Genomic DNA, 1,153,433 nt, shown 5'->3' on the forward strand with positions numbered 1-1,153,433 from the left:
ATAAAATACCTAAAAATGACATTAATTATTCTTGCTATGCTATATTTTCAAACATCCAAATTCGATTTCCTCGAAATGTTATCTGACTGACATTTCGCCTTTCTTCCTTGTACTCTTCATATCATTCTAAAAAGATGTAATTAAAATTATTAACTAGATAATTCAGGATCGATAGGAAAAAAATTTCGTTCCTAATTGATTGTATTCACACATATATATATATATATATATATATATATATATATATATATATATATATATATATATATATATATATATATATATATATATATATATATATATACATTCTATTCATGTAGTCTGAATAGTCGCACTATGATCCAACATCCGCCAAGCTCTTTTATTAAGCGTATTTTCAAATCTACCGCCTATTTGAAAGTACCGTTTGTCAACGGAATTTGCCGAACGCCTCCGAGCTTTTCCCGGAATTTAGTGTCGCCTGACGTTACGTATTAAACATGATGGCCGCCGCCATATATAAACAATCGATAAAACCATCGATTTTGACGAAAAAAAGGCATTTTTATTTCAGGGAAAGCTTGAAATGTGATTAATTAATCATTTCTAACGAGAATCAGTTAATAAAATAAAAGAAAACTAGCTATTAATGTGGATAACCTCACCTTCATTAGGCCAATTTCACAATTAAAAAAAAAACTAGCTGGATTAAGGAATTTATGATAGCGGATTCGTGATCTAAGACCCAAAATAAGTAAGTCTGCAAAATTTCATCACTTTTGAATCATTATTTAAATTAATTCTATATAGTAAACATTGTTTTTCTTTTCAGAAGACGGATTATTTTCGTTTGGATGGATAATTATACAGGATATTTATTTGTCGAATATCAATTAGAAGTATCTAGAGATGTTGGACCAATTCAAGTCTGAAAATTGAGATTAAAGCTTCAAATTATTAACTAATTTGTAAAGAAATACACAATATTTGATCAACAATTATATAGGGTGTATATATATTTGAAGTAGTAATTAGACATTTTGAAATCTGAAATTCTCATTTCTCTAGAAATGGCAATTTCTTTCTTCTTTAAAAAATTTGGGAAAAATGCATAATCAAAATGTGAGAGTTATTATCAGTCAAAAGAAACACTACCTGAAAAAGAAACTGCATTCAATGTTTATTTTCAGTTTTGACAAATATTGAATTTACATAATCATTCGATAAGATCTATGAAAAGACCTACAGTGAAATTTTGTTTTAGGAATATTCAGTATAGCTATAATAAACTGAAAAGGGGCAGAATGAATAGATCTACCTTTCAAAAACCCATGGCTAATGTTGCCTTACAAGCAATCGTTATAATATCAATAACATCTTTGAGAAATCAGGTTATAAGAAGTCCCTCATTTCCGAGGTTCATCAATACTTTTTTCAGTTGAGCAGCAAATTATTCTTCTATTTCATAATTTATTGAGAAATACAATGTTCGATCAACAATTATATAGGGTGTATATATTTAGAATACAAGGAAGGACACCTTTTGAAATCTAAAAATTTGGTTAATAGTAGGTTATTTTCCATAATTTATAATATTGAAAGACCAATTGGACATTCCTGAAGAACTAAGGCGTTTTTAGAATCTGAAAATTGTATCGATGAATTTTGCATACTTTTCTGTTGCATATTTCTTGAAGGTATATGGACAAAAATGATTTTTGTGGGTTCTGGTGAATGATCAAAGGGATACAGGTAACAATTTCATTAATACCAGTCAAGATATAGTTATCATAGATAAGGGATGATATAGAAATTTCACTAGATAATTCTGATTCAGTGGAGGACAGCTGAATTAAAGCTTAATCGTGATGGTTCGTTACGTTATAGAGGAAGCTTGTAGCTCTGGGTTTTACTCAGAAGTAAATTGAACAGGGCAATATATATAGTAAATGAAATTTTGACAGATATTAGTTAAAAAATATCAATAATTGAGCATTGTATTTACATAAAATCAAAAAATAACTTGCTAACTGTTGTTGCATTATACGTAGATGACTTTTTTGTTTTAACAAATGTTAATTCTGAATGAATATATCTGATGGAAAATTTAAGTGATAATTTTATCATAAAGAATTTAGGGAAAGCTAAAATTGTTTAGGGATGAATATCACTAGAAATTATGAAAAAGGTAGTATAGTGATCGTTTATATATTCTTCAAATATGTATTGCAATAATTCAACATGTCTAATTGTAAACATATGAAAACTCCTTTGAAAACTTAATTGAAATTTGATTCAACAAAAGAGAGTTGTAATGATGAACCATATAAGAAATTAATAGGTTTATTAACGTCTTCAGCAGTATTAACTAATCCTGATAAAGCATACTGTTAATCTCTTGAGTCAATTTAATAATTATCTCATTATTGAACACTGAAAAAGTTCAAAATTCATTTCAAGATGCAAGTAAAAAAAGATCATTGTTCAAGTTTTACTTCAGTCAGAAGATGTGTTCAGTATTTGAAATGACTGCCTCGGTACTAAAATTGTATCAGCCAATACTATTGACCCATGTTAGTGGGTTCGATAATTACATTGACTTGATTTTTTTCAAATGTTAACTTTGGATCTGAATCAATTAATAATTTAATTTTTACCAAAATCAAAAGCAATGAATATATCAGTTGGATAGCATTTTCGAAGTGGCCATAGAGCAACTATTCCTATAACGATTGAAAACTTTAGTGAAATAGGTATCTACATGTTTATACAAGTTGAATCATTCATTCATGAAATGGAAAGTTTTGATGAATAGTTACTTTTTAAAGTATTTTATACCTACATTGAATTGCTGGAAAATTGATACCAATTTCAAAAGTAACTGCCATGTTGAAATTCTTCATATACTGAATGATCCTTTAAATTTTATTTCTGTCGTAACATTTTGACTAGTATTTCAACTGATTTTCTATATGTATATCCTAGTATAGCTTTAATAAACAAACTAAAAAGAGACAGAATGAATAGACTTGCCTTTCAAATACCCATGGCTTATGTTACCTAATAAGAAATTTTAATATCTTGGTGGAACCTTTTTGAGAAATCAGGTAAAAAGTTTGAGTCTCTAATTTCCAAGGTTTATTAATACATGTTTCAGTTGAGCGGCAAATAATATAATAGATAATATATAGTTGAAATTATTCGTATGGAAGATTTCACAACGATTTGACTTATTCATTATGAATTCAACAGCACTGCACACAAATTCTTCAAAAACGGATTGATCATTTATATTTTCGCACTCTTCTGTCGTAAAAGTGTATATTTTAGATATTCCAAAAACACATGGAAATTTTTGAATGTCATCTGACTAACTTGGCTCTTTTTCCAGTAATAAAGCCAATTGTGAATTATCTATGAGGAGTTTTTCTATCTGTTTAATACATGATCAGATGAAGCTTCTGTTCTGTTTTGTAGTTCCATCTTCTGTCGCAATAGATTCAAATTCTCACGAAAGAGAATGTAGCTTTATAGTTTGTGGAAAATAAACGAAAAATTCCTGAAATGAAGTAACATTCATATCCAATTGAATGATACAAACACTTAAAACAAACCTGAATTGAGGAAAATGCATTCGATGATATAAATGTTCATTTCCAAATTTTGACAAATATCTATCGAATTTTCGATTCGCCGAAGACTTTGCATTTTATCTGTCGGCATTTATTTAAATATTGAATAACAATTTTGGAAACTGCAAACTTTTTCAAGAACTTTCATATATCGAAATGGAATATTTATTATTAACATGACACTGACAGCCAAATTGTCCACAGATACCACAGAAATATGGGACTTGAAATGTCAAAATGATCCGAAACACCCCGTATACTCGAAAACCGCGGGGAGAATCGAAGGTTTGGGATTTTTCCCGGGATCTCCAGACGATTTTGAGGGGGGTCTTATTCTTGTCATTTTTGCTCTAGATGGTCCCGTTTGGGCTGTGATTTTACGTTTATAGTTTGACGTATATGTGCAAGCGGTTTTATATATACTTAGATTATATACATCTTTATTGTAAATGATAGTGAATAATACAAATGATAGCACTGTTACAGGAAATAAATATGTGATAGCTACATTCGAATAGCATAATACATGCCTCGCAGAAGATTCTAGCTAAGAGATGTATTTTATAGTAAGAATGGAACGTATGAAGAAGTAATCCATAATACTTTAAACATTTACTAATGCGTCAATACACAAAATTAAGTTGTAGCACATTGAACCCTTTGACCTGATCCACCCATCTCATCATCATCATCATAAGCATTCTTTTGTGACCTGCGGCGTGCTTCCTGTTCTGGATCGAAGGGTAACAACGTCACTTCTTCAGCTTGATCGGAGATCATTATTTCCGGTCTAGGAGGAAGGGCTTGCTCAAGAGAGGGGATTACCTCTGGAGGCAAGGAATCAGGGAAAGTTACCAAGAATTGAACTATGAGACGACCAGCTTCAAATGGATTTTTATATTGAGGCATACCCTCATTCATGATACATTTAACTTCACCATGTTTTATTACCTCCCCAGGTAGTGAAGTAATAACTAGCTGTCGGTCGTCCAAAGTCTTGATAACCTAAAAATAAAACAATAACATTGATAATCAATTGACAACCCATCCCAGTATATTCAAAATTGACCTTAGCTGGAGGTGAACAACTTACTTTTTGGAATCCACACAATGCTTCGACAAGTAGAATTTCCGGTCTTAATATCAAATCATTACCAGATCTTTTGAACACTGGGTGTTGCCTCTCGTCTAGGACAATGATAATATCTCCTGCTTCCAACTCAGGTTCTTGATCACCCTCACCATTGAAAATTATCTTCTGGCCATCAACCATACCTTTGTCAATGTTGACCTCTAGAATTTTTCTATCTCTTACGACTTTTTTGCCTTGGCACTGTTTGCATCGATCCTTGGGGTTGATCCTTTCACCCTGTCCACGACATTCTGAGCACACAGTTTGGATCTGTTGAATCATGCCTAAAGAAAAAAAAAACAAATTGATAAGACATTTTCATTTTAAATAATAAAAACATGAAGAACAATTAAATCAACTCTCACCTGGACGAAGTTGCTGTATTTGAACCTGCATTCCCTGACCTTGACAGGTTGGACATGGTTCAACAGAACCTCTCTTTCCACCTCTGCCCTCACATTTATCACAAATTACATTCTTCTGTAGAGCTAATTTTCTAACAGCACCTTTATAAAGTTCCTCAAGTGTGACACTTAGCTGATGTACAACATCTTTTCCTCTTCTTTCTCTCCTTCGGCCTCTAGCACCGCCACCACCGAAGAACATATCGAATAGATCCATAGGGCTAGAGAAACCTCCACCACCACCTCCTTCTTTGAGAGCTTGTTCACCACCTTGATCATAAATGCGTTTTTTCTCAGGATCTGACAGAACTTCGTATGCTTGTGATATTTGTTTGAAACGTTCTCCTTCATTTGGATTTTTGTCTGGGTGATATTTCAAGGCAAGTTTCCGATAGGCCTTTTTTAAGTCGTCTTGACTACAGCCGGGTTTTACTCCCAGAATATCATAAAATTTTGTCTCTTTTACCATTTTGAACACTGCCTGAAAATATAAAAAGAAATTCAGTCACGGGTCGAATTAAAATTAATCAAAACTCACCCTTTAATTTCAATCAATATAAATTTCCCTGTCAAAATCAGACACAACTTCGATCGTTCAGATAATGCACTTAAACGTTTAGCAAGGTACAAACCTCCTAACAAAAGTGATGCTCGATTGTACAAGAAATTCGAACGATTAAACAAATTCTAGAAATTTGATGAATACATACAATAGAATATCGTGCTGTGGAAATTTCTGGAAGGTTCCTCACCGCTAATCCCCACTTCTAACAGAAATTGTTAGAGTGAAATAAAATACAAGAACTATGAGAAAAACCAAGATAGAAAGAGATGGATCAAATGCTGCGTGCGTAATCCAAAAAGTATAGAAATTGGTGACAGATTGGGGGCAAAGGAAACAACAGGCAACTTCATGTTATACCCATAGAACTACAAGTTACTAATTATCAAAAAAAGAAAATACAGAAAATTTTGTACGCATTTCCTCAACATCAATTAATATAATGAGAAAAAACTCAGTAATGTACCGTACATGATTCTATTTTAATTCTGGTTAAGACATTCGATAATAATAAATGTATAATACATTATATAATTTGATGGATAAACAAAACATTTATTCCTGTTCACTGTGTATTGCGAAATAATAGCTAAGCCATTCATACTATTTATAGGGGAAACATTATACATAATTCCATATGCTGTACAGTGAGAATATTTTATATTAATATTTGGCTGTGTTAAATCAAAAAGCATTTCGGATTTTCATAAAAATTTGACAAAGGTAAAACATCTGTTGATTACTAATGGAGCTGGCAGAAGATAGGATAGCTGAAATAAAAGCACTTGGATTGTAATTGTATATTTTTTTTATGCAATAATAAAAAAGTTTAGAAACTGTACACATTATCTACTCTTATTTAGAAAAACAAAAATATCATAAAATTAGCACCACGGCTTTTATATGAGAAAATAGAGAGGTAACATCAAATATTATTTAAATCAGCTTCGCATATGAGTACCCACAAGATCTATAAATATATCATATACATCACGGACACAGTGGCCATCTATATTAAACATATATTTATTAAAACTTCCATCCATTCCAATAGCTACAACTGAATTGTCAGTGCCAAATGCACATACACAAGCACATTCTGGTGGAAGTTGGAACGTGGCAAAAGATTTTAAAGGACCTCCCATCTTACCAAGGAACCTACCTAATACCATAGATTTATTCAATTTTGTATCACTAATGGCAAATATATGTACTGTTCCCTTATCACTTGAACAGCAAAGATATTCAGAATCCGAACTGAATGCTAAAGAATAAATCAGGGCACTGTCACAACCTCTTCTCAATTCCAACAATTGCTCTGTGGTGGCAGTATCCCATATTCTTATTATGGTGCCTACTTCAGATGTTGTTGCCACCTTTGATCCATCTTGATTTAAAGCTATACAGGAAAGTTCATTGGTATGACATTTCATTGATATTGGAGTTGAAGATTGTGTTACTTCAGTACTTTTGATATAGACCATTTGCAAAGCTCCAACTTCACATCCAGGAAAAACCACAATATCTCTTTCGCTATTTAGCATTGGAGTCATTTCTAAGATTCCTTGGCTGTTATGCCTCAAATCCATACACATCAATATTTGCATTTTAGGAAAAGAATAAATATATATTTTTTTCACTAAGGATATAGCCAACTTATCCTTTTTCATGCGAACAGCTTTGATGGAATGGGAAAAATTCAGCCTTAAAATGAATTTATTTAGTATATGATCAAAAACCAAAAAAGTAGTATCAGGATATTTGGGACGACATCCACCAGATACCATGCCAATTAAGTTTGTCCTATAAACCATTTCGCATATAGAAATAGTTCCTATTGTTCGCACATCAATACTTGCTTGCTCACAAAGTGGGTCTACATTATATACGCGAACTCCGCCAGTTTCCATACAACTAGTAAAGCAGCCGTAATCTTGATTGAACCGCAAATTCGAAATTTTTCTATCTCTATCCATTGTTGTAGGGTTAATTGTTGATACTTAGATCTGAAATATATCTCATAAGAATGTTAGGAAATGAGAATAATTCTCAATCACTCACTTATATTATGGTTATCACAAAAATTCTCTATTGTAGGTGAATCAGTTCAGTCGATTGATTACAAAGAAATTTTAAAATACATACATATACACATGTCTTAGACGAAACAGTAATGGAGAGCGTGCGTGCTTGTTTATGTTGTGTTTGTGTATTTGGTGACGCATGACAAACACATGTTTTTCTTCTACTTCTTATTAGATTCATATCAAAAATGTTTTTTCATTCGTCACATTATCGATTATTCCTTATTGTCTTTCCGTTTGATATTTTTAAGAGCTCTGTCTATCAATTTCACATCACATTACCACACATAAAAAATAAATTGAATGAAATTTTAAAGAATATACCAGTAACCTCACAAATTTCGCACTTTCATTTCAGCCAATTTTCAAATTTATTATATCAGTTTGAATTTTGTCATTAAGTATAAAATGGATCAAGAATTGGCACAAAATTTATTGAATGAAGGTGGTGTTCTCCTTTTTTTGGACGTACCTACTGAAACTGAATTTGGAATAGATTTTAAGTCATGGAATACAGCTGAAAACTTTAAAGGTATAAAGATGATTCCCCCAGGCATGCATTATATATTTTATAGTGCTGTTAGTTCTACCGGAGATAAAGCTCCAAGATCTGGTTTCTTTCATAATTTTCGTGCTGGAGAAATGATAGTCAGAAAATGGGATGGAAAGGAAGAAAACATGAGTAGTTGTAATTTTTCAGAGTATGAAATAGCAAGTTTTAGACGGAATATGCCAGCTTTGGATCCATTTCTTGGCCCCTATCCATTAGATATTTATAAGAAATGGGTCACCCTCACTGAAAATATGACAGGTACCTACTGCTGTAAATAATCAATTAAGAGCTTTACTGACTCTAAAATATAAGTTCTTTATTTACAGATCAGTTGATTGATCGGCTTATTCCTTCATCTGGAATTGTGAAGTCAGTTCTTGAATTGCAGCACTGTACAAATGCTGAAAGGCTTAGGCAAGGATGTGTAACTATTGAAAATAGAAAGAGAAAAAGAATACCAAGTACTTTGGATGACATGGATCAAATGGAGTGTAGGCTATTGCCTCATATGGTAGCCACAAAAGGCTTTGAATGGAGATTCACACAATTACCTGAGCGGCATTACCCTGAAGGATCCACACCATCGGAAATCACACAACATTCTTTAGATGCCACTTATGTTTTTGACACTATGATGTCCAACTATAAAGAGTTAGTGGATTTTGAATTGGTTCATAATCATTGCTTTTTTAAATTTACCTCATTTATTCAATATTGAGGCACAATATTGTTCCTTCTTCAAGATTTTCCATAAGTACTCTAAAACCATAATGCTTATCCATATCTTTCTTTAAATTTTTCTATGTGTTATATCAATATAATTTTATTTATTCAATTTCAGGGCTAGTGAAATAATCGGTGAGATAGAATTCTGTTTTATCTGTTTCTTGATTGGGCATAGCTTAGAAGCCTTTGAACAGTGGAAAAAATTATTAAATTTGTTTTGTTCTTGTGGACGTGCCATAACAAAGTATAGAAAAATTTATAATTCCCTATTGACAGTTCTGGAATTACAAGTATGTGAAATACCCCAAGAGTTTCTTGCTGATATCGTTACAAATAACAATTTTTTTTATGCAAAAATGAGAGACTTGTTTAGGAATATTGTGTTTGCTGGTGTAGACAGCGAACTTCAATGTAAGGCAAATAGGTTTAAAGAGTTTTTGACCTCAAAATTTGGTTGGAAATTTCTACATTTGGATCTGGAGGATGAAGATGAAGCTCCAGTTGTAGTGGAGATGGAATGATGCTTTTTGGATTCATGTCGAATGGTTGCATTCCAGGTCAGAGAATTGGCTATGATTACTGCCCAGTGTAGAAATGAACAAATTGATCTCAAATTCAAGAATGCTTGAGCCTATATTTAGAATTTCAAGGAACAAAAAATTTTATTCACTAATTTTTGTATATAACTGGCATCTTATTTGAAAATTTCTATAAAATATCCTTTCTATAATTTATTGATTGTAATTCGTTATAAATAATATATTGTGGTTGATGTTTCACATGCTATTTTATTGTGATCATGATTGGATGATTGTGACCCAAATTGCAGCTCTCCACTGTTCAAAAATGAATAATTCAAAATGATATCCTATACTTCATATAAATGGACTGATTGAATTTGATTCACACAAATTATGTAGTAATGTGATAGCCGATTATATGAGTTGTGTAGAAGATACAAATTTGATACTTGGAATCAAACATCTTAATGAATGGTTTATATCAAACTTGATAAGCAAAATTATTTTTTGAGTAAAATTCACTTTTTGGTATACATTCAGTGAATAAATTGATTAATTTGAAATAAATCAGTACAAAACTAGGCAAAATTCAGCAAGAAGTGGTTTGCGAAAATACTTCAATCTGAACAACTTGAAGATAAGTATTTGCTTTGTTCAAGAAAGGTTAGGAGATTTGATCAGAATATGTAATGCAAAGGATGATAATTGAAATAATTTCCAATAATTTTCTAGGAAAAATGACCAAAGGGGAAGCTTATATATTTTAGCGCTTCAGTTGAAATTCCGCAGAACCAGAATGAAAGAAAATAAGGTGGTTAAGCAAAGACTATCTTTTTCTTATGTGCCAATATAGCTGCTATACGAGTATCAAAATTTGAATATAAAAAATTGGAATTATATCCTAGATATATTCATTTTATAAATCAGATATACTGACGGTATAAGCATTCCAAGTATGATGAATGGTGCAAGTATGTGTTCCAATGATTTGTTCATTTATAACCATTTTTCTATTATTGAAGTTCACAAAAAGTACAATATTTTTGAAGAAATTAATTTCATTTTTTTCACTATTTAATATTACAGATTCAAATGAAATATTATAATAAATTACTACCTACATAGTTGAGATACCAGTTTCTTTTAATTCAATAAATTTTTGATGAATATCTCTTAGAATACACTGCTCAACAATTGATAGGGATCACTTACTTGTTCTAAATTTATTTCTGAAATATTCGCTCCAAGATTATAAATTTAGTCAGATATCAGAGTATTTTCAGTTGATAATATGGTTCACTTGAGAAAAGAATGAAAAAATGGAAAGTTGGAGAGAAAAAAAGACTTTATTAGGAACACTCAAAATTCTGTGTTTGAATAACATAAAAATTTTATGATGAAACCACAAGAAGGCTGAAGTTTCGTTTAAGCTATTACCTAGTTGGACCCCACGAGCTCGTCTCAAGCATTCTACCCTACGAGGCATACTTTCGATCAAACGATTTATAAAATTTTGGGGCAAATTCGTCCAAATATCCCGTAAAGCGTTAGAAAGGTTCTCCAGGTTATTGATCGGTTGTTCTAAGGTTGACAATTGTCTAGACATCTCAGACCAGACATGTTCGATGCAATTCATGTCTGGAGAGCGAGCTGGCCAGTCCATCCTATCAATAGTATGAGTTTCTAGCGCTTCATTAACCAGACGACTACGGTGTGGACGGGCATTATCGTCAATTAAAATGAAATTCTCGCCCACGGCAGCCGCAAACGCAACAATTATGGGTTCAATAATCATATTATGATATCTCTGGCTGGTCATGGTGGTGTTCTGCAGAACAACCAACTCTGTGCGTTGGTTCAAACAAATGCCTCCCCATACACATATAGAACCTCCGCCAAAAGCTGTTGTGGGTACCATAAACTGTTCTGCATACCTTCGACCTCTTTCCCTCCAAGCAAGAATACGTCCATCGGAGTTGACCAAACGAAATCTAGACTCATCCGTAAATAAACATCGGCTCCAATCTTCAAGTGTCCAATTGCGGTGCTCCTCAATTGCCGTCGATGAACCCGGTGTTCCCTATTCAAATGGGGATGTTGTACCGTCCTACGTGCTCTCAAACCACGAACATGTAGTCGTCACTCGTCGTCTTACAGTCTGGTTCGAAATTAGAACTCCTGTTGCAACTCTCAGTGATCTATTGAGCCGCGACGACGGGTAAGTGGGATTTCTCCTAGCATTGAGGATCAAAAGACGATCTTGGGCAGCTGTTGTACTGCGCTGCCGACCTCCCCCATGAACATAAGCTACTGAGTCGTTTTGGATGAACCTATTCCAAGCCCGACTCACGACACTTTGCGAAACATTCAACCGCCGGGACACTTCTCGCTGGGACAAACCTTCCTGTATCCACCGTATGATTTGGTCCAGTTGCACAGGAGCCAAACGTCTTCTCAGCATGACTGATAAGCTGATATTGTTCTCATTTCTTCAATTATTGTCACCTTATGTGTTTGAACGAGAGAAAAAACAGATTTAATAACAAATACCACATTGCTTTTCACTCCACCTGTAACAGCCTACAGATAAAAATCGATTTTGTGAACAAGAGCCGATGAAGTGAGAAAGACTTTGATATAATCAACTCAAAACATCTTACTTTTTCCTTAGAGAACATATAATGTACAGATATTCACGAGATAACTTGAAAAAAATACAAATGAAGAGAAGTTCATAAGTGATCCCTAGCAATTGTTGATCAGTGTATTATGGATCATCCAGTCTTTCTTATTATCGATATATTTATATAAAGCTAATAGAGATCTTAGTCATATTAATGAGAACACCTATTACCTATTGCATTCTCAATATTTCTGTTTCTCCATGTATTTGTCTGAAAAATCTTTTTTTTCGGAAACTGTCCGGGAAGTGCTTACTTCCCGGACGCTTTTTCCCTGAGAAAGTAGCATTTTCTCGCTTACGTTCGTCCTGGAATTTTGTCTATTCGTCCAAAAAAACCCTATTTTCCGGACTTGTTACGTAAATTACTATTTTTTGTATAATGTATAAATCATAGAAAACGTATCATGTCATAGAGTTTTGTACTACTAGACTTGACTATGAAGAGGTTATAATACACCGAAGAGTCCTACAGTGTTCCACCCATTTTTCAGTTCCTGCGGATAGGGAGCGCCACATCTGATTTTCTGACAGTTTTGCGTAATCTGTAATGCATCATGGATCCTACTGCAATGATTTCTGGGAGTGTTAGTTTGATGGTTTCCATATTCCATATTTTAGTGTATGTTTTGCGCGCTGTTGATCATAACGTATGAGAGGTGTATAATTATTTATTAAGTGTTTTAGTGATTTAGACTGTTTACATTGTGATTTTATTAGAAAAATAGTGAAATATGCCGGAAAAATATGAGTTTACAATGACTACAACTTAAATTCTCATTGGATTGAGCAGGTGTTAGAGTTTGGTTAACTGGACAACTACTTCAGTATCAAAACAATTACTTACCAAACTTTTAATTTCGAAGATATTGTGATGATAATTTCCAATTATCGCCTGTTCCTCAAAAATAACGAAACGACATGCAGGTAATAGTTTTAAAAATAATAATGTTGAATATTATTTACAGCTGTCATAGAAACGTCTGGTCTAAATTTTATGACTGTTGTAAAGTATCCTTTTACTTTCACCTTTTATATTTGCTTTCATTTTGTGTTTCACCACAGCAATGATTATAATATTGCTTTTCATGATTTATTGATGAGGTTTGAGTGAGGTTTTGTTTGTTTTAGAATTTTTGGGAGCTAAAAGCGGGCTCAAAGGGACAGCCGGTGATATGCTGTCACGATGGCAGGGAAGCCTGATCTATCAGCATCAGCTGGTGTACAAAATGTTGTAGTATATGTATCGAATGATAATTTTGCTCAGGCTTATGCTGTGGGTCAACAGAATGTGCCACCGAACAACCATTCCTCCATCCCGAATGGAGCCTATCCAAACCCACCACATTCCATGGCCTCCCTGGTTGGACCAACAAAGTGCTGTACTCAAACGGGTAAACCAAACATATTGAAACCAGCTGATTATTCGACCAGTCAAGTTTTGAATGGATCAGTACACCAACAGCAGGGTTATTACACAGAAGTTTTATCACAAAATGGTTTCACACAACCCATTATCAACAATGTGAATTATCAAAGTAATGCTGTTATCAATCAAGTGAAAAACTATAATTCAGGAAATAGTGATGTGTTGTCAGGTGAACGACAATCAGGTCCGGGACGGCCTGAGTGTGAAAGAGAAGCACCTTATGTGGATTCTAGTTATATTACTGTAATGGGGGGCGAATGCCCCTCGCAGAGTGTTCGTTGTGATTCAGTACGGTCAGATGCTGCGGAATCTAGTTGTAGTAGTTTGAGTTCAACAGATGAAGGAATTGCTGTGCAAAATCCTTCTCCAGAGATGGTCCTTTATGATTCTAGTGTCAGTGTTAGACCTGGTGGTGTAGTGCTTGCAGTGGGACCATCATCTGTTCAGCAACAACAAACTGCTAATTCCTTAGTTGGTACTTCTGTTCATAGTCATCAGGTTTCTTTTGTATCGGTACCTTTTGGATGGAAAAGACTTTTGAACAATGGAAATATCATCTATATAAGGTAGGATTTCGTTTTTATTTGTTTCAGTTGTCTGAAGTTGAGTTGTAAAATGCTAAAATTAGAATTTTTGAGAATAAAAAAACGATGCATGATTGGTTTAAGAGAATGATAGCCTATTGTAGGAGATGGAAAGAATATTATAACTGTTTTATGATTATGGGTTGTTGAATGTAGGAATTTGAATTGATTGCTCAATGAACTTGATATTATGTCGATTGAATACTGCATCAACCTACATAAATCCAAGACGCCGTTGGTTTGTAGTTTAGGAGATTTCATCAAGAAAAAATAATTCAGAATTATTTTATTCCATTTCCTGTACATATTGAAAGTTTCACATCTTCAATTGTTGTTTATATTTATACATGGATTCATTAAAAAAATACAAAAAAGAACACTATTTTCTCTGGCTTGAATAAGTGTAATTCGATTTTGTTTTGGACAATAAGGAACAATTTCTTTTTCACATCTGTAATTGGCCTTTGGTCCTAAGTACACTTAAGCCCAGATCTGTAATTCATACTTCAGAATTTATTGCCTTCAAACCTTTCTCAAATTACAAGTCACACTTCAAGTGAGGTAAATGCGTTCCTATCTTCAGTCTACCTACAATACAAACCTTTTGTACAGCGGTCGTCTAATAATTACCGTTACCGATGAGGAAACTATACAATTGGGGAACTAAGAACCTATCTGACCTGCTTTTGCTTTGACGCCTCTGTACGTTTATTTGACGGATTTATGGCTTTCTTGTTGAATTGCTACTTCGTTCCAGTTTTTGTCGGGTTTTGGGGTCAGAACAGGAAAAAGGACTCCACAGACAGCTGATACGATTTCTTTGAATTCTAGAGTGTTTTTGGAAAATTGACTACGTGACGATGTGCTGGGTCGTTTTTTAAAGGAATTGTGTGATTTGTTCCGCTATAATATTGATAGGATCAGGGCGATGTTTGCATTAAAACTAGTGACTTCAGTTTTCAGTTATTTCTTCGAATTTCCTGCACTACAACGTTTCTTGAACGCATGCTAATATATGATTCACATTCCTATGAACGGAATTTCTTTTTTTTTCATGAATAATATTGGGTGCCGAACAGAACCCTGAGGCACTCTGCAGAATCTGATATTTTGCTTCGGTCGAATTGAAATTTTTGAAGTTGAATGAAAATTTCATATACTCCATTCCACCATTGACGCGACTCTATCACGGCTAAGCCTGAAACATTCGAATTTTGTTTTGACACAGTATCATACGAGATCGTTAGAGATATGTTCTCAAATTGTTTGAAAATATACATGGTGTACCAAAAAAGTGTAGATGACCAAATATATTTTTTTCTTGTTGAACACCCTGTTCTTTATTGAATTTTCTGATTGCATGGAATAAATGAACCAAGTTTGTTTCATATGCTTAAATTTTGCCGTTTTTGAGATATTTCCATTTTCCATAAATTGGAGGATCTTTGGAATGACTTCGATATGAATGAACTTTTGTTGAATAAAATTTCGAAAGTGAATACTAGATGGACGGAGGTATGTCTGACTTTTTGATAATTATTGAGAACTTCACTGGGTGATTACTCATTCAAACGTTAATATCGGGTTTATTCCAAATCGCATACCTTGTATTTAATTTTTTTATTAGGAAGCAAATTTTATTATCTTCGAAAAATTATCTACCAGATGAGAAAATAAAATCTAGGGTGACCCATTTGGAATAAAAGTCCTATTTTAACGTTTGAATAAGTCATAAATGAATAAATGAATCGTCTCATTTCGTGCATACAGTAGTTCTCAATCACCAAAAAGGCAGTACTCTGTTCTTTTAGTAATTCAATTCAAATTCCGTTTTTAGGTTTTTGCAAAGTCTATGAAAAATCGAAATATCTGAAAAATGGTGAGTTTCAAAAATATGAGACTTCGACCAAAGTACATACAATGAAAAACACGGTATTCCATGAGAAAAAACATATTTTTGGTCATTTAAACCCGATTTACACCTTTGTTGTACACTATGTGTAAAATTTCCAAACAATTTGAGAATGTAGACCTAACTCGGAGCCTAATGCATGTTACTATGTCGAAAAAATTTTAAAATTTCACCCTGTATGCATTTCATTCCTCCAGGTTATTATAGTTAGTTTTATTTTTTTAGCAATAAGAAATTAGCTATATGATGTCATGATGATTTTGGCCAGAATAATTACTTTACAGAATTATTTAGATGAATTTGCCGATAAATCTTATCGAACATCCACTGTATATCCGTGATATTGCTCTGGCCGCCTTTTTTCTTCCAATACAATTTAAAATTTCCAGTAGTAGGTACCTACTTGACGTAGGAAAGACGATGCGTGGATTATTCGTATCAAATCAGAATTTAATACGACAGAAAACTTTGGATATATAATACATATTTGGTATCATTAATCATTTGTTTAACTTAGTAGTACCCATATGTAGTTTGTGAAACCTTTCACAGTTGATAAAAAGTTTTTGGTATCATGGAAATAATCAACTGAGCTCGAGATAGGATCCAATTTTTCCAAGACAACCCGTTAGCCTGTCGAATTATCCGTTTTTTCCATCACGGAAGGAAGTTTTTACACCTTCGTAGTATAATACGGGACGTCGAACCGCGCCTTGTGGTACGCCCACCCTCTGACCGCCGTGCGTGACCGTTAAAACGCGTTTTGCGGACAGGTCACGAATACTACCTACCACCCCCGTTTTACAACCCCGCCGATGCATGCTTCCCGACGAAAAATACACGCGGACGACGGCGTCGCCATAGTTCTTATCGCCCAGAGACGCCTAATAAAATAACTTACGGCGTCATCCGCTCTATACCTGTTATCGGGGCAGGAAAAAAAAAGGGAGGCAGAGCGCGGCGTCGGGTTCCGTTCCTCGGCGTCGTGACGCGGTGATTCACCGGCGTCGCTCGGACATGCGATATTTGTAAAAGTGGAAATTAACGTCTCGTAAAGGGGGGGGTCGCGAGAGGTGAGCGTTTGGGCCGAGTGAGCCGTGACTACGGGTGGCGTTCATTTACATACACGGATCGAGGCGATAAGGGTCGCCGCGGACGGCGGGAATTGATGGCGTATGGCGTGTTACCCGATAGGGATAATTAATAACGTACCGTCTGAGAGGAAATGGGGTGGTTGTTTGACGGGGGTGTAAGCTGGGGGTTGAAACGTTCCGGGTTTCCGTTTTGAATACGCGAGGATTGTTTGGGTTTTTTTTTTAATGCGATTTGTGTAGTTTTTAATGGGAGGTGTATTTGTAAGGTGTGAACGGGCCATAATGTGAAACGGGAAGATTATTACTATTTTCTTCGATGAAGTTATCGCGCAGTTGCGTCTCGATTTTTTTTGACCCTTTAGATATTTTTTAGTTTCATTAATGCTTTCGAATGAAAATAGGACAGGCCCTAAACTTATATTAATATTTTCTATGCAACATTCACACTTAGTTTAATTTTTTATTTTGTTCCGAAATCTGATTAAGAATTTCAAAAATTCATAACTCAAAAACTATGAGGGTACCTACTCGAACGATAAAAGGTATATTTATTGCAATACTAAAAATTTATGATATATTCTTGATTTCATGAATATTTTTTGAGTTTCTTAGAATAAAATATTCTAAAACAAGTTGCAGAATGGACTCCTGTTCCAACACGAAGCGAAATTCGAAAACGAGCGACAAAGGAGCGAGTTTCCGAACGCATGAGTGTTGAAATCGCCTTCTGCAACGAGTATTAGACGATATTTCCTCTATTTCAGTCAAGTTTTGTGAAATATTGTCGAAATTCAATGAAAAATTCAGATTATACATCCTATTGAATTTTGTATTGTATCTTGGCAGTTGGTGTAACTGTTACGAAAATTGACAGATTACGGAATTCGAATTTGAATCGTATGTTTCGAATTTTGAAATTATTTATAATTACGCATTGAATTCGTGAATTATGCCGGACGAAATCGATTTAACACCACCAGAAGCAAGAGAAATTGCGAAGTATGTTACAAATCATTTCACTAGATCCAAATTAAATTATTTTGACAATTGTCGTGTGTTAAAATTTGATAAGATCGGAAGTCAGTGTGAACAACCACAAAACCAAAAATATCACTGAAAACAATGCTTTAACGACTTCATTACAGCACTGTTTTTAGTACTGTAATTAACTCATTACGATACTGAAATAAACCTATTTTTTTTAATGATCTGGTTAAACCTTGAACACTTTGTTATGTGTTTTCTCTTAAAAGTTCGATCATTTTGGGCGGAATTATTACAAACTCTGTTACATCCATCACGAACAAAAAGGTCATAACGATTTCATTTGAATCTATAATGTTTTTAGGAGTGTTCCAGGTGTCCTTGAACTGTTATGTTTGCGATTGTCATCGAATTATCGACGAAAACTTGTTTATTATTCAATCATAATGGACAATATCCCAATTTTCCTTGAATTTTTGATAACACTGGCGATTTTTTGTTCCGTCTGAAACACATAAATTTCGAATTGAATAATTATATTTCCAAATTACGATAATTAAAATAATAATATAAAATTAAGTTGGGTCCGTTAATGGACTGAATTCCGGAATAACAACAAGAAGTTTCCACATAATATGTGACCGAGTATGTGACCATATGTTGAAACGTGGAACAGTTGCTAATTCGGATAACAATGATTGTGGTTCCCACTGTTTTGGCATGTTCGAATCTAGGAAGACCCCCTACTTCAGTTATAGTTGAATTAATTTCCCTGATGGTCAAGTTGAAGGTTGGATACTTTATGTTTCAATTGTTCATGTTTTTCATTTTTATTTCTATAAGATGTAAAACTGACATGATTTGAATATGTTCTATGAATATCTTTGTTCACCAATTTTGATGTTTGTTAAATATATGTTATTCATTAATTGAAGAGAGAAAGACATTTAATTATTGCTTGGATCTCAGAATACCTTACATTGTAGAAGAAATCTGTAAAATCCCCACAAAGATCGTCTAAGTGGAAACCCAAATGAGTAAATAGACAATTTGTATAGAGAAGGACCAAATCACCGTCGACTGAAGAAATCCTGGCCTGAAGATCTTCGGCAATAAAACTTATGTTTATAAAATTAGAACTAATAAGTAGAGATGTCGATGGTCATCTCACTTCCAATGTTTTAGTGTACACCACATTTACTCAATACTCATTATTATGTAGATTGTAAATTAGCAAAAATAAACAAATAAAAAAAAATCATTACTTGAGACAAGACTAAAGAAATTTCCAGAAAAATTTTATTTTTCTTTAGATGGTGTCGTTTACATTCGACAAACCTTGGCTTTCGTGGATACTTTATGTTTCAATTGTTCATGTTTTTCATTTTTATTTCTATAACATGTAAAACTGACATGATTTGAATATGTTCTATGAATATCTTTGTTCACCAATTTTGATGTTTGTTAAATATATGTTATTCATTAATTGAAGTGAGAATCATTACTTGGGACTTCATTATCGAACGAAATTTCCAGAAAAATCTTGATTTTCTTTGGATGGTGATAAGTGTCAATTACACTCGACAAACCTTGGTTTTCGTCAACACTACAGGCTACAGCAGCAATAGGTATCCAGCTGTTCTTTAGCGACGCACGCAGTTTCTATTCTTTACATCACTAACTTATTCCAACAGCTCAAATTTTTCCATCAGTTTCACTAATGCCGACCAAGAAGGTGCTCCACGACTATCCAAAAAGATGAAAGCTTCAAAAGTGACAGCTACCCAGATAGATTAAATTTCTTATTGGAAAACCCTGTAGAAGCCAATAAATTTGTCGTTCAAACGGTAATTTACACAAAGCAAGTTTATTGGCCACTAGTACCTACCTACTCTTCGTTAATGCACTAGCCAAAAGTAAACGATGCTTTTCTGAAGTGTTGTTGTGTAAGCTACAAGATTTGCTACTAACCTGCCAGCACTTTCTTGTGGTTTACAGAAAGGAGAGTTTAGAGTGACCGGTAGTACTTTACTTTTGTCAAAGACGCTTTATTGAACAATTGTTGTGTAAACCGCAATAAAGTACATTCAATACTTGCCGACAATAACATTATTGCTGTTTACAGAGCCGATAATTTAGTGACTTTACACTCGTAAAAGATCCTTTATTGAAGGGGCTGTTTTGCTTTATTATCTGTGCCCCTCATTTGAACAGCCGGCTCGTCGGAGAGGGCTTAGGGTATAGTAAACCTAAAATTCCGAGAAGTCATTTGCATGTCTGTACCTAGCGATCTTCGCACTCCCATCTCCAAACGTCAACAAGGCCGGAACATCTGGTCGGTAGTTTTCCCTTGCTCACTTCCTCTACGCTACAGGTCTTAACGATCGTCGGACCGTCCAAGTCAGTGGAATGTCCCTGAATAGGCAATCTAATTACGCCAAACAAGAGCAAAGTATGGACGACTCATTTCACCAGCATCCGAACAAGATTTACGGTCGTACGATCGCATCGTACACGTGAGTGTCCCTAACGAGACCGTCGACGTAAAAAAAAGGGCCACGACTAACGGTAGGAATTTCATTGGACCTGTGGTAGCGCAGGCCGAAGTGTTGCCTACAAAGTGCTTCTTGTACGTTATGAATAAAAGATAGGGTAATATGACCAGAGTGGATTGCTCTGCTAGCTGCTCTATGGAGCTGAACGCGATTATTACTATAATGCCTCGTGATGAAATTAGTTAATCATCTTTGGTTACGCAGTAGTGATTTCGAATAGCTGACTTTTCCGTCCACCTCTTCGACGAGAGAAAAAACTTTTCGGAATTGGCGCTTGAAGTGACAATTTATGAAAAAGTTCTTTTCTACAAGCGTGCGCTTTTCATTCTTTCCACACGCATTTTGAGTCACTTTCCCACACAGTGCGGGAAATACCCCTGCTATTCCTTTTCCGCACGCATATGCGTGTGGGAAAACAATAGCACGCAATTATTAAAGAATAACATTCTGTCATGTCTCTATGCACCGAACGTCCAGTTAACGTCAAGGATGAGAACTATGTTAACAACATGCAGAATTACAAGTGTCATAAAAAACTCCGCTCCATGTTGTTCGGTCAACGCCAGTTTCGTGCGGGAAAGTACCAATTTTCGGAAAATAACTATTTTCCAACAGTTGATAGAATACAACTTTACGCACTTACAAAATTTTGTGAAGTTCCACTTTCTGAAAACAGTGCGAAAACGTATAATGACGTTAAGATGTCTGGTGTGCTCACTTACTCTTGTAAAACCTTAAGATTGAAGTGGCGATTTGAAGAGACCAGCCTTCTTGGATTCGAATGGTATTGGCCCCTTTTCACTTGATTTCCGCATCGTTTCCTATGGCGCTCACATCGTCTTTCTGTCAATGTCATGTTTTAAGGTTGAATCAACAATAATAACAAGATCAACGACTTTTGACAGAACAAATGGAAATTTCAAAATGATGCCGTTGATTGATCAATCCTTTGTATAGCGCCATTTTAAGGAAGAAAAGGGAGCCAAGCCGGACGGAGTCTCCAGAATTATCTCAAACAAAATCAGTTAATACACTAGCATTTAAGACATCGTGTCACAAATAATGTGACGAAATATTGTATGCATTGTATTCCCTATTAATCATTGAAAGGGGGATAAAATCATTATGTATTTCACAAAGACGAAAAACAACACTACCTCCGCTTTCGAATTATTTGGGAGCCGATGTTTACCCATTCAACATATGGAAAATTCCTAAGATTTAGCATTCGAAACCAGTTGGTGTTAGATGTTAAATGTTTTCAGCAGAACGCATGTTTGTAATCCCATTTAGATTTCGAATCAATACTGAAACTTTGCAAGCTCTACCGTCCTTTGTATCTTGTGTTGTGATAGGTAATCATTCAGTCTCATGTGGAAGTTGGATTTTGTATGTTTACGATAACTCGACGATATACTATGTGTAATTCGATATTTTTGACTTATGCTTATGTATTTGTTCTGTTCTGCTGTTTTATTTTATTCAAAACCCTTGGAAACACTTTGTGAAATATTAGATATTGAAACATTTCAATATTCTTCATTCGTTTTTGAATTTTGGATTAACAGAAGAATATCAATGCCTTCTGCTCTTGTGATATAACTACTTCCGAGTAGTCTTTGATATGCGTCCATCATAATTTATTTTCATTGGCAATTTTTTCAGTTTAATCGTCAACACTCTCAAGTTTTTTCATCAAACGCTTTTTATTTTTCTGATTGACAAGAATTGAGGATTTAAAAAGACAAACAACATTTATAATTCGTCAAATAGCATACGTATATTTTGTGCATAATTCCGGTCTTCGTCGATCGTGCCGAAATGGCCGTGCTACAGCGGGACGCGGTATACACGCCGGCCCGAAAGTCGGCCGTATATTTCAACGCTTTCGTTTCGATTAAGCGGCAGTAAATCTGATCCTCCTTATACGCTGACTTAACAGTCCTTATGCGTTCCTTTTGTGCGGCATAATTACGTTATAGCGGCTGTTAAATTTTATTATTTCTTCTATTCGCGCATACGAATTAACTCCCCATATGTCGTAACTATACGGTTCGTTTATCGTCGTCGTCGTTGTAAAAATACGATCGTTGTTTCACGAAACGCGAAACGAGTTTCAGGAGGAGGCCATGAAGCGTTTTATGCGGAGTTTTCGACTTTTGCTCTGAATGGAATTTATTGTTATTGTAGTGGTCGGTTTGATTCATCACGTAAGAGAATATTCTCTTTTAAGGAGAAACATTTTAGTTGATTTAATTTTTTTGTAGTAGATATTTTCGTTCAATTGCAGCCCAATTTTCGTATCATTTTGAAATGGAAGAAATTTCTTTTTTTGAAATTTCGATAATTCGGGATCTTAACTGAAATTTTGGGTGTTTACAAAGTTAGTCAAGTGAGTTAGATGTCTTAAAATGATATGTGCTGTACATACCTATAGGAAAAAAATGAAGGTTTTCTGATTTGATAACATTTACCTACAGAGAGGATCAAGGAAATACCAAGATTCAAGAAAATACAAGAAGATCGGAATTTTTATGGGTTCATTGCTCGAAGATTCAGCAATAATTCTGAAAAAAATGAAAATTCCTTTGAATATCGATTTCATTCCAATTAGACAATTTAAAATGCTGAATGTTCTTCAGAAGGGTAGAAGAAAAAATTTGGTGAACGGTCTCGACGAAAATGTTTTGTTTTTTTTCTATGGTATGCTGCTTCACTTCTTGTTATTTTTGACGTATGACTAAATTCATTCTATGCGTCGTCGCAGAAATATTCACCAAACACTCTGTGTTATCGATGCTAAGGTAAATGCTACAATTGAAAGAAAAAACTGATGTTTAAATGTTTTGTGAATTAGAAGCATTTATGATGAAAATAAAGAATAAGTCCAGTGTTGTCCCGAGAACAGCTTGAAAAATTCTTGCGAGAAGCTCATCATGACACTTTTTGTTTTAATATTTTGTGTCCTTACAGGGTTTATAGTTGCGAAAAAATTAGAGGGTGATTCCTTGCCAAAAAATAGAGCGAGTTTTTTATATAATTTTTTTTTGAGTCTCCCCTGCTTTGTTACAGTTACACCATTGTACAAATATAAAATGAATGTAACAAAAAAAAAACAATTAAAAACTTTTCAAAAATTAAAAACTAAATTTCGGGCGCCATATTTAGGGTCTGTAACTAAGCAGGCGGAGCGGAGGCTCAAAAAAAAATTACGCTTTCTGAGAAAACAAAAATTATCACCAGATAATACGCCTGACTTGTGGAAGCTAGAATTTCGACCTTAAATTTATCAAATAGACGGAAGTCAAAACGATATTCCTAACAAAAAAAAACAATTATCAACTTTTCTCAAATTAAAAACTACATTTCGGGCGTCGTCTTCAGAGTGCTGTAACTAAGCAGGTGGAGGCTCAAAAAATTTAAATGAAAGACCCACCCTATTTTTTGACAAGGAATCGCCCCCTTAATTTTTCCGCATCTTTCCATATACACCCTGTATAAGGTAAAAATTTCGTAGTGATTTCCTCTGTTGAATAGGTTGTTACATCCATAATTTGGGTGGTCGCTTGAATTATGGAAATCTTTGGCGCCTTTAGAACGAATGGAAGTATGTATGGAATATGCTCTTTTTCTATATCGAAAATCGTGATGTAAAGAGGAAATGTATAATTATTGATGAAGAAGATCTAGGTTCTGCTCGTTTGGTGAAATATGATATTCATATTTCCCTTGGGAACTATTAGTGTGTTCTGATATATCGGGTGTCCCAAGGTGAGTGGCCTATTAGACTATTATGGAAACTATTGATAGTAAAAATTTCAAATTTTGTGGATAGATATTTGGCCATATAAGGTACATTTTTAAAATAATTTCACATTTCCAGTGTTGCCGGATGTACGACAATTTGGCAACAACTTTGTTATTTTGAATAGGACATCCGGTATTTCTATTTTTTTTTATGATACTCCATAAAATATTAAATCTATTCACTCTTACTTTTCCATCCCTATCTTCAACGGTTTTTGAGTTATTAATTATTTTTCGAAATTTTAGATTAAATTGGCGTATTACGAAAATGACTCTAGTTCGCTCAATATTTGAGATTTAAGTCAGAAATTTTGCAAGTCGTTAGATATTGATCTGATATGTGTCACTGCTTTTGAATTATGGTTGTCAATAATACAGGACGGACCAAAAAAATTCATCATTTGCCAAGTTACAAAATTATGAAAAAGTCTATTTTTTCAAATTAGACACCTAGTATATTTTTCAATTTTTGGAATCAGTACAACACACTCTACAATTTTTCTTTTCACGTCCCTATACCTATCTCAACTGGATTCCGAGTTATATGCGTTTATTAGATTTCACATTGATTCAATAAGTGTTAATTTCTTTTGTATTGTTATTCTCTCTTTGTCGTTCATAGATCGATATATCAATGAATCAGTTCAATCCATAAATGTCAAAATGAACAATTATTGCCTAACAGGTGTTTTGTTCCGAGGTTTTTCTATAAATAATGGCTCAAGAAAGATATACACATATAACGCATATAACTCGGAATCCAGTTGAGATAGGTATAGGGCGTGAATAGAAAAGTTGTAGAGTGTGTTGTACTGATTCCAGGAATTGAAAAATATACTAGGTGTCTAATTTGAAAAAATAGACTTTTTCACAATTTTGTAACTTGGCAAATGATGAATTTTTTTGGTCCGTCCTGTATTATTGACAACCATAATTCAAAAGCAGTGATACAGATCAGATCAATATCTAACGACTTGCAAAATTTCTGACTTAAATCTCAAATATTGAGCGAACTAGAGTCATTTTCGTAATACGCCAATTTGATCTAAAATTTCGAAAAATAATTAATAACTCAAAAACCGTTGAAGATAGGGATGGAAAAGTAAGAGTGAATAGATTCAATATTTTATGGAGTATCATAAAAAAATAGAAATACCGGATGTCCTATTCAAAATAACAAAGTTGTTGCCAAATTGTCGTACATCCGGCAACACTGGAAATGTGAAATTATTTTAAAAATGTACCTTACATGGCCAAATATCTATCCACAAAATGTGAAATCTTTACCATCAATAGTTTCCATAATAATCTAATAGGCCACGCACCTTGGGACACCCGATATATGGTAATTAAGGCGATATTGCTCATTATTACTTCAATCAAAAAAAAACTCTTGATTCTCGTTTTAGTAGCCGCTGGCTGTGAGCTCTCATAACACCGGCATTCACCTGCATTTAAACAGCACCTAAGAAATATCCAGAATAAAATGCGTCTTCCAAGTATTCATCACACCATCTCGGTCGTTAATCTACGCCGCCTATATAGAAAAACGTAAACCGCAGCAACCGTAATAGACCGCGTTATGCGTTCATATAAACGGATATCGAAATGAAGTCGGCAATACGCGGCCGCACTCAATAATCCTCCTCTTGTTTCCTGCCGGCCCGATCTACACGGCTTCAAGTATATAATAGGAACGTTGGCGAAGGTAAAATAATAGTAGGCTAATGACCGTTAATTATGCACGACTCGGCCGATCGGCAATGAGGAGAGTTGTGGACGTTTCCTGGCCGATTCGGCCGGACAAATGCGGTTATTAGAAATGATTTGCGCTCGGATTTGCGCCGCTCGCAAGAGAACTAGATTGAGAGAAACGTATGAGACGTCTTGACCTCATCTGCTCTGCCTAGACAGGAAAAGTAATTATTTGATGATTGATATGTGTCTGCCAAATTAATATTTGCTATCAATCGGAAAAAATAGTTAGCAAAGTAAATTGACTGCCGCGGATGATAGTTTAGCAATTCAGCCATGCCAGTCAATCTACTTTGCTGCCGAGTTGAACATATCTTTTTTTCTTCGATTGTGCATAATGATATAAGTAGAATATTGTATTTGCAAATTATTACAACTCTCACAATCTTCTTATTTTTCCTTTAGTGAAAAATTGAAACAAAATTTGACAGAAATCTCAATTGTTGGAATGGTTGGTTGCTATGAAAATGTATATGTCCAAAATGATTATAGTTTGATAACTTATGAAATTTCTGACAATTTTGTGGAAACATATCGGTTGTCAAAAAATGTCAAATGTTAAATTCCCATTGAGAATAATAATTTTGCTGCCTAGGCAGGATAAATAATACTTTGCTGATTGATATGTGTCTGCAAAATTAATATTTGCTATGAATCGGAGAAAAAATATGTTGTACTTCACCAATATCGACGACCAGGCCGGAAAGAATTGATTCCACCCTCAAGAGTTGGCTGGGCTTGCTCTGTTGAATATTTATAATGACTGTGAACTGAACTCATTTTACAATTTCAGAAGCTTAGCTAATAAGATTCATATAAAAAATCTAGGAAAAACACATGCCTAAATCAATTTCTGGGTTTTTGAAATGTTACTTAAAGTTCCTCGATTTTTGTGTAGCTTGAACTCGCGGTTTTAAATTTCGAAAGCTTGAAAATGAGTTTCCTATCCAGAATCTAGGGTCAAAACATGCCTAAAATCAATTGTTCAAATCCGTAATAATCAGTTAAAATCCATATATAGAACTGGTAAAAAAACATCAGAGGTATTTTGTAGAAGAATATCATTCAATTTTATTTAGAATTGAATCGTACGCTAGGTACAATAAAAAAATGAACTGAAATTCGTGCAAACAACGCACTGCAGAGGACGAAATACACACTGTTTTGAAAGATCATATCGTATCATAAGAGATGAGCTCTCAGATGAGTTTGTTTGAGTTCTTCACTGTTTTCCCTCTCTTGAAAACAATTCTTTATTGACGTTCAACTTTGGTGGCATTTTGAGGCGGAGCTGTCGTCTACTGAACAAGGAAAAGGATCAGGTAAATCGAAAACGTTAAGTGGACTCGGGCCATTAGATCGGCTCGGATTTCTGCTATTGTCACGCGAGACATGACTTAGACGGCGGATCCCTTTCGCTTGGTTGTTTTCTCGTCAGAAGAACGGCGCGTAATTCTAATCTTGCGCCCTTAGCAAAACACTTCTTAGAAATAGGACCGACAGGTGTAAAGCTATCTACGTACCCGCTGTCGGCTCAAAAACGCCGTTCTTCGGGCGAGATAACAGCCACGAGAAAGGGATCCGCGCCACGATTCACGTCTATACGAGGCCTAAATCATGTCTCGCGTGACAATCGCAGAAATCCGAGCCGATCTAATGGCCCGAGTCCACTTAACGGAAACGTTTTCGATCTAAACCTGATTCCAGACGCGTGTTTCCTTCTCCTTGTTCAGTATAGACGATAACTAAAATGCCACCAAAACAGTTATCGTCAATAACGAACGGTTTTGGAGCAAATTATACAATCATTTGCTAAATTAAAGAAAACAGTGAATAACTCAAACACTGTTTGGTGAGTTTTTCTCGAGCCAAGTTACGAGGTGCGCCCTCTCTCAGGGATTTTGTGTTTCGTCCCGAGATCGCTGGCGAACTCTTCAGTTACGCTATCCAGCGATATCTGCCTAAGACACACCCTCTCACAGCATTGTGAGAGGTGACCCTGTTGCAACGCAACGACCCCTTTAAATACGCCGGGGCCGAAGAAGTGTGGCGCGAAAACACATAGCGCCATCTGTGAGCAGACAGAGTCACTACACATTCCCCCACCAGTGCCGACGACCTAAGGGAGGAGGTACGCAGGTGTATTTAGGGGAGGAGAGAGCGCAAGCACCTGTGAAGGCGGAAGCGCAAGACTCAGCGTGTCATCGGCGCTTGTGTCCAATGAACACGCAAGTAGCCATGATGATGAGCGGGGCTGTGAGTCGCCCCAGCGCTCCAACTCTGCAGGTTTCGGCCATCACGTCGAGGTTACCACTTTGGTGAGTATTTCTCCAGCCAAGTTACGAGGTGCGCCCTCTCCCAGGGGTTTTGTGTTTCGTCCCGAGATCGCTGACGAACTCTTCAGTTAGGCTATCCAGCGATCTCTGCCCAAGACACCGGCCGAAGTAGGGTGGCGCGAAAACCCATAGCGCCATCTGTGAGCAGACATAATCACCATAACTGTTTTGATAAGATATGATCCTTCAAAACAGTGTGTATCTTGCCCTCTGCAGTACGTTTGTTACAATTTGATCACGACAAAAAGATAGGTGACTATTGAGAGTTAGTAAAAATTTTTGCCGCAATGGAAATCTCCGTCCTTTAAACTGGAATGGGCACATGTAGATATTGAATCAATTAGACTCAAACCTCCTGGCAAAACTCTCGGATGTGATGCCAACCATCTTCGATTTTGAAGTCCCCTTTGAAACGGTCATTGACGACCCTCAATGAATTTCGGAAATTGTTTGATTAAAAAGTCCTCCATATGGTATACCGATGGATCAAAATTTGAAAAAGGCACAGGTATTGGCAATATGTATGATATGGTTAGGCAGATATGGGCCTGCAACGAGGATCTCTAGATGCCTGAGAAGGGAGCTCTCTATCTTGCAAACCGATACACTAGCTGTCTATACTTGCTCCCAAGAGTGTCTTGAAAGAAACCTTAAAGGGGCGCATATTCACATCACTATGGACAGCCAGGCAACGCTGAGGTCCCTGGAATCATACAGCCAGGGGTCTCTATTGACATGGGAGTGCCGTAATACCATAAAGCAACTGACCAGAGGCAATAAAGTAACCCTACTATGGGTAACGAGGCATTGTGGTATTAACAAGCCGATGAACTTGCAAAAAGGACATCGAGGTTCACACCTGTTGGTCCTGAGCCCTTCTGTGAGCTTGGAAAGTACCAAAACAGGGCATCGGTGCTACAATGGGAGTTGGACAATAGGAAAACCCTCTGGAGGAATACACCAAGTCTGACAAAGAAATTTGTGGTGCTTTCACCAACCTATACCAGGAAGCTTCTGAAGCTACCACGAGCTGAGCTTCCGGTAATGGTGGGACTGCTGAAAGGACACTGTCGGTGCAGATATCTATTGTGTCGCACGTGTAAGTCAGCAAATGAGATTTTCAGGCTCTGTGGAAAGGCGGTAAAAAAGCCAAACACATAGTGTGCAAAAGCCTAGGGCTGACGCGCATGGAAGATTGCGTATGCGTAAATTCTGTTGATTGGCCATACGTGATACAATAGTTTTTCAGAATGGTCTAGAATGCAGAAATTCCAAACTTGCGAAGACCAATTTTTTTTCCAAAACCACAAAACCTCTCTCTACGTTCGGCAGACTCGGAAGCAATTTCACCAAATTCATCTCTCATTCACTTTACTGGATTCATAAGCTGGAGGAGTCCGTATTAAGAATTCGAGCAGATCGTAGGTTGTGGATGCAAATAATCCGCTCAGATCGCCGAGGAATGCTGGGACGAAAAGATCGAACCAATAAAACAAAACCAGATCCTTGGCGGACGTTCGAAAGGCGAATTAGGAATGTTTTGTTATTCGATAAATTGTTTCGCACACACAGAATCGGATTTATGAGGTGTTTGTGGGCGCGTGCCGGGGATGCCCGACGTTAGTTCGGCCAACGAAGAGAATTCGGACTACGGGCGACTGTCCGCGAATAAGACGGCAAGGTTTGAATATTAGATGTCCTCTTAGATCGCCCTGGGTTATTTCAACATAAGGGAAAGGTCGTGTCTAAACTAGGCGACCTATAATTTAATTTAAGAGCGTAAGATTTTAGGGATCTATATAACATTGTATATGGTTATTTCGGCAGAGAAGCATTTCAATGTTAATCGGGTTATGAAGCAGATCTTTAGGAATTGTTAATGGAACAATGGAAAATCTGGTGGTTGTCCTCCACAACATTGCTGATTCATGTGGAATCAATTAATAATTCATTTAAAGGAACTGGTCGCGAACTGACGTGCATTCAAAAAACTTTTTCCTGAAATAATGACCTATATGAAGGAACTAGTTCTCAAACTGATGATAAAAAGGAAATAATGCAGTAACGACAAAGGAACTAGTTCGTTAACTAAGAACTCATATAAAGCAACTAGTTCGAAAACTGACGATACATATAGAGCTAGTAGTACGTGAACTGAGATTCCTAAAAAGGAACTAGTTCGCGAACTGGCGATCCATTCAAAGAAACTAGTTCTTCAACTAATGACCCCTATAGAGGAACTAGTTCGCGAACTGAATACATATAGAGAAACAAGAGTTCTTCAACTAATGATCCATAAAGAGGACCTCTTTCGCAAACTGACGATTCATGACATGGAACTAGTTCTCGAACAGGTACATATAATGGAAATAGTTCGTGAACTCACGACCTATATATAAAGGACCTAGTTCGCAAATTGATAAGTGAACTAATGATTCATATAAAGGAGCTAATCTGCGAACTGACGATACTTATTAAGAAACTAGTTCTTCAACTAATGACGCATACAGAGGAACTAGTTCGCGAACTGACGATACATATAAATGAAGTAGTGTGCGAACTTAAGATTCATGGAATGGAACTAGCTTTGTCGAACAGTACTGAAGCAACATATAATGCAAATAGTTCGTGAACTCTTGACCTTTATAAATAGGAACTAGTTCGCAAATTCAAACGTGAACTAGAGATTCACACAAACTAACAAATTTTCGAACTGACGATACTTTTAAAGAAACTAGTTCTTTAACTAATGACCCATATAAAGGAACTAGTTCCGGACGAGCGGACACGGCGACCGCTGAAAAAGTAGCATGTGTACGTACATTCATTTCGTTGAATTAATTGCACATCTCGCATAGCCGGACGTATGGGCCTCGTGATATCTGGTCAGCGGAGGGGTTCGGGGGCCCGGGGGAGCTTTGGGGTAGTGGTGTGTGGAGAGGAACAAAAAGCGAACGGAAAAAAACGGCAGAACCGGCCGCAGCGAGCAGTTCTTATTTATAGGCGGTCTAGGCCGAACAAGGGAATATACTGCGGTACAGCTCCGTATTTTTAGACGGTTTGTTGTGATTTGGTGGTGTTTTCGAGAGGAATAGGGTTTTGGATTTTATATGGATATTATTTAAACGTTGGTCATTCATGGTTTTGACGAGTTGAGATTGAGGTTCGATTTATCAAAGTTAGTGGTGTGATGTTAAATTGATCATTTTTAGGCCTAACGATCAAATTTATTTGATTTATGTTGTTTTATTTGGTTGTAACTACTAGAGTTTTAAATTATTTCCAAATTTTCTCCGACGCTCTTTAGGAAATATTTGGAGCTACTCAGAATTTAGCTCAACATTCCTTTGTTTTTGAAACATTGCAAATTTTATACTATGGTTAACTATTGCTTCCTATCTCAACAAATCCATATCATCGAATAAGTTTTCTAGATATTATTACTGGCATAACGCCACCACATGACATTCTCGTGATTTGTCAATATTTGCCCAGCGGTGTGCGGTGTTGCCAGAACGATTGATTGATCAGTACATGTTAGGAATATTTCAATACTTCCTACTTCCATCGAAAGGAAGTAATTTACGAGTATTCTTGCACTCGTTACAAACACAAAATCGGAGTTTTACCCCTTCTGCAATGATTTGCGCTTTGTAGGGACATCATCAATTCAATTTCCTGAAAAATTTAAGAAGAATAGACATAGAAAAAAAAGCACTGACGTAAATTCAGGTGCTTTTGATTGCTCGTTCATTCATGCGCTAATTTTTATCCTTGGAGACCAATTAAGTGAATGTTCTCTAATTTTTTTTTCTTTTGTTGAAATATCTTTCTTGAATTTTCTATGGTACTGACGAGATTATTGACAAGAATTTTGAATTTTGCTCGAGGCATGAATTGATTATTAAATGATCATGAAAATATTCATTATTAAGTATTTTTTTCAAATATCTTCTTGAATTTTCTATGGTTCTGAAAATGTGATCAGCTTCAAATTTTGCACGAAGTTTAAAATAGTTGTGTCATTTCAACACTGAGAATCCATTGGCTATGTGGCTATGTAGTCACGGAAACATAGAATTTTTTCTTCTTGATATTCTATGGTTCTAGTTGAGCCGATCTATGCTTTTCGTAAAGCAGAACATCTGCCCGAGGCTTCAAATTGTCATTTTATATTCAAATGCAAATTTTCATCTCGATCGGAGCTGCAGTAATAAAATAAATAGAAGTTTTCAAACGGCCATATTACAGAACCCCTAGTTGGATTATGTCCATCAAGGGACTTGCCTGCGTTATTTGAGTTCAGAACCAACCCTGGAAATTATTTCGAAAAATACAGGCTTTATAATACGAAATAGTAGAGTGATCGATTCGAAGAACGTTCTCTCAGAACGAAGATTAAAAAACATGAATCGAATCGAAATCGGACTTCTTGGTCCTTCGATACGGATCTGGACCGAACGGACGGCTCGACCGGAGGATACCACCTCGGTCCGTATCGAGAAAACTGGTCGCCCTACGACGGCGACCAGATCTCCGCGGACACCGTTGTTGGTTCGTGCTTGGGTGCAAGTATGTATGTGGATTTTCTCTTTCTTGCCGAACGGCGTACACTTTTACCCGCCACTTTTTTACGGAGCGCGGATTCCATTACTCTCCGGCTCTCAAGGTTACACCGATTTGAATGGTTACCACGTCGGTTGAACGCGTTATAGCGACCGTCATATTGCTCCATATCGGTTCGTTCCTCGGCAACTAGATCTTGGTGGCGTCAGATGGTCTTTGGTGTGGAATGTTCTTCCGAGTCTACAGGAGGTAGGGGAAACTTTGTGATCACATTCGGGATGAAATTATTTTTGATTTCAAAGCATTGGTTTTCTGTCGGTCTATGTGTCCGCTGCAGAGCATTGCAACAGCCTTATCGTCCACAATTCTCATCTGAATTTAATGGAATTTAGACAACGTATGATCCAATATCAAATTCAGCTTTTCCGGATAAAGGGTACGTGTTGAGCATGCGCACACTTTAAATTGCCGATATTTTGACATCTCGCGTTTTACTTGTCTGATTTTAATGAAATTTTTTATACTGGCTGATGATTGGTTGGCCATAGCTTAGTGATGAATGCAGTGCACCAAAGCCTTTCAGAAAGGTGGCTTGTTAGTTTCGGTGATTCATGAAAGTTGGCCTAAATTTCTGATATCCATAACTTGGGAATAAGCAGTCCGATTTTGTTCAAATTTTCTGGGTTTGTTCACTTCATTCAACATTTTAAAAGGTTTCATGCTAATTTTTACACATTTTAGAGGAATGTTGTTATTGCCATGAAAAAAATACATATTTCAGTCTAATGAACTCAATTTTTTACATTTGAATTTTTTGAAAGAGTAGCAAACGAAAGGCTTCATGTTTTATGCAAGTTTCTCAAAATACGGTCCTGTTGTTGTTTCGTGATAATATTCGATGGAAACAGCTGTGATTTTGTATTTCATAGCTTTCTGTTGGACTTCATCCCAAAACCTACAGCGCCTACTGAGTGTTATAACACTGATAAACGGTAAGTGCGGCAACGTGAAATTTCCAAGATTTCTTTACTAGTCCGATTTCGATGGTATTCAGGATCGTTCGAATTGGGACATATTTTGGCTCCTTCGAATTTGTGGTGCACGTTGCTCATGAGTATTTTGGAAGATAACGAATTTGAAAGATCAAAGATAATGTCCTGTAAATGGTTGATTTCAGGAGCGGAGGATGAGTAAACTTATAGCGCAGAGCTCGGCGCAGAGATTTATCAAATTATTGAGGTGGGTTTGGATTCGCCTACTATACACTTCGTAAAAGCGAGTTCTTCAGTTTGGAGATCGAAAGTTTAGTTTTTTCTTGGGATTAAAGTGTTGCTGGAATATGCAGACCGATATACCCGATCTGAACATCCATGGCAATTTTTTCTTCGAAAGTGCATGCTCAACGCCCACTCTTTACCTTGTAAAGCTGTATTTTGTATGGGACTATTTATGTCCCAAACTGAATGACCATAACAAATTCATCAGAATAGGATAAAAATTGTTACAAGGATGTGCAGACACACTAAATTTTGAAGTAGTGTTCGTGATCACATTGGCTGTGTTCATTTTTCTGAATAACTTTGAATGACTTGGGCTCACTAAGCCCAACACGTTGTGAAGATTGCGAAAGCAGAGGTTTTAGTGGTTTGGTATTTTCTAACCGCTCAGAAAATCGCTCTTTGATCACTTTAAGATCTGTGTGCGCTCAGAGATCAGATTTGTAATTGCTCATTCCGCTGAACGCTGTCAATGCTTCTTCCAATACCTTCAGTAGACTCGGAAGCAGACACCACTCAATGCTCTTTACCTATCACTTTCAACGTTTTTTCACACCGTAAGGAACGCCGAACAGAATTCTGAGTAGAATTGCCGAATATTCAAATTTATGCGTCACTTGATTTCTATTGCCGTTGAGGGGGTTGCCACGTCAACCCACGAATTTACATTGATAAGCTCTGCTCTCAATAAAAATTGACCTGTCTTGCCTCCGGAAAATTCGGCCGGACTGTTTTATACGGGGAACTTCATGTGAAAAATGAATCTTAAAGTTTTGATTCTCCCAAAGGACCTAGGTTCGTAATAACCACTTCAGATTACCCTAAAAACTCCCCCAAATAGAACGATGAAAATATCCGAATCCCTCCAGGGGAGACCTCGGAAAAAATTACGCCGAAGCGACACTTCTCCCTCCACTCCATCGCGAGCCTCTCGTTGCCATTGTTTTCGCATAAACGGCACGTTAATGGGCCCATAACGATCATCCACTCGCGAACTACGGACTAGCGAAGCTGAAAAGAGAAAGCGAACAACAGATCGGGCACAATATACCGACGTGCCCGTTCATCATCAGCCCCAAAACAACGATCTCGACAGCGCTCTCCGAAATAAAAGCCTGTACAGTTACACGTACGGTCGCCGTACTCACCCTATCTAAGTACGTTGGAGCGGTTCGCCTTAACGATGTCAATTACGCGAAGGAACGCTTGGAGTTTTTTTTTTACCAGATTGCGATCGAACGGGTTGTCTGGTACCGATCTGGCAACGGAGCGTCGACTGTGTAACAGAAGGAACATAAGAGATCCTAGACATTGACATTGGAGGTTTGTTAGATCATCTAGAAACAAGTCCATTGACGTTGGATGCTGGTTTGTTGCGATATGAAGCGCATGGGAATCATGCATTGGATTGGTTGCAAATCTTTGGACTAAACGCTCTCACGACAATGACAGCTTGATACTCAATGATATAAAAGTGTTGACGAACCCCGGTACCCTAGCAGGGTAGAAGTTGCGCACCCTTGGTTGCGTAACTACCAACTAGAATTCATACTGCCTATTTAAATGTGAAAATTTCAACTTGAAACTCTTATATCAAGTCAGAAAATTATTATTCATTATAATGGAAAGAATAGTCTTCTACAGTTTGAGGCTTCGTAACTCCTTTTTTTCAAAACTTAATAAAACTAATTGTATGAATTAGAAAATTTTTATTTGTTTTTATTGGGACACACACCTGAAGTTTTGTTTCACTTAGTTTTCTAGATAAAATCTGGTAGGTGACATCCCTCCATTCTGTCAATTTCTTTGTGGATATTTTTAAATGCACGCTCTTCACTGTTCAAACGCATATGATGGCGACTAAACTGTGTCGGGACAAAACTTAATAGTTCTTCAGTCATCTTAATGAGTTCCTCAGTGATCAATTTTGAGTTTTCATTTTTACACTAAGCTCGGCCGCATATTTTGGAACGATCTCACTGCCTGATGTTGTACAGAATTTTGTGACGAACTATTCCGAAAGAACATCGCAAATTATAACACTGGTTCAATAATTAGATTATGAATCGTGTCGAAAGCAGCCGATGATTCAGGGAAGCGTATACAGTAGATACTCACTATTCGGCTTTATCGAGATATTCCAATACAAGAATCCAAGTGAGCAAATTGTATCAAATTAACTTCGTTTTTTGTTCAGCAGCATACAAAATTCCCTCCCAGATGCGAGACCCGATTCTGGTCATAAACCTGAACTTGATTCACAACCCCTGGGCCTCAATAAAAAGAATACCGAAACTGATCCGCCAATATGCGAACACTCTGTGCGAGTTGATAACTGCTCAAGTGCAGCATCTGGAATTGGGCTGCGTGGTAATAGGCTTTCGGGCTAAGTGTTCTGTTTGTTACGGTGTAAGTGGACGTGCGATGTAATTTTATTACTTGTGTAAAAATAAATAATAACGAAAAAAAAATTATAAATTCTTAGTTGTGCTTAGAGAAATGACCTAAAAGTTAACGTTTGCGTTTTTGCAACAACGCCCATGTCTGTCTTCTCCGCACCACTAATGTCGACTTCTGACGAACGCTAATCGAAGACGATTCCGCAAACTGCCTCCGCTCCGAAGCCATAACCCGGCGATTATACGCATTATAAAGACGTAAGCTATGAAAATTGCCGATCCTCCGCGTTGTACGTATCAAAAAGTCGTAGAAACTCCGTCCGCCCGGCGATTACGTTTTTACAGTCGCAATTTGCGATCGTCGACAGTTAACGTCCGAACTGACGTTTAATGAGCTCAAGAGCAACGTAGCGTTTTTTACGCGCGGCCGAAGTACGTGTCAACCAGATGGTCCCGACGCTGAAATAAAACGGCGAGAGGTGTGTGTGTGGGGGGCTTTAGGTGGAAAGAGAGTCCCGTGGGTTTTACCATTGTTTGTCAGTTTTCAAAGTGTTAATGCCCGGGCGTAATGACAGGACAACAGGTGCCCCGTTTGGTCCGTAGATTTACTGCGCTGCGCGACGATACATAATGGGATGTCGTTGGCAGACGCGTACCTACCTGTGACTCGTATATGTGCGTATAATGTATATATACGGAATGGTACGACGATGCTTGCCGATTGTCGGAAAGATGGAAGTAGATTTTTGTACGCTTCTTTTCAAGGATTTCGTGTAATAACTAACAACTCTTCAACTATCTGATTACTTATCAACTAACGCATAACGTGCGGGATGCATCAAAAGTATTTTGAATTGACTTTTTACCAGACATTAATATGTTGAACGTCTTACATAAGGTACCATCAGGATGATGAGCGCGTCATATTCAAATGATGCCATGGATATGCAGTGCATCTGAAATGCCTAATTACTTGGTGAGCATGTCGATATAAACTGTAGGAATCATCAGTAACGACGATAATGTCATTTTCATTATTAGAAGTGAGTTCGACATTTTGTTAAAAATGTCGAGCCGCAAAAAGTGCTTTCCTCCGAATGAAATATGCCATTTTGCTGCTGATAGACTTTGGAGAATATTTTGCATCCAAATTGCAATTATGTACAAATTGTAAAAAGTCTATCAGAAGTATTGTGCGCTATTGATGCAATGAGAAAACATTAAATACTACATATTCTACAGAATATACTTTTAGTTTTTTTTGTGAAGTGGCAACCAAACCATAAATTGGTTGGTAGATGATCTTAATAAATCAATGAGAAAATCTTTACCGAAATCATTATGAAGTGACGTTAATAAAGTCGACTTCATTTGTAAAAATAAGTTTGTGCCAAGGGGCACAAACAATCTTTTACAAGTGTAAGAGATCTCTTACAAGTCTAAGAGATTGTTCTTGACATTGACTGGCCATACTGCCCGTGAAACGTTTACGGTTTTGCAAAAGTTCTTTCTTGGTCAATGAAAATGATACATTCAAACAATGCAAATATACATGCGTGAGCATGTTTCTAGATCACATTATCTAATAAAGTTGTAATCAAGGAACTATGTTATATGGATTCGAGTTCACTTAGGTTTGAGCGCAAATTCGATCCATTTTGGAAAAAAAAACCTTTTTGGGGCATGTGGAAAGACCAAATCGCACAAATTGTTGAAAAGTAGAGTCCCAAAAACGGACCCCTGAGAAGCACCATCATCTTATAAAGTATTATTTAAGCAACAATGTTTTTATTGAGATTGATCGATCAAAAATGTAATATCTAATTAAGTTTTAAGGTCACTCAATATTCAGCGCAAATTTCACTCATTGTTGAACGTAACATCTATTCAGATGTGCGGAAAGGTCGAATCACACCAATTGTTGAAAAATAGAATCCCAAAAACAGAACCCTGAAGAACTCCATCATCTAATGAAGTATTAATCAAGCAACAATGCCATATTTGATTGGGGTTGAAGTTCACTTAGGATTCAGCGTGAATTCCATCTATACGTTAAAGTTTTCGGGTATACGCAAAAGTTCTAATCACACTCATAATTGAAAAGAAGAGTGCCAGAAATAGAACCCTGAGGAACACCAAAATTTCTTTACGAGCTAGGATCCAAAACCAACAGACATTTTGGTTACAATTCAGCCATAAAAGTACCAGAAACGGTGTCAGCGAAAACTCGGAGTTCATTAGACAACCGAATCTACCGCCAAACGCCCTCCCTGTATCTTCACTCCCGGGTACCGTATCGCCTCGATGGTCCGAGGCGAAGCGGTATCGGGAGTATTTTTCGTTTCTTCTTTTTTGCCCGGTCGCGATGTGGAAATGAATAATGGGGCGTTTTACGAGAGTATCGAATGGACGAGATAACAGCTGCTGAATTTCGCCGACGGTCACGGAGCCGCGTTGCAGCGTGGTCGGATCTTGATCTTTGGGCTCGGGGAGCCTTGGCATTCTTCTCTACGCGTTCGGTGATTTCGTGCGAAGGTTGCGATTCCGTCGAGTCCTATGGGAGGATCTCCGAGAGGGTCGGCGGAAGCTGGAAAAGTGCAAATTTGATTTGGTTCTACTGAATAGAGATCGGAAGTGAATAGGAAAGGTTTGAAGGAAAGGATTTTCGATTCTTTGGGCGTCTCTGGTATAGGCGTTCATCATTGTCTTCACTATTTTACTCGCTGCTGATCTAATAAGCTACAGTTTAATGACAACCTTAGATTTAATAAAATCTAAGGTAGTCATCAAACTGTAGCTTAGACCATGTCTTAGAGTACGTTTATGCAGCATGCCAAAGTTCCTTAGTTTGAACCAGTTCACTAAAGGTTTTGAATTGACTAGAGTATTCCTCTCTTAGAGGCCTTGGCTGTCTCTTCTTGAGGATTAAGATTTGTCTTGACTTGAAGAATGTTCATTGGGCTCTCTATTTCGGGATATTTGCATAGTATGTGCTCAGCTGTTATCCTATCTCATCAAATTTCAACTGCTGACATAACCTTACGATGCAGAATGTACATATAGTAATCTCAAAATAATTTTAATCTTAGCTAGAGGCAGCTAAATGAGTTTATTTGTGTAGGACGGATCAACTTAGACGGATGTATTCGCTTCTTCAAATTCTGGTGCATTCTTCCAGGGGTATTTTTATTGTAGATATCCTATTGACGCCTTGTAGTGTTCCAAAGCTCACAAAATGTTGATGGTACCCTTGATGTCCTTCTCGCAAGTTCATCGAGTCTTTCATTGCCTTCATTACCACTATACCCTAACATCCATAAGATTTAAGATTGAGATTTAATTGGGGAGGTTCCGTTTCACTGCGACCTAATGATCTGTTGTGTCCCACATCAGAGCTATTCTCTCCATAACGTGATCTACAGCTCGCCTTCCAGTTTCAAAGTGCTGTAATGAATTCCAGTATCTAGGATGGCTTCAAGGAGGCTAATTCCTAACTTGTAAAAGTTTTTTGTCTAAAGCAGATTTTGCGTTGGCTAGTGATGGCGAGGTATTCCGTCACCAGATGATCCGGAATTTCTTCCTCCTCCCAGAATCGTCATTTTCTGCTAGACCCATTCTCATGAGGTGTTTCCTAAGGCATAGCAGGACCACTTTGTAGCCTATATCCTGATGTTTTATGATGTCTTCGGATATATGATTTTAAGTTTCTCAGGGAACATTTTCTGTTCGTTGTAAGGTATACGCGTGCCTCTTCAAGCATCAAGCAAGCTAGGACTTCTGCCTCCACGATAAAGGGTTCTTCACCAGGGGCATAAATGGCCTCATTTTGGGACGACTATGGCAATACCCCCTTCTGATTTCGATATATCTAGATGATTTGTTGTCCAGTTCATTAACTCGACGGTCAGTTTGAACGTTGTTTGAAGGGTGATTCGAAATCAAGTATTTTCGGTATTGCAACAAATGGATTTTTCATGGGATTTGAATCCCATTGATTCAATTTTCTCATGTTATCACCAGCTCACTTAGCCATTTCAAAAGCTTTCAAACACTTCAAACCAAATAAGCAGAACAAGTGCTCATCTTCATCAGTATATGTGCTCACCTTAATTTGCGCCAATTTCAAGACAACCCCCTCACCTCGATCTTCGCCACATATCGTATCTAATCAGACCATTGTCCCCAATCAAACGATAGTTACCAAGTGGGCGTACCACGCAGCAAATTGTCCCGACAGGCCGGTGTTTACGCCCACAGTGTATCGAAAATCCCGTGTTGGCGGCAATATTACAATTTGCCGTTTCATGAAGTTATCGCGTGTTCCCTTTTTGACAGTTTCAACGTCCGCAGCAGCCGAAGCCCTTCCCACGTATTGTGCTCGATGGCCTGCAGAAGGATTAGGCCGGTCAGGTAGCAGCAGGAATACGACGGGCGTTAACTTGTTTGTGCACGTAGGAAGACGTACGAGAGAGGACAAGTTGGCGTTGTCCCTACTAGGGGCTCTGGCTGATGTTTCTCAGATGGAATTGGATAGATAATCGGTGTAGATGTCGTGTTTTCCTAGAGATCTCGTCGCTCGTGGTTTCTTCTCGTTTACTTTGTCGATCGGTTCAACTTGGATGGGGGCCTTTGGTGAAGATCGACGTTGAGAATGTCTACATTCGGATGACATAGCCGTTTACCTACCTTGAATTGAATTGCAGAGTGCTCGACATATGTGAAACAAAAAAGATACTTGTGTTTACTACCGTCTAAATTACCATAGTTGAAATTTTTATTTTCACTTTTTTCCTTTCGAAATTCGGAAATTCTAGACTGCTCTTCATGACTAGTATATCTCCACTTTGCCTGTCTCTTATTTTTTACCTTTTCATCAGTCTTTTAGAATATGTTCGATGTTCGTGTTTCTGCAGTTTGTTTCATTTCGTTCATTGTTCTTAACATTTTCATCGTGAACTTTCTGAAAAGATATTTGTTCCATATAATTTCTCTCAAATATCCGTTGCCTTTTTTTTTGCTTTCAATGTCTGTATTGTAACCTCTCGTTGTTTTCTATGGCTTCTTAGTTGGATTGATACAAATTTAAAAAGTCCATAACAAATAAATACACTTTAAGCACAATTTGAGAACATCATCTTTTCTACGACTATATACCCAAATTGATAATCATTACAACAGTTCAAAATGTTTTTCAATAAAAATCCACGTAGTGAATATCAATGCTGGAAACACAATTTGTTTGCCTGCAAATTAAGAGGGAATAACACCACGTGACTCTTTAGTTCAATACGAAATTATAGACTTTCTTCTTACAACATTCGATTTTTATGGGGCTTTTTCATAATTTCTTCAAATAATAATCGACATTGTAGAATGACAATACTTTCAATTTGAGAATGAAAATACTTTTCGTTTTTCAATGAACACAGAGCACTGAAATATTTTTGAAGTATTCGTGGAAAACCCAAAACAAAAAATCATTACAAAACAGGTAGAACTATAATTTCTTCTATTTAAAGCTTCAGAGGATTGATAAAAATATCTATAACGAGAAAAAATAGTGAAAAATAAATGAATAAGAACAAATTAGAAAATTGTCTGAAATAACGCACAAACTGATATTTCATTAATTTTGGCAGAGAAATTCATTTTATGGAATAAAGTAAAGAGACTAAATATCTTATCGATTTAAAAAGATTAATACTCTGCAAAGAAAAATGTATTTTCCATATTCCAATAAATTTTACTTGACCTTGAAATCAAACTTCATGGTCACATTGAATGTTTGCGTTCCATGTCCCCCTCAAGACTGATAAACGTACATTTGAAACATTTTTGTAACCAGGCTCTTCCAAATGAGTTGTTTTAGTGGATATTTTAAAATGGGTCACACTATTATCGTTTTGTTGTATGTGAAATATTGATAGCAGAAAAAAATTTTTTGTTGAAAGCGCATTTTTGATTTTCGCCATATTTTGCTTGTTTTTATGAAGTCTTTCTCCAAAGGGCATGGAAATTCTCCATTATTGGGGAAAAATCCCCAGACCTGGCAACACTGGCGGGAGGGTAAATAGCTACTGTCGTTGAAAAGAGGCATTTTTCTTTCAAAATCGAAGCGACGCCTCGAACACGTACGCGCGGTCTGGGTCTATGCAGACCTCGCCTTCGTTAAGCCGACAAGATACTAATGGAACACGATATCGAACAACCATCTCGAAATAATTCATCATGCGATCAACCGTTTTGAATTATGCGAGAACACAACACCTACATCTGCACCTACATGATTATGCAAATAAAGCGCATAATTGAAATTGAACGGATTGACTGCCGCGTTACTTACCGGCGTTGCATAAACATCGCGCTGTGTGCGCGTCGCTTTATGGGATCGGTAATGAAAATTGATTCTCACAATTGTTGTTGTTCGACGGGGGCGCTGGTTTTGGGATGTTGAAATTCGGGGAATATTTGGGCAGCGCAGTCGGGCGATTAGGTTATAGGGGCTTAATTTGGTGTGTTCTGAACGACAGTCAATTCGTATATGTTTATGGAATCTGTATCTTCTTAGTAATTCAAGGGCGTTCCTAGCCTTAAATTTGGGGGGCCACTCTTATGGGCTTCGAGTTTTTTTATGGGACCAATTATGTAAATCGGTATCAAGTCCTAACCTCTCAAAAATATTTATATTTATACATTTATATAGTGTGTACAACTTTGCTTCCGCCGTTTTGCTAACGATGGATTTAGTGGTAAGTGGTTGTCGGAATAAACAGATCGTAAATGTCACACAATAAGCTTAGGTATCGAAAATATTAGTCGATTTGTGTCTGCATCATAAAGCTATTCTCGATTGAAAATGTCAGCTTACGAGCCAAATTCTTGTCATTTGCGGAAGGTTTTAATTTTCTGCTTCAATATGAAGAAATCTGCGACTGAGGCCCACAGAATGCTCTCAAATACCTATGGTGAGGCTGCTATTAATGAAACAACTTGCCGAGAGTGGTTTCAACGCTTCAAGAACGGTGATTTTGAAGTCGAAGACCAGCATGGTGGTGGAAGAGAGAAGGTTTTTTAAGATGCAGAATTGGAGGCATTACTTGATCAAGACTCTCGTCAAACGCAACAAGAATTGGCAGGATCATTGGAAGTGACGAAACGAGCCATTTCAAAACGCCTGAAAGTTATAGGAATGATTCAGAAACAACGAAAATAGGTGCCATACGAGTTGAAGCCGAGAGATGTTGAACGGAGTTTGTTTGCTTGTGAACAGCTGCTTGCAAGGCAAAAAAGGAAGGGATTTCTGCAGCGTATTGTGACTGGAGACGAAAAATGGGTTCATTACGATAATCCCAAGCGCAGAAAATCATGGAAATATCCCGGCCATGCTTCCACGTCGACGGCCAAACCGAATATTCACGGCTCCAAGGTCATGCTCAGTATTTGGCGGGACCAGCTCGGAGTAGTGTATTATGAATTATTAAAACCGACTGGGACAATAACAGTCGATCGTTATCAACGCAATTAATGCGTCTGAGCCGAGCATTGAAAGACAAACGGCGCAATAAAACGAGAGACATGATAAAATGATTTTATAGCATGATAATGCTCAACCCCATGTTGCGAAAGTGGTCAAGACATACTTGGAAACGCTGAAATGGAAGTCCTACCGCACCCGCCTTATTCTCCAGACGTTGCTCCTTCGGACTATCACTTGTTTCAATCAATGCACACGGCCTGGCTGACCATCCCTTCCGGTCTTATGAAGAAGTAAAAAATTGAATCGATTCATGGATCGCATCAGAAGATGACCAGTTTTTTCAACGCGGGATTCGTACACTGCCCGAAAGATGGGAGAAAGTAGTGGCCAGCGATGGACATTACTTTGAGTCATAAATTTATAACCAGTTTTTTAAAATTAAGCCACGAATTTCGGAAAAAAAAACGCCGGAAGCAAAGTTGTACGCCTATGTACATCAGTGCTCTGTAGGGATATCAAATCATAAATTCTTGGAGGAAATCTATAAAATACTAAAATTATTATTCATTATTGTTATTATTCGCATAATCTTTTCTCACCAATATCGAAATGAAATGTCTTATTAGAAAGCCCTTCATTTCATCCAGAAACTCCGTTTTTTCACGTTTGTAATGAGAGATTACCCCCGATACTTCTACCGACCTTCAGTACCCTCAAGCCTCTAGGATAACGTCTTCGAAAGTTGACAACAAAGCAATAAATTCCTTAACTGATCGCCTCTCACAAACTAACCAAATCGCCGAATGGAAAAAGAGAACCGATTCGCCACTAATTGAATGCGATCGTGGAAAACGCAACCTCCTCGATATTCAATTTGTAATTTCGGCAATTTATCGGTAATAACCCCGGCCTCGGACCAGTCGTTGCGGCCGATAAGTACGGACCGGACGCAGTGGCGTGCCGTCGTAAAATCGCCCGAATTGCAGTCCGTTAATTCGGGCCACCGAAACGGACCCAGCATCGGCAGCCTGCCGTACTAACTTTGCGTAATTGATTAACGTAATAAATTTCGCCATATCCAAAACTGAGCGGGAGGTAATTAACGACTTAATTTCGCTAACTGGCCCGTATTTCATGAGGCCGCGTTAGTATATTGGGTCGAATTGAAGGAGATTCGTCTGCACGAGGCGATTCGAATTTTAATAGACGAAGTTCGCAAATGGGTTATTTATATATGATGGTTGGGAGGATTTGAGAGGTTTCCTCAACAATTAGGTGGACCGAGATGATGGTCTATCGAACTTCAATGAGTGGAGTTTAGTTTGAGCGATGGGGATATATCGTACAGATGCTGGTTTGATGGTGAAATGAGAGCAATAATCGTTCATAGAGTTTTGATATCAATATATCTTCAGTAATATCTCGTTCTCTGTCAGCTATACTAACTGTCAGTTATTCATTTTATAGTTACATCAAATTAATCTATAGAATTGTAAATATTTCTACACGTTTTCTGCGAACTCTCTAGTCTCCATCAAACTGTATCTTTCTTATGGAACGTTATGAAAAGGATGTTACATAGTTCATATATTTTAGCAAATGTCTTTGCCAGACTCTCAAAACAATCATTTTACTGCCCGCAAAACAAATTTTGAGATTGCATTCCGGACGTTTCATTGTATACTGGATGGTTGATTATGATACATACAAATTCTAATGAAATAAATGATTTATAAAAATGCAGACAAGCATGAGTGTATTAAAAGAAACTTAAATCGAAAAAAAAATCTTATTACGAATGAAAGAAATACCCACAAGCAGAATAAGAACATCGGGAACATACCAGAAGGTTGATGTCTCCCTCGTTTCAAGATGCATACATCTCGCATATACGTCATCCATGACGTCATGCCATTGCTAAGATGAATATATTGTATTGATGTATCAACGTTTTATTATATGTGCGAAATTTATAGTTATATCTCACAGGTGCTAGCATCTTGAGTAGAACCAAAATCAACAAGTAACATTTTTAATATAGGAATAATTGTTTATAAAATTCGCAAAACTCTGTTTAATACACGTAGCTCTTCAGTAATTCAGTATTGTTTCTGAACCCCGAGTAAACGATGTACAAAAATTAAATAATACAGAAATCAATCGAAACGCAAACATAATAATAACAAAATCTCAAAGTATCACGAAGTAGGGTTATTCCATTAACCGAGAATAGGTGTTATATTCCGCATTTCTATTGGTTATACTTCAAAGTGACATCATTCGTTCGGATTGGTGTTTCAGATGATTGCTGTATTCATACTTTTATTTTTTGGAAATATTAGTGAGCCAATATTTGAATTAAATCAGATTCATTTCTTAGGATTGTTGATAGTTGATCATCTTGGCTATTGTATGTCAAAATTTTATTAATACATTGAGTCCTGTACATATTCTTTTTAGAGTTAATTGATTTGTTAGCCTCGGTTGTCGTTCATTTTGCATCCTTGAATTTTGTTATTGAGTAGTTTGGGAGGCACCGAAGCGGAAATAGAACTCTTGTTTTTTTCGTGTTTCATGAAGGTGAGCTGGAATTTTACGCATTATTTGACTTTTTGACGGTTATTACCGCGATTTTGCATTTCAAGTATATTGTGAAAGCTTGAATTGCTTCAATTCGCCTCGGAAATTCTCTTGTTGATCAGATTGATCGAGTTGGAATCCAGTTTTGAAGGATCTTGTCAATTTCATTAAGACGTATCCGCTTACACCCGAATAATTTCTATAAGAATGTTTTCGAAGCGGTTCAATGAGAATTTATTATCAGATAATATAAAAATCGTGGGATATTTGATATTGATATCATTATTCTAAATGTCGTTTTGTAACGTCAAAATGAGATAATAGTATATTCTAAAGCAAGTTGCAGAATGGGCTCCTATTCCAACACGAATGCGAAATTCAAAAAAGACCGACGAAAGAGCGAGTTTTCGAACGCAAGAGTGTTGGAATTGACTTCTGCAATGAGTATTAGACGATATTTTCTCTATTTCAATCAAGTTCTGTGAAATAATGAAGAAATTCAATGAAAAATTCAGATTTTATATCCTAGCGACTTTTGTATTGTATATTGGTAGTTGGTGTGACTGTTACTGAAATTGACAGATTACGGAATTTGAATATGAATCGTACATTTCGAATTTTGAAATAATTCAAAATAACGCATTAAATTATGTCTGACGAAATCGATTCAACACCACCAGAATTAAGAGAAATTGCGAATAATGATGCAAATCATTTCACTATATCCAAATTATATTATATTGACAATTAATTATTGACGTTTGTTAAAACATGATGTAATTGGAAGTCAGTATAGACAACCACAAAAAGAACAATATATCTGAAAATGATGCTGTAATGAGTTCGTTACAGCACTGTTTTTAGAACTGTAATGAACTCATTACGATACTGAAATAGAGATAATATTATTACTTCCTTGTAAGAACTGTAAGAATTCTTATTGATTATTTCGATTTTTCAAACGGAAGTCCTTGCCTTAATAATTGCGCAGTTAAAAATTCTAGACGAACTTTACCCATTTTTTACGAATTTTGATATTTCCAATTTAAAAACTGATCCGAACTTGGTTCAAGTCAGCAGCTCCTTAAAATCAAAAGAAATCTGATCGATGAAAAAATTGGATCGTATGGAAAAAAATTACTGCTCTCAATCTTCCGAAAACAGGACGCAATAATTCACTCGAAATCGCTGCCGCACCTCAACGTTTCGTTTCGATCGGAGAAGGCTGTTACATCAATCATACAGTCGACTACGCAACTTGAGCGAGAGACGCATGAATAGACCCTTGAATTTCCCCAATCGTATTGAAATCTTATTGGGGCCTTTTACGGAGACGTGCGTGCAGATTTATACGAGAGACTTGGCGCGCTATTTTGTACTTGGAAGGCGACGGTAAATTGGTAGATAGGCATAGGCCTCATATTCTGATACCGGGACCGAGATTTATGGCGGTGTCTACACGAGAAGTCTTTACTGTCGAGGCGAATCTGTTGGATCTAGCGTCTCGTAGAGGACGATAGAACCATCTGCGAATTTTACATGGTGGTTTATTGTTTCTTCTCTATTTTCCGTAGGTTGTGGTGATCCTCAGGGATCAGTTTTGCGTCACTTATAATTCTGAAGTCAAATAAAATTAAATATATTACTCCCTCGATTACAGTTCTCTCTACAAGTATCCTTCGTGGGAAGATGGACGGACCTGAGTACCTTACTTGAGTTGTGCCTTCCTTCCCCCTATTCAGGGTATTTCAAGATAAAATTGTTGATCCATAGTGACTTCAAGATACTTGATCATTTTCTTCTTCTCTATAATGGCACAATTGTAATTTGTCATGTCCCATGTTCATGAGATATACTGTTGACGGATGGTGCTTCGACTTGGCTACTAGTTGGTCTGCAATAGCGTAAAAGTGATGTATTTAGATCCAGACCTAGAAGCTAATAATTAAGACAGATCTGTATATCTCTCCACGTATCATTACTTGTATCATCTGCATATGAGACAGGATGACTCCCAAACTTAGGAAACAAACGCTGTTTAGATAAAAGAGGAATAATAAGCGCCCCAAAACTGATCCCTGCGGTTTTCCTCTTGTTACATCTATTGCCTCACCGATATAACTGCCAATCCTGACCCTCTGCGTCCCATGTGTAAAATATTTGTTGAAAAGCCAATTGTTTCGATAGCATGCTGTGATCAACGGTGATGAACGCCTTCGCCAGATCCATAATTATAGCTAAACACTCTTTCCATTCGTCCAAGGCACCAATAATAAGAAATCTAATACGTACGGTGTTGGAATTACGTATAAAGTCGAATTGTCTGTCAGTCATATTTGTTTGACAATGATATAATTTTGGAGTATCATATTTAGGCAATGTTCAAAGATTTTTGGAAAATAGTTGATAATATATAGATATTAGTCTAAAGCTACTAATGTCGTCTCGACCCTGCATATGGAAGTGATCATTGTCTATTCCCATTGGTAAGGTATTTTATCATTTCTAAAGATCAAGTTTATGATGTGAATTAATGGAGATATAATAAGTTTCGAGGAAATGCCATCAGGACCAGATGATCAGATAGAACACTATCTAGCTAGGAGATCGATCGATGTTTATATGTTTATGTTTTCTATCAATTCCCAGAGAGCGTTCGTTCAAATTATCTCTAATGAATATACATAATTTTCGAGTGTTTCTACAAGCGAACGATATCGTTACTTATTATCAAGAATTAACTCTTCCGTTGAAACTAATCTTCATCGTCGGTATAATCATAATGCTAATTAATTAATCTCGTATAGAGGTCTGGAAGCTCCTCCTAATTGGTCTAATTCAATTAATTACTCAATGAGAACCACCTCTCCCCCCCCCCTGCTGCTGCTAGAGTTAGACATTGCGAGAGGAAGTTTTGACGAAAGCACTAATTATGAAGTTTACGTTCCACTCGACTTCTGTAGAGTCGAAGTCTTGACGGACCTCGGAGGACTTTTTTCATGGGAAAACAGATTTGTCTGCAGCTCTCGAGATTTGAGTTTTACTCGGAAAGATATTCCCTCTGTATCAGATCACACTCTCCTCCAACGAATTGTTTTGTTTAATTCCTATATTGTGATGATTGGACAATGTTTCAAGAAAAGTATTTGTTTTGGGACTTCTCACAATTGAAGGTATCAAGGGTATCTTATCTGAGTCTATACAAAGTAAAAACTGAGAGGATAACGGAGAATGAGAACTGACCAGACTATTGGTTCCATTTCAGTTCTTAGAATTCCTAGAATCCTAGGTGTATCTGAACAAGTCACTCACGGAACTAGGCAGAGGACTATACAGGGTGGCCATTTGAAAACGAAACAGACGAGATTACAGACGAAATAAAGTTTTTCGATAGGAATGCTCGGACAGGTCGATTTCTGTTTCGAGGGGGACAACTTAAGATGTAGGTTACGGACGCATAGCGCTTCGACCCTTGCTGCTACAACCCCCACCCCCAATTTTTGAATAGGGAAGATGGGGTGAGTGATACCTCAATTTAAAGGTATTTTTATACTGATTTCAGCACAGTAATTGTTTTTTCATTTTATGCATTAGTTCTCGAAATATTCATGCGTTACTTAGTTAGGAAGGAAGCCACAGTCATGGTTGTTTTGAAGCTCAAAATGTCGATTTCTCACAAAACACTACAAGTGCCATGAAAACACCACTTCATTTTCAAATACTTAATTAAGAATATTTCGAGAACTAATGCATAAAATGAAAAAACAATTACTGTGCTGAAATCAGTATAAAAATACCTTTCAAATGAGGTATCACTCACCCCAATTTCCCTATTCAAAATTTGGGGGTGAGGGTTGTAGTAGCAAGGGTTGAAGCGCTATGCGTCCGTAACCTACATCTTAAGTTGTCCCCCTCGAAACAGAAATCGACCTGTCCGAGCATTTCTATCGAAAAACTTTATTTCGTCTTGAAATGTAACTGAAAGGTGAACTAAAAATGAAACGTGAACTGATACGCCAACTGAAATGTGAACGGAAACTGAAAATGAACTGAGACCTGAAATGAAGGTCGTCTTTGCATCGGCCTCTTGAGAAAGTTTCATTGGGCCAATTTTTACGCGTGATCGAACCTAGTGTTTTTACCGTCGTATATTTGACATTTTAAATGATTTGCGGGAATTTCAAGGCCGCGCGTAAAAAACCAGACTTCGCCCAGGATAGCCCTCCGGTGACGGCGTAGTAGACGCATCGGATTGACACGACCGGATCCTTGTCAACTTCATTAATGGACTGCGCATTTATAATCGCATCGCGATCCGATCTGATTTTCGTTAAATCGGCAGGTCAGGGGCGCGCGTCAGCGCCAGAAGCGTTTTATGATTAAGTTATGATTTTGGGTTGAGTTGTGTGTAACTGCGTTGGTCAGTGGCGTACGTCTACAGTCAGTGATAGTTTCATGGTTCGGTTATGATTTTGAGTTTGGAAATTGAATTGAGAATATGAACAGCTCGGACAGTGGCGTCGAAATAATTTTGTTTCTCTATTTGGATTTCCATAATTAGGCGTTGAATTATAACCAGTATAATACTGATATACAAACAAACAAAAATTTGTGATATATTTAGAAATAGTTAACTATAGTATTTGCAGTATTTTGTTTTAATTTTCGAGGATAGATTCTTTTAATGATTCCATACGTTCATTATTAGCGTTTCTGGGGAGTACCTACATTTTTTTTCACGACTCAACTCTGCCGATTTTCATTGAAAAAATCTAAAACGAAAACACAGAGTTATGTTGAAAATTCATTGACAAATTTGAATGAGTGTTAGGAAAATTCTTTTCGGGAATTATTCGGAAATCTAAACCTCAACTACCAACGAGTATAAAGGAGTGAATAATATGAATATCATTACCTTCTTTTTCAGTTTTAGTTACAATATAAACGTGAATATTAATATTGAATGAATATGATAATATATATTCTGAATTGAGTTGGCTTTACTTTTTTACCCAAGGTTGTAAAAATATCAGCTCACTTCCTCTTTTGAGGTAATAAAATAATAGAATAACTCATTCAACAAATTATGAATTCATAATTGAATGAAAAAAGGAATGAAGATATCTTAATCTAAATATAATTGTGGCATTTTTCAGTAACTAATATTGTTTTATTTTTGTTGCAGGTATAATAGAATTTGCAGTACTACAAATTTTTCATTGGGTTGGGTGAGATCTATTTAATACAGATTATTTTTCGTAAGTCGAAATAGGAACGATGTGAAGAGATCCAAATTTCCACTCATTTGCTATTTGATTTTTTCATATGAATTTTTAGTACAGTTTCAAAAAAGATAACTGTCTTGTTTTGACCTATATTGATGGAATATCGTGATGAAGTCTCCTGCAAGAAATTATTTCCTTCTACCACCAGAAAATGGCAAAATTCGAGAAAGAACTTCAAAGCAGAATATCCGAAAAAGGTTTCACTTGAAAATAAAGACGATGATTACTTATTTGAACCCTTTCTATTTCGGTTCTATCGACTTTGAGACTCACTATACTTAGACTCAACGATAGAATATTCTTATTTGCAGAGTGAATAGCCGATCATCTAAATCAGAACATATGTATTTCACCATATAAGTTGAACACAAGAGTTAAGCAACTCTTACTACCAACTTTATAGAAAGTAGGAGTTTCTACTAATCACTTAATTACTGAACAGAACAATGTTTTGTTCGAACAGCGATGGCAGTTAACATTATAAATATATTCCTATAAATTATGCAACTGACATAAATTCGAATAATTTCACAGAAGAAAGAATAGTTATGAGGAGAAAGTCATACGATGAATAAAAATATCGGAAAAAGAATCTGTCTGATATCTAATTATATCTTGTTGATATAAAATAAAATTTTGCAGGTGAATTTAAAATAACTATACAAAATTTGTGTTGAATCGCGTTTGTCTCTATCGTCAGAAACCAGAAATCTTTTGGCGTTCATTTATTCATGCGCTAGTTTCATTCTTGAATATACTTATATTCTTATATGGTCTTCAAACGCACAATTCATCAACAAGCAATCAAAAGCTCTTGATTTCACGTCAGTGCTTTTTCTCATTTTGATGTATTTATCCCAATGATAAACCTTTTGAATCGTTAGAGGATTATATTTTTCAACTCCCCCTGAAGTTTTCACAGTCTATCTTTTGGAATGTGCAGAATCTAAAAATATACTAATAAATTTGTCTAGAGCTTTTATCGGAAATTATAACAGCTATTTGCATGAAAGCTGATGCAAAAATCGGTTGCTATACTGCATTGAGCCTGAGATTGAGCCTCTCAGCTCGAAAACACGAATCATTAATCTTGGAGGGAAAAAATAAAGAGATCAAAATCAGAAATTTCACAATAGACATTGAAAACAAATGTTGCTACAATGATTTTGAATATAACGTGTTTTTCCGTATTCCATTTTTATTTCGGGTTTTTGTATTAATTTTTTTTGTCGATAATTTCATATTTTTTCTCCACGAATTGAGATATTGTGTGTTGAAAAGGAAATAATAAATCACAGTGTAAAATTTGCAGTATTTTTCAAACTTGCAGAATTCAAATGTACACTTTTAGGCATTATGATAGAAATTATAAAAGACAATGTTAATGAAGTCGATTTTTGAAATGTGTTGATGATTGAACTAAATTAATTTGGGTAATTGTATTTCTTCGAAAAGCTTTCCTGAGCGCTACAAATCTTCCATCCACCTTCAATTTGCTGCCGTAGTAGTAGCATGATATAATTTGAAATAATTACTCAAAAAAAAAGAGAAAGAGTAATAATTGAGGAAGTAATTGTTTTTACGTGAAAATGATGCCTAACCAGAAATGACACAAATAACGCGAATCTACGTTTCGATCATAGTTAGGTATAAAACGCAAACGGTCAACTGCGTGCACTTTGATACGTTCTACTAATTAAATCTCCGAAACGACATCGTAGTTTATAATAAAAAACTTGAGGAAATATCGACAACCGCCGTTTTACGGTACGCAGTTAAACTTCGAACGTTCGCAATTTGAATAAGTTTTATTATTCCGCGCGCAGCCATTTCTGGTATAAAACGTCATTTTTGAATGCGGAATAACAGCCAAACAGCTGCATAAACATTTAATGACCTCAGTTACTGGCGCAATTAACCTTATAAATAGAAGACGAAATACAATATTCATATTATAATTTGCCGATTGTTCGTTCTCATTATGCAAACACAATGAAAAGCCCATTCGATGGAATTGTGGGTGGAATTTTATTACTATAAATCGCATTCTGAACGGGAACACGCAGAATGGTAATAATGCATGAATCGGTCGTATAACCTATGTATTTCCGAGCGTTTAATGCCGTTTCTACGTCGTATTTGAAAGTAGGAAGTGATATAAAATCGTTTATGATGTAAGCGTTAAAGATAGGTTTGACCCGGTGTACCAAGATTAGTAATTGATTTTTTTTTTAAATGGCGTATGAGGCTATTGGCTCTGAAGAAAACGCCAAGAACGGCTTATTGTCACGTCCAGAGCCATTGTGATATATGTTACTATGAACACGTCATATTGAGGTACTTATTCTCAAAATTTAATGAGATTTTACCTCATTTCTCCTCATTTAAGTTTCTTTTTCGTAACTCTTCAAGTATTCATTTTTGTACCGGGGTTTTCACCATAATTTGACCCCCCCTTTAACTTTGTTACTAAAAGAGGTACAAAAAAATGTTTTCTACAAAAGTTTCACGAAATAGACTAGTGTTTTTTAAAATGATTTCACAAAACGAAATATATACAGAGTGGGCCACATATTGATAGCAACTTCATTTTTTCAAATGGAACACCCTGTATATTTTCTATATTTGAATAGCTCTTTTTCCCCTGATTTCAAATATATCATATGTTTGGCCTATCTCTCTTATTCTGAGTACCACAGAGTTTCAAATTTTGAGAACCACCTGGCATGCAAGCTGGCAGTTTTCAAGTGGTAGGCTGCGATAACTCAAAATGATCTTTTTGAGTTATCTCGTCGGCAATTTGACTATATGTCATATCGTTGCCAACGAGATAACTCAAAAAAGAGCATTTTGAGTTATCGCAGCCTACCACTTGAAAACTGATTACTGAGCATGCTAGGTGGTTCTTAAAATTTGAAACTCTGTGGTACTCAGAATAAGAGAGATAGGCCAAACATATGATATATTTGAAATCAGGGGAAAAAGAGCTATTCAAATATTGAAAAATATGCAGGATGTTCCATTTGAAAAAATGAAGTTGCTATCAATATGTGGCCCACTCTGTATATATTTCGTTTTGTGAAATCATTTTAAAAAACACTAGTCTATTTCGTAAAACTTTTGTGGAAAACATTTTTTTGTACCTCTTTTAGTAACAAAGTTAAAGGGGGGTCAAATTATGGTGAAAAACCCGGTACGTAGAATCGACTGAAATAAACAAAAATATAGGTTTTAATTTGAAAATCTTAAGTTTTGACGAATTTGAGTTGTCCAAGTTCATGATCTTATAAAGACTGTACATTTTTGGTCCAATATCCGGTTTTTCCGGAAACAGACTACTACTTCCTTATTTCGAATAGCACACTCAGTATATTATTGCATCTTCCGATAGCTTTTTTGATGACTATTTCAGCAATATGCCACACCTTGGGTATAAACTCAACTGTTCATGAGTTAATAGGATTCTCATGAAAAAAATTGTGGTGACGAGGTCTCACATTTTTTCAAATATTTTTGCAGAGGTTTTTTTCGAAAATACCTTTTTCATTTCAGATTCTATAAATACGTAGTATTCTAAGACTGTTCGCGGTTTGAACCAAAAATGTACAGGGTGTTTATCAGAAGATCATTAACTGGGACAATTTAAATTCATCAAAAACTCTCACCTATATTTTTTATTATTTCAGTCAATTCTACGTATAAAAAGAGGTACCTAAAATGAATACATTTTGAGTTAACAAGGAAGAACTCAAAATGAGGTAAAACCGCAATTTCTAACTGTGTGGAGTAGTCTGCGACATCCGGAAAACACAGAAAGAAACTAAAATTCGATGTTTCGATAAATAAATTCGACATTTCATGAATTGTAATAAATTATCTGAATTCGAAAAGTTTATTGGTTTTTGGATTTCTCAACAATCCCAACGAACAATTAATTACAATTCGCGTGAACTCCGAATTCCGCATCAGTATAAAGAACAGTTGTGCCAATTCACCGATCTAAAGAATTTCGATAATAGAATCTGGTACATTTTTTTATGATGTTCATGAAGGTCAATAAATACGAAAGTAAACAAACCAAATATAACCTAATTTTATTCCTTGTCACAGTTTCGAATCATGCGCGTTATTTGAATCTACCTGTTAACAAAAGTTAAACTCTTTGTTGACATGCAACTAGCCAGGAGATTCAAATATGCACCTCCTGTACTTGTTTCTTCATATACTAAGAAATTTTATTTTGTGTCTGCTTCAGCTCAAAGAACGACTATACGTCGTAAGGTCATAAAAACCTGAATTCAATTTGTGTTATTCGATTCGATTTCATCAGATCGATCCAACGTTAACTATTCGATTAGTCAATAATTGATTCTGGAGCTTGTCGATATCAATTTAAACATTATAAATTCCACATTAACGTCTCCGTGGCCGAGGCGTAGGTTGTATTGATGATTTAATACACGGGTTTATCATCCCGAAGAACCGTCCCATGTTACATAATTATCCTTGACTCGGTGAGAGGGACCAGAGAGGTTCCAAGGCCACCCGAATTTCGAGTGTCAATATACTGTGGCTTGAATAATGGAAATCGTTTAACCCGTTACGCCAGTTTTTGATTGATGTTAATAATATTTAATGTGATTAATTTATTATTCAAACATCATTAAAACGATTGGTTTTTTTTTGTGATCGGAATTATCCCCGAGACTTAAAGTGCTTGACGACTGTGGTTTTCGAATGAACAGAGGCATCAATCATGTCGGTTGACGTCGCTTTTTTTGGATTGCGTAATTGTTTTTGTCGAAATCTACCCGACGTGTTTTTGAGTGCGCCTTAATCCTTATTCGTGATTTGATCGGCCGATAGTTGCTCTCATTGATTTTTCGTTGAAAACTTTCACTCGATCGATATGTATATGTATCAATAAATGCTTCGTTTTATTTTTTTTATGATTTCAATAATCGGGGAATTATATTCTATAGAATCTGTGGTGGGAATTCTTTTCGCTTAGTCGGCACAACTGAAGATTCATCGTTATATGTCATTTAGTTTGTCTATAGTGCTTCACTTTGTCGGTTCCTCTCAAGTATGATTAGCATTTCTAACAATTGATTAGAATATCGAATTAGAGTTTGGTGTGTCGAAGCGCTAATAATGTATATAATTTGTCGTGGAAAGCAAACTGCCATAGATTTTGTACCACGATATCGTATCGCGACTTCCATATTTGTTTTCTCATTAATTGAAAACACCTATCCAATCGAACTGTAATTCAGTTTGTTTTATATGTATATAAAGTTTTTCTGATCTGATAACGATCACAAAATTTTCTCGCGGAGAGGATAATGGAATAATTTGTTCGGTTTTTTCGGTCATTTGCAGGGAAAAAAAAATTCCAAGACTCAAAAAGATACAAGCATTTTTTATTTTTTTCAAACAGTTACCGTAATCGACGTAACCGACCTGGGTTTTTTCCTTTCCATTGTGTTGGATTCAGAGGTCAAAACCACTGTGCTCGGGCATATTGAGTTGTAACAAAGGTTACACATAATTTTGGCGCCCAACGTGGGGCGCCACCTATTTATTCATAAATAAAAACAGGAAAACAATTCTCTAAATTTCGCTGCGATTATCAATAACATTCATTCGAGAAAACCAGGAAAAGAAAATAATATGGCAGTTTCACTATGCTCAAGCATTTTGAGTTGTAACAAAAAGGTTACGCATAATTTTGGCGCCCAACGTGGGGCTCATTTATGAATATAATAGAGGAAAACAGTATTTATCATTTTAGTATGTCTCGTTGAAGCCTGTGATTTTTAACAACCCTGTATGAGTACCGAAGTGATGGAAGATATGTTTTTCACAAAAAAAAAAAAGGAAATTGATCAATTACTCGAAAACTGCTAGAGATAGGGGCAAGGAAGTTGATACAAAAATAATCAAGATGCTAGGGCTGACCGAAAAAGAAGAAAAGGATGGCAGATTCGTACGATCGCATTTATTGCAATGGCAAATGGTCTAACATAGCACCCCAGAACGAACGGAATTCGCTGGCTCAGATCGCTTGTCGCGTATACTTATTCTGTGTCGCGTAGCGATCTCAAAACCTCGGATATTTTGCAAAACAGTAACTCTCTCGATAATTCGTAGGCGTTGCGATTGTGTAACCTCTCTCCGCGAAGACGAAACGATTTTTCCAATTATTTCGTTGCCGCCACGAAATATCCGTAATGAGGCGGTCGAACCGGTCCCGTTCAAATAAAAATTCAGACACCGAGCTCGACGGGGCGAAGCGATAATCGCAGCGATATTAACGACAATTCCCGCAGTTTGTTTTTGCCTCACGAAATCGCGAAGAATTACCTAATGACCGTTTAGTGCTTTTCTCGTTTCTTTTTGCATTCCGCCGAGGCGTAGCGCACAATTACTGGACGTACGGGGCGCGTCCGATAAGAAGAAACGTTCGCGTGGTGTACCGCCTTTACGTTTAATAAGGAATAACTTTGCAATCTGGAGGAAAAGAGTTTGATTGGATCTAGATGATCATTTTGAAGATTACGTCTTAATGACGTTATAGACCATATGAAAATAATGTATTTTCGAAATACTTTGATTCGCTCATAGAATTAGATATTGCTCTTAAGTCCAGGATATATGCCGACTTTACTCTATATATTTTTCATAGAATATAAGTCTGAAGTTATATCAAGAGCGTCAGACGCATTGATTGCGTTCGATAACGATCGCCTGTGATTGTTTCAGTCGGTTTTCACAGCTCATAATGCAATACGCCAAGCTGTTTCCACCGAATACTGATAATGACATTGGACCGTGAATATTAGGTTTGGCTATCGACTTGGAGGCATGATCGGGATTTCCACATGATTTTCTGCGCTTGGAGTTATCGTAATAAACCCATTTTTCATCACCAGTCACAATGCGGCACAAACGCCGTTCAACATCTCTCGGCTTCAACTCGTACGGCACCCAATTTCCTTGTTTCTGAATCATTCCCATGACTGAAAGGCGTTTTGAAATAGCTTGTTGCGTCACTCCCATGATCCTGCCAATTCTCATTGCGTTTGACACGAGTGTTGATCAAGTAATGCCTCCTCCAATTCTGCATCTTCGAAAACCTTCTCAATTCCACCGCCATGCTGGTCTTCGATCAAAAATCACCGTTGAAACTACCCTCGGCCTGTTTTTCCCCTAATAGCGGTCTCGCCCTAGGTATTTTAGAGCATTCGATGAGCCTCAGCCGCAGATTTCTCTATACTGAAGCAGAAAATTGAAACCTCCCGCAAATGACGAGAACTTGGCTCGTAAGCTGACATTAATTAATTTGATCGAGAATAACTTTATGATGCAAAAACAAATCTACTGATATTTTGATGGTGTTATGTTCACAAATATCTAAGCCTATTGTATGATATCTTCTATCTATTTATTTCGACTACCACTCACAGCTACAGACATCAATTGCAAAAAGGCGGAAGCAAAGTTGTACACCTAGTATAAAGTTTATTTGTTCAAAATAAGTTCAATATTGTTATCATTGATACATTATTTATGTATCAATTTCCTTGCAAATAAAGGCATTATTATTATTATATATGTAAATTATCTAAAGTCTCTGATGTAAGGGATAATACTACCAGCCAGGATGCACATTTTATTATAACAAACACAGTAGAACTAACTTACTATACAGGATCTAAGTCGAAGTGATATCAGTGAAGGGCCTTTCGAAAAAGTGTGTGTTAGAGCGGCAGTACCTTGGTAGCTTCCTTGTGGTTGGGTTCGATCATAGAGACGCATGCGCGTGATTAATTCTGACAATTATGGCCTATGAATTGCTAACATATATATCTTGTATTTCTTAGGCCTTTTTGATGAGTTGAGATGGATACACCATTCAACGTCAGTCCTATTCGTGATGTACGCACCACGTATCCGAGATACGCGTTGAAACGCCTCGATTCAGCTTTATTTCGTTTTTCGGATCGCTGAAATTCACTTCTTGTCCGTTGTGTTGCGAGTACCCGGAGTAATCGCGCTCGGCTGCGTGCGTGTTCCCCGAGTCTCGGGCCGCTTTCTGACCTTGTCAGAGTCGTGTCCGTGGCCATCCCCGCGTAATTAAATTCAAAAGGTGTAATTTTCGGCTATAACTTACGTCTGCGACGCTCCCCTGCATAGGTCGGGTTTCGCTCAGACGGATGTTGCGTGGATTTTAAGTACTGCGTAATTGGCGTAAAAGCGGCCTCATTATTCTGGCAAAAGGTGCGTCGAAGGGAGTTGCGTATGACGGCGAGAGGGGTATTATACAACTGTTTTCAGGGTTCGAGAAATAATAAATTAGGTGTACAACTTTGCTTCCGCCGTTTTGAAATAGATGGCTGTAGCGGTAAGTGGTAGTCGATATAAATTGATCATAGTTATCATACAATAAACTTTGGTATTTGTAAACATAACGCCATCGAAATATTTGTCGATTTGTGCCTGCATCATAAAGTTATTCTCGATTAAATATGTCAGCTTACGAGCCAAATTCACATCATTTGCGAGTGGTTTTGAATTTTCTGCTTTAGTATGAAGAAATATGCGACTGAGGCTCATCGAATGCTCTCAAATACCTATGGTGAGGCCGCTATTAGTGAAAGAACGTGCCGATAATGAATCCAACGCTTCAAGAACGGTTATTTTGACTTCAAATACCTGCATGGCGGTGGAAGAGAGAAGGTTTTCGGAAATGCAGATCTGGAGGCATTACTTGATCAATTCGTGTCAAACGCTACAAGAATTGGTAGGAAAAGCCATTTCAAAACGCCTAAAAGTCATGGGAATGATTCAGAAACAAGGAAGTTGGGTGCCGTACGAGTTGAAGCCGAGAGATGTTGAAAGGCGTTTATTTGCTTGTGAACAGATCCTTGCAAGGCAAAGACGGAAGGGACTTCGCTTTGTGACTGGGACGGAAAATGGGTTCATTGCGATAATCCCAAGCGCAGATAATCATGGGGATATCCCGGACATGCTTCCACGTAGACAGCCATACCGTTTATTCACGGTTCCAAGGTCATGCTCAGTATTTGTTGGGACCAGCTCGGCGTAGTGTATTGGAAGTTGTTAAAACCGACTGAAATAATCACATGCGATCGTTATCAAACGCAAATAATGCGTTTCAGTCGAGCATTGAAAAGCAAAAGGCCGCAATACAACGAGAGACATGATAAAGTGATTGAAGGATGAAAGGAATATTTGTGTCACAAATAAATACACCATTCATTACCAGAATTCTCGAACTGGATACCATATCGACAATGGTTACGATTAATCCTAAACAACAATTTGAAACCATCTGGATTCCACCAGAAAAAAAGCCTGACCGAATTTCGTATTCAGAATTCTGGTGATGTCGGCTCTCCTGACCTTGTCGCAGTCGAGCTCGTTATCAAGACAATAACTTGCACATCCAATGTCATTCCCATCATTTCAGCTGGTTTGTGGCGCAGTTATCGAAAACATGTACCACGAGATTTATTCAGGATGACTCATTAACGTTTTTAATACGTAATTTATAACTTTATTGATTTGTATTATTCGTGGATCGGCAACCCTGATAACTAAACGCCAGAAAAGACGTAACCATCCTTGTGGTATGTTATTTTTCCAGCCTAAACGCAAATTTTGTTTGTCTTCGATTGACATCAACTATCGTTTTCGCAGACCCATATCAATTAGCAAAGTATTACTTTTCCTGTCTAGGCAGCAAAATGATTATTCCCAAAAGACGGTTGGTCAGAGATGCTGGTGGTATTTGGCACCCAAAATGTTCGCTTTTCTTCCTATGGAATGTAGAACACTAAAAAATCGTAGATCATTCAATAGGAAGGTAAAATTGTGGCTACTGAATGGAGATGCGAAGATATTCAATGATTTGGGAATTCAGTGAGTGTTGGTGTGGATTTACTTACCTTATTATTCATATCCATCATATCTAAACAAAGAGTTATTAAGTGCCCTCAAGAATAGTGACAAATATTTACTCATGATTAAGACATTTTTACCCTGAATTGGACAAAACTAAGAACCAGATTTTGACAGTTTCAACCCGATAATAGACTTTTAGATTTTATATGATTCCATTTGTATTATTGTTCATACCAAACGAAATTTTTTTTGTATAATGTTGTCATGACGTTCAAGGAAGAGAATTTTTGTATTTTTTTTCAGAACTAACAGGCGAACCTCTAGTGAGCCTCTGTTCATCGTGTTTATTTGCAATATTTATTAGAATATTATATTAGGTTGTGTTGAAAGCAAATAAACTATATTATTATTATTATTATTAATGGGAATGAAACATTCGACATTTTCTGACGATCATTATTTTTCATCATCTTCCTTATTTCTGGAGGAGTTACTACTTCTAAGTCGTTAAATTTAAATAATATATTACTCAGTCATTTATTGATGCATTTTCAAATTTTTTTCACTGATTTATCAGTTTTGCTCTATATTTTAATTCTATCGTGTCAAATATAGTATTATCAACATCACTAAACTAGTCCATTCCTAGCCTCGCTACGCTTGGCTATCAACCGCGGCAGTCAATCTGCTACTTTGCTGCCTAGTGACACAAATAACTATTGTTCGCAAAGCCTTTAAATATTAACCCACGCCACGAAATTTGGCGGAAAAAACGAGCGTTTGAAAGCTCACGTCTTCATTTCACTCGATGCGGTTGAGACCTCACGTTTGGTGGCTGGCGTTCGGCACAAACTGCTGTTAATTGTGCGGATCATTAATGATGCTGTTGGATCTTCGCTTTCGGCAGATCAAAGACAATTAGACCGGATTGAACTGAAGCCACAAAACTGATTTTTAGAGTAGGGAATCGGATCGTTTGTTTCATCAGCGCTGATCCGTGCATAGAATCTTGACGCATTGTGTTCTGTTGATTCGCCGGCGCAGTCACCATATTGGTTGATTTGATATTGTCTGTTATTGATCGGTTATTTGATTAGAAGATAGGGAGATTATTTTACAAGAGCATCATTAGCGTGAGTAACGGCAAGTTTATGTCGGAGCTGCAGTTGGTGATCGTATCTGGAGATGATCTGGAAGATACGGGTGATCGATGGTCAACCACTTATCTATCGGAAATAATTTTGATTATGAAGATATTCTTCTGCTTTCCTCGCTGGATTATAGTTAATTAACCGAATGTTAGTGCGTTTTATTTATGGTCGTGCTTATGGTACGCGACTTTATGGTAAAACATGTTTGGAAGAATTAACCACAGATTGAGTGATACAGGTTCATCAACCAAATAGAAATTTGAATATCTACAGCGTGATGAGCGAGAGCATATAATAGAGTGTTTAATTAAAAGTGTATTATTCAAGTGCTTTTTTGTAGCCAATAGCTACTTGGCTCAAGCTCAAGTTGCTTGAGCTTGACTCGAAATCAACTCAAGTTCAAGTTAAGTAGAAGGTTTTCAATGTTACGTTAAGTATTTATGTATTAAGTACATACTTGACTTGAACCTGAGTTGATTTCAAGTCAAGCTCAAGAAATACTTAACTTGACATTGAAAAACTACTACTTGACTTGAACTTGAGTTGATTTCAAGCTCAAGCTACTTGAGCCAAGTAGCTTGAATATCCAGCAAAGCCGTGAATTCCTAGTAGCCAAGCATTGCAATGCTTACTGGTTTATATTGAAGACAATTGAGAATAAAAAGTCAGAGAACCAGATCTCTCTCATCAAATACATACGATCATCAAATGAAATTTCACTACGATTTTCAGCAGAAAAAAGGACTGGGAAAGGGAAGACATTATCTATACTTTTAGAATAAATGGTACATACGAATAGAGATTCGAAAATCACAACAGGAGAAAGCGCTGGAGTATCTAAGGCAGATACCAAATGCTCACGATCGTTAGGCTTGTGTTCAAGTGTTTTTCAGGCAGAATAGCTTGCAATCGCAAGATACGTGGAAACAAACGTAGAAAATAAATGTGACAACAATCCATTTTGATATGCAAGCTGTTACTAAAGCTCTTTGTTTCTATCCCTAAAAAAAAATGAAATTCTAAAACGATGAAAGTTTATGCTGTAAAGCAATTTATCATACTTTAAAACAGAAAAAGAGATGTAATCGCAGAAAATTAGGCTTCTATAATCTAGTAACCTCTAATAACATTCTTTGTGTAAATAGCACTACAGATAGAGAATCGATTTGCCGATTTAATATTTCAGCTAAAATTGATTCAGCAAACACGTGACTTCAAAACCAAATTAGAAATATTTCTTCTTACAGACCGTAGATTTTTTTTTGAGAGTTCACATAATTTCTTTACACAATAATCTACATCGTACTATTTCAATATTTTGAATTTACGAATGAAAAAACAATTGGTTACTCTTCTTTTTTCGCAAGAAAAAAATGATGATGTGGTACCTCTTCAAAGCACCCATATATTTTTAAAATATTCATAAGAAGAACCTCATAAGAACTGCCCCAATTTTGTGGAACTTTTTGAAAATACTCTTAAAGTATTTCTTTCCGACGAAAACTGCAACTATTATAATATTCCTAATATCTACTGATCATTCAATCGTTCTGGCAACACCGCACATTATTTTTGACAGCTCTAGAGAATGTCACTCTTGAAAGAAAATATGAATAAAGAGCAATAATGTGCTTGACATAACTTTCTTACAAGGTGAAAGTTCATTCATCGAACAAAATTGCAAGTCGAAAGGAAAAAAGGACGCATAATGAACCAAATATCGATTGACAAACCGGCGGACATGGAGCTGTCGACCGAGGCCTTGTCGGCATAACGGCCGAAACTTCAGAGGGACATATTGCGATTTAATTCCGTAACGTAACGCGGTCCATTGGCAACAATGAGCATAACTAGTCCGTGTCCATTGGCGATCGAACTCCGTGAATTATGGATTCAGCGCGGATTTGCGAGCTTTCGATGCGTCGAACATGTATCGTTCCGCAAAATTGATAGGCCCCGGTGCTGGCTTATCTGCGGTTTATCTGGATGCGGCTTTACAGGCCTCCGTCCGACGTTGCCGGATTTTCGGTGGAATGGGGGAAAATGTTCGAAGCTAATTGGCTTTCTGTTTCCATATGCTGGCAGATTTGCATGGTTTTTGAGGGATCAAGTCGTACTGTGGCGTTTTGAAATGAATATTATGGGTGTACACTGTGTACAGAGTGATTTGTTGGGTCTTCTTTTTCTGTTTTTGGATTGTATGAAGGATTTTGAAGGTTAGACTGAAATTTTCCGACGAATTCCATCGATTTTAAAGGTGGGATGAGTGAAAACATTTTTGTTGTTGAAAATTGAACTAAGTGAAAACTATTTTCATTCTCTTTGATGCCAGTTCATTTTCTTCTCAGTTTTTATCTTATGTTTCTCAGTTGAAATTTTGGTATTTTTGTTATTCGAATATTATTTTCAATTTCTATAACTTTAATCAAAGCGCTGCATTTTGAAAAACTCAATGACATTTCACTGAGCTTGACTTTTATTTTTTTTGGTGAACGTCCAAGAATGTTACTATGGAAATGATTACAATATGGCAGGAGGCGAAACACCAAAACTATTATACCACGTCGTGAAAGGTATATTCACTCATCATTACGCCGTAACTATGGAAAATTCACGGATTCTATTGGTTCACCAAAACATGAGCTATATAAGATGGAAATATGTTTATCTATTTCAGTATCGTAATGAGTTCATTACAGTCCTGAAAATAGTGCTGTAATGAACTCATTACAGCATCGTTTTCAGTTATATTTTTCGTTTTGCGGTTGTATATACCGATTTATCGAATCCTATCAAACTTCAACAAAAGTCAATAATTGTGAATATAATATAATTTGGATATAGTGAAATTATTTGCATTATTTTTCGCAATTTCCCTTAATTCTGGTAGTGTTAAATCGATTTCGTCGGACATACTTCACGAATTTAATGCGTAATTATAAATTATTTCAAAATTCGAAACGTACGATTCATATTCAAATTCCGTAATCTGTTTTTCGTAACAGTCACACCAACTGCCAAGATACAATACAAATGTCACTAGGATGTGTAAACTGAATTTTTCATTGAATTTCGACAATATTTTACAAAACTTGACTGAAATAGAGGAAATATCGTCTAATACTCGTTGCAGAAGGCAATTCCAACACTCATGTGTTCGTGTTGGAATGGGAGCCCATTTTACAACTTGTTTCATTGAAGATATCAGTTTGAAATCTAACAAATGAATGGAGTGAAAAATGTCACAATTGAAACATCAAATAATCATGTTTTCTAGAAATCTTATAATTCGGATGATATATTATCGTATTTTCCCTTTTATTGGAATAGTTCTTCAAAGCTTCTTTCTGATAGGGAATCTTTCAATATGTAGTTTCGTTCGTTTTGAATATATCGACATAACTTAATCAAATTTTGTTGAGATTATCAAAAGATACTCTTCATCAAGCAAACTTCCATTGGTACAGAATAGATTCTTCGAATCATAGGTGTACTCGAGGGTGTACTATTATTATGAATATTTACATAAATGTTCAACATTCTCGCTGAAACGCATATGTCGATTTAATCTGCTCCATTATCTTGTACAATTCCAGCAGCATTTTCAGATAACAAAGATCCATAAATATCTCTCTTCCTCCGTCAAACATTCCAGCGCTTTGTTTATAGACAAACACAGGGGGCATTGTTCCTTTCTTCTGCTAACAGGCGAATTCGTTCCAAGTATAAATCGTATAATTAGAAAACATGTAGGTACACATATTTACAGGAGCAGAAGTCAAGGTCGTCAGTCAACCGTGGTCTTTTGGAACCCACGCCATTTAACTCCATAGCCGTCTAATGAGTTCAATGTAAATCATGTTTATGCTATCTGGTCATTTCACTGACAAAGCTTTCCTACCACCCGATAAAAATGTTTCTGAACGCCTAAATGGATTTGTACGCATAAGACAATTAAGTGCAATAGGTGAGGCGATTTGAATATTCTTCTTATCCTTTTAAATGTTGATTATTATCACATACTGAGAAGGAAAGGTTCATTTCGCTTCACAAGAGTTCAGGAAAGTCAATTGAAAGGAATACCACAAAAATTGCAGATGCATTGCTGGCAGTTTTTGCCATAATGTGATAGACCTTGTGGTTTCATATACTTGTTGAGGTCAGATATGTGGTTCCATTTACGGTCTTTAATGATAATGAGAGTAATTTCGAAATGTGCAATTAGTGTTCAGAAAATAATGTATTTTTTCGCTCTAACCGCATAGGGGTATATGAGAGCATGATCAGAGCTGGTTGTTTTGACTTTTAAAGTCTTTTTCATTTAGCCTTTTGTTCAAAACATACTTACAACAACTAACTTCTTGTTATGCCTTAGGATATTTTTTTTTGTTGCTAATTACTATTTACATTTTTTTTTCTGATTATACAAAACTCGAACGAAATAGTTCGATAATGCCCTTCGCCCATCACATAATGACTTTTCTCTATTTCAGTATCGTAATGAGTTTATTACAGTACTAAAAACAGTGCTGTTATAAACTCATTACAGCATTGTTATATTGTTGGTTTGTGGTTGCCTACACAGACTTCCAATCTTATCAAAATTCAACACACATCAAATTGTCAATATAATATAATTTAGATTTAGTGAAATGATTTGCGACATTATATTCGCAATTTCTCAATTCTGTTGATGTTGAATTGATTTCAACATACATAATTGACGAGTTTAATGCGTAATTATAAATTATCTCAAAATTCGAAACGTACGATTCAAATTGAAGATCCGTAATCTGTCAATTTTCGTAACAGTCACACCAACTGCCAAGATACAATACAAAAGTCACTGGATGTATAATCTGAATTTTTCATTGAATTTCGACAATATTTCACAAAACTTGACTGAAATAGAGAAAATATCGTCTAATACTCGTTGCAGAAGGCAATTCCAACACTCGTGCGTTCCAAAACTCGCTCCTTTGTCGCTCGTTTTCGAATTTCGCATTCGTGTGGAAAAGGAGCACATTCTGCATTTTTTTTTTAATATACTATTTCACACCGAATCGAACTTGAATTTTTGGACATAGTCATTTGAAAAACCTTCAAAATTATGGTTAGACCCTTATTGTCATTCTAGTATCTTGTAGAGATGTCTATCCACCTTAAGAGGATGATTGTACATATTTGCAATTAAAATCTTTTAAAATGTATGGCCAACCTCTATACAGCGTTGGTAAAGATGCGTCTTGATAGAGTCTCTGAGGGAGCAACAGAGATAAAATCCCATTGGTTTAATAAAGATAGTGCGTTCCTTTGAACAATTCTCTTTCCAACATCACTTCGAGGAAAGGGCGGTATACGTTGAAGTCATGATCGTAATTCGATCATGTTGATCACTGCTGTATTCAAAGATACAATCCAACAGCGATTGGAAATTTTTGAATATAAATTAGCCTCAACCCTAAAAACAAAATGAAGAGTTCCGACTTGTTACCACTGGTATATACGTCCGGCTTTGTGTTCCAAACGATTACAACCGCCTCCACTTAAAACTTCAAGCGATCCCAAACAAGTAGAATTATACGGTCTCAAAGATTCATGAAAATGGACTATCCAATCTAAACACCATCGGGGTTGTTAGGCATTGTATTCACCGCATTCTCCACCCTTGTTTCTCTGTGTCCATCCCGAAATCAATTAACTCTGTAGTCATCGGATCCTGCTCTATTCATAGCGCTGAAAACCACATTTATCCAATTAGATCCTGCAGGATCCCAAGCTCCATCATTTTCCCCCGTTCCATATATATATCCTGTTTGCGCTCATCAGTAGTTATGCTAAATACGGCAGTGGTTAATGACGTACTAATACACCTCCTGTTCATCTGCAGTGTGTACGTGGCTTTGAATCGTATTTGGAATTGTGAGGCTTATTACGATCAATAAATGGTCGTACGTTATGCCATTTCTGCGTTTTGAAGATATAGAGAAACGTAATTATTGGAAAAATTGATTCCTTTGTGCTGATGGTTTATTTTATCTAGTTGGGGAGTCACCAAACTATCCAGACTGGCAGAATTAATTAAATTTTTTCAACACTCCTTTACTTTTCAAAGAATCCAAAATTTGAAATGGCTTTATCGGAAACTCACTCTATGAGCAATATGCATTGAATTTAATACAAAAATCGGTTTCTATAGTGTATTGATCCTTCTCATCTCTAATTGATTATGAACTAAATCAGTGAAAGCTAAACCTATGGCATCTTCGTATTTTTCGATTGTAAAAGAAAATAATATATTTTTGTCCGATTGACAGCAAATATTAATTTTGGAGATACATATCAATCAGCAGAGTGTTACTTCTTCCGCCTAGACAGCAAAATGACTACTTTCCTGCCTAGGCAGCAGTGATTATTCTCATTGCGAATAAAACATTCGACATTTTCTGACAATCAATATTTTTTGCCACCTTCCTTATTTCTGGAAGAGTGAGTACTTCTATCAATATCACTGTCCATAATATCAGAAATTTTTCCGAAAAACTGCCAGATATTTCATTAGTTGTCAAACTATAATTATCATGGACATATTTCCATAGCAACCAACTGGAATGGAAACTGCGATTTCTAACAAATTCCGTTTTAGTCTCTACAGGAAAAATAAAAAAATTGTGGGAATTGCTATAATTTGCCAATACAATATCCTACATGTATCATTATAAACAATCGAAGTAAAAATTATATGTTTAACTCGGCAGCAAAGTAGATTGACTGCCTTGACTGAATTCCTAGCCTCGCTGCGCTCGTCTATGAACTATAAGCCGCGGCAGCGAATCTACTACTTTGCTGCCTAGTAAAACAAATAACTATTTGTGAAGTATACAAGATTGAACCTCAAGAAACTCACTGTTGAATCATTAAGTGAAAGATGTCAAAAAAATGAAAATTTGGTTTCATCAACAGTTCAATAGGCTGATATACTATAGTTGATTGTAGTTTTAAGTAATGATTTGATTCCAACAATCGCTCAAAATAGAAGTTTCTGAAACCCACTGTAAGGTTATCTACTGATAATAATAAATATTTCGATAATCATGGCAAATGACGAAAATGTTATCATTCATGGAGAATACATTAACACTTAGTATTAGAAATCAAGACATATTTTCATAATAAACATTAAATATCTTCTATGAAATTGATTATATTCAGGCGATGTTCATATTGTTATTACCGGTAAATAATATTTGTTGTTTTGAAATGTTTATTAAAGCTCAAGAACAAAACGTGAACTTACTATTGTTTGTTTTGACAAAGTTAAGTTATGTATCATTACCGCACTGGAAAATAGAGTTCAATTAACGTGAAAAAGTTGATCAACTTTCATTATTATTCGTTCCCATAAACATTGTCAATATAAAAACAGCATTCAGCTTCTACTTCCTACTTCTTTGGAGTCTTTTTATGAGTTTTCACAAAGTAAACGTTTTACCGCTTTTGTATAGATTTTTTGTATGATAGAATATTTTTAGCATACCTTAGTGCTTTGTGAATATACCATATCATAAATTAATTTGCGAAAAAATTCTTTTTTTCACCAACATTTTTGATGCGCAAATTGAAAACATTGAAATACTACAGTGCAGATTATTCTAAGAAATTATGTTGAAATCCCATAAAAATAGGTGATTTTTAAGAAGAAATATCTCTGATATTTTTTTGAACTAAGCAGTCATGTGGTGGTGTTCCCTCTTCAATGCAAATAAAAATTCCATGGGTACAAGTTCAATCTTTTTGATTTTTGAAGATGTGATTTATGCTAACTATGAGAAAATGTGCATTTCGAATGAACTCTATTGTGGCTGTCATATTGTCAGATAGATTACGCCCTGAGAAAATTAAAGAAAAAACGAGCTGAATTCATAGAAATAGTTTTATTGTCGCCTTTAGCTGATGAGAACACATGTGGCGTTTTCTTCCAACACCATCGAAAAAAAATCACCATAATGTAGTGTATAAATGTTTATGTTTTATCTTTACTGTTGACTCAAGGAACATAAAGCCAAGGGCCTCATTTCACATTCAGAGGCGAGTCGAGCAAACAAGTTGCTGCACACCAAAAAAAAAAAGCAACAAACGAGGGAAAGACCTGTCTGGAGACGAGTTCATCAAGTAGACATTCACAATGAAAAACAAACATCGAATATACGTCTCAACACTTCCAGAGAGCCACCTAGACGAGGCAATAAAGACAAAAAACGAAACACTCGACTGGAAGTTATTTGCAATTGCAATAATTAACATTTGCTTGTTTCTCCCATCGAGCAGCGTAAGAGCAAATAAAAATATCAAATTACCTCGGCCTTGGCTGGCTGTCGACGGCCGTCTTCGGTGTGAGCTCCGCAAATCGATAAAAATTAATAAAATGTCCAGGTGGCAAAACTGGACGAGATTGAATTCCAGTTTTTTCACCGACGCGACCCAATATGTCGGGTTTGTAGTAACTGCCTGTCTTGACGGACGCGTCCTGTATATATGCGCGGCAATTATCGCCGGTATGAATTGCGGCATTTAGACGACGTGTTATTCTAATGGCGACTCTTGCAAAGAGTTTCGATACGTGCGTTAAATATGGAACATGACGATCGATCAGACTGCTGGATTAGTAAACGATATCGGCTAATTTATTGCGTTGGAGTAGGTATATATTGGGAATATTTATTGCGGGAATTATTCAAACCGGTATGACGACCATAATTATCTGTTAGATCTAGCAAGGGCGTAAAACTGAGAGGGTGGGCAAATTTCGATGTTTTAGTACTACAACTTTTAAACCAGAGGAGATATACAAAATCTTATACCCCATTCTCGGTCTCCTTTTCTGAGAAACTAACAAGGCTAGTATTCATTTTTGGCCACCTTCTTTTGTTTTCGAGTTATAAGCGAAAATTGGAAAAATGGCGATGTTGAAAAACATTTATATCTCCGCTAATAGTGATGATGGAGCTCTGAAATTAAAACATTATACAGGCACTTTTTAACATAGAATCCAGTGGCGTGCTTGTCTTTTCGAAAGGGTCTTTTATTACAAAGCTATGACCCAAAGTTATTTTTTTTTAAATGGGAACACTAGATTTCTGTGCCATTTTTGGAAAGCTTATTTTTTCCTGATTTCAAAAATATATAATATCAGTATAAATAATAGAAAATGGTCAAAAATCTTTTTTTTTCTAAGATTCTCAATATTTCTATGGATTCAATTGTAGACGAGCACACAAAAATTGAGCTTCCTATAACAAGAGAAATGTCCTTCTGTCAATATGATTATTTCTATGATCAGATTTTGTCTATCTCCTCTGGTTTAAAAGTTGTAGTGCTAAAACATCGAAATTTGCCCACCCTGTTCTGGGGTAATTACCCCTCTAAGGTTCCCAAAATATAAAATTGCAGAATTCTCGCAAGGACGAAGAACGAAAATTACATCAACTATAGTATATCAGCCTATTGAACTTTTGATGAAATTATTGGGTTCTACATAGTCCATGAAAACTAAAGGAGTATGGAAAAAAATATTTCAGAGCTCGTTCCCCGAACTGACCACTATATCATGTCGTCACTAAGTCTGTAATCTTCTAATTTTCAGCAACGAATGGACTCGAAGTATAATGTTCGACCTCAGAGAAATAAACATAGATAGAGGGCCCATATATGTTATTTTCAGTAGGCAAATTTTGTCCCCAACATGAACTATCAAATTTGACATGAAGCTCGCGGAAATGAAAACATATCAGTGATACGATATTTCACTCAATTCGCGAGTTTCTCCACGAAGAACGCACTTCTTCTGTCCCATAGTGAATCAACGTTTTATATTAACTCAAAATATATTGAAATAAATACCTTAATATATCAGAAATTCAGAAAACAATTCTCAAGCGCGCCAAACGACGTGAAAAAACCGATGACACTAGGAGAGCGAAAGTTGTCAAACCTTTGATTTCAGCAGGTAGATATAGAAAATCATAAATATTCTGCTTATTATAAATTCGACAATTAGGAAAAATATCGATTTCCACATATTCAATTTTGCATATTTAATCGGGAATCACTCGAATAAATATATCTCATTCAATATAATACACATTTATAACGATATAGTAAAATTGTGGATTTGAAAATATATCACAATCCGACAACGTATCTAACCATGTTGGGGACATGTAAAAATTGCGTATACTTCCTCTATCTATGTTTATTACTTTATGGATAAATGTTATATTTATTTGGTTATTATAGACTCGTTGATGGCGACATTTAACACGAATCTTCAACACTCATCTAAACCGATTATATGACCTATTAGAATTCAATAAAGAAGACTCTTTTTTTATGATGATCCAGTCTTCTGACTATAATTTTTTACGATGATCTAGTCTTCTCGATCGTATAATTATACGATCTTTCAGAATTCAATAAGTTAAGTATCCCCCACAACGAGACTTTATAACCTACCTAACATATATAGGGTGAGTCAATAGTGTCCGATCGTGCGATAAATATTCATGAGACTTTTTCCGCTGAAAATATGCGGTCATTTCGAATTCTTCAAGAGAATTCAGTCCTGTTTTTTTCACGTGGTCTCAATTTAATTTTGCTAAAATGTGTCTTTCCAAATATTTCGATGATTATCTTTAATTAATATTAGGTAGGTATGGGTGAAAAATTCATTGCCTGCCTCAGTTCAAAACATGAAATGCAAAGCATTTTGAACTTATTGATATTTTTTAAAAGTTTATTTTTGAAAATTGCAGTGTCTTTCGGGCCACCTGTCGAGGAATCAATGAATTTGTAGAAGACTTTTCGGGACAATAAATCTTACAATTATCGCGAACTGTTTTCATGAGATAACACAGAATTCAATAAATGTGAAAGTAAAAGTTCTATGGATTATATTACTTATTTGGCTGAACTTTTCCAGATTCACCAAAATTATTATTATTATTATTATAATAGGGTTGAATTTCCATTTTCCATAGTATTATAATTTCAAAGGAGGTGAAATGAATCAAATGGTGTTATTTTCAATTATGAAGTTTAAAAAAAACTATTCGAAAATGAAAATGACGTTTCTAATAAATGTATAACATGGCAATCGAGTCGGAGTGTGGGTAGTATTTCAAAGAAATATTTCATGTAAATTTATGCACTAAAATACATACAATCAAAATGAATACTAAACAATGTTTAATTTTTCTACATATATCAAGTGATAGAAAGCTAACATTTTATGAAAAAATTTCAAATGGGAATCATTAATTCTGTAGTAGTCGTCGAAATATTCTCATAAGGAAGTAAGGCAACATTGTTTAGCAGATTTTGAGGTAATTTGTAGAATTTTTCACTGTTTTTATCATTCAACCTTGAATATTCAAAATGGTGCGTTTTTCGAGGAACGATATGAAATAATTTCGTTTTCTGAAATATTTGAGTATTTTTATAGTGACTGGATTATCTCTAATTGCTTCCAATATGCCAACTTCGTACAGCTTAATGGATCGACGAGGCTGAAACTTGGGAACCATTAAAATAGCCATAAATTATAATTGGAGAATATGTTTCTTAGTTACACAAAAATTCTTGCTGAAATATAATAATATTATAATATAATATAATTTTTGTCAGAAAATTCATGTGAGAGATACCAAGGAAAAATTTTTTTTTCTTTGGATTCTTAACACTATATTTTTCACCGAGTCGAATATAAAAGAATGTGTTTTATTTTATGACATGAATTCACTATACAACTTTAAAACTCACTCTGTATATTGCACCTAACATTGGTAAGCTCAAATGGTTCTTTAATAACATTTACCCACCATCTCAAGTATTTGATTTTGTTGAATTGTTTTATGCACTGGTTCTCTAGAATCAAGAACACTTTTATATTTACTTACTCCAATATAGGTCTCCTCTATGATATCAAAAATGGCGCGAAGTTCAAATTTTGCACTGACTGATCTAATTCTGTAAATCATGAAAAATTAATTGCATTTTCGTTAGCCATAATGACTGGGCCCATGTCATCAATTAACAATTGATAATATACCGCACAGGATTGACTCGTCCATATTTTATGTTAATCCATTGTCTCCAACTGGACAGCATTGCCCCTTGTTTGTGTTAACTCTGGCGTCTGTTAGAAGGATCGATATCAATCAGGAGGCCAAATTTGATTTGATGGCGTGGCTTCAATCAGACGACTGACGGGACACAATTTCAAACATGTCGTAATCAAGGTATCACAATGTAGCTTCCAGACAAATTATTGTGGTAGGTTGTTTGACCCCCATGAGACAATTTGGACTAATAGACCGGATAATTATGTCCTTGTAGTTGATTAGACCCGGCTGTTAATGATACAATGACCATTTCAAATCAAAATCGGGATTACAATATGGGGGAATAAAAAAATGTGGTTGGAAATTTTGAACCTCATGATGAGTGTGCGAAATGTTTCGAAAGTTTGCAAATATTCAGAATATGGAAAATAAGATTATACTGGATGTTTGGTGACCAGTGGGACAAAGCTCAACCCATGAAGAGATTTACCTTTTTTGCGAATTGGGAAATTATATTTAAAGTTACCTCAGAATTCTCGTTTTCGATGTACTGGATGTTTATAAAACAAAATTTTTCCGAAATTTCAGGTCCGCAATCAGGAATTTTTAAGCCATAAAAAACAATACTGTGGTTGTCTGAAAATATTCGAATGGGCACATTAAAAGAACAGAAACTTCTTCCAGATTCATCCATCGAATGGGATGGCACAAATCATCATTTTCTGCCCACAGTGAATCAGTTTTTGTGCGCATGCTCTAATGAGTAGCTTGCTCTCATTCAGTCAAAATGCCTGTAATTTTTGAATGTTGAGCTGAAAATGTTCTCACATTAGGTGAGTTTAAGTTAAGAATTATTTAAATTCAATTCTGTTCGTACCGTGAGATGCCATTGAGAATGTGGTTGATCGAATTTTAAATTCAAGTTGTGGTAGAGTTTTCTTTCTGAAATTATTTGTATTCAGAGTTTAAATTTTTGATTGTTCGAAATGTCTTAATCAATCTTCATAATACAGAATAACTGAAGAAAATCCTCAATGAAATTATGATGTAAGAAGGCTTAATTGTACAGGGTGGGCAAATAAGCGAGGTAAGCGGTTATATCTCAGGATCCACTCATCGTAGAGACTTGCGTTAAAATTTTTTATCACTAAAGTGCACAAGAAAACACACTGGAAATTGTTTTGAAGTTCATACCCCTACCGCTAGGGGGCGTAATAGCTATCGTCGAGTAGCTGTCACTTTCGATTTTACGACATCAAATAAGGGTAGGTGAAAGGGAGAAATCTGACTGATTGAAATGCCTGTAATTTCATTTTGGCTCAACATTTTCGAGCAAATTAGATCTCGTCTGAAAGATAATATCTTGTTGATTGAGGACAAAATATACTCATGAAAATTTGTTTTTGCTGCTTTCGATAGGGGGCGCTAAGTCATAAGTTCATTGGTTTGTTCATTTTACTTCGAAATTTCAAATGTCATGATAGGATTTTCTTAACAGAAACCGAAATTCCATCATATTTCCATTCATATTTCATGAAAAAACCTGCAGGTCGCAAAGCGATAGTTTCAGGCGTTCTGAAGTTATGACCGAAAAAAGATATTCTTCAAATGATGCACGGCGAAAAACCAAATTGTGTCTTCTTTCGGCCATAACCCCAGAACGCCTGAAGCTATCGCTTTGCGACCTTCTGGTTTTTTCATACAAATTTGATGGAACTTCTGTTTCTCTTAAGAAACTCATATCATTATATTTGAAATTTCGGAGTAAAATGAAAGATCGGTTGATTTGTTCTAGATTTCCAAATTGTTGAAAACACCCGGTATCTCGAAAACTGAGATCCTGAGACTTCCACTCATACAGATGTCCTCAATCTGAGTTTTCCTTAACCCTTATAGACAGATCAGGTACAGGATATATTATTTATTTTGTTCTACTCCTGAATCAAATCTTAATTTAAAATATGTTTAGATGGTTCAATTAATGAATGTATGGAAGAATAAGGGTTTTTTTTTACAATTTTACGATTGCAAGGGGTCTCTTCAGTATCTGGTGAGAGTCCTCACACGATCGATATCAATAGTGCTTTAATATGACATTGTGAGGACTTTAAATATGAAAAATAGGGAAACATTGTTTTTTTTATCGCACGCAATAAAAACTTGTATGATAGGGTAAAAACAGCAATCCAGTAGATGTTCAAGGACGCAAGTCACGAATAGATTTCCATCTCAAAAGTTGAACATATATGAATAATTTCATCCCCATTCTCCAGGAATGGCTCAGCGATTCGTCGGGGTATATTTTTAAAAGATTCGGAAAGTCCATTACCATAATATTCATCAAGTCCTTCCCTTCAATGGCGGGTCGGAAAGTCAACATAATATCAATAAATCTCCCGGTACTCCTTCGGCTCCCTTGTCATCCCTATTCAAACGTGGAGACCGGGCTGTAGCAGTCGCGAAAGCCGAATGTAAAACATGCAAATCAATCCTTGGAGGATAAATATTGGTTTATATGGGCCCCTTTAGGGCAAACGCCGTTTTGAATATATTTCAGATGTCGGGGACCTTCCCGAAGAATTGTCAGATAGGGAATGGACGTGTCGAGAATGCCTGCGTTAGAACGGTTTGGTGCAAACTTTTATTAATATAGAATTCATGGTACGGTCCTTGGCCTATATTTTTGTTGATGAAACTTTGAATTCAAAATTTGCGATTTCTTGCCCGACTTATAAGGACGACCACACATGATGCGATTTCTGAAGGACTACGAATCGCTAACTAGTAGGTAGAAATCTGTACGAGTAAGAGCTGATCGCAGATCAATCGTTTATCGAAATATTGGAAAAGATTTTTTGAATCATAGGAGATAAATGAAAGGTAGATTTAGAAGGCTACACAGAAACTGGTCCCATTGAAACTAAGGAGAAGAATAAGACAAAGACCATAACTATAAACGGTTGCCTATCCTCTGAGCAATTATGACCCTGATGTATTCTTCATAAATAGGAATATGTATCACGGCATATACATAGGCGCAGAACTTTGCTTCCGCCGTTTTTTCCAAAATTCGAGGCTTTTTTGTAAAAAAACTGGTCATACATATATGATTCAAAGTATTGTCCATCGCAGGTCACTACTTTCTCCCATCTTACGGGTAGAGTACGAATCCAGCGTTCAAAGAACTGATCCTTTTTTGAAGTGATCCACGAATCGATCCAATTTTTTTACATCTTCATACGACCGGAAGTGCTGGTCGGTCAGGCCGTGTGCCATTGATCGAAACAAGTGATAGTCCGAGGGAGCAACGTCTGTAGAATACGGCAGTGGGGTATTATGTCTTGACAGATTTTGAAACATGGGGTTGAGCATAATCATGCTATAAAATCACTTTATCATATCTCTCACTGGATTGCGGCCGTTTGTCTTTCAATGCTTGGCTCAAACGCATTAATTGCGTTCGATAACGATGGCCTGTGATCGGTTTTAACAAATCATACACTACGCCGAGCTGGTCCCACCAAATATTGAGCAGGACCTTGGAACCGTGAATATTCGGTTTGGCCCTCGACGTGGATGCATGGCCGGGATATCCCCATGATTTTCTGCGGTTGGTTTTATCATAATGAACCCATTTTTCATCTCCAGTCACAATGCGATGCAGAAATCCCTTCCGTCTTTGCCTTGCAAGCAGCTGTTCACAAGCAAACAAACGCTGTTCAACATCTCTCTGCTTCAACTCGCACGGCACTCAATTTCCTTGTTTCTGAATCATTCCTTTGACATTTTAGGCGTTTTGAAATTGCTTGTTGCGTCACTCCCAATAATCTTGCCAATTATTGTTGCGTTTGACACGAGTCTTGATCAAGTAATGCCTTCAATTCTGCATCTTCGAAAACCTTCTCTCTTCCACCGCCATGCTGGTCTTCGACGTCAAAATGACCATTCTTGAAGCGTTGAAACCACTCTCGGTACGTTCTTTCACTAAAAGCGGCCTCACCACAGGTAAGTGAGAGCATTCAATGAGCCTCAACTGCAAGTTGAGCAGATGCAGATGATGAGAATTTGGCTAGTTAGTTGACATGTTTAATCCAGAATAACTTTATGATGCAGACACAAATCGGCTGATATTTCGATGGTGATATATTAACAAATACCTAAGCTTATTGTATATGATTTATTTATTTCGACTACCACTTACCGCTACAGCCATATATTACAAAATGGCGGAAGCTAAGTTGTACATCTAATATTTTTGTTGGTTTTTGTCTTTTTCTCATTTCATCCAGATATTTCACCAATAATTCATTCTATACCTTATATTCTTCATTGACTTTGAAGATTTAGTAAATTTGTGGCTATTCAACCTACCATTGAACATTGACCTGTCCACACATCTCCTCAAAAATGAATTTCCTATTCCTGAAAATTTCATTCTTCATGTTGTTCTATTCCGGTTACCTGCAAACTTGGCGTATAACACCTTCAGCAGAATCCTTCGACATCGTCGAATACAAACCCAGCGATATTAGCGAGACCCCAATTGAATCAGAGTTGTAAGGACAAAATCTAACTTGATTCCAGGAAATGCCGAAAGTCCCTGAACCAAACCGAAAGGTGCAATCCCGAACAATCAGTCTCCATTGTTCCGCCTACAGCTGTTTCCTGAATACCGCCAATAATAATATTGGCACGAGTCCAACAACCTTTAATACTCTCTATTCGCAGTTATGCCACATACAAATTGTAGTCGCAGTTTTGCCTAGCTCTAGCTCCAATTATAATTTCATTGTACAAGTCTATCGAAATCGTCTGGTAATGAGCGACAATGACATTCTTCGAAAACATATTTTACTGCAATTTGATTGTTGAATATTGAGGTAATAGTAGATTGACTCCGTCTTTTCTTGAGGGAATATTCATTTTAGGTCTGAATTAGAATGACATTTATTCTATTTCCACTTTTTTATTCTATAAATTACTATTGTTTCGGTAAAGAGTAGCTTTAGATTTTACACATTTAATTACTAAATAGGTACAAGTTGTAAACAATGCATCCTGGATATTTTAGCAATAAATGGTTTATTTATACTGTTTACAGCAAGATATTTGAGAGCAGTTAGTTGTTAACTTCCACTTGGTCATTCAATAATATTCCATTTTTAATGTTCATTTATTTATAGAGCTTCTTGGAATGTTAAGCCATAACTAACATTACATTTTCAATATGTAGAATTTCAACATTATTGTTGAACGTGAGTCCTCATTGTAATAAGTCATTGAAATATGTAAAATTATTCTTGCAGTTAAGGAAACTCTCCAAAAGTTCATTAATTCTAGGTTGAAAAGATCTTTCTGTTAAATATATTCAGCGATTAGGGAATAGTTATTTATAATACAAGTGCAGAAGGCGTTGATATTCTTCCACGAGTTCAAAATTCAAAAACGAGCCACGAAGTGGCGAGTTTTGGAATGAACGAGTGGTAGAATGAGCCTTCTGTACGAGTATTATACATTATTTTCTCTAATTCATTGCATTTTCATTGAAATTAATGAAATATTTCCATAAATATAATTTAGTGATTTTTGCATTGAAAAATGTTGGTTGGCAGAACTGATTTCTTTAAGGCAATTTGATGAATTGACAGATAAAGCCGTAGCGGAAAGTTCAGAGTGCCAACATAGAATAATAAAATATAACCATGAAAACTGTGCGTTTCTGATATATTCTCGCACGATTTTGTTCTACAAGATGTGGAAGAATGAACGGAATAACCACAGAATTAGAGAAAAATAATGTATAACACTCGTACAAAAGGTTCATTTTAAGACTCGTTCATTGAAAAATTCATAGGAGAATGTCAAAGCTTTCTGCACTAGTGTTTTGAATATTTACTTGGCAATCTTTACAGCTATAACTTATATGCTTTTTTGATGTAGTATCTTTGTTTACAAAGGTTTGAATTTGTTCTGAAAGAATTTCTTAAATTATATTTATTTTTAAAATACGTGGCAACTTTTTCAGAAATATCTTTGGTATAATTTATGGTATTATATTTGAAATTTTCCGTCGTGTGTGTTTTGAGTTTGGATGTTGATCAACTTATACGCCGAAAAATCTTTTGATATCGATTTATTTTTTATAAAAGTAGTATATCTAGTAATGAAAAGTATTTAATAGTTCTTATTACTGTATATGTAACTACTTCTACATATACAGGGTCATGCAATAGTGCGTTAGGCTTCCATAGCTGCCAAACCAGACGTTTTAGGAATTTAGTTGAAAAGCATTCCGTTTGTACTTTCAATTCTGCATCTCTGAAAATTATTTTCCGATATACAGTGTGTTCCCAAATGAAATTATTCAACAAATGAGTGATTTTTTAAATAGAACACCCCTTATATTTTTGCAAATTTCAATGCTCTTCAATACCTCTATCATGATGCAAAATATTAGGGATATTTTTCCAACGGTACGGATCTTATTTAGAAAAAACTGCAAAATTTCGACGAAACAGTAGTTCGGTAAAAGCCCTTTACCGATTTCCAGAAGCGATAGAAACATGAATTTGATCAGGATTTCTTTTAACTCCAGAATTAGCTTAGTCATCATTTCTAAATGATCAACCTCTCTTATACAGGGTGTTCGTTATCAATAACCAAATATGAAGAATTTAAAATAGTTTTTTCTCGAGTTTTTCACACAGAATTGAAAATAGCCCTTTGGATTCTTCTGAAAAAATGTAAGGTTTTGAACTGTGTACATTATCATGAGAAAAAATACAGGGTGTTACATTCGAAAAACTTGAGAAAAAACATTTCGAAATTCTTCGTACTTGGACATTGATAACGGACACCCTGCATAAAAGAGGTTGATCATTTACGAACGATGACCAGGCAAATTCTTGAGTTAAAAGAAATTCTGATAAAATTCATATTTCTATCGCTTCTGGAAATCGGTAAAGGGCTTTTACCGAACTACTGTTTCGTCGCAATTTTGCAGTTTTTTCTGAATAAGATCCGTACCGTTGGAAGAATATCCCTTATATTATGCATCATGATAGAAGGTACTGAAGAGCATTGAAAATATGCGAAAATATAAGGGGTGTTTCATTTGAAAAAAGCACTCATTTGTTGAATAATTTTATTTGGGAACACCCTGTATATCAGGAAATAATTTCCAGAGATCCAGAATTGAAAGTACAAAGGGAATGCTTCTCAAATAAATTCCTAAAATGTCTGGTTTGGCTATGGAGGCCTAACGCACTATTGCAGGACTCTGTATACAATAACTCAATAACGAAAGATTTTTCGGCGTATAAGTTTATCAACCAATCCAAAATTGAAATAAACATAAAAGGAAATTTCAAATACATTTCGATAAATTATACCAAACATATTCCTCAAAAATTATCCAACATTAAAACCTACAAGTTTGACAGAAGCAACGTCATAAATATGTCGAGCATATCCAGAAATCTAAATCGGAGTTTTTAGAATAATCCGAGAATAAAATAAGGGAGAAAAGAGTCATTGGATACGTCTACATTGTACCTCTAATTCAAATCCACCTGAAAATTGCTCCGCAAACTGTCTTGTAACTGCGCAGTGTTCGAAAGACTCAACCTGGATTCGTATCTGGCGATGATGAAAAGATGGATCTTCAAGCCCTAATTAAAAATTCAACTTCTTTGAGTGCTCGTCCGTTTTGTTCGATTTTCACGCAGAATATAATTAGTGTTTTAACAAGTCCCGGGGAGAAAAATACTACCTTCTGTTAAATTATGGGCTGCTCCTTTCGCTACTTTTTTTGTGACTCTTCCTAAGCACTGAAAAGCGGAGGTTAATGTAGCGAAACCATATTATAGGTAGGAGCATCTGATATGCATCGGAACATGTAATTATAATTATTTATACGCGAGGATGGACGTTGAAAAACCCGAGCAAGAAATCCATATCCGTTCGATGATGGACGCTATATTCAGGCTTACATCGTTTTTTACTCTCACAAACACAGAATCATTCTCATGCGCTCGAGAGCAATTACTTACTGGTGATTAAGAATCATTCACTCTCAGACATAATCAGTATTAAACGTTCTACTCGTACTTGAAAGTGCCTGAATTAAAAATAACGAAATATATGATTGAAAAGTAAAAATTGAGAAATATGAAAATACAAATCTGAAAATTGAATGCTGGTTTCATAGAACTTCTTTTATATTATTTTAGGGCTATTGCAATGATATTAGGTCATTTTTGTTCTTCCAAACTCCTCAAACTGATTTCTATCTACATACAAGATATAAATTTCTCAGAAACTGGCAGGTCACAAAATTACAATTTGCGTATGAAAAAATTTCTTTTATTATACAGGCTGTTTCGCCATTGACAAGAGGCTCAATTAGGGTTAAGCACTGAAATTTTCGAATTTTTTTTCGACACATTATCATCAGAATCGATTGGAACTACATTCTCTAATTGTTTGGAAATATATAGGGTGTAACAAAAAATGTAAATGACCAAACCTTTATTATTCTTATGGAACGCCTTTTTTTTTCATTGAATTTTCAAATTGTATGGAATGAATTAACCCAAGTTCCATATTCTTGAAATTCAACGTTTTTGAGATATTTCGACTTTTGATGAATTGGAAAACCCAATAACTTCAAAACAAATGAATTTATTTCAATGAGATTTTGAAAGTGAATACTAGGATATCGGAGGTAAGTACTGACTTTTTGATAATCATTGAAAACTCTACTGGGTGTTCAAAATGAGACGATTCATTGATGACTTATTCGAACGTTAATATCGGGCTCATTCCAAATGGCATACTCTGTATTCGATTTTTTATTTGGTAGCAAATTTTATTACCTTCATAAAATTCTCTAACAAATGTGGAAATGAAATATAGGTGTATCATTTGGTACCTGCCCAATATAAACGTTTGAATATGTCATCAATAATCGTCTCATTTTGTACATTCATTATAGCTTTCAATGATTATCAAAAAGTCAGTACATACCTCCGTTCTACTAATATTCACCTTCAAAATCTTATTCAAATGAATCTATTCATTTCGAAGTTATAATGTTTTTCCAAAGACCCTTCAATATAAGAAAAATCGAAATAAATGGTGAGTGGAACTTCGAACAAACTAGGGTTAATTTATTCCATGCAGTCTGTGAATTCAATAAGAAAGAAGGGGGTTTTTTCATAAAAAAAAAACATATGTTTGGTCATTATCACTTTTTTGGTCATCTTGTGTATTTCCAAACAATTTTAGAATTTAGCTCTAATGACCGTATATAAAAATATGGTGTCAACGGTCTGACCCTGTACATAAAATAATTACTAAAGTTTAATAATTTATTATATAAAGGGTGAACATTCAATATTTAATGTTTAACGGTGATATAAACTGATCTGAAGTAAAAAATAGTATTTGAAAACATTGTGAAGAAAAAATATAAAAATTTAAATAGAAAAATACTTGAAAGCATTACTGATTTTTTATAAGAGAATTACGACGTTGAATCTAAACAAAAACAATAAACTGTTCCAAAATCCACTAACGTTTTTAATAAGTGTAATTTCTATCTGCATTGAAGTGATAACAAATAATTTAATTTATGATTTAAATTTCATAAAAACTACTGGGTGACAAAGGACGTAAAAATTATTCGTCTGAAAATATGATGCGAAACAAAAACGAAAGAATTCTTGGCGCCCATTTTCGCTCGAAGAGACGACTGGAAAACTAATATCGCTCGGCCATTTTCCGCAATCTCCTCAGGTAATAAAACCGACAAAGCCTTCCGGGCTACATCCACAAAGAATTTTTTCAATCTATCCCCCCTCTCCCATACGGGAAAAATAATCCGAAAGCAACAAAGACAGGAATTTGAACGAGGATATATTTCTCGTATTCCACAAAGGAAAAACTTCCATTATTTTCGCGTCTTGGACAGCGACGGAAAGAGAACAAACGGAACGTATAGTTCCACGTTCATTTATATCTGATGAAGTTTTATTAAAAGAAAAGGAACAAAGAACAACAGGGCCAAAACGGAATGAAACTTTATTGGTTTACGAGAGAGAAAACCACCGGGATTCTGTTGCGATTCGAACTTGAGTGAGTACGGTGAGCGTATGACGAAAACTGGGTAGAAGATATATTCATCAATTTTCGTTGAGTGATACTTTCTGATTCCGAGATGTCCGTCTGTCCGCTGGTGTTCACAAATCACGGTACAATTTTTATCCGATTTCAATAGAATTTGGAATATGTATCTGGGCAGCTGTCACTTTAGGAAATGTCACTTTTTGACATTTGACAAGCAGAAACTACGCCATTTCTTTAAGTGTACATCGAGATCTTGTGAATTGATGTCCTTTAGACCTTTTTTGGGCCACATGAAAGATAAGGTCTATGCCAATGCTCCACTATGGATTCAAGATCTTAAAGATGGAATTTGTGGAGTTATCAAGGACATACAGCCGAAAATGATTTCGTTAATGGCACATGTTCCTCTTCAGATGAACATCCATTGTTATTCTCTTGAAATATAATCTTTTTTGTTTTAATATAAAAATGAAATCTTTTGGAAAACCCTTCACTAGTATTATAACTATCACATTGAAATAATTTAGAGATACAAATTTACAATGTGTAATTTGAAGATTCAAGGCAAATACATATTTTAGGTCAACAATTTTAGGGCCAGTTAGAAAGTCGCCTTCAAATGGAGCTTGAAAGTGGCTCCAGTTTCATGAACATATTCCGACCATCTTTTAGAGAAAGCTTTCTTTTATTCGTAAGTGTTAAATTTTCTAGGGTGGACCACTCTGAGGAATAGTTATTTATTATCTACATTTGGTAAAATTTCATAGGAAATTTAAATTGAAATTGAATTGAAGTTTTGTGTATAAAGTGAAAGTAAATGAAGGTCCTTAATTTCAAATATGATAATTTTAACAAAATAAGTTTGTTTGGTAGAGAAACACGTGTGATGAAAATGACACAACAGAATGAGGTTATGTTTTGTAGTCATGGAACATCCGTGAAGAAAATAACCCCTTTCTTGTCATAAAGGGATAATATCGGGACTTTATGAGGAAAAACACTTCCAACTTTTTTCTAACCTCAAAATTGGTTTATGAAAAACTTTCATTTGTAAAGAAAATTTCTCACGGACAACGAGACTTTACTTTCGTTGATGAAACTGATCCTTAGGAGTCTAGTTAATCGTATACAATGTTGCCAAATTGTAACATTTATCTTCTTCAACTACCTACATTATTTGAATATATGTATGTGTTTTTAAGGCTTGGAGTCATGAAAATGCTTTCATAAATTATTCAATATTGCTCTTAGAAAAATTTCCATAGGGCTAATAAATATATCACCAGAAGTTATTTATTCACTCTGAACCGGGAAAATAAAATGACAGTTATTGTATTTGCACTTTTCAATTCTATTTGAAGTACTGTTTCTCCTTACTTTCCATTTTTTTTTCATCAATTTTTGTATTTTAATAAATATAAAAACAATTGTTATTTAAAAATAAAATAAAAAACTAATTTGCACAAATATGTTTCGTTTTTATTTTATTAATGATGAATTTCCGCCGAGTAAGGACTAAATTCATCGAATAATGGTAATTTATAGAATTGAAACTGTCAATTTATTCTCAATTTGAAATGAATTTCCATCAAGTAGAGACTCAGTCAATCCAATATTATTCAATTCAGTTTAATTTATGTTCCTACCTTAATAATGAAAATTAGAAGCAATTAGCTCTGAATATTCAATTATATCGGAACGGACGATTAGAATAATTAATAAACAGAATATTTTTCAAATCATCAATTGAAATTGATGTGATCTGAGAGATCTGGTCGACTCCAAAAGCGTTGAAATATATCATTATACCATATCAAGATCACATCACACCTTCTAATATAAATGAACCTATATATTGTAACTACTTCTTTCAGAATAGGCATCCTTGAAAAGTTTAAAGACTCGAATCGAATAACATTCACGAGCGCATGTTAAAATTCTTCGGATCTCTCCTTGTATTCAATTGTTCTTGCTAAGAAAGACTCTTCCGAAGACCATCTGCTCCAGATTTGAATACTTCAATGGATCGCCACGGTAGAAAGTTGGACGCCTAGTCTCTTTTGTGGGTCTCATTTGTTTGTTTTGGGGACCGGGTGATGCCCTTGCCTCCTTTTTATTCCGTTTTAAATGCTCGTCGTGACCCTTGAAGATCAGTGGTGTACGTGCGAAAGATCATCTGCGAGCGAAAAACTGGTTCCCGCCAGGGGTCCAATCATTGCGATATATTGCGTCTTTTAAGGGATGGTAGAAAGGTGAAGAGGGGTTGGGACGGAACTTGTTCTCACAAAGATCGTCTTTGAATCCTTCCGAATGTTTCATTCAGTTCATGTTCGGAGAGCTTGCGTTGAAAATCGAGTTGTAATTTTCTGCGTTGCTTATTTACTATGTTCAGGTATTCAAATTTGTTTGACACGTTTTTTGTTTTGTATTATGTATTTAAATTTGTTTTCTTTGTTCGTTTTATGGTTTATAATATTCGGGGTTGTGTATGTATGATAATTATTTTAAATCGATTGATCTCACACTAGAAAATTTTATGGAAGCATTCTCAATTCAATGTCATATGATTTTGCCTTTGAAATTCATTGATGAATCGACCAATATCGAATTAGATGAACTTGGCTCTCACAATATTTTTAATACCTAATAGTTATAAATGATGAACAGCTGAATATTGTGTTTGAATTTCGCTTTCCACTTTACTGAATTTAAATCGAGATTTGTGATCAATTTTGGGATTAAAAGAACAAATTTGCATGTAAATAAAATTACATGCACAATTCACACCAATCTCAGAAACCTTGGTTTGCACAAATGTCTCCAAAATTGATGAAATTTGGTGTCTTGTTTGGGACGTAGATGGTCTAATGTGAATTTCAGATTTTTTCTTAAATTTGTTGGATAGGAGATATTAGAATTATAAGACCGAAAATAAAGGTTTTAAGATTTGGTTTGATGAAATCCTTTGAACTCTTCCGCGTGAGGTTACATCATTTATATGACCTGAAATTGACTTATACACACATGCGTTACTTCCATTTGCTATTCGGTCAATTTGATTGCACAAGTACACTTGACAATTCTTATGTTCCATTGACATTTTTATCCATACACATTTTGTTTTACACGAGGAAACTACGAAGAGTTACTGTTAAAAATATATTCAAACATTCTTGTAAGAAAATAAATTTATGAAACACTATAAAAAGTATTGAAACGAATCGAATTAAATACAAGATCTTGTCGAACACATCAAAATTAATAACATGAATTTGACATTTGTCTATGGACGTAAATTGCTACAGTGGTTCTATTTAATTGGGCACTTGGAATGCATACAGGGAAATTTACGAATATGGTCCACAAGGAAAGTATTATCAAATTCCATTTAAGGAAAATAATAATGCTTTATTAATAAAAAAGAAAACCTACAAAAGTATATTGTACGTCAGAGCCACACCAATTTTTACTCGTTAGTACCAAGACTCAAAAGATGCGTGTCGAAATTTCGGATGATGAGTAAGTTTGGATCGAGATATCAAAGGTTAAGTGAGGCTACATTTGGATAATGGATAAAAAGGAGTTTCCCATATTAATGAAACACACAACACACTGTATTTCGATGGGAAAAAATACTGTGCAAGCGAAGTAATGCTTGATGAGTGTTATTCAACTCTGCTCAATCGATCGAACAACAATTGAAAGGTTTTTCAGACAAAAAATTAAGCTCTAATAATGAAGGTTGAAGCCTATTTCGAAAGCAAAGACGAATCATTCTACAGAAGAGGTATTAAATAGTGAGAGGAGCATTGGGGAAACTACATGTATCACTACTGAAATTGACTATATCAAATTTTTGAAAAAAAAAATTGCTTGATTGTTTGGGCCCATAACTTATTGACTGAAGCTTTACGTCCTCAAACTCTCTGTCATTGTTAATTTATTTGATGATTGTTAGATGCAATTTGTAATCAAACTGAAGCCGTTCGGGCTCAAAATGAGGAGCGACTAATGATAAACAGGGAAACCTGAAATGCCGATCTAAATCCCCAATCGAAACGACCATTCGCATGCCTGATCGCTGTCGCTCTCGAAGTGAAAAACGGCGCCCATTCGGCCGTTTTCAGAATATTCATGGCTGCTAACACCGGTGTCAGTTTATAATATTTGATTACGGCAACACACTCCGCGTATTTATCTTTAATTAATCGAAAACCGCCCAACAATGGCGTCCGTTCTACCGGCAACGGCTAATTTCGGAATGGAAGATGGATTGGAAACCGTTGGAGCGTGTGATATTTTGCGTGTTTCCAATTAATTTCGATGGGTTAGTTGAAGGCGAACAGGAGATTTTATCTATGCTGAAAGCGTTCTACAGAGTGAATTGGAATGGGCGCTCGTATTCAAAGTGGATGTGTTTTTCGAATTGAAAATATAATTTCCTGCTGTGTTATCCTACGCTTAAAAACGATTAGTTTGTGTCGAAGCGCCTCTTATTATTTAGTATCATTGGTTGATGTTAGATCGTGCGGTCTTTGTGGCTAAGTTATTTTGATTTCGAGATTATCTCGATTTCTATAGATGAAGAAGTGGCGTCGAGATGGACGATAAAATGTTCTAATCAACTTATTAGTTTAGTCTGAAAGTCGTAGACTGAAATGAGGTGCTCCACCATCTACCGCTCCAAATCTTCGATTGTGAAAAACTTTGCCAATAAGTGAAACACAGCGCTTTCTCTTGTTCTAGCTTGCCAAAAATTAGTATGGGACGACTAGTGCTCCCCTCCAAATTCTATTTCAATCGGATGAGACTTGTAGAAATAAAGGGGGTTAAAAAGATTAACGAACACAAAGAAACTGGACTAAAGTTGTTCATAGCCGTGTAAAATGCATTTTGTGATAGAAGATTTTGAATCGAACACCAGTGGATGATAACATGTCTTACAATATGATCTGGGCCTGACGCACAGATGGCTTCGCCAATGGCATACCACTTTATCGTTTCATTATTGCCAAGCTTCAAAAGATGCTTGCCGAAATTTCCGAACAGTTAAGTCAATGAGAGCGTTAGCTGAGTGGAAAGTAGTAGATGAAAGCTAGGGATTCAATGCTTGACTTGATATTCAAGTTATTTAACTTGAGCTTGACTTGAAATCAACTTAAGTGCAAATCAAGTTTTTCAATGTCAACTCAAGAATTTATTTATTAAGTACTTGACTTAACATTGAAAAACTACTATAGGTACTAGACTTGAACTAGAGTTGATTTCAAGTCAAGCTTAAGTCAAGTAGCTTGAATATCATGTCGAGTTGTGAAAGCCTTCCGAAGCAACCAAAATCTCAAACATCAACTGGCAATATTATGGTATCTGAATTCGGGGACGTGCATTGTATATTGACTATCTTGACAAAGGTGAAACCACCAACCGTGTATATTACATAACGTTATTGGATGGATTCAATCCACAAGTGAAGAAAAAACGTTTTCAAATGCAAAAAAAAAATCTCTTCTACCAAAACTATACTTCTTGTCACAAATGATGAAAACATTAATCGAATGGACCCAGTGGTGCTTTCTACTGCTTGACCACCCACCTCATTCTACAGATCTGACCCCCAGTGATTACTGACTTTTTGCAGACCCAAAAAAATATCCCAGGAGAGAAATTAGGCTTTAATGAAGAAGTGGTTGCAAAGGTTGAAGCCTATTTCGAAAGCAAATATGATAATTTTTCAGAAAAGGTATTGAAAAGTTACAGGAGCGTTGATGTATAAGTATCACTCTTGAGGTTGACGAATAAAGTCGAATTTTGAAGAAAAAATGTGTTTTTTTTCTTAATGTATTATAGCAGAAGCCAAGATAAAACAACTGATGAATTTAGGGTGCAGAATTTCCGAAGAAAGACTTTGCCATTGCTTGGCAGGTATATGGTCATCTGTCTGTCAGCATTTACTATGAGTATGAAACTTGATGGAAACCCTTTAAAACTGATGGAATCTTGGTAAAATACAGCACAACTATTTTAAAACTCAAAATAAATATGCAGATTAGACTTCTTCTGACCACAATTACCATTTGAATTTCTGAAATGAACCCAGCAGTGACGTTAAAGGTGATCTTGAAATAAAGAAAGTAAACCATAAACAAATCGCATTGAGGAAAATTGCTATCTAACAGATTGGATTCGCAATAGGAAGAGGACGAACGGTAGTTAGGAAGATTCAGAAGCAAAATGGTGAGACCTTACTAACCTAAAGATACCTTATGCACAGACCGGAGTACCAGTCATTTCAAAAACGTTCAATCTTCCTGCCGCCCCTGTACCTTGGCTCAATTAATCAACACGAAATATTCTAGTGATTTAACAGTTAAACCGTTCAAGACTCTTCTGCCAACTACTCTATCTACTAATGTATATAGCGGAAGAAAGCTCAAATACGCACATTAATAACGCCAAAGCCGAGAAAACCACGAAATTGTTGGGACAAAACGAAATGCGACAACCGAAGATGATACACCATTATCTCGTAATGGCAACGACGTTCATCTCGTCTCGACGACGTCGACGTCGACAAATTAAACGGCGTCGTGTCTAGCTTCTCGATGACAATCCAGTCTGATTCGCTGCAAGGAGCAATTCCGTTTTATACTGCGTCTTTGGTTTCGGAGTTTAACTTGTCGTAAATGTTGATCTCCGGTCGCCTGGATCTGCTTTATATCCTTAATGAATTGGCGGTCCGTGGTCTGTTACGATTCAGACGTTCGGACAATATGGCGGGGATTGGGAGAAAAGGCAATGAAGGCGAAAGATGAGTTCGCCAGGGATGGTTGAAGGTGTCTATCACTAAGAGAAGATCGTGCAATTGGTCTCTATGTTGGACGAATGAACTTTCAGTGTACGGTATGAAGTTAAGGTCTTTATTCTGTTAGAGCTGTCAATTCACTGTACAGGGTGGGCAAATAAGCGAGGTAAGCGGCTATATCTCAGGATCCACTCATCGTAGAAACTTGCGGTAAAAAATTTTACTACTAAAGTAAACAAAAGAAAACACTGGAAATTGTTTTGAAGTTCAAACCTCCACCGCTAGGGGGCGTAATAGCTATCGTCGAGTAGAAAAATGCATTTTACTCGAAAAATTTTCATATTAAGTTGGACAAAAAATATCATCACTGTCAACCTTGGAAAATTCTCTATCTGTTTGAATTGTCACTTTCGATTTTGCGACATCAAATGAGGGTGGGGGAAAAATAGAAATCTGACTGATTGAAATGTCTGTAACTTCAGTTTGGCTCAACATTTTTGAGCAAATTAGATCTTATTTGAGAGACAACATCTTGTTGATTAAGGAAAAAATATACTCATGATGAATTTGATTCAGCTGATTCCGATAGGGAGCGCTAAGTCAGAAGTTCATTGTTTTGTTCATTTTTCTCTGAAATTTCAAATGTAATGATAGGATTTTCTCAACAGAAACAAAAATTTCATTGAATTTGCATGAAAAACCTGAAGATCGCAAAACGATAATTTCAGGCGTTCTGAAGTTATGGCCGAAAGAAGATATTCTTCAACTGATGTACTGCGAAAAACCAAATTGAGTCTTCAAGTTCTAACAGAAACAGAAATCCCATCAAATTTGTATGAAAAAACCAAAAGGTCGCAAAGCGATAGATTCAGGTGTTCTGTAGTTATGGACGAAAAAAGATATTCTTCAACTGATGCACTGAAAAACTAAATTGTACCTTCTTTCGGCCATAACTCCAGAACGCCTAAAGCTATCGCTTTGCGACCTTTTTGTTTTTTCATACAAATTTGATGGGATTTCTGTTTCTGTTAGAACTTGAAGACTCAATTTGGTTTTTCGCAGTGAATCAGTTGAAGAATATCTTCCTTCGGCCATAACTTCAGAACGCCTGAAATTATCGCTTTGCGACCTTCAGGTTTTTTCATGCAAATTCAATGAAATTTTTGTTTCTGTTAAGAAAATCCTATCATTACATTTGAAATTTCGGAGAAAAATGAACAAAACAATGAACTTCTGACTTAGCGCTCCCTATCGGAAGCAGCTGAATCAAATTCATCATGAGTTTATTTTTTCCTTGATCAACAAGATGTTGTCTCTCAAATAAGATCTAATTTGCTCAAAAATGTTGAGCCAAACTGAAGTTACAGACATTTCAATCAGTCAGATTTCTATCTTTCTCCCACCCTTATTCGATGTCGCAAAATCGAAAGTGACAATTCGAAAAGATAGAGAATTCTCCAAGGTTTACAGTGATGATATTTTTTCTTCAACTAAATATGAAAATTTTTCGAGTAAAATGCATTTTTCTACTCGACGATAGCTATTACGCCCCCTAGCGGTAGAGGTATGAACTTCAAAACAACCTGTACAGGGTGGGCAAATAAGCGAGGTAAGCGGCTATATCTCAGGATCCATTCATCGTAGAGACTTGCGGTGAAAAATTTTACCACTAAAGTGAACAAGAGAACACACTGGAAATTGTTTTGAAGTTCATACCTCTACCGCTAGGGCGCGTAATAACTACCGTTATTACGGTACTTCACGGTAGCTATTACGCCCCCTAGCGGTAGACGTATGAACTTCAAAACAATTTCCAGTTTGTTCTCTTGTTCACTTTAGTGGTAACATTTTTCACCGCAAGTCTCTACGATGAGTGGATCTTGAGATCCGCTTACCTCGCTTATTTGCCCACCCTGTACGAAGTCCATATGATAATTTTTTTTTGCGAAAAGCGAAAAATTGCCAAATTTGTTTTCATTTTTTATTCGCAAATTGAAGATATCCATTTTCTACCATGTAGATTATTGTCTAAGGAAATTATGTGGAAACACCATAAAAACCGGTGATTTGTAAGAAGAAATCACTCTAATTTATTTTTGAACCGAGCAACCTCGTGGTGGTGTTCCCTCTTAATACCTCGAGAAGTCGAGAAGAGATCGAAGCTCAGGGCGCGTCAATCTCGCGCCATCGGCGAAATAAAGAAGCCCCGAGAAAATTCAATCAATTTATCGGCGAACAAATACCAGGCTTTGGAGCCCAGTCACCCTCCGGATAAAAGGCCTCCACGTGGATTATGCAAAGCATTTTTATTCCTCCTATTCTGTATGATAAAAGTCAAATATTATTTTCCGAGAGCGTCGGCAAATGCGATGGAAAATCCCTGCCGTGGAAAATGAGGTAGGGGGATAACTTTACGGCGGAATTATTGATTCACTTAATACGAGGAAAACTCCACGTAATTTTCCCGAGAATTTTCCTTCGCTCAGTCCTTTTAAAAGGGTTCGCCTGAAATTCGATTCTTCCATTATGCCTATTCTCCCCCGGTGTTTGCCCAGTTATCTGAGTGATGAATTGGATGGCTGTCTTTTCGAGTTGTTAATCGAAGGTTGAATTATTAATTTTCGATCAAGAGCTGCGGATCATTGTTGGACAAAGAGGGCATTACCTATCAAAGGAAGAAATTCATGGTTTTGGTTGCATGTTCTGACACTAACAGAAAAATGACAGGTGATCGGTAATGTGCGGCAATTTTTGAAGACTGACATGTTTGCTTTTGATTCTCGAACTCTGGATTCTCGGTAGTTCCCCTTTTTCCGTAGGTGAGCCTGTTATATAAAATGGCCAAATCGCGAAATATCGACGATGCGAGAAGAAAAGGTTAGATGCATCGTAATGATCACTGACGTTGTTATTATTGTAATTATGTTGTTTCCGTCCATTTGCAACTTTCCTTAACCCTTGCGAATTATGTATTTAGTTCGTGAGGTGTACTAACACTCAATTCTGGGATTAGTGTTTCCTCGTCGCGGAGAATCTTCAATCGCCTCGATAGCTCAGTGGCTAGAGCAACGAACTAGTGATTCGGAGGTTGCGGGTTCGAGTCCGGCTCGGGCAGGTACCTCTTCCAGATTTGAAAAATTGTCTGAATGCCTTTAGATGCATTCAATAAATCCTCGAATTATTTATAATTCACATTCCTCGAGGATGAGAGCTCGACTCCCAACAGAGATTCATTGAAAGTACAGTGAAAAATTTTTTGTGTGATTTTTATCATCTTTCGGAATGTGTTGAGAGCCCAACCTCAAAATTTTCGCTGTAGACATGTAAAAAAATTGTTGGATTTATGTAATTTTTTTTTTCAACAGAAATTCTCAAATAATTGAGTTCATTGATGAAATGAAATTCAATTTGGCAACCGAGAAAAACTCACGTATATGCAGGTTTTCAGTCATTTCGAAATTTTATCTTGGCCCTTTCCGAATTGCGCACCCAAAAATACTTTGATATGACCAGAAATCGTAATTGCAAAGGTATTAGACTGACCACAAGAATATTGCTCAGAACACCCTGTATCTTTCTTATGCTTCGAAAACGAGGTATCTGTAAAATGATTCCTTCGTTGTCATCTACACGACCGTATATCTTTGTCCAGTTCATGGTGAAACACCCTGTAAGTTTAAGATCTACTAAGGCGCTCGTAGCTGGAACGATTAACCTCTATTTCAAATGTCTCAGGATGTTATTTATTGCCGATGTTACGAATTGAATGATGAACTATGGCTGTTTTTCAGAACTTTTCAGACTGGAAGTTTTATTGGATTATTATTTCAAGGGGGAACGATGCTCCCTTGCTCCATGCAGATAACGATTGAATAAAAGCGATATCTTCTTGTTCTATAAAAATATTTCCGTATGGTATCCGCAGCTCTTTATGCTTTCAGTTTCCAACTTTCCTGCTAACCATGAATTGCCCCGTCATCCAGTTGACTTCACGGTATCTGCACAATAAGTGGCTTTTTGCGACGTCTCGTTTCATCTCACTATACCATCTCGAACGTTCCACATAACAATGATCCTGAAGGATTCTTAGATCCAATTACCTCTTCATTCTAATAGAGATCGTTTCGACCAACTTAATGAGACCTCCAGTCTATTGATCTTAATTCTCCTGGAAATTCCCAGTTCAGAAACAACCACAAGGAATTAGTATTACCTCTAATATTGCTTTCGCTGTCTGAAGACACGTTCCGCTAGATGGAGCTTCGGTAATTACGAGGGGAATTATTTAGAACATTAGTCGACGGAATCTCCTCGAGTTGTTCTTCAATATTGAGCTATCAATTAGACGGAGAGGCTTTGTGTTCATTTCATTAAATCTCGAATTCGTCTGTGATGTTTGGAGCGAAGAAATTCCCTGTCGGAGTTGGAGATATTTCATCCAAATTCGAACAATCGGAAGTATAATTCACTTAATTGAACTTTGGATGTGTATTTCCCTACAGGCGGGGGATAATGATGGAAGTTCACACTTGATGAAGGATTTGTGACAAAAAGGAAGCAATCAAGTGTTAATGTTGAAGAATTTTGTTTTCGAATTCACAGGATTTATTGGAAAAAATCTTTGAATTGAGTGGAAAGTAAGAGTTAATACGAATTCATCGTAAGAAATCAGTTCAGAATGAAATTATCTGAGCTGATGGGCATGATATTTTATTTGTTCACTTTTCTTCTGAAAAATCAGTCCTCTATCATCTCTCGAGAAGTTTTGATTTACACATACACACCTTTTACAGGGTATCCTAATAGCGCTATGACAAATTGTGACACATGATGGTTGTGCTTATTCTGAACATTTTTTCCTATGAATAAAGGTCCGATTCGTTTTCGTTTTATAAGTTGAAAAAATTTGAAACAATTCATTTTCTTATTTGACTTAAAAGAAGGCCGATTTACGAAAATACCATTTGAAATAAGGAAAGCTCTATTCTCTAACAGTCCTGGAGAATCATACTTTGATGTTTCTTCAGTCGAAGGATGTTTCAATGAAGTTGCACAGTAACCAAACCAGATTAAATCAACAAAAAAATAAAACAATGATGCCTTTACCGAAAAAAAGATATAATGATTTACCAAAAAAAAAGGATAAAATAATTCATAAAGTAAATAAATGAAATTATAGATAATAATATCGAAAATTGATGAAATTATTGAAATATGTTATATCCATAGAGTAATAAACATAGATAGAGGGAGCATAGGCAATTTTTACATTTCCCCAACATGGTTAGATTAAAATTCGAGGATATCGGCGGTGGTAGTCAAACTCTATGAGATCTATCTCATTTATTGTATCATCCTCGAATTGTCAATTTATTGTAGTCGATATCAATAAGTTGATGGTTAGATTACGTTGTCGGATTGTGATATATGTTCAAATCCACAATGTTACTATATCGTTATGAATGTATATTATATTGAATAAAATATATTTATCTCAGTGATTCCCGATTAAATATGCAAATTTGACTATTTGGAATCCGATATTTCTCCAAATTGTCGAATTTATAACAAGCAAAATATTTATTATTTTCTGTATCTACCTGCTGAAATCCAAGGTTTGGCAAACTTTTGCTCTCCTAGTGTCTTAGGTTGTTTCACGTCAGTTGGCACGCTTGAAGCTTGTTTTCTGAATTTCTGATATATTTAGGTATTTATTTCAATATATTTTGAGTTAATATGAAACTTTTATTCACTATAGGATATAAGAAGTGCGTTCTTTGTGGAGAAACTCGCGAATTGAGTGAAACATCGTATCACTGATATGTTTTTATCTCCGCGCGCTTCATGTCAAATTTGATAGTTCATGTTGGGGACAAAATTTGCTTACTCTATCCATGTTTATAACTCTGAGTTTATATTCAACTGTTGCTATCTATGTTTTTCCTGCCACCTTCAGCGATCTTTCAAAAAAGTTTTCGGAACGTATCCGATACTTACCAACCTAACGGCGCAAATATCACCAGAAAACCCCACACCGCGTCGAAACGACGTCGCTAAATCAGCGTTATCTCGGCGTCCATAAAACTTCCGGAAATCTCGATTCGGGATCAGGGATGTGCAATTCTGACTACCCCCAGGCCGGATCACACCCCCGCCTATTCTCCTTAACCCGGGGTTAATTCAATAAACCTCCGGCTGTCATAAGCGATGTCAGCGAAAACGGGACGGTCGATTCGAAAGGAGGGGGGGAACAGAAATTATGCAAAATGGCACGCCGACAGGAATACAGGGAAACTACCCGAATTGTCATTTATTCATGGCTGTACGTAAGCATCTTGAGGGGGCGCTATGATTGATACATCACCCCGGGGTTGTTCCGTTTTAAGGGACGCTGAGGGTAAATTCGATTTCGTACACATCCGCCTTGATGTCGAGCCGTTATGTTGTTGTCTATGCTAAATCGGGACGATGCGAGGCTTCAGACAATAATATTGTTGGGGTGGATTTGTTGGTGGTAGTTTGAGGGATGAGGTTTTGATATAGGTTATATGTTAAGGCTTATGCAGGAAAAAGAAGAATTTCTCTTCAGTTCAACTCTGTGATTATTCGCACCATGCTATCTCCTGTATAGATTGCTTTCCTAATAATATTTTAAATATTCGATTCTATTCAATGATAGTATTCTCTCGCTTAACAAGGCAAATTGAACAAGTTACAATCTTCTATTTTCCTTCATCTACAATCAACATTTATTATAGTCCGTCGAAGAAGAAACAACTTTTGGTCCTTCGAGCCGGATATAATCATTAAGTTTTGAGGATAGGTTCTGGTTCTTATCTTGGCATAAATTTCATTTCTACCCGATTCATTCCAATTATATCTTACCTCTCAGATACTAGGACTGTCAGATTAAAGTCACGTTAACTTTTATGTATTAATACTTTCCTTCAACCTTATGAAAGTGACGAGGAAATCTGGCTTTCGGAATGGAGTTCTTGTAGGAAAAGTTCCAGGTTTAATCGACGTGAGACTGGTCATGTTCGTTCCAATATTATGCAATATTAAGCTCTCATTAGCGTGAGGGTGGATTAAATAAAAAATTTTAATGGAGATTTGTATTTTTTTTTCTTGACTGATTCCAAAGGTTTACTATGGACAAAAATAAACCAAAATTCAATCTGAACTGTTTAATCTTTTTGTTAATTATATTTCGCATTCACTAAGATCATTTTCTTTTTTTTTCAGTCCTAGTAATACAGCACTTGCTAGCCCAGAGCAAATTAAGGAATACTTATTGAGCTCTGGAACCTGTAAGTGTGGATTAGAGTGCCACTTCAAGTACGACAACGTCTTCAATTTTGATCCTAAGGTAAGTTTTTTGATATATAAAATCATATGTCAGATGTAAGGGCGAAATGGAAATATATATCAACAATTCTTTCAAGAAAACTATAATTAACATTAACTAAAATAGTTCATTGTCCACATTCCTTATACTTCCATTTTCAAGAGAAAAAGATTATAGCTACAAGTATTTCTTCATAAAGATAAAAGATTCACTTATTGGCAAACTTCATTGAAAACTATAATTGTCTCAGTGTTGTACAAAGTAATAATAGCGCGCATTCGCCATTTTGTAACATTGGAATAGATACTATACGGAGCCTGTAGAAATGAAGAACTCTTTATATATTTCATGACTATTGATGATGAACTTTTTACATACTCAGAGACAAATTCTGGTTTGGAATCATCATCTGATATTATTCATAAAACTTGGAATTCTTGTTGGTACGATAGCTCAATGTCAAGTTCATCTTGCTTGATTGATAATTTCAACTTCAATACTAGCGTAGTGGACATCGTCCAACCTTTGAGGTTGTTTGAAAGGGGGAACCGAAATAACCCGGAAACAAAAGACCTTTGTGTTCAATTCCCAGATATTTTCACTCCGTTCTATCATGGATGACATAAAACTCCCAGACACATTTTTCTCCGTGAAAAGACACCAAAGGTATACACAAACACATATTCATACATCTCTAGGACGATTTATTCCGTTTTATGATCTAGATTTCTATTTCAGATATGAAGCATAAAACATTTTTACGACCGAATAATAACGTATGGGTCATAAATTTCTTCTTAGAATTGCTACTTCGTCCGAAATATGTTACGGACCTTTACATTGGACGTCCTGAAATTGAAATATGCGGTCTGGCGAATTAAAATCCCTGCGCAATAATATACTTACTCCTCTTGTACATGCTTCAAAAAGTGTTTCTTCAATTTCTAATTTTTCCTCATTTAAAGTTCTTCCTCAATAATTCTTGAAGTATTCTTTTTGGGTATAGGGTTTGCTTAAGTAATTCTCACTCTTTTTTATTCGTTGAATCGATTGAAATATTGGTTCTAATTTGAAAATATCCCCGTGGAGATATCTCATAAGCCCACTTTCAGATCATTCAAAATGAGCCGCAAAAGATACTTGAAACAGACCATCGGTTGAGGTGTTTTTCTTCGTCGATATCTTACCTCATTTTCCTTTCCAATTCATCCCTCCTTTATCCCTAACAGGTAACACAAACATTATATGTATTTTCTCTTTTCAAATTATGTTTAGTGAACCCCTACATGTAGTGGAAATGCTGAGTAGTAAAGGGTTGGCAGGAAGACATAGCTCAGCGATATGCCCACCCATTGCACATTGTTATACACACTTCTGTTATATATGAATTTGCAATAAAGAGTTCTAATAATAATAATAAAATTTTGAGTTTTGATATATTTGAGTTGCACAAGTTCATGATCTTCTTGTAAACACCCTGATGTACTTCATCCAAACCGCGAACAGGTTTATGATAGTACGTATTTGCAGAATCGAAAATGGTAAAGGTTTTTTCGCAAAAAACTTTTTTCGCAGAGATATTAAAAAAAAGGTGAGTCCCCATCGCCACCATTTCTTTTAAAAGTTCCATTACCTCATGAACAGTTGAGTTTTTACCCAAGGCATGGCATATAGCTGAAATTTTCATCAAAAAGACTTTCAAATGATGCAATAATATACTGGGTGTGCCATTTGAAATAAGGAAGTAGTGGTCTGTTTCCAGTATAACCGGAAGTTGTAGACAAATGAAAATATTTCAGGGAGAAAAATAATTGTCTCAAACCCCAACATGCAAATTTTCAGCACAAAATTGTGATCAGTTTTCCATAAACTCCTAATTGGCCATCGCGGTGAATCACCCTGTATTATACACTTTTTTGCATTCCGACCTGTGAAGGATTGCCATTAATATTTCAAAAGAGTTTCAACGCGTATGTTAGACTATTACATGAGAATTGAGCTGGGAGCTTGGAACAGTCGATGTTTGGTTTGTTCACAACATCCTCTGTTAAACTTCCTCAATGATCCTTTTCCGGGCTACTCACTTCGATAGAAGCTTTTCCGCAGCCCGAATTACTTCTGGGCCAAGGGAATCGAGTCACATACCCCATCTTTCATCCCTTCGATTTATATTCAACCGGAAGCGCGGGGCTGATACCGGGAAACACAAACAAATGGTAGCAATCAATTTGCCCCCATGAATATCTTATAAATCCGAGATGGAGCGTCTGAAAGGCATTCCCATCTCTTGGACCCCTCTTATCTGCGAATTCTTCGATAAATCATGCCATTTTCCCTTCGACGAGCCGGCAAAATTGCAAATGTCGAGGGATCTTTTTTTTCATTATTGATAGATGAATCAGAAGAGTTCCCTTAGGGGTCAGGGTTTTTGATCTTGAAGAACAATAAAATTCTAAAACATAATGGAGGGCCTAGTTGATATAAGAAGGTGAAAAAGTTTAACAAAGTTTTCACTCTAAGATTTACCCTCTGTCTTCGGCTTATGATATAGAAGTAACTATGTTAATTCACTCTTCTCGTTTATTTTTCTTCCTGTTTATTTTACTGTCGAGCCAACTTGGATAGCTTGGCCCTTAATTGTATCTGTGCTTATTGATAGATGAATCAGATGAGTGTCTCTTAGGGGTCAGGGATATTTGATCTTGAGGAACAATAAAACTCTTAAACATAATGGAGGGCCTAATTGATATAACAAAGTGAAAAAGTTTAACGAAATTTAACTATGAGATCTTTGTTTGGGGTTGAGTTAGTTCAATTTCAACTTACTTACTGTTTTTATCTCTGTCTTCTTTGGCCTATGATTATACATGAGTGGCTACGTTAACTCACTCTTCTCGTTTATTCTTCCTCTTCAGGTCCAACTTTGGCAGCTTTCCCTTCAATGATATCTGTGAGTCTTAATTCATGACGTTTGCTACGATTGGGTTTTGCTCTCTTCAGGGCTATGCTGATTATTTTCCAAATTTGTCTCATGATCTTATCGACCTTCAGCTCTCTTTTAATATTATTTTTTCTTATGGACCATGCAAGTGCAAGACTTTCAGTGTGTTCATGTGGCAGTTTGCGGTTTGTCCCCTTACGGGGGAGCAATACAACATTACTGGCAGTATTATGAACTTGTTTATTCTCGTCTTGTTCAACTTGCTGATTTTGGTCAGTAGAGGATATAAATGAACATTTCCACGTCTAAGTTTCTTTTTTCTCCTCTAATTCTCTTTCACCTTCTATCTGCTCACTTAGACTTGCTACTGAACAAAATAGATTGGCTCTTTGCAGATTGACTCTGGACTTACATTTTTCCATCCACTCTAAGATGGTGGCTGCCATCTATTTCAAGTTTAATGTTCTTCAATTCAGCCAAGAAAAAGTGGTATCGTCTGCATAATTAAATTCTATCAATGAAGAAGTTCCCAAATATCTGTTTTTCTTCTTGAGTAGAAGAAAAATATACATATCCACGGAATAATTAACTTAGCTTTCACCGAAAAGTAACAGGTTGTTAGAATATTCAGTGTAATAGCCATAGTGATTGAATTCAGTGCACTGAGAGAGTACGACTCTATTGACAAATGAAAATTTTATCCCAAAATGTTAGAGTGTTTTACTGAAGGAAACTTCATTTCATTGAATCGATTTTCAGATCTTCAGTTGTCCCTATTTACAGTGTGACGTTCTTTATGTTGAGATGTTATGACTTTGTCCTTATGAACATTTAAGGACAAGTAGTACAGGAAAAAAATTCCTAGTAAATCTGCCCCAATCATCCTGAAACTTTTGGGCATCATCAGAATTTATACATTTTACAGATAACATTGGTATATAAAATGACAAGAAGTGGCTCCAAATGAGAACCCTGCGGCACTCCCCATTCAATCCTGTAAAAGACAAATAAGCATATTTTGCCATGACAAAATGAAATCTGTTGCACAGGTATGAAAACAAATTCGAGAGAACTTGCAAAAGTGTCGCATGAAGGACTTGGCCAAAAGCAATCGTTTCTATTCTCAAGGATATCAACTACAAAAAATATCAATCGGAATAATTTTAAAGGACAAATTTTTCGAAATGACTTGATACAATACAATTATCAGGAACTTTTGTATACCAGATAAGATTCCTACCGAACCAATGACATTGTTACACGATATTAAGCCGCCACAATCGATCCATTACCACCCCTTCATCAGTAGCCCTCATATTTAACGACTCCCCCACCCCTCGATCGTGTAAAAACCGATAAAGCCCATCGGAATCCCAGCCTAATTTCTGAGTGGCGCCCCCATGAAGCCACACCAGATACCGTTGTTCCTCACTCTGAGCCAATTCCTCGGACAGACGACACAATAACGAACGTAAACAAGGGACGCCCCGGCTATCAATCTCTAGCAGGGACGATGATAAGCCGATTAGTCGGTAATTCGAAACCCCTGCCTGAGGCACCGGCCCGAAATCGACGCGGGACAATCGGACGGTACGCCAGGTAGAGACGGATCACAAGTACGGGCAGCGTTGGAGAGATAGAGGGGGACCCAGATATGGGCGAAATCGATACCGCATCACGCGATGGGGGCGTCAGGCCGCTGCGTTTCTGTAGCGCTCAATAGGTTATGGTGACAGCAGTATTTAAGAACTAATGGTGTCGAAGAATAATGAATGTTGAAAGGATTATCAAAAATGACCGCATTTCAATTCTAATATTGAGATGAATATTTTTAGTAGCGTTAGGCCGATTGAAAAGTCCCCGGTCTGATACACAGATGGCGATGCTAGTATTGAATCCATATGATTTTTGGTTAGTACCAACCTTCAAACGATACATGTCAAAATTTGATAGCAATCCGACCGTTAGTTTGTGAGATATTGCGTTGTGAGTGGAGCTACTTTTGTTATTTGAAAAAGGATGAAAAAAAAAAGACTTTCGTGTGCTGATAAAATATTGCCTTTTGAAGGGAAAAAATACAGTTGAAAAAAAATCTTGGCTTGATGAAGAGTTTCCGGGGTCTGCACCAGGAAAATCAACCATCATTGATTGGTATCCTGAGTTTAAACATGGTGAAATGAGCTCCGAAGACGGTGAACAGAGTGGACGCCCAAAATAAGCATTTACCGACGAAAAACTCAAAAAAATTGACAAAATAATTTCGAATGACCGTAAAGTGAAGTTGATCGAGATAGCAGATTTGTGAAGGCATCATCTGAACGTGTACATGATATCATTCACGAATATTTGTACATGAGAAAGCTCACAATCGATCAAAAGCTACAACGTGTTAATGATTCTGAACAGTGTTTGAAGCTGTTTAAGTGCAATAAACCTGAATTTTTGCGTCGGTATGTGACAATGGATGAAGCATGGCTCCGCCATTTCACTCCAGAGTCCAATCGACAGTTAGCTGAGTGGACTGCACATGATGAACCGAATCCAAAGCGAGTAAAAACACAACAGACAGCTGACAAGGTTATGGCATGAGGATTCTGGTATGCGCAAGGTATAATATTCATTGAATACCCCCAAAAGGGCCAGACTAGCAACAAAGTTCATTTTGTAGTGTTATTGGATCGTTTAAAGAATGAAATCGTTAAAAAATGGACCCATTTGTAGAAAAAAAGTAGCTGTTTCATCAAGACAATGCGCCGTGTCACAAATCAATGAAAATAATGGCAAAATTGGGATTCGAATTGCTTCTGCAATCACCGTATTCGCCAGATCTAGCTCCTAGCGACTTTTTCCTGTTCTAAGACTTCAGAAAAATGATCGCTGGAAAGAAATTTAGCGCCAATGAAGAAGTTATCGCCGAAACTGAGGCCTATTTTGAAGCGAAAGGCAAATCGTACTACAAAAATGGCATCGAAAAGTTGGAAGATCACTATAATCGCTGTTATGCCCTCGAAGGCAACTATGTTGAATAATAAAATCGAATTTTGCCAAAAAGATGTGTTTTACCGGAGACTTTTCAATTGGTCTGTTATTCTCGTTCGCATTAAAATTCCATAAATATTCCCCAAATATATTTTTGATTGTAGTTTGTATTTCTGGGCATTTTTTCTTTGCTTAGCACTTTTATACTGTGACTGTGACAAAACGTGACAATTTGGAATTAAATTGACAACACAAAATTGACACGAGTGAAATTATTATAACGTCAGAAATTCCAAAAATGCGAATTGCGATTGTGAGATTTATGTTTAATAAAGTATATTTATTCTGTTGAGAAAATTGATTTATATATCAAATATGGATACTAACACTTGAAGATGTCTCAAGTACGGTTACATAATGGAAATTTAATACTTTAAAACGTCTTAAGGATGGACTCGACTACGAGACTGGCGACTGCTGGCACTTAACAGTAAGTTCTATCAATGACGGACATTTTTATATTCTTTCACTGAATATTCAAATTCGATCGGCGAGTTGGCAAGATGATGAAGCGAATTAAAAAGTCCTCGCGCTATCTAGACAGCCAATTCGAAAAACTTGGAAATAGACGAGGACGACGCGATTGCGGCTGACCTCAAGGCGAAAAGGTTTTTTGTTTTCGATGCGAAACACTTGTCGGTCTTCGTTTTGTCCAGGATTTCCTTTTTATTCAATTACGACGGTGGAATGGCCTCCCTTGTTATCTGCCGATTCAGATGTTGCTTTTTCGCTGCGCCAACTTGTCTATTTTGTCGCTGGAACAGAGGGGGAAATGGAAGTCTTGTTTATGTTCGTGCGGATTAATTGCGGTTGTTGTTCCGTAAACATTCGATGTTTTTTTGAACCTTGTAGGTTTTCTGAGTTTTCGTCAGAGGTTTATTAGGTCTTTCTTTTCGTTAGAAATTAGTTTTTTGTTTGTTTATTTTTTTATGATGGACTTTTGCATGGTTCAACAATATAATTCAGTAACTTTGCCTTAATGTTTCAGATTTTTCAAATTTATTCGGCCTTTCTTTCCATTAGAAATTAGTTGATTTTATTTTTTCTGATCATCGCTAAGATAGGTAAACGTTCGTGACGCTTATATCGTTTTCTGCATGATCTTATCATTTTTTTCCTTCGATTTAAATTAATTAATTTCCATCTAATTATTGACATTCAAAAGTAACGTTTAAAGAGGTATTATGCTCAATGAATTGCAGTGAATAGTCATCAATAATAAACTAGGCACAACATAATAATATGTACCTACAGAGTGTCCCAAATTCGATGCTCACTGAAAGTATCTCTAAAACTATAAGATTAAGAGAAAACATTTTTAAGGACCCCCGAGCTCTTTTCTCGAAATAATAAGATATCAGAAAGCAGATCATAGATATTTCGATTCGTTCTCGAGTGTCTGAAAAGTGACTGTACCTTGATTTCTCTTTGTGATATGAAAAATTGTTAAACGTTTTTTCTTTTCAGTAGTTCTTATAGTTTATTGATACTCATAACAGATCATAGAAATTAATTGCCGTTTAAGAGATATAGAGCAAGACTTGTGTTACTTAAATAGGACACCTTGTATTTTTCAACACAGTTTTTTTTTAGATGCAGATTTATGGAAAAGTATCCCGTTAGAGGTTTTTCCAAAAATGTCAACTGTTTAGAAGATATTGAGTTTTCGTCTCAATATATTGATGAGACACCCTATATATAAATATTTGCCATTTATTTGGAGAAGTTATTCGCATATTTTGTGTGCTTTGTATAATTGTAATCCAGTCATATAGGGTGTCCCATTTGAAAAAAAACAACATTCCTCCATATCTCTGAATCCATAATTAATTTCTAATTGAATTGGAGCACCCGATATTCAACTAAGTTACAAAAATATTTAAATGCATTCAATGTCGAAATAACTAAAAAAAAATATGTGGACAAAAAAACTGCGTTGAAAAATATGCGGTGTCCCATTTAAGAAACACCATTTCTGCTCTTCATCTCTGAAACAGTGATGAATCTCTATGATCTGTTATAAATACCATACAACCCATAAAAATTACTGAAAAAAACGTTTTAGAATTTTCTGAGTGTAGTTCCAACAATTCACATTGTCGCCCTGGAAAGTATCGCTTTTATATGCAGATGCACAATGTACTCTAATCAAAAAGAGAAAAGTTTCTATCGTTCAACCCAAACAGACGAAACGTCTCGACTCGCCAGATCGTTGACCTTCGGCATATCGATAGGTGGTCAAGATGAATGTCTACCAGATGAAAGACGAGATAGGAAGCGTAGATAGCATAAAGCCGGGCAGTCAGAATCCCAGCCAAGAGACGAAAAACCGACGGCGACAATGAAAGGGGTTGTTTGATGGCCAACGCCATCTACTGGCCGGCTGCTGCGGGACGAGATAAAACGGATGGGGCTAATCGCCGTTGGCTGACAGGCTGGCTTACAAGAGGACATCAACCCGAGAGGCGGTGGTGTGAAATGCTCCTACGGAATTACAATAGAGGTTGAGAAGACGGGGGTGAACGGATGAAAGGGATATATACAGAGTGGGTGAATGAAGGTGTTTTACTTTTGGGAGAGATTGAAAAGGACTATTCAAGCGTGAATAATAGATGGGTAGTTGATTTTTGTATCTAATCCGACAATCGGCATGCATTTCCGCTTGTGGAAGGAAAAAAGGTTTGCTGGAAATTTAAAGTCCTTATATTTCTCGAAAACATTTTGTGAAAATTATGGCAGTTAGATAAAGATAACATCACATGAAAAATATTCAGTATTTCATAAGGATTTCAAGAGCCAAAAAATGTACAGAGTGATCTATTTGAAACTACCTCAGAGTAATAAACATAGTTAGAGGGACCATATGTCGTTTCCAGTAAGCGCATTTTGTCCCCAACATGAACTATCAAATTTCACATGAAGCGCGCGTAAATGAATGAACATATCAGTGTTACGATATTTCACTCAATTCGCGAGTTACTCCACAAAGAACGCACTTCTTATGTCCCTTAGTGAATCAACGTTTCATATTAACTCAAAATATATTGAAATAAATACCTAAATATATCAGAAATCCAGAAAACAAACTTCAAGCGCGCCAAACGACGTGAAACAACCGATGACACTAGGAGACAAATGTTGCCAAACCTTGGATTTCAACAGGTATATACAGAAAATAATGAATATTCTGCTCATTGTAAATTCGACAATTAGGAAAAATATCTTATTCCAAATATTCAAATTTGCATATTTAATCAGGAATCACTCAAATTAATATATTTCATTCAATATAATATACATTCTTAATAATATGGTAAAATTGTGGATTTGAAAATAATTCGTAATCCGACAACGTATTCTATAGATATAGTCCCTATATCTATGTTCATTACTGTATGGAAATAACAAAAAATATTATGATTCCAGAAAAAATAAGAATGTAAATATCACCCTATTATCGACCATATCTCAAGTTGAATAAGGCGTTCCATACTGAGACCTCAGTATAAATACCACAGATTTCTTAACACAGCGTTAGTTTAGTAGTTTACTATTTAACATCTTTGTAAATTTGATGTAGAACATTGGAATAAAAATTTTGATTATTTTTTTCATATGTCAAAATCTGACAAAAACTAATTTCCACCAATAACCAACGCTCAAATCTGAATTGAAAATGGGTTCTAGATGCGAAAACCTATGACAGCACCTGTTAGCAGTTTTTTCGAGTTCACTTGCGGCAAAACTTGACAGTTATTGTCATGAAAAATTACCATGTCTTTGAAAACAAAAAAATTATGGTCTTATATAATAGTTTTATCAATCGGTTGGTTTTCATATTTTATCCAAATAAATGAATTGATAATAAATAAGTGGAAAAGAAGAAATTATCTATTAAACTTTAAGCACCCCTAGACTTTTGATAATTGAAAAAAAAAACATATTTTTCAACCATTTGTTTACGTAAGTTTTGTTTGGATGGAGGCCCCCTTGAACCGGAGGCTTTCGGCGATAGCCGACCTGACTAGATCGTACCATCCTGCATATTTCCAGCAACGTATTGATAAAAACGTCAACGCAGCCCTCATCCATCCGATCGAACCGAAAAATTTAAACCCTTTTCCGCGAAATCTCGCTCGCCTAACTAAAAATCATAGTTCCCGGATAAATCCCCGCCGCACACGGCCTTCCCATGCGTAAATCCGCGTTTCCACGGCCTCCCTAACGAAGGGCCGATATTCCGCAAACATTTCCCCGTTGCGAGAGGGGTCGGGGACGGTTGAAACGGGGGGCCGAAATCGGTAATCAAACACGGAACGAGAAACAACGCTCCGAAATTTAAAATACCGCCCCCTCGTCGTCGAATCTGCATTGTAAAGCGGGCAATAACGTACCGCGAACCGATGAAACGAGTGCATACGGGGCTTTAGGATCGGATATTTGCCGCGGCCAAGTTTTCGGTTTAATTAATTCGTAGTTCTCGATTGTACGGTCGGGCCTTTGTTCGATTCACGCTGAACCGATCCGCTGTATGGGCAGAAACGTGGGGTCGTTTTTGCATGGAAAAATTGAAAAAAAAATGAAAGGGGGAAGAGGGATGGAATCAGTGTTTACATGGATGCTTGGGATTTATCCTCGATGTTTGCGTTGGTTCCAAGAGTGGTTTTTGAGGTTTTGTACTCTCAGGAGTGAGAGGGAATATTGGTTTTTTGATAATATGAACCTTTAGATTCGTTGGAGAGAAAAACATTTAGTCCTATTGAAATTTTCAGTTGACGTGTTGGAATGAATAGAATCCACATATTTGCATTTGCTCATCGTGCATCCTGAATTTTATATGGTACTATCTACGGCCTAAACTAAATTGTAGAGATATACGGCTTCACTTGATTTACACGGTACTTGACTTTCTTCTTCTTCTTCCACTTTTTCTTAAGACTATTGTCTTGTTATTTTCTGTTTATCACAGCCTCCTGTGACGTAGATGTCCAGCTCTCATGCCATATTTTTGGAGGTCGGCCTGGAGGGCGTCGAGTGTTGGGTCTTTTGTTCTTTGCCAATCGATCAATTCCCATTCTGTCTACGTGGTCCCTCCTAACTTTACTACTTTAAATCAAGTCATGTAATATTTTTTTAATGTCAAGTCAAGTATTTATTCATCAAGTACTTGAAAAGTCAATAACATCCTATCAAATTACTTAATTTTCAGCAGTTTTATCGTGTAGTGTGCACATCAATAAAAAAATGTTCAAATGCAAAACTTTCATTTACATATGCATACAACTTTGATTCCGGCTTTTCTCCCGGAATTCGAGGCTTTATTGTGAAAAACTGGTTTTTCATTTATGATTCGAAGTATTGTCCATTGCTGACCACAACTTTCTCCCATCTTTTGGCCAACGTACGAATCCCGCGTTGACAAAAACTGGTCATCTTTTGAAGCGATCTGCGAATCGATCCAATTTTTTACTTCTTCGTGAGACCGGAAGTGCTGGTGCCATTGATCCAAACGAGTGATAGCCCGAGGAAGCAACTTCTGGCTAGAGAATACGACGGGTGGGGTAGGAGATTCTATTTCAACGTTTCCAAGTATGTCTTGACCACTTTCGCAACATGGGGTCATACTGTCAAATCACTCTATTATGCTTTATCATCATCGTTATATTGCTCGGCTTGAACCCATTACTACTACTCTCGGCACGTTATTCCATTAATAGGGGTCTCACCATAGGTATTTGAGAGCATTCGATGAGCTTCGGCCGCAGTTTTTTCATACAGGATTTAAGCGTTCCTCTTCCGCCATTCTAAAATATTTTTAGAACTGTCAGCACATGGTTGTCAGGAATTTGTCTCTTTATTTTCAAAGTACGCTTCAACCACGACAATCTCTTCTTCATTAGAGGAAAACAGTGGTATAGAACTGGTGCTATCATGTGTGCGGCAAGTCCGGGACTTATTGAGATTCATTTTCATTGTAAGCAGATTTTTTCAATGAGTTTGGATATATTCTACTAGTAACGAACCGTTAGCATCAAGTATATATGCAGTTGTTTCTCTCTATTCATCCTCAAATAACTGAAACTCCTACATATTACCAGTCATCACCCTATTCATATCAACTCGAAATTCTCCTTAATACATATAATTTTTCCGTTCAATAAATCGTTCTTCATTGGTGCAATTACTACGAAATTTACACAGGCATTGTAACGATTGAACAAATGTAGGCAGGCACAATTCGCTCGAAGTATCATTACGGGCAATTGAAAGAGGTTAATTTGAATAATGAGCGATAATCTTGACCACGCAATTCGGTATTTTTTTTCACGTACATCAGGACCTTAAATCGGCCATTATCATCGTCATGTTAGGACATGCACACTCGCTGACATGATGGTTTAATATTATCTCTATTAAATAACCATTTTCCGCTTCCTTTATTGCCTTTTAGCATCTGATGTTTAATTCAAATTGTCGTCGAACGTGTACTCACTACCGAATTGTTGAATATTTTACGGTGGGACAGATGACATGGTTTTTAATGTATTAATTAAGCCGTGGCATAAATAAAAGGCGAATCTGCCTGCAATTAATGAAGGCAGCTGGTACGGACTGAATTAAAGGTAGATCGTCACGGGGACATAACAGATAAATAAAAATTAATCAACGTTGGCGTGCTCTGCGGGAAAAGCCAGAACTGTTGATTCATACAAAAGATGTTTTCGAGTGAAAGAATTCCTACAATCGAATGCAAAATTCCACGATTTCAACACCCTGATTTATTATTTCCCCCATTTGAGTATCTTCACCAATAAAAAACATGAGGTTTTCGAATTTTAAAAAAATCAATAATACTAAGAGATAGGTGCAACGAAATCGGACGATTTTTACATATATGTAGCTGGGAATAAAACAACAACAATAACTGACGAATCAACCTTCTAATGAAGGAGGATTTAACGACTGATTATTCAAGGAGAATCAGAAAAAAAAATAAAAACAAATGTCTACAGCAAGAGCATGACGAATGCCATCAATACATATGCATTCGATCTGAACATACAAATGACACAAAATGAGGACTTTGATGACAAAAGCAATCGAAAGACAACTCTGCTGAATAAGGAAGGCATGGCTAGGGATTCGCGGCTTGGCTTGATTATCAAGCAACTTGGCTTGAGTTTGACTTGATTTCAAGTCAAGCTCGAGTCAAATCAAGTATTTAATTATCAAGTACTTGAATCATATTAAGCTACTTGATTTTTAGCAGTTTTATTGTGTAGAGTCACATCAATAAAAAAATGATGAAATGAGAACGAACCTTGTGAAAAACACTTTCATTTATTGAACTTATTGTATAAAAATATCGACTTTTTTTAAATAGGAATTGAAATTTAAATTGAATCACTATAAATCATAACAAAATGAAAAATAAAGTTTCTTAATATTGAGAAACCTCCAGGCTTCGTTTGATTTCATAATTTTCCATCCAAAATCTAAGACACATGAGGCATATCATAGATTTGTCGCCTAACCTATTGCGTTCGAGGAATCACCTTATTCAGTCTACGCGCGCACAATATTGCAGAAATAAATGCTGTACGACGAGTGCATATCAATCTCAAGTAACAAGCAGCTTCATATCAAGTCTACCAATAAATTTCTAAAATCAAGTCAAGCTCAAGTATGTAATATTTCACGAGCTTGATTTTCAAGTCGAGTAATTCGTTAAAATGTCAAGCTACTTGTCTTGATGAATCCCTAAGCATGGCTTGCTAGGCATCATGCAACTAACTCATGGACATTTAGCCTACGAACTTACTAACTTCTAAGACCAAGCAAATTATCCAGAGGTCGACCAAACATTTTGTGAAACAAACGAATCAACACCTTGACAACTGCTAAAGGAGCATGTTTCATAGAACTACCAGACCATCCCAGAAAAACTGCAACGAAAGATGTCCCTGCATAGAAGAGGCTGCAACGACATAAGCCAGGAGAATGTGGACAAGGCTGTGTCTAACTATTGGCTTACATCGGATGGAATGTATCCAGAAACAGAAGGTGTTCTTCTTTCCGTCCAAGATCAAGTAATCTCAACAAGAAACTACTGCAAACATATCATGAAGGATTGAACAACATATCACTGAGGATCGATACCAATATAGGTGTTTAACGAAAAGAACAATCCATCATATCACGGGTGGATGTCAAATGTTTGCATCTAACGAATATAAAGAAAGACATGATGTAGGAACGAAGATTTCTTTCTCACCAAGAATTGGCCACCATATTAGGAGTAATACAGTGTGAAAAGAACTACTAAAAGAATAAACCGGATTGCAGCCTGTATAAACGCTTCAAAATGTACCGATCAGTCAACTATATAAACTGCAGTTGAGGAAGGTTTGTTTTTGGCGTCACGAATATTTTTTTTCAATATTTGGCCTCCTTCTAAGTAAGATCTCGATTGAAATTGTTCAAACGACCGCATCATTCTGTCTTTATTCAACTAATGTAATATCTCCTCTGATTATCGCAAGGATATTCACCATACCAAGAGGCATTCTTGCCAACACTGTATATACAACTATACAGTTTTCCAAGAGACGAAACTGCTTGTATTTCCACTGAACGCCTTCGTAGCGTTTCACTTCCACCAGAAATTCCTTTGCCATTATCGGAGTTCATTCTCGAGCGTTTCAATCCCAATTCCACTGCCAACTTTTCCATTTAATGAAATTATACGTCTTGGAGAACATTTTCCGACATCGAGTAGCCTGAGCGCTATCCTTCTGGCTGAACCCAAATTGAATTGCTGTTGGAACGCGATATCGGTCGATAAAATATCGGAACAATCCTTGGGGGGTTTGGTTGGTGGAGCATGAGGGGAGGAGGGGGTGGAGAACGCAGAACCGATTGAAACTCCATATCTGGATAATAACCCGAAGTAACGACGAAAACAGTCGGCCTTAGATTATTCAATTTCGTTGTTGGGGGGCTCTACGCTGTTTTATCGTTGTTTGGGATGTTGATGCCCATTATAGAGGGAGGTGGATTTTGTCTGGAGAATCGTTCCCTACTAGCTTCTGCCCTCGCTTCTGCCCGAGTGAGATCTATCTTTAGATTACGATAAGTTTCTTCATTTTCATCCGAATTTGATGAAAGAAAGCCGTAATTTCAGTTCGAGCTGTGATTGATCGAAAAAGAGGAAAAAGTAGGAAAATACACTGCGCAAAAGAATTAACGCACATTATGGACATCTCAAATTTATTCTACAACTGAAGGTGTTCTCAATGATAAATACTTTTATCAGAATTATGCATGCATATGTTATCCACTTTCAACGTTTTTCTTCAATACAGATGTTTTTTCCCAGCAGGAATAAAAAAAGATGAGATTATCAGATTTTGAATGTATTGGCTGCATTCTGAAAACAGTTGTTCTCGATCAATTCTAGTGATCAATAGTTTTTCTTTCATTTGATTTTCTACACTCGATCGCTATGCAACGCGAAACACGCAATTTGACCCAAGAGGAATGTGCCCAAGCGGTAGTTTTGCGAGAAGAAGGGTGTACATACGCAATAATTGCAGAAAGGTTTGGAGTTTCCCATACAAGTGTGTCCAGAATGTTGCAGCGATTCAGGGAGACAGGTATGAATGTCCGAAGACCAGGACAGGGTAGACCACGGGTAACAACTCCATTGGGAAGAGGCTGCTGGGAAAAAACATCTGTATTGAAGAAAAACGTTGAAAGTGGATAAGATATGCATGCATAATTCTGATAAAAATAATTATCACTGAGAACACCTTCAGTTGTAGAATAAATTTGAGATTTCCATAATGTGCGTTAATTCTTTTGCGCAGTGTACATTCAGCAGTTTCACAACTGAGCGTGTACAAACACACAGAAACAGAGAACTATTGGAATTTTGTTTTGGTGTTATGTTGCTTCACTTTAATCAGCCAAATTAATTTTGTAGAATTCATTAGTTGAAGAAGCATTGAAAACAATCGTGATTTGAGACTATTTTTTGAGGCTTAAATTTTTCAAAATTTCTTTGATTTTTGCCTTCAAAATTGTGTTTCCTATCTTGAATCCAAAAGGTAGGAATGTTCTATATTCATAACACTTTACTGAATAAATTTTGAGCTCATCTAAAACGTAGATTTTTTTTCAAAAGTTCGACTACTTTTGAAGTCACCTTCAAAAGTAATACATGTAAGTACTTCAACACTTCCCTAATCTTCCAATACCCCATTTGTATGAAGATTTATCGTTTCTATCAAAATAGGCATCAACTTCAGCAATCACTCCTTCATTAGAGCCAAAGTTTTTTCTCTGGAGCATGTTTTGAGGTTAGCAAATACGTGATCCTCTGGAGAATGAGATGATGAAGCGTGAAAAGTCGTTGTTTCATTATCCATTTTTTCAAACAACCGTCAACATTTTGATCTTGAATTTTATATTCCCCAAAGAAGGAAAATTGCCGAACTCTATGTTCATAATTCAAAATTGATCGCTTGAATATTTCATTGGAATAAATGAAAAGAATAAGATCATTAAAAGCTCATCGTTAGTGACTTTGTGAACGATAATTTTGGTAATTCATAGATTGTTCGAGGAGGCCTTCACAACTGGCCCTCCAGATCATCTGATACAAACATAGATAGAGGGAGCTTATGTCATTTTCAGTAAGCAAATTTTGTCCCCAACATGAATTATCAAATTTGACAAGAAGCGCCCGGAAATGAAAACATATCAGTGATACGATATTTCACTCAATTCGCGAGTTTCTCCACAAAGAACGCACTTCTTATGTCCCATAGTGATTCAACGATTCATATTTACTCAAAATATATTGAAATAAATACCTAAATTCAGAAAACAAGCGCGCTAAAAGACGTGAAAGAACCGATGACACTAGGAGAGCAAAAGTTGCCAAACCTTGGATTTCAGCAGGTTGAAATAATAGAAATAATAAACATTCTGCTTATTATAAATTCGACAGTTAGGTTAAATATCGGATTCCAAATTCCAAATTAACAGGTGAAAGTAGTGGTATGGCGCCATTTGTTCGTCAGGCTTGGGAATTCTTAAGTGACGTACTCTTTTGGCTGGAATTTGGATAAAGCTATTGCATGTATGAGGCGATATTGAGTTGAAGGAGCTTCTTATCGGACCTGCTACTGTAAAATAGTCCAAAGATTTTATATCCCAAGTACGAGGCGGCCAATTATTATCACCAAACCTAAAGATATACTATTTAAAGAGAGCCCATGCAAGATCATCAAGCTTTTTCGTGTCTGGCAATTGACGTTGTACTTTCGACAACTGCTGTCGAGGATATTCCAATGATTCAAATCGTGCCGTCTGATTCATTCAACCTTCACCTCAATCAACTCCAAAAACGAGGTAACACTCGAACCAGAAGCCACAATCCCAGATGGAAGAAACCTTATAACAACCTAATTCAATTCCGATACCAGAGAGGCAACGTTTATCATCATTTGCAGAGAACCTGACGAAAGCAATTCCTCAGTGCCATAACCCAGACAGCTGCGAAAGCTCATTCACAACGGGCGATTCCGTCTAGCGTTACCAACCCAACCGCTCGAAAACATCTCATTCCGAAGCGTTTTCCCCTTGAACCTATTCGGTCGCTCCACTGACCCAATATTCGACGTTTCGTCGAATTGCGACCGCGATCATTCTGGGCAAACGAATTACCTCTCCCCGAACGTCACGGACCGCTGCACGCCAATGGATCCGGCGAAATTACATCTTTAATATTGTATCTCTCGGGGTCACTCGAGTGGCGTTATTGATTCTGCGGGATCCGTTCCGAGGCGCAGAATTTCTCCGAAATTAATGGGATTGTTTGTCTCGACTCGGTGGTCTATTGTTGGGGATAGCGACAGACTGGGAAGATTGAATCATTGCGCTGACTCATAGGAAATTCGTCTTAAACTTTTAGCCCCCGTGTTCTGGGGATTACACAGTGATTCACTTCGATATTTGCGGTTTTTTTCGGCGTTTGTTCGATTGACGCGGAAATAGCTGGTCCAAAAATAGACCTCTGCGGAAACCCATATGGTGTTAGCATTTCCTCCGGAAATATTGCAGTTTTAGCATTGTTGGATGCTTGCGGTATGAAGTGGTCCAGATGAAAAAAGCTTGTCGGAAGAGGTATTCATTCGACGGAATTATTCTCGTTCACATGTTCTTTTTATTTCATTAACCGACCAAATAGAAGTTTTCCTGTTCGAAACTGTTCAGTGGGGAAATTAATTTTGGAAATATGAAAAGCATGTACTCGTAATTGTCACGAATTCAATATCAATGGAGTTCCATTACATTTGCATTTTTGAAGAAATTTTCATAACCTTCATTTTCAGTTTAAATTTTAAACTTATATTGAATTCTAATGCATGTGACTTTTGATGTCAAAATCTCAGAATTGTATATAAACTCTATGATTTTTACCTTCGTGGATCAATTTATAATTTCAACCTCAGAGTAATAACCATAGAAAGAGGGAGCATATGTCATTTTCAGTAAGCAAATTTTGTCCCCAACATGAACTTTCAAATTTTAACATGAAGCGAGCGGAAATGAAAACATATCAGTGATATAATATTCCACCAAATTCGCGAGTTTCTCTGAAAAAAACGCACTTCTTCTGTCTTATAGTGAATCAACGTTTCATATTAACTCAAAATATATTGAAATAAATACCTAAATATATCAGAAATCCAGAAAACAAACATCAAGCGCGCCAAACGACGTGAAACAACCGATGACACTAGGAGAGCAAAAGTTGCCAAACCTTGGGTTTCAGAATGTAGATACAGACAATAATAAATATTCTGCTTACTATAAATTCGACAATTAGGAAAAATATCGGATTCCAAATATTCAAATTAGCATATTTGATCGGGAATCACTCAAATTAATATATTTCATTCAATATAATATACATTCATAACGATATAGTAAAATTGTGGATTCAAAAATATATCACAATCCGACAACGTAACTCAACCATTTTGGGGGACATGTAAAAATTGCGTCTACCTCTATCTATGTTTATTACTCTATGGTTAACACCATAAGTATTCTATGGTCATGTCATGATATAATTGATGTGTCATTATGACATCTGCATTGCTAAAATGTTGAATCACAGAATCGATGAACTAACCAAACTAATAACTTGCTCATCAAAAAGTTCTAATACGATATTACGAATTCAAAAACTCTTTGGTTCCCCAATAGAGTGGAGTCCTCTTCCGAATGACATAGCAAAAACGAAAACTCCGCATTCTTCTTCTCTGCTCGTTCGCAATTCCCCCGCATAAATGATAATTAAATGTAAATATTCAGGGGTATAAAACCGGAGGAAACTGATGCAAAAACTATAAAGCCAGATTAAATCTGGGGATGCGCCGCTATAAGGCATCATTGCTGCAAATAAGACGACCTCGCCACGAGGAGAAAGGTGGAATGGTAGCGACGTAGAATGGTTTTTCGATACGACAAAATGGGGTTAGACGTCGTGTTTGGATGCGGGGAGATGGGACGGGTAGAGCAGTGACCCCTAGATTGTTCCGGCAGATTACTGTAACAGCATTGCTCAGTTTGTTTTCCTTCTGTCTGAAGGATCTCCAGAATTTTCGTCACTATCACGTCGCTTGTAGATTCAATTGAAAGAAAGCTTTTGGCTTTTAAAACAAACTGTGCAGAAGGACTTAACACTTTACTCAATCAAGTTTCGGCCCTAACCAGTAAAAATACATTTTTTTTAGAAACTTCGACTTTATTCGTCAGACATATTCACCAATGTTCATCGAATTTTTCAAGAACTTTTCTGTAGAAATATTGGTCTTTGCTTTCGAAATATGCTTCAATCTGTGTAATCAATTCTTCATTAGAACCAAAATCTTTTCCTGGAGTATTGTTTTGAGGTCCGCAAAAAGACAGTAATAACTGAAAGTCAGATCTGGAGAATGAGCTTGGAATCGAATAGAATAGCGTTTGGAAGTGGAATTTGACTATGGCTTTCATCGACTTGGGACAAGGAGCATTGTCTTGGTGAAATATGATGTTCTCTTTTGCATTTGATAACGTTGTTCCTAAATTTCTGCACTCAATCAATCTAATATTACTATAGCTTCACCGAATCGGGGTCGTTACAATTCTAGCTTACCGGGACCTGCGTCCAAGTTGATCTTTTGTTCTTAACCCTACCTATTCATAAAAACCCAGGAAGGCCATCGTTGCTGTTAACGAAATCCTTAGGAGCCTTGGCTATTACTTCGTGATTATCCTGAACTGAATTCCATTTGAATGATTTTTAGAACATTCAGCCTCGGAAATTTGTACACTATGTGTACGGATGTTTATACTTTCTTTCCACAGAGCCTGCAGATCTCATCTGCATGACTTACTCATACGGTACAACAGGTATTTGCACCGACAGTGTCCTGTCAGCAGTCCCGCCATTACCCAAAGCTCAGCTCGTGGTATCTTCAGGAGCTCTCTGGTATGAGTCGGTGAAAACACCATAAATTTCTTTGCCTGAGCAAGACTCCAGAGGGCTCTCCTATTGCCCCATTCTCATGGTTGGGCCTTTGCTTTGGTATTTGTATTTTCCAAGCCTACAGATGGGCCCTTCAATCTAATAACGTTATGTATAATTCACTGTTAATAGTTTTGACTTTGATCAAGATAGTCAAAGAACAATATACCATCCACGTTTCAAGATACGAATTCCATAACCAACTTAAGTTTAAGTTCAGTAGTAGTTTTTCAATGTTGAGTCAAGTACTTAATTTATTTATTTATTTCAACGGTACAACCATTTTACATGATAACGAAAACAAATAAACAGTAATAAAACAAAGGAATTAATACAGCTCAGCTGAAGGCCCAGAAAATATATAAAAAAAAGATGAACATGAAACAGTTTTTTTCAAGAATTATTGAAATATCTTTTGATCGGACTCATTCAACAAATCCAAACCCGATTCATTAGATGCTCTCATCGCCCTATCCACTTGGTTGTTATAGGAATAGTTCCTGGTATGAAACTCAGGTACAAGAAAATCTGTGACACAAATTAACATGTACTGCATTGAAATTCAATCTTGACAGTAGATAGGGACAATCAATGAGGTCATTAAGGAGCTTATAAACAAACATTATCCCGAAATTTTTCCTTCGTTCATGGAGAGTTTTCAATTATAAGCCGGAGATCAATAAACTATAGTTAAAATGTTAATGAATAAATACTTGACATGACATTGAGAAAACTACAACTTGAATTAAACTTGAGTTGGTTTCAAGCCAGGCCCAAGTCAAGTAGCTTGAATATCAAGTCAAGCCGTGAATCCCTAATCAGCAACATCAAGGTCATGTGGAGGTGTGTTCTTTCCTATATAACTGATTTTCAGGTATATCCCTTCTTGGCTGGTTCGGCATGATTTATGTTTTTTCTTTGGGTTGTTAGATTTTTGGCTCGCTTTCTTTCATCACTCTGTTGTTTTGATTAACCCTTCTGTCAGATCTTTGTTTCTCGCGTATTTATTGGCAGTCTTGTCATCATTACAATTTAATACCCTAGACTTTACCAGGCTTTAGCGTCACTTGCATGGAGTATTTTCCTAGTCTATATTAAGGGTGTTCAATACCTTGTTCATACCACTGCTATTTCAGTGCTAATTTCAGTGCATTCCAATTCCAAAGTACAGGTCGGATTCATTTCATTTTTTGAGTGAACAATGACGTGATATAGTGAACTTGAAGATCCCGTTTCGATTTCCAAAAAAAAATCGATAGTATTCCGCAAATCGAACTTTGAAATTGAACACTTTCTTTAAATGACTATTCAGCTTCAGAGAGACTTCTCATTTCAAGTAACTCATCCACAAATGTTCAGTGATATTATGTGTTTTGAATTGGTGCAAAAATTTTTTTAAAATTGCTTGATTTGCTCTAATTGTAGATGTTTTTCATATGGAATAATGCTTTTTGGAACGCCTCCCAAAGGTTTACGCCTTTTTGCAACATGAACGCCAATAGAATCTTGGACTGTATTTTATGGCTCGAGATGAATGACACTTTTATGATTTACGAGGGTAGGGTTTCTCTGATTGGCTAAAATTGTGTACATTACTAGTTTATGACAATATTGCACTGAAGAATAGGGAAAGGTAGAAAACTTGTTATGAAATCATTGTTAGAATTAGAAACGATACTGTTCCTAAAATATATATGCTAGCTGATTTTATTCGTAATGATGTCTGGAGAAGTACATTTTGAGCGCTTAGTATCATAAAGAAAATTTCAAAAGTCATAAAGAAATTAAGATGAAAAAAAGGTATCTGGATTTTTGCCGAAATATGGAAAATTATTAATATTTCAGAAATCTGACAAAAAATTCTCAAAAAAAAAAATTTCTTTTGAAAAACTCCCTATTCCCGAAACTCTATCTACAATATTTACCATTTAAATTTAACCCTGAAAATAGGCAATTCTTGATTAAGAAAATTTTATCGTACTTCCTTCATTAATATTAACTTGAAAAAATTTATAGTAAAAATTTTTCGCTTCGTGAAGCCATTCTTGTATACATACCTCCTTGAAAATTTCATGTCATAAAAGTTTAAGAAATTGCAATATTTTTTTTAAATAATTTTTTTCGTTAACTCAACTCTCTTGATTTATTGCCCTAGAGAAAGAGAACAATATACATCTCTTTCAACTCGAAGAGTTGAACGTTAAATCGTTATTCCAAATTTGAATTTGAAGCAAAGAATTGTGAAAAATATTGAGAATTTTTCTACCTGAAGTAAAAGAAATATTACCAATTCAAAAGATGATTGAATCGAATATTACTTATCTTCACCTATAGCCAATAAGAGTATTGCTGATTCCTATAAGCAATTATTTATATGTATATTATATTTCCTTGAGATATTAACGAGTCCAACTCATTTTTACATTAAATCCTGTTCTGTCCCCACAATGTCAGAAAGAAGTATGGTCTAAAATTTCTCAATTTTCCTGATTCACATGGTAGAAGTTCATCCAAATATATGCCATATTTTATTCCATCATTGAATTAGGCAAATCGAAATGATAAATATAAAAAAGTATGTAAATTTCATTCTATTCAGTTCATAAAACGTATAAAAAAATATCATGTCGTTCGAGAAGGTAAAATATCCGAACGATTTTGGGGTTTTTTCGAATGATATTTTCAATACCTTGTTGGACAATTTTAAAGATTTTAATTTAGCGACTAAATTAGTAGGTCAAACATATGACGGGGCAGCTGTGATGGCGGGGGAAATTAATGGGTTACAAGCGCGAATAAAAACAATTGCTCCTCAAGCACTATTCACGCACTGTTATGCACATATATTGAATTTAGTGTTACAAGATTCGACCAAGAAAATCAATGAGTGTCGCGTGTTTTTTTCGAATCTTTCAGGATTTTCGTCGTTTTTCACTAAATCAAGTAAACGCACTAATATTCTAGAGGAAATTTGCAAAAAAAGATTACCCTCTAGCTCGGAAACTCGTTGGAATTTCAAATCTCGCGCTGTAAAAACAATATTCGATAAGAGAGAAGAATTAATTGAAGTTTTTGATCATATCAGCGACAATTTAGATGAATGGGATGATATTACAATACGTGAAGCTACCGGTCTGAAGAAAATGTTGAATGATTTCGAATTTTTGTCCATTCTCCACTCTTTTAATTTGATTTTTACATACACAGATCCCGTTTTTTCTATAATCCAGCATAAGTTATCAGATATAACTTATTGCAACGCCAGAATCACTTCTTTATTATCGACTCTGAAAAAATTTCGCACAGAAGATGAGTATTTCATTCGCTTATATTCAGAAGTAGAAAAACTCCCAGAAGTAATGCCACCGAGTGCTAGACGTCGAAAACGTAAAATAGATTCCGAAATTCAGCTCACGGATAATTCCTCAATGAAACGGCTTTTTTGTGAAATTCTGGATTTAATTATAACTCAAATTGAAATAAGGTTTAAAAACATTTCATCACTTCATTTTTTGGAACTAATGAATTTTAATAAATTTGATATATATGTTCGTAATTTTCCGGAGTGTGGCCGACCCACATTTCGAGGGCACGAGCCGTCACTGGTCAAATGTCAAATAATCATTTTGAATTTCAGTAAAATATCAGAAATTCTCATCCAAATAAACAAACCGACAACAATAACCTAATAAATCACATGTCTTATATTCCTATACCCACTTTTGTGGTCTCCAAAGGCGCATAAAATGAGAACTCAAAAGCTTCTCGAATTTTTCATTCTAGAAATCTCAATATGCACTATTTATGATTTTCTCTGTGAAATCATACACTCAGAGATAATCATATATTTTTTTCTATTATCCATATTCGATATACGTCCATGACAGTGGTTCATTGTCATTTCTGTATTCACAATATTTACAGTAATTATCTTATTTAGTAATATATAACTAAACAAATATAACAAATTTTCCTTCTTTTGAAGAAGTTTTCCAAAGAATTTTGCTTACTCATAATAAGATTGTGATATATAAGGTTGTTACATATAATGGATATTCCTTCTGGGGGGTATATATCCCCCTTATCCCCCCCCTAGGATACGCCACTGTATCTTAACTGAACTGAATTTCTAAAGTTTACAGAAACACAAATTTACTCTTTGCTGGGCTTCATCGAGAGTTGAGATTTTATTAGGGGCAATAAATACCAAACAGGCGGTTCTTCAACTTGAATGGGTGTGCCAGGTACAAATCTACCAAAAATTTTCGGGTAGCTCCATCTAGCGGAATTGCAGTTTCAGCGCAAAGTAGTCTACAACCTTAATGAACATTTGTAACTAAACTCTTGCAGTATCTGAAATTGGAATGGTCGTCATATAATCTCAACTAATTTTTTTTTCTCCTCTTGCATACCACCTCACTTTTCTCGCTCGACATCTGAAATACGAGCTCCCAGTATCCGACTACCTTTAATACATTGTATTCCGCTGCATTCTTAAATAGCACCGCCTCTTTTCGATCGAGCTTATCCTACGAAAATTGCAGGGTTTTGTCGATCGGCCCCCTTGAACATGTTGAGCGGTGCTTCCTGTACCCTCTCAAGAAATGACGGATTAATTGAATACTCCGACCGAAATATATTAATTTCGGACGTCCACCGGTCTTGTTGGTATGTGCCGGAGGGGCCGAATTCAACAGGTGCATCACGGTACCTGTCAGGCCCCACTGCGAAGGGTCAGTAGTGTGATGAACTCTGGATCGGTGATGGACATCTGCGTTGTCCAGGGTATTCAAATTTGGATAATGATGCGGCTAGTGCAGCAGCGCTAAGATTGCTAGGTTTAGAGTGATTATAATAAATAAAACGGCTGATATTTAGAAATGAATGAAGAAAAGAAAAAGAAGTACAATTTCCAAGTGTGTTATAATATCATTCGATATTAATTAACTATCTGGTTAATGCTCAGCAAAAATGGCATTAACATAATCATTCTCAAACAGAAGATTTCCACGCTATTACGTAGGAATCATAACCGAAAGTAACCCAAATGCATGTCATCGAGGGAGAATAGCGATATACCGGTTTCACCCTTGTTAGGGATCATCAGTTCTTTTTCTTTTTAGAGTGATTATTTCAGTAGGATAAATGTTGAAATAGAGTGGTTCAGATGATGAGACGTTTTGGTCCATTGCAATTTCTAGTGTAAGGAATTGCAGATTATGATCGAGCAGAAGATCGGTTTCATAATTCAAGTATATTGAATTACATAACTAAATGACTTGTTTGTCTAAATGTACAAACCTCGTCTTATATAAGAATGGTTATCCAAGGATGTGGAGACTACAGGACATGTACAGAAATACCTGAGTGTCGAATTTAACTATAAATAAAAAGAAAGAGACAATTTGGTCTTGGTTTTACAATCCCCAAAATTGTTTTCTAAGATCGATCTAAAGAAATAAACTAAAAGTAAATGGCACAGAACAGGTAAACAGAGTTCGAAGTATTCAGAGTGGCACTAGACTAGAGGGATATCGAAAACCGTTTTAAATACAGGGTGGCTTGAATTACAAAAAAGTTGCGTTTTTTAGGGATGAGTGTGTTGGTATGAACAGATCTCAAATATCTCCAATGGTTCCCGAGATATCTCAATAAACTGAAATTCTTTTTTCTGCATAACTCATTTTTTTTGGGAGAAAACACGAAATTCGGTTTGTAGGTATAATCCAATGTAGGGATTCTAATGGTGTCGTCAGATTTTTTTGCCACCGTTTCAGAGACGCGATAGTAAATTTTTTTCTTATGAACGCCATATTGGTTCTCCTTATGAGGCGATAAAAAAATTACGAATTCAACAATGTATCACACTCTACAAAAATATGAAGTATTTGAATTTACTTTTGATTTTTTCATTTAAGTAGTAGGCTGGTGCCAGAATTGTCAAATAACTTGTTACTTCGTTCAGTTGTTATGAGAAATGATCACCATACGCCACTGAGATATTTCAAGCTGAGATCATTTTTGAATTCCTCGTTCAGTTTGTGACAAAACATTTCTCATGGCTATTTTTGTATGTGAGGCCGTCTTCATGAAAAAAAAAAATCTTAACACCTCCTTAATAAATTAATTATTTATTGTTATATAGTTCTTGATAGTGTTTTGAAGTTAAGAAATTTTATAACTTTTTTTTTTGAGATATTTTTTGTCACAAATTGACCGACCAACTCAAAAATGACTTTAAGTTCGAAATATCTTAGAGGCAAACCATTTATTTTCTTCCTGAAACTTTTCAGAGCAATTAATAGTCATTATTTAAAAACAACTTCAACACCTCGTATCTCAGAATATGCAATATTTGCGAACAAAACTTATACAGGGTGTTTCATTGGGAAACGGAAATACTTCAAAGGTGCATAGGTGGCACCAAGGCGGTTCTGGAGATACCCCATTTATTGGGTCTTACTGTCTTCGAAGCCGAGATACAGGGTGTTTTATGAATTTTGCCCGTTTCTTTCTGAGGCCATATCGAACGAACCACCCGGTATATTTTCGTCATATTTGGCAAATATATTTCTAATTGAGAGCCCAAACGTATCATGCCATAACCGCCTTGAAAATCCAGGTCCGGGTTAACAAAAAATTATGATTCGTTTGAATACTCGAAACAAAACCTGTTCATCAGAATTTTGAAAATCTGTTTTAATATTCGGAAACACCACTAAAAACTGAACTGAAATTTTCAACGTAAAAGTGAAGTTTTTAAGAACTTGGATAGCTGAAAGTGGTTTGAAGTGACTTTTAATTATAAATTAAAAATATTGAATCCATACAAGTTACAGAATGGGCTCCTATTCCAACACTTTTTCAATGCGAAACGCATGTGTTTTGGAATTGCCTTCTGCAACTATTTTTAGACGATACTTTCTCTATTTCAGCCAAGTTTTGTGAAATATTGTGGAAATTCAATGAAAAATTCAGATTATACATCCTAGTGACTTTTGTATTGTATCTTGGCAGTTGGTGTGACTGTTACGAAAATTGACAGATTATAGAATTTGAATTGTACGTTTCAAATTTTCAAATAATTTCATAATAAACGCATTAAATTCGTGAATTATGTCAGATGAAGTCGATTTAACACCACCTGAATTAAGAGAAATTGCGAATAATGTTGCAAATCATTTCATTATATCCAAATTATATTATTTTGACAATTGATGTGTGTTGAAATTTGATAGGAAGTCAGTGTAGACAACTACAAAACGAAAATTATAACTGAAAACAATGCTGTAATGAGTTCATTACAGCAATGTATTTAGTACTGTAATGAACTCATTACGATACTGAAATAGATAAATTGTTTGTCACTCGAACGAGTCCAAAGGTTCATCAATAACCTAATCAAAATCGGAAAACGACCATAGAACCGATATTAATCGAATTGTCATTTCATACGTCAATCCCTGACGGATCAGCAGAACCCGTCGCCGTTGCGACGGCCGTCATTGGACATCCCCGGTGTCGATTTTGCGTCAGGGCCCGTCGAACCCGCCGACGGGCGTCGCTTTTGATTGATCCCAGCGATACCGGAATACTAATAACCATTAATTAGCCCGAAACGAACGGCTCATCTATTCCACCCCCCCCCCCTTCCCCCCACTCCGGACGAAACAGGTGATTTCGCACCATGCAACGGTAGCCAACTGTCGATAATTGAATTATGTCCCGTCACTCTATTTTCGGACATTGCTCGTTAACTTTATTTCGTATGATTTATATGCACGTTTCGGATTTTTAGTTCGATCGGATTCAATCGGTAAACGATGTTTATGTCAGGGCGCGGAATGGTTGCCAACTACTGGAAAGGAATTAGCTCGTCGAGCGGATATCTCTCTTTTTTGTGTACCGTGAATTCACGAATACTCATTGCTATTCTGTGGTTCCACTAAGAATTGCAGTAGAGTGGGAATATTTTATCAAATTTATCAATTATTAAGAGTGATTACCACCACGTGGCTTTCCGTGTGCCTGTCAAACATTCATTTACCCTCTGGGGCTCCTGCGATGAACAAACTTTGTAAGGTGTATGAAGTGGTATTTTAACACTATATTCTTTCTCTTCACGAAGCATATAAGTAGAGGGCAGCACTGTACGACGGTCGATTATTTTTCTCACAAAATTATAGTTTTGCCTTTTCTGTAATTTTTTGTAGGTTTTTTCTTTACGAATATTCTAAAAATATATCAGAGCTTTCTATATTGAACATATCAATTCTTTTGCGAAAAAGAGAAGTTACCAACATTTTTTTTTCATTCTCAAATTAAAAATATTGTCATTTTACAATGTAGATTATTGTCCTGTAAAAGAAAAAACCTATAATTGCGTTTTGAACTGAGCAGTTACGTGGTGATATTCCCTCCTGATGATATGCTAATATTCCTTCTTCATCAGTGTCAACGATGAACATATTAAATTCCAAAGCCCTTCGAAAGCAATAATGAATCTTGGTACATAAAAGGTATTGAAAGTACGATGGAGATTTTCAATAGAAGGACGAAACAACGGAATATGAAGATCTCCAAGCAGAAGTACCCTGAACATCGCAATGGAGCCTCTAGGGTGACAACTAGAACTGGAAAATAACATTATTGAGGCATGTTATTATCTTGGATGTAAAATTACGAGCTCAGGTTTCCTTCAAGATAAAGTGGAGAAAGAGACCAACAAAAGCCGCCGTAATATCAAGGCATCTGGAAAATCAAACATTTTAGTACAGATTGAAAGGCGAGCATATAAAAAAGGACTGTACGACCAGTAATGGCATATCGTGGTAATAAGAGCTGAAGCATCTGTGCCAAAAAGAATCTTGAGAATAACCGAAATGAAGACCTTGAGGACAATAACAGAAAATACACTGAACTATAGGCAGATGGACACAGCCATTAAAGAAGAGTGCCAAGCAGACGATATTGTAAGATGGATAAGAGGGAGAAGAAGGGACCAGAACTAGCACATTAATAGAATGAGTCCAGACAGAATGGTGTAACGCATTTTGCACGCTTCAATTCATGTTACGCTACTGGAATTTTCGAAGACGCGGTAATTTATCAATTCATCGTATGCGGTTGGTCGGGATGCGGATGCGCGTATCTTAAGAAAGAAATAGAGATAATTCTCTGAAATATTTTCAATAATAATCGAGACTTCAGTGAAAATACATACCTTGTTTTAGATTCAGCTATTACTAGTTTAATTTGAGATTTAGAATTTAATTTATCGGCGAGAATTTTGTCGGGATTCTCACACCTCCCGTGGGATTGAAACAACAGAAACCTACTATAGCTTCCTGCTAAGATCTGGTGTTTGGGGGGCTGAAAATAATCTACAGAAGAGGTTCCATCCTAATAGCACCCTAATTCATTAAAAGCTGATTTAAGTTGAGTTTGGAATAAGTTAAGTTAGGGAATCGAACCCGAACAGGCAATGTGCCTCTTGAAAGAGGAAGTAGAAGAAGGAGTGTCAGCCTTGTAGGTAATATATTCTCTGTTTTCTAAAATTGTATTTTCGAAGTTATTTTGTATTGAGTATTGAGATAATATAAAGATATTCCGTTATTTGAATGCAAATCAAAAATCATTAAATCCAGTCCAACAGTTTTTAAGTAATAAATGGTATTACTAACACGACTTTTTATATGTTCGAGAATTATTTCTACCACTGTGATTTCACCACTGCTGACAAAAATACACCCGTGAGCAACAGAACTGTCGGCTCAAACAGAGCTTATAACAGAGCTAAAACAGAACAGAAGATCATCTCCAACCACTGTCCAAGACAGTCAACCTCGCGCAAACTTCTCTATTACCCCTAACGATGCGAAACAATCGTCGAGCATGCTTCTCCGACCTTCTAACCCTTCCCATCAACCCTTGCAATACCCCAACCCTCAACGACATTCTAATTAGCAATGGAAGACTTTCAACGATCCCATCCTCTTCTCCCCATAGCCTGCTATGTAGTTGTCTCATCAAAGCGAAGGATGAAAACTAATTCGTTCCGAACCGTGCAAAGTTGCCAAGATGTTCGAAACCCATTTACTGCCGTGTTATGGACACCCAACTGGAGGTGATTAGCTGCATGTTATGTTGTATTTCCTGTCAGGGCATGACATCTTCTTCTGGAATTAGTTTGCGAAGAGTTGGATGATTTGAGGAAGTTTCTGGATGAGGATTAATGAGTTTCTGTACTCGTTTGGAGGAAGTGATAATGTACGATGTTGAAATAGATTTCATACACTCGCATTTATGCCACTTGCTATACACTTGGCAACGGAACTAATGAGGTAATTACCAACTCGTATAATTAGAATTCTGCTGTGAATGGAATTTGCACGGTCAGCGAGAAAATTGCAACAATGTCTTAAAAAGCACCGGTAATTGATCAATAAATTACATATTAAATATTATTCACCAAATCTTGAAACAAATCAACATATCCGACAGAAAATACTGTTCGAGAGATTCAAAAGTTGGAATGCAAGTTTCCACTAATGCAGAAAAAATTGCACTGCGGTTTACGTTAAATTCGCATTCAGGAAACCTGGAACCTCAGGAAGTGGGTGATTTTGTATATAAGAAGTTGATTTCCTAGATTTGCTAACTATAAATTGTTCACTCTCAAATTCAATTTCGACTTATTTTTCCATGATTGCACGCATACAACCAAACGAAATACACATTCCTAATTGCATTATTGCGCGTTTCACATCGATCATCGTCAACACAAACGCCATCCACGATTGTGCTACGTTGGAACGTCGCCGTATAATCAATTACTAACAGAACTTAATAATGGTAAATCAGTTATACAAGCGTAATAATTCAGGGGCTCTGGCGAATATGTTTCCAGGATCGGTCGCGATAAATATCCATCAACGTCCTAGCTTTACCGCGAGAACGTCGTTGTCTGCATAAAACCATTGACAGTATCGTGAATTCCTGACCACGCCTTGTATCTGCGATCGCTTCGCGTTCCTGCAGTTACTCTATGCCTTGGGAGTTCGGGAGAAGCCGACTATTTGTCAGCTCTAGACTAAACCCTTCATTACCGGTGAAATTTGCACGAAAAAGCATCGCAAATTGCACTTTGTGATTAAGTTATGGATTTTTGCACTAAATTTATGGATTGGCTATAAAACGGCATCACTCTGCTCGAAAAATTGCACTAACTAGTGCAAAAAAATTGCATTCAACATTTGAGAATTTTTCTTCAAATGGAAACAAAGTGTTCCACTAGATGAATAGCCAATACGCCCTTCCAAAAAATTTGCATCCCTGACTGAAAATTTCTCTAGAACAATTTTCGAGAATGTCTTCTTTGAAAAGGAATCATTTTTTAACTAGATGAATAAGCGCGATCGGATCCAATTTAAAATATAAATAGGCAACGACCTCAAAATTTGCACTCAGCACTGAAAATTGCACTGGTTCTATTTTCGAGATTGTTTTAAATGGAGACAAATTGTTTCACTAGATAAATAGGTAATACGCCCCTTTATAACATTGGCATTCTTGACTGAAAATTGCACTCGAGAAATTCTGGAGAATATTTTCTTTGAATGGAACCAATTTTTTAACTAAATAAATAAGCAATGCGATCAGATCGAATCAAATTATAGTAGACAATATGTCTCACGAGGAAAGATTTTAGCACTTAAATATAAATAGGCAATAAAACTTCCTCAGAATTTGCACTCTGCACTGGAAGTTGCACTAGTGCAAGTTTCAAGAATGTTTGCTTAAATGAAAACAAATTGTTTCACTAGATAAATGACAATTCGCCTTTCCATAAAATTTGCATTTTCGACTGAAAATTGCACTAAAGAATATAGGAAATAGTTTGTCCAATGAGGGAAATTATTATATATAAGGTTAGCCATGGATCATTTCACCGCTATTAATAAAATCATACTGATTAAGACACTTATTATATTGCGACGACGGTATGGGGGATCTAGAATATTGCACTGATTGCCAAAAAATTTTGCACTATTGTGAAAATATTCTTTTGCTTTACTAAAAATATCACCTTGCATTGCAGCTGAAATGGGAATTTGCTCTGGGTGTAAAACGAGGTTTTGCACGGAGGAAAATCCTCACTTTTGTAGGTATTTCAAAATAACACTCTATACAAAAAATCCAGAAACGTCTAATTCCCAAATGGAAAAACACGTGAGTTGACATCCATTCAGAATCGTGTGCAGTGACTGATGGTGTTGATGAGCAGGTCTGTCAACGGTTGTCGTCAGCTCCCGGACCTCTGCGAATACTGCTCGAGCACGTTTCTTGGGTTCTTCGACTCCTCAGGTTCTTTGACGGATTGCTTCCCACATAGAAAGACAGTCGGTGCAACCGGGTTATAAATGCTCGATCTTTTTGTTTCGCCATTGATATTTTTATGGAACTGTAGAAACCGAAGTTACAACGATATGTCGTGAGAATTTCAGTTTCTCGTTCAATGTGTGAGACAAATATGGTAGGTCGATATGTCGTGTGCGACATTTATGTTGATACAATGATGTTTGTTGGCACGAACGTGAGTAGAGAAAGTTCATTATGGAATATTCGGTTTATTGTTAAGTAGATTTCACAATGGTTGGGTTAATTCTATAGTTGCCATCCTTGTTTCCGTGTCTTCTGTGCTCTATTTGACAAAAACTTTCTTTTATTGTCACGGTTTTGAAATGATAATAATTTTTTTCAATGTAAATTGTATTCACATTTCAGTGTTATCTCCGATTGTTTCACACTTTCAATTATTGTTGATAAAAAACTGAAATTGCTTGTTTAAAATTTAACGACCTACGGAATTCTTGATTCGAATGAGTACTTGTCATTACTTATAACTCATAAGATTGAATAATTGATTCGTAATGAAACGAATCTAGTATAATGATTTTGTTGTAGCATTGCCATGCTCTTAGTTCAAATTTATATTAAAATAGTATCTTTGAAATAATGGATAGCATATGAGAGACTAATTTGTAACGTTACAATTGCACATGAGACTAATTTCTAACCGGCGTGAACTTGGCAGCCACTTTTCAGCAGCCGAATTCATTCCAGCAGCCAAACGACCAGTGGCGTCGGTAGAATTTAAAACTAACGAATCGATCTGTTTTTGGGGTGCAACGCATGAATTTGCTTTTTGAGTTTACTTGAACGACTTCAGTCAAGTTTTTATGACATTTCAATGCACAAAATATTATTATAGATGAACTTGAATTATGCTGAACAATGAAACGACGGGGTATATACAAGTATTTTCACGAATGAAATCTTGAAAAACGTTTAGCCAAGTTGATATTTGGAATACTTACTCTTCAATAGAAACAGAATAACATATCCGAAGCCCATTGATTTGCAGGCCGTCTAAGGGGTAGTTTACACTTGTGAATTTTTCGAAATTTTCAAGAATGACCCTGTTAAAAATGTTTAGCCAAGTTCATATTTGGTATTCCTACTCTTGAATAGCTAAAGAATAACATATCCGAAGGATTTTGATTTGCAGGCCGTCTAAGGGGTAGTTTACACTTGTGAATTTTTGGAAATTTTCAAAAATGACCCTGTTAAAAATGTTTAGCCAAGTTCATATTTGGTATTCCTACTTTTGAATAGCTAAAGAATAACATATCCGAAGGATTTTGATTTGCAGGCCGTCAAAGGGGTAGTTCACACTTGTGAATTTTTGGAAATTTTCAAAAATGACCCTGTTAAAAATGTTTAGCCAAGTTCATATTCAGTATTATTACTCTTAAATAGCTACAGAATAACATATCCAAAGGATTTTGATTTGCAGGCCGTCTAAGGGGTAGTTTACACTTGTGAATTTTTCGAAATTTTCAAAAATGAATCTGTCAAAAATGTTTAGCCAAGTTCATATTCAGTATTATTACTCTTAAATAGCTACAGAATAACATATCCAAAGGATTTTGATTTGCAGGCCGTCTAAGGGGTAGTTTACACTTGTGAATTTTTCGAAATTTTCAAAAATGAATCTGTCAAAAATGTTTAGCCAAGTTCATATTCAGTATTATTACTCTTAAATAGCTACAGAATAACATATCCAAAGGATTTTGATTTGCAGGCCGTCTAAGGGGTAGTTTACACTTGTGAATTTTTGGAAATTTTCAAAAATGACCCTGTTAAAAATGTTTAGCCAAGTTCATATTTGGTATTCCTACTTTTGAATAGCTAAAGAATAACATATCCGACGGATTTTGACTTGCAGGCCGTCTAAGGGTTAGTTCACACTTTTGAATTTTTCGAAATTTTCAAAAATGAATTTGTCAAAAATGTTCAGCCAAGTTCATATTCAGTATTATTACTCTTAAATAGCTACAGAATAACATATCCAAAGGATTTTGATTTGCAGGCCGTCTAAGGGGTAGTTTACACTTGTGAATTTTTCGAAATTTTCAAAAATGAATCTGTCAAAAATGTTTAGCCAAGTTCATATTCAGTATTATTACTCTTAAATAGCTACAGAATAACATATCCAAAGGATTTTGATTTGCAGGCCGTCTAAGGGGTAGTTTACACTTGTGAATTTTTCAAAATTTTCAAGAATGACCCTGTCAAAAATGTTTAGCCAAGTTCATATTCAGTATTATTACTCTTAAATAGCTACAGAATAACATATCCAAAGGATTTTGATTTGCAGGCCGTCTAAGGGGTAGTTTACACTTGTGAATTTTTCGAAATTTTCAAAAATGAATCTGTCAAAAATGTTTAGCCAAGTTCATATTCAGTATTATTACTCTTAAATAGCTACAGAATAACATATCCAAAGGATTTTGATTTGCAGGCCGTCTAAGGGGTAGTTTACACTTGTGAATTTTTCGAAATTTTCAAAAATGAATCTGTCAAAAATGTTTAGCCAAGTTCATATTCAGTATTATTACTCTTAAATAGCTACAGAATAACATATCCAAAGGATTTTGATTTGCAGGCCGTCTAAGGGGTAGTTTACACTTGTGAATTTTTCGAAATTTTCAAAAATGAATCTGTCAAAAATGTTTAGCCAAGTTCATATTCAGTATTATTACTCTTAAATAGCTACAGAATAACATATCCAAAGGATTTTGATTTGCAGGCCGTCTAAGGGGTAGTTTACACTTGTGAATTTTTCAAAATTTTCAAGAATGACCCTGTCAAAAATGTTTAGCCAAGTTCATATTCAGTATTATTACTCTTAAATAGCTACAGAATAACATATCCAAAGGATTTTGATTTGCAGGCCGTCTAAGGGGTAGTTTACACTTGTGAATTTTTCGAAATTTTCAAAAATGAATCTGTCAAAAATGTTTAGCCAAGTTCATATTCAGTATTATTACTCTTAAATAGCTACAGAATAACATATCCAAAGGATTTTGATTTGCAGGCCGTCTAAGGGGTAGTTTACACTTGTGAATTTTTCGAAATTTTCAAAAATGAATCTGTCAAAAATGTTTAGCCAAGTTCATATTCAGTATTATTACTCTTAAATAGCTACAGAATAACATATCCAAAGGATTTTGATTTGCAGGCCGTCTAAGGGGTAGTTTACACTTGTGAATTTTTCGAAATTTTCAAAAATGAATCTGTCAAAAATGTTTAGCCAAGTTCATATTCAGTATTATTACTCTTAAATAGCTACAGAATAACATATCCAAAGGATTTTGATTTGCAGGCCGTCTAAGGGGTAGTTTACACTTGTGAATTTTTCGAAATTTTCAAAAATGAATCTGTCAAAAATGTTTAGCCAAGTTCATATTCAGTATTATTACTCTTAAATAGCTACAGAATAACATATCCAAAGGATTTTGATTTGCAGGCCGTCTAAGGGGTAGTTTACACTTGTGAATTTTTGGAAATTTTCAAAAATGACCCTGTTAAAAATGTTTAGCCAAGTTCATATTTGGTATTCCTACTTTTGAATAGCTAAAGAATAACATATCCGACGGATTTTGACTTGCAGGCCGTCTAAGGGTTAGTTCACACTTTTGAATTTTTCGAAATTTTCAAAAATGAATTTGTCAAAAATGTTCAGCCAAGTTCATATTCAGTATTATTACTTTTAAATAGCTACAGAATAACATATCCAAAGCACATTGATTTGCAGGCCGTCTAAGGGGTAGTTTACACTTGTGAATTTTTGGAAATTTTCAAAAATGACCCTGTTAAAAATGTTTAGCCAAGTTCATATTTGGTATTCCTACTTTTGAATAGCTAAAGAATAACATATCCAAAGGATTTTGATTTGCAGGCCGTCTAAGGGTTAGTTCACATTTGTGAATTTTTGGAAATTTTCAAAAATGAATTTGTCAAAAATGTTTAGCCAAGTTCATATTTGATATTCTTACTCGTAAATAGCTACAGAATAACATATCTGAAGCACATTGATTTGCAGGCGGTCTAAGGGGTAGTTCACACTTGTGAATTTTTCAAAATTTTCAAAAAATTAGTCAGAAATGAACATCTTCTTGGACCGGTTAGTATAGATGTATGTAGGAAATCTCTGAATTGGTTAATACTGAGAAGGAGTGAACCAGTCAATTTCATTTGCATTTTTTGTGCACACCCAAGACGCGAAGATGATTTCATTTGCAGGTTGTGTATACGATCGTGTCATCAAAAATGCATTTTGACAACGAATGAAATAGCACGTGGATGTACCGTGAATGAAAAAATGAAGAACGGGATTTGTGATCTCTGCAGACTATATTAAATATGGAGATTTGAACCAATGATAAGGAAGTTGAATTAATAGTCGAACCGAATATTTGATTGATGTTGGTCGTTTCTATATTTCAAGTTATCTTTGTCTCGTTGAGCTGAAGTTTCATAACAGCGGATTGCGGATTATTTATTGAATAAATATATTTTTCATATGCCTTCTTGAGCTCAGTCCTCTCGACTAAAAACGATCTAGTTTTTCCGTAAATCAATGTGCTTTGGATATGTTATTCTGTAGCTTTTTAAGAGTACTAATACTAAATATGAACTTGGCTAAACATTTTTGACAGGGTCATTCTTGAAAATTTTGAAAAATTCACAAGTGTAAACTACCCCTTAGACGGCCTGCAAATCAAAATCCTTCGGATATGTTATTCTTTAGCTATTCAAAAGTAGGAATACCAAATATGTACTTGGCTAAACATTTTTAACAGGGTCATTTTTGAAAATTTCCAAAAATTCACAAATGTGAACTACCCCTTAGACGGCCTGCAAATCAAAATCCTTTGGATATGTTATTCTTTAGCTATTCAAAAGTAGGAATACCAAATATGAACTTGGCTAAACATTTTTAACAGGGTCATTTTTGAAAATTTCGAAAAATTCACAAGTGTAAACTACCCCTTAGACGGCCTGCAAATCAATGTGCTTTGGATATGTTATTCTGTAGCTATTTAAGAGTACTTATACTAAATATTAACTTGGCTAAACATTTTTGACAGGGTCAATTTTGAAAATTTCGAAAAATTCACAAGTGTAAACTACCCCTTAGACGGCCTGCAAATCAAAATCCTTTGGATATGTTATTCTGTAGCTATTTAAGAGTAATAATACTGAATATGAACTTGGCTAAACATTTTTGACAGATTCATTTTTGAAAATTTCGAAAAATTCACAAGTGTGAACTACCCCTTAGACGGCCTGCAAATCAAAATCCTTCGGATATGTTATTCTTTAGCTATTCAAAAGTAGGAATACCAAATATGAACTTGGCTAAACATTTTTAACAGGGTCATTTTTGAAAATTTCCAAAAATTCACAAGTGTAAACTACCCCTTAGACGGCCTGCAAATCAAAATCCTTTGGATATGTTATTCTTTAGCTATTCAAAAGTAGGAATACCAAATATGAACTTGGCTAAACATTTTTAACAGGGTCATTTTTGAAAATTTCGAAAAATTCACAAGTGTAAACTACCCCTTAGACGGCCTGCAAATCAATGTGCTTTGGATATGTTATTCTGTAGCTATTTAAGAGTAATAATACTGAATATGAACTTGGCTAAACATTTTTGACAGATTCATTTTTGAAAATTTCGAAAAATTCACAAGTGTAAACTACACCTTAGACGGCCTGCAAATCAAAATCCTTTGGATAAATTATTCTGCAGCTATTTAAGAGTAATAATACTGAATATGAACTTGGCTAAACATTTTTAACAGGGTCATTTTTGAAAATTTCCAAAAATTCACAAGTGTAAACTACCCCTTAGACGGCCTGCAAATCAATGTGCTTTGGATATGTTATTCTGTAGCTATTTAAGAGTACTTATACCAAATATGAACTTGGCTAAACATTTTTAACAGGGTCAATTTTGAAAATTTCGAAAAATTCACAAGTGTAAACTACCCCTTAGACGGCCTGCAAATCAATGTGCTTTGGATATGTTATTCTGTAGCTATTTAAGAGTACTAATACTAAATATTAACTTGGCTAAACATTTTTGACAGGGTCATTCTTGAAAATTTTGAAAAATTCACAAGTGTAAACTACCCCTTAGACGGCCTGCAAATCAAAATCCTTTGGATATGTTATTCTGTAGCTATTTAAGAGTAATAATACTGAATATGAACTTGGCTAAACATTTTTGACAGATTCATTTTTGAAAATTTCGAAAAATTCACAAGTGTGAACTACTCCTTAGACGGCCTGCATATCAAAATCCTTCGGATATGTTATTCTTTAGCTATTCAAAAGTAGGAATACCAAATATGAACTTGGCTAAACATTTTTAACAGGGTCATTTTTGAAAATTTCGAAAAATTCACAAGTGTAAACTACCCCTTAGACGGCCTGCAAATCAATGTGCTTTGGATATGTTATTCTGTAGCTATTTAAGAGTACTTATACTAAATATTAACTTGGCTAAACATTTTTGACAGGGTCATTCTCAAAAATTTCGAAAAATTCACAAGTGTAAACTACCCCTTAGACGGCCTGCAAATCAAAATCCTTTGGATATGTTATTCTGTAGCTATTTAAGAGTAATAATACTGAATATGAACTTGGCTAAACATTTTTGACAGATTCATTTTTGAAAATTTCGAAAAATTCACATGTGTGAACTACCCCTTAGACGGCCTGCAAATCAAAATCCTTCGGATATGTTATTCTTTAGCTATTCAAAAGTAGGAATACCAAATATGAACTTGGCTAAACATTTTTAACAGGGTCATTTTTGAAAATTTCCAAAAATTCACAAGTGTAAACTACCCCTTAGACGGCCTGTAAATCAAAATCCTTTGGATATGTTATTCTTTAGCTATTCAAAAGTAGGAATACCAAATATGAACTTGGCTAAACATTTTTAACAGGGTCATTTTTGAAAATTTCGAAAAATTCACAAGTGTAAACTACCCCTTAGACGGCCTGCAAATCAATGTGCTTTGGATATGTTATTCTGTAGCTATTTAAGAGTAATAATACTGAATATGAACTTGGCTAAACATTTTTGACAGATTCATTTTTGAAAATTTCGAAAAATTCACAAGTGTAAACTACACCTTAGACGGCCTGCAAATCAAAATCCTTTGGATAAATTATTCTGCAGCTATTTAAGAGTAATAATACTGAATATGAACTTGGCTAAACATTTTTAACAGGGTCATTTTTGAAAATTTCGAAAAATTCACAAGTGTGAACTACCCCTTAGACGGCCTGCAAATCAAAATCCTTCGGATATGTTATTCTTTAGCTATTCAAAAGTAGGAATACCAAATATGAACTTGGCTAAACATTTTTAACAGGGTCAATTTTGAAAATTTCGAAAAATTCACAAGTGTAAACTACCCCTTAGACGGCCTGCAAATCAATGTGCTTTGGATATGTTATTCTGTAGCTATTTAAGAGTACTAATACTAAATATTAACTTGGCTAAACATTTTTGACAGGGTCATTCTTGAAAATTTTGAAAAATTCACAAGTGTAAACTACCCCTTAGACGGCCTGCAAATCAAAATCCTTTGGATATGTTATTCTGTAGCTATTTAAGAGTAATAATACTGAATATGAACTTGGCTAAACATTTTTGACAGATTCATTTTTGAAAATTTCGAAAAATTCACAAGTGTGAACTACTCCTTAGACGGCCTGCATATCAAAATCCTTCGGATATGTTATTCTTTAGCTATTCAAAAGTAGGAATACCAAATATGAACTTGGCTAAACATTTTTAACAGGGTCATTTTTGAAAATTTCGAAAAATTCACAAGTGTAAACTACCCCTTAGACGGCCTGCAAATCAATGTGCTTTGGATATGTTATTCTGTAGCTATTTAAGAGTACTTTTACTAAATATTAACTTGGCTAAACATTTTTGACAGGGTCATTCTCAAAAATTTCGAAAAATTCACAAGTGTAAACTACCCCTTAGACGGCCTGCAAATCAAAATCCTTTGGATATGTTATTCTGTAGCTATTTAAGAGTAATAATACTGAATATGAACTTGGCTAAACATTTTTGACAGATTCATTTTTGAAAATTTCGAAAAATTCACATGTGTGAACTACCCCTTAGACGGCCTGCAAATCAAAATCCTTCGGATATGTTATTCTTTAGCTATTCAAAAGTAGGAATACCAAATATGAACTTGGCTAAACATTTTTAACAGGGTCATTTTTGAAAATTTCCAAAAATTCACAAATGTGAACTACCCCTTAGACGGCCTGCAAATCAAAATCCTTCGGATATGTTATTCTTTAGCTATTCAAAAGTAGGAATACCAAATATGAACTTGGCTAAACATTTTTAACAGGGTCATTTTTGAAAATTTCCAAAAATTCACAAGTGTAAACTACCCCTTAGACGGCCTGCAAATCAATGTGCTTTGGATATGTTATTCTGTAGCTATTTAAGAGTACTTATACCAAATATGAACTTGGCTAAACATTTTTAACAGGGTCATTTTTGAAAATTTCGAAAAATTCACAAGTGTAAACTACCCCTTAGACGGCCTGCAAATCAATGTGCTTTGGATATGTTATTCTGTAGCTATTTAAGAGTACTAATACCAAATATTAACTTGGCGTAACATTTTTGACAGGGTCATTCTTGAAAATTTTGAAAAATTCACAAGTGTAAACTACCCCTTAGACGGCCTGCAAATCAAAATCCTTTGGATATGTTATTCTGTAGCTATTTAAGAGTAATAATACTGAATATGAACTTGGCTAAACATTTTTGACAGATTCATTTTTGAAAATTTCGAAAAATTCACATGTGTGAACTACCCCTTAGACGGCCTGCAAATCAAAATCCTTCGGATATGTTATTCTTTAGCTATTCAAAAGTAGGAATACCAAATATGAACTTGGCTAAACATTTTTAACAGGGTCATTTTTGAAAATTTCCAAAAATTCACAAATGTGAACTACCCCTTAGACGGCCTGCAAATCAATGGGCTTCGGATATGTTATTCTGTTTCTATTGAAGAGTAAGTATTCCAAATATCAACTTGGCTAAACGTTTTTCAAGATTTCATTCGTGAAAATACTTGTATATACCCCGTCGTTTCATTGATCAGCATAATTCAAGTTCATCTATAATATTATTTTGTGCATTGAAATGTCATAAAAACTTGACTGAAGTCGTTCAAGTAAACTCAAAAAGCAAATTCTTGCGTTGCACCCCAAAAACAGATCGATTCGTTAGTTTTAAATTCTACCGACGCCACTGGTCGTTTGGCTGCTGGAATGAATTCGGCTGCTGAAAAGTGGCTGCCAAGTTCACGCCGGTTAATTTCTAGGGGTGGTTTGGCTTATTTGGCAACAAAACTCCTACCCAGGGTTTTAAAAATTTAATAAAATTCAAATATTTTTTTCTCTCTAAACTATTAATATTGAAATAAAAATTTAACTTGAATTACTGTGCTACTAAGATGGAACCTCTTCTGTAGATTACTTTCAGCCTTCCAAACACCAGATCTCAGCAGGAAGCTATAGTACTTCAATTCTCACTCAGTTGATGTAATAACGATATGTATTAGGCAGGTATTCTCTCAGTTTTAGGAACTGTAGTGGTTCAACGTTTATACCATTCCAAATTCTGTATCTCGAGGAAGTACTTCTTGATATTCTTCAATCCCAAGAGAGGTTTCTGTTGTTCCAATTCCACGGGAGGTGCGAGAATCCCGACACAAATAAAATCCCGATAAATAAAATTCTAAAACTCAAATTGAACTAGTAATGGCTGAAATCTAAAACAAAGTACATATCTTTCCTGAAGTCTCGAACATTATTAAAATTTTTCAGAAAATTCTCTATGTTTCTTTATCTAGAAACGCGCATCCGTTGGCGTTTCACCGGCGGCCAATAGCATACGATTAATTGACAAATTACCGTGTCTAGTAGCGTAACATGAATTGAAGCTTGCAAAATCGTTGCAAATTATCATTTCGATAATAGGAACTGGCCACATTTTCATCTCAATGTCTTCTCTGGGCTGTCAAACTTACAGGATGAGCATTAATCTTTAGTTATTATTATTTCAAATTATTGTGATTTCAATTATTGAGTAAATTGTATCATAGATATTTATTTTGTATGATGGACATGAAGGCAGCTAGTGACATCTCAGTGCTACGCTGACGTTTCGAAAACACTTTTTCACTTCCGTTCCACAGTATTCCACTTGAACAATTCGTACAAGATTTTCTCAACAATCCTACATGCAACCGCTTCAAAGAATTGACCTCTACCTGACCCCTGTTCATGTTCATCACACCGAAAACATGTTCTCTGGAACACCCCGTCTAACAGCAGGTGGTTTTCCTTCTAGCCTTCATCATGTTCCAGGATCTCCAACCAACTTGGTAATAAATGACTAACGACTTGGAGGCAATAACATCAAATCTGATAAATGAAATATTGCATAAGAGCCCTATCAGGTGAATAATATCCTATTGTTCCTAAGAAACAATCAATTCAAGTGATGGGGATTGTTGAAGTACATCTCATAACCGCATATAATCTTTGTCACGCCTGTACAAAGCTACAGGATCGTACTTGATATCTAACTGTGGATTTTGTAGATAATTGGGAGGAATTTTCATATATTTGTCTTCCTGTGATTCATCACAATGCCTGTATCATATGTCATTCTGTCATGCAGATTTTTATGCGATCCTTCTGGAAATGGACATACACAATGTAACATAGCGGATGAAAAACAGCCAGAAACACCATAACATGATGTTCCATTGATTTACACGTCAGCTTTCAACTCCGTTTGAAACATGACGCGTTTGTCGTTGACGGGTTCAATTCCATTATTGTAAAAGCTGAGGTATCAGCTATGACGAATGGTTCCTCCTACCACTACATCTTTTGTCGATGACACATCCATCAATCTTTTTGGGGCGTACTGCCATCAAATGATGTTGTTTTGATTGAGCCCGTTTGAGTTCTGGGTACAATACAATAGTTTATGATCATTTTTATTGCAAGTATTTTTTTTTTAGTCATTTTTTTTTTACGAAATATTGGATCTGTAATGCTGGATAATATATCCGTCTGGGGGAAACTGAAGTTACAATATTCACGGGCATACAGTCGAATTTTAAAGGAAAATTGGGATTTTACTGGATGGGCCCGTAACTTATTGAGTGAAGTATTATTAAATAATTGAACTTTGTAAAAATTCTTTCTTTATTTCTGGCCAAACGTATATATTGAAACATACATCAAATGTCAAGGCATTAGACATTTCACCAGTAAGGCTTTTCCATCTTTTTCGAATTTCGATAGATAAATACATTTTCGAGATTATATTCATTCCGTAGGGGTTGAACAATATTTGTGTATATTCATGGGACGAAATTAAAGTTGTTCGTCCAGAAACGTTCATACGTAATTAAAAAAAATCCAAACCCCAGAAAAAGTCAAACACTATATCATCCCTCCTAGAACCAAAGGCTTAAATTTCTCTCGAATATGTTGTCATGGCTTCTGCTCCGTCCGTATTAATTACCAGCCGTTCCAAACAACCAAACAGCGACTATGTGACCCTCAAACTTTTAACGAATGGTTTCGTGATTATGCCGCAGCTCCCATACGTTTTTCCCGTCCTAAAAAACGTTTCATTTTCGCAGCTACGTTCTTCCCCCTCCACCTCGTGTTTGTACAAGCACAGCGCTACGTTTTTTGTCGTACTGTCGTAAATCCTTCGTTCTGTGAAGCAATTAAATCGCTTTGTCGGGAATAACCTGGGACTTTAATTAGCGAGTGGAAATATGTCCCCCCTCTAATGATGGAGTGGGGGGAGGGGATATCCGGATGGCTCTCCAGTTTTTTCCCCAAGGGTAGGGGGTTGGTAGGAGTTCTGAATGTTTTTCAGGGGTTTATGTGGAGAGGAAGTGGATTTTTATTAGTTTCGATTGGAATTTTTAAGGTCATGAATGTTGGATTCTGTATTTAATGAAATGTTTTGGCAACGATGTTGTCATCTTCAGAAACTAAAAGTGACTTTTAGTTATAAAGATTATTTGGATTAGGGTGTGGCTACTATAACTCGACTATCAAATGTTATCCGACAGACAGTAGATACCTTACTTACAAAATATTCTTTTAAGCGACCCATAGACCTACAATAATATTTTACAATATTGGGAGTGGTGCGATAATATTGTACAATATTGGCAGTAGAGCAATATTAGTTGTACAATATTGGAAGGAGTGCAATAATTGGATCTGGTAATGAAAGATGGCCCAATATATTGTACGAAATCGAAACAATCAGATGTTTATTGTGCAAAGCGGAAAACTTTGGCATCAACTATGGGTGATATTGTGCAATATGGCACACACACCTTCAATATTATTGCACCACTTACTACCCAATATTGGGAGTGCAATAATACTGCCATATTGAATGTGTGGTTCTTGTATTGAGAGATGGGGCAATGTATTGTGCGAAATTGAAGGAATTAGATATTTATTGTGGAATGCGTCATCTTTGGCTGCTATTCTGCAATCCATTTGCACAATATTATTGTGCATCTACGAGCCGCTTTAAGCAGAAGTGTAATATCTAATTATGCAATACGATATTTCACCTCGTCCGTATAATATACTCATTATTCTTTAATTGTTATTGTCTTATTCGTTTACGTGATAAGATTTGAAATGAAAAATGTGAAGTTCACTTCCTTATGTTTAATATCAACGTAGTACATAGATGATTTTATGTTTTTTTTTTATTTCAGGTAAGCATGAATTCCAACTCGATAAAGAAACAAGTGAGTAGAACCATGTGTAATTATTTCGCTGGTTAAGTTGTGAGCAATAAGTTGGCTAACCCCAACTGAACTATGTTTTCACTGATGTTCGAAAAAAATAGAGATGAGTTATACTTTAAACACAATGTCATTTATGCCCTGTTTGGATCAATTCTCCTGACTAAATGAAAAGACATATTAAAATGGTAATTCTCGAAAGATTTTAAATATGCCTTTATTTTTTGCATTAAATCATCGATGGACATTCTGTATTGAAATCTGTCTATTTCGGATGAAAATATTTTCATTAAAACAGTGAATGCTTCGTATTTTAACTTGAACTCAAAAACTCACGGAAATGACGTTCTTGTATCATCTTGCTTTATTTTGGCATTTCTACGACGCTTCTTGTACAGTGCATCCCATTTTGGGTGAGACAGCCAGGTTTCTCGCTTGTTATTTAAGATAGAGCCTTGCGGTTTTCACGTTCCTGTCCTACTTTTTCGTGAAACTCAAGTTGGTCTAATCAGATTGTGCATAACTGTTTCCATTCAAAAGATACATGGTGATTTTGGAAATTTATACTTTTCGGACCCCTCCTTTATCTCCAAAATTATTAGAAATAATGCTGAGCTGAAAACTACGTCTGAATCAGAATTCTGCGTAGAATCCAGTGGCGTACTCAATATTTTTTTTCGGGGTATGGTTTTGAAGATTCAACACAAACTTATGTTTTTTTTAATGAAACACCCTATATATCATTACTTCGTTGAATTCTTTATTTTTTTCCCTTCAAAATGATATATGATACTATGTAGGTATGATGTTCAGAAATGTTAAAAAAACACTAAAACGTCAAATAATGATTTTTTGTGAATGGGGCCATGAATTTTCTATGTTTCAATAAGAGGATTATTACTTTCGATTTTTAAAAGTAGTAGGTCATTGATGACACAAACATCCTTGTTGTTATTATGGCTACTATGCATTTGGGAGCATTGTTTTATCAAGTAGGCATTGGAGGGAAAAAACCAATCTGATCTAGCTGTCATCGCTATAAATTATTATTTGATGTTTTAGTGTTTTTTTTAACATTTCTGAACATTCTACCTACATAGTGTCATGTATCATTTTGAAGGGAAAAAAATAACGAATTCAACGAAGTAATGATACACATGGTGTTCCATTAAAAAAAACATAAGTTTGTGTTGAATCTTCAAAACCATACCCCGAAAAAAATATTGAGTACGCCACTGGATTCTACGCAGAATTCTGATTCAGACGTAGTTTTTACCTCAGCATTATTTCTAATAACTTCGGAGATAACGGAGGGGCCCGAAAAGTATCAATTTCCAAAATCGCCCTGTATCTCTTGAACAGAAACAGTTGTCCAAAATCTGATTAGACCAACTTGAGTTTCACGAAAAAGTAGGACGGGAACGTGAAAACCGCAAGGCTCTATCTTAAATAACAAGCGAGAAACCTGGCAGTCTCACCCAAAATGGGATGCAATGTACATACATAACCAAAATACATAATTCGAAACAAATTATCAGAATGATATTCTACGGTTCAGAAGGTTATCAGAGGCCTATTTCACCTAACTACTCTGCAATTTTCGCTATGAATTTCGTTGAATTATCAAAGTGAGAAATAAAGCTGTAGCACAATATTCATTGAGCAATCCTATGACTTTAGTACCAAACGACTTTGCTACTTCTCCCTGACTTTTCACATTACATTTTTAAATTCTGAATGTTTTTCCTACAAGCTTAATTATTCACAACACCTACTTGTGCCTTGGTCGTCCAGATGTGATGAATTGAACTGTCATCATTATCTACTATTTCAAACCATAGGAAAGTATAAGATTGAAAAGGAAAGTTGATTTGATGACAATCTGACGATTCTTATCAGAATTCGATAGTTGGGTAAAATAAAAGCTCTCAAAAAAAAATAGTCAGGACTAACACACGACCAGTGAAAGCAAATGCGAAAGCAGAAACCAAAGAGCTAATGTACTCTCGAAGCGTCGTAGCCGATCCGGAAAATCATTAAACACGAGAGATCATGCACACTAGATAATAACACGCCGCACCATCCGCATTACCGTCTAAATCGATCAGGCATGATCTTTGATGCGAGGCTGATTAGCAAAACTGACCCCAACTCTATTTTGCATAACTAGATGGCGCGAATCTTATCAAGCCGTCATAAGCGATCGTAGAACGTGTTAATAAACATATTAAATCATCAGCGTTTCAGTATTTATCGTTATTGAACTCGCGTTCGATGCATTATTTACGATATGAGCGGAGTTCGTGAAGTATTTTAATGGCCGACATAAAATGTAGTCCTTATCGGGTTTGTTCATACTCGCGTATGGTGACCATGCGGGGGAAATAGTCGGTAGCCAAGTAGCTGATTGTGGGGAAATGCTGCCTAGGTCAGCCTTACTGGATTACAGGGCCCTACTCACTTCAGTTGTCATTTTTTAATAGTAAATAATTAATTCAGAGGAAAACCGTGATACGTAAGCGTACAACTTTGCTTCCGCTGTTTTTTTCGAAATTCGAGACTGCAAAAACTGCTTATACATTTATAATTCAAAGTATTGTCCATCGCTGGCCACTTCTTTCTCTCCCATCTTGCGCAGAGCGTACGAATCCCGCGTTGAAAAAACTTGTCATCTTTTGAAGCAATCCACGAATCGATTCAAATTTTTACTTCTTCATAAGACCCGAAATGCTGGTCAGCTAGGCCATGTGCCATTGATCGAAACAAGTGATAGTCCGAGGTAACAACGTTTGGAGAATACGTGGAGTAGGACTTCTCATTTCAACATTTCCAAGTAAGTCCCGACCACTTTCGCAACTTGAGGTCGAGCATTGTCATGCTGTAAAACCACTTTCTGTATTTCTGTATCGTAATGAGATCATTACAGTTCTAAAAACAGTGCTGTAATGAACCCATACAGCATCGTTATCAAGTTATATTCTTCGTTTTGTGGTTTTCCCTACTGCCTTCCAATCCTATCAAATTTCAACAAACGTCATTAATTGTCAATATAATATAGTTTGGATAGAGTGAAATGAATTGCAACATTATTCGCAATTTCTCTTAATTCTAGTGGTGTTCAATCGATTTCGTCAGACATAATTCACGAATTCAATGCGTAATTGTAAATTATTTCAAAATTCGAAACGTACGATTCATATTCAAATGCCGTAATCTGTCAATTTTCGTAACAGTCACACCAACAGCTAAGATACAATACAAAAGTCACTAGAATAAATAATCTTAAATTTTCATGGAATTTCGACAATATATCACAAAACTTGACTGAAATAGAGAAAATTTCGTCTAATACACGTTGCAGAAGGCAATTCCAACACTCTTGCTTTCGTGTTGGAATAGAAACCCATTCTGCAACTTGTTTAAGAATATACTATTATCATGTCTCTCGTATTGCGGCCATTTGTCTTTCAATGCTCGGCTGAAAAGCATTAATTGCGTTCGATAACGATCCCCTTTGATTGCTTCAGTCGGTTTCAACAACTCGAACACTACGAGATAGTCCCACCAAATACTGAGCATACCTTGGAACTGTGAATATTCGGTTTGGCCGTCGACGTGAAAGCATGGCTAGGATATACCCATGACTTTCTGCGCTTGGGTTTATCGTAATGAACCCATTTTCTTCTGCAATCACAATGCGATGCAGAAATCCCTTTCGTCTTTGCATTGGAAGTAGCTGTTCATAAGCAAACAAACTCCGTTCAACATCTCTTGGCTTCAATTCGTACTGCACCCAATTTCCTTCTTTCTGAATCATTCCCTTGACTTTCAGGCGTTTCGAAATGGCTTGTTGCGGCACTCCCAATGATCCTGTCAATTCTTGTTTGACACGAGTCTTGATCAAGTAATGCTTCCAATTCTGCATCTTTGAAAAACTTCGCTTTTCCACCGCCATGCTAGTCTTCGACATTAAAATCACCGTTCTTGAAGCGTTGAACCCACTCTCGGTACGTTCTTTCACTGATAGCATCCCCACCATATGTATCTGAGAGCATTCGATAAGCCCCAGCCGCAGATTTCCTCATATTAAAGCAGAAAATTAAAACCTCACGACGAGAATGTGACTCGTAAGCTGACATAGAATAATTTCATAATGCATTTTTATATAAATTTCATCGCCTCTTCAGGACCATATTTTCGTATACTCTCTACTTTTGACCTTAAATAGACGAGTTAAATTTCTATATATTTCAAAGAATTCCGTAATATGTGTATAATTTGGAGTTGATGAAGATTTGACTAATTATTTCCACAATTTCATTGAGATACTCTACGTTCCCCTACCTTGTGTGCCAGCAACGATCGTACCAGGTGGATAAAAAAACACCCCGTTACGGTGCTGGCTAATCTCGATAACATCTCGATAACTAAAAATTCGACGGAAAGAAAACGTGTGGCGTGCTCTATAAAGAAACACAAGCTGCGAATGGGAGTAATTTGCTAACGTGGCCGCTGTTACAAATTGTATAAATTATTGGTTTTTCCATAACATTCATTACGGTTGACAAATGACGATCGATAAGAATTCCACAAGGAACTAAATTCCAACAAATCGAGACGTAAAAAAAATGTATGATGGATGGTGGCGATGTGAACGGAGTCGCATATTGGACTTTGAAGAAGTTGTGTGACTCGATTTTAGACAACTGGCGGATAATGTATTCCGTTCAGGATGTAGTCAATCCTATAATAACGTTGAATGTTTTATTATTTATATTCTCCTTTCCAATCGGTAATCATTATCACACATTATGTTTATTTATTGGCTTCGAATCGAATGGGGCATATTGAATTGAAATATATTTTTCTCTAATTCTGTGGTTATTCCGTTCATTCTTCCACATCTTGTAGAACAAAATCGTGCGAGAATATATCAGAAACGCACAGTTTTCATGGTTATATTTTATTATTCTATGTTGGCACTCCGAACTTTCCGCCACGGCTTTATCTGTCAATTCATCAATTTGCCTTGAAGAAATCAGTTCTGCCAACCAACATTTTTCAATGCAAAAATCACTAAATGATATTTATGGAAATGTTTCATTAATTTCAATAAAAATGCAATGAATTAGAGAAAATAATGTATAATACTCGTACAGAAGGCTCATTCTACCACTCGTTCATTCCAAAACTCGCCACTTCGTGGCTCGTTTTTGAATTTTGAACTCGTGGAAGAATATCAATGCCTTCTGCACTTGTATTATAAATAACTATTCTCTATTTCAGTATCGTAATGAGTTCATTACAGTACTAAAAACGGTGCTGTAATGAGTTCATTACAGCACCGTTTTTAGTAACAGCATTGTTTTCGTAAGTAATTGCACAAGTTAATCAAAATTACCGATAATTTTGCATGACAGCGTGTTGTCATAAAAACTGCATGAGTTCATTTTCATCTTTCTCCAAAAATGAAAATGACCGAATGCAGTTTTTCAAAGAAAACACGCTGGAATGCGAAATTATCCGGTCATTTTGATGCACGAGTGTAATTCGGGGGAATATTTCCCGAATAAACTGTTACATCACTTGTCAAACTGATGTAGAATGAAATTGCCATAGATTCGAACTGTGTAAGATGCATAAAAACTATGCATCTATGAACGAGACAATTATCGCAGTGCAGTTTCGCTTCCTACAATGCAATTATCGCTGTAATTTTCGATAATAGTTCTCCATATACATAGAATTTTTGACAGGAGGGAAATATTCAGTTATATTTTTCGTTTTGAGGTTGTCTAAACCGACTTCCGATCCTATCAAATTTCAACACACGTCAATTGACAATATAATATAATTTGGATATAGTAAAATGATTTGCAACATTATTTGCAATTGCTCTTAATTCTGGTGGTGTTAAATCGATTTCGTCAGACTTAATTCAGGAATTTAATGCGTAATTTTAATTATTTGAAACGTACGATTCAAATTTCGTAATCTGTCAATTTTCGTAACAGTCACACCAACTGTCAAGATACAATAAAAAGTCACTAGGATGTATAATCTGAATTTTTCGTTGAATTTCGACATTCACAAAACTCGACTGAAATAGAGAAAATATGGTCTAATACTCGTTGCAGAAGGCAACACTCGCTCCTTCGTCGCTCGTTTTCGAATTTTGCGTTCGTGTTGGAATAGGAGCCCATTCTGCTACTTGTTCGAAAGGAAGGAAACCTTAAAATTCAACGACAATGTTTTGCGTGTATAAAATGCAATTTTAAGCTTCTTGTCAATAGCGGCGTCAGAACCATAGGAAATTCTACCAGAATACTGAAAAAACTAGGAAAGAATACTTGACTACAAGAGTTATTGTCGCATTTGAACCCATCAAACTTTTTCTTTCATCTCAAGAGGAAACACACCATGTGACATTCCCGTGATCTGTCAATATTTTCTTTGAGGTGAACGGAAACATTAAAATGTGCGGTGTTGACAGAACGATTGAGTGATCCGTAAAAGTTAGGAATATTACATTAATTTCAACATTCAATGAATTACCAAAAAAATGTCATAAACTAGATGAAAATGTTATTCCAGAATTTTCACCTGTTTTCTCCGACTTGGAAAGTAATTATCTCCAATGCAACGCTGATCCAGCGGGGCACAATTAAATTCCCATTCCCCCGGGACTTTTATCTCCCTGAAAATAATTCGATTTCCCCATCGAGAGCCACTACTCACCGCTGTTTTCATCGTCTGGACGGGCCTTAGTCCACTTCCGCCAAACGAGCCTCGTCCGATCCTCTATTAAGATAATGAGATACTAATAGTTACTTCCTTTGGCGTAAATACGCCGTTTTGTTCTTCTATATTTATACCGGTTTTTTTTTTCGTCGCAGCCTTATCTCGCTGAAACTACTAGACCGCAGACAATCACACGCCTTTAGAGGGACCTTTGGACTTTTTTATGCGCCGCCGGCTGCTTTTTACGTTCAATTAATCATTAGCTATTCTGTTAATTGCCGCTTTTTGTCGTGAATTCCGACGCAGCGGTACGAGCGACGGAGATTTCGAGGAGAGGGGGGGGGATTGAAATGATGTCGTCGAAGTGTTTTGTGTTCGGGTGACTCAGGCGGTTTCTATGGTTGTGAAATTCGATCTTTATTATGTACGTTGAAAAAAAGTGTGAATGTTAGTCTTTCAACATGTGCGGCTTATGCGGTCTAGAACAATGTGTTCGAAGCTGTTGATGATTGGGTTTTGTGTCAGCTAGACAAGCCTACTTCGAGGCCTAATTACATGTTGAATGATAATTGTTCCTTGTTTTCTTCGTGATGATCTTGTAGATGTAGAGAATTCAGGGAATTTTTTGTATGTTTTTGATGTTTATTTGGCAGATCATCTTCTGAATATAAGATGTGAAGTTTCAGCTAATTATTGATGATCAGTATGATACTGTTATCCTGGTTATTGAATAGTTTTCTGTTGTTGAATTGCGGTGTTTCATCTCAGGACCAATGAAGGAATCTTCAGTAGAGCTTCTCTTCAGTGATGCAGTTCCACGACTCGGAAGCGAAGCTTTTTAATGGAAAACAGGATAGAGGACAGTATTAACGAATCCAAGGAATAATGGTTCAGAAGAATAATATCCTTCAAAAATAACATAATAAATGACTTTTATATACCAATAAGATTTCAAAAACAATAGAAAATACAACAAACAAAATTTCCATTTTGTTTGTAGCTCTTTCAGGATTTCTCTTGATTGGTCTTGGTATCTACCTATTATGTCTTTCATAACACTGTCTTTTTCTTTCGATATTTGACAACAAGTTTTTCTAAATTTCTGATGATACACAGTTGATCTCTGGACCTCAATCACATCTTCGACAGGGTTGTAGTAAACTAGTATTTTTACCTCGTAATTTGCATGTCGAGTTGATTTTTCAAAAATCTTCTCTGCCTTTTTTCAAGGGAATCTTTGACAGTTTCACATGTCTTTATATATTTCAGGTCTTGTTACTGACTTAATCTTTCTCAGTTTCGTATTTTGGTTTATTCGGCTCTTTCTTCCTTTAAGTGGTTCAAGATGCATATTGGAGTAAGTCTATTATCCAGTGTTACAGCTTGACCTCATTTTCCCACTTCTTCATCTTTCTTTGGATCTGTGTTGATATCTAGTTGCTTTTTCTGTAAGATAATAGCTTTGTAAGTAATGTAATTCCATCAAATTCTATGTAATGCTAGGTAATTCCCTTTTTTCAAGGGAATCTTTGACAGTTTCACATGTCTTTATGTATTTCAGGTCTTGTTACTGACTTAATCTTTCTCAGTTTCGTAGTTTGGTTTATTCGGCTCTTTCTTCCTGTAAGTGGTTCAAGACTGCATATTGGAGTAAGTCTATTATCCAGTGTTACAGCTTGACCCCATTTTCCCACTTCTTCATCTTTCCTTGGATCTGTGTTGATATTATATCTAGTTGCTTTTTCTGTAAGATAATAGCTTTGGCTTTTCTGCCCTTTGTTTGAATTTTCCATTTAATGAACCATTCGTCTATATATTCTAGTGCCTCTTAGAACATTCTGTATATGACTGTGTTCTTCGATCTCTGACTGCTATTCTCGTACCATCTAAATATAGAATTTACACATTTCTTTGGGTTTTTGGAATGTCGTTTGTAGAGTTATCGTAGAGAAGAGGGTCAATATTGGAGCCTCAGGGCTCTTCTGCTTTTGCTTGTACATTGGTAGATACTGTGTTATTGTGCTATTTTGACGTAGAAATTCCTGTCTCTCAAGTTTAAAATCCGAGAGAGTCGCCACATCCCAATATAAACAAGAGTAAAATTAAAAGGTTCAATAGAAGATGGTTTTTTGAAGCGACATTTGAACACTATATTGAACTATGACATTTGGGAATTGTATATGTTATCTGCAAAATTGCATCGAAATAACTTAGCTGGCACCTGTGCCTCTTTTGGCGGAAGTCGAATTCATGTGTAATTATTCGGGATTAAGGAAGCTTGACTTTCAATACTCATGTGGTCACATGCTCATTGGTATAAATTAGTAACTTGCTTAAAAAGCAGTGGCAATTGAGATTTCATAATTCTTTTCCCTATAAAATTTTTTGTTAAAATTTTGTCTCGGAAAAAAAAAAAGATTTCTGCAAATTGAATATTACCCACACAATGTTTTCGGTTGTGCTAATCTCTCATTTCCCTTCGGTATCGTTCGCCTCATATATCCAACTCCTGCGCAGAACTAATACCCATTCACCTGGAATTCCCCTTGACTTCCATATAAAGCCGCTGGATTGACGTCAGCCAATTGATTCGGTATTAAGGCCGCAAATACTGCCCCTAATCTATCCCGTCTCTCGGGGGGTCAATAAATCACGGTAATCCACCCCTCAAAGAAAGACTCCTGCGGAGAATTAATCAAACAAGGTGGCATTGTGCAGTATTTTCCGTAATGGAAAACTGGTCACGAACTATTTATCACTTATTATCCCCTATTTGGCGGTTGGAAATGAACATAGATAAATAAAGCAGAAGCCTTGGGTGATTTTATTAGTTTTGTTCAACATTACGAAACTTTTAATTGGTTGATATCTGGTTATAATTTTCGCCAGTCAAAAACTCATTTCGAAAATAATTAATCCCTTCCGAATGATTAATAATAACTAAAAAGATGAACAACTTCTCTTCTTTCACTCTTCCAAATTCATCTTCTTGTTCACTCTCTGACTTGTGTCGCCAATGACCAGCTAGGTTCCCATCTCTTTGGATGGCGTCCCGGAGGTTGTTTGGTAGTTGGTTTTCCATTTCCGCATCTGAAACTTAATACTTCTCACTTCTGGTGTGGTATCTCATCAACCTCTTCGTTTCTGGTGTATCGGCTTTGGTTTCAATCAATATGTCACAATGGGTGTTGCACAAGTTTTGTAAACTTTACAAAACAAAATTTTGATCCAGCTTCACAGAATAATGAGTTGCTTTTGCCTTATTGGCGGATTTAAGACGCTCGCTATCATGACTGACTTCCACATCAGGCTTCCCTGTGACAACGCTCTGATCCCCAAAAAGAGTACTTGCTCAATTGAGTTGTTATTGATAATCAGCTCGAATTGAATTAACTCCCTAGAAACCACCAAGCTCTTCCTTTTTGTTATATAACAACATTACAATTTTCAAAATCGAAAAAAATTAAATAAAGTTCTAAGAGAACCTGTGTAAGGCTAATTTCTAACTAAATGTTTTTTATCATACCTTACTTCCTCATTTGCAATACAATTACCAGGAATGTCCCGACTGGGCATCTTGAGGTATGTTAAATCTGCCTTTTTTTTGAGATGATCTCATAACTACATAAAAGTCTCATCATGAAGAAGCCGACATTTGAAAGGCGGTAGCTGGTAGTTCAATAGAGCCGACAGATCAACTTAGCTGGTCGGTTCACAATGCCGAAAGGTCATCATTATTATTGATTCGTTCTCTGTGTCCACTGCTAGACATAAGCCTCCCCCATTTCACCCCATTCCTTTGTGTCTTGAACTCTTTGTATCCAGTTGCCTGCTCACCTCTTCCATAGTGTAGGGAGTCTTCCCGTACTTCTTTCGTCCAAGCGCGGACTTCACTCGAACAGCCTTTTCGTCCATCTCCCATCGGTCATTTGTGCCACATGTCCAGCCCACTTTACTTCAGTTTGCTAATTCGCACAACTACATATGTGAAGCCCGTTTTTCTTCGTAAATACTCATTTCCTATACGACACCCCATAATGACATCCCAAGCATGGACCTTTTCATCTTGCGTAGTGTTACCATAAGTTTTTTAGCGTTTGCTGCGGTTATTGTCAAGGTTTCAGCTCCGTAGATCATGATCGGCAACACGCATTGATCAAACATCCTCCCCTCCAAACATTGGGGCATGTCGCTTTTAAAGACTTCCGCGAACTTTCCAAGGCTGCCCAAGATAGTTTAACTCTTCTTTTCATTTCGCACGTTTTGTTGTCTCTGGTGATTTGGATTTCATGACCAAGATTATACTTGATCACCAGAGCCACTACCCCATCACCAACGAAAATCTGTTCGTTTGGGAACTAAATTTGTCATATACTTTGTTTTTGAGATATTAATTTTTAGCCCTACGTCAGCACATGCATGGAGGCGTTCAAAATGTGGATGTACAGTAGAATCCTTAAGATAATCATAGACAAAGTACCAAATACAGAAGTGTTCAAAAGAATGGGTGAAGAGAAGGAAATACTGAACAAGGTAAAGTTTGGAAAGTTGCAGTACCTGGGTCATATGCTGAAAGGGGAGAAATATACCTTATTGCAGATAGTGATACAGGGAAGGAGGAACATCGGAAGAAGAAGAATCTTCTGTTTAAACAACTTGAGACAATGATACAAGTGCAGTTCTGATGAGTTGTTAAGAGCTGCAGAGTCGAAGAGTAGCCAACCTTCTGAGAGGGGATGGCACCTGAAAGAGAAGAAAAATGTTTTCAAGGTTATCTGATAGCCGAAGACTAATAAATTTACAAAAAAAAACATTGGCAGGACACTCTTCAAACGTTTCGTGGTCTTCACTAATACCAAAGTAGGTTACTGATTCACCTCTTTCAAATTTTACAAAGAGTAGCCAACCTTCTGAGCGGAGATGGCACCTGAAAGAGAAGAAGAATGTCTTCTAGGTTATCTGATAGCCGAAGACTAATATATTCACAAAACAAATCATTGGCAGGACACTCTTCAAACGTTTCGTGGTCTTCACTAATACCAAAGTAGGTTACTGATTCACCTCTTTCAAATTTTACAAAGAGTAGCCAACCTTCTGAGCGGAGATGGCACCTGAAAGAGAAGAAGAATGTCTTCTAGGTTATCTGATAGCCGAAGACTAATATATTCACAAAACAAATCATTGGCAGGACACTCTTCAAACGTTTCGTGGTCTTCACTTATACCAAAGTAGGTTACTGATTCACCTCTTCCAAATTTTCCAAATCGTCAGCCGTGAAATCGACCCGTGGTAATAAACCCTCCACTCCACTGAAAAGGAAACACTCCCCGACGATTTCAACCACCTTGGAATTTTTCAGCAGATCCCGCAAAGGTATTTCTTTCTGGATCCCTCATCCGTGAACCGGAATTTTCCTTCCGAATGGGTCCGAGCCCCGGGGCTTTTTCCGGAAGGACATCTGGAAATTGGTGGCGGTTTATGACGAGTTAATCCTGCACCAAATGCGATCCATTCCCCTCCCAGGAAGGGCGAAATCCCGTTGAAACGTCTTGCGAAATCGGATTTCCGGTCTTTTACTCCGGGCATCGAGCCCGCCGGGGGAGATTCCGGGTTTTCGCCCGACTTGCCGTGATTAATCCTGCGAGTGGTCGGCTCTGACTTGAATTTCGGTCGGACTGGAATTTTTCCGGTTGGAATCGTAGGCGGCGTGGCCGATGTTTACTGCTTTTCTTTCGGGAGATCGCGGTCGATGCCAAACTCTTCGAATTCTTGGCGTCCAATTCTAAGAATTCGATGTGGATTCAATTCCTTGCAAAATGGATAAATGAGACTGAACGGGAATAGAAAATCTATGTTTCATTGAAGCGTCTGATTGACATTATGGGTTAGGTTATGTAACATGAGCTAGAAGACAGAATTTCATCTCCTCAGCAGTAAAGGGTCTTCGAGTTGTTCATCACTGGCCGTTTTCTCTAATCTTAAATTCCAATTTAATAATCAATTACTCTAAATTCACCAAAAATTCCCTTCAATTCATTACAATTCCGTTCAATTCTTTGCAGTTCCGTTCAATTCTTTACAATCCCGTTCAATTAATTGCAGTAATGTTCAATACCCAATAGTCTATACAAAAGATTTTAATTAGGGATTCACGGCTTGGCCTGATATTCAAGCTACTTGGCTCAAACTCAAACTAAGTAGCTTAATTTTGACTTGAAATCAACTCAAGTTCAAATCAAGTAGAAGTTTTTTAGCCCCGGTGCACACATACGACTTTTGCAGTCACGACACCGTTGCTGTGTCGTACTTGCGACCTGTGGTACAAAGAATCAAATGGGAGCATGCACACTACCCGCCGTGCAGTTGCGACGTCGTAACTGCCAGCCTACGGTCGTTTTTTGGTAGCATGTCCCTCTAGGCCGCAACTGTGCCGCAGTCGTACATGCGATCTATCAGTACTCTTTTCTATATTGGCCCGTGCACACATACGACTTTTGTCGTGAGTTCGCACAATGGCAGAGAGGGAATTGGATATCGATTTCTTCATTGAAGAAACTAAAATGAGATGATGTCATCAGAAAAATTTATTGGGTAGTAGTATGTTGTTCTCATCAATTCTTCGAACAACAGGATTTTCAACAATTCATCTCTATTTCTCATGATCGGTGAGTCCGCTGGTAGCCTATATATTTTCTTCCGAACGATTTTATCATTGTCTATAGTTATTGCGAAAGTAATAAAGTGTCTTATTCAAACTCTTATAAAAATTTAAATTTAATTTTTGAAACAGCTAGAGATTTCAAGATCATATGAGTGACAGTTTCGTAGAAATCATGAAAAACTGAAAAAGTTTTAAATTTTTATGATCCAACAAATACAATGCGCACTAGTTTCCCATTCAGCATCGTGAATGTAATACTTTCTGGACTTATTTGATTATAATCAAATAAGTCCAGAAAGTATTACATTCACGATGCTGAATGGGAAACTAGTGCGCATTGAATTAATCCGGCTCCGCAACCACGCCGGTGTAGGTAGTATGTAGTGTGCATTGAATAGGTACGACACCGCAACGGGTGTCGTAACTGCAAAAGTCGGATGTGTGCACCGGGCCTTAATGTTGAGTACTCAATGAATAAATACTTGGATTGACATTGAAAAACTACTATTTGACTTGAACTTGAGTTGATTTCAAGTCAAGCTCAAGCCAAGTAGCTTGAATATCAAGCCAACCCGTGAATCCCTAATTGATAAACACCAGTACCACTGTAGCACATTACGAAATCATTTCATTAAAGTGTTTCAAAATGTTCATGGAAAACTTCGTCAAAAATAGCATTCTGCGTATGTTCAAGTTCATTCTATTATTTCAATAACGTTAAATTCCATTGAGATCTTATAAAGTTCCGTTCAACTTGAATTATTTTTTTATTTTCTCATAATGCCGTTAAATTCCATGTAATTCCATCAAATTCTATGTAATGCTACGTAATTCTGTGCAATTCACCGTCAATTCTAATACTTTGTACATTAAAATCTCGTAGTGATAGACCCCTATCTACTCTCCATTATCCGTGAAAATCGAAATGAAAGCACATCAGACAAAATTCAGGCATTTACCACAAAGTTAATTGTTTTCTGTAGGATCTTAAATATATGCGTTACACCTGTAAAAAAACGTTGATGTCTAATTTTGCCACTTCCAATCGAATCCCCTCAAATCGCAATTTACCATTCCCTCAAAAGCATTCCATTTAGAAAATCCATCTTTCGGCACAATCGAAGATGCGAAAAAGCGGAAACCGTTACGCCACTGCCTTTCGCCGACGTTATATCACCGCTCCCGACTATTATTTATCATTTCTGGCGTAAAAGAAGCAACTCGTTAAGGAAGATCTTCTGAAAAGGGGGTTTCGTATTCATGAAAAGACTCAGTCTGGCAAACGTCACCTACCCGACCCCGGTTTCTTTTGTTCTTGTTTCGCGCAGTGTAATTTGCCTCCTTTGTGTAATTCGTTTTCATCTCGAGAAACGCTGGAATGGAGGTAGTGTCGCGATATGGTCTTATTCATTACACAAGCCCCAAGACAGTTGTTTTCTGTTTTGTCATCCTTTTTTTTTCTCTCGGCGCAAAGAACACAACATCTTCTCGGCGGTTTTCGTTTTATTGTTCGCGTATAGCCCTAACAAATAGATTCGCCTTGCTAGGTTTCTGCAAACCTGGTCTGCGATTTATCATCTGGATCAAAATTGTGTTTTTATTTCCATTATGCTTTTGGCCAAATAATTTCGTGTTTGAATTATAATACTAGGCCGTTTAATGTTGAACTTAAAGGTGTTGAATTCTGCCGTTGTCAAGAAGAATAAAAATAAAATTGAATATCATTTCATAAGATACTTTCATATCATATCAATCACAATGGTTGTAATTTTAGAATTTCGAGTCGGGACTGAAGATTGGATTATTTTAATTTGGCTCGAAGTACCAAACTGTTGCTTCTCGTTCGAAGGACTGTATAATTTTGATTGTGGATGAAGGAAAATACGATAATGATTTTAACTTGTTCCATTTGACTTGTTATAAGCGAGAGAACACATACACTGAATAGAATTGTAATTGTAAAGGGTGTTTTTTTTCAGAGCTATAGAACTTTAAATTGCAATAAAACAACGATGGATTATTCGATTGACATGAATTTCATCTATCCGCAAGATAATCTTGTGGCATTACATTTTAAATATGATTTCTGGCATATGACCGCCACGGCTGGTCCGGATGTAGTCCAATCTGGACGTCCAATTTTCGATGACTTTTTCCAACATTTGTGGCCGTATATCGGCAATAACACGGCGAATGTTGTCTTCCAAATGGTCAAGGGTTTGTGGCTTATCCGCATAGACCAATGCCTTTACATAGCCTCACAAAAAGCAGTCTAGCGGTGTTAAATCATAAGATCTTGGAGGCCAATTCACAGGTCCAAAACGTGAAATTAGGCGGTCACCAAACGTGTCTTTCAATAAATCGATTGTGGCACGAGCTGTGTGACATGTTGCGCCGTCTTGTTGGAACCACAGCTCCTGGACATCATGGTTGTTCAATTCAGGAATGAAAAAGTTAGTAATCATGGCTCTATACCGATCACCATTGACTGTAACATTCTGGCCATCATCGTTTTTGAAGAAGTAAGGACCAATGATTCCACCAGCCCATAAAGAGCACCAAACAGTCAGTTTTTCTGGATGTAACGGTGTTTCGACATACACTTGAGGATGAGCTTCACTCCAAATGCGGCAGTTTAATTTGTTAACGTAGTCATTCAACCAGAAGTGCGCTTCATCGCTAATGGACGTAGTGCGCGATACATATTCCGCTCAGAACCATTATTTTCGAAATAAAATTGCACTATTTGCAAGCGTTGTTCAGGCCCAAGTCTATTCAAGATGAATTGCCAAACCAAACTGAAAATAAGTCACTTGACAGCTGTTAAATCGGTCGCCATCTTGAACAGTAATGCCAACTTAAAGTTATGTTGTCTCCAAGAGCGGAATTGGAACTCATTACTCCACGTCAGTGCTTTCCCCATATTTTGTTGCAAGACATTGAAAATATGGAAACGAAAGACGAATTCAATATGAAGGAATTCTATTTTTCAAGTGGTGAGGGCTAAATGAAACAACTTGGTCATTATACTCCAAATTCACATCGAACTATTCAAGTATAACTTCAATTCTTGTTCCTCAAAGCCCACTTTCTCATTACACCAAGACCCAACCGGAACATCTACTCGTAATATGGAAATAAATTGCCATTTTTTCCTTCCTCTTTTTCGCCAAATACACCCCACTCAGTCATCGACGTCGTTTTAATAAAGAGACGATGATACTTTAATGAAAAGAAAATGGAAATGGGGGACTTATGCCGGAATTAAAACGCCGGAAAAATAATTCAAAGGAAATATTTTTCAATTATGTCCCCGGGTTATTGGAGTTGGAGTGAACGTTATGACGCCGAAAGCCGGCTAAGTAAGGAGATCCAGATATAATGAACGCGGTAATTTGGGGAATTTGGTCGAGAAGAAGCGAAAGTTACAACGTCTGGAGCGTCGTGCATACTTTCGGTTTAATTTATTTCTATGAATTATACGAAATTGGTTATAATGGCAACACTGTTTTTTAATTTTTGACAATTTTATGTCATTTGTGTTCAGTATTTTATGCCATTTAATCACGTATTCTTCTTCTTTATGTGCCGTCTCCTTCAAGAAGGTTGGCTATCATCATGGCGATTTTTATCCTTGAAGTTGCGGATCTGAACAACTCAACAGAGCTACTGTTGTACCACTGCCTTAGGTTGTTCAACCAGGAGATGCGTCTTCTTCCTATACTTCTTTTACCCTGTATTTTTCCTTGTATAATAGTTTGCAACAGCGTATACCTCTCCCCTCTCATCACGTGGCCCAGATACTGCAATTTTCTGATTTTGACTGTGTCGACTATTTCCTTCTCCTTTCCCATTCTTCTCAATACCTCCTTGTTCGTTATTCTGCTCACCCAGCATATTCTGAGGATTCTTCGATATGTCCACATCTCGAATCCTTCCAGCTTGTCGGTGTCGCATTTCTTAAGCGTCCAGGCTTCCATTCCATATAGTAGTACTGGAAATACGTAGAATTTAAGCATTCTGATTTTAAGATATAGAATAAGATCTGTTCTGGTTAATGCATTCCTCATTTTATTAAACACTGTTTTAGCCACGTATGGGGTGTCTCAAATTCGTAGTCCTGTGAGGGGATCTCAGAACCTTTTTGAGCTAGAAATAATTGAATGGCACATTTTCAGCCTAGATTTTTGAGATAATTAATTTGGCAAAAACAGCAAACTCGTAAATCAAACTGTTTTCAAGCTAAAAGAGCAAATTGGAAAATAGCCTGAAATGAAAAGTTCTCATATCTTCTACATAGGCGTACAACTTCGCTTCCGTCGTTTCTTTTCCCGAAATTCGAGGCTTGTAAAACACTGGTTAAACATTTATGACTCAAAGTATTGTCCATCGCTGGCCACTACTTTCTCCCATCTTTCGGTTAGCATACGAATCCCGCGTTGAAAAAACTAGTCATCTTTGAAATGATTCCCGAATCGATCCAATTGGAAAATGGCTCGAATTGAAAAGTTCTCTTAACTTCTACATAGGCGTGCAACTTTGCTTCCGCCGTTTTTTTTCCGAAATTCGAGGCTTTATTGTAAAAAAACTGGTTATACATTTATGATTCGAAGTATTGTCCATCGCTGGCCAATACTTTCTCCTATCTTCCGAGCAGCGTACGAATCCCGCGTTGAAAAAGGTCACCTTTTGAAGCGATCCACGAAACGATCCAATTTTTACTTCTTCATAAGACCGGAAGTGCTGATCAGCCAGGCCGTGTGCCATTGATCGAAATAAGTGATAGTCCGAGGAAGCAACGTCTGGAGAATACGGCGGGTAGGGTAGGACATCCCATTTAAACCTTCCCAAGTATGTCTTGACCACTTTCGCAACATTGGGTCGAGCATTGTCATGGTGTATAATCACTTTATCATTTCTCTCGTTGTATTGCGGCTGTTTGTCTTTCAATGCTCAGCTCGAACGTATTAATTACGTTCAATAACTATCGTCTGTGATTGTTTCAGTCGGTTTCAATAACTAATAATACACTACGCCGAGCTGGTCACACCAAACACTGAGCATGACATTGGAATCGTGAATTTACGGTTTGGCCGTCGACGTGGAAGCATGGCCGGGATATCCCCATGATTTTCTGCGCTTGGGTTTATCGTAATGAACCCATTTTCATCTGCAATCACAATGCGATGCAGAAATCCTTTTCGTCTTTGCATTGGCAGCAGCTGTTCACAAGCAAACAAACGCCGTTCAACATCTCTTGGCTTCAATTCGTACCGCACCCAATTTCCTTGTTTCTGAATAATTGCCATGTTTTTCAGGCGTTTTGAAATGGCATTTTGTTTCGCTCCCAATGATCCTGTCAATTCTTGTTGCGTTTGACACGAGTCTTGATCAAGTGATGCCTCCAATTCTGCATCTTCGAGAACCTTCTTCCTTTCATCGCCATGCTGGTCTTAGACGTCAAAATTATCGTTCTTGAAGCGTTGAAACTACTTTTTTTTTACTAATAGTGTCCTCACCATAGGTATTTGAGAGCATTCGATGAGCCTCCGCGGCAGATTTTTTCATATCAAAGCAGAAAATTAAAACCTCCCGCAAATGACGAAAATTTGGCTCGTGAGCTGACATCTTTATTCGAGAATAACTTTATGATGCAGACACAAATCGACTAATATTTCGATGGCGTTATGTTTACAAATACTTAAGCTTATTGTATGATAGAGATACATGCTTCAACAACCTTCAGAATTTGAATACTGAGACTGAGAGAAATTTAAGAAGAATTCATGGACTATATCATTCAGTTAATCGACTCATGTATTGTAGACAAATTTCAAAGTGATACCATTACCAAGTATAGTGCAGTACTTGGGTCTGATACTCTTGCAAATAGTGTAAAGAAATCTTCACCTGAGTTTTGGCTGTCCCTATAATTTTTGTTGCTTTTTCTTATGTTGGTTGTTCACCTGTATTTGTGAATTTGTGTTCAATTTATTGTTATTGGTAGTTGCCCATGGATTCTATTTATTTGATTTCTCTGAAATTTCTTATTGTGAGTTAATATTGAGGATAATATCTCTTCCTATAAATTTATACTCTATTCAAAAACTTAAATGAAGTGAAGTATATACTCGTATTCTGTAATTTAATAATAAAGCATTCAATCAAGTCCCTATACTCTAGACTCATCGGCACACAAGAAATCTCCTCATCATATTTTATTCGATACGGTATTGAAAGCTGTTAAATCCTAATCAAACATTCTACGGATATCCTCCATCCACGGGCTCCATAGCTCTATAGTCTATATAATCAATAATTTCGTGTGAATCCTTCGGATAATCCTCCACCAACTAATCTCCCAATCCGTGGAACGAAAGGGAACTTCGTCGATAAAGTCAAGAGTCAAATTAAATTAGTTCTGTTCATCTTCATTAGTCACGCTACGGATCGAGGTTTGAACTTCCGGCCGTTGAAGGCATCACATTTCGCTTTCAGGTCTCTTCTCGATCTGATCGAGGTTTTTTAAGCCACCGAACAATCCGGATCGACGCCATCTAGATTGTGACAAGCGTAGACGTACCACTTGGGTGGTATCGAATGCAGAATATTCCCGAGGGTTCGTCATGCGGTTAACTTTTCACTGATTAACTTCAAGTGGAGATTATTAATAATAATTGGGAATAACTAAGCAGAGAAGTTGAATTTATTGAATTATTGAAATAACTTAAATCATTTTTGGTAATACCCAGAAGGTTCGCCTTAAAAGTAGATTGGTTCGTTAAGAAAATTAATGCGGTAGACGACTGATCTTGTCAGCTGTCACTGTTGAAGATGTAACCTTTTGACATTTGGTAATAAAAAACTGCGCCATTACTTGAAATGTATTGAGGTTTTCAAAACTCACTACAGAAATGGTAGAAGTTTTGCAGTGTTGTTGGAAAAACTAAAGCACTTTTGGGTCGTCTTGAAGCACCTTCTCGTCCGACAGTAATGGAACTGGTGGAAAAATTTGAGGTATTTGTACACGTGAGAGATGTGAAGAATTGAAACCGTGTGCGTCGCTCAACAACTGAGAATATTGTTACTGTGGCCCGTAGAGCTGACGAAAACCCAGTCTTGTCGATTCTTCGCCTGTCTTGGAAATAAGGCTATGATTAATGATTTGTTTCATGGCCAGAATGAATAAATTTTTGTGGACTGCGTTTATTTGCAATTTTGTAAAACAAATGTTTCCTGGCCGTGTTGTTTCTTGAATGGGGAACCACAATTGGTTATCGTGATTTAACACCTTTAGACTTCTCCTTTAGAGTCAAATGAAAGATACAGTCTATGTCAATGCTTCACAATTGATTAAAGACCTTTAAGATAGAATTCTTGAAGTTATCGAGGACTTACATTCGCAAATATGCGAATTGGTCATCGTTATCGTTTTCCATAGTTAATGGTATACCTTCCTTTTGACAATGAAATAAACATCCATTCATTCCCCTCAAAATATACTCGTTTCTTTTCAATATCAAAATGAAACCTTTTATTGGAACACCATTAAGAATATGAAGTAATATTTCTTGAACAAGTTAATTGGTAAAATGTTGCTCCTTTATAACCTTAAGAACACTGATGTTGCAGCCACGATTTATTCATTCGAAACCATATAAGCTATTGAACTTTAAATTGCAATAAAACAACGATGGATTATTCGATTGGTATGAATTTTATTTATCCGCAAGATAATCTTGTGGCATTACATTTTAAATATGATTTCTGGCATATGACCGACACGGCCGGCTGGGATTAGGCCAATCTGGACGTCCAATTTTCGATGACTTTTTCCAACATTTGTGGCCGTATATCGGCAATAATGTTGACTTCCAAATGGTCAAGGGTTTGTGGCTTATCCGCATGGACCAATTACTTTACATAGCCCAACAGAAAGTAGTCTAGCGGTGTTAAATCACAAGATCTTGGAGGCCAATTTACAGGTCCAAAACGTGAAATTAGGTCACCAAACGTGTCTTTCAATAAATCGATTGTGGCACGAGCTGTGTGACATGTTGCGCTGTATTGTTGGAACCACAGCTCCGCTCCTGGACATCATAGTTGTTCAATTCAGGAATGAAAAAGTTAGTAATCATGGCTCTATACCGATCACCATTGACTAACGTTCTGGCCATCATCGTTTTTGAAGAAGTACGGTCCAATGATTCCACCAGCCCATAAAGCGCACCAAACAGTCAGTTTTTCTGGATGTAACGGTGTTTCGACATACACTTGAGGATTAGCTCCACTTCAAATGCGGCAGTTTAGTTTGTTGACGTAGCCATTCATTTCATTTTGTCGACGATAAAATGGACGTAGTGCGCGAAACGTATTCCGCAGCTGTTAAATCGGTCGCCATCTTGAACAGTAATGCCAACTTAAAGTTATATACCTCAAAAAAAAACACCCTTTATTTGTTCAAATTATAATTAGTCGAATTGATCGATTTAAATAATTATCAGATAATCTATACAATGGGTTTTCCAATAGAAATGGTACTACATATTTGAAATAGTTATAAAGGCAATACTTTTCATTATTTTTCAACATTTCTTAAGTCATTTATATTCGCTAGGTGAATCTAATTGATCATGATTTTCATGGGTACAAGCTCCAACAACTTTTAGAAATTATTTCATCGCAATCATTGGTCGATTCAAAGATAATTCATCGACAAAATTATTCAGTTAATCGACTAACTATTCGTCGTATTGTAGGAAACAATTTAATTCTTATGTACTTAACCACTAACCATAACTCATGCATAAATAAAATAATTGGTTTAAATTTATGACTAGAATTTTTTGCACCGAGCGTTGTTAATGGAAGTAATTAATCAAACATCCGTCATAATCAAATTTTCACATCGAACGTTCATCAAGGTCGCCGAGATCTGAAACACTACCGACCTTGTTGCCACCTACAAACAGCCCAAATAATAATGGAAGAACAATGGAAAGCAAGATCGTATCGCGTCGACGAAAAAAAAAAACCAGCCGTGAAGAATTGCCTGTGCAACCATAAAATTTACATTAGGCAAATAATAAATAACAATGAGTGGAGGCATTAGAGACGATAGGATCGTCGGGAACAAGGTAGAAAAAAACCTCGTTCATTAATTGAAATTCAAGTTGGACGGACCGGCTGAATTGAATTGAATATGAAGCGGGTGTTTGGGTCTTAATTTCCACTGTTATGTTCGGGAATTATGCGAAATGACACGATAAATTCGTTTTGGGAATTTTCGCTTTGAATTATTCGTTGAGAATTAATTAATTTCGTGAATTGCGGCGTTTGGTGGAGGTAGCGTGAAAAATGACGTTATTTGCTATCGAATTCGCTATACGATGAGCGAATTATATTTAAAATAATTCAGTTTTGTTGTGGTTTATTAGGTTGGGTGTACTATTTCGAATTGTTGTAATTTGATCAGAGAAAACTTATTCATTGATTATTTGTAAGTATTTGTAAGTAATTTGGAGTTAGGGTTTTAAACCATTATCCATATATTCCTGTATGTATTTCACTCTTTCTTGCTATCTCTCGCTAATCCTATTCACTCTTTGCCTACTACCGTTCTCATGTTTTTTTTTAAAGCTATAGAACTTCAAATTGCAATAAAACAACGATGGATTATTCGATTGACATGAATTTTATTTATCCGCAAGATAATCCTGAGGCATTACATTTTGAATATGATTTCTGGCATATGACCGCCACGGCTGGCTCGGATGTAGTCCAATCTGGACGTCCAATTTTCGATGACTTTTTCCAACATTTGTGGCCGTATATCGGCAATAACACGGCGAATGTTGTCTTCCAAATGGTCAAGGGTTTGTGGCTTATCCGCATAGACCAATGACTTTACATAGCCCCACAGAAAGTAGTCTAGCGGTGTAAAATCACAAGATCTTGGAGGCCAATTCACAGGTCCAAAACGTGAAATTAGGCGGTCATCAAACGTGTCTTTCAATAAACCGATTGTGGCACGAGCTGTGTGACATGTTGCGCCGTCTTGTTGGAACCACAGCTCCTGGACATCATGGTTGTTCAATTCAGGAAGGAAAAAGTTAGTAATCATATACCGATCACCATTGACTGTAACGTTCTGGTCATCATCGTTTTTGAAGAAGTACGGACCAATGATTCCACCAGCCCATAAAGCGCACCAAACAGTCAGTTTTTCTGGATGTAACGATGTTTCGACATACACTCGAGGATTAGCTTCACTCCAAATGCGGCAGTTTTGTTTGCTGACGTAGCCATTCAACCAGAAATGTGCTTCATCGCTAAACAAAATGAAATGGACGTAGTGCGCGATACGTATTCCGCACAGAACCATTATTTTCGAAATAAAATTTCACTAGTATTTCACTAGTTGCAAGTGTTGTTCAGGTGTGAGTCTATTCATGATGAATTGCCAAACCAAACTGCGAATAAATCACCTGAGAGCTGTTAAATCGGTCGCCATCTTGAACAGTGATGCCAACTTAAAGTTATATACCTCGAAAAAAAAAACACCCGTTAGTAATCCCATGTTGTCTATCTTGGTCTTCACTCATTCTTCATCTTTTGTCGTATCTGACTACATGGCCAGCCCATCTTTACATTTTCATCTTTCCAACCTCACCTCTTCCACGATGTCTCTGACTTTCGTATATCTTCCTTATTCTGTCTGTCTATTAGGGATGCTAATAGTTTGGTCAGTGTTGCATATTGTCAACTCATCTATGTTTCACAGCTTTCACATTGAATCATTCTGTAATTTCACCCCTACCTGTGATCTGTGAGCAAACATGAATGTTTGGCATAGTGACATCAGTTGGATGGTAGTTGGATACTTTATAATATGTTTGCAGTAGTTTCTTCTTGACATCACTCGATGTCAGATGATGATAGAAGAAAATCTTCCGTTCCTGACTATATTTCACCTGATGTGAATCAAAAGTTCTACACTGCAATGTCAACATGATCCTAGTTCTTCCCGTTGAAATATCTTCTATGTAAGTGCATTTCCCCGCAGTTTTTCTGAGATTTTCTTATGGTTGTGTCAAACATGCTCCTTTTGTTGAGGTGTTGCTTCACACAATGTTTGGTCTCAGGGATATGTTCGTAGGCTTTCGATTTGCCCATGGACAAGTTCCATGATGTCTAGCAAATCCCTGCCTCCTTTATTCCTCGGCAGTGTTTTGACCTCCCTATGCCACTTCTCGAATAGTGCTCATTTGCTATTGTCATCAAAGTCTCATTTTGCGTTGTAGGTTGTATTTTTATTTTTGAATTCTTCATATTCCAAAAGGTGAATTGCGAAATTTTCAAGTTGGATTAAACTTTATTTTCCTCGAACGATTCCAAATAGCTTCATTGAAGATGATGAACCAAAAAGGGCTCAATAAGATAATCCAGTTCGAAAGAACGGTAGTCTATATTCCAACTCAGTTCAAATTTTATTCGATTTCGCCTACAGTAACGAAATAACACCGAAATGACATTCGTCAGATAAGCCTGAATATCGCATATTCGCAATTCGCTAAAAACGACATGAAACGGGCGTTGTCTGTGAGAGCCTCCCATAACGGTGCCTTATCATGAAACACTCGAGTACCTATCTACGATTCAATTTCCCTTCAACATTTCCACTTCGAATGGGGCTATTCGTGTCTGATCAATAAGAGCTTTTTTACTCCTGTGCTGTGTATATTCAGTTATCGTCATGCAAAGTCCCAGAAATTAATACGAATGGCGTTTTTAGGTACGCGTCAACAGGTCATTAGCGTTAACGAAATCGAGGTAAACTGTCGCGATAAGCGATGAACATCCACTGGTATAGGGTGTGGAAATGTGATTAAATTTTTTTTGATATCTGATGATGGAATAGTTTTTGAGTGGTCAGTCGATTCGTGTTCATTCGATACTGCTACTTTTCTAGAAAAAAAAATGGTTCGCCTTGTTGCAATTCTGCGATGTCCAAAACAGACAACAAGAAGGTGCTTTAAAAATGTACCACCACTACACATCTTCTTCTTCTTCAAGTACCTATCCGATTCGAATGTTTGCAATCATAATTTTGTTGGTAGCAGCTCGAAACAGTTCTGCTGAGCTTTTTCCAAACCATGTTCTCAGGTTCCGCAACCATGATATTCTTCTTCTTGCGGGTCCTCTCTTACCTACTACTTTCCCTTGAATTGAAGTCTGCAGTAGGGAGTATCTCTATTTATTTCTCATAATATTCCCCAGGTATTCGAGCTTTCTTCTCTTAACTGTATAAATGATTTCCAGGTGTTTTTCTATTCTCTCTAGCACTTGTTGTATGCTAAGGGAGGTAAGATTAGGATGTAATTAAGGAGGTTTCGTTTCACTGCGACATAATGGCCTATTGTGCCCCCCATCAGAGCTATTCTCTCCACAACGTGATCTACAGCTCGCCTTCCAGTTACAGAGTTCTGATGAACTCCAATATCTGGGATGGCTTCAAGGAGGCTCATTCCTCACTTCTATAAGTTTCGTGTTCAAGGCAGGGTGTGCGTTAGCTAGCAATGGCGAGGCATTCCGTCACCAGGTGATCCGGAGTTTCTTCCTCCTCCCCACATAATCTGCACCCGTCGTTTTCTGTTAGACCCATTATCATGAGGTGTTTCTTAAGGCGGCAATGCCCTGTGAGGAATCAAGTGAGGAGGTGTAGCATATTCTTACTAAGATCAAGATACTTCTTGGATCTTGTAGAGTCAAAGTTTCGAAGGAACTTTTTGGAGTGATCCTGTGATTCCTGTGAGGAATCCAGTGAGGAGGTGTAGCATATTCTTACTTAGATCCAGATACTTCTTGAATCTTGTAGAGTCAAAGTTTCGAAGAAACTTTTTGAAGTGATCCAAACCAGAAAGTTTCCGCCGGAGTTTTTCTCTTCCGGTTATCTCCTTTTCCTGAAACTCTTTCTCATTTCCTGTGAGGAGTGAGGAATCCAGTGAGGAGGTGTAGCATATTCTTACTAAGATCCAGATACTTCTTGGAAAAATAAAAGTTTCGAAAAAAGTTTCGAAGAAACTTTTTGGAGTGATCCAAACCAGAAAGATTCCGCCAGAGTTTTTCTCTTCCGGTTATCTCCTTTTCCTGAAACTCTTTCGTGTAGGTACATTTGGGAGGTATAACAGAGTGATTATCTCCCTATAAACGCTATTTAACCTCGAGACATTTCTACGACCAAAAAGTTCGATTATTTTCATTCCACATATTTCATCTCCAACTTAAACCTCTAGAATTTCCGCATTACCCACCATCTGTAATGAAAATAACGAAATGATGTCTTCGCATAAACGCGCTCAGAGCTACATAAATTGATCCGGCTCGCCTAAGGTGAAACCACGAGATATTTTAATCGAGTGTTAACACGAATTGAACCTAGATGAATTACTAGCATCAAGGTTATTGAAACGAATCTAAACCGCTAATGATGCCGTCTATTTCCATCACGCCTTCCGCCATTGGTCCACTTACGACTTAATCGAATCAAGCGATCGGTTGTTCTCCAGTGTGAGACGCAATTTCGAAATAATCTGAATCAATTCGCGACATCCGTCGTCGCTTTATAAGCTTATTAATAACTCGGACGTTCGCGGCCTACCTGGATATAATTCCTAAATGGCATGTCTTAATTCTTTGGAGAAATGAGGTAACAGGAATATAATAATTGGATTTCTTTTTGCGTCATTTCTTCTCACGTGGCGTTCGTCGATGTTGATGGGTTAATATAATTAACGAGATAGTCGGGCGCTTCAGGTGCTGGGGAGGAAGCAGTTGTTTGGTTAATTTTTATATCGGTCAGGATGCTTTATGAAAAAATTATTGTTTTGTGTTTAGGTATAATTGCTGTTCGGTATTGGTTTTATAATTGGCGCAGGTGTGTGAGGACTTTTTTTTGCTGTCTCATTAACGTTGAATGTTTACATTCTGTCGAGAAAGTACCGTGCACTAATTATTTAAATTGTCGATTTTTTATCACGTAATCATCATCAGTTTTTTAGTTTATTCAGTTGGATATTGCCAATTCATCTCACATAAACCTACATAGACGTATAACTTTGCTTACATCGTTTTTTTCTGATATTCGGGGCTCTATTCTAAAAACTGGTTATATATTTATGATTCAAAGTATTGTTCATCGCTGGCCAGTACTTCCTTCCATCTTTCGAGCAGCGTACGAATCTTGGGTTGAAAAAACTGGTCATGTTTCGAAGAGATCCACGAATCGATCCAATTTTTTCCTTCTTCATAAAACTGGAAGTGCTGTGCCATTAATCGAAAGAAGTGATAGTCTGCAGGAGTAACGTCTGGAGAATGAGGCGGGTGGGATAGGATTTCCCACTTCAACGTTTCCAAGTATGTCTTAACCACTTTCGCAACATGGAGTCGATCATTTTCATGCTGTAAAATCAATTTATCATGTCTCTCGTTGTATTGAGGCCGTTGTTCTTTCAATGCTCGGCTCAAACGCATTAATTGCGTTCGATAACGATCGCCTGTGATTGTTGCAGTCGGTTTTAACAACACATAATACACTTCGCCGAGCTGATCCCACCAAATACTGAGCATGGGCTTGAAAACTTGAATTTTTGGTTTGCCCGTCGACCTGGAAGCATGGCCGGAATATCTCCATGATTTTCTTCGCTTGGGATTATCGTAATGAACCCATTTTTCGTCGCCAGTCACAATGCGATGCAGAAATCCCTTCCGTCTTTGCCTTGCAAAGTTAACAAGCAAACAAACGTCGTTCAACATCTCTCGGCTTCAACTCGTACGGCACCCAATTTCCTTGTTTCTGATTCATTTTTATGACTTTCAGGCGTTTTGAAATGGCTTGTTGCGTCACTGCCAATGATCTCACTGATGGATTTGGACATACAGAAGAAGAAGAAGAAGGGTTCACAATGTTGATGATTAATCCTATGCTTCCTGGTATCGTCAGAATTTTGGGAAAACGTTAACAAATCAAAGATCATAAAAATCGGTCCAGTTGTTCGTGGTGCTACTAAATATTGGGAACCCATGTGCGTAAGCTGCGTAGTATGACCACTACTATAAGCAATTAAGACATCTACAATATCCAATACAAAAAACTCATGATATACTGAGACATCACACAAAGGGAATTAAAATATCCAATTAGAAAGAAATTCATCACGGAATGCAAAAGTCCTATCATTCCACGAGACAACAAAAATGAAGAAAACGTCTGCGCTCAGTTTGTCGCATAACACAGCCGCTCCATCATCTCTAAATTATATTCCAGTTATCGAAGAGTCTGACTCATTCATGAGCCCCACATTCCCGGTCGTGAATTTCAAATACCCTAGCCCGGTCACCGTTCTCAAGTATCCGTGAAATCCCACAAGGTCCCCACTGTGTACTGTTGATATTTACATCGCGTTACATCGAAGGGCGAATGCCAGTTGAATTCGTTATAAGTTGAACTGAGGGAAGTTGACACTTCGAAATTTTAATCTTATGAATGCTGACAGGTGTTCGCTTGACAACAGAGTTGCGTACGTTAATAGCGTTACTTTAACTAGATTAATGGCGTTAGCGGAACTATCACGTTTAATGGTGTTCCATTGAAGTTTCGAATCTAAATTACATTGTTGATCGAAAAGCATCACTGGCTTTTAACAGGGAACGACATGTGTATGTGAATGTTCGACGACATCAATCAGGGATGAGTTGAACAAGAGAGCTTTTTTCAAATTTTGCTGTGGATGTAACTGCAAGTGAAAAAAATATATTTACTGATGAAGAAACTGCAATACCCAGGAGCTGTTTGAATTAAAATTTTTTTTTCTTGAAAACATAGATAGTATAGCAAGGAGTAAATGATTGAATTTGGAGACAACAATCGTGAAGTTTTTTTTATGTGAACAATTTTTGTTACTTGAATATTGTTGTCGTTTTTTGCTAGTTTTTACAAGAACCACCTGTTCGAGTAGATCCAAAGTCGATATTTAGTTGTTGTTAAAATGCCTAGAGCACGTGTACATGGAATTTATCGCCAGCTAAGTGAATTTGAAAGAGGTCGAATTATTGGTCTACGGGAGGCGGGGTTCTCATTTCGACAAATCGCTAACTGTACGAACAGAAATTCAACTACTGTTACTGTTCTACAAAATCGTAGAAGAGTAGGCACCGAACGTCGAAGGGGCACGAATGAAGTTAAAGATGGACATCTAAAACTTATGGCCATTAGAGACCCATTTGCGACAACTCGATCTTTGGCTGATGAGTGGTTAGGAGAACAAGGCCATCCTGTAACAGTCCGAACGGTTTACCGCCGAATAAGATGTTTTGGACTGCAGCATTATCGACTCCATCTTATGTTATCTCTGACGGTTGAGCATCGCTGGCAACGACTACAGTGGAGCAGAGAACGTCAACATTGGAATGTGGAATGGCATCAGGTCGTCTTTTCTGATCAATCTTGATTCTTCTTGGGTTCACATAATGGCCGAAGAAGGGTTACACGACGTTGGGGAAAAAGACGTGAACCTCAGTTCGATGTTGAGCGTCATGTACACCCGCCAGTAGGCGTTATGGTATGGGGTGCTATTGCACATGCAAGTAGGGCACATTTAGTCCTTATTCGAGGTAACATGACAGCGCTGGGTTACCTTCAAGAAATAGTGTTCTTCCTTACCTTAACCGGCTCGAGAATACAATATTTCAGCAAGATAATGCCCGACCTCATGTTGCCAGAGATAGTTTATACTTTATCGAAGCGACCCATGTGCATCTTTTGCCATGGCCACCCAGATCCCCCGATCTTTCGCCCAAAGAGCATGTTTGGGAAATAATGGGTAAAAGGCTTGAAAATTTACCCCAGCCCCACTTCCTTTTGCGGCTCTGAGACTTGAAGTATAGGTAGCTTGGGATAGTGTCCCTCAAAAAGAAATAGACCATCTTATTGCATTGATGCCGACACGTGTTGGGGAGTGTATAGATAATCGCGGTGGGCAAACACAGAGAGATAGAAAGATTTATTGATTTTTCAATCAAATGGCTATCGACCGCAGTCTTCCAGACAAACACATTATTAACAAATTTTTAAAAAAAAATTGTAAACTCTTCGTTTTTTTCTCCAAATTTCAATCATTTTCTCCTTGCTATACTAGGTATAAATGTTTTATCAATCAAAAGAATTAAATTCAAACAGCTCCTTTTAGCCCTTTGTGCTAAACACTATAATAAACAAGTAATCATTTATGAATATAAATATTAAATATTATTTTTTATTATTTAAATATTAAAATGTGTTTCATTTTCCGAAGCCAATCATACATATTGGATAAATGCAGTCCACCTTATCGAAGGTTGATAGATCATTTAATCAATCTACCTAGGTGATGAGGAACTATCAGCGTTGATTGATAAAGTCTGTAGTTTTATTATAATCAAATTCCTCAAGATTTTGTTCAAGTGTGTCAAAATATCTCCACGGCCGAAACAAAAACCGCCGGTATCGAACTACTCCATCCATCGACCATAACTCAAACGATACCCACTACTACCAACCAATTCGACCTATGGGCGTATTACGTAACAGTACGTTTGTGAAGAGGAGAATTATTGATGGCGACCTTGGCTTCCTGGAACCGTAGCCGGGTTAAGGTTAACGTTTCCAATGGCACATCGTACAGCCAGCTGGATCGTGTTCAAACAACAGACTAACCCGCATAAACGAAGCGCTATAAACATGAATAATAATCAGAGGATGAAAATCTCTGAACAACGCGTTTCTCTACGTCTAATTAAAAAGGGATTCGCTCGACGCGTCAACAAAAGTGTGCGCTTTGAAGAGTGTGGAATTGCAAGCGTATCTTTTGAGCTAATCTTTGTTGTTCCGAGTTTGAAACGAAAGTGTTTCGGAATTCGTATGGAGATGACAATGAGGTTGAAGAAAAAATCGTTCGATCTCAAGTAATGTCGGGATAATATTTGAAAGCTTATGGAACTTTAATAAATCGATGTCAAGTTTGAAGAACATAAGTTATCATCAGTTTGACATATCTTATTTTGGCTGTCTTTCATGAAATTGTATGACATTACAGTTGGATTTAAAAGGTTTTTCTGCTTTTATATTCATTATCAAGGACTTAAACAAGCGTTTACATTAGCGAAACTCCCTCGCGAAATTCACTCGGGTCAAACTTACTCGTCTCGAGTGAAACAAAAACACCTAGTTCATATGAAATGAATATAAGAAACCCTCAGAGTAATGAACATATATAGAGGGAGCATACGTCATTTTCAGTAAGCAAATTTTGTCCCCAACATGAACTATCAATTTTTACAGGAATCACGCGGAAATGGAAAAATATCAGTGGTACGGAATTTCACTCAATTCGCGAGTTTCTCCACAAAGAACGCACTTCTTATGTTCCATAGTGAATCAACGTTTCATATCAACTCAAAATATATTGAAATAAATACTTCAATATATCAGAAATTCAGAAAACAAACTTCGAGCCGAAAGACGTGAAACAACCGATGACACTAGGAGAGCAAAAGTTTCCAAACCTTGGATTTCAGCAGGTAGATACAGAAAATAATAAATATTCTGCTTATTATAAATTGGACAATTATAAGAATATCGGATTCCAAATATTCAAATTTGCATATTTAATCGGAAATCACTCTAATAAATATATTTCATTCAATATAATAAACATTCATAACAATAGAGTAAAATTGTGGATTTGAAAATATATCACAATCCGACAACGTTATCTACCCATGTTGGGGATATGTAAAAATTGCGTATACTCTCTTTATCTATGTTTATTACCTACGTATTCATCTATTTTATCTGTCAAGTTTGTGACAGAAAAAGCTGTTCTACCAATCCACATGTTTCAATGCAGAAATCACTAAACGATAATTACGGAAAAACTTCATTAATTTCAATAAAAATTCAGTGAATTTGAAAAGATTATGTATAATACTCTTACAGAAGGCCCATTCTACCACTCGTTCATTCAAATACCAGCGTTTTTAACACGTGGAAGGATATCAATGCCCCCTGCTCTTGTATTAAGTACATATAACTAATATACATTATCAAAGATTTAAAGGTGCGTTTACATCAGCGAAACTTCCTCGCGAAAGTCACTCGAGCGAAACTTACTTGCCTCGAGTGAAACAAAAACACCTAGTTTATATGAAATCAATATAACAAACCAAACGCTGATACAATATCCAGGAAAACTATGGAAAGTTTGTGTGTGAACTTGTCCATTGACAAGGTGCTCAGTTGTTATCCATCCAGATATAGACCTCGTCAAATTCCACTCAACAACATCAATATTTTCTAATATGTACAACTATTCTTCCTCATGTTTTTATTCATTAGTTCGAAATAATTCCCGAATACGACCCTGTTCATCGAAGTGCTTGTGACGCGGAAGAAGAATCATAAGATGCTGATCGAGATAAATAATATTCATACCTTTACATCTCGCCACAGACGAAGAAGACGTGACGTTGGAAGTTACAGAAAACACCATCTGGTTCGTTTAATTTCAGACCGTGGAAAATTTTAGACTGTTGTTTTTATGATGGATCTTCATTCAGTTTTGATGGAATAAGAAATAATTTGAAGTTTTGGTAAATCAATAAATATTTATGTTACTTTATTGTTATTCAAATTCTTTCTTCTTGTATTCTATACATAAAACAGCTTTCCAAATTCCAATGAATCTCTCATGAGAAAATTCATACCTCAGGCAGTAAAAACACATGATGGCACAGATCCAACCAGAAGGTCTAGGTTATTAATTGAAAGTTTTCTTTCGAAGATTCAAACAATCAAGTTAATCTGTACTGAGAAAAAGATGGCAGTGACAAATTACATTCTGAAAACGATCAGAAGGGAAGTTCCTTTATGTTATGACAACACAATTGAACCGACTGAGGCCCCCCTTCGCTTGTTATGACACCCGCTTCTGGTTTAGGGAAAAGATTACTTCGAATCAATCATTTTCATGCCACCATTATGAGTAATGAATGCTTTGATATGTGCAGGGATAGCTTTATGAAGATATTATCATCATGTTTCAGTAACTATTTACTGTATTGTTGTTACTGTTTATTTCTTTTCGTTATCATGTAAAATGGTTGTACTGTTGAAATAAATAAATAAATAATTTCAATTTCGTTACAATGTTTGTTATTTTCGAATTTTGAACCGTGAATGGTCGCCAACTAAAAATGTACGAATACTGGTGACAAATCCATCCTAAAATAAGATTCTGTCTGTCCGGCCATATACACGACAACTTTCAAACAGAAGTATCTAAAAAACAAATAAATAAAATATTCGAGAAGGCTTTTCGAAAAAAAATAACTGGATATGTTAGTAATAACACATCTGAAAAAGTTGAAATGTAAATTTTGCGTGTTGTATATGTGGTCACTAAGGGCGCAATTGTCGCATAAATGAGAAAACTTTCAAAAGCCCCTGGCTTCATGACAGTAGGAACTCTGTAGGTACTCTCCTAATTTTTGTTCATTATTTCTTAAAACTCGTATACGATCAAATTTTGATAGTCCTTCAGATCTGATATTTATAGAACGAGAAGGATCTCGTTCGAAATTTTGCTATATGTAATTTCGACCGTTTCGAATCAAACTCTCGCTGGATTAATATCAAAACTGCGCTCATAATCGAATAAAATGGAATCGAACGTTCATGAAGACTGCCAATCATCGAATATTCCACTAACAAACTAATCATTATCCATTAGAGAGCTTTAATGTTACCGGATTAATCTGTCGGCCATTTTATAGAGAATCACTCGGAACAAAATGACACTTTGATAGAGTGAAAACGAATGGAATATTGATACTCGTCAAAGCGACTAGAAACTGCGGTCATTTCAATGTGGAAATCCGTACTGTTTCTATCAATGCCAACGCGATATTCTGATTGATTGAATGTTGAATTCATGAAAAGGGTTGGTGGATTAATCAAAAAAATATTCGGCAAAATTTAATCAACTGTCGGTCAATATTCAAAAGTGAATGGAACTTTGATGTTTAATCATTCCTATGTTGTACTTTGAATTTGAATGCATAACTTTGAAAGTATTGGGAGTATAGGTCCACACGAATTTTTTCCAGTATTGAGGTTTATTACGTCTACATTTGAGGTCATCATAGATCTGGTACATTTCTAAGGAAATCCACTGTAATTCATTTCATTCAAGACAATTTAAATTTCGGCTGAGATCTCTGCAATTTCTATTGAAATCTCAAGTTTTTAATTACACAACTCAGGACCCTTCCTGATTTGACACCTCTAGACTTCTAGAGTGTTGTGTTTAAAACTGCACCGACTTCTCTAGAAAATCCTCACCCTATAATAGTGCTAGCCCGAAATATTACAAAATGACCGATAGAATATTGAAAAAAGTCACTATTAGTGTTTAAATCTAAACGGTGAGCAATTTGAGCATCTTATTAATTTAATATCGTTTAGGTAGGAACCATTTCCAGTATTCAACGCTGATATAAACTTCACAAGATTTTTTTGGAATTTGCATTTAAATTCATAATTAAACTCTTTAAATTATCACTCTTTCTCATTGCTATAAGGCCAATTGAAAAGTCCCTGGTCTGATACACAGATGGCGGGGCTAGTATTAAATCCATATGATTTTTAGTTAGTACCAACCTTCAAACGATACATGTCAAAATTTGACAGCAGTCCGACCATTAGTTTGTGAGATATTCATGAGTGTAGCTACTTTTGGTATTTGATAAAAGATGAAAAAAAAAGAATTTCATGTGCTGATAAAATATTTCTTTTTGAAGGGAAAACCTGGCGAGGTTATGGAATCAGTATTCTGGGATGCGCAAGGTAGAATATTCATTGATTACCTCCAAAAAGGCCAGACCATCAACAGCGATTATTTTATGGCGTTATTAGATCGTTTGAAGGATGAAATCGCTCCATTTGAAGAAAAACAAAGATGCTGTTTCATCAAGACAATGCGCCGTGTCATAAATGGCAAAATTGCATGAATTGGGCTTCGAATTGCTTCTGCATCCACCGTATTCGCCAGATCTTGCCCCCAGCGACTTTTTCCTGATCTCAGACCTCAAAAGAATGCTCGCTGGAACGAAATTTAGCGCCAATGAAGAAGTAATAGCCGAAACTGAGGCCTATTTTGAAACGAAAAACAAATCGTACTACAAAAATGGTATCGAAAAGTTGGAAGATCGCTATAATAAAATCGAATTTTGCCAAAAAAAATGTGTTTTACTATTGTAGACCAGGAAATTTTCAATTGGCTTGTTAGGTAGGATTCTTGACGAGGTTTCCACCTCTATAACCTATGTAAACCCAACTGTCTAGAAATCTATGGGAAAACTCAAATCCTTAAAAATTTCCCATACGACTGTTCCTTGTGGACTGTCCTGTTCAGCCAGAAAATCAATTCAATATATTCTTTCCATTTGTTAATAACTTCAAGGTAGAAAACATTATCTCGACTGTCATTATAAAATTCAGTTTTTTCCAATTCCACGTTACGATTTTGTGTAGTTATCCTCCTCGAAGGACCAATATTTGCAACGATGTCATATAAATAGATGAAATATTCGAGAAAAGTTCTCGCCGACATACATTCTTCAATTTTCGGAGTCTACCTATGCATCCCAAACTCGTAAATACTTCAGAAAAGTTGAAGTGCTCATCGGCGAATTATTAAAGGTTTATTTTAGGATCAAAGTTGATTCGATACGAAGAGAAATTCTGTTCACATCATGATTCGAATTGTTTTCGTCGAATAAAGCTCTTAGCCTACTGTCTCACTTTTTTTCTCTTTCCTTCTCCTCTATTCCAACATTATCGTGACTCAGATCGCGTTTGCCGCGAAAGGCCTGGTGAAACAGACATGCATTTCCTTCACATGCATGTGCATCTAGATTAACCCATATTTCCTGCCCCATATTTATGAATCATAAGAAAACCGTATGGGATAATTATGGAATAAGCATATCTTGATCGGAATTTTAATGCATAGGCGAATGAAGCCGTTTGCTTTTTCGTGTAGAAGCCGGGAATTGGGAATTTGTGAATACTGAATATTCTCATGCTTCGTGGATTCCCTTCGGGCTTGGTCGTTTTGGAAATTCGGTTTGAGAATACGTTGTCATGGGAGATTTATATCATCTTGATTGAGTTAGTGTTTTTGAGCATTCGTCATCAAGGTATTTGGAATGGGAATAATCCAATAATATTATTGAATAAATACAATTCATCCATTTGCCGTCTAGTGTAAAAAATATATATAAGAGTGTTTTGAGTGGAAGATTGCATAAAAAAATACCAGATTGAAACCACTCAGTTGAGAACGCGATCCATTAATTTAGAAGCAGAAATTTAATTGAAAAATAAATAAACATGCAGTTATGGGATTGCAGCTTGCAAGATACAAATGCCTGATTCAAACTCTATTATGTATAAATGGCACCGCCTCTGTCGTATCACTTTTTTTTTCGTTGGTACCTCAGAGTAATAAACATAAATAGAGGAAGTATAATATATCATTTTCAATAAGCATATTTTGTCCCAACATGAACTATCAAATTTGACAAGAAACGCTCGGAAATGAAAACATATCAGTGATACCATATTTCACTCAATTCGCGAGTTTCTCCACAAAGAACGCACCTCTTATGTCCCATAGTGTATCAACGTTTTACATTAACTCAAAATATATTGAAACAAATATCTTGATATATCAGCAATTCAGAAAACAAACTCCGAGCGCGCCAAACGACGTGAAACAACCCATGGCACTAGGAGAGCAAAAATTGCCGAAATTTTGGATTTCAGCAGGTAGATACAGAAAATAATAAATATTCTGCTCATTACAAATTCGACAATTAGGAAAAATATCGGATTCCAAATATTCAAATTTGCATATTTAATCGGGAATCACTCAAATTAATATATTTCATTCAATCAAATATACATTCATAACGATATAGTAAAATTGTGGATTTGAAAATATATTACAATGCGACAACGTTATCTAACCATGTTGGGGACATGTAAAAATTGCTCTCTGTCTATGTTTATAACTCTATGGTTGGTACCAAGTTTTATCAGATATTTATATGGTTTTTTTCAATATATTTCTCCCCTTCTCAAATGATAATGCACTATTTGCCCAATATTCATGTACATTGTAAATCCTATATTGCGAGAAAGATTTACCGAATATGTAGGTGGAATTGAAATAAATAAATCACATTTTAAACAAAACGATGAAAAATACCCTTAATAGGGAACGTGAAATAAGTTGGAAAATTCTAAAATCCTTTATACGACAGAAATCATCCCCTCCCTAATGACCCCAAATGTTATCCAGATAAATCCGCACTCAGATGAGTTTCCTCCAAGAGCGGATCAATAGAAGAATCTCGTAACGAGATAGATCTCGGAGCGGTGTTTGAACTACACTCGGATTGTTTGCACTCCGTCTCCATAACGTTGAAAATTTCCATCAACTTGAGAAGCGTCGATTCATACCCCCATTCCCTTCCTCAAGTTTGAACCAAACCAAACCGTCATTCATCGCTCACACTGCGTCGATTTCGAACAAAGGAATCCCGAATAGGTTAATTAGCTGCATAACAAAATATTATCTTATTTATTGAAATTCTCATATTATATTGAGAGGGATTACCACCACGTGGTATCAGTCATACTTTAGTACCCATTGATTTTCCCTTTGGCGCTCCTGCGATGACCCAACTATGCAAGGTGGACGAAGTTGTACATTCACCTTACCTTCTTTTTTTTCAAAGCAAATAAGTAGAGTGCAGTACTAAACGACGACTCTCACGAAATTATAATTTCAATTCTTTTGTAATGATTTTTGGTAGGATTTTTCGTCACTATAAATCATCAATATATTTTGCGAAAAACGGAAAATTATCAAAATTTTCTTTTCTTTCCTTTCGCGATTTAAAAATACTTACTTTCTTCCATGTAGATTATTGTTTGAGGGAATTATGTCAAAACCACATAAACACACAAACCACAACTGATTTGTAAGAAGAAATATCTATAATTTCGTTTTGAACTGAGAAACCACATAGTGGTGTTCCCTCTTAAGGCTGCAGACTATACCTTCCTCTCTAGGTTCTTCAGTGCAGATTCATTTTGATTCTGTGCGGAAATGGTCTGATCGATTCTTTCAATTTTTGGATAGCAGATTAGAATGAACTCTCTGGTTTTTCTACAAAAAAAAAATGTATAGTTTCAGTTTTATTATATCTTTGAAAATTGAAATGTTTTTCAATCAAAACTCAATTATTCCATTGTTGAATTTCAAAATTAATCTGGTGCGGAGTCCGTTCTTTTGGACGCCTCCTTGTGGAGTTCCCACTGACGTGGCTTAACAAATGATCCCGCCAGTGAGGTGTTGATGACGAAGGGAACGGAATAGGTTTTTTCCGCATTCCGGGGGCTGATTGATGGTGGTGTCTTGAGTGGGCTGTTCCAGTTTGTTATTAAAGCCAAGGGCTATTTTTCGAAGGAACATCTCAATCGGGAAGTTCGTGGAGGAAGATGAATCGATAAGGAAGTTCGGGTTGTTCAAAATTGTTTCTTTCGGGATACGATTCGTTATTGGCTTGCGAATGTTTTCTCTAGAGAGAGATTTTTTTGGGAAGAAGACGAACTTGAATAATGAAGAGATTCGAAGTGATATCGATGGAATGACTAGAAGGATGCTAGTTCTAGTCATCGGAAATAACAGCAAAGTAATCAATTTCCATTTTTTATATAATAATAATGAAGGATACAATTCACGGCCTTCCGTTCATATTTGAAGTCAAGATGAGATTCATGCGAAAAGGCCAAAAAGAAGGACTATCAAACTGTGTTTCGGTTCATTTAAAATGTAGTATGTATCAGTATGAAGAACCTGTATATTTTCATACTTGAGACGACAAGGTCCGTATAACCAAACACCATCTTAAAATATAAATATATTTACTATGTTTACCCTTGTTGATCGTGTTGTATTTATCAACTCGCAAGGTTGATGTGAATATACAATATAAATAGTAAATATATATCATCTCGTTAGATACATAAAGTAGTAAGAAAGATCTTATTGAATAGTAGTCTGTAATTCATTTTTTTGATGCTCACATTCTTGAATTACATCATGTGAGTTTTCATCTGTGATCAGTATAGTGTGCAGTGAGAAATAAATACCCTTTGATCAGTCTGGAGAGTATTAATTAACCATTCCTTCAACTGTATAACGATTGACCGAACCTACCCTAGCTGGTAACATCACAAAAACCTTCCTCAGAGCTCTAGAAGAACGATACAAATTGAATGAGGAGCTAATATGAGTTTGTCTTAAGTCAAATAATAAAAACATAATAAAATATAAAACAACAAAAGTCATATAAGAAGCATCACATTTCAGTTGACAACAAAAAGAGAGCATATGTGTATGATATCCGAGGGTGAGAGAACAATAAAAAAAAATTATATATACACAAAAAAAAATGAAAAACAATCAGTATAAATCATATAACAATTCTGAAAAATTACTTACAATATCAACCTGGTCCTTTGTCAACTTTGAGCAAAATAATAAAAACACAAGTAATTCAAAAAGTGAGCGATACATTTATTTATTTCTGAGATTGATGGGAAAAGGCCAAAAAGAAGGACTTTCAAATCAGAAATGGATAAATGTATCGCTCAATCTTTGAATTGATAAAAAGTGCACAAAAATAACCCCCATAAAAATCGACAATCGATTAGGAAACACCGTGTATATGAATTATATCTGATATTCCGGAATGCATAATCCCATTCACAATTTAGAATTCAAGAAATATACAATTTGCTCCATATTTTTATCCATTGTAAAAATACACAGATGAAGTGACATAATTGAGCAATGCAAGCAAACTCAATCACAAATAACGCTCAAATCCGCGTAGGTATAGATGACAGTTGTATCAAAAGAAACAATTTCGACATGCTATTCATACACAATTTCTGATTTTTTACAGAATATTTCGTTTGTCCAAAATCCCTATTTCATTTCAAACTGAAAATATTTTGTGTACACAAGCCGTTATAATAAAACAAGCGATTGGATAACTCCTATTCACGGAAGAATGAAATAATTGAATGGAAACAGTTTCGCTTTCAAATCTGAAACGAATGCCAACAATAGAGGCATAACGTGTAATTACCTAACAAATTAAATATTTATTCAATACAGTTTAATTTCGAGAAATATCTGCGCTTTGTTTTCCTACATATTGAATACCCGATGGAATAACAATAAAATGAACTGTATATATAATCATCGATTCAATTATTCTGTGTAGTGCAGTCATCGCTATTTTGAAACCTGCGGATATTGGTTTTCGAAATCCATTAAAATCGAATAAATAATGGCTGAACATTTCATGCTTTGTGCAGACAGTTAACTATTTTCGTACATATGAAGGCGTCTAACAATTTCGTTTTAACGATTTTGTATGTAGTTATCGATTTCAATAACTTGATGCCATGTTATTTATGTATAGTCGAATTTATTTTAGAAGTTTTAACCAATGATCCCTATAAATGCCTGGAAGTATATCATCTATTCAATTGATTCATAAAGAAATTGCAAAAAATTTTTCATCTCAACATTATTAATTGTAATTGCTTATCCAAATACCAACTGTATTTTTGAGCTGTAGGAATATTTTACTTCAGCAGGTATAATTTCCTATCTGGGTTGATTTCAAAGGTTGTTCATGAGTTGGTACAACTGCCCTATATTCTTGAGTTTGAATACCATCTGTTTGTTTTTTTTTATTTCTGCTTGTACTATGTCCCATTTTGTCAGTTGACCCTAAATGTACAATTTTGCGAATTTCACAATCGATAAAAATATCAAACAGGAATTTGCTCAAAGTTTCACTTCGCAAAATTCAAATCTGATTCGTCGGAAAGACCATCAATACCATCAATTTTCCCTAGATGGATTTTTTCTCCTTCCAAAGCGTTCCAAGTGTTTGTATTTTGGCGACATGTTCTCGAACCAATATTATGTAGGTACTCCCTCTCTCAAGGGGTTACAGTGTTTCGTACCGAGATAGCTGGTGGACTCTTAAGTGTGGTAATCCAGCGATCTCTGCCTAAGACACCCTCTCGCACCATCATGGAGAGGTGACTCTGTTGCAACGCCACAGATCTCCGAAAACCCGACAGGGCCGAAGAAGAGTGTGGCGCGACACCCATAACGCCACCTCTCGGGCAGACGGAGTCACAACAGTACCATTTGTCTGCTTACATGTTTTGAAGACACTTCGCAAATGAAGTTGTAGTACCCTTACCTCTAATCCGAAGAATCTTTATAAGCGTTTAACAAAATCAATGTTTCCATTTTTATACCAGCCAAGAGCTTAATAAATATTATTATTCGCGACTTCAACTTATACGTGTGGGAAAGAAAACTACCCCCGCCGTCGGCTTTCTTTTTCTTGAAAATTTTGGGTACCTACTATTCCAGTTGTTGAGATGATAATTGAAATAGTTCTCGTTCATATCATTCTCCACTGACGCTTTATCTGAAATTCGCGGTCCCTCTATTATGAAATTTTTCGACGTTATGTTGTTGTTATTTGGCATTGCTACGTTGATGAGAATTGCTGTCTTTTGATGTTTATCGACTAGTAGTATTTCTGGTTTGTTGTGAGGGACTGTTGTATCAGTCAAAACTGTATGATCCCAGTACAGTTTATAGCGTTCATTTCCCAGGATGGTCTCCGGTTAGTACTTGTAGTATGGCACTTTTTCAGAATGAATAAGTTCTGATATGGTGTCCAATTCTTGGTGTAGTATCTTTCCTACTGCATCGTGTCTTTCTTTATATTAATTTCCTGCAAACATTTGACATCCTTCTGTGATATGTTGGATCATTCGTTGGACACCCATATCGGCATCGATCATCACTAATAGTTCGATCCTTTAAGATATGCTTGCAGTGATTTCTCGTCGAGATCACCTGATCTTGGATGGCTGAAACAAAACCTTTCGTTTCTGGATGCATCGCTCCTGATGTGAGCCAATAGTTAGACTCTTCAATGTTGACATGATCCTGGTTCACCTCTTTGAAATGTCCACGTAGGGGCTTCTCTCTCCATCTTTGCTGTTTTTCTTGGATTATCTGGTGTGAATTATAATTATAATTATTTATAAACTAAAACATCATCATCAGTTTTGATGATTAGGAACTGTGTGGCGTGAATAAACTCCTACAACATGATTTAGCTTCTTTCGACATACCCGGAAGGTCTAATTTCCTCAATTCCTCAAACTCATTCCGCTTTAATCTCTTCTTTGTCCAATCTTAGTTGAATAAAAGAAGAGTTAAACACTAGAATTTCGGTGAATTCTCCGCTTGAGAAGATTCAAACTTCGGAAGAAAAAAAAAACGATGTTAGAACGACGTCTTCTCCTGGACCATCAGCGAGTCGCAGTCCTCCGGTCTAGCCCTGTTGAAACAATGGCAATCCGCCAGAAAAGCCAACAATGGCGTACAATCCGAGCGTGAGATTGGGAACAGAGCGACCGCAGAAGCTGTAGGGCATTTACATCTTGTTCCCGGCGGATTATTATTTTCGTCTTGGTCTTGGCAATCTCTCAAATTTATGAAATGTTATTTTTGCGGCGAAACCGAACGAGATATGGCCGATTCCTCCGCCTCCGTGATGGATTATCGCCATTACGAGATGCGAGCGAAATGAATTTTTGATTTATGCCCGTAGAATCGGAGATAATAACGCTATTTTTACGATTCCCCTCGATCGTTGTGTAGCTGGTTGGAACTACAGCTTATTAATTGTCGTCGGTCTTTTCCCCTTTTCCTTTCATCCGTTATGTTCGACGTGAAGACAATGTAGATAAGATGGGTTGAAATTAGTATTATGCTTCCATAAAGACTTTCATCGTTTTATTCATTTTGTGCCTTGTATGGATTTTTGACGAGGCAAACTCCACCAACCACTGGTGGAACCATCAGTATGGCTATGTCACTCTGTTTTGTACACCTCTCCGTAGCTAGAGGTGACCTGACCTGAGTATATGAATTCAACTATTAGATCTTTCATACGAATTCGAATATTTTGTGAAACAGTAGAAAATAACGTTTTTTTCCATGACCTGATCTTAGGGAGATTATACTATATTTCCCCACTGGATTCCTCACAGGGCATTCTCGTCTCAGAGATTAGAGATTTAATTAAGGAGGTTACGTTTCACTGCGACCTAATGGTCTATTGTGCTCCCCATCAGAGCTATTCTCTCCATAACGAGATCTACAGCTAGCCTTCCAGTTCCAGAGTTCTGATAAACCCCAATATCGGGGATGGCTCCAAGAAAGCTAATTCCTCAATTTTATGAGTTTCGTGTCCAAGGCAGATTTTTCGTTGGCTAGCGATGGCGAGGCATTCCGTCACCAGGTGATCCGGAGTTTCTTTCTTCTTCCCACAGAATCTGCACTCGTCATTTTCTGTTAGACCCATTCTCATGAGGTGTTTCCTAAGGCGGCAATGCCCTATGAGGAATCCAGTGAGGAGGTGTAGCATATTCTTACTAAGATCCAGATACTTCTTGGATCTTGTAGAATCAAAGTTGAGAATAAACTTTTTGGAGTGATCCAGACCAGGACGATTCCGCCAGAGTTGTTCTCTTTCGGTTACCTCCTTTTCCTGAAACTCTTTCTTGTAAGTGCATTTGACTACAACACAGAGAGGTTCGCATTCTCGTCTTAGGGAGCACCTTATGAGCATGAGTTCAGCAGAAAATTACGAGTGCAGGTTAGGAACTTAGGAATTACCATCCTTGAAGCCATCCCAGATACTGGAGTTTTTTAGAACTTTGGAACTGGAAGGCGAGCTGTAGATCACGTTATGGTGAAAATAGCTCTGATGAGGGCACAATAGATCATAAGGGCGCAGTGAAACGGAACCTCCTCAATTAAACCTCAAATCTTCCCCGACCATATTCTAGTAAGCAGTTGAGTTTTGAAAGTGCCACTTTCTCACTCTGGCGCTGGCGCAGAAAAGTAAAATGGTCGTTTTCTGTTTAAGCCTACCAAACCCACACAGCTCTCCCACTGTGTAGATGTCAATAAAAAAAGGATAGATCACCTTGGCTCGTGGTTCTTCAAACCACAGAACAAGTGATGGATGTGGCACCTAGGAAGGTAGTGGAGTTTAGTGCAATTTCACTGCCTGAGCAGTAAACACTAGTGGCACAATAGATTGGAAGGTTTTTTCTAAAATAACATTACCTCATCGTCTCTCCTGAAATTTAATTCACAGTTTCTGACTTCCTTCGGCATCGATTCCAGAAGAGTCGGGAGAAAAGATGACGATTATGGAACGTTTAGAAGTAGGACATTAACTGCTGTTGTTTAATGTTACTTGGAGGGCTTTGAGAACAATAGAAAAAATCTTCGGATGAAACTCTTACAAGCGATCCATCTTCATTCGTTTTAAACTGTCAACACCAATTCATTCTGCTGGATTGGCTGTTATTCTCATAAGCAGAATACAACATAATGTGTTACCAACATCACTATTAATTGATTGGCTTCTTGAATTTAGTATCACTACCTGAACTGATTTGGCAATTAACTAGTAGATGTTCGAAATGTATATCTAAGAAATATACTGGCAACGGTAAAAGGCTCTTACCCTGCACCTCAAGAACCTATTCAATAACCTGTATAACTTCTGGACGAACCCCTGAATACCTAACTTTACATCGGTCTGGACAATTTACCGAAATTTTCCGCTCGACCTACATTCATCCACCTCGATCGATATGGCAACGTCGTCGACTCAGACTTCCCGCGAATTCCCCAGAAGTTCATAATTCAGAAAACGCAGAAAGTAATATACCGAATTTACGGCGACGTCCTAAGGAAATTATCCTCCTCAGAATTTGAATAGGGGAATTATGTTTACATTTGTTGAGAAATATTATCTTCCCCGAGTTCCGGCTATCTCGGAAAATTTCCATTGTTTTACGCGCATTAAGGGGCGGCGCGAAAGAGAAAAACCTTTAAGCAATTTTCCAGCGTAACCGTGAAATGAATATATTATAAACTCCGCTTTGGGTGTGACTCTTTGATAAATGAGGTTACCCGAAATTCTGGGAGAGGATGAGGAGAGCAAGAAAGAAGCCATTAAGGTTTTGCTCTACCCCTTAGACGTAATTAATTCTAGCGCAGAGTTCTTAATGGATTTGCGGAGCTTTTGATCGAATAAAACGGGATGGAATGCCGGAATTCTGCAAAAGCTGCTCGAGATGGCAGATGTAGTTTTTGCCGTCTAATCTGAAATTTCAGTGTTGGGTAGTGTAGAATCAGATCATAAAATGAAAAAAAAAAACAGTTTGGATTAATTTTGAGCTTTTCCCGGAACTTCATATCTACAGGGTGTTCTCCTTAAGGTCGTTGGGTTGACTCAATATCAGATAGAATCGCTAGGTGCACCCTTGAAGATCGTATACAAAGCTGGCAAGTTGGTATATTGGAATGTAATATCAATGTGTTAGAATGAAATGCATGAATTATGCCGAAAGTTAAGCGAATAGCGACCACGTTTTTCTTTTCCAAATAGTAAAAGTCCAATTAGAAATGAGTGGAGAGTACATCCACTATGCAAAACTCTCTGGTCTTAGCAATCTTAGCATCATACTCGTAGTTCGTTTCTTAGTAGGAGACTCTACTAACGAATCATTTCGAACACACCTACTCGTACCCCTCAAGCGATGTTGAAAAGGGAAGAATAACTGCATTATGCTATCTTTATTCAATTTATGGGGTTTCATCTCTGTTCCTCGCATTAGATATATACAATATCAAGACGTATCTTGCCAATACTGTATACACCTAAATATAGTTATGTCTTCTCCAAGATCGATAAGTTGGGAATTGTAGCATAACAATTGATATAGGCAAAATGCTGATACCTCTTTTTTATCTTTCAGGTTGCAAGTAAACCTTGGAGCTTTCCACCAGATACAAACATAGGGGACCTGAAATTGTGCAACCACAAAAGAAAAATAATGAATATGGCTGCTTTAGAGTGCAAACAAATGGATCCAAACATTAAGTTAAGAAAAGGTAAGTGCTAGATAAACTTCTGAACTTTACTCATCATCAATATACAGGTTTGTTATAGAACATAAATTTAGCAGACTGCATAATATTTAAGATGTTGAACAAAGCTTTCAAATTATAATTGTATTTCACGTGTTCCATGTTTCTTCTTTCTTGTGTCTTTGACTTCCAGTTCCAAGCGAGAAGTTTGAGCTTCAGTGAAACTCTTGTAGCACTTTTCGTGAGAAGTTGAAAGAATATTATGAAAATGTAATTGACAAATAAAATAATACTAAAAAATGAAAAAATTAAACCTCAGAGTAATAAACATGGATAGAGGGAGGATATGTCATTTTCAGTAAGCAAATTTTGCCCCCAACATGAACCATCAAATTTGACATAAAGCGCGGAAATGAAAACATATTAATGATACGATGAATCACTCAATTCTCGAGTTTCTCAAAGACTTTAGTTACTTCTTACACTTGTTATGACCCATAGCGAATCATCGTTTCATATCAACTCAAAATATATTGAAGTAAATACCTTAATAAAGCAGAAACTCAGAAAACAAACTTCAAACGTGTCAAACGACGTGGAACAACCGATGACACTAGGAGAGCAAAAGTTGCCAAACCTTGGATTTCAGCAGGTAGATACAGAAAACAATAAATATTCTTCTCATTATAAATTCGACAAGAAGGAATAATATCGGATTCCAAATATTCAAATTTGTATATTTAATCGGGAATCATTCAAATAAATATATTTCATTCTATATAATCTAGGTACATTCATAATGATATAGCAAAATTGTGGATTTGAAAATATATCACAATCCGACATCGTAATCTAACCATGTTGGAGACATGTATACTCCCTCTGTCTATGAAAATAATTGCACTACGAGGTTTTTTGTGTTTGAAGTACTAATGTTTCAATATTAATGGTGTTCAACAGATAAATTTCATAAAACCATAGAATGATGTCCAACATAATCTTCTTCATTGGAAACGCTTCTGGGGTCATAATTATCCGTTCCGACGTTGCCATATATCACAATTTATCCGGCTCCATGTCCCCGTCGAAAAGACCGGTCATCCAGAGATCTCGGCCTCCCGCCATCAATAAAGTCCTGTTAATTCAGCGCGTTTTCGCCAAATTGTTTTCCTGCACGGCGGAATTTATCTGCGGGTGTTACGCTTTTCCGAAGCGCCGGACCGATGACGTACGGACGGCCGGGAAATCGATGCAGTTTCCGCCCGCCGATTTTCCGTCCATCTGTCATTGTCGTCGTCGTTCGCGCAAATTGGATAGATGGCGCTGGCGGCGCGAAGAACGGAAGTGCGGGCGGGTCAATTAACTTCTAACATGTGAATTACGGTAATTAATTTCGCGGAATCGCGCGCAAGCACTTTACGGATGTTCGGTTTAGTCGAATTTAATTTTGGTAGACGGGTTTGTACATGATGAGGAGTGGGAGTTATGATTATGGTTTGATTTAGGGAGTATGGGATTTGTACAGGGTATCCCAAATTCGATGTTTACTGAAAGAATCTCGAGACCTATAAGTCATAGAAAAAAAATCTTGAAGGGTCCCTGGTACCTTTGTTCGAAGATATCAGAAAGCAGATCATAGAAATGTTTATTCGTTCTCGAGTTACAGCGCTTTTCTGATAAAGTAATTCTTTCAAATATTCCGCTATATTGTACTTGATTTTCACAGGATTTTAGGAAAGTTGGTTATCCAAAACTAAATCCAACTAATGCCAACGTTTCGCGGATATATTTCCACTTCTTCAGGGCTACAAGAGAGAAATTCATGAAGATTAAATAATGTACAATCATTTCTTCAGTTAACATTAAATTATCAATTTCTTAAACTGCTTCGAAACACGACAAAATTCTCCTAATTGATCTTTATTTCTGTTTCAATTTGCTCAACAAGCTCATATTAGGATCTTTTATGTGGAAAACATAAGTTTCAACTTTGGTAAGGTTTTACGAGTTGATTGGTAGTGTTTTGGTCAATTCCATAATAAGATGAATAAAAAAAAAATCGAATCTATGAATTTTAATATGTATTCAGATCAATATATTTTTATCATCTTTTATTGTATATGTGTGTTTAGAATTTGTTTCGAAGCAGTTTGAGAAATTGATAATTAAATGTTATCTGAAGAAATGATTGTACAGGGTGGGCAAATTTCGATGTTTTAGCACTACAACTTTTGAACCAGAGTAGATAGACAAAATCTGATACCCACTTGTCGATCTCTTTTTCTGAGAAACTAACAAGGGTAGTATTCATTTTTGGCCACCTTCTTTTGTTTTCGAGTTATAAGCGAAAATTGGAAAAATGGCGATATAAAAAAACATTTATATCTCCGCTAATACTGATGATAGAGCTCTGAAATTAAAACATTATACAGGCACTTTTTTACGTAGAATCCAGTGGCGTGCTCGTATTTTCAAAAGGGTTTTTAATTACGAAGCTATGACCCAAAGTTATGTTTTTTCAAATGGGAACACTAGATTTTTGTGACATTTCCTGAAAGCTTGATTTTTCCTGATTTCAAAAATATATAACATCGTATGATTCGGATCAATATAAATAATAGAAAATGGTCAAAAACCTCTTTTCACCTAAGAGTCTCAATATTTCTATGGTTTCAACTGTTGATGAACACAGAAAAATTGAGCTTTCTATAACAAGACCAGTGTCCTTCCGTCAATCTGATTATTTCTATGCTTTTCACTTATTTCTACAAAATTCGAATCTAGATATGTTTTATAAATTTTTTATCTAAAAATTGATTTGGAAATAACGGAGAAACCACAAGATCGAATTTTTCAATCGAAAGAGTTGTATTGAGATGCATGTATCAGGAGATTATTTACATAGGTCTCCAGAATCAATACGCACAAGTACCAATCCATTTCAAACAGCATATGAAACAATGCATATATGATTGAACTCAACATTTTAATTACGAAGGGACAAACAAGAAATAATATTCAACCTAATAATCACAACAATTGCACAATGCACAGTCGACACCTCTTCTCGATATTTCAACAGATGAATATTTGAAACTGTGTTCAAGCTACCTAGGAAACTTTTTCCAAGTTCGTTTATGTTTTCGAAACTATTTGTATAAAATAAATATAGATTCGAATTTTGTAGAAATAAGTGAAAAGCATAGAAATACTCAGATTGACTGAAAGACACTGCTCTTGTTATAGAAAGGCTCATCAACAGTTGAAACCATAGAAATATTGAGACTCTTAAGTAAAAAAAGGTTTTTGACCATTTTCTGTTAAATTTTGATACGAATCATACGATGTCATATATTTTTGAGATCAGGAAAAATTGATCTTTCAGAAAATGGCACAAAAATCTAGTGTTCCCATTCAAAAAAACATAACTTTGGGTCATAGCTTCGTAATCAAAAACCCTTTTGAAAATACGAGCACGCCACTGGATTCTACGTGAAAAAGTGCCTGTATAAAGTTTTAATTTCAGAGCTCTAGCATCAGTATTAGTGGAGATATAAAAGTTTTTCGATATCGCCATTTTTCCAATTTTCGCTTATAACTCGAAAACAAAAGAAGGTGGCCAAAAATGAATCCTACCCTTGTTAGTTTCTCAGAAAAAGAGATCGAGAAGTGGGTATCAGATTTTGTCTATCTCCTCTGGTTCAAAAGTTGTAGTGCTAAAACATCGAAATTTGCCCACCCTGTACATTATTTAATCTTCGTAAATTTCTCTCCTGTAGCCCTGAAGAAGTGTAAATATATCCGCGAAACGTTGGCATTAGTTGGATTTAGTATTAGATAACCCACTTTCCTAAAATCCTCTGGAAATCAAGTGCAATATGACCTCACAAAGAAATGAATCTTCAGACCAAATTCCGCTATATCTTGATTTCTGTTTGAGATATTCGAAACATTCTTAAACGCTGTTTTCAGTGATTTCATGATTTATATGACCATAATGGATGATGGAAATAAATTACAATAATGGGATACCCTATATTTTGCAACGCAGTCTTCCCGTATAAAACTGACTGGTTTGTGTATAAGTTTACAGAACAAGCTGACATATTTATACCTATTGAAGGGCTTCCTCTTCATCCAAAACAAAATCTTCTCCATCCTTTCTCTTCACCAATGGTTGACGACTTTATAATTGAATCCTAACATAACAAATTAATTTCACGGCGTTCAGTCAATTTTTCAATTCTGGAAAAAGTACCTCCCTAAGCGGGGTTCGAACCCACAACCTCCGAATTACATGTCCGACGCTCTGGCCGTTGAGCTATCGGGGAAGTTGAAGATTTTCCGCAATGAGGAACCACTAATCCCAGAGTTGAGTGTTAATATACCTTACGACGTATATATAAATAAACTCATTTTTCTTCAATTTCAAAATGAAACCTCTTATCGGAAAACCCTTTACTTCTACTTCAGATAAGGCACATTCAGAATATTTCCAATACGCCGATACACCAGAATCTGGCGATAATTAAAATTGCCCCTTATTTCCACTCCATTTTCCCAATACAATACAGAGAGACCTATCGCAAAACAAAGGGTCGACTCCAAAACCTCTCGATCCATTATATCCTCGCAAACGTGGAACACGGCCCTTCAGGTGACGCAGAACTGGCTCAGATCTCCGTGTATTTTGCGATTCATTGAACCTCCAACATAATACGCCCTTGTTCGCTTCAAGTATCATCAAGAATCGAGGGAGGCGATGATCGCGGCACATCAGCTGCATGCTGAAGGAACTTCCGAGATGAAATAGACATCGTGCTGCGATAAACGTCGGGAGCAGGGGTGTCCAAAACGGGCCGATGTCGACGAGCGGCGGAGTCTCTTATATTTATCAAATATATGATTTTTTTGTCAATACCAATATTGGATATGAAATTTTTGGAATTCGCCACTAAAGTTATCAGTAATCACACTCTGAGGCACAGAATCTTCACTAGCGTTTAAACAACTTTTCGTCAACAATGTTGTCATCTCCAGAGTCTAAAAGTTACCAACTGGTTACTACTTGTTTATTTTAACGCATGTAAAGATTTTGTTGATTTTGTGTTATGGTAACTTCAACTCCAGTAGAACCAATCGTGTTCTGTGTAAACTCGGACGTAGGGATTCATCAAGCCAAGTAGCTTGACATTTTAAGCAACTACTTGACTTGAAAATCAATCTCGTAAAAATTACATATGTACCTACTTTAGCTAGGCTTGACTTGATTTTAGCTATATTGAAAGACAATTTTCCAGAGCTGCTCTTATAGTTACAAAAACCCGGAATAGTTTGGGCGACAAATCTATATGATGCCTCATGTGTCTTAGGTCCTGGATGGAAAATTATGAAATCAAACAAAGCCATGTGATGCAACGTTATCATAATCATAATTAAATGACCTTATAAGTTCGCAATTTTCAAATTGTATGTTTGAGAATAAGTCGAAATATGAAACCTGCATATATGCTATTTGACAAAAGACAGTTGACAGCTACAATGACGTCTACAATGATACATAAATGGGCCCTGAGAATAGTCTTCAATAATAACACAAAGGGAAGCAAAACATACGATCAATTGAAATGAATTTTATTCGATAAATATTTCAATGAGACTTTCGAAGAGAATAAATATCGTAAGGAATCTCCGTCGTGATCTTGGCCACCCCTATCCCAATTCCAACCCTTATCAACCTCGTATTATGTGACGAGTATAGCGATGTCGTTCTCCCCGAGAGACGAATTATTGATCCCCTTTCCTGGAGCAGGGAACGCTTCAGCTCCTGCAGGATGCTCGGGATAATAGCGGGGAATCGTCTGAATCCGGACTCCGGCAGGCAATAGATGTATTAGGTGAATAACACACGTCGAACACCGATCGAAGTTGCCGGAACGGCAAATGCGATTACACCCTCTATGGGCTGCTTGGGGAATTAGTTTTATTTGCGGCGTCTGCTTGCTACATGTAGGGGATGTGTAGTTATTTAGATTATTGGAAAGGCACAGAAATTCAGAAAAAATGGTCTCTTAGGGCGCAATTGGCGCATGAATGACGAGCGATCAAATGCTCCTGACTTTACCCTATTTTTATTCTGATTCAATTTTTATGTTTCTGATAACGCTATCAACTGGAAATTCTGGATCCATATAGATTGATAATGTTATTTTATATCTCTTTACGCCGAAAATCTCAACTCGATCAGATCTGCTGTCACAGAAATATTAGGTATTTATTCTTCAATTTTCTTCTTGAATTTTCATGGATAACCTAGAAAGGATTACGCGCCGTATCATAAAGAAATTGACTTTCGGTGAATTTGCTCTAATTTTTATACATATAATGTCTTTATTACATCGCTTTCCTTGATTCAATTAATATTATATAGGGTTCTAGAAAAAACTTCTCCAAAATTTCAATTGAAAAAAAAATTGTGAAGAAACTTTTTCGAATATATAAACCAAATCAAGTAAGCATCAATTGTTAATACCTTTTATCGGTGACGACTTTAGATCCTAGATGTCATACAATAAGTTCAGATATTTGTAAACATAACGCCATCGAAATACTAGTCGATTTGTTTCTGCATCATAAAGTTGTTCTCGATTAAACATGTCAGCTTACGAGCCAAATTCTTGTAATTTGCGGGAAGTGCTAATTTTCTGCTCAAATATGGAGAAATTTGCGTCTGAGGCTCATCGAATGCTCTCAAATACCTATCGTAAGGCCGCAATTCGTGGAAAAACGTGCCGAGAGTGGTTTCAACGCTTCAAGAACGGTGATTTTGACGTTGAAGACCTGCATGACGGTGGAAAAGAGAAGAAATTGGGGGCATTACTTGATTATGACTCGTGTCCAACGCAACAAAATTGGCAGGATCATTGAGACTGACGCAACAAGCCATTTAAAAATGCCTGAAAGTCATGGGAATGATTAAGAAACAAGTAAATTGGGTGCCGTACGAGTTGAAGCCGATAGATGTTGAACGGCGTTTGTTTGCTTGTGAACAGAGCTGCTTGCAAGGCAAAGACCGAAAGGATTTCTGCTTCGCATTGTGACTGGAGATGAAAAATGGGTTCATTACGATAATCCCAAGCGCAGAAAATCATGGGGATATCCCTGCAACGTCGACGCCCAAACCGAATATTCACGGTTCCAAGGTCATTCTCAGTATTTGGTGGGATCAGCTCGACGTAGTGTATTATGAGTTGTTGAAACTAACTGAAACTTTCACAGGCGATCGTTATCGAACGCAATTAATGCGTTTGTGCCGAGCAATGAAATACTTACGGCCGCAATATAACGAGAGACTTGATGAAGTGGTTTAACAGCATAACAATGCTCGATCCCTTGCTTCGGCCTGGCTGACCAGCACTTCCGATCTTATGAAGAAGTGAAAAATTGGATCGATTCGTGGATCGCTTCAAAAGATAACCAGTTTTTTCGACGCGAGATTCGTACGCTACCCGACAGATGGGAGAAAGTATTGGCCAATAGCGATGGACAATACTATGAATAATAAATGTATAACCAGTTTTTCACAATAATGCCTCGAATTTTTGAAAAAAACGGCGGAAGCAAAGTGGTACGCCTATGTATTCACGTAGGTCAACCAGGTGACAAGTTCCCATTTCTATGCTCCAGTTGAATGGCGAACCATACAAAGTAGCTTTCAAAACCAATACAAACAAAGAAGCCGCGTGTTATAGCGATTCGAACCTGAATATTCTGTTTGTATCCTGACTATCCGAGACGTCGTCGGTCGTTTTCGATCGGCAACCATACAATGACCTTGCCCGCAGGTAGGGCCCTCTCGCACACCGACATAACGCGCTAATTCATTCATTTTCGCCGTCTCACCATCTGGCCGAAGACCCGAGCCTAACAAGGGGCGCAATGTACAAATTGAAAGCGGAGCATAATGGAAATGATGCCTGAAACAATGGCTCGCATGTCACGGTTTGGTGCCCTTTCCCCCCTTTCGAGTCGCAGAAGGTCGGCCCACCTCGTCTAACAGCCCGTTTTCCGGCCAAATATTTGCCGTCCCGATGGTCGTCTGTCGGTCACGCCAGGAAACAAATGTTTTGATGTTGGGTTTAATTTATTACGATCCGGAGAAGGCGACTCGCGTAGAGGACGCGATGATAAAGTCGGAATTGGTCCTTCGAGCCGGATAGCTCGGGAAGTCGGAGGTGCCAACATTGAATGTTGTCAATAGGTGTTGGTATTTGGGTACTGCTTATATCGATTAGTTGTTTGCGTCTCTTGAAGACTTGATTAAAGTCGCATATAGTTATTGGGTTCTTCAATAGTTTTGTCCTTAAGACCGATTTTATTTATTTCTTCCGTAATTCACGCAGTAATAATCATGATATTTGGTTTGATTCTTGTTACTCAGGAGCTCTAACTTGACCAAATGCATCTCAAAGTGGATTATTCAAGGGTTAATTAATTGCACATCGTTCTAGTAGGTTTCTCAATATTTTCTAATTTTCAGGCAATATTTCTATGTTTTTTAACCTTTTTTTTTCTCGAAACAATTCATCTGACCGAATGAAGAGAATAGTATGTTTTTCCACTGGTTTATCAGATGTGTATAAATATCAAGGTACGAAAAGTTTGTTGTAGAATTCATTTTTATGCTTTAGTTTGAAGCGCACCTGATTGACATTTTCCGAGAAATGTTCATAGTATGTTTGCAGAAGTAAAGGGTGTTTTTTTTAGAGCTATAGTACTTCAAATTGCAATAAAACAACGATGGATTATTCGATTGACATTAATTTTATTTATCCGCAAGATCATCTTGTGGCATTACATTTTAAATATGATTTCTGGCATATGACCGCCACGGCTGGCTCGGATGTAGTCCAATCTGGACGTCCAATTTTCGATGACTTTTTCCAACATTTGTGGCCGTATGTCGGCAATAACACGGCGAATGTTGTCTTCCAAATGGTCAAGGGTTTGTGGCTTATCCGTATAGGCCAATGACTTTACATAGCCCCACAGAAAGTAGTCTAGCGGTGTTAAATCACAAGATCTTGAAGGCCAATTCACAGGTCCTAAACGTGAAATTAGGCGGTCACCAAACGTCTTTCAATAAATCGATTGTGGCACGAGCTGTGTGACATGTTGCGCCGTCTTGTTGGAACCACAGCTCCTGGACATTATGGTTGTTCAATTCAGGAATGAAAAAGTTAGTAATCATGAATCTATACCGATCACCATTGACTGTAACGTTCTGGCCATCATCGTTTTTGAAGAAGTACGGACCAATGATTCCACCAGCCCATAAAGCGCACCAAATAGTCAGTTTTTCTGGATATAACGGTGTTTCGTCATACACTCGAGGATTAGCTTCACTCCAAATGTGGCAGTTTTGTTTGTTGACGTAGCCATTCAACCAGAAGTGCGCTTCATCGCTAAACAAAATGAAATGGACGTAGTGAGCGATACGTATTCCGCACAGAACCATTATTTTCGAAATAAAATTGCACTATTTGCAAGCGTTGTTTAGGCGTGAGTCTTTTCATGATGAATTGCCAAACCAAACTGAGAATAAATTTCTTGACAGCTGTTAAATCGGTCTCCATCTTGAGCAGTAATGCCAACTAAAGTTATATACCTTCAAAAAAAAAAACACCTGTTAGTTATAGTTCCCGAGTAACAACAGCCATTTAAAATTTCATGATTTTTGCTACGCGATTTATCCACCAATATCATTCACGGAATTGCCAAAAGTACAAACTTCAATTCCAATCTTATTACATGTTTGAACTAACAAAATATTTTCAGCTCGATAAATAGTTTATTAATTAGTATAATGAATGTGGACCTCTGTAATACTGAATGAATAGGTTTAGTTCGATCATGTATTTTCAATAAGAATTGAATAAACGATAAATGAAAACTTATATGGTGACAAACAAACCAAACTGAAATCTTCAAGACCCTTATCGACAGGTTTTCAAAATGAATATGGTTAGTCAATATTAAAAAGAATTGAATTTTAAAATTGGTCCTTCGGGCCGGATAGTTATAGCTTTTCCTCGCTAAAGGTTCACTTTCAATTCATTCAGCAATGAACTATCTGCGAGAAATCCTGATGGGGAAATTTCTTTCAAAGTGTGATCGTAAAATCCCGTTGTGAAAGTCGAGGTGAATTCCCTGTGGATGAAGCGGTATCCTTGATACCTGGACAGTCGGTATTCGGGAGAAAATCCTATTATCCGGGCGTGCTATGAATCGAAACGGAACCGGGAGAAATGCAATCACATCGTGTCAGATAGTATTTAGACTCCGGTGGAAAGACTCCTGAGAGGCGTAAAAAACAAGAAAACATTGGCGTGCGCTCGCTAAATTGGAGTAAATGGGAATTTGGAAAGAGAGGTTGTTCATAATTTTTTATAGCTCATTCCCCTAATCGATCACCCTAATATACACGTCGATTTTTGATTTTAGTTCATCGTATTTTGAAATAATAATGTAATATACAGGGTGAATTACTTTCGAGTAATGACGTCACCGTCATTTTTTTTTTGGAACACCCCCATTTTGTCTCAATTTTCCGATTACCCTAGCTGAGCTGATTCCAAAAATGTATGACATGTTGATTCCAATTGATACAGGTGGACAAAAATACAATAGTTTTGTGTGTGCTCACAAAGTAACGCGTAACATTCTTTATTAGTTAAATTGACAATATAGTCAAAGATACTTATTGTCTAGCAGCAATTGGTTTGAATGTAACACCCTGTAGTTTGTTACATTTTTAGATTAATAAAAATGAGCTGTTTCCAAACATGTTTGGTACTTGTGGTCTAGCAGACAGAATATGAAAGCAATTATTTCTTATTTTTATACATTTTCATTAATCTAAAAATGTAACAAACTACAGGGTGTTACATTCAAACCAATTGCCGCTAGACAATAAGTATTTTTGATAATATTGTTAATTTAACTGATAAAGAATGTTACGCTTTACTTTATGAGCACACACAAAACTATTTTATTTTTGTCCACCCTGTACCAATTGAAATCAATATGTGATACATTTTTGGAATCAGCTAGTAACTAGAGGAAAATTGAGACAAAATGGAGGTGTTTCATTTGAAAAAAATGACGGTGACGTCATTACTCGAAAGTAATTCACCCTGTATATTAGATTATTATTTTAAAATACGGTAAATTAAAATAAAAAATCGACGTGTTTCAGGATTATTGATTAATGAATTTGCTCCATACTTTACGGACACAGTGAATAGTTCGTAAATTTTGGATTTTGATTCGGGAATCGCCTCGATAACGCACTCAAATTCGATTTTGTCTGTCTGTATAAGCACGATAATTTTGGAACGTCTGTCTGTATAAGCACGATAATTTTGAAACGGAGAGACCTAGAGATGCAGGATATGGTTTCAATATCGCATTCTGCAGCTAAACAACGACTGTAAAAAACGACTAAGGGTTGCGTGAATTGGATTCGAATATTCTTCTGGGTAGAAGGAATCAATAAAATTTTAAGTTTTTTTCGAAAATATAATGCCAGTTGACTTTAATCATAGTTATTGACATGACTGTTTCAAACTAACAAAAATCTGAAACCCTCTCAGTTTTAATCTCCTATTCAAAAGGGGGAAAGGTCCCCTACGCCACTGGTAGGATGCGGGAAATATTCGCTCCTAAATTCACGATATCAGGAAGAAATTCAACGCGTCATCCTCCGAATAGAAATGGTCTCCTTTCTGTCAAGTTTTTATTTGTTCCCTTTCGCTCGTAATTCGAACGCCAAATTGACGACGTCCCCTCTCTACCCTCCCATCCCCCCGCCACGAACACCGTGCGATATCAGGCGACGCGATCGACTGAAATAAAGAGCCTCAAACGAGTTCGAAATTTATATCCATTTTCACTGGCGTCTTCGGCAGATTCCACTTTGGATGAAAACTGGGGAGTTATCACCAACTTGGTGGTAATTGATGGGTGGTGGGGTGAGTAAGGATCTGTTTCGGTTCGATTTTTTTTGTTTTTTTTTTTGAGCTTTTTCTTTCTTGCGATACTTGGCTGGTTTGGATATTGACGTAAGTGGGATTCGTATTGAAATCGATGAGAGAGTTTCTATAGAATAAATAATATAAAATTGGCTAACACCTGCACTTGGTAATGAAAGAAGAAAATACAAAAAAAAAAGAAAAAGAAGTACGATTTTCAAGTATGTAATATCATACGATATTAATTATCTATCTGGTTAATGTATCAACAAAATTGCCATCAACATAACCATTGTCAAACAGAAGATCTCCACGCTATTCCATAGGAATCATAATCGAAAGTAAACCAAGGGGAATGCATGTCATCAAGGGAGAGTAGCGATAGACCGGTTTCACCCTTATTAGGGATCATCCGTACCGCATAACTCAACCCAAGATGACAAACAAACGAAATAGCAGGCACCTTTTTGAACGCTAGCAGATCAAAAGTTTCTATAGGTTATGAATGATGAGCTATCGGAAAGGATCAGTAACATCGTGGTGATAATTTTTGAGAATTTCGAATATTTCTGTCTATTGTGCCCCCATCAGAGCTCTTCTCTCCATAACGTGATCTACAGCTCGCCTTTCAGTTCCAGATTTTAATGATTTCCAGTATATGGGATGCTTCAAGGAGGCTAATTCCTCATTTCTACAAGTTTCTTGTCCAAAGCAGATTTTGCGTTAGCTAGTGATGGCGATGCATTTCGTCACCAGGTGATCCGGAGTTTCTTCCTCCTCCTCACAGAATCTGCACTCGTAATTTTCTGCTAGACCCATTCTCATGAGGCGACGATGCCCTGTGAGGAGGTGTATTATATTCTTGTCAAGATCCACATACTTCTTGGATCTTGAAGAGCCAGTTCCGAAGAAACTTTTTGAAATGATACAAACAAGGAAGATTCCACCAGAGTGTTTCTCTCTCAGTTTTTTCCTTCTGCTGAAACTTTGATGTTGGTAACACTATACAATATGAAAGCCTACTCCCAACTCGTATAAGCTCCAAGCTTCTGAGATATCTCTAAGAGGCGTAAGACAGTTGAGATGAACAACATTGAGATGTAAAAAATGTTCACCATAAAAAAGCTGAAAGCTTCAGAGCTTCTAGTCTTCAATGTGCTCATCTTCTACTCGAGAATAGTAGTGGATAACTTTTATGTTATTATAGAGCAAATTGAATTTGAATGTTCTTTCCCTATAAATAAATGAGATCATTTTGTAGCTTATACTTCTCTTAATTTTTTTAAAGTAAGTCTTCAGAATTCTAAAGAATTGGTTCTTTAGATCAAAATATTATTTATTCTGTTGAGAGGGAACACCACCACGTGTATGCTCAGTTCGAATCGAAATCAGAGATATTTCTTTTCACAAATGACTGATTCTTATGAGATTTTAGTATAATTTTGTCAAACAATAATTCACATTGTAGTATTTCAATATTTTTGATTTGCGATTGAAAAGAATTATTTTGGAAACTTTTCGATTTTCGCAAAAAAATTGATGATATGGTTTCCCAACAAAGCACTGATGTACTTTAAGAATATTCGTGAGAAAATCCTCCAAAAAAATCATAACAAAAGTGGCGAAATTCTAATTGTGTGAAAATTTAAAAAAGACCCGTAAATTTATTCCTTTTGACGAAAGTTGGAACTATTGTAATATTCCTAACTTCCACTGACCATTCAATTGTTCTGGGAACAATGCACATTATTTTTATACCCTCCTCCTCTGGACAAAAATTGAAAGATCACAAGAATGTCACGTGGTGGTGTCTCCTTTCAATAACTTAGAATTAGGTTTACCCCCATTAATATATTCTCCCCATTTAAAATCATATACAACTACCGCACATGACAACTACCTCGATGAATGAAAAACGTAAAGCCTCGACAATCTGCAAGAGTTCACCGAGCCTTCGAAGTGCATGAATAACTACAGCTAAAAGTTGGCAATTTGCGAAACTTCCCTTAATCTCCCCGCTTCCCCCATTAGGTGGAACGCAGAGTTTCAATTGTTCGTTGTTATCCACTTCTAATTTGAGTGTTTCCCCAAATGCTTTTGAATCCTACGAATGCCATCAAGGAAAAACTGCTCTCGGGCGAGAAAATGGGCTTTCCGATTCGTAGCTGGCGTTTAGTTAACGTTTGGGGTGTGATCCGAGGGGTGGATTTAATTGTTTTTCGATGCAATTAAAGTCCCCGAAGGGGCTGTAAATATTTTTTCGAGAATAACAATCTTGCGATAGCGATCAGTCGCTTTCCACAGTTTTGGACCTGTAATTTTATACTTGTTTGCTCAAAGATGTTCTTTCTTTCAATAACTCGTAATACCTAGCAATATTCATTTGTGGATTTCCTCAAGACAATATTCTTGGGTCTGTTTTTTCACTTCAGTACCTCTTAAATTATTGAAAATAGTTTGCTCGTAGGGACCATTAAAATTCTCCATCTAGGATATGTGAGTTTATCGTGAGATAGATCCGTATTGAAATCCATTTATAAGATGAAAAATTCAAACAAATTTTCTCTTTTATTTTAACTGCATCCTCTTTCTCTATCCATTTTACGCGGATAAGACCTAAAGCCAGATAAATGAGTAATGTGGAACAGCTATATATCGGGGTCTCATCTTCCACATCCTCATTCTTAAGACCCATTAACTAAATCACTTCCGGGTTTGAGGAGTTGCACTCCTGGCATAGCCCAGGGATAAACCCCTACCTTGAGAGTTTGTTCTTTACTGAATAACAAGATAATCCTTTCTGCGTCGTCTGGAAAATTGAAAAGCATAAGAACGGTTTGCATAACCAATTTCTAGTCGTTTGTTGAAAGAGAAAATCAGAAAACTTGCTCGGCTATACCGATTTGATTTTCATATTGATTTTTCTGAGCTCTTCTGAGCATTTTAGCTGGTTGAATAATTCATTTGAATGGATTTGCATGATGAAGCGAATTCATTCATCGTTAAACACTTCTTACGATCGTTTTGTATTATGATTTAAAATGATCCTAAGATGTGTTTTACGATTCCTAAATTGTGCTACATGTTCAGATTCAAACACACTGTGTTTTGGAGTTTGCTTGCTTGTGAGGTAAAAGGAACTTCAATCGATGACTTCTATTGAATCTGTTCTTTTCATTTACAGCAGCTTCAACTTCTTCTTGGCTATAAAAAATGCGAACCATAGTTTTCCTTAATTCGGAAGTATTTTGAAAAGGTCAATTATCTGAAATTTCAAGCTTGTTAATAACGATTGAGAGAATTATTACCCTGATCTAAATTATTTTATTTATACAAGTTCAACTCAAATATGAAGAGATTTCTCTCGTTCGTTTGTTAGAAGATGGCATAGATATTGTTTTGAGAATAACAATCTTGAAATATCTGGAAATATTCCTAAGTGGATTCCCACAAGGTAATAGTCTTGGGCCATAAATATTCTTTGAATTTAGCAATGACCATATTTTACAGTATTTTTTTTCTCTTCCTCTGGAAATAGTGTAATTCAATAAAAATAACCATCACACATCACCATCACAATATCCACTCTTTTCCAGTAGATAAATTTAGGCAATGTGAATTGAAAATTGAATTAGTCGACGTGCTTTCGAGATGACCCTCTGCCAGAAAACGGGTTCCATTATATAACTCTCGTGTTCGGATTACGAGAGCAATGTTTATGGTGGCCATTCAGATCGCCATCTCTCAAGAACGGTCGGTGGTCCCTTATGCACTCCTTGTGGGCGGGTGAATGACCCAAGAACACTTTGAATCTGCAGAGAACATATTCAACATCTTAACGTGAAAGTGAAAGACTAGAGAGCTCGACAGGTCGCAAATCGATGTCTATTTCCTTATATTTAGACTAGATGTCTGTTTCACAGAGCTCGACAGAATATCGACGAGTGCGTGTTTTTCTTCTTTTTTTATTAGAGGATATGTTCGAAACGTTCCACGAGGGTCGAACTCCATTCGTCGAGAATTCGTTCATCAATCATTCATGAAATTTGTTGTTTTGAGAGCTTTTTGTCCATTGATCCAATCCCACCCTAGTAATTTCGAACAAAACAAGGGTTGTGCAGAGGAAAATGTGTTGTCGCCTGTGGGGACCGGCTGAATGATCCGAAAACAGCAGAATTGCTCGGTCACAAGTCGTATTGAAAAAGGGGAGAAGAAGAATTGATAGGGTTTGATCGAAGGTTCAAAAAACGGACCTGGAGCTTATATGGAAATTATATAGTGAAACACCTCAATATTTGTCGATCATTCTTCACTTAGTCCGAGAAAATAGCTTGTTGCTTTCATTCTTATTTTTTCATCTTGTACATTACAGTGAACTTCAGCTATTAAGTAACCAATTAAATCCGAAAGAATCAGAATCGTTTTATTGAATTAAAATCATGCTCTCTTAAAAATTTGAATAATGGCCTGCTAATTGGTATTGTGCTATTCTATAAGGTGTCTTGTGCCTCGAGTCTATAAAGTAATATATTCTTGAAGTGAAGGACAAAAACATTTGTGTTGTTGGTGTGATTGGATCGAAATAAACATGAGCCATCCTTCGCAAACATCACATCTTCCAATTATTGTGTCAACAAGCCAATTGCTGGAGATTGACAATAACCTCTGGCTGTTAGATAAAGTTTCGCGTGGTTTGATGGCAAACATTATTCTATGCAAATAAACAATTTCAATTCGTAGATATCCTTGAACTCGAAATATTTTAACGTTTTACGATGTCATTCGAATTGGAAGCTCAGTTTTTCATTTTCATCATTCGTGATGACACTGAATGATAAGAGAATAATTTCTTCTTTCGAAATAGATATACAGGGTAAATCACAGTTTCACATCGAATTTTCATAGTTCCTTCTCATGGAATAAACCATAAAGTTTTACATGAAATTTAACCATAGATTCTTTTCATAAAATATAACACTTTTTCATATGCCATTTCTCCAGATTCTGCTCAGGTTTTTCGCAGAACGCACCATTTTCAAAACATTCAAAGTTGAATGATATAAAATCATTGACGAATTCGGCAAATTGCATCTTTATTATGCATCCACCCTTATGCAAGAAAATGCCTTGAACAGAGTAAAGTCAATGTGCCATGATTTTTTCTTTATACAAGCAAAGTCATAGATAAGATACTTTTTTACGAGGGACGTTAGAATAGTAGAATTGAATAATACAGAATTGTTGCTTGCGAACAGAATCCAATCATAATGGAATATAATACCTAGACCTTCCTTCAGTATCGTTTCCTTAGAAACATATTCAACTATTTTTTTCCTTCCAATTTTGACTTCATACTTCCTCAATCCATTTCAGGCGAGTAAAACCTAAAGCCCGATATAGATATATAAGAGACGTGAAACAGCCATAACTCGGAATCTCATCTAGAGCTCTATTCTTAAGACCCATTAACGAAATCATATCCGGGTTTGAGGAGTTGCACTCCTGGCATAGCCTAGGGATAAATCTCTGCCTTAAGAGTTTGTTCTTTACTTAATAACAAGATAATCCTTTCTGAGTCTTCTGGAAAATTGAAAAGCACAACGACAGTTTGCATAAGAATGACGTTGTTTGTTTGTTCAAGGAGAAAACCAGAGACCAGCTGGACTTTGTGGATTGGTTTTTTCGTATTAATTTTTCTTAGCTCTCCAGAACATTTTTACTGGTTGAAAGGGTCATCTGAAAAAACAATTGCATCATCATTTGAAATGATCCTAACTTAGTATTCTGTGATAACAAAATTGTGCTACATCTCAAGAAGATTGAAACTCACCATTTTTTAGAGGTTGCTTGCAAGGTAACAGAATTTTTAGTCCACTTCTTCCTGATTCTCGAAAAAAACAATTCGCAACCATTCTGAAGAGATGAAGTTTTAAAATTGTTAACAAAAATTGAAAGAAAGATTATACCTACTTATCTGGATAGTTATAAAATCAAGATGAACATAGGCGATTCTTTGCTCGAGCAAGAGTAAAGAAGAATCTTTACTTTCGAGTTGTGTTCGTACTTGATGTTTTCAATACTCTCGGTTTTTCAATGGAATGAACCAATGAAAATTCTCTTTATTATTATTGTTTTGAAACAGAAGTCCAGTTGTCATTCCAATAAAAAGAACAAATATTAAGCTCCCAGAGTACATTAACATCAATTACAATGCTACTATCCGGAAATGTCGAAATCAATACCAATAATATAAGTAACATTGTACAAAATTATATGTTTCATGCAACTAGTGTGTAAAATGAGTCTTTTCGACAAATGGAATGTTAGTCGCGAATGCGACAAAAGGAATAATTATACAGTAAAAGAAACATATAATAAGCTGTCATCGTATACAATATGTGGAAAGAAATTCTTTTTATGATAAATCATTTATGGAAATTAATCTCATTATAATTCTTTGCAGTGTGTGAAAAAAACTTCAACGTTAACATAGTCACCTTCAGAAGTGATACATGTATTCCAACGTTCCTCTAACTCTGCAATACCTTTTTTGGAAAACAAATCGTTTTTTCCTTCATCAGTGCTGAATTTCTTCGAGTAGAGCATTATTTTGAGGTCTGAAAATATCCTGGTATAATCGCTGGTGGACCAAATCTGTGAATGAGCTGATTGGTAGAGCAGTTAAAAGTGGAATTAATTCAATTTGACCATGGTTCTCATCGATTTGCGACAAGGAGCATTGTCTTATTGAAATAATTTTTTTTCTTCAGAATTTGATGACTTCCTTTCTCAATTTCTGCATTCAATTGATTCAATGGCGTTATGTTATATCGAGTGTTATATTAACTGTTGATCGTTTTCTCCTAGTCAAGATAGTCAATGAACAATATACCTACTATACACATCCTAAAATACGGATGGCACAATCTTGCCAGCTGATGTTTGAAATTTTGATCGGTTTGATCGGCTTTCGCCAACTGCTTTCCACTCAACTGACATTCTCTTTGGCTCGGGAGGCGAGTGATGAATCCATGTTTCATCTACTGTCACATATTGATGCAAATGTTTACGTAAAATAGTGGATGCACTGCCTTCTGGTATCTTCAAGTCCACCTCTATCTCACGAACTTCAATTTACGATTGGACAAAACTGTGTTGTGGCCTTTTTTGATGTTTTCTGAGAAACACCGAATTCGAATGATCAGGACATTAATCATTCTTCGAATACTTTCGAAGTCAGCATAGCACCTGTTAACTGTTGTTGTCGATGGAACAGTCTGAATAACACTCTACAAGCTACTGCATTGCTTGCACAGTATTATTCCTATAAAAAAAAGTTTTTTATCAATATAAGAAAATCCATTTACCAGTTTTCAAATAACAAGAAAGTAAGCGTCACTTAACCTTTAATATCTCAATCCAGATTCAACTCTATGTTGTATTCTAACGTGAAAAAAAAAATGGTATGCACTCTCAATGCCATCTGGACCAAGACTTTTTGAGTTGGATGTTAAAATGACAACTTAAATTCCTTTTATCGATTTATCCGTAAGAAATTAATTTTCCTCGAACTAATCATTGGAAATTATAAACCAAGACGCCTGCTCCGTCAACACAACAAGGTGTGTAAGGATATACAATTACGACTCATTGTTTTTTACCTATCAAATGTCCATGCGAGGTATCTCCACACAGCATTGTTGACATTTTAATAGGCTAACGTAACGTGTGTACAACGTAATCGTCTGAACCTTCGCTAGAAAATGTTTGTTCCCCAGTCGGTTCGTTCCAGAAGTGTTGGTGTTAATATCAGCAATTAATGATGGCATGCCATTCATTTCAATGTCATCTGATTCGTTGAGAAGTGGGTTATTTCTCAACAGTCAGTTGGAATTAGACACGACAGTTCGGTTGAAATTATGATGATTACCAACAATCGACAATTGCGTTGCGAAATTCTCTGTGTTATTTCTATTTCTGCGGAAAATTGTGACGCCTTCGTAATTGCTATTCGGTTGGCTATGCTGCTACGTCGAAAACTGATCGGCAATTGGTCAGTGAAACACATTACATATGTACTTAATATTACCTCATAAATAAATATTTTTCTAAATAAACTTATGTTAACCGACAAAAAAATTTTTTTCTACAACAGGTCCTAAATAAATCCATGGCTTGTCCGGTCATTGGCACAGATGAGAGTAATAAACATAGATAGAGGGAGTATACGCAATTTTTACATGTACCCAACATGGTTAGATTACGTTGTCGGATTGTGATATATTTATTTTCAATTCCACAATTTTACTATATCGTTATGAATGTCTATTATATTGAATGAAATATATTTATTTGAGTGATTCTCCATTAAATATGTAAATTTGAATATTTGGAATCCGACATTTTTCCTAATCATGGAATTTGTAGTATATTTATTATTTTCTATATGTACCTGCTGAAATCCAAGGTTTGGCAACTATTGCTCTCCTAGTGTCATCCGTTGTTTCACGTCGTTGGGTGCGCTTGAGGTTAGTTTTCTGAATTTCTGATATATTTAGATATTCATCTCGATATATCTTGAGTTGATATGAAACGTTGTTTCACTATGGGACATAATGAGTGCGTTCTTTGTAGAGAAACTCGCGAATTGAGAGAAATATAGTATCAATGACATGTTTTCATTTCCGCGCGCTTCATGTCAAATTTGATAGTTCATGTTGGGGACAAAATTTGCTTACTAGAAATGACATATGCACCCTCTATCTATGTTTATTACTCTGAGGAATACATGGATATGTGTATTTATTTCTAAGTTATGGTCTATAATTTTCCATAGAAACCTGATAATCAATGTATCAAAACGAATACTCGCCAAAGATGATTGAATGTTAAAACATTGATATAGAGTTCTTCCTCAATTTTACAATACGGTTGAAAAAATATTGTTCCTATCTTGAGTGGAGAGTATCTTTTTCTGAACTCGATTGCAGTTTAATGCAGGAAAGTATTACATTTCCGCACTTGTGTGGAAAACAACCATTTCACAAGTTGAAAAACACTTGTTTTGCAAAGAACTATTGTTTATTTCTAGTTTCAAACTGAATTATGGAAGAGCCATGGAATAGTTATACTTTAAATAAAAGCATAATTTTTTTAATTCGCAAAGTGTAAAATTTTAAAGTTGTTTGGTACTTTGAACTCCTGATCTTAACACTATTCTTCAATGCCGTTCGCAGAAAATATAGAATATTTTAGCCGGAAGAAATCGAATTGCATTTCTCGTGTTTTTCCTGGAAAAAAGATAATTTTTTTCGGCCAATTGCTGATAGTTATTACTGTTATTTCGGAGCTAAAATATTCAACTTGTTGAGCGAAAACACCGGAGCACTCTGCAAAATCCTCAGATTTCAGATTATCAATTGAAATTCAGCGAATTGTTGATTTTGGACTAGCATTGCATCACCGATCAGTCTGTACCACGTAATCAATTTTTTCATGGAATAAACAAACTCATGAATGCTTCCCATTCGGACGTATTCACGTGTAATGTTCTCTATGGGGATATCAATGGAAACACACGTTATTTGTTTTATTCAAATATAGGAAACGATAACATAAAAATGTTATTTTCCTGTCGGTTTCAGTTTTTTAATGCCTCGGAAACAGTTTCATGATTGAAAATAGCCGTAACTCCGAATAGGCCACACAAAAGCGTTCGCTGGGCCGGAAGTAATTTGTTGCATTTCCCCGTTTTCATTGTTTCGTTATGATTGTACTTCCGAATTTGTTGCCTATATATCATTTCGTCGATGTGGATTTGCCGAAATGAAAACATTGAAATGTGCGGATTTTAACGATAGGTATTCAAAATTCAGTGGAAGTTTATCGCATTGTTTCTGCATATCGGTATTTACAATACTTTTTCATACGATAACGGGATTATCGCGCTTCAGAGAAAATCTGCATCTCGTTTTTATTTCTGTGGGATCAGCACAGGTGGCAATTTCTATGCATGTGCCTGATTTAGGATTGAAATGGAAGGATAACGACGAGTTCAGTGTAATATAAATTACAAACATCGTCAGAAGTCTTGGCCCGCCCTAGGATTCTCAAGAAATAAACAATCCTCGAAACAATCTAGGTTCTGGAAATGGGTTGAATATTTTCCTCTATTTCAACTGCAATATATTTGATAGAAAATCTTCGTTTTTCATGATGAATTTATCGATTATTCATTTTTGAAATTATAATTATTCCACAACTGAATCCAAATTTAATAATCCGTATTATCTTCTTTCTATCTACCTCATCTTCTTTCGATCAACTGCCCAATACGCCTAGCCATCCCACGAATCAAGTCATTGATGAAATTTTTAGGCATATCGTTCCATTCTTCCTAAAGGGCTAAACTCAATTCCTGAAATGTTGAAGGTGGGTTTTGGCGATTGGATATTGCTCTTTCTAAGTTATCCCATAAGTGCTCTACTGGATTCATATCTGGTGAGTTTGCACGCCAGTTCATTCTCAGGATATTGTTCTCTTGAAGAATTTTTTGAACCCTTCTTGTGCGATGTGGTGGGGCGATTTATTCCTGTTGAATGAAATTATTCCCAAGTTCGTTGCGCAGAGGAATAATAATTGGTTCAATGATGTTTTGTACATACAGTCATCGATAATAAGAGGGATACAGCGAACGAACATAATACCCCCAGCACATTATTGATCCGCCTTGAAAGGGCACAACCTCCTGGGCGAAATTAAGTAGCTGTAGTCTGCCTTGACCTCTCCAAATCTTTTCTCGTCGACTATCACTTTGTAAACCGAATCGTGACTCGTCCGAAAGAAGTGCGTTGCGCCATTCTTGTAAAAGCCAATCTTGGTGGTGTTCTGCCCATTGCAGACGGGTAGCTCTATGTCCATATGATAGCAGAGGTACTCTTAAAGGTCTTCTTGCCCTTAAATTTGAGGAATGCAACCGTCTCCTCATGGTACTAGTTGAGACTATCCGTCTATAGGTCCTCAAAAAATAACTTCGAAGATAGTCTTCCCTTGCAGATGTTACTCCGGGTAGACCAGGCACCGGTTTCCGGGCAACACTGCCGGTTTCCAGGAAAAGGGCCACTATGCGCCTTACTGAAGTCCATTGGAATATTCAAAAGTTGCGCAATCTGGTGGTTGGACAAAGCTTCTTGATGTAGGGGGAAAAATTTGATGTGCCGGTATTTTCCACGGAATATTCTCAATATTACAACTCTAGTTATTCGCTGAGAACTGATCAACTTCGAATACACCTGTATTCTCCCGAACAAGAAAAATTTTTTGCTGGTTTATTGTTTTCCTTTGAGTGAAAATTCCACACACAAAAAATTGTCATGTTTCTCTTCATAACCAATCATACGATATCAAAAATATATTGATGAGCATAATATCAGATCCTATAGAAAATAATAGGTAGAATAGGCCGACTCCAAATCCAAACATCAACATCGATGTGTAATTGCCATCTATGCACACTCAATCACTCCAGTTGTATCTCTCGCAAAACCAACATTTCCTATTTCAATCGCCCATAAATCCCTGGCTGGAATCGTTGTTTGTACAACGGCCAATATAATAAACCGTCTGTGAAAGGTTGAAATGAATCGTGAGCAATAAGTCCAACTGGATGGAGTGTTTTCAGTCGTGTAGTTGGAAGGTCATGTGCATCCAGTCGTGTGGTGTATCCTATGGGATCTTTCTTTAGATTTCGGCTCTCACTTGTGGTGAAGATTTGTGTTCAGTTCGATCTTTTCAAGGTCAGCAGACTGTTCAAGAGATAAGATAATAAACAGATGTAAACAATCACGAGTAGTTATTTCGCTAGTTTTTATATTTATGATGCTTATATACAGTATGGAAAGCGGCTACAGGAGGCCTACGTGTAATACGTACTAAAAACAACTGCAGTTTTGAGGCAAATAATGAATGGCACTCTTTTCTATCTAAGTTGAATCTAGCTCGAAAAGGCTCATAGCTCATTAATCTTAATGTTTAAAAATTAAAGCAGAGTAATTTTTTAGTTCAAAACTAAATGACTATTTCCAATTTTCAATTCAAACCTCAGTAAATTAATCAAAAACTACAGTATACTACATCAAAAATATATAAATCAGAATTATACAAGTTAACATGTAATGATCGCCAAAAAGTATATATTGAATAAACAGAAAATTTTTTCCATCTAGGATTTGATGAACATTTGAAGTGTTTCCTCAACAGCAAGAACTATTTTATCTATTCTGAACACTTAAACACTAAACACATTAGAATTAGGACATAAATTTAGTCACAATTTTGAAATTCTATTTACCAAAGAAGGAAGGCTCAACATTCCTTCCTAGGATCTCCAGAAATAAATAGACATAATAAAACTGGAATATTATTGAATGACCAAGTACAAGTTAACAACGTTTCGCTCTTAAATATCTCGCTGTAAACAATTTATTTCTAGAATTTCTAGGATTTCATTCATTTCGAAAATTTTTTGAAATTTGAAAGATGAAGAAGCTACTATGTAGCCGCACCGTTGTTGTTTATCGAATTAAAATGAAATACTGTTATGTAATTTAGATTTTAAATGAATTTCCATCAAGTAACGATAGAGTGAATCCAATAATTTTATAGAATTTTTGTTGGCATATTTTTTCTCTAAGACCATTAGTTCTTGGATTAGGTTGGTATCATCTGGGTCTACTAGTCGAGATATAAATAATAGTGATTGTATTGTTTCGGTTTTGCTGTTTAATAGGCTAATCATAAATTCACATCTCTTCAGACCTTATGAAAGCCAAAAACTTAGTTTAGACTTATAAATTAATTTCTATCGATTCCGTAAGTCCCAACAAAATCGAGTTCACATTCCTCAAATTGAATCCAAATATCAAAAGCGATAAATACGGAAGGAACGACTTGATTTCCATATATCCTTTCTAAATAGAGATGAACGTAGGCTCATCAACTTGATTATTGAATGAGAATGTCGATTTCGAGAATGTTAGATATAAATTTCAAGGTCGACAGATCGACCGTGCACCCAGTCACGTTGCAAAAACTAAAATAACTATTGAAAATAAACTCGCACCGTTTTGGTCAGCTTCATAGTTATCTGATCAATTCGGTGTTGATTCATGTGGTGGACTATACGTCATAAGAATTCCTGTCATGTTTGTCAATATATTTCACGTATGGAATCGGCGCCAGCTTCAAGTATTCTGCATATCGTCGGCTAAGAGTGTAAATCTGCTAAGTCCATTTTGAACAATTTCACAGGAGACCAAAAAAACCGTACAGTACAGTGTTATAATAATAATAATAAGAGAGTTTATTCATGAAAATGCATTCAATAAACTCTATTGAATGTATTTTCATGAATAAACTCTCTTATTATTATTATTATAACACTGTACTGTACGGTTTTTTTGGTCTCCTGTGAAATTGTTCAAAATGGACTTAGCAGATTTACACTCTTAGCCGACGATATTATGATTAAATTGGACATCAGAAGGATACATGTTGTCTTCCTTAGCAACATAACACTGAGACTGTAGTGGGAAAATATTTTTTTATTTAGTTCGTTCAGAATTCATGGGAAGTCCGAAAGGAAATCAACGCAGGCTTGGAAAAAACAACACTGGACAGCAGTTCATCCACAGCAATGGCTTGATCACGTGAATCACGTGATCATGCCCATGCAGTTGCTATGAGCTGTGCTTCGAATTATTCTTTGATTGTTGACGGGGCATTGTTGTTAAAATAAGCTGCCGTACTTTAACCACTTGGACATGACGGCATAAAAAATTGCAACCACTTCACTCAATACGTCCAGGGCCTAAACAGTAAATCCACATTTTTACTCAAGAAATCAACTTTCATCATCAACATAGCCACTTTCAAGAGTGATAGATACATCTTCCTCGATGATCTTCTGACTTTTCAATACCTTTTCTGTCTTTACTTCCGAAATCGTCTACATCCTCGGTAATCACTTCTTCATTAGAGCAAAATGTCTTTCTCTGGAGCATTCTTTCAAGGTTTTCCAAAAGCCAGTGATCACTTAAGGCCAGATCTGGAGAGTGAACACGGTGGTCAACCAGTTGTAAACTATCTATAACAAATATCTGAATCCAGATATAACTCATTGTTCCGAAATTTTGAAAAAAAAAACAAAAACTATTGCACTGATGATGAATTCTGTACGTCAAGCCTAGGACTTATTGAGTGAAGTGGTAGAATGTGAAAAGCTGAACACATGCCATACAAATATCCTCGAGTAATCAGCCTAAGAAGCATATGTCAGTTCTTAATTCTCACAAATCTCATGAACATTGTCAAATTTGCCTATGTTGTTGACGATCTCCTTAGGAATTGTTGAGCAGGGCATAGATCAAAGGTTGCTTTCTATTCAATCAACACCTACATCTATCTATATTTCATTAAAAAGTATTAATTCCAAATTTGGTCATTATATATCATTTAAATAGTCATTATAGATTCTTAGAGTTTTTAAGGTTGATTAAAAAAAAATTTTGAAAGAACAAGTGTTCGTCAAGTCTCACAGTTTGATAACTATAAAAATAGGTATAATGGGTTAAAAAATGCAGATGATTTTTCGATCAAATCAAAACCAAAAGATGTACCACTAAAAATTGATTTAAATTGGGGAAGTTCAGAACCTCAAAGGTGAAGAAAGCAACATTATAGAAGCTCTCTATAAAAAAACCACAATAATGAGTTCAAAGCAACGTTGTGAAGTCGTGAAGAAAACCAACAGCGATACCTCCATTCCCACCATTAGTCGAACTGAATCAGCAGAAACACCCTCATAACTCTCTCTCGGTATATCACAGAATCTGACCAGTTCGGTAGATAAGCTCCAATGGTTGCTTCTCTCGCGAAGGAGTGAAGAAACCACCGTAAAGGCATCTTATAAAAGTGCCACTTTCATCTTCCAATTCCACCATGTGCATAGCCATTGTCTTCCCACGATATCGAGCCGTTGGAGACTCGGGCCTCGTTGTCGATAATATGCGGTAAAACTGGTATTGCTCCCATATAAATTCCGAGCAGTTTACGCGGGTACTTCGACGCTGGGCGGTTTACGCGCGCGCCAGCGTAAACAACGCAAAAGGCCAAGTTCAAAATACGTAAGGACATATGAAAAACGCGCGGAGCTGTAATAATTGTCTGGAGGCCAAACACGACATCGATGAGGCCGAGGAGGCTTCCCCTTATAAGGAGGGACCACGGAGAAATTGAATTAACCAATTGCCAGTGGGTGTTGAGACGGTCACGAGTCATTTCTCGGATCCGCTCGGCAAGAGATGGTACCTGGTGATTCAGATTGTTGTCTGGTCGATCATGCTCGTCGGAGTGGGCATAATGGGTATGGTTTTGCTCTTGTTTTGGTTCGAGCGTAACGGGAAGAAGAACAAGTGACATATTCGGAAGTTGTAATGAAAGGCTTTGTTGTTGCGAGGTTGAGAACAATGGGAATCTGTTGGGTCTGCTTCTTGCTCTTGTTTTGGCGTCGAAACTAACTCGACACTAATAAATGCCATCCAAAATACTTCAATTTTAAATTAACCAGAGATTGCTGGGAACATCCATGTGAAAGTGGAGTAACATGATTCTGGAATCTTTAATAACAGTATTCATTTAGATCTATGAGTATGGGCTCTATAATGGTTTATATTGTCAGGTAAACAAACGAACGATGTTACCATTTCTACCATTGCTGTGACATCGATGAATTCTAGGACTTCTAGCTAATCCAAACACAGACACATCCATTCCTAGCAAGAATGGGTGTCTTAATACCATAAAGCAACTGGCCAGAGGCAATAAAGTAAGTCTATTATGGCTTTCGAGGCATTGTGGTATTGAAGGAAACGAAAGAGCCGAACTTGCGAAAGGAGTATCAAGGTTAATGCCTGTTGGTCCTGAGCCTTTTTGTGCTTGAAAAACACCAATATAAGAAGGTGTGAGAAATAAAGAGAGATACTCCCTACAGCAGAATATAGTTTAAAGAAAGTAGTAGGTAAGAGGGGACCCGGAAGAAGAAGAAGAATATCATGGTTGCAAAACCTGAGAATCTATTTTGGGAGAAGTTCAACAGAACTGTATTGAGCTCCTACCAACAAAATTATGATTGCATTCGAATTTAATAGGAGCTTGAAGAAGAAGAAGGCGGTATTCCAACAATGGGAGTTGGACAATAGAATAACCCTTTAGAAGAACACTCCCGGTCTTGCTCAGGCAAATAAATTTGTGGTGCTTCCACCGAATTATACCAAAAAGCTCTTGAAACTACCTCGAGCCGAGCTTTGGGTAATGGTGGTACTGACAGGTCATTGTTGGTGCAAATATTTTATACCGCATGGAAAAATCAGTAGATGAGATTTGCAGGCTCGGGGGTAGAAACAGCTGAACACATGGTATGCAAATGTCCAGGGTTGACTGGCTTAACAACCACATATATGGGAAAGTCAGTCCTGGATACTCACGATTTAACAGTCAAGGCTCCTAAGGACGTTGTTGGTTTCGTTAATAGTATCGAATAGTAGGGTTGAGAACATAAGAACCATGTGGTCGCCGTTCCTGGAAGGCTTGAATGATCCCGATTCAAAATAATAATAATAAGAAGATTGAAAAGGCAATAATTTTGGGAATCCGAGAGTTATCAGATCCCACGGTAAAATCAATATAAAAAGATTCAGACAAAGTAATCACACATCCCTTCTTGTCATCAAAATTCATGCCACCAAAAATACTTCAATATTAAATGAACCAGATATTGCTGGGAACTTCAATGTGCAAGTGGTATAATATTATTCTGGAAACTGGTAAAGAGTATTCACTTAGTTCTATGGGTATTGGCTTTCGAATGGTTCATATTGACAGGTAAACAAACGACAATAAGAAAAAACATCTTATGTTACCATTGCTACCATTGTTTAGACACCGATAGATAGATTCTTGGTCTTCTATCTGATTCAAACACAGACACATCCTTTCCTAGCAAAAATGAGTACCTTAACACAATGAAACAACTTGCCAGAGACAATGAAGTAACTCTATTATGACTCTCGAGGCATTATGGTATTGAAGGAAACGAAAGAGCCGAACTTGCGAAAAGAGTAGTTATTGTCCTGAGCCTTTTTTTTGCTTGAAAAACACCAATATTAGGCGGTTTGAGAAATAGGGAGAGATACTCTCTACTGCAGAATATAATTCAAAGAAAAGTAGTAGGTAAGAGGGGTCTGTAAGAAGAAGAATATCATGATTGCCAAAACTGAGAACCTGGTTTGGGAAAAGCTCAGCAGAACTGTTTCGAGCTGCTACCAACATCAGACAAAAAAATCACACATTCCGTTTTGACATCAAAACTCACCTCTGGTTGAACTTTTATATGGAATCAGTGTAACGAAGTTAGTCTTCGATTTCTCCAAGTGTGGCCATGACATACACAAGAAATTATTATTGACATGGTACAAGTTTTATTTGGATGTATCTATTGTTTATTTGATAACCAACAAAGGATGACGCTAATGTTCACGGTCTGATGGCCATGTTAAAAATTACTTAGAATTCACCTGGCCACAACGCATGACAATGTTAACCATCATTCCATAAGCGAATATCTCTAGGATAGGTCTGGGCGTTCACACAAACCGAACTGTCTCACCCGAAACATTAACCTTCGTCAACCTTTCAATTACCATGCAACTGCGACTTTTGCGGACGATATCTCCGCCATTAACAATGCTCAAATATCCCATAAAACCAGATTTGTGCTTCCTGCAGTCGGTTAATCACCCACCTCGAAAAGTCGTGACATCCAACCCAATCTGAATATCGCAATCGGACAAGATAAGCGGGAGATAAAGCGAAATGTCACCCGGTACCAAGCTTTACGATGCTCGCTCTTTCCCCGGGCAGACAACGAGGAACGAAATTTGACGTGAAAGCCGGACGGTTATTACGCTGCCTTTGCGCGACGCATAAACAAGTCTAATTGACAGCGATCGGTGACCATATACAGGCTGGTTAATTTCATTTATCCGGCTGATTTATTAGCGCGCTGGATGGAGATGTGAGACGGTGCGCGCCCGGAGCGATTTGTTCTGTTAGGCCAATTGAAAAGTATCCGATCTGATGCACAGATGGCGATGCTAGTATTAAATCCATATGATTTTTAGTTAGTATAGGGTGTTTTTTTTCCGAGGTATATAACTTTAAGTTGGCATTATTGTTCAAGAAGGCGACCGATTCAACAGCTGTCAAGTGATTTATTCTCAGTTTGGTTTGGCAATTCATCATGAATAGACTCTCGCCTGAACAACGCTTGCAAATAGTGCAATTTTATTTCGAAAATAATGGTTCTGTGCGAAATACGTATCGCGCACTACGTCCATTCGCGATGAAGCGCACTTCTGGTTGAATGGCTTTGTCAACAAACAAAACTGCCGCATTTGGAGTGAAGCTAATCCTCAAGTGTATGTCGAAACACCGTTACATCCAGAAAAACTGACTGTTTGGTGCGCTTTATGGGCTGATGGAATAATTGGTCCGTACTTCTTCAAAAACTATGATGGCCAGAACAGTCAATGGTGATCGGTATAGAGCCATGATTACTAACTTTATCATTCCTGAATTGATCAACCATGATGTCTAGGAGCTGTGGTTCCAACAAGACGGCGCAACATGTCACACAGCTCGTGCCACAATCGATTTATTGAAAGACACGTTTGGTGACCGCCTAATTTCACGTTTTGAACCTGTGAATTGGCCTCCAAGATCTTGTGACACCGCTAGACTACTTTCTGTGAGGCTATGTAAAGTCATTGGTCTATGCGGATAAGCCACAAACCCTTGACCATTTGGAAGACAACATTCGCCGTGTAATTGCCGATATACGGCCACAAATGTTGGAAAAAGTCATCGAAAATTGGACGTCCAGATTGGACTACATCCGAGCCAGCCGTAGCGGTTATATGCCAGAAATCATATTTAAAATGTAATGCCACAAGATTATCTAGCGGATTAATAAAATTCATGTCAATCGAATAATTCATCGTTGTTTTATTGCAATTTTAAGTTCCATAACTCTAAAAAAAAACACCCTTTACAAATCTTCAAACGATACGTGTCAAAATTTGACAGCGGTTTGTCAGATATTGCGTGTTTTGTTATTTGAAAATAGATGGAAAAAAAATAATTCCGTGTGCTGATAAAATATTGCTTTTTGAGGGGAAACAATACAGTTGAAGCAAAATCTTGGCTTGATGAAGAGTTTCCGGGGTCTGCACCAGGAAAATCAACCATCACTGTTTGGTATGCTAAGTTTAAACTTGGTGAAATGAGCACCGAAGACGCCGAACGCAGTGGACGCCCAAAAGACGAAAAAACTAAAAAAGTTAACAAAATAATTTTGAATGACCGTTGATCGAGATAACAGACATTGTGAAGATATCATCTGAACGTGTACATCATATCATTCACGTATATTTATACATGAGAAAGCTGTGTGCAAAATGGGTACCGCGCGAGCTCACAATCGATCAAAAGTAACAACGTTTTAAGGATTCTGAGCAGTGTTTGAAGCTGTTTAAGTGCAATAGACCTGAATTTTTACATCGATATGTGACAATGGATGAAACATGGCTCCATCATTTCACTCCGGAGTCCAATCGACAGTCAGCTGAGTGGACTGCACACGATGAACCGAATCCAAAGCGAGGAAAAACAAAACAGTCAGCTGGCAAGGTTATGGCATCAGTATTCTGGGATGCACAAGGTATAATATTCATTGATTACCTCCAAAAGGGCCAGACCATTAACAGCGATTATTATATAGCGTTATTGAATAGTTTAAAGGATGAAATCGATATAACACGCCCCAATTTGAAGAAAAAAGATGCTGTTTCATCAAGACAATGCGCCGTGTCACAATCAATGCGAACTATGCCAAAATTGCATGAATTTGACTTCGAATTTCTTCTGCATCCACCGTATTCGCCAGATCTGGCCTCCAGCGACTTTTTCCTGTTCTCAGACCTCGAAAGAATGCTCGCTGGAAAGAAATTTAACGCCAATGAAGAAGTAATCGCCGAAATTGAGGCCTATTTCAAGCGAAAGACAAATCGTATTACAAAAATGGTATCGAAAAGTTGTAAGATCGCTATAATCGCTGTATCGCCCTCGAAGGCAACTATGTTGAATAATAAAATCGAATTTTGCCGAAAAATATGTGTTTTACTATGGTAGACCGGGGACTTTTCTATTGGCCTGTTACAGGCTGGTTAATTTCATTTATCCGGCTGATTTAGCGCGCTGGATGGAGATGTGAGACGGTGCGCGCCTGGAGCGATTTGTTCTATGTGTATCGTTATTCATACGGGACCGAACGGCTCGAGGTGTACAGATTGCGTGCGGGAAAGGATTTCTTTCGAACATATGACGTTCCAATCTTTACGGTCTTTCGGATGAATGCGAGAAACGGCCGGTGTGTCGGTAATTATAACGCAATATGGATGGCAGGACGCTGTACTAAATATAAAAGTCACCTCGGTACACGGCGGGTAATGAAGATATAATGCTTATTAATTGTGGACCGTGGTGGGAAGGAATTTGATTGTGATTTTGATTGAGTAGCGAGGAATTCTTGGTAGGCTCACAATTAAAGGCTTGTGAGATGGTGCGTAAACTTGGCGCAGAATCCATCCGTTTTCTTAGATTTGACCTCGTCTTTTACTACCAATTCAATCACTTGAACGCCGATGTTTTCTCATTTTATTGTCTCAAATCCCAATTCCAAGCACACAACAGTAAGATAATCGTGTTATGAACGTGAATGGACCGTTAAAATTAATTATTAAATTGAGTTTCGCAGAAAATTCAGGTCTTTCATTTCATACCTGAGTGCGAGAAAGACACTTTCCACAAAAGCTAGAGACAATACTTTTTCTACGAGCGTATGAGATATTCAGAATACACATGAATGACAGACGTAATTCTGCATGTCATTACTATAGTTATCTCATCATTGACGTTAATTGGGCATTCGGTGCATAGAGGGATGACAGAATTTAATTTCTCTAATTCTGTGGTTATTCCGTTCATTCTTCCACATCTTGTAGAACAAAATCGTGCGAGAATATATCAGAAACGCACAGTTTTCATGGTTATATTTCATTATTCTATGTTGGAACTCCGAACTTTCCGCCACGGCTTTATCTGTCAATTCATCAATTTGCCTTAAAGAAATCAATTCTGCCAACCAACATTTTTCAATGCAAAAATCACTAAATTATATTTATGGAAATATTTCATTGATTTCAATGAAAATGCAATGAATTAGAGAAAATAATGTATAATACTCGTACAGAAGGCTCATTCTACCACTCGTTCATTCCAAAACTCGCCACTTCGTGGCTAGTTTTTGAATTTTGAACTCGTGGAAGAATATCAATGCCTTCTGCACTTGTATTATAAATAACTATTCTCTAATTCTGTGGTTATTCCGTTCATTCTTCCACATCTTGTAGAACAAAATCGTGCGAGAATATATCAGAAACGCACAGTTTTCATGGTTATATTTTATTATTCTATGTTGGTACTCCGAACTTTCCGCCACGGCTTTATCTGTCAATTCATCAATTTGCCTTAAAGAAATCAGTTCTGCCAACCAACATTTTTCAATGCAAAAATCACTAAAATATATTTATGGAAATATTTCATGAATTTTAATGAAAATGCAATGAATTATAGAAAATAATGTATAACACTCGTGCAGAAGGCTTATTCTACCACTCGTTCATTCCAAAACTCGCCACTTCGTGGCTCGTTTTTGAATTTTGAACTCGTGGAAGAATATCAATTCCTTCTGCACTTGTATTATAAATAACTATTATTCTTCAATACTTGGGTGCGGGATTTTTTCGCACTGTGGGGGACCTTTTGCGACTCAAGAAAAGTGCGACAAAAGGGTTGAAAGCGGATGCTTGTAGAAAAACAACTTTACAAAATGAAATAGACTTAAGCCACAAACATTTCAGCAGATATCCCTTTCAGACCAAGAAGACAATGGTTAATCACCATTCTCTTTTCTTTGGGCTATCCTGAATACTTCTAAGGACGTGGATGTGCAAATAGACAAAACTTCCCTCTAGCTGCAAGCAACATTTTCACTGTTTCACCTATTCCTTGTTCAATTGTAAAATTTGAGACATATTTGTTATTTGATATAGGAGGGCTCCGAAAGTGCTGGAACGATATAGTCTACCCGCATAGAAAGAACTACTATGAGGAATAGGCACTGAGTGTATTTGGAAGATAACAAGTCTCAACCCAAATAAAACTTACAGGTCTCGGGAATTCCATGTTTAGGCACACTCTACCTATATATGTTTGAGACCATATCCAGCCCAAACTGAAAACTTATTAAAAGTTCATTTAAGATTGCTACGAAGATTTTCAGAGACTTAGAGCTAACACTTCACTCAATAAGTACATGACCGCAGTTAATACATATTTTTCCTCAAAAATTTGAATTTATTCATCACCTTCGAGAGTGATACATGTTCTCCAACGCTCCTCTAGCTTTACAATACCTTTTCCTTAGAAAGATTCGTCTTTGTCTTCATTGGAGCCAAATTTTTTCCCAAGAGCCAGATTTGGAGAGTGAGCTGGGTGATCAACCAGTTCGAATTCTTTCAATTGACCATGGTTTTCATCGATATGTAACATTGACCTTCTATATCTCGATATAGACTTAACTCTTTGTTATTTTGACACGCTTCTTTTGAAGCTTGGTACTGATGAAAATATGTCCATGACGGTGCCATCTGTGATCTTGACTTGGCACATATTGAGTAAGATTATACACATCTACGAAGCCAAAAGTTGTTGAGAATGCTTTGAAATGAACAACCAAACCTAAAGTGATCACACAAGAGTCGGCTGCAAAACGATAAAGCCGCTTATTCTATCAGCTGATATACTCTGTCCCACCCGATACTCAGGAAGTGAATAGCGCGAATCTTCTCCAAACAACAAACACTAATTAACAACAATATTTATCCTTCTCAATCATCCTCCCGAATCTCAATATAACTTCGACGTAGTCGGAGGGTAAACCCACGCCAAAATAAACCATTGAATTAATTATATCAGACTAACTAATCTAAACGGAGGCTCTGGATCACATTATGGCCTACCTACCGATCCTAATAACCAGACTGCAAAATGGGCGAGCTTTAGGCGGATTTGACAACCTACTATAATACATCCAATGAATAATTTACGCCGTCATATATTCAGTTCGTGCTCGCTGATATCCGAGATGGCTCTGACGTACCTGCCATTAGTATTCCCCAGTGATTAACATGTAATAATTGGAAGTTTAATCTGTGGAATTAATTTGAATGTGGATATTTTGAGTCTCGATAGATCGAGGAGATGATGAATGGATGGCTCTTTGGTTCATTCAGGGCGTTGCAACGCTAACTTGACTGCCACTGTAGGAATGGACTTGTGGTAAAAAATTGCAACAAATACGTTAATTTATGCCTGAAGCTGCATCCCATTGGTGTTCAATTGGAGGTCAAGTGATTCATCATTGTCCCTCTCCTCTATTATCCTCAAAGGTCTATGATAGATGCGCCCATGAACGGGCGTCTAGTGCAGAGCATTGACTTCAACATTCGAGAGAGAAAGATTGAGTACACGAAGGAGGGGATACCTAGATACCTTAAAGAACAGCTTTTTGCATAACATACTCACTAAGTCCTAGGCTTCATATTTCTCTTGAGATTTTTGGGTACTATTCCTGTTGTTGAGATGATAATTGGAATAGTTCTCGTTGATATCATTCTCCACTGCCGCTTTATCTGAAATTCGAGGTCCCTATTTTTGAAATTTTTGATCTTCTTTTGCCACATGTTGTTGTTATTTGGTACTGCTACGTCGATGAGTATTGCTGTCTTTTGATGTTAATCGACCAGTAGTATATATGGTCTGTTGTAAGGAGCTGTTTTATCAGTTAAAACTGTACGATCCCAGTACAGTTTATAGCGTTCGTTTTCCAAAATGGTCTCCGGTTGGTACTTGTAGTATGGCACTTTTTCTGAATGAATTAGTTTTAATGTGGTTGCCAATCTTGCAGTAGTATTTTTCTTACTGCAACGTATCTCTCTTCATATTCATTTCCTGCAAACATTTGATTTTGTCTCAGTCGTTGGACACCCATATCGGCATCGATCGTCAGTTATAGTTCGATCCTTTATGATATGCTTGCAATAATTTCTAGTTGAGATCAGTCGATCTTGGATGGCTTAAAGAAAACCTTCCATTTCTGGATACATTGCACCTGATGTGAGCCAAAAGTTCGACGCTTCAATGTCGACATGATCCTGGTTCACCTCGTTGAAATGTTGTCCATTTAGGGGCTTTTTTCTCCATCTTTACAGTTTTTCTTGGATTGTCTGGTGGTTGTATGACAATTGCTCCTTGTGCAGTTGTAAAGTTGTTGATTTGTCCGCTTCACATAGTAATTTGTAGACCTATGACGTGCCTGATTTGTCTTTGAAGTATGTTCGTAGGCATTCTATTTGCCCATGGGCATGTTCCATGATGTCTAGCAGACCTCTGCCTCCTGTATTCCTCAGCAATGTCGTCCTCTCAATGCTACTTTTCGGATGGTGCATGTGTGCTTTGGTCATCAAGGTTCTCATTTTGCGTTGCAGCTACCTTTGAGATCTGCAGTTAAAGAACACCTTGGGTCAAACACACGAAATGTGTGTTTTGCCCAATTGGACACAATAGGAACAAGACACAACGTGGTCTTAATGTTTTTCTGAGAATAAACCGATATTGTTAACATACAACAATCAGCAAACATGAAGCAGAAAACCTGGGATATTCTAAAAATTATAAATTGAATTTTGCTCCTGCTGCGACAGGATAAATATCTTCGATGAAACGTTCGCGATAACAAATACATAGTTGTTTTCTTATTTGCATATGATCCGCACATCGAGCGTGCCGACCCTGCATGCATTATTCTAATAATCTCCACGCCCACTTTGTAAATAGATAACATTTCCCCTTTCTCGAGATTTCTCAATGTCAATGTCGGGCAGAGCTATTTGTACTGGCTCAGTCTCACAATAGATCCTCTAATAGACGTGCTTTTGCTCTTACACCGAGTCCTGATTAATGGCTCAGATAGGAGCAATCAATTCTGAATAAAGGAATTGGTAATGAAATAATAATTCATTGTTATGGAAAAAATGGAACGTCAACGTTTGACGTGGAATTCTCATTGTTTTTCGTTGTCAGGAAGAGATTCGATTTTATTATGATTGGATTTGTGCGGTGGGATGATGTTTATCGTTGATGAAGCCATCCGTTCCGTTTAAAAAAGCCTTTGTAGCTGGGTAAATTCAGTCGATTAATTAAATGATTTTCTCTTCAGAATTCAAACAAATCGTTTCGTTAGGAAGGTCGTCATAAATGAAAAAATCTGACCATAATTTCTGACAATAAAGAAGTTTATGTTGGGTAAAGAAGTTTTCATTTTGACGGAAAAAAGTGTTAAAAGGGATCAGTGTCTGAATAGGCGCAGATTTCGAATGGTTTTTCTCGAATTTCGGTCTATTTTTACCAATAGTGAACCTTAGCAATGGGTATAATACAAAATTTAAATATTGTAATTAGATTTCATATAGAATAATCTCGGGTTCGAATCCCACTACAATAATTATGAAGGGGTTGAATTATACCTGAAACGTCTTCCTCTTTCTCGCTAGCTGGTCTAAATTCATGCCGTATGCATGCAACATATGTTCTAAGTAGCTTATAATTTTCATTCATCACAAATAATCTTGGCGTAAGGTTATATTTGGATCTAGAGCGTAGATCTAAAATCATTAAAACTCCGTTTACATTATTGAAATTCTTCAAATGAGTTGGGATGTTTTGAAATAAAAGAGTAGATGATGAACCCATAATATTTCTTCAAATTCTCGACATACTCTTTTATTGCCAAACATCCGAATTTATTTGGAGAAATTCAATTACGTAGACCGAGTTTGAATGATTTTAGATCTACGCTTTAGAGTCTTTAGACCCAACTATAACCTAAGCCTGATTTGGTTCATATTATGAACCAAATCATATTTCGATTGGTCCAAAGATCCTATTGAGTAGATTGTAGATAGAGCATTTGTTCAGAATATCATTTGTTCAGATGAATTGATGAATATCTTTTTTATAACTCCTTCTGATGTCTTATGAGATATTCTATATTCTAACTGTACTGAATAATTCAATTTACTCGATGACTATTTTCTCTTCCAGGTAAGCAAAGATCATCAATTTCAAAATTAGTTAGTGGTAGGTCCTTTCTCTTCATTTCACTGTTAATTCGAAGATCTACATGCTTTAAACCATTCAAAGAGCAACATTCAAATCATTTTCAATTATCAGCAAACTAAATATTCATTTCGATCTATTCTATAATTCGTTCTGTAACTAAATTTATAGCCTTAACCGATAGATAACAATCAGTGAATATTGATTGATCTTCAATAGTTCAATTAAGATTTCCTGATTGAAAAAGTAAGTTGCTTCCATGGGATATAATGAATAAATAAACTTCGTTAGTTTTGCCTTCCTGTTTATTTCCAACTACGTGCAAAACTAATTTGTTTTATTGCGAATTATTACCACGTCGACTTCATTAGTCAGTATCTCATTATAATTCAATTTAACAACAATTTTACGATGTATTCGTTAGTCATTTAGAGTCGTTTCGTGAACGAACCTTATTCATTACCTAGAAGATGTTTTCTTAAGGAAAATGTTTACAAAACGCGAATTGAGAATATCTCATCCCATATGAATGTTTATTGTTGGTTATCATTTACTATTCCTATTGACACATGAATCGGTTGATAAAGTTATCGGAATACTAATGAATCACAAATTTGCGTGAAATAATAATTAAAAACATAACATATGTAAAATCAATCAAGTGTAGGTTTTTTATGGCCGAGCAGGGAAATGGTTAAGATTGTATTCTCTGAATTCAAAAGATTTATACAACATTTTACAGATTGTAATACTTATAATTTATCCTTTTATCCGAAGTAAGGCGAAAGTTCCAATGAATTTTTATTTCAATTCGATAATGAGGAACTTGATCTTTGCCAATGGTTTCGGAGTTATAGCCATCCGAAATTTGGTTTTCCTAGTTACTCGAAAGGTGAAAAAACTTCTTCTCCAAAAAATTTGATATCTCAGAAATTATTAACTGCTGTTTTTTTTTCAATATTGAAGACATCATACAAATTCAGCTTTATGGTTCCTTCTTGGACAGACATATTGGGTTTATTTGAAAATTTCCTTCAAGTTCTATGCCAAAAGTGAACAAAGCTACTCATTGATAGAAGCAGACAATAAAAGTTATTCCAATAAGAGGTTTCAGTTTGAATAGCCCGCTATCTGGACTTTACATTTGACAAGTGAACACTACGGTTTTACTAAAAATGGAACAATACACGCTTTTACAACGCATTGGCATTGTTAAAACACTACAATATTGGTTAGTTATTTGAAGAATCGAGAACAACTTCGAATATTGCTGCTACACAAGCAATGAAACTATCGCAATTTTGCAAGAGAAGTTTCTCGAAGAGGTAATCTCAATTGGTCCTCTATATCTTGTCATTTTTAATCTTAAGAGGGGTTTTTACCGTTCAGCGATCAATTCAAAAATTATTACGCTTTATTTTACGCTAGAGACCATCGATATTTATGAGGTTTTCACTATTATTCATTTGAAAGAATTCGTCATTGCCTTATTTATTGTTTTTTTTTTGGAATGGATAAAAAGACATTAGATGAATTGGTTCCTCTCAAGATACACTGTTTTTTTTCTCAATATCAAATTGGAACCTCTTATCGGAAAACCCTTTATAAGCTTATAAATGGAATAAAAACATACCCCTTGAAACATAGACTCATTACGTCACTCATTTTCTGATTTTTTATACTTATTCGAAGATTCTGATTTGAACTCCCATAAGTAGATTCTTAAAACTCGGTTTTTAATCTAAATTAAATGAGAGTTTTTCTATTAATTATATAGTTATTCGGACTTTTGTTATGCGATTTTTGGATTTTACATATGCCATAATATAAACTGGAAATTTCAGGGGGTAAATTTTTTTCCTTGGCCGATTGCAAAAGTTTATTATTGGAAATAATAAACCCAACACTGTTTTGAAAGAAGTGCATAAGTTGAGTTACTGTAATTCGATAAGAAAATTAATGATTTCCGAAGGAGACATATTGAATTATATTATATTTCCATCAATGTGATTATATTGAATCAGAATTAAATTAATTACGTTATTTGTATCTCATTTCGTTTGGCTCACTCGTTCATAGCATTAGAAACCCGCATCCAACATAAGGAATAAAACGTATCTCATTAAGCTGAAAGAAAGGAAAGCAAAACCGCTAGTAGAGGTATCTATTTAACCTGATGATTGCTTGGTTATCTCGTGCTCGAAACCTCTCACCGCGTATTGGATTCGAGTTTAAATGCCATAAAAACCGTCGACCATTGATCTTTAAGTAATAGGAAATAAAACAAGTGGCATTCTCCCAGTTATATCAACCGTGAAAAATCGTCCAACCATCGGATCTCCAACGCGAATTATATTCCTTTGTCTCCCAGTAATGATTATAAATGAACACTGTATTTCATTCTCTGGTAGTAAAAGTACGTATTGAATTCGATTTAGAAAGGCACAAGCTCGGTTTCATCGTGAAATATCAATGAGAGTGAAAGATTTGAATTACACTCTATTTCGTTGACATGACAGATCGATAGGTGATATATGAGAGTTAATAGACATGTAGTATTACACCATAGAACAACGCAAACTGTTGGCTAGTTAACAGTTTCGAAATTCTCCCCTTTAATGTAGAAATACGTGAACTAGTTCATGAAAAATCTGGCTATAAAATAAAGTTTTGAAACAAATTATAGCACTGATTTGAATATAGAGTGAAAACGCTTTAGTGTTATGGCATCCGCTCTTCAGTCAAACGTTCAAGTCCTCTTTTAAACAAAGAAAAACGAAGAAATTTCAACAAAAGACACTTAACTTAACAATTCTATCCTAAACGAAAAAAGTCCGCAAAATATAACGTTCATTTCGACTCAAGTAGAAACGTGGGTCGACGTAATCAAAAATAACGACGTCATTGATGACGTACTTTACTTCCAACTACTGTGATCGCCAAGAGGAACGTCTCAATGGAGTCAATTTATCGATTTGAGCTCTGTGAGTGTCTCACAGTGTGATGTGATATGACGTTATTTGGTTTTTTGGATTTTTCAGATAAAATGATGTACTTTTCAATCTTATTCAGGTTAAACTAAATGAAAATTCAAGCATAATATCGAAAAAGTCAGAAGCTTTTGTTCATTCATTCAAGCGCCAATGGCAATTACAATAATCTGGTTATATGGGTTTATATAGTTCCTACTGAACAACCTTTGAGATTTGTTTCTTCCATAGAATGCTGATAGCATCGACTTTTTTTCTAACCAACTGGAATGGGACATTCGCTCTCCGCGTGATCATGCTCTATCAAAAAACCAGATACGATCCTGGTCCGTCGTAAAAAGGAAACAGTTAGTTAATTTCTCTTCGGATGTTGGAAAGCAATAAAAATTTTACACCTGCCATGTTTTACGTGGAACAGAAGCCGTAAAGGTTTTTGTCATTTTACACGCATGCAACTAATTAGAACACTGCCGTCAGTTGTTTAGGATAACATCTCACCTAGAAGATAATTTCTTTTAACGACTTACTAATATGTTTTTTAAGTTGGAATTGAGAAATGGCGGAAATAACGTCATTATTTATTTGTATTGATGGCAAATTGAGGTTTCTCTCATGATTAAAAGCTATTTTGTCAAGAGTTATTACTCTACCCAAACAGCTTTTCGAACAATGAACTTTTGTATAAATTTGTCTCGATACGATGAATACCTGAATAATGTACTCCATGAATTCTTCTTGAATTTCTATATCTTATTTGAGCGTATATCGTTCCATGGTTGAATGACATAACCTACTGAATGCAAATGACATATAAATTGTCAAGAAACAAGACACAGGGTTGTCATTATATATATTATATAATTCCTACTGGAAAACAAATACTTTTCAATTCATTCAAAATTATTATCTTACTTGGTAGATGTCTTTTTATAATTTCAAGTGCTAGTCCCCTGAAAATAATTTTTTTTGAGCATTCAAAAGAATCATTTTTGCAAGGAATTATTATAGGTATTGGACCATATCAATTTTCTCGAGAGTATGACTTCACTGAAAAAACTTTAGAGTTCCTAATAGTGGTCGAATCATAGAAGTGGAATATGGTCGTGACCGATGTAGAAAATGAAATCTTCAAAATTTGTAAAATATGTTCACCAATAAAATATGAAGGGTTCTCTCGTTCTCCAAATAACTCAACTAAAACTAGTCTAAAATCAGCTTAAGATCCATATACTCTCTGTTTACAATTGACAGGTCTTCTTCATGTGGCTCACAATTCACGTTGTGTAAATAAAAGTTTCGTGTTTATTTTAGTTTCATATTTACTCATTTAACACTGAGACGTTTCTCGCTTACTGAAGATTCGAGTAGCATGTTAATGGACGAAGAGGCTTCGCATCCGTGTCGAAATTTGTTTGTTTGGATGTTAGGTGCCTTCTTAGCACTTGTTTTGTCGTTATGCTTTTTTTTTTCGTCTTTGCGATCAGTCCCAGACTTCTTCGAGTGGGTGAATCGAGTGTTGTGTTTATCTTATTCTCGTTATTTTATTTTGGAAATCAGTCTTTATTCTTATTGCTGCTGATGATAGTTTCAATTTATTTATTTCGAATAAAGAAACATATACACGTTCATATCAGACGTGAACCTTGAAGGAGGTATTAGTAGCCATTTACTGTCGATTGAGCCATATTTATTAATAAACGAAAATCAACTGTTTCTGAGATATTTGAGTTCTTGTGTTTTTAAAAAATTTTTCACCTTACTTCATTTTTCGTCAATTTTTTCTACGTTGGTCAAGTTTGATTTAAATTTTGGATTATTTTCTTCAGAAAAGGATATGATATGATATGTCCGAAAAAAGCAAAACTATGCTGCATTAGATGTTCAATAAGAATTGGTATGATTTGAAAGTTGGTATATATGAAGAAAAGAATAGAAACTTCCTAATATAAATTTTGGCTGCAACTTTCGAATTCCAAAATTTATGTATGACAAAATTATTGCAAACACTCACCAAATTCCTTCTTTATTTCCTTAAAAAGTTCTCGTTGGAGTGCAGGCACTAGTTTTGTTTCAGCAAATTTTGATTTGAGAAGGGAAAGAAGCAAAGAAAGGAAAATAATGAATTGAATATTTTTTAACTGCATAAACTCAATATTTCAGAAGAAAATGTATTCATGAATTATGTTTAAAATAACCTCCACCATTCCTTGTTACGTGCACGTGTCCTTTTTATTTCTTTAAATGGTACTCCGTCTTCACGCTGCTTCGTATATTCTAACGTTGTTAGATCCGGACTTCTTGCTGGCCACGATATCTAGCCAATAAAAGAGCAACACTACAATAATTCACATAATTAGAGTTCGACGAGTCAGCACGATATCTCTTCACTTTTGCAATATATCTTCACAAAAATGAAATCGTGCAGGACCATCAGAAAAATTTCCGATCGTATAAAAGGATTCAACTAACCTTATGAGCCCGAAATGAAAACACATCTAAAATCCCAATTCACGTATAGAAGCCGTGCGGAACAATGTTGAATCATATTTTCCGCTAAAGTATTATCCGCATAGAATGCATCAAACTCGAAACGAATGAACTAAATCTCTTCTCTAGCCCTTTTGCGAGCGTTGCACAATGCAACTTTACCGGTAACCGCTGAATAGTGGTGTTATAATTGGAAGGTTATTCACATTTTCGACACATTGAAATTTGGCGCTCCAAAACGATTTCATCGCAGATTAGTCATTCAAACTGAATCAGTTTCCAGTTACATCAGATGAATATTCGAAAAGCTGCATTAATTCTTTAAACTCAAGAAGTCGCACGGTAATCTATATCTGTGACAGAGCATGTCGATTGAGATTATTTCTGAATAAAAAACACAGGTAAACAAAATGAGAAAAACATTGGGTGTCAGAATCCAACTGATTTTTAATTATAAAAGTTTGTTAAGTCTACTTGAAGAAGGTTATTCAATATGAATACCAAAAAATTGTATCCATGTGTCATGTGCCGATTAAAGTAGAATCGAAATACCAAACTAGCTCAGAAATTAATGAGAATCCTGAAGATAATTATATCGAGGCATTGAAGATGTCTAAAAAATTCCATAAAGATATTTACAATAATGGCAATGTTGTTATGAAAAAAAAATCTGAAAATTTTATCTCAAAAGTTAGTACATCCAAAATATTTGTTCATTTGAAATATATTATTCAAATAAATATAAACCAGTGAAGATCCTGCACACATGCCTAACCGATGAAATCATATCGAAAAAAATCCCGCTGGATACGGTCCTGCCAACAGGCACAGGCCTGAGAAATAGAGATTGGTATCCCCAAATGAATCGGTCGTTCATAAGTGGGTCAAACCCAACAAAACTTTCGGCTTGGGGAACCAACCCGAGCAGACACAAGTACAACAGCCCAAAGGCCCCGGTTGAGACATCATAAATAATTATTATAAAACCTGTTTAAATTACACAAGGACCAAAGTTTAATAAGTTCAAAATTGGATTTAGTCGAGCGGTCTCTTGTCTCCATCCAACGTGAATCCTAAATTGAAACGGGGAAAAGTAATTATTTTGGTATGGTCTACGGCAAAGGACTTTCTCGCTCTTCCAAATCTCATTTTGTACCCGTTTTTATCCAGACTTGCCGCTTCGAAAACTTGCAATTACCGGGATGCCTTTCGGGTTCATTATCTATTGTCTCCCATGTCTTCTTTCCTAGTACGATATTCGACATTCCTCCACCTCTTATTTTATTTCTTTCTCGAGATTTGTATTTGTGTAAACCGAAATTATGGATGAAATTTCCTCTATGGTGAGCAAACGAACGCATAATGTTCCTGCATTTCTATTCAGAATGATAAAGAAATGTCTTTTATTCGTAAACTTCTCTGAATTATACGAATAACAGCATCTACCTCTATACCAGAAACATCGCAATTAAATCCATTCATAATAAAACATCTTTACGTTCCTTCAAATAACTTCTATAATTCAAAATGCTAATTGTCCAAAGAATTAATTAATTGTACATTTACTATTAATCTTATATTATTGACAAATAAAATTATTTCTCTAATTCTGTGGTTATTCCGTTCATTCTTCCACATCTTGTAGAACAAAATCGTGCGAGAATATATCAGAAACGCACAGTTTTCATGGTTATATTTTATTATTCTATGTTGGTCTCCGAACTTTCCGCCACGGCTTTATCTGTCAATTCATCAATTTGCCTTAAAGAAATCAGTTCTGCCAACCAACATTTTTCAATGCAAAAATCGCTAAAATATATTTATGGAAATATTTCATTAATTTCAATGAAAATGCAATGAATTAGAGAAAATAATGTATAATATTCGTACAGAAGGCTCATTCTACCACTCGTTCATTCCAAAACTCGCCACTTCGTGGCTTGTTTTTGAATTTTGAACTCGTGGAAGAATATCAATGCCTTCTACACTTGTATTATAAATAACTATTATTGCGCCTTTGACGACTGCAGGAGAGTATATTATTTGTGATTTATTGTGATGTCAGTGTTGTTGGTAATTTTACCTAGATGGGGGCTTCTGGTGTTTATCCCCTTGAAATTCGCCATAAGCATTCGAGTGAAAAGGTCATTTTAAAATGGTAATGGCAACAGTCCGTATCATTTCTTGACAATTCTTATAATCTTCGTGTTCAGTAGATTATGCCATTTAATCTTGGAAAGATATACGCTTCAACAATGTTAAGAAAATGTTGTATTGTTTCATCAGGATTGGGAGGAATTTAAGAAGAATTCATGGAAGACATTATTCAGTTAATATTCGTCATATTGCCGACAAATTTGGAAGTGAATTTTCTTTACACGTTACAAGGGTAGTAGTGCGAGGAGGAAATGCAAGCACACAAGAGAATATTAATTTCCCGCCTCAAAATTGGAAAACTGCCGACATTGTGGCGATATTTCGCGGAACGAGCGCTCAAAAAGCATAAACTTTATGTGGGCTCCGAGTCCCTCTTCCTCATTACCATTCAGTACAATGAACCCAAAAAAGGATGACATTCCCGAATGTGTCACCAAACTACTGGCGTTACCGCGCCAACTACAGCCCAACAAAGACACCAAGTTTGCACTCCAATAACTCAAGCCGTTACATTCCTCTTCCCCGGCACAATACAAGCAATTTAAAGTCCCTCAACATCTCTACAAGATCAGACCGTCTACTGCGCGATACAAAGTACACACTATATCTGGAGCAATTTCCGCAACACCGCTATCTTCTTCCGGGTATGTCTCAACGTTACGTTCGAAAATAGGACGGGACTCCATTTCAGTCGAATTTAATTTCGCTTTGTTGGCGAGAATGGGAAAAGCGTTTTCCCCGATTTAAGTGTGTACGTATTGTGCTGCTGTAATTGGGCGAGGCGGGAATTAAACTTTTGGCAGGCAGAGGAAACGGAATGTTGTTCAGTTTCGTTTGGGATATATCTTGAAGTTCAGTTAGTTTTCGCTAATAAAACACTACATCAATAAGGCTCGGGATGAACCAGTGGAAACACATTTTTTCTTGAAGATTCTACCTTAGTCGCCTTTAAAGTGATAAATATACTCTAACGCTTCTCTAACTTTTCAATACCTTTTCTGTACAAAGATTGGTCTCAAGCTTCAACCTCGTCAGCCACTTCTTCGTTAGAGCCACATTTGTTCCCCTGGAATGTAGGGGTGAATCTACGTTTCGTCCACTGTCACATATCGACGCAAAAAATCCTGTTTATTTCGCAGTTCCAAATCGACGTTGACTTGGTCACCTCAGCGGTGACCAAGTGTGGCTCCATCAGTTAACGTTCAATATCTCTATCCAAACTTATCTCTTTGTCCCCAAATTTTGACAAGAATCTTTCGAAGCTTAGGTTCTAACGAGGAAAAAGTGGTATGGCACTGGATGCGCCTAGGGATTCAAGGCTTGGCTTGATATTCAAGCTACTAGACTCAAGCTTGAGCTTGACAAGTCAAGTATTTATGAATACTTGACTTAACATTGGATAACCACTACTTAACTTGAACTTGAGTTTATTTCAATTCAAGCTCAAGCTACTTGAGCTTGAGCCAAGTAGCTTGAATAACAAGCCAAGCCGTGAACCCCTAGATGTATAGTATATCCAAAGTCACTTGGAGGAAGCCAGAATATTTCGATTGTTCAAGTGACTTTGAATATACTATACCATATGTGCGCCTGACAAGGTTCTTATTGAGTAACGAGTTACAGAGTTTTGACTAAGGAAATGTCGTCCTTACAAGTTGTGACTCTAAATCAAAACCTAAAAGGTGTGGTCTAAACTTGCCCTTTACCTCGAAAACCTCGAGTGAAATTGAGGATTCAATTCAGATTTTTTTCTCGGAAATTGAAACATTTATTCAAGTTGGTTGGTACAGTGATTAGGATATTGTACCCTAAAGCCAAAGGTACAAAGTTCGACTACTAGACTACGAAAGAAGTTTTCAGTTTACGGGGGATCGTTAGAGAATGGCGCTGTTGTGTGAAAAATTAACAGTGATGTCCTTGAAGTGGTACTGATACAGAGTAACAAAGCCCTTGTTGAACACAAATGGTTCTCTGAACTCGTATACAAAATCTAAGCTTCTGAGAAAGCTGAAAATGGCCTAGGAAGGATGCGATAGAAAACAAACTGGTAGCGATGCACGAAAAAGTGTAAGGAATTTGTATGTAGAAAAGGACTGTCTGAATTCCTTTTGTTGCTGAGATGGATCAAATGTAGTGGCATCGCTAGGATCAGCCTCTAACTAAATTTAAAATCCCTTATGTAAATGAAATCCCGAACAGTTAATCATCTTTGGAAGAAACTCAACATAAAGCTTGAAGCATTGTACACAATCTCTCCAAGAATGTCAATAGGATTCTAGTCACCAAAAAATATATCATCTTGGTTTTGGGAGGTAGTAGGAGATGAAGCTGCATAAAAGCTTTTGAATCTTTAATCACTGACGTGATTTGGTGTCAATTTTATCATACGCTATCTGTTGACAATTAGGAACGTTGTGTACACAAACTTTCATCTATTATGGCGTAAGTCTGAAGTAGGTTTCACTCGTAAAATTCCTTTATTATTTGTTCTTGCGGCAACTGAACGTTTGATGAGAAAAACACCCTTTTTTTACCACAACAAAGCAACTCAAATCACTTCCTCCTTCTGGACCGCTTATTTACTTCACTTCCTCCGAGGTCTCGGCAGTAATGACACCATATTGAAAGTAATAAATCGAGAGAGTGGAGAAAGACCAGATAACAAGTTCCCAGAAGAAAACGCTCTTACCAGCCGGACCGAAAAAAATCGCTCGGAGGCGAAGCGCAATAAATATCATCCTCCATCACCTTCCCCAATTGCGTCGAGGCACTAGAATTTTATCATCGTCCTCGAAGAACGGGACCTCTTATAAAAATAACAAGCTCCATATAAGCGTAAGAACCCATTGTCCTTGCACCCGTACCCGATGCGTATCTTTATCGATTTAGGTTGATTTTTTCCGGCCGCTTATTCGACGAGATAACGCCTTTAATAAAATGCTTTATATTCCATCGCCGGGCATAAAGCTGTCATAATAAAGATCTGCGACTCTCCTAATGGTTTTTACGCCTCGGATCCTGCTTTTCGATTCCTCATCTCCAAGACGTTTTTGCCGCGTAAACATATCACATTTTAATGGCCTCGCGGGGTCGTGAGGAAAATGTCGAATGGATTTTCAACAGTGGCGTGTTTACCGTAGGGGCGCGCAGGTTCCCGAACATATACAGGGTGGCCATTTGAAAACGAAACAGACGAGATTACAGACGAAATAAAGTTTTTCGATAGAAATGCTCGGACAGGTCGATTTCTGTTTCGAGGGGGACAACTTAAGATGTAGGTTACGGACGCATAGCGCTTCAACCCTTACTACTACAACCCTCACCCCCAAATTTTGAATAGGGAAGATGAGGTGAGTGATACCTCATTTGAAAGGTATTTTTATACTGATTTCAGCACAGTAATTGTTTTTTCATTTTATGCATTAGTTCTCGAAATATTTCTAACTAAGTATTTGAAAATGAAGTAGTGTTTTCATGGCACTTGTAGTGTTTTGTGAAAAATCGACATTTTGAGCTTCAAAACAACCATGACTGTGGCTTCCTTCCTAACTAACTAACGAATGAATATTTCGAGAACTAATGCATAAAATGAAAAAAACAATTACTGTGCTGAAATCAGTATAAAAATACCTTCAAATTGAGGTATCACTCACCCCATCTTCCCTATTCAAAAATTGGGGGTGGGGGTTGTAGCAGCAAGGGTTGAAGCGCTATGCGTCCGTAACCTACATCTTAAGTTGTCCCCCTCGAAACAGAAATCGACCTGTCCGAGCATTTCTATCGAAAAACTTTATTTCGTCTGTGATCTCGTCTGTTTCGTTTTCAAATGGCCACCCTGTATATCCTTTCCAATGGAAAAGGGACAGCAGATCTTCATCAGCCTTCTTTCCTTATCCATTCTTGGACGTAGGACTCTTTCATGTTCTTCTATGCTCTTCTGTCCAGCGATATCTGAAAGAACCTAAATCCTGCATCAATATCATCATGTCATCTTCTTTGAGGTCTTCCTACATCACGCTTCGTTAGTCTTAGTTGCCAGTGTGTTTCTTCATGTTCATTTTATGTCTTATCGAGAAACGGTTCCTACCATTGCTACTTCAATTCTGCAATAAGTGTATGGTTCTTGGTCGGATTCCTTCATTTCCTTTTCTGTCCTAAGACTGATTTCATTGAGTATTGGGATGCTTCAATACTCTTCTATTCTTCCTCATTGCCATGGCTTCCAGACCATATGTCGCTACTCTGCAGGTATTAAAATGTTTACTTTTAAGGTTTATAGATATGTTTTCAAATATTACCAATTATCTTATAACCAAAAGCCTAACATTGTTTTTCATCTCCGCTGTTTTATTTTTTGTGTCAATTTTTATTGAGCATCCTAAATATATATATACTCTTCTTCATTTCTAAGTTCTTTGCTGCCATAGTGTGTTCTGTGGTGTGATTTTGATCTTTGAGATATTCATTTTTCATGAGCCTTTTCACTTAGATGATTCAACGTGACGCTCAGTTCCTACATATTGCCACTATGTTCGCCGGTAAAGCGGAGATTGTTTCAATAGGGGCCGTTCACATTGATACCCTTAGTTTTCCACTGCAATGAACGCAGATGAACAAGAATATCGAACTGATTCAAATCTAGTTCAGGAGTTAACCACAGGGGATCATGCTGTCCTTGAAAGTGAATAGTAATAGACCGATTTCGCTCTGTTTAGAGATCATTTATACTGCGTAACTCAACATCGATGTCATCCAAATGAAAACAGAAGCTATTTGATTGAAAGTCAGCAGAAATATCGTTTTTGAGTAGCCATTGAGGTGAAAACTTGGAGGGTTGGGCACCAGGAGTAGCATCAGCGCATATTAAATTAATGATACTGCTGACATTCCATGAAACCTGTCTATCGCTACTCACCTTTCACTGTCTATCTTCTTTTTCTACAAGTGCTTCTTCCGTTAGTGGAGGTGAGCGATTACTCTGACAATCTCTATCCTCAGCCGTTCTTATCAATTCTTCGAAACCTAGACCACTCCATGCTCTTTCTGTCTATCGCTACTCAACTTCGATGACAGCACGTTTCCTTTAGTAAACTATTAACCTATATTATGATCAAATGCAACAACTTACTGGCAACAAATAACAAAGAATTATCAGAAGATAATACAAAGTGTTGCCATTATAACCAGTTTGAATTGTGAAATTCCAACTGGAAAACCCTATACCGATTAGAGAGTCAACGAAAAATTAACTGTATAAAAAATATTGAGGAAGTGAAAAAATTGGTAAGCTATTTAAAATAATGATAATTCTATCTTGGCAAAAAATAAGCTACTTTTTCGGGGTTATTTTGTTCATCAAATGAAAGCAATTACATACCTAGATATGACTAATTTTGTTACAAAATAATAAAATATGACGATACCATCATTATATTTGTAAAAAAAAAGAAAAAAAAAGGTGGAGCAGCTTCCCTACTTCTCAAGCTCTAGACACGCCACTGACTTTCAGGTCGCGAAATTTGAAAGGCGATACGCGTCCCCGCACTACGTCGTAAAATCGTCCGCGGTAGTCGCTATCAATTGAAGACTTATTATTACATGTTCATCTCGCTGAAAAAAAGTCGAATTGGTTGTCCGGACCTGGCGAAAATGTCCATAATAAGAGTTCCTGTCGATCTCGGAATGATAATCGGACCGGGGTAAAAAAAGTAATGGAACCGAACCGATGCTAGTTCGGTTATCGCAGATCACTTTGTATGTATTCGTCGCACTGATTTAGGAGACTTCGTCATCCATAATTCAGAAATTGGATTTGGGTGAAGTCGATCGGAGGTTGAAGATTCATAAGTCGATTTCGTCTGGTTTTTGCGATTCCGTTCAGAATCTTTCATTGAGGATTGTTCCCCCTTTCTTTTTTGAGCAGACGTTCCGAACAGATCCACTTCCAGTTGAATAAGGTGTACCACAGGGAAGCGTTTTGGGTCCATTCGTTTTCATAATTTTTAGGAATTATGTATTCACTAAAACAGCTCCAATCACTGATTGTTTACTAATGAATCAGACAAACATCTTATTAAAAGCCACAACCATTAGTGCTCTAGAAAGCCTCATTAGATCTACGATCAAGAAAGTAATATGCTCACGCCCAACGCTAGTTAATTTGACATCAAAAATTAAAAATATCATAATATAATGGAATGTGCTATGACATAATAGAACTTCTTATATTTCTCAAAAAGGATAAGTTGGAAATGATGAAATGTAATCTTTTTTCCTATATTTTGCATTCCATTCTGAGCAATCAACATTCTTATCGGGGAATTGAAAAGAAAAATAATCCCAAGCCCAAGCGGCAATAAAATTCGGCAACGTTTATCAAAGCGAACGCCGACAAGACTGATGAATGCATGTGTTTTTTTAACGTCAATAACTCGTAAACAGCACTATGAGATTACTCTATATCTGGATATTTATAAGTATAAAACATAATGCGGCACCTTTGATAGTTTCCGATGTCAATTAAATTTGTCGATATTCCTTCCTATTGTTGCTGGCCGAATTAAATCTCATTCGGTATTTTGAATTTCTACACATGTGGTTTTTGTTGATCATGTTTGAAACGTCACCCTTGAATTTGCCGCCCTATGCGACTGTCTCCCCTCTAGCAACTGCTTTGGACTCACTTTGTATAATAAAAACGAAGATTTTTGTCAATGACTCTTGTTCATACCTACCAGTGACGCCAATAAAAATTTGAATCATTCTCCTAGCCTAGCCCAAAATTTCCAACAGTTTTCGACCGATTGAGTACCATTGACTCACCCTGTATAATGAACACCAAGACTTTTATCTATGACTTTTGTTCTTACCTACAAGTGACGCCACTAAACCACCAAAATTGCATATTGGCGTCTTCGAATTCTATTTTTTCGATTATTTGATCATCAATTCACAATATGAGAAGATCGGAAAATTCACTCATAGAATAGTGCAGAAGGCATTGATATTCTTCCACGAGTTCAAAATTCAAAAACGAGCCACGAAGTGGCGAGTTTTGGAATGAACGAGTGGTAGAATGAGCCTTCTGTACGAGTATTATACATTATTTTCTCTAATTCATTGCATTTTCATTGAAATTAATGAAATATTTCCATAAATATAATTTAGTGATTTTTGTATTGAAAAATGTTGGTTGGCAGAACTGATTTCTTTAAGGCAAATTGATGAATTGACAGATAAAGCCGTGGCGGAAAGTTCAGAGAACCAACATAGAATAATAAAATATAACCATGAAAACTGTGCGTTTCTGATATATTCTCGCACGATTTTGTTCTACAAGATGTGGAAGAATGAACGGAATAACCACAGAATTAGAGAAATAAAGTACTTCAACAAGAAAAACTCAATTCATTGATAAAGTTTAATTTACATTCATGCAATACTTTTCAGAAAAGCTATTTTTCATTTTCTCTGTAAACACTACTCTTCCAACCGAAAAGACCACATTTCTCTGTGACGATAAAATATACATTGTTTCATTTCATGGGAAAGTATGATATACGATACATCGAAAAAAAAAAGTCGTGAAGCTCATCTAGTGCACTGAATGTCAACACGAATCCACTAAATCATCTCGGGAAACGTCTCTATTTCTCCTGCTACCAATGAAAAAAAAACGCGACGCGTAGGTTCCAATTACAAAGAACCGACGAAAATAATTCCCCAATAAAAAAAAAAAGCACCAGTCGAACTGCTGCGTGTTCCACTTCTCTATCATAAATTAAAGTTTCGCAACAAACAACCGACGAAGTTTACCATAAATCAAACAAGAAAACGATGAGAATAGACAGAGACGACTTGGATATACAACTCAAATTTGACGTGGATGGATGTTTATTTTTAGAATTGCCTCATTCGCTCCGGGCTGTGTTATTATGGTTTCTTTTTACAGGTCGAATTATGTAATGGTATAGCTGAGAACTATCTTGGGTTTCATGGGGGGTTCCGTACCATTCCTGGGAAATGGGTGATGTTTCTGAGAAATGCCTTGTTTACACTTGTACCTCACGTGTGGAGTCAGATTCCACACCATAGTTCCATTTACTCTTTCCTTTAGTCTTTAATCCTTTACGTCTATTCTGTGGTGGCAATTCGATGTCTATGATTATCGTTCTTTTTCTTATCTGGTTGAACTTGCTGCTCAAAGTTTGTATTTGATGTTTTAAAAGCTCTTGTGAGTTGGCAAAACGGCATAGCTACAGTAAAACGGTAGGCTACAATAATGCTTGATGTGTTTTGCTGCCTAATGGGTTAGTTTGTGTAAATTAAGATGGTTAAATTTGTGATTATCCTAGGAAAGAGGCACTTTGGCTTTTCTTTAGTCTTTAGTTCTTTAAATTTATTCTGTGGTGGCCATTCTAGGTTTATGGTTATCGTTCTTTTTCTTATCTGGTTGTACTTGTTCCTCAACGTTTGTAGTTGATGTTTTAAAAGCTCTTGTGAGTTGAAAAAACGGTATAGCATAGGCTACAATAATGCTAGATGTGTTTTGCTGCCTATTGGGTTAGTTCTTGTAAATTGAGATGGTTAAATTTGTGATTATCCTAGGAAAGAGGCACTTTGATTCAATTTTATTATACGGGGTTCTCAAATGAGAGAAAATAGCTCCTATCTGGACAGCTGCTGCAGCTGACATCATTGGACATTAGACAAGTAGAAGTATACACTACGCCATTACTACAAATTGGACGATACCTGCTTACAAACGCATTGAAATTATTAAAATTCACTACAAAAATGGTGAAAATTTTAGAGTTCGCAAAACTAATGATCTTTTGGCTCGTGGTGAAACACCTTCTCAGCAGAATATGGGGACACTGGAGAACAAATTTGTGCTCTGTTAGCCTTCTGGGAACTGCGACCAATTTGATCTTTTGTTCTAATCCCTACCTATTCATACAAACCCTGGGAGGCCGTCGATGCGGTTAACGAAACCTTCGACATCCTTTGGAGCCTTGGCTATCATTTCGTGAGTATCCAGAACTGACTTTCCCATGTGAGTGGTTCTTAGCCCTGAACATTTGCACACTATGTGTTCGGCTGTTTCTACTTCCTTTCCACAAAGCCTACAGATCTCATCTGCTGACTTACCCATGCGGTACAAAAGGTATTTGCACTGACAGTGTCCCACCATTACCCGATGCTCAGCTCGTGGTAGCTTCAGAAGCTTTCTGGTATAGGTCGATGAATGCACCACAAATTTCTTTGCCTGAGTGTTGCCCGGAGTGTTTCTCCAGAGGGTTTTTCTATTGTCCCACTCCCATTGTTGGACTGCTGCTTTATATTGGTCTTTTCCAAGCCTACAGAAGAGCTCAGAACCAACAGGTGTTGACCTTGATTCTTCTTCGCAAGTTCATCGACATTTTCTTTTCCTATAACTTTAATACCACAGTGCTTCGATACCCCGGTTCCATATTCTGAGTATTTGGTCTATCTTTGCATAAAACCAAACTACAATTACATATTGATGTCGCTATCTATTTTGGGGATATAGCTCATGAAAATGAATTTATTCAAGTTCTTATAAAATAAGAAGAAATATCTGGAAAAACATTGACTTTGCGTCAGGAGTCAATATTAAATGTTTTTGTCCTTGATTTTGTTATGGTTCAGGTGATGTGATTAACAAAATTTTACATCAAGCCCCAAAGTGTGTTATATTCTACATCTACACGAAGAATTTCGACTGAGTCGGGTCTGTTGAGGCCGAAATTCGGTTTTTTTTTCATTCTGCTTGAATTTTTTGTGGTTCTTATCAAGCGATCAACACGAAATTTGAATCATATTTGAAACTCTTATTTCATATCTTAACGCAACTCGATCGCTTTGTACAGTGATATATTGCGCTCTGTTGAAGGAACGATCGCTAACGATTTTGCTAACAATGTTACTGAATACTGAGTGTGAAAAGAAGATTTTATTATTTTATTCAATCTAATATCCCTTTTATAAGACTTCAATAAATAGAGATTATTTTTTCCATTGGAACTCTAGACATACCTAACTTCATGGAAAATCTATTAGAATCTATATTTAGCAATCTATCGTTATTATTTATTGAGCTAGTAGAGCATCACATTCCTTAGGTTACTGTCATGTTCAACGCCTCCCACGTGCTCACACAAAAGGTCATTTGATTCGAGACGTTAGAACGTTTTCGATTTTTCCAATCTACAGCTCGGTTATACCGCTGGTTACTTCACATGTTCGCCGAGACCGAACGAAACGTATTTTCAACAATAAATGCCCAATAAAATCGATATATCGATGCGATGGTTGGATTTCCTTAGATGGTCGTAATATAATAACTTCGTGCGACTACATTTCATTTCTGGTATTGTTTATGGGCCTTAAAGTGACTGCGTTTATGAGCACTCAAGATAAATAGGCGGAGAGTGAAACATCACTTTCTCGTATCGAAATCGTTCACGTATTCTTCATACACAACAAAATGCTCTGACAGAGGGTGTGGCACTGTGCTTTCTCGTCTTTTTCCCCGAAAAATCGGCTCTTTACACATATGCAGTACGTTATTTTCAGTCTTGCAATACTATTATCTTATTATTTAGAGGGGCACTACAGGGATATCGAAAACCGTTAGAGATACTGGGTGGCTTGAATTACAAAAAAGTTGCGTTATTTAGGGATTAGTGTGTTGGTGTTAACAGATCCAAAATATCTCCAATGGTTCCCGAGATATCTCGAAAAAACTTCGTCGTCAGATTTTTTCTGTTTTCTCTTGTTTCAGAGACGCGATAGTAAATTTCTTTTCTTATGACGCCATATTGGTTTTACTTATGAGGTGATAAAGAAAAAATTACGATTTTAACAATGTATCACACTCTACAAAAATTAAGTGATGATTTCACTTAACAACTGAACGAAGAAACAAGTAACTTGACAATTCTGGCACCAGCCTACTAGTCAAATAAAATAATAAAAAGGAAGTTCAAATTTGCGTAGATAGACTCGATATTTTTGTAGAGTGTGAATTGTTGAATTCATATTTTTTTCTTTATCACCTCATAAGAAGAACCAATATGGCTTTCATAAGAAGAAAATATTGACTATCGCGTCTCTGAAACTATGGAAAACAGAAAAAATCTGACGACACCAAGATACCCACACCAAATTCCATTGGAATCGGATAAAAATTGTAGAAATTCAAGTTTTTACAAGGACAAGCAATCACACAGACCGACACAGAAATCTTCATCTACAGTCTTCAGTAGACTTGAAAGCTTAATTATAAATAATAAACCTGCTGTCCAGAAAATTATTGTTTATATTGAAGAACGCAACCCTTTTTTCGATTGTTCCTTACCAATTCAGAGATAAATAAATAGGATTGGGATCGAATATTCATATGGAGTCTTCATAAACAAAGTCCATTAGAGAACTTTACGATGCACAAATAATAAGCATGACTAGAAACGTTTTTTCACCATAAGAATCCCGGAACTCCATCATATCGAGGAAATATTTATATTTCTCTTGAAATTGGCCGTACCATACTGTATTACCCATTTTATTGCCCTCGTAAGGGAACTGACCACCTATGAGCAATATTGGTAACGATATATTTCACTTCCTATATATGTTGAAAACATAGACTAATAATTAATCTGTGGTGTAAAATCGCTTCATGAGATATGAACGAAATTAACCTTCCTGTTCAAGTGCATCATGGTTTTCTTCATCCTGATTTTACCTCTCATTATTCCTTCAGCTTCAAGTTTCAACCATTTGTCTGCCAACAAAATCTCACCGATGCGATAGAGCAATTTGCATCGTTATCGTTTTTATTTTTCGAATTGCAGTGCCTGTCTCTGGACATCCCATTTGGTTGATGGTGCAAATTGAACGTTATTACCTTAGTAGCAGATGCTTTATAATACTAATATTGCCTACTCCGAGCGTCGATCGAAATGGCTTTTTATTGCTGCGATCAGGTTTTGATTACTCTGTTCGGTGATAGCGAACATCTTGTACACGTGAAGGCGGCCCACATGGTTGGTAATTCACAGTTTTCGTTAGTGTAAAATCTTGAAATAGATCGATAGCCATACACCATCTGATATTTCATCAAGTCATATCTGGTGTTTCGTTTTTATTTAATGTTTCTATATTTTCAAAGCTAGAGAAAGGATTTCACGGGAGAGTAAAATATATTTCAGTTTTGGCTGAAGGACTCAGGTCGATGGCCACAAACACATTTATTATTATTTTATTTCAGATCAAATGAAGATATATCTTTTTGGTAATCAGGATGATCAGTACCTACTTGAAGATGAAAAAAGAATACATCGAATTTTGAGCATTCAATGGAACACAAAATAAAAATCTTGCCTTCACTTGTTAGTCGAAATACTGAAACCTTCCAATAGACGTTCACTTCATGAAAATTTGATTAGAAAATATCTCAATTAGTTCCACGTTGAATATCTATTTTTAGATGAAAATCTCACCTTATCGGTATTTTTCAATTGAAACTTAAAAATCACAGACATATTTCGATCAAAATGCAAGTACGCTGTATCCTAGAACGAGCTCCCAGAAAGAACGAGAAGATTTTATGAAATGTTTTCTGCTGACAGAAATTGCTCCATCGCATTACATTTCTGTGAAAATGTATTCCGACTGTCATGTACATATAAATTTGCAACGGAATCTCCTCCTATGCAATACTAAACTTGCAGCACGGCAAAATTGCATCTCTAACATAGCCCGAAGAAGCCAGTCGTAATAACGAGTCGAATAAAATATAAAATCTCTCCAACGTCACAGATGAAAGAGCACTTACGTGTAACAATGTAGAATGGAATGAAATTTATTAATCCATATATGCAGCCGGAGTATTTTCAGCGCACCGGCAATGTGAAGTCTCGAATAGGGTAATTCAATTTGCTTTAAAATTGGATTGTCTGCATTTCACGTTTGGGAATGTTATACAGATTCTCCCCGTCCTATGTAATTCCTTCGTTCGTTCCCGTTTTATTTTTATTCCTGCAAAGGTTAACGATTTCAGTGAACTCTGTTTCATTTTTATCCAAAAAGAATCTTATGAGAGGTTACCTTGATCGCAATACCCATTTTCCTTGTATTCTAGACTGATAACCCTTTAACGTTATAGTTGTATTATTACAGATCTTGTATTGATTATGTTGTTTTATTCTAGATTACAATGTCAAGAGAAAAAAGAGAAGAATCGATATGCCTTACTGCGGAGGTATCTCAGTTTCACAAATATTGGCTCAACGAGACAAAATGACGATGGGACAACAGAACTTCGCCAAAGACAGCACAACAAACCAACAAGTGAACCAACAGGTGAGTACCCTATATAAAAAAATAAATATCGAAACCTTCAACTTCATTCAAACTTGAAATCTGATACCTATTTCCTCCGTAGGTCTGGTCAGCACATCAGCAACAACAACAACAGATGCAGCAAACAAACAGACTTCAAGCATATCCGAGCAACATGCCGATGCCTAGGTATCCACTTGGTCAGGATTCAAACGAGCCTACACATAATGGGGAAAACATCGCCATGACCCACCAGCACCAATCCATGCCTCCAAACATATCACATCAAACTGATCACGTCCCTAACCAACATCGGCAACTTTCTAACGATAGTCCGAATGTTCATGTCCACCATCAGCATGTGATTGGTCCAAATGGTCAGATTATCAATGTGCAGAAGCCAATGCCTCCCATTCAGCATGCGCAGAATGTTATAAATAGTCAAAATAATATGACTTTGTTCCAAGGTCAGAAATCCGCCCAACCGATGTTGCATAATCACCCTCAATCACAACAAAGACTATACGTGAATAGTCAGCCGAATGAGCCTAGTGGACCTGGTCGGCCTCTGCAAATAATGCCGGTTGGTATGGATAATCAACAAAGGCCATTAGATATCCAGCAAAGAATGGCGCAAAATCCTCCACAATTCTACAATAACCAACCTCCAATGTACCCTCAAATGCCTCAATATGATCCATCGAAATCTGTGAGACCTTTGATGCCTCCAGGTAATATGCCGATCAATGGATTTAGGCAGCAGGTACTCAATCAGGGTCAAATGATACAACAGCAGCACATGATGATGAATCCGAACCATCAAAAAATGCACTGGCCGCCCAACAGAGCCCCAGCTCCAGTCAACCAGCCTAATCAGCAGAATCAAATGCCAAATGTTTATGAGAGAGTGCCACCCTTGCACCAACACCCTATGATGTGGCAGGAGGAAGTGAAAAAGAAAAAGATCAAACTGGGAAAAATGGCGAAGAATCGAGGTGGTTTCGTCATGGAATGTCAAACAACACAATCTCCTTGTCCAAATGTAGATATTAGGCAGATTTCTAATGAGCCTGATAGAGGTGTCATTCTCAACCAGGTACCTCCAGCGAGCCAGAGTAATCCTGGCCCCTCATTTATGGAAGACCCTAGTGGGTATTTGGCTCAACAGACAGCTTTATTGAACAATACTATAAACAGACAAACAGGTAAGTCTTGGGTTGTTTCGTTCGTTTTTGGTTCATTATCTTGATTAAATTTTGTTTTCAGGTGCTAATCCTTGTGGGGGATATATTTGTAACAGTCCAACTTCTTCGGTACATCCTACGCAAAACTCTAATATAATATCAATTAGCAGTAGTCAAAACAACGAGGTGCCTTTACCAAGTAATGTGATGATGCAAATGAAGCAAAATCAAAGTGTGCCTCAAAAAATAGCCAATCAGCAGAATGCAGATGTTATCAAAAACCAACAGCAATCCCAACAAATGCAAAACATGATGCAACAGCAATTTGTACAAACTATAACTCAAGGAGTAGCGGATAGTAGCGCTGTTGTGAATGCAAACGAACAAAAACAACAACAATATGTACAGTGTCAAGGATGCATAGCAGATAGTATGAATGCCAGTCAACAATATATAATAAGAGAACAAATGAACAACCAAGGTCAAAAAATACTGCAATATTCCAGACCGAATAGTCAGCCAGGCACGCCGAGTTCTTCAGGTGGAATAGAAGATGTGACATCTTCAACGTTCTCTGATAAGCAAAGCATACAAAACTCGCCAGATAATAGGCCGATTCAAGGTGGAACCGTCAGTACTAGCAACGTTTCTCCCATTGATGGTTTTCATTCCGGCCCACCCACTCCAAACTCTCACACTCCGTCCTCTATGACGCCCAATCCAAATACACCCATTCCACATACACCCAGTCCTTACAACCCGAATCAACATTCTTCACATTCGGTTACTCCCACACCTCCAACTCCAACTCAACAAATCCAAAATCAGTTTCAAATGCCAAATATGCATCCTCAACAAATGCAAAACCAACATCAACAGCAGAGTCAACCTCAGAATCATCATCAGCAAAATCAGAATTCTCAACCATATATGGTCCAAAGAATATCAGATTCGCAAACTGGTCAAAATTATATTGTGTATTCTTCAAGTGGCAATACAAATATGCAGCAAATTCAAATGAATCAGATCAAGGATGGTCAGGGATACAACACAGGTCCTCCACCAAGACCAGAATATTATGTGAATACAAGTGTGCCACAGCAAGATATACAGAATTCTAGAGGACCATTTATATCTGGAATTGTTACTACAATGGCAAGTGGAAGGACTGTAGGGAGTAACACGATCACGTCTGTGTTAGCAGGACGAGCTAATACTGCTACAGTATCCATTAATAGCCCACAAAATGTCAACAATCCATCTCCACCGTCTTCCATTCAAGGGCCAAACGTAATGTCGAACCAATCAGTAACTGTAAACGTATCCAAATCACCTTTAGAAATGGTACAGAGTGTAGTTAGTAGCATTCAGGTTCCACATTCTCCACATCCATCATCTGTAGCGCATACTAATGCGCAAGTATCTCCTACCATAGTTAAGTCTACTCTTCCTCCTGGGCATATTCTAGTTTCTTCAGGAGGACAACTGATAATGGCCAATACTGGAAATTGCCAGACCAATGTTATGCCCCCACCACCACCTAAGTTAATGGCGAATCAGTCGATGCCTCCGATATCAGCATCTCCAATGATCACAAATGTTACAGCTGCAATGACGCAAATGATACCAGCTGTTGCGCAACAGATGTTGGGACAGCAGACTGTACTTGTAAATGCATTACCTGCACCATTTGTCCTTCAGCCTGGTGTTGCCATGACGATGGATGGAGTAACAGTGGGTCAAAATATGCAAATACCTCAGATTGTTACCGGTAACGTCATACAACAACAAGTACAGATAGAGACAAATGAGGCTAGACGAGGACAAGGAATGCTATCTCCTGAGAGTAAAAAGAAAGGTAAAAAGAGAAAACTTTCATCTCAAACTGTGGCTGGCATGCTGCAAATAGCGGCACAACAGAATCCTGGTATGGTCATGCAACAACAGAGTTTCCCACAGCAAATCCAAATGGCTCACAGTCCCCAAAGCATAACAGGTCCGGTTATGCAAGCCTTAACTATCGTTCCTAGCAAAAACGGAGGTCCTGCGCAAATCGTTATGAATGGTCAGGCTAATATTGGAACTCAACAGCTAATCACTAATTCACAACCGGCGCAACAAATAAATCTTTTGCAGCCTGTCAACTTGATAAATGGCGGAACAGGAGTGGTTCAGAATTTCCCAACAATTCAGCAATTCATAGTACCGAATTTGGGTGGCATGGTGATGAATCCAGATGGTACAGCCACAATACTACAAGATACATCTAATATCGGCATGCAGTTGCAATTGCAAAATGTTAATGGACAGAATATATTGACTCCTGTTCAGAATGGTGGTGTATTCAACGGTTCCCAAAATATAATAGCTGCAGGTCCTGCAGGAATGGTTATCAGGACACCAGCTCCAACTCAAGGAAAGATCATTCAGCAGCAGCATAGTCCCGGTGCTCAATTTCTTTCACCTAATGGTGGGCAATTCGTGGTAAACGGCGGTCAGTTTGGTGGCCAGTTGAGTCCTCTTGTTGCAAATGTTAGCCCTTCACAGCAGGTTACATTCAGCAGTCCGGCGCAACAGATGCGTCCCCAACAGGCTCCTCAGCAGGAGTATATCCAGTGCAGTCAGATGGGTCAAACGCTTATGGTACCCTGCGCCCCTGGCAATAACATATCGGCTTCAAATTCGAACCAGAATACCACATATGTTCAACAAAATACCACCATAGTACAGCAACAGACAACAATGGTTTCCAATAACCAACAGCAACAGAACCAACCGAATATGCAGAGAACCACTACTCTGAATGTTGATCATAACTTTCTGATAAGTTCAAACGAGAACAAGCAACAAATGCATCCTGTTTTGATTAAAGAGTGTCCTCAGAATCCTTCTTATAGGCATTCAGTATCCACACAAACTGCAACCAATCAGTCTCAAGCCGTTACCACCAACACATTTTGCCAAACGTCTACGGTTTCTGCAGGAAGTCCTCCAGATACTACTACACATAGTCCTTTGGCCTTAGGAGGACAAAGTCCACCCACTGTAGATACAACTACACATTCAGGCAGCACTGATGATGGCCTTTCACCTGCCCCTTCCAATTGTTCTGCAGGTTTTGGTGATGTTACCATACAGGGAAGGCATCAGTCTATGGTGAGTCACTTTTCGATATAAATCTTTTGGTATGAAATTAAAAGAGCCACGAAAATTTAAAAATTTTCATAGGTCCATTGATTTTGGTGGTCTCCTACTCTTTTTCTTAATGGTTAAAGCCAGAACTGAATTTTGTTATAGGCATTTTAACATTTTGAATTCATTTTCAGGCAATGGTCCATTGCATATCGAGCAGTGAACCAGACTCTGCCGATTTCAACAATCAGAGCTCGGACAATGAATGCTTCAGAGCTCAAGTGATAGCAAGTCAAAAGCATGATTACACAGAGGTCACCAGTGACCAGATGCATTACCTTGCCAAGAAAAACAATCCTACTCATTTTGCTTATGCTGAATCGTCGACTATGGTATCTGGTGTTCACTTTGTGGCAGATCAGATCAAGGCAGATGAATCAGTTGTCAGTTCTAGGCACTCTGAGAAACGGAAAAGCAGTGACACTCTGTTAGTCATGGAGACCAGACAGATACATTTCCAGGATGAAGAAGGTTAGTGCCGTTTGATTCATATTTGTAGCTTTGGAGATTGATCTGTTTTAATTTTCATGCATGTTATGTATGAAGTGAGAGTTAGTGAAAGTTTTAATATTGCATGTGTCATCTGTGCATATCTTACTAATATTTGTCTTATTGTTGATTCATTCATCAGTAATGTTGGTGAAATATCTGATATCACGAATGATTGAATGAGTTAACTTCTGAATAGATTATGGAAATCAAGCCATTTTCTATTCATCATAGTTGTAACAGTTTATGTAGCCTTCTCTTATGATATTAATGGTGTTTGACATTAGTTCTTTGTGGTAGCATTAAACATTGTAGGTGGAGTGTTCATTTAAGGGCATAACATTCGGCTGAATTGTATGAAAATATCGGTTTTCGAAGAAAACAATGGTGTGGCTTACTAAAATAACGAACTGTAAATACCAACAACACAAACACAGAACTGTACATTACAAAAATGGTGAATCTTGATCAAGGCCTTTTCTCGCATCTCATCATCTCATTTCCTTCGCGCTAATGTAGTCTTAACAATCGTCATAATTGTAAAGCGAAATTGTTTTAATTCTCAGAGTGTGATCAGAAAGTTGAAAAAGAAAGGGAAACCAATTTTATGATAGGAGATTTAGTGTGGGGTCCATCTAAGTGTAATCCTTCGTGGCCTGGCAAAATTATCAGCTTAGAAGATGACAGAGCCACAGTTAAATGGTTTGGTAATGAAAAATCGACTTCCATAGTAGAAAAATCGTCACTCCAGTCGCTTTCTGAAGGATTGGATGCGCACCATCGAGCTCGAAAAAATTTAAGAACGTGAGTGTACAAATTTGAAAAATTTCAGCCACATCATAACACTGCCCAAATTATACTAATTGTTTTCATCTCATTGTTTTCTGTTAGTTAGATTAGATGTGCAATTGTTCGAATTAATGTAGAAGGTATTGTAGGTGCTTGAATATCAGAAGTACCTGTATTTTGAGTCTGTAGATGTAAGATGAGTTTGTTTTAATTGTTTTTGTTTTGTACACGTATTTTATGTAACTCTCTGGTACATCATTATAATTTGGCAAAATCAGTTCTTCTTATATTTGATTGAAATATAAGAAAGCAGTGTTTTTGCCTCTCCAGTATTCAATATCCTCATGCAGTGTATAACATCTTTATAAATCTTTAATGTGAAAGATGTACTTGTATGACCCATATATTTTTTTCACAGAAGTCGCAAATTGAACTCTCAACTTGAAAATGCAATCCAAGAAGCTATGGCAGAACTAGATAAAGATGTAGTGAATGAAAAAAATTCCTGTACTGCTACACCAAAAAGTGCTTCTCCAAAAAAAGATACTTCCAAGAAGAATTTCATTGGTAGACTGAGGAGTAGCCAGAAGTGAATCTTCAATGGTTTTCAAAAATATCAAAATCATGGACCAACATCGAATATGGTAAAGGGTATGATTGACAGTTAACTATTGATTAAGATTTTTAATATGCTTCTTACATAAATTGATATGTAATGGGTAGACTTGTATCTAAAAGGTAATGATTCCTAGAAAAATGTAATCGTCACATTTATATATTGGAGATATTTTTCAAATGCCTTTTTTAAATGTAGATTTTAAGGCTCCATCTAAAATATAAGCCGATATTTGTCTATCCAATCTATTTATGTACAAAAATATTGTACATAATGACGATCAGTGTACTGAATAAACTTGACTGAAAGAGGGGTATGAATTAAAGCATGAAGAAATTACACATCTCTTTCTGAATTTGCACAAAAAGAAAATTTATTGAATATTTATTTATTGCTGGAAACACTTTAAACAGTGAGTAAGGGTATGCATTGCTCTTGACTCTATTTATTCATTACTTTTCCAATCCCGAATAGGAAATATTCTCATTATAACGTAAAGTCGAGTTTGTTTAAATACTGAATAATATTTCTGATCTAAACATGTCTTCATAAATAGATTGTGATTTTAATTTTTATATTTCTAGTCAATGATTTTGAAGGATGACAGATTGAACGACAATAAACATAATATTTTTCTTCACCACAATTTGTTATTTAGGTACTGTGATAACATGTTATGAGAAATTAATTTCCTTCAGTACCCAAAGCATTTCAGATTAAGTTGCCCTGATATCAATAGTTTTATTAAGGGGGGGACTTTTTTATTGTCATCGTGTTGTACAAAGTATAAATGTTCATTTTATATGTTTGATAGTTTAGGTTTGAATTTTGTAATGAAATTATTGTTTCAGGACTGTATTCAAACTTTGGCTTAATGTATTTGTACAAAGAACAATCCTTAGTTCAAGATTATTTAGGCTGAAATCAACAATTTTTATATTTATTATTATTGTTTTTATACCTTGTACAGCAATTTCAATTCATTTTATTTTTTAATTACTTGCCATTTATTTCATGGTAGCTCGAATGATTATCCATGCAGTTTTGTAATATAAGTATGTATTAAAGAATCTGAGAAAATATGACATAATGATTATTGAGTTGTATAGTTTTATTTGTACTAGATTTTTAAGTATTATGAATAATCAAATTATGCCTACTCTAGTTAGAACTTTCAAGTAAAGAATGTATATTATATTTTTGTATATGTATTTATTGTTTATATTCTTCAGTTCAGATAGGTATATGGCTTATTTATTATCCGATATTTTGAAGAACCTAACAAAATGTTTTATTTTCAATTTTATTTTTATTCAAATTTACATACATATAACTATATTTTAGCAACTATTAGTTGGCAGGATAAAATGAAGCATCACAAGACTACAAGAATGACTTGTAGGAAATATTCATTCTGTTCATTTATAAAATTATATGCCCAATCATATGTGAATTAATTTATTTTGAGTATTTTAATCAAGAGGTAAGCAATACCCCTAAAATCTTATGTCTTCTATAAAAATAATTTTAACATATTTAGGTGTTTTAAACATGCCTTTTATCTTTTAATCCTAAATCCATCAGTGTTTTTATTTTCATCCACTGAATTAAATTCACAACCTCACTCAACTAGTTTTGCGGATATTTTAATTGTTATTTTAATTTTTTGAAGTTGTAAATGCTGAAAAAAGATTTCAATTTGTTAATTTTTTTAACTCATTGTCCCCTTATTCAAAATTGTTGTTTTTAAATGAACTGTTGATGACTAATTGTTCTTCAATTGAGATATGAATATTACCTACATAATTTCTGAAAAGTCGTATGTAATATTGAATATAGTCTTTCATTTTCTAAAGTATATAAAAAGATCTACCAATTGATTACTCTTTTACTGTATATATTTTGATAGGTACCTGTTCTGTGTTACAGATATGGATAGTAAGATTAGTATCACTCTGTATATTGTATTATTAGAGCATGTTTGTGGAAATTTATCGCTCTTCCAATACAATATTTCATTATAATCCAGTGTTAGAGCTGTTGGTCACTTGATAGAAGCAAGTGCGTCAGCTGAAAAATGTCTATTTCTGTAAATATTATCTATTAATTATTTACTGTTTGGCCTGCTATGTTGTGGTTGAACATTTCCAGCCTAATAAATACTGGATTAGCAAATTTTCTGTATTTCATTTACTACACATTTCATAAATAAGTATTCCTCAAGAAGAGGGAAATTTGATTCAAAATAGCCTACAATGATTAATTAAATCAAATTAAATTAGCCTAAATGATAAATTAAATTGAATAGCCTACAATCAAATAAACAAATGCTAATTAATCTTCCTTCTATAACCTTTATGCTATGAAAATTCATTTGATTGATCTAATTTTTCGTTTACACTCAATATCTTTCCATTCAATTTTTGTATTTCGATCAACTTGGAAAGCATATAGGAAAATTTGAAATATTCTTACAGAACATAATTTTAAAAATGAATTAATGAAAATTATTCATGTTATTTTTTTTCACCTTTTTGAAAATGTAATACTGCGCAAGAAGCTGTTACTATTCAAAAAAGAATCGCTGGAATTATCTTCAATTCATCCAATCCACCTGGAATTTTGAAATCAGTTGAAGAATAATGAAATGAATGTCCATATGAAATTTTGTGAGGTTCGTATCATAAAGATATGGTAAAAAATTTTTTTTTGTTAATTTGTGAGTAATTGGAGTCTTCTATCAGATTTCACTGAAATTCTGTGCTTATATAAAGTTCATCCAACAATTCAGCTATGTAGTTTCTAAATGGGAAAAACTAATTAAATTTTTCTGGTTTTATAACTATCCTACCATAGAATATCTTTTGGTGTATGGAGCTGAGAAATTTTTCTGTTATTTGTGGGGGTGTTGAGTTCGTGGCGAAAATATGTAGCAATAATTTTTGTTAATAGAAAGTTCGATTTTATCCAAAATAGACTAACCTGAATGCAGAATATCTTTCGTCGATAGTTTGATAACAATATTTATGCCATTATAATATATTATATTTATGCTATTAAATTATATTGAAGAGGGAAAATCAAACCTTTGAAACATGCAATTGTTGTTCTTGTTCCCTCAAGAAAACTGTTCAAAAAACGATAGAAAAATAAAGGTATAACCGCTCAATAAGTGATATCTGGAATTGAATATGTGGCTTCATCACTTGATATACGAAGATTGTATAAATGATTGTAACATTGTAGAAGCCTGTAAATGCTTTAAATTTGCAAAATTTTCATATGAATTGGTAATCCACAATTTATGATTATTAATTTTTAAATTTTATCATACAGAATAGTTATCGTAATTAGTGATGAATGGAAACAAACATGTCAAAGTCCACTACAATATCATAATCTTTTCAAAATCTTTCTGTAGTTCTCTTCAATTACCTTTGTGGTATGTTATTTCCAAGAGGTTCCAGAAAACCATTAATTTATTCAAGGGAATAATGTTCAAGTTTATTTCAATATTTTTATTCGAAACAACATGAAGAAAATAACTGATAATAACAAAAAACATGCAACTCATGGAAACTCATTGCAACACCAATTTGAATAATAGTTTTCTTCTACTCCGAAAAAATAGGTCTTCTATATTCTGATTTCAATTAGAATAACAAGTAACTTTTGATTTCTTCAACTATACAATTGACCAATTTATTCAAATGAAACATCTATATATTATGATTTATAGTAAGTAATGAAATTTTGATAATTAATGACTTCACATTCAATATACATTAAATAGATATATACAAAACGATTATAAAAATACATTAACTTTTACTTACAGTGTAAAATAGAAATATGATTGACTACAGAAGAGCGGATTGAAGCAGAACATTTTGTGTATCTTTCACCAATCTAAAATCAATAAAATTGTCAAGGGATAATATTCATTTGGATTGAATTATACAGAGAATTAAATTAGTAGGCTGGTATTATCATTAATTTCAGATAGTTTTCCTTAAATGAATAACAAAGAAAATATTGAAATATTGCTACAAATATCTTGCCAGTTAGGGTTTCAGAAAATATTTATTGTGGAATTCAGAATTAAGTTCTTCTTCATGAGAAATTTCTATTAAATTCAGTATCTTCTGAAGTGATAAATATTAACTAAAAAACAAATTTCAGGTTTGAAATCAGGATAGTCTAACACAAGGAAATAAAATTACTATATTATGTGTAGCCAATGATTAAACTGTTGAGGTTCTCTTCATGTAGTTCATTGATATTTAAATGATTCATTTCTTAAATTAACTAAATCATAATATCACAGTCGAATAAAAAAGCAAAAAGAATTTTGTTTTATGCAGGCAGAACTCAAGAGATTTTATCGAAAGTATTTAACAATCAGAAAATATTTATGAAAAAATCAATGCTTCTTATGGTTTGCCGAAAGGGAACGTTCTACTCAACTGCATTTTCCCTCGAAACAGATAAATGAAATATGAATTTTTTTACAGTTCATTTCCAAAACTTGTTTGTTTGCTGGTAGTTCTAAAATGGGTGTCTCAAAGTTATAAAATCTTAGGTCAATGATGGGTGAAAGATTTTTTCACAAATATCTAGTAATGACTAATCACAATCCAACAAAAGTGCAATAAACTATAAAGATAATATATTCCATGAATCTATAGTTTATTTGAAAATGCGAATAATACTCGCATATTATAGTGACTTCATTGGAATTATGGAATGATTCGTATACGAATAAAGATGTTATGAGTAACAACAATAAATAAGGTGAACCATCATTAGGGTACTAGCACAATATTAGTGATTTTTTTGTTTCTACAAATGATTTCAGTGTGATATTCCATTTCAACTCGGTGAGAAGAAATCAGTCTTGTACTTGTTTAAAACATGTATGTAGTATTGACATTTTTGAATTCGAAAGTTTCAGTAAGCAAAATACAACTCACTAGCATGTAAAGTAAGAAGCTGCATAATAACAATGAACTATGAATAAAAATGATATGAATCATAATGTCAACAATTTCGAAAGGAATGATGATAAAATCTTTTATTTATCAAGGCAATATATTAATGCTAAAATGTATGGATTTACAAGATAGTAAACATATTTTAATTCTTAATTAACTATGATCACATTAAATGAAGAGAATAACAATAACAAACTATAATTTAAATGGTATAAGATCACACAAATTTCTACATGAGTCATTACACAATCGAATGAAGAACAAATAGATACCTATATAATTACAATGTACATAGTAAAAAGATCAACACTAATCCAACTGGAAAAGTTAGAATCCGATTGCATAATAAAACATTCAACCTCTGCTATGTATATAAATCTATTATCGATATAATTTACAATAATTTACAAAGTATTAAGAAATCCTAAGCGAACTAGGAGAAGGTGAACAAGAGTGTATAATGCGATGGCTAGGAGAACCAGGAAGAACAATTGCCTGCGTTGAGACAGGGGAAGGAAGTCTGTTCCTGGCGTGACGTCACAACAGGTGTAGTTCATGTTGACCAACGGAAGAATAGGTTACACCTGGAGTGCTCTCACTTAGCACGTTGTGAGAGTTGTGGTAGTACTGGAAAAGTAAAGTATAGATGATAACACTGATGACTGAAGAAATTCAGAATTAGGTAATATTAAAGAGTAGAAGATAACATCCTTATGTATTGCGCTTTGAAAAACGATATGTCGATATATTTTGAAAAGTTTCGATAGATATACTAGAATTATAGAAATGTTACTTGCAGTCATTTGTGTTCAGTTTACACTGGAACATGATATGATTCAATTAAATAAAAAGGAAATAATCTGCGATAATGGGATAGTGAGACTGGTTGTCTTCCCCAGATACTGAAGTGCCGCCTCCTGTTGTGGTATTTGAAACCAATTGTGTATTATTTAATGGTATTTCTTTTAAAAGCGGCAGTGCCTTCGTCCTAGTCTTTTATACTATTAAGCATTGTAGTAATATTTATTTTCGGTATTTATTTTCTAGAAAAATTGAGAATATAAGGGTTTTCCAATTAGACATTACATTTTAACTAACCCGCTATCTGGGCAGCTATCATATTTTGACATTTGACAAGTAAAAACTACGCCATCACTAAAAATGGATGGATACACGTTTAACCAACGCATTGAAAAAGTTCAAATTCAGTACAAATATGGTGAAAATTTGCAGTCACAGTTGGAGGAATGAAGTACTTTCTTCGCCGACAATAGTGAAACTAGTGGACAAATTTCAGACGTTAATTTTATTTATTTTATTCAATAATTACACTATTCTGCAGCCGAAGCCAATTACAGAATGGGAAAATAAATATACAAGTTATTAAACCTAAAAATTAAAGAATATATTGAAACAATTAATAAATTGAATGGAGCCAGGTTTGAGCGAAAAAGGCTCACACCTAACTTTCCACAGTGAAGCCGTGATCCCATAATAGCCCTCCTTATATCAGATTGATAATCATGAAAAATATCTACAGAGGCGAAAAAAGAAAAACGCTAGAGCTTGGAAAAAGAAGGTAACATAAAGTAGTTGGGCTGTATACAGGCAGTCTAGGAACATGCAGATCAATTAATTAGTTCTAGCAAATAGGTACAGTTGATTAACGAGTGAAATATATTTCTTAGAAATAGTATCTACTTTACAATTGTTAATGTGGTATACCATTGTTTGGATAAGATAGATCGAGTCTAAAACTAACGTACTTCAAGAATCAAACTCAAACTCAAACTTTGTGCTGTTGACTGAAGTGATATGAAGAATCAAAACTGCAGTTCAAAATTGACTCAAAAACAAGTGAGAATATTGTTGATGTAGCGCCTAGTGTTGATGAAAACTTAGGTTTGTCCATTACTGAATGGATTCCGCTACCGCGAGCTTAATGGATTTTTATGGCCTGAATTAGAAGATATTGATGAGGACGACATTTATTTTGCAAGAAAAGTTTCCTGGTATTGTTATTTCTCGAAGAGATTATCCCAATTGGCCACTGAGATCTTGTGGTTTATCACTGTGTAACCTTACAATTGCCCATGAGACTCTAATGACTGATTTCTAGGGGTGGTTTGGCTTATTTGGAAACAAAACTCCTACCCAGGTTTTTACAATTTTAATGAAATTAAAATATACATAATTGATCCTTTTTACTCTAAACAAATAATATTGAAATACAAACTTGACTTAAATCGGTTTTTAATGAATTACTCTGCTATCAGGATGGAACCTCTCCTGTAAATTATTTTCAGCCTTCAGAACACCAGATCTTATCAGGAAGCTATAGTACTCCAATTCTCATTCAGCGAAGTTGATGTAATAACGCCAGGTATTACGCAGGTATTCTTTCAGTTTCAGGAACTAAAGTGGTTTATCGTACGTACTATTCCAAATTCTGTATCTCAAGGAAGTACTTCTTTCTTGATATTTTTCAATCCCAAGAGAGGTTTCTGTTGTTCCAATCCCACGGGAGGTGCGAGAATCCCGACACAATTCTCGCCGATAAATCAAATTCTAAAATTCAAATTGAACTAGTAATGGCTGAAATCTAAAACAAGGTACGTATCTTTCCTGAAGTCTCGATCATTCTTAAAATCTGTCAGAAAATTCTCTCTGTTTCTTTATTTAGATACGCGCATCCGTTGGCGCTTCACCGGCGACCAATAGCATACGATTAATTGACAAATTACAGCGTCTTTGAAAATTCCAGTAGCGTAATGTTGCAACCGTTGAACTTTTCCCTTAGGGGATACGTGAAAGATAAGGCTTATGGTAATGCTCCACAAAGATCTTTAAAGCTGTAAGTCGTGGAGTTATAGAGGACATTCCCAAATGTGCGAACATAATTGATTTCTTTTAAAATATATTCGTTTTTTTAATATCAAAATGAAACCTTTTATTGGAAAACCCTTTGCTTGGTAATAAAAGATCAGGCTCTCTACTTTTAATTCTCTCATTACCTGTTTCTTTTGATGAGAAAAAAAGTAACGGAAGATATTATTGTAGCGACCTCTTAGAATCCAACCTTCTCCATGTCCGTTAAACCATGTTCCAATTTCCGTTTTAATTTTTTTCAATTCGTATTATGCAACATCCTCTTTCCCCGTCTACGTCGGAGTTAATGATTTGGGCATAAGCCGGTTGTGAAAAAGCGACGAACTCCTACACGGTTTCCTCCTCCGACTCCTCGAGAAGTCAATTCCTTTCGCTCGATTTGTAGTGAGAAAAGTTCCTCGGCGACATGTTACGCGAAAAAAGCGAATATTACCTACCATTTTGCCGGGATGCGTTTGACAGTTCGCCAATTTTCCAATCATATTCCCGGTTCACGGCGTCCGACTTCGGTTTCGATTAGAAATATAATGGCAATGTTATCCGGCCGAGGTGAATACACCCATTCGGATATACCACCCCCTCAATTTCTAACCACAATGTCACCGGCATGATTTCAGGTTCAGGATGGTAGGCAAAGGAGTGGTGAACTTTAAACCACCGGAATAGTTCAGTCAATATGTGTTTTTTACAGGAAAACTTTGAGGTAGTTTTGATTTCTTTGATATATGTTTTTTTTGGGGTGCAACATTTTTTGACCAAATTTCATTTTTTTATACTCGAAACATTTTTCGTGAATGACCTTCTTATACAAAAACGAAGTGAATAAAAGTCCCTCCAAATTTCTCTAATTGAGTTTTTTTGTCTGATAAAACGTTGTTAACAAGGCAGGCCCTAGCCTTAAATTTGTGGGGAGGGGGGTATCGCCGTAATGGGCTTCAAGTCTTTTGATGGGACCATTTCGTACCCTGTCTGCTTGAAACGCATATTGAGTGTGGTGGTTCCATTTTGGGGGGGGTCATGACCCCCTTGACCCCCCTCCCTGGGACCGCGCTTGGTTGTTAGGACAGGATATGAAATAAACAGTGGGACGCGTACGCGAATTAAATATATTCCATGAGCAGTGTTTGTGGAGTACCATTTTAGCAGTGAGGTTTCCAAGCGTACAACCTCGATTTGACAGATGTATGAAAAAAATTTATAATAGGTATCCTTCCACCCGTATTGAGCTTTTTTTGAATGTTATACATAAAATGACTTATTCAAAGTAACTTCGAAGGCAATCCATTTACAGTCAAATTGTGCTCAAAAGAGTCCCTCACGGCAATGTTTTGGAGTAGTTTTATTTCTTCGACATTTTTCTGTTATTTAGGGGGCTAACCATAATTTTATGATGGTACATAGAAACATATTCAAAAAACTAGAAGAACTTTTTTTTTGGATATAACTCGGAAAATCTCCATTTTTGAATGACATTGCCATACGAAAACAAAGTAAATAAAATTTCCTACAAGTTTCTATCATCAAGTTTTTTTGTTCCCTTGTCCGATAAACCGTTCTGGCTCCAACGATAGTTGAAAGCATACTTTTTCTGTCTGGCAAAATTTCAATTTATTATGTCATGTCATATACTCAATAAGTTCTTCTTCCAATACAATTCAGACGGGTTTAAACCACAAAGACACCATCAGTTTAGAAAAAATCCGTTTCACTCTTTGAAATTTTTTTTATTTCTTTATATTGATTTCAATGAAGATGAGGAAATAAGACAAACTATCATTGTATTTAATCAATAAAGTACTTAAACAACTCGCCTACTTGGTTTCAGCACTAACAATGAAAATTGTATTCTTCACGAGTGGGTTCTCCCCCCTCTCCTCACCGAAAAATTTTCAAGGTGCATCCACTGATGGAATCATCAGTGTGGCATTTAGTGTTCCCTGTCTCTTACATCTTCCATCTTCATAGCGGAGCAACCGTAGAAGGGAATGTGGCGTTCTTCCAAAATATGCGCACCCTATGAAGCAATCTCTCGGACAAGCAAAGAGTCACTACAGATTTGTATCTGATGACGTGATCCACATGAAACTCTGCATAGGCTTTAATTCGCTATATGCATCTAAATTTTTTTCGATATGGTGCTTTAATTTTTTGGAGTTCTGATGAAATTAACACAAAATTTTGCAAAAAGCTTGAATATTATATCTCCACGCAAAATCATCACATGGGCGAATTCGATATCATTGAGATTTGAGTATTTTTTACAATATTCTTGATTTTGTTTTTGATTCTGATAAAGAGTGAAGTTTTGCACGAAGCATGAAATTATCATTCCATATCTAAAGCTCAAGTCAAAACATACAGACATCGTGACGAAATGACACAGTGGTTTATTCGGGGAAAGATTTCTCTCCTCTCTCTCATCATAAACGTTCCAGGCCTCTATGAGGTCTTGGGTAACTTTAGTTACTGTGTCCTTCTCGCATAAAATTGAGGATTATTTATCACAGCTCCTATTCTTTGATATAAGCTCATGAACAGAGAGTCGATTTTTTTTTCAATGCCCTCCTCCGTTTTATTTCACTTTATATATTTAAAGACACTTTCTGTTTGCACTAATTTATTTTATTTATTTACAAATATGAAGCTGGTGTTGTCCGTACACGTGCAAGTTGGAGAAGGCCCTAACCTCCCTCATCTCGAGGTTGTTCGATATTCTGTGGTCGTAGAATATTGCTGCAGAATATTTTATCTTTTTACAATATACACTTTTTTTTTATCTTAAATATGAATCTATCTTAACACTTAACCTTAATTTATTTCTGAAACTCAATTCAACTTAAATAAAACCCTAATACATAACACGCTTTTACTTTTTTTGTTTTAGTTAGTTAGGTAAAAAATAAAATATAATATAGTCTCAACTGAGCAACTCATCGTGAACAAAATCATTTCCTGATCAGAAGCAAATGGGCTGGATTTTCCACTACAAGTGGCTGAAAGTGGACTGGCACGAATGGAATTTCAAGTCATTGGCCGAAACTTCTTTAGAGCTTCGTTTTTCTCATTATCTTAGCCTTTATTTGCGCCAGAGTAATTTTCAATTTCTACACTTTCTTGTCCATTTCCTAGTTCATTATCTACTGTTTGTCCTTACTTAGAAAGTTCTATACTCCCTTCTGTTTATTTTTCTTCCCTCTTCTATATGAGGCATTATCATCAACAACACAATTTCCTCTTGAACTACCTCATTCACTTCTAGCATTTAGAACAATTTTTTTTAATTCCTTCTTCCACAAAGACTATCTTCCAATTTTTTTTCCACCTTTTTTATGTAACAGGTCCTTTTTAGTCCTATCGTCTTCTTTGTCTTGTTAATTGGGAAGGCGGCCTGCTTTCTCTTCTGTCTATTTTTGAACCTCGGCCGTCCTAACTTTTCTTTGGAGCACACACCTGACACCATGTTTTATTTCACTTTATATATTTAAAGACACTTTCTGTTTGAACTTATTGATTTTATTAATTTACAAGTATGTAGCTCTTGTTGTCTGTGCACGTGCAAATTGGAGTAGGACCTAACCTCCCTCATCTCGAGGTTGTTCGATATTCTGTGGTCATAGAATATTGGCACAGAATATCTTTATCTTTTTACAATATACAACATCTTCTGTGCTGAATTTGATATCTTGTTTATTACCTGTTTACCCAGGGACCCACGCTGTCACCAGACTAGACTGACTACCATATCATAGGCTATCATTGACCCTCCTGCGACTTTTTAAACGTCATCCCATGGCCAGTGAAACGGATGAGCCCATTTGTCCCCATCATCTACGTCCCACCACAACGTCACCAGTCTCCGTTGGAGATACGGGGGAGTTGAAGATGGATTTCCAAATTGCAAACCGCCAAGTTGGATAGCATAATCGATATAGTTGAGGAAACCGTTACCGCCACATTAGGGAGACATTATCCCCGAAATTGGGATCGTATAACTTGATAACGGCAACGGGATGATCTTCAAATCTGATTTGTGGGAAGCTCTTGCCTCTTAATTAAGAAATCCTACACGGTGACCTTTCCCAAATGGATTGAGCCCATCTAATCTCTCTTTGATTCGGTTACGGCACATTTAGAATATTTTCCTGCCGCCTGCTGAAGAACCTGTTTTTTTTTTCATTTCATCCGACTTGGGGCTGAAGCTTGGTGGAAGATTATGAGTCTTATTGAGGGTTAGCGTATTAATCAAAATGGAGGACGATATGAATATGCTACTTCTTGAAGGTGTTTAATATTCTTCAGCTTCACCTGAATCTTACTGAATAGATGATATTTTCTCCTGAACCCAAATAGATTTTCTTCTAAATTTTGTTTTCCCTGAACAGAGAGCTATATCATTTCGTCACGATTTCTCAACCAATGAGATTCGGCTAATTGGGAAAGAGCAATACGAATTGTTAATTCCAAATAATGAAGCGTGTGTCGATGAATCTCAGTATTAGAGAAGGAAATTTGAATGAGGCATCAACGAATGATAAAAGACAACAGATAAAAACCTCAGCAACAATTCTGTCTCTCTGTATGGGTGCAGTGATTGATTTATGAATTTGTTAACAAAATAAGCTGACATATTAATAGTGAAGGGCTTCTTCTTCATTCGAACAATATCCTTTCAGCAGTGGCGACAAAAAGCAATTAGATATAATGTCTGTGTCTAGTCGAAAATGTCGTCACAATGCTTAATATAAATGTACCTACATTAGTGTAACAATGATATTTCGTGATACTTGTGCATACATTTTTCTCATTCATAAGGTTTTCAGAAAGATTATTATTGCGCAGGCCACTTAGAGAATAAAAAAAGGAAGAAGAAATTCACAGTGTACAAAATGTTTTTATGTTTGTAACCCAGTCCCAGATATAAAACTGGGATAAGGAGAGTATAAAGTTCTCGTCTGTCGTCCATCAGTTTTTCGATAATCTCCACGATGATGACAATTGAAATCACCACAATGAATTGAAGGATAAAAAAGAATTAATCATATCGAAATTTATCGACCAAAAATTATTAGGGGTTTTGTACATATAAATGAAGATAATATTACAAAATTTCAAAGTAATAAAAAATACTCCGTCAACTCCACCTTTCCGGACCAACTCAACACCACTAACTAATGATTTTTCAGCATAACAAGCCAGATAACAAACAGAACTCAATAAATAATCCATCAATATTCAACCTGCTGAAACTCCTCTTTCATGGAGTTATTCTTCATGCGGGTTAATCATGCGGGTTAATCATGCGGGTTAATCATGCGGGTTAATCATGTGAGTTAGTTAGTTAGTTAGTTATTCATGTTAGTAAGTTAGTTATTCATGTTAGTTAGTTAGTTATTCATGTTAGTTAGTTAGTTATTCATGTTAGTTAGTTAGTTATTCATGTTAGTTAGTTAGTTAGTTAGTCAGTTAGTTATTCATGTTAGTAAGTTAGTTATTCTTGTTAGTTAGTTAGTTATTCATGTTAGTTAGTTAGTTATTCATGTTAGTTAGTTAGTTATTCATGTTAGTTAGTTAGTTATTCATGTTAGTTAGTTAGTTATTCATGTTAGTTATTCATGATAGTTAGTTAGTTAGTCAGTTAGTTAGTCAGTTAGTTAGTTAGTTAGTTAGTTAGTTAGTTTTTTTTTCTTTCATTGAAGGCATCGACTGCTATGGTCATTAGTCTCTAACCTAACCATCACCGGACATGTACAACATCCATGACCTAGCCAGGATTCGAACCCGGTACCTTCGGCACCACAGTCGACATCTCTGTCCACTGCACTACCGAGGTAGTCAGTTAGTTAGTTAGTTAGTTAGTTAGTCAGTTAGGTTATTCATGTGAGTTATTCTTCATGCGGGTTTCTTGAAGAAGGATCACCACCGCATCACTATATATGGCCAATGTCGACAAAATAAATCGCTCCTGCCCTTAGAAATCCCTTCAATATTCAAGTAAATAATACCAAATCTGCTCCGAAATCGGAAGAGTTTCTTCAACCAGGACTGATTCTCCAAGCGATTATTTTTCGAATCCTCAGGTGTACCAGGATCGCTACAGGCCCCTTATATTGAGGACTCATCAGAATCATTAGATTTATACTGATTGTATTCTAGCTTAGATAAACATAAATAGAAGGAGCATATGACATCATTTTCAGTAAGAAAATTCAGTCACCAATATGAACTATCAAATTTGACATGAAGCGCGCGGAAATGAAAACATATCAGTGATACGATATTTCACTCAATTCGCGAGTTTATCCACAAAGAATGCACTTTTTATGTCTTATTGTGAATCAATGTTTCATATTTACTCAAATAATATTGGAATAAATAACTAAATATATCAGAAATTCAGAAAACAAACTTCAAGCGCGTCAAACGACGTGTAACAACTGATGACACTAGGAGAGCAAAAGTTGCCAATCCTTGGATTTCATTAGGTAGATACAGAAAAAAATATATATACTGCTTGTTATAAATTCGACAATTAGGAAAAATATCGAATTCCAGATATTCAAATTTGCATATTTAATCGGGAATCACTTAAATAAATATATTTCATTCAATATAATATACATTCATAACGATATAGCAAAATTTTGGATTTGAAAATATATCACAATCCAACAACGTGATCTAACCATGTCGGGGACAAGTAAAAATTGCGTATACTCACTCTATCCATTTTATTACAATTTCAAGCTTCGTACAAAATTTCAGGTTGATCGCGTCACCAGAACCGAAAAACTTCAAATAACGTAAGTCTGACGTCCACGGGTTTTTAAATATGTACTATGATTCAATATTTCAATTAAGAATATAAAGGGTAAAAGTTTAATTAAACATTTTTTAAAACTGAAAAATCAGAGAAAGAAGCATATCATTTCAAAATTAACAATATATCACATAACACAAAACATACATTAGAAGTAACACTTAAGGGTACAGGTTAGACTCCCACAAATGATGGTGCAGAGTTTTCACAAAGAATGTTAAGTGTAAAAATTGAGTTGTGATGGAAGTAAGATGTAGGTAGGACACAAACCGTGCAAATTTGATAAATGGATAGGTACACAGAAGACGAAAATTTGAGGCAGTATATTGGACCTGAATATTTGCAATACAATTTTGTTGCTGAAATATTTTGTTATATAATTTCAAACCCAAGGCTATAATCTTCATAGATTGACCTTAATTCATTAACTCGAAATGTATAATTAATCTGATTCTAGGGAATCATTCCCTATTAGGACGAGGCAAAGGTAGTCCCTCTCATTTGTTATTTACACCCCTTACCTTCCTTTGTTATGTTCTTGACCCTCCCTAGTCTATTTCTGTTGAAGGGTATTATGTTCTTTTAGTTCCATTTTAGCTCATTCCCCGTATCTTTGATTGAGAACAATGCCTAGGTTTATTCTCATCAAATACCCAACAAAGTAGAAAACTCGGTTCATACGAATGGATTTAATATTTTATTTTCAATCATTGTCAATAATCAATTGCTTACACATTCAAGATTACAATTTTTGGATTGATTATAAATTTGTCACACAAAAGAAGCAGAAATCGTTCTCCACTTCTTCTTCTTCTGAGCGATGTGATTATTAATTTGACACAAAAAAAAATAATTTTTGTGTTTGAATGGAAGACAGCAGCTACTATAATTTCTTGGGAGGAAAAGTTGAACATTAAACCATCACTGCAGAGGGAATTTTGATCAGTTTCATCGAGTATAAGTGGCACTTATGCTTCTATAAGCCTTCTCTAACTTCTAAAATAACAATTGTGCTTGATTAATTTTTTTAGAGCTCAATATACATTTTTTTTATTGCAATTAAAAACCGTATCAACATTTATAGAACTGTGTGGTTGTTAAACACTTCTCATGCTCTGTTTGAACAGACGTAAGTTGAGCTGCACAATAAAATAACGATATAACTGGAAATAACGGTTCCCTAGAGATCTATCTCATTCACACAATGGAGGAGAATGATTTGTGTTTTTTTTCCTTATCGGCAATCCTCCAAGGGAGTTGAATAAATGGACCTGGATCAGCTTTCCAAGACAATGAATTATGTTCTTTTATCCCTGTCTGATTCTTAATTGACATGGTTGAAAGATAAATGTGATATACTTTATCTCGTATCTCTCGTTGTCAAAGAATCTTCTTTATGGGACCTTATATCCATTTCAAATGGTAATGATACAATTAATATAGTATTGAATTCCGTTTATTTCCAGCAAGATGAAATATTTTATTCAAGTTGATGATATATTGAAATTTTAAGTTTCAATGTTCAACGATGTATTCACATCTTGTTTCTGGGCATTATAGCCGCATTTAATAGAAATCATCAAGTTTCAATTATAATATTTACCTCATTTATTGCGTTATATGAACATAATAAATAAACAAATAAATAATTATACCTTAAAATTGAATATTCAGTGTCCAATATACATCGCATTGAAGTGAAAGAATACAAAAGGAAAACACGAGTTGAAAAATAGGTTTCAATTCAACATACCTCAAGCACGTCAGCCCTTTCAGAGGAGGTAATGGAAATGGAATGTGAAAAAATAGATTCGGGATCGATTTCAATATGATTGCCAAAAAGAAGTTGAAACCTTACCGTTCAAATGGAAATCAATCGAAAATTGAGTTATTTTTCTGAATAATTTGATTGTTGCCTGCCTGCTTTAACTATTGATAGTTGGTTAAATAGATGAAATAATTGACGAACTTGCTTTTTGATAATTCATTCACTATTATAACTTTTTGTATGAATAACCAGACCAATCTGTTTGATGCTCTGTATTGAAAATAACTTGGCTTCACAATAGACCATTCGGTGAGTTAAATTCTCTAACAGTTTTACGGTTGTATGCAACTGTATATTGCTAAGGTTTCTTCAATAATAGCACGGAAACCCCACAAAATCTTTTGCATTTGTGATGCATCCTGAATTTCTTTTTGGTGAGTCCAAAGTTGGGGTATATTTTTGATTGAATATTAGGATGATGACTGTGTTATGAAGACCAATTGAATCATATCAACATCTTCTTCTAGTAGCTTGTAAATACAGACTTTATTTGCTTGACTTTATTTAGAACAAGATAGAGTGACATGCATCAATAATTGAAGTTGAAACATTTCCAATGACTCAATTATGAGTCCAAATATTGCTTTTGATTGGCTGAACACTATACATGATCGTCGCTGAAGACTGAATAGGAATATGTAGCAGTATATAGCAGTTATAGTGATTTTGATTTACAAAATTAATATTGATTAGTTTTTACACAGTAGGTTGAAAAGAACTGAATTGTGTGTTTGACAATTCAGAAGATTGAATTATTTTAAAAGTTCTAGGGTCTTGGGAGTTTTTCGCGGTTGTTTAGCTTTTCCATATTTTATTTACGGAAATACGTGCTCTGAATTCCAACAATGGCTAGCAAATATTGAATCCTTTTCCTTCTGTAGGAATGATCTCGAGTGTTCTTTATACTCGAAGGCGAATGAAGGTCCAGTTTGTCCACCATAAAAGGACTCAATTCAAATAAATATGAAGTTAACAATGGCCGTGCATATCATATTGAATAAATTGGACGGTTGCTTTACCCTGATGCTCTTCAAGAGAACATGAGGTTATTCGAATTGAAGATAACATTCAACCATAGTTCCCATTCCAGATATGCATTCAAAACAAAGAGAAAATATTCAAAGGTACACAATAATGCAAAAGTAGGTAAATCAAACCAATAAAAAAACTTTATCGTTCATCCTCTTTGAATATCTGTGTGACAATCATAATAACAACTTACAACCTAGAATACCTGCAATTAGTGGTTATTCCTGTTTAGTCTATATAAGTAATGATCTGGTTATTTCTCATTGATGTTTTAGTTTCAGTTCTATTTGTTACTTTTAATCGAACAAAATTTTTTTTCTTGTACAGGGTATTTACTGATTACGGTATGAAACTTCAGAGGATCATATGTTAGTTCTTTAAAAAAAAATTGAAATGACAATATAAAGCAATATTCATAAAATATCATAAATACTCTTGAACTGATTTGGTACTGTTATAGGAAGTATTAAAATGCTTATCAGCTCTAACTAGAGTGAAATTAATCGATCCAGTGACACAGCCAATAATATTGAGAAAAAAGAATTTTTTTAATTTCTTCAGATTAAACAACTGAAACTTTTAGTATCTTGTGTTTTCTTCGTATCAAGGGAAGAAAAAAATAAAATTCACTTGTAACTCATTTCAAAAATTATCCATGGACAATAAAAATTTCTACGTTTTGATTTCAAATAACTATACCAAATTACAACTAAATCGGTTCAAGAACATTGATGATATATTATAAATACCAATGTTTTAAACTTAAACGCCCTGTTTCTCAGAAACGAAGCTTTTGAAACTGTCACTCAGTAGAAAACAAAAAGCAGCTGCAATAATTCTTTAATTGCATAATAATGAATAAACAAAAAGGATGTTTGGTTTGAAGTATGGTTTACTCCATTGGCCTGGATATTTGTTAAAATTTTTTCAAAAGTCGAGATATTTTGCGCTGAAAATGGAAATAATGAACAATAGTGTAAAATTTGCAGTAATCATCATTTATATAATATCATCTGTAAATTTTTAATCTTTTGTTGTTGTTTTTCGTTACAGGCTACGATAAACTCAATTTTTGATGCCGCATATTTGGGAGAAATATGCTATTATCTTTTCATGAATAAAAGTGTAAGTATCTTCAAATTTTTTTTGAATTGTGAATTTCTGAAAAAACTAAAAATAGAAAAGGGATGTGGATTTGGTGAAGGGTAGACTGGATGCGATCTCGATTGGTCGAGGCGGGGCTGAGTGCTAAATGTATGTCTGCTCGCAGGAATTGTGTCTCAGGCTGTAAGAGCTGTAGTAGCGTTGCGATGATAGTCTCTGTAAAATTTAAGAAATATGAGTCACACCTTTCTGTTACCATACAGTGGAGAAGGAGTAATCTTATGTAGGAAAATCATTTCAATATGAGCTAAAATTTTTTGGCAAATGTGAGAAATATCAGTATTGGTCTTATTGCATCAATGTTCAAAGTAATGTTCAAGTCCATAATTGTAACATCTTTCAGTGCAGCAATAATAATGATAAAATTCACGAGAATCAGACGGGCTACGAGGACCGGACACGACCGAGCTCTATCCTTCTGATATTTTAATTACCCCCGAATGTTTTCCATAGTGGGAAGCGAGAAAGCCGACTATCCGAGAGGATTTTTTTCTCATACGCTAAAGTCGATGATAATTATAATAATATTTATTGATCCCTTCAAACAATGATGTGTAGATCAAGTCAAAATAAAAAAAAATAGAGAGAAAAAAAAAAAGAAAAACACAACAAGTCATTCTATTTAAACTGAACACAAATGAAATTGTTATAAATAACATCGCGATAACTCATAATTATTTTAGAATTCACTTAGAAAAAAGTAACATTCATCTAATAGGATATTCTTGATTATTTTTTCAAATTGTTCTATATTCATACTTTCGATAAAGACCGTTGAATGGTTGTATAATATTATTCCCTGGTCAGTTGGTTAATGTTTTGTGAATAAGTATTCAAAGTGTTTCGTAAGCTGCAAGTTTATATGTTAAAAAACGATTAAAAGAAATCAGCAGAAAAATGTTTTATTTACATAATATATGTGAAAGTACACTATTTGGGAATTTATTTCTTTGAAATAATGTGGTCCAAATGTCTACCCTCGGTTTGGCTAGTATATATAAGCACCCAACAAATCAGAGATGAATTGAAAATTGAAACCATTGAGGAAATAGTTAACAAACAAAGAAAAGAAGACAATGGAGACGCTGAAAGAGTACGAGAATAAGGAATTAAGAAAGATACTACAAATCGAAATAAGAATGACAGATAGGTGGAAATATTTTTTTCAAATAACCAAATAGAGGAAAGAAGTGACTTACATTAGGGAGAAAAGTCTCCAAAGTACACAACTGTGAGAAATCGGAGAAAATAAAGTAGAGACAGTCCTAATACAAAAAGAAGATCTGAGAAGGTAAAAATAAGCTTCATCCGAAAACAAGACGTTGGTAAACATTTGTAAGCGCTGAATTTCCTCTGAATTGCATCTTGTGGTTTCAATTCTTGCACTAGTTGAATTTGATAGGGGTGCAGTTTTAGATAATCGTGCAAAATTGTAGTGATGATATGTGCATATTCAATTCAAAAACAAGTTTCCAAATTTAGAGGTTGGGATCATCACGAACAGAATGATTAAACCGTTCCACGTTCTCTTCCGTTCTCAATAACCTAGGGCGCCCAGGTTTTGGTTTATCCTGTTTTGATCAAACTTTTTGGCCAAACTTTTTCACCAAATCTTTCGCCTAATAAAGACGATTTATTATATTATTATTAATTTACGAATGCGAGCAATGCCGTATCATTTAAGTGACGAAAAACCTTGAATAATGGGGAAATTTGATTGCGCTATAGCCACGATAAGATTCGACTCAATGATGCTGAATTCGTGATCAAATTCAACTCTTGAATGAAAAAAATTTTCAGGGTAGGTTCGGATTTAGAATGCCGCAGTTGAGTTCAAATAATATGAATAATATAAGCGCACAAGAGCTTGTGACTTTATGTCAATGTTTTACTATTTTTTTATACTCAAGTTGATAATTTATTACAAATATTTGAAGTGCGAATAAGTGATAAGTTTTCGAATAAAAGTATATAAAACATGATCATAAAAATATATCATTTCTCATACGAATATTGTGAATAGATGACGATAAATAATTTATATCAATATTCCCGTGGAATTGCAGCGGAATATCGCTTGGGATGTGCCATATTATACGTAATTTCATCGTTTCTATGTTGAGGTCTGTGTTAAAGCTAGATTCCATTCAACATACTCCCCATAACGACCTCATCAAACTCAACTTTCAATTCCATTATCATAATCTCAGAATGAACGAAAACGATAAACTTTACATACATATAACTGGTATTCATGCGATAAAAATCACAATTTCGTAATGGATTCAGTAGAGCAGTGGCGTATTAGAGGAGGCTTTATTAATAGTAAAAATTGGAATTAAAATAAGGCAATTGGACGTTTAAGATTCTTTTTTATTGTCGGGAGCGCTAAGAAACATAAACGCTAAAATTATACGTTGATGATTGACTGGGCGTCTTAATGACTCTAAAGGAAATGAAACGAGATTCGTTTCTTTGGCAACTGACGATTTAATAGAAAAGATGTGATTCTATCACAAGATTCACTATCCGTTGAAAGTTCATTAAAATGCAGTAGATGGCAAATTTGATGTGTTTTCTCATAAATTTGTTTTCTGTGAATTTGAACGGAATATTATTACTTTAAGAAACTTGGATATTATGTGTACAACTTTGCATCCGCCATTTTGCGATAGATGGCTATAGCGGTAAGTGGTAGTCGAAATAAATAGATCGTAGATGTCATACAATAAGTTTAGATACTTGTAAACATAACGCCATCGAAATATTAGTCGATTGAACATGTCAGCTTACGAACCAAATTCATTTGCGGGAGGTTTTAAGTTTCTGCTTTGATATGAAGAAATCTGCGGTTGAGGCTCATCAAATACCTATGGTATGGCCGCTATTAGTGAAAGAACGTGCTGAAAGTGGTTTCAACGCTTCAAGAACGGTAATTTTGAGGTCGAAGACCAGTATGGCGGTGGAAGAGAGAAGGTTTGAAGATGCAGAATTGGAGGCAGTACTTGATCAAATGCAACAATAATTGGCAGGTTCATTGGGATTGACACAAAAAGTCATTTCAAAACACCTGAAAGTCATGGGAATGATTCAGGAACAAAATGGGTGCCGTACGAGTTGACGCCGAGAGATTTTGAACAGTGTTTGTTTGCTCTTGAATAGCTGCTTGCAAGGAAAAGACGGAAGGGATTTCTGCATCGCATTGTGACTGAAGACAATAAATGAGTTCATTACGATAATCCCAAGCACATAAAATCATGGGGATATCCCGGCCATGCTTCCACATCGACGGACAAACTGAATATTCACGGTTCCAAGATTATGCTCAGTATTTGGTGGGACCAGCTCGGCTTAGCGTCTTATTGTCTTACAGTTGTTGAAACCAACTGACACAATCATAGGCGATCGTTATCGAATCCAATTAATGTGATTGAGCCAAGCATTGAAAGACAAACGGCCGCAATACAACGATAGGTATGATGAAGTTATTTTACAGCATGACAATTCTCGACCCCATGTTGCGAAAGTGGTCAAGACATACTTGGAAACTTCAAAATGGGAAGTCCTACCCCACCCGCCGTATTCTCCAGACTTCACAATAAAGCCTTTAATTTAAATTTAAATTTAATTTAAAAACGGCAGAAGAAGTTGTACGCCTATGTACCATACTTTGGCGAGGTGATCTCAGCCAGGTGCATCTACTATCAGAGGATGTTACATCTCGGAAACAACGATGGAATCTTCAGTATGGCACACAGTATTTTCTACCATATACATAACCATAGCGGAGCATGGTGATTTTGCCGGAAAAATTCGGGTTTATGTTTCAAGCGGTTCTGATCTTCCGAGAGTTACGCATCCCACGACGTCATCTCTCGGGTAAGCAAAGAACCGCCAAACAATCCTCTGCCAGTAACGATGACGCTCCATAGGAGGAGGTACGGAGGGATATGAGAGAGCACGTGCGAGTTGTGATGACGGAAAAGGAAGCTGTACAAGCTTGCAAGGAGACCACTTTGGCGAGGTGTGATCAACCAATTTTGACAGGATTGGGGTATTTTATCTGACTGCTTTCAAATCAAATCAAATCAAACCCAACCCTTCCACAGCAAAGACGCCATGCTGGCACTAAGGAAATGGAAGGTGTATATGGCAGGGAATACTGAGATCCATACTGAAAATTCCATCAATGTTTCCTGGATTGAACTAAGAGAGTTCGCACCTTCAGAAATGGGCTGAGAACGCCTCGCAAAAGTTATTAATGAACATTAAAGTGAATGAATAATGTATCCCAACTCATCAGAAATAAAACTAAATCCTTCAGAATAGCTAAAAGCAATTGCAGGATATATCTTCAGGCTTATCATAATAGTAGGTCAAAGGAGAAAGACAACTAAGACGAAATTCTTGAATTAGGAAGAAAGTTTATAAAGGCGTCTCAGGTTCGAGTGCCCGATTAACATTTCCTTTACAGCCATAAGTATTTCGGTCGCAAAAATATTCAAGTTTAGTAGATAATATCGACTAATATCATAATACCAATTTTCAGAATTCAAATAGGCTCAGTTCTCCAGAAACGTCTAATTGGCATTTGAAATGAAAACTCCCTGTATAGACGGAATTGTGGAACTTTTCCTAAGTATTAATCGAACTAATTGTACGTTCAAAAGGGTATCCACATGAACATCAAATGTGTTCTGTGATAAAAGAAACAAAAACATTGATATTAAGTTTATGAATATCTAACCTTTTTTTTTGTTTTTTTAATTATTTTGGATATTGACAGCTCCGAATAACTGACACAAATTGAAATCGAATCTCTTATTTTATTCTAAAAAAAACTCTAGATGATGGACGGAAGTTTTTTTTCATACGTTTCTCTAACTCATATGAGCTGGTGAAAATTTGAATATTCAAAAACTGAAAACAAACACATCAGTCAACTTCAACAGTCGACGAAAGCACAAATCCCGTTCATTATATTTTCCACAACGTCGCCCAACTTTCTGAAATTTTTATTAAATCAGAGTGAAGTTCAAGTGAAACATTCATCAGCGGACATAATTCCCACTTGTGAATGATTATGGTATGATTATACTTTGATCAACCTTTTCGTATGTGTTGCCGTAATGAACATAACTTTCCATTTGGGTAGAATATAGAGTTGGCAGGTGTGTAAAATGTAAAGCGGCCTGGAGTTGGACACGAAAATACCGCACTTTAATATATTATGGGCTGAACTTTGGAAATTTAGTTGATGTTATATCGGGTCATAGAAAACTCGTTTACACGGTGAAGTATATACCTGCATTGCAGTTTCGTGGGTGTTATTGAGATCTTTGAGTTTTATTTCGGTTTGTTAGAGAATTATATGGAAAATGTCTGTTAATTGAGATAACATTATTTCAGAGTCTTCTGAGTTAATTTAAGCTTTTATGCAGGGTGTATCTTAAAACCACTGAAAATATGTAATGCCATGAAAATTAAAATGGGTATTTGCTATAAAATTTTTCGAAAAACCTTACCCCGAAAAAGTTACTCCCCTCCGAAGATTAACAAAAAGAATTGTTTTTATTTTTATTTTTCAAGGTTTATTGAGTGAAACTACACACTTTGGAATTTTTCAACTATGAAGTATGCTAAGAAGAGGTTGAAATAGTCAACCCCTAAAATATTTTTTCAGAACTTTTTTTCGGATGAAAATTTTCCTTTTAAAAAAACATGGCTGGAAAGCTCAATTTATTTAAAATCATTTTTATCTCCTCAAGTTCCTCAGAAAATTTGAGCATTTACGAGAAAAACATAAATGTAAATAGTAAATTTTGCTAATAAATTAATATTATAAATTATTATTTTTATTGCAAGCTCATGTTAAATAGCATTTTATTGAACAAGAGACAACCAAATTATATGTCTACTAGGCTAGTACTTTTACAACTAATACAATAGTGAACATACAATAAACATAAACTTGTTGATTATCGACAATATTTAAAATATTTGTTAAAAATTCTTTTGTTAATCTGTAACTTTTCCGGGGGGAGGTTTTTCAAAAAATTTTATTCCAAATACCCACCTTAATTTTCATCACAGAATCATCCCTTACATTTTTTCGATGTTATTCTGATACACCCTGCATTAATATAAAAGCTCAAATTTACTTGGACGACGAATCATATGGGGCCGTATTCATAAAAAAAAGGTTATGCTTATACTTGCAGAATATACACAATTTGGTGATCTAACACCTTGTGATTTTTTCTTTCGGGATATGTTGAGTTTATACCGATAATCTAACAACATCCGAGAAATTAAAAATCAACATTGAATGTACTATCAATGAAAATGTATATATGGTAAGTAAGTTGATATAATGTGTTTTGAAGCTAGTGCAGGAAATGTTGACAAACACATCGGAGCGGAACAAAATTATGTTGTTTTTGAGAATCGAGAATGAAATATAGAAACGTGGCCAGCAAACTGGGCTGAATTGCCGCCCCTTAAAAAGAAGCGCCTGAAACGGACGCACAGTGTATCACCTCTAACGCCGGCCCTGCTTATACTCTCTAAAATGTTAGAACTTGCCGTTGCTTTGGCTATCATGTATACGCACGGCCGGACAGAATTGAAATTGACCACGAATGCATCATCAGAGAGTTGAATCTTATCGTTTAAGACCATGTCCACCTCGAAACAGGAAATCGTGATATTGTAACGATAAATACATTGATCTGTTCATTAACGAGAGCTCAAATAGGCACAGAACTGAATACATCGAAATCCTCACGAGACGAAGTGTAATAGAATGATTATTCGATGTGAAGTGATAGAAAACTAACATTTTGTGGTCAAATTTTAATACACTTGCAGAAGGCATTGATATTCTTCCACGAGGTCAGAAATATTGAATGAACGAGTATTATACATTATTTTTTATATTTCACTGAACTTTTATTGAATACAATGGAATATTTCCATAAATATCGTTCAGCAATTTTCGCATTAAAAAAAGTGGATATAATAGATCTGTTCATAAATCTGAAAATTGCACATTCTATTTGTGAATAAGCGTTTGTTTTCTAGAAGTTAATTGTCGTAGTTACTGAAACTTCACAGAAAAAATAAAGCCTGACTTTATTATGCATATTAAGAAAATTCCTGCATTTCCATATTATATGACGAAACTCATATATGGCGCAATAAATATACTTTATAAAGTTGGAACGAGCATATTGAAAACTTCTAGGAAGTAGGAGAACTGAGATAGACAGAAATGATGCGATTATTCAATTTTAGTCATAACTGCAAACAATATGAAGCTCTAATTATATCCCGTTATGAATCTGGAAATGAATGGGATAGAGAAAATGAACAATTCGTAAATTTATGGATGTACAAAACTGCATGGCTGAACACAACGTGAGATATGCAACGATTCAATTAATATCTATGAATTATTTAACTGAAATTGAAGCTTTGACGATGAGTTGCCCATTTTTATAAAATAATAGATGAAAGACCCTTTATACATGTTGTTTGGTGACCAGGGAAAGTCTATGTAATCTGTGTGAGAGGGAAAATAATATTTGAAGTCACCTTAGGACAATTTTTTTTCCAGATACTCACGCAGTGTTTTAGAGAATTTGATTTTCAAACGTCTCCAATATCCGAAGTACTTATATCTATTGTTTTTGAGAATTATTGAAATTGAAAACCGAAGTGGAAATTTTTTGTCAACAATTCTTTATAAATGTATTTCAGAAGATGTATTTTTATGTCCATTTCATTTTATCAACGCCATTGATGACCTCCTTGGGTTTCCATGATTGAGTAGGGTAGAGAACAAAAGATCTACTTGGTCACAGTTCCCGGAAGGCTTACCGAGCCACAACGACCCAAGTTCAAATAATAATAATAATGTTCAGTTAATTGGTGAGTTTTTGTACGATTGATGACATTAGTAACGAGTGGTAAAAAAATTCTTTTCGCCATTTCGGGTCTGTAATTAGGAATTACATTTTTTTCAAAAGCAATAAGAAACTCTTTTATTGTTCAAAAATACTTAAATGCAGATAGCACATGAGCAAAAGGAATGCTCACCTAATATTGGATGGCCCAAATTTCTATTGTGATTTTCTGACCACATAAACTCAAGTAAGCAATTTTTCGCGCATGTTCTAGTGATTAGATTGCTCTCATTTAGTACCAAATACTTGTTATTTTTCAATATTGATCTGGATGGAATAAATAACAATAGGTATACAAGAAATAAGCATCTCAGGCAACAGAAACATCTATTTGCTCGAATGGAAAAACGATAATAATGGATTAATCGATCCTACTTATTTTGAAGGAAGATTCAATGGAGAGGCTTACCATGATTTTTGTGGATTTTTTTCACACCTTCCAGGATATATCCCTCAAAGGAGGGTCATTTTTTCACATGATGGCGCACAACCCCTTTTATCTAGCCAGAAATGATTTGGGTAACGTCAATTCTCAAAGATGGCCATCTCAATCCCCTCACCTTACATCACTTGACTATTTTTTCTGTGGACTCCCGATGTCCTCTCACTGTACGAACATAATTCAATTTGCAGACAAATTCTTCAATATAGAGATTCTCTCCCGATTATTTTCAGCTCCAAATTGCAGGTATTGAGGCTAAATGGGCACTAGCTACTGACTAGATAATGCGCGCAATGAAAAGAATGCCACTCTTCAATGAAACCAATCTAAAAAAAAAATCACCAAAATTGATAGACTACTTCGAAAGTTAGACGTTTGAAATTTCTCAGAATTTTCGAAAACCTTTGCATCTCGACGACGAGAGCCCTGAAGTGATATAAAATATCACTTCCAACTCACACAGATGTCCTCATGCATAAATTGTTTTTTCATCTCATACGTAATGAAAATGAGCAATTCATCGTGAAAGCTCCAGTTTCAGCGGATACTTCATGCTCTTGTTTGGATGTGCTTCAACGGTGGAACAGAAAGGGGAGAATTTTCTGTTAAGTATAATTGGACATCCATTCTATATTGGACGCTCTGGATGAGGTATATCCATTGACGCGTTATTGTCTATTTACATTTTGAAGGCCGTACTACAACTTTTATCATTCCTATTGATCTACACCGTCACTCAAAAGGTTCCAGGACCGGCCCACAGATGACACCGCCAGTGCGGTACTCCTTTTTCTTTAGTTGGATGAAAATGAGTTTCGTGTATTAATAAAAGGCTATTTTTTAATGGGAAGAATACGAGTACTGTGCAAACAAAGCAATGACTAGGTAAGTGTTATTCTGTATCTGCTCCATCGACAACCACAGTTAATGGGTGGTTTAATGAGCTTAAACGTGGTCGAAGAAGAATGAGTAAGAATTTGCAGTTCTTTGATAATACATCAAAAGAATTCACGAAATGGTTTTGAACCATCGTAAGTTGAAGTAACTTGAGATAAGGGTGAATTTGAAGATATCACAAGGCAGTGTATTCACTATTTTGCGTGAATATTTGGTCCTAGAGATTTTCTTGAAATGGGTGACGCGCTTGCTCCCCGCTAATCAGAAGCAATATCGTTGATTCCGAATGCTGTTTGTACATGTTTGAGCGGAATGAACAGGATTTTTTTCGTCGATTCGCAGCAGATATTACTAGTCCTGAGTCAAAGAGAGCATCAGTGGAAATCAGTCGGTGAAAGCCGTCCAAAAGCGTTTAAAATCTCGGACATCAGCTGAGAGGTTATTGCATTCATATATTCATTTATTTATTTAGTAGTACTTATCATACAATTTCCATGTTTTTGCACGTTTTGTCAGGAAATCCACTAAAGGAGAACATAAAATATTTATTAACAATCTGTATACATGAGAAGGCAAAAATCAGCGACCTAATGGTCTAATATTGCTCTATAATGTGATCTACAGCTCGCCTTCCAGTTTCTGAGTTTTGGCCAGTGTGTTGGCCTCTTATTTCCCTCTAATTCCCGAGACCCAGACCAGAAAGATCTTGTTATTCTTGCCTATTTCATTGAGTCTTTCTCGGTACTTCAATACCATCTTAGAATCGATGATATGTGAGCACAGTGCTTTGATTGCATCCTGACTATCAGAATGTATCGCTATATCACATTTCTGATAGTTTCTTGCTATCTTGGTTAATTTCAATACTATGAAAAGCACAGATGCAGCGGACTCTTTATTCTGAAATTATCTGAGGGTGAATCCTGAATAGCCGAAGGTATCACAGTAAAAAGCTTTACCCACATAGAAAGCACAATTTTGAGTTTTAGTAGTTAAGCGACATAGTTTGACATGGTATATTGTTCATTGACTAACTTGACAAGGGTGAAACCATTACCAGTGATTATTTCTTTCGTCTATTCAATATCGGTCATCAACCAATCAAAGTTTCGTTTCATATTTGAATAAACCAATCACCGACCATTCAGCATGGTATGGGGGCAGTTCATCAAATTTTGTGAACATCGCCAATGCGAACTGAGTGAATCGACCCCAATTACAAGACTGAACGATATTTGGAAATATTGGTCATGGAACATGAAAAAAGAAAATGGGGAAGATTATGGAGCCTATACTGTATGTGGAATTATCTTTGACATAAAGAATTAAATTCAAGTAATAATGAAGATAACATGACCTTGATTAATAAGCTACTAATTTCGTTGATGCTAAATTTCTCTTTCATAAATTAATTTGACTCGACATCATTTTGGATTCAATAATTATAGATGAAAGTCCTCCAGCTTTGCTCCAGGGCCAGATTATTAACGCAAAAATTATGTCTCATCAAATTATTATAAACCACATTCAAAATTTTGATGCAATCAAAATAGTCGACTATTTATCAAATTCTTGATACAACATAACTTTATTGGATCAGTTGAGTGTAGAAATTGGGAAAAAAATCGATGAAGGCCAAGGTTGAATAGATTATTCTTCAAATCTGGCCGCTAGTTATTACTGACTTTAGCAGACCTTACAGTTTGCCTCAGAGAAAGTAATTTGGCTCTAATGAAGAAGTAAGAGTATGTCTCTATTGCTTAGAGGTCACAATTGTTGACGAATAAAGTCGAATTTTTAAGAAGAAATTGATTTTAATTGATTTGGCCTGGGACTTATTGGGTGAAGTATTAGTCAAATCTAAAGAGCAGAAAACAGAGGAGATTTTTAACATTAAACCATTGGATCGCTTTTTGCAAAAATGTTTCCTAAATGAGAACCCAATGAATGAAATATTTGAAACGGAAAGTTCCTTTCTGATTGACAACAATTTTCATATTTAAAATAAACCTTCGAATCGAGTTATCTCTTTTTGCTCTTACCCTAATTCGATAAAAACTTAATCTTTATGGGACCGCAAAACATAACAACTGTCATAATAAACTCCGATTCACTGATATCCTGTCCAAAATCGTCGGATTCCATAAAAGAGGATTTATTTTGAATTTTTTTTCGGTTTATCAGATCAGAAAAAGTGGGTGACCGAATCTCCCTTGTTTATATTATATCAATCCCTGCAGTGGTGTAGTCGAAATTATGGCGCCCTGCTGTAACATAAATAACGGGTGTTTTTTTTCGAGGTATATAACTTTAAGTTGGCATTACTGTTCAAGATGGCGACCGATTTAACAGCTGTCGAGTGATTTATTCTCAGTTTGGTTTGGCAATTCATCATAAATATACTCACGCCTGAACAACGCTTGCAAATAGTGCAATTTTATATCGAAAATAATGGTTCTGTGCGGAATACGTATCGCGCACTACATCCTGCGATGAAGCGCACTTCTGGTTGAATGGCTACGTCAACAAACAAAACTGCCGCATTCGGAGTGAAGCTAATCCTCAAGTGTATGTCGAAACACCGTTACATTAAAAAAAACTGACTGTTTGGTGCGCTTTATAGGCTGGTGGAATCATTGGTCCGTACTTCTTCAAAAACGATAATGGCCAGAACGTTACAATCAATGGTGATCGGTATAGAGCCATGATTACTAACTTTTTCATTCCTGAATTGAACAACCATGATGTCCAGGAGATGTGGTTCCAACAAGACGGCGCAACGTGTCACACAGCTTGTGCCACAATCGATTTATTGAAAGACACGTTGGGTGACCCCCTAATTTAACGTTTTGGACCTGTGAATTGGCCTCCAAGATCTTGTGATTTAACACCGCTAGACTACTTTCTGTGGGGCTATGTAAAGTCATTGGTCTATGCGGATAAGCCACAAACCTTTGACCATTTGGAAGACAACATTCGCCGTGTTATTTCCGATATACGGCCACAAATGTTGGAAAAAGTCATCGAAAATTGGACGTCCAGATTGGACTACATCCAAGCCAGCCGTGGCGGTCATATGCCAGAAACCATATTCAAAATGTAATGCCACAAGATTATCTTACGGATAAATAAAATTCATGTCAATCGAACAATCCATCGTTGTTTTATTGCAATTTAAAGTTCTATAGCTCTAAAAAAACACCCTTCATTAGCACCCCCTCTCAAACATTCTCATGAATAAATCCTCATCGCAGTATTAACACATTCATACATTTTCTAAATGACCAGTTGTCCACTAAAACAAAGAACTGAAAGAAAGAAGCGGGTACTGTCTCAGAAAGAATATCACCCTGCAGATTTGCATTCAAAATTAGTATATCACATGATGACAACTTCAACCTAGAATATCTATGCTAAATTCAAGTTGAATATCTTGTGAAGGAAAGATCCTATGAGAAACTTGAAGAAATAACAAACTTCAACACCCTGAATCTTGAAAACAAAGTGGTGGTCCATGCTCATAGGACTTTTTTTCTCAAAATGATCTGAGGAATCTTTAATTTTTTAATGAACCTCCAATTTAGAAACTCCCTGTATATCAAATTGAACACTGAATTCTTTTCTGAAAACATAGATGTTGAAATTGTGTTGACTAACTAAATCAACGGTTATTATAGATGCAAAATAATGAAATCCAAATACCATGTAGCTCCCATTTGGAGAGTAACAATCCCAAATATTCTAATAGACCATAAACCTATCTTCGTAGTCAAAGAAACCAACCCATTTACGAATCTCAAATCCGACGTAAAAATTTTACCGTTGATTTTGCTGAAATAGTAATTTACGTAACAAGTCCGGAAAATAGGGTTTTTTTGGACGAATAGACAAAATTCCAGGACGAGCGTAAGCGAGTCCTGGAAGTCTGTGAGTCCAAAAAAACCATTTTCGGGCGTGTTGCGTACAATATTTTTTCGGCAACCATGTAAAATAACACTATCGCTGCTGCTGTCCATATTTTATTGCGATTGCGATAAAAAAACATGCAAATTTTTGACAACTAATTTCATATGAACTGTCAGCCGTTATCTCGGTTACTATGGATTCTATGATTCTTTTCCGGCCTAGTCCGGGAAGTACGTACTTTCCGGACTAGGCCGGAAAATGCTACTGTCTCAGAGAAAAAGCGTCCGGGAAGTGAGCACTTCCCGGACGGTTGCATGTTTTTTCATCGCAATCGCAATAAAATGTGGAAAGCAGCAGCGATAGTGTTATTTTACATGGTTGCCGAAAAAATATTGTACGCAACACGCCCGAAAATGGTTTTTTTGGACTCACAGACTTCCAGGACTCGCTTACGCTCGTCCTGGAATTTTGTCTATTCGTCCAAAAAAACCCTATTTTCCGGACTTGTTACGTAAATTACTATTTTCTCAATTATTGAAGTTTGTAACGGTTTTTTTACCCTGGGACGTTTATTCCAATCCCTCCCTAGTTTCTACGTCACTGAATCTCGGCGCGAGGATGATCAGGACTATTATTTTTCGGAGTACTGACCGTAGCGAACGGTGTCCATGATAACATGCAGAGGAAATGGAATAAAAGCGGAAATTGACTGGACTCTTTTGGTAAGGTCGCTGTAAATCCTGAGTAACGACTAAAAATCTGGAAAATAGGGAGTGCAGGAAATGAAACGGTCTATTTTTAACCTGGAGAAATAATCACCGGTAGACTGAGTAGGAATGTCCATAAAATTGCAAGCCAGAATGCACGTTTCAGAGGGAAAAACAAGAAAATCACGACAGTCTGAGAAGCATTTTCACTTAATGATTTGAGTGCAAAATGTGTCAAATGATGAATGAAACACGAACTGAATTTTGACTGCCTCGAACAAAAAATTCATTTTTTTTACGATGATAGCTAGTATTCTGTGATGTCGGCCGTAAACACGACAATTCTCGAATAGAACAACCTAGAAGAATATCAGTTTCAAGCTTGGCGCAGAATTTCTCATTGATTTCATCATCAAAACCATAAAATGCAAAATATGGAGAAACATGCTGATATTTCAGAGGAAGCAGATACGATCGAGTTTGAATTTAGGAGTTAATGATTATTTGCTGTAAACAGAATTTCTTATTCATCCTGTCTCTAGAAGCATAGAAAATTCAAGCAAAACATGTAAAAAACTCATTATATTTCCGTAACAACAGATCTGACTAGGTTGAAATTTAGTTTGCTAATGTAAAATAAACATTTGAATATTCATGCTCAATTTTGAAAGTATCGTATCATTATAAGCTCACCTAGATATAATAAGCGAGAATAGTGACATCATAATTAATAACAGATATAGCTATATAAGGTTTTATGGTCTCCAAGGTCGCAATAGGCGTATGGGTAAAGTCAGTTCTTTTCCAGATTTTTTTTTGAGATATTTTTAGATGGATACCGAAATATTTACAGTAGACAGTTTGATGAATTTTTGTCTCTAATTCTGTGGCCTAGCCGTATAATCTGTCACTTCCTGCAGATTAAAATCGTGCGAGAATATCTCATTTCATATTTTTATTTTTTTTTATTATATGTTGGTATATACTCAGAACTCTCCTGTTATGGATTCGTCTATTATTTATCAAATTTGTAATACAGAAAACTGATTTTCCATTAATTTCAATAAAAATTCAGTGAATTAGAGAATATAATGTATAATACTCATGCATAAGACTGAATCTAACAATCGTTCATTCAATTGAACTCTTGGAAGCGCATCATTGTTTTCGGCACTTGTAATAAAAATAATAAATAAATAAAAATAAATAATAATAATAGAAATAACTATCTGAGATCTTATTGGTGATAAATTTCTGAATCACCTATCTATTTAATAGTACGTATGCTGAAAATTTCAATTAATTTATACAATTGAATCACAAAATGTTATTTAACTATAGACGTCAGGATAATATAGGTTGATCTCAGTTTGTCAAAAATTACTTCGGCTAACGATAATGAAAAGTTGTGAAATTATTATTAATTACTTGAAAAATACAAAAAGAAGTTTACATCTCATTACAATACATCAGTTCACAATTACTTCACCCATGCACCTAGGCGAGGACACCTGTGTTGTTCTGTATTAAAAAAAGAAAAGTTATTATTTCCATGAAATTATGCTATTTCGCCTTTCAGCAATGCATGCGTCAGAAGAATTTAAAATGATTCTGACACTTTAACTGAAAATATACATTAAATAGATCAATTTGTTCAAAGATATGTGTAATTATGAGGGTCTGTTGAAATCAAATCTATGATGATTAATTTTTTCATCATATTTTCGATAGTAACTCCGAAAGTAAACCGAAGTTAACCGCCAACCGTAAACAATGTTACAAATTGGCGAATGCGCCATAACTAAAATCGCATTCACCATTTTGCAACCTTCATACCAATTTCCAAGAAAATTCATCCGGTTAATTGGGGACATACATAAACGGGAATGCAATAATTATTGAAATTTATGATTTACGCTTTTCTATTCACAGAAAGATATTCAATTTACATATTAAGCCCTCATGCAATACTTCATTCTAATTACAAAATGGCGTATTCGCTGAAGTTTATCATATCTTAGTTATTTTTATATGAAAGTGAAAAAATTTATCGATGAATACTGATATTTCTCACTCAATTGCCTTTCAAACAACGATTAAAAGAATGTTTTTGATATAAATAAAAAATTAGGACCTCACCTGGCTTGGCTTGCTCCTAAAGGCTGGATGATATTTGCGTCTTATTCTTCTTGGACAACAGACACATAAGATCCTCAGGAAGGCCCTGAAAGAAAAAATCCATGTTATGATCAGTTCCAATATGAAATTGATTGGAGACCGAGATAATCTTTCAAAGACTTTCATTTCCGAAATTACTACATCCCTTAACAATATAATTCAATAGATTGATTTTATTTCTATTATAACTATCACAATCTGATATTATCGAGTTCCAAATTTATGAGTACAGATAGTTTCGAATTTATGTTGTGAGGTCTATGAAGTGCAATCATTTGAAATTTGTTATATAAAATTTTATTGGAATAAACATTCTGATGTGCTTTTACATTTTAATGAAGAATATCATAATTGTATGTTGTGACTCTTTTCCTCGTGGGTTGTGTATTTCTCGGAAGATCAGCACCGCTTGGGGTTCAATCCTAACCGTGCTACGGCAAAGTCAACATGCTCCGCTATGAGTGTGTATATGATGGAAACACTGAGCGCCATATTGATTTTATCAGTGACTTTCTGAAAGAAGCCGCACCTTCAAAATTGTCTGAGAACGACTCGCCAAAAGAAAAATCATGATTGTAGAAGTTTACAATTTTATAATTCTGTGTATTAAATTTATACAGATATGAATTTTCACAACTCGATTACTTCAATTTTTGTCTTCATAATTATTGAAACAGGACGATCAATTAAGTATAAAAAATAGTTTTTGTATCAAATTACAAACGAATAGCTGTTTTTGTTTCCGGAAAAACTCCAGACGGACGAATTCCAAAAAGCAAACAGTGAAAATTTCAGAACAGGTTAATTTTTTTTCCACGAATGATATCATACGTTTGTATTGGAAATAATAACCCAAAACCAAAGGTCTTCCACATGTTTGCTCTGAGAAAACACTCGATGTCAAACCACAATACAAGAAGCTTCCCGAATATTCACCACAAATGACGCCAACAATTTTTCTCCATAATAGCTTGAAGAGAATTCAATTTCTGCTTCGTAACAGGATTTTAGGTATAGTCAATTTTCCGCATGATGAGGGAAATTCTGTGTTTTCACGAGAATAACCTCGTATCTCAGGCAAGAAGCTCTTGCTCCTCCGATGCACGGATTCTCCTAAACGTGGGGTTAAAAAACACGTTATCTAACCCTCATTTCATGTAGGTACGTACTGTTTGTTCGGTTGCGTTATGTAAATATTTCGATTTGTGTTGTTTCCGATTTTACGGACGAATGTAAAACTGCTAATTTTGGCAGAATAGATGCAGTACGGATTTCGGGCAATGATTGGTATTGAATCGCTAGGGAATTTATTTTGATTATTTATTGGCTGTTCGTTTTTTATGCGGTAATAATGATTTGTTTGACGTTTTCAGCAGATAATGAAATATACTATGCTTTTTCATGAATACTGAAAATGCATTTCAGCACCTCTAACTTTTGGTATAAAATCTACCAATGATATTTACCTACCTACAATAAATGATTTGGATGTCTTGTTGATAATTCTTGCATTTCATTTGCCTCTGTATTTCTTCAAATTATTGGAATTGCCATTTCATATATGAATGTAGCATTTCATCTCGATCGGGTAGTTGTTTTTAAATGATCGGAAAAACAAGTTTTTGAACGGCTATTTTTACAGAACCCCTTGTTGGTTCAAGCGCTTTAACAAACATTTCCGTATCTAGGTTTTTTAGTTAGAGTTTTATCTTGTTTACGAACAGCCGGCCGAGTGGATGAACGTAATCGAATTTGTGGACAGATTCGTCACCATCGAGTAATATCTTATTTTTTTAGATAATTTCGAGATCTTAACTTGAAAATTAAATTCGCTGTGACGGAATGATTGAGAGATCTATTCGGAGAACTAACACCCAAAATGTAACTCTTGAATTGTAACCAAAATCTTGTGCTCAGGATTTTTATTTGCTTTCACAATACATAAAGATTCCGCAAATAAAACCAAAACTTTGACAAATACTGCGAAGATTACCAATTTGAATATCATTAGGACAGTTTTTTTTCAATTTACAGAGAAACTTGAAAGAGCAAAGTTTTTGCATTTAACTATTTTTACGTGAAATGAGGAAACTTCCAAGGAAATCGATGAATTTAATTCAGTTTATCGAGTAAACTAATTAATTAAGAGTTTGAAGTAGAGTTCCTCCTGAATTTAGTACCTAGTATATAAACAGATCAATAAATTGTCCTTGAATGATATCATTATTCTGATTAGTATCCTAATTTTCTAGATAATATGTTTCGAACTATAAGAAGAGGAAAAATTGTATAAAAAATACTAAAATCCCGAAACGTACGTCAGTCTTTATGTTAATTTATTTATTCTATACAGGGTGTTCCTAAATCGGGGATAATGCCCGCTTCTTTCCTCCAGTTTCTTAATTTTTGTGGGTCACTGGTAGTTTTAGAAAAATGTAAATAGAAACTTTGGAATAGAATAGAAACGGTGGAATATCGATGACAAATTCAAATTAATAATCTTGTGAAGGGAAGGTACTATGAAAAAAAAACTTGAAAATAATTCAAACTTCACATCCTGTAGGCCTATGCTTATAGAATTTTAATTTTTCTTAAAATTATCGCAGGAATCTGTCTTTTGCATTTTTAATAGTAGCATGAAGTTATATCGTCGAAGCTTGTTATTTGAGAAAACCCTGTTTGATTAGGGAGCCATTTTATTAAAGTCAAAGGTACACGAGATTTGCGTAATACATACCTTAAATATCTTCTTTCTAAGAATGTACTAGGAATGTATCGAACTGATGAATGTTTAATTGAAGCTACGTTATAGAAATAATCAAGAGAGTACGGCAAACCGAAAAAAATGATATATACAGGGAGTTGTATTTGAAATATCGAAGTTGTTAGTACTTCTTGGTATGAGCGGCAACACCATAGGCGCCCGCAGGGGGTCCACCCCTGAGATTTTGCCTCATTTTTCAGTACAACACCCTCAATATTACTTTCTCAATCCAAAGAGCATGGAAAAAAGGAAAGTAATGGATTCTCAACAATTTTCCGGTTTTCAATGACAATCATAGACGCCTTATCGTTTTTCAATGTGGGAAATAATATTTCTGATGGTCTGCTCCTTTTCTTAACAAAATGAATCATATTTTACTTCAATTCCACACGGTATGAAATCACTCGCAGGATTTAATCTGACCCTTTTCATAGAACGGAAACCGCGAGTTAGTAAGGACGCGCATGAAAAATGATGCCCAGCCCATTATGAATTCCAATCAGGAAGATAATCTCTTGGGCGCGTCCAAGACCTCGGTTTTCAAATTAATGACAAATTGGCGCAATCAATCATTCTCTGAATTCTCGATTAGCGTTTCTTGTTCTTATCATAATTCTGATAGGAGGAATTGACTGGCTGTATCCTCCGTTTTTGCATGTTGGAAAGAGCAGATATGATCAAATAAGTCGTAATAAGTCCATCAGTCTTGATTTCCATGTTTCAGTTCAATCAAGATACCGATAAAACCATTGTTGTCTCCTCTTTAACCATTTCTCTCATTTTTTTTTTGATTTTCATTAATTTCATTTTTCATTCATAAATATCGTTTTACACATATGGCAATATTTTGGTGTACAGAACACTTTATTTTGGAAAAGTGGTTCTTTCTGTTTTTTTATGTCATCATTAATTGATGACATTGTGAAATCATTACTGAGTTGTGCTTTCATGATGAAATGAACTGCAGCATTCAATAAAATTGAAATTTAATGTATTATTTCTTACGGAAAGCTACAAAACAAAAATTTTCACATAAAATCCTAGAAAAACCACTACGACCCGGAAATTTACATCTGAAATTAGATGGTTTATCCTGATGAAGAGGAAAATGGTTTAATCATGTGGTACAGCATCTGTAGGTCATATTTGTTGTAGTTCAATTTTTGTAGTGTTTGTGGACTTGAAAGTAATTCCTTAGAAGACCTTCCTCTCTTCCTAGGTACAGCATTGCATAAGAACAGAGTTTCTACTATGTGACTCCTGAAGTGAATCAAGTCTAAGGCTTGTTTTGCTGGAATGCTCACTTCTTGTGCTTTCTGCTTATACTCAAACCATGAGCTGGTACAAGCCATAATATGTGTAAACATCTGCAAATACCACTTTCGTCAACTGCTGCTTAAAAAAAATAAATCTGTTTAAAATCGGATATTCTACCATTTATCTTCATCCAGGTCTCCAGGTCTTGTTCGTTGATGCCATAAAGATATGTCAAATCATACGACTAATTTGCTGGAACAACCTTTTCCTCAAGGGAAAAGAGCTTATATCTACTGATGATAGGCACTAAACTAGAAGTTTTCTTTCTTTAAACACTGAAAATGTTTATACCAGTAAGTCACGCTGTCGCCATGAGATGACAATTTTGAAAAAATACAAAAATCTTATTATAAACTTTTACTACATATTACTCACCTGGAATCAAAGGAACAATTTTAAACAGTAAATACTTTTTCAAAAACACACAAATTCATATTCGAAATATGAACCAATAAATATGAAGACCAATGTTGTGACAACTAATCCGACAACGTGCAAATATTTAAAACCACTGTAGAAAACAAGTTCATCCAAAGTTCACTTCGAATGAATTAGATGGTGTTATCATAGCGTTGCCTAACTGAATATTCCACCAGGTATCTCAGGATCGAACACCTCAACCCCCGAGAGAGGGCGCAACTACGTAATTGACTGGAGAACGCCTCGCCAAAATATAATAATATTGTATTACTACTTATTTTGAAAGCAATGTAATTATCTGATTTAATTCTACCCTTCGACCTTGAAGAATTTGTCATATAAAACGACAATTAGCCCCAGTATACTTTCTGAAAGCCCAAGCAATCTCAATTGCCGCCATTCAACCCCTCTCAGACTGGGATAAAGGAGTCTATGACTCGTATATTTCAAACAGCGAGTTAGGTTTAGTGGCTTAGTCGAGTTCTTCAAACGAGAAGTTCCACACTGTTTGACCTTTCATAAAGTAGTTCGTCCATGAGGATGTCCCCCGCTTTAACAAAAAAAAGCGCGTCAAATAACCTTTTGAAGGAGTTGCGACTGAAGGAGCTGCCCTATATGGGAAGCCAACAACAAGAGTTGGAGTGGATATGTGAAAGCGAAGAGTATGCTGTTGAGTAGCTGCCTTCATGTAGTTCTTATTGAACTTATGGTTCAGGAAATGGCTTTGGGGGAACTTATTCGTAATTGAAATATTGGCTTCTTGATTTTCAGAACAATTTTCATTGTACTACTGTTAATAAATACACTCAGGTGCAAAAAAAAACGCAACAAGTTGATATTTGGTAGAATTTGAAGTCTCATAGTTTTTTTATTTCCAGCTCTATTTTAAAAATTATTCCTGGAAACTGTAGATGAAATTATCAATTTCAAGTTGCATACTCAATATTTTGTTAAATACTGGTTTATTAGTTACTTATCACTATATGGGGTTTATCAGAAGTTTGTTCTTAAACCCTAATGTTGAAACATCCTGTGGAATAATTCAGTGGTAAAATTTTTTCAAATTACCAATTGTCATCGAGAACCATTCCTTTTCAACATTTTGTTTTCTGATTCATGACTTTAAGGGCACTCTTTTATTTTTAATGGACAAATAAACAGTTTACGCAATTTGAAGAAATGAAAAAATGTTTACGATATTTGCTTGTGCCATAATGTCAGTGCGAAAGCTCAGTTTATGAATCTACCAATAAAAAGCCAACAATTTGTTTTTCAGTTGTGATGATAATAATCAATCAGTTCAAAATTAATTTATGCAAATGTATTGAAAATCAAAACAAATGAATTCAAATCAAACGTAAATAACCTAAACGAGCGATCTTTTTTCAATTCAGGTTGATATTTTTTTATTTACTGCCTGTATCCGTTGGTTCATACTGTCATTTATGTTTCGAATGGCATCTTGAAGAACATTTAGTTTTTCAAGTGCACCGCTGATGACAAGTTCATTTCTCTCTTGAAAATGAACTAGTGCACTTGAAGCCATGAACCAAAAACAAAAAAGAAGCTTTGATGAAAATTGATAATTTGAGAAGATTCAACCAGGAAATTATTCCACAGGATGTTTTAAAATTGATTCCAACAACAAAGTTCTGCATACTGAGTAATAAAAAATTGAAAAAGTTGAAATTAATAATTTTATCTACAGTTTACTGAAAAAATTTTGAGAATTAAGCTCAGTACAAGAAAACAATGGAATCCAAATTTCATTCAATATAAACTTGTTGCGTTTTTTTTCTGCACCTGAGTGTATATAACTAAGATAATCGATTTAAACGTTATTCTAGACAAGAACATTGTCCAGACTTAAGATAACTTAAGGGGTCAAAGTTCTCTAAGAATTCTCAATGTATTGCGAGATTTCACAAAAGCTTCCCTAGAAGGGTTTGCCGACCTTCGAAGACCGTCAGCTATATAATTAACTGCGGAGCGTACTTTATTTTCTATTAGACTATTAATCACGCTTAGAGCGCAGACATCTGAGAGCTTTCGTTTGATAAAATTCGTCTTTAGAAGTTATACCAGATAACACATATAAATTGAAGACTAAGAAAGAATAATCCTATCTTTAGTCGGAAACGAGTTAATTTGGATTAGAACAAATATACAGGGTGATTCACCGCGATGGCCTATTAGACGTTTATGGAAAAATAATCACTGAAAATTTGTATGTAAGAGTTTGAAACAATGATCGTTCTTCCTAAAATATTTTCAGATCTCTAAAACTTTCCTCATTTCAAAATTTCAATTGGCACATATAGTATATGATTGCATCACATAGATTTTTTGATGACAATTTCAGCAATATGCCATACCATGGTTATAAACTCAACGGTTCAGGAGTTAATGAGTAATGGACCATTTTGTATAGGGTATTTATCAGAAGATCATGTACTTGGACAACTCAAATTCATCAAAACTCAAGATTTTCAAATAAGAATCTATATTTCTCATTATTTCAGTCAATTCAACGTATAAAAAGAGGAAGAGTTGCTCAAGCAAACTCTAAATGAATACTTTGAGTTATCGAGGACGAACTCAAAATGAGGAAAAACCGCAAATTCTTACTGTGTGGAGTAGTCTGTGACTTATAATTCAATATTTCGATAACTTAATTTGACACTTTATGAATTGTGATAAATTGTTCGATAGGATTGTTGAGAAATCCATAAACCAATGAAATTTTCCATGACGAATGAACTACAATTCATGAAATGTCAAATTCAGTAATCGGAACATCGAATTTCAGTTTCTTTCTATATATTCGTAGCTTTGATTGTGGTACCTAACAATAAAATTCATTCATGATTCTTTGAAGTTGAAATCGTATTGAAAAGTTTTTCTTTCAATAATTATCCAGGATGTAGTGATTGTCTTTTTTTTCTTAAAGTTCTTCCAACAGTACAGGGATAAATACTCAAATTAACTACTAATCGATGGGAATTCAAAATTGTTATGAATATCGAAAAATTGAAAACTTTGTGTCTATTCCTTCACAATAGATAATATATCTTGATGATAAATTTAGTTTATTTTTGTCTTGGAATATAATTTCAATTTTAAAAATGACAAAACTAATGATCAACAAAAAGAAAATTCAAAATAACTGAAACTGTACAAATTGAGTAAACAGTAAACAGACGTAGGTACGTTAAGAAATTTGTTATTTTTAGAATTGAAATTATATTGCAAGACAAAAATAAAAAAAATTGTGAAGGTATAGACACAAAGTTGTCAATTTTTTGATATTTATATTGAATATCCTTCATCAAATAGACTCATTACACCTTTACATTGTTATACTCGTAATTAAGTTTCACAATTTCTTGGATCAAAACCAATAACACAGAAAGACAGATCCGAATTCAAATTATTCATCTTCTGTCAATGACATTTCCAATACCAACCCGAATTCTGCAAATCCAAATTTCACTGAATAAGACATTACCGACATAATTTCAATTTTCCACAGCCCCCCGGTATGCAATGATTCCTCAACGAACTCAACCTCCTATTGACAGCAGCTAAGATAAATTGGCAAAAGTAGAAGTCAACATGTTTTGTCACAACCAAACCAACGTAGCGTAATTGAAGTTCTCACACCCTTCAGACAGAAACGAGTACAATTATTATTCGGCAGCTACATTCTCTGTACCATTTTTTTTTGCACGACACCTACCCCTAGGGAGATATCATCTCCAGCTCACATGAAACGACCCTCAAACAGTAAACAAAATCCAATCTCGACAGCCTTGATGTTCCGGAATCTAACGGAATACAAATGTTGCTACGACGTTTACTTCCTCTGCTCGTCCTTTAGCGGTCCGTTTTAACGAAATGTGAAGTGCGGAGTTTCCCGCTCAAAGAACGAATTTATTCTTCGCTTCTTCGAGATCAGAGCTGCTGTTACAGACGCAAGGAGGCAAGCTGCGTATTTTCTTTACCGTGTTCAGTAGGTGACAGTTTTGTATCGGGTGTCCAAAATTCTAGAAGAATGCCTTCGAACTAGAAGAAAAATGAATGGTACATTTTCGGGCTCGGTTTTCGAAAGAATTAATTTGGTGAAACTACAGCCTTTTAAGTTCAACTGTTTACAAGTTAGCAGAGAAAATTGGGAAATGAACTCCTTTATATACTGGCCAATTGAAGAGCCCCTGGTCTTCCATAGTAAAACACATTTTTTTTGCAAAATTCGATTTTATTATTCAACATAGTTGCCTTCGAGGGCGATACAGCGATTATAGCGATCTCACAATTTTTCAATACCATTTTTTAAATACGATTTGTATTTCCCTTCAAAATAGGCCTCAGTTTCGGCAATTACTTTTTCACTGGCGCTAATTTTTTTTTCCAGGGAGCATTCTTTTGAGGTCTGAGAACAGGAAAAAGTTGCTGGGGGCCAGATCTGGCGAATACGGTGGATGCAGAAGCAATTCGAAGCCCATTTCATGCAATTTTGCCATTGTTTTCATTGATTTGTGACACGGCGCAATGTCTTGATGAAACAGTACCATTTTTTTTCTTCAAACGATTCAATAATGCTATATCGGGTGTCCCAAGGTGAGTGGCCTATTAGATTATTATGGAAACTATTGATGGTAAAGATTTCAAATTTTGTGGATAGATATTTGGCCATGTAAGGTACATTTTAAAATAACTTCACATTTCCAGTGTTGCCAGATGTACGACAATTTGGCAACAACTTTGTTATTTTGAATGGGACATCCGGTATTTCTATTTTTTTTATGATACTCCATAAAATATTAAATCCATTCACTCTTACTTTTCCATCCCTATCTTCAATCGTTTTGGAGTTATTAATTATTTTTCGAAATTTTAGATCAAATTGCCGTATTACGAAAATGACTCTAGTTCGCTCAATATTTGAGATTTGAGTCAGAAATTTTGCAAGTCGTTAGATATTGATCTGATCTGTGTCACTGCTTTTGAATTATGGTTGTCAATATTACAGGACGGACCAAAAAAAATCATCATTTGCCAAGTTACAAAATTGTAAAAAAGTCTATTTTTTCAAATTAGACACCTAGTATATTTTTCAATTTTTGGAATCAGTACAACACACTCTACAATTTTCCTATTCACGTCCCTATACCTATCTCAACTGGATTCCGAGTTATATGCGTTTATTAGATTTCACATTGATTCAATAAGCATTAATTTCTTTTGTATTGTTATTTTCTCGATGTCGTTCATAGATCGATATATTCAATCCATAAATGTCAAAATAAACAATTATTGCCTAACAGGTGTTTTGTTCCGAGATTTTTCTATAAATAATGGCTCAAGAAAGATATACGCCATATAACTCGGAATCCAGTTGAGATATGTATAGGGACGTGAATAGGAAAATTGTAGAGTGTGTTGTACTGATTCCAAAAATTGAAAAATATACTAGGTGTTTAATTTGAAAAAGTAGACTTTTTTACAATTTTGTAACTTGGCAAATGATGATTTTTTTGGTCCGTCCTGTATTATTGACAACCATAATTCAAAAGCAGTGACACAGATCAGATCAATATCTAACGACTTGCAAAATTTCTGACTTAAATCTCAAATATTGAGCGAACTAGAGTCATTTTCGTAATACGGCAATTTGATCTAAAATTTCGAAAAATAATTAATAACTCAAAAACCGTTAAAGATAGGGATGGAAAAGTAAGAGTGAATAGATTTAATATTTTATGGAGTATCATAAAAAAAATAGAAATACCTGATGTCCCATTCAAAATAACAAAGTTGTTGCCAAATTGTCGTACATCCGGCAACACTGGAAATGTGAAATTATTTTAAAAATGTACCTTACATGGCCAAATATCTATCCACAAAATTTGAAATCTTTACTATCTATAGTTTCCATAATAATCTAATAGGCCACTCACCTTGGGACACCCGATATAATAATCGCTGTTGATGGTCTCGTACTTTTGTAGGTGATCAATAAATATTATACCTCGCGCATCTCAGAAAACTGATGTCATAACTTTGCCAACTGACTGTTGTGTTTTTCCTCGTTTTGGATTCGGTTCATCGTGTACAGTCCACTCACTCACTGTCGATTGGACTTAGGAGTGAAATGATGGAGCCATGTTTCATCAATTGTCACATATTGGCGCAAAAATTCAGGTTTATTGCACTTAAGCAACTTCAGACACTGCTCAGAATCATAAACACGTTGTTGCTTTTGATCGATTGTGAGCTCGTGCTGCACCCAATTACATCTTGATAACCGTTCGAGATAATTGTATGATTTTCTCTCCATTGAATTCAAAGAAGACTTCAAAACTTTTCGAGAATTTAATGAAGATAAAAATCATACAATTTTCAAGTCCCCTTCGAATTTACGTATCACTATATAAGTGGTCCGAAAGACACTGCATTAAAAAAAATGAATTTTTAAAACTAAGTCCATTTATTGTAATGGCATGCCTTGATTTTTTGCCTGTCGGATACCTTAATGAGTCGTCATTTTTTGTTGAGAAATGTGCCTGAAATTAATAGTTTTCAGAATGCTTCGCATTTAATGTTTTGTAAAGGATGGACAGTATACACAGTATATAAAGTATATACAATGTGTCCGTAAAGTATGGAACAAATTCATTTTCAGCTAAACAGACCATTTTAAGAAATAATACTGAAAGAAGTCGATTTTTCATTTTAATTTACCGTATTTTAAAAAAATGATCTGATATACAGGTTAAATTACTTTCGAGTAATGACGTCACCGTCATTTTTTCAACTGGAACACCACCATTCTGTCTCAATTTTTCGATTACTCTCACTGAGCTGAATCCAAAAATCTATCACATGTTGATTCCAATTGATGCAGGGTGGACAAAAATACAATAGTTTTGTGTGTGCTCATAAAGTAACGCGTAACATTCTTTATTAGTTAAATTAACAATATTATCAAAAATTGTTATTGTCTAGAAGCAATTGGTTTGAATGTTTTTTGATAATATTGTAAATTTAACTAATAAATTTACAATATTATCAAAAAACTTATTGTCTATCGGCAGTTGGTTTGAATGTAACATCCTGTAGTTTGTTATATTTTTAGATTAAAAAAAATGAGACCACAAGTACCAAACACATGTTTGGAAACAGCTCATTTTTATTAACCTAAAAATTTAACAAACTATGGGGTGTTACATTCAAACCAATTGCCGCTAGACAATAAGTATTTTTGATGATATTTTTTCTAATAAGAACGTTATTATTATTATTTTTAACTAATAAGAACGTTACGCGTTACTTTATGAGAACTCACTATTGTATTTTTGTCCACCCTGTGCCAATTGGAATCAACATGCGATACATTTTTGGAATCAGCTCAGCTAGAGTAATCGGAAAATTGAGACAAAATGGGGGGGTTTCAATTGAAAAAAATGACGGTGACGTCATTTCTCGAAAGTAGTTCACCTTATATATTATATTACTATTTTAGAATACGGTAAATTAAAATAAAAAATCGACGTGTTTCAGGATTATCTCTTAAAATGGTCTGTTTAGCTAAAAATGAATTTGTTCCATACTTTACGGACACAGTGTATACAGCGGATTGCCAATCCGTGTTCATGAATGTTTTTGTCTGTCTCTCTTATTTTGAACTTATTGTGAGATTCCATGGCTTTGAGGCACAAGCAAACTATAAAACATTTAAGGACTAACCTCTACGAGGAATATGCCATTGTACACAAGTATCTGACACTGGAAAAATTAAGATTAAAACAACATTGGACACATCTCAATATGAAGTTAATTCGGAAATATTACTATACCCCTTTTCACGTCAAAGTTATATTCGGATTTTAAGATGTGCGTTATTGAAGTTAAAATAAACACAGCTCTGGTGGTATTTCGAAGGCCTACATAACCTTGTGCGTTTCAGGAAGAAGTTGAGCACGGTAGAAGGAAATACGCGATTCGAGCTGATGTTACACACGCAGGGAACAGGGTGGGCGAAGCCTCATATTTAACGAAGTGTTGTCGGCGTGGAGAATCTGGACGAGATCGTTACTGAAATTTGAACACGAATGTGTTGGGGTAATAACGCCGAATGTCATGGTCCTTTATGTGAAACTTTGGAGGGAAATTTACTTCTGCATGTACGGTTTGATGAGGTTTCCTGTTTTATGCACGACAGTTCGTCGGCTGCTCTGACTTTTCGGCTTCTTGCTTCATTATTTGCTGTTATAAGCCTGCAATTAACGAGATGAGGAGACGTTCAAAAATTCCCTTAGCGTTTGTTTCTTGTACTCGTTATGCCTTTTATTGTTGTGTTTGTCGTTTGTTCATTAAGGATTTTATTGGTTTATGGAATTTTTGCATGGAATTACATTTGAAGTAAATAAAGTGCGAAACAGAGCGCTCTCAGTTTCACCAAATATATGTCATTTTCGCAGTTTGAGTTGATAATGGTCTTGAATTATTAGATTCGATTTACTGCTAGGAGCTTGAGGAAAACAATCAATTTTGTTCGTCCGGCTGCCACGTAAACGACAACCTCAAAAAGGAATATGCTAGATTTGTAGTTTTGAGAGTAGGCTCTGAATTCGAATGTGATGATCAGTTATGCCTGTATATTTTTTTTTAATCAGTAGTTGAATACATACCCATCCGATCTAATGAAAAGTTTCGAATCTGTTGTAAGAAAGTAAGAGGAATGTGCAAATTTCTCTTAATGGTTAATAAGATACTCATAACAGATCATAGAAATCAATTACTGTTTCAGAGATATCGAGGATAGTTGCTTTTTCTCTTATGGTGCAACATATATTTTTCAACGCAGTTTTTTAGCCGCAGATTTGTTGTAAAGCATCTCGTTATCGGTTTTCAAAAATGCCATCCATTATTTGACATTTTTTTGATAGTACACCTTATATCTAAATTTTTTAGTTTATTTTTAGAATGAAAAGTCCCCGGTCAACCATAGTAAAACAAATTTTTTGGGCAAAATTTGATTTTATTATTCAACATAGTTGCCTTCGGGGGCGATACAGCGATTATAGCTATCTTACAACTTTTCGATAGCATTTTCGTAGTACGATTTGTCTTTCGCTTCAAAATAGGTCTCAGTTTCGGAGATAACATCTTCATTGGCGTTAAATTTCTTTCCAGCGACCATTCTTTTGTGGTCTGAAAACAGGAAAAAGTCGCTGGGGGCAAGATCTGGCGAATACGGTGGATGCAGAAGCAATTCGAAGCACAATTCATGCAATTTTGCCATTGTTTTCATTTATTTGTGACACGGCGCATTGTCTTGATGAAACAGCATCATTTTTTCTTCAAATGGGGCCGTTTTTTAACGATTTCATCCTCTAAACCATTCGATAACGGCTGTTGATAATGATAATGGCTGTTGATGGTCTAGCAGTTTTGGAAGTAATCAATGAATATTATACCTTGCGCATCCCAGAATACTGATGCCATAACCTTGCCAGGTTACTGTTGTTTTTCTTCGCTTTGGATTCGGTTCATCGTGTGCAGTCCACTCAGCTGACTATCGATTGGACTCCAGAGTAAAATTATGGAGCCATGTTTCATCCATTGTCACATATCAACGCAAAAATTCAGGTTTATTGCACTTAAACAGCTTCAAACACTTCTCAAAATCATTATCCGGTTGTTGCTTTTGATCGATTGTGAGCTCGCGCGTTACCCATTTTGCACAATGCTTTCTCATGTACAAATATTCTTGAATTATATGATGTACACGTTCAGATGATATCTTCACAATGTCTGCTAACTCGATTAACTTCACTTTACGGTCATTCAAAATTATTTTGGAAATTTTTTTGATTTTTTCGTCGGTGACAGCCTCTTTTGGGCGTCCACTGCATTCGCCGTCTTCGGTGTTCATTTCACCAATGTCAATTTTAGCATACCAATCAATGATGGTTGATTTTCCTGGTGCAGACCACGAAAACTCTTCATCAAGTCAGGATTTTGCTTCAACTGTATTTTTTCCCTTCAAAATGCAATATTTTATCAGTACACGAAATACTTTTTCTTCGATCTTTTTTCAAATACCAAAGTACCTACACTCGCAATGCAATATCTCACAAACTAATGTTCAGACTGCAGTCAAATTTTGACATTTATCGTTTGAAGGTTGGTACTAAAAATCATATGAATTTAATACTAGTATCGCCAACTGTGCATCAGACTGGGGACTTAACAATTGGCCTAATAGCAAAGAATGAGGAAACCATTCAGTTTCGGTGCTGTGAGAGACGAATCTCCCCATTCTCGGCTGAAATGTTTCGGAGAAAATACTCAATTTTGTCGTTATTACAAATACGAAAAGGATAGGATTTTGCTTGTATATAAAGACAAGCTCCGTGAAAATTTTGTGTGAATAGCACCATCAAACCCATAAAGAATTCGGAATAAAACCAATATTTCAATGAAAACAGATTCAACCTAGTCTAATTTTAAATGTAATTACAAATAGCCTCATCGAAATCATGAAAAATTCAAGAAAAATATCGAAAAAGTATGAAAGAGAGTAGTCACGTGAATTCAGGAGCATTTGTGCGCTCATTAATTCATAAGTCGTTGATGTACCGGGTTTTTCACCATAATTTGACCCCCTCCTTTAACTTTGTTACTAGAAGAGGTACAAAAAAATGTTTTCTACAAAAGTTTCACGAAATCGACTAGTGTTTTTTTAAAATGATTTCACAAAACGAAATATATATGTTTGGCCTATCTCCCTTATTCTGAGTACCACAGAGTTTCAAATTTTAAGAACCACCTGGCTACTCAGTAATCAGTTTTCAAGTGGTAGGCTGCGATAACTCAAAATGCCTTTTTTTGAGTTATCTTGTTGGCAACGATATGACATATAGTCAAATTTCCAACGAGATAACGCAAAAAAAGACATTTTAAGAACCACCTGACATGCTCAGTAATCAGTTTTCAAGTGGTAGGCTGCGATAACTCAAAAAAGGGCATTTTGAAACTTGAAAACTGATTACTGAGCATGTCAGGTGGTTCTTGAAATTTGAAACTCTGTGGTACTCAGAATAAGGGAGACAGGCCAAACATATGTTATATATTCGACATCAGGGGAAAAAGAGCTAGTCAAATATAGAAAAATATGCAGGGTGTTTCATTTGAAAAAATGGAGTTGCTATCAATATGTTGACCACTCTGTATATATTTCGTTTTGTGAAATCATTTGAGAAAACACTAGTCGATTTCGTGAAAACATTTTTTTGTACCTGTTCTAGTAACAAAGTTAAAGGGGGGGGTCAAATTATGGTGAAAAACCCGGTATACATAACTTTACATAGGTATATCTAAGGGTGCAACAAGTGCATGAATGAGTGCCCAAAAGCTCCTGACTTCAGGTCACTTTTTTTTCATTTTCAATTTAAATAGTGTCATTTGATGATGGAGGTGCCTTGGAAGCAAGGAAAACTTGGGCATCATGAAAAATTTAGCGTTAATTCGTTGAAAAAAGAACATTTTTCTTCTAGAGTTGACATTTCTTCCGTTTCAATTAACCCATTTCAAAGGTACGTCTTTATCACCTAGAATAAATAGTAAGAAAGATTCAACTGAATCTTCCGAGAGAAAGTGAAATATTTATACATCATTAGTCTCACTGGCATCAGATACCGAATAAGTCCTCCAATCTCCTCACCTCCAGCAACCATCCAACTCCATGCATTTTTCACCCAACTTTAATTAACTCCCAAATCTATCTAGCCGATGGAATCTGGCAGAAAACGGTTCAATTATTTCCTGCCACCCCAACAGCTGTTATTCATTTCGCGTTGACTTCCAGCCATTATTCTTATACTACAATTAAGTGGCAAAATTTCGACGGTGGAGGTTTCAATTGGTCACCTGGTCGTTAAGGCATTATAAGGAGTGGAATTTATGGGATTTTCGGGTTGAAACTCTTAATTAAGACCTCCAGCCGATCCAGGTTAATGCAGGGGCATTTTGTTTACTGGAAGTTAATGAGAGCTGTCGCTGATAGGCTATTGCGTCGGGGAACTAACCGGCTTGTTTAATTCCGCCGCATCTTATTGTGCAATAACATCGCTTGTGGCGTTGTTACAGCAGCAATAACGACAACGATCATTCTGTATTGCGAAAATTAGGTGCTCCAGTTATAAACGTGTACTAAAGGAGAGGACACACTTTTTGTTGAGTGTATGGACTCCTTTATTTTGAAAAGGTTTCAAATACTAATAGGTGGTTGAATTCCGTAGATGTGAAGGAATTCCAAAAGTATATTATGCAACAAGTGAGGAAAGTCCAACTTTTCTGTGTCGGAGTTTGTGGCACGAGCCTGAAAGGTGAGTTCTGCAAACACACGTGTGAGAAAATGGACTTTCTCCACATGTTGCACACTATAGTCTTGTTAAAATTGCTATGTAAAGTATAGCGTATTTTCTATAACTTACTCAATTCTAAAACTATGTATTGCTCATGCTGTGAGAAATATTATTCCACACGGCACTTTGCCCACAACTCGTTTGGTAGACCAATGAAATTGGGCTTTTGAGAAGTCGTTTCTATAGAAACGCAATGAATGAACAGATAGTAGCAGTTGTAGGAAAAATGTGTGGCCCTCGCCTTTCAGGCTCGTGTCACAAACTTCCACATTCGTGAGAAAAGTTGGACTTTCCCCACTCGTTGCACAAAATACTATTTCCTAGACTTGCACAAATTTAAATAATACAAGTAGTGTACCTGATTCATTTCAAAATGGCATTCATTGACAGTATCTATGCATTTCTTGCGTTTCCATAGAAACGACTTCTCAAAAGCCCAATTTCATTGATCTTTCGGGTATCGCGTTATCGTGGGGAGTATTAAAACACAGATGGACGACAGACGGGAACTTAATTGTGGTACAGCACTTGGAAACATCCTAGAACAATCTACTAACTCAACTGGTCGCCGCCTCGTAACTTACCCCACTGAACTCTCATTTTTCCAGTTTTAAACCTGGGTTACATATTTAAAATCATATTGCACACCGTGAATTTCTTCTTCCTTTTCTTATTCTCTAAGTCATATGCCTGCGCAATGGTGTCATGGTACCTGAATACTAATTAGGCTAGGGGAAATATATTCTCTATTGTATCTTTCTGAGAACCTAATGAATGAGGAAGTTGTATGCACAAGTACAACGAAAGACCATTGTTACACTACTGCAGGTACATTTATATTAAGTATTGTGACGACAAATTCAGCTAGACACAGACATTATGCCTAATTGTTTTTTGTCGCCACAGGTCTATCAAGCGGGGTGTGGGAAAAGTGCCGTGAGGAATAATATTTTGCACAGTATGAGCAATACATAGTTTATACTTTTCTGTAACTCATTAAGGTAGTCGATCATATCAAAAATATTTCCTGTCAACCTGTTGACTACTTTAGCACATAACTTTCCGGTTATTGTCAAAATGACTGTTGGTCTCCAAGAATGAGTGAGCCCTCAAAATCTCCTTCACACCAGTGCTTTTCTCATTTTCTTTTCGATCTTCTGCTTGAATTTTCTTTGGCTCCCCAGAATAATAGAATAACAGAAAACATACACGACTAAATAATCTATCGCAATTTTGGTCAAGTTTGGCTTGTCCAAGTATCTAACTATTTGAACGAATTTTGATTATTCCCTTATTTTAGACTAAAAATTCAACACCTATTCATACTCAGCTGCAGCTGATATATCATGTTATTGATCTCTAAATGTAGCTTCTCTAAGAAATAACTCAGATCCTCGAAGCTTGTAGAGTCAATTTTATATGGAACTGGATACAAGTTCGAAAAAGATTCTGTCTTCTCGAATTTATCTGTTCTAAAATCACTTCCAGAAGGTTATCCTGAATAGCTTGGATATTGGAGACACCTACGTCTATCACTTAGATATTTATCGATGTGCATTCCTGAAATTTGCCAACCGCAGAAATGCGACCTGAGAGGATTGGGAATTTCAATGGTCCAGATTCCAAGATATATATTTCATTCGTGTCGGTCTTACGTGGGTTAAGCTGCGCCACCAAATTGCTGTGGAAATGAACTCCGTTGGAAATCATGTGAAAGGGGTTATTTCTCCCGCCATAAATCTGGGAAATTTATAGATAGATCTCGACAAATGGATGTTTCACTTCGAGCCATGTCTTTTACGAGTACACCAATTTTTATGTTCGTTACAATCTATTACATCCTGACAGATTTATGTTACGGTTTCAAGGCTGATCTGTCTTTTATCTGATGCTACAGAGTCTGATCCTCTTTTCCTAATTCATGAGGGTTCTTGGATTGTTTTGTGGAATTATAGGATTAGCCAATGGTCGGATATTCTCGCGTTGGCTGCGTTATAATTCTCTTTCGGCACTTTTTATTCTCAACGTTACTGCCTTCTCTCACTGGATCTTTATACATCACGTTTTTTCTTCGAATGGGGGAATATTCTCCGGAGTTCATAAATCATAGAGTTTCTTCGGATATTTTTTGGAGACTGGCTGTGAACTGTATTGAATAAACACTGACTTGGTGCCAATTTTTATGTTAATTCGGAGAATTTCATTGTGTGAATTCTATTGCGAATGAGTTAAAAAATGCCTAACATGAAAATTTTGTTCGAAGTAGTTAATATGCACTCGTTAATGAAATAGTTATTACTGATCTGAAATACCTACCACATTCTTATATGATATGATTTGATAACATAGAAGTGATTTAGCTTTTTTTCCAGACATTTAGTTGAAAATAATAAAATATTCATGCCATAAACAATGAAGTAACGTCATAATTATGCAATATCAATAATATGATGAGAAACATTGCAAATGTTTATGCTTGATTATGTCCCTCTACGTCAAAGAATACCCTAAAGCTAATAAGTTTTGAATGAAAAGCTAATCATAAAATGAAAAAATATATGAAGCTCCTTCGAAACCGTCAGGTACTTCAACCGTTCTACTGAGTGTTATAGCTCACTCGGTGGAACAGTTGTTGCTGCAACAAGACCTTAGCAGTAAAATACATTACACAAAGTTTGTCAGGAAAAGTTAAGGAATATATGAAAGGTCGATTAAAAAAAATAATTTGTTTGTCGAAAAAAAATATTTATCAATTATGAGAATAAACTATTCGGGAATTTATTTCTTGAGAATAATGCCGTCCAAATGTCTATACTCGCGTTCAAGACACTCATTTAATCTAACAATAAAATTTCCGATGACGGCTTGGTAAGTATGCTCCCTGATGGCTTTTATATCACCGCGAAATTTGTTTTAACTGGTCTAGTGAAGTTGGTTTACTAAGGCAAATTTTGGATTTGAGGAAATCGCACAGGTAAAAGTCCATAGGCGTCAAACCAGACTATGGAGGGGCAATGAATGTCATCCTTCCTGGAGATTAATTTGTCTGGAAAATTTCACGAATGTATGTGAAGTTGCTCTATCCTGCTGGAACCATGTTCTCTGGTTGAAAGCCAGAAAAATTCTGCGGTTCAGTCACCAAGAACTCATCTAACATCCTCACATAACTCTCTGAATTTATAATAACTGCAGGCCCCCTATCATCTTTGAAAAAGTAAGGCGATGAAATTGCACCCTATATACGGTCACCTTTGGTCACTTTTGGTCACCTTTGGCGAATGGTTTCTGATGCTTGCATTGCAGTAGCAGTAATTCTGCTTATTTGTGAATAAGCTCCATCCGAAAACAAGATGAGAGTAAACGTTTGTAAGCGCTAATTTCCTGATTTGAGAATAGTACTTACCTGTGAATGGCATCTTAGAGTTTCAATTCATGCATCAATTGAATTTTATAGGGGTGAGCTTTAGATCTTTTGCGAAATGCGGTGAAGTGTAGATCTATGCACATTCAAAGCACTTGCACGCTTCCGAATGAAGGGGTTGGGATCATCACGAACAGATCGATTTTTTCGTTCCACGTTGTATTCTCTTGTATTCTTGTATTCCATAGAGATATGGAATACAACACGAAAAATTAATGAATGTAAATTACAGGCAGTAGAGATGAAGTTTTTCAGATCAGAGATGAGACTGACAAAATTGGACAGAAGGAGAAACCATAATTAAATATATTTTTTTATTGCTTGCGAATTACAATTTGCTGGCTTTTTCTATTCTCTTCTCGATTCGGTAATGATCGATGAAATATACAATAGTTATATGTCCTTGGAAAACCATCGAAGATGACAGCTGATAATAGTGTAATCAGCGAGTAAAAGAGAACTTGCCTTCTTGGATGAACCGGAGACCAATGTTATTAGTAAAGATTAGGTAACGTTAAATCTCATACGTCAAAGGCAATTCTGGTAGAGCTTGATTGGAAATCTTACCACATCCAGCTCATTCCCTTGAGATTTTCGTTATTACAACTTAATCCCACTAGCTGCTCATTAGAGTGGGCGTAAAGAAATATAAGGAGTTTGTATTGATTTTGGTATGAGACGGTAGAAAATAAATAACTAAAATATCAATTTAATTTTTATCATAAAGAAATAATTATCCACTCTTTTTTGAGATCTTTTTCTATGAAAATATGGGGATGTTTTGATTGAATTTTCTACGGTCGAATAACGCGATCTAACTAGAATTTGCATGAGTCTAGAAATCATTTCAAATCTGAAAGCAGAATTCCGTCTCTATCAAATTTGTAGTATTGAAATTATCAGGAAAACAAAATTTCGAAAAAACCATATTAACTGAGCCTCATTCGGATTTTGTCCATTAAGAAAAAAATCTGTTTTTACTGGTTATAACTTATAACGTGGAGTGTAATATGAACCGCGTTGATAGAAGCTGAGAAAATTCAAGAAGAATATCGAAAAAATCCCCAATATGTGCATTTTTACTCACTTTCAGTTCTTTGTGTGACTGATCCACGAATCTATCCAATTTTTTACTTTTTCATAAGTGCGGAAGTGCTGGTCAGCCAGTCCGTGTGGTATTGATCGAAACAAGTGATAGTCCGAAGGAGCAAATCTGGTGAACACGGTGGGTGGGGTACGACTTCTCATTTCAACGTTTCCAAGGATCTTGACCACTTAAGCAACATGGGGTCGAGCATTGTCATTCTGTAAAATCACTTTATAATATCTGTCGTTTTATTGCTACCGTTTGCTAGGCTCAATCACAATAATTGCATTCGATAACGATCGCCAATGATTGTTCAAATTGGTTTTAGCAACTACGCCAAGCTGGTCCAGCCAAATACTGAACATGACCTTGGAACCGTGAATATTCGGTTCGGCTGTCGACTTGGGAGCATTGCTGGGATATCCCTATGATTTTCTGCGCTTGGAATTATCGTAATGAACCTATTTTTCGTCTCCAGTCACAATGCGATGCAGAAATTCGTTTCGTCTTTGCCTTGCAAGCAGCTGTTCACAAGCAAATAAACGCCGTCTTGTTGAGTCACTTCCAATGATCCTGCCAATTCTTGTTGCGTTTGACACAAGTTTTGATCGAGTCATGCCTCCAATTCTGCATCTTCGAAAACCTTATCTCTTCAACCGCCATGCTGGTCTTCGACGTCAAAATCACAGTTCTTGAAGATTTGAACAACTTTCGGCACCTTCTTTCACTAAAAGTATCCATACCATAGGTAATTGAGAGCATTCGATGAGCCTGTGGCGGCTTCTCATAAAGCTCCACATAGCAACAATATATACACAGCATTCGGCAGCCTAGACGTTAAGAGGTAGACTCACGCACCGAGATACGACAAAGGTCCCGGGTTCGAATCCCGGCGGCTCCCGGTAATAATAAATTCCCCAAGCGTCTGTGACACGGCACACACAATTATACCAAAGTCACACTGATGAGTCCGGTGTGTGTGCCAGGGACGAAACGCATAATAAGTAGGTATACGTATACGTGAAATCCTACAAGCCTCAGCCACAGGTTTTTTCATAACCAAGCAGATAATTGAAACCTCCCGCAAATGACGAGAATTTGGCTCGTCAGCTGACATGTTCAATCGAGAATAACTTTATGAAAAAAATCAACTAATATTTCGATTGCGTTATTGAATACCTAAGCTTATTGTATGATGATCTTTTGCCATCTATCGCAAAACGGAGAAAGCAAAGTTGTATACCTAATAATTGGCACTACATTTCCTAAATAATCATTACTTAATTGCCTTTTCTTCAGACTGAACATCTTCAAGTCCATCATAAACCTGAAAAATTGAAAATTTTATCTTTAGAACTAATCAAGGTTTGGCGAGTCTTTCTCGATCCAAGTTGCGAGATGCGCACTCTCCCAAGAGTTTGGTGTTTGTTAAGGCAATCCAGCGATCTCTGCCTAAGACACACCCTCTCAAACCACCGTGAGAGGTGACCCTGTTGCAACGCAACGACCCCTTGAAATCGGCCGGGGCCGAAGTAGTATGGCGCGAACATCGATAGCGCCATCCGTGAGCTGACAGAGTCATTACAAAGGTATTTATATGCAAGAATTTGATCACATAGACTTCCGCATCCTTGAATTATTTCAGAAAAGGTTTTTGTGCAATATCCACTTATTTTTCACAGAATTCATTCGGAATCGACCACTGATTAGCCATCGAGGATTTTACTATCAAGGAAATAATCCAAATGAACCTATCCAACCTACTTGACATACGTCAACCAAATACACGTCACTTCCGGTCTAAATCTCCGCTAAAGGTCACCGTAATCAATCGCATCAACCCCTCGAAGTCGGGGGTTCATCTGCGACAGCCCCGGTAATCGAAGCCAACCTTTATCCATCTCCGGATCGAGAGCTTCACGATTCCAGATTCGGGCGTAGATTTCAATCACGCCAGAACTTCGGACCGGGAGTGAAAAAAGGGCTCGGAGCCCAAATGTGCGCCCTCCAAATCCGCGAATTATTACCTCCTGATTTACGTCGAAGGTTATTGCAACTCGGAAGCGGCCCTTTCGGGATATATACGGCTTTTTTAACGCTTCGCACAGTCTTAACTTCGAATTTGCCTGCTCTGGAAGGGACGTTCGGGAGGATTTTGTTCTGAATATTGGGCGCTGGGTCGGATCTGAATGTTATTTGATGGTTTGGGTTTTTAGGGTGCAGTGTAGGGGTTGAGTGAAGAACTATGCTCGAGATTTCAAGGGTTGTGAGATAACATTTTTATTGTTATTTTAGTAAGGCTTAGTAGTTCATTGTTTAGCATTTTTTCCTTCTGAAACTTTGAATCTTTAGGGAGGCGATTTTTATAGTACGCCTTCTCTTTGACGATTGCAGTGTTTCATCAACCCAGTGGTACCTACCATATCTACATCTCCTTATCTTTGTCAAAGAGCAGTTAGGTTTATGTCCCAAACGGTGCTGTTCTATCAAGGTTTACGCAGAATTTGGCGACATCTCTCGGGCTAGCAAGGATCCACCACACACTCCTCTGCCAGTACCGAAGATGCCCCAGAGGAGGAGGTATAGATCTCCCGAAGTCACTTGAACTACTAAATAGAAACTCTGATATCGATTTTCTCAGACAATTCTTGACATGAATAGCTTATTCTCAGTATCGGTAGGTAATCTATAGATTTCTAATCTTCATTAAATACTTCACTTTCCCAGCTAGTGATCGTCACTTTCGCGGCTATCAAGTGATTTCTAAAATTTCATATTGTAACGTTACAATTGGCCATGAGACTCTATAGAGTGATTTCTAGGGGTGGTTTGGTTTATTTGCCAACAAAACTCCTACTCAGGTTTTTACAAATTTAATATAATGAAAATATACAAAGATCGATCTTTTTCACTCTAAACAGATAATATTGAAATAAAAACTTAACTTAAATCGGTTTTTAATGAATTACTGTGCTATTAGTATGGAACCTCTTCTGTAGATGACTTTCAGCCTTCCAAACAACAGATCTCAGCAGGAAGCTATAGTACTTCAATTCGCACTCAGCGAAGTTGATGTAATAACGCCAAGTATTACGCAGGTATTCTCTCAGTTTCAGAAACTAAAGTGGTTCAACGTACGTACTATTCCAACTTCTATATCTCAAGGAAATACTTCTTGATATTTTTCAATCCAAAGAGAGGTTTCTGTTGTTCCAATCCCACGGGAGATGCAAGAATCTCGACACAATTCTCGCCGATAAATTAAATTTTAAATCTCAAATCAAACTAGTAATGGTTGAAATCTAAAACAAGGTACGTATCTTTCCTTAAGTCCCGATAATTATTGAAAATCTTTCAGAAAATTCTCTCCGTTTCTTTCCCTAGATACGCGCATCCGTTGGCGCTTCATCGGCGACCAATCACTACGACGAATCGACAAATTACCGCGTTTTTGAAAATCCCATTAGCGTAACATGAATTGAAGCGTACAAAATCGTTGCAATATTTGATAAGGAATTGTCAGGTGCCAAGGATTTTAAAGCCCCATTTATTCATTGAATCGGTAATATTCGACATTTCATCATAATTGAAGGGCTTATGTATACTCCTAACGTGAATATGTTATTGGATGGGTTATCTCATATTGAAATATGCAATTTATGATATCTACTTATAAATATCTATTGAAATATATTTCGTATGTATTAAAGGTAAGGAATTGGCCTATTTCATTATCAATAAAACAACGATGAATTTTTCAGATATTCGAGTTGAGTGGTAAACGGCAATCGACCCATGAATTTAAATGAATTGAACTATCAAAATGTTTTCTGCATTAATAGGAAAATAGTGTAATGTAGTTACCAGGACTCAGAATTTGTTTCACTACAAAAACACTGTTAAATTATTGAATGAAGTTGACAACAAAATGACAAAATGAGGAAAGCACTGATGTGAAGTCAGGTACTTTTGAGCGCTTGTTTATTCTTGCCGTTTGGAGAATACTGAACTATATATATAGGATCTTCTAGATCTTTTTTCTTCAATTTTTTGTTTAGCCAGGAGGATCGATCCACTACAGTAATGGATTTTTGTAACAAATTTCATGCAATTCCTAATTTCCGAGATAATCTGTGGACGGTGGAAAGATTTTTCATTCAATTTTGAATTCTACTCATTCCGAAACGTGAATTATGAAAATTACAGGGCTATTCAACATTTTTCCCTTGAACCATTACAAAGGTTTTTCATTGAAAATAATCAACCAAAATGAATAAAAGCATAAATAATTCAATCCTGGTCGAAATGCATATGCAATGAATTCAGAATTTTTTTATGAAATGATTTGAATCAGAAGAGAGGTACGATGACCAAATAAATTTTATGAATGCCCTACCTCACCGCTTCCTGATGGGTAATTATAAATTTTGAAAACATGAACAATTTTCAACTCGAGTGGAAAGCAGTTGGCAAAATCAAGTAGGCCATAAATAAAGCCAACGTTCACTGAGAATAAATGAGAGTGGAGTAAATAAAAAATTAATTTCACAAATGCCACTTATGAGATTTCCTCTCAATTCTGTCGACTAAAGCCCTATACATCGGTATATAATTATAATATCGACCGGTCCGAGAGTACCGTATATTCTTGCTAGGATTCTTACTCGGTGAATAAGCATGCGAGGAATCAATTTTGAAGAATAAGCATGTTATCGTGTACTAGACATTATCAAATCAATGTTGAACTATGAGGTCATTTATTGGAATTCGGAATCCTTTTTTTTCAAGAACCTAACGATGCAAAAAGCCTGTAGTTTTTAAATTAATAAATAATAGATACTATAAAAAAAACTTTAGTGGAAACAAGTGTCAAGCAACAGCATTTCATTTCAACTCTCCAATTTGTTTTCATATCTTAGAGCTGAAAGGCGGTGAATGTGAAGCAGACACAGCCAGATAAGATTCTGAAAGTTGCGTTGCCAGAACAACCAACAGTTGTTTGAATCGAATCACAATGCTGTTGTGAATAGCTTGAGTATAATGGAAACTATAAATTGAGATTGGATATCTAGATGCGGCTTACGTCATGTTTGTTCAAGGGAATGAAGACTTGAGTAGGAGTATCTATGCATTCTAGTATGAAACTTCCATTTCATTTTATTACAACGAGATGTTGCAATTCTAAGGGATTTATATATGTCTCTTTGATCCTATGCTTTATATCTAGAAAATAGGTATATTATATCGAGGTAGAAAGTTTTCAAGCCATTTGGATTTTGAAGTAACAGTGGATGAAATTATTCAATAGACAAAAAAGACGTCACGCTCAATATACATATGTATACATAGTGCTTCATGAATAATTATGATTTCAGTGCAAACACATGACAATTTGAATAGTTGGAATTAGTGTTCCTCATAAGTCCCAAGCACATTCGTTTCATGAAATCTTCAAGTTATATGTAAAGTACAATGCAGGACAGCACTGAAAAAATTTTATTTCAGATTTAACACAGCACATGAATTTTTTCAAAAACCAATTCACTCTACTGATTACAGTTAAAAAGTATCTATTTTATCTAGCATTGAATAAAAAGCAAATTTCAAATCATCATTTATATCTACCGGTCTAAATAACAACTTAATTCATTTTGCACAACAAATCGGATCTCACATCAACAGGTCTTGAAAAATACAAACTCAAACACAAATTTGTATTTCAACTTCAAAACTAATGGCAATAAAAAATAAATCATTACACACATTGATTTTATTAAGAATGGTGCCTGTAGAATGTTTTTGCTTCATGTTAATAGCACCAATGATAAAAAAGTTATAAGAACTTTTCATTTCACTCCATTCTCCAATTTTCTAATATAGCTTAAATAGAGTAGAATTTATCGAGCTTGAAAATGTGCCTTCAATATTTTTCTAGCTCCAAGAGATTGTGGGATTTCCTCAGTACGAATTTGGGTCACCCGATACAGTACCTGAATTCATGAAACACCCTTTCAAAACCCTTATTGGACTTATGACGCCTTTTTTTTGAAATCCAATCGTTCATTACTGGGATCCTCGTACAAGAAAGCATCGTGGTAACATCAAGACATTTGTACCAGGTCCTGTGCAATCCTCTATATGTGGCCCTCGTCTGGAATCTCCCTGAGATACCGAACTACAGCTTTCTACCACCTTTTTGGTGTTCTGCCTACCGGTCTGCGTGTGTTTCATCTCTGTGGTTCACATTATTCTTTTTGTTGTTGATGTTTCGGCTCTGGTTTCTGATGCATAGGTATGTGAGTATAGGTCTCACACACGTTTTGTAGATTCTGGTCTTGCTTTGTGAGCTCATTGCTTTGTTCCTCTACACTGTATCTCTCAGAGTAGGGATTCACGGCTTGACTTGATATTCAAGCTACTTGGTTTGATATTGAAGCTACTTGAATTGAAATCCACTCAAGTTCAAGTCAAGAACTTAACATTGAAAAACTACTACTTGATTTGAACTTGAGTTGATGTGAAGTCAAGCTCAAGCTGCTTGGCTTGAACTTGAGTTAAGTACCTTGAATATCAAGCTATGCCATGAAGACCTATCTCAGATAGCCGCTGACTGCTTTTATCTCTTGTGTTCGTGCCTTTTATGTCAGATTTCTGTCACTCAGTATATTTATTCCCAGGTAATTGAATCTTGATACTGCTTATTTCGCTATCGACTGTCAATTTGCATCTAATGAATGATAAAGAACACAGAATAATAGATTTGAAACATAGTAGCTAAATCGTCTTGTAGAGCTGGTTGTTTTCAACTCCTGTCCTGACTGTCAATGGTACACCACGTGATGGATCAAACAGCTGATCTCTTCTAAGTTTATTTACCTTCTTCTTTTATTCATAAATCGGAAGTAAATTTCAATACCAAAGTTCTATACCCAGATAAATTCTGTTCTGGAAATAGATAACGTCATAATAATGTTTTCAAAGTCGATTTGAAGGCAATTTGTTGCGTGCAAATGAACTCTCAAAGAATAAAAATGAACCTTTTCATTATTTCACGTCACAAATAAAAATTTTCCCTGAATAAAAAGACAGAAATTTTCGTAGTAATGAATTCCTGTCCACGACGAGAATGAATTTCAGCAGATTACATCTCGTTATCGAAAATCTGCATAATTTGCATATATCTATGCGACTCCCAGCCATGAACTAATGAAGGTGATCTCAAACTCAGCAGATAAATTTCGAACGTTGAATAATAAATTGATGTATTATATTCTAAGTACGCCATTATTTCAATTATCCATATTTCATGATCTAAGAGATATTCTTGGAATTGTTGATGTTGTTCGATTGAGATGATTATTTAATTCTATTGTCTATTGTTTCGAGAAATTAATTTCCTTTTAGGTACATCATATTCAGAGATTTTCGAAATTTCTAAGGAATTCATTAGAATATCCTGTAAAGTTTCAATTTCCAAAGTTTCACATTTCGCACCTTGATTCATTATTTATTGAGAATATCGATGAAAATTATTTATCGTTTCCCTGAGATTGAAATTGACATTAAAATAAAGAGAATACTGATCTTATAGAAAATATTGTTATTGAGTATTCCTTTATTATACGAATTATCGAACTATATTTAGATAAAAGAAATATCCTCGAACTATTCCTGAGTTAGAAGAAAACTGCTCGAGTGTCTCATTCTAGACGTTCCACTCATAGTAACACTCCGTTCAAAAAGTCTCAGGTAAAACACATTTTTTTTTTAATATTCGACTTTATTCGTCTACACTCTACATAAACAACATACTCGCCTTCAAAATTAATACATACACTCCCAAGGTTTTTTTTTTATGTTTTTTTTCAGAAAATTTCTTTCTAGTGATATTGGTGTGACCTTAACATTTCAGTATAATAACCTCCCTTTGATGATAGAAACGAAGTGAGTATAGAAAATTGGAAGCAAGTTATTTTCCATCAAAATGATTATCATATTATTATGAAGATGGCATTAACGTGAACTTAGTAATCCAATTAATTCAGTATTCCCTACCTCTTCAACCTCACACGTCTATATTACGTTTCCATAATATATAACAACACTGTGAGCAGCCCCTATTTATATGAAAATGGTGAGATTACTGAAGGTATTCCAGCATATACAATAATTCCTTTACCCACCAGTTAGTAGTGAATAGTCTTGAAAGTGGGTTTGTTGAACAATGTCTGGCTTATTATAAACCAACGTTGATTTATGATAATCCATCGTTGATTATCTATGAACTATCATCCACTTTCAACCAAGTGAGATTTGTGGTGGGAGATCCTGCAGGGATCCGCTTATATAACAGGTTAGATTAGATTAGGTTCTATGATATTGATAGATTCTATGAAATTGCATAAATAATTTTTCTACTGAGAGCTAAATCACACTAAAATTGTTGTAATATATATTTGGGGTATCACGTTTTTGTGGGGATTTTTGAAACACTGATAGATGACAGACGAGAATTCCATTGTGGTACAGCACTTTGAAACATCCTGGAACACTCTACTAACTCAACTGTTGTCATTACCTACTTTTTCCTAGTTTTATACCTGGGTTACAAACATTAGATTATATTGTACACCGTGAATTTCTTCTTCCTTTTCTTATTCTCTGAGTTTTATGCCTGCGCAATGATCGCCACATGTATATTCCTCATCATTTTGCAATAGAGATCTCCAGAGAAATTAACTCCATCTATTGGAGACAAAGAGGAATTATACAGACTGACAACGAAAACAATGAGTTCGGTTAAATCAACTCGTTTCTCATTCCCTGCTCAAATTTGTAGAATTCGTAGCCAGGTATAATGAATCCAGCCTCCTAAAGAAACTATTCGAATAATTCAACATTAGCAGGAAATGCAAACTGAGGGTCTCATCTTTCGATTGATTAAATTCGCCTACTTCATCCCTGAATGATGTAGTTGATTGTTCTGAAGTTCATTGAGCCGTTGTATTTTTCGACGTGATTAAAACTTTCTTGTTTGTGGAGATATTGCCATTTTTGGGAAGTTTTCAATTGTTGGATTGCAAACTTCATCCTAATACAATGGGAGATGAAACTTTGGAGATTTCACGGCTTAGAATCTCCTGAGGAAAATGAATCTACTATTCTTCGAGTTGCCGGTCCTTTTGGGAGTCGAAAAAAAAAACGATTCATTTTATTCAGAGGTAGCTTTCTCAAGCTCAAAGATACACCTATTCAAATAAGTTGGGAGAAAAGAATACGTCCAAAAAGTTTTCCCGTGTGGGAATTGAAATCAAAACATATCATGAAGGAATTTTTTTTTTATGGATTATATCCTCACTTAATGGATATTCTTTAATGAATCTTCAAACTCCATTTCCAAAAAATTCATTTCGTGGAAATTGAGTCTAGTGTTTTTATTATCATTCAATCGGCTTCAGTGGAAATGTCAATTTTAATGAAAAGATATATGTAGGATATTCAAAATATTGATGACTTAGTTCTGTACACACAAATACACACTCATATTGATAAATATTTCAATATATAAATATTTATTCATTTGGCACAAAAAAACATAAATTTAGAGAAAGACCCACATTTTTTTGGAATTTTTGTTTTGTTGAAGTTCCACAATTTTTCCTTATCATAACCTTATAATTCAAAAAACCTACCAAGTATAAAATTTTGTTAAAAAGCCACACCAACCATCCTAATCTAAACTTGATGCCAAACAGCATGTACCAGACATTATGTAGGTATACCGTACTTTTTTTTATAATTATATTTATTTTGTGAATTTAACCTCATTTTTAACCAAAAAACCAATTTTCATAATTTGAATTCAAGAAGAAGAAGAATTCAAGAAAGTGCCTGAAAAATCAAATCAATATATTGAGGTATACCTTTCGAAATTTTTGCGCATTTTTCCACTTTTTTTTTATTACTACTATATGATTTGAAAAATTTGCCGAATTTGATTTCATAATAATGTACATTAAGCTAGTATTCAAAAGTCGACAAGAGAACTTTCTTGATATCGGAGAGAAATCAATAACTGATTTTTGGTGCGTTCTCTGCAATTCTATATTTCTCTATGAAATGAAATGTGTAATATTTGTTTTTTAAACCATAGTTGAAGTATTGAGAAAAATTTAGTGAATTCATTGCAATTATTCTTTACCCGTGAAAATATATTTTCTATTCTACTCATTTATACACTTCGAAAGATATTGCCTGCTGAATACGGAGTGGGAATGTCTTCAGATCAAACCATGAACTTGAAACAAGCTATAAAAACGGAAAAAATCCACACCTACTGATGATCTGCAGCTCCGTTTCTTGGTGCTACAAAATTCCCCATCTTTCGTATATAATTATAAATTTTTTCAATGCCAAGCGGCAGAGTTATTGTTGTTTAAATAGGAATTGAACTCTACTAGTAAAGATCAGTGATAGATCACGTTTGGTAGAGATTGAAGTGTGCATAAATTTCATTTGTTGTTTGCTCTTCAACATGGCTAATGTGTGGCTATGGAATATTATCGCGTTATGTGTGCTAATTACAGGTGAATTATATTTGTTGTTAATTTTGCATGCACGGATTTATCTGTTATCTGTCGAGTTTGTGATACAAAAAACTGTTCTGCCAACCAACATTTTTCAATACAAAAATCATTAATATTAATATTATTGTAAGGAGAAATTTTATTTCAGGGTTAATACTGAATTTTTATTGTTTGTTATAGAATTGTCATATGGCAACGTTTCGGGCAGTGCCCCTTTTCAAGCCTGAAAATATATAAAAAAAACATCCTTTATAAACATCACAATGTAACTAACAATAAACGGACAATTTGTAATATAGACAATTTCTTTCTATATTCTTTATTTGAATAGAGATCTAATAGCATATGTACAATTATTACCTTCTCATTTAGATATTTATATACACAATCTATCTTTGTTCCAACGACTCATTTCGTCGGACGTTGTTGTGTTATTAAGTGAGGTTATGATGGGTGTTCGATATCTCCTTCTTTCTAATGTCCGGTTGTCTGTTTAATGTTGGTCAGTAGTGTGGAATAGATGTTATGCAAATTCTTTATGTCGGTTCTGTCATTGATAGAATTTTCATGTTGTTTTATATGTATCATTTCGAGAAATTCTCTAGATTTTTTGTTTGGTTCTCTGTCTAATATTTCTGTTTGTTCGTAATTGAATGTGTGTTCATGCGTGGTCTTGTGTTTAATTAGTGCACTATTTAAACACAAGACGTTGGAACAAAGACAGATTGTGTATATAAATATCTAAATAAGAAGGTAATAATTGTACATATGGTATTAGATCTCTGTTCAAACAGAGAATATAGAAAGAAATTGTCTATATTACAACTTGTCTGTTTATTGTTAGTCACATTGTGATATTTATTAAGGATTTTTTTTAATATATTTTCAGGCTTGAAAAAGGGCACTGCCCGAAACGTTGCCATATGACAATTCTATAACAAACAAAAAATATTCAGAATTAACCCTGAAATCAAATTTCTCCTTACAATTAAAAGCGAACAGGGTAAATAATAAATCAATAAAATATTAATATATTTCATTAATTTCAATAAGAATTCAGTGAATCAGAGAAAATAATACATAATACTCATACAGTCATACAGAAAGCTCATTCTAACAATTGAATGAACTAGTTGAATATCCATCTGCACTTGTATTATAAATAAATATTCAGACCGAATTAGGAATTGAGTTATTTCTATAATACTTCAAAAATGAGTTGAAGCATTCCACATACTTATTTTTGCACGTGCCTAAATATGGGAATTCATTAGAGGATCTCATAACTTCATATTACAAATGAGAACTCTTTCTTAATCGAACAAATAACATAGGAACTGTATCAAAAAAATGTGAATGTAGAATGGTAAACCTTTCCGCAACATTTTCGAAAGATCTGACTAGATTGAAATTTGGTTTGTATAGGGTTTTCCGATAAGAGGTTTCATTTTGAATAACTAGGTATCTGGGCAGCTGTGGCATTAGATGTTTTGAACCTTTGACAATTGACAAATAAAAAATATGCCATTACTAAAAATGGAAATTTACATATTTTAACAATATACTCATTAAAATTCACTCTAAAAATAGTGAATATTATGCAGTCACACCTTGCAAAACTGAAGCACTTTCTATTGGTCATGAAGCACCATCTCGGCCGGAAATAGTATGAAACCGATGGAAAAAGTTGAGCTGTTGCGATGAGTTAGTGATGTGAAGAATCGAAACCGGGTGTTTCGCTCAAGAACAACTTAAAATATTGCTACTGTAGCCCGTAGTGAAGACAAAAATCCAATTTTGCCGATTCCTCATCTATCTTGGGAACTAGGCATTCTATAAACAACATAACACCATTTTTTGCATAAAGGCTCAGGTCTTAAAGATTTTAAAGTTCATTTAACACAAGAACTCAAAGCGGTCGATTACTAGCAGAATCGTATCTTAGCTGATTTTATTCAATTTATTTCTTAGTTGGTACTTTTATATCATAACGTTAGTTGTTAGTGAGAACATGAATTTCTTCTCTGAGATTCAATTTTTCAGGAAAATTTTGTCAAACTGATTTCCACGACCTCTACAATTTCTTCTATAAGGAGATAGGATGTGTGGAATATGATAAAAATGGAGCTTTCCACTGTCCTGAATATCCATCAAAGAATGGCTCTTGTCGTTTCTTGAACCAATATGTTCCATCTGGGGAAAAAATCGACCAAGAACTTTTGAAAGGAAGCTGCATACCAGAATGCATATGCGGTGAAGAGTAAGACATTTTTTTTTCTAACATAATATTTGATAGATCCGAAAGACCGTTTTTTAGCAGAATTTGAGATAAAAATACTTGTGTCACTTAAACATCTCTAAGCATTTCTTTTGATTTTTCATTACTTTCAATACCTTTGGTATAGTTCCACCATTTTGTAATCGCAATCTGGAATTTTCTAATTTTGACAATTAATACATAATCTCCGTCCCAAAAACCCCTATAAACTAATTTAAGGTTGTACCCATATGGGTGTAAACCTCTGGCTGTAGAGTTACGTACCTTTTAAGAGAGAACACCACCAGTGGTTGCTCAGTTCAAATAAAATTTGAAATATTTCTTTTTACAATTCACCGATTTTTATGGGGTTTTCACATAATATCCTTGAACAATAATCTACATTATAGAAAGTAAATATTTCTAATTTTCGAATGAAAAACAAAAAAAATTATTGGTAACATATTTTTGAAATATTCGTGAAAAAAAACCTATCAAAATCATCACAAAAGAGGAAAAATTACAATTCTCTGAAAAATATAATCGACCATCATACAGTACTGCCTCCTACTTATTTGCTTCGATAAAAGAAAGAAGATGAAGTGAATGTACAGTGCATCCCATTTTGGGTGAGACTGCCAGATTTCCCGCTTGTTATTTAAGATAGAACCTTGCGGTTTTCACGTTCCTGTCAAACTATGAATTTTTGTATTATTTATTTGTTGCTATCAGGTAGGTACCTACGTTCTGTTTTTCATGTTAGTGATGAGTGTATTATCTTTGTTTGCATACTCTACTATAAATAAAATCACAAATGAAAATTATCCAATTGATTCTTTTTTTATATTGGAAATCCATTGCCCGTTAAAAAAAATCATCATTATTTGATGTTTTAGTGTTTTTTTAACATTTCGGAACATCCTATCTATATGGTATCATACATCATTTTGAAGGGAAAAAATAACGAATTCAATGAAGTAATGATATACAGGGTGTTTCCTAAACATGCGGCAAAAATTCAGGGGGTTGTTCCTTGGACTATTTTAAGCATGTTTTGTCCTTGGATGATTTTTGAAAAACCTCTTTGTTTCGAAGATACAGGGCGAACAACATTTTTCATATTTTTAAAATTAATAATAGTTTAAATAAAAATGCGTACCGCACTGTGTTTACTAAGTAGGTACAATTTATTTTTAAATTTGTTTGACAACATTCCAATTACTAAAAACGGACTTAAACCCCTTAGATTATTTCCTATGGGGCCATCTAAAATCATTAGTTTATACCACTCCAGTAGAAAATGTGGAAGACTTGCGAAATCGGATCATTGCTGGGTGTAACTTAATAAGAAATGATCCTGATGTTTTTGAAAGGGTTCGGCAGTCAATGAGGAGAAGATTGGATGCTTGTATGCTGGCTAGAGGTGGTCATTTTCAACAGTTTTTGTAGGTTGAGTTGAATTTTCATGTAATTTTTCATAATAAAATGTTATTATCTGAAATTTTGTTTTCCCTATATCTTCGAAACAAATAGGTTTTTCAAAAATCATCAAAGGACAAAATATTCTTAGAATAGTCCAAGGAACAACCCCCTGAATTTTCGCCGCATGTTTAGGAAACACCCTGTATAGGGTGTTCTATTAAAAAAAATATAGGTTTGTGTTGAATCTTCAAAACCATACTCCGAAAAAAAAATTTGAGTACGCCACTGGATTCTACGCAGAATTCTGAGTCAGACGTAGTTTTTATTTCAGCATTATTTCTAATAACTTCAGAGACAAAGGAGGTGTCCGAAAAGTATCAATTTCCAAAATCACCCTGTATCTCTTGAACGGAGACAGTTATGCAAAATCTGATTAGACCAACTTGAGTTTCACGAAAAAGTAGGACAGGAACGTGAAAACTGCAAGGTTCTATCTTAAATAACAAGCGAGAAACCTGGCTGTCTCACCCAAAATGGGATGCACTGTACACCTACAAAGTTTTGTCATCGCAGGAGCATCAGAGGGGAAATGAATGGGTACCAAAGTTTGACTGATATGCGGAAAGCCACGTGGGGGTAATCCCTCTTAACTGCTCTACTCTTATCTTTTCCATCTTAATTGACAAAAACATTCAGGAATATTTTATTATTGTGACTACCCTTATATCTTGAAAATATTAATAATAACCGTCTTTATTAAAAAAAAAAATGCTATTCAATTCTAAATAGAGTTATTTGTTTGGTATTCACAGTGGTCATTTCATCTGCCCTGGAACAGATTGTGGTCTCTTATCAAAGGAAGGATGCCATTCAAGAAATTCTCTAGATACTTGTTGTCCAGAGGGGCTTGTATGTGGTGGTGAGTAATTTTTTGCGCTTTTGGAGAAAACATATTGGTACATCCACTTATCCATAAAATGAATATATGTTTATTTCTCTCCTCTAGATGATATTGCGAAATGTGAAGTAGAAGGTAAGACCTACAAGGAAGGTGAGAAATTTTACCTGGAAAAATCTTGCGAAGTTTGCGTTTGTGATAAGGGTTTCAAGAAAGGTTCACCATTCTGCAGACCAAGAAAATGTAACCTTGAAATTAATCGTCTATATGAACTAGCTGATCACGATGCTCCTGTTTATCTCAAGGATGACATTTGCTGTCCCACTACTTGGATCAAAAGTAATCAATAGTAATCAATTTTGAGTGGTCATAAAATGTAACATTTATATTTTGAATTTCAGATGAAGGAGAAGACGAACTCATCACAATAATTGCGGATCTAGGAAAGGAAGGTAAAAGATACATTTTTAATGGAGCTATCGTTGTAACATATGTATGAGGAAAGTTTCAACTTAAGTACCTTACATCTAACATAACCTCTTTGAATTGGTCATAGTTTTTAAAGGTTTCAATACACTTAAAAAAAAGCGATCTATCATTAAAATTTTATCAAAAAGTGAAACACTTCCTAAAAAAAAACTGAGTAAGTGTTTTACTTGTCAATCATATTGAGATTATTTTCGTTAAGTAGGGGCAAAAACATTCAAGAAATATCATAAGAATATTCAATACGAATTATTCCACAGCTTGCAAATTTGGAACAAGAGATATTATCATGGGACAAGGATTCCGCAGGAATATCAGCAGATTTGGAACTGAGATGACAGTTAAATGTTTGTGCAACACCCCTCCATTTGTCATCTGCCGAGAGGAAGTCACCAAATGAGATAATTATTGAATTAAAATCTTATTATGGAATGTATTTGAATGTTTTCAATTATATTTCTGTTTTAAGATTCAATCCTTTTTTGGGGTTATTATCCCACGAGCTCAAGGTTCAGAACAGTAATAAGGCCCTCAGTCACTTGTAACAATGCAAAAGACAGCTGAAACTCCTAATGAGGATCATTGCTGATGAAATCTGCGCAGTCATACTATAATTTCGAGTTTAAAAGTGTACTGGTTCAGATGGGATTTCTTGAAAGCTATAACTCCCTCTGTTTCTGGATCTCTTGCACATCTGATCAATTCGTCTGTCAGTACCTACTGGTAAGTTTTCATCAGCTTCAAAAACAGCTATAACTTTTCCGATACATAAGAGCGATGTCCCTACTGAGATTACAAATTAGAGGCCTATTTCGATTGTGGGTGTTTTTTCTAAGGTATTACAGAGGGTGGTATGTAACAGGATACTGGAATTCTTGGATAAGTATTTCTGACTAGCATCATGGATTCAGGAAAGGTAGGCCAACCCAGTAAGCTGCCTGCTCTTTGACAGTGTATGTGTACTGGTGCTTGATTCTGGTAAAAATGTTTGCGGACCTTTTTCGACCTTTCGAGAGTCTTCGATTCCTGGAATTATGTATAAAAAACTTCACAGGTTGCTATTTCTTGATGTTCTTTTCTAAGTGGTTGTTGAGCCAAAGTTGAGGATTCCTTCTCAAGGATATTTGACATAGATCATGGAGTGCCACAGGGTTCCGTGTTGGGGCTGTGTTAGTTTCAAAACTGCCCTTTGGGTCAGAATAAAAATTCGAATTGAGATGTGAAATGATAATATGAGAAATTTTATATCGATCGCTCAACCAGAATTATAGGAAATTCAAGGAAAATATTGCAAAAAAACAATATTCCTATGACCACGAAACCAACGAACTCAAGATTCGACGTGTTGATATGATATAACAATTAAAACCTCCCTGCCAAATTTCAAGACGATCACATCATCAAAACCATAGAAAATTCAGGAAGAATATCGTGTTGAAATTTTATATGTATTTAAAGAATAACCACTTCAATGAAAGATAACCAAAGTAGAAGGAATTTATGATCTTAGTTATGTGACGGGACTAAAATTTTAATTAACATAATTTTCATGAAATTGAATATACACAATGTTTTGAGGTTTCTAGTGGAAACTTGGGAGTTGGGGTTGTTGCGGAGATAAGAACATCTAGGAAGAAGGAATGAATAGGAAATTAGGAGTGAAAATTATTAGTCCCTAGCTGTTTTCATGAACCTAATTATTCGAAACATCGAATATTGTATGATGAGGAAGTTGATTCGTTTCGAAGGTTCAGAGTTCATTGGAATATTCAGGTATAGGAATAATTTTCATTTGCATCTTTGGTCCATTCGTTTTTCGTAATTTTTTCATATCTATCATATCTGCAAATAAATTTATAAATTTATTATTATTATATGAGAATCATACAGTTTCCATGCAAACAATGAAATAATATTCAATTAGTTTCTTATGGAGATTAATAACAGTGTCAATCTGGAGGGGGTTGTAAAAATTCGATGCTCACCGGAAGCACCTGGAAAACTGAAAAAAATTAGAGAAACAAGTCTGAAAGGTTTTCAGATCTCTATTTTCGCAATCATAAGATATCAGCATACATATTTCAATTTGGAATTTACAGAGTGCCGGTTTTTTGCTGCAAAACTATTTTTGATGGAACACTTTGATCTAGTGCTAAACTTTTATGTTTTCTGTAGTTTTCTCGTATTTGATACTCATTTCGGGAAAAAAATTGAAAATTTTGAATATAACTGTACAAATTGAGTAAACGGTTAACAAATCGAATAACTAAATCAGCATAGAGACAGACGTACGTTTCGGAATTTTTCTATTTACTAATACAATTTTTCCTCATCAGTGCCATGTAGTTCAACAAAATTACTGAATTTACTAACTCACCACTTGTATATCTACTTCACATAAATTTCAATTGAGATCCTTCAATCTAACTAAACGTAACTGTTCCTCTAGTAAGGATTCACAGAGAAAGCAATTACTTCAGGTAGTCATAGATTTTTTTCTGTTGTCATTTTTAGAATTGGAATTATATTTCATGAAAAAAATAAACCAAATATATCATGAAGATATATTTTTGTGAGGGAATAGATACAAAATTGTCAATTTTTTGATATTTATACTCGTATAACCATTGTATAATCACAAAAAAGTGAACAGCCTTTATGTCAAAAACGCGTTTGGGGGCCCATATTAATAGAACTTATTTTTGCAGAAATTATTCTAGAAATCTGTCGCTTTCATCTGTACCTCCAACTTAGGAACAACTTGTTTGATAGAACAATTTGACAGAAATAAATGTTCACTTGTGATCTGTCGTATTCCACGCAAAATCTTGGTTGTCAACTGATAGATGAAGATGAAACTGCTTCTCATTTCTGAACAACGAAAAATCACCATCCACAACAAAGGGGAAATAATTCAACTGCTTCACTGTTACATTCCATTAACCTTGAAACAGTTATACAACTTTTCAAAGTCACTGGCGTTGGTCTTCGTGCCTTTCTGACTCTGGCCAACTCTGGAGGGGTTATTTATGTAGGTCGTAAATTCAGCAGGATTGCTCAATCTTTAAATTCTTATTAGCATTCAAGTTTCCTCTTTCGGACGTGATAAAAAATATACCGCGTTCCATTGAGCGATGAATATTTGAGTTTTTTTTGTTAGTCATTTGTTTGAGCCGAGATTTGAGGAATCTAGGGAATTCTTCAATATGGATGTATTCCGTAATTAGTTCGAACTATAATACATCTAACATAAGCGTTGGAGATGATAATCGACAATTGAATAATGCATTGTGAAGCGTTTATCAATAAAAGCAGTTGGCATCTTGATTATGTTATGATCGATATATCACATTTGGGGTATCGCGTTGTCGTGGAATTATTGAAACTCTTATGGACTACAGACGAGAACTTTATCGTGGGACAGCACTTGGAAACATTCTTGATCACTCTATTAACTCCATTGGTCTCAGGGGTCTCTGCTAACTTGGGAGTGCCGTAACACCATAAAGCAACTGGCCAGAGGAAATAAGGTGACTCTACTATGGGTACCAGGGCTCTGTGGGGTTGAAGGAAATGAAAGAACTGATGAACTTCCAAAAAGTGCATCAAGGTTAACACCTGCTGGACCTGAGCCTTTCTGTGGGATAGGAAGAGACCAATATAAAGCTGCGGTCCAGCTATGGGAGTTGAACATCAGGACAATCTACTGGACTAACACTCCTAGACTTGTTCAGGCAAAGAAATTCGTGAAGATTTCACCAACCTACGCCAAAAAGCTCCTGAAGCTGTCGCGAGCCTAGCTTCGGGTGATGGTGGGACTGCTGACGGGGCACTGTCGGTACAAACATCATTTGTACCGTATGGGAAAGTCAGCAGACGAGATTTGCAGGCTCTGTGGATCGGAAGCAGAAACAGCTGAACACTTGGTATGCAAGTGTCCGGAGCTGGCTGGCCTAAGAACCATTCACATGGGTAAGCCGGTCCTGGATACCAGAGAGGTAACGGCCAAGGCCCCTAAGGAGGTTGTCAATTTTATTAACGTCATTGACGACCTCCCTGGGTTTCTATGAATGAGTACGGTAGAGAACAAAATATCTGCATGGTCGCAGTTCCCGGAAGGCTTACCGAACTAAAACGACCCCAGTTCAAATAATAATAGTAATAAAAACTCCATTGGTCATCACCTCGTAACTTATTCCACTGAAATCTTCTTTTCCCAGTTTTGTATCTGGATTACAAAAATAAAATCATATTGTACACTGTGAATTTCTTCCTCCTTTTCTTATTCTCTAAGTTGTATGGCTGAGCAATGGTATCATGGTACCTTCACTCTAATCAAGGTAAGCGGAAGATATTATTCAGATTGTATCTTTCTGAAGACCTTATGAATGAGAAGGTTGTACCACGAAAGACAATAGACACTAATGCAGGTACAATTATATTAAGTAGTATGATCGGCTAGACACAGACATTATGTCTAATTGCATTTTGTCGCCACACACATATGGAAGTTGGTAAAGATGAAGTAGGCGGTACCCGAGGAAACAACATTCAGATTCTTGAACAATAGTGCACGAAATTTTTATGCCATGTGATCCATTTTTGTTTTGTTTTATCAAGTTCAAGACGTAAGTATCGAAAACACCACTCAAATGCAAGTTGCGAAATTTTGAAGGTCACATAATATCTACAGCAAGAGATGAAGTTCAGATATCTCGGCCTGGAGATATTGTATACGGATATGGGGATGTCGAAGCAGAGGTAAGAGGACAATCTACGAGGGCTGCACCAACAGCCGGCATATACAGGGTGCCAAAAAAGTAGAGTAATTTGCCAATAATTCTTGTACGAAGAATTATTGAGGAAAATCCTCGCACCCTCCGATTTTTGATTTCAAAAGCAATTTATCCTATGCTTTTTAGAATTAGGAATTTCACACCCCCTACGCTTCGCACCCCTCTACTCAATTTTTCAAATGGAAATATATGTATTGTGATAAATCAAATGAAAGATACTTTGATTTCCTATTCAGCAATGTAGCTAAACGTAGAATTGCTGTTTTATTAAAAAAAAATAGGAAATAATTTCCAATTTGTGATTGCAGTCAGAGTATTATTCTTTTACAAATTATCACTGGGAGAAATCCACGAATCCATGGACTTTTAATTTCAACAGCAGGTCTCCCTATACATTTTTGAATAAACGTATTTTTTTTCAAATAGGAATATATCAAATGAAAGGAAATTCGATTGCTTATTGAGCGGTGTAGCTGAAATAAGAATTTGTAAAGCAATTTTTTTTTAATTCTGAATTAGCAATTTGTGATTGGTGTCAATTGCTTTTTGATAGCGTATCCTAGACAATAATTAGTTTTAATTTCAACATAAGGAGTTTTAATAATTTAACATATATTTTTTTCGATATTCTTTTTCAACTTTTTATAGTTTTGATGTCGGTTTCGATAAAAAATTTTACACGAACCTTCACTTGATTATTTCTGATATTCATGCAAAATCTCATTTCGATAGGATTCGTAATCACGAAAATAGTGGGAAAATCTTTTCCAATTTTCTCCTTGTATTTTCTATTGATCAGCTTGAAATTTCACACAGAGTTTGAAATAGTTATCTCATATGAACAATCAAAATTTCAAGCTTATGGTTTCGTTGTCACGGAAGTCTGCAATTTTATGACGAAATAATAAAGCGATCGGCTCGGGGAACGAGCGCTAAATATGTTAATAATTATCTTATCCTAGATTTGGTGACTTTGTTGGCTATTTATTGTGAACCCCGTTTCCGCTACATTAGAATTCTGTGTTCTGAACTGAATAGCTCTATCCTTAGTGTTCCATCCATTGTGAAGGACCAGGTGTAGTTGGCTGCTGCCCAATTACATAACAATGCATTAATGAAAACGGATAGCATGAAGGAATTTAATATTATACAACTAATCTAGACACAAAGGCTCATTAGATAGAGAATTCGCGGATGGCAGACTCACGTCATAGTATAAAACTAAAAGTTTTTGTACTGAATGTCCCCAATATGGTCAGGCTGGAATGGCCACTTAAAAATTCAGAACATTGTGTCCTTAGCAGGTAGGGGGCTATGAAGTTGCTTAAAATTAGGACCCAATCACGTCATATATAAGGGTAAAAGAGCTAACAGTTATGACATTTGAAGGACTATACTAAAAAATTCTCTCTAAAAGGCAGATAGATACTATGTATGGAGGATCACTCCGCTAGACACTCCAATCTGGTCAAATTTTTGTTTCAATTTACATCATAATTATAGAAGCTGTAATCTCAATAGTTTTCTTGTGAGCATTCTTCTATTATTGGAATCGATTAAAACGTAAAAAACATAGAAAACTTAACCAAAGTAGGAAATTTCTATTTTCAACGAGGAAACGTTCCTTCAAATTTAGTACCACATATTGGCTCTTCTAACGCTAGTTACTACACGTCATTCCATGATGTCACTAAATGTTGACTTCTCTCTCTCCCTTCTTGTATACCTTTCACTCTACCAAGCGAATGCGCCCTCTCATGTATTTTGCCGAATGAAATTTGAAAATAGAGACCAATCATGTAGCGTTCACCCAATTTGTATTTGCGTCTTGTATTTCCAATTTGAAATAATGAATATGAATTCTGAAGGCATATGTATATGAGGAGCTGGTTTCGACAAAAACATGATATTTCGTGTTAGAATTGGAAACTCCCTGCCAGACAATAAATTAGACTATAATATGAGAATATCTTCGAAATCATTTCTGCTGAATATGAAATACACAGAATGCGTTGATAGAACTACCGTTATGAGCGAAATCTTGAACAAAATTTTTGGATGGGAGTGTGTGATTTCCCAACAGAATGAAATGGTGGATCGGAATGTAGCTTTCCATCCATACTCATTTTCATTTTCAAATAAGGAAAATTTTATATTTCATCTCAAATTTTTATGATGATTAACCTTCAGCGTTTATAAATGAACACTTCAAAGATTAAAATAGGATTATACGGACATAATTTTCGATCGAATCTATAAAATTCAATTTCCTTGATTCTAACGAATAAAAGATAATTTTGATGTAAATTGAAGATTTCTACTCAAATCAGAACATTAACAGCTTGCCTGTTAAAATAGATCTTAAATCGGAAGAGTAATTGCTTTCTTTCTCATAATTCTATAATTGAATGATGTTATCGACATACATATTCGACTTTTACGATATAGCAAGCAATCAAGTCAAGAAACGAGATATCCAAGAGTTATAAATATCGATGGAAATTTCCCAATATACTCACTGTATTCCACTGAAATTGGGTGTATTTTTGTGAGAAATATATGAAAACGGTGAACGTAAGAATATGCGCGTATGATTTATTATGTAGATGTTTCTCTTATACCTATATATTTTACCGGAAGCACGAGAAAGAAATTAACTTTTGGGCTCCTTCGGTTCGTATGATGGAATATATTGGATTCATGGCTATTTGTCATATTTTCTGCTGAAATGTAATCCTAAACTGTTGATATCATATTTTCGATATTGAAAAGTATAAAACTTGTTTTTATTGGAACAAGTATATGTATATTGAATATATTTTCATTTTAATGAAATCGTTATATCCAGGAAATGAATCATTTCAATGATTATCAAATTTCCAGAGGTTCGTTTGAAATTAATTGTTAAATAATTGTCATCATATTAAAAACTTTTTTTATTATATCACACATGATATTATTTATCGTCAGACCGAATTTTCCATAGTAGTCAGGTAATAAAAATGATATCCCAAAAAATCTGAATATCAAAAATTAGACAACTTTGTGTCTATTCCTCCACAATAATATATCTTTATGATATATTTGGTTTATTTTGTTTTGGAATATAATTACAATTCTAAAAATGACAAAATTAATAACCAATCAAAATAAATTCAAAATAACTCAAACTGTACAGGGTGGGCAAATTTCGATGTTTTAGCACTACAACTTTTAAACCAGAGGTGATAGACAAAATCTGATACCCACTTCTCGATCTCTTTTTCTGAGAAACTATCAAGGGTAGTATTCATTTTTGGCCACCTTCTTTTGTTTTCGAGTTATAAGCGAAAATTGGAAAAATTGCGATATCGAAAAACATTCATATCTCCGTTGATATTGATGATAGAGCTCTGAAATTTAAACATTATACAGGCACTTTTTTACGTAGAATCTAGTGGCGTACTCGTTTTTTCAAAAGGGCTTTTAATTACGAAGCTATGACCCAAAGTTATGTTTTTTTAAATGGGAACACTATATTTCTGTGACATTTTTTGAAAGCTTAATTTTTCCTGATTTCAAAAATATATAACATCATATGGTTCGTATCAATATAAATAATAGAAAATGGTCAAAAACCTTTTTTTACCTAAGATTCTCATTATTTCTATGGTTTCAACTGTTGACGAGCACAGAAAAATTGAGCTTCCTATAACAAGAGAAATGTCCTTCCGTTAATCTGATTTTTTCTATGATTTTTCCTAATTCCCTTCGTAATTAAATTGTTCAATCATATATGCATTGTTTCATGTGCTATTTGAAATGGATTGGTATAGTATATCCAAAGTCACTTGGAGGAAGATGAATATTTCAATTATACAAGGTTTGTCCAAGTTTCCAGAAATTCCTTTGGGCCCAGTGAATTTATTGCCTAACAATACTTTTAGATAAACCCCGGTATTTTGCAGATCGCGGTATCCACTTCAAAGGTGCATCTATGGCCAAGAGTTTTTATGGAATAGTTCAAGTGACTTTGAATAAACTGTGCGTATTCAATCTGGAGACCTATGAAAATAATCTTCTGATGCATCCATCTCATTACAACTCTTTCGATTGAAACAATCGATCCTGTGGATCTTTTCGTTATTTCCGAATCTATTTTTAGAAGAAAAATTTATAAAATATACCTAGATTCGAATTTTGTATAAATCAGTAAAAAGTGTATAAATAATCAGATTGATGGAAGGACACTACTCTTGTTATAGGAAGCTCAATTTTTATGTGCTCGTCAACAGTTGAAACCATAGAAATAATGAGAATCTTAGGTAAAAAAGGTTTTTGACCATTTTTTATTGTTTATATTGATACGAACCATATGATGTTATATATTTTTGAAATCAGGAAAAATTAAGCTTTCAAAAAATGTCACAGAAATATAGTGTTCCCATTTAAAAAAACATAACTTTGGGTCATAGCTTCGTAATTAAAAGCCCTTTTGAAAAAACGAGTACGCCACTAGATTCTACGTAAAAAAGTGCCTGTATAATGTTTAAATTTCAGAGCTCTATCATCAATATCAACAGAGATATTAATGTTTTTCGATATCGCCATTTTTCCAATTTTCGCTTATAACTCGAAAACAAAAGAAGGTGGCCAAAAATGAATACTACCCTTGATAGTTTCTCAGAAAAAGAGATCGAGAAGTGGGTATCAGATTTTGTCTATCACCTCTGGTTCAAAAGTTGTAGTGCTAAAACATCGAAATTTGCCCACCCTGTACAAATTGAGTAAACGGTTAACAAATTGAATAACTAAATTAACATACAGACAGACGTACGTTTCGCAATTTTTGTATTTACTAATACAATTTTTCCTCACAGTTTCATTTTGGTTCAGAAACAGTCACGTTTAGTTAGTTTGAAGTTCCTCAATTGCAATTTTTTTGAAGTAGATATACAAGTGGTAAGTTGTATATTCAGTAATTTTGTTAAACTCCAAAGCATTGATGAGGAAAAATTGTATTATTAAACACAAAAATTCCAAAACGTACGTTTGTCTTCATATTAATTTAGTTATTCAATTTCTCAACCGGTTACTACAGTTTAAGTTATTTTGAATTTTCTTTCGGTTGGTAGTTAATTTTGACATTTGTCGATTTGGAATTATATCCCAAGACAAAAATAAACCAAATATATCATAAAGATTTATTATTGTGGAGGAATCGACACAAAGCTTACAACGATTTTGTACGATTCAATTCATGTTACGCTATTGGAATTTTCAAAGACGTGGTAATTTGTCAATTAGTCGTATGCTATTGGTCGCCGGTGAAGCGCTAACGGATGCACGTATCTAGATAAAGAAACAGATAGAAATTTCTGAAAGATTTTGAATAATGATCGAGACTTCAGGAAAGATACCTACCTCGTTTTTGATTTCAGCCAGTACTAGTTCAATTTGAGTTTTAGAATATGATTTATCGGCGAGAATTGTGTCGGGATTCACGCAGCTTCCGTGAGATTGGAACAACGGAAACCTCTCTTGGGAATGAAAAATATCAAAAAGTACCTCCTTGAGATATAGAATTTGGAATAGTACTAACGTTAAACCATTTTAGTTCCTGAAACTGAGAGAATACCTGCGAAATACCTGGCGTTATTACATCAACTCCGCTGACTGGGAATTGGAATACTATAGCTTCTTGATAAGATCTGGTGTTCAGAAGGCTGAAAATAATTCACAGAAGAGGTTCCATCCTGATAGCAGAGTAATTCATTAAAAACTGATTTAAGTTTAGTTTTTGTTTCGATTTGTTTGGAGTGAAAAGGATCGATCTTTCTGTGTTTCAATTTTATTGGATTTGTAAAAACCTGGGTAGGAGTTTTGTTGCCGAGTAAGCCAGGTCACCCCCTGGAAATCGGTCATTAGAATCTCATGGGCAATTGTAACGTTACAAGTTGTCTATTTTTTGATATTTATATTAAATATATTGAGAAGACTCATTAAACCTTTATAACTCATAATAATCACTGAATATTGGGTGCATGATTTTCATGTATCAAAAATTCCATTTCAAAGTAGAATTCACCGTCTCTGACATCCCGTTATTCAATTTTTTATGCGAGAACCTTTCGGAGACATCTCCAGAAATCTCCAATATCAGATGAATTCTGCAACGGCGATATCGAATCCAAATAAAGAGAAATCATTTCGAGTAGGAGTATCCTTCAGTCTGAAGTTGGGAACTGAGAATGGTTTATTGGCTTATGAATATTTTATCAGATCGAAGAAAAAAGTATCTGACCTTCATACCCACATTATTCACCGCCTCACCTAGGATAATAAATTATTTATGTTCCTGACAGCAAAAAGGTAGCCATAGTGGGGGAATTTGTGATCTCAATTATGTGACGCTTCTAGAATATTAATTATTATAATTTTCATGAAATTGAGTATACACAATCTTTTGAGGTATCTAGTAGAAACTTGGGAGTTGGGGTTGTTGGGGAGATAAGAAGATGTACGAAGGACGAATGAGTAGGGAATTACAACTGAAAATTATTAATGCCTGGTTGTTTCGATACGCAAAACCTAATCATTTGAAATGTCGAATATTGTGTGATGAGGGGCTTAATGCAATTGGAAGGTTCAGAGGTTATTGGAATATAGGTTCAAGTGTGGAAATAATTATCGTTTGCAACTTTTGATCATCCGTTCTTCGTGAATTTTGGAATCTAAATGGGAACCATAGAGTTTCAATGTGAATAAAATATATCAAGATTATTATGGAGATTTATGGAAGTTTAAATCTGAACTCTGGAGGTTGGTTGGTTAACCACAAATCCGCCTCGATGGCCTTTTAGACTTTGTGTCTATTGGTGTTTGAGACAATGATCTTTCTCCCTAAAATATTTTCAAATCTCTACAATTTTCCGTTATATCGGAAACAGACTACTTAATACTCTCTTATTTCTAACGTCACAGTATATTATTGCATCATTAAGATAGCATATTCGATGACAGTTTCAGCAATAAGTCATAACTTGGTATAAACTCAACGGTTCATGAGTTAATAAGATTCTTATGAAAAAAATGTTGTTACGAGGACACTTTTTTTTGAATATTTCTTCAGAATTTTTTTCTGTAAAATATTTTTGCCAATAAGAAGTATTATAAGAATGTTTGCGGTTTGAACCGAAATTGTTCAGGGTGTTTATGAGAAGATCAAGAACTTGGACAACTCAAACTCATCAAAACTCAAGATTTTCAAATTAGAACATATGTAGGCTTGGTTAATCGATCGACTAGAGGTATGATTCGATTACCTGGCCTTTCGTCTCTTTCTCCGTGACTTTGTTGGATTTGTAATAATTAAACTGTTTTGAATCATTTACATCTATTTACAAAGCCACAATTATACAGTAAAACTCAGTATTGAGAAGATCCTAATAACGTCTTAATTCCAAGTTTCTCACTACGGTACTGAATTTCGTCTTCAACTCTAGTTTTAATTACGCGAAACACCTTCGATTATCACGTCTTTGTCGTACTTCAAGTTTTCGGTCGTCTCGTCTTTGATTTGTTCGCGACTCGGACCGGAGTGTTTCTTCAGATGATTTGTCTATTGTCGCACTCCCATTGTGAGACCATTTCCTTATATTGGTCTTTTCCAAGCCCATAGAAAGGCTCACGAGCAACAGGTGTTAACCTTGATGCCTTTTTGCAAGTTTATCGGCTCTTTCGTTTACTTCAATACTACGATGCCCCAGTACCCATGGTAGAGTTACTTAATTTCCTCGCTCGAATTTCTTTATGGTATTACGGCACTCCCATGTCACTAGAGACCTCTGGCTATATGATTCTAAGGATCTCAGCTTGGCCTGGCTGTCCGTTTTGATGTAAATATGCGTCCCTTCGAGGTTTCTTTTCAGACACTCTGGGGCGCAAGTATAAACAACTAGTATCTCGGTTTGCAAGATAGAGAACTCATTTTCCAGGGATCTAGAGATTCTCCTTTAAGGCCTATATACCCCAATATGATCTGTATACCATATGAAGGCCTTTTTCTCCAAGTGATTTACGAAGTTCATTGCTTTGTTTCACCCCCAATGCCGGGCATGCCAATATGGTAGAAGCATGAATTTTTCTTTTTTTTCTTGTTTTCACGAACGTTTTCAATGAAAGTTTTCCATTGTTCATATTTCATACATTTCTCGCAAATATTCATCAATAAAATACTACTAATCTGGTTGATTCAAAAGCAAATTTGCAGTATTCACATCTGAAACACCCTGTAAGCAATCCACTCCATTCAATCAACCTATTAAGGAAAGTGAGATTGAAATCCGAGCAGATATATCACTGGTGTAATTCCGAGGTTCTGAACAAAAACACGAACTATATCACAAGGGACCCGCAAAATCTAACTGGAACTACTGGAATTAAACTCATGACGTCATAGCCAGTGCACTTATTCGACTGTAAAACCGGGACACTGTCGGGTTTGCGGACAATTTATAGAGGTCATCTGGGTATTAACGAATGAAAAGAAGTACAAGATAGGGAGCTGAATGAAATCCAATTCGAATCAGTTGCAGTACCATAGAAAGAATGTCGAAATTAGTCCAATACTTTATTAACAGAGGATTTGAACAGATAATATTTCATAGATTGTGTTCCATTTTTTTCATTTATTTATTCGAGATATCATTAGAGATTGCTTGATATGTGCTTCATATTTCAAAAAAAAGCGCATAATATAGCCACATTATTCCATAAAAAGTAAAGGTGTCACTTTTTGTGACGTCACTTAAAATCAGTCGAGCCATAAAAGTTCTTCTCTCCAACTGAAATATGAAAAATAAGGAATTTTTTTTTCATCTGATAGTATAAAATGTAAAATAACTTTTCTCTAATTCTGTGGTTATTCCGTTCATTCTTCCACATCTTGTAGAACAAAATCGTGCGAGAATATATCAGAAACGCACAGTTTTCATGGTTATATTTTATTATTCTATGTTGGTACTCCGAACTTTCCGCCACGGCTTTATCTGTCAATTCATCAATTTGCCTTAAAGAAATCAGTTCTGCCAACCAACATTTTTCAATGCAAAAATCACTAAAATATATTTATGGAAATATTTCATTAATTTCAAAGAAAATGCAATGAATTAGAGAAAATAATGTATAATATTCGTACAGAAGGCTCATTCTACCACTCGTTCATTCCAAAACTCGCCACTTCGTGGTTCGTTTTTGAATTTTGAACTCGTGGAAGAATATCAATGCCTTCTGCACTTGTATTATAAATAACTATTCTGTGTTTACGTAATAGTTTTGTGACTGACAAGGAAAAAATTGACAATTCGATAACCTTATTCGAAAATATCATGGGATATCATGAAGAAATAACTCAAAGATATATAATATGATAATATGTCGAAGGAATTATAGGGAGCTCTGTAGATTGTTGACGCAGTAATGGAGGGGACATGTTTATGAATGAAAATGTTTTATTCTCACTTGACATATGCGTCCTCAAATTCATGACACGTTGAACTTGGAAACACTCTAAATATTTTCATGAAGTTATATAATATTATGCGACTACTGTATACTCTTATGCGATTCAAGTAACAAGACGATAGCAGAGTCACCTGGCAACTTCCGAGCAATTTATATCGCATATTGTTTATTTTCAGCTTTATCGTATCATCAAGGGTGTCGAGGAACAAATCAATAATTCTGAACTATCAGAATGGTATATTATTTCATAAGGAGGAGAAGTGTTCCTTTTCATGGCTAGCCTGTGTTTACCTGACAAACGTAGTAGGCGGGTAAGGTGAGCCATGAAAAGTCACTTCTGCTCCGAATAAAATATGTTGTTTTTTCTTCAAACGTTCAACAATTCATAAAGATCTGGAGATCCAATTTTGACACACATGAAGTATAGTAGTTGATAGTTATCGTTGCTAGGCAACACTTTTTCCTCCTGGGGAGGGAAAAGTAATTCATCGTTGGCATATCAACCCTTTTTCCTCCGGTGGTGGAAAGTAGAACTTTTCGATCATCCTGTCAATCAAAATATGACATTCGAAAGAAAATAGTTATTTTCGTTTCCAATGAAACACCCTGTATATTCTTTCGAGAAAGAACAATACAAATTGTTAATTTTTCAAGGTTTAATTCGTGAAAATACTTGTATATACCTCGTCGTTTCATTGATCAGCATAATTCAAGTTCATCTATAATATTATTTTGTGCATTGAAATGTCATAAAAACTTGACTGCAGTCGTTCAAGTGAACTCAAAAAGCAAATTCTTGCGTTGCACCCCAAAAACAGATCGATTCGTTAGATTTAAATTCTACCGACGCCACTGGTCGTTTGGCTGCTGGAATGAATTCGGCTGCTGAAAAGTGGCTGCCAAGTTCACGCCGGTTCCCGCCTGCCCGTATAGGTGTGGTGATTGGTTTAGGTATTTGTTTACAAAATAAGCTGACATACTCATATATAAAAGTTGGTCCAACGAGAACTCACCTCGATTTTCCGACGTTAAAATGAAAATGTGGAATATCGATAACGAAATGACAGCCAACATAGTGGAAGTGTACAACCACTAAATAACTATGAAATGTGTTGGATACGAATAATATTCTCGAGATAAATTGCCTCTTTCACTATTGTCGCCTTCATTTCATTATCGATGGATATTTTGAAGCCAAATTTCAGGGTCACATAGTACGTTAGGATACGTTCTTCAAAATTAGTTGTCTCAACACCTCTCATCCCAATTCAAAATCAAGGGGTTGTGCCCACTCCCGTTAGGGGGTTGAAGTTACGGCTCCTAATGAATTGCTGTAAACTTGTACAACCCTTGCATATTCAAGATATTCTGGCTTCTTTAAGTGACTTTGGATATACTATAACAAAAGTATTATCAATTATACACTAATATATGATTAGAAACTGACAAATTTTTCGATTACGTTCAAACGACTGCACCAAATTGGAATATTTTCGAAAAAATTGTACGGAAAAAAAAATTTCTTTTCTTTCCGACCAAGCGAACAAGCCTAGAGTATAATTTGATACTTTGAAGGATGTATTTTGGGTTGCCTGACAGAACGAGCGGAGCCAGGGCAGACGCTAGTAATGAATAAAGTCGAAACATGTAGGTTATAACTCACGCAGATGAAGTTTCCAGTGAGTTATTATAACTCACGTTGTTTGTTAATAGATACTATTAATTGCTCAAAAGCAGTTGAATAATGAATATATAATTCAATAGGTGTGGACCATAGTTTATATTCAACGATCGGTAATGTAGGTCATAACACTCATTACTCACGCAGATGAAGTTTGCAACACGAGTGCAGGCGAGTGCTGTAATTCATCAAGTGAGTTATGACCTACAATACCGCTCGTTGAATAATATACTATCTACACCTATTGAATTATAAATTCATTATTCAACTGCTTCTGAACCATCAATAGTATTAATAGATACTATTAATCTTTTTCGATTTATTATAGTGAGTTATAGATGTCAGTTATTATAACTCACGTTTTTGTTAATAGGTACTATTAATTGCTCAAAAGCAGTGGAATAATGAATATATAACTCAATAGGAGTAGATGAAGTATTTTATTGTATGATTACTATTCCGAACTGTTGGTCATCAGGTACTAGTTCATAATTGAATTATAATTGAAGTTTCCTCTGTAAACTTCCCCTGATATTTCAATTAATAGAATAATTATTTTGTAAATATCCTTCATACTACAATTTAAAGTTCAAAGCCTCCGAAACCTGTAGTTCTAAGTTTCACCCAGAACGTTCAACCCTACCAATGATTACTGGAGCAACCATAAAGATGAACCGGACTAAACCGGATTCAATTTCAGCCTTTGCTAATGAGTCCGAACCTTGGACAAATTAACGCTGAACCGAAGGCAACCGCGGTTCGCCCTAATTTCTTGATAGTTTCTTGGTCCTTCATCCAGGACTACTTCGATTTGCATATGAAGGGAACCGGAATCGTTTTCCGACTACGTAGAATCCCGGAGCAACTTCCGAAAGTTGGTGGGAATCTCTTCTGGAGTTCTTTAGAATTCCAGATTAGCGGTTTAATGCTGCAGTTGTTCGTCGGGCAACTTTTTCTAAGGGAGATTTGTCGCGACGGAGAAGTTTGAAATGGAATTATTCAAGCTTTGTTGTTTTAACTTTATAACGTGTCTTTTTGAGTCCTCTTTTTGCGAACCGAGTGTTTCATCATTTCGACACAATGTCTGTAGTTTTCTTATTTTGAGAGCCAGGAATGTTTTTATTCGACTCATTGGTGAATGGCTGGCCGTATGCACAATAACTCTCGGACGAAAGGATTTGAAAACTTGAAATTTTTAGGCGTAATATAATAATAATTATAAATTGCCTTTTAAAGAAAAAAAAATAAATATCAAGAGGCGAAGTTTAGCATAGCTACTTCTACTCAACCTCAATAAAAAAAACAAAAAATTTATAATAACAAAAAAAAAGTATAATTCTTGAAAATAATACGAACTGAACATAAAATTATATTCTGTTGAAAACATCAGGAAAAAAAAAGGTACATATTACATATGCAAACTTATTCACCCTGCACCTGCAACAGTAATTTTTTTAAATTCCGTTTTGAAAACATCTCTGTGCGTGTTTTGTAACTTAAAGGAATTGAGTTATAAACATCCATAGATAATAAACGAGATAATTTTATGATAATCTAAAGCTCTTTCCTTGGCCCGAAGCTGAAGGCTGGGGGTGTTTAATATGTAATTGTTACCAAGTAACGAGCTTGAGAAATTTGTCATAAAATAGTCATTATAGTACTCTCTTGCAAGAGTTTGTACAAAAAGTTTCACATTGTCTTCACCGTTGCTTCTTTATTTTTGGCCCCATCTCATCCCATTTCTCATATTCAATTAGTATCAACGTCAATTCTTCTAAGCTCCTATGTTTATTCAATTCTTATTCTCGTTCGCAGCAAAAATCCATGAATATTCCCTAAATATATTTGTAATTGTATGTTGTATTTCTGAAAAATTTTCTTCGAATAGCGCATTTAGGTATACTTTGTTATACTTTGAACATACGCATTGCCAAAGCGTGACGTTTTGAAATTTATTCGCAATGAAATTGTCAAACGGGTTGAAATATTGCGTCTATATACAGAGTGAGTCTTTGACTTCTACATATATTTCAAGCTTAGATTCCTGAGGTAAAAATATACGTATAGCAGGAATTTTGGAGTTAATCGGATTTTAATAGAATTTCTCGTTCAGGAGAGACTCATGACATCAATAAAAAACTATATTCCGAAAATCATTTCCTTCGATTCCATACAATTTGCAAGATAAAACCAAAAATTATATTTATGGATTTTCAACAGCCTGTATCTTTTCAACCGAACCAAATCGAAAAAAAATGTTAAATAAAAATGAGGTTCTTTTGACCTCAGAAATCTTCGGTTGAATGAAATATATGTACTAGTGAAACACTCACCCTACATGAATAATAACAATTTTAAGCTTTGTTCAGAATTTTGTATTGATAGCATCGAAAAATTGAAGAATTACTGAAGTGAAATCTTATTCGGGTGGTGGCTCGACTGTTAGGTAAAGCTGGCGTGGTCAGGTATCGACTATGTCTCAATCTCCGCTGAAATGTTCCGTAACAAAATTTGAACCATGATGGTTAAAGAGTTGCTGCTTTCTAGAATGCGCTTTGATTATCTGACAAAACATGATGATCGTGATACTTGCATAATTTGCATATTTATGAGGATTTCATTCGTTTCGCCAATAAAATTCTACCAATAATGTGCGAAATGGCATTTTGTTGAAAGTAGATACCCAAATTAGAGCCTCACTTCTGCAGATGAATTGAGTTTTTGTATTCCATAATAATATCTTCGTTGGTGCATATTTCAAAAATTAAAATACTAGGAAGCTCAGATTTTCAAATTGAATAAGAAGACTACAATTGAAAGTAGATAATGTTGTTCAACACTGAAATATCTTTATGGAACTATATATTGAATCGAAAACAAGATCAAGCTGTAATTTTCTACTACGTTGTGATTGAAAGTGATTCCTCCTACAACTGTAATTAATAAACCGAATAAGAATTAGGAAAACACTGGCGTGAAGTCAGGAACTTTTAAGTGCTCAAAATCTGCTGCTCGAAATTTGAAAATTACTGATGATATGCTCAGGAGCTCTCAAAAGGATATGTTACAAAATAATTACTGTTTGAAGATTGTAGTTATTGAATGATTGGAATGGCGTAGAAGTGAACTCTAATATAGAAATACATTTATTCATTACAATAAAAGAGTTAAAATAGGGAACAGAAAGTACCGAAAACACTTGAAGAAATAGAAAAAACGGAAGATTTTTTATTACACTAATTTGCCAGTTTTTTATCGCTTCAACCAATACTACTATTGAGTATTACACCTGCAAAGGGTTGCAATACACCTTGAAATTCTATGCGAAATGCAAATTGTTTTTGTTCGAACATCATGCTAAGCAATGGAACCAAATTACCGTTGAAGAAAATGAAGTAGAAAGCATAAATTCTCTAATTTCTTCCATAATAAAAAAAATTTGTCGCTAGGAGAACCGACAATGGAAAGCCAGACAACTGTGATAATACCTAAACTAATAATGTTAAAGAATTCCGATGTCAATAATTATAAAGGTAATTGCTTATACTTCAGCCTATGTTGATTATCCTTCAGTTACTAATACACATGAATACTTACAATAACAAAGACATTCATGTTGAGGATACATAAACCGAAATGTCACTTCAGGATTGAAATCCATCCAGTCATTAATGCGTAATCATTTCAGCCAACTCTAGGGGCATTATATTATGCTTGGAATTTCCCTCTATGTCCCATTCTCCTTCATGAATCATATGAGCGAAGCTAATGTTTACTTCAGGTGGTAGCACAGGCTCTAGGAGATTATCACAGTTTCTGACAATAATTTCATATCTGAAATTAGCCAATTATGTGTAGTTTACGGAATGTTTAATGTTCCTCAAGTAATTACTGCTACATATCCGGTTATTGTTCAAGAAGAGGATAATCCATGACCCCAAAACTTGTCTAACTGCGCAATCATTGATAGGTCAAAGATAAACATTATAGAGACAAGAATGTTTTACAAGATTGTCTTGGTTCTGTTTGAACAGAAGTGCTATGTTTATTGCTATTGATTTATCGGGTTTATATTGGATGTATTGTTTGATTAGGGGTTATGGGTACTAAAATTCCTATTGAACGCAGTCGGCATTGTTATTGAATCAATCTCGAAAGAATTCAGAAAGGATTTTCTTCGCTATGAGATTACATTTTGACGGTTCGAATTGAATATTGAGAAGGTTGCATTTATCTTAGACATTTCTTTATTTTTCTGGTATTATTGAAATCATAATGTGTTAAGCTCGCATTGATAGTCTATGATGAATTCAAGAATAGCGTAAAATTATAACGCTTTGATATTTTTTTACACAGATAGTATGATATATGGAACTTTCAGATGAAGAAAATAGTTGAGATTGATTCGGATTTTTCAGTCTCGGTCGATTTTAGCCATCTAAAAATAGAACGTATTATCTGACACATACAGGGTGTTCAAAATTAGATAATGATATTGGTAGCTAAAATAATAAAAATATCAATGCTTTTTGAAATAAGCCTTACATTAACTTCCGTTCCTACCGCGGTTCGTTTTTAATTCATTCTTATTTTATGTGCGATGTGTCCTGACCAACAAACATTAATGCTTAAGTTCAGTGGAACTCGTTTTTTTTTTAATTTTTGAATGAATATTTTCTGCATATGAAAATATTCAAGTTTTTATTATTCTGACAGTATCTCTCCTTTCTATAGTTTTTTCGTTTTGATTGTTCTGTTTTCCATACCGATGTCTTGCTTGAAACGCTTTGATGTTAGATATCTTAGTTATTTTTATCTTTTCGTTTTACATTTTCACTTTGTGTTGTCATCTATATGTTTAATGTTTTTAATTAATTTATGTAATCATTTTAAGGCACATAAAATACGGTTTCTCCATGTTCATGTGTCACTGATTGTAACATATTGTTTTTAGCCTGAAGAAGGCCCAATAAAGGCCGAAATATTGTGAAAGAATGGAGTGAAACTTATTCATTTTATTGGGTTCCTGACAGCGATATATTGACTTTTTTTATATTAACTTTTGAATCAATTAATACTCTCATTTTTTACACCCAGTAGAGTTCTCAAATCTCAATGATTATCAACATTTCAGTTCTTACCTCCATTCTGGCAAGATTCATTTTCAGAACCTCATTCGAATAAATTCATTCATCTCGGAATCATAAGGTTTTTCCAAAGACAATTCTATTTACGAAAAATCGGAATATTCAAAACACGGTCAGTTTCAAATTGAAATTTCGTAAAAACTTTGGTTCAGTTTTCCATGCAATCTGAAAATTCCATAAAAAACAGGGTGGTTCCATAAAAAAAAAGAAAATATGTTTGGTCATTCACCATTTTCCAGTACATCCTGTGAATTTCCAAACAATTTGAGAATGTAGCTTCTTATGGAGCCTATATAATGATACTGTGTCGAAAAAAATCGTGAATTTCTAATCTAATAAAGCGTCGTATGAATGGTGGAACATCCTGTATACATGCAATAGTCGGATCTGTTGTCACTAAATCATTTTTTTTTTAAATGAAACCTAATAATGAACGGATCTTCTAGGCGGATTTGCTCTAACTTGACTGTGGAATTCAAGATCTGAACCTACCTAATTGATGTTCTAGCTCTTTTCCTTCGGAAGTGGAGTTATCGGGTTTTCGGCCAGATTACTGGACAGAACGACATACTTGAATTTGATCACCAAATTGTCATAATTTATTCTGACCTAATCCTATCAAATCCGGTCGAAATTTGAAAATTACAGACATTGTGATAAAATGCTAAAAAGTTCTGTTTGATGATAAAGCTCTCAAAAAAACCCTCTTGTAGTTTGTTTTTCCTTATTCGATTATTCCCAATTAAACATTACGTGTTCTACTCATACGTTCTATTTAGGGAAAATTAATCTTCACTGAATATTCCCTTTATTATTCTGTCAGTTTTCACCCTGAGTAATAAAACGGAAGGTAAAGTATGTGGTACACGGAAGGACTATGAAATGGGTGTCATTTAACTCCCCTTCTCATTTGAGATTTATGGGATGATTTCACACCTGCTGGAGGGTGGATGTTATTCAATTACGAACCAGCGTACAGAATATCATCTTCGGAAATTAAGTCGACGTGATATTGCATATTTTATGTTCTTTCGGCGTTGATAAACTGGAATATTCCACAATATAAGTATTCTCCGTGATAGAGGAAAACTATGAGAAATGCACTGACGTACAATCAGGGACTTTTGGGTGCTTGTTCAAATTCGTGTAATTTTTAAACCAAAGTTTGCATAAACCTTCAAATTAATATTTACAATCAAAAAATACATTAACATTACATAAAAACATAATTAATGTCAAGGAGACTACTTGATGAAGTTTATTTGATAATAGGAAATGATTTTAGGGCATGCAGACAATTTTTAATTCCAGAAAACATACCTCCTCGACCGAAACTAACTTGAGTTTCATTCAATTTACAAACATTAAATCATTATTTTTATTCAATATAAATAGCGAATTTCACATAATTTTGTAAATCTTCATATTCGGATATATCTATTCGATATACCGCCTGATTCAAGTAGACCATTGGTTAGAATATTTCGAAGAAAGATTCGAGATGAACAATTTATAGGAGCGATGAATTCTTGGAAAAAACTTCAAATTCACCCGAAATATCCATGCAAAAATTTAGTTATTAACATTGAAATGAAACCCTATTTGAGGAATTTCAGATATATATTTTGAGAAAAATATGCAAATGATACATTGAAGCAATGTAGAATTCAATGGATAATTTGATTATGAACAGGACCGGTGCGAGTAATTTTGGCACCTCAAGAAAAGAATTCTTTGGCGTTCCTGCTTTGATGATAAAACAGAATTTTCTTCTTCCGACGAAGAAACCTGCGATCGTGCGTAAAAAGAGTTTATGATTACCTATCAGACCACAAGATACGAAGGGGAGAAGACCATGCAAAGTTGCAGAAATAAAGTATCACCTGACCTAACAAAAGAATATATCAGCCAAAACAAAATATAAAATCATAAAAACCTACACAAAGCTTATAAATAAATTCACAGAGAGAGTAGGGACTAAAGTAAATGTAGGAATTTTCAAATCTGAAATGTAGCGCATTCGCCATTTTGTACATTTTTAGAAAAAGAAAAAAGTTTATTTTATACCTAACAAACTGATTACATCGCTAAAAGGATTTAATACATTATAATCAGTTCAGCATTTTCATATTGAATTGGATATATTTGATGCTATTTGAAAATGCTATGGGGTATTTGATTGAATAAGTTTCAAAAGAATAATGCAATAAATGAATTGAATGCTATCAAAAGCATTTATCTTGATTTGAAAGGGTAGTAAAAGAAATATTTTTATAATTGTATTGCACTATTATTAAATATCTAGATCGTTATAGATAGAATTTCGAGGGCGTGTCAGTAATTCTAATGTCTTAATCAGATCATAATAAGAGGTTTTATTTCATGGAGAAAAATGAGGAAATATTTGAACACATTCCATACACTTTGTCTGTAAAGTATGGAACAAAGTCATTTTTGCTATATAGAACATTTTAAGAAATAATCCTGAAACACGTCGATTTTTTATTTTAATTAACAGTATTTTAAAATAATAATCTGATATACCTATACAGGGTGAATTACTTTCGAGTAATGTCGTCATCGTCATTTTTTTTATTGGACCACCCCCATTTTGTCTCAATCTTCCGATTACTCTAGCTGAGCTGATTCCAAAAATATATCACATGTTGATTCCAATCGGTACAGGGTGGACAAAAATACAATAGTTTTGTGTGTGCTCATAAAGTAACATTCTTTTTTAGTCAAATTAACAATATTATCAAAACTACTTATTGTTTATTCATTTCACAAAAAACTAGACGACAATGTTTTTTTTATTTTATAAAAAAAAATTTCTTTCATATTCTGTCTGCTAGATCACAAGTACCAAACATGATTGGAAACAACTCATTTTTAGTAATCTAAAAATGTAACAAACTACAGGGTATTACATTCAAACCAATTATCGCTAGACAATAAGTATTTTTAATAATATTGTTAATTTAGCCAATAAAGAATGTTACGCGTTACTTTATGAGCACACACAAAACTATTGCATTTAAATCCACCCTGTACCAATTGGAATCAACATGTGATACATTTTGGAATCAGCTCAGCTAGAGTAATCGGAAAATTGAGACAAAATGGGGGTGTTCCATTTAAAAAAATGACGGTGACGTCATTACTCGAAAGTAATTTCCCTGTATATTAGATTATTATATTAAAATACGGTGAATTAAAACAAAAAATCGACGTGTTTCAGGATTATTTCTCAAAATGGTCTGTTTAGCTAGGAATTAATTTGTTCCATACATTACGAACACAATGTAGAAATTCATCGAATGAATCAATAAGACCGAATAACTTCATCAAGCTCACTAAATTTCAAGACACTTATTCCTCAGTTCATTCATAACAAATAAAGTATGGAGCGAACAACCTGAATTTGACTGAAGGGTATCCATTATCAGAATATTGATTAATTATTTGGAGGAATCATTCGACCGTATAGAGCCTAACGAAGCAAGGGCTCTTGATTCTCTTGTCCTGAGACTCTAGGAATATGTTTACCTTACCCGAGATCTCCACCGATATTATCTGGGGCAATTTCACCCTATCGAAGTGAACATTCAGTCTCTGGTTTATTGGTATAAGACGAAAGCTGTTGTGTAACTGGAGATTGGTTGTTAATTGGGTACATGTAGCTCATATATTTAGACAGATGAATATAAAAATGAGGAAAGCACTGATGTGAAGTCAGAAGCTTTTGAGAGCTCTTTCATTGCACTCTTGAAAACGTCATATTAGGCCAATTGAAAAGTCCCCATCTGATGCACACTAGCGGTGCTAGTTTTAAATTCATATGATTTTTAGTTAGTATCATCCTTCAAACGACAGGTATCAAAGTTTTACAGTAGTCCGATCATTAGTTTGTGAGATATTGCGTTGTGAGTGTAGCTACTTTTGTTATTCAAAAAAAAAAAGGAAAAAAAAGAATTTCGTGTGCTGATGAACTATTGCTTTTTGAAGGGAAAAAATGCAGTTGAAGCAAAATCTTGGTTCGACGAAGAGTTTCCGTGGTCTGCACCAGGAAAATCAACCATCATTTATTGGTCTGCTAAGTTTAAATGTGATGAAATGAGCACTGAAGACGGTAAATGCAGTGGACGCCCAAAAGAGGCTGTCACCGACGAAAAAATCGAAAAAATTCACAAAATAATTCTGATTGACCGTAAAGTTGATCGAAATAGCAGATATTGGGAAGATATCATCTGAACGTGAACATCATATCATTCACGAAATTTTTAAATGAGAAAGCTGTGTGCGAAATGGTTGCCGCGCGAGCTCACAATCGATCAAAAGTAAAAACGTGTTAATGAATCTGAGCAGTTGTTGAAGCTGTTTAAGTGAAATAAACATGAATTTTGCCGTCATTATGTGACAATGGATGAAACATGGCTCCATTATTTCACTTCGCAGTTCAATCGACAGTCAGCTGAGTGGACTGCACACGATGAACCGAATCCAAAGCGAGGAAAACCACAACAATCAGCTGGCAAGGTTGTGGCATCAGTATTCTGGGATGTGCAAGGTATAATATTCATTGATCACCTCCAAAAGGGCCAGACCATCAACAGCGATTATTATATAGCGTTATTGGATCGTTAAAAACGACCTTATTGAAGAAAAAAAAGGCAGTGACAAACCAATGAAAACATTGGCAAAATTGCATGAATTGGACTTCGAATTGCTTCTGCATCCACCATATTCGCCAGATCTGGCCCCCAGTTAGATTTACCTGTTCTCAGACCTCAAAAGAATGCTTGCTGTAAAATTTAAAAAACTTGCAGTAAACGACAACAATATTTAAGTAACAAAAATTGTCTACATGAAAAAACCTCCACGATTTTTTCCCCTATATCAATAATTCACTCCTTGCTATACTATCTATGTTTTACCAAAAAAAATTGAATTTCAACAGTTCCTTTTGGGTTGAAAACCATGAAACCATAATACCCGCTTCAATATACAAAAAATGAAAATCGCTGTGAAGGAATGAGCTGTAATATAAGTTATCAAACACGAAGATAATTATCATGAAAAAAATGTCCAAAACTTACTACCGGAAGCATTCCAATGGAAAACCCACCGTTTTTTCTTTTTCAATCAATGCTTCTGTGGTATTCATTCGAAGGCACAGCTTGTTTTGATTAGAATCTTTAACCCGCAGCCTCCTCGACGTTTTTTTATGATTTTAATGAAGGAATTCTATCTGCAGCGGTTGGGTGTCTTCACGGTTCGAATTATATGCCTCGTTTATACTTTCAAATTAGTTTATAATTAAAGTTGCGCAATCATTCCATCATGGTATGGAGTATTCATCTCGGGCCATTCAGAATTTCGTTCGGGTCACGAACAAACTAAGAGCATATTTGGAGAAACTCTTCAGTCTTCGGTGGAAATAATCGTATAAGAAACAATGCTGGTTTTTCACAAGAATGGATCGGATTCCATATTTATAATTACCACGCCTTTTATGTGTTTTTTTGTCTATGTCTAGAATTTTACCAGTTGATAAAGAAGAGGAAGGCGGCAGTGATAATATCGTTCGTTATTCAGGGCTGTATAGTAGATTATTTCCTAACAGAAACCAGAATGTTGTTTCTATTGGCTAATATAGTCCACGTAGGTACTACCAAATTCCGATTTCATTACTTTCATTGGCTGCAGCTCTTATTTATTTATTATCTTTCTAATGATTCGCATAGACCAATGAGGTTTGTGGGTGGATTCATAAATTGAGCATGTTCACCCAGTTTAGTTCGTTGTGTACTGATTTTTTCTTTTTGTTTGTATAGACTATATTTGAATAGGTCAAAATATTTCTAATATTCTACAGTTTTTCAAGTAAACAAAAATTTATTAGGGAGCAGGGTCAGCAGCAAATTTATTGTCTTAGCGATCTTTTTGAAGAGATCTCAGTATGCTAGTTGATCGTCATATGAACTAGTTTGTGTCGATTTGGTCAATTTAATTACCCGAAATAGTAGGTACACGTGTTGTCGCGTGGCAATTTGATCGCTCTTTTTGATCTTCACATCTTTGGGGAGTTATTGAGAGACGTTAAAGTATAGTTATTCATAGAATGAGCCTTCTCTGCCAGTGTCGAGTATTATACATTATTTTCCTTAATTCACTGAATTTTCATAGAAAATATGCCTATAAGTATCGTTTAGAGGTTTTTTGCATTGAGAAATTTGAGTTGTCAGAACAGCGAATCTGATTTATTCTCGCACGATTTTATTCTACAAGATATGGCAGAATGAACGGATTTGCCAGAGAATTCAATCAAACACCTATGAAGGATTTTACAATCATCGAGAAAATTAGAGATGTTTGAAACGATTTCGGAGAATATTTCCCTCCTGTCAAAAATTCTATGTATATGGAGAACAATTATCGAAAATTACAGCGAATATTTCCCTCCTGTCAAAAATTCTATGTATCTGGAGAACAATTATCGAAAATTACAGCGAATATTTCCCTCCTGTCAAAAATTCTATGTATGTGGAGAACAATTATCGAAAATTACAGCAATAATTGCATTGTAGGAAGCGAAACTGCACTGCGATAATTGTTCTGTTCATAGATGCATAGTTTCTATGCATCTTACACAGATCGAATCTATGGCAATTCCATTCTACATCAGTTTGACAAGTGATGTAACAGTTTATTCGGGAAATATTCCCCCGAATTACACTCGTGCATCAAAATGACCGGATAATTTCGCATTCCAGCGTGTTTTCTTTGAAAAACTGCATTCGGTCATTTTCATTTTTGGAGAAAGAGCCCTCCACCTTCGGTGTCGGGCTCTTTCTCCAAAAATGAAAATGAACTCATGCAGTTTTTATGACAACACGCTGTCATGCAAAATTATCGGTAATTTTGATGCACTTGTGCAATTACCTACGATAATTGCATTGTAGAAAGCGAAACTGCACTGCGATAATTGTTCTGTTCATAGATGCTTAGTTTCTATGCATCTTACACAGTTCGAATCTATGGCAATTCCATTCTAAATCAGTTTGACAGGTAATGTAACAGTTTATTCGGGAAATATTCCCCCGAATTACACTCGTGCATCAAAATGACCGGATAATTTCGCATTCCAGCGTGTTTTCTTTGAAAAACTGCATTCGGTCATTTTCATTTTTGGAGAAAGAGCCCTCCACCTTCGGTGTCGAGCTCTTTCTACAAAAATGAAAATGAACTCATGCAGTTTTTATGACAACAAGCTGTCATGCAAAATTATCGGTAATTTTGATGCACTTGTGCAATTACTTACGATAATGTTTGGCAAAATTCTGTTGAAGATGAATACTTTATGGGTATTCTTCGATATCATTTCATCATAATGTTCCTTGCTAGTATATCACGAGTCGAGAAAATATGTGGAATAATCAAACTTTACCACAATAGAATAACAAAGTAGCATAAATGATGTGATAAAAATAGCTATTCAAGTAGAACTTAAATTATTTGAAAGAATCGACATCAGATTTCAAGATAATGGCATAAATATTATTTCTCTATTTCAGTATCTTAATGAGTTCATTACAGTACTAAAAACAGTGCTGTAATGAACTCATTACAACAGGAGTTTTTGAGAGTCGTTCAAGTGGGATTGGAAGAATGTCACAATGTCAATTTTTTCAAAATTTTAACTGGTACTGGACTTAAATAAGGTTTGACACGATTGTAATAAATACGTCGACAAATTCTATTCCGACCACCCGTCCGTGAACACGATAACTTTCAAATGAAAATATCTATAAACTTGAGATTTGCAGGGTAGCTTCAGATCTTGAATACAGGGGTCAAGTTCGTGAGCAGAATCCGTCATGGGGTTCCGTAAATATGGCGGTTCGAAATGTTGTTTTCTTGTTAATTTCAAATCTGCAAGTTTGATACGAAAATTTGCGTTTTGATGTAGAATGAAAACTTCAAGCTTCACCCGGTGGAAAATTCTATGCTGAAAATTGGCATTTTTGTTGTGCATATTTATCAAAATCTCGCTGAATTCTATTCTCCTCTCTAAGTCATTTAGAAATAGAAATATAAACATAACAATGCAACATCAGTAATCAGCTAATGGTCATAATAAGCCAATATTTGGAAATAATGGAAATATTTTCTTAAATATTGGGGAAGTCTATTATGAAGTTTATCAGCGGTAGAGTTTGAACCTTGTGTTTTCTTCATTCTGGAGGGAGGTTTCATCAATGAGCTTTCTCCTCGAGTGTTATGGTCAACATAATTGGAGCCCATAGGATATTGTTCTAGATGTTGGTTTACGTGCCTAATTAACAGAAGCAAGTATACAGGTAGCGATGATTTTTATTAAGTTTGAAGTAATCATATCTCATTTAAATTAATTTGAAGATTAATTGATAAGAGTAGTTTTTCCTCCACGATTTCGTGCCAACATTGATAGTGAGTAAGCCTTCCTTTTTGAATATCTTTCGACAGCATTCATACTGAAAAGTACTCTAATAGCTTTCTTTTGTAGTAGAACTCTTGAAGCATTGCTGCTCTATCCCAAAATTATTATTCATTGGGCCTGACTATAAGAAGAAGACAAATTTCTGACCCTTGACGTCTCGAAATCTAATATTTGCTTCATTCTTCTTATGATGAATACCAGGTGACAATATTTTAGACAAGTTATCTATGTGTAATCTTAAAATGAGAGATGACTGAAATTTCAGACCAAGTTGATGAGGAACTATAACGAGCATTGTTTACAAACATTATTTTCTGTATTTTTTTCATTCATTTTGTAGATCGTTTACGTGGATCCATTTCTTCGCAGACATTATCGCTCTATATATTCTTTCTTAACTTTGCTTTAGCCCAGTATCGTCCGCAAGCAACATATTTTTTTGGTTGTGACGTTGTCACTGATGTCGTTCATAAAGAGTATGAACAATAAAGGCCCCCTAATATAGATCCTTGCGGTACACCAACCTTCAGCATTCGTGAGATTTCATTTCCCATTTGGTGGCCTGGAATTCATTTGTCAGAAAACACTTGTACAGTATGGGCCAAATTGGACTCTTTGGAATGGGAAGTCCTATTTCTATACTAAATAACATTCTTGTGGCAACCTTTTATGTTGTATTCAATGACATTTATTGGATTTCCCGCGAACTGATATTTCGTGAAATATTGCTTTGAAATATTTATCAAATGGAATACCCCGTATATTTCTACATACATCGATAGAGATGAAAATTACCATTTCAAAAATATACCAATATAGCTTCAATTTGATGTTTGAAGTCCCAACAGGTGGCCAGCTAGGTTGCCTGACCTAACGTCTATGGAAAAGATTATATCCCCAAAGGTAATGTCAATAGACATTAGGTCAGGCAACCTAGTCGGCCACCTTTTGGTCTTCGAACATGACTGCAGAAAAACATAATGTATGCTATGTTTTTGTAATGGTAATTATCATCTCTATCGAAATATGTAGAATGAATTTGAAAAAAAAATCATAGCGATAAAATGTGGTTTTTGAGGCACAATAGGAGCTTGAATAAACGAACACATAATCGGTGTTTTTCTTCAATACTTATCTTGATCTATTTCATGACTGTCGAACCGTATTACTCTTGTCGCCCAAATCACTAAAATTTAACCTTTCCAAGGGAGGGTAGATTCAGAAACCCGTATGGTTACATTAACCCTTACCGCTCTTCACGGGGGGGACAATTCATATGTTGAATCTGGGAAGAATCTCCAATCTACGCGAGATGAGGGGAAGGCGAACACTTTCTTCTGAATGTCCCAAGTTCAGAGTAACTCGAACTGGGATTTACCCAAAGAACATGAACTGTAATCTAGTAATCCTAGATTATCCAGTAAGGACTTGGCCGGGTAAAGCGCCGTTATATCAGATGAAAGTCATTGACTCGAAACAGTGGCGGGGTTAAGAAGCGGTGGGAGAGATAATTGGTATCTGGATTTGAGGTGAAGATTCAGTGAATAAAGAGAAAAATTAATGCAAATTTGAAATTAATGCAAATCTCATAGAATATCAAATCATGCAAAAAGCGGATGATAAAACAAAAAACTATATTTTTCATATAGTTTTTAAAATTCCTGAAATATCATCGCTGCCAAATATTAATATCTTTTCACACCTTTTCCACTTGTAATTCAGAAAGCGTAAAATGTAATTCAGACAGCAAATTAAATTTCAGACGATGGAAATAGTATTTCAGAATGGGATGTTGTTGTTCAGAATAGGGAATTTAAATTCAGAAAAAGAACTTTATATTCAGAGAAATTATTTTGTATTTCAGAGAAGCAATTTATATTTCGGAGAAAAAAGAATGAATTTGAAGATATAAAATGAAATTGGGATTTGATAATTTGGAAATCAGAAATAAGAAGATGTAATTCAGAATAGGTTACATCTATTAAAGAATTAATAAGAATAAATAGCGATATCTATTATTAATACTGGATCGGGGTCGGTCGTTGCGATTCTGTTAGCCTTCCGGGAACTGCGACCAAATTGATCTTTTTTTCTTAACCTCTCTATTCATAGAAACCCATAGAGGCCGTCGATACTGTTAACTAAGCCGATGACATCTTTGGGAGCCGTACATGTTACTACGTGAGTATCCGGGTCTCACTTTCCCATATGAGTGGTTCCTAGGCCAGTCAACACCAGATATTTGCACATTTATTTATATAATATCTGTGTGTGCACTGGTACCACACATTCGGTAATGTTCGGAGTTACTTATTACATTGTCTGAAATTGCATTGATAACTTCTGAAATACAATTTTTGCTGTTTCTGAAATACAATTCGCTATTCTGAATTACATCTTTGTTTTTCTGAATTTGAACTAATCTTAATTTCCATTTCGTTTTTCTAATCTCTCTAATCTAATCTCATCAAAATGATGAATAAGTTGTAAACTGGACTATAATTTGGAAAATTGCTCCAACGAATATAAATCCAATTATTTGCCAGATAAAAATCTTCAGATTGCACCATAAATCTATTTGTGGTTCATTCTCCCGAAAAATGAGCCACCAAGAAGAGGACAGCATCGGAAATATTTCCTCGAAAGAAATTCAGAACGAAATTGCTATGCTGAGAATATGTATACCACGAAAACAAGAACGTCTGGGAGAGACCAGTCTCCGGAGTTTCAGCTGAACAGGAACTACTCCTTATCGGCAAACAACTCCAAAAAACTTCAAGAAATATTAAAAAACTATGTTTTTAATATAAAGAAGAAACGGTGAAGATTATGAAAAATCTGAAAATTTTTCGATGTTGTCAACAAAACTATGCAATATATTCTTCAATCAACGAGTTCTCATTATTGTTGAAATGAATTTATCAGTACTTTGGTTAGCTATGTCCGTAAATTTTCTTAGGGTTTATGACATGGTCTTTGCTCGTAATTGTTCATTTTGACGCCATTATACGTTACTAGGAAAGTAGGTATTCAGACATAATTTTACCTATTCAGAATGAAATAAGCTGCCCATTTTTTCTTTCGAATCAAATCAAATCAAACTTTAGTCAACACATTAAAGTATAATATTTATCATCAGTACCAAATTGGTTTATAATAAGTCAATATCTATAATTTCTATTTTCTTCAATCAATGGCTTGCTTCTATATTCAGATCACTAGAGTAGACTCACGCTAGGCTAATGAAGCCTGTGTTGTGATATCTAAATTAGTAAGGCATTCACCGTGAATGTTCTTATGAATGGCATTCGCAGCAGCACAGTTTTATGATATGGTGGAGACAATAAAAAAAAGAAAATTTATACAATAAACCTAAAAAAAGACCAAGATACAGACCAGGATTCGAATGCGATTGGATATTTCCAAACGCGTTGATTTTGCCCAAATAACATTCACAGTTTTGTATGGATCTATTGAGAAAGATAGTGGAAAACTCACAATATGCATATGCACGAAACACACTCACATTTATATGATTCAGTAGAAAAGTGGGAATATTTAAACTTTTGTCATTTTCTTTAGCGGAGTAACCTTACGGTACTAGTTTGCAAATGTTTCGAACCGAACCAAAAATAATCATACATCTCTACTAGCCTTTGAGGGTATGATGTAAGAATGCTGCATTTGAATATTCTGTTTGAATTCCGATGAAATATATGAGGAAATACGGCAACATATTTCAATGTTCTAATATCATCTCTCTTCCAGATTTTGTCAATAAGGACTCCGGACAGGCTATGTGAATCTTTGATCCTCCAAAGTAAGGGAGATATGCAGTGTTCCTAGTTTCAATTCCTGCGATGAGTATTTTATTCATCAAGCATGTAATGAAGCCATATGCCCATGAGAATGATGGAACACGCGCAATGTAATTCATTCGAATGAGAATTTTCCATTAGATATCAAATACCATACCTGTTTATGCAGGGTCGTTACATGCATTTGTAATGAGTTCTGCTCACCAGAAATATCTTTTTTACTGTTTTAGTATTTTTTCAATAGATCGAATGATTCGAATGGTATATTCCCTTTATTTTAGTATTGAATATCTGTATTCTGCAAGCACTCATCAATATCATTATTACTATACATATCCACGTTGAGTGGAATTGGTTCTATTCCATTTTTGGGCAGAGAAGTAAAATCGGCATTTTCTTGACTTTACTGTGTGCGAAAAAAATTAAATTCTCATTATCTGCAAATATGTTAATTATAACATCCTTCTTTTTCTCCTTATTGCGAAGTACATTTCAGTTTTTGGTGGCTCTTCACTAGCCCAAGAGATGGCGTCAAAGGCTGCGCAAGAACGGATCCGCTTGGGACATAAACCCAACCGTTCTACGGCAAAGTCATCCTGCTCCGCTATGGAAACCACATACAAGGACTTCTGAGTTGCTATAATGACGATTTCTTCAGTGGTCCCAAGATGAAACACTGCAATCCCTGAGAGAGGGCGCACCATAAAAATTGGCTCAGAACCATTCTGAAGATCTTGGGTTTCGTGCTTGTGTTTCCGAAAATTCTTGTGACAGCCTAAGATTTCTAGACCAGTCTCGTGTTATACCAGTCCTATTTTCATGTGATGTGTGTCGCGTCTTCGAAAATCCGAACTTCTACACATATAGAAGTGTTACAAGATCGAGAACAATAACTGTAGAGTGTTGCATTTTTTGGAGTAGAGATCGAGTGAGTTATGCTGTGTTACTGTGTCACAGCACTTTAATTTTTTTACACAGGCTCCCATAGCTAGGAATAGTATATTATGCACTAAATAGAGAAAGTACAATTTTTGTCACTAGTGTGGAAGTTTGTGGCACGAGTGGCGATTGCCTCAAACACACGAGTGTTTGCAAGTTTCAAAATTGAGTAAGCTTTGAAATATAGGTTATTTTTTATAGCGGTTTCAGGAAATCAGTGAATTGAACAACAAGTGGGGAAAGTCCAACTTTTCTCACGAGTTTGAAAGTTTGTGGCACGAGCCTAAAAGGCAAATGCCGCAAACTCATGAGTGAGTGAAGAAGTTTCTCCACTTGTCGCACATTATACTTTTCGTAGAACTGCACTAATTTAAATAATACAAGTAATGTACCTGATTCAATTCAAAATGGCCTTCCTTGACAGTATCTGTTCATTTCTTGCGTTTCCATAGAAATGATTTTTTAAAAGCTCAATTTCATTGGTCTATCAAGCGAGGTGTGGGCAAAGTGCCGTGAGGAATAATATTTCTCACAGTATGAGAAATACAAAGTTTTGAAATTCAGTAAGCTATGAGAGGCTACTTTTCATAGCAGTTGTAGGAAAAATTAATTTTCTCTGGTTGACAGCAAATATTGATTCTGCAGATACATATCAATCAGCAAAGTACTACTTTTCCTGCCTAGACAGCAATAATAATTATCATGGACATATACATTTTCATAATTTTTGTAACTCTGTGAAAACATTATTCTGGGTATTAAATTACCTGTATACTGGAAATGAATGAATAAATAAATAAATGAATAGCAACCAACCATTCCAACAATTGCGATTTCTATCGAATTTCGTTTTAATTTATCACTACACGAGAAATAAAAACATTGTGGGAATTGTAATAATTTGCAAATAGAATATCCTACTATATCAATATAAACAATCGAAGAAAAAATTGTATGTTCAACTTGGTAGCGAAGTAGATTGCCTGCCTTAGCTGAATTCCTAGTCTTGCTACTCTCGACTACGACCTATCAGCCTCGGCAGTCAATCTAGTACAAAAAACTATTCCCATGCCGGAGATCGACCGGTTTGGACCAATCAACAGAGCAACACTTTTTTCAAAACATGAGTTAGATCTGGATCGATATATTGAAAGTTAAGTCACGCTACATTTTGTTTGCAAAATGTATAAAAAAGAGTTTAGTGTATTAATTGAACTCCGTTTTTTATTTGAAAAAAAAATCTGTGATAGTGAAGCAATGGCGTGATAAATGTTATTCAGATTCCGATCTATCGAAATTAGAGACTGAAAAATGCTCCATGAAATAAAATTTGGCTCTAATAAAGAAGTGATTGGGAAGGTTGAAATCTATTTCGAAAGCAAAAACGAATCTTTCTACAGAAGAGGTATTGAAAAGTTTAAGGATCGTTGGAGTACATGTATCACTCTTAAAGGTGACTATGTTGACGAATAAAACCGAATTTGAGGAAAAATGTGTTTTTACGGGTTAGACCAGGAACCTAATGAAGGAAATGTTATCTACAAGCTGACATTATAGTTACCTTAGTATTCAATCTTCCCTTCCCTCCATTATTTTATCATTTATCTTCCAGTCTATTAACTGGTATATTCGATACTGAAGGTGCATAAAAAACTGAAACTTCGTCCACGTAATGACGTATCTCATATCGATGTAATTTTGGAGGTCATCTATCTGCTGTTTAACTCCAGTCATAATGTCGCCTTGTGTAGGCGACGTAGTGTTGGAGGACACTTTAACCCACATACGCTTTCTGACTCCATTTTTCAGTCGATATATCTTCCAATCTCTATACGATTAATGTCAACAGCAATTTGAAAGATGACATCTAATAGCAGATATGATTTATGCTTATAGCGCCACAACCTAGATTGTGTCTTATCGAGTGATGATATGAAGGGAATGCCTGTTCTTTACCAAGCGAGTTGAAGATGAAGTACAGGATATTTCAGGCCTCAAAGAAATCTTTTTTGAATTAATAAAACAAACGAAATTTCGATCTGCTCTATTTACGTAATCCCTAGTTGGATCTTGCCGATCAACATGGCAGTGGCATTCAAGATTCGAACCTACTCTATCTAGCTCTCCTCATTCGCCAGTTGTCAAGCATATGGCCAGACGTACGAACAGAATCGAATTTGAAGACGGATTCTTCAACAGTGAGTCGACCATTTCCTGATCAAAATTTGAAAAATACAGACAATTTAACGATCGATAGAGCGATTTGGTCGATGACGAGCGCTCAAAATGAATATCAAAAAAATATATGTATTTCGAGGGAGACTGTAAAACCGGTTGTCAGGCGAAAAATATACTATAATAATATAATAATAATATAATGTCAAAAAAATGAAAAATCATGTGTTCACAAGGTAACAGCTACGAGCGTACTGAATATGGTACCCCGATTTCCTGGAGATGTTAAGTGTCGCTTTGGATTTTGCATACCAAAGCGCAATCCAGGTCCCTCATTGGTCCACGTCTTCGTTCCTTGCCCTAAGATCAACTTCAGGATGACCATATGTAGCGCCAAGGATGTTCTTGTTCTATTTTTAGCCCTCGCTGTACCTGCGAGGGTTGGTTTTTCGACTTAAATGCGTCTCTCTGAATATTCAACTGCCCGTAAAGTTTGCGTGAAATTCACTTGATGCAACACTCATCTTGATGAGGTTTCATTTTGAATAACTTTCTATTTGGGCAGCTGATACTATTAAAGTTGTTATCTTTCGACATTTGAAGAGTTAAAACAACAAAATTACTGAAAATGGAACAATAAACTTCAATAACTCATTGAAAATTCACTACAAAATTGGTGAAAATTTTGCAGTCACAGATTGCAAAACTTAAGCACTTTTGAGTCGTTTGAGAGCACCTTCTAGGCCGGCAATAGTGGAATTGGTAACAAAATTTGAGCTGTTGGAACAAGTTGATTTTCTAAATTTAGGTAGCTGTAGCCCTTAGTCTTGACGAAAACTAAGGTTTGTCGTTTCCTCGTCGATTGCGCTACCAAGCTATGATTAATGATTTTTTTATGCTGGAATAGAAAGATCTTCAAGCGAACAACGTTTATATTCAACAAAACAGCACAACGTGTCACACAAGCAAAAAAAACAATTGTAATTCCGCAGGAAATCCCTAGCTGAGTTATTTCTCGAAGAGGCAATTGGCCACCGAGATCTTGTGATTTAATACCTTTAGTTATAGAAAAAAGACCAAATCAAATACATCATATGTAACAATCCCGCCCATAGGGTCGTTTAATTGCAAACATGGTCGAAAATATCACCGCTTGATATAATAAGAGCTATTAAAAATTACCAACCAATAACTGAATATTCAATTGAATCCTATACAGAGCAAAAAATTTGAAAATAACAAACACCCAGTTGCAGGAACATTAATTGATATTTAATACCTCCTTGAAATTTTAATACTCCATTAAACGGTGGAGGATTAAAATTTTAATGACGACTTAAATTTCAATGAACGTAAGTACCTGAAATTGGTTGACTGTGACGAAATAATATGGAAATTTTTTTCAGATACGAGTGCACAATAAAGTGTGGAAAATGCGATATATCTCGCACAATTCCGCCACGAACGCCACTGCCTTGAAATGATAGCCGACTCGGCGGCGAAACGCTAACGCAGATTGCTCCCGATCGTCCTTTGTTTCAATCTCCCTGGGAGAGATTCTCAAAACATCCATCTCGATGAGAATCCCGTGCTTTTTTGCTGTCATCCGGCCTAGGCTGGAGACGAATTAAACGCGTATATTCCGGCCCAGTCTCATGATGTGACTGCGAAAAATGTCCAAGGACCGAGTGAGAGAGCCCCCTTGATTTATCTGGCACTCGGGTGGACGTCGTGTGTTAATTCCTGACGCCCTTTGGAACCGTGATTAAAAACGCTGCAAATTTCTCACAAAAACGCCCCAAATTTCACATGCAAGGTTTATCATTTTTATTTTCCATCTCAACAAAAAAGGCAGTCTTTTGATGAAACTTCAATTTTGATAACATCCACAGTATAATTCTGGTTTTATAAGGTGTGTGAATAAGTCTTTCCCGTTTTTTTTCAAATTTTGAGCCTTTATTGTGAAAAAATGGTTACAAATGAATTATTGAAAGTATTGGCCATCGCTAGCTACAACTTTTCCTCATCTTTCTGGCACCATACGAATCCGGTTGCGAAAAAATTCGACCGGTTTGGCCTCTATCCAGTCATCCACCCATTTTTTGGCTTCCTCGTAGGAATGTAAGTGCTGGTCAGCCAGGCCATGCGTCATCGATCTGAAGAGATGGTAATCAGACGGAGCAATGTCTGGACTATACGGCGGGTGGGGTAGGACTTCCCATTTGAGCGTTTCCAAGTATGTTTTCACCGGCTGTGCAACATGTGGGCGAGCATTGTCATGTTGCAAAATAACTTTGTCGTGCCTGTCGGAGTATTGTGGCCGTTTTTCTCGCAGTGCGCGGCTCAAACGCATCAATTGTCGTCGATAGACCTCGCCTGTGATCCTTTCATTCGGTTTCAGAAACTCATACTAAACCACACCTAGCTGGTCCCACCATATACAGAGCATGAGCTTGGCGCCATGAATATTTGGCTTGGCCGTCGATGATGATGCATGGCCGGGTAGTCCCCATGATTTTCTTCGCTTCTGATTATCGTAACGGATCCACTTTTCATCGCCAGTCACGATACGATGCAGAAAACCCTTTCTTTTATGTCGCTAAAGCAGCTGTTCGCAAGTGAAAAAACGCTGTTCAACGTCTCTCAGCTTCAGTTCGTACGGCACCCAATTTCTTAGCTTTTGGATCATTTCCATGGCTTTCAAACGCTTGGAAATGGTTGTTCGGTCAACTCCCAATGCTTCAGCAAGTTCTTCTTGCGTTTGACACGAATCTTCATCAAGCAAAGTCGCCAATTCTTGATCTTCAAAGATTTGCGGCCGCCCGGAACGCTCCTTGTCTTCCACGTCGAAATCGCCACTTTTGAAGCGTCGAAACCATCCGCGAACACTTGAATCATCGACACAACCTTCTCCATAAGCTTCCTGAAGCAACCGATGCGCCTCGGCAGCAGATTTCTTCAAATTGAACCAATAAAGTGAAACTTCCCGCAAATGACGTCGACTCGGCTCAAATTTCGACATTTTCACGATTTCAAAAATTTATGATGCGAAAAAATTTCAACTTATGTGTTAGTGTGGAATTGTTGACAGATGAATAAGCTTCGATTATGACATATGTAACCATTAAATACTCGCACAGTATTGGTGGCGCCATCTCTTACAAAAAACGGGAAAGACTTATTCACACACCATATAATTTCACGATATGCTAATTTTCGATCGGAGGAATTAGAAGGAGTTAACTACAAGGGGACAGTGGTCAATTATGCTGATGATACCAGCATTTTGATTACTGAAAACCAATGGCCAGAATTAAAGGAAACAGCTTCAGAAGTACTGACACTTGCCAATTCCTAGTTCAGCAGTAATCTGATACTAAATAAGGAAATGACCAATGTTTCAATATTTCACCACATCAGATCAGGTATAGAGAACCCAAGTAGCATAAATTGAATGACCAAACATATGAAGTTGATAAATGTGTTAAGTTTCTTGGAGTTTACATTGACTGTGAATTGAATTGGAAATATCAAATTGAGTATGTCGCAAAGAAGATTTCATCGGCAGTTGCCAGATATCTGAAAGCTAGCACATTCAAAACGATATATCTGCTACAATAGAATCTAGATTGAGATTTGGAATAATATTCTTTGGATCAGGAAATATGTCTTCTCTTTTCATACTTCAAAAGAAGGCACTAAGAATAGTGTTCAAGTTGGGAAGAATTACATCATGTCGTGGGTTATTCATAAAAAATAAAATTTCAACAGTATATGCCGTATATATACAGGAATGCCACATATTTATACATCAAAATGAGGAACTGTTCAAAAAGCACATCATTAAAAATAAGACCAAATACCGCGTTGGCCATGGTTCACGCCAGAATAAAAGAGCAAGGATTCTGGCTTTTTTGGAGTCAAAACAATTAGACATAAAGAAAAATTAGAAAAGCACTGACGTGAAGTCACCTGGAGACCACCTAACACTATGTAAGCAATTGGCAAATGAATGAACGATCGATAAAAAGCTCCTGACTTCACATCTGTATACTCCTCATTTTCATAGGTGGATCTTATCACTTGAAATGAATTTCATTATACATTTTCACGATGTGGTATTCTGCGAGGTCCGTTATTGATTTGATAGAATACGGGTCTCCAACGTTGGTTCTGGATACAAACAACCTACAAGATGTAAGTACTCGGCCTCTTCAGGGTGGATGCCCTCCTCAATTAATTATCAAAATGTCAATATCAGACTTTCTGTGGGAGATATTGAGATGAAGTGAATTAATATCTAAACAATGTTTCTTCATGGAAAGTATGGACAAGACATTTTGTACGAAGTGCTCTGAATCAGTATAATACGATGAAAAGAACATGAGAGATAATTGAAAATTTTGAGCAGGGCTTAATAATTTCATTAAGGCTCAGATAAAGAAGAGGTGGATTACTTCTTCAGGTATTCTGATATTGAATGATGTGAAATAGGTTAATTATTGGGCATTGATTTGTATTTCTATCTTTTGAGCAAGAATTCGAAAACTTTATTTCGTATCATTTCGTCACAGAGTCTGTAATTTCCGAATTTTGATTTTACATGAATCATCAGATCTAATTCACAAACTTTCATGATAGTTACACCAAATTGTACTCTTCCGCAATGTCAAGTCAGTACATAGGAAAAAGTCTATAAAGAAGTACTATATATAACTATTCAGTGCTGTTAAGTTACATTGAACTAATTGTCAGCAATGTTAGATTTCCAACCCCCAAGAAGATCGGAGTACCTGTCATTTTCATCACCAATCTAGCACATAAAATATGAAAACTTAAGAGTGTCATCCCAAACTTTCAGTGAAAAAACTAGATAAAAGGGACATCAGTACTATCTTTGTACCCGTGGTATTGCTACATCCAGTCTTTGATAAGAACATTAAAAATTATCTTGCACATATCTACATTCGACGATGTGCTATAATTCAAGGCCCTTCTTGTAATGGTTACTTATAAATGCTTAAAAAATCAACATATATTAGAATCGATTCTTCACCTTCATTTCCAAATATCATCAGAGCCATAGAAAATTCTAGAGGAATTTGAAAAATAAATTGAGAAATATTGAATACTGAAGATTTCCGTGTTGAAAGACACTATCAGTTGAAAATTCTACCTGAATATATAAAATAATCTTTTCAAGCTACTACCAGAGGAAATTCAAGAAGAAGTTGAAATAACAATTAGCTAATACTTCTTCAAGCACAAAACCATCGGAAGTGTGATTTTGGATGATTATGTAAAATACCAATTTCAAATTCCTTCGCAAAATTTTAGGCTGATCGCATCCTCAGTACCCTAGGAAGTCGGAGAAAAATATTGTAAAAAAAAGAATACTAAATATTTTCGTAATAATTGATGAATTGGTTCATATGATACCTGTATATATAGAATAATCAATTCAAATTTGGGTTGATAGCCTAACCAGAACCATAGGAAATTCAGGTATTTGGCAATCTTTTCTGAATAGAAAGATACATATAGAATTAATAATTCTGAAATTTTCAAGACGAAAACCGAAAATACGAGATTAGAACGCTTAGAATCGTTCGAAATGATAGACTATAAATTCCAAACTACTTTTTCACACGGCCAAACAGATGTAAGCTCATCGCCATCTTCGAATATATTTGTTTGTTTTTAAATTCCAGGTGGAAAATATCGAAGATTCCAAGAATTTCATTAGATATTTTTTGATTTACATATATTTTCTGTCAATCTTCAGATTTTGTTTCAGTTAAAATGAAAAATATAACTACCTGAAGAATCTAAAGCCTTAGTGAAATAATTTTTGAAAATATCAAAATCTGTGGAAATCAATTTTGTTTTTATTGCATTTTATAACTAATTTCCGTCATGTTATTACCGAATTCATCAACAGTTGTTTCGCAATTATTAGATAATTTTTTTCTATTCTGCATGACTTTTTCATAGTCCTAATTGCGCAATTAAGATAAGATTTTGCATTTTTAACGAATAATGATGAAGTGGTTTCACAAAAGATTTGTTCTTTTCATCAAAAAAATAAACTCATCCTTGTGGTACAAGGAGATATTAGGATTGCTGAGAAGCAGTGAAATTCATTATTTTTAGGGTCAGTATCCCATGTTGATACGATCAGTACATTCAGTAGCCTCTAGTGTTCATATCAGTAGTGATCCAACCCCCATTTATTTTCGTCAGTCCTTCCGATACCCGAGAGAGATATTATTCTTTCAGTGATAGCAACAACTTTTTGCGCCTCTGTACACTATCCCTTCACCCCATAGGGAACGGTTTATCCTTTCGAGATTTTTCTAGGATACGAAAGATAACATTCAGGGAAAATATCTGACAACGAAAGCTCTATTTATTTAGGATTAATCAAATTTATAATTGTTGAGAATTCTCCATTGAAATATCCACAGAGGATGATCAACAGAAATCGAGAAATATTTAGGTCAAATGTGTGGGCAGATACTGTTGGGGTTAAGGCAGGTAATTCATAAAGGTAATGGTGAATATAAATGGGGTTCTCTTCATTTGGCGCTGTTTTTTGAGAGTTGGGTAGGAAAACATTGAACATTGAACATCGATTAGGTCTGATGACTGAGAAATATATACTAGTCAGTGACCTAATTCGATGAATTGATTTTTCAGTATTTTCAATTTTGTTTTTTAAATATGTGTGAAGATACGGATTCATGAGTGATGACTGAAATATTTTCCTGAATTTCTATATTGAACCTTATGATTTTTTTTTTTTGAATCCTTACTTCACCTCCGTTTTTTTGACCTAGCTACATAAAGCTTGGCATTCTTATTTTACAATACCACCAGAAATGGTCTTTCAAAGCAAAACTTGAAATTACGAAATGAAAAAAAGAACTATGAGAATAATTCAATAACGAATGGAATTTAATATCACTACTTCACAAACGAAGTGAAATGTGAAAAAAATTGAAATTAGGCAGAACAATTAATGTGCGACGTTGAATGGTTATTAACATGAATCTGAAAACACCGCACTTGACAGGTCAATCAGAATCTAGAGTAAGATTATCTGTATTTCTAACTTGACTAGAATTAATTAGTTGAATGGTATCGATATATGGGGAACATTCGAGGCGTGGAAAGAGCAAAACTTGACAACCAAGGAAAAAACCCAAGATGTTATTTCATGGGACGAAGAGAAAGATTACTTGAAGCAGAATTCTAAAAAAAGGTCGGTATGCAACGGAACAAGAATACAAATATAATTGTAATGATCAGGTTAATTTTGAAAAGCAGTTCGAAAGAATCGTTTTAGAAATTCAGTTATAATGAAAAGAAAGCGACATTTAAGTGATTATTAGCAATCGAGTTTCATCCTGAAATGTTCTATTAATATTTTTGTTGTTTATAAATATAGCCTAAACTACAAAAAATGGCAACAGTGTAGTGCCACAATAATTTGGCGGAATAACGAAGAAAGCAAAACAGAAAATATCTGTGGTCCAACGTACGAAAACATCCTAAATTTAGAAGATTATTTTAGTCATAGTCCAGAGTTTATACCACATCATTTGAAATGATGAAAGAGACCAACATGTTTCAGTACGAGTCCTCGAAAATAATTCTATTTGTGTTTTTTTAGTGAATTTCTAAAAGCTTTACTTCCTTATGAACATAAGTAAGATCCTCAAGTGACTTTCTGCCAGATACATAATTTCTTTTATCTACTCCTATTGAATTATATATTCACTATTCAACTGCTTTTGAGCAAATAATAGTATCTATTAACAAACAGCGTGAGTTATAATAACTCACTACTATAACTCACTATAATAAATCGGAAAGGATGGATCTGTGCTTCTATACTTCTGTGCTTTCATTCGATTGGCCGAAAGGGAACATTCCATTATTGTTATTGAGGGAAGGAATGTCACTTTGATAATTTTGACGTTTATAGGTAAGTTTTGGAGTTTGTCAATAAAGTTTTTTCTCTATTCTTGTATTTTGGTATTCATTGTAATATTCGTAGATAAAGTATAATATTCAACTTGCGGTAATAGTCATAACTCATTTGATGAATTTCATCTGCGTGAGTTATGACTTACATTACCGCTCGTTGAATAATATCCTATTATTCTACTTATGATATTTATTCACTTAGACCTGTTCCAAAATCGAATTATTTTATGACACTAAGTCCTGTTCCTTATGGAAAAGCCCTATCCCTCGGTTTATCCCCCATCAAAGAACAAAAACAGAAAAAATAACCCTTAGTCAGATTTGGCTCACTTACTAACTAACTTTTTCGTTTATGATATGAACCTTCCCCTAACATTCTAGTTTCTATGTTGATTTTTGTTTACGAAATCCCAGTCGGCTGGACAGTCGGTCAGAATTGAATTTAACCGAAGTCATCAATGACTCAAACCTTATTGTAAGACACCAACCCTGGCTTAAAAATCTAAAATTTCATACATCGTGATGGAATGATACTGAGACTAGTATTCAAAAAAAGAATTCTGTTTGATACTCAAAATTTTCTTTTATATCTCACGAACTTCGAGTAAAATAAAAGGAAACATCAAATTTCCCATCTCGCCAATAAATTCAATTCCTTCAAATCCCCTTTTTCAGGAAAATATTATTCGCCAAGGGAATAGTCTTGAATTCCCTCCGAGAACTCAATTAAAATTGATGTTTTTTTCTGAAAAGAATATCTGATATCTCCTCACCACTGGGTTTTCGAGGCACCACTAAGGCTCCTAGGGTCGCACTTCAATTCGGCAGGGCATTAGTGTTAAATCTAACGGTTTTTCGTAGGGGAAATTTGTTTAACGTAACGACCCCCTGGCTTCCGTTGGGTTGAGCCGTCTTATGGTCCTTCGAAGAGGGATGCTACGCGTCGAAAAAATCTCGTTGGAGTAATGGAAATTTCGTAATTCCTTCAGTAATGACAAAGAGTGATGGAGCTAGATTAAAATCAGTGTTCGCGCGAATATAGATGAAAAATTTCTGAATGGAGGACGTTGTTCTCGGTGGAGAAGGGAGATTATTAACAAAAATATTGTTATTTTTCTTTTCAGTATCAGAAAATGAGATGGAGCTTAGATTCTTCATCCGGATGGAATTGCTCCGTAATTTAAATATATATTGAACTGTTTCAACCGTTAATATTGTTGTGTAGATGATCAATATCATATCACAAGTTTGATAGTTTGTAGTACAAAAATAATCGCTATTAACACTATGGGGATTATCTTCGAGGGATGTCTGAATATGAACTTGAAATAAGTTCGAACCTGCGCGTTTATATAATGAAATCTTGAAGTTGTTAATACGGAATTTTATTCGTAGTGAAAATATTTCAGATAAATGCTTTCGCCTTGTTGTGATTGAACGACATATATTTATTATTATTATTATTATTATTAAACATCGATTAAAGTTTAGGCAATGCCTATAAACTCACAGAAAAAATATTTTTTTAAGAGGCAAACAAGGTAAAGTGCTTGAAAAGCGAAAAATAACAAAGATTATCTGGAGAAAAAAAAAAATAACACAATAAAATTACACACTTTCACTTGAATGCCAAGGTGTTGAAGACTGGATCGAGAACTGTAGATGTGCTGTCGTACCTCGGGATTCACGGGTGGAGGCAGGATTCAGCAGGCTAATTTAGTTTTTTGGCTGTTTGGTATCTGATATATAAGTGATAACAGGAGTACCAGAAAGATATTTTATGTTAATATTAGATTCTCCTGCATTTATTCTGCGCTTGAGCTGTTTACGTAACTCGCTAAGTTCCTTGATTTGCATAGGTGTCTTGTCGTCCGAGATGCTGAAATTTCGGCAATCAGGTTTATTTTTAATCATTGTTTTATTCTTCAGGATCTTAGAAGCAATCATTGGGTCAGTGAATGAAACTTTTAAAATCCTAGGACGATCGGTAGAAGGGGCGCCAATTCTTGCAACTGAGATTCGGTGCGAGTTTGCATCAGGAGCTACACAATCAAGAATCCTCGAAACAACAGAGAAATCCTCATTGAAATTCGTCTCGGGTACACCACGGATCAAAATATTGTGGGATCTCCGAAGACGATCAAGCAGTTCGGATGGTTGCATGCTTGGATTAGGACAGGTACTAGTGGATAGCTTAGACTTTTCAAATCTTGATAGCCTTTGATTAGTAGAATCTACAACGTCTTTGAGGGACCTATGGCTCTCAGTCAAAAGATCAATCCTGGAGGAGCAAGTGGCAATATCCAAACTATGCTGATCAATGGTTTGAGAATGGGTGCCCAAAGTATCGTTGTGGCGAAGTATTTCAGACGAGTGCTTCTCGAGTATGGATTTACACTCAGACAGATCTGACTGAAGGATTTGTTGATTAGCTTTAATTATGGAAATATCAGTAGATATCTCATTCAGTTTTCTCATGAGTAAAACAAACTGATCTGAGCTCAGAGAAGCCGACTTTAATTGTTGAGAATCGACCTGCGCTGACGAGGAGGATGATTTACCACGAAAAGATCTACCCTCCATCCCAAAACGTAGAGGAAATTTGTTGTGAACAAAGTATAAAGGGCAGATTTTTGTAACAGGAATAGAATAGGAAATCACAGAATTTCACTCTCTTGGGCCGATAAGAGAGGCTTAAATACAGACAGGGTAGGCCACGGAAGAGAGAAGGTAAGCAACAAAGGTAAGGAACAAGAATTGGTGGAAGGATGCAATCTGCAGTACAGTGATTGGAGTCATAAAATCACGTAACCACGCGGAAAGGATCCTGCATTCAAATGCCACACGTCGCAATCAAAGATATATGGAATACTGAAACAAGTCAGACTGTCAGATAGCGGCAATCAACGTACAAAGCACAGGACAGGTGGGAATGGAGGGGTGATCGACGCAACCGAAGTGCGTACTAATGTAAACAAAGATGAAATTCCAAAGCAAAACAAAAGAAAATAAAAAAAATAAACCACAGGTGAAGGGATTTTCAAGTGGAAATTTCCTACCTTGAATGTATAATATTAGTACACAAGAAAACTAATAGTAGAAACACTAGAAACACAAATATTCGTACAGAAAAATCTTGTATTTTGAGAAGCTACTTTCACATACGTGTTAACGTGTTGTATGATCTCTAGTCGTAGTAGTATTTAACCAAATCATTTAAAATTCAACACTGTCATATTTCTAGAGATACTCAAAACTCCTCAATTATGGAAAATAGGACAATAAAAAATATTATGAAAACAGTAGTTCATTAACAAAAATATCAATAAAGAAAAAAATTTTTTTTGTTCTCCGGAGAGATCACTATTAATTCGTAATACAATATCTGTAATTTTATGCTGGAAATGGTCTCATATGATTAGTTTGGACACATTAATAATGAATGCGTCATCAAATCCAAATTCAAGAAAAATACTCAATAGTTCTATGATTACAGATCCGATCGAATCGAGATTTTGTATTTATATGGGCCACGGTCGATGGTACCCTCGACTTTTACAGAGAACGGAAGTACGATTTTATCGAAAATTTGGTTTCTTTGATAGGAATCACTACACTACCAATCTCAAATATTTTTAGCGCTGCGGTTTGGCCGTTCATATCAAAAAGTACTAACAACTTCGGTATTTCAAATAGAACACCCTGTATATTGAGTATTACTTTTTTCGGTTCACCTTAGCCTCTTGATTATATAGGTATCAATCAACTTTCTTTTCTCTATCTCTAGTAGTTATCGAGTAATTTATTGATTCACCCTTTTTTTTTGTGCAAAACATAACTTCAATCAAACATTCATCACTTCGGTACTTGGAACCCTAAAAAGCTGAAATTTCCGGTATAGATTACCGATATCCCGTGTATCATTTCCGTGTAATGAAATACTTCCCTAATCATACAGACTTATTGAAAGAAATAATTTTTTTTCATCACAGAATGACAAAAATTCAAGGAGAACATAAAAAAAAGTACCTACTGACGTGAAGTAGGGAGCTTTTGACGTTGTCATTCATGTGCCAATGGCCCCAATGTGCACTCTTGAAGACCACATATGTCTGTAAAGTCCTGTTCTCTTCAAATGTGCAGTTGGCGAATAATGAACAATCGCTCAAAAGCGCCTGACTTAACATTTATCCGTAAAATATTTTCGATACTGCTTCCAAGCTAGGACGATTGATGCTGTGTAATATTCAATTTTTCTACGAGATTTCATGCTAACATCTGACTATTGAAAAAATCTTTAGGTAACGGATAATTGTTTCATGAGATTTTTTAATTCTGAATATATCAGACTGTATGATTGTCAGACTGAGTCCGAAACCCCTATTTATTGTGATAATGGAAACAACCCAATATCGAGCCAAACCAACCAGCTTAATAACTATCCACCAAATATTCCATTATACAAGATATCACGTTAATAGATATATATACACAAAACAATCAATATCGACCCTGAAATCTCTGATTGTCTTAGAACAATACACAGTCACCATAACAAAGCGAGAGGATTGACTTGCTTAACTTTCGTTCAAGTAATAGTAGGTAATTCGAAAAAACATACAGCATTTTGTTGGAATTGAAATAATCGAAAATAAAACGAAGGTCAGGCAAAGTAACGAAATGAAATATGTACAAAAACTGATACGATGGAAACCATAGCGAGAATAAGTTCACTGGTAGTTTGCTTCAAGGTTGATTCTCAAAATTACTGCATCCTTTTCCATTGCTGTATTGAGACAATAGATTACAGTCAGAAAACTAATTTCTAGTGCAATCCATCTCTAATCGAAGAAGTGATGCAAAAATAAAACATTTAGAAAACATCCTTTATATCGGAAACTAGGTGACTCAATATATCCATATGGGGGTATTTTGAAAACAGGTTGATGTTCCAATCACAGTTCCCATTGTCCATTTTCTCCTGAACCACCCTATATAGATACAAGGAAGAAGCTATTCAGAGAGATAATTCCATAAATTTCTCACAAAGAATGGAGAGGAAGCAACCACAACTTGCGATAACAAAAACTGGGGTTCTACCTGCTCCTAAAACTCATTTCATCCTCCCCATCATCTCCTCAGTCTCCACCAGCCCCTCGAAAAAGATCTCGAAATAACTTAATTTCATTGCGAGCGTTATCTAAATTCAAATCTGGTCATAGATCTGGTGCGGTAGAGGATTGTGGACAAAACTTTCCCGAAATATTTGAAGAATGACCAACTTCAGACGAGTTTCTGTCGTTCCAATTTTGCTGTTAGAAATAGCGCTCCATTCAGCTAGAGGGAATTTCGTTCTGCGGCGTTCCTGGCCATCATTGTTGACGGATTATTCGCTCTGACTCGGTAAAGAATTGGGGAACGATCGCAGGGAGGCCAATAAAAGCAATTTCGTTTGCAGATATGAAGCATGATATATTTCTGGGTTTTGTCGCGGAATGTCTTGAAGACACCGTTCGGGAGTGCTGTAACCGTTTGTTGTAGTTGATGTATAGCCTACTGAATACATTATTCATGCTGGAGGACACATGCTATCTGTCAGGAGGAATAATACAATTTTATACGCATCAGTTGAATTGAATCCACTCTTTATGATTTTTGTTGCAACGCTTTTTGAAAGTTTTGAGTCGATTTCATTGGTGAGGTTTTGATTTGATATAGTGTATTCATTCATTCATTCGTAATGCTATTACCCCAGATAGCATTTTTGCAACCCATTTCATATTAATTAGAAGTTTAGAAAAACCAATTAAGATTTTCTCGAACTTCTTTACTTGTGAGGGTTAAATAAAGAAATGATTTTGATATACATTTATTTTTCACTTTCCAATCACCATTAATCCATTAATGAGTAATATATTCCAACGAGTAGGTATATCCTGTTTTATATACTTCACATTCGATCATAAAATTGAACTATCGAATCCAATCCATTCATCACTTTCAAGATCATAAAAATTATGTAAAATGTTTTTTAATACTTCTCCATAATAGTGAAGACGAAACTATCAACCCGTTGGATCGTTATGTAAGCTGATTTCTTATTGCAAGTTTGAAAGAAGAAATTTATCTACATTCCCTAGTCGATTATAAACAGTGCACATTGTGGTCAGCTGACAGAAGAAATGATGATGAGTATTCGTTACATCAATAAGGAATGTCATATGGGACCTTTATGTCAAACGACATTGAATTGTTGTAATCTAATAAAGAATTCACTTCAGGAACCTTTCAAATTAAATCGATTCCAAACTTGTTTGAAAGAGATTGATAATTGTGATTTCGATTAATATTATCAATGATCATGTTTTTCAGAAAGAGAAAGAATTTTTTTGGATCTTTTCAATACACTCTATGTACTTTGAGTGGCAAGGATTTCATACTATAGGTACTGCAGGATGTTATTTTGCTCTCACAAATGCATGATATACAAATGGAATTACTCCAGACAACAAAAATCCTTACAACTTTGAATAACATAACCTAGAACTCTCATGAGAATTGCTGTTATATCTTGTATATGGAGGTGAATGATCAGTTTTCGATAGAAAAGAATTTTCAAGTCTATTTTTCAATCCATTTTCCCACTACTGAAACATACAAGTGTTAATTCAAATTAAATGGTTCCAGCTTTCTTGCAAACGCCATGGTTTTACACGCATGAGGAATTTTGAATTTCTAATGTGCGTTTCAGCTCCAACCATCATTCTAATCTGATTAAAAATAAACGAAGAACGATTTGGGAGCTGAGTATACATTGGAGAGTCCATTGCCTTCAGCAAGTTGTTTGTTCTAACACCCAAAATTTGTTGGATCCATATCATAATCGTTATCAATTGTTTCAACAAACTCATGAGAATGAAAAAATAGAACTTCTGTGGTGATAGTCCATATTCCATATAATGATAATACGACTATTGTGGAGAAAAAATGTTTAATTCTACAACAAAACCATTTATGTGTGGAAATGGAGAGGAATAATGGAGCTGATCAATCATTCAGAACTTCAAAAATTTAAGAAGAGGTAAATACTGCTTAACTGAAATTGTTACCTAAATATCAAGAAAACTTTATATGAAGGCGTTTGTTTGATTAAACCAACTAGATAATTTCTCACTTTCTCTAATCCTATTCAGCTTTGTCTTCTTTGAATATTTTACAGAGTTGGGCGACAACCTGTTCAGTTTTGAGAGTTGAAAATAATTAGTTAGTAGCGCATTTTATATGAAATATATTCAACTATTAACAAAAAAGAAGTCATCATGAAAAATTAATTTATAATACTCCCATATTATGACTTCTATTTATTCGGTTGATAAAAGCTGCATCGCTGTGAATACTACCATTCATAATATGCTGATCACAAAATATACTGAAATCGATTTTGAATAGAGCAATGAAATGTTATTAGCTAGAACATAGTACCTAATTGAGTGCTCATTGCTATCGGATCCAACTCATTCAAATGAAATCGTCCAACAGAATTTTTAATAGAAAATCAATCACCAGAATGCTGAAAATGCTGTTGTCGAATCGCCGATAAAACGGAAGATATAATCTACAACCACACAATTTCCACTGTTGTTTAATGGCAGTGGAGAAAAGACAATGTTTCCAACTGGAACATACAGAAACATAAATCACACAACTTTTCCGTAGCAAATTATCGACTATTTGGCTTCCATTAGTTCCAATTGTTCGCCTTCCCATAACGTCACGGCAATAAACGAAGACAATGGCGTCTGGTGAAATTGTAACCCCATGAATCAACGCTACCATAAAAGGAAAAGGCCGACCAATGATCTGGTAAATGAATTTTTTCGGATTTATCTTACTGAACCGGAAATGAGAGATTTTATTAGGTGGCGAGTTAGCGTTCAAGGATTGGAGTTTTAACAAGGGGATAATCTAAAAGATTGATGAGGATCTGGATGAATTAGCCGCTGATGTTTGTTTTAGGAGTTTGATTGAGCCCGAGTAATTTTTTATTTTACTTGTCACTTTTTTCTTCAGGTTTTGGCGACATCAACTGCTATGGTTATTGCCACATATGTAATCATTCATTTGAGATGAATATACAAAAAAACCAAAAGATAAAACACTGGCATGGATAGTATAAATATAAAATCTGAAGACAAATATATGAATACAACATAAATAGATAGGTACACGAATACATGAATGAAAGATAAATAGATATTGTTATATTGATGAATGAGCATATAAATAGGGGATAAACATGAATAAATAGATATGGAATAAAAAAAAAGTAATAGTTCCTTACTCAATATGGAGTTTGATTTCAAGGTCAGCTGGATGTTTTAATTGGTGAATAAACTTCTTTTCGCAGAATACTAATCTTCTTGAAAAAATAAAAATATTTCGTTTTTCCCATAAAATGAATTTCTCCGAAGATATGGAATGTTTCGTACTTGTTATATTATGTACTAATTCATAACATCTGAAACATCCCATTGGGCCCGGTGGCGGTATATATGGTCGTACTTGTTCATCTTTTTTATTTTAATTCTATCAACTGTGAAAACATCAGGTTCCTTGAGAGCTTCTTTTATTTCATCCTCTTTGCAATTACTCCTCTATATGTATTCAGGGTGGCATGGGGTGAAATTGTTTCTTCGTTATCAGCAAATCTTGTGACTTCAGTTATCCATTTTCTTTGTGCGTCTGTTTTAGTTCCTACAGGTAACTGCCTTCGATTTTTTCAAACGTCTTCAATTTCTCATTCATTTTTTTATTCAAAAGATCTTCGATGGAGTAGTCCTTTGACAAGAATAAATCTCAACTTTTATTGTGAGTGAAACGTGAATTGGTTCTTTATAGGGTACTAGAAACGCGAACACACTTTGAAATTATAACTCTTTATAATTAGAAAAATATACCGGGTAATTTTTTTCAAGTTGAATTAGTAAAAAATTTCGAAAAGGGAACCTCTTACGAAAAAATAAATAATAAAAAGTTGATGGTTTTGAAGCTCAGTGTCTTAAAATTAACCTCAAGGGGGCGCATGTCTACATCACCACGGACAGCCAGACCACACTGAGATCCCTGGAATCGAACTGTCTGTAGACCTGGGAGTGCCGTAACACCATAAAGCAACTGGCCAGAGGTAATAAAGTGACTCAACTATGAGTACCAGAGCACTATGGTGATGAAGGAAACGATGAAGCCGATGAACTTTCAAAAAGTGCATCAAGGTTAACACCTGCTGGACCTGAGCCTTTCTGTGGGCTAGGAAAAAACCAATCAAAGGCAGCGGTCCAGCACTGAGAATTGAATAACAAGATAACATACTGGACAAATACTCCTGTACTTACTCAGGCCAATAAATTTGTGATAATTTCAACTACCTAAGCCAGAAAACTCTTGAAGCTGTCACGAGCTGAGCTTCGGATGATGGTGGGACTGCTGACGGGGCACTGTCGGTACAAATATTATTTGTTCCCTATGGGAAAGTCAGCAGATGAGATTTACACTGTGGTTCAGAAGCAGAAACAGCTGAACACATGGTATGCAAGTATCCAGAGCTGGCGGGCCTAAGAATCATTCATATGGGGAAGCCGGTCCTGGATACCAGTGAGGTCACGGCCAAGACCCCTAAGGAGGTTGTCAGCTTTACAACGCCATTAACGACCTCCTTGGGTTTCCATGAATGAGTAGGTTAGAGAACGAAAGATCTATATGGTTGCAGTTCCCGGAAGGCTTACCGAGCCACAACGAACCCAGTTCAAATAATAACAATGATAATGATGGTTTTGAAAGGAAATCCACTTATGCCAGAACCTCTTACATTGAATTATTCCTTGTTGGGAGTAAGCATTCAGCAAAAAACATCCGAATTTCTTGTGAATTAACAATGGAACGGATACTTTGAGGTCATTCTGACAGAAAATTCAAACTCGATTACAGAGTCATCATTGATGATTGGTGAAAAACTGTTCGTATAAAACTTCTGTATTTTTTGCCGTAGAATACGAATCTGCATTTTCAAAGTATTTTTACGTTGTAAGTTCCCGGGATTTTTTACTGATTAAACTTAAAAAAATCACTCGGTATATAATCACACCATCAATTACAATGAATAGACTGAAACGGGCGGAAATCACACAAAAAATTCAATGATTAATAGTTGTCCCAGAGAACCATGCTCTTCCGTCAAATATTTGGCCAACCGAAATCACTCCTTCGCCGGACTGAAGAAGTGCAAACGGCCGGTCATCAATTAATACCAAATTCTGCAGACGCGTCGTTTTCATCCAGAGCCCAAAAATCCCCCCCACCTCCCTCAGAACCCGGGATATCAGACGGATCCTTTCCATTACCGGATACATTACCGGCGCACAGAAAAGAATACGAATCAGGCTCGTTCTTCCACCCCTGAAAAGACGCCGACGTCGGAGCTGGCATCGGCCCGACGAACCGGAACTTATAAACGGCCGAGATTAATTTGGGCTGATTAAGCAGGAACAAATGGGCCCTAAATAGATTCCCGCTCCTGCAGAGAGACGTAGTTACCAAGGGAGATCCCGGTCTGGTCCTGGACGGATGTTTGTTTGCGTGTTTGGTCTTTTTCGGAATGGGTGATAGGACCAGGCGAGACGGTGGATGAACTTAAACTTCTGGGAGCGTTACAAGCGTTCGAATAAACCACTCCATTGAATCTTGAGGAGTTGGAGGGAGTTTGAATTAGCCATTAGAAAGCTCAAGAAGAACTGGTAATTTTTTTTAATTGGAGTTGACCCGTCGAGACTCGGGAATGTTCTGCTACTGAACTGTACTTGATACTTTCATAGAACTGTCCTGAAGTTCCTTCGAAGAGTATTGATAATCAAACATTATAATCACATTGAATAAAGCCATACATTGTATTTTGGAGCAATGAATACATCAGAAGATTCAATAATTGTGGGTATGTATTGTATAATTTATGTGTATTTCATACTTATTAGATTCCTATTCATCGGTACTTCATAGGACAATTGCATCGAAATCAACCATTTTGATAGTTCATTCCAAAGTTTTCATCCACTTATCACTTATTCATTTTCAATAACTTGACAGTGCTGAAGCGTATCATATGGTAATACTTTGGTGGAGTCAACCATATTATGTTATTTTTTCAGAATAGTCACGAAAGAGATTCCATAACATTTAAAATATTAAAACTAGACGTGCGAGAACAATATATAATCAGGAATGTCCTAAATAGAACAGGAACAAAACTGCCTCACGAAGATCAACTAGAACTTAAAACATAGGATATCTGTCTAAATAGGTTATAAGACCACCACTTCATTCACTGAATCAACTAAATTTGATCTATCACAGATTGCTCATGATCAACCAACTCCAGACTCTTTTATAAAGCTGTTGATTACTTTTATCTCAATTCTTTCAGTTTATTTTTGTTTCCTATTTGAGTTGTTTTTTTTTTGGTTTTCCAAGTCAATAATCATATCTGTACGATTCTTTTGTTGCTTTCACGTTATTGTATTTGATATTGTTTCTTCATATAGTTTAAATGTTTTGCAATCGTTACGTTTGAGGACTTGACTTTATCAAACTTTTCTATATGTACCTTTTATTATTTGTCTTGCTGATTTCATTCATATCAAGAACGTTTCTTCTTATAAACATTTGCTACAAATATTCTATTGTTAAAGCCATCTTTCAATTTTTTTTTTAATATCATCATTGAATTTGTTACTTCATCGAATGTTATCAACATTGTTCTGTTTTTGTTGAATTTCTCATCGAAAATGTATGATAACAATTCCTGGGCCTGGCCAGTAGTCACGTTCAATTATGTTAGGAGTTCTTCAATACTTCTCTAACTTTTCAATACCTCTTCTGTGGAATGTTTGGGCTTTGATCCCGAAATCTGCCCCAACCTGGTCAATTACTTCTTCATTAGATCCAAGTTTATTTGCTCTAAACATAAAAACACTTAGGTATCTGTACACAAAACTCAGGCCCGGGATTTATTGAGTGACATATCTAAAGTTTCGATGTTATTTTCAGTTTTATTGATTTAAAATCTCAGGATTCATTTGTCAGTATATGACCAATTCAACATCAGATAATAACATAATATGTAAAGAATAATATCAGATCATAAATCCCAACATCTCTTCCGATAATCTGCTGCTCAGGTAACGAATGTAATTCAATATTGAGTATCTCTCAGTACACAAAAGCCACTGTCTAAATGTATAATATAATGGTACAGCAGCTTTAGATTTGGAAACTACACTGGGAGATGAAAACCTATCATAATCTAAGCTTGAATATGCTACATAATTTTAAGGATTCTAGTCACCCCAGAAGCGCTCAGAGTTGCGGAGAAGATTATGAATATAAATTGTGTGGAGGAGAGTACATCATTGAATATTTAGTATGTTGTGGGTGCTCATGTATAGAATACTTCTTTGTATTTGGTCTATTACTGAACTTTAGTGATTATTTTGGCCAAGTTCTTAATCAGACATTTTCGCACTTAGATAATTCATTTCCTTATGTTAAATTCGACTCACACATGTATGGAGATGATTCTGGACAATGAGAAAAATCAAGAATTCACCTACATTGTGAATAAAATGAAAAAAATTATTATTTTTGAAAAAAGAAGACTATTATCGTACATGGACAGAAGATTTATAAATGGGAGTTTTTGAACTGCATGAGAAGTTTCGATGGTTATTGTCTATGGTTTGTTTTGACAGTTGAGAACTATGTTTGACAGTGTGGACGTTTCTATCAAGTGAGGTTTGTTAATTCATCATGAATCGTTAAACGCACGAAAAACGCTTCCAAATTATGGAAATTTACTTTGGAAAAAAAGTTCTCGAAGTTCACAGAGCACTTCGTCCATTTTATGGTCAACATAATCGGCCGACTGAGCAAGCTGTTTGTATAGTTATTAATCGTTTACCTATTTACTCTTTTAGATTCAAAACCTCCAACATGACAAAGAAATGTACGTAAGTACTGAAGAAAATATTGCCGCTGTAGCTCGAAGTGTTGAAGAAGACGACGAAATGTATATACGTCGCAGTTCTTAACTTGTTGGCCTTTGTCATTCGACTACGAGAAAAATGTTACGTAAAGATATTAGCTTACGTTCCTAAAAAAATATAACTCGTGCAAAAATAAAAGCCAAAGAAACTTCTTTAACGTCGCATTTTTACTGATTGGTCTAATATGAAACTGACTGAAGATGGGCATTTCTACCGAAGAATTGTGTTTAGTGATGAAGCATATTTCTGGTCAAATAATGCGTCAAAAAACAATAATGGAGAAGAGACCATCCTCAAGCCATTAAAGAATCGCCATTCCATCCATTAAAATGACTGTTTGGTGCTTATGGCACTATCGGTACTCATTTCTTTCTTGATGAGGAAGGAGTGGCGATTACGGTGAATGGCGAGCGCTATCGAGCCATTCTTAACCATCAATTCATTGCAAAATCAGTTTATTCCTGTTAACTGGCCCCGTCGTTGGTGCGACCTAACGCTTCTCGGTTACTCTTGAACGCATTGGAAGCCAATTGTCAAGACACCATTGACACCATAGGGCCTGATTTATTGGAAAAAGTAGTGACAAATTGAAACGGTCTAGTAGGGACTCTGTATGCTCACCGATGGCGCTATGGGTTTTCACGCCACACTACTTCGTCCCCGACTGACCTGAAGGGGTCGTTGCAACGCAACAGGGTCACCTCTCCACGATGGTGTGTCTTAGGCAGAAATCGCTGGATAACCTAACTGAAGGGTCTATCAGCGATCTCGGACGAAACACCAAACCCCTGGGAGAGGGCACATCTCGTAACTTGGCACGAGAAAGACTCGCTAAAGTCTAATGAACTATGTAACTCGTAAATTATACTCGGAAATTATATTTGAAAACTTAATACTATGAAATTATCTAATAGACTGAAGAAATCAAAAAGTATTCACAACCATAATTATATCTTGTCTTAATATTCACAGTTCTCAAGCTTTCAAAAACACACTTAATATATAGGTAAAATTTCTCCTGAATGATCAACTAAAATTCAACATTCAGGTTCGAAAAAATTGAAATATTTCTCAACGATTGCCTACATTCGAAACACATGGGCACCTCTGATAAGAAAATAATTTTAGAATGGCCGGACAACAGATGGAGTAACGAAATAAAAAATTGTCGAACCGTATATTCATGGATGCCTGTTGGACCAGAGTGCGAAAGAATGTGACCCTAACGCTATCCTATCCCGTTTTAATCCCTGGAATTGTTTTTCTCCCATAAAAATCGGTGATTCGTTCCAGGGGAGGTATTTCCAGCCGGGAACGCTATAACTGAAAATATAAATCGGCCGAAGTGCCGTCGAAACTGTCTTGTATGGTGTTTCGTATTGTTCCGATGTGATACTCACGGAACATTTCATTTGATGGCGGCCAACTTTTTTCTGGAAATTAGAAGCTATGTTCCCACATCGAACACATCGGGATTCCAGCGAAAAAAGCTGGATAAACAAATAGTGAAATATTGGAACACCGAAGGCTCATAATGCACTACACCTGATGTTTCCGATACTCCATGTTGACAGTTGGATGGATAGGTCTTATTGCTTGTTGTTATTCCCGAAATTCGGAACTTTGTTAGATGGAATGCACCATTCGTCATCGGGAATGAAATATGTGTACTATTTCCACCGTATATAGGCATGCATCATAAAAATGAAAATATGTTATAGGAAGACTGTAGATAATTGATTCATTAGTTATAATATCACAAGAACATAGACATTATTCGATTATTCACCGAGTCACGAGACGTAGTTCGCGAAACATCACGAGAGCGCAGCTCGAGTGAAAAAATTTGTATAATCGAATATCTCTGCTCGAGTTGGTATTACGAATAATATTTTCAATTTCTTATTGATGAATATTAATAATGAAGGTATAATTATCATAATAAATATTTGATGTATTGTCGTTTTAGGACTTTCAGAGATGAACAGTTTGAATTTCGGTATGGGTGCACTTGTGGCTTAGACAGTCTATCAATAACTCGATTCGACCAAACCTTGTCTGTGTGTATTCGTTGACTTGGCAGAGGCGTTTGATACTGTGGATCAAGGAATACTCTTAGAGACACTGGTGGGTTACAGGACATAAGACGAGCACTGAGATGATATAGGAGCTATATTTCAAATAGATATCAATATTTACAGATAGGAAGCGCCCTCACATCCTCATTCGCTGTGAATTCGGTGTACTCCAAGGAAGGATCTTGAGTTCTCTCATGTTCATAGTTCATTTGAATTCCATGTTTTCAGAAGACCAATTGATTATACATTTCAGATGTCACCGTGGTATTTTGTTTATTTTTTTTTATTTATTTAATTACTACACCCATCTACAGCCTAAGCCAATTACAGAATGGGGAAAAAATACAAAATTACAATAAACAATATAAAAATAGAATACACAGATAACATCTTATAGAAATTGCGACTCTAAAACAGCCCTTTTTACATCAAAATGATCACAGCAAAAAATGTCCAAAACATTCTGAACACTGCAAAAATCTTGACACATTCTGAACAGAGACCAAAAACGTTAGTACGTTAGTATGCGGAAAAGGAAGGTAGAACGTTGTTACATTTCGAACAGGCAGCCTCGGTACGTGCCAATTCACTGAATCTAACAAGTAAGGACAATCAATTTGAGAAGTTATAATATTATGTAGGAAAAGAATTCTCAAGTATATCCGGCGTACCTCTAGAGAGTTCACATTTTCTTGGAGTTTCTAAGTATGGAACCGAGAGTCCTGAGTCCCTCCGAAACAACTGCACTCACATGTGGCACAAAAGTCAGCCCTTGATCAAATAAAACTCCCAGATCTCTACATTCAGTCACTCTGTTTAAAACACTTCCTTCAATATTGTACTGAAAATGAATTTTAGATTTCCCACGACCAAAGGATATCACATTGCAGTTTTTTATATTTAATGAAAGCAAGTTTCTTCTATACTAATCAATCAGTTTATCAATGTTACCCTGAAGGTCCCAACAATCCTGGATGGAACCAATTCGGCGAAACAACTTACAATCATCAACATACAAAAAAAAGGCAGAGCAAAAATAAATTCAAATCATTCATAAATAACATAAACAGCAGAGGCCCTAGAATAGAACCCTGTGTAACTCCAGATGATGCTAAGAACTCAAATGACCTGAATCCGGAACACTGAACGAATAATTTTCTATTTGTGAGGTAAGTTTCCAGAAAAAAGACGAAATCCGTTGTTAAGCCAAAAGAAGACAACTTTGTCAGAATAACTCGATGGTCCAGCCTGTCAAACGCCTTGGAAAAGTCCGTATATATAACATCCACTTGGGAGGACTCATCCAAAGCAGTACACACATACTGAGTCAAACAAGTCAACTTCGTTACAGTGGACCGACCTCTAAGTATAAATTACGATAAAACCTACTTCATGCCATTTTCTTTGACATATGCGGGAATGCCTTCCTTCCAATCAATTTCTTTTAATAAGTGACGGAAAGTTATATGAGGAAATAACGCAAAAATGGCTACTGAAGATAATATATCGAAGACCATATCGCTTTTCCACTGAGCAACGCTTTAGAGATGCAGATTTATCCATTTAATTTTTCATAATCATAATACATAAATATAGTATTAATATGACGGTTATTGTAATGGAAACGCACGCACTTCAGAGCGATAATTAAAATACGTACTGACAATGCACTGACGTGTATTTACAATTGTTTTTAACCATACTTTTCTATTATTAATAAATCATAACAATAGACCTGAATGAAACTTTTTGAGCTATTTATTTCCTTACATAATTGAAATCGGTTATATTTTCCTTTGATGTTGTTAAAATCACATGACCTTTCATATGGGAAAGTTTGTCAGTGAGCCGAATCACCTAGTTCAAGTCATGATAGTCCTGAATGAAACTTTTGGAGCTATTTATTTCCTTACATAAATGAAATCGGTTATATTTTCCTTTGATGTTGTTAAAATCACATGATCTTTCATATGGTAAAGTCTGTCAGTTAGCCGAATCACCTAGTTGCGGAATTTAAAGTACTTTTTTGTTTTCACAGTTTGATCTCTCGAAACGAATATCTGAAATAATTTTTTTTTAAAACCGAGATGAAGCTTGGAAAATAGGAGTTCTTGTTATCTTTATACCTTGCTATTGAAAATTGCTCATTTGAAAACATTATTCGAACATTAATGGGACTCATTTGAATTCGACTGGGATAAGATTTATTTGTGGAAGTTTTTGCGTCTGGCAAACTTTTGCGAGTGGCTGAAGTTGTCAACAATTTCAGAGAAAACTCGACTGAATCGCACTCAATCTGTTGAGTTGAATTCTTAGTTACTCGATATAAGGAATTAGCATGTAATTAAATTCAAAAAACTTGTCAGAAACTTCGTAATATATAACTATTGTGTAGTAGATGGAAAATGTATCTTCTTCATTTTTCAAATCTCTGGAAGAGTATTCACTATAACTCAAAAAATTATTTTATAGACTCTTTCCAGCTCTTTATCCTTCTGAGCCAATACACACCTCACTATTCCAAATGACGTGAGAGGAAAAAATTCTTTTCGGTCCCAGAGATTGAATTAATTATGAATGTACACTAAATACAACTTCGATTGTGAGTAATAAACCACACAAACTTATCGCTAATTATCTAAATAATGTTTGCTTGTTCAACGCTTCCATATCTCATTCCTAATAGAAAATAAAATGTGAAAATTAATGATGAGGTGATTGACAACATGATAGTAAATACAGGACCTTTTTAGTTCATTCTATATAATATTTTGATGATATGATAAGGAAATAGTTATTTATAACACAAGTGCCGACGTCATTGATATTCTTCCACGAGTCCAAAATTCAAAAGCCACGAAGTGGCAAGTTTTTGAACGAGTATTAGAATAACCTTCTGCACCCATATTAATTTCTCTAATTCCCTGAATTTTTATTGAAATTGAAGGAATATTTCCATAAATATCGTTTAGTGATTTTTGCATTGAAATGCATTTGATTGCTGTGCACAGTTAATATTATAAACTTAACTCTACAGTATTATAGAGTTTATTTATGTAATGTTCTGAATAAACTCTCATTATTATTAAAATGTTGGTTGGGAGAACAGTTTTCTGTATCACAAATTTAACTGAATATGAAATCTGTGTGAATCTGAAAGTCTTGCACATTTTGTTTTACCTGGTATAGCATAATGAACAGATTTGCCTCAGAATCAGAGAAAGTATTATATACAGGGTCTTTCACGAGGAACCTCACCCATATTTATACGGGAAACTACTGAACGTATTTTCATGAAATTCAGCACTTCCTGAAAATTTCATCTTTTTGGCGTGAAGGGAAAAGGGAATAGCTGAAAATTCAAGACGAAAAACAGTTTTTTGTGAATAACTCAGAAAATATCCATTTTAGGGCAAGGGTGTGATGCATACACTCACATTATTTTTTAACGTAGATTCAATATCTGCCATAAAAAAATGGGGTTCTAATTTGAAAAAATTGATTTTTCACGATTTTGTCATCCCTAACTTTGAAAGCGATTTTTTCACCCCCTGTATCATGAATCGCGATTTCGATTTTCAAAGTGGATACATCAATCTTACATCTTGAAAAATCTCAAAAATGAAAATTTTCCATCCAAAAACCTCGAAGTTATTCTTGTTTCAGCGGAGCTCTATTTTCGATTTTTTTTTCGAATTTCCCGCTCAGAGAGAATTTTCCAACCAAACTGAAAAATGTTACATCAAAATAACTTGAAATTTTCTAAGGAATCTATTTCTGCAATAAAAAAATGGTGTTCCAATTTGAAAAACGGAAGTTGACGTCATTTCCGGAAAAACCGGAGGTGCTCATGCCTTGAAAATATTTTAGATTTCATCAGCATCGTGAAATACTTATAAGTGCTGAATTTCATGAAAATACGTTCAGTAGTTTCCCGTTTGAATATGGGTGAGGTTCCTCGTGAAAGACCCTGTATATTATGTTGATGACTCTGCAATTATTAAACTTGAGGAGGAGTTGACAGAAAAATGAACAAAGAAAAGAAATCTTTAGCTTCCAGAACAAACTTCATTGAATAAAAAAAAACACATACATAGTCAATAAGTCTTTTCACAATGAGTAAAGTAGCTATTATTTCTAGTTACCTTTCTCATCTGGTATCTGCCCAGGTGTCCCTGAGCGAACTCCACAAACTCGCAGGTATTACAAGTACATGGGACTCTACTCAGAGCCTAAGGTTTCACCCTTCAGAACATAAGTTATGTCTTAAAGTTCTGAGAAGCGTTTAATGATTATTTGTTTTACATGTCAAAATCTGATTTTTGATTGTAGTGACTCTGTCTGATCGAGAGGTGGCGCTATGGGCGTCACGGTCATAAGCTATCTACTCATGCACTTTAATGCGGTCCCGGCGAGTTTAAGGGAGCCGCCGTGTTGCAGCAGAGTTACCTCTCCACGATTTTGTGAGAGATTGTCTTAGTCTTAGGCAGAGATTGCTGGATTGCCTATCTGAAGAGTCAACCAGCGATATCGGAAAGAAACACCCTAATTCCTGCAAGATAGGGCGCACCTACGATATTTGGTGGTTTCAACTAATAGCAATTCATTATTCTAGCCAATCATTCGGGATTATATTGATAACACTGCTTCCTCATCGTTTACATTGGAGCGTCAACATTTTAGTTTGAATTTTTTATTATTGACAGCTTCATTTGCTTCGAGGTTCATTGAAAAATGCCCACAATTCAATTAAATGGCTTCACTCAAGAAAATATTGAATATTTAAATTGTTGAAAAAAATTTTCTTACAAACACAACTTGTTCTGCTAAATTTATCACATAGTTTTTCATTTTCATCCCACAAACTTGTTTACCTATTTGAGGTAAATCATTCAAACAAACCAAATTCAGATGAAATCACTCTTCCTAACGGACTGGTGATTTTATCAGTCGGTTTTTTTCATGTTTTTACCAAATGAACAAGTTTTCGTGGAAAAGAAAAAATCAACGATAAAATTTGAAGAACTCATGGTATTACCTTTGAATACTACGCTTCCTATAAAGGAAAATGCAAATTCCCTGCAATAGTTCCTTATGACCTCACTCGCAATCAACAAACCTGCATATATCCGATAAACAGCAACACCGTGGTCGATCAGCATCCAATGTACCATTCAGCTCAAACGCCCACGCCACAATATCACCGTAATGAGAAAAGCAAACGGCGACAATTCCGTCTTACTAGTAAGTTCCAACAATTTATATTTTCAATTACGACTAGGGTCCACCCAAAAGCGTCGTTACCTCTAGTTCCTACTTGATTATTCAGGTCACATGGGAACTTTGGAAGTGGATAGGAAGGACTTGGCAATTCGAAATGGTCTAGAATCGCGAGCCATTAGGGCATTCCTGATCATTACTATCGTCGGTGTCTAGCTGGCTTACAGGAGCGTATTCTGATGAGAACAAAAATAACTGTATGCATAATACGATTGGTTTTCGAGAACTTCTTATACTTGCGAGGATTGGAGATGAAAATTCATGTTAGACTAATCAGTTTGTGGTTAGTTTTGTCAACAGATTCCAATAAAAAGTCTCAGATTCTGTAGAGACTTCGGTAAGTAGGAATATGGTGATCTATCCCACCGATTATTAATGCTCGAGGATTTACTTTATGATACTTTATCTGTTTTTTTATATTCTTTAGTTTGTTATGTTATGGTATTGGTACAATCAAATTATCTCATAGAGGGATTTGAAATTCTCAATTCAAATCAGGTTGCATTGCTTGTATTATACACTGTGTCCGTAAAGTATGGAACAGATTCATTTTTAGCTAAACAGACCATTAAAAGAAAATACTGAAACACGTCAATTTTTTATTTTGTTTACCGTATTTTGAAATAATAATCTGATATACAGAGTGAATTGCTTTCTAGTGATAACGTCATTTTTTTTAACGAGTAACATTCTTTATTAGTTAAATTAACAATATTATCAAAAATTGTTATTGTCTAGAGGCAATCGGTTTGAATGTAACACCCTGTTGTTTTTTACATTTTTAGATTAATAAAAATCTATAAAAATAAAAACTGATTTCTTTCATATTCTATCTGCTAGACCACAAGTACCAAACATGTTTGGAAACAGCTCATTTTTATGAATCTAAAAATGTAACAAACTACAGAGTGTCACATTCAAACCAATTGCCGCTAGACAATAAGTATTTTTGATTAGATTGTCAATTTAACTAATGAAGAAAGTTACGCGTCACTTTATGAGCACACACAAAACTTTTGTATTTTTGTCTACCCTGTACCAATTGGAATCAACATGTGATACATTTTTGGAATCAGCTTAGCTAGAGTAAGCGGAAAATTGAGACAAAATGGGGGTGTTCCATTGTAAAAAAAATTACGGTGACGTCATTACTCGAAAGTAATTCACCCTGTCTATTAGATTATTATTTCAAAATACGGTAAATTAAAATCAAAAATCGACGTCTTTCAGGATTATTTCTCAAAATGGTCTGTTCAGCTAAAAATGAATTTGTTACATACTATACGGACACAGTGTATATACTAGTATACAGTTATGTATATACTTCTATTGAATTATAATATATTCATAATTCAACTGCTTTTGGGAAATTAATAGCATCTAATAACAAACAATGTGAGTTATAATAACTCACTATAATAAATCGCAAAAGATGGCTCTGTGTCTCCATACTACTGTGCTTCTATTCGGTTGGCCGAAAGGGAACATTATTGTTATTGAGGGGAGGAATGTCACTTTGATAATATTGATGTTTAAAGGTAACGTTTGAGGTTTGTCAATAAAGTTCTTTCTTGTTTGTGTATTGTGTATTTATAGTTATTTTCGTAGATGAAGAGTGTAGTATTCAACTTGCGGTAATGCTCATAACTCACTTGATGAATTACAGCACTCGCCTGCAGTTCGTGCTGCAAAATTCATCTGCAAGAGTTATGACCTACATTACCGCTCGTTGAATAATATACTATTATTTTACTCACAATCGGTGACTAATCTATGGACCTATAAATTCCAAAGTAGTCGGGAAGCGAATTATAATTTACTTCATAATTTCCTGGCTAGCAAATGTGTTCATGCTTTGAGGGCAAATTGGAAAATGGCGTGAAATGAAAAGTTCTCATAACTCCTTTATTAGTTCTGCTATGAACATTACAAACACTTTTTTCAGTAGGATCCTTCGGAATTAGTTCTAAAGTTACAATACAAACTCATATTTTTTGATGCAAACCTCAAACATTTTTTTCACAAATAAAATAACTTTTTTTCCTTTCTTCAAAAATATATAACATGATATATTAATTTCTCATCAGAAAAAAAAAAGTTATCGAAAGTTTCAGTTTCACACGGCAAATAAACCACGTGCTTATTCATTATAATAAGTGACATAATTCAAATATCAGCTGACCTCCAAGTTCTCCGGATTTAACACCGTAAGATTATTTATTTGGTCACATTTGAAGAACAGTATTTATCAATTTGAAAATCTTATGGTGTTGAATCCGGAAAACTTGGTCGCCACCGAATATTTTAATTATCTGAATTTCACATATTATAATCGCTGAAATTGTCATCAAATGAGCTATCTAATCATGCAATAATATACGGGGTGTGCCATTCGAAATGAGTGGTAGTCTGTTTCCGATATACAGGATGTTCTGATTTGTTTCCGACAAACTGAAATGGGTGATAGATCACATCATTTTAAGCAAAAAAGTTCCCATGAACATGGGTCCGGAAATGCTTCGTTTCCGAGATACAGGGTGTTAAAGTTGAAAAAATAATTCGCGTTTTCTTTAATATGTTTTGACTGCTTCGAAATCCTTTCATGAAATCATTCCTATTCAAATATTAAATTTAAATTCATTTTGAAAATTTCTAAGGCGGAATGCATGCGGATTTTCTATTGCCCACTAATAAGTAGAAGTGGTATGCTATGTAATTGTTGTTTTTAAGTGTTCTGAATATTCTGTTTCCTGAAATATTGCGTTGTTGGGATGCTTTACGAATACTGAGTTTTTATTTTCTTCGAAGGTCTGTAAAATCCTATTCGGGCCTTTGGTAACCAATACCATTTTCCTGTATTTGTTGATAAGCTATTAACTTAGTTAACTATAATTATAATTAATGACATCTGAACCTAACACACTTTAAATCTGTCATTGTGTATAGCCATTTTAAATCTATTGCCGCAACAATTGTTGAATGTAAAACAATCATTCATTCGAAGATGTCATTTGTGCTTTCAACAGAACGGTGGACATTTCGAACACCTTTAAAAATTATTACGTTATTTTGTTTCGTTCTAAATTGTTACTTCTAAAAAATATTTAATTTAAAATTATTACAAATTTGTTTCTACATGTTTTAGAGATTACAAAAATATGGATTTGGCCGAAAATGCGTTTTTCTCTGAAACGGTTGCCCCTAGCAACTTAAATGAGTTATACCTTTTTTAACTAGAAAAGTCAGGGAAATCGTTTTTTTCAGTCCGGAATGACGTACAGGGTAGCACAGAAAAGTTGCTACGGTTTAAAGGGGACGAAATGATTGCCAGTGGCGCCCTCTAGAGAATACAACCAAATCGACCACAAATTTGAATTTCTCACCTCAAAAAACCCTATGTACCATCTTTCATGCAATTATTCGGAATAAGTCGAAAGATATTTAAGAAAACGCGAATTATTTTTTCAACTTTAACACCCTGTATCTCGGAAACGAAGCATTTCCGGACCCATGTTCATAGGAACTTTTTTGATTAAAATGATGTGATCTATCACCCGTTTCAGTTTGTCGGAAACAAATCAGAACACCCTGTATCTGGAAGATGTGAAGTTGTGAAAATATCATTGTATCAAATACAAAATATGCAAAGTTATCATAAGTTTTCCATGTTTAATATAGTTCTGATTTTATTTTGTACCTACTAAGCGAATTTTCAGTTCTACCTTCATTTTGTTATCCAACTAGACAGATTCTTCCTGCTTTTAGGAGGATTACTATAACCTCACATAAATGAAAAAGAACATTCCTTTGTCCAATGGAAAGCTACTTTTTCAATGGAATACTAATTTTTCACGGCGTTACAGAAATATCATATGGTCTAACGTATCAAAGGATGCTGGAAAGAAATGGAACAAAGAAATATACAACAAGTATAACACGACTTCTCCAGAAAACTCCTTTGAAGTCATGCCATATGCCTCCCATCACAAAAACCATATTGTTCCAAAGTCCCATTCATCCCAAATCACGTTTCCAATAATCGAAAGTTCTTCCGCAGGCCTATGTCAAAAGAAAGCCGAACAATATCGATGACTGACTGGCATTATTCCAGTTTGATTGGCCTCTTTTTTTCTGATGGCAGAAAAGTTCTCAATATTGTTGTTAGGTCAAGAAAATAAATGTCATGCAGATGAAAGGTCTCCGGCAGCTGTTCGTGCTGATGCCGGATGCCGACGAAAGATAGGGATCTGAAGGGAATTTTCAATGCCGCCGATCTGCCTTCGAAAATAGATGGAATACACCGCCGTTTGCGGTCGAAAGGGGACAGGGACTGTCATCCCAAATTTGTGGCACGGTATAGGCTCATGAATATTGCGATGTTGGGAGCTGTCGTTTCCATTGAGAAGAGACGTTTCGAATTATTTCCTCTTTAAATTTTAATGGGATCGTTCAACTACACGCATGTTCAAGGTGAAGAGAAAAGATCTGCATGTATATTTATTCATAAACGGGGTGTTTCCAAATTAGACGTCAACCTAGGAAGATATGTAAGTATGACTCATTTGCTGTCGTTTGGGCCTTATTTAGTCACAATAAAAAATCAGCAGCTTCCGAGATATTCATTTTCCGTCCATTTTTTCTACGTTGAGCAAATTTGATTATAATTTTGTATTATTTTCGTGACCAGCTAGAACCTAATTCTAACGCAGTTAGAATCGACGAAGCAGCGAAGATTGAGAGCAAATTTCAGGCGAAAAGTATCAACTGAAGAACTGAGAAAGTGGGCACGGGTTGTGTAAGGAATGGTCATTTCAAACATAATTTATGAATGTTTTTTCTATTGAAATAATTAAATATTTAATTCAATACTTTCCCTTCTTCGCTTCTTCTCCCTTCTAAATGAAAATCTGCTGAAACAAAACTAGTGCAAGCATTCTGACGAAAACTTTTTGAGGAAATAATGAAGGGATATGGCAAGTTCTCAAAATAATTTTATCACACATAAATTATGGAATTCGAAAGTTGCAGGCAAATTTATTTTATTTATTTACTAATATCATGCCTTACAATTAATATTTGTTTGCATTAAAGTAAAATATGATATATTTGCTAAAAATCCAAATACAATAAAAGGTAAAAAACCAGTTAACAGCGGGACCAAACTGCTTCACATCACAATTCAAAAACTCATCAATACTATAAAAAGCACATTGAAGCAGAAGACTCTTGATTCTCTGCTTGAACTCATCTGTGGGAAAGTCCTAAATAGCCGAAGGGATCCTGTTAAGAAGCTTTATACCCACAAAGGAAGCCTCAGTTTGAATTACAGAATTACATAATAGAAATTTATTATCCTTTTCTTCATTTATCAATTTTCAAATCATACTTATTCTTTTTCAACACCTAATAAAGCATAGTCTTGGTCTTTTCATACATATCATATGGAAATAATACAAAAGGTGAGAAATTTTCTAGAAAACGCAAGAGCTCAAATATCTCGGATACTGTTGATTTTCGGTTATTAATTAATTGGCCCAATCGACAACAAATGAGTGATGCTAACAACTCCTTCAAGGTTCACGTCTAATTTGGAAACACCCTGTATATAGGGTGTCCCAAAATAATTGAGTCCATACTAAGAACAACTAGGAGAAAAATACCAAGAACAAGTATTCAATAAGTTTGTATAAATAAATATTGAACTGATTGATCATCAAGAATATATTGTTGCCTTCTAATCGGTATATTCATAACTAACATCCTATGCCATAGCATGAAGAGCAAAGAGCAAAAGTGCTTCATTTCTTTCATCTAATAAGCCAATACTCAACAAAAGATCGAATATGCAAGTTGCAAATAATAATTTTGCTATGAAAAGTAGCGCATTCTTCATAGCTTACTCAATTTCTAAACTATGTATTGCTCATACTGTGGGAAATACTATTTCTCACGGCACTTTGCCCACACCTCGCTTGGTAGACCTATGACATTGGACTTTTGAGTCGTTTCTATGGAAACGCAATAATGTAGCACATACTGTAAACGAAGGCCATTTTGATTTGAATCAAATCCATTTCCTGAATTATTGAAATTTGTGCAGTTGTAGGAAAAGTATAGTGTGCAACATGTAGAGAAACTTTTTTTTTGCTCGTGTGTTTGCGGCACAAACTTCTACACTCACGAGAAAAGTTGGACTTTCCCTACTTGTTGCACAAAATACTATTATCTACAGTTCCAAAAATTGAGCTGACAATAATAAAACTATGAGACTTTTACACAATATCACCTAGTTGCGTTTTTTTTTGCACTCGACTGTAGCTACTTGAATAATTATGATCATATCGAATTTGATCAGTAGGTATTCGGCAAAGTAAGTATCTAGATGTTCGATCTCTTATTTCAACGCATTTAAAACAAAAATTTTTGCATTCAATTATCTAATTTCACTTCTTCAAAAATCTGGAAAATCGATGAGCCAAATATTGAGGAAAATTCAAGATACACTAAACGACCAACAAAAATGGAATACTATCTGAAATTTGTGTATGATTTTTATTACTTCATTCCAGTAGAGTGCTTCGATAGAAACCCTCCATATCATTGGATTCCTCTCCAAATATGAACTGAAATATCATTTCTCCTCTCTAGAATTCGCTGAAGCGCACCCATAAAAATCCAATCCATTTTATCAAGCTAGCCAACCTCCGTAAATATAATCGCAAAATTGTAGTTGCCTTTCCACTCGATGCCATCCGTCAGTTCGAGTTTTTTTTTTCAGTCCGTTATACTCTTTGACCAACGCTTATCCCCCAAACACCGATACGGTAAAGAGATGAAGCTTCAAATGCTCATAATAAAGAATTGTAATCTTCTTTATGTTGTCGAAGGAAACAATGTTGTTAGAAGTTCCTGACTAAATGTTTGCCAACCGGATTAGAGGGGGCCGTTCGAAAGTTTCTTGTGACTTTTTGAAGTCTGTTATTCTGGATTAAGGTACTCGAGAGTTGGTGAACTATGGAACCCGAATTCGAAGTTGCCGATTGGGTTGTTTCATGAAGTTTGGAGTAATAGAATATGCATCGAATGGAAACGAAGATTTGATTATGTGGAAAAAACAGTGGAAGGATGAAATGGTTGTTTTCCTCTTAATACAGGCATTTCTGGAAAAGTTTCTTTGTGTTACTTGAGAAGCACAAGAAAAGTTGGGCATAAGGAGCTTTTTGTTTCTAATTATATATGTAAGAATATGGGGAATCTGAAAATAAGTGTCATAACAATTCTGTTTTGTTTCCTCTATACTCTACAGGTTGATTCACGAATAAACAGATAAATGAAAACTGTGAAAAGATGACATCAAGCTGATTTTGAAGTATCCACTTTTGGGTTCCTAAGTCACTAATAGACTAACATCTATTGCGTTAATACAACAATGTCAAATCTAATTTTGAAGTTAACCCCGAAGGTTTCCAGTTTTTCAGATTTTGCACATATCATCTCAATATTATCAATTTTTGACTGTGCTCCACCTGTTTTCCATTTTTAATTATATCTATTTCCTTTTTGGTAGGTATATTTTGTATTTACAGCTGATAATCGATGGTTGAATTTGAATTTGGAATGATAAATTTTTTCTTCATTAACTGTAGTCACTACTGAAATTGAAGGCTGTATGTCGTTTCATAATTGAAAATGATCAATTTTTATTGGTAGTACAAAGAGAAATGCTGTTGTCTCACTGAACCTCAGTGATGAATAACCAAATTCCTGTGTTGTATTCACTGGTACCCGACTTGATAGTGTTGAAGAGTATCATATGGTATTACTTCCTTGATAATTCCTGAAATAATTATTACAATTAAATTATGAATAGTTTTTTCTGAAGTCTCAAGAACGCATCCCGAAGGATGTTCACCCTAACTTAACCTAACCGAACTAAACTAAATGTATTCATTTTCCCGTGTTTCATTCACTAGTTCACTAGTATCTGACTTGACAGTACGGGAGAATACCATATGGTAATACTTTTTCGAGCATTTTCGAAATAGCTATTAGTACAACTAGGAGATTATTGATAATATCTTACCTGAAGTGGGTTAGTCAAATCAAGAAGGCATCCCGAGGGATGTTCATCCTAACTTAACCCAATCGAACTAAACTGAGTGTATTTATTTTCCCGTGTTGAATTCACTTGTACCTGATTTGAATGTGTTGGAAAGTACCATATGGTATTACTTTCATGAGCATATCTGAAATAGCTATCGTTACAACTAGGAGATTATAAATAGTATCTCACTCTAAGTGGCTTAGTCACATCCCAAGAACGCATTCCGAGGGATGTTCACCCTAACCCAACCTTACCAAACGAAATGTATTCATTTTTCCGTGTTGTAATTACAAAATCTAACTCGACAGTGCTGGAGAGTACCATATGGTATTACCTTCTTGAGTATTCATGAAATAGCTATTATTGTAACTAATGGGTTATCAAAGGTATCTTTCTCGGTGTAAGTTAGTCACATCCCAAGAATACACCTCGATGGTTGACAGACAATCAAGGGAAATGTATCCATATTTCCCGTGTTGTAATCAATTTTTTCTCTGATTGGAACAATATTGTCCTGAGCCAGGAAACCAGCCGCGAAGTTGCTCCACGACGACCCAATAGTACTTTTGTTTTCGATCTAATATTAGTAGCTCTTGTTATCACCTCCTAAACAATATACAATCCAAACAAAAAACTGAATACGGATTGCAAAAATTCCCATCGTAAAACACTCATTTCTCAACCAGAAGACGGATCTCATATCTATTTAATGCACTCAAAAACAGCCTCAATTTTCATTCGAACGCACCTAAACTACTTGAAACTACAAAATGAAACTTCTTATTAGAAAACCCTCAAATTGAAGTTCAATTCCACAATAAGAAGCGACATGACATGGCTCATCATATTTTCAAATATAATCATACTAACTCATTCAACTATTACTAAAAGAGCTTCTGGGCAGCGAAAATGATGGCTTTTTTCCTGAAAAGTTTCAAGTTGAAATAATTTCTATCCCAAACAATTTGAAGTTATGAATTTCTGAAACCATTATTTGGTAACAAATATCTTCGGTCAAACCACGTACAATACTTGAGTAACGTTGAGTTTTTCTTCGAATAATATAACATTCCATGCAGAATATAAGTGAATAATAAACCATTTCACGAAACATGCGGAGGTGCCATCTCGTGTCTCAAACCTCTAAATTGTAATTATTATTTCATGAGGAGAAGTATCACTTTTCATGGTGAGCTTATAATTGGAAGCGAGCTATGGGAAGTCACTTCTCCTTCGAATTGAATAAGTTATTTCCTTCAAACGTTTGGGAAGTCACAAAAATCTGGAAATACCTACGATCGTTATAATTGAGTTATAAATGGAAAATGAATTTGCATAGTTATGACTGTCTTGCTGAATAAATTTCAACAGACATGTTGTATACTACTTGATAGTTATCATTGTTACATCATTAGTTACACTCCCTCTGGCGGACAGAAAAGTTAAACATTTTTGACTAAGCAACACTTTTGGCTCCGGCGCGCCGGAGCCAAAAGTGTTGCCGCGGCGTAGGAATAGTAAAACTTTTCGATGATTCGTCAGTCAAAATATGACGTTGTTATTGCTCATTTGAAAAACTCCACTAAATCATTAACCACAATTTCCGCCGGTATATTTTTATACTGGACTTGCTGTATAATATATACAGGAAGTCCAGTATAAAAATAAACCGACGGAATTAGTAATTTACTGGGGTTTTTCACATTCGCCTCACCGTCCAAAAATGAACAGAAAGCCATTTACGTCAGAATTTTCAACGGACTCCCACGCGTAGCTCGTATCAGGATCAGAGGGGATTCTTTTCGGTTTGGTAATAATTTTCCATTCTGCTCATGGAGCCGTGAACCCTCGCTAAAGGGAGGTCCGGAGGTTGGAGTTATGCACCCGGAAGAATCCAGGAAAGACCATTTGCCTGAGTTATGGCTCCGGGTTCTGGATGTTCTTATTAACGGAGTGTTTTCTCTCAAATCAGTTTGTGGACTCTGTACGGAAACAGTTTGCTGTCTTCCGCCTCTGATTTGCGTGAAGGGGAGGGTTCTTCATTTGCAGTTTTCAAGGATTTCGTAGGGTTATCTGAAGAATTACTCGGATTTAACTGTAGTGATTTCAGGGTAACTGCTCAGTCATCATGATCCAAGTTCTGTCTACATTTGACGCCGTTCTGTTTTCCTCATTTCCATATTTCTAGAAAAGCACCGCCTTGGTGTCAAGATCTTTCTCGTTCGTTCGATCGTTCGTTCATGCACCTATTGAAGACCACAGAATTGTAGTACATATAAATAACACTTCACTCAAATGTACCAAGCATTATTAGTAGAAGTATTTTTTTCTTCAATTAGAATTAATTCGTAAACAAAGTCACCTTCAAAAGTATTTCATATACTCTAACGCTCCTCTAAGTTCAATACCTTTTCTGAAGGAAGATTTATAGTTGCCCTTGAATTAGGTAACAAAGACAACAATCCCTTCTTCATTTTTGAGTTTATCTTCTTTCCTTCTTTTGCGGCCAGCAAGTAGTCGGTGATCACTGGAGGTCAAATCTGGAGATTGAGCTTCGGGGTAAAGCAGTTGGAAGAGCAATTCGTTCCATTTGACCTTGGTTTCATCGAACTATGACAAGGAGTGGTGAAAGAAAAATTATAATAAATTTTATTAATTTCTGCAATCAATTGGTTCAATAACGTTACTGTTGATGATTTTACGTCTCAAAATATAGATGCCATAACTGTTATGGTGGCTACAAACTGGCATGCATGCGTGAAATGTACATAAGTATGACAAACATGTTATTAATGGTCAACCATAGAGTAAAATTTGCTTGCTGAAAATTACATATGCTCCCTCTATGTATGGTTTTACTTTGAGGTCAACACATAGACCAGACTTCTTATCAAACATGGCAGTCTGAATGTGAACTCGATTTTTATAACTTGAAATGCCTATCTAACAGTTTTTTGAAACTATATCTGATATATTCATGTGATGTACAGTGAAAGCGACTCAAAAGTACTTACTCCTCCAAAAATAAGGGAGATGGCAAAAAATATTGATTAGAAAATGTCGAATGTTTCATTCCCATTGAGAATCATCATTTTGCGGCCTAGGCAGAAAAGTTGTTACTCTGCTGCCTAGGCAGAACAATTTATACTATAGATACTGATTGATATGTGTCTGCAAAATCAATATTTGCTGACAATCGGAGGAGAAGATATTTTCAGATATTATCTCTACTAGAATCCTTCATTACAAATTGCATCGATTATTGCATAGAAATTATTATCCTGTACTCGACTTCAGATAGATTCGAGTTGTTGGTCTGTTGTGTCCAGAAATTGGGCCTCTGGCACAGTAAGTTCTCGAAGTTGAAGTTAACGGAAACAAGGCGCCACAAACAGACGTCGACATTCTTATTGTATCGATAGCCATGATTTATCGATAGCCATGATTTAAGTAGCAAACTCATCTAGTCTTTCGTATGAAAATTTAGATTTCTTAAGATGATTCACTCTTCTATTTTACAGGGCCTCTCTACAATATTGAGGCGATTGTTCCGAAAGGTGTTAATAAAGACAATATAATTGATATGGGGCTTTAAGCATAATATAAGGTATCAAATATCTAGTCTCGACTACCGAGGTTATTGTTGAGACACTATGTGTTATTTACTATTTGAGAGCTCAACATGGTTGATTTCATGTAGATATCGGTAAGTAATTGGAAGGAGAGGAAAATAGTAAAGAGACATACTTAGCGACTAGCTCACAATGTTGAATAGTCAATTTCATTGAACTAATACATTACCATTTTCGGGTTGATGTAAAGAGCTGAAAAACAAATACAATACAGTTGTTTCTAACAATTCATTCAATTTCATAACACCTCTACCTTTCAAAGGATTTAAGGGTTTTTCAAAGTCATATTCTGATTCACCAAAGAAAAGTAGATTGAAATTATGAGGCGAAACAATTTTTTTTGGCCCTTGTCTACTTCAGGATGGTCAGTCTGAAAAAATTTTTCATATCTCTTCTTAGATAACCTCTGTTTTCATCAAAGAGGACATAGTTAGTCACAGCTTGATCAAGGTCGTTATTAAAATTACGGTTCATTTGTTCATCATAAACTGGACAAACATATATAGTAGTGTAGCTGACTCCAGTAGAATCATTTTTGCCTACCTAGTATACATCTGAGTGTGGTCCGTTATGTATAACCTTTGAAGTTACGATTTGTGGTTACTTTGAAGTAATTTTGAGTGCTCATTTCAAAAAGATGAGGACTATTCAATATTCAACTTTGGAAAAGGACCAAGTGTTGATAATTAACACCCATGAAATCATGAATGATGGTTCTGTAGACTATTACTAAGTCTTATTTATGACCTCTCAAGAACCACCAACAGAACATATGGGACTCTTCAGCGCTGTCAAGTAGGTTTTGAAATATCAGTTTCTATTGGCGGCCCATTTATTTGTCAAATACATAGGTTGAATATTTGACAAAAACCGATCCTTGAATAAAGACTTAAGCTTACCTATCACTCGCGTCATTTTATATATACACGGTATTCCATTTCGAAAGATCCTATACAATAACTCCTTGGGAAGTTTATATTTATTTCAAGGAGCATTCAATGCAATTTTTCTTTGTGACATTCGAGATGAAGAAGATTTTTCGAATGAAGAATATACATTTTTCCTCAATCAATTATAATCGTTTGTTTTTATATTCCATATCAACAGATTTAAGATTAAAAACTAGTATTTTTTCTGTTTTTTTTTCACAAACCCCCACATGAGTTAACGCCGAGATGATATAATCTCATCGTCTCATCTCTCATTATCCTGAAGAACATTCAAAACGGCTGAACATTTTTTTTCCCAAATCGAATAAATTTTTTCATTTTTATTTCAATATTTTTCATTTTCATATATCTCGCTCATTATTCGAACAAGAGGTATATGTCATGAGGAAAAAATCATTCTTCTGGTGTCATTTAAACAGCCTGTATGTATGATGAGTCTATTCATGTCACAATGTCACTCCATGATTTCCCTAGATTATAATTTCCACCAAAGACCCATTTCCATTAGATCTCACTAACAAATTTTGGATTTAAACGTCACACGGCAATCTCTAATGAGTCTAATTATATAAATTGCAATGTCTCTCCCTCCTATTAAATCCCTCTGTGTTTCATGTCCTACTAGAGCCACATTCTCGTATTTTGTTGCATTCTAATTTCCAGTTCTGACGCAGGAGGAGCCACCAACAGCATGAATCACGTGTGGAGATCAAATAACGAAATAATTAGTCGTACGTTCTGTATTAACTCGTACAATGGAATGTCCGGAAGCAATAGGGCTTCAGAATTACGAGCAGTTGGCCTTAATTTAGCGGTTCTACTGCAATTTGGATGTAAAGCCGCATGAATTTGTGTGCGGATATGCCTGTAGTGGCGTTGGACCGTCCAACAAGGACGTTTTGGGAATGGCCGTCTAGATTTTGGCCTGCAGCCATAAGTTTTGAATCGATCGTGGTTCACTGTCCTGGAAACGTTGAGAAAAGAGAGAAAAATTTGTTTACGTCAGGAGTTGACGAGGTATAACAGACACTTGTCTTTTATGGTTATGTTTCAGACGGAATAAATCAGCTGCAGAGTTGAGAACTAGTTTTTCAGAATCGGGATTTGGAAAAACTGAACAATAGCGAAAAAAATTAAAAACCACGAATGCCTGTTTATAATTCACTTTTTTAATAGAAACAGCAGTCAGTTTTTTTGATTGATTGATTACGAACAGTTTTAATTCAATATTTCCAATAATTGTAATCATTAGAAGAATAAATATTATGAAATTTCATATTTAACGTTTGGTAATGTGTCAAATCCAAAAATCATTTTGAAATAAAAAATTGTCCATCTGCCACTGGAGGATGTAATTTGTTACATAATTCAAAATGATTCTCCTAGCTCGCATACAAAATTCATTAGTTTTGTTAGCAAAAATTAAGGATTCAAACTAAGAAAAAGAAATTGTACCTACATCAGGAAGTTAGGGGTCACCTGATCAGGATATTCAAAATATGTATTGCAATGGGTGCCACCATGCATAAATTTAACTTTCAAAACAGTAGGTTACAAACGATGAATCAACTTCGTATTTTCGGAATGGGATACCACATGTTCCTTAAAAATCTCTTGTTACTCAGCATTAACAATTAGTTCATTCCAGAGAATCGATTCGTAATCAATAATAATATTCTCATGTCTTTTAAGTACTAGATCGATAAATTGCATTGACAACTAGGCTATGGCCAAAACCACTCATATTATACTCTGTATATCACGAAGTTGAGGACACAATCAGGATATTCAAACAATGTATTGCAATGAATAAAAATGTGTACCTACATGACTTTGCACTACTTTGTCATTAATTCTAGAAACCTTTTCTTTGACTTAATTATCAACCATGTATAAAACTTACAATATTTCTGATGAAGCATCAAGTCATTTCGTCCAAAAATTTCTTGAACGGTGAGATAAGACTTACTGACGAATATGCATATACGTGCTCCTCATTCCAACTCCTCAACCTTTACTTCTTATATTTGCTGGCATCCTCATTTTTAAGTTTTATTTATTTTTATCAAGTTAATATAAAAATAAGAACTCGTTGTTGATATTCAACTTTAGAAAAAGAACAAGTGTTCAGAATTACTACTCCCATGAAATAAAAAATGAGTCTACTGTGGACTATAACTACGTCTCATTTATGACCTCTTAAGAATCACCAACACAACATATGGGACTCTTCAGCGCTGTCAAGTAGGCTTTAAAATATTAGTTTCTATTGGCGGCCCATTTATTTGTCAATTACACAGGTTGAATATTCGACAAATCAAATCCTTGAATGAAGATTAAAGCTTATCATTCGCTTCATTTTATATATATACAGGGTAATCCATTCTTAGAGATCCTCTAGAATAACTCCTTGGGAAGTATATATTTTCTTCAAGGAGCATTGAATGCAAATATTCTATGTGATAGTCGAATTTGATTTCAGGCTGAAGTAGATTTTTCTGATGAAGAATATACAGTTTACATTAATAAATAATAATCTTTTGTTTTTGTATCCCCTATGAACAAATTCAAGAATACAAATTAGTTTTTTTTCTGTTTTTTTTCAAACCTTCACATGAGTTATCACTGCGATGATCTAAATCTCATCGCATGCCAAATTTTGAATTATTACTACTCAAAATAAGTTCAAGATAAGTGTAGAAAATTTGCATTATAAGCATAAAACCCTTCATGCTCCCATAATGGTTTGATAATAAGTTTTAATGGCGAAGATGTATATTTCCTTTTCAAGAACTCTACTTGTCCTTGAATTAATCTTGAAATCGAATACATTGAATATCTGCATTCGATGATACCGTTAAGACTTACTTTTCCGGAGAATCCTTCAATATTTTTCATCCCTTCAGCTTCCTCACAAATGTTCCTACCGTTGCTCAGTTTGAACAAATAAACAAACACAATTTCAAATTCTCAATATCAATATATGGATGACTTCCGACCGTTCTGCGAAATTTCTTTACATTGAATATGCGAAGAATGAGATAGGAATATTACAACAGAAAATCTATTATTGCTGTATTGATATTTTTTATCTTCCAAGTTCTAAGTTTGAGACCGCCGGTATCCTGAATGAAACTGTATTGTACAATGAATAAATTGCGAGTCAACTGTGGCAATAACAACTCGACAAACATTCCTTCCTGCCTGTATGCCAGAATAATAAAAATACTCTCCTCGGATATGTGAAGTGGAAATCCCTATGGAACAAGCGAAGTCCTTGAATGAAGTGAGAGGTTTTTACTGCGAAGACTGGAAATTTATTTTTCTATTTGTCTCAATCACAAAAGACCGAGCAGGCAGTGGAGAAGTTTTCTATTGTTTCACAACCGCCGGTTGTATCTGAAACTTCTTCTCGAGATGGAATTAAACATATGAGGCTTTCATGGGGAGAGTTTGTTAGACGTTTCTGGCTATCAACTGAATAAAGGGAGCTTTTAGGGGTATTTTCGGAGGAATTTGGTGGAGAGGGCCATATTTCTCTCATGGTATGTTTCAGATGCTAAGGATGTTCGAGGAATTTTATTATTATTATTATTTTCGAGGTTAGCATAGAAGTCTTGTGATTGAACTGGAGTTTTCAACATTTCAATCTAAACTAACATATGATTCTTGTACCACTGGCTAACTGTAGGTGTTCATTGGGGCTTCCTCAGAAGTGCATTCCTTCTAAAATTCAGATTCGATTTCAAAAGCTTTCACGAAAGTCTATCTTGTATAACAAACGTCCAGAAAAAAAAGGACCGACAAAGTAGTTTTATTTCATCAAAAGTTGTAAAAAAAGCGAATATACTATACGAGAATATTAGCTCATTAACCAAATCAGGTGCTTCATATTTGGTTATTAATTTTTTAGAAAATGAATCTAATTTTGACATACATACAGGGTGTTCTGATTTGTTTCCGACAAACTGAAACGGGTGATAGATCACATCATTTTAAGCAAAAAAGTTCCTATGAACATGGGTCCGGAAATGCTTCGTTTCCGAGATACAGGGTGTTAAAGTTGAAAAAATAATTCGCGTTTTCTTGAATATCTTTCGACTGATTTCAAATAATTGCATGAAAGTTGGTACATAGGGTTTTTTGAGGTGAGAAATTCAAATTTGTGGTCGATTTGATTGTATTTTCTAGAGGGCGCCACTGGCAATCATTTCGTCCCCTTTAAACCGTAGCAACTTTTCTGTGCTACCCTGTACGTCATTCTGGACGTCGATTCCCCTGACTTTTCTAGTTAAAAAAGGCATAACTCATTTAAGTTGCTAGGGGCAACCGTTTCAGAGAAAAACGCATTTAAAGCCAAATCCATATTTTTGTAATCTCTAAAACATGTAGAAACAAATTTGTAATAATTTTAAATTAAATATTTTTCAGAAGTAATAATTTAGAACAAAACAAAATAACATAATAATTTTCAAAGAAGGTGTTCGAAATTTCCACCGTTCTGTTGAATGCACAAATGACATCTTCGAATGATTGATTGTTTTAAATTCAACAATTGTTGCGGCAATAGATTTAAAATGGCTATACACAATGACAGATTTGATGTGTGTTAGGTTTAGATGTCATTAATTATAATTATAGTTAACTAAGTTAATAGCTTATCAACAAATACAGGAAAATGGTATTGGTTACCAAAGGCCCGAACAAAGCATACAAAGAAGAAATCATCTACAGAGAAATAGGATTTTACAGACCTTCGAAGAAAATAAAAACTCAGTATTCGTAAAGCATCCCAACAACGCAATATTTCAGGAAACAGAATATTCAGAACACTTAAAAACAACAATTACATAGCATACCACTTCTACTTATTAGTAGGCAATAGAAAATCCGCATGCATTTCGCCTTAGAAATTTTCAAAATGAATTTAAATTTAATATTTGAATAGGAATAATTTCATGAAAGGATTTCGAAGCAGTCAAAACATATTAAAGAAAACGCGAATTATTTTTTCAACTTTTACACCCTGTATCTCGGAAACGAAGCATTTCCGGACCCATGTTAATAGGAACTTTTTTGCTTAAAATGATGTGATCTATCACCCATTTCAGTTTGTCGGAAACAAATCAGAACACCCTGTATATTTTATCAAGATATTGTTTAAACAGACTCATTCGTTAGGTATTAAAATGACTTTAGAGGATGGCGGAAATATTTTTTTCAATTCTCGGGAGATATTTCATATTTAATATTAGTTCAGTGCAAATATATCATCTTCGATAATTTTACTCTCTTGAAAAAGGTAGAGTTGACAAAAGGCAGCTTACAGAAATGTGATCATTGTTGAATATTCATTCCTCGAAATGATTCTATCTACAACTCTACATAAACAATACCACGGAATTTCAGTGAAATGTGAAATTAATTTATCAGAAAAAGCAATGAAAACTTTTATTTTCAGAACTCAGAATAACTGAATCACGTTTTACACTCATTATTTCTGTGAACCAATAATCACCTTGTTTCGAAGAACACTTACATAAATGGAAGCTGTCACGAATAAATTCAACCTGAAAATAGTATATTGATTTTGAATTTGTTTCCAAGGATGTAGAATATCTTCGTTGAAGAAAATAACACATGTGTGAATGAAATATATAAATACGTTTTTCTTTTCATAATTATTATCACTTGAGTAAATACAACGAAGTGCATTCGAATTGTCGGAGTGGACGGATATATCATAATCAATATCAAAAGTGACACGAGTAGAGTTGCCCTTTCATGCCTTAGGTATCCTCTTAATCTCTTGTTCCAGATCCTGTACGGTATAATGTTTCGCTTTTAGTCCCTTTTTCATGTACCACAGTTCTTGGATTGATTTATGTTTTTATTATATTTGTTAAATTATCTAAAGTCTCTTATGTGATGAATAATACATTGAAGATGCAGAGTTTATCATAACACAGTTGTACTTACTTACTATACAAGATCTAAATCGAAGTGATACCAGTGACGGCTGTCTCGAAAGTGTTTGTTAGAGCGACGGTACCTTGGAACCTCCCCTGTGGTTGGGTTCGATGATAGAGACGCATGCACGTGATTGATTCTGACAATTATGGCCTCAGCATGATGTGCTTAGGATTTTATGGTCTCAGTATTACATGGGCTTAGTATTAAATTATGAATTGCTAACATATTCATTATTTTGTTTGTCCCAGAATCAGAACTAAGGGAAAAATGGAATAGGGGTTAGACAGGAGTCTTCTATTATGTTAGCTTCCCATATCATTTGATGATAGATATTTTCTTATCGTCTAATGGTTATTTATTCACCAATGGCGTTAAGAAGTTAACTTCAGAGGTCGAGAGGTCAGTTCTTTTGGTAAAGGTACCAGTGGTAAAACCGATAACTGCATCAAACATCAGAAACCTTTCTGGAAGAAGCTGGAGCAAGTCTGTATGACTACGCTGAAACCTCATTTGCTTGAAAGAGTACGTTTGCTAATGAAGCAAAGAAAGAAGACAGTATAGCTCCAAAAAATGAGGTTTCATGAATACTTACATGCATAACTTCAAAAAAAAGTTGATAACCAAACAATGATTTTATGTTTACTGTGGGTAATGATTCACATTCACGGGATCCTTTCAGAAATGTAAATTTCATATCTTGATATCAATTCGAATAAAAAAATTAGGACAGTATTCATAATTGGTTTCAATTATATTATACCGAAGAACGATAAAGTATTCAGATTATGTTCAACAGCCTAATGTACTTGATGATTACATTTGTAAATTAACAATAAAATCAGTTATTTCTGGAAAACTGTGTATAAACGATTCCTATAAATTAAATTGAAAATCATAAAATGTCCAGATAGATTCTTATGAAACAATATTTCGCAATCATAAATCAGAGCTCAATGGAGGAACTTGATTATCTATTTGTTTGCAATATTCCTAACCCGGAACTGACATCCAGTTATGCCACTCAAAATAACTATCTCATCAAACATCCACTATCAATATTTGATAACTCTATTATTCATATTTTCATCCGTGAAATAAAAATAAAATATAGAGTTGTCACATCAATCGATCGTTAAGGGGCTGAAAATATACGTCAAGACTCCATTCATATTTCACATGAATCACTCTACAATCAATTGGATTATAAATTATTCAGCTGATTTGGTTTATATTTTCATTCATCGACAGGATTGACATTAACGGACGACATGGAATCATTTAATGCAATTAATGATGTTCAGTCATTAAATACCAGACTGCCATAAAACTATCGTCCAAAAACGTAAATGGTTTAATACCAGGGTCGTACTCGAGGCTTTCGGACATCGAGAACGGCATTGATTTCATGTGAATGATCAGAATTCCATACTGAAGTTCTTCAAATATTCATCAACAATATTTTTATCCACATTAGGGATTCACGGCTTGGCTGGATTTTCAAGCTACTTGGCTTGAGCTTGTCCTGAATTCAAGTCAAGCTCAAGTCAAGTAGTAGTTTTTCAATCTCAACTCAAGACAAGTATTTATTTATCAAGTACTCGAATCATAACAAGTTATACTTGGTTTTAACAAATTTATTGCGTAGTGTCACATAAATAAAAATTAATGAAATTAGAAAGAACCTTGCAAAAAACACTGTTATTTAATAATCTTAGTGTATGAAAAAACCCCAAAAATCAAATTTTTTGAATTAGAAACACTATAAATCATAACAGAATGAAAAATAATGAAAAAAATTTTTCTTAATATCGAGAAACCTCCAGGCTTTGTTTGATTTCCTAATTTTCAATCCAGGATCTGAGACACATGAGGCATCTTATATATTTGTCGCCTAACCTATGGCGGGTTTTTGTAACTGTAAGAGCAGTTCTGGAAAATTGTCTTTTAGCAGGAGCTGAAGATGCTGGCGTTGATGAAAAATCCTTGGCCATTTTCGCCAAGTTGGAAGGATATTTCTGAAACTACGAAAATCTACCAAAAGATTTCATAGAAATGTGAGAAAACTACTAATTCACTCTGGCGAATGCTTCAGCGCACAAGATTGCAGAACTATATGCCGTACGACGAGTGCTAATCAAACTCAAGTAATATCAAGTCAATCAATAAATATCGAAAATCAATAAAGTCAAGCTCAAGTATGTAATTTTTCACGAACTTGATTTTAAAGTCAAGTATGTAGTTGGTAAAAATGTCAAGCTACTCGGCTTGATGAATTCCTAATCGACATTGCAAAAACTGCAATACTCATCTCATGAAACTAAAACTGAACAAAACAACGGGCGTTCAGTGTACTTGACAAACAGAATATTATGGAAGCTATGTAAAGTTCACAAACAATATTCTCTTTGAATATAAAATGTTTAAAATTCAACTTGTACCCTACCACAACTTGAAAATATGTAGTTTTGCTCGCTTGTTTCAGGGGAACAGCAGGTGATTATTTTACCCAAATGTCCGTAATTTCGAAGCAGAAAAAGGTCGGAAATATTTGACTCGCTGATGGAGAGTTCGTTGTTGAAATTAATTCTGTTCATTCCTCCAGTTTATCCCGTGTACACGATAGCTCTCGAATATCTAAATTTTCAGGGTATATTCAGGAATATTCGGAATATTTGAATAAATTTCCACCTGATCAAACTGAAATTAAGAATTTTTTTGCAAAATGATAAAATCAATGCTCATGAAAAATTTCTTAGGATTCGTGTAAATTGTGGATTGAATACAATTTTTTTCGATATCTCAGAATGTATTCATCTGATTTATCATTTTGTGCGTATATGAATTGAATTTCATACATAGGTCTTCAGTTGGTTTGATAACAATTGTGGGAGAAATAATTAATTAGGTAATACTTCCCCCAATAAGTTCCGGGCTTACTAGTCAAAACACATTTCACTTGAAAATTCAAATTTATTCGACAATTTTAATAGCTTTTCCATAGATTCGTCTTTGCTTTCGAAATAGAAAGCAAACACTAGTTCATTAACGTCATTTTTTTTCACTGGAACATTCTTTTGAGGTCTGCAAAAAGCCAGTCATACCAACGTCACCACGTAGGCAGCTACAGCCATCTGCGAGAGATCAGTGTCCAGGAACAAAGTTATAAAAGAAATAAACAGGAGAAATTCAGTCTATGAACAAAAAATAATGCACGCCAGAATGTCAATGCGATCATCTTGCCAGCTGATGTTTGAGATTTTGCTCACTATAGGTAGCTTTCAACAAATGTTTTCCAATCAGCAGAAGCTATCTTTAACTCAATAGTGTCGTGATTTATCCACGTTTCATCCACTGTCACAATGAGATGCAAAAATATCCTATTTATTTGGCTTGAACAGCGTTAGGAATCGACAATCCGTTATTGCTTTTGATCAGCAGTTAGCAAGCGCGGTTCTCATTTTGAGCCCAGCTTTCTCATGCAAAAATGTTCAAGCTAAATAGCAAACATAATTCTGAAATCTTCAACTCCACCGCTATTACATGCAACTCCACGTCATGATTGCTCAAAACCATTTTGTGGACTTTTTGATGTTTTCTGAAACCACTAGTACTAAACTCTAGTCTCCTGAATTCGACAACGCTCCAACGTACAGCGTCGTCGGTAGTTCTTGGACCACGTTTAAAGTCCTCATACAATCTTCTTACCATTGTTGTCGATAGAATGACACCCCTTTGTTTTGCTTGCATTTGTTGCAACAACAGATTAAGCATCACTGAACCTTCAACATCTCTTTTCACACTAATTTTACCGTATGGGAAAGTCAGCAGATAAGATTTGCAGGCCCTGTGGATCAGAAGTAGAAACAGTTGAAAACATGGTATGCAAGTGTCCAGAGCTGGCTGGCTTAAGAACCATCCATATTGGGATGCCGGTCCTGGATACCCGTGAGGTAACGGCCAAGGCCCTTAAGGAGGTTGTCAGTTTTATCAACGCTTTTGAAGACCTCTTGGCTTACCGACCACAACGACCCCAGTTCAAATTATAATAATAATAATTCACACTTAACTCTTTATTGTTGTTGAAAAGCATCTTTGAAAGCTTGGTACTATGGAGAAAAAGGTGGTATGGCACTGGAGGTCTCATCTGTGTGCCAGATCTGGGACCTAGTGAAGGACGTGGAAGCTTAGGATTACAGGTGTGCCATGATAATTATTAAAATATTAAGATGTGGATGCTACGGTGTTAATTTTAACAATATTTCGCTTGTAATAGTCGTCCAAATGGAAATGTGCTTCATTTCTGAATATAATAAGATTGCAAAACTGATTTTCCTTTTATTTTCAGATCATACACACATCCTAGAAAGCCACAAGAATAATAATGATTGTCTGGATTTAGTTGTTGCACCAGTTGCATTTTATAATAATCCCAGCCTAATCCATATCAAGTTCATTTAATGGAAATGCCGTCTGAAGAATAAATTTGGATTATACCGAAAACTACGTCCCGCAGGTGCAATGTTGGCTGTATTTCTCACGTTTTTGACACAATTAGACCTAGATTATCCAGCAACTCAAACTCATTATGAACTTTACAAAAAATAATTTAGTCAATTTATCTTGAGATTTCCGATATTTTTCTTCTGGTTTATATAATAAAATAGTCATATTTCCTTGAAAACCACAGCGAAATTTGATGTGAGCTCAATAGGAAACGTTGGGGAAGTATTGTCATTCTGTTTAAAATCCAAGAAGGCTGATCACTGCAAGTCTCCATTGTATCACTCTTCCCAAAATGAGTGGGCACGTATTAACAGACATCTTGTTAAAAACCTAACCATCAAATCTTCGAGTTATTTATTTATGGCCTATAACAATGTTGTCTTCATTTCTTCTGCAAAATACTAAAGTTTTGAGGGTTTTGTTCTTTGATGAACGAACTCTATAGAAGAGTGTGCGCGAGAGTATCGAATTTTGAGCCGAGATTGGACTCAAACGACTAGGTTCGACTCACTGATGGGCTATCAATTAGAGGACTTCAGGTATATATTTCAATCAAAATAAAATATGATTGAAAAAACAGTGATGTAACATTCATCAACAAAGAAGAGAAAACACTTTGAAGGAATTCAAATATCCTTTTTAACCGTATATCGTACCAATATTGGTTCGGATAAAAAGAATAAAGAAGAACTTAGCAACCACTGCCTGGTCAATTCTACATCCAATTATCCGTGTGAATGAACCGACAAGGGAGAAAATAAATAATATTCCACTCCGATACAAACAGAGAAGGTTAAGCCTGTTGAAGCAGATTGTGCGCGCTATGGCAACTTTCCCGCGATTCTGCATTGATGAACTGAGAAGCTATAGTCCGTGATTTATGGACATTCCACTCAATAAGTCCAGGGCCTGAACATTGAAAACGCACTTTTTTTTTGTTGAAAATTCGCTTTTTCGTTAAGATAGTCACCTTCAAAGGTGATACATGTGTGCTCCAGGCTTCTCTAACTTATCAATAACCTCAGCAATCAATATTTCATTAGAGCAATTTTTTTTTGAGGTCTGCGAAAGCCAGTGATTACTAGGGGCCAAATCAGAAGAATACCTTAATTTGGGTGATCAAGCAGTGAAAAGAGCTACATATATGGTTATCATTGATTTGTTACAAGGATTGTCGGAAGAAATTTTTTTTTTTGCGTTTGACAAGGTTTTTTTCTTTCAATTTCTGCACTCAATCGATCCAATGGGAAATCCTACATCACCCGCCGTATTCTCTAGAAGTTGCTCCCACCACAAAACTTCCACTTGTTTTGATCTATGGCACACGGCCTAGCTGACCAGCACTTCCGGTCTTATGAAGAAGTAGAAAATTGGATCGATGCGTGGATCTCTTCAAAATAACACCAGTTTTTCCAACGCGAAATTCGTACGCTGCCCGAAAGATGAGAGAAAGTAGAGGCCAGCGATGGACAATACTTTGGATCATGAATGTATAACCAGTTTTTTACACTGAAGCCTCGAATTTCGAAAAAAAATTACGGAAGCAAAGTTGTATTCCTTTGTAAAAATTTTTCCCTATTGCAGTATACAAGAAACAATACAAAAGTCACTAGGATGTATAATCTGAATTTTTCGTTGAATTTCGACAATATTTCACGAAACTCGACTGTAATAGAGACAATATCGTCTGATACTCGTTGCAGAAGGCAATTCCAACACTCATGCGTTCGAAAACTCGCTTCTTTTCGAATTTCGCATTCGTGTTGGAATAGGAGCCGATTCTGCAACTGGTTTTAGAATATACTTTTATCTTGTTATGGAACATACACCCTACTCTCACAACTCTATTATATTTCTATATTAATCGTGAATGTTTTCCTCATTCAAATCCTCAAAATACAAACACTGTTCAAATTATGTTTCATTTTTGTTGAAAACATTTGACTCACCGAAAGAATATTTTTTCAAAATTATTACTCTACTCACTAAGTGAAACCAGTTAAGGGTTAATAGGGATCAACTCACAATTAGTAACTGCTGAAATAGTTAACAAACAATATTTGAATTAAGATGAAGTCTTTCTGAACTTTGTCAAGTCTATTTCAAATAAAAATATCGTACAAAATGTTGAAAACACAATGAAATCATACAATCGTGATTCATCCCTGAAAACTGGTCGTATTCTGGGCCAACAGTCTTTCGACAGCGGCAGTCACGTCGCCAAAACTCAAAATCAGTGCCCTCAGGTTAGCATCGCGGTTCTCAAATCCCATTGTGGCGAGCTGTTCCAGTTCAGTTCTATACTGTTCCTCGTAAACTCCGGCGTTCTGCTGGCTGGTGTCCCTCATCCTGGATAACAGGTCCATGAGTCTGTCTGTCTGCGCTGCGTAGTTGGGATCGGGGGTAACGTTATTGTTCAGTCCTGATAAGACGCCTGTAAATTCACGTTTGTTCAATACTGTTACGGTACAATTTATGTTTATGCTGTTTTTCGGATATTGATTACCCGAGAACAAAGGATTCTCATTGAATTGATTTGTTACAGGTTACGGTGATTTATAGATTGAATTCTAGTTTTCCCATCATAGCTGTCAATGCAATTATAACAAACGATCAAGTCATGAAAACACCCCAAAAAAATCTGCCTCTGTATCAAATGCTATTATGAAGGGAATCAAATTAAAGTACCTATATAGCGATAGATTGGTAGGTAAGACCAGAGTCTTCAGACAAAACAGAATCTCTTCTGTCGAGTGATAGAATCAATCGATTAATTGAAAAACATTGTTTAGACTCATCACGAATGCTAATTATCGGAAATAAAAAACCGATTTACTCATTATTGTGTTTTTACCTGAAACAAGACTGCGTCAACAGAGCGAGAACATTACCAGCCGTGCTTTCATCTGAAAAACACGTAATTATCTAACTTTGTTTCAATATTTTCTTCGCATGTTCGATTTACGAATTGGTTAGAACAGCCTTTTATTCTTTAATAGTTCATACTTATACGGATGCTTTCATTAGCTATTAACTTCTTCTATCTTTTAATGAGCTTTTGTCCTTGATCTACTAGAGGATCATTTCCGGAACTGAGCGCTTACTTGGGTGGAACAATTGGAGTTAAAACTAGATTCCTTCGGAATTCAAGTATCAATTCTATCCGTAGTTTTTTTGCAGCTGTTCAAATCGTCACAATTGAAATTTGATTTATTTTTATTAATCTCTCTAATGAAAGTAGATCTCCATAAATTTGCAAAATTCGACAAGGCAGAGATAGAATATCATCGATCAGTTGCCAATTCAGTCGCAATTTCCGATCATGTTTCAATTCTGTTCTCGACCATGCTTACATCCCCTGTTTCAATTCCTTCGTTCAATCGTTCATTGAAGCCCTAAATAGAGCACATTATAATAACCAAATTCTAAAAAGATCATCGAATCTGATCATTGAAGATCTTTCAAATGGTTGTATCGGTTCCAGTTTTAGATTTCGTTGACATTTCATTTCAATTCGGAGGTTTACATTGATACAATCTATTCAGTTCCCACTATGCGTATAGACTTGTTATCGATTTGTCGAGTTCAAATGAAGTGACTGATGATTGACACACCTGTCGATGTATTCACCAAGTCTTTCTTTCCTATATATGCAGCTAGGGTCAACCATGAATGAGTCGGAATTGGATTGTATGGTCCTTCAATCTAAGTAGCTATTTCAAAGGAATACTGCTCAACAAAAAGAGAATATACATAGTATGGGACAGCGGAACAGCTCTACTAGCTCTTGACTTACCCTTAGAGGAGTACAAAATGTCACTTAACGCATTCGGATAAAATAATCAGGGAGTATTCTTTGTGTACCTGGTCACTCTATGGTGCAAGGTGACGAAATAGCAGATCCATTAACGAAAGATAATGGGAAAACTCTCTTTCTTGGAACAGAGCCCTTCTGTGTGTCGATGGTAATTAAGGAACAAAGGAGAAATCTTGCGTTCAGACATATCAGTGCACAAAGATAGGTCAAGTTTTTCCCTGCTACTCGATGAGCTCAACTAGAAAGTTTTCTTCACTCAGTAAAATAGAACTGAGCAAATTATATAGCTGGTTTACTCTCTGTACCTTGTTCTGTGAATTTTAATTTGTGATGCATGGGAAAATTTCCAGATAGTACTGAGGCTGCTGCACATATACTGGCACGTGATTCTTGAAACCGTAATAAGTATTGGATATGACACCTCAGAGTCAAGCTCAAGCCAGGTGGCTTGTCAAGTATCCTGGGATATGTGTCTACGTTATGACTATCTTAATGGTCGACAGGTGGAGATGGAGACTTGTTGGTGTTTGCACGATATCAGACAGTGACCAGTGGCGCATTTTTCTTAGGAGCATTAAGAGACCTTTAGACGGCCAAAGCCAAATCAGTTTACAGTTCTGTTTCAGTTGAACTGTGTAAGACGTAGGGATTCACGGCTTGACTTGATGTTCAAGCTACTTGGCCTAAGCTTGACTTGAAATCAACTCAAGTTCAAGTCAAGTAGTAGTTTTTCAATGTGAAGTATTTATTTATTGACTACTTGACTCAACATTGAAAAACTACTACTTGACTTGAATTTAAGTTGATTTCATGTCAAACTCAAGCCAAGTAGCTTCAATATCAAGTCAAGCCGAGAATCCATTACGTCTTACACAGTTCAACTGAAACAGAACTGTAAACTGATTTGACCGTCTGAAGGACTCTTAAGGAAAATGCGCTTCTAGCCACTGCCTGATACCTCGCAAACACCTACAAGTCTCCCATCTCCACCTGATGGTCTGAGACAGATTCCCATCGCTCTCGCAGATATCAAACCGGAAGCGGTTTGACAATGCCGGACGGCATAATCAGAACAGACGACCATTAATATAGTCGTAACGTAGTCACAAATCCCGGAATACCTAACAAAACACGTCGGTACAGTTCCGTGTGTGGGTGGAAATGGCAAATAAAAACCGGAATGCGAAAAGACCGTTCGTGCGTCGCTCGCATGGTTATTGCACTCTAGGAAAAGCCGGGCGATGATCGCGTGGAACGGCGATAAGTGGAAATTTCCCAGCGAGGAGAGAGCCCCCAGTCGAAGTTTCCGGGAAATTCGAAGTTTCAATCACTGCGGCGGAAATGTTTGCGTTTTTGTTTGATGCAGCTCGGCGATAAAGCGGTGGAAATGCGTGAAAAGCGGTAGGCGTCGGGGTGAATTTCCCGTATAGGTCGGTTTGGTCGTGAGCCGGACATGTACCTGAATATTTTTTACAGCGTCTTCTGTCTTACTTTATTGGTGTTTTAACGGGCTACGATGAATTTATCGTGGTCATTTATGGAACCGCAATGATTGAGTGTCATGAGCAAACAACATATTTCAAATCGATTGACTTCACCTTTTATTCACTTCCTTTCTTTCCCTATTAACTGTTCAAATAGTATAATGTTGAAGGCTTTTATGGTCGGATTGTTCAACTGAAAAGTAGTAGGTTATTCACCTGACGATTTGATTACTACTGCGGTTAGCATCGTCATAGGTTTTAACATTGGATTTTGTCATTAGATTCGTCCTGTTTGAACTCTTTCCAGAAAAAATATCGCTTAACTAAAATATCTGATGTTGAGACATCCGGACGGTATAATGCTTTCCTAAGGTGGACCAACTCTGCTCGATGTATGGTTACCTTTAGTTTTAGTTTTGTAATATCGAAAGTATGATTAAACTAGATGGCTGTTAAGAATTCATTGAGTATTTCTTCTGTACGGGGTGAGCCAAATTAGGCATTTTTGAAGGAGGAGTCATATTTAAGTTCTAGATAGGCAAAATCTGAAGTCGGTGACTGAAGGCCAATTCTCATGAGAAACTCATTGGCGAAATCCACAACTCCATAGCTATAACCGTTCCATAGTTACCAGCTGTTTTTCGAAAATCTTCATTTTCGAAATATTGCTGTATCTTTTCTTATGTTGGAAATTTTTATTTCTGTGAAAACTTTCTTGTAGCAATTGTTTACGTAGAATTCAATGACGTTATTGAATTTTCAGCAAACTGATATTTCATGAGAAATCGCTTTAAACAATTTTTTTTTAAGGATACCCAGTATATTTGTATAAGGATATATTTGTATATATTTTGATAGTGCTGCCAATTACCATTCCAAAAATATAGCACTTGATATTTTACACAAGTCCCAACTTCGACAAGGTCACCTGAATTAACGTCTATGGGGAAGATTATATCATTTAATCTTTTTCGAAGGTGAAAGTCCATAGACGTTAGCTCAGGCCACTTAGTCGGCAACTTGTTGGAACTGTTGGATATGACTTCAGAAAAATATCATTTATAGCGATAACTCATAAAATTTCAGTTTGCTGAAGATTCAATCAACTCAATCGAATTATTCGTGAAAAAACTATTACAAAAATGTTTTCACAGAAATAAAAATTTTAAACAGAAGGAAAATCACAGCAATATTTCGAAATCGAACATTGGTAACTATGCAACAGTGATAACTCTGGAGTTGCGGTTTTCGGCAATAAGTTTCTCGTGAAAATTGGCCCTCAGTCACCGATCTAGTATAGGAATAGGACATCCACTTCAACAGTGTCCAAGTTCGCCCACCCTATACAGTTAGTTACTTTTTCAATTTATTATATAGAGCTGAAGTTTTGTAGAGATGCCAAAAAAAATCAATTCCACCATTCTTCAACTGATCTCTTCCCACAATGACACGACAATTTTTGGGGTCCTGATATTTTACTCTGGGTTTCATTCCAAGAATTGATTTGTACGAAAATATGAGATCGAGAACATTAGAAGAATGAGCAAAGGTGACACCGTTAATGATATTTATCCCCTTCTCTTATTGGACTGCTTTCAATGACTTTGCTAATTAATTATTTATATGATCAAAACCATTAACTATTAATACGTATTATTGATAAGCTCGGATAAAATTTGAATTAACATAGTAGAAATCAGACTATTGAGTATACGAATACAAATCACCAGTTGGACGCAGGAGAATCGGTAACTCCCAAACTTTGGAGTGACAATCTCCCTCTTGAATGGGTACAAACAAGGCATCGAAGAGAAATAACAAAAATGCTTAGAAGACACGAAGAACAAGAAGAAAAACGAAAAGTTACGTAACATATCAATATCAAAAATTGAGACCGATCGAATGACAATTTTCTTAGCGACCACCTACACGTCCCAACAACTAAGTAATTCGATAGGTAGACAAACATCGCTCTTCCGACGGTTAACAGGTAGACCCTTCGTAACCACACCTATATGCTAACTTGGAATCAAGTTACCGTACCATCGGTAACTATTTACCTACTTTGATCGTATTCGGCATTGAGCATAATTCTCTGCAGTAAATTAGCCAGATTGGGATGTTGACCGGCTGATGGTCTGGTGGGCGTCGGGTTCGAACCAGCGTCGTTCTCCGACGTCCAGGGGTTGGGGAGGGCGTCCCTGTTCTCGGCGCCCTGCTGCTGGATCCCAGAGGGGTTTTCGCTGGAGGAGTAGGGGTTGGGACGAAGACTCTCGTCCACCGCGTCCATCATAGGTTCCTGCACGTTCCTGAACATCTGTTCCAGTATCTGAGTACCTATCGCAGGACGTTAGGAGGGATTAGGTTTTTTTTTTCATTTTGTTTGGGATGTGATAAATAGTGGAGCTAAATAAATTGTATGGTGCCTTTTTACTCGCGGATTTCAATCGGGTGAGAAGTTGAGAGAGCTATAAAAATCGAAAAATTGCCTCGACGTTCACACCGGTGTTTTCTATTATATTTCTCACAACATGACATGGAACGTTGTGAAGGGTTGGGAGGAATTTGAAGAACAAACACACAGGAGAATAGCTCTTTAGAAAAGGTTTCAGATCAAACGCAGCCAAAGGCTTGATACTGCATTCGAGTAGTAGACAACACTTATAGTATGTTCGCATATTGAAGGAACGGTTTCAGTATTCTCTGCATTGAGGCTCATGAGTTGTGAATAATGTAAATCAGTCAATTCAGGTTTATGACCGATAGCAGGTCTCACATCTATGGTGCGATCCTACTAATTCATTAATGTTATCAATCAATAATAAATTCTTAAGATCCCTATACCACGTGGGATTCAATTTGTATACTTGCGTTATCTGTTAAAATTTTGATATAGCTCGATTCGCTTTCTGCATTTGAATTTGATCTAAATGCCGAACTGGAAACTTTATTATGATATCTGCGTAGATTAAAGAAGGACAAACTTGTTGAGTATAATTCAACCTTTTTCCTCATCTTTTTATATGACTCATACCCTGAAGACTTAACGTAGAAAGCGACATTATGGCATTATTAGTCAAGAACGTATTAGGCCAATTGAAAAGTCCCCGGTCTGATGCACAGATGGCAGTGCTAGTATTGAACCCATATGATTTTTAGTTTTAGTTAAGATGTCTAAAAACCTGGTGTATGGACTGATTAGCTTTTGTTTGCCAATTTTGAGAATATTAGTTTAAGCTTCTGATTGGCTTGGATCGGGTTTTAATTGATGTATCATGTCAAAATCAAAGGAAAAAAGATCGAAATGAAAGGTATGCCATTGCGGCGCCGCCACGAAATAAAACTAATATTTTCAATTTGGTCGAATGTCATTCCATTCAAAAATTGAAGAGTGCATTCACCATGTTTTTAGACATCTTAGTTTTAGTTAGTACCAAACTTCAAACGAAACGTGTCAAAATTTGACACCAGTCCGAACATTAGTTTGTGAGATATTGCGTTGTGAGTTTAGCTACTTTTGTTATTTGAAAAAAATGCAAAAAAGAATTTCGTATGCTGATAAAATATTGATTTTGAAAAAATACAGTTAAGCAAAATCTTGGCTTGATGATGAGTTTCCGCGGTCTGCACCAGGAAAATCAACTATTATTGATTGGTATGCTAAGTTTAAACGTGGTGAGCACCGAAGCATGCACCGAAGACGGCGAACACTGTGGACCTCGGGAAAAAGCTGGTTTAACAAAATAAGTTATTAAAAAAAAAATAATGACCAGGCAGGTACACCTCAGAAGAAATACTATAATAGCAACAGCTTACCCCGTCAATACTTTCTGAAATCTTTGTTCTTGGATTTCTGTAGATGTTAGATCGCAGCACTGGATGGAATTTGATAATTTTGCAGTAATTATTATGGACACTTTGATAGCACTAGAAAAATCGACTTCGACTATCCGCATAAGAATAATAACATAACATATGTGTCCGAAAAACCAGCAGTTGCCGATGTTTCAGACATGTAGCTGGCAATGCCGCGAAATTCGAATATCAACTGAAAGGAAATAATTTAATTTGGCCAAAAAAAATTTAAACAAACATTTGAAAAATTCAATAATGAATATTGGGAAATTGGGATTCCCAAACACTGATTTATTGTGGAAAAATTGTTTTAGGTTAACGTGAATTATACTTTGTGGATAATATTTTGAGAAATAATAAAGTTGTCCCATATCGTGTTTTCTTATCCATTACCGAAATATAGAAGGCAACCCTCGTATAATGAAAATAAAACCGTTTTTCACCATACAGCGAATGAATGGACTGAAATTCCTATTATTAAGCTTAAATAATATTGATAGCATTAACTGTTACTCTGAATAACAAAACAACGAAATTCCATACCTCCAGGTAGACTTTCTATATTGCTGAGGGCCCTATCTTGCTGCCGCATTAGTTCTTGCATCAGGGAAGGGTTCGTGGCCATATTTATGGTCTGCCGGATCAGTTCTGGGTTGTTGATTATCTGGCTAAATTCGGGATTTGTCTCGACGAGACTTTGGATTTGGGGAATTTGGTCTGAAATTATGGATTAACATGATGAAATTTGAAACGATATGAGGAAAGGGTCAGGGATTGCAGTAAAAAAAGGCTTTCCCATTGTCAGTGTAGGATTTCCGTGCTCAAGTTCGTAGTGAATTATTCTATATAATATTACGCTGATGTAGTTTCCGCAAAAGTTTGATTGAGAATTATATTATACGTTTAAATCAATGACAAATTCTGATTTGAATTGTAATATAATATAAATATAGGTTTTTCAATAGGAATTATATAATTTAAAATGATTTTAATGGCTGCACTGTATATAATTTTTCTACTTTTCTCATGTCTCTTCTGTGCCGTACGTTAGGTAATTCAATTATAAAAAAATAAATGCTACAACAACGTTTAAAAATTGTTTAATGTTTATGTTGTGAAATTGTTTCATCAAAATCAGTGCTCAATTGTGATTTTGTGAAAAAATTAAGGCATTTACTATGCAAGCTCATGATCACATATACCTAAATATTTATGTAGTGGTTAGTTCTGTAGTGACTGTGTCTGCCCAAGAGGTGACGTTATGGGCGTAGCACCATACTTCAATGCGGCCCCGGCCGGTTTAAGGGAGGCGTCGCGTTGCAGCAGAGTCTCCTCTTACGACGAGGGTGTCTTAGGCTGAGATCGCTGGATTGCCTAACCGAAGAGTCCACCAGCTAATTTGGGACGAAACATCACGATCTCCTTGAGTAAGGGCGCACTTACAACATTTGGCCAGAGAACCTCACGCCAAATTGGTGACCACGACATAGAGCGTAAAGCTGAATCTTTGGAGCGCTGAGGTGACTTACTGCCACGCTCAACGTCACGGCTTCTGGTGTGTTCATCGGACACAAGCGCCGATGGTATACTGAGCCTTGCATTTTCGCCTGCACTTCTCGCTTGCGCTCTCTCCCCCATAAGTATACCTGCGCACCTCCTCTGGCAGGTCGTGGGTGCTGGTGCGCGGATGTGTAGTGACTCTGTCTACCCGAGAGGTGACGTTATGGGCGTCGCGTCTCACTCAAATGCGACTTCGGCGGGTTTGAAGGAGCCGCAGAGTTGTAGCAAAGTCACTTCTTCACGATGGTGTGAGGGGGAGAGATCATTGGATTGCCTAACTGAATGGTCCTCCAGCGATCTCAGGACGAAACATCACTATCCCCTTGAGAATGGGCGCACCTACGGCATTTGGCTCGATAACCTCTCGCCAAATTTCATAGGTGGCCTTAATATTTGGTGTTGCTGGATCATGTAACCGCAAATAATTTAAATGATATCGAAGATTTTGGATTAAATATTCTGGTCTTTTGTGATAAACGAAACTTATTTACCATTTTACCGAAAATATATTGCATGTCCAGAAAATTCTGAAACTTTTTCACTTTTTCTTTGAATATTCAAATCAGAAGAGTTACAACCAAGTTGTGGGTTTTCAAAAATTTTTCAATGCCTAATACATATGGATACAAAGAACATGGACTTGGGGCAGATTTAAAAACCTCAAACGTTGTCGAAATAAACAATATTCAGGAATCTTTCAGAAACGAAGTGGACAGCGTATAAAATTTTGTTAAGGGAAGTGTCACAGAGAAAAAATTTTCTCCTATCATTACCGAAGAAGAAAACAGCAATGTCCCCGACTATTCAGGTAATAATTATAATGGATAAATTTAAATCGGCGGTTTACCTAAACTATGTTCAATTATTGTGGAAAGTAGAAAATAACTATAAACATACAAAAATAAATAGAATAAGCGTTCCATATATTATGTATCTAATAACATATTCAACTAGGTTCTTGATTCTATCCAAAGTGTATCTATATTAAAACCAGTAGGCATAAATTTCAAGACTTTAGGCCGTAAAAGCTACTCATCTATACAGATTACAGTTTATTATACCGGCAGATCAGAATGAACTGAATTAGCGTATTTTATGATCTGAATTTTCTCTCGGTAAGCAGACGTTCTTCAAAGATTTCAGAAAAGATCAATTGATTAGTGTCTCCTACTATGCGAACTTTCATACATTTTCCGTGAAAGTCAAAATAATATTGCACTCAAACTTCAGGTAGTTATTATAAGTGATTAGCGTGATTGTATCTGTCAGCAGAATTCAATCAAAGCACGGAGTCGTGATCAACATCACCGCTGTTCCAGCTCAACATTGCGAAAATGAAGATTTAGAGTGGCGCCATTAAAAATAATCACAAATACTCGTGTACTGAATAACTGAATACACGATGAGGATTCGTGCTGCTCCGTATACAAATTGGTGGAATTGCATTAGTTTGAACTGATACTCGTTAGTTGCTCTTTTAAGCATAAGGTAAATTATGGTTTAATAATATCACCATTATTTCGATTTTTCTGGCATTCGCTTCACTGAATTTCCCTAATTGATTTCACATCGAATAAGGCTCGTTATAGGAGAAATTTTGATTAGCAATTCAATTTAACATAACTGATTACACCTCTTTCAAGGTTTTGTGATAGTTTCTGACTCATGTTTTTGTAACGTTGTAGAGTACTAGAGATAAAACATGTGGAAATATCTTCAAAAGCTTCGGGGCTTGCTATTCATTTACCTATCGATAATTAATTTGAGCAATATCCATTATGAATTGATAGGCTTCTTCTTACTTAATATGGCTGGATCCACCTAATTGATTATTTATCATCAATCAAAAAGATAGAAATACCTACATAATGAATTCAAAAATTGCTTGAAAGGCATACCTGAATTATAATTTCTTGAAAACTGTTCCGTATACAGTGAATTTCTCAGTCAGAAAACAAAGAATACATATTTGGTGCAATCAGATTCTTTAGCACTGAATCAGATTTTATCTTATAAACTGTGTCCGTAAAGTATGGAACAAATTCATTTTCAGCTGAACAGATCATTTTAAGAAATAATCCTGTAATACGTCGATTTTTGATTTTAATTTACCGTATTTTAAAATAATAATCTAATATACAGGGCTAATTACTTTTGGATAATACACCGTCATTTTTTTTTAATGGAACATCCTCATTTTTTCTCAATTTTCCGATTACTCTAGCTGATCTGATTTCAAAAATGTATCACATATTGATTCCAATTGGTACAGGCTGGACAAAAATACAATAGTTTTGCGTGTGCTCATAAAGTAACGCGTAACATTCTTTATTAGTTGAATTAACAATATTATCAAAAATACTTATTGTCTAGCGGCAATTTGTTTGAATGTAACACCCTGTAGTTTCTTACATTTTTAGATCAATAAAAATGAGATGTTTCCAAACATGTTTGGTACCTGTGGTCTAGCAGACAGAATATGAAAGAAATTATTTATTATTTTATACCATTTTATTGATCTAAAAATGTAACAAACACGGTGTCACATTCAAACCAATTGCCGCTATACAATAAGTATTTTTGATAATATTGTTAATTTAACTAATAAAGAATGTTACGCGTTACTTTATGAGCACACACAAAACTATTGTATTTTTGTCCACCCTGCACCAATTGGAATCAACATGTGACACATTTTTGGAATTAGCTCAGCTAGAGTAATCGGGTGTTCCATATAAAAAAAAATGACAGTGACGTCATTACATTACCTTCTAAGTATATTAAATTATTTTTTTAAAATACGGCAAATTAAAATTGAAAATCGACGTGTTTCAGGATTATTCCTTAAAATGGTCTGTTTAGCTGAAAATGAATTTGTTCCATACTTTACGGGCACAGTGATCAAGTGGAAATGTAAAGAAAACGAAGAATGGTGATTTCTAACTGAAATAGATTAAGATATCGAATGTGAACTTACTCAATATGGCTCTTACAGTATTCTCATCTAATAAAATTGGACCAATAAGCGGATTATTCAATCCGCCAATACCAGCCAAACCGAGTAGAGGACTCTGGTCCATGTTTATGAAACTGCTTGATGCCCTCGGTAAATCTTGAGATGTATCATTCGCTGCAGTTGGTGGGGGTATGGTCTTGATCACTAGATGAATAGTGAAGCCGTTTTGGACATTGTGCTGTTTCAAGGTCATCTGATCTTTCATTACTTTTCCAGCAAAAATGAGTAGCAGATGATCAGGATTTGCATTGAACTTAGGCGCTATGACTTCCTTGAAATTAGAAATGGGGATATCCTCTGCTATTTCTAAGCTTATGGTCTCTTTTTGGGTTTTAACTGTAACGTGTATTGATTTTGAATTTTCTTCTGTTTCGTCTTTTTCTTGACTGGTGTCGTCTCCCATCGTTTTGTATGGAAAAGGATTTGGTTCAATTTTGATGTTTCGTGGTTCTGTGACAGTTTGTGTCAAATTCTGTTCTGTGTTTGAGAGTACATAGATCTGGATATATTTTTCTTCCGAGGCCACTGACGGTACAGTCCTTGTTATCACTATAATGATGAAAGGATAATTCAGTTTCCGCAGGCAAAAATTATTTCGAGCCATTTTGACTGAGTTTCATTTTGTGTCAGTCTATCTGTTGTCTTCGGGATCTTCATATTTAGATCCCTAAGATATACTTGCGCCCTTTATGTTGCGATGTGCTCAGTTTACGACCCAATCCAGCTATCCATACCAGATTTGACCAAAATAAGAGGAAGATATTTAGATATATGTTGTTGAAATACGGTATGTGTATTTGGATCAGATTATAATTAGTTCGAAAGGAATTAAAGCTAGTTGATATACTTAAATATATCAAGAGATCATATTCGTTATTAAGAGGAAGGATTGTCATTAACGATAGAAAATTAAATTTGTCCAATGGACTAGTTTTCATTTTTTTGTTGAGGATAAATTCTAAAAATTTAAGTAAAATGAAACAAAAATGTGGAAGAATCATTGAAATATCTCTAGAAATGAAAAAACTTTGAAGTTGGGCTTGGAAGAATAATTTCATAGTCTAGTGTGTGACGTCACGCGTGACGAGTGCTTACGAATTCATTGGTGTACGTTCGTGTCGTGTTTTGTTCGTTACACGATGGCTGAAATGAAAAAAAAATCCTACAAATATTGTATTGTGCTTATGTGTGCAAGCACGACAATTAAAAACCCCAATTGATTGTTTTTTCATGTACCAAATGACATGAATCAAAGGAAGAAGTGGTGCAAATTAATGAGGCGTGACTTAATTGGACCTAAAACTACTTCATATGTGTGTGAAGATCATTTTGATGTAAGTACCTATCAGTACTAGCTATCTATTTCTGATAATAAAAATAGTAAGGTGTAAGTTGGTTTGAAATTAGTTATTGAGTAAAAATAACTTTGTCCTTTCACGAAGCCTTCTTCCATTATGGTCACATAAAAACAAAACACGAGTTAAAACTACACTGTACAACTACAAACGGCCCGAGAGCCTTGGCGCGGCTAAGTATTTAAACGTGATTTATGGTGTAGCGATCACAGGCAAGTGGCGTGACGTCACAGACGAGTCGGAGACCAAAGACGTTCCGCGCTAAAATACGTAAATTGAAATAATTTATTTCTCAGTCATTTATTGATGGATTTTCAAAATTTTTTCACTGATTTATAAGTTTTGTTCTATATTTTAATTCTATTGTATCAAATATAGTATTATCAACATCACTAAACTAGTCCATTGTCAACACGGTTACGGTTGCAACACCATATCTTGCCCATGAAATGTTCCATGATCAATATGCACATTTCTGGCTGTATGTCTTCGCTACCTTCACGAATTTCATCTTGAAGGTCTTGAATTAGTTGTGAACCATTGGAATAGACCTTATATTTTACGTGGATTCAAAGAAGAAACTGTGATGTTCTGATAATCTCTTCGATAATGAATTTTCTTGCAAAATTGCGATTGCTTGTTTTCTCGTGTTGGAAGTACCACAATATTGTAGAGGATAAACGTCATCCACGTCAATATTTTCCATTTTTAACCTCAAAAAGTTATCAAGCATAACTCGGTAGCGCAATCCTTTCACCGTAACAGTTGCACTGGCCTTATTTTCGAATCAATAAGTCAAACACATCACCAGCTCAAACAGTTGAACGTTGAGGATCGAGAGGGTTTTCAGAATCATTTATTGTCGAAAAAGAGGACGTGGTACCATTCTAAATAAATTGCAATAGCTATAAAGATATCCAGGGTGTAAACAATTTTATATGTCATGAAATCAACCCAATTTCGTTGATTACCAAAACATCCCCACGTCCTGCCACAGCTCATGCAAATGGGAAAAGTTTTATCTCCCGATTTTACAGGAGAATATAAAATCGAAAACTTGCCAGATGTCGATAAAGTTTCCCGTGCAAATTGAAACATAAATTTTGAAGAATGTCGACATTCCTGGATGCAGATTAGTCCGGATTTGGTGATTTAGTCGGGTGAGTAATAGAAATTTATGTATCGAGTAGCGCACAGAATAGATTCACAATGTGTCGGAACTAGGTCGATTGTTTTTCATCTTTTTGTGTTTGAATTGTATTGTTATGGGTGGATGATGTACTCGTATAGTTTAGGTTCGTATCGTGTAATTTATTCCGCAATCAACAATTCCAAAATGTAGTCCATTTGAAGAGAGCTTCGGAAAATGTTCTGAATTCGAACAAAAGTTTTGTGGATTTCATATTCTAATCTATGGAATATAATTAATATCGATAAATCATTAATGTGATAGAACCGGTATGAATAGAATACATGGTGTTGCTGATTCTAACAAATTAATGTCAACAAATGAATACATATTTTCCGTTTCATTATTCAATCATACCTATGTTATGCCATTAAAAATAAAATTTTGCCAGAAATATTTCTCGATTGCTTTATGAAAGTTTGTTGCCTGGCAATTTCGCGAATGACAATTATACCAGAATTACAAAGCGTAGGACCAGGAATTCAGCCGCTCAAATTTCATCTTGAGTAGTATTCGACATGACTATTTCACGAGAAAATAGTCGAAGAGTAAAATGATAATGTTTGAGAAATCGAAGAAAATAACAAGTATGGAAAAAAACAATTTTCAGTCAATTACAAATAAGATCTGAATTAGAACTTACTGGACTGAGGCCTAAATAAAGATGAAGAAGAATAAATAAAAACATGTTGATTTTTTTGATTGATTTTCATTTTGATTATTTTTTTGTTATTAATTATTTCAAAAATTGTCCTTCTTCATTGAAGCATAAGAAGTTCGATCTGACAAGTGTTCTGATCCTGATTCTATATTCTGAGAATTTTGATTGGCAGTGGATATATGATTGTCCTCTATAAGATTTCGAACATTTTTCAAATGGAGTTTCACATCTAGTTGTAGATATGATTTGAAGTAGAGTACAATCGAATGCCTCTTGTTCATAAACATTTGTTGAAAAATCCGTAAAAATATTCAAAAGTTCATAACTCATAAAGTTTAGAATTTTGAAGAGACATATACCTATTTTATTTCAAAACAATACCTTTTCTCAATTTTGTAAAAATGAGTCACCAAATTTCAGTGAGATTTTGATTAAATTTTTTTCAATGGAAAACCCTTTTTTTATGTAAGAATGTATCGATTTTGTTCTCAAGCTAGGGAGTATCAATGCCCTAGTCTTAGTAATCGAACTATTGCACAGATTTCAACTATAGGAGCAACTTGTCACAAAAATCAGATCTTATAGATAGATAGATTTAGATGGAACACTATGAATGAATCAATTACATACACAGAATCAGAAGATTTGAAACAAACATTGCTATGGAATATTCCTACCAATCAATTATAATTTTTATTGGTACCTACTGAACCTCAACTCATATAAAAATAATATTTCCAGCGAAAAAAATTCATACATAGAACTAATGAAGTTACGAATAAATCAAAATGTGACGTCAATGGAATTCTCTAATCGACAAATTTTTCACCCGATTTTCTATTGTAATATTCATTCTCCAATTTCATCTAAAAAATTAATCGATATGGAATCAGTTGCATCTTTGAAATTTGAATCGACCAAAAAATCAATTAAGATAATTGATCTAAAAAGTCATGGAGTTATGTTAGATCTAATGGAACCTGTGTGCTACCCTACATATACAGTAAAGACCATGGGGAAGCAAGATCGATGATAATAATTCAGAGGGGAAACTTATTTCATATAATTTTGGCACCGACAAAAGTTTTAATTACTTTATTAACAAGATTGCGTCTTTAGGGCAGGATATTTGAAAGTTTTTTATCTCCAACCTAGACACCCGGTGAAATTAATCAGAAAATGATGTTCACGATGTCCCAAGGCCACGAATTTTCTTGCAGAAACTTTTCATTATGAAGCCTTCATCGATTAATTATTTTGATCCCAGAAATTGAAGAATATCAACTCAATAGATATCACATAACCTGTATTTTACCTCATCCAATTCATTGATTACGTGGTTTGTATTTTTCGAGCAATGGCATTTTCAAAATAACATTTCACATTATTTAGCCTCGGAGATTTAATTCTCGAATTTTTTAAATGAAACAGAAGAAAGTAGAAAGGTGGTGACTTCAATTCAGGAGCTATCAGGGGCTTGCTCAAATTTGTAATTATGTACCTATAATAATAAAAATTACGATATAACGCACGTGGTTGAAGAGTTTCAATCTAAGCTTTTTATTCGAAGACCCGATAACAAAACGATGATGCCAACAATAAACAAAACTTATATGTCACTTTTCAGAAAATATGTTGACTGCCATCCGGAAAATTGTGACTTTCTTTGTCTGTAACGTTTTCAGTAGTTGTCGAGTAGATTTCTGAACAGTAGGTGTCATTTTTTGATTCAGTTTTAGATTTCATATCTACTATCTTCAGAAGTATATGATGAAAATATCCTACTGTATCAGAATTTTTATTTAATCGAAGAAATAATTTTTTCCGATGGGCGTGAAATATTAATTTTGCAGACACATATATCAATCAGTAAATAATTATACCTTTCCTGTCTAAGTCGCAAAGTAAGGACTTTCTTGATTAGGCTGCAAAATGATTATTCTCAATTGGAATAAAACATTTGATGAGTGGTAAAACTATGATTCTTATGGACATACATTTCCATAGCAACCAATCATTTCAACAATTACGATTTCTGTAAATTTCTGTTTCAGTCTATCTCTACAGAAAAAATAAAAGATTGTGAGAATTGTAATAATTCGAAAATACAATATCCTTATCTGAATTTTATAACTATTGTTTGTAATAACTACCAGGAATCGTTAGCTATTCTAAATCACTATTTCTCTTCGAAAATTTTTTTCATGATAATTTGAATCTTCGACAAAATAAAAGTAAGAAAAAAGTGTTTTCTGTGCTATTCTCTGATATATTTTATTAGAATTTGGGGCGGTGTAATTGTCTGTACAAGGTTGGCATATCATTTCAAAACACGCTGTATAGAAAAAGTTTCTGATTAAGTTTCGTCTTACTATGAAAATGTAAGATCATAACATTACAAAAGAATACAATAGAATAGAATTACATTATAAATTGTGAATGATGATTCGAAGTTCAAATCTAAATATTTTTCATGCGAAGTTACTATTTCAAACTTCCGAATATATTCTAGAAAGTCTCGTTCATCAAATCTCATGAACTTCCTTCTTATGTCACTTCTGCAAACGTGTATGTTCAACTAAATAATAAACAGAGGAGAGTGCTTTTGCGTCCTAACAACAAAGTTACGTAGAGAAATTAAGATATTCCTGCTTTCATCAACAGGATATCGACCGTCCGCCTACATTTAGAAGTTGATTATGTTTCACGAACTTTGTGATGAACTTTAATATTTGCTCAAACGAAAGGTTTACATTCGACAAAATTGCGTGTTATTTAACTGTCGAGTACACAAAAACCTCCTTGCCATATATGGAGGCGTCCAAAATTCGGTATAACATTTTTCATAAAATGATATGTATAATGTTAGCTTGTCCTTTGCGTAACCTTGTCCTTTCCTCGGAGTACATATAGAATAAGTCTCGGAGTCAGCTTTCTTAACATTTCATTATACTACATATAGGCGTACAACTTTTCCACCGTTTTTTTTTCGAAATTCAAGGTTTTATTGTAGAAAACTGGTTATACATTTATGATTCGAAGTATTGTCTATCCCATCTTTCAGGCAGCGTACGAATCCCGCGTTGCAAAAACTGTTTCAGTCGGTTTCAACAACTCATACACAACACCGAGTTGTTCCCATCAAATACTGAGCATGACTTTGGAACTATCAATATCACAGGCCCACAAAATGAAAAAGAAATTTGGTGCCAGAAATCAAACATCTGATTTTAGATGTTTTTAATGTGCTGATTCCAAAAATGCCACCAGATTTTTTCTATCAGCTCTAGTTTTTGAGATACACGTTACAGGTTAAATGATATATAATCTTATAAGAGACCTGAATCTCTCAAAGGAATCCGCTGAATTACTTGCATCCAGATTAAAAGAAAAAAATCTACTTTGTCGAGGTACTAATATTACATTTTATCGTAAAAGAGATAAGGATCTGCTGCCTTTTTTCACTCAGGAAAATGATTTGGTATTCTGTAACAATATAAAAGGGCTCTTAGAAAAAATGGGTTTGCCTGAATACACTCCAGATGATTGGCGCCTTTTTATTGACAGTTCAAAACGTAGTTTAAAATGTGTTCTTTTACATAACGGTAACAAATATGGCTCAATTCCTATTGGTCATTCTACTACCATGAAGGAAGAATATGAAACAATAGCATTAGTTTTGAGAAAAATTAAATACGAAGAACATCAGTGGTCATTTTGTGTTGATTAAAAAATGGTTAACTTCCTCCTTGGACAGCAGAGCTAAAAATGAGCAATGGGTTAACGAAAATTGGCCTTCAAGAGATGTCATGATTCAAGGAATACAAAACGTGATCAACGAACCTTTGGTTTCAATAGAAAAAGTCTTACTTCCGCCCTTGCATATCAAGCTAGGCCTAATGAAGCAATTTGTGAAGGCCTTAAATCGAGATGGAAATTGTTTTGGGTATTTGTCACGTAAATTTCCTGGCATTAGCACGGAAAATCTAAAAGCTGGTATATTTGATGGTCCTCAAATAAGGCAACTTGTTAAAGATCCACAATTCACCACATCAATGAACGAGACTGAATCTAACGCTTGGAGTTCATTTGTTCAAGTAGTACAAAATTTTCTTGGCAATCATAAAGCAGAGAATTACGTAGAATTAGTGGAAACTATGCTTTCAAATTTTAATATTCTCGGCTGTAACATGAGTATAAAAGTTCACTACCTCCACAGCCACCTAGATCGTTTTCCAGAAAACTTAGGTGATTGTAGTGAAGAACAGGGGAAACAGGATATTAAAACTATGGAAGATCGTTATCAAGGACGATGGGACAGCCACATGATGGCGGACTACAGCTGGAGCCTTCAGCGAGACTGCCCTAGTCTCCATTCTAGAAAATCGTATAAAAGAAAATCTTTATGTGATTAGTGACTAATGTAATTATGTAAATTAAGTTTTTGCAATAAATACTTAAATCCATGTGTCTTTGTTTTTTTTAACTGTCAATAGTAATATTATATATTATTTTATTAAATAACAGTTATAACGTAAATTATATACACAATTTTTTGAAAAATCTCAAAAACTAGATCTGATAGACAAAATCTGAGAACTTTTTTACATTCTGCATCCAAAAATTACTCAGGAACAGTTAAAAAATCGCAGGCACCAAAATGTGTGTTGGCCTGTGTATTCGGTTTGGCCGTCGATGCGGAAGCATGATAGCCCCATGATTTCTTTTTTCTGAATCATTTCCAGACTTTTAAGCGTTTTGAAATGGTTTGTTGTGTCACTCTCAATGATTCCGCCAATTCTTGTTGCGTTTGACACGAGTCTTGATCAATAATGCCTCCAATTCTGCATCTTCGAAAACTTTCTCTTTTCCACCGCCATGCTGGTGTTCGACGTTTTTGAAGCGTTTAAACCACTCTCGACGCGTTCTTTCACTAATGACGGCCTCACCATAGATATTTGAGAGCATTGGATGAGCCTCAGCCGAAGATATCTTCATATTAAAGCAGAAAATTAAAACCTCCCGCAAATGACGAGAATTTGGCTTATAAGCTGACACATTTCATCGAGAGTAATGATGCAGACACAAATCGACTAACATTATTAGCTTATTGTATAACATTTACAATCTATTTATTTTGACTGCCACTTACCGCTACAGCCATCTATTGCAAAACGGCGGAAGCAAAGTTGTACACCTAAATACCAAGTGAATTTTGAGTTGAATCAATCAAAATTCTCGAAAAGGAAACAACTGACAAAAAAATGTATGGAATGAAATGAGGTGTAGTAGTAAATTGTAATGGGAATAATTTTCTATTTATCAAAGTTTTGATTATTTTTTTCAAACATCAATGTTATCCCGTTCAAAATGGTTGGTTTTCGGAGCTAGACAATTATGGATACGTTATTCCCACTGATGGTAGCAGCGCAGGATGTCTATAACCGGTATAGTCTTCATTGTGTAAACTTACATTCTTTTGGATGTATTCTCAGTCCCGAAATAACTTCCTTTGAGAACTTTATTCAGTTTAGGAAAAAAAAGAATGTCATGAGAACTGAGGTGATGTTCTGATTTCACAACAATATAAATCTCTGCATGAAGGTTGAAGTTGCTATTCTACATTTGACGGCCAAATCTCATCTCCATCAAATAAGTAGTTTCGAAATCACCAGCCATAGAAAATTTTGAAGCTTTTAGGTCTCTGTCGGAAGATATTGTGTTCATTTCTCACAACATAGTCCATCCCGTAACTTTCGGGATAATATTGACCTCAACACTTCAAACTATTCCATTTATTCACATTCACATAATGGCCCCTATTGCTTGTATTGAATAAAATGTCACTATAAATCAGACGAGAAATTTATCCACTTCGTGAGCAAAAAAAACCTTGACCTAGAACTGATACATGAACGTATCAGACAGGTCGGATTTCTATTTATCATCCTTTATGTATCGGAAAAGTAATCAATAGTAGAAAAGTTTCTTGATACTGATCAGAATCGATGTATCTGCAATAAAGTCTTGTATTATGTGTGGGCGAGGCGGATATTTATTGTGCGAAGGACCATGATTCCAAATAATATCGATGGGATAGTATATGAGAGAAAACCTTAGGTCGAGATGGCCGAGGTTTTGATATATGGTGTACAAATGAAACCCCGATGTTTTTCATATTTTTACGATTCGTGAAATTTAGTGTTTCTTGCATAACACATTTTGTGGTACATCCTCGACTATAGTCCAGTTACATCTTCCAACAATATTCAATGACTTCGACTCTGTTTTTAGTCGAAAGAATATTACTTTGAATTGTGTTTTTTAGGATTTTTCCACAGGAAAAATTAAATGTCCGAATGGACTACTTCATGAGACAATAATTTCTTGTTATCAAAGTTATTGTTATTTTTTGGTGACAAGAGCTCCCAATTTTGCCGCTGGTATACAATTATTCCATCTAGAAACCATTTGTCATTCAAACTTAAACTTGTGTAGGTGGAAATTACGAGGGAAATAATAAACAAAATTTTGAGGCAGTCGCTATTGTACAAGCACATGCAAAATTTCAACTAGGTCGGATCTGTTGTCTAAAGTAATAACTCAAGGCTATCGATAATTGTTTGAAGAAAAAATTAAAACAGATTTCGAAAGCTTGTTGCTTCGAAACAGATCGATGCTGCAGGCGGAGTTCTGGTGACTATATAGCTTGAGGAAGTTGAGAAGTTAATATTTTTTCTCTATTTTAGTATCGTAATGAATTCAGTAATAAAAACAGTGCTGTAATTACAGCATTGTTTTCAGTTATATTTTCGTTTTGTGGTTATCTACATTGTCTTCTGGTCCTATCAAATTTCAACAGTCGGCATTTGTCTATATAATATTAATTGAGATATAGTGAAATGATTAGCAACATTATTCGCAATTTCTCCCAATTCTGGTGGTGCTAAATCGATTTCGTCAGACAGAATGCACGAACTTAATGCATAATTATAAATTAACTCAAAATTCGAAACGTACGATTTAAATTCTAATTATGTAATCTGTCAATTTTCGTAACAGTCACACCAACTACCAAAATGAAATACAAAAGTCGTAGAGAGTAGTAGTAGACGATATTTTCAATAGAGAAAATATCGTCTAATACTCAATGCAGAAGGCAATTTCAACACTCACTTCGAATTTCGCATTCGTGTTGGAATAGACCATTATGCAACTTATTTAAGAACATACTATGTAGGTATTTAAGGATTTATCAATGTTCTACAGTTATTCAGATAGAAAATTTTTCGCTTTTATAATTTCATTAATATTCTCGTCAGTATTATGATCAAATCGTGACATTTTGAAATATTGAATATTTGAAATTTCAACATAAAAAAATATAGTCAAATTGTATTCATAGCAAAGTAATAGAGTGAAAACATTCTATGGGATTCAACAAATGACCTCAAATTAACTGATTTCTATTAAAAATAAAATTTTCATTGAAATATCAGGTTGTGATCAAGAAGAAACTTGGCATCAATCATAAAACTGTTTACTGAAACAGTTTTTTGATATCATTCTTGAATTTTATCTGTTTCTGTTGTTTGTATGAGCTTGAAATTGATACCCAGCAAACCATGTTGTTATATGCGCCTTCCCGTTACATAACATCCCTAAGAAATGAGGTATATACCTGATACATCTCAAAACTAATGTATCTGATACATATCATATATGTAACATTGTTATATTACTGAAGTTACGTATATGATACATCTTCCAGCATCCCTAAAAACAATATAACTCTGATATCTACTAGTGTGTAATATAGTTACATATCATATATGTAACATTCGCAATATATATTTTACATTGCTAATATTATGTAAAAGCTATGTAAATATAGCATATTCATGATATATTACTCAGATCTATACAAGTACTCTTATAATACATAACCTTTATTAAAGTTGAACTGTTTAGAGATTTTTGCCAGGACTAGTGCAGTGAAAAGTGATATGCATTTTCTAACTTTTGATTGTTAGTTAGAAGTGATGAACTATAATAATAATAATATTCAATATTCTTTGATTTTTCATCAATTCCGGATTACTTTCATCGTGGAAATATGTGAGATAAGAAGTGAAAAACTGTAATAATAATATTCAACATTCCATGATTTTTCACCAATTCCAGATTAGTTTCATAGTGAAAATATGTGAGGTAAGTGAATATAAGTATACTTCGACTTAGATATATAAATGCTGTTGTATGTGCCTTTCATTTTGCTTTTGTACTTGCATGCCTGTTAATAGCATAGGTATATTTGCTGCATGTTTTTGTGGATCGTTAATGGAATGTGTGCATGGTTTCTGTCTTCTTCATTCAAATTATATGCATTTTGATATTTTTCCTTTTTATGGTAATTTGCATTTGGGTGTATATAGTTCTGAAGTAATACCACAATTGTTTTATCATCTAAATAAGAAGTATCTGAATAGTGCGCTAGTTTTTACTACTTAGACTATTTTTCTGCTATACTTTATTTATGTTTGTGATGTATATACCTATGTTATTCTCTGCTATTCGTGAAATTAAAACATCTAGATATGCACAATACCCTTTTCTTCCATCATTATTAATGACCAATGTCAGATCACATAAGGATGCTTTTTGAGAAATAGATTCTGATAAGTTTAATCAAATGTTTTAGTATGATATAAATAATTTTGCTGTTTCAGAGTGAGGAATCACCTCCTGAAGTTTACTCATGTATTCAAAACTTTCATAACTTTATATTATGTAAGAAAATTGTTATTTATCCAATCAGGAAACCTCGTTACTGAGAATTTTAATTGTAAATACCATTTTTAATAACATTCCAATATGTTTAGGTTTTGCATCTCAATCTTTTATCCAATGTGCAGACTTTGAGAAGATAGATATCAGCCGAGTGGATAAGGCTGGCCACATTGAGGATCAAGAGACAAAAATAAGTTTTGGTTGATGTAGGTCCTTTGATTACATTAAAAATTTTCAATAATTCTATGATCTTTCATTTAACAAACACCCAATTGTTAAATTATTAAATCCTGTTTTACTATTCATAAATTATCTGTAATATTTCAAATGTGGTGCATACCAAACCTAGGAATCTGGTTTTTGTTGAATTTTCTAGGTTCAAAATAATAATATTGTTGACTAAAAAATATCTTTCTAGCAAAAAATGAAAGATGGAGTTTAAATATATATTTTTGGAATGCACCTTAATTCATAAGTATCTCTTTTCATGTAAGTTATAAGTGATTTATCTCTTATTAATTGATGTTGGCTAGATACCAGCAGTTTTAGTTTCAATTGGTATTGTGTATCATTTGTTATATTTTTGTTTGGAAGGTATTGAAAAAAATTCCAACAAATTCACTAAAACATAATTTGTGTGGTGTCGGCTTATTTAGATTTTTTATATGTAGTTTGATTAGTTTTTCCTCCAGAAAGAATTGTACAGGTATGTATTGTTTTTGAATTGCATAGAGAATTTACTTCTGAGTACCTATATGTAATATAAACATTCAGATAACTATTACATTTTTCTTATGTCTCTTGTTTGTAGCATATATATTTCTTTTGGTTATATCACATAGAACGGATAAATTTTTTTATATTGCATGGTGAACTTTTTACTGAGTATATATTATGTAATATAACCATATATAGGTTGGCCCAGTTCTTGTAGAGTAACTTGGTGTATTCACTTTTAGGATGAAAGCGTCATAGTCACTTTATAGGTCAATAAATTCACAAAAACATAAGGAGGTTATTGACATCAGGTTGTTCAAAATTAAAGATTTTATTGATAAATCTGGTAACTTGAACAACCTCGATATAACTTCCTTATTATGAAATTACGACCCATATTCATATTATGTTTTCATCTTAAAAACTGAAAACTCTCACAACTGTTATTCTACAAAAAACTGAGCCAGCCTGTATATATTTATATTACATAAAAAGGATGTACCATAAATATTACAGATGTAATATACCAGCGATGTATCATGTATGTTACATGAAATGTAACAGCTACGTATATGATACATAAAGGATGTACCATAAATATTACAGATGTAATATACCAGCGATGTATCATGTATGTTACATGATCTGTACATGATACATGGCAATTTTGTTACATGTTATGTAACGGAAGGCGGACATAGAGCGGTCGTTGAGCGGTACTAGAAAGGCGCGTGTATGTTACATTGTTGTGTAACATAGATCGTTGTAATATATATGTTATGTCTATGATACGTATTTGTGTTTGCTGGGTATCTAACATCTGAATGCACAATTTCATTTCGATCGATTTCGTACGATTCGAAATTTGTACCTACACTGAAAATTGCAAATTCTAGACTTCTTTGTTCGATAATTACTTTGTATACCTACGGACAGAACCACAATATACAATTTTCCATCCCCTATATATTCCACTCGAGTTTTGACGATATGTACCTAGATATTCTCAGTTTATGAACCATATAGATATGTTTATCTATGTCGCCATCTGAACTGAACATAATCAAGTATAAAAAAATTCTAAAGAAATGAGATTTTGTTGAGAAACCTCAACAAAATGAGTAAGTTTCGAATTTTCATGTTTTATCATTCGATAGGAACCGTTTTGAAGTCCAGACAGACGGGCATTTTTAGATCACTAATTCGACATCAGTGGGTAAGACTAATTTCATCATTTGAGACTATTACTGATTCGAAATCTGGAATTACAACCAGGGACGAGTGCTCAAAAATTAATAACCTTCGACTCATTGAAAATAAGAAACCAAAGCAGGCTTATTTTTATTTATCGAATACAACAAAAATTCTCAAACTCGTTAGAACGTATACTGGTTCTTGATCAACGCAACCTCAAACAAGAAACACATATCGTGAATTTGAAATTTTCAAAGACCTTCACAGATGTCTCCGGTTTCAATGTCAAGAAGATTACATGTGGGAAGATGTACTAGTAATACCTGATTGGATATCTTGGTGATAAATAGAATTTGTTTCCCATAATATTATTCCACACTCTCAGTAACATATCAGCCTTTGGACAATGAAGTGTGCAGCAATCTTGGGTCTGTTTGTTTGTTTGGTATTAGTGGAAGGTGAGTGGGTCAGAATTTTTGTAGAGATTATATTAATACTATCAGTTAGATTTAAATTAAATAACATCTAATTCACATTAGAACTGAATCATTGTATAATTTAGAATTTATGTCGATATCAGGGCACAAATTCTGAAAGATTTTCCATGAAATTTTTTTTAGTGTTTTGTTCCATTGGCTGTTAGATACTATCGAATCCACTATCTTTTTGAATAACTTTTTCAGATGCCTTCGCTGATTCCCTAGGGACGTATTTTTATAAAGAACTAGGATGCACAGAAAAGACAGATTCAAAAGTAGTTCAATATACTTGTCCAGATTTTTTGCCTAAAAACGGAACATGCAATTTCAAGAGAAGTGTGCTAAATATTGGTGAAGAGGTTGATAAAGAAGACTTGAAGGGGAGTTGTCATGCGACATGTGTATGTTCTGGGGAGTAAGCATTATTTTTACACTTATTATTATTTCACTCACCATTAGATACATTGATGTAAAGTTCGAAGAGAATAGGTGGTTCACAAAATATTTCGTCGATCTCATTGCACCTTATGATGTTATGATGTGCTAGTATTTATTCCCTATCATTCTTCAATAAGAAGATTTAAAATGGTGATAATGGTGAAAGAGTGTACTATTTTTTGACATATATTATATCATTTTTGTTCAGTGGGTAATACAACTTGAACATGGAAAGATACATTTAAAAATTGTTTTATCAAAATCAGTGCTCATTATGATTACTCTGAGAGAAATTGAGAAACAATTCATGTGCCTCATTTTTCCGTAAATCAACTCAATATTTGTCGAATCTTAGACAAATTTGATAGTGAATTTTTTGTCCATGAATTCTTCTTGTGTGTCTCTAGGTCGGAACACTGATTTTGATGCAACAATTGAATCAACAATATATTATTAAATGTTGTTGAATCGTTTATATTTCTATGATGAATAACAGAACCAACTGAAAACAATTTATAGGAAAAATGACAAAAAATAATACAAAATGATGCTGTTATGACCATATTGACTAATAATAAATGAGTTTATTCAAATATTCAATACAATCAGTACAATTTCAAATTAAACTGATAGCGTTTCCATTGGTAAACCCCAAAAAAATTGCATTTTTCGAAAATATTTGAATCTGCTGATTTGTTTATGATAGACTTGAATCTTCATTATGAGTAGGCATAATGAACACTTTCATTATTTAATATATATATTTTTTTTATTTTATTATACTTTGGTTTTTCTCGGAGAATTTTCAAAATGAGAATAGCATTGAGGTGGAGTTAGGAGCTTTAGTACTTTTGTTCAAATTTGTATTTATATAATGTATTCTAGAAAATGAACTAGGCATTAACAATTACCCAATTAGCATACAAACTGACATAGGTACCATGAAATAATGAATTTACTTTCAACAAAACATTCTCGGAACAATTTTCTTGGGGAAGCGTAAAAGTATATGAAGGGGGTTCGATTTTCTCTCTTTTGATGAATACCGTTTTATCATTTGCCAGCAAACCATGAAAGAAGAACATTCTCCATTCAAATTTATCTTCATCGTAAAAATCGATATTTCCATTGAAATTTAAAAAAAATGTCGGAAATAATTGCTACATCTTCTTTCTATCAATTTGGCAGCCAACGAAAATTCCATCGTTCTTTTATACATTAGCACCTTGACATTTTTTCTTTCCAATAATATTTTCTTCGTTCACAGCAGCTGTCTGTAAGTTTATTATAACAAAAGTGTGAGACATGGGGATAAATACAGAATTCTATCTCTAAATCCTCATTTTCGGCCTTATCTTTCCTTTCATCCGACTCCAATCGATCGTGACTCGAACATTCGGTTCTATTCAGGCATGAGTTCCTAATTGGTTGAAGGTAATCCCTCAAATAAGAAATGTGATTTGAGTTTCAATTAGACCAAGAGAAAACCTACTTCATGAAGTTATTCAACCTCAGTTTCGCGGTAGTTATTGTCGTCTTTGACATAACCTAATTGGATCAAATTGTTGATCTTCATCCGGATTAAACCTTGGGGAAAACAATTATGTCTCTTTTGATCCGGGAGAACGTTTATGTCAATTCACTTTTGATTAAAATACTTAATTTGAATATAATGAAATCATGGATATACCAGGTTTTCAGCAAGTAACTGGATTATATTTTTGAGGCCTCATAAAAGAAATGCTATGCGGAACGAAATGGCACTACGTTTCCCCATTCTTCGCCTGAAAACTATCACTCAATAGTACGTAATTTTAATGTTATTTATACCCATGTGCAACTCACGGTATATTCAGAAACTCTAATAATTCTATGGCATCTTTCTCCAAATATTCAAATCTTTGCAATTCTAGTTTCCATACGATCAAAGCGACATATATCCTAAAAGGCTGAAATTATTACGGAACTAAAAAGTTTTTTTTTAGAGCTATAGAACTTTAAATTGCAATAAAACAACGATGGATTATTCGATTGACATGAATTTTATTTAACCGCAAGATAATCTTGTGGCATTACATTTTAAATATAATTTTTGGCATATGACCGCCACGGCTGGCTCGGATGTAGTCCAATCTGGACGGCAATAACACGGCGAATGTTGTCTTCCAAATGGTCAAGGGTTTGTGGCTTATCCGCATAGGCCAATGACTCTACATAGCCTCACAGAAGTTTCTAGCGGTGTTAAATCACAAGATCTTGGAGGCCAATTCACAGTTCCAAAACGTGAAATTAGGCGATCACCAAACGTGTCTTCCAATAAAACGATTGTGGCACGAGCTGTGTGACATGTTGCGCCGTCTTGTTGGAACCACAGCTCCTAGACATTGTGGTTGTTCAATTCAAGAATGAAAAAGTTAGTAATCATGGCTCTATACCGATCACCATTGACTGTAACGTTCTGGCCATCATCGTTTTCGAAGAAGTACGGACGAATGATTCCACCAGCCCATAAAGCGCACCAAACAGTCAGTTTTTCTGGATGTAACGGTGTTTCGACATACACTTGAAGATTAGCTTCACTTCAAATGCGGCAGTTTTGTTTGTTGACGTAGCCATTCAACCAAAAGTGCGCTTCATCGCTAAAGGACGTAGTGCGCGATACGTATTCCGCACAAAACCACTATTTTCGAAATAAAATTGCATTATTTGCAAGTGTTGTTCAGGTGTGAGTCTGAATTGGCAAACCAAACTGAGAATAAACGACTTGACAGCTGCTAAATCGGTCACCATCTTGAACAGTAATGCCAAAATTTCGACAAACATTGGTTTGACGTGTAAAATTTCTCAATTTTATTAAAACTAACGAAAACTACGAAATGCTAAGGTAAATCAAATACATATATTGAAAAACCAAATACACCAAAAAGCTCCTCCGATATATTTTCTGAGTGAATTCGTGTTTTAATTGGATTCAAGTAGATCAAGAAGTCCTGAGGGACGCTAGCTGCGACCAAGAGAATTAATTAACACCAAACTTCAGCACTGAAAAAATTCAAATAAATTTCAAGATATTCTCGAATTTCCTGATTTCTCTTAATTTTCGATAGATATTGCAGCGTCGCAATTTTCGTAACACGATCAATTAATTATTCAATAGTGAAAATCCTTTCATCTGATTTCCACTGTTACAAATAGCTTCTGAGATCACTGAACCCGCATATTTGCGCCAAGTTTGGGTTCCATATCTTAAAAATATTTAAATTCAATCCGTAGCCTGTTCACAAGAGAGCGTTACACAAACAAAGATAAACATAATATCAGTTCTGCTTTCGGGATTTCAAACAAGGATTAAGTATTCTAATTGATTGAAAAATTAAGGGAGTCAAAAACATTTTCATTATTTTCCATAAAAAGGGGAATTGTTAGATTGCCTAGTAATACAGTGAATTTTATTGAAGAATATCAATAAATTTGTAAATGCAATGTAATGCAGTTAATTATCTTGAAGAATATCAACAAATGTGTTAAATGCGATGTAATGCAGATAATTATTTCGAAGAGTATCCACAAATGTTGATGATTAAAAAGTAAAATAACTTATTTCCGCTATATAAAGCGGAAATAAATTATTTTACTTTTTAATCATCAAGATGAATTTCCGACAAGTAGAGACTGAGACAATCAAACAATCCACAAATGTGATGAATACAATTGTTATACAGCGAATTCTTCGGAAGAAAATCAACAAATGTAATGAAAAGAAGAATGACTAGAAAAAAAGTAGAATATTGAACCTGGGCATCATTTCTACATCTTCGGCTGCCATAATATGCGACAAAAATCCCATTAAACTGTCAAACAACATGAGAAATAAATTTAATGATCAGCACTTGGGACATAAGCCCAACCGTCCAACGGCATAGCCTCCAAACTTCGCCATGGAGATGAAGGTGTATATGGTGTTGTCATACCTACAGATGATTCCATCAGTCGTCCCGGTATAAAATACAGCAATTCTCCGAGAGAGGGCGCACTTCAAAAATGGGCTGAAAACACCTCTTTAAACTCATTTCAAGAATGAGTGGTAGTAATTTATCCGTTTTTCTCTTTCAGTGGACACATAACCTGCGCACATTATGACTGTTTCGAAAGATTGAAATCAGGATGCTCTCATTTCAAGTACAGCCTAGATCGTTGTTGTGCTGTAGATTCCGTATGTGGTATGTTGCTTACGTGTAAAATTATAATTTTCTTCAGTAGACCCCCCCTAGATGAACTACTCTTGCATTCTATAATTTTAGGGCCTATTGCAACTTGCGAAATCGAGGGTAAAACTTACCAAGAGGGAAACACTGTACATTTGAAAGAGAAATGTGAAGTATGCGTTTGCGATGTTAACTTCCAACAGAAAGCTCCCTTTTGCCGCCCAAGAAAATGCTACGATAGAGCCACATTTGCCAACGCAATTGAAAGATTTGGAGCGCCAGCTTTCTTCAAAAATGAAAATTGTTGTCCTAACGTTTGGGTGACTGGTAAGTAGAAACCTCTTATTGAGGACTTTTCACTTTCGGAATTATAAACTTCCTATTCCTTGAATTGATTACGTTCTCGGTTGTAATGATACAAACCTCAATATTTTTCAATAGTGAGTGTTCAAAGTAATGAACTAACATTGTTCAACATTTTGATTTTCGACACTTCACGAGATAAATCATAATTAATAAAATTTTTTTGTCTCGTATTGCAATGAAATAAAAACAGATAAAATCAAGTTTTCACTCAGTATGTTCCAAGATTTACCACTCAACACATATTCTTCCTTAAAAAGATTAGTCTTCGTTTTCGAAATAGGCTTCATTATCGACAAACTTCTTCATTAGACGCAAATTTCTTTCCTTATAGCTTTTTCTTACGGTCTGCAAAAAGCCAGTAATCACTGGGGGCTAAATCTGGAGAATAAGCTGGCTGGTCAAAACGTTGGAAGAGCAGTTCATTCGATATGACCATGGTTTCCATCGATTTGTGGAAAATCGACGTTTTTTCTTCATTTCTGCACTCACAATCGATACAATAACATTATGTTATATTCACCATTTATGGTTTCACCTCCTTCAAGATAGGTAATGGATAATATCACATACGCATCCCAAAATAAGGATGCCAAAACATTGCCAGCTGATGTGTGACATGTTGGTTGCTTTTTTTTTACCAACTGCTTTCTTCTCAGCTGCGGCTTTCTTCGATTCAGAAATATAGTGTTGGACTCATATTGCATCCACTGACACATATCGACGCAAAAAATCCTGTTTATTTCGCTAAACAACTCCAAACACCATTTGGAATCGGTGAGCAAGCACGGCATCCATTTCGAACGAAGCTTTCTCATATAAAAATGTTCACGCCAAATACTGAATTCATTACCTTCTGAAATCTTCAACTCCAATGGAAACCATATCGTGGACTTTTTTGATGATTTCTGAAATAACGATCAAATTCGTGCAACAAGAGCGTTTAGCATGATGGAAGGTTTTATGACCACATTAAGTCAGCATACATTCTTTCAACCGTTCTGACCACATTAAGTCAGCATACATTCTTTCAACCGTTCTTGTCGTTCGAACAGAGTCTGAATAATACTTATCAAGCAAATGCTTTGGTTGCACAGAATTTTTCTCATCAAAAAACTGTATTTCATGATTACACAAAACTCGTTTTTTCTATTTTTCAAACAACAACAACTGAGACTAATGAGAAAAAAGTGTTATATGTGCGCTTGGCTTTGGACTTATTAATTGATGAGGTATAATCAAAGAGGTATTCAGGATTCAGCTCCGAAATGAAAAATTACCAGTGGTAAACCCAAAAATAGTTGTCAATCCAAAAATTTTGCCATTTCTGCCATTTCTCCTTGAAAATTGAAACAATCGAATATTCAGCAATTTAAATATACAGAGAGGGCCATTGAAAACGAAACAGCGGCTCTGTAAGTCGGCAGAACCGAGTTATATAAAAACGCTCGGACACGTCAACAACATTTTCGAGGGGGACATCGTTCGCGATAAAATTCACCCGAAATACATTCCATCCCTCGGAGCTGTGACCGCCACCCCTAAATTTTTAAATGGCACCATATAGCAAGTGATACCTCATTTGAAAGGTAGTTTCCTTCTCAATATCAAACAACAAAAATAAATTAATTCTATTCAATCGTTTTCGAGGTATAGGAACTTGAAGTTGGGAAATAACTTTTTATTCACTCAATCGTTACCATGAAGAGCACTTGAAATTTCAACAAGTTTTTAGATAGAATGTTTCCTGGAAGTTGGATTGGAAGAAGAGGCGCTATAGGGTGGCCAGCCAGATCTCCAGATTTAACCCCACTCGACTTTTTCCTGTGGGGTCACTTGAAAAACAAAATCTATGCAACCGAACCATAATCACTGAAAGATTTACGACGTAGAATTAATGAAGAATGCCGTCGAATAACGCCGGAAATGCTACGAAATGTGAGGTGTCATTTTGAAAAGAACTTATACTATTGCATGGAAATGGGTGGTAAACAGTTAGATCATTTAATTCCTTGACAATGATAATTATTTTTAAACAGTTGCAATGTTAGATCTTATTTTTATTGATTGAGTGAATAAAAAGTTATTTCCCAACTTCAAGTTCCTATATCTCGAAAACGAATCGATAGAATTAATTTATTTTTGTTGTTTGATATTAAGAAGGAAACTACCTTTCAAATGAGGTATCACTTGCCATATGGTGCCATTTAAAAATTTAGGGGTGGCGGTCACAGCTCCGAGGGATGAAATGTATTTCGGGTGAATTTCATCGCGAACGATGTCCCCCTCGAAAATGTTGTTGACGTGTCCGAGCGTTTTTATATAACTCGGTTCTGCCGACTTACAGAGCCGCTGTTTCGTTTTCAATGGCCCTCTCTGTAGAAAGATTTCAAATGTTTGAAATCTCGAATGAAGTTTTCAGTCTTGATAGCCTCCATCGATCGAATGATTACTCACTTGTTGGAAAACGAAAGATATAGATGATTATAATTATTAATATTATTGTATGCTCGAATGAAGTTTAAAGATTGATCCAATAATCTTTTCATTTTTCTCAGACGAAGGACAAGAATTGGTGAAAATGAACCAAGAGACTGCTTCAGAGTCAGGTGAGTGTTTGGAGTTCAATCCAATAATATATTATTCCAAGTGAACACTAATATGATAATGAATTTTATGCAGGAGTATCTTGTAACTTTGGAACTAGGAAGGTAGCCTTGGGTTATGGATTTAAGACAAAGGTGAAACCATATGGAACAGAAGTTTCGTTGAACTGTGAATGCAGTATGCCACCTTACCTTATTTGCAAGGAAGCTGCTTAGAACATCGCTGAATCATCGTTACTGGATAGCTTTATTTGTAAAACTCAACAATCTAGATATAATAATTCATGTTTTCTAATGCAAAATAAATTAATTTAGGATAGCAATTAATGTCTTCCATTGAAAATTATGTATCCATTTCCTACTCACTCATGGTGTAAACTATAAGTGAATTGATACCACAAGGTGAAATCGAATATTTTATCGGTAATACAAATCAAGAAAATTATATAATTTTATCTCGCCTTCGTAGAACTCTGGTTTGCTTCTATGAATGAAATGAATATAGTCTTCGGAAGTAAATGGGATGGATTCTGCAGGAAAATGAATTTTCGACATTTACTTCCTAGCACAATTTGGTTTCTTTGCAGAACAAAGTCACCAATCCACTTTCGTGATCTATGATGTCTTATGTAACTAAGATTTTAACGGCGATTGATTGAAAAAAAAAGAATTTATTATTAAATTTTAATTATCGTCAAACATTGATCTTTTCCAATATGTATCTATTAACTGTCCCGCAGAATTTTAGAATGAATGGCATATTTCAAAACGTGCATATCTATCCATGTGAAAAGCCTATCTGTTTTTTCATTTCGTATAGGATGTCTATTTCAATTTGAATTGAAAATACTGAAGAAGTCTCTACGAGCATCCTTCTTAGATTTCTTTTAAATCGTCTACACATTTTCCAATTGAAATTCAGAAAGGGTAAAATGTAATTGAGAAACGAAAATTAAGTAAATTGCAGAGGATGGAAATTGTAATTCAGAATTGGAAGTTGTTATTCAAAATAGGGAAATTGAAATTCAGAAAAAAGGATTTCATATTCAGAAATGGTAATTTGTATTTCAGAAGAGCAATATGTACTTCAGAAAAAAATGGATTGCAGCCAACTTGTAAAGTTTTTAGTGAAGGAAACATTACCCATTTCATGATGTAAGCTTGCGATGAGTAACCTTCAGCGAATTGTAGCATCAATTGTTGCTCCCAATGGGCACGGGTACTTTGATAGAACGTTGTGAAGTGATTGGGTTACCAACCATTCAACTCAAATTCACCTTCCATTTCTATGGCGACGAACTTCTCTTGAAGGAAATAAACTCAAAGCCTACAGAACCCAGAGTTCTAAGCGGACACCCATTCAAGTCCTAACCGCAGTATTCTGAACTGATAATTTCTGCGTGTTATGAGTGACTTTGCTAGACTAGCAAGGAGCCACCGAAAATGCACGTATAATATGGTAAACAACCGTTTGAGTAAATATTTGGAAATCACATATGAATAGATAGAAATATCATTCTTTCACTTCCTGGTTCTGTGCAAAATTAAAAAGTCACTCATCAATGATAATCAATGTTATCGGAAAAACTATCGAACGCAGGTATGGTATGTTATTTAGGTAATCCCGTTTTTCGAACGTAGGTATGGTATGTTATTAAGGTAATCCCGTTTTTCCAAAAAAAATTTATTGAAAAAATGAAAACATTTTGCAAATTTTTGATTCTCAAAATCAAATGGTTGAAAAACAATTTCTGCCAAGCAACAGCATAAGGCATAGAAGTATAATGAAGTTGCTGAGAGTTATATGGATAATTCCATAATGAATTAACAGAAGATCGCCACAAAAATCTGCCAAGAATATTTCATGAAAAATTCGCGAATTAATGCTGAACAGAAAACTATATTATCAGCTGGGGGTCAATATACCCAATTGTCCAAATTGTGAGGAACCATTTAGAGAGGATGGACGATGGTCGATAGACAAAGAACGAAAAACTTAAATTCAAAGGCTCACCCGATCGACAAAAAATATAGTACGAGAGTTGAACGATCTCAGGAGGTTGGGAAACAATAAAAACAATTCACTAGTCTTAAAATGAAGATAATGAAGAAGAAGTGTTATAAATATTTATAAATTAATATTCACGCACCAATTGCATTCCTCCATATACCTAAATGCAATCCTGTGGTCTCTAAAGGCGTCATTGGCGCATGACTGAACAATGAAATTTCCCTAACTTCTTCTCTCTAAGTTTTTGATTTTGTAACATAACTTTTTGCAAGTCCCAGAACACCTTCTCCCGGATAGAAATGTCATCGGAACTTACCCTCAGGGACCTGAATCATAAAGGTCAAGTTCCCTTCCCTTCCAACTCCGGGGAGGTTATCTTTTCCGCGATCTCGACTCTGGTTACCTCTGCGAAACGTTTCGTTTTCTTCTCCTAATGGCTCTTAAAGACATACCCTACGGCAAGTCTTAAGTAATGATTGTTGGGGAACTTTTTCAAGCCACTGTCGGCCGCTAAATTGGGTTCCTCGCCAGTCCGTCGAGCCCCCGGAGCCCATCCAGGAAAGTTCATTACTTATCGTCTCGTTGTCGTGACGCTTCCCGTCAGATCCTGAGGGGATTTGTCAACTTTTTAAGGGTAGCGCTTCGACACGAATAGATGTTACCGCCCGAGGAGACGGAATGGTGATCGAACATAAATAACCGTTGGATTCCGGACTAGGTTCACCCCTCACTTCCATAGTCGACGAATAATACTATCAATCATTTCTGGAACGACGTGTTCAACTTGGTAATTGGAGCTTTATAGTTCGCACTATTAATCATCGGTATGCGGTGAAAGATCGATACGTGATTCGGAATAATTTCCACCTATTTTTCTCTACTTTTAGGGCTGTATTTCACCAGAATGAGAGTTTATCTTGTCTAAATGAACCCAGCAGACGATGTCGTGCCAGAAATTGGGCTTTCGTATCTGGTACAATTTATTTGGGAACAACGAGGAAAGAAGGAGATTTTAGTGAACTTTATGAATGTTCAATAGCTTTTTTCTTATCAGTTCTTCTCTCATTTTTTTTCTTTTATTTCTGCTCTAAATATACAGGGTGGCCATTTGAAAACGAAACAGACGAGATTACAGACGAAATAAAGTTTTTCGATAGAAACGCTCGGACAGGTCGATTTTTGTTTCGAGGGGGACAACTTAAGATGTAGGTTACGGACGCATAGCGCTTCAACCTTTGCTACTACAACCCTCACCCCCAAATTTTGAATAGGGAAGATGGGGTGAGTGATACCTCATTTGAAAGGTATTTTTATACTGATTTCAGCACAGTAATTGTTTTTTCATTTTATGCATTAGTTCTCGAAATATTCTTAACTAAGTATTTGAAAATGAAGTGGTGTTTTCATGGCACTTGTAGTGTTTTGTGAAAAATCGACATTTTGAGCTTCAAAACAACCATGACTGTGGCTTCCTTCCTAACTAACTAACGCATGAATATTTCGAGAACTAATGAATAAAATGAAAAAACAATTACTGTGCTGAAATCAGTATAAAAATACCTTTAAATTGAGGTATCACTCACCCCATCTTCCCTATTCAAAAATTGGGGGTGGGGGTTGTAGCAGCAAGGGTTGAAGCGCTATGCGTCCGTAACCTACATCTTAAGTTGTCCCCCTCGAAACAGAAATCGACCTGTCCGCGCATTTCTATCGAAAAACTTTATTTCGTCTGTAATCTCGTCTGTTTCGTTTTCAAATGGCCACCCTGTATATTATTCAGATGACGCTAATCGCTATCAGCGCTCGTCTTGAGCAGGATTTTTAATAACGAAACTATGATCAAAAAATATGTTTTTTTGGATGTGCCATTTTTTGAAGCCTTAATTTTCAATCATTTCAGAAATATACAACATCGTATGGTTTGTATGGATATTAATAATGGAAAATTGTCAAAAATCTTCTTTCATATTTCTATGATTTCATCTGTTGATAAACACCAAAGGCACCAAAGAAGTTTTGACTAGGTTCACCCCTCTCTTCCATAGTCGGCGAATAATACTATCAATCATTTCTGGAACGACGTGTTCAACTTGGTAATTGGAGCTTTATAGTTCGCACTATTAATCATCGGTATGCGGTGAAAGATCGATACGTGATTTGGAATAATTTCCACCTATTTTTCTCTACTTTTAGGGCTGTATTTCACCAGAATGAGAGTTTATCTCGTATAAATGAACCCAGCAGACGATGTCGTGCCAGAAATTCGGCTTTCGTATCTGGTACAATTTATTTGGGAACAACGAGGAAAGAAGGAGATTTTAGTGAACTTTATGAATGTTCAATAGCTTTATTCTTATCGTTCTTCTCTCATTTCTTTTTTCTTTTATTTCTGCTCTAAATATACAGGGTAGCCATTTGAAAACGAAACAGTCGAGATTACAGACGAAATAAAGTTTTTCGATAGAAATGCTCGGACAGGTCGATTTCTGTTTCGAGAGGGACAACTTAAGATGTAGGTTACGGACGCATAGCGCTTCAACCCTTGCTACTACAACCCTCACCCCCAAATTTTGAATAGGGAAGATGGGTTGAGTGATACCTCATTTGAAAGGTATTTTTATACTGATTTCAGCACAGTGACTGTTTTTGCATTTTATGCATTAGTTCTCGAAATATTCTTAACTAAGTATTTGAAAACGAAGTGGTGTTTTCATGGCACTTGTAGTGTTTTGTGAAAAATCGACATTTTGAGCTTCAAAACAACCATGACTGTGGCTTCCTTCCTAACTAACTAACGCATGAATATTTCGAGAACTAATGCATAAAATGAAAAAACAATTACTGTGCTAAAATCAGTATAAAAATACCTTCAAATTGAGGTATCACTCACCCCATCTTCCCTATTCAAAAATTGGGGGTGGGGGTTGTAGCAGCAAGGGTTGAAGCGCTATGCGTCCGTAACCTACATCCTAAGTTGTCCCCCTCGAAACAGAAATCGACCTGTCCGAGCATTTCTATCGAAAAACTTAATTTCGTCTGTAATCTCGTTTGCTTCGTTTTCAAATGGCCACCCTGTATATTATTCAGATGACGCTAATCGCTATCAGCGCTCGTCTTGAGCAGGATTTTTAATAACGAAACTATGACCAAGAAATATGTTTTTTTGGATGTGAATACTAGATTCTTGTGCCATTTTTTGAAGCCTAAATTTTTAATTATTTCAGTAATATACAACATCGTACGGTTTGTATCGATATAAATAATGGAAAATTGTCAAACATCTTCTTTTATATAAGATTCTAAATATTTCCATGATTTCAACTGTTGATGAACACCAAAGACACTAAAGAAGTTTTGACTAGGTTCACCCCTCTCTTCCATAGTCGGCGAATAATACTATCAATCATTTCTGGAACGACGTGTTAAACTTGGTAATTGGAGGTTTATAGTTCGCACTATCGATCATCTGTGTGCGGTGAAAGATCGATACGTGATTTGGAATAATTTCCACCTATTTTTCTCTACTTTTAGGGCTGTATTTCACCAGAATGAGAGTTTATCTCGTATAAATGAACCCAGCAGACGATGTCGTGCCAGAAATTCGGCTTTCGTATCGGTGGCACAAATAATTTGAGGAAAACGAGGAAAGTAGGAGATTTGAGTGACCTTGATTAATGCTCCATAGCTCCATACTTTTCAGTTCTTCTCTCATTTTTTTAGAATTTCTGCTCCTTATATATATTTTTAGGATGACGCTAATAGCCATAAACGCTAGTCTTGAGCAGGATTTTTAATCACGAAACTATGACCAAGAAATATGTTTTTTTAGATGTGAATACTCTGCGCAAAAGAATTAACGCGCATTATGAAAATCTCAAATTTATTCTACAACTGAAGGTGTTCTCAACGATGATTATTTTATCAGAATTATGCATGCATATGTAATCCACTGTCAACGTTTTTCTTCAGTACAGATGTTTTTTCCCAGCAGGAATAAAAAAAGCTGAGATTATCAGATTTTGAATGTATTGGCTCCATTCTGAAATCAGTTGTTCTCGATCAATTCTAGTGATGAATAGTTTTTCTTTCGTTTGATTTTCTACACTCGATCGATATGCAACTGGAAACACGCAATTTGACCCAAGAGGAATGTACCCAAGCGGTAGTTTTGCGAGAAGAAGGGTGGACATACACAAGAATTGCAGAAAGGTTTGGAGTTTCCCATACAATTGTGCCCAGAATGTTGCAGCGATTCAGGGAGACAGATATGATTGTCCGAAGACCAGGACAGGTTAGACCACGGGTAACTACTGCCATTCAAAACGTTACTTGACAGTTTCTTCGTTGAGACAACGGTTTGCAACCGCTCGCCTCCTTCAAATACAGCTTGAACAAACTCATGGGGTGCAAATTAGCACTCAGACAATAAGAAATCGCCTCAGAGAATGATTTAAGGCCTCGTGTCGTGGCAAGAGGCCCAGCTCTTACCCCAGCCCATCGAAGGGCGCGTTTGAATTTTGCGAGAAAGCATATCCCTTGGGAAGAGGCTGATTGGGAAAGAGTTCTCTTCATAGATGAGTCTAGATTCTGCCTCTACCATTGTGATCGACGTTTTCTTGTATACAGACGTCCACATGAAAGATATGCTCAGTGCACTATTTCCCAATCAGCCTCTTCCCAATGGATATGCTCTCTCGCAAAATCTAAACGCGCCCTAACCTAACCTAACCTCAATGAATAATGAATTGATTCATGGAAACAGTCTAGGTATCCCAATTCCAAACCGTTTCTGTACCTTCGTTTCTCCGTCGCTGAAGCAGACGGAGTAAAATGTTAGATTCCTAAAACTACACAAATCTTCACAGTTTTGTGCCTTCTCAAAATGTCATAAAAATATGAGAAAACTCTTAAATCACTAATGAATACAATTATTTTAAAACTCTAAAAGCCTACATGTTTTCACCTGAGCCAAATCTAAGAAATCTACGGTCAAATTGAATGTACAAATATAAGATCTACTCTGTATATTGATTAATGTAGGTGGTATTTCATCGATCGCTTGATGATATTAAATATAGTGATAACATATTTTTCTTCTATATATGAATACATTCAAATACAAATTATCCTTCAATACAGAACATTCACGTGTAACTGACAACCTAGTGACAACACACACTTAATATATCTTGCCTGGACGTCTGAAGAATTTTAATATAACTCCTTTTCACCATCTGTCAATATTCTACGATACCGTGGAGGATCGAGCTTTTTGAGTCAATAGAATAATGTTTTATTCGTCAATATTGAACAGAAGATCAAATCATATTATTTGTAACACTATCACAATATAGTAATCTTCGGTATGATTAAATGAGCTTCAGATGGAATAGTTATATTTGCAACCTCTTGAATTGAAAGTATCTGGACTCAAACCCCTCTCTAATTGTGCTATTTCAGAGATATTATTCATTTGAAACCTCTCAAGCGAATATGATCTTGTTTGTCATTTCAGCTATTTCAGAAACATTATTTATTTTAATTCTCCTGAGACAGTTTTATGATCTGAGACTATGAAGCGCTATTGAAAATATCATCATTGTATGTACTACATAAAATTTATAACGGACTTCTGAATAAAGTATCATCATATCATACTCTTCAGCGCTGTCAAGTTAATACTGATTATACACCATTTCAACGATAACCTTCATTTTAAAGCTTTTCAGCTAGTATTATCAATGCCACTCTTCAGCTCTGTCAAGTAAGCTTTAATTGAAAATGCTATTCCAAGGATAATAATTGAGATCACTTGAGAAAGTATCACCATATGAGACTCAAATTAATTGTGATTGTATGATTTTAGTGATAATATCCATTTAAGACTCCTCAAAAAAGTATGAAGAAGTGGGACAAGAAGAAACTTCAAATTGATATCAAATAATACTATGGAGATTAGGGAATTCAATAGACCATAAACATGTTCTCGAAGCTCGATACAGCTATGAGAAATTGTATAGTAGCGACGAAGCATGCGCTGTTCTCTACATGGTCGTTATTTGAAAATCATCAGGTTGAACTTATTTTGAGATGGATTTTTGGACCAGTTTTTTTTTAATATATTATTGCCTGAACCACTCAGTTCTTTTTGATTTCACTATATTGTGTTTTTTATTGAAAGTTTCAATATTTTTCAATTGAATAATATAAATTATTGGATGTTCCGCTGAGATTATAAATTTAGGGGTTACTTGATCCGTCAAGAATATATGTTGATGCTCAAATTAATTAAACTGTTGGTTTATCATTCAATATTATAAATCGCAATTCAATAATTGTCAATGTCAAAGCACAAGAACATCGAACTCACCTTCTGAAATCTCTACTCCAACAGGCGTATATAACTGGATTCATGCTGGAGTTGACCCAACCCAGCCACGTGACAACTGCCAGTACAGTCTCTTCCTGCCAGATGCAGTCCGAACAAAATCCAGACAACAAGTTCACAACAAAAAATGGTAACCAACACACTATAAACACACCCATAACAATACCCAATGTCTTTGCCGCCTTCTTCTCTTTCGCGAACTTGGCAAGCTTCCTAGACAAAGAAAAGTTCTTACTGTTAACTCCCCTATTAGAAGCCAAGCGCGTCAACCCGTTATTAGCCAACGCCGTCAGAGGTTCATCCTCTGTACCAGAGAACTGCCTGGCCTCCGGTATTTTGCATGTTCCGCCTCTGTGGATTCTCAAAGTTAGCTCCAGTTCTCCAGAACCCAAGAGGATCTGCTTTGTCCCGAGTCTCAAAGACTTTGTTTGGGCTGCAGCAGCTCTGTATATCCTGTAATAAGTGAAGACCATCACGAACAAGGGCAGATAAAAGGAAATCGTGGAGGAAAATATCAAATAACCCAAATGTTCCGTGAAAGGACATTTGAAAGCGGGAATCGGTTCAGTTCTGACCGCCCGCCACCAAACGATAGCCGGAAACGATATGGCACTAGAACACACCCAAACACCAGCGATTAGAAGAACGGAACGCACTCTAGTCATGCGCATAGGATATGTTATCGGATCAGTGATCGCCCAATACCGATCTAACGAGATCACGCATAAGTTCAAGATCGACGCGGTACTGAAGAGTACGTCTAAGGACCGCCAGATGTCGCACAAATCCGTACCGAAGAACCAGGTGTGTTCGAGCACTTCATAGAGGGCGCTGAACGGCATCACTACCAATCCAACCAGACAGTCGGCTACAGCCAGTGATGTGATGAAGTAGTTGGTGGGGGTGTGTAAATAGCGTTCTCTGACTACAGCTAGAACTACCAGCATATTGCCGAACACTGTGGTGAGGGAGAAAAGAAGAAGAAGTGAGACCACGACGGCTCTGTCCTGCATAAGAGAGCTCCAGTGTTCCCAGGCATCTCTAGCAGGATCTGTTGTGTTGGTGTAGTTCAAATCCAAGAATGTGAGGTTGGGGAACTCCCAAACATATTGGACGGATGGTTCTGGGATATTCATAGCGCTGCCAGATTTGGTTGCAAATTTTCATGTCTGAAACAAATCGAAATTTTAGTTGAGAATATTGAATCAACTAAAATAGTGATCATTCTTATGATTATTAGGAATATTTGTTTTGTAATGTGTATTATATGACATTCAAAAAATAGTTGATGACTCGTGAATATACCAAACGATCGGCATGTCTAAGTACGCAGCATATAGTCTCATCTCAGCGGCTTGATGAGTGGTCACAATTTCATTCAATCAAAAGATATATATGATTCTTATTTTATTTCCAAGTTCAGACTATCAATACAAAACAGCAGTCAATACAATAACTCAGTAGAAATATATAAATCAAAATTACAAAGTTTCATTCAGGAAGAGAACTGACATAGAAACTTATTCCATTTGAAAGTTATCGAATTGTGTTCATACTAGAATCCAAAATTACTGCAACAGTTTCGAATCATATCTGATATGTTTCATTAATACGTTGAGGAAACTTGAAATGAGGAAAACAAATTACTTAGTTGACCCCATATAATAAAAGTTGACAGAAGTTTAAAAAGAAAGACTTCAATCTATTCTACTGCTAGTGAAGCGCCAACTGAAGTGATTGGAATGTAATAGCCAGAACAGGACTTTCCATTTAACTTCTTCGATATTGTCGTAAACTATAGTGAACTCATTGAGCATTTCTCTTCATATTTTTTTTTTGTCCAAGTTGGATTCGCTTCAATGCCCACAATATTATCATTATTTCCAATCAATTTAATCTTTTTTTCATTAATTAGTTTGTTTGACGAAATCAATTGGGCAATTTTGTTCTCTTTTTGAGAAATCGCTATATGAAGAATTTAGCATGAGGCAGAATTGAAAAAATTAATATTCGAATATATTCTTTCATATTTAATATATAGAACAATTATCTTGTAGTCGCTCAATATGCCCGAGAGGTGGCGTTATTGGCCTCGCGTCACACTTTTGCGTGGCACCGGTAGGTTCATAAGACTCACCGTACTAGGGCAGAGTCACCCCTCCATAATTCATGATCTGGAAGACCTCTTCGATGAAAGGAAATTTCAAGTCTTTATGCATTGTCTGGTCAAATATTAAATTGCATTGGCTATCATCCCTAATGTTTTCGACTGGCATCTCAGCATCAAGGAAATATTGGATTCACTCCTTACACTAGTTCAGATTTCAATGCCTACTTCCTTATTAGTGCTATGATAGCTTTATTCAGCAGGTATCTGGTCTTCACGAAAAAAATTGAGATAACGAAAAATGTTCAAGGTGTTTAAACATATATGTTATGAAAAAAAAAATGGTTATTTCCAAAAGTTTATTACTTCAAGAAAAAAGTGCGATTCCATGAAATCCATTAATCTATTCTGACCTTCATAAAAATATTCTAGCTCCTAAAAAATAAAGTTCGATAATTGAGCTTTTAATGCTCAAATGAATCTGCACCATACATTGGCACTAAATCGTCAGCCTCCTAGAAATCAGGGAATAATAAGAACAAATCGTGCAATCGATTTCGAACAGAACTTGGCAAAGTAGTTCGGGAAAACATCAAGTAATTGAATGAAAAACGTGTTTGACCTTGCAGTCTTAGTGTTCACATCTTCTGCAGTATCGATTTCAAGAAGGTGAGTCACAATACTTTCAGGTCCTTGAGTAGCCAAATATGATGGAGTGCACCTAACAGGGCATTTTGTCCTTTATTTACGTTTGATATAGGTTGCAAAAAAAATGCTCCTTCTTTGAACTCTATCGTTTTGGGCACAATCGCCGAAATTTTCAAATTTTGAGTCTAAAATGGTCTGAAACAATAAAGTCCGACTAACTGATGAAAATTCCAGTTTTCAGTTTTCAGGTTTGGTAATTAATGTCCATGGGCAAGTTTGATTTCCTGTAGATTCGATTGAAATCAAAATTTTCATTTAGATTTAAATAAGAATATCGAAAAAGAATAATGATATTTCAGTGACAACTAAGTTGATAGTTTGTAAGTAACTAACAATATCAAGTTCAAGTGAAATTTGGTGGATCAGGTCATCAAAATAATAGAAAATTCAAGCGAAAAAAATAAGGTGCAGTAAAAAGCTTTTGGTCGCTCGTTCATTCATACATCGTAGGATATACCTTTATACAGTTCTATAATCTCTAAGAGCGCAATTGACGTATTGATGACGAGCGCTCAAAAACTCTTGCTTTCCCTATTTTTCCAATGAATATTTCTCAAGAACTATAGGTAAATATGAAACTTTTTATAGGCTGCCAATCAGAACGGAACAATTTTTCCTCAAAGGGCCTGGGATGATATTCACAAACACAACACTAGTGTTAGTTAGTTAGGTTAGGTTTATATCTTCTGATTCAATCACATATTTATCATATATCAACTTTTCTTCTCATCTAAGTTATCTGTAAGGAATTCAGTGTAAGAGCAGATTGTCATGTCTCAATTATCTACAAGCTTTATAATCTGATACATAAAAATATATTGAATAGAGAAGAAATAAATAATTGAATCAATGAATATCAAATTGAAAGAAAGTTTACGTTTACGTTTGATTTTTAATATACTACCTCGTTGGTCCTTTAAACCTCTTTTTATAAATAAAGTTATCTAACTTTCATAGTTACAACACTAGAAGTGAAGGAACACTTTTTATTCCCAAACACAAAACCACTTAGTTTCAGAAGTCACCAATGTATCAGTGCATCAAAATTTATAATCAGTTGCCATATAAAATTCAATCTCTGAACTAGGTGGAGTTAAAAAAAATCTATCAAAAACTTATTGATACAAAAGTGTTATTACAAAGTAAATGATTACTTTGATGATTGTATTGTTCAATGATTGTACATATTCTGTTTCTATTTTATGACTTATCCTATACATGTAAGTTCATGTCACGAAGGATCAATATATATTATTGTTATTGTTTTTATTATTATTGCCATTAGTTAAAGAACATAACTAGAGAACTAACTTTTGTGGGACTAATTAGGCTCACAAAAGTGAGTTTCAATAATAAACTTATCGATTTCTGTTTGAAATTCATGTTAAAACTACAAATTGAACCCTCGAATGATATCAAGATGGATGATCATCACCAAAATAGTTTGTGAAGTGTATTATTCGCAGAATATTTTTCAGTTCTGGATTTCGATTTTTTCTATTGTTTCAAATTTTCAATGGAATAGAGGAAACAATGATGCCCTGCATAAGATTTGCAGCGACAGTTATCCCACAAAAGCAGCCTAATTATACAATTTTTTCCACATAAACTCTAACGATATATATCTGAATGGTAGAACAATTAAAACACCGCATTGTTAAAAATTACATTCAGCGCTGCTAATTAGGCAATTTCACAATTTTATTACGAGTTCAGAGGAAAAGAGAATGAAAATCGCATCAGCTGAGGCTCATTGCCTTGTTCGGATTATTGCATTATCTCCCAGAGAAAAGTGGTATTATCCTGGAAATATGTTCACTGAATGGATAAAATTAAATGGATCATTTCAACTCATTTATTCATTGAGTGAAGCTTGAAAGTGTGGAATTATAATGAAATGCAGATATAAAAATGAGAAAAAAATATTATGTGAATACACAAGCTTTTGCGTCCTTTTACCAATCCATTTTCATGTAATTGTTCCATGAAATTGCACATGTGAATTTTTCTTCAAAATAATTCTCAGTCTCCAGAAAACAAATCTGAAATCAAAACTTCTTGGTCTGTAACATGACATGAACATAAAGAATGTAAAAACAGGGTCGTTCATCAATTTTTTGGGACAATTTTTCGTGTGAAACTAAACGAAAATATCTATGGATATTATGTAAGGGCATCACATTGAAACGAGTGCACCAAATTGGATAATTTTTTTATGTGTTCATTACTGTCATGAGAAGGTTTAAACAACAAAATATTTCCGAAAAAATGTATGAAAAAGATTGAAAAGGCTTTCCTTCTTGCTCCGAACAAGCGAACAATCATAAAATATAATTTGACACTTCGAAGGATGTGTTCTGGGTTGCCTGACAGAACGTGCGAAGCCGAGGCAGACAGCTAGTATAAAATAAAAATGCATGTTCAATTGCGATTTTTCTCTTTTCGATACATGCCATGATAAATTATGGATCAAGATGTCAGGTGGAATGATGAGGAACAAAAGCATTCCGCCCGTATATCTTCTTGCATCTTGACAGTTTTTCTGCTCCCATTTCAAGTCAGAGAACAATTCGAATAATCTGGATAGGCAACAATACTTCCTCTGTCAAATAGCTAATTTGGTATGCTTAACTTTATAAGGCGTGATAACTAAAATAAAAGAGCTAATTATTTTGAACCATCAACATTTCACATATAACTTCATGTCTCAAATCAAAATATGTTAAAAATCTCAAAAATTATGAATCAACAAATTAATATTTAGATACAGGCAAATTGAAAAATAGTTGACTTCGGGGGCGATACAGTGATAATAGCGATCTTTCAACTTTTCCATAGACATTTTGTAGTACGATTTGTCTTTCACTTCAAAATAGGCCTCTGTTTCGGCGATTACTTCGTCATTGGCGATAAATTTCTTTCCAGCGAGCATTCTTTTGAGGTCTGAGAACAGGAAAAAGTAGCTGGGGGCCAGATCTGGCGAATACGGTGGATGCAGAAGCAAATCGAAGCCCAATTCATGCAATTTTGCCGTTTTTTTAATTGATTTGTGACACGACGCATTGTTTTGATGAAACAGCACCTTTTTTCTTCGAATGGAGCCGTTTTTAACGATTTCATCCCTTTAACGATCCAATAACGCTATTTAATAATCGCTGTTGATGGTGAGGCCATTTTGAAGGTAATCAATGAATATTATACCTTGCGCATCCCAGAATACTGATGCCATAACCTTGCCAGCTGACTGTTGTGTTTTTCCTCGCTTTGGATTCGGTTCACCGTGTGCAGTCCACTCAGCTGATTGTCGATTGGACTCCGGAGTGAAATGATGGAGGCGCATCTATCTCGATTAACTTCACTCTATGGTCATTCAAAATTATTTTGTGAACTTTTTTTATTTTTTCGTCGGTGATAGCCTCTTTTGGGCGTCCACTGCGTTCGCCGTCTTCGGTGCTCATTTCACGACGTTTGAACTTAGCATACCAATCAATGATATTTGATTTTCCTGGTGCGGACGAAATTCTTTTTTTTCAAATAACGAAAGTTCCTATCAAGCAATGTTGAAATGAACTAAATCGCCCGTTTTTCAAAGTAAGTGGCTGTATATCTGGGCTTAGCGAATCCCAAGCAATACACTGGCATCAGGCGTTCTTCTACCAAAATTCTTGTAGATGCTGAAGACGAGATGCTAGCATCGAAGATTAGAGGTCATCAACAGGTCATCATTAATAATAATGCTACAATTTTCCTCTTCTTGCATATAAAATAAAATTCCTGCGAGAATTAAACTCAAATGACCATCTTTTACATAGCATTTTGCTGATCTAACCGAAGATGAGCATTTTAGCCTAGGAATTGTGATTAGTGATGGAGCACATTTCTGGCTAAATGGCTTCGTCAATAAGCAGAATTACCGTGTATGTAGCAAATACATTCTTCAAGCCATCAACGAATCACCATTACGTCCATTATAATTGTTTGGTGGGGTTTACACGTTGTCGGTATCATGAGTCCTTATTTATTTCGAAATTATGAAGGACCTACGGTTACAATGAATGGCGAGCGCTATCGAGCCATGCTGACTGATTTAAGTTATCAAAAATTAATCATCTGAATATCGACGACATCTGGTTCCAACAAGACGGCTCAACTTGCCATACAGCGAACTTAAACATCAATTGTGCAAAATCAATTTAATGTCAATTTTATTTCCAGAAGTGGTCCTGTTAACTAGCCCCCTCATTCGTACCACTTAACACCTCTCGATTAATTTTATGGGGCTATGTTAAGTCATTGGTTTATGCCAACAAACCAGCAATCCAATGATCAAGCCACCATTGACGCCTTAGGGCCTGACATATGCAGCAAATCATATTTGAAAGATAAGTTTCATGAAATTATCTACCAGATCAAATTAAAAATTCATTCCAACAATATTTCTGTCTTGTATTATTCTTCCAATTTCTTAAGCTCTCAAAAACACCCGTTATTTTCGGTTCAAAGTCCTCCAGAAGGGTCTTTTGTGTCACACATTGAGCAGCATAATCTCAAATACCCGTTCAGCACAAGAATGGCCATTGTGAATTTCTCATAACAGTCTAATCCTGGAAAGAACTGCCCCTTCATAGTAATCCCTCTATAGAGAAGCAACACATACACGACCCATTTGCGGTTCGTGGACACGTATTTCATTTCTGAGCCGAACATCGATCTCCTTCCCCATGACGGGGAAGGAGGGGTTCAGACGAAGTATGCATGAAATTAGACATACAGTTGATCACAAACGGGCTTTGTGGTTCAAGCATGATGACACTTTCCACTCAGTTGAACTTGTGCTTTTATGTGCGGGCAACCACATCACATCTACTACCAGGCATCCGTCATGGGTAGATATCGGAAAAGGAAATTAAATCCACCTGTGGTAGTCGATTCGTTTTCGGAAGGAAGATAAGGTTCATGGATTTTATTATGTTAATTGATTTTACTACTGACCGACTTATTTTCCGAGACACAATTTGGTTCATGCGAAATAACCTGCTAGGAGATGATTTGGGAAAGAAATGATGTTGCAAATATCCAAAATATATATGGTGTTTCAAGACCATATATCATATTTTCATTGAGTGATTTTACAGCATAAATCAATGAAATTTTCGTCTAAATGGTGTTTTATTTAGAGCTATAGAACTTTAAATTGCAATAATACAACGATGGATTATTCGATTGACATGAATTTTATTTATCCGCAAGATAATCTTGTAGCATTACATTTTAAATATGATTTCTGGCATATGACCACCACGGCTGGCTCGGGTGTAGTCCAATCTGGACATCCAATTTTCGATGACTTTTTCCAACATTTGTGGCCGTATATCGGCAATAACACGGCGAATGTTGTCTTCCAAATGGTCAAGGGTTTGTGGCTTATCCGCATAGACCAATGACTTTACTTAGCCCCACAGAAAGTAGTCTAGCAGTGTTGAATCACAAGATCTTGGAGGCCAATTCACAGGTCCAAAACGTGAAATTAGGCGGTCACCAAACGTGTCTTTCAATAAATCGATTGTGGCACGAGCTGTGTGACATGTTGCGCCGTCTTGTTGGAACCACAGCTCCTGGACATCATGGTTGTTCAATTCAGGAATGAAAAAGTTAGTAACCATGGCTCTATACCGATCACCATTGACTGTAACGTTCTGGCCATCATCGTTTTTGAAGAAGTACGGACCAATGATTCCACCAGCCCATAGAGCGCACCAAAGAGTTAGTTTTTCTGGATGTGACGGTGTTTCGACATATACTTGAGGATTAGCTTCACTCCAAATGCGGCAGTTTTGTTTGTTGACGTAGCCATTCAACCAGAAGTGCGCTTCATCGCTAAACAAAATAAAATGGACGTAGTGCGCGATACGTATTCCGCACAGAACCATTATTTTCGAAATAAAATTGCACTATTCACAAGCGTTGTTCAACCAAAACCAAATTGAGAATAAATCACTTGACAGCTGTTAAATCGGTCGCCATCTTGAACAGTAATACCAACTTAAAGTTATATACCTTAAAAAAAACACCCGTTATATATGTAACCCGAATTTAATATACGCTTGAAACATATGAAGATGAATTAGACTAGATTAAATTTTCAATTTTCAACTATTTTCGACCCACCGGCCATTTGCACATTGGTGAGCCATTTTATATTCAATGTGGTGTACCGCAGGAAACGGTGTTGGGCCCAATTTTGTTCACATTGTTTATCGATGACATACTCAAGATTCCCAGTGAAAGCATGATCTGTTCCGCCGATGAGTCGGCTGTTGTTAATAGAGACACCCCATGAGAGAGGATTAAAAAATGTAGTGACTCTGTCTGTTCACGGATGGCGCTTTGGGATTTAGCGCCACACATACTTTGGCCCGGAGGATTCTAGAGGTCATAGCGTTGCAACAGAGTCACCTCTCCACGATGGTTTGAGAGGGTGTGTCTTAGGCATATATCGATGGAAAGCCTAAGTGAAGAGTCCACCAGTGATCTCGGAACGAAACACAAAACCCTGGTAGAGGGCACACCTTGTACCTTGGCTCGAGAAGGACTCGCCAAAACACAAAGCTTATGGTCACACGAAGACACATAGAATATATTGAGGGGATTTCATTTTCCGTTTTTTGAATGGTGAATGCCTACTTTACGTGGACAACTGCAAGTTGGAGGAGAAATTGACTTCCTCTCAGCAAAAATAAATGTTGCTTGATTTCATTCAGTCGATAGATGGCACCAAATGAATTTCAATATAATATTGTGGGTGATTTTCTTTCCAGAGTGAATGGTTACAGAGATTTGGGTGTAGTGTTTGATTCGAGGACGAGTTTCACACCTCACGTGTATCTGGTTATGTCCTGTGGATTCAAGGCACTTGGCTTTCTGGTGAGGAGTTTTAAGTGGTTAATCGATTCTGATATGATGCTCTTCGTCCTGGTTAACGCTCTTTAGAGGTCAACGTTTGAGTACGCGTGCATTTTCGGTCGCCCGATGCACAGTGTTCACGTCATTTATGGTTTGAAAAAAAATGCAGAGGCGATTTTTGAAGTATGTTAGTCTCAGACTTGATGGAGTCTATCCGAACCGTGGTATAGCACATGAACTGCTGCTGAGCAGATTCAAGGTCGATAGTCTGGATAGGCGCCGCACATATATTGGTCTAGAGTTTCTTCAGTATATTCTTTGCTCAGGGATTGATTGTCTCTTCTTACTTCCTCTGATTGATATACATGTGCCCAGAATTCCCGTGCATGTTGCCTTTTACCTCTCTTTTCTGCGCACTAATGTACTTCCTTTCTCGCCTCTGTACCGAATATGTCAGTACTACCTCCCTGTTCAGGATGTTTTTGATAGTAAACCATCTGTTATGAGGTGGACTATTCTTGGATCATAGTTTGAATTGAATTACAAACTGTGGAGCTTGGTGTGGGCATTTCTTTTTTTTTTTGTCATTCTATGACTCGTGCTTGGCTTCGCACTATTCGTTAATGAAATAATGACAAAATCCACAGTTTTCAAAATCTTATTGACCAGTATCCTGTTTTGGTTTTACCTGCATTCTGCCAACCCTGTATTATAAGACTCGAATCTGCACTTGCAAATGTATCCATATAACAAAAAATGGGCAATCACCTAAAATATGGTAAGCTCAACATCAATTTAGAATTCCGAAACGATTTTACTTTATTACTTCAGAGTTAACTAAAAGGGCCATCCAGAACAGATTACCGCGAGAAAAATCCTCGAGTTACATTCAAAGGACTGATTATATATCAAGAACATAAGCAATCTGCCCCATCAAAACGGTTAAGTTCTAACATGCAAAGCGTATTTACTAACGCCATCTATTTACCCTCCATGTGAGATCATCGTATGGGAATTCATATCAAAAGCGAGGCTATTTTCATTCAACGAATCTGAATACTTCAATCAACTAGACACGTTCGTTTCAACAATGTTTCGAGCCACTATAATTTCAAAAGTAATCAGCGAATATGTACTCTTGAGCAATAAAAGTGCATGGACTGCACATTCTGCTTGAATCTATACTTGCAAATATATTCCTATAAAAAAAAAGTGCAATCACCTAAAATATCGAAAGCTCAATATCAATTCAGAATTCCGAAACGATTTTACTTTATTACTTCAGAGTTAACTGAAAGCGCCATCCAGAACAGATCACCACAAAAAAAATCCTCGAGTTACATTCAAAGGACTGCTTATATATCAAGAACATAAGCAATCTGCCACTTCAAAACGGTTAGGTTCTAACATGCAAAGCGTATCTACCAACGCCATCTATTTACCCTCCATGTGAGATCATCGTATGGAAATTCATATCAAAAGCGGGGCTATTTTCATTCAACGAATCTGAACACTTCAATCAACTAGACACGTTCGTTTCATGTGGCACACGAAGGGTTCCCACGTCATTAATAATTCGAACGCTGGCACAGCGGCAGCGATAAATATTTCGGTTGGTTCCATACATAAAGGAAACATGGACGGATATTCCCGTATATATTTTCAAGCGCGAAAACGGGAACATTTATAAATCAAGAGAATGTCGTGTCGTGCCTAGGGACTATTGGCATCTGAAATGACTGCCACATACTTCGGTGAGATTGTGGTTTAGTCCAAATGAAAAACCGGGCCATTACATCCTCAGCAGTGACTTCCTTTGAATACCAAGAAGATTTGCTACAGTACAGGTCGGTGCAAGGATTCACGCTATTGTTGGCACATACTGAGAAGACTCAGGTTTTTGTGTTGTAGATAAATATGTGTCATAACCCAAATAGGTATGATCAGTATGACTGCATCTGGATAAATCTTTCTGTCTAATGGAAGCTACATTCTAGATCTGGGTTTTAACATCCTATTGTGAAAGCCAACATCCTCTGATTGTGAATATGTCTCAATATGCGACAGAATCAGTCGTATTCGAGATGAGGAATTCCGTGGCAGATCCACTTCTTCTGCAATATCAGAACATAGAGTTGGAATCAAGCGTTTACATGTGTTTTTGCCGAGGTTTTTACAAGTTTTTGGATGTATACGTCGATAAGAACTTGAGATGGTGTGAACCCTTGGACCATGTTGGCGGGAAATTAAGCTCATCATTTTTCGCTATAATTCTATAAGGCTGGTGAGGCAGTGCCTAACAAAAAATAATTCTGGAAATTACACGTATTAATGCAATTAATCGAATATATCATTATTTCATTTCATCCTCAATTTCACATCATACGGTAAGGCACTTCTGGGTCTCTGTTCCATAATATCCTTGCTAAATCTTACGATTCTTCTATGTTCAACACACTTCCTCTTTAAGAAGTAAACGGTTCGAGGCATGCCTCACGTGCTTCCTTGTCTGGTGCGTTATCTACATCGACGCAACGAGAAATCGAAAATATTCCTACGCCTTTGAGTGCGGTTTCTAAAGATAGATTTGAGGCATGCCTCGATCCACGGTAGTCTCATCGAGAAGGGCCTAACGGCGAATTCTGTGCTATTCGAGTTAATCGGGAAGCTGGAAATCGAGTTAGTTTTCGCATTGTTGAGTTTTGATGGTAGCGTTTGCTGTGTCTCGACTGTCTCGTGTTCGAGTAAACTTTTTTCTAAGACTTTTCATTTTGTTTATCGAATTAATTACTGCTAGAAGGCGAAATGGATTTAGCGGGACCAAGTGAGTCATTTCAAATTTCCAAAGTGAATAAAAATATTCGAAGTTTTTTCTGATTCTGTAGATTTTTTAATGAATCAGCAATTCTTTCGGGTCAATCCTATTGAGATAAATCATAATAATCAAAGAAGTAAAGCGGTCTATTCCAGATTTAAGTAAATGTCTTGTGACTATAGGTGGGATCGGAAATACGAATGGCTTATTGGTAGTATAAATTTTAATGAATTATTTTGTTCGCCGTGCATTTTATTCGCAGCAACTAATACAAATTCCGACAGAGTTTGGTCAGCTAGTGGTTATAGCGATATTAATAATGTATCTCAGGTCTATTGGTACACAATTAAAGTGCTCAAATATTGCATCAAATTAATTTAAATATGAATATTTCGATACAAATGGATCAAATGAGAAAAAATTCACTATGTTGAACTCAGCATAGAAACACTTCATATGAGGCATCACTTATGTTATCCCATCTTCCCTATTCGAAATTCAGGGGTTGGGGTTGTAACTTTGAGGGCTGAAAGGCAGGGCCGTCGATGGTCAAATTACCGCCCAAGGCAGAGACCCAATATGTCGCGAGAAACTCACTCTACAGAATGCTAAAAATTAACATCAGGCTCCAGTGCCTGCTTTTGCGTTTCTGCTACCTTGGCAAAAATACAAGTCGGCACTTTATAAAAGGCTTGAACATTATGTTTTTTTTTCTCTTTAAGATTATCGAGTAAAACAATAGGATTATGTGGATGGGTCATTATTTTGAATTCGAATGCGTCCACGCCCAACACTAGTTAATTTGATTTGAAAATGAGAAATATTATAAAATAATGGAAGTTGGTATGAAATAATGAACCTTCTTTCATTTCTTAAGAAGGATAAGGTACAAATGGTTGAATGAAATCGTATCTCGTAAATTTTGCATTCTATTCTGAGGAACCAACATTCTGATCGGAGAATTGAAAAGAAAAATAATCCAGATGCCGCTCCAAATGGCAATAAACTTCGGCAACGTTTAGCAAAGCGAACGTTGACAAGCCTGATGAGTTGCTGTGTTTTATTTAGCGTCAATAACTTGTAAACAATACTATGAGGGGATTACGCGACATCTGGATATTTTTTTTAGTAGTATAATTACATAATGGAGCACATCTGATGGTTTTGGATGTTAATCAAATTTGTCTATTGTTGACCGAATTGAATCTCATTCAGTACTTTCTACACATGTGATTTTTGTTGATCAAGCTTGAAATGCCACCCTAGGTGACCTATCCTGCCTTTTCTAAGCGACGGCCCTGCTGAAATGATATGGATGTGAATTTGATTTGAAATCAATAATTAAAAAATCGACTTCTCTTAGCATTTTTTCGAAAGAAGTTCATTTCACCTGTAATCTCATCTGTTCCGTTTTCAAAAGTCACCTTTTATAAAATTAAAATTTTGAGCTTCATGCAAAATTTTTGTTGCATTACCAGAACCGTAGAAAATTCAAGCAGAATATCGAATATTCGTATAGTTATGTGAAATAATCACTGAAAAGTTCGTGACGAATTTCAGGAGTATTTTTATCAGGACCCTACATCTAGACTAGATAAACGAACCGGCAATAATATGTAACGTTATAATTGTGCATGAGACTTTAAAACTGATTTCTAGAAGTGGTTTGGCTTATTTGCAACAAGACTCCTACTCAGGTTTTTACAAATTTAATAAAATTTAAATATACAAAGATCGATCCTTTTTTCAATGAATAACTGTAATATTAGGTTGGTACCTCTTCTGTAGATTATTTTCAGCCATTTAAACACCAGATCTTAGCAGGAAGCTATAGTACTCCAATTCTCATTCAGCGAAGTTGATGTAATAACGCCAGGTTTTACGCACGTATTCTCTCAGTTTTAAATTATTTTAACGTACGTACTTTTCCAACTTCTACATCTCAAGGAAGTTCTCCATTACGATGTTTCAATCCCAATGGAGATTTCTATTGTTTAATCCCAAGGAAGGTTGTACTTCTTGATATTTTTCAATCCCAAGAGAGGCAGATGGGAAAATGAACAACGATATTAGAATATGTTAACCTGAATTCACAACTCCTTCTCAGATTTCTAACCTAGAAGTTATAGAGAAATTATAACATTCATCATAAAATAAACCAGAGAAGGAGTTTTGCTGAAATTATTTGACACAAAAAGAATCCTACCAAACCTGAAATACGTTTCCACAAGATGGATGACTCTAAAAAAAAATACTGTTTCAAATTTAATTAATTCGTCCAGGTGAGATTATTATTTACTGAATGCAAATATTCATGTCAACACATACCGAGAATCCCGACACAATTCTTGCCGATAAATCAAGTTCTAAAGTCTCGATAATTATTGAAAATTTTCCAGAAAATTCTCTCTGTTTCTTTCTCTAGATACGCGCATCCGCATCCCGGCCAATCGCATACGATGAAATGACAAATTCGTCTTTGATAATTCCGGTAGCGTTACATGAATTGAATCGTGCAAAATCGTTGCAAATAACATCTCAATAAATCACATCTCATATACGAGTGTTGAAAATCTCTTCATGCAAATGCAGTGCATTTTTGAATGTCTCTGCTGATTGTTGCTCACATTTTCTGTTAAAATCAATGAGTTATTAACAATAGTGGGAAATCAACAGATGTTTGTATCAATTCGAGCGCGTTTCACAAATCTCGTCGCACAATCGGCGGCAACATCAAAAACTTCAATAAAAAATCCCCGTTCAGTTTTTCATATCGCCTCTTTTCATAGAGGTCGTAACCTCTTTGTTTTCCGCAGTCGAATCAATTCTCTATGGTTCACAATAAAGCTCCCTTAACAGTTTCCCCCCAAATCAACCGTGAACTGTGACAAGTTCCCCCTTTGTACCTTCTGTCGGATCCCAGCGAATAATAATTGGAGACATCGAAATTGATTTTTGACACTGAATATAAAGCTGAATTCGCCAACAGAGTAGAATTTCTGGATATCTGTTTGAACTTTCTTTCACTGCACCTAATATTATCTTCGATGCTTGGAGTACGAAAAAATAACGAATATGATTGGTTGAAAGGAAATCATGACTGGAGCTTTATTGGATGGTAATTCATGTGGGGAATTGTTGGGGTATAGAGAAATAAATAATGATTTTTTCCTCAGTAATTGGGTAATATATTCCGGTTATACTGCAAACGTTTCACCCATTTGCCGAGTCTTGAGTATTAACAATATAAATAAAAACAACCGCTGAATAATTTTCATTCTTTTCAATTTTCTTGAACCAGTAGATATCGGATACTGGATAAGAAGTTAGAAAATGTATCGTGACAGAGCTGAAAAAAAAGAAATCAATTGGAAAACAATAATGAAATTGAGGACATATGCTACAGCAATTGATTTAAATACATAATTTGTATATCAGATTCCAAGACTTCTGTGTATGTATTGTTTCTGCTTTTTTTGCTTTATTATGTGTATTGATTTCACGATAAAGAATCCAAAAAATGAATGGAGTCATTTATACTATATAATTCAGTAATTTTATATCTGATTCATCTTTTTATTTATTTATTTATTCATTTAACATAAACTGGAATCCTAACAGAAATAACCCAATTACAAGGATTCGCCAAAAAAAGAAATGTACAATTGATTATGAACATAACTATCAGATAAAAATCTCTTAAAAACTAACAATATCACGTTATATGAACAAGTCACTTATTTCTACATTAGTACAAATATATTCTCTCAAAACAACTTGGGAAATCTTAAAAATATCGATAAAAAAATATGCCAGTTATAAAATCTCATGATTCTCACAAAAATGGAGTTGTAATAGAATAACGTGCGTACTCTTGGGACATAAAACAATTCTCTACGACGACCGGTAAAAGTACGAGTGTTCAAATAAACCCCTCCGATGAGCGTAAAATCGAAGTGACCATTCATTATTCGATATAAAAAAGTTTGATTGAATATAACTATTCTTTGCTTTAGAGTAATCATTCTGTAATCCATCAACCTTGCACCATCAGGACACTCAACATGCCTATTCCCGAATCTGTAGTACAAGCCTCTAGTAAATTTTGTTTGTATTCTGTCGATACGATTAATAAATTTTCAATAAGAGGGATTCCAAATCGGGGTTGCATATTCGACTATACTGCGAATTTATAAAAAATAAAGAATCTTCAGCATTTCCCTCTAAATCTACAAATTTATTAATTATAATAATAACAACAATAATAATAACATTTATTTGTTTCCCTTGTGTGTACAAAAAACTTCTTATATAAATGATAAATGTTCACACCATCCCGGACGGTGAAATGCACCTAGGCATATTGCCTGTATTGTGCCCCTCACTCGCCCTTGGATGAGCTACATTCAATACATTGAGAGAGTGGCATATTTTTATAAAAGAAAAAAAAAGAAAACAACTACTTTTCAACAATCTAGAAGAACAGAAGAGACAGCAGAAAGGAGGGGTGGGTGTAAAAGAGAAAAGAAAGAAAGTTCATCACGATCGTCTAGAAAACATCAAAAATCGAAGGATTACTTATGATATAGTTTTTGAGGTCAGTTTTGATCTGCCTGAAGTTGCTCACATTTCTCAGATGTGCAGGAAGCAGGTTATATAGCTTTGGACCAAAGTAAAAGAGGAAACGCTGTGTATGTGCCTTTCTGAAGAGGGGGATACCAACATTTCGGTTTTCAGTAGATCTGGTTGTTTTAACTGTGATAATGTTGTACTTATTCATATTCGAGAACATCCATTTTAAGCATTGATAACTATATATAGATCTCACATTGAGTATCCCTGTCTCTAGGTATAGTTGGTCAGTTGGAAAAAGCCTTTCTTTCCTAAATATGATTTTAATTATTGAATTCTGGGTTGTTTGTAAATGCCTTAATGAGTTGTTGAAAGTACCACCCCAAACCATAATGCAATATTGTATAATTGACTCAGCCAGAGCTTTGTATACAATTAATAAGTTTTTTCTAGAAAGAATATCTCTTAGCCTATAGAATTTATAGAGGAGAAGTCGCAATCTTTCAGCAACATTGGAAGTCTGTTTATCCCATCGCAAGTGATGATCAATCAAAATTCCCAGATACCTAACAGTTTCAGCTTTTTCTATAGAAGGACAGGAGCAATTATTTCCATTTTTGTTATTACAAGTATTCTTATGTATGTGAAATTTCATCTCAGTAGGATGTTCGCTAGATATCAGAGAAAATTTCATGTACTTTGTTTTATCCATATTCATACTTAACAGGTTATTATTCAACCAGCATTGAAATTTCTGCATATTAGTCTCTGCATTATTATGTACTTCTTTCCAAGATTTTCCCTTGAATACTATGGCTGTATCATCTGCATAACATACAATATGTCCTTGGAAATTCACTATCTGAGTTAGGCTATTGATGTAAGCCAGAAATAAGATGGGGCCTAAAACTGTCCCCTGTGGTACTCCACCAGTGACTAAAGATGATGTGCTGAATTTATCTCCAATTTTTACCCTCTGCTTTCTTTGAAACAAATAATCTTCAAATAGTTTCAATGTATGGCCCCTTACACCACAATCAGAAAGTTTATTTAACAGGAGAGAGTGTGTCGAAGGCCTTCGCCAGGTCCACGAATACAGCCAAGCACTTCGACGACTCATCCAAGGCCTCAACGGTATGTTTTATGAAATCTAAAACAGCATCTTCCGTACTGGAACCGTTGACAAATCCAAATTGCAGTGGACTGATTACATGATGTTTATCAAAAAATTCGATCAACCTCACTTTGATGGTCTGTTCAAAAATTTTTGCAAAGCTGTTAATCACTGATATTGGTCGATAATTTTCAACATTATTTCGATTTCCAGCCTTGTAAATAGGCGTTACATTAGACTCTTTCCACTGTGTTGGCATATTGCCATTTGCGTAGCATAGGTTAATGATATGTGTTAGTGGTGTTACTATGTATTCATGAATGCTTTTTATGACGGTTGTAGTGATTCCGTCAGGGCCCGGTGCACAATTATTTTTGAGTTTCGATATTGCCACAATTATTTCGTTCTCATCAACAGGTCGAAGGAACAACGATGAGGCCACTGTAGATTTTTTTAGAAAATTTTCAGGTAACTCACACTTTTCAATTCTGTTGGCCATTTTTTTTCCAACATTGATGAAGTAATCATTGAAATAATTCGCTTTTTCCTCATTATCTGTAATGACTTTATCACCTTGCTCTAGTAAAGAAACATTCTCAACATTATTATTTCTTTTTGGTTTATAATTTGAAATTTCATTAATTATTATCCAGGATTGCCCACAGTTATCACATGCATCCAGTTTATTTTTATAATAATTATTCTTCGTGAATTTTATTAGACTATTGAGTTTATTCCTATATTTTTTAAACTCCAGTTCGAGTTCAGGTGTAGGAGACCTCAGAAATTTCCTCTTCATCCGATCCCTGGTATGAATCGACTTTACCAGCCCCTCTGTTATCCACGGCTTCAGCTTGGTTCTACCTTTCTTGCGTAGCATTGTTTCAGTTGACTCAGCAATATATTTCCCTAACATGTCAACAAAGATACTATAACCTCTCTGTGTCTCTTTACACGATAAAATCTCGCTCCATCTTTCCACCTCTAAAATTGATCTCAGTTTATTATAATTGATTATATTGTATTTGTGTGTTATATTGGGTGTAAGGTTAGCTGTGGTTAGTCGTGATAGCATAATGAGTGTCGAATAGTGATCTGTTATACTACTATGTACAACGAGTGGGTCGAGTTCAATCTTGTTCAGCAGATAGTTAGCTTGTCTGATAAAAATATGGTCAATTATTGATGCCGAGTCGCTGGTTTCCCTCGTTGGTTTATTGATGGTTGAAACGAATCCATTTTGGCTCATTATGTTTTTATAACCATTTGTATTTATAGAAACTTTGTCTAGCAAATTTATATTAATGTCCCCTAAAAACAACTCCATCGGTTCCCATTTCAAAGTAGAGAAATATCTATCTAAATCATCTAAGTAGGTTTGTACATCAATTGATGGGGGGCGATAAGATGCTGTAACTCCATATTTCGTCTGTTTATTTCTATCATTGATATCGAAAGTTATTCTCAGGAGCTTAGTTTCAGTTAAAGAGATAATTTGAACATTTGATGTTAAGGAGTTCCTTATATATATCACAAGACCATCATTTTGATTTGCTTTCGATTCGTTGTAATAAATCGTATAATTTGGTATTGTGAACTCACTTACCGAATCAAGATTCCACGTTTCAGACAGGACTATGACATCCAAGTTATTCAAGTTTCTCTCCAAGTATACGAGCAATTCATCGAAATGTTTCCTCAGACTCCGAATATTAAAATGTATAATACCCAATGCACCCGCCACTCCGCTGTCTCTTCCCGCAAAATAATCGTGCAAACTAGGACTTGTCTTTGTAATAACTTCCTCATAACTATCCAATGTATCCAAAATGTCCAACATCCCTCAAAAAACAAAAAATTAGAAAAAATATCAAAATTCAATCGTTTCTGGAGCGAATAGTACTAAACTCCAGCAAAATAGAAATAAAAGAAATACATCTAATCTCAGGGAACAGAAAACACAATATCTTTTTTACTGAAAATATAAGTGCCCTCTTTAGTACAAGAAATTACAAAAAATTACAATAAGTTCATTAACTCATCTTTAGATATTATCTTGTGTAACTTATTATCCTTATTTATAAATATTCTACCAGAATCAGTCCAGACGCTTCACATACCATATTTTTCCATAGCCATGCCCAGCAATTCCATTCTAGGACCTGTTAAATCCTCCCTTATAATGATTCCAGTCCCTTTCAGCATTCTCTTTTTGTTGTAGATTTTGTACTTAACCATATAGTCATGTAGTTTGATGAAGACTCCTCTTGCCTTTCCTTCCTTTTTATTTCCCACTCTGTAACATATGTCGATGTCTTTATGGGTTAGATTGATAGCCAATTTTGTATTCATCAACTTTATTACTTCTTCCCTGATTTGTTCACTCGGATTTTCTTCGAAATTCAAAATTCTTAGGTTTGACCTCCTTGAGAATTGATCCATTTGATCGAACTTCTTTTGTAAAGTGTTTTTTTCTGACTTGGCAATTTCAGTTTCGGTTTTCAGTTCAGAAATTTTATGATCATATTCCTCTTTCATACTCGATAATTTATCGTGTATAGTGTTGGCGAATTTTTCCATTTCAGCTAACTTCGTTTCCATTGTTTTCATTATCGCTTCGGACACGTTGTTTACAATCGTTTTTATGACTGCATCACTGGTAAGGCATTTATGGACAGCGTTATTCACAGCCGATTCTAATTCATCCCTCATTTCCCGTGTTAAAACCATTTTCCGTATTATTTGGACAATTTTTGTGTTATGTTGATGAAAGTTTTCACCTCTGAGTTGTTCGTGATAGTAAAATTCTACTATTCAACCGGAGCCCAGCATTCGCACGTCTACTCGCCACGCATATGCTCTCGTAATTAATGCACTCGAAATTCTCAGAATGAAACCAAGCATTCTGAAAGCTCTAGAAACAACATAACTTATATGGTGTTCGAATGATAATAATTTCAAATCCAGATAGGTCCTTAACTACTTTTATTCTCTCCAGAATCATACTTTTCAGAGATAAGAAAGTACTCATGATTTTGGTGTTTTCAGTAAATGTTATGTGTTTGCACTTGTTAACATTGAAGGGCAAATGATGGAGGGAACAAAATTCATTAAATCTGTCCAAATCATCCTGAAAGATCCTAGCATGATCTGAATCTGAATGCATAATACATTTTAATGTTATCCGCGTTCGAAGTTTAGGTGAAGAAAACATTTTCAGATATCATTGATATATAAAATGAAAACGAGTAGTGAAAACTCTGTGGCACTCCCGATTCAACGGAGAAAAATGCATCATTTATAATGACGGATTGAGATCTCTCTTTTCACTCTTTGGGAAAAACTCCAGTACGCAGTGATTGATTGAAAATAATATGGAGTGGGGGATAATTGAAACTGCATAAGACCTAATAAATACGGGAGGTATCAAGTCCGGAACCAGACCTTTTTTGTTTTCAGTTTTTTATTTTATTTAATATTTCGTCCAAACTGATGTCATCTTTCAATTCAAAAGCTTATTAAGATCTATTTTTCGTTTTATACACAAGAGTCAATATTCCTTCAAATAAAAACAAAACAATCCATAGCTCCCAACAGAAGCAAAATTTTCTCAGCATTTTCATTGTTTAAGACAATTTGTCACAAAAGCTTGACTGCTATCTAGTCTACTAGTCTACTTCCAATCCCAAAAGGTTTACATTCGATGGACTTTCTTTATTGCAAAATCGTAATAGGAAGGTTTTCCGAATTCAGTTTTAGAGCGTTCATGAAAAGCCATATCTCTACTTCCCTCTGACCTAGTTCGAACCTCATCTGAGAAATATCTCTGTACCTTGGAGCACAACATTATGAACGTATCATTACAATATAAACACAAGTCGTCACAATGTTGAAAGATTATATCATTGACGAAAATTATGAAAAGAATAGCCCTATAATGGACCCTTGAAGAACTTCGTCTTGTTTTGTGGACATCATATCATTCCAATAAACTCTCTGGTTTCTCCAATGCAAGAATAATTCCATCAACTTGAGTATAATGCCCCTGAAACCAGATACTCTCAATTCCCTGAAGAAACTTGCATGCAAAACCGCATCAATAACTAATATGAGTTGAAGTTCAACATTTCTACGTACCCAATCACCACTATCTACAGCCGCTTCAATTCTGTTCACTACTTTCTTTAGGGCTTTGATGGTATATCGACCTTTTCTTTATCCGTGCTGGCTTTGGTTCAAGATGTTTTTCTTCTATCCATTTCAACATTTCGTTCTTGTTGAACTCAAAGATATCAGAAATGCAAGGTAGTATAGCAATTGGCCTATATTCCCCTGTTGGGGTAAATTGCCAATTGCTTGTTTCCTTTTCTTTTGGAGTGTTCAGTCTGGGCATAGCAATAGGTACAGGCTTTAGCCTACGCAGAGTGCCTAGACTTGATATTGATATGATGAATTTGATAATTGTAATGGGTGGAAAACAAATGTTTGTTGCTATTGCTATTGTTGTTGAATAAATTAAATCTTTACCGTTATAAATTGGGTCACTGATTTCATCATAAAGTCTCTCTAATATATATATTGTGGCGTCATAAATATCTGCAGTCGGTTTTGATTTATCGGATGATATTACTTCCTTCTGTTGTGCACTCAATAAAAAACAGAATATTTCATAATCAGATTAAAATAGCTCGATTTCTCCTAATTTTTCCACAACATATTAAGCATCAATTCCATTTTTCAGGCTCTCAAATTTGAAGTTTTGTTCATACCTACTGATATATTCCAAGTCAAAGGTAGATTCTCCGAACGATTCGACCAGATAATGTGAATACATGTTACATGTTATTTTCAAGCAGAAAGCAGGAGTACAACTGAAACTCTTGCAGCAATGAAATAGTTCAGGCTATTCGGTTCCAAAATCGATAATACATTTCTGATTTATTCGGAAACTATTCGTTGACAGTTTGATACGATCGGGTGAAAATAGGATGCAGAAAAGATACTGAGTTACCTATCAAGCCATTCCATTCAATAAAAACCACATAACCTCATCTACTGAATGACATACTAGTCCTAAGATTATACCTCCGTACCAATTTCATTCAATACGTGTTCAGATATCTGACTACCAATTCATCCTTCACAATTAAACACCATGAAGCTCTGACTCCCACATTCCCAAACTCTGAACTGATATACATCCTGATTATCTATCCATAATAAGCTGATCTATCACCCAAACCATAACTTGATGCCTTTCAGAATGAACGTTGAGTTACGTCGATGAGAAAATTACCAAAGCCGACGCCACCGTCGTTCTGTCGGAAACTTGGTTCAATTATGCCTAATTGTCACGTTTGAATGAGGAATAGAGGAATGGATAGAATAGTTCTATTTGCGGCCTTCTGGGTAGCATTACAGTTGCTGCGTAAAGGAAAATTTCAAAAGTAATATTTCAAATAAACCATTTTAACCTCTTATTGAAAAAAAAATTGTATCAATTTAATAGAGTTGATGATTGCATTCTTCTATTCAATGAGCAAATTTTTTTCAGTGTACTGAAACCATCCAAAGCTCTGTAATTTCCCAAACATTCTCGTCTCCTTCACTCCACAAGGTGTTCTGAATAATACTTTCAATTTTTGGTCACCCCTGTTTTTAACACAAAATTTAATAAATGAGTGTGCAACGATTCTATACGCTTTAAGTCATGTTACGCTACTGGAATTTTCAAAAACGTGGTAGTTTGTCAATTCATCGTATGCCATTGGTCGAGATGCGGATGCACGTATCTAGAGAAGGAAACAGAGAGAATTTTCTGAAAGATTTTCAATAATTGTCGAGACTTCAGGAAAGATACGTAACTTGTTTTAGATTTCAGCCATTAATGGTTTAATTTGAGATTTAGATTGAATTTATCGGCGAGAATTGTATCGGGATTCTCGGTATGTGGTGACATGATATTTGCATTCAACAAGTAATAATCTCACAGGACGAATTAATTCAATTTGAAACAGTAGTTTTTTTTTAGAGTCTTCCATCTTATAGAAACGTATTTCAGGTTTGGTAGAAATCTTTTTGTGTCAAATAATTTCAGCAAAACTTCTTCTCAGGTTTATTTTATGATAAATGTAATGATTTCTCTATAATTTCTTGGTTAGAAATCCGAGAAGGAGTTTTAAATTCAAGTTAAGATATTCTAATATCGTTGTTCATTTTCCAAAAGCACCTCCCGTGGGATTGGAACAACAGAAGCCTCTCTTGGGATTGAAAAATATCAAGAAGTACTTCCTTGAGATATAGAGAGAATACCTGCGTAATACCTGGCGTTATAACATCAACTTCGCAGAATGGGAATTGGATTACTAAGATCTGGTGTTTAGAAGGCTGAAAATAATCTATAGAAGAGGTTCCATTCTAATAGTACAGTAATTCATTAAAAACTGATTGGAGTTAAGTTTTTATTTCAATATTATTTGTTCAGAGTGAAGAGGATCGATCTCTGTATATTTTAATTTAAAATTGTGAAACCTGGGTGGGAGTTTTGTTGCCAAATAAGCCAAACCACCCCTAGAAATCAGTTTTAAAGTCTCATGCGCAATTGTAACGTTACAAGTGAATAATTATGTTCTCAAGAAATCGATCCACAATTCAAAAAATAATTGCTGCAATAGGCAAAAGGGTTCAATTCAAGCAAGAAAATGAACTTCGTTTAGATTTTATCCGTTTTTCAAATTTTACCGGTGTGTATATTATATAGATAAAAGTCAGACTAAAATCTACTTGCATTCCCTTCTGTATTCAGGATACCCTGAAAGCTCTTAGTGCTACACAAATCAATTTCAAACTTGTGTGGGATAGCACTTAAGCGTTAAAAGATCGAGCTACCCTCGTACCTGAGAAAACGTAATATTACTGATGTCTCACTCGTTTTTTATCCTCCGAGCAATTTGAGAAATTGAGCTGAAATTGACTGAAAATGGAAATATGTATTAGTCATCTGTCAACTTGCAAGATACTGTGAGATTCCATTCATTCCACATACATTTTTCTTTGAATAATAAGTATACATGATTTATGTTATTTCTTATTGTTTTTTTCATTTCAATAATACGTTGTCAGAACAAATTAAGTCGAATACTTTTTGAAATGGATAGAATTCAAACGTGAAAAATCTTCTGGTCGTTGACGAAAGCTCTTTATAAAAACTAAAATATAGAGCTTTGAGAAACAGTGAGTTGGACAGAAAAAATAATGATTGTTATTTATGATTCTGCGAGTTTGAAGTTTGACTGAAATTCGATCAGAAATTACTTTTTTCGGCAACCGTCCGGGAAGTGAGCACTTCCCGGACGCTTTTTCTCTGAGAAAATAGCATTTCCCGGCCTAGTCCGGAAAGTACGTACTTCCCGGACTAAGCCGGAAAAGAATCATAGAATCCATAGCAACCGAGATAACGGCTGACAGTTCATATGAAATTAGTTGTCAAAAATTTGCATGTTTTTTGATCGCAATCGCAATAAAATATGGAAAGCAGCAGCGATAGTGTTATTTTACATGGATGCCGAAAAAATATTGTACGCAACACGCCCGAAAATGGTTTTTTTGGACTCACAGACTTCCAGGACTCGCTTACGTTCGTCCTGGAATTTTATCTATTCGTCCAAAAAAACCCTATTTTCCGGACTTGTTACGTAAATTACTATTTTCGGCAACCGTTTTGGAAGTGCTCACTTCCCGGATCCTTTTTCTCTGAGAAAGTAGCATTTCCCGGCCTAGTCTGGAAAGTACGTACTTCCCGGACTAGGCCGGAAAAGAATCACGTTGTTCGTGTCGTTGTGAATATGAAAATCTTGGTAGGTATCTTTTTAATAAATGCAGTTGATCATTACCATAGCAACCGAGATAACGGCTGACAGTTCATATGAAATTAGTTGTCAACAATTTGCATGTTTTTTGATCGCAATCGCAATAGAATATGGAAAGCAGCAAGCGATAGTGTTATTCTACACGGTTGCCGAAAAAATATTGTACGCAACACGCCCGAAAATGGTTTTTTTGGACTCACAGACTTCCAGGACTCGCTTACGTTCGTCCTGGAATTTTATCTATTCGTCCAAAAAAAACCTATTTTCCGTACTTGTTACGTAAATTACTATCTTCACCTTCATATGGTTGAACAGCTCAGTGTTCACTGAAATACGTTTTAGGTATTCTCCTGCAAATAATTCCAATAATTCTTGACAAATATATTAATGATCGAAATTTCCTCAGAAGAAGTTTTGTAAAATTCGAAGCAATGGGATACATCAGAATTTGTTAAAGAATCTCGCATAATGAAGTTTTCGAGAAAACTTCTAAATCGGATTACCATCCATTTCAATAGGCTTCATTATAACTCAAAAGTGAACCTGCCTTGGAGTTCAAAATATGTTAATAATAATTGCGATCTGTAGCATATTGGAACATCACGAAAAGTTCAGAAATATTTTCTTTTTCTGGAGGTCATAGTTGAGGGGACACATCATTAAGATATGAGGTCCACTTTGGTGAACTGTCACTTTTACTCAGGGCACCAGAAATTTGTTGTGAGAACTGAAAAAAATATATACACTGTCAATAGGTGTGGCACTACTTATGACTTCTTCTACTTGTATCTTGAAAAATCGATTTTCCACAGAACATTATTTTTGTTCTTTCAAATCTATTATTCCCTGAGAAGTTTAAATTTACGCATACGTGTATACGCTTATGAATGAGCATTGTGTCTTGATCTACGCAAAACGCTTGACAAAGTTTGTCAAGGAGATTAATGCTCTGCAAAGAAAAAATTATATTCCCTATTTAAGAAATCTAATTGAACAAGATCATATCGACTTAGAAACTTTTATTTGAAACATTTGTTGATCAAGGCTCCTTCCAGGTCCAAAATGGCTCACCCTTCAAAGTATATGCAATTGAAAAAATGTATTTAACATGATTGAAATAAATAAATTCAATTTTATCCCACCATACCTACCTACTTCTTTTTTTCAAACACGGACAGTTTTTAAAATCCCTCGTTGAGGACTCCACATACTTCCCTCCAACATTATTCCAGTTTGTCGCAAACGTTATCTGCAACGCTAGTTTTGTCCCAAAGTGCAGATCGACTGCATACTGCATCAATAAGTTGCTCCAAATCTAAATCCATTTCGACTGGACGATACTAACCGGCCACCGAGAGCGTTTGGCTCCTGTTGTGAATGCCTCACTCCTCCCTTTGCATTTAAAGCAGGAGTTCTCAAACTATTCCGGTTTTCTTTTCCATATGATTTCATATCACCAGCCCCCATTTTTCAAATAATGAATTTTCCATAAACTGCTCTCACAGAAACAGCTCCGGTTTTTCTCTCAGAATCTCTTTTAACAATGAAGAATATACAGTATTTCCCTCACCTACTGTAGCGAAGAAGGCGGACATAACTTTAAAATTTTGAATGGCAACTCCTATTTTTATGGCAAGATGGAATGAGTCTGTATTCCGACCTATTGTTTCTGTCTGAATTGCATTCTCATTCGTTACTTTGAATTTCTACATATGGAATCTTTCTTGATAAAGTTTGAAATGCCGGCTCTGTATTTAAGTGTCCCAGGCGACCGCCTACCTTGCTCACAGTGTTCAGTCCCTAGTAATGATCATGGTCTCCTTTATCAGTGCTCTAGTCGAGGTACAGGAGACGTGTCGTCTCTCCCTGGAGAGCCGTGAAGGCTCCTAGCTCTAACTCCTTGTAAGAAAGCGATGTTGTACTCTTCGCAATTCGATCTGTTGGTGTGGATCCAGCTCGGGAGCGAGAGATGTAAGTCTCTTATAATGTTTCAATTGCTTATGAGACTCTAAAGACTGATTTCTAGGGATGGTTTGGCTTATTTGGCAACAAAACTCCTTCCCATGTTTTCTACAAATTTAATAAAATTAAAATATACAAAGATCGATCCCCTTCACTACAAACAAATAATATTGAAATAAAAACTTAACTTAAATCTGTTTAGAATGAATTACTTTGCTATTAGGATGGGACCTCTTCTGTAGATTATTTTCAGCCTTCTGAACACCAGATCTTATCAAGAAGCTATAGTACTCCAATTCCCATCCAGCGTAGTTGATGTAATAACGCCAGGTATTATGCAGGTATTCTCTCAGTTTCAGGAACTAAAGTGGTTTAACGTACGTACTATTCCAACTTCATATCTCAAGGAAATACTCTCAATTCCAAGAGAGGTTTCTGTTGTAAAAATCTCATGGGAGGCGCGAGAATCCCGACACAATTCTCGCCGATAAATTAAATTTAAAATTAAACAAACAGTAATGGCTCAAATCTAAAACAAGATACGTATCTTTCCTGAAGTCTCGATAATTATTCAGAAAATTCTCTCTGTTTCTTCCTCTAGATACGCGCATCCCTTGGCGCTTCATCGGCGACCAATCACCACGACGAATCGACAACTTATTGCGTCTTTGATAATTCCAGTAGCGTAACATGAATTGCAGCGTGCAAAATCGTTGCACTCTTCGTGTGAAAGGAGCTCTCACTCCAAAGCTGTGAAATCTCCTAGCTCCTCTCGTGAAAGCACCGTTTTACTCTTTGCATTTCAATCAGTCAGTAAGGCACTCGCTCGTCAACGAGAATCGTGGAACTCTCACTCAAGATCCATGAAGTCTTCTAGCTCCTCGTGTGAAAACGCCGTTGTTCTCTTTGCTTTCAGATCTGTCGGTGTGGCTCTCAGCGAGCCGTGTGAGAGAAGTTCTTACTTGAGATCTGTGAAATCTCATAACTCCTCTTGTGAGAGCGCTGTCGTACTCTATGCATTTAGGTCTGTCGGTGTGGCTCCCGCTTTGGAGAGAGCCGTGTGATAGGAGCTCCCACTCGAGAGTTGTGAAGTCTCCTAGCTCTTCGTGTGAAAGCGCCGTTGTACTCTTTGCATTTCAATTTGTCAGTGTGACTCTCACTCGAGAGTCGTGCAGTCTCGTAGCTCGTCATATGAAAGCGCCGTTGGTTGTATTCTTTGCATTTTGATCTGTTCAGTCTGGCTCCCACTGGGTAGTGAGCGTCCGTCTCTCGGTGTGAAAGTAACAGTGGACAATACGACCCTATATAGTTCTTGAGAATTCTATTGCCGTATAAAGATCAACAAAAGAAGTTCAACATTTGAATTTGCCGCAATATCCACTCTTCAGTTACCTCATACATATGCATTCCACTCACTCTTTCGTATAAATCAGGATGTAACCTCGGAAAATCAAACGAAGGTGGGAAATCCGAAAATAATCAATCCATGGGAAACTCACAAGAGAAATCAGATGAACATCAGGTGGGGCTCATTCAAACACAAATTTACCCCGCAGCCCTGACGAATGTGCGAATAGACCCAGTCTAATATTAGGCCGGGCGTCTGTCAATTGCCCCTATTATGATCCCCCATAGGACATTATAATTGATTTTGAATTTATTCCGAAAGACTTACGTTTCAGCTTTTCCGCCACCGCGTTTTAGATTTCGGCCCCAGAATAGAACGTGTGTGTCACGCCTGAGCGATAGGTGGGCTGGATTTGATTCATCCCAACAAAACCTGTTGGGTAGAATTCAATCCAAATCTATTCAGGGAACACCAGTCGATAGACATGCATCATATATAGGTATACGAAATGAATGTATTGTAGTATTGTAATATGGATGTGAGTTTCGTGAATGCAAATTTCTATGTAACTATGATCATTTATTGAATAGGAGCAATATAACGAAAATAGTTATGGATTGAAAAAAAAACAAAATTTTTTATCAATATACAGAAAAAGAGGGAAGCAGAATTGGAAGATTGTGGGCTCTTCTGTCTTTCTTCAGTTAGTTTTCCATCTGACGTTGCGTTTTGACTGGGGTAAGCATCGCCAAAGATTTCTAGATCGTAGCTCATATCTCCGAAATGAATGACGGTTCTCTCCGGATGCAGTATTTATTCTCTCTCCATTGGAGGAACGGAGCTTTATTCCTTCCCCTTGTAATATTTTCGTTTTCAAAAGATCTAGTGCTGATGACCCGGTGGTGTACAATTATTGGTGCTTCTTTTTTTGTGTGGGTGTTATTCGAATGTTTTTATAATTCGATAGAATTTTCAAATTCTGTCAAAAAATCAAGTCGTGAAAACATTCAGTAATAAAAACTTTTATTGATCCAGTTCAATAATACAGTATGGGAAAAGTGATGAAGAAAAGGCAATACATCAATATTAAGAAGAAAAAAAAACAAAAAACAATAATGGTCAAAAAACCATAAATCTAACAAATTATCACTCATACAGGGTTAGTCTTCGACTTGTAAAGGATATCTTTTTTAGAGCTATAGAACTTTAAATTGCAATAAAACAACGATGGATTATTCGATTGAAATGAATTTTGTTTATCCGCAAAATAATCTTGTGGCATTACATTTTAAATATGATTTCTGGCATATGACCGCCACGGCTGGCTCGGATGGAGTCCAATCTGGACGTCCAATTTTCGATGACTTTTTCCAACATTTGTGGCCGTATATCGGCAATAACACGGCGAATGTTGTCTTCCAAATGGTCAAGGGTTTGTGGCTTATCCACATAGACCAATGACTTTACATAGCCCCACAGAAAGTAGTCTAGCGGTGTTGAATCACAAGATCTTAGAGGCCTATTCACAGGTCCAAAACGTGAAATTAGGCGGTCACCAAACGTGTCTTTCAATAAATCGATTGTGGCACGAGCTGTGTGACATGTTGCGCCGTCTTGTTGGAACCACAGCTCCTGGACAACATGGTTGTTCAATTCAGGAATGAAAAAGTTAGTATTCATGGCTCGATACCGAGCACCATTGACTGTAACGTTTCGGCCATCTTCGTTTTTGAAGTAGTACGGACCAATGATTCCACCAGCCCATAAAGCGCACCAAACAGTCAGTTTTTCTTTATGTAATGGTGTTTCGACATACACTTGAGGATTAGCTTCACTCCAAATGCGGCAGTTTTGTTTGGTGACGTAGCCATTCAACCAGAAGTGCGCTTCATCGCTAAACAAAATAAAATGGACGTAGTGCGCGCTACGTATTCCGCACAGAACCATTATTTTCGAAATAAAATTGCACTACTTGCAAGCGTTGTTCAGGCGTGAGTCTATTCATGATGAATTGCCCAACCAAACTCAGAATAAATCACTTGACAGCTGTTAAATCGGTCGCCATCTTGAACTGTAATGCCAACTTAAAGTTATATACCTCGAAAAAAACACCCGTTACATATATTTCAACTGAAGATTTCAGAGGTCAAAAGAAATACTTTTTTCTTTCACTATTTTTTCCGATATTTTTTCTCACCTAGTATAACTGGCATTTTGGAGTTGACCGGAATCTTATGGATTTTATATTCGGAAAAGTTTAATCACATCCATAAAAACTATTTTCTGAGAAAAATTTCCTTGGATTTCATTCCTTTCGCGGTTGAAATATATGTACAAGTCGAAGACTTACCCTGTATATGCAGATACTAAATAACAACCATTTTTCGATAACATTTTCAATAATGATTCTTTCAAATTGAATAAGATTTCATATTTTCATAGGTACACATCAGTAAATTATTGTATATTCATTCATCTTGGTAGAAGGGTGAATGCTGAAATATAGTTATTTTAGGTATGTTCTGGCACAACCAGAACATCTTCTTTTCTAACTGATGATGACTGGACCATTTCTTATGAATATTTTTGTTATACTTAAGGTGGAGGAGACGAGTATGAAGGTTTTTTTACAATAGAAATGATACAATTTACAATGGTTATAATTACAACACCGTGTATTATTTTTTTTAATGTCTTATGTACCTTGTGTTTAATAGGTTTGCCATTTGGTCATAGAAAGATTCATTCTTCAAAAACGATCAGAAATTGTTAAATTGTCTTATTCAACTCATTGCTCATTTGTGAATACTGAGAGACATTCAATAAGAACTCATGAGACCACCATGACACCAACATTCCCCAATTTTTGCTGAAGTTGCTGAAGTAATATATACCTACTCTTATGAAAACAGTCGTTTCATACAAAATGGTCGAAATATTCTCTTCCTGAGGGCCCATTTGTCTAACCCTATCCTGAAAATGCATGCCGAGTCATGCCATGCAATTTGCGAAATTTATTTGCAGTCATCTTTTCGTACTTCGTCCGTTCCAATGCGATCCTATGTGGAAAAAAGGTCATTTCAAGCTGGAATTCCATCTAGAAATTCAATTTAGATACTGCTGGAAATTAATTAGCATGGATTCGTTACTCACAATGAATTCATAGAATTGTACGAAGAAATTCATTTCAGCAATAAAATTCAGGAATAAAGAATGTTATGAACTACTTACCAGTATCAAAACATCAACTACCTTAACTATATAGCTACTCATTTCTAATCATTCTTTATAATTTATTTTTTCCTAATTAAAATTTATGAATGAAAGTAGTGATGAACTATATTAAAAACCGCTGGAATACATTTTGTGTTATTTCATTTGCTTGATTTTTCTACGCTTGTAATAGCATGGACTATGAAAACATCAAACAAATTCATGAACAAAAATAAAATGAAAACACTATAAAATTATAAAATACACCACTTCGACGTATTATTTGGAAACTGGTTTGAAATGTAAATGTTATTATGGGACTCCATTAGAATTTAATTTTTTGGAAGTAATATCATAAGGGGATCTCATTTTCCGAATGAAAAGGAAAAAACACTCTGCTAAGTAATATTTAACAAGGAGTATGAGTGCAGGTTACACTCATACTCAACTACATGTTGGTTGAAAAGCAATTTCTCTATTTCAGTATCGTAATGAGTTCATTACAGTTCTAAAAACAGTGCTGTAATGAACTCATTACAGCATTGTTTTCAGTTATATTTTTCGTTTTGTGGTTGTCTTCACAGACTTCTAATCCTATCAAAATTCAACATACGTCAAATTTTCAATACAATTTAAATTGGATTTAGTGAAATGATTTGCGACATTATATTCCCAATTTCTCTTAATTCTGTTGGTATTGAAACGATTTCGTCATCAGACATAATTGACGAGTTTAATGCGTAATTATAAATTATTTCGGAATTCGAAGCGTATGATTCATATCCAAATTCCGTAACTTGTGGATTTTCGTAACAATCACATCAACTGCTAAGATATAATACACTTGGATGTAACGGGTGTTTTTTTCGAGGTATATAACTTTAAGTTGGTATTACTGTTCAAGATGGCGACCGATTCAATAGCTGTCAAGTGATTTATGCTCAGTTTGGTTTGGCAATTCATCATGAATAGACTCACGCCTAAACCACGCTTGCATATAGTGTAATTTTATTTCGAAAATAATGGTTCTGTGCGGAATACGTATCGCGCACTACGTCCATTTTATTTTGTTTAGCGGTGAAGCGCTCTTCTGGTTGAATGGCTACGTCACCAAACAAAACTGCCGCATTTGGAGTGAAGCTAATCCTCAAGTGTATGTCGAAACACCGTTACATCCAGGAAAACTGACTGTTTGGTGCGCTTTATGGGCTGGTGGAATCATTGGTCCGTACTTCTTCAAAAACGATGTCAATGGTGATCGGTATAGAGCCATGATTACTAACTTTTTCATTCCTGAATTGAACAACCATGATGTCCAGGAGCTGTGGTTCCAACAAGACGGCGCAACATGTCACACAGCTCGTGCCACAATCTATTTATTGAAAGACACGTTTGGTGACCGCCTAATTTCACGTTTTGGACCTGTGAATTGGCCTCCAAGATCTTGTGATTTAACACCGCTAGAGTACTTTCTGTGAAGCTATGTAAAGTCATTGGTCTATGCGGATAAGCCACAAACCCTTGACCATTTGGAAGACAACAATCGCCGTGTTTTTGCCGATATATGGCCACAAATGTTGGAAAAAGTCATCGAAAGTTGGACGTCCAGATTGGACTACATCTGAGCCAGCCGTGGCGATCATATGCCACAAATCATATTTAAAATGTAATGCCACAAGATTATCTTGCGGATAAATAAAATTCATGTCAATCGAATAATCCATCGTTGTTTTATTGCAATTTAAAGTTCTATAGCTCTAAAAAAAAACACCCTTCATAATCTAAATGTTTCATTGAATTTCGAAAATATTTCACAAAACTTGACTGAAATAGAAAAAAGCAATTTCTGGACCTTCCGATAAAACCTCTTCTTCTTTACTAATATTGGTGCTAACAAATTCTCTGGACCTATTCACACTATTCACACAAAAAAATCTTACGTTAATTTGAAAATAGCTCCACAATTTTCTATAGCACTGAAAAGATACAGAAATCGCAGGACTTAATTCTAATCATTTAGCCAAAGAGCTGTAAAAACAAAAAAAATCAATTACACAAATTGCCTCATCAGTGCCCTACCCCCGACCAAACTAGCTTATTTCTCATTCGCCCAGACCCCAATCGACTCTCATAGTCGGATCCAACACTCCCGCGGTGACGGAAAAAAAAACAAAGAATCCCAGAGTCAATGAGCTTTATCGCCCGCCTTTCGTACCATCCGCACAACTGCTAATTCCGAAATCTCCAAACGGCGTTCCTTTTCGCGTATAAACAAGGGTTTTCGACCGTTCGCTTCCCGAGAGACAAAGGTCCTCTGGTTTTATTGCAACAAGAAAGTGTTTGGTGAACAAACTTGTTATGCCGAAGGGATTTGCGACGAACACAGGCCCGTCGCGTCGATCCGCGTTCATTTCCGTCCCGAAGTAGAGAATGGCTTCGGCGGAAATATAAAAATATAAATAAGAAACATCACGACAGAGGCTCGAAATGAGTTGAGGGATTACGAACCCTAAAATACGGAAAATATTGAAGGAATCAGGATGGCGGATTTTCCCTTGTGTCTGAGGAGTCTTTTGGGTATTCAGGAAAGGGATTTTAATTCCTTATAGTGACTGCCGTTCGAAATCAATTTTTTTAATTATTCTTAGGTTTGTTTCAATTTCGGCGTATTGGATTTAACTCACTGCTTCACTTCACTTCAAAAAAACACATTGCTTGGAGCTAAATTCACACTGTCAGTTAAATAAAGAAACTGGATGAGCAAAGAATGAGCCAAATGACATTAGAAGTTTCACACCCTGATTTCAACTGAATTCTCGCAAAAAACAACAATAACGTTATGTAATTTTCGGGCTCCGACGCAAATATTTCCACTAGAAAAATAGATTCCTGACTATCCTACACAACTTACAATTAGGTACTAGAGTCTTAACTTCTTAAATTCCCATTCATTTTCATTGGAATTGAATACAGGTATCCAGGGCCCCCGCAAGGGTCATCAACGCCCGCGTGCCGAAAATATTTTGGCGCCCCTTAAGGGGGGAAAGTGGAGAAAAACGTCGCAGGATAATCGGCAAAAAATGTTTCAGTTTTTGTTAGGAATTTATTTGTAGAAGGGTTAAAAAAACTATCAGCAACCTTTATTGAATGCCTTAAGAACTTTATGCTGTCAGTTGTTGCATAATACATTTTTTAAATGTTTCATTATTTTATTCAAGCATTCGATCAAAACCGCATTTTATTTTAATTTTGTAATGAAACTGCAGAGTTTTCAAAACCTGAGCTTTATTCTTCTTTAAATTATTCATAATATTATATTAAAATATTAATATTATTATTAATAATTATTAAATATTATTCCATACTCCCAGCCATCTTCTCCCTTTGTTGAAGTCTAGCTTTTTTTTGCTCTCGAAATTTTGCATCAGAAGGTCGTTTTCTCTTGTATGGCTCCTAGAATTTAAGAAAAACTTGATCCAAAATTGGTAAGGACATTCACCCATGATTTACTTTGCGCCATCCCTTTGAGAATAACCCGTATGTTTTCATTTTTATGAATTTAAACCTTAAATCTGAGCCTTTAAACCTAAACGGAGTTAATATTAATAATAATAAGTTAAGACCGATCTGAAGCACATACCCTGTTATAATAATTAATTTTTGGCAAAGGTGAAATATAATTCTTTTAGAATGTCAAACGGCTACGAACATCAAATGAATAATACAGATCCAGGGTGCATATTAAAAAAAAAAATTAAGTATAATATGATGGTGGCCCCAGGTAACAAATTCAAAATATCAAAGTCGATTCAATTTTTTCACGATTACAAACAATACTTCCCTATTTGAAGCAAATAAAAATAATATTATCGTATATAGGTATGGGCTAATTTAGGATGTGCACCATTTTAAACAGAAAAAAAAAATATCGAATTTTATAGACTAATAGAAATGCTAATACTGTATGTGGATAGGTACTCACCATTTCATAAAATTTAATTTAATCACAACAAGAAACAGTAAAACAAACCATAATTACACAAAATACAAATCTTTCCAATTATCTGAGTATTTTAATTTTTTGCGTCTTGACCTCAACCCCTAAACGTTTCGAAACAAAATAACTATTCTTTGGATAGGTTTCTGCTGTTATAGCATAGCGAGCAAATTTTGGTAGTTTCAGAAATTCTCTGTAACATATAGTATTTTTCCTACAGATGGTGGCGAAAGTTTCTGTAATTCCCCTGGCTAAAAGCTATCGCTTCGGTATTTATGATTATTTATGTGTACCATATGCGTTTTAGTGATGATCGAAGAAATGGTGCCCGCCGTCCGGTGCAAGGTGGTCCATAAAGAAATCCCGTACCGACAAAGGGATGATTATTTATGATTTGTTTACTCGAAAAGAATCGTATAATTGCAATCTGTGGCCGAGGTTATTTCATAGGGATTGTGACGTTCGGGAACTTGTTTGGATGTGTAAAAGATGTCTTTGCACGTTTAAAATTGTTGAAAAAATAAAAAAAATCTTTTTCAAAAACCTTTGGTCTTTTGGATTTTCATGCGGTCTATAAGAGATTTTGGCGCCCCTCAAGAGTGGCGCCCGCGTGCGGTGCACGCGTTGAACGCGCGGTTGCGGGGGCCCTGCAGGTATCTCGTTTAGATCATAGTTGAGACTTTACACATAGAAGGTATACAAACACAGAATTATCTTGTGTTCTAGTGGTCTGATGTTGACGAACTTTGGTATAGATATGGATTTGGTGGGAACAGAAGCCCCATTCGTCGATAAGCCTTCATTTCCGTCCCGAAGTAGAGAATGGCTTTGGCGGAAATATAAAAATATAAATAAGAAACATCTCGACAGAGGCTCGAAATGAGTTGTGGGATTACGAACCCTAAAATACGGAAAATATTGAAGGAATCAGAAGGTTCGCATTGGATGGCAGGTTTTCCCTTGTGTCTGAGAATCTTTTAGGGATTCAGGAAGGGGATTTTACCTCTATAGTGACTTCCCTCAGAAATCAAATTTTTAATTATTCTCAGGTTTTTTTCAATTTCGTTGTATTGGATTTGAATCATTGCTTGCTGCAAAAAAACACATTGCTGGGAGCTAAATTCACGCTGTCAGTTAAATAAAGAAACTGGATGAGCACACACATAATTATCTTGTGTTCTAGTGTTCTGATGTTGATGAACTTCGGTATAGATATAGATTTGGTAAGAACAGAAGCCCAGTTCGTCGATTAGCCTTCATTTCCATCCTGGAGAAGAGAATGGCTTCGGCGGAAATATAAAAATATAAATAAGAAACATCACGACAGAGGCTCGAAATGAGTTGTGGGATTACGAACCCTAAAATACTGAAAATATTGAAGGAATCAGAAGGTTCGCATTGGATGGCGGGTTTTCCCTTGTGTCTGAGAAGTATTCTGGGGATTCAGGGAAGGGATTTTAATTCTTTATAGTGACTGCCGTTCGAAATCAAATTTTTAATTATTCTTAGGTTTTTCCTATTTCGGCATATCGAATTTAACTCACTGCTTTACTTCAATGAAACACATTGCTGGAAGCTAAATTCACGCTGTCAGTTAAATAAAGAATAACTTTACTTCAATGAAACACATTGCTGGAAGCTAAATTCACGCTGTCAGTTAAATAAAGAAACTGGATAAGCAAAGAATGGGCCAAATAACATTAGGAGTTTCACACCAGATTCAAACTAAATTGCAGAAAACAACAATAACGTTATATAATTTTTGGGCTCCAACGCAAATATTTCAGCTCGAAAAATAGATTCCAGACTATCCCGAACAACTTGAATTTATGAAAACAGTCTTAACTTCTTCAAATCTCATCAATTGAATATAGGTATTTTGTTTAGGTCAAAGTCGAGACTTTACACATAGAAAGTAAACAAACACATTATTATGTTGTGTTCTAGTGTTCTGATGTTGATGAACTCTGGTATAGATATAGATTTGGTGGGGACAGAAGCCCAATTCGTCGATTAGCCTTCATTTTCGTCCCCAAAACAGAGAATGGCTTCGGCGGAAATACTAAATATAAATAAGAAACATCACAACAAAGGCTTGAAATGAGTTGTGGGAACCCTAAAATACGGATTCATAAGAGGGGGAATATGGCGCGTTTTCCCTTATGTCTTCTAAGGATTCTGGAAAGGGATTCCTGCCGTTCGAAACCAAATTTTCAATTATTATTAGGTTTTTCAATTTCGGCATATTGGATTTGAATCATTGCTTGCTGCAAGAAAACACACTGCTGAAAGCTAAATTCAAGCTGTCAGTTAAATAACAAAACTGAATGAGTAAAAAAGGGCTTAGTGACATTGGAAGTTCCACACTCAGATTTCAGCTGATTCTGAATAGATACCCAACTATTCTTAACAACTGACAATGAATGTAACAGTTAAAACCTCTACAAATCTCATTCATTTTTATTGAAATTGAATATAGATATTTTGTTCTGGTCATAGTTGAGTATTTACATAAAGAAAGTATTCATTATTATCTTGTGTTCTACTGGTCTGATGTTGATGAACTTTGGTATGGATATGGATTTGGTAGGAACATTAGCCCAATTCGTCGTTTAGCCTTCATTTCCGTCCCCAAAGTAGATAATGGCTTTGGCAGAACTACTAAATATGAGTAAGAAACATCACGACAGATTCTCTTAATGAGTTGTGGGATTTCAAACCCTAAAATACTTAAAAGAAGTATTGAAAAGAGTGAAAAAGAACAAGGAAGATGTGTTTACATTAAACAACGAAAGCTTCAATACACGTAATGAGGAACAGCAAATACCAAGTACTGCAGTTGATAATACAGGGAAAAGTGGAAGGCAGGAGGGGACCGGGTAGAAGAAGACATTCATGGTTGCAGCGAACAAGATAAAACTTGCCTTGTTGATTGTCAACGTCCGGAACGGATAGGGCACGCCAAGAAGAAGAAGAAGAAAATACGTAAAATATTGAAGGAACCAGAAGGTTCGCCTTAGATGGCGGATTTTCCCTTGTGTCTGAGAAGTCTTCTGGAGATTCAGGAAAGGGATTTTGATTTCTTATAGTGACTGGCTTTCCAAATAAAAATTTTAATTATTCTCATCTTTTTTCAATTTCGGCGTATTGGATTTTAATCATTGCTTGCTGCAAGAAAACTCATTGCTGGAAGCTAAATTCACGCTGTCAGTTAAATAAAGAAACTAGATGAGCAGAGAATCGCCCAAGTGACATTTGCTGTTCAAAACCGGATTTCAACTGAATTCTTGTAAAAAAAAAATTTCGTTCGAACAATAGATTCCAGACTATCCTGAACAACTTATATTTACTATAACAGTCTCAACTTCTACAAATCTCATCCATTTTGATTGAAATTGAAGATCAGTTCTCGTTTCTGTCATAGTGGAGTATTTAAATGAAGAAAGTAAACAAACACAAAATCATCTTGATTTCTAGTAGTCTGATGTAGATGAATTTTCGTATAATTATGAATTTGATGGGAACAGATACCCAATTCGTCGATCCGCGTTCATTTCCATCCCGAAGTAGAGAATGGCTTCGGCGGAAATATAAAAATATAAATAAGAAACATCACGACAGAGGCTCGAAATGAGTTGTGGGATTACAAACCCTAAAATACTGAAAATATTGAAGGAATCAGAAGGTTCACATTGGATGGCGGGTTTTGCCTTGTGTCTGAGAATCTTTCAGGGATTCGGGAAGAGGATTTTAATTCTTCATAGTGACTTCCCTTCGAAATCAAATTTTAATTATTCTCAGGTTTTTTTTCAATTTCGTTGTATTGGATTTGAATCATTGATTGCTGCAAAAAACGCATTGCTGGGAGCTAAATTCACGATGTCAGTTGAATAAAGAAACTGTATAAGCAAACACATAATTATCTTATGTTTTAGTGTTCTGATGTTGATGAACTTCGGTATAGATATAGATTTGGTAAGAACAGAAGCCCAATTGGTCGTTTAGCCTTCATTTTCTTCCTGAAAGTAGAGAATGACTTTGGCAGAAATACTAAATATGAGTAGGACACATCACGACAGATGCTCCAAATGAGTTAAGGGATTACGAAAAATATTGAAGGAATCAGAAGAGGGGGAAGATGGCGGGTTTTCCCTAGTGTTTGAGAAGTCTTCTGGGGATTCAGGAAAGGGATTTCAATTTCTCATAGTGACAGCCGTTCGAAATCAAATTTTTAATTATCTTTAGGATTTTCAATTTCGGCGTGAAGGATTTGAATTATTGCTTTCTGCAAAAAAACACATTGCTGGGAGCTAAATTCACGCTGTCAGTTAAATAAAGAAACTGGATGAACAAAGAATGGGCCAAATAATTAGATAAATAATTAGAAGTTTCACTCTGTTCAACTGATTTCTTGCAAAAAAAACAATGATGTTATGTCTTTTTTGGGCTCCTATTCAAACAATCCAACTCCCAAAATATATTCCCAAGTATTCTGCACAACTTACAATTACTATAACAGTTTTAACTTCTACAAATCTCATTCATTTTTATGGAAATTGAATATAGGTATCTCGTATCAGATGGAAGAGAATTACATCCAGCAATGGATGGTGAAAAACTGAAAAAGAAGAAAAGGAGCTCAAAAATTATTTCTTCGTCCATTTTGAACCTCTAGTTTCGTTTTTTTTTTACTTCTACAATTCTCATCCGATTTTTTTTTAATTTGTCAATAGGGGTAGATATATTGTTTCAGTCATAAATGATTCCGTTTAACTTTCGGCATTTTCATATATGCAGTTTACGTTTAGTATACGAAAACGTAAAATTTTCAGAATTTCCGGGTTATTGTTATTTTTATTTTGAAACAAAGTTTCACTTCCTTATTTATTGTTATTATTACAACAATTTTTGCCTACTAAGAAATCTATCTCGTAATTAGTCTGCGCGTTGATTGTAATGAAATAACTACATATAATTTGTTTGTATCATGTATGGACCAAAGAACAATAGAAGAGTAACATGAAGATGACTAACTGTTCAATGAAGACGAACCACTGACAATCAAGATAGGCGCTCCAGACAAATAGCTCTACGAAACCGTTTCAACTCTACGCATCAAACTGATGACTCGCCAATGGTTTAGAGCAGACTGTATGCCCGCTAGTATACGTACCCTTTATAGCAATCTAACAATTATTATTCATATTGACAGCAAATGGCTTTCTCTTCCAACTTTGAAAAGCAAAATGTCATATAACCTTATTGCCATCCATATGTCGTGTTTCAACAAACAACGCACGTCAACATTAAGCTGAATTGCATAATTTATTCCTTCTGGGAAGGAAGTATATTATATTTGCTCGTGTTCAACTCGTTGCATTTGACAAAACTTCTAACTTAGTTCCAATTGAAGCTGTGCAACTGGGAAATACTGCAGATAGTAGTCTTTTCGAATGAGCATTTCAAAGTAACTATATCCAGAGTTTTATGAACTTTGATGCAATAACGAATAAAATGCAATAATATGATTTGTGTTATTTTATGCGATAATGAATTCCGTTCAAGTAATAACCGAACATATTAAATAAGAATTCGCGGTTTGGCAGATGACTGTAATTTTTCGTAATTCTGAAGAAATCTCCTGAATTCATAACTGGATGTTGAATTTCAGTTTGATCGGATATATACTATATTGAAATAAAAATACCTGGATTACATTGTACATTAACCAACCAAATTGGCGCTTTGGCAACCCAAATATATACTCTGAATCTGAATATTCAAATCATTTCGAAAAGATATACCTACTTCCCTTGTGTCCTGAAAGTCATTTGGAAATTTGGAATGAAATCTTAAATCTTTATCGCTGGTGCTGCTCGAAATGAAATTCTAGATGTTCTAATTATTATATTTGCAAGTATTTAACTCATAAAAGTTTCGGGAACTTTATAACTTCGTTGGAAATGAAGTTGTATAAGTGGGAATCACTACAGATAGCCATGCTCTCTTCTAATGAGCATTTTGAAGTAACTGAAACCGCAGTAGTATAATAGAATCTTTGATGTTATACAGCAACCTCACAAGTCATTTAGAATGGATGCAATATCATTTGTCAATTATTTGAGTAAGTCAATTCATTTCCTTTTGTGTTTTTACGAATGATCATTTTTATTTTCTGTCTGGGGAAGTAAAATATCTAAAGCTAGTCTTCTGGGACACCATTGCATTGTTTGTAGCAGGAAGAAATGAAGGCACTTCATCATTACTATAAAGCGATCAAACAAATGATCTCTGGCAAACACATTTTACCGTTCCTCATAGGAATTAAAAACAAATTTAACTATATCAGGTCGTTGTCCACTAAATTGGGCATTGTTTAATGGACCTGCATCGTTATCTATCCACCAATCAGTAATTTGCATTAATAATATAATGTACATCGGGATGTACACGATATTATTAATGCTCTAGACTAGACCGCTCACACTCGCATTCAAATGTGGGATGATAAGTAAGTAGGCTGGTGCTGTGACAATTTAATGTCTTCCCTTGTCACTTTCCTCTCGTCTTCATTGAAATATATTGAGGATATACCCATACCAGTCTTGACAATATCTCATTATGTAATTGAATTGTTGCCTGTAACTGAGGGGTCTCATGACTACTAATGAGAACAAGAAATGGGAAAATTCTCATTCTCTAGTTCGTGATCTCCTTACTTTTCAGCTCGTATCCTATGAATTTTCATTTTGGTTTCCGCAGAATGCATACAAATAGGTCTAGAAGCCTGCGTGGTATCTGTTGATTTAAAATTAGGGAGCTAATTCGATTGTGAGATCTTATAAACTACTCGAATGATGTACTGTGAGACGTTTTGTTTATTATTATTGTAATATTCGATATTCTCAATATTATATAGGTAGTTTTAAAAACTTCTTTTCGGTTATATACTCGCAAATTTCTGGAATCAAGTTTTAGGAACAGTACAAGTTGTCTCAAACTGAGAATTCGAAGATAAAGAGGATTCTCACGTGAAGTCATGACTTTTAAACTCAAGGTTTTCATATTACCATGTGTATTTTTATTCTTTTATTCAATTCTAGGTATTCAAATAGGAGGGGTTACTTAAGCAAACCCTATATTTGAAATAACTTGGATGAAAGGTCAATTGAATCGTGAGATCGATATCACCGATAGTGAATTAGTTCCCTTTCAACATTAACTTCCTACTAACGTTTGACTCTGGATTAAGTGGTTCTTCTTATGCGGCTTCCTCGGTGGCTCGATTGGTGAGAGCGTCGGACTAGTGATTCGGGGTTTGCGGGTTCGATTGCCGCTCGAGGAGATACTTTTTCCTTAGTTGAAAAAACTTGTCTGTCATGCCAATATATATGTTTCTCAAAATATTTTCTGAAGAAAAATCATTATTTCAAATCTGCCAAGTAATGTTGGAATAAAAAAAGATCGAAACTCTTAACTGTTTATTCTCTCAGATGTACCACTCAATACAACATTTGTAATCCACTATCAATCTATTAATAAGCTAGAAATTGAGGAAACAAAACAATACTCAGCAACTACTACGCTGACAACGTAGTCAATACTTCAATAATGTAGTAAATAACTCTAGTACCTGCAATAGTGGCTGCAGCAATCAACCGAGCATTTAGGTTAACGATGTAAAGCAAAGCACGAAGCCTTTAAGAAAAGGCATAATTGCTTAGACCAGTTGCGTCGCGTGAGTTCAGGCGAATGCGCAGATAGTTGTCAACTAAACAACAACAAAAATAATAGAATGATTTTTGATTTGAGACCTTTTTTACTGATGAACTGATTTACTTGACAGGGTTGAAAAGAATTATTAAATAATGTTGTCTACAAGATTTGTTGCAAGGATTGTCAGTCTACATATACAAGGCAAACAGGTCGGTATCTTAAGGACAGAATCTCCGAACATAAGAGAGATTCCCTCAACATACTCAACCCTCTAAAAAAGAAAAAGGAAAACAACACCGCTCTAGCATGTGTCAAATACACTCCATTGTTTTGTTTTCAATATCGATTCAATAAAAATATTGTGAAACCAAAAAATTTTGAGACGCTTACTACATAAAATGATCTCAATAAAACAAGATAAAAAATCCATTGACAGGAGAACGTACATTGAAGGTTTGAATACTGTCTATTACTATCACATCAACAAAATAAAAGAAAAAATGACTTGAACGAATTATTCAAATTGAATGTCAATGTCATTTGTGTCGATATAAACAGTAGTCATTATTTAATTATATCATATGTATGATCAGAGCGGTCAGTTCTTTTGTTAAATTCTAATTTGATGGTGTCCAAAAGTATTATTTATTTCATATCTTTCATGGTTCTGACTAAAAAACCACAAAATAGACTGTAAGTAATTGTTTTCCCTTTTATAAAGTTAAATCATCAAGGATCTGTATGCTGAGCTGAATTATTTTCAATGTTTCTCTCACTGTTCGTTTTAAAATTTGTTTTTGCATTAGTGTTTCCAGATATTTATGGAATTATTCATTTTATTGTTGTACAAATGTGATATTCCATTGCATATTCCAACATAGTTTATTAATAAGTGTTTCAAAAAATCTTGTAATTCATTTTAGAGCCCTGAAGAAGATTTTAGAATAAAATCGAAACATGTCGGCAATTGTCTGAGAGGTGGTCTTTGTTCGAACAACCTGAATTTGAACCCTGTCAAGTAAATCAGTTCAACAAAAATAATCACTAGTAATATCCACACCACAGTTCTCTTAAAATGTCACAGAAATTAATAATATACGAAATATTTCATATTAGAAGATCAACAACTATCAATAACTATCTATGTAATCTATAACTTGACAATTTACGATTTAAGACGTACACACAAATACAGAATATCTTATATCGTAACACCAACACTTTTTCACCGTACTGATGAGGGCCAAAAGCCCGAAACATGTTAGCGCTTCTCCTTGAGGGATCTGTCCTTATACTTTTTCATAGATTTTATTATTTTGTAAATTGTTGAACGAGCCTCGTCACCTGTACTGTGAACTCTATTTAATGTCCAGAATAAATAAATAAATGAACAAAATATAAATGAACGAGCGCTGAATTTTTTTTTTCTTATTTTTTTTTTCGATTGTTTTCAACTCAGCATTCTCCCAGCCAATAATTCCAAGCGCTAATTCGATATTTGCGAGACTCGTCGCGATCTTCCTCGCCGATAAATTAGGCCAAGAAGAATAACCGTCGTATCTCAACAAAAAAAACTTCCTCGGGGGGATCTTTATTAATTAGTGCCGGCTCTGATTCCCAGCTCGGCGGGTGGGTGTCGAAAATTCCGCGTAATTATCCGACGTCCCCGTTTCGAAAGTGGCACAAAGTAACAACGACGCTGAGCGTCGCGACACCAGGGACGTTCCCCGTCCTCGCCGTCCCCCGCCTCCGCGAGTTGCACACTCGAATTCCCAGGCGGACCGGAACATCGAAGGTGAGCAGCAGATCCGAATTCATTAGCGCTCATTCGTCATAATTAGAGACCCATTAAACATCTCGACAATCTGCTCCCCTTTTTTGATCAGAAAAATAACGGATCGAATCGGAGGAAGTGGGAAAATGGTACTGCGATATCTGGTAAACTGAGGGGGGACGTAAGAGTATGACGGATTAAAATTGAATTATGCTGGCAGTACATAAATCGCCTAGGCCTCTTCGACTTGCTTTGGTGAAATCCTTGGCAAGCCTCAGGATCGTCAAGGAAACACGAAGGCATGCAGTACAGTGCATCCCATTTTGGGTGAGACAGTCAGGTTTCTCGCTTGTTATTTAAGATAGAGCCTTGCGGTCTTCACGTTCCTGTCGTACTTTTTCGTGAAACTCAAGTTGGTCTAATCAGATTTTGCATAACTGTTTCCGTTCAAGAGATACAGGGTGATTTTGGAAATTTATACTTTTCGGACCCCTCCTTTATCTCCGAAGTTATAAGAAATAATGCTGAGGTAAAAACTACGTCTGAATCAGAATCTGCGTAGAATCCAGTGGCGTACTCAATTTATTTTTTCGGGGTATGGTTTTGAAGATTCAACACACAAACCTATATATTTTTCAATGAAACACCCTATATATCATTACTTCGTTGAATTCGTTATTTTTTTCCCTTCAAAATGATGTATGACACTATATAGGTAGGATGGTCAGAAATGTTGAAAAAACACTAAAACATCAAATAATGATGTATTTTGGTAATGAGCAATGAATTTTCCATATGAAAAAAAGGATTAATTGGATAATTTTCATTTGTGATTTTTATTTATAGTAGAGTAAGCAAACAAATATAATACACTCATCACTAATACGAAAAACAAAACGTAGGTACCTACCTAATAGCAACAAATGAATAATAGAAAAATTCATAAACATTGCATAATATCTTACAGATTAAACTGTTCAAATTGCTGTCCATTTTCCCTAATACATATAATATACTACAGTAAAAGACATAACAGTCTCGAAGAACTTCGTTCATCAAGAGAGGCAGTTTTCCAGGATTTACAAAACCGCCCTTTCATAATATTAAATGCACTCAGGCGTATTGAAAAGTTTTGTCAATTATGTATTAGAGGAAAATGGACAGTAATTTGAACAGTTTAAGCTGTAAGATATCATGCAATGTTTATGAATTTTTGTATTATTTATTTGTTACTATTAGGTAGGTACCTACGTTTTGTTTTTCATGTTAGTGATGAGTGTATTATCTTTGTTTGCTTACTCTACTATTTATAAAAATCACAAATTAAAATTATCCAATTGAACCTTTTTTACATATGAGAAATCCATTGCTCATTAACAAAAAATCATCATTATTTGATGTTTTAGTGTTTTTTTAATATTTCTGACCATTCTACCTATATAGTATCATACATCATTTTGAAGGGAAAAAAATAACGAATTCAACGAAGTAATGATATATAGGGTGTTCCATTAAAAAAAATATAGGTTTGTGTTGAATCTTCAAAACCATACCCCGAAAAAATAAATTGAGTACGCCACTGGATTCTACGCAGAATTCTGATTCAGACGTAGTTTTCACCTCAGCATTATTTCTAATAACTTCGGAGATAAAGGAGGGGTCCGAAAAGTATCAATTTCCAAAATCGCCCTGTATCTCTTGAACGGAAACAGTTATGCAAAATATGATTAAACCAACTTGAGTTTCACGAAAAAGTAGGACAGGAACGTGAAAACCGCAAGGCTCTATCTTAAATAACAAGCGAGAAACCTGGCAGTCTCACCCAAAATGGGATGCACTGTACATAATCGCCTAAGACTCTTCGGCTTGCTTTGGTGAAATCCTTGGCAAGCCTCAGGATCGTCAAGGAAACACGAAGGCATGCAGTAAAATGGTTGCACATTGGCAACTTTTGTGCATCAACTTTTCAATCACGAAATAGAACATATTAGTACTTATGAAAACCTGCCCATCAGCAATTATTCAGTTAGGGCAACTAAAAAATCCAACACGCTCTATTCACCAGGAAACTCAATGGACTAGTTTTCAATTGCTTGTTAAGGATTAATTCTAAAAATTCAAGTAAAATGAAACAAAAATGTGGAAGAATCATTCAAATATCTCTAGAAATGAAAAAGTTATGGGACTTTGAAGTTGCGGTTGGAAGAATAATTTCATAGTACGCAGCGTCTAGTGTGTGACGTCACGGCACTTACACGGGGCGACTGGTATTCGCAGAGTGCTTACGAATTCATTGGTGTACAATCACTTGTGCCGTTCGTGTCGTGTTTTGGTCGTTACACGATGGCTGAAATAAAGAAAAAAATCCTACAAGTATTGTATTGTGCCAATGTGTGCAAGCACGACAATTAAAAACCATAATAAATTGTTTTTTCATGTTTTTTAATTATTATTATCAATATCATTATTATTATTATTTGTGTTAAATCGCGTTGTCTCAGGAAAGACAACTATTTAGATCGTTCCGAACCCTCACCGACAATATTGAAATCTTTAAATTCACACACAAAAAACAACATACTACACCACTGACATTGCGAACTATCTCCCTCATGTTTTAAAACATAAACAAGACGATATGACGCCCGTCAATATCAAGTCCACTTAGATAGAATTGATTCATACCGGATTCTATACGGGCAGTAAACATTACTTTTTACTCTTTTTACTTTCTACTCTTCACATAAATATGTTTTGCCATTGATAATGGATAGACTTCAACAACCAGTACTCAACTACAAACTGTTTATGAAACGTTTTTCAAATAAATCATCGTTATAAGTTGAACCATGATGAAGCAACTCAAAAGTAGATACTTACTTGAAAAGTTTAACTCCTTTTATTTCAGCACTGACATAAGATGGATTTGAAGAAAAAAACTCCATCACTGCGAATATATCTATTTTAGGCAAATGGTCACTTTGTCCTTTCACGAAGCCTTCTTCCATTATGGTGACATAAAAACAAAACTCGAGTTAAAACTACACTGTACAACTACAAACGGCGCGAGAGCCTTGGCGCGGCGAAGTATTTAAACGTAATTTATGGTATAGCGATCACAGGCAAGTGCCGTAACGTCACAGACCAAAGACGTTCCGCGCTAAAATACGTAAATTTAAATGATCTATTTCTCAGTCATTTATTGATGGATTTTCAAAATTTTTTCACTGGTTTATCAGTTTTGCTCTATATTTTAATTCTATCGTGACAAATATAAGTATTATCAACATCACTTAACTAGTCCATTGTTGCTGACAAAAATAGAACGCACATGTTCAGAGACGTCGCTTGCCAAACTGCCGCCCTTGGTAGAGACCCAATTTGACACCCTAACAGACAGGGCCGTCGCTAAAGCGGAGGCAGGATCACCTAGGATTCCCGAATTTTATTGCCTCTTGGGACGGCTTCTGGATTATTTTTTTTCTCAATTATACAATCAGAATGTTGATTCCTCAGAATAGAATACAAAATATATGAGAACTATTCAATTTCACCATTTCCAACTTATCCTTCTTAAGAAATATAAGAAGTTTGTTCATTTCATACCACATTCCATTATATCGTAATATGATATTTTTCATTTTTAATATGAAACAATTGTTCGGCTTGGGCGCATTCAAATTTGAAATAATGGATCATCCGCATCATCCGATAATCTTAAAAAAAAATGTTCCAGCTTTTTAGTCGAAACAGACCAGAAGAACCTGAAACAACAAGATCCGCTCTAGAGGAAAGGTAATGGAAGGAGACATTATCTACTCTTTCCGAGAAATCTGGATTCCTGGCAGAATGAATTAAATATATTTTTTTTAATTTCAACGAAGGTTAAAAATGATTTTTTATCGGATTCACTAATCTTAAACATCTTCGTATCGATAATGTTTTTATTTATTTTATATTATATATATTATATTATTTTATATTATTTTATTATTTTTTTAATTTATTCGAATTAAAATGAATGGTAGGTACATCTAGATCATCCGGTTGTTTTATTTAATCTTAAAAAAACGAAATGTCGAGCGTTTTTGAAGTCGAAACTCAGCAAAAGAAGCTGAAATCTGAATTCAATTCATATATTTCATCATACATTCGTAAGAATTCAGTTGAGAACGTTTATTGTTTATTACTACTATTAAATCATGTTTTCGATTTAAATTTCAATTCATAAAAGATCATTACACTTAAATTATAGTTTTTCGTTACTCAAATACCTACATTCAATAATTGTGTGGAGTTATCCACACTGAATCTATGAATACTAATTCAGCCGCCAATCGTTTGCTTAGTACAGGACCTGCAAGGGTGCCGCCTTGTATTTTTGCTGGGGCGGCAGAAACGATTGAGCCCGATTATCCAATATTAGTTTTTAGCATTCTGCAGAGTTAGCTTATGTTAGCAGGATCGTCACTAGCCAAACTGCCGCCCTAGGCTGATAACCAATTTGCCGCCAGATTTCAAATTCTTCTGCTCAGTTTCATAAAACGCTTGCACATTTATTTTTTTTGTTCAATATGCTTAAATACAACAACCGGATGATCCGGAATTACCATTTTTTGAAATACGAATCTATCCAATCCCAACGCTAATTTATTGTTAATTTGATATAAAAATGAAAAAGATGATCACATAATGGAATGTGGTATTAAAAATTAAAATTATATTTCTCAAGAAGGATACGTGAGAAATGGTTGAATTGAATCGTTTCTCGTATAATTGAGGAATCAACATTCTGATCGAAGAATTGAAAAGAAAAATATTCCAAAAGCCACCCCAAGTGGCAATAAAATTCAGGAACATTTAGCAAATCGAAAGCCGACAAGCCTGATGTGTCGACGGCCAAACCGAATATTCACGGTTCCAGCTCGGCGTTATGTATTATGATTTGTCAAAACCGACTAAAAGATTCACAGGCGATCGTTATCGAACGCAATTAATTCATTTGAGTAAAGCATTGAAAGACAAAGGGCCGCAAGACAACGAGAGACATGATAAAGTGATTTTACAGCATGACAATGATCGACCCCATGTTGCGAAAGTGGTCAAGACATATTTGGAAGCGTTGAAATGGGAAGTTCTAACCCACAGTATTCTCCAGACGTTGTTTCCTCGGACTATCACTTGTTTCGATCAATGGCACACGGCCTGGCTGATCAGCACTTCCAGTCTTATGAAGAAGTAAAAGAATTGGATCGATTCATGGATCGCTTGAAAAGATGACCAGTTATTTCAACCCGGTAATCGTACGCTACCTGAAAGATGGGAGAAAGTAGCGAACAGCGATGAACAATACTTTGAAGCATAAATGTATAACCAGTTTTTTTACAATAGAGCCTCGAATTCCGGAAAAAAACGGAGGAAGCAAAGTTGTGCGCCTATATATTTTTCCTCTACTTTTTCAAAAATTGTTCTGATAATATCAATACGAACATTGTAGTGAGAAAATCATCGCGCAATATTTACGGTGATAAACGAAAACTCTAGAATTAGAGTATTGTATTATTTTATTAATTGTTCACTGACTGATATGATTATTGAACTTGAACGTTTATAAATGAAATATTTCATTATATGTAGTAAAAAGCTTACTGGGAATTAAACAGAAGTATAACAACGCTGCACGCAAATGTGAGTGTATCCCATTTTCGACAGTCTACACGTCAGAAACCATGCCCAAGAAAGTATGAATAATTGCAAACTAACGAACCCCTCAGACAAAAAACCCTTAAGACGAGTGAAAATGGAACACTAAAAATACTTTCATTCTTATTCTTCCTGCTCTTTTGACTGTAGAATTCCCATTGTGAACCCCAGTCTCCATTATTCAATAGAAAACTTGAATCATAATTCTACGACAAATGCCTTCTGAATGTCAGAAAAACCACGTTTAATACATCACGGTAATATTTCCCGAGTTTCAATGAACTTCGCTTTAGGTTACTCTGATTAAAATTTCATATATTAATATTTCCATAATATGATAAATGGTCTTGATATGTTTCAAATAGGTGCACAATTGTGTACATTTTTGAAGCTTCGATTTTCGATGAATGCGTACACATTTGTGTGTTAAATATTTTTAGATTTTCACTACATATTTTATAGAATATTTCATTGTGATAAATACTTCTTTTCAAATTGAATTTCTGTTCCACAATTATATCACTAATTATTGAAACAATTCTAAAATCGTTAGTTAAATTTCTGTTGCAAAAAAAATTATAATTGAAGATTAATGTCTCTCAGATAAAGATAACTTTACACTAAAATTCATGTCAAAGCTTCCGAAGAAAAAAAGTTGTTTCGAATAACGGATCGAAAAATAATATTTATCATGTTCAGTCTGAGAGGTTTGTATTGCATATGTAAATGGGTAATGTAAAGAATGAATCCTCGAAAAGCTTTGATCGTTCTATATATTTCATCCCTCATTTCATTGAAACGTTCCCAGTAACATCAAATCCATCTTATGGATGAAAGAAGATACAAAATACTTTTATTTTATGTTTCCAATTGGAAATTTTCCATTATTGTAAATATCCGTCTTTATATATATCGCTTCGCGTCCCCCAAATTTGTGTGAGAATAGTTGGAAGTTGAGCTTTCAATAAATCCCCATAAATTATTCACACTTCGGTTCACAGTTTCAGTTACCAAAAAAAGACAAGCATCCTCTTTCATCCTCGGGACTCTTTCGCATTCCTTGGTTCCCTTCAAATCTCATTTTCTTATGTGAAAGTTTGGGAGAAAATGTGTGTTATCGAGCATGATGATTGAAAGTTTACAAAGTTGTATACTACACACAACAATCTTTCGAATGCTTTATGAATTGTTTTCGGCATCACGATTTAAGGTTTCTCATTCTTAGAATTCTTAGAATTGAATGATGAGGTACAATATTACTTTAACAGCAAATTAATAATGGTTGTTGTTCAATGTGATACAGAAAATGTATTATTCAGCCAAATTCATTGTATGGGTATGTTCCCGAAATTAAACACTCGCACAAACGCTTGTTGGAGAGTTATTTTTGGGTTCAAAGTAAAAAATTATGGCGGTTTCATATCAGGAAAAAAGTGTTGTTTTTCAATAAAGTTTGTTTAGGTTTTGATAAATGATGGTCTGTTCAGTTGGAGTGATATCTCTTCTTCCAACCTAATACTCAAAGAATAATAATAATAAATAATAATAATAAAATGGTTTATTCTATAAGCTACAGGGTATAAACATACAATCACAGAGGCGTGAGCCTGTACGTGACTTCTAAATAAACAAAATATAATGCAGTAGCCAGTATTCAAATAAATTCACAAATAGAGATCAATTTCTTTTAACATAGTTTAATAAAAATATAAAAATCAACAAAAATAATATATACATTATTCTACAAAAATCGATACAACACCTACATTTTTTATAGGGTTGTCCTTTTTATATTTTGTTGGAAGGCGTCAGCTATTTGGATGGTTTGCATACCAAACTAATAAACTCATGTTTTGATCATCACTTACGATGAGTTTCATAAAAGACAGGTTAGGATTTGTCAGGACCATTTTGTGTTCCGCTGAAAACCTTCAACAGTGACTAGTTTCGAATGCAAAATCGTAGGAATTTTCCATATGTTGAACGTGTAAGCTTCGAAATAATTCGAAGCGAAGGTGGTGTTTTTTTTCGTCTTTGTGAAATACATAATGATTTTATTCCCCTTTCCATGGGGGTAGTAGGGAATTCTGTTCATATTGGTTGGGCTGCCAGGTGTTATTAATTATACAGGCGGCATAGTAAAGGCGGTTTGGAGATTTTAATGGCAGGGAATGTTGACAAACCAAGCAGATCGGAACAACCTCATGTTGTTTCTAAGATTCCAAGATGAAATATGAAAAGGCGGAAAGCAAACTGAGTCGAATTGTCGCCCCTCAAATAGAAGTGCCTAAAACAGCCTAAAACGGCATTGACAATCATAAAATTCGAAAAGAATATCGAAAAAAAATGAAGAGAGCATTGACGTGAATTTAGGATCTTTTGAGCTCTCATCCATTCATGCTCCAATTTAGCCTGGAAGTCTATATTCAATATATCTATATACGGTAATGTGGACTCCAATTAGCGCATGACGGCACAAGCGCTCAAAAACTCCTGGCGTCAGTGCTTCCCTTATTCTTGAAATCTCTGTTTCATAAAGGTTTTATTATTTTCAAAACTTGATTTGAACTCCAGAAATTTGCGAGTATATAACCGGAATGTATGAATGGAACTGTTCAAACATACATTCAAACTTCAATATAGAAAGCTGTAAGACCCTTAAAGTTCTCAAACTAAACGACGAAACTGCAGCGACGAGGTCCTTCTCAACACTACAGGTGTTGGAACATGAATGTTCAACAAGTTTAGTGCGTCATAGCACGCCAGCTATATCTTTCGATTGAATCAAGCTACCCGTAAACAGGGGAAGCGCTGCGAAAATTCAATTAAAATAATAAATGAGGAGGTATATGAAGTGGTTTTGAAAATTAATCTGTTTAATAATTAGTGAAATACTATATACAAAGTAATACTTTAATGGTAAATGAGGAAAGCACTTACGTGAAGTCAGGAGCTTTTAAACACTCTCATTGATGCACCCTTGGATACCACATAACTTTATATAAAATATGTGTCTAATTGGTGCATGGACAAGAGCTCACAGCTCCAGACTTTCCAGAGCTTTCCTTATTTTTTCTTCGGTTCTTTGAATTTTCATTTTGATGACGCTATCAGAAATAAACTTTAGAAGAGGCTTGAAATTGTTTTTCTTTATATCAGTGGCAGCTCGTCCTATGGGGGAGGTGAGGCAGTGAGTCACCAAATAAATCTTGAAACTTACACATACTTATCGAATTATTCGGATATTTAATTAATCCGTCTCAACCTCAATTTCATTTCATTCGGAGTGGCGTTTTTTTCCATAATATTCATCTCTATCTCACGATTCTTGTATATTCATCTCACTTGCTCTTTAAGAAGTAAACGGTCTGCGGCATGCCTAAAGCGCTTCCTTGTCTAGCACGTTATCTAATTGGCGCGGCAACAAATCGAGAATATTCCTACGCTATTTCTTCGAAGGCCGTTTCTAAAAATATATTTGAGGCATGCTGATACTGCAGGGCGAACTGCAATTATTCTGTGCTATTCGGGAAGCGGAAAATTGGATTAGTTTTGGCTTTGCCGTGATTTGCTTGTCTCCATGTTAGTGCGAACCCTTTTCGATAAGATTTTTAATTTTGCGACTCAATTACAACTGGAAGGTAAATGAAAATATTCGAAGTACTTGTGATTTTGTGAATTTTTCAGAAATCATCAGCATTTCTCGAGTTATACCTATGAGTATAAATTATACCTTTATAATTGAAGAAGTCAAGCAACCTGTTCCAGATCTAAGTAAATGTCTTGTGACTATAGGTGGGGCCGAAAAATCGAATCAGGGGTTTCAAAATACATTATATGAAATGAACGACTGGCTTACTGTGACAGTATTTCTTTGAATGCATTTTTTTTCTGTTGGCTGTGCGCGAACTACGTCTCGTCAATCGGTGTATAATCGAATATTGTCTATACTCTTGTGATATTATAACTAATTATTATGAAACTGACAAAGTAAAATTCATCACGTAAACTTTGTTCGGAAACTTAAAATATATAACTATATTACAATAATAATAATATTTTTTTCTAATGTGCCTAACCTAATTTAACTGAAATAGGAGGTTATTTTCGAAGTCGCGCTTGAATTCTGTATTGTTCTGATAGAGCATACCAAATCTCAAAACTATCGGATCAGTTATCACGGAAATATCAATCATTTCTGTTCCAATATTCCTTTCGAATTATCTAGATTCTGAAGATGTGATCAGCTTGAAATTTTGCACGAGCTTGAAAATATTATTTCATATTGATATCCAAAATCCCAACTTGGTCGCATTTGTGTTCTCGAAATACTGGGTAATTTTTCTGCTGTTATCCTTAGTTTTTTATGGTTTAGGTGATGCGATCATATTATAATTAGATTTAAATCGTCATTTCAGACCCAAAAGCAAATTTTATATTGATCGAATGTGCAGTTTTGACATTAACAAAAAAAACAATATTTCGAATGGTCATACCTACGGAACCCCTAGTTCCTGGTGCTCATTAAGGATTAACCGCAGCATTTAAGATCCGTATCTACCCCGCAAATTTGAAGTTTCTAGGTAATTCCCGAAAGTTATTATGTATACGGATGGCAGAATTGAATTTGAGGAGTTTCGAACGAGTTCAAACCTGGATAAAAATTCTAAAATTACAGACACTTTAACTACATTGGCTATTGGTCGGCAAACCATCATTCAAAAATATTAAACTTTGTTTAGAATCATTTAAAATTAAAAGCCAAATGAAATTAATCAAGATCAGAAATTTTCTGATTTCTCAGCTTTGATTTCCGAAGCTTAGCTCAAAGAAACTTATTCAGTCAATCAAGAAAAGAAATATGAATAATTGTATTACTTTACCTATATCCCTAAATAAGTATTCGAACACAAAGTTAGTTTTATTATAAAGAACCGGAATACTTTCATATATTCATATCTTTCATTTTTGTCGGTTTGTTCGTATAATAACTTAATTATTTAATCAATATTGAATGTAAAAACATGATGAGGTGAATATAAAATGTTTGTGAGTCAATATCATTTTATTCCTAATTTATACATATCTAAGTTCCATTTCATCCTGAATATTAATTTTGTACGAACGGATTCATATGTGTGTGAAGAATATATGGAAAATAAGTAATTATTTGTATGGATTTAAACGTAAAATCGAACCAACGTTGATTTAATTCTTTAAAGGGAAAAAAAAAATTTCTGAAAGATTGAAGATGACAAACAATTTCAATTTCAGATGGTATATGCCTTCCTTTTTTGTCGGTACTTCCCTTGAATATTCAACGGAATGAAAAATTTTCAAGAATATTTTCATGGTGTGTGAGTTTTTTTTTTAAGCAGAAAATTACATTAAAGTCTTTCATATTATGAATTTGGATTATTATACAGTTTGTTTCGACAAAATATTCACCTAAATAATGAATCACATATTCGAGAAAAATTCTGAACACTTCTGAAAATTTCGTTATATCCACTCCCAAATTTCAATGACTGTTCAGGAAACCAAACAAAGGGTCCGTATATTGAAGTTAAAATTCTTCAGATATTCCACGTTCCAAAAAATATTTTACTAACTAGTTTAATCTTTGAAGATTCTGTTTTTTAGCACAGAATCTCATGTAATTCGATAAATTTGATATCCGAAATTCAATAAAAATATAAATGCAGGATTCATCAGATTTCCTAAAATTTTAATCAAAATAATTATCTAACTCCAGACATATATCAGATATTTTTATTATTACCTTTTCGTCTTCAAAATTCGAAGTATAATGTGGTGAATTAATTGAATTTAAATATTCAAAACTATTTGAAGAAAATCATTCCAGTTCAAAATATATGAAATTTACACAAAATATATCAATACCAACACAACTAACAGTTTCTTTTATAACTATTAACAAGTTTCAACGGTTTTGTGTTCGAATTATTTCTTCAACATTTAATCTTTCTAAAAATAAGTGTATTTTATGCATCAATACCTCATTTGATAGTCAGACAAAAACTAATCAGTTATTCTCTGTCAGCTTTTGTTAATCTTCTGTAATATTTCGTCTTCAATTCTATTATCCACAACTAGATAGATTAAGATTTCAATTTTAAATTATTCAACCTCCACTTACAAACATTTTTGGAAGTATCAAAAAATCAAGGACACTCAGGCACAGACCACAAAAGTATCACTCGACACTATTGAAAGTCACAAAAAGAAATCTTGTCATTGCGACGTAATGTCTTGACATCACCTACGTATCTTTTAAGAGTCCTTAAATCCTAATGAGACATCATCTCACTCGTTAAAAATCATTTTTTCATTTCATCGTAAGCCTATCGCGCCTTAGTCCTTTGGAGAAGGAATACAGCAGGCTATGATTTCGATATACGGCACTGAAGTCAGCATCGTGGCGCCAAAACTTTCAACGCTCATTTTGCGTCTCTCGAAACGCAAGCGCCGATCCTGCAGGATATGCCTCCAGCAGGTCTAGAGCCCTTGCAGGAAAAATTTCCTTGAAAACGCGTCGAATTGTATTGGAATTTCAAGGAAAATGATGACATGTTTGGTGAAACAATTTTTTATGATAGTCTGAAACATCTATTCCTTCCAGAAAAAAAATTTATTGTGTGGAACGATGGTTTGGTGCAATATATCGACCTTCTTTGTCCCGAATTTGGCTTCGCGCCAAAATGCTCACTACTCTGACTTCGCATTGTGATGTCATGTATTAGTAAACTTAGTTACGTCCTATTACTTGATTATCAATTTGTTGAATTCTAAAAATGTTTGTGGTTCAAACTGGGCCTGGGGCTTTTTGGTATTTTGTATTCGAATATTCATTTTTAATTATGTATGACTTGACTAAAAGTTTGTAAGATATTTATATGAATGGTGGTCCAACGAATACTGAACACTTCAATTTTTCGGCTTCATAATGAAAATGTGGAAAATCGCTGGTACCCATCAATTTCTGATTCGAGAGGGAAAACATTTCCGCTCTTTGCATTCCCGTAACTGCAACCCCTAATGGGGGTGGGTACAACCTTTTGATTTCAAATAGGGGTGAGGGGTGTTGCTATAACTTATTTTGAAGATCGTATCGAGTACTATCGGACCCAAAAATTTCTCTTCAAAATATCCATCGAAAATGAAATATCTTACAGCGAAAATACTGAAAGATACAATGTGGAATTTATCTCGAGAATATTATTCGTATTCGAACGAAATCCTGAAAAAATGAATCCGCTGCTCACATTATGCAACTGGTCGCAAAATTTGACGCTACCGATTCAGTCGGAAAGAAAAAGAGGGTACACGAAAGAGACGAAGCGAGAGACTTGACTATCTTTGGTCATGTAGAAATGGATGGGACCTTGAGTACTAGGGAATTGTCCGATGTATCTGTTGTTTCACGCCCAGCAAGCATGAAAATCCTGAAAAAAATAAATTCCATCCCCAGAAGATACGATTGGTTGAATGAGGATGATCCCGATCGCCGACTCCAGTTCTGTGGAGTGGTCAGTGAAATGATTAACGGTAATCAAAACAACATATTCGATATCTGTTTTTCGGACGAGTGTTCATTTAACCTTAACGGCATTCTGAACCGGCATAACTGTGACGAATATTTCAGGAGATATAATGATTTTTGTATAGAGATTCAATTTCAACTGATTTTTGCCAGAATTCCTAAATCGAACATTTCTGAAACTGTGAGTTCTACAAAAAATCGGTTAGCGGTATTAGCATTCACTATACTACCCGAAATTGGAACTCACCCAAAAATTTTCATATCAAGAAATTTTTGATAATTTTCCATATTTAACCCTTAGAAAATTCGAAAAGATTAAAAGTCTCTCCATGGGAATTTTGTTCCTTTTCATCGATTGATTCGATTACGTGGATCTCGAAAATGCTTATAGTCTGGAAATTAGTCCATTATTTCAGAAGTTATAGGTTATACTGAAATCTTCAAACAAAAATTTGAAAATTTCTCTCAACGCTGCCATTTCTCCTGGACGCAAGATACGGACTTGAATACTCACTATGTTGTAGATCGGAGCTCGATCTTCAAGAAACGTTTCCATTCGAGGGGTCTGTGACGAATACTTCAGGAGATATCACGATTTTTCTAGAGAGATTCAATTTTTACTGATTTTTTCCAAAAACTCAAAGTAGAATATTTCTGAAATTGTGAGTTCTACGAAAAATTGGTCAGCGGTATAAGCATTCACTTTGCCTAATTACCCGAAATTGGAACTCACCCGAAAATTTTCCTGCGTGCATTAAATTAAATCAAAGTTGTCAAACATTTATTATTAATATTTTTCAATAGTCAAACGAACTTGCTTACGATTTGACATGAATGACATAAGTTATTTAATTTAGTGTATAATTATAGCGCAAATGGAATGGAATAGAAGGATTTTTTCATCAATAAAATGAAATTACATCCTTCAACGTATACCCCTATATTAATTGATAATATTGAATCAATACCACAACTCTGAAATGTTGAATGTTCGTTGTTCCGGTCAACTATTCATTAGATAGAAGAACTTTGTTCATTATATGTATAAACTAGTGCATTAACTGCTTCGGGCAATTTCAATGAACAGTACCTAATACATTCTTGATACGAAGTACAACCGATAAAATAATGCACCGAACTTTGAAATTATAACTGTTTCATTGTTTTTATGGAGTAGCGTTTCTCGATTCAATGATAGCAGAATTCATCAATACAATTAACTTTTCTTTGAGTTTATGTACTCCTTGGTTCAGTATATGAATTGAAATTGAAAAGAACTGTAGATAAGTGCTGAAATTTTTCCAAAAATTAAGTTATCGGACTAAAAAAAAAGAATATGAACAGAAAAAATCGGACAACATTTGAGTGTTTGTAAACAATCTCGTGTGTCAATTGTGAAGAATCTGTCTCAAAATCAAACATTCCACAGGTTTTTCTGAATAAAACGTTACTGGAAGGCATCTGAATAGTTATGTTGCTGAGGAATCAAGCTACAATTCAAAAAAATAATCCCTAAAATTGCGTGTTTAAATGATGAATTCTGATGAAACAACTCTCTTGAATTTCAGAATATTAGAATGACTATTTCACATTATCCTAAATATAACTATTGGGGTGCCGCATTACTCAATCATGGGCCCTATTCTTTTTCTGATTTTTATAAATGACTTTCCGGATTTTTTTAATCACTGTTTGACAATTCTTTATGCTGATGATTCAACTATCAATATATCTGAAAAAGATTTTAGTAAGGGGATTGAGTTGCTTGAGAATGCGCGTTTTGAGGCCTCAAAGTAATTTTCTGGGAATGGTTTAAGTTTGAATGATGATAAAACCGAATTGAAGACTTTTTCATTGAGACCTATTGATGGGGACCGAGTTGTGAGGTTTCTCGGCTTATTTATGGACACTAAGCTCACTTGGAGTGCGCATGTTGGCTTCCTGTCTGCTCGGATATCAAGGAATATATTCCTATTAAGAAGTCTTGCGCTGTCTCTATCTCAGGATACACTAAAGACAGCTTACTATTCGCTTTGTGAGTCCCATTTTAGGTATGGCATGCTAGTGTGGGGATGCTGTGCGGAGTTTGAGAGGATGTTTGGATTACAACCTAGCGCTGTCAGAATTTTAGATAAACTTAAATATCGTGAGGATTGTAGGAAATCTTTCGCTAATCTGAGGATTCTCACTCTGCCTAGCATCTTCATTCTGGAGTGTCTCCTATATGCTTATTCAAACCTTGGGGAGAGACGATTGGGTGCGGATGTTCACGATCATGACACTAGAGCCAAGCATGATATACCTGTACAATATTACAGACTGAGGAGATCGCAGAATGGACCCAACTTTCTGGCCTTCAAGTTTTTTAATACGCTGCCTGTAGGTTGGAGATCGCTGCCACCTACCTGTTTTAAAAATAAAATTAAAACATTGTTACTGGATAAGGCTCCTTATAATTTTAATGAGTTTTTTGATTTAAAGTTTGATTGATTGCTTTGGAGACTTACATGTTTTTTTTTGTGTAGTTTGTAGTTGTATTTCAGATGTCTGACGTGTGTAAATACTTTTGTATATTAACACCAATAAAGATGATTGATTGATTGAATGATTGATTGTTTTTACGGAAATAGAAGGCATTTGCTTTCGATATTCTTCATGAGTTTCCTATGGTTCCGTTCGAAAAATGTCGTGCATACAATATCTTAACGTTTTTGTAGCATGTATTTTTCATGTTTGAATGTTATAACCCACTCAAACTAATGACAGAAAAAACGTCAAAAAATAGCATATAGTGTTGCCATTATAATCATTTTATTGTATCATTCCCATTGGAAACTGCCTTACTATTGTATTGTTACAAAATGGCGCAGGTGCCGGTAGAGGCATTGTGTGGCGATATACCTATATCTATTTTATTTCAGAAATAGTAGATAATTTGCCAATGCGTATTGTTCTAACGATGATAGTTCATCTACTCCATCGATATTCATATGAAAAGGATAATTTTCCATTCTGTTCCTGGTTATAATTATACTTTCAAATGAGAATTCTGTTATTTCAAGTCCAGGTTTCCTGGAACTCACTAGGGAAATTCGACTATGCTTGTTGATTTACCTAATCATTATTTTTGCATATGCAGAAGGTTTCATTCAGTGATATCATTTCGGTAATTGACTTTTTGAACGTTTGTTTTCTGAACAAAGCGCTATGTCATTTCGTTTTCGTTGCGATGTCTGTATTTTTCGACTTTTGAACCGGGGTTGGTCCCAAAAGATTGTGTTCAGCTCACTGATGATGAAACCGTGGTCAAATTCTGAGTTATGATTAGGCATTTGATTGTGAAATAAAAATTTCAAGCTTTATACCAAATTTCATATTGGGTGCGAGTTCTTGTGATAGGGAAAAATCAATATTAGGTGTACAACTTTGCTTCCGACGTTTTGCAATAAATAACTCTAGCGGTAAGTGGTAGTCGATATATATAGATTGTAGATGTCATACAATAAGCTTAGGTATTTTTGAAGTTATTCTCGATTAAAGATGTTAGCTTATACGAGCTAAATTCTCGTCATTTGGGAGGTTTTAATTTTCTGCTTCAATATAAGGAAGTCAGCGGCTGAGGCTCATCGAATGCTCTCAAATATCTATGGTAAGGCCGCCTTTAGTGAAATAACGTGCTGAGAGTTGTATCAACGCTTCAAGAACGTTGATTTGGACGTCGAAGACTAGCATGACGGTGGAAGAGAGGAGATTTCCGAAGATGTAGAATTGGAAGCATTACTAGATCAAGACTCGTGTCAAATGCAACAAGAATTGGCAGGATCATTGGGAGTGACGCAACAAACCATTTCAAAGCTCCTGAAAGTATTATGGGAATGATTCAGTAAAAGGAAATTGTGTGCCGTACGAGTTGAAGCCGAGAGATGTTGAACGGCGTTTGTTTGTTTGTTTGTGAACAGCAACTTGAAAGGCAAAGATGGAAGGGATTTCTGCATCTCATTCTGAATAGAGAACAAAAATGGGTGTATTACGATAATCGTAAAAAAGCAAGTCAGAGAAAGAAACAGCTGACCACGTGTTGTTCAAATGTCAAGAACAGGCTGGCTCAACCAAGAAGTCCTAACCCTAATAAAAATAATAGTAATCTAATCTAATCATAGTTCTCTTCGACGACCTTTTCAGCACATGGAATTCTGTTCTTGATACAGATTTCAAGACAGTAAAATCGCGAAACACTCTATTAATGAAGATACAAAATGGAATAATACTTTTAAAAAACTCCACGTGAGTAAAGTGAACAGTTTTGTCATCTCAACGACAAGAAGAATTCCTTTGATTTCTTCCAGCATTGATCAATTTCTTGAACTTTCTTGAAAATTCAGTATAATACGGTTATTATTATTTCACTTTAAATCTGGTGTTATTTCAGATTCCTTACTCTCCTATCCTTATTGAAATGAATGATGTTCTATGAATTCATATATTTTGGAAAAAACTATAGGCTTAGAATGAGTAGCTCTGGACTGTCCGTCTTGGGTTTTTTGTGTAGAGGGCAGCATTTTTCAGAGTTTGCCCTCCTTTAAAAATCCATAAGCTTTTACTGGCTAAAAGCAAGAACATGCCTGGGCACTGTGGTATCGAAGAGAAGGAAAAGCTTATGAAAAAAACATCAAGGGTAAAACCTGGCGGTACCTGTGGGTACTGAAAAGCAAAGTGACTTGCCAGATTAACGCATTCAGACGTGTGCGCAAGCAGAAATATTTATGCAATTTTAATTGTCCTACATCAAGAAGATTCTGCATCTGCCACTGACTAAATTTCGGATCGTTGTGTGGTTGCTGACAGGGCACTTTCAGTACATACTCCATTTGTACCGAATTGCCTGCCCGCAGATGAAAATTTGCAGCCTCTGCAAATCGAAGAAAGAAACAGCCGACCAGGTGCTGTTCAAATTTCAAGAACCGACTGGCTTAAAAACCACACACCTAGGCGGAATGGTTCTACATCTTCATAATATGATATCTATAACTCCTGCAGATATTGTCAAATATGCCAACTCTATAGAAGATCTCCTTCGAAATTATTGAGCAGGGTATGAAAAAAAAGATCGAAATGGCGCAGTTCTGAGAAGCTGGGTCCCAGCCCAAATAATGATATAATCTAATCATCGTGCAAAATTCTGGTTTTCTTCGGCGACTTATGGGTCCATTTTAACACATGGAACTCTATTCAATACATATTTCAAGGGTCACAAAATAGTCTATCGATGAAGAGACAAAATGGAATAATACTTTAAAAAAACTTCATGAGAGTAAATTATACAGGTGGGACAATTCATCGACATAAAAATTTTCATTGATTTCTTCCAGCAATTATCAATTTCTTGGACTTTCTAGAAAATGCTCTTAGAACCCAACCAAAGGTTTTTATTATATCACGTAACGTACCACCATAACTTATAAAGAGTTTTCGGTGAATTCATATTTCCATTATACGTAGAAAATTCCGAAAATTGAATGAAAAATTGTATATGAAAATCAGCTGCGACAAATCCCTTGGTATTCAGCTTAGAACTTTATCTATCAATGTCGATATTCTGCAATCGAAGAATTTTTGTTGTAAATTAGAGGTAAATGTCGACTAAAAATCCTTAGTGTTCTTATAAGCCATGAGTAAAACGATAATTTAAATTTGGGATTATTGATTTCATTTCAATGAAAAATCCAATCTCCAAATTCACAGGTTCTCTTGATTTTTCAACAATTACAGTTTCTTCTTTTTTCCATAGCAATAGTACAAAAGTGAATACTTTCATACTTATTCGATTTTATATTCAAATAGATGAAAATAGAACCAAAGAAGTTATTTATTTTGGTATCAGTAGATCTTACAATCCCAGAGTAGGTCCAATACACAAAGAGGTCAGGTGTAGCTCTAAACTCTCATTCACGTTGTCAAAGTTGACACCCATCGAAACGTAGGTTAATTTCACTTTGGCAAACGTCATTGGATGTTATTATTGACATGTTGTTTCCTTTGTGGTCGTTTCTGAAAAGTGAAGCAGACTAGGTTTTTCCGGGAAAACACTCAATACCACGAAATGGAAGAGTCTATATTGTAGTACCAAGGAAACCTCGGGGTATCAGTCGATGGAAACATGAATAAATCTGTGATAATTTGCATTTAGTCATTTAGTTTGGAGTTCTTATTAGACCATGGCTGTCGCAACGACGACAACCACTACTGTTCAACACCAAAATAAAACTCAAACATTCAGAACAACCCAGTCTCATCACCACAAGAGGAAAAGAAGAAGGAATACCAGTGAAGTCAGCAGTTGTTTGAAATATCTGATTTTCACATTCAATGTTGTTTTATGGGTGAGTAAATGATTCATTTACACCTACTCAATCCATAAAGCATTCCTGAAGATGTATTAAGTTTATTATAAGTATATCCAAGATTCTTAAAATATACCTTGACAAAAATTATTTGAAACCTCTCAAATTTTGAATTGTTCTTCCACATAGTTATCTGACTATTTGAACCCATTCTTCGTCCTTGCCAATAATCAATCATGCAGGACTTATCCTATAAAAAGTACCAATTATATTTTGTGGGTCAAAGGTATATTTCAATCATATCATTTTGATGTATTTTGTTATACTCATAATACTGAAGGTTGGAAAGAAAACACGTTTTGAAGTGGTAAAAAAAGCTATTTTATCTATCAAGATTGTTATTTATTTTCAGTTTTTCGGTCTTCTTGTTCTTGCTGTTGGTTTATGGGCTTGGACTGAAAAGGACACTTTCAATAATTTAGGAAAAGTGGCCAACATTTATCTTGATCCAGCCTTCGTTCTGATATGTATAGGAGCCCTCACTTTCCTAATCGGGTTCACCGGTTGTGTTGGAGCCTTACGGGAGAATACATGTCTTCTTGGAATGGTATAAATCAATATTCACAGTTGTGTGAAATTATTAAAATATGAATGATTTCAGTATGCTCTTATTCTGTCCATTCTACTCCTCTTTGAGATGAGTGCTGGAATTCTAGGATTCATATTCAAAGATTGGGTAAGATCAATATTTTTTAATGATATAATATGTTTGATTGTTGTTGACCAAGAAAACTTCCTGCAGAAGTAATAATTATGTTCAACTATTTGTAATATACTCTAAATTCTAATGGAATATTCCATTGGTCAGATAACAGTTATGGAATAGAGTGACTGGAATAGAGAAATAAGACCAATACTTTACTCAATAGCAAAGAAAACAAAAATGAATTGAATCAGTTGAACACTTAAATTTTATAGATAATTTAGGATCAATATTCATTTTTTTGAGTATAACCTATTATTTAAGGTCATTTAATTTAAAATTACTCTAAATTTTTATTGTAGATAAAATCTCAAGCATCAACGGGCTTCCAAACTTTTATTGTACACTATAGAGATGATCCAGACCAACAGAATCTCATAGATTGGATACAGGAGGAATGGGTAAGTTTTCATCCTAATATTTGAAGCAAAAATGTCAATTGAAATTTGTTTTCAATAGTTGCACTGCTGTGGAGTAGATGGTCCAAAGGACTGGGACTACAACCAATATTTCAACTGTTCCTCTAGTGATGTTGGAAGTAGGGAAGCTTGTGGTGTACCCTTTTCTTGTTGTAAACGTAAACCCAATGTAAGTATTTTAATACATACATAATTACTCTTTTTAAAAATTCTATTATATTTTGCAAATATAGGTGATACTTAACTTCTACTTTATTTTCCAGGAAGCAATAAAAAACAAACAATGTGGATATGATGTGAGGAAACCAGGATTTGTAAGTGTTGAATAATTCATCAATTGAATCTTCTAGTAAATTCTTGAAATAACTTGTTGTGATCAGAGATTTTTAGCTGTGTTCATAGAATCTTTTAATGAAAATATGCATGTTTTTGAGAGAAAAAATCTTCTAGTTGATTAGCAGAACTAGCAATGCAATGTATCTGATAATAATTAATTTTAAAATACAGGAAGGCACAAATAAAACATATCAGCCAAATATTTCACACAGGCCAATTTTTGATTCATTATTTTCAATAATGGAATTTTGAAATCGTTCAAGGAAGAACCATTGGAATTTTCAAAGTTTACTTTTTATTGGAATGTATAGAATCCAGAATTAGAATGAAAATATCAGTCCATTGGCCATACAAAGCTTTTCTTGGAAACTATTTAAGTTTACGGCATGAAATTTGGTGAAAAATATTGGTTTCTATACCGCATTGATCTTCCTAGCTAAAGAGCGCGATCAATGCATTTTTTAAGCAAAACTTAAAAAAGTCTCTTTTCAAAAAGTTGAAAAGGCATGATTATATAGTTGAAAATATGAACTGGTATGATGATACCGTAAACATAATTTTCTTCCACAAAGTCCTAGTATGGTTCGAATCCCGCTGCTTCTCTTTAAAAAAAAATTACTTCGATAAATTTAAATTTTTTTCATCATTTGTTGGAATATTTTCGTTGGAAGAGGAAATTATAAACCATGCTATTGAATTTGGAGTGTTTTATTTAGTGGGGAAAATCTTGTTATTGCAAATTCGTTGGTTTACAATATGAGCAGAATGATAAATTGTTGTTATTGCTGAACCTTAGATTTAGATTTAATTTAAGAAGGTTCCATTGAACTGCAATCTGATGGTCTATTGTGCTCCCTATCTTCTTGCCATTATGTGATTGATCTACAGTTTACCTCCCAGTTCCAGAGTTCTAATGAACTCCAATATCCTGGGATGGCTTCAAGGAAGCTTCTTCCTCACTTCTATAAGTTTCTTGTCCTTGCATTTTGCGTTGTCTAGTGATAGAGAGGTATTCGGAGGGTTTGAACATAAATTCTTTAACATATTAATAAATTATATTGCAAAACCTCCAAACTTATGTGTGACTCAAATCCTATACCTATTTAAGATTGTTGGGAAAATTACTACCCCGCTGAAAGGGATGATTGTACTTAATTTAACGTTTTTGATAAAAATTAATACTCACAGAAATATATGGCTGGACTGCTTTATGTGGGCCAACCTGTATAGTTTCGTTAAAAAACACCCTTTGATCAGTCATCAAAATTTGTACTGAAGTTTGATCCTACGAACAAAGCTATCAATCAATTTTGCAATCCAAATTCCTTAAAAAATTTTTCCTCGTTGCAACTCAGACAGGAAATAGGCATATATTTGAAAGAGGCTGCTTGAGAGCAGGGGAAGAATGGATAGAGACCAATTTAGTGCCTGTAGCTGCTGTAAATGTTGCAGTAATGGTACTTCAGGTATCACATCAAAAGTTAGAGCATGATATTGAGAGTGTTTAAAGAATTGTCACTGTTCAGTGTTGGCTGCAATTCCATCTTTTGCGCTGATTTCTTTTTCATTTTTACATGTTCACCTATTATATTTTTTTGTTTTCAATTTTGCATTCTAGAATCTCAATGCTTCTCTTGTCATAAATGAAAGAGGTTGTTTAGAAGCAATTGAGGAGTGGATGGAAAGAAACATGATTCCAATAGCTACATATATTTTTGTTTACTTTTTCTTCCATGTAAGTGAATTTTGGGATGTTTCATGTACAAAATGCTCAATTAATAACACTGAATAACAATTTTCTAGGGTGGCAGGGTTGACCATTTATAGCAACATAACATAATGTAATTGAAAGTGCAATATATCAAATGACCGCCACGTCTTGAAAGAATAAGCTCGCTTATTTTTCAAATCAATTGTACATTGGTAGAAAATTGTCTTATACATTGGTGAGTTCTTTAAACAACTCGAATTTAATCTACGAAACTTTTTGAAATTCATAACCTTAGAGGTATATTAACTTTTAGCTTTTGTCTAGAAGCTTCTCTAGACTGAACAGATCCATGTACTTAGACAATTTTTAATAGCATTCTGAACGTATTGACAAATATGTACGCTATTAACTGTTTAAATATAACAAGATAAGCTTAACTCATCTTTACTCCTCTTTGGATGCAGGTATTCAAACAAATGTAAAATACTCCTATTTAAAAGTGCTCACTAACTTACTTCGCTGACTACAATTTCCAAGATGACTGCAAGCACATATCACTGGGCTGCTCAGTTAAATGATATTGGAATGCATAGTGGAAAGAAATGTAAAGCATTAGTAGCATGTGCATGATTAAATCATTGGTTAACTTTTTCATAATTTACTCAAATCTAACCTATCTTTTTGCTTTGCATATTCTAACCTCAGCTGCTATTTTTGCACTATAGAGTTAATTCTACACACTGCATAAATTCTTATTGGTATTGATATCACTTTTATTACTATTGGGATAATTGGTTGAAATTGTCCAATATAATCAATATAAAGGGTTTACCAATAAAAATTTTCATTTTGATATTAACATAAAGGGTACATTTTAAAAAAAATCAATGGGATTTTCATTTCATTCTAAAAATGAAGGAAAATTGCAGCACCATGTCCTTTTCTTGAGATTTTTCATGATCAATTCGCACATTTACCTCTGTATTTCCTCAGAAATTCCGTCTTTAAAGTCTTGAATCATTTGTGGCATATAGCTCATTTTTCACGTGGTTCCAAAAAGGTCTAAAGGTATCAAATCACAAGATTTCGGTGGCCTATTGTGATCGACTCTTGGAATAACACGGCCAGGAAACTTTTCTTGTAAAATTGCGATTGTATCGTTGCTTGTGTGTCACGTACCGCCGTCTTGTTTTAAATAGATGTCGTCCACATCAGTATCTCAGTTTTTTTTTGAGCGACTCACACAGTTTCGATTTATGACACCACAAACTTGTTCCAACAACTCAAATTTTCCAGTTTCAGTATTGACGGTCGGGAAGGTGATTCACGACGACCCAAAAGTGCATTTGTTTTTCGAACTGTGACTGCAAAATTTTCACCATTTTCGTGGAGCATTATAACATTTTCAATGCGTCCATTTTTAGTAATTTATTTATTTTATTTATTTATTTATTCAAATGGAGTACATGACAGGACAAACCCAAAAATATGTACTCACTAATAGCTGCAGTGGTGTTTAAAGATTTAAAAAAATACAAAGAAGGCAAAAAATTGTAACAATGCATTCGCAATATACATCCACAGATTACTAGTCTGTGATACATCGATATATAAGGAGAAAATAAAACAATTCTACATATTACAAATAATATAATGTAATGGCGTAGTTTTCACTTGTCAAATGTAAAAATATGACAGCTGCCCAGATATCGAGTTATTCAAAATGAAGCTTCTTAATGGAAAACCCTTTTTGTCAACATCTAACTTAATTCCTTTTTCTTCCACAGATATTGGGCATATGCTTTGCTCAAAATCTCAGAGCTGACATTTTTGCGCAGATATCCAAATGGAGACACTGACATACAAGAACTCCCACAGCAGTCTAATTCAATAAATACACTGCGTGGGAGGCTCTTTTTATTTCGTTCCGATTATTTCAAATACCTTTAGTACAGAAAAGACGATAATGTTCAAAGATATTTTACCTCACAATTCATTTTCCAAGATGTAAAGTTTTCTTGGAAGCAGAAGTGATCAATGAATGTTAACTGATTGAGTTGATGACGTATTAAGCAAGTTATTTTTCAACATTACAATATTTTAACAATCAGAAAATTTTAGTACAAGAAACAAGCTCATTATAAAGAACTATAAATAATCACTACACCTTTTCCAATTGTAATTCAGAAAGAGTGAAATGTAATTAAGAAAAACAAATTGAATTTCAGAAAATGGAAATTGTAATGAGAATAGGAAGTTATTTTTCAGAATAGCAATATGTAATTCAAGAAATGAAAAATTATTTAAGAAAATATGAATTGGAATTCAGATTCTATAAATTGAAGCTCAGAAATAGGAAAATGTGTTCGGCTGTTTCCACTTCCTTTCCACCAGCCTGCAAATCTCATCTGCTGACTTACCCATGAGGTAAAAAAGGTATTTGCCCGACAGTGTCCTGTCAGCAGTCCCACCATTACCAAAAGCTCAGCTCATGGAGCTTCAAGAGCTTCCTTATAGGTGAAAGCACCACAAATTTCTTTGCCTTAGCAAGACCAGAAGCGTTCCTACAGAGAGTTATTGTATTGTTCAACTCCCATTGTTCGACCGTTGCCTTATATTGGTCTTTTCCAGACCTACAGAAAGGTCCAAGACCATCAGGTGTTCACTTTGATGCTCTTTTCGCAAGTTCATCGACTTTTTCGTTTCCATATCTATTTCCATATCTATTCTATAAGAAAATAGTTTTACGGCGTGCAGACAAATTTTCAACTCTGGAAAAAGTACCTCCCCGGGCGGGATTCGAACCCGCAACCTCCGAATCACTAGTCCGTCGCTCTACCAACTGAGCTAACGAGGAGATTGAAGAGGTACTTTTTCCAGAGTTGAAAATTTGTCTGCACGCCGTAAAACTATTTTCTTATATTTATTCTCACAGACGTGTAATACCTATATTACATATTGTACTGCTACCTCACATTTGGTACTGTTCTGAATTAATTATCGGAAATTGAATTGATAACTTCTGATTTATTTTCTAAATTCCAACTTCCTAATCTGAATTTTGACTTCGTTTTTCTGAACTACAATTGGAAAAGATGTAGATCCTCATAAGATGAACAAAGGCATTTATGCCTTTTTTCAAATTGGCTTACTCAGTTTTTCATTTCATCAATTATTGATAATTCCTCATTGAAATTCATCATGTGTCAAAAATTTTTGAATACAAAATGATAGTGTTTGTACAAAAAAAATAACAATGAGTAATAATGACTCACAGAGTCAACTTTGAAACGGTGGACACCAAATACTGGTGATTTTATTTTTGTAAACTGTTATGCATTTACACCAGAATTTCTTGGTATATAAATGCAGTTGAGTATTGTCCGTAGCCTCCTTGCCTACTGGATTGATTAAGATGAATAGTACCTCAATTTGATGTTAACTCATACCAGCATTTTATCAAACTTTTATGTTCGATCCAATTTTAATATTCAGTGTTTTTTGAAGTCGTCCTTGAAGGTCAACTCATTATCTACATTACCGTCACGATATTTTTAAAATGTTATTCGTATCTAACACATTTACATTCAATTGTTCCTTCCATATGTTCAATGGAATCGACATATAATAGGTTTTTTTTAGTACCCTATCTCGGAAGGTTACGGAAAATTTTTTGTAAATCAGTACCTTTGTGAGCTCTTAGTGGCTTTGAATATTGTGTTCTTTAATATATTAACTGAAAATATCTACATAAGGAAGTTTCTAACTTTTCGGTATTATAGTAGTCGGAATATTTACAAAAAGTTCCAATTTGGATTGGAAGCTTTCGACTAATTTTTGCAATTATATGCTGTTGAAACTCGAAGTAGTGTTTTTAACCTATAATTGGTATATTGTAGTTTATTTGAATGAAATATTGACCATTCAAGATCTGCTCTATCTTTATATAAAAAGTTTTTGTTGTTGGAATTTTATACATTTTTTCAAATATGAGATTGTTCGAAAATAAATTTTTCAGTTTCTCAAAGAGAGTAGCATTAGAGTAAATCTTGAATCTCTTTGTGGAACATACTATGACAATTGCAAATTTGATCTAACATTTTCAAGCGAAATAACTGTATTTTTAACAATGGAAGTGAATAAGATCTGGCTAATTGTAAAAAATTTTGATAATAATCGATAACATTTATTGTTAAATGTACATATTGATAACTTGCATAATCTCATTGTTGAAGTTTTAACGATGTTTTGAACTCCTCAGAAAAAAGGAAAAAGCAATTTTAGACTCCTATTTATTCGAATATGTTTATGTACAGTGAAACAATAGTGATAAATATAAAACAGAATTATTATAGAAAAAATCCAGAGTGCAATTTTCAGTATTGTGTATAGACTGTTTTAATTTATTTGTATTTTGAAATTTTTTGTCATTTTTTACGGAATTGAATTTTGGAGAGAATGATGTTGAATGTTGTCTACAGTATTTTTTATATTTATTCTATTTATTTTCGAGTGCATATTTTTCATAGATCGAAAACGCATCAAAAATTTCATTTAATTTTTCAGTATGCAAATGGTGAAAGTGTGACTGCCATATCCATTTTTGTTTTGCTCAAATTTTCAATCAAAATACTCAAATCATAAATCATGTTCATAAGATCTGTATGAGAATCTAACATACCTACTATAAGACATTCCTAAAGGTGCTTTCAATTAAATATTGAAATTAATTCTATATATTATTATTAATTTGATATTATAGTTACTAAATACATCACAATTGCAAATACTTATTGAGTTTTGCTTTAATTACATTGTATAAACATTAAAATTTATTAGTTTGTTAAATATATTATAAATAAATAAAATTACGAAATACAAAAATATGTTTTTCTATACTACAATATTTTTGTTCTGGGAATATAGAATAATCCGAAATGTTGATCTTCGACATTCAGGGTAACAAAAGTGAAAACATATCAATATTTGAGGTAATGGAATTCTTTGTCATAAATAAATAATATATTATTTAGAACTAGAACGAAATGTTTGTGATCATTTCGAATTATTCTTAAAATTAGGTCTATGTATTTCATTATGTACAGTTTCTTTATGAGTAAAATGTCAAAACAGACTGTTGATTGCCCCTTACCAACAAGTAAGGTGGCAAATCCCTTGTTAAAGCTTCTAACCATGCCATATAGAGAGGAGCCGATACTATTCCTTTTCGGGGCATCGGCAATGACCTGTAAGGAATATTCAGTCATGAAACTTATCTGTGGGGTTACAAAATTATCGACACTACAAAAAAGTTTCTTTTTCCAGTCGCTATAAGAAAGACGCGGATCTCATTTTGAGGGAGTAAATAAAGATATTTTGAAAATCTTTTTTTGTGATGTGTTTAGGGTAGATGAATAAATTAATTTTGGTGATTATTGACCCAAATCTGTAGCAAAGATTCCTATAATCATCACAAAAAAATAGGACCACAAGAAACAGACTGTAACTCGAAATGCACCTCCAATTCAGGAACCCCCTGTAGCTAGAGTACATAACTTCTAAGCCTATGTTGGATAACTAAACTTTAAAATATGTACTTACATCACTACCAAGTTTGCATGCTTGGATTTTTCGAGTAGTAACTCTCTCAACCTCAACTGCCTATAGGTTTTCTCCTGTAAGGCAAGTATTTCTTGTTCGGAAACTCTCGCTTCTAAAAAACATCTTGTTGTTATCGTCATTATAAAGAAAAATTCCGATATAACATACCGTCTCCTTGTGTGTCTTCTGTTTTAAAGTCTTTCAAGAGTTCGTTAAAGAATTCTATCGTATCATCTTTTGGCTTATCCGACAATGAAACCATCTCCAAACTCGAATATTCCAGTCTAAATTTGGTGAGGAGGTTGGCCATGCTGGAAAAAGAAATAAAATGTACCTACTACATATACATCTCCATTATAATACCATTGAACATATTTTGGAACTAAATGTATCAATGAATGTGAGAGATATTAAGACCCTCGAATCAATCTGAATGTGATGTCAGTTGGAACGCTTGTATACATATAAATCATATAATAAGATGGTAATTATAATAATGAAATAATAATTCTGAATGAATAATGAATAATTCTCCCAAAAAAATAATGTTAACTACCTAATATTATTCATTCAATTCAGTTGGAAGCAATATAGAGAATTAAAGCATAAGGGTAATGAATATAAAAGTTCGAATGCTTTATATTACAATTCGTTAATAATATGTTGCTAGGTATATTAATGTTGATGGTTCCAATATTTGAGAATTAAATTATTGGTATCAACTTGATCTAAGATGATTATAAGCTCATTTTCATACATGCGGGTGTATAAATATATGTAAAGGGTGATTCAATTAATTCTTTAGGATTTTGATGGGGGAAACATCAATGTTGAATGTGACAAATGCATTATAGGAATATGGGGCACCTAGAAAAATAGTAAAAGCAATATTTCTTCTGAGAGATACACAAGTATTAAAATGTTGTGAATCTTATTCATTGGACAGTGGACAGACTTATATGAGCTCATAATTAATAATAAAAAATATAGCTCTTTCAGATTTCCACATTAAATATCAAATATAGGCTACAATGTAGGGCTTCCATTATGCAGCATTTCGAGCAATAAGAAGAATCTGCAAGAAGATATTTTTCTATGGAATTCAAGTCCTTCTTCTGCCCATAAACTATACTTATATTATGTTATTGCGCTACACTTCATCTTGAAATATTAAATGAATTTTGGTTTTTTTCAAAAACTTGTCCGCCTTTTGTTATGTTGACACAGCTTGTGGAAAATAAGAAATCCAATGAATAAAATATCCGCAAAGTTCATTTTATATTTAATTGTTGAACACGATATGGAACATCCGTAACTTCAAAAAGACGTTAAATACTTCAAAACAGACCTAAACATCAAAATGAGAATGGAAGTCAAAGACACCACTCATTTTCTCTTTCATTGTTTCGTTGAAAAATGTTATTGTATATAATGATTTACAAAAAAAATCTCATTTTTTTCATTGATAACGGTCACAGATGCGAAAAATAATAACAAGTGCATGAACAAAACAGATATATCATATTAGATGTTGCCCCCGCGGCGCACTACAGAAAAGTTAATGGGGTGAAAATGGTTTTATTCCTGAAAATATATCTCCTTATAGATTCTGACAATCACTCGGCATAATGAATGATGCGAACCCTAAAACGTAATCTTTGTTTCAGATTTGATCTTTAAAATCTCTGAAAGTGCGATGAAGATGAAGAAAAAAATAAAAAGAACCTCTATGTTCCAAAATTTTGGCACGCATCTTTTGAATCTTTAAATTAAACTGAAAAAAGCGATATGCCCTGGAAGTAATTGATTGACATTGACGTGTTAGATTCTACCATCTCACTTACTTGGCCTTTTCTTCTTCCAAAATGTGCATATTCGTTGCTAGTGCGAATATTCTGAGTTTACAACTTTCCCAATCTTGTCTGCTCGAAATAATATAGGGCAACAACATCGTTAAACCTCCATCGTCATAAAGCCACCAAACGTCTATATTTCCTTTGTTTTGCTTCGTCCTGAAAAGCATCATTTTCTCTATGCCCATACTTTTGTTCAAGTCCGAATTTTTCCTCAGGTATTTCGACAATGCCTCCTTCTTCTTTTTCCTTATTTCGACCAAGTCCGCACTGGATTTAACGCTGTCACTGTCACCTAGAGGATTTTGTTCTTCAATGATAAACTTCTTCAGATTTACTGTCTAGATAAGTTAACATGCAGAAGTAGAGTGATGCAAAAAATTAATATAAAAGATCGTCAAGAATACTAATGAGTTTTCGATTAGGAATTGAACAATTTGAAGTAGTTATAATGGCAACACTGTATTATTTTTGACATTTATTATGTCATTTGTGTTTAGTAGGTTATGTCATTCAATAATCGAAAGATTCTGATTATCATAAAACAATTTTTAAACGTTGTTGGAGCCTGTATCTATCCATGATTGAATGAAAGCATACTCTATGGAATATAAATGACATAAGAAATGACAAAAAATAATATACAGTGTTGCCCCTATATCCATTTTGGATGGTGTCATTCTTATTGAAAACTCCTATATTGAGAAGAATACTTTTGGAAATATCCATACTATCATATTGTGATATGAATTTAGACTACTAGGAAAAAAAGGAAAATAGTTTGAACAAATTTCTACGTACAAGAACTAAACTGTTAAATAAGAAATCTAAAGGTCATGCAGACTTTAAGGATGGTTTCTATAAATTGTACAAAATTCTGGTCCAATAATTTGAAATCCTTTGAAGAGACATTAGGTATCTATTTGTTCTCCTAAAATTTCTGCTCGTAAAATAAATTCTGGACCAACATGAACAATATTGATTTCGTGTTTGACTGTCAGTAGTTATGTATCCGCAGAGCATTGTAATATGGCGTAAAAGGTCTTATACAAATATCAGCTTTCTTAGATATACAGGGTGTACCATGAGTGATTAGCCATAGCCTAGTGGTGAATGAAGGTCATCCAGGCCTTTCGAAGAAGTAGCTTGTTGTGTATCCTTAGACTGTTAATTTCGGGGATACAGAGGATTCATGAAAATTGGCCTAAACTTATCCATAACTTGAAAATCAGCACTCCGATTTTGTTTAATTTTTGTAGGTTTGTTCACTTCAACCCTTTAAAATGTTTTATGTAATTCTATTTTTAAGTTTGTATTAAAACTTCGAAACAAACTGCAATGAAAAGCAAATGACTGCACCAATGGATTTTACTGAAAGAAGTGACTGTAGAATGTTTTTCTTACATGTTTATAGCAGCAGTAATGAAGAAGTTATGAGCACTTATCATTTCACTCCATTTTCCAATTTTCTCTTATATGTAGCTTGAAAACAGTTTTTCGGTTTCGCGGTTTTCACAAAATTGATTCTCTTTCTCTGAGATCCTCTCACTAAACAATGAATTTGGGACACCTGATACATAATTTTTTTCCATAAAAAAATGGTGTATCAATACACAAAAATCGTCTTCATCAAGTTTTCAAAATATAAGATATGTATAGACACCTAATCTTCAATATCTCGATCTTCACACGCATCTTTTGAAGGTTGGTGCTAACAAGATTTATTTATTGCTGTGTTTTTAGTTTTTAAATGATGTAGAATGTTTTTGGAAACAATACCAAACTACTTCTGCACTTAACCTGTGTGAAATCAGTACACATCATCTTTAAAATGAATTATTGATTCCTTACACAAGGTGATAGAAGTTGATGACGGCGATATGATAATTTTCTCACTACCAGATCCAACTAAGTCAGCTAAACATAGGTTAGAATCAGCATGCATCATGTTACTGGAAGTTCTAAGATCCGTGCGAGATGGAGGATGAGGAATGGTTTGGTCCATCGTTCCATTTGCGTTACCTGTTGATTCGTCATCTTCCGTTATCCTGGAATAGTCCAGGCCATCCTCGACTCTGAGAATAGTCACAGACAGTCGATAGTCAAACGCAGCACTGAAAAAATTTCAGGTCCATAATAATACGCATGATGACAGAAATTGAAAACGGTAATTGAACATTAAAAACGAGAAAAATAAAATTATAAAATGATTCTCGCGGTGTTATCTTAATGTCCAAAAAACATTCTTATGAGACAGAAGCAGGATGACGAGGAACTTCACTGTTAATACAATCTGGAATGTAACAACAAAAGAATATGAGGACATCACAATGAATACAATAAGAAATGCAACCACAAAATAACAGATAGAAGAGTATTACAAGGAGTATGGTATTATAGCCCAAAAACTCACGACGGCCAGACTTTCGTCATTTTATAAGATCCAAAAGTTTTTCTGTACTGTACACAAATTGCCTGGTCAGAATTCAAAATTTCCTGACATTGTGACGAAATAATAGTGACATCTGTTCAGAAAACGACCGCTTAGATTAGTTGACACTTAATAAAACATAATGTACAATACTCACTGCAATATATTGAAGTAGGCCAATAAGTCGTCTCTATTACAAGTCATCCAGTTATTTTTGTAGCCCAACATCAGAACGTTAGGACTTAACTTCCCAATTCCAGAAGATTGCATCAAAGCCTTAGAACCTTCCTCAAATTTCATATTATCGACAATAGTGTAAAAACCTTTGATTTTGTTAGTTCTCAACCAGGCATATACCGAATTCATACGTGTAGCCCGAGTTCTATGTGGAATGCGTTTCTGAAAAAAAATCATCATTTAAAAAAAAATTCAGCTAACCAAACATGGTTCTTACCTCTTTTACGTCTCCAAGAATCAGAAGAGAATTACTCCTTGTAATTAGATTTGCGAAATCGACCAAAGGTGGTCTTGCTTTAGGAGAACCTGATAAGACCAATATTTGGGGTTTGTAGTTCTTAACATGTTCACCTATATTGTTCAGTCTGAGTGCCATACCAAGAGCAGTTTTGTAAGTTTGGGCTTGAGTCGAAGATCCCCAGTTGACGTCTGCAAATAATTCAAGATAATCTTCCAATAACACCTTCTTGAATTCAACACTTTACCTGGTTTTCGGTAGACCACTACAAGGTACAAACCCAGGATGACGATGAATGTGACCAAGGATGATTGCCAGTTGATCATGAACATGATCACCACGCAGGTGACGAACCCAGCAAGACTTAACCACATATTATAGTACTGAAATAGTAAAACTACAGTTAAACTAAAAAATGGTTCGGGTGACTATGTTTTTCTTAGGACCAATATTTACCTTGAAGGTTGGTCGCCAGCCTAGAGGTTTGACAAAGGCTGCGTGGAAGGTACAAAAGTTGATCAAGGCGTAAGAGGCCAAGTAGAAATTAGATATCAGAGGAGCAATTTCGTTGATTTCAGCTGAAAATTCGAATTATTTCAGATTTTGAATGGTATTCCTAGAATTTAAGCTATACACACGAAATGTAACGCAAAATTACCATTTGAAGATACCCAAAGTAACGTTAAAGTTGATTATATAGGAACGATCGGTAAAAAAGGATTCAGATAAATTAAAAACTGAATACATTCTAGTAGGCTTGATTACTAGAGCTCTATTTGAAACTATTTGAGTATTGCCTCTGTATTATGTATACTGTATGGTTAATATGTCATAAATATATTGATAGTTACTGAATAGCTTATTTGGTCTTTATTTTCATTAAGATTAAAAAAAACATGATCCACTCTTTTGTATGGACCCTTTTTACTGATGTAACCATTCACAAAATAAATTCAGCCGAGTCTAACGTTCGGTAGCTATTAGGTGTAAAACTTTGCTTTCGCCGTTTTGCAATAGATAGCAGTCCAAATAAATAGATCCTAGATGTCATACAATAAACTTAGGTATTTGTAAACATAACGCCATCGAAATATTAGTCGATTTGTGTTTGCATCATGAAGTTATTCTCATAATTTACGGGAAGTTTTAATTTTCTACTTCAGTATAAGGAAATCTGCGGTGGATGTTCATCGAATGCTCTTAAATATCTATGGTGAGGCCGCTACTAGTGAAAAAAACGTGCCGAGAGTACTTTCAACGCTTCAAGAACCTTGATTTTGACTTCGAAGACTAGCATGACGGTGGAAAAGAGAAGGTTCTCGAAGATGCAGAATTGGAGGCATTACTTGATCAAGACTCGTGTCAAATAGTAGGATCAGTGGAAGTGAGGCAACAAGCCATTTCAAAACGCCCGAAAGTCATGAGAATGATTCAGAAGAAGGAAATTGGGTACCGTACGAGTTGAAGCCGAGAGATGTTGAACGGCGTTTGTTGGCTTGTGTACAGCAGCTTACAAGGCAAAGATGGAAGAGATTTCTGCATCGCATTGTGACTGGTGACGAAAAATGGGTTCATTACGATAATCCCAAGCGTAGAAAATCATGGGGATATCTCGGCCATGCCTCCACTTCGACGGACAAACCGAATATTCACGGTTTCAAGGTCATGCTCAGTATTTGGAGGAACTAACTCGGCGTAGTGTATTATGAGTTGTTAAAACCAACTGAAACAATCACATGTTTCGAAAGTGGTCAACACATGGTTGAAATGGGAAGTCCTATCCCACCCGTTGCTCCCTCAGACTATCGCTTATCTCGATTAATGGCACACGGTCTGGTTGACCAGCACTTTCCGTCCTATGAAGAAGTAAAAATTGGATCGATTCGTGAATCGCTTCAAAAGATGACCAATTTTTTTAACTCGGGATTCGTACACTGCTCGAAAGACCGGAGATAGTAGTGGCCAGCGATGGACAATACTTTGAATCATAATTGTATCTCCAGTTTTTTTACAATAAATCCTCGAATATCGGAAAAAAACGGTGACACCAAAGTTATACGCCTATGTAATTGCATGAAATTGAATAGTTAACTACGATAAAAACAAAAAATAAATACAAACCAATGAGGAGAAAAGCTCCAGATACGATGAAGGTGAGGAAGTAACCTCGGTAAGGCTCTCCAGATTTTCCATATCCTTTGGAGAAGAAAATGAGTCCTGGATATATTTTATCGATACCCAAGGCTTGTATCAAGCGGGGAACAGACAGAAGATTCGTAAGGGCCGTACTAAGGGTTGCAGCAAAACATCCTGCGTAAATAAGAAGATCCCAAGACGACATGATAGTCATCATCTGGAAAAACAAAATCATATTGGAAATTTCACCTTCCACTTCGATACATCTCATGCATATTCCTGTTGGTAAACAAGTTGCTTTTCTTATCACGTGTTACTGCGCACCACCTTTCATCGTTATAATCGATGGAAAACCCCCATCATGTTGTATATTCTTGAACATGCCATGCATCAAACTTAATTGGTAACACAGACGGGGTGTGTCACTCCTGCTCTATATACTTTCGCGGCAGGAAAACAAGACGTAAATAGGAAAACATTATAGGGAAATGGACTCATTTCCATCAATTGGTAACCCAGCATGTTGGCGGTTGTAGGAATGGTAGTAAAAAAATGAGAAATTGAGAAAGAACTGTTAAAAAAAATATAATGATTCAATTTTTATAACATCCTATCGAACAATAAATTGATATACAGGTTTTCCCAAAAATGCGACAAACGGATACCATGAATGAAAGTCATCATGGAGGACTCGTATGAAGATATTTCAACCGCCTGAGATCTTCCGTCAGGAAATACAGGGTGATGTTCACATTATGTGTGAAATTTCATAGATCAATAACTCTTGAATTAATTCATCAACCGAATGATTTTAAATTTTCTCCGATATTTCTGAAATCGAATAAATCAGATCCGGACTAAGAAAGTTTTTTCTATTTTCGTGATTATTGGGTAACCTTGTATCCGATTATTTTTCAAAAAAAGAGATCGTCGAAAATTGTTTCCTCAAAATCTTTTTGTTCTCGAGATGCTTTCATCGAATTCCGGACACCCTGTACATTAAGTAAGATACGCTACCCATATCAGTAATGACTTCAACTGGATAGAACGAAACCTTTGTTCACACCAGTTTATCAAATTTGGTTTCTAAATAAACATTGAACACATCTAACAATTATTGATTTATTATCAATGAATTGAATAAATACCTTGAGATTTATCATTAATCTATTACAGGGTGTCCCAGAATAGGTGTTACAAACTAATACGATAGATTGAAAGCAAAAACAAATTTCTCTCAACAATGAGTCCTAACTCGTTTCACATTCGAGACACAGTTTTTTTATTTTTCCAAAATGGCTGAAGATATTTTGATAGACTCAAAACAGCTTATAGTTATTATAGTAAATAATGGTGGTTATATTTATCATATACTTCATTTTGATTTTTTGATAAAAATTATTTTCGAGTATAGTATATTCAAAGTCACTTGGAGGAAGCTGACTATTTCGATCATACAAGGGATGTTTATGTTTCCAGAAATTCCTTTGGGGCCAATGAATTCATTGCCTAAAAATACTTTCAAATAAACCCTGGTATTCAGCGGATCGCTGTTCTCACTTCAAAGGGATATCTATGTCGTTTTTATGGACTAGTTCAAGTGACTTTGGATATACTATACCTACTTATTCCTTTTTTGATACTCAAAAAAAGGTAGATATAGTGCTTTCGTTTTTGAGAAATAATAATCATGAAGTTGAATTCCGTCAAAGAATTTGCCACAATGTCAGTGGCGTAATATCAAGAAACCATATTACCTACCTATGTCAATGGCAATGTGAGAAACATCATTTTGGAATGATTGCAAAACAAGATAATTTTTCCAACATTAACAACTTGTGTCTCGAAAATGAAAAACTTGAAGGATACTACTTCCTATTTACGATAGTACTATCTACTCTATCAGTTCGTTACACAAACTCTGGGACTTGTTTTTTAGTTTCATTGACTGATTCCTGGTACTTTTTTGACATATTAATAAGTATGTCAAATATCTACATAATTGTATATTACACATAAGATACTGTCTCAAAAGCAATAATGGAAGACAGTTGAGTAGTATACGTAGGTGTGTTCCCCCAAGATATAACACTTGGAGCATTTTATAGTTACATATTGAAGCATGTTGTAATTTCAGTCATTAAAAATTTCGACCTTCAATCCGTGTTTTCAGATAATTGAATGTTTTTTCACATCAGTGAAGATTGTTTGAACTTCTTATATTATAGTAAAAATATTTCGTCCGTTATACTAACCAAAATAAAAACACGAGGATACACCCATACCGCAATAATATCAATAATAATGAGGAAAGCACTGAAGTGATGTCAGGAGATTTTGAGAGCTCGTCATTCATGCGCTAATTGCAATCTTGGAAATCACAGATAGGTATTGGATATGTGTGATGACGTGGACAAAATGAAATTTTCAAAAACCTTAAAATTGTTAATCTTTATTTACTTGTAAAATCTGAACTCTTTCGAATGTGTTATACGAAAATATTAGATAAATGTTTTCGATATCCTGCTTAAGTCTTATACATATATTTCCGACAACGCAATCAACAAGAAATTCTGCTCGAAAATAGTTATTCTATTTACACACAAAATCTCATTCGGATCACATCAATTTTCATGGAAATATTGGGTATTTCTTTTCCTTTAATTTCCTATGGTTCTAATGCAGCGATGAATTTTGCATATAGCTTGAATTCTGAACTAGCGCTCAAAAAGATTTCAATAATTTTCATTCCAAAATCCAGCTCTATTAGTCCTCATCCATGTGAGAGCATTAACACCTGATAAATTCAATTCTTTACTCGTCAAAATACGTTTTTTCGGCATATCCGTATTTCATGTGAATTGCTAATATTGCGATGCATTCAATATCGTTTGTTTATTTTCTCTTCAATCCCCAATATAATTCTAAATTCGAATTCAATCTGAATCACGATGGAAAATATTTATAGTTCTAATTGAAATTATTCAAATTTTCGATGTAAATACGATATTGTTTATCATATGTGTACTATTTTTGTACTTACTGTAGTACTCGTTTATTGATATTACTAATGGTGATGGCGCTTCGCTCTTCTGAATTTGTTTTTATTGAATTATATGTAATGTAAATAGAAAAACTTACTAAGCATAAAGTACAAGCCGGATCTGCATCTAAATTACTACGTATTTCCATATACAATTCGATTTGTCAATGTACTTTCTTTATTCAGGTAACACTTATTGTTATTATCAATCATATAAGTAGCGATTCACGGCTTGGCTTGATTTTCCTGCTACTTGGCTTGAGGTTGACTCGATTTCAAGTTAAGTAGTAGTTTTTCAATCTCAAGTCAAGCCAAGACAATTATTTATTTATCAAGTACTTAAATCATATCAAGCTACTTGATTTTTAGCAGTTTTGTTATGTTGTGTCACATCAATAAAAAATGATGAAATGAGAAGGAACCTTGCAAAAAACACTTTTATTTATTAAACTTATTTTATAAAAGAACCGAAAATATCAACTTTTTGAAATAGAAACATGAACTATTGACAGTTGATACTTGGCTTGCTTGATAAATCCCTACATATAAGTTTTCGTATAACATCACTATAGCGAATATAGTATTTTTCATGTATATTTCAACCTATATGTTGCATGAAATTTTTTAGTGTTCTTGAATGATTAACGAAATTCAGATTCCTTTGGTCTTTATAAGTCAAACTCACCTGATAACTGTTATAAAGTCCATATTCGCAATGAGGATCTGGACAACTTGTAATATTTCCATATATCAAATCCGATACGTTTCCATTAGCATCTCTCAATGCAGCTCCACCAGCAAAAAGGACAAAAAGAGCATAGGATATCATGGAAATCACCAAAGCGAGAAACGTCCCTTTGGGAATGGCCGATGCTGGGTCCTATGAAAAAAAATATAAATTGATATACATATACCTATATTAAGCCGGGGCATCTAACAAGAGTTAGGTCAATGTATCAGTGTATCAAGAAATTGGGTGTCTCATTATTTTTTAATATTCGATAGCTTATTTTCTATTATTTCCGTTGTTGAGAACGGATCAAAATTTTGCACTGAGCTTGAAATCTTTATTTCATATGTTACGCGCAACATTTCAACTTGATCAGATCTGTTGTTACTGAGATATCAGGTTTTTGTTGTTTTTTTTTTATTTTCAATGATTCTGGTTGAACTATCTGCACTAAGTTTGATACAAAGCTTCAAATGGTTATTCTGACAGTGAATTTTAACCCAATGAAATCCTCATTCACGAAAATATTTGGTTTTATATTTTAAAATTTCTCTAAAATTGTCTTTGATCTTTTTCCTATTGACGATCAGCTTCAAATTTTGCGCGGAGGTCGAAATTATTATTTCATATAAATACTCAAAACTTATTTCTTTATTATGTGACCACAGAAATGTTGCGAAATTTTTTTCTATATTCGATATTCCATAATATGTCACAAACTACTTCCACTCAGTTAGAAGTTTCGAGTTCATCCTCGATAACCCTCAAAGTTTTTATGTTAGGGTTTGCTAAAGTTAACCCATTCTTTTCATACGAGTACCTAGAATTAACTGAAAGAATAAAAAATATAGGTTGTTATTTGAAAATCTTGAGTTTTCCCATGCAAACCGCGAGCAGTCTTCTTATAGTATGTATTTGCAGGATCAAAAATTGAAAAGGTTTTTTCGAAGAAAATTTTTCTGCATAATTATCCAAAAAATATGTTAGTCCTCGTCGCCACAGATGTTTTCATGAGAATCCCATCAACTCATGAACCGTTGAGTTTCAATCAAGATTTAACATATTGCTGAAATTGTCATCAAATAAGCTATCTAATAATGTTATAATATACTGGGTGTATCATTTGAAATAAAAAAGGAGTAGCTTGTTTCTGGTATAACCGGAAGTTGTGCAGATCTGAAAATATTTTAGGGAGAACGATCATTGTCTCGAATCCCCTTATGCAAATCTTCAGCTTGAAATTAATAAATCTCTAATAAGCCATCGCAGTGAATCATCCTGTATATTGAAAACAGCGAACGAGCGCTGAAATAATCTGCTAAGAAATTTTTATAACGAATGGCAGATTTTCTATTTAAACATATTTTTTTTGTTAATAAAACAAGAAATCAACGGAGAGAATTTCCCTATAATTATATATTTCTACAAAAATCTGGAACTGAATAATCAACAACAATCGACGGACATTATCGAAATGCTCCTATCACTGAAAAAAAATTAACCCACAAAGTTTTAGAGTAGTAAAAATTAATTTTAGCAGATGAAATTTTTTCTGTACTCGGGTCATATTAATCAAGTGGTATTTACTCTCCCGCTTTTCTCCACTTTCATCCGGATTATTCCGGATAGTCAGGGCCGGTTTATGGTCAATGCGTCCATCCATTCCACCAAGTCAACCGCTAGTTCTATTTTAGAACCAATGGCGTCTCTAACGGGGGGGCAGGGAAGCGCCCCCCTAAATTTTTGCTGACCCTCTCAAATATATACTAAGCAAAAAAATACGAAATGAATTCAATGTAAACAAGATGTACGTACCTACCTGGAAAAAAGGTTATTTGACCTCAATTTTTCGAAACGTATAATATAGACATTAAAAGTAGTGAATACCGTCAAAATGAGTGAAATTTGTACTAATTCTAATGAAAAATTTCAGAGGTGCCACATTGTCGGCATTCTGATCGATAATATCATAGCCTGCTTGTGATTTTTGCATTTTTTATTCCGCCAGTTCATCCATGAATTTTTTTATCATTACCCGTTTTAATCCCTGAGTGAATTTATTTCTTCATTTATATTATATAATATTTTATAATTTTCTTGTTTTTTTTATTGTCTTCAGATACATATATGAATATTTAGTATTACATAAAAAGCTTTCTTTATGTTTTCATTTTTTCAATAATATTTTATTTTTCGTTACCAACACAAAACCTTTTTTATGAAATATTCATGATATACTTATAATATAATTTTTTCGATTTTCTCCCAAAAATTTTGGTTCTCTTATTGAAATCCTGGCCCCTTCTTAGCCCTCCCATACTGGAAAGCTGGCGTCGCCACTGTTCAGAACGTTTTGAAATATTGCTATTTGAATTTACGCTACAGAGTATCTGAATGGAACAGGTAATATTACATCAAGTTATGGTGTAATTTGAGGTTAGAATTTTTATTTGTTCTAAGAATTATGTGAATATGTGATAGGTAAAATCTCGTGATGTTAAACGGTTTTAATGAATGGACAGCATCCACTGAGATAGAAGAATATACTGGACCCATCGCATTATCGAGAAATATATGTAGGTGAAGGGTGAATTGAAATTGGGGGAGAATATATCAAAAAATAATGCACAATTCTAACCGAAAAAATTGATTTTTGTATGTTTTTGTATATATTTAGATATATCTAAAGATTTTTCAGCCCTCGTTAATTTTGAACTCACTGATGACGAATCCATCTTCGAATTCGTTTCTGTCCGTCCATCTATACACACGATAACTTTCTACCGGATAGACATTGAAACTTAAAATTTGTAAGATCGGTTAAGATCTTGCAAAGATCCGAACCCAACCTGAAAATTTCAAAATTCTTGGTCTTTCACTTCGAATGTTATCGTGTATACGGCCAGCCGTGCAATTGGCGCATGAATGAATGGGCGCTCAAAAGCTCCAGACTCCACGTCAGTTCTCTCTTCATTTTTTCCAATTTCCTTTTTTCACGGAGCTTGGAATAGTTATTCTATATATACACGACCGATCGGTCTGAAAGAATCGAACTTGAGGACGGATGTGTCATCAGTAAGTTTAACATCATCTTTTGAGGCAATTCCTGGCTAATAAAATTCTAAAAATACAGACATTGTGATCGGTACGGAGAATTAACGCTCAAAAAAATTTCAATAATCATTATTGCACAATCCAGCTCTGTCCCCATTCATGTGAGAGAATTAACACCTGATAAATTCATTTTTTGACCCGCAAATATTGACAACACCAACAACAGATGACCTGAGTGACAAAATACAAACATGTTTACCCACAAAATGCGTTTTATCGGCATATCTGTAATTTCGTGTGAATTGCTAATAATTCGATGCATTTAATATCGTTCGTTTATTTTCTTCCAAATCTCCAATATAATTCTGAATTCGACAGAAAGAAATATTTCTTGCACAACATTCAAAATCAATCGGAAATACTCACTTTTAAATCTCCAGAAATGTTAGCTCCTGCTTGAATTCCAGTAACTGAAGGAAAGAATACTGCAAACACTTGAAAGAAATCATATACTACTCCATCGTGTGGTCTGTATCGGGCATCCCAATTGTCTTGAAACACAGTCACTGGAAGATTCAAAATTAACTTAGCAAGTTCTACCATAGTATATATATACAGGGTGGCCATTTGAAAACGAAACAGACGAGATTACAGACGAAATAAAGTTTTTCGATAGAAATGCTCGGACAGGTCGATTTCTGTTTCGAGGGGGACAACTTAAGATGTAGGTTACGGACGCATAGCGCTTCAACGCTTGCTACTACAACCCCCACCCCCAATTTTTGAATAGGGAAGATGGGGTGAGTGATACCTCAATTTGAAGGTATTTTTATACTGATTTCAGCACAGTAATTGTTTTTTCATTTTATGCATTAGTTCTCGAAATATTCATGCGTTAGTTAGTTAAGAAGGAAGCCACAGTCATGGTTGTTTTGAAGCTCAAAATGTCGATTTTTCACAAAACACTACAAGTGCCATGAAAACACCACTTCATTTTCAAATACTTAGTTAAGAATATTTCGAGAACTAATGCATAAAATGAAAAAACAATTACTGTGCTGAAATCAGTATAAAAATACCTTTCAAATGAGGTATCACTCACCCCATCTTCCCTATTCAAAATTTGGGGGTGAGGGTTGTAGTAGCAAGGGTTGAAGCGCTATGCGTCCTTAACCTACATCTTAAGTTGTCCCCCTCGAAACAGAAATCGACCTGTCCGAGCATTTCTATCAAAAAACTTTATTTCGTCTGTAATCTCGTCTGTTTCGTTTTCAAATGGCCACCCTGTATATATATATACTATGGTTCTACCTATCAACTGGAATGTTAAATTCTGTGTTACCTATTGCAGCTTCATATACGGGATGATTCAAAATTCAGTATCAAAATTTCAGGGGTATAATTTTCAGGTCAACGTAAGACTCAATATTTTTTTTGTATATTGTTATTTTTACCCATCTGTGATCGTTATCGAGAAAAAAGTGAAATCTTTTTTTGGAATTCACTACTTTAATTACAATTAAAATTTTTCAACTAAAGTTAGGAACCTATTATCATCAGAATGAAACGAAAAACGTATTTGGTTTGTGATCTAAATAACAAGTTCCTTGAACATCAACTAAAACCAAGAAATCTATATTTCCAATGTGATCTCAGTATCTCAAAAACTGAAGGAGCTATGAAGAAAAAACTAAAAAAAAATTGAAACTCTAACCCTCTGTAGTACAGTAACGAAACGTTTATGAAAAAAGTCTTACTTTCACCTGAAAAATACGCCTCTGAAATCTTCGAAACTGATGATCCGAAAGCAATATTCGTTTTCACTATAATTGTTTCCAAGTTAAGTGGAGTTGCAAAAAGCTTTGTAATCACTTCTGCGAAATTTTTGATATTCAATCTTCTCCTTGCAAATCAGATTTCAGACCATTCCTAACAACTTTAGTTTCGTGTCTGTCTGTCGGTCTGTGTTCGCAACCACCTTAAACATCTACATGGTGTATATGGAAAAGGGTATCTGGTAAGTATGAATATTTGTATTATGTCAAAAGTGGTTCTATAGGAATCACACTCTTTCTTTATTGCACGTAGCACATGTATAAATCAAAGATAGATAATATCTTTACAAAATTACAAAAACGTATTGGAGTTGAATTTGTAGGGAAGTAAAGACGAGGAAGAATAGTGTTCCCCCCATTGGCTCAGTGTTTTTATTATCGTTTTTCTATGATGAATTTTTCCCTGACCTTGTTGAAAAAAATTAATTTCCTAGTTCAACTTGATGAGCTTTGAGTAGATAACAACACAATGTTTACTTCATCCTCATCGAAGAAATCAATACACCTCCTCAACCGAAGGGAAGAGCAATTTTTTTAATTAAATCAATTTGTCCTGCGTGGTATTCGAGAGCCTGTAAATGAAAGTAGGCGATGAAAAAACCACCAGCATTGATTGGTTTGTTTACAAGTCAATTAACTCACTTAACTTTTTTATTTCGAAAATATTGAGGATTATAAATTGATATTATTTATATGTCAATGAATTTTCCTCTCCTGTTGAAAAACCAAAGGAGCATTGAAAGTATTACTATCTTGTATTCAATGTTCCAGCAAAAAAAATTAAATTTCTCCTGAAATTTCACATATTGGAATGCGTGAAATCCAAAAATAAATCCGCCTGTCCACCAATTAGAACTTTTTCGGTGTAATGACTCTTTGGTTAACCCTTACTCATCACTTGTCACGCTGACACATTAGTATGTTATTCAACGAGCGGTAATATAGGTAATAACTCACGCAAATGAAGTTTCCAGCACGAGTCGTCTGTGACTCGTTCTCTAATTCATCAAGTGAGTTATGACCATTACCGCAATTAAATTGCGCATTAAATTGAACGGTACAGGTAGCCAATAGGATCCTCCTACTGAAGGATTAAAATTTTAATGACGGCATTGAATTAATTAATTTTAATTGGCGAGGCATTCCATCACCAGGTGACTTGGAACTTCTTCCTCCTCGAAATAGAGTCTACACTCGTCATTTTCTGCTAGACCCATTCTCATGAGATGTTTCCCGAGGAGACAATGTCCTGTGAGGAATCCAGTGAGAAGGTGTAGTATATTCTTGCTTAGATCCAGATACTTCTTGGATATCGCACAATGGTAGTTTCTAAGAAACTTCTTGGAATGATACAACCCAGATTCTGACAGAGTGCTTCTCTTTCGGTTTTTCCCTTCTCTTTCTTGTAGGTATATTTGCCTATACCAAAGAAAAGTTCAGGATCAATGAAAGGAGAGTGTGCTCCTTTTTTGACAAGTGTGTTGCTCTCTTCATTTCCTTAAATTCCCTTGTAGCCGGAAACCCAGACTTGTTATTTTTGGCTATTTCATTGAGTTTTCTTCGTCATTCTAATACCATCTTAGAATCGATGATATGTGAGCTCAGTGCTTTGATTGGACTGACTATCAGAATATATCACATTTCTGATAGTTTCTTGTTAGGTTAATTTCCACGCATCTTTCTATTGGAAGTATATCTGCCAGAAAGACAGCAGTCAAATGATAGTGATCATTTGATGACAGTCCCGAATACTCCACCGCCAGTCCCCTTCGTGATTTAGAATCATTTGTTTACCATTTTATGGTTTTTTTTTTTTGAGAACTGGGATTATGGACTTCCTCCCAATCTTCTTTTCTACTTACTACTACTAGCATAGTGAAGGTTTTCTGGATGCTAATTTTCTTAATTATCTCCTCCCTGGGAAAGTTCGCTGATTGGTATGTGATTGGTTAGGAAAGACCAGGCTCTCTGGTTCCTAATTCCTTCATTGTCGAAGATTGGTACTAACCAGAAAAAAAGTGGTATGGCACTGCGGTGCCATCTTTGCGCCAGGACTGAGACTTTATGGGACATTTGGAACGAAAAAGTACTATGCATTCGAAGACAGGAAATATCATTTCTAGCTTGATAATGTCTGTTTGGCCGGCTAGTTTATTTTATGATTTTGTTCATACGTAACATAAATAGTTATTTATGCAACAAGTGCAAAAAGTGAATGTTTATTTTTGCACGAGTTGCATACAACATTTTTTCTACGTTCATGCAAAAAGCAAAAAATGATTTATTGAGGTGCGGCACTAGGTGTAGGGAAATGAAAAGCGCAACTTGAATACTTTATTATCAATATCGATTTGCTTTGAAACAGGAACTAATACGTTACGAACAATTTAACTCAAACTTTATTTTTACCCTCAATGTTGAAAGTTAATGAACAATTGGTGCAATTTTCAATATGAATATTTCATAGGAAGTACTTTTTGAATCCACTTCTTGATTTGTTACTGCTGTAAACGTACTAGTACTTGGTAACTGTACATCGTTATTTCCTTCAGGCTGAAATATTTGTTTGTCATGATGACAGCACGTTGAAGTAGAATGACAGATGAGTGCAATAAAAACTTTATTGCACTAGTGCAATAAAGAACTTCTTTTTCCACTAAATATAGTTCAATAAAGTTTTGCTTTTTACATGAATATAGGAAAAGAAAATTGAAAACTATAGTGTTAAATTTGCAATATTTTCAAATTAATACTCACTATTGAACCCAACAAATCCCTGCGCCCTCTTCTCATCAGTGGTAGGCCCGATTACAGTGCCTACCATAAAGTCCGCCATCGCAGCCAAGATTATGGCTATCAGAAAATTCTGCGCCTTAGACTCCCACTCCATTCCTATCGCACATATCATGATCATGATGATGATGGCAATGAGTCCCACAACTCTTGTGTCGTTAACACCGCCGTCGATGAGGGTGACTCCGTAATGTTTCAGCAGTTCACTCAGCGAGTTGCAGAAACCTATGGTGTTGATGGAGGCTGAGACAGCGTTGGCGAAGGCGAAGACTATGCCCACTGAAGCGCCGAATTCTGGACCCAGAGATCTGGATATAATGTAGTAAATTCCGCCTAGAAAAAGAGAAAAAGTAGAGAAATAATTGGATGAAACATATTCGAGAATATTTGAGTAATAACAAGACTTATAATTGCGTAATGTAGAGGAAAGTGGTTAACTTATTAACCACACTTGAATCCACAGGATCTTCACAAACGTTTTACGAATCGTTGTCATCTTCAGAAACTTTAAATTCTAATAAACATTTTCATAAATATCTACCAAGGGGTCCAAAACTCCTCCACTATTTAACTCATTCCAGCTCAGGGCCGCCGCCAGGACCGGCAAACCGGACATTTTGACGGGGCGCCAAATTTGAGGGGCGCAGTCAGTTACTAATACAACACATATTTTTTGATACATGTTTTCCTAGTGAAAATACCACTCTTTTCAGTAAAATAATAAAATTACCATTACCAGCCAATTTTTTTCAAATCGAATAGGCGCTCTCAACTATAGTTATGAAAATACAAATAAAATGCACCTTTAAGAACTACGTCGTCTGGTTACTAGACTTATAGAGTGTTGTACTTTTAAACAATGCAGGACGTTTTTTGTTGAAATCGACAAAACGTCCTTTGATAAATTTGACAACGTGATTTCAAGTTAAAAAATTAGATTTCAAAAGAAATTGAAAACATGCCTGAGGGGAATGCCGAATGAGAGAGGCTTCTTCAAAGAAAATTCAGGCAAAACAAGGCGGCGGAATTTTATTTTACCGTGGCGTCAAAATGTCTGGCGGCAGCCCTGATCCAGCTTTTCGTATTACTATTGATAATATTCTCATTTCCGAATTTCATAACTGTCGTATAATAATCAATACAACTCTACATATTTTCGAATATGCATCGTCCTTTTTGATTTTTGTATTGACTAGTATGGTTTAAATTTTTTTATTAGTTGCTGTTCCGCATTGATTCATGTAGTTTCATAGGCCAAACATCGGAAAATCACCTTGAAAAGAATTAATTTATTTGAAAGAAGAAAAATGCCCAGACTTCGGGTTAGGAAATTAGGACGCTCTTCTTCTTCGAGCTTGAAATTGCTATTTTTCGTTCACACTCAACACCGTTTGTGTTCTAATCTCGGAAATATTGAGTCATTTTTTTCAATATTCTTCGGGTTGTGGCAATGAAACCAAATTAATATGATTTTGCATGGAACTTGTTATTGTTAGTTCACCTCAAAATGTGAAATTATATCTCGATTAAATTGGTAGTTTTGAAATTATCAAGAAAATTAAATTTTGAGCGTATTTACGGAACCCCCAGTCGGACTATACCCATTAATAAACATGACTGTAGCATTCGAGATCTAAACCTACCCTGATAATATCAAATTCCTAGCTCTGCCGTTTGAGAGTTCTTCTGTTTACAACGGAGAGACAGAAAAGAAATGTCATCAGTGAGTCGAATCTTATCATTCGAGACGATTCCTGGTTGAAAATTGGAAATTTACAGACATCGTAACATGATCTGTTCGAGAAACGATCGATCGACAATCTGGTAAAAGAATAAGTATTGAACCAATAATTTAAATTTATAGATTTACGGTTTATTTACGGGTTACCTCCCAAAGTTTTAATAGGCGTTCTGGTAGAGGACCCATGTGCATTATGTTTTTACATTGAAAAGAAATTATAAGAATTTTCCTCTACCACAATTATAATCATCTCAGTTTTAGCACTTAAAAAGTAAATAACTATATTAAAGAATACACACCTCCTTTGACCTCGCCATTGGTACTTATCGCCGATAAGGACAAGGTAGTTACGACACATACCAACGCTGAAATTCCTATTATAATAAGTGATCCACCTGAAAAAAATTATAAACTCTGCATAAGGTATATTTTCTTATCTGTTGGCAATTATTTTGATGAAATGAGCTGTTAAGTGAAAATGCGCTAATTTGTTCAACGCTTCTGTTAAGCGTAGGACGCAGTATAATTTGAAGAAATTGAAATCCGAGATTTGCGATGTTTTCAATTATTTTTATGTTATAACTAGCAGAGTTATATCTATATCGAAACGTTTTTTATTGTATTTTGAAAGTCTATACAGATTGAGTCTTCAAGTTCTACATATATTTACCGAAGATTCTCGAGGTCGAAAGAAACGCTTTTTTTTCCTTCATTATTGTTTCCAATTCGATTTTAGTATAGCGGGTATTCTGGAGATGACCGGACTTTGATGGAATTTTATGTTCGAAAAATATTCATCATATCAATAAAAAACTATATTCCAAAAAGCATTTCCTTCGATTCCATTCCATTTGCGAGATATAACAAAAAATATTTTTTATGGCTTTTCAACAGCCTGTATCTTTCCAACCGAGCCGAATCGGAATGAGGGGTCAAGGAAAAAAGTTTTTCCTTTGGCCTCAGGGATCTTCGATTGAAATATATGTCAAAGACTCACCCTGTATAGTGACAAGTTTCACTAATAAGGACTTTTCTAGTATCAAGAATTTAGAGAAAACATTTTTCGAGAATAAGAAGAAACGAATTAGCCAACTGACAGCAACAATTTCAAATCTGACGAAATATTTTATCAACGAAAAAAAAACCGCCATGCTAAGTCGTCAATAATTTGTAAAAAATTAGCACTCCGTAGTAGGTACCTCATTTTCTGTCATGTATATTCAAAATGAGTAAAATTATGATTTCTAAATTTCCACTTGCAAATAGTGTTGCAACATCGAAATAACTATTGGCAAAGAATTTTCTTTTGATTCATATAAAAATTTTTGTCACAGCTGAGAATAAATATTCATGAATGAAATAATAGTTATTATTTGAATTTCATGACATCAAGATTAAACAAATATTATCTATAAATCTCCACAAAATTTTATATATTTTTGAAGTTCGCTCTCAATGTTGAATGTAGATGAACTAATTTAATGTGGACATATTACATGACTTGAATTCTCTCACCTATTCCTGCTTCTGCAACAACCCATGATACCCTCAAAAACAACATTACACCCCAAATGTTGAGAAGACATGGTATAAGTACTCCTTGAATCCATCCCAGCTTGATACCCTCATGAGAGGGTGCACCTTGTTTTTCTATGGATTCTGTGTTACCATTGGGATCCTGCGAACAAAATAAAGAGTACAATAATGACGAAGCCACCAAATATTGAAGAAATTTCAAATTTTCTTATTACAATTCACAGACTTGACCCTATCAGTGTTTAGCGAGAGATCACAGGTCGATGTAGTTTATACAGACTTTGCTAAGGCTTTTATAGGTTGCCTCACTGGCTACTTATTACTAAACTCGAAGCATTAGGCTTTCGACCACCCTTACTCGAGTGGATTTCGGAACGTTTGATTGGGTTTACACAGTTCATTAAGATTTCTGATACTCTGTCCGGGGGTATTGAAGTAAATTCTGGGATCCCACAAGGATCACCCTTGTCTCCAATTTTATTTTTGTGCTTCATCAATGACATAAAAACTGTCATAAGATTCTGTCACTTTCTACTGTTCGCAGATGACATGAAACTCTTTCGTCTCATAAGATCCCTGACTGATTGCTTATTACTTCAGAGAGATATCGAAAACTTGTTAAATGGTGTGTACATAATCAGTTGGAGATTAATGTGAATAAATATCATATTATGCGATTTTTTCGGACCAATTCGACGATCTTGTTCGATTATTCAGTAGACTCGTGTCTATTGAAATCGGTCAACACGGTGAGGGATCTTGGAATGTTGCTGGATGCTGGTTTGTGTTTCACAGAGCACATAAATCATATAATATCGAGAGCTTTTAGAATGCTTGGCTTCATCAAAAGACATATGCAGAACTTTAGTGTCTCATCCATAAAGACAATATACAATATACATAAAGACAGTATACGTTATTCCATGAGTGCGTAATTGCTTTACATCTTTACAACATACATTAGGTACTATGCTTACGACCATATGAAACGTGCTAAAAACTTTTTTGTTTTGTCTTTTTTTAAGAAAACTGTGTAATTTATTCACCGCGCGTATGCGTAATGAGCTATGTATTCACTGAGAATGCAGGTAATTGCTTTACAACACGCATTACGACCATAGACAGTGTAAATTTTGATTAATTATAACTGTGCATTTTGTTTGAAATTTTGTGTGTCGTATTTTTTCTACTGTTTTCTCTACTGTTCATAGGATTTTTACTATATTACATAACAAGAGTTGTAAGAAGCATATTACGCATGACTAGAAAAAGTTAGTTAAGTAATTCTATGAATGTATAACTGTCTTGAAACTTTTGAGTTGTGTACTTTACTTTTTCTACGACCACATTTATTTCCATGAAAATTTAGGCAAATCCAAAAACTGGTGGCAAATCAGTACACAATTACGAAACGTCAAAAAGTTATCGGCTACGCGGCTGTTTGTTCGTTTTTGTGGCAACTACTAAAGGTTTTATCTCATTGGTTATTCGACGTGCGATTTACTTTACAGATGCTACCGTATTGGTTGTTGATCGTGCTCTTTGTTTAAGGTAGAGTAAATCGCACAGTTTTACGTTGCACAGTGTTTAAATAGACAATTACAGTTACATTAGAGTTTAAATTAGAGTAAAATAATAGATTCCTTGTGTAATTTCAAGAAAAACAGGCTTTTAAAAATGAGCCTGCAAACGCTTTGTTTTCGAGATACAGGGTGTTCCTTATAGTCCTACTTTTTTGCGATGATTATACCAGTTTATCGAATCTTTATCAATCTTCGCTACAGATTAGGTTGATAAGTACCAAAAACTTATAATAAATTTTTTCATCACAGCTTACGAAATGGATATTTATATAATTTGGATTTTCCTGAGGATTACTAGAGACTTGTTTGAAATGTTTTTTCGAAATCGGTAGTAGATACGACGAAACTACAGGAAAACAAAAAATGCAATTCTACACCAGAGTTTCTTTTTAGATTGTTCTAAATTACCAGTGGGTCACCAAAAAAGTTCTGGAGGAAAGAAGCGGCACTGTAGACCCTGTAGATTTGCATTCCAAATTAGGATCTCATATGAGGAAAATTTTAAATTGGTCTATGTCTATGAAATGAACGAAATGGTCCATGTTTTTAGCTTTTTTTTTTTCTCAAAATGATCTGAGGGATCTATCCTTTTCGTTTGACACTGAATTTCGAATATTCGAAGATTTTGAAGTGAATCACAAAAGTTTGGAATTGAATAACCTGTATTATCACTATTTGTTGCTACTTCGAAGTAATTAATCGTAAAATCATAATTGTGCTAATCTGATGAAGATAATCAAAAACTTGAAACGATTAAAATTAGTGATATCAAAAAAAAAATTCGGTACACATTATTGTTCCTATTGTTGACCGACATGTAAAGGTAATATTGCAAATAAACCAATTATCTAGATTAAAATCGACCGTCTGAATTTACACTATTTTTAATCATCTCCACTTCTCAATATTCACTACAAAGATCTCTGAATCATTGTAGGGATTATAAAATTTCATTGAATAAAAGAGGTAATGGTTTCTGAATGATTCTATACTGTAATGTTCTTTCTATAATTTTAGCGGTCAGGGTCAAACAATGTTCTAATAACCATCATTGCAAATTTCCATATATGTTTACCGCACAATGATTCTCAATAATACCAATTAATCATAAACCTCAATATATCCCTTGATGCATGATATTTATTTGATTTGTTGAGCGGGTTAATTACTACATAATCTCAAAATTATAACACAAATAAAAATTTCATGACAATGGTCTAGGACGATGACGTTTGTTATCTTTCATCCATATTTTATAGAAATGTGTCGGTTTCATTGAAAAAGTCAGATATTTCCGGATTTTACCAACACTGTATCTAATTGATTTTCACTATGCATTTATAGAGAAGCAGGTAAAATTAGCTTTATGGTGTCAGACACACGTGCAAACAGTTGGAAACTAGGTGAGTGCTAGGGGTTCGATGAATTGCTGAATGAGATAGCTTGAAATCTTTGTATTTCATTCATATAGGTATCATAAGGATAGATTGTGAACACAGTAAAAGTCTTTCAATCTTCTATATTCGCTTAAAAATTGCGATATTCTTGAATATCCAACCAGTAACAGGTAAAAGTTGTATGTAGTTCGAAGTTCGAACAGAGAGGAAAGGTGAGAGCCATGGATACAACGGTAGTTGTCAAAAGAGAACAGACAATAATTAAGGACAGTGTAAATACGACTATACAAAGATGAAAAGGATGCTATGACCAGTTTCAGAATCTAAAGAAAAATTAGAATAGTCTTTTTTGTGATCAAATACTGAAAATATCTATACACATGGCACATAATAAAAATAGAAGAAGCATTTTGTTTTCAGTTATAAATATCCATTGTACATTGATAATCATTATTGTAATAATAAATTTTCAAACAGAAATATAAACATGAAAATCTTCTGGTTTTTTAATTTTTGGTTATTAATAAACATAATATAAATATAACATAATAATAGTATTGTCACAGATGTTAAATATCAGTTGCAAAAAAAAATCGAAACAATAATAAATCAAAATATTTCTTTGCACAATCGGATCTCGTATCAAATCGTTATATCATTTTGATGATTTGAAAAGAATATATTATGCCAGCACAATCAATATCAATTAGCCGATTGCACATGTCATTTCACCAATTGTATACTGAACGTTCAGCAGGATACTTTTTTAGTAAAATTTTAGTTGTTGAAAGTTCTCTGGAAAATCTCGAAGTATGTTTAGCTTTACATATTGATCTGTTATATTTATTATATTGGGTATGTTCATCAAAACTGGAATATATTTCGAAACGAAGAAATAAATCAATTGGAGAATAGGTAACAGGATTCCAGTAAATTTCGTTGATGATGATATGATCAAAAAATTCTTGTTATCAAAAGGAAAAAGTTCATTCAGAGAGATCAATATATTGATACTATAGTAATGACTACAGGAATTCACTCAATTTCGAAATGTTTTTAATCCTGGAAAAAGTAAACCATATGAAATTTAAAATAAAATCTAAAATAATATAATTAATAACTCTCTCATCAAAATTTTGAACACAAAAAAACTTTTCATCAACTCATAAATTTTAGAATTTCCTTTTGTTGGAAAACATATTGAATCGTTAAAATAATGTCACAGATGCTAAAGTCAGTTGCAGAAAAGTTGAAACAATTCAAATTATTGAATCATTATGTCGTTGTGATTTAAAAGGAAAAATTTCATTCCCATAATTTTGTGTAGGGCAAAATTTTTTTTTTTTTAATTTTCACATTGTCCTTCGAAAAATCTTAAAGTATGTTTGCTTTATATTCATATCTATTATATACATCAGATCAGATGTAGAGGGCTTTTAGTGAATTTTTCAATTTCAATAATGATATAATCATTAAAAAAAGAAGAGATAAATATAGTGATACTTCAAAGATTACAGGAACTCACGGAATTCAAAAATGCTTTTAATCTTGAAAAATGAAAACTCTCAAAAAAATAAAAAAAATTGAAAGATTATTATTCTTATATACATATTCCAATAATGCCTATGAATTGATTGGGGGTTTGTGCTCTTTAATTCAATCAATCGATCGAAAATATATACTTATTTTTTATTGTTGATTCGTCGAAATATTTCAAAAATCCCGTTTTGATCTCACAATTCAATTTGAAAAACTAAGATTATGATGCTGATAGGCTGATAATTCCTATAATAATCAAAACCTTGGGAAATCATATCAAAGTTCAATGAGAAATTCAAACCATTCATTAACTCATTGAAAAATATGAACAAATTCTTGAAAATCATATCTATGAAGTAATTGCATTAAGTAGATCGATGATTTTGGTTAATGAAAGAAGTCAAGTGCACATACTGAGTGCTCTTTCGTTCGATACGACATTCATACGCACGAAAAATATTGTTGGAGTCAATATTAGGGGGTAACCCTTACCTTTTCAACCCCAATCTTTACAAAATCATCCCCGCCATGCAGTTCCCCAAGAGAAGGCCTCTTGATGGCCCTCCTGGAGTTCCTGTAATTCTCCAGTCGAGGCAGAGCCTCCCTGGTCATCTGCACCAACGATTTCTTCCTCCTGGGCATGTTTTGATCCACAAGAAACCCGTTAAAATTCGTATTTCTCGATAATTCTGGCACTTTATCGGTTTCGTTGATCACCACGCACTTTTCGCGAAGTTCGAAAGCCGCGTTGTCCAAACCCCCGTTGGGCTTCGAACCCGGGTCCGTCATGTCGGAGTACTGAAGAGACGAGCGTGCTAACGGCTTGATCCACCTCTGAAAGACGCCAAGACCACAGCGGGGGATCCAAAGAGTAACTGAAGCGCATCCAGCAGTTCGCTTTCTTTAAGTAGGCTGTGGGATTGATAAGATGAGCTGGACGTGGGGAAAATCGTCCGGTTTGCGTCCCGTATGGGACGAGAGCGCGTGGGCGTACTGAAAATCGCGGGTGAGAACTAGTTTTCCAACAGATTTGGTCCGGTGTGGGGATATGTGTCAATCATCTCATTTGCGTTGCCCAGTTGACTTATAGTTTTGTTTGATTGTTTCGCGGTTGATTTATTTTTATTGTGTATTTTATCATGAATTGTGGATCTGTTCTTTAAGTGTTGTTTTAATTTTCGATGATTTGAGTACTTTTGAAGTACCTTAAATAATTTAAATGATATTTATCGGGAAATTGAATGGGATTGCGATAGACTGAGAATTTTTATACCTGGTGCGCGTTATAGTTTCGAGAAGGGGTAGTTCTGCGTAATGTTTTTTTTAATAAGACAACAATCTCGAGATGGAAACTTCATATTTCGAATAGAAAATTGATGGTTTTGATGGGAAAGTCCATTTATTCTAAAACCTGTTCTGTCAAATTCACCCTTGTGAGGAGGACAGGAGTCAACTCTGAAATTTCAAATAAGAATCCCTATTTTTTATTTCAGATTCGAATTCCTCGGCAAAAAATATAAAAGTTTTGTGCGAACATTTTTTCACTATTCGTTACAGATGTCTCTGCAATCGAATTTAAAAGTATCCGTCTGAATGATCTTAATGTAGACGTTCCATTGATAATTCACATGAAGTTTTGAAGTTTCGTGGTGAAATGTTTGTTTTCAGTACATGTACAGGGTATCCCAAATTCTATGCTCACTGAAAACCTATCGGGAGCTATAAGATACAATCTTCAAGGACTCCGGATATCTTCTGTCGAAATAGTAAGAAATCAGATCATAGATATCCTGATTCTTTTCAAGTTACGAGACGTTTCTGAAGAATGACCTTTTCAAATATTTCGCTGTATCTTGGTTTCTGTTCGAGATTCAGTAAATTAGAGAAAATAATGTATAATACTTTTGCAGAAGGCTCATTCTAACATTGAACTTGTGGAAGAATATCAATGTCTTCTGCACTTGTATTATAAATAAACTATTCAAGCTTTATTCCGAGTTTTTTATATATGAAGGCAAAATCTCAACTTGGTCGAATTTTTTTCCGTAAGTAATATCATGAGGGCATCTAATTTTTCAGAAAAAAAATCGGAAAAACATATTGCTTAGTAATATTTCAACAAAAATCCTGAGTGCTAGTGGCAACTAAAATCCGAGTCGGAGTCGAGGATTTTTGCACCTGCATGAATCCCTTTTTTATTATTACTTTGCGTTGTGTTTTTTTGGTTTTTTTCTCAGGAAAAATTAAATGCCCAAATGGTATTTGACCAAACTATTTCATGAGATTATAATTACTTATTTCAAAGATATTGTAATCTTTTATGACAATAGCTGTCGAGTTTTACCGCGGGTAGACTCGAGCGTTTGTGATCTCGTTTGTGATTGGTGGAATCTAAGACGAGGGAAATAGTCACTGAAATATTGAGTATTTTTTCCGATATTCTTCTTGAATATACATTTCCGATGTTCTCCTTGAATAACCTTCTGATGACGTTATCAACATAAAATTTGGCGTATGAATGTTCAATTTCATCTCAATCGAATGGGTAATGATGAAATTATCAATAACACAAATTTATAGTTACTGCAGCTTTCAAGATCCGAATCTGAATTTAGTTTGTCAAGCTATTGTGTTTTCCGGTTAAGAGTTTTCATGTTTATGGACTGTCGAACTGGCAGAATTGAATTTGGAATTCGTCATCAGTGAGTCCTACCTTACCGTTCAAGACTTTCATTGGCTCAAATTTCAAAAATTTGCTGACACTGTAACAAAATAATATACCACTTTGTCCAGGAAACGATCTCTCAAAAAGATAACGACAACGAAAAACATTTTTGACAATATACATCCAACTGCAGAGGACAAAATCGAAAAGGAAACCGGTGACCGATGATATAAGAAAAAAGTGAAAGATTTTAGGGCATTATTATTAGAAATAAATCAGAAAGCGAGGCAGGTGTAGGTAAGGGACTGAATGGAACCTGAAGGTACTAATGCACCTGTTCCTATTGTGAAAACTTACCTACCTATGATAATCTTGCAGGATAATGTAGGAGAGGGACTTTCTTAGCCACTACTGCACAGTGGCGGATCTAGGTTGGTAAAGGGGGGTTATTTTATGTTCATCGTTCAGAATCATATACCAAAGATACAAGAGTTGATAGTTACAATAGTTCAATTTATTTGGCTTCGTAAATAAAAAAAATTCTACATCTCTTGAAATCCTACATACTCTTCATTGAAATTGTCGTTTTATCTGAGGTTCAGAATTCATGTAGGTTCCTCTTAAGATGCAGGTAATCCCTGTACCTAATAGCTACCTGGACTGTTTAAGACGAATTGATCCAGATTTCAGTTATTGAAGTGAATGGTGTCAATACATCTCTAGAGTCTAGAGTCTAGACGCACCTTGCTTGAACACCGAATTGAACCGCCACGCTGAATCTGGTATATCCTACTAGAAATAATTTTTTTGAGCGCTCGATCTCCTTACAGAGCGCTCATTCCATGTTGCGTTAATTGCACCCTTGAATATACGTATATACAGTTCTGTGATCTCCAAGGGTGAAATTGGCGTATGATTGAGAGAGCGGTCCCGACTTCACATCAATGCCTTTTTTTGTATCCCGAAAAGCTTCCTATATCTTGGTTAGATTTGAAGGCAACCACTTGAGATGAACTGATAAAATGCAGCATTGTAAAAAAACTGAATTAAAGGTACCTATGCTTATTTGAACAATATCTTTAATTAGCTTTCTTAAATCTTCTGAACTATATTGTCAGTGTTCAGAATGATGAAATAAAGGGTTTTCCAATGAGGGGATTCATTTTGATATTAAAAAGAAGAATATATTTCGAAAGACATCATTGGATGTTCACTTCAAAGGGGAAGGTATGCCATTATGTAACGATGAAAAACGATATCAGCCGAATGGCCGCCATGTCTTTCCATGAAATATTCCATGACCAATTCGCACATTTTTGACTATATGTCCTTTGTAATTCCGAATTCCATCTTTAAGGTATTGAATCTATTGTGAACATTAGCGTAGAATTTATCTTTCACGAGGTCCCAAAGAAAATGTGTAAAAGTGTTGAATCACAATATATCGGTGGCCAATTGTGATTGCCTGTTCGAGAAATAATACGGCAGGAAACTTTTTTTGCGAAATTAAAATTTTTACGTTCCTTGGGTCCGTGCATCATCGTCTTTTTTATTTATTTTTTTTCATTTTTGCAATAAAAAATGTCATTGATCATAGCCTAATTCTCAAGATCGACAAACTGAGGAATTCGTCAACACTACGGGCTACAGCAGCAATATTCTCAGTTGTTCTTGAGAAACCTACTCGGTTTCGATGATTGACACAATTAGCTTGTCCCAACATCTTAAATGTCGTCACCAGTTAATGGTAGCCTGTCGAGAAGGTGCTTCACGACGACCCAAAAGTGCTTTAGTTTTGAGAATTGTGACAGAAAAATTGTCACAAATTTTTTTGGTACATTACAACAATTTGAGTGCGTTGTTGAAGCCTGTATCGTTCCTTTTTTAGTGATGGCGTAGTTTTTACTCGTCAAATGTGAAAATATGACAGCTTGAAAAATGACAGCTGCACCAGCACCATTCAAAATCAAACCTCTTATTATACTATAATACCATAGTTTTATCTCAAAAATCTAGACTTTTGAATATTACATTTGAGATTTCATGAGAAATAACCCAGCGACATTAATAAGATTGAAAATAATAGGCTATTGTATAAATTGTTCAAAATTTTCAGTGTTTCTCGAATAAAAACACTCGATATTCAATTCCACTTTTATTATGATGGAACGTCAATCAAATTCAATTCCACTGAAATTCACTGGGATGCTGACTTCATCTCGGTAAGAATAAAACACAAATCGTCTCGTAAAATAGTCAATTGATATCAACCCGAAACCGAAACTTTGCGGTTAACATCGCATTATTAATTATTGGATACAGTCCAATTAAAATTCGTAAGAGTTATCATCATGTGAAACGATTGAAGGATTTATGTTCATGAAAAATATTACTCATTTCTACAATCCTTCAATTACTACTCTGAATTTCTATTTTGGATCTTGTTTCTTCGAAAAATGTGATTGACAAATTTTTGATGTGCTTGGAATAATTTTAGTCGCCTTCTGCCAATCTGTGATTCATTGAATACTTATTTATTCGATGGACCGATCAATTGAATGAAAATTTGGGATTTTCGGGGAACATAACTCATGCTACATCCTTATATATAACACTAAATGAAAAAAATTACCAGGAATTGGTTATTAAAACGCAAAATATTTATATTTATTCAGATTTTTACCTGTCCTGCTGAAATACCAAACTTATGTCAAAGAATAATCTATCCATCAAAAATATTTTTAGGAATCGACTTCAGTACTCGGAACAAATTCCTTTTTATATCTTCAATTTACTGGAAACAGGTTCTTTGAAGTGGTGATTCAAATTCTGGAAGAAAAGTAGGTTTTGCTCCGAAATTATCGAGACCAGAAAAGTTATTTTCCTAACAAGTGCGGTAAGTGTTACTGTCCCGCACTGTCCCTTTGAACGAATGACGCGAAGCGGAGTCCGGTGAAGCACTTGAATGCGCTAAAAATACTTTCTCTAATTCTGTGGTTATTCCGTTCATTCTTCCACATCTTGTAGAACAAAATCGTGCGAGAATATATCAGAAACGCACAGTTTTAATGGTTATATTTTATTATTCTATGTTGGTACTCCGAACTTTCCGCCACGGCTTTATCTGTCAATTCATCAATTTGCCTTAAAGAAATCAGTTCTGCCAACCAACATTTTTCAATGCAAAAATCACTAAATTATATTTATGGAAATATTTCATTAATTTGAATGAAAATGCAATGAATTAGAGAAAATAATGTATAATACTCGTACAGAAGGCTCATTCTACCACTCGTTCATTCCAAAACTCGCCACTTCGTGGCTCGTTTTTGAATTTTGAACTCATGGAAGAATATCAATGCCTTCTGCACTTGTATTATAAATAACTATTCTCTAATTCTGTGATTATTCCGTTCATTCTTCCACATCTTGTAGAACAAAACCGTGCGAGAATATATCAGAAACGTACAGTTTTCATGGTTATATTTTATTATTCTATGGTGGTACTCCGAACTTTCCGCCACGGCTTCATCTGTCAATTCATCAATTTGCCTTAAAGAAATCAGTTCTGCCAACCAACATTTTTCAATGCAAAAATCACTAAAACATATTTATGGAAATATTTCATTAATTTCAATGAAAATGCAATGAATTAGAGAAAATAATGTATAATACTCGTACAGAAGGCTCATTCTACCACTCGTTCATTCCAAAACTCGCCACTTCGTGGCTCGTTTTTGAATTTTGAACTCGTGGAAGAATATCAATGCCTTCTGCATTTGTATTATAAATAACTATTCCGCAAGGGATAGAAACAATATTTTTTCTACAAGCGCTTGAAATGAATTGAAATTTAGGAGATTTGATTAATTGTTCACATACCTATGAATGACAGAAGTTATTCTGCATGTCGTCACCATAGTTATGTCATTCAATAAAGCACTGAGGGACATCGAAGGGGGTATCAAGGTTAATCCAGTGATACTGAACAACATAAGATATTTTGTCGACACTGTTATATTCACAGACAATGAGGAATCCTTGAAAAATTTGATACATTTTGTTTGGATGAGAGAACAAGAATACAGCATATTACTTAATCTGAAGAAAACAAAGATCATGGTAATCTTCAAGACCAACATAGTTCCAGAGGACCAGTGCATAGGACAAGTAAACAAAATAAAATACTTGGGATAGTGGATAACTGACAGACTAGACTCTAGACTTAGACCTAGGCATCTAAATAAGATCAAGAATGAATTATGCTAAATCAGCATTTGAGCGAATGAAGAGACCAACTCCCAAGGTAACGCATCTTTGGATATAAAATTTTGTCTTGACCAGATAAAGTGTCGAATGTGTGAGTGCTAGATAGAGAGTGTTAATACAGATAAAGAGCTATTAACATTTATTAAAAGCCTAATTTGGACACGTGTTGAGGCTTGATTTGTATCAATTTCTCCAGTTGATCATAGAGTAAAATAGAGATAAAACGAGGAGCAGGAAGGAGACAACAAACTTGAATGAAGAATATAAAAGTTAGTACAAGAATGAATGTTGGTTGACACCGCCCAAAAAAAAGACGAATTTGCTTGTCGTCCATCTTCACTAGAAGATTCACTTAAAGAAGAAGAAGATCCAGTTAATCAGAAACGATCTCAAAGTGAGCTTGTAAACATAAAACTTTTTATTATTTGTTACGTCATTGAGATGTCCTAGACTTATCGGGCATCAATTCAGTACCGGATTCTACGATCAACATTTTTGGGGAATGTTTGAATTATTTTTCAATACCTCGACGGAGCGAAATCCTCTCATAGGAACTACCTTTGAGCTGAATTTGGTACATCTAATGTTTCAAACATACTATGAAGATTTCAATGAGGTGGGTCTCAAACTGAAAATTTAAGAGTTGAATTCACAACAAGTTTCTATATGAATAATTCGCTCAAAAGTGCCAATTTTTTTATGAATAATCCGGCTCGAGGGACCAAGTTTTGTATATTTTTGTATAGTTTTTATATGAATTTTATTCATGTTCCACTTGTACATGAATTTTTGAACTGTGAATATATTCAACGAATGTGACTGAATGTGTCTATTATTTGAGATCCCAACTCGCCGACACTTGATAGACAGATGCACTCTTTTTTCAGATTGGATATACCGTTTGAAAATTCTTAGGAATACCAAGATAGTCGATTGGGAATATGCTGAATGAAACGCATGACATGTGGAAACGATAATTGTAGAAATTTTTAAGTTGCCACCAGATTTCAAAGCTCCATCGTGCAACATATATTTTCTTTGTTACTCATGTAATGAAAATTGTTTAAATAATAACTACCTTTGCGCGATAATAACCAGGCGCGTCAATAAAACTTCAAATCCATATAATCAAATGAAAATAGTTAGAACTGAGTAAAACCTTGACTATTTTTGTCCGTTTGCATCATCAAAAAAGAGCTCATTCATTTGATTTCACTTGGTTTGGTTTAAAAATAGTATTGATAAAATGATAACGATTTTTTGAGCGCTCTTTATCGAACTCCTCAGTGGCTGTAATATTCATATTTTGAGCCGGAAATGGTCTCAACGGATCAGGATATAGCTAATTATTTGGAACAGTCATTCTTCAGAGATGCCCTGTCGAGAACGAATCAAGATATCTATGATCTGATTTCTGATACATCATTTTTTTTTTGAAAAAGAGATCGGCATCCTTGTAAATTTTTCTCTAAGTCTTATAGTTTTCGAAATGCTTTCAGTGAGCATAGATTTGGAACACCCTGTACAATTGGCGCTTTCATCTACGAGCGTTTATTTTTTGAATTTTCGAGAAGTGAATTTTGATTGTTTTCATTATGATAAACCTTTAGTTCACTAATCTAAATTCGCATCTCAAAACGAATGTATTTTCTGGTTGGAACTGACTATCAAATCCTGAACACCTAAAATAAGATTATAATCCGCAAGAATGAGAATCCGGCGTAATCTCATTGATATTATAAATGGGATTTTAAATGTTGTTGACAACCGAACAAAAAAGTAGCAAGAATAATCGTTTTTTAATATTCACATTAATACTACCGATTCCTTGAAATTACTGCTAGGTCTCACAATTATGTACACTTTTTATAGGAAATCTTTGTGGGAAGTCAAGGCATTTTTGGATAACAAATATAGTTGAGTTCAGTCAATGTGTTCTGATATCTAGAAAATCAGAAGGTTTACCACGATCAAGAAGATGGCAAGAGACAAGACCACAACTAACCCTCAACACATACAACTGAAAACAAATATGATAATAAATTAATTCACGGAGTATTTAAATGAAAAGATGGTATCGAAAAAGATCCGATATTTCAATGAAAAACTGAAGAAATTAGAGAACAGAACTGAATTGGTGATAACAGAGTGATATGCTGTTTCGAAAATATTAGGTACTCATAATTTTGTTATATTTGACTTGTATTTGCTGGTTTTAGTTTTGTTCTAGTGACGGGATCGAGCTTGATATGGTTATTATTCATCTAAACACGAAAATTTCTGCTTGACATTTCTTTGGTTCTTATGACACAATCAAGACGAAATTTCGCGTGAACATTTTGATTACTATTATACATATATCTACACAAAAAATCTCAACACGATTGAATCTGAGATATAAAGTAATTATTTTTCCGATATTTTTTTAATTTTCTGTGGTTCTCTTGATGCAATTAAGTTCCAGAAAAATACTGAACACAGATTGAATTTTTTTAATGTAGTTGTGGCCACTCCTGGCATTGCCGTTATCTCTTGCTTTAAACAGTAGGTTTCAAAAAATGGTAATATTTTCATGGAAAATATGTAAAATTTTACCGAAAGGAGGCGCTATATAGCGGTATCATTGCAAACTATGGGAAAATCAAAATTCATTCAAAAGATACCAGTTTTATCTTGAACTTTTCAAAAGTGATTAGGCACATATACTAGTATTTCTAGACATCGCATAATTTTTCCATGTCTTTTTATATCTAAATGCACAATTATATCTATGCATAATCCTTAATTTGGAAATTCCAAGAAATCATATTTATACGGAGTCCCTAGTCAGATTTTACTTATAGAAGTCAACTCAACTGCAAAATTCGAGATCCTAGCCTCTTTTTTTTTGTATATTTTGAGTCTTTTCGTTCTCAACTTTTTCGCGTTTGTTTGGTAAACAAGTTTTGTTACCAAACAAACGCGCAATATTTTTCAAATCGATGAAAAATTATCAATTATAGACTTGTTTTCATGAAGCAAAAATTCCCTCGAATATACCTCATTTAGTGTGTTTTCGAATGACATATCAACATTTGTGCCGTCTGCTTGTTCTCTGCCATAATATCATGGCTCACAAGATAACTATCTTCCAAACATAAATGCTTGAAGCTTTTTATGATTGATTAGTGAAGTCAATCTCTTGGAAATCATTAATTCAACTGTCAAATCAAAATAATTCAAACGAATAAACTAAACTCTAATGATGTTATATCACATTTTTTGTTGCAAATGACTTGTATGATCTCCTCTTGAAGTTTGGCCCTTTTAGAAATAGAGACCCTGTATAAAGATTGCACGTTCTTCCAATACCTTTAGGTAATTGAATTAGTACTTCTTTTTCTTAGAATTCAATTCCTTCGCATATTCTATTTTCAAATTTAATTCTGAAAATAATCACCCAAAAAGAGACTTGACGCCCATCTGCCACTAAGCATTGTCATGAATATTGAAGCGTGGTTTACGTGTGCGGCATTTTTGAGAACTATATATCACAGTTGATATTTTCAAATAACTGTTCTAATAATCTCGGAAGCTGAATAAATACCAAGAAACCTGTAATTCCAAGATTCATAGAATATTCTTGACGGTGATTCCCCTTTGTCAAATCCAGCGTAAATTGAGGATCACCATGCGACCTACGTAATGGATACACGGCGCAACAGGTTTCTTTACTATGAAGTTCGATACAGCAGACCGCACCTACGACATTATCCAAATTGAATTTTTAATACGCTTCTCGTTTACCCATATTCGATCGAAGGAAATTCCGATAACGATGTTTCAGTCAGACCTTCAAGGGTTCCAGGAAAAGAGACTCAAGGGACTTGATAGAGATTAGATTGGTTATATGCTAAAAGACATGACTTTTTGTTCATGCGAAAATGAAAGTTTAGTAATTGGTTTTTCAGTTTTCATTCCCCGAAGAGGGAGCTATTGAGCTCTATCAAATAGTCACTATAGTGATTGTGGTCTACTACACACTAATTTATAACCACCTGACTCAAAATGTAATTTTGTGGGGTAATAGTGTAGATTGTGGAAGGGTTTTCAGACTGCAAAAGAGAGTTTTGCGATTGATGTTGGGTCTTGGATATACTGAGTCTTGTCGGCCTTACTTTAGGAAATATGATGTCTTTTCCCTCAATTTATATAGATAAAGTTGCACTTTATGTGAATATTTACAAATTCAAAAAAATTTTTACATACGGCTATCATACACGGAATAGGAATGGGCTTGCAATAGATTTGCATAGATCGAAGAAATTTGAACGCTTGTCGAATTATGTTGGCAAAAAAGTAATAAATGTCAGGTGCCTGACCTATGATAAATTCAAGTTGAGCTTGAAGAAGTTGTTACTGTCGAAGGCATATTATTATTATGAATTTTTAAATGACTCTGATATGTGTGTGTAATTCTATTTTCTACTTGATTTTGTGAATTGATGTTTACATCTGTGTAAACAGCATAAGTAAAAATGAAGATGATTATGATTATGACTTAATTAAACATAGCGGCGACAATTCTTTCAAATTGAGCCTTAAAATGGCGAATGTGGAGTGGGGACATAGAACCATAAAACTTAAGAATACAATTGACTGAACTGAACTGATACACGTCAAGATTAAAATTATTGGGCCTGAGAGTATTTGATTGTATATAGAACAAATTTATTTAACTGAAGAATACTACAGTGACTAAATAAAATGGGCCTTACATTTTGAATAAATCCCAAAACCCAGGTAAATGTTAACAATAAGCAGCTATATTTAGGCTCAGTCAATCATGAACGAGACTACGCTTGTCGCCACTGTGGTTTATTAAGTCACTGTAATAGTCTCGATATCAGTATTTTCGGATTTTTGATGATAATGGTTTCGATGGATTAAATTATCTGTATCTCGCGTTGTATAGGTCCGATAGAGTTCCAATAGATGGTGTTAGAAAGACGAGATTTCCTACTACAAAAACTTTTCTGAAAGTTTTGTGATTAGTTGACTCAGGTTAGTTTGAACGCGCATCAAAGATGGATACAATCAAAGAGAAATTAGGTGAAATGCTAGCCAGGACGCTGAAAATGTATATATAGTGTTCATGGTCCTGATACTCTAACAGCCAATCACGCGCATTTTTGTTTTTTTCGATTTCCTTCCGGTAATTTCGATGACAAAGATGCACCACACTCTGTCTATGAAATCATGTACATTATCGAGTCCGACCGTCATGTAAGCATTGTTTCAAATATTGCGCAGAAAACGAAAACCAATGTGAAAATGAATTACAAAGTAATTTTTAAATAATAATGGATTCAATATTTTTGATAATTAATTGTTAAAAGTCACTTGAAACCACTTTCAGGTATCCAAGTTCTTAAAAACTTCACTTTTACGTTGAAAATATGTGCAGTAAAACTGTCTGCGCGAAATTTTGGAGTGCACGTCTCAGTTCAGTTTTAAGTGGTGTTTCCGAATATTAAAACAGATTTTCAAAATTCCTATGTACAGGGTTTTGTAAAGAGAATTCAAACGATTCATAATTTTTTGTTAACCCGGATCTGTATTTTCAAGGCGGTTATTGAATGATATGTTTGGGCTCTCAATCAGAAACTTATTTGCCAAATATGAAGAAAATATACCGGGAGCTTCGTTTGATATGGCCTCAGAAAGAAACGGGCGAAATTCATAAAACATCCTGTATCTCGCCTACAGTAAGACCCAATAAACTGGGTATCTCCAGAACCACCTTGGTGCCACCTATGCACCTGTGTAGTATTTCCGTTTCCCAATGAAACACCCTGTATAAATAAGGACAAAAACATTGCCACGTTAAAAGAAACACTGCAAAATCGTCTTGGTCCACAGATTATGGAATATCGTCCACATTTAATATTTGCTACTCCTCGAAGATTTCGAAATGAATTTCACCTTATTCGTTATATGAATACCAATGAGACGAACAAAAGTTAGTGCTAAGCTCGGTGCTAAGGTTACATAAGAGGCAAATTACAAATCTCGATTGATTGATGTCCTCAAAAACTTGTTATTTCGAGAGTTACAATTTGGCACATTCAAGAGGATAATATTATGCTCTCATATAGAGTTTATATCGTACAAATTTTTGACGATTCAAAAATTTAAAACGCTCAGCCAATAGGATTGAAGGCGTTGGGCTTGTATGCTGAGTGAAATTTTGGAATTTTCAACAAAGCCTTATTTACTCTTGGTTCTTCATATCAAAGAATATAATGATTATTTTCACACATTGTATTCAAGTGTAATATCGAAAAAATAAACTAATATTTTAGTGACGACAGATCCAATCAAGTTGAAAGTTTGCCCGTATATTATTTTTTTTCTGAAACTAACTTATTTTAGGAGAATATCGAAAAAAATATTTGAACAATGAAGTGAAGTCAGGAAATTCTGAGCGCTCGTTCATAAATGCGCCAATTGCACCTTTGGAGACCACAGAACTGTCCATAGGTATACCCAAGGATGCAATTGACCCATGAATGAACAAGTCTTCAAAGGTTCCTGGTCGGTAACATTCCCTAGACTGTGTCCAAGGTATTTCCTTGCTCAGGGATAATCCATACTTAAAATGTATCGGGTTTTTCACCATACAGAATAAACCATTTTATTATTATTTTTTATTATTATTATAATTTGACCCCCCCTTTAACTTTGTTACTGAAAGAGGTACAAAAAAATGTTTTCAACAAAAGTTTCACGAAATCGACTAGTGTTTTTTAAAATGATTTCAAAAAATGAAATATATACAGAGTGGGCAACATATTGATTGCAGCTTCATTTTTTCAAATGGAACACCCTGTATATTTTTCTATATTTGACTAGCCCTTTTTCCCCTGATTTCGAAAATATAGCATATGTTTGGTCTATCTCTCTCATTCTGAGTACCACAGAGTTTCAAATTTTAAGAACCACCTAGCATGCTCAGTAATCAGTTTTCAAGTGGTAGGCTGCGATAACTCAAAATGCCCTTTTTAGAGTTCCAATTTATAGTAAAAAATGTATGTCATATATCGTTAACAACGAGATAACTCAAAAAAGGCATTTTGCGTTATCGCAGCCTACCACTTGAAAACTGATTACTGAGCATGGTAGGTGGTTCTTAAAATTTGAAACTCTGTGGTACTCAGAATGGAAGAGATAGACCAAACATATGTTATATATTCGAAATCTGAGGAAAAAGATCTAGTCAAATATAGAAAAATATATAGGGTGTTCCATTTGAAAAAATGAAGTTGCTATCAATATGTAGCCCACTCTGTATATATTTCATTTTTTGAAATCATTTTAAAAAACACTAGTCGATTTCGTGGAACTTTTGTTGAAAACATTTTTTTGTACCTCTTTTAGTAACAAAGTTAAAAGGGGGATCAAATTATGGTGAAAAACCCGGTACCTAATTTATAAGATTTTTCATCATTAAATTCAACTTGAATACATCACAAATGGTGCGTTGTGCGATAAACGATGACTCGATGAGGAATGATTTTACTTTCAAAAATGAAAGATTGGTCTGAGAGTAACTTTGGATTGTCTCTAATTGCGAAGATGAATTTTAACTAAAGAGTTTAGAAAAATTCGAACTAATTCTTCATTTCCTTCTGATTTCTGAATGATCATGATAAAACTGTAACGGATTATGATTTTTTTGAATTTAACGCAACCTGCATCTTTTTACCTGAGCCGAATCTAGAAAAACGGTAAATGAAGAGAGTTTTATTGATGTTTAACACCTTTATGACTCACCCTGGATGAACATCACAACTCGATAACTGGATTTCAGTAGAATGTTATCTGATACAGACCAATCCTAGTCCCAGATTACGCATTTAATTTCAGTTAAGAGATTCGAATATCACATAACTTGACCCGCATATTTTCAAAGATATTACCCGAGCTGTAATTTAAATGAGGCATAAATGATGTCGATATTAAAAGCTTTGAAAAATACTCCCTACTAAACTGTAAAGCTGTAATAAAAATGCATATGCTGTGGATATATCCAGATTTTATTAGTTCCTCTCAATTTGGTTTCACCACCCAACTTCAAATCGATATTTAATGGTTAGATTTATTGCTTCAATATTGATGGATTAAACTATTGATAGTTTTCGATTCAGGACAACAGCTACAATAAGAAAATATATCAGATGATTTTCAGGCCATGTGCAGCACTATTTGAAGATACCAATCGGTAAGTATAAATACAGAGTAGAACCTACCAATTTTTCTTATTTGTATTATTTCTCGGTAACTCTGTATCCCAACTGTTCCTTACTTGAAGGTACAAACTAAAATGACAGATTTTTTAGATCATTTTAAGGAAAAAATGTCAAACGCTTTGTTGTTGATATACAGGGTGTTGAAGTTCGATTATCATAGCTCCTTCCCTTTAAAAAAATATTCAACTTAAATTTGCGGCTTAGATATTCCAATCCAATTTGAAGTTTTCATCATGTGGTATGCAAATCTACAGAGTGATATTTTTTCTGGAACAATGCTCGATTCTTTCTTCCAGAAATTTTTCTGGTGGATAACTTGTAGTTCAGAAAAATGTAGAAAAAAAGACATTAGTCCAGTACTTCTCTTTTTGGTTTCTTGTTGTTTTGTCGTATCTTTTACCAATTTCGAGAAAAAAAATTTCAAACAATTCTCTAGTATTCTTCAGGAAATTCAAATAAAAGTATCATAAAGATATAGTTATCATGCTGTAATTAATAAATTAATTATAATTTTTGGTACTTCTTTATAGAATCTGTAGTGAAGATCAATAAAGATTAGAAAAAATGGTATAATCATCACAAATAAGAAGGAATACAAGAAAAACCCTGTAACTAGAAAACAAAGCGTTTGCGGGACTTTTTTTCTTAAAATTATCCAAGGGATCTCTCGTTTTTCTTTGTACCTCCAATTTGGGAAAAAAATTCATTTATACTTATTATACATTAAGTCAGAAATAGCACTGAAAAGGAATTCAATGGAAGTTAAAATTATTTTCAGTTCACCAATCGGTAATATTGTGTTTAGTAAATTCCCCCTTTTAGTATTAATAATGTGTTTTCCTGTAGTGCTGGTCTGAAGATGTGAAGCTGTTAGCTTCTACGAAACCGATCATCATCTACTAAAAACTATTGGGAAGATTCTGTGTTTTAATTAGAATATTTTAATTTCCTACTTAGATATTAAGTTTTCAACATCGATAAGATTATGACGTCATTTATCAAGGAAATATTGGGTATTTCCTCTCCAATATATTTCTTGAATTTTCCATGTGTCTGATGATGTGATCAATTCGAAATTCTGCACATGACTCGAAATTGTGATTCAATATCTACATATAGTTCCCGAAATATCAATGCTGTAGGTATTGACTATTGGGTAATTTTTGTTTTGTTTTTCTGGTAAATCTATCTTCATGAACTTTTGAGCGAAGAGTCTTCTTGAATTTTTATCGTTACGAATATGCGATCAGCTTGAAATTCTGCACAGAGCATAAAACAGGTACTTCATATCAATGTCAGTTTTGTGGTCACGGAGATATATTTGGTAATTTTTTTTCGATATTCTTTTTGAAGTTTCTATGGCTCTGATTATACTATCAACAAAAAAATTTGAACGAAGGTTGAGATGGTTATTCCATATAATATATACCTGATCTTCAATAACAAGAATATTTAGTATTTATTATTTTTTTTACAATATTTTTCCTTAATTTTATATTACCTGGAAAATTTTCTTTCGGTATTCGTCTGTAATTCTTTGGGTCTGATCAACATGAAATTGTGCACATCGAATCTGCAGTTAAAAAATTAATAGGAACAAAACTGTATTAATTGTCATTTTGTTTCAGCATGTAGGGCCAGTTGCATCATTTGCCTAAACAATTTCTCTTAAGAAATCAGAAAGTAATGAATGTTTAAATTTTTAATAAATGTTTAGGCAAATGGTGCAACTGGCCATTAGTTTGGTTTCGTAGATGTTATGGCCCTCTATACCTGGATATGCCAAACAGGTAAAATCAAAAAATTAAACAGGGTGAACGCTTGCAATAGTGAAATCCCTGTCCTGGACTATGATTTTTCTACCTGAAAATTCCCCTCTCTGCTCAATGTGTCATTATACAAATATGTTTCATTGGAATTCTTATTGCTATTTGGATATTCCCATGTACCTACACCTGTCACGAAAAATAATGAATCATACATCTCAGAATAGAAAAAATCAAAATATTTCATAAATTAATAGGGCGCCAATAGCTGGAATAGTGCGATACAGCTCATGAAATAATTGTAAATCTCTGAAGACTGTTCAGGACATTAACCTTCGTGTTGGCAAACGTTTCGATATGTATTACTTGGGAGGATGCCATGACATTGAACTTGAATGGATTGGAATCTGATTTCGTTTATTTGTTTACAAACATACAAACCAAAATCAACTCTTCATTATGAAAGATGCTAAAAACTATAATTGTGAGGGACTGGTGAAAAATCTGAAAACTACAACAGTCTTTGTTACTCAAAATATTTATTCATTCATTGATTCAACATAATTTTATTCACCGAATAAAAACAGACAACGATGAAATGAGACCTCTGAAATAAAATATAATACACAACTGATAATTCTCCATAAAAACTTTTCAAGGAAACATCTATATATACAGAAAAAAAACTTTTACAACTATATACAAATTACAAATTTCGCTGACATATAAGGTAACATAAGATGAGAAAGATATAAAATAGTCCTATTCTATCTAATCGAATTGAAATCAAAGGATTGATATGATTATTGCAGATATATTCCATAATACTTTTTGTTCTTTTTTGGTCATAAAGTCAATTCTTAGTTTTCATTTTCCTGATGTTACACAGACGGGCGCAACATCTGAGGAAACTAATATCACAAAAATTCCATGACGTGTGGTCTTCTTGAAATCCTTCCTAGATGGACTCCAGATTACCACCAGCTAGTTTAGTTGCATACAAGTCAATCACCTGAAAAACAAAGAGATGAAGTCATGGTCTGTTTACGCTGAAATGATCATGTGATTAATTAAAATCAATTTGCGGAGCTCGGAAATATCTACATTGGGTTGGTTCGGAGTAATTTATTTGTTAGATTTGTAAATCATTTCTGGTTGGAGCAGTATCGACATTAGTCGAATAATAAAGCTTCGTTATATTGTTGGAATAAACGTTTGTTGGGGAACGAGTTAGATTCGGTAATTTCTGGAAATCAATATCGATAAACGTTCGATGGGAATTGTTCTGTGGTGGAAAACGCAGATGATTTCGCCTGTTCCCTAATACGCTCTATTAGTGTGACGTCACACACCGCCATTTTTGGTTCTCCTGTCAGTGTTCGGAATCCAAACAAATAAATTGTCATTCAAATTAGTACGGTGTCGTTGAAGGAGTTGGCTTATTTTCATATATAAGAGTATTTGAGCAACGATTTCAGTATTAATTGATAGACAGAAGGAACGAGGTTGATACCAGTAAGTTTGAATCCTGTATCATTCCCCAGATTTTGTAAAAAGCCGTGTTTATTAGTTGAACGTCAAGTTCGAACTTACTGGCATTAATCTCGTTCCTTCTGTCTATCAATTAATAGTAAAATCGTTTCTTGAATAATCTTATTAATCAAAATAAGCCAATTTTTTCAACGACAACGTACTAATTTGAATGACAATTTGTTGGTTTGGATTCCAAACACTGACAGGAGAACCAAAAATGGCGGTGTCTGACGTCATCACTAATAGAGCGTATTGTGAAATGGACCATTCAGAGATCTCCATCTCTTGTATAAATTCTAATTCTATTGAGCCTTTTTTCAGATATTCTGCTTTAATTTCATTTGATTCTGGTAACGAGATTAACATAATATGTTGCATAATACTTGAAATTGTTATTATATTAGGTGTACAACTTTACTTCGGTCGTTTTGAAATAGATGGCTGTAGCGGTAAGTGGTAGTCGAAATAAATAGATCGTAGATGTCATACAATAAGCTTAGGTACCTATTTGAGAACATAACGCCATCGAAATATTTGTCGATTTGTGTCTGCATTATAAAGTAATTCTCGATTACACATGTCAGCAAATTCTCGTCCTTGCAGGAGGTTTCAATTTTCTGCTTTAATATGAATAAATTTGCAGCTGAGGCTCATCGAATGCCCTCAAATACCTATGGTGAGTTCGCATTTAGTGAAAGAACGTGCTGAGAGTGGTTTCAACGCTTCAAGAAGGGCGATATTGACGTCGAAGGCCAGAATGGCGGTAGAAGGGGAAGGTTTTAGAAGATGCAGAATTGGAGGCTTTACTTGATCAAGACTCGTGTCAAACGCAACAAGAATAGGCAGGAACATTGGGAGTGAAGCAATATGCCTGAAAGCCATGGGAATGATTCAGAAACAGGGTATTGGGTGCCGTACGAGTTAAAGCCAAGATATGTTGAACGGTCAATTGTATTTAGTTAGTTCATTTAATTATAGAAATATTCAACAATGGCTTAGTACTTAGCCGTAATTGGTACCACTTTGAAATTCGAATAAAATACAACGAATAATGAGTTGATAATTATTGAAAAAAAATTAAATGACTCTGTACCAGTAGTACCACGCAATTCTATTTTGTCATGGCAATTCGGTTAATTGAAAAATTTCGAATTTCACGAATTTCAACAGGTGTGCGAAAGCTCTGAATTTCACGTCTATGCTTTCCTCGTTTTGAATTTTTTTAATCCTAAAACTTGAAATGTTTCTGGAAAATTTTATATTATTTTCATCGATTCTTACAAACGTTCTTTATCGTGAATAATGATTCAAAACCTTATAAAATTGTTGAAAAATATTTTGACATTTGTCATTAATCGAATTCTACTCAAACTTGTAAGTTTGTTAAAATTTTTGAATCAATAATATTAACAATTACCTTATAAATAAACGCATATTGTTCCTTAGTTTGTACAGCGCCAGCCCTATCTCTCCTGATCTTATAAACTATCTTCGGAATGTCTACTTGACGTGTTTGTTCGAATTCTCTTATAGCGATATCACAAGTTATTACAGCACCAGTTCTTCCTGTACCAGGACTACAGTGGACCACCACAGGGTTCACCTCAGCAGTCCCGTTCATATCTCCATTCCTGATGAGTTTCTGAAAATAAAAATGAATATTTAGAACGAAAATTATTTAGAGATGATTGCAACTCACTTTATCAATTGTTACAGTCTTCATGAAACTTCTGGCCTCAATGAGGAAAGCTATGATGGAGTTTGCCTCAGTTGGTACTCCTTTTTCCGGCCATCCCATGTACCAGAAGTGGGTAACCTCCCTCCAACTGTTAGAAACCATATTCTGAGGAAAATGAAGAAAAAACTTTAAGCATTACTTCATCAGAAAAATTAAACTGAAATATACATTTCATGTATCTTCTGGTAAAGAGGTGTATTCTTAAATGTTTGTCTTCAATATTGTAAGACTTTGTTTTCGAAGTACATACAAGATGGTTTCAAGAGACGTCTCCGAAATTTGATGATTTCGAAGGCCTATTATTCTATTGAGGAGTTTCTGTCCGATGTTCTTCAGTGAAATTATAATAATAATAATAATAATAACATCCATTTATTTCCAAAATTGTTATAAATAACAAAGAGAAAACAGGTCCATAATTCCTAATTCAAAAAAAAGAGAAAACAACAAAATTCTAAATATACTTCAATATGCAGTATTCCTTGAACTCTGTTATAGAGTAGGGTTCACAATCCATAATCATTGAAAAAAGTGTCCTTTTGAAAATTTTGAAGTCGAATATATTTCTTAGTATTCTCGGTAGATAGTTGAATAGTCTAAGGCACATGTAAAAAGTACTATGTTCAGTACTTGACAGTTTGTGAGGTGGAAAAAAATACTCGTATATTCTCCGAGTTGAATTTATATTCTTACAACTCTCGAAATATAATTTGTTCTTGTGAAAAAATAATAAGATTCTATAAATATATAGACCAGGCAAAGTAAGAATATTATTTTCTTTGAATACTCCACGGCAAGATTCCCTAAATTTCATGTGAAAAATTGTTCTTATAGCCAGTTTCTGAGTGAGGAAAACACGCTCCGCAGAAGAACTGCCCCCCCAAAAAATTATTCCATATGACACAATCGATTGAAAAATAGCGAAATATATCATCTTCAATGTGTTGAGATCCACTTGGTTTCTTAAAGCTCTTATCATATATATAATTGAATTTAATCTGGTTGTAAGCGTTTCACAATGTACTGACCAGTTCAAATGCTTATCGATATATACTCCGAGTAGTTTAGTTTGGGAGCCTATCTGAACTGTTCCATTATCAAAAGTTATATTGTCCGGAACTTTCAAGTTAGAACGACTACTCAAAAATATTACAACACTTGTTTTGTTCAAGTTTAGCCGCAAGCCGCAGTCATCACACCAGTTCTCGATCATAGACATAGATGTTGTTAAATTGGTCATCACTCTTTCAATAACTTTGGAAGATACTATAATGTTGGTATCGTCAGCATAAAGATAAGTATCGACAACTTCTTCGGCTGTCAGTTTGAGCTGTAGTGGCTGACTTTCTTCTTGTGGTTGAAAAATATTAGGTAAATCATTTATATAAACTATGAATAAAATGGGACCCAATATGGTCCCCTGCGGAACGCCCCTCACTATTGTCCCTTCTTGAGACATATTACATCTTTTCCCATTTCGCAATACAACTACCTGTTTTCGATTGATGAGGTAACTTTCGAATAGTTTAAGTGGCATTCCTCTTATACCATATCTTTCAAGTTTCAATAATAATGTTTTATGATCGACACAATCGAATGCTTTAGAGAAGTCTACAAATAGTCCTGCAGGAATCTCCCCTCTTTCCAGAGAAAGTGTTATACATTGGAGAAATTCAAAAATGACTGTGTCTGTGCTTTTGTTTTCAGTGAAACCATGTTGTTTAGTAGTGAGAACATTGAACTTCCTGAAGAATTTCAGAATCCTATTTGACAGAATTTTCTCAAAAATTTTAGCGAATGAGGTGATAAGACTAATTGGTCTGTAATTAGATAGATCATTTTTGTCATTCTTTTTGTAGGAAGGCATGACAATTGATTTCTTCAGAGCGTCAGGAAATATGCCGGATCGGAAAGCAGAATTGATCAGAAAACAAACTGGCTTCACTATATGTATGAAATGGCGCTTGATCAATGTCATCGGAACACCATCATATCCAAAAGAGCGTTTATTATTCATCATTTTGACAACAGAAAAAATCTCACTCTCTGGGACTTCGAACAAACAAAATGAGTTCAATACTGTAGATTGTTTATTACAGTCAGTGGTAGGGCAGGCGTTAAATCCATGATTTGGGTTTGATATATTAATAAAGAAGTCATTAAATCTGTTTGCTAAAAGAAACAGTTCACGATCATCCTTGTCATTAACAGTAGGGAATACATTTTCCGTTTTTTTATATGTATTTGTTGCTTCCCTGACAACATTCCATGCTGCTTTAGATTTGTTTTCCGCTTTGTATATGATAGATGAATTTGATCTTTTTCTGTCTTCAACTAAAGAAGCGTCGTATTGGCGTTTTATATTTCTATAATCAAGTAAGAGTTCCGGCTTATATCTAGATAATATAAACAGTAAGTCCAAACGTTCTTTTATGGATCGAGTTTCTGCTGTAAGTACCGGTTTTTTATTTTTCTTAATTTCAATAGTTTGCACTGGAAATGATCTCTGAAAAGTTTCATCAAACCTGTTCCCGAAAAAGTTCCACATTTCATTGATATTATTAACAGGAATATCATAGAGTTTCGACCAATTTATGTCCGATAGAAGCGACTCAAAAACCTGATGGTTGTGCTCATTATATATTCTATTTGTTTTAGTTTCTTTTGGTTTAACTTCATTAATTTGATGAAAAAATGTGAAAATTTGTCCAGAGTGGTCAGATAAATGACCTTCAACTAAAGTTGTGATTCCATCAATATTTGAAATAACGTTATCTAGGCAAGTTGCTGAGTTTGGTGTTATTCTCGTTGGTTGCAATAAAGATACTTTCAAATTATATGTTTCCAAAATTGAAAAAAAAAGCCTTGAATCATTGGATACGGATAGTAAATCTATATTAAAATCACCGGAAATAATGACTTTTACATTTTCCACCTGACATCCGTCAAGCACTGAAATAAACCTTTCAAAAAAAATGTCAACATTACTTAAAGGGTATGAATTTGGGCGGTATATACATATTATCAAATATTTTTCCGAATCAATCATTATTTGACTGACACAGCATTCAAAACAACCAATAACACTTAGGTTCTTAAAATCTTTTCTGTGGGAATACTGCATACCTTTCTCCAAGAAAATAGCGCATCCACCATGTTTTCCTTTTTCTCTACAGTATGAAGAAACCAGAACGTAACCAGGTGGAGTATATAGCATCAATTCCTCTTCTGATTTCCAATGTTCCGTTATGCATAAGATGTTTATTGCTTGACTTGATAATATATGTTGTAATTTCAGGAAAGACGTACCAATGGATTGAACGTTTTGATTGAGAAGACGGAAATTTTTTTTAGTGTTCATTATTTTATGATGTTGACTTGCATAGTGTCTTTCCGAAAAAAATTTCTGAAGTTGAATTCTCTCAATACAACACCATTCGGCCATGATTCTGGCATAGATAATTTCATATATAACATCTCAGTGGGTACTCCTATACTGAATGCTGAATTACTTCCTTTAGTGGGAAGCTTCTTCACTTCGAATTCATTGCTGCCTGTGGAATTTTGTAGAAAATCCATTATATCTTTTTCAATTATTTCATTACCAGAGATTCTTCCAACATAAAGCCATTTTCTTCGTAAGGCCCCTTTGATCTTTGACTGGGCAGTCACCTGTTTAGTTCCTGTACATATTAGTCCAGATTTTTGTCCCATTCGTTTTTTCTTCACAACAGTTGTCCAATCCGTATCATTTTTCTGTACATCGACCTTTATAGATTTCATAGTATTTCCGGTCTCCTCTTGTTTGTTGTTTACCACTAAATTAATTTTGTGTGATTTTACGTTTGGTGGTTTTAATCTATTTTTATTGAGCTCATCAGGTACCAATTTATCAGGAGTATTATATATCAATATCGGGATTTTAGGATCGTTAGTTACCGTTTCCGTATTATTATCATTCATATTTATGGGTCTGTCAGATGAATGCTCAACAAGTGTGGGAATATATTGTTTATTCACATTTTCTTGTACACGTTCTTGTTTACATTCCATATCATTTATTCGTTGTAGAAGCAATGTGTTATTCAATTTAAGAATTTCATTCTTTTCGTTTGAGGATTCCAATAACTGAATGAGAAAGTTGATTTTCATTTCAAACATTTTCTTTTCCATGAAGTCCATTTTATTCTCTGACACATCTTTATCTTTTTGTCCCATATTTTCATAGGACTCGCAACAGTTCACATGAAATCCGTCGATAAATTTGACGTTTTCCATCTTCTTTGCACAAGATTTATGCATAATTTCATCGCAAAAGGTGCATATCACTACACTACATTTTTTAGAACAGCATGCATAGTTTTTCTCGACTTTAATTCCCTCAAAAACATCACTATTTATATGCTTTTGAGAGCCCGCTTCTGACACGTCGTCACTCTCGTCCGCCATGGTTGAATGATCAATATGAATATAATAATACATGTGTATTCATTTTGATACTGTTTTCTGTTTCAAATGTTTTGGTATATATGTTTTTTTTGACTATTAATTGTTACCTTTGGCTTTGTAACTATTTGTGAAATAAATTTGATTTGATTTGATTTGATATTTCTCATAGTGCTACTCTCTTGTGGCCACAAAAGTTATAATTCATTTAGTCATCAAAGCCTTTTAACTGCATTTTTATGGTTTGGATTTTCTTTGAGAATTCGAAAGAATTGTTTCGAATATTTTTTAAAGTCAGTAGCAAAAACGACAAAACTACAAGAAAATAGAATTTTACATTTTTTTAATGGTCCACCAATCCCAAATTTTCGTTAAATATCTTGTGAAGTGTTACTGACATGAAAAAAATATTAAAAAAACATTAAATTTTAACACCATGTACCTGAAGAAGTGTTTATGGGACTTTTTTCTTGAAATTATCCAAGGATTCTTGTTTGAGCCTGTACACTGCAAGTGACATGAAGTATGTGAAGTCAGTAGTCACAGTTACTTAGTCATGCTAAATTTTTTTTAGCCAGCCTTCAAGAAGTAATTTTTTTATAGCTTAATGTGTTGGTGGTATTTGATGAACAATGCCTTACGGGCACGTTTGAAATGTTGTTCTGGATAAAATGAATATTTCGAACTGATAAAATAAAATATAGTTACCTTCAGTTGTATACTAGATATGATATATTTTTCCTTAACCTCCCGTTTCTTCAGAGTGACTTGATAGTCACCAAACAGTCTATGACAGTCAAGCACTTCCGAGGGTGGCAAGTAATCGAAACATTTTTCCTGTAATTTGTTAGAATTAAAAAAAAATTATAAACTTCGTTTACTCAGACTTACAATTCCATTCTCATACAAATGGGTCAGCATCAGAATCACTTTGCTTTGTTGTTCCCAAATCATACGCCAAAAATCATCTACTGTATTCGACATTGGAGCTTGGCATGCGATGTAATACTTCCTAATGTTTTTAGGTCCCTTAAAAAATAAATAATAAAATTGGTGGATGAGCCAAAAAGGTAAAAATGTTCATAAATGGTGGAGGTGCAGCGAATAAATGGTGAAGGAGTAGCTTAGAAATCAATAATAGGTAGAACAAATCATAAATTGAAAACATATTATGGTAATTATGTTGAGCTGCGTTTTTCAATAGAAATGGAACATTTTCATTGTCAGAATATAAACTAGTATTGATTGGCCTCAACATTAAAGTATCAACTTCCAACTCGTGTAGCTTTGAACTGAAGTTATCAGCTACAGGGATGCATACAAAATTCAAGTAGGGTATATATGGGTGAGCCCCCTAGCTTGCAAGAGAGACTAGCTGTATATACTTCGCACAAGAGTGTCGAAGGGGCGCGTATTTACATTGCTACGGACAGACAAACCACTCTGAGATCTCTGGAATCATATCGCCAGGTGTCTCTACTGACATGAGAGTGCCGTAATACCATAAAGCAACTAGTCAGAGGGAATGAAGTAACTCTACTATGGGTACTAGCGCATTGTGGTAGGAAGGAAATGAAAAAGCCGATGAACTTGCAAAAAGAGCATCAAAGCACCTGTTGATCCTGAGCCTTTCTGTGGGCTTGGTAAAGACCAATATTAGGCAGCAGTCCAACAATGGAAATGGGACATAGAAAAACCCTCTGGATAAACACTCCGGGTCTTGCTCTGACAATTAAATTTGTGGTGCTTTCACCGACCTATACCAGGAAGCTCCTGAAGCTACCGCGAGCTTAGCTGGTGGGACTGCTGACAGGACATTGTCGGTGCAAATACCTTTTGTACCGCATGGGTAAGTCAGCAGATGAGATCTACACGCTCTGTGAAAAGGAAGTAGAAACAGCCGAACACATAGTGTGCAAATGTCCGCGGCTGAGTGGCCTAAGATCCACTAACATGGGAAAGTCAGTTCTAGATACTCACGAAGTAATAGCCCAGGCTCTTGAGGATGTCATCAGTTTTGGTAACCGTATTAACGGACTCCCTGGGTTTGTATGAATAGGTAGAGTTAAGAGCAATAGAACTATCTGGTCGCAGCTCCCGGGAGGCTAACAGAGCCGCAACAACCCCGATGTGAATAATTATAATAAGGTATAGTATGTTGGTCAGATAGGGGTAGAAGAAGAAGAGGAAGGCCCAAAAACATTGTAACAAGGTGTTAAGAAGTCCGTGAGCGAAAGGAACCTATCGGAAAATGACTGTTAAGATAGGAAAGGAAAGAATGGAAGTTGGTTATCGTAAGGAGATGCCAGAAGCTGTATGACCCATAGGCAGCACAGTGAATTGATGGTCCAGCATAGGTAACAATAGAGCGACCAAATATCCCAAGATTTGTCAACGCTTTAAGCAGTAGATTTTGGTTGGTAAGTACCCAAGTGTGACTTCATTTCATACTCAAAGAGAATAGACAATAAATGAGAAGATAACACACACACGATGCTCAGATATAAAACTTTCAATAGTTAACAGATTGTGTCTTACCGTTACGAAATTTGCATTGATATAGTCGCTATTGGGATAGCCTTCTATATGATTCAGGAACACTCTGCTTTCGGGAAGGGGTATAACATTTGCGTATCTGTTCTTTGTTTCACAACCTTCCTGCAATTCTGAAGTTCTAGCAACTATTTGTGGGATATCATGGAATTCAGCGATCACATCTTCTTGGTTGTTAGCGAATTTGGATATAGCTGGGAAGTTCAAAGGGTGACTGAGACAGACCTGAAAAAAAAACAGCAAATTATACCTTTTCAAGTTTGTATAGGTGCTAATCATAATCAAAATCTCATTATCCAAACAATATTGGCAAATTCTATTTTAAATTGGCATTAATCGAAAGCACTTTGGCACTAGTCCCAGAGTAATGTTTATGCGGTACTCTCTATGGCACTAGTCGACTTTAAATTGACAATAAACAAAATCTAGTTGGCTATTGTCAATTTCAAGTTGACATTCAATGAATATATTCATTGTTTTGTCAATAGGAATAGCAAGTAAATAATTTCCAAAAAAATATATTATATTATTTGAACAAGATGCCTTATACAGGGTGGCCATTTGAAAACGAAACAGACGAGATTACAGACGAAATAAAGTTTTTCGATAGAAATGCTCGGACAGGTCGATTTCTGTTTCGAGGGGGACAACTTAAGATGTAGGTTACGGACGCATAGCGCTTCAACCCTTGCTGCTACAACCCCCACCCCCAATTTTTGAATAGGGAAGATGGTGTGAGTGATACCTCAATTTGAAGGTATTTTTATACTGATTTCAGCACAGTAATTGTTTTTTCATTTTATGCATTAGTTCTCGAAATATTCATGCGTTAGTTAGTTAGGAAGGAAGCCACAGTCATGGTTGTTTTGAAGCTCAAAATGTCGATTTTTCACGAAACACTACAAGTGCCATGAAAACACTACTTCATTTTCAAATACTTAGTTAAGAATATTTCGAGAACTAATGCATAAAATGAAAAAACAATTACTGTCCTGAAATCAGTATAAAAATACCTTTCAAATGAGGTATCACTCACCCCATCTTCCCTATTCAAAATTTGGGGGTGAGGGTTGTAGTAGCAAGGGTTGAAGCGCTATGCGTCCGTAACCTACATCTTAAGTTGTCCCCCTCGAAACAGAAATCGACCTGTCCGAGCATTTCTATCGAAAAACTTTATTTCGTCTGTAATCTCGTCTGTTTCGTTTTAAAATGGCCACCCTGTATAAGGAAGAATGTTGCTGCAAATTTTAGAGGCATTTGAAGGTGACGAATAACATCAAGGGACTCAAAACCGACCCCTTATATAATATTACTGACAATGCGTTCGTAGATGGTTTCTCATTATCTTTACTTCTTTTTTAATCTTGAAATGTAATTTGACATTTTTCATTTGAGTTAATATTTTGTATCTCAGTGATGTTGACTTATTTGAGACTCTCAAAAGTTCTGCGAATGAAGGATGCAGATCATATTTATCCATCAGCTATTCAATTTTATTTCTGATCGTTCTGTTTATCACAACATAAAAACCAGAGCAAAATACAATATATATTTATTTCACTTAATCATTGAGTATTTGTATTGTCCTGGCTCTTTGCCCAAGAGATGGCGTTGGAGGTGGCGAAGAGCTACAGTGACTTAATGAACCACAGTGGCGACAAGCGTGGTCTCGTTTTTGATTGGCTGAGCCTAAATATGGCGGCTTTTTGTTAACATTCTCCATTTACCTGATTTTTGGGATTTATTCAAAATGTGAAGCCCATTTTATTTTATCACGGCAGTATTCTTCAGTCAAATAATTTGTTCTATATACCTACAATCAAATACTATCAGGCCAAATAATTTTGATTTTGACGTGTGTCAGTTCAGTTCAGTCAGTTGTATTCTTAGGTTTTATGATTCTTCATCCCCATTCGCCATTTTTTGGCCCAATTTGAACGAATTGTCGCCACTATGTTTAACTAAGTCACTATACGCCACTATAGAGCCACTACAATGCAAACACGCAACATCTCAACTCTTGGAACATAAACACAACTATTCTACCGTGAAGAAACCACGCTCAGCTATGAATATGCCTAGGCCCTAGAGATGTATAAAAGAGTGCCTAAAATGTTTTCAAATGTTTGATTCTTGTTGTAAGACTATCATATTGTTCTTTTATATGAGAATAAAAGTAACAACTTTGAAAAAAAGACTGAAATATTTAACTTCGAAATGTTATATGGGATGTGTCAGTCTCAAAATATTTTTCATTCAGAACGTTGTATCTAGGATGAATTTGTCACTCTAGGTACTCAGCAATCTCTTTTTTGAAACCCCCTTTATAAAATAAGAGATCATAATACTTTAATGGAAAGTAAACTATATGACAAAGCAACTTACTGGATCTTCAAATGCCGGATTTCCATAAGACTTTTTAGATCCTCTGTTAATTGTCTTTCTTCTAACACTGTTGAAGACGGATACGTTATCAACACTGTAATCGTCCAAAGAAACAGGTCTGCATCTCTGTCCATAACTGAAGCTGTTTTGTCGGTTTCTCATAACAATCTAGGAAAAAGCAGAAAATGGTTATCTATCGTTTCATCAAATTTTTGAAATTCCCAACTTAAAATCGCTTGAACTTTTTCACGATTTGGGTGAAGACAGCTAAACAATTCATAATGAAATGAGCTATGAACTGGTGCAAACATTGGAAATTTTCAACCCTCATAAGTACAGAAGGAGATTAGAGAAAGTAGGTTATGATGTTTCAACAAGGATATAATTTGTGCCAAATTTGCCGATACTATTATCAGTTCATTTGACAAAAATTGAAATCGTTGAGTTGTTCTATTCTTAGAATTGGTCTGTCTTAACAGAAGATGATAATCCGAGAACAATTTATACGACAAACTATACTTATTTTCGTTTGAGAAATCCGTTCACAAACTAAAGACATCTTTTTATAGAATCACACTGTACATTATCCGAAGATATATTTTTGAAAAGGCAACAAAGCTTTTCTAAAGAAACGATAGTACAATATTGAAAACTATTGTATTTACCCATGATTGCCCTATCCTGAAAGAGTTGAAGTTTTGCACTGTACACATCTTGAGCACCACTTGAAGTAAACAACTTCTGTATTTTTCATTACAACTATTATACCTAGCCACAAATGGCAATTCTCGATACTGATTTGTCGAATATTGATGAGGAATAACACGTACTAACACTTAAATTGTATTAATTTATTGCATATATTGCATATAATGAAACATCCAGGAATCTGAGGCTGGTAAAACCTGAAGCTTCTCGATATTGTGGTTCTTCCCCGTTTAAGTCAATATTGTTGAATAGCTTCGATAAATTATGTTAAACAAACACCAAAATGTTGGGGACACATGTGAATACTAATGTGGTTTGTAATTCCCTGAGAAACAAAGCACCTGCGTGCATTTTGGGGTTATACCTATTGATTTGAATATGAATCACATTATAAATCATGACACGTGGTGTCTAAGAGTTGGAGACGGCCACAACGACAATCAGAATGGGAAAATCAACATTTTGTGTGGTCTAATATGGTGTCTGTTGATTGCGTCCTCAGAGCCATAACCACCATTACATAAGAGCCGACCAGTATGTTTATTTTTAGTGATTGAACGTCTCTGATGTTTCGCATGAAAAAATCATATTTTGAACGGCTTCGACGCAGGTAGAATTATTGGCAATTGAGATCTTGGATTATCTCATATAGAAACTGGGCATCTTTTGTAGTTGAACTACCAAGACGACGAGTGTTTGTGGACAGAAGAAAGAAGAAGAAACACGTATCAGGTGTGTGAATAAGTCTTTCCCGTTTTTTTTCAAATTTTGAGCCTTCATTGTGAAAAAATGGTTAAAAATGAATTATTGAAAGTATTGGCCATCGCTAGCTACAACTTTTCCCCATCTTTCTGGCAACATACGAATCCCGTTGCGAAAAAATTCGACCGGTTTGGCCTCTATCCAGTCATCCACCCATTTTTTGGCTTCCTCGTAGGAATGGAAGTGCTGGTCAGCCAGGCCATGCGTCATCGATCTGAAGAGATGGTAATCAGACGGAGCAATGTCTGGACTATACGGCGGGTGGGGTAGGACTTCCCATTTGAGCGTTTCTAAGTATGTTTTCACCGGCTGTGCAACATGTGGGCGAGCATTGTCATGTTACAAAATAACTTTGTCGTGCCTGTCGGAGTATTGTGGCCGTTTTTCTCGCAGTGCGCGGCTCAAACGCATCAATTGTCGTCGATAGACCTCGCCTGTGATCCTTTCATTCGGTTTCAGAAGCTCATAGTAAACCACACCTAGCTGGTCCCACCATATACAGAGCATGAGCTTGGCGCCATGAATATTTGGCTTGGCCGTCGATGATGATGCATGGCCGGGTAGTTCGTTGTTTGTAGTAATTGTAATTTTAAATACCACCCAAGTTGCATACTGAAAATGTGTGGCACTTTCGTAAACAGAAATGGACTGATAAAATGTTGTGGAGAACACGAGTGTGGAAAAGATGAGGAAATCGAACAACTGAAGATGAGGCTTTCTAGATTGAATGAATCGCTTTATGAGTATTCCACGAAATCGGACACGACAATGCATGAGTTAGACGAACCCAAAGATAGTATCAATGTAGATACCTCATTCAAACCATCTGTGATGGACAAAGAGGCCTATTACAAGGACTTGATCATTGAGCAGAAGAATATACTGATCGAAGAACTGCAGGATAAAATTAATATTCTTAAAAAACATATAAGTCTCCTTGAAGAATATGGAACAGCGTCCACCATAAATGAGGTTAAACATGGCGTAGGAAAATATGTTAACACGGATGACCACTTGATTGGAAGTAATGTTGAAAATGAGAGTGTTGTGGAGGCTGTAGTTGTTCCCGGGTCTACAGCTGACAATGTTAACATTGTGATCGATAGTGCTCCACCTGTAATCAATAAACGACAGTTGTCGCCTCATAGCTCGTCTTCGGGGAAAGAGTCACCGAATACCAATGAATTCCAAACTGTGAGGCATAGGAAGAAACCCGATAGAAAAGGGATCACGAGGATGACAAAGTCGAAAGCTGAGCGTCCTATAGCAACATCCGGTGCTTCAGTCGTTAATAATAAGGAACAGTTCTGGAGGATAACGGGAGCGTCTACAGAAAATCCTGTGAAAGCCATTGACAGAAAAGTAAGTCTTTTCGTATCGAGAATATCTGTCGATACAACTCTGGAGGATTTCACGAATATGGCAAAGGCGATATTTCCTGAAGCTGAATGTGAAAAACTTCAATCCAAACACCCTGACAAATATAGTTCCTTCAAAACAACCATTGATGCCAAAAACATAGCAAGGGCAAAAGAAAGTGATGCATGGCCGAACGGAGCATATGTTTCGAAATTTTTTCGGAGAAGTATGGGGGAGAGACCGGAAATAGATTAGTCTACCGGGATGCACAGAAAAATGGAAAAACCAGTATTAATTTGATGCATTTAAACATACAGAGTGTCCGAAATAAGATGAATGACCTTGAGTGCATGATATACTCCCAGTACAATACGCCAGATGTGTTGTGCCTAACTGAACATTGGCTAACCAAGTCAGAGGCAGAAGGGATATGCCTGGATGGCTGGTACATGGGTCACGCATATACAAGGACGAACCTATCAAATGGAGGATCTATGATACTGGTAAATCAGAGTGGAACTATCATCGATTCCCCAACAATAATGAAAATTCGCGATCTGTCTTTAGAAATTCACTGTGAGATATCTGCCATAAAGTTGAAATTAAATAAAATTAATTTTGTTGTAGTATGTATATACTCCGCGCCCTCCAGAAATTTCAGAATATTCATAGACAATTTGGAGACTTTACTAGATATTATTAGTGTATGTAATGAAAATGTTTTTTTATGTGGTGATCTTAATATTAGATTCGATACCGGCACAAGCTTCGTTCCAGATAGGGAGGCTAAAACGTTTCTAAATCTTTTGACATCCTTCGGGTTCAAGCAGAAAATTTTTCAGCCTACCAGGAACAATAATTGTCTCGACAACATCTTCACAAATTTTGACGCACAGGATGAGTATGCGGACGTGATACCGACAGCGTTCTCGGACCATGATGCGCAGATCCTTAGTGCGAGGATTCCCAATAAGCTTAATCCATATAAGTACATAAAATTGCGACCTCTTACTGCCGAGGGTTTTTTCGAGATGCATGGTGCTCTCCAAAGAAGAGATTGGGGTTTTATTTATGACAATACTTTGGGTTTTGAGGCACGCTTCAGTATGTTTCATCAGAACATCGTTGAAGATTTTGTGATATCATTCCCGGAAAAAAAATTGAGAGTCCAGGATAGACGAGCTGATATCGGTTGGTTCACCCGCGAAATAAGAGACATTAGAGAAAACTTGTTGCTCATAAACTCGATGTATCAGTACTATGCATCGTCTGATCTACGCGAACACAGGAACAAACTACGTCTGGAGTATAGAAAAGCAATAAAGAGAGCAAAATTATGTTATTACAACAGCAAAATCGAATCCTCAGATAACAAGTCAAAAGCGGCCTGGCGCATAATAAATGGTTATATCAAAGACGGCAGCAAACGGGAATTAGCCAACATTGATGCTGACAGCTTCGGTGCGCATTTTGCAACTGTTGCGCAGAAGGCTCTGCGTGGTCTACCCCAAACCAACGTGCGCTTCGACGAGACCTTCCGAAAACAGATTCCACCGGGGAAAACATTCAGTTTCCAGGAAGTTGGACAAAATGTAGTGAGAGATATAGTACGAAATATTAAAAATAGTAACTCTGCCGATTACTATGGGCTTTCAATTAAAGTAGTGAAAAGAAATATCAATTCTATCATATCTCCGCTTACCAAGTTGATTAACGAGGGGTTGATCACCGGCAAGTTCCCTAAATGCTTAAAGGTCTCCAAGGTGATCCCTGTATTCAAAAAGGGCGACAAGAATGATGTCAACAACTACCGTCCGATTTCTCTCGTACCTGTCTTCTCGAAAGTGTTAGAAAAAGTTATGTCTACACAGATTGTTGCATATCTCGAGGGCAACAACTTGCTAACTGATCGTCAGTTTGGCTTCCGCGAGGGGAGGAATACAGTTGAGGCGATCATCGATTTTGTCAACTCTACTATCGAAAGCTTTGAGAATAAGGATCACCGTCTGGCCTCATTTGTCGATCTTACAAAGGCCTTTGATTGTGTACCCCACGACAAGCTCCTCGAAAAATTGAAAAGATATGGATTCGACGACAGGGCGATGGACATGATGGCTTCTTTTTTGAGCGAGAGGTATCAAATAGTCAGCTCAGACGGAACACGCTCTCAGATGAGCCCCATTAATATGGGAGTGGTACAGGGTTCAGTTTTGGGACCAGTGCTATTTCTGGTGTATATTAACGATCTACCAGATTATATACCTGAAGTTGAAGCTACATTATTTGTAGATGATACTACAGTCGCAATAAGAGACGTGAACTCACAGACATTGCTTGAGCGTTCACGTATAGAGCGAGTGAGGCTCGTGGAGTGGTTCACGGCAAACGGCCTCAGTGTGAATGAGGAGAAAACATACAATATGATTATGACCTTGAGACCGTTTGATGGGGACGACATGGTTCATTCAGTAAAGTTCCTCGGTGTTCATGTGGACTCGGCGCTCACGTGGAGTAGCCACATTGACAACCTACTGGCCAGGCTGAGTCGAAATATTTTTGCCCTGAGAACCCTATCCTTTTCCCTGACACCGGACATGTTACGTTCCGTATATTTTGCCCTGGTAGAATCACATCTGAAATATGGCGTCCTGCTGTGGGGGGACAGTGCGGGTCGTGAGGCTGTTTTCAGACTGCAGAGGCGAGCGATAAGAGTTTTGGGAGGGCTGGGCTACCGTGACTGCTGTAGAAATGCCTTTAAAGATTTGGGTATTCTTACATTCCCATCGCTATTCATATTGGAGAGTGTTATATATATTCATAAAAACAAGGATAAATATGTGCTACAATCTGACATACATGGATATGATACACGGAACAAATCACTCATTAGGAAAGATTTCCTAAGATTGAGTAAATCCCAGCGCGCTCCTGGATTTCGAGCGGTGTCTTTGTACAACAAACTTCCTGGTGGGCTGAAAAATCTGCGAATGAACGTTTTCAAGATAAAAATAAAAAAGATGTTGACATTGAAGGTATTTTATTCAATTGACGAATTTTATAATATGACTCTGGACGAAATTGATTTAGCATAATATTGTTCTGGAGCTGAGATTTAATATACTATTTATAGCATTTATTTATTTATTTATTTTATATTATGTTTCTATTATATATTTATTTATTTTAGCATAATATTGTTCTGAAGCCGAGATTTAATATACTATTTATACTGCTGTTTGTAAATTACCCTTAATGACGTGTGAAAACAATGTATTATTTGTATTAATCACCAATAAATATCTTATCTTATCTTATCTTATCTTAGTCCCCATGATTTTCTTCGCTTCGGATTATCGTAACGGATCCACTTTTCATCGCCAGTCACGATACGATGCAGAAAACCCTTTCCTTTATGTCGCTGAAGCAGCTGTTCGCAAGTGAAAAAACGCCGTTCGACGTCTTTCAGCTTCAGTTCGTACGGCACCCAATTTCCTTGCTTTTGGATCATTCCCATGGCTTTCAAACGCTTGGAAATGGTTGTTCGGTCAACTCCCAATGCTTCAGCAAGTTCTTCTTGCGTTTGACACGAATCTTCATCAAGCAAAGTCGCCAATTCTTGATCTTCAAAGATTTGCGGCCGCCCGGAACGCTCCTTGTCTTCCACGTCGAAATCGCCACTTTTGAAGCGTCGAACCCATCCGCGAACACTTGAATCATCGACACAACCTTCTCCATAAGCTTCCTGAAGCAACCGATGCGCCTCGGCAGCAGATTTCTTCAAATTGAATCAATAAAGTGAAACTTCCTGCAAATGACGTCGACTCGGCTCAAATTTCGACATTTTCACGATTTCAAAAATTTATGATGCGAAAAAATTTCAACTAATGTGTTAGTGTGGAATTGTTGACAGATGAATAAGCTTTGATTATGACATATGTAACCATTAAATACTCGCACAGTATTGGTGGCGCCATCTCTTACAAAAAACGGGAAAGACTTATTCACACACCTGATAAAACACAAACAGGTATAAGGGCCTCACCTCAGAGCAATTACATATATATATTTTTTTAAACAAGGTTATATCAGTCATCGACTTGTCATTTTTTCCATACCTAGGGATATACAAAAAAACGCCAAAAATGTGTCATTCTTGCCGCCTATCCCACCTTCGAAACAATTTTTTTTTATATCAATATTTTCCACGAAAAAAAATTAAATCACTTACCAGTAGAAATGCTAATGCTATTAAACATATTCCCCCAACGCAGGAGATAATAATGGCCACTACAGTACCACTGCTGCTGGTTGGTCCATCCAAACCGGAAGATGTAGTTTCATCCGAAGAAGTTTCTGTAGTAGTTGTCAAATTGTCAATAGGTTCTGAAGACGCGGGCGTTGCATATATCTCATTTGGTTTCAACTCGTCTGGCGTCAAGGTTGTATGATTCTTATCAATATTTTTGATATGGACGAAGTTGAAGGATGTTGTTGGTGTAGTTTTTGATTCTTCTGTAGGTTTCTCTTCGGCTGTTGCATTTTCTAACAAATTTTTCGTAGGTGTGCTATCAAATACAACTTTGGTAACAAAATCAGAAGTTTCCTCAACGGAAGATATTTCGTTCGTTGTTGTTGGAAGAGTTGTTGGACCTTCAGTTGTTACTCCCTCATTGGTTTGTGTAGAAATTTCATCAACAATTGTAGTAGTTTCCGAAGAAACATCTGTTTTGAACGTTGTAGTTTCAAACATGTCCGTTGTAGTTTCTTGGGTTGTAAAAGCTTCAGTTGTCTCAACAAATTTTATATTCTTTGAAGATCTCAGTTCAATAACTGTTGTTTGTTGTGGAACTAATGTTGTAGTTTCAGGCAAATTTGTTGTTGTTTGTTGTGGAAGTTTTGTTGTACTTTCAGGCAGAATTGTTGTTGTTTGTTGTAATTCTGTTGTAGTTTCAAGTGAAGGACTTGTGCTTTCAGACATAATTGTTGTTGTTTCAATAGGAGCGAATGTAGTTTTTATTTCAGCTTCATTACTTATTGTCGAAGTTACAGCATCTGTTGTGGTTTTAGTTTCAGTGGTAGATATCACTGGTGATTCGGTGCTATATATATTGTAGTTTTCTTTAATTGTTTCCTCCTTATTTGTAAAGGGTATTGGGGTAGTAATTTCTTTTACTTTCTCTGTTGTTTGTTCCCTCATTGGTTTGTTATGATCAGTGGTCGGTAAGCTAAATCCTCTAGGAATTGATGTTACAGCTGTAGTTCGTTCATCGAAATCTGATACAGTACTGATTTCCTCATATTGTTTCTTTGGAATTTGTGAAACAGTAGTTTCAGGGAACGCTGCTTCAGTTGTAGGTAACTTTTGAAATGCTCTAGGAGTGGAGGCAACAGTTGCTTTTTGAACTTCATTAGGAGTGGAAGCAACAGTTGCTCTTTGGACTTCATTAATTTCATTTCGTATGGTCGTTAAATCTTTCAATTCTTCTGGTTGCACGAATATGTACACAGTCGTGCTCTGGTGATCAGTCGGTTCCACTGTATTATTCTTCAGTAAAACAGATTCGAATTTAACAGTTGTTATACTTTCAGATTCGATTTTACGAGGTGTAGTAGCACTTACATGATTGGTTAATGTTTCTTTATTTGGAGCTGTGACATGAACGGGCACAACTTGGTTTTCCTCGACAGTTTGTTCTGTAGGTTTATTTGCAGGGGGTGACGAAACTAAAGTTGAATTCAGTTTGTTGTAATCGGCAAATTTGATCGAACCCCTTCTGGAATTGTTTGGTTTATTACTGAATAGTGGAAGGGTAGATAATGGGGTGGTTGTAGATTCCCCTTCTATTTTATTGCTGATTATTGCTGAATCACTCTTTTCGGTGACAGGTTTCGTGATACTGTACCTCAGTGTAGTAACATGCAATTCTTGTTTTTTAATCGACCCACCAATTGAGGGGATATGTTTAACTTCGTTAACAGTATCGTCGTTCAGTAAATGTTTCACCCTATCCTTGTGCAACTCATTGCTTTCTTCGTTAGGTGTACTAGTTTCATACGATGTTGAGATGTTATATTTGTTTTCGAATCGAATCGAAGTTCTCGTTTCTTTCACGTTTTCGGTTGGGTTACTTTTGCTCTTCTCTATCTCTAAACTTCTATATTCTAATTTAGTTTTGTCTGCGTTGTCCTCTGGCCCATCGATGAAATTATCAGAACTATAATTTTTTGAGAATGTTGTATTTTCGAAATCGGAGTTCGGAATGTCTTGAAGCTTTTTGTTCAGACTTTCTACAACTTCCTTGTGTTTTTTATCGAAGTAAGGAGTTTTAGGTGTTGTCAATTCACTTGAAAACTCAAAGGTGCTGTCTCCCTTCGTGCTGTGAAAGGGACTGAAAGATTCATCTTTGTCTGCGAATTCTTTGGTGTCTGGTAAGGTGTACACAGCATTGTGATCAACTGGAGCCGTGAATTTATCTATATCTATATCGACTGATCGTCCAACATTGGTCCTGTTAACCACTTTGTTCGATAATCTCACATTGGCGTATGGTTCGGATTTTTTTAATTTGACTGTGGTGATATTATCTTTGTTATCGGCGGCGAATTTGAAAGGTTTTACTATGTTCTCCACATCCTTATCTGTTATTGACGATTTGTGTTTATGCGGTTTCAAGGTATTGAACTCAACTGACAGAGATTCTTTTGTGGGAATTTCATTTTTCGGAGTTGATGTTAAGTTTTGGGGAGGTGGTTCTGTGATTTTTGTTGTTCCTATTTCAAATACACATAGGATGAGAAGACCTAGAAAAAAAAAGAAAAGCATTAGAAAATTAAGGATTACTTCATGATGAATAGTAGTTATCAAAAGTCTGAAGTATATTTGTTATTTTATGAAGAAGTCCAAGAAGATTCGGGTGTAATTGCTTTTTCTTCATTTTTGAGTGCTGTTTCCTTAATAAAAATTGACGATTATCGTTTAAAACTCTTTTCTGCCTTGAGGTAAATGATTTTTTTCATTTAGTGTTGAAAGTGTATTTGTAAGCAATTCAAAACACTGACCGAGTTTTTCAGTATTGTAGAATAATTTATGTTTTCAATTTTACCATAGTTTTTTTAGCATTGACATTCGAATTTGACTAAATCTGCGAGTTAGTCTGTTGATAAAATTTTCTTGGAACAAACACCCCAAATTTTATAATCAGAGTTGTTGATATACCATCCGTACCATCCGTACGTTATTGAAATATTTTAACTAATATTATCTATAGTATTATAACAACATAGTTGATCGTTAATCACTTTTCGTGGTGAGGTGTTCAAAAATTGATTGGATCGAGAAAAGGTCAACCAGATCCGTAGATGAGTTTGTTTTGATCTACTTCAACACACGAACTCAATGAATGAAGATCGTTCATATATCATAGTTGCTCATGAAACAGGTTCTGAAATTATATTGCACCTACTTCGCTGATGGACAAATAATGTAATCCAAATCTTCAACTTCCTTCAAAGAATAAACCTGTTTCTTGCGGTCACACAATGTAAAAGGAATTGAGAGAATTAAAGATTAAAGAATTAATGTTTGTAAGGATTTAGATCAAAATAATCTCCGAAAGTTACTATTCGGTATCAATAATTGAACATCAATTTTCACTTATGAAATATAGACATCTGTGATGAAAATGAGAAAAAAATTGAAATAAAAACCAGTTGTTCTACCACATTGATCCATTTCGCACAAGAACTCGATCTATGAATTTCAAAGGATGAAACAAAAGAAAAGAATCAAATTTCGAAATTTATTCCTAGCCTAAATAGTTATTTCTGGAATCCGAGAGATCATGAAGTCAAATCGGCGAGAGAAAATGACACTCTTGTTGATTTTGAATGCGCTTATTCGGTATAATATTATCATGGGAAGAAAAAGTCCTAATGGTCGACTTTTTCTTTTGAATTGTTTTTTTGATTTTCACACAATTTTTTTTGTTTTTCTAATCAATGGGGATGTTATGTCCTTAATAACACTCCCCTCGTTATGCTTATGGTTGATATAATACAAATTTCGAGCTCCGTGCGAAAATTCTGGCTGATGACTTCATCAGAATTCAGAACCATAGAAAATGAATGGAGAATGTTGAAAAAATACTAAATTTTGAATATTTCCGTGATTATAGATTCGATCGGGTTGAAATTCTAAATATACACGTTGCAACATGAGTGGTTGATCATAGCCTATTAGTGAATGCAGGTCATCCAGACTATTCAGAAAAGTTGCTTGTAGTGTATCCTAGGAGATAATTACAGTGTAATGATGAAAATTGGCCTGCATTATGTTTATATTTCCTGATTTCGTTTCACTTCTTAAAATTATTCAAATATTTCATATAATTTCAATATTTCCAGGGCAGTACTCAGATTACTGAGTTTTTTCCTTGTGATTTCGAAATCTATACTTTCACCATTTTAGGGGAATGTCGTTATTACCATGAAAAAATACATAATTCAGTGGGATGAATTTAATTTTTACTTTGAATGGTACACTTCATTCAAAAGAGATGCAAACGAAAGAATTCATGTTTTATGTAATTTTTTTAAAATACGGTCTTGTTTTCATTTCTTTCGGGTTAATATTCGATATTATCATCTGAGGTTTTGAATGGTATATCTTTCTGTTCAATTTTTCTTTATGTTAAATCCCTCAGCACCTACTTACAGTTATTGTAACACACTGCGTAAAATATTGAATAGAAAGTTGCATGATTAAGTGTGAATTCTTTTGAAACAAGAAATCAAAATCAAAACAAAATGACTAAACCATCTCAGAGAATGTAAACTGTAAGTCTTCTTGCTTTACAGCAAATGAATTAACGCACTCTCAAAAGATTCTGACATCACTACCGAGCATTCTTAAAATCTTTAATGTGTTCAAAATCTTTTTCTGCTACCACGAAAAAGATCCATATCGTCATTTCATTCCACATAGATGGTTTGCCTTTTCTACCTATCTGTTTATGATTCCCATGAGGTGAGGCTGAGTTCCTCCCAGCCATTAGACATTCTGAATCACCAGACATCCGTTGAATTTTTCAACATCTTCCCTTGGTGTGAAGAACACTCATCATATTTCTTCGTTGACATCCACCGCATTCTTGTATGAGTCAATAGGTTCATGCCCTCCGATGAGTTTATGATATGAATACTCCGCACATTAACTACATTAGCTCCGAATAATGTCATTGTTCTTGTGAATTCTTGAAACCATAGCGAATCAAGTTCCTCAAACAATAATAGCGAAAAAACATTGTTACGACAATAGCCATTTCACGGAACATTTGAAGTATGATGAATGATATTCAGAAAAAGAAGAAAGTCTGAACTGTGGCGTAGTTTGAGTTTTTATTTTTAGTGGTGGAGCGCATAGAAGAAAATTAATTGTTCTGATATTTAGTGTAGTTTAGTTTTGTTGTTAAATGAATCAGTTTAGTTTGGGCGCACGACAAAGATGGACACTAGTAGAAAAAATAGGCTATAATTTACAGTTTTTCTTCAATAAAGACGAAAAAACAAGGCTCAAAACATTCCGCAATAAAAATCATATTGAAGAAAATAGAAGCACAAAAAAGAATCGAATTGAACTCTTTCACTTTTTACGTTGATAAGCAGTTCTAGTATTCTGTTTAGTGATGCGACAAACATATAAATTCAATTAGAAAATATTCACTTGAATGAAGAACATACCTGTTATCAATCGAAGCATGTAAACCATAATGTTAGCATTGTCACGATGGTAGAATCACCTGAAAAAAATAAGGAATATTACAGTAATTCTGGTGGTACCGTTAGAAGAAGATTATACAAAACTAGAACGTCAAAGATAACTACTAATAGATTAGTTATGCAGGTTGTCTAAAGGAACGTTCTGAATTTTTCTTCTTAACATTAGCTGGTTTATGCAACATGAGAACAAAAACAGTAAGAAGCTTATGAGCTCTCGTCATTCATGCGTCAAGTGCGCCCTTGAATACTAATACAGAGTATAAAGTTCTGTGGTATCCAAGGACGCAATTGACGCATGAATCAAAGAGTTCCCAAGAGCTCCTATCACGTTAGTGCTCTCCTTTTTTTTGTCAATATTGTTCTTGAATTTTCTATGCTTCTGATCAACATGAAGCTTGAAATTTTTATTCCATATATCTGCGCACAATATTAGTCTTTTAGGATATGTTATCGCGAAAATATTGAGTACCTATGTTCCAATATTTTTCTTAAATTTTTTATGGTTCTGAAAATGTGATCAGTTCGATATTTTTAACGTGACTTGAAATATTGGATGTATTATTTTCAAAATAGAATAAATAAATACATTTTCGCACAAGCCTCAACATTGACAAAATCTTGAATCTTCTATGGTTCTGATCGAGCGATTAACATAAATTTCCGCACGAAGCAGTCATCTAAATTTTCATTTTGATCGAATATCCAATTATGATAACAGAAACACAAAATTTCGAACCCTCATATTTCGGAACCCTTAGTCGGATTTAGCTCATTGACAAACATAAACATCATCATTACGATAATTCCCTGAAAAATTTCAAGTTTATAGTTGCTTCTGTTACAAACTTTGAGACAGTGAAACCTTATAATTTGAGAGCATTTCTGGTAAATTCGAAAAAACCAGACAATTTTGACGAAATAATTTATCGATTGGTTCGAAGAACGAGCGCTCAAATATATTGTTGTTTGCGAATTACGAATCGTAAATAAAACAGGTTTCAAGGTGAAAATTTTCACCAGGATAATGAGCCCATAAACTTATGTAATAAATCGGAGTTGGTTTTTATTGGTTTTGATTAATGTTCTCAAGATTTATCGAAATGAGCCATATGGGAAACAAGGATAGAATCAAGTAGTCGATATTTTATTACATATATGTAATCTTTCATTTCCTTAATGAAACTTTACATAATGATTTCGAAAAATTTCATGACTCATGAGTGAAATATAGAATGGGAATTCACAGATTTTTATAATATGTTTTATTAAATATTTTGGAAAATCACTGATTGTGTTGAAAAATACATCTTCTGAATTATCGTTAGTAATTATGTGTAGTTACTAGTTATCGATATTGATAATGAGATGAATGGAAAAATGAAAGAAAATGAAAAAAACTCAATTGCTATGTTCTTCGCTGAATTTATGTTTTATATATGACAAAATGACATCTTATTTCAATATCTTTCAATGAATATACTATACAGGGTAAGGCAATAGTGATCGACTAGAAGACTAGACTAGAAGAATGATTCAAATTATAACGGTATCGATAGTAGGTACTCAGCGCATAAGCTCAAATTATTTTCGACTCCACAGGCTGGTGCTAAAGTGGTGAAATATGATACCATCATGTTTCTTTGAATGAGAATGCCCAATTTTTATTACATACTTATAACTTCCATGAAATTCTGATTTCGAAATACCCCACTTGTCATCCTTTATCTGTGGTATTTTGTAACGTAGACCAATTTTATCGACAAATTTCATGGATATAAAGGTTTTTTAACTGATGATCAAATCTTGAAAAGCGTTCGAAATAATTGTACAATTTCTTTTTTATTGAATTCCCGGAAACTTATCAAGTCTTCTGCGAATTTACGAATCACTGTACAGGTGGTCCGAAAGACCTATATATAAAATGACCTATAAGAAATGTCAATGAGTAATAATTTATTCAAATGACATACGCTTTTTTTTTGCCAGTCGGCAATCCTAGTGAGTAATCTTAATTTTTTGTCAAATCATGTTGTGCCGAAAATTGATATTTTTCAATGCATTCCATGTTTTTCACAGGGGTTGGCAATATACTTTCCACACATTAAATTTCAAAGGGATGAGATTGCTCAACTCTACTCAATACCTCCTAATAATATCAATTGAAGATAAGTCAAATCAAAGAAAGCATCAAAATATTTCGAAACATTCATATTGACATAATAAAATACACAAACAGAAGCATAGTCTGATTTCTCCAAAGGAGTTCGCATAGTTTTAACTGAAGAAGTCTTGTCAATATTTATCGCTCACATGATATGCTCGGATGTCTTCAAACTTTTTTAATAATTTTCAATAATTCAAGTTCAATATAATTGGAATGAGGTGCAGTTTGATTTGAAGAAAGTTTGCAGACATCTGAGCAGATCATATGAGAGCTAAATACAGATGAGACTTTTTCAGCTGAAAATATGCAGTCATTTCGAATTCGTTAGAGAATTCAGACTAAGCTTCTGTTTGTTTACATGGTCTCCATTTTAATTTTGTCAAAATGAATGTTTCCGAATATTTTATTGATTTCTTTGATGTGACCTATCTCAAAAATAATTTAAGCTTATGCGCTTAGTACTGTCGATTCCGTCAAAATTTGAATCATTCTACCAAAATTTTTTAAGAGTTATGAACCGATCCAGCACTATTGACTCACCTTGTATATGTGTACCAATTTTGTGCAAGTAAAGTCTCATCTATTCATCAAAAGAGGCTAGATTTTTATTTATTCATTACTTAGGAACAGTACTTGAAAATTTCGAAAAATATTAGGAATATTCCTTTTTGATGAACTAACTTTGAGGCTGAATTTTTATATAACTTTTTTTTCAGTGCCCTATATATGAATACTGATTTAAGTAGAATATAGCGAATAATTTTCGAGATAACGGAATATTTTCTGAATTTTTTCGAATATCACGAAGTTGATCGCCTCTTTTCACATTTTCGTTACGGGTTTTCATCGTGAAATCGCAATTGCTAACTCTGCTCGATCAGATACTCAAATATCACGATTCTTCGAATTGCTTTTGCACTTTTGCAAAAGGCAAAAGTCACGACCCAACCAGTTTTATCCATAACGCTGATATTTTTATGACCGTTCACTTTTGTTGCAAACTACACCTACGCCGTCAGAACTGAAATGCTACAAATAACAATGGAAGGTGTGCCCTCCACGATCTTATACCAGTTCGCATTCATATCGATCAACTGGCTCGATTTTTCCTGAATCCCAAGGATAATGTATTCCCTCTGACAATGATCACGATTGTTCAACAATATATCTGAATTTCAATGAAGCAAGAAGCACCTTATGAGAAATTAATACCATAAATTGAAGGTATAATTGCGGATAAAGAATATTTGTTCCAGTATATCTTTATTTATGACGTTTTGGAATTTTATCAATTTATAATGTGCTGTTGTTCGTGATATTTACTGCTTTTCAATAAGTTAGTTGGAAAAAACATCTATTTCCATACCAAGGTTTATTATTTCATGGAAAAGTTCAATTCAATGGCAAATATTTGAAATATACCTTACAGGATGTTGGTAAATAAGTGCGACAAACTCCTATATTTTTTTTGGAAATACTTCGTATTCCAAGTTCTTGAAGTTGAAGTTTTTCTTAAAAACTGATTATTTATTTTTTACTTATTGACATTGATGTTATACCAGACTAAAAGCTCAAAAAAGAGAAAATGCTAATTTGACATTTCGTCGAAATGTTCGAATTCGTGTTTACAGTAGCCTAGTAGCTACTTAATCGCTGCTTAATTTTTTGCATAAAACGGCGCCCCATGCGAAAAAAGGATAGAAATATTTTTTGTCACAAACGGAACGAAAAATTCAAAAACGATTTTTAGTTTGAAATATCTCAGTGGCGTACAATTTTTTCGGTGAAAAGAAGAGATCAATATGTGTATACGAGCGCCAATGATGAACATGAAATTCTTAATCATATATCAACGAATAGGCAGGAACTACCTCTTGAAAACCCACCAAATTCCATTTGAATATTTCGGAGCAATAAATCAATAGTCAGTTTTTAAGAAAAACTTCAACACCCTCTATCTCGGAATACGAAGCGCATTTGCAAATAAAAGTTATTCAGCAAATTGGATTGTTTTATGCAAAATAACACCCTGAAATATGTCCCACTTATCACAAATATATCCCTCAACCATAAAGCAACATTTGCATTATTTTGCTACATATTACTATCGAGTAAAATTTATTTCAACTGAATTTTGTATAATTTTTCAGTATTAAAGGTTGATTAAATCTGATACCTTGATTTTCAACCTTCAAGACTGGAGATTCAGATATCATTATTGAAAATAATTAATCGAAACAAGTTTGGTAGTCATGTTCATAAATGATTTAATAACTTTCAATTATAATCATTCGAAGAGAAACATTTAAAAATTCCAAATTACATATAACCATAAAGAGTTATACCAATTGAACGATTATCTCAAATTTCCTATTCCTACATAATTACAATTGCGTCGTTAAAGTACTGTATATGGAGAAGGTGTGTCTAATTATTCAATTGTTCTGGTAAAATACACGTTGCATAGATCCAATGTAGATATTAGATGGTTGATGGTGATAAATCTTTCCATGCCTGATTATTATTAACGAAGCTCATATTCAAAGGAATAATGGGAAGAATACCCTAGATTGCAGTGTGAATAGAATACATACTAAATTCGATCAATTATTACATAAGCAATTGGTTAAATAAGATTGCGTGTGATTTATACAATGATGTGAAAAGATTACTATCGATTTAATTGTTACTGTTTACCGAGAAATGTATAAATGGAATAACTGATATACTTAATCAACTTGGTAGGTATATGCAACTTCTAATCTGTGTTTCTTCTCATTAGTTTATTAGAATTAAGTAACCGAAAAGCAATTCTCAGTAATTTTGAAATATTGCACTTGTGTTTGAACAGAGGCTTCCATTCAAAAATATTTCATAGTACATTAGGGATCTACCTTATAGAATCTTTCAATGAACTTGTAAAGTAACTACAGGTTCTTTGAAAGATTCCAGATTTGAGATTAATCAAATAGGTGACGCTCTACGAGCAATATCACATACACTTAGTTTCCTCCATTCCTCTAGCTAGACTAATCTTGGAACTGAGTCCAAAAGCGTATAACCATTAATAATAATAATTAGAAAGGAGAGTTATGATAAAAACATCAAAACAAATAGCTAAAGAGATTCCTGAAATTTCCACTATAATTCTAAGAGAAGGTTGCTTGAACTTTAAATATGTTTTCAGGTATGAAAGCTGCTGAGTCATTTCGACAGAAAAAAGGAAATAAAAATTAAAATTTTCCATTTGGAAATACCTTCTACATATGAGACACGACAAGAATTCTGTCTCATCATTGACTACAAACCATTGAAAGTGAAACCTGACCTACGCAACTATATGTGGTAGTTCTAATGAACTAATTCCTAACACTAAAACATTGAACAAAGGAGAAAAATTCTCACATAAATAAGGAGTGTATGTAAGTAATGAAAGCGAAGATGCGGTATTATAATCACCAAAGGAATTCCTGGGTATTATGAAACATCATTAATTATGTAATTGTGATTCTGTGTAGAACAAATTGAGGTTAAATGGATATGTTGTTGTTTCGGGAATTGAGAAACTTTAATCAGAAGATTCACACATGATTCGCAAGAATGAGATGATACAATGCATCAAGTAGCCAAAAAAGGTGGTTTGTTTTTTATCAAAATACAAAACAGTAGATAGTCATCAATATATCTTCGGAATCGTTCGAACTGAAGAAAATTTTATATAGAAAACTTAATGTACCTACATAACCCGAATATTGTATTGGTATACCTTTGATGATATTGAATATGTATCTACAGTATTCTTTGCCGCAAAGTACTAGCCTTTTAGGTTTTAAACTCATGAATTTTTCCATGTTTCCTTCACAACCTATGCATTAATTGTAATAACTTCCAATTTTACCCCCGAACATTAGACGCGGAAGACTTAGGATGGAATTCAAAGTTATCATATAGATAGACAGCTGAATAAATAATTTATTGATCCAAGGATTGTTACAACAAATGAAAGACAAGTCAATGTCAAGTCATTGTACAAGAAATGAGTGATAGACCAACCTCCTAAATTCACAAACAAAAAACAATATTGAACATTTTCTCAACATTTCACTTCGACTCCTTATCGTCCAAGAATTCCTGAATTCTATAAGGAAAATTTTATTTTAAGAACCTGTTTTATACTCTTGCGTTCATTCCTTATCGGAAGTGATTCTGTGTTGTTTTGGTTCTATGGGTGTGAAATTTATGAAGGCTGTTCATTTAAGTGTAATCGGTTTTTGTTGGACAAGTCTACACATTTTCTCAATACTTTTTCTATTAGAATTTCTCAGTTTGCTTGACTACATGGGTAGCTCATATAATCCTCAAACATTTCGATGAGATTCTTATCATCCACATCAGGTAGGTCATTCCAGTAGGCAGAGGACACAACACAGATCCCGAAAGAACCCCAAACCCATGTAAGTTCCTAATTAGTTTCGCTACTACTATTCTCCATGATTTCAGATATTCTATGACCAAATGAAAAACCATTGTATAAAATACAAAATTGACATATAGCTATTATTACAACTAGGGAAATATGAATAGTATATTTCCCGAGGTTGTCAAAGTTACATCCCGAGGGCGGAGCCCGAGGGATGTATAGACAACCGAGGGAAATGTATTCATATTTCCCGTGGTGTAATCAATAGTTTTTTTCTGATTGAAACAATCTGATAAGGAAAAATTATTATTAGATTGTATATTTTTGTAATAATTAAATTTTTAACGTTGCTATGGGCCATGTTTCTGAGAATCTTGGTTGACTGGTTTCATTTTGACGTCTTGTCAAAAATAAAATTAATGAAAAAATGTCGAACTACGTCGAAACTCAAGCGGCAAAGGCCCGTGAATCTTTGGTTCCAGCCAAATCTCAAGCTGCCTACAGTAAAGAGTACGAATGCTTTCAGGAGTGGAAAAGAAAAAAATTGGTGGACGGTGTGAGCGATAGTATTTTGTTAGCATATTTCCAAGATTTGGTATGTTGCTCTGATTCTTGTTATTCTTGATGTATGATTAATTCATTCGATCCCCAGTCCCAGAAATATTCTCCAAACACGTTATGGCCGAAACTATCGATGTTAAGATCAATGCTACATTTGAAGGAAAAAACTGATGTCAAATTATTCGATGAAGTCGAAGCATTTGTTAAGAACAAAAATAAAGGATACGTTCCTAAAAAATCATCAGTGTTGTCCCGGGAGCAGCTCAAGACATTCTTGAGTGAAGCTCCTAATGACGTTTTTTTGATGTATAAGGTAAAAGTTTCATTTTGATTTCCTCTGTTGATAAGATTTTTACATTCATAATTTTGAAGGTTGTTTTAATAATGGAAATCTTTGGCGCCTGCAGAACACGAGAGTTGGTGAATATGCTATCTTCAGATATCGAAGATCGTGGTTCGGTAATCATAATCAAAGTCTCAAAGACTAAGAATGATATAAACAGAATATTCACTATAATTGATGAAGAAGATCTGGGTGCTGCTCGTTTGGTGAGGGAGTATTCAGCGTTGCGCCCGCAAGGCGTTCTTAGGTTCTTCGTAGCTTATAGGAATAAGAAGTGTACTCTTCAGCCTGTCGGCAAAAATACCTTCGGAAAAATTCCGAGTAAGGTTGCTGAATGGTTGGGTTTAGATAATCCGAAAACCTATACAGGTCATTGTGGAAGACGAACATCCGCGACATTGGTTGCCGATGCGGGAGCCTCAATGACAACACTCAAGAGACATGGTGGTTGGAAAAGTTCGTCTGTTGCAGAAGGCTATCTGGCGGACAGTATGCTGCACAAAAATAAGGTAGCGAAGATGATAGCAGGTGTGGAGGGTGAGCCATCTGCAGCATCACAATCTTTGAAGACCGTTTTGGGAGAATCGTCCGAGACTGCTGCTGCAAGGAATGTTCTCAAGAAAACTGTAGTCTCGTCGTCGAATAATTATGAACAAGATATTTCTTCTTCCTTTGTATCTGGTGGAAATACTTTTAGTGGAAATTTCAACAATTGCAGTTTCCATTTTGTTACTAAATAAAGAAATAGTTTCATATTTCCCTAGGGAAATATGAACTGACGTTTCATATTTCCCTTGGGAAATATGAGTGTGTTATGACACATGGTAACTAAGGCGATATAGCTCAATATTGGTTCGATCAGAAAAAAAATTGTTATTATAATTAATAAACAAAATAAGAAATTCACTTAGCAAATACGAAATCAAAAGGCTAAATATTCCAAATACAGTAGTTATAAATAGCAATATATCATTATGTCCCACACACGTTCCTCTAGTTACCTATGAACCCGAATATTCGTAACAGTTTCTTCAATAATAATTGACGTATGACCCACATATGAGCAATTTAGACGCTCGTCTACTTATTAAGAGAATGGACAACAATTATGTGCTAGGTTGTTTTTGTTTGAGGCTGTGGAAGGTGCTGGACTAGTCATTGGAAGGTCGACCTGGAATTTTGAACAGAAGATCTTTTCATATTTGCTTGAATTTCACACTTGTACCTACTCCTTAAGTAGATTAAAATAGTGTTCACCTGCAAGATTTTCCAAAAACGTGTTAAAAAACGCCAATAAGTATGTAAATAATGTAGACCAAGTTACTTTCACAACCAAAAGCGGATATCAACAGTTCCAATCGAATCAGAAAATAGAATATCTAAGCCACCACACCATAAAAATATTATTATGTCAGTTTATGACATAAATGCAGAATATCAAAAATATAATTCAACAATGTGATCATACAGTTGTGTAGTTCCTTAATTTGTAGTTGATTATGTCATCAACTTTGAAATTAACGATGTCCCATTGTGAATATCTACTTTCTGTACTTGGGTAAGTGAAGCAGAATTAATCACTGACTACTTTCTTTGAATTTACAATCGAAAACTGGCGCTGCACGCCAAATATCCCGATTGTGAGTAGTAAATATACGTTGTGAATATCATCACGAATAGTGTGAGTACAAAACAAATCACGACAGCTGTAATTGTTTACTTATTTTCGACTAATCAATATTCAAAACAAGTCGGTTACTCATCCATACTCGTTTATTTATAAGTTTTTGTATCTTAAAGATTTCCGTAAAATTGGGGTTTGTAGTTTTATTGTTCTTTCATACAAATGCTGGATCCTATGGTCATTTATTGATAGACATAGTAGATAAGGTTGAACACGAATTCTGATGCAAGATTACCATAAAAATATGTATGTGTATACGTGATACTTCGTGGATTCGTGCTTGGATTATAAATTGTTTAAATTTCATTTTGTTTTGTCTGAAAGAGAAAAGGAAATTTGATGCGCAACTATCAGTGGGAAACCTTTTCGGGCATCAACTGAATATATTCACATATTCATCGAGCTTCATTAGAACAACCATGTTAAAAAGTTAAGAATACTGTGAAGGGATTATAATTATTCTTTCACTAGCAAAAAATCGAAAGTAAAGTATTATTTCATTCTATGGTATAGTACCATACATACAAAAAATTCATTATATTCAAATAATATTGGTAGAATGTTGAGGGTGAAATATTTGACATCATAGTACTGATATTCATTTCGAATTGCAGGCTTTAAAGTCCACCTATCGTCCTAAGTTGAATGACTTGAGTCTGAATGTAATCAAATTAACGGAAATATAGTCTGTTTATCTTAGCAATGCCATGCCATCTCAAAAGATTTTGCCAAACTGGATACATTCTAGTCTTACCATAAAAAACATCGTGAATTATTGCCAATAATTGAGCAAGTTTTTGATTGGTACCAAAATCAGACTAGATGTCAAATTGAAAAGATTAAATAAGATTAGTTTCTGTTTTTCTCATTTCAATGCCTTCTCCTTCAGTTTTCAAAATATCTCGCTGTAAAAATATTCACTGTTTAACAAATAAATGGTTTGTAAACCTAATGAGTCTAACACTTCACCTGGCCTAAATGGTAAACACACATTTTTTCTTGAAAATCCGACTTTTTTCGTCTACATAGTCACCAACAAGAGTGAAACTCCAACCTTCTTCCTTTTCAAGACCTTTTCAGTAAAAAGATTCGTCTTCGTTTTCAAAATAGGCTTCAATCACTTCTCCATTAGAGCCAAATTTCTTGCCCTGGAGCACCTTTGAGCCTTTGTTGTGGATGAAAGAGAATCTGAATGAAACTCATCAAGGTATTGTTGAAACAGTGTTTTAATCGGATCCAGTCAAGGAGGTGGCTACGACAAATCTTTGAACACTCGATATTATGGGATGAAATCAATTCCGACAAGCAATTTGATGCTGTAAGACCGCACTCTAGAAAATGGTAAATTGAAAAACATAACACGTAGCAGATTTTATGTTCAGAATATCAAGAAGCAATATAGTATAAAAGTGACAAGAATAAAACCGGAAAATTAAAAAAAAGACACCCTTATTGATATCCTCTTAAATCTTGTCTAATTTCAACTTGTTTAATTAAACATTCTTACACTCTTCTATTATAATTATTTGTATTGGGCTGGGTAAGTTGTAACCCTGGTAAATTTGTGAAATCTAATTGCCTGAGCATCTCTTTAGTATCAGGGTCTACTGCAATGATATCATTTCAAGAGCAGAAATTGGGGGTACAAAGTTGTAACGCCTCTCACGTTCCTCTTTCTGCAACTTTATAGAGATTCCTCTAACTTGAGAATGACGAAGCCTCTTTGTAAGATAAGTTAAAAATCCAGCAATTTTGTTTCTCAGAGGTTTGGTTGGTATAGATGCTACATGAACTTGAATAAAACAAAAATCCTGAGTAATAGCAACAACAAAATACAAGTGAATAATACCAATATTGAGACCGTTGAACAATATATCTATCTTGGACACACTATGAAAATCGGGAATAAAGAAAATCAAGCCTATCTTGGATGGCTTTCGGTAGGCTTAGTAGTATTCTCAAAAACAGTAGAGTCCCTATGGCTCTTAAGAGAAGAGTATATGATACTACCTGTTGCACAGGCTAGAAACTATGACCCTAACAAAAAAGAGTATGGAAAAAATGGGTGTGTGCCAAAGAGCCATGGAGCGTGCTATGATGGGCGTAACTCTGAGAGATAAAAGCTCCAACAAAATCATAGGGAAGAGGACAAAAGTAAAAGATATCACAGAGCAGATAGCAAAGTTGAAGTGGCAGTGGGCTGGACAAGTTGCACGCCAGAATCCGAATAGATGCACATTGAAAATAATTCAATGGATACCACACATGAGAAAAAGAAGCGTTGGAAGACCACTTAAGAGATGGCGAAATGACATAAAGGAGATCGCAGGCAATCAGTGGATGAAGAAAGCGCGGGGTAGGAAAACATGGAAGACTTTAGAAGAGGCCTATATCCAACATTGGATGTCAAATGGCTGAAGAGAGAGATGCTTCTTCCTCGCATATGCGCTTGTTGGTATCAAAATCTAGTGTAAGCCTGGTGTAATACTTTTCAATAATCACTTTGGAAGCTTTTTTCACTGTTTTAGTACGTACACGACCCATGATGGTATCCTTTGTCCCCAAGTATCACAACTCGAAAACGTGATTTCAGTCAAAAAAAAAAGGAAATCATCTTATACTGTTTGAGGATTATGACATTGAACCATAGAGTGAGTCTGTAAAGGATCTGTGTCACAGTGCTCTGATGGCAATTGAGCATGGAACAAATAACATTTCGAATACGACCGTTCCTCTCACGGCAGCACACCAGCTAATACACTCAAGTTCAATTGAATAAACTCGACAATTGCAATTACATTCAGGGAGCGGAGAATAACCTTTAGCTCCAATTTTTTCCTAACGTGAGGCCTCGCCTAACTGTTCCATTCGCAATTACTACCACAGAATGGAACAAAATGTTGTTTCAGAATAGTTATTTATAATACGAGTGTAGAAGGTACATATTGATATTTTTGCACGAGTGGTAGAATGAGCCTTCTGTATTATACGATGTGTCCGTAAAGTATGGAACAAATTCATTTTCAGCTAAACAGACCTTTTTAAGAAATAATCCTGAAACACGTCGATTTTTTATTCTAATTTACCGTATTCTAAAATAATAATCTGATATACAGGGTGAATTACTTTCGACTAATGACGTCACCGTCATTTTTTTCAAATGGAACACCCCCCTTTTGTCCCAATTTTCCGATTACTCTAGCTGAGCTGATTCCAAAAATATATCACATGTTGATTCCAATTGGTACAGGGTGGATAAGAATACAATAGTTTTGTGTTTCCTCATAAAGTAACGCGTAACGTTCTTCATTAGTTAAATTAACAATATTATAAAAAATACTTATTGTCTAGCGGCAATAAAGAAATAATGACATTCCACAAAAAACAAGGCGACTGTGTTTTTTCAAATTGATAAGAAATAATTTCTTTCATATTCTGTCTGCTATAGACCACAAGTACCAAACATGTTTGGAAACAGCTCATCTTTATTAATCTAAAAAGGTAACAAACTACAGGGTGTTACATTCAAACCAATTGCCGCTAGACAATAAGTATTTTTGATAATATTGTTAATTTAACTAATAAAGAATGTTACGCGTTACTTTATGAGCATACACAAAACTATTGTATTTTTGTCCACCCTTGTACCAATTGAAATCAACATGTGATACATTTTTAGAATCAGTTCAGCGAGAGTAATCGAAAAATTGAGACAAAATGGGAGTGTTCCATTTGAAAAAAATGACGATGACGTCATTACTCGAAAATTCACCCTGTATATAAGATTATTATTTTAAAATACAGTAAATTAAAGTCATAAACCGTCGTGTTTCAGGATTATATTTTAAAATGGTCTGTTTAGCTAAAAATGAATTTGTTCCATACTTTACGGACACAGTGTATCAGTGTATGTACTTTACTGTACATTTTCTCTAATGTAGTGAATTTTTATTATTGAAACCTTGTAATGGATATTAAGTAGGTTTCAATTTCAATAGGATCTCAATTTCGTTGGGAATTTTGTTGTTTTACAATTGTTGATAATGATTCAGGACAATAATTTATTGAGTCTCCGCAATGATATCAATACCAGTGTTATAAAGGCGGTTCAGAGACTGAAAAATAATTGTGTAAAGTATGGATAATTCAAAGAAATGAGTGTTTCAAAATGAAAAGTCATAGTTACAAGGAGGAAGCTAAGCCATCGTCAATCAATTAACCTGAGGAATGTTAACCTCACTTTGGATGTCAAGACGATTCTGTGGGTGCGGAATAAGTGAGAGAATGGATTATTCTCTTGGTCTAACCTCGACATTTGCATTTGCGTTCATCTTCTATGTTCCTCCTGACTCATCTTGCGCAAAGAATGGTGAAGTTGATGTTTGCGAAATGTGAACTCTGCCATCGGTTCCCTAATTGCTTTACAATGTGCGGTTTGCTAGCTAACCGAATGTACACATGACGAGCTCTAAAAATATACGCGACAAATTATGTTCAAAGGTTAATTATTCTCGCATCTAACAAATTTATATTTTCCTAATTACGAAAAAAAAAAGTAACACGTTGCTTAACGACTTTTTTGAGCACTTTATTTCGTTACGATGAGAGATAGTTTTCTGTGATGCAGTCCAGCCGTTAACTCATTAAAGTTTCTATATAGAAACCTAGAGTTTTCAGGGTAGGTTCTGATCTCGAATGATGTAGTTAAGCACATTAACGTTATCTTGTTCAGAGCTGATAAAAAGCAACAAGACAAAGTCGATTACGAACGTTGTTTGGAACTGTTTAAGCGGAATAAATAAGATTTTTTGCATCGATCCTGACTCAAAGAGGGCGTCAACTGAGTTACGTCAGGAGTATAGTGATGAGCCCATGTTTCATCCACTGTCATAGATCGATGCAGTAATTGAGAAAAGTACCTTAAATGCAAAAGGAAAAAAATATAAATGCTTCTTGTTACAAATCGATGGAATCCATATTCAAATTGAACAATTGCGCTGTACAGTGCATCCCATTTTGGGTGAGACAGCCAGGTTTCTCGCTTGTTATTTAAGATAGAGCCTTGCGGTTTTCACGTTCCTGTCCTACTTTTTCGTGAAACTCAAGTTGGTCTAATCAGATTCTGTATAACTTTTTCCGTTCAAAAGATACAGGGTGATTTTGGAAATTGATACTTTTCGGACCCCTTCTTTATCTCCGAAATTATAAGAAATAATGCTGAGCTGAAAACTACGTCTGAATCAGAATTCTGCGTAGAATCCAGTGGCGTACTCAATATTTTTTTTCGGGGTATGGTTTTGAAGATTCAACACAAACCTATATTTTTTTTAATGGAACACCCTATATATCATTACTTCGTTGAATTCGTTATTTTTTTCCCTTCAAAATGATATATGATACTATGTAGGTAGGATGTTCAGAAATGTTAAAAAAACACTAAAACATCAAATAAAGATGATTTTTTTGTAAATGGGCCATGAATTTTCTATGTTTCAATAAGAGGATTATTATTTTCGATTTTTAAAAATAGTAGGTCATTGATGACACAAACATCCTTGTTGTTATTATGGCTACTATGCATTTGGGAGCATTGTTTTATCAAGTAGGCATTGGAGGGAAAAAACCAATCTGATCTAGCTGTCATCGCTATAAATTATTGTTATTATTATTGATTCTTCTTTTCTATGGGAAATCCATTGCCCATTAACAAAAAAATCATCATTATTTGATGTTTTAGTGTTTTTTTTAACATTTCTGAACATCCTACCTACATAGTGTCATATATCATTTTGAAGGGAAAAAATAACGAATTCAACGAAGTAGTGATACACATAGTGTTCCATTTAAAAAAACATAAGTTTGTGTTGAATCTTCTGAACGATACCCCGAAAAAAAATAATGAGTACGCCACTGGATTCTACGCAGAATTCTGATTCAGAAGTAGTTTTTACCTCAGCATTATTTCTAATAACTTCGGAGATAAAGAAGGGGTCCGAAAAGTATCAATTTCCAAAATCGCCCTGTATCTTTTGAACGGAAACAGTTATGCACAATCTGATTAGACCAACTTGAGTTTCACGAAAAAGTAGGACAGGAACGTGAAAACCCCAAGGCTCTATTCTAAATAACAAGCGAGAAACCTGGCTGTCTCACCCAAAATGGGATGCACTGTACACTATTTGATCACCCAGCTCATACTCCAGATCTGGCCCCCAGTGATTCCGGATTTTTGAAGACCTGGAAAAATACTACTAGACAAAGAAATTTGGTTCTAATGAAGAAGTAATTACCGAGGTTGAAGCCTATTTCGAAGCAAAGACGAATCTTTCTACTGAAAAGGTATTGAAAAATTAGAGGAGTGCATCAATCTTGAAAGTGACAATGTGGATCAACGAAATTGAAATTTTAAGAAAAAATTGTTTTCATTAGTTAGACCCAAGAATTATTGAGTAATTATCATATCTTGAGAAGTATGTTTTAAACTGATGAATAAATCGTCGAAATAAAGGTAATCTTTGACCGAGATATCTTCGAAGATGCGGGCGAAACTTATGAATATTATATGAAATGTGTAAAAAGCTGCTGAAGAGTATCCTGGACTATTTTTGTATTGAATTTGATTCATGGCTGGGAAGCCTTCATGAATTCAAAGATGTTTGCAGACATCCAGTAGTCTACGAATCAACAAAATGTGACAAATTATCATAAAAAATTCTCTAGCACTTCACTGAAAGTGCGCGGTCCTAGTATGCAGAACTAATGGCTGAAAAACGATCTAATTCGCCCTGTAATTCCAAAGCTATCATCATTTCCAGAAGAAAGTGAAAACGAACGAACGATTAAAGCATCATCACATTCAACTCGATCTCTTGATGCGAAGATGAAAACATAAAATCGTGATCAACCATAATTATAATTTCGCTGAAGATAATTTCGTCGCTAATTCGATAAAAACGTATGTAATTGATACTACTCCCACATTTTTAACGTCAAATAGAAGGGGAGTTCATGAACCTTTCCATGAAGATTTTGAACTGAACACCAGACTGAATCGCTTAAAACATGCATGTTATGCATACAATTTTTTTCATGTTTTGGAGGCAGGAAATCTTATAATTCATTACTACAGGAGTAGGAACACATGATTTTAAAAGGTAATAATAATGATAAGGAAGAAAATCTTCTTTATCAACGAACCATCTGATCAGATGATTCGCTATTTTTGAGCCGTTTTTTCGCAAGGCTGATCGTTGGATCTTTCAGTATGAAAGTATCAGCAAAAATAAGAGTTTAAGGACCTGTATAAGATCGATCATGACATATGCAATAGCTGATAACAGTAAAACTAAGTCACTCCTAGGAACTGCCAAAATGAGAATGATTATGGAAGAATATCAGGAATCAAGAGAGATCGTTTACGATACTCAAAAATATAGGAAAATCATGGGTAGGTACGCGGAATGTAAGATTAGGACAAATGCAGAGAAGAGCTTGAAACGAGCACAAGAGAAGAATGTCCTTTAATAGAGAATAGGAGAATCGCTAGGGGTGACAGACCACCTAAATGATGGAGCAATTCCTAGATATCAACATCGAATAGAAATGATTACGTTTTTATATATGTACTTGTTTCGAAATATAAGTACACCCAAAAAAAAAAGAATGTGATTCAGAAAGATGGAATGAGAAATACCACAACCATTTCAATGGTAATTTTAATAATAATATATTACCATATGAGAAAATTTCACAGAAGAGCACTCACTTGGCCTTAAAAGCTTTTGAGCGCTCCTATTATGCCATTGGCGACTAAAGAACTGTATATCCAAATATAAATATTTCAGATGCGATTTACCTAGACATCATCTAGATGAAGTTTCTACAAGATCCTCAGTGGCGACGCCAGCTTTCAAAAACAAGCCAAGAGGAGGCCTGATTTTTTTGGGGGGCCAAAGTAAAGCGAAATTAAAGTTCTGCTAATCTTTTAGCCTTATTATGTTAAATTTTAGGGGGGCCAGCAGAATTTTAGGGAGGACCCGGGCCCCCCCTGCCCTGCCTCCCCCCCTAACGTCGCCACTGAGGATCCTATAAGTTTTCTTCTTGTTTCATTAGAACCAATTTTCAAAGGATACGTATCAACATTTCGGACCATATAATAAATTCTGGATGGAAATATGGGTTAAGCGATGCTACATTTTTTGTTTCTTGAAAAATGAATGAATAAAAACGAGTGTCGTGTATTGGTAAATCACTGTTTTTTCATGGAAAAAATTCAAGCAAATTGGCTTGCTAAACATTCACACGGTAGTATCTGTTTTCAATGTTTTTTTTAATTTCTGCTTGAGTTTTCTATTGTTCTGGTCACGCTATCAATACAAAATTTGGAACGAGAATGGGAATTATGTTTCTTTATAGGCAAGCAAAATTTCAACCTGATCGGATTTGTTGTCACGGAAATATGAGGTATTTCTTTTCTAATATTTTTCATTAATTAATTATGGTCTTGATGATTAGACCAGCTTGAAATTGCGCACAAATCTTAAAATTTTTATTCAATTGGATGATATACGTGCAAAATCACGAACATTTTTGGTATTTCTTTTCCAATATTCTCCTTCAACTTTCTATGGTTCTAATGATTTGATTAGCACGAAGCTTGGAATTTTTATCTTATATCCACACAATCTGATCTGAAATTTTCGGATTTCTTAGTCTTTCCGTTAGAGAGATATCGTGTTTACGGACGGACAAAATCGATTGCCATTCGTGAACATCGTGACGAAATGGTTTAGCTCTGTGTTCGGGGCACGAGCGCTCAACAATAATGATTGGCATCTTCAATTGTTTTCGATAGAGGTTTAATATTCCAATATTCATCAGATTAACGTGGAAATGAACAAGTACGTTTCCATCACGCAGATAGGTCAAATAAAAGATTTCATTGAAAGTAACGAGTCGAGTGGTAATGAGGTTAAGACACATATACGGTTATAATAAATCGCAATAATAAAATTCTCAAAGCATGAAGGCGAATTTGTGGCATATGAAACCTCGCGCACCGTTCTGTTTCTAACCTTGGTATCTCCTCTATAAGGCGAATGTGAATAAATTTATATTCGTTATTATTAATACCGAAAGCGGTTGTTAGGTATCTATATGAACACGGATATGCGGGAGTTTTACCAGAATCTCATTAAACAAATTGGCGTGTTCGAGAAACCGTCGGTAATTCTATAAAACATGCAGTTTTGGGTAATTAATGATTAATTTAGAACTATTACGTCGAAAGAATACTGGATCAAGCCGTACGGTATTTGCTTATTATGAATAATTTCAACATATTTTATGAAAACTCAATTTTTCGATGACAACATCTCAAAATTGGTATTATCCAATGGGGTTTAGTTGGCAGATTTCAATCAAATCTTCAAAATTGGATATAATTCAAATAATTTCATTTTTCGAAAAATTTTTCTCTACTCAGCAAAAGCCCTTGATTATGACCCTTAAGATGGATTTGATCAGTTCTATCCCGAACTAATGCATCACAAACCGTGAAATTTGATATGACTCTACGTTACTTATAGAAGCTCTAAGTAATACTGTAAACATACTAGAAAATTTTCAATCAGGTGCCAAACAAAGCATTAAAAGAGTATAGTTCACAGCTTTTTCATATCCCAATATTCCCAAATTCTGGGGAAAAATTTCGAAAACCAAATAATTTGTGCTGACTGTTTTACTCTATCCATTTTGAGCGAGGAAGTTCTCATAGCGACGCTCGATTCTTCTTCTTCTTCTCTTCTTCTTCTTTTATTTAGGTCGTAATCTGTTCTTCTTCACGGTGTCCCTGTTGGATTGGAGACTCAGCTTTCACAGGGAGAAATCATGCAAGTCAACAAGTTGGTTTTTCAGCGAAAAAATTTGGACGTTTCTAAAACTCAAAATAGCAAAGGGAAAAAATACTTGTCAAATAGTCAATTATAAATCACATCACAAATTTGGAAAATGAGCCACCAAGAAGGGGATAGATTCAGAAATATTCCTCGAAAGAAATTCAGTATTAAATTGCCACACAAATGCCCTTAGTAACACGAAAATGAGAACGTCTGATGTGTGAAATCGATTTTCAGAATTTCTACTGAACTGAAACAACAAGATTTTTGAGAAGAGTCAACTGATGAAATGAAGATAAGCAAGTTGGGTTGCATTTTTCCATATATGCTCTTTTTAACTGGCAGCTAATTGCTCCATTTATCACACAGAACTTCATTAGTGGAGTCGAATATGTTTTTTCCAAAACTTCCCAAGGTGGTTCGAAAAATATAGCGATTAGGAAGTGGTTAGTAAAAAATAAGGAATCCAAAGATTTATGTGCAGTTCCATTATACCTCAAACTCATAGAAAAAATCGACAAATGCAAATGTAACAAAAGACATTATTTTTTTGAATACATCATCCGAAATGAGAAAGAGGACTTTGATACATAAATATCCTCCAGGGATAGAAAACATTGGTCAAAATATTGAAATACCTAACCACGAATGAAATAACGTACCATTTCTATAGATCAGCTGTCAGCAGCCATTTCAGCATAAGCCAAAAAAAAAGAGTTGATAATCAAGAGTTAATTCAAATTACGGAGTATTCGAGTGCAAATATATAATTAGATACAGAACATCATTTGAAAATTATTCAAAATCTTAGAGAAGAGAGGACTATCATATGCATATCTCCTGCCAATCAAAATTCTCAGTAAATAGAATCAAAATGAGAATTTCATCAGATTGGATTTCGTTTGCAGTAATGGAGAGAAATAATCTCTAAATAATTAACCGCAACAATTGTAATTTTCCTTTTTATCAATTGAAAAAAAAAACGTACCAATACTTGGTTTTCCCATAAATTGCTGTTTTCTTGGATTTCTCAAACATTATCATATAACTTTTCGACCAATTTTTTCGTGAAATTGTCGTGTTGAATAACACTCGAAGGTGAAATAACATTTGAGTAGGTAATGGTATTACATATGGAAAAACACACTCAGATTTTCTTCAATATTGCGTGAAACATTTTTCAACAATTCAATTTCCTGAATTTCATATGTTAAAAACTCAAATTCGGAGATTAGTTTACCAATGGGTAAACTAATTAAACTGTTAAGAGAATCTGACTTGGTCAGTTCTGTATTTAGATTCACTGTAAAACATGATTTCAGAGGTTTTACTAGAAATAAAATAGTTACCAATAAAATTCTTTGTTACGTTGCAATATTCTCAAATATGATATTTTAATCATGGATCAGAGTTTCATTATTTCCTAATTGAAACGTAAAAGCATTCTTGTTTTAGTAACCAACAAAAGTTAGATTCGATCTTAAAACACTCCATTACAGAAATTTTTTCCGTCAAAACAACAATTTTTAAATATTATTATGAACTAAAATAATACCAAACAGTGCATAAACACCGATCGAATGCTCGAATTTATGTAAGTCATGGCTGAGCCTTTTCAAGGTCAATTCATGAGTCAGATTTCTCAACAGAAGAAGTAGAAGTTAAGCAACTATATGAATAACTTTTAATAATATTTCCATGATTCACCTAATTGGAACGATGTAACGTCTAGGTTTTCGGATTGTGTTGAAAGTGACTTGTCAAAAATAAGTTGCTTTTTTTTTCGTATTTTTGAGTTCTTTCATTCACTTTCTTCGAAAGTTACGAACAAAATTTTGACGAAACAAGTTGTCGACCTGATTGTTTCTTCAGCCATTGTATTCTTGCAATGACTACGTATAGCTTATTCTTTATGCAGATCATGCAAAGCTTCTCGTTGAGCGCATCTTAATGTGCACATGCAAAAGTTTGCTAATTCCTGGATTTGTCAAGTTTATTGCCGATTCAGAGGGTTCTTGACCTTAGCTATTCTCGGACATTGATTTTTATTCGTGATATTTTCCATTGAATTAATCAGAACACGTAATGTTCCCTGTTTGATTTTCTTATCGTTTCTTTGTGGGTGTTGACCCTAAGGTGAAACTTAACCTCATGCAAATGGAGGTTCTTGATGAGGTTAGCCCTCGGGTTAGCCTATTCAAATTTTGAACTGGTCGATATAGTGTGCTGTGATATAAATGGGTTCTGTTTTTTCAGACAAGAAAAAATTGAAGGGTCGTTATACAGGGTGTTTTATAAGCTATATGACAAATTTTGATAGATGATAGTTGTGCTTATTTTAAACATTTTCCGATTCGTTTTCGTTGAGAACTTACAAAAGCTTGAAATAATTTAAATCTAAATTAAATGTAGACCGACTAAAGAAAATACCAGTTGAAAGAAAAACTAGAATTTTTTTGATGGATACGTCAAGAATCAACTTGCACAAATTAATAGATTTATTTGGCTTATGATTTGATATAACAAGACTCGATTCACTAAGGATCAACAACAACCATAATGAACATTTATGGCACTCCAAAATTCATAAGCCATCACACCAAGACAGATCCAGCAACGTTTTAGTGTCAATGCTCGGGATAGGATTTTCAACAATGATTTGATGCCAATGGATATTATATATGATCGCTTAAATCCAGATTTGTATGGGAAATATTTGGAGCACAACGTTTTTGACTTCATTGATGATCTAGAGCTTAACATTGTTGGAAATATTATGCAAACAGCACGATCATGCACCACCACACAGAGGGAGACATGTAGCTGCATGGTTAAATGAAATTTTCTCTATTAAATGATATTGAATAGAAAGAAATCATTCTGTTCATCGTACAGAGTTGTTGTTGGAAGATATAGGGGCTATTTGTATCGAATTTCGTACAAAAATGAATGATTCTTCTGTTTGGAGAACACGATCTATGAATTTGGAAGACTGAAATCAAGAGATCAAGCATTGAAAATTTGTTGAACGCAGAAGATCTGGTTTTTAATCTTAGATGCTCAAAGAAGTTTTATTTGTAAATGTAAAGTTTGCTGTGTTTATTTCTAGAATACAATTGGGTTTGAGGAATTCAGAGATCGAAATGATAAATTTTCCACTTGTGCATAACTATTCCTTCAACTGTAACAAACGTCCTCCTCAACGGCTCCTAACTTAATGAAGATCAGATGTGCACAACGAGGATGCCGTTAAATCCTAGTGGTGTAATTTGACGTGGCAACCTTCAGGAACCGGTGTCGTAATGGTGGTCGCAAAACCGTGAACTAATCATCTTCTAACGGTTCCGAGCAACGTCTAGGAGTCTGATGCATTTCTTATAGGTATTGGTCATGGTGGTGTCTTTTCATAGATGTCACAGTTATTGTCGTTTGATAAATTACCTTCTCTATCAGCTATTGCTATAATTGAAGAAGTTACTCATGATTAACTGTATGTCATCTTGATACCAAGTGATGTATTAAAGGAGGAAGAACTGGTCTTTGAATCAATTGGTAGGAAGCGTCGATGTTGATTTCCCATGACGTGTTGCAAGAGGTACCAGCTTTTAGCTTCTGGGAAGGTCAAGCAGGGTCCAAGGCGAGTCGAAATGAGGAAACAACTCAGCAGGATGAATTTCTACTTAAACTTCTATGTGTAAGAGGTGAAAAGGTTTTTTAACAGGACCTGAATGCTATAATAATGAAGAATCTGGTTTCTCCAATATCATCAAGAGATTGAAACAAGTAGTGTTTTATGGGTTGCTAGTTAGCAAAAATTACTCCGAAATTTTATTTTGATTGTGTTGATTCCTGATTCATGCATGGGCTGTTTATATTCTCAGTAATAATTTTGGATTAGATCTTTTTGTCATCGTGACGAAATGGTGGAGTGATGTATTCGGAGAACGACCGATCAAAAATAGAGTTGGATACAAGAATATAGGTGCCTTTAAATCACTTGCAACGCGTTGTTCGTAGTTTAAAGTTTCATTCATAGACTTGAATCATTACTGTATATACAGGGTGTTCCGATTTGTTTCCGACAAACTGAAATGGGTGATAGATCACATCATTTTAAGCAAAAAAGTTCCTATGAACATGGGTCCGGAAATGCTTCTTTTCCGAGATACAGGGTGTTAAAGTTGAAAAAATATTTCGCGTTTTCTTTAATATGTTTTGACTGCTTCGAAATCCTTTTATGAAATTATTCCTATTCAAATATTAAATTTAAATTCATTTTGAAAATTTCTAAGGCGAAATGCATGCGGATTTTCTATTGCCCACTAATAAGTAGTAGTGGTATGCTATGTAATTGTTGTTTTTAAGTGTTCTGAATATTCTCTTTCCTGGAATATTGCGTTGTTGGGATGCTTTACGAATACTGAGTTTTTATTTTCTTCGAAGGTCTGTAAAATCCTATTTCTCTGTAGATGATTTCTTCTTTGTATGCTTCGTTCGGGCCTTTGGTAACCAATTCCATTTTCCTGTATTTGTTGATAAGCTATTAACTTAGTTAACTATAATTATAATTAATGACATCTGAACCTAACACACTTTAAATCTGTCATTGTGTATAGCCATTTCAAATCTATTGCCGCAACAATTGTTGAATGTAAAACAATCAATCATTCGAAGATGTCATTTGTGCATTCAACAGAACGGTGGACATTTCGAACACCTTCTTTAAAAATTATTATGTTATTTCGTTTTGTTCTAAATTGTTACTTGTAAAAAATATTTAATTTAAAATTATTAAAAATTTGTTTCTACATGTTTTAGAGATTAAAAAAATATGGATTTGACTTTAAATGCGTTTTTCTCTGAAACGGTTGCCCCTAGCAACTTAAATGAGTTTTACCTTTTTCAACTAGAAAAGTCAGGGGAATCGATTTTTTCAGTCCAGAATGACGTACAGGGTAGCACAGAAAAGTTGCTACGGTTTAAAGGGGACGAAATGATTGCCAGTGGCGCCCTCTAGAAAATACAACCAAATCGACCACAAATTTGAATTTCTCACCTCAAAAAACCCTATGTACCAACTTTCATGCAATTATTTGGAATCAGTCGAAAGATATTTAAGAAAACGCGAATTATTTATTTTTTCTACTTCAACTCCCTGTATCTCGGACACGAAGCATTTCCGGACCCATGATCATAGAAACTTTTTTGCTTAAAATGATGTGATCTATCACCCGTTTCAGTTTGTCGGAAACAAATCAGAACACCCTGTAGGTACTATAACAAATTGAAATCTCATAGAGATCAACTTGCCAGATATAATGAATGATAGAAACGAAGTGGATTAATAATGCAAACGTAGGTCATTCACCCCAACAAAATTTACCATGCCAATATTACCATCAATCTAGTAGACGATCTATGAAACGCCAGAGTCGAGTTTCCCCAGCAATTTAGGGCCGGTTCTAATATTAAATCGAGAAGGCTACGTTATCCCGATGGTGTGTTATTATTTCCACCGGTATTGCATAAGCGAAAGGATAAGAAGCCGGTAATTTTGGTGGAATGTAACAACCGGAAGAGAGCCGACTGGTTTTGTGTAAAAAAGGAGAGAGAGAAAGAAGTAGGTTGTGAGTGCTCGTGTACTCGTTCGCGTTGAGTCATTGGAATATGATGAAGCCTACACAGAACCTCGGGAACGTTCTAGTTGCTGTTGAACCTTAATTTCTTCTGGTGAGACGGTTGCAGCTCTAAGAAATTTGGCGGATAATTTCTCAAATTTCGATTTTATTAAGTCTAGAGAGAACAGATCTGGAGATATGGCTGCTCCTTCCATACGACCCCTTGGATCAATCCACTAAGTTCTTATCTGATATTTGTCTGTTACCAAAGGCATAATGAGGCGGAGATGAAAAAACAGACTTTGTACCGAATAGCAATTGTCATCTTCAACAATGTCAATGAGTGGAAGATGAATGATTTTTTCGAGTATTTGAAGCGCTGCCAAATTTTTCTTCAAGAAGATGCGGTCACGAAAAATGCCCGCCCAGACATTTTATTTTGGTGGTAATTTGTGTGTGAGATTCACAAAAAATATGAAGATTTTCATCTGAGCAGTAAGAGAATTATGTCAGTTTTCGGAACCGTACCGTTCCGAAAAAAAAGAAAATCATCAGAGAAGCAAATGTTGAATAGAATTTGGCCATCATCTTTTTTCTTCAGTTGAAACTTCACAAAATTGCAAACGGTGGTCATTCATGTCAAAATTTGATTTTATATGGCAAAAAGTTTGAATTCTTGGAGGATCCAATGAATGGTATTAGCTCATTAGATGAAAGCTAAGTTTCTTGTTCTTGATGTTGGATCTGCTCTGACTGATCTGATCTGATTTATTTATAACTGGAAACTCGCGTTGGGTTATTTTTCATTTGTCACTGTACAGGGCCGCCGCCAGACATTTTCAGCGCCCCGGCAAAATAAAATTTCGCCGCCCTGATTTGCCTAATTCATATGAATTTTCTTCAAAGGAGCCTCTGTTATTTCTCTCAGGCTTCTTATCAATTTTTGAAATCGTATTTTTAAACTTTAACCTCGGCAAATTTATCAAACGACGTGATGTCGATTTCATTAAAAAACGCCCTACATTGTTCAAAAGTACGACGAAAAGTATATAGTAAAAGGACAACGTAGTTATTAAAGGTGCAAAGTCTTGTTTTATCAACTTACTTTGCACCCCTACATTTTGGCGCCCCAGCAAAATGTCCGGTATGCCGCTTCTGGCGGCGGCCCTGCCACTTTATCACTTTTTCCTTTGCGTATAAACAATATCAAAATTTATTTTCTATTTACATGCTCATCAGAATGTCCCTCATTGCACAAGTCTGGTTAGCATCTCGGTTAGCATTGACATAATTTTGAAAAAAGTTCAGAATTTCGAATATTCGAGTGCAAGAAAAAGAAATCTAGGCAAAAATTACCATATTATAGAAGTTTACTTGGTTCAATTCGAGCAGTTGTTGAATTCGATTGGACACTTATTTCGTTTTCCTCCTCGAATTTGACCCTGCTGTCTTGTCGTTTTGATATTGGTAACCATTTTATGCTTCAATTAAATTGATGAGAATTCATTCTCGAACGGAATATCATGTACCTAAATGAATAATCAAGTTTTCAAAAAATTTTCAAATTTCATATTCAAAAGAAAAGACCTTTTCAACAATATGTCGCATGACCCATCTTTCCTATTCAAATTTGAGTAGGGTTGATGTTGCACCGCAGAGGGATGAAATGATGGTTTTTATGTAGAAAAAGTATCCGTCTAGGAAACAAAATTGACGAGTACGAGCGATTTTCCTTTTCAATGTGACCCCATGCATAATTCTTCATAAAGCGTCTCCTACGGAAAGAAATGAAAGTTTTTCGCTATCGTCTCCATGGAAGTAAGGCCATTTTATTGAATGGCGCCATCTACACCGAAAAAACGGAAATTACCGGCAATGATGAGTTTGAGTGGCTTAAATTCAATTACTGGCCACACCAGTAATTTTAGACATTTAATCGAGATATAATATGTAATATTGGTACTCAAGTGAGATGTTGTGAAACTTCAAATGTCACTTGACATAATAATCCCATCTAAAATTTTCGGAGTTCTCGTTTCCTAATCCTATGTATATCATAATAATAATAATAATAATAATAATAACATATTCATTTCCATAATCAAAACATACATTGAAAAGAAAATACGTCATTATAACTAAAGAAACTATGCAAAAATAAAACGTTCAGATTTGAAAAACAGAAATTAAGTACTCCTCGACATTGTATGGTTCCAGATTTATCAGTAGTTTTTTTATTTGAGTTTTGAAAAGGTTTCCTTTTAGTATTTGATAACTCCTCGGGAGCTTATCACACAGCTTCAAACACATATATTCTACATTTCTCTGCGTCAGTGAAAGTGAATATCTGGGAAAGTGAAACGGGTGGATGCGCCTTGTTCTATTGCAATTCTCATATTCCCGAAACAGATCATGGTTGTTCTTAAAAAATAATAAGCATTTTAGAATATAAGTTCCGGCAGTAGTAAGTATTCCCTGACTTTTAAAATGTCCGCGACATGATGTTCTCGCAGTGAAACCAAGCATGGTTCTGAGTGCTCTTTTTTGGACCACAAAAATCCTCCCAACATCCGAACCGTTACCCCAAGCTATGATTCCATAGGACATGATCGAATGAAAATTAGAGAAGTACACTGTCCTCATAACCTCAGAGTCGGACTGCAATGCCAGAACACGGAGAGTGTAGAGAACAGAGTTTAATTTACTACGCAATGAGTTGATATGTTCCGACCAATTCAGCTGATGATCAATTAGAACACCCAGGAAGCTAGTACTGGCGGAAACCTTCACAGCTTGTCCAGAGAGAACAATATTTTCTGGTTTATTAATTCTTGAATGCGAAGTACTGAAAACAACACATTCCGTTTTGCTTGAATTAATGGTTATTTTATTTGAGTAACACCAATTTGCGATGGCATAAAAGCCTCTTTCAGCCATCATGACAACCTCCGAAATACTAGAAGCCGCCACCAGTAGATTGGTATCGTCCACAAACATGACGACCTCCGGATACAACCGCACATCCGAATCTGCAGACAAATTATCACGCAATTCTATTTCCCTACTATCTGGTGTGCTCCTAACAGGTAGCACACTCATATCTGACCGAAGTTCATCCTTCAACAAAATGTTGTCTGGTAGGTCGTTGATATAAATTAAGAATAAGAAAGGACCGAAAATCCCTCCCTGAGGTACACCTACCTTCACTTCTGCATCTAACGATAGGTATTGAACACCGTTGATTTCCAAGGAAACCCTCTGTCGACGATCCCTATAGCTCCTCATGAAATCCAACTGTTTATCTCTAATTCCATAAAAGTTAAGTTTTTTCACAAGATCGTCATGATTGACACAATCGAAAGCTTTTGAGAAATCTATGAAAAGACCGGTTGGAACTTCTCCATCTTCCAATGCACGAAGAACAGAGCGAATCAGCTGATACACGGCAGTCTCTATGCTCTTAGATTTCAAATAACCGTGCTGACACTTCGAGAAAATTCGATGTTTATTGAAGAAATTTAGGAGCCTATTAACAATTATTTTTTCAAAAACCTTAGAGAAAGATGTCAATAAACTTATTGGTCGATTATTACCAAGATCTTCGTAACTCCCTTTTTTGAAAAGGGGTTTCACTACAGCTATTTTCAGTGACTTAGGAAATATGCCCTCTTTGAAGGACATATAAATAATATAGGCCAATGGTTCAGCAATAAACCTAACAGAACTCTTGATAACAGACATTGGAATACCATCATATCCAAAAGAATTTTTATTTTTCATTTTATTTACTACGCTGATAACTTCGTCTATCCAAACAAACATGTCACTCTACCGATGAACGGCCATAATTGCGAAATGGACCCATGGCGATCAGCCGGGTTTCGCAAAAGGCATCACGTCCGCGTTGTTAACCTTTTAGAAATCGTACGTACGTCGTATCGGCGTAGTACCACAGGCGATGACCCACTAAAATAGTTCTTCTGGTACGCGGGAGAAGCCGTAAGACCACTCGAGACCGCGTTTACGTCTCGGATCGGGTTCCGTACCTTACCAAATGCGATCGCGTCCATCGGCGTGTGAAAAGTCACTTCCGCTTGTCCTGTAGATGTCACTTGGGTGGCGAGATGAGGCAGACGTTCTGTGAAAAGTTTGAGTTCACTTTTGAATTTTCTAGAGTTTAGCTCACATTCTGGTAGATTGCTAAAGAGTTTGGAACCCAATTAATGATTGCCCCCTTGACCGACAAACTTCTGCATGACTGGTATTATCAGGGCCGTCGCCACGAGCGGCATACCTGACATTTTGCCGGGGCGCCAAATTATAGGGGCGCAAAGACAGTTAATAAAACAAGACTTTCTGCACCATTAAGATCTACGTCGTCATTATACTATAGACTTATAAATAGAACGTCGTACTTTTAATCAATGCAGGACATTTTTTTGAAGAAATCGACATAACGTCGTTTGATAAATTTGACAAGGTGATTTTAAGTTGAAATTTACGATTCGCGTGAAATTGAAAAGATGCCTGAGAGGAATAACAGAGGCTCCTTCAAAGAAAATTCATATATCTGGTAAAGCAGGGCGGCGAAATTTTGTTTTGCCGGGGCGCTAAAATGTCTGGCGGCGGCCCTGGGCATTATAATACTCTCTTTGTGGCGGATTTCATAGTTGTGACTGTAGGTGATTAATAATTTTTGTATTTGTACTTAACTGTCGCAATATTTATGGAGAAAAGTTGCCTTGGGTTGAATATTTCAGTTTCCGAGTAGAGCAAGTTGCTAGAATAGTGGTATCTTCTCTGCAGAATACATCTTGAGAAGGGTGTTTGAGTTGCTTCAAGCAAACGCAGATGCGTTTAGGAGGCTCCTCCTCACCCAATTATGACATAATTTAAATGAGACTCTTCCAAACTTTCGAACAAAATTATTTTTTGTTTATTGTTCAGTATATTTTTTGAACTTGTACAGAATGCATCGTAGTTTTTTCATAAGATATAATACTTGTCGGTCCCATCTTAAATGGTTATTCAGAATTATGCCAAGGTATATATCTTTTTTGGTAGGCTCAATGACGGCCATACCAGATACTGCTATGTCATATTCTGTCAGGAATATATCATAACTACCGATTGGTAGATGGTATGTTTTTTCGAAATTTATTGATAGCAATCAATAGTCAAACCACTTCCTTTCAAATAGGTACATAACGATTTAATGGTCATTGCTGCTTGTTGAGTTAATTTACCAGTGATGAAGCTCGTTTTTACCTTTTAACTTCGTTAAGAAAAGACTCTTATTTTTGGTACCCATAAAATCCACATATGATTCACGAAAAAGCGATACGTCAAAAATGTCTTTGGTGTGCATTTTTATCTGAAAACAAGTTTTTATTATTACTAAGTTTTACTACCAATTAATTGGTAGTAAAACTTAGTAATAATAAAAACTTGTTTTAATCATGAATATTTTCTGCTATCCTATATTGAAATCATCCACGTTTTGTGGAAAGTGATCTGTAGGTGGTTGTGATGGTAGCAAACTCTCATGCCCACGTCACAACCAAAAATTAAATTTCTCTATTTCAGTATCGTAATGAGTTCATTACAGTTCTAAAAACAGTGCGGTGATGAACTCATTACAGCATCGTTTTCAGAAATATTTTTCGTTTTCTGGTTGTCTATACTAACTTCCAATCCTATCAAATTTCAACAAACGTCAAAAATTGTCAATATAATATAATTTGGATATAATGAAATGATGTGCAATATTATTCGCAAATTCTTCTAATTCTGGTGGTGTTAAATCGATTTCTTCAGACATAATTCACGAACTTAATGCGTAATTGTGAATTATTTCAAAATTTGAAACGTACGATTCATATTAAAATTCCGTAATCTGTCAATTTTCGTAACAGTCACACCAACTGCCAAGAGACAATACAAAAGTCACTAGGATATATAATCTGAATTTTTCATTGAATTCCGACACTATTTCACAAAACTTGACTAAAAAAGAGTAAATATCGTCTAATACTCGTTGCAGAAGGCAATTCCAACACTCGCTCCTTCGTCGCTCGTTTTCGAATTTCGCATTCGTGTTGGAATAGGAGCCCATTCTGCAACTTGTGTTGGAATATACTATTCCTTATTCAAAAAACAATATTTTCAGAATTTAGATAATCTAGACCAAATGATTAAGAACACGCCCACGTATACCACTCTTTCGTCGAAGAGATGTTCGAAAGGGAATTGCTCAGATGACCGCATCATACTATCTTTATTCAACTAATGGGATGCTATCTCTAAGCCTTGAATTACTTATGCGAGGTGTATCTTGCCAATACTGTATAGATATACTCCGTCCCACAAATAGCACTATTCACTCCCTAAAGCGTCTCAAGCTACATCGCGCAAAAATCTGATAGGTCGAGCTTTTCTAAATGGCACATCAGCTACACATAGTCTCATCTAGCTCAGAACTTTAAGTATATAATTATGATGATAACCGTTTTCCTTTGAAACTGATCAGATATTATCTTTTGCATGATTGGAATTGTATCACAAGAAAAAAACAATAATATTCAATTCTTACAAAGCCGTTAGCTTACATATATACAGCCTTTTATTCTCCAGTGACTCCTGATGCACTGCGTTTTTACCTATGATTCATATCATTTCTTTACCATTCTCAATGTAATCTTTTGCAGATATGCCGAAATGTGTAGTTTCGAGATAAACCCAGACCTGATAAAGTCGCCGAGGAAGCCACGCAAAAGATCCAACAGGATACTACGTCCAAAATATCCCAGAAAGCCCATACGCACATGGTCCAACATAATGAAGACCTTCAGGAGATCTACGAGCAATTGAGCCGCCATGTTTGTTGACTTAACATAGTTTACATTGTATCGAAACTATAGAAATAGATCGAACAAACTCCTTTCACTCAGTTTCATTTCATTGTACACCTAGGCGAGGCGAAAAAATGGATTATTATATTTCTTGTTGGCTTTTCCTTCGAAACCATGACAACACCTTCAGTTGCGGTTTGAATGCGCAATGATACTCGAGCTTCCTGATAACTTGAAGATATACACTTGGTGGTGTTGGTTACCTTGTTGCTCAACAGAAACATGCTGAAAATATTCGGTTTGTTTCGTCACTCTGAATGGAGAAATAGATCGGTGCAAAAGATTTTCTTCTGACTGGTTTATGCATACAAATTGTTGTTTGGTTACCGCATTTTTATTCATAACTTGGTCTTGTTATTTCCTAATGCATGGTAGAATTTATACATTGGATTTGAATGCCTTTAATCCATGAGTTAAATGAAATTGCTCAAGTTGATTTTGATTACTGAAGAACAGAGTGTGTACTTATATAATGCGAAAAACTGAAGGGGTTCATCAAGTGTGTTCAACGCACATGATACCTCCACTTTTTTTAAAAAGGTGCGAGACAAAATTTCGTAATATACAGCTAAATCTGGATCGAGATTATTTTAACTGGATAAACAAGAGTGTCGTATATTGGATGAAACACTTTTTTTTTGTCCAAGCAAAGTAATAGCTTTATAAGTGTTATCTGACTGTGCTCTATCTGTTTAACAACTGTTAAAGAATGCTCAACGGAAAAAAATGTGACTCAAATGAAGCCGATGTTGAAGTCTGCTTCGAAAGCAAAAACGAAGAGTTAGAGAAGCGTTGAAATAGGTACTCTGGAAGATCACTATGTTGATTAAATTGTGTTTACATTTCAAAATATCATCTCAAAAAAATGAATACCTACACAAACATTTTTATTTATTTTCGTACAAGTTTTCGTGGAATTAGCTTGATATGATCGTAAGATATGAATATTCACATTTGTTTTTTTCGCATATAAATTCTAGCATTCGTTGTGTATTCCAAAAAAACTGTTATCGACCGCAGAGCTGTAATTCTAATCCGGAAAATTGGAAAAAGTCACACGGAGCCGAATCTGCAGTTTTTGAAGAACTAACTTCACAATAATTTCCTTGTTATAATGACTAATACTCTAATATCGTGATGGAAAACCATGAAAATTTGGACATAACTATTTTTCCTAGGAATTGTATAAGTAAGTCGAAGAAAATGATAAAAGGATTTCGTTGAATTAATTTGGTGAAAAACCGAGTGTAAAACATCGTCGTAACTTTGACAGGGTAGTAGAAGAAAACCTTAGATTCGGACTTGACTATGATTAGCTTTGTGAAACCTGGTGGTTATCATTTTTCAAAATTTTCAGTACATCAATAGAGTTTATTTATGTAATATTCTGAATAAATTCTCTTATCATTATTATTATCAGTATAAAAATATCAGTTTTCCACGGATTTTCTAGTTTCAAAAATTACTGAGCTGAATAATAACGGTGCTGTTCCCAGTGTTCCCAACATAACAATGTAATACTCTATCAGTTATATAGATATACTTAATGTCATCCGTCAAAAAAGACATTCCATATCACCAAGTAATTTGATACTCTACTTTTATATGCTAAGGATATATAAGCTTATCAGTTTTCATAACCTAAAAATTTTTCGACGATTCTCAACATAACTTATATTCTGCATCTAACTGCTTTTTGAATTTACAGACATTTAGATTTTTTTATGAACTGCAAAAATTCGAAATAAAAGAAAATTCAAATCAGAGTTTAGGCTCTGCAGTGTATCTTTTCATTCAACATAAGTTTTCTTAGTTGTTCAAAAAAAAACTAATTGTGCCAAAAATACACGAAAATTAAAATGTGCAAATCTTTACCAAATAATTCAAATAATCACTAATGATGAACAAAGTTTGTACTCAGTAAAAAACCTTCAAAAGTTTGCAGTTTTTTTGTACTAATGTAAATTATTATAATCATACTTAAAGTGAATCTCGAGATCTTGTTGAATAGAATTCTGTATAAATTATATTCTAAGCAAATTATCTTTCATCATTAACATCTTAAATTATGTATGTGAATATAAAATGCAAAAAATGATGATAACAATCTATAAATCAAGATGAAAGATTTTCGGCGAAATAATATGCATCAGATTTATTCTGGAATTACCATGAACGATGAAACATGCATTTCACAACTGCAAAATGACCTCTGTTGAAAATAGCAACAAAAAACCTGTTATTTATCAACTAGCACGAACGAAAATATCAAAACCATCGTTCACCAAAAGAAACTAAAGAATAATCGTAAGCTCACAAAATTCCCACACAGTCATTGACACTAATAAGAAAACAATCGGCCTCATAACACTCGGTGCAACTATTCTGGCCTTTGCGTAAAGATTTTAATAAGTACCCTTCGACATTTAATCGCTAACACGTGTTTTACGTGGAGATTTATCACGAAGAATGTTAACAATGGAAACATAATACACAGGTAACAAGTAATTATATATTTCGAAATGATAACCTCTCTTGATAACTGTGAGCATTTATGAGAAAATCTAACAGGTTGCACTGAGTAGATAACGATTAGTAGCCGTCAAGCACCTATAATTTTTTTTTACTTTTAAAACAATCCGAAATGCCTTTTAATGTAGCACCCATATTAAAAATGTTTTGAGGGTTTGCCAATAATATAGTATAATAATACAGGGTCAGAACTATTTAGAGGGTCACTAAAGGGATATCGAAAACCGTTAAAAAGACAGGGTGGCTTAAATTACAAAAAAGTTGCTTTATTCGTTATTGCGTGAAGTTACCTCCAGAAACATATGAGTTATACAGAAAAAAAGAAAATCTCGATTTTCAGTTTCTTCGAGATATCTCGGGAACCATTGGAGATATTTAGGATCTGTTCACACCAACACACTCATTCCTAAATAACGCAACTTTTTTGTAATTTGAACCACCCTGTAGGTATCTCTAACGGTTTTCGATATCCCTGTAGTGCCCCTATAAATATTTTTAAATAGTTCTAACCCTGTATAATATTGGCTGCCATAATGATGAATTAATTATATCATGACAGTTTCATGCATGATATTTTGACAATAAGCAAACATGGAGTCATGATGAACCAATTTGGGACGGATGAGTCGGAAGAAAATGTTATAGACAAGTAGTTCAACAAGAAGATATCACTAGCCATATCACTCACGAATAATTGATCACTCCTGATTGTGTCATCCCCAGATCTGGTTTATGCTGCATCAACAGATAAAAAGAAGTTTAAGGTTCTAACTACTTCACTATACGTAAGTTTGGTTCTAACCAAGAAAAAACTGATTTCATCTTAAAAATTCCACTTCGTTTGACATCATAGTCTCTATGAAGAATGATACATGTACTCCAGCTTCAGAGTAATAAACAAAGATAGAGGTAACATATGTCATTTTCAGTAAGCAAATTTTGTCCCCAACACTATCAAATTTGACAAGAAGCGCGCGGAAATGAAAACATATCAGTGATACGATATTTCACTCAATTCGCGAGTTTATCCACAAAGAACGCACTTCTTATGTCCCATAGTGAATCAACGTTTCATATTAACTCGAAATATATTGAAATGAATACCTGAATGTATCAGAAATTCAGAAAACAAACTTCAAGCGCGCCAAACGACGTGAAACAACGGATGACACTAGGAGAGCAAAAGTTGCCAAGCCTTGGATTTCAACAGGTAGATACAGAAAATAATAAATATCTTGTTTATTATAAATTCGACGATTAGGAAAAATATCTGATTCCAAATATCCTAATTTGCATATTCAATCAGGAATCAAATAAACATATTTCATTCAATATAATATACATTCATAACGATATAGTAAATTTGTGGAATACATCACAATCCGACAACGCAATCTAACCATTTTGGGGACATGTAAAAATTACGTATTCTTCCTCTATCTATGTTTATTACTCTATGAATCTAACGAACTTTCAACTTTTCAATACCCTTTCTATAAAAAAAAGATTCGTTCTTGCATTCTTCTTCTTAGAGCCAAACTAACTTTATTATTATACCATCCCTAACGTGCCGCCTCTGCTCAAACCCTCCACATAAAAGTAATGAAGAACGCAGGCGAAAACTCCTAACGAAAACTACATTAGAAATTTCAACTTTCAGGCAAAAAACGTCCAGTCGCCACTCGAGGTACGTTTCTACCTGAATTCCACAAATCGACGCCAAAGAAATTAGCCAAACAAAGGAATTCCCTGTGAATGAATCACTGAAAATTCGTTACGGTGAACTTAACCTACTTATATGTCTTATCACGAGAAACTATTCATTCACTTTCTTTGCTTCTACATTTTTTTTTCGCCAACATGAAAAAAAAAGGAAACAGCCATGCATCATGCTACATTAAATAGGTATGGAAGAGTAACTACATACACTCTAGACATCAGTGAAAATGCACAATTATCTCTATCACACCAATTGCTAATGTTATGACTACAGAAATAATAATTGGTTATTGGTTACTCTCGCTAGAAGTGGCACACATTGGCAAGATGTCAGAACAAATGTTTCGATTGACTATTAGGTGCAGAAATATTAATTGTGTTCTAGATTTCAAGTTACTCTCGCTATCTTGAAATTTCCATAGCTTACTCACTCAATTCAAGCCTTTGATCATTCTATCAATCTTGAAGAATGTTGAAGAATAAAGTCGAAATTTTGAGAAACAATGTGTTTTAACTAGTTAGGCTCGGGACTTATTATGTCTTCAACAGTGTAACAAACACGATTTTGATTCATATTTACAGATATCACATAATCTAAAGTGCTGATACTATTGCAATAATAAAATCGGTTGACTTGAAATAAACGTTGAAAGCATATAGTTCAATGATCTTTTAAAATGAAGAAGAAACTAAATGAACAACCCACAATGAAAGGGAGAATCATTCAACTATGAAGATTTGTTCACAATTTCCTCTTGGTGGTCAATGTGGTCAATCAAAGACAATAAAAAAGTCATATCATAACAATTATGTAATTTCAGCATTTCCACTGGAATCACTTATTTTTAAATAGTAGCAGAAGATCATTTATTTTCCTCAATACTTCATGAATCCTTAAATTCGTAAGCTCATGAAAATATTAAATATTTGTGTGCCATAGGTACATTCAGCAACTGCAAGTCTTATGAAAAAAATTAAAAATTTTTGTGGATAATAACTTTATGGGAAGCTTTTCAATTCCATTCATAGTCATATCTCGAAATAAATTTTATCCTGCATGACTTTTGACTTTCGGTTGAACCATTCTATTCCAAATTGAAATTTTTCATCGCATCAAGGCTTAAGCTTTCATATGTTTAGATCTTCACCTTTGAAATTGCTTATACCTTGAATTCTGCAACATAAGTACTGATAAGAAATTCAAGCGTATCTCTCATCAGGTTCAGATTTCATTTTTCAATGATTACCTACTTATTCATATTTCCGCTTTACACTCCAAAAATCAATGATTATACGGAACAATGAAATTGGGAAATATCGTAGATATTAGGTGTAGTTTTTTACACTTAATATCTATGATATTTCCCAAACATTTCAAATATCGTATGGTTCTTGCTGAAGAAGAATATATTTGTCAAAACATTCTGAAAAAAATATTGGTAGTTTACGCCATTCCTTTATAGAATTTAGAGATTTTTGAAAAAATAATTTAATAATCCTATGTTGGGTATCCAACTACTAACTATCCAAATACTCTTTTATACTGTAATATGCATTACAATACATTAGCGAATCTATTATTTTCTTAAAACATAATCTTTTCATTACTTCCACAGAATCAGGCAAGTGATTTTGAACTTTGATACACTGATAAAAATGAATGAATTCAAATTTCCTGTTCTGTGAACAGGCAGGCAAAGACAGAGTTTCGATCTCGTTTTCGGTAGTTCTTGTAGGGTAACAATGAAAATTACACAACTTGTTAAAGGCAGATTTGATGTCTCTCACGTATAATAAGCTTTTATACATAAATATAGAAGGCACAATCAAAATACTATTGGCAACAAATGAAGGTTTATAGCCTTCGAAGGGGCCAACTCGGAAAATCATTCGAATGGGACGTTTGTGGAATATAAATACTCTATTGAAATCTGCCGAATTTCCCCATATTATGATGTTATAGGCAATATGGGTATAACACAAGCTGAAATGATTATATATTATAACGGATTCAAGGGGAAGTGAGTCTCTGTTCTGTCGAATAGCATAAAAGAACGAGCTTTAGTTTGCTACATACATGATGTATATGATTTTTGTCAACATATAAACCTAAAAACTAGTTATTGGACATTAACTCATTGCCCAAGGAATGAATTGGAATTGATTCACTCGAAGAGTTCTTAATTTTAAAAATTATGAATTCAGACTCAAGGATGTTAACAATGCGAGTATTAGCTCTACACTACTCAACAAAACTATCAACCAGATTATATCAACCAAGAGCCTGCAGCGTCGTATAAGCTCATCAAGACTGAGCCGAGACCGCCACCAAATTATCATCTACAAAAATGACAAGCCATTTAATAATGAAATCAGGAAATCATCAATGAAGAGTATAACAAGTAAAGGCCCCGACACAGAACCCTGAGCAGCCCCCAAGTCGTTCGTGAATACGCGTGAAAATAAATAACCGACTTTAACAGACATAGTCTTGTCTGAACAATTGGAATTCTTCAAAACTGTATTTAGGCAAATGCGAGGGCAAATGCAACATTCATCAACGTGTTAAACCCAATCGGAATATAGTTCCGCATTACTCCCAAAAATAAAATGAAGAGTTGAATAATATATGGATAACAATAGATTCGATAAGTGATTTTTCTGACTAAATATTATTTGTCCAACAGTTGATACAAGAAGCGAAGGTATTTAGAATGCTCGGTAGATATTTTGAAGAGGTATCTAAGTGAAAATAATGAACCTTTGTGTGAAATTCACAATGTTTTTCATTACGACTAAACACCAACACAAATTCTGCTCTACTTACTTTATCACTCATTATTTCCAAAGCTGCAAGGAAGCATGAAAAACAAGTACATTAATCGTAACTGTAACCGAGATGTTTCTGAAAAACGCACCTCACTTTTCATCTACAGAAATGCAAAACGTCCTATAACAGCCGCAGATCGAAACCAATGATTATTCAATAACAACAGAGTGTGAAAATATTTCGCGTTGATCAATCTGCAGTAATAAATGGTTTCTTAATGAGGACGTTTTCAGTGTTTAGTCAATAAAGCGGATCGTGATGGCATGTGGGTGAAATGGAAACCCATCAGCCAACTTGGAAGAATATTTATTCGGGGAATGAGGTCAATAAGAAAGAAATCCGGAAAGTCGATTGGCCGATTACGTCAATATTGGCGACAAGCTACCAAGGTCCAAGAAAATCATTCAAGAGATCCATTTGAATCTCGATTTGAATAAATCTTCAAACAATAAATGAAGTATCCTGTGAATAATTTTCACATTCCCAAAATATTATGTTGAAAAAATTGATTAATCAAAAGATGTGAAGGTGTAAATGATAAAGGAACAAAAAATTAAGACCCGTAAAAAAACATCAATACTTTCAATGAAGCATTGTATTAATTAACTGATCAGTATGTCGATTTCGTTTGACCTTCATTTTTCTTCAGTGTTTATTTACCAAATAAATAACATACTAACAAAGGAATTGTTTATGTTTTTTCTATTCACATATTTTTGTTCAACCGTATGTAAAACTTGAACAAAAAAGCATCGAATTTCAAACAAGAGAAGAGAAGAAGGTCGATTATTTCAATAAATTAAAAAAAAATCAGAGAAAAAGGTTAAAAAAATTTGTTCTTCTTGAATTTGGCATTTGGAGTTTTGGGGTGATATGCAAAAGTCTGATATCTACACTGAGATCTTCGAGTAGAAGCTATATAACTAAAAAAGGTCGGATTAGTTACACCAATAATAACTCAAAAAGGACTAAATCGTTTTTAATTGGTTTACAGTGCTATCATTATAATAATTTCTTCGATCATTTTAAATTGTATAATGCCTATTGAAGAACCCTTTTTTTTTTCTCTTCAAGACTTCAAGGGAACAATTGCCGCGCATACATGTATTAGGCCAATTGAAAAGTTCCCGGTCTGATGCACAGATGGCGGTGCTATTACTAAATCCATATGATTTTTAGTTAGTACCAACCAAACGATACGTGTCAAATATAAAGTAGTCCGACCATTAGTTTGTGAGATATTGCGTTGTGAGTATAGCTACTTTTGTTATTCAAAGAAAAATGAAAAAAAAATGATTTCGTGTGCTGATAAAATATTGCTTTTTGAAGGGAAAAAATACAGTTGAAGCAAAATCTTGGCTTGATGAAGAGTTTCCTGGGTCTGTACCAGGAAAATCAACCATCATTGATTGGTATCCTTAAAAAGTTTAAGCGTGGGAAAATGAGCAGCGAACGCAGTGGTCGGCCAAAAGAGGCTGTCACCGACGAAAATATCAAAAAAATTCAAAAAATAATTTTGAATGACCGTAAAGAGAAGTGGATCAAGATAGCAGACATTGAGAAGATATCATCTGAACGTGTACATCATATCATTCACGAATATTTGTACATGAGAAAACTGTGTGCAAAATGAGTGCCGCGCGAGCACACAATCGATCAAAAGCAACAACGTGTTAATGATTCTGAGAAGTGTTTGAAGCTGTTTAAGTGCAATAAACCTGAATTTTTGCGTCGATATGTTACAATGGATGAAACATGGCTCCATCATTTCACTCCGGAGTCCAATCGACAGTCAGCTGAGTGGAATGCACACGATGAACCGAATCCAAAGCGAGGAAAAACACAACAGTCAGCTGGCAAGGTTTCGGCATCAGTATTCTGGGATGCTCAATATATATTATTCATTGATTACCTCCAAAAGGGCCAGACCATCAACAGCGATTATTATATAGCGTTATTGGATCGTTTAAATGACGACTGGTTAAAAACGGCCCCATTCGAAGCAAAAATGGTCCTCTTTCATCAAGACAATGCGTCGGGTCACAAATCAATGAAAACAATGGCAGAATTGGGCTTCGAATTGCTTCTGCATCCACCGTATTCGCCAGATCTGGTCCCTAGCGACTTTTTCCTGTTCTCAGACCTCAAAAAGAATGCACCAATGAAGAAGGAATCGCCGAAACTGAGGCCTATTTTGAAGCGAAAGACAAATCGTAATACAAAAATGGTATCGAAAAGTTGGAAAAGATCGCTATAATTGCTGTATCTATGTTGAATAATAAAATCGAATTTTCCAAAAAAAATGTGTTTTGCAATGAGAGATTGGGGAATTTTCCATTGGCCTGTTACGTGCGCTCAAAAGTTCGTGTCTTCACGTCGCCGTCGTCCTGATTTTTTTTACAATAATGCGAATTTCAATCAAACTTCCTGAAAATAACTCAGAAAATACTTTTTTCTTCCAAATGAAATACCAAACCTCAAAAAAACGTGAATTCTAAAAACCGTTCCGAAATATGTATACGCCACGTAAGAAAATTAACGGAATAACATGATTTTTTTTTACAATAATGCGAATTTCAATCAAACCTCCTGAAAATAACTCAAAATAGTTATTTATAATACAAGTGCAGAAGGCATTGATATTCTTCCACGAGTTCAAAATTCAAAAACGAGCCACGAAGTGGCGAGTTTTGAAATGAACGAGTGGTAGAATGAGCCTTCTGTACGAGTATTATACATTATTTTCTCTAATTCATTGCATTTTCATTGAAATTAATGAAATATTTCCATAAATATAATTTAGTGATTTTTGCATTGAAAAATGTTGGTTGGCAGAACTGATTTCTTTAAGGCAAATTGATGAATTGACAGATAAAGCCGTAGCGGAAAGTTCGGAGTACCAACATATAATAATCAAATATAACCATGAAAACTGTGCGTTTCTGATATATTCTCGCACGATTTTGTTCTACAAGATGTGGAAGAATGAACGGAATAACCACAGAATTAGAGAAAATACTTTATTCTTCCAAATGAAATACCAAACCTCAAAAAAACGTGAATTCTAAAAACCGTTCCGAAATATGTATCTATACGTCACGTAAGGAAATAAACCGAATAGCATAAATAACAGGAAGCAAAAGTCCAGGAAGTGAGAAATCTCTTCGAAATGCATTCGCTGATTACAGTTTGTCAGAGGCACGGTCAGTAACTAACAAATCTACCTAATTAACAGTGCGCATACCAAAACTTCCTGGTTCAGCATTTGTTATCAGCAGGTATGCGCGCTTTTGCTGTGCAATTCCTAGAAAATGATTACCACTATCGATATTTCAAGGAGTAATCTCCTTATGAATAATGTTAATGATAGTGATCGAGAGGAATAACAACTGTGATTTTACCTGAGGCGTATTTTGTTAGTGTACTAAGAAAGGAGGAAGATACATTAACACTTTCCTCAATATACGCTAATAAGAATGATGAGGTATGATGGATACTGGAAAACCCACCTAAATATAACTTCCCGTCTGAATCAAAACTACAATTATTCGAAGTTTTTGTACAGGGTGGGCAAATAAGCGAGGTAAGCGGCTATATCTCAGGATTCACTAATCGTAGAGAATTGCGGTAAAAATTTTTACCACTAAAGTTTACGAGAAAACACACTGGAAATTGTTTTGAAGTTCATACCTCTAACGCTTGGGGGCGTAATAGCTATCGTCGAGTAGAAAAATGAATTTTACTCGAAAATGTTTCATCTGAAGTTGAAGAAAAGATATCATTACTGTAATCCTTGGAAAATTCTCTATCTTTTTGAATTGTCACTTTCGATTTTACGACATCAAATAAGTGTAGGAGAAATGGAGAAATCTGTCTGATTGGAATGCCTGTAACTTCAGTTTGGCTCAACATTTTCGAGCAAATTAGATCTTGTCTGAAAGATAATATCTTGTTAATTGAGGAACACATATACTCATGATGAATTTGTTTTAGCTGCTCTCGATAGGGGGCGCTAAGTCAGAAGCTCATTGTTTTCTTCATTTTACTCCGAAATTTCAAATGTAATGATAGGATTTTCTCAACAGAAACAGAAATTCCATCAAATTTGCATGGAAAAACCTACAGGTCGCAAAGCGATAGTTTTAGGCGTTCTGAAGTTATGGCCAAAAGAAGATAATCTTCAACTGATGCACGGCAAAAAACCAAATTGTGTCTTTAGGTTCTGACAAAAACAGAAATCCCATCAAATTTGTATGAAAAAACATGCAGGTCGCATGCGATAGCTTCAGGTGTTCTGGAGTTATGGCCGCAAGAAGACACAATATAGTTTTTCAGTGCATCAGTTGAAGAATATCTTTTTTTGGCCATAACTCCAGAACGCCTGAAGCTATCGCTTTGCGACCTGCAGGTTTTTTCATGCAAATTTGATGGAATTTCTGTTTCTGTTGAGAAAATCCTATCATTAAATATGAAATTTCGGAGTAAAATGAACAAAACAATGAACTTCTGACTTAGCGCCCCCTATAGAATGCAGCAAAAACAAATTTATCATGAGTATATTTTGTCCTCAATTAACAAGATATTATCTCTCAGACGAGATCTAATTTGCTCAAAAATGTTGAGCCAAATTGAAGTTAGAGGTATTTCAATCAGACAGCTTTCTCCCTTCCCCCTACCCTTATTTGATGTCGTGAAATCGAAAGTGACAATTCAAAAAGATAGAGAATTTTCCAAGGATTACAGTGATGATATTTTTTCTTCAACTCCATATGAAACATTTTCGAGTAAAATTCATTTTTCTACTCGACGATAGCTATTACGCCCCTTAGCGGTACAGGTATGAACTTCAAAACAATTTCCAGTGTGTTCTCTTGTACACTTTAGTGGTAAAAATTTTAATCTCTACGATTAGTGGATCCTGAGATATAGCCGCTTAGCTCGCTTATTTGCCCACCCTGTAGAAATTCAAGATAATTCACACTGATGGAAAAATTGGCTATAATTCTTGAAGATTTCAAAACAGAATTAGTATCAAGTAATACTAAAGATCCACATTATATCCATTGAATTGTCTGGGAAAACTTTACGCAAGTGCTTTCAGTGCTATGCCACTTTTTTCTCGTTAGTACCAAGCGAGGTTCCAAGCTTCAACGGAGTCCAAATTTTCTAACATACACTGTGTCCGTGAAGTATGTAACAAATTCATTTGTAGCTAAACAGACCATTTTAAGAAATAATCTTGAAACACGTCGATTTTTTATTTTAATTTACCGTATTCTAAAATAATAATCTAATATACAGGGTGAATTACTTTCGACTAATGACGTCACCGTCATTTTTTTTAAATGGAACACCCATTTTGTCTCAATTTTGCGATTACTCTAGATGAGCTGATTCCAAAAATGAATCACATGTTGATTCCAATTGGTACAGGCTGGACAAAAAATAAAAATAGAATAGTTTTGTGTGTGCTCATAAAGTAACGCGTAACATTCTTTATTAGTTAAATTAACAATATCATCAAAAATGCTTATTGTCTAGCGGCAATTGGTTTGAATTTAACACCCTGTAGTTTGTTACATTTTTAAATTAATAAAAATGAGCTGTTTCCAAACATGTTTCGTACTTGTGGTCTAGCAGACAGAATAAGAAAAAATTATTTCTTATTTTTATACATTTTTATTAATCTAAAAATGTAACAAACTACATGGTGTTCCATTCAAACCCATTGCCGCTAGACAATAAGTATTTTTGATAATATTGTTAATGTAACTAATGAAGAATGTTACGCGTTACTTTATGAGCACACACAAAACTATTGTATTTTTGTCCACTCTGTACCAATTGGAATCAACATGTGATACATTCTATTAAAAAAAAAAGCGGTGACGTCATTACTCGAAAGTAATTCACCCTGCATATCAGATTATTATTTTAAAATACGGTTAATTAAAATAAAAAATCGACGTGTTTAAGGATTATTTCTTAAAATAGTCTGTTTAGCTAAAAATGAATTTGTTTTTTCGAATACTTTGCGGACACAGTGTAGAGCGAGTTGTTAGGTCTGGATCGTGATATTGAAGGTTATTTATCGCTACAATTGTTGTTATTTGAAAAATTGATAAAAAGAAGTCTTGATAAAACACTGGTTTTTTATGGGAAAAAATACTACAAGGCATAATGACTTTTTGAGTCTCTGCTTCATCGACAACAACGGTTAGAAGGTGGTATGCTGAATAATTTGATTTTAATGAAGAACTGATGATTTCCCAGGTTGAAAAGCCTATTTCGAAATCAAAGAGGGAACTTTTTACAGAAAATGAATTGAAAAGTTAGAGGAGCGTTGTAGCAGTAGGTCACCTCTTGAAGGTGAATATGTTGACGTAAAAAGTCGAATTTTTGATGAAAAATGTGTTTTTACTGGTTAGGGCCGTGACTTATTAAGTATTGTGTTGTTGAGTTTGATTTACTGATTAAATGAATTTGAATTCATCTACTCGATATGGAATTTTTCAGTAGACATTATGGCATTCAATTATCTTTAATGGATTCGGTAATTACTTTATGGAAATTCATTATAAACAAAATAATTCTTACTAATATTTTAAAATTTACGATAATTATTTCTAGGGCTGCAACCGAAACCGAACCGAACTACCAATTCCGGCCGATTCGGCTGCTCGGCCGGAATTCCGGCCTAGGCCAAATTCCAATTCGATTCGGCCGAATTTTTCCAAGTGAAAATTGAAAGAAAAACAGGAGATAATTTTGATAATTTATTTGCATAATAAAAATAAAAAGTCTTCTAGAAATATGATATATCAATCCTAAATATCACAGATTAAAAAATAAAAGTCTTCTAGAAAAGGAACGTAATTCATAATTATCACAGCTGAAAACATAAAAAATACTCTTCACGAAAAGGATCATAACATAATTAATAATTAATAACATCAGGATGAAAACAAAAATATTTCTGATTCTATAGAGTAGTCAAATAAAAAACTAAACATTTTCATGAATGAACACTATTTTTTCGGCCATTTAGGGATCCAACGAACTTCTCTTATCTTCGAAAATGTTCCTCATTTCTGGGAATAAGCGTTCGCTTGGAACACTTGTTCCAGGACATAAAAGACATTTCGGTACAAGTTTGAAAATGTAAGGAAAGTTTTTATTCTGTGTCTTCCAAAATTCGAGAGGACACGAATTCCGATCCAAAATGGGTTTTTGGAGGTATTCACCAATTTCATCCGTGAATGATTTTTTAACATCACAGTTTTTGTTTTCTTTAGAGGAATTGGCAATGTCTTCAAAGCATTGCCATAAAGTTGAAGTCTCGTTACTGGCCTTCTTTTTTTTTATTAATGGTTCGTCATCTGAGTTATTCGTTTCCGAATCGCTTCCTCCAGTAAGTCTACTTATAGAAGTTATTTCCTTGATCACAATGGAAATAATTGATTTTTTTTCCGATGTGTTAAAAAACACATTTTTATATCTCGGGTCGATGAAGGTAGCTATGGAATAGTTTTTATTAAAAACTAGATTTTTGCAACGCTCCTCTTGTCCTTTTTCTGAAGCTTCTTTGAAGGAGTTTCGATCTGCGATCCGGCCAACGGTTCGGTTTGTGATTCGGCCTACAAATTCGGTTCGGTCCGGCCAATACAGCCGGATCGAAAAATTCGGTTCGGTTTGAAAATGGCGTTTCGTTGCACCCCTAATTATTTCGCCAAAACTGTGGATTCTTTAGGTTACATTCAACTTTCGAAATGTAACCAGAAGGAGCCATAGTGTTGGCGAATCAATTATCGCAAACATTAAAATATTATTGGAGATTTAGGAATTGGATGTAAAAGAGTTGTTCATTTGATCTACTAGACTAGTGCCAAAGCTCTTTAAATCTGTTCTTACGATATATGAAAAATTCTCCAAATTTGATTCAATTTCGTAGAAGATCGTATTTTTCTCTAAATGATATTTAATGTGAATGACTTTCTAATGACATTTGAAAGGCTTCAAATATCTCGTGAAATATGCTTAGTCGAAAATCACTAGGTCCAAAATCCAAACTGTGGTTTATTATTTCCAGTGTAATGCAAAAATGACAGGAGAAAAAAAATTGAATAATTTGAGATTGGCCATTTCAGCATCTGTCATTATAGAGAACAGTTTTGAAGGCGAACGAGCGAATTTTTTTATTTCATTTTGGAGTTTTTCAAAACGTAGGTAAACTGAGAATTCATTCTTCTCGAACGACTTTAAAAATTGAAAATGATTAACCAGATTAACCTAGGCTGGTTTTTGAGATCTTCTTGTGTCGTTAAGAAGATAAATTCTTCTCAATTCTCACAGCCAAGTACATAAGTCTAGTAAATTTTCTAATTCTACACTTTTGTTGGAATCAAAATCTCAATATTGCATTCCTCAGTCCAATTCTTTTTTATTCTATGAACTATTCAGTTCCATTGTTCTGTTTTTGTTTAAAGAAAAAAGGAAGAAGGCTTTGTCAGATTTGGCATTTAGTATTTCTACTCGTGCAATCGTTCTCTATTCTTAAAGAATAAATGTTTTTACGGTTTTAATTAATCATCAATGTAGTCCACTATCTCAAGAACCAGCTATATCTACCTATTACAATAAAATTGGATATGTTAATAATATGTTCTTCCGAGTGTTCTTCTTGGAGAGGCTTCAGCAATTTGGTAACCACTCGGGTAAACACAATGGTTAAAAAAAAAGGTATTTTTGGGTTGGCACCAACTACTCAAATACCGTGTTGATTTCAAAAGTACCTAACTCAATCAAGAATGAAGTCATTGCATATGCGAATTTTTAACAGTGTGATAACAAATTAAGTTAGTTCATTTAACCTTAACAGCATGACAACGGATGCCAATCTACCGAACAAACGTCTTCAATCATTTAATTAGGTTTATAATAGACTCATTTGCAGATATATTTTATTGAATTACAAGTGCGCCCCAATTCTTGCAATTCAACCACAGGTTTATTTTTAGATATATCAATTTTATTTGCATTTAAGGCCAATTAGGTAGGATTTCTCACGTTACTCGAGTTAACCAGCATCCTTCATTTGATCCCATTCAAGATTTTTGTTTATAACGTGTTCGATGTTTTTGAAAGTGATGAATTAAGATGACGAAATATAGGTTTACTATTTTTATGAATAGGATATTATATCACATTACACAAGAACTAATTAACATTTTTAGTCAAAGAAAGATATTCCAATATTATCAATTTTCCATGCATTACCCGATACAAATTATTTTTTGAGTTTTTTTTCGAATGAATGAAAATGAACGAGAAAAATATCACTATAATAAAAATTGGCAAAACAGTCCACAATTTTCATCACCTGATTTTGGAAATATTATTAACATGAAACCTCGAATCTCTCTCGATATGAAACAAAAAGGTGAGACTCATGTGTGATCATACGTAGATAAGATACTATCTAATTTTAGATAGATATTTAATCTGGCGTTATCACCCGGATAATCAAAGAATTCAAGGTAGGATACAAACATTTCAAGCCATAACAACACCTCGAAAAATCAACAAATCTACATACAACCACTAAGAAACTCACCATGACAAATTATCCATAATTCAGCAATATAAAAACAAACAAAAAACAAGCAGAACAAATTCAAATCACAGCACAGTCAACTATCACGCGCTCACAAACGCTCGGGCCATTTTCGGAAGAATAAGATAAGGAAGAAAACTTTTATCTGTGTTGATGATCACCGAATCGTAAGTACGATCGGTGTATAAACAAAAGAGGACAACAGCGATACAAGTATGCTTTAAGGCAGCCACTGACCAACTGGATTTCTATTTCTACTACACTGGAGTTACAGTGGAGGCAGTGAGTCAGGTTGTGATGATAGTGGAGTTGTTATGACCACGTTGTCTGCCAGTGGCGTACAGGCTTACCTTCTAATTGTAATCGTTTAGGAGATTTGATCGAGATCTGTTCGATGCACTTCTTTGTGGTATTTTCAATACTAGATTTCCATTATTTGTCATTCTATATTATACAGGGTTGTTCACCATAAATCGAACAAACATATATTATTTAGTAGATGTAGGTAATCAGGAAAATAATTTATTTTTAAGATTATTTCACATAACTATTGGTATTGGTAATTTATTTATTTATTCATGAAGATTCTAGATACCTACTAGTGATTTGTTTTCTGATTGTGTTTCTTGGAATGTAAAATCTAAATTGAGAAAAGAATACAAATTTTTTCCTGTGTAAGGCTACCAAACTTTTCGGCTTTTTTCATCATGCTTACCTTCCACCATAATGTGGTTATACCATTGCAATAATAAAATCGGTTGACTTAAAATAAACGTTGACAGCATAGATAGTTCTATGCTCTTTTAAATTGAAGAAGGAACTAAATTAACAACCCACAATGAAAGGGAGAATCATTGAACTATGAAGATTTGTCCATAATTTCCTCTTGGTGGTCAGTGTAGTCAATCATACAGAAAAATGTGATATCATAACAATTGTATAATTTCAGCATTTCAACTGGAAGCACTTATTTGTAATAAGTAAAGTAAAAGTAGAAACATTTATTATCAAGTAGATGTCACCAGGAGAATAATTTTCGCTTATGAAATAAATGAATTTTATGTCTGTTTTGAGCAAAGTAAATTTTGATGACATATATCATCGAAATTGGCGGACATTTATGGAGCATATTCAAATGAGATATAGGTAAAATTTTGACGTCTAACATATAAATGGAATGAGAAACACTACAGTTGAGTCATGTATTGCATGCATGCGCCCAATGCACCCTTGAAGGCTGTATACTAATAAATTCGTGTGAATTAAATCTGTTTCATTTCATTTGATAATGAATTTTTTTCAAATAAGGACCGAAGTATTGAAGTTTGTCATGACGTTAGTGTTGTCGGTTAGTTTATCTAGATGAAGGTTACTATTGATACATACCTACTGAAATTCGTCATGTACATTCCAATGATTATTTTCCATATTCAAACTTAATTTCAACTTGGTCACATCAGTAGTTATAGAAGTATTGGGTAATTTTGTTGCTGTTGTTCTTGAATATTCTATGGTTCTGATGATAGGATCAGCTTGAAATTCTACATGAATCTTAAAATTCCTATCTTATATCTATACGCAAAAACTTTACTCAGTCTGTTTCAAGGTCACCGATATTCATTCTTCAAAGTGTTATTTCAAACTTATATAAATGAAACATTTAATTTCGATCAAACTGGTAGGTAGGAAAACTAATTTCGAACGCCCATATTTACGGAAACTACAGTCGTATTTTGTTACTAGATTTTTAATTCTAAAGTTATCATATTTAGGAACAGATGGAATTGAGGGGTATGCTATACAAAAGGAATTACAATCTCTTGAACAGTGGGGATGTAGTTTTTGTTCAAATTTAAGATTGTGTGTATGTTTAAACAATTATCATTTATCGATAATCCATCCTCAATATGATTATTTTCCAAGAAGTCTAATTTTGTGTAATTCCTCGTGTTTGTCTGCAGCAAAATTCTCGCATTCTCTTGTGGGCTAAAAGAGTGTCCTTTGAACGAAATGTGGTGTCCAAAGGCAGATTTCTCCGGGTATAAGTGAAATCAAAATATCCTAACGTTTAATATGTCAGGAGTGTTCGTCCCGTTCTCACCGGACGCGAGATACGCCAATGAACCTGTTTCACGTCCCGCACTCGAAACACAGTATCTAACATTCCATCGATTTTCCAAACACCGGCACCGTGACAAAAATGAACTCGGATATTATAATAATTGGCTTCATCGATTGAAAAGGTTGCGTTATCTTGCATTACTTGCGTATATTTTATGACGTCGAAATCGCTCAAATTGCAAGCGATTTGACCAGTTGGAAAAACGGCGGATATTGGATCGGGCGTTTGACCAATTGAATTGAACCAGTTTTGAGGTTTAAAAAAATGAGGGAAGAACTAAAAGCAAAGGCAGGGAGCTTTTGAGCGCTCGTTCATTTATTCGCCAATTGCGTCCTTGGAGACAACATATATACCTATATAAAGTTATGTGGTCTCCAAGGACGTAATTGACGCATGCATGACTAGCGCTCAAAACTTCCCGACTTTAAGTCATTACTTTCCTTATTTTTGTCGCGACCAACACGAAATTTTGTTTAATTGTTTAATAACAATTAAACAACAACAACTATTGAATATACTTTAAGCGTAATCGCTTAATAGTTATTTATAATACAAGTGCAGAAGGCATTGATATTCTTCCACGAGTTCAAAATTCAAAAACGAGCCACGAAGTGGCGAGTTTTTGAATGAACGAGTGATAGAATGAGCCTTCTGTACGAGTATTATACATTATTTTCTCTAATTCATTGCATTTTTATTAAAATCAATGAAATATTTCCATAAATATCATTTAGTGATTTTTGCATTTAAAAATGTTGGTTGGCAGAACTGATTTCTTCAAGGCAAATTTCAAATGAATTGACAGATAAAGCCGTGGCGGAAAGTTCGGAGTACCAACATATAATAATAAAATATAACCATGAAAACTGTGCGTTTCTGATATATTCTCGCACGATTTTGTTCTATAAGATGTGGAAGAATGAACGGAAAAACCACAGAATTAGAGAAAGTATATTCAATAGTTGTTGTTAAAATACACTTTATTATTCAGTATAGTCTCCCTGAACTTCAATACACTTGTTCCAACAAGATTTCAAATTATTAGTTCCATCCCTGAAGAGAATCTAGAAAGGTTAAAAATACGCTTCTAGAGCTTTATGACCTCATGAAAAATGAAAAATGCTTTCCACGCAAGCATATTTTAGTTTTGGAAATAGATGGAAGTCGCTAAGTGCTAAATCTGGTAAATACGATGGATGCTTCATAACAATTCGACCTTCGATTCATGAATTTTAGCCATTGTCAAACTGCTCTTGTGACACGGTGCATTGTCCTGAAGAATAAAAATTTTTTTCTTCTGTAAACTGGGTCTTTTTTCACGAATTTTTTCCTTCAGCTGGTCTAAATGGTTACAATAATATTCAAAATTTATTATTTCACCAGTTTTCAAGTTATCCAAAAACAAAATTCCTTTCGCATGTCGAGAAACTGATGCTAACACCTTTTTGGCCGATTTTTTAAGACGAATTTGTTTCGGAACCGAAGAATCAGGCTCACACCACTCTTTATCCTCTTGTTTCCATTGAGAATCATAGTGATAGACCCAAGTCCCATCCATAAGGATGAACCCGATGAACCGATGCATAAAATTCATTAACAGCTCTAAATGTTACTGAGAAAGTCGCATTCGAATGTGTTTTTGTGTGCGACACCCTTTTTGCATACAGATTTTTGAAACCCAATACTTCCTTTAGTCAAAATAGTGCTTACACTGCTGAATGAGATGCCTCTTTCATTTACTCAATGATTTTTTAATACGATATCCTGTATTTTTTCTAACATTTCTTGTGTTGTAGCTGTTTTTGGACTCCTTGACGTGGATCGTCTTCAAGGCTTCTACGACCACGTTAAGGAACCCATCTTTCTACTGCACTAATTGAAGACGAAGATTCTTTATTCGTTTATGAATTTCCTTCGCTTTTAAACCTTCCAAAAATAAAAATTTAATCACTCCACGATACTTGATTTTTTACAATAAAAAAAATTCTGTGACACTTCACTTCGATACAAACAAAGAATTAATTGGCAGATTGGAATGTTGATTCACACACGTCCATGTGAAGAGTGTACTAACTTAAAAAAAAATTAGACTATAGTAGCCCAGGGCCGTAGCCAGGGGGGGGCATTATGGGGCAATGCCCTACCTTTAATTTTCAATGCCCTACCTTAAAAAATAGTAACAATTTAAATAATATTCAAAGGAAATTTCATTATGTGACGTGAGGAAAAAATTATCACTCGCAAATCAATTCTGAATTAATCACGAGTTGTTAGAGATTGCGAACTACATCAATAGAGTGCACCGTGGTCATTGTATATATACAGCACGCTGTATTTTCAGAAGCACCTCATGTGCTTATTTTCTTGATTCCGCACATAGATGGCATTTGAAGTATGTATGGGACCTGTACTGGAATATACGCCCCTTGGTAGGGGGATCCCCATATAACCCAAAATAGAGTTTAGCGAAATAATTGTTTGTTTATTGAAGTGAAGTGAAGTGTTGATTGACTCATTTAGCGATGGATATAAGGACTTTCTTTACCAAAAAACGAAGAGTTGAAGAGGGAATTCATCACGATGAACCCCATTGCTCAAAACCCACTCCTAGTTCTATGGAAACTAGTTTGGCAAAACAGGTTGGTAGAAATAGAATTAACTATGGTATTCCTTCGGATATTGCACGAATCGGAGAACCGATAAAACAAATTATTTTAAATATATATCCCAAAGAAAATAATAGGGCCTTTGTTGCGGATTGGTTTAAGCGATATAAATGGTTGCAGTATTCGGTCGAGAGAGATGCTGCTTTTTGCTATCCTTGTCAACAATTTTTACCCCATGGAAGCAAACAAAGTTCTTATACTTCCACAGGATTCAGAAACTGGAAAAATGCCAGTGATACAAGAACTGGGTTTCCAAAACATGAGAAATCAATTCCTCATACACAAGCCATGGCGATGTGGCAAGACAAACTACGCAGAATATCTACAGGTAGCAGTGTCGAAACTTTGATAAATCATGAAGTTTTAGAAAAAAACCGGTATTACATGAAATCAATTGTTGAAGTTATACAATTTTTAGTTGTCAACGAGTTAGCTTTGCGAGGAAATTATGTTTTGGAGGAAAAAAAAGAACAAGGATTATTTCAGAATTTATTTGAATACACGTGCATGAAAGATCCGAATTTGAAGGAGGCTTTCAGCCATATACCACAAAATGCGACATATCATTCACCGGAAATTCAAAACCAAATAATTCAAGCAATGGTTCAAGTAGTACAGAACTCCATTGTCAAAGATATCAAGGAATCTGACGTGAATTGGTTCACTCTAATGGAAGATGGAACGAGGGATAAGAATAATCGTGAAAATATTGCTATAGCAATACGTTACGTTAAGGATGGAATCGTCAATGAGTCGTTGCTGACAGTTACAACAACTGAACATCTTGATGCAGCAACATTTACCGAATTAACTTTAAACACTCTTACGAAAAATGGCATTGATCTCTCCCGTATGCTAAGCCAATGCTATGATGGAGCAAGTGTTATGAGCGGAAAAGTTTCAGGAGTTGCGACTAGAATAGAGAATCAATTGGGCCGAAAAATTCCTTATGTCCACTGTTATAACCACCGCTTACATTTAATAGTTATCAGGACTATCTCTGAAATGACTTTCATCCGTTTATTTTTTGATCAATGCATCATGTTACATGAGTTCTTTCATCATGGAAAAATAGCTGCAATGTATGGTGGAAAAATAATTGGCAGATTACTCGAACAACGTTGGTCAGGACACTTGGCGGTTACAAAAGTTGTAAACGATAATTATTCAGAGATTTTGCTAACTTTAGATAAAATGAAAAATGACAGATTCAATGGTGACGACGTTGCCAAGAGTGTCGGCATCAAAAAAATTATGCTTAATTTGGAATTCCGAATGGCTATGGTTGTGGCCAAAAAAATACTATCCATGCTTCAGCCTGCAGATGCAAGTTTACAAGCCCGAAGCGCAGGATTGAAAGACGCCCTAATAATCATAAATTGCGTCCAAAATGAAATCACAAAATTGAGAACAGATGAAATGTATCATCAAATTTTGGAAGAAGCTAAATCTATGACAAGCATTGATTCTGAAAATAGGACTCACACCCAAAAAAGGCAAGTCAGAAGATCTAATCGCATGGATGACTACTTGATGTTTGACTCTTCCTGTTCCTCAACGAAACAAAATGAAGAAGATCAACCATTTAAATCTGAGTATTTCGAAACATTGGACATACTAGTTGCTGAATTACAGAGAAGGTTTTCAGACAACGATGATCTGTTAAATTCTGTAGCGAGTCTCGATGAGTTGGATGTGAACAAAATGGAACCTTTGAAAAATTTAGGTGAGTGTAAGGCAATTAACAAAATGATGTTGCTGCTTCTAAAATATTACGCTTGTTTATTCATATTCAATTCACAATTTAAATTAACTTTTCAGGTATAACAATTCCATCAAATGAAGAGGCTACAGTGGTTAAAGCTTATTTGAGTCGTCGTGAGGATAAAACAGAAGACATAGTGCAAGTTTTGTACAGACAGCGAGAGGCTTTCAAAGATACATATGAACTCTTTGCATCTGTGGCGACCATAGGATGTAGCACTGCTGTTTGTGAATCTACTTTTTCAACCTTAACTGCAATCAATAGACCTCAGAGGCTGTCAATGAGTCACGAAAGAATGGCAGGCATGGTATTTCTGGCCTTTGAAAAGAGAAGGACTCAGTCTGTTGATCTGAATGAAGTCCTTCGCATATTTAATAATATGACAAATCGAAGGATTCAGCTGTTTTGAGGAAGTTTTTTATCATCATTATATTAATCACAACATGTTGAAAGAAATAATATAAACTGAAGAAATAAATATTTTTATATATACATACTACCATACACTCAAAAGTAGGTACGATGAAAATTGATTCATCAGATCACATCGAGTACAATTTTTTACTTCTGCCCTACCTGTAACCTTCATTGCCCTACCTTAAATTCATTTCTAGCTACGGCCCTGTAGTAGCCACTTCCTCTCTTATTGAAACGCAAATCTCCTTGAACAACTCTAGCACACTGAAGATTTCAACTCGGTTGGATCTTTGTCTACAGATATTATTCGATTTTTTCGATTCTGTTTGAATTAACTTTGATTTCGACGACGCTCTCTACTCTAAGCTTGAAATTGTTATATCTACACCCAAAATAAATATTATTTTTGAATTTCTCCGCTTCTAACGAAAAGATCAACATAAAAGTTCGAATTATCGATAATTCAAACTTCAATCTTGAGCTGGATTGGCCTGTCAAGTTCGGTGTTTTCAGATTTGTTTATGTGACAGTTCAACGTCAAATATAAATAATTCAGCCGAATTTCGGATTTTATCTCTAACTTTGTGAAATACTTAATGAAACCCCACTTGAGATTGGATTCATCTCATAATAATGTCTATTATTTGTATTTCATAACTCAACTGAGTTCCTTGAAGAAAACCAGTGGTCTCGACTCAGCTCAGTAAATTTTAATTTTAGTTGGTGCTTGGTGAAGGATTGATTGGCAGACGTATCTTAAATGCCAGTTTCCTGTTTGAGGTAATTATTGGACTATTTATTTCCTCTTGTGTTTTATGAATTATTGTTTTTATTTTCTGTCTAAGGAGTAGCATAAGCTAGACATCGCCTCTATATTTACTGCATTTCATAGAATAGTACGAAGTGAAAGCACTCATTATTTATATGATAAATCGTCATCATTCTCTATCCTCAATAATATAAAATGAATTTTGTCCGAAGACAGATCATTAAAAAAAATCCAAACATCCAATACTGCGTTTTTCTGATGAATTAAACTTCTGAATCATCTTTTATCTATAATATATTTTCGAAGAATAATACATACGATCCAACTTTTCGGCATATTTATGTGTCTGTAATTGAATACTTACAATACAAAGGGGGAGGCATTGGATTACATCGATTTCAGTATCACCTAATGAAATTATCAATGAATTAGTATTTGGATACAAATAAGCTTGAATTTACGCGTATCTTATTCCACCAACTGACGTAAGAGATTGAATTGGTTCTGTTGGAAGCCATAATTTATCCTTAAAGCTATTCGAAGGATCTCTTATGAAAACCAATTTTTTTATTATAACTTAGGATCGAAGTGGAACTACACTGCGAACTCATTACCTGCTGATACTTAGTATTTCGCAATATATCACAAAAATCATCTAATGAATATTGATACGAAAAATTCAAATCTGTGAAACAGTTAATTAAAATATTCGGAGGGTACCAAGGTCTCCGTATTTAACATCGTTGGAATTTTTCCTTTGGTCTTATAAAGAGAAAAACATTTATCAATTTGAAAATTTTGAAAAAATTTAACGGTGTTAAATCCGGAGACCTTGTTGGCCACCAAATGCACAGATGATAGATTGATAGATGAGAGATTGATAGGCACGTGGCGATATGCCGTGTGAAACGGAAACTTTCGATGATTTCCTTAGTTTTATAAGTTACATACAAGGTTATGAATTTTTGAGAAGGAAAAGATTTCTTATTTGTTATAGAAATTTTTATAATTAATATTTAAAAAAAACACAAGTTCGTATCTCTCAAAAATCGAGCCCGAAAATGTGTCATTCAGTTTTTTCTAGATCAAAGGAGTTCTGAGATCCCCCCACTAAACAACGAATTTGAGACACCCGATTCAAGTAAAGTAAATTGCAATAATTTGAATGGTCAATAACACGTCAACCAATACCTCCGGACAGATGGCACCCCTAGAGTCATACCACTTTTTTTCTCGTTGGTACCTACCAAGCTTCAAATAAAGGAAGTACCAACATTTCGGAATATAGAGGTAAGTCAAGATAGAGATATTGAAAACACTATTGAGTGCACATATATGTGAACAACTTTAGTGTCTCGGTTCATAAATCAAAGGTCTCACTTCCTAGGGCCCTATTTAAGGCCTGTATAGTTGGCATCACTTCCGACGGTTTTGCAAAGAAGTTAGAGTCTAATTGATTGAATACCCCAACCCCATTATGTCCAATCCAAAATTTCTCGATCCGAGCTTCTCATTGCGGGATATTTTCTGATTGCTTCCAGCAGGCTGCATTTCCTCAGATGTAGATGTAAGGGAGGCAGATCAAGTAAAACCTCAAGCGCTGCCGTGGGAGTTGTATGCATAGCTCCTGTACCACCAATACAAACCAGCCTTTGCAAGTTTTGAAGCTGACTGCGTATGGTTTATGTTCACCATGTTAAAGACGCATGAGGCGTAATACTCGGCGTAATACTGGTGTGTACAACGACAGCACCATTTCCAGCCTCATGCCCAATGTCTTTCCAAAGAGTCGTTTGCAGGCTTACCAGTATATGTCCGCAGTGGCGCTCGAAAGAGTCTTTTCTACAACCTACTACCAGCCAAATAGCCTTTAGTGAGTGACAGACAAACTGTTCCAACCACACTTTTTCTTAGTGTTGTCATTGAAGCTACCGTATCAGCCACTAAAGTCATTGAAGTTTGTCTTCCAAAATGCCCTGTATAAGGGAAGAAAGAAAGAAGAAACTGACTGGATTTTCGGGCCATTGCTCAATAACCTGAGGTGAACTTTTGAGTTCTTTCAATATTTCATATTTGCGTGCTCATTGATGCATGCATATCATTTGGATTGAATACAATGTTGATATCCCATTTTCCCTTCTGATATCTCTGGAACGAAACTATAACTAGAAATTTTGGAATAATGAAACAGCACAATTTCGTGAGTGTCATTTCACTAGCGATAGTGATAACTGATATCTGAAAAATTGATATCTGACCCCCATTGTGAAATAGACCAATCAGAAACCTCTATTTTTCGGATTGATTTCATTTAAGTAAGTGAAATATGAATTTCTCGATCGTTCAAATGACCTGAATTGATATTCAGTTTTGAAAACTCCCATTTCGATGGAATGTTCACATAAATATTTTAGCAGGAATGTGACAATAAAACTTTGAGTCCCTAGCCTAACCAGTAAAAAAACATTTTTTTTCAAATTCCTTCTTCATTCGTCAACATAGCCACCTTTTATGGTTATACATATACCCTTGAGGTCTTTCAATATATTTTCTGTAAAAGATTCATCCTCTGCTTTCGAAATAGGCCTCAACCTTCCTTTTGTGGGTCTGCTAACAGCTAGTAATCACGAGGGGCCAGATCTGAAGAATAAGCTAGGTGGTAACTGGTAAGACAGTTGGAGGAGCAATTCGTTCAATTCGACCATGGTTCTCATTGATTTGTATCGGGAGTCCCAAATTCATTGTCTAGGGAGGGGATATCAGAATCCCTTTGGAATATGAAAAATGAATGGCACATTTTGAGGCTCGATTTTTTGGGAGAATTAATTTGATGAAAACTCTTTCCGAGATATAAGAGAAAATTGGAAAATGGCGTGAAATGAAAAGTTCTCATGACTTATTTATTACCGTTGCTATAAATATGAAACAAAAACATTTTTTCAGAAGAATCTATTGGTGTAATAATTTATTTTTTATATCATATCCAATATGAGAAAGGAAAAAATCGCACCTTCAAGAATTACATCGTCTTCTTATTCTTTTGGAGCGTACCTACTCTTAAATAATGCAGGAAGTCTTTTGATGAAATCGATAAAATATATTTTGATATATTAGACAATGTGATTTTCAAGTTTGAAAAATATGATTTCATATGAAATTGAAAAGATGCGAGACAGGAATACAGAGGCTCCTTCAAAGATAATTAAGATAAATTGGGAAGAGCAGGGCGGCGATATTTTATTTTACCGGGGCGTCAAAACCTGTGGAGGCGGCCCTGCATACATTATATAATAGAGCAGTCGAGCATTTTTTTAACCTCAATATAAAAAAATAGCAACCATCTGATCTGATAAATACCCTGAACCACAGAATGTCTTGATGCCTCACGTCGATGCTTTCCTCATTTTACATCATTGAACACATTACACTCTCATGTAACACTGATTCACACGTGAACAGCTCCCTCCAACCAAAGGGATCATCTAACTGCCAACTATCAGGACGCTTATGGGAGTAAATTATTATTTCATTAGTCACTCCCCTCCCATCAACATATGGACCATAGAGTGTCGACACCGCTTCATCGATATATTTACAACCACTTTAAAATGCTCTCGTCATTCGCACAGGACATCCCCATCGAATCAAAACGGGGGTAGAGAGAGCTCTAGGGGGATGAACCCTGCCCATCTTCCCCCCCGAAATCGCTGCAGGTGACCGCCCCCGCCCACATCGATGGGCACGTTCCGAACCTTCGTCGGTGGGTTCCCGGTGGCGTAAAGGCAAAGGCCTGTACAGTTCAGAGCGCGAGGTCCGCGCGGCGCTCTCGATCACTCGTGGCTTTGTTTATGAATACGCTGCATGGCAGACGACAAATTCCAGTGTAATACAGAGCCAATAAATTATATATGTCTTTGTGTCGTGTTCATATTTATACGTGCTTAATTAGGTATTTTGCAACACTGCATTTTCATATTATTTTACATAAATTTGGCATATGATTCTGAATTAAAATTACTTTTTGTTTAATTGAGAATATTGTGGCGAAATACCCAATTGAACAGTATAGGTTTGTCTCGTGAATTTTAAAATCTATTCATTCCTACCTTCATCTTCCTGATGAATGGTAGATATTCGTACAATAAAAGTCATATATACATGGGTCATTATATATTTTAAATAACGAAATACAGAATTAAGTTCAATGTAACTTAGCATTTGGTAGGTTATGCGAAATGTTGCTTCCAAGGCTGTGCTTCCGTTTTAGTTTTTCAATTTTGGAAGGCCTGCCAGCTTGAATTCTCCCAGATTGAGGCAATGCTTTGTTTTTACGTCGCGAAATTGACGTTGGCTGCACTCGAATTTTTCTAGATTTTCTCCCGCATATTCGACTTTTAGCTTCCAAAAAGTTTAAAATTTGGGAAGGGGTTTTCAGGCTGTTCATTACTGCATTAAACTTAATGATGGATAAAGTAGCTTCTGGGCTTTGATTGTCTTCGAGCGTACTTGTTATGCGCTCAAATTCACTGCGCATTCTTTTAATTTCTTCTTTAAATCGGCTTTCACATTCTTCGGCGTTCATTTGTAAATCCATTGATGTTGCTAAGTCTACTTCAGCAGGAACAGAATTAGTTGATTGAACTGAGTTTTCAAAGTTTTCAAGATCAGTTGTGTTTGAATCCATATTTTTATAAAATTCCTCTGGTGCTGAATGCCCAACAGCTAATTTGGCTAATTGTATTCTGTCATGAACGCTTAGAACTGGAGACGTTTTAAATAATATACCAAATTTTTGTTCTATTGCGCATAGGTGCTTACAGAATTTGCCACCTGTGCCTGATGGACAATCACAAAAAGCAATTTTAGCATTCACTGTATAAAATAAATTGGAATCTTTTTCAGATGCAACATGGAAAATTGTATTGTCCCTTTGATAAATAATGTTAATATCTTTTGCTCTAAAACACATATTTCTATAATCAATTTGGGGTTTAGATCTTCTTGAATTTGCAAATTCCAACAATTTTCGCTTATAGTAGTTTTCGAACACATTGATGATAAAATCAACCAATGCACAAGAGTTAAAAACCTTGCACCTTTGCAAAACTATATCTTTAAAAATCCTAATTGAAGCTTCAGTGTAATTATTAGTATTGTTACCTCTTGTTATTATATTATTTCTGTACGAAATACACCATTCTTTTCTGCGGACCCACAATTTCTCCAGATGATCATATAATGCTTTGTTACTTTGCACTATATTATTACTCATCAAGAAATCATAATTCTCTTCTGAATCTTGTAATGTTGGAGCGTAAAGTATGTTCCTAAACATTTCCATCACTGTTCTTCTGTCCTCCTTTTTCACGTTATGGTCAGTTTGCCAGAGCCATCTCCATAAAGCTTGACAAAGATGGAATGTACATAGAAGTAATATGGAGTTCGGAAATACAGCTGATAACGCATTGCGCTCGGATGCACTGTCATCAGTCATAAACACTTTTGGATCGAACTTTCTATTTTCTACTTCGATTGCTTCAGTGGCAGACGCAAAAGCTAAAGTATAATTCGCTTCAGTTTGGGATGTGTGAAGAATGCATGCGATAGGAACAGCCCCTGTTTTGTTTGAAGTGAATAGAAATGTGACACAAGTATTTGTCTGATCGCAAGATCCGCTGGAGTCCACGAAAACCATTTCAGTGCATAAATTTTGAAGAAATGCGCGTCGCATTATTGGAGTAATAACAACTGCGATAAAAGGATTTTCTTTGATGACTAGTGTACCGCCGGATTTCTGCAACAAGGACTGTCTGTTCTTGAGAACTTCTATCATACTTTTTTCTTCTCGACTACCGTACTGAGAGAAACGCCACTTATCATACAAGTACTTTATCTGCCTCTCAGTAGGATTTTCTCTAGCATTAGCAAGAAGATATGCTGTACTTACATTCTGTATTTCCTTCGTTTCTTCAGAACCAGATTCAATTATTTTCATTTCATGATAAAATCTAGCAGCTGACGGAGTCATTCCCGAAATAAAGTATGACTCAAAAATGTCTTGTACTGTCTTGTTCACACGCAAGTATCGAAAAGCTTGTGCCACATTTATCCTATGGGAATGTTGAAAATTTATTTTTATCACTACGTTAATTCCGTCTTTTAACAGCACATCATTTTTTATTGTGTTTCTATTAATTTTTTTGAATTTAATGTCTATTTGTGCTTTGCAATTTTTGTTCCTAACTTCACACGACTGCCGTTTTCGTTCAGCTACTTTATTCAATGATGAGTGTTGACACACGTATAGCTTTCGGAATTCATAGCGAGTTGCATTAGGATAACGTCTTAACGTTATCCAGTTTGTATTGGTCGAGTATGAAAAATCTTTTACCCAATTGTCACATTTTTCATCCACTGTGCCCACTCCTGAAAGCTTACACTGCACTAAAATACTGAACTTTTCGTTGTTGTCCACAGCTGTTATATTGAGAATGTTTACATTTTGGCACAAACGCCCGAACAATCTTTTTAAGGTTGATTCATCCATGATGCACGCGATAGAATCAAGAGAAAATAGAAATTATAACCTATAACAACGTGAACGTGTAATATGCAACTAGTAACTGGTCAATATTACGATTCCAAGTGAGGCGGACGAGGAATTGCGACAGTTGCTCTGTATCGTACTGCGATTTGTCACACGCAACGCAGCATATTCATAAACAAAACCACGAGTGATACAGAGCGTCGCGCGAACCTCGCGCTCTGTACTATACAGGCTTTTGCCTTTACGCTTCCCGGTGCCTAAAACAGAGAGGATGCCCAGAAGTGGTGTGGGGGAGTGGTATCACTATGAGAAGACGGTATCAACGGAACTCTGCTTTGGGGAGTGTTCTTGGAGGCGACGACGCCCCGGCGTGTCAGCCAACCCCCAGCACCGCCTCGGTGGTCTTTTTAGGGACAGGAGAAAAGGAGATCGAGGAGGTGGTTCGAAGTCGGTCGCGATTGGTGGTTTGGAACTTGGGATAAACGCCTCTTCGTGATCCTGCTAGCCGGGTGTTTGATCTGCGAAAGTCGCTGTGTTAGCGGCATTTTCTCCTCTCTACATCACGATCTTGTCCGATGGTAAAAGAGAGAGAAAGAGACAGACATCGTCTCTCATCTCTCTCTTCCCAACTTAGTTTGTAGGAGATTATGTGAAGGAATTATTTAAAAATGAATGATTTATTTTATAGGATTGGTTTAATTGAATAATAATTCATTTGATTCTTAATTTCAAGATTCATAGTATACAAGGTGATCGATTTTGAAAAATCCACTGGAATATTTCCTTGAGTAGAGCCTAGATCGAAGAATGTTTCAAAATGCAGTTTTTTAGTTTGAGGTGGACATCGAATGCTGATATTTAATGTGACCTTGGAGTTTGATTTCAAGGTCAAGTAGATTTTTGGAATATGGAATATACATTTTTCTTTTTTTTTTGGAGAACATTTTGTGTTTTTCCTTTTCGCCACACACGAAGAACTGTCAGTATTGACCATATTTGAAGGATTGGATGTTCATGGAGAGACGAATAACAAATCAATCATAATTTTTTCAATTAAAAGATGCAAACAAACATTACATTACAGCACATTTCACCTAATTAAATGTTCCAAAAGTTTCCCCGATGGCAATCCACAGTTCTTTTCTTCAAAGCTTCAGAAGGTTGTTGAAAGTATCAATGAACGAGAAAAATAATAAGAAATCAAATCAAATGGGAAAAGTTAATATCTAAAACATGTGTACCTGATTCTTTGTTAATATATTCAAACAAAATATTCCTCCATTTTGATGAAATTTATTATGGCTGTTTAGGTTGGGACGTGATGAAGATTCGAGTTCATCAATAAGATCTTCTTGATAGATAGACAAAAACTGTAGAGAGTTGACTTTATTTTGAACAAGGAGTTGAGGTGTTGCCATCTGGTGGCAAAGAACCGAACCAAATAACTGGGTAACAGGATAGGGAGATTCAGAACGAAATAAGAATTAGCAGATATCAAAAACATTCAAAGTGTCAAAATGAACAATGTTTGAAAAGTAAAAAATTTTATTTAGCTAATTTATACGTGCTGTAATCTACACATTGTAATTACAAGTGGAGATCAGAAAAGAACAGTTATTCTACAAATTTTGGAATATTTTCGTCATTGATACCTACATACAAACCCCCTCATATTCTTTGGCCTGAAAATTTCAATATGATTCTCTCTCATCCAATTGTACATTTAATATTGTATTAGATGAAAACTAATATATTATTACCCTTTTCTGGTTCTTTTTTTACGGATTTAATTAAAATATTTCAAAGAAGACCAGAAAGGGAAAATGCCTAATAAATGTTGTAGTTTCTCTCCATCATACACCTCATTAAAGGAAAACAATTGGAATCTCAACAAGTGAACGACGCATATATATGCGTCGTTCTTCTTAAATCCATAAAGCTATCATATTATTCTGAATTTTCTGGAATGAAAACAAAAAATTGATTTTTTCGATATGAATATTCCTTTAAAATGCATTTCTTTTAGTGATCATCTTTAAGAGAAAACTGAATGAAATCCACGAGATAATCGAGGTTCGTCAACAATCCACCAGATAGCGCACAGACTAGTTGTTGTGTGATAACGCTTTTTCCTTCTTTCATTTTTACTCTCCTGTTACCGATGTAGGCAATAATTCCTACATCCTATATAAAAAACCGTAATTTTCTACACCCACTCAATAGTTAGTTGTTTGAGAAGGATTAGTTTGGTATAAAGTAATATTTACATTTTAATCCACGTTTCCCGAATCGATCAATCTTTTGTTGAATATCGAAGAAAGAACACGATTTTTTTTTTTTTGGAGTTTAATGACGATGGGAGCTGGGCTGACTAATTTTGAATGATGTTTATCCATTTATTATTTCAGCGATTGGATTGGAAACTTGCTTTTCCCCAATATATTTTATGCAAATGAATACAAAGTTCGACCAGGATAGCATACGTTCGAGGAGCTGTTGAGCGTGTAACTTCATTGAATATTGGTAATGTTTGGGATATAGTTTTTTGGGGAATCTGATCCGATCACTTGATTGCACTGAAAAATTAAAGCACACTTTGAAATTGAACTTTCATGAAGATGAAAATGATTTTTTTCAATTGCAAAATGGCAATTTTTGATTGAGAAAACATTTTTCACTTCATCGATCATCATCATAACTGTACGGTACAGATGTATGATTAATCATGTTAAGCTCCATTCATTATTAACTTGATAGTGGTTATCGAAGTTTTCATTTTGAGATTTTCCAGACCTTTTCCGGTAGTAATTCCCAACGTTCGCCAGTTCAGAGTTGCGTTTTCTGTGAAACGTTGCAATTCCGTAACCGACACCTATTGGACTTTCATGTGTTCCTGTTACCTTATATAAAAATTTTCTGGAAAAAGCCAGAAAACAGAAAACTCGAATTTGTGGAAACGGCACGGAATTATTAATAATATAACTAATAATCGAGTACGCCCACGATGTTCGACATATTCTCCATAAAAATATACATATACAACTCTCAATTGTCGGGAAAGAGATGGAGATAGAAGAAGCCCTGCGGTGCCTGCGTTACAGGGAGGTATTCGGGATTTTTGAGAACGTACGTTTTCATTCGAATGTAAGAACGTACGTTTTTATTCGAATGTATGGACAATGAAAATTTAAAGTCTCGTGAAAAATTGCATGTTGATAACCACAATCGTAGAAAATTGAAGAAAAATATCGAAAAAAATTACCCAAAATGACTACGAAATGAACAAAGTTGAAATTTCTGGTGTTGATTTGGTGATGTGAAGCTAAGCTTCGTGCAAAAGGACAGCGCACCGTATCAATAGGAAATTGGCTTCCGAAAAATTTTCTCGAATTTTTTATATGTTGCAGTACTCGTGATGCTGAATATATCTCCTGAATTAAACTGGCACTTTCATGTATTACACTGCATATATCTAGATCCTGAAATTCCTGAAAATTTACTATTTACTATTTATTTGTACAAAAATTTCATGTACAAATTCTAGTCATCAAAAGTTACATAACACATCAATAAAACATGGAATAATATATCTAAAATAATAGATGTGTAGATACAAATATTTTTTGATTATCAACTTGATCGTTCACAGTGAAAGATCACAGTTAGGTTTAGGTACATAAAATATGCAGGGTGGATCAGAAAAAGGTGCCCTCTATAGATAATTCCCTGGAAGTAATTATAATAGATTTCAATTTTATTGAATTATTTCCACAAATATGTGTTCGACACACATCTGTTGAGAAATTCGAAACAATTTTCTCTGAAACATTTAAATTGATATGATTAAAACCTTTTCTACTACGAGTAGATAATAGAAGGACTCGAGTGAAGGTAAAGCAATCTCGAAAAATGACAAAATATAGGTAAAATCACACAAAACAATACACTTAGTCATATTTCACATTCAATCAGATCTCAATTAAAAAAACTATGTATGGAATAAAATGCTTTTTTGTAAATTCATCAATTCCTTTTTGAATTCTCTCATTTTCTTAATTTCCATATGGTTGGTAAATGATTATAAATTGTCATCATATTTGTTCCAACACCTTAGTAAACCATAGTTTTTGTGGTTTGAGGAGAAATCAACAGTTTTATCGAATTACCTCGAGTATCATGAATGTGGGATATTTCATTCTGTTTAAAAATATTAGTGTTGGACTTCACAAAAAATACACAATGCAGAACTTACAAACAAGGCAAGGTGAGTAATCTGTTCGCCACAAATCTGCCTTTATGACAGCTGTTGTATCATCGACATACGGAACTGTTCCAGTAACCACTTGAAAGAGCTCGTTCATATAAGTTTGGAATAGTGGAGGCCCTAGTATCGATCCTTGAGGTACACCTCTTACTATTCCCTCAAAGTCAAAATTCCAACCTTCAAAAACTGAACGTTTGATTTCAGAGCAGTGATGCAATGAAGATTTGATCGACATCAGGTTTTTCATAACATAAAAAATTCAAGCAAATTCACCCCAATTGTTTTTTTCTCTACATCTACCATAGTCCCTCAGTAGTCAGATATTGATCTTGAGAAAATAAACATTTTACCCTTTCAATAATAAGAAAAAAATTAAGATCATGACGTCAGCGTAAAAATATCGCAAACTAACAGAAATGAGATGTGCCATTCCAAAAGTACCTCAGTCCCGCTCTGTATCATCATTGCAAGTCTACCAGTTTCAGATTTCATTAGTTGATATTTCATTGGTATTTTTGAATGTTATATATTCGATGAATCATTTGCTAGGACTAGTTCAGATTACACAACGATGACTTGTTTCGAAAAACACTTTGAAGAAAGATTAATTTCCTAGCCAAATGAGCGGCATACAAGAGGATTATTGATTGCTGTTCATCGTAGGACCTCCTCCTGTTTCTCTTCCCCTGATACTAGTGCCCGAGTTACAGCAACCATGTGTAACCATATTTTGGATCATATGTGAGGAGATTCCTCTCATATGTGGATTATCTCTCTCCTCTCTCTTTCTAGTTCATCGCATCTACTCTAACAAGACAAGGGAAACACTAAATTGATCGAACAACTGGAAAATAAGAAAGGAAATCAGACATGTTTCTCCAAACTAGTAACTATGTAGCTTTGCAATTTTTGACCTGCTGATTTGCCAAACTACGGAATGATCTTTGATTTCCGAACTAATTTCGGGGTCAATTTTTGTTCCATAATTTCCTTCACATCGAAAGGGAAACGCTCTACTTCGGCCATCTTTCACCTCCTCGACTTCATGCAATCCCGATATCCAGAACATCGGTCACACTAAGAGTTCAAACAATAAAAAAATTGTATTGACCTTTACCTACCCCAATGGAGTTAATGTTGAACCACATACACACATATGTCAATGACTTCTGGCGCACGTGCCTGATAATATTATGAATGAGATTGAATGTTCGAAAGTTGTGCCAGTCATTGAAATATAGAATATCTTTCACGATTTCCTTCAAAGCACAAGAAGACTAGATCAATGAATTCACCGAAGAAAGAAACCTAGAAACCCTCCAGCTTTAGTAGCTTCGTTGGAATTGGGAAGTTCAGAGTCATCATCCATTTCAAAACTTCTAGGTTCCATCAGTCATTTTCTTCAAGCTTTTTCCAAATGTTTCTAGATAAGATAATTAATTATTTCGTCTTTGAGCGATGGCTCTGAATGGTGCAATTTAATATCCCAAAGTTCCTTTCATCATGAAGTGATCAAGCTATATCTCCACTTCTTTTCATCAAACATAGAAAACTTCCTCCCTCTTTCTACTTAAAAAAAATGTCTATTGAACACTACAATCTGTAGAAGGATGAACAGAAAGTACATTTACGCTTCATTTCTCGAAAACAAAGCACAAAAAGACAATAAACATTCACGTTTGTTCAATTGTTCCATCCAGACAGGTCACGCTTAGCTGCAACTTCGTGTTGAAGTATGAATTTCAACACTATGAAGTTGCAGTTTCAATTCATGAGGAAGCTCCGATTACCTCTCTCTATATCATGAGCTCCTGGTGGAAGGTGCGGTATAGTGACGTCGCAATGCCAAAAATGATAGACGGCTGACAGCTGTCTGTCTTTTCGGTACTGTCGCCATTTAAAGAAAATGAACAGTCGTCAATGTCCAATTGCTTCATTTCCATAAGCAGGGAATTAGAACTTGGGGTTCCCTCAGATCGATAAGAAGACGACCAACGTGATTTTGAATTTTCAGTTTTGGTGACGCGTCTGCGCTCCTATTTTGGAGGAAGTCTTCATGCGCGGGTGAAGGAGAGGACGGGCTACACTGCCGCTTATATTCAAATTGTGAATTTTGTGTTTAGAGGAGGAAGAAATCTTCGAGATACAAAACTTCAGAGAGTGGTAGAATTATAAAATCTGATGAATTAGTCTTGAAGTTTGATTAGTTGAGTTGAAAAGAAATTGTGGGGGGACACTGGGTGACAAAAAGTCTACTCATTTATAGGTATATGGTATATCGGATCTTCTTATTGTGAAGAAACTTCTATTAAAATAAACTACAAGGTCTACAAGTTGTGTTAAAGGATAAAGAAGTGTTATTAAACTTGTCCACATTTTCTCTGGAGGTTATGTTCGTTCGCCACGTGTGGAACATCTCAGCTGTTATCAGAAATTGATCCTTCAGGAGCAGAAATGGCTTTGCGCGCATCTTGAAGAGTCTGCGTAAAGATAACGAGGCACGAAATGCGCGGCATTGGTGCAATATGTAACCTATTTGTAACAGGATATTAGGAGAGCGAAGAGGTATTTGTTGGGAAAGCACATTGTGTTTTATTGGTTGCGGATATTTAGGGGACAGTTAGCACCACTAGATGTTTGAGATCAAAATGCACTTCTACATTTGATGAATTTGGGGATTTTGGACCAAAGAATAGACTTGGTGTCAATAGCTTTTCCCCGCTCGTTTATTGATGTGCATTTTGAAGACTACTGATAAAACGTTTCACTCAATAAGTTCAGGGCCTATAATCAGAAAAAACGCATTTTTTCTTAAAAATTCGATTTTATTCCTCAACACCTCAACATAGTCACCTTCAAGAGTGATACATATAGGCACTCCAACGCTTCTCCAACTTATCAATTCCTTTTTCTATTGTCTTTGCTATTCGTCTTTGCTTTTGAAAAAAAGCTTCAACCTCTGTAATCATTTCTTTATTACAGCCAAATTTCTTTTCCTGCAGCACCTTTCAACTGTTTTTGTCGACGAAGCAGAGTCTGAATAACACTTATCAAGACATTGCTTTTCCAGCATGGTATTTTTTCCATGAAAATAAATACAAGAAACTCGTTTTTATCCATTTTTCGAACAACAAGAAATATAGTGTCACTTTAACTTCAATATCTCGATCCATTCTTAAATCTATGTTTTGGAAGTTTGGCACGCATCTTTCAGATTTTGGATCTTGATACTAAAAAAAAAGTTGAATGGCACTGGCCAGCTCCGACGATCTGTAGTTGTAGATTGGGAATTTTTTTTTATATTGTGCTCGAATTCTTCTATGATTCAATTACATAAAATTTCACTTATGGCTTGAAATTATTATTTTCCATATATCAAGTACCTAGATACCTATTTCTCTCCTAATATACCTCTTGAATTTTTTATGATTTGCATGTTTTCAGATTATTATATTATTTCTACAGTCAAAATGTCCACTCTGTTTATTTTGGTGGTCACCTAAATATTGGATTTTTTTTTCAATATTCTTCTTGTGCTTTACCTTGTTCTGATGGTGACGAGATCCACATTTTGTAGGGAGATTGAAATTGCTATTGAGTATCTAATTGCGACATATTGTTCCGACTCAGCTGGATTATCTAATATGACTTGTATAGATATTGAAGATCCGGTTGACCTTAGGTAGCTTTGGAAACGATCAAGGGTTGAACGTCTCATCTCATACAAAATTGACCTTGTAGATATATGGCATCATTACCAACTTTGAAGAAGTCTCTCCAATTCAACAGCAGTGAATGTTGAGTTCGGAATTTAATGAAATATTGTGGAAAATATTATACGAAAGACTGAAGGACCTTGCCCTTTGATAACTACTAACTAGTTATCAATAAAGATCAGTTATTATTATTATACGAAATAATCAGAATGTCGAGAGGAGTTGATTCACTCAGTATTAGAATAGGAAAGAAAAATAAAATACAATTGTCGATATTACATATCTAATACTTTTCTATTCCTACCAACTCGTATATTGGAGATTATTTTAAATTTTTGTGCAGAATTTCTTTTGATGTTTCGGATTCTGCAGCATAGAAAAATACACTTTTTTTCTTCTTCTTCAGTCTTCACTCATCCAGTGTTGGATATCTTCCAGTTTCTTCCATGCTTCTCTGTCATTTGCCGTTCTCCTCCATTGTGTTCCTGCTATAGCGATTGTGCCTATCCATCTCTTCCTGGGTCTTCCTACGCTCCTCTTGATTTCTTGAGGTCTCCAAAATGTCACCCTGTATGACCATTTCTCCACATTTTGCGTTGATACGTGTGCCACCTAAGCCTAGCCACTCTGTCTATTATATTTTAATTATTTTAAATTCCATTTGATTCCACTAGATGCTAATTGGCGAAAAATTAAGCATTTTGAATTATAATAATGAAATGATAATCCATTGAATTCTCAGGAATATTTCTCGACTTCTTTTGTGGAATCTAGTGGCAGAAGAGAACATTATAACAAAGCATATGCAATACCAAATGGGTTTTTCCAACTCTCAAAAGCACAATTTCCACAATTACCAACTGAAAAACCCCCTTTATGTTGGAAACCATTGTCATATCGATCGGACAACAAAGTTCATTTAATCTTTCATTCATATATCCACGAGTGTTAGCATACATATTTCGATGTTCAACGGTAACTGATGACGCCACTGTCGGCAAAGCCTTTTGTTTTTGAGGATTATGCACCGACATTAATTCATAGCCTGAAGTTTCCTCTAATACACCTGCAAATCTGGAAGCACATTGTGCTCATTGTGGAATCGCATAGAACTTTGTTGTGGGATCACGAGGAATTTCAAATTGAATGTTCCATGGAACGGAGATGCGGGGACAAAGGTTTTCTGGAAACGTTTGCAGGGAGTTATTATTATATACAGGGAGAGTTTGGTTTATACATGGAGTACCAGAAAGGTTGGCCATAGCCTAAGGTTAATGCAGTTCATCCAGGCCTTTCAGAAAAGTAGCTTGAGTTGTATCTTAAGACTGTCAGTTTAGGAGATACAGAGTGATTCATGGAAATTTTACTGGTACTCTGTAGCTGAAAACATTTGTGAAATGTGGAATGAAAGTAGGTTCTAGAAGTTTTCTCAGCAGACAGTCTTGTCGAAAATACCTACTTTAGACAAAGGCCAACAAGTAGAGAACAGCGACGTATCGTCGTTGCGGCATCTACTTCAACATTTCACGATACAGCAGCAATATTTCTCTGCCTTATTGATGATTTTGAGCCGAGAAGAGTAAAATTAGTGCGAAAAGGATCAATATCTGAACGATTTGTTTGTTCAATAGGCCGATTATAGGATCATCTGCTCTGTCGGTAACTTTTTGAAATAAATATTTCCCTTCGATTAGTATATGTACCTATATGTTTTGGAATATTATTATTGAGAAGAGCAACTGCCAAATTTTTTAGTAGAAGGAGGTCCTAACAACTCAACAAAATGCAATGATTCATTCAAAATGAAATTTTTTATCAAAGCTTGAACATCTATGTTCTGAATTTCATAATTTCAAGTTCTATATAGTTTATTAGATCTAGATATTTGATTCAATTCTGGTTTATCAGTTCCAATGTATTCTGATTCGTTGAAGGGAATACAAGGTAACCCCTGGTCGAATTGAAAAATAATAGTTTTTTGAAAACTTGAAAATCCCTTTTCATGGAATGGAGAACATGAGGATGTTGAGTAAAATTTATTCATCTGCCATAGTCATACATACTTTTAATAAATAAATAACAAATGAAAAATACTTTCAAGTTCACCTGACCAGTTCTCACATGAGATTAAGTATTACAATACTTTTAGCACTTACAATCATACTTGAAGCTTTGACAGCCCTTTACCTCAACAATTTGGGCTGAGTAACAATCAAAATATAATACACAAAACAACAGTGCTATATACATACTTACATCATATTAATCTTACTTTTGGTGCAGATTGAACAAAAATAACTAAAATAATCATGTCCTACTTAAAATTTTAATATTCTTAAGGACAGAGAGAGAAGTGATTATTCTAGTATCTAGTGAAGTCATCGATCAAAACAATTGTTCAAAAATTTAATTCAAGTCAATGCTCCTTCTAGTAGACTCGACAGTTCCTTCAGATGTTGGGCTTTGCTACCAGTTGCAGTGCTTGGAGCAGTAGGTCTGCCAACATAGCCAAATTCACGTTGTCCGTTGAATATAGTTTCAAACCTTGGCTGAACATAGGTCCAATATCCTTGGTTTTTGTGTTCTTCTTGTGTCCAGACTATCTGAGCATTGTGATACTTATCGCATTTTTTCTTGATCAGATCGAATGGGAAGGGAGAAATCTGTTCAACCCTGATCAAAGCGATGTCGTTAGCCAGATCCTTTTCTTCCCTCTTCTTCTTTAAATCGTAGTAGACCCTGCCGGTGCAGAAGACCAATTTTTTGGCCTGGCTACCGACGTTTTACTTACGCCGATGTTACTAGAATCATTTTTTATTTCACAGCAGTTTTGAAACTATTTTAGTTGAGAGATGAAATTTTGATTCGGATTATAAACCGAATGACTCTGGTTCGAATTCTATCTCAAAATAGCCATCAAAATTGAACATATATTGGTATTTGATATCAGAGATAGTTTGCTATAAAGAAGGAAAAACTAGCATCATATGGCAGTGTTTTTGTCGTCGAAATTTATGGAATCCATTATCGATCAGGTACAATAAACTCAGTCAGTAAAAGTCATTGATTTTTATACCAAATTGAGAGGAAACACAAAGTTTGAAAAAATCTGCGGATGAATTAACATTGATGGCTTTAAGTGAAATCAGCTGCTGTTGCTACATAAGCTATTGTAAACTATTCCTAGAACTATGATTTCAATGAGATCATTGTCAAAAGAATTATCAATCTTCCAAATTCTGAAACTTCAATCGATAGAAATAATTACTTCAAATTTCCAGAATTCCTCGTGATCTGAAAAATTTCGAATAAAATAATGAATTCTTCTTGGCTTGGCTGAATCGATTCACCCTTCATTATTAAATTTTTCATATATTCAGTCTTTCTTGTCATTATGATATTTTCGCATTGGAAGCCTTAATTCATTCTCACCTACTTTTCTCATAAATCATTTGGAATTTTGAACCGTTTCCTCTCATCTTATAACACCTGTGACAGAAATATTATCGTCAAGTATGTCACGAGCAGCGTTTTATTAATACTCAAGGGGTAGAAGAATGGAAGAAGAAGCCCCAATATTATTTCTCTGAGTGTACTTCACTTCTGACAACGGCAGGAATTTCGGAAACCTTACTCGGATACATCGTGACCTAGATGATATAATTTGGAATATAGGAATTTTTTATTATTCGAAGAATGAATTGAAATATTAGTGTTGATTCAAGCAGAATGAACTGAATTATTCGACTTTTCATATTTGTAATTCTGGGAGTTTTGATAACGGATCATTTTACTAGTCTAGGGTTAACTATCAGATATGATGAAATGAAATGAATGAAGGGTTCAAAATAATTATTTTTTTTTCGTTTATGCTCGTAGGGCTGTACCTAAACATGATAACTTAATCTGAAACGGACAGATCCAGAAATTTTTAGTTCGGTTCAGATCTCGAATACAACGTTCAAGTTCATCAATGGCAAAATCCAACTAGGGGTTTGGTGAAAAACTAATAATTCGATTGAAATGAAAATTTGCATTTGGACGTCAAACGATTATTTATTTTGACCTATATTTGCAGTTGGGTATCTGAAGGGGTGTTGGGACACAGTAGCAACGCCTTCGTAGAATGAATCCGGTTCTCTTAACTCGTACAAGCTTCATGCTTCTGAGAGGTTTCACAGGCGCATTGGGAGAGCCAGACTAGAAAATATTCAACCATGATGTGAATGCAAATTAACGGTGAGTCCCTCAACAATTGTAAATGGCAATTAATTGATAGGACGTTCGAATTACTGACCGCCCATTTCTAAAATGATAGATTTCTGGTGTTTTTTGATTCTTCGATCTCAGATTGGTGCTCCAAAATGTTGATAAAAACATTGAATAAAAATTATTGCCTAGAAGCGAAAGATAAAAAATTTTAATATCCAAGTAGTTAGGGTTCGTTCGGAACCTCAACCACTTAGGTAATACACTTCAGTTTTTTTACACCGAAAATGAACCTTTAGAATTGCAAAACCTTCAAAATTATGTGTCCCTCGACTCCCATTGACATTTACTGAGACATTACTGAGAGGGTTGCCACCCCGCTAAAGGAACGAAGGAGAAATTGTTATGAAGAATTTCATATTCAGCATTTCCTTTCCATTACATTCATATAGAAAAGGGTTTTCTAATAAAAATGATACAATTTAATCTGGTTTTAAAGGGAATACTGTATATTATATTTGGCATTCCTTATGGCTTTTTTTGTTCAGTATGTTATTATGGAAAGATATATTTTTCAACCACGTCAAGAAATTCCTTTTTCAATTGAATTAAATTTCATTTCCTTCAAGTTGGAATTAGAGAAAATATCATCAAAATTCAAAAGATTTACGTATTACTGCTAAAATCAATTAGAACACATTAGCCAAGGCATGATTGCCTATCTGCCATGTACCCTATAAGTGAAATTTTGAGCTGAATGTAAATTTATTTGACATTGAGAATAAAAAAAATTATGAATAACACCAGATTATCATATTTCTATAATTCTATAATTAATGGTGGGTTTCATAAAACCTCAATCGTGGTGATTTGCCTTATCAAATCATTTCTATGTTCAATTTCAGTTCATTTTTGACACTTGACATAGATTTCAAACTATAATCAAGGAGTTGATCTGTCAATCAAAGTTTTATGAAACCCGTCCTCAACATGTGAGTGACACAGGGGAGAGAATACCAACAATGTTGTTTTTTTATGTAGTAGTGCAAACATAAATTGATTTTGAATTTAATCGATGACTCTTTTTTGATAGTCTACCCTCCCTAGTCGTGGAGGGAAAACACCGCTTATCAATCAAACAAAAAATCAAATCAAATTAATTTAAAGGAGATATGATTACAACAAACATAATAATAATAATATTTAGGATGAACGTATTCAATCATGCATAATAATTCTGTAAATTTATTTTTGTGACATGTTTTTCCAAGTTTTTTCACTGCAAATTGAAGCATAGCCTTAAATGCTGTATCGTCAGCATAACAAACAAAGTGCCCTAAAACGTTTATTTTTGCCATGCTGTTGAAGTATTATGTGTACAAGAAACAATATTAGACCTAACACCGTTCCCTGCGTTAACCCAAACAGCTCCATTAACTCCGTACTAATCTCATTTTAAATTTTTACGCTCTGAACTATATTTGTTGAATTTAGGATTATGTGGGAGACCAGGAATACCATAGTGGCTCAAGTTGATTTGTAGAATTTCCGGTAAGAGTGGGTGAATTGTTGAATAGTTTTATTAAAATCAGTGCTCATTTGTGATTACTGAAGGAAATTTGAGAATTTATGACGACATTATTACCCAATAATGTCTTCGTAATTCTCAAATTTCTTTCAGTATTCACAAATGGGCACTGATTTTGATAAGACGAGTCGATTAAGTTCAATCGACTCACTATTCGTTTTATTTTGGACAAAAAAAATTTGAAAAACTGAATAGAATATTGTCTGTTAATTTAAATTTCTCTCAGTATTTATGAATGAGTATTGATTCATTATTTATTATTTATCTAATATTATTATTTTTGAACGTTGTTTGAGCAAGTATCTTTCATCCAATTTCTATAATTCCTATTGGATAACCCTTCATATATTTCCTTCGCTTTTATCTTCTGTTCGATAAACTTATATTAGATCTCGATTAGATTAAAAAAATTGTAGAATGATCTCATTTGAATAGCTCCTATCCTAGGATTTTAAGCTTGTACAGGGTGGGCAAATTTCGATGTTTTAGCACTACAACTTTTGAACCAGAGGAGATAGACAAAATCTGATACCCACTTCTCGATCTCTTTTTCTGAGAAACTAACAAGGGTAGTGTTCATTTTTGGCCACCTTCTTTTGTTTTCGAGTTATAAGCGAAATTTGGAAAAATGGCGATATCGAAAAACATTTATATCTCCGCTAATACTGATGATAGAGCTCTGAAATTAAAACATTATACAGGCACTTTTTTACGTAGAATCCAGTGGCGTGCTCGTATTTTCAAAAGGGTTTTTAATTACGAAGCTATGACCCAAAGTTATGTTTTTTTAAATGGGAACACTAGATTTTTGTGCCATTTTCTGAAAGCTTAATTTTTCCTGATTTCAAAAATATATAACATCGTATGATTCGTATCAAAATGAATAACAGAAAATGGTCAAAAACCTTTTTTTCCTTAAGAGTCTCAATATTTCTATGGTTTCAACTGTTGATGAGCCTTCCTATAACAAGAGCAGTGTCCTTCCGTCAATCTGATTATTTCTATGCTTTCCACTTATTTCTACAAAATTCGAATCTATATTTATTTTATACAAATAGTTTCGAAAAGATAAACGAACTTGGAAAAAGGTTCCTAGGTAGCTCGAACACAGTTTCAAATATTCATCTATTGAAATATCGAGAAGAGGTGTCGACTGTGCATTGTGCAATTGTTGTCATTATTAGGTAAAATATTATTTCTTGTTTGTCCCTTCGTAATTAAAATGTTGAGTTCAATCAGATATGCATTGTTTCATATGCTGTGTTTAAAATGGATTGGTACTTGTGCGTATTGATTCTGGAAACCTATGTAAATAATCTCCTGATACATGCATCTCATTACAACTCTTTCGATTGAAAAATTCGATCTTGTGGTTTCTCCGTTATTTCCAAATCAATTTTTGGATAAAAAATTTATAAAACATATCTAGATTCGAATTTTGTAGAAATAAGTGAAAAGCATAGAAATAATCAGATTGACGGAAGGACACTGCTCTTGTTATAGAAAGCTCAATTTTTCTGTGTTCATCAACAGTTGAAACCATAGAAATATTGAGACTCTTAGGTGAAAAGAGGTTTTTGGCCATTTTCTATTATTTATATTGATCCGAATCATACGATGTTATATATTTTTGAAATCAGGAAAAATTAAGCTTTCAGAAAATGGCACAAAAATCTAGTGTTCCTATTTGAAAAAACATAACTTTGGGTCATAGCTTCGTAATTAAAAACCCTTTGGAAAATACGAGCACGCCACTGAATTCTACATAAAAAAGTGCCTGTATAATGTTTTAATTTCAGAGCTCTATCATGAGTATTAGCGGAGATATAACTGTTTTTCGATTTCGCCATTTTTCCAATTTTCGCTTATAACTCGAAAACAAAAGAAGGTGGCCAAAAACGAAAACTACCCTTTTCAGTTTCTCAGAAAAAGAGATCGAGAAGTGGGTATCAGATTTTGTCTATCTCCTCTGGTTTAAAAGTTGTAGTGCTAAAACATCGAAATTTGCCCACCCTGTACATGCTAATACAGTGCGCTATTTTTGAGATGAGCAAAATGATTTGTTGCTTCCACACTTTCATAAACTTATTGAAAGATTCCTCAAGAGCAATAATCGAACTACTTCAATCGAAACACCGAAGGATTACTTTAGAAACCTTTCGCTTCGATATCCAAACAAGATGTAGTTACATTCTCTGCAGCACGTCCTTAATTAGATCAATTTGAGACGAATAAGTCCTATTAATGTCTTATTTTCTGCTCATCTCACAATTTTAACGAACATTATTTTAACGCGTACCTACACTATCGATTGCACAGACCACACCTAATGAACTTTTATTTACATATTTTAATGACGAGAAGACCATCTCACGTGCGAATCCATTCAAACGGGAAGATACAGACGAACGATCTTAACGGTGCGGTCTGTATATCGTTATTTCTCGGTTAAAATACAAACCACAACAGTCAGACTCAATAACAGTATCCGACTTAATGGACCTATTCTTTCTATGGCAAAAAACGGAGCGGAGTTCCTTTCCTTTACGTAATTCGATCGATATCTTCTTGTGTTGTCTGTTCGTATACTTTTGTGATTTCCGATTACAATTTTATTTGAGGTTGTTCGCGAAGTAGGTAAACATTTCAAATCGATTGAAATTTTTTTATTTGTTTTATATACCTATGTATCTTCCTAATATTTCCAGCAATACATTTCTTTTACTTCGAATGTGTAGAATTGAACTGGATAGAAATATTACTATACTAACTGACGAAGAAACTGCAAGAAGGAGCTGCTCTAATTTTAATTAATTTTGGTAGAAATAGATGGTAGGGGAGACTGGGGAGGGTTGATACTAGGGGAGGTTTGATACATGGTCAAATTTCGCGCCTCGGTTTTTCAAAGAAGGCTTAATCGCGTGTAGTGCATCTATGACTGTGGAAATAGTGTCAGTTGAAATTTAGCAACGATCGCGTCACGAACAAGCGTTTTTAAGTATAAAATGTGTTTTCTACCTATTCGATGTGAGAATTTGCTTAACAAACGTAAGGCTTCGTCTCTTTAACATCAAAAACACATGGACACATAATGAATTTAATATCGAAATAAATGAAAAATATTTATATATGAAGGGTCCCATGAAAAAATTAAATATAAATCTCGATATCTCTAGAACGCGTGATATTTTTGAAAAACCGATGCTTTTCGAAAAATCTGGAGTAAAAAACTGCTCTAAAAAAATAGATTTCCTGCCTTAAAAAATTGAAAAGAGATAAAAATTCCTTCATGGGAATATTGTATCATTTTATCGATTGGTTCAACTATGTAGATCACGAAAATGCTTGCAGTTGGGCGATCCGTACATTATTTCAGAAATTATAGGTAAAAATCTGAAATTTTCGGGAAAGAAATTGATAATATTCCCGCGGTTGCAACTTCTCCTGGACGTGAGCTACGCCCTTGAAACCTCAGTATGTTTTGGATCGGAACTTGTTGTTTGAAAAACGTTCGTATTCGAGGGGTCTGTGACGAATAATTCAGGAGATATAACGATTTTTGGAGGGAAATTCAATTTTTTGCCAAATATCGAGTTTATATTTCCTCAAAACCGTGAGCTCTACGAGGAATCGGTGACCGGTGCCAGAATTGACGATCTCTGATTAGCCGAATTTCGATCTCACCTGAAAAATTTTTTGTCGAAAAATTTTCGTAAAATTTTCCATAGAAAATTGAAAAAAAATAAACGTTCCTTCATGGGAATACTGTATCATTTTATCGATTGGTTCGACTATGTAGATCACGAAAATGCTTGCAGTTGGGCGATCAGTACATTATTTCAGAAATTATAGGTAAAAATCTGAAATTTTCGAGAAAGAAATTGATAATATTCCCGCGACTGCAACTTCTCCTAGACGTGAGCTACGCCCTTGAAACCTCAGTATGTTTTGGATCGGAACTTGATGTTTGAAAAACGTTATTTGAGGGGTCTGTGGCGAATAATTCAGGAGATATAACGATTTTTGGAGGGAAATTCAATTTTTTGCAAAATTTCGAGTTCAAATTTCCTCAAAACCGTGAGCTCTACGAAGAATCGGTGAGCGGGGCCAGAATTGACGATCTCTGATTAGCCGAATTTCGATCTCACCCGAAAAATTTTTTGTCGAAAAATTTTCGTAAAATTTTCCATACCTAACCCTTAGACCTATTTAAAAAACACCAACTCCCCTCTTTATCTGTAAGAAGGTAATTGAATTTGGTACATTCAAAATGAACACACCGTTGAAGGTCATGGCATTGTTACAAAAACGACGACCTATTTATCAAAAACATTATGTCAAAAGTGTGTTTGCAACTTTACTTCAGTCGAAAGGTATTGGGTGTTATAATTGCACAATATATAAGAAGGGGTGCCAGATAGTTTTATTCATTTTATCTGACTCTTTCAAGTAATTTAATCAACTAAAATTAGTATCTAGTAATTTTCATGGAAAAGAACGGTTCAAAATGAGATTTTGAATTATTCAATAACAATTGGGATTGTTATTCTCTAGGCATTTTAACAACAACTTAAAATCGACTTTGGATCTCCTCGAACAGCTGGTTTGTTGTAAAATTTGAAAAACATGCAAAAAAGACTACAATATTTAAGTAAACAGCTCCTTCTGGGTATTGCATCTTCTTTGTCAGTATATTTCATTCAGAGTTTTTCATCAAAAAAGCAGCAGGAACTTATCTGCACACCTCATTAGTTTCTTCAAAAGAAAAATTCAAATTTCAGGAAAGTTCCAAAATAAAAATAGGTAGAAAGACAAACATGCAGATGCATCTGACTTTCTTCACAATTTTCAATTTCAGAATTCATAGGAATTTCAATATTTTGTCTTCACTATGTTGATCGATAAAGTGGAAATTCAATCATTTTCACGGACCGCCTGTTCGTGAAGTATTTCTTCGGACTGGCGAATGAAAATTCCTCAGATAATTAATCTTACTGACGCTTGGTTCTGTGTCATAAAGGTGGGGACCACCCTCGTTTGCCGTTTCGAATGAACCGTTTGATTTTTTGCTCGATATCGATAGCTATTTCTCTTGTTCAATCTTCGCAGTGATTGCTGCTATGTTTTTGCCTCCTAAAGAAACGAAATAGCGCAGACACGATATCATTATTAATGTTACCAGCTGACTTTCTTTTCATTTATGACGTTGTTCCTAATGGTGGATAGTTCTTTCATTCCTAGACAGGATACTCAATAAATAATAGGATGGAAAGAGGGATTCAGAGTTTTTTAACAATCTGGTTGAGGATTTCTTCAACATATCTATTGAAAAACTAGTCAGAGCTCTCTTGTGATGAGTTTATTCAGGATGAATAAAACTAGGTAGAATCAATGAAATCAGTTGATCAAGCTCAGCGTTTTATAAAGTCCATATTTAAATGAACACCCACACATTACGAGTTACAAGAGAGAAGAGAGGTTCAAACATGGTCATTGATACAAATCAAAGATAAATACATTCTGTGTACAATGACAGATTAAAAGGAAGTGAAAGAAAAACTGTCCTTACTGGATTTTACCCAACATTGGTGTGTAACATGAACATTAACATATGGCGTTACATTTACTCCAAATAAAATATAATATATTTCAAAACCCCCACTTATTAAATATAATTTTTACAGTAATCAAAATTAAAAGAGAAAACACAAATTATACAACTAAACTAGTCTCCTCAAACATTTTATGTTTGACAGTGGGTAGACTTCGTTGAAATGTCTGCCGTCATATCAGATGACGCCAAGTATTCTAATTTGATAACTTTATTAGCCACTGTTTCCCGGATAAAATGATACCTAACATCTATATGTTTGGAGCGTGAATGAAATACAGGATTCAATGCTGATTTTTGAGCAGATTGATTGTCAATGAATAATTTGAATGTATCCAGACCTTTATTCAATTCCTCAAACAAATTCCTAAAATATATGGACTCTTTGGCAGCTTCTCTCATCACCATATATTCGACTTCAGTGCTGCTGAGTGCAGTACTCTTTTGTTTGAAACTTTTCCGGGAAATGGCTCCATCCGTTATCTTAAATACAAAGCCCTTGTAATGTTTCTGATCCAGTTTATTGGAGCCCCAATCTGCGTCTGAATAGCCTTCTTGGTTCTAGGTTACAGCCATTTTCTGTAAAAGTAAGACATTCGTTCTTTGTGCATTGTAAATACCTAAGCACTCTCTTCTATCATAACTTGGTTCCACTTGTGATTATCTCCTGATAGAGCTCCTTCGACGCTTATTGGTATATCGGATATATTAGTTTCACCCTTGCAAACGTAGGTGACGTAATCTTCCAATCTCTTGTTTGGTATTCTGACTCTCTTAGATCTACGAGGGATATTTGATTCTTCATCATCCGGGTCTAAGGAAACCACTGATTCTTCTTGATCGTCTGTTTCTCCCACTGAATTAGTATCATCTTGCTTCTCGTACAAGGCAAAGTTTTGATCAACAAAAGTATCTTTAGCTTCTTTTTCATATTAAATCACATCACAAATGGTTATGATTCTTCTGTCGATGGGATCATATAATCTATATCCTTTAAATACAACTAGAATCATTTTCTTGGATTACTTATCCCATTCCAGTCGATCAGCTTCTGGAACGAGCATACACTCACTGCCGAATATTCCTAAGGTCAAAGGAACCACTGTTGGCCTTTACCATTGTTTCCAATTCGGCTCGGTTCAAAAGATATCCATGAAAAAATTTTTAGTTATATCTCACAAATGGAATAGAACCGAAGGAATTGATTTTCGGAATATAGTTTTTTTGATGTGATGAATCTTCTCCAAACATGAAATTTCATCAGGTCAACTCCAGATGCCTGCTATACTAAGTGAAAAAAAAAACCGAATCGAAAGAAATAGTAAAAGTGTTTGTTTTGACCTCATCAGGAATCTTCGGTTATAATATAATATGTATACAAGTCAAAGACTCACTGCACTATAATATTCAACATACTCATCTGCTTTCCATGCAATAGCGTTCGATTGATATTTCGCAGTATTTGCAATATATGGCCACAATGCCAACAATCTTGATATCCCAGACATAATGCGGTGTGCTTTCAGCCATATATTCAGGCTCTGTCTTTGATGCGACCAGACTGACTATTTTCGGAATCAAAAAGCTTTCGCCGAGAGTAATGTATATATTTAGATAAGCAAGAATATTGCATCCCGTTGTTGGATTGACGGCAACATGCATATGCCTGCCCGGAACGCTGAGATTTATGCACATCAGCCCGGTCTATTCTGGATTTCGCATAGGGTTAAGATCGAGCCGTTGATTCGAACCGATCGCTGTATCATTTCGACACAATGTCTGTATATTACGAACTTTTAGCAACGAATGGTCTCAAATGACTCAAATGAGAAGGTTCAGCTCATTAAATTCGATTCTGTCAGTCTGTCCTGCCGGATAGACGTATAGATGAGAACTTCTGAACGGAAGGACCTGAACCCTCCACATTTTCAGGGTAGGTATTATGTACTTAGATGTAGAGTGACAATTTGAAGCCGCATGTCAAATTGCATGTTGATTCTTTTGATCAGAACCGTATAAAAAAGAATATTGTAGGAAAATAACGACTATTTTCAGGACCATGGGTTTTTATGGTGATTAAAAATTGGTCCGTGCAAAATTTCAAGCTGATCCCATCATGAGAAACATACAGAATTTGGGAAGAATATTGAAAGAAAAAATACTATTATTGCGAAAAGCTTTAATTTTCTGCTTTAATATGAAGAAATCTGCGGCTGACCCTCATCGAATGCTCTCGAATACCTATGGTGAGGCTGCTATTAGTGAAAGAACGAACCGATAGTGGTTTCAACGCTTCAAGAACGGTGATTTTGACGTCGAAGACGTGGAAGAGAGAAGGTTTTCGAAGATGCAGTATTGGAGGCATTACTTGATCAAGATTTATGTCAAACTCAACAAGAATTGGTAGGATTATTGGAAGTGACGCAACAAGCTACTTCCAAACGACTGAAAGTCATAGGAATGACTCATAAATAAAGAAATTGGGTGCCGTACGAGTTGAAGACGAGAGATGTTGAACGGCGTTTGTTTGCTTGTGAACAGCTGCGTGCAAGGCAAAGACGAAAGGTATTTCTACATCGTATTGTGACTAGAGATGGAAATTGAGTTCATTACTATAATCCCAAGCACAAAACGTCATGGGGATATCCCGGTCATGCTTCCACGTCGAAGGCCAAACCGAATATTCTCCATTCCAAGGTCATGCTCAGTATTTAGTGCGACCAGCTCGGCATAGTGTATTATAAGTTGTAAAAACCGACTGAAACAATCACAGGCGATCATTACCGAACGCAATTAATGCGTTCGAAAAAAGCTTCTTCTGCTGAAGAATTAAAAAAAAATGTTTTTTTCATAAAAATCCCATCAACTCATAAACCGTTGAGTTTTTACCCAAGAAAATTGTCGCCAAAAAAGCTATCTAATGATGCAATAATATACTGGGTGTGCCATTTTAAATGAGGAAGTAGTAGTCTGTTTCCGGTATAATCAGAAATTGTAGAGATCTGAAAATATTTCAGGGAGGAAGATCATTTTCTCAAACCCCAATGTGCTAATTTTCAGTTCAAAATTATGATTAAATTTCTATAAACGTTTAATAGACCTACCCGGTGAATCACCCTGTATACAGTTATTTGGTCTCCAAGGTTTCAATTGACGAATTAATGATTATAGAGGATTACGTATTTTCAGAATCGAAAAAAAAAATTTTTTCTAAAAAAGCTTTCTCTGCCGAAAAATTCAAAAAAATGTGAGTCCTCATCACCACCATTTTTTTCATAAAAATCCCATCAACTCATAAACCGTTGAGTTTTTTCCCAAGGTATGGCATATTGCCGAAATTGTCTTCAAAAAAGCTATCGCATGATGCAATGATATACTGGTTGTGCCATATGAAATAAGAAAAAAGTAGTCTGTTTTCGGTATAATCAGAAATTGTAGAGATCTGAAAATATTTCAGGGGGAAAGATCATTGTCTCAAACCCCAATATGCAGATTTTCAGCTCAAAATTATGATTATTTTTCCATAAACGTTTAATAGGCCATCCTGGTATACAGTTATTTGGTCTCCAATATTTCATTTGGCGAATGAATGATAATCAAGGACTGAAGATGGTTTTTCGTTGCATATATTTGTAGAATAGCGTTATACAGGGGGATACTATATTGAACTGATAGGTTTCGGTTATTCAGCTGACCCGTAATTCAGAAATTGTAGGGTAATGGTATTATGATTTTGAAGTTATTTCATTCAAACAGTGAATTCTGGCTTCGTCATTTTCAGAATTATGGATTCTTTGAAATATTATTCGGCTCAAGGAGATTATTCAGATGAGTTTACACGTTGTGTGTAAATGAAGCAAATGAATACTTGACAAAAAATCGCATTGTAGGCAATTTTATTTGTTTTTGGGATTCCACATATATTCCACAACATGCGAATTTTCCTCTGGGGATCCCAAAGCTTTAATCCAGAAAATAATAAACCAAATCCTTTATAAAAACAATACAATGAAATTGATGTTATATGTACCTCCAACGTTGATGAGAATCAGCTCCGAAGTGTATTCAAAATTCACATGCATATTCATCCAAGCCACGATGCTCTCAACATCGGCATTTTTCGGCTGTAAAGATAAACTAGCGGTTAGCCTGATCTGCATTTTCAATCACCGAATCAAATTAACAACATTTATTGGACTCATCTCGACGGAGTTATGAAAATGTATTCAAATTTGCTAACCGAAGTTCTTAATCGACTTCTGTTTGATTAATTTATGATGAGATAGGAATATCCAACAATTCGATTGGATTGTTTAATATTTCTCTCCTCTGATTAGAGGTCGGATGATGTAATTAGATGAAGTTGAGATTTTAAATTTTCTGGGAGCTTGTCTCCGAATAGATAGCTCTATCATTTCATCACAATGCCTATAATTTTAGAATTTTTCAGCCGAAAAGTGTCTATAATATTCGACAGAAATGTTACATTTTCGATAAAAGTTTGAATATCTTTTTTTCTGAATAAGGTTACCACCTGTATTTCACCTTTTCGAAATCCTCACAAAATAGGTAACTTTTCATGCAGATAAGGTCCAATACTTTTTGATCGAATCCGGTACAAAAAACACTTTCTCCAAAACGTGAATTTTAAACATTTTTTCAGAATCCCTGTATAATATTTTGTGCTATTTTTTAGGGCATAAATGGAAGCAATCATTCAACAATATTAACGGAGAAAACACTGATTCGTAGAGTATTTAATATTGTACATATGGCATGAAAGGAATTATTGAAAGTGAAAAAATTCAACATTTTCATAAAATTTCAAATATCTCGGAAACTGTGCGACTTTCATATGAACAATTTTTTCGCATCAGGTAGAGCACATTCTGATCTACATTCCTTTTTTGTTTGACGTGGTCTTTTTGGGACACCCTGTATTCAAAATAATCAATCGAATGTTCACGCCGATTTACAGAAGAATCGTTCCATCAGAACTCCTAGTCGAGATGAAAAACCAAACTTCAATGATCACATTGAAGCTTCCCTTGCCAATGTTATATGCTGCAGCAGGCATAAATGTGTGCTCCAATAAGTTTTGTTCCACTTCTTCTGTAAGTTTTCTTGGTCAAAATACTGGTCCACTTAGTCATCTAAAATTCCGACCAAAACATCCGACGAAAACTAATACTAACAACAGCTGAGGAAAGCAGTGACATGAAGTCAGGAGCTACTGAACGCTCGTTTATTCTTGGAGACCTTAAACCATATATAGGAGAATAAATGAACTAGCGCTCAATATTTTCTGACTTCACGTTGTAGATGTAGAAGTAGAATTAAGGTGGGTTTCACTGCACAGCTACCTTATGGTCTATTGTGCCTCCAACAGGGATGATGTTATCGTAAGTTATTGCAGAAGTGCATCAAAATTACCGATAATTCAGCATGACAGCGTGTTGTCATAGAAACTGCATGAGTTTTTCAAAGAAAACACGCTGGAATGCGAAATTATCCGGTCATTTTGATGCACGAGTGTAATTCGGGGGAATATTTCCCGAATAAACTGTTACATTACTTGTCAAACTGATTTAGAATGCAATTGCCATAGATTCGAACTGTGTAAGATGCATAGAAACTATGCATCTATGAACAGAACAATTATCGCAGTGCTGTTTCGCTTCCTACAATGCAATTATCGCTGTAATTTTCGATAATTGTTCTCCATAAACATAGAATTTTTGACAGGATGGAAATATTCGTAAGTAATTGCACAAGTGCATCAAAATAACCGATAATTTCGCATGACAGCGTGTTGTCATGAAAACTCCATGAGTTCATTTCATGTGCCCATTGAGCGTGTTTTCTGAAAACACGCTGGATTGCGAAATTATCTGGTCATTTTGATGCACGAGTGTAATTCGGGGGAATATTTCCCAAATAAACTGTTACATCACTTGTCAAACTGATGTAGAATGGAATTGCCATAGATTCGAACTGTGTAAGATGCATAGAAACTATGCATCTATGAACAGTGCAATTATCGCAGGGCTGTTTCGCTTCCTACAATGCAATTATCGCTGTAATTTTCGATAATTGTTCTCCATATACATAGCATTTTCGACAGGAGAGAAATATTCACCATTAGTCGTCGTAGTCTACAGCTTGCCCTCCAGTTCATGTCTTCAAATAGGTTATTTCCTCACTCCTACAAGCCTCCCCACAGAATCTGGATACCTATTTTTCTGCTAGACTCATTCTCGTGAAGTGCTTCCTGAGGCGGCAACGCCCTATAAGGGATCCAGTGAGGAGATGTAGTCTATTCTTGCTAAGTTCCAGATACTGCTTAGATCTCGCAGCATCCTAGTTTCGAAGAAACTATTTGGACTGACTTCACGTTAGTGCTTCCCTTTTTTTCATTCTTAGAACCTGATCTGCAAATAATCAGCTCTTCAATTCCAGCTGCTCTAATCAGTATTTTCAGCGAACACGCACAATGCTATTTTAGTGACTCTGCATGCCCGAGAGCTGGCGTTTCTGGCTTCGCGTCACTTTCTAGTAAGGCATCGTTGGGTTCATAAAGCATCTTATTTGTGCGGAGTTACCTCTTCACGATGGTGTGAGAGGGTTTATCTTGAGCAGAGATCGAGAAAGACTCGCCAAACTATGAACAGAACCGTCCCTGACCTACGCATCCGAACCATGAAAAAGAAGATCTCTATCCCCCATTAGAATTCGATTACTCAGAAACGCTCCGATTCCACCGAAAAAAAATTCATTTGTCTCCCGGAAAACCGAAGAATTGATCGAGTCGGCAATCTTCCGCATCATCCATCAATCCGGACTCTTGGCTCTATTATGGGGACCAAATTATTGAATTACCGATAGCAGTTACCTATTTTCGGGCCGGCTGATTGATGAAACGAAGAGACCCCTTTTTCCAGTCTCTCGTTTCCGGGGGCCGTTGTTCGATTGGCCCACCCGCCTTTGAAACTGGATTACTAGTTGTCTCTAATCCTACAGCGCCCCAGATGTGGCATAAAATCGATAGGAGTATGTACGAATGGATGCCGACAGAATCCAATTCCAATCGGCGGCGGATAATCTGCTCAATATCTGCGCGGAAAATTGAAAATTGTCACCTTCAATTGACGATCTTCGTCTGATTAGTCGCGCAGATTGAAGGGACGCTAAGTGAATTTTTCGAATATTTTGGTGAAATCGGCAAATAGTTATTTACTCACAATCAGTAGGTAATCTATGGATTTCTCATCTTTAGAGCATTCGGGAAGAAAATCATTACATACTTCATACTTTCTCGACTAGCAAATGTCGCTTTCTCGGCTAACAAGTGTCACTTTCCCGGATGGCATGTGTCACTTTCCATACCTGAATATAATATTGGCTCCGTTGCCACATATCTTATTTATGTAAAATTATTAAAACTCCTAATGTAGGGCGAGTAAAAAATAAGGAGCCGAATAGGTAAAGCACGAACAACTTTGACAAATATGAAAAAAGCATTCTGCACAAATAACCTTGAAACGATCTAAGAAAAAAATGTTGATATGTTTTCCCTGTACTCATGTACGGAGTCGAATCCTGGACATTAACAGATACCCTACTAAAAAAAATAGGATCCTTTGGAATTTGAGTCTATAGAAGGATTCTGAAAATAAGCTGGATAGACAGAGTGACTAATGAAGAAGTACTACGACGACTCAATAAACCGACTATAGTGATCAATTATGAGACATCCCGATAAATATGGCTTGCTTCATCTGATCATCCAAGGGAAGAAGCGTAGGCAAGAGGACAACTTCGTGGCTGAAAAATCTCATAGCGTGGTTTGGCAAACCAACACCAGAACTGTTTCGCGCTGCAGTGGATAGAGTGATTGGTAGCTAATCTTGCGAACTGAACATCATCATCATCATCATCATAGTCAACGATCGCAGCGGTCATGATACGTGAAGAAGAATGTAACACATAGAACTATCGTCTAGGATACATAGTTTATTATAACAAAAACAGTTGAAGTAACTTTTATACAGGAGGTGATCGCAAGGAGGGCCTGATCGAAGTCAAAGGACCTAGGGTCCTGCTTTCTAGTTTAGGTTCGATCATAGATACTATTCTGACAAAAATGGTCTCAGTAGTATAGGCTTAGTATTATATGCTGAATGCTTACAGAAATTATGAATTGCTAAAACGGCCATACTAACTATTGATACGTTCTCGTTCAATCTACCGAGTTAACAGCATTTGTACGAACAATATTGTCAAAATCGAATAAAGACAATATAAGACATTGATTTTTTTTTTTAAGCATGGCTATTTTTGATGCGCTGCATTGTTACAATCGAATAAAGACAATATAAGCAATTGATTTCTGTTAAACATGGCTATGTTTAAAGCGCTCCAATCGAACAAGGATAACATAAGCTATTGATTTTCTGTTAGGCATGGCTATGTTTAAAGCGCTCCAGTGCTACAAGGACAAATCAAATCAAATTTTATTCCTTCGAAATATAACTACAATTTCAATCATACAATCTGAAATTATTTACCCTTCATGTGAGGATGGACGCACCTAAGTAGCAACTTGCTTGTGTTGTGCTCTCCATCTTCCATTCGGGGTATTCGAAGATATTACAAGAATTAAATATTGCAGGACGGAGATTAAACACACTTTTTTTTACATCTAAGGCAAACATTTAGTCTGATGATCCTTCGAGCAAAATATAGTTAGAAAAATAAAGACAGAAAGAGAGAGGCGGAGAGAGAGAACCCAAGAAGAAAAAACACAAGCTGCCACTCTCATAGCCACCTCCAACATAATCAATTGATTTTCTGTTGAGCATGGCTATGTTTGAAACGCTGGCTCGTCGCTGCGGTGTTTACTCGATACCTCATGAAAAAAAAGCCAAATACGAAAAAGAAGCATCACCGCTTTATGCTAACAGATTACGAACAGAAGGCAAAATATTCACAATTGACCATCATTATCAATGGCAACAACAAAAATGTATACTAAACTGAACTGAACTGAAACTAAGAAATTGCTCAGAGATAAGCCTCACTCTGGATATACCGTCCGGGTCCTACATGTCAATTTTTCTTCTCTACAATGCACAGAGGTAAGCCTCACTCTGAACATCCCGTCCTGGTCTTACGAATCATTGTTAAGATATTGCACAATAAAATTGCTCAGAGATAAGCCTCACTCTGTGCATTCCTTACGGGTCTTAAATGTCAGTTTTCCATCTTAACAAGGCTCAGAGGTAAGCCTCACTAGAAGACATCCCGTCTGGGTCTTACGTGTCAATTTTATGCGATCTCCAGTGACAGAGCCGTCGCTAGCCAAACTGCCGCCCTAGGCAGAGACCCATTTTGCCGCCCTAGGCAGAGACTCATTTTGCCGCCCTAGTAACAGACCCATTTTGCCGCCCTAACAGAAGCCAACTCTGCAGAATGCTAAAAATTAATATTGGATAATCGAGGTCCAGCGCACGCTCAAGCGTTTCTACCGTTTTATTTTTTATGGATTCAAATTTTAATCCAATAGATGATTTATGCAATGTAAAATATATTAATTGAGTTCAGGTTTCAGATCCTTCGTTTCTTTTCTTTGATATGATGCATATTTATTCACGATGCAAAGATGTTTAAGATTAGTAAATTTGAAAAAAAAATCATCAGTAAAATTCGTTTAAATAAAAAAAAATTATTCAATTCTTTCTTCCAGTAAATGTAGATAATGTCACCCTCCATTATTTGCCGCCCTTCTAGAGTGGGACCTGCAGTTTCAAGTTCCTAGCTGAGTTTCGATTTTAGAAAAAGCTTGAAAATTTGTTTTTTGTTTATTAAAGATTATCGAGTAAAACAATCGGATGATGCGGATGAACCATTACCTAATTCGAATGCGCCCACGCCCAACACTAGTTAATTTGATATAAAAAATTAAGAATATTATAAAATAATGGAATGTCGTATGAAACAATAAAACTTCTTATATTTCTTGAGAAGTTTAAGTTGGATGTGATGAAATAGAATCGTTTTCTTATATTTTGCGTTCCATCCTGAGGAATCAACATTCTGATTAGGGAATTGAAAATAAAATAATCCAGAACCCCATGTGGCCATAAAATTCGGCAACGTAAAGGGAACGCCGACAAGCCTGATGAGTGCATGTGTTTTTTTAGCGCCAATAACTCGTAAACAGCACTATGAGGAGATCATGTCACATCTGGATATTTATAATGCGGACCTTTTATGGTTTTTGATGTTATTTAAATTTGTCGGTATTCATTCCTGTTGTTGCTCATTGGTACTTTGAATTTCTACACATGTGATTTTTGTTGCTCAAGCTTGAAATGCCGCCCTTGAATTTTCCCGCCCTAGGCGACCGCCTACCCTGCCTACCCCCTAGCGACGGCCCTGTCCAGTGATAAAAACTTATTTAATCACTGTAGAATTGCTCAGTGGTAAGTCTCAATATAGGATATCCCATTCGGGGCTTAATGAAAATCATAAACAGCAATCTCTGTGGAACAAGAATATAACACACTTCCAAAAAATATGGAATCTAACATTGCCACTTCAAACAGCTTTATGATTTTCAGCCTTGCTACCGCTGGTAAAAACCATCAGCTAGGTCAGTTCCTCTGGTCTGCCAGTAAACCACTTAACCACATCATCTTGAACTAAGAACCCTTCCTCCTGAAGTTGACCATTCAATATCTCCGCACAGAATGTACTGCTTTTCTGACAATATTTTATTGACTGTCAGGTACCTGTAACATTACGCAAGGTGAATTTCTACTTCTAATGAACTGCTCTTTCAACCCTGACAAATGACGTAAATGAAATGTTTCTAAGAATTTCTCAGTAACGGTTTGCATTCAAGGCAACCATTGGTAATTTTTAATTCAGTTTAGTATGGTTTGCCCATACTATATAAATGAACTAAATATTGAACTATCAATGGCTAGTCTAGTCTAGTGGCTGGTGATTTTATAGTTTGATAAGAAGTTGCATGCAATGTTATATATTTTTAAAAGGACATAAAATAAGCGGTTTTATTTTTTATAGGAATTGTAATGGTTTACATTTGAAAAAGCACAAGTTTCATTATTACTCAAGAACTGATCAAAGGATATTAATGGCTTCAATAATGGAAACGTTTCATAATTTTCGATTCAGTTTCATATTTGAGTTCGATATAAATAAAATACAATCGTGAAAAATTTAAAAAAAAATCTTGTGAATCCTGTACCTAAACATGTAAAAAAAAATTAGTTCGATTCACAAAGAATTTATTTCACAGAAATTCTTAGAGAATTGAGTTCATTCAAGTAATGAAATTCAATTTGGTTACCGCCAAAAAAATTACGAACATTGCAGGTTTTCCGCAATTTCGAAAATTGTTTTTCATGATTCTTCATCTTATTTGGATTGAGCACCCAAAAATACATTGATTTGAGCAGAAAGAGTCACTTGTGTGAATTATTCCGTTTCCGCGAGAAAAACTAATTAAATTTTCATTTCCCAAACGTGAATGGCGGACCTTGATTGGTCCTCTTTCCTCTGTACAACTCCCTATATTTGCACTCCGCTGGTGAGGTCCTAAAATAGCCGGGAATTGTTAAAACATGTTCAGCGTCTGCGCCAAAATGCTCAATGCGACCGCGACTTGAATAAAATCAATCGCTAAATAATTTCATGTATATATTTTATATTCAGTCCGGATTTCCATGGACTTCCCTTGCCACTCTTACATAACAGTTCCGCATATAGAAGCGTTGAAGACTTGTTTATTGATTTAAGGCTTATATCCGAATTGTATAGGTACTCCGCCTATATCGACGAAACATTCATTCATTCGCTTTTTCGCGATGAAACCAGTAATTCCCATTTCTCAAATGGTATTGGGATAATATTTATGCAGTTTTCATCGTTTTTAGAGAGTTTACACAGCAATGGCGTAGCAGGGATTTTTTTTAGGGGGGATGAAGATCGTACGATTTAGATGACAGGGGTACATGAGGAGGGGAAGATGTTGGCTGTAGGCTGACGGTTGTATGAAAAAATTAAATATGAAAAATTCATTTTTTGATTCCGAGATTGAACTGAAGGTCGGAGTAAATCCTTAAAATAACAAAATTAAATAATTGTAAACAATAAAAGTTTTTTGAATCTACTTGATAGCCAGGGGGGGGCGAAATTTTTTTAGATACACAGGCATTTAAATTCACCGATAAAAGTCTCAACTTCTTCTATTTTATAATATATTTTTTAATTTTAATATATTATATCAAATTAAATATTTTTCAAGAAGGTCAACGACCACCCCCTCCCCTGAAATTTTTTTCCGCTTCAATATAAATACCAAAAAATTGGCCACTTGGCCACACTATGTACATTTCCTCCACAATAATATATCTTTATGATATATTTGGTTTATTTTCGTCTTGGAATACAATTCGAATTCTAAAAATTACAAAATTAAAAATCAACTAAAAAAAATTCAAAATAACTGAAACTGTACAAATTGAGTAAGCGATTAACAAATGGAATAACTAGATCAATATAAAGACAGACGCACGTTTCGGAATTTTTGTATTTATTAATACAATTTTTCATCATCAGTGCCTTATAGTTAAAAAATTACTGAATTTACCACTTGTATATCTACTTCACAAAAATTGCAATTGAGGAACTTCAAACTAACTAAACGTTTCTCTAGTAAGGATTCACAGAGAAAGCAATTACATCAGGTATTCATAGATTTCTTCCTTCATCCAGAAGACTAAATAATCTTTTATTAGTTGAAGTAATCATTCATTGATTGAGAGTCATTTTCAACCAAAGAATAAATTTGAAATTTCTTAAATTGTTATTTCAATTGTAAATGTAGTTCATGAGAATGGCAAGAAAGAAATCTATGACTACCTGATTTGATTGCTTTCTTTGTGAATCCTTACTAGAGAAACGAAGAATTGCAATTTTTGTGAAGTATATATACAAGTGGTGAGTTGATAAATTCAGTAATTTTTTTGAATTATAAGGCACCGATGAGGAAAAATTGTATTAATAAATACAAAAATTCCGAAAGTTCCGTTTCTGTATGTTCTTCTTCTTCTTCTTAATTTAAGCCTAGGGCTTAAATTAATTAAGTTTTAATTAATTCGATTTTTTTTTTGATTGGTTATTAATTTTGTCATTTTCAGAATTGGAATTGTATTCAAAGAAAAAAATAAACAATATATATCATAAAAATATATTATTGTGGAGGAATAGATACAAAGTTGTCATTTTTTGATATTTATATAATTTTAAATATTCAGTTTTCAGATTTTCCTACGATATTCAATTCATTCTGTAAATCGTATTCCAAATCATAATAAATATTCAACAGAGAGAGTCCAGTCAATCTCTCATTTCCCATTTTACTTCTTAAATACGTTTTCAGTCTTTCGAGGGTAGAATAAGTTTTTTTTCTGGCGTCGCCGTCGATACTGGTAATATACAGAATATTTTGCGTAATTTAGATGATTATGTTAGGATATAATGTACTCAGATCATACTTAGAAGTATCGATACTAAGTTAAAAATTGGAAATTCCTGATAATTCTTTCTTCTACATCTTGAATTCACAATCAAGGGTTATTTCCTTGCCTTCTATAAATCCTTTTCTTATAATTTTGATAATTTTTTGAAATTTAAATCAGTTTTTTCTAACTTTGTCCAATTTCAAAAATTCATAAAAAAAAGAACGTTAGATATGACAACTCTGAATGATACCGCGTACTGAAACTGAATTCATGTTAATTTGAAAAATATGAATAATTATTTTAAATTCAAAATAGAAAGTGATATTTTCAACTTGAAAACTTCAAATGAGAAATAATGAGTCCCATTCTGGAATATGGAAAAAATTAATATGTGTCTGACTCGACCTCGGCATGTGTCAATTATATCCCAAGTTTCAATAAATTCCGCCGATAAGTTTGGTTCTGATGATGGAATCATTTATTCCATGAATATGCAAACTCACCCTGTAACTTTATTTCAATCCGTACTCACCTAGTCCTACTTTACCTCTGGTAAGAGTATATACAGTTACTCCCGGGACATCCTGTAGATTATTTTCTTTAATTCTCTGAAGTTTTATTGAAATAAGTGGAATATTTCTATAAATATCGTTCAGTGATTTTTGCATTGAAAAATGAGGGTCAGCAAAACAGTTTTCTGTATTTAAAAGGCAGTTGTTCTGAGTAACAAGGTAACAAGTAAAACATAACCATGAAATATCTTTGCGAATCTGATACATTCTCAGACGATTTTATTTTACAAGATGTGGTGGAACGAAGGATTAGCCACAGAATAAGAGAAAAAAAATTCTAACGATTAGGTATCTCGAAATCTACAAGAAAATTTAACTCATTAGAAAAAGGCAATCAGTAAACTGTGACGAATAAATTAATCATTAGGGTTGGTGCTAATTTTTCCGATAAGTAGCAGAGCTTTGATAAACTCGTAAATTCTAGAAATCAACCATGAAATCTCTCATTTTTATTTGTACTTTCAATTTACACTCTGTTTACAGTTATGTGGTGTTCAAGACAGCGAATGACAGAACGAGCACTTAAAAGCTCTTGATTCGTTAACGAAGTTTGTTTCATTGATAAGTGGATTATAAAGAATATAAAGAGATGTCATTCTATAGTCTTCAACGGCTCATGAGAAAACGTGAGTTCAAAAACCCAAAATTTTTCTCGAATTTTGGACGATTTTTGTTCTCCTTCCGAGAAAATTGTGAAAATCCTGTGACTGCTACCTTCTACCAGGTCAGCTTCGGCAAGGTCAGTTTGTGGAGAACTAGTGCCCATACATACGTGACACTTATGCCAGTAATTCTGCAATCTCCACCTTCCGAAACATAACGACTCAAAACAAAAGGTAACTGAATTGAATGTTTCCTCTAAATCGAAACGCCTTTCCCGACAGAGACTCGCCGTCTCCATTCCATCTCAACCGCTTGGACCAAGGACAATCCGCAGACCTCCACCTCTAGACACTCCCCGCTCCCAAACGCCCAGCCGACGGAGGAACCCCATATCCGCACCGCTCTCTTCATTCCTTCCGTCGCCGTCGACCTGCTCGAACGTCGCGACGCCAATAGCGCCAAAGTCTGCAACGCCGCGCCGGCAGCATCCTCTGCGTGTTCCGGCACGAGACCACCCGACGCCGCTGCCCTACATCCCCGTCAGCTGAGTTAGGGGTGTCCCGGTGGTGGGGGATAGAGCTACTGCATAGCGCAACGCGCCTCGGCAATACCAAGTTGACGGACCTCCGAAGAGGCCGTTTCGAGCACACTCACACACAAAACGCGATATCTGGAAACCGGGTTTTCAGGCGATCCTCAGTCTACCGTTCCCTCCTGGAAAAGAAGACTCGCTTGGGACGGTACTGACTGACCACCGAGGGGCTGTGAAGTAGACAGGGTGTTTGGATGGAGGCTGTGAACGGTGTGGCCGACGGGCCACCGCCACCCAGTCCTCTGACAGGGTGCTATTTGCTGATCGTGCTAGGGGAACCGCACACTGGATCCCACAAAGACATCATATTGCAGAGGCTGGCTAAAGGTGAGTCTGACAGTGTATTTTTAGGTTAGGGGCGGAAAATCGATATAAGGCTTAGCCGGTGTCCATTTTTATACAAGGCAATTATGTTAATTGTGGTGGAGAACTTTTGGGGTCGTTGGGGATGAAATTTTTCTGAACTGGCTATGATATTTTGGCAGGTTTCGTTTTGGAATGGGCAGAATTGAAAAACCTAAAATACGTCCGTACAACCGCTGAAGGACATTTTACGGAAACAATTTGAGCTTTTATTTGACATTTGATCTGCAAATTTTACGAAATGGTTTTTATTTCCTTTTGCTCGAAAATGATTCCGAATCCGAAAATTTTTGAATGAAAAGCAAATTGTGAAACTACCAAAAAAATTAACTCGATCGGTTGGACAACGCGTAAGCCTCAGCTGATCGACGTTGAAGTTGATAATATCAACGTCATATTCAAAATGAGATATTCAAAAATTGATAACTCCGAAACTAATTCCATTCAGTGTAGCGATAGCATCGAATTTCAGGATTCTGCGTACTCAATTTCTGTAAATATGAATTTTTCAAAATTTGTGTTCTTGATTTTTTGCCTTCAAAATACATGGATCTTGATCACGAGCTTGGATGTGGTATCACAACTGATTTTTGTACCAAATTTTATGCGAATGGCACTTGAAGTTTTTGTGGAAAACTTTTGACGGCGTAAGAAGGACAGACATATTCGATTTTTGAATTTTGTACTATTCAAAATGTGAACTGTAAATTTTTTCAGAGGGGTTGAAATTTTCCTTGTTCGAATGATTCAAAAGTTTCATTATTGAAAATTATAAACCAAAATCGGTAGTTTTTCCCACCAATTCCATAACCTTGAACTTGAAAAGAATTATTTATGACACTGAATTAAAGCACCTCATAAGTTCCTTAAGATATCTCTATTAATATCATCACCCACATCAATTATAGGAGGTTTCTAAAATTTGCTATGGTTTTGCAACTGAAAAACTGTGTCATATTATATTTTACCAGAGAAGGTACGCAAATTGATCATTATCAAGAACGAAATATACTGTTTCATATAATTACACAAAACATTTTTGAAGACACTAAAGTTAACTATTTTCAAAAAGAAAGTGAAAAATAAACTTTTGCCCGGTGTCAAGAATAGAAAAATCCACGATATTTGAATACAGGATAACATTATAATAATTAAGCTGAGACTGTCAATACAATAAAAATTATTACACAAGAAATAATAATGTGAAGTATTTCTATTTTATATAAAAAAAAACACAGTATTGGGAAGGATCATTTATAAAAATCGACTATAAAATCTCATTTTGCACTTGCTAGGTGAAAATTTCTCGCTTTTGCAAAAAGTGTTTGTTCTTGTTGAATGAATAATTGTACTCAACATTCTATATAATAATCGTGAGTAATACCACATTCTCTTATTTCGAGAATCCGATTTATTCAGTAGCTAAAATCCAGGAACAAAAATTGAAAAACATACTTTTTAGATACCTGATTTTTATAACCATTACATGGAAAATTATTATTTTTCAACACCGAATTCGATATTTTTCATTGCATGATTTCCCATCCCCATAGTAGGTTATTCATGAAAACCAAATATGAAATCAGAATGAAAAATTTTTGAAAATGAATAATATTTGGTGTTCAAATGTTCTGCTTAGTTGAGAAATCAATAATGCAGGATTTTTGTTCATATAAATTTAGAAGAAAAATAAAATAGCCAACTAAAATTTCTCATTTCTTTTTTTTCTACATAGGTTCTGTTGAATAATCATGAAATATCTGGACTAAGGAAATATCAGTTTTATGAGGGCAATCTAGGGGTTCAGAATTTTCAAGTTACCATGCAGTAGCTATATGGTTAAGAAGTCCAAATATGAATCAATATATCTCTATAACCAAATTTCCAAGCTTCAATTATTCATCATGAAACATTGACCTCTAAATGAATGCAACTAAATTATTCAAAACCGACGGACTTCTTTAGAGAATTTGTTGAGGTTATGCAAAATAGAATTTTAGACTGAAATTGATTTAATCATTCAGCAAGTGTCATTTTTTTCAAGAGAATATAGTTATTTCAGCATTTTATAATCGAACTGCAGATAACAAGAAAAGAATATATAAAATTTCCATATTGAAGCTGTTTTCCTAAATATTCTAATACAGTTATTCAAGAATTTATTACGGAACCTATTCATGGGCGCCCGCAGGGGGGGGCAGGGGGGGCCATGGCCCCCCCTGAGATTTTGATTGCCTCATTTTTCATCACAACACCCTCAATATTACTTTCTCAATCCAAAGGGCATGGAAAAAAGGAAAGTAATGGATTCTCAACAATTTTCCGGTTTTCAATGACAATCATGGACGCCTTATCGTTTTTCAATAATTTTCATTTTGCCCCCCCTGAGAAAAGTTTCTGCGGGCGCCCATGAACCTATTTTACGGTGATTTCAGCAACCATTCATAAGATAAGAAAAAACAAATCATTTCATATTGTATAAATCTAACTGAAAATATCAGCCAAGATGCAAGTGTATATCAAATCAAACAAACTGCAAAACGTCTATCAATCATCAAAACGCATAAAATCGAAGGAAGTAGAGTCTCAAATAAAAATTAACGGTTTATTTTATAGTTGAAACTATGATTCATAACTGGAAACTGAAATAAAATCAACCATAAATGGGTTCATTGATAGTGAAGTTTTCATTGTGTACCAACATACCGCACGAAAACTGAGATCAATAAGCAGAATCTTAAAACAAACATGAATAGACTCAATTCATACGTTCTAACATGAATACGTAGTGAAGTTTCATATGAATAGAATTTCTTTCATTTCCGAAACATGATATAAGGCATAAAGAGTGATGGAAGGAATATGATTTGAAAAAATCTATGCATAAAAAATATTTCAATCTTCCTCGTCGACAATATGAACACCACATTTTATATTCAGAGAAGACAATTTCAGTTTATTTTTTGTCGGAAAACACCGAGATAAATCAATTTCTATTAGGAGCAACTCCCTCAAAAATGTTGAACGGGGTCGAATGCAAATAATGTTGAAAATTTTATAATTATATTTATGAATACAGGGTGTTTTTAAATTGTAGTAAAATGAGATATTTCTTGGATAATCCCAAGAAAAAAGTCCTATATTCAAGCAGTTTCTAGTACTCCTACTTTTTTTTATGATTACACCAGTTTATCAAATTTTTATCAATATTTGCTACAGATGGGGTAAATAAGTACAGAAACTTATAATTAATTCATTCACCATGGCTTACTAACTGGATCTTTATAATAATTTGAATTTTCCTGAATACTACTAGAGAATTGTTTGATTTTTTTTTCTCGAAATCGGTAGCAACTACGACAAAACTACAAGGAACCAAAAAGTGTAGTACTGGACCAAAGCTTCTTTTTACATTTTTCCAAACAACCAGTGGTCCACCAAAAAATATAGTTCTGGAAGAAAGAAGCGAGCAATATTCCAGAAAAAGTATCGCCCTGTAATTTCGCATTCAAAATTAATATCTAAGTATATCACATCATGAAAAACTTGAATTGGAATTTTTTGCCAGAAGACTAGGCTGCATTCTAATGGGACAATTATTAAGCGGTTAATTCTTCTGAATTTTTCATAAGTTGTAGAATATGATCTGAACAAAAAAGTCTTTGTGTTCATCTCAATCCTATGACTAGATTTCGATATACAGGGTGTTGAATTTGGAAAATCGCATTTCTTCAAACATTGTTCGAAATAAAATTCATACCATAATTCACCCTGTAATTGAATTAGTCGTCCGTGGATTTTTGTCATTACCCTCAGCTCAAGAACACCATTATAATGTCAAACAGTATTGGCTTTGCTATGATCAGCTTTTAAGAAATATAGGTGTTATTACAGAATTTGTCAAAAATTTTAGTAGGGACAAAAAATTGGAAAATTCCACGGACGACCTTTTAATTATAGGGTGAATTATGAACTAAATTAATTTCATTTTGAATAATGTTTGACTCACCCCTTATCTAACAATATTTTTTTCAAAAACTAGTCTAAAATTATTACCTTATGGATAAGAAATTCTTGTCGCGCAAAATTGTTTCATTCAAAATGTCTTCCTACGAGAAATGATATTTTGGAGATATTATGATTGAGTTATACCCATGGACCTTTTTGTTCAGGTCATATTTCACAAAATACGAAAAAAGGTGCTATGAGGAAAACTTGAACAAAATCATACTTTAACACCCTGTATCTCGAAAATCAAACGTTTGCGAACTCATCATCATAGCTGTATATCATGTATATTGAACACAATATCATCGAGTCGACTGAGAAAACAATCGACCTACAAAAAAGAAACAGACTAGACACGTCAACCTCATAATTTCGTTCAACGGATAACGAGAATATTGTTTAATTGAAATTTCAAAATGAATGCAATTAAAACGGATTTAATTACGACGATACTCACGTGCGAAGCGTTCCTGGTATCTAAATATGCAATTATGTCTTATTTTCGAGGCACTCCATCCGTGAAGATCTATTTTTGAACCGAAAAGTTTTATTGTGGTCTGTCTAACAGATATGTTTCCAAGAATCGAGGTACTTATCCATTTAAGACTTCAATATGAGCGTTGAACCTCTGAAGTGACTTAACGTTAACGAATTCAGAAGTAATGATTCACAAATATAAGTTTCCATAATACCAACCTCAGGTCTATTCAGAAGAATGAATGTTTGTTCCGATAAATGAATGAGAATTGATGTAGATACTGCATTATTTGATAACTAGCTTATAAATATTTTCATTGAATGTTATTAATTAAGTAATACTTCACTGAATAAGTCTCTGGCCTAACCAGTAAAAACACATCACCGTCTAGGGTGATAAAGAGAATTCAACGCTTCTCTAACTTTTCAATAACTCTACTGTAGAAAGATTCGTCTTTGTATTCGAAATGGGCTTCAATCTCGGCAATCACCTCTTCATTAGAGCCATATTTCTTTTCCGAGAGCATTCTTTCTAGGTCTGCAAAGAGCCAGTTATCACTGGGGACCAAGTCTGGAGAATCAAGGGGGTGATTAAGCAGTTGGTAGCGCTATTTGTTCAATATGACCATGGTTTTCATCAATTTGTGACAAGGAGCAACGGTTGTTGAAGTTGAAACAATGCACATAATGTTGGTAGCCTATTTATGGAATAAATACAAATGCAGTGAGAGTATCGTTAATTGAACAATTTGGCCTCTCCATTTTTCTGTGAACTAATTTTCAGTGGCAACATGATCTAAGCTTTCAGATGCCGTAGATCTATTGCGATTCTGGCAGTTGAATTCGCATTTTCGGTGAAAATCTAGTGGACCAGTAGAGGGATCCTACCAATTTATTGTCCATTATCAACGTAATCACAACAAATTTGAAAAGAATGAACCTCAAAGGGATTTTGAAGTTATATTTGTCATTGAGTGGATAGCTACAGCTGGCTTCTATAATTTTGCGAATTGAGATTTTCGAATATGTCGAACGTAATTCATTATCTCTTATTGGAGTTGAAATAATTTCAAAGGAGAAGAAAATACTATCCATGTCGCCTCCAAATGTTTTAATGAAATGGCAAAATGTTTCGATATCCCAGAGATCAGAGACCCTAAATTCAAGTAAAAGGCACAACTGAGCAAAAGGAACTAAAAAAAACAATGTAACGGAGGAGAGAAAAAAGTAAATAAACATTAAGAAAGAAAAATATACAAATCACTTGAACCTATCATTATCAGAAATAAAAATTCTCGGAATAAAATTGTCGCATCAAAAAAACAGAAGATGAAAATAATTTTATTTTCTTTATTTAAATTCAACCATTTTTGGCGACAAAAAGCAATTAGACATAATGTCTGTGTCTAGCCGAAATTGTCTTCACAATACTTAATATAAATGTACCTGCATTAGTGTAACAATGGTCTTTCGTGGTACTTGTGCATTCAACTTTCTCATCCATAGGGTTCTCAGAAAGGTACAATAGAGAATAATGCCCTAATTAGTGTGCCAGCACCATGATTGAGCAGGCATACACTTAGAGAATAAGAAAAGGAAGAAGAAATTCACGGTGTAAAATAGGATTTTATGTTTGTAACCTGCAGGTATAAAACTGGGAAAAGGGAGTTCAAGGGAGTAAGTTGCGAGAGGATGACCAATTGAGCTAGTAGTGTTCAAAGATGTTTCCAAGTGCTGTACCACAATAAAGTTCTCGTTTGTCGTTCATCAGTGTTTTAATAATTCCCACGAAAATGTGATACCCCAAAAATTTTATTTGAAGAATAATTAAATAATAGCGCCCTGGTCATCGAATTTGGAACACTCAGTATACCCTCAAACAATTTTCTATACATCTTGTTTTTCAAATATTATCGTGCTAACGGCCGGACGAACATGATTGAATTTAACCGCAGATTATCCATCTATAAGTCCAACCCAATCGTTTACGACCATTCAAAAAACGCTTTAGCGCAAAAAACGATCTCATCGTGTTTTGTCCCATCGGGCGATCTTCTCGTCACCGCGCCGCAAATTATTGTCGAACATTCGCTCTGCCCACAAAACTGCACGTTATTCGAATTAAAATTCCGTCACAATTACCATCGGCCGCAGCATGGGGAAACATCCAAGCAAAAAAGAAAGAGAAATCGACAATACGACGGGGCCACTCATGCAAGTCTTATCTACGCCTCTCCAGACTTGCAAAATCGATAAGAGTCACAGGCAAATTGTCGCGAAGGCTGAGTACGTCTGTCTGTTCGTTCGGCGAATCGCGCGACCAGAGCCGTCAGGCGGAACGACAAGTGGGTTTTGGAATATCCCACGGACTGTTAGCTACGGAACTATCCCGGTTATGTGATGAATTTCATGGGGAAATCGTTAAATATTCATGGTATTGTCTCGGCAGTGGTGTGGGTCGATTCTGGTTCATTGTTTGCGATATTGAAAATCTTTATCATATCGTTGGAGAATTGGAGATGAAATTTTTTTCAGCTACCCCGCTGGAAATTTATAGTTCATGATTGGGTAGTTGAATATTCATATAATTACATATCTATTTAATTAGGGAAATATAAATTGCATGGGTAACTTCAGAAGTAGATCTGTCCGATGGTTTGATCTACCGGCAAGTTAAATTTGCTGGCAGTGAGAATATGCTGTTCTGTAGATCGGTTAGGTAATATGTATTATTTTGTAGTTTCTTATATTCTATCTTCTGCATTTCGTCTTGATTGATTGAGATGAATTTGCCGGTTTGGTAGATCAGGTAACTCAAGAGATTACTAATTTATAATAATGGTTGTCATCATAAAGAGTAACACTTCACTCATTAAGATCCCGGCCTAAGAAGTCAAAACACATTTTCTCTGGAAAATTCTACCTTCGTCTTCAACACAATCACCTTCCTGAGTAATACCAGAAAGATTTTCAAGAGAAGAAAAACCGAAAGAGAAACACTCTGGTGAAATCTTCCTGGGTTTGATCATTCCAAAAAGTCTATTCAAAACTTTCATACTGCAAGATCTAAAATGTATCAGGATCTCACCAAGAAAATACTAGACTTCCTCACTGGGGATTGCCGCTTCAGTAAGCACCTCATGAGAATGAGTCCATTCTGTGGAGAGGAGGAAGAAATTCCAGATCACCTGGTGACGGAATGCCTCACCATCAATAGCCAACGCAAAATATGTTTTGGACAAAAACTTGTGGAAGCAAGGTAGTAGCTTCCTTGAAGTCATCCCATATACTGGAGTTCATTAGAACTTTGGAGAAATGGAAGGCGAGCCTTAGATATCGTAAGGGCCAAAAAGCTATAAGGTCGCAGTGCAATGGAACTCCCTCAAATCTAATCTAATGAGCGATACATGTAATCAAACCATCCTCTAATTTTCAATATCTTTTCTGCTTTCTCGGCGATCTATTCTTCATTAGAGCTAAATTTCATTCCCTTGAGCCTTTTTTGTGGTCTTCCAAAAACCAATAATCCCCAGGAGCCAGATCTGGAGAATAAGCTGGGTGGTCAAGAAGTTGGAAGCGCAACTCGTACAATTTCACCATTGATTCAATCTATTTGTCGTAAGGAGCATTGACTTGGTGAAAGAGAATTTTTATTTTCAATATAAGGCTTTTGTTCTTAATTTCTGCAAAAACCATAAAATGTTATATTTATGTCTATGGTTTTACCTTTGTCAAGTCTCACAATGCTGATGCCATAAGTTTGCCTGCTGATATTCTAAATTTTGGACGATTTGGACATTTTTCAACGAATGTTTACCACTCAGCTACGTTCTCTTTGACTAAGGAGTTTACCGATGTGATGAATCAATGTCTCATTCACTGACACTAATCGACGTAAAAAATTCTTTAGCTCCAAACAGTATTTGGAATCGATGATTCGTCTTTGCTTCTGATCATCGGTGAGCAAGCGCGATACTCATTTAGAGCAAAGCTTTCTCATGGACAAATGTTCATGTGAAATAGTACCTAATTAATTTCCTCAGTTTTTTTACTCCACCGCAATCTCACGAAACTTCAGTTCATGATCGCTCAAAACAATGTCATGCTTTTTGAAACAACTGACGAATTTGGGCAACTAAAGCGTTCAGCATCGACGCTTGAAGTCAACACCATCTTTCAACCTTCGATTTAGCCGAGTCTGAATAACACATATCAAGCTTTTGTTGACTTGCATAGTATTTGCCCATCGAAAAAACAATATTTTATTCATTTTTCAAACAACACAAAAAAGTTTCTAGTAATCTGAGAATGTATGAAAATATTATTGATATTTGAGTTTGAGCCAAACTAAATTGAATATCGGCAATTCTGTTCAAATTTTTGAAATTTGAAATGTTTAAAAAAAATTATTTCTCTTCTTAACAATTGTAAGTATGTATACAGAGATTTTAGTCAGACGAAGTTTTCCGAAAAAATTGGACTCAACGAATGAGAACAAAGATAGCGAACGACTCCATTCCACAAAACAAAGTTGATATACATCAAAAATAATTCAGAAGGATTGACCCTATCGGCCTATAACTCAAATCAAAATTTCAGATTGTTGCCTTTTTAAAATTCTCTAGAATCTTTTAATAATGTGAATCATCCAGTATATGAAAAGTATGTTTCATCACTAGATACATATTGAGAATTTTTTGTTTTTTTTTCTTTGAATGAGTGAATACTTCAGAGGAAACAGATCATCACTTGTTCGGTTCGTTAGAGAATTTGAGTCATTCGGAGTATACAATTTTCTGTAGCTATAAATTAAACTTGACTCATCCTACTAGAACTTTCGGGAATTTTTATTACATTTGCCATGTAGAAGTAGGGTGAATCAATCACTGTTACTATAAGCATCTGAGTACATTTTTACTCTTCTGTTAATGCTATTTTTAAAACGAAATGCAGTCGTTTTCATTCAACTACTTTTAAGAACAATTCTATTCTCGTTTATTACAGCGCTAGAATATTGAAAAATCTAATATGAAAGTTATGATCGCCTGAATATTTTATATTGCAATCTTGCTTTGAAGTAACGCAAAGATTGAAAATCGTTGAGATGGTGCTTCGATAAGATTCATCAAAGGAATTATGGAAGATATCGAGTGCAACTGAAGTATTCACGAGAGAGTAAGTAGGGGAATTTGTGTGTTCAAATTCGATATCCAATGATGAGATTTCCGAAGCTGTAGTGTAGCAGTTATAGAAAATTGAATGGTACATTTTGTAGCACTCATTTCGATAAGAAACTGAGAATTACATGTCGATACGCCTTTTCATTATTGAGAATTAAATAAAAATTGGAATTTTCGCTAATCGATATTGACCCCAACAATCAATCAATTTCTCAATTTTCTCTCATTTTTTGTCACATATAACAGATTATGATCAAAATCTTTATTGGCAGATTGGATTCTTATGCAATTTATTGGATTGAATTCTAGTCTTTTTTATTTAGTACGAGCACCCATCGAATACATTGAAGACAAAATAAATTGAGAAAATTCATCGATGACTTCCTTTTCAAAATATAAACCTTGTCTCCAATTCATTCCAAAGAAAACATCAGGACGGAAAAGCAACAACGAAAATAACTTTTAAAAACAACAATGCAACTTTTATACTATGGTTAATTCACTCGTAGATTATATGAAATCGAAAAGAGATTAACAAAATGATGAAATCTAATTAGGTCAGAACTGCCATGAAGTTAGCGTATGTCGAGATGTTTTGGTATAGTATAACCCATTTTGTAAAATTTGCAGTGTTTTTATTCGATTTTTGGATCCTTTACTCGTTCAATTCAAAACGTAAACTGTGAAAATTTTAGTGGTACTATAAAGGGTTAGTCATTTTGGGGATCCGAAAGTAATTCTGAATAAAACACCTTTTTATTCAAAATATCGATCAAATTTTCATTTCAATAGAAATATATTTCAATTTGAAAGAGGTCGAATTATTGGTCTACGGGAGGTGGGATCGTCATTTCGAGAAATCGTTGATCGCAAGAACAGAAATCCAACTATTGTTATGAGATGTTGTCAGGCGTGTTTTGATAAAGCCCAAATTCGAAGAAGAGTAGGCACCGGACGTCGAAGGGGCACAAATGAAGTTCAAGATCGACGTTCAAGACTTATGGCCATTAGAGATCGATTTGCGACAACACGATCTTTGGCTGATGAGTGGTTAGGAGAACAAGGATCCGAAAGGTTTACCGCCGGATAAGGTCTTTTAGACTGCAGCATTATCGACCCCATCTTGTGTTACTTCTGACGATTGAGCATCGCCGGCAACGATTACAGTCGTGCAGAGAACGTCAACCTCGGAATGTAGAATGGCATCAGATCTTTCTTCTGATAAATCTCGATGCTCGTAGGATACACATGATGACCGAAGAAGTGTTAGACGATGTCGGGGAGAAAGACGTGAATCTCAGTTTGATGTTGTCATGTACACCGGGCAGTAGGCGTTATGGTATAGAGTGCTATTGCACATGCAATAAGGTCACCTTTAGTCTTTATTCGAGGTAATATGACAACGCTGCGTTACCTTCAAGAAATAGTGGAGCCTTATGTTCTCCCTTACTTTATCCGGCTCGATAATCCAATATTTCAGCAAGATAATGCCCGACCTCATGTTGCCAGAGTTAGTTTAAAATTTTTCGAAGCGACCCATGTGAATCTTTGGCCATGGCCGCCCAAATCGCCTGATAATTCGCCCATAGAGCGTATTTGGGTCATCATGGGTAGAAGGCTTGGAAATTTACCCCAGCCCCCACGGATTTTGGCGGCACTGAGACATGAAGTACAATAGCTTAGGATAGTATCCCTAAAGAAGAAATAGACCATCTTATTGCATCAAAGCCGAGACGTGTTGGGGAGTGTATAGTTAATCGCGGTGGACAAACGCATTATTAATAAATTTATAATAAAAAAATTGTAAACCCTTCGTTTTTTTTACAAATTCAATCATTTACTCCTTGCTATACTATCTTTTAGTCCGGGAGCCAGGTGCAAATTTGGTTGATTATTTCCTCTCGAGAGATACTTAGTGAGATGCATCAGATAATAGTGATAAAAAGCCTCGTGAACGTCAGCTACGACTCGGTTGAAGGGGAAAGCGGCGGCAGCCCCCCAAACACGAAGAAAAAAAAATATATTCAGTCATTTCCTCCCAACTGAAAATTTGTCAAATTGTAGCTAACCCAATATCTAGACGAAAAAATACAATCAGCTGGCTATAGCATGGTGGATTATACGTCAGCTGGTGCCTCAAACATGAAAAAAAAAATATATTTCCAGTAACTAAATACTATTGTGCAACATGTGGAGAAAGTCCTTTTCTCGCGAGTGTGGCACTCTCTAATTCATTATCAGAGTCGCTGTCAGAGCTGTCATTGAAATTTTTTTTTTTTCATGTTTGAGGCACCAGCTGACGTATAATCCACCATGCAGCTGATTGTATTTTTTCGTCTAGATATTGGGTTAGCTACAATTTGACAAATTTTCAGTTGGGAGGAAATGACTGAATTTTTTTTTTCTTCGAGTTTGGGGGGCTGCTGTCGCTCTCCCCCCCCAGCAGATTCGCAGCTGACGTTCACGAGGCTTTTTATTACTATTACCTGATGCATTCTACTAATTACCGTTTGAGAGGAACTTGGTCTAGTATATCTGTTACTGGCTCCCGGACTATAAGTTTTACCAAAAAAAAAAATTCAAATTTAAACAGCTTGTTCTGGGTGTTGCAGTTTCTTCGTCAGTTAGTATACAAACACAGCAACACTTCCGAAAGTTTTCCCCAACGAGTATCACCTGACAGACACGTTCACCTACTCGGTCAACACACGAAATCAGGCATCCACTTCCTGAAACCGTAGCAAATGCAATTGGCCCCTCGTATACATACGTGCGAACGGTGTAAATGTAGACGTTAATATATCCCTCAATACCAACAAATGGCGTCGAGTGATTCATATCTTGTGGTTTCCTCTGCGTGATTCATGAACGGTGGAACGGCTCGAAAAGATCCGCTATTCCGATCGATTCGATTCGTCTACGAGGTATTTCGAGCACTCTTCGATTCAGTCTGCAGTCAGTTGATGAAGAAATCAGGGACGAACGATTTTCTTGCGTCGCTGCGAAGTCGATTATAATGGGCGGTAAATTAGATGGGTTTTTGTTGGCGGACGTCAATTGGGTTTTATTGAAAACCAGATATGACTATTGTAGGGAATATAACACACCTTTAACAAGACTCAACTTGCACATGGTACGATGTTTATGCGAATTCCGGCGAGTTTCATAAAACGTTGATTCGCCGATCAACTCGTTGATTGTAGTTTGAAATCTGAGGTAGTGTCTAAAATGAACACAGAAATGATTCGATCCAGCAAATCACCACGATAAAAGCTTTATAACAATCAACATTAATTTGTTATAAAATATAGGGATTCATCAAGTCAAGTAGCTTGATATTTTAACCAACTATACTTGACTTGAAAATACTGCTCGTGAAAAATTACATAATGGGCTTGACTTGATTTGAGATATGTATTGCTGGACTTGATATTAGGGATTCACAGCTTGGCTTGATACTCGAGCTCAAGCCAAGTAGCTTGACTCGAAATCAACTCAAGTTTTAGTCAAGAAGTAGTTTTCTATATGGCATATATTTCTATGAGGTCATGCCTGCTGAGACAAAATAATCATCTTCAAAAAAATAAATACTGTGTGACATCGTTCTCCTAAGTTCATTCAAAAAATCTCCTGTGAATCGAGCAAATGAAATGACATGAAAAATTCTCTATTGAACCATGTGCTGATAGTTTCCAAGATATTTTAGATTTAGAATGATGAAAGAGGCACGAAAACGTTTTTTCAAACTTGGTTAAAATGGCCAAAGATTTATATTATTATATTTATATTTAGCTCCTGTTGAAAGACAATTTTTCAGAGCTGCTCTGACTGTTACAAAACCTGCAATAAAGAAGCATAAGATGCCTCATGCGTCTTAGGTCCTGGATGGAAAATTATGTTATCATGTTATGTTGGAGATTTTTCAATATCAACAAACTATATCCTTCTTTATATTTTGTTATGTTTTATAGTGATTTTAATAGTGTTTCCAAATTGAAGAGTTGATTTTTTTGGTTCTTTTATACAATAAGTTTCACAAATAAAAGTTTTTTTTGGAAGGTTACTTCTACATTTAATCATTTTCTATGAATGCACACACTACGCAATAAAACTGCTTAAGAGCAAGTAGCTTGATAGAAAGTTCCTGATTTTTCAAGAACTTGATGAATGATTACTTGACTTGGCATTGAAAAAGTACTATGTACTTGACTTGAACTTAACTTATTTCAAGTCAAGCCAAGTGAAGTAGCTTGAAAATTGAGTCAAGCCGTGAATCTTTATGTGGTACTAATTTCTTCAGTATGCTCAGTTTTTTTTTAGATTTCTGAAGAATAAATACTTTTTTTGAATATTTGTTGGTCAATTTAGATGATTGCATGAATATAAATGAAAAGTTTTCTTTTTTTATAAAAAAAAATTATTTCAAGAATATCAATGAAATTTTTTTATCGTGATGAGGAAGAAAAGAAATTTTTATGAATGATTCGCATATTAGTGGTTGTATGCCCTCGATTACTTCATGAATTCCATCTTTAAGGTCTTGAATCGATTATGGCGCACGGGCATATAGACCTTATTTCTCACATGGTCCCAAAGAAAAAAGTCTGAAGGTGATAAATCACAAGATCTCGATGTCAAATTTCGAGAAATAATACTGCCAGGAAAATTTTCTTACGAAATTGCGTTTGTTTCGTTACTTGTGTGGCACCTTCCGTCGCCGTCGTCTTGTTGAAATTAAACATCGTCCACATCAATATACAAGGTGTCCAAAAAAAGTATCGGGTATTTGTAACTTCGATATAACAAAAACTAGTTACAATTGAAAAAAAAATATTGTTATTTATTACAGCATGAAGTGGAAAATTATTTGGAAAAGATTATGTTATCTAAATGGTGACCGTTACGCTGCTGGCACTCTTCTAATCGGGAACGAAAATTGGCGATCACACGCTGACACATAGCTCTCGATATTGCTGCCATTTCTGACCTTATGTTTTGCTTCAATTGGGTCAAATTCATTGGATTATTCTCATACACCTTACTTTTAATGTACCCCCATGCAAAATAGTCAAGTGGACTGAGGTCGGGGCTTCTGGGAGGCCAGTTGATGTTACCCCTACGCGAAATGACCTCATTAGGGAATAATTCTTTAACAGCTACCATTGCTTGATTTGTTGTATGGCGAGTGGCCCCATCTTGTTGAAACCACGTTCTTGAATTATAACCATGAAATTCCAGTAACTCTGGGCCCAAAAAGTTTCGCAGCATATCGCAATAACGGTCACTATTTACATTGAGTGGTTGGCCTCGTCGATTTTCATGAAAATAAGGACCGTTTCTTCGTCGCGGACTGAACGAGGGCGTTCAAATTCTTGAATTTTTATCGTCGCACCTGTATTTTCGAACATTCGGATCCATTTTCTAATGGAGTCATCAGTTGGTGCATGGCGTGTACGATATTCTTCACGATATAAACTTTGAGAAACGTTGAATCACCGTTGCGATAATACTCTCGTACGCAAAAAGCGCGATGCGTTCCTGGGTACTGCTCCATCGTCACTGAAACTCTAAAAAATTGCGGACATCACGATCCCCTTCACAATCCTCCCCGTCATTCATTCTTAAATGCAGCGACAAAACAAATACCCGATACCCTTTTTGGACACCTTGTATTACAATTCCGGCCATAAAATTCTCATTAATAATAGCTCAATAGCGCAGTCCATTTACCGTATCGGTTGCACCAGCCGTATTTACGAATGATTATGGTCCAATCACACCACCAGCCCAAAAACAGTGACATGTTGCTGGAAGGCCTACATTCTTCTATAATTCGTTGCCTCAACTCCACCAATGATACTAGCTGCTCTTCAGGTGACTCCTGAGAAAAAAATTGAGTAGTGAAATTTTTGTGCAAGCCTTAAAACCTTCTTTTTATTGAGATGTGTTTCCCTTATCAGACATCAGACGCGAAACCAATAAAGATATTTTGAGCAATAAAATCAGATTCAATAGGGTACAATGCCAAGGGAGTTGTTCTAATGAAAATTTTGTTATATAGATAGCTTCAAAGCCTGGGAAAAGCCTATCTCTATTGTTCCAAGAATAATTCATTCAATTTTGGGGTTCCCAAACTCCTCAATCCCCTTATCTGTTCAGACGAAATTAATCACGAATTTTTATTGCCTATCCGTGAGGTTATATAGATTGCGTGATACAAATATACCGGCCCAAGCTAACACATAATTTTTTTTTTGGTAGAAAGGGGAAGATTATGGTATACCTATGTAGTTATTAACGAAAAAGAATCAATAAACTCGAATTCCTGATAGTTCCTGAATGTTTTATGGGGTTATCTATATCGATCAGAATTTTTATTGTTGTTGTCACTTTATTCATTATGTCCTCTTCAGAATAATTCGAATAGTATTATCGGAAGCAGCTGTATTAATTCATATTTAATGTCTCGAAACCTAAAATGAAATTTCTTGTGAATACCAACATGGCTTCGATAAATTCAAAATGTTTTGGTGAGGAGCGCAATTGTGAATTTGTATTAAATATAGTGGTGTTTTTGAAAAATGATAAAATAAATCATCGCAATAAATTTTTTCAAACTATTTTTTCCAAGTTAAGTACAAAATTTTAATTATATAATTATGAAAACATTTAGTGCTATTAGTTCTGTCAATATTGTTTGATGAAGAATAATGAGGAAAGCTGATCAGAAAACTCTGGTCAATGCTGCTCCTCAAGTTATAAGTAGGGTGTTCAAAGTAGACATATCGATAAAAGCTACAAATGTTAAATTAGAATGATTTTTGAATCAGGGACCAACTTTAAATAGTTTTTCTCTTCTTTGCCGCTAGAGAATACCTCAGTATTCTTTGGTAATCTCTAAGACTTTCTTTTTTCAGAGGTATTTATCGTTTTTACTAATGAGTAACATGACGAGGCGGAAAACGTTCTGATACAATGATTTATTTTAAATACTTGTTCATTAATTCGCTATTTTCATTGGAGTATAAAACGCAGAAGAATATAACAGCAGCATTTTCTTGAATGGCACATTATCCAGCTAGTCTATCTGCTCTGAAGCGGGATTCGGCCATTATCGTCGGCTACAAAGTTGATATGGGTAATTTTGTTCCTTTTTGATAATTTATTATTGCCATTAACTCAAAGGTCTTGCAATGTGTTTCGTGAGAAGGGACTTGAATATTTTCCAGCAAACCTTTGCTAGGGTACCCCGTAATCAATTGAGGACACGCGTTTCCCAGAAACCATAAAATGCTTGCTATATGAGCGAAGGTTTCCATCGTTCTGGCTCCAGTTTTACATGTGGAGTAAAACCTTCAACTTATCTTCGATTTCGTCTTCATCGATGTCATGATTTGACTTGTACTGTACTTGTATCCATAGTTGATGGTTTGTTTTCTTGTGGAGCATCCGTTAAAAACCTTCCTCGTTTCAAGAGTTGCCAATTTACATCATCAGATCAATCTGGCTCCTTCCTATATTTAAAGTGAAATGATACGAGATGAATATAGAATCCTGAAAATTGACAATTTCTCTAACGAGGAGGGACTTTTAGGGATGTTAGTGTATTCACGCTTCAAGAGACAAACAAACCATCAACTATGGATAAAGTACCGGCCAAGTCTTGATATCGATGAAGACGAAATTGAAGATTCAGTTATAGTGTTTTGCTGCACATGTGAAACTGGAGACAGAATGTTGGGAATGTTTTATGGTTTCTGGAATTGGGTACTGAACATGAAGTACCCTAGCAAATCTTTGCTGGGACATGTTCAAGATACCGCATCTCGAAACACATTGCAAACCTTCAAGTTGGTGTCAATAATAAATGATCTTCTTGGTGAATGTACCCATTACCAAAACAAAAATATCAAAAATCAGTAGAAGATTCACAATAAATGAAGGTTTTTACTCGATTTGTGAAAAATACATCTACCTCCGTCCAGCACATGTTAAGGTTTAAAAAATTGCAGATCGAGAGATTTCTATGGCCTATCTGTGTCACTTATCAAAAGAAATGTAGATACTATTGTTTCCCCAATGACTCGAATGATAAATAGATGTCTGCGTGAAGGAATATTCCCTGACTGTTTGAAGATTTCGAAGACTATTCCTTTGTTCAAGAAGGGCGACTCCAATGACGTATCAAACTATCGACCCATATCACTTGTGCCCGTTTTCTCAAAAATTATCGAGAAGATTGTTTGCAATCAAATTGTTCATTACTTTGAAATTAATGAGCTGTTTTCAGAATCACAATACGGATTCCGCAAAAAAAGAAGTACCATTAATGCCATTCTCCATTTTGTTGATTATACGATTGAGTGTTTCGAGTTAGGTCTTTACTCCTTTTCTTTATTTCTTGATTTGACAAAGGCTTTCGACTGCGTGCTTCATTCTGCTCTCCTTAAAAAACTAGAATTTTATAAATTTGACAGCATCAGCATCAAACTCATTAAGTCTTTCTTGAGCAATAGGCTTCAGGCGGTGTGTGTTGATGGTCAGTGGTCCAGAGAAAAAAATATAACTATTGGAGTGCCACAGGGCTCAATCATGGGCCCTATTCTTTTTTTGATTTTTATAAATGACTTTCCGGATTTTTTTAATAACTGTTTGACAATTCTTTATGCTGATGATACAACTATTAATATATCTGAAAAAGATTTTAGTACGGGGATTGAGTTGCGTGAGAATGCGCGTTTTGAGGCCTTAAAGTGGTTTTCTGGGAATGGTTTAAGTTTGAATGATGATAAAACCGAATTGATGACTTTTCCATTGAGACCTGTTGATGGGGACCGAGTTGTGAGGTTTCTCGGCTTATTTATGGACACTAAGCTCACTTGGAGTGCGCATGTTGGCTTCCTGTCTGCTCGGATATCAAGGAATATATTCCTATTAAGAAGTCTTGCACTGTCTCTGTCCCAGGATGCACTAAAGACAGCTTACCATGCGCTTTGTGAGTCCCATTTTAGGTATGGCATTCTAGTGTGGGGATGCTGTGCGGAGTTTGAGAGGTTGTTTGGATTACAACGTAGGGCTGTCAGAATTTTAGATAAACTTAAATATCGTGAGGATTGTAGGGAATCTTTCACTTATCTGAGGATTCTCACTCTGCCTAGCGTCTTCATTCTGGAGTGTCTCCTATATGCTTATTCGAACCTTGGGGAGAGACGATTGGGTGCGGATGTTCACGATCATAACACTAGAGCCAAGCATGATGTACGTGTGCAATATTACAGACTGAGGAGATCGCAGAATGGACCCAACTTTCTGGCCTTCAAGTTTTTTAATACGCTACCTGTAGGTTGGAGATCGCTGCCACCTACCCATTTTAAAAATAAAATTAAAACATTGTTACTGGATAAGGCTCCTTATAATTTTAATGAGTTTTTTGATTTAAAGTTTGATTGATTGCTTTGGAGACTTACATGTTTTTTTTTTTTTTGTGTAGTTTGTAGTTGAATTTCAGATGTCTGACGTGTGTAAATACTTTTGTATATTAACACCAATAAAGATGATTATGATTATGATTATGATTACTTCCCAAATATTTCCCCTGAACTATCAAAATGGCAAATGCTCTTCACAAAGGATATGTATAAACAAATTTACGAAAACGAGAAGGCAAATAGCTGAGTTTCTGAAATTATTCAACCTGGAAATATCTTCTGCAGATTATCTGCAACCATACTCGTCATTGCTGGTGGAGACGTAACAACATTGAAGTGACAATGGGGTTGGAAATGCACTACGGTTGTAGAAAGTTTTATTGACGAATCAATCAAGAAAAAAATAAATACAGCTCAGTGAATATCGGAATTGATGCAAAAAAGAACAACATCTGGATTCTCAATTGAAAATATAAATCAAAGATGAGTGGAATCAGTGGAATAAAATATTGATTTGCCTACAAATTCAACGCCTTCGATCAATTTAAAAAAATGTTCAGTTACTATCAATATAACACAGAAGATGTTATAGCACGCTTGTAGAAGAACAAGATGTCAAAAACTCTTTTTCCACACTCTTTTTGAGAAAGAGTCAGGATTTTACCCACCGCAAGTATTAAAGAATAAATTAAATTCTTTCATGTCTCTAACGCCGAATTAACGTCGAGGATGAGATAACTAGGGTAACGACATGCAGAATTACAATCATTCGTGATGAATAATTAATTAAATTTTTTGACTTTCAATTTATTCCAAGTAGGCTTGAAAGTCCGGCAACATCCCAGAATTGATTCGGCGTACCTACATTTTGGACATTTCTACAATATTCTACAACTCTCCCCTTCAGTTCTTTGTGAATTGTATTCTTGGAAAAACCATAATGTAATGATAGTATTCTCAATAACTTTCCAATTATAATTTTGCACTTTCAATTAACTAATTCAATTGTCTAGTTTGTCCATCTCGTCCACTTTTCGGAAGATTTAGGCATCGTAAAACTTTGCGATATTCTGCTGTTGCAGGTTGCACGATATATCATTCTCTGCAAAACAGTTAAATTTTCAAAAAGTCTAAATATTTGAGTTTTAAGCATCTGCCAACTAAATTATATACGTTTTTTCTAATACGACGCTATCGATTTCGTAAATTCATCTGTTATCAAAACGACAAGTTATTGAATGACTTTTCTCTTTAAAGTCGACTCTATATTTTGCATTTTAAAAATGTATTCTTATAGTTGAGATTTTGACCTTCAAGACATACGTTCACCTTCAATAGTATCAGTTGACCTACATCCTTCAGGACATTCAATGTTGGAAACTTCAGGATTATAAGTAGTTGTAAATAAGTATCGTCATCTTCTGGCACTAGGGCTGGAAAGTGATACTCTCGAAACACAAAGGCGTGCAAGAAAGACACACCAAGGCGTCATTTGACAAGACATATTATTGTTTCCACCTCGTAAAATCACCTTTAGTTAACGTTATCGGTAATTCATTAACGTTGGTTGGTGTCCTGAATTCATCGATCCCACAATATCATATTACATTGAAAGTCCAAAAGTTTGCTAACAATCTGCAACCTTCGCGGTTTCCAATTTCATCATCCCCGATCGAACAACACCAAATTAATCTCATTTAATGAAGAAGATCCCCTAATATATCTGGGATAACGCCAAGGAATTTTTGATCGGCTCGTTATACAACCGATCGATAGTTCTGGAAATATCTGTGTGTAACTGATATTCCTCAGGTCATCTAGAAGCCGCAGATGGCCTTCTAATGTAATTAATATTTTGGGAGTCACGTGACGTATTTTGTCTGGTATTCCGTCGGGTTTGATCGATCCGTGGTCGGTAAGGTGAATTAGGGTGTAAACTCCCCCTAAGGGGATTGTGTAATTTTGTGGTGTACGTAGGTATGACTCAAAAGTAGAGAGCTTAATGATACAGTGAAAGAAGAATTGGAACGTGAGGTTTCATAGCTTTAGGGTGGGTTGTATATTCTTTTGTGATAGAGCAATACAAAAATTATCAACTTCAATCAACAAAGCATGTTTAGATGCAATCTCAGTGTAGAAAAAGAAATGTAAACGGGACAGCATACATTTCGAAGAATAATACAAGAGCACAGATAAAAACCTCAGCAAAAACTCGGTCTCCCCGTATAGGTTCAGTTGTGTAGTTGAAATTAGCGACCCATTCTGAAAAATAATATGAAACTGAATGCGTGGAAGCCACCATGAATTTTATAAAATGGACAAGTATTCACCAAGTGGTCAATGGTTTCTTCTACACCTCACTCACATAGTGGGCTTTCAATAGAATGCCATTTGAAGAGCTTATTATTGCAACGACCATGACCATGCACCCAATTCTCCTAGGAAGATTTAAAGCAAAAACTTTATCTGAAGGATCAACGATTAGACTATTGTTGAAGACATTACAAGAACTCCATTCCGAACGCCATTTCCTTGTCACTTTCATTAGATTGAGGGAAAGTATTAATCCATTTGCGTGACTTTAATCTGACAGTTCTAGTATCGGGGAGTGAGATACAATTGGAAATAAGTTTGGGTTGAAATGAAATTTCTCCCAAGATTTCTAGACTGGCACCTGTCTACGAATATGAGGTGGAAGTACATGTGATAACACTGGTAACCACTGTTCCACTAATAATTCTCATAGAAAGCTGTGTATCAATTTATGAATAGAAACACTATTGAACCAAACAAAACAACAGTATTCAGCAGCAGAAAAAACCAAAGCCAAAGCTACTGTACATAGAGAGCTGGCATCAGCACCCCATAAAGAATCAGATAATTTTTGAAGGGTAGGTTTCGTTGTGGTGATCCTCACGATCAATGTATCCATTGGTTTCAGTTGAATTTGTTTTTATCATAGATTTTCAACTGGAATCAACCAGTGAAGTCCATATTTGTGAATGCACTTTTTTGTACGACTGTTTGAGAGATTGCAAGCGGAACTTTGTCCAAAAGCAGTTCTTCACGCACGGTTATATAATTTTTACACAAATATCTCTGTTCGATTGTGTTGATTCATCACATAAATACATTGATCGTAACAATCTCCATAGTTTGCCAAGTCCCAAGCAACCTTAGCGGCTGTATGCTTCGCAATACTGTACTAATAACATAACACAAAAAGTATTTTCTCTAGAAGCATGAGCTTTCAACCCTATTTCGGCAAGTATTTTCAGTCAGGGTTTTTTTGGCGCGCAAATATTGAAGATAGACTTAAATTTCGTCATGTTTCTATGGACTGAACGCAAAGAACTCGCAGCGTGAAAATCAATAAAAACTAGAACATCTCTTTTACGTCATGTTTTTCTTTGAATACGCATTCGCATAACATCAGGAACAAATACCCTCCTGCAATGGAAAACCATAGAATGAGTGCCTTTTCAAAAATGAGCTTATTCAGCTGAGATTGATGCTTCATTACAACTTTGAATAGCAAGCTACCCCAATTTGCATATTAAAATGATTGGCTAGCAAAGCAGAGCTCTAACTCTTTGTAGAAATCTCTAGAAAGGCGATTGGAACTGAGAGATAACATCCATAAATGTTCGTTACAATTGGTACATTGGTACTCATGCATTTGTTTCGATAGAAAAGTTATCAATCCATCTATTGCACTAGACCCTTCATATAGATGAGGAACACACCACAATCACTCAAATAGAAGGAGGAGGACCTGTAACTTCAGAAAAGATCAACATATTAGAGATCGAGATTATGATATTTTGTTCAGAAGATACAAAAAAGTCAACCGAAGTTGTAGTAACTACACTCTGATCTACAGCGTCTTTACATGCATTCAACGAACGTTTCGACAATGATGCAATCATAAATAGACTCAAATTTACTAACTAAACTTTCAGTTTCGTTTGTGATGATTCGAGTGTTGTTACTTCAACTTCATTAAAATTCGAAAAAATTCGTTAGAAAAAGTTCCAGCTATAATTGAATCTTTTGGAGTCCAATTAGAAACAGAATATTTCAACCTTGAATCAATGAGTTCTATTGGATAATTTCAGAAGCTGAAAAAGGGAGCGTTTAGGTCTTTCCATCAGAGAAAAAAAACCACGATCCCGATTGGATAATGCAGAGGGGATTTTATATTCGTTCCAATTAAAATATTCAATCATCTGAAAATTAACAGTCTGTGACCTTCATATCGGATTGTGTCGTCATTCGTGCAGAAAATACGTCTGTTCATTGATTACGAATAGCATCCAAGCGTTATTAACAGGTGTTATTTTATTTCAGATGTTGTTACCTACCTCCGTAACTTGAACTTGACTCAAATATTATTTGTACAGCAACAATTGAGAGTTTTATGACAAAACATATTTTGATCCGCTCACTTACACAGATACCATTAAAAAATTACGTGTTTATATTTTGTAATGGAATTAATTGAATTCCCCAATCATTATTTCGACTTACCTGTATTTTTTTGTGCGATAAACTGATGAAGCACATTTTATAATTTTAATCGATTTGTTTTGCATGCTTCAAAAATTGTCGAGTTATGAAACCTCACAAACACAAAAAAGTGTATTTAAACTTTAGTAGTAGGTACAGGTGTTTTAAAAAGTGGTGACCCCATCTCTAGAATAGGTAGAAAAATGAAAAATAATTGCGGTTTTACAATGTATTAAACATTGGTTGAACTCTACCTAAAAAGTCATTCTCTTTCTAGCTAGCTTCTACAGAGCGAGTCTTTGACTTGTACATGTACATATCTTTCAACAGTAGATTCCTGAGGACAAAAGAAACACTTTTTTCTTTTACAATTTTTGATTCAGGTCGGTTGAAACGATACATGCTGTTGAAAATCCATTGAAAATATTATTTTTTAGTTAATACTCTCAGATGGTTCTATCGAAGGAAATAATTTTTGGAATTTAGATTCTCATTGATATGATGAATCTTTTCTCAATACAAAATTCCATCCAAATCTCCATTATGACCATTACATTTCATAAAAATATAAAAATATATTCATAAAATCCAACTCTTAAAAGTATTTTGAACGCTCATTAAAGAATATTTGACCATTTTGGAAAATGAAAATATTTTCTCGTACAAGGCGAGAGTAATTTGATTAAAAAAATTACTTGTGAAATTATAAAAATTGGTTACTTTGTCTAAATGCAACTCTGTTTGAAAATAAACACAGAAATGAATATTTGCTATGTTGTGACTAATGAAATTTTAGAATCGAAACCTAGTTTGAAAATAAAGTTATTTGAATAAGCTCACCTCAATTCCTACAATTTGATCATGAATTCCTCTCCAAAGCTCAGTAATGCTTCAATAAAGTTAGCATTCTGTTTTGAAGAATTAAGATCACTCTCGAAACTCAAGTTTACAAAAGTTTTCAGAAAATAGTCTCATTATAAAATGATACCAATCAAGATCTGAAAATCCCACTAAAAACTGCTATTACCGAACTCTACTACCGATTACTCTTTTCTTCTTCAAGTCATTCGAGCTTACATCGAACTTACCACTTCATATTCAAATACAATTTCAATGTAATCGAATACGTACTTCTAGTCATTTGCTATTCGATAATTTGATTATAGATCATATGATTGACATACTTTCAAGAGGTAACATATTTGTTCTGATATGAAAACAAATTCAGTTAGCTGAAAGAAGCAGAATACTCAATTGTGGATGTTTATACTGAATACTACTAGTTTATTTTTAATTTCAAAATGAAGGTGAATCAAGTAGTATAGTTGACAATAGCTATAGATAATTACAGTTCAGGTGTAGGTACAGATTACAGTACCAATTTAATCGCAAGTGGAGTCCAACTTATCCATCATCTGTTGAATACAGTCATAACATTCTTTCGATTCATGCCCACATTTTCATACTGCTATGGCTCCAGAAATATCGAACTGAGTGATACAATTCAATGTTTTTATATGAGTTAAATGCTCGGATAAATGTTTCAATGCAAATAATCTTCATTTTTTGGTCTGAATGATAGATAGATAGATAGATAATTTTCTTTATTTCAAGTTTTACACAACAAAAGCTACATAAAAGATGAAATGACGTCAGAATAAAGAACTTAAATACACAAGTTTTCAGAAACAAAATAATCCCCACAATTGTAAGGTTCCAAATGAATTAACATTCTCTTAACAATTTTCTTAAATCTATATAAACTATCACAGCATTTAATATAATTAGGTAGTCTATTGAATATTTTAATACACATGTAATAAGGACCTTTTTCACTCAAGGTTAATCTGTGATAAGGATATAATAAATCTTGAGTTCTTGTATTATAATTATGACTAACTCCCATATCAAACTTATCTCTATTTTTAAAAACAAACAACAAACATTCATAAATATACAAAGCATATACCGTCATTATATTCATATTTCTGAATTTACCTCTGCATGAATCCCTGTACTTCATTTTGCATATAGTTCTAATAATTCTTTTTTGAGCTATGAATATTGATTGGACTCTAGAGTTGCCACCCCAGAAAATGATTCCAAATCTAATGATCGATTCACAATTTGCATGATACAAAATTTTCAAAGTACCCTCATTCATATACTGAGCAACAACCCTGATTCCATACCCAACACTGGCTAATCTTAAACAAAGTTTATTTATATGTATCTCCCAATCCAGAAATTCATCTATTTGTATGCCAAGGAATTTTGTACTTGATACAGGTTCTATTATATTATTTTCAAGATTAATACTGCTTGGTGTAGATGTTTGTGATTGTTTAGTACGAAAGAACACCAAACTTGTTTTTGAAGTATTTATCACTAGCCTATTCATAGAAAACCAACTATCAACCTCATTGTAGCAATTCTTTGTTTGTTCAATTATTTCATTGGAACTATTTCCATGTAATAAAATGTTGGTGTCATCAACGTAATTAGTGATGAGATATTTATTCAATGACAATGGCAAATCATTTATGTAGATTATAAACAGAATAGGTCCGGCAAGACTACCCTGAGCTATACCCACATCAATAAAAGAAACTTCAGATTTAACTTTATTATCAACAACGATCTGTTGACACCTATCTGAGAGGAACGACCGTATCCAATCATTAGCCCTACCCCTAACACCATACCTATCAAGTTTCTGCAATAAAATATCGTGATCCACACAATCATAAGCTTTTTTCAGATCTATAAAAAGACCCAAAGCTAAATTTTTGTTTTCTAAATGATCTATAATTGCATTTATGAACTGATAAATAGCAGTATCAGTCGATCTCCCTCGCAAATATCCATGCTGACATTGGGAAAAAAGATTACACTCATTCATAAAACTGAGCAGTCTTGAACACATCACTAATTCAAAAATTCTGGAAAAATGAATGAAGAATGAACTGTACATTATACAGTAATTTTTTGGGAAGTAGTACTCAATTATCATAACTTTTTTGAAATTATGTATGGAAATTCAATATTTTATTGGGTTTCTTTAAATCTTAGATAATTTTTATTTAGTGAACAAGCTCATGTATAACATAATCTTAAAACATAATAGTGTAATTATCTCGAACATCTGAACTCTGAAGATTATTCTGAGATACTTAGGGTTAGCATGTTATTCTGAAGCGAATTTTTCTTATAGTTAAAAAAAAATTAGTCTACAGGTTTCCAGAGGTGGCATAGCGCATTATGAAAATTTAAAATAGTTATATGTATATATTTAATTGATTCAGTCCTTACTTGATGGAAAATCATATTGATTTGGTAAAAAATAAATGTAAACACTTATTACTTTCCACAGATTTTAATTATTTACGACAATTCTTTCGCCGTCTAAGCGGTTTCATCAGAGTTACATTGCAAAGTGTTGAATTTTGAAATACAATTTCAGCTATATATACACAAAAATGAGAGTGCCTATGGAGCAATAAAATGTTAATTTATGGATTCTTTGATTGGTCAACGGTCTTCTCGGTTTGGGGTACTATATTACTGTATTTGATGCAATTTGAAATTTCCAGAAATTTTTACTTAAAGATGTTCAAAAGCGGTGACTTATTTACATCTGTTTGGGAATTTAGCAAAATATGTCTCAAATTGTACCTGTTGATCTCTTGTGATTCTAGTAGATTCAAACGGTGACTTTTATTAGAAACCGGACATAATTTCAATTCTAATTACGAAATACTCCATACCGAAAATAAAAGTCACCGTTTGAATCTACTAGAATCACTAGAGATTAACAGGTACAATTTGAGACATATTTTGCTAAATTCCCAAACAGATGTAAATAAGTCACCGCTTTTGAACATCTTCAAGTAGAAATTTCTGGAAATTTCAAATTGCATCAAATACAGTAATATAGTACCCCAAACCGAGAAGACCGTTGACCAATCAAAGAATCCATAAATTAACATTTTATTGCTCCATAGGCACTCTCATTTTTGTGTATATATAGCTGCAATTGTATTTCAAAATTCAACACTTTGCAATGTAACCCTGATGAAGCCGCTTAGACGGCGAAACAATTGTCGTAAATAATTAAAATCTGTGGAAAGTAGTAAGTGTTTACATTTATTTTTTTTACCAAATCTATATGTATATATATTTTCATTCAGGCCGAATTGGAAAAAAAAGGAAAAGACAAAAGTGTTTCTGTTGACCTCAATAATCTACTGTTAAAATATATAACCAAGTCGAATCACCTTATATGTATATCAATTAGATATATTCGAAAGAAAAAGTTTTACACAAAAGTGTACTAATTTTATAATAACCTTTATCCCCTCCTTTGATGGCCATAACCCTCCAGATAGTGAACACTAGCTAGGAAATTGTGACGATAGCCCAAATAATCGTTACGTGACTCACCTCCATTTCTCTGGGATGAACGTATTGAATAATTCACTTTTCCGGGAAGATGGCGAAATAAATACTCACGAAAAAAGGGAATTATACCCCGGGGTGAGTTTAGGGCGACATCTTTATGAGGAAAACTGAGAATACCTCACTTTCAGCTGGGAAATTGGAGTCTGGCAGGCCAGGAGCTTTGAGGCTTTCATAAATTTTTCATTCGAGATGCCGCAACGAAAAGGGGAGGGGATGCAACTTCTTTCATTGAATTTCATCGGGCGGGCGGATTAGACGTTTCGGAAAGGGCGAAGGAGATGAAAAAAGGAAAAACACGAGTTTTGGGCAATTGAATCCGAGATATTGAATTTTGGGCTTATTGGGATAATATCGGTAGAGATGAAAGTTGTCCTTTTTTTGGGAGGGATTTAGTTAGATCACTCATTTGAATTCCTAATCGAAATGGTTAAAAAAGTGTTGCAACTTTTTCTCTAATTTCGCCTTTCCATCTCTTATCGTCCAGAAAATTTCATAATACATAGGCGTACAACTTTGTTTACTCCGTTTCTTTCCGAACTTTGAGGCTTTATTGTGAAAAATTGGTTTCATATTTATGATTCAAAGTATTGTCCATCGCTGGTCACTACTTTATTCCATCTTTCGGGCAGCGTACGAATCCAGCGCTGAAAAAACTGGTCATCTTTTGAAGCGATCCACGAATTCATGGATCCAATTTTTTACGTCCATTTTGTCCCCATCACGAGTTTCGGAAATTTTTCCAGACATTTTAATCTCCAAGAGGGGTGAGATACACTTCTTTCTGTACCCTGCATATACATTTTGAAGTCCCTGCTTTATATACATAAATTTTGATTCAATATGGTAAAATGTTTCGAAATAATCAATTTCATACCTGACATAAAGAAACTCTTCGTTTTCCAAGGCATCGTACGAACAAATTTCAGAAGTCTCTTTCATACAACGGAGATAAACTTTTCATTTGTAAAAATGAATCAAAGTCTGCCTATTTCAATTAAAAGAAACCGGACATGATTTTGACAAAAATTTTGAATTGCTCCATATAAAAACATAAAGGCAATAGACTGAACCTTCTAGAAGCAATAGAAATAAACCGAAATCATAAAAAAACATATTCAACTTAATGACCAGAGAGACTTGAAAAGATCACTGTTGCTTAACCTTTTTTAGTAAATTTTAGGAATTTCCAATACAAACCTTTTTTGGTCACGTTTTTCTTTTTTGTTGTTCAATTTGTATTTGGGGGACCGATATTGTAAAAATAGTTAGTTACCATACTCCCTGAAGAAGTCAAAATATAATTTGATAAAACAATTGTTGTGAAATTAATAAATATAAGCGGAAATGAAGAGTTTTACTTTTTAATCATATATTGAACTTTTCAATCATCAGCTGAAAGTTTTGAAACACAAAAGTTCCAGAAAACAAGGGAAATCACTCCTTGTTGAGAGATGCTTCTTCAGCAAAAATGAGTATTTCAATTCAATTATTGTCTGATTTTATTTTCTGTTTATTTTGTGCTTATGTTTTTTTTTATTATTCATTATCTGAAGGAGTGAAAAATAAATTTATTGATTGGGGTTTTCAATGAATAGGCATTTTTTTATAATACACACTTTATTCATACCCCCTTTCAAAGATAATTCATAAGAAATAATTATCGTCATTTCTATTTCTGAGTATCAAATTTTCAGAATGAACACGTCACTCCAAAAATCCCAAACCTGGTTGATAGAGGCCACTGCCAGGTGACACTACTTTTTTCTCGTTAGTATCAAGCTTCAAGAGATACGTGTTGAAATTTCGGAACATAGAACATGTCTGGAAAGAGGCATTGAATGTTAATTGACGCTACATTTGTTTTCAAGAAAAAAATGTGTTTTTACCAGTCAAGCATTTTAAGGTTTCTGTAGGGACTTATTGAGTGAAAATGAAGTGTTATCTTTATTGATACATTGAGATTTTTTTCTGAATTTCATGACATTTGACATAAAGATTAAAATGTTCTCGAAGAACTTCCGTAGGTTTTGCAATTTTATTCGCGTCATATAATTAGGAAAAAATAAACCCTAATGAAACTTGCAGTGTATCATTTCTTCCCCATTTTAATGTCAGAACGGTCGTTCATAAAATAACAACATGTCGACTCTTATATAGAAAATGTCCATGCTTGAAGTTGTGAAAATTTACGGTTAAGGGCCTGCACTTTTACAACCAGACTAACAATTTTACGATCATTTCTTTTCGTAGAGAAAAACATAACCAGTATAACTGCGAGCCGGAAAAAATTCACCACATGTATATTGACGTTCGTGTTTTTCTCGCCGTTTTCTTGTTGATTCAACGAAACAAGTTTCTTTCAATCCCATGTCAATGATTGTTGTTCGGAAATGACAAGTTGGGAGAGGTGTGATCGTTTTCCCAGAATAACCTTTATCAGGAGATAATACAATTGAAAGAAAACAATAGTGTTTGTACTTTATGCGAATGATGTATGGGAAATAGGAATATACTGATGTTTTAATGGAGTAATTTTTAGCGAGATTATTATTCAATGCTAATTCATAATCATTAGTATGCATTTTATACGGCAAAAGTTCGGAGATGGAAATAGTTTACTACATAGGACAGATGACTGTGATCTGAATTCTTGATTTTTTCAAGTTCAGATTAAGTTTTCTGCTTTTGTTCTATTTTGTTGAACGCTTCTTCCACGAATTTTGGTATAGTTGAGTAGACTGTGTAGACAGTATTTGTTGAATATTATCACAGAATTAAATTTTAATTATTTTCCGAATTTTTATCTTCATTACAAGAATTAATGTTATTTTTTTATATTCTGTCTGTATCGAGATTATTTTTTGAAAAATGGATAAAAATACTGTTTGCTGTGCAAACAAAGCAATGACTAGGTAAGAGTTATTCAGACTGTGCTCCATAGACAACAACGATTGAATAATGGTATGTTTTTGAATTTGGCTCTAATGAAGAAGTGGTTGCCAAGATTGGAGACTATTTCGATAATGAAGAGAAATATTTCTATAGGAAAAGTATTGAAAAGTGAGAGAAGCTTTGAAGTACATGTATTACTCTTCGGTCTAGTGACTAGACCGAAAAGTAAAATATTTGAGAAAACCTTTATTTTTACTGTTTAAGTCCAAGACCTATTGAGTGAACTGATTCTGGATATACCGAATATACATGAAGTAAAATGTGTTTTCGAAGAAAACAAGATGAAATTCTGGTCATTCTAATCAACTTCAGTTTCTTTGTCTGTCTGTCGGGCTATATGCCCGAGGATTCTTCAATTCTATGGGCCAAATAAAAAGTGATTAGGAATTTCGGCCAGACTTGAGTATTCTCATAAGAATTTTATCTTTTACTGAAACGCCGTGTGCGTCGGTCAAAAGCAAGCTTGAAATTCTCGAGGTCTAATTATTTTGCATTCTACTTGTCCAATTCTGAATAAATTTGGCAATCGAGTTCGAACGTCCATGGTTCCTCAGGAATTCGCGCATGCGTAAATTAGAGCTTCTCTATATACAGGGTGATTCACCGTGATGATCTATTAGGAGTTCATGCATTATAACTAATTTTTCATTGGGATTGTTGAAAAATCCATAAACCAACACAATTTTCGATTACTGTGTTTTCCGGAAGGCACAGACTACTCCACACAGTTAGGAATTGCGATTTTTCCTCATTTAAAGATCTTCGTTGATAACTCATTTCAGGTATAGGGTTTGTTCCAGTAATCCCCACTATTTTTGTACGTAGAATCGTCTAAAATAATAAAAAAGATAGGTTCTTATTCAAAAATCTTGAGTTTTTATGAATTTGAGTTGTCCAAGTTCATGATCTTCCCCCAGTACATTTTTCGTCCAAATTGCAAACAATCTTATAATACTACGTATTTGCAGAATCGAAAACAAAAATGGTTTTTTTCGAAAGAAATGTTTTCTGCAGCCGTATTAAAAAAAATATGAGTCCTCTCCGTCACCATTTTTTTCATAATAATTCCATTGACTCATGAATCGTTGAGTTTGTACCCATAGTATGGCATATTACTGAAATTGTCATCAAAAAAGCTATCTAATGATGCAATGATATACTGGGTGTGCCATTTGAAATAAAGAAGTATTAGCATGTTTCTGGTATAATCGAAAGTTGAAGAGATCTAAAAATAATAATAATAATAATAAATGTATTTGTGGCCATCGACCTGAGTCCTTCAGCCAATCTAAAAATATTTTAGGGAGAAAGATCATTGTTTCAAACCCCAATATGCAAATTTTCAGCACAAAATTATGTATAATACTGTTTACATATGACTCAATGAGTTATCTACCTACATTTGTTGAAAAATGTTTTTATTATTTCGGTTGTGAAAATTACGGTGCAAACAAGGAGATGGCTTCATATTGACACTCTGCTCCATCGATAATATCGTTTGAAGGGTGCTCCAGAAAAAAAAATTATTGGCTCTAATCAATGAAGAAGTATTGGTTGAGCCAATTTCAAAGGCCAAGACGAATATTTTAACAGAAAAGGTATTGTAATACATTTTTTACTTCTGATGGTGACTATGTTGACGAATTTCTAAAAACAATAATGTGTTTTTAATGTTTGGCCTGGACGAGTATTACAAGACTGGATGGCTATTTTTTTAATTCATTGAAAACCAGAGCAAATCATATTTCTTTTCGGTATTCTATAAGCCTTAATAATGTTGGTACACAATTTTGTGTTCTTCATTTCAATTTAAATTTTGTGGATACCGACAATTCTGTGTTTCACTAAGTGAAAGACGAACTTCCATGCAGAGGTATATCTTCAACCATTTCATCTTGTTTGAAAAAAAGTAATTGTAATGTTAGACCTCAGGCAGAGATTGAAAAGGCCCTAAAATTGTTTTTGAAGTGTCATAACGAACATGTCAGACCATTTCAGTGACGTTTAATACTCCTAAGAACTAAATTCAATTAAGCTCAATAGGATCCAATTAAAGCGTCGGCATTCTTCATCGAAGAATAAAAATTAATTGAAAACCGAACAGACAGATATTTCGATTAAAGATAGGTAAATATTGGCGATGACGTTCACAGAATGATTGGAGCAAGACAAATGTCGAATTAGTTGGATTTTTTCTTTCATGGTCTTTGAGAATATTTGTTAGAAATGTTCGAAATGCAAGAATCTGTGCCTGTTGCGAGTAATGCCCTCTGTATTATTCATAGGAAGTAATGGTGTGAGCGTCAGGTTAAATTAATAGCATGTAAAGCATTATAGAGTTGGAGATAGGAAGAGGAAAGGCTTCAGTGTTATTGTTTACCGGTGTGAATTTGGCAGACCGTTTCCAGCAGACTGTTTGACGGAAACACCCGAAGGCGGTGACCAGTGGCGTGCGGCAAAAAGACGATTTATTATGGAACTATTCACTAGATCGGATAGAAATTCAGGAAGTGGGTTCTGTATAGTATTCAGAGTATCCGTTGGAGGAAATATTGATTTTCTATAGATCTCGGGATATTTTAGCAACGTTTTTATTCAAAATATCATCAGACTAACTTGAAAAATTCATATCTACGGAAGTACGCGTCGGAGCACAACCATATTTGGAATGTAGATTACTATTAACGATGTGAATAAACTGTGAAAAAATTATTGACTTCCCTAGGGATCCAGGGGTAGTTTTTTCAACCCTTATATTTCGAAAATTCGTAACTTCTGAAATACGCGTCGGAGCACAACCATATTTGGAATGTAGATTACTATTAACGATGTGAATAAACTGTGAAAAAATTATTGACTTCCCTAGGGATCCAGGGGTAGTTTTTTCAACCCTTATATTTCGAAAATTCGTAACTTCGTAAATACGCGTCAGAGCATAACCATATTTGGAATGTATATTACTATTAACGATGTGAATAAACTGTGAAAAAATTATTGACTTCCCTAGGGATCCAGGGGTAGTTTTTTCAACCCTTATATTTCGAAAATTCGTAACTTCGTAAATACGCGTCGGAGCATAACCATATTTGGAATGTATATTACTATTAACGATGTGAATAAACTGTGAAAAGATGATTGACTTCCCTTGGGATCCAGGGGTAGTTTTTTCAACCCTTATATTTCGAAAATTCGTAACTTCGGAAATACGCGTCGGAGCACAACCATATTTGGAATGTAGATTACTATTAACGATGTGAATAAACTGTGAAGAGATGATTGACTTTCCTTTGGGATCCAGGGGTAGTTTTTCCAACCCTTATATTTCGAAAATTCGTATCTCCGAAAGTACGCGTCGGAGCATAACCATATTTGGAATGTAGATTACTATTAGCGATATAATTAAACTGTGAAAAGATGATTGACTTCCCTTGGGATCCAGGGGTAGTTTTTCCAACCCTTATATTTCGAAAATTCGTATCTCCGAAAGTACGCGTCGGAGCATAACCATATTTGGAATGTAGATTACTATTAGCGATATAATTAAACTGTGAAAAGATGATTGACTTCCCTTGGGATCCAGGGGTAGTTTTTCCAACCCTTATATTTCGAAAATTCGTATCTCCGAAAGTACGCGTCGGAGCATAACCATATTTGGAATGTAGATTACTATTAGCGATATAATTAAACTGTGAAAAGATGATTGACTTCCCTTGGGATCCAGGGGTAGTTTTTCCAACCCTTATATTTCGAAAATTCGTAACTTAATAGTAGAAATAAGTAATAACAACTAAGTAATAGCTTTTTGTTTGGTTTTAAAAAACCTAATCTCAATCGATACAAATTCATTAGTCAAATTTACTCATTATCTATCTCCTGACATAAATATCGATTACCGATTTTACATTTCCAAATATGCAACTTATCGAAACGTGCTCTATCTGTGAAAGAAAGTTTTTCAATGGGAAGACCATTACGTCTCAGATAGATATTCGTTTATTATTTATAACCCAGCATCATGGATTGCTTCGGTCGGCAACTTCTATATAGAAAGAATTTCTTAGGGGTTGTTTGTCAAAGATAACCATAACATTCAAATTTTATTGTCACCACCTGTCAGGTAGATTTTCAGTAGTTGAACACTATGGTACAAAAGAAATATTATTATTTTTTTGTATAAGGTATCATGGTTGAGAACGTTCCAAAAACCGACAAAGTTGCCAACCGATGCTGCTATTGCTCTGTCGTGTAAATAAGCTATTATGTAACTAGAAAAACGTTTTATTTCCGTGAAATGAATGTTTTGTTACTGAATTATATCTTCTTGATCAATTTTCAAATAAGGTAAAAAACCACTTATACTTCCTGGAAATGACATTTTTAGTTATAACTGAAAATCAATAGAAACTATTCGATCTATAAACCTTCAGAAAACTTGAAAAAAAAGAATGTTACCCTGAATCTGATACTGAAACTAGATTCAAACCAAAATTATTGAAACAATCTGAATCTACCGAAACATATTGATTTTTGGATACGAAATCAATCGATCGCATTGAAATTGGAGTGGCAGCCCTCCGAAAACAACAATCTGGCTCCGGTATCAATTCACATCGTTAATAGTAATCTACATTTCAAATATGGTTATGCTCCGACGCGTATTTCCGAAGTTACGAATTTTCGAAATATAAGGGTTGGAAAAACTACCCCTGGATCCCAAGGGAAGTCAATAATCTTTTCACAGTTTAATTATATCGCTAATATTAATCTACATTCCAAATATGGTTATGCTCCGACGCGTACTTTCGGAGATACGAATTTTCGAAATATAAGGGTTGAAAAAACTACCCCTGGATCCCAAGGGAAGTCAATCATCTTTTCACAGTTCAATTATATCGCCAATAGTGATGTACATTCCAAATATGGTTATGCTCCGACGCGTATTTCCGAAGTTACGAATTTTCGAAATATAAGGGTTGGAAAAACTACCCCTGGATCCCAAGGGAAGTCAATCATCTTTTCACAGTTTAATTATATCGCCAATAGTGATGTACATTCCAAATATGGTTATGCTCCGACGCGTATTTACGAAGTTACGAATTTTCGAAATATAAGGGTTGAAAAAACTACCCCTGGATCCCTAGGGAAGTCAATAATTTTTTCACAGTTTATTCACATCGTTAATAGTAATATACATTCCAAATATGGTTATGCTCCGACGCGTATTCACGAAGTTACGAATTTTCGAAATATAAGGGTTGAAAAACTACCCCTGGATCCCTAGGGAAGTCAATAATTTTTTCACAGTTTATTCACATCGTTAATAGTAATCTACATTCCAAATATGGTTGTGCTCCGACGCGTATTTCAGAAGTTACGAATTTTCGAAATATAAGGGTTGAAAAAACTACCCCTGGATCCCTAGGGAAGTCAATAATTTTTTCACAGTTTATTCACATCGTTAATAGTAATCTACATTCCAAATATGGTTGTGCTCCGACGCGTACTTCCGTAGATATGAATTTTTCAAGTTAGTCTGATGATATTTTGAATAAAAACGTTGCTAAAATATCCCGAGATCTATAGAAAATCAATATTTCCTCCAACGGATACTCTGAATACTATACAGAACCCACTTCCTGAATTTCTATCCGATCTAGTGAATAGTTCCATAATAAATCGTCTTTTTGCCGCACGCCACTGGTCACCGCCTTCGGGTGTTTCCGTCAAACAGTCTGCTGGAAACGGTCTGCCAAATTCACACCGGTATTGTTTCGAGTATGCTGAAGTGCTATAAACAACATAAACGTATGTTTGCAGATGGGATGAATCGTAATGAAACTGGGCGGTATATGGAAATAGGAAGGATTATACATGCACACTTGATTTTCACTATTCATTATCGTCGATGAAAATCAATTTTGATGTTCGTTATTAGCTTACCATCGATGTGTTCATTATCAGAAGCCGTAATACTGCTTGTAATTAAACAAATCACTAACTCTACTCTACACTGTATAAACATTTATATTTTGTTTGTCAATTCATTGTCCATAGCCTTCCTCTATTTTTTTAAACAGTCTATCTGAAAGTTCAAATTTACCCCCATATCCGAAAATGCTGAAATTCCTATAGAAACAACATCGACCCAATATGAACATACAAAAAGCGAGATATCGAAATTACATAAATTCCACGTTTACGTACACTCAACGCTCAGCCTATATCCGAAAAAATAGAATTATAACACCATCTACAAGAAAAGAATTTCTAACAAAATAAATATTTCTCTTCATGAAAATTACAAACATTGTGACAATGACAATGATAGAGCGACATATTCGAGGAACAAGCGCTCAAAAATAATAACCAAATAATATATTCGAAGAATGATGAATTTTTCTGAATTTATGAAGTTCCACTTCAATAGAATTGCTAGAATAAGATACCATAACATAAAGACCTCCAAGTATTTATGAAATCCATAAATCGAGTTGATATTGGAAAATGGCTCCTTTTACTATTACAATTTATTGTCATACCCCATTCCGAGGAATTGTCTGTTATAGTTTCTCCATATATCTTCAATTTTTGTCGACTATCAAACCTCTGAATTGAGTACCTACCATGTTAGAACTCAATAATGGTTATTGATGAATATGAGGAAAATATAACTAACAATTTTAATTGAACATATTCATGGATAAGACAAGAATTTCAGCAATGAAATAGAAAAGACAAAAGTACCACTTTCCTGCAAAGATTTAACTCACAGAAAACAAATTTAGAAATCGTCTAGAAGAAGTGTATAAAAACCAACAATTGGAATATTTTGTCTTATGCTGGTAATAGAATATTTGGAAAAGAATAGAATAGAAATAATAAAAACAAAGAGCCATTGACCAAGAATAAATATGGGAGCTACCGAAACCAAACTACAATAAAACTAGTCAGAAGTAGATTAGATGAATTTATCTATCCCTACTCTACCTAATGGGAGGAGGTAATAAAAACCAGACGAAAAAAAACAGTTCTGAGAAATCCAGTGTAGATTTGAAGATTACGACCAAGATACCTTTGAAGATGCCTAACGTGGTGTAAGGCGAAACGTAAGGTGAGAAATCGACAAAACCACGGCTAGGAAACTCGGAAATACATAACCCTGTAGAACAATTTGGCCGTGAAACCTTCAACGTTGTAATATGAATAATCGAGACTTTCAAACTTGAGATTCAGCCACATAAATAGAATGAATTTCATAACATAATGCTTTGTTATGGGGAAGCATCTGGATCAGAATGAATTACCGTTTATAGTTCAATAAGGTAGGTTAATGGTGTTGAGGGAACTTCATTATGTTGTCGTTGGCGGATAATATACAGAATAATGAACTTACATGTCTGAATAATTGCGTTCGGTACAATATTTCAGTTGATGTCGGATTGGAAATTCACTGTCGAAATCGATCAACTGATAAAGCTTGAATCCAAGGAGTTTCAGGATCAAATCAGAACAGGATAAGGGCATGCAGCGTTACACCAATAGGCTATTTAACAGATTTTTCAAATTCTCCTAATTTATACAATTCATACAATGATGTTAATAGATCGCATAAAGTGTGCATATTCTCTATTCGCATAGATATTTATTCTAAGAACAGCGATTAAAAAAGTAAAAATCGAATGAGCCGCCAATTTTGCGCAACCGTCATCAGTGACATCACTTGGAAGTATAAATTCCATGAACAAAATCTTGTTTTCACTAAACCGTTTTTTTGTGGAGATTATTATAATATAAATAACAACCCTATTACTTTGATTCATTATATTCTTTCTAGTATCTGTTTCAGGTTATAACACAAAAGTGTTTTGAATGCCTCAAGTTTTCAATTATATTTCTGTAGAAAAACGATTATATCGGAACCCTTAGAAAAATTAGCGTATTTCCTGAAGGAAAAAGGAAAAAAGTACGATTTCGAAGTGTATATAAATATCAAAAGATATTACTCATCTGGTTAATGTTTCGGCAAAAATGCCATCCACATAACCATTCTCAAACAGAAGATTTCCACGTTATCACGTAGGAATTAAAATCGAAAGTAATCCAAGGAGAATGCACGCCATCGAAGGAGAGTAGCGATATACCGGTTTCCCCCTTGTTAGGGATCATCAGTACCGCATAACTCAACCCAAGATGACGAACAAACGAAATAGCAGGCACCTTATTGAACGCTGGCAGACGCAAAGCAGTAACAAAAGCCTAACTACTTGCTCCACGGGTACCTCGAAAAAGTAGATTTCCACGTCAATTAGGAAAATCTTCTGTGTTTTTCAGCCTTAGCGTCGTACAGCGCGAAATATAAAATAAATGTAGACAATGTCGAACTTCTCAGGAAAATGCTAACTGCAAGAAATTTTGACACGCATTTAACAAGAAAAAAGACATTGGCACTGGTTGTGCCATCTTTGCGCCAGACCTGGAACTTGAGTGGCGTGTTAATATTATTTCAACCCATTATTGAATCGACAAAACCCAAAGCACCTCTAAAATGTTCTAATCAATCTAATTAAATTCTTCCATTATCTGTCAGGAAGTATTGATGTGTTCACCCACACCTATTTCCAGTAATTATCTATAATTGGCTCGCCAATTTGATGAAATAGATCAAAACGTGTCTTCTATCGAACGGTTGTTTTACGACTATGGCGTAAATGTAAAAGCTCGAATTCCGTGAAATGGAGTTTTTGTCTGACTCAATTATTTGAGCCGCTGTGATATTCTGGCGTGTTTCTATTCGATGAGAAAAGAGGTCGTTAAAAATAATTGCACGAAATGTATCGAGTATATTGCCGTTTATTTTTGATGATAAATCTTTGAAATTGAAAAAATTCTCAGTATATGGGTGGGACTGAATTCCAAGAGATCATGGCAAAAAATGTATTTATTTATTTTTTCGAACGCTATATTATTTGTTACGATAACATTTCTGTCGAAAGGCTGTGCCTACGGCCGTAAACACGACAACTTTTGAACGGAAAAATTTTCGGGGTAAAGATCGTTAATAAGCGAAATCCAGATAAGACTTTCAAAACTACGTATTAGATATAGATGACTTGATATTCTTCTTGAATTTCAACTGGTTCTGATGATAACGCGATCAACATGAAATTTTTCTCCTAGTCTGATTTTCCTCAAAAACGAACTCAACAGGAGCATTCGATATCTGATCATATCCTGAAAATTTAAAGTTTCTTGGTTCTTTCGTTCTAGAATTGTGGGTTCTGACATCATTAGAGATCTTTCTAAAAAGCTTAGCATCAAACCAATTCATAAATCAACTCAAAAACTGGGCAAATATGGACTTCAAAAGATACCTTCACAACTAATAAAGAAGCTTAAATGAGAGCTGAACCCGAGTCAAGAAAATGCTTTGACCTAGGGATGCAGAAATTTTCACAAACATCAAGAGCTATCCGATAATGAATGTGGGATCCGAATTCTTAACACCCGACTGAATGATACGCTACTGACTTGACTATACGAAAACTACGCGATAGATCCTAAAACGGTGGACCATGCAGTTTTTATCGATATAAGGAGACGTAAGGGGAAGAGGTACTTGAGACTGAAGACGGAGACTGGAGTACGATACATACGAACGAGGGTGGTATTGGACGTTAGAGAATATACGGACATCGACTTAAACGAGTAGACGCAGCGAGTTAGATAATTCGATAATTAGACTATTAACAATTAGACGGAATGAAATAGCTTCGATAGTTCGATAGACGAAAGTTCAGTGGCTGTACATTCAATTGACGTTGAATTGTACATAGTGTAAATAAACAATAGTTAGTACCGGCGGCCTTTTTATATAAACCCCTAGACAACGATATAAAAACCCTACATGAATATGGAAGCTATCGTTTTTATTATATAAGCATTTCAATACCATCAACAGATGGCAAGAGACCCCCTCACCCCACCTAATAGAGAAAGTAAAAGAACAATACCAGGACTACCATCTTCATAGGTTTTTTGGGGCCCCTGCTGATCAACATATGTATGTTCAGCATCCAAAAATGAATATATTCAAGATTTCCCAGTCTGCATATGATACCGCTGTGTACTTCTCTTCTAGAACACGAAAAACAATCAGTCAGATACAGGCAAATGGACATTCGAATTGAATACGAACAAAACAGTTGCAGTCTATCTCGACAGCACAACAGAAAAGAGAGAAAAAGCAGGAAATTTCACTATAGAACACTGACTATAGAATGGAAAAAAGAAGAAAAGTAACTGGGGGTAACTCCAGACGAAAATTGAACTTCAGCTCACAGGTAGAAGTAAACAGAAAGAAAAAAAGATAATTGTGCGGTTGACTGTACCCACTACTCAAACGAGACAGCAAACTATAACTCAGTAGTGAGTACAGTCGACCGCACAATTATCTTGTCTTCGTTCTGTTTATTTCTAGCTGCTTGATGCCCTAAGAACTCAAAACCCACTGTATTGAGAAAATAGTTAACAAACAAATAAAGAATATAATAGAAGAACTGAAACAGCACAACAACAACACAATAAAAACGAAAATCTGAGAAGTAAAAGGTAAAGTTCTCTCTAACAATCAGTAGTAGGAAAAAGATTGAAAACTAGTAAAAGTGAACGAGATTAAATGTCAGTTCTCATACAATAAGACTACCTATATGGTGATGTTGGCCATCTTCAGTTCGAATCATTCCAATGAGGTAATGTAATAATAATAATAAAATCTCTGAATATATTCTTACTGCATTTGTAGGCAAAAAATCAGATGATTGACTAGAAAAATTTTCTCACTTCCTTGAGATTTTTAAGAACCATTCAGATATTCGTATTACGTAAGCCGTACATGAATTGAGCCATTTAAAGAGCCGAGAAAGAATGTATAACGCATCCAGCACATCACCTATATACAGCAATTTCGTCCCCCAATGTTTAGCATACAAACAGGAAAGCGTGTTCAACGAGCTTACTCAGTTTTATAGATTTCTAACGACTCAATGCGATGCCAGGTAGTTAATAATACATCGAAGTACTGTTTGGTGTCGTGATTACTTTCTATTATCTTCGGGAGTATATGGGTTAATGTCGTCGGGGTTCGATGACTCTTTGAAATGATTAATGGGCATTGGATTCAAGAGGAAATGGGCCTTGATGGTTTACGCTAGAATGATCAATAATCCGTATAAATCTTCATGACTGAATTCTGAATGAAAGATCCAAAAAGAAAAGCGGTGTTTTTCGTTGAGAAATTCTTCGAAACGACAATCTTCGCCCTATGCGATAAATCTTCCTTCTGGAAATGGAAGAGGGGAGATAAATCTGTTGTGGGTCTGTACATATCATGTTAGCGTACTCTTGGTTATGTATCGTCTGAAGATCACTGGTTAACTTCTTGGGATAAATCAAGTGGTCTCGTTTTTACATTGAAAATTGATACCTTGACTCGAGTGCAAAATTTCAACCCAAACAGATATAATCACTGAAATGTAAGGTGTTTTTCTTCAAAATGTATTTCTCGTGTTTTCTATGGTTGCGATTCCACTATGGACACTGAAACACATATAATTATACAACACATAAATTTCCTTCATTTCAGTAAAATTAACTGATTTCGATTTAACAATACAACAATATCTCTATAGGATATAACTTATTGTCGTTCGAGCTTGAGGTATTTGATCACGCTCACCTGCAAATGGGATACAATACTTGTAAATAATAAAACTAGTCAGTAGTCTGCCCAAATAGAGCGTTGTTTTCGTAAGTAATTGCACAAGTGCATCAAAATTACCGATAAGTTTGCATGACAGCGTGTTGTCATAAAAACTGCATGAGTTCATTTTCATTTTTGGAGAAAGAGCCCGACACCGAAGGTGGAGGGCTCTTTCTCCAAAAATGAAAATGACCGAATGCAGTTTTTCAAAGAAAACACGCTGGAATGCGAAATTTTCCGGTAATTTTGATGCACGAGTGTAATTCGGGGGAATATTTCCCGAATAAACTGTTACATTACCTGTCAAACTGATTTAGAATGGAATTGCCATAGATTCGAACTGTGTAAGATGCATAGAAACTAAGCATCTATGAACAGAACAATTATCGCAGTGCAGTTTCGCTTCCTACAATGCAATTATCGTAAGTAATTGCACAAGTGCATCAAAATTACCGATAATTTTGCATGACAGCGTGTTGTCATAAAAACTGCATGAGTTCATTTTCATTTTTGGAGAAAGAGCCCGACACCGAAGGTGGAGGGCTCTTTCTCCAAAAATGAAAATGACCGAATGCAGTTTTTCAAAGAAAACACGCTGGAATGCGAAATTTTCCGGTAATTTTGATGCACGAGTGTAATTCGGGGGAATATTTCCCGAATAAACTGTTACATTACCTGTCAAACTGATTTAGAATGGAATTGCCATAGATTCGAACTGTGTAAGATGCATAGAAACTAAGCATCTATGACCAGAACAATTATCGCAGTGCAGTTTCGCTTCCTACAATGCAATTATCGCTGTAATTTTCGATAATTGTTCTCCAGATACATAGAATTTTTGACAGGAGGGAAATATTCGCTGTAATTTTCGATAATTGTTCTCCAGATACATAGAATTTTTGACAGGAGGGAAATATTCTATAATACAATCCATCCATCTAAGTGCCTTCTCCAGTTGTGATTGGCGATCAATATGGCATAAGCTTATCAATATTGAGCTCTATCAATTAGCTCTTTATCTATGTAATGTAGCTCCTCACGTTTTGAAGCTTCTCTCCATTTATAAAGATTGAGATCACCTGCTGGCTCTCCACGGCTGAAAATGAGGGTTTTAGTTTTCAATGCGTTGACTTCAAGTCCAGCTTTGCTAGATTCCAGAGTTCTAATGAACTCCAGTATCTGCGATGGCTTCAAGGAGGCAGATTTTGCGTTGGTTAGTGTTGGCGAGGCATTCCGTCCCCAGGTGATCCGGAGTTTCTTCCCCCTTCCCACTGAATCTGCACTCGTCATTTTCTGCTAGACCCATTCTCATGCGATGTTTCCTAAGGCGACAATGCCCTGTGAGGAATCCAGTGAGGAGGTGTAGTATATTTTTCCTAAGATCCAAATAGTTCTTGGATCTCGCAGTGTCAAAGTTTTGAAGAAACTTTTTGGATTGATCCAAGCCAGGAAGATTTCGCCAGAGTGTTTCTCTTTCGGTTTTTTCCTTCACCTGAAACTCTTTCTTGTAGTTGTTTACGCCACCGAAAGGTTTCGGGCCGATGAAAGGAGTTTGTGCTCCTTTACCGGCAAGTGTGTTGGCCTCTCCATTCCCTCTAATTCCCGAGTGGCCTGACTATCAGAATGTATCGCTATATCACATTTGTGATAGTTTCTTGCTAGGTTAATTTCTACACATCTTTTCATTGCAAGTATAAGTGTAGGATCAAGTTATTGTTCCCTGTAAATAATTGAGATGGTCAACAGGATGCTAGGAGACCTATTAGTTTCTTCAAGTGTCGAGGGCTGACAGTTTCAATAAATTCACAAGGAACGAATTGCTTTTGTATATAACTTAGAAAGAAAGTGTTAATTCTTCGAGATGTTGAAGACATGTCGGGTCGATTACTCGAATTGTAAATCTTAGGAGATTTACTGGGGTTAGGAAAGATCGAAAACAAGACGGTTGTACCAGATGTGTCACATCTGTGTATCAGGTTAAAGTCCTTCGAGAATATTCGATTTCCAGGAATCCGCGAAGAGCTTTGTGGGCGGTACGACAAAACTCTTATTGGTACTTTTCCCCCGATATCGGAGTGGTGCTAAGGGTTTGGTCAAGCCGGAAGAAGCGAAGTCGATATTCATGGGAGGTCAGAGTAAGTTGCGGCCAGTAGACAGTTCAAGTTCGATCTAAGTCGAAAGACAGTTGAAGTCAAGTCTAAGACGAGTTAAGAGCAAGTTCGGTCGGTCAACTTAAGACGTACGACGTAAAGACGGTTCGCGGACTAGATTAAGACAAGTCGTGAACGAGTTGATGACGAGACGACTGAAACTAGAATTAAAGACGAAGATGTGATATTCGAAGACGGTTCGAGTAATTAACACTCTAATTGAAGACGAAATTCAGTACCGTAGTGAGACACTTAAGAAAACGTAATTAAGATCTTCTCAATACTGAGTTTGTACTGTTTAAGTGTGGCTTTGTAAATTGATGTAAATAATTCAAAAAAGTTTAATTATTACAAATCCGACAAAGTCACGGAGAAGAAGACAAAAGGCAGGTAATCGAATCATACATGCCTACATAAGTATCTCTGCCTGAAAGAGACTTAGAAAGCTACCAACGATATTGAGCGTTTGGTACCAGTCCCAAATACTCCAGCACCAGTTCCCGTCGTGGTTTTGGAACCATCTGTGTTCCATTTGATGGTATTCTTTTTGAGGACTGGGATTTGGACTCCTTTTTTCTTACTTTCTTCTGTTAGGACATTCATCAAGGCTTGTAGTTGATCAACTGTCTCTCCTATAACCACAGTATCATCTGCGTATCTTATGTAATTGAATATTATCCCGTTGATCTTGAACTGAAGATGGTCAACATCATCATATAGGTCTTCTTATTGTATTGTATTCAATCTTTTTCTTACTACTGATTGTTAGAGAGAACTTTACCTCATACTTCTCAGATTTTCGTTTTTAATTTGTTGTCATTGTGCTGTTTCAGTTTTTCTATTATCTTCTTTATTTGTTTGTTAACTATCTCCTCAATAGATTGAGTTTTCAGTTCTTAGGGCATCAAACGCTGTTCTTATAGCTGCCTCTAGATGAAAATTGTAATTGAATATTATCCCGTTGATCTTAGCCCCTTCCGTTCTGTTTTGATAATATAATACAATTATGACCCAAATTTATTCTCCAGAAAAATATCAACAAGGAAATAGACATTATTGCCCAAAACCTAAATTGAAAAACTTGTTTCGACCCATTCTTATTCACTTTTGATGTAAACTTCAAACGAAGCAAATTTCTCGAGCAATAACACAGTTTAAATTCTCTCTCAACCGTTATTCACGTTTACAAAGAGTCTGAAACATTTCTCTAAAAACGCACGGAGTGATGGTGTCAAAATTGAAAATCGATTCAACCAACCAGAAAATAACTCCTTTCACCACGGGCGTGATTTTGACATGACGAAATGACGTTTCCTCCTACTCTGACACAAAACGGGGCGAAATAAACGTTATCGTAAGAGCTCAATAATGAACCCAGAAATTGAGTGGCGTGAATTGTGAGCTTGCAACACCAAACGGCCATTTGTTAATCCCAGAATAGCTGGAGAAATGAGAGGCGATACCGAACACCTCCTTGAAAACTCCACCCTTTATCTCTTCCAGTTCGAATGTAATGCCTTTTATTGTGCCTCGGATTCGCCTAGACTTTTGTGGCTTAGATGAGGGGTTTTGTTGTTTTTGGTTTTATTCAAGGAGAAATATATTGATTGAATTTCAACTGGTTTCCTTCTGAAAAATTTCCACTGTTGTAGGAAATGATAAGATTGGATTTAATAATACTAAGAAATTATTAAAGCTTTGTGTACAGTGCATCCCATTTTAGGTGAGACAGCCAGGTTTCTCGCTTGTTATTTGAGATAGAGCCTTGCGGTTTTCACGTTCCTGTCCTACTTTTTCGTGAAACTCAAGTTGGTCTAATCAGATTTTGCATAACTGTTTCCGTTCAAGAGATGAAGGGTGATTTTGGAAATTGATACTTTTCGGACCCCTCCTTTATCTCCGAAGTTATTAGAAATAAAGCTGAGGTAAAAACTACGTCTGAATCAGAATTCTGCGTAGAATCCAGTGGCGTACTCAATATTTTTTTCGGGGTATGGTTTTGAAGATTCAACACAAACCTATATTTTTTTTAATGGAACACCATGTATATCATTACTTCCTTGAATTCGTTATTTTTTCCCTTCAAAATTATGTATGATACTATGTAGGTAGGAGGTTCAAAAATGTTAAAAAAACACTAAAACATCAAATAATGAAGATTTTTTGTTAATGGGCAATGGATTACCTATATAAAAGAAGAATCAATAATAGTAACGATAATTCATAGCGATGACAGCTAGATCAGATTGGTTTTTTCCCTCCAATACCTACTTGATAAAACATTGCTCCCGAAGACATAGTAGCCATAATAACAACAAGGATGTTTGTGTCATCAATGACCTACTACTTTTAAAAATCGAAAGTAATAATCCTCTTATTGAAACATAGGAAATTCATGGCCCATTTACAAAAAATCATCATTATTTGATGTTTTAGTGTATTTTTAACATTTCTGAACATCCTACCTAGATAGTATCATACATCATTTTGAAGGTAAAAAAATAACGAATTCAAGGAAATAATGATACACATGGTGTTCCATTAAAAAAAATATAGGTTTGTGTTGAATCTTCAAAACCATACCCCGAAAAAAAATATTGAGTACGCCACTGGATTCTACGCAGAATTCTGATTCAGACGTAGTTTTTACCTCAGCTTTATTTCTAATAACTTCAAAGATAAAGGAAGGGTCCGAAAAGAATCAATTTCCAAAATCACCCTGTATCTCTTGAACGGAAACAGTTATGCAAAATCTGATTAGACCAACTTGAGTTTCACGAAAAAGTAGGACAGGAACGTGAAAACCGGAAGGCTCTATCTCAAATAACAAGCGAGAAACCTGGCTGTCTCACCCAAAATGGCATGCACTGTACATAACTAGTGGACCAGCAACGTTGATCTGAAAGAAAATGAGATGCTGTTTTGGTGAACTCTTATGATGGCATTTGCATTTTGGATATAATTATATAATTAATTAGTTGTTATTGTCAGTTCCAATTTCAACCCTTCCAATTCCGACTCATGTGAGTTTTGAATGTCAAAATTACAAAATCAAAATGTCATGCCTATTTCAAGCTTGATCATGCGGAATGAAGAAGATTGCGATAGTTTCTGAAAACGTCTTACACTTCAGTCCTAAAACTTTTAACATCCTTCACTAGTTTGGGTTTACTTTGATTCCGAACGGAGATTGGTGGACCTCATTCAGTTAATTTCCTATCCTAGAGATTAATTCCGAAGTTGTGTTCGACTAGCTTTTATGGACATGCCAAGTGACTTTGGCACGGGTTATAAGACGAAAAAGAATGACGAAAATGGGAAACCGGCGAAGTATGTGAAACAAGGTTAATATAGATGTTTTATAGTCAAGCAGCATTCTATGATGTGTGGTAGTTTCGTTATGGACCTAGGGGATGACAGGATTAAGTTTATCCATAAACGCAGACACGTGTCTTCGTCATTTTCCTTGAAATTTTATATCTTTTTGAATATAAATCATGGATGAAACCTCATTTCCAAGAATTCCTTCCTACCTTAGATCGGCCTCTAGATGATGCACCGATAATCCTCAACTGCATAACACCAAGGTGATTGGTTACAATACTACAGAGTCATCACTGAGTTCTCGACACTTTGAGTTATCCTCATTTTTTATATGATTCGATTAATTCCATTGTTTATTCAGTTCTTTATTCAGAATAAGATTTTATTTTGAATTTGGCTACTGTAATATTGTTTTTATGTTAATTGTATATCGCGTTCAGGCTTCAGCCTCTGCGATCCATGTTTATGTCACAATAAACTATTATTATTATAAGTCAATTCAAAATTATATTGAATTGTATTCACAAGGCAACATTAAAGAATATTCAGTAGATATATCTCGTGTTCTTGCCAAATACTCGATAATTTGGCAAGCATGAGGGATATTTTTCCCGAAAAAAATTTCACTTAAAGTATTGTTCAAATACTAAATGTAATTTGAATAAATAAAATCTTTTTGACAGTGATCTCGAAGGTTTGTGATGGTTTAAAACGCCACAAAAATATACACCTAAAGCACACGTGCAAATACCCGGATATTTTCAGGCTGCATTGATATTCAACAATATTGATTCGTTGCTAAGTGATTTGTATCGTATGCATTAATATAATTGGTTGAAATTTGATGAGGATAATTGTCAGCATTATGTATTCACATCTTACCTTAAGAACAACAGTAAACAGGATACTCAATTTGGTCATCATATTGATTAGGTACTTCGTCTCATGTCAAAATGAAAATACTGCAAATTCAACACAATGATTTATCATCTTCTTCTGATTCATAAATTATTCCAAATCAATAAAAAAGGGATAAAGTACTGAATCAAATAATTCGATGAAAAAAAGCTAGGCTTACGTTTAAATTGCAGTGTTGCGTAATCATGACGTCAATTTGTTCACGCATGATCTTAAGCTTTATATGTTCAATGTGATTGATATATGTTTTCTGTTTCAGGTATGTTTCCGAATCCATCTCAATTCTGGTATGTAGTATGTATAATAAGGCTCCTCCGCCAATTTGCAACATTTTTTAATGTGAATGGTGAATTCGAAGTTGAAGTGGTAATTGAAGTATTTTCAACGGGAATTAACATTCAAATTGAGCTCCTTATGAAGTGCGCAATATATACAGGCATGGGCGACATAAAAAATTATGTTTCTGTAAAAATGAGTTTCTGCGGAAAACGCCGATACAGACCAATTTTAATATCTATTGTGACTGCAAATTCGTGCCTGTAACAACCCCTTAACGAAACTTAAGTACCAATAGTGTTCGAGAAACACATAATTTTGAAGATGTTCAAATTCCATCCATGAATATGCAACTTCTCTTTGACGTTCGTTAAGGTGTAACAAACTGTTTGAATCAGGTGGGTGGATAGCATTAAGTGGTAGAGTTTCTGAACGAAGTTTAATTAATACGAAGTTCAAAGGACCTACCGTTCATTTGTAAATAGTACGAGTTGTTCAACAGTTTCTCTCCCATTCTGTAATGCTATAAAAAACAGATCTTGCAGTTGAGAAGTTGTTGTTATTTGTGTTCCTTTGATCACACGGTATGACATTTTAATAAAAGCAAGCGACTTCATAAAAAGAACCTTCATAATTATTCAGGATGTGCTAGGAAGAATGCAAACAGATACCATAAATGAAGGTCATCAAGAAGGACTCGTATAAATAGTGCCTTCGTTTGAGATATACAAGGTGATGTTCATCTTATAAGTGAAATTTCACATTTCAACAGATTTTGAAGTTTTGTTACCCTTTACTATCGTCTTATTTCAATATTTCTGAGATCGAATGAATCAGATCCGGACTAGTAAAGTTTTATATTTCTTCTACTTACCCTAACGTGATTTTTATACTATGTATTCAGATCTCAGCAGCCCCAATTTTCTTCGGATGCTCATCCATTTCACGATCTACAGCTGCGATTCCGGATAAATTGAAGACATTCATCTCCCTCGAGCAACAAGTTATCGACGATTTTTGATGAAGAGACTAGCCGGTCAATCTGTCTTCACAGAGGCAGTAACGCGAATTAAACATTTATCTTCGATCCTCAGGATCCCACCCTTGTGTTTGGAGCTCAAGAAGCTATTCACAACACGGTATTGGTTCAAGGGTGGGTCGGAATGCTGCTGGATTGTAGGATGGTAGGTGAATTATCGGGTTCTCAAACCAAAGTGTTGGGGAGGCCTTGATTGGGGTGAAACCTTTATCTCGGACAAGTTAACACCTGTTTTTGTCACTTTGGGGTAGTTCAAGGGATAGATTCTAATGTCTTCGGTGTCTTCAAGAGCCATGAGGTTCAAACCTTGCCTCTAGATTCATTATCTACGACTGTTTCATTTCGAAACTATTAGACCACTGAATTTTGATCCATTCGCTTTAACCTAAATTTCATTTCGATTTTTTTCGGAGGAGAATTCAGAAACTAAAAGAACTTATACATGAACAATAAACAACACTGCTTCTTTCATACAGGATAAAAGTCTTTTTGAATCACTTATTTCGACCAAACACATCATATAATAACCGAAAATTTCCCTTAAAAGGCATTGTTCACAAACCAACTTGATAGACAGTGGTTGTAGATATAATAAACATATTTTGATGATCTTGAAACAATTCATATCAACTAGGATATATTCAGTTTAGTTTCAACATATTTAATCACAACTTTGTGTTCATTTTTTGTTAATTATAGACAGTCGTAGATGAATATATATACTATATACAGGGTGGCCACTTTTTCAATGGGATTGTATTGGTAACTTTTAAACCATAAGAGTTGGAAGGTCGGTCAAATAGAGAAAAAGTTGCATGCATAGAAGCATTATCAAGCAGTTCAAACAAATCGAGATTATCAGGGCCGGTTTTCGAGATATCATAAGAAAAGTAAATTATGTCATTTTGATTTTTCTTTTTTTCCCACTTCATTTCAAATATCATCAAAAAATGTCACAGGAATTTTTTATTTGACAGTGAATTATCCTCAATTTGACGTAATCAGATTTCGTATCCAACGTTTCGTACTCTCTGGGCTACCCTCAACCTCATTTTGTTCAATACGGACCTGCATATTTTATGACATTTTTCGAAATAACTTTTAACGCTGAATTCAACGATATATCATACAATGTCATTCAAAGCAGATTTTCAGGTGATTTTGACCCTTATCCAATTTTCTTCGGGTCGGATCTGTATTACCTTCATTTAGTTTAATTAACAACATGCAATATGCAATAAATTTCGATAAGAAAATCAACTTACCCATCTTGAACTAAATGGAACATATTAGAATCAGAGCAAGAAACCAGTATACTGGTTTCTTGGTTCTTCTTTTATAATAATCATTTAAATATTTCAATTCATAATAATTAAACGAAAGTATCATTTAATGAAAGAAAAATCAAATGATTATTCGAAAGTAAATGAAAATTAATGAAGTAAGTGTTCGAAATGTCCACCATTTTGTAAAATGCACTTTACGGTTCTGGAACCCATACTTCTTATACATTTGCTTGTTTGGTCTCCTTGAATACCTTCCAAACCATTCTCAATTTTCTCGCGAGGTATCACTTTTGTTGTATTTGTCATTTGTTCCGTTGAAACAAATTACAGAATCGAAATTTATTTTGAGAGTATACGATATAATTTTTGCAAGGCTTGGTATTCAAACTCAAAATCATTGTATTCGCGTCTCTTGACTATTTTATTAAGAGCAGTTTTTGAAAAATTCCATTGACTGGCCTCAGTTCTCGATTTTTTTTCTGGGTTCGATTGAATTTGGGTCAGAACATTGATATCGTTAATGGACTTGTTTTTTCTTACATACACACCATTAATTTTGGATGAGGGTCAAAATCTCCTGAAAATCAACTTTGAATGACATTGTATGATACATCGTTGAATTCAGCGTTAAAAGTTATTTCGAAAAATGTCATAAAATATGCAGGTCCGTATTGAAAAAAATGAGGTTGAGGGTGGCCCAGAGAGTACGAAACGTTGGATACGAAATCTGATTACGTCAAATTGAGAATAATTTACTGTCGAATAAAAAATTCCTGTAACATTTTTTTATAATATTTGAAATGAAGTGGGAAAAAAAGAAAAATCAAAATGTCATAATTTACTTTTCTTATGATATCTCGAAAACCGGCCCTGATAATCTCGATTTGTTTGAACTGCTTGATAATGCTTCTATGCATGTAACTTTTTGTCCATTTGACCGACTTTCTAACTCTTATGGTTTAAAAGTTACCAATACAATCCCATTGAAAAAGTGGCCACCCTGTATACATCATTAATTTATTCGTATGCTTATACGAGAACATAACTCGTGCCCAGCACTCGTTTGCAACTAACACACTCATATAAATTGTAATGATGCCTTTATCCCTCTTATAGTCCATAATATAATTATGATTATATAAAATAATTCATCAGTCAATAATGAGTTTGATTAGAAATTGAAGTTAAAAGCGTGCTATTTAATCTGTTCGAGCTCTAACTGTTTTCCTTGTCTAAAAATTCGTTCTTCAGGATCGTGAAGTAAATTCGTAGAAAAATAATTCCCTGTCGAAGGAGAAATTGAATTTTCAACTAAAACTTTATTTCAAGGTTCTACAGGGTGTTTCCTAAATATGCGGCAAAAATTCAGGGGGTTGTTCCTTGGACTATTTTAAGCATGTTTTGTCCTTGGATGATTTTTGAAAAACCTCTTTGTTTCGAAGATACAGGGCGAACAACATTTTTCATATTTTTAAAATTAATAATAGTTTAAATAAAAATGCGTACCGCACTGTGTTTACTAAGTAGGTACAATTTATTTTTAAATTTGTTTAACAACATTTCAATTACTAAAAACGGCTTAAACCCCTTAGATTATTTCCTATGGGGCCATCTAAAATCATTAGTTTATACCAATCCAGTAGAAAATGTGGAAGACTTGCGAAATCGGATCATTGCTGGGTGTAACTTAATAAGAAATGATCCTGGTGTTTTTGAAAGGGTTCGGCAGTCAATGAGGAGAAGATTGGATGCTTGTATGCTGGCTAGAGGTGGTCATTTTCAACAGTTTTTGTAGGTTGAGTTGAATTTTCATGTAATTTTTCATAATAAAATGTTATTATCTGAAATTTTGTTTCCCCTATATCTTCGAAACAAATAGGTTTTTCAAAAATCATCAAAGGACAAAATATTCTTAGAATAGTCCAAGGAACAACCCCCTGAATTTTTGCCGCATGTTTAGGAAACACCCTGTATATTACAGCAGTATATCGCCAAGTTATCTCCCCTCAAAGTTGGAACAGAAAGTTTCATTCTATATGAGTGAACTTCATGTGTGTAAGGTGAACAATTATGCCATAGGGACATACATATACAATGGTGCTTCATTTGTCATTGTCCTCTTAGTTCATGAGGAAGTTTAAGTGGGTGGAATAACCCTAAAACAAGTTGAAAAGGTTAATAGGAAAGAGGAAATGACCCCTAAATGACATATAAATTGGATATAATGATATTAATTCTACTTTTTTCGGTGGATATTCATCAATGAATTTTTCATTCGAATTGAATAAAGGAAATATACTGATGGAATTATTCATTAATTCTTCTAGGATTCCTGAAAATAGATATCACTTATTTGTTCGTATTTTCCATCTCAGAATTTTCGAGATATTTACAAAGATGTGAATGAATCATATTCTCGAAAATATTGAAACGAATTTTGCCCAATAGTGCGTCGAAACTGAAAATTACTAAAATAAGAGTTTGTGTATTGTGTGTGTAATCTGCACCTTGAATCAAGGTCAACATTCCCCATTATTTTGAAAGCAAATAATTGCCGATATCATATAATGTTGAACCTTAGAAAATCATTGTGCTATTGATGGAATAATTGGTATGAGTGTACCTTAATTTGAATATTATGTGTACCCAATTTTGAAATTTTCTTTTGGAACATGCAAAGGAGTTGTAATTTAACGAAAAGCATTATATTTCAATTAACAATAAAAATAAATCAAGACCGTATTAATAACTAATAAGTGTAAATCTCCGACAGTCTGAACCAAAAATGAGGCGTCATATTATTAGTTCTTTTGAAATCAGTATATATTTACATTATATTCCACATTTTTTGCTGATTTTAATGTTTCACTTCAGTTTACTAAATTTTCAATGCTTCAAATTGTTTTTCAACATAATCCTTTGCATTCCAAGAATTAATTCGGCCATTCTTTAGAAAATTGGAATATTGATATAGATACAGGATGTTCCTAAATTGGAGGTAATAAGGAAAATTAGAGATTCCTCAGATCATTTCAAGAAAAAAATCCATCTATCCAACATGTGCACAAACGCTTCATTTCGAGATACAGGCTGTTAATTTTTTTTTTAGTTTCATCCTGATAGTATCAGAGATGATTTCATCATTCATCGTTCGAAGTAGTCCACAACCATTTCCACGTTCTTTTTTGGCACGCCTTTTAGGTCGGAAAAGTATATAGCTTTATCGTCTGCGAACTGGACGATCTCTCTGGGATATATGAAACAAAAATATCAAGAAGTTGGGTACCTTTTACATAACCTCATGGTACACCTTGTAAATTGATTCTGAATTTCCTGTTTGCTAGATACAAGTGCACTTCTCCCTCCAGCTTCTTTAGGAGTTCTATATCATTCCTTTGTACCACATCTGGTCGAAGGAGTACGACCCCTGTGCATTTTGACAAATTCAGCTATCCTTCAATATCTTATTCTGGTCCGTTGGTGGACTGTGGAATAATTTGTCCAACATCCAAATTGGTTTTTTAGGAATTTTTATCTCATTTGTCTTCTATGTTTGACTTTTTTATTGACTTTACTTAGAGATGGAAGTAAGCTTATATGCCTGTACTTTGCTGGATCTTTCCTTGTTTTTCCTTAGTAGAATCGTGTCTGCCTTTTTCCATCTATCTGGGAAATGTCAGGTTGACAATATAGCTTTAGTTATTTTTTTTTTGATATTTTGCGTTCTTTAGAAGGTTCTTGAGTTTAAATTCCGTCCTCTCCCGGTGATTTATTGCTTGTTCTTCAGGTTATTATTTTATGAATTTCTTCTTTAACCGCTACTTGTATATGTTACCCCGTCCTTTGCTCTTTAAATAAAAGGAAGATTTTTTCTCAGAATTTCACTATTTCATGTATGTACTCTCTCCAAACCTCCAACATACAGTCACTTTCACGTCCAGACGACCGGATACGGAAACTGCCCTTCCGCCAGTAATTGACGTCGACAAAACCCCCACCCCCTCACATCAACCACCCCTCCTCCATCTACCACCCTCGCGCGCCTAGATCCAGAAAAACAAGTCGTCCGTCGTCTGGCTAATAGCGCCTTCTTCGAGGCCCCCCTCGTAGCCAGCGGCGTTCGCCTCCAAAAAAGGGAAATTGCGAAATCGGCGGGTGAATGCGTATTGATCGGGTGGCGGCGGCGACAGGGTGCGCGCTCGCGCGTTGCCGAGTCGGACGGTGGCGCACCGGGTCACACCCCCTCCGTGACTGATCATCGCCGCCCCCCTGATGGCAGCGCGCGTTCAAGAGGTAGATCTCGGTTTCTGGGGTACACGGGTCGGAGGAGTAGCGCTGGAGGTGATAGATCGTTGGGGGTGGTTTTTGGGGGGTGGGGTATGGTTGAAGGTCGCGCGATTATGTGACCTGGGGAGTATGCAGATTATGGGGATTGGTACTTTTGGGGGTTCCTGTGATGAGGAGACTTGGAATTGACCATCACTTTAGTTTTGGATTTTGCGAAACTCCTTTTAATACTAGGGTTGTTCAATAAGTTTTGTGGTTCGATAAGAGAGGGTATTGCTACTAGCTTAATTTTTTTTTGTCATGCTGGTACATTCTCCATATGAACGTGTGTCAAGTTTTATTTCAATCTGCCAATTCGTTCTTTGTTTACAAGCCATTTAGTATCGACGTGTCACATATTTTTTTTAGTAATAGTCATAACAAATCTTTTGTAACGTTACAATTGCCCATGAGACTCTGAAGACTGATTTCTAGGGGTGGTTCAGCTTATTTGGCAATAAAACTCCTACCCAGGTTTTTACAAATCTAATTAAACTAAAATATAAAAATGACGTTCCTTTCCACTCTAAACAAATAATATTGAAATGAAAACTTAACTTGAATCGGTTTTCAACGAACCACTGTGCTATTAAGATGGAACCTCTTCTGTGGATTATTTTCAGTCTTCTGAACACCAGATTTTATCAGGAAACTATAGTATATACTCCAATTCCCATTCAGCGAAGTTGGCGTAATAACGCCAGGTATTACGCAGGTATTCTCTCAGTTTCAGGAACTGAAAGGGTTTGACGTAAGTACTATTCCAACGTCTATATCTCAAGGAAGTACTTCTTGATATTTTTCAATCCCAACAGAGGTTTCTGTTGTTCCAATACCACGGGAGGTGCGAGAATCACGACACAATTCTCGTCGATAAATTGAATTCTAAATCTCAAATTAAACTAGCAATGGCTGAAATCTAAAACAAGCTACGTATCCTTCACGAAGTCTCGACAATTATTGAAAATCTTCCAGAAAATTATCTCTGTTTCCTTCTCTAGATACGCGCATCCGCATCCTAACCAATGGCATACGATGAATTGACAAACTACCGCTTCTTTGAAAAGTCCAGCAGCGCAACATGAATTGAAGCTTGCAAAATCGTTGCACTTTATTATACCCAACAGGAGAGTTTGCAATTAGAGGGCAAAAATAAATAAGCATTTCATAAACAAGAAAAAGACATCCTAGAAATAAAAAACTCAAAATTTTCTACAACTATAAAATTAACTACAAAACTATAACTATAAAAACAAATCGAAACCAAGCTTATTAGAGCTCTCACAAAACCGATACACTGGTGCCCTCCGAAGTATGTTGGTTCGAGGAGTAGGCAGGCCAAATACCAGCAGACGCCTGGTCACCACTCTCAGCACCAGGATGTTGACTCAGGAGATCAGAAAAGGGCAGTCTATCCTTCCGCTTCTGTGCGAATTGTGCCCACTGCAGGGTCTGGCGTGTAAGGAAAGTTGAAATTTCCATTTCCTCCATGATGCCGATAGATCAGCACCACGCTCAGTATGTCCCCCGTCATACTTTAGAAATTTCCCCTGGATTCGCTCAACCGGTGTGAGATGAGTTGCATATATTGGAAGACTCGTGTATATCATCATGATCCAGAATCAAAACAAGAAGCTAAAGAGTGGCGTGAGACTTGTTTTTCAGCTCCGAAACGAGGTCTTGTCCAGAAATCGGCCAAGAAGGTATTGGCTTCAGTTTTTTGGAAAAATAATGTTGTTTGTGGATTACTTGAAAACAGGTTAACTATAAATTCTGAATATTATTGTTACCTTCTTCTTTGTCATCCATGAACTAAAGTTCGAATTGTAAGAGGATCCACCGTATTCACAATATTTGGCTCCCAGTGGAAAGCAATTTTCATCGAATGATGAGATCATAACAGCTGTAAAATCGTATTATGCAACCCTTCCAGATTCAGGGATGGAATTCATAAATTGGAATATCGTTGGAAAAAGTGTATTGATGTTCAGAGAGATTATACTGAATAATAAAGAATATATGAAACCATATAATTGCATTTTGTCCTGGACCAAAGACCTCTTTACATTCTTCGAGAAATATTCACCTTTTTTCAAATGATTCTTCGAACTCAATCTTGGAGCACAAATTCAAATAATACACCAAAAACAACAGTAAAGACAAAGTTCTAGATTTTAAATGAGAAACTGGGATTCACGTGGGTTTTTACAATTCAACTTATCAGTTGAAATGCGAAATCCTGATATTTCACTTGAAACGATGTCATTGATCAGCCTGCTTTTCCATTTGGTGGTTCCGGATCTCATTCAATCTGTCATGCACAGAAGGTGGAAAATAACCTAAAATTTATATTCAAAACAAATTATTTTTGGGAACGGTGCAAAACTATTGAACTAATTAATGACTTAATGTATTGTTATTGTCATTTTAGCCGTTCGGGACAAATTATATTTATAATTAGCACCAGGACAATTATCCTGTTTCCCAATAACAGCTGAGTCGACCTCAGCAAATCATGAATATATTGAAATTGTGTCAATGCACTAACCAAACAAGGTAAATCGATGGCTTATTGCAGTAATCTCATAAGCTTCAGCAAACTTCAGTCAAACAGACCACAATACAAATTCAATAGAACTGTTTATGAATCCCATATTTCTAAATCCTAAAAAAACAGTTTTTGGCTCTCATTTATCGGAATCAAGTTCAAAAATTGATGCAAAATTATGTACCAAGTTTCATATCATTAATTCAGAATGTACTCTAGTTGAAGACAGAACGAATATTTGCCTTTCAATTTGAAATCCCTCTTGGTGCAATTCCAAAGTCATATGGAGATATAAAACAAAATAATTGTAAAGAACCCTGATGCAAAGCGAAATGGAAATATTGTTTCAATTCAAAACAAACCTGCTCAGAGAGAATTATCAATAGAAGAGTCATCCGACAAGATCATTGTTAACCCATGAGCTCAATGGGTTCCGCAGAATAAACCTCATGTAGGAGAAAGAAAACGCAAATTCATACTGTATGGCATTACGTAGACTTTATGATGAAAAAGAGATTCTAATAAGCCTAGAATAGAAGCATTATGTTATAGGGGATTGTTAGAAAGTCTATGGAAGAAACTCGTTTTTGATCAACAATGAAATATATCTACACCATTTTCTTTTTCAGTAGCTATTCTGTAAGCTGATATACTAATCCTTCACTCAAATATTCAATTCAAAAGTCCATAACAGATTGCATATATCTTTTTCGACCTGAATAATGATTCTTCACTCTGAAAGCATCCTTTCAGTTTACAATCTAAATCAAATTCGCTGAACGGAACTCAAGCTTCATGTCGGCATTCTTTCATGGTAGATTTTTTGTATCTAAAGCGAACCATCCATCAGTGTCAGATGATCCATCATCCAGTTTTTATCATAACAGTTTGTTTTTGGTTTCAGCTATTAGAACACAAATATTCAATGCATATGGTTCCGCTCTTTGTCAGGACCTCGATTATTTGAATATTTTACATCGTTTGTTAATGAATCCTTGATGGTATTTTTCAACTTCAACCTTTATCGTGGCGCACTTTTCAATTAGAGATGACACTCGAATGGCGATTATCCTTTCATTTCAGCATTTTTATCATAACTCTTTATAGCACATATTGTGCGGGTTGGGAGGATCTGTTGTTTTCTGTGTTGGCTCTGTTGCTATGTTCCTTTTAAGCTTGCGAATATACTCATTATTAATTTTAGTGTTATTTTATTTTGGTATTTTGTTTTGTGATAATTCATTCTAGTTCTGGAGACACGGTCAACATCAAATTTTGCACGATGCTTGAAATTGTTATTTCACATCTGAATGCAATATTTCATTTTGATGGAATCTGTTGTTTTGAAATTATGAGGAAACCAAATGTACGAACGGCTATATTCTCGAAATCCCTAGTAGGATTTTTGCCCAAAGAACTCAACCGCGGTTTTTAAGGTCCGATCCTACCTCGAAAATTTCAAGTCTTTGGATCTTTGCATTGGAGAATTAGAAAATTAGAGCCATCCTTAGGAAATGATAGAGCGATCGGAGAACGACCGCTCGAAAATGAATTTCCATGACATCTTCACTATTGAGTGCCTGAGTTGCTTTTAACCCATTCTCAGCCCTTCACTGCTTCAAATGCCCTTACAATACTCTATGTTTGGATGTCAAATGGATTTGAATTCGAATAATCCTAATTAGCTGAGTTGCCATTCACATAGAATTGCTGAGTGGAAGCGAGGTTGGGGCTTGCAAAATAGATCTACGAATTAATTTCGTTTCGTGAAACATCAACAAAACAAGACTTGAATGAGGGAACAATTGCCCTCGGGAATTTGTTTAGCACGACGAGATGACAGCTTTTCTTGAATTCGAGATAATCTTGGAGAGGAAATTTGATGTTTTTGCCTGCAAGTTATGCCCTTATGAAATGAGAGGATTACCCGTTATACAAGTCTTTTGAGAGGTTTTTCGCTGGAGGATTAATGGGATGTACAAGGAAATGAGGAAATTTTTCTTATTCAACGCAATTCTTTGGTATGTAAACTTTTCGTTCGAGGCGAATGGAGGAAAATGGTTTTGTTTGACAAGAAAGTTGGGTTGAGACCATCATGTACTCCGGTTCTTAAATTGAATTATGCAAATAACTTCTTCTTCTTCCATCTCTATTATATGCACAACTGTCTGTTTATTCTCCATAACCTGCCTAGTCTCTCTGACGGTGAGATTATCGCTCTTTCGTGATCTTCCTATACTTCTTCTCCCAAAAGGTGATTCATCAAGTACTACACTTACCATTCTTTGCTGGTTCATTCAATTAATATGCTCATTCCACTTCTTCTTTCTACCTAATACCCAATCGATGTAATCCACTTTACATGTTTGTCTCATGTTGTCACTTCGTTCCCAGTCTAGTGAATATTCTTCAGCGATTATAGTAATATTTTGATTTCTCCAACCTCCAAGACCCTTCTGGTTGTTGCTGTAGCTGGCCGGGTTTCTGCTGAGTATGCTATTATAGGTCTTTCAACAGTTTTATATGTTCGTCTCAAGCAACCATCCACCCTCAGTGATTTGTTTGTTTGTTGTCTCACTTCCGACTCAACATCACCAGATCCAGAGATGAGCTATATTATGCCCAGGTATTTATACTTTTTCTTGTGCTATTTTAGATGTCTTCAAGCATTTTATTCTGGATGCAAAAATGACCCTGTCTTGGCTACACAATTAAAGCAATCTCTGGAGATCGTCCTTTTCCACAACAAGCACACCATGATTGGCGTAACAGAGAATTGTGATATTACTGTTGCCCATTCTATGTTCTATGCCGATATAAGTTTATAAATATAATTCAATTGTAATTGAAATATATAAATGAAAGAGTTTTAATGCTGACCATGTTAGTGCCTACGTGCAGGAAATTTATCTCGAATTGATTGAGAAGATTTTCAGTCAATACAACTGTTTCGTCAATTATATGTTGAATTCTTCAGGTGTCTGAGAAAGTTATGTATTAATATTGTTCACATATGGTATTTTACTTTCTCTTTCAGAAGAACCATTCCTTTTTATTATTTTTAAGTAGTTCGAGAGGAATCTTTTACTGATAACCAAGCGCTATGGACATGGTGGCATTTCTTTATCAGAATGCATCTTATATTCATATTTATTTTTCGTTAGCATCTGAAGTTTGAAAGATTTTCGGTATTTGAGAACATGATGTTTTATCCATCGTGTTGAGCGGTGATACCGTATTTATTCCTGGACTAGACTGCCACCTAGAAACCTCTAACGATGCCTGCCGTAGTTGTTCCATCTTATCGAATACCGCATATCAGGGAAGACAACGTCACATGAATGATCGTTTGACATTTTCAATTTCATTACTGCTATGTCAAATAACCAGTTTTATTACCTATATCTGTATCAATCGCCATTTTTATTATATCTGTATTTATAAGAATTGAATGATTTATTGGCATTCGGAAGATATTACGTGAGACCTCTAAACATGCCATAATCAATGATAGCATTGATATTCTGACCTCAGTGTTAGCGTGGGAGGATTAACTTCAAACAATGAGTTGTGCTGATTAGAGTTAGATGTAACTTTGAACTGCTAACCACGGCAATTTTCTTTTCTCAATTATTGACTGCAATGGCGATGAATTATTTAATTTAATGGATGCTGCATTTATGGTTTCTTCATAATTATACAATAGACTTGCATTATGTCAGAGAAATCGATATTTGAAATTGATTTTTTCAATGAGCGTCCGAAGAAATTATTGAATTTGTTCCTGTCACTTAGTGGACATCTTCTATATCATGTCTTCGTTTTCACAATAAAGCAGAATGAATATACATAGGCGTACAACTTTGCTTTCGCGGTTTTTTCCGGAATTCAAGGCTTTTTGTAGAGAACTGGTTACACATTCATAATTTTAAGTATTTTCCATCACTCACGACTACTTTTTTCCATTGATCGTGTGCCATTGATCGTGTGCCATTGATCGAAACAAGTGGAAGTCCAAGAGAGCAACGTTTGGAGAATACGGCGAGTGGGGTAGGACTTCCCATTTCAACGTTTCCAAGTATGTCTTTTGCAATATGGGGTCAAGCATTGTCATGCTGTAAAATCACTTTATCATGTCTCTCATTGTATTTCGGCCGTTTGCCTTTCAATTTTCGACTCAATATCATTGATTGCTTCGATAAATATTGTCTGTGAGTGTTTCAATCGGTTTTTACAACTCATAATACATTCTGTTTCACACTTTGGTCCCACCAAATACTGAGCATGACCTTGAAACCTTAAATATTGAAGCTTCGCCGGGATATCCATATGATTTTTTGCACTTGTGATCATCGTAATGAACCATTTTTCCGTCTCCAGTGACAATGCGATCCAGAAATCCCTTACGTCTTTGCCTTGCAAAGCAGACAAACGCCGTTCAACATATCTCGGCTTCAACTCGTACGACATCCAATTTCCTTGTTTCTGGATCATTCCTACGACTTTCAGGCATTCTGAAATGGCTTGTTGCATCGCTCCCAATGATCCTGCTAATTCTTGTTGCGTTTGAAATTAGCCGCCTCGATGAAGTAATATTTCCAATTCTGCATCTTAGAAAACCTTCTCTCTTCCACCGCCAAGCTGGTCTTCGACGTCAAAATCACCGTTCTTGATGCGTTGGAACCACTTTCGGTACGTTCTTTCACTGAAAGCATCCTCACCATAGGTATTTGAGAGCATTTGATGAGCCTCAGTTGCAGTTTTCTCCATATAAAAGCGAAAAATTTAAATCTTCCGCCAATTTAGAGAATTTGGTTCGTACGCTGACATGTTTGATCGAGAATAACTTCATGATGCAGACACCAATACCTAAGCTTATTTTATGAAACCTACGATCTATTTATGTCGACTACCACTTACCGCTACAGCCATCTATTGCAAAACGGCGGAAGCAAAGTTGCACACCTAATAACTATTTTACTGGTTGGCTCCAGGAGATATAAGAGCGATAGATTCGGAGAACAAGCTCCAAAAAAATGTTGTAAACATCCTAATAAATCCTTTTTCATGGAATAATCTAGAACCGTGAAAGAGCGTTTTATGTTCAGGTGCGAAAGCCCGACAGGGAGCGCTCTCCCCTACGTTTTAATAATCTCGTTAAAATCACTTCCGAGAATAAAGCGATAAACTGCTGATTGTCACGTTTCCGCGAAAGTCCTGGACAAATAACGTAGTTAGCAAACAATCCCATATCATCCCTTCAACATGCCCTAAAACGCGGAAACTATTTCTCGGCGCTGTTGCCAAATCGGCTACGGTAACGACTGGGTTATTTCGCCGACAATCCGCCTCAATCTCCATCGAATCATTAATTTTGGGAAGCTGTACTAGGTCGGGAGTTATGTCGCTTATCTCCCGTTTATTTGCTCGAAAGTGGATTACTCTGTCGTGTGCCTTTCCATTATTTCGACCTTCGAGAGCCGGAAATATGGGTCTTCGGGTTATTACAATGAGTTTGAAGCGGAAACTTTATAGTGCCAAATGATTTTTGGGTATTACTCTTTGTTTCGAATTCGCCTTTATAATTGATCGCTTTGCCACTATAGGAGGTACTATTTCGATGTTCGAAGTAGATTTTATTGCAGTTTTATTGTCTCTGAAGTCTGTTGTCTCGTTCAGCTCTTGTTCACTGAACAGATCGCTGTGACATCTCGTCAGAATATCTGCAATTTTTGAGTTTGAACCCAGACATGATTTAAAACCTCCTTAAAATCTTAATAATTGACATTTCAACGAGTCTAACATTCTTCGAAAAACACTGACTTTTTGCCAAATATAGTGAAATATCTTAATGAGAATGCTTTAAAAATGTTTCGTAATCTATGTGAAATGTGCTACAATATTCATTCAGGAGTCCAAGATGACTTCACTTTTCACGCGTGAAGTATTTCATACATTTTGTACAACACAAAAATTATATAGAATTACTTTGTTTTTTTTTGCGTTCGTAACAGCAGGTCTAATAATCTTCAAAGGTAAAGAAGAATTGGAGAATTGTCGTAACTCAAAGAAAGAAAAATGTGATTGAGGAACACTCAGTTATGAAGATAAAATCTCATTTCTACCCTTTCATATTGAATTAGGCCTCATAATTTGTGAAAGCTTAATATCTTCTCGGCTATTTAAAACGATGAAAGTGAGAGCAACAGGCATATTTGATGGTTTTCAAAGGAAACAGTTGATCAGAGATAGCAATTTTCTTCATTAAGGAACAAAGTACACATTTTCCTTGAGATTTGCGAATTGGAGAGTTACATTAAATGGGGAGAAACTTTACGTTTGTTCTCCAACTTGAACGTTCTTGGATCCAACAATTTCTCTTTACTACATTGATTGCTTCCAAGAAAAGTAAATTATAGTAAAGAACAGAGGAACTAATTAGGACATTCAAACTAAAGAGAATCGATAACGAGCGATGAAATAGATGGTACATGATGGATACTATTTAGGTCTTCAGAAATATTGTAGGTAATAAAAAAATCATGATATTAAGAAAGATTTTTATTTATTTATTTATTGATCGAAAATACGCAATACAATGATATGCATCTCACAGAGGCGATCGAGTTGCCTGTTTGTGAGCTCGATTTAGATCAACCGTATTTTCACAATTCATAGCCAACAAGCACTAAACAATAATGGTAACAATATATTCAATAGTCCACTCGTGCGTATCATTTCAACCTCAATTTAACGTCAACACCTCTTACTTATTCCTATACATAACGAATATATCAACTTTGTATAATTGTACCCAGAAGACCTTGTCCTGCGAGAAATTTGGATTTTCGATTAGTAGTAATATTGATTTATATAATATAAAGAGCATGACACATCACAAGTTTGATTCCAGTTGACTCCAATATTTGCATTCATATATTTTATATTTTTTATTTTCATTCATAATATCAGAACTTCATATGAAAATATCCTATCTATTATTATAGGTGTACAAGTTTGCTTCCGCCGTTTTGCAATAAATGGCTGTAGCAGTAAATGGTAGACGAGATAAATAGATCGTAGATGTCATACAATAAGCTTGGGTATTCGTAAACATAACGCAATCGAAATATTAGTCGATTTGAGTCTGCTTCATAAAGTTATTCTCGATTACCTACACATGTCATCTTACGAGCCAAATTCTCGTATTTGTGGGAGGTTTTAATTTTCTGCTTCAATATGAAGAAATCTGCGGCTGAGGCTCATCGAATGCTCTCAAATACCTTTGGTGAGCGCGCTATTAGTAAAAGAACGTGCCGAGGGTGGTTTCAACACTTCAAGAATGGTGATTTTGATGTCGAAGACCAGCATGGCAGTGGAAGAGAGAAGGTTTTCGAAAATGCAGAATTGGAGGCATTACTTGGTCAAGACTTGTGTCAAAAGCAACATGAATTGGCAGGATCATTGGGAGTGTTGCAACAAGTCATTCAAATTGGGTGCCCTACGAGTTTAAGCCGAGAGATGTTGAACGGCGTTTTTTTGCTTGTGATCAGCTGCTTGCAAGGCAAAGACGGAAGGTATTTCTGCATCGCATTGAATGGAGACGAAAAATGGGTTCATAACGATAATACCAAGCGCAGAAAATTATGGAGATATCGAATCCATGCTTCCACGTCGACAGCCAAACTGGATATTTATGGTTTCAAGGTCATGCTTAGTATTTTGTGGGACCAGCTCGTCATAGTGTATTATGAGTTGATAAAACCGACTGAAACAATCACAGGCGATCGTTATCGAACACAATTAATGCGTTTGAGCCAAGCATTGAAATATAAACGGCCGCAATACAACGAGAGACATAATTAAGTGACAATGCTCGACCTCATGTAAAAAACTGGTTATATAATATAACCGGTTATGTAATATACATAGGCATGTATATCCACAAATCACTCTGTATTGCAATAAAGAAGCGAGTTTGAACAGACACCCTGTATATTGCTCTGTCCGGGAAATCTAAGAAACTAGGCTATGCATACGAAATCTCAGAGCTATTTAAGAATCTACTCCCAAAATAAGCCTAGGAGCAAATCTTTAATTCACATTAAAATGGCTCATGGTCTATGTTACAATTCGAGACGATGAACCAAGAGGCAGAAACTTGATGAATACGAATTAAGCTTAATAACCCAGAGGCATAACAATATTACCCATTCAGCTTCTAGAATCATTCCGATTTCCAGAAACATATTACCATAACGATGAGTTGTTAAGGAGGACGAGGGTCGCCTCATTTCCATGACATTGCCATCTTGTATAATCCAATTTGATATCAGCAATGCATCCATCTCTCTTGATATATAACATAGGAAAATCCCAGCAGGAGAACTTTATGAAAAATGGCCTGATAAGTCCGGTATAAATTGCAAAAAATCAATTACTCTCTCCGACCCACCGATAGGGATTGGAAAAGGACAATGCTGGAATTCCACCATTTTTCATCGTCATGAAAAGAGGCTCCGTGTGGGAAATCACCCATGATGAATATCCGCTTGCTTCGATGCCCAATTCTGCCAAGGCAAATTCCACAATATTTTGCCCGACGAATAGGCCAGCTCGCTTTCCAAAATTGAATTCGACATGGAAATCAATATTTCCTTCGAAATTTTCGTTTCCACGGTTTTCCTCCGGGGTTTTCACGCTTGACGAATTCGGCTGTTATGAAACTGGGAAATCTCATCTGGAGTGGTATTGGTCGGATTACCGGGTCTGGGGAATTTGGTTGAGAGCAATATTCGGTGGAAATGTGAAAACGAGGAAAATATGGGTTCTACGTATAATTGTAGTGGAGGTGTGATTACTCTTGGGAAAAAAAGAAGAGAAATCGTATATAGGTTTTGTTTTTTTCGGTGTCATGGATGGATTATTTTAACACATACAGGTATTGGTTTATTATATCAAATACAAATTATTGAATTCAACCTGAAATTTCACAACTTACGTTTTGCAATGTGTATAATTTCATTAAGAAAGCATCGCAATTTTTACTCTAATATTCCCCCGAATTTTTAGAATCATTTAAAAATGCTGTCAACAAAATGGAAATATTGGATTACGATGGACTTGAACCCTGGTCGTTCACGCCAAAGGTTGATCCATAAGCTGTCTATCTTCGTAGGTGCGAGATGATCATGTCAAAAAATAATATGTTCAAAATTCAATTCTCAGAAACTATAAGTAACATCTCGGTATTATGATAGCATAATAGGTTCTCAAATTTCATGTTCAGTTATTGTTGAAGTTTGGAGAGTTTTTCAGTTTTTTCCTTTTGGCTTCAATAATTAAAGAATTGTATTCTACGAGCTACGGGGAGTATTGCGATTTTTTAGTCTTGTTTTTATATTTTCAAATTTCATATTCATCTGATTGAATTCGAAAAATACAGACATTGTAACGAAATTATTTTGTAATAATGATTTTCCGTGTGAAGATATTTCAAGAAATATACAGGGTGTTTCCTAAACATGCGGCAAAAATTCAGGGGGTTGTTCCTTGGACTATTCTAAGAATATTTTGTCCTTTGATGATTTTTGAAAAACCTATTTGTTTCGTAGATATAGGGGAAACAAAATTTCAGATAATAACATTTTATTATGAAAAATTACATGAAAATTCAACTCAACCTACAAAAACTGTTGAAAATGACCACCTCTAGCCAGCATACAAGCATCCAATCTTCTCCTCATTGACTGCCGAACCCTTTCAAAAACACCAGGATCATTTCTTATTAAGTTACACCCAGCAATGATCCGATTTCGCAAGTCTTCCACATTTTCTACTGGAGTGGTATAAACTAATGATTTTAGTCAAAAAACTGGCCGTTTTTAGTAATTGGAATGTTGTTAAACAAATTTAAAAATAAATTGTACCTACTTAGTAAACACAGTGCGGTACGCATTTTTATTTAAACTATTATTAATTTTAAAAATATGAAAAATGTTGTTCGCCCTGTATCTTCGAAACAAAGAGGTTTTTCAAAAATCATCCAAGGACAAAACATGCTTAAAATAGTCCAAGGAACAACCCCCTGAATTTTTGCCGCATGTTTAGGAAACACCCTGTATATATTGGCATGATAGAAACGTTTTTTGATTCCGAAAAAAGTACCTCCCCGAGCGGGAATCGAACCTGCAACCTCCGAATCATTAGTCCGACGCTCTCACCTATCGAGTCACCGAGGAGGTGGCTTGCTAGTTGCTACTTCCTTGGTAACTCAATTGGTGAGAGCGTCAGACTAGTGATTCGGAGGTTACGGGTTCGATTCCCGCTAAAGGGGGTACTTTTTCCGGAATTAAGAAAGACTTAACTACTTGTAAATCTCGACTAACAATTTATAATTTGAAACAGAAAATTTCTGTTTCAAATAAGAAAGACTTTTTGATCATGACAATATATATATTTTTATCTCGAAATTATAAAGATCAATAATGAGAACGAGCACACAACATCAGATCTTATTAGTTTTTCAATCATATCAAGAATTTTAACTGTGTTTGACAATTTGAGGTAGTTTGAAATGTAGAAATTGCATGTTATTGAAATTTCAATATTCTGCAATTCATTTCGCCCAAAAATCCAATTCCGATCTTGTTCATTGTCGAAAATAATGAAACAATATAACGCCAGTTCACCTTTGTCCCTTCCTGGAAAATCCACCTTTTCCCTGTAGAATAAACCTGGCACGTTTCGGTCTGACCTCTTGGCGACATAGGCCGGGAGTGTTTGTAAATAATGACTCGAATTTCTCCTTTGACTTCCACCTTCGTGTACAAGTTCATCCAATTTACTAAAGTTCCTTCCTGTTCCAACGGATTTGTATATATTGGATCCGAAAGGCCGTGTTCAAATATACTCCCTTTATTTCTGGAGAAGTTCTCAATTTGTGACCAGATCGGCCGTTCGTAGAATATTAAATTAAATGATCATCAGAGACTCTTGCGTTTATCGAGTATTTGATGCTGAAACGCTGTTTAGAATTTCTTCATATTTTTGAAACCATTTCAGATCTTATATTCATTGTTCGGCTGATTGAACAAATATTGAGCAATGTTGTCGTAGTAACATAAGCTTACAACTTTGCTTTCGCCTTTTTTTCCGAAATTCGAGGCTTAATTGTAAAAAACTGGTTTTATATTTATGATTCAACGTATTGCCCATCGCTGGCCACTACTTCCTCCCATCTTTTGGGCAGCGTACGCATCCCGCTTTGAAAAAACTGGTCATCTTTTGATGCGATCTACGAATCGCTCAAATTTTTCACTTCTGCTTAAGACCGAAAGTTCTGGTCAGCCACGCCGTGTGCGAAACAAGAGATAGTCCGAAGGAGCAACGTCTGGAGAATACGGCGGGTGGGGTAGGATTTCCCATTTCAACGTTTCCAAGTATGTCTTGACCACTTTCGCAACATGGGGTCGAGTAGTGTCATGCTTCAAAATCACTTCATCATGTCTCTCGTTGTATTCTGTCGTTTGTCCTTCTCCGCTTGGGATTATCGTAATGAACCCATTTTTTGTCTACAGTCTGCAGAATAATAATAATGTATGGCACTCAATTTCCTTTTCAGGCGTTTTGAAATGGCTTGTTGTGTCACTCCTAATGATTCTGCCAATTCTTTTTGCGTTTGGCACAAACCTTGATCAAGTTATGCCTCCAATTCTGCAAATCTTCGAAAACCTTCTCTGCTCCACCGCCATGCCGGTCTTCCACGTTAAAATCACGACTCTTGAATCCTTAAAACCACTCTCAGCACGTTCTTCCGTTAATAGCGGCCCCACCATAGTTAGTTGATGGTTCGATGAGCCTCAGCCGCGTATTTCTTCATATTAAACCAGAAAATTAAAACCTCCCGCAAATGACGAGAATTCGACTCCGTAAGATGACATGTTCAATTGAATATTTCCCTCCTGTCAAAAATTCTTTGTATATGGAGAACAATTATCGAAAATTACAACGAATATTTCCCTCCTGTCAAAAATTCTATGTAAATGGAATGCAATTATCGAAAATTACAGCGAATATTTCCCTCCTGTCAAAAATTCTATGTATATGGAGAACAATTATCGAAAATTACAGCGATAATTGCATTGTAGGAAGCGAAACTGCACTGCGATAATTGTCCTGTTCATAGATGCATAGTTTCTATGCATCTTACACAGTTCGAATCTATGGCAATTCCATTCTACATCAGTTTGACAAGTAATGTAACAGTTTATTCGGGAAATATTCCCCCGAATTACACTCGTGCATCAAAATGACCGGATAATTTCGCATTCCAGCGTGTTTTCTTTGAAAAACTGCATTCGTTCATTTTCATTTTTTTGGAGATGAATGAAAATGAACTCATGCAGTTTTTATGACAACACGCTGTCATGCAAAATTATCGGTAATTTTGATGCACTTGTGCAATTACTTATGATAATTGCATTGTAGGAAGCGAAACAGCACTGCGATAATTGTTCTATCATAGATGCATAGTTTCTATGCATCTTACACAGTTCGAATCTATGTCATCTATGAAATCTATGTCACTTTGACAAGTTAACAGTTTATTCGGGAGATATTCCCCCGAATTACACTCGTGCATCCAAATGACCGGATAATTTCGCATTTTAGCGTGTTTTCTTTGAAAAACTGCATTCGGTTATTTTCATTTTTGGAGAAAGAGCCCGACACCGAAGGTGGAGGGCTTAATTGGTAATAACTTGTACTCATAAAAGTTGGTGTGAAGTACTCATCCCCAGATAGAGGTGTCCAGTATCCATTTAATAGAAATAGAGTGAACTTCCATAAGAATCAGGTATTTTTTCAATTCAATTATCATCATTCTCGGATCCATAATTTGCCGCTGAGATCATTAAGGTGTTATTAAAACCGTTTTCTGAACCAAATTTCACTCAAAGAGCTCTTCTCATTTTCGAGATAAGCTGTGGATAACAGAGCTTATAAATCGAGATCTTCAGGAGGCTTACGGATATTTTTATGAGGGATTACTGAAAATAATGAATTGAGAACTTAATTAAGATACTTTCATCAGGGAAGAAGTAATCTCTCCTAGATTCAGTAAGTTTACAAATGAGAGTGAGTTTCATGAAGCTCGTTTATTTTCAACTGAATGATTTAAAAGGAGTTTCAATAAGGGTGCAATATAATATAAGGATTTTGTGCCAATCTGTAATTTTGTAATAACACAGCGATAGGCAACATACATGACGTGTAATAGCATATGATGAAACGATATCACCATTGGAATTTTGAAAAAGAAAATGGTACATGGGAATTGCATGGTTATCAGTGATGAAGCATCCTGAAGAAATAATAAAGATTCCTGTTCGGAGAACGAGCGCTTAAAATAACACTATTTATATTTCCAGAAGTTGACGCCAGAAGGAATTATTTTACCATAAGTTGATAGAAACAGTGTCAAATACTGAACAAAAATTTTAAGATTTGTTTCAAAATGGCCACATGAATACATTGCTTCCCAAACAACCTTCGGATAATACAAATACATTTTACTAGAGATAGTAGATTTATTCCTCTGATAGATTTCCTCTCCCAAATCTCTGAAATCTCTATTAATAAAACAAGAGTTGTTCTCAAGGCAGACATATCAAAAGTCACTGGAGTATGCTTTCCTCTAGATTAGAACAAGTGAAATGGAAAAGATGTAGATTTAAAAGCCGACGTTCTCTTCAAAACCATAGAATAACTCTTCTTCGAAGTTAGATTATTAAATTTGACACACGAGAAAAGGCTCATTTTGCTCCGAGATTGGAATACATTTGCGAATATTTATCTTTCAGCGACATATTCACCACACATATGAAGCCAGCATCATATTTCCAGAGATAAGTATGTCCTGATTCTAAATATAGAGTAAAACTCGCCCTGCGGTAAATTTCTTTGAGGATTTGTTGACAGACAGCTCACGGTGGGATGCTTTTGTGATATTGGAGCATTTAGGACAACCTTGTTTGTTGGTCTCGTTGGAGATATGGACTTTTCCAGAAAATGCGTGATATCTGAGACGGGCTGGATGAATAAAGGCGCCAGATGGGTTTTCCGATAAGTGGAGGAGGGCAAGCATACTTACGTTTGATCTCTAAGAGTTCCTAAGATGCATATCTGATGATGGTCTCTTTGGAATTGCTCAGATCACTGGAAATTTCTCGAGAACCATCGAGAAAAGTTGGATCTTTCATGTAGCGAAATAGTTTTATTCAGTTCAATACATATAATGAAATATTATCACCACTTTAGCTCATAGGTTTGAAAAAAATATTTAGTATCACCGTGAAAGTTGAATTATGAGGTGTAGTATAAAGAAATCCATTATTTTTGCATGAAAACAAGGCTCTTATTGCCATAGTTAGAATGATCCGATTTAGGTCGATTATGTGCCGATATTGTTCGATAACTTGTTGTTATTTTGAAGGTAATATCATAAAATTATGCCTCTCTTTTAGAAACCCTCGCCTTTATTAGCAAAATATTGATACAGTAGATTTTCACAAGCCTCTGTTGAAGCGAATTCTTCTCCAGCAAAATTGTTCGCCACGGGCAGGAACATATAATAATATAACTTTATTCAGAATAAATAAACAATAATATGGTTACAAAGAAGAAATGGCTACATTTCGGATATGAATAAAGTGGTTTAGAGATAAGTGCAAAGCACTTGTTTCCCATTACAAAAGACAGATAGATTCACTGTTTAAGTATAAAAATATGAAAAAAAAAACAGTGATGAGGTATTAAAATTAAAAATAAATATAAATGTAAAGTTGTAAAGTATACATGCAAAAATATTAATATGTAAGATGTTAGAATCATAAAAATGTGAAGTGTAAAAAGCATAAACATTCATAACGTAAAGATATAAGAAAAAGAAAAGAGAAAAAAAAAAAAAAAACAGTATCACAATGAACTCACAACAATAAACTGCAATAAAATGCAATATAGTACAACATATCAAAATATTATAAAATACAACGAAATATAACGAACATATACATTAGATTTCAGTGAGTTGGGAGAACCATTCTCTTTCATTTTCATATATGTATCTCTTTAATTCTCCTTTAAAATTCTGTGCGGTCTTGCAACTTTTTATCTCCTCAGGCAGCGAATTGTACATTTTTATTGAGATATAGGAATATGCTCTTTGCGTTTTGGATTTTGTAACAAGCGGGATTATGTGTTTATTTCGATTCCGTGTGTTGTGCTCATGGTTAGGAATCTCAGCTTTATTTTTCTGGAAGTGGTACCTCATATTCACACAAAGGTAAAACAATTGCCTGATATCCATGACTTTTAACTCTCTATAGAGGCTATTGGAATTATATCTAGAGTTTTTATGTAGGATCAACTTCAGAAACCGTCTTTGTATTACCTCCAATTGGTTGAGATGTGTTTTAAGCGCACCACCCCAAGCTGTAATACCGTAACGTATATGACTTTCTACGAGGGAGAAATAGATCAATCGCATTTCTCCAATAGGTAAGTAATTGTTCAGATATTTAAATTTATACAAAATGGTTTAGAGCTTTCTAGTTACATATTTTATATGGCAGTCCCATTTGAGATGTGTGTCAAGGTATATTCCGAGGTATTTGGTTGCAGTTACGGATTTTAATGTCAATAATTTTCCCTCAGTATTTATTTCTAGTTGGTGAAAAGGAGGGACGCCTGATTTATTGCAACTGAAAGGTAAAACGTGGGTTTTTTCAAAATTTATTGTTAATAATTTGTCATCAAACCAATCTTTGACAAATTCGAAGTCTTTTTCTGCAGTACTTTTTATTTCTTGCCACGTGGGGGCCTGATAAAAAATAACAGTGTCATCAGCATATCCTATGATGTCACCTTTACTAGCAACTGAGAACAGCTCATTTACATATAAGTTGAATAACACTGGTCCTAGGACTGTTCCTTGGGGTATTCCATACTCTATGATTTTTGAGTCACTTGAGACATCACCAATTTTTACTCTCTGGGTCCTTTTATCCAAATAGCTCTCCATGAGCTTATTACCATTTCCTCTTATTCCAATTTTTTCTAATGTCTCCAAGAGCAGTTTATGGCTGACAGTATCGAATGCCTTTTTTAGGTCGATGAATAAGCATAAACATGGATTTCCCATTTCAAGAGCTTGGTGTATTTTCTCTGTGATATGTAGTACAGCATCTTCTGTGGAAATTTTTTCTCTAAAGCCAAATTGTCTGGGAGAAAACAGGCCGTATTTATTTATGAAAGATATAAGTCTTTCTTTTAATAATTTTTCGAATACTTTTGATAGATTCGTTATCAGTGAAATGGGCCTATAATTGGAAACAGCGGATTTATCCCCATTTTTATGTATTGGAATGACAACTGAGTTTTTGAAACAAGTTGGCCATATTGCCTTATCTATACATCGATTCAAGATATAAGCAAGAGGGATTACGATGTTGCCTGCAATTTGTTTTAGTGTTTCAGCTCGAATTTGGTCTTCACCTACAGATTTTTTGTTTTTCAGGTCATTAATAAGATCCTTCAACTCAGCCGGGTCGGTAGGAAGGATAACTATGGAATTTGTTAGTCTTTTAGTGTTTGATTTGAATTTCGGATTTCTTTTGATTTTTTCAGCAAGTTTTTTACCAGTTTCAATGAATGTATTATTGAACTCGTTCGCAATATCTATATTTTCGTTCAGTAATTCACCATTTTCATCTTTTATACCCTGTATTTGTTTGTCTGATTGTTTCTTGCCACTGATATCCTGCACTATATTCCAGAGATTTTTTTTATTGCCCACGTTGATCTGAATTTGTCGTTTGTAGTAGTCGCGTTTGGTTATATTTATTAAATTGGTGAGTTTATTTTTAAATCTTTTGTAATAATTTCTCAATTGTTCGTTGTACGGGTTTCTGTGTAGTTCCGCAAACAAATTGTTTTTTTGGTTGATGGACTTCAATAGAGCAGTCGTCAACCATGGTGCAAATTTTGTGTTTTTCCTAGAGCATTGTTTATTTTCAGTACATTGTTCAATAGCTCTTGTTAGAACATCAATAAAGTTTTCCATAGCCAAATTGGGATCTTCTGTTGAGTATACAGACTCCCAGTTTTCCAGATGCAATGTATCATTCAGCTTTCCAACATTCATAAATTCCCTGTATCCCATTTCATACCCCCTTTTTGTTATTTTGTAGTCCATAACAATTTGTAGTATAGTTGTAAAATGATCGGTGATGTCGCTTTTCAGAACAATGGGTATTGTCATATCCAGTATATTCCATTTACTCTTGATAAAAATGTGATCTATACAAGATATTTGGTTATAATGTATTCTTGTGGGATCGTTGATGCTGGATATGTACCCAAGTTCATGCAATATACTGAGATATTCGGTTGTGTTGTCATCTTCCTCTAACAAATTTATATTTATGTCGCCTATGAAGAGATAAAAATCATATTTCTCCTTTTCAATATTCTCAAAGTATCTGATTAAGATTTGGTTGAATTCATTAATGCTCATTGAAGGTGATCGGTAGCAGCTAGTGACAAGTATATCGTTTCGTTTCCCGATTTTTATCTTTGTTTTGAGAAATTTAACTCTTTCTATCGAAACAATTTCGCTATCAAATACATGATCTTCCCTTATATACATCATTATTCCATCGTTTTGATTATATCCCCCCTCGTTATAAATTGGTTTGTACCCTGGTATACGATATATACAAGGGTCCAGTAATTGCCAGGTCTCAGTTAGTACAACGCAATCGAAATCAGAGCCCAATTCCTCCAACATTATTTTAAAGTCATCAATATTCTTATTTAAACTGCGAATATTATTATGAATAATTTTAAAATTTGGATTTTTCTCGTTTTGTTTCAAAACTGTTTTGCATTCATCGGGTTTATTCAGAGTAAACGTTTTTATCGAGTCTATTCTGAAATCTCTTATGTATTGGTCCATATTCAGACATAAATAAACACAAACAGAAAAAAAAAAAAGAAAAATCATGTATGCAAAAAATGTACCTGTGAATAATGTAACTACTGTTTTTTCTGTGTTCTTAGTGTCCGAGTTATAGCCATTGATTTTTTGGGCGTGTCATTCGTTGATACTTGGTGGGTTTTATACGACTGTACTTTCTGTTTTTCTCTCCCAACTCTTTCTTCGTTCTTGTACTTGGATCCTTCTGCTAATTTGGTTTCGACCTGTGATGGTTGTGTTGGTATTATAATTTCTTCCTCTATTTCGTATTTCTTCGGGGAGGGTGTGGGTGGTTCACTTGAAGTCTCTCTTGTTGATATATTGGAAAAATCGTCTTTAGGATTTCTGAGGGTATTTTTCACTTCGGCAACTGAGTATATCTTGTCTTCTACAATCAGTTTATTTCCTTTTATATTTGCTTTCTGAGAGTTATTTCTCGCCTCTTTCAATCCTTCTAGTAATATCTTTCTTTCTTTCAATTCTTCCTTAAGCAACTCCTCACTCACAAATATCTTGCTTCCTTTCAGTTTCGAGCAGTTTTTCAGTATTTCCCGTTTTTTAAGGTAGGTTGTGAGGGATAGGAGGATTGGTCTTGTATGGTTGCTTCGTTTTCCCAATCTGAATATATTATTTATTTCTGTCTTTTCCAGAGAAACCTTCAATTTGTTTATTACCAGTTCTCTAATTTTCTCCTCTAGATTTTCTGGGAGATCTTCAGGATCTTCGAGTATACCGTAAAATATCAGGTTGTTAGCGACAGTCTTTTTCTCTATCTTAGACAATAGGTTTTTCAGTTCTTTATTTTCTTCTTCAAGATAGTGTACTTTAGTTTTGACAGTTTCAACCTCTGCGTATATAGCCGTTGATAAATTGTTTGTAACTTCTTCAATTCTCTCGATTCTCTGACTAAGATTTACATTTACCTCTTTTATAAGTATGTAGACGTCTTTTATGGTAACCTCTGGTTTATCCATCCTTCGAATGATTTACTTCCGGCACACAGGGCTGATATTGTTCGTGTACGTGTACGTTATATACTATGAACAAAACAAACAAACACTAACAAAAACGTACTGGCCAAAAGGATTAAACTGGGACACCCTTCACAACGGCTGGGCCGATAGCCGGTGACTAACAGACAAACAAGAGGGCCACGGATAACAAACAGAATGGAGGATAGGTTATGCCAGCACGAAATAGAATAGCGTCGCAGAATTCCGACAAGTCACACTGCTAACACACAGTATATTGAAATCTGAAAAATGAATACCCGGTATACCAGCTAATTTCAGCTGACGGAGACAACTCCCACAGATAACGGTGACAAGCCGGACCAGGGGTACGCACCTTTAGGAAGCAGCGAGTCCACAGTGCAGCGGGAGCAACTCAAGGTCACCCAACGCGAAAACGAAACAGAAAGAAACGTAAACAATAATAATGAATTATATCATAAATTAGACCCCCAGTTTCTGTGTAAACGAAAAATCCAAAATTTAACAGGGTTATTGGCGAAGTTCGAAACACTAATTGAAAAGTTATAGTAAGGTTTTATGGTAATTTACCAGAATTTCAGCTATTAATCTGCACAGTAATACACACACGTCTAGTCCAGTCTAGTTTCTATCAATATGGTAATCACTTGGTGCCAATTCCTGACTAAGTGGATGCATAAGAGCATTATTATTATTTCCTATTAACCAAAACTCTCGGAGCTTCTGGCGGGTCACTATCGATGTGTCCAGATGGATTACAATGCCTCTCCTATTGGCCAAAGCTGGCCGCTTCTGGGCAATTGCTTACTTCAGCTGGTTCAATTGTTGACAGTACACTTCCGAATTAACAGTTGTGTCGTATACTAGATAATTCCCTGTCAATCCTACCAAACATATCGCAAAACCATGCTGGTCGTCAATCCTAGCTTGGCCACCGTTTTCGCCATGACCGTTTTCGCTTGACGTTGTCGTAAGTGATCCACTTTCATCCAGTCACTAACCAAAAATGGGTCGAGTTTGTTGTGATTCAAAAGCTATTCGTGAATAGAAATGCGATCCATGATGTTCTTTGCGTTAACTCGTGTGGTACCCATACATTCTTAAGACCAGCCTTATGAAAAAGGGTCCTAACTGTTTTTTGTGCAATCTTTAGCTTTGGGCAATCAAAATAGTGCTTACATAATGGTCGCACTGGACAGTGTCCCCGATTTTGTCGAAAATTGTCCTTCTTGTTCGTGGTGCATCTTTGACATTGACATTACCAGAACGAAATCGACTTAACCAAAATTGCGCGTAGTGGCTTTTACAGCATATCAGGACCATAAACACTAAATACATTTTCAGCCACCTGGCTGGAATTTTCGTCTTTATCGAAGAAAAACTGTAAAATATAGCGTATTTTCTCTTTCTTGTCCATCTATGTGCACGCTCAAACTCAACTGAGTCATCTTATCGCAAAACTGTCACAAAAGTTTTTGTAGTAAGAAATCTTATCTTTCTAACGCCATCTAGAGAAACCTGCTTGGTCTTATACAAAGGGAGTTACAGAAAACTAAAGCCATCTATTGGAAGAAGAATGAATTTCTTTTTACTACACCTAATTTGATATGAAAAAATCTTATCATCTTCGAATCACTTTCCTTCACATTATCGTTGAAAAAAGTAAAGGAAAAGAAAAGAGTTCATTTTCTCGGCTATATCCAAAAACGACTTCTCTTCTCGATAAAATCGCTACACCCTCCATAATATAACGCACGGTATAACCCTCGAAAGGTTGAAATATCGAACAAGGAGATCACATGCACAATTTGCTGCAAAGTTTGAAAGAAGTGCGTTCAAATACCAATGTAACGAATTACGTAAGCTGGCATTCGAAATCTAATTAACTTATTCCGGTAATACCCTTGTAATATTTATACTTGAATAAACAATCGCAGAATCCTTACAAGGACGCGTGGAAGTCAAGCAAGAACCTCTCGCTTTGGTGAAAATATTGCGATAGAATCCTTAGGAGTTTGATGGGGGAGTGGTATCTAGATTAAATCGGTTTTCAATAGATATATTATGTTATATCAAAACGTTCAGATATGGGAAATGGATCTCATTGAGTCTCTCTTAGTTGGCTTTTTTATCGGTATGAAAATAAGGTGACAGCACGTTCAACCATTTTACGGTTGCCTTTGATGGATGCAGTCTATAAAAATTCTGATGACATCAGAACTTGCATGATCGAATTTATGATAATCGTACTTTTTTTGTTACGCAATGAAAATTTTCACATAAAATTTCAGGATATCAACATCATTATTTTTCAGAGATTTAGCGGTTTTGATATCCACATTTTTATAGCTTCGGTACCAGACGCGTATTCAGTTTTATGTCTATCTACTAGAATCGGTCACCGTGAAGTAGTAGTTTGAATTATGGATAGAGAGAAAAATAGGTCGGAGGTATATCAGGGAAATATGGTGGTTGTCCGATGAGATTTATTGAGTTTTTGGTCAGAAATTCGCTATCAACAATTATTAGAATGCAATATCCAAACTTAGTTGGTTTTGATTGAACATGTGATTCCCCATGCAAAATCTCAATATTTATTTGCGAAATTCATTAATTTATCTATTTCCATTACTCACTTAAGTTGTATTACCTAACTCTTATTCCGTTATAGATTTCGGGGGATTTTTTTGATTTGAATTTGTCAAAATTCTCGAAAAAGAAAATGTTTCGTATAAAACGTTGATGGTTTTGAGGTGGATGTCCACTTATTCCATAATATCCTCAATTAAATTTTCTCTCAGGGGGTACGGGGTTCAACTATGAAGTTTGAAATGGGGATCCCTGTTTTTTATTGCAGATTCGAATTCTACGGAAAAAAAATAAGAAAGTTTTGTACGAAGAATTTTTAACGATTCCAAAGTTGTTTCTCCCCCATTCGTACCACCCTCAAGAGGCACTTAAATGGAATAGGTTCAAGCTTAAGTGGACTCTTTCTTCAGAACCATCAACCTGTTGTTCGTAACATCTTCCGTAAGATGTTTCTTTTTCGAGATTTTTGACTGATTTATCTTAGAAAAATCCCTGTATGTGAATAGTATTTTCTTGCTATAAAGAAGAGCAGTTGGGAGTCAACTACTGCTACTGAACGTTATTTGATACTTCTTAAAGCTTCCAAGACGTTTTATGTGAGTTATATTTTAGCCTGAATCAGTTAGAAACGTTAAAAACCAAGCTGGAAACTACCATTCTTCATCTGCTTTCAAAAACTCAATTCGGTTGGATTGGTTATCGCTGAAATATTGAGTTTTCACCGATATTCTTCTTGAATTTTATCTGGTACTGGTAACACGATCAACCATAAATTTTACTTGAAGCTATAAATTGTTATTCTATTATTTTGATCCGCCATTTTTACATGATCTGTTTAGGGAAAGACGTTTCAAAAATCTATTTCGACAACTCATAGTCCAGTCTCTTTTATTCTTCATCAAGGATTGTTGTCTCCTTCCCGATACTCGTTTTCCTATATTTTTCTCTATATGATCAACTGGAGCAATTCATATTGATCAGTCCTCATTCGCCAAGAGATCTTGAGCTTTCTGCGCAAAGACGCATACTTAAAATGCTTCGATTCCTCTCAGAGTTGCCAGAGTATCCAGGTTTCCAAAAAAATTGAGCATATTCAGCATTCGAAGACGTAGTTTTACATACAAGGAAGCGTTACTTTTATTCGCGCCAATGCTGATCCACTTTATTCTTGATCTTATTTGGATGTCTGGGTCAAGACAAGAATGTCAGTTATCCACAATCCTAAGTATTTGATTTTGTTGACTTGTCGATGCATCTAGAAGTCTGTTGGTTGTTTTATTTTTGAAAGCTATGACCCCATCTCCCAGAAGCATCTATTATCTTATGTAAAATCTTATCATAAAATCTCCGTAATTTGAACTTTTGAGCCATATGTCCATAAAAACTTTTCAAGATTCACAATCCAAATGGCCAGTCGAAACTTTATGCTTCATGGAAAGGAACCGTAATTCGACGCCTGAATTATTGCAGAACCAAGTTGATTCAATAACCTCCGGTCTAGAGACCCTCGACCACATATAGGATGTTTCGTTCTCCGGTCGATAGCCTCAGATGCAATTTCACTTAATATTGGACGGGGAAGCCTCAATATATTCTGGCTGCACATTGCCCTGATCGAGAGAACAAGGAAATTGGTTTAAAGTTTTCGGATCCTGATTTGGCTTATGTAATATGCATTTGGGAGAAAAGCATGGTTCAGGTGTGCTTATTTTCTTATACGAAACTAACAATATGATCTCCATGTTGTGTTACTTACTAAGATAGTTCTTTGTCAATCTTCAGTTTTATATCGATGTTTTGTCGATATCTGTTTTCCCAAATCCTTATAACAGCCTAAATTCCTTCAATTCTAATCCGATTTCATTGAAGCTATGGATGATTTGGTTCCATACCCTACTCAAATTCAAAAATTTGTTATATTCGTTTTTATTACAATTTGGTAAGGAACAATTTATGAGCCAACTCAAATTGGATCAGAAGCGTTTCCCAACAACAACAACAAACGTTAGAAGAAGCAAAGCTTCTCAACAATTGATTCATTCTGGAATATAAGGCGCTTTCAAAAATGTTCTTCAACCTCTGGTTTTTTCAATTTTTCATCGCTTCTCCTTCAAGATGATTGAAATTTGGAGGAAAAAACGAAGGGTTTACAATGTTTTTCGATAAATTTTATAATAATGTGTTTGTCCACCGCGGTTATCTATACACTCCTTAACACGTATCGGCATTGATGCAATAAGATGATCTATTTCTCCTTGAGGGATACTATCCCAAGCTACCTGTACTTCATGTCTCAGAGCCGCCAAAGTCCGTGGGGGCTGGGGTAAATTTCCAAGCCTTCTTTCTACCCATGATGTCCCAAACATGCTCTATGGGCGAAAGATCGGGGGATCTGGGCGGCCATGGCAAAAGATTCACATGGCTCGCTTCGAAACAGTTTAAACTAACTTTGGCAACATGAGGTCGGGCATTATCTTGCTGAAATATTTGATTCTGGAGCCAGTTAAGGTAAAGGAGAAAATATGGCTCCACTATTTCTTGAAGGTAACGCAGCGCCGTCATGTTACCTCGAATAAAGACCAAAGGTGCCCTCTTCGCATGTGCAACAGCACTCCATACCATAACGCATACTGTCTGGTGTACATGACGCTCAACATCAAAGTGAGGTTCACGCTTTTCTCCCCGAGGTCCTCTAACCCTTCTTCGGCCATCATGTGCACCCAAGGAGAATCGAGATTCGTCAGAAATGATGACCTGATGCCATTCCAATGTTGACGTTTTCTGCACCACTGTATTCGTTGCCGGCAATTGTTCAACCGTCAGAGGTAACACAAAATGTGGTCGATAAGCTGCAGTCCAAAAGACCTTATCCGGCTGTAAACCGCTCGGGCAGTTATAGAATGGCCTTGTTCTTCTAACCACTCATCAGCCAAAGATCCAGTTGTCGCAAATCGGTCTCTAATGGCCATAGGTCTGAGACGTCGATTACATAATAATGAAATGAAGAAAATACATTTTTGGGTTTTTTTAGCTGTATCGCTCATTACTAACAGTCGTTTTCAAAGCCCGATAGACGGTCTTCCTCCTCGTTCAGCAAACGATCGATCCACACATAAGACAATTCTGATCGACACATGAGTACATGAGTAGGTACAGTGGACTCTCGTTAACTCGAAACACCACGGGACCAAGATTTTTCGTCGAGTTACATATAGTTCGACATAGACGTAGTTCGAGTTATACAGGTCATTCTTGTTTAAATTCGACTAACAACGGTATTGAGATATAGAGGTAAACCAAATGAAAATTCAAGTTAAAGAGGTGAAGAATAGTGATACCTCGAAATTTTTATATTCGTGAAATTTTTTTTTAATATTTCCGCCCTACCTGATGAATTATAAGGTAAAAACCTTTCGGCATCGTTCCAAATTCTGCTCACAAACCCCATCTCGTAAATTCTATCTCCAACAAAACCCTAACGCGAAAATGAACAGTAATGGTGTTCGTCAATTCGAATATTTCAACGCTTGGGTGGATCTCCCGTAATAACCTATTCGGGGGTATTCATTTCTACAAAGGAAACTGGAGAAAAGGGACTGATTTGGATCGTTCCATCGTTTATCGATCCTTCCAGTGTAGCCCACACAATGGCGCAGCCATTAAGCTAGGTCGATTGAGTAATATAGCCTGAATGTATCTGAATGCGGACAACTTGTTCCCGAGATAAAGAATAATGAAGGAAATAAATCTTTATTAATGTCCCTTGCTTTATATTTAAATGGGGAATTTTCACGTTTCAGTTCCTGTCAGTTGTACGAATTTCCTTGTGTTAACGATACATTATGTTTCGAATTAACATCTGATTTGAATATCTTCCTAGTTCCTATGAATACCAATGTTCGCCAATGTCGATGTTCAACATCCAATAAACCTAATACTGGGTTTAAATTTGCGTGCATATATAATGCTTTGGATAAAGGAAGTCTTCTCTGTGCGTTTTCGTAGATCTTTCAAAAGCATTTGACATAGTGCTCATCGAATGCATCGATGGAAAACATCGGTATAAGTGGCATACCTATGAAACTATTTGAGAGTTACCTATCTAACAGACTCTAGTGTGCTCAGATAGAATCGGAAAGAAGTGGACTAAATACTATTGAATACGGTGTACCTCAAGGAACAGTTCTTGGTCCGCTTCTTTTCAATATATACCAGAACGACCTCTTCAAAGTTAGCAATTAGCAAGGGAAAACTCATCACTTACACGGATGATACTGCTATTTTATATATCCACGATAACTGGCAATCTGAGGTACACTAGTTTGGAAAGCGGTCAGCAAGAGTTTCATCGATAAACTTATAACTGTTCAAAAACGATTAGTGAAAATTATTTTTAACAAAGTCTTCAAGTATCCCTCGGATCAATTATTCAGTGAAGCTAGATTATTGGATCCACGCCAATTGTTTTTTCTACGTAGTAAAATCAGACAACACTATTTCAAGTCTGATTTTAAAAAACCTTGACCACCAGTATAACACCAAAAACGAACGAATTACCTACCTCCTTTTATGCACAAATGGAAAGACCGAAGGTGTTTTTCTTTTCTTGGGCCAAAAATATTTCAATATCTTCCTGTGGAAATACAGATAATTTCCAGTGTGAATATTTTCAATATCCAACCATCCAGTAACTTTTGGGATAGTTTTCAGAATGGCTCATTTGAGGTGAAATCAAAGACTACTTTTATTTTATGGTCACTTTTTCCGTTATGAAGGTTGATACTTCCTATTGTTTAATGTTCTGTTTTTTTTTTAATTGAACATTGTTGAGTTAAGTACTATTTCATTCATTTCAATTCATGATACTTTTGATATTTTTTGAAGATACTTTTTGATATCTCATATTTTTAATATAATTCATACTTTCGCCATACTGAAATCATTTCGTCAAAATTTTCATCCGACTGTGGCAAAAAAAAGTCCATCATAACACGTTTTCATTATACCGACACTACATTACCTGTCTCCTATTGAAAAAGACGGTCCAATGATTCATCCAGAGCAAAGTGCACATTAAACACTGAAACAGTTTGATCACATTGCTTTCTCGTTAATTTTTAATAGATGTTCTGAGCTCCAAATGCGTCAGTTCGTTCCTATACTGATTATCATGTATCTGCCATGTATACTAACACCGATATCTATCGATGTGTCATGCCATGGCATAACAGGGTGTCAAACAGTCAAATCGTTAGTGAGGCGGGTAATTCCAATATTGCCTTAAAATCTATACATCATTCGTTGCTTCACCATGGAAAGATTAAGAAACAAAACGAAAATAGCATTGACGTGAAATTAAAAGCTTTTTGCGCGCTTATTTATTCATATTTATGCAATTTTTTGAGAACATTTCTATTTATGGTTGGTGGAAGTAAAAACTTTCTGGTCTGTATAATACCACATAGAGTGACGCGATACTGTCGACAAAGATACATTAATCATTTTCGATTTCATTGAGAAAACAAAGATGAATGTCAAGATGATATATACATGGTTCGTTCAATAAGAGTATCATAGAGAATTCAAGAATAATATTTAAAAAACAATAACACAATAGTTCGGTTACTACAAAACCGACATAAAAACACCGATATAAAATAACAATTTAAACTAAATAAAATTCAAGAGGGCCAAAGCTGGTTGTTTCTGAGTGATTGCTTCCTTCAGATGGTCCAATTGTTGACAGTTTTGGAAGTGTATTCCTAGTTAACAGTTGTGCTGTTTGGAAGCAGTTCATAATAGATAATTCCCTGCCAATCCCACCAAACATACAGCAATACCTTCCTGGTCATCAATTCAAGCTTGGCCACCGTTTCCGTCGACTCACCGCGTTTCGACGACGACCGTTTTCGCTTGACGTTGTCGTAAATGATCCACGTATCATCACCAATCACCAACCGCTTCAAAGATTGGTTGATTTTGTTGAGATTCAGCAGCGGCGGTTCGCAGTTCGTCTCCAGTCACAATTCGATGCAGAAATCCCTTTCGTCTTTGCCTTGCAAGCAGCTGCTCACAAGCAAACAAACGCCGTTCAACATCTCTCGGCTTCAACTCGTACTGCACTCAATTTCCTTGTTTCTGAATCATTCCCATGACTTTCAGGCGTTCTGAAATGGCTTGTTGCGTCACTTTCATTAATACTTCAAATTCTTGCTGCGTTTGGTACGAGTTTTGGTCAAGTGATACCTCCAGTTCTGCATCTTCGAAAACCTTCCCTCTTTCTCCGCCATGCTGGTCTTCGTCGTCAAAATCAACGTTCTTGAATCGTTGAAACCACTCGCAGCACGTTCTTCCACTAATAGCGGCCTCACTATAGTTATTTGAGATCATTCGATGAGCCTCAGGCGCAGGTTTCTTCATATTAAATCAAAAAATTGAATCCTCCTGATTTCGATTGCGATATATTAACAAATACTTTGATATCTACGATCTATTTATTTCGACTACTACTTACCGCTACAGCCTTCTATTGCAAAATGATGGAAGCAAAGTTGTACTCCTAGTAATTTTTTTTAATAGACTGATTCCGAACTAATGAATCAAAATTACAAAAAATATTCGGGGTTTCCATCTCCTATAATGTTGATTTTCCGTGAAACGTCAAATTTGGAACTCCTCCCGGCGTACCATCCCCGGTCGTGAATCTTCCTCGTGCGCCTAACGCAATATCGATCCCCGCAAGCCGGATCCAGGGCAGGGTGATAAACCCGACACGGATTTCTTGACCTTTCCTCATTTCGCCACCGCGAATTCGGCATCCGACGCTTGCCGACCTAACTGCCTCCGCCGAAAACGACTGGAACGGGCGGTATAAATCACCGCGATATTCCTGGCACCGTTCCTGCGGGTTTCACAAATCCGTCGTATGCGGCGTTGCCGAATCTACCGGTTTTTCTGTAGATCTACGGATTTGGAGTTTTATCTCCCGAAATGGTGAATTTTGAAAAATCTAGTGATTTTTGGAACTGCTCAGATCCTCTTTAAAAAAATAATATAACTAGTTACATTTTTTGGGTCAGGAGTGTTGACGATCAATAGCGCAGCCAGGATTGTGCCAGTTTTATCATTTTCTCTATCTATCCGCTTTGTCGGCGTCGCCCCTTGTTTTGCATTTGCAATTTTTGCATTCGTCATCGGTATAGACTTACCAGTTGTTTTCGGCTTTTTGTCACAAAATTTCAATGCTGGAGTTATCAAAGAGATGAACTGAGTTATTCGAATCGAAAATTATCTGTGCTGTGTTCTACACTTTAATGTGTTTCATTCTAATTCAAAATCTCATTTCGATCAGATCTGCTGTAACGGAAATTTTGGATATTTTTATTTTCTCCACGACTGCTTTAAAATATAGCAATTCCTATTTCAAATTCAATCTCAACATGTTACACTTTATGTGTAATAATAATACTGCAGGACCTGGTTTCGTAAGCATTTCGACTGAATTCCATCTTTTGTTTTGGATTAGTAACAATCTGTTCTTTTATGCAAATGTGATACACTCTGTATAGATACAAAACATTTTTTATGGAAAATGTTTATAATTAACTAATATTTTTTTCATTTCTGTTGCAGGTAATACAGGATTTGCAGTACCTACTACAAATTTTTCAATGGGTTGGGTGAGATTTTCTACTTAATACAGATTATTTTCTATAAGTCGAAATAAGGTCGAAGTGAAGATATTCAAAGGAACACGCACTACATCAAAGGGAAATTGGCTTTCGGTGAATTTGCTTGAATTTTTTATATGTTTCAGAACTCGTAATACTGATCAAAAGTCTTCCTTGCATCACCGCTCCAGATTCAACCGTTTAGATTATATAGGGTGCCAAAAGTAATTTTTTTGAAATTTGAAATGGCCATTTGAAATTTTGGAAATGTTATTTTCATCTAAACGGTTCTGAATTCAGAGCAGTGATGCAATGGAGACATCTAATCGGCTTGACGAGTTCTATAAAATATAAAAAATTCGATCAAATTCACAAAAAGAAAATTTCCCTTTAATGCGGTACGCGATCCTTTGACACGCTGCCTGAAATTGTTTTATTATAACAACGCTCAAAATCTCAACTTCGTCTCTACCCTTGGGGACCACAGAAACCCATAAATGTAATATATGCCCCAGGGCCGACGCCAGGAGCAGCATACCGGACATTTTGCCGGGTCGCCAAACTCTAGGGGCGCAAAGTCAATTAATAAAACATAAGACTATTTGTTTGTTGAAACTTACATCAGATTAAAACGGTACTTTTGCACCTTTAAGGGTTACGTCGTCTATTTCCAATAGACTTATAAATGTAGTGTCGTAAAATGCAGGAGGTTTTTTGATGAAATCGACAAAACGTCGTTTGATAAAATTGACAAGGTGATTTTAAGTTGAAAAATACGGTTTCACATGAAATTGAAATGATGCCTCTGAGAAATAACAGAGGGATCTTTAAAGAAAATTATATAAATCAGCCAAAGCAGGGCGATGAAATTATATTTTGCCGGGGCGCTAAATAGCTTGGCGGCTGCCCTGATGTGCCCACCAATCATGCAATTGATGCATGAATGACGAGTGCTCAAAAGCTTCTGTTTTCACGCAAGTGATTTCCTCATTTTTGTTTTTATCGAGCGTTTTGAAGACAATGATTGATCGTTTTCGTCATATTTTAATATGTACAGATTTTGCTGCCGCCTTTTCTGGCTTTCGGCAACGCTGGCCTTATGTTTCTAATGCCCTGAGTAGCAGAACATGTAAGGCGAACGAGGACGATAAAGTAGCTTGATTTGATGAGCCAACCACGTGGATTTTTTGTATGTTTGTTCGGAGGGATTGGGTCGTAAATAAAACGTTGTCAAGATGTGCTGCGAACCACGAAAGACAGAACGGATGTATTATGAGGTTAGTTGGGTGATCGATGGGATGAGGAGGCTGACAAAATATACTGATTTTTGGGCGCTGAGGCGGTGATATACGAGTTCCTTTTCGGAAGGATAGTTATTTTTTTGTTTGATGTTATAGCAGTGTTGGGAGAATATCGGTTTCTCTGAATCTCGTGTAATTGAGCAACGCAGCACCACTTGACGTTGTCGAATAGTCGGTTCATTTTTGGGTTTTTATTGGTTCGTCGTTAGTGGTTGTACGAACTTCAATATTATATCGTTATTTATGATTGAAAGTATGCATTTTTTAGGTAGAGGGAATATTTGACTGATGTGAATAGTGTAGCGTACCTGCTCTTTTTTCGGCCGACTGTAATGAAGAGAAAGAGTTAGCAAAAAAATTAGAAAAAACTGACGTGAAGTTTTTGAGCGCTCGTTCATTCATAAGTCAATTGCGCTCTTAAAGACGACAGAACTATGTTCAAGGGTATATATGAGATGTGATTTATACTAACTGAGAAAGTGACTGTCACACCCAGAAGGAGCTGTTTAAATTTTAATTTTTTTTTTGGTAAAACATAGATAGTAGATATAGCAAGAAGTAAATGATTGAAAGGGTTTACAATCTTTTTTATTGAATTTGTTAATAATGTGTTTGTCCACCGCGATTATCTATATACTCCCCAACACGTCTCGGCCTTGATGCAATAAGATGGTCTATTTCTTCTTGAGGGATACATTTCCAAGCTGACTTTACTTTATGTCTCAGAGCCGCCAAATTCCATGGGAGCTGGGGTGAATTTCCAAGGCTTTTACCTATGTTGTCTTGAACATGCTCTATGGGCGAAAGATCGGGGGATCCGGACGGCCATGGCAAAACATTCACATGGGTCTCTTCGAAAATTTTCAAACTAACTCTGGCAACTTGAGGTCGCGAATTATCTTGCTAAAATATTGGATTCTCGAGCCGGTTAAGATAAGGGAGAACATATGGCTCCACGCAGCGCTGTCATGTTACCTCGAATAAAGACTAAAGGTGACCTACTTGCATGTGCAATAGCACCCCATACCATACATGTATATCCGGTATACTGTCCGGTGTACATAACTCAAGGTTCACGTCTTTCTCCCTGACGTCGTCTTACCATTTTTCGGCCATCATATGCACCCAAGGATAATCTAGATTCATCAAAAAAAAAAAAAAAACCTGATGCCATTCCACATTCCAATGTTGACGTTCTCTGCACCACAGTAATCGGTGCCGGCGATGCTCAATTGTCAGATGGGGTCGATAATGCTGCAGTCCATAAGACTTTATCCGGCAGTAAACCATTCGGACAACTACAGGATGGCCAAATATTGAGTTGTCGCAAATCAGTTTCTAATGTCCATGTCTTAGACGTCTTGAACTTCATTTGTGCCCCTTCGACGTCCGGTGCTTACTCTTTTTCGATTTTGGGCATCATCAAACCACGCTTGACAACATATCATAGCAGTAGTTGGATTTCTGTTCGTATGGTTAGCTATTTCTTGAAATGATAATCCCGCCTCATGTAGTCCAATAATTCGACCTGTTTCAAATTCACTTAGCTGGCGATAAATTCCACGTACATATGCTCTAGGTGTTTTAACAACAACTAAACATCGACTTTGGATATCTTCGAACAGCTGGTCTGTTGTAAAATTCAAAAAACTTACAAAAAATCTTTAAGTTACCTTCGCAATGTTCTTCTCCAAATTCAATCATTTACTCATCATCATCATTGCTATACTACCTATGTTTTACAAAAATAAATTAAAATTCAAACAGCTCCTTCTTGGTGTTGATATTGTTGTCGGTCTGTATGAAGATGAGAGATTCTGACGATAATATCCACCTGGAATTCGGCATGTACATTCGAATGGATATACAACTTAATTTCAACGTAGTCGGATTTGATGTTGAGGAAATATTGGGTTTCGAGATTTAATTTAATTTAATTTGGTTCTGACTAACACAACACAAATTTCTGCACAAACCTTGAATTCATTGGTCTTTTCGAAAGAAGCCTTTGACTTGTACATATCTTTCAAATTAAGATTCCTGAGGTTGAAGGAAACACTTTTTTTTCGGATTCGGCTCGGTTGAAAAGATACAGGCACCTGAAAATCCAAAAAAAATTCAACTTTCAGTTATATCTTGCAAAAGGATTCATCGAAGAGAATGACTTTCGGAATAATAGCTTTTCATCGCTATGATTTATCTTCCCGAACACAAAATTCCATTTATATCGTCAAGTTTCTTCACTATGATTATTACATTCCCAAAAATTACCAGAAATTCTAAAAAACTCATCTCTTAAAAGTGAGTTAAACGCTTATTGATGAATAAAGATTCATTTTGAAAAATAAAAGAATTACTCATGTGTTCTCGTGAAATACGCCGTTATCAAGTAATATGAAAAAAAATTTTATGTGAAATTCAGAAAATTGGGTATTATGGCTCGAAAAAAGTCCCACAGAAATGAATATTTGCTGCGTTGGCCCGTCTTCAAATTAGGAATTGAAAAACAGAATATTTAATTGGGAATGACAGCTAAGGAAACTTCAAGGATTAACTCCAAAACCTGAAGAATACAATTCATTGATAAATTGTTCTTATATTGAAATACTTTCTTCGAAGTTTACTGACCCTATACAATGTGCTCCATAAATTGCAATTAATAGGAGCTGCCATAATTAATTGTTGAAGCATCACAAACCATCAAACGGTTGAGATCATCCAGTTACCATTAATTTATTACACAAACGTCTAAAAGAACCGTTCTTCCTCAAGACCGAATCGATGAATGGAATAAAACAAATGGATCCCACCGAGATAATGATTTCGCGAAAGGTCTCCTGGATTCCGTACGCGACAGAGAGAAAAAAAAATTGATGTTACCGTTGAAATAATATTCAGGGCATACATTTCTTCCTTCATGCCGTAATTCGGATATTCCTGCTGGCAATGCGATGTCTGTCAGACCCATGTCAAGAGCCGTGTTAGTATGAATTTGAAATTCAACTTTTTTGAAAGGAGAAACCTGAAGCTCATCATTGGAGTCTCTCTCGGTTCTTTATTCGCCGAATTTTGATCCCGACGGGATTCACAAAGAGGCTGAATAAGAGGTTGAATGTTATTCCGAACCTCCGAAAAGGTAGGTGGACAAATATGGAAACAACAAAGAGTTCTTTTCGGGACTTCACAAGAAGACTGTTCATTTGCCGAAACGAAATTATTATTCAGAAAAAGTCATCAATCTGTAATCCGTGATGCTGGTTTTTTTACGATTTTTAATCAAAAAAGCAATTCAATTCTGAACAAACATTCTTTGTTTTGCATGGAGCATGGACCAACTATGAGCTAAATCATAGATTACATTGGGGATTTTTTTTCAAATAGATTGTTTACAATTTGCTACAGGCAACAGCAAATATCTAAAATGGAGTTGTATTTGAATCCTCTTCTCCTGATTTACCAATTAGAAAAGATGAATAGCAATCTACACTCGACTCTCGTTAACTCCAAATCTTCTATAATTTTCAATTGCCTTCAAAAAACCCATCAAGGTCGAAATCATTCTGATTCTGGAAAAATCATTGGTTCATTTTTTAATAACGAGAAAAGAGATGTAGTTACGTTGAATAGATAAAGGCATCTTGATTGTAAAGACTCCACATCTTATAATGTTCCAGCAGAAGAGCCCCACTGGTCCTTCCATGAAGGTCATTTTCATCTTTCATCCTGTCATCTCCTAGTTTGAAAGCAAAAACACTGGAAATTTTATATTATAGTTAACTATTTCGTAAAATCGATAAAAACAGAAAAAGAAAAATGAATTTCTGCTTTCCGGATTTGAATCAGCAGCTCAGCTCAGAAATAGCGATATTTCTGAGCGAAGGCCCTACCTACTTGGTCACCGATGCTTCTATAAAAAATATAGTAGCGCAAAGTTAATAATTAAATGCTTCACTCAATTATTCCCAAGCCCAAACCACATTTTGTTAAAAAAAACTCGACTTTATTCGTCAACATAGTCACTTTCAAAAGTTATAAATATTCTCTAATGCTCCTCTAACTATTTGATATATTTTGTGTGAAAAAAAATCGTATTTACTTTCGAAATATGCTTATACCTCGGCATTCTCATTTTCTTTGCTGCCATTTTTTCCCTGGAGTATTACAGGAAGTGAAATATTTTGCACTGCCTGGTTTTGATTTTTGAATGAAGTCATTGCCATACCACTTTTTTTTCTTGTTAGTACCAAGCCTCAAAAGATGCGTGTCAAAATTTCGGAACATAGAATTGAATCTGGATCGATATATCGAAGGTTGCAACATTGCATTTGTTGCTGTTCAAAAAATCGATAAAAACGAGTTTCTTGTAATGATAAATTACTTTTTATGGGAATAAAAACTTTACTGGCCAAGCAATGCCTTGATAACTGTCATTCAGATTATGATCTATCGACAACAACGATTAAAAGAGGTTTCTTCTTTTTCTTCCAATACATATCCACTAATGGATGTTTGCGATAACATTTTCCATCGCTTCTCTATTTCTTGCGGTATGTATTAAGGATTGTACATCGTATAGTCCTGTCCACTGTCAGATGTTCCGCAGCCAAGATATGTTCTTCCTTCCGATCACTCTCTTTCCTTCAATCTTACCCTCAATCAGTAGGTGCAAATATTGATACTTGTTGTTTCGCATAATGTGCTCTAGGTACGCCGTTTTTCTCTTCTTAATTAATCCAAGAGGCTTGAGGAAAAGAAATTCGGCTCTAATGAAGAAGTGATTGCCGATATTGAAGCCAAAGACAATCTTCCTGCCGAAAAGGCATTTAGAAGTTAGAGGAGTGTTGGAGTATATGTATCACTCTTGAAGTTTTCTAAGTCGACGAATAAAGCCGAAGTTTCAAAAAAAAAAAATTGTATTTACCTTTTAGGTCATTGTCTTATTGAGTGAAATGTTAGCTAAGGAAATGAATTCAATTATTTGTTCGATTCAATGAAATAAAAAGCCAGCAATTCGAAAGATTAAAGAAACCCTAATTCTATTTCCCTAGATAGCATAAGCAAAACAGTATTAAATTTCCTAATAGTATACACAACCATTCTCGCTGATTCGGAAGGTTCGCAAAGCCTAGCCAGACAACATAATCATAGCCTGCTCTCACGACAATCCGAAAAGGTGCGTACCCTTTCATCTCACATGGCTCAGCAGAATCCCAAATTTCAGGCTGATCATATTTCTCGGGTACAGTTGCCCCGAGAAGTAATATCGTGGTGAAATGCGATATATCCACGTCAGCAAAAGAACATATATGTAATTGTCCTTGTTGGGGTGTGCTGGCACTTCCCACTCATTGCTTTGTGAGAATTGATGATGTTGCTGGGTCATTTGGGGTGAAGTTTGCCACGTCTAGCGAATCTAGGGAAGCACGCAGAATATTAATTCCGGCTGAATTTGAATCCAAGGAATTAGGGAATTTTACCATCTCCTTTCTTTTTCTATACTACTGTTAGGATTAACAAGATGGGTCTTCATTGGTTACTCTATATGAATTTGTCAGACCATCTCTTCTTGGTGTCGTGACTGAATAATAAATATTCCAGTATAGTTCTAAATCTATCTAGTAGAATAACTAAACACGTATAATATAATTGCAGATTTGCCTCAACGGTTATATCCTTCTCAGATGAACATAAGTATAACAATATTCCGTTTATCATTGAGTTCATTATTGAATGAAATTAATGTGAATTTCTTCTTTCTCGTACGATTTCAAGATAACATATGTGTTATTTCTGTTTTGTTATTTCTTTATTTCAAGAAACTGTTTAAAATGAAGTATAATTTTCAGTAGTGATTAAATTTTCGTTTCTTGAAAACACCACTAGATTTTAGGAGTGGTTTTTTGCGCAAGCAACTCAGAGTTCCTGATTGGTTTATTTCACTAGCTCAATGAATAAAATTGATTGAAAGAAAATTGGGGAAACAGCTATATTCATCTGTGAATTGAAGCCACTGAAATCCAAAATATTTTAAATAAAATAAAGAGACTTCTTCAAAAAAAAAAAATTCTGCTTTCCTCAGTAGTGCTACTAAATTTCAATAGGAATAGTTCGAAAGAATTTTTTATGGAGGTCCCCATCCTTTTTCCACTAATTCTTCAATTGACGTTGAAGCACAATTTTAAGAAGTGTAATTCAAATTATCTAATTATTACGTTACTGCCGTAGAGTTGAGAATGACTGTAGTCGACTTTTATTGTTTTTCAACGTGCAACGAATCGAATATCAGAGTCGTTCTGACGTAATACCTTCCGGTCATTTACCAAAGACAAAATTAATTGAAACTGTTGTCCTTAAATGTATGGAAATGATGTATATTTCTTTCTATTGACGGCTGAGTTCGAAGTCCATATACATAAACTTGTAGTTTTCGATCTAGCTTAATAATAGTGCAGTTTTTGGGAGTTTTTGTGGACAGTAGATTTTTGTGGAGACAACACATCGGACAACAATTCCTTACCATCAGCAGCGCTACATGTCAGTGAAGTATCATCCGCACACATAGATATGTCAGTGTCAGTGAATTGCACTAGATTTTTGTATCTATAACAAAAAGCAATGGACCCAAAATAGATCCTTGTGGGACACCTATTTCACCATGTTTCGACTCAAATGTTTTCATGTTTTCAATATTCCTATGCTTCTGATATTTAAGTTCTATCTGTCAAACAAAATTGAATAAGCTGCTATTCCTGGTATCCCATATTTTTTCGATTTTGCCTAAAGGCAAAATTGGAAAAGTATAGATAGATCACATGATTGACTCTATCGGGTTGGGCTTGTTATAGGCGGTGGTTTTATTCTCGTTTATTGATTTATTAATAGTAGTAAGAGCTTGATATATCACCTGTCGTTGATTTTCTTGTTCTTTACTCATATTGGTGCTCAACTTTTAATCGTTTCTTCCCGAAGAATTTAATAAGTTTATAGAACATTCGAAAGATCAATCCATATAGGAACATAGCTGGAGGATGAAACTGCAGGTGCAGCATCACCTTTCTGTTAGGCCTAACAACCGATAATGTTAACGACCAAAAAACCCTCTATGGGGGAAGGGAAATTATTGAAATATTTTTTTTAATCCTTTGTTTTCTTCCTCGTTTCAAATCTACATTTCCTTCCACTTCTCTCTCTGTTTGGATAAGAAAAAAAAAGTCACTACTAGAACTCATATTGGCCAATGCCAAATGTCAAAGCTGGAAATCACTATAAACAATAAAAACTGGTTCAAATATCTCGTACTGAAACCTAAAACTTGTTGAATCTTCCTCCAGAACAAAGTAGCACTCAGCATTTCGTTAATTACAAGTCGAAGGTTCGAGGTATATGCGTTTTTCACTAATGAGGAATGAAAGCCTAGAGATCCAATTAATCCAGACAAATGGTAGTGTAATTCGAGTTCGAGATGCTGATGGGATCGCATTGTTACAGAGTGCTGTTTGAATTGTGCAAGAAAGGCAAACAGGGGGCGCTGAAAAGCGATAATTAGTTTGATTAATTATGTGCATATTATATCACACCGTGACAACATTGTTACCCCTTGAAAAATGGGGCATCTATTTAACTCTTCCTGTTTTTTTTATGTATGGATGTCGTCTTTTGATTAATTATTTTGGATAATGAACCATCGTTCGGGAAAAAAATGTTTGCTACTCTCGAATTATCAGTTTATGTTCCAGAATTTTTTTGATCTGAGAATGGGTAGTCGAGGGAATAGTACATGTACAGGATGTTAGTAAAAAGGGCGACAAACTTCAGGAGGTGATTTTGCATAAAATTAGTAGTTTGCTATATAATGTTTGTTCGCGAATGCTTCGTGTTCCAATAAACGGAGAGTAGGGTTTTTTCCAAAAAACTGATTATTCATTTATGACTCTGAAACCAGTCGAAATATGCGAATGAAATTTGTGTGTTTGGCGTGCATACGAGTACTTTTTTTTTCTGTTTGAAACAACAGTACGTCACTGAGATACTTGTTTGAATTCCTCGTTCAATTTGTGAAAAAAATTTTCTCATCCCTTTTTTAGTATGAAGCACCATTTCCCAAGAAAACTTAAACCACATAATGGGTATTTTTCATATATCATTTATTATTAGATAGTTCTTGATAATATATATATATATATATATATATATATATATATATATATATATATATATATATATATATATATTCTTTTTTCGCATAAAACATAAAACTTTTTTCGCATACAAAAAAGGGCATGAGAGATATTTGTCATCAATTGAAATTCAATTCAATTAAAATATAATTTTTAGTTTGAAATATCTCACTGTCGTAGGATTTTTTAGTATCACAAATCTTGAGAGCATTAAATAAACTTCAACATCTAGTATTCCTCGGAATGAGAAGCATTTGAGAACAAAACTTATGGCAAACTGTTATTATTTTTTCATGCAAAATCACTCACTGAACCTTTTCGCACTTATTCACTAACACCCTGTATATGGTATAATGATATTATACGATTATCATAATAATACCTGAAAAAAAATCACAAATATTTATATTTCTTTTTCAGGAAGTCTATAGAGTATTCCTCGGAATAATTCAAATTATCAAAGGTAATACCACAAGTGCTTCAAATTTCATCGAAAATTTTTTTTCCAAAAAAACTTGACAAAATCGGAATAGGAGTTCCGTACATATGGCCCACCAAAATTTTGTTTTCCTGAATTTTTCAAAATAACGAATTCCAAAAAGTTGAAATTTAGACGTTGAATACCCAACAAGGTGAATGCAGAATATTACATACATGTGGATCGCTTTATCAAAACCAGATTCAAGCAAATATCTACAAAAATTATCCAATTTTTCCATATCAACAGATTCGACAAGGCTGAAAATATGTTAAATGTTAAAAAAATAACTCGCATATTTTTGTCGAATTTCAGAAAGATCGTCTTATCAGAATATCTCATATATCTAGATGCGATATGCATAGATGTAAAATAAAACTTTTAAGCTTGATGCAAGCCATAACTATGTTTTAAAATCATATAGTTCTGATGATAAATTATACCTAATATTTCCGCTGCAAATCAGACTAAGTTGAAAACTAGAGAAACTAAACGTCATCAATGACATCATAATCAATCATTTCTATATACTTATATCATACATAGTTCTGTAGCCTCCAAGGAGCGATTGGCGCATGAATAAATGAGAGCTCAAAAACTCATGACGCCAAGTCATTGCTTTTCTTGAACATTTTTTTTACTCTTACATCTACTCTCGAGCTTTTTCATATTTTACTTTCACTTTTAATGAATGAATGAAAATATATCAACTTCAAAACCAGGCAACCTGCAACTCTTCATGTTCAAAACTTTCGATTTTTTTGTTTTTGTTACAGACGAACTATTCCTGAAATACATATATTCTTGAATTTCCAAGTATCTATATCTTCCAGCAAGCTTGTCCTCAATTGTTATTGTTTATAAACTCGCCTTCTGACATTTTACTTCCTCTTTCTATCGAGGATCGATTACGTCACTCTCGAAGTCGGTATTGAAAACACTGCCCTGTTTTCCTGTTTTCAACAGCCCACATTCTACCTACTTGTTTTATCTGATTCTCCATCAGCCCCGTTTGCGATCTATTTCATAATAATATCGGCTTTATTTTCCTTTGTTGGCAACATTAGCTACCCCTGTCGCGTATCCCATTGTGTGCTTGACATGATATGAGGTCGCTACCTCCATATCTGCTGAAGAAAATGGGCGCCATTGCTCTATTGGGCCAATATCAGATTTGGCAAGCTATTCCACTGAACTTCATCTTCAGGGGAAGGAAATATATGTGTTGTTGGAGGTTATACACTGGCAAATTAGGAAACGATGTATGAATATAATGATCCAGATAAAGGGTGGTATATTTTTTCGATAAAAAAAGATTATTGAATGGATATTTTTGGCGATTGAATTATTAGCAAATTAGGCATTTCTCTGAACTTTTAACAAGCTCCTCATAAAGCACGAGCGTTATCAGTTTTTGCAACTAACGGAAATTTGTGAATTTTCACCGAAAACGATCTCAATCTCAATTCTTACTTTCAAGAATTTTAGAAATTCTGATTCTATCACATTATGGTGAACTCCGTCGTCGAATAGGACTAAAAAATAATCTAATAGACAATCTCACCTCGAAAACTCAAATCGAAGCATCAATTCAATTTCTAAAAGATTGTCAACTATACAATCAAATGTGATGATCATCATTTTAGTTCAATGTTTCTTTTTTTGTGAATATTTTATGAACTATTTTATTTGTTATGCCTAGAGGATAATTACATTGTACCTTGTGTCAATGCTGCTGAGACTCGTTAATTTAAATTAAAAAAAATATTGAGACTTAGATTCATGCAATTCATGATGATTATATCGAAAAATTTCCCCCTTATTCCGATGAAAAGTGTGAATATAATAAAAAAATGAGTTATCTAACTATTCCACACGAAAATTCAATGAATATTTCCTGATTATAGAAAAAAAAAATAAAAGTTTTTTCATGATTAGTAGCTGATATTGATAGTAGGAAACCTGAGGAAAGGAATAGAAGCTACTGAAAACGTTTCTTCAAAGGGATTTTTTAAAAATTTCAGAGGTCATAATTCATTCACAAATTCCATATAATATTTTTCTGAACATGTTTCCAGTAGCGCAGAAACACGTTGTTGAAATTTCAGAAGAAAGTAAATGACAATATTTAGTTCACATTTTATCGAAACTCATTCATTATTATTTAGAAAAAGTAACTTCATTTGATGAATGAAGTTGAAAATTCGCTGCTAATGCGTGTCACTCTACACTGTCCCACCAAAAATTTTAGTCGAAAAACTCAATATCTTTGAAACGGATGAAATTTTTGAAAAACCAATTACGAGATGCTTTTCGAGAGATCAGCTTTCAAAAATACAGCGTATACCATTTCAAACACACCAACTTTCCTCGGTATTTCTGAAACGGTGATCAATTTCGATGATCTAATATGATCATCATATAAACCATAAAAATTATCGAAAAAAAGTTTCAGAATTTTTCGAAGGTCTGAAACAGAAACTTAGATAAAACGAAATATTTGGAACGGTCATTTTTCAGAAACGCTCTTTAACTCGAGAACGAATCAAGATATCCATGATCTCCTTTCTGATATCTCATCAGATCGGGAGTCCTTGAAGATTCTTTTTCTAATTGTTTCAGTCCTCGGGATGCTTTCAATGAGCATCGAATTTGGGACATCTGGAAAAGCTGATTTTGCATGAGACCATCGACACTCCAAACTGAATAGACATATAAGAATTCAACGGATACTTTGGATATCTTTTCCATATCAAAAGTATAATCATAAAATAATTATCTATCTTCGGAAGCATATGGTAACAAAATGGCGAATGCGCTTATTTTAGATTTCTCCGCGTGAATTGAGTTGTATTCTGCTAGAAACCTCCACAGAAGTGTCCAAAATGATTCACATCGACTATTTTAATTCCCAATAACTCAAATACATATTTGATCGCAGTGACCTCCACCAAGAATTTTTTTCAAAAAATGTTAAAAATTTCAACATGAAAAAATTCCAAATGAATAGCTAAATTTCATAGATGGCATGAGAGCGTCACCACCCTCTTCCACAAAAAAGGGACAAACTGATTTCAAAGTATATTTCAAGATTGAAATATACCCACACAATTAGTTTGAAATTCATTCACAAAAACGAAAAAAAGAACATTCATATTTGACACTTTCTATCTCGGGAACGAATAACTTGCGGGCATATGTTTATGAAAACTCTCCTCTTCATTTTGCAGCCAGTAGCAAGCTCCTAAAATTTCTACATGCTCTTCGAACGAGTACCTTCTTGGTGCTCTCTTGACTGAACGTATCCGAAAAACTCAATCTAACTTTTATGAAGCGGATTAAATTATAAGCAAGGTGGTCGTAGTTAACATGAAGCCTTGAGGGTAACATTCGCGTTAATTAATTTCAAACCTACCCACCTTGCGTTCCGTAAAAACGCCCGTTGGAAGGGGTTGATTTATTTTCACGGCATGATACCACCAGTCTAATTTCCTGTCTCAGCGAAATGCTCCCCAGCCCCGAGATCTGAAAATTTGCTATAAATCGCGGCGGCTTTATTCTAATTGCTGGCACTCAAGATGAGGGGATTATGGGGGTAAATAAATTTTTATTGGCCCTTCCGAATTAATTTTCATAAATTTTTTTCGGTACTGGAATTTCTGACATTTTATTAAAAGATATTATCGTTTTACTGTTTTAGTGTTAATGTGCTGGTAATAAATACTGCAGCAGGGAATAACTGTATTTTGAGATTAATTCTCACGATGAAAGATTCAGTTTTCAGCTGATTTCTCGAAAATCTGCGTAATGTGAAAATTTTGAAAAACATTCATCAGCAAAGTTTTTTCAGAGATAACCTTTGAAATAATTTAACGCAATAATTTTACATTTTTCAGATAATAAATGGAAATTCACTTCCAAGATAATTTTCCATTCGGCAGCAAAAATTCAAAAAATTAATTTTTTTCAGATTGAGGGCCTTATTAGTTGAATAAGAGCCAGTGTTTTCTTGTGGTAAAAAACATTTCTGCAGTAAGTTGGGTAAGAAGCGGAAAAATGTTATCATTTGTCGTGTTTTATTTCTAATTGAATTAGGTAACTTTCCTTCCACTTAAATGAACATGGTTTTTTATTCGACGTCGTGGAATGTATTAATCTTTGTAGGGAAAAATTTTATAATGGTTTTACTTTTTGTTTTAGTTTGTTGCTTATCAGCAATGTCGCTCATGACAATTTGTTTTGACATAAACACTCTTCTGGTTGGCTCCTGATTTTATCAACAAATGTGATCAGCGAAATTGCCGGCAAATTTTTCTCTCCTTTTATATTTTATTCGGAGGCACAGTCGCATAAAATTGGAAATTAACTTAAATTTCACTCTTTTTCTGAAAAATATTTCTAGCTTAATAAATTTTCAGTCAAACTTAATCTCATTATTTCCAATATTAAATTTTTGGCATCCTGCAAGGAAAAAATTAAAACCTATGTAAATTCTGACAGTTTAAGTTTTGTAATTTGGGGAATCCTAAAATCGAATAAAAAATTAATCCATTCGCAGTTCAAAACTTTTCTCGGAAGTAAAACTGGTATTTAGATTAAATTTGGTACAAAAATCATTTGTTTTATCGCATTAATCTTCTTAGTTCCAGAATACGATCCATGAGTTTCCGAATCAAAAATTGATGAAAATAATGAAAGATAATAATAATAATCATCATGATATTGAAAACATCTATTGCTACGATGCCTTAGTACTTCATATTCAACATGAATTTTCGAATGATATATCTCTTACCATTTTTATTTGGAGAAGCGTTTATGAGCCAATTTCAAAGGGGAATTTAGCTACTACTAGTTACTACATCAAAAGGGTATTGGGAATTGATCAATGAAGCGCAAATTATACATTTTTATATACAGCATATTTCGTTAATGTAAATGCTTTCAGTTCGAATGCAGAAGAATTTAGATTATTCCAAAATGCTTTAAATCAAGTCGTTTGAGCCTTTCATCAAAAGGGATTGCAGTGCTTCATCCCAAGTGATGCCGATTTAGAGAGAGTGCGCAACACACGACGCCATCTCTTGGGCAAGCATAGAGTTACTACAATTATAACTACATATTCACTAACGAATTTTGATCAGTTTGAACTTTTATGCGGAAGTGCTGGGTTCAAGTGGCATTTTTTTTATTAATTCGAGTCAATTTATCAGGAAATGAGATAAACTACAACATCAAATTTAAATTTTTTTCAATACTCTTGTATCTAATATTTCCTCTGCATGATATCGAACTCTCCAAATATTGGAGAAAAATACTGACCGAAACAGATGATATCTTCCTGTTAGCATCACTGTTCCAAAACTAATTATTCTGATAACGCACATGCCTCCTACTACCCTAAGCTTGTTTAAATTGGATTCCGGCAAAGTTGAGGCTTTCAGTTTGTTGTATCTTATCTTACAGGCAAATTAGGTAAATTGCGAAAGTTCAATGAATAATTCTAACCCCCTGTACCGCAAGGCTCGTTGGTTAAAAAAAATCGATGTAATCGATGTGTTCTGTTCAGAGATGATGCGCAATATTGATGAGCAAAATTACAAGATTAGACACTAAAAATGTTATCACCCTTATGAAAAAAGAAGCGGCTGTGTCATTATTTGACTCGATTTATTCGAGACTGATCAAGGAATGTGTCACAGCAATTAGATTACAGAAAAATGTTGCTAATTTTCATTGGATGTCATCTGGAGTTAACGATGACAGATGACAAAAATCCAAGAACAATTCAAGATTTAATGGGCGCGTTCAGCAGACACAACAGTTGTGGAACAGTTGTCAATATTCTATAAAGTTTCTGCTGAACGCGTTCGATCAGTTTCCGCTAGGGAGCGTATGCTACGGAGCGGTCGCCATTTTCGGTAGCGAATTTATTTTAAGCTCCTTTTTGGTAACGTGTTGAGTTAGTGACAAGTGACATTTGTTTTGGGACGAAATTTGAATTTCAAACATGGCAAAGATGGAAACTTTTAGATATTCTTTTAATAATATTACTTATGGTGTGACAGAAACTCCATAAATTCATCAGAGACTACAAAATGGTAAGTAAATGCGGAAATGTTATAGGTTAATGTTTCTGTTGATTGAAATAAAAATTTTCTGTTCGTAATGATATCCTATTAGAATATAGATATTAATGTTCTAAGATCCTAATCGGAACGCATTTTTTTTTATTTTCGTACTAAGAAAGAAATTACTTTTTCCAGATATTGTTTTCTGCCAGAAATACTTTGAGGGGAACGCTTCAAAATCGGACCATTCATTATCATCCTCAGAGTGTCCTGATTCACCCTGCATTTCAAAAGAATCAAATTCTAGAAAAAGACCTCGATATGAAAGTAGTGATACGTCAGAAGAGAAAGAGAAAAAAAAGACGCGAAATAAATCATTATATGATCATAGAAAAAAAATGGTTGAAATTGAAGAGAGGCGATTGGACCTCCTTTCCCAAATATCAAAGGATTTGAAGGAACAGACTAGGTTGATGGTTGAAAAGTATAGGTTGATGGCAGAAAGGAATGATATATTAAGGAAATTGTTACCTAACAACTCAAAAGAAAAGAACTAATATAAAAATCAACTCGCAAATTAATTTTATATGGACCACTTGAATTTGCTGTGATAATACGGGAAAGATCCTACAATTGCATAAATAAGATTTCATTTATTGTTGAATTTGAATGAATAAATAAATATTGTTTGCTTTACACTACTTATGAGTGTATTAGCTAAAAGCCTCTGTGCCAGTTTTGTAGTATGAAATAAATGATTTGAAAAAAAAATTATATTTTTCCTTGATTACTTTCGGTTCAATACAATAAGTATATTTGTACCTAAAAACTTAGAACAGGGATTCCACTCATGAGAAAGCCCAAAGCGGTCACCACTTGCTAAATAGCATTCCTGCTTTGCGATCATCTAAAGTGTGAATAACATTTTTTTTTCCAAAGGAATTTTATGTGGACCGCTCGAATTTGCAGCGATAATATGGGAAAGATCCTAAAATAGCAAAAATTAGAAGATTTCATTTATATATAGAATTGTTGCTTTATTTTTTCTTGAAACTGAATTATTGTTGTTTAAAAAATTTTATGTAAACTCAGTCTCTGATACCAGCAGATTTTGCTGTTTGGGAGAGAGGAATGAATGAATAAATAAATATATATATATATATATATACATATAAAGTACATACATCAAAAGCTGTTCGGGATATTCTGAAATATTCTTTGAATAGATCTCCCATGTCAAGAGCAATTGTATTTTCATAAAAATTTTTTGGAATAAATGCTCTATTTTAACTTTCCAAATTAGGCAAAGGCTCAGTTACCTCTAGAACAGGTCCAATTATTGTATTGATTATATTTATTTCTTCGTCGTCATCAAAAATGAATGGAATAACTCTCAAATCCATGATCAATGTTTGGAAGGTGTTGCAATAAAAGAGTAATAGTATCGAAGGGCGAAAGCAAACTTAGAAATTAAAATCTATAATATAACAGAAAGTTATTTTTAATCATAACATAACCTTCAAGAAGGAACCACAGAACTGACAGTCAAAAAAAGGAGCAACCCGTCCAGCAGAGAAAATCAACGTTACCAAACTGATACCTATCAGTAGCGGAGCTACTTACGCTACCGATCTTTCTGCTGAAAGCGCCCAATAACAGTACTAGAGCTGTTATTCATGGGTCAAATCTTCAAAAACCCAAGATATATATATTGAACTAATACGATTCGCAATTGTCTGAACAGTCGTGAATTAATTGTGTTTTTGTCATTTGATTGATTTCCTTGAGCTAAAATATACCACCACATTGGATCATCGATAATACTACTACATCCAAAACGTACTGGGAATTGATGAGTGAAGCGCAAATTATACATTTTTGTATACAGGATGTTGTATTTATGTAAATGATTTCATTTAGAAGGCAGAAGAATTTATATAGTCTAGGCATTATTTAAAATTTCGTTCATGACTTTTATCAAAAGTGTTCACTCGGTATTACTAATGACCATCATTCATATCTAGTTAATACTCAGTGCCAGCACAGAGTAAATTATACAGGGTGTCCCGTAAAGACCACGTCAAACCAAGGGAGAATGTAGATCAAAGGATCACCCACCTACTATGACAAAATTCCTATAATAAAAGTCTTACCGTTTTCGAGATATTTTTTTTTTTTGAAAATAATGAATTTTTGCCCCTTTCAATCGTTTTGCCCTTACGGTTGGTACAATTTTACATGTTTCTGGTTTATTTTTTCAGTAAAATATTGCTGAAAGATGATTTTAACGTTTACATTAAAAACATCCTCCGAAATTATTAAAGGGGGGCTATGAGAAATATTTTTATTGGAAATTTTGGTAGTGGATTATTTAAGTTTAGCTTGTCGTAGTGGAAAAAAAAATGTACCGAGCTACTGCTACACTTTACACCAATGAATTGTCTATTTTATAGTGATTTCAAAGAGGTATTAGACAAGTCATTTGTTATTAAAAAAAAAAAAGATATGGCAGTTTTTATCCAAATGGGTACATTTCTGACAAAATCATGTTTGTCAATTCTGTTAAGAAATCTTCGATGTTGCATTACTTAGTGAACAATTGCAATGGCAATTGTTTATATTACTCGCATAATTATTCACCTCAACGAAAGACTATCTACTATTCCGAATGAGATTATTTTCACCACTCTTGGGCATCCCGTTCTTCCCCTCCCTTGAATTTTTCGAATGTGGGATCTAGCCTTGGCGCACCTTCTACAACACAGAACATAAAAACCATATTTATAAATTCTTGTCTGAGCTTCATAAGGTGAATATTAACATTCAAAGAAAATACAACAAAAACACAATTCCACCATAATGAGGAAACAAAACAAACAAAAACAACAAAGGACCTATCCTTGATTGTAACGCAGTTCAACGTACTTCCCAGCGCAATCGACTAACACAAATTCGCGGAAATTTCCTAGATACTTCCGTCCGTCGAGATAAAACTTCCCCGGGGTTTCAAAACGAGTCTCCCAAACAAAGACCAACAAAGCAGCCTCCAACGCAGCGCCGGTATCACTCCGGCTTCTCCCCTCCGGTTTTTCCACGAACACCATGCAGATTATCAGCGCGTGAAGGGCCGCTCTCGCCGGGCGTATCACTCACAACAACATCCAAACAAACACTTCAATCTCACAAAGGCCAATTCCCGATCGAACGTCTCTCGCTCAATCAGGGCGCGAAAATATTTTGCCTCTCGCGGCCGGAGGCGCCATCGACGGCCCGATTCTTAATTTGCCCGCCGCTACCGAGATTGGCCCGACTGCTCTAGCAGGAAATGACGCTTTGAAATGCATTCTCGGCCCTCTGCTGGCGGGCTAAAGGGGACGGCTAATTGCACGGGACGCTGTTGGGAGTGTCTGACGGTTTCTGTTGAAGTTTCGGATGGGAGTTTACGGCTTTATAAGTGACTGTTGCTGACGTAAGTAGAGACTCGTATCTCAAGCGGATCGTTAACTGGGTGGAATGGTTATTTTGTTCACTTATGATTAATTTCTTGCAGAATGGCGTTGAAAGTATCAAGGTGACTTTAGATGCGGCTTATCAAGACATTTGTATACTCCATTGTCGAGTTTGTATCTTTCGTGGACATCTCCTTCTTTCTTGAGCTAGGGAATTCCCCTATTTGATTTTCCTTCCTCATGTCTGTGTTGGTCTTCCCGGTTGACTTCTTCTATTGGGTCCTTCATGTTTGCAGATGACTCCATCCTATCAACATGGTCTTCCCATTCCCAAATGTATTGGGCAAAGAAGGATGGAACTTCTCCTATGGTCTGCTTATTTCTCAATGTTACTCCCGAAATTCTCCTCGAGATCTTCATTTCTACCATTCTTGGCTTTCATTGGTTATCTTTGATTACGTTTTTCCATGGTATAGGTCAAAATTGCTTTCTAAAGTCTCATGTTGCTTTCCTTGAGCATACATTTGTTTTTCCAAACCATTATGTTCAGATATCCAGTTATCTACGCCGCTTGCTGTTGGACTTTTTGCTGTTGGACTTCTTCATAGAAATATCAAGACAATTGGACACTCCATTGTCGACTTTGCATCTTTTGTGGAAATCTTCTTCTTCCTTCATCTAGGGAATTATACCTGTTTGCTTGATCTTCCCCATGTCTTTGATAGTCGCCCCGGTTTTCTTCTTCCGTTGGGTCGTTCATGTTTGCAGATGTAAGCAATTCTATCCGACTCCATCCTATCAAAATGGTTTTTACATTTCCTTCTTCTTTGCCTCCTTCATTTGAAAACTTCCTCTACACCTGAGATTTCACTTAATGACTTGCTGGTCTGTCTTTTTCTCATTATTACCTCCGAAATTCTCCTAAGGATCTTCGTTTCTACCATTCTGAGCTTCTATTTGGTTCTCTCTAATTCCATACGTGTTTCAATGACATAGATCATAATTAGGTCCACTATTGCTTTCGTTACCTTCCTTGAGCATGTATTTGTTTTGCCATCTGGGACGCCTTAATGGCTTGCTGTTGGATATCTTCATAGAGATCTCTGTGACTGGTGAAATCAAATACGATATATTCTGAGCTCATTGTCTGTTGAATGACAGTGCTATCCAGATCTATGTAGTTTGTATTGAACAAGTTTTTTTACTTATCACCATGTTTTGTCACTAGATATCCTCATCTTGTGTTCTTTTGTAGACATGGTGAACAAACATGAAGACAGAACACTCAGTGAATTGCAAAAATTACAGCTGTACTTCTGCGTGGGTTCTACAGAGAAGAGATCCTGACGGTTTCTATTGAAGTTTCTGATGGGAATTTACGACTTTATAAGTGGCTGTTGCTGACGTCAGACGGGATTTGTGTCTTGAGTGGGTCGTTAACTGGATAAAATGCTTCTTCTGTTCGCTTATGCTTCGAGTGCTGAGGTGACTTTAGAATCAAGCTTATCACGACAGTTGTACGCTCCATTGTCGACTTTGCATCTCTTGTAGACATCTTTTCCTATTTTCAGCTAGAGAGTTCTCCCTGTTGCTTGGGCTCGGCTTCTATTCAGTAGGCAGCCATCCGGGACTTCTTTCATTGGGTCGTTCATGTTTGCATTTCTGTCTGGCTCAATTTTATCAACAAAGCCTCTCCATTCTCTCCTTCCTTGCTCAATCCACTTGACAACATCCTCTATATCAGACATTTCTCTTAATTACTTGATGGTCTGTCTATTTTTCAATGGTACCCCGGACATTCTACTCTTCATTTCTATCGTTTTGAGATTCTGTTTGGTTCTCTCTGATTCCGTACTGGTTTCTATGGCACAGATAATACTGCTTTGCCATTACTTTGTGAAGTGACATGTTACTTTCTGCGCCACTTGCTTTTGGACTTCTTCATAGAAATCTCTTCAACTGGTGATTTCAACTCCGAGATATTTGAAGCTCATTGTCTATTGATTGACGGTGCCTTCCAGTTCTAATTTGCATCGAACAGATTCTTTACTTTTCAACATGCTTTTAGTTTTGTCACTGAAATATTTATCTACTTTTTCATAGTACCATATCAGGTCCCCCTGACTTTGGCGCCAGTCTTCTGTCAATCTGAATAATTCTCCAACTCTCCTAATGCTGGTCTAATCTCTGTTATTCTTCAGCCATGATATTTGACTTCTGTTAGGTCCTCGACGCCCCTGCACTTTGCCGTTTATTACAAGGTGGAGTCTCGAATATTGCCGTCCCATTAAAACGTGTCACAGATAGGAAATTTTCATAAGTTTGATAATCTTCAACATATAACAAGACTGACCATATGTAGCATTTCACCATTCTTTGGCAGATTTCCTGGTTCAGGTTTTCGTGACACTGGTGAAATCTCATATTGTTGAAGCAGGCGCGGGCTTCCGTTACATTAGAACCAAAGTAGGAGTAATGGTCAAAAGGTTCAGTTAGATGGTTGTTCAGTGTAAGTCTGTTGCGTTGTTTTTTGGTTATTATGGACAAACCTGAAGACAAAACATTCAGTGCGTTGCAAAAATAACAGCTGAACCCTTGTGTGGGTTTCATACAAACATAACTTCTTCATCAACGCTGAAGTTCATAACTTATATACTGTGCTCACACTTACATATAGGAAAAAGTATGATACATTAAAATAAGAAATGCATTGGCGTGAAGTCACGAGTTTTTGAAAGATCATTCAGCTCTGATCGTGGCTTTGAAGAACGCAGAACTGAATATTCTCTGGTTCTTGTGACCCGATGAAGAAATTAATAGACATTATTGCCATTATAACAATTTTAAAATCGATCATTTATATATTGGAAAACCCTCGGTATATCAAAATAATATTCATCCAGATGCAATAAGGGCATAAAGCAAATTAAAGACCGTACTTTTAATCACCCTGCACCTCAAAAGTTAGGATGATCACGACATTCACTCATTTGATTATTTTTAAATGAGTCCTGCAATCGCCCTCTTGAACATTATCATGTCTGCATAGCTGGAATAATTAAAGGGGCGCCACTGAAACTGGTGTCAAGAATGAGATGGAAATGAGGTGAAAGTTCTCTGATGAATTGATTACTCTTCCTACGCGTTAAAATCCTAGGCTTTCAGTTGTTAAACCAAAAGTGCCTACAAATTTTCTGTGAAGAACAGAAGTTACAACTTTTGCCTCTCATACTACCGATATCGACTGAACCGAATTACTTAAAACTGGAAATTTGTCGCTTACTAGTTAATTAACGTTCCCTTTATCTCTCCCATCTCTCGCCGAGAATACCGGATGTTATGAATTTTGCAACTTTCCTAATAACCCCTCAGCGGCTGTGGAATTGGAGTCTGGTTCACTCCAGGCATCTCCAGAAGCATGTAATTCTGGCAGTGCAGCGATGAAGTGTATTGCGATTGTTCAGTCGATATCTCGAGCCGATATTGGAAACTGTTATTAGAGATGGAATTTGGCTGCTTGTTCAGCCGTCATGTGGAAAGTTTTTCATCCGTGATAGTTTTGATCGATGAGAACATTGATCATACTTTTCATTATTTAAATAAGAGCAATTTATTTTGTTAAAATCGAAAATGTGAAGTCGCATTTTCCAAAATTTTTTGAATGAATATTGCAAAAATGTATGACGAAACTATCGAAGAAGCAGTTTCAAAAATAAGGGTGCATCCCAAAAATACTGGAAATTTCACTAAAAGTAGAAGTCCTTCAGGGAATTCTGTGATTGTTGTCTGATGAGAGAAATAGATGGAGTTCATAGCATGAACGAGTTTCTAGTATTATTATCATTGAAGGCGAAGCATTTGAAGGATTTGTTGGACAAAAAGCAATTAGACATAATGTATGTGTCTAGCCAAAATTGTCGTCACAATACTTAATATAAATGTACCTGCGTTAGTGTAACAATGGTCTTTCTTGGTACTTTTGCATACAACTTTCTCATTCATTGGGTTCTCAGAAAGATACAATAAAGACTATATTTTTCCTGACCCTAATTAGCGTGCAGGCATCATGATACCATTGCGCAGGCATACAACTTAGAGAATAAGAAAAGGAAGGAGAAATTCACCGTGTACAATATGATTTTATGGCACCATGACCTTATGGTCTATTCTATCCTCCATCAGAGCTGATCTCGCCATTAGTATTCGTAGTCTTCATCTCGCCCTGCAGTTCCGGAGTTCTCGAGTATCTGGGATGTCTTCGAGGAGGTTACTTCCTCACTTGTACAAATCTCTTGTCTAAAGAATTTTGGCGTTTAGCAAGGCATTCCGTAATCAGGTGATTTGGAGTTTCTTCCTCATCTAAGCAGAATCTGCACTCGTCGTTTTCATCTAGACTCATTTCTCATTCCAATAGAAATGATACAATCTCGAATGATTATCAAAATTATGACATAATTGCCGAAGCTTCACTATTTGATAAAATTTTTTCATAAATATTTTTTGTCTAGAAATACAATTCCAAATGGACAAAATATTAAAATCAACAAAAAAAAAATTAATTTGTCAAACCTATACAAACTGAGTGGATGGTTAAGAAATTGAATAACTGAGTTAACATGACAAACGTACATTTCGGAATTTTTGTATTTTTTAATACAATTTTTCTGTATTAGTGTCTGACATTTCAAATAATTTACTCAATTTACCAACTTGAAATTTCTATATTTATTTCACAAAATTGAATTCAAGGTATCCGCAGGCTAACTGAAACGAACTGTTTCTTTTGTGCAGATTTGCAGAGATAACAATGTTCAATTACTCTTTTGCGAAATAGGTATACTAATCAACATTTTTCGTTGAACACGATACAAGAGCACCAGCACCAAGTACTGAACCGTACTCAGTACAGTTAATCTTGTCTACAATACGACTAATAGTGGGGCGATTAACTAATTAATCGTTCTTCGTGAATTCTTCTCAAATTTCTTTCAGTCTTAACATATTATCACTGATTTTGATGATGATATTCAATATTTTTTAAACTTTGTTGAAGCGTATCTATATTTATTTATGATCAAATGGCATAACCTACCGAACATAAATGTCATTAGAAACGTCATAAAATCGTACACATTGTTGCCATTTTAACCATTTCAAACTGTACGATTCCTACTGGATAACCCTCTACTAACAAAAAGCAAAATTGAAGATCCTTTCAGATGTTCTAATATGGCATAAAGATGATGAATAACCTACAAGGCTTTCCCATTTCATCGGATCCGGTTTCCATGTAACGACGGTCGTTAGTTACCTATTTGGTTGCAATTTACCGACCAAACAAACACACAACATAAATCACCAATGAACATCGAACTACAAGAACAAGTTCGAAGAAGTAACATGGGGTCCTTTTTTGTACCCCTGGCGATAAATTCACGCTTTATAGCGAAACGTCGACCCTGCTCACAGCGGCGGAGGGAGCCACGGTCGCAAACAATGCCAAATTTGCGGCATCGTTCTTCGAATGATGAATAGCGATTCGAATTGAACGGAAACCAAATGGGGATGCCTTTTTCGGGACATAGATTTGTTTTATTGCTGTGAAGATCACGTTCCAGTTGGAAATTAGGTGACTGGATGCGGGCTTTCGCTATCTGGAGGATGGAATTGGGGAATTAGTGTAATGGTGCTAAATGGCGGAGGAGCTGGTTCATCGCACTCTCGATCCTTGAGTTTAGAATCACTTTATCACTTTCAACTTTAGGGATACTATTGGAGGTCAAACAGAATTTTGGAAACAGACGTTACGAAGTCGGATGGAACAGCATCTGGTTCACTTTATTTTGTAGTCTGAAATGAGTTCATAAAAATTTAGTACTTAAAATTATTGAAAGATGGTTTAACTCTCGAACAAGAATCTATTATCAAAAAGATCATAGCAATTATCAGTAATATACTACAAGGTAAAATCAGTAATCAATAATCATTCCGATATAGTAGGATTCCAAAGTTCTGCATCAAAATAACGATAATTCAACTGCGGAAGTTTTTTCAAATCATTGAAATGACTTCATTAATTATACATTTCATGTGATAACGTTTGAGTGATTTCAATGGAAATTAGATCATAGGCGCAGCTTTTCAGGGCAAATCTTATGCAATTGATATTTTCTTCATAAAAAATTCTCTGTTCTCGAAATATTGGCTTGTGATGAAATGATGCCATTTTTAATTCAATAAAGAAGTTAGTAAAAATTATCGTACAAAGTAAAATAAACCAAGGTAATTACTTCAACAGAATCCTTGATCTCGAGAACGGCTCATCTTATGGAAAAAACACTAGATACTTCTTTACAAGTATCGGATTTTTAGAAAAAACTGTCGAAATTGTCAGAAAAATAGTAAACGGGAGTTTGATTCATTACTCCTCAATTTTTCTATAAAAACTACCCCCTAAAACTTTTTTTGTTAAAAAAATTTCATCATCAATATAACATTTACCGTGAAAAGTTGCGCCTACGACTGAATTTGCATCAAAATCAATTGACGCTTTCAAACGGTATCGCAGAAATTTTGTGATTCAAATGAAGTCTTTGGATAGCTGTAATTCGAAGAGAAAGCATTTTCGTAATAATGGTTATTGGAAATTTTTGTATTGTTTCGATGGGGACTATCACCTTATAAAGTTTGGCTCTACAATTAGGAAACACCATGTATGTATAATGAATCAGATTAACCTCCAAAGTATTGATTCATATATGAAGATTTATCGATGTAAGGTTATACACAACTAGGTGTCAATTAAAGTATCTTCTGTCAATCTGTAATCCCTACCAAATATGCATTGATTCTTATTTCATATATCTTTCTATCCTTGATTTAAAAATTAAAATCGAAGGAACAGAGTTTTTTTTACAACTATTCGCTTCTTCTTCTGGATATATCAATGATAGAGCTGTTCTTCCCTTGTGGAATTACAGTATGCCAAAAAATAAAAACACTCAATCTAATCCAATTCTATTTTCATAGTCTACAATTATTTATGCATTTCTCGAAACGATAAAATTCGAATGTCTATGAATTTTAATACACTCCTTTCACATGGTTACTCGCAGAGTAGGTAGCCTCGAGGACAACAGGGAAAAACTAATAAGATAGTATTGAATAGAAACTCTATATTTTTGAAATATATGACATTTTTGAAAATCCGATAACGGGATGCTTTTCGAAAATCTGATGTGAAAAATTGCGTTGAAAATTAAATGGTGCTTCGTGCGAAAAACCCTCCTCTATATCTCTAATGCGAGATAAATTTTTATGATCGGTTATAAGTTTCATATTAGCTATAAAAATTCCTAAAAAAATTGTTTCAAAATTTTTCAAATATCACGAATAGAAACCAAGATATAGAAAAATATTTCAAACACTCATTTTTCAGAAACAACCTGAAACTCGAGAATGAATCAAAAGGTGTCTATTATCTGCTTTCTGATTTCTTATTCTTTCGAAAAAGGAGATCGCGAGTCCTTGAAGATTTTTTCTCTAAGTCTTACATATTCTCTCAGTGAGCAACGAATTTAGGTCACCTTGCACGAAATTTCAAGTGCCTAATTCTGTTCTTTCGTCATTCTTTCCATTTTCACGAAACCATAGAATAACATTGAGCCCCATAGGAACGATTGCGCCAAAAAAAATTCGGACGATGTCATTTCGCCCATTGCGGCTTTATTTTCAGTCGAGAACAAAACAAACAACATTGTTTACACACACATTGCGAAAAGTTCATCTCCGTCAACATTTCAATTCCCTATCCATGTAAAATCTTCCGCAAAAAAAAAATTCCAACCCTTCTGGAGCCCCCAGACGATCTTCAGTCCCCCCATAAAGTCGACCTTTCTCGTATTTTCCCATTCTGTTTATTCTGCTGGAGGAAACATCTAATGACGCTGGCGGCGAGGAGAGAGGGGGTAGGATGAGATCGATACCGGAAAAATTCCTTTGATTTTCTTCGGAATTTCAATTCAATCCATCTCTCATATCTACGTAAGAGGCGAGGGTGGGCTTTGAACGCCCGAAGGTGATATTCTTCCTCCATTATTACCTGGAAAAACTTCACCTTAGGGGAGACTACCTGATGAGGTAATAGATCACTCGAATAGGTTGTCTTGTGTTGCTATGGGAAGGATAATCTTGAAATCAATTGGTTTTTATAAGAACATATAACGGGTGTTTTTTTTCGAGGTATATAACTTCAAGTTGGCATTGCTGTTCAAAATGGCGACCGATTCAACAGCTGTCAGATGATTTATTCTCAGTTTGGTTAGGCAATTCATCATGAATAGACTCACGCCTGAACAACGCTTGCAAATAGTGTAATTTTATTTCGAAAATAATGGTTCTGTGCGGAATAGGTATCGCGCACTACGTCCATTTTATTTTGTTTAGCGATGAAGCGCACTTCTGGTTGAATGGCTACGTCAACAAACAAAACTGCCGCATTTGGAGTGAAGCTAATCCTCAAGTGTATGTCGAAACACCGTTAGATCCAGAGAAACTGACTGTTTGGTGCGCTTTATGGGCTGGAGGAATCATTGGTCCGTACTTCTTCAAAAACCATGATGGCCAGAACGTTACAGTCAATGGTGATCGGTATAGAACCATGATTACTAACTTTTTCATTCCTGAATTGAACAATCATGATGTCCAGGAGCTGTGGTTCCAACAAGACGGAGCAACATGTCACACAGCTCGTGCCACAATCGATTCATTGAAAGACACGTTTGGTGACCGCCTAATTTCACGTTTTGGACGTGTGAATTGGCCTCCAAGATCTTGTGATTTAACACCGCTAGACTACTTTCTGTGGGGCTATGTAAAGTCATTGGTCTATGCGCATAAACCACAAACCCTTGACCATTTGGAAGACAACATTCGCCGTGTTTTTGCCGATATACGGCCACAAATGTTGTAAAAAGTCATCGAAAATTGGACGTCCAGATTAGACTACATCCGAGCCAGCCGTGGCGGTCATATGCCAGAAATCATATTTAAAATGTAATGCCACAAGATTATCTTGCGGATAAATAAAATTCATGTCAATCGAATAATCCATCGTTGTTTTATTGCAATTTTAAGTTCTATAGCTCTAAAAAAAACACCCTTCACAAGAAGAATTCTCTCGAAAGATCGCTCTATCATTTCGTCATGATGTCTGTAATTTGGAAAATATACCTAATGGTCTCAAACGAAAAGCTTCAATTCACTGATATGGATTCCATCCTCATCAAAAGAAAACAATTTTCCGCTTGAAATCAGCATGTACTTCTTGTTGATGAAACATCGAATTATTCATGTGACAACACTCCATATTCAACAACTGCCATATGGTATATATCAATCTGTCATTAGAACACCATTTAGTGTTTATGACAACTTCATCTTGTACTCTTATTCACCTAACCTCTACAATCGCTATACATTTCAATATTTGGATTCCTTCACATGGTATTCAGCCTCTCCACAGAAAAGCATTTTTTTTAGCGTTTGGATATCTAGACACTCAAAAACAAAATTAATTAGGAAAGTGTTGAATTATATTAAAAATAAAACAAAAAATTCTCAAAGTTCATATTCTTAATTGGATAGAAATTCAATTGAAAGAACTCGCTATCCAAATACCTATATTCTTGAAAACTTTGGTAGTTAATCATTGTAACTGAGTAACCAAATCAGTTTTTCATCCTTTATTAATTTCACTTCTTCATTTATTTTGTCCGATGATTGTGTAACGTGAAAATCACTTTCAGAATATCCAAACACTTCGATATTCCAAGAAAACTAATCAGGAAGAAGTTGTTTACCGCTACGTTCAGAACACAATGTTATGAAAATGTTTGTCCTAACTTTTAACATAGAACACAAAAAAATAATCTGAAATTTCGAATGATTCATACTCATTCGAAGGTTATGAGGAATGAACTGGGGTCGGCAGACTTATAATGACGTCAATTTGAAGTAAACATATGTCCTTTTCATTTTCATTCATTTTGCTGAAAATTTGCCCTTTTTTATGAAACAAAATATGTTAGTTATTTTGAAAGTCTGAACTGCTTCAATTTCCCTATCAAGAAATATTATTGAAAACTTGAGACTTTTAGCACAACACTGAATTCTAACAACAAATAACTTGCCAGACATAGTTACAAGTTATAAGGTAGAGAATCGAAGTGACCTTCACATTGAAACATCATTTAATAATATGCTTATTACTCATTAGAAAATTACCTCACAAAACACTTGTTGAGTCAATAATGAAAACAAACGCTTTCGTATTTTGGACTTAATTGCTTATTATACTGCAGGTGGCATTACTCATGTCATGTTGAGTGTATTTTAACAGTATTTATTATTAATTTAAAATTTTGGATGGTTATTTTCTTGAGAGATATTCATTCGAATTGGAAATATTCAATTTCATATGCCCACCAAACATCACTGAATAATTCAAGAGGATTTGGAAAATTTGTCAGAGAAACTATTGAAAAATTAAATGAAAACATTTATTAAAATATGCCTGAAACTTTTCCAGCTGATAATTTGGTTGTATTGAACTCAAATTAAGTTTGAATAATAATAATATATGTTCGCCTTGGCTCAGTCATACACGCTTTATCTTCCCAACAGTTAGATATACCGTTCTATTTTTAACCAAACTTAATCTAAGATAGGTTGGGAAAGGTTGACAACTACTCCAAAAATAACCGTTTATTTATGTATACAAAAGTTACAAGTTCATGATTCAACCGAAACAAATACCAAGGAAACCTTCTCGTCAAATGGAGGGCAGAGGTGAAACATATTAATCAGCTGTTATGTTTACCTAGACGTTCAGAATGAAGATGAATTGTGTGTCAGAGGTGTTGTGTGCTCTGCTTTTTTTAGATCGATCGATATGCAATGAAGTTCAGTGAGAATATCCAACATATGAAGTGATGAAGAATCTTTTTAAATGATATCACAAATTCAATGCCTTATGAGACATTTTTTGAGAATGCAGAATTATTTTGAAATTTTGTTTTGCGTTCAAATTAAACTGTAGCAACAACTCCACATATACAGGGTGTTTCTGGAGAACGGGGTCGATTTGAAATCTGAAAATTCGGAAATTGACATTGTTCATGATGCCCTATTCTGCTAAAATATTTTCGAAGGTTTAGATATTATCAAGATTTCCATTTTCAATTACTCTTTCCTAAAATAATTGCGTTAGTGCTTATAGTTTTCAAAATATTAAGGAAAAACAAAAAAAAAAAGAGAATTTTCATAGTCACTATTACGTGAATTATTTCTACAGTGAATATCCTATGCGTATACTCAATTCACTTTCACAAACTAGAATGATGAAGGAATATCGTGCATATCTTGAATTTGAAAAATATCATCACAGGGTGTTTCAAATATTGAATGAAATTGATCCTACGTATAACATAAATTCATAAAATCTCGAATAACTCTTGAGTTATTGAATTTGGGAGCATAATCATGTTTGGATACTAACCTTATTTTTTACAGTAAAATCCAACGAAATCACACAAAAAATACGGTTCAAGTTTGAAAATCGAAAGATATGATCAAATTTTGTTCACTATTTTTGGCACAATATTTGAAACACCCTGTGATGATATTTTTCAAATTCAAGATATGCACGATATTCCTACATCATTCTTGTTTGAGAAAGTGAATTGAGTATATGCATAGGATATTCACAGTAAAAATAATTCACGTAATGGTGACTATGGAAATTCTTTCTTTTTTTCGATTTTTCCTTAATATTTTGAAAACTATAAGGAATAACGCAATAATTTCAGCAAAGAGTATTTGAGAATGGAAATCTTAATAATATCTGAGACATAAAATGAAAAAAAGTTTTTTTTGCAAATTTTTTTTTTAATTCTTGTTTTTCCGGGAGTGCCGGAACTTCGAAAATATTAAGCTGGATAGTGCATCATGAACAATGTCATATTCCGAATTTTCAGATTTCAAATCGGCCCCGTTCTCCAGAAACGTTTAATAGGCCGTCGAACTTGAAACACCCTGAAACGATAATGTAAAACACTTGACGTTTCAAAATTTTTTCTTTCAATATTTTTCTATCCAATTGGAATCATGCGTGAACACCCTAGATTAAATAAACCGGCTCATAACTTTTCATATTGTGTATTTTGTGACTATGCTCAACGTGAAAAGTCAACAAAAATCAATCGAAACGCAACCAATATTAACTACAATGATTCGAAACGACAGAAGGTAGGGTTATATCATAAACAGAATCAAATGTTAATAATACTTAACACTTCACTCAATAAGGTGCAAGTCTCATCAGTAAAAACATATTGTTTTTTTAAAATTTAACTAAATACGTCAACATAGTCACCTTCAAAGGCGGTTCATGTAATCCAACTCTCATCTTACTTTTCAATAGCTTTTCTGTGAAAAGATTCGTCTTTGATTTCGAAATATGCTTCAATCCCGCAGCAGTCAATTCTTCATTAGAGCCGAATTTATTTTCTTGGAGCTCCTTTTAACTGTTGATGGGTGACCAGAAGGCAGTTGCTTGCTCTCTAATGAATGATCTCAATTAATGCCTCATCTATAGGTTAAACTTATAAGTGACGTAATTCGTTCTGATTGATGTTTCAGATAATATGGCTGATTTCTGTATGTCATTCTTACATCCAATTGAAAGTCTTATAAATCTAAATGGTTCAACATATATAATTTTCCTGAAGAAGCGATTACTCTCAAAAAAACTCCCATCTTTCCCTGAAAACAAATGATTCATTAACAAATCCTGGAAATACTAAATTCAGTTCCGTCCTTTTTAAAATTTCGATCGGTATCGAAGTTCCAAACTTTTCCATTCAGGACCATCATGGCCGATAATCCAAACTAGCGAACTTCTAAATTCATGTTTTGGGTTCGGGGAACTCTTATTTTGTTCACACTTTAATCGACGAAATTGATGAGCCATTCTTCAGAGAAGCCTGATCGGAGCTCCAAAACTCGAAACTTCCGATAAACTTCTGAAGTAGTTGAGCACGGTATCTCAGGAACTTATCCCTCCGTAAATTCTGACAGAAGTATGAATTATTGTCGAGAAGTATCGTCTAGATCCTTTGCATACAGCATTATTAATGATCCCAAATGGAGAAAGTGGATAATCGTGTTTTTGATAATGAATAGTTGATTTCAACTATACACATACAAACTCTAAAAACTGTAAAGTTGAGTAGAATTGTTTCGATGAAGAATCCATCAGTAGTCGGCCATCATGTGGATATCCTATTGTCCTCGATATCGATCTTCCATAGTTTCAATGTCCGGATGGAATCTTTCCCCCTGATGTTCTTCACTAAAATCATCAAAGTTTTCTGGAAAGCGATCTAGGTGGCTGTGGAGATGGTGAACTTTTATGCTCGCGTTACGACCGAAAGTTTCAAAAGTTGAAAGCATAGTTTCCACTAATTCTTCGTAATATTCTGCGTAAGATTCAGTCTCGTTCATTGATACTGTGAATTGTGGATATTTTATAAATTGTCTTCAAATAGGGCTGTTTATAGTTTTTCCGTGCTAATCCCATGAAAATTCACCTGAAAAAATTTTGACAGTTCTAACAAACAATCAAATGTTGTGTCATATGAAATAATTTTACCCAATCATATCAACATTTTACTGATAATTATTCCATTCAGTGCAATTATCAATCACTATGACAAAACGATTGAGTTGGACCATTTTATCCGAATTGAATTTCAAATGTGATGTTTTGACAATGTATATGTTCAAAGTATAACAAAGTATAAATGCGCCAATCAAAGAAAAATTCCCAGAAATAAATCATACAGTCACAAATATTGGGCAATATTTATCGATTTTTTGCTGCGAACGAGAATATGAATTGAATGAACATAGGAGCTCAGAAGAATTAACTTTGATTGGGTGATCAATATAAGAAAGAAGGGTGGGCCGAATATAAAGAAACAACGGTGAAGAGAATGTAAAAATTTTTGTGTAAACTTTTGCAAAAAAATACATTGATGACTATAACATTAAAATTGACCTATTTAACAATATAGTATTCAAATCAGCCCGAGATTCCCACGATGCAATGGTAATAGATCGTCTATAGTTGCGGACAGAAACAAATCTGATGTTTAGTTAAATTTCAATGAATCCATAAATTTTTGTCAAATAAATTTTCCGCCGAATATCCCTTGGACATTGACAAATGCCTTATGACAAATTTCTCAAGCTCGCATCTTGATAATCCTGTTCCCACGGAACAAGCGATTCGATTCTCATGAAATTTTCTCGTCTATTATCAATGTCCTAGGGATATTTCCACTGACAAGTACCCTAAATAATTTTTATCTCGTTTTAAATTGTTCAGCAGCCTCAACTCAATATGAACAGGCGAAAGTCATGTTTTTGCTCTCGTAACCAAAGCATCATTGATTACGTTTTGATTCCCTTGTATGATGGCAACTCTTGGAGTCCAATATCTGTTAATCCAGTGCTCATTTTTAGCTCTCCATCTCAATTCAAATTGTTCATCAGCCTCAACTCAATAAACGAAGGTAAAATTGTTTTTTCTCGTAACCATCAATTGCTTCATTGATTCAATTTCTGTAAATCTAGAGCAAAAAGTTTTTTTCTCTAATTCTGTGGTTATTCCGTTCATTCTTCCACATCTTGTAGAACAAAATCGTGCGAGAATATATCAGAAACGCACAGTTTTCATGGTTATATTTTATTATTCTATGTTGGCACTCCGAACTTTCCGCCACGGCTCTATCTGTCAATTCATCAATCTGCCTTAAAGAAATCAGTTCGGCCAACCAACATTTTTCAATGCAAAAAGCACTAAATTATTTTTATGGAAATATTTCATTAGTTTCAATGAAAATGCAATGAATTAGAGAAAATAATGTATAATACTCGTACAGAAGGCTCATTCTACCACTCGTTCATTCAAAAACTCGCCACTTCGTGGCTCGCTTTTGAATTTTGAACTCGTGGAAGAATATCAATGCCTTCTGCACTTGTATTATAAATAACTATTCTCTAATTCTGTGGTTATTCCGTTCATTCTTCCACATCTTGTAGAACAAAATCGTGCGAGAATATATCAGAAACGCACAGTTTTCATGGTTATATTTTATTATTCTATGTTGGTACTCTGAACTTTCCGCCACGGCTTTATCTGTCAATTCATCAATTTGCCTTAAAGAAATCAGTTCTGCCAACCAACATTTTTCAATGCAAAATTCACTAAATGATATTTATGGAAATATTTCATTAATTTCAATAAAAATGCAATGAATTAGAGAAAATAATGTATAATACTCGTACAGAAGGCTCATTCTACCACTCGTTCATTCCAAAACTCGCCACTTCGTGGCTCGTTTTTGAATTTTGAACTCGTAGAAGAATATCAATGCCTTCTGCACTTGTATTATAAATAACTATTTCGGTAGTGAAAGGTATTTATTTCTTTATTTTTGGCTAGTATCAGAACTCACATCAATTCAACTGTATCTCAAGAAATAGAGCTGATAGAGAAAGTCTGGTCGCATTTTTGAAATCAACACACCACAATGTTTTGGTTTTCTGGAATTCTTTTAAGCAATATGTCTCTCATAAAAATATTTGAGCGAATCCAAAGGTTCGTTTTCCAACTAATGAAACACTACAAAACAGAATTTTGACGAATGAAGAGGGCTAAAGGTACAATTTTATGTCCATTCAACAAATGATTATCTGTCACTTACTGAAGAAGCACAATCAAGGAAATCCCTTCCAAATCCTCCTCTACAAACATAACAACACAATACAACTTTTCCGCGAAATCTGCTATCAATTTTCCCGATAATACCTCCCAATACTGGCGGGGTTTTTCCGCCAAATCGAAATCACAACTGGAAGAGCGAACGCCTCATCTTAGGATGAAAATTGTCAGAGGAAATGAGGTTTTCCGATCTGCCAGATTCCTTCGGTGATTGGGGCAATACATCTCCGATATTTCGGAAGATTGTCATGGATGGGCTGATTGGAAAATTAGAAATTTCGGCTGGCGTATAGGTTACGGGGTTCAAGATGTATTTAGGGTGGCTTGACGGGGATGAACAGCCAGAGTTGTGTCAATATGATGAGATGTTTGCATACTGACAATTTATACAATCCAATCTTGCGAGGTGATTGGGAGAGCAGGCTTTGAAGGATGATGGTAGGGATTTGTGAAGAGCGCTAAATTCATTTGTAAGATCGATCTTCGCGTTTTATTAATGTCAAATTTTCACAAAACTGAGTAAAGCATTCAATTTCGATATATTTTGTAATGTTTATGTATTCATCTGCATAAAAATACAATTTCAATGATAATAAATGATAATTATATCAACACTCCGGGATGGTCTATTTTGCCAGTGCAAATTTTGAAATCGGAGATCAAACATTTTTTTCATTTCAAAAGTGATTTTATTGCTTCGGTATACTCCGAAGCAGAATTAAATTATCCAAAAAACAATTCAAGATAGCATCTATCAAATCGAATGAATAAATTAATATAAAGACTGATATACACTGTGTCCGTAAAGTATGGAACAAATTCATTTTTAGCTGAACAGACCATTTTAAGAAATAATCCTGAAACACGTCGATTTTTTATTTCAATTTACCGTTTTTCAAAATAACAATCTAATATATAAGGTGAATTACTTTCGAGTAATGACGTCACCGTCATTTTTTTTAATGGAACACCCCCATTTTGTTTCAATTTCCCGATTACTCTAGCTGAGCTGATTCCAAAAATGTATCACATGTTGATTCCAATTGGTAAAGGGTGGACAAAAATACAAAAGTTTTGCGTGTGCTCATAAAGTAACTCTTTATTAGTTGAATTAACAATACATCAAAAATACTTATTGTCTAGGGTTTGAATGTGACACCCTGTAGTTTGTTACATTTTTAGATTAATAAAAATGAGCTGTCTCCAAACATGTTTGGTACTTGTGGTCTAGCAGACAGAATATGAAAGAAAATATTTCTTATCAATTTAAAAAAAAACATAGTCGTCTAGTTTTTTGTTAAATGTCATTATTTGTTCAGTAATTTATTGGTGTTCAATGACAGTTTAGTACTACAATATTTTTGGTATTCGTAAATGTTTTAATTATTGCTCAGATTTAATTTATTATTTTCGTCCACCTTGTACCAATTGGAATCAACATGTGATACATTTTTGGAATCAGCTCAGCTAGAGTAATCGGAAAATTCAGACAAAATAGGGGTGTTCCATTCAAAAAAAATGACGGTGACGCCATCACTCGAAAGTAATTCACCCTGTATATTAGATTATTATTTTAAAATACGGTAAATTAAGATCAAAAATCGACGTGTTTCAGGATTATTCCTTGAAATGGTCTGTTTAGCTAAAAATGAATTTGTTCCATACTTTACGGACACAGTGTATATCTCGGACTTCTATATACAAATTTATTCTTGAGAACTTGAAACTTACCAAATTCACAAACTTAAAACCTGCATATTGGCTTCACCGACTCAAATATGAGTTCTAACCTAAGGCCAACACACTTGCCAGAAAAAGAGCATCAACTCCTTTTATCGTCCCGGAACCTTTTGTGAATTAGACAAATGTACCTACAAGAAAGAGTTTCAGGAAAAGGAAGTAACCGAAAGAGAAATACTCTGGTGGAATCTTTAAGGTTTGGATCACTCCAAAAAGTTTCTTCGAAACTTGATTCTACGAAATCCAAGAAATATCTGGATCTTAGTAAAAATATGCTACACCTCCTCATTGGATTCCTCACAGTGCTTTGTCGCTTTTGGTAACACCTCATGAGAATGGGTCTAACAGAAAATGACGAGTGCAGATTCTGTGGGGAGGAGGAAGAAACTCCGAATCACCTGGTGACGGAATGCCTCGCCATCGCTATAGCAAACGCAAAACCTGCTTTGTTCACGAAACTTGTAGAATTGAGAAATTGGCCTCCTTGAAGCCATCCCAGATATTGGACTTTATTAGAACTCTGGAACTAGAAGGCGAGCTGTAAATCCCGTTATGGAGAGATTAGCTCTGATGGGGGCGCAATAGATCATTAGGTCGCAGTGAAACTTCCCTAATTAAATCTAATCTAACCTAAACTTAATGACGGAGAAGCAAAGTTATAAATTATTTCTCCTGGTGGTGTTTCAAAAACGCAGATGACCAGTTTTTGAGCTTCGATGATTGGACGCCAGTTTTCGCACACAACGTAATTGCTGCTACTGGCTCCCAATCTAATAGTCCCTGTTTTTATTTGGTTGTCTTCGAGGTTAAGTTTTGCTATCGCTACTCGCCTCCATGGCAGCACGTTGCGCTGAGGTTTCAACCCAGATTCTGCTCATGGTGTTCCTAAAAATCCTAAATTGGACGTACATCCGAACATGGGAGATTCCTTGGATAATTATATGAAAAAAACCCTAACGATACAGGATGTTGCTTTTGGTCCTAATTTTTGTGATGATTATACGGTTTTATCGAATCTTCGTGAATCATTGCCACAAATCCAGAAAATAAGTAGTATTAAGAGAGAAATGTTCGAGATTTTTCGTCGAAATCAGTTACAGATATGAATATTTGGTCATTTTTGGTGGAAGACTGGTAGTTGTGAAAAAAACTAGTTCCTTACTAGATCAAGGATTTTTTCACAACTACTAGTGTTCCACTAAAATAAATTCCGAAGGAAAAAAATGGGTATTTTTCCAGAAAAAACATCATCCTGTAAATAAGCATATTGCGTGATATAAACTCTAAATTGGAATATTGTTGCATACATAAAATTCAAACTAAATACCTCTCAACATTTGAATTAATCTAAACACAATATTGAAAAATTCGGTATCTCAATATCTATCGAATACAAAAGTTCAGATTCATCGGTATATTCTGCCAATCTATAGTATAATCGTGGCATTAACTGTACTTCCCATAAATCCACGGAAACTTAGACAGGCGGACCCTTCTACTATTCCGAAAGTGAATAAAGACTTTTTGGCACATTAACCACGAAGAAACTTCTCAGAGATTCAAGATAGCATTGGCGAAATGCCCGACTGTAACGTTGCCAAGCTGAACGAAAATTACCAGACATCCTTGTCAGCAATTTCGTCCCGCGAACAGCAACTCAGTATATCTTACCTATTTCTCAAACAAGTATAAAAACTAAAAAAATTGGAGGAAAGCATTGACTTGGCGTCAGAAACAGTCGTTCGTTCATTCTTCTAGAAGATACCACAAAACCATAATATGGAATTATTCAGATGATAGGTTCTGATTTTAAAATCCTTCCTGAAATTTTGGCTGAACTAATCAAATTGATTTTTCATATACAAATCAAATTTTGAATTTGTCGGATCTGTTGTAACAATTTTGAATCATTTGTTTCAATATTCTTCTTGAATTTCCTATGGTTCTGAAGAAATGATGAATATGAAATTTTGCATGGAGCTTCAACATTCAATTGTGGAATTTTATCTCGAACGAAGCAGTAGATTTGGAATTATCTGGTAAAAATCAGAAAATCACTGATTTGAAGTCAGGAACTTTTATACTCATGATCCAAATTAATTAATCCTTTCAACAAATATTTTTGAAAAAAAAGTTCTAGAAAATGAGTTGCTTGTTTCATCTCATCAAAATATCACATCCAAATTATCAGAGGTAGCCTTATTTTTGATAGAACAGGCCATTCCTTCATCTCTTCAGCAATTTCAAGGAAAAATTCAAAAAAATCTTAAGAGCATTCGGTCATATGAAAGATGACTTTGATTTTCGACAAGTAGGTATGCACCTCCCGAAAACTGACTCCAAAATATTAAAATCAATCAAGAACCTGAATTTCTGAAGTCTCTAGCATAGTCTATTCAAAATTTGTCGTGTACACGCTAACTGACCGGACAGAATTGACTTTAACCACGAACCCTTCATCAGTAAATCCAACCAAACCCTGTGAGGCAACTCTCCACTCAAAATTCGCAAATTCCCCCTGAACAACCCCCCAAGAAGTAGAAAAAGGTGTGACGGAATTCCCCACAATCTGGCAACGTGGTTCCGGCTGTCCCTGAAACTTCAGGATCGCGACGAAACGTCTCCACGCCATCGTTACCGACTGCAACGCGGTGGTATTGACCTACGCGTTGCCTGGATACCGGACTAGCAGAATAGATCCGACATAGCCCACTGAAATAGAGAAGCGCGAATTCTGCTCTGGTCAGGAGATTGCCTTTTTATTTGACTACTACAAAGGCCGGGATTACTTTGTGGAACAATGCTCGTGCTCCTTCCGAAAGTTTTTCCGTTTATTTTAATACCCGTATTCTCTGGAAGAGTGGAAATATATATGAAAGCTTGCTCTGGTAGAACATCAAACAAAGATCAGACGCCACGTCGAACAATGGGTGAAATGGAGGTGTTTATCTTTCGTTAACTTCTAGATTGCGGATGACATGGCTGGTAAACTTCAAAGGAGAAGTGGGTTGAAGGAAAAAGTTACGCAATGGTGTTTACTACTCATTTGGTGATTATATGAGTGCAGCAATTTCTAGACTTCAAACCAGAGACCGGATTAGGTATATATGCATCTTCATACACACATCGTCAAAAGTCTTGGACCCCCTAGGTTTCTCAAGAAATACACAATCTATGTTCTGGAAATGAGGTGAATGTTTTCCTCTATTCCAACTGCAATATATTTGATAGAAAATCTTTGTTTGTTACTCTTTGCTGTATGTAGGAGGAGACAGAATAGAAAAAATGAGAACAAATCTAAATTTTTCGATTATTTATTTTTAGATTAATTATAGTTATTTCACAACTGAATTCCAATTCAATATTCCGTATTACCACCTCTTTTTTCAATCAACTGCCCAAAACGCCAGGCATCCTACGAATCAAGTCATTAATAAAATTTTCAGGCATATCGTTCCATTCTTCCTGAAGGGCTAAAACCAATTCCTAAAAAGTTGAAGGTGGGTTTTGGCAATTGGATATTGCTCTCTCTAAGCTATCCCATACGTGCTCAATTGCATTCATGTCTGGTGAGTTTTCTGGCCAGTTAATTCTCTGGATATTGTTCTCTTGAAGAATGTTTTGAACCCTTCGTGGGGCGTTATCATTCTGATAAATGAAATTATTCCAAATTTTGTTGCGCAGAGGAACTATGATGTTTCCAAGATGCACCAATCATTGTTCGTTCAACGATAATAAGAGAGGTACAGCGACAGAACATTATACCCGCAGCACATAATTGATCTGACTTGAAAGGGCACAACTTCCCAGGTGAAATTGAGTCGCTCTAGTCTGCCTGGACCTTTCCAAACTCTTTCTCGTCGACTACTTTTTTAACCGAATCGTGACTTGTCCGAAAAAAAGTACGTTGCGCCATTGTGATAAAAGCCACTTATGGTGGTGTTCTGCCCATTGCCGACGGGTAGCTCTATGCCTAGGTGATAGCCGAGGTACTCCTGATGCTCTATTTGCCCTTGAATTTGAGGAATGCAACCGTCTCCTCATGCAAGACATAGTTTGTCAATGATTATTATTGAAAATTCAAGACATCTACGATTCGTAGAAGGACAACTCAAGTGAGAGCCAATAATAATAATCGATATACACGGTTGGAATGAATTTCGATTAAAAAAGATCTCAAAGAATATGCCGCACATACGACCTACACACAGATCAACGAACTCCGACTTCTGATATGATATGCTCGCGTGATCCTAGGATTTAATTGAAACAGCGAAATGAAATTCCATAAGTCATGGAGATAGTCTCAAACATCAATCCCTAGAGTCTCAGTTCTGAAATACACTTAATTAGAAATGAAATAGCGTGCTGGTGTAATTCCGAGGGGATTTTTGCTTTTGAGATCGAGCAAGGTATTTTTTGAAGACCTGTCAACACACGATATATGAAAGTGACATAACTTCAATATCGTAAGATCTGTAGATGTATAATAGATGAAATTAATGTAATCTTTTTTTCACATGTCAAAATCTGACATTTCGGTGGTTTCAACTAAGATGTCTAAAAACATGGTGAATGCACTCGTCAAATTTTGAATGCAATGACATTCGACCAAATTGAAACTATTAGTTTTAGTTCGTGGCGGCGCCGCAATGTCATACTTGTCATTTCCGTTGATTTACATTAATTAAAACCCGATACTGACCATTCAAAAGCGATGTGTAATCGAGTATGATCGTGCAAAGTCGTGAAACAAAACACGAAACGTTTACTGGAATGAATTCAAATATTTGTAATAGAGAGAGAGTGAGTTTATTGGTATTTCAATTACAAGAATTACTTCCATAGATCGTAACTATAATGAAAGATATACATATATGTACATAATGGCACAAACCTCGTATATAATAAATAACAAGAATCTTAATTTGTTGATAGCGCCACCTACAGTTGACATAACGAAGCTTATCTAATATTCTCAAAACTGGCAGAACAAAAGCTAATCAGTTGATACACCTGAATTTTAGACATCTTAGTTTCAACTGATATCAATGCGTAATTCTAGCCAATTATTCGGGATTATACTGATTACCTATACAACTCATCTCCTGATGAACCAATATAATCCGTATATTTCCTATTGTTTCGGCGTATTGATAAGTGAATATACTAGGTACTTGACGACGTGGTATAATCGTTTTGGTGTTTCGCCTCCTGTCATATTGTGATAATTTCCATGGTAACATTCTTGGAAGTTCGCCAAAAAATAAAAGACATGCTCAATGAAATCTCATTGAATTGAATTATAGAAAGGCAGTGCTTTAGTTATAGTTATTGAAATTATTTGTTATATAATCGTAACGAGCATAGAGACAATCTATTTCGATTATACGAACCTCTTCATTCGTCGTAGTTCGCGAAACACCACTGGAGCTGCGCTCTCGTGATGTTTCGCGAACTGCTTCTCGTGAATCGGTGTATAATCGAATATTTTATTGTTTGAGTGTCTAACAAATATTCTTTGCAATTTTCAGATAATACGCTTTCCTGTGAAATTATCCGTAATTTTTATAACACTTCCCCAAAAGATAGGCTAACTCTCCTCATTTATTTCAATAGGATCGTTAAGTGTTTCGTTCGCCTTGAAATTCATACCACTATTATACATATCCATCAAAGCTCCGGATATATTTGGCACAAACCCCAAATGCCAAAAGGTCAAGAGCACCTCAGCCCTGCATTGCAGCAATCCCAATTACGAACATAGCATAAATAGATTTCGAATTCAGCTACACGTTACTTTCTTGCTTTTCCGAAGTTTCTCTTTTTCTGTGTAGGTATAGAGCACCGAGTTTAAATCATTCACCCGTGGGTTCAACTGGAAAACGATGTGAATCGAGTTACGTCAAAGCCGGTGCAAACGAAAAGTATATCGAGTTTTTTTTCTGAAAGTCCCTGATTTGATTCTCCTCATCGTGCAAAAGGTAGAATGGAACCGTTTTAATCATTCATGTATGGAACTCAGTTTCATGTGATTTTAGCCTATTTCAGAATTTGCTTTAGGGTTCAAAATTGTAGATGCGCGTTGACTGTTCAATTTTTTATTGGGTGGGCGTTCCATGAACAGATCACACTATAATGGCTGTAATTTCCAAATTTTGAGTCAGGAAAAGCAAATTAATGCATCTCTAACATACTCAACTTTTCGGTCTTCACTCGTCTGAAACAAATATGTTGATGAATTATGTGTAGGCTTGATATTCAAGGTTCTTGGCTCAAGCTCAAGTATCTTGAGCTTGGCTTGAAATGAACTCAATAGTTCAAGTCAAGTAGTAGTTTTTCAATGTTTAGTCAAGTATTTATGTTTTAAGAACTTCACATTGAAAAACTACTACTTGACTTGAACTTGAGTAGATTTCAAGTCAAGTTCAAGATACTTGTGCTTGAGCCTGAGCTCAACACTTGAAATCGTCGAGAGCTGTTCACATAATTAGGGATTCACGGCTTGGCTTTGGCTTGATATTCAAGCTACTTGGCTCAAGCTCGAGTTCAAGTAGCTTGAACTTGACTTGAAATCAACTTGAGTTTAAGTCAAGTAGTAGTTTTTCAATGTTAAGTCAAGTGTTCATTCATTAAGTACTTGACTTAACATATAAAAACTACTACTTGACTTGAACTTGAGTTTATTTCAAGTCAAGGTCAAGCACAAGTATCTTGAACTTGACTTGAAATCAAGTCAAGTAGTAGTTTTTCAATGTTGAGTCATGTCACTTAATTAATAAATACTTGACTTAACATTAAAAAATTACTACTTGACTTGAACTCGAGTTGATTTCAAGTCAAGTTCAAGCTACTTGAACTCGAGCTTGAGCCAAGTAGCTTGAATATCAAGCCAAAGTCAAGCCGTGAATCCCTAATTATGTGAACGGCTCTCGACGATTTCAAGTGTTGAAACTTCAAAACTGACATATTATTCGGCCTACCACTGTAAGATGTTTTATGGAATCATTATATGGGGACAAAATTCTTGCATCGAAAAGGTTGAAACGAAAAACTGAGAGCTGCCGAGGTGTTTTCAAAAATGAAAAGATTTTGTATCTTGTTTCATACTTACCTGTGTAAAATATGTTCATCAGAATTAAGACAAATTTTTAACCAACTCTGACTTCCACCGATTTAACAATCGCTGGAAACATAACTTTGCTCTTCCATATGTCAGACTGAAGACAACATAGCAAGTCCCAAATTTCACATGTTTAAAATTTTACAATAAATTGCCCGATGACATCGAAAGATTGAATGAACAAAGTTTCAATAAAAACGTGAAGAAATTCTTGCTGCAGAACACAATACACATATCGCCTAAACGAGTTTTGAGATGTTTGTGTAGGTAATTTATTTTGTTTTTTAAATTTGATTGAATTTTTGTGACAAACCGTGAAAATTATTGACGTAGAATATTTATTGTATACAATGTGTGTAGTACATATAAATACCCAAATATTATTATTATAAATGGCTTAGGAGTCTTAGGACCATAAGGTTCGACAATCCGACTAGGGGTTCCGTAGATATAACCATTCGAAATTTTATCTTTCTGTTCAATTTCAAAACTGCATATTCAATCAAGATGAAAATTTGCATTTGGATGAAAAATAACAATTTCAAACTTTGTACAAAATTAAAGAAAATTCTCGAGAAAAAACACCCAATATTTTCGAGATAACAAAACTGACAGAATTGAGATTTCAAATTTTTTATCAAATAATAATTTCAAGCTCCGTTCAGAATTTCAATCTGAACACGACATCAGAACCATACTTTTCAATATCATAAAAGATTCAAATCACGCGCACTTTATACAGTTCTGTGGTATTCAATGGCGCAATTGGCGTATTAATGAACGAGCGCTCATTCTCCGAACCGATCCCTTTGTTTTCTTATTTGGATCACTACATCAAAGCGAAATTCCTGTTAATCATTTTCGTTCACAATATTGGAAAAACATCCCAATCATAATTAAAATCCTCAGTTTCTGTTCCGATCAAAGGGAATACAAGAAAAACATCCCATATAAATTTAATGAACTCTGATATACAATTTTGTTCATGTCGGTTGTTTTAATGATGAATGTTTTTCTCATCATCAAAGCTTATCAGATATCGGAAGAAAGATGAAGCAGTTCGTCGATAAAGCTACTTTGGATTCCCCGCTTTATGCCCAATAGGCAAATTACAGTATCTCCTCGATCCCTTCAATAAATAATCAAGAGAAACTCACTTCTTTCCATTGCCTTTCTATTCCAACTTCTAAAAAATTCAATTCATTCTACTCTCGCGAATTCTACAGTATCTTCTTCAAGCTCAGCCTCTCTAATCTGATACGAGTTTCCATGTACACGCTTCCTTCATTAATAAAGTAATTTAATTCCTCATAAACTATTCTTTCACACACACAAAAACTGTTAAACTGAATTCCGGTGAGGTTGAACTTATTACCGTCATATCAATTTTTAATCTTTCATTTGGTGGGCTGTTGATTCAACTAGTTAAACAGTTTTCAACATTATAGCGGAAATATTACATGGTTATAGCTTTCCACATTCGATCAAATTAGCGGTTCGTGATATTTTTAACAGAATTTTTTTCAATATCTATTGATTATAGTTATTTTTATTGGAAATTAATTTTTATGAGATCGTTCTTCGGTCCGATCGTTCAATTATTTCGTCACAATGTCTTTATTTTTCGAATCATTCAAAACCATGGGCAAATTGAACGCATTGCACTCTCAAGTGCTTGATCACCCAACTTATTCTCCTAGTAATTATTGGTTATTTGCAGACCTACAGGGAAAGAAATTTGGCTCGGACGAGGATTATTTAGGTTAAAACCTATTTCGAAAGCAACGACGATTTTTTTTGAAGGAAAGTATTGAAAAGTTAGAGGAGCGTGAGTTCATACCTATATCACTCTTAAAGGTGACTTTCGAAAGGTATGTCTCGGATGATGTTAATTAATAAAATCGAAAAAATGTGTGTTTAGAGTTTAGGCCCGAAACTTATAGAGTGTAGTGTTCTTTGCCGACTTCAATTCTTCCATTTTCATCTTTATGTTTTATTGAATTTCTTCGTGAGATCTCATTTTCCTATAAAATATTTCCGCATTATACAAATTTCCAAATAATTCATCTGCCTGAAAAAAATCTTTCTTCAATTTGATATAAAGTGCTTTTCTGCTTATTCTGAAGAACATTAAATTTTAGCATATTTTCATTATTTATCTACGAACTTGTGACTATTTTCTGCTCCCACTAACTTCTAGATTCTCTCCTCTCGAGAATTTTCACTCAATTCTAGAGTTTCAGCATTATTCAGAGTGGCACCATTTACATTTCATTCCTTGGGAATTTTCTACGAACTCTCCTATTTTCCATATAAAGTTATTTTCGTTCAAGTCAAGGTAATCCTGTATGCAAATGTCATTTTCAGTGCCTTGTACAATGGAGGACTTCACGTAAGGTTACAAGGGAAGTATGCGCTCGTGCATAGGATTCAGAATTGAATAACCCGCGACAACTCTTTGAATAGCTCCACGTTTTTGAGTAAATATACTGAATGGGAGAGAAATTTCAAATATTTATACCTGAATCTAGTTCATACTTGAAAAAAATGATGATTTCACAAATACACACATTATTCAGATAAGGAACTCTTCGAAAAAAATTAGACAGGCACTAACGTAAATTCAGATGCTTTTGAACGCTCGTTCTTTCATGTGCCAATTCAATCGTTGTGATTATGTGATCAACATAAATATGCGCGATAGAAATTGTCAATTTCACATCATAATCTAAATTTTCATATTGATCAAATTCGCAACTTTGAAATGAACAGCATAAAAAATTTCGAGAGGCCATATTTACTGAAACCCTAGTTAGATATTGTCCATTAATCAACTGAACCACGGCATCCGAGCAATCGCTGAAAATTTCAAGTTTATAGGTTCTTTCATCTGAAAGTTATTATGTATTTAGGGATTCACAGCTTGACTTGATATTCAAGCTACTTGGCTCAAGCTCAAGTAGCTTGAACTTGACTTGAAATCAACTCAAGTAGTAGTAGTAGTAGAATGCCCATTCAAGTATTTATTTATTAAGTACTTGACTTAACATTGAAAAACTACTACTTGCCTTGAACCAGAGTTGATTTCAAGTCAAGCTCAAGCTACTTGAACTTGAATCCATAGATATTCAGCCAATCGGTCGAACAGACAGAATCAATAAAACAATATCGTTTGAAATAATTCTGGGTAAAAAATTCGAAAATTACATACATTATCAGGGAATTATATCAGGTCTCTTGTACCTGATATAAAAGTATACTAATATATAAAATCTACTTTTGAACGATTTGACCACGATACTTCTTCATATTCATCCATCAGGAATATAGTTGAAGTTTATCCATTTAACCCATATTTATTGATATTTTTTTTGTTCCAGGTCTCTTATCATGGAACGTGAACGACTGCCTTGTTGATTTAGAAAAAGAATTGAACATAGTTACAGAACAAGGATTGGAGGGAGAAGAAGCTCGATATGGTAAGTGATAGTTGCAATAATTATTATCCCCTCGAAATATTTATCATAATGAACGATTGATGTTTCTTCTCTCATGTTGATGTTATCGGAATGCTTATTCAGAGTGGCCCCACAGGATCAAGTGACACTCAATTTTTAAGATTTTCGAATTATTTTCGTGAAAATATCGAAGACTTTCTATTTGGCTTTCGTTTTGGTGTGAACAACTTTGCCTAAATGCTCTCCAGATCTAACCTCTAAACAAGAACGCTTGTTTCAAGTGATCAAGCTTTATATGCGTCAAACTCTATCCCCATTTTGTTGTCCATATTCCTGACATCTTGTTTTTAAAACATCTAGAAACGTAAATCACCATTCGATTCACCATCTCTTTCATTTCCATACTGAATTGAATGCTAACGTATAGAATATCCAAAGTCACTTGAACTAGTCCATAAGAACGCTTGGCCATAGATGTCCCAGTGAAGTGGTTACCGCGATCCGCTAAATACCGGAATTTATTTGAAAGTATTGTTAGGCAATAAATCCATGTTCTCCAAAGTAATTTCTGGAAATCTGGACAACCCTTGTATAATCGGAATATTCTGGTTTCCTCCAAGTGAACTTGGATATACTATATCTGTGTTTAGATACTATTTAAATTGCTCAAGGCATTCTCAAAACATCCTTCTTATGTAACAAGGTCTGCTGTCATCTATGTACCGCAATCAAGTTAATATTTGTATGGCATCCTTATCGAAGACTTACATCATACTCATGAATCTTTCGGTGATGTAGCTTCACTCTTGGATCATCGAGCAAAGTGGACCTTAAGAGTTGTCTATGAAAATCGATATTGTAAAAGTGGCATCGTATAGAATAAAACAATAGAAATATTTCTGAAAATAATAATGGAATAATCAGCTGTTAGATTGAATAAATAATTTGAGTTTGATGATCTGAGCTATTAGTTCCATAAGCTTGAAACCTAGACTTTTAATATTTTTTTTGGAAAACTAGACAATACAAATTATATTTTTCCGTGATTGATATGGAAATGAAAAGCTTGTGTTGAAAACAATCAGTGTTACTTACTTAATTCAAGTTTGAACCGAACTGCGTTTACTGGTCTTACAATCAGAATAAAATTAAATCTCGAAATATGCCTTCAACAGGTGCGGTATACTTGTTCAGAATAAGTTCTTTTACCTTTATTCAAGTTATTTAAAGCTCTGAATCGGTCTTTTCCGTAACTCGCGAAACTTCAGTACCTTCTGCACTAGATAATATATTTCCACCTGATCCTCTCTTCACCGCCTAATTGCTTTTCTATGCCGCAAGGAGTTTAGATAATCTCAATTTGAATTTATGATGAGATACAAAATGAACTGGAGTTGAGAAACTGTTCCATGTTACTTTCTCGGAAGTTTGTGTTAGTAAACATATTTCCAGAACTCGTCAGATCGATAACGAACAATCAGATCATCATTGTTTACTGATTACAGTTAAAAGATCTTCAGATCTAGTGGGCACCCCCAAACAGAGCTGTTCTCGCCTATCTATTATTATTATTATTTTTTTTTAACGTCTTTGTGAGGGCAAAACCCTTTATGGGCGCCGAGAGGGTCCGCACTCTCGGTAGTGTGATACTCCAAGATCTTGTTTGGATACTCACTAAATTATAATTATTATTATTATTTGAACTGGGGTCGTTGTGGTTCGGTAAGCCTTCCAGGAACTGCGACCATGTAGATCTTTTGTTCTCTACCCTACTCATGCATGGAAACCCAAGGAAGTCGTCAATGACGTTAATAAAACTGACAACCTCCTTAGGGGCCTTGGCCGTTACCTCTTTGGTATTCAGGACCGGCTTACCCATATGAATGGTTCTTAAACCAGCCAGCTCTGGACACTTGCATACCATGTGTTCGGCTGTTTCTGCTTCCGATCCACAGAGTCTGCAAATCTCATTTGCTGACTTTTCCATGCGGTACATGATGTTTGTACCGACAGTGCCCTGTCAGCAGTCCCACCATCGCCTATCTATATCTATTCCAGTTCTAGAGTTCTGATGAATTCCAGTAATTGGGGTGGCTTCAAGGATCTTACAATCTTACTCCTACAAATTTATTGTCCAAAGCATTTCTTGCATTGACTTTCAATGGCGGCAAGGTATCCTGTGACCAGGTGACCAGAACTTTTTTCTTCACTCCACCGAATTAGTCAGTTTCTGTTTCTGAAAAGGGTTATCAGAAACCAATTGGTTCAGCAAGCATCTAATGAGAAAATGATATTCTCATTAGGTGCTTGCTGAAGCTGTACTGTCAGTGATTAGGTACAGCCGCTTCTTACTGAAATCCATATACTTTTCTAATCTTGCAGTATTAGAGTTTCGAAGGATTTTTTTGGAATGATCCATCCCTGGAAGATTCAACCAGAGTATTTTTTCCTTCTTCTCTGGAAAACCTTTGTTATGGGTGTATTTTTCTATTTCGGGCCAATACAGCTCCACGATACGTCGGTCTTAAGGCTTTTGAAGTTTCGGTTATTACAAGAACTCAAGCCGGTCGATCAGCAGCAACGTTGTATTTTCGCTAATTGGGTCCTTGGAATGCATCAAAATGATCCGGCTTTTCAGCGAAAAATTATCTTCAGCGATGAGACTCATTTTTACCTCGGAGCCTACGTTAATGAGCAGAATTGGAGATTCCAAGAAAAATTGTTGAAATGCCTCTCCTTTATTAACATGTCTCTGTTTGACGCAGTTTTTGAGCTGGTGCTGTGATTGGATCCTAATTATTATTCTAAAATAAGACTGGTGCAACTGTTTAATGTATTGCGCTACCGAGCTATAATTAGTGATATTTGATTGTCGGAATTGGAATATATTGATTCAGACGACGATGCTTGATACAAAAGCAACAGAGCAATCGCAATTTTTCAAGAAGAGTTTTGTTATTTCTCGAAGTAGGGTTCACAATTGATCACCAAGATCTTGTGATTCAATACCTTTTGACTTTTTTCTTTAGGGCGACGTAAAAGATAACGTCTATACCAATACTCCACAACCGATTCAAGGCCTCAAAGATGAAATTCGTGAAGTTATTGATGACACACAGCACCAATTGTGCAAACTGGTCATGGAAAATCTCATGAGAAGGTTATGGTGCTGCAACTGTAGCTGTGGTGACCATTTGACTGATCTTTGTTAATCGTTAATGGCATACTTTTCGCTTGACAATGTAGGATTTGGTCAATATACATTATTATTATTAAATGATTTGATTTATTTTGAAATATAGTCGTATTTTTTCATATCAATGAATTGATGAGTATTATTTCTTCTTTTCTACGAATCTTTCGATTGAGAATATTAATTCATGCACTTAAACCGGGGGCTATCAATAAGCTCCTTCAGTTTCGCATCATGTAAAACAATGAATTGGGAAATTTACCTATTATATTCGGTTGTTATTTCAGCCTGAAATCACACAATGTTTATATTCCATCGGTTCAAAACAAAGTGGTCGAATAATTCAATTTACTGAACCTTCAATAATTCAACAACAACAAACAATCCCATCAGATGCAAATCCTTTTATGCAGCGCTTTTTCATGTTCATTTATCTCAATTTACGCGTATGGGAGTGATTGGAAGTCCAACAGAATTAGAATCATTCAGTTTAATCAAAGCATTTATTTGATAACATAAAATCACATTGAAATTTACTGAAAATTAATTCAACTCAACTTCAGATCTATTTTAGTGACTATATTTCAGAAAAACAATAAAAGATCATAATCGTGTGTATAGCTTTCGATTTATGATCAAAGCGATGTTCATTTCAGCCCTTATGTTTGATAGATACTCCACCAAAACATGAATTCCTAGTACATACCTACTCTACTATGAATTCAAGTTTTGGTGCAGTATTCATCAAACATAAGGGGTAAATTGAACTTGTTTTGAACTACATAATTCAACACAAGTGAAACAATGTTGGAGGTACCCTAACTCCTCCATAATAACGCAAACTATGCATTGATATGGATGGCATTAGATCAGCCGAAGAAGTCTCATTCAAGGAATTCTAGGAAATGAACATAATTCAGTAAATTTAGTTTCCAACAGATCGATTCAACATTTCCATCCAACATAATATGTCCTGTTTTGTCTGAGTAATCTGTACAACATAATGCCTAGATGTCTGCACGATGTGATACACTGATGAAACCACATAATCGATTCTATTAAAAGCACCAAAACACAATAGAGTGATTGCTCATTTGGACCTCGGCATTCAAGCTTAAACGAAACCAAGACTTTGAACGAAGAAATTGTAGACAATTCAGTCCATTCTCCGAAAAATATTCTGTGGTTTAGAGGTAACATCCTTGACCATTTTTTAGGGTGTATTTTTTAGCTGACAACCGAATTGAGTTAAAAAAAAATCGAAAAAACCGACATTTGGGCGAAATAATAGACCGATATCTACTTGGAACTTGCGCGTAAAAGAATGAAGGTTGTTTAAGATAAATGTAGAGGCGAGAATATTTATTTATAATATATGTGCAGAAGGCGTTGATATTCTTCCGCGAGTTCTTAAAAAAACGAATGTTTGAATGAGTCTTCTTTACTAGTGTATTCTATATTATTTTCTCTTATGCACTGAATTCTTCTTCAAGATATCATTCAGTGGTTTTTAAATTTGAAAATGTTAGTTGACAAAACTGTTAATAATAAATAGGTCCGTAACAGGAGAGATCCGAATACCAACATATAATAATAAAAGATAACCAGGAAATATGTGTCACTCTGAAATATTCTCGTACCATTTTGCTCTACAAGATAAGGCAGCTGAAAGGATTTGTCACAGAATTAGAGAATATCAGATAATTAGAGAATATCAGACATCGAATCCATAATCAACCAGTGACTGAATTGGTGATAAAATAATTAGGTATGCCCACACTTTGATTGTGTTCGTAGTTGATAGCTCATCAGAAACACAACAATACGCAATACACAACAATGTTAAAAGCTCATTAAGGGTTTCTCAAACGCTAATTGATAATAACAAAGGTCTTTATTAAAGATCAAATGGATGTCAAATCCTCAACTAATCGATAGTTGTCTGGATATAAACTTGCATAATGAATAAAATGAGGGGAGCACTGACATGAAATCAGGAGCTTTTGAACACTCGTTAATTCATGCGCCAACTTTGCCTTTGGTGACCACGTAATTATATACATATAGTTTGTGGTATACTATTGTTAGATATGTAGAGCATATGCATATAGTTTGGAATTTTCGTTCTGCCAAATGCCAACTGTGGAAATGGTACTGACAACGTTTTCAATACGAAATCTTGCAATACAATTCATGTGTAGAAATAAAATGATTGGCGAGAAAAAATTCCAAACTATATAAAGGGTGTTTTTTTCGAGGTATATAACTTTAAGTTGGCATTATTGTTCAAGATGGCTACCGATTTAACAGCTGTCAAGTGATTTACTCTCAGTTTGGTTTGGCAATTCATCATGAATAGTAAGGCGTAGATTCGTCGAATGGGCCCAAAATGAGATTGCCGTTGTTCCCGATTTTCATAAGCGAATTTTGTTTAGCGATGAAGCGCACTTCTGGTTGAATGGCTACGTCAACAAACAAAACTGCCACATTTGGAGTGAAGCTAATCCTCAAGTGTATGTCGAAACACCGTTACATCCAGAAAAACTGACTGTTTGCTGCGCTTTATGGGCGGGTGGAATCATTGGTCCGTACTTCTTCAAAAACGATGATAGCCAGAACGTTACAGTCAATGGTGATCGGTATAGAGCCTTGATTACTAACTTTTTCATTCCTGAATTGAACAACCATGATGTCCAGGAGCTGTGGTTCCAACAAGACGGCGCAACATATCACACATCTTGTGCCACAATCGATTTATTGAAAGACACGTTTGGTGACCGCCTAATTTCACGTTTTGGACCTGTGAATTGGCCTCCAAGATCTTGTGATTTAACACCGCTAGACTACTTTCTGTGGGGCTATGTAAAGTCATTGGTCTATGCGGATAAGCCACAAACCCTTGACCATTTGGAAGACAACATTCGCCGTGTTATTGCCGATATACGGCCACAAATGTTGAAAAAAGTCATCGAAAATTGGACGTCCAGATTGGACTACATCCTAGCCAGCCGTGGCGGTCATCTGCCAGAAATCATATTTAAAATGTAATGCCACAAGATTATCTTGCGGATAAATAAAATTCATGTCAATCGAATAATCAATCGTTGTTTTATTGCAATTTAAAGTTCTATAGCTCTAAAAAACCACCCTTTATATGCAATTTATGAGCTTTCAGGTTAAGTAAGGAGCTTTTGAGCGCTTGTTCGTTCATGATCTACAGATCATATAGCATACTAATACCTATACATATTACTCCAAGGGAGTAATAAGCAATAATGAATGAACTCCTGACCTCAATACAGTCCTTCTCTTATCGCTTTTAGGGCATATTTAAATCAATTTGTGAGATGAATTCGATTCATTATAGTGATCATAAAGAACGTAGATGGGGATTTTGGAACTTATTCTGATCTCTGTCGGATTGGCCTGAAAAATATCCCTCGGTAAAACTCACCCATTTCGAAAGGTTCAATCAACTGGCCATTTCCAGGTTCTCTGACATGCAGGTCAGGGTATTCCCCCAGAGACCATTTGCGTAACATATATATCTCTATACTGAAAACTGTTTCTACCTGCGAATTCCGGTATTCGAGCCCATGTTTTATGTAGCGAAATTCAGATCCATGAGAATAGAAGTAATTTCGTAGGTTTATTGGTTTAGGTGGAGTGGTTGGATTCTACCCTGGCTTGGAATACTAATTCGAGTCAGAAGTTGTTAGATACAGGTTCAAACGAATTGAAGTGAGTTGTTAGGGTGTGTAATTTGAGTTGGTATGTAGTACGGGAAAATATATGCTCAGCTAACGATTTCGGAGTGGACCAACTGCTCGTTTCGGTGATGCTCAAGCATTCACTTTGCGGTTAAAATATCGTATTTCGTAGTATCATAAAATTTTCATATTTTTTTCAATTTCATGAAATTCATAGTAAGCAATTTTTTTTGGAATTTGAATCACTCATTCTTAATTATATGGTGTTCGGTGAATTCCAGTCTAGAGATACAATCTATGACCGTAAAGCCTCTGATGCCTACTTCAGTTGTAGACGAAAAATTAAGTGAAAAACAGACTTAATCAAAAATAAAAAAACCAGAATCATCTACTGACAAATAAAGGCACGATGCAGCCTCAAACAGTCAAAAGTGACCATAGACTTATTATCTTCTGTTTATTGATTAATAATATATCAAGTCTGTTGTGAGGCACTGACTCTGACAGTGAGAACCTTACAATTCCAGTGCAGTTTATAGCGTTTGTTTTCCAAGATGGTCTTCAGTCAGGACATGTAGTATGGCCCTTTTTCAGAATGTGTAAGTCCTAATGTAGGCTTGGTTAATCGATCGTCTAGAGGTATGATTCGATTACCTGACCTTTCGTCTTTTTCTCCGTGACTTTGTTGGATTTGTAATAATTAATAATAATGTAAACTCAGTAATGAGAAGATCCTAATTACTGAATTTCGTCTTTAACTGTAGTTTAATTACTCGAAACGTCTTCGTTGATCACGTCTTCGTCGTACTTCAAGTTTTCGGTCGTCTCGTCTCTGATTTGTTCGCGACTCGTCTTAATCTAGTCCGCGAACGGTCTTTACGTCGTACGTCTTAAGTTGACCGACCGAACTTGTTCTGTCTCCCGTCTTAGACTTAACTTCAACTTTACCCGTCTTCGGCTTAATTTGAACTGTACTCTCTACCGATTGGAACTACCCTGTCTCGAATATCGACCTCCCTTCTTTCGGTTTGACCACACCCTTAGAGAAAGTACCATCCCCTAGTCCAATAAGAGCTTTGTCGTACCGCCCACAAAGATCTTCGCGGATTCCTGGAAATCGAATATTCTGGAAGGACTAGAAACTGATACACAGATGTAACACATCTGGTACAACCGTCTTGTTCTCGAACTTTCCCAACCCCAGTAAGTCTCTTAAGATTTACAACCGACATGACACATCTTCGACACCCCGAAGAATTACACATCCTTTTTACATTATGTACAATAACAATTCTTTCCCTGTAAATTCATTGAAAATGTCATGCTCTTGACACTTGAAGAAACTAATAGGTCTCCAAGCATCCGGTTGACCATCTCAATTAGTTACAGGGAACAATAACTGGATCCTACATTTATGGTTTCCAATTCTTAGTGGAAATTCTTCCTTACTGCATCGTGTCCTTCATTTCCTGCAAACTTTTGACATCCATCCGTAATTATGTTATTTCGTTTCCTTTATAATATGTTTGCAATAATTCCTCGTTGAGATCACTTGATCTTGGATGGCTAAAAGAAAACCTTTTGTTTTTGGATACTCTCCACCTGATGTGAACCAATAGATCGATGCTTCAATGTCGACATGATCTTGTTTTCCATATAGGGGCTTCCCCCATTTTTACAGTTTTTCTGGTGTTGTTTGTATGAAGCATTCTCCTTATGCAGTTGTGAAAGTAGTGATTCGACTGATTCAAACAATGTTTGGTAGACTTCTGACGTAGTTTATTTGTCTATGTAGTATATTCTTGGTCTTTCTCTTTACCCATGATGTCTGGTAAATCCCTGTCTCCTATATGATTCGGCAGTGTACTGTTTTGGTCCATTATACCAAAAGAGTATGTTAAGATTGAACATGCCTATGTATTGATGACTTTCGTCATGTTCTTGCTGTAGGGCTTGTTTATAAAATGTTTCTGATTTTCATAATAAAGTCAGTCTTTGAGTCTTCCATCATTCTTTGATTCATCGGTTTTGTTTCATTCCAAGGTAATTCTAAAGATCGTTCGATTTCTTTGCTGCTATCTCTTGTCAATTGAATCCGCAATCTGTTCAACTTGAATTCTTCCTCGAAGTATGCTGAGAATTATAATACACTTCTCCAGTCAGAAAACCATACTTACATCCATTCTACTATTTTCGAGACTATTTTGACCATAGTTTGCAGATGCAGTTTAGAATCATTCATGTAGCAGATAATTGAAGGTGGTAGTATTGCTGTTGACTCGAATGTTGAAAGAAAGGCACTTTATTATAACTATTATTATTTCGTAAACGAATGAACAGATTTTTCTCATTAGAGATCAAACCTCAAACGTTTTCAAAGAAAAACCTCACAATGCCTAGATTTGTCGACAAAAGGAAAACGCACTCTGTTCTTCACAATAAGCGCGCAAAAAAAACAACAATCATCAAGCCTCTAGACGAGGACTTCGCTTAATTCGAAACAATTTTCTTTACTCTCTTCATACAGAGAACTCGCAACAAGACTCTAAGCCGATCAGCGAAGAATGGAACACGCTGAAAGCTGAAGTTTCATGTCCAAACTCGCAACCGAACTTGATTTTTGCTGCGATAAGAGACGCTGGCATATTAGAGTGGTCCCGTTCGAGAAGGCACTCAATGCAAGTGCGGCAGGGACGGGGTTTTGGGAAATCGATGGCCTAAACCCTTTACGAAACAAGTGAAAATAAGAGGAAAAAAGCCTCCTTCAGGAACTGCGCCAAGGTATTGATTCAGCTTGAATTTCCCGACGAAAAGTTGGGTAGAGACGCGGTGAAATTTTGTGAGTAATTCAACTGGAGTTATCGCCATCGGGGAGTCTGGTTTTCGCTTCTGGAACTAGAGCAATAAATTGTATGGGTGTGCGATGGAAGATGTGAGAGGATAGGAAAGTAAACTAGAAGAGTAAATCGTTATCGTATCATCAATTATTATGATTTTTTTATGTTTTTTGTTTCAACATAATGTAAAAGCAAATAAAAATTTTTTCAGTCTTTAATAAAACATTAGTTATAGTATATCCAAAGCCAGAATGATTTGAATATACAAGGGTTGTCCAAGTTTCCAGCAATTTATTAGGAGACACGATATTTATTGCCAACATTTCTTTTGAGTAAACCTTGGTGTCATTTCTGAAACCACAATATGTAGATTTGGTTGTTTCTATTAGCTTATATATTTCACGCTTCACCGCTTGCCGATTTGATTACTTTCATTGGCTGTAACTGTGACTCCTTTATTTTCTTTCTAATGATTCGCATAGACCAATGCGGTATGTAGATCAATAAAAGGAACATTTTTACTCTTTTTTTTCTGGATAAACTATATTCAAATTCACTTGAATAGGCCAAAAAATTTCTCATATTCCAGAGTTTTCCAAGTTTATTAGGTAGCAGTTGAATATATCCCGGTATGTTAGTTGATCATCATATGAAATATGTAACGGGTGTTTTTTTCGCGGTATATAACTTTAAATTGGCATTACTGTTCAAGATGGCGACCGATTTAACAGCTGTTAAGTGATTTATTCTCAGTTTGGTTTGGCAATTCATCATGAATAAATTCACGCCTGACAACGCTTGCAAATAGTGCAATTTTATTTCTAAAATAATGATTCTGTGCGGAATACGTATCGCGCACTACGTCCATCAGCGATGAAGCGCACTTCTGGTTGAATGGCTATGTCAACAAACAAAACTGCCGCATTTGGAGTGAAGCTAATCCTCAAGTGTAGTTCGAAACACCTTTATATCCTGAAAAACTGACTGTTTGGTGCGCTTTATGGGCTGGTGGAATCATTGGTCCGTACTTCTTCAAAAACAATGATGGCCAGAATATACAGTCAATGGTGATCGGTATAGAGCCATGATTACTAACTTTTTCATTCCTGAATTGAACAACCATGATGTCCAGGAGCTGTGGTTCCAACAAGACGGCGCAACATGTCACACAGCTCGTGCCACAATCGATTTATTGAAAGACACGTTCGGTGACCGCCTAATTTCACGTTTTGGACCTGTGAATTGGCCTCCAAGATCTTGTGATTTAACACCGCTAGACTACTTTCTGTGGGGCTATGTAAAGTCATCGGTCTATGCAGATAAGCCACAAACCCTTGACCATTTGGAAGACAACATTCGCCGTGTTATTGTCGATATACGGCCACAAAAGTTGGAAAAAGTCATCGAAAATTGGACCTCCAGATTGGACCACATCCGAGCCAGCTGTGGCGGTCATATGCCAGAAATCATATTTAAAATGTAATGCCACAAAATTATCTTGCGGATAAATAAAATTCATGACAATCGAATAATCCATCGTTGTTTTATTGCAATTTTAAGTTCTATAGCTCTAAAAAAACACCCTTTAGTAGGTATGTGTCGATTTGGTCACTTTTATTGCCCGGAATAGTACAATTTGTGATATTTGTTCTCATATTTTCAATTGGATCGGGAATTTTTAAGAGCTTTCAAAGGAAATTCAATCTAACATCGACAAAGTATTTTACAGGCATCGAGAAAATGAAAGAGGTTTTCAGTGATTTCGACGAAATAGAAAAACACTGAAAATAAATTAATATTTTGCGATCACCAGATTTTCTTCTAAATGTTCTCTGATAATCTTAGTTTACTCCCATCCCGATCTAAGATCTGCCCCAGCGTTGACAAGAAATGTTGCTGTTGATCTTCTCGTACAATGGCCATTGTACAAACTTGAATTTTGAATAAGATATTTAGCCATTTTCTCAGGTAATTTAGAATGGACGTCTGTGGTATACAAAGAATCTTCTGTGTTTAGTATGTGAGAGTCGGAAGATTGAATATTTTTCAAATAATTTCATAGAGTCAATGTCACTATTAGATGGAACTGCAAAATATCTACATGTGAATTTTGTATTTGAAATAGTGACATTAATTTTGTTTTTCATAATCTCGGCATGATCTGTAGACATTTTGACCAACTCATTAGATCGATAAGGGCCTACATGAATGAATTGCTTGACTTCTTCTCTCGTGAAAATTTAGCTCAGGCATAGTTGTGATGAGTCAGCAAATAAAAGATTCCCTAGATTCCTTTAGAACGGACTGTTCAAATTAATTTTTATTATATTTTCAATGTGCATATAAACAAGAAACTTTAAAGTGTCGTATTTCGATATATCACGGTTCAATCCGTTAAGAGGCCTAATTTGGTATAATAAGTAGAGCCTATAGAAATTTCTCTATAATTTTAAATTTACAGAATCCATCGAAAATAAATTCTACATTTAGAGTTGAAATGATGATTTCAAGTTTCATGCAAGAACCAGAGATAATTTAACAGGATTTAAAAAAAAATGATATTTGGATTACGATAAATTGACGTGATCATATAGAACCATATTACAAGCTTCATGCTAATTTTTATGTTGATTGGTTGATAAGAACCATAAAAAATTCAAATAAAACGGATATTTACAATGATTACAGATTCGACAGAATTTTGCGTGTAAGTGTACAATAATGATACTCAGAAGATCCGAGCAGTATATCGAAAAAAATTAGCGAATATTTCCGTATCAATAGATTTAAATTCAGTTAGTTAGTCTCCGAAGTTCATGCCGTATTTCAGGAGGACCAAATTATTATTATCTATCTCGACTAGGTTACCTATCTGCTATAAGTGAATTATAAAACGTTTTCTTCAATGTTTCACCCTTTAAATTTCGAGGAAAAACAATATAGACTTGATTGTACGAAATTGCCTCCAAGTTTCACCCTACATTTTGATTTCCCTCAACTAAATCTATTTACCCTTCATAGTGCTTCTTCGTATCCCATCTCCCCACTCTGCCGCTTTCTACATTAAGATTTATAGCTGCACTCACGAAATGAAAAACAGAATTCTGTACCAACTCAAACATCCATCTATATTAATTTGAATATTATATAAGACAGGAAATCTGATCCTCACATTTTTTTTTCTGGAACCCATAAAACAATTCTCAGTCTCCCGAGATGTCCGCTTTATGTATATCCTGAGAAAAGTGATCCTAATATAATAACGCCAACAAGGCATCATAGTTTATTCAATAAAAGTCGATGTGAGTTAGGATGGATCGAAAGGAAAAAAGACATTTGCATATGCTGGAACTAAGCAGACTACTCGAAATATTCCTGTGAAATCCCCTTTGGTGAGATATTCTACGCTTCGAGTTCTCAGAAGGGGATTTCTTATGATCAATAACAAAACAAGTTCTGAGAACTTTAAGATGACCCGATATGAGGGAACTTTTATTCTTCGAAAGAAGATGAATATTACATACGGTTTCCTTTTTTTGGCGCTCGTTCCTCGAGCAGAGCGCTATAACACTTCCCCCAATGGGAACCTGACCTAACCATGCAGTCTTGTATTGATATCATTTGAGAAAAGTCCTTCAAAACCGACGTAGGTATTCATAGTATCAGCCAGATATCTACCTAATATTTATACCTATTTATATTGGGATCTCATCTATACCGATTGTACAAATCTAACAAATCAAAGATCGTAAAAATCGATCTAGCAGTTTTTAGTTATAAATGATGTCACACTTCACTCAACAATTCCCAAGACTTACAAGTCATAACACATTTTTTCTTAAAAATTTGAGTTCATTCGTCATAATTGATATATGTATTCCAACGCTCTTTTAATTTTTCAATTCCTTCTCTGTAGAAAGATTCTCCTTTGCTTTCAAAATAGGTTTCAATCTCGGCAATCACCTCTTCATTAAAGCTAAATTTATTTCCTGGAGCACATTCTAACCATTGTTGGAGCTGAGTCTGACTAGCAGTTATCAAGCCATTGATGAATGTTAGGAATTCATGAATTTTCAGACGGAAATAACCTCAAATGATTAGATAGACGACTAACTAATGAAAAATCCATACTTACAATAACTTTCGAAAGTAACCTGAACTTTCACCTGCTTTGAGATATTAATGTAGGTATGTTTGGAATTCCTTAATGGTCAAATATATCTAATACATAGTTTCAACATTAAAACTATTGATTCATCATAACGTTACTATTGTTGCACATTTGTATTGAACTGTTTGTTGATTGTTTCAGATCCCAAAGCAAAAAAATTGATTTGCAGTTATATTTGAGCCCTCATTCAAAGAAACAGATCGCTGTACATTTTTGAGAACTGCAACGGTGGCGGAGTGTATAAATGACACTAGGTATTTATTGTATTTCAATTTTGAAGGGGAACGTCAAATGCAAATGACAACGGCAACGTCAAGTTTATAAATCCAGATTTAGTTCGTTAACTGGCATAATTCGACCAGAGGTTCCGTAAATATGATGCCGTTCGAAATTTTTGTTTTTCTGGTATTTACAGGGCCGGCGTTAGGGGTTAAATAGTAAAGCGACCGTTTTTGACGATCTATTTGAGAGGCGGCAATTCGGCGGAGTTTGCTGGCCGCCTTTTCATATTTCATCCTTGATTCTTAAAAACAACAGAAGTTTGTTTTGCTCTGGTGCATTTGTCAATATTTCCCACAATAAAAATCTCCAAACTGCCTTTACTAAGCGAAACACATGCTTGTAATTCCAATTAGTTTTCGAAGAAATACTGAAACTTTCCATGCCCTACCTCCCTTTGTATATTATGGTCTGTAAGGTCATTATTATTCGCTGAGAGGGGAAATTATAAATCATGGTGTAAAATTCGTAGTTTTTCCAAAAAATCAATTAAAAATAAAAATTGAAATATGACATGAACTTTCTCAAAATACAGTTCTGAAGAAAGTGACCGAAATACCTGATTCATATCAATGCGTTTCTCGATTTTTTCGATTTGAAACTTTGTCAACGAATCTTCAAAATCAGCTAACATAGTTCAATTACCGCACTTGAAATCATATGATAAAATTTCAGCAGAAGATCAAAGGAGGCGTTCGCGAGAAATTGTGAGAAACAATAATCAGAGGTTGCAATTAACGGGCATTGAATTGAAAGTGGCTGGGTCGGTTTAATTACTAAGCAATAGAAAGTTCGCAACTTCGAGAACTCCATTTCAGTACGGGAAGCATGGGGACCCTAGGGGTCTAACCACAAATTGATGGGGAGTATAATGGAAAATATAAGTGAGACATGATTGCTAATTTTCCACCACTGCCGAATCAACACGAATTCTGTTCGCGTCTACGAAGCAGATTCTCATTCGTATATTTGAATTGAATAAAATTATATTATCAATTCACAGTATGTAAAATATTCAGGGATATGATAGTGCAGGTCATTTACCACAAAAAATGTTCTTGGAGCTTCCCTTGAACTCATGGTTTATAAGATATTCATGTTTGAAACTTTTCACTTGCAAGGGACAATCAAATACTTATTAAAAAACTCCATATTTTCAATTTTTCGCTATTTTCTCGCAATTGGTGCTTGTGAGGTATAAAGTGATCTGAAGAAACTCATAATTATCAGTTTCTTCAGATCAAATGATTTTAATCATTTGAGCTTGCCATTCTATTTTTTAATTCATATGCAGGGTGTTACATTGAAAAGATTCTAACTTTGGTCTATACAATACAAGAATCTCTAGCTGAAGAGTAAAAGATTGGCAAATTTTGAAAATTGAAAAAATAGTGATATCGAAAAAAAAATATATATCTGCTAATAACCGCTATAGATAAATCCGCTAATAATGATGATAGTGCTCTGAAATTAAAACATTATAGAGCCCTTTTTTCACGTACAATCCAGATGATCGCCCTTGTAATAGATAGTTCTATTTTTCTGTGCTCATCAATAGTTGAAACCATAGAAATATTGAGACTCTTAGATGAAAAAAGGTTTTTGACCATTTTCTACTATTTATATTGATACAAATCATACGATGTTGTATATTTTTGAAATCAGTAAAAATTAAGCTTCCTAAAAATGGCACAGAAATCTAATGTTTCCATTTGAAAAAACATAGCTCTGGGTCATAGCTTCGTGATTAAAAATCCTGCTTAAAAGACGAGCAAGTTAATGGCTTACGTAGAAGTGCTGATTTCAGAGCTCTGTCATCGGTATCAGCGAAGATATAAACTTTTTCGATATCGTCATTTTTCCAATTTTCTCTCTAACTCGAAAATATAAGAAGGTGGCCAAAAATGAATACTACTCTTGTTAGTTTCTCAGAAAAAAAGAACGAGAATGGAGTATCATATTTTGTCTATCTCCGCTGATTTGAAACTTCTAGTGCTAAAACAATCTAAATTTGCCCATCCTGTTTACTTCTTATTTCGATAAGCACGAAGAACTCAAGAACGTCTATTCATCAGAGGAAATCACAATGAAATTTCAATTTTATACAAAAAAAAAGAGTTTCCCAAACAAAGTTTCATTTTGATAGCGTAACCGAAACCATAAAAAATTTAAAGAGAATATAGAAAAAAATTCAAAGAATATATTATAATGATACTCGAAATAAATAGGATTGACTTTTGCTCTCAACTCCCATATGAATATGAAATCATTTCCGAATCTACTAATAGCATTTAACTTGAATCGATGAGTTTATTGGTCTATTATCAAGTTTTGTAAAACCCTTACTATTTCCATTCTATTCAGGAAAAACAGTTCAACATAGAGTGCGTATGGTCAATGGAAGTGAAATTAATGATTGGATAAGCTCTAGCCATTATCAGTAATACCCCAAGTATTGAATAAAGCCTCTAAGACTTCAATCACCGTTAAATCAGAGTTTCAAACTTCGATGGAGTTCTGTTCAGAACTGATAATGAAGTTGAAAATGAGAGAAAACCGATTGGTCGTAATAATTTTTCCCATTAACGTTCCCACCAGAAACTTTGGGATGGGTAATTATATTTGGTGCAGATTCAAGTTTAGGATAAACTTTGGTTTGTGTGGATGAAGGGGTTTCCAACAATTCGCCAAGAAAGTTGCTGAAATTATGCATCGCATAGTTTTAAATGGAACCGCCGGCTGTGTGCATAGTCGAGGATAATTTGGATGCGATAGTGTAACCAAACGATGAAGAACTGATCCTTGTGTGAAATTATGTTTGTTTTTATGTTTTCTATCCCGACTCTCTTGGAACCTAGGCCGCTGTGAAAGCTTCCATCAGAAGTTAGAAGACTAGCGGTTGTGTTCTGTGACTTTGTTTCTGTGTCCCATCGCCAATTCGGGCTCAGCACTGTTGAAGTGTTACCCATAACAGTACCTGCAACTAGTAATTTTTTTTCCTACAACTGATATACCAAGTAGCCTATATCTCATAGCTTACTGAATTTCATAACTATGTATTACTCATACTGTGAGAGATATTTTTTCCCACGGCATTTTGCTGACACCACGCTTGTTAGTCCAATGAAATTGAGCCGAATCCCATTTTAAATCTGGTACATTACTTGTATTATTGAAATTTGTACAGTTGTAGAAATAGTAAGGACAAAGAAACTGCAACACCCAGAAAAATCTGTTTAAATTTGAATTTTTTTTTGTGAAACATAGATAATACAGCTAGGAGTAAATGATTGAATCGGAGAAAAAAATCGTGCAGGTTTTTTCATCTAAACAATTTTTGTTACTTAAATATTGTAGTCGTTTTTTGCATGTTTTTTGAATTTCACAACAAATCAGCTTTTCGAGGTGATCCAAAGTCGATGTTTAGTCGTTGTTAAAATGCCTAAAGCACGTGTACGCGGAATTTATCACCAGCTAAGTAAATTTGAAACAGGCGAATATTTTTCTGTCAATTTTGCTCCTATATAAGATTCCGAAAACCTCTGTACTCTTATCAGTTCAGAAATGTAGCCTGATGAAGCCACAGTGTGGCGAAACAATTGTTGCTAACAATTAAATAATATAGTGGAATTACTTCGTTCTATTTTAGTTATAATGAATTTCCGCCAAGTAAGGACCGAATCCATTAAATAGAAGCTAACTCTGTAAAATGCTTAAAATTAATATTGGATAACCTAACCTAACCTAAACTAACTCTGTAGAATGCTTAAAATTAATATTGGATAACCTAAGACCAGCGCCTGCTCAAGATTTTCTACCGTTCTATTTTTTATGGATTCAAATTTTAATCCAATAGATGATTTAGGATGAGTGGAATGTAACAATAAACGTGCTCAACTGAATTCTAATGAATAAATGATGAAATACCTATATGAATTAAGTTCAGGTTTCAGATTAGTAAATTTGATAAAAAAAATCAACAGTGAAATTCGTTTAAATTAAAAAAATTATTCAATTCGTTCTTTCAGTAAATGTAGATAATGTCGCCCTCCATTATTTGCCGCCCCTCCAATGTGGGCCCTGCAGTTTCAGGTTCCTAGCTCAGTTTCGATTTTAGAAAGAGCTTGAAAATTTGTTTTTTTTTGTTTAAGATGATCTAGTAAAGCAATCGGATGATGAGGATGAACCACTATCTAATTCAAATGCGCTCACGCCCAACACTAGTTAATTTGATATGAAAAATGAAGAATATTATAAAATAATGGAATGTCGTATGAAATAATAAAACTTCATATATTTCTTAAGATGTATAAGTTGGAATGAGTATAAGGTATAATGCGGACCTTTTATGGTTTTTGATGTTATTTAAATTTGTTGGTATTCCTTCCTATTGTTGCTGACTGAATTAAATATCATTTGGTACTTTGAATTTCTACACATGTGATTTTTGTTGATCAAGCTTGAACTGCCGCCCTTGAATTTTGCCGCCCTAGGCGACCGCCTACCCTGCCTACCCTCTAGCGACGGCCCTGAATAGTACAAGTTATGTACCTGATTCAAAATGGCCTTCGTTGATAGTACGCATTTCTAGCATTTCCATAGAAACGACTTTTTATAATGGAACATATGCATCCATGAATTGATTAGGTTCACGCAGATTTGGCAAGATGTTCTTGAGCCAAATTACGAGGTGCGCCCTCTCCCAGGAGTTTGGTATTTCGTCCCGAGATCGCTAGTGGAGTCTTCAGCTAGGCAATCCAGTGATCTCTGCCTAAGACACACTCTCTCACACCCTCGTGGAGATGTGACACTGCTGCCACGCGACTACCCCTATGAATCAGCCGAAGCCAATGTAAAGAGTGGCGAGATACTCATAACGCCATCTCTTGAGCAGACAGTGTGACTACACAGATGCCATAGCACGTTGACGAATTAAAGTTAAATTATCGCATTTCGGTAAATTATAAACAGCTTTCAACTAATTATGAAAATTGCAAATAAGAAATAAAACTACACCATCTTTTTAGCATAGAGCTCAGTACCTACTTTTCTGATGAAATCGACAAAACGTCCATCGACGAATTGGAAAAGGTGATTTTAAGTAAAGAAATACAATTCCATATGAAATTCAGAAGATACCCGAAAAAATTAAGATGAATTAGGAAAGCGGAGCGCCAAATTGTCTGGCGGCAGTTCTATAACGTAATAAATAAAAATAAATCATAACACTCCCAAACCCTTTCTACATCTCCATCGCCAATAACCCTTCACAATAAGCCTGAAAGGCCCCCCAAAAGCCACGTCCAAAATCTATAGCCTTACGAGATGAAGCTGTTCGATACTGATAGAAGGTCTTCAGATGAACGATAAACTGCCGACAAAATAATCCATCCTCCTGCCAAATAAGAGGACGCCGATATTGAAAAGGTACACAAAGTCGGACAAGCGAAATTGGAGTTCGTGCCAGAGCCGCCAGAGGCACAAAGGAGGAAGGCGAGTGGATAATGACAAAGGGTTGAAAGAAATTTGGCGTGAGAATGTTCTTGAAGGGGGCATCTCGAGATGTACATCCAGGGTGAAACCGGCGGAGTGAGCCAATTTTTCGCCCTTATCTCTTTCCGTTTGGAAGGGCCCGAATGCTAAATTGACCGTGAAATATTGATTGAGCAAGTATAGACAGTTCGGCTAGAAAATTTTCGGATTGTGCAGATTGGTTTGGGGGTGTGATTCGGAGTCACATGTTCAATTGAGCGTACGCGATAAGAATCTTTGTTCTGGCTCATTAGATGCACACATGGCAAAAATTTGGGGATGTTCTCTATAACTTTAAGAGCGAACACCACCACGTGACTGCTCAGTACAAAACGAAATTAAAGATATTACTTCTTACAAATCATTGATTTATATGAGGGTTATCACATAATTTCTTTAAACAATAATCTACATTGTAGAAAGTAAATATATTCAATTTGCGAATGAAGAAAAAATGGTAACTTTTCGTTCATTTCAAAAAAATTGATGATAAGTACAATGTACAAAAATCTTTACAAATTTAAAAGTATGACTTTTGTGAAAAAAATTATCGATGGTCGTACTGTGCTCGAAAAGAGAAAGAAGATGAGGTGAATGAACACTGTACAAAGTCATTGCAGGAGCGCTAGAGGAGAAATGAATGGGTACCAAAGTTTGACTGATACGCGAAAAGCCACGTGGTGGTAATCCCTCTCAAGCTTACATGCATGGGCACTTGTAGACAGCAATTCACCGTTTTGTGGAGTTTATTCTGTTTCAGCTTGAGGATTTCTCTTGGAAACATTTAATTTGTATGGTGTGAGGGGAAATGCTGACAAAAGGCTGAAATCCTTTATAGCGGATAGGAAATAGTAGAGCTATCTCGAAAAATAACTTAACAGTCAAATCCGACATATCAACACCTGCTGCAGGAGTATATCAAGCTAGTAGGTACACTTGGGTGTATATTATTCATATTACGAGTACATCTAAAGAACTTATTATTTCTGAGAATTCAAAGAATGGATGTGAGATATTTGAATCATACAAGTATTACATGCATGTAATAATTCCGGAATATCTCAGATTAAAGTACTTTTTAACCATCTAAGACGATGACTTTGTTATTTGCAAAATGAATGCACCCTAAAGCACGGCAATATCTCGCTTACTGATTTGGCGTATATTTTGGACTTTTTTCGTTACGATATTTTACACCTCTGGAAATTGTATCCTTGGAAGCACCGTAACGCCATTTTCTCAATGGCTTTCCAATATTTTTCTTGTCACTTTCTATTAACTGATTAGCTCTATATCCAATTACCACTCTAGTTTTTACACTTTTCAGAAAAAAAGTAAGCTTTCCTCACATTCTGCTATTACACGATATATCGTTCTCTGCAAAATATTTCCATATTCAAAACTATTTGAGTTTTAGTCATCTGTCAACTAAATTATTACCACTTTTTCTAAGCTTCAATTTACAAGCCTCTACGATGCAATCGATTTCGTAAATTGAACTGCCCTTAAAAGAAAAATCATTCTTCTTTTCAAAGATCATTTATGTTCTGATTTTTTTGAATGTTTGATACAGTTGAAATTTATGCCGAAACTTTTGAGACATGCGATATAAAATGAAAATGTATTCCTTACATTACTGTATGAAAATCAAAGGAGTGGAAGTCTCTCCAGTAAACAAATTGGAAACCAAAATTCAAAAGCATGAATTTCACAATTTCAGAAACTAAAATTCCCAATAGCAAACAAAAAATTTGAATAGGTTGATAGAGTTGATTGCAGACCTCCGCCCTCCTAGGCATGCTTGAAATTGATTTCTGCAATTGTTGGTATGCTATATTCTGCCAGGTTTCTTATAGAGCAACAAACAGTTGATCTTCTTTGTAGCATATCCCATGACAAAGTTGGGATTCCTTGGTCATCTGGAAAATTGGTTGTTCAGACTGCAGTGTGCGGCAGCCATTGTCATGGATGAAGGGGAAATCTTTCTGAATCAAAGCTGCATGTACAATAAAAAAAATTTTACAGAATCTGTAACATGTAACCCTGCATTCAGAAATTCTTCCAGCAAAACAAGATCTATTCTACCATGAAAATTGCCCTCCATACCATAACAATTGCAGCCGTGTACCAGTGAACTTCCTTCTACATGCTACAACCTTTCAACGTTTCCAGACGAAATACGATCTCTTTTTGAATATAGGTTTAGTCCAACCCTTGACTCATCAGTTATGAATTATTGAAATAGTATTTTCAATAAGATCATCATAATAATCATCATTCACCTTCCAGTGTGCTGTGTTTCGAAATTTATTTTTATTTACTACTTCTTTCAATTATATCGGATATTCTTCTATGAAATAATAAACCATACTGTTAAATTTGCAGAGCTTCCATTATACTGTTTGCTCTTGAGAAATAACTATGCAATCTCAAGAAAGGCTTTCTACTGAATTACCCACGGAAGGAATCGAGAAATGGATGCAATGCAATCTACTTCCAAGATGATAATTTGCGAATGTTTCGAGTCGAAATAGAATTGTATCATCCAATCAATTTCTATTTGTGTGATTTTCAAGTTCTTTGGTCTATCGGAAAATTTATAAAATCTTTAATTAAAACGAATTTTCAGTATATCGTTTTTGCTTCACTGTTTTCTGTATTCCAAAGATTGTAAAAATTCATTTTGATCATTTAAATATCCAATTGCAATAATAAAACTTCGGAATGGTCTTAACCACCCATAAATTTTCATTGCTCACGTTTCGGAAAGTACAGAATACAAAAATCGATAAAATAATACAACTGCCGTCCAGGTCCTTACTCGGAGCTATTGACATAAACTTATGTTCATAAATCAATTACTATAATTACTAAATTCAGAATGCAATTTTGAAGCTAAAATTCATGGAGTTTATGAGATTATGGAGTTTATGAGAAATTTTTCACATTGATAATTTGAAATAACCTATGACATTCACGAATTACCTTCGAAACTCAACGTTTTTTTATAAATTGAAAAATATATTTTCCAATGGCGCCGAACAGGCTACAAAGCATTAATGCTTTTGACATTTAATCGAAGCAACTGAGAGAAAACCGGAAAACATTCTGTGCTCGACCCCGAATTGTAAATTCAATTTTCTCTTACTTTTTGTGTCAGCATTAATTCGATAAAAAGTCTGCCTCTATTTCATTTATTGGGTAACAAATTAACTTCATCCTGAAATGCTGCAGAATATATTTAATTCTTGTATTGAATCCGGATACTTTCCGGCAGATGAGAGGTTCTCTATTGTAACCCCTCTACCCAAGGTCACAAATCCTGAAAGTTTGGCGTTGGGCTGATTTTCACTCCATGAGTGTGTCATCAGCTTTGTCGGAAGAACACGAGAAAGGAATTGTCACTGTCCAATGAGAGTCAGGTTCAGGAGTGGTTTCAGTACTACAACTCTTCTCTGAATATAACTGATGATATTTTACGATTTTTAGATAATGGTGTGGCAAAACAAATGCATACTCAAAAGAAGTAAGGTTAGAATTCATAAAACAACCTACGCCATAGAAACCTGTGCGGAAACAGAAAAAAACAAACAGAAGCTCAGAACGGTAGAAATGAAGATCTTGAGGACAATTTCGGGGGTAACATTGACAGACTAGCAAGTCAATAAGAGAAAGGTTAGGTATACAAGATGTTGTCAAGTGGAGTAGGCAAAGAAGGAGAAAATGGAGAGACCATGTTGATAGGATGGCGTCAAATAGAATTGCATACATCTGCAAACATGAACGACCCAATAGAAAAAGAAAAACCTGGCACCCACCAAAGAGATGGGGACAAAGGTGGTTTTCCCCATCTACTGAATAGAAGTCAAGGCCTAGCAAACAGGAAGAAGGACTTTGTTAAATTGAACTATTTCGTCTTGACAGAACTAACATTAAATTTTTTGAATCCAACCTTTTTTCACCCCGTCCTTGTTCTTGAAAGTAGAGCTTTTTGTATTATATTACATATACATTCACTCACAAAGTCTCAATTTCTTGATATTTCTCATAATATTTTCGGAAAATATTACAGCTGTTGCAATAATAATTGAGAAAGTTCTCGTTGAAATCATCCTCCACTGACGCTTCATGTGAAACTCGAGGCCTCAATATTTTTTATTTTTTCTACACCCTTTTGACGCATGTTGTTGTTATTTGGTATTATTTTGTCGATGAGTATTGCTGTCTTATATTACAATATAAGTTCTCTGCTCTTTTAGAGGAAAGTGTTTAATCAGTTAGATCCCAGTACATTTTAAGGCGTTCTTTCTCCAGGATGGTTTCCCGTTTGTATTTAAAGTAAGGCACTTTTTCACTCTGTATTACTCCTAATATAGTAATTTTAAGTTCCTCACAGACTACAAATCTGTCAATGTCAATACCAAAGCTGTATAGTCTACATATTCCAAAATATCCATTCATTATCACTATCCTAATAAAAAGAAGTGATATAAATTCAGCCATCTGAATTCTTTCTCCGAACTGAAGGAAAAACAATTAAAAAAATACCCAGACAAGTCCTTAATTACACTGCGAACAATTGGAAACAATGCGCTGAAACCAGTTTGTCCCAAATAATCATTTACATCGTTAATTGCTCGAATGGGACTTTCAGTGGCAGCTGCATTTAAATTAACAGCTAATTTGCTGTCCATTTGCATGGTATTCCGGATACATCATTAACAACTCTACTGAATTACTACCCCTACCACTGTCGAATATGAATGGCCATACCCTCTTGCCAATGCCGAACTCAGGAAATACGATGGTTCCAATTTTTAACCAAATTTATGAACAATTTAAAAATTTTTCTGGGTTCTTTTTCGAAATTTTGTCAACAAGAAATTTTGCGGAAAGATCGAAATTATAATTTTAGTTTTCGGTCTCCCGATCAGGTTTAGAGATTCACGGCTTGGCTTGATTTCAAGTCAAGCTTGAATCAAATAGTAGTTTTTCAATCTCAATATAAGTCAAGTATTTATTTATCAAGTACTTGAATCATATCAAGCTTCTTGATTTTTAGCATTCTTATTGTGTAGTATCACATCAATAAAAAATGATGAAATGAGAAGGAACCTTGCGAAAAAACTTCTATTTATCAAACTTATTGTATGAAAAAACCGAAAATATCAACTTTTTTGAAATAGAAACATGAATTTTTCGCGAAGCTTGAAAATATTATTTTTATCGATAAATAATGGTTTAACGTGTGTCTGAATGCCGTGAAATTAATTTTATATATTATTTCATCTTCATTCAAAATCTTGACTCCATCTGTTTTGTGGTTTAGGTAATTTTTTCGATCTTTTTTTGTTATTTCTGATCGCATCGTATATATTGGGGATTTTTCGACATTCTTCTTGAATTATCTATGTTTTTGATGTTGTAATCAACTTGAAATTTCATACAGAACATGCAAATGTTGTTTCATATCAACAACAAGAACTTACTAAGTGTTCAACATGAAATTGTCATTTGACAGTCAAATGCGAAGTTTAATCTCGATCGAATCAGCAGTTTCGAAATGAACAGGAACCACAAAATTGTTAACGACCATATTTCTGACAAGAACAACATTTGCCGATTCTACAAAATTGCATTTAGAACATAATCGGTTTTTTCATTTATAACTCAAAAATGATTAGGCGGATTTTTGTGATCTTCGATTTGTTACTAATAACATAAGAACTGAATTAATCAATTATTACTAACATATATTTTTTTGTTTCAGGTGAAAGACTGATACAGTTTGCTTCCGAAAATCTAGTCACAGAAATTTTAATCCATCCATCAGTTAGCACGCTTGCTCAGTGCATACGCAATCTTTTGAGCAGCTTTACTAGACATCGCCACATCATTCATGCAGGGTATACATTTGCTGCCAACGGTTCCTGGATTTTACAAGTAAGTAACTTGAGTAATTATTTATTCAATTAAAAAACTATTGTATATAAAGATATCTGTGAACCACCTTCAACGATAATAAAAATATAATTTATTGATCCTTTTAGACATAACAATTTTATGTAGGTATAGGGCACGTCATATATACCTAATCAACAAAAATGTTCTAAATTATCATACAAGTACTTATTTATAGTGTGATAACATGCACTACACATTTATTTTCAGTTTTTCAATTGTGGAAGTTTTTACATTTTTTAAGTAGTTCGATTGTTTCCGCTTCCGATCGAAAAAACGACGAACACTAGCTTTATTTGGCCATTTTGATCCGTGTAGAAATTTTCAGAAACAGAATAAGGAAGAAGTACTATAAAGGATGAATAACTATCCGGATATCTCGATAAAAGTTTTTCACAATAGCAAAATGTTTATTAAAAAAATTTCGTAAATCCTCAACAGTGGTCTCAGGTTTTGGATTCGTTATACATGTGCCCAAAATTTTCAATAAGAAGGTGGAAAACACTGACACCAGTCGAAGTAATTCCCAAAATAAAATCACATGTGCTTTTCTTCAATTGTTCTTGTAATTAATTATTCTTGAGATTTTCCATTCATTTCCAAATTGGTTGATGAAGAAATAAAATTCATGCTGAATAATTTATTTTTATCATAAATTCCCAAGAAAGTGACATCAATATTCAAATCATTTTGTATGCCAGACAGTTACCGTATCCTCGACAAGTGATCTTTCAAAACGTATACGTACTTTCAGTGTTCAGAGTACTGAAAGTTTCGAAAGATCACTTGTCGAGAATACGGTCACAGGTTGTATCATGTATCAGTATCAAATTTATATCGTCCAAATGATGATCTCAGACTGGAATACATTTTCGTCTTTTTTTAGAAGTTTCACATGAATTTCTCGAGAGAAGCGGGGATTTTTCGAGCGATTTCTTCCTGAATTACAATCTTCAGGTCATGAACGATGTTTCAAAACCCCTTTTTCAAAATTACTCATGTAACAATTCTTTTATGATATCAATCGTGAATTTTATATTTTGGATTATATTCTCAACTAAAGGGTGTTTTTTTTAGAGCTATAGAACTTTAAATTGCAATAAAACAACGATGGATTTATTCGATTGACATGAATTTCATTTATCCGCAATATAATCTTGTGGCATTACATTTTGAATATGATTTCTGGCATATGACCGCCACGGCTGGCTCGGATGTAGTCCAATCTGGACGTCCAATTTTCGATGACTTTTTCCAACGTTTGTGGCCGTATATCGGCAATAACACGGCGAATGTTGTCTTCCAAATGGTCAAGGGTTTGTGGCTTATCCGCATAGACCAATGACTTTACATAGCCCCAGAGAAAGTAGTCTAGCGGTGTTAAATCACAAGATCTTGGAGGCCAATTCAGAGGTCCAAAACGTGAAATTAGGCGGTTACCAAACGTGTCTTTCAATAAATCGATTGTGGCATGAGCTGTGTGACATGTTGCGCCGTCTTGTTGGAACCACAGCTCCTGGACATCATGGTTGTTCAATTCAGGAATGAAAAAGTTTGTAATAATGGCTCTATACCGATCATCATTGACTGTAACGTTCTGGCCATCATCGTTTTTGAAGAAGTACGGACCAATGATTCCACCAGCCCATAAAGCGCACCAAACAGTCAGTTTTTTTGGATGTAACGGTGTTTCGACATACACTTGAGGATTAGCTTCATTCCAAATGCGGCAGTTTTGTTTGTTGACGTAGCCGTTGAACCAGAAGTGCGCTTCATCGCTAATGGACGTAGTGCGCGATACGTATTCCGCACAGAACCATTATTTTGGAAATAAAATTGCACTATTTGCAAGCGTTGTTCAGGTGTGAGTCTATTCATGATGAATTGCCAAACCAAACTGAGAATAAATCACTTGACAGCTGTTAAATCGGTAGCCATCTTGAACAGTAATGCCAACTTAAAGTTATATACCTCGAAAAAAATCACCCTATATAATAAATATCTTCTAGAGCCTTCAACCTAGAAGTTATTTGACTGTAGCAATAAATCTTGATTCAAATATTTTCGCAGGATGGAACGTTTTCCTTGGCAGATTTCTCCGAAGCATTTCAAGAAATTGACGTGCAACGTGTGATCAGAGCTTACGAGAATGGCATTTCCTTCGACATCCACTGTTCCCCTGAGGGAGAATGGATGAAACTTCCCAAAGATTCCTTCACACGAGGCTGTAAGTTGAGGGTGAATCCAGACGACGTTTTGAATTCTGGATCACCGGCAATAGCCAACTTCGTTAACTACATCTCGCCTTTCCTGATACCTGCAGAATTAGAGAACATTTTAGAGAGCTCTGACGTTGTGGGAAATATCAGATTTTCAAGGTGAGAAAAAATTAATTAAAAACATGAGGAACATTAATAACATGAGGAAAACACTGAAGTGATGTCAGGACTGCTCGTCATTCATGCGTCAATGGACTAGTTTTCATTTTTTTGTTAAGGATCAATTCTAAAAATTTAAGTAAAATGAAAAAAAAATATGGAAGAATCATTGAAATATCTCTAGAAATGAAAAAGTTATGGGACTTTGAGTTGCGCTTGGAAGAATAATTTCATAGTATGTAGCGTCTAGTGTGTGACATCACGCCACTTACACGAGGCGACTGGTATTCGCAGAGTGCTTACGAATTCATTGGTGTACAATCATTTGAGCCGTTCGTGTCGTGTTTTGTTCGTTACACGATGGCTGAAATAAAAAAAATCCTACAAATATTGTATTGTGCCTATGTGTGCAAGCACGACAATTAAAAACCCCACTAAATTGTTTTTTCATGTACCAAATGACATGAATCAAAGGAAGAAGTGGTGCAAATTAATGAGGCGTGACTTAATTGGACCTAAAACTACTTCATATGTGTGTGAAGATCATGTTGATGTAAGTACCTATCAGTACTAGCTGTCTATTTCTGATAATAAAAATACTGAGGTGTAAGTTGGTTTGAAATAAGTTATTGAGTAAAATAACTTTATCCTTTCACGAAGCCTTCTTCCATTATGGTGACATAAAAACAAAACTCGAGTCAAAACTACACTGTACAACTACAAACGGCGCGAGAGCCTTTATGGTGTAGCGATCACAGGCAAGTGGCGTGACGTCACAGACGAGTCGGAGACCAAAGATGTTCCGCGCTAAAATACGTCAATTTAAATAATCTATTTCTCAGTCATTTATTGATGGATTTTCAAAAGTTTTTCACTGATTTATCAGTTTTGCTCTATATTTTAATTCTATCGTGTCAAATATAGTATTATCAACATCACTAAACTAGTCCATTGCACTGTTATTTTGTAATGATGTAATTTTTGTCAGTTAGTATATCTAGATAAGGGATTCTATTCTGAGAATGAGATCCTTTTGAAATGAAGTATGTCCATTTGAGTGATCATTTTACATCATATTCAAATCGAATTTCGTCCTTGTTGTTACATAAATAAAAGTTTGGTTTCTGAATCGACAAGAAAACAATATTTTCAACGGCTATACCTTCATGAAATTCCTACTTAGATTTTTCTCATTAAAGAACTGAATCGCAGCATTCAAGATCCGATTCTACCCTGAAAATTTTGAGTTTCTTCGTTAATGTGTTTACGGATGGAGAGACTGAATTTGAGGATTCTTCACCAGTTAGTCGAACCTTATAGTTCTATACCTTTCCCAAGTCAAAATTCGGAAATAATACAGTAATCAAAACTAGTGAAAGTAGAAGTTCATCTATCGGTTTCCTCTTGAGATCACTCCCTAAAACTTGCATTGCTCGAAAAATATTTCTAACAGAGCGAACACTCAATTTTATTCTTACCTCGCCGTACCCTTGCATTGAAAGGGGTGAAAATGGAAACAATGAATTTTATGTATGTATGTTGAATTTCCAAAAGCCATCTTTCTTAATATTGGAACAATTTTCCTGGAGAAATGAGAAATCGCACATAAATCAAGAATGCGTATGACTGCCTTACCCTTTTGATCTTTACCATTATTTATACATTTGCAGCGAATCGTGAAAAAAAACCTATTGAACACAACTTTTATGCTTTCTTTCAATCTGATGAAAATCATCAATTTTGTTTGAAAAAGGTTTTTCTTTCGTTAGAAAAGGGATTTTTTTTCGCGAAAACGCTGAAAATGTTAGTTTATGATGATTTTATTTTTCAGGCCCACGCTGTATGTGTTCCCAGGAGGTCAAGGAGATGCAGCCCTCTTTGGCATCAATGGATTTAACATGCTTGTCGATGGCGGTTTTAGCAGAAAAGCTTGCTTTTGGGATTTTGTTCGACACTTGGACAGGTGATTTTTGATAAATCAATTTAATTTTATTTCGGTAAATATGTATATAGTTATCGCACAAATTCTGTTTAGCAGAACTCGCGTATTTTGGTCTCCAGAACAAAAAATTCATTTAAAATTTTCAGCGGAGATATGGCCCCCAAAATCAGAAAAACGGGGTTTCTCACTTATGTTTTTCTCTATCAATTTGAGCTCAAATGTCTTCCTTCTTTTTATCAGCACAATGTACACATCCTAATTTAGCAACTTTCAATTGTGAATAAACAAAAAAATCATCCCTCTTACTAACTTCACGAAAATACAACTTTCGACAACAATTATGTTTTGTGAACAATTATAATATTATGTTTTTGTCAGGTTAGTAAGAAGGATTATTATTTGTTAATTTATAGGTAATTCTTTAGTAAAAATTTGTTGAAGCTGCTGAATTTTTTTAATTTAGGACTTACGTACGAACATACGTGAAAAACCTCTTTTTTCTGACTTTGGGGGGCCATATCTCCGAAATTAGTCGGGACCGCGATAACTATATATTTTTCTATATTTCGATTCAAATCAATTCCAATCCATTTTTGATTTAATTAATTCTTAATGTCAATTATGAATTGCTAATGTTTTTTTTTTCATCAAATCGTTTCTATTGCAAAATGACACCAAAATGTTCTTCCACTTTATTTTTCTCCAAATTTTAGATTGGATGCAGTTATGCTCACTAGACTGAACAATAGCAACACCAATGGCATTGGAGCAGTGCTAAGAAGAAAAGCTCAAAACGCTGTTTATCCACAAATTGGACATTTTTTCTGCAATATCCAGGTGATTATAATCAAATATTATTTTGGAAAAAGTCACAATTCTTCTTAAGTTTTTTTTTTAATTCGTATGGTATGTTGAAGAAACTCATGTCTAGAAAATATTAGGAATCTATACCTATATTTTTTATATTATATTATATTTTTTACCTATATTTTTCATTGTACTCAGTGACATCAGATTTTTGAATTCAATAGTATTAGCATTAATGCAACCTTGATAATAACTCGAATTGAAAGAAGTTATGTTCGGCTAATATTTAGTATTCAGTATTCAATTTTCGTTTCAATATTATATATATATATATATATATATATATATATATATATATATATATCATCAGATTGAAATTTTGAACGAAGCTTGATTTTGGTATTTCATATTAATCCAACAGGAAGTATTGAAATTAACAGGAAAAAAATTCGAACGATGATATCTACGGAGCCCCTGATGGGATTATACCTGTTAACGAACTTAACCACTGTATTTCTCACCTATTCTGAAAATTTCTAGTTTATAGATCCTTCCATTCGATAGAATTGAATTTGAGGACTTATTCGTCATCTATGTGTCGAACATTTCCGGTTCAATATTCGAAAAATACAGACATTAGGACAAAATTCATAAATTTGATAATATTGTCATATTATGTTTCAACTATTGTTATTCTGTTATCAAAAATCAAGGAACGAAAATTATTTTCTTTTAGATATAACACTCCAATGTCACTGAGTCTATTATTTACGTACCTGGTAATTAAACAGTTGCCAAACTTCTACAATGAAATAACAAGTATAAGCTTCAATGTTGTTATTTTTCAGAACCGAAAATCGAATCTCAGTCCTGATGGTGACAAAGACAAGGATCCTCTAGTTGTTAACCTTCTGGAAGAGGGTCAAGAATTGATCTCAAACCTCCGTAGCCTAGAACTGAATCCTCAGGTGTGTTATCGCGACTCCGAGCCTATAAATCTATATCATAAAGTAGGGCACGGTACTTTAGACATGTACGTAATCAATCCTGCCAAAGACTCCAGAGAAGTCAAGGAATTTTTACTCAGATGGAATAGTAATGACCAGAAACTCTTTGCCAATCATAAATTCAGTAGGGAATGTATGTTACCTTTGCAGAATATAGTATCAATTTGTGCCCTCTTGGTATGGAGACCTGCCAATCCTAACGACACCATCACCAGAATCCTATTTCCTGGTAGTGCACCTCAAAACAAAATTTTCGAAGGTTTGGATAGACTTAAAAACCTTGAATGTATCAAACACACAGTTTGTACTGAAAGAACTTTGGCTCCTCCTCCTAAACTCAAGTCCAAAGAGAATATCCTAGACAAGATAGTCCCACCAGAAAAGCCAAAAATTGAAATTAAAAAAAGTAAACCTAAGCAGATTCCAGAAAATAAATTAATAGAAGATAGTTTAAAGAACGGTCTGCAGAATGGGCATGCAGAAAAAGTAGTAAGGAAATCAGGTTCTGTTGAAAGTGATAAAAGTGAATCGAAACCGCCAAAACCCAAGAAAGAAGAGAACAAAATTTCAGAGAGTAATAAACAAGAAAAAATCCCAAAGTCTAAACCAGATGTTAATGGTTCTAGAGTGCGACCGAAACCATCTGAAAAGAAAATGTCACCTCCTACGCCTAAAAAGACAATTGATTCAAGAAAATCTGAACTAGATAAAGAAACGACCAACCAAAGAGTAAGAAGCAAAATATCACCGAGTGCAACACCAGCAAAAAGTACAAAAGATGCTACTAACAGGAGAGTTTTAGAGTCGAAGACTCGAACAGCTCCAAAGAAAGAAGTGAAAGAATCTAAACAACCAGACAAAAAAGACGAAGTTAAGAAAGTTGAAAGAAAACCTATTTCAAGACGACCAAAAGCTGACATGAAGATGCCACAAAGTCCAGTCAAAAGAGCAATCAATGGATCACACAAACCTGATTCCATATCCAGAAAAGGTAAACTGGATAGGGATGTAACAACAGATTCCAGCACTGTTAGCACACCATCTGTTGATCAGGATCCTTTAAAGAAAGATTTATCAAAATTGACTCCCGAAGAACTTCAACAACTCAAAGCACAAGAGTTGGCTGAACTTAAAGAAGAACAAGAAGCTATCAAAGAACTAGAGGCTGTCTTCAGAAAAGGTGACAAAGTAACTGGAGAATCATCAGATCTCCGTAAAGTGAAAGATATTTCCATCGAAGATAAGACAGACACTGAAGAATACCTCATCGTGGAAAAAGAAATCATAGAACCGACTGAATCAAAAGAAAGTGAAGCTGATGGAAAAGAAGAGGAAACTGTCAAATTAGCAAGAGATAGTGAAGAAAGTGAAAAGAAAAAAGATGATTCTGAAATAAAAAATGACCTTGATAGACATGTTGATACAGAACAAGAAGAAAGTGGGATAGGAGAACAAGAAACTGATCTTGAAGAAGGAGAGGATATTCAGGAAAATGAAATTTCGAAGGAACCGTCTGTACAAAGTCCAGAGGAAAATAAGAAAATAACTTCTAAAGACGATGAAATTAAAGAACAGGCTCTGGAATCTCAACCAGATGAAAAAATATCAGCTAATATTGAATCAGGAGCAACGACAACAGCTCCAACTCTACCAGAAGATGAGAGAATACCACTCAATGAAATCAAAGAGGATACAGTCGATCAAATTGAAGAGAAACACGTGAAAGAAGAAACTAAAGAAAAAGAAACGAAAGAGGAAGTTCCTGTCATAACTTTCACAACTAAAACTGCGGAAAGTCTCGCCAAAATCCCTTCTGTTGTAGGTATACGCTTAGATAAAGAAACGAGAATCAGAGATATCGTAAAAACGCCAGATGAAGTAGCTGATTTACCAGTTCATGAAGAAGTAGATGTTGAACATTTGACTGAATATTCGCACGAAAGGATGAAATTGAAAGATGAACACTATGGTGATTCGCCAATCAGAGATGAAGATCTAACTAGTCCAAGAAAATCAGAAGATGATAAAGAAGAAAAAGAACATGTTGCAGCTAAAGAGGCTGAAAATATAATTCAAGAAAAAGATGCAGATGTTGTGAAAGTTGAACATAAACAAGATATCAAAATAGCAGAAGAAAAAGATGTATCGGGTATCAAAGAAGAAGGAGCTGTCGAGAAAAGTCCACTACATGAAGAAATAGATGTACACATTGAAACAGCAGAAAGTAAACCTCACAACGAAATGAAAGTAGATAGTAAAGAGATTGAATCTGAGACATTCATGCCTGAAAAAGAGATGCCAGCTGAAGCAATCATTGATGAGGAAAAAATCGATGAAGATGACGAAAAAGATTCTAATCAGCATATCAAAGAATTAACCAAGCCAACAGAAGAAATGTGCAAAGAGACGGTTGATAAATCGCTGCCAAGAAAAGAATCAGTTCAAGAAAAAGTATTCCTTGGGGAAAGTGAAAAGGAAGAAACAAAAAAAGAACAACACATTTGTGATGATGACATTTCCAAAAAGAAGGATGCAGAAAAATTAACAGAAGATAAAGTAAAAGAAGAAATAAAAGAAGTTGATGACGAACAAAAAAAATCTCCACTACATGAAACTGATTTGAATAGTGGAAAAGAATCAGAGAAAGACAAATCTCCATCTATCGAACCACAGCCTCAACAAACTGAGGTAATTGGCACAAAACCACTAGACAAAATCGGGGAAGTGAAAACTGAAAAACCAAATGAAGAAAAAGACATAAAACTCAATGCTTCTCAAACATTTTCTTCTGAACAAGACAGTAATGAAGTCAAAGAAGACAAACAATCAGAGTCAATTGTGATAGGTGATACATTGGATGTTACTAAAAAAGAAAAATCTAGGAGTCCATCTCCAAGTGAGGTAGAAGATCAACTAATTGACAAAAAACTTCCAGAAGAAGAAATGAGCTCGAATAAACAGACAGAACAAGAAGCAAAATCTCTTGAAGAACAAAAGGAACAGGTTCCAGTAGAACCTAGTTCGACATCTAAAATTGAAGAGAAAAAAATTGACATTTCAAAAGAGGGAGAAAAATCGCTCAAACTGAGCCCAGAAGAGCAAAATAAAGTGGACGACATCAAAGAAAATTTGGTAGAAAAAACTGATGAAATTCATGATACCAAATCTCCGAAATCAAGCTCGAAGGTAGAAGAAGAAATCAAACAAACAACAGAAACCGAGGAAAGTAAGAAACATCCAATAGTTGAACCTGTTATTTCAATGGAAGACGAAGCAGAAGCACTTGAGGCCCAAGAAAGACTTCCTGAATCAAGTCCAAAAGCATCAGAAATCGAAGAAACTGACAAAATCATAGGAATAAATCAACAACCCTCTGAAAGTCTGACTCTTAAACAACAGAAAGAGGACGAAATTAAAGTTGAAAAGTTGGTTTCAGAGCCAGAAGTTAAACATACGACAAAAGAAGAAAGTGATAAGCAGAAAGCCCTCAATGAGGAAACCATAAGACTTCAAGATGATTTGAAAATTGAAGAAAATGGTGTTGAAGGAGACTCTGAGAAATCAATCGATGATAATGAAATATGTGAAAAACACAAAATAAGTATATCCAAAGAAGATAAAGAGGTCACATCACATGATGTTGAGAGTAAAGTACAAGAAGAACCAGTTAAAGTGAAATCTCCAACAAGTTCTAGAAAAACATCTTCTGATGGGAAGCCAGGTCCAATTGAAGCTGAAGAATTGAAAGATATTAAAGAATCTCAAATTAAAACTGAATTTAAAAAATCACGAAGCCCTTCTCCAAGTGAAATAAAAGAGATCAAGACGCCTGAGAGAAAATCTAGCTCAGTAGAAGAAAAAAGTATTCCTGAATCTATTTCTAAAGTAACTGTCGGAATTTTAGAAGAAGGTATTCAATCAACAAATATGAAAGAAGATGAGCACAAAAAGGAAGATGTTGTAATTGAAAAAGAAAGCATTCTTGAGGATATACAATCAGAAGTTGAAACATGTGATCTGACAACAAATGAAACAGATAAGACATCACAAAAAGATGAAAAAAAAGTAGAAAAAGCGATTTCTGATTTGAATTCAAAATTGATATCTGATGATGACAGTCAAACCATTAAAAAAGAAGAAATGAAACCTTCTACGAAAGATAATGAGTTCGAAAAATCAGAAAAAAATATTATTGAAGAAGAAAATACGATTAAGGAAAGGGATCAGTTGGCCAAAACACCAGAAAAGATAGCTAGTGATATATCTAAGAAAGAAGAAGACATTGAACTTTTAAAACGTGAAGGAACTGAAGAACATAATATTTCCATTGAAAAAAGAGAAAGTGTATCAGGTCCAACAGGGCAATCGATCGATACAATATCAAAAGTTTACGAAGAAAAGCCAGATACAAAAAAAGTAATAGATGATGTTGAGTTGGTTTGTGGAACGAAACCCAGTGCAATTGACTCTACTGAACAAAAAACTAGTGGAGAAGAAATAGCAGTTCCATTGACAATTGGCAGTGAAATAAAAAGTGATGAAAAAATTATTGGTGAAAAAACTTCTATCAGTCTTCCAAGTACAGAGCACCTTCAATCTGCAAAAACATCAGTAGTTTCAAGTAGTTTCATTCTTTCGGATGAAGATCAAAAAGCGATAGCAGACAAAGCTGATGTGACACTGTCTGCTACACATATAAAGGTTTCTGAAACAAAACAAGTTTCTCCTTCTCAAGAAGAGAAACATCCTGTAGAAGAAAACTTCGTAAAATCCCCAGAACGTAAATCCAGCTTCAAAAATGAACAATTACCTGAAGTCCTTCCCGTGGAAACAAAGAAATCATCTACTGATGAGAGCAATCTAGAATCACCGGAGAGAAAATTAATTACCTCAGAAGAAATAAAGGAACAAGAACTACTGAGTTCGGATATTCTCAAAAAAATCGAAATCAAATCACTAGAACAAATCGCTACCAATTCAGAGAAGGAAGAAATTAAGCCATCACCGAGTGAAAAGGAAGCAAGTACGGCTCAAGAACCTGAAAAATTCAAGGAAGATGCACTTGATGCATCAAAAATAGAAGAAGAAATTATGAAACATGAAATTGAAAAAAAATCATCAATTCCAAATGAAAAAATACTGCCAAGTGAATGTAGTGAAGTAGTCGATAAATCTAAGGATGTAACTTCGACTGAAAAGAATGTCGAGCAAGTTTCCACTGGTAAATTAGAAGAAGAAAGTAGAAGATCTCAGTCACCAGTTAAAAAAGCTATCAGTCCTGAAATTTGTTCAGAAACTAAATCTGGAAAAGAAACTGAAGGTCATGAGACATCACCAATAGAACATGAGGAAAGCACTAATGCAATACAAGATGTGAAAGACAAATCACCCCAAAATGAATTGAAAGATCAAATACTTTCCGAAGAAAAGAAATCATCAATTGAGAAGATAGAAAGTACAGAGACCTTCCTAACGAGGAAATTCAGTGTTATTCATTCAGATAAAGAAACCACTGGAACTCTCATAGAAACTGAAAAAGAAAAATCGAGTACTCCCATTACCACAGATTTCAAAGAAAGATCTCCTGACAGCATTTCTTCAGCAGAGACATCTACTACAGTCACGACTGAAAAAGAAACACCTCAAACATCAGCAGAAACTATAAGAAAGGAGTCTATTCATAAGGATGAAGAAAAACTAAGCACAACTACTACACTTGACAAGAAAGAACTGAGTGTTGATAGCATGTCTGCAGTAGAAACATCCACTTTAGATACTACTGATAAAGAAACGGCTCAAGCACCTCCAAAGCCCGCTAGAAAGGATTCTATACAAAAAGAGGAAGATAAAATCATTGATTCCAAAGAAAAAAAGCTTGATGGCATTTCTACGGCAGAAGAAACATCCACCATACTTCCTTCTGACAAGGAAACATCTCAAGCACCAACAACATCTGAAGAAAAAGATTCAATTGATGAAATTAAAGACGAACCAAACATTCCAGACTCCAAAAAGAAATCTGTTGATGGCATATCTCCAATAGGAACATGCCCTTCATTGAGTACTGATAATAAAGAAATTTCTTCAGTAGATACCCCAGTTACAACTGATAAGATAGAGCCTCTAGAATCAACAAAGTCTGAACAAAAAGATTCAATTCATGAAGATAAACTTGATCTGAGCGCTCCCATTTCTCCAGTGAACAAATCCACCGAGATAATTCCTGAAAAGGAAGCACTTCCAGAATCGAAAGAATCAGAAAGGGTAGATTCAATTCCTGAAAAGAAAGACGAACTAAGCACTGCCATCACTTTCGACTCAAAAGAAAAATATGCTGATAGTACATCACCAGTAGAAACATCTTCCAAAGTCATAACTGATGAGAAAATACTTCAAGAATCAGCTAGCATCACCATTGATACGAAAGAAAAAGCTGCCGATGTTGTTTCTGCTCTAGAAACATCCACCATGGTTACTACTCATGAAAAAATACTAACAAAACCAGAACAAAAAGATTCAATTCATGAAGAGAAAGTTGATCTAAATGCTACCATCACCAATAATTTCGAAGACAAATCTGCTAATGATGATTCTCCACAAAACAAAAATACCGCTACGGATACTGATAACAAAGGGAAAGAAATTTCTACTGACGCTATTTCTCCAGCAAAAACATCTACAAACGTTGATATTAACCAGGAAAAACCACAAAAATTCGCTGAAGATGGAAAGGCAGATTCTAAAAAAGAACACATATCTGAACTATTAGAAACAAGTGAAGAAACGTGTATAAAGAAGGATATAATTTCAGTAAAATCTAGTAATGTTTCAATTCCAGATCTAACTCCATGTGGTACAGGTGATGAAACAGTAGATATAAATGAAAGTATAACTGATGAATTGCCTGAGAAGAAGGAAAAAGAATTGCTGAAAGAAAAACCACAAGGACATGACATAGTGAGTCCATCTGTAGAAGAACAAGAAAAATCAACTGAAAAAATATCGAGAACAGCATCACCTGTAGGTTCTGACGTTAAACACGTTCAAGAATTGATAACAGAAGTTGAAAGAACACCTAGCCCATCTTCAACTCAACCTAACAAAGAAGAATCTTCAATAAACGAGAAGATCAACGATGACAGAAAATCTCAAATAGAAGGATTATCGAGTGAAGAACATCAAAAGGCTCCAGAAAAAGAGGCAACGTCTGAACTAAAATCTACATCCCCAATTCAAGACACAAAACAACCGTCGGCAGGGCAGGAAGAAATGAAAAAAGAAATCGAAATACATGAAGAAAAGACTGATTACTCCAAAGATGAATCACCAACTCAAGATAAAACTGTAGAAAAACCAATACCTCAAGAAAAAGTGTATGCACTTGAAGAACTAGATAACAAATATGCTCCAGTTTTGACCGAACAAACTGAAGCCAAGGATATCAATTTAAACCGTGAATTCCTGCCAAAGAAAGAAGACAAAATTGAAAGCGTTCAGGAGAAGAAATCTGATGAGAAACATCTAGAAGAAATAGAAAAAATTGATGTAATTGAGAAACAGGATCATGAAACAGCCGAAACTGAAAAAGGGTCCACAGATAAAAAACACGATGAAAAGAAAGAAATTTGCGACTCTAACGAAAAAGTTTCCTCGGATGTGTCAAATGATGCTAGGGACCAAAAGTCTCCCACAACCGTACCATTGAGTGAAATCCACAGCTTCTTAGAACAAGAAAAAATACATAGTCACAAAGAAAGAGGTCTAACAGAAGAAAAATTCATAGGAGATGTTGAAGTTGAGTCAAAACAACAGGATCACAAGCCAGAAAAAAGTATTGTTGATTCTGATGACAAGAAGATAAAATCAGATGAAAAATCTTTAGACGAAACACAACATGAAGAAGGCGAAAAACCCCAAGATAAAGAACAAGAACAAATCAAACCACTATTAGATGCGAAAGAAGAACAGGAGCAGATACAAGATAGTAAACATGAAATTTCAAAATCTGAAGAACATGTAATGAAAACTGAGAAAATCAAAATCGATCTCACTGATAAGCCAGAACATGCTGAATCTGTTGTTTTGAAGTCTTCCCCAGAATCTCCAATCATCAATGTTGTACCATCATTGCCAGTTCTACCAACTGATATAGACAAAGCAGAATTAGGAAGGAAATCACCAAAAGAACGCGAACAAGATGTTGCCAAAATTGTAGCTAGTGTAGCTACAGTATTAAAATCTGATGCTCCACTGGAGGAATTCCACAAACAAATACCACTTTATACGACTGAACTTAGAGAAACACATATAACAACATGTGATTCTCCAATGTCGGAAAATGATATAGAAGAGGAATTAGAAAAAATGGAAAGAGCTGAACACAAAGAGTCAAAAATGTTACAAAATTTAGAATCCAGCATCTTTGTGCACGATGATAACACAAAAGAAAGTTCAGAGGATCCCGAAGATTCAGGGACTGTCCATAGAATGCTAGTAACAGCATCAAGTGAAGATGGAGGGGAAGAAACTGAAATATGCCCCCCTGGAACTATAATCTTCTCAAGAAGTTCAGAAAGTTCAGGAAGATCTTCCCCAGAAAATATGTCCAGAAAACTATCTCAGTCGTCATCTATTCTAGATACCATTTCTGATCAGACGACTGTGAAAGAGTTAACAGATGGACAATCCAAGAAAGAAGCTGTTGTTGAAGAAATAACTAAATCTTCAAAGGGTGTTCTAGAGGGATCAGTGAAATCAGATACCGTAGCAGCTCATTCCACTCAATCAATCTATCCAGATATAGACTTGACGAAAGAAGTGAAAACGTTAGAAGATCAAATAGAACAAGCAGTGAGAAAAGGTGAGAAAGAAGAAAAACTTAGTGATGAGAAAAAAGGAGACAAACCTAGTGATGAGAAAAAAGAAGACAAACCTAGTGATGAGAATAAAGAAGACAAACCTAGTGATGAGAAAAAAGAAGAGAAACTCAGCGATAAGAAAAACGAAGAGAAACAAAGTGAAGTTCAAGAAATTTTATCTAAAACCTTGCAAGATGTATCTAAAGATGCAGAAGATATAAAGGAAACAATCACTGACAAAATTGGAAATGTTTTCGGTAGTATTTTTTCAGGAGCATCAAAAGTAAGTGAAGCTCTAGGCCAAACAATAACTGATAGTGTTAAAGCTGTGGAAACTAGTATCGATGATGGGTTAAAGAAAGTAGAGACAGAAATTGATGAAGTGAAACATAAAATCGAAGATGTTGAATCAAAAGTGGTAGGCACATTAGTTGAGGAGAAACAAAAAGCTGAACATTTTGTCTCTGATCAATTAAAAGAATCCGTTTCAGCTCTGAGTGATACCATAGACAAAACTGATAAAGCTAAAGACTCTTTTGTGAAACAGACTGAAGATACTTTGGACAAGATGGCAGCTCCATTAAGGGAAACATTAGGAGATGCACTCTCAAATTTAGCCGAATCGCTCAAGCACACAGAAGAAAAAATAGAAAAACCAAAACCAGAAGAAAAACAAAGTGACACGAAAAGTTCAATACATGTTCAAGATCCATCAGAAAATGAAATAACAGAATGTATTTTGTCATCAGGAGGTGAAATAACGAAACAAATTTATCCATCATTGAAAGACGACTTGGAAAAGGCTGATAAAGTAGGGAATATTACTGATCAGGAGCATAAGTGTCATGATACAACAACGGATCCTACAAAAGCGAAACTTATGGACGATATCAAGGAGTCCTCTATTACTTCTTTAATAAGCGATGCTACGAAGGATATCGAAAAAGTATTAGAAGTTGATGATATCCACATATCAACCGAAGTAAGTGATAAAACAGTTTCTGATTCGAAAAAAGGAATCGAAACTCATACTGATCCTACGTTAAAAAATGAGAAGGAATTAACTGACAAAGAGAGGAAATTATCTAAAGATTTCGATGACAAGATAGTTGAAACAGCCAAAACAGACTTCAGTGGGATAACTCAAGAAACTAATAAAATTGTTGGGGATGTGATTTCAGACGTAGAAAAATCAGTGAATGAAAATGGTGAGCAACTGAAAAAAGAAGTTGAAAATATCGTTGTCGAGTCAGAAGAAGCCTTGATAAATATCAAAGATGGAATTGAGAATGAACTCGCCAAATTGATAAGTGATTCCAAAGAAAATATTGACGATCTTGGAAAATCAGTTGAAAAGAAAGGGGATAAATTAATAGAAACAATAGAGGAAAAGAAGGAGGCAGGTATAAAGGAAGCTCAAACATCTATCGAACATTTAGTTCATGATGTGAAATCGTCCGCAGGAGTAGTTTCAGATAGTTTATCAAATTTAATAGAAAAACCCGTTCAATCAATCGCTACAAAAGAAGAAACGCATAAAGATGAAAAATCTGAATTGGAACACGAGAAGGATTCCCTCCTGAGTAGATTAGAAACAAAAGCTGAAAATATGATATCTTCTTACACTGATGAAATAAAAGATACTCTCAAAGATGCTACAGGAAACACGGAAGAAGATGCAAAGCTTTCATTTGAGACTATAAAACATGATATAGATGTTGAAGATGTAAAAAAAGAAATCGCGAAAGCTGCTGAAGAGAAAGACAAACTTACAAATTCTCTCACGAGTGATATTTCTGATATAATAAGGGATGAAATCAAAAGCTTAACTGGAGTCGAAAAAAGTTTAGAACAAGAGATATCATCTACAACATCCAACATTGTCGATTCCATAAAATCAGCAGTAGACGACACAAGTCACTCTCTAAAAGAAGACACTAAGACTACATTGGAGGAGGTTGGAACAACACTAGCCACAAAGTCTGATATGTTAGTAGGGAAAAGTAAAGATGAAATTGAGAAAAAAATTTCTGAACTGAAAGCCGAAGTAGATGGGACCAAAACAGCAATAATAGGAAAAGCTGAAAGTGTGTCGAAAGATATCGCAGATACAAAAGACAAGATGGAGGAAGCATTGAAGGAAACAAAGGAGAGTATATCGAAAGATATCACATATACCAAAGACAAAGTAGAAGAAGCTTTGAATGAAACTAAAGAAAGTCTTGAATCAAGTATGAGTACCATTAAACAGGACCTTGAGAAAGAGAAAGAAACTCTTGTTACGGCTGGAAAAGAAATTGAGGCCGAAGTGAAACATGCGGTAGGAGATGTATTCGATGCTGGTAAAAAATTATTTGGAGGCTTATTTGGAAGTAAAAAGGAAGATAAGAAGACCAAAGAAGCAGAACCAAAACTTGAGAAGAAAGAAAGTGTGGAAAGTAGTATACTGAAAGATACCTCTAAAGTGTCTGATTCGGATAAAAGTAGTCCTCTAGAAGAAATTTTCAAAAAGTGTGAGATTGTAGATAAGGGTAAATGTGATTTGATGGGAACTCTAGGATTAGGTAAATCTGGTGATATTTCAGAGACTTGTGATATTAGCAAAGGTGATGTACAGACCCATTTAGGCTTAGGGGCTAGTCAAGAAAAGAAATTATCTATATCAGATGTTGAAATTTTCGTTGATGATAAAGGTAAAGATTCCACTACAAAATGCGATTTGAAGACTGTAGACCAAAAACCAGACGAGAGTAAGAGTGAAGTAAATGAGAAACCTCATATCAAACCTGAGGATTCAGATATCAATAGGCTTTCATCACAAGAACATGAAATCGACAAACATATCACAGATGTGCCTGTAAAAGCGGAGTCTTCGAAGGGAGACGTCCAAAAAGACACTTCTGCCGCCGATGCTCATCATTACATTGAAGATGTCAAGTCTCAAATCCACCACAAAATTTCCGAACAAATAGATCCCATGATGATGTCATTTTATGGTGCTCTTCCTGATGATGATGACGTCTTAGATGATGGAGACGACACTTCCGGTAGATCCGAGGTACCGCTCACGCACTTGCACGACCTCACCAAGGCGAAGTTCGAAGGCAAAAAATTCTCCACAGACGCTGCTCCGGCTCAAGACCCCATGACTGCCAGCTTCTACGGAGAATTACCCGGAGGTAAAGACGACAAAGATCCAATAGGAGCGTGGGGGAAACCCCTAGGTCTACCAAGTCCCGCCCCTCCAAATGAGAAGGGTACGCCGAAGAAGGAAAAGAAGCTGCCTTCGAACGTTATGGCAAAGAACAGGATAAACGACGATAGAGCCAGGTCAGAGTCACCGTCGAAAAATAAGAAGAAGATCAATCCTGTCTATGTCGATCTCACCTACGTACCCCACCACGGAAATTCGAACTACGCCTATGTTGACTTCTTCAAGAGGGTGAGGGCGAGGTATTATGTGTTCTCCGGCATCGAACCCAGTCGAGAGGTCTACAACGCTCTACTTGAGGCAAAACAGACATGGGAAGATAAAGATTTAGGTGAGAATTAACTATGTTTTATTATCATTTGTAATATCGTAACACTCGACGATATATATCAAACTCATCGATATACTCGCTGATATTAGAAGTCAGAATAAATCATTTCTTGAACTTGTTCTACCTGTTGATCCAAAATAGCCTGTAAGGGCGCAGTGTGGATACTAAAGGGTGTTTTTTTGAGAGCTATAGAACTTCAAATTGCAATAAAACAACGATGAATTATTCGATTGACATGAATTTTATTAATCCGCAAGATAATCTTGTGGCATTACATTTTAAATATGATTTCTGGCATATGACCGCCACGGCTGGCTCGGATGTAGTCCAATCTGGACGTCCAATTTTCGATTACTTTTTCCAACATTTGTGGCCGTATATCGGCAATAACACGGCGAATGTTGTCTCCCAAATGGTTAAGGGTTTGTGGCTTATCCGCATAGACCAATGACTTTACATAGCCCCACAGAAAGTAGTCTAGCGGTGTTAAATCACAAGATCTTGGAGGCCAATTCACAGGTCCAAAACGTGAAATTAGGCGTCACCAAACGTGTCTTTCAATAAATCGATTGTGTCACGAGCTGTGTGACATGTTGCGCCGTCTTGTTGGAACCACAGCTCCTGGACATCAATTCAATTCAGGAATGAAAAAGTTAGTAATCATGGCTCTATACCGATCACCATTGACTGTAACGTTATGGCCATCATCGTTTTTGATGAAGTACGGACCAATGATTCCACCAGCCCATAAAGCGCACCAAACAGACAGTTTTTCTGGATGTAACGGTGTTTCGACATACACTTGAGGATTAACTTCACTCCAAATGCGGCAGTTTTGCTTGTTGACGTAGCCATTCAACCAGAAGTGCGCTTCATCGCTAAACAAAATAAAATGGACATAGTGCGAGATACGTATTCCGCACAGAACCATTATTTTCGAAATAAAATTGCACTATTTGTAAGCGTTGTTCAGGCGTGAGTCTATTCATGATGAATTGCCAAACCAAACTGAGAATAAATCACTTGACAGCTGTTAAATCGGTCGCCATCTTGAACAGTAATGCCAACTTAAAGTTATATACCTCGAAAAAAACACCCGTTATTATCTCCTACAAAAATTTTTTTTGTAGGAGATAATAGCATCCCCACTGTGTGTTTTCCTACTGTCGTTAGGAAACACACAAAAAATTAACAGCACAATCGTGGTATACCAGTTTTAGGGCAACTAACTCTACGAGATCATTTTACAACTACAGGTCAAATTGCTCAACGATGGTTTAAAAAATTGCTAGATCTGTTAACATTCGTGTGTTATACCTCCACATTCGAGCTCTTGGATTGTTCCATTGCGTCCACGTTTAGCCTTTCTGAAATACCTACCTACTCAGTTCTTCTAACGTCACCGAGTATATTATGATCAGAATTCTTAAGTCACATAGGGGAGGATTATCATATTTGAATATATAATTTTGATAAACTTATGTTCTCGAAAATATACATATAAATTGGGGGCTTTATCATGGGATCAACAGAAAATCGACTGAAAGAGTCATATTTACAATTTATTGATAATGTGATAGGACTAGGAGGCAGTTAGAGAGTCATGTTCCATCTCTTATTTATTTCAGTTAATCTCACTCGTTCGGCAATATTCATTTATTTTTAGTGTACTGCTGCTATAGACAAGATTAATTTCTTATCGTTTTTATGGAAAAATACTGAACTAATTGGATGCAAGTTCATGACAAACCTTGGAATAAAATACCGCCAAAATTTGATTACAAAACATTCTCTACAACGGCCATTAGAGACCATTCTTCGGTACGATCAAAATAAAGTATTAACTTTGTGGAATTTTAATGGCATAGCTTTTTGCTAGCTAAGGAGTAAGATTATACCATAACACATCTTCTAAGATGCAACTAATTGTCTCTGTTAAGACAAACTTGCAATGGAGCATCAAGACTAACACCTGTTGGATCTGAAAATTTCTGTAGGTTCAGGAATATGTCAGATATCTTAAAGTGGTAGCAGTTCTGCTCTCTAGCCAATCGATATGCATCTAATCTATGTATGACCCCATTTTTGTCTGATTGATAGCTGAGTTGAACTTTTCTGTTAGCTTGGAGCTTGGATCTTTGAGTTGTTACAGAAAACTGGTTAAGTGTTTTCAAAAATCTCTTTCAATCTCAATTCATTGCCTCTAATATAAACTCTGAATTGGAAATTTATTTTTATTGTGACAATAATCTTGTTCATAGCTTCCTTGGGTACCTATTAGAACTGAAAAATGCATCTCACTAAAACAAAATACATGAGACGAGATGGCAATACAACTAGTTATCTATTTTTGAAGCTGATATAGACTATTCACTGAGAATATTTCTCCTACAAATTGATGTTAATTTTATGGTAAAACTTGAAAAAACCCACAGTCTAACAACAATTCTGGAAAAGGTCTAAGGACGTCCTGGCACTGCTAAGATGAACTGACTATATGTATGTTGTGAATTAATAACTGAGATTATATTGCACTATTCGATAACCTCCATTCGCTATAACATGAATCAAAAAGTATTTATAAAAGTGCAGACTCAAACATAAGTACATTTTACTTTTTTTGCAGAAGTAACCATCATTCCAACATACGACACCGACGTTTTGGGCTACTGGGTAGCTGAAAACGAGGAATTATTGACGAAATACAAGATTGACCTCTCACCGTCAGCCAGCAGATGTACCATAAATCTACAAGACCACGAAACATCATGTTCAGCCTACCGCTTGGAATTCTAAAGCACCGTCTCACCCATCAGCAAATCGATTTCTAAAATCTCCTTCTCAGAATTGAACGCAACGAAATCCATGGTACGCTACTGGCAAAAAGTCACTGAATCCATTTCTGAAACGTCCATTTTAATATCATAATTCAAAGCCAAGATATTCCATATATCTTCCTTGTTTGTACCTCCTAATGAATTATAATTAACTTACTCTAAAGCAGTCTTCACACGCCTAGCATAGACCCAAGTTAAAAGTTAGGTAGTTTTGAGAATTTAATCGTTGGTACCATAGACTGGTTCTTTAAGGAAGAACAAGACAAAATTAGAATACTTTGAATTTATTGAAAAACTTAAATGTTGTGAACTTCAGTGTTCTGGGACTATGATGTCGGTTCTTAAATTTTGAAAATTAGAATAGAATCAATTCGAAATTTAAACTTTAAGCTAATAAGATCAATAGCTTAGGTTGCAAGAAATAATTAAATAGATAGCATTAACAACAATAGACAATCTTCCTTGCATCATCCATAAGATTTACTGAAATTTGATTAGCAGATCGGTTTGAATTGATTTTTTGTTCATTAATGCTTATACTATATAATTATTTCTTTAGCTTTCAATGTTACATTTTTCTGTGTAATATAACATTTATGTGATCGATTTTTCTTGAATTTCGTCAGCATATATTTCTGAACAGTTTGGGAACTGATCAAATTGTTTCAACAATTATATGGCCTATCAAGTACTGAGTTATCCGGCTATTTGTTTCAAACTGGAAGAATTACTATTGTTTGTAGTTATACTCTTTTTCTTTGAGTTGAACCAACGTGCAAAAAACTAATTCTCATACATCCAAGTGCCACTTATAGAATAAAAATAACGAACACACAAGAAATATATCGGATTATTCTAGCAAAGGAATTAGAGTGAAGAATCGGAGTCGTATATAGATATAGTGGTTAGAACAAAAGTTGAAAAAACTGTTTCTTGCATGATGGAGTATGGTTGAACTCAATGAACCCATGAATTTTTGTGATCGAGCTTTTGAATGGTACACAATACAATAAATTAAATATTGTTGACTATATATGTAAGTTGGTGCTATAAGAAGTTTGCCTTGAAAGGTTTTTCACAATACGTGCGACACCTGGTTTGTAGAAAATTTTCGAATTGGTAAATGGTGTTAGGTCAATCTCCAGGCATTTCGATGAAATGCTCTTATTCGTCCTCCTTTCTTGTTAACAGATGTAAATCCTCAAGATTCGAAAATTGCATTTAATAAAAAAAATAAATAGGTGGAAAGGAGAAGAGAATAAACTGTTGATTGCCCAACAAGGTTTCGTATCTGCAGATGTAATAGAACAATTTATTGTAGTTTTATATTCACTCACAATAAAATAACCGTAATTATTCCTATTTATTTAATTCCTAATTTATAATCGTATTATTTTTTTTATTTATAAGCGCACAGTAATGAATTGCTCTATTCCTGTAGATATGATAGATGATGAAGTGTAACTTTATATTTTGTTGGAAAAAAACGAGTGTCACTTGAAATTTCTATATTATTAAATCGTATAGCTTCTAGTCAAAGTCCTATCCTATAGCTTAAAAATGTTAGGAGTAAAATATATTCAATTGCATTAATGTATGGGACATGTATGAGAATAAAGAATATGTAATATGAGTGTATTTTCATAATCCTTCCAGCAAGTAGGGAAAAGAGGTCTCAGACGGCATAATTGCTGATTTTAATAGAACAGTGCTATAGGTACTTTCATCTCCACAATTCACAGTAAGCACATTTTATTATAATTATTATTATTGCTACAGAAGAGTTGAGATTTACATCTATAAACTCACTAATGCATAATGATGCCTGTTCTGACGTTTAAAAAGTTTAAGGCCATTTCAAGGAGACACCACAGTAATTTTGGTGAAATTGGCTCATATTCTCGTAATTGTGAGAACAGAGATTCTATTTAGAATTCAAATGCTTCGCTAAATAAAGGAAATGGAGACAGAAAGTATCGTTTGAGCCTGAGAGAGATGACCTCTGTAGTTTAAGTGTATGTTTAATAAATTCGTTTATATGTTGGTACTCCGAACATTCCGCCACGGCTTTATCTGTCAATTCATCAATTTGCCTTAAAGAAATCAGTTCTGCCAACCAAAATTTTTCAAGGCAAAAATCACTAAATGATATTCATGGAAATATTTCATTAATTTCAATAAAAATGCAATGAATTAGAGAAAACAATGTATAATACTCGTACAGAAGGCTCATTCTACCACTCGTTCATTCAAAAACTCGCCACTTCTTGGCTCGTTTTTGAATTTTGAACTCGTGGAAGAATATCAATGCCTTCTGCACTTGTATTATAAATAACTAATTGAATAAATTCGTATTTCAAACGACACTGTTCCATTTTCTAGGAAAGAATTCTATAATATAATATTATAGAATTCTTCTCGTGGTTTGCGGTATGGATAAACCGCCAGAAGTTGTCAAGTATAATGATAAAGTGTTATGACCCCTCCAGATGACCTTACTCTTCTCTCCTGAATAGATCGCAGAAAATTTATTTATTTATGTGTAGTACAAATGTGATACAATCAATAGAAAAAACTCTCTTATTACACATCGAGAGGAGGCAAGGCAAAATTAGTGCAAGTGAATTGATTTGCACCTATCCTACCTTTCGACCTTGATATCTATAAATCTTAAATACAAAATCAAAAACACATGCACACTTACAAAAAATATTTTCGTTAATAATATAAATTTATTCGGACTCGTGATATAGACGGAGTGAGATCTACAAGTGACAAAAACATGATAAACAGAACAAGGGTGGTAGATCTTTTCTTCTCTTGGGGGAGTAATCAAAAAATTTTTTTCACAACAACGTTTACTCATATCTTAATGTGAGAAAAAGAGGTTTGATAACGAAGTTGGAACCAAATCACTCAAAAAAAAATTCTATTACCAATTCGATTATTCTTAGGTATATTGGGTTTCCCTGAAATAGAGTTACAAAGGAAAATGAGAGATTCTTTGGATAATTTTAGGAATGAAAAGTCCCATAAACTTGCAATCTGAATATCTTGAAAAGGAAAGGTGCTATGAGAAAAAAACTTGAACTTTGGCACCGGTATCTCAAAAACAAAGCGTTTGCGGATTCATGTTATAAGACTTTTTTTCTTAAAGTGATCCGAGAAATCTGTCATTTTCATTCGTACCTTCATTTTAGAAACACTGTTTATATAAAATCAATTTGAAACTGATATATGCACAATTAAATTGCAATTTTAATGAAACACAATAAATTGTATAACACAGTTCAGTTCTTTTATAAACACATCAGTATTGAAATTTTGTGACGAGAATGATACAAAAAACCGAAAACAACGGGTTAGTGTATACCGATGACGAATGCAAAAATCACAGATGGCAAATAAGGGGCGACGCCGACAAAACGGATAAAGGAAAATAATAAACCTCGGATATAGACGTGCTCGTAGTGCAATAAAAGTACTCGTCTTGAAGTCGAATAAACTTATAAACCGTAAAATAGTCCGATTTTTTACTGCCGTGTCGATTTTAAAGGAAAATAAAATGATTATTGGTTCATTGCATGGAAACATTTTCGTTTTTCGTCTTTGCGAGAATTCTGAAAATTTATATTTTGGAAAAAATGGGGGGCTAATTACCCCCAATACGCCCCCATTTCTATGCCTTTGATACAGAAGCTGAAAACAATGCGTGGTAAAGAAGAATCACAACTCTACAGTCAGGTGGGCGGAGAGATATGAGTCAGTAGTCCTTCTTGACAGGATATCGAAAAAAATCAATATTTCAGGAACAACATATCTGTTGAAGTTAAGATTTTGCGTGTAGATGTATAAAAACATTTAATGCATTAAGCAACTTCAAGCTTTCATGTTCAATGTATAACTAGACATTTCAAGCAGGATTTCAAATAAAATTACCAAATATTTCTGTAACGAATGTAATGATGTAATGCCACAGTTATCTGTAGATAAACAACCAATGATTCCGTGTAGGATTATTACGTTGGTACTTAACTATAAGTGCAACTTTCCACTCATATTAATTTCACATAACTATTTGGTGAATTGAAATTTGATTTCATATTCGCGCCAAACCTTGACAGAAGTCTTGTCATTGGAGAAATTTCCCTGATTGGTGCATCTATGCTATGTGTGATGTCTATTTTACAAATGTCAGACGTTGACTACAACAGAACAACTAGATAATTGTCAATTAGAGGGTGTTGTCATCTGAAATGTTTATTTTTGCTCAAATGTGATTCTTTCAACGAAATCCTACCAAAAATTCTTAGTGTCTAATTAATTCTACTATAGAGCTAGTTTTATATAAGTCAAACCGTACAAAAATGTTTTTCTTCAAAAAGAAGAGTCATCAGGAAAGTCCAGCAGTTGCAGTCATAGGTGCTCCAACAAATGTTAACCATGATATCCATGTTAGTGTTAACAAAGATGGATTACTGGAAGGCCTTCCTTCTGCATGGTGCCGACAAATCGGTAAGCAAATCACCAAAGAGGAGCAGGAAAACAATCCAGTTGCTGTTAGACAAGTGCTTCGATACTATAACTACTCCATGAAAAAACAAGAAGCAACCCCTCAATTCAAGCCTTTGGTAACCGAAAATTATATTGATGAGGAATCTGAAGAGATAAGTAGGTTTGAGAATTCAAAAGAGGCCCATACTAGTAGAGAATCAATATTATCTTCATGTTCGGAATATGAAAACACCAGGTAAGCTTCAATTGCTGGACCTCAAATATCATAACTATTATCTTTGTTGTTTCCAGCTAATATTCTGAAACAGTTTAAATAATTTTGTATAGATTCATTCATTGATTTCTCAATGCATTTTTCATCCTTTTGTTATAGACTTTAGTATGTATAAGTAGTTGATACCTAGATGAAAGATTCCTATAAGAAATAGTTTCCTTTGAACAAATAAATTTGGAATTGATATCATTCAGTCTTTCTTGAAAATATCAACAAAGATTAACTTCTACAATCAAAAGCTTTATGGCTTTTTTGTTTATTGAGTCAATGCAGGTATAATTTAATTGAATCCATTTCAGGCCTGGAACTTTCTGCACAACACCAAAAACGAAACAAGAAGAACAAAATTTAATGAAAATCAAGAATTTAGCTAAAAGTATAGAAAACCTCAGTATTAATGAAACGGTAGAAATAAGAAAAAAATCAGACACAAGCGAGGATAGTTTTATAAGAAGAAAAACTGGAATGACTGATGAAGATTACATGGCAGAATTGAGGAAGTTATGTAACCCTGGAGACCCAAACCAATATTACTTAAAAACAAATAAGGACCTTGGTTCTGGTGCTTCTGGTATAGTTTTTGTAGCGACCGATCTCAGGACTGAACAAACTGTTGCAATTAAAGATATTGACATGAAGAAGCAGTCCAGAAAAGAGTTGTTAGTGAGTGAGATACGAATCATGAAAAATTTCAAGCACAAAAATTTAGTCAACTTCCTTGAAGCTTTTGTAATGTATGATGAGCACTTGTGGGTTATTATGGAGCTCTGTGATGGAGGTCCATTGACGGACGTCGTCACAGAGACAGTCATGAAAGAAACTCAAATCGCTGCGGTTTGTTATGAGGTGCTACAAGCGATCAATTACCTACATTCTAGAGGAACAATCCATAGAGATGTGAAGTCTGATAATATTTTGTTAGGCATGGACGGTTCAGTCAAAGTGAGTGATTTTGGCTTTTGTGCTCATGTGATTGGGAATGAACAGAGAGAAACTATGGTCGGAACACCTTATTGGATGGCTCCAGAAGTTGTCACCAGACAGAAATATGGTAAAAAAGTGGATATCTGGTCATTAGGTATTATGATAGTTGAAATGTTGGATGGCGAACCACCTTATTTGAGAGAACCTGCTCTCAGAGCCCTTTATTTAATTACTGTTAATGGTAGACCAAAAATTACAAAATGGGACAGTTTGTCCCTGAACCTGAGAAGTTTTATCGATTGGTGCCTTCAAGTTGAAGTGGATAAGAGGGCTACTGCAGAAGAATTGTTGGAACATCCATTCCTGGAAGACAGAGCAGATTTGATGTCTTTGTTACCTTTAATTAAAGCTGCAAGGAAGCAGCTTCACAAGAATTACTGATATTTATGAGATTGAGCATTACATTACGTCCCTCATCAAGCAATTTGAAAGGCTGTCCTTGCATTTCTAGATGTAAGAATAATATACATATATATATAAAATTACTTACGGTTTTGATAATTGGTATTTTTAAATTTTTTAATTCGCCTTTATTATATGACAAAATTGTACCTATGCACTATATAAATATATTTTATGATATATCTTACCCAAGTATTTCAATTATACTTTTATAATTTTATATAATTGATGTGTGAATAAAGGGTTTTAGTCAAGACTATTATGAAGTTTTATTCTGTCCGATTATACAAATAAAATGAAAGTATAACTTAATTTTATGTCACTAGGGGTAAGATGGTACCGAATATATCTAAAGATGATCTGGTACATATTCAAAACTTATCATAACAACCATTTTTTTTCTAATTGGGAAAGAATAAAAACAACATAGCACTTTATAAATATATTTACAAATTTCTATTTACACATCCTTCTGTAATAAAACATTATAATCAATTTACATTTTTGCTTAAAAATTCATAATGTATTTCACAATATCCCAAAGAAACTAACAAGAAAGGGCAACTATCTTTAACAATAAATATGTACACAAATAAAAAATGTATACTACAGAAAGAATCTTAGTCGGAAAATTAGAAAAAAAAAATTCAAAAAAATCAATTTAGTTTGATTTTCACCAAAATTAAGGTACATTTTCCAAGACATCATTTAGTCTATCTGTCTGGTCCCAGATGATTTTGTTGTAACGTTGGGCAGCAAATTCAATCGGTACAAATAAATTAAATAAGCTAATTATTATTCCAACAATTCTTGAAAAATAAAATCTTGCAAAAATTTTGTTTTCGAATTCAATATAATAACATTAAATATTTATTGAGTGCGAAATCATAAGTCAAAATTATCAATTCAATAATAGCTCAAACTTCAAAACCCCCCCTTCAAATTGAAAAATAAAAGGAAAAGATTAAAACGAAAACTAATATCGAACAATTTCATTTTACTGTCAGAAAAATAATAAGAATGGAGACAACATAAATTCTTCGATATATTATATCTGAATATGAAAAATTTATTTTGCGTTAATTACGGTTTCATATTTCTCTGAACAGAAACTCTTTCAATTACCATTGAATATGTGAAATTTAGTGATACCTAACAAGGGGATCGTCCATCATTCATGATTGTTTTCAGTTAATTTGCTATTGAAATCTCAAACGCATTAGTGAAATTAAAAATAAAAACACTTTTAATTACTCTGATCTTTTTCAACAATATGAAGAATTGAAGAACCAAAATTAGAAATTCAAACAACAATGACATAAGATATTCAAAAAATGATGCTAGGATATTTTGGCAGGATATACAATTTTTTCACTTGATTGATAGTTTCGAATCTTTGAATAACTATAATGAATTGAATAACAAAAATGAGCTACTGCATACTTCATTTTCTTATAAAAAATTTGAGAAATAATTGAAAAAAAATTGGTCCAGTTCATTTCATAATAGCTAAAAGTATGCAGCAACATTCTTGAAACGTTAGTAAATCAAAATAAACATTGGTTCGAGGGTGATATCTGATAGACATCCAGCGGACGATTGGAACAATTCGAATATTTCACGAAAAATTTCTTGAAAACCATCTCGATCGAAGCCTTGAAAATTTGCTCCCAAACCCCCAAAAAATCTTACGGGGACCATCCAATACTCGTATAGTTACGGCAGTGAGTCATGTCGCACCGTTTCTTAAACATCTTCATAATGTTAACCTCTTTTGCAACGCGTAAATTGCAAGTTTGGAATCACATAGGTTAAAGCTGATATGACGTTCGTCTTCCTTAACCCTCGTTATCTCCGAGGGCTGACAAAAGTACCATTCGGGGGTGTTGTTTGCGGCGTGATGGTCAGGTCAATCACTGTCGGACATCACTTTTTTTCTCTTCTTCGCTTGCTTTGGCTTCACGATCTCCTCCTCCTGAAAAAAAAAATTGGTTAGATTAGGTCGAATGTTAATCTTAACTATATGAAAAGGAGCAAAGTAATATTTATAGGGTGTTTTTTTTTTCGAGATATATAATTTTAAGTTGGCATTACTGTTCAAGATGGCGACCGATTTAACAGCTGTCAAGTGATTTATTCTCAGTTTGGTTTGGCAATTCATCATGAATAGACTCACGCATTAACAACGCTTGCAAATAGTGCAATTTTATTTCGAAAATAATGGTTCTGTGCGGAATACGTATCGCGCATTACATCCATTAGCGATGAAGCGCACTTCTGGTTGAATGGCTACATCAACAAACAAAACTGCCGCATTTGGAGTGAAGCTAATCCTCAAGTGTATGTCGAAACACCGTTACATCCAGTAAAACTGACTGTTTGGTGCGCTTTATGGTGGAATCATTGGTCCGTACTTCTTCAAAAACGATGATGGCCAGAACGTTACAGTCAATGGTGATCGGTATAGAGCTATGATTACTAACTTTTTCATTCCTGAATTGAACAACCATGATGTCCAGGAGCTGTGGTTCCAACAAGACGGCGCAACATGTCACACAGCTCGTGCCACAATCGATTTATTGAAAGACACGTTTGGTGACCGCCTAATTTCACGTTTTGGACCTGTGAATTGGCCTCCAAGATCTTGTGATTTAACAGCGCTAGACTACTTTCTGTGGGGCTATGTAAAGTCATTGGTCTATGCGGATAAGCCACAAACCCTTGACCATTTGGAAGACAACATTCGTCGTGTTATTGCCGATATACGGCCACAAATGTTGGAAAAAGTCATCGAAAATTGGACGTCCAGATTGGACTACATCCGAGCCATGCCAGAAATCATATTTGAAATGTAATGCCACAAGATTATCTTACGGATAAATAAAATTCATGTCAATCGAATAATCCATCGTTGTTTTATTGCAATTTAAAGTTCTATAGCTCTAAAAAAACACCCTTTAGAAGACTCATGTATGTATCAGGTAGGTCATTCAAAATTTCGTTTTTAAAATGCTATAGTATAAAATACAATGAAATAATTTTCCAAATTTCTTTGTAAGCGCTATATGATTTCGTTACAATGTCTCTATTTTGAGCTAAATGGTGAGGTTCGTTACACTGATGACTAATACACGGTAAACACGATAAGTCACGAACGGAAAAATTTAGAGACTGGAATTTTTCATAGTAAGTTCGGATTCAAATCGGTTGATGAAATTCGACTAGGAGTTCCTCGAATATGGACGTTCGAAATTCTTTTTTTCTTGATAATTTCAAAACTAGGTATATGATGGAGATGAAAATTTGCATAACGATAACGACATCCATGAGATTAGGAAGGGCAGTAAGACAATGAGACTCATTGAGCTCTCTGCTATTCAATATCACAATCATTTAGGGATCGATCACCACTGAGAAAACGAAGCCCAAGAAGACCTCGCAAACGATGGATGATCTATATACATGAGAAGTGTAGGAGAAAAAAAAATTTGTCATTCAGATGTAGAAAAACGATCTCCAGCTCCATGAAAAAATTCACCTTAATAGCGTCTCCAGAACGGGAGCAAAATCAAGGAGAGTATTGTAAAAATAAATACTCTCGCTCAAAAGCTTTTAACAATTTTTTTATTTTGAAATACTAACAAACCGGTAAGCCTAGGCTATTTTTTCAACATGATTTTTTTGTCACAAACCTGATCTTCGACGTAACATTTCCATCAGAGCTCGGGCAAAGTAGGTCCCGATTACAATGGAACACATTGTTGAAAATCACTTTAGATAAACTCTAACAAAGACAGAACACTCTCATACTCAGCATTATAATGAAGGACGAAATGAATCTTAACATTCCCTTCAAATAGGCTTTTTGAATTATCAGTTTCTGTTACTTTTGGGAATTGTATACCTATAATAATAGTTTTAAATAATTCAACAAAAAATCGAAAATTGGTGATATAGGCATTATGATAACGCGCTCTAAGAAGGGCAAGCGCACAAAAACCAAACTGTAAAGATTAGATTGGATGTTGTCGTTTGTCTTTATGAATCACAATGGAAATCATTGATTTTTTGTGTGTTTTGGTCTCCTGAACAAGATAAGTGGGAATGAAAGGAAGGAGGTTTTTTTTTCAATTTCAAAGATTGTAGTTCAGAGTTGGTGATATGCCCAGTTGAAAATAATTAATTTTGTTTGACTGAACAAATCTAAGTTGAGGAAAACTAGATCACTTGCTAAAAAAGAGTTACGCAAAAAAAAAAATGTTATATGTTATATGTATAAATGTTGTTTAATTTTGACACAACACAAAAACAACACTTTTGAAGGTTAAATTTATGCGACTGCAGTGGAAGAAAATGTCAAACGCCTTCTTCCGTTGACGGACTGCAAATATTATTTACAGTTCAACTTCAAGAACTTTCAAGAACAGGTAAAAAAAGCACTATTTAGCCGATTTGCTAGAAAGGTGTAAAAATGTAAGTTATTATTTTTTCAATTATTCCTAAGTCGAGGAACAAATACGATTTGTCCTATGCCGAAATTAGTTCATGGTGTGAACACATAAAGATTAGATTACCCATGTGATCGAAAATATAAAATCACTAATTCAAGTAATATAGTATTAATATTTAAAAATAATTTGTTGTAATCGCGTGTTAAAATTGAATAATGTTGTAAATATTCATGTAGAACATCAAATTTAATGAAAACGAAAAGCTGGTTCAACTAGTTCAGTCTTACAATAATTGGCAAAATATACTTTTCATCAACAAAAAATACAAGCAATTAGACACGAAAAGTACCAGTAACTAGTCACGAAACCGTTTCAAAACGTCAATGAACTTTCTAAAGTATCACTCCATATGTCAATATCAGAAAACTTTCGAAAAGACTTATTTTCGGAACTCCTAATCAGATTTTTCTCAGTAACGAAGCTACTTTGAAAATTTCAAGCTTCTATAGATCTGTCCGTTTTAGAGTTATCGTATTCAAGGCCGGACTGACGGATATAATAGAATTCAACGTTGATTTTTTAGTGAGTCAAACTCAACAGTTTGAGACCATTCTCGGTTCAAATTTGAAAAACTATGGATATCGTTATCCTTTACACATACTATGAAATACATTGAAAAGTCATGATTTATCTACAATGGTCGACACCATTTTTTCTGCTACATCTAGTTGCTCCAATTAAAATAGCGAGAACTCAACGATTAAAACTGGGGACATGATAATTAAAAATTCAAATTGGCGAACAGGACAGCTATTAGGGATGAATCGTCGAATACAATTTGCATCGTTGCTTGAACAATTTTGTATTTCTGAAAATCAATACGGGCCAGGAGTTGTACAGATCGTAATACTTCAGTCGATTCGACTTTCAACCAGCCTGATGAGAGTGAATCACGAGGCAAACGAAACCACGTTTACAGAGTTTCGTAAACAAAAATTGGCCGTAGCTTTGTTGGGAAGTTCGGTAATGTCGTAAGTTGAGGTTGGATATTGTGTGGTGCCTTTAGAGCCTAGAAATTTGACGAAACTTCGAGATAATATTCAGCAGGAAATTCCACTCGAAACCTTGGTAAATGCGATGATAAACATGGCTTAACCACTTAGGTTATGCATAGAGAATACGAACCATTGAAAATTATGTTATTTCTGTTTGATTTTTTTTTTCTGTTTTATATGCTTTCTTCCAAGTCTCGGCAATTTCTCTTTTGAAATATCAAGCAGTTGTCTATTATTTCATACACACAGTAACTTTAGTGGTTTAACTATTGAGCTTGATAATCTGAAAATCCATTACTTGACTTGATTGGGAATACAGCTTTTTAGAACTATTATCAATTTGATCTATTGTTACACTTTACAATTTAAAATTGTTATAACGGCAACATTGTATATTATTTTTAGGCATTTCTTATGTCAATTGTGTTCACTAGGTTATATCACTTAATCATGGAAAGATACACGATTCAACAAAGTTCAGAAACAGTTCAATTATTTCATAATAATCAGTGCTCAATTATGAATTTTGAGAGAAATATATAATGTTCGGTGAACGATCGCTGAAAAATTCTTTCATTGAAATCTGACATATTTCAATTGTATCAATAAAGGGATTAGTCTAACAAAAGTATCAATTTTTTTTCATTTAACTATATCAAGATCGAGCCTATTTTCATTAAGTCTGGATTGTTCTCGAACCAACATAAGTTGATATTATATTAATATATATATTAATAAATCGTATCGCCATTTTCATAACAAATGATTAACATTTAAAAGCATGATCCAGGATTAATGTAAGAAAGTCTACAGAACATTATAGAGCAAAATCCCAGAGCCGTAAGACATAACCTATTTTATATCCTAAGTTATATCAAAAGCGTCAGACGCTTTCCATGGACAGAATCTTTAGTCAGACGCATTGAAGCTCTGATTTGATTTTTATATATATTCTGTAGAATAATTACTCTGAAGTTATATCAAAGGACTCAAAAGCTTTCCATGGAGCAAAACTTCAGTCAAACGCTTTAAAGCTCTACAACTGAGTTTATTGCTGTTGTAGCCTGTAGTGTTGACGAAAGCCCGGTTTTGTCAATTCCTCGTCGATGTTGGTAATGAGGCCATGATTAATGATTTTTATGGCCGGAATGGAAGATATTGAGGTGGACGACGTTCATATTTTCAACAAGACAATCAATAAAAGTTTCCTGACCGTGTAATTTCTCGAAGAGATAATCACAACTGGCCACCGAGATCTTCTGATTCAACACCTTCAGACTTTCTTCGAGGGACCGAGGGAACACCACCACGTGGCTGCTCGAAATTAGAGATATTTCTTCCTCCAAATCACCGGTTCTATGGGGTTTTTAAATAATTTCCTCAAACAATAATCTATATGGAAGAAAGAAAATATTTTTAATTTGCGAATAAAAAAAATCTTTTTTGGTAACTTTTCTATTTTCGCAAAAAAAATGATATGTACTTAGTACAAAGCACTGATATATTTTCGAAATATTCGTAAAAAATAAACTACCAAAAACCATTATAAAAGAGGTAAAACTATAAATTCGTGAATGTCGTCGTAAAGTGCTGCCCCCTACTTATTAGCTTCGAAAAAAGAAAGAAGTGAATGTACAACCTCGTACACCGTACAAAGTTTGGACATCGGAGGAGCGCCAGAGGTGAAATTAATGGGTACCAAAGTTTGACTGAAAAACGCGATAAACCACGTGGTAGTTATCCCTCGTGAAGATGGAAGGAATATGGAGCTGCAACAGTAGTTGTGCCAGTCATTTGGATGATTTTGTTTGTAATAAACATCCATTGATTTTTTTTAAATATACACTTTTTTTTTTGTTATATCAAGAATGAAGTCGAAAACGAGCAACGAAGGAGATGGTTTTTCAGACGATATTTTCTCTAATTCAGTCCAGTTTAGTGAAATATTGTCGAAATTCAATGGAAAATTCTGATTATATATCCTAGTGACTTTTGTATTGTATCTCGGCTGTTGGTGTGACTGTTACGAAAATTTACAGATTACGGAATTCGAATTTGAATCGTATGTTTCGAATTTTTAAATAATTTATAATTACGCATTGAATTCGTCAATTATATCTGACGATATCGATTTGACACCACTAAAATTAAGAGACATTGCGAATAATGTTGCAAATCATTTCACTATATCCAATAGTATATTCTAAAACAAGTTGCAGAATGGGCTCATATTCCAATACGAGTGCGAAATTCGAAAACGAGCGACAAAGGAGTCAAGTTTTGTGAAATATTGTCGAAATTCAATGAAATATTCAGATTATATATCCTAGTGACTTTTGTATTGTATCTTGACAGTTGGTGTGACTGTTCGAAAATTGAAAGATGACGGAATTTGAATATGAATCGTATGTTTCGAATTTTGAAATAATTTACAATTACGCATTTAATTCGTCAATTATGTCTGACGAAATCGATTTAACACCACCAGAATTAAGAGAAATTGCGAATAATGTTGCAAATCATTTCACTATATTATATTGACAATTATTGATATATTATATTATTGACAATTATTGACGTTTGTTGAAATTTGATAGGATTGGAAGTCAGTATAGACAACCACAAAACGAAAAATATATCTGAAAACGATGCTGTAATGAGTTCATTACAGCACTGTTGTTAGAACTGTAATGAACTTATTACGATACTGAAATAGAGAAATTATATTATATTGACAATTGACGTGAGTTGCAATTTTAAAGGATAGTCTGTGTTGACAACTACAAAACGAAAAATATAACTGAAAACAATGCTGTAATGAATTCATTACAGCACTTTTTTTTAGAACTGTAATGAACTCATTACGATACTGAAATAAAGAAAATATACTGTCTGCTCGAAAATGATTCGTCTACGCTTTTCTCGGAAAATACAAGAACCAGTTGAAAATCGCTCGTTTACACTTCAGCTCGAAATATTGAATTCTAAATAAATCAAGGAAAAATTCATATAAATCGAATAACAGCCCGAGTCCATCATTCCAAATAACGGACGTGTTTTCATTTTCACCGACTGTTCATAAAGAAACATCGACCTTTTCGATTCGTGCCCGACAGATTTCCAATACTTTCAAGAAATCGCTTTTTCTTGAGCCGAATCGCGCGAGGACAAACCAGTTTCGACGATCCGTCTTCGGACGTGCAATGTTTACCATAGAGATGATTTGTTATTGTTATATCAGCCTCGACTTCCTCAAAATACGGTACTACCTTAAAAAAAACACACTCACAAAAGACCAACCGGTTGTATCGCGTTTCGTAATGCCGAATCTAGTGGTATCACCACACCGTGACGTATACTCGTCTCCCATGCCTGCGTTTGAATTTTAAATCGATCGGGAGGACGAGCAGCAGCTACAGATAAGTATCATCTGGTTTATCGTTGGAATGGGGAACTCTCGTTTAGAGACGATAATGAAGTATTTTCCATGGAACACTCGCTTCGAATGTCGTATTTCGAACCCAACGATTAATCGCTTCGAGTGAAAAAATATTCAATTTACTTCGTTTCTATTTCTACCGTTTGGCAACAGCGACAACTACACTAATCACAGAAAGTTCGTTAGACTGATGAATTCTCAACATAGTAATATAGCCTAAGAGCTAGCGGTTCAGTTGACTAACCTATTTCACACAAAGATAGAAAAATTCAAATCATGCTCATCGGTCGATTTGCGGTTTTTTCTCAGATAATGTTTGTATTGTCTTTGTGGATTAATCAGATAATGGCGATTTTGAGGTGTTAGAAGATATTCCACATCAATGTTCGGAGAATTGACATCGAATTTCACCATTGTTTATAGAGGGTTTTCCAAGAGGTTTCATTTTTGGTAGCAGTCACTTTTGAAGATGTCAACTGAAACAAGTGAAAACTACGCCAATAACAAAAATGGAATGAAACAAGCACGCTTTGAAATTGTTAAAATTCAATTGAAAATAGTGAAAATGTAGCATTCACAAGTCGCCAAACTAAAGCACATCTGGGTCATCGTGAAATATATTCTAAGCCGGCTATAGTGAAACTGGTAGCAAACTTTGAGCTATTGGGACAAGCTAGGGATGTGAAGAATCGAAACCGTGTGCGTCGCTGAAGAACTGAGAATATTACTACCCCTAGTATTGAAAAAAACAATTCCTTATCGATCTTGGAAATTAGACATTCCACAAACGACATCACACCGTATTTTGCATAAAGGCATTCATCTTTTTAATGTTCAGTTCACAAAAAAACACAAGCCGGTCTTCGCTGAATGGGTCCTTGAAATTCATCAAAATGATTATCATCGAAAAAATCATCTGCAACTGTTACAGTGAATCGGAAGGCTTCCTTATAGCCGGAATTGGAAGATATTGAAGAAGACGGAGCTACCTGCCACACAAGCAATGAAACAATCGCAATTTTGCAATTTCATGAAGAGGAGTAACTTGTGATTCAACACCTTTTTTCTTTGAGGCCATGTGAAAAATAAGATCTATATCAATGCTCCACATTCTATTCAAGACTTTAAAGATAGAATTCTTGAAGTTATCGAGGACATACAGACTTCACAATGAGATAAACATACATTGATTTCTCTTAATAAAATATTCTCGTGTGTTCAATATCAAATTGAAACCTGTTATTGGAAAACCCCGAGGAAAACCCTTTATAAAAAAAAAATGAAAAAATACCCAAAAAAAATATTTATTTTCTCTATGACATGACCGCGAGCTTATCATACCACATACTAACAAAAAATTTACTAGTTCTATCAAACCTTTAATTTATTCTCAAGTTACATTTCTTATATTCACACCTTGAGTCAGAAGTTTTTCAGATAATTTTAGAATTGAACTTAAAAAACTGGAGTTCCTTTCATACATTACCAAATATTGATATGATATCGAAGTCATAAACGATTATAGAAACTTGAAATGCTGTATCATTAATGAAATTGAATATGGTAAACAGAAATATTTTGGTGAGAAAATAAAAAATAGCACGAATAAAAACAGAACTATGTCGCAAATAATTTCTTCAATAAAATTTTGAACAGTCCTTTCATTCCGTTATCGAATTCGAGTTTAGTTGGGACGTTTTCGATTATGCTGCTGAACTATGTCATATGTTCGGCGAATACTTCGCTAACTAGGCCAATGATTTGATGAGGGGGGGTATTTGGCAGATTCTAGGGATAATAATTGTTAAACTATGAGAATATGTACCAGTGGAATGTAATTTGATCGCATTATGCCTGCTAAGATTGTTAAGCATATTACTAGCTTACCTAGTACACGACCGGTATAGATGAGATCCCAAACGCAGTAAATATTTAGTAGATATAATCAGCCTTTATTTGGCCAAGGCTACGAATACGTAAATATAAAATTTTTTTCCAAATTATTCAACAGAACTAGAGCTAGCTACTCGTTAAATAAACTTCCTAGACAAGAAAGATCTAACACTCAACATGGCTTTAGGTCTAAGCGATCCACCGCAATGACAAAATTGTTCAATGTCCTCTAAAATAGATAATGACGAGTTAGTTGCAATGATTTGTTTTGACTCACGAAAATGCTTCGATTGTCTTGGAGCCAGTTTAATATCTTACATCAAATAAACTCGGAATAAGATAATTTTTAAATAGATCGTTTTGGAGAATCGTGACAGTAGTCAGAATGGGAACCCCTCAGGGCAGCGTCTCGGGGTCCCCATTGTTTTTAATATGAATCAACGACTTGCCTGAATATGTTACTGAGGATAAATTCCTATATGCTGACGATACGATGGTTGTTAATGTTTGTAGTCTGGAAGAATGACTTTATAGGTGTTAAACCGTACTTGGCCAGTTCAGTGAGTGGAGGAATCGAAATAGATCAACAAATTCGAACAAAACGACTGTTATTGAAGTTCATAGAAACAGTAACAAGTTGAAATTCTTAGTACAATTATTGACAAAGACCTTCGTTGGTCAACTGTGATGAGACAATTTATGCGAGAAATAAAACAAGTGTTGTAATGCTCTTCGCAATGTTGAAAAGTTTATGAATTCAAATGCTGCGGTGTTCATATACTTTTTTCGACACAAGAGTAAATTTTGTCTTGATTTTTGTTCATGGTAATTTTTAAATTACATTAACATCAACTGTAAGTGGAGTAACGTTTCTCTAGTATATTGTGCGCCATTGGAAAATTTGAAAGAAAGCACTCAGAAAATTAAAACCTCTCAGTTGAGAAATTCAATTAGTAAACCCAAACAACTTCTCTGACCAAATTTGAGACGAAATCTCTATTATTTGATGGAAACAAACAACTGCCGGAAAAACCTGATCTTCCACAACAGTTAAACAAATATGACTATGACTCAGTAGTGAAGTTCTTCAAGTTTTTAGTTTACCCTATAAATGTATGGCTGGATTTCTAAATCTGCAAGATTAATACGTTATATGAACTTTTTCACAAAATTACATACTCTTTTTTCTTACAACCGATTTACGGAATTGTAAACCGATGGTTTTTCATTCGATTCTGGATTCTGCAACGTTCCAAAATATAAACATACAATACAATACGAGAACTGCTACTTCTTTCCTAAGAATTCAAACAAAAACAATTTCGGAGATTCGTGTTCAACAAGGGATGTTACACAATATCAATCTGCCATCTCCCCAAATTTGTTTCCTGATGAAAGTTTCACTTCTACGAGAGATCCTCATGAAAATTCATTGACGTAAATTTTCCCAATCAAGATTCTATTCAACCTCTTATCCTCGCCTACGTACTAGATACCCCAAAGGTCTGATACAGTGATTTATCAATATGCATAATCAAATCCCGCCTGTCTTCACCCCCTTCTTCGATCGATATGATAGAATATGGAAAGCTATAAAATATTCCAAATTGTTGATCAGGCAAATAAAACTTGACTATTGTTGGAGACTACATTAATGTATACATATATACTTATATAGTTTTGTGGTCTGCAATGACGCATGAAGGAGCATTGAGCAAGCTCTCTCGACTTTACGTCCTTGCTATTTTTAGATATTCTGCATGAATTTTCTATGGTTCTAAAGACGCTATCAATATGAAATTTTACATAAAGCTTGAAATTGTTATTCTATATACAATACAGGGTGGTCCAGATTTCGGTGCAATAACTTTGGCGTCGGATAGAACAACTTTTTTCACAAAAAAAATTTCTATAAACATATATATCCTTACAAGCTTCGATTTCGAGTTACGGGGTGTAAAAGTTTGACAAAAAAATCAGTTTTGGACTGATAACTCTAGTATTATCACATACATTTTTAGATATCGAAGTCTTGATAATGTAATATTTCGAATAAGTCAAGTGTCTTCTGCCAAACTTATCCAGTGGCATTAATATAGGGGAGCGATGATGCTTTTCTTATTGAAAATATACACCACTTGTCTTTTTTTTCGAAAAAATGGTTTCATTTCTGAAATCAACGGAGCTTCATTAAATAAAGGTCTCTTAATTTTTTTAATAGAATTTATCATTTTCGAGATAATCGAGTACAAAGCAATAATGCTACAATACTTAATTTTTCAAATTTTTCCATTAGTGATACATGATTGTACAGGGTGGGCAAATAAGCGAGGTAAGCGGCTATATCTCAGGATCCACTCATCGTAGAGACTTGCGGTAAAAAATTTTACCACTAAAGTAAACAAGAGAAAACACTGGAAATTGTTTTGAAGTTCATACCTCCACCGCTAGGGGGCGTAATAGCTATCGTCGAGTAGAAAAATGCATTTTACTCGAAAAATTTTCATATTAAGTTGGAAAAAAAATATCATCACTGTAAACCTTGGAAAATGCTCTATCTCTCTGAATTGTCACTTTCGATTTTGCGACATCAAATAAGGGTGGAGGAAAGATAGAAATCTGACTGATTGAAATGTCTGTAACTTCAGTTTGGCTCAACATTTTTGAGCAAATTAGATCTTATTTGAGAGACAACATCTTGTTAATTAAGGAAAAAATATACTCATGATGAATTTGATTCAGCTGCTTCCGATAGGGAGCGCTGAGTCAGAAGTTCATTGTTTTGTTCATTTTTCTCTGAAATTTCAAATGTAATGATAGGATTTTCTTAACAGAAACAAAAATTTCATTGAATTTGCATGAAAGAACCTGAAGGTCGCAAAGCGATAATTTCAGGCGTTCTGAAGTTATGGCCGAAAGAAGATATTCTTCAACTGATGCACTGCGAAAAACCAAATTGAGTCTTCAAGTTCTAACAGAAACAGAAATCCCATCAAATTTGTATGAAAAAACCAAAAGGTCGCAAAGCGATAGCTTCAGGGGTTCTCTAGTTATGGACGAAAAAAGATATTCTTCAACTGATGCACTGAAAAACTAAATTGTGTCTTCTTTCGGCCATAACTCCAGAACGCCTGAAGCTATCGCTTTGCGACCTTTTGGTTTTTTCATACAAATTTGATGGGATTTCTATTTCTGTTAGAACTTGAAGACACAATTTGGTTTTTCGCCGTGCATCAGTTGAAGAATATCTTCTTTCGGCCATAACTTCAGAACGCCTGAAATTATCGCTTTGCGACCTTCAGGTTTTTTCATGCAAATTCAATGAAATTTTTGTTTCTGTTAAGAAAATCCTATCATTACATTTGAAATTTCAGAGAAAAATGAACAAAACAATGAACTTCTGACTCAGCGCTCCCTATCGGAAGCAGCCGAATCAAATTCATCATGAGTATATTTTTTCCATAATCAACAAGATGTTGTCTCTCGAATAAGATCTAATTTGCTCAAAAATGTTGAGCCAAACTGAAGTTACAGACATTTCAATCAGTCAGATTTCTATCTTTCCCCCACCCTTATTTGATGTCGCAAAATCGAAAGTGACAATTCAAACAGATTGAGAATTTTCCAAGGTTTACAGTGATGATATTTTTTTTCCAAATAATATGAAAATTTTTCGAGTAAAATGCATTTTTCTACTCGACGATAGCTATTACGCCCCCTAGCGGTGGAGGTATGAACTTCAAAATAATTTCCAGTGTTTTCTTTTGTTTACTTTAGTGGTAAATTTTTTTACCGCAAGTGTCTACGATGAGTGGTTCCTGAGATATAGCCGCTTACCTCGCTTATTTGCCCACCCTGTACAAAAATTGACGGAGTGTATTAAAACGCTTTCAGATGGCATTTCTGAAAGACACTCAAACAATGAAATTTTTTTTCTCCAAGTTCATTTATATTTTCGTAACTATTTTTATCAAATATTTCTAGATTTGAATTTTGTAGGAATTAATAAGAAGCTTAGAAATGATGAGATTGACGAAAGGACACTGTTCTTGTTATAGGAAGCTCAATTTTTCTCTGCTCATCAACAGTTGAAACCATAGAAAATTTGAGATTCATAGATAAAAAAGATTTTTGGCCATTTTCTATCATTTATTTCAATGGAAACCAAACGATGTTATATATTTTTTTTAAAATCAGAAAGAATTAAGTATTTGAAAATGGCACAGAAATCTAGTGTTCCATTCGAAAAAACATAACTTTGGGCCATAGCTTCGTAATTAAAATCCCTGTTGAAAAGACCGGCACGCCACTGGATTCTACTTAAAAAAAAGTGCCTGTATAATGTTTTATTTTCAGAGCTCTATCATCAGCATTAGCGGAGATATAATTTTTTTTTTCGATATCGCAATTTTTTCAATTTTCGCTCATAACTCGAAAACAAAAGAAGGTCGATACCATTCTTGTTAGTTTCTCAGGAAAAGACAACTAGATTTTGTCCTCTCCTCTGGTTTAAAAGTTGTAGTGCTAAAACATCGAAATTTGCCCACCTTGTACTTTGTACAAAGCACTGATATATTTTTGAACTATTCGTGAAAAAAAAAATCCTAACAAACACCATTACAAAAGAGGTAGAATTATAATTTCGTGAAAGTCGTCGTAGAGTACTGCTCTCTACTTATCTACACGAAAAACCACGTGGTGGTAATCCCTCTTAAGGAACGTATCATTCGAAATTCGAAATCTACCGTAAAATTTCAACTTCCCAGGAAACCACAATCGCAAAGAAATGAAAAAACGTGTAAGTTGATACTGAATAAAACATCTACGCTTACAAGCGCACAAGTTGAAAAAGCAAAAATATTCTTCTGAAGAATTTCCGAGATGAAAAGTCGATGAAGTAACGAGATTTCAGTGGCATTATTGCTTTAACCGCTTCATGCGCTCCTTTCGTACCGTTTTAAGCCGTCGAATGTGATCCCCAAAGCGGCTACAACACAACGGCCATTCTTCGCATTCTCCGTTTCGAGCAATAAGCTCTTTACGTCGTCATCAATGCGACGTTTCGTACCCAAACCGTCCGTGTTCTTCAATCACATCGCCAGATATATATATAGAGGATAAAAGCATCGGAAATTCAATAACGCTAGTTACGAGCGATTGAATTCGATGTTCGTCGAATGTTGAGGTAGGCAATGTGAATCGGAGGCCATCAATATCGGGCAAATTGAGAAGAAAGGCCCTGGTAGCTCTCTCAGAAATATTGTTTGTTTTCGGTGTATTAAGGCTCCCACAAACCAACGCGTCAAATGCGAATATTTGTACAGCTTCTGAATCTGGATCTTACTAATTCATTATAATCGTTTGATACTTTCATAATCGATTATAAATTAGTAGAATCAGACTCCCTTCTCCTCTGGACAAATATTGACAGATACATGAATGTCACGTGGTTGTGTTTTCTATTGACGAACTTAACCGAGGATTTCAAGATTCGAATCCACCTCACAAATTCAAAGTTTCTGCCTCTTTTCGAATGGACGGAATCTAACTTGGGTATCATCAGTGAGTCGAACATTATCGTTTGGAACCATTCCCGACTAAAAATTCGAACAGATATTGTACCAAATTCTCGCCATTTGCGGAAGATTTTAATTTTCTGCTTCAATATGAATAAATCTACGGCTGAGGCCCATCGAATACTCTAAATACCTATGGTGAGGCCGCTATTAGTGAAAGAACGTGCCAAGAGTGGTTTCCACGCTTCAAGACGGTGATTTTGACGTCTAAAACCAGCATGGCGGTGAAAGAGAGAAGGTTTTCGAAGATGCCGAATTGGAGGCATTACTTGATCAAAACTCTTATCAAACTCAACAAGAATTGGCAGGATCATTTGAAATGACGAAACAAACCATTTTAAAACGCCTGAAAATCATAAGAATGATTCAGAATAAGAAACAAGGAAATTGGGTGCCGTACGAGTTGAAGCCGAAAGATGTTGAACGGCGATTTTTTGCTGTGAACAGCTGCTTGCAAGGCGAAGACGGAAGTGATTTCTGCAACGCATTGTGACTGGAGACAAAAAATGGGTTCATTACGATAATCCCAAGCGCAGAAAATCAGATATCCCGGCCATGCTTCCACGTCGACGGCAAACCGAATATTCGCGGTTCCAAGGTCATGCTCTGTATTTGGTGGGACCAGCTCGGCGTAGTGTGATATGAGTTCTTAAAACCAACTGAAACAATCACAGGCTATCGTTATTGAACGCAATTAATGAGTTCGAGCCCAGCATTGAAAGACAAACGTCCGCAATACAACGAGAGACATGATAAAGTGATTTTATAGCATGACAATGCTCGACCCCATGTTGTGAAATTAGTCAAGACATATTTGTAAACGTTTAAATGGGATGTCCAACCCCACCCGCCTTATTCTCCAGTCGTTTCTCCCTCGGACTATCACTTGCTTCGATCAATGTACACGACCTGGCTGACCAGCAATTCCGGTCTTATGAAGAAGTAAAAAATCGGACCGATTCGTGGATCGCTTCAAAAGATGACCAGTTTTTCCTACGCGGGATTCGTACGCTGCCTGAAAGATGGGAGAAAGTAGTGGCCAGCGATGGACAATACTTTGAATCATTGATGTGTATCCAGTTTTTTACAATAAAGCTCGAATTTCAGAAAGAAACGGCGGAAGCCTATGAAATATCGAATCATGTTTCAAGCTTATATATAATATTTATTGTCCCATTGTTGTTTAATAGATACTAGATATAGTATTATCCTTAATCGAGCACGGTTTTGAGACCGCGCTTCACATTTCAATGTATGCGTCAAAGGGAAATCCACGGAAATGGATGAACAGCGGTCGATGAAAATTTATACACACACACACACACACGCGCGTTTTCATTGTTTAAATTGTAATGCGATCCGCGTACATGAAAAGCGACGAATCAAATTTCACATTAACGTTTTAATGAATCCCGACAGCCAATCATTGGAAAATAAATTTTATTCTCTCTGTACGGTAGCGGATTTGTAACTGATATATTATATATAGTCCATTCATTTCAGCAATGGCAGAAAATGTCAACACATTCATCGGTTACAAAACAAATTCTGAAATTCTAATCGGAACGGTAATTATCAATGATTCAAATTCATATTCAATCAATATTTTGTTTGAATGCTGATGAACACGAGAACAGGAGATGAAAATTGAATCACTAAAATTAAAACCAATTCTTATTCCGAAATTAATATAATTGCATTTTCTTTTAAATTTTAGAAAAGTAGGTTTGAGGTCTGAATGCATTCGTTCTAATCGAGTTCGTTTTCTGAATTTTAATTAAGAGGACGGAATTGGGAAATTCAGAGATTTTTTAATGCGATCTAGTCGGTTTTTCACTGCTTGAAGATGAAGATGCGGTAAGCATCTTCACTGGTTTAGCCTCGCCGCACATGACACCACTCGCATTGGTTCACGTGCTTACATCAACACAGCCTCGCGTACACGCTCAAGAACGTTCATCCGTTGACACGTGAATCTAAATGCGGTGATCTGTAGGTTACCATAGGTTTGAAAATAAACAAGTCGCACGAGGCTCGTGTTGACTAAGATGTCTAAAAACGTGTATGCACTCGTCAATTTTTGAATACAATGACATTCGACCAAATTGAAAATATTAGTTTTATTTGGAGGCGGAGCCGCAATGTCGCCCTTTATTTCCTTTAATTTTGATAGGATACATTAAATAAAACCCGATCCTGGCCAATCAGAACGTTCAGAGAACGAGAGAGAAAGAGTTTATTGGTGTTGAGTTGTTCTTACAATTTCAAGAATTGCTTACACAGGTCATAACTATAATGAAACATACATAGGTACAAAAGGTCATAAAACTCAGAAATAATAAATAACAAGAATCTGTCATAATTTGTTAATAGCGCTACCTACAGTTGACTCAACGAAACTTAACTAATATTCTTAAAATTGGCAAAACAAAATCTAATCAGTCCATACACCAGATTTTTAGGCATCTTAGTGTTGACCAGTGCGAGAGGGTGATGTACCACGAGGCTTATCTATAGGACGTAGATTGGAATGCTGAAAACTGAAGCGCCGACTGAACCACCGATAAAAAGTTCGCCGTAAAAGCCTTCAGTATTACAGTCAAAATTATTATTATTGAATAGTATTTTTTATGAATATTGTATTCTTTCATTACATCTTTACAATATCAGTCTGTTTGAGGTTGATTTTAATGTTGCTAAGTATTCATATTCAATGACGTTTCTATTTGGTTCATCATCAAGTTAGGAATTATTGGAATTTTTTCACCTACATATATCTAAATATTCAAAATCATAATTTTTATCAAATTAATGCATATCGTTATTCTATTCGCATGTCAACAAATGGAGTCATTTTATGTGGATTAAATCACCAGAAATAAAAAAATTCAACAAATTGGTGAAAAAAAAAACACACAATATTTACATCAACACAAAATCGAAGGAAATTTTGATTGTAGCTATCGAAGAAAAATTTCAAGCTTCATGCAAAATTTCAAGTTGATCTCCACATATGTAGATCACGTTACAATAAAAAAATACAAAATATATATGCACCTATAACTACCCAACTACACCCCCAACAAATACCCCAATAACCTAACCTACATTAACTATTTTAAAGTTCATTAAAATTTTTATCATTCATGAAGTCTTTTACACTGTAATAACAAATAACATATGAAACAATTTCACTCAATCATGTAACATTACACTGATAATAAATTGAATTCAGTGCAATTATCAATCACTATGACAACACGATTGAGTTTGACAACTTCATTTTAAATATATTGCAAAACGTCAAGTTTTGACAATGCGTATGTTCAAAGTATAAATGCGCCAATCAAAGAAAAATTCTCAGAAATAAAACATACATTCACATATATACTTGAGGAATATTCATGGATTATTGCTGCGAAGCAGAATATGAATTGAATGAACACAGGAGCTTAGAAGAATTGACGTTTATACTGAAAGATAGGGCGGTCAATATGAGAAAGAAAGACGGGACCTAATATAATCAAATATCAAAATCAAAAATGAAGAAGCAACGATGAAGACAATGTGGAACGTTTTGTGCAAACTCTTGCAAAAAAGTACTACAATGACTTCAACACTATTATTGACTTGCTTAACAATATAATATTTAAATCAGCCCGAGAATCCCACGATGCATGGTAATAGATAGATCATTTATAGTAGAATATTTCCCTCCTGTCAAAAATTCTATGTATATGGAGAACAATTATCGAAAATTACAGCGATAATTGCATTGTAGGAAGCGAAACTGCACTGCGATAATTGTTCTGTTCATAGATGCATAGTTTCTATGCATCTTACACAGTTCGAATCTATGGCAATTCCATTCTACATCAGTTTGACAAGTGATGTAACAGTTTATTCGGGAAATATTCCCCCGAATTACACTCGTGCATCAAAATGACCGGATAATTTCGCATTCCAGCGTGTTTTCTTTGAAAAACTGCATTCGGTCATTTTCATTTTTGGAGAAAGAGCCCTCCACCTTCGGTGTCGGGGTCTTTCTCCAAAAATGAAAATGAACTCATGCAGTTTTTATGACAACACGCTGTCATGCAAAATTATCGGTAATTTTGATGCACTTGTGCAATTACCTACGAGAACAGTAACAAATCTAATGTATTGAGCTTTCGGTTGTCATAAAATGATCTCGTCTATTATCATTGTCCTAGAGATATTACCACTGGCAATAGATCTGACCAAGTTGATATGTAGCGTGTACAGAATAAAAATTTCAATCTTATCGCAAAATTTTGCGTAATTGCGTGGTCAGAACCACAGAAAATTCAAACGAATCTTTTGGGCACTCTCTCGTTCATGCACCAACTGCACCCTTAGATTTACCTACATCGAATATCAAACACGAGGGGTGTTTACACCATTACACCGCGCGTTATCGACTGTAAGAACCACCCACGCGCGGTCTTCAAGTTGGTGGCGTAAATCTTCCGCTAATTGAAAGTATAAACAACAAACGCCCTAGCGGGAAGCGATAAATTTCCCGAACTACCCCCGTATGACCAAGCCACTCATTAACCGTGCGTTTTCCTAGGCGAAATAATCTGCCGACCGGTGTTGCCAAGTCGAACAAATTATTTTCCCCAGAATCTGTAGATATCCGAAGGTTGCCAGATTTGGAACAGAAATTCCCAGATTTCTATTCTACGGGTTTCGAAACTTGTGATAAGAAAATTCAAAATTCCCACCATGAAGTTACGATAATTTATACCAACCCTATATCATATACAACAGGCTGAACCATTTTGAAAGATCTACTGAAATAATTTGTAGAGATGAACCTAGATCAAAAAATATTACAAGTTTCTTAGGCCCAGTTTCACCAAACAGCACTTGATCCCAGATTGATTAAACTCCGCTTGTTACTAAAGCAGGCTTAACAGTGTTTTCTGTTTCACCATGCATCAACCCGTCCGAAGATGATCGCGATTAACCAAATCGCGATTAAATAGTCAAACCATTTGGCAACGTTGTGAACAAAAAGTTATATAGTGTTCTGTATAGTATTAGCAGTGATGACCACCATTGGCGCTAGGTGTCAGGTGTCATTCATTCATAACTCATAACATTTCAAATCATTTGTTATCTTGTAAACAAAAAACAAAGTTAATTTTTGCCGAAAATGTCGAGTGATGTGCTTCGAAATGTCGGAAACTTGCAGAAGTTAAAAAGAAATTATCCCATTTCACAAAACCACACATTCTGGGAAAAAAACTATATAACTAATTTTATTAACTTATTTATTTTTATTAACAAGTTCAACTGCTTCTTAAATAATATTTCAATCAAACATATCAATAAATTATTCTTTACAATAAATTTCATAAAACACAAAAACAAAGTTTACATGTATTTTAAATGGGAAATATTGAGCCTATACATATAGTCATATTTTGATAATATTTACCCAAAAATTAGAAATTTCCGGAAAAATAATTACATAGACAAGAGTTCCATACTGATAAATAATTATTAATCTCAACTTGAAAGGTTATAATCCTCCAAAAATGGCCGATTAGTGCTAAATCGCGATTGGTCGATTAAATGGCGCTTTGGAGTGTGGTGAAACGCTACATTACATTAATAGTGATCTAAGGCCTCACTTAAGAGCCAAGTCAAGATTAAAGCATTTCGTGAAACTGGGCCTTAGTCTTCAATAGGACAACGAATGCAGACATTCAATGTGACCTTGGAGTTTTATTTAAGGTCAAATAATTTTTTTTAATAGGGAATATAAATTTTTCTTTGCAGTATATTAAAAACATTTTGTCTCTTCATTTCATATCTGGAGAGATGGACATGCTTAAGATGGACATGATAAAGTACTTCAAAGTTATTTCTCACAGAATCATTTGTTTTGTATTCCGTATGAACATCTTCAAAAATAAAACTGGTTTTTTTAATTTTTTTTCAACCGCACACTTGAATTGACACCGCGATAATGAAATGTCACCTTATGCCAAAATTGAAATTTTTACAATTGGAACATTATCATGAATTTTAGATTGTGCGTAATTTAAAACGATTTTATTCAGTATTATTATTTTTTTCTAATTCATTTATTGCTCCTTATTATTTCTTACCGCTAATGGATGCTTCTATTAACTGAATGAGGCTCTGAACAACGGATTGAACTCTGCATTGATAGTTACGGAGAAACATAAATAGCACAAAACACTTCATATCCCCACAACAATTCATTTTATCGCAAAAATTAAAGAAACAACTCATAGGTCGATATGTATATATTTCTATTTTTTTACAATTAATAAGATTCTACAAAAAAAAAATGTGTATTCCCTATTCAAAAAATCTATTTGACCCTGAAATGGCCTTGAAATCAAACTCCAAGGTTACATTGAATTTTTGCGTTCGATGTCCCCCCTGAAGACTAAGAAACTTTCATTTGAAACACTTTTTGATCCAAGGAGTTATTTCAATGGATCTTGTAAAATGAGGCACCCTGTATAAGCCTTTTGTTGTACTTGAATTATCAACAACATAATTGAATAATATAACTTATGGCGGATCTTGGTTCTTTATGAGAGTTTGTACCCAATTCTTAGGAAAAATTCCCATATCTGGCAACACTGCCGACAACTAGCAAGCTCAGGAGTGCTTTAATTTTCTCCCATTCGTTTTCCGTCACGTGTCGGGTCTTCCCCCCCTCACCGCTCGGAAGAGAACTCCTCGTGTTTCCGCGCGTTCGCCGAATCGGAAAGAATGGGAGGTAATTGGATTCAGCCGAGAGTTTGGAAATTGTTTCATTCGGAATTCGCCCATTTCTGGGGGTGAATTCGAATTATCAACTTGGAAGGAAGGTCGGTTTATTAAGAGTTGTAAGGAAACTGTCAATTGAAATAGCGTCGAGAACGGTACAAATTGTTTAAGGAATACAAATTATTCACGGTGAAATTACTGAAGATTTTACGCTCTTATTCATCATTTCATAGGTTATCCAAATCGTTCAAAATGCTGGTAACATAATCATAATCAGAAATATAAAAAATTCCAGAAGTATGTTGGAGAAGAAATACTCAATATTTCCGTGACAACAGATCCATCGGGTTAAGCTTGTACGTCATCATGAAATAAAATGAACAGAACCATAGAAAATTTAAAAAGAATATTAGCGAAGAAATACTCAATATTTCCGTGACAACAAATCCATCGGGTTGAGATGTGGTAATGAAAGATCTACTTCAAACTTCGTTCAAAATTTCATACTGGTAACATAATCAGAACCATAGAAATTGACGAAGAAATACATAATATTTCCGTAACTACAGATCCATCGAGTTGAGCTTGGATGTTGTTACCAAAGAACTATTTCAAGCTTCGTGCAAAATTTCATGCTGATTACATAATCTGAACCATAGAAAATTAAAAAAAAAAAAAATATGGGAGAAGAAATACATACTCAATATTACAGTGGCAACGGATCTATTCGGTTTAGCTTGGATGTTCATATGAAAGAACTATTTCGAGCTTCGTCCAAAATTTCATGTTGGTAAAATCAGAACCATAAAAAATTCAAGAAGAATATTAAATATTTCTTCTGCAATATTCCGTGAAAACAGGCCCATCGCGTTTAGATGTTAGATGTTGACATATAAGGCGTAATAAAAAGAAATCCATTATTGTTGCATGAAAAACAAGGCTTTTATTACCTTAGTTAGAATGATCCGATTTTGGTCAAATATGCGCCGTTTTTCTCGATGACTTGTTGCCATTTTGAAGGTTATAATTGTTACAGTTCCGAGCTAATAGTTGTGCCGTAGGGGAGCAGCTCATAGTAGATAATTCCTTGACAATTCCACCCTACACAGAGCAAAACCTTCCTGGCCGTCAATTCTAGCTTGGTCACAGTTTCCGCCGGCTCACCTCGTTTCGACCACGACCGTTTTCGCTTGACGTTGTCGTAAGTTATCCACTTTCCATCATCAGTCAGCAACCACTTAAAAAATGGGTCGATTTTATTGCGATTCGGCAGCGATTCGCAGATGGAAATTCATCCATGAGGTTTCTGCGTTAACTCGTGTGGTATAGTTTATTCAAAGTTACTTGAACTAGTCCATAAAAACGCTTGGCCATAGATGTCCCTTTGAAGTGGATACCGCGATCTGCAAAATACCGGGGTTTATCTGAAAGTATTGTTAGGCAATAAATTCGCTGGCCCTAAAGGAATTTCTGGAAACTTGGACAAAACTTGTATAATCGAAATATTCATCTTCCTCCAAGTGACTTTGGATATACTATACCCATATATCGAACTTCTTGAGACCAGCCTCATGCAAATGGTTCCGAACGGTTTTTTGTGCAATCTATAGATCTTATGTAATCGAAACAGTGCTTACATGACATCGGACTCGACAATGTCCATGATTTTATCGACATTTTCGACAATTCCATTGCGTGGTGCATCTTTGACGCCGAGATTACCGGAACCGAATCGACTAAACCAAAATTGCGCGTGATTGGCTGTTACAGTCTTAGGAACATAAACACTATTTACATTTTCAGCTGCCTGGCTTGCATTCTTGCCTTTATCCAAGAAAAACTGTAGAAGATAGTATATTTTGCTAGTGTCCATCTTTGAAGCTCGGTCAAACTTAACTAATCACAAAGCTGTCAGAAAAGTTTTTGTAGTACGAAATCTCATCTTTCTAACCCGATCGGAAGTATTCAACGCGAAATGTAGATAACTAAAATCATCTATTGCAAAAATAATGGATTTTTACTACACCTAATAAATAAACAATTTTAAGCTTAACGCAAAATGTCCTTTTGCGTAATTTATTTTATGAAACTCTCATAATCGAACCTCCATTGAATTTCGCCCGAAACTCCTTGAAAACATTTTACTTCCGATGCTTTTCACGCTTTGAATGCGTTTTCCTGGAACCCCTTTGAGTTCAATTCAATTCCTTATTGAAGTGGCCTCCTGGCGCTATAGAAGGTGGCTCAATTCAAAAGTATACAATTTCCTTGGAATTTCAATGTTTCCAGTAATTTTCCCTGTACAATTCGGCCAATTATTTCATTCGAGTTCTTCTAAGAGAAGAATTCCGCGACAAAAAGAAAAAATGGAAAGATACCGTTTCATCTCGAAGTTGCGAAATGGTTTTCGTTCACTCCAATAACTCGGAAATATATTCAAGTTTCGTGCTTCCAATTCAACTGCTACAAGTTATCGAAATTGCCGCATGTTTTCTCTCTCTTGTCGCAATCGTGTCCTATCAGATTTGAACAAGACTGTTTGCTCTACAACTTTACCGGGAGAACAGAAAAAATACTGCAAACTCTACGTGGTATATTACTTCATCTGACTGGGATTCGGGAGCTTTTGAGCACTCGTCACTCGTTCCTCATTTGCGCCCTTGGCGATCACAGGACTGTATACAGGGTGATTCACCGCGATGGCCTATTAGATGTTTATCAGAAACTAATCATAATTTTGTGCTGAAAATTTGCATGTCAGGGTTTGAGACAATGATCTTTCTAACTTAAATATTTTCAGATCTCTACAACTTCCGGTTACACCGGAAACAGACTGCTACTTCCTCCTTCAAATAGCGCACCCAGTATATTATTGCATCATAAGATATCTTTTTTTATGACAATTTCAGCAATATGCCATACCTTGGATAAAAACCCAACGGTTCATGAGTTGATGGGATTCTTATGAAAAAAACAGTACTCACTTTTTTTTCAATATTTCTGCAGAAAAAGTTTTTTCGAAAAGCCCGTTTTCATTTCCTATTCTGCAAATACGTAGTATTATAAGACTGTTTGCGGTTTGGATCAAAAATGTACAGGGTGTTTGTCAGAATCTCATTAACTTGGAAAACTCAAATTGATCAAAACTCAAGGTTTTCAATTTGAAACCTATATTTTTTATTATTTTGGTCAATTCTCCCTTAAAAAAGGGGGTTACTTTAGCAAATGCTGTACCTAAAATGAGTACTTTAAATGGAGAAAAACCACAATTTCTAACTGTATGGAGTAGTCTGTGACATCCGGAAAACACAGAAAGTAACTAAAATTCGATGTTTTGATAACTAAATTTGACATTCCATGAATTGAAATCAATTATTCGTAATTGAAAATTTCATTGTTCTATGGATTCCTCAACAATCCCAATGAACATTTATTTGCAATTTATGAAATGTTAAATTTAGTTATCGAATTTTAGTTTCTTTCTGTGTTTTCCGGATGTCATAGACTACTCCACACGGTTAGAAATTGTGGTTTTTCCTCATTTAAAGTTTTTCATCGATAACTCCTAAAATATTTATATTAAGTATAGGTTTTGCTTAAGTAACCCCTTTTTTATACGTATAATTCACTGAAAAAACAAAAATATGGGTTCTAATTTGAAAATCAGGAGCGCCGTCCTACTCAAACCACTTATCGGAAGCAATAATAGAAAGCTACTGTTGACAATACTACCGATAAATGTCGATTTGTCACAACTTAATCAATGTCATTTAAGCCAAAATGGCACTCGAAAATTTGGCCAGCCTAGCTAATAGGGCAGTTCATTAATCTATGTTGAATAAACATTATTATTATTATTATTATTATATTAATTTCCATTTCCCTGTTCCGAATAGAAAATTCAACATACAGGATCAGAACTTTGCGGTGTAGTTTTTCCATTCCAAGTAATACGAATTACAAAATTTCAATTGACTGTTTTTTCCCGCTATAATTCTGTTCACTCAAATATATCGTAGCCCCAAACTCGAAAGATCAACGCCAGATAGCAACCGATTAGAATACCAAATTTCATTCAATTAGCTCACATTGTTTCCAAGAAAAAACGTCGGATCTTACAAGCTCACTTAAAAGCATCAGAACAAAACGGACGAACCTGAATTGAAAGAATCCGAAAAATTTGAGACGCCGAGAAGAATGCGCTTTCATTTCAATAAATCCGTGTAACATTTGTGAACTCCTCTCGAGATCATAAAATCCTAAAACCACCCCCTCGACGAAATTCCTGGAATAATCTGGATATTAGATTCAGCTTCTCGAAAAATGGGCATCTTCTCGAACAGGTTTATTTATCCTTCGGTAATGCGAAAAGTTTTAATGAATGTTGTCGACGGAATTTCATCACTTCTCCACTTTCGAATCGAAGTTTTGCAGGATGAAACTTAGAAACGTTTCGAAGTTGGATTTATGGTGGACGCGCATTTTTGCAACTAAGTAGTATTGGGCGCATCCGCCAAAATAGTTTTTCCTCGATAAAGTTGAATTGTGCAAAGGTGAGAAATTGACGTAAACATAATTTGGTGTTGTTTTTACTATTAACACCATAAGAGTATTTTTGTTACCATAAGAGTGTTTTGTTGTTTAGTCATTTTTTTTGGAAAGTAGTACCAAAAGCTATTTAAAGATTTTGTATTTGATTTGAAATTGTTGATCGCTACAGGAAATATGAGGTAATGATTTTTTGCATTCTAAAGAATAATGAAGCAAATATTGCTAAACAACCAATTAGTGCCATTTGAGTTGATACTAATCGAAGTTATATGGCAAGATCCTATAACACATACAAAATCAAGTACATATTAGGAAAAACTACACGATGAGGTCAAGTCCAAAATTCTAAAAATAATCCACCAAGTTAGAAGGAAAGCCTGTAAGAGTTTACCGACTGGATACTGTAATTTCAACAATTACTTTCCTGTCACAATAAGAAACCTCTCATCAGTTCATAGAAATGCCTACTATATGTCAAATTCACAGAGCCCTAAAATATTGAACTACAAAGTTTTATATTTTAAAATTCTATTCACAAGTTTTTTCGCTTTGAACGGGAAAATAAAAACCCTATTGTAACATTTGTAATGTTTTCAGCATATCAACTAAATTTCATACCCCCCATACCCATACACCGAAAGGTAACAAATGGGATAAAGATTATATATATATAACTAAATTTCACGTAATTCTAACTAGACATTTACAGCAGCTAGTTGAAAGTAATAAAAATAATTCACACATCATCAAAAGCTTAGATGAGTGTGCTTAATTTCCTTGATCTCAGGATATTTCACAACCCATTGAAAATTGATTATTCAATCACATTTATTAGTCGAGATTTCGAAGACAACATAGGAATTTTATAATTGCATTTGTACCGAAGATTTTCAGTCAGATAGTTGGGAGGTTCAGTGCTCCATACTAACAAAATGAAATGCATCCAAAAATAGCTTACGAAATCTTCTGATTTCGAAGAAAATAATAATAACAATACCACAAAAGGCTTGAAAGTCTTTATAACGGTCCAATCTCATTCTACTCGTTCTAGTTTAACCAGACCCCAGACCTATATTGTTTCGTCACGTGTTCGTATTCTTAAAATGTCAGCCAGGCAAGTTAGATTCACGGAATGACTGGTACGATTAAATTGGTCAGTCCATCCGTAAACACGATAACTCTCGAACGGAAAAAAAATAAATTGAAAATTTTCAGGGTGAATTTTGGTTTCGAATACCACTGTTGAGTGTGTTAATATTCATAATTCGACTAGGCGTTCCAAAAATTCAGTTGTTTTCTCAATAATTTGATCGAGATGGAATTTGGGATTCAGATGCAGAAAATTTCGTGTTGATCGCTTAGCAATAGAATTTCCGTGAAAACGAATTCGAAACAGTTTCAATTATAGCAGGAGAGCACTGAAGTGAAAGCTGGAGCTTATGAGCACTTCTCCATTAATGCGCATATTGTGCTCTTGGAGACCACAGAACTGTATACAGTAATATTCAAGGGTGCAAAAGGCGCATAAATGACGACCGCTCAAAAACACCGGAGGCATTCGAGATCCGAACCTACCTAGATAATTTCAAATTTCTAGGTATTTTCGTTAGGGAGATATGGTTTTTACGGCCGGGCGGATGGACAGTACAGAAGTTGAGAACGGATTTTCATCAGTGAGCCGAATTTCATTCTTTGAGACCAATCCTGGCACAGAATTAGAAAATAACATTTCCAACCTACAATGTGACAAAGATATTTTCTCAACAACAAATCCGTTAGGATTGAAATTTAGTATGTATATGTAAATTAAGTACTAGAATATCAAATTTCAGAATTATTGCGTCATCATAACCTAACCTAACCTAACCTACAATGTGACAACGATACTTTCTCAACAACAAATCCGTTAGGATTGAAATCGAGATTGAAATTTAGTATGTATATGTAAATTAAGTACTAGAATATCAAATTTCAGAACTATTGCGTCATCAGAACCATAGAATTTCATGAAAAATCCGAGACCCTACTGAGGGCCCTCGATAATTGTCTTGTTTTCAAAAAAATCCAATTTCACCCCATCACACGACCGTTATACAAACAAAAGACGGTATTCCAGTTTCATTCTCATCTACCACTCCTCGGGAAGCACAAAGAATCAACCCTCCTTTTGAAATTTCTTCAAAAAAGCTCCCAAAGCTGGTATATTTTTCCAGACGTTTGTCGATCCCTTACCTTCACGTGTTCAATATTTTTGTAGAACGAAGTATAGAAAATGTCGGATAACCTAACCTGGTACGAAACCCTAGTATTGAGCGTGAGCACACACGCTTGACGACTGCTCAATTAACGATGGAAACTGATAAGACTGTTGTAATTGCAACTACAAAATTCACCGATATTGTTCCTTCCCATGAAGTTTTTCTCTCTTACTCTGTGTTCTCGACGGAGCGAAATCAATACCGGCACATATAACTTTGGTACAATCACAAATTTTCGATGTTATTTGCAAAATACTTTTGATCATACCAAAAAAAAATCATGCAAAAATTTTCCAATAAAGATGTATGCAGAAAAAAAAATTCAAATGTATTTCGAGATCCAAATTTACCCTTAAAATTTTCAAGTTTTTAGGTTTTTCCGAGAGTTACCGTGTTTACGGCAGCCTGACAGTATTGAATAATGAATTTGACCCACAACGTGATGAAGTGATAGAGCACTATAATCGGCCAACGAGAGCAGAAATGTATAGAATCCAAAAATGTACCTACATAAATTCCGAATTGACTTTTCAAAAAACATAAAAGCATCTCTATTCCAAATACTATAAAAAAAATGCCTCGTTATACGAAAACAATAATGTTGCAAATCCAAACAGAATAATAAATGACATCACAAACAGAATCATCAATTATTCACAGCACAAAACGGGAAGATTTGAATCGCAGTAGGTAGGTGTTATTCTTAGCTACGTTTCGAAGTGAGGTTAGGTTCAAGCGTGAATAACATCGCATAGGTCGCGAACTTCTTATCAACAAAAGAATGTTCATTACGTTCTCCCTTATGCTCTTTGCAAAAAAGTAACAGTTAAAACCAGTCTGTTAATGTAGGTCGAAAACGATGAAAACATTCAGGTAAACATGAACGGGTTATCAATAGTCGTTAAAAATGTTGTGTTCTAAAGCACTGAATAACACTAATGAGGACTGAAAATAACATATTAGAAAATTAACTTCACTCTTCAATTTATCGTCTTTCAATTTTCTATTGATTAAAATGTATTATAAAATATAGCAAACCATTTTGTTGTTTCAGGTTAGGTCTAATTGAATGAATAATAATTAAACTATGTACATATTTGGAAATAGGGAAAAACAGTTTGAGAACTGATAAACTGAACAGAATTACTCAGAGATTGGTTCAAGTATTTCAGTTATTACCATAATTATTTTCATTAACAAAAACTTAGAATTGCAAATAAATAAAGAAACATCCAAAATCTCAATTCGGTTGTTTTTGTAGTAAAGGAAATACCGAGACTGTTTTGATATTCATCTTGAATTTTCTATGGTTCTGGTAACGCAATCAACATGAAATTTCAATTTGCACGAGGCTTAAAATTGTCATTCTACATCCATCACGAAGTTGTTTTGAAATTAAAAGGATATTACCCATTAACGAAATAAACTTTAGCATTCAAGATCCAAACCTACACTGAAAATTTCAAATTTCTAGCTCTTTACGTTCGAGGGTAATCGTGTTTACGGACGGCCCGACGAATATAATCGAATTGGAATCTTATTTTGTTCAAACATTATAGCGAACTAATAGAGCAATCTGTTAGAAGAACAAATTCTCGAAAAACTGCAGTAAGTGAATTCGAAACTCATGTTACCGAGTCAAATAGGTCTGATTCTTTCTATATATCACCGTTCCAGGCAAACTTTATCAGCACCTAACTGTAACCAGAAAACGTCCACGATAAACAGTATTTATTTGCAATTTAGCCGTCTGTTATACTTATCAGCCCTACTGTTGATATTTCATGAGTTAGGTACTTTAAAATCTCAGAATTAAAGTCGAATAAGCCGCCTTCAGATAACTTTGCGGATTTAGTTACAGTTCCGTCTGTTTCATGTGTGGGAGAAGAATAAATCGAGTTGAAATATTTCGTAATATTCGATTAAAGTAATAATGAACTTTCATACAAAATTACAGGGGACTTCTCGTTGAAAACTAATACCAAATTGATAAATTGATTATAATTTTACAACAAATGAAATTGGATATCTTGGAAATTCAAAAGGAGGAATACAGATTACAAAAATCGAAGTAATACTGAAGGATTTGTACACTGAATTGAACATTTCCTCCTGAATGGCAATTGGCAATAATTGTTCTCAAAACTGAAATGAAACAGTAGTAACCACACAAACTATAATTTGATAATTCCAAAATAAATATGATAACAAAAATATGAACAAGAAATTAACGTTGTCTGATCAATAAGGGGCGGTTCTTTGAATTAAATAACATTTATAGTTCTTTTCGATTTCCCAGCTTTTTTTTCGGACAAAAACTCACCTCGCTACTTTCATCGGAGGAGCCTGAAAGGTCTCTGGTTATGGGCCTCTTCAAAACAGGCTTCGTTGCTGGTTTTCTGCCCCTACCATGGGTCCTCTTGGTTGAACTGATCTCCTCTTCTTCTTCCATCAACGCGAACAATTCACTAAACTGTCTCTTCTGACTGTCCGTACTGTTCAGTTGGGCGATGTTCAGTGCCCTCTGCATGGAATCCAAGGTGTAGATAGCCATGCAGTCGTGTCTCTCACAGATTATCCTCAGTTGCTCTAAATGTCCTAGCACATGATCCGAACTCGGCACAGTTGCACTAATAGTTTTCGTTCCCGATCTTTTTCTTTTATTTGGCGACGTTGAGGGGTACCTGGTACTTAATAGGGAAGATATAAGTTCTGCCACTTTGTCAATGTACTCATCACACCAATACTTGATAATAGTGAAAATGAAATGATCACCGTTATCACTTACGTCCCTTGAGAACAAGCACTTGATGTAGTCCGCATTTGGTTTCTCCTGTTTCAGCATAAGCGTAATGGCTGTTAAGGCTTCAGAATGTTGATCGTAGTCCAGGCTGGTGATGAGGGGTAGGATGACGTCTATGGAGATGTTGTGGGCGTCTATGAGTTGCCAGAAGAAGAGCTGCTCGATGCTCTCCCAGGACAGGCTAGCCTTCAGCAAGGGCAAGATGTTTTCGCTTTTGAACATCAACAAGTGACCTTGGAGCACTTTCCCCACCAAAGTCTGAAACTGCCTGGAGTCGACGGTAGACAAAATGACGTGTACTATCTGAGCATTGTTGAGTGTCTGCTGTTTGAAGTCCCGATATAGATCAGGCACTATCCACATCATCAACTTGTTCTCAGTCATGTGCGCATTGTTCAGATCGTCAAACAAACAATACTCCAACTTTTTATCAATAGACTGACAGTATTCCTTGTACACGCTTGTCTTGAGCGCACTAGCCTTAGTTTGATCTTCTTTTTTATTCTCTGTCCTAATTTGCACTTTCAAATAATACAATAGAAGGTATCCTAAATTGTTCTGGTGTGTAGACATCTCAGCGATCAACTTATAAAGTGTATTTTTACCCGTATCGTCTTGTCTCGTGAACGAATACAAAACTTTGTATATCACAAATAAAGGTAATTTAATACTGTCTAAGAGAGCCTCACTACTAACTACCGACGGAAAAATTTCTTCGCGGAAATCGTCTTTGATGGCGTTACAGATAGACCTCGCAATCAACGGTAAGTTTTCATCTTCACTATCCAGATCGATCACTTGTTTGACAAGAGACTCCATCACAGCACAACGTTTGACGACGTCGACTTCTTGATGTAGCTTCGATAGCGTCTCACCCAATGGACCTTCTATCAAACTATCGTCCTTATCAACAATCTTTTTCAATCTTACCTCGGATAATGGTATATCGTCATCATCGGTATCTTCCTCTGGTGGATTTATAGCTATAGTCAGTTCCTCCTCATCGTCGCTAAAAGCTGGTTCGTTGTCAAGAAGGTGGTTCAAGTTTAAGTGGTTTGGTCTCGGTTCACTTTCGTTATCTTCGTATTTATTCATGTTGCCCATGTTAAATTCTTCAGGTTTAGAAGAGGTTTCTGGGGTTGGTGCACTGAAAAATTCTTTGAAAGTCTCTTTCACCATGATCCTTAAATCTCGATCTAACTTGGGGTTATCGAACAAAGGCAACAGACAGGAAAGAACTCTTTTATCTAAAATTTGTCTTAAGGAGCAAAATATGCCACCTCTCACCTTATCAGTTAAGGGTGGGTAAAAATTACTTATGATTCTACATAGAAAATCTAACAAAGTTGCAGAAACTGCAGGGTGTGAACGCATAGAGTGATACATAACGAGAATGGCTGGTTCGATATTCATTATGTTGTCTTTATCACTGTCAAAGAAGAGCCAGTCGTAAAACAAAGCTAACTTAGCATTAGACATAGCAACGGCAGAAGTACAAGTAGTCAATAACCAACCAATAACAGCCCATCTAGGAATAATGTCTGAACATAATAATTCATTGGTAGGATGTATCACACCGACTATAAATCGGATAATATCACATCTAAGACTCTGGGATTCAGGAGTAGCCAGATATTGACGCTGAAACCAATCCTGATATCTTTTGTGATTCCCAAATCGAACTTGGGAGGTTAAAAATACCAATTTCTTTTCCATCTCTGGAGTTAAGCGTGATTGTAAAAACCTCCTAGAAGTCCTAGTTTGTAAGAGTTGTAAGATACCTGAGAAGTTGGGGCTTAATGATTTTGGTGCTAACAAAATATCTCTCCACAATTGTTCAAATTCAGGTATTCTAGCTAAGTTTTGTAAAAGTCTTACTAGGTCTCGTCCAATCACTAAACATTCTGTAAACTTGTCTCTTATCAAACTCACAATGAAATCGACTTCCTTATGTCTCAAATTTATCAGAGAAGGCGCATTATGGTCTTCTATCAATCGTAGATAATTATATACAACTGAGGCAACTAGAAACGGAAATTTATCTAACCATCCTCTATACTCGATAAAAACATCTAATAAAGACTCTGTAAGCGTAAGATTTTTTGGAGATACATCACCACCAGCTGCATGTCTCATCAAATTCCAACACAAATTATCCACTCCATTCACTGCATTCTTTATCATTTCTCTCACTAGCCATATTAGTTGAGATTTCACCACATCGTTGAATTTCAAATATCTTTCACCCACTAATTGTGTTAAATTCACTAATATCAGTCCAAAACCGTCACGAGTAATTAAAGTTAAGTCTCTATAACTTTTTGTAGCACTATGTGGGTCCGATAATATTGACACCAGAAGTCCAAGTGACACATCTTCATAACCTTTTTCTTTAGACAAGGCTCTATTAAGGGCTTCATGTGCATCTTTATCGCTCAGTCCTGAGATAATGCTCTGAAGAAATTGGTAACTTCTTTCAAGTTTCTGAAAACAGAAAAGGAAAATTTGAATTAACCGCGCCTGCGGTATTGACAGTGTGAATAAATACAAGACAGGGCGAGATTCAAAATGGCGGACAAAGCACCATCGTTCGCAATTAAAGTGATTTTAATGAAATTACCTCTTCTAAATCGTCTTTATTTTCCACGAAACTTGTTAAAAATAGTCTTGAGCTTCCTTGTGGCCTAACTTCCATGTCGTATTAGGTTTATTTCCGCTGCTATAATTTTCGCACTGTTGACAAATACGGGAGGGTCTGCATCTTACCGTCCTCTGAAAATGTTAGAGAAATTCAAGCGCGAGTTGATATATACGTTACGATAGTTCACGAAGTGAGCCGACAGATTCCACGTTTATACCCGAATCATTTCATTTTAGTAACACAAATTAATTATAATTCGGATTATTTAATTTTAATCAGAGATATAAATTCCCTGTGTTTACAAATTAGCATTTATAGAATTTTGATGTAAAGCTTAGGCATCAGATTATTGTATTCCATCGATGTTAACATAATCATAGAAGTTAAAATTTGATTTGAATTCTCAACATACGCTTGAATTACATGATGCTTTTGTATCTTTACTGTGGATAATATTTACTCAGTTCCTATCCTATCTAACATTCTTATCTTTCTTGCTTATTTTCATATATGGCTTTAAAAGACGTAATCAATAAATAAGATTATTAAAAAAATTTAAAGTAGGATTAGTTTTTCTGAAACCTTTTTGAATTAATCGGGATTAATTATTCCTGAACCTTTTTCTCTCAATAGGGATGAATAATTACAATTAACAAATTTCCTGTTGATTCAGCGGCGTAACACGAATAAGGATGGGAATTTTTGAAGTGAAATTTGATTTTTTTTTTGTATTATTTTATTGATATGATTATTTGAATCAATAATATATGAAATTAATAAAAAATTTTTTCTCAATATTTATAATCCTTTCATTTCATTCTATTGTGATATTTGTTAAAATATTGAAAAAATTTCCAAATATCAAATTCTGATTAACGGCGGGAAGTTTGAATTATGAGCTAACGCAAGAGTTCAAATTAAGAAACTCGTTTCACTGGTAAAAGTTAAATATATTTTATTCTTGCCTTTTATGAATTTCATAATTCACGGAACATCAGCGTAAGCCTTCGTTGTTTTTTCAATGGAAAGTTCAAACAAATATATTTTCACAGAATTTTTTAAACCAGATTTATATCATTTTGTTCAAAATTTGTTGAGTTTCGCAAATCTTCTGTAAAATATGAATGTTATTTTTATTATTTCGTTTGGAAAAGGAATTACCCAACAGAGAAATTGATGAGTACTCTAACAAGCTATTACTTTCTGCTACCCAGAATTATTCAGCAAAAAATGTTGCCTTAGGTCAAAATATTTAATGATCTTCAGCCAAATGGGGATTGATGATAAGTTTTGGAAAGAAGAAACAAAAAGGAAAATTCAACAATGATACAATTAAGGCGTTTTTAATTATTTATTCATAATCATATATTGGTCGATTGAAAAATTATAAAAACATAACAATAACAAATAATAAACCTTTTTCACATTTTACCCTTTCTATATCTTTGCCTAGCTTGGGACTTAGTATAACGAACATGTGTTTTTTGCTCCTCCCCATTGTTACATTCTTTATCGAAACCTGAAAAATAAATGGCAAACACTTAAATATCGCTATCTTCATGATAAAGAATATATGGAATCAAACAATAATTTACCCAAATCAGGTGGAGCTTCTAATAAACCTTCATTTGAAGCTTTAGTGTAGTATCTATATGATTTTGCTAAACCATAACCAACCATTGCAATAACAATTGTCACTAAAGACATGAGAATAGGATGCTGAAAATAAAAAATTTTGCTTCAGTAGATGCTAATAATAAATTTTAAAAACAGAGTTATAAAATATTTTAATATAAAAATATTACACTAACAGTAGGATTTGATGTGAAGATATAATCAGAAATCATTATGCAAACTCCAACAATAAGACCAATTCCAGCTCCTAACCAAGGAGTAGTCTCATCAGCTGAAAATGAAAGAATTAGTTTGAGAAACATTCCCAGGAGGTCATTAGTTACCCCTATGGGCTTTAAGAATTTCTCTGGAGGCACGATTAAGAGACTCTATAATTTTAATATCATCAGGTTGAAGTTCTAAGGCTTTTTTATAAGATTGACAAGCTTCCAGATAATGATGTGCCGCAAATTCTACTTCTCCTTTCCTGAAGTAACCCTAGATGATAAATTGTCAAATTCAGCTACAGCTTTTTTCAAAACAAAAAAATTATTTACCTTTGCCCAATGAGGGCATAATCTAATTGTTTCATTAGCATCTTCTAATGCTAAATAATATTGTTGCTCATTCAGGAATGCATAAGAACGATTACTGTAAAGTGCATAATTATTAGGGTCTAGTTTAATTGCATGGGTATAATGTAAAATTGCCTCTGTGTACTTCTTTTCCTGAACTGCTTTGTTCCCTAATTCCTTTAGGGATTCAGGAGTAGGCTGAAAAATGAAAGTGTACAGAAGACAAATTTTTCATTATTAAATATCCCAACATACCTCTGAACTCATTATTAAAAGACAATGACAATGTAAATATAACCTAAATTTATTGACATTTACCAAGGTTAGATGTGGGCATAAATGTAGATTCTTCTTCTACTTCTTTTTCTTCAATGAAAATACTCTGCCATTGGCTTGCATCATATTTAATAATGTTTAAAGAGAAACGATAATTTAATCAACCTTCGTTCCCAAAAAATCATCCCCTGGTCTGGTCTTGTAGTTCTAATCTTCCGAGAACGAAGAACTTCTGATTTATTGATCACATCACACACCGTATGTTTGAAAGAAGCGACTACCGGATAACTAATATGAACAAAATCGAATTAATAGAATGAATCAAGTATCAACAAAATTGGGTAAGTAGAACGTGATATATTGATATCTCATTCTACGTTTGCGCTTGCGGAATCACTATAGTCCATTCTGAAGAGCTGAAATTAGTACATAACTAATAACATTGTATTAAGACTAGTCCTTATACAATGGTAATTCGAACCCAACTCAATTAAATTATCTATATCTAATTTCATGAATATTAGAACAATGAAACCCGAGATATTCATTCAAGTTTTCAATGATCTAGAAATTGTATTATTTCTATTTGATGATAGTATTAATCTTATGATGTCTCTTTTGCACGGCACCGCTTGGGACATAAACCCAACTGCGGCAACGTCACCATACCATAGTATACCTTATACTATGAACATACTCCATTTTAGAAGGGTTGAGGTGCATATGGCAGGGACCAATGAGTTGCCATAATGATGATTTCATCAGTGATAATTTGGGGGTTTATTGCGCAAAATTCATCGACAATTCAGCCAATTTTGGAGGTGCGCCTTCTCTCATTAGGATTGCGGTGTTCCATTCCGTGATAGCTGATGGAATCATCAGTTTGGTAATAAGTGATCCCTGCCAAATACACCTTATCAGCGGTTTCGATCTTCCGACAGATGCGCAAACCACGACGCCAGCTTCAGAGGTCAGGTTAGGATTTTCATCATTTTTGAAAAAAATGCACACTCTTTAACCAATTATGTAAAGCATAGTGTTGAAAAGTCTGGTTGAAGATAAGAAGGAAATATTGAACATTGAAACTCAATCACAAGAACTAGAGAGGATTGCTGAAAAATGCGTTATCAAAACACTTATTTTGGTTTGATTTTTCCCTGCATTTCAATCAGAATGCTATTTTACATTACTATAAACATCAACGACCATAATTTATGAATAACTAACAAACTATTCGAGAATAAGAGACGGAAATCTGAACAAAAAACTTGGATAGAAGTTTGCGGGGCTCAATTTGGGCATTTTTTGGATTCAACCTCCGAGGATTCAACTATTCAGAACACATCGTTTTTGTCATAAAATTTTTTCCTCCTGCCTTGTTTCATTGAATTTCGTAATCATTTTATGTTCCAGGTTCCAGATGAATTGAGAATATTCAGATGAAAATCAGAAATTGAAACAATTTCACTCATATTTAGAAGAAAAACTATTCAAAAACATATTGCCAACTCATCTTGGAGTGATTCTCCTTAATTTTTTTCTCCGAATAGACTAGTTCCCTTATCAATTGACACCTCATGTAATAAATGTACAATATACATATTAAATAGGGAGGTATTGATTCACGTTTACTTTTTGTAAAAATGATTGAATGAAAGACAAATTCAGGATGCTTTTCAATATATTGCATATTTCAAATTTACAATACAACATGTCGTTTGTTACATAAACCAATGCCACTTGTTTCAAAAAAATAGGAGTCAATATGAATCCTATACAGTACTCAAAGTTCTTTACAATAGATGATTTTTTACAAATCGTTTCTCCATAAATATACAAACACGATCTTTTGCACATAACGAGCTAACAAAAATCATTACTTGGCAACGCAAGCGGCTGGTCCTTCCATTTGTAACAAAGAGGGCACTTCGTGCACTCAAATAAGACAACGTGCACCCAAACTAGCGAGTAAAGTTCCAATCGAATAGATATATTTGGTATTATAGTAAAATGGACAACATGAATCATCAAAATTAAGACTGGAACTTATGCCGCTAAGTTTGTGCACATGTTGAAACTTGTTAGTTTACGTACAGTCATCGGAATTTTTGAAACAACTCAATTCCAAATGAACTAAAAAATAAAAACCAATCAACCACATTTTATGAATTTTATCACATTAATCCATGCGTTATGTAATTTTGGGGGGCAGCTGACCTATTTGATTTGCAACTCTTTCTCAAATTGGTGAACAGATATGTAATAAAGAGGAAATTCAAGATCTCAATAATTTTTTTTGTCAATAAGATCTTCGAAATTTTCTAAAAATAATTTACATTACAGAGATTCATTTGAGGTAACGGTAATCAAATTATAAGCAATTTCCTCTTGCAGATCGTTCACCAAGAAATTAACTGTAGATATGTAAAAAATTGGTGTATCATTGATAAGTTTCAAAGATATTAAAGATTACAGAGTTGTAAATCAAAGTACATTATTTGCTGCAATCAGTCAAAATGAGTAAAATATCAAAATCGAGAATTTTCTTTTGAAATATTGACTCAGTACGTAAAGAATTACACAACCCCGGACTAACGACATTTAATTATTTTATTTAGTTTTAATTTTTTTTTGATTTTCATATTTGCTTGTTCTTCAAAAATCATAAGCAAGAAGACAGAATAGAGACATTTAAGCATATTCTAATCAATATAACATGTGTAATAATAGTATAGATACATGGTACTGTATAAGTATGTATATATATATTTATTTATTCATTTATATAATTTTCATATATTTATAAACATTGATGAGTCAAGGTCAGGCCAGGTCGTCATCGGAGGTCATATATACAATCACAACCACACATCGCAAAAAATAGCGACTGTCGGACAGTCAGTTTGGCAGAAAAAGGACACTGCTACCGGACAAAACAATCTTATTGGAATGAGCGTGACCATCACAGTTCTGATATAATTGTTCTATATCTTTACCAACAACAATGATGATTGTTCGCTTGGGCTTAAGAACTACTTTCAAATTTTATAAGTTTTGAGCATAATTATAAAACAACTGGTGCAAATAGACGAAAAAATTTTCAACAATTTAAGGCAAAAAATGAAATTTGTGCGAGAATACATGTGCAGGCAGTATTGAAAATGTACATACACAGAAATATTGCTTCAATAAAGCACATTGTTTATCATTGAGGTTATAAGGTTTCAGTAGATCAAACGAATCCTTTCCTTTTAGTAACAATTGCTTGGAATCATAAATTGCTGTAGATGCTAACGACACAGACGTTCCACATTCTTCAAATTTCAGAATATCGCATTTGATTAGTCATTTTGTACTATTTGCAGCAATTCTAAAAGATTCCTACACTCAATCCAAAAGTCTGGATCTCAATTTTTTTTTTATAAAAAGCAAACAATCCTTCTCTGTTCTTGGTTCATCTGATTTTAGGAGGAAGAACAATAGTTTATCTACTTCTAATATTGGATGGTTTGAGTTATGATTGTCTTAATAAATAGGACTTTATACATCAAAACGAGATTTTGATCAAATTTGTTCAGAAAAATTCTGAACATTGTTCATATTATGTACACCTTAAGCTAAGTTCTAAGCCTTTCTGAGCAAAGTAATAGGAAATACTTAATTTTCGCAAGTAGCACTTTCATCAATTTCAGTACAAAATACCAATATTCGAAATGCAATTGACTTTCAAGAATATTTTCGAACTTACAAAGGAATTATAATTAATTGATGAATCATTCACTTTCTACATGAAAAATATATATATCATACATGAAATATTTTTCTTCATATCAGATAATCTCTCAAACATAAAATTTTCAACTTAGTCCTTCCTCCTTTTGGTTTATTAATTTAAATTCAACATTGATTCAAAGATTCTTAACAGCAAAATTCAGAAAGTAATCTACAATCTAAATTTCAAAATTGAACTAGACAAATTTATACAAATAAATAACATTCACATTGGCATCGCAATTTTATGATCTGCATTTAAACAAACTTGGCAATAGAGAACTTACAAATGCAAATCACGGAAGTATAATAAGACAACAAGATTCTCAAGAATAGCAAATTTGTAAGTATGTTATATTGTAATACTTTAGAAAGTTTGTAGGGTTTTCTTACCCAAAGTGACTAAATTTTTTTGAATTGTTCTAACCCAATCACTGTGATCCACGTAGTTTTTTTTTGGCACACGTAACATTCAAACTTCCAGGTATGTAATAAAAGTATAATGGAAAAAAAACTATGAAGAGTAACTTGGTAACTGTCTAAAATGGCTCAATCAAAGTTCGCAATAACAGTTCTTACTGAAAACATGTATAAAATATGTAACAAAAGTTATAACAATGGGAACAATTGAAAGCAAAAATTCATACACCCCTGAAATGTTGAATTCCTTTAAATTTTTATTTCATAAAAGATAAATGCAGTAATTCATCAAATTTTCAATAAAAATCATAAATTGCTCAATTAAATAAATTATTAACAGTATATTATTCAAACAGGCAAAACGGCCTCAAAAAATTGAACACCAGTAATATGTTTTAACCGTTTTCCTTATGCAATTAGAAAAAAAATTGATAATAAAAAAAAAAGTAATAAATGCGTTTCCTAAATAAAATTCATATTTACATTGGTACAAATTAATAAAAAAATTGATTTTACCCTTGATAAAAATGACTTGGAAGCACATACAGTACTACATAAATGGAATGTGTTCTAGATAGAACAGTATTCAGGAAGAAGACAATTTGAAGATGGAAACATTCAATGATAAAATCGAAATAAAATCTGCAGCTCTCAGAGTTTGTCACGATTCAACATTTCAGTGGCTTCACATCATTGTAACAGAATAACTACGATTTTGGTTTCCAGAAGTTTAAACAATTCTGATATTGAGATTCCTTCTTTGAGGATATGTATTTGGAACAACTGATACAAAATGATACTTCAGCGATATGGCAAAACATATGTTTCAATTGAACAATTGATCAATCCTTACGGATTTCTATTTACTGTATCTGCAGATATGTTGTACATTTTTCAGTGTAATTCCTTACTTCTGAATGTCTTCAATATGTTGAAAAGTGAGTTGTGTTTCTTTTGGAGATAAATAATTGAGCAACAAAACATGTAGAATTCTGAAAGAAAAAAATATTAATTGTACTAATTATGCAGTAAATAACATTATTTACAAAATATTTATCTTTCATATTATGAGGGAGTTAATTAAACAAAATCAAGATATATCTCAAGTATTATTCAAGCCAAATTTAGATTAATTAAATTAAAAAAAAAAATGTAAATTGCAGGTAAAAAACAAAAATTTTCAAAGGTATAGGAGGTAGAACTCATGAAAATAAATCATTACACCAAAAATCAACCAAGTTGGGGGATAACATCGACCTCCAAATTTGAATGCGAATCCATAATCTTTCATTTTTGCTAGTAAGATATTCATACAGAAATTGCCCACTCATTAATTTTGAATTCAAATCTCTTCGATTATTTTTTGAAAACCTATTCCATTTATTTTCAAGAGTTCTACCATATAAGGAAGAATTAATTTTATATATTAGAATTTTGGGAATTTATAGGAAAAACACTCTTAAAATATTAATATTTATTAAAATATCAATAATATACATTAATTTCTAAAATAGATTTTCACTTACATCTTGTCGAACGATGTGACATGTTGAAAATCCAAAAACTGCAAGTTGAATGGTAACAATGAACTGAATCACCATCAATCCAAATTGCGACTACTTCCAGTTCCAAAATGGGTATTCCATAACAGCACTGTTATCAAAATACCAGAAAAAACAATAATATTTGCGACAAATCGATGCCGTGTAAATTCAACAGTAAAATAAAAAAAAGAAATTTTTCAAGAATAAATTACACCTATAACGAAAAAAAAAACACCTCAGTCTATTGTACAAATTAGCAATAGGGCACTTCAATCACGTCTGAAGATTAATTCAAATCTTTGTCTTTTTCTTCGATAATTATGATACTTATAGTAACATAAAGACAATTGTACGATAATTGGTGATGTTATAGGATAGAGAATGTCCTCGGTAGCAAGTGGCAAACAGCATGGCCAATAAGTATTCAATCCAGGGTCAGTACCGGTGATTAGTGTACTGTTGCTCGTTTGTTATCGAGTCATCGTACTCCTTTACCAAATTCTTAATGTGGGATAGCTTTTCGTGCAAATATTGGAATCGTAGTTTAGCCTTTTGATGATCTGTACTTTTTTTGATTTCTTTATATTCTTTCATAATTTGTTTCTTCAAATCCTGAAACAGAGAAATCAATTAATTCAATGATAGAGTGAAAATGTGATAGTGATAGAGTAATGTGTGATCACCATAGATGCAAAAAAAAAATTGCATTGTTTTACATTTTAATTTGCTTACCCTGTACTTCGGGCTTTTTGAATTTTCGTGTTTCAGCCTATCTTCTAATTCTATGAATCTTCTAGACACCCTATCCACAGTTTCATGAAGTACCTTATACTCATTATAATATTCATTGAAATCATCTTTGTACCGTTTTCTTTGATCATAATTTCTAATTGTTGTATATTCCCTAAAAAAAAAAAAACAGATATTATTGGATGATGCACACCAACAAGTAGTTAGTTGAATTTATAGCAGCAGTGTTAGTACTCAACCAAGAGCAAGGAAAAATCGTCATTTTGTCTTTGTCATATCAAATTTAAAATTTTCAACAAAATCTAAATCTTTGTGTAGCATACAGAAATTTCGAGAGCCAAAATGTTGAAAATGTGATATACAGCTATTGATTTTATCGAAATTATGTACGAATTACGGGGTACAGTACACAAAAATTGTCACAATGTAATGGACGACTTTCCTAGCCTTGAACTTAACACCGCTGGAGTGAAGGAAGAGATGAATCTGAGAGAGACAGTTTCTAAAATTGTTGACAAAAACCCTGGTTTGTCGATTCCTTGTCGATCTTGAGAATTAGGCTATGATCAATGATTTTTTATGGCCGGAACCGTAAGATATTGATGTGGACGACATTTATTTTCAAGAATAAGGCGCTATGTGCCACACAAAAAACGAAACAATCCTCATTTTGCGAAGCGATAATCACGACTGGCCACTGAGATCTTGTGATTTGACAGCTTTAGACATTTCATTAAACTGTAGCCGTGGCGGCCATTTGTTTGCTATCTTTCTCCATCGTTAATAGCCTTCACAATGAAATAAACATCTACTAATTCCTCTTAAAATATACTTGTTTAGTATTGCAATAAAACCTCTTATTGGAAAACCGTTTATGTTTATTACTTCTAAAGATAAACAGTATGAATTTCGCCACTCATCGACTAATTGTCCTTCTTTGACACATAAGTATTTGAAGGAAGGCAACTCACGTTAGATAATCAGGAGGCGTTTTTGCACCTTGGCTTTCATCTACAGGTACCTCAGCAGTTGGCATCGGCTCAGTCTGACTGTCCGGACTAACCCTCAATGGAGTAGCATCCCTGTCGTACTTAGTATCGTACTTGTTAGTCTCCCTCTTCACCTCAGGCGCCCATCTGTCTTGTGGAAACACCTCCCCATTCTGATATGTAGCCTCCTTGGCCACGCCCTCTGTCGAATTGTAATCGTTGCTCTCTCTCTTGTCTGCGAAGCCGTTTTCGTACGGGCTACGTTCCAGCGTCTCCTGCCTGCCTGTCTCGAAACCGACCCTGTTGTAGCTGTTGTCGCAATGTCGTTTTCTACTGTTGTTCATCTCCTCGTCCTCATCCTCGTCGTCGCTGAGTGCGCTACGTTTCTCCCTAGTGGATCCGTTGGCGTAGCCGTTGGATGGATGGTGGCCATTGGTCAGTGCCTGATTTGTCGGGGTTAGGGTTGTCGTGGGGGATTCCCTGCTGCGGGGGTTCATGTTGCTAGTATCCCTAGAGTCAGTCACGGGTTTGCGTTGGCTCTTGTTCTCGGCAGGCGGAGGATTCACGGTAGGTTCTGTAGGTTTCTTGTAGTGCGACACCCTTTGACGTTTGGTGGGAAATCCGTCTGCGCCGTCGTAGTAGCCCGGACGTTTGGTTGATACCGGAACCGGAAGAGGTGGTGAGCCTGGGTGAGTGCTAGTGGGCGACTGTCCGCTGCCTGAACTTGTGCTATCGCTGCTGCCTGGTGGTGTGAGGTTCTGAGGTTTACGTCTAGAAAATTTAAAATGATTTTCAGAATAATGTCCACCCTATTATTTTTTCATTTATTCTAATAACAGATAATATCTGTTCTGAATCGTTAAATGTGCAGCACAATGATCTAATAATACATAGATGAGCAGTCGCACAGTGCAAAGCATTGATTACAACATTAGAAAGGGAAAGATTGAGATTCATGTCACGTGACCATCAGAGATAGAATAACCAATGTTATTATTATTATTACATATAAATGAAGGCTGAGGTCTAAGTCCTATGTAAGCCTAGAAACTAAAGAAATCAATAAGCTGACTGAATGCATGCAGAGAAAAAAAAAAAAAACAATTAATATATGCATAGAAACAAATTAACCAAATAAGAAACTGTCTATTTTGTTTTTAAAACTATTCACTGAGTCAGAATTCACTACATCACCAGGTAAGCCATTCCATGTCTCGAATATACGGTTGAACAAAAAATATTGTCTCTGTCTTGTGGCAAACTTCTCCTTTTTCAATTTGAAAGTGTGACCTCTCAACCGCGGATCATTGTTGAAGATGAGAAGTTCTCTAAGGTTAGCATAATTGTACTTGGCTATACGGAAAGATATGACAAGGTCCCCACGGAGTCGACGTTGGTCAAAAGCTATCAGTTGTGCCATCCTCAGTCTTTCGGAATAGGTTGGCCGCACTTCACCAAAAGTCATACGCGTGGCTCGACGCTGAACACTCTCCAACAAGTTCCTGTCGCGCACCAAGACCGGACACCACACTGAACCTGCATACTCCATAATTGGACGAACGTAGGTTTTGTATAGTTTTATCGAACTTGAAAATGATAAATGGGAGAACATTTTGCGGATGAGGTAGATCAGCGTATTGGCGCGCTTGCATGTGGATATTATGTGTTCGGACCAAGTTAGGTCAGCGTTAATAGTCACTCCCAAGTCCACATGTGAGGACACTATGCGTAACGGTTAACCGTTTATCGTGTACGTGCGGAGTGGATTGTTCTTTCCTTGGTGAAGTACAACGCATTTGTCGACATTAAGAGGTATCAGCCATTCCTCATACCACTGACTAATCGAATGTTAGAGGAAACTAAATCATGTAATCTAAAATAGTTCAATGATTGATTGGTTCAATATATTCAACCAATCGATGGCTGATTGGGGTTCTGGTCTTGAGGTGTAAACATCGTACTTCTCACCTTTCTGTTAGAGTCGACTCCTTTCTTTTTATCATAAAACCAACGTCAAGTATTGGTTGCTAAAATCTTGAATTTGGTGTTTGATTTTGAAAAACTGTGTTATTCGCATGCATTGTATACAAAATAATATATCATTTGAGTTACCAAACCGAACCAGTTTTGAAAAATTATATGAAAATGTCAAATTTAAATTACAATCAAAATGACACTTTAGAAACAGAAGAGCAAGCAAATATCCCCAGATTTGTGAACCTTTCAAGCAGTACAAACAAGTTTTTGGTTGGTAACACACCTCACTTTTTTTAAATGAATTCTTCAATATAAATTATACATTATAAATTATAGATAGAATGTAATGAAATATGTAGTTTCTCCATTTTATGAATTGATTTTTTCATAAAATATTTAGAGATTAAAATACATTCTGAAATTCAATTCTCTAATTCTAATATTTCAACAAAAATAACCCATAATTTAAATGTATTATTATATGGCCTAAGTGTGTTTCTCTAATTCAGTATTTAATATTTTTATTTTGAACAAAAGCAACTGAAAACAACAACAATAAATATCTTCAAACAACAAGAGTGGATTAAATAAGTTCTAAAATACTAAAATTGAAAAAAAAGGTAAAAAATTGAAAAAGTAGAAAAGTAAACTAAACTACCTATTGTATTTGGAATAAATTGATGAGTTATAATAAGACTTGTGACATCTTTAATGTTTAAGAGAAAAAGGGATAAAATTACAAATTCTTGGGAGCATTTTATTTCTCATATTTACCTTTTTAGAATTTGTTTTTCGGATTCACTGTAGAATGGCCAATTTTCTCTAACGTCATGCCAACAAGCTCTGTTCAAGTGGTATGCATTGTCTTTCAATACAGAGATCTGCTTTAACACAGAGCTCATGCTGCCTTTCTCACGGACTCCCTCTAAAAACAAGACAAAAATAAATACAAAGTGAACAATTGTCCTCATTTATCAAACAAACCTCTGTTGAGACGTTCAAACAACTCCACTTTTTTGTATGGCCTCAGAGCTAGCAAATGAATCAGCCTTTCCCTGAGAAAAAATTACTTTTGAAATTGCAGACTCATCTAAGCTATCTTTTTTGTCGCTAGACATAGAATTTAATTTCAATCTATCTATATTATCTATTACAGACTAGGATATACAACATTGCCAATTGCTAAAAAGGCTTGTTCCAATATGAAATATATGAATATATCTAATGTATAATTCAATCATATTCATCATTGGACTAAATCCAAAAAACATAACTCGGAAGTTAGAGCTGAGTGCTAGTGTAATACCCCAATAGCAGCACATAAGGAGTAACCTCCACATGACTTATAAGGCATGGTGCTCAACATTGCAGAGCAAGATTTCAACTTGAAAGATATAAGCTAATATTTGTATCAAGTACTGCTAGAAAGGAGCGGCCTACGCCTATAGGAGAATTAGCGACTACACTATTGTGTAACCGATACTTTCAACCTACTTCAAAGGGCGCTTCAGTATATCAGGTTGCGTAGGTTTGTTCTGCTGAGGCTTGCTGCTGCTCACATGGTTGCTACTCAATCCGTTGGCCGATAGATGCTGCTGCTGCTGCGGCAGCTGCTGCTGTTGGTGCATTCCATTGTTGGAGTGCATGCCGTTCAAGATGGGCGGTTTAGAAACGGGCGGATTGGAGGAGGTCTGATAGGACGATTTGAGAAGACTATCGCGCATTGAGGGGTGAGGAGTGGTCCTTTCGTTGCTACTGCCATTGCTCATACGTGCGGGAGGCATTTGTGGTATGGAACTGCGACCTCCGTTTGCCATCTGCTTTACTTTTACCCTTCTTCCTATGTCTGTCTGATTGGGCTTAATTTCTCGCGTGCTGAAAAAAAAAAAGAGAAATCGTTAGTGATTCTGAATAAGTTTGGAACAAAGATAATAATAGCACAGAGATGATAATCGACTCAAACATGAGAGTGAGACGCATGATGTGTGCTTCATTGAACTTGCTCATGGTCAGTTAGAAAGCCTACTTCAGAGACCAAGCAAGTACATCAGGGTTCTACAAAACATTGTGTGTGAGGTAGATGAATCATCATAGCGCCACCAGATAATCCAAGAAAAACTGTAAAGCTGGGGGCGAAGCCTATGCATAGATTTCATTTCAACGAGTTGAACCAGGATCATGTCGACCTTGAAGCGTCGAATTCTTGGCTCACATTAGGTGGAATGTATCCAGAAACAGAAGGATTTCCCCTAGCCACCCAAGATCAAGTGATCTCAACGAGAGCCCATCCTGGAGAACGAACGCTATAAGATGTTCTGGGATAGAACAGTTCTCAATGACAAAACAGTTTCCTACAATAGACAGATTATTCGATAAGAAAATGAAGGCAACAATGCGTCAAAAAGAGGTCGAGCAATTTCAAAGTACATATAAAGATTGGCGGAGATTGAAAGAGCCAGCTGCGGGGAAACTTTTCTCTCCTACGCTGAAAGGCTTTAGCCCATAGGGGATAACGCAGAGATGGAGAGGAGGGGGGGGGGACGACTGCAACATAGGAGTCAGGCGCATGATGTTCGCATCAGTTGACGGGAGTCATAACATACTTTTGATTGGATCTACATATTGGACTAATCAATACTCCTCTATCATTGGTTGGAATTAAACCTTTGTTCTCTCCTTCGTGGTCACATGATGGGAGTTTCAAGCTTTCTCTCTTTAATATTGGAGTCAATGCACTACTGCATGATCACCCAAGGGTCATCTATATGTATTATAAGATCATTGGTTTGGCATTATGGAAAGTTTTGGATGATTCAGGTATGTCAAAAAAAAAATCACTCAAAAGACACTGGTGCATATTTGTATTTAAGAATGTGATCCAATTATTAATTAGACCAGCATTACCTTTGAACAATTATGTATATTTAATGGATATAATTACCAAAAAAGATATTATTAGTTTTCTTGCTCTTGTTTAACCTGATATAATTTAGAAGCTCAAAATAATAAAATACATAGAGATGTCCTGCCTTCTTTAATAATATACTTTGTTGTGAAGCCAAATATTGCCCCGTCTTTGTCATTTTGATATGAGTAGAGGTGGGAATTTATTATAATTTGTACGATTCTGGGAGCAATTGAAGATCCGAAATATTTCGGCATCAGAAAATAGAAAAGGAATCTCAATGTTTTTATTACCTTGGGTTCAATCGGGGCTTAACAGCAATACAGCCTTGAAAACAGTTTCATGAATAAAACATTCTAGTAATGCAGCAAGAAATTCAAAATAAAATAAGACTTGAGTACATTTTTTCAGCAATGAGTATCTCAAGTATTGCAAGGTCGTTTACGTTTGTAATGACGTATAAAATGGACCAAAATTGAACTGATATAAAAATAATTTAGTCTACTACTTTTAAAAATTTTATTGTTTGTGAAGAAGTTATAAACTGAAATAATTTAATGGAATAATTCAATAGACTGTTCAGAATCTCGAGAATATGTTTGAGCGGGTATAACCAACAAATTATGTACTAATGAAGTGAATCTCTTCGACTTTGTGCCTAAAGTCAAATTTCATATATTACATCCAGTATAAACACTAATATGATGATTATTAGTAAAGTAAAATTAATGTTGTATTCACGGTTAGAGCTGTTTCGTGTCAAAAACCTCATTAAACAAGCAATACATGCAATTAATGAAAAAATCAATGACAAATGTGAATTGGAATAATCTGAGTTCGATTACTCCCATGTATACATAATTCATCGCTAGAATAGACCAAAACATCAATAAATTACAAAAGGCACTAAAATATATCTCCGGTAATATCAACGATAAAATGTAAAATTCCTTGTACAGACGCAACCGGTACGATGACTAAGTATCCCGATGCACATTTCGGAACGCTGCCAATTCTAGCAGTTTCATCGAATTCCGAAGTGGATCATAGAAGCTGCCCACTTTCATGTTAACCTCATTTGGACAGACCATCGACTCAGATCCTCGAAAGAGCCAATTAGGAGCGCTAGCATCGAAAGCAAGCCGGCAGGTCGAAAGAGGCTGCGTTCCACATAATCGAATCACGGTTACGGAATCCTACACGCGTAGCGCCCGGTGAGTGGGACAGGATTTGGCATTCTGCTTCATTGTTTATTATTAAATTATCAATAACTCAGAGAAATTGAGCGAGAGGGGATAGGAGGAATTCCGTACTGACGTCATCTGAACAATGTCAACGTTAATTCGGTGAAATTAGGTCCTACTGTACTTCAACTTAAGCGCCCAGAAAAGATTTTACACTATTTTTGATTTTTTTCCTTTTCACTGATCACTGTAGATGTCTCTAATTTTCCAATTTGGAGCGAGGAATGGTCTCAAAACTTCAAACCATAAGGTTCAACTTATTGATGACGAATCCGTCCTCAAATTCGATCCTATTCGTCCATATACACTTAACTACCGAATGACAGGACTAAGATGCATAGAAACCCTGGTGTGTCTATCTTTAAAACTGCCAGACAAAGCAGGAGATTTTTTAGATTTATGCCTACTTGATTTTGAGAGATCACTAGAGTTTCAGATGGCGCAAACATCGTTTATATTTGACATTTCTCAGATTCTCGACTCTCGTGACCTTTGGATATAGAATGATATTTCTCTAATTCTGTGGTTATTCCGTTCATTCTTCCACATCTTGTAGAACAAAATCGTGCGAGAATATATCAGAAACGCACAGTTTTCATGGTTATATTTTATTATTCTATGTTGGTACTCCGAACTTTCCGCCACGGCTTTATCTGTCAATTCATCAATTTGCCTTGAAGAAATCAGTTCTGCCAACCAACATTTTCCAATGCAAAAATCACTAAATTATATTTATGGAAATATTTCATTAATTTCAATGAAAATGCAATGAATTAGAGAAAATAATGTATAATACTAGTACAGAAGGCTCATTCTACCACTCGTTCATTCCAAAACTCGCCACTTCGTGGCTCGTTTTTGAATTTTGAACTCGTGGAAGAATATCAATGCCTTCTGCACTTGTATTATAAATAACTATTCATGTTTTATGCTTGTGCACAATCTTCTATACTCTGAATGAACCAATAGCCATCTGTCATTATATTCCAATAATTTCAATATAAATTCGATATCAATTGAATTGTAATTTCTTGTGAAAGTTTTCGGTTTCTAAAATCGTTAATTCATTTTTAAACGACTACAGACAGATAGTGGGAATTCGAACAATTCTGAAGGGCGCCACCTTACAGAATTCTGGTTAGTTCTGTTCAAAGCAACACGAGGACTACCTCAATAATTTCAACCTGATCACATAATCAGAACCAGTGAAAATAAAAAACTTTGGAAAAGAAATATTCTCCGATATTATCCGATCATGATGAGATTCTGTATCTCTGTGTAGTGAAAACAGGAGCTTCCAAGCGTCCGTCATTCATGCGCCAATTGCATCCTAGGAGACCACATAGTATGCATAGTATGTATATGTATATTAGTCCCGATCATTATATTTTTGAGTTCTATGTGTTCCAGATGTGTAAACAGAAAATTTTAGGAGATTCCAATAAATAATATTGGAGATATTAACAAAGACTGAGAAATCAAATTTGAAATCCTGCACTCCATAAAATATTTTTCTGGCGAAATTTTGAATAGGTATTTGAATTTGAAATAGATATTTGTGTACTCAACGTACACAAAAATTCAGTGAATATTTTTCACTGATCGGAATCAATTTCTTCTATTGAGAATAGTTATTTTTTATATAAATTCACATATAAACACTAAACAGAGAGAATGAATGACCAGTTTCAATTTAATCTTTGTATCTAACTGCTAACATGAATGTCAATCCAATAACATACATATTGCCAGTGTTTACAAATACACAATGGGGCAATTACAAACAGAGATTAGATTATTACTAAGAAGAAGTTCTTATCAAGAACAGCGTTAAACTATAATCGAATTGTTTTAAAGTAGAAAGTAACGGTTATCAATGCCGTGAATATCATTGTAGTGCTGGATTAGATAGATTAAATGACATTTTGAATTTGATGTAGAAATACGTCTACTATACCCTAAAAAACACATTTCAGTAATAAATTCAATTTTTAAGATGAATGATGGCACCTTTTTCTATGTAATATGAAGATGCATCGAACAATTTTAAGTGTTAAGCGTCTGCTTATGACGTAAAATTTAAGTAAACACACCCATAACCTTTCAGTGCGTATATTGGGCCAATGTTGAACGAAGAAAATCAACTAAATAAACTGAATTCTGCTTCGTTTATCGATAAATCACGAGTAAACAGCAAAAATTGTACAAAATCAATTGAAACGCCAACAGTATGATTATCATAGATATAAAATAGATTATGCTTTGGTCTTTGGGTAATACTTTGAATTGACGTATTAACGCTGATAGATTACATATCTGCTTGACGATTGCTGCAATTTGTACTTTTATTTTAATTTAAATGAATTATTTTTTTAACATGTATTATTCTACAAGAGCATAATTTCTTGAATTCTCTCTAATAATTGTCATCTAGACACATAAAAAAATTTAGATAAGCGTGTGAAAACGCCACAACTATAGTGGTCATTCATTCAGATTTTGACTCGGTCCAAACGCTGCTTGGGTTTCAGGTCAGAAATTTCGTTCCACGTGGAATATAACGTTTTCTTTACGTAGACAAACAATTTTTTTTTGCAAAATTATGACCTTCAATAGAATTCACGCAAATTTCAAGCATCTGAAAGAACACGATATGAAAATCAAGCGTGTTAGACTCCAAAGGTTCATCAGTCGACACAATGTAACATAAATTGAAGGTTATTAACATAATGTGTTGAATCCTCATCAATCGAAAAAAAATTAACTAACAGTTTTTTGTTCATCAACAGGCGGATCCGACAAATCAGAGTAGGAAACATTTCTAGAAATGAATTAAAATGATAATGAAGATCGATACTTCTCTATAGTGTTTCCAGATAAAGAGTGTCCCCACTGCTTCCAAAGCACTTATCTTTATTCGTGTTTGAGGCAGTGGGGGCAGAACGGTTGACCATAAAAGGCGTCGTAGAACCGACAATTCGTCAGTGACCAGTGCGGTGTGTGACGAGGAGCAGCAGGGTATCGGTGCAGTGAGTTGGTAAAGTAAAAATATTTTATTTATATTCATATTCTTGTCAATGTTTTACTTAGATAGTCAATAAATTGAAGTTGTAGTAAATATTTGCCTTTTTTTTTCATTTTGGACTTACCCGTCCGATGAACCTTCCTTTTTTACCGGATATATCCTGCCGTTTTTAAATATTCAATAAATTGTTGTTAGTAAATATTTTTTTTTTCATCTCAGACAGTTCGATGAACTTTTCTTTCTTGAGGGATTTGTAGATGTTGGAGACCTTTCATCATGACAGGTTATCCAACTGATCTTATCCTTATCTCGAAAGTGTTATATTTACACAAGAATAAATTTTCACCTGATGACAATTATATAAATTACGAGTTTCGACGAACTAAAGGTGGGAGCACACTAGAGGAGCCGACTGGATGACAACTATGAAGGAGTTTATCGGTAGAGATGTTGAATAATCTTTCGAAATCCTTGACATTGAATATTACCAGCCGGTGTATAGGGTAAGACATTTATGAGTAGTGCTATTTTTAGTTCACCGAGAAAGGATAACTGGCTGTTCCTCAATCACATTCCTTTTTAATGCAAAACAGTGGAGAACTTTGCATATTTTACCATGGGTTGGAGTGACGTTTCCTGATAAATATACATATTATTCTAATGTCCCATTTGGATTAGCCAACATATAGAGAGTGAAGTCGGCTTTTTCCAATGCGACGGCCAACAATAACAGTCATTTTTTCAACAATTCCCTAATTCAATTTCAGTCTAGTTTACAGTAAATGAAAGAAATGTGAATGAATACATAAACCAAATTCTTGAATGAAGATCAAAATATCATAATAATTTGCGCGTTTCAAACTTGTTTGAATGTAAGGCGAAACTTCAAACAAATGTATTAGAATTCAGAAATATTGATTCTAATGTTTACAACAATAATATGAAGTTTTGGATTTCACTTTTAATTATTTTTTTCGACCAGGGTGCACCTAAAATGATATAATATTTGGGTTTCATGCTACTCGATAATTCATTCAATACTGGCAAAAAAAAATTGAAACTGCTCAGAGTTAAATATCATGTTCACATTAATGACACTTATGACATACTTGAAGCCCCTTGCACCAAACCACTTTGAAACATTTTATTTTTGAGATGAATTACATTCTATGAAAATTAAGAATTCAAATGTGCGAAATGACAACTCTAGAAAAATTGCAAAGTAGTTTGGTGCAAACGGTTCTAGCATTGCTCAATGTCAACAGTAAAATTTTTCACTATGCAAATTTGGATAAATGTGAAGTGAAAAGTTTTGAAGTATTTTGATGCAATGGACTTCTAGTTTACCAATCTTTTTTATAAAGATATTGCCTGTTTGATAGTAAATAAATTTTTGCAAATTGGCCAAAAAGCTGTTATTTGAAAAATTTATTTTTTTTTATATTATATTTCATTCCTTGTAAATATACCTCAAGAATCTTTACATATCTTGATATCTCATCTATCGAACGAAATATTTCAGATCATAATTAATTCCTGAATCAATTCAATGTTAGTGATTAAGGTCACCTTGAACGATTCGCATTTCATTTAAGTGCACCCTTTATATATCATCGCGATAAATTTAGTGATTCCGTATCCATTAAGATCTAATTCAAATGAGAAATATAGGGTGAGTCGAACCAAACTCCAGAGAAGTTTTGTACACGTGGAAATAATTAAAAAAAAAACTCATATGTTCTTATCCGATTCTATTTTGTTTTCAAATTATACCGTAATTCAAATGTATTAAATAGTTTGCCGCTTCTTATCACAAATGATGTAGGTACCGATTGTTTGGTCCTTTTTGTTTTTCTGAAATGTGTTAGACAACTACTTATTTTTTTTTGGTAAATGAGTTGAAAGTATTATTAGAGAAAGGTTCTCTAAACATCAAATGATAATGTATATCGGCACGATGGAGCTCCCGTACATTTCGACTATGGATTGGTCGCGGTGGTCCAATTAGTTGGCCTCCAAAATCTCCAAACCTAACACCATTGGACTATTGTTTGTTGGGCTGATTTAAAAATGAGGAGTACAAAGTGAGAGTCCTCACTCGGAAGGACCTAATTCTATGCATTAGTGGCAGTGATTGTCAAAAAAAAACAAGAATCACTCAAAAAAGCAACAAAAACCCTTCGTAGACGAAGTAGAATGCGTTTAGAGATTAATGACAGTATTTTTGCGCACGATCGAAACCATGTTAATGTAAGAAATTTGGTTTGTTTGTATCTAGTCTATAGTTTGAAAACAAATGGAAATCGTATAAGAACATATGGTTTTTATGGGAATTTTTACGTGTAAAATACACACCTGGTGTTTGGTGCGTTCCTCCCGACTCACCCTGTATAAAGCAGAATTTAATTTCCACGAATTTGAATTTGTGGAAATTAAATTTCATTTTATTTTAATTTGTGGAATTTTATTGAATCAAGTTTTGTTTTATTTCTTTCATGATGAATTTTCATCAAATGAAGATCTGATTAATACCAGGATTTTCAATAAATACATATGATTTTAGAGTCTATAATTTTGAATTCTGTATGTCATTGAAATAATTATAATTGGAATCACAAGTTGAAGATGGCTTTCTCAACCTCAGTCAGGTTCCATTGTTAAAGTTGAATTTCTTCGTTACTTCTGATTCAAACATAGGAAACAAATGTTGATACAAATTACCAGATTGTAGAGTGGCAAAAGACTAATTATCCATAAATAATATGGTTACTGCATGAGAATTTTCACATCAATTAATAAGGTGGTTAACCTAGTCGATGCTTCCCATATGTATGTCGTCTCAGATAGTAGTCCTGATAAATTAATTCACTTTCCTCTATTCATGATCATTGTATTCGCTCGTGATGAAAGAAAGAACATGATATACAGGCCGGAAAATTTTCGGTTTGGACTTTAAGATTATTGCTTCCGAGTCTACCAAATTTGGTAGACTCGGAAGTGGAAGCATCATTGTGATCACTGAACAACTTTGGTTTAGTGTCTGTATGTCTGCACATGCTTTCAAGGACCTCAACTTCAACAGTTCTTATCAGTATCTAATGAAATGAAAATGGACATTCAGTTCAAGCCATAGATGTTTCCATATATTTAGCTATATCAGATACTTAAAAAATAAGGTATCGATCGATTTTTTTTCTTATGTCAATTTTATTTGCCAAATAGTTCAAAAATAACGAATTTTACCAAAAACGCCAAAAACGGAAAGCCTCGACTTCGTACGTGACAGAGAGCACGTTGCCCACAGATGTTCAGACAATCAGAACGTAAGGCACTGGCAGTATTGCCAGATTAGGAAGTTTTCCCGAAATTAGAGGAAAAATATGTTCCTTCGAAGTAGCATTTGTTTTTGTGAAGGTGAGTAGCTAAAAAAGGATCAAAATGGTAAAATTCAAAAATAGCGTATATTTTTTTGGGAAAATGATGATAGTAATGAGCCAAAATGGCTAAAGACTCATTTCACGTAAAAATGCAATGAATTGTAAAATAACTTTTTTTTTCGATTTTGAAGCGGAGTAGCTTTGGAGAAAATCTGCATTTGGGGGGAGGGAGGGGGTCTGCTAAAAAGGATACAGTTTTAAATCCTTAACTCGAGATTCAAGAAACTTCTCTATCAATTTTTGATTTAATTGTATCTTACTAAGTATTATCTTATTCAAAACGTTATGAATGTTATAAACGTATAATTGCATTCAAGAAAATTTCATAATTGCAAAATGAGAAATCATGTTTCAATCGCCTTGTATATACCGAAATATCAATATTATTGAATTTCTAAACAGTTTTGAAACTGGCAATCTCTAGAACGGACTCATAAACAAAAATGACGCGAATTGTAATGCAAGTATTCAGATCATTCCAGCTGAAATATCAAGGTTACAATTATAATGTCTGATTTAAAGGTTATAGTTGATGAAACTCTAGAGAAATTCAACGTTTTGAAACCGAGGATCGGGACCAGAACAGGTTATTCATTATTGCAGTAACATCGGAATGAATATGATCGTTTTAATGTATTTTGGATTTGAAGATAAGGACGCATAGATCCACAAAAATGAGAAATAAGTACAAAGGTTGAACTACATATTCCTATTCAATTTCTAGTTGAACTACATGTTATTCTGAGGAATTTTAATTCTTTATTTAATGGTTTCGGAAATCATATTTTTCAAAATCTGAAGTATTGCTTTCGATATCATTGATTGAATCAATCCTGAATAAAAACTCAATTTTTTGTAGATTTCATTCAATAAGCTCTAGTAGTTGTTTATGTAGGGACCAGAGATGGTCACATGAACGGATTCTGGTTATTATTCTCAATCCCAATATCAAACATAAGCAATGAAAAAAAAATTATATTCTTCCCAGAGGGTTTTTATTCATTAAGTTTAGAACTCGTATTCTAATGATATACTTCAGAAATAAAATTTTTAATTATGAATAGAGCACAAACGCCATTCCAACGATAGAATTAGGAACATTTTCAAAATAAGATTTAGAAAAATGCACATTTACATTTTCTTAGTTACCTACTAGTACTATGACTATGAGGTGGAGAAAAAATCAGACAATTCATCAATAACATGGATTTACTACTTTTTTTTTAATGTGTAAAGAGGGTTGAGTTGTCTATGAATTCTTCGTCAATTTCTCTCAGTACTCACAAATGAATGCTGATTTTGATACAAAGGAAAATGTGAGATTCATTGAATCTTCAGAAGAAATAGTCCATTGAACAAGGGTATGCGAAGGCTTTGTTTTCGAGATACAGGGTGTTTAATCTACGAATCTTTTTTAATCTTCACTAAAGATTGGGTCAAAACTTATATATAATTAGGAGCCTGTTTCGTAATCCATCTGAAAAAGCTCTCCTTGGTAAAGACCTCTTATTTGAAAGTCACCTTTAAATGAAGCTGGAAAGTGGCTTCGGTTTCATGAACATATTCCGACCGTCTTTTAGAGAAAGGTTTCTTTTATTCGTAAGTGTTAAATTTCCTTGGGTTGAATACTCTAAGGACTAGTGATTTATTGTCTGCATTCGTTAATTTTTCGGAGAAATTGAAATTTTGTTGAATTTGAATTGAAAAGTTAATTTCAAATATGATAATTTCAACAAAAATTTGTGTGGTAGAGAAAAACGTGTAAAGGACATGACACAACAGAATGAGGTTATGTTATGTAGTCATAAAGCATGCGTGAAGAAAAGGATCCTTTTCTTGTCATAAAGGGCCAATATCGGGACTTTATAAGGAAGGACATTTCAAACCTTTTTCTAACCTACAAATTGGTTTCATTTGTAAAGTAGACTTCTCACGGACAACGAAACTTTTCTTTCGTTTATGAAACTGGCGTTTAAACAACTCCTCAATAACGATAAAGTGCCTTTATCTTTCGCTTACCATTTATTTTTGTGTGTTTCTTCCGCCACCGTCATCCTCTGCTTGGTCGCCGCATAGATGTCATCGTTGGCGTGTATCCGGATCTTGCGAGGTATCGGATTGAGCAGCTCCAGGGGGCCACGCGGAGGGCCGTTCTGTGTGATGCACTCGAAGCTGCCACCGGGTCCCTCCATGTCCTGAGTGGTGGACATGGAGAAGGAGAAAGACGCCGAAGAGTTGGCCGACGGGAATTCCAGTTGCTGTAATCGAAAAGACAAGAATTAGGAAAAAACGAAGACTAGTTTGAAAGCGATTGGAGTCATATTTTATACGATTTTTCTTTTTCAGTTGGAAAGTTGTTTACTTTTCGAACTGACTCTTAAGATCCGAGGAACAAAAAGAATGAAGCTAGCCTAGTAAAGCTACTCAAGTCGTCGAGTCAACTTGCTGTATGATCTAAGTATCAGATGATGTATAGGCAAACGAAAGTTTAATATAATAAAATTCTTCGGTAATATAAAGCCAGTTGTTATCATCTCCATCGCCAACAATAGAGGCAAAAACCTGGCGGGTAGTAAATTAAATAAAGAGTGATGAAAATCAAATTAATGAAGATTTTCTCATCAATAGAGATGCATCAATGTTAGCAAATGAAATAAATAGCTATCTAGTTAATGTTCCCATTATTCAACTCTATGAAATTGACGATTTTCCGTTTCAGCCCTTGAGTCAAATCGTTTTTATATATCTTTTACTGGAAAAGCCTCAAGAACAAAAATTGCCTTATTTGAATTGAAAAGAACAAGGAACTGATGCTTGAATCATTAAAGTCCAAATAAAAAGATTTAACCATGCTTATCTATAGAATATGAATATACTGAAGAGGAAATACTTTTAGACCATTATATACAACCATTTATAATAATTTGAGGTTCATCTGAAACGATAACGAAATATGTTATCTGTAACTGCATATCAAATAGGAGATATCTACAATAATTATCTCCAATCTGAAGACATTTTTCAACTGGTGTATTTAACTGGGTTCAATTCTAAGTAACAACATAAGAAAGATTTCTGTCAAATCTTGGAACTGAAGTAACTTTAAGTTCGATAACATTTCGAGATGGCTAGCAGCAGATCATTCCCAAATTTTTTGGGAATCAATGATGACAACTTGTAGAATACATCCATAACACTTAAAGAAACCATGTTTTATAATAGATATCCAGTACTCTTCGATAACTTATCAAACAGTACATTAGATCGGAGGATCATAGGTTAAGGTGCAGTTACACTGTGTTGGCTGGTATTTAGGGAAAACTTGCATTTCCAATTTGTCCCCATTGTTTTACAACAAGTTAATTATATTTTCGTTCCATTGGATGAACGATTAGTATTTTTTTGAAATAGTAATATAAAGGTGGGTACTGATGATTCCTATTTAAAAAATTACACGAGTACAAAAAACCTTATTTCTACTTTCTGTTGGCATATTTCGGACTATACTCAAAATTTTCAAATGAAACAATCCTTCAAAACAACGAATAGAATCCCTAAATCAACATATCATTGATTAACATCAACATTCCCATCATCCTATCACCGATGATCCATGTCGAAGGACCAATCACGCCTCTTTCCTATCGCCACCAACAAGTTCGGATTCCCCAACACCACCACTTCGTTGCACGTGCCAACCACACGGGTTCGACGCGAAGCCACCGGGTCACGCAGTGGCAGCACCGTCGACCTCCCTAGGACGGACCCCATTGGATCGCAAAAAAGAAACAACGGGAAGCCGCGGACACCACGTGCGCGATTAGGGCCCCACTCGCGACGATATTATCGCCATCGAAGACTTTTCGATCAATCGAAAAGGTTGTTTTCGTACGATTATCGAACAATGGCTAATCACGCCTCAAGGTGATAAAGGTTACCATCGGAAAGAAGCTCTGTAATTGATTGCCTGCTTCGAGGTTACAAGGGGCTCGTAGACCAAGAGCATGTGGCCACCAGAATATCTTCATAGCATGAAGGTTTCTGTATATAATACGTCAAGTCAAGAAAAGAGACCACTAAAATTTTAGATCATCTCATCTTTGGCAGGTACTGGATATTATATTCACATATATTTTTTTGAGGAAGAGCTATACAACAACAAGTTATTAACTACAAACAATAAAGCATGTGTAGATAAATGTCAGTATTAGCAGAGAAAATGTGAGCGGGGCATCATACATTTCAACGTATGATGCAAGAGCACAGATAAAACCTCAGCAAAAACTTTATCTCCCCGTATATGTGTATTGATTAGTTTATGTATTCATTTACAGAATAAGCTGACATGTTACATTGAAGGGCTTCTTCATCTAAAAAAAATGTTTTCCATCCTTCCTTCTCATGAGAAGTTGACGACGCATATATTATAATTGAATGTGAAAACAAAAAAGAAAACCAGTAAAGAATATTGATTTAAAGGTTAGCGACCTTCTAAAAAGGAACTGAAACTGAATGGATAGCTTGGAAATCACCATGAAATGTAACCGGGTGTTCATTTTTTCGAGGTATATAACTTTAAGTTGCCATTACTGTTCAAGATGGCGACCGATTTAACAGCTGTCAAGTGATTTATTCTCAGTTTGGTTTGGCAATTCATCATAAATAGACTCACGCCTGAACAACGCTTGCAAATAGTGCAATTTTATTTCGAAAATAATGGTTCTGTGCGGAATACGTATCGCGAACTAAGTCCATTTTATTTTGTTTAGCGATGAAGCGCACTTCTGGTTGAATGGCTACGTCAACAAACAAAACTGCCGCATTTGGAGTAAAGCTAATCCTCAAGTGTATGTCGAAACACCGTTACATCCAGAAAAGCTGACTGTTTGGTGCGCTTTATGGGCTGGTGGAATCATTGGTCCGTACTTCTTCAAAAACTATGATGGCCAGAACGTTACAGTCAATGGTGATCGGGATAGAGCCATGTTTACTACCTTTATCATGCCTGAATTTAACAACCATGATGTCCAGGAGCTGTGGTTCCAACAAGACGGTGCAACATGTCACACAGCTCTTGCCACAATCGATTTATTGAAAGACGTTTGTTGACCGCCTAATTTCATGTTTTGGACCTGTAAATTGGCCTCCAAGATCTTGTGATTTAACACCGCTAGACTACTTTCTGTGGGGCTATGTAAAGTCATTGGTCTATGCGGATAAGCCACAAACTCTTGACCATTTGGAAGACAACATTCGCCGTGTTATTGCCGATATACGGCCACAAATGTTGGAAAAAGTCATCGAAAATTGGACGTCCAGATTGGACTACATTCGAGCCAGCTTTGGCGGTCATATGCCAGAATCATATTTAAAATGTAATGCCACAATATTATCTTGCGGATAAATAAAATTCCTGTCAATCGAATAATCCATCGTTGTTTTATTGCAATTTGAAGTTCTGTAGCTCTAAAAAAAAACACCCTTTATAAGTTGAACAACAAAGCACTAAATGGTCAAAGGATTTTTTCTACGACACACTCACACAGTTGGCTTTCAATAGAATGCCATTCGAAGAGCATACTATTGCAACGACCATGACAGGTCCTAAATCGATACAAGTACAAGTACAAAATTTTTCCTAGAAAGATGAAAACCTGGAACTTTCGCTGAAAGATCAACGATTAGACTTTTTTTGAGACATTACATGAATTCCATTCCGTACGCCAAATTTCCTTGTCGCTTGCATTAGATTCAAGGGAATTATTAAACCATGAAGGTTTAAATGACTTTAATTCGGCAGTTCTACTATCTGGGAGGAAATAAGTAGGGTAGGAATGATACATATATTCCAAGATTTCTTGACTGCAACTTGTCTACGAATATGAGGCGGAAGTATATTATGTGATAGCAATAAAGGAGTTAAAATTCCCACCTAACTAACGCCATCTGTCAGCAAATTCTCAAATCGATCTGTGGTTTCAAAGTTTCGAAGATAATTAGAATTGTTTCAGGGTGCAACGTACAGGTGGCGCCCGATCTCGACAATTACCACCTTGTATCAAAACAAATTTTCCAATTTCGCCGCCAACCAAGTGAAACGTCGATCTCAGCTGTAAGCAAACTTCCAAACCAAGTTTCACGTTGATCTTCGCGGGAGCATTCTAATTTTCGAACAGAGCCGCCTCAGAAGAATGAAAAACAACGAGACCAGATCCTGCTCACGTAGCTGACAAAAACCGAACGTTAGAAAGTTTCGATAGTCTCTTTTAAACGGATATCGAGACGCTTCCGTGTAAGAGAATGTGAAAGTTGAAATTATGACGTCAGAATTGTTAGCCGTAGTGCATTATAGACAAAGTCGTCCAGGTCCGAAGCATTCCCCTATTCAACTTCACGGTTTGGGACAACCCCACACGAGGGCATCGAATGTAAAGTGGTAGGTTTGTTGCAAGCGAGGTTGCAAGTGCCCAAAAAAACCGGTTGCCTGATGCGCTACCGTTTTCCTTGTTGCAAAAGGGGATTTTGTTATTTTCGTATTCCGTTTCCACAACGAATTATAAGACTAGTTTCCAATACACTTTTCGACAGAATAAACTTTTGGTTTATTGATATTTCTATATTATAATACAAAATTTGTTCACGTTATTAGATGCATTATGCATCAATTCAAATAAGAAATGATACTAAATACAGTGTGTTCCTAAATGACAGATTCCTCGGGTCATTTTAAGAAAAAAATTCCCATAAAAATGGGACCGCAAACGACTTGTTTTCGAGATACATTATGCTAAAATTTGAATTATTCTTCATAGCATCTTCCCTGAACAAGAAATTCACTCAAATTTGAAATTTTCATAATGTGATATGATTTCGAATTCAAATTTACAGCGTAAGATTTTTTCTGGAACTGTGCCTGCTTCTTTATTTAGAACTTTTTTTGGTGGACAACAGGCAGTTCAGAAAAATGTACAAAGGAACTTTGGTCCAGTACTACCCTTTTTGATTTCTTGTAATTTTTCCGTATTGGCTACAGATTTCGAAAAAAAAATTCAAACAATTCTTTAGTAATCCTCAGGAAAATCCAAATCATTATAAAGATCCAGTTGGTAAGCCGTGATGAATAAATAAAGTTTTGATACTTATTTAGTCAATATGTAGCAAAGATTAATAAAGATCCTTGACTTGCTTCAAAATTTCGACATTTTCATAATAAAATAGGCTAGTAATTTTGTTAGTGTGACAGATTAATTTTTGATAAAGAGAGGTTCATGTAAACTATTTTTGATATTTGAAACATTGAACCAAACAGATTTCTATAGTGAGAATGTAGCGAATCAATCTTTACAGCGAAATACCATTAAATTTGAATGAGTTGATTGATTACATCAAATTGTTTGTCACGAAAAAAAAACGGTTGAATTAATAATGGGAACAAACACTTTTGCATTTTCGATTCTTGAAATATCCGCATATCACGCATTTTTTATCCGTTCGATAGTTTATGTTTAATGAAAATTTCTCGAGAAGAGAAAAATAACAAAAAATCGATGAAAAATTTTCATTTGCAATGTAAATAATCTTTTGAAGATCTCACACGTCGTATATTTAAGTAGAATCTACTGGTCTTTGCAAACTGAACAATCTTCAGGTAGAAGGTACAAAGAGATCAACCGTTTTTGAAGTTTCTCGGTAAGATTTAACTCATAATAGAAAATGCTGGACCTGCAGCTGGTACAATTGCCGTGCATTTGAACTGAGAAAGCCTCATTGTCAGTTGACACTGCACCTATTGTTTGTATTTCTCAAACATAATTATGTAGTTTTTTTATATTGTACATATAATTTTCAAAAATAAAAACATAAAGAAATGAAAAATAACCCTGGAATGACTGAAATAGATTTTCACCTGGTTTGATTAATTAAAATAAGAAACAAGTAAAAACGTTATAGTTATGTTTATAATTAAATTAATAAGAAATTTGTATTAGAATAGCATGTTAGAAGAAGTTTTCAATATTTTGTGAGTACACCTAATAATTTCTTCGATAAACATTCTACAATTAATAAGTGTACCTATTTATTCAACAAATATATTATTTGAAAACCGGAATCATCAACTTAACAAAACTTCATTGTTGGATGTAGTAGAAAAGCCAAACGCACAGACAAACATGTAAAAAGTAGTATTTGTACTGCTCCGTCAAATAAATTCGCTCAATGGTTGAATAACGTTTATAATAGATCAAACACAATAATTGATCTTGAAAACCCATTAACTTCAACTGTTTTATCTCCCTTTCAACATTTTAATTTTTACGATTCTATGTAATATGTCAAAAGAATTGATCTTCCATCTCTAACAACTGCATTCATATCGGATTCTGCATGAATTCATCATACATTACGAATCCTGAAACGACATTGGACACATCTGACAGATTTCGATTTGAAGCAAACCTAAGTTGCTCAGGAGTTGATCCAATTACACTTTTACTTTGATATATGTATTCGTCTCGCTTCAAGGATAACTCCTCGTGTTTATAATTACTTTAGGGCAAACCTCACAAACGCAAAAGAGAATATTAATTACTTACTGCCAGACGTGATTAAGGTTTAGACTTCGAGAGACAGCGATTGGGGAGTTGGTTCTGGAGCAATCCGGATAATAATCCAAATATGTACTATCATCGTCACCAATTTCCTTATCGAGAACTTGCAACATAAAAATGCAACCCACTGGTTTCGAGGACAATATTAAAATTCCTTGAACGAAGGAAAACTGGTGAATTTTTTTTTTGGCAACAGTGTTCAACTGGTTAGCATCTGGGCGGTGTTGCCACAATATTTCTCAATTTCCATATTCGTCTAATTTTTAGTGAGCTTAAAGCAAGCGATACATGTAACTATAAAATATATAGAGTTTGAAATTTAGAAGAGACACTCAAGAAAGAGATGCAGACATTCAGATCAGAAAATAAATACATCGACCTTGCCCGAAAAACGATTATGGTGATTGTACTCATACTGAACCAATAATCTTTCATTTTAAGACTCGATCGAATACCACAAACCACAGACATTTTTTTCAGATAATTCACCACATTATTACAGTGAATGGAATTAAAGATTACTTAATAATAGAAGACGCTTATAAGTCGCGTAGACGAAATTCTATAACATAAAACAATTCGTAATATTTTAATTCCGCTTACTACTTATCTACCGTAATTCTATGTTTTTTTCAACCTTATTAGCATGACACTTGAATGAATAAAACAGACTCATTTATATGTTAAAAAGTTATCTCTCTCTATTTCTTCAGAAATAATGTAGGATAACGTTTCTTTAGTTTTTATGGGAACAAAATAAAATGTTATCTTTTCTAGAAAGGATGAATAATTGAAGTAGACGATATAGCCAATCTCTTAAGTGATATTGACGAAATAGGCTTTGTTCCTGCTGAGTTCTGCTGCTCTCTAGAGATTTCTTCGAAAGAATATAAGATGATAAAGAATTTAAAATTTACTTTCATCAAGTACAAAAATCTATTAAAAAATATGGAGCGATACATGGTATACGAAAAAATGGTGAAAAATTTTCATTCACAGATTGCAAAACTAAAGCCTTTTGGGTCGGCGTGAAGCACCATCTCGGACGGCAATAGTAAAATTGATGAAAAGACTTGGGCTGATGTGAGAAGTTATTGATGTGAAGAATCGAAACCATGTGCGTAGCTCAATAACAACTAAGAATACTGCTGCTGCAGCCCGTAGTGTTGACGAAAACCCAGATGAATGGATTGTGCTACCGAGCTATATGATAAATGTTTTTTTTTATTTGGAAAACGTTTATATTCAGCAAGATGGTGCTACGTGTCTCAAAAGCAACAAAACAATCGCAATTTTGCAGAGTTTCCTGGGTGTGTAATTCTGTCAAGGGCTAGGTAGATATCAAATAAGTTACTAATGTTTCGAGAATTTTTGGAAAACTTTGCAATAAAACTGGCTTTGTAGGGACCAGCCTTCTTGGATTTTATGGAGCTTGCCGGTGCTTCACTTGATTTCTGTACCATTTTCAGTGTTGCTCACATCAAATTTCCATGGAAATATGATGATTTTTGAAATAGCGCCATCTACGGACAAAACTACCAGTAATCCAGAGTTCGAACCCCCAGAATGATCAGGGGATACACCATAAAGTAATAAATATAGATAGAGGAAGTAAACGCAATTTTTACATGTCCCCAACATGGTTGGATTACGTTGCCGGATTGTGATATATTTTCAAATTCACAATTTTACTATATCATTATGAATGTATATTATATTGAATGAAATACATTTATTTGAGTGACTCTCGATTAAATATGCAAATTTGAATATTTGGAATACAATATTTTTCCTAATTGTCGAATTTATAATGAGCAGAATATTTATTATTGTCTGTATCTACCTGCTGAAATCCAAGAATTGGCAACTTTTGCTCTCCTAGTGTCATCAATTCACATCTCTTGGTGCGCTTGAAGTTTGTTTTATGAATTTATGATATATTGAGGTATTTATTTCAATATATTTTGACTTAATATGGAACGTTGATTCACTTTGGGACATGGGAAGCGAGTTCTTTGTGGAGAAACTTGCGAATTGAGTGAAATATCGTATCACTGATATGTTTTCATTTCCGCGCGCTTCATGTCAAATTTGATAGTTCATGTTGGGGACAAAATTTGCTTACTGAAAAAGACATATGCTCCCTCTATCTATGTTTATTACTTTGAGGGATACACCAATATTTTCAACATCATAGATCTCCGAAAATAAACTGCAATTGAACACAGAAATAAATCAATAGTGACAATCGAAAAAATAAAAGTCGCCATAAATCACCCATAATATCCCTCCAGAACCGTTTCATACTTCCATACCAAAATCGAATCGATCCGAACAGATAATCTAGAGTTTCTCGGAATTAATTATGTAGAACAACGGAAATGCCCCATTCTGCATCGACCATGGCACTTTTTCCGTAGTCCAAGCAACGTGAGACAATCACGTATCGTGGAATGTCGCGTAGAACAATGAAATCGATACCTCTTCTGCGAGGCGCTCGAGAACTACCTTGAAATAGGCGTACGAAACAGCTGTTCATGTCTCAGCCACGTTTATTGGATAAGGTTAGGCACATGGGCGCTGCTGATGTTGTCGTAACTGGGCTTTTTTTATTATTTTTAGACGCGCGATCGCCTCCAAGCACGCTTCCGTGAACATCGCGGGGGAAGGGGGTAATGTACGTACATTTACGATGGAGTATATTCAAAACCGTTCAACAGTAGTGGATCTCTTCGCAATTGGTGGTAGCAGGTGGTTGTTGAATGGAGCTCGAGTTGAATGAAGAGTGTATAACTGATTACAGTTATACGCGAACCATAGAGTAATAAACATAGATAGAGGGAGTATACGGAATTTTTACATGTCCCCAACATGGTTAGATTACGTTGTCGGATTGTGATATATTTTCAAATCCACAATTCAACTATATCATTATGAATGTATATTATATTGAATGAAATATATTTATTTGAGTGATTCCCGATTAAATATGCAAATTTGAATATTTGGAATTCGATATTTTTCCTAATTGTCGAATTTATAGTATACAGAATATTTATTATTTTCTGTATCTTCCTGTTGAAATCCAAAGTTTGGCAACTATTGCTCTCCCAGTGTCATCCGTTGTTTCAAGTCGTTTGGCACGCTTGAAGTTTGTTTTCTGATTTTCTGATATATTTAGGTATTCATCTCGATATATTTCGAGTTGATATGAAACGTTGTTTCACTATGGGACATAAGTAGTGCGTTCTTTGTGAAGACACTCGCGAATTGAGTAAAATATCGTATCACTGATATGTTTTCATTTCCGCGCGCTTCATGCCAAATTTGATAGTTCGTGTTTGGTACAAAATTTGCTCACTGAAAATGACATATACTCCTTGTACCTATGTTTATTACTCTGAGACGTGAACACATGTCCGATAACAGCCGAGCACGTTTACGTTTACGTCTCGTAGGACACAACGTTTTGCCTCGATTTTTGATTATCGTTATCTTGTGATTATCTTGACGAATAAATAGAGAATCTACGGGCATTGACATAGATTAACTACGAACTTATGCGACCTACTGAACACAAAATGAATCACAACAAAGTGTTTCAGCAAACATGAGACAGCGTTTGAATGAGGAGGTTTTCAGATTTGTCCATTAGCTCTAATTGGAGAAATATCCTATATGGTGTAAGAACATCTCTTACGAGTGTGTTTAATGGCACGAGCACGAGTGAGAAATCTGGTTTCCGCACGTGTGGCTCACTGTACTTTTTCTACGATTGTGAATGGTCTGTAAACTTTCACGAAATAGGAATAAAAACGCTCAAATCGAATGGATTAATTTCAAAATGGACTTCTTTGACTGCATATATTTTCAGCGTTTCCCTATTAACGACTCTTGAAAATTTTAATTTAATCCGTATATTACTGTGCGGAATCATTCTGCACAGTCTGTTCCTGCAGCAAATGATTCTGCACGGATTTAAATCGTATATTATGATAAAATATCTCAAAAGTTTTGGCGCAAATTTTAACTGTATGAAAGAATTTTGAAGATACAAAATGTTGAGTCGGCTTTGAAAAGAACAGTCCTAAAATTATTTGTCATTCAAATGACAGTTTATAAACATCAATTGCGTCGTAATGGCTTATAAATTGGATCAGAATAGTTATTTATAACTGCAGAAGGCATTGATATTCTTCCACTAGTTCAAAATTCAAAAACGAGCCACGAAGTGGCGAGTTTTGGAATGAACGAGTGGTAGAATGAGCCTTCTGTACGAGTATTATACATTATTTTCTCTAATTCATTGCATTTCCATTGAAATTAATGAAATATTTCCATAAATATAATTTAGTGATTTTTGCATTGAAAAATGTTGGTTGGCAGAACTGATTTCTTTAAGGCAATTTGATGAATTGACAGATAAAGCCGTAGCGGAAAGTTCGGAGTGCCAACATAGAATAATAAAATATAACCATGAAAACTGTGCGTTTCTGATATATTCTCGCACGATTTTGTTCTACAAGATGTGGAAGAATGAACGGATTAACCACAGAATTAGAGAAAAAGTGTTTATAATTCAGTTGAGCAGATTGTTTTGGACAAAAAACTATATTTGTTGTTTATCTAATATTACAGTTTTGAATAAGCTGAAACAACCTTAACTCGAGTTATTATAGCGTATGTAGTGGTGAGAAATAGGTCAATTTAGGGATTCATTAGTCCGCCTAGAATTCTACAGAGATGTAATTTTCATTTGGAGCTGATAGGTTGAGCTCATCAGATTTTTCGTATAAACTTCATTCATTGGAGTCTTTCCGCATCAGGATTATGAACGGTACGCTCTGCAAGGGGTTAATCAATAGACTGAAAGTAGTTGCCATAATTTGCTTAATCTATGTGGTTATTTCAGGACTCTCGAAGAGTAGTCGACAAAGCTAGAGCAGATTAAAAAATTTCCTAGGATTCTATTCTAGAAATTGCTGAAATCTTTCTCGTTTCAATACATCCCTCTGTTTTGATGCGTCGCCCATCGAGTGATCTAGCCAGATCACCAATGGATTTTCAATTATTGAAACTCTTGATCATCAAAGTCACCAACTCTCGATTGTTGAATAGAGATTAACTTTATCTCGAGATGTCGAACAATCCTTATGTTAATGTTTCAAACGTTTATTGTTGTTAAAAACGAGGAAGAAGATTACTAGAATCCTTCCTATTTCCTCTCCCGCTGTATGCGTAACTTCATATTCAAAATCGCTTGAAAATCGTTCAAACTAACGATCCTTACGGGATCCTTAAAGAGATAACTCGAGAGGTTTCAATAATCGAAATGTACGATTCGAGATATCCAATCTCCAACCGAGATGATAAATGACTGTATCCTCGTGAAACACCCATGCAAACAGGGAAGCTTAGCATGTAACACCTAGCTGCTAGGCGCTGTCAGAGATAACCGTTATCAGGACTATTTTCAGAGATAGACAAGAGCACGACGTCGAAGGCACATTCGACTCCGAGAACGCAATTTCAACCCTGGGACTATCTAATCCCGAGAACATAATTAGTTCATCCAGATCCCTGATGGAAGGACCATCAGTTCCCGTCGGGAGTGACACGAAGTTCGATAACCTCCCGGAGCTGTCGACGTGGAAAAAAATAATCAATCTTGATTCTTCTGTTTGAACAGAAAATAATAGGTATTTGTAATTTTCGAATGTTGCGCCGGGAAAGGTATCAAACGATATTTCGACTAACTGATTAATTCACTTCTAGCCTGCATTGTATTCAACTTTCCTCAACAATAAACAATGAAAATTCTTCGAAATGTCCACCTTCGGATTGAATGCCAGCCTCACATTGACTAGCTGAAGATTCCGTTACTGGGCGGATCGGATTTGGGTCATTTCTTATTTGGTTTGCTACATCTTTAAGTATATCAAGTAATTGTTGATGGTTTTTGATTTCAACATGATAGAGAAGCTGCTTCACATTTCCTCATTAAAAAAATCTAACGAATTTAGATTCGGTTGACCAGGTGGCCATAGCATCACTCCAACTTGTCCTATCCCTTTTATTCGAGAAATTTGTATTTAAGCAAGCAGAAACTTATTTCCCTTTGTGTGGTGGTGCATCATCGTGCCGAGACCACTTATTTCCAAAAATGTTGAGCTTTTCATCAATGAAGTCAAAAAGGATGTGTTCCAAAAAATTTATGTACAAATCTGCATTCAAATTTATTATCTACTGACATCAAATCATTGTTGAAAATCCCACGCCAATCGTTCAAATTAAGACGACGTTGCCGAAATTGTCCTAGTCTAACGGCTTAAGACTTTTGCAGAGCCCCTACATGTTCATTATTATATTATCATTGTTGAAACAAGCCTCGTCAGATCAAAATACAAGAGAAATAAATCTATTATTTTGTGCATGTTGCTGAAGTAACCATCGACAAAATTCTAGTTGTCATATAAACCGGTATTTTCGTTAATCGGCTTACTTTTAATTCAAACTAGAGAATAAATTATTTCAAATTCTTGTTAATTCTGAAGTGTGAGCAAACTTCTGAACGAAAAACAATTAGGACTTATGTTCATGGGAACCAAAAGTCCGAAATGAGCACAACTATCATCAGTCAAAGTTTGTTATAAAAGTTTTTCAAACACCCTGTATAAAATAATAATTTCATTTCCAGTATCGTGCAAAATTTCGTGTTGATAACCTCAGGAGCCGAATATCGAAAAAAACCTCATGTTTCAGCGACAAGACCAATACGTCGGGCCCGCAAATTCAACTCGAGAGCCGTCTAATCCCGCGAACCTAATTAGTTCATCCGGATCCGGCTCGAAGGACCAACAATTCCCGTCGAGGGATCGACGCGGAGTTGTCGACCCGAAACAGAAAATCCGTCGGCTTTCGGAACGTCGTTCTGCGTCTTCCTTATTCGATTTATTAATGTCACGCCACACATCTATAGTTACGTTCGACGAAATCAGGCTCTTTTTGTTGTTTACCTTGTACGTCTGCCGACCGCAGCCATCCCGAGGAGTACCTTTCACTCGGTCGGCCGGCGAGGAATCGACGAAAATAAAAATGGACAGGAAAAAAAAAATTGGGAACGTCCACGTGACGACTACGATCCGCTAAACGGGGGAACTGATCGCGTCATCGGCGAAGACAGAGGTCGAACGGCGATTGTTTTCGGCCACAGGTGTCGGTCTGCTGGCGCTTCCGGTGATTCTGGGAAAAATGGAAAAAAAAAACTGGAGAAAAAAAAGTGATTACGGTTTTGACGCTGGCAGTTTTGCGTTTGATCGTCTGAGAGTTACGGTGTTGGTCGTCTCGGGAGAAAGGAATACGAAGAGTTGCCAAATTGATCAAATTTATTCGTTATTATTCCCCACTATTTCATAGATTATTCTCCAACCATTGAAAAAGGACTATATAAAATAAATATTCTCCCTAGGGACTAGAATCTTTATATGCCACCTCTCGGCAGGGTTGCCAGATCTAGAGGATTTATCCCGAATCTAGGGATTTTTCGATAAACCTTAAATAAAGGGATTTTTTTTGAAAATCTAGGAAAAAATATATTATGTGAAAAATTAAAACAGTTAGATTTAGTATTACGAAATAAAAATTTCCACAAATAGTGTTTGTTATAGAATAAACAAAAACCACCATTTATTTGTGATTGTGTTTACCATGTTAAACAAATGTAAGTGGCTGTCCAATTTCTGTCAACTCACTTGCCTTGCTTCTTGCGATATTGCTCCATTTCCTCAACTGATATTGGCGTGAAAGACTCAGAATACTTATTGCATCAATCAAAATTCGTCATATGCTTCGAAGGCCATTCAATTAACCATAACTGCTTCGTGAAACGAAAACACAAATGAGAAAAATGTGTAATGGGGGTACTACGTTGAATTGGGACAAGGACGAGCAGTCTGTGCATTCAATAATAAGTCCATCTGATTGTAGCGTGCAACTGATGCATTGACAAAGATACGGGTCTATTGTCGAGGTGCAAGAATTAACAATTTTCTCGTGATTCTTTTTATGTAATAATTTTCGAACGTATCAATGGTTTTTTAAGGAATAGTAATTTACGTAACAAGTCCGGAAAATAGGGTTTTTTTGGACGAATAGACAAAATTCCAGGACGAGCGTAAGCGAGTCCTGGAAGTCTGTGAGTCCAAAAAAACCATTTTCGGGCGTGTTGCGATATTTTTTCGGCAACCATGTAAAATAATACTATCGCTGCTGCTTTCTATATTTTATTGCGATTACGATCAAAAAACAAGCAAATTTTTGACAACTAACTTCATATGAACTGTCAGCCGTTATCTCGGTTGCTATGGATTCTATGATTCTTTTCTGGCTTAGTCCGGGAAGTACGTACTTTCCGGACTAGGACGGGAAATGCTACTTTCTCAAAGAAAAAGCGTCCGGGAAGTGAGCACATCCCGGACGGTTGCCGAAAAAGATATTAAATTCTATTGCAATTGAAATTTTACACCAACACCAATGAAAATGATATTTAAAATCTGAGGAAATTCGACCAAGAAGTCGATTTACACCTGAAATCATTGACGAAATCTAAAATTGAGATGTCTATAAATACTGGTATGCCCAAAAGACATCTAAAATGATTTCGTCAGATTCAAATTAGGATTTAGATCGGTGAAAAATAAATGGGTATGAGTTAATAACATGCAAAAATTTGTATTTTTCAGATGACCAAATCAGAGGATCAGCAGGATTTGAGTTATATGGTCACAAAACTGAAGGAACTTTGGCAGGTCTTACGATGAACCTTACCAAGTGTTCATATTCAACCGTAACTAGAAATTAAATCAATAACCTCAGTCAGTACCAGGGAGTCATCTTCAACGAAGAAGGAAGTACAGTAACGAGTAAAGATGAGATTCAAGAAATAATATCAGAAAAATCTTTAGAAGAACCAAAATATTATGTTGTATGGTGGGAAAGTATGGGATTTGAATAAAGCTAACTGATGGCCACAGAGATCGGCTTTCAAGAAGATGTTGTGGAAGATCCAGATGGGAGTATCGAATGCAGAATTCAGGAGGCAGATGAACATATATTTTATTGACGATTTTGATAGGAAACAAGTGCCATGGTCCGGACATACAAAACGAATGGATGAAACAAGATGACCAAAAAAGTGTGAAGTGGATACCTCCAGAAAGACGGAAGAAGGAAAGACCAAGAAAGTAGTCACTTTCCAGACAATCGAAGATATTCGATACGATGAACTAGGTCACTGACCTGAAAACATACAGCCGAAAAAAAAAGTGAGGAACCGCATCAACGTATATTCAAGAATAAATGGCTCCAAAAGTTGAAAATGCACAGCGTTTTACAGAAAATAGAATTTGCTTTGTCCAATACTATCAATAACCGATGGAGTAGAGTTTTTCGCTTATACTATTAAAAATTTCACGAATGAATGAATGACTTTTATTTCAATAAACCTCCTGATAAGCTCATTACATCATTAAAATATTTCATGAAAATATAGGAATCAGTAAGTAAGGATCGATAAAACCATAATAAAAAAAAATCGGCAGAATTTTTTTTTCTTTTTTTGGGAAGTTGTGCTTCAAAGGGTCAGAATCCTTGAGGGGGTAGTCACCCTGCTTGAGGAAATGACACAATCACAAGATGTCCCCTTCCAAATAAAAATCTGGACCTGTATGCGACCGGTAAGTCGAAAAAAAAACTATAAAGGTTATAAAGGTGACATAGCACTGTTACCAACCGTTCTATTTCCCCTGTATCGCCCACGCGATACCCCCTCTCCAACTCCGTCTGCGAACCTTAACCGTCGTCGGAGTTTTTTCGTCGGGAACTGACGCCGTCGAGACGCTGGCGCCCCGATCGAAACGTCAACGGAGAGTTCACCTACGGAGGACGCCGTCGGGACGCTCATTGTGCCGTGTCCCTCAGGCGTGCTATAAACAAGGAACCGAATCAATTGGGACCGGTCGACGACAAGACAAGAGGTCGACAGTCTATTATTTCCTCATTTATCGTGAAAATGCACAGTAAAATTCAAGATGTGGTTTAGTTTTTCCTCCTATCTCATGGACTTTCGAAATAATCGAAAGAAAAGACTCTATGGATTAAAAAAAATTTTGGTTAGGTTCAGGTCTCGAACCAGAAAGTATGACATTACGGCCATAGACTCTTGAATTTCTCAAAATTCAATACTCCGAAACGATAAACGCTAGGATTTTGCGGTAAAAAAATTATTTTCGATAACATCATTATAATGTATTGTCAAGTTTCTGAGAAATTATTATTTTTTATTTGATTGCTCGATTTTTTACTCAAAAGTTCATGAATCGTGTTCTTGAACTTGGAGGTGCATTGCGGTGTACTAACCGATTTTTATACCAAATTTCATACAATTTCAAATTCTACTCATTTCAAAACCTCAACTGTTTAATATTGACTATTTCCCTTGTCTTAATTTCAACCAATCACAAATGCTGAATTTTGAATTACAAATAGTTTCCAGATGGAAAAACTATATGACAGTACTTGTAAGCTATTTTTTCGATTTTACTCGCGGCAAAACTTGACAGCTGTTGTCGCCAAAAATTACAATACCTATGATAACAAGTAATTATTATGATCTCATGAAATAGTCTTGTCAAATACCATTCGGGCATACAATTTATCCTTTGAAAAAAATTTTCGAAAAAAAACACAATTCATTCTTACAAAACTCCGCATAAAAATTTTCGAAAATTTGTAATTTCAAAACTAAGAAATCTAAGACTTTGCGTTAAAATTATTGTCTTTTTATGACTGTACCAAATCCTACTCCATCTAATTCGGCTTCATGTAGTTATCTCATGAGAATCTAATGTGTGACTTAATAGCAATGTCTATTTGAAACTAAAACACTAAAGACCTACACACGAACAGTGGAATAAACTGAAAAGAGTAAGATAATTTGGAAATAAAATGATACGGTCCTGAACAGGGAAGGGACGAGCTGCGGGAACAAACGTTCAAGATACGCTTGTGTTGTTCCCAAAAGAAACTCCCGATAAATCTTGATGAGGCTAAAGAAATATTGCAAGAATTCTATTCCGCCATTTGTATCCCTTATTATTTTCCCAGAGGGTTTCTATCAGGGATTTTTTGGTTTATTATTTATTGCAAATGATAAAGACGACAAAATGAAAAATTTTGAATTCATATTCTGGGTTTTGTTGAACCGGAATACTTCAGAGAGGAGCTTATAATTTTTGGATACATCTTGAATACTTCAATTTCTTCAGCAATACCTTTAGGAAGTGAGTATGACTATTCAATAAACTCATGAGAATTGAAAGCATTTTTTCTTGACATTATTCAATTTAAAGTTGCGAATGTTGCTATTGCACACAATCTATATTTCAATCATCATTAAAAGAGCGTAAAATTTAAAAACTCTACAGAAAAATAAGGAAAGCACTGACGTGAAGTCAGGAGTTTTTGAGCGCTTCTTCATTCATGCGCCAATCAAGTCACTCGTCGAACTGATGTTGTACAATTTGCATTTCTGTACAGTGAGTTGCAGTTGGACGAAAAATTATTTTGAAAATTTGATTCCACAATAAGTGTCTTCCAAACTGAAGTAGTTGGCTTAGAATTGAAGGATGCAGGTCAGAGATTCGCTATTGAGGATAGCATAGGAAAAATGAAATTGGAAAAAGTAAAAACTTGTGACAAAAATCATCACCTTTATTCTCGAATCAAAAATACAAATAATTCAAAAAAAATACATGAGGATATTTATGGGTTATAAAGTCAATTCTTTTGGTTTTTTATTGTGTTATTTCAGTTTTTCGGTAAATATTGGCTTGTAGATAATGTTACACAACACATAGTATAATCTTTTTTGTAATTATAGTCCGTTCAAATATAAGACCGTCTTATATTGCTCCATCTTAAACGAAGCAATAAAAACTAAGTGATTCGTATGGCTGGCGCATAGGGTGACTGGAATGAATCCTATCCCTCCTTCTTTCCTTACAGACTATCAGAATTGTGAATTTATGATTTGTATATCCATTTCACAGAAGAGTAAGAAGGAAAATGTATGGCTTTACTTGTTGTTTTAAGTTTATGTTTTGTATAATATCTTTTTAGATTAATATGGGGTACAAACTGTATGATCAAGTGAATTATCCTTAGTTCTACTCTGGATGGACAGTACCTCTTTCTTTTCGAAGCCATCGTATTTATGCGCAAAATTATTTATATTGCTCCGTCTTATATTTAAACTGACTATATAGTTCAAATCCTCACGTGACGTTGCCTCAAACGTGACCGTTTTTCCCTTAAAACCCGTTTTCTTTCAACGCCCTCGTAATAACGTCGCCCTCAGGAGATAACCGGGGCTTGGCAACCCCTCTCCAGAAACCCCCAATCACGGGGATCGGAAGTGCCTCGGTCTCGGAAATAAAACACGTGACCGTCAGGCGGGAGGGAAGTAACGGAATGTTGTTGAAGGGTGGACTATCCAAGAAGAGACTGCCTGTGGCGAGGCGACTTTACGGCCGTTGTAGCTTTTTACGCCACTGCCGTATTATGCCGGCTAAATCTCCGATTTATTCATGACGACGCGTTATTACCGAGTCTTTACGGCGGTTTTACGGTGCGTTTGGACGTTTAATCGCGAGATTGCTCTTCTTGTTATTATCGAGTTGCGAGTCGGCCGCAAGAGATGGCTGTCGGTGAAGGTATCAACCGTGTGTCGCCCATCAAACTTCCACTATGTATTCATTGAAAGTACGTGAAAAACGATGCGCCAACTGCTTCACGTTAGTGTGCCGATAGATCAATATTGAGAGGGAACACCACCAAGTGGCATTCTCATGATCTAATGATATTTGCTCATCAGAGAAGTAGAAACAAAAATAATGTGCGATGTTGCCAGAACGATTGAATGATCAGTATAAGTTGGGAAATATTACAATAGTTCCAACTTTCGTTGAAGGGAAGTACTTTACGAGTCACTTTGAAAATTTTCACAAAATTAGAGTTTGTCTCTTTCGTTATGATTTTTTGTAGTATTTTTTCACGAATATTTTTGAAATATATCAGTGCTTTGTAGGGATACCATATCATCTATTTTTTTTTGCGAAAAACGAAAAATTATCAAAATTATATTTTTTTTTATTCGGAAATTGCAAATATTGAAATACTACAATGTATATTATTGTTCCAAGGGATTATGTGGAAATAGCAAAAAAATCAGTGATTTGTGAGAAGAAATATCTATAATTTCGTTATAATGTTTGTTCAGAAATCTCTATCACATTACAGCTTATTATTTCTCCTTTTGATGCAAAATATCACGATAAGTGAAAATATCAAGGAAAAAAATTCAACGAATATTCAGTGGCGGGTATCGAAGCCGGCATCGACGAAAACTGAATGAGAAAGTCAAAAATTGATAATTCCGAAACTGTAAGAGCCTTGTCGTTTGCAAGAATTAAAATTTTTAAATTCTCGTTCCTTTTTTTTTCCCTCAAAAATCAAAAGAACGTGTTCTCAGGCTGAAAGGATCAATGCGTTATAGCAACCGAGTTTACCAAGTTTCATACAGACATGCACATCTTTCATAGTTATCCAAAAAAGCTATTGGAGGCGGTGCTGATTTGGCATATGGAAGGATATTTTCATTTCGATTTTTGGATAATAAACATTGCAAAACGTCACCTTTGAAAATTTCAGGGGCGTTAAAAATCTCGATTCCGCATGTTCATTCGTGCGCCAATTTCTCCCTTCGAGACCCTTGGTCTCCAAGGACGCATGGAGGAACATTTTATAGATTCACACATATCTCGATCATATCTTTCGTCACAGAAATTTTTGTAAATTTTTTCAAGATTCTTCTAGCATTTTCTATGGTTCTCTTCAAACGATCAAAATGAAAACTTGCACGAAGCTTAAACTTGTAGTTTACAAATCAAAAACAGATTTTCAGCTAGTTCGAATCTACAGTTTTGAAATTAACAGGAAAACGCCGTTAACAGTTTTCTAACAGATTTTCATTTAATCGCATGCTAATGAATAGTTCACATCTTTCAGTTATTATAATCTCAACATATGTCTCGCGAGGTCCAGATAACAATATTGAACGAAGAATCAATAATTGTGAACGAACATAATAAGATATTTATACTTCTCAATACTCATGGAGATGATAATTCCCAACAACGATTAGGCATCTACAATTTTAATGATGCTCAATTAAAGAGTTAACATCCAATTCATTAGCGATACCCAATTCCACAAAAAATTAACTCTTATTCAACTGGAGGATGTAGCAATAGCGGATACATTAATAAATAACTATATTCTCGGATTAATTACCGCGGAATAAAACAAATAATTAAATCGGATGCCAAAGCGCAAGAAATCGAAATAATAACTGACGCTAAGTGATAGATCGTAGTTTTCAGGAGAACGGTCATCTGATGATACTCAACAATGCGCTTCATTAGAGATAATTGATAAGGAACGTATGCGGTTGCCTCATTTGCGTCAATGAATTAACAGTGGTATTATTTGTTTTTCCTTGACAATCTTTGGTTTGCAATCTACACATTATACTTTGGTTTCCACAAACTCCTTTCACAGACTCTCTCAAGAAACACGGTCGTTTTATAGATCGTTCCTATAATAGACCAACATACAAAAAATGTTCTTCAAGATTATTGTCAGATAACTTGGGATTCGAGCGAAATTCCAGCTAAGTTACAAGCTCCCTAAAGATCGAAAAGTAGTTTTTAATTTGTGAAACGTTTATAATAGTTTATTTTTGTTACATTTTTTCATATTTGTATCAGTTCTCATTAAAAATATCGTTTTAACGTCCCCTTATTTCGTGAATTTAAGTTCGAAAATAATTCCAGCCTCCACAACTCAGGCATATTATCTGTTGATAATTTTTTTTTTCAAAAAAAATGACGACTAAGTATCATTATATCTATTGATGAAGAAATACATTGTATCAATGAAATTAAGTTGATGATTGTCATTCTTCAATACACTTTTTTCAGTGTATTGAAATCATTTCAAATGCTGTAATTTTTCTCAGAATTCACAATATCACAATTACTGAAAGATAATGTTCATAGAAGATGAGGCAACATCTGAGTGTTAATGACTCACTCAACAGCGTGATTTGAATGAATGTTACTTTTGATTTTCTTTTCTTTACCTCTGGAAAACAAAAGAAGACGGTATGAACACTTACGTTTCCGAAGAATCAAGCTACCATTGAAAAACAATTGCTAAAATCGGCCGAAAAGTTCGAATGAAAATGAAATACAAACTTGGTTGAGATTTTGTCAGATCCCCTGATTTGCCGGTGTATTCACCGTGAAAATTTTCAAACCCAATTAATATTATTATTGAATGACAGATGACAGTCAAAATCGCGACCAAAAACGTCGACAAAACTTTCGAGCCGAATTTTTAAATGATCAATTCCAGGTAGGCTTTTCTACACAACGTATAATCATTTTACCACAGCTGTCTAAAATAAGGAACTAAATTGTGAGGAAGTAAGAATGCGTCTTAATTGGACCAGTTGAGAATCTTGACCGGTTTAACACAGCCACGATCAGCTGTTCGATAGAAAGAAATTTCTCTAACAATTCAAGTTTTTCTTATTCCCTGAATCTACGAAAAACTTCAATTTGTCTTTAATTTACGATCTCTTTCATCTTTCGATCTCGATTGAAGATTAAGATTTCATAACATCTCATGGACGATAGTGTTACGCATTAATGTTGTTCGAATGACACGGATCACAGACTAATTAACAAAATTGTGACAAAAAAAGTTAATGATCAACTCATCAGGGTCGGGTTATCGCACTATCGTTCCAAATCTGGTTTCCGTATAAATCTTTATTAATATTAATATTCCGAACGATTCATATTGGATATTAACATAAAATGAATAGTTGGTGATTCATCGCTTGGCAATTCAGAATTTTAGGCTTACGAAAAAACAAAGGTTTGAATGCACTTCAACGGTTACAAAGAAAAGAACACGATAAATTTCACACAATTTTTCAGATCTTCTTCTATGGCACAGAGTATTTCAATTGTAAAAATACTGAATCAATGTATGTGTTCCGAATACGTGGAAAAATACTCAACTCCTTATGCTTTGCGGTAAAAATATAAATATTTATTAACACTCCACTTGATAAATCCCGGGCCAAACCAGTAAAGACACATCTTAATAACTCGACTTAATTCATAAACATAGTCACCTTCAACAGAGGTTGGACTGCGGAGTAAATTTTTGGAGAAATGAATATTTCAAATTTAGTATTACCTTTAAAAATCACAGTTTATGATTCGGGAATCAATGCGGATTTACAAGCAATTTTTGTACCAAATTTAGAGCGAATAGCTCTTATTGTTTCCATGAAAACCTGTGGAAAACAGTTTTTTATTAAATTTTAGGGTTCTGCACAACTCGAAACGTAACAGAATAGGTTCAAAAAATTCCCTAGACCGATTCTAAACATTTTTAATTAATAATAATGGTTCAAAAGGCGGTTACCATCCTCGATCTCAGACGACACCTCGAAATTACCCACGTGCGCCGTTGCCAAACTTTTCGAAAATTCCTTAATCGCAATCGAGCCGTCGAAAGAGCTAGCTGATAACCGAAATGATGTAACATAAAACTGAAACATTCTATAAATATCGGCGCTCAAGACCGATAAAACGTGACACCGCCATTATATCAATATGCCATAAATTAAATCTGTCGGGTGCACAGACAGTGGCGCCGCCTCTGTCACTTATATCAAAGTTAACACGGATTGAACGTGCCGAAGAGGCCGCTCCTTCGTTTTGATACGTTGGCGAACCTTTCCCATTACCATGCAGAACAATTGCTCGACTTTTCCGTTGTTATGAACGTCCAATTTGACCTGCGAACGGGAAGATAGTAGGCTGCGAAGAGAGTAGAGAGAGTAGTGACGCAGTTCTAACCTCAAATCGGGTGACGAAAAAGGCAGTTATAGAATTTATTATTCTGATCTTCGTTCCTCGTTATCATAAATCAATTTTAGAGGTTGCTGCTGGGCGGCTGAGAGGTGTTGATTCATTGATACTCAGTTTCTAGAGCTTTCACAAGATATAGTTATCAAGTTCCAAAAGTCATATGAAGTCGGTAATAAGCAAATAATCCCTAAATATTATTATCTAGTGAACTTAGAAAGCGATATCCTTCTTCTGAGTCTTCTGTACGAGTATTTGACATTATTGTCTCTGATTCTGATTGGGGGAACAAAAATAAAAACAACAAATACTCAAAATTTTTCCTTGTACTCACTAGTCAATACAAAAATTCGTAGTATGTTCACAGTAACAAGAGTCATACCAAATTTCAAATTTCGTTAATTCCGAAGGAAACAAATGAAATCCATTTTAAGGATCGTAACTTTGGAGGGCTGTTGCTCTATCAAAAAAAAATTTTGGAAAGAAAATTCGAACTTTTCTCCATATTTTTGATCGGTAAATACGGTAATGGAATATTGACCACTAATTCTAGGACACCCTGTATGTATAAGAATGTTCCATTTCCAGATAAATACCGTCTTCACATAATTCTAAACTATAAGTTTGAAGTCAACGGTTAGACCAGATGGAATTATCGGATTATCCAATAAAAATAACACAAAACTACCTCTGCAATGGGAATTCAACACCTTTATCCGAATGCACCTCTTTCTCCAAAGAATAAAAATAACGGAACGCCCGAAATAAAGAGCTATTTTTGGAAATTCCTACGAATTCATGGCAACACGATTGGAAAGTTTTTCGTCTCGTTAAAAACGGTAATCGACGGTGACCAGATCTAACATTTGTACGAATCCGATATGAAGGAACATATATCAAAGAAATTTCACTTACTAATATCATAAGGATTTTCCAGCAGGTGCGCTCGGTTTATAACTGTTACAGTTCTTGGTAAAATAATTCTCATTTCTTCAACATAAAAATCAATTATGATCAATTTAGACCAAAAAATGCCCAAAAAATCAGAAATAACCAATGCTATGTTCCCTAAACCTCCCACCAAGTATAGAAATGAAACCTGTAGGATATTTTCGACAAAATAAGGAAGGCACTGACTTGGAGCCCACATATATACATATATATGTGATGAATGGTCTCCAAAGGCCGCAATTGACGCATGAATGAATTACTCTCAAAAGCTCATGACTTCAAGTCAGAGACTTTTTCGCTTTTTTTTTTCGATATTCTATGGTTTTGAAGATGCTATCAAAACGAAATTTTTCATGAAATTGTTATTTGATATGTAGAATATTAACCCAAAATCGGATTTGTTTTCACTCGAATATTAGGTTTGTATCTATTTATATTCTGCTTGCTTCTAATGAAACTATCTACACGAATTTTCGTGCAAAAACTGAAAAGATTGTTCTATCCATACAAAATCTTGACCCGATCCGATCCATAATCACGAAAATTTTGAGCATAACTTTTCCAATATTCTTCTTGATTTTCTACTGATTATGTGAACAGTTTCAAATTTTACAGACAGCTTGTCATTGTTATTTGAGATACACATCCAAAATCTCAACTCCATCCATCCATTTTTTATGGTTCTGGTTGAGCGATCAACATCTTCATCTTGTATTCTACATCCAACTACAAATTTTCTCGGTCGAATCAGCAGTTTTGAAATAAAATTTGAACGGCCCTATTTAAGGAACCTCTAGTCGGCATTTGCCCAATAACGAACTCAACCTCGGTATTCCAGCTACGAATCTATCCCGAAAATTTCAAATTTCTAAGTCTTATCGTCATCTGAAAATTATAGTGTATACGGACGCCTGGACATAAACAAACTTGAGGATGTATACGTCATCAGTGACGTCATCAGATTGAAACCAATCCCAGATCAAAATTCGAAAATACAGATATTAGGACGAAATCAGAAAGTGATCTGTTTGATAAAAACCCCAGTTTAAAACCATCTCAACCACCAGGAACGATTTTCCACTCACAGATTCCTTCGCGAATCGCGTAACTGGTCGCGAATCGAACCGTTCATAAATCATTCGATCGCTCAGGCAGGAAGAGAGAAGATTAATTAGCGGTAGTAATGACTGTAATAATATGTGTACATCTAATCGACACGGAGAAACCGGCATTCGTTAAACCGGGTCGCTATATCCGATACTATCCTCGATGGGCGATCGGTAACAAGCGAACAATTTCGATCCCGAGCGGACGCTCGAAACGCCCGAGAGTCGCGCGATTCGCGTGAACCGGACGCGAGATCGCATCGTGGGAAACGGGCCTCAGACGGGTTCTTAGAAGAAAGGAGCACGACGCAGTTCTTCGCCATCGTTTCTAGAAGTACGTGAGATGAACACGTCGTTAATCTTCTACTCTATTATTTGCTATAATGATAAACCTACGGAAAAGTTGGATTCGTTCGACAAAAAAAAATTGAATAGTTCCAAAAAACGGTTAACAAAACGGAAAAAATCATCTGTTGGTGTTTTTCTTCCCTTTGCGACTTGCACTTAAACATAAAGTGATGACGAAATTCAGCGTTAAGAGGGAACACCACCACGTGGCTGTTCAGTCCAAAACGAAATTAGAGATTGTATTTCTTCTTACAAATCACCAATTTGTACGTTTTTTTTTTCACATGACTTCTTCAAACAATAATCCACATTCTAGCATTTCAATATTGATAACTTAATATAATAATTACAGTAACCATTTCTTTTTCGCGAAAAAAAAATTATGATAGTCTTTCTATGAAGCACTGATATATTTCAAAAATATTCGTGAAAAAATCCTACAAAAAATCTCAACAAAAGAGGCAAAACTCTTTTATTGTGAAAATTCATAAAAATACTCGTAAAGAACTTCATTTCGATGAAAGTTGAATCTGTTCTAATATTCCTAATGTCTACTGCTTATTCAATCGTTCTGGCAACACAGTTTATTACTTTTGTCCGCCCTCCTCTGAGGAAATATTGACATATCACGAGAATGTCGCGTGGTGGTGATCCCTCTCATCTCTTTGTTTAGAAGTTATAGACCTTCCGCAAATGGTAGAACGAAGGAAGTTCAACGTGTGATTTTAATTGTTTTAATTTCGCCTCTCCGTTCGAGAAGAGCAGCTCTAGCATGATGAACGGAAGGAAAACCAACGCTAGACACACTGACCACAATAATCACCATAGCGAATTAATAGCGGTTTTGTAGATTAAGCATGCTTTTGCAACGAGATAACGACCTTTCTCCAATCAATATTCTAAAGCGTATTTTCGAGGAAAAGGGACCGACACCAACGCCGTTACTTATCTAATCTAACCTTGAAATAAATCTCCAATATTTAATTGAAATCCAATTCGTGAAATTCATACCTGATGAATTTTACACACTTTTTCATATTTTGTCGACTCGACATCAACATCAAACATTCTAAAACCATAAGAAATAGGTTTAAACAGTAAGAAATACCTGTAAATTCAATGAAGCGCATGTAGAATTTTGTTATTCAAATCACTGTTTTCGTGTTTTATTTTTTTTCATTCTAATGTCCTCTTTGTTTGTTTTAAACTTCTTCTATTCTCAACTTTATTTTTGTTATTTTTAATTTTATTTCTCAGCGAATTGTATTCAATTTGAGATGTTTCTTATTCATAAAATATTTAGCGGTTGGTTGCCTCATATACCTTGAAACGTTATTTATACTTAGGTTATGGTTTGTTTTTATTAAATTTTATTCAGTTAATTGTCTGTTATCGTAGGATTGTGAGCATTATTTTCCGCAATCTGTTCAGTAGATAGGTCAGAATAAAAATTTATAAAAATTATTCAAAAATTTGTTAAGAAATAATAGCATTATTTTATTTATGACAGCTTTCCACAAGCCGGTGGGAGGGCGCCACACATTGCGCAATACCACAGTCTACGATGACACTCGGGTATATAGCCCAGCCGATATAAAAAACTACAGAGAATTGATTTTCAAAATTAAAAAAGTAAATTACTAACTAGTGAAATACAGTATATCTTAGAAGTGAGAAAAATAGAAATAATTTCAAATCATACAATGTATTGATACATGTTTAGATCAGTTTTATAGAGCAAATGTTGATGTCTTTCTTTTGATTGTAGATATTCGTCGTATTTAATCTTGCCTAATCTGTATATTTCCGCCAAATTAATAATAATAATGTAAGTTTCATATACAATTTTTGATTAATAATTGAATTAGTTCGTCCACCGATTCTTCTCAAATTTCTTTCAGTATTCACAAATGAGCACTGATTTTGATTGAACAATTCAACAATTCCTAAGCGTTGTTGAAACATATTTCTTTCCATGATTAACATACATAACCTACTCAACCCTAATGACATAATAAAAGTCAAAATAAAATATACATTGTTCCCATTATAACCATTTCATAGTGTATCCAACTGCGTGACCCATCTCCGGACAGAAACGGATGCTGTGTTGCCTTCTCAGTGAAATTCTCCATATACATCCCCCCCTCATCGACGTCGAAGCGTGCCCTCCTATCCCGAATGCACTTTCTATTTTTTCGTGACCGCCAAGTTGGTAAACGGAGATGGAATTAGCGATGCATTGCAGGTGGCCGATGGAGGAGAAAGAAAGTCGTTATGTCATACAACAGTTGCAGCACGTAGCCGATTTATCTATTCGAGAGAAATAGCGAAGAAATACGGACGGCGGCGACGTCTCCAGTGGAAACGGTGATCCATATCGGAGCGCGGCGGAAGACCGCGATCCCACAGATGACACTTATGCCGTCTTATGGTCGGCGCGCTATCGGCCGATATGTCGCGGAAAACGATGCCGATTGTGGAGGTTTATTCGTTTTTAATCGCGTTTATCATCACTCTATTTTCGCCACGACATAATCTGCGAATATATTGCTATTATGTCGAAAGAATACCATGAATTGGTCGTAAATAAAACGCAGAATTTGTAGTTATCATACGTTATATCATTAGACCTGTTGATTCAATTTCATTGTAAAATGGACTAATCAGAGAACAGTTGATATGTTTTATAGCGATTAAATTTCCCATTGTGGTTTTTATTTAGTTCTATCCATAGAGTAATAAACATAGATAGAGGGAGTATACGCAATTTTTACATGTCCCCAACATGGTTAGATTACGATGTTGGATTGTGATTTATTTTCAAATCCCCAATTTTACTATATGGTTATGAATGTATATTATATTGAATAAAATATATTTATTTGAGTGATTCCCGATTAAATATTCAAATTTGAATATTTGGAATCCGATATTTTCCCTTATTGTCGAATTTATAATAAGCAGAATATTTATTATTTTCTGTATCTACCTCCTGAAATCCAAGGTTTGGCAACTTTTGCTCTCCTAGTGTCATCCGTTGTTTCACGTCTTATGGCGCGCTTGAAGTTTGTTTTCTGAATTTCTGATATACTTAGGTATTCATTTCAAATTATTTTGAGTTAATATGAAACGTTGATTCACTATGGGACATAAGAAGTGCGTTCTTTGTGGAGAAACTCGCGAATTGAGTGACATATCGTATCACTGATACGTTTTCATTTCCGCGCGCTTCATGTCAAATTTGATAGTTCATGTTGGGGACAAATTTGCTTACTGAAAATGACATATGCTTCCTCTATCTACGTTTATTACTCTGAGGTTCTATCTCAGTTATTCACATAATTCTTAATAGAAGTTTATGAGAATGATGATGTGTTTCTTGATGGATTGAATTTATTTTATTTATGATAACTCCAATTTAGATCTCATTTTCACATAAATATTTCGACAAGAGGTTGACAAAACCATACAGTATCGAAGTTATACATGCAAACTTAACTTAGAAGGATATTTTGTTATTATTAATACAAAGTCTCATTTAATTTTTCCACAATTCAATTGTTTATCTATTTACTCGTAGTTTAATGATCAAGAACCGTCAAATATATTTTGTTGACTTTTTCCGATCATCATATACACAATAAAAGGTTATAGGAAATTTTACTGAAGAAGGATTCATACCACGTGACATTCCCGTAGTGTGTCAAAACAAGCCTAATCCTCTCCCTCAAGCGTTTTCAGGATGAGTGAAGAAATATCAAGCGTTTCTCTGATTTAACCTCCTTATCTACACGTCCAAGAATTCTAATACGTTCTTACTTCTTCATTTCTAATTTTATAAAAACCGGACTTTGAGCCTTTGACAAGACTTTTTGTATAATGAAGAAAATGCAAAAAGAAAAAGAAGTACGACTTCCAAGTGTGTAATATCATACGATATTAATTATCTATCTGGTTAATGTATCAACAAAAATGCCATCAACATAACCATTGTCAAACAGAAGATTTCCACGCTATTTCATAGGAATCACAATCAAAAGTAAACCAAGGAGAATGCATGTCATCAAGGGAGAGTAGCGATATACCGGTTTCGCCCTTATTATAATTTTTGTATGATATTTTTATGTGGAAATTCATAAAGAAAGAAATGTTTGTTCGGAAAGTTATATCATGCATATATTTATTCATCAATGAAAGTCATCTAATTGATTTTTTTCAATTCCAAAAGAATTATTCAATAAGGACTTTCTGCAACGACGAACTCTTTGAAATGAATAATAATGAAAACCTCATAGGAATCGAAGGTCTACAGAGTAAAACATTCTTGTTTTCGAATTGACCACTGAAACATTATAGACCCCTCTTACTCTTTACGTCATAAACAGACGTCAAGACAGTCAAAATCACAAAAGGAGATTCCAAAACATGTCATCTAGCCTATCGCGCCGCGCGAGCAAAACCCAAATTCGCGTATAAACCGGAACTATACCAACCGGCTGTCCCAATAAACGCATTTTCCTACACGCCACCGAAGAGCAACCGCATCGTCGCCTTCGCAAAATGAGTTATCGCTCACAATTGGCGTAGACAATAAAGCGACCCATCGTTCCATCAATTAACACACAGCTCATTCTGAACGAGTAGTATCGCTCCGCACGGCGACAGAGCCTTGAGGAACGCTATTAACCTTTAATCATGCATCCTATGCGAGCGGGAATTGGCACGGTATGAGTTATTGTCTGCAACTTTCAGTACCCCTCCTGCACTTTCGATATCTCCGTAAAGATCCTTCGCTTCGCGACACCGTCCTGAATCACATCGCAGACTGGTAGAAGAAGAATTATTGATGGCTTGTGTTCTACTGAATGGTGTTTTTTTCGAGGTATATAACTTTAAGTTGGCATTACTGTTCAAGATAGAGACCGATTTAACAGCTGTCAAGTGCTTTATTCTCAGTTTGGTTTGGCAATTCATCATGAATAGACTCACGCCTGAACAACGCTTGTAAATAGTGCAATTTTATTTCGAAAATAATGGTTCTGCGCGGAATACGCATCGCGCACTACGTCCATTTTATTTTGTTTAGCGATGAAGCGCAATTCTGGTTGAAAGGCTACGTCAACAAACAAAACTGCCGCATTTGGAAAGAAGCTAATTCTCAAGTGTATGTCGAAATACCGTTACATCCAGAAAAACTGACTGTTTGGTGTGCTTTATGGGCTGGTGGAATCATTGGTCCGTACTTCTTCAAAAACGATGATGGCCAGAATGTTACAGTCAATGGTGATCGGTATAGAGCCATGATTACTAACTTTTTCATTCCTGAATTAAACAACCATGATGTCCAGGAACTGTGGTTCCAACAAGACGGCGCAACATGTCACACAGCTCGTGCCACAATCGATTTATTGAAAGACACGTTTGGTGACCGCCTAATTTCATGTTTTGGACCTGTGAATTGGCCTCCAAGATCTTGTGATCTAACACCGCTAGACTACTTTCTGTGGGGCTATGTAAAGTCATTGGTCTATGCGGATAAGCCACAAACCCTTGACCATTTGGAAGACAACATTCGCCGTGTTATTGCCGATATACGGCCACAAATGTTTGAAAAAGTCATCGAAAATTGGATGTCCAGATTGGACTACATCCGAGCTAGTCGTGGCAGTCATATGCCAGAAATCATATTTAAAATGTGATGCCACAAGATTATCTTGCGGATAAATAAAATTCATGTCAATCGAATAATCCATCGTTGTTTTATTGCAATTTAAAGTTCTATAACTCTAAAAAAAACACCCTTCATAAACTTTTTTTGGCATATGACCGCCACGGACATGCGTTGTGCTTATTTAGTTTTGGTAGTTTACTCTTAATAATTGGGAATCGGTAGATCTGTGACATATGTAGATCTAAAGGCGCGGTAGATCTATCAGCTATGTAGATCTTACAGCAAAGTAGATCTGCTGGTTTATCGGTTGATGTGAATATTTCAGCCTAAGAAATGCAATTTTGGGCAGGCCAACTATGAATCCTCACGAAATGACCTTTTTTGGGCATATTGTCTGATATGGTTGACAATTTCCTTGATAATTGTTAAGCTGGGTAGGTATAGAATAAGAAAAGATAAGACTTGTGGCAGTTCTGAAATCCACACTCACTTTTAATCTTATCTTACGAGTATTATCGATGTGACAAGTTCAGGAAGTAATATATACTGTGTAGGATGTAATGGCCAACGATCAAGATACGGATATGGGGTTGATAACATCAGATGTACATATTTCAGCATCTTTTTTCAAAGAAACAAAAAATTAAGTGCAGTGAGTATTTGAGCGTTTTTTTATTATTTGTGTTGGTTTATCATTTCTGATGATAACACTTCGGAACCTATGTAGTAGTGAAAGAAAAAGTCATACTCTCACTAGGACTGCTTCATTTAATGTTTGTTAAAAAAACAAATTTCAACGTCCAAAGAAGAAAAAATCCGAGATCTTCTCCTTACAAAATTGAAGTATTCTATTAGAAAGTACTAAACTAGAGAATGATTTTATCACTCGAACCTCATTTTTTTCAGATTTTTCGTCTCTTCATTTCATTTGAGATTTGCCAAGGAACAAACAAAAAAATTGATGTGGTTCTTGAGATAAAAATATTAACCTAGAATTCACACAGTTAACAGTTTTGTAGATAAATATTTTTCGTATTTAAGGATGACAAATTAGAGGAACAAACCATTGTCTCTCATAAATATAAATCCCATCGGTATTGATGATGTATCGATGTAGAGCATTTCGATTATCTTTCCATTTCACCAGGGTAAGACAATGACCAATAAAATTTACGACGTAAGGAAAGCACTTAAATTACAAGTAGAAAGCGATATGGACAACATAATACTTCAAGAAATGGAAAGACACATTCTGACATGAACAATGAAAGCTAATTATTCATAGACCAACATAGAACAATCAATCGCAATTATTACAGACAATGATTTCGGACTAGTTGACCTGTCGCCGGATGAATACAGCGAAGACGCGGTGCTCGAAGTGAGCATCAACAATAAGCGCCATCTGTTTGCTCAATGCTGAAGCCAAGTCGCTTTAATCCATTAATAAGGTATTAAAAACACTTCCCTATTCCTGAATTTACTTTGTGTGTACTGGAAACAGATAATTAAACTCCTCCCAGAGATTTCCTGGAAACTATGAAAGATAATTGCATGAGACGTAAAAAAAAATCAGTCTTATCCCAACCGCGAACATCTTTCATTACGCCATATCGAATGATACATTTCAAACCGAGGAAAAACTTACTGAAATCAACGCCAACTGAAAGAGCATGGGAGCAGTCACGTCTGTGCAACTGGAAAGTTTTGGCTGGTGTTCCAGTTTTAAAGCCTCGAGGGGAAATATTTCCTTCTCTAGTGTTTCTTTGTTGACATAAGTTATTCCACGCGATAGATAAAAGGAAATGGAGTAGAAATAATAAATCCTTATATCGAATTCGATCCGTTATTTGTTTACGGGTTTGACGACAGCATGGAAAAATCTTTATTTATGTTTAACGCCGTTTCGACAACGTAGTATTTTGTAAAACCAAAGTACACATCAGTTTCGAAAACGAAGTTGCCGTTTGAAGCATAAAATAACACTTTTGAGGTAATGATTACATTTATGTGAGCAAACTGAAAAAAGTTACATTTTTTGTAATTAAACGTAAAAAATTGAAATTTTTAACAGAATATGGAACCTATAATCACGATAAAAACAAAGAGCTACTCATTTGGTTTGAACCTAGAGAAATAAATATAGAAAGAGGAAGTATACGCAATTTTTACATGTCCCCAACATGGTTAGATTACGTGGTCGGATTTTGATATATTTTCAAATCCACAATTTTACTATATCATTTTGAATGTATATTATATTGAATAAGATATATTTATTTGAGTGATTCCCGATATAATAAGCAGAATATTTATTATTTTCTGTATCTACCTGCTAAAATCCAAGGTTTGGCAACATTTGCTCTCCTAGTGTCATCGGTTGTTTCACGTCGTTTGACGCACTCGAAGTTTGTTTTCTGAATTTCTGATATATTTAGATATAATTATTTCAATATATTCTGAGTTGATATGGAACGTTGATTCAGTATGGGACATAAGAAGTCCGTTCTTTGTGGAGAATCTCGCGAATTGAGTGAAATATATGCCCCCTCTACCTTTATTTACTACTCTGAGATTTTAAATCAATAGCTTCTTTAAAGCCAACTATCTTCCATTGTTTCATTAAAAAAACAATTAAATCTAGCTTATAATAAAGAATAATTTCACTTTTTCTTTGGATAATCGGTCGCAAAAGCGAAAAAACTACAAGAGCCAAACAAAGAATTTATTTCATATGTTAGAATCTATCGCAGGCCCATTGTAAGAAAGTTAATGAGGTCAAAAATTGCTCAAACAGTAAAACGATATGGCCCTGTAAATTCTAGATACCCAAATTCGAAACACCCCCTATACAATTTCATTTATTTCGAATACCAAGTTCGATCTTTGTTGTCACAACTGCATCATAATCTAACTGGGACGTTATTGCCGCAGTTCGCGTGAAAAACCACAAGTGGAGACCTGCCACCCACACACAAACATCGACATATCGCGTCAACGTGACGCTGAAACCAATTAAACCAAAATCCACCGTCGAATAATGTTCCAATGCACATCAGACGGACGAGGTCGTTAAAAAACAAACAACAATTCAATTCCAGTTGACGGCATAGGTCCGGATTCCCGATTGACGGGACAATTCAATATCAATAGGTCGCCTGACCGTCGCCCCCACTACTCTATGTGGGTGGTGGGGTCGCAATCGACGATTACCGGTTCGGACATGAATTGGATATCGATCTAACGTGTGGAAACGTGCCGGTGACGTTAGCCGCGAATTGGCTTTGGGTTTTATCACATTAGATGGCACACAGCGTACGAGAATTTGTTTTCAGCTGTTAGCTTTTTGCATAGAGTAAAAAACATGGATAGAGGGAGTAACATGGTTAGATAGTCGCGAGAAACTCGCGAATTGAGTGAAATATCGTATCAATGACATGTTTTCATTTCCGCGCGCTTCATGTCAAATTTGATAGTTCATGTTGGGGACAAAATTTGCTTACTGAAAATGACATATGCCCTTTGTCTAGCTCTGAGGCTTTTTTAGATGCGTAGAATCTGAATAATGTCCGACACAGAAGAGTCCTCGATTTTCCGAAAAAAAAATCACTCTCACGGAAATATTCTAATTACTAATGGACTGTTTTATGTGGGCCACCTGTATAGATAACGAATACGTGAGACGGTATTGAAAACGGTTTCGGTGCTCGAATTGACATCGATGTTGGGATCTTGGGAACTTTGCCAGCTGTTGTTAATTTCTCGCTTATTCGACTTTTAATGTGAGAGCAAAAAGTGTTACAGTATTCCATGAAACACAGGTTGAATTGGAACGTTTGTATCTTATTTAGAGTTATTTACGTTGATTCTGAATTAATGAAATATTTGCATCAAGAACAGTCGAGTCTCAAGTATACGTTCTTGGTAATGATTCAAAATACAGTATAATTTAATTTTCTCTGAAAAGATGTATCTAATGAACAGGTTCAAATTGTTTTGATTTATTATTTCTAATAATAAATCTTCGTTCAAGGATGAATCGAATTTTACAAGATTAGATAAACAAGATAAAACAGTACATAATTATGATACAATTATAAAGGGTGTTTCTAAATAAGTGCGGACGTTTCAAGGGGGTAAACCCTTGCCGAAAAATTAGAAAATAGAAATGTCCAAAAATATACGCCAAATCAGTTCGCTCGAATACCAAGATGTTGCTGTGCTTCATAGTGTATTATCTTGCAAATAACAAAGTCATCGTCTTGGATAAGGAAAAGTACCTACTTTATATTGACTAATTCCTAAATTAAAGGAAATGACGGATGTTACACCGATAATAACTAGAATTGTCCAAAAAAAGTGAACTTCTAGCCAATTTGCTGATAAAGCTTTAGTGTCTAGCGATATCAACTTATGGGATTTTCAGGCCTTATGGAGACAAGTTAGAAGCGAAGCTTTGGACAGTCATGGTCAAATTCATAACTGCCCAACAAAATTGGTCAGTTTTACCTACCCCAAGATGATATTATGTTTTGGTTTGAAGTTTTGGAGTTGGAGTTTTGTGTCATTATGCACGTGATACTCAAAACTGCTCTAAAGCTCCCGACATACCTTCTATGCTCCAAAACGACAACCCCCCCAAATTTACCGAAGACACAGACTAGGGGTTCCGTGAATACATCTGACCGTTTGAAATTTTGTTTCTAGGTTTTTCCGTTCGAGGTGACTTAAATGTCATCCTGACGATATTATACAATGCTCTGTTTGTTACGGTAAAGAAGCGGTTTCTCTGTGGAATTCTTCAACCTTTGTAAAATCTCTGAATTTGTTACTTTTTCCCCTCTCTCCAAAATGTGTCAGCTTACTGTCGATTTGTAACGATTATATTGAGATTTATACTGTTGGCGGTTCTAACGGACCGAAGAAAACCTGTTCTAGAAGGTAACAGCTTGTAGCCTTTATCATATTCTTGTCAGATAGTTCTTAGAAGATAAGGGTGTTATTTTTCAATGGCAGGAAATGGTTTATGATGCATTTGACATTTTGAAAATATTCAGATGGTTTTTGGTAATATGCCGTAACAATATTTGTACACTCGACAGGTAATAGTCAATAACCAGTAGATACAAGGACATACAGGCTGTATGTTTTGCAAAATTTACTCCGATACTATATTAATGTTCGAAGGAGGACATATTTGGCTGTACTTGAGTCTTGAAAATGCAACACTCTACAAAGGGTCATGAAAAGGAATATTTCCTTCTGATCTTATTTTATAGTGAACAACAAAACTAGAAAATTATTCAAATTCAAAAACCCAATTCGCTTTTTGATGCCTCTAGTGTTGAATACATTTATTCAACATCTGCGATTTTGATGCATATTTTCCTAAAACGTGCATCAGAGTTTAGATGTTTAAAGAATATATTCGACAACAGAAGTCACAAAATGACATATTTGATGATTTAGTACCTTGATGAGTTGGAGTACCATTCCTTCGCAGAGGGTTTGTGTTTTTAAGGGACAAAATACGGCAAAATCTGTCCCCCCTCCTTAATAAACGTTTCTGAATAAATTTCATAAAAACATTATAATATCAGAATAACAGAAATTCTAAATATAAATCATTTCAACTTACCCCTTCATTTCCACGGAATTGTATCGTTGGTGTTTGTTGACTGCTAAATTTGTTCTGAAACAGAAAAAAACACAATAAGATTCTATGTAAAATAAATACATGCAATAAAAACAGTTGTATCGTCAGAAGATCAATTATTCAAAAATTTGGTTTCATTCAGTTTGGAAGGAAATTAATTTTAACACTACAAACAAAATATCTCTTAATTTCGGAATACCAATTCGACATTCCATAAATTCATCTGACCTAAACCTCCGAATCTTTCATTTACTTGAACTTGGAACGAGATCAATAAAAAAAAAATCCGAAGAAAGTATTCGTCTGCGTAATTCCTACTGGCAAATCGACATTATTATGATCGCAAGATGTTTTTCCTTCAAATGACGCATTTTATTTCCTCATAGTATAGTCATTACGTAAATAACATAATCCGTCACATCGTTAGAACGCCATCAACCATCATATTTCTGTAAATATGCGAATGATTAACTCACAACGGAAGCCATCGGGCTATTACAGGAACGAACCAAAAAAAAAAACAAATCAACGAGAGAAATTGATCCAATAATGATTTAAATTCCATAATTCAGTGTTTTCGAATTTATAATAGTCAATTTGTATAAATAATAGGATTAAGTACAGGAACTACAATCAATATAATTCACGGCAGATTTTGGAATTCCACAGGGCGCTGTTTGAGGGTCATCAATAAACAATTCAAATGAAAACGTACGTTTCAGAAGTGAAAATCAGCATACCGAATCACTCGGTATAGTACAGATGAAAAACGACTAAAATGTTATCGTTCAAAGTAGCGACCAACTTATTATCATTATTAGTTTTTGGTTCGTGTACTGAAAACCAACAAAACTTGCATTGGACCTCACTCGATACATGCTATTTGAATGTATTTCGAAACGCGAAACACTTGTTTGCTTTTCTAAAATTTGTAAATACACGCGACCTTGAACTCTAAGCCGAGGACGAGTAGATACCGTGTTTACCGTTTTAGTACCTACATATCTACACTTTCAGTGAAAAAATTTCATAGGATAAGTTCAAAGTTGGAGAAATTATATCAATCTTTTTATCTTGGAATGTTACTTATCTAAATCCAAAGTGTTGATGCCGAATGAATAGTACTATTTTAACTTCACCAATTTTTTTTTGGAAAAACTTCTGGTATCAGGAAACATCTCTCAAAATTTCAAAAAAGCACTGACTTGGTGTCGGGGGCTTTCGAGCGCTCTTTCATTTTTGTGCCTATGGAATACCACAGAAGTTTTCAGTATATTAAATCAAACGTGACTTATTATATCACTGTTGTAGGTAATTCTATCTTGATGAGGAGTTCAGATGATACAATCCTCTTGAAATATATTGTTGAAACGTAAATATTGGTCACTTGTTATCATTGAAATATTATTGTTTCTTTTAACGATATTCTGCTTGAATTTTCCACGGTTCTAATGAAGCAAACAACAAAAATGTTTACACGAAGCTTGGTATCACATCGCAATACATAGTTTCTATCGGATTTATTGAAATACATATTGAGTTTTTTTGGCGATAGTCTTCTCGAATTCTTTCTTTAGTGAAGCGATCAACATGGAATATTGCATGAAACATGTTGATCTAAATTCAGATGGAAAATTTCATAGAATTGGAAGTTTTGAAAATACATATCAGGAAAACAAAATTTCGAACAAAGATTTCAACTCAGGTTTTTCCGTCGGAGAATTATCATGTTTACGACCGGACTGGACGGACAGAATAGATTAAGATCACTAATGAGTTAAACCCAATCGTTGGAGACCACTCTAGAATAAAAATTATAATATTAGAGGCATTTGGACAAAATTATAGCTAACTCGATTTTTTTAAATTGCAATGAAAATACCATGAAAATTTTTCGGTTTGTTTTTACAAAGAATTCATATAAAAATCCGATCATAAGTCTTTTTATCCGGATAATTTTCAAAAATCTACCATCTACTCGACATCTACCTCAATTTCATAACAATCTACTCTCTCAAGCAGGTGTTGCATCAGAACGGACGAAGAGAAAAAACCTATTCTCTTATATGTCACTGCCATTGCCGTCATTATGATTGTCGAACATATTATCCTTTGTTAGACGGATTTCTAAACTTACGATATTGCGCAAGGACTTCACGACCTGTTGTGTCGGATACATAATTGACTTATTGACGTTCTAATCTCGGATTATATATCTGCGTAAAAACGCTGCAAATTTCACATAAAGATTATTTATTGCCACAAAGTATTGTTTTCATTCTCTAGACTCCAGAGGTATCAAACGAAATATATTGAAGAGCAGAAACAAAATTCGTACATATTTCTGAATTCACTTGAGTGAAATCTAGTGATTTTTCCAAAAACTTGTTGTTATGCTCAAAGCGTTCACAAATCTGAGCATATTTGCGTTATATTCGTTACCATCAATTCGCGATGTTGCCGATGAGTCATTCTGATTGTAATTCAAATTTCGCTTAGTTTGGTAATTTTATTCTGAATTGCTGAGTTCGATATAAACAAGGTGTCGCACATGAAACTCAAGCCGGATATATTGGTAAGTGTGAGTTTTTCCGGAATGACAAATTTTTTGCCATCTTGAGACTATAAAAATATAGAGAGTGTTCCACTATTGACCTCTATTACGGTCAAGAGCGAAAATATTAGGATATTTATGAACACAATATCATTGGCTCCAAGCTATACATTCCCCAATTGTTTGGAAATACACATGGTGTACCAAAAAAGTGTAAATAACCTCAGACATATGTTTTTTCGTATGGAACAGACAGTTTTTCATTGAATTTTCGGATGGCATTGAATAAATGAAGTTTGATCAAAGTTTCATATGATGAAAAGTTACCGTTTTTGAGATATTTCGATTTTTCATAAATGGACGAGTCTTTGGCAAAAACTAATAACTTCGAAATGAATGAATTTATTCAAATGAAATTTTGCAAATTAATCCTAGTAGAATGGAGGTGATTACTGAGTTTTTGATGAGCATTGAGACCACTGAATCATTAAATCGGTAATATTAGGCTTATTCTGAATGGTATACCCTGTATTTGATTTTTTAATAGGTATCAAATTTTATTATCTTCGAAAAATTATCCACCAAATAAAAAATAAAATACAGTGAGTATATATTTGGTATAAGATCGACATTAAGATTTGGATAATTCGTCAATGAATCATCTCACTTTGAACACCCAGTAGAGTTCCCAAATGATTATTAATTATCGAAAAGTCAGTACTTTCCTCTATTTTTCTAGTATTCATTTACAGAATATTGTTCGAATAAATTCATTTGTTTCGAATTTATTTGGCATTTCCAAAAACCCTTCAATTTATGAAAAATCAAAATATCTCAAAAATAGTTTTGAGCAGATGAAACTTTGACCAAACTTGTGTTGATTTATTGCAATCTGAAAATTCAATTAAACACTTTTTGGTACATCCTGTGTTTGAAAATAAAAATTGAAAATGTAGTATGCGAATGAATTGGAGCCTAATTATTGTGTCGAAAAAAAAATTGAAATTTCATCTCTTGATCGTATTAGTCTTAGAGTGGAACACCCTGTTATCAAGGTACCGTCACCCTTTTAGTTGGGAGGCAACCTCCTCACACGGTTCAATAACGTTTAGAAATTATTTTTTTCAAAATTGAGAATCCTGAAAGAAAGAAGAATTCGTCCATGACGGACATTAAACCAACCTTATTAAGGATTTCAGACCATCCTGAACAACATTCTACGAGCGGAGATTTTTAAATCAAAGGCCATATATTCTTTCATCACAATAAATATAAATAATTCAATTAAAACGTTAGTTTTTCCCCTTTTGCATTTCAAGAAACGAGAAGATTCGAATCATAGATTCGATTATATCCCAGTTAGTTCAACCTACAGATCAAATGAACTAATCTCAATCCAAGGTTGAACAAAATGAGAACTACGTTATGTATAGGAAATACCGACCGAAAAGTATTTAAAAAAGGTCCAATCAATCTAAATACTCTGATTAAACGTTAGTTTTAATTATTTTGCATTTGATGAAACGAAAAAGAAAAACCATAGATTCTATTCAATCCCACTTAGTTCAACATACAGTTCAAATGATCTAATTAAAATAAAAACTACGTAATTTATAGGAAATAACGACCGAAAAGTATTTCGAAAGTCTAGAGCAACGTCCCAAGGTGCAGATAACGTTCGACTCACCGTGCAACAACCTTCGGGCGAGCGGGAATTACCCACCTACTTGTCGTAGGAAATAAAACCGATGGATTCTCTTCCAGGAATACGGGAATTCCCCGAACTCATTCTCCGGGAACGGGAGTTAATTGGTTCTTTGCGAACGTAAACAGCGGAGTGAGTGAAATATGCTGATAACGAACACGTTTTCAGCGAAACGATAATGAATTTGTAGGTAGACGGGGCAATCCAACCCGTCTGGAACGTATCAACTCTTAATGCTCGTATCATTCAGTGTTTCCGGCTATATCAACACATCGTTCAATTCAGAAGTTCCCAATTTTTTTTCTTGTGGACCGTAGAAATCTTACTGGTTTCGTGCTGCTATATAATTACATAGGCGTACAACTTTGCTTCCGCTGTTTTTTTTTCCGAAATTCGAGGCTTCATTGTAAAAAACTGGTTATACATTTGTGATTCGAAGTATTGTCTAGCGCTGGCCAATACTTTCTACCATCTTTCGGGCAGCGCCAGCGTACGAATCCCGCGTTGAAAAAATGGATCATCTTTTGAAGCGATCCACAAATCGATCCAATTTTTTACTTCTTCATCATAAGACCGGAAGTTTAGCCAGGCTGTGAGCCATTGATTGAAACAAGTCCGAGGAAGCAACGTCTGAAGAATACGGCGGATGGGGTAGGACTTCCCATTTCAACATTTCTAAGTATGTCTTGACCACTTTCGCAACATGGGGGTCTAGTATTATCAATCTGTAAAATCACTTTATTATGTCTCTCGTATTGCGGCCGATTGTCTTTCAATACTCGATTCAAACGCATTAATTGCGTTTGATAACGATAGCCTATGATTGTTTCAACCGGTATCAACAACTCATAATACATTACACCGAGCTGGTCCTACCAAATACTGAACATGGCTTTGGAACCGTGAATATTCGGTTTGGCCGTCGACTTGAAAGCTTGGCCGGGATATCTCCATGATTTTCTGCGCATGTGATTATCGTATTAAACTCATTTTTCAACTATAGTCACAATGCGATGCAGAAATCCCTTCTTTCACTAATAGCGTGCCTCATCATTTGAGAGCATTCAATGAGCCTATGACGTGAATTTGGCTCGTAAGCTGACATGTTCAATCGAGAGCAACTTCATGATGCAGACACAAATCGACTAATATTTCGATGGCGTAATGTTTACACATATCTAAGTATGTATGACATCTACGATCTATTTATTTCGACTACCAATTACCGCTACAGCCATCTATTTCAAAACGGCGGAAGCAAAGTTTAACACCTAATATAATTGCATGAGAACCATAGCTCCTAAAAATTTTACCCAAAAAAATCTGAAAATTTACAAAATGTTTTATTTTTCAGTCTCAATACCTCCGTTACGGCCTGACAAAATTCACCGTAAAATTTCTTTTTCCTTAATTTTTTTTAGTACTATATGAGCAATCGTTTTTGTTATTTTCTATCGAAACAAGAGAAATTTTCGTTGATACTCGCAACTTTAGAACCCTGAGGGGTCCATTCTGATCGGAAGATAGAAACTATAAATCTCATCTGAAATATTAGAGATACCCCTCCGAAAATCAATCAACAGTCAACAACATTTATCCAAAATATTTCCGATAAGCTTGATGAATTATAACGTAAACAACTTGTAAATAAAGAAATTAGAACCTGACTAGGAGTTAATATGTGTAGAAAGCGATCTTAAGATGGTTTTCAACAGTTAAAATTTTTTTTTCTGGGGAAATGGCCCCCAAGATTCGCCAAGCTTGATATTGTTATTGAATACACTCAATTCGGCCGGATCTGTTGTTACTAAGCTTTTTTTTCAGATATTCATCTTGAATTTTCTTTGGTTATGGTGACGCAATCAACATACATTACATTGCAAGAATCACGAAATTGAACTTGTGTATCTAAATTCATCACAAATTTTCATCTGGAATTGTAGGTTCTCAAAAAAATCAGGAAATTTCGAACGACCATCTTTAATTTCATGTAATCGATTACTGGAAGGAATATTATGATCAACGCCTGTTATTGATTCAAAAGCGATACTAGATTATAAAAGATCAATTTTGTAATAATCCAAACACACTACAGTCTCATTCCTTTTCTTATCACGGAAATATAAATCCATCTCGACATGTAGAAATCTTCCTGTATTGACTAGAACAAAGCATTAATGTTGCTCTTGACCCACTAGGTCACTGTGTGTATCGACTATTAAAATTGTGAAAGTTCCTCTAATAACAGTTTTTATCCTAACGCTATACACTTAATTGACACTCGGATAGCACTGCTTGCTAGCCAATCTCGAAGAACTCAAAATACTGATTACTCGAAAATGGCTTTGAGGCGCTCCAGAAAGGTTAACGAATCTGGAAGGTCAAAAGTTTTCGATTCTTTACAGTTTATATCAGCAAGGATGGAAATTTTAGTTCGTTATTTTATCTCATTTAATAGTCGGACAAATACTTCAGACGATCCCACTTTATATTCCAACATTTTTGCACATATTCAGAGGTGAGTGAAAACCCAGTGAATACATACAATATTTCAGCAGGCTTCGGTAATCGGTTCTGTTACAAGTACACTTAGGTATTTAGTTTAGTTAGTGAAATTCTCTTGAAGAAACTTGTCTGGATGAACTCCTAACGAGATAATTGACCATATTCACCGTCGCCATATTGTTGTGCGACAATACCAACTACCCAGTGTTCCCAACGAAGAAATATTTAGTTAACTAGAAAAATTCCACAATATAAAGTTTAAGTGAAGTTTATGTGTACCTTTTCTGGCTGCTACGCCAGATAGGCTTGTTTGGGACAATATTTCGCAAAAATTTTACCTTTTGGAAATAAAAACATTAGTGAAAGGTGGTTTTATGAACAATTTAACTGTGGCCGAGTGTATAAATGAAGGCTTCGCTCCATTTTTGGAAATAGTCAGTGGAAGAAAAATCTCTATGGCTGATAGTAATTTTGATATTAGCGGTATTTTTCTAGTAAACTCAATATTTCTCCGTTGGGAACACTGGGTAGTTGGTATTGTCGCACAACAATATGGCGACAGTGAATATGGTCAATTGATTTCTTCTTGAGGCTACTAGTACTTCGCGTCGAAGTGTCGCTTGGGTCTGTGTAGAATGTGGTGAATCTACTTGTCCCCTGTCAAATTGTCTTCAATGCTCTGTCGTTGCAGCAACATGTTCATCCAGAACAAGCTGATCTTGTACAATCCAATACAACAGATTAATCAGAGAATCCCTCGACTACCATGAATCTTACACCAGATAAAAGCGTCCAAAACTTGTACTCCGAATCGAATCTTTCGAAAATGGTGCAATCAACCTCGAAAAGACTCGTTCAACCAATGTATCCTGCCTAAAAGTCCATGCAAGGTGACAGGCCATCCCAATTCCTGCCATTCAACCCATTTCAGATCTGGATGCAGGAGCCTATGACTCGTATATTTCCAACAGCAGATTAGATTCAGTGAGTAAGAGACTTACACTTCGACATTTCATAAGGTAATTCGTTCATGAGGATTCCCACTGATTTAACAAAAAGGTAGTCCACAATGTCCCAGATGTGTTCAATAGGTGAAATATCAGGAGATCTAGGGAGCCAAGGCAACAAATAGACTTGAAGGTCTTCAATGGTCCACGAAATTCTTGCAATATGTGGTCGAGCATTAAAATTTTTCCCAAAGGTTGTATTTTTCTGGGATTTTGGTCATTCACTCAACTAACCATAAGAGTCATGTATGTATATAAAAAATTGTCGTAACAAATTGATTATTATTTGGTGTTCTTTCTCATTGAGTTTAATTTATTCATTTTTTGAATATTTAATAGGCCAAAGCCCAATTACAGAATGATATATTAGGTGATTCGTTCATTTCAAATCAAATATAATGAGTACTAATGAGTTTTAAACAAAAAAAAAATAGTAATTTACAAGTAATTTTGCAAGAAAACGATCGTACCAGCATATGTTTGTACTACATGAATATAGACGTGAGAGTTCAGGCAGAAACAGAAAATTATAAACGAGAATAAAATTCCGAATGGAAAAATTATAGATAATATTCTTATGAACATTGTTAAGTAACTAACCAAGGGAAATACAACAAATTGTAAAGACCTGATAAAAGAAAGTTTCTGCTCAATTTTTTGACAGATCATCTTAATGAATTCTCGAAAAAAAATCAAAGGTTGGTTGAAATCACGGTGGGGAAAAACATACTTCACTTATCATTATCACATCATTTATGTTGATCAGATTTATGAAGTTTATAGAAGCAAAAGAAACAATTTGAATTCCTAAGACAATTCCATAACTGTTTATATAATTCTGAAGTGTTCATAATAGCCATTTACCGTATCCCAAAGCAATAAAAGAACAAATTCAGCGACGAACCAAGCTCTGGTTATATAACTGTTACGACTCGCAGAAAACCCAATTGTAGTGATCGATTGTTGAAATGTTCAACAATCGATCACTACAATTAATTTTTTTTTCAAATTGAATTCTTATTTAGTGCAGATACGTGACAAACCCTGTTTGAACATAGAATGGAATAAAAGACAATTCTAAAAGATTTACACAGAAAACTTAAGTTGGGACCCACTGTTGCCAACTCGATGGTGATCGTATTTTTCCCGAGTCCACGGACAATTGCCGTTCCTTCGAGAAAGTTAAACTTTGATGTTCTTCATCTCGACTGCGAGTGGTTATCTAACCGTGCACGTGAAATTGCCCAAGAAGAGATCGGGTAATATGTAACATTCGAAACAGGTTTTAACAAACCACCTACGCAGCATGGGTCGAAAGATAAGAGATGAAACTGAAAGTAAATACACTGACGTTCTACTTTGCAGTTTTTGTCTCTGATCGGAAGAGAAACAATAAGGACGAATCTAAGTGATGAAAAAATGGGGCGACAGTACGTGCAGTCGTGATAGCCATTTCCATACATAATGCCATAATGTAATTGAGTTTCACCGAATAATTTATGTTTTATTTTATTTTTAAATTGTATAATCTCCATTGCAAACCCTTTAGAACTTTAAAGCTTTAAATTCGAGTAATGTGACATACAATTTCTCTTGACATGTGCCAACTAGTTCTGCCAACATTATTCGCCTTAAAAGGCAAAATTCAAAGTTCGACATTTTGAATTAAAAGTAATGGATGATCCTTCGAAAATAAGGTCAGCCTACTTATCTTAATCCGAGGCGAATAACCTTCGAAATTGCATGTTACCTCCGGGCATTCTTCAACAATTTCTCCCCGAAAGTGAAGGAACATTAAATGTCAAATATTGGACGGAAGGCGTGGCCTAACCAGGCTGAATGAAACATGATAAGCTTGACCTTCAAGCAGACGACCTCAAAACAAAAGGAAATGAATTGCGTTATACCTCAAGGAAGAGCGTTCAAGCAAGATATGACGATAAAAAAGTACCACTGACAATGCTACTGGCGATATTTGAGTTTATTCGTTATTTGTACAACGTCCGAGCAAAGGAAAACTTTCGTAAGAATGAGTGCGATAAGTTCGACTTCCCGCATGGTGTCAACATGGTTGGTTATTTCGAAGAAATGTCCAAACATGGTAAAAGACATAGACTCTAATCTAGTGCAGGAAAATTATACTTTCTGAATTAATAATTTGATAAATCAATTTTAGGCAAGGTTGTAGGAAACAAGGAGCATTAGCTCCATAAAAATTCGACAAGTATTGCTTCAAAATCTAAAGAACGGAATGCTATTTGGTTTCGAAAACTAATCTGCAAATATACAAATCTTTCTCATCAGTATTGGCGAAAAGATTTACAATATCCTCAGTGTTAATCCAGTAACGTTTCCATATTCATGCACCAATACCAGTTTTACTATCCCACCTGTTGAAATGACTCAACCGAATACAAATATGCAAACTCCTAAGGCGCCTCTAACGGTAACAGTCAGCAATTCATTCATCCAGACTAGCCCAAATGCCTTTCTTCATTCCAAAGAATCCACGCTGAATTCCTACCCGGCGGTGACTAAGGAAACGGATATCGAGCTACCGGAACTCGCTAGTGACCTTAAGTGATTAAGACCATTTACGGTCAATTGCCGTCTCAATTTCGACAAGCAAGCCAATGCACTTTAGAGTGCCATGGATCATGTGTGCAGCTCTATAAATGAGATCGATCACGAAAGAGTGCAAGATGATATGACACATTGAATCTTCTTCTTTATTCACTATCCCTCTGCCCAATTTAAATCAGGACCCCAAAATGACAAATTGATTCTATTGAGACATATTCAAAGATGACTTATGGCTCTTTTACTATTGAATCTTTAAAGGGCAAGGGCTGATTTTCCATATAAAATCTTTTGACTTCATTGACAGGCTAAACTACAGCCTTTGGAGCTGGGAAAGTGATTCATGAGTAAGCCAAAAAATCCAAAACTTTAAACAATTTGATGTGCACTCGAAACGGGTGAAGTAAGGAAGTAGTGAACGTTTATCGAGATGCGATAAACCTGGTTTTTATGTTTGGATTGGAAGATATTGTACTCAAGACAAGACAAGAGGTTTCAGTAGTACCGCCCTACAAATAATTTATGATCTCCTGATTGGTGTCGACTACTGGACTCCACAAACTTGCGATTGACACATTTGTCCTTTGACTTCGTCTCGACTTGATATCGTCACCAAAGCTTTAGAAGTCCTTTCCATGTTTATATTATTGGAGAGTTTCTTTAGCTTTCATACTCTAAACGAACGAAAAACATAATGCCTTCAGATATGACCTACTAAACAAACACACAAGTCAGCAGAATTAGGAGATTCCAGGCTTTTCATTAATGATCTAGTGGTCTGTATGGACATTTCGCATATTATAACTGTGGTAGGCATCTAGTTTACTCAGAACTTCGAAGTAATCCGGTGTCGACTCACAGTCTATGACCTAAAAACCTCAGAAGATGACTAATGCAGGTCGTCAGGTGAGTGTGAACGCCTTCAGCATTATAACACCACAAAAATCGTTGAAAAAAATCATTTTGATGATTCCAGCTTGATCTGGAGAAACAAATATAAAGAAGATCTTGCCATAAGAAACTAGTTAACATATTTTTTTTTGGAAGGGAAGACCTCCAAAACTGATGAAACGAATTCTACACATCCATATTACAAGAGATCTAATAAATTGGAAATTACCTTGCACTACAATACCTACATGGAAGACGAAGAAACAATATAATGTAGTCTATATTATTTAGTTCAGCTATGTCGTGACGTCACGCATGGCTAGTCAGATATTATGCCAACTGTAACCACCTTGAAAAAACTCTCAAAACAAAATCGGGCAAACTGAAGTTTGTGTTGACAACCCTTCGCTATGTTACCGATGTACTTATTCTGATTGTTAGTATTTATCTCATTCTTAATGAGAATTGATTTTGGTTTGTTTGATTCGATTTTAATTTAAGGATTATTTTGAAAGTTTTGGACAATACGAAACCTTTATGGATTATAACACACATGAGAGAGGTTCAAATCATAGGACTTTTCGCGTGAAATGCTTGACGCCTTATTCCTCCAGACGATGTCTGCGATCGGTTATCGAATAATAAGATCAGAATCCAAAACAGAAACTTCCAGACAAGAGAAACTGCCAGAGTTAACGTAGCGTTACGGTGACTCAATTTACGTTTCACAAAGTTATCCACCGTTGAGCACATCGCCTTGCACAATTATCGCAATCGTTCAGCGCTTCCTGAACTTACGGGCGCGAAAAGAACACGAATATCAATCTTGGTTTTCGAAATGATATCCCGGAACGCGCCCCCAAGGCGTCATAGAATAGTATCTGATATACCGTGGCGACGAGACATAGAAAGAGATACGGTTTCGGTGGGCAAGGAGGCGCGTTCGGAATGGAGAAGCAACGACGGCAAGTAGGTCGGAATGCGTAACTTCCGGTCGACACGGGTCAGGCCAAGGACTCTACACGCGGAGTTGCATCGAAACCAACCTCTGCGGAGGGTTGTGGCGAGACCATTACAGAGATCGGACCTACGGGCACGTGAGACGTGACGGTGCACTCCGATCAATCATGGATGGCGACCAAGGACATTTGTGACAGCGGGTCTATGACCCTACGTTATTTCTGTGGTGACAGAAAATTGCTTGTTATTCGATGTCAAATAGAGGTCATCGGAAGATATTCTATGTTCTATATTCATATGTGGGAAAAGGGTGATTGATTATAATCTATACATTGTGTTGCAAAGATGGAGAATCACTTTGTCTCAAAAGATTTAACCACAAGCCCAAGTAAATCAGGAGTTTATGAGTTAACATGTTCAACGACCGACCAAAAACACATAAGGTCCCAAATTCAAGTTAATTCAATCCTCAAATTCTATTTATGAAAATATAAAACCAAATAATTACATTTTCAAATCAGAGAATATTATTTCCCATTATAATCTCAATTAAAATAAATATCTTCAAATTCCCCATGAAATCGTTTGGTCATGTATAATCAAGTATAATTTTAATGATATTCTTTGAAAGCAAGAAATTTTCCACAATGTCAACGAAGACTATATTTATTTAAGTTATACATTTACTTTATACAATTATCAACAGTTCGTTTTCATTTCCATAGAATATCTTATAACCAAATGAAAGAGGATAACCTCAATTTAGAAGTTGACATTTAAAATAATAAACTCCGTGAACCGGAATCGTTTCCAAAATAACCCATCAAACTGATACGTTGTCAGAGGGACGGCCTTAGATGTACATCCGACAAATCCAAGTCCTATCATCCAATTGACTGATTCCTTTGCATATGAACGCCGATCTCATCCTGCTCATGTTATGACGGAAATAATTAGAACGATAAAGTATGTTACTTTATCGGCGCACCTTATCATAGAACATTGAACCTAAACCACATATCAGCATGTATTACATCTCTATCTGACGTCGTTTCATAGAAGACAAGATTCCTATTTGGAATTAACGTTTCACAGAACATTTTCGGTTAGGAGAGACGTCAACCGAGCGAAATTTCAAGGTTTGGTTCTTTGGAACACAGAAATTTAGATATTTATGATATCGATGAGTTTACATCGAACTTTTACCAGTTTTTCTCAACGTTTAGTCTATGATTGGGAGTCGTCTCGACATTGAAGAGTAATATACTATGAATCTGTATTCAGACGCATGACAAACAAATGGTTGAGAGCTCGTGGACGTCTGATGTCATAGTTTAAAAGCTGAAACTTTCTTTAAACAATGTCCAACACCCAGTATATACAAGTGAAGTAGGACTTCCCATTTTAACGTTTCCAAGTATGTCTTGACGCAACATGGGGTCGAGCATTGTCATGCTGTAAAATCACTTAATCATATCTCTCGTTGTATTGCGGCCGCTTCAATGCTCGGCTCGAGCGCATTAATTGCGTTCGATAACGGTCGCCTGTGATTGTTTCAGTCGGTTTTAACAACTCGTAATATACTACGCCGAGCTGGTCCCACCAAATACTGAGCATGATCTTGGAACCGTGAATATTCGGTTTGGCCTACGACGTGGAAGCATGGACAGGATATCCCCATGATTTTTTGCGCTTGGGCTTATCGATGCGATGCAAAAATTCCGTTCGTCTTTGCCTTGCAAGCAGCTGTTCACAAGCAAACAAACGCCGTTCAACATCTCTCGGCTTCAACTCGTACGGCATCCAATTTCCTTGTTTCTGAATCATTCCTGCGTTTTGGAATGGCTTGTTGCGTCACTCCCAATAATTCTGTCAATTTTCGTTGCGTTTGACAAGAGTCTTGATCAAGTAATGCCTACAATTCTGGATCTTCAGAAACTTTCTCACTTCCACCGCCATGCTGTATTTCGACGTCAAAATCACCGTTCTTGAAACGTTGAAACCACTCTCGGTACATTCTTTCACTAATAGTAATAACCATAGGTATTTGAGACCATTCGATCAGCCTCAGCTGCAGATTTCTTCATATTTGAGCAGATAATTGAAACCTCCCGCAAATGACGAGAATTTGGCTCGTAAGCTGACATGTTCAATCGAGAATAACTTTATGATGCAGACACAAATCGACTAATATTTCGATGGCGTTATATTTACAAATACCTTAGCTTATTGTATGACATCTACGATCTGTTTATTTCGACTGCAGTCATCTATTGCAAAACGGCAGAAGCAAAGTTGTAGGTACACCTAACAATATTGTATTTTGAAATATTTGTCGAATCGTTGTGAGAATAAACGACCCTGTGAATTCCTTTGCTAGGGTCGAATTCCTAGTCGTCAACCATTCCAAAAATGACTCGAAAAACGAATCCGACTTCTAGTACCAGAAATCGGCAGTGCGAACCCCGCCTTAGGCGAGATTCGGCCGTGCGCCAGCCACGTACGAAGAGATTCGGGTGCACCAAACGAGGACAGCGTACGTCACCGCCACCTGATTACCAGTTATATCGGACTGTCACATCTGCAAGGTCGCCTCGGCGAAGAATTGGAAAAACCGTCCAGTCGAAATGCCTACCATGCCTCACCGACTCCGCAATACCCGGCCTACTATTAAACTGTCACGAAGTACGTTCCGACCAGATAAAATGATTGAGAGGGCCTTGTTCTCTTGGCGAAAATCTCAAGGATGGACAAGACGCTCGTTACAGCATCCTTGCCGTTCCAAATTATGGGAATGTATCGGTAACTGGCCTATAAAAAAATGCGAGAGAAGCATAGACGTGGGGTCTTGCACGTATAATAATGTTATTTAGCACTTGGCTAGTATAAAAGAAAGGTCGCCTATCCAGATGTCGACCACATCAAACGCTACTTGATGAATGTTATGGCAGCGCATAACAGACCAATTGAAAAGTCTCCGGTCTACCATAGTAAAACACATTCTTTTGGCAAAATTCGATTTTATTATTAAACATAGTTGAGTTGCCTTCGAAGGCGATACACCGATTACAGCGATCTTCCAACTTTTAGATATCATTTTTGTACTACGATTTGTCTTTTGCTTCAAAATAGGCCGCAGTTTCGGCGATTACTTCTCCTTTGACGCTAAATTTCTTTGCAGCGAGCATTCTTTTGAGGTCTGAGAACAGGAAAGAGTCGCTGGAGGCCAGATCTGTCGAAAACGGTGGATGCAGAAGCAATTCGAAGCCCAATTCAAGCAATTTTCCCATTGTTTTCATTGATTTTTGACACGGCGAAATGTCTTGATGAAACAGCACCTTTTTTTTTCTTCAAATGGGGGTATTTTTGAAGATTTCATAATTTAAACGATCGCAATAATCGCTGTTGATGGTCTGGCTCTTTTGGAGGTAATCAATGAATATTATACCTTGCGCATCCTAAAATACTGATGCCATAACCTTGCCATGTGGCATTTGCGTGATCTGCCAAAGTTCAACTTCTAGTTTTCCCTCAGCGTTTTTGTGACTCCACTACTTTTCAGGACGAGTGAAGCAATTTCAAACGTTCCTCTGATTTACCGGCCTTTTTTACCACAAGCATGAATGCGAAATACGTTTTTACGTGTTTATTTGTAATTTTATAAAAACCGCAATTTCAGCCTTTGACAAGACTTTTTCTGAAATATTTTCATGAGAAAATTCATTAAAAAAGAAATGTTTATTCGGAAAGTTATATATATTATGCATATATATATTCAATATATATATTTTATAAAAAATTCATCTTCTTAATTTTTTTTATTCCAAAAAAATTAATGAATGAGGACTTTCCGCAATGAAGAACTCTTTAAAATGATTAATAGTGAAAACCTCATATAAATTGATGGTCACTTACGTTAAATAAAGAGTTCTCATGTTTGAACTGACCGCTGAATCGGTATAGACCCTTCTTAAAAAGTTCCATTTGGAGAAAACAAAATTTAAAAAACCTTACAGGTGTTTTTAAGGTTTCGTTAATTTTAAAATTATATGATTCTGATGGCACGATCCTATTGAAATTTGGCAGTAACCATCACGTGGTTATTTCACATGTTATATGAACCGCATTTTGAGCTATTTCGGTCTGTTGTTATGGACTTTCAGTTGTTTTTCTCGATATAGAGACATGCAAGATTTTTTGTCACAAATTGAACGAGGAATTCAAAAATGATTTTCAGCTCTCAGCACCCTACCATATTTTCCTGAAAAAACGATCATTACCCACCCGTATACCAATCACTGATAAAAATCAAATTATTTATCGCATCTCAATAAATTTTCAATAACTACCTCCTAAACCCACCAAATTTTATTTGAATATCTCGACCGGTTTCGGAGCAATATATAAATAAACAGTTTTTGAGAAAAACTAAGGAAGGATTTGCAAATAAAAATTCAATAGCAAACAGACGTTATTTTGTCATGCAGAATCAACCCCTGAAGTCATTACGCACTTATTCACCAACACCCTGTATATCAACCTTAAATCCTAATACAGAGATCAAAAACTATTCGAACAACACTGTTTGATAACAAACCATGAGATAACTTATTTATCGATACGCGTCGACAACAAAAGGATCCAATAGCAAATATGTATTTCGAATAGGTACTCATCTCGTGTTGAGTATCGAGAACCAAAGCGTAATTTTTAGGAACTCACGCTGATCGGACGATAGTGAACGGGGTCCGTATTCCGCCTTTCTCCACCAGAATATCTCAGGATATCGCTTCCTATCTCATTAGGATGATAATCAGACGAGTTTCCCACGTATTATCGCCAGAAGCGACCGATAATCGCAGATAGGTTAGACGTAATCTAGAACAATGCAATAGAGTAATCGGATATCAATTATCCGAGTGGAGAATCGAGAATTTGATCCGACTCGCGCTAGTTCTTGGGTCGAGAAAGCACCGCGAAACAAGGAAATCGGCTGCCGTACGAGTTGAAGCCAAACGGCGTTTGTTTGCTTGTGAACAGCTGCTTGCGAGGTAAAGACGAAAGGGTTTTTCTGCATCGCATTGTGACTGGAGACCCCATGATGCGAAAGTGGTCAAGATATAATTGGAAACGTTGAAATGGGAAGTCCCACCCCACCTGCCGTATTCTCCAGACGTTGCTCCTTCGGACTGGCACTTGTTTCGATCAATGGCACACGTCCTGGCTGACCAGCACTTTCGCTCTCATGGAGAAATAAAAAAATTGGATCGATTCGTGGATCGCTTCACGGTGATTCGCTCGATTCTCGAAATCGAACACTAATTTCAAAAATTAGAAATGTTAGAATAATCAACTATTGATGTTGATTTTATAGTTGAATTTTGAAAAAAATACTTTCTAATAAATGATGCCGGAGAAAATTTCATGACGCCATTTCATTGCTAAGATAAATAAACTATACAGGATTCACTCAAAAATGAATTCATCGGAAAACTCCAGATTGATTCATTTTCATTTGGGTTGGACAACCTGTGTTTGAAAATTCAGTATCATAGTGGCCACACAGTTATGAATTTCATGTGAAGTTTATTTAGCGAGAAATGAATTTTTAAATATGGTTTCCTTGATTTTTCGATTTAAATCGTATTTTTGAGCTATAGAGGGATTAATTCGGAATAGAAATTGATTTTCATACCAAATTTCATGCGAAAGCTCTATACGGCGGACGGGCAGAATTTTTTATTTGATTTTGGAATCTACACATTCCAACAGGTAAACAATGAAAATTTCTGGGGGTTTCAAAAAAAATCTTCCTTGAATGGTTCATTTTCGAAAATAATAAACCAAAATTGTATACAATGCAGGTTCAACAAAGCCACTTTGGTGTTTTGGTTTGATTTGAATGGTTTTCTAAACTTCATCTCAAGCAGACAAAAACTGGTTCTTTCACACGTACAGCTGCTACTTCAAGGTCGAAGTAGGTAGCTATATGTGCATTTTTAAACCCCAAATTGTGGGGGTTGAACCTATTGCGATAGCAATTGTAATTTTGAGTTTTGCCCGCTTTCGCCAAACACCGCAAATTTTACAACCGGTTTCTAGGTTAACTTCGTTTTGGAATTTGTTCAGAACCAAATATTCAAAAATTGATGTCAATATTGTCGGTTATTTTATGTATAAATGAGTAGTTTTTTTTTATCAAAGGGCTCCTCTGAAATTCAACATGAACATTCTAGTATTCATTTTTTATATACATGTATACAAAGTATTTGATTTGATCTTCTGTTATCGCATATACGATAACTTTCGAACGGAAGAAACTGTCACAGGTTATTTTTTCTGAATTTTTCGTATGTTGTGGACTATGACCTCCTGAACAAGAAAATTTATGGGTCCAATTCAATCCTATGACTAGTTTTCGAGATATAGGATGTCGAAGTTGAAAAATGGCATTTCTTCAAAGTAACATTTCTGGTAGGGAAACATCTTGAATGAAACACTTTTGCGCGACAAATATTGCTTACCTATAGTGTAATAATTTTAGACTGGTTTTTAATAGAAATTATTATCATTAGATACGAGGTGAGTAAAACATTTTTCAAAATGGAATTCGTTTAGATCATAATTCACCTTATAATTGAAAAAGTAGTGCGTGGAATTTTTCAATTTTTAGTCATTACTCTTAGTTCGAGTACACTATTATGTCAAACAGTATTGGCTTTGCTATGACCAGCTTTTGAGATAGAATGGGTAATATTAAGAGGGGCGACAGTTATTACAAAATTTAACAAAAAGTTGTATACGCTAAAATTTCCTACAGAGTATCGACAAAAGACACGCTGGCGTTTACTTATTGTCAGAAAAATTAACCGGTGACAATTTTTCCATTTGGCTACTGCCTGGTCCTTCACGTGTTGATATAAAATAAGACTGTCGTCTTACATTCGGGCCAAGACCAGTGATTTCCTTTCGAAAGTAGACGAGCGAGAACGACCCGTAGGATAAGGCAATAATTACAATCTCGAGAATATTTCAATTATGTACCTACAACGCACAAAATTACCCAGTCGATCGAGACCGGTGCATAGCTTGCCGTAAAAGACTTAAGTACCACTAAACAAGTTACATGTTTCGATTTTGAATTACTTAATACACTCGAATCGATATTATTATCATTTCTTCGAAACCGTGAAAGCGCACAGAGGACAAACAGCAGATAGATTGAGAGGAGCATATGTCATTTTCAGTAAGCAAATTTTGTCCCCAACATGAACTATCAAATTTGACATGAAGCTCGCGGAAATGAAAACATATCAGTGATACGATATTTCAATCAATTCGCGAGTTTCTTCACAAAGAACGCACTTCTTATGTACCATAGTCAATCAAGGTTCCATATTAACTCAAAATATATTGGAATAAATACCTGAATATATCAGAAATTCAGAAAATAAGCTTCAAGCGCGCCAAACGACGTGAAACAACCGATGACACTAGGAGAGCAAAAGTTGCCAAACCTTGGATTTCAGCAGGTAGATAGAGAAAATAATAAATATTCTGCTTATTATAAATTCGACAATTAGGAAAAATATCTGATTCCAAATATTCAAATTTGCATATTTAATCGGGAATCACTCAAATAATTATTTCATTCAATATAATATACATTCATAACGATATAGTAAATTTGTGGATTTGAAAATATATCACAATTCGACAACCTCACCTAACCATGTTGGAGACAAGTAAAAATTGCGTATACTCTACCTATTACTTACCTATCTATGTTTATTACTTTATGATATGAAATAACAATTTCAAGCTGATCACATCATCGAAACCACAGAAAATTTAAGAAGCATATTGAACAAATATCCAAATTTTGCATGACAACAGATCGCAATGAGATTTTGCATATAAAATAGCTCGCTGTCTGAATCTGAAAATTCTGCAGTCACAGTTGGCGAAACTAAACTTTTGGGTCGTCGTGAAGCATGTTCTTCGCCAGCAATAGTAAAACTGGTGCAAAAATTTGAGCTGTTGGGATAAATTAGTGATGTGGAGAATATAAACCGTTTGCGCCACTCAAGAACAACTGGAAATATTGCCGAGGTAGCACGTAGTGTTGACAAAAACTTATCGATCTTGGGAATTAGTCATTCCAAAAACGACATTACACAGTATTTTGGATAGATTAGGTCTTATAAATTTTTCAACAAGTCGGCGCTACGTGCCATACAAGCAACAATTTCGTAAGAAAAGTCTCTTGACCGTGTTATTCAAAACCTTGAATCTACTTTAACAACCAATCCCAATTCTTAGAATCCCATGCCGAAGAGTTATCAAATAAAGAGAAAAAAACTGTCTTCGTACTCTCCTAAAATGTGGAAGTGTAAAACATCCGCAATCAAAAGATAAAGAACAATTCCTCTGTGATTTGGTCTGTCATTTCAGGTTGTCATGTGTTAGATGTCCAAAAACCAGGTGTATGGACTGATTAGCTTTTGTTTTGCCAATTTTGAGAATATTAGTTAAGCTTCGTTATGTCAACTGTAGGTAGCGCTATCAACAAATTAAGATTCTTGTTATTTATTATTTATGAGTTTTGTGCCATTAAGTACCTATATATGTATATCTTTCATTATAGTTATGATCTATGGAAGCAATTCTTGTAATTGAAATACCAATAAACTCTCTCTCTATTTCAAATATTTGAATTCATTCCAGTAAACGTTTCGTGTTTTGTTTCACGACTTTGCACGATCATACTCGGTTACACATCGATTTTGATTGGTCAGTATCGGGTTTTAATTAATGTATCCAATCAAAATCAACGGAAAAAGTTCGAAATGACAAGTATGACATTGCGGCGCCGCCACGAACTAAAACTAATATTTTCAATTTGGTCGAATGTCATTGCATTCAAAATTTGAGGAGTGCATACACCATGGTAATATTCTATTTGAGCTGAAGGAGTAGATGGACTTGAATTTTTGAAAATTCCAAATATTTGCTCGTTTTTACAAGATCCTACATTTTATTGACCGATTTCTTATATTTTTCTTATATTTTACTCGATGACACTTGTTGGTTATATGATTCGTGGAACCAATTTGTAAGTTAAATGGAAGAAAGAACAATTTTTCAATGTCCCTTTTTCGTTACGATCAATGTTATTGATTAGTGTTACATGAGAACAGTTTTATCCAGGCAACTTACTGGTTTTTTATTTCTATTTTTATTGTTGTATTCTAGATCTCATGGTTTTTGAGAATGGCGAATGCCGAAACATGTCATACATGGGTAAATAAAATAAGGGTTCCATATTTTAGAAGAGTTTGAAGACTGTTTTTTCCTTTTAACCAATCCAAATGTTCGCAATATTCAAAAAAACCCTAGCAATCGCGAATACTTGTGACAGTTAATCCGACGAAATCAAACCCCGATCCGCCAACAGAACCAGTCTACAACCCTATTTCCCGTCTCCACAATTCCCACAGGTAGCTAACGCGCGCTGTTGCCGCCGCGACAGACGCGTACGAACCAGAGAAATCGACAGGTGCGGTCCAAGAGCCCCAAAAACTGGAACGTCGCCGAGTTCAACAACTCTCCCAGCTTCCCATGTCCGCTGCTGCTGCATCTCTCTCCCGTGTCATCTAGAACCATCAGGTGGTGTTATAGTTTGTTGGTCCTCCGCGCCACGATTCTACCTTTCGAACATCTGCCGTTTCTCGTTTGTCGGAATTGCCGTGAGGAGAGAGAGGGGCGGCGGGCAAGAGGTCTCTTTGTAACGTTCTGTGCCACACGGAACCCAAACTGGCAGATTTCGGGCCTTGTTTTGTCTTCTTATTTATGGCCAAAAGGTTTTGTAGAACGCGGGATGGGTTCGGGAAGGTGCCCGTTTGTCGTGTGCTAGAGGAAGGTCTTACGTCACTTCATGTCCCGACTCGAATCGAAGGTTTTGCTGGCTTTGGACTAGCGTGGACCTGCCACGTGTTGAAAACGTTGCAAATTTTATGGTTTAGATGCGCTACTTCTTGGCCTCCTAATTGTTTTGGGAATGGCCTTGAATAGCATAGATACGCAAAATTTGAAATCTCTTATGCCCGCCACTCACGAGGCGTTTTTTCGAGCGTTTGGAAGCAGGCGTCGAAGAGATTCCAGTCAGGTAGTCAAGTTCATTCTCTGATTTACAGTCATGCGGCCGTGTCCCGAGCTGCCTGACTGTAAAATTATCCGAACGCTCGACTATGGGAGCCTCGTGAGTGGCCGCCTTTACCATAATATACGAATACGTCTACCATTTCATAATTTGAATCCAAAGCGTCATAACATCAATTTATGATATAACGGCCAAGTAAACAATCCCATAACTTTTCATCATGTACATATTTTGTGTCTATGCTGAACGAACCAGAGTCATCAAAATGTACTGGATGCTGGTTTACTATAATCATAGTATAAGGAAAGGATAGTGAGCCAACCGCCGTTTGACGGCAAGGAAAAAGTCACCAGGGGTCGCTACTGTAGTTGGATTTGGAGAAGTAACTCGATAATAGATGGCACTGAATCATGAGCTATAGATGGCGCAGAAATAATACGATAATTCATTCAGTGGCGTGGTTGAAAAGGGGTCGCATGACATTGCCAACAATTTTTATGTTATTATTAAGTTATCACAAATACACGCCACTGGCGTAAATACTTATTACAGAGCAGAAAAAATATCAAAATATAGAAATCTTCTGACCACTCTATTTCAAATATTTTAGTTCTTCAAAATAACACCGATTTTTTCAGAGGGCACCACTTTACGGACCAATTTTTGACAGTAAAATTCGAGTAAAACGTGAGTACAACTAGATGGCGCTCAACATCAACAAAATCGAAAAAAGCACTACACTGGCTTACTATCTTTTCCCTATACTATGCTATAATAAGGTGTACAACTTTATTTCCGCCGTTTTGCAAAAGATGGCTGTAGCGATAATTGGTAGTCGAAATAAATATCATAGATCGTAGATGTTATTCTCGATTGGATATGTCAGCTTTAATATTAAGGAATCTGCAGCTGCGGCTCATCGAATGCTCTATTGTGAGGTCGCTATTAGTGAAAGAACATGCCTAGAGTGGTTTCAACGCTTCAAGAACGGTGATTTTGACATCGAAGATCAGCATTGCAATGTAAGAGAGATGGTTGATCACAACTCGTGTCAAACGCAACAAGACTTGGCGGGATCATTGGGAGTGACGCAACAAGCCATTTCAAAACGCCTGAAAGTCATGAGAATGATTCAGGAACAAGGAAATTGGGTGCCGTGCGAGTTGAAGCCAAGAGATGTTGAACGGCGTTTGTTTGTTTGTGAAAAGCTGCTTGCAAGGTAAAGACGGAAGGGATTTCTGCACCGCACTATGACTGGAGTCAAAAAAAGGGTTCATTACGATAATCCCAAGCGCAGAAAATCATGGGGATATCCCGGCCATGCTTCCACGTCGTCGGCCAAACCGAATATTCACGGCCAAGATCATGCTCAGTATGGTGGGATCAGCTCGGTGTAGTGTATTATGAGTTATTAAACCAACTGAAACAATCACAGGAGATCGTTCTCGAACGCAATTATTGCGTTTGAGCATTGAAACACAAACGGCCGCAATACAACGAGAAACATGATAAATTATTTTACAGCATGACAATGCTCGACTCAATGTTGCGAAAGTGGTCAAGACATACTTGGAAACGTTGAAATGGGAAGTCATACCCCACCCGCCGTATTCTTCAGACGTTGCTCCCTCGGACACTAACTTGTTTCGATCAATGGCACACGGCCTGGCTGACCAGCACTAAAAATTGAAGATAATTGCTTCCACAATGAAATGAAATTATTGAAATTCACTACAAAAATGGTGAAAATTTTGCAATCACAGTTGCCAAAAGTAAAGCACTTTTGGGTCGTCGTGAAGCACCTTCTCGGCTGCCGAGAAGATTGGCCACACATATATCCGAAGCGAAGGGCCAACTCACCGGGACGGAGAAAAATGATTTCGCACGAAATCACATCATACCTTTTTCCAAGGTAGATAAAATTTGCTAAAATTTGAACAAAACCGCAGCTACGTAGGTCTAATATATCCGGGGAATATTACTTTCCAATGGAAACTTCTGACTGCCTTATTGTCACAGGACAGCAATTCCAAAGAGCCAAAGATATAAGCACTTCATAATAGTAGGAGAAGACATAGATCCGTTGTTTCTTCGCATGTTACTTGTATGTCGCTAATGCCCAATTGCAACTTGCTCGTCTGCTCCAAACCAAAAGGCTATGGTGCAGCAACCATGCCAAGATACCACCAGGTTCACACTTAGTTGAAGGTTAATAGTCCTCGCCAACTGGGGTTAGGAAAGAAGCCAGCTAGGGCTAACTCCCATCACAACAAGCCAAGATCCAGCGCCCCTAGAACTCCTCAAGATGATCTCGAGCAAATGTGAAAAAAGGAGTAGGGGTGGGAGCTGCTCATGCCAAGGATCATGATCTAAGTAATCAGCTCTTTCCAAATTTTGTCAGTTTAAAACGTGCTTCAACACTCAGCTCATAAGCGCAATCTGCCATGGTGATGACCATGGCAGTCGACTAGGAAGAAGAGTTAGAGCAGACTTCACTTGAACAAACGAAATCAGTAATCATTTTGGAAAGACACCCATTGTAGCCACAAAATCGATCATACATTACATAACTATGAATTAGTGTTGTGGTGTTGCAGGATTCAACTTTTTGGTTATGAGTCATTTTGTTATGCTGTGTGTCCACACATCCTTAGAACAACCTCAACCTCTGCAATTTTCATTCGGTTATAATGAAATTTGGTATGAGTATATACATTTTTTCAAATTAACAGTCGCTCACCAAAAAAAAGTTCTACAGACGAACAGGTGGCAGTGTTCCAGAAAAAATATCACCCTGTAGATCTTCTATCGAAATTGCCATGTCACGTGGTGAGAACTCTCAAATGTAATATCTATACCAAATTTCAGTTGAATATCTTGTGAAGTGTAGATACTATGAGAAAAAAACTTGAAAAAATTCAAACTTCAACACTCTGTATCTCGAAAACGAAACGTTTGCGACCCCATGTTTATGGGACTTTTTTTTCTTAAACTCACTTAAGGAATCTCCCCTTTTCGTTTGTACGTTCAATTTAGGAACACCCTGTATATAGCCCCATACAAAGTTAAGCTCTTCCAGTATTTTTGAATTACTCTTATAATAGTGTAATAACGTATCGGCTGAGATATAGTTAGTGGATTATTATCCTTGTAATGTATATCTAGGATGTATTGAATCTCTTGGAAGTCTACACAATTTTGAGAATAACCCTAATAAAAACTGAAGTGCAATTAGAAGACGAGGAGAAGATTTCACAAAGAAATCGTGATATTCTTCAGACTAAAATGGAAGATGAGATACAAAAATATGAAATATCAAACAAGGATCAAGTTTTCAGTTGTAGTAACTGTTTAAAAAAAAAAGAAAGTTTTTTCCAAAAATTGAAAGAATCGATCAAGGCATTTACACAAAGAATCAAAATGAATCTGCATTGTCAGATCATTTGAAAATCCACACAAATAAAAAATCATTTTCCTGTAGCTTCTATGGAAAGCAGTTCATTCAAAAAGGCAGTCTTAATAAGACACATGAGATTTCGTTATAATGAGAGATATTTTTTTATTTCCAAAAAATATGCTTAGATGTCAAACTGACACCTGATATAACACATCTGATATAAACATGCCTCTGTGAATATATATAATCATCAATTTCAATGTTACATTGTGAATGACGTTTCAACCAAGATATTTATTGATTACTTGAGTAAGTATATGGAAATAGTCAGAGGAACCTTAATGCCAAGGAGCAATGAAGATAGTTTCCGATAAAATTCAATTCATCGATGAACACGTTATGTTGACACAAAATTTCAGAAGAATGTGGTGAATAATTTCTAAGATTTCGAACCCAAAAAATATTTTATTCAATCTTTTACTGTATGGGAAACTTTAGGTAAGTCTTCAAATCAATATTCAACAACCAAATCCTCATCCCAAATTCAAGCGATAAATAACTATTTCATATTTCAAGAGGTCTGTCATGAACAATTGAAGTTCCTAAGTTGTCAGAGTAACTTACACTTGTTTATTGACATTTTCTAGCTCTTAAAATTCAGAAAGATTATTTTAAATAAGGAATTTCCCAGAATCGACATTCGAAGAATTTAAATTGCATGAACATAGGATCTTTCGTATTCAAAATCATTTTCCAAAGCCTTGAATTTTGAATCAAGATTTCATTCAGAACTGCATTTCAGGGAAAAAATGTAAACATGGTAACTTATCAGATCTACGAAAAAAGTATAAAATGAAAATGGTTACCCAAAAACCCTTTACAGAGGTAACATCTTCCAGTTTGAATTTACAATAATTAAAAGAAATTTAAATCTAGGAAAATTTCCAAGTTATCAATTACTTTTTCCTCATCAGGGATCATATACACTACAAATTGGAATTAATATACATATAGGTATTGACTTATAAATCAGTCAATCATTGTATCGTAATACATATTACTTTAAGATTGGCAATTTGAATTGTGCTGTGGCAGGAATAGAAGGATGTACCTAGAATACACTGAGAATCGCAAGAAAACTTCAAGAGATAAGATCATCTCAAAGCACATTATAGTTTCTTCCTTGGTTCATGCTGAGCTCTTGCAGATTCAAAATTACTTTAAGGGTATAAAAGGTAAATAAATAATTGATTCAGATTTGTAAAGAACCCTTTGCAATAACAAATAACGGAAATGTATTGCAAAGTCATTATAAACAGATGATTACTTCAATAATTTCTTCCTATATATAGAAATAAATATATTCCGTAAACAACCTGACATCTGTAGAAACCAAGAATGAATAATCAATAAGCATGGAGAAATATAGAAGGAATGAACCAGCTTAAAACAACAAGATTACCATGTTAGTTCTCAGAGAACTTCAATTACATTACTTTATCCTAAAAGCAGATTCTATCAATTCAATGTTCCTCCCAATTTTCATATTGATTCAAAAAAGTTTATATGAGTTAGATAATACAGAAGGCTAAGCTGCATAATTAACAAAAACGTTATGTATTACCTTGAAAGGTGTCCTAATAATGACCTGGATAAATACCCAGAAATAAAATATTCAATTGGATTTATACGGCTTGCAACAAAGCACTATTTATAGATAGGAGAAGGAAAAAGTTAAATCTTTTTCTCCTGGTGAAATTTGAATATATATATAAACATCTTTAAACTTATATCTTACATAATTTGACTGAAGATTAATATCACAAAAAAATTCCAAAAGGTGTTGTAATAAACATGATTAAGTCGATTAGAACAAATGGTCATAATGAACTGATAAACATACACCGGCACCAATAAAGTTGACTCAATTCGGTAGTGGAAACTCAAAATTCATTAATTTTAACAAAACAAGCAACATTTTTCATCATAGGAAATAAAAAATTTATGACTAACAGCTGATGTCTCACCTACCATATGATAGAGAAACTATGATCACTTATTCAGCAGATGAATAAAAAAAATTGCTTGATTTATATCCGCTCAATAGAACTGTACTCGAAAAAGTTCGAAATTTTTCACTTCCAGTATTACGAAATATTTTTGAACGATATGTTGACGTGGCGAACCCGTTTATCGACAAAAAATAGAAAAACAGAATCTGAAAAGTACATACTTCAATTCTCGATTCCCAATTTGTGCTAATTCTTTGATGATTAAAGCGAAATTTTCAAAAATAATAGGTTAATGAAATTACTGAATATGGCGACCTGTCTAACTGACGTACAACAGATTGGATAGTGATCTGCTAATAATGGAGTGATTAATTTAACTTACCCTATTTCGCACGAATTCTTCAATTGCACGATATGCTGAATCCGTTAGTTTCACAAAAATCAGTTCTTTAGTTTCACTGAAATTTTTTTGTGATGATAAACCATATTGAATCCCTGGACAGAGAGTCGCCATTTCTGTCCAGCTTTAATACACTATTTCGCACTCACTCACACACATACACCTAGCACCTCACCAGCTGACGTTTTGGAGTCAACTGACAATTGACAGTGAAGAATGTGTCAGTGTCAACTGCAATTATCATAGGAGTTTAATTGAACTACGATAATCTCACCTGTGAGTCATTCAGCCGAAAATATTGATCGCTAAACACTTACGATTGGATTATCAAAAACGTCCAATAGTTAATATTTGATGAGTATTATGTTATGTTATGATGAGTAACATGTGCTCCCAAATCGAAATGAGGTTAAAATTACTTTCAAAGCTATACTGGGTATTGTTCACAGAATATTTTACTTAAGCGTTATTAAAGATTTATTGGCCTCTACCATCAGGATGTGATGAATGGAGGCGCTTTACTTTTTACAAAAATTTTCGCAATAAAATACATACATATTTAGCATGAGGTTCATCTTTCTCCATAAAAAATTAAATTTTTTCATCTGAGATTCAATTTATGAATTGAAAAATGGACAACCAGTGACTATTTAGCAACATGTAATTAATATTCTGTGGTCTAACTGTCATCTATCAGTTTTGTTTTGTTTTTTGTTTCCTTTCCCTTTTCTAACCTAGTTTTTTTTACTAAGTTATAGAGCTCTTATTTTGGAATATTTTGCAAATTGTAACTATAATATTAATTGTTTGATGATGATGACTTAGATACTATCATGATCATCCATTTCGAGTATTAAAAACACTGTTTACAAGTTGTAGAGGTAATATTCTGTATAGTTTTTGGTACGTTCCTATAATCTAGGCATTACATATCATTATGTTATATGCCATATTGTCTTCTTCGTGTTCTTAGATTGAATAATGGGATTATGTTTGTGGCATGAGGACACAAACCCATTATTCAATCAATTATGATATATTTTATATAGATGAATTGAATCTACATCATATTCAAATCAAATCAAAATTTATTCAAACATCTTGAAGTACAATTTGTTCACAACTCTTAAATGTAATTGAAGCAATCAAGAGAAGAATAGTGAATACTATAGGCGAAATGCCTGTTTTGTATCTCAGACTTTCCTAAAGTGACACAAAATTGGTAGATTTGCACAAATAATTACATACATACAATACAATATTGCTATCCATATGTTAATTGTTCTAATTACACGTTCAACATTACCTCAAAGTTTAATAATTTTTTATTGTATTATCTGAACTGTAATGCTGATTTCTAAAATCATTCATTACTTTGATCACTTGATACTACCAATTCATTATTTCAGGATTCTTACGCAACAATTTTATTTTACATAAATTATTGAAAATTACTATCTGGTACAATATAACAGAAGGGGAGAATCTTTACATTTCTCCTAATGGAACAAGAAATACATCTAAGTTTTAGTTTTGTTCTGTTTGCTTTTTTGCGAAAACTGTATTCAAAGGTTGGAAATGAAATTGGTGAGTATTTGAACTACAGGAATTCGATACCATTAAAAATCAATCCTTTCTCTATAAAAGTTTTTCAAAGTCAATTATTTGGTTACATTCAGAACAGAAGTGTGGCTTTGTATAAGTTTTTATCCTGTCATCTAAATTTTCAAAATGGTCCATTACAAATTATTTTGAGGGAAGTTTAGTATTGCTAAGAATTTTGAAATGGAGAATTCTACAGGTGCATTTTTCATAGATAACAAAAAAACAAATGTTGGACAACAAATGTTTCTTATATCTTTTAAAATGAACTTGAACAAAGTAACATACTACTTCTCATTCTTACAGGAACACGAAAATGCTGGTTTTGCGGCTAATAAATCAAGATGTTTTATTTTATGTATCTGCTGATAGTGCTTATGCCTGCGAGACACAAGTCAAGTATAGGAATCTGAGGTACCAACTAAAATCTGGAATAGTAATTTAGTTCTCCTGACGACGGCTTGTGAGACTTCTCACATCGCTGATTTTTTGTTTACTTTATGGGATTTTTTGTGATGAACTTGGCGAACGTAGTTTACCTCGTTCTTCGTCAGAGATTTGTACTTCACAATGATGTGTTCCTAAATGTGAAAATAGATATAATTAAGATCATCGATTTCCAATAGTAGAGAAAGAGCCAACAATTTTCAAAGTTTGGTTAGAATAAGTGAATAGTCCATTGCTGAGAGGTAAAACTCCTGAACAAAGATGCAAACGTTTTCTATATGAAAAATGAAATGAAAATAGCCTATCATGGAGAACTTTTCTTCCTGGCCAGTTACATTTTTTTGAATTTACATCTGTGCAGTTTGATTAGTGTAAAAGTAAAACGACAATTGATCAAGTATAGTTGTATAGTATATTTATATATTATGAGTTCTAAGGACTCCTTGCTCATTTTCTATTTAAGGCGTTTTTCCGCACTTTGTGGAAAAGTGATTCTGCATGCAGGAAATGGGTTGAAAGCATACGCGTGTAGAAAAAATATTTCCTATACAAAACATTTCAAATTATCGCGCTTATTTTATTTTTTTCAATAACGACCGTATGTCGTCGCTGAACGCAGTGATCATTTTATCATGAATTTCCATTCCGTACATGTTCTTTTATGAATAAGAATATAATTATTCCTTAATTATTATTAAAATAATAACTAGATGCTATCCCCTTACAATTATAGTTTGCACAAACAACGGAATTATTCTTCAGTGAGAAGAAAAAATTTGAATCCCAAAAATACTAAGTGAACAATGCTGCCAGTATTCTAAGAAACGAAATTTTTGATAAATAATTTATTTACACAGTTTGGTGTGTTTTTCATTTCTCGAGGTGTGCCTTTTCACTTATATGTTATATACTCTCTTGTTTGGTATTTGAAAGTGTTTTAAATAAAGTCTATGATTTTCTTTTTTGCAAAGTATGATGAATTCATTCTTTTTTGCAAATTATGATGAATTCATATTAGTTTTTATGAAGTGCTTAATGCATTAGAGTTTGTGCAGTGTTCTACATGAAATTTAGGAGCATTTTCATTGAAAATCTATATAAATTTGATTCAGTTTCGAATCGAAATATAATAAAATTATATTATGTTCGATATCTGGTGGAGGGCATCTACTTATTGATTGAAAAATTAATTTCTAAATTGAAATGTTAGTTCGTCTGTCTAAAACTATTTCCACTTTAAACGAATTATAAAGAGTGTGGTCCAACGAAAACTTAAGACCTCGATTTTCCGGCTTTAAAATGAATATGTGGAAAATCGCTCGGACCCGTCAATTTCTGATTCGACGGGCACGAACGATTTTCCACATTTTTATTTTAAATTTCGGAAAATCGAGGTGTTAAGTTTTCGTTGGACCACTCTGTATAATATTATATAGCGTTTTTAAATAACGTTGGTTGCTTGGCTCTTCCCGATTCAAAAGTAGGCTGCGCCCTCTACAGTATCCGTTTTCAAGTGTAGGTAGAATGGATTTCATGGTTATTTATGAGAAAATATGATGAACAATATAAATAGTTTTTATCTCAGATAAAATTAATATTTAGGATCAACTTCAAATAAGAGAAATGTAATAGAAGGTTAAAAAATCTTCAATTTCATCAGGACAAGCCTCTGACTTGGTGAATCGTAAATAATTAATTAAGAAAAATGATAATTAAAATTGAAAATTAAACAATAATACTTTGAAAAATACATCCGAGAATGACCAAAAATAATATTTTGGGCCTTAATAGTGTCTTAGCTGTTATACAGCCTAATAAATTTCTATTTTATTCTATAATAAAACATTTTTGGTGTTTGCTAGCAGCCAATTTAAAGAGTCTAATGATGATCCAAAGATGTTTTACTAGTGGCAGATTAAATTTGTTTTGATTATTGAAAGAGACAGAAGTTCGGTTATCTTTGTCCTTTTCACTACGGTAGTTCCAAAGATATTTTTTTCGCTTAGGGTAGTTCATAGTCAAACTCAAAGTAAACAAAAAGTCTAACCTACAATCATCACCGGCAGTGTTTTGTTAAGGTTTTGTTTTATTTTGTCTTGTTATTCAAATATCGAGTGGAAACACGTATTTTTTGCTTTTCAAGGTTTATTGTGAGAAATGGGAAGATTGAATAAATGTTGCGTACATGGATGTAATGATGTTCTCAGCAAAAGACATCGGTTTCCTATAAACAATCCAAATGTTTTTAAATCGTGGCTCGAGATTGTCAAGCCAAAGGATTGGCAAATATTACCTGCTGAGGTAATTCATCGAAGATACTATGTATGTGATGCACACTTTGAAGACCATTATAAAGTGTCATCAAAAAGAGGGCTTCTAATACATTCTGTTCCAACACTCGGTGTCTCAGGTAAGCCTAATATCAGACAAAATAATTCATTTGTATTGAAATTTTTCATGGAATTATAATATTATGTTTGATATACATCTAATTATGTTTCAAGTAACATATACCTTTTACTGCTTCAATTTGAAAACTTCATCACATTCTTTTGATTTTATTTTATTTGATTTTTCAGTGAACAAACCATCATCTGAAATCAATTGCAACCAATCACCACCTGAAGGAGCTCTGAGTATTATGGAACCTAAAACTAAAGAAAGTAAGTACAAATTCCTAACGATGCATTGATGACATAAATTTTTTTAATTGCAATAATAATGAAAAAAATTTTCATTAAAATATAAATATTTATACATTTTTTATATCTAATACAAATAAATTCGTGATTTCACAATTTTTCTGAAGGTATCCCAAAAGTTGATCATGATTTTCTGAATCAACCATCAACTTCCAAAAGTAATACCATACAAATATCACAATCCAGAGGATTGCAGAATGTTATGGAACCAATATCCCAAGGAAGTAAGTGCATAATACCATTCAATATTATTTCTGCTGCAACATTGCAGCAGAAATAATATCCTTTCATTATATTGTCTTAAAATATACTTCAACTTATATTCATCCACATATACATACATATGTATATGTGGATGAATATAAGTTGAAGTATATTTTAAGACAATATAATGAAAGGATCCTTTCATAAGTTATTATTTTTTCATAAATAATTAAATTCAATTCCTTTCAGTTGAAATGAATTTTCATGATTACTGTAAACACGAACCATTTACTCTATTGAAGGAGACAAGGAAAAGAAAGGTTTATTCAGGTGAGTACCATAAATTTCACATAATTCAATTTGCAATTTCAAATATGGTATAAGGTTTTGAGTCGAGAACTTTCTTTGGGAAGAAAGCACTTTTTTCTTCTGAATCTGTATAAATATAATGGAAATCTTATTTTGTTGGTAAATCACACTTCACATTTGTTTTTTCCAGGTAAACAGGACTCGATCCTTAGAAACGCAAAAAGAAGTCAATTGTCCCAAAGAGAACTAAGTCTTTATAAAATGCTACTCAAATGCAGGGAGCAATTGTACCAGACGCAACAAGAGTTAAAGTCTTTTCAACAAAGGTTCGATTCTGTTCAGAAATTGTTCAATCTATAAGGTTTCAATAATTCATGAAATGCGTTGATGAAGCCAACTGCAATTTTATTAGAATGCACCTGTATAATCAACGACTGAAGCCAAATGCCAGAAAATTTGTAATAGACAAGAATATCCTTTCTTTTGCTTTATTCAAAGCAAGCACAAAAGAATATCTCCTTTTTTACAAATTCTTTTGTTTGCCACTACTAGAACATTATGGAGGTTACTTGCAAAATTAACTTGTTGTAAATGATCATATTTTTCGGTGACTTACGAAAACTGTAATTCTAATGGAATTTTCTCAAGATAAAATTTGCGCTCTAATCTTTGATGAAATTTCCTCAAGATAAAATTTACGCTCTTATTTTTGATGAAATTTCACTTGCAACAAATGTAAAGTTTGATCAAATTGTCATAATTTGGGACTAAAGCACAATGAGACTGAAAGAAAAGGTGAGTTGGTTGACTATGCCAATGTTTTTTCTTAAAGGGATTGCATTGGCAATTCAAGCAACAACTTACCTTTATTTTCAGTGAAAGCCCTATAAATTTCCTCAAAAATATGATGAAAAAATTGATTAGAAAATGTTTAAAAGAAATGGTAACCATTTGCGACCAGGGGGCAAACAAACAATCAGGCTGCTTTTGGAAGAAAAAAATGTTTGCTTAATTTTGCTTGACAATATTGATTGTGAATATTTTGGCTTCTTTGTTGATAATAAGGAGGTTGTTTCTTTATTTGACGCTCCATATTCATTTAAAGGCTTTTTGAGGAACAACCTTGTGTAAAGACTTTCATTTTACCTTGAATGGGCAAAAGAAAATTGCACGATGGGAGCATATTCAAAATTTTATAATCTCAATAAACTTTCAGATGCTCTTGTATTCAGAATGAAGGCCAATAAAACCAAAGGAAAGTGCACTCGAATGTTCAGCATCTCAGTGGATGGAAGAATGAAACTCATCGCTTCACAGGTTAGAATTTTTTTTGAACACAGTTATAAATTGATATATTGAAGCAGATAAACACTGAAGTATATTTTACCATTCTTATAAGAAACTAGACAATATCTTGTGAATGGAATGAGAAAATTAAAAAAAAAAAAAAAGAATTTTTTTTGAAAGAATATTTCATTTTTATCTTCATGATTGTATTTCCCTAGCTACTAGCTGGGAATCAAGATGGACCAAGTATGTAAGATAAAGAAGGGGATTTTGGCAGCGTAAACGCTGAACAGCCCAGCAGACGACCAATCTCCTAGGAGGCAAACATATGATATGTCTTCAGAGCAAATCCTTGATCTACAAGGAGAAGAAATAACTGATTCTAGGCGATCGGAACATGCACCACATGGTATGGGAAAGCACAGACACTAATGATAGAGGTGAGGATTTACTTGATTTTCTATTTCCTCATAACATAGAAATAGCGAATGTGGGCAACTTTTACCTGTCCAACCTTTATGAATGAAATTAATTAGAAGGGAAATAATTAACTTACGTTGGTGACACTCTTTATTGCACATGTGGTTAAGAATTGGAGGAATTCATATCAGACCATATGGCAGTCCAATTCAGCTGATGTTGAGTGCAGGATACCCAGAAAGACCGATTAGGAACTTTAAATAGGAAAAGAGCGGAATAGATTCCAAATTTTCAATCAATTCTTATCAAGGATTTGATTGATCTGAAACAGGTGCAGGCCAAAAATATTTTCGAAAAAAACGCGCAGAATATGAATTGAAATATTTTTATTCTTCTTTTAGTTCCTCTTTTAGCGAAGATTGACGACAACAAAGGCAAATTCGTGCCTCTTTTGAGTAGTGTGAACTAAACTTCATTCCTGTTCAGTCCCTTATGTTCTTATATATTTTTATTACATTTATTTATTTTATAATATTATTTGAATTGTTATACAAACTCTAAGTATTTTACTGAAGGTAGAGTTATTATTTTTAACTCAATTCTATTTACAATAATATCAAATCGATAATTAAAGTTAATCTTTTCTACCAATAGCTATTCAGATTTGTAATTTGAGTTCTTCAACAAGTTTGAGATTCCATATATTCTAATTGACACTAGTCAACATAGTAGCAAATATTCTTGGATATCTAAAGATATTTCTTTATATATATGTAATTGTATTTTATATTCGTTTGTATTTTTTTACTTTTGTTTGCTTTGGTTGAAATATCAATAGAAATCATTTATGTATGAGTAAACTTTTTATTTTTTCTTGATGAAAGGACAGGTGAGGAACTCCTTTTTCAATTTTGGGTATGTGACTAAGATACTTTCAGTTTTATACAAAAGTTCTTTATTTTTCTTATTTGAAAAAAAGGCAACATTCTATTTCAATTGAGACTTGAAGGAAACTATTCATGATAACCTTCCTGGTATACCTCAAGTCTTTTTTATGCTGATTTGCATCTATGCCTGCGATTTTAATCGACGCGTTGTGTTATTTAAGGTTCTGAGTGAAATAAGAATTCGTATAAATCTAAAATAATCGTACACATATCTTTTATTGGAAAAGTATTTCCATCCGAGCTTTATAAAAAAAACTAAATTGAATTTGGCGCCAAACGCCATTCTCATGTTGATAAAGTAGGTTTCTATAATATCCTCATGTTTGATAATACTGATAGCAACGTAGAGACGGCGTCAAACACCTACTTGGGGACCTTATAAAGGAGTGTTGTATTTCTATGTACTTAATTAATCTTGATGTTACTCCCAAAAGAACTAGTATTTTGATCTTCCTGTTATGTTAATCAGCAGTTCGATGGACCACTGAGTATAAAATAAAAGTCTTTATATTCTCTGGTTGACAGATAGAACGAACAAATCCTAGCATTTTGACACATAATTTGATCTATTCAAAATATATGACGTTTATATGTTGACAGTATCAATTATTTATAACCATATGTTTAAATAATTTTGGGTAATTTGAATTATCTTGGAGAGACAATTTGGTGTACCTACTATTATACATATTTAAATACTCTAGTGGACAATTTGAAATTAATTGAAAATGACTGACTGGGACGAAGTCAAACGCTTAGCAGCTGATTTTCAAAAAGTTCAACTTGGCAGTGCTACTCAAAGGTTTGATTTTCATGACTAAGCAATATATCACTTCTTATAACCATTATGTTTATATTGAAGGTTGTCCGAAAGAAATTGCATTGAAATAATATCATGGTTGAGAGAAAAAAAAATGATAGATTTGATTTTCTCATCAGATGGGAAAGAATGTTTAACACCTGACCAGCTACTAAGAGATATGCAAGATGAGATTTATGCCAGTGGGGGAAGAATTGATATTGTAGATTTAGCGAAAATCATTGGCGTCGATCTAGCTCATGTAAATAACCATCTGAATGCATTACTCAAACATCAAAAAAATTTGAACTTTATTGTGGGACAGCTGATTGATTCTACTTATATCAACAAGATAGTTATTGAAATCAATGAAAAATTGACTGCTCAGGGTCAAATAAATGTAAATGATTTATCAATGCATTATGATCTACCTGGGGAATTTTTGCAACAGATCTTAGAGAAAAATTTGAACAAATCATTGATTGGGAAGCAAGATAAAAGTGATCCCAAAGTTTTTTTCACAGAATTCTTTTTAGCAAGAAATGTTGCTAAGATAAGAGGTGCTATTTTTGGACTCACTAAACCCACTCCTGTCGCATCTATCTTGAATCATATTGATGTTACCGAGAAGTTATTCTTTAGTCTATTTGATCAAGCTATGGGATGTGGATTATTAACAAGCCGTTTAGTTGGTGCTCAGTATATTCCAGATATACATTCTAAGTCGGTGGTATGTACATAAGTTGATTATCATTTCAACAACATTTGTTATGATTTATTTGAGATGAAATTTAAAATTTAACAGTAATATTGACAGTTGAATTTATGTCCCATATTCTTATTTTCAGCATGACTGGGTCAACAACTTTTTTACTCAAAATTCATATTTGGAGTATGATACTCTCAAAAGACTTGGAGTATTTGATTATCAGTCATATGTTAAAAAACAGTTTAATTCAGAGAAAATTATATTTTTAAACTCATGCTTGATCTCAAGTGACTTATTAGACAGATTACTGGATGAAGTAGAAGATTGCATAAGTAGTAAATCATTCACAGATGTTCCATCAATTTTGCCTTCTGTATTTAATGAGAAGGATATTTCATCATTGTTAGAATATGTAATGACACCACAAAGAAAGCAACAAATAATAGTTATTGACAGTTTCATCATCAGCTTGGCTTTCATTGATAAATTAATGGAACTTTGTAAACAAGTAGCAGAAGAAAATGCTAAAAAATGTGTTGAATCAGGTTTGTACCAAGAGTATAAAATGAAGCTTTTGACAGGAGCTCAACAGAAATCTGAAAAAGTGGATGATTTTGAGGAAAAAGTAGATAAGAGAGAAGAAAGAAGGAAAAAAGCTGCAGGAGGTAAATCTGGTGGCGGTACCCAAGGTAGGGAAACTAAAACAAGATCCACCAAGAAAGCAAAGGGTAACACAACAAATCAGGATACGACTATTGTGGATAACTCTGAAAAGAAACAAATATTAGAAATATTATCTAAAGGTGATATTTCCAATTGTATTGAAAACATTGTTGTTGATGCTGGATTGGACCTCATAATTGAATCAATAGTAGAATATATTTTAGTAAGATTGAACAATGATGCTTTGAAAATTGCAGAGAATATCTATGCTAAAACAGTCGTTGATCAGACTGCAAACAGAAGGCATACACACAATGAATTACAACAAAAATTGAACAACCTTATTGGAGATGTAAGATTATTTGAAAAGGGCATAAAATTATTTCCATCCGATGTACAGAATCATTTGTATAAATATTTACTGAAATCTATATGTACAGATATTGTCAATGAGATTCTTAATTACCTTGCCCAAGAAAATAATTTGAGCGTCAACCTGATCAATAATGATCAAAGAATGAAGTTTGTGAATGAATTACCACCAGATGTCCGTAATCCACTTCTTCCTTTAATAAAATCTTTATCTTCAGGGAATATAGATGAATTTATGGGTTCTATTGATGAAGCCCTAGGTGCTTGCAGTATGATCCTCAAGAAAATTGACAAGAAGAAAGACAGGCTTATAGTTCTGAACCACAAACATGAATTGTTGGAGCAATTGAATAAATGTGATGATTTGGCACTGGTTTTACATTTGGCTGTATTGGTGATCTTCACAACTGCTACCCAGTGTATGTTACATGCTAGTGGAAGACATTTGCAACAAATTTTGCGTTACTTGAAGCAATATCTGACAGTAGAACATATGGGAGAACTTAATTCTTATCATGGTAATCCATTTTTTCAAACTAAAACAAAAATTTAACCAGTTATTACACTAGGCTCTTTTGCTGATCCTGCCCTATTTTTGAGACTTAAGGTTGTATGAAATGCAACTTAATTTTTCCCCTTGAATATATAAAATTTTCGGGGTAGGTTTGAATCTCAAATATCAAGATCAATTACGTTAATTACAAAATCTATCTAGGTCTTCCATAAATATGGTCAATTGAAATATTGTTGATCCTCAAATTCTATGCAACTGGAAAATTGCAATTTTATCACAACTTCTCGATGCCCCAATTGTTTCTATGTAAATACCGTACTCATCATTCATAATGATTAAGTCACTATTTTGTTAGATATTTCAAGTGAATTTTGAAAAAAATTCCCCTTATGATTTTGTGATTCAGACATATCAGCATTGTATATTGCCCGTATCAAATTCCTTAAATACAGCTCAAAATAAGTAAATAAGGGATTTGAAAGATTTTCAGCACTCGTTTTCCTCTATTTTCAGTACAGAAATGCATCTGGTAATATTTTTGTTGATAATAAAAATTTATTTAATTCTTCATTGCAGATTATGTTAGTTTAATGCTGAGTGGTGGATCAGAAGAAGAAAATGTACGACAGAAACTGAAGGAAATGGTACCTACAATCAGAAATATTGCGAATGAATTCAAAAAAACAACTGCAGAAAAAAGCTGACCTTAATAATTGTTCAATTCGATGGGTATAATGTTCATTCTGATGTCAATATTCAATTATTTGTAAATAATTCAGAGATTTACCATTTGTTTCCAAATAAACATTTATTTACAGAGTTGCATTTTTTTAAAAACATTTCCTGCTCTATAGGAACCTATTGAAATTAGTTGATGTACAATTCAGTGAATGGCGCATGAAAGATTCCCCATAAATATTTCAACAACTTATAGTTTAAGAAAGAACATTGATTTGATTCTACATTTGAAATCAAAATTTATGGAGAGTTTCTGAATGAGCGTTATTATTTGAAATGGATAAAAATGTAGGGAATCATAAAGTATAAAATTAGTAAATAAATAGGTACACAAGCAGATTATTCATCTCCAGCTTTGTAAGGTACAAAGTTATTCAGCAAATTCTTATTTTGCTTTAATATGTAAATGTGTGAAAAACTGCCTAATGATTTTCCTGGAAAAAACTGAAAAAATCCAGCTATGTAAGATTGTTATACTAATAACCCAAGGCCAGTGCGAGTTATTTTGGCGCTAGAAGCAAAGAATTTTTCGGCGTCCCTGCTGAAAAAGCATCAATAACAAGATGACCCCCTCATATAATCACCAAAGCGTAGTATTGTTTTTCGTCTTTATGTCTTAATGATTTTATCCCTCTTTCAATGGGGCTAGAGATTTAGGTTTAGAGATATTTATTGAAGAGAATATTGACAAAAGCAGCGGAGCGGACAACCTTATGTTGTTTTTAAGAATCGAGGATGAAATATGAAAAGGGGGCCAGCAAATTGGACCCAATTGCCGCCCCTCAATAGAGGCGCTTCACAGTTTCACCCCTAACGCCGGCCCTGATGAATGCCACCTCTTCTGGAGATAAATTTAAATAGAAAGATTTGATGAGCTCTTGGCAGAAATACAATAGACGTGTGTGGGGTAAATTTCATTCTGCTGGAACCATGTTCTTTCGTTAAAGCCTCTATTATCATAAAAAAAAGTAATAGCCGATAATTCCTCGCTTTGAAATTTCTGATCGTATGGTCACCTTTGACAAAGGAAGGGGTTTATGATGCCTACGATTGGTAGCTTCTTCTGCTTTAACCGCCTATAATACCGCATTTGCATCTTGTAGTGCAAGTGCAGAATGAGCTCTACTACTTAGTGTCATTTAATTATGGATGTTATCACTCATCAGAATAAGATTCCGTTTTCATTCGCTTCATATTCATGATACAATAAATATTGTTAAATATGAATATAGTGCATTTTAATGCACCCAAAAATTTAAATGATCAATTTCATCAGCATCAAGTGAACATTCTTGATCACTTTTATCTATACGATATATTTATCTATCCCTAGAGTCTAGAGTAGTATACGCGGTAAAGTGCTAAAAATCAGATAATAAACATTATCTTTATTGTATTCTAAATACTAAAATTATTAATGTATCAAAAAAAAAGTGACCCATAAAAAAAGGCCACTGGAGCCAGATCAAGTGATGTCTCCTTCTTTCAATCCAGGCGTGAGTAAAATTTTCACTCAGAGGAATTTCCTCTGAGAATTTTCATCTAAGAACTGACAAAATGAGGTGGTGCGCCCTCTTGTTGGAAAATGATTGCTTGATGGTCTTCTGCATTCTGCAATACTTGCACGAGGTGTGAATAAATAGGGATCTCTGAAATATCTAAAAAAATTTGGCCAGTGAGATTACTGGGTATAAAAAAAGGGCCGCTTATGTGATTTCCATAAATACCCGCCCAAACATTTAATTTTCGGGTATGCTGAGTATGCACCTTACGAAATAATCTTTGGGTTTGAATTTGCTTTCAGGTAAATAAATTATAGATATTTAGAAAACAAAAATTTATTCATATATTTGTTCAAATTTATATACATCCGGGTATTCAATAAGAGTGAGATACACCAGTAAAAAATCAATTTTTTTGTTGAGTCAAAAGACGAAAGTATACATAGGTAACAGATGATAATCGAATTTCGAAGTTATCAGAAAAGAAGAAAATAACATCGATAGGTAATAATTATACAAAACTCAGACTAGAATTACGAAAATAACAATTCTACAAATAAGTAATAGGAACAAAATGTTAACATTTTCAAAAAAAAAAAGATATAAGTATACCTACGAATGTCTTTCATCAAATTTCCCTTCAAATATTTTAGTATATGACCGAAGTATTCTGAAGTTGAATTGTTGTTTTTTTTAATTCAAACGATTTGCTTATCTTCAGAATAGGAGGCTTGTGCAGAAAATAATCAAATTTTCAAATATCCCGTTAACGGAAATATTCAGTTTTTATACAGTCTAAAAATATTTCTAGATACCTATCTTAGTTAGGTACCTACTGTTCCATTCATTATTATATTGAGATTACAAGTTACATATGTTGAAGTAGAGGATATAATTGAAAATTAGGGAAGAATATACATAAATACATGTAGGTACATAAATAGTTGCGAACAAATTTAGGGTGGGTCTTTCATTAAACTTCTTTTTTTTTAACTGTAAAAATTTCTTCTGAACGAAAAAAAACTGAAATTACCACAAGCAGATTCGGTTATTTTCTGAAGAAGCGTAGTAAAATCGACTCTTGTTCATACACTTTCAGAAATAAACTATGACATTCAGACTAAGTAGGTCTATTTCAAAAATGTTAAAAATTCAAAAAGATCTATTTCAAATGCATCTTGAAAAACATATATTAAGAACATAGACGCAATATTAATCATCCAAAATGCTTATAAATACTCATAATATGATTTTTGAGGGAGATATTAGAGACAGCATTATAATTTACATATAATGTTTCATCACACTTGTGCCTCTTACAAAAGAAAAAAGACATCTTGTTGTACATGATGTTGAACTTTCTTTGAAGAATTGGTTATCTGTTGGTTTCTGATCTACAAGTTTTTGTTTTAGTCATAAAAAAAAAATAACGAAGAAATGACCATTCAGGACTTATTCCGAATGTAGTTGATGATAATTCAGCGCATATTAAATTTTATTTTTCGTCCCAGATTCACAAAGAATACTGAGCTTTGAGAATAGAATAAATTAATTATATAGGTATGAAATATTCTATTCTCAGAAAGCAAATGTATCTGGAATAAAAATCACCGATACAAAAACATATTCTGAAATGTTGAACAGATGACAATGAAATGGAATTTTTCTAGAATCGACTCCCTACAGATTTTTGTGCAATATAAGTAGCAGGTATCTACAAGTGCGTTGACGAAGTAACACTTCTTGCCTTGAAAGAAGATTTATGCATCCAATGTAAATTATTTCATGATAATATAGAGATTCAGGTCTAATTTTCTTATGAGTATATTTAGGAAACACTTAAATTAATAGGCATTTGATTTTGATAAAAGTTAACATTACATGGTGAAGAATAACTATAGGTGAAAATTCAACTGATGAGTAGATTATTTTATACTACAATTATAATGATTTAAATTTCAATACTTTCCCATTCTGATCTGAAATACAAATAAATAAAAATCCTTTAACTGAGCAAATGCTTAGTTAATCACAAATATACACAGTGTTCCTAAATTGAAGATACAAACAAAATTCCTTGGATATTTTCAGGAAAGACAACCTATAAACATGTACACGAAAACGCCTTGTTTTTGAGATATGAATTTTTTTCTCATAACATCTGCGATTTACAAGATTTTTAACTGAAAATATTCAAATTTAGAGTTTATATCACGTGATATGACAATTTCGATTGCAAATTTACAGGGTGATATTTTTTCAGGAACAATGCCCGACTTTTTTCCTCCAGAACTTTGATTGTCAAACCCCTGGTTGTTTGAAAGAATGTAAAAAGTAACTTTGATCTGATTGTAAACTTTTTAGTTCATTGTAGTTTTGTCGTATCTGCTATGGATTTCGAAAAAAACTTCAAACAATTCTCTCAAAATCTTATGGAAAATCAAAATTATTATAAACATCCAGTCAGCAGTTGCGATGAATAAATAAAGTAATAGTTATGGTACTTTATTTTCCCGATCTGTAGAAATGGTTCATAAAGATTCCATAAACTCGAACTACAAGTAACTGGACTATAACAATTGTTGAAAATATCCTTCCACCTTCTCTTTTACTTCTAGATGATCGAAATTTTTCAGTTTGTCTACACTCTATAGTATTCACTGGCGTTATGTACACTAGATATTTCTGAATGCCTCATAAAAATCTTAAACCATTTAAGTCTGGGGATCTGGAGGGACATAACACAGGTCCACCCCGTCCGATCCACCTGTTTTCAGGAATCTCTCATATGTGTTAGTAGGTATCTTAACTTTGGGAACACCCTGTATAGTTCTTTTCAGACATAGAAGTTTACTATAATGATGAACCAAATAGAACTTGGTCAGAAAATTGTTGAACCAAAAGTAGAAGTTAGCCAGCAAAAAATTATTTTCTCATGATTTTTCAATTTTTTTAAATACAGGCTTTATTAATAAAACCTATATTATACCTATGTATTCATAAAAGAAACCAACAGATGCCCATCCGAAAAGAATATTTTTGATCTTGACTGAAGTACATCGCTCCACTTATTGGCTCGAACAAATGAGCACTCAAAATATGCACCTTCCGTTATTTCGCAAATTGATAATTTGTCGAGCATTGCACAATTTCTCATTCTATCAAATAAATTACAAAATTTTCCACCTAAACCTTTTCTGTGACATTCAAAGGTTTCAACTGTTCCGTCATTGCTATCTTCGTTCCGTTTTCATTTTTATCGTATACTTTCCTTCTGCCCCAGAAATTGGAGAAGCAGGTATCCCCAATACCGAAATTCTCGCCATCTTCTATGGTTGATGGCATTTCCTTCCCCAAGGTCTCTGGCAAGAACATGGTTAAAAACCCTGACGCTATCGCGATAATGGCGAAGATCATGCAAGGAATCTTTGGGTCAAAGGAATCCAACAAAGTTATGAGAGGAGTGAGAGCTCCAGAAATCCTGGCCCACATCCCTCCAAGCCCCAACGCAGAATTTCTGATGACAGTTGGAAATAGTTCGGCTGAATAATTGTAAATTATGGCGAAGGAACAGGCTATCAAAAATTTACCCAAGAACACGAAGGTTGTTGAGGTCACGCTGCCTATAGTTATACTAACTGCAACTATACAGCACATTCCACCCAAAATCATGTTGAAAGAAGTCAATAATCTTCTGCCTAGCTTGTCCATCAACATGATCGTCAAAATGTTTCCAGGAATCTCGATCAGTCCCATCACGAACAGAATGAAGAAGGGGTTTCCTTTTATATTTCCCGAGCTTAGGGACAAGCCATAATACACTAAGGAGTTAGCGAACCAACACAAACTGATGTTGAGTGTTCTGCTCCTAAGATTCGGGGTCTTGAATAGGTCCATGAGACCGGCTTCACTGGTCGTTGTTGTCCTTTGTTGAGCCTGCCCTTTGGAGACGTAGTCTGCTGTATTGATGGTCAGAGGGCTACCGTTAAACTCTAAGGCTCTCTTAACGATGTCAACGCTTTCTTTATATCTTCCGTTGGCCCAGAGCCACCTCGGAGATTCGTCCATGAGCCACCAATGCGCTACTAAGAGGAGACCGTGCAGACCATAAACTATTTGGAGGGTTTGCCTGTCTTTGATGAATGCTCCCCAGAAAGCTACAAGCATGATGCCTGTCGCGAAGACACCTTGGAAAGCGATACCACATACTGAACGTTTGCTAGGTCCTACCAGTTCCATGGTTAGTACGAAACCTGGAAAAAGGATAATGTTACTAGAATAATATACTTATAGGGTACAACTGAAAGCCATTATACAGTTTCGTATAGTTTTAGCAGGATACAACTAGGTCTAGACTCTAGATGGTAACAGTTGATTAAACTTCGGTGTAGCTGGTAGCGTTTGGTAAAACTTAGGTATAGCAGGTAGCAATTGATTGAACTCAAGTGAAACCTGTTTATTTTCAACCGAAACTAGATGCAAACAATTACTGACTGCAACCTACCACTAGCCTGTTATTGACTCTTAGGGGTTGGATATATCTATTCAGTAGAAATAGGTTACATTTGAGATTACCGCTGTAGCCGAATGAAAACTGGTATAATTTGGCTTGTAGCAGTAGGTTATAAAAACAATATTGAAATTAGGGGACTCATGAAAGAAATGGGACTTTCTCAATATATTCCAGATGATTGGCGCCTATTTATTGACAGTTCAAAGCGAAGTTTAAAATGTGTTCTTCTACATAATTGGAATAAATATGGTGCAATACCATTATCTCACTCAATGAAACTGAAAGAAGAATTTAATACTATAGCTTTGGTGTTGCAGACTAAGACTAAAGTATCACGAACATCAATGGATGACAATTTTTACCCCTATATATGCAAAACATGACCCATTCTTATCAAGAGCCTTCACAAATTGCTTCAGCAAGCCCAACTTTTTATGTAACGGAGGAAGTATTTTTTTTTTACTTTCAATCAAAGCATCGTTAATGACATTCTTTTCCCCAACGTCCATGTCTTCAATCTGAGGCCAATCTTTTCTAACCCAGTGGTGAGTCCAAGGTAAAAATGCAACAGTTGAGCAAGATGCTTAATAGTTTCAAATCCTTAGGGTGCAATATGAGTATTAAAATACACTATTCACACAGACCGCTTAGACCGTTTTCCAGAAAATTTAGGAGACATGAGGGACGAACAACGTGAAAGATTTCAATAAGATATTTAAGTTATGTAGGACCGCTACCAAGGAAGATGGGACATGCACATGATGGCAGATTACTGATGTAGTTTAAAAAGTGACTCTTCAAAAAACATTCAAGTATTGAGTAGATCAAATTCATATGGAATCAGCTCGAAAAACCTCGACACCAAAACAGCTGTTCCCCTGTGTTATTTTCAATCAAAATCGAATCTGCAGTTTCGAAATTATCAGTACAACATAATTTAAAACATTCGGAATTTTCCCATCAACAAAACTAGCTGCCGCATTAGAGATCCAAAAAAATCCAAAATTTCAAGATTACAATCTTGAAGTCGAAACTTATAGCTTGTTACAACTCAAGTCCCAAAATTCGAAAATAACAGATATGTGACGAAATGAAAAAGCGATCTGTTCAGGGAACGACCACTCAAAAATCCGGACGTTCATGTACATTCTCTATGTTCTAAAGTCATTAAAATTGACACATTGATTTATGGTTTTCACTCAAATTGTACATAGTTGTCCCGTTTTTAAAGAAGATTGATACTAAAAACCTGGAGCCTAAAATAGTAGGTGGTGAGAGGTGTGATATAGACCAATATCCCTTCATGGTATCCCTGAGGACAACCATTCGTTTGGAACATTTTTGTGGGGGAACTTTGATAAGCCCAAGATGGGTACTTTCAGCTGCCCACTGTTTGAGTCAAGTTTACTGGTTCCCTTGGCTTGTAACTGCCATTTTCGGTTTATCGAGGAGTGACAGAACTCAAGGACAAGTCATAATAGCGAAGAGAATCTATATTCACCAAAATTTCCGTATGAGAACATCGAAAAATGATATAGCATTAGTTTTACTTAGAAGGGGAGTACCCCTTGGGAGAAGTATAGGCTTGATTGATTTACCGCCAAAAAACTCATCGGAAGATTTATCCATTTTTAACAATGGGGTGTTTTTAGTTGCTGGATGGGGATCTACAACACAAATGGAAGACAGCATATACACCTACCCTAAAGTATCGACCTTCTTAAGGTGCGTTAACGTTTCTTACATTCCATATAGAGACTGCTTGCGCTATTCAAAAGCTGCTTCCCCAAATATAATATGCACTTATAGTATAGAAGGAGGAAAAGACTCTTGTCATGGCGATTCAGGAGGTCCCCTTTTTTACGATGGTGTACAGTATGGAATTGTTTCTTGGGGTATAGGATGCGCCTTGCCTAAAACAACTGCTTATTACACCAGAGTTGATAAATACCTTGATTTTATTGAATACACTATGTTGAATTATGCTAGCAGCAGTTTTTATGGATTCAATAGAATTTTACTACTAATTGTTGTGATCAAATTGTGGATTAAAACTGAATTTATATTGTGGTCGTATTTAAAAAAAAAACCTTGATATTCCAGGACCTAATGGGTTTTCAATGAAAAGCGGCTTTAAAATGCTTGTGCATCGTCCAAGTGTTGAATCATGCAGCTTTCGATGCTTGTCTATTGAAGTAGATCATTCACTTATATACAGGCGCCCTTGCAGACTACAGAATTAGAACTGCATATATACAGGGTGTGGCGTAATTAATGGATAATCATGTACTGGCGAATAGGGGAGGTCATGGCCGACCAGAAAATGTAAAGTTATGCTCAATAAAAATATCATAGTTTTCGAGATATCGGACAATTTCATTTTTTTCTAAAAAGTGCAAACATGAGGATTATCACACTTTTTTTTCTTAATTAAGCAAGATGGTAGGAATTTGGTAGTTTTTCTCATAGTACAGCTATTTGAGAGTAAAATAAAAAACAATTCCCAAAGAAATAACAAGATTTGTGATCACAGCAATGAATTTAGTGAGTAAAGGTGCACTTTTTAGAAAAAAAATGAAATTGTCCGATATCTCGAAAACTATGTTATTTTTACTGAGCATAACTTTACATTTTCTGGTCGGCCATGACCTCCCCTATTCGCCAGTACAGGATTATCCATTAATTACGCCACACCCTGTATAAAAGTATAAGTAGTTACCAAGGCTGAAATTGCCACATTAATAAAAGAGTGCTCAAAAGCTTCTGCATTCATATCAGTGCTTGCCACATTTCTGTTTGATATTCTTCTAAATTTCTTATGGTTCTACGCCGCTATCAACAAGAAATTTTGCACGAAGCTTGATTATTATTTATATGCGAGCAAAACACAAATCGGAAGTAGGGATTCACGGCTTGGCTTGATATTCAAGCTATTGGCTCGAGATCAAGATCAAGCATCTTGAGTAGTGTTGAATCAAATGAATAAATAAATAAATACATGACTTAACATTGAAAAACTAATAATTGACTTGAACTAGAGTAGATTTCAAGTCAATCTCAAGCTACTTGAGCTTGAACCAAGTCAGTGCTTCTCTTGAATCATTGAAACAGTTTGATCGTACCTGCCAAGTAGCTTCCAGCAGAGGCGAATATGCCGAAGACGAAGCGAACCACCAGAAACGTATAGAAGTCAGTGGTGAATGCAACGCCAACTCCTAAGATCAGAGTGATAAGGCCAGACCAGCAGTAGACCGGCTTCCTCCCTATCTTGTCAGCCAGGTTTCCCAACGTTATACACCCAACAAATACTCCCAACATGTAGGTTGTTTGGGCAACGGCACCCATCCACCTTCTGTCACAGACAAAATTCCAGTCAATGGCTCTTGAAGATGGGTGATAGGTGCTGTTGAATACCCAAGAAGCGCATCTGATTGTTTCGTTCGATGTAATGTTGTAGATTGAACAGGAGTCAATTTGTTCACTTGTCTTCAGAGGAATGTATCTTGTGAGAGTTGTGAAGTTCAATGGGGCCATGGTTTGGTTGACGTCCACATTTGGAATTTCACACCTGAAACAAAGTAATGATTTTAGGTAACTAAGGTTGGGCTATTTTGTTGGGGTTGATTGACTAGAGCTCAGACTTTCTGAATTTCGACTATTTTGATGTAATATCCTGCTCAATCAGTTCTAAGGAGATTTTCTAAAGTGCTGTCAGATCCGACAACATCTTAAGGAATGCAGATTTATTGTTCAAGGAAATTATGTGAAAACTCTATAAAAATTAATGATTTGAAAGAAGAAATATCTCTGATTTCGTTTTGAACTCAACAGTCACGTGGTTGTGTTCTCTCTCAACCATGAATAATAATAAGAATGGATAATGGAAATGATAGCATTTTTAAGCGTTAGGTCATTTTCAAGTGAAATCAAAGTATCCTGTGTAATCTGGGCTCATCTGCCTCTGGGGCTTCGATAACAGAATAAACAATTTTTGTATACCTGAAGGGTTTGTTATCTCTATAAGAGCACATATGTCGGGTAGGTACTTAGTGAGCGTATAATATGTATATATATATATATATATATATATATATATATATATATTTATATAACGAATTCAATACTTTGATATACTTATTTACATATTGATTAACTACGTAGAACGTTGTCCATTGCTCTCGAGAACAAATAAGAATAATAGTTGGAAAGAAATAATATATTTCAAGCCTTCAAAATTTAGCCTAAAATAATTTCATTTTTCTGTAAGGATAATAAAATGTGGTATCCGTTCCATGATCAGAATGTTTACAGGTTTATTTACTTCATTCACACATCAATCGAACTATTCTTAAAAAAAATCAGGTATCATACCATTACAGATTCCAAATTCTATCGGTTAAGGTTATGTTTGTCGGGGAATATTTTCAATTAACATAAATAAGCTTATGTCTGAAAAATTGTATGACCTAAAAAGCTCAAGGATATTCAGTGCGAAAATTTTTTTCTGTATTGGTATGGTAATAGTACCTATAGTTCAAGAATTCTATCAATTATTTTTTAAAACGTGATACAAAAATCAAGGCATGAAAATAATAAAATTAAAATCTATGCTATATGAAATCGTCGAATTGAAAACGTGTTTACTCCAATATGTTCATTATTAACCACTTAATCAGTCTTTTCAATGAGCTGAAATAAGTCATTATTGGAAAAAAAAATAAGGGTCAATTGCGTAAATCTGAATAATAACATATTGTAGATTTCACAAACTGATAGTGTTGAAAAAGATCTAATTTGAATGAATTGAGTTACTGCCGAACTATTGAATATAGAATAATGCAATTTATCACATGTTATTGTATGGTGTAACTCATGGTGATTACGTACTTTACTCAGTACAGATATTAACCAATATGCCAAATAAATGTTTTTTTTTCCACTTGTTATTTCCAAATTTTAGAAATTCATGTTAATTTTCTGTTAGAATTAAAATAACAACGAAAGCCTTCTCAATATCATGATTCGAATCACAAATTGTTTCCTGTTATCTATGAGTTGAATTTCTATCAATGCATCAATTTTTGATTAGCATTATATTGGTCACTTGAGTTTATCGGAGAATTTATAGAATAAATATTGGATATTTCATAAAATGTTCATTATTAGATTATAAACAGTAATTATGAAATTGTTATTTGAATTATCGATGATATTAGAAGTAGATCCGACAAATAAATCAAATTGCACTCAACGTACATATATTTTGAAGTTTTCAAAAGCTTTTTACTTATGCGGCAAATGCACACTTTTGAAAGTCCTATATTTTTCATATCATAAAATAACGAAACTCATAAATATGAGTTTCGTTATTTTATTCATTTGAAAGCACAAGAAATTCCTTTTGCAATGCAAAATTTAGAAATCACGAATGGGATAGTATTATGATTTGGGCCTCAATAATCTTATTCAAACGGCAAAGCTGTAAACGGTTGTCAGTACTGTATATTTTTGGGAAACCTATACCTCACTAACCAAAATAACCAAATGACAGATAGGTAATCAGTTACATGGATTGAACAAAAGGATGGCTACTTAATCTTATTTAGTCTTAGTTCCCAGTGGTAGTGAACTAATGATTTATTATCTGTTAACATACCTGTGTTCTGGGACGGCCGCTATTGTCACCAGAGATAACATGTGTAGACCAGCAACAAGGGCTGACAGGATGTGGAGAACAAATTGCCACCATTGATATCTTCCCCAATCCCCTGGAAGAAAATAAATACTAAATACTTCGAAGATTTATGACTTCCTAGAATTCAATAGTTGCAATGTTTATACATATGTTCTTAACTCTCCTACTTCTTCGATTCTGAATAATGTAGAGTCCAAATAGTACAAACTGGATTTGTACATTCTTTGATACTTATTGACTTGTTGTTATCCTCATATTTTTTTTTTCAATTTTTCAGTTTTCAGTTAGTTTATTTTTGATTGCATTTTTATTTTTTTTTTACGTTGTTAAATTTGTTATATGCGGAAGTTGCCTTTTTGCTCATTCGTTTCTAATACAACATATTAACCAGTTAAAAATGAGGAAAGCAATGAAATGGGGAGTTTTTCTTACGCTGAAATGGTTATTCTTCTCAAAAACGCTTGAGATCTCGATCCGATCAGATTTGTTATCAATAATTGATTTCAATTATCATTGAAATTTGGCAAAAAGCTTGAAATTGTTATTTTATAGCTACACACAAAATCTCAATTCAATTTCATGTTCACGGAAATATTGTGTGTATTTTAGTATTTTCGATATTTTTTTCAAATTTTCTCTGGTTTTGATGACTCCATTAACCGATTCTATTCTGAAAGTTTGAGTTTCTAGAATCTAGATCTTTCTTTCCGAGAGTTACCTTGTTTACGCATGAATTTGAGGACAGATTCATGAGTGGAACCAAATCATTTGATACCATTCCAGGCTCAAAATTCGAAAATTACCGATATTGTGACAAAATGATAGAGGATATGTTCGTCTAACGACCGCTTAAAAAATGAAGAAAATCATACTTTCATGATATTTAACGTCAACAATACAGAATTAAATTGCAGGAAATTATCTTCCATCCGATGTCATAACGAAATTGGTCTTTTCCTAATTTCAACAATTATATTCACTGCAGCACTTCTCGTACATTAACTTCCATAATAGCAAAATTCCCACGATTTCGTATGGAATTCTATAAACTTGAAAATTTTCAACAGCTAGGTAAGTATATTATTAGATTGATCTATAATTTGTTCTAAAATGTAAAATACCATAGTCACGTACAGGCTCAAGCCTCTGTGATTATACTATGTTTATACCCTGTAGCTTACAGAACCATATTATTATTATAAAAGCATGTTTTTTTCGACTTTTCAGAAAATCTCTGAGTTGTTTCGAAAAAAAATTAGTTGTGTAAAAAACATTATACTGTGAAAATTCAACTTATGCTTTCTTGAAAGCTGAGAAATGAGGGTTTAGAGAAGAGAATGGTTGCCCAAAACTCAACCTTTATAGGTGCATAATTGAACAAGCCCTCCTGAAGTTGTCGATTTTTTTCAGTTGAAGACGAATTATGAAAATTTCAGAGCAATCAATAATTTTCTCTTCGTACGATTGTAAGATGTTCATTAATGCTAATAATATAGATCAGAAATGAAAAAAATCCTTATTGAAAAATTAAACAACATAGAATCAAAGCGTGATAATTATATTAACCTTCACAATTTCTCTTATCAAATATTTCAGCAGCGGATAATTTTAAAGTCCAATAAAATAGATGAAATTATATGAATAGGTACTCCAATATTTGAATAATACAATATTTTCAAAGTGGTCGAGACAAGTTGATCTTACAATGTTTCATATGAAATAATTAGAAATTCTCAAAAGTGATAACACCTACAGTAGTTTGTGTAAATATAATATTCAATGAGAATTTTGTGCATAAGCGCACTTTTATCTGCTGAAATTCCTGAATAATAAAAAATTTATCGTAGTTTAAATAAAATGTCTTATTCTTGTTGTTCCGTTAATCCTACTTACGTAATTGAATTGAAAGGTATTTGAAAGTATGTTCAAGATCGATTATTCGTTGTAATATGGAATGGTTTGAAATAACTTGTTACTATATCGAGTATCGACCATATTGGAACATGAAAATTAACCTTTTTGCTCACCTTGTTTTCTTATCACAGAAATCTACCAATTGTCTGCTAAATTCAATTATACGGGAAAAGTATCGACCATATTGGAACATGAAAATTAACCTTTTTGCTCACCTTGTTTTCTAATCACAGAAATCTACCAATTTTCTGCTAAATTCAATTTCACGGGAAAACATTGAAAACTATAAATCGCATTGTAAACGAAGACACAGCTTGTTAAATTTAAAGGACAATGTAAATTAATGCTTGTATAAAATTGGTTCAACTAACCAAATAATTGTATATTGATTATGTCGAGTTATTTGTCCAATATTTTTCTCTTTCAGAACCTTGAAAAATATTAATTAATTTCATTATTTGTTAGGTATTTAAAAATAAAGAAACAAAAAATGCCTGTTCTGTTCTACACTTCGGAAACATAGTTTTCTCTTATAGCAAAGCATTGTCACAGTAGTAGTGTGTAGTAGTAGTAGTTAATGGGTTATGAAGTAGACATTTGTGAATTATTATGTATGGATATGTTTAACTGGGAAATAACCTCTAAAGCTTTGTACCAGATGTTTACATGTGTTCAATGTGAAAACATTATATGAAATCCGAATTATATATACAGGGAGTTCCCCTTTTTACGCGACGCTCGATTACGGTGAAGCGCTGACATTTTCGACACATTATGGTCATTGGTCAGTATCATTAAGCTCCATTAGAGGTACAATCCCAAATTGTTTGGAGTACAACAAAAAAATGTAAATGACGGAACATATGTTTATTCTTATGGAACACCCTTTTTTTATTGAATTTTCAGATTGCATGAAATAAATGAACCTATAATTTTAAAACTTTTTTGAGATATTTTTATTACAATGAGATTTTGAAAATAAATATTAGATGTAAGAAACAATTCAATTAATTTCAATTACATAAAGAAAAATTCTCCAAATGGGTAACAATAAATAAAAATAAAAAACTTCAAATTAAATGTTAAAAATGCCCACAATTTACTTCAACACACTTTATAATCTAAGGTCAATCAATATCTATTACTGTTTATGGCACCCGGTATGTCTGAAACCAGCAATATATTTATAAGGCATTTTGGACAGAATTATTATATTTTGAGGTCTAAAATCTACATTTCAAAGATTCTTAATGAATCACTCTGTATTTTGATTTTTGAATGTTTTATATGGGTTTCAGAAAACTGCAAATTAATAAGCTTTTCAGGTGATGAAATTCCTCGTTGAAATTTTGGTTCGATTAAATGTAATTAAGTTTAATAGTTCGATTATAGACTTTCAACATTCTCTACTATTACCGCTTCTAATGCAGTATATGATGAATGAAAATTTTATGCAAATTCACAGATAAATATTCCATCAATACCTTTGTCCACCTTGTAAAAGTATTTATAGACAGGTTAACGATAAATTTCATTAGATAGCTCTAATAAAACGCGTTTAGGTCGGTATTTCAAAGACTTCGAAAATCGAACTAAACGAGTAACAAGGTCATGTTTCATTCTCCTAAAGCGAAAGACATTCGAATTTCTTCATAGATTTTCAATACCACAAGTTATCACTACTTTTAGTGATAAAGTAAAACAACGAGTCAAATAATAAATGGTTCGAAATATATCATGAATATTTTTGATCCATTTTCTGTGAGGACTAACCTGATTCGAATGATCAAACGATCAAATATGCAACAAATAGATCAAATTAATTAATTAATTGATTTTGAATATTTACAATTCTTTTCTGCAATTGGTACATTTTTCGATACATCAATGGCATAGAGAAATGAGGGGAATAGAATAGTCGAAATCACTCTTAATTTTGTGTCTATTGAATAATTTTAATCAAGTAATATTTGAGGTGTCCGACTTGGAAAAAACACCAACTCTCCCCTATATCTCTAAAAAGGTAATTATTTTCAATGATCTGTTATGAGTAGTAAAATATCTCGAACATAAACCAAGATAGGTATAGCGAAATATTTGAAACAGCATTTTTCAGAAACACTCTATAGCTCGAGAACGAAACAAAATATGTACGATCTGATTCCTGTTATCTTATTTTTTCAAAAGAAGTGATCAGGGATCCTTGAAGATTTTTCTCTAAGTCTTATAGTTCTCGATATGATCTCAGTGAGAAATTTGGGACACCTTGTACAGTTCTCTGGTATACGGTATACAAGGATGCAATGGTGCTCAAAAAATAATATCATAATGAGATTCTTAAAAAAAGTGAGAAAAGCACTCACGTCGAGTGGGTTGCTTTTGAGCGCTCGTTCATTAATGGCTCATTGTGCTCTTAATGGCCACATTTATCTATTTATAGTTCTGTTGTCTCCAAGGACACAATAAGCGCATGAATGACGAAAGCTCAGAAGCTCTTCACATAAGCGATCTCTTCATTTTTGAAAGCCAGATTCATGAAATTCAGTTCATATGTCGGTTGCTTTACTGCATTGATCCATCTTGCGTATTTAAATTTATCACACTTATTTCGATAAGGTGCCCGCTACATTTCAATCAATATTTCCATACATCGGAAATTTCTCCATACTTCATTACAAAATTGAAATATTGCTTTGTTAAGATAGATAGATTCGTATAATGAGGTTGGAGATACACTATTTTTGCCATGAACAATTTATGTCATCAATCTTATCATCGTAATGACCTTAAAAATGTTTACTCACAAACTCTCAGGAAGCATCTGGTACACTTTCAAAGGAAAATATAATTTTATTCGTTATACAGCAGTCCCGTAAATAGAAGACTTGTTTATAGCGGTTTCTTGAATTTTTTCTAGCAAAAAGGCAATATTTTTTGCGAGAAATTCGTCATATTCGAAACGAAAATGATTAGATAAGTTGGACGAATTAGTGATGCAGTTTAATTCTGTTCGTAAGCACGCAACCATTTTCAAAGGAAAAAAATTTGAATTGAAATTTTTTAAGTAAGGCCACCTGGATGTAACAGATGCTCGTTAGTTGGTGAAATTTGACTTGAAACTCAATAATTCACAAAATACTGATCCGATCGATTTGAAACATTAATTTTAGCTACTCCAGGTGAAAAGGAAATGACGTAGCAAAAGATTTCATAGGCAATGAGATTTTAATTGAAAATGGTTATTCTTTTAAAAAATTCTTGAATAATGATAATGTTGATTGCGATTAAAAAAAATAATATGAGCACATCGTAATAATAATAAATCTTTATAATAAAAGCATATTCCTGAACTAATTTCTGATCTGCATATCAAGCAGAGTAGGGTGAATCCGCATCGGGATTAGAGACCATTCATGTTATGATATATATTTTTAATATATGGAATAAATTTGTGTTACTGTGGTCAGAATTGTCTTATACAAAATCTCATTAAATGCATCTTTATGTATGACCTTGAATTACAATTCGATATTAAATAATTATGAAATCTATTTCTTGTATTGCAATAAGATATCGAACGAAGTTTATATTAATCAGCTTCAATATCTCCAAAAATAACATTACTTCTTGTTGATTCTGGATCAGAATAACCTAAAGAAGCCAATCAACGGCGAGTTTTAGGAGGTTATTTTTGGATGGCTCTCACGAAGAAATTTTGACGTTATTTCTTCTTGAAATATAGTCGACAACTCCGTGTATTTTTTTGATGTAGTATGTATTGTCTATATTACCTATATTTGAATTTTTCAAATTCTCACCAAGAATTCAGCAAATAATTTAGAAAGGGCCCCGATTCTATGTCTTGCTACAAAACTACTGGAGCTGGAAAAAATGGAATGCACATTTTCCAGTTTTTTCTTTCATTTTTGAGAAATTATTTAGAATTATAGATAACCCATTTTCATCGAATCATTCTTGGTACCAAATGATATATTATGTAAAACATTGAAATGAAATTTCGTTATCTGATGATTAGGTACACTTGAATTATCATTATCATTTCGATTATATTTTCTGGAAATTTTCTTTCTGATTTCAGAATCATAATAATATGGCATTTTCTCCTAATTATGTCGACATTTATGTTAGTTTAAATAGGATAAATATAAGAATAAAATTCTATAAACATGAGCCTGCAAATCCTTGTATTCGAAATACAGGGTGTTTTTTCGCAAAGCACTTCCCAAGATAAAGGTTAGTACTAAAAAAAGTTGTGAGTACTTTTTGATATAATCGGAAATATCGCAGCGCTGAAAATATATTAGATCGATAATAGAGTCGTTTCTAACCAAGAAATAAAATTTTTAATAAAATTGTACCTTCCGTTCTACATACAAGTCTAGGGTATTATCGATCGTGGCCCACCCTGTATATAACTATTTTTTATTTATTTAGAAATTTAATTCATTGAATATTTTTTCTCCAAGTCGTATAGTACTCGACATGTTTTCAGTGAGCATCGAATTTGGGACACTCTGTACTGTCGTAATAAATTAACTCCAAAGTGTCAATCCCCTTTACCTACCAAAGGAGGATTGTGAATTTTTTCAATACATGTAAATCCTACTGAACCGATGACAAAGGCTGTGCAGTTGATGTTGAAATAATATACCATTGTTCAAAATTAGAAACTCATTTAATTTATTCCTAAACCGCTATGGCTGGATTGGCATTCATTTCAATTTAGTGGGAAAGGTGAATATTTGCAGCGTTTTCAATTTCCATTGAAATATATGACGATTCGTAGTAATAATTAGATTTATTTAAACAAAAAATTGAATTATAATTTTTAATGTAATCAGAGATATTTGAGATCACATAACGAGCTAACGAACAGTTAAACCACTTTGATTCGAGATGAGTGATTTATGAATGAATTATGATGATGTTTTTGGAGATAACTTCACTCTTTGAAACAATGGAAAACAGAAAAAATCTACGAGACCATTAGAATTTCTATATTGAATAATGACTACAAAACGAATTACGTGAAGTTATCTCCAGAAACAAAATGAGTTATACAGAAAAAAAGAAAATCTCGATTTTCAGTTTTTTCGAGATATCTCGGGAACCAATGGAGATATTTTGGATATGTTAACACCAACACACTAATCCCTAAATAACTCAACTTTTGTTGTAATTTAAGTCAGCCTGTATCTCTAACGGTTTTCGATATCCCTGTAGTGCCCCTGTAGTTCTAACCCTGTATAAATATTTTTCATTTATTTGGAGATTTAATTCATTTTGTGTCCACTGTATAATTGAATCATATGTAGGGTGTCCCATTTGAAACACACCAACTTCCCTCTATATGCTATATCTCTAAAACGATAATTAATTTATAATTAAATAAGTCACCTAATATATGACTTGATAACGATTATACAATGGACCTGTATTCCTTTACCATCTGCACTTATCAATTTTTAGTCAAAAAACTGGCCGTTTTTAGTAATTGGAATGTTGTTAAACAAATTTAAAAATAAATTGTACCTACTTAGTAAACACAGTGCGGTACGCATTTTTATTTAAACTATTATTAATTTTAAAAATATGAAAAATGTTGTTCGCCCTGTATCTTCGAAACAAAGAGGTTTTTCAAAAATCATCCAAGGACAAAACATGCTTAAAATAGTCCAAGGAACAACCCCCTGAATTTTTGCCGCATGTTTAGGAAACACCCTGTATATTACATTCATTTCCAACTACTTATTACTACTACTACTTATTACTACTTAATAAAGCAACAGTCGTCCAAATTTTATTCATGCATAAGGTGACTTTGGGATGAACCAAACGGATGTTAAAGGGAATTATCACATGCGAAAACTTCAAAGTGCTGTGGTGAAAAATATGCATTCTGCATATATGCCTGTTTGATTTCACATCCACGAATTAGGTATAACTAATTAATGAATACACTCTTGGTAGGATGGATTTTTCCACTTATCATTATTAGAATTTTTTTTATTCTGGAATAATTTTACAATGAAAGCAAGCTGCGAACGTGCGTCTAGCTTGAGAATTCTGAATTTCCTATAACATTTGTAGCGTTTATTTTCTAGAATCCGTCAATTATTCAGTGAGTGTACCTTTGAGATCTACGTATCGGCATTCAAGTACAAAACTGTATGAATTAACTGCAGAACTTGTCTACATCACGTGGACTTACGGGATACTTTAAGCTATTCTGCATACGAATGACATAATGATTTTGATCATGACATTTCAAACAGGTTGGTTTAGTACATTTAGTGGAATTTAGATTGAATTGGAAAGAAAGGAGAGAATTTTTTTTCTGCTATATATGCAAGTTAGACTAGGTTACTTTTCAGTAACACCAATGTCAACTGATTCTATCGAATGTAATCAGTTATCACTATTGATTTACCTTGATTGCATAATACTAAATTTTAAGAGTAGAATAGATCATATACCAAGTGGCTCACCACAGACGCAGATCTCAATTTAAGAGAGTAAATGAAGATATTGTGAGGATCTTTTTTTATGTGTAAAGGTTAATTCGGAACATAATTTAAATTTTTTTTTTCGTATATAGGTACAAGGTGTACAAAAATGTGAATTCAAAAATGTAATGGCAAGATTTAAATCTACCGAAGGAAAAGGAAGCTTTTCATTCACTTCCGATTGCAAAATTTCAAATTTCCGGAACAACTTTAGTTTCGTGTATGTCTGTGGGTATGTGTATCCGCAAAATATTTGAATAGACATCGGATGCCTATACTCTTTAGGCTGTAGATTAGATTAAATTAAAGGGGGTTCCATTGCACTGAGACCTAATGGTCTATTGTGCCCCAAATCAGAGCTATTCTCGCCCTTACATGATCTACATCTCACCTTCCAGTTCTAGAGTTCTAATGTACTCCAGTATCTAAATGGCTTCAAGACGTCTACTTCTTCACTTCCACAAGTTTCTTGTCCAAAGCATATTTTGAGTTGGCTATGATCTTGAAGCCATCAAACAAAGTACTGCCAAATACGTACTGTACCTTTCAGGAGTACCTAAAGAACGAAGAAGCATAGTGCCATTCCCACTGGCAGAGTTTTTTAACTTCGCCCTTATGAAAATAGTGTGATTAGGGCCTAATATCGAATTTAAAATACAAACTACTAATTATTTGCTGATGAATAAAATATTTTCAAAGATTTATTTATGGTATTTTGAATTTTTTATATGAAACTATGGTCAATAGCCCAAGGTTTCAACACATTTTTTCAAACCTGTATGTTCTGTATCTGATTTAAATGAGGAAAGAGATATTCTCGGTCTAATAATCAAAATGTGGAATTGTTACAGTAGGTACCTATTCTCTTCATTAACACAAAAGAGAAAGTAATTGAATTTTTATAGAGTAGATATGTTTTTATTTAAATGTGAATGATCGGGTTAATAGTTTTTTTTTTCCATTCATAGTATTTCATTTCATTCCATCTATATTTTCTACCAGATATTTACTCACACATGCTTTACTGACTATTCATATACTTTTTATTCTGAAAGTATTGTACCTAATAATAAAGAATAAATCAATGAATGATAATCTCCATTATAATATCTTGTGGTCCTTCGAGCCGGATTCTATAACGTTAATGACGTTAAAATAACTTTTAAACATTTTTGGACGTGAAACAAAATTTTCTACCCTGTGAATTAGATACCTACTCATATAGAACTAATTTGAACCTTTTCGATTACCTTATTTTTATTGATTTAAAACTGCGTTCATGCCATTTCAGAACTTTATATTACCAAGTTTAATTGATTTTTCTACTCATATGAGTTTAAAATTGTGATTAATTCGAATTTATCACACCGCTGGATATAAAAACTACTGGATGCAATAATACCTTATTGAATATTTATACTTAATGACTCATTTTTAACAATAGATTTTTGTTATGCAGATTATATAATAATTATTTGGAACCCTTAAACTCACTTATTCGAAAGACAGGAACTTGGATTTTGTCGGTGTTTTTATTGATTTATAAATTATCATCAGCAGTTATTGGTGTATAATTTTCGGTAATAAACCTTTCGAAAAAAAATTGAAATTTTCGAAGTTTACGTTTTGTGTAGAATCCCAAAAAAAAGAATAAAAAATTACGCTGTCCAGAGCTTTTCTCTAGAACTATAGAACTTTTTTACCTTGAGTTTGGTAAAAAAATCAGGCTCTAGCTCAATTATAGTTTCGGAGTTCGAATTTTTCAATATTTCTCTTTAAATATAACGTTGTTATCAACAACATCTCAATCAATTTTGCTATCATATTCGATTAGAGGTTGAATTATTTTTTCCCCATTTCAGAATTCGCTTTTTATCGAGTATACCTAATTCTTGGATTTCGAATATTTTTTCGAGCAGAAGGGAATAATAAACCACTGTATGGCCTGTATGAAAGTGTTTTTTTATGATCTTTGGTATTGTATATTTCATTTCTTCATTCACTGTAATAAACCTTTGAAATGTCAATGAGAGAAAAATTAAAAACATTAAAATCTTTACAATGCATACTTTTCGAGAAAAAGACCTGGAGCTGATAGGAATAGAAATGCAGCTGATAAGATGAGATTAGATTCACTGATGACGGATACTTGATCAAATTCAATTCTGTCCATACTTCTGGATGATCCGAAAACACTATAACTCTCGTATGGAAAGAACTAGAGAAATTTTTAGTTATCAGGGTAGTTTCGTATCTCGAATGCAGCGAAGTTCGTTAATGGGTAAAATTCGACTAGAGGTCACGTAAATATGGCCATAATTATATGATTTTGTATCACCTATTCGAACGAGCTGTGAAATTTCACATATAGATAATTTCAAGCCTTTTTATCTCATGTTTTTGGCATCACCTCAACAAAAGAAAATTGCAAAAAACTTGATATTCCAGTGACAACAGAAACAAATAAGTTGAGATTTTGCGTGTAAATATGAAATAATAATGTGAAACTTCATGTAAAATTTCATGTTTTCATTACATCATCAGAGTATCGAAAAAACCTCATACCTACTTATTTCAGTGACAGAGATCCGACCAAGTTCAAACTTTATAAATGTATATAACCATTTCAAGCTTCATGCAGAATTTCATGTAATTAGTATTAAATTAAGAATATAATTATCAAATTCGTGAAAATAATAATCCTTAGAGCAAAATTACTATTACATAGAATACGAGAAATAATGTGTGTTCGTAATAGTTACGGTATTTTTGAAGATTCATTGAAAAAATTAAAAATTTAATGAAGATATTTATTTTGGATTCAAATATCTCTGTGAGATAGAAAAAAAATGAACCATTATGCAGAATGCCAACCGTACGAGTTTCAGTAGAAATTGAAATTTTAAATAAGTGTGTAAGAAAAAATTTACTTAGAAGGTTTGCCAAAAAAACATTGAAAATTTTGCACTGTGGATTATTATTTTCTTTTATAACACATAGAGTATTTCTGCATCTAATATTTTTATCACCTACTCATATTACCATACAGCTCAATGTTTTACGCTGCGTGGTTTCAACCCTCGGTTATTCTCTCAGAAATCTCAATAAAATTTTTGGAAATTCGTTACTGAAACTAGTATTTTGCTGTAAAAAGTGTTGATTGTAGTGATTTCTACAAACATCTATTCTAGCAAATAATGAACTGAACATATAGGTGTTTGAAATTCAAAATTAAGACCGTACAATTTTTCAACACAAAACACTATATTCAACAGTTTTTTGAATATGGATCGAAAACTTGTAATGGTTTTAGGTTCAGCATATTTTGCGTGATAGTTGGAACTATTGTAATAAAAAGAAGCCGATTCAAATATATGAAAATGCAAAAACATTTCGGCGCATCATTTACCTTCGGAAACTATGTAAATTATTTACAGTGAAAATAAAATCCAAATCATTTCAGATATATAGGTCATTTAAAAAACCGCAAGTGCCTCGATGTGGAAAAAACCGCAATGCACGTGGTTTTCACCACAGTTCAGTTTGAGGAAAATTAAATTGTAGTTGGCGCTTCAATCTTACCGAGGTTGCCCATCAGGTTATCCAGAACGTCCACTTTCTCTCTTTCGCTCGTCATCTTGACACCCTGTACGAAATGCACAAATCCAGCACAAAGTCAAATTCTTCCCTCTCACTTGAACGCGGTGGACCAAACTAAGGATGCGAAAATCCGGAACGTTCAGAACATTGTCGGCCGGCTGGAAGTAGCGGCAGTCTGTGGATTTTGAGATATTTCACGACAATGCGTCTGCGCTTTTTAGGATGAATTTGTGAAAGTGATTTACAGGTTGCGCCTGTCTTGCTCGAGGTTGTGGGTTAAGTTGAGTAGGTTTTTGGCCCTGCTGTGGCCCGTGGACTGGATTGGCTGAGAAGAGAGGCGTCTCTTGTCGGCCGAAAGACGGTAAACTCTTTGTAGATGTAGATACCTCTTAGCGGTACTTATGAGGTTGACGTTTTCAAATTCGATTGTGAACGGTTTGAATATACCGGCTGATTTTTTTAAGTTGAATCAAAATCAAAAATTATGAACATGAAACAACTTACGGAAAAATGTTTCGAATAAAATATTGATGGTTATGAGGACGAATTTCGCTTTTTTAACAATGTATGTAAACATTCTATGGAAATAAAATGATTAGGTTAGGTCTGCCGAAAGACTGTGAACTTTTTGTAGATACCTAATAGGGATACTTATGAGTTTGACGTTGAGTTTCATTATAAAGGTTTTTTTAGAGCTATAGAACTTTAAATTGCAATAAAACAACGATGGATTGACATGAATTTTACTTATCCGCAAAATAATCTTGTGGCATTACATTTTAAATATTATTTTTGACATATGACCGCCACGGCTGGCTCGGATGTAGTCCAATCTGGACGTCCAATTTTCGATGACTTTTTCCAACATTTGTGGCCGTATATCGGCAATAACACGGCGAATGTTGTCTTCCAAATGGTCAAGGGTTTGTGGCTTATCCGCATAGACCAATGACTTTACATAGCCCCACAGAAAGTAGTCTAGCGGTGTTAAATCACAAGATCTTGGAGGCCAATTCACAGGTCCAAAACGTGAAATTAGGCGGTCACCGAACGTGTCTTTCAATAAATCGATTGTGGTACGAGCTGTGTGACATGTTGCGCCGTCTTGTTGGAACCACAGCTCCTAGACATCATGGTTGTTCAATTCAGGAATGAAAAAGTTAGTAATCATGGCTCTATACCGATCACCATTGACTGTAACGTTCTGGCCATCATCGTTTTTGAAGAAGTACGGACCAATGATTCCACCAGCCCATAAAGCGCACCAGTCAATTTTTCTGGATGTAAAGGTGTTTCGACATATATTTGAGGATTAGCTTCACTCCAAATGCGGCAGTTTTGTTTGTTGACGTAGCCATTCAACCAGAAGTGCGCTTCATCGCTGAACAAAATAAAATGGACGTTGTGCGCGATACGTATTCCGCACAGAACCATTATTTTCGAAATAAAATTGCACTATTTGCAAGCGTTGTTCAGGCGTGAGTGAGTCTATTCATGATGAATTGCCAAACCAAACTGAGAATAAATCACTTGACAGCTGTTAAATCGGTCGCTATCTTGAACAGTAATGCCAACTTAAAGTTATATACCTCGAAAAAAAACACCTGTTATTTGTTAGTGAACCGTTTGAATATACTGGCTGATTTTTTTAAGTTGAATCAATATAAAAAATCATAAACATGAAACATCTTACGGAAAAATATTTCGAATAAAATATTGATGGTTTTGAGGACAAAGTTCACTTTTTCATCGATGTATGTAAACATTCTATGTAAATAAAATGGTTAGGTTAGGTTAGGCTTATTACTCTTCCGAGAGTACCTTGTCGTGGTGGGAAGGCTTGTAGTAACTGCTTGCTGTAAAGTAGACAGTGAAACTAAGACTGATCAGAAAATTTTGCATGGCTAATCTCAGCCTGTTACATTCCCTATACCCCAACAATCCTAATCACCATATTCCTGCCAATACCTCGCTCACTCCTTAGGACATCCTAAATATCTACCCTACCAAAGCGACAGGTTCTAGCAGAACGGGCAACATGAGAAGAGCAGAAGAGCAGCCAGCCAGCCGGCTGGCTACATCAACCAAAGGGAAGGAAGAGGAGCAGAACCGACCAGACAGAGGCCACAAAGGTAGGTGGAAATCATTGACAGGTCTAGCAGAACGAGACACAAGAGGCCGAGAGGGAAGCAAGAAGATGCCAACTTTTGACTGAGAGTATGTGGTAGAATAGGGGATACTTATATTTCCGCGGGCGGCAGTTCAAGACCTAGTGTGTAATTCTCGATACACTATTCGAGGAGTAACTATGACTTTATTGCCCTCGAATCTTAGGAAACGAGGATAACAAAAAAGTATTGTGGCGGCTTCTCATAAAGCTCCACAAAGCAACAATAAACACCTAACATAACTCGGTGGCCTAGAGGTTAAGAGTCTAGACTCACTCAACGAGATGCGACAAGGTGCCGGGTTCAAGTCCCGGCGGCTCCCGATAATAATAAATTCCCCAAGAGTCTGTGACACGGCACACACAAATATACCAAAGTCACACTGATGAGTCCGGTGTGTGTGCCAGGGACGAAACGCATAAGTAGGCATATGTGAAATCCTACAGTATGTTAGCTCTCTGCTCAACCTCACTGCTCACCAAACTACCAAATTCCTCTCAATAAAACCCCATCCTTATAACTTTCCTGCATAAACTAAGGTTGATCCTATGCTGTGAGGACTTAGGGTTTGCGTTAGTTGTGTAAGTTCTCAAAGGTCGCAAGACCAGGGTCAAGAGGCGTCTCCTCGTGGTGATAAGTTCTAAGGGAGGAGGCTTGTCGACCAATTTCCTACGGGAAACTACCTCAGGCTTGAGTTCCGTAATCAGAGCAATGAAGGAAACCACAAAACGAGGGAGCTCATAGATGGGTAGACGCCTCACAGTTTTCAGGCTACCTACTACCACCTTCAACGAATTGTTCCTGCCCCATCCCATACTCCACTAGGAAAGGACAGCGTGAAATAAGAAGCATATTCCGCCGTAGAATAGCAGAGTTTAGAGAAGGAGTTCAGCGCCAAGCAGAACCATAAGGAGCTCGATGAATCTCCCTAGAAAATTCCCAGATTACAATTAATCTGTTCAGTTGTTATATTCTCCGTAGAAAGTTCATTATTTGTTCTCCAGGTGCACTTTGCGTACTTCAGAAAGTTTATTTCAATTGGATCGATCTAGTATATTTCCAAAATTTTTGTCAGCTAGCCATGAGGATGAGGATTGGAGTCGAATTATCGATTATTATTATTATTATTACATACTTATGCTTAAATGTCTTCCATTTAATTAACCCTAGTAAGGGGACAGGGGTCGACTTCGGAATTTCAAATGGGAATATGCTTTTAAAAAAAGGGATTCTCATTTAAAATCCCAAAGTTGCCCTCTCTCCCTCCACAAGGGTAAAGGCAACGGAAGAGGTATAGTTGCATAAGTGAACTTCCCCCTCAAAAACCACCAACTTTTATTCGAAAAATTTGTTCATAAAATGTTTTCCCTTTTCGAGATTATCAACTGATTGAACTTAAAATTTTTTCGTTATAATTAAAAATTGCGCTCTTGCAGACCAAAGAACTGTGTATCTAAATATTTATGATGTTATATCAAGTTATTTACCATCAAGTCGTTGTTGTCGATTAGTTTATAAGGGGTTAATAAGGGTTAATAAGAGGTTAAATGATAGGTACGATTATTTTACATATACCTACAAACTAAATTTCAGACCAGTCGGATCTGTTGCTGCGAAAATGTTAAAAAAAAAATTATATTCTGCTTGAATTAGGTCTTAAGTCCTAATGACGCAATAAACATGAAATTTTGTATTATATAGGCTTTTCGAGTAAGATATATCATGTTGAAATTAAAAAAAAACTAGTAGATATATTTTAAGATAAATCAATACATGTTTAGTCCATTGAAAAGAGGAGGGTATGCCTTTAACGATGGAAAACGATATCAGTCAAATGAGCGTCACGACTTCGGTTGCAGCACCATATCCTTTTCATTAAATTTTCCATGACCAATTCGCACATTTGCGGCTGTGCTGTATTTCCTCCACAACTTCACAAAATTTATTTTTATTATGATTTCATTGTTGTCGGTTAGTTTATAGAGATGATGGGTTCTTATTTCCGATTTTAAATCATAAATAAACTAAATTACAAATATAAATAAACAGTAATAAATTAAATATTCGATAGGTATTTTGCTTGAATTTTCTCAAGTTCTTGCGTGACAATCAACATAAAATTTTGCATCAAGCTAATATGGTAATTTCTCTATACACGCGAAATCTGAACCAGATCGGAAATAATATTCTTAGAACTTTCCACAGTTCTGATGATGTGATCAGCTTACACTTCCGCACGAAGCTTCAAATTATTATTTTGTATATATACACTCAAAATCATCGCCGTCATTTGTTAAGGAAACTATCGCTCAAAAAATCCTTTTATCTGTCGTACATCGCTAATTTATTAGAAAATTCGATTACTATACTCCATGTTTCTTCTTCCTAATAAATATCAAACTACTGTGTAAAATTCACTACTTATATTTTTGCATTGAGAAACTCAATGCCTTTTACAAGTTTTATAGACCCTGCAGAAGGTTAACCCAAAGTAACTTATAGTGGTTCAAATGATGAGACCACACTCACAGAATAGGGTCTAATGGGATTTTCAAGTACCAATTTAGTACCTACCTACCAATTAAAAGATACCCATCAAAGAAATAATAGTGTACCTTTAGGCTAATCAACATAACAGATGATTTAGTGATAATATCTTTTTTTATTAGTAGGTACCTGACTAAGGCTGCCTATAGGGTTTACCTGCCATGTGAATTATAAGGAGAAATGATTCTACAAGAATGCTTTTTTTAATTTTTATTTATTTTATTGATGCTTTCCGAAGATATATAATTTCTGTATCATCTTAATATTTTTCAATTACATAAACTTATAACTATAATAGAAAAGTCTTCTGGTTCATCGGGAAGCAAGTTTTCATCAAGTTTAAAAATTTTTTGGTTATGTGTGTCCGAAATACACATTTTTATGATTTGCTCTTCAGTCTTTATTACTTTTTCAAAAAGATCAAAAGGTTTTATGTGAATGAAAATTGAATTTTCTTTATGCTAAAACAAATTTTATCCGAGGAAAATGTCAACAGAGCCCTTAGAATGCTTCAGGCTTGTAAAGTGAGCAATTTCTTCAATGTTCCAAAGTGTGATATCACTTTTTCTGGCACATTACTTTGCCAATGGAACTGTTCCTATAGAGATTTTTGAAATTTTAGAATGGGAATACAATTCTTGCCACTCTACTTATTTCATTAATTGGTATACCTCAATTTGTATGACAGAGTTGGGGTACTTAATAACTCTTTCTTTGAAATAGGTAGATTTCAGGTCAAAGACTACTCAAAGATGTTTCATCTTTATTTTTGGCACTACTGTCCAATGTTCCCAACCCTTTCGCCGGCCCTGGTGTTCACAAGAAATTCTTACATCTTTTCAAATCAATGGTGCAACGATATGGTGTACTCTGTGGTCTTTATGTCAAATAGACTAATGTTTGACAGATATGTCATAACAGAAATTCTGCTTGGTTTCCGAAATTTATAAGACAACGTAAATAAATAAAATAACAGACGGATTTCAGGGATAGGAAATGGGATACAACCGAAAAATTTCATATTCATTTGGAAATAAGTTGTCAAGTTAATTTAAACAAGAGAAAATTGATTACTGCAACTCTACGGTTTCATAGTTTTTAAGGGATTTATTTCGCGAACTCGATGGGATCAATAACAAGTTTGTATATAACAAACTGGGATGTTGAAATATAGTATTAAATACTTTTTTCATATAATAATGTCAAAGCATATCAAACGCAACCATAATATTCATTCACTTTCATCTTTAAGACAAGTGAATCCGGCTTATTTTGAATCTTCTGGAAGCTGCCATCTAGACATTGCAACCCCTTTGAGAGATAATCATGATATTTTCGGGGAAGTGATTGAAGAAGAATATTCACCACCTTTCTATAAACCCAAATTTGATCCAAGAAAAGAATCCATTTCACCTCCATTCTTTAAGTCAAAACTACCATTCAAAAACTTACCAAAACTCAATAATGATTTAGAAACTGAATCAATCATTTCTGGAATAAGTGAGGTGAAGTTAATAAAGAGTCTCTCAAGCTCTCCTAGTTGGAGTGATGATAATGATGTAGATGGTTGTAGACGGGTTCAAGATGAACTGGAACAAATGGATAGAGTACTTAGAGGAATCGATCCCATTCCTTTACATTATGATGTTGATGAATATAAGCAATGGATGGAAACATTTCCAACATTAAGGTTCATAAAATTAATTAAAATTGAAGACATCTAATAAATCTTTCAATGTGAACTATAGCTATCATAAAATGTGACCCAAATTTTGCTTATTTTTTGCTATTTTTCTTTAAGCAAATTGACACGGAATAATTTACTTAAAGTTGTTTTATAGCAGACTTATTAGTATGTAACTTGAATAAAAGCATAAAATCTCTCAACAAATTATAATCTAATTCAAACTAAAAAATTATTATTTTTCAGTTTTTTTGGAAAGAAAGAATATGGACCCTATAAAATATGGAAGGATTATATTAAAGATGAACATACTACAACAGAAAAAAATTCAAATACTGAGTTTCTACCTTGTGCAAGTTTAATACAATACAAAAAGGAGATTAAAAAGGCTGTGATACATAATATTTATGAAAATATATCCATAAGACTGAACAATGGTTCAACTCCACCTTCATCTTCAGATTTCAAGAAAAAACAACATAAAATGGAGGATGTTAATAAGACACAGATATACTTGAATGATTGTCTTAAAAATTCGCCATTTTCAGATATCGTTAGGGAAAAATACACTAAAAATTGTTTCGTCAGTAGACATAATTCTCGAGAAGATGAAAAATGTCCGTCCCCTAGCTTCGAGTCATTGCCAATAATGGTGGAAGAGTCCACAAGAAGTAGTGAGAGATCATTGAATAGATATAGAAATGAATCTTCAAATGGTATTTACAATAAAAAATCCAGAAAGAACATTATTTTACCTCCAATTAAAAATAATTGGCTACAAAATTCAAATCAGTTTAGGTCCATATCTGCCACTCCAACATATGCATCTCTACTATCCACTAAATCGATGAAATTGGATAGTAAATTACTCAGTGGGAAATCTAGAAACATACCACCATTTTGAGTGTGATGTATTGAATGATATTAAAATTTGTGTATAATAGTTCAAATTAAATTATAATATATTTAAATTTTATTTTTTATTAGAATTATATTATTATGACCAAAGTAACCTTATATTTCATAGACACAGCTAAATTGATGCTTTCAATTTTTTTTTCTGATAATCCTACTCAAATTATTTTTGATAATTTAAAAATAATTTTTGTCTATTTTTACAAAATAGTAATTTACGTAACAAGTCCGGAAAATAGAGTTTTTTTGGACGAATAGACAAAATTATCTTTATCGTTATCTCGGTTGTTATGGATTCTATGATTCTTTTCCGGCCTAGTCCGGGAAGTACGTACTTTCCGGACTAGGCCGGGAAATGCTACTTTCTCAGAGAAAAAGCGTCAGGGAAGTGAGCACTTCCCGGACGGTTGCCGAAAAATAAATTGACATATAATGTCATGCAGTGGCGGCACTAGAGGGGAGTCTGGGACCCCCTATATAAAACTAATAAAGTAAAATTTAAAGAGGTCGCTAAAATTCCCCTGATGTCACTTGGGGTATAAACAATCAAGTGCAATATACGATGTGCAAGCGTTTCATATCATTATTGATTCAATTGGTATCTTTTGTTTTTTGTAAACATTACTTTGATTCCGTATATTATTATTGAATTTTTTTGAGGTTAGAATTCAATGAGTTTTAATCCCTTTAAGTTTCCAATTACCCCTCATAGGTAAAATGAAGCACACCTGAGTACTCCAAATTGGCGTCATTATAAGTTTGCCTAATCTTGTTTGCTTCTATTTATGGTAAAAATTATCTGAGTTTTTAGAGCTCCTATTCTTATATAATAACATGATTTTTGTCAAATCAATGTATACCGCTCTTATCTATGAGGATTGAATGAATAGGACATTTTTTTATGTCAAATCCATTTTGAGATTAAATACGATCTCAGTACAGTGGGATCAAATTGAACTACTTTCGATAATGGACAAATGATAGAAATCAATATAAATTTCTCAACATTAAAAAAAACTCTTATTTTACAAAGCATTTTATTTCAACCAATATGTTTCACTGGAAATTTCGATCATATACAATATCCTTCATGATTCATCATAAACAATTTTGCAAGTTCCACTTATTGATTCTTAGTGTATATGCTTATAGGTGAAATATATGAAAAATGATACATCGACAAACCGCAACAGGACATGAAAAAGGTAAAATTTAAAATGTGACAATATTTTCAAAATTTGACAGATGACTTCAATTAACAATCCCACTTATGTCGACAAAGGGGAGACAACCAAATAAAACAAAAAAACCAATGATGAATATAAAAAACGGGTAGTTGATTCAATTCATCCCAATAGTACTTCTCAGTCCATATACTGAGCGATCCAACGGAAACCATCTCCGTATCCTTGTTTTCGAAGGATTGAACACATGAATAATTCTAGAGGACGACCAGGTAGCTCGGATCTTGGAACTTTGCCCTTAAATAAATTGGCATAGGTTTGACAAAAATCTGAATAATCATTTTAAATATTCTTACCTTTCCAGTAGTTTGATTGTACAAGGCAAAATATGTTCTTAATTCATCTTCTGATGCAGCACCTGTGATATCAATTTTATTACCCAATATGAGAATGGGACAGTTTGCCAATGTTTCATCTGTTAATAAACTATCTAATTCCTTTTTACTTTCACGGAATCTTGTTCTATCGAAGGCATCAATCAAGAATACAATAGCATCTACAGCTGGGAAATAATCTTTCCATACTCTTCTTGCTGCAAAATTATGGTTCAGATGAAAGAGTACATTCAGATATTGATAATTTTTAGAAAAAAAATTCAGAATTTTTCTCGAGGTCCAGTAATTAATTAACTGATACCAATGATTTCCAACAAAATATTTCAGTAAAGAAATTTGAGTTCTCCAATGATATTGACAATAATTTAAACACACTCAAAAGAAGACAAGAGATTAGATGAGAATATACAGGGTTAGAACTATTTAGAGGGCCACTACTGGGATATCGGAAACTGTTAGAAAGACAGTGTGGCTTTAATTATAAAAAGGCTGTTATTTAGGGATGAGTGTGTTGGTGTGAACAGATCCGAAATATCTCCATTGGTTCCCGAGATATCTCGAAAAAACTGAAAATCGAGATTTTTTTTTTGTCATTGTTTTTGGAGATAACTTCATGAAATTTTATTTATAGCCATTATCCAATATAGAGATACTTTAGGTGTTTTCAGATTTTTTTCTGTTTTCCATTGTTTCATAGACGCGATAGTCAAGTAATGATTTCACATAGAACTCTTCAAATTTGCGTACCAAGGCTCGATATTTTTGAAGAGTGTGATACATTGTTGAATTCATAATTTTTGTCTTTATCACCTCATAAAGAAAACCAATTTGGCGTTCATAAGAAAAAAAAATAACTATCGCGCCTCTGAAACAATGGAAAACAGGAAAAATTTGACGACACCATTCGAATCTCTATATTGGATAATGACTACAAGCCGAATTTCGTGAAGTTATCTCCAAAAACAAATGAGTTATACAGAAAAAAAGAAAATCTTGATTTTCAGTTTTTTCAAGATATCTCGGGAACCACTGTAGATATTTTGGATCTGTTAACACAAACATACTAATCCCTAAATAACGCAACTTTTTTGTAATTTAAGCCAACCAGTATATTTAACCGTTTTCGATATCCCTGTAGTACCCCTCTAAATAGTTCTAACCCTGTATAAAGGATCTTGCAACAGTGGCGCCCTCTTCTATACCAGTTCCACTGTCCAGTTTTGGATTTCCACCAAGTAACGACCAAGTCAATCAAATACTTGAAAATATATAAGTTACATAAAACTAGAATGAATAATATGAATTAAAGCATATGCAAAAAATCTACCTTGTGAATGGCCACCTAAGTCAAAGGTTGTGAATCTGATGTTTCCAATGGATAATTCCTCCGAAGCTGAAAATACATACAATAATTAAAAATAATAGTGATATTAGATTGTTTCATATATGAATAATTATTAGATCATTGTGGTGATTTCAAATTTACTAAAAACAAATGATAACAGAATATTACTTTCTCTTTATTTCATAGTTCTTCAGTTGAATCGAATGAAAATTGGGAAATTCACAGTTTGACTCATTTTGAAATAAATTGGTGATTTGAAAATAACAATATGAGAAAATTTGACATGGAGGTTTCAGGATACAGAACTAAAATTGATATTTGAATGAATTTATCGAAATTCATAATGAATATTCAAATTGATTCCTAAAAACGCATTGAAAAATATTTCTTTGATTGGGTTATTCATAATTGAAAATGACTTATTTCACAAGGGGACTACTCTAAAGGAGATACAATAAATTTTGATGAATATTTTATGTTTCATTTACCAATTCCAAAATGATATTACAGTAATCGAATCTAGAATTTTATATCTTCACTTTCTCTCCCAAACAGAAGACAAAGTAAACAATCTATATAATTTAATGTGATAGAAATTTTCACAAAAAGCAAAATCATTCCAAACCTCCATTTCAAGTTTGTATCGGATCACCCTGTAAAACAGAGGAATTCCTTACTAGGATGTAAAGTAGGGAGATGCTGCGCTAGTCTGTCATCCTTGAGCATATGTAGTAGTGTTGTTTTACCGGCATTGTCCAACCCTAGGAACAGCAGCTTACCAGATTTCTTCCAGAGCCCTGCACAAATATCAAACAATTAGTGACGAAAATCATTCACTCACCTCTATAACTATTATTGAGGGTATCTCTGTTGCTCTGACTGTACTGAATATCGAAAGACGTAAAGTCTATGAGGCCCTCCTCCTCCAAGTGTTTGATTAAGGAGCACTTTCCTGAGCCAGGCAAACCGGTAAATATGTATTTTCCTTTACGAGATGTTAAACCTGATTATAGAATGTGTCTGATGAATAAAACTTATTGTTCGAAGTGAATGCATGCATCTTAAGTTAATATTTTCTCATATTCTAATTTTTTATTAACAGGATATCCCTAGTTATTCGCATACAAGCAGATATTTGAATTTTTCATTTTGAGTTATGTTTAGAACATTTTCAAAATATTTCCATATATACAAGATGTTCCATTCAAAAGGAACCATTAGAATTTTTTCAAATATTTCAATTACTCTCTGAAGAATGGACACTTTTTCAATGATCAAGTGAAAATGACAAAAAAATTATGAAAACATTCAAGAATAAGTACTACATTTTAGAACACCCAGTATGCAACAGTGGTAAAATTCATATTTGAGAAGAATTGGAAAAGTTTAAAGACTGATGGAATTGCGTATTTTTTAATGTTCTCATAATTCTTTTTCATTTTTTCGTATGTTCACTAGCGAAATATTTTGAGTATGTGTTAGAAAATTGCTGATGAAAAAATTCTAATCTCTGCTAGTAAGGGTCATTAAGAGCATAATTAGGACCACCTGTAAATAAGTATTAATAACCAAATAATTAATATATAGATTTTCAATAATAAGAATTATTAACAATCAAGTTGTTAGGATAATTCAATCACATGATTATTTAATATTTATCCACATTGTATATTTTTCGGTAAAAAATTATCAGAAGATGTTTTTAAATGTTTGTAGAGCAATTATCATCTTTTTTCCTCGTTGCTAAACCTGAAAGAATATTACATTATGACTTTTCGTGCGTTTTCTCTATTTATTGGCTGATTTTCGCACATAAAACACTCATGGTATCTATATGGAGTCTCTAGTACCATTGCTAGCATTATAACAGAATGCCTTTTGGGTACTATCTCTCGAAAATAATCGTTATATAATTTCTCTCACGGTGCTCTTTGGTCCGGTCGTCCGTAATAATGAAAACTCTTGAACGGAAAAACCTAGAAGCTCGAATACCGTTAGTTAATGGGCAAAATACAACTAGCATCGAATTCGTATTTTTGAGATCATCAGGTTCTAGGACAGATTTTGAGCCGAATGAATCGAGTCCAATCGTTTGAGACCATCCGCGGCTCAAAATTCGAAAGATCGTAACGAAATATCTGAATATCAGAGCTCTTCTCGAAAATTTTGAAAGCTAATAGTTAGAGAACATGATCAATTAATTTAAAAGGCAAAAACCGTGAAATAAAATTTTGAAAAATTGACTCCACAAACCACAAAACTTGTATTGTAAAATTCAATATTGTTGCCGTAAATCAATAGTATCCAAGTTATGGATTCTGAATATCTCTCTATCTATTCACATGCCATTGTGGTCGAGGGGTAAAAGTGATAGGTCGGGAACACCGATAGGTTGTACGCGCAGATTCGAGTCCCGAGGGAGAATAATTTTTTTTTAATAAATTTTTTTTTATTTTCATTCTTTGGAAAAAATCGAATTAATCTACCTCAGTCTGAAATTTGTTGCGTGTTTTGTGTGCCACTTAATTAACATTATTGGATGATTTAAATGTTGAAGTAACATTTATATAACAAAAAATCAACAATCATTCCATGTCCCCATAAAGAGAATATTTCTTTTCAAGGAAATAATGAAACAAAAAAGAATTTTCAAAACATAGAGCAAGCAATAAAACTGATTGACTGATAAAGGAATCTATTATCCTTGAAAATAAATATTCAGAGTATGATTGTTAAACTTTTGAATTTCCAAACAGAATTAAAAAACTTTTGGAAAGTTTGAGGTTCAAGTTCATTTGGTGACTTCTAATCTATCCATTCATAGTTTTATTTGATGGAATGTAGATAAAAGAGTATAATCATCATGATTTGCGGAATATTTTTAAGGTCAATAAATCCAAGATTTCAAATATATTTAAGATAGAATGAAAAAATAATCTTCAAATGAATTGAAAGAATAGTTATTTAGGAAACTGAAAATTGGACACCAAGCTTTTTCTTTATTATTGGGAAATAACTTAAAATTTCGTTTTGGTTTTCATAAATTGGTTGCTCTTTTGGTAATATATTTTCGATTTCATAAAAGATTGGGTAGTACAATAATATGCGTAATTCAGAGTTAATGAAAAGAGTTGGCATATTTCTGTAAAATTCTTGAAACATTCATTAGGTTCCAAAAGTTGAAAACAAACTCACCCAAATATCCTAGGACACCAGTGAACCAATCCCAAATAAACATTTTTAATCTAAAAAAAAATCCTATTAGAATCCCACTATATGGAATTTTCAATATAGTCTAGAACAAAGTTCACTTGAACAAAAGCAATAATTATCCCAAATAGATAGTTACTAGGTATTTTGTATCATTCTCTGAGAAATAGTTTGACAGAAAGTGTCCAACATGACAAAGTTCTTGAAGGCTTAAATTTGTAAACAATAATGACTAAAGGTTTTACTTTTAGACTTACATTTTATAATTCAAAATAGACAAATACTATTTCAATTTAAATTAACAATAATTTACAAGCCTCAAAAATTATCCATAAGCTTTTAATGACTGGCACCTCCAGAAGGGACGTACGAAGTAGAAGACAAGATGCCAAAGTGACAGATAATGACATTTGACAACAAGATTACAGTCAAAACTCAAAATTTGACGGATACGTTCCATAATTTGATTCAAAATCATAATAATACAAAAACGGTTAAATTATTTAAACAACTTCATATAATAACCAAAGAAGAGGAAATTTATCTGAAATGATGATGAAAATATTCCTGAATTTTTCTTATGACCTATTGTTATCGTTTTAATAACTATCAGGTAGATAGGATTCAATCGTATAAAAAAATATACAAATTAAATATATTCAAAAATATATTATATCTGTGTTAGTACAATTTATTAAAAATACCAAATACTTGAACTTTCTTGTTAAATCCATCGACTATGAAATGAAATAATAGGCAAGTATATTGGTATCACTTTATGTGAAAATATAATTAAACTTATAAAAATAACATCCTACATCTTATTCACAAACATTCATACAATTCTTTCGCAAACGATCTTATAGTATTTATAGAACAAAATTAAGAAAGTCTCAAAAAAAAAATAATAAGTACAAATTTATATATCAAACATCATTACTACCAATTGCGTCAATTTGAGAAGGCAGAGTAAAAGATATATCTTTTATGAAATAATTTTTTAAGAAGTTGTCTCTTGAGTAGGGCCAACTAGTTAATAAATAAAATTCCATTTCATCAAGATCTTTAGTTTTTTCACGAAAATTTGTAGTGATGTCATTGAAATGGTCCCAGAATGACTCTTCATATTGTGGTCTACCTATTATTCTCATGAATTTCACATGCAGTTTTAATGCTGAGCCTCTTATTTTTTCTGCATACCTTTTAAATGTGTTTGTTTCATCTTCCGTAAAATCCCAGCTTTCTAAATTACCGACATATTTTTTCAGCCTTCTCACCATGTCCACTACATGGGCATGTTTCATCAACATAACTGGAAGTATATCCATTTTGAGCATTTCATCTAGAAGAGAAATGGCTTCTTTAGGATCAGCTTCATCTAAATTTAAGCTGCTTTTAATTTTTGAATCTATTTCTAACAGTTTACTTTCAATCTTCAATTTCTCTAGTGTATCTTCTCTGAATCTCATGATTTTTTTTTGCCAGAAATTTTTTAAATCTTCCTCATTAGTTTCTTTCAGGTCTTCATAATACAATTCTGGTGATTCTTTCAAATTATCGAGTTTGAATGAATTCTTCAAATTAATTACTTTTTCAGATATTTCCTTGTCAAATACTGCTCTTTCGTATTCATTTGAAAACGTATCTAAAGATGAATTAACATAAAGTTTAATTCCTATACATTTGTTTTCTATAAATATGGGCAAAACCTGAAGTTTTGAACAATTTCGTTTCTCAACAGACATTTTTATATAAATATCTTTGTGTTTTTCCACATAATCCCCATAAGCTATAAATGCTTCTAACTCTTTTTCCAGAACAAAATCTTCAAATTCAGGTCTACCTGCATGCTGAGTTTCTTCAAGTGCTTCTTCATACAAAATATCATTTTCTAGAGAATCTTTTTTTATTTTCTCCACCGTCTTGGTAGAATCTGTAGTTTCCTCATTTTTGGTATCAGCTTTTTTGGCTGTAGAATCTGTTGTTGTTTCAGTAGTTTCTGTCTTTACTGTGATATCACTCTCATCCTCTACCTCTGGACTCTCATTATTGGATTCAATTCCACTAGCTGATTTCTCTTCTTCTGTAGTATGTGATTCTGAGCTGTTTTGTGGCAAATCAACTGCCAAAACAGTATTTTCAGGATGTTCTGAATCTGCTATAATACAATTATTTTCCTCTTGTATCGGGCTGGCATTATTGGATCGGGCACTTACTAATTTCCTCATCTTTATTTTATTCAACGGACTATCTTCTGACTTTACTGCTGAAAGGGACCTTTTGCGTTTTTTCGAAAAACTTCTTTCAGAATCGACAATAGACGAATTATCACTTAGAACTGACTCATTACCTTGTTCAATACCGTAGTTTGGGTCACCATCAGTTCCAGCTTCTAAAATAGCTTCTTCAATTTCTGCTACTGAATCGTTGAAATCCTTGCGTTTTGATGGTTTCAACAATTTATTTTTATTTCGGTTGTAATAAAACAAATCCTCTTTCTTGATTTGGCCTATTTCTCCTGTTCCATAAAATTTAACTTTGAATTTCTTCCCATTTTCTTCCAAAATCATTGCAGGCCATGGTGGATAACCTTTTACTTTTGCGAATACCTTATCACCAATATGGAAATTTTCTTTTTTCATATTTCCAATGTGAACTGCTGACAATTTTTTATTACACTAAGTAAATAATACTTGTATATACCAGACGGTAAATATGCAATAATTTTACTTTCTGTTTAATTCACTGTATTATTGACAGATGACAAATTGCCGCTTACCGAATTGAAAATAAAAATCACAGAACACTAAATATATAAAAATTAACGATGAAAGAACAGTGTGGCCAACATGATGTAATGATTATCCTGATTTTTCAGATTAGTATAATAATAACCACTCTGATATTTTTCGTTTGTTTTTAGTTCTATAATGAATAGGAATAAGTTTTTTTGAAGAAGATACCTTATACTTAAAAAAGTAGTTTTATAACGAAGCATCGCAGAACAGAAGGCAATCAGTGCCGGATCAAGGATTTCTGCAAGGGGGTTCACAGTACCGCATGAAAGTTATGTTCAAAATATGGAGGAAGTCTTTTTTCATGAATTGCGTCGGACGAAGACGAAGCATCATTGCTCAAGGGAGGGGCATTAAAGTGTAATGATGGATGTTTACCATGTACTTTTTCAAAGTCGAATGTCTCACAGCATTCTGATCTGGGGTGATAGTCTGCACTACCAGGAAATATTTTTGGAACAAATAAGAGCAATACTGTACGATACACTCATTACTGATTTTTGAAAGCTCTGTCATAAGAAACAATTATTGATGATAGTTCTCTCACAACTACTTCTACCTGACTATCGAACTTGAAATTTTCCCTGAATTTAGACCCTATAGCATGCACCTTACCTTCATCATAATGAGGATATTGAGGCACAGATTACTAGTCTGTGATTGAGGACTAACTATACTTTTAACAGTCGAATTTAACTTGCGTTGAACGACATTTCGACAACAATGCTGTCATTTTCAACCGAAGCTACACTAACTTTGTGTTTCTGAAGATGACAAATGTTGTCGATTATGCAATGATTTTGAGCGATGGTCTCCGAACTGATTTTTTGTGACTATGCCTTTTTTTTAGAATTTTGGGCCAAGGATGGTCTCAAACCATCAGGTTCGATTCACTGATGGCGAATCCGACCTCAAAGACTTTACAGTCTGTCCGTCAGACAGATAACATGATAACTAGAGAACGGAAGAACCTAGAAACTTGAAATTTTTAGGGGAAATTTTCACTTGCCATTGCAGATAATTATTTTATCTCGACGGCAACACTTTCTTTAGGGAATCAAGCCAAGTAGCTTGATATTTTAACCAACTTGACTTGGAAATCAAAGTCGTGACAAATTGCATACTTAAACTTGACTTGATTTGAGAAATTTATTGCTTGATTTGATATCAAGCTACTTGATATTACTTGAGCTTAATACGCACGAGTTGCACGGCATATATTTGTGCAAGCTCGTTCGCGCTTACACAAAATTTGACTGAAGTGATAGCCATTGTGACTTTTTAAGCAGTTTTCTGGCATTTCAATGAAATTTTTACTAGGCAGAAATCTAAGATGCATAGAATACCTGGTGTGTCTACTTATACCTGTAAAACTTTCAGACAAAACGGGAGATTTTTCGGATTTATACCTACTTGATTTCGAGGGATCGCGGGCTTTTCAGATGGCGCATACATCGTTTACATTTGACATTTCTCTCAATTCTCGACTCTTGTGAACCAAGGGCGTAGATCTTTTTTTCTTGGGGAGGGATAATCGAAAAAAAATGTTTGACGACAACTTTTATTCATATCTGTAATGTTAAAAAAAGAAGTTTGATAATGAAGTTTGAACCAAATTACTCGAAATAATTTTTGTTGTTACTAATTCGGTTGTTCTTACCTTGTCCTCAAATAAGAGTTACGAAGGAAAATGAGAAATTACTTGGATAATTTTGAGAGAAAAAAGTTTCATGAATATGAGCCCACAAAGGCTTTGCTTTCAATATACAGGTTGTTTCTAGTGTGTCGTACAGTTTATCAAATATTTATTAATCTTCGCTACAGATTAGGTAAATAAATACCAAAACTTATAATTAATGCATTCATTAGAGCTTACTAGCTGGATCTTTATAATAATTTGGATTTTCCTGAGGATTACTAGAGATTTTTCTTGAAATCGATAGCAGATACGACAAAACTATAACAAACCAAAAAGTGTAGTACTGGACCAGAGTTTTTTTTCTACATTTTTCTGAACTAACAGCCATTCACCAAAATATAGTTTTGGAGGAAGGAAGCAGGCATCCTTCCAGAAAATATATCACCCTGTAGATTTGCATTCAAAATTAGCATATCACATAGTGAAAACTTTAAACTGGAATATCTATGGCCAATTCATATTGAATATCTTGTGAAGGGAAGGTTATACGAGAAAATAACTTGAACTTCAACACATGTATCTCAAAACAAAATGTTTGAGGACTCATTTTATAGGACTTTTTTCTAAAAATGATCCGGAAATCTGTCATTTTCATTTGTATCTCCAATTTAGGAGCACCGTGTAATTACCCCATAGACCTAATATCACATATTGATATAAGGTCTATGAATTACCCCCAGTATCCCCCTATTTCTACGCTCTTGTCGTTAACTTTGAGTATAGAACAATAATATTTTATATTCTATGGTCTGTCATTATATTCCATTCATTTGAGTAAAAATTCGATATGAACTGAATTGTAATTTATTGTGAATGTTTGCAGTGTCTAAAATCAGTATTTCCTTTTCAAACGGCACCAGGCAGATGCGGGAATTCGAAAAATTTTAAAAAGCGCCACCTTACAGCACTCTGGTGAAGCAGACCACCAAAGCAACAGGTGGATCTCTCAAAAAGTCTGAAACAAAATCGAATCAGTAAACACACCAGGTATTCTATGCATCTTACAGAAATCTATTGGTAGATCAGGGGCGGATCCAGACGATGTTTGAGGGGGGGGGGGCATAGAGAGTCACGGCTCATATAGGTTAGCAAAATAGCGGAATTTTTTGTTGGCACCTACTGAGTCAAGTGTTTTTTTTATAGAAAGATGGATTTTAGTGAATCATATCATATTCAGTTTCCAAAATTTATGTAAATTTATTTCATAAGAAAAGTCAGGCGCAAGAAAGTATGAGGTATAGTAAAAATAAAACCATTATTTTTGAATGAAAAACAAGGTTTCAATTACCATAGTTAGAATGATCCAATTTGGGTCGCTGTTTCGTTCGATAACTACAGTTCCAATTTTACAATTGTGCCTCAGGGGAACAGCTCTTCGTAGATAATTCCCTGCCAATCTCACTAAACATACAGCAAAACCTTCCTGGCCGTTTCCGAAGGCTCACCACGTTTCAGCCACGACCGTTTTTGCTTGACGTTGTCATAAATGATCCACTTTTCATCACCAGATACCAAGCGTTTCCAAAATGGGGCGATTTTGTTGCGATTCTGGAATGATTCGTAGTGGAAATTCGGTCCATGAGGTTTTTTGCGTTAGCTCGTGTGGTATCCATACATCTAGCATCTTCTTGAGATCAGCCTTATGCAAATAGTGTTCCAAATGGTTTATTGTGCACTCTCAAGCTCTTGAGCAATCGAAACAGATCTCGACAATGTCCATGCTTTTATCGATATTTCGACAATTGGCTTGGCCTTCCAGTGCGTGGTGCATCTTTGACATCAAAATTACCGGAACGGAATCGACGAAACCAAAATTGCACGAGATTGACAGTATCAGGGCCAAAAACACTATTTACATTTTCAGCAGCCTGGCTGGTATTTTTGTCTTTATCTAAGAAAAACTATAAAATATAATGTATTTTCTTTTTGCTAGTGTCCGTCTTCGGGGCGCGCTCAAACTCAACTGAGTCAACTCATCACAAAACTGTCAGAATGCTTTTGTAGTGCGAAATCTCAACTTTCTAACGCCATATAGTGAAACTCGATCGGGCTTGTACAACGCGAGATATAGATAACTATAGCCATCTATTGGAAAAATAATGAATTCCTTTTTACTACACCTATTAAATAAAAACATATGATCAAATATTGAAATTTAATAACAAATTCTACTCTCCTATTTTTTGCCTAGCGCATCTTTGCATAATATTTTCAAGACTGCTGAAAATGATGTATATGCCTTAATGCCAATACATTCAAACTGTCTTCAACCATTCTAGATCATATCCAATCTTTCACCTTTGTGAATGTCCACGCATATTTTTCGATTTTTCAGGATACATTTTTATATGTAGGTATAAGGTCCGCGAGAGGGGGTGGGGCATGGCCAACATGCCCACCCACCCCTGTATCCGCCCCTTTGGTAGATTTTGGTAGATCAGCGTCAGCCCCAACGACGGAGAAACGAAGGTACGAAGACGATTGGAAAATGGGATGCCTGTACTGTTCACATGAATCAATTCATTCATTGAGAACTTTACCCCGATAAAGGTAGATGAAACACAATAAAACTGCGAAATTATATAGTTCTACTAATCTTTTAATTATTTTAACCTTAGTATGTCAAATTTCAGGCGGATGGTAGCAGAATTTTAGGGGGGCCCGGGCCCTTCCTGGACCCCCCTTTAGCGGCGCCACTAGTTCACGATAGAACTCTCGTGAATATCCATTTTTGGACATATCAACCGTATCATGATAACCATGATACGGCAGAACTTAAAAAAAATTGTTTTTGTAACAATAGATGACGAGCGCTCTAAAGTTCCAATGCAAAATATTTTCTTCAATTAACGGTGAAAAATGTTTTCACATCATGGTCATCCTTTGTTTACAAGAGATAAATTTCAACTTTCTCTCTAAATAGGTTGGCAAAAATTTAACAATTCTTGAAAATATTGCATCATCCAATTCTCCAAGAGATGTAGAACGAGAGAGTCGAGTGGAATAGACATACACGATAAAATCCTTTTGTCTAACTCGAATTCCAATATTTAGTCGCAAGCGCCGAATATATAAAGGAAGATATCCGCGAAAGGATTTATGGGCGGGTAAATCCAAAAAATAAAATATATCATTTCCTCACTCATGTTGTTACTTAGTTATTTGTTCCGAGTAGACCGGGGTTAGAGGATACATTTTGATAACTTTTGAAATTAAAAAAAAATTGCACTCTGATTTCAAAATTTCCACTAGCAAAATGAATTCCAGACAATCCTGAACAACTATTGTTTTCTTGTCTGTCTTTATAATTGCCTCAACTTCTAAAATTTGTTTGCAATATTGATGAAATTTGGTGCGATCATTCAGTTTGGGTTGCGGATGGTTCTATGTCCCATACAAAATTTTCAAAACAAGTTAACATCTGTTTTAATGGAGAGACGAAATGACCAATTCGACAAAGTTTAAAAAGCTTTTATGGTGGTTCTTTGCGAGCCGGAAAATGACGTCGAAGGTTGCACAATTCTTGGGAAAACACCGCTTGAGAAATAAACACCACTCTCTGCTATGGGGGTGTATGTGGCAGGGACTATTGAGATGTCATACGGACGATTCTATCAGTGTATCCATCAGGAATCCTCTGAGAGAGGGCATATCTTTCAAATTAGCTGAGAACACCGGACAGGGGGTTCAAACCCCCTCCCCTCGAAATGTGGAAGATGTCAACAATAATTATTAACTTATTATATTAGTATTTGGTCCAACCAAATACCGACATTGACCTTGGAACCGTGAATATTTGGTTTAGCCGTCGACGTGGAAGCATGGTCGAGATATCCCCATGATTTTCTACGCTTTGGTTTAGAGTAATGAACCCATTTTTCGTCAGCAGTCACAATGCGATGCAGAAATCCGTTCCGTCTTTACCTTGCAAGTAGCTGTTCATAAGCAAACAAACTCCGTTCAACATCTGCCGGCTTCAACTCGTACGGCACACAATTTCCTTGTTTCTGAATCATTTCCATGATTTCAGGCGTTTTGAAATGGCTTGTTGTTTCACTCCCTATGATCCTGCCGATTATTGTTGCGTTTGACACGAGTCTTGATGAAGTAATGCCTCAAATTCTGCATCTTCGGAAAACTTCTCTCTTCCGTTCTTGAAGCGTTGAAACCACTTTTGGCACGTTCTTTCACTAAAAGCGGCCTCACCATAGGTATTTGAGAGCATTCGTTGAGCCCCAGCCGCAGATTTCTCCATATTAAAACAGGAAATTAAAACCTACCGCAAATGACGAGAATTTGGATCGTGAGCTGATATGTTCAATCGAGAATTACTTTATGATGCAGACAAAAATCGACTAATATTTCGATGTATTTATTTCGACTACCACTTATCGCTACAGCCATTTATTGCAAAACGGCGGAAGCAAAGTTGTACACCAAATATATCTTAAGATACCGACTTGCCCGCACCGTATGTTCAGATATGGAGATTAATATGCTAACGTGTGTGGAGAACTTTATGTGTTACACCATGTTTCTTCCTCGCGCAGAGAACATTCAACCCCTACTCCTGAATTGGCATTCGAACTTGTCGTCACGACGCAAAGGAGAAGCGCCGTTTGATATTGCGGTTTTGAAGCTCCAATTTTTGCATCCTATTCGCTATAGTTCATTTTCCTATCACAGTGTAGAAGGACTTAATTTTCATATTTTCTGTGATTGAACTTTGTGGTTAAATCCACACCTTAGACGTTTATATTTCAGGAATACGTCATTGTTGCACGAATTTTAGTTTATGGTGGATTTTTTAGTGCAGTGAGAGTAATGATAAGTGAATACGAACTGGATATGCAATTCAAGCTCACTTGTAAATCCAAGAACACTAAAAACATCCATCGTAGAAAGTCTATATTTAGGTCCCACAATATTTTTGTTTGCGTTTTGAAAAGAAAGTGCTCAGGAAGAACAAGAGGAAAAATGATGACATCCACGGAAATGTAAGTAGTGTTTTAAATGTTATCATTATACGTTATTTTTTACCAAAGAATAAATTTCATAATTCCTTATACTCCTTCTATTAGAACAGTTCAATCTCATAATCTTTTCCATATATTTTTAATATTCAGTTTTGCAACAGAATAACCTTATGGGTTTTTGATTTCCATATAACAACAAACTGATGATAAAAAGAAAAAAAATTCAAAAATATTCAGTTAACCATAGATATTAGGTTATTATATTAGGTCAATCTAAAACATTTGAACGTTAATCTGTTAGTATTTTGAACACAACTCTATTTCTGAAAACGCTCACTTGATAATGAATTTCGAAAAATCCTATCAGATTCGATTTTATTTGCTATGATTTAGGTATTTCCTAATTATTTTGTATGTATGTAAAATTCTGGTTTTGGACGATGGGTATAATTTAGAATACGATAATTTCCCAACTCCGAATATTCCAGAAAGATGTTTTAAATTTAGAATTCTCATTACGAAAAGAGTCTTGTGATGTAGAATGTAGCAGCTGTTAATTAAAAATCCATTAGGTGGACCATTGATTGAACGACATACACGAATGTGAATTATAAATAATTGATCGGTTTTCCCAGAATTCAACAGTTCAGGTTAAGTCAATTATTGCTGAAAATTATTTTGTTGTCTGGTGACTCACGTCTTGTGACTTTAAAACGTTCCTATTTGTCGGCTGTGACATAATGTGGACCAATGGCAAACTTCTCCGTATCGCATTGGACCAGAAATGCTTCGAGTCGAGATAGCGATATAATGCTGTTTCAAGTTTCGAAATACGAGGTTATATAAAGGGGTTCCAAGCGGAGAAACGCATCAGTACGAGGTCACACATACTAAGGAAAATATATTTTGTCTGTTGACAAAATATATTGGTGTATTCAGGTGTAATTATCGAAAATTAAAAATAGCTAATTTAGTTTTCGTTATACGAATTGACGGGTCAAACCTTGAATAATTCATTAAAAGTTCAACGATAGAGGTTGGCTACCTGTAGCCTTATTTTAGATTGGTGTGTTATTAAGACACTACTGCGATTGGCGACAATTCAGTGATTTTCAGAGTGAGTATCGCTTGAGATCTACTTTTTAATTATTAATTTGTTTTGACTTTAGTCAATTCCTACTAACAACAAAGGGAATGTGAATCGATTTTCGATATTTCACTGAATCCTTTCTAAACTTGTTTTTTGGTATGTTATTTCTAGAATATTCCATTACTTGAGTGGGATTCTTGATAAATTCATTTAATTGATTGATAAAAGCGTATTATAGAATGTCGGTTTTTTGAGTGAGTAATTAAATAACTTGTCTTTGTGTAGGAGATAAAAACACCGTTATTATGAGTAAGCTTTTTAATTCTTTATGGTATCGGTAGAAAAGTGGTTTGGGTATCGTATTTCAACATTTCCAACAAGCACCGACTTGTACAGACAAGTCGACAGCTTAATGATATGGATGAAGTTTAAACCAACAAGGTCATCCACATGTGTAGCTGTGTGGGGGTACCTACGTTACTTGACATGGTCGATGACACCTTTCTCTTCACGAGAAGAATTTTCCAGAATCGATTGGTAATAACACGATACTGAATGTGACGTAAAACATTTTATAAATATCTCGGACCGAGTTGGAAAATGTAATCGATTTTGCAATATGTTTATTCGGCAATCGATATCTAATAGAGTATTTATTGATAAGATTTTCGTGCGAAGGGAAACGAGTTATTTGCTATGATAAGTAAAGATTTCTAGCATAACTGATATAACATAATACGTCCTGTGGAAAGCCGAGTCATCAAAGTTTGATACAAATGTAAAAATAGGTTTTGGATTACGACCATTCAAAAATGATGCTCCATTTCAGGGCTGGCGTTAGGGGTGAAACAGTGACTTATTCAGGCGCCTCTATTTGAGAGGCGGCAATTCGGCCTATTTTGCTAGCCGCCTGTTCATATTTCATCCTTGATTCTCAATAAAAACAACAAAGGTTGTGTGCGTTTGTCGATTTTCCCTGCAATAAAAATCTCCAAACCGCCTTAACTAACAACTAAGCCGCCTGTATAATAAACCAACCGAATTAAACATAATGCCCTATTGCCCTCATTGAAAGATGGATAAAATCATGTTTTTCACAAAGACGGAAAACAACACTACCTCCGCTTTCGAATGATTTGGAAGCATTATTATTATGGAAAATTCCTACGATTTTACATTCTAAAATTAAACTAGTTACTGATAATTGCCAAATGTTTTTCAGCGGAACACATGTTTGTAATCCCAATTAGTTTTCAAAGCAATACTGAAACTTTGGATGCCCTACCGCCCTTTGTATCTTGATAGGTAATCTGTTTCATATCTCTTCAACACATTGACTTATTGAGGTTCTGATAAATCGAGATTCAAGGAATTACGATAACCATTGCGGTGAAAAACTCCAAATTCTACACTTTGATTTGATAATTCCTCTTTTAAACGCAAAAAAATCAGTAGGAAAAATCTTTCAATTCAGTTTCGAAATCCGAATAAAAATTCGAACATTCCCTTCAAATAAGGTGTTGTGCTAAAAAAAAAATGTGTATTCTATATCATATTGTGAGTGTTATGACTATCCAAGAAAGGCATTTTTCAAAATTGATTTCTTGTCTTCAAAATCAGTAGATCGTGTTCAGAAGTTGAAAGAGGTAACCGACCGTACCATATTTCATTCAAATAAATCACATACATAGTAACAGAAAAAAAAAAAATTTATTCGATTTGTTTTCTATAGGACTAAAACTTTTCGAATGATTCCAATGGAATATGGAAATAATAGATCAAAGTTGCTTAGCATTCGGAATTTATAAATACGGCAATGGCATGAAAGCATTGTAAATTGTTCAATTATACATAAAAATGTTTAATTTATACAAATTATATTTATCGCCTCCAAAGTAGGCCTAATCCGAAATAATAAATTTACGTCAGAGTATAATCCGATCATCAATACTCAAAAAAATCGAAATTGAAGGAAATTTTTAGGTATATAATAATTCAAAACCTAGTTTGTTATCTACAAGTTTGGTCTTCACTAGAAATTTCAACGTTGCTCAACGTAAATAGGTTTCTGTTGAACAATAAAGCTATTATTATCTATTATTTTATAACGTTCAGATATTATTCTTTATCTACAATGTTTCAAGTGAGCTGGTCACTAGATTTTGTGACTTATCCATTAATCCATTGAGTCGAATTGAGTTGAAAAAAATTGAACCATCAACCAGTGGCGTACCCAGACAAGATTTTTGGGGGAAAAAATTATAAATGAAAAAAATATTGGTTATCCGTTTCCATAGTCCTATGAATTTACAGACACTTCTTGAGATTGATTTTCATCAGTCGAAGTGTCTGCTGTTGTATTCAAACGTGAAAAACTTTAAGATTCGCCTGCATTAATTTGACTTCTTTTGAAGAAGTTTTCCAAAAAAGTCTGCTTTCTCATAATAAGATTTTGATTAATTTTGAGATCATGCAACCATCATAAAAAGTTAAACACGGCATATAATATAGAATATAACAAAAACTTCTATCCACCTCAAATTAACAGAATATACTAAACCTAATTAGAATCCAAATTGCCGACAAAAAAATTCTTTGCGACCAAGAGATAATTAGATAGAATTTGATATTATTTATTTACTTTATAGGGTACTAAAAATTGGAGAAATTGCTAACAGTGGTGCCGCCGATTCAATTCGAGTAGTTCGAAGATTTAATACTTCAGAATCTCATTAATTTTTACGCGATTGTTTTTCATCAATTCGGCATTAAAGTCTGTATGTAAATCATGATTGTGCTGACGACAGTCGGATCAGATCGAACCCTTTGATGTAGGTAACCGCTGGTTGATGAATTCGTCGATTCAATTGTTTCACGATTAACTTAATGAGCGTTGTGACTTATAATGGATATTCCTCCTGGGGGGGTATATCCCCCTTATTCCCCCTTGGGTACGCCATTGCCATCAACATGATAGTATTTTTCTCGGGCTATCCAAAATATGCCATCATGAAAACTATGGAACATATGCATGGAAAGTTGGAAATTGGTTCGAAATTGTCCCTTACCATTCAATTTTTAAAACCATTTGAATTTGCAGATTTTTTTTTAACGATTTTTCATTTAATACTTTCCATTTCTCTTATTCGATATTTTTTCCGGCTGAATGTTTAGGTAGCCAGTGAAAAAAACATACTATCATTCTGATGGGTCGCTTTTCAATGTTGTTCAAAGTATAATAGAAAAAACTGCCAACATCCAATGTTGATCTACTTTGACAAGCTTTTCATCAGTTACGTTTCAGTTGAAAAGCGCTTTTTCGGAGCATGTTGCCATACTCTTAAACCAATGTCTCATCACCAGTTGTTTTACGAATATTTTCATCTACATTCGTTAAAAATATTCTTTTTCTTTACAGGTTGAGGGTTTATAACGCTCAACATCTTTCCTGGAAAGCCCTCTAAGGGAGTCAACATTTTTAAGACAGAACGCAGTGAATTCAATGTAAGTACACCCAAGTATCGACTTTTTAATTAAGTATAAGCTTCTCAAATTGAAACAGCTTGAAAGATTACAACTTAACAGATGTGTGACCGAAGTTTTCTCACCAATAATTATGCGCATTTCAAATGAACGTCATTAGGATACCTGGAGCCTTTCACTATCGTCTAACGGAAAATGTCGATTTCGATAACGAGGATAGCATTCTTTAATTAACACCGTGGGTTGAATGGACATCACGGTGTGTGTTAATCAGAGTAGAGGAGCATTCCTTATCAACAATTCACTATGCTTCATGTCAAATATTTGAATCGTAATTTTTGAGGATCTGTTTATTTTTTCAGCCATTCACGTCATTTGATAAGTCCCGTAATCTACTATTAAGATTATTTTTTTCGAAGGTTTTATAAATTTAATCATTACATACCATAAATGATGAGCAACGAGAAACTAGCAGCAAAGGCTCTGATTTAACAAGTTAAGCAGCAACAAAAGAATATTAAAATGTTACAATGGTTCTTCTGATATAACATGCCCACTCAATAGAATGTTGCAGGTGGCGAATCTTCTCCTAGATTCTTCAATTGAAGTTCTGATGAAAGATTTAAAGCTCTCCAAATTCTCTCTTCGTATTGAAATATTCTCGAGGTTGTTAGTTTGCTCTTGAAACCTTAGTCGTTTATTGTTGGTTGGAGTTTTTTCTTTTCGTAGATTTCTGATTTTCTATTGAACATTTAATATGTTCAAGTATATAACAAACATGAATCTTCAATATTTATCAAATAGTTTTTTATTTAGGTACATCTTGAGGTTTACCTCTCTATTTTTTCTATTTGTAATCTCATCTTATTATTTCAAGTATCCGCACTTCTTTATCTATCTAGTTTTGTGTATTCATTTGTTCGATATCTATTTCGCATCCTTGTTTGTAGTATAAAATAATCTCATCATCACGGAAACCGTCGACCGCCGCGTTTTGACGACATTATCTAACCAATCTCAATTCTAGCAGTCCGTAGCTCCGCCCAGCTACGCGATTGCTAGAATTGCGATTGGATATATAAAGTCGTCAAAACGCGGAGGTCGACGGAGAGTGTCCGAGAAAACCGAACCTTTCCACATGAAGAAGCAATGGCTCTATTACCGATCCTTGAGCAATACCCATTGTACTCTTGCTAATTTTCTCATTTACTCTGGTACATCATTTCTTCTGTGTTGAATATGAAGCAGATAGAAGTACCTTATTTAGCAAAATCTCATATTTTCAGTCTCCATGAACTCAACCAAAGGTTAATTTTCTGAAATTCCTAACCTAACGTAAATTTTCCGTTTGCTGATCCATTATTTGGTGATGTTAATAGAACATCCGAATATTCGTCCCATTTATCCCCATGGTTATGTTTTCTCAAGGCTGTAATATCTGATTCAGTAGATTAGGTATAAAATTTTGATAGGTGAATTGAAGAATCCGAAACTTTACAGCTTTTGCAAAATGTAAATTTGATTTATTCTCATTGTAACTTTGATCTACAATTTGTTGAAACACTTGCTATTTAGATCCTCAACTTAGATCAGGCTCCATATAACTATCCTTGAATTATTCCATTTCGTGGCATAATACGTAATTGAAGTTCGAAAACTGCTGATCTTCATAAAAATGGAAGCTGACAACAGAAATTTAGAGAAGCTCCTGGGCACCTCTTCTGGATTAGCAGGGCAGCTTCATCAATCGAACATTTCTATTTTAGCCTCGTTCAACATGGAAAACGCCGCTGCTTTCCCAGCCTCTTCTGCAAAATGGCGAGAATCTCAACTCAACAAAGTACACAGAAATAATAAACATGCTGAAAGACGATACAACAGAGATGAACCCCAAAATATTCCTGTTCGTAAATCCTTACGAAGTAAATCCAGGAAATTCCCGATTGGCTCAGTCTGGGAACGATCATTCCTCAACGTCCCAGGTAAGTGGTGTCAGGAATTCAATCCAGGGCACAAAAATTCTTAGTTTTTTTTCTCTCTATTTCGGTACAGGTCTGAACTAACGTTTACGTGAATTGTTTCAGATATTTCCAATTTCGGTCAAGACAGATTCTGGAGATCACAACAGTTACGAATATCAGGAAGCCTCCTCCAAAAGAGTCAAACTGGAAATGGAGGAGTTTTCGGACCTTGGCGATTTGATCCCTTCAGCAAGGGAGAGATCTGCCATGGATGAACTTGATTTTTCATTAACGGGTATGTGGTTATTATTTGTTGAGTGTAGTACAAATGCAACATTTCAATTCATAATCTCAAATCTATGAAAATGGGTTGAATTGAAATACCCATTTATACATATACCCATTAGCAATGCAGTAAGAACACCCAGTAGTAGTTTAAATATTTTGATAATTTCTGGTTAACGGTAAGCTTTTAACACCATGTGGGCGCTTGTCAAGGAAGGTACCAAAAAGGTTTACCAACAAAAGCGATGGTACAGGATGTTGTTTCAAAACCACACAACTGATATCATCATTTCCACAAGTGGGATTGCAGGTGATCCTCATTTTGTGTAATATTTCACTCCTGAGTAGCATGACCCACTGGCGATCTCTACTTTTGGTGATGAATCCAGATACTGATTTGTGATGAATGATCTGTCAAGGGTTACTATATTTTTCTTGTATTAATCCTACATTTTAACTGATTGATATTTTTCCTCACTTCCCCAGTTCAAAAAATATGTATATCAGAAGTTCAAAAGAATTCAAACTATTACAGGATGTTCTTATTTCAGTGTTACTTAGTAAATTTTCATTTCAGCCAAAAATCAGTATGATTAATTGTGGCGTTTCATTTCCAGATCCTGAGGGAATGACCGACTTAACTATGCGTTCTTATGAATCAGCAAGTCTAAAAGATCTTGTTGATGCACAAGATTTTCACAAATGTGAAAACAACCAACAACTTTATATTGATAATCAACACGTTAATCTAGAAGATATATCAGGAGAAGAATTCAACATTTTACAACAAGAACTTACTACTAGTTGTGCGAATAGTGCTCTAAACGAGCAATCTAATAATAATAATAATAAGATAATCCAAAATTCCAGCTTAAGGGATAGGGAATCATCGAATATATTCAATTTTGAAGAAGCCGATTTGGCCTCCCCATTTGTGATCGATAACGATCACGCATATGCAAATATGTCATCACCTTCAGATACTTCAATAACACCACAGTATAGTCCAATGGGAATTCAAGATACTTGGAATGGTTTTTCCGATAAACAAATTGATTTCAAAAACCGGTTATCGGAACTTAACCTAGGGGTAAAATTGTTTGTTGCGGATACCCTTAACACTCCAGATATTTTGGAATCAGTTGTCAGTTTGGAGGATGATAGGTTTAATTTCTTGAGACATTTGGATAAGGATCAGGTAAGAGGATCAATTTTATCGGTTTATTGTTTGAAACTTCAAAATTGTTTGAGGTATTAGATTTTAACAGTTACGACACTAAACCAAATTTAGACGTCAGTCTCTTTCATTTCTCAGTCAGATAGGAAACGGATTGTCATGCAAATACGTTAATTTTAATTAAAATTTCATCAGTCACATGTTTCAATTGTTCCGCTTTTTAGCCTCACAAATTTTTCCAAAATTATGTTATACCTTACATCAGCCACTTTACCGAACCAGAACGACTCCAGTTCAAAATAATAATAATACATCAGCCACTGTTTCCGTTGACAGAGCTTAAAACACGGATAGTCTCTTTTGGTGTAAAATATATGCAGAAAAATTAGAAAATTCCACTTATTTTATAGATATACAATAAGTCACAAATAACTAGTTTTTCACTGAAGGGTTGGATAATTAATATTATTCTGTAATTATTGAAAGATAAATTAAGCATTAGGACCCGCTAGTCTCGAACAGAACACAAAGTATTATCTACTAGGGGATACCCCGAATCTCGCGCTCTGTGTTGAATAATTTCATTGTTACCAGACCAGGCCACTTTGCAGAAATATATACAAGAATAACTATCCCTATTTTTACCATCTAATTCATTAATAATTGAAAATTATCAGCAAATACAAAAATTAAAATAATAGGAAAACCGAACATCATTTTTAATTTATTACTTCTAATAAAAATTTATATTTCTTTTTCAGGAACTCAAAACTATAAATGAAAATGATCTCTTATTCCAACCACAGTCATCACCAGAATGTAATATTCCAAAAGTCCTTGCCAAAATTGAACCTGAACCATTGGCTGATACAAGATGGTCTTTCAAACCAGAAGAATATGATGATGATGACGACGATTATGTGCCACCTAAAAAAGCTCGTATTCACAAAAAAATGAGCAAGGTGATCAAAAGTGATTCTGAAAGTGATGAAGATTATGTTCCTTCAAAAACTGCGAAGAAGAGAACAAGGAGAATATCTTCGATTTCTTCAGACTCTTCCAAGGATAGTAGTAGAGTTTCCAAATATAGGGAGCTTAGAGATAAGAACAATGAGGCTTCTAGAAAGTCCAGATTGAAACGTAAATTGAAGGAGCAAGAAATGGAAGTAGAAATGCAAGGTTTGGTAAATAAGAATGTGAAACTCAACGCCAAGGTGGAAGAGCTTAAGAGGATGGTGGATAACTTCAGATCAAATTTGTTTAAAATAATGGCACAGAAATGAGTGTTGATATAGTTGAATTTATTCGATGTTAATTTTAATTATAATTTCAATTAATATTTTAATTAGGTATTTGTTTATACTCATCTTGATGGAATTTGTTTTATAAATCGTCTAAGATGAGATTGTTTGTGTCCTGCTATATTTTTTATTGGACACATGTAACATAAGTTTGTATTGATCGATTTAAATCCCTTATTTGTTTGGGATGCTTTTATAAATAATCATTTTATAATTATGTCTGTTATTATTTTTAATGATTAATAAATAAGAATGTAGTTTATGTTGGGTATTTTTTTTTACCTATGGTTATGTGGCAATTGAAGAATTGAAAAAAATCGACATTACAGAAATTGTATGAAAATATATTTATGTTCTTTGAAATAAGGTTAATTAATGTTTTTTGATGTTGGCAAGTTTGAAAAATATAGCGATAAACTTGCCTTCAGTTGAGTAAACACAATATAAATTGAATTTGTGAGTTTTATTGGATTGGGTGGTTATTAGACCGCTATATCTAGTCAATTAAAAGTCTGAAGTATGCGCAGCGTCTTATATTTTTGTTCATAATGAAAAGGAGTTGAAATATGCTAACCTTGTTTGAAGTGGTAGTTCACAATATGTAACAAGACCTGTAGTAGATATCTTTTATGTGCCTGCCATCTCCCAGTTTCTCATAATAGACCCTATTTTTCCTAATTAGAGAATATGGTTTTTCTAATTATATTCTTTCAGTTTTGAACTAGAAGACTTCTTAGTCATAGAATCCAATTTTTAAAATTATAAATTAATTTCCTAGCTTGATTTCCTTGATACTGAAAAATCAGTATTTCGAACAAATTTCAGTTTTTCTTACACCTGAAAGAGAAGTTGTATCCCAGAATAGATATTGAAAAATAATACTGGGAATAAGATACACAAAATGTTATAAGTACTTGATTTTTGTATTTTATTGATTTCAGGTATTATAACCATGTTACATGATTTTCTCCGTCAAGACACACCTCCGTAAAGGAATAAAGATTATAAGCATAGCTTAATGTGGCAACGTTTTACTGCTCTCAATGAATTTCCTAATTTTCTATTAAAATTGCCTCAAAGAATGCAACTTGTTATTTCTTCTCATTCCCATTTTTCTAATTCTTCTCCAATACTGTTTCGAATTGGGGTCCATCTCTTCTAAAGGTGGAGGAGGTCCTGTTCTTAAATTCCACAACCAATCTGGGTATTCACTGTCGGGTTTCAATTTAACCTCTTCTCCTGTTTTATATATATTTACTCCCATAGCATATTCTACTAACTTTTTTGGATCAGTTTCAACTGGTAATATTCTTTTTTCTACAGCAGCCCCCAGTTTACCCAATTTTTTCTTCTTCAAGGCACCTCCGAGCATACTGACACCTAAAAATCTTAACGTTGATAAAATAATAAAATGGTGATTTCAGAAATTTTCACTTGATCCATCATTTTTGGCATAATTCCTAATAATTACTCCATTGATTAATTGTAAGGGCTGTGCATTTTTAAATAATTTAATATAATTCATATTGAAGCACATTTAATAACGTTATCAAACAACATAGACATAGAATGATATAAACTTTAATTCTAATGCTGGCTCATCACGATCACTACCAACCGGCGCGAAATCTGCGTAGTGCAGAGCCGGCATCAAGCGGCGTGAAGTTAAAATCCGAAGAAGCAGTCAGTGGCTTATCACATGGTATGAATCAAACTGCTGGAATTTTGATGAATATAAATGAATATGTATATAAATTTCAAATTTGATTTTAATATCTGAATAACTGAAAGAGCTTTGAAGAAAAAATTAAAAATCTTGATTCTTTCAAGCTCTATAGTTCGGTAACGAAGCGTTTGCACTGTTTGCAGACACATATGAAAATAATACGCCCCCGAAAATGTTGATAGTGAATTTTGAATCATTCTGTATAAATATTCATTTATGGTAGCTAGATTGAAGAGACGTGTTCAAAAATATTGATGATTTCCATATTCGTTTTTTAGAGTAATGACTGTGTTACGAATTTATATCGACTGGCAAAAAAAAAGTGCAACTGTCCAATCTAGATAGGAAAATAATTATTTCTTCTGCTGAGACAGAGTAATGATTAAATAGAAATTTCCATGTATTTTTGAAAAACCTAATTGCACGCTACTGACGGCTTCGGAGTGAATCGGATATAAAATAGCAGGGCTGCTGGTATCTAATTTCACATTAGTGACAACTGACAACATATGATTTTGACTTCCAAAATAAATTTTTTTTTTTAATTCACTGAAAACAAATATTGAAAACCCAAGTATTAATGAATTGAATTTTATTTTTACAATTTTCCAAAGTAAATATTTGGCGTCATGAACAATTCATACTCTAAAATCAATTGAAGGTAGGAAATTTAAATAATTCTCATGAATCTTCATTGTTTTGATTTAAGGTAACTTTCTACTTTCATTGAGGCTAATGTCCTAGAAATAACTATATATTTGTTTGTTAATATACTCTTTGGATACCATATCAGTATAAAACTTGACTTACCAACATGAGTTCAGGTAACTATGTTGTTTAATGTTTTTGCGCGATTTTTCCAGAGAACATTCATTACAAAATTAATTTTTATTCTAGTTTTAGCAGGAAGAGAACGAACATTAGGTGATGGAATGGATCATTTGGAACTAGAATTGAACGAAAACAGTTCCAAGAGAGAATTTTTATTTAATTTACCTCAAAAACCATCATCTGCTATTTTAAAATCAATGCGCCCCATCATTCCGACATCTAAGATCTATAAAACAATTCCAACATACATTCCAAAGAAAAAGAGAATAAAGTATCTCACAAGAAAGCCAAAAGAGCCTAAATTCATTCCTTATGAACCTTACAAAGGAGCTGTTCATCCTATAATAATGAAAAAAAAGAAACCACTACCCATACCACCAAAAGTATCTAAGAACAATGTAGAAATCCATCATTTGGTTACACAAATGAGTGACTTGAGGACAGCTGAATTGGCCAAGGACAACTGTGAAACTGAAGACATAATTATATCTAAGAAGGACTGGGAAAAAGAAAAAAAGAATTATGAAAATGATATAAATAATTTGAGAGAAAGTAACAGCGTTTTGGAAAATCAGTTGAAACTACAAACTCAAGTAAATATTTATAATCTTTTCAGGTTTTTATTTTGAGTTAATCTTTTTTTTAGGTAAATAGTGAATTGAAAACATTACTTGTAGCTGCAGTTGGTGAAGACTTAGAAACTAGAGTAGCCCATTTAACTGAAGACAAACTTCAGCTGGCAAGGGCACTACTGAAATCTGCTAATCATTTAACTACAAATCAAGAACAGACAGAATGGCTTTCTGGGCAATGTGAAGTTTGGAGAAGCAAATTTTTAGCTTCTAGGTGAGAACTGTAAATTATGGAGGAATTATTAGTTTGAATAATTAAAAGATAGGGTTTTCACTTAAGAAATTAATTTTGATACAGTTTGATGGTGGAGGAACTAGCAAAATGGAAATCAGCTCTAACTGTCAGAATCAAGGAACTTCAGTCTTTGATGTCCGGTCTTTTGGAGGACCGTTGTCAAGCTAAGAGATCCTTGATAAGAACTTGTTATAACCTCCATGAAGTTACAAAACACTTCGATTCAAATGCCAATATACTGAAATCAATCAAGACTGTTGATATTAACCATTTATCAGATATCAATTTTGAAATGAGCCAAGTTGTTTTTGATAAATTTTTCAAATATAACGAGGAGGAATTTGGGAGGTTTTACAACAAGATTATGGAAATGTCAGAAAAAACTAAACATGAGGAAAAAGCCAGACAAGTATGTACTAGTTGGACAATTCATGTTTATTTATAGTAGTTTTAACGCAAAATTGATTGAATGTTCAATAATTAAGAAAAATATTCTTTTTTTTTCAGATTTTGCAAGATCCTATTACAATCTCAATGAATCATGAGGCATTGTGCAGAGCTGTATTGGGAGTAGCAGGAACTGCAGCAAACGATCAGCCTTTTCAGAATTATCAACCCCACTCCACATGCTGTTCCCATTGTACTGGAGAGTTTAAGGAGATTTGATAGTATTGGATTTTAATGATCAATCCACAGTTGAATGATATTTCTCAATTGTGCTGGACTGTGCCAAAAAAAACCTTTTTCAGTGATTTTCAATAACTAGTATTGAACAATACGCATACATGAGAACAAATTCAAAAATATTTACATATAAAAATTTTCACATTGCGTAATGGATTCTCTTTCTATTACCTTTGTTGATTTATACTCGAGAAGCACAAGCTTCTGAAAAAATATAAATCATTATTGGGGTCAAGTGATTTGTAAATATAACAGCTATTTCTATTTTTATTGGTTAACACTACAATTGTATAGTTTGAGATAATTTATTAATTCCTGTTGAAATTTAATAGTTTACATATATTTTCGATTGAATATTATTTTATTATTTAAAATAATCAATATATTTCATTTAACCAATTTCCTTGCTAGCTATGGCACTTTTTCAATTTAATCTTCAAAACATGATATTAATTGAATTAATGAATGAATGAAAATGAATTCTGTTTATAAATGAAATGTATTTAATTAGGATAGTCAGACTTAAAATGAGGTTTCCTTGAATAACACCAACAAACTAACTCAAATCAAGATATGAAAAGTAGGGACCAACTATTGTCTATAATTAAATCCAATTAATAATAAAGTTATTAGTCTGTTAACGAAAGAAGTTTTGAAATATTGAATAGGTTCATTGAACTTTCTAATAGTGAAGAAAAAAGTAAACATTTCAAAAATTGTATTAGATGAAAGGTAAAAAGCTTTAGATTTGTCGGATAGTGTAGTTTACATGAAATACATGTAAGATGTCTTGAAATACTGGTATGCCTAACCACAACTGTTCTATAAAGGCGGCTGTGAGTAGGCATACCAGTATTTCAATACATCTTATGTGTATTTCATGTAAACTACACTATCCCTACTATGGCCTACTCACTTTGTTAGACTATTGAAGGGAATAGTTCTGTTGGATTTGAAGGATATTGCCGGCACTTCATTTGATTTCTGTATCCTTTTCTAGGGCGCTTGCATCAAATTTCGCTGCCATTTTCATGGAAACATACATGACCTATTTATTATATATAACGCCTCCTACGGAAAGAAAAAGGAACTACTGAAAATCGAATTCCTAGAATTATTTAAAAACAAAATCCAATCAGTGGACATACCATTTATTTATTTTTAGGTATCTTAAATAAATCAAATAATTGTAACATCGTAGTGGCCTTTTCATATAGATTTTCACAATCAGTCTACATATATTATGATAAAATTTCCAAATGAAAATTGTGTATTTCAGGTATAAAACTTTGTGAACTTTTTGTTTCCAAACCAAACATAATGAGTAAATTGAAAATATTTCAAAGGCAAGATAAGATGTCTAAGAATATCTACTATTGTGTCTACTGATTATATTTTTGATTGATATAGATCGCTGGTGGACTCAACAGGTGGGCTATCCAGTGATCTCTGCCCAAGACACACCATCGTGGAGAGGCCCCCGCACAATTTCGGGAATTCTTTATGCCTCGCTAGAGAGTGGGGCGAGGCCAGCAACGCTACCTCTCGGGCATGCAGAGTCACTATAATTCCATCACTGATCCTCCCTTTATCGCACTTTCTTAAACTTAAAACGTAGCGGCAGCACGAATTCTGCATTTTTCTGCAACCTATATCTCTGGATAGAATCTAGAAAAGGATAAAAAACTGTCAATCCATAGCTCAGCTTGGACAACACAAGTGTTTTGCAGAGATACTTACCTACGTGAGTGGAAATCTAAAAAGTGTCTCTGGCGATACAAATAACGTAGTGCTAGAAAAGAATTTCTCAACAGCATCGAGATATGGTCTTTAAATTTCAGTATGAAGTGTTCTCGGAAAGAAGGATATATAGAAACAGATATATCTACAATCAATGCCCAATGCGAGCCTGATCCTCTCTGACCTATTGGGCATTGAGAAAACCTTCACTATGATGCTATGTAGAAAAGAAGATTGAAAAGGGAGTTCACAATTCCAGCATTCAAAGAGAATACCAGTAAAATTCAAATGGTACACAGATGGTTCTAAAACCACGGTCCGCGATGGTGACTATTGCTGGAGTATTCTAGGTAGGGGCTGTCACCAAATGCTGTCCTCCCATCCAAGTGTCTTTCAGCCAAAGATACTTGAAATCGAAAGATGTATGGAAATGAACCTAGTAAAAAAAAAGTATCAGAAATTTGATATTGGCGAGACCATCTCGAGCCAAATTAGCGTAGGTGCGCCCTCTCCCTAAGGATTATGTGTATTTCGCCCCGAGTTCGCTGGTGGAATCTACAGTTAGGCAATCCAGTGATCTTTGCTTAAGACACCCGCTCACACTATCGTGGAGAGGTGACTCCATTTCCGTTCGACCAGTTGCTGCAGCGTAGCTCCGACTGCCGTTTCCGATGCGTCGCTTATAAGGGGAGCGTCGTCTTTGGGGTGAGGTACTGGTGTAGCTGTTGCTAGTTTCTTCTTAATCGCCTTGAATTCTGTTGATGCTTTAGGTGTCCAGTTGATGGTGGACATTACTTTATGGTTAGGAACTAGGAAGTGGTTGAGGGAAGCCTGTGTGTCCGATATCCCGGGTCGATATCCGTCGATAGAAATTTACCATCCTTTAGAATCGGCGAAACTCCTTGGCTGTGGCTGGTTGGGCATAATTTAGTATTTCTGTGATCCTATCTGGAAGTGTACGTGTTTCTTCTGCTGAGATGAGGTATCCCAGGAATTGTGCTTCGGATTGGCCCAAGGTTTATAGATATTAGATGTAATCTATAGACCTTGGGGTTGGCCATACTCACACTTCGTAGGTTTGTGGGTCATGGAGCATGGTTGAAATATGCAGAGATGTTCCAAATGCACTTCCTCGGAGTCTGATGCGACTAGTACATCATCGATGTAACTATAACAGAAATAAAGTCTTCATAATTCTTCTTCGATGAACCGTTGGAAGTTTTGAGCTGCGTTCCGTAGCTCTAAATGTCATAAAGGGAAACTCGAACAACCCGAAAGAGGTCGTGATGGCTGTGTGGAAAATATTTTCTTTCCCTGTAGGTTATGGGCGAAATTCTGTGTCGGATTGGGCAACGTTCTAGTATAGTGCCGGCATTTAGTCTTCTCATGGTTTTCAGGTATCTATGGACTTCTTCGGAACCATGTGCAGCGAGGAGGATCAGTAACTTTTTGATGGTCTCGTGATACCTAGTTTGAGCATAGCTTCAAATTACTTCTTCGCAACCTTGAGTTTTTCGGGTGCCAGGCATGGTCTAGCTGCGATTGATAGATCAGCTGTGGTTTGTTCATGGTGCTTGAGTTTCAGGAGAAGAAAAAAACGAAAGACAAAAATTTTAGCGTCAACTTTTTGGGTTGGATCATTCCAAAAAGTTTCTTTGAAATTTTAATACTGCGAGATCTAAAAAGTATCTGTATCTTAGCAAGAATAAGCTACACGTCCACACTGGATTCCCTACAGGGCATTGCTAAATCAGAAAGGACCTGGTGAGAGTAGCTCTGATTGGGACACAATTGACCAAAAGGTCGCAATGCAATGAAACCTCTCTTGAATATTAATCAAACAGGATTCTCACACCAAATTTCATTCAATTCAGATAAGAATTGTCCAAGTTGAAACTGTTATAAGGGTTTGTGGAACAAAAGTTGAAATAAAACTAATCATAGTGGGAATTTTTTCGTTTTATTTTATCTATAATGAATTTACATCAAGTGTGGACTGAATACATTTAATATGAACCAAAGTGGTTCAGTATAGTCTGAAAACCATTTTGCGAGCGAAAATTTTTAATCTGGACAGCAAAAATTTGTTTAATCTCGAAAGATGATCACAAAGCTTCTTCAACGTTCAGTAAACTTGGGAGCAAAATATCTCGCATCTAAATTAGAAATTTTAATCGACACTGTTTCATTGAAAATCCAATTTAAATGCAGAAATATCGGAATGCCCGTGAAAAACCTTGCGCAGAAGGCCGTTAACCCTTCGAAACGGTGACGTATAGCCGTTTGGGAAGTTGCGATATTAAATTGCTACAAGATATTTACAGCATGTGTATAGGTACGAGAGTGAACCATAAATCTGCCCGCAACTTCTATCAGGAACTCACTCTCGATGCCGAGGTGCGAGAAATATTCACGACAATATTTATGTTTTCAATCAATATGGCGCAACTCTCCGAGTTGTATAATGGATCTGGTAGGCCATGGTTGTTGACGGCAAAATGATTTTTGCACGACTGATATAGATTTGGCAAAGCTGTTTTATATGGAAGTATGTATAAGGCAAATCAATGAATATATGAAGGAAACTCGAGTGATCGATAAGATAAGATTTTGAAATTTCCTCTCTAATTTTCGACCTAATTTTTTTTCTTGTTCTCCCTACCTCTATTTCATCCATTAGCACAGCTCGGGGGGCAGTAGTGCTGCAGCCCTCCCGAAATACCAACAATTTAAGTTTGTAAATGGAATGAACATTATGTCTCTAATGAATATTCTTCTATTATTCATAAACCAGCTTCGATCGACAACTTCAATAAAGAAATAATTTCTTGGATGGTGCTTCTCAAAGATAACCATAAAATTCGAATTTTATCGCCACCAGGTAGTAATTCCGTTGTTGAACACCATGATACAAAGACATTGTTTTGTAGAGAAAATATAAGATCATCATACAGGTGATAGCCAAGCATAGCGTTCTTTAGTCCAGTGTAATCCTGTATCCTGTGGATTTATTTGTGATGTTTAAGAGCAAATAAATTCTATTCTATTCTATTCTATTCTATCACTAACCAGGAAAACAGCCCTTCTAGTCGGCGAACAAGAAAATGCCTTGAATTGGTGTTTGATTTGGCAACCTAAGCTGAATTTGGTTCTGATGTTTCTGGTTACCTATCCATCAGAGAAGATTAGATCGTAATACCTGTGATAGCCAAGCATAGCGTTTGTTAGTCCTGTGTTATCCTGTATCACTTTATGTACCTATTTATTTTATTAATTAAAACATTCTACAGAATGGGAAAATAAATATACAAGAAATGAAAGTTAAGAGTTATACACTGAAAACCAAGACCATAATAAAACCCTAAACAAATCAAATTCTGTGGGTAGTTAAGTTTTCCATTGTAATCAATCTGAGGGCGGTTTTGGGAAGAACACCAACCATTGAGCCCATCTATGTCACCCTGGAGATTCCAGCAATCTTAACATACTGAATTCGACGGGACAACTTGCAATCGTCAACATAAAGCAAAGTTTAGGAAAACAATTGTGAATAAATATCATTTATGAAGACTAAAAATAGTAATGGACCCAATATAGATCCCTGGGGAATACCAGAAGACGCTTAACGAATTCAGCCGATCTGTAACCTAAACATCGGACCCAAAGTCGCCTATTCGTAAAGTAAGATTAAAAAAACGAGTGAAACTCTCAGTCAATCCAAAGGAGTATAGTTTTCTATGAAGTATACCATGGTCCAGTCGGTCAAACAAGTCTGTATAAACTTGAGAAGAATCATCTAAAGCAGAAGTGATGTACTGAGTTATACACGTTAAGTTCGTGATGATCGACCGACCATGAACCCATGTCAAAAAACCGAGCTTCGACATTTTACGTGAGAGTAAACAATATTATAGAGCAATCTTTCGAAAACTTTACTGAAGTTGCTCAAAAACAATTGGTCTATAGTTTTCGATCATATTTTTATAATTTTTTTGAAAACAGAGCTGACTGTACCCCCTCCCTCCGAATTATAGGGAAACAGTGTTCAGAAAGAGATAGTCTAAAAATAAGGGTCAAAGGTCTAGCCAGAATAATCGCGCAACAGTCTTTCAAGAGGAAATATGGAATCCCGTCTGACCCCGAAGTCATATTTGCCTTACATTTTTTGAGGGATCTGAGTACATCTTTCTCAGTTATCGCAGGAATAGCCAGAGACTGCGTGAAAGAGATGTCGGAGGAATTATTATGCTGGTAGTTGGAGGAAGCAATGAAAGCCGATTTAAAAAAATGATGCAAACGCATTGACTATGTCTCGAGGAGCTGATAATTGCCGATTCTGGTAATTCATAGAACCAGAAAAAGATGAATTGCCCCTGAAGGTGTTCAAATAACTCCGAAACTTATTTGGATTTCCACATAAATCGGCTTCATCCCTCTGAATTTTTGTCTTCACAACAGCCTCAACAGTCGGTAAACAAGAAGATCGATTCGAGTATAGTCGATTTTTCAGCGAATTATGCCAACTACCAACTTGAGCGAGAAAATTCTTTGCATAGGTGTTTGATTTGGCAACCCAACCTGAATTTGGTTCTAATTTTTCTGGTAACCTATCCATCAAAGAAGATAAGACCACCGCACCGGCGATAGCCAAGCATCTTGTTTGTCCACTCTAACCCCGTATAACTAACGAATCCATCCTTCAAACCTGCCAACGAACACAAAACTACCCCCTCTAAACCAGGGGAACAGCGCTTCCGATCGGAAAACAAGAAAACGGAGATAGTTAAGGCCTCAACGTCGAGAACCGAACGGTTCAGACAACAGACTATCTAAGATCCGGTGGCGGCGGCGTCTGCAGCCTCTGTCGCGGGCCGGATGCTCCAAGATGTTTACCGAATCGAAAGTCTGATTAATACGGCACTTCGGGCAAACTTCCTGTCCTGATAGAATTGAATATTCCCGCCGATGCTCCATCCATCTCGAGGGACGGGTCCCCGAGATGTTCGACGTCTGTTACGTCGCCCTGAAAAATGTATTGGCAGCGAAAAGAGCCGACAAGGACGCGGACGGTGCATTTAATTGAGTCCTACGACAATATTGATGATTTTTTTCTACGCCTCTCCACGTCGGGTCTTGAATGGAAATTTGAATTTGAAAATGTAGTCGGAGGATTTTATTTTCATTATTGGAAAAATTGGAATGTCTGCGTATCTGAGGGATGCGTTTCGCAGAGAAAGTAGCAGGAATCGGTCATTTTCGTATGTAGTAGTTAAGAGGGATTACCACCATGTGGCTTTCCGCGTATTAGTGAAACATTAGGTAATTATATAAATTCAATTAATAATTTTGAAAATTTGTAATTCATTTTGGTCTTCTTTCTTCCATATTTTGAATATTATTCGGTAAATTTTCAGTATCAGTGTCCGTTATTTCGTTTTCTACTATTTTCTCGACTTTTTCATTGAATTCTTCAACATTCCTATTGAGAATCATTTCAAATTCTTCCTGAGTATTTTGTATTTTGATTACATCGTTATCAATCCTTTTATTTCCCTCTTCTATTTCGATCTTCCAATTTCCCTGTACTTTTGAATTCTTCCTTCATGTCATGTCTTTGTTCATCAATATTATCATTATTTCTTTCAATTTTGTGTTCAATATTTTTCATTTCTTCTATTTTCTTGTTTTGTTCTTCTTTTTTCTTATTTTGTTCTTCTATTTTCCCAATAATTTCTTTTTTAAATTTCACCATAAATTGTAGCAATTGATTTGTACTACTTGCTGTTGCTTTATTCATTTCCATTTCTTCTCTTCTTCTTCTATATTCATTCAATTATCAACAAATAGCAGTAATTTTTTTTTTTAATTGAAATTTGGTGTATTATTTCAGAAATAAGCCTTTTGATTACTTTAAATTCAAATTGGAAAGCAAATTACTAATTTTATGATTAACGTGCCCCACGTTGGGCGCCAATTGATATGAATTCAATCAATCATTTTGAAAAATTCGGATGGGTTCTAATCACAATTTGTATATTTTGAAATTCGAAATTTAGAACTATATTTCTTTATCAGAACATCAAACCTAACTAACCTAGCTAAATTTCAATTAACAAACGAACTATATAACAACAAAACAATAATATCACTTATATTAAAAATTCTGGAAATTAATCTAGTTTTCTCTTTCGTCCAATTATTCCTTATCAATTTCTGTATATTTTGATGTATAAGTCAATTTATCCTTTCCACCAACATGAATCGCCAGAGTTGTATTTTCTGTATCTTCTGCTTTAGCAAGATTATCTAGAATGCTGATTAAATGTTCTGATTTCTATCGTTTTTCTTTCAATTCGCCAAATTCTATACCAATATCAGTAAACTTATCAATTCTTGTCCAATACTTAAGCTTGTTTCAGCCACTTATTAATTTGCTTCATGATTTTTAATCTCAGAATTTCGATAAAACTTTGAATTCTTTCTTCCTTTTTTATGTCACTTAATTGAATTTAAATTTTATGAAAAAATTCTCAAACATAATTCTACTTTCGAATATATTAACATAAATGATTATTATTATTTGAACATATTATCTATGAATCTTGTTTTATATTTTAATTTCGGAATTATTGAGTGATCTATAGGTTTTTTCCTATTTATATCTTCATGATATTTGTCCCTTCTTCTGTTCTCTACAAGTTCCATAATTAATTTAACAGAAAACTATGTGGTAATCTTCATATTAGTCGAGTAGAATATAATAAATACCCGAATGAAAAACAATTTAACAGGTGAGAAGTATTGAATTTTCATAAAACACAGGATCGGAATTCTCGCTATCGTAAATTGGACAACAACCTGATTTCGGGATCGGTTTCCGTGAAAACTTTAACGATTTCCAACTTCCTGGAAAAGCCGAAACGACTTGGGCATGGTCCTCTGGTAATTAGATTTCTTGTTACGACTCTAGGTGTGTATAAACGGTCTTTAATTGTCCGTTATAGTCGAAAAATTAATTAAATTGCAGACATCGTTCAATGGTCCCGTCCAATTAGCGTGGATCGTTTTCTGACGGTCCCCTTTTCCTCTTCTTCGGTCGGAAGGGACCTGGACTTCAATCTCGAGGTGTTAACCTTACTTCAATCACAATTAGAAAATTAAAGTTCCTCGTATTCTTCTAGGGCGGATTGTAGAGCGAGAATTGTAGGCTGGAATTAAACTTCTCTTACCCTCTCCAATCGTTCTCTTCGATTTTAATTTATCACGAGGAATTTCGAGGGGATCAACAATCGGTGAATGTTTTTGAGTGATTCGTTTAAGAAGGGATTTGAATCGATTGAATTGCGATAATTCCGAATTAAGTGTTTTATTGTTTTTCAGGAATGAAATTGATCCCAACAAGAAATTTCATTTAGCATTCTTGGAAAAATCGCCCGGAAAGTCCAAACTCAATAGCTGTAGGTATTATGTGAGATTATATTTATTATTTATTTATGTTTCTTCCCCGTTCAACTAATCAAAACATACAGATAATTGTGTGGATTACATTGCTATTATGAACGAGGTGATCCATGAAAATTTGACTAAATTTCAGGTTCTCCATGACTTGAGAATCAGCAGTCCGATTTTGTTCAAATTTTGTGGGTTCATTCAATTCATTTTATCCTTCAAATTGAATAATGTGATTCCCATATTTACAGGGTAGTACTCAGATTATTAAGTTGAATGAGTGAATAAACGCACAAAATTTGAACAAATCGGGAATTCTGATTTCCAAGTTACGGGGAATCAAAAATTTATGCCAATTTTCAGGAATCACCCAGTATATTTCTTCAGTGCATTTTTATGCTTCTCATGCATTGAAGGTTTTCTCAAGAGGGTGAGTAAACAATAAGGCCCAGTTTCACCAAACAGCACTTGATCCCAGATTGATTAAACTCCGCTTGTTACTAAAGCAGGCTTAACAGTGTTTTCTGTTTCACCATGCATCAACCCGTCCGAAGATGATCGCGATTAACCAAATCGCGATTAAGTAGTCAAACCATTTGGCAACGTTGTGAACAAAAAATTATATAGTGTTCTGTATCGTATTAGCAGTGATGACCACCATTGGCGCTAGGTGTCAGGTGTCATTCATTCATAACTCATAACATTTCAAATAATTTGTCATCTTGTAAACAAAAAACAAAGTTAATTTTTGCCGAAAATGTCGAGTGATGTGCTTCGAAATGTCGGAAACTTGCAGAAGTTAAAAAGAAATTACCCCATTTCACAAAACCACACATTCTGGAAAAAAAGACTATATAAGTAATTTTATTAACTTATTCATTTTTATTAACAAGTTTAACTGCTTCTTAAATAATATTTCAATCAAACATATCAATAAATTATTCTTTGCAATTAATTTCATAAAACACAAAAACAAAGTTTACGTGTATTTTAAATGGGAAATATTGAGCCTATACATATACATAGTCATATTTTGATAAAATTGACCCAAAAATTAGAAATTTCCGGAAAATAATTACATAGACAAGAGTTCCATTGTTCCATACTGATAAATAATTATTAATCTCAACTTGAAAGGTTATAATCCTCCAAAAATGGCCGATTAGTGCTAAATCGCGATTGGTCGATTAAATGGCGCTTTGGAGTGTGGTGAAACGCTACATTACATTAATCGTGATCTAAGGCCTCACTTAAGAGCCAAGTCAAGATTAAAGCATTTGGTGAAACTGGGCCTAAGACTTAAGAAAGTTAAGCCAGCTATGCTGAAGAGAACTACTACCTGTATAAGATTACTTTACTACTTAACTCTAACACTTTCTGCGATCTCAACGTTATTTTTTTTCATTGAATCTTCTCTGTTTTCATCTCCATAGCTGGTGCCTACATTTTTTAAAACTAAATCCATTCAAGAGTGGCATTTATCTGAGAAACGAATAGTACGAATTGTTCTATTGGCTAGAAAGCAGCCTCTGAACCAGTTTAATCGTTTGTGCTTTACCTTGCTGAATACTCCCTGAGGAGATTGTCTATTATATTGGTTTATCTGGTAACGTCTATTGAAGTTATGGCTATAACTTCATGGAGATTTAAAACTAGCTAGCCAAATCTGTCGACAAGTTTGTGCAATACTTACGACAACAGTGCGCTGACAGATGGCATTCATACTTATAGTGCCTTGTCAGAAGTTCAATAAATCAATGCTCAACTAGTGGAAACTATAAGAGCTTCTATGTACAAGACGGAAAAACTTTCGAATCTCTTCATCCGATATATTTCTGAGCTCCCACAAGGGAACTACTGCACTCTAGTGTTTTTTCCTGGTCCACAGAAGGCTTTAGGTCTAGAAGGTGTTACCTTGATAACTTTTTCATCGCTTCCTAACATCTAGTCGTATTTTATATGGTATACTGGCAGTCCCAGGAAAACAAAGAAATTTGGATATGTGATTCCAAGTTTTTTCATCGTAGGCTGACTGTCCATTGTAATGAATATGTGTGAAATTTTGAGCTTCCTTTAAGGTACTTTTGAAGACACATATCGAGAGCTAGGGTTTCTTTCAGCAAGAGGAAAGATTTCTGACACAAAGTCAAGAATAGTCCCAATTTGTGCCCATATACCCCTATACCAGTGCCCCCTCTAATTTTTATCTATCTGTATACCAAATCGATGACTTTTTCGCGAAGTTAACAGCACTTTGACGATAACTAATGACCTTTGTGGAGATTGTTTCGAAATAATAATAAATAATAAAATATTGCCGGCATTATATCCGAAGGTTTGACGATAAGACTGGAATTCAATTGAATCTGTATCGAAGGTGGGATCAGGATTTACTTCTTATGTTCTATTCTTTTATAAGAATATCTGAAAATGTCTTGGGATTTGAGTACATTCTATAATTGATCAACTTTTTATTTTCGCCTCGAGAAATGGAATTTACTAGTTGAATTCCTAATTCCATTAAGCAGTTCTCATTGAACAACATGTCAGGTTCTCAGACTGAATTCTCCAACTTTTCCAATCATGAAACATGATGTTGAAACGAAGGAAACCGAAATAACTAATGATCCCGAGTTCAAATGGCATAAATATATTGAGAAACTTATTGGAAAGCCGTTGAACTAATTCTGACTGCGCATTTGGCATTCAATATATTTGTTTGTGGCATCTTGCGGAATATATTTAGTTAAATCAGAAGTAGATACACATAAGTATTTTTCAACAAAGTTTTTCAGCGGGAGAATCATTATATTTGAAGCATAATTTCTTAATAATATCCATAAAAAATAATTCACTTCCTCCCGGATTGAGAGTGAGAATCAACCCAAAAATCTGAACAGCATTGGTATCATGAAATTGAGCAATGTTGCTTTTAAAAGATTTTAGAATTCTTTTAGAAACAGTTTTTGAATTTTTCAATTTCAACGTCTTGAGAATTCAGATTTTGAATTTGAAACTTAAATGCTAATGTAATAAATTTGAGTTGGTTATGGTTCATGAACTATTTCTTGAATATCAAATGCTTTTGAATTTCCTTCGCCTCTGGTACTCAAATGAGATACATATATTTTTTAGTAATAATTTAGATCCGAATCATTTAGCATGCATCTACGTGTACCTCCCTACTCTCAAAGCGATGTTGGAAAGGGAAGCTTTGATCAACTAATGGGATTTTGTTTATGTTCCTCGCGTTTGATATCTACCACATCTACACAGACGTATCGTTGCAAAAACTATTATGTATTACCCTAGATACAGTTTTTGCAATTATTTTTTTCCCAATCCCCCTAGACATCTGTTAGACATCTCAAAAGCTTAAAGATTCATTCAAATCGTTCTTCATTGAACATAATTGTTATTTTGCACCCTAATTTTTTCCGAATGATATGTATACAATATTATATATTACAATTCACTGAAATGATTCTGCCTAATGTAACTGTGACTGTTATTCCTAATATTGGAATTGAATGTCGATTCCAAAAATGTATATCTACATAAGAGTAATTTAGTTTTCATATTGAACCAAATATTGACAAAAATAATGTATACTCTTCTAATCTAGAGTCCATTTTTTGCACTTACGAGGTTCTTCACTTCTTTTTTCAGTAGAAGCATACTGCATGCCATTATAATTAGCTATTAGCTTTTCCCATTAGTCAAAAGTTTTGACATCATAAAGATCTATTTCAGACCCCTATAAGATCATGCGAAAAAATTCCTTCCTTCGAAAGAATCATAATAAAGCATAATTATAGCATTGGAAATAGCCACAAAATAAACGCACACTACAGAACTATTTCAATATCCACAACGTAATGAATAGGATGAATATAAATAACACGCGATATACAACGATTCCGAGTATTAATCATGAGGAGACAATGCGAAACTTGCCAGTTTTATCCATTTTTAATTCCATTTGAATGATAAATGAGCCCAGAGTAAGAAGAATGGATTTAGCAGAATGACAAATATTTCAGTGAGTATAGCAGCGAAATTTTGTTCGAAATGTTGAGTCTGTTACACCTGCTTTTCTCTCGGAATTTCTTTATTTCGGAATGGTTTTTATTAAGCAGAGGAAATTTTATTCCGATGAAGGATGAAAACATTAGAGAATGCTTAATAATTAATATAAGATTGATAGAAATGCTAATGGGCTCATAGAAACTTTTAACTGTAAGGTACAAGAGTTGAGGTTATTTAAGTTCCACTCTTTCCTTATTCTATTACTAAACTTATTTATTTCTTTATGGGCCTACAACTTCGCCCGTGTGAATAATGTGCGAATCAAAATTTTGAAAATACCTAAATATATTTTGTGTTCTTATTCCTTTGAAACTGTAAGCATGGGAAGTATACTGCCCAATGAAAGACATTGTACAATGCTTACCGAGAGCATCTCAAGAACTATAAGACTTAGGGAATAAATCTTACAATTTTTTTTCAAATGATTAGAATCTTAAAACAGATCATAGATATCTTGATTCGTTCTCGAGTTACAGGGGGTTTCTTAAAAATGTCTGTTCCAAATATTTCTTAAGGTGTCCACTAAAGAGGCAGTCACATCATTCAGAAAAAAATGAATTGCCACAGCATGAAGTGATGCTTCTGAGAAGAATTCGACAAAAGGCTGTCGATATGAGCATGAAAAACCTTCAAGGAACTAATCAAAATATACATCAAGAGGGTAACTGTGATGTTTCTCAAAGAGTTTATGTTTCATTTGAGGTAGGTGAATATTGTGAGAATTTTTTTTTACTTTCAAATTCATATTTTTATATAAAACACGGTATTCTTTCATGAAAATGTTTTTGCACGCGTTAGTAATGAATCTATAATCTGAACGTGTTCGGATTATAGATATCATTCATCATAATGATTTGAAAAACCGAACGGGTCCTGCCAATTTTCTGTTCGAATTATCCATATATTACTGTAATTGAAAAAATGCATATTCGATTGAACTGAAATTTGAAAATCAGTTGCTTAATATAACAGGGAATGTTCATGCATTTGAGATTCGTATTATTGGAAAAAAAGTCCTTCAGTACCTCAGAATCTATCTGTAAAATTTCACTGAAGTTTGTGTGTAAACAATATTTATGGATAGTGAGATAGTTTATTCAAAAATTTAACTATATAGTTTCTACTTCTCTACTCTCGCCAGGATATCAGGCGTTATGTTGGCAACTTCTTCATGAACGTCTTCAAATCTTGAATCTTGGATGGTTCACATATATGTTTACGGGATTCCAAAAAACAATAGCGTCCTAAGAAAGAACTTCACCCGCATTTCTCCGAGAATTGAAGTCACATTCATTAAGTTCCTGATCAAACGTCTACATGTGTGCATAGAAATGAAGATTATCATGAAGAACTATCTTCGAAGAACGATCGGAAAGTCCAAGGTCAGACGCAGAACACCGAGGCGATCACAACATTGAAGCTTCAACTACCTTAATGTTCTCACGTGATCTGTACCGAAGAACTCCATTTCTTCGTTTTGTAGTAATTACAGTTTATGTGAAAGTTGCTTTTGTTCTTCAGCCTTCACTCATCCAGTGTCGGACATAGGCCTCTTCCAGTTTCTTCCATGCCACTCCGTCATTTGCCGTTCTCCTGCATTGTTTTCCTGATATAGCGGCTGTTTCGTCTATCCATCTTTTCCAGGGTCTCCTTAGCTCCTCTTGGTTACTCGAGGTCTCCAAAATATCACCCTGTATGTCTATTTCTCCACATTTTGCCTTGCTACGTGTGCCACCCACTGCCACCTAAGCCTAGCCACTGTGATGACCATGATGACGTTTCATCCAGTTTTTCTACGTATTTCGGAGTTTGGAATTCTGTCTCTCAAGCTCACACCCAGCATAGTCCTTTCCTTGGCTCTTTGAGTTACTTTCAGTTGTTCTGCCACTTTTTTCGGTACTGCCATAGTCTCTAGAGTAAGTTGCTAATGGTAAAATACAACTGTCGTTGTTGTTGCTAACATAGACTATATGCTCGAAAAATAAACCCCCAACGCAAAACGTATGACAAAGCAAAAGAAATATGCTGCCACACTCTGATTCATTAAAACAACACAGGAAAATCATATAATTACCTATAGTAGCCAACAGAGAGAGAAATATCAACCATAAAAGATTCTTGTCAAGTTCAAATAGCTCAGAACAAAATCACATCCTTAGAAAAAATGACGCCACCACATCTTCTGTAGCAAAACCTGAAATTCACTGCGAAAGTTAGTATAAGCTTCTTTCCACCAGCAATTCTCCTATCTGAATTTAATACCAAACTCCGAACTTTGATTTTCCAGGAAATTGGATTTCCTATATATGTGCGATTGTTACCATCAGAAAATATGATTCGATAAGTTTCAGTCGGTCCCCGTAAAAATATATCTGATTACGTCAAGTTCTCGCTGCGGATTAAACTTGGGAGTCGAAAACTTGATCCGGATGAATACGAACTTCAGACATGAAAGCTCGCATGGGGCATAAACTTCCTGGTTACGAACTGCATCGACCTTCGTTATGATTGATTACGGAATTCGGTATTTCTCTTTTGTCCCGTTTTCATCTCGTTTCGTTCAGAAAGAAATGTTTTAGATGGTTCCCAATGGTTTTGGGTCTTTATATCGATAATGAGCTGTGGAGGAAATGTCCTATGAATTTCTTATTTGATCTCCTTTCGATACTTATTCAGGATCTTTTTAAATTATAGTAGCGACTTTTGCCTTTAAGGGTTTTGAGGATATTGCCGGTGGCAGTGCTTCACTTGATTTCCTTATCACAGACATAGAGAATGCACTTGATGCATATGCTGAGAAACGGGCAAACTATGGAACAAAAAGAAAAAACCTACCCATGGCTATACAAGAAGCATCCCAAAACGTCTCTAGGAGGAAAGAGAGCGGCAGAAATAATTGATGGTATTAATAACAATAAAGCTAACTGCAAACCAACTAAAGAAGATATAATCCGAGGATACTCTTCAATTTTCTCCACGGAGTCGAAACCGAGGTAGAAACTAGATAAATGGTCATCCGTCAATGATCCTCCAGAGAGATACAAACCAATTACCTATGAAAACCTAAAAAAGATTGCGAAATCTATCAAACAAGGAGCGGCAGGTCCAGACGGAATAACTTCGAGGCAATTCAAGCTCATTTCGAGGCATAAACTTCTGTTATTCTATAATGACAGGTTGCTGACGAAAAAGGGGCCAATTACATTGAGAAAAAGTAGGACAACCTCAATTTCAAAAAAGAAAAAAACAACTTAACGAGGTCAGACACTAGAGACCGATTGCAGTGTCTTCTGCTGAGGGCGTGCAACGAAGTGATAGCCGGCCGGTAGATGGACGTTCTCCTTCATGAACACCAGAGAGGCTTTGTGAGGATCGACGGTGTCTTCGCAAATAATATTTTTCTGCACTCCACCATAAAAATCAAACAGAGACAAAGGAGACAAAGGCTATACAATTATAATAATCGACAAAGCAAAGCATTCGACACCCTGTACCACGCCACTAAAGGAAGAGCCCTGAAGAAAAAAGTTGTGGATGATAACACAGTCATGGCAACTTTCACTGATGCAACGACAGTCATCAGCTGCATCAGCTGCACAGGGAGACCTTATGTCGCCGATCCTCTTCAATATAATGATGGACGAGCTGATAGAGGTGATGAAGGGATTGCATCGGTTGAGCAACAAAAAACCAGCTGTTTATCATAAGCTTACGACCCGATTGTCATCGCTGATGACTTTAAGGTGGCCAGAGAGCAACTTTCGAGAAGTCAAGATTTCTTTGACAGGCGTCAAATGAAGCTAAGCTTTGAAAAGAGCCATGCACATTCATACGGAACAGAAACTCTAATATGACTAGAATGAAACGGAGATGGGCAGGTCATATAGCTAAAACATCAAACGAAAGATGAACCAGGAGAATATTGGAACGTAGCATAGGCAGACACGCTGGACCGATGATATAAAGAGAAATGGATGAAGCCGGCTCAGAACCGTAGGACATGGAAGAACCTGGAGGAAGCCTACGTCCAGCAGTGGACAATAGCGGTTACATGATGATGATCAGAAATTGTAACTCGAAAGGTTATACATAACTGACCAAATTGCTGAGAAATGACGTCTAACACCCTGTATCTCGCTTATGCTTCGAAAACGAGGTATATGTCATTGAGCCAAAAACGATTCTCCTGGTGTTATCTACTCGACTATAAATATTTGTCCAATTCATGATGAAGCACCCTGTATAATTAACCACACTCTTTCAACACCCTTTCTCTAATCACAACTCGATTTGGGACATTTTCTTTCAGACTCTCAGAGTAATAAACATAGATAGAGGTATCATATGTCATTTTCAGTAAGCAAATTTTGTCCCCAACATGATTTATAGTTCATGTTGGGGACTATCAAATTTGCATTGAAATGCGCAAAAAAACGAAAATATATCAGTGATACGATATTTTACTCAATTTGTGAGTTTCTCCACAAAGAACTCACTTCTTATGTCCCGTAGTGAATCAACGTTTCATATCAAATCAAAATATATTGAGATGAATAGGTACCTACCTAAATATATCAGAAATTCAGAAAACAAACTTCAAGCGCGCCAAACGATGTGAAACAACGAATGACACTAGGGGAGCAATTATTGCCAAAGCTTGGATTTCTGCAGGTGGAAACAGAAAATAATGAATATTCTGCATACAATAAATTCGACAATAAGGAAAAATCTCGGATTCCAAATATTCAAATTTGCATATTTAATTGAGAATCACTTAAATAAATATATTTCATTCAAAATAATATACATTCATAATGATATAGTAAAGTTGTGGATAACCATGTTAGGGACATGTAAAAATTGCGTATACCCCCTCTCTATGTTTATTACTCATGTACAGAATGAATTCAACTATATAAAATTCGAATTAATTGGCATCATTCAATACCAATGTCGTTCACGCAGTGCAGCACAAACATTGAATGACAGAAACACAAGCCACAAAAATGTTCATTTAGGGATTCCTGCAATTTATGCCAGTCCATCCGTTAAATAATAATAAAACTAAGAGATGTGTCACACGTCTCTCGTGTATATTTACTCAACAATGTGTACCAACATTTGTAATAGCCGAGCAATTCGTTAGGCGGACAAATGTCGACACCTGTCACTGATGAAACTTTTTTGGACCGTGGCTTCATTGCGCTGCGCTGGATGTTCTACATTTCATTATCCAGAATTAATGAATGGAATGAGAGGAAACATATTAGATTTCATGATATCACGTCCGGTCGAATATTGTATTGTTAAAGGGGAAGCTGCACATAATTGAAGATGTTTTCATTTCATCAGAATGAACGATGGAGTTGAGGGTTTGTAAGATACAAAAGATATACTTTGTATAAAAGTTAATCATCGTAAAAACAACACATAATAAAATTTTCGACCTAATCCTATTTTTTGATCTGGATTTTTTCGAGCCTTATCATCTCGTGTCAGTTTTTGAATATAAAGCTGGGATCCTCTCAATGATGATGAAATCCATCCTCAAATTCGATTTAGTCTGTCCGTATATATTTTAGGGTATCGCGTTTTCGTGGAGATTATTAAAACACTGATGGACGACAGACGAGAACTTTATGGTGCTACAGCACTTGGAAACATCCCTGAACAGTCTACTAATTCAACTGGTCATCACCTCTTAACTTACTCCTTTTCCTTTTCCCAGTTTCATACCTGGGTTCAAACATAAAATCATATTGTACACCATGAATTTCTTCTTCCGTTTCTTTTTCTCTAAGTTGTATGCCTGCGCAATGCTATCATGATGTCTGCACACTAATTAGGGCAGGGGAAAGATATTCCCTAATGTATATTTCTGATAACCCTATGAATGAGAAAGTTGTATGCACAAGTACCACGAAAGACCATTGTTACACTAATGCAGGTACATTTATATAAGTATTGTGATGACAATTTCGGCTAGACACAGATATTTTGTCTACTTGCTTCTTGTCGACACAGTATGAAAACGAACAGAATGACCTAGAAACTTGAAATTTTCAGGTTAGGTTTGGATTTGAAATGCCGCGGTTAAGTTCGTTAATGGGTAAATTCCGACTATGAGTTCTGTAAATATGATGTTCGACAATTTGTTAGTCAAATCTTATGTTTTGAGATCACCCGCTTCTCAAAATTTAGAGAAGTGACACAACGAAATAGTACTCTATTCGGGGAACGAGCAATAAAAAAATCATATTCATATCATATTGTTATTAGGTCTAGCAAAAAGAAATCCAATATTTTTCCAATAGATGGCTTTAGTTATCGGTATCCCGCGTTGTATTTCAATTGTCCAATCGGGTTCCACTGGATGGCGTAAGAAAGATGGTACAAAAACTTTCCTGACAGTTTTGTGATGAGTTGACCCACTTTAGTTTGAGCGCTCATCAGAGATGGTCACTAGCAAATAGAAAATATGTTACAGTTTTTCTTCGAAAAAGGCGAAAATGAAAGCCAAGCGGCTGAAAATGTAAATGATATTTATGGTCTTAATACTTTGCAGCTGAAAATTCGCTTTAACATAGGCTGGTGAAAATTGACTGTTCCAAATTTTGTTGATAGGGACAAGGGCTCCTTTGAGAGAGACGTTATGATATTACCTTCAAAATGGCAACAAGTTATTGAACAAAAGGGCGCAAATTCTACCTAAATCGGATCATTCTAACAATCGTAATTAAAGCCTTGATTTCATGCAAAAATAATGTTTTTTTCACTACTACACCTCATATTATATTAAAAAGAATTGAAATACATATTTCCATAAATAGCTGTAACACGAACATTCATATCTAACCAATTGAATATTTTCATCCATCAAATAATTTGTTTGAAACCGAAAGCATTGATGCATATTCGCTTGAATGACTCTCTGAAACAAATTCAACGTTTCTAGCTCCCTTTTGTTATTCCATTCATATGAGTACACGATGTTTGCCATATGAGTGCGATATTCTCTCATTAAAAGTTAGGTTCGACCTTTTCAGTCGATAGAATTGATATTTCGATTTTCATATTGCTGCGGTGAGTGATGGTTGGATTATTTTCGGTTGAATGGGTAGATTACAGAAATTCTCGTTTAAAAGAGAATACTCGATACAAACCAACATCCTTTGTGATACGAATGGTTTGAATAAAATGTTGAATGAAAAAGAACGTAGATATTCACGATTCACTAGATAATGTCATTGTCACTAACGTGTGAAAAAGTTTTTTCATCGAACCGATTTTTGGATTATTATTTTCAATTATGAACTGATGGAATCAATAGAAAGAAAAATTTTGTGTTCTTCTATTGAAAGTATTTTTCGCCAAAACCTTACAACTATTAACATCAAGTCTGGTTCACCAATCGGTTGTACTAGGTTAATACTGCACACCCAAAAATCTGATACCTAATTCATAAAGGCTAAAATTAATTCCTCGAAAAATAACTACTGAATAATTGACTATGGGTCCAGAGCACTGAGGGCGATTCTCATATTATATTTAGTTATATGAAAGGATTATTTCTCCTTAGTTGCCTACCTACATTTCAATATAATTTGTGTTCACAATCTATTTGTTTTAAACGCTCTAATGGATGTGATCTTCCAGAGATTACTTTGCAGTGAACAATTGGTAATATTTACCCTTCCAAGCTTCTGAAAAGTCTATCGGAGACTTATAAGATGTGATATTGAAATCTCATCAAATTAACATTGCTTAACAACTAACACTAAGTAAACATATTAAGTGGCCGTGAGGTCGATTTATGGACCTTCAAATACCTCACGAAGAGAAAACGAATTCCTAAATTCAGAAAGAATCGTGAATTTCGCACAAATTGAACGTTCATTAAGATAACACAAAAACTATGATTTTAAGTACATTCAAGCGGCATGAATTAGCAGGGCCGTCGCTAGCCAAATTGCCGCCCTAGGCAAATACCCAATTTGCCGCCCTAACAGTCAACTCTGCAGAATGCAAAAAAATTATTTTGGGTTATCGGGGTCTTCTACCGAAATATGAAAAAGTTGAAGGCGACAGTTTGTAAAATTTTAATTATAATAACATAGAAAAATATAAACAAAACCAACAAGTTCAAACTTGTACAAAAAATGAAAATCATTTTAGGATTGGTAAGGAACAATAATAGGAATACATAATATGAATGACTAGAACAAAAAATATCTTTCCGGAAAAAATATTCAACGAATTATTCAAAAATTAACTTTTCGATCATTTGAATAAATCATCGAAAAGTTAATTAATTAAATGTCAAAATTGGCATTTAAGGATTGGTAAAAACGAATAATATACACGAGTATAAATAAATAAATGTAAAAATATATCATAATAATATTCAATAAGGACCCGCTCTGGCGTTTCTGCCGCCCCGGCAAAAATACAAGTCTACGCCCTTGTTCGGGGCGAGAATTTTTATAAAAAGTTAGAAGGGTTTTATGGACGCAAAATGTATTGAGTGTAATTATTTCTTATGAATTCAAATTCAGATACCTTTGCAAAAAAGTATCTTATTTTGTATCTATATACTCTCACAAAGTAAGTTTGATGGCTTTGCTAACATTATTTTAAAATATAATTGATTTATAGAATTTGAAATAACATTCCAATTTCCACTCAGCATTAAAAAAATCAAGTTATTAATCCAACAAAAAACACGGTGAAAGTAAAATAAAACTATTTAATACATTCTTTTAAGGATCTAGTAGATTCCTCGGAAAAAGTAGAAAATACCTTTCTCTAATATCTGCCGCCCCTCTGCGGTCTCAGGTTATTCTGCTGAGTTCCGACTTTATAAAACGCTTGAACATTTTGTTTTTTATCTTTAAGATGATAGTGTGTAACAATCGGATGATACGGATGAACCATTATTTCAAATTCGAATGCGCCCACCCCCAAAACTAATTAATTTGATAAAAAATCATGTGTGAAATTCTTTGAAATTAAAAAAAAGTATTCAATACTTTCTTCTTGGAATTCGGATTTCTGAAAAAAATTGAAAATGCCGCACTCCAATATTTGCCGCCCCGGCGAAATGCCAATTAGCCAGCCTCCAGAGCGGGCCCTGATTCAGTATTTAATTAAGAAAAAGTTCTTCAAGAAGCAATTGAAAGTGCCGGGCGAGGGAAGTATGAGAACGTTTTAGAAAAATATTATCTTGAAATTTTTGTTTTCTCTTTCGGCACCTTACATTTTGAAATAAATGAATATGATTTTTTCTATTAAGTCTATCTCATCATCCGACGCTTCGAACGTAGGTACTTCCCAGTGCCGAAAAATGATAATAATAAGGAAATGATGAAAAAAAAAATTATAGAACTTACCTTCAGTAATCTACTTTGAAATCCTTAAATCCAAAGGCAAATCGAAAAATTCAGAATATAACACTCACTTTGCACATACAGTACGATCAAAAAAATATTGTTATATGATGGAACGTGGTATAAAATTAAATAAACTTCTCAGATATGTATTTCTTAGGAAGGATGAGATGGAAATGATGAAATGGAAACGTTTCTCGTATATTTTGCATTCATCTGCGAATAGGCATTCTGGTTGAAGAATTGTAGAGAAAAATATCCTCCACCGGCTAGGTACCCTAATAAAGCAATAAAATTGAGCAGTGTACAAAGAGAAGGCCGACACGCCTGATTAGAACATGTGTTTTTTAGCCTCAAAATCTCGTAAACAGTAAACAGCTGTGAGAGGGTTTACACGACATCTGGATATTTATGAGTTGTTGTGTATAATGCGGCACCTTTGATAGTTTAAAATGTTGATTGAATTGTCTGTATATTTTCGTGTTGTTTCTAACCGATTTAAATCTCATTTCTTACTTTGAATTTCTACACATATGATTTTTGTTGATCAAGATTGAAATGCCGCCCCAGAATTTTGCCGCCCTAGGCGGTCGCCTCCCCTGCCTACCCCCTAGCGACGGCCCTGTGAATTAGCAAATATAGTTGTAAATGAATAGGAAACACAAACCCTATGTAACAACGGAAGGAAATGGGCCGTTATATCAAACGAAAGCACGTCGCTTGAGTTCAGGGGAATGCACGTTACTAATTTATAGATAGCACGGAAAATCGTGAAATCTGAATAATTTGAATTTTTACTTTCTTTAATTGAGAATGTCCTTCAAATTATACAGGGTGATTCTCCGCGATGGCCTATTAGACGTTTATGGATAACTAATCATAATTGTTAGCTGAAAATTTCCATTTTGGAGTTTGAGACCATGTTCTTTCTCCCCAAAATATTTTCAGACTTCTATCAAACGTCTGGTTATACCGGAAACAGACTACTACTTTCTTATTTGAAATGACACACCAAGTATATTATTGGATCATAAGATAGCTAATTTGATGAAAATTTCGGCGATATGCCATACATTGGGTATGAACTCAACGGTTCATGAGTAAATGAGATTTTTATGAAAAAAATGATTGCGACGAGATCTCACATTTTTCGAAAATTTCTGCAGAAGTTTTTTTGAAAAAATTTTTTTTCATTTTCGATTTTGCAAATACGTAGTATTATATGACTGTTGGCGATTTGGTACAAAAATGTACAGGGTGTTTATCAGAAAATCCTGAACTTGGACAGCTCAAACTCATCACAACTGGAGATTTTCAAATTAAAACCTATATTTTTTATTATTTCAGTCAATTCTACGAATAAAAAGAATGAGTTCCTTAAGCTAACCCTTTACTTGAAATGAATACTTTGAAAGTTATCGATGAAGAAAAAACACAGAAAGAAACTAAAATTCGATGTTTCGATAACTGAATTTCACATTTCATGGATTGTGATTAATTATTTGTAATTGAAAATTAAATTGGTTTATGAATTCCACAACAATCACAACGAACAATTAATTACAATTCATGAAATATCAATTTTAGTTATCGAAACATTGAATTTAAGTTTTTTTCTGTGTTTTCCGGAATTCACATACTATTTCACTAATTCACATAAAATTTCAGTTAGAAATTGCGGTTTTTCCTCATTTGAAGTTCTTCCTCGATAACTCTTTAAGTATTCATTTTAGGTATAGAGTTTGCTTAAGTAGCCCCCAATCTTTTCATACGTAAAATTGACTGAAATAATAAAAAATATAGGTTCTAATTTGAAAATCTTGTGTTTTGATGAATTTGACTTGTCCAAGTTCATGACCTTCCGATGAAAACCCTGTATATTTTTGGACCGAACTGCAAACATTTTTATAATGACACGTTTTTGTAAAATCGAAAATTGAAAAGGTTTTATCGGAAAAAACTTTTTCTGCAGGAATATTCAGACGAATGCGAATCCTCATCGCCACCATCCTATTAACTCATGAACCGTTGAGTTTTTACCCAAGGTATGGACAGGGCCGGCGCGAGCAATTTTGGCGCTCCTGCTGAAAGAGTATCAATGAACAAGCCACCCCCCCCCCCAAACAGAAAACATCACCTGCCTCGATGATAATTCGCCATTTTTGATTTCTCTATCGATTTTCCTAATCGTATCTTCTAAAGTCGTTTTCACTAGGTTTCTTGTTTTTGGACATTTTTACCTACAATAAATTCCTGAATTCCTTCGACGCCGATGAACAATGCGTAAGTAATACCATAGTATAAGGAAAGGATAGTAAGCCAGTGTAGTGCTTTTTTCGATTTTGTTGATGTTGAGCGCCATCTAGTTGCACTCACGTTAAGCCTCGAATTTTACTGTCAAAAAATTGGTCCGTAAACTGGAGCCCTCTGAAAGAATTGGTGTTATTTTGAAGAACTAAAACATTTGAAATAGAGTGGTCAGAAGATTTCTATATTTTGATATTTTTTCTGCTCTACAATAAGAATTTACGCCAGTGGCGTGTATTTGTGATAAACGAGTACAATGCTACAAGTTATCATGAAATCACTAATCAGTTCCAGTCGTCATGAAATGATATCTCTAGGTTTTTTCAGGATTGATGAATGGAATAAACTCCATTTTCCGGGATATCGATATTGCAATTGAATATATTTGAAGAATATTCGATTGATATTGTTTTATTATAGATTGAGTGAGAATAGGTAAAGTTTCTATCAACATTGATTTCCTAATGTCGTAAGTTCCAATGAAATTTCTCAAAAGCTATATTTAGCATTTGACAGTTGGTTTCGATCATTTTTTCCCAACCTTTTACGATTCTTAGAGTTATTTATTTTATTATTCGACTGTAATAATATTTTCTGACCGAAAAATCAGCCCATGTTTTTATGAATATTTGAAGAAAAGTTTACCTTCAACAACCAAATTATATTGAAATATCTCAATGATGTTGAAAATAAATAAAATCATGTTTTATTTTTATATTTACCTTATATTTAAAATTGAAATGAATATTTTCGGGTTATAGTTTGTGGATTGAACATATCAATGGATTTTTCATATAGCTCAGGAGCTTGAAATATTAGAGGTTTCCTAGTAATACATCTTTTTTGGTAAAAATGAAGGAAAAAACTTGAAAATTGTAAAATTCAGTTTTAATATCAAATAAAAGAAATTTTATAAAGAAGAGTTCAAGAGTTGGTAGAGACAGATGGAATTTTAGTTCTTCTATACATACTAAGCAAATAGCCACTCTTAGTGCTGTGCAGTTTTTTTTATAAAGTAAATAAGCTACTTTATTAAATCCAAGCTCAACCATTAACGAAGAAAGAACTGATAATGATTTTTTAAATCAGAATCGTTGTTATCCTTGTTTAATTGAAACTCTTAGGTCTCTGGTTAACATCAGTTCTACAAGATCTTGTTCTAAATCTGTTATTTATCCAGCATTTGAGAAAGGACCTATTGCCTCAATCCCTTCAATATTCAAGTAAATGGTAACAAGTGAGTATCTAAGTGAATTTAGATGTCAGAAATACATTAAAGAATTTAGCTACGACCAGGTCAGAAGCTTTCGATTTCTAATTCAATAAAAATTTAGAGAGATTTCCTCAAATTTTACTGAATTAGAAATCAAAAGTTTCTGATTTTTTTTTTGTTCTTGGAAGGAAACAATATGATGTATTTTTTCGATACTCTCTATTATTTGAATTCAACCCGCACCAATTCTTTACAAAATAATTTTCTATGGGAATAAAGCTTTTCCGATATAAGACACTATACGATATTGATGAGGGTTATTGAGTCTCAGTGCTGCCCTGGTGATAATGAATTTGATGCTTTGAAAAGCACACAGTTTCAGTCAATAAAACCTTGTAATCATGAAGATACTGAGCGAATGCTCTTGCAACCATCAATAATCATTATGAATTAATTGGCAATTATATCTTTGAAGTTGGCAAAAATAACAAATTAGGTACCGAGACCCATATATTTGATGGTTTCCTTGTCACTATATATAAAAACCGTGTAGCAACTTGCAACGGATAAAAAATATGGGCTCAAAAATTCATTGACAGAAAGGCTTATTCAAGATCGACTCAAGAATCAAATCCCAATACAATACAGAGAATGGAAATCCCACAATAAGCATTCAAAATTAGCATTGTTACAAATTACATCCGCAACAGAGTCTACCTGCAAGGTAGTCAGCCATATGTTAATGAAAATATTTTGGTAGTATGATAACAATTCCGTTTATGATATGTTGAAACTCAATGAAAGCCTCAATTTTGATGACGCCATTTCATTATGATTTGAATTATTGTGGAATAAAGATAATTATTTATTTAGTAGTCCCACAATCGAATAGCTCGAACCGAAGTGACATTAGAAAAATATTCTATTTTATCTTTATATTTTGAAGGTTATTTGGACTGAATGAATTATCGTATTATTTCTGCGCCATCTATAGCTCATGATTCAGCGCCGTCTATTATCGAGTTACTTCTTCACTTTGGGTAGTCAATAGTGTTCGATATATGCAACCCGTAAAACACCGGTTCCAACTACAGTAACGACTCCAAGTGACCAGCTCCTTGCCGTCAAACGGCGGTTGGCTTACTATCCATTCCTTATACTATGGTAATACCTATATCTGATTCTCACATTCACAATCGATTACACACGATCGATGAAACCTATCACACCACAAGATACAAAGGGCGGTAAGGCATGCAAAGTTTCGAAAAATAAATGGGATTAAAAACATAACTGAAACTGAAAACATTAAGCATTTATCAGTAACTAGTTTCGAATTCAGAATCGTAGGAATTTCTCATATGTTGAATGTGTAAACAACTTCCACGTAATTCGAAGTGTTGTTTTTCGTCTTTGTGAAATACATTCCATCCCTCGTTTAAATAGGGTAATAGGCAATGCTGCTTATACTGGCTGGGTTGCCATGTGTTACTTATTGAACAGGAGGCTCAGTAAAGACGGTTTGGTGATTTTTATTACAGGGATTGTTGATAAACCCAGCAGAGCGGATCAAAATCATGTTGTTTTTAAGAATCAAGACTATATTTTTTCAGAAATATGAAAGGGCGTCCACAAACTGGGCTAAATTGCCGCCCATCGAAAAGGGGCGCCTGAAACCATCGCTTCACTGTATCACCCTTAACGCCGGCCGTGTGTATGGATATTGCTGAAATTGTTATCAAATAAGCTATATGATGTGATAATATACTAGATATGCTGTTTGAAATAAGAAAGAAGTGTCTGGTATAACTAGAATTTGTATAGATCTGAATATATTTTTGAAAGAAATATCATTGTCTCAAATTCCAATATGCATATTTTCAGCACAAAATTATGATTAGTTATCCATAAACATCTAATAGATCCTAGAGACGAAATAATAATCAACTTTCATAAAAATCATCAAATGACAATTCCATCAGCCAGGAGTCGGAACAACATATCGACAACAACATAAAATTCTGTAAAAACTCGACATCATCAAAATCGTAGAATTCCCCTCGCCTCAGGGTCAGAATCACAATCCCATTTTTCTCTACATTTTTTCCTCGAACCCTGGAAATGAAAGACGCGAAGAAGTATGAGAAAATCGTCTCTATACAAACTCTCGCTTTTACGGTGTTTGTTGTAAATCATCTGGAACGAGGTGGAGTTGAAATAGGATCCCTAAAATTGGAATATTCGCCCACTTTAGAGTCAGTGGAAGGTGTCCTTAATGGATTCTTTTTTCTACGGATTACAGGACTCGGAAAGGGGAGTTTGTGAATGTCCCTGATGTGTATCGAACGTTTCAAAAAGTCAACGATTGCGATAAGAAAGACATTTTAGTTGACCCGCCTTTGTAGAAGGCAGTGTGTCATTCGGAAAATGTTTTTTCGACTTAGGAATGTGAGCCCTGGATTTCTTGGTAGAGCTCAGGTGATGAAGGAAACAATATATTTTCAATATTTTCATTTCAATTCCATTTCTTGATGTTTTTGTATATCATGTTCCCAAATATGAGATATAATAGAGTAATAGGTAAGTAAGTATATTTCGTTCCAGGTTACAATTATTGTATGAAACACGTCATATTAAACATGATATTATATTAAATTTAACATAATTGACAATTACAAAAAATAGATAAAATCACACAAAACAATACACTTGGTCGTCATATTTCACATTCAATAAAAGTTATATCGAAAAATCCCTAGAATTAAATAAAATGCTTCTTTTAAAAGTATATTAATCAATTCTTTTTTAAATTCTTTCATTTTCTTAATTTTTATCATATTTGTTCCAACACCCATAGTTTTTGTGATTTGCGGAGGAATCTTGAATTAACTCGAGTATCATGAATGTGGGATATTTTATTCTGCGATGGTGACACAAGCAATGCACACTGAAGAACATACAAACAAGGCAAGGTGAGTATTCTGTTCTATACAAATCTGCTTTTGCAACTAATAGATGATAATTTGGATATGATATCGAGAAAAATGACAACATGACTACTCAAATGATTCATTTTAATTTTTTCGATTTTTTGCAATCAAGAAGGAATTTCTCATGATCTTCTTCTGAAATTTGGCAAATAAATAAAATTGATTTGTGGTACGCTACAGGTAGTTTGGAAAATATGAAAAAGAATCTTTCTTCCTTTTGAAAACGTTTCGATTGTCTGTATTTCTTCAGTATCTATCTACAACGATTCCTGATAAAAAAAGTTCTATTAATTCAGAAAATTTTCAAAAAAATGCGATTGATATGAATTGATGGATCAAACTCTGGAGCAACGAATTAGGAAAAATACACCAATCAACTTGATTACTGATGTTTAAATCAACACCAATTTAGGTTTGTTATTTTCGAGCTTGATCAACAAAAATCACATGTGTAGAAATTCAAAGTACTGAATGAGATTTTGATTCGGTTAGCAACAACAGGAAGGAATACCGACAAATTTAATTAATATTAAAAATCATCCAATCATGCTCATGAATATCCAGAGGTGCTGTTTACCAGTTATAGACGCTAAAAAAACACATGTTCTCATCAGGCTTGTCGGCGTTCGCTTGCCTAAACGTTACCGAAATTTATTGCCTCTTGGGGCAGCTTCTGGATTTTTTTCTGGTCTGAATGATTTCATAATGTAGGATCCAGTTATTGTTCCCTGTGAATAATTGCGATGGTCAACCGGATGCTTGGAGACCTATTAGTTTCTTCTAGTGTCGAGGGCATGACAGTTTCAATGAATTTACAGGGAACGAACTGTTATTGTACATATAATGTAAAAAGGATGTGTTACTCTTCGAGGTGTCGAAGATAAGTCATGGAGTTGTAAATCTTGAAGAGATTTACTAGGGGGTTGTGAAAGTTCGAAGACAATACGGTCGTACCAGATGTGTCACATCTGTGTATCAGGTTCTAGTCCTTCGAGAATATTCGATTTCCAGGAATCCGCGAAGATCTTTGTGGGCGGTACGGCAAAAGTCTTATTGGACTAGGGGATGGTACTTTCCCTAAGGGTGTGGTCAAGCCGAAAGAAGGGAGGTCGATATTCGAGACAGGGTAAGTTCCAATCGGCAGAGCCAGTTCAAATTAAGTCGAAGACGGGTAGAGTTCAAGTTAAGACGAAGACGAAGTAAGAGTAAGTTTAACTTAAGCCGAAGACGAGTCAAGTTCGGTCGGTCAACTTAAGACGTAAGACGAAAAGACGGTTCGCGGACTAAATTAAGACGAGTTAGAGACGAGACGACCGAAAACTTGAAGTACGACGAAGACGTGATAAACGAAGACGTTTCGAGTAATCAACAAACGAGTTAAAGACGAAATTCAGTACCATAGTGAGAAACTTGTAATTAAGACGTAATTAGGGTCTTCTCAATACTGTATAAGTGTGGCTTTGTAAATAGATGTAAATAATTGAAAAGAGTTTAATTTTTACAAATCCAACAAAGTCACGGAGAAAAAGACCAGGTAATCGAATTATACCTCTAGACGATCGATTAACCAAGCCTACAATAATGTTTATTACATTCCACGTTTCCTTATTCATCTATTCAATTTCGATTAAAACATTTTTTTACACAATGAATCTATGATTACCAATTCACCAATCCAACATCCCCCCCTCCATTATTTTGCTTAGTACAAAACCTGCAAGGGTGTCAACGACTTGTATTCTTGCCAGGACGGTAGAAACGCTAGAGCGGACCCTGGAGCCCCATTTTCCAATGTTAATTTTTAGCATTCCGTAAAGTTAGCTTCTGTTAGGGCGGCAAATTGGGTCTCTACCTAGGGCGGTAGTTTGGCTAGCGACGGCCCTGTCATCTGCAAATGAACGGAATTATATATATATAATTAGATCTAGGTGGTCCAACAGAACCTGCAATTGTTAAAAATGACCATTAAGAATGTCTATCCATCTGGCTGGTCGTAAACATCTAGAAATCTGCCATGGTTAAGTTCGTTAATGAAATGGATAGGAAAACAACTTCTGAACAGACCATTGTTTAGAAGTTGTTTTCCTATTCATTTCAAAATTACAGATTGGATGAAAGTTTGCATTGGATGTGAAATGATGGAAGAAAATCTAAAAAAAAATAACTCAATATCTCTGTGCTCTAAAAATTTCCTTAGTTCACGTTAGTGCTTCCCTCATTATTTTAATAGTATTTTCCTAGGAAATGACTGCAATATCTAGTTTACCAAAGCATACGCCAACCCCTATTTGAAACAACGGTGTTTTAGACATACGCGAAAAGTCATGTCCGTAAAAGACGTATGCCAACACAGAGGGGTCAAATTGGCCCACCTCTTTGATGGTTTCCGGTCTCGCGTCACTGGCCTGTTTTTCAGCATCGTAGGACAAACGTCCTGGACCGTTTGATTTAAACCCCGTGTTTAAACACGAAAATTCGGGAGGTGTTTACGAGCCATTACCTCCGTTCTATAACAACAACCGTGCAAACGATTAACGATTCGTTTGAATTGGGGTCCTGTTTTAACCGATTACGCTGCGAATATTTGTGCGGTAGTGACTGAACATAATCTGTGTTCGAATGGGGAGTGCCATGAGCGAATAGGCCAATTGGAAATTATGGTGATTTCATTTGAACTGGTAGGGGAGTGATACTGGGAACTGAAACTGAGAATTTTGTCAATTTTCGGTATGATTTTTTTTTTTGAGTGCTTCTATCTCGTTATGTAGTTTCGCCACCATTCATATGTATCTATATACCACGTCACTCAAAAAGTCCCGCCTTGGAGCTAAGAAGGCACCACCAGTGTTATACAACTTTTTTTTCTAGTTAGTACCAAGCTTTGAAATAATTTCGGTAGATGAAATCAAGTCTGGCTCGAGATATTGAAGGCTTAGGGTTGCAATTGAAGATGTTCTTTGAATATAAAGAGTTATGTGTATTGATAAAACATCATGAAAGATAATATTCATGAATATCTATACCATATAAAATATAATTTATAAATATACTGTACCATTACTAGACGTCTTAGAAATAAACAAACACAATACAATGAAAATATTGCTCAACCACTCAACAGATGTTCACGACTCACCGATGTTGAATATCAAATAGGAATTATTTATTCCTCCAATTTTCTCAGTTCTTTGTTGTTAATATGTACCTATTCCCATATAGAGGTTTGGCAAATACAGTTGGAAAGATAGGATATTCAACGTTATTCCAGAGAACACTCATGGTCCTGCGGAACAATGCAACAATTAAAATATCTGCATCATAGGATATCGAATAAATGAGTGTTTTCTTTCAATAGTGAGGTGGGGATGGTCACCACTACGGATTGATTTCTTGATAGTTGGATATTAGTCATGCTCCAATAATGGTATGGGTTGCTAGACCATATGGGTTGCAAACAAATACGACAATGTTATTCCATTGTATGTGAAGAAAACATTTGCAACAATGAATGACACAAATAATTTGTCTGTGAAAATAAGTACTTAGACTATTCGCAAATTTTTTGTGCAAATAAAATAAATTCTATGAAAGTAAGAAATATAATGGATGATATGCTAAATCGAAGGCAGGCAAATTCAAATTGGATGTTCGAATAATTCACATTGTTGAGTTTAACACTACCCAAATCTATTATAAAAAGATAATAAATAATTAAATATCTCTGAGCAGATTCGAATAATACAATTGTCGTATTTATTTTCGACCTATATATGGTCTGATAACTCATTCAAGAGCAGAGCAACTAAACAGTTGTCTATCAAGCCGTAAAGTTGTACGGTAACCATCCCCACTCAGCCATTGATAGAGAATACTCGTTTACTCGATATTGTATGATGATTTGGTTGTTGTATTGTTCAGCTAGACCATGAGAAAACACTAGAAAAACGTCACATTTCCTATCTTTCTAGATGCATTCTTCAAACCTGTATATGAAATTTGTGCATCACTAAGTTTAGTAATTCAAAATGTGAAAATTTAAAGGAGCTACTGTGTAGCGAAGTATTGCAATTTAATTGTTATTTAATAAAATAATGAAAATTTGGACAACTTTTATGTAATATCAGAATGGATTTTGCTTGAGCATCATATTTTCCCCATTTTCATAGTTTCCCCAGAAGTTTCTCAGGATTCAGTGGCAAATGGAGCAGACCGTCTCACGAAAAAGTGTTTTGAAAAACCAGGTCGTTTCTTTCCCCAACGAAAACCCCCAAAAACAACCGCAGTTCGATTCACAACTTTGATGTGAACCGGCAGAAATCGTCATAAATTACCCTTCTGATCTCATCGAACCGCTAAAGAGCTGCTTGGAACTCTAGCAGGTGCCGCAAGATTTAGTTTCTGCGAGGGTCAGACAAAGGTCCTCATTTTATTTATATCCGTGGAATATTTGTCATCCTGTTGCCCGGCAACGGAGAGGAAAAAATTGGGTGGAAGATTGGATTCTGGAATATCATTCATCTTTTTCGGAATTGGAGGATAACCAGGTCTGCCAACCTTGCGAACGGATTATTCACTTATGAATTGAGGTTGTGGGTGAGCTATAATTTACATGAATTCATGTGTATTTACATATTTATAACTATTTACTTTTGTGGATAGGTTGAAGAGAGTACCTAAAATGTCTGTTCTGGACTATTATAGTGACGTGATTGATTGGTTTTAATTTTAATCATTCAGGATTATACAGGATGTATCCAAATTAGATGTGAACCTTGAAGAAGGTGTTAGTATCACTCATTTGCTGTCGATTCATCCAAATTTATTGATAATCGAAAATCCGCCTGAAATATTCTCGCTGCTTCGTCTATTCTAACTCTAACGATGTTAGATTCAGACTTCTCGCTGGCCATCTTGTTGAAGATGAACGTCCTTCAATTGCATAGGCTTGTTCTGAATGATTCGGTCAAGTTCATACGAATTTTGATTTGTAGAGATTCATTTTCACAAAGGAAATCATTTGTGTCATTCATTATCGCAAATGAATTCCTTGCATACTCATCCTACGGTTGGAAAGCGACTAATATTCAAATCACAGCACTACATCAGGCCGCAACTGTGACCATCCCCACTACGCCATTGAAAGGGACCCCTTGTTTATCAATATCGTATCGCGCAGATATTTTGATTGTTGTACTGTTTCATTGGACTTTGAGTATTTAAATTTGAATAGGGAGTTGTGCCTGTCGTTGAGAACGCATTTTCCCTTGAATATGATAGTGAACATTTTTCCGAGATCTGATTATTCCTTCACATAATATTTCTCTTCAAAAATGTTCTACCATCAAAGGATACCTCACACTTCATTAGTGAAAGTGGCCTCCTATCAAATTGGTTGAATTTTTGATATGTTGTTGTCCAAGTCATTTCAAACAAAAGTTCCAATAGTTTTTCTATAGGCTAGTTTTGACGCTAGAGGCTTAAAAATACTCCCATTTGTTCTCCATTGTTAAACAATACAAAACGTTGTTCTTAGTCATTGAAATGAGATGCTATTAAATCGATCAAATGTCACAACACCAAAGAACAATGCATTCAATAATATCTCATAAATGACTGTTCACATCTTGATTACTCAGAATGGTGATGATCATCCAGAATAACGTTTGGTATTGTGCAGCAATGAGGAACGAATGAGTTTTCAGGGACCTCTAGCGTCAAAACTAGCCTATAAAGAACTTTTGCCTATTGAACTTTTTGTTTGAAATGACTTGGACTATAACATATCAAAATTCAACCAATTTGACAGGATGTCATTTTCCCTAATGAAATATGCAGTATCCTTTGCATCGCTTTTGCACGTACCTCCACCATTGGGAGGTGCATTCGCTGAATACAATTAATCAGCGGTCCTCATGTCCACACACGCCCACAGTGTAGGACGTGGGGAATGAAGTTAACCTAACTTTTCGTGGTCGAACTTCCTAAACCAATTCGGAGAAAAGAGCCGGTATTCGTTACATCCGCGGTTCATCAGGGTCCTTTCAGGAAATCTACTTTTCCTCGTGATCACCACATTCATTCAGTAACAGGGCTGATTGCTTGGATTCCACTGGAAGAAGAGTCCGCTGATGAGTGATGCGGCATCCGGGGATATATCACAAAAACGTCATTGAAAGTTGTTGTAGTCGTGAGATCGATCGGCAGAGGGCACTGGTCAGGGACGGATCTCGGTGGAACGTCAGGTTCGAATTATCGATGATATAAAATTGACTCTTGACTTTGGTTGGCCGGTCAAGTTTTGTGTTTTCAGATATGTGTATGTTACAGTTCAACAATAGAAATAGATTATTCTTCCGTCTTTTCAGATTTTCCACCTTTCATTTTGTTTGCAAAATAGTATGATAAATCAAAAGAGAAATGCTATTAGGTAATATTTTGGCATTCTGTAACATTGAAAAGCATTCTTCGTCTAACTGACCTAACTGATAACTGTCTTTGAATTATTTTTTTCGAGAGGTATTGTAGATCTTATGGTGAAATGTTTGTGATGAATCTTTATTTGTCATGAAAAATATCCAAGAATAACTTACAGACGCAGTGACAGTAATAATGCAGTATGAAAATATTCGCAACTTGATTTCAGAACAACAGTTGACTTATTGTTCACAGTTCATTAGAACAAGATACCACAAATATAATTTCTGTCATCTTGCGAACCTTTACAGGAGTGTACTCAGTTAGAGTGACACAAAACACATAAAATAGGTATTTTCATAACAAGTGTGCGAAATGTTACTAATATAATAATGAGAAAAAGTATTTTTTTGTGTGGAGAAGGTCCATTGTGCAGATTTTCCATCTAGCACCATATCCAATAAAACAAAAATGAAACAACGACTTCAGTCAGAGACTTCTGAGCGTTCATCATTCACGAGTAAATTGTATCCTTGGAGACCAAATAACTGTATATGTATATACATATGTGGTTTGCGATTGGCAATTAATGAACGAGTTCTTAAAAGCTTCTAACGTTTTGTTTGAAATTTCTATGGTTCTGACGCTCGGAATTGATCTTTTAAACGATCAAAATTTTCGTCATTTGCAGGAGGTTTTAGTTTTCTTCTTTAATATGAAGAAATCTACAGCTGAGGGTCTTCGAATGTTCTTAAATACCCATGATGATGCTGCTATTTTTGAAAGAACGTGACCAGAGTGGTTTCAACAATTCAAGAAGCGATTTTGACGTCGAAGACTAGCATGACGGTGGAAGATAGAAGGTTTTCGAAAATGCAGAATTGGAGACATTATTTGATCAAGACTCGTGTCAAACTCAACAAGAATTGGCAGGATCTTTGGAAGTGACCCAACCAGCCATTTCAAAACTCCTGAAAGTCATGGGAATGATTCAGAAACAAGGAAATTGGGTGGATAACTAGTTGGAGCAAGATATATTGAACGGCGTTTGTTTGCTTGTGAACAGCTGCTTGCAAGGCAAAGACAGAAGGGATTTCTGCATCTCATTGTGACTGAAGACAAGCATAGAAAAAAACGGCTCCAATACAACGAGAGACATGATAAAGTAATTTTACAGCATGACGATGCTCGACCCCATGTTGCGAAAGTGGTCAAGCCATACTTGAACGACAAGACGTTGATTCCTCGGATTATCACTTGTTTCGATCAATGACACACGGCCTGGCTGACCAGGTCTTCCGGTTTTATGAAGAAGTATCGATTCTATCGAATTGGCTCGATTCGTGGATCACTTCTATAGATGAGTTTTTTCAATGCGGGATTCATACGCTGTCCGAATGATGGGAGAAAGTAGTGGCCAGTGCTGGACAATATTTTGAATCAAAGATGAATAACCAGTTTTTGACAATAAAGCGTCGAATTCCTGAAAAAAACGGTCGAGGCAAAGTAGGACGCCTATGTATGAAAATTCTTTCACAGGAATTCTCAAAAAATTGAATCCATTCAGAAAATAAAATTCAATTTGAAAACCGAAAAAAAATCCTGAACATTGCAGGTTTTTCGCCATTTTGGAATTTTTTAGAATTTCCACCTTTTCTGAATTGAGCACTCGAAAATACTGTGGTGTAACCAGAAATCGTAACTTCAGAGTTTATACATAACTGACCACACTCAAAAGAATATTGCTCAGAAATAACTGTATCTCGCTTATTCTTCGAAAATGGGGTCTATGTCATAAATCATCTACGTGACTTTATATGTTTGTCCGGTTTATAATGAAACACCCTTTATTTTGACTCGCCAGCTTCCAGTTAACACTGTTGGTGGGAATTTTACCCACCATTTAGCATGATATAACCTTTCACCTGATTTTCAAGTAATCTTGTTCATGCCAACTACACCGAAAGGAGATGAAAGGAACGCGTTTGTTGAAAATATACATTCCGTATAAAAATAACGCAATTCCGGCCAGATTAATTCGATTTCCAGTACAGCCCCTTTGAAAATTATAGCCTCTGGCTAGTCCCTTGAGGGCCTCGACAATCCCACTGTCACTTCAATACCACAGCACTAAATCAAAGAGATCCAGTCTTCCACAGATCGTAAATAAACACTTAAACGGCTTTTCTTGCTGGGTCATTTCATTCAGTAGAGCGAAAAAATAAATTAGGTACATGATGCTTTAGAATATACAAAGATAGGAAGACTGCATGGATGGATACAAATTATGCGAGTGTTTAAAAGGGAATACTCCCACGTCAGTTCAAAACGAAGTTATAGGTTTTCCTCTTACAACTTCTCCCGATTTTTATGCGGTTTTCACATAATTTTTTCGAACAATAATCAACTTTGTAAAATGACAATATTTCAAATTTACGAATGAGAAAAACATGTTGGTAACTTTTTGTTTTTCGCAAAAAAATTGATTATATGTTCCATGTCCAAAGCACTGATATATTTTTAAAATATTCTTGAAAAAAATTTTGAGGTGGAACTATAATTTTGTGGAAAATATCGACAGTCGTACAGTGCTGCCCTCTACTTATATGATAAAGATGAAGTGAATGTAGAACTCCGTACACCGTACAAAGTTTGGTAATCGCAGGAGCGCCAGACAGTTAATGAATGGGTACCTAATGTTTGACTGATACGCGGATATCCACGTAGTGGTAATCCCTCTTAACAGTAACGATAAGGTTCGACTCGTGGAAAATGAATCCGTTCAAAGCTGCTGATTTACATCAGTGATTTCCTCATTCATTTCGAATTCTGACGCCGCTGTTAACACGCACTTTTGAACGGAGCTCGAAACTTTAATTCTATATACAGGGTGAGTAAACACTGCTGGATTGTCGATAACTCTTGGAAACTTTGAGAAGGAGAATGATTCAAATTTTGACGAAATGGACAGTACTCTGCTCATAAGATGAAATTATTTTTGACCTTACAGGCTGGTCTACAGGGTCTCTAGAGTAACACCATGTTTTTTTGATTGAGAATGCCCAGTTTTTATATCATACTCATGATTTCCATGAAATTCTGATTTTGAAGTACCCCACTTGTCATAATTTGTATGTGGTATTTTGTTTTGCAAGGAGCTTGAAATTGTTATTTCATATTGTAGTGAATTTAATATGAGCGTTTCAATCAACAAGACACAATCAGTGTATTTCTTAAAAATTCTATTAAATGCAAATTGGCAGTCGATAGTGGAATAATACAGCATGTATTAAGATTCAATTACCTGGGAGTGAAAGAAACCTGACAGAAGAGGTACGAACACAAGCTATAAAAGCACCGAGAGTCAGCGGCTATCTGAGATTTAGTGTGGAGGAACAAAGCTATGAGCTCACAGAATCTACAAAACATGTGTGAAACCTTCTCTCACATATATGCATGAGAAACCAGAGCCGAGACATTAACAACAAAAAGAATAATGAGAACCAGAGAGACATATATTATTATTAGATGCGATCAATATGAAATTTTGTAAGAGCCTCGAAATTGTGATTCTACTCCCAAATGCAAATTTTCATTTCGATTGAATATGTAGTTGAAGAATCAACAAGAAAAACAATTGGACCTACGGAACCCCTAGTTGCCCGTTATCTATTCGATATTCCAAACTACCCAGTCATTGAAGTCATCAGAGGTAACTATTAGTTAATATTAAGAAATTAATATTTTTTTATGAACTTTTATCGGAGTATGAAAGAGATCAAAACATGAAGATAACTGATACATGACATGAAGACCACAACAAAGGACAAAATAACATTATATCACGATAAAATAGATCTTGTGGTTTCCACTTCCACGAAATTTATTTAAAAGATGGTGGCCTCTGATTGGTTCATTTTACAATTGGGAAAATAATCCAACTTAAAATCTAATTCCTGAAATTCATTGAGCGAGTTTCGCATCAGTGCTTCTTTGGAAAATTTTTTCCATTATAATTCCGCTTTGGAACGACAGTGGAAAATCCAAGAATACAAACCTGTTGCGTTATCGAGATATCTTCAATATAAAACACCAGAAAATATTCACTGAGTATAAACGGCGGTCGTTTGTCTTGGCTTCCACCGTATTACTCCCTGGTGCCTGTGAAAATTTATAGTCACCCCGGTGATACAATTAAAACAAAAATCTTCAACGCGTTATCTCAGCTCAGGCTTTAAAATTTGCATTAGAAGTGTATAAATTTTGAAGTGAGTAAATTTCACGGTATCAGAGTGACATTCGGATTTTTTCTGGGAATAAATGTTGAAGAATTCAGTAATTATTTCGACTTTATGTTCAGATTTTTTTTTAATTTTCGTAATCATATTTGAGCGCTCGTTTTCTGAACCGATCGCTCTATTAGGTTATTAGGGGAAAGCGTACGAATGGTTATTCCTGTACCTAGATAATAGGATTACAATCCTTTAAAATATTTGATAGAGGAAATACATACATGTATGTTCTTATGGTAAATGCATAAGGAGTTCCACAGGAATCTATACTTGGACCTCTGTTGTTTATCAGAGTCATTTACCACTCTTTATGCAGATGATCCGACATTTCTGTTTAGTGATGAAGACCCAGACATTTTGAAGGCCAAAATTATGAATGATTTGTTGGAATTTTCTGCCTGGTCTAGTGTTACTACGTTTACTTTATTTCAGTTAAATATGATTAGTTATGGGATTCGTAGTTGGGGGAGTTCTCCTCATGCTAAAAATGTTTTTTTATCACAGAAGAGAATTCTAAGGTGTATTTCAAATGTCTCATCTCCTGTCGACCTGTTTTTATTAATCTGATAATTTTAACTGTGTATGGCGTTTATATATTGGATTTAATCACATCAGTGCATAGAAATAAGAACAGCTATTTGAGGAATGCTCATGACACAAGGTATAAATCAAACTTCTCTATACTGTCTATAGAAATCTGTAGGATATCACATTTATTAATGAGAATTAAACTTTATATTAGGCTTATTGCCTTATTAGATATTGCCTTAGAATATAAATTTAAAATGAAAACAAAAAACAATCTTGTTGACATGTGTCCCTATTTTGTTGCAGAGTATTTTGAAAAAACTCATTGAATTATGTCCAGACTGCAACATTTAAGTTATTGACCTACTGTGTTACTAGTAATTTGTAATATTTTCAGTATATTTATTTATTACATTACTGTGTTTGTTAACTAAAATAATTGCTTGATTCTAATATTTCAAGGTAAATTCTAGTTTCAATTTTTGTTTGTGACTATTTTAACTCATGTCATCTGTGTACATGATGTCGCGGACATTTCATTGCAAATGCGAGCGGAAGGCAATGTTTTGAATACATCGCATGCGAGCTTTTAGTCTCAAAGTTACTTCCACAGTAATTCACAGTTACCTCCCACTGTTGCATGGGCATATTCTCTTTCTTCACAAAATTTGTGATAACGAGAACTGAGTTACTAGAACTTAATCAAAACTCCCAATCCTAAATAACTTTCAGAGCTCTGTAAGAGAAAATTACATTAGCAGAATTGAATCGACGGATTTTCATTCACCCCCTTTTCACCTACTGAAAATTTCTTAATTTCATGTTATACAACCCACACCCGCTCCAAATTTCCTCAGTGGAAATTCCTCTTTCCCGCTCTAGGTATCGGGATGAAGCCGATTCTCCATAAAGGGGATTTATTATTTATTTTATTTCCGTAAGGAGGGTCGTTTATGGTGTGCATGACCCATTTTCATTCGAGATTTGGTAGCTCACGATTTTGTTTCGTCTTTAGTACTTCTCCCTGCTTTCATTCAGAATTTATTCCCTCCTTTTATACCTCGAATCGCGATTTAAAATTCCGTTAACCCAAAAAACAGGGATTTCCCGTCAATCTGACGGACAAAGGACGTGTTTCGTTTTTTTTCCGTTTCTTGTGAAATTATTTCAAGAGAAGGACTTTTTTAGAGTTGAATGAGTTCTTTGAAATGCTTGTTGACTGAGGTTATCTAAAAAATTCGAATGGAGTCTTTTTGAATGTTTTAATTAATTCCAGGGTGGCATACCATTTAATTCCAGTAATTAATTCTCCCTCAGTGGAAAAATGGTTGATTATACACCAATAGTATAAAATACATGATTTTTTTCTGAGCAGCGTTTAAAACTCCAGGCAGCTACAAAGAATCGAGGAAAAAAGCATTCCCGTATTTACTATTTTTTGCACGACTTGACTGTATCGGGTGTCTCAAATTCGTTATCAGTCAGGGTATCTCAGATTCCCTTTGAACTATTAGGTGTACAACTTTGCTTCCTCCGTTTTGCAATAGATGGCTGTAGCGGTAAGTGGTAGTCGAAATAAATAGATCGTAGATGCAATACAATTAGCTTAGCTATTTGTAAACATAACACCATCGAAATTTTAGTCGATTTGTGTCTGCATCATAAAGTTATTCTGGATTAAACATGTCAGCTTACGAATCAAATTCTCGTCATTTGTGGAAGGTTTTAATTTTCTGCTTTAATATAAAGCAATCTGCAGCTGAAGCTCATCGAATGCTCCCAAATACTCATGGTGAAGTCGCCATTAGTGAAAGAATGTGCTGAGAGTGATTTCAACGCTTCAAGAACGGTGATTTTGACGTCGAAGACCAGCATGGAGGTGGAAGAGAGAAGGTTTTCGAACATGCGGAATTGAAGGCATTACTTGATCAAGACTTGTGTCAAACGCAACCAGAATTGGCAGGATCAATGGGAGTGACGCAACAAGTCATTTCAAAATGCCTGAAAGTCATGGGAATGATTCAGAAATAAGGAAATTGGGTGCCGTAAGAGTTGAAGCCTAGAAATGTTAAACGGAATTTGTTTGCTTGTGAACAACTGCTTGCAAGGCAAAGACGGAAAGGATTTCTGCATCGCATTGTGACTGGATTCATTACGATAATCCCAAGCGCAGAAAATTATTGGGGATATCCCGGCAATACTTCCACGTTGACAGTCACACCGAATATTCACTGTTTCAAGGTCATGATCAGCATTTGGGGGACCACCTCGGCTTAGTTTATTATGAGTTTTCAAAACCGACTGAAACAATCACAGGCGATCGTTAACGAACGCAATAAATTTGAGCCGAGCATTGAAAGACATACGACTGCAATACAACGAGAGACATTATCGCATCTTAAACAATTTTATTGGTGGTGATCTCGCCGACATCTTTATGATGAACGAAAATCATCTCCGGGGCCACCGGTATAAGTTATATCACGAGGTGTTTCGTACACGTGCGAGAGAGTCTTTCCTGCCGAATCGGGTATTCGGTAGGTGGAACTCTTTACCGGAGAGTGTCGTGGGTGCTGAGAGTGTGAATTCGTTCAAAAACAGACTAGACTCTATTTTTGCTTAGAATGTCTTTTGTTTTGTTTCTTACATTTATCTCCTAAGGTGTTTATTTTTCTTTTTTGTATGAGATTTATAGGCCATATGGCCTCATCTCAGTATTTTTTATAATAATAATAATAATAATAATAATAAAGTGATTTTACAGCAGGAAAATGCTCGACTCCATGATGCGAAAGTGATCAAGACATACTTGGAAACGTTCTACCCATTCGCCGCATTCTCCAGACATTGCTCGCTCAGACCATCCCTTATTTCGATCAATGCCACACGGCCGGGCTGATCAGCACTTCCGGTCTTATGAAGAAGTAAAAAATTGGATCAATTCGTGGATAGCGTCAAAAGATGACCAGTTGTTTCAACGCGGGATTCGTACGCTGCCCGAAAGATGGGAGAAAGTAGTTGCCAACGATGGACAATACGCTGATCATAATGTATAACCAGTTTTTTACAATAAAGCCTCGAATTCCGGAAAAAACGGAAAGTAAGGTTGTACGATTATTAAGAAAAAAATCAATGACATATTTTCGGGATTGATTTTTGAGAGAATTAATTTGGTGAGAACCAAATGAATTACACACGCATTACTAACCCTCGGGTTTGCAAGACGTCGTTCTCGAGCCATAAAAATCTACTCAGAAGAGAATAGGACTGCTCAGTTCAAAACGAAATTATAGATTTTTCCTCTCAAAACCACTGATTTTTATGAGGTTTTCACATAATATCTTTAAACAATAATTTACCTTTTAGAATGATAATATTTTTAATTTACGATTGAAAAAAAAAATTTGTTTTTCGCAAAATAATTGATATGTTCAATTTACGAAGCACTGATATATTTTTGAAATATTCGTAAAAACAACTCTTGAAAAAGTCTTCGTACAGTGCTGCTCTTTACTTATTTGCTCCGAAAGAAGGAAGAAGATGAAATGAATTTATAATTTCATACACCGTACAAAGATTGGTTATCGCGGGAGCGCCAGAAGGGAAATGATTGTTTGACTGATACGCAGAAAGTCACGTGGTGGTAATCCTTCTTCAGTCTTTGGTATATATAAAAAACCATTTTCCAGCTTTCAAAATAATTGAATATCAATTTTTTGTGCACATGAATTCATTTTTTTGCAAAATGACAATTCTAACTCTGCAGAAGAATCTCGAGAAAGGCTAAGTGGAAATGAAACAATGCTACGAGTTTGATTTGATAAAAATGAAGATTTACAGACGTAAAGGATGCCTCTCCTTTTGGTCCTAATTAATCTAATTGGACTTTCACTGTTTTTGGAAGGGATGAGGGAAAAACGTTGCCGCTCTTCGTTTGAGCTTTGGGATAATTTATTCATTTCTCTTTAACACATTGATATTACATCCAGTACTGTGTGCCTTGCTCGCGCAATAATGTACAGCATCTCAGGTATGGCGATTTTGATGCAATATGATACATGTATTCGGGTTGGGATATCAAAGGTTCTATAGGAATTTCATCTTTTAAATATACGGTTTGAGTTCTGCATGCTTATAATAGTATTACTAATGTGAAGAAGTTGTCATAAATACTTCATATTTTTGGAATGTTTTTCTCATGGAATACAATCAGTAAAAATCTATGGAAGATGATTCCTCAATGTGAGGAACCTGGTACACCTGAGGATAATGGATAATGTCCAATTTGGTCCACCCTGTACAAATTCCCCAATACTCTTCGGAACATAAATTTCGATAAGATTTTGTCTTATCCTTCAATTTATTGTGGTGATTTCAATTGTCTTTAATTAATGTGGTATATAATGAAAACTATAATATTTATTACTCTTTTCTATTTTGTTTTCAGATTTAATTATAACATATGCGTCGTCAACTTCTGGTGAAAAGGAAGGATGAAAGGATTCTGTTTACATGAAGAAGAAGCCCCTCTATATAAATAAGTCATCATCATGTTATTTCGTGAAAAAATACACATACCAATCACTACACCCATACGGAGAGACAGAGTTTTTGGTGAGGTTTTTATCTGTTTTCTTGTGTCATACGTTGAAATGTACTATGTGAAATTAGGCGGTCACCAAACGTATCTTTCAATAAATCGATTGTGGCACGAGCTGTGTGACATGTTGCGCCGTCTCGTTGGAACCACAGCTCCTGGACATCATGGTTGTTCAATTCAGGAATGAAAAAGTTAGTGATCATGGCTCTATACCGATCACCATTGACTGTAACGTTCTGGCCATCATCGTTTTTGAAGAAGTACGGACCAATGATTCCACCAGCCCATAAAGCGTACCAAACAGTCAGTTTTTCTGGATGTAACGGTGTTTCGACATACACTTGAGGATAAGCTTCACTCCAAATGCGGCAGTTTTGTTTGTTGACGTGGCCATTCAACCAGAAGTGCGCTTCATCGATGAACAAAATAAAATGGACGTAGTGTGCGATACGTATTCCGCACAGAACCATTATTTTCGAAATGAAATTGCACTATTTGCAAGCGTTGTTAACTCAAAGTTATATACCTCGAAAAAAAACACCCGTTACATAAATTATTATAAACATATTATAAAGAGAAAAAATTATATGTTCAACTCGGCAGCAAAGTAGATTGACTGCCAGCTGAGAGCTGCGGCAGTCAATCTACTACTTTGCTGCCTTGTAAAACAAATAACTATTTTGGATTCCTCTTCCTCAAAAGAATATTTATATACATATATGTACTAGAGCGAAAATAAAGAACAGTGAAGTTCCCTCTTTCAAAGGACGATAAAGCATAGAGTGCCATACTTATTGGCAGAGAACATTTAACTCTCTTTCCACTCTGTAAGGGAAAGCGCTCTTTGGCTGATCCATGAACAATAAAGGCATCATATCCGATGAGATTTATCTACACGAGGCTCAGTGATGAAACGAAATTCTACATTTATATGCTTCAGCAGATCGTGCATCTATTTTTCCATAGTGGAATCAAATTAACGATTGGAGTCAGCTATGATTGATACACGAACTGGATATTTACATACTAAACACACAATAACTAATATAATATCCGCCCATTTGTTTGTATTTTGAGTTCGTAAATTTGATATGACCAGATCACACGAATTATTTGCGTATCGAAAGTTTTATGTTTCTTTTTCAAAAAAGTTGATATTTTCGATTCTTTTATAAAATAAGTTTAATAAATAAGAGAGTTTTTTTGCAAGGTTTCTTCTCATTTCATCATTTTTTTATACTAGATACACAATAAAACTGATAAAATTCAAGTAACTTGATATGATTCAAGTACTCGATAAATAAATACTTGACTTGAGATTGAGAAACTACTGCTTCATTCGAGCTCGACTTGAAATCAAGTCAAGCTTAAGCCAAGTAGCTTGAACGTAAATACAAGGCGTGAATTCCCATTCACCCGCAATAATAATTTGAAAATATCTTCGCAACAAAGTGGTTTTTCAAAAAGTATCCAATGATGAAATATCCTTTAAACAATCCAAGGAATAACCTCATTTTTATCAAACACCTTGCCTGAGCAATTCGCTTCATAATAAGCCTGCACAATATCATTTTTTTCCAAAAGAGAATATTTCATTTTCGTTTCCAAACAAATTCGTGTCACGATACTTGCGAAATTATATTCAGTGAAATTCAAAAACCAGTAGAATTCTATGAGCTACGAAATTCCGTTGCTTAGCAACGAATATTAATATCCTTAGAACTGTCTTAATTTCTTCATTAATACTTACGTTGGAATCGAGGGTTCGACTCCCAACTAAGTTTCACCGAATTTTTTTTGTATAAATACATTTTAGCATCCGCAATTTTTGAAAATAGCAATAATTTAATAATTTTGACTCTAAGAAGCCATTCTAATTTTTTTTTGGAGGTTTGAACGAAACATTTGAATGGCTGTAGTAACGAAACCGTTTGATATTTTGCAATTCTGTTTTCATATTCGTGATTGATAATTGAAGGAGTAGAATTGTACAAAATTTCATCCATTTCGGGTGAAATTTTTTTATCGCTGTAGACATGTAAAAAAAAATTTGTGTTCGATTTTTGAAAAAATTTTTGCACAGAAATTCTTAGAAAATTGTGTTCATTCAGAAACTAAAATTCAATTTGACCGCCGGAAAAAAAAATTAGGAACGTTGCAGGTGTTCCGCCATTTTGTAATTCTTTTTTCGGATTTCATCAACTTTTCTGAATAGAGGACCCAAAAATACTGAGATTTGATCAAAAACCGTTTCTTTGAGTGTTATACAAAACTGACCACACCTATAAGAATCTTGCTCAAAATTGACGTTTAACACCCTGTATCTCGCTTATGCGTCGAAAACGGGATATATTGTATAAGGCAAAAATGATTCTCCCGATGTCCTCTACACGAATATATATGTTTGTCTAGTTTATGATGAAACACCCTGTATACTAGAGTGAAAATAAAGAACAATATGAAGTTCCTACTTTCAAAGGACGATAAAGCATAGTGCCATACTCATTGGCACAGAAAATTTAAGCCTTTTTCCACTCTATAAGAGGAAGCGCTCTTTGGCTAGTCCATGAAGGATAAAGGCATCATGTCCGATGGGATTTATCTACACGAGGCTCAGTGATGAAACGAAATTCTACATTTATATGCTTCAGCTGATCGTCTATCTATTTTTCCGTAGTGGAATCAAATTAACGATTGGGGCTCATGTAATACTGAGACAATAGAATACTAAACACATCATACTGATGCCATAATTGTCAGAATAAATCACGCGCATGAGTCTCTATGACCGAACCCAATCTACAGAGCAGGTACCAAGGTACTGTCGCTCTAACGAGGACACTTTTTCCGCTTTGTAGGGAAAAGTGCTCTTTTGCTGGCTCATGATGAATAAAGGCATCATATACGATGGGAATTTATCTACACGAGGGTCAGTGATGAAACGAAATTCTACATTTATATGCTTCAGCGGATCGCGTATCTATTTTTCCATAGTGGAATCAAATTAACGATTGGAGTCGGCTATGATTGATACACGAAGTGGATATTTACATACCAAACACACAATAACTAATATAATATCCGCCCATTTGTTTGTATTTTGAGTTCGTAAATTTGATATGACCAGATGACACGAATTATTTGCATATCGGCAGTGGAGTCGCCAGAATTAATTCGATGAAAGCGTTCAGTCATCACGGGTTCCGTAATGCGAAATTACACAAACACAAAATTGCGTTTTGGTATGTCGAAACGTTTATTATTGCGCTTGCAAATGTCTACATTCATCGTTTTCGATTATTTCACCCAATGGAAAAGGCCCCGCGACACTCAACGATCAAATGGCTTTAACAGTAAACGAATCGGGAATTTAAATCACGTTTTGGAGCTCTCTATCCTCGAAAAACCGATATTTTTCCCGCTGTTCATTCCGCGTGATTTTCATCAGTACGCCGATGATAACGACCGAATAAATTCTGGGTTGGGATGATCTCCAACTATTTTTTTTTACGCCCTGGAAATCGATCGAATCAGATTAGGCCATAATTGTCAGAATGAATCACTTGCATGAGTCTCTATGATCGAACCCAATCTACAGAGCAGGTACCAAGCAGCGTTGCCAACCCAAAATCTTGAGATTACCGTACCAGGGACGAGAAATTACCGTATTTGGGACACTTTTACCGTACACAGAACCACAGAAGTACATAGAGAAAGAGATAAACAATTCTTTCTATTCTATGGCCATACCTAACCTACAAATTGTAATTTAAACTTGTCAAAATTTAACTAAGCCCTAAATCAAAGATTAGGGAGAGAAAGAAAAAATGCTTTGTCAAATTAGTGGAATTTTTAATTCAATTGAATAAACATAATAAAATGTACAGAAGAATATATACATAAAAATAAGTAATATATAAGTAATCTTAAATGTGAATCATTATTCATTGCATAGATTTCTTAGTTTTTGATTTTTTGTATTCACTTAACAAGCTTAACAAGCACATTTCTTCCAAGTCATCATCATATCTTCTGTTGAATTTATTAACAAAGTTTGCTTTCAACTCATTAGCAAAAATAATATGAGCATCTTTGGAAAGGTATCGTTTTGATTCACATATCAATCTTGAGATATTTGTTCTATTGGTAGCCTCGATGGGTCTTCCTTTGCAAAAACAGTGGGGAACTTTACGCCTAAATATTTTGCACTTCAAAGAATTGATTTTAGCCTTCATTCTTTCAATTCTCTGGTTGGTTAAGGGGCTCAGCTTACTACCACTACGTTTGGGGGTGGCCGAACTGCTACTTGCTTCTGTAAAACCTTCCGATTCCATTGTAACATCTAGAAAAAAGAAAAACAATTTCATCTTATTGCATTTAACACTAATTTGAATTGATAATTTCATTCAACCACTTCAAGTAACTAGACTTACAAATATGATTTGCATTCATGTGTCCTCTTTTCAAAAATTTATATTTCAACCGTCTATGACAAATTCATCTTCATCAACTTCGATACTAGAACTGGAAGAATTAGAATACATATCAATTTTGTTCATTCTTGCATACATATTCTGAGTAGGTGTAAAATCTACGCAGTTACCATCTTTTTTCACACACTGAGACGTTAATAAACAACCATTGATTGTATTAGTTATTAACTTATTTCTTGATTTTGTTTTAACCAAGTTTATTTTACTGGAGACTCTTTTTCGCATTCAGCATTTGAGTGCGGAAGGGATAATATATTCAGTACGAACTGTGACAATTTCTGGAATTCAAATACACCCATTTCATTTGTATATTTTTGGAGTTTTCCCCAGAATATGTCAATGTCCTCGTTGATGTCTATTTTTTTTCTTCATCAGCAGTAAAATGGTAATCTGGCAGCAACCTCCACTGTTCATCGATTAGTTGACCTTCACTACTGTCATAAAAACGTGTCATATTTTGGAGCAAATGAGCTAATGATGGGAACTGCTGGTGTATATCTGAAGAAACTGCATTTTTAGGCACAAATATCTGCAATTTTGGCAAAATAAAATTGTCGAAATCATACCGTTTTCTAATTTCTACACAGAGACATGAGTAGAAAAGCTGGCATCTTTCAAAAAACATTTCTAATAACTGAGGCATTGAAATTACGAAATTACCGTATTTTGGCGTACGGTAACCCCTTCGGACCGTATACCGTATTTGGCATCAATTTACCGTACAAATACGGTAATTACCGTACGGTTGGCAACGCTGGTACCAAGGTACTGTCGCTCTAACGTGGACACTTTCGATCCGGCCCTCACTGGTGTCACTTCGACTTAGATCCTGTATAGTAAGTTAGTTCAACTGTGTTTGTTGTAATAAACTCTGCATCTTGGGTGATGGTATTATTTATTACATTAGAACCTCTAGATGATTTGACATATAGGAAAACAGGGAGAGATGACGAACCTTTTGGAAAATGCGCTGGAAATCTACTCTTTTGAACTGATCGTGGTCCTAAAATCATAAATAATTCTTTGGTTATTAATCTATTATATTATTACATCAACATGAAAACAAACTCAAACATATTTCAAAAATAAAATAAAATACAAAATTCTGATTTTGGCAATCTCTCCCGCATCCCATGGGTGAGATGACGCAATGGGTTTGGGAGAGATTGCTCAAGGGGCTCAACATAACATGCTTACTTTTCGGATATTGTTTTATTGCCACAGTAGGGGCCACAGTAGTTTTTAAAGAATGTGCACGTGTCATAAAGCCACCTGCGTCACTCCAAGTACTGAATCCATTCCACTGGAGATTTGGTATTTTCGTAGGGCTCCAAGCAATCTAAGCATTCATTTTCGTCGAAAGTTTCATCGTCTATGGAATTGTTTGTAGAAAACGCATCATTTTCTTCAGAGGAAGGACTTACCAACGTTTCACACGTTTTATTCGAGCAAGGTTGTTTGTCGTCAACTTCTTGGGTATGTTTTTTCTGATGTCTTTTGTAATGTTTTTCTAATTATCTTTTCTGACATGTTATTCTTCTTACAGTTTCCTACTTTTTACCTTTCCAATCTTTTTTTTATCTGAAATCATTCAAGTTTTTTGCAGACAAAAGCTCAAAATATTTATGCGCCCTTCTTTGTTCATACCTTCAGCTCGGGACATGTATAAATCTTTGGCATTTCGAATGCTCAAACTGGGATTTCTTTTTGAAAATAGTGTAAAAAGTCGGTATTTTAGGTCTGAAAAAAAAAAAACTATTATGCGTCATCTGTCCCGAAATATCATGCGTCATCTATCCCAAACCCATGGGATAGATGACACACCTGTTTAGGTTACAAAAAATTTCGAAAGATAGAGTTAGCTTAGTGACGATAGCTTTTATAATAACCCAACTTCAAACTAAAGTCGTCAGAACGCCGACTTTTAGCGGATTTCTAATTAAAAGTGGATCAAACTGAACACCTTGCAATCTTTGCATATATATCACCAAATATCTTGACTTTTTTTTAACGGCAAGATTAAACCGTCTTTATGCACCTGTCTTAGGCAGCCAACGCTGCGTGTACCAAAAAGGCGAATTATCGAATTGCGTTTTCTGTCCCGCCGCGTCATGTCTTCTTGTTTTACCCTACCTATATATTAATTTTTGAAAAGCTTTTTCGATTTTCGTCACAAAGTCTTGTTTTTGAAATTTCGGGCTATTTATAGTCCGTTTTGATGTGTGTAGGAGTGAAATATGCTGAAAAAGTGATGAGAATGAAATTTCCGAAAATTCGAAATTTCTGAATATCTAATTGAAATTATTGATTAATAATCAATAATCCCTGAGTCCATTTCAATCCACCAGTCTCAGTAAATATGAAACACATCATTACACAGTACACCTCCTTCATTTCAGATGTCCTCATAGCCCTCTAGCGGCAGTGTAAAATATGACTGGAATCTATCTATCAAAGTGCCATCGTAACTATCATAGAACCGTAAGGGGTCAATCCTCTTCAGAGGTAAATTTTCGCAAAATGAGTTTGCCATAAGGTCAGTCCTTCATTATCCTAACTGCCTTAAGGGTTGTCCAGACGATTCGAGTTTAGTCCCTTTATAATTGCAGAAGAGGTTACATGCTCCCACTAGGGTGATTTGTGTTTGAGATACTTCGAAGGAGTCGTCAGTTTATACAACGGATGTTTCGTGATTTCGACCCTGAGGTCATTTCATTTGTTGATCATTGATCTCTTAATTAATTCTTGAGGAATTAAGTTCGGACCTATAGAATACAAAGAATATAGATAATTCATTGAAGAGGATAAAAGAGATTCTGGAAATAAAACTACTACAATGTGTTGAAATATATTTTTTCCGCAAATATTAAAAAATGACGTTATTTTTTACGACAATGCTTTATGAAAAAGTATGATTTTTTCTCTAATTCTGTGGTTATTCCGTTCATTCTTCCACATCTTGTAGAACAAAATCGTGCGAGAATATTACAGAAACGCACAGTTTTCATGGTTATATTTTATTATTCTATGTTGGCACTCCGAACTTTCCGCTACGGCTTTATCTGTCAATTCATCAATTTGCCTTAAAGAAATCAGTTCTGCCAACCAACATTTTTCAATGCAAAAATCAATAAATTATATTTATGGAAATATTTCATTAATTTCAATGAAAATGCAATGAATTAGAGAAAATAATGTATAATACTCGTACAGAAGGCTCATTCTACCACTCGTTCATTCCAAAACTCGCCACTTCGTGGCTCGTTTTTGAATTTTGAACTCGTGGAAGAATATCGATGCCTTCTGCACTTGTATTATAAATAACTATTCCAGCCGTGAAAGCGAAAAAATAACCACAGATCTAAATAGAAATTCATAGAACTGATACCTTATTGACGGTAAAAACTATCAATCGGGAAATTGCAGTTATTTAGAATTGCTCCACATTTGTTCAACGCAATTTCTGATTTATTGATACTGAGTTCAACCAAATTTTGTGCAAAGTTTGTCAATGAAATATCTCTTGAATGCTCAGTTGTTCGTGCAAGTTGTGTCATCTGTCAAACTAACGTCGATATTTATTTGATCAGTAACTGCATGGCATTCCAGGGACGATGAATCTTGCATGCTGAATTTTTTCTCTCAGTTTTTTTATTTGTCAAAGAATCTTCTATACATATATCCTTCAGCTACTAGGCTCGATTTCGATCCTCCATGCTGTTTTGAACTGGTAATATCAGTTCCCATATCCAGAAGCAAACATCGTATACAGAACTCGTTGCTGGTTTACCCAGTTGATCAGGATGTTCTCGTAGAAATGAAGTCACTGACTGGTATTCTGCATTTAATTTATTTCTATGAGAGCTTTCTGATATACTTAGTGAACGTGATAATGGTGAGAGTCGTACACAGAACTCTCTACCTTGCTACGTTTACCCAGCTGATCAGGAAGATCTCATAGAGATGAATCAACTCGTATTTAGTCAATTTTTATGAGAGCTTCCTGATGTTTTAAGTAAATGCTTTAACACGGTGAGGAGCATGCACAGAAGTCAGGAAGATCTCATAGAAATGAACTGAATACACTATACCTAGTTAGTTCATCTCTATGAGAGATGTTAACGCAGAAATGGCGAGGATCATACACAGCTTATCAGAGAGATCTCATAAACTGACCCAGTATAATTGAATTTCTTTCTATGAGGGCTTCCTGATATGTATGCTAAGTGAACGCTGCAACTGAGAGGATTGTAGACCGTACTCAAGAAGATCTCATATAAATGAACTAACTCGTTATACTGTATTTTGTTCACTGTGTTCGCTGTGAGGATCGTACACATAACTCAAGAAGATCTTCTAGAAATGAACTAACTCGTTATACTGTATTAGTTCATTTCTGTGATAGCTTCCTGGTATACTCAGCTAACACAGCAATGGAGAGGGTCGTACACAAAGCTCTCTCCGTTATCGCCTTTACAGAACTGATCAGGAAGATCTCATAGAAATGAACTAAATCGGTATTCTGTATTTTGTTTATTTATGATATCTTCCAGACCAGTTCGGTAAAAGCGGTTACGAGGAGAGTTTTGTCTCCCATTGCTGTGTTAGCTGAGTATACCAGGAAGCTATCACAGAAATGAACTAATACAGTATAACGAGTTAGTTCATTTCTAGAAGATCTTCTTGAGTTATGTGTACGATCCTCACAGCTGTAGCGTTTACTTAGTATAGAGGGTGTCCCGTAAAGACCACGTCAAATCGAGGGAGAATGTAGATCAAAGGATAACCCACCTGCTATGACAAAATTCCCATTATAAAAGTCTTACTGTTTTCAAGATATTTGTTTTTTTTTTAAATACTGAATTTTTGCCCCTTTCAATAGTTTTGTCTTTACGGTTGGTACAATTTCATACCTTTTTGGTTAAATAATGCTGAAGAATGATTTTAACGTTCACATTAAAGAAAATTCTCCGAACATTTTAAAGGGGGGCTGTGAGAAATATTTTTATTGAAAATTTTGGTAGTGGATTATTTCGTTCATGATGTTTAGCCCATTGTAGTAGAACCAACATGTACTAAGCTACTGCTGTAAATTACACCAATAAATTATCTAATTGTCGGTAAGACTTTTATAATGGGAATTTTGTCATAGCAGGTGGGTTATCCTTTAATCTACATTCTCCCTTGGTTTGACGTGATCTTTACGGGACACCCTGTGTATATCAGGAAGCTCTTATGGAAATAATACAATTTTACTGGGTCAGTTTATGAGATCTCTCTGATCAGCTGTGTTCTATGCTCACCATTGCTGCGTTAGCTGATTATATCAGGAAGCTCTCATAGAAATGAAATAACTAGGTATAGTAATAGTGTATTCAGTTCATTCCTATGTGATCTACAGCAACACCGTTACAGCGTTTACTTAAAACATCAGCAAGCTCTCATAGGAATGAACTAAATACAGTATTTACAACAAGTTAGTTCATTTCTATGAGATCTACCTGATCAGCTGGGTAAACGTGGAAAGGGAAAGAGTTCTGTTTACGACTCCTCACTGATGATACTTTAACTGAATATATCAGAAAGCTCCCATTGACATGAACTAACTAGGTGTACTGTAATAACTAATTAGTTCATTTCTATGAGAGCATCATGATCTGCTCAGTTATTGCGGGAGAAAACGGGAGGATCGACCACAAAACCTCCGATAATTCATGAAAGGGCGCTAATTAAGCAAATAATCTACATGCCAAATTTCGTGTGAAAATTACATTGAATCGAATTCGAACAAGCTCGAAAACGCTGTCGACTTCACGTTAATACGATTCTAATTTTCATTTTAACTCTTTATCTTAACTCATTTCTCCTTAGAAATTATCTAGATTTTATTACACCCGAGTTCTTCATTTAGCCACTATCAATAAAAATCAGCATTAAAAACTTATGAAACGTAATCGATACAGCATCATAACTAATAGCACTTCCCTCTTCCAATTACTATTGAAAACTCATTCTGAACTCCCGAACAACAACTTCAATTTCAAGTGAAAATTTCCGGGAAAAACTTGAAGTTATTTCTTCATAGCATCCGCCACGGAGTTCCTCCATAGTTGGGGGCTGCTCGAAACAAGTTTCATTTCCCACCAACTTATAGTGGCCCAAGTTCATAAATCTTTATTAAACACACTCAACTTTAACTGCAGTGCAGAGGTCCATTGTAAATTGGGGATTATTTTAATTCGGACCCCGGATTACTCAAAGTTTAATCCTGACAAAAGTTGCTTCATGGTCGGAATTTTTGGATGCATACAAATTGCTACGAAGTGTGGTGATTCGGATTCTGTGTTAGGGAATGTTTGGGAGAAGGAAGGTCGGAGTAGAAGGGACACAGTAAATAAATGTGATTTATAAAGAAATTTTTGGATTTGATGTAGACTAGATGTTTGGATTTTGTTGAGAAAAACTCTGACCTGAAGTCCAGAGCTTTTTGCACCTAAAAAGGTGATCCGTAACTAAACAAAAATATCCAAAAGTAAAATTGTTTTTTCCTATGATATTCAAGTTCCTGCTACCACGCATCTATTTTGAAGCAATGCGATAGCTATTTATGGAAATTCTAAGAAGCATCAGATCATTTTTTATATTTATTGTTGGTTTTCATGTAGTAACTTTGAAGGCGTGCTTGTTCGTTGGTCTGTACAGGGTGATTCACGAGTGAACGGAAAATGAAAGCTATGATTAGAGGACATCTAGGATATTCCAAAATAGATATTCTAGTTACCTACAGTTTTCGTTTGAAGATTTTTTGAAATTTGTGAATATTTTTTTCTCTATAACTTTTTTATTTGTGAATGGATTCGATTGAAAATTTGTTCAATTACTTTGTGGTGACTCTTTGCTAGCCTGAGATGGCATCTCTCGAAAGTACGGCACTGCTCGGGATATGAATCTGATTGAATTCCACATTAATGCCATCATGGGTATGAAGGATGTATAAGGCAGGCAACACTGAGTACCTTACTGATCGGGATAACGAATGGCACCCTTTCACAGATAAGAACGTCTCGCCAAAATTAGGTCCGGAATGAATAAGGTCACTTTGAAATCCAATCTTGAAGAAAACACCTTGTATACTATTTTTCACTATAGTTTCCAAAATTTTATTTGTACCGGACGTAAGAAATATATAATATTTCTATTACATATTTTATGGTTTGTTTAGAAAAAAATTTTGAAGAACATTTTCAAAACAGTTTTCACCCATTTCAATGCATTTTTCTGCTCTATAGAAGCTGCGGTTTCCGAAGTTATCAGGACATTCAGATTCAGAATCTACCCTGAAAATTTCAAATTTCTAGGTTTTTTCGGTCTAGAGTTGTTGTGTTTACGGAGGGCTAGAATCGAATTTGAGGATAGATTCGATATCAGTGTGTTATACCCATTTTATTGAATTCATTGTAAGGAATAGTGTATGATCGTTTTTCGACTGGCATATGTTCACTTCATTCACTTCTCGGTCGAAGTTCGAATAATCAGGTTTTTATATTGTATTTCTGTATGTTATTATTTTTCCTCAGAAGTCGCTGCTGTAATGCATGTATTGAATGTAATTATCATTCTGATATAGCAAAGACAGGTGAATTGGATATGTATATCTTACTGTGCGGTGCTGAATTTGACAGTGACGCAAAGCCCATAAAGCCCTCTCTCGGAATAGACAGTGTCACTACAACTATAAGAATTCGATAGTTTGAATAAGGAATTGATGAAACTTAGAATATAGATTTATAAAAATAGCGTTCTAATTTCAATTTCATACTACTTCTGTAATTCATCCAAATTTTTGATTTTTGATTAGTCAGAAACCCCTTTGTTACAACTGAAACTCAAATTATAAGATTAAACTTATAATTCTCATTTTTATGCGTAACAATTGAGTCGACCCTAACCGTTCGCAAGGGCGTAGAAATGAAGGGGTACTGGGGGTAATTATCCCCGAAGATTCCCAAAATTTAAGTTTTCAGAATTCTCGCAAAGACGAAGAACAGTAATTTTTCCAGAAAATGAACGAATAATCATGTCACATACTTCATTTACATGTTACATGCGACATATTTATTTTTCATCATGTGATATGCTGATTTTGAATCTACAGGATGATATTTTTCTGGAAGAGTCCGATTCTTTTCTCCAGAACCTTTTTTTGATTAACGACAGGTAGTTTACAACAATGTAAAAAGAAACTCTGATCCAGTACTAAACTTTTAGTGTCCTGAAGTTTTGTCGCATCTGCTACTTATTTCGAGAAAAAAATTCAAACAGGTTTCTAGTAATCCTTAAATTATTATAAAGATCCAGTTAAAAAGCTGTGATAAACAAATTAATTACAAGCTATGATAACTATTTACCCAACAAAGATTAAAAGAGATTGGATAAACTGGTATAATAGCATCACAAAAAAAAAGGACCACAAGAAACACCTTTTTCCTTTTATCTTTGTATATCGAGAACAAAACGTTTCCGGCACAATGTTTATACGCCTTTTTATTTTCAAAATAAACCAAGAAATCTCTCAATTCCATAGTACCTCCAATGTAGGAACACCCTGTATAAAGTATGAACAATCGAACGATAATAAAAAATGCTATTGTCTGCTTCGTTATCAAACCTTTTTTTCTCACTTTACAGATATGACTAAACAGAGTCGTCAACAAAAATTTTATCGATTAACCCCCCAAGAAAAAAAAAGATCTACGCCCTTCTTTGTTCGAAACCAATCCCGTCACGAAATTCGAAAACATCGTGACGAAATGATAGAGAGATCTCTTCAGGGAACGAAAGCAAATACATAGTTTCTTTCCAGAGAGATATGACATGACGCGGCACGTACATCACCAAAGAAGAAAACGTGGAAAATGCGCCCCGAACGCGGAAAACGAGCTCCTGCAGCTGCAGTATGTAAATGAACCGGTCCTCGAACAAATCAAACCGGAAAATTCCACGTTGACAACGTCCTATCGTAGTTTTCGTGAATCGTGAAGCACATGTGGGATTAATCAATTCAATTAGGATTCAGCTTGTACGCTTCCGGTGATCCCACATCGATTCCAGCCTCTGACGGATATCTTTCCAGTAATGAAGCACATTCGAATTCATTAGTTCCTTCCAGGAAGCAATTTGTACCTCGTTCTGAAATCCATCCGAAAATGATGGTTCGCTTTACGTGACTTTGCGGCCTTCTCCACGGCCTTCTTCTGGAAAACTGTTGAAAGAACGGAAAAAAAATTTTTTTTTGATGAAGCTGGTCCTCAACTACCTTATAAAAAGTCGAACAGATCACTAAACCTAACCTATTGTTCTAAATGTTCTCTGGAAATTTATTTGCCTATTATTGTTTTGACACTTTTTATTTGTAAATCACTATCTCATTCGTGGGGTTTTGTTGTTAACGTATGTTTTTCATGAAGAAGTCTCTGCTCTTCGATATTTGAATTTGAGACGTACTCAATTTCTGTTCCTTCGTAGTTGATATCTATGTCTTTTCTGATGTTGACTAGTTGTAGGCAACTAGTTTATTGAGTTCGTCATTTTCCAAAAATCTTCTTGGTCTTTTTCTTCAAGGAACTCTGGAAGAGTTTCTTAATCTAAGCCTCCATATATTTGTTAGTTTCTTACGAACCATGACATATTCATTTGAGCTCTTAACAGTGTATTTTCTCTCACTTGTATCTTCTTGATCTGGCTTTTGGCTACATAACATAACCCCATGATACCGATTCATATGTTATTATTATTATTATTTGAATTGGGGTCGGTAAGCCTTCCGGGAACTGCGACCATGTAGATCTTTTGTTCTCTACTCTACTCATTCATGGAAACCCAAAGAAGTCGTCAATTACGTTAATAAAACTGACAACCTCCTTATGGGCCTTCGCCGTTACCTCTCTGGTATCCAGGATCGGCTTACCCATATGAATGGTTCTTAAGCCATCCAGCTCCGGACACTTGCATACCAATTGTTCGGCTGTTTCTGCTTCCTATCCACAGAGCCTGCAAATCTCATCTGCTGACTTTCCCATACGGTACAAATGATGTTTCATATGTTAGTTTAGGTCTTGTTATTGACTCGATCATTTATCAGTTTTATGTTTTGGTTCCTTTGGTTTCTTCTTAGAAGTGGGTAAAGCATGCTCATTGCTGGATTTGTTTTGTCCATTGCATATTTTATATAATTTTAGATATGAGTCTATTATCTAGTGATACTTGACTTCATTTTCCTATCTTATCTCTTCTCCATCTATTCTGAGATTTGAGTTGATATATATTCTCGTCTGCTTTTCGTTAGGAGTATAGCCTGGCTCTTTTTGTCCTTCATTTGAATTTTTCATTTAGTGAACCTTTGGTCTATATCTTCCAGTATTTCTTGCAGTCTTCTGTACTTGACGTCTGATAGTCTATGTCTGACTGCTATTCCTGCATCTTCTGCATGTAGAGCTAATAGATTTTCCTCAGATTCAGATCCTATATTTCTGACTGTATAAGAAAAGGATATATTAAACTCAAATTTTTATATGGTCAGCGTCATTTTTTGCCAATGTATTTTGTGATTCGTTAACCTTATCATTGTTCAACCACTGCGACGTCGTATATGTATATATGGTGATTATCTTACTGCTAATGATAAGAGGAGAACCCAACTAGTTCAGAACTCATGCCTTAGGCTCATTTATGGGATTAGAAGATGGCAGCATGTCTCCTTTAGGTTGCGCTCTGCCGGATGGTGCAAGACTCGGTTAAAAGCTCTCTCAAGATCTAATAGCACTAGTCCTGTGGCTTTTTTTATGTCTTTTCAATCGACTGTATCTCTTCAACCAATCTAAATCAGAAAAATTATAAAAAAAGTGTTTCCTTTGACCTCGGGAATCTTAGAATGAAATAATGGCAAGGTCAAAGAATTATATTGAATTAAAATTCTGATCGATATTCTAAATGAAAGATTGTTGAATTTACGTTTACTTTAGGAACAAAAAAAGGATTACCATATAAAACAAATATTTTCGACCGATATCAAAGATTCATATCATAGAAAAATCATTCTTTATCTGCTTGAATTCGTAGAATGTCTATCCCATCGAGAATAACACAATTCTTCCATAAGGAGATATTCACTTTCCAACCCCAAACAGTTACAGTACCCTGTTGCGTTTCTAAGCAACAGCTGAAAGACAAATTCTGAATGTGAATAGAATTATGGAAATTATGGTAGTGTGTCATAACCTCGTTTGAATATTTGAACAAGTCCTGGGAACTTGGAACGTTACATCATGAAAAATTTATACAGCTATGTCTTCGTTATTCTCACATTATTCATATATTTATTGCCAAGATTTAGACTGGAACACTTCTCGGAATTATGTAACAGGCTATACGATGGAAGGGAGGTGGCTATTGAATGGTTATCAGAATTGGACTACTTTGAAAATACTTTCAATGTTAATGCGAGTCGGTATGACTTGCATACACAATATTATAGGCAAGAATGGAGAATTCTCAATGGTGAATGTTGGTTTTCAATTTTTTATTTGTTACGGTAAAGCTCTAGAATAAAAACATTCGACTATCGTTACTGTTAAAACGCGTTCTTATGTAATGGTTTTCATTTTTACCATTTTTTTTAATGTATAACTCGAATCTGATGTCATTCTGATGTTCTTCATGCTATTAACACATGTCAATAAGTTTCTAAATTGCAAACCATTTCACTCACACCCGAAATGAAAGTATTAGTGTTCAGGTCAGCTGAAATGAAAAATTCTTCAAATTGTATATCATAGGAATCATTGTGATTCAATAATTATTCGTTATCAGCTAATTCATTCAGGATACTTTCCTAATGAATTACGTTGCACAAAAAACAGAATTGATAAAATGCAGAGTGAAAAGTTACGAAGTAGTGTGGTTAGTATTGTTAGTAACTATATCTAGTAGCACTCTCTTGGAAAACTGTAGTTTTTTCTGCACTGAAGTATCGACTTCTTACAGCAGATACCTACTTCGATTCAAGAAGTAATTTATAGTATTCGATTGACCTCAGTTGGTGTAATAGCATCTCCGCTAGGCTTCTACGGTTAGTTTTCTTTGAAAATGGACTCTTTGAACCTCAAAATTTTCATTCACGTTCAATAGATCATAACATTTCCGTTGCTACTAATTTAATAAATTTTCTTATTTCCCATTATTTTCAAATTCGTAATTTTTTCAATTTTGCTTTTTTTTTTGTTTCATGTTATTGATTTTTTTAGAACTTGTTTACTATCTAAGTGGTGGTTCATACTTCTGTTATTACAAATGGTTAGGCCTTTGAAGGCTTTGCCTTTATGAGACTTGATCGCACGTGTAATTTTTTTTATCCAGAAGTATATTATAATTTTTTTGCATTATCACAAATGCTAATTGTATGTCTTCCGTTTGGGAAACTTTTTCATGGGGGAATTTTTTCGAATGTAGCATTTTCCTTGAAGTACGCTTACACAACTACTTCAATACTAACAATTCAACTGAAGAGCAAAAAAAAAATGAAATGATTTTAAGGTAGTCAAGTTGGTTAGAAAATTGTGTCTTACTTGGTGAGTCTTATTGGGAATAAGTCAAACAAATTGAATAATTGCGTTTGATATTGATGTGATCATCTCGAAATTTCATACGAAATATGTCAAATCTTGTTTTATATCAATATCAAGAATTTCAGCGCCGTCGGTTTTGTTATCATATTGAGTAATTTTTTTTCGAGATTCTTCATGAATTTTCTATAACTTTTATTATGTTATGAAGAAAACTGATATTGTTATTATGATAAACTGCAATCAACATCATCCTAAAACAAATGAACTGTAGCTGTAACTCGGTGAAACATTAAATGAATAAAAAAATTCAGTAAAATTTCAATGTGCGTAGGCTTTTATAAAATGTTTTCAATTATTCATAATAGTTTACTGCGAAACTGAACTTCGATAATGGTAGTTTTAAATGAAATGTTTTCATAGCCAGCTGTCCATTCAGATTATTGAATATGCATGAAAAAATATAGCCTCTCTCATATGCATTTTCAGATATATCGAATGAGCGTGTCGATACTTGATAAAAGTCCATGATCAAATTATTATGAATCGAATCACTCAATTTCACAGAAAAAATAACGAATGAATCTCTATTATTGATGATATTGTATTTGCTGAAGCATGCAGTTAATAGTATTAAAAATATCGTTCAGTTGGAATTGTGTATAATTATTTTCGAATCGTTTTCAATTTTAATCAAAGTAATTAGCTATTATTTTACGTGGTAACGAACAACAAAGGAATTCGAGAGCTAAAAAATTGTAGCGGAAATCTCCATTGAAATTGTTTTGTATTTTGTATTGATGGTATTTTGTAGCTTTGAAAATTATTATGTTGCATAATATGTGTCATTTGGATACTAACCGCGTCTAAAATTGCCTGGGTACAGAATTTTGTTGCCGATTTATTCATATTCTCTTAAACTTCTAGCGAAACACTGTGGATATTTTGAATTGATCACTAAAAAATACCTTTAGTGATATCTACGATCGCTATGAAGATTTGTATGAAGGTCAGTTTCATTTTCTAATGAAACTTTAAAATATGGGATTATTAAGAAAAACAATTCATATCTAACAAACCGATTTTTTTATTAACCAAAACAATTTCCTTTTCAATAACTTCAAACCTTATCAGAATTATTTATGGATTTTCTCCCGATAATCTGACAAGTGGGATGAAGTATATGTGTTGTGATAATGCACTGAATTGGTGATAATTGTTACATCTTTTGAAGAACTACAATCTATGATCAAAAATAGTTACTTGAAAATTATAATTCCAATGCACTTTTCTTGACAGTTACGGTTATTCACTATTAAATGATTTTTTGGCAGCCGACAAGTTATTTTGTTTTATCGCAGTTCTAAATAAATGATTCTGTTGCGCCAAAAGTTTATTTGAAGGAATTTTTGAGATGATTCACTCGAAATGTAGTAGATATCCTATTCATATTCAGATCTATCATAAAGAAAACCCTTTCGGCGTAAGGGGTGAAACAGTGGAGTGACTGTTTCAGGCGCCTTTATTTGAGCGGTGACAATTCGTCCCAGTTTGCTAGCCGCTTATTCATAATTCCTTCTTGATTCTCAAAAACAACATAAGGTTGTTCCGCTATTGCTGGGTTTGTCAACATTTCCTGCAATGAAAATCGCAAAACCGCATTTACTAAGTGGAGCACATGTTTCTAATTCCAATTAGTTTTCGAAGCAATACTGAAACTTTGCATGCCTTACTGGCCCAACCGCTCTTTGAATCTTGTGATGTGATAGGTAATCATTCTTCGATCGTATGCAGTGGATTTTTTATGTTCTTTATATTATACCATGTTTATTTTGATATTTCAGACTTATGATTAGGTATTTGTTTATTTATTTTATTTTGCTGTTTCATTTGATTCTAAAATCTTGGAAACACTTGGCCTTAATCTATATATATAAAAGGAGAAACTGACTGACTGACTGACTGACTGACTGACTGACATATCAACGCACAGCCCAAACGGCTAAACGTAGGCACTTGAAATTTGGAAGGGACGTAGCTTAGGTACCGTAGGGGTGCACTAAGAAAGGAATTCCCGAAATTCCCACGGGAACGGGAATTAGCGGGAAAAAACTTTTGTATGAAAAAATCTAAACCGCGTAAGTTAGATGATTGAAATTTGACATGCATATACCTTAGTGAATGCAAAGTTAAGTCATGATTGGATTTTCCAAAATTCCCATGGGAACGGGAATAGCGGTAGCGAGGCGCGGAGGGGGGCGCAGATACCCGAGTGAGCAACCGGAACGCGGCAGACGCGTGAGGGCAGACGTCGTTGATGGTCGTGTCAAATATTGAATTTTGCGGGCGAACTTTTTACTATTCTTGGATGGTTTAAATCTTTAGTAGGTAGTTTTCTGTTGTAG

The 1,153,433-nt window shown here is 35.1% G+C and overlaps 27 protein-coding genes, 3 long non-coding RNA genes and 2 other non-coding genes across 46 annotated transcripts; 15 read left to right on the top strand and 17 right to left on the bottom strand.

The window, feature by feature from the left end:
* Positions 1 to 4,210: 4,210 nt before the first annotated feature.
* On the bottom strand, positions 4,211 to 5,943 carry LOC123679650 (dnaJ homolog subfamily A member 1). The gene is made up of 4 exons (XM_045617045.1): positions 5,686 to 5,943; positions 5,109 to 5,628; positions 4,705 to 5,027; positions 4,211 to 4,616 (listed from the first exon to the last, which is right to left on the bottom strand). Exons 2-4 carry the CDS (start codon positions 5,614 to 5,616, stop codon positions 4,248 to 4,250), a joined length of 1,200 nt encoding a protein of 399 aa, XP_045473001.1. The 5' UTR covers positions 5,617 to 5,628; positions 5,686 to 5,943; the 3' UTR covers positions 4,211 to 4,247.
* Positions 5,944 to 6,494: 551 nt separating this feature from the next.
* On the bottom strand, positions 6,495 to 7,927 carry LOC123679668 (WD repeat domain phosphoinositide-interacting protein 4-like). Of its 2 annotated transcripts, none has more exons than XM_045617069.1 (2): positions 7,771 to 7,927; positions 6,495 to 7,715 (listed from the first exon to the last, which is right to left on the bottom strand). In XM_045617069.1, exon 2 carries the CDS (start codon positions 7,683 to 7,685, stop codon positions 6,651 to 6,653), a length of 1,035 nt encoding a protein of 344 aa, XP_045473025.1. In that variant the 5' UTR covers positions 7,686 to 7,715; positions 7,771 to 7,927; the 3' UTR covers positions 6,495 to 6,650. The 2 variants fall into 2 exon arrangements, with proteins under 2 accessions (XP_045473025.1, XP_045473034.1); XM_045617078.1 differs by lacking the exon at positions 7,771 to 7,927 and having other exon boundaries at positions 6,495 to 7,512; positions 7,569 to 7,703.
* A 95-nt stretch (positions 7,928 to 8,022) lies between these two features.
* Positions 8,023 to 9,851, top strand: LOC123679659 (protein AAR2 homolog). Its single transcript, XM_045617056.1, has 3 exons — positions 8,023 to 8,604; positions 8,673 to 8,997; positions 9,188 to 9,851. Exons 1-3 carry the CDS (start codon positions 8,202 to 8,204, stop codon positions 9,591 to 9,593), a joined length of 1,134 nt encoding a protein of 377 aa, XP_045473012.1. The 5' UTR covers positions 8,023 to 8,201; the 3' UTR covers positions 9,594 to 9,851.
* Positions 9,852 to 12,837: 2,986 nt separating this feature from the next.
* Positions 12,838 to 260,173, top strand: LOC123679681 (nuclear receptor coactivator 6). Of its 3 annotated transcripts, XM_045617089.1 has the most exons (10): positions 12,838 to 13,200; positions 13,405 to 14,268; positions 99,689 to 99,812; positions 192,171 to 192,306; positions 251,598 to 251,749; positions 251,832 to 252,933; positions 252,995 to 256,068; positions 256,239 to 256,575; positions 257,160 to 257,397; positions 257,801 to 260,173. In XM_045617089.1, the coding sequence occupies exons 2-10, from the start codon at positions 13,460 to 13,462 to the stop codon at positions 257,973 to 257,975; spliced, it is 6,147 nt and encodes a 2,048-aa protein (XP_045473045.1). In that variant the 5' UTR covers positions 12,838 to 13,200; positions 13,405 to 13,459; the 3' UTR covers positions 257,976 to 260,173. The 3 variants fall into 3 exon arrangements, with proteins under 3 accessions (XP_045473045.1, XP_045473053.1, XP_045473061.1); XM_045617097.1 differs by lacking the exon at positions 257,160 to 257,397 and having other exon boundaries at positions 12,839 to 13,200; XM_045617105.1 differs by lacking the exons at positions 12,838 to 13,200; positions 13,405 to 14,268; positions 99,689 to 99,812; positions 192,171 to 192,306 and adding an exon at positions 251,293 to 251,313.
* On the bottom strand, positions 196,541 to 196,613 carry Trnat-ugu. Its single transcript has one exon. It is a non-coding gene; the product is annotated as a tRNA-Thr (tRNA).
* Positions 260,174 to 262,215: 2,042 nt separating the features above from the next.
* Positions 262,216 to 520,390, bottom strand: LOC123679699 (dopamine receptor 2). 2 transcript variants are annotated; one of them, XM_045617116.1, is made up of 4 exons: positions 520,142 to 520,390; positions 462,164 to 463,350; positions 292,778 to 292,862; positions 262,216 to 263,619 (listed from the first exon to the last, which is right to left on the bottom strand). In XM_045617116.1, exons 2-4 carry the CDS (start codon positions 463,315 to 463,317, stop codon positions 263,530 to 263,532), a joined length of 1,329 nt encoding a protein of 442 aa, XP_045473072.1. In that variant the 5' UTR covers positions 463,318 to 463,350; positions 520,142 to 520,390; the 3' UTR covers positions 262,216 to 263,529. The 2 variants fall into 2 exon arrangements, with proteins under 2 accessions (XP_045473072.1, XP_045473080.1); XM_045617124.1 differs by lacking the exon at positions 262,216 to 263,619 and adding an exon at positions 276,207 to 276,875.
* Positions 324,613 to 330,378, top strand: LOC123679720. Its single transcript, XM_045617151.1, has 6 exons — positions 324,613 to 324,845; positions 326,889 to 327,105; positions 329,337 to 329,443; positions 329,531 to 329,761; positions 329,824 to 329,874; positions 330,169 to 330,378. The coding sequence occupies exons 1-6, from the start codon at positions 324,794 to 324,796 to the stop codon at positions 330,306 to 330,308; spliced, it is 798 nt and encodes a 265-aa protein (XP_045473107.1). The 5' UTR covers positions 324,613 to 324,793; the 3' UTR covers positions 330,309 to 330,378.
* On the bottom strand, positions 420,136 to 432,255 carry LOC123679714 (ubiquilin-3-like). Its single transcript, XM_045617137.1, has 4 exons — positions 431,747 to 432,255; positions 427,753 to 427,926; positions 425,419 to 425,691; positions 420,136 to 420,487 (listed from the first exon to the last, which is right to left on the bottom strand). The coding sequence occupies exons 1-4, from the start codon at positions 432,186 to 432,188 to the stop codon at positions 420,213 to 420,215; spliced, it is 1,164 nt and encodes a 387-aa protein (XP_045473093.1). The 5' UTR covers positions 432,189 to 432,255; the 3' UTR covers positions 420,136 to 420,212.
* On the top strand, positions 445,981 to 454,105 carry LOC123679727. The gene is made up of 6 exons (XM_045617164.1): positions 445,981 to 446,149; positions 446,375 to 446,585; positions 450,722 to 450,828; positions 450,910 to 451,140; positions 453,735 to 453,785; positions 453,859 to 454,105. Exons 1-6 carry the CDS (start codon positions 446,098 to 446,100, stop codon positions 453,996 to 453,998), a joined length of 792 nt encoding a protein of 263 aa, XP_045473120.1. The 5' UTR covers positions 445,981 to 446,097; the 3' UTR covers positions 453,999 to 454,105.
* Positions 520,391 to 527,526: 7,136 nt separating the features above from the next.
* LOC123688684 (tetraspanin-5) lies at positions 527,527 to 533,219 on the top strand. Of its 4 annotated transcripts, none has more exons than XM_045627333.1 (9): positions 527,527 to 527,925; positions 528,299 to 528,493; positions 528,548 to 528,622; positions 528,952 to 529,050; positions 529,109 to 529,237; positions 529,332 to 529,382; positions 530,760 to 530,870; positions 531,023 to 531,139; positions 532,903 to 533,219. In XM_045627333.1, exons 1-9 carry the CDS (start codon positions 527,761 to 527,763, stop codon positions 532,972 to 532,974), a joined length of 1,014 nt encoding a protein of 337 aa, XP_045483289.1. In that variant the 5' UTR covers positions 527,527 to 527,760; the 3' UTR covers positions 532,975 to 533,219. The 4 variants fall into 4 exon arrangements, 3 of the variants coding, with proteins under 3 accessions (XP_045483289.1, XP_045483275.1, XP_045483267.1); XR_006750086.1 differs by lacking the exon at positions 530,760 to 530,870 and adding an exon at positions 531,208 to 531,350 and having other exon boundaries at positions 527,529 to 527,925; XM_045627319.1 differs by lacking the exon at positions 531,023 to 531,139.
* A 680-nt stretch (positions 533,220 to 533,899) lies between these two features.
* On the bottom strand, positions 533,900 to 533,972 carry Trnat-agu. The gene has a single exon. It is a non-coding gene; the product is annotated as a tRNA-Thr (tRNA).
* Positions 533,973 to 535,390: 1,418 nt separating this feature from the next.
* LOC123688668 (bumetanide-sensitive sodium-(potassium)-chloride cotransporter) lies at positions 535,391 to 563,889 on the bottom strand. 2 transcript variants are annotated; one of them, XM_045627302.1, is made up of 16 exons: positions 563,355 to 563,889; positions 558,323 to 558,485; positions 557,107 to 557,202; positions 555,031 to 555,399; positions 550,865 to 551,004; positions 547,340 to 547,534; positions 543,597 to 543,828; positions 541,932 to 542,053; positions 541,723 to 541,858; positions 541,455 to 541,666; positions 541,158 to 541,399; positions 540,592 to 540,683; positions 538,561 to 538,864; positions 536,885 to 537,027; positions 536,717 to 536,828; positions 535,391 to 536,361 (listed from the first exon to the last, which is right to left on the bottom strand). In XM_045627302.1, exons 1-16 carry the CDS (start codon positions 563,649 to 563,651, stop codon positions 536,226 to 536,228), a joined length of 2,991 nt encoding a protein of 996 aa, XP_045483258.1. In that variant the 5' UTR covers positions 563,652 to 563,889; the 3' UTR covers positions 535,391 to 536,225. The 2 variants fall into 2 exon arrangements, with proteins under 2 accessions (XP_045483258.1, XP_045483250.1); XM_045627294.1 differs by having other exon boundaries at positions 540,421 to 540,683; positions 563,355 to 563,887.
* Positions 563,890 to 580,373: 16,484 nt separating this feature from the next.
* Positions 580,374 to 653,668, bottom strand: LOC123671649 (agglutinin-like protein 9). Its single transcript, XM_045605611.1, has 10 exons — positions 653,406 to 653,668; positions 605,076 to 605,134; positions 599,566 to 602,138; positions 592,509 to 592,676; positions 590,109 to 590,348; positions 588,462 to 588,599; positions 588,279 to 588,407; positions 583,086 to 583,229; positions 582,804 to 583,028; positions 580,374 to 580,865 (listed from the first exon to the last, which is right to left on the bottom strand). Exons 2-10 carry the CDS (start codon positions 605,101 to 605,103, stop codon positions 580,812 to 580,814), a joined length of 3,699 nt encoding a protein of 1,232 aa, XP_045461567.1. The 5' UTR covers positions 605,104 to 605,134; positions 653,406 to 653,668; the 3' UTR covers positions 580,374 to 580,811.
* LOC123671650 lies at positions 613,586 to 636,745 on the top strand. Its single transcript, XR_006746148.1, has 2 exons — positions 613,586 to 614,160; positions 636,508 to 636,745. It is a non-coding gene; the product is annotated as an uncharacterized LOC123671650 (long non-coding RNA).
* Positions 653,669 to 657,631: 3,963 nt separating the features above from the next.
* Positions 657,632 to 660,450, top strand: LOC123688944 (zinc finger MYM-type protein 1-like). Its single transcript, XM_045627697.1, has 2 exons — positions 657,632 to 659,919; positions 660,015 to 660,450. The coding sequence occupies exons 1-2, from the start codon at positions 658,050 to 658,052 to the stop codon at positions 660,365 to 660,367; spliced, it is 2,223 nt and encodes a 740-aa protein (XP_045483653.1). The 5' UTR covers positions 657,632 to 658,049; the 3' UTR covers positions 660,368 to 660,450.
* A 41,766-nt stretch (positions 660,451 to 702,216) lies between these two features.
* On the top strand, positions 702,217 to 887,018 carry LOC123671043 (microtubule-associated protein futsch). Its single transcript, XM_045604686.1, has 8 exons — positions 702,217 to 702,726; positions 838,257 to 838,355; positions 863,827 to 863,999; positions 866,088 to 866,395; positions 868,227 to 868,358; positions 869,051 to 869,174; positions 869,993 to 882,551; positions 885,178 to 887,018. Exons 1-8 carry the CDS (start codon positions 702,594 to 702,596, stop codon positions 885,345 to 885,347), a joined length of 13,698 nt encoding a protein of 4,565 aa, XP_045460642.1. The 5' UTR covers positions 702,217 to 702,593; the 3' UTR covers positions 885,348 to 887,018.
* A 2,551-nt stretch (positions 887,019 to 889,569) lies between these two features.
* Positions 889,570 to 891,822, top strand: LOC123684002 (serine/threonine-protein kinase PAK 2). Its single transcript, XM_045623109.1, has 2 exons — positions 889,570 to 890,138; positions 890,477 to 891,822. Exons 1-2 carry the CDS (start codon positions 889,756 to 889,758, stop codon positions 891,540 to 891,542), a joined length of 1,449 nt encoding a protein of 482 aa, XP_045479065.1. The 5' UTR covers positions 889,570 to 889,755; the 3' UTR covers positions 891,543 to 891,822.
* Positions 891,823 to 891,990: 168 nt separating this feature from the next.
* Positions 891,991 to 927,245, bottom strand: LOC123683934 (integrator complex subunit 3 homolog). Its single transcript, XM_045622981.1, has 3 exons — positions 926,990 to 927,245; positions 923,890 to 926,853; positions 891,991 to 893,538 (listed from the first exon to the last, which is right to left on the bottom strand). The coding sequence occupies exons 1-3, from the start codon at positions 927,062 to 927,064 to the stop codon at positions 893,473 to 893,475; spliced, it is 3,105 nt and encodes a 1,034-aa protein (XP_045478937.1). The 5' UTR covers positions 927,065 to 927,245; the 3' UTR covers positions 891,991 to 893,472.
* A 1,102-nt stretch (positions 927,246 to 928,347) lies between these two features.
* Positions 928,348 to 929,732, bottom strand: LOC123670645 (STI1-like protein). The gene is made up of 6 exons (XM_045604156.1): positions 929,455 to 929,732; positions 929,182 to 929,397; positions 928,969 to 929,122; positions 928,822 to 928,916; positions 928,606 to 928,729; positions 928,348 to 928,529 (listed from the first exon to the last, which is right to left on the bottom strand). The coding sequence occupies exons 1-6, from the start codon at positions 929,464 to 929,466 to the stop codon at positions 928,432 to 928,434; spliced, it is 699 nt and encodes a 232-aa protein (XP_045460112.1). The 5' UTR covers positions 929,467 to 929,732; the 3' UTR covers positions 928,348 to 928,431.
* Positions 929,733 to 931,138: 1,406 nt separating this feature from the next.
* On the bottom strand, positions 931,139 to 1,017,324 carry LOC123670647 (RNA polymerase II elongation factor Ell). Its single transcript, XM_045604158.1, has 10 exons — positions 1,017,103 to 1,017,324; positions 988,930 to 988,983; positions 951,557 to 951,795; positions 940,421 to 940,801; positions 939,911 to 939,981; positions 939,701 to 939,851; positions 936,932 to 937,720; positions 935,943 to 936,114; positions 935,193 to 935,822; positions 931,139 to 934,658 (listed from the first exon to the last, which is right to left on the bottom strand). The coding sequence occupies exons 1-9, from the start codon at positions 1,017,232 to 1,017,234 to the stop codon at positions 935,646 to 935,648; spliced, it is 2,166 nt and encodes a 721-aa protein (XP_045460114.1). The 5' UTR covers positions 1,017,235 to 1,017,324; the 3' UTR covers positions 931,139 to 934,658; positions 935,193 to 935,645.
* Positions 1,017,325 to 1,018,190: 866 nt separating this feature from the next.
* On the bottom strand, positions 1,018,191 to 1,021,934 carry LOC123670649. The gene is made up of 3 exons (XR_006745951.1): positions 1,021,684 to 1,021,934; positions 1,021,463 to 1,021,585; positions 1,018,191 to 1,019,303 (listed from the first exon to the last, which is right to left on the bottom strand). It is a non-coding gene; the product is annotated as an uncharacterized LOC123670649 (long non-coding RNA).
* Positions 1,018,591 to 1,025,402, top strand: LOC123670648. Of its 3 annotated transcripts, none has more exons than XM_045604159.1 (10): positions 1,018,680 to 1,018,707; positions 1,019,029 to 1,019,136; positions 1,021,313 to 1,021,579; positions 1,021,749 to 1,021,832; positions 1,021,979 to 1,022,095; positions 1,022,325 to 1,022,405; positions 1,022,575 to 1,022,710; positions 1,023,601 to 1,023,701; positions 1,023,890 to 1,024,111; positions 1,024,493 to 1,025,402. In XM_045604159.1, the coding sequence occupies exons 3-8, from the start codon at positions 1,021,327 to 1,021,329 to the stop codon at positions 1,023,629 to 1,023,631; spliced, it is 702 nt and encodes a 233-aa protein (XP_045460115.1). In that variant the 5' UTR covers positions 1,018,680 to 1,018,707; positions 1,019,029 to 1,019,136; positions 1,021,313 to 1,021,326; the 3' UTR covers positions 1,023,632 to 1,023,701; positions 1,023,890 to 1,024,111; positions 1,024,493 to 1,025,402. The 3 variants fall into 3 exon arrangements, with proteins under 3 accessions (XP_045460116.1, XP_045460115.1, XP_045460117.1); XM_045604161.1 differs by having other exon boundaries at positions 1,023,897 to 1,024,111; XM_045604160.1 differs by lacking the exon at positions 1,019,029 to 1,019,136 and having other exon boundaries at positions 1,018,591 to 1,018,707.
* A 207-nt stretch (positions 1,025,403 to 1,025,609) lies between these two features.
* Positions 1,025,610 to 1,028,912, top strand: LOC123670646 (E3 UFM1-protein ligase 1 homolog). The gene is made up of 4 exons (XM_045604157.1): positions 1,025,610 to 1,025,840; positions 1,025,901 to 1,026,567; positions 1,026,686 to 1,028,099; positions 1,028,672 to 1,028,912. Exons 1-4 carry the CDS (start codon positions 1,025,767 to 1,025,769, stop codon positions 1,028,797 to 1,028,799), a joined length of 2,283 nt encoding a protein of 760 aa, XP_045460113.1. The 5' UTR covers positions 1,025,610 to 1,025,766; the 3' UTR covers positions 1,028,800 to 1,028,912.
* A 1,743-nt stretch (positions 1,028,913 to 1,030,655) lies between these two features.
* On the bottom strand, positions 1,030,656 to 1,052,824 carry LOC123679053 (organic cation transporter protein). The gene is made up of 4 exons (XM_045616401.1): positions 1,052,567 to 1,052,824; positions 1,040,505 to 1,040,616; positions 1,037,971 to 1,038,416; positions 1,030,656 to 1,034,588 (listed from the first exon to the last, which is right to left on the bottom strand). The coding sequence occupies exons 1-4, from the start codon at positions 1,052,619 to 1,052,621 to the stop codon at positions 1,033,522 to 1,033,524; spliced, it is 1,680 nt and encodes a 559-aa protein (XP_045472357.1). The 5' UTR covers positions 1,052,622 to 1,052,824; the 3' UTR covers positions 1,030,656 to 1,033,521.
* A 5,362-nt stretch (positions 1,052,825 to 1,058,186) lies between these two features.
* Positions 1,058,187 to 1,059,954, top strand: LOC123688895. 2 transcript variants are annotated; one of them, XM_045627635.1, is made up of 3 exons: positions 1,058,187 to 1,058,989; positions 1,059,230 to 1,059,476; positions 1,059,532 to 1,059,954. In XM_045627635.1, the coding sequence occupies exons 1-3, from the start codon at positions 1,058,460 to 1,058,462 to the stop codon at positions 1,059,631 to 1,059,633; spliced, it is 879 nt and encodes a 292-aa protein (XP_045483591.1). In that variant the 5' UTR covers positions 1,058,187 to 1,058,459; the 3' UTR covers positions 1,059,634 to 1,059,954. The 2 variants fall into 2 exon arrangements, with proteins under 2 accessions (XP_045483591.1, XP_045483590.1); XM_045627634.1 differs by having other exon boundaries at positions 1,058,188 to 1,058,989; positions 1,059,230 to 1,059,954.
* Positions 1,059,955 to 1,060,918: 964 nt separating this feature from the next.
* Positions 1,060,919 to 1,066,445, bottom strand: LOC123680383 (GTP-binding protein SAR1A). 2 transcript variants are annotated; one of them, XM_045618265.1, is made up of 6 exons: positions 1,066,290 to 1,066,445; positions 1,066,018 to 1,066,067; positions 1,063,664 to 1,063,825; positions 1,062,805 to 1,062,870; positions 1,061,439 to 1,061,674; positions 1,060,919 to 1,061,379 (listed from the first exon to the last, which is right to left on the bottom strand). In XM_045618265.1, the coding sequence occupies exons 2-6, from the start codon at positions 1,066,058 to 1,066,060 to the stop codon at positions 1,061,263 to 1,061,265; spliced, it is 624 nt and encodes a 207-aa protein (XP_045474221.1). In that variant the 5' UTR covers positions 1,066,061 to 1,066,067; positions 1,066,290 to 1,066,445; the 3' UTR covers positions 1,060,919 to 1,061,262. The 2 variants fall into 2 exon arrangements, with proteins under 2 accessions (XP_045474221.1, XP_045474230.1); XM_045618274.1 differs by lacking the exon at positions 1,063,664 to 1,063,825 and adding an exon at positions 1,063,500 to 1,063,619 and having other exon boundaries at positions 1,066,290 to 1,066,444.
* Positions 1,066,446 to 1,066,795: 350 nt separating this feature from the next.
* LOC123680374 (hepatoma-derived growth factor-related protein 2-like) lies at positions 1,066,796 to 1,068,831 on the bottom strand. The gene has a single exon (XM_045618254.1). The coding sequence runs from the start codon at positions 1,068,672 to 1,068,674 to the stop codon at positions 1,066,959 to 1,066,961; it is 1,716 nt and encodes a 571-aa protein (XP_045474210.1). The 5' UTR covers positions 1,068,675 to 1,068,831; the 3' UTR covers positions 1,066,796 to 1,066,958.
* A 6,274-nt stretch (positions 1,068,832 to 1,075,105) lies between these two features.
* LOC123675004 lies at positions 1,075,106 to 1,085,061 on the top strand. Of its 2 annotated transcripts, none has more exons than XM_045610235.1 (6): positions 1,075,106 to 1,075,523; positions 1,080,011 to 1,080,096; positions 1,081,842 to 1,082,057; positions 1,082,160 to 1,082,331; positions 1,082,939 to 1,083,519; positions 1,084,260 to 1,085,061. In XM_045610235.1, exons 3-6 carry the CDS (start codon positions 1,081,935 to 1,081,937, stop codon positions 1,084,779 to 1,084,781), a joined length of 1,398 nt encoding a protein of 465 aa, XP_045466191.1. In that variant the 5' UTR covers positions 1,075,106 to 1,075,523; positions 1,080,011 to 1,080,096; positions 1,081,842 to 1,081,934; the 3' UTR covers positions 1,084,782 to 1,085,061. The 2 variants fall into 2 exon arrangements, with proteins under 2 accessions (XP_045466191.1, XP_045466183.1); XM_045610227.1 differs by lacking the exon at positions 1,075,106 to 1,075,523 and adding an exon at positions 1,076,356 to 1,076,619.
* A 640-nt stretch (positions 1,085,062 to 1,085,701) lies between these two features.
* On the bottom strand, positions 1,085,702 to 1,086,432 carry LOC123680071 (39S ribosomal protein L54, mitochondrial). Its single transcript, XM_045617744.1, has 2 exons — positions 1,086,234 to 1,086,432; positions 1,085,702 to 1,086,179 (listed from the first exon to the last, which is right to left on the bottom strand). The coding sequence occupies exons 1-2, from the start codon at positions 1,086,334 to 1,086,336 to the stop codon at positions 1,085,863 to 1,085,865; spliced, it is 420 nt and encodes a 139-aa protein (XP_045473700.1). The 5' UTR covers positions 1,086,337 to 1,086,432; the 3' UTR covers positions 1,085,702 to 1,085,862.
* Positions 1,086,433 to 1,087,005: 573 nt separating this feature from the next.
* Positions 1,087,006 to 1,089,261, top strand: LOC123688794 (golgin-45). The gene is made up of 6 exons (XM_045627461.1): positions 1,087,006 to 1,087,186; positions 1,087,235 to 1,087,349; positions 1,087,423 to 1,087,949; positions 1,088,003 to 1,088,202; positions 1,088,287 to 1,088,632; positions 1,088,731 to 1,089,261. Exons 2-6 carry the CDS (start codon positions 1,087,340 to 1,087,342, stop codon positions 1,088,887 to 1,088,889), a joined length of 1,242 nt encoding a protein of 413 aa, XP_045483417.1. The 5' UTR covers positions 1,087,006 to 1,087,186; positions 1,087,235 to 1,087,339; the 3' UTR covers positions 1,088,890 to 1,089,261.
* Positions 1,089,262 to 1,137,525: 48,264 nt separating this feature from the next.
* LOC123670652 lies at positions 1,137,526 to 1,138,971 on the top strand. The gene is made up of 2 exons (XR_006745952.1): positions 1,137,526 to 1,137,824; positions 1,138,784 to 1,138,971. It is a non-coding gene; the product is annotated as an uncharacterized LOC123670652 (long non-coding RNA).
* Positions 1,137,845 to 1,138,786, bottom strand: LOC123670651. Of its 2 annotated transcripts, none has more exons than XM_045604163.1 (3): positions 1,138,485 to 1,138,786; positions 1,138,349 to 1,138,433; positions 1,137,845 to 1,138,257 (listed from the first exon to the last, which is right to left on the bottom strand). In XM_045604163.1, the coding sequence occupies exons 2-3, from the start codon at positions 1,138,365 to 1,138,367 to the stop codon at positions 1,137,860 to 1,137,862; spliced, it is 417 nt and encodes a 138-aa protein (XP_045460119.1). In that variant the 5' UTR covers positions 1,138,368 to 1,138,433; positions 1,138,485 to 1,138,786; the 3' UTR covers positions 1,137,845 to 1,137,859. The 2 variants fall into 2 exon arrangements, with proteins under 2 accessions (XP_045460119.1, XP_045460120.1); XM_045604164.1 differs by having other exon boundaries at positions 1,138,349 to 1,138,439.
* Positions 1,138,972 to 1,153,433: the final 14,462 nt, after the last annotated feature.

The sequence above is a fragment of the Harmonia axyridis genome, chromosome 1, assembly GCF_914767665.1.
Source record: "Harmonia axyridis chromosome 1, icHarAxyr1.1, whole genome shotgun sequence".
NCBI lineage: Eukaryota > Metazoa > Arthropoda > Insecta > Coleoptera > Coccinellidae > Harmonia > Harmonia axyridis.

Coding starts and splice junctions, on each gene's coding strand:
- LOC123679650 (XM_045617045.1), bottom strand. CDS start 5,616: ATGGTAAAAGAGACAAAATTTTATGATATTCTGGGAGTAAAACCCGGC. Junction 5,028..5,108: donor AATACAGCAACTTCGTCCAG/GTGAGAGTTGAT, acceptor TTTTTTCTTTAG/GCATGATTCAACAGATCCAA. Junction 4,617..4,704: donor CATTGTGTGGATTCCAAAAA/GTAAGTTGTTCA, acceptor TTTTATTTTTAG/GTTATCAAGACTTTGGACGA.
- LOC123679668 (XM_045617069.1), bottom strand. CDS start 7,685: ATGGATAGAGATAGAAAAATTTCGAATTTGCGGTTCAATCAAGATTAC.
- LOC123679659 (XM_045617056.1), top strand. CDS start 8,202: ATGGATCAAGAATTGGCACAAAATTTATTGAATGAAGGTGGTGTTCTC. Junction 8,605..8,672: donor CCTCACTGAAAATATGACAG/GTACCTACTGCT, acceptor CTTTATTTACAG/ATCAGTTGATTGATCGGCTT. Junction 8,998..9,187: donor ATGATGTCCAACTATAAAGA/GTTAGTGGATTT, acceptor ATTCAATTTCAG/GGCTAGTGAAATAATCGGTG.
- LOC123679681 (XM_045617089.1), top strand. CDS start 13,460: ATGGCAGGGAAGCCTGATCTATCAGCATCAGCTGGTGTACAAAATGTT. Junction 99,813..192,170: donor TCTTCAATTTTGATCCTAAG/GTAAGTTTTTTG, acceptor TTTATCTTTCAG/GTTGCAAGTAAACCTTGGAG. Junction 256,576..257,159: donor ACATTTCCAGGATGAAGAAG/GTTAGTGCCGTT, acceptor TTTAATTCTCAG/AGTGTGATCAGAAAGTTGAA.
- LOC123679720 (XM_045617151.1), top strand. CDS start 324,794: ATGGCTAATGTGTGGCTATGGAATATTATCGCGTTATGTGTGCTAATT. Junction 324,846..326,888: donor GTTATGTGTGCTAATTACAG/GTGAATTATATT, acceptor TCAATTTTTCAG/GAAAATTTTGTCAAACTGAT. Junction 329,444..329,530: donor AGAGGGGCTTGTATGTGGTG/GTGAGTAATTTT, acceptor TCTCTCCTCTAG/ATGATATTGCGAAATGTGAA.
- LOC123679714 (XM_045617137.1), bottom strand. CDS start 432,188: ATGGGAGACGACACCAGTCAAGAAAAAGACGAAACAGAAGAAAATTCA. Junction 425,692..427,752: donor TATAGAAAGTCTACCTGGAG/GTATGGAATTTC, acceptor GTCCTGCGATAG/GTACTCAGATACTGGAACAG. Junction 420,488..425,418: donor CAATGCCGAATACGATCAAA/GTAGGTAAATAG, acceptor GTGAATTTACAG/GCGTCTTATCAGGACTGAAC.
- LOC123679727 (XM_045617164.1), top strand. CDS start 446,098: ATGAAGTGTGCAGCAATCTTGGGTCTGTTTGTTTGTTTGGTATTAGTG. Junction 450,829..450,909: donor TGCTGTAGATTCCGTATGTG/GTATGTTGCTTA, acceptor CTATAATTTTAG/GGCCTATTGCAACTTGCGAA. Junction 453,786..453,858: donor AGAGACTGCTTCAGAGTCAG/GTGAGTGTTTGG, acceptor AATTTTATGCAG/GAGTATCTTGTAACTTTGGA.
- LOC123679699 (XM_045617116.1), bottom strand. CDS start 463,317: ATGAATATCCCAGAACCATCCGTCCAATATGTTTGGGAGTTCCCCAAC. Junction 292,863..462,163: donor TGGAGTAGAGATTTCAGAAG/GTGAGTTCGATG, acceptor TTTTTCTTTCAG/GGCCTTCCTGAGGATCTTAT. Junction 263,620..292,777: donor TTAGGAGCAAGCCAAGCCAG/GTGAGGTCCTAA, acceptor TTACTTTTCCAG/TACTACCACAACTCTCACAA.
- LOC123688684 (XM_045627333.1), top strand. CDS start 527,761: ATGGCTGTCGCAACGACGACAACCACTACTGTTCAACACCAAAATAAA. Junction 528,494..528,547: donor ATACATGTCTTCTTGGAATG/GTATAAATCAAT, acceptor GAATGATTTCAG/TATGCTCTTATTCTGTCCAT. Junction 531,140..532,902: donor TTGTTTACTTTTTCTTCCAT/GTAAGTGAATTT, acceptor TTTCTTCCACAG/ATATTGGGCATATGCTTTGC.
- LOC123688668 (XM_045627294.1), bottom strand. CDS start 563,651: ATGACGGACCCGGGTTCGAAGCCCAACGGGGGTTTGGACAACGCGGCT. Junction 558,486..563,354: donor TAAAGATTGGGGTTGAAAAG/GTAAGGGTTACC, acceptor TTTTGTTCGCAG/GATCCCAATGGTAACACAGA. Junction 540,684..541,157: donor GCCTACTTCAATATATTGCA/GTGAGTATTGTA, acceptor AAATTTTTTCAG/TGCTGCGTTTGACTATCGAC.
- LOC123671649 (XM_045605611.1), bottom strand. CDS start 605,103: ATGGTTTACATGCTTCGATTGATAACAG. Junction 592,677..599,565: donor TAGCATTAGCATTTCTACTG/GTAAGTGATTTA, acceptor GCTTTTTCCTAG/ATTGTTATGAGAAACCGACA. Junction 588,408..588,461: donor ATTTGTATGAGAATGGAATT/GTAAGTCTGAGT, acceptor AACAAATTACAG/GAAAAATGTTTCGATTACTT.
- LOC123688944 (XM_045627697.1), top strand. CDS start 658,050: ATGGATATAAGGACTTTCTTTACCAAAAAACGAAGAGTTGAAGAGGGA. Junction 659,920..660,014: donor GGAACCTTTGAAAAATTTAG/GTGAGTGTAAGG, acceptor TTAACTTTTCAG/GTATAACAATTCCATCAAAT.
- LOC123671043 (XM_045604686.1), top strand. CDS start 702,594: ATGGAGGCTGTGAACGGTGTGGCCGACGGGCCACCGCCACCCAGTCCT. Junction 864,000..866,087: donor ACGGTTCCTGGATTTTACAA/GTAAGTAACTTG, acceptor ATATTTTCGCAG/GATGGAACGTTTTCCTTGGC. Junction 882,552..885,177: donor ATGGGAAGATAAAGATTTAG/GTGAGAATTAAC, acceptor CTTTTTTTGCAG/AAGTAACCATCATTCCAACA.
- LOC123684002 (XM_045623109.1), top strand. CDS start 889,756: ATGTTTTTCTTCAAAAAGAAGAGTCATCAGGAAAGTCCAGCAGTTGCA. Junction 890,139..890,476: donor TCGGAATATGAAAACACCAG/GTAAGCTTCAAT, acceptor AATCCATTTCAG/GCCTGGAACTTTCTGCACAA.
- LOC123683934 (XM_045622981.1), bottom strand. CDS start 927,064: ATGGAAGTTAGGCCACAAGGAAGCTCAAGACTATTTTTAACAAGTTTC. Junction 926,854..926,989: donor ATAAAGACGATTTAGAAGAG/GTAATTTCATTA, acceptor TTCTGTTTTCAG/AAACTTGAAAGAAGTTACCA. Junction 893,539..923,889: donor CCTCCGATGAAAGTAGCGAG/GTGAGTTTTTGT, acceptor TTTTTTTTTCAG/GAGGAGGAGATCGTGAAGCC.
- LOC123670645 (XM_045604156.1), bottom strand. Junction 928,917..928,968: donor AATTCTTAAAGCCCATAGGG/GTAACTAATGAC, acceptor TTTCATTTTCAG/CTGATGAGACTACTCCTTGG. Junction 928,730..928,821: donor TCTTCACATCAAATCCTACT/GTTAGTGTAATA, acceptor TTTTATTTTCAG/CATCCTATTCTCATGTCTTT.
- LOC123670647 (XM_045604158.1), bottom strand. CDS start 1,017,234: ATGGCGACTCTCTGTCCAGGGATTCAATATGGTTTATCATCACAAAAA. Junction 937,721..939,700: donor GAAAAACAAATTCTAAAAAG/GTAAATATGAGA, acceptor TAAATTTTCTAG/ACGTAAACCTCAGAACCTCA. Junction 935,823..935,942: donor CAAAAAGCCCGAAGTACAGG/GTAAGCAAATTA, acceptor TCTCTGTTTCAG/GATTTGAAGAAACAAATTAT.
- LOC123670648 (XM_045604160.1), top strand. CDS start 1,021,327: ATGGGAAGATTGAATAAATGTTGCGTACATGGATGTAATGATGTTCTC. Junction 1,022,096..1,022,324: donor GGAACCAATATCCCAAGGAA/GTAAGTGCATAA, acceptor AATTCCTTTCAG/TTGAAATGAATTTTCATGAT. Junction 1,022,406..1,022,574: donor GAAAAGAAAGGTTTATTCAG/GTGAGTACCATA, acceptor TGTTTTTTCCAG/GTAAACAGGACTCGATCCTT.
- LOC123670646 (XM_045604157.1), top strand. CDS start 1,025,767: ATGACTGACTGGGACGAAGTCAAACGCTTAGCAGCTGATTTTCAAAAA. Junction 1,026,568..1,026,685: donor ATATACATTCTAAGTCGGTG/GTATGTACATAA, acceptor TCTTATTTTCAG/CATGACTGGGTCAACAACTT. Junction 1,028,100..1,028,671: donor AGAACTTAATTCTTATCATG/GTAATCCATTTT, acceptor TCTTCATTGCAG/ATTATGTTAGTTTAATGCTG.
- LOC123679053 (XM_045616401.1), bottom strand. CDS start 1,052,621: ATGACGAGCGAAAGAGAGAAAGTGGACGTTCTGGATAACCTGATGGGC. Junction 1,040,617..1,052,566: donor TAACCTGATGGGCAACCTCG/GTAAGATTGAAG, acceptor ATTTTCTTCCAG/GGGATTGGGGAAGATATCAA. Junction 1,034,589..1,037,970: donor TGCTGGAAGCTACTTGGCAG/GTACGATCAAAC, acceptor TCCTTTTTCCAG/GTTTCGTACTAACCATGGAA.
- LOC123688895 (XM_045627634.1), top strand. CDS start 1,058,460: ATGTTGAAATATAGTATTAAATACTTTTTTCATATAATAATGTCAAAG. Junction 1,058,990..1,059,229: donor GAAACATTTCCAACATTAAG/GTTCATAAAATT, acceptor ATTATTTTTCAG/TTTTTTTGGAAAGAAAGAAT.
- LOC123680383 (XM_045618265.1), bottom strand. CDS start 1,066,060: ATGTTTATTTGGGATTGGTTCACTGGTGTCCTAGGATATTTGG. Junction 1,063,826..1,066,017: donor TGGTGTCCTAGGATATTTGG/GTGAGTTTGTTT, acceptor TTCTATAATCAG/GTTTAACATCTCGTAAAGGA. Junction 1,061,380..1,061,438: donor ACAATCAAACTACTGGAAAG/GTAAGAATATTT, acceptor AATTTATTTAAG/GGCAAAGTTCCAAGATCCGA.
- LOC123680374 (XM_045618254.1), bottom strand. CDS start 1,068,674: ATGAAAAAAGAAAATTTCCATATTGGTGATAAGGTATTCGCAAAAGTA.
- LOC123675004 (XM_045610235.1), top strand. CDS start 1,081,935: ATGCTGAAAGACGATACAACAGAGATGAACCCCAAAATATTCCTGTTC. Junction 1,082,058..1,082,159: donor ATCATTCCTCAACGTCCCAG/GTAAGTGGTGTC, acceptor GAATTGTTTCAG/ATATTTCCAATTTCGGTCAA. Junction 1,082,332..1,082,938: donor ACTTGATTTTTCATTAACGG/GTATGTGGTTAT, acceptor TTTCATTTCCAG/ATCCTGAGGGAATGACCGAC.
- LOC123680071 (XM_045617744.1), bottom strand. CDS start 1,086,336: ATGTGCTTCAATATGAATTATATTAAATTATTTAAAAATGCACAGCCC. Junction 1,086,180..1,086,233: donor TGCCAAAAATGATGGATCAA/GTGAAAATTTCT, acceptor TAAGATTTTTAG/GTGTCAGTATGCTCGGAGGT.
- LOC123688794 (XM_045627461.1), top strand. Junction 1,087,950..1,088,002: donor AGTTGAAACTACAAACTCAA/GTAAATATTTAT, acceptor TCTTTTTTTTAG/GTAAATAGTGAATTGAAAAC. Junction 1,088,203..1,088,286: donor AGCAAATTTTTAGCTTCTAG/GTGAGAACTGTA, acceptor ATTTTGATACAG/TTTGATGGTGGAGGAACTAG.